At 47.0% G+C, this 1,153,433-nt stretch overlaps 2 protein-coding genes across 13 annotated transcripts in view; both read left to right on the top strand.

Annotated features, from left to right (window-relative positions):
- Positions 1-351,226, top strand: part of PLEC (plectin) — a 624,446-nt gene extending 273,220 nt beyond the window's left edge. For 3 of the 11 annotated variants that reach the window (XM_086966398.1, XM_086966400.1, XM_086966394.1), the window contains exons 2-34: positions 153,278-153,339; positions 183,568-183,657; positions 195,988-196,065; positions 198,497-198,589; positions 211,195-211,361; positions 226,975-227,090; positions 227,780-227,886; positions 229,575-229,694; positions 233,529-233,624; positions 245,939-246,066; positions 251,435-251,528; positions 252,942-253,096; positions 254,748-255,072; positions 255,888-255,965; positions 259,303-259,464; positions 263,926-264,030; positions 264,440-264,535; positions 264,734-264,859; positions 267,118-267,270; positions 268,859-269,013; positions 274,320-274,446; positions 275,016-275,199; positions 276,048-276,205; positions 278,004-278,182; positions 279,138-279,276; positions 279,770-280,126; positions 280,923-281,006; positions 286,424-286,528; positions 287,047-287,145; positions 293,557-296,937; positions 299,477-306,648; positions 330,205-330,348; positions 348,992-351,226. In XM_086966398.1, coding sequence (XP_086822524.1) covers positions 153,278-153,339; positions 183,568-183,657; positions 195,988-196,065; positions 198,497-198,589; positions 211,195-211,361; positions 226,975-227,090; positions 227,780-227,886; positions 229,575-229,694; positions 233,529-233,624; positions 245,939-246,066; positions 251,435-251,528; positions 252,942-253,096; positions 254,748-255,072; positions 255,888-255,965; positions 259,303-259,464; positions 263,926-264,030; positions 264,440-264,535; positions 264,734-264,859; positions 267,118-267,270; positions 268,859-269,013; positions 274,320-274,446; positions 275,016-275,199; positions 276,048-276,205; positions 278,004-278,182; positions 279,138-279,276; positions 279,770-280,126; positions 280,923-281,006; positions 286,424-286,528; positions 287,047-287,145; positions 293,557-296,937; positions 299,477-305,785 — 13,628 coding nt within the window. In that variant the 3' untranslated portion in view covers positions 305,786-306,648; positions 330,205-330,348; positions 348,992-351,226. Of the gene's footprint in view, positions 1-3,505; positions 3,789-50,695; positions 51,202-94,589; positions 94,881-153,277; positions 153,340-179,727; positions 179,743-183,567; positions 183,658-185,305; positions 185,342-195,987; positions 196,066-198,496; positions 198,590-211,194; positions 211,362-226,974; positions 227,091-227,779; positions 227,887-229,574; positions 229,695-233,528; positions 233,625-245,938; positions 246,067-251,434; positions 251,529-252,941; positions 253,097-254,747; positions 255,073-255,887; positions 255,966-259,302; positions 259,465-263,925; positions 264,031-264,439; positions 264,536-264,733; positions 264,860-267,117; positions 267,271-268,858; positions 269,014-274,319; positions 274,447-275,015; positions 275,200-276,047; positions 276,206-278,003; positions 278,183-279,137; positions 279,277-279,769; positions 280,127-280,922; positions 281,007-286,423; positions 286,529-287,046; positions 287,146-293,556; positions 296,938-299,476; positions 306,649-330,204; positions 330,349-348,991 lie in introns of those variants that run through there. The other 8 variants (XM_086966389.1, XM_086966396.1, XM_086966392.1 and 5 more) reach the window with 8 other exon arrangements.
- Positions 351,227-574,384: 223,158 nt separating this feature from the next.
- LOC147724873 (microtubule-actin cross-linking factor 1, isoforms 6/7-like) lies at positions 574,385-1,114,804 on the top strand. Of its 2 annotated transcripts, none has more exons than XM_086966403.1 (40): positions 574,385-574,460; positions 667,329-667,458; positions 797,731-797,799; positions 810,528-810,698; positions 821,701-821,867; positions 838,745-838,904; positions 840,098-840,182; positions 847,947-848,188; positions 849,645-849,764; positions 857,742-857,849; positions 865,437-865,655; positions 877,875-878,078; positions 884,290-884,521; positions 916,942-917,168; positions 917,791-917,913; positions 918,488-918,589; positions 932,231-932,332; positions 938,983-939,138; positions 941,566-941,721; positions 945,682-945,879; positions 946,589-946,717; positions 963,206-963,376; positions 965,258-965,413; positions 969,460-969,666; positions 970,043-970,162; positions 987,795-987,964; positions 1,011,711-1,011,870; positions 1,014,203-1,014,400; positions 1,024,215-1,024,340; positions 1,033,648-1,033,791; positions 1,037,309-1,037,497; positions 1,039,898-1,040,012; positions 1,041,059-1,041,228; positions 1,048,703-1,048,865; positions 1,064,226-1,064,380; positions 1,071,856-1,071,930; positions 1,072,347-1,072,464; positions 1,079,775-1,079,950; positions 1,082,541-1,082,715; positions 1,111,751-1,114,804. In XM_086966403.1, the coding sequence occupies exons 1-40, from the start codon at positions 574,438-574,440 to the stop codon at positions 1,111,777-1,111,779; spliced, it is 5,940 nt and encodes a 1,979-aa protein (XP_086822529.1). In that variant the 5' UTR covers positions 574,385-574,437; the 3' UTR covers positions 1,111,780-1,114,804. The 2 variants fall into 2 exon arrangements, with proteins under 2 accessions (XP_086822529.1, XP_086822528.1); XM_086966402.1 differs by lacking the exons at positions 574,385-574,460; positions 667,329-667,458 and adding exons at positions 752,115-752,856; positions 796,094-796,745.
- Positions 1,114,805-1,153,433: the final 38,629 nt, after the last annotated feature.

Here is a 1,153,433-nt window from a genome sequence, read left to right as displayed (position 1 = left end):
CCAGTTCCAGTTCAGACCCAGACATATGCAAGTCAGTCTTGACCCTGTTCCTCATGGGAACAGTCCATCCCAAACTGCCAGGCCAGGTCCTCCCTGGAATAGAAACAAGCATCCTGGGACCGGTTTTGAGGTATCACCCCTCATCAGCCAGGCTAGCTTGAATCCAGTGGCGCAGTGAGAACTGGACCCACGTCTGGGCATACCCTTGGCCACGTAGGGTGAACATAGCAACAAAATGATGGACGAGGCGCTGAGACTTTTCAACCACTCACCCCCAGTCGAGAGATCTTGGTTTAATCCATCGTTCCTTAGCTCACTTTGCCACCCCAGTTTAGACCCAGCCATATGGAAATCAGTCTTGACCTTGTTCCTCATGCGAACAGTCCAGCCCGAACTACCAAGCGAGGTACTGAGCAGTATTTATCTGCTGCAGCAAAACGGAGCCACTTTATAGCAGCTATCGAGAAGCCCCTGAGTAATCTTGGTGCCACCTCAATCCCACCACTTCCTGCCCGTGTGAGGCATAGGGGGCAGGGGAAGGCATAATGCCGAGAAGGGCACACTTATGAGGTGGAGTGATGAAAAGCATTTAGTAGCAGCACAGACCGGTGTGCACTAGAGGATGGGGTGAGGTAGACACAGTGTTGGGCAGAGGCAAACGTTAGTGATTTGTGGCTGAGGTAGCACTTGTGTGAATGTAGCTGGTAAGGTAGAGGTGTCTAGCCACTTTGGTAGAGGTAGGGGCTGGTGCATTGGCAAGAGAAGAGGATGGTGTGAATGTCGCTGGTACAGTAGAACTATCTAGCCACTGTGGTTGAGGTAGGAGAGTGGTGAGGAAGCAATTACTGCGCAGAGACCGGTAGCTGCTCAGGGAGGTGCTGATGCGTAGTACTTCCTGAAGTAGAGGTAGTTGTTTTAACCACTTTGCTGCTTCCGCGATTTCGCAGCAGTGCGGCACTTCCACAAAACGGCTGGGGCCGCGTCGGCCATTAGCCGACGGCAGCACTGGGGAGCTAGTGCTGCTGTCGGCCAATGGCCGACGGCAGCACGGAAGGGGTTAAATCAATAGGTGCTGAGGCAAAGGTAGGCCCTGGTGCACCCGTGACCCATTGTACTTCTGCTGAGGTAGTTGCAGCGGTACAGGGAGGAGTTGGGGTAGAGGTAACTGCTGTAGAAAAGGTAACTTCTAGGCCCGAAGTAAAAATCTGCATCTCTGCTGAGGTAGCAGCTGAAGAACAGGTAGGCACTGAGGCAAAGTTAGCTGTTGTACCTCTGCTGAGATAGCGGCTGGAGAACAGGTTATCACCGAGGCGAAGTTAGCTGTTGTACCACTGCTGAGGTAGTTGCAGGGGTACAGGTAGGAGCTGAGGTATGGGCTAGTGCTGTACTGAAGGTAACTGCTGGGTCTGACAGAAAATTAGAAGTGGGCATAATTCAAGTAATTCTGTGTAGTATAATCATGCGGATTTACATAAGAATTCCACGAGATTACACTTGAATTCTACAAGAAGAGTCATTCTGAATTTAGCTCTATTTCAGAGTGCAAAAATGTCCCCTTGCATCCAAAATGGACGCAAAGATGCATTTTGCGCAAAGAAATGGTGCTAAATGTAGCACAACTCGAATAGCGAGCAGTCGCTCAGGCTCGCTAAATGTATTGTTGGGGTAGGATATTCCCCCAATTTACTACCAATATTTTGCACTATTTTATAGCACAAGTGTGTCCGAAATGTTTGTGAGGATGCATTTTGTGCTAAGAAACAGCGCTAATGTCAGCAGGATACACATAGCGAGCTGCTGCTCGCTAAATATGCTGTCACTGTAGAATTATTTTGGCCCCAAAATTACTGTTGATTACCTGTGCAGGAGTCATTGCATAATTATCTGTAATTCCACATCAAAGAGTAATGCAGAATGCAAAACTAAAGCAATTACTCTGGCGTAATTGAAACTCTGCCCAGGCCTAGTAATAATCCCCGCGCTTCTGCACCTCTGCTGCGGTCGGGGCTGGTGTGAAGGTAAGCACTGCGGAGACCTTAGCTAGTGTGCTGCCGCTGCTGCGCCTCTGCGGAGGTAGAGACAGGGATGCAGGTAGGAGATGAGGTAAGGTTAGGAGCTGAGGTAGGGGCAGGGATACTGATAAGTACTTAGGTAGAAGTAAGTGCAGGGATACAGGTGGGTGCTGAGGTAGGGTAAATGCAGTGATACAGGCCGGAGTTGAGGTAGAAGTAAGTGCAGAGATACACATAAGTGCAGGGACACAGGTAGGTGCTGAGGTGCAGGTGTCTGCTCTAGTGAAAGTAATTCCTGAGGCTGAAGTAGGACTCCCCGCGGCTGTGTCTATGCTGAGGTAGTTGCAGGGATACAGGTAGGAGCTGAGGTAGGAGTAAGTGCAGGGATACAGGTAGGAATTCACACACAAGGATCTAGGAAATGATACCACACTTATTTGAAACTGGGAATTGTATTAACATATGGTGCATCAATCAACAGAGAGCCATAATCGTGGAAAACCCTTCAACAATAGACAATTAGATGAATATATGTGGCGCGCACACACAAAGACAGGAAAGTCCGTTCATTCAGTGATGAATCACACTAATCTGTGTTTCTTCAATCTTTATTTTCTCATTTGCATTCTGCAGTAGCCAACGCGTTTCGTCCTTTTGAAGGACTTCTTCAGGGCTCCTCACTCTATGTATATGTTCCACTGAGCGTCCCTTCTTTATAGCCACCGTGGAATGTGATCCCTCTTCTGTAGTATCGCGTATGTGGTCTTGTCACTTTCTTTTCCTGACAGAGTACTTTTCTATCCTCTATTTGGCTTTCTCCAAAGAATTGCCAGGTCTTAAAGATACACAGAGGGACCTCAATCTTAAAGGGCATACGCTGTCCTTGGCCCATAAAGTCTCAACCAGGCGTATATAAAATGGACACCTTCTCAAATGAGGTCTGGTCACTGTAGACCCCTTCCTGTATCCGTACCCAGGTGCACTTTCCAAACACACTAGGCGTGTTGTGTCAAGTATCTTGAAGACCGTGCAATACTTTGGAGAAAGCCAAATAGAGGATAGAAAAGAACACTGTCGGGGAAAAGAAAGTGACAAGACCACATACGCGATATTACAGAACAGGGATCCTGGTAGGAACTGAGGTAGGAGTAAGTGAAGGGATAAAGGTAGGAGTTGAGGTAGAAGTAAGTGCAGGGATACAGGTAGGAGTTGAGGTAGAAGTAAGTGCAGGGATACAGGCAGGAGCTGAGGTAGAAGTAAGTTCAGGGATACAGGCAGGAGCTGAGGTAGAAGTAAGTGCAGGGATACAGGTAGGAGTTGAGGTAGAAGTAAATGCATTGCTACAGGTAGGAGCTGAGGTGCTGGTGTCTGCTGCAGTGAAAGTTACTTCTGAGGCTGGAGTAGGACTCCCCGCTGAGGGCGGTGCAGGCTGCCCGGGTAGCCCGGCGTCTCCCAGCTTGTCCTGGGAGCCCTGCGTCGGGCGGGGCCAGGGGCTGGCCGCAGCTGGAGGAGGCGCCGGGGCTGTTTCAGGTGTGAGGCTGGCGGAGCCCCTCGCCTCGGACGGTGGGTGTGCCTCGGAGCTCCCTCTCTCCTCGGATTGGGTGGGCGCAGTCCTGCCCCTCAGTGGCCGGGACACGAGCTCCGTCGCCTCCACGCTCCCCCGAGTGCGCGTGGGCCGCATAGCTCCTCACCTCCCGGAGTGCTCAGAAGGCGCTATAGCCATGGAGCAGGACGACGGGCGCTACTTCATGGAAGACTTGATCCAGCAGGGACAAGGTGAGGGCAGCGGGAGGGTGCGCTGCCTGCCCGGGAGGAGGGCGGGGGAACAGCAGCCCAGGCTGGAGAGAGGTGCGAAAGCGAGGAGGAGGCCAAAACAGCAGCTCTGGCGGGGGCAGTGGGAGGGGACAGTGGCTACTGGAAAGGGAGGGAGCGGGGCCGGAGAGCAGCCCTAGCGGGGGGCTTCGGGAGGGGCCTGGCTGCTGGAGCCCAGAGGGGCACCAGATGTGAGGCATTGGCTACTTGGAAGGGAGGGAGGGGTGCACGACTCGACACCCTGTCTGGGGGCAGTGGGAGGGGAAGCATGACCCACACGTATGAAACAGAGCGCGCACGTCACAACTGCATAAAACACACACGTAGCGCACAGAAGCGTCGTATGTGCTTGCAGGTTACACTCCTCATGCCAAACTTGTATGACTACATTTATCTGACACGGCATATGTCACATCCCTTCCATGCACAGTTCCCTCGGCATCCCACAGCAAATAGTCTTTAAATGGTGTGCGCAGAAAGAAGTAATGTCCAGGAATTTGCTCTGTAAATTTCCAAAAGTTCTTTATTGAAGATATTAGGAAACGGTTCACAGAAAGACAGGGGTTTTCAGCCGAATGATGAGATTGTGCGTCTGCCACATAATCCAACTGCTGCATTATCTGCAGATTTTAACCCAAAAAAATGTTACCAGCTCAAACGGTTCAAAAGGTATTAAAAACACAGCAACACGTTTTGCTGCGCAGTGTGGCAGACCCTTTCTGAAGCTGGACTAATCACCATTCTGTTGCGTATTTCTTTATTTTTGTGTTAAACGGGTGCTAATGAGGTGCAACCAATGCCCAGGAAGTGTTAAAAAGTGTTAGAATGACGAAATAATGATGTAATACTATTGTTTTTACATGAATGGACTTGCAGTCTGTCCATTGTTTTTAGGTCTCGCCTGTCGATGCGCATGCGCATCGAGCAAGGCGAGAGTATTGCGAGTTATCCACTCTTTATCCACACTGCAAGGAATCGTGGCGATTCCTTGCAGTGCCCGTGACTTTTAAGGTCAATGCGCATGCGCATTAAGCTTATGCGCATGCGCATTGACCTTAAAAGTCACGGGCGCGTGCATGTCCGTCTTTGTTTACCCGCTCCGCCCCCTCCCGCCGTGTCGCCTTGCCTACTCTCTTCCACAGCCTCCCCCAGCTCCGCCCCCTCACTACTTGATTGCACGGCCGCTAGGCCGTGCCTCCCCTACTCTCCTCCCCCCTCCTCCTCTCCTCCCTTGTTGACTTTCCTGTATGAGAAACCGAGCCGCAGTCTCCACGCCTATGTCTTGTGCTTTTCAACTTCCTGTTCTCATTGTTATCGCACAATGAGGCACCCTGAGCCGTGAGCACCGCTTCTACATCAGAACCCTTACACGCTGCTCCAAACTTCGCTCTCTTGAACATAAGCCACAACCCCGAATGTTAATAAGGATGTATGACTGTGAGACACGCAGCCTCCCCCAGCTCCGCCCCCTCACTACTTGATTGCACGGCCGCTAGGCCGTGCCTCCCCTACTCTCCTCCCCCCTCCTCCTCTCCTCCCTTGTTGACTTTCCTGTATGAGAAACCGAGCCGCAGTCTCCACGCCTATGTCTTGTGCTTTTCAACTTCCTGTTCTCATTGTTATCGCACAATGAGGCACCCTGAGCCGTGAGCACCGCTTCTACATCAGAACCCTTACACGCTGCTCCAAACTTCGCTCTCTTGAACATAAGCCACAACCCCGAATGTTAATAAGGATGTATGACTGTGAGACACGTCAATAATAAAACACAGATAAACGCCACAGAACAAACGCATAAAAATAGGGTAGACCATCTGTGCCTCCTTAACTGTGTAGCATGCTTCCCTCTCCTGGTTACAAATATTGCTTTTATCCTCCCCCTACTCTGGCCATTTGTGTCTTCTATTCCATGTGTGCCAAGTGAAAGTGCTCCAAAGCTGCCATCTGGCTACATTTCTGGTACTATGTACATTTCCTAAAAATAAGCGGTGGGCATAGGATCCTTCTACACTCTCCACCCCTTTCGAATTCTGGAGCTTGGCATCAACACTTCTGTCTTTACAGTATGTTTAGCATACTGTAAAGACAGATTTGTAATGCCAAGGATTAAGGTATTGTATAGTGTAAAGATGTGACTGGTGGTCTGGTCTGCCTCCTGTTGTTGAGTGTCCTTTGTCTCTGTCAGTGGCGGCCATGACGCTGCTCTTGGAATGTGTGTTGCTCCCAGTGTTCTGTGCCACCATGTTGGACCAGTCCGTGTAACTCTTGCTGAGCTCTGAAGACACCTTTGTTCCTGGTGAAGTGTCACTGGGTCTTTTCCATGTGTCTGTACCTTGAAAATACATTAGTATATTAAGCTGACAGGACAAGATTCGCCAACTGTGTTTATCACCTTAATTATTTCCGAAGACAGTTTTGACTAGTTCTGGCTATATGGACTAAGCCGTGATTGAGTATGGCTCAACCCAAAAAAAGCAGTTAAATTGATTACTAGTGAATGGTTCTACAATCGTATATATTTGTTGAGGAAAAAGGTATTCTGTTATAGCTACTAGTAGGACAGCCATATTGTTTCACAGGTTATTTGGAATCAGTCAAGTAATGTCGCTGCAAAAAAGAGTAATGTCCAAAACTTGTCAATAAAATGTAGACTGTGCCTTAAAACTTCTTCCCATTAACTTATTATTTTACTGTAATGTATTAATAGATATAGGAATATATGTTATTATCATTGGAAGACCTACATAGTGAAATTAGGAACAATTTAGGAATTGTGTATTGGGATCTACATCTTATATGGTTTACAAAAATCGTTTTCCTGTATTTAGAAATAGATAATGTAACGCTGTGGTTACTCGTAGGTCAGGTATCACAGTGCAGCTCTCTAGAGGCCTATTGTTACCAATTTTTTTTACATAGGCACTTAAAGGCCTTTTGCTCACCTCAGAGTAGCATTACCCACTCACCCTCAACCCCTCACCCTCACCCTCACCCTCACTCACCCTCACTCACCCTCACTCACCCTCACTCACTCACCCTCACTCACCCTCACTCACCCTCACTCACCCCCTCACCCTCACCCCCTCACCCTCACCCCCTCACCCTCAACCCCTCACCCTCAACCCCTCACCCTCAACCCCTCACCCTCAACCCCTCACTCACCCTCACTCATCCTCACTCACCCTCAACCCCTCACCCTCACCCTCACTCACCCTCAACCCCTCACCCTAACTCACCCTCACCCTCACTCACCCTCAACCCCTCACTCACCCTCAACCCCTCAACATCAACCCCTCACCCTCACTCACCCTCACTCACCCTCACCCTCACGCACCCTCACTCACCCTCACTCACCCTCACCCACCCTCACTCACCCTCACCCTCACTCACCCTCACCCTCACTCACCCTCACTCACCCTCACCCTCACTCACCCTCACCCTCACTCACCCTCACTCACCCTCACCCACCCTCACCCTCACTCACCCTCAACGCCTCACCCTCACTTACCCTCAACCCCTCACTCACCCTCACTCACCCTCACACTCACTCACCCTCAACCCCTCACCCTCACTCACCCTCAACCCCTCACTCACCCTCAACCCCTCACTCACCCTCACACTCACTCACCCTCACTCACCCTCACTCACCCTCACTCACCCTCACTCACCCTCACTCACCCTCACTCACCCTCACTCACCCTCAACTCCTCACTCACCCTCAACCCCTCACCCTCACCCTCACTCACCCTCAACCCCTCACTCACCCTCACTCTCACTCCTCACTCCCCCTCACTCACCCTCAACCCCTCACCCTCACTCACCCTCAACCCCTCACCCTCAACCCCTCACCCTCACTCACCCTCACCCTCACTCACCCTCAACCCCTCACCCTCACTCACCCTCACTCACCCTCACCCACCCTCACTCACCCTCAACCCCTCACCCTCACTCTCACTCTCACTCTCACTCACCCTCACTCACCCTCACTCACCCTCACTCACCCTCACTCACCCTCACTCACCCTCACTCACCCTCACTCACCCTCACTCACCCTCACTCACCCTCAACCCCTCACTCACCCTCACTCTCACTCATCCTCACTCACCCTCAACCCCTCACTCACCCTCACTCTCACTCATCCTCACTCACCCTCAACCCCTCACCCTCACTCACCCTCACTCACCCTCACCCACCCTCACTCACCCTCAACCCCTCACCCTCACTCACCCTCACTCACCCTCACTCACCCTCACTCACCCTCACTCACCCTCACTCACCCTCACTCACCCTCAACCCCTCACTCACCCTCACTCTCACTCATCCTCACTCACCCTCAACCCCTCACCCTCACTCACCCTCAACCCCTCACCCTAACTCACCCTCACCCTCAACCCCTCACTCACCCTCTCACCCTCAACCCCTCAACATCAACCCCTCACCCTCACTCACCCTCACCCTCACTCACCCTCACTCACCCTCACCCACCCTCACTCACCCTCACTCACCCTCACCCTCACTCACCCTCACCCACCCTCACCCTCACTCACCCTCACTCACCCTCACCCTCACTCACCCTCACTCTCACCCTCACTCACCCTCACTCTCACCCTCACTCACCCTCACTCTCACTCACCCTCACTCACCCTCACTCACCCTCACTCACCCTCACTCTCACTCACCCTCAACCCCTCACCCTCACTCACCCTCAACCCCTCACTCACCCTCACTCACCCTCACCCACCCTCACCCTCACTCACCCTCACTCACCCTCACTCACCCTCAACCCCTCACCCTCACACAGTGCAATAGGTCTCGGAGCATTTGAGTTAGAGCTTTTAGAAATGTTTATGGCTTTTTTTTTAATTCTTTAGCATTGGCTACAGGAAACAAAAATGCTAAAGATTTACAAAAAAACCCATAAACAATTCTAAAAGCACTAACTCTAATGCTGCGAGACCTATTGCATTTCCAATGCTTGTTCATTGGTTGATTGTAGTGTCATTCACCTTGCATCGGCCTGCTGTTGTATGGGCCACAGGGCCAGCCCACTTCAGCCATTGGCTCACCTCCCTCTGAGCGCCCAGATGCAGCTCTTGCACAAGGAACACCGCCACACAATAAGCAGTTCCCGGCAGTGCAGGGGGCTACTGGTGCATGGTGTGATTGCACATTAAATAACATATTTTTGCTAACGGACCGTTTTTATTTTCATGCAATGCTCGTCTTCATACCAAAAATGCTCAGGCAAATGAGCACTGTCAAATGTCAAAAGGTAAGCAACTAATACCATATCTATTTGCTTTGCCAGTGCTTGTTATTCCCAGAAACTCTGTAATGCCCAAGCTTATGTGGTTAGCAAGAATAATGGCAGAGCGAATGAGCTGGCAGGCCCTGCCCTTTCGGTCATTAAAAGCTAATTTAATCAGCAAATTAAATCTTGAAGTAGGGAGATGAGCGATAAAAGGAAGGAGTAGGTAAGCAGTGGCGTCCAAGTGACGTACATCAATACAAAGCCGCATGACGAGACCAGGAGGATCATGGGATATCTGCATGCCCCCAGTGAAGATTGCCCCATCCTCAGATGCTCCTGAATCTAGTAATATGAGGACATCTAAGGGTAAAAACATGACCATTACTCTGTGTTAATAAGCTATACTTCGGTTTTCTGAATTGTATAGTGCTTTAACAAGTAGGCTTCAACCCACTTTAGAGCTCTTATAATCGGAAAAGATTACTACAGGCTTAATACTAAACTTTACCCATGTTCCTGACCCACTGCTGCATACCTGCATGCGAGTGCTTACCACATGCCTCCTAAGATGCACAGATAGCTGCCTACATGCACCACAATATCGCACTTACATGTGCCACGCAGCCTGCACGTGCAGGCTGTGAGTAAAAGAAATGCAGTCATGTAGTAAACCATATGAATGCATTTAAGGTGCATGCATACGATAGAGCTGTTCCTGTGTTCTTATGCACATCCAATACACTTATGCATCCTGGTAGCACAAAAGTGTACATCTGTTTAGACGTACCGCGCGCATGCACCATCCGACTCTATGCATGTAGCAACCATGCTCATGTTTACACGCATGGCATAGCTAAACACATGTTCATTCATCATTTGCATTTAACACAACGCTGAATGTATGTACATCTGCCTACCTTCTCAGTATGTATGTGTCACGTAGCCAGAAGAATGGACGCCCACAGACGATAGTCCATATTTTGTAAAACGCGAACCTATCACCGCTTAAGGTTTCGACACGCGCCATCCTTTTGTGGCTGAACTGTGTGCGAACTAACAACGAGCCCTCCTTTTTTGGCATCTGGAAGTTGCGACAATACATGTTTCTGTAAGGGTAGCAATTATTTGCAGCTGGTTGTGGGGCATGCAGTGGTTTGGCTGTGGTAATCTGTAGGTGTGCACGGCTGATTGTGAGAGGAGGTGTGCAGGAGTGTGCAGAGCAGGTTGTGATTGAGGGTGTGAACAGGTGATTGTTGGAAGAGGCGTGCAGGAGTGTGCAGAGCAGGTTGTGATTGAGGGTGTGAACAGGTGATTGTTGGAGGAGGCGTGCAGGAGTGTGCAGAGCAGGTTGTGATTGAGGGTGTGAACAGGTGATTGAGGGAGGAGGCGTGCAGGAGTGTGTGCAGAGCCGGTTGTGAGCAATGCTTAGTTTGAAAATTAATAAAAAGAGTGCTGTTGCCTAAAGCTCTGCGCAGCAGCAGGTGCAATTAAACGTTGTAGCATCAAATACTGCGGCTGGCAGCTCAAATACACAGCAGGCCTCTTTATTCCACTTCCAGACACCCCCTGCCACACTATCTCACTCTGTCTTACAGGTTTCAGCTTTCTCCCTTTCAGCTGGTTTTTCCGTCTTCTTTTCCTCCACCTCTTTCTCGCTCTCTCTATCTGTAGAAAACTCTCTGATGCGGAATAAAATATGTCCTGGTGGCCTCCACTGACTCAATTCCAGTGCTTGTGAGTGAGGGTGTGCTGGAATGATTGTGGGGAGAGGTACGGGGGGGGGGGGGGGTGGGTGCAGGAGTGTGTGCAGATCAGGATGTGCAGACGAGTGAGGGTGTTGTTACAAGGAGACCGTATAATGTGGTATGACTGGAGTGCTTTACCATGTAATACAACACACCACACAAAGATGAACCCAGGGTACTTCTTTGTACATCTTCTCTAAGTCCTGGAAGAGTGGCAAAGAGCAGAGAGGCTACTTAGAGGAACATGTGTTAAGCATGTCACACCCCCAACATGGACAAAAAGTAATTGACACAACTCTGAGAGAAATCCTACACCAATTTATAAAAATGATTCAGATTTTAATATATTTTTAGACCCCAAGGAAGTTGATAAATACAGGATAACCGGAGCTATTAATTGTCGAGCATTAAATAAATCAGTACTGTGCATTGAACAGCATGTAATGTTGCACTCATTGGGAAAACACATTTATGCAATGGAACCCACTTCAAATGAAGGTCTCTTGAGTTCCTAAACCAGTTCACAACAGCTAGCACAATGGTACCTGGCTCAAGGGAGTGGGCTGCAGAGGTTCACTTTAGCTGTCAAACAGAGCTGTCAATCAGGTTTGTGATTTTTAAGTGGCTACCCTAACAAAAAGGTACTTGCGGGTCGTGTTGAGCAGCAGCCTTTGGGACTTATGCAAGGAGCTGGCCCTCGACCAGGAGTCTCCAGGCAGATCGACTCTACGTGGCTCGGGGGGCTCTGGTGCAGAGGTCTTCTTGGCTATCCGTAGTGCTGTACGGATCGTGGCCAGCAGTGCTGAAAGACGTGCCAAGAGAGGGTGAAAACAAATGCAGGATCTTTACGATGGAGCCACTGGGGTAGTTTATCATTCGTACAGTTGGATCTCTCCTCTTGGAGTGTTGAGTAAAGCAGGTAGTAGTCGGATTGACCACCAGCAATCCTTGGTAGCTGCAAGCACTACAGTTGAGGACATTTTCCTCAACTGTAGTGCACGAGCGGAATGGTGTAGAAAGCTAAGCATCACTGAGGGTCAGGACTACAGTTCCCAGAAGCCACCTTCCCAATGACTTTGAGCGGCCACGCCGGACGGCTCTATAAACAGGACTTCAAGGTCGTGGATTTAGCGGTTTGTGCCTGCAGACTACAGGAGTCTAGTTCCTCTATCCCAAGGGAGTTCTTGTGAATTTTGGAGTTTGTATAGGGTCCACCTTCCTTGGCTGAGTTGAAATCCAGCATGTGCAGAGTGGCTGCCACAGGTGTGAGCTTAGTGCCGCCTCTTCATGTATTTCTGCCTCGTCTCTTCTTGGTATCACGCTGAATCTGAGGTTCTGGTGCCAGAGGTGCACCTTGAATCCTTGATTTGAGGAGTGTTAGTGGGTGTGAGGCCTAGTAGCCAATGGGCATCTGGTCCTGCGGCTAATCTGCCCCTGTAGTGATTGAATTCTTCGGGTGTATGTCACTAAACCTAGTCAGAACCTGATTTTCAAACTAAATTCAAGATGGCCACTACAATCCTCGACTGGACACCTCAGCTGCAACACCCTAGAGGTGTAGTCAGCCTTTGGAGGTGGACACCCCCTGAATAACACATTTTGCTTCCTGCCCATGGAAAATAGTGCCTGGGGCAGGGGTAGGCTTTGTCTTTGAGTGAGGGACAAGTTCCTTTGTCCTCTATCGCCGGTGAAGCCTTTGAGGCTCCCCGCCCTGATGGCCCATTCACTAACCATCCTGTGTAGGTAGAGGTGTCCCCTCCTGCTCACACAGGTCTTTGTCTTGGACCTCTGGGAGCGGCGCACACACCCCAGCATGAGGTCAGACTTCGGTCCTGGCGGCAAACCTTTGGACAAGCCCGCCAAGGCCCAAGAACACTGGTTTCACTTGGTGGAAACTGTCTCAAGTGCCGCCTATGTACTTGCTAGTTAAACCTCTACACCGCCATCATGTCAGAGGTCTAAAAGCACAGTGTGTGATACCAAACATGAAAGACATTGCCCGTTCCATAATGGAGCTGGACATATGGGGTCTGTCCAATGTCCAGCCCATGTTATCCTATGGCGGGTCGGTCACTTTTGGTAGAATAACGTTGCAAACGCTACCACAGGGCAGTTTATGCTTAGACACATATTCGCACACATATAACACACGGCACCCTGCCTCCTGTGCTGTAGAAGGCCTCTCTTAGGGGTGACTGACATACACTATATGCAGTGAGGTGACTGTGTCACACATGGGAAGTGCAGGGTCTAACTCCAGCCGGCAGGCTGCTCATGCAGGGCTGACATGCAGACCTGCAGATTTCAGTTTTACTAGGATCACTCAGGGTGGCACAATGCATGCCACAGCCCTGGGGCCCTTTTACATCCCTGCCCTGTGTGCCACTGGTGCCATATACTAGGGCCTCACAGTGGTGTAAAAGTCCTTTGCCAGTTGGGTGTACCAATTCACAGTTCGAGTTCCAGGGAATGGGCACTGGTGCAGGGCCGGGTTAGCGGGGCAGAGAGCACTTTCAGATCAATTACCCCAGCATCTTGGGGCAAAAAGTGGGGGGGGGGACTGACCATGCTAAAAGGGCACTTTACAAAAGGTGTGTGTTGAAGGAGAAGTGCAGGAGTGTGTGCAAAGCACTTTGTGAGTGAGGGTGTGCACGAATGATTGTGGGAGGGGATGTGCATGAGTATGTGCAGTGTAGGTTGTGAGCGAGGGACCCACAGGTGATTGTGAGAGGGGACATGTAAGAGATTGTGCAAAGCAGGTTGTGAGTGAGGGTGTGCCCAAGTGATTGAGGGAGGGGGCGTGCAGGAGTTTGTGCAAAGCAGGTTGTAAGTGAGGTGGTGCACAGGGGTGAGTTGCAGGAGATGTGCAGAGCAGGTTGTGAGTGAGGGTGCGCACAGGCATCACCCAAGCGCCTGTTGAGCGCCCTACACCGAAGAGTGCAGTATTGCGCTGCTGTAGTGATTGGGTGATTACATAATTGAATTTGAAAGAGTTTTGTAAAGCGCTCTAATACCAAGCGGTTTCTTGGCGCTATAGGAAGAAACTGAAGCTGAGGTAGAAGGGGGAAGAGCCTAAAAGGAATATGCTAGAGAAAAGGGGTGGGTTTTTAAGGCTGTGCGAAAGTCCGCACAGGAGGGGGTGGATCTAATGGCAAGAGGGAGTGCATTCCAAAAAAAGTGTTTACATTACATGACGGGCCATGGGGTAATCCTAACTCGCAGAGACCGGATTGACAGGACAGTGCAATGGGCGGGGGAGGGTGGAGGAAGGGGGTGCTACGCAATATCGCAATAGCAGCTGTGGATAAAGGAAATATGCAATGCATCGATCCTGCGCGCACATCCTCGGACGGCCGCTGCAGCGCGCGCTGGTACCCAGGAGTCCGTCAGCAGCAGTCTACGGCGCGCGCCAAAGTGGAAATAAAAAACCCTCCGTGCAGTGCTTAGAGCCGGAGGATCACGCTCGGTCTGCCAGGTGTGCTCAGTTACAGGTTTCCTTGAATACAAATGATTTGATTGCTTCCAGATGTGTACGTTCAGAATCAAAGGAAGACTACAAGGCCCAAAACTTATTTGAATGAAAGTGTGGAGGCCAGCTTATGGGGCCCTCATGACATCAGCATTCATGGAGGCCTCCCGGGGCTCCCAGCTGTGACATAGATAACTAGGGCTGTTCCCCCATGACTTTGGGGCTCATTACCCGACCACTGGTGCATGCCCCCCCCCCAACCCCCCTTTCAGAGGTTCAGATCCCTCCATTCGTCCCTCCAGGTAGGACCGATTTCAGATCCAGGTCGGGTGTCCTCGTTTCGTCTGCTGAACCCACCCGCCTCCTGCAGGGTGAAGGGTAGAGGGTTGGTGGTGCTTGCCACCTGGGCTGTGAGTGCCCCCGCCCCCTCTTCGAGCTATCACCACCAGCTCGGAGGGGGGAGGGAGCTTTGTTATGACAAGCATTGCAGTCCATATTCACACAGCTGCACAGCAGCTGCTGAGCGCACAACGCAGCGCCTTATCCGGGGCTTCAGGGGGGTGGAGACCACGCCCACACCTTACACAGGGCGCCCGTAGCGCCCTAACCAACCAGGAGATGGGCTAACAACGCCTATCACACTGTTCCAGATGTGTTAGACCTGGTCAGGGTCGGATTGGTAACACGGGGCACTCGGGCCATACCCGAGGGGCCAGTATCCAAGTTGCAGATGTGGGCTGCTATTTTGAGCAGGGGGGGGGGGGGGGGGGGGATTTCTGCAGTTTCTGCGTCGTTCGGATGCTGCCAGCTGCCCAGTAGGTGCCTGAGTGGCCTCCCGCCCCCTCCACCCCCACCCCTCCCCCCCAAGCCCCCTTCCTTCTTTTTTTTAAATAAAATTTCGCCAAAGCAGTGTTTTGCGGAAAGGCAATCAAATGTAGGCCACTTTTTTAGTGTGCCCGGGCCGATTTTTAATTCCAATCCAACCCTGGACCTGGTGGTGTTTGGGCCCTGTGCACACCCCAGAAGAAAGCAACAGAACTCCATACACTGACTGATCCCCGTGCCCCTAGTAAAGACTGTTGTAATTGTATTAATATAGAGCTTTCTACCCCTGAGGAGGCATCTCAGTGCTTTTCGGCGAGTAGCACGGTACCCCGGAACCCATAAAGGATTAGTGGTGAATTCGTATAGGGAAGCCTCAAACTAATTTCAGCGGGGGACGTGTAAGTATTGAAAATGATAACGGAGGGATAGAGGGGGGGAAGGGTCTAAAAAGTGTTTATTTGCTTTTTCACCATTTTTAAAAAACTTTTTTTTTACTCTGATGCATCCAAATAAAACAAATGTGCCGGCCACAGTGCAAGTGTCTGCATCCTGGAATACACGTGGTTGTCTGGACTATATGAAGCTAATGGTTCTTAACCCCTCCCCTGCTGATGACGGAACCGCTCCGTCATCAGCTACGGTTGGGCTGTGCTGATGACGGAGCGGTTCCGTCATGGCCCGGCCGCCGCGCCTGCGCGGCGCTGATTTCGCGCGGCCGTTCTATTGAGCGGGGCGGGTCATGACGGAACCGCTCCGTCACCAGCACAGCTCAACCGCAGCTGGTGACGGAGCGGTTCTGTCACCAGCATGCGGCCGCCGTGAGGCCGCCCCGCCCCGTTAGCGCTGCGGCGGAATAGCCGTCGCAGCGAAAGGGTTAATCCCTTTTTGATGTCCTTAGTGCTTTATTTTTTTGCCCTTGTTACTGTAGTAAGCCCCTGGTGTGGTGCCCCACGCTGAATGTATGTATGTATGTATGTATTGGCATTTATATAGCGCACTACTTACCCATAGGGTCCCAAGGCGCTTCGACCGCTGCGAAACCCTTCCTGGCTTCCCTGAGAGATGGTCCCTTAATGGGTATCTCCAGGGTGAGACCAGGCATCCCCGGCGGTCTGGTGGGGCCGTTAGTGAAGATGAGGCAAGCTAATGCCCAGAGTTGCCGAGTGTGATCACTGATCAGAGTGGGCACCGAGGCGAGAGAATTATCGAGTCCGCTGACCCTGGTCCAGAAACCTGCCGCGCCGGGAATCGAACCCTGGTCCCGGGCCGTCCTCTGCTCTCGGGTCTGCCGCCTCTAACCAGTGAGCCACACTACTTCACTCCAGGGATGTGCACGTTTCTCATGGACTGCTTTGCGAATGACAATGCGATTTGTGACCAATAGGTCACATAACATCACAAGTTGTCCATTCACAGAGGGTAGCAAAGCGACCTGCCTAAGGAATATTAATTGGGCGTGTCTGAATTTGTAATCCCCTTTGATTGGCTGTGGATGCCAGGATGGATTCCTGCAGGGGAAAGCAGAACTCAGTCCCTGCATTCTCTCCCAAATGATAAACATCATTTCAAAGCCGCCCGTGTCTATTAAAGAGCCCAGTGGTTTTTATTGCGTCAGGATGAATGTTTCCCATTGGGTGTTTACTATTTGTATGTAACTGTCTGTCTTGTCTTTAATTATTTATCTATATGCTATATGTTTGTATCTTGTATGGTTCTTCTCATTAACCGAATAAAGTGTATACTGACTGACTAAAGAGACCTGTGTTGCATTTAAAAAAGGGAAAAAGAGTCTCATTTTGGAAGCTATTAGGGGAGTGTGGGTGGGCACAGGAGTACTGACTAGTATCCGGGGCCCCAACACGGTCTCAGATGTAACTCACTTTGAGGTGTGGTATCTGATCCGTGGTTTGTGACTACAAAATCAAAGATGAATCATAGATACGTTTGTTCCTTTCTGAATCACAAACAGAGAAGGTGTCCCTTTCATGTCCCTTCTATTTGCAATTCAGAAACAGTGCAGAGAATTTTGTGACTCAAAAAAGGACTTTTGTAAATTGTAAAAGGCAAGTTCTTTACTAGAAACCGTGTGATTTTGTGAATCGCAGGTTTTGCAGCTATGACGTACCATTCTACATCAGATGGGGTCTATACCGGGTTGTAGGCTTTGTTAATGCATATGATTGCTGCTGTTTTTCCCTTTTTGGCTTCTGAAGTATATACAGTGAATAGGTATGTTCTCTGGGGTTTTCTTTGGGGCATTTTTTAGTTGTTTGTTCACTTTCATAACTTTGTTAACATGATGTATTGTCAACTCTCTGTTTCGTGGCTACCTTATTATATTCATAGTTTTTGTCCCCCCCTGTTCCTGAATCGGTACTGCATTTGGTAGTTGTTTCCCACTCTCTTGCTTTCATTGGTACATATTGTGGTTGATTGTCCCGTCTTGGCTTTGTTCGAACATAAAGCATTTCTGTGTCGCCTATCCATAGCTTTGTTAGTGTTGCTCATGCACTGGTTGTTTGTCATCTCATTGGTTTAAGCAATTTGTTTTCTTTGTGTACTTACTGGGCTTTGTACATGTTTCCCTCCTTTACTGTTAGTCTCCTCTAAGTATCTTCAGTATTTATTATGTGGCTGTCATTCTCCTGTTTTAACTGCTACATATTGTCTCTATTGGCCCCGTTTTGCTTCTTTATAAGCAGATCTCTTGCTTGGTTTCCCTGCTCTTGCCTTCATGAGTGCCTCTTCTTGTTTGTCTGTGGATGAGCCGGCCCTGTGTAGCCCAGGTGCCCGCATCCTTTCTGACAAAGCAGATTTCGCTCTGTGGGGGGCAAAATTGTCCACTGAGAGAATTCTGATCACAACTCCACCCTAAAATGAGGCACATAAACCATCCTGACTGATTTTGGGTATGAATTTACTAGACTAAGTGCCAGTCGATGGCGCTTGACCTGTTATATTCATCTGTGGTGGACTAAACGTGATGACAACTACACTGTGATAGCCACAGTTTGGCTTTGTCACATGCTGGTTGTTACTTCTCTCCCTTAGCCAGATGTACATGGGTAATCACTTGTGATTACTAAATAGTACATTTTTGCACTTTGCTATTTGGTAATCGGAAATACCAATGTACGAAAGTGTGCTTTGCTTTGCACTTTCTGCAATTCCCAGTGGGTCACAAATAGACATTAATGTCATTAATAGTCCTGGGGTAGTTCTCGGTTTGAGACCCATTGGGAATTTCGAAACTTGCACGAATGCTGGCCTGCTGGGGTCAGCAGACGACCAGGTCTGTGATTGTTTTTCAAAAAAGCAATTGTTTACAGCCCTTTCTCGTTAAAGGAAAACGGGATTGTGTTTCGAAAAAGATAAACAAAAAGTTTCCTTTTCATTTTTTAAGAGTAGGCAGTGGTCCGTGGGACCACTGTCTGCTCCTAAATGTTTTTACAAACATTCACAAAGGGAAAGGTTGCCTCTTGGGGGACCCCTTAAAATTTGCGAATTGGTAACCACCTACTTGAAGTAGATCTTAAAATGTGAATGTTTTGCCACCGCATTTTGGTCGCAAAACATTCACAATTACCACTGTAAGGACGCCCTAAATAGGCCCCTTCCATAATACCAAATCATAAACTCAATTTAGCTTTCAGTACTCTGCTACTGAATCGCAAATTGGACCTTTTGTACATTTAAAAATGCCTTTTTTGTTCGCAAAATCCCGATCCTGCGAATTGGACTGTTTGCGAATGAAAAAGAGCTTTGTATATCTGACGCTTGGTGGCTTTGCTGTTGCATATATTGGTTGTTTGCCCCCTGTGCTTTTTACTATGATTGAAGATACACTTTCTGTTGGTCTTCTCTCTCTTGTATAGTAATTAGCCTGACTGTTTCTTCCCTTTCAGTGACTTCCATAGTCCACATATTGATGGCCCTTGCTCCATTCACTTGGCACTTGAAGCACTGGTGGGTTGTGTGTATTCTTTCATTTTGGTTGAAGATTTTCTGGGTTATAAAGCACAGTGGGGGCCATTCATCAAAATCCACAACCTGTGAGCATATCCAATTTGACTAGATAAGCCCAACCTTGTTCTTCTATTGCAGTGGTTCCCAAACTTTTTTGACCTGTGGCTCCCCTGACCTATTTGGCAGTTGGCCGTGGCTCCCCGCCATTTTTTTTACCGGTGGGTGGTGTGTACCTCCTGTTATCTTCCTTAAAGTATTGTATTTGGGACGCAATGAAGGTATTATATTGGTTGGAATGCTTGAATTATTAATCTCATCCACTGGCAATCACTTTGGCTGCATCCCAATCCATTGTTTCTTTCCCCAACAGAGTGCCTGGTCCCAAACCCTTATTTATGCCAGCTGCTGCTTTCAGTACCTTTTGGTACTGAGACCCGCTCTGAGAAAATGGAACATTGAGTTTGGTCTGTCGTAATCAGTATCCCCAGCCTTATTTTTACACTAAAAAGGTCTGTCCTTCCATCTGTGTGCCCATCTATATCCAAACAAATTCAACCATTTGCACACCTATCCACCATATATCCTTCCGTCCATCATTTCACTCATCCATCCCTCCATCCACCCTTTCACTCATCCATCCATTATTCATCTACCCACCCTTTCACCCCATCCATCTGTACAATCATCCATGCATCCACTCTTCCACCCAGCCATCCATTCACTTACTTATCCATCCACCCATTCACTTACTCATCCATTCACCCAGTAATTTATCCTTCCACCCATTCAACCTTTCAGTCATTCATCCTCCCTTTCTCACTCCATCCCCCTTTCACTTATCCATCCATCTACCCACCCATTTACTCATCCATTCATGAATCCATCCATTGATCCTATTACTCATCCATTCTTTCACTCATCCAACCATCCGTTCACTCATCCAGCCATCCGTTCTCTCATCCATCCACCCTTTCACTTCTCTCATCTATCCATCCTTTTGTCCATCTACTCCCTTTCACTAACTCATCAATCCTTACATCCACCCTTTCACTCGTCCATCCATTCACTTACCCATCATCTACCCTTTCATTCATCCACCCATCCATCCTTTCACACACCCATCCACCAATTCACTCGCCCATCAGCTGCCCTTTCACTCATCCATCCATCCTTTCACACACCCATCCACACTTTTACCCATCCATCTACCCTTCCACCCATACATCTACCCTTCCACCCATACATCCACCCTTCCACCCATACATCCATCTATTTACCTTTTCTCTCATCCATACTTCCATTCATTCACTCATCCATCCATCCTTATTTTCATTATCTATCCATTCCCCCTTTCATTCATGCATTCATCCTTTCAGTAATCCATCCAGCCATTCAGACACTCCTTCACTTATTTACTCACCCACCTTTTCAGATTATGAGCGGAGCCTTTGTTTGCAAAGTTGCAGGCAGAAGAGTCCCATCAAGAATGAACTACAGCAAGGGGTGGGCTGGTGGAGAGTTCCCTATGCCCCTGCACATAGGCAGACTAAAAACGTAGAAGTCATGCATGATGCACAGTGCCAAGATGTGAGGTTATTGTAACATGGTGTTGTTTCCAGGGCTTTAAGCGGTGTAAAAAAACTGGGGGGTCTCTTCAAAGGGGGTGTTTGATGTAATTAAGAGCGCAGCTTAAAACACCTAGGCTAAAAATCTGCGCTTAGCATAGTGTTCCGCCTCATTGGTATTATGTTGTCTCTGTCATTGCATCCAGATATATAATACAGCAAGTATCATTACACCTCAACAAGCCAGGACTATTGGCTTTGTCAATGGTTGCTAGTTCCTTAAAAAAAAAGGAGCAACCATGGCTTTGTTGAATACAATATTGAAAATACTTCAGTTCTAAAATGACAGGACAGTGAGAGAACGATAACCTGTTCTTTTAAACTTATTTTACAGGCTTCTTTGAATGAAGTGTTTTCTAACGTTGCAGTGTGGGCGTTTTATATTTTATCGTACAGAAAGCCCTTCTGTACCCTGAGGCAGGAGGAGGCCGCCAAATGGTGTCACACCCCCAGACTGCCCCATTGTCATTCAGTAGGTGGCAATCAGCGGCATGCTGAATGACAATGGGCGGGAGGGGCTGCTATCGTGCTCCTGGAGGAGAGCGAGGCTCCTCCAGCAGCAGGGGTGAGGCCTCTCACAGGGGAGCAGCACTGCTCCCTGTGATGGCCAAAATTACAGATTAAAGGCCCGTGGGTCACCCTAAGTGTGCGCGGCGCCCCTGGCACCTCATTACGGCGCACCAGGGCGCCACGGCGCACAGTTTGGGAACCGCAGTTCTAATGAATTAATACAGAAATGAGGGTTCACAAGAATAGGTCCAAAGGTGGTGTGCAACTACCACAGCTACTGTGAGGCAATAAAGGTGGATGCGTGAAACAAGTTGTTGAGAACAACGACTGTTGATAACAGAAGACTAAAGCAATTTCCATCAGACCACCCTCATGGTGGAGTTTGCATCACGTGGGAATTGCTGATCATACCATACCGGATCCGACCATAAAGTGCCGGTGCGGAAAGGATGTCAAAAGTGTGCTCATGAAGTACATCCTAGAGTGGTATGAATACAAAAAGTGCAGTGCTCAAATAATGATAGTGAGTAAAATTGACTAATCAGACTCCAAACAGCGTTTAGACAGAAGTCTAAGTGTCAAGGATTAAAAACACGCCAGGTAATGAGGTTACTCTGTGGCGCTGTGCAGTACGGTCGACATGTTTCAGCCTAATGGACATTTGGCCCGGCTTTCTTCAGGACCTTTGATTAGAATAGCTACTGCAACTGCATATGATGTATTTATGTGACAAATAACAAGAATGTACTACTAAAGAGTTACATCTATATCAGGAACTTAGATACTTAAGTGTCCACTGAAGGGGGAGATATGCGTCTTCTTCCCAGCTTTGTGTGGGTGATGACCTCACCTCACCCAGCGACCGCTCGGGAGTATGAGGCCCCGCTCTGTCCGTCGGTGCCCTCAATCTGAAAACGAGCGGAAGTGGAGGTGAGCAAAATACCGGTCGCCGGGTGAGGTGAGGTCATCACCCACACAAAGCTGGGAAGAAGACGCATATCTCCCCCTTCAGTGGACACTTAAGTATCTAAGTTCCTGATATAGATGTAACTCTTTAGTAGTACATTCTTGTTATTTGTCACATAAATACATCATATGCAGTTGCAGTAGCTATTCTAATCAAAGGTCCTGAAGAAAGCCGGGCCAAATGTCCATTAGGCTGAAACATGTCGACCGTACTGCACAGCTCCACAGGGTAACCTCATTACCTGGCGTGTTTTTAATCCTTGACACTTAGACTTCTGCCTAAACGCTGTTTGGAGTCTGATTAGTCAATTTTACTCACTATCATTATTTGAGCACTGCACTTTTTGTATTCATACCACTCTAGGATGTACTTCATGAGCACACCTTTGACATCTTTTCCGCACCGGCACTTCATGGTCGGATCCGGTATGGTATGATCAGCAATTCCCACGTGATGCAAACTCCACCATGAGGGTGGTCTGATGGAAATTGCTTTAGCCTTCTGTTATCAACAGTCGTTGTTCTCAACAACTTGTTTCACGCATCCACCTTTTTTGCCTCACAGTAGCTGTGGTAGTTGCACACCACCTTTGGACCTGTTCTGCTCTTGTGTGTTTTGCATATTGATATAGGGGAGTGAGTAGACAGGTCATAAAATATTCCCCTAGACCCTCCACACACCTGTCTTGTTTTTTGGTTCACAAGAATATCCAAGTTTTGATAAACTGTTGTTCCTTTAATTGAAAATTGTATTTACCACATACAAGTCTAACACGCGCTTCATGACTACCATGCCGCAGGACCATCACAGGACCAAAATTCAGGCAAAAAAACTAAACACAGATTTATGGATCCATAACTTGGAACAAATATCCATTACAGAGAAATTCTTCTTGGATATATTTTTACTTTTTCTTAACCATGCTGTCACCATATATATACAGCGTCTAGTATCTCAATACAATTATTTTTACACCGCCTTTTAACTAAATTCTACTCTAACCTTACAATTCTCAAAGTCTATTATTACATTCTATTGACACAAGTAAAAAACTCTTTTTTTGTACATATAATACTTTTGTGTCCCTTCTCTGACTTTAGTCCTCTATATATACTGGTTGTGTATCCCCCAACTGCTTTGTTTGTACTTCTAGTGGTGTATGCTCCTCCATGGCTTCAGTTGTTCTTTTACTGGTTGTGTATTCTTTCTTGGTGTCTTCAGTAGTGCATTTACTAGTAACCTCCCCTCCGCCATGGCTAGTTGTTGTCTCCTCTCTATGGCTTCAGCTGTACACACACAAGTTGTTGTCCACTGTGTGTGACTTCAGTTTTTAACACACTAGTTGTTGTGCACTCTCTGTGGCTTCAGTTGTGCACGCACTAGTTGTTGTCCACTTTCTGAGGCTTCAGTTGTACACACAGAAGTTGTTGTCCACTCTCTGTGGCTTCAGTTGTACACACAGAAGTTGTTGTTCACTCTCTGTGGCTTCAGTTGTACATGCACTAGTTGTTGTCCACTCTCTGTGGCTTCAGTTGTACATGCACTAGTTGTTGTCCACTCTCTGTGGCTTCAGTTGTACACACACAAGTTGTTGTCCACTCAGTTTTACACACACAAGTTGTTATCTCCTCTCTGTGCCTTCGGTTGTACACACAATAGTTGTTGTCTCCTCTCTGTGGCTTCAGTTATACACACAAAAGTTGTTGTGCACCCTCTGTGGCTTCAGTTGTACACACACTAGTTGTTGTGCACCCTCTGTGGCTTCAGTTATATACACAAAAGTTGTTGTCCACTCTCTGTGGCTTCAGTTGTACACACAAAAGTTGTTGTGCACGCTCTGTGGCTTCAGTTGCACACACAAAAGTTGTTGTCCACTCTCTGTGGCTTCAGTTGTACACACAAAAGTTGTTGTCCACTCTCTGTGGCTTCAGTTGTAAACACACTAGTTGTTGTCCACTCTCTGTGGCTTCAGTTGTACATGCACTAGTTGTTGTCCACTCTCTGCGGCTTCAGTTGGCCACACACTAGTTGTTGTGCACTTTCTGTGGCTTAAGTTGTACACACAGAAGTTGTTGTCCACTCTCTGTGGCTTCAGTTGTACATACACAAGTTGTTGTCCACTCTCTGCGGCTTCAGTTGGCCACACACTTGTTGTTGTGCACTTTCCGAAGCTTCATTTGTACACACAAAAGTTGTTGTCCACTCTCTGCGGCTTCAGTTGTACACACACTAGTTGTTGTGCACCCTCTGTGGCTTCAGTTTTACACACAAAAGTTGTTGTCCACTCTCTGTGGCTTCAGTTGTACACACAAAAGTTGTTGTCCACTCTCTGTGGCTTCAGTTGTACACACAAAAGTTGTTGTCCACTCTCTGTGGCTTTAGTTGTACACACACTAGTTGTTGTCTCCTCTCTGTGGCTTTAGTTATACACACAAAAGTTGTTGTCCACTCTCTGTGGCTTCAGTTGTACACACACTAGTTGTTGTGCACCCTCTGTGGCTTCAGTTGTACACACACTAGTTGTTGTCCACTCTCTTTGGCTCCAGTTATACACACAAAAGTTGTTGTCTCCTCTCTGTGGCTTCAGTTGTACATACACAAGTTGTTGTGCACCCTCTGTGGCTTTAGTTGTACACACACAAGTAGTTGTCCACTCTCTGTGGCTTCAGCTGTACTTACACTAGTTGGTGTCTCCCCCCCCCCCCGTGGTTTCAGTTGTACATAGAGTGGTCGGGTATCCCTTCCCTTCCTTCGGCTGTACATATACTATGTCTTCACCCCCCGTGGCTGGTACACTCTGTGCCCGCCCGGTTGCCCCTTCCTCCTCGCGCTGGTCCCTTGCCCAGCGCGGTGTTCACTCTCTCCATTGTGGCCAGTAATGTTCTATCTCGGGCGGGATGACACCTTCTCCCGCCTGATATTTTTATCCTGCTAAAGCTCGCCCCCCCCCCCCCCCCCCCCCCCCCCCCCGCCCCCTCCTGGCCGTGGGCACGGGGGAGCAGGCTGACATTTAGCGCGGCCAGTGTATCCACCCTCCGAAAGCCGGGGGGACCTCAGTGCTCCGCTCCTCTTCCTCCCGACCACCGAGGCCGGCTCTCGCCCTCCTCCGCCGTCGCCGCTCCGCAGCCCTCCGTGCCCGGGGGGCAGGTGCCAGCTGCCGCCATGAAGGTCGTGCCCGGTAGGTCCCGTGTCCGGCGAGGCGCTGGTGTGACATTTGCTCCGCAGGTGGTATTTTGGGGCACCGCTCGTGCCTCGGGAGGGAGGGCAGGTTCCTTTCACGGGTGGGCCGTGTCTCCGGCCTGTCTATTTCCAACCCAAAGGCAGTTTATTAAAAGCCCGGCTGACGCCTTGGGGTGATGCGTGCGTCGTGCAATGCGGGGGGAGGGCCTGGTGTGTGGCGAGGCTGTGGGTACACCGTGCCCCTGTCAGTGGCGAGCTCCCTGCAACCCCTACATGTCTTGGGATTTATTGGGCTGAACATGGCCAATAGGAAGAAACCCATCGGCACCTTCCCCACGTTGGCACTTTAGTGATGGCCACTTGGTGCGTGCCCCCCTCCTCCGACCCCCCCACACACACAACCCCAACCAAGGCCTGCTCAATCTGGACAACGGCCGTTTTAAAGGTTGCGGAAACTATTTCGGTTGGTGTTGTGTGTTTTTTTTCACTGTGTGGACTGCCCAGGACAACTGTGCGCGCCGTGAATAGGACGCGCCGGGATATCAGGTTATCCGACGTAGGTGGTGCGCAGAGGAGAGCATGCCAGGAGAGCCGCCTCATTAGCGGTGGAGAATGGGCAGTCCAACCAGAGCCGTGGGACCGGGGCCTGGGGTCACCCTGGCATCTGTATGTACGTCACACCTTACTGCCGCTCCGACCCCTAGAGGCGCTGACGAGTGAGGGGCGCTTCCTCCGGGCGGTTCTGGGGCGCCCGCTCTGTCCACTGTTCTTTTATTCTGTTCGGCAGCTTTAGCTCAGTGTGGGATATACGTTGTGTGTTTGTAGTGGTAGATATGGGGTACCAGGTAAACATGCATATAGTTCGCAGGGTTTTCTCCCTGCTGTATTGTGGATGAGGGGTGAGACACACCCGGGGTCCTCTGTGCAGTTCAGAGACTCTCCCTGCTGTGCGGTGATCGAGGGGGCGTGTCACCCTCTTGGGACCGTTGTACAGTTTATAGACGCTCCCTTAGTGGGAGTGATGGCGTGTGTGTGCTCACTGCAAGGAATCCTGCAGTTTACAGACTCTCTGGTTTGTGCAGGTCAGGTGGCATGGGCTACGTTCCTGGGACTATGTGTGCTTATGTATGCGAGGTATTTATTTATGCGTTTTTATATAGCGTACTTTATACTTTACCCAGAGGTTGCAATAGAGCAAAATGCATTACATAAGAAACTCCAAGTAACGTGGTATAGGTGTTACTCACGGTGAGAATTACACATTTACAAGTTACATGATCGCACAACAAACAAATGACAAATTGCAAGGAGCGATTGGGGTAGCATAGGTACATTTGACATATATTTACATAGTTGAGGCCCAAGGTCGAGCTAGCTCTCCCGTGAGTGCAATGAAACAGCCAGTCACGCCACGGGATGTGAACGGCATGTGCCTGGTGGGAGCTAGGCGAGGGGAAGTATTGACACAAGGGTCTTTGGCAGAGAAGAGTTTTATGGTTGGTTTTGAAGATGCGGAAAGAGGAGGTGGTGCGAAGGATTGCAGGAAGCGAGTTCCAAATTCAGGTCGCATTCCCTGGAAAGATGGTGCCATCAGTCTTTCCCTTTTGAAAGTCGCATGTTCGAGTAGTAGGTTTTCAGCATTACCTGAGGGTCTGGACCCAGCTGAAATTCTGAGTTTGTTAGCTAGGTAGCGAGGGTTGGAAGTATAGATGGCTTTATGGGTGATCCAGGCAGTCTTAGATATTGACCTGGCTTCAATAGGAAGCCAGCCGAGAGTTAGCAGCATAGGTGTGATATGGTCCTTTCTTTTGGCGCAGTGGACGAAGCGCGCCGCTGAATGAAGGATGGATTTTAAAGGAGGAAGGTGGATTGGGGGGGGGGCCTGCAGGAGAGAACTACAGTAGTCCAATCTGGAGAGAACCAAAGATTGAACAACATTTTTCAGGTCTTGTTCAGGAATGAAACGTCTGATCCCCCTGAGGAGGCGCAGTTGGTAGCGTGCTTCTTGGCCATGGTGTTGATTTGAGATTGGGGGTTAAGTTTTTTGTCCAGGATGACAACTAGGTATTTGACACAGTCAACTATGGTAGGCTTGCAGTTAGGAATGTTCAAATTATTAATCAATGATTGTACAGGAGTTGGACGGTTTGAGATGAGAAGAAATTCGGTTTTAGAAGGATTACGTTTTGGGTGGTGAGATATCATCCATTCTTCGGTGGAGTTGAGATTGGTGGCGAGAAGTGAAATGTCATGTGTGGAGGACACCTGGAGGTATATTTGGGTGTTGTCAGCATTGGGGTGTTAGAGGGGATGTGCCATACTTTCTGGGACCTCAATGTAGTTTATAGACATTGCCGTATGCGGGAGCGATGGGTGGGACGTGTACTTGCTTCTGAGACCTTGGTGCAGTTTTAAAGCCTCCCTTATTTTGGAGAGATTGAGTGTTTGTGCCACAGCTCTTGGACCTCTAGGCACTGATAGTTTATAGACCCTCCCTTATGTTGGAGTGATGGTGGGGGGGGTGGAGGATGGGTACCTAAGCTCTATGCAGTTTGTAGACCCTCTCTTATATTGGACTAATGGGGGTAGGGTATGTTCTATACTCCTGGAACCTCTGTGCAGTTTATAGTCCCTCCCTGGGACCTCTGTGCAGTTTATAGTCCCTCCCTGGGACCTCTGTGCAGTTTATAGACACTCCCTAATGCTGGAATGTTGGAGGGGATGTATCGGGGCCGGCGTTAGCGCTGGTGACGCCTGGTGCGACAATCAGTTTTGGCTACCCCACACCTCATGACCACCTCCTTGGATTCCCTCAATACCACCAGGCAAAAGTACCCCTCATCTCTCATATCATAAGTTATTACTAAACACAGCATCCCCACTGAGGTCACGGCGCGCCCCTCCACAAGTCAGCGCCCAGTGTAGCCGCACCAGTCACACTTCCCTAAAGACGGCCCTGGGATGTATTATACCCCTGAGACCTCTGGCAAGTTTATAGACCATCCCTGGGACCTATAAGTAGTTTATAGATGGTCCCTAAAGTTGGAGGGATGGAGGGGACGCCCTGTACTTCCAGTACCTGTGTTGCAGTTTAGGGCCGTGGTGTGCGCAGCAAAGAGTGGATTGGCACATACCCCCGACTCTCTGCATTTTGTAGAATGTGTGTGCGTGTGTTTGTAAGAGGGAGGATATCTCACACCCTTGGACCAGTCTGCAGGTTAAATGATGCCCCTGAGGTGAGTGATATTATAAGACCTTTTCGGATTGGGCGGGTAGGGGCCTCTTTTCTTAATAGAAATGGGTGGTTTGAGACGGAGCGATGACTTCTTGAGTAATATGTCCTTCATATGTACCTAGCGATGCTTCATGTATGCACATATATGTTAATAATATCTATTGCTTGGATTCATCTGGGGATCAACAGAACACGGTACATAACAATTAGGGGTGGTCAACCTTGCAAGATCATATTCCGTTGAGGAGGCTGGTGGAGATTGGACGTTCTTGTTCCATGTGTTGACGATACATAGCGCAGAAGTTGATATTTCCCGGCAGGTACAATCTGTGACATACACTTTACAACCCGCATTCCAAGCACGTGTCTAGTAAAAGCTTCTTTGCCTGTCATGGCTGATCCGGTTTTGACAGCAGGTCGGCCCTGTCGGGGTGGAATCTGCTCTGAGTGCTGTGAATTCTTGAGCCGATGGCGATAGCCAGTTCAGACCCAAGCGGCTTGGATTCGAACAGCGTGATTGGCTGTGAACAGCCAGAGGCGCCCATCCAATGAAATGCGGCATTGACCCGTGGGCCAACCAATCAAATTGTAGCATAGGATAGTCCAGGTGGTAGGGAAGGATGGGTTTATCTGTGGACGTGCACGTCCCAGAGCTTGGAGAGTACAGGGTACGTGCAGAGCATATACTCCTGGCAGGCAGGTAGTAATAAATCCTAGCTTATATTTACGACTCTGTTTTTAGGCTACCGTGTACTCGGGAGTCTCAGTTACATGAAAAAATGCCTGGAGTGATCACATTCAAAGAATTTATTATGGATATCAATTTTGCTTTTGCTCCCCCAGTGCAAAGAGTAACACACACTTGTTTTGACGAGACCTTGGTTGGCAGCACTTTATGCCCCCCACCTCGAACCAGGGAACTTCAGGTCACGCTCGGGTTTCGTAAGCGGTCGCGGAACCCATCAGGCTATCTCATTAGCTCTGCAATCCATCTGACACGTACGAACCTTTTTTTTTTTATTAAATCCCCCTTTCCTCTCTCTTCTGTGTTCTTTTTCCTTTGTGGCAACACTCCACTCTCAGAGCACATTTGGTAACTGCCCCCTGGCATTAGTAGTGCCTGACTGGGGCACGGTGTGCATTTTGATTTCCCATTAAAATATTTTCAACAAGCCTGCTGTAATGAAAAAAATAAAATAAAGGAAGGCATTCTGTATAGATAATAGATTTAATGTCATGAGGTGTAAAATAGAACTACTTGCGTTGCAATATAAGCATTCCATAGGAGGCGGAGTGATACACGGAACAGCCAACAGCATGAGTTGAGCGAGAATTACTCCTTTGAGGGAGCCAAAGCCTTCTATATATTTTAAAGAATTTATAGCAATAGTCATTTAGGCTGTCAAGCCTGGCCTAAAACAGCTGTTGCTTAACAAACGAAAAACAAGAAAATCTAAGAACAGGACTGGATTCTAATGCATTGCATTGTTAACTAAGAATGGGGAGCTGTAGTGCTGTCCAGTGACCTACAAGACAATACTTGCCCTCTGTATCTGGAATACTCTGCATACAGAGTAGCCTCTCTTCCTCCTCGCAACCATCCCAGCCCCGCTCCTTGCGGAAGAGCTGCTGTCAATAGGTCTAATAGGAGCCCGTTACCCAATCTTGGCTCTTAACTAAGCGCACAATGCATGCTGGGACTTGTAGACCAGTCCTCGGAATTGAAAAAGTGAGCCTGCAAGCCCCAGCAAGAAAAGTGCTGTTGGCTAAAAAGCAAAGACCGGCTAAAGGTGCTTCGGGGGCCAGCTGGTTACTCTATATGTCTGATTTTCTATCGTAAGGCACCCTCCCCCCCCCCCCCCCACACACACACACACACACCTCTGTGCTGCTATGTTTTTTTTAACAAAATCTTAACACAAGCGTTTTGGTTTTTTTTTGCATTTGACTGTGGTACCCCCAAAGTCCATTTATTGTACTTCTTTTGCAGACATAGGCAAATGTAATCTTGCTCCTCGTGTACACAAATAATTTTCCAAAAGGTGTTCCCAATGTTTTATGCGGTGTTAAAAATAACCTGTAACGTACCATGTATTGGAACAGCAGGCTAGAAGCCAAGTGGCTCGGCTCCATGTGTTATGTTACATTATTGGCATTTCTTTCATGCACAGTCGGCCATTAGTGCAACGTCAATCAGCTGTGCCTTTATAGCCAACAGCACTTTGTATTCTGGGACTTGTAGTTTCATGTTTCCAATTATAGCTATGTTGGGCCTACAATTTACAACATGTTCTGTGATGTTGCATTAAGACAGGACATGCTGAACGTGACACACACAACATTGGTCATTTTGACAGCTTCACAACACATACATCTAGTGCATATCCAGTCCTCATTTTTAGTCAACAGCGCTAAGCATGCTGGGACTTGTAGGCTCCCCTTTGTTTTTTGAAAACTGAAACTACAAGGCCCAGCATGCATATTGCCTTAGTATGAGGAAACAGGAGTAGATGAAAGGCTTCTTTAAATCCTTTTTCAGAGGGCAGGGATACTGTGGTATTGATTTGGGACGGTAGGGTGGTCCTTTCAAGTATATAGAGCTAGGGTGGCAGAAAATGTATATGTTGTATCTTATGAGACAGCTTTTAAAGTTTGTATATCTAATTTAGGTTTCACTTCCGCGAGGCTTCGTGGCATGTGACCGCGCTAACGCTGATCGTAATCAAGTCTGGATTCATTTGAGGTCTCTTTGTTTTCTTATAAGTGTATTTCCCTTCCTTACGCTGGCTGGTTGTTTATTTAGGCTATGAATATGACAGATGTTAAACAGACATTACCAGTATCCTTGGGCGAGGGTGTGGTTGGCAACAAGATGCAGTTACAGCAGCTTCCTTTATTTGTGCTTCTCTTCCTCGTGACAGCTAGCAGGATTATTTCTCAAGCTGCGAATCTGTAAATAATTTTACCAGTATGGGTCGGTGCTAGAACCTTTCTTGTTTACCCTGGTAGCCCGCAATTATCTCCTCGTCCGTCTTCCTCGCCGCTGTCGCTATCCACGCGCGAAGGCTCCTGTGAACAGAAATATCACCAAGCCAAAAAACACCTCAAACCGCTTCCCGTTCCTCCAAAATTTGCGCTCCCATAAATCATGCCTTATTTGCATAAAAGGGAAGTCCGTCCACCTGATTAACAGTTTTGTTTCTGTGCAGGTAAGGTCCTGCTTTAGCGGACCGTTATTGTGTCATAAGCACGAGGGGAGAGCTTGGGTTTCATATTACAGCGAGACGTCGCCTGACCTTAAAATGGAGGTGACTAGCGCAAGTTGGTTGCCACCCAACCAGATGGAGAGGGGAGAGTCCACCTTTCTCAGTATTAGAATAGGTTCCCATGGAACAAATACTGTTATCTACAAGATTGCTTTTCAGGTGCCAGCATGAAGCACCCCAAGAAATGAGCTGAGAAGAGGCACTATACAGAGAACAGTATTCCTGTTACAGAACCAGAATAAAATGCAGAAGGTGTCCAGCTGTAGCTAATGATCAGTTGCGATGGGTGTGACGGTCCCATCGAAGGCCATAGATAATCATTTAGTGGTCAGCCGCACACCACAAAGTGGACATGCATGAAGTAGCGGCCAGCATAGGTAGGAGAGGTGGGGCAGGGGTGGGGGCCAGGGAAGTCGACAGACGACGGGATAAGTAACATTAAATAATTATTATTTTTAATTACTTACCTTGAGCTCGCTGCATCGCCGATTCCCTTCCTCGATGATTGGCTGATCAAGAGATGGACAGAACATAATCTCTTGTGCACACACAGGTGGCGGCGTCTTTGCATCATGCCTTGGGCTTTGCTCTAAACACAACCTGGGTCCCACCTGCAACCAATGCAGACACAGCCTTCCTCATCCTAAAAGCAATCGCAGGCAAAGCATATCCCAACCACCAGGGCCTTGGCTGTCCAGTCTCTGCTGCCTCTTTTTCAGCTCGCAGGTCGCACAGTCCTGCTTCCTTTAGGAATCATGGCAGCTTGTGTTGCAATCTTTCCCCAAGCAAGCCAGCATATGCTCCCCCTTCAAGAGCCTCTGGCAGTCCAGTGGTCACAAGAACAAGGGCAGTGGTTGGTCTGTACACCACTCCCTGCAGTTTCCACCCCTCCCACTGACAATATTTGTGGTTAGAAAGCTAAGGAAAACATCCCTAACTCCAGTGCTTAATTTGAGCAGGTGGTTGCCTCTGGGTGCCACGGGCACTCATTTAGTGCATTGGCACTTATCTTTCCATTAAGGCATTTCCCGGGAACAAAAGAGGCAAAACACTCAAATGGGAAAGAAGGAGGAAGGAAAAGATGTAAAAACCAACACAATTGGAGAAAGGAGGAATCTGCGAGAGTGAGTTAAAGAGGCAGCGAGTGTGGCAGTGGAGTAAAGCTGTTCCGCGCTACCGCTGGAGCGCTAGACGTGTGGGTAGGTCTCTAGACCCGGGCTGCTCCTGCTAGAGGCATCATACCTCACTAAGCAGCCCCACGGGGACAGACTGCGGGGCCCACTAGGGACACTCCTGGGGTCACCCTGATAGAGCAGGACCTTCTGGCCTGCCTCCCTACTGACCCAGATAGGTTGTATTTTTCATCTTTATTTATCTGTTCTATTCACCGTGTAGTACCGAGCACTTTTAGGTCCTGAAGAATTGCCAGTTAGGCAAGAAACATGTCGACCACTCTAGAGGGTTGAGGTAGCCCACTGTGCCCCTTACAGTCCCTATCTCCCCTCCCACCCTTTTAACCTAGGGAGCCAGCCACGCGAATAAAAGTATTTGTGGACTGACGCACCTAATTTTAAATCACCCCACCTTCACGACTACACTTTCACCAGACCCCTCACATGCACTCAACCATTGGCTGGAACAAAAGAACTCCAACAAAGAGCGCCTCTTCGGCGCCCGTCGGACATTGCAGCGCCAGTCTGACGAGGAGCAGGAGACCAATGATGAAGCATGACATCTAATTAACTGGATGTGTGAGGTCTTCTAGTTCCAATAAGGGAACACTTGTTCCCTGCCTTTGCTCTCCTCCCTTAGACACACTCATTGTTATTACTCCCCGGGGAACTTTGTACCTTTGTGATATAAAGTGGAGTAAAGAGCCCTGAAGTGGATTCAAGCCAGGCAGCCTTGGCATCGGGCGTGCTAACATTTAATAATGCTGGTGGCTCCAGCAGGGCCTGACAGCCTTGTTTTTCCACTCGCCTGGAACTATCAGTCCCCTCCAGGAGAATCTTTCCCACACATGACATGGTCAGGTATCTGGTGCCTGAGGTTCTAGTGTTCGGGTACCTCCACCAGGAATGCACGTCCATCTTGAAAGAGGCCCAGCGGCCCACTGCAGGCGCTTGATGTGCAGCCAAGTGGAAGAGGGTTGTCCATCACTGCATCTCCATGAATCTAGTCCCATAAACCCTACAGTGCTGGAGATTATGGCCTATTGGTTGCACATGCAGAAGGCGGGCCTGACCGACACATGTGCTCATCTCCACTTCACAGCAGTTGCCGCTCACATAAAGAACAGGCTCTACGCTGCTTTTTTCAAGAGAAGCTATGGCTTAAAGCATTTATGGAGGGATTCAAAGGGGTCACACCTCCCAGAGTACCCCCTGCTGTGGTCTAGGACCTCAACATAGCCCTTACTCATCTATTAGGGCCACCACTCAAAACTATGAACTCGAGCCCTCTGCAATTCCTTTCTTGGAAGGCGGCCTTCCTTGTGGCCATTGACACACTTGGGCTTATCAACACATCGCAAGCACTTCACATACAGGAGCCGTTCACACAGGTCCACAGTTCTTAAAAACAACCCTAAGTTCACCATAACCAAACCCTAGAACTTCTAGTCTTTTTCCTACAGTCCGATTCTGTGGCAGAAAGACACCACATATGTTCGATATTAGGACATCTTTCATGTAGTACGTAGATGGGGACAAAGCATTCCATAAGTCAATCCTGCTCCTTTGCTAAACCCCACAGGGGGCAGCCCACCTCCAATGGATTGTCAGAGAGTCCTCCATGACACTCCCGGGGCACACTCTGTTCGTGAAAGGGGCAACTATGGCCTTCCTAGGCAACATCCTTTTACCTGATATCTGACATTGTTTGTACATCTTGACCCATCAGCAAGCTTTAGTTCACTAAGCTATTTTAAGGACATTACTTATCACATCTGTATCATTCATGCACTAGCCACCGCGTGGCCTGCTCTGCAGTCCATGCTAAGCATGTGTATCTACAGCCACACACACTACAAACGAAAAACACTCTTATCCTGTGAGCATCTGTTCGTAGTGTATAGTGCTGTAGATTCACATGCACCCACCCTCCTACCAGATTTGTCTGCATCTTGCAGCCCTTCTTATAATTGCTATATATACTCTACATTAGGGTGCCGTACCATACATCCTCTCGCCTACTTTCCGGAAAACAATGTAACATGGGGTCAATGCACAATGTACACTCGGAGGAGAAGTCACACAGCATTTTGAGGCTCAAGAGTCTAATTAGAAGAAAAACAACTTGCAAACACCCAAGCTGAACACCAGATGGCAGGACTATGCTAACCTAGGCATCAATAGTCTAATGGAATCCCCTCTCGCGCTGACTTTCAATGATGGGGGTTATCTGATTGGTCCAACCACCTGCGTTTTTCATTCACTCCTTCACTGTATATTTAAGCGCGATGTCTTTGCTTATATATTTATACATCCTCATGTCCTGTGATGTAGTGCAACTTTTTCTTTTCTTTGTGTTTGTAAAGCGCTCTCATACCCACTGGTCTAGCGAGCGCTATATAAAACTTTATAAATAAATCTAAAACATAAATGAATAAAACATGTGACTACAGCATTACATGTTACAAACGTGCTTACTGGGTAACTATAGTTTTCGATATAATATATATATTTTTTTCAGATTGAGAAACGAAGGATTGGAGAAAAAAAATAAAATATATATATATATATATATATATATATATATATATATATATATATCACAACGCACTTCCAAACAATTGCGTTCAGAAAAACGGCAAGCACTCCGATGTCGTGATCACACAAGTAGATTTATTTCCAAACCCCCTACACCCCGACAAAAAAAAAATATATATATATATACCGTTAGCTTTGCTTAGAGCACCTTTGCATATGATAATGAAACCTCAAAAATTCAACAAAGAAAACACAGTTCAAGTTCAGTTATGGTTGAGAATTAAAATTAACAAACCTCCGCGATTGCTTTCAAACTAGAAGCCAAAAGATTCCTAATGAACAAGTTCTTACCTTAAAGTGGTTAGGATCAGCGGCTCCTAGTCACTGTTCCTTCAACAGTCAGACCTTCAGTGGATGCTACTCTTCTTTACCTCCTCATGTGTCTTTCTCTTAGCCCGCTATATACCTGTATTCTATTACTCTCCTCCAACCCCTTATCCTGAAATTTTGTGATTATGCCCGTTTGTTATGCTTACTCGATGTCGATATTGCATTTATTACCTACCGTCCATCCTATTGTAAAGCACTCCGATATCCTGTAGGATCTTGTTCGCGCTATATAAAACTTTATAAATAAATAAATAAACCACTTAAGTTCACAAGTTAGGATTAAGACCACTATCCATAACTAACCCATCAGCCATGGAAACCAGACCTTGCCCCATATGTTGAGCTGGGCATCTTCGTCACTTCGTAAAGCTCATTTAGTGTACGGTGGTAGCCATACACCGTCCGCTGTACTAGCTTTCGAGGCCTCGCCCTTGGAAGTCGGAACTTGAAGTCCTCAGGATTTGTCCCGTCATTGTGGCCGGCGGCGGCCATGTTGCACGGGGACCTTGGCAGCTGAGCAGGGCACAGTGACTCACTGCAGTTCAGGGCTGCCGGGGGCAGCTGCGGCTCAGTGACTGCGATGCACGGGCAAGTGTCCCAGTTCCATGTGTGAGAGGCTCATCCACCCAAGGGTCTGCTTTGTATTATTCCTGTGCAGTTTCAGGCCTGTTTATTCTGTTCTAAAACCAGGACTACAAACCACAGAAGGGAAAGTCAAATCCTGGACTGTGTGGAGGGCTGGAACAGTGACCGTGAAAAATCTGTGCAGTTATCAGGTGGCTCCTGGCAGCTTGTGCCACAACAGCCCAGCCCTGGCTACAAAGCACCATATTGTGACCCCCTCCCCCCCTTTTAATGCAGGGGGTGGCCAAACGTGCTCCTTCGCCAGAGTTTTAGGATAGCTCCTGACTCCCCACAATTTCCTGCACTTGAGTGAACCTTTTGTGGATACCCAATAATTCTGGTGTAACGTCAAGGACTGCATTTGGACACACTAGCCTTAGCTCTATTAACCAGTGGCAGCTGCCTCAAATCTAAAGTGCTGGGATGGGGGTGTTCTGGGAATAAAATATATTTTTGTAATCTTACCTGTCACTGACGCTGCCGGTCGCCTCGGTGCTCCTCTCCTCCTGGCAGTCACTGCGGCACAAAGCACAGGCTTCCCGCCCAATCCAGACGCTGCTCTCATACCAAGCATTAGAGAAGCTACAGGATTGACCTGAGTGGGTTGGTCTGATGCTCGCTTATTTCTCCATCTGTCTGTGCAACACAGCTTGGTTGTAGGAATGTAAGTGGAGATGTCGGTTTGGCAACCCTGAGATGGCCGGCCAAACGGACATGCGCACTTACAGTGCTTGTTACTCCTGCCTGCCATGGGCCGGCCCCACCCTTGATTCCATGGCTGAGTCAGTCTTTGGAAAATAAAATGACAATATTGTTGTATCATCATTTTATTTTTCACTGACTGACTCTGAGCAGTGGGGCGACACTCCTCCGCCATTACGGATGAGCCGCCCCTGCTATTGACGTGACGCAAGACTCCAGCTCCCAGAATGCATTGGATGTTAAATGTAAGGCCGGAGCTTGAGTCTTGTGTTGCACTGTAGATGGCGCTGCCCAGTATGTGTTATGTATGATTTGATGGGATTGGCGAGTCTGCTAATGACGTGGGTACTGGAGCTAGCCACTGGGCTGCCCTGAAACATCTCTAGGTGGGAACCTCTTCTGACGAGCGGTGCGGCAGGGCTAAGTGGTGGACTTTGCCTGGGCATTTGTTAGCAGTGAGTACAAATGAAAACACTTTTTTGTCTAAAACGTCTCAGAAAACCAGTTTGTCGTCTTGTATGGTGAACAACCTGTGAGATGTCTCCATTAAAACATAAAGTATTTAGTTGTGTAGATCTTGCGTTTCTGTTTTCGAAACACAGAATACTAGCTAGTAATGTGTGGGTGAGGTGCCCTTCTCTCCTGCCAGCGTGCATGAAAGGCGTGCCTTTCGTCGCTCGTTTCCTGTGCCAGTGCGCACACCCAGCTCGGAGGCTGCCAGTGAGTTTTGAAATCGATGGAATTATTAATTGCACCTTCAGCGAGTGCAGTGGCGCACACTCTGGGACAACTTCGTACACCGGAAATAGACACTCCGAGATCTGGGTGATTTTAGGCTACTCTGTGATTATAAATGCATCATTAGTTCTGTAACGGTTTTAGTGTTCATACTATTTTTGAGGCGTTTCTGTGGCTTTACAGCGCTTAGAAAAGGTACTAGGTTGCGGTTTTAAACGCTACAATCAAATTATGCACAGCTTTAAGACAAATGAGTTTTCGTTATGTTATGCATTTCAAATTAACTTACAGAAATATGATTGTTTATTCGTCCTCCTCTTTTGACGTGGTTCTCTTGCACGTCACTTTGTGTTCAGTGGGGACTTTCCGGTTATGTCTGTGATGTAAAATCCGGTGGAGTTACGGTTCGCTGTGGGGATATGTGACGTTGCAACGCATACCATTACATTGCATGTCTTTGCAACGCCAAACCTGACCCCGACTTTCTGTCGGGGGAGCGCTGGAAGTTGGAATAGATACATTTTACCCACGTAGGATATGTAGATTTCCCTCTCCAATCCTAGGTCGGTCAATTTTCTCTTTTGATCAATTAATCTAGGTCATACGTCCCATGTAATAAACTGGCCAATCTGGGTGGAGAAATGGAATTATGAAATACTGCTGTTTTCCACATAATTACATAGTCGCCATAATTACGCAGTCACCATAAATCTCGCTGCCTGCTCATTGGTAGCTTTCAAATGTCTACACGCAATTTGCTTTTTAGCCTAGCCAGATTCTTACTTGAATAATCGCACCACGTGTGGTTCGCGTAGTGGTAGACCCTTTGCAAAGTTTAACTCTTCGAATATTTTACTGGTGCTTATGTGGTGGATCTTATGCCCAGACAGTAGTACTGTTTGTTAAAATGACAAAAAAGTAAACTAGTACTGATATTATGCCGAATAATTTGCCTTTTCTTGCAGCCTTGTTTAGTCAATGCTGCCACATCATTTAGTCCTCCCTTGATGTATGATTCCAGTGGCCCTGCTCTGAGGTCACCCCCAGAGTGCATGGTACGCTGTGGACCGGATGGCCACTAATAAGTGGAACTTGGCTATCAGTTTACACTCACTTGTAAAAGGAAAGCCCAGGACTGGAGTGTTGGTCTCTGGTGACATGGGGTTCATCAGTATTCAGGGACATACATTTTCTTTGGTCACGAGAGGGGGGGTCCCAGGGTTGGCAGAGATACTATACGAGGTTTGAGTTGCTTCCCTTTAATCGGGTACTTGAGATGCTGAACTGGTTATAAAGTTACCTAGCGACTACATTTCCCCTGGACACCCTGTTCCAGTCCACTTGTATTCTCTTTGCAAAGCATTGTAACAAAGCATCACCGTGCTCTTGGTGCAGATGTGGTTTACCCAGACTGCAACTACCATAATGCATTGGGTTGGAAACTGACTGCACCAGTGGAAGGGTGAGATTTTGATCAATACCTTATCACTATCGATCTAAAACCCCGATCTGGTCGACTGAACCTTTATTGCCTGTCTTTGAGGAAAGAAAGTGCATCTCTTACCAAGTTAGTTCTCCCAATAAAGGACTCTGCTCAAAGGATCACAAACAACTTCTAGCTTTCAAAGGTTTATTATAAAGTCAAGATAAGTTGTAGATACAAGCATCTCAAAATGAGATTAACCAGATACACAGGCCCAACTACGTACATGTGTTCTCTGAAAGCCCTCAGACGAACAACGGAAATTACCAATACCAATTCTAAAAACAATAGTGCTATTAGCATAGACACATATTGAAATCTGTCGGTCATTACAGGCGGAGGGAAAATACAGGTTAGGCTTTCCCTACCCTGATCTAGATGGTATCCCTACTTAACCAGGTCCCAACCTATCAAAAGGTGTCAGCAGTGAATGACCCCCAAAGGAAGTCACCCACTCTCAGTCTCTTGGTGAAAACCTAAAGTCCTCCAATCATGGCCCCTCTCTGCCTACCCATCCGCTCTCTAAAGGGTCCTCAGGCTTCTGCTCTAACTCCACCCAGGGGTGCTGTCCCTAATACAAAATCACAACAACATTTAGGACGCCCCTCGCGAGACGCCCCTCACGTGGTGTAGCTTCTGGCTTTTTCCATGATGAGGCCTTGTGGTTAGAGTCGACCTTGCTTCTCAGACGCTTCTCCGGCCCGCTGATACCCCTTAAACATTCCGGAACCCTCCTCCATGTCTGGTCCATTTCAAGAACAGGCTTCTATTCATATTTAATAATTGAATACCCCCTTTTCTCTTCCAGACAGACATTTGGAGCCAAATCCCAAATCTTATGGTTTTCCAACTGCGTTGCAACATTCCCCGGCCCAGACTAATACGTGTAAATCAACGTTTAAGGCTTTCCAGCTCTACAACAGTTTTATAATATTCAACTTCTTCTTAATTGTTAGCATGTTAATACTCTTATTCTACTGATTAAGTAAACACATCTATAAATCAAACCCTACTCATTATTACTAAACATTAGTGCCATCCACATTATGCAATTTAATCGCCTTCCCCCTCCCTCCTAGCTCTGGCCCTGAGGCCTACCACGTTCTACGTTTCCGTATGCCATCTTACATTTAACAGCTGCACAACATAGATTCAAGAATATTCACGTTGAATAAAATCACATAGTATCACAATTTGTGAATTAATAAAAGAACTCATATCTATATAATATAGCTCTTCTGAATAATATAATGTAATCATAACATGAGTGCGGTCCAAGAAATGAAAGGTATACCAGTCTGATTCCTTCTGTCATGGCCATGCATGAGGCCTGTCTCTTTCTGTGCTCGCAGCACGCCATCTTCCTATTAGCAGCTACATTTAACATGAACCATGATTAATCACATCTAATAAAGTTATACATTGCACTCATGTCTCCATTAGTTCCACTTCTATATGCATTCTCTAAGTTAACTACATATTTCAGAATATAGGTGTAGTTACTATCAGCACTCATGGCATTTCTCTTCATGATTTATGCTTACTACGTGTAAGTGTGGTGCACTTCTACATTTTGATCAGTTTGCGCTCTCTCACCAGTGTGTACTGAACCATGGGGTCCCAGGCGATATGAAGTCAACTGATCATCTTAACTATGTTGATTGGGGCCTGGTTGTGTCTTGTCTGGGGAAACCCCTTCGCTATGGTTGGCAGAAAGGTTATTGGCACACAACTGTTCCAGCCCCGGGTTTTCCCTTTTACCAATCCGTGTTTTCAAGTTTCGTTCAGTTGGTTCAAATAATCTGAAACAAGACTACAAGTCCCAGAATGCCCTAAATTCGGTCTTTGAAGGATCTGATCCATCACAGGGTTTAGTCCATTGCATAGTCTTCTGGTGACCCAACACCTCTCTCTGTCTCCAGACTGGTCTTAGATGATGGCTGCCCCTCTGCTCGCGCCAGGCTCTTGTGGGGGCTGTTCTTGTGTTGACCCTGTCTTCCATGCAAATACTAACCTTTTCTATCATAAAATTACATTTGTGCTAACAATTGTAATCATTAGCCAGGCATTTTCTCTGCAATCTGGGATTTGTAGTATTGTTAATGTCCTAAAATAATGACTACAAGTCCCAGAAAGCAAAGCGAAAGAATGGACCCGACCGTGCATGGACCGGGGAAACTGGAGAGCTCCTGTATAAAGCGCTCTGTCAGCCCAGACCTGGTCTGCGCTGCATGCAACCCAATGTGGTAGAGTGACGTGTCCCAGAGCAGCAGCCTAGGAGTGGGAGTGACCGACAGGTGTGAGTGCAGTGAGGGAGGGTGCAGAGCGCCAGGGGTGGCCAGGTTCCAGAAGGAAGCAGCTGCTGAGAGATGAGTTGGAAACGGAGGAGAGCGATGACGTGTAGATAGGAAACAAATAAAGGGGGGAGGAGTGAGCATGAAGAGAAAGGGCGACAGACCAAGACCTCAGTCTGTTTTTGCTTTGATATTAGGTTTCGTATCCATGCGCTGTCTGTGAAGTCTTTTGTAGACGAAAAAAAAAGAAGCTCAAAATGGGCTTAGAGCCCGACTATTACTTACCAACAGATGTATTTGACATCACTCTCCTTTCCTTGCTTCTCATTGGTCGGCGCCTCCTGCTTCCTCCAGGCGCTTCCTGTGTTTATCCCTACCATGGAGCATGGACCAAGTACAGCTTCCTGTCTGTGGCCAGTGTCCTTCCACTAGCTGCATGCTCCTACAGGTACCTTAAAAAAATCCATACACTCTAAAAGAGTGCCTGTGTCCATCCTCCTCCCGCCCTCCTCTCACCATCTGGGCTCCGTTCCCAACCTCTCTCCTCTACCCTTTACTCATTTTGCTTTCTCCTTCCGTACTCCTGCGGTCCGTTGTGTTGCTGCTCCCTCTCTTCTCCCCTGCACCTCGCTCGTGTTGCTTGCCTCGCCCCCCATTTTTTTTTTTTATATATGACGCGGTCAATGCTGGCCGGGTCATAGCATTTTGTTATCTTTCCTTTGAGCCATGTTGCACTGCAGCCCACGCTTTTCATATTAGCATATTTATTTTCCTCCCAGGCTGTCCTAGAAGTACATCATTGGGCTTGGGTTTGTTTCAAGCACAGCTCCCTGCAAGGGCCTCGGCCAGTTCTGTTTATCAGACAACAGCTCTTCCTCCTCTGTGCTCAAACATCGCACCTTCCAATGCTACAGGCCTACTACAAGTCCCAGAATGCAACGACCTGCTGGCTGACAGACCAGGAGTGGCTGCCGGTGTTGTCTGATAGGAGACCACGTGACCGTTGTTCCCTAGCTCAATACATGGTCTCAAAATCTACATTTCAAAGCCAGTCTTTAAGGACCATAAACCTTTTTTTAATTAATAAAATCCACTAACTTTAATTATACTAAACACTTCTATTAAGTAGGTACATATATGCATAAATAAAAAGCTGAGAGGCAAAGAAAAGCCCACAAATAGTGTATGGTTTGTTTTAGATATAAATGAGTATAAAACAAATATAGAACTTGGTCCATATTAAAAGTACTCAGTTCACCCACTCTTTTTTCATTTCTCTTTTTCTTTGCATTCTGTTAGTCGTGGTTTTGCATCACAGTTATGAATACGTGACTACAGTTGCTAGGCCACAAATAAAAATAGGTATATATTATCAATAGGTGCCTGGCATAGAGCAGTTGTGAATATCTGTTACATTAGGTCAGTTTAAAGAACTCGGTCACAAGTTCCAGAATGCACTTCAAGAGGGGCACTTTACAGGAAGCGGATAGAGTCCCACTGCTGTAGGGTTCGGGTTTCCAAATAACATGGCTTCGCGTTTGACCTTTCATTCAACCAGTTCTTGCATTCTGACGGTTGTAATGTTTATTTAAGCACCTTTGGACCATTTGTTGTAGCACATGTGAAAACAAAGGTTGGCAGTGCTTGAAATGGGGAATCAGAAGTGCATGTGCACTGCATCAGAGCACCTGCTTGTTTCTGAGAAGTGCCGGTACTCTCCAATTAAAGATTCCACTTCTTATGAGAAGTGCTGGTACTCTCCAATTAAAAAGATTCCACTTCTTATGAGAAGTGCTGGTACTCTCCAATTAAAAAGATTCCACTTCTTATGAGAAGTGCTGATACTCTCCAATTAAAGATTCCACTTCTTATGAGAAGTGCTGGTACTCTCCAATTAAAGATTCCACTTCTTATGAGAAGTGCTGGTACTCTCCAATTAAAAAGATTCCACTTCTTATGAGAAGTGCTGGTACTCTCCAATTAAAAGTATTCCATGTCTTATGAGAAGTGCAGGTACTCTTCCTTGCAGAATAAATAAATGTTGGTACTCAGTACCTGAGAGTACTGGTCAGTGATTAATTTCTGGGGGAAAAAGTGCTGACGCTCTCGTCTGGGTGCAGCTTGCACCAGCCCATTGCTCGGATTAGTTCTGCCATAACAGAACTAGGTACTAACCGTGAAACCCTTCATGTGGGGAGAAAATGTGGCGTTATAGCCATAGTTGCTGAATTTGGAGCTGGGGAACCAGGTTTGAGTCTCGTCGTAGGTTCAACATCCGGTGATTCTAGACAATTCTCTTAATCTCTCTGTGCCTTCAAAAATTAAATGTGCCTTTAACTGGTGCTCATGAAAAGTGCTCACAAGTTCACGCTATAAGTACCGGTGTCAACAATTAATTGCCGGTACTGAGCACTGGAGAACACTGGCTCAAATTAAGCACTGGTGCTGGCCCATTAAAACACTGATGACTGCTAAAATGAAAGCCACAGACTGGCAGAGTTCTGTCCCGGTGACATGGAGTCCTCTGGTCCCTCTGCAGGGTAACCTTGACAAAAGAGTTCCTGGGCTTGGAGGGGGACATTTGATACCTGGCTTATCTGGTATTGACAGGTGGCACACAGGCCGGGCACAGGCCTTGCCAATGACAAGTTCATGAAACTTGATTTGTCAATGTCAGCCCATGGGAAAGTTGGCACCACTTCACTCACTGGGCAAACCAGTGGAGATAAGAGGGAGGATCGGGAGGGTGACGTGAGCCTGTCCTTCGTGGCCGGTGGGGGCAAAATGTGTAGCAGAGCTCAGCAGGCCTGGGCGGGCGGGGCAAAGGCAGCGCTGGAGGCGGGGCTTCTGCATCAGAGGCTGTCAGTAGATGTCTCCTTTGTAGGAGCAGGTGATAGGCCGGTTTATGCTCTCTTTTATGCCAGAGTTTTAAGAGTTTACAGTATTTATTTATTTATTTATACATTGAGGACTATATTACAAAAAGTACCCCTGGGGTACTCTCTGCGTCCCAGGGCGTTTTAGATGCTTGCACGGCCCCTGCTGTAATACAGATAGCCTTGTATTTGTCCAGGGAGGTTGGAGGGGGGGGGGGGGGGTCTTCCTTGTTTTCATGGGACGTGACTCCTTGCAAATGAGGGAAACACTGTGCCTCTGCGTCATATTATGGACATGGGTAGAGAGCCAAAGAAGCCATCAGGACGAGCGGAGGGGCCCAGTCAGTCTGCCTTCTACCTCCATGCCCCCCCGGAGGAGACCCCTGCAAGGAAATGAATGGATCCCATCGACCCCAACCATCCTTAGAAGGCGGGGTGCAGTCACTCACCAAACCCTTCTTCAGTGGGACCTCTGTCCTTCCTTTGAAGGGCAGGTCCGGTTCCACCCGCACTGTGACAGGCAGAGCCGCTACTCCAAACAGCCGCCCCGCCCTGAGAGCGGCACATTATCTGCAATGAGGTGCACCCTAGCAATGTGCTCCCGGCGCACCCTGTTAAAGGTGAAATGCTGCCCTAACACGGACAGTGCACCAATCTCCAATACAGCCCCAGTTGGGGGGATTGGGCAGAGCAGACAGAAAGAGCTGTCAGTCACTGATGCACTCAGTGGCTCTGCCTAGGGGTGGGGGCAGTAGCTGTTCCTTTGCCTCATCTTGATCGACTTTTGACATGGCTATATTTATACCTGGGAATAGCATTGTTAGGATGCACTGTACATACATATGTTTGAATGTTCCTCACCCATTACTGTATCCGCCCTACCCTTATGTGAAGAGTTCCAATACCTACAGGAGTCTTGCACGCGTCTTGCATAATTATGTAACACATGTTTTGCTTTCCAATACTGCATCCCTCTTACCCAAAATTGTGAAGCGTTCTGATACACGTTCGCACTATAAAAAACTTTATAAATAAAATACATATATATATATATAGATAAAAATGTATGTGTAAGTATTTGTCCAGGCGGGTACCTCGAGAAGTTGGGATTACAAGAAAATGACTGTATGTAGAGTTTGAAGAAATGAGGGAAGAAAGAAACAAGTTTGTGGGGTACCATTTCTGATGGGCAGCTGGTTTCTCATAACATAGCATGTGTAGAGTGCTGGGGCGCTGTATGTGCTATGTGCGATAGTACATAGAGTATAGGGGTGACTGCGCGTACAATGGGGGGGCTGGCCAGGCATACAGTGATTGGTCAATAGGACCTACAGTGTAGAGCCGACTGTGCACACGGGGGTGGCAGGCTATGTTCCCAGTAGTGGGATGAAAGAATTGACAGTGTAGTGCTGACTTTTCATGGGGCTGGCTGTACGTGCAGTAAATGTAAGGTATTTGTAGAGCGCACTGCTACCAAGCGGTTTTGTGGCGCTATTACTCATACCGCTGTGGAACCCATCCTGGCTTTCCCTGTGAAGTGTCCACCGCTAGGCACCCCCACGGTGAAGCCAGGCATCCTAGCGCTGTTGGGGCCGTTGTGGAGATTAAGCAAGCTATTGCCCAGAGTTGCAGAGTGGGACCCATGATTGGAATAGGCACTGAGGCGACAATATCCGGTCCGAGGAATTTTTGAGCCCGAGACCCGCCGAGGTGGGAATCGAACCCTGGTCCCGGGCCAGAGCGCTGCATCAAGGTCTGCCACTCTAACCATTGAGCCACACTTCTGTGTGGAGGGCGATGGGGCATACAGCGTTGGACCGGCGGTGCATGGAGGCTGGATTTGCATACAGTAGTTGAACAACAGTATGTGAAGTGTACATATGACTGCATAGTGAATGATTGTGCCTATAGTAGTGTGACAAAGGTATGTACAGTAGACTGCGTATGGGGGCTAGTGCGGTGTACAGTGCAGATCTCATTGTGCGTACAGTGGTTTCTGGTTTTACGTGCAGTGGTGACACTAGAGGTGGGTAAACCACTCAAGTCTGTGTCTCAGCTCCAGGTCCTCTAGCACACTTGAGCCTAAAGCGAGCTGGGCTTTCGTGTAGTTTCTGCCGGCTTCACACACTCTAACCTCGTGCACCAAGAATCACAGACAAAACATTAACCTTTGCTACAAAACTGATGGGAGAAAGATACTAATCTAATTGCTGAATTGTATAATCTGAAACTAGAAAACCTAGGATCAACCTCAGCTTCCCCTCTTGACCAAATGGTGTGATCTTAGGCAAATATTTTATTTCACGAGCCTCCTTATTGCTAATGAAGGCATCTTAGAATTCTTGTGTTCAGGATGTGCGCTGTACAAAACATCTTGTGTTTGATTGAATAGATTATAAAGTTGACACAGGTATTTGACTCTGGGCCGCATATAGGGTAAACATGACCACTGTCTTGTCTCCAAGTCCACTAATGACATAGTCATCAGGGTTGGGTGGTACGGGACAGGGCATGAATGTTTGTTTCCAAGTTAATGTTTAGAAAGTTCCTTTTTGATAAATGCCTCTCAATGGAGTAATGTAATGGTGTGTACCCAGGTGGAGCACTCCTGCGTGTTAAAGAAATACACCTTTTGGGTGTTTTAAGAAACATTATCCTATTTTTACAGGGGTGTTTGTTGCATGATTAACATGCCAAACATGTTCATGGCTCGGCTTGTTCATGGGGTCTTAGAACCAGAGCTGACCCTTGGTTTGCCTCTGGTGTGGCTCTCCCTGTCAATTGGTTGGTGCACCCACCTCTGGATGGTAGTACCTACGGTGTGGGGTTGACTGTGCATATAGGGGTGCTGGTTGTACGTACAATGTGAGCTTAATAGTACATACAGTGTAGGGGCTGACTGTGCATGGCTCGTACACTGGTGGGCCAGTAGTATATACAGTTAGGGTTTTAAGCAGGGCAGGTCCCTCTGGGTTTCAAACTTGGCAATGGCTAAAAACGGACATTGAAATGGGTCCCTGTGTGGCCCAATAGTCATGTGCTTAGCTTTGATAGGCTAAAACACTGACCAATTTATGAACAATGACTATAAAAACCATGAAGGTAATATATGTCAGCAATGTAGATTCTGTTTACCTTTCACCAGTGCATAATTTGAGCTGGTGGTTTCCGGTGCTCTGCACTTAATTGGCAACATCGGCACCTATTCTAGTCTGCCACATGGTGGCGATGTTTGTCTAGCTTCAAGACTAACACAACAACAGTTGTTTATTAATTCAACATACATTAAAAATGACTAATACATGACGCCAAGGTCATTCTTATAGATTTGAGGGCCTGAAATAGTCTTAATTGACACACTTGTAGGTGTGTGATGGTTAATGACTCTGTTGATACTTTAAAGGCCCTGGTACTTCTTTTTTTGTTTTTACAAATTAAGCACTGCAGTTCACGTTTTGCTTAGTCTTTCTTTCCCTGGGTCTTCATTTTTCTTGCCAGGATGCTGTGTTTCTGTATTTTTTTACTCTTGTAAACTGTGAAATGGCTTCTACTTGTCTGTGTGATTTCAAGAGGGTGAGGTGTTGCTATTATAAGCCTTGATTGATGTTAAGGCTGAAGGCAGTGCACGCTTCTTGCAGCGCCTGTAAGGGAGTCATAACAGTCTTCAGAATACCTACTCATCCAGTCCTTGGCCTCTCTGCAGAGAGCTCTGAGCAATGGTCAACTGTGCTAATTCTAGGTGTGATGCAAAAGTGTGTGAAGGAGCAACAGAGCTTTAAAAATATTGATTGGATGAAAGTAAAAGAAAATACAGTGCTTACAGGTGACTTCTTTTCACGGTGACTTGGTGATGCAGGAGAGAGTGAGAAGAGGGTTCCAAAGTGGAAAGAGATGAGGGGTGAGATATGCAGATGGAGAATTTCAGAAAGATTTGGTGGAAAAAAAAGTGGTAAATGTCTAATGGAGGGAAAGGCTGCACAGAGAAGTGGTGTCAAGACTCGCTCATAAGGCCACAAACCCTTCCACAAACCTTAACATTTAATTCAAAGGCTTATATTTTATGAATTGAAACACTTTCATTTCTGATTATTCCCAACAACATCTTTGATGTTACTCATTTAGTTGATATTTCAAACAAGCACTGGCAAAGCCAAGAGCTGTGGTTTGCTTTAGGTGCATGTCAGTTACTGGCCCTGCAGTCCGTGAGGGACGTGAGAAAATATGTGTCCGTGCAGCGTGGTATCAGTGCACAAGCAGAGAGCTAAACTCCGCGGCCTATGACAAAGGGGTGGACTTATATACCTCTGGAGTTTCCCTCTACTTCTACACCGATTTGTCTACTTACCATCCTACAAGCCCTGAAGAAGTTCCTACTGGGAACGAAACGCGTCGGCTGAGACCTTTTAAAGATTTTTTTCAACACAATAAAGGAACTATCGTTGAAAACTTAGAGCTCTTTGGACTGAATTCATAGTGCACCGTCTCCATTTTGAAAAATTCCTTGTATCTGTCCTCACAGTTGAGCTTTGGTGTGGCAAGCTCGAGACGTGGTTGTGCACTGAAACCAAGAAACTTTATCACTCTGAAATCGAGGTGCTGGACCATAGTCAGCCATACAGTTCTTTTTCTTGAAGTTACTGAATCCTATGTCTGGCTGCAATAACAGAAAGCTCACAGAGACGCGTTTTGAGCCACGCCCCTTGGGAAAGACCCCTACTTTCGCTCCTTTGGCCCTGCCACTTTTACTGTCCGCCCCACCCCCTTGTTTTCATTCCACTTAAAGCCATGCATACAGTGTAGGTCGACCTGTGCACACAGTGGGAGGGGCTGATTGTGTGAACAGGGACGGTTATAGCGCAAACAGAGGGGGCTGGTTGTATGTACGGTGGAGGGTGTTAGCAGGTACAACGGAGGCAGGGCTTTTAGTGGACCGGGTCTCACCGGTGCTGAACACCGGCAGCTTTTTAAAGGGGGCCTTGAAACTGGTCTCTATTGGGCTCTGTTTTCTGCCCTGGCACAGACTGCAGTGACAGCAGGCACATTGATGCGTGTGCTCACACTGCTCACTTCTCACTAGTGGAGGTTACAGCCTGACGTCATGCCAGGTGAGCGTCGTAGGGGAAGGGAAATCCTTTAAAGAGTCATTTTCTCTCTGGATTTCCCTTCTCTTTTTCAAACTCAGGAGCAGCAACATAGTCGTTGTGTCACCAGGGCTTCAAGTGGAAGCTTTTTCAATATTATATACAAGCCACAGTTACTGCTTATTTATTTTATGCAATTAACAACCATTGACAAAGCCAATAGTCCTGAATTGTAGGTATGATGTTACTTGTATCATATATAGGATGCAATGGCAGAAACAGCAAAATACAAGGCGGGTGGCACACTATGCTGAGCACAGATTTCTAGCTTTTGGGCTTTAAGCCACGCCCTTAATTACATTGGGCACGCCCCTTTGAAGACCCCGCACATTTTTTTATCCCACTTAAAACCCTGCATGGAGGGCTGACTGTACACACATTGAGGGGCTGACTGTGCCTACAGTGTGGGGGTTAACTGCATAATGGGGCTGATCTGTCTGAGTGCCGGGTTTTGGCGCGGTCTATGGAGGGGCATTGCATGAGGGGGTGCGTGTCTGCATAGTGTATGGGGCGCACATTGATGCCCCCGGTGCCCCCTCGATGCCCCCCTCCCAGTGTGTGGTGATGGAGACGTAGGGGCGGATCATTTTCGGTCTGCATGCGCACACAAGGTGTCTGCTTGCGCACATAATGCGCGTGCAAGGACTGACCACAATAAACGGGGGGGGGGGGGTGCTCCTTGTTCAGTATGTGGCGGAGTGAAGAGAGGGCTGTCTGCCCAGGGCGGGGGGCCGGTGCCGCGGAGGCTGCAGCAGTTGGCAGCGCAGGAGTCCTCCAGAGTCCTGAGGGTGGCACTTTGTGTGCTGCAGCCGGAGTGGGAAGGACTGGGAGGGAGGGAGGGGGAGGGAGCAGGCACCGGTGTCCGTCTGTCAGTGAGCAGGCAGGCGGGCGGGCAGGCACCTCACTCCTCCCTGCCTGTCCTCCGGCTCTCCTCCCCGTGCCTGCCCGCCAGCGCTCACTCCTCTCCCTGCCTGCCCCCAGACGCCCACTGCCCTCCAAACTCCCCTCCCCTGGCCCTGCCGGACGCCCTTCTCTCTTCCTACCACTAAACTCTCTCTCTCCTCCTAGTGCCGTCCCTCCCTGTCCTTGCTTGCCCCTCCGCCCTGCTTCTTCACTCCCTGCCTCCAGCACACTCTGGCACTAACCAGAGTGAGACCCCCGGGGAGAGCCCCCTGCCACCCTCACTCCTCGAGTCCTCCCCTCTCGGCACACTTCGGAGAGAGACCCTCCCTCGCTCTGACCCCGCCCCCCGGCGCCCCGCCCTCATGGACCCCTCCGGAGACCGCCTGCTGCCCACCCTGGTGGTCCTCGGGCACGTGGTGACGCTGGTGGTCGTCTGGCACTGGCGGAAGCGCAGACAGGTGCCCGAGGATGGAGACGGTAGGTGCCACCGGGTACCGGGGGAGGGAGGGCGCTGCGGGCGGGGGCGGGCCCGGGGTAACTCCACGTCACGCCTGCGTGTGTCCAGAAGTTAAACATACACATGCGGCGCACTTAACTCCTGCGTGGCCGGAATAGCATAGCGCCAAGGCCTCCGCATTCTAGTGTATCTAGTTTAAACATTTCCGTCTGTTCTCTTCCTTATTTACGTATTACTCATGGCTGTGTTTACCTTGGTACTCGTTTCCTTCTGTGGGAAATGAAACCGCTACCAGAAATGTTCCATGTTGGTTTGGGGATTTATTGAAGAAAGGAAGCGACGCTCCGCTTCCCGTCATTCATTGGTACAACAAACACTTAGCGCCACGAAAAGTCGCCTAGCGCCACAGTCGCATTGGCAGCACCTGGCACGGTTATTATAGTAATAATGGAAGCAATATGTGTAAATAACATAATGCCATCACCAAAGTTCTTTACAGAGAATGTGTTGCATGCAATTGCCAATGCCCAATTGAAATTGGTCCTCCTGTCTGCCTCGGAAGGATGAAAGGTGGAGCCGACCGTGCTGGATTAGGAGTTGCGACCAATAGATCGAGCACACATTTCATCAGGGAGTGTTCATCTTCCTGAGCTCTCTTATTAGCCTCGCAATGTTACCCCACTTACTTATTTTGGAAATAATTAGGATCTATCAAATATTCGCCCAAGAAACAACCCTCAATTTCATGACTACGATGACCGTAATTTCGCCTCCCCGGTACTTTCAGTGATTATAGCGCATTCGTTTGAATCCCCAGTGAGTGTGCTCCGCCTTTTATTCCACCTGTAACCCTGTTACATTGCCCGTTTTGTTGGTTCATATCCCTTCTTGGAGTTTTTGTCTGTACCCGGGCCCCAAAGGTTTAGTGGCGACACTATAGCATATTAAATATCCGACGCCCCTCGCGCGCTGTGGAATATCGCAGCAATAATTCTGCCCAAAGAGAGCTGTAAACGCTCAGACGTTTCTAATGGAGGCTTGGGGACGGCGCCAGCATGTTATTTTGGCGGCCGTTAGCCCGTTATTGTTTCTCTTTCAGCGAGTCCGTCCCACCGCCTGTGTTTATTGGAGAACATTTCTATAGCGCCTTCTTAAAGCGCCTTCTCCGACGCGCTTTGCAGTGAATCAGTGAGAAGGTCGACTAAGTAAAGTATGAAAAGATTGCAAGTGTTAGATGAAGAGAGGCAGAGTCTGTATCCACGGTGATAAAGTAACGGTGGGACGCGAGAACACAGAGACATAAAAAAAAATAAGCAAAAAGTAACGCATTCGTGGACCTTAGGTGCAGGCGGTAAGGATTCAGTTCGGTGGGGGGTCTGCAGCAGCTGGTATGTCATAGTCAATATCGACGCCACACCACTTTCGGTTCATTAATTAAGCTCCGCCAGTTATTATACCAACATCGCCCCCGCCGTTCTTCGGGGGTCTGTCTGCCCCTCTGTGCCGGACCCCAGCTGCCAGCAGAAAAGGATGGCTCACGGCTCCAGTCTCCATTTCTAAAGTGTTCAGAGGTGGCTGCACCAAGAGCTCGTGCACACAGGTCTCGTGGGCCTGTTTATAAGTGCCCACAGCGCTTTGAAGCACAGGTGACCGGTCCTATTGCGTCATGGCGTCTGCACATGCAGTACTTGTGGTGGGAGTGACTTGTGGGCCTGTTAATAGGGCCCACAGCGCTTCGAAGCACAGGTGACCGGTCTATTGCGTCATGGCGTCTGCACGTGCAGTACTTGTGGTGGAAGTGACTTGTGGGCCTGTTATTGGGCCCACAGCGCTTCGAAGCACAGGTGACCGGTCTATTGCGTCATGGCGTCTGCACGTGCAGTACTTGCAAGGGCGTGCTGCAGGCCTTGTTACAGTGCATACAGCGCTTAGAAGCACCGGTGACCATTGCGTCACACGCGTCTGCACGTGCAGTACTTGCAAGAGCGAGCTGCAGGCCTTATTACAGTGCATACAGCGCTTAGAAGCACCGGTGACCATTGCGTCACACGCGTCTGCTCGTGCATTACTTGTAAAGGGGAGCTGCAGGCCTTGTTGAAGAAGTGCATACAGCGCTCCGACGCACAGGTATCAACCATTCATACACAGAGAGGGCGGAGCTGAGGATGGAGTCACGCGCTAAGTCCAGCTGTGTGTGTGTGGTATGGTGGGTGGAGGGGGCTGCTTCGGGGTGCAGTGCAAGGAATTCGAGCAGGATTATCCTGCCAAGCCCTGTGTTGGGTGAAAGGTGGCAGAGGCCTGAGCAGGCTGCAGGGAGCCCCGGGCTGCTCTCATCCAGGTTACTGACGCTGTGCTCTCTGGGTCATGAGGTCTGTTATCGGTATGCATGTCTACCAGTCTGTGTACTTTGTAAAATGATCGAATCTGTATTTTTAATGCCACCTTTTCATTGGCTGCAGTGTGCACACTGAATAGTGCATACGGCTTCCATGATGGCCCCCCTGCGCTTGAGGTTGTGGGCGTGGGTGACGCAGAGGGCTGTTCTCTTAAGCTCTGCCCCATGCCAGTTTCCGATACCCGAAGAGCTGGTCTGTCGGGTGGCACCGGGCCCGACAGCGGCGTCGAAATCTTATGTGTAAGTTGGTCGTGCCCATTTTCAGCCATAAGATGTGTGCCCGTGTTTGTGCACGTGTTCTCTCGTTTGAGAGACGTTCCTGGCTCGTCTGGTCCCCAGAAAGAGAGCGTCACGGGAGAACAAGAAGGGCCCCTGTTGTTGTTGTTGATTCTCTGCAGTTAACTTGTGCCGGGGCTGTACATCTAAAGCTCATACTCAGGGGTGGCAGCGGGTTTAGGGCTCAGTCGGTTGGGTGCTGCCTGCAGCGATGCCACGGGCTGATGACTATCTTCCAGACACTTTGGCATGCTCTCACTTTCATCCCTCAAGCCGATAGACGTGCCACCAAGTTGAGAGAAATGCAATTTTGTCAGAGTTTATTAAGCCAGCGCTTAGAAGCATGACTTTCTCGGTACGAGGCACCGTGTAAATAGTGGTGCAACAGGAAGCCTACCCAGACCCCCAGCAGAGGGTATGACATGGTTTTGGAGGGTCAAACGCCCCAAAATGTCACCAGGAATGACCCCTAAAATACATCCCCTCGCCAGTGTTTGGAGGTCAGCGCGCAATGCCAGTGCTTAATTTGTAAGGGCCCTGAGCAGGAGGCCACTGCACCTTTAATCAGCCATCGCTGCCAAAACAACTACTAACCAACACTCTCACCTGCAACAGTTAATTATTCCAGCTTCCAAAGCTAAAGGAATGGCTGGGGAGGCAGGTATTAGTAATTCATTTAAGGTGTATTGTATTCATAAGCAACCATTGTTCTGCTCAGCTCTAAATTAGATGAGCAGCGCCACCATGTGGAAGACTGTCGTAAGTGTGGTGATGACAATTGCCAGTCCCAAGCACCTAAAACCACCGGCTCAAATTAAGCACAGGCAATGGCCCACCCCTCCTTCCAGTGTGCAAGGGCAGGAAAACACAGCGTCCAGCACAAGAGCCCCGGCTCTATACTGGACTTGATATATCCACAGTCATGGGCGTTCACTCGCAGTCATGGGCTGAGAGGCATGGGGTGAGGCATGTTACATGACCGCAGCGTTCACTCGCAGTCATGGGCTGAGAGGCATGGGGTGAGGCATGTTACATGACCGCAGCGTTCACTCGCAGTCATGGGCTGAGAGGCATGGGGTGAGGCATGTTACATGACAGTGTCCGGTTTCTGTAATGGGCCAACAGACTGCCGGTAAGGCCTGTTACATTACTGCAATGTCCAGCCACAGTAATATGGGCCTAGAGGCATCAGGTGAGGCATGTTACATGACAGCAGTGCCAGGTCGCTATCATGGGCCCAGACGTATCAGGTGAGACATGTTACATGACCGCAGTATCCGGTCAATGTCTTGGGCTAAGAGGCTGCTGTTGAGGTCAGATGTGTGACATACAATGTCCAGCCACAGTAATATGGGCCTAGAGGCATCAGGTGAGGCATGTTACATGACAGCAGTGCCAGGTCGCTATCATGGGCCCAGGCGTATCAGGTGAGACATGTTACATGACCGCAGTATCCGGTCAATGTCTTGGGCTAAGAGGCTGCTGTTGAGGTCAGATGTGTGACATACATGACAGCAGGGTCCGCTCCGTCCCCAGCAGTGGTTGGGAGGCCTGTGACATACATGACAGCAGTGGCGGTTCTCTGGCGTGGCCCAGGGGCGTCGGGTGAGGCCTGTAACCGGACCCACCTGCAGGTGAATTATTAACCGCCTCTGGAGCCGGGAGGCCTCTCGGGGATCGGGCGCGGTTCACGGGCCCACCCTGGGGCCATCAGTGCAGGGGTGAGGCGGCCGTGAACGAGGGAGGGGCGGGCATGAAGCGGCGGTAGGTGAGAGACTTGACAGGGAGGATGCTCAGACCCGGAGGGTGGGGCGGTCGGAGGCTGGAGGTTGGCTGGGGGTGGTACAGGGGGTGTGAGCAGGGAGTTTAGGGGGAGGGGCGCCTCCGAAGCTAGATGCATGCTTACATGTCTGACGGGTGACAAACGCGAAGCACTCGGAGCGGGTGATCTCTTAGGTTGGGGGCATGGTGGCCCGTGGAAGGGCATGGGTACCCCTGCCATCGCAGCCCAGGTCTGCCTCCCCCTGCACTCAGACGAGAATAGACCGGTCCAGACACCAGATGTCTGTCGTTTCGAGTGCATCCGATGCAAGCGCCAAGGCCTTCTCGTAAAAGCGCTCTGCACCTCTGGAGAGACGCCAGCCCGCGCGCCAAGGACGGCGCACACCCTGTGTGATCTGCGGCGAATCCTTGTACAAGACCCCAAAACGCGGCTCGGTATCGGCTCTCATCTCTGCAATGAGCACTGGTAAAACACAACAATATGATGGACGGAGCCATACATCTTTTCAAACGCTGGTTCTCCATGGCTGTCAGTGCCCGCCCCGGTGCCCAGAGTGTGCCGCAGTCCTGTCCTAGGTCTGCTGCGGACCCCCAGGGCAGACTGTGGACCCTCCGCCTGGAGGACTGCCATGGGAAATGTTTTAGCATGCTCCTTTTGGGATCTCTCGCTGGGTCCAATCCAATGCATTAGGAACATTTAGTAACAATTTCAGTTTTGGGAACTGAATGTCGGGGGAATCCGCGGCCCCAGCAGGCCTGGGCCGCAGCTGCGGCGGCTTTCATCTGCTTCATAATCTACAATGCGCACACCCCCAGTGTCTCCCTCTCTCTCCACGCTCTCCCTCTCTCTCCACCCTCTGCTTGCTCTCCACCCTCTGTCTGTCTGTCTCTCCCTCGTTCTCCTCCCTTTCTCTCGGTCAGAAATCGTCTCTTCAACAACGGACCCGTAGCCACGCGAGATTTTCAGGGTAACCACTCACCCCTGAGCCATTTCCACTTAGAGTCTTTTTCTGTGCAGATATCTGATTGGAGATCCTGAAAACCTGGCATGGATCCGCCCCTGCTGGATCGAGACAGTTTTAACTCTCTCTCCCCGAGTTCCCACAGCAACCGCATCCTGTGGTCTGTACAAAAGCAGGTTTCAAGGCCCCCTGGAGGTGTGTCTTGTCTCACCTGTAGTAGCTTTGGCACAGGGGGAGGGGGCAGGCATCACATGAACACAACCTCCATCAAGGTAAAAAGTGAACTACGGGTAAAATTAGTATTACAATAGACCTGCTGTTCAGAGCAACGCTGAGATTACCAATAAAAAGTGGAAAATGGACAAAAATAAATGTAACCATTTTAATAAAAGTAAAATGGGGACAACTGGTTGCATTCAAAGAGTCCCTTTGAAGTCAAAGAAGCTTGCAACAAAAACAAAACCGACCGAGCAGGCCCAGCCGGTAGATAACTTCGGATTGATTTAAAAGAGCTGTTCAGCCAGGCTAGAAAGGTTACCTTGGCACTCTGTTCTGTTTTGCAGCCAAGTAGGACCCAGTGGGGATTTCCAAATACAAAATTCAAGATGGCCTCCGCCGGTGATATGATCTGTAGAGAAATGTGACGTCACACTTGCTGGAAGGGTATCCCTGAAGTTTTGGGTTTTGTAAATGACCTAGTTTAGCGTCTGGCCAGAACTTGCGTCCAACCCCTACTCTCAGTAGATGCTCTCTGCACCCTGCAGCTTTGTCTGTGAGTGGCGGAGAGCGGTGTGTGTATAATATGTCACTAGTAAAGTGATATATAATGACGCTAGTGATGCCATTGATGATGTCATCTGTGAGGTTATGAGCAGTGCACTGAGGGTGTATTATGGTTGACTAGCAAGCTATAACAGGCCAATTCTGTGGTTTTTAGTTCGGTTTCACCAATAGATACAAAGTCAATGTTAAGTGTGTGGAGGGGCTGTGACTCACAATGGTAATAAATAGCATATTACACTCTGCGCATCTGCATGCCTGGTTTATACCATAGCATTTGTTCATGTGTGATCTATTTAACCAAAATCAGGATTTGATTTTTATGAGTCATGGCCTCTCCCCCCAAGCTCTCAACCACTCAACAATGGTAATAAATAGCATATTACACTCTGCGCATCTATACACATGCACACATTCCCTTCTCTTCGTATTCTGTTCCTTTTGTCTGCACACATACACCAGTTTTTCATTATATTACTGTATTTATATATTTATCTATATAGATAGGTTATCCCCCCTTCGTTATTCCCTATTTTCTCTCTGTTCATACCCTCATTCTTTGTATCCGTCTCTTCTTCCCTCCCTCTACCCATGGTTCCTTCGCGTCTCCCAGGGCGCTGCACGCTTCTGCTGTGCATAGCGCTGTTATCTCATCACCTTGTGGTGTAGTAACAGTCGTGCCCTGCCTGTCCTTCGCCGCTGCTCCCTGCGTTGCTGTTCACGCTTTGTTTTCTGTACACATGAGATGTGAGTCCCGCCCGTCCTACACCAACCAAGACTGGCGAACCCAGACGTGTATTGCCACAGAGAGCAAGGCACAGGGCTGCGTGCAACTCTGGTATGCAGCAAAAATAGATATAAACAGGCAGGATAACAAACAAGTAGAAATTTACATACAAAGATCCTAGAATATAAAAAAGTAAATAAAAAAATACAAATTGTTAGGTTGTGGTTGAGGTAAGAGATGGATTTAGGGAGATGTTTAGGGCTGGATAGGGTTATGTTTAGCAAAGGTTATGTTGAGGTGTGGTATGATGGATGAGGTAAGATGTGCAGATTGGTGTCCGGTAGGAGGTAAGGGTAGGATTGTGGTAGGAGGCTGGGATGAGGTAAGGCGTCAGGGCAGCGCTATGTTCACTTTATGTAGTGGGTTAGTTTAATGGGTGGTGTCAGGAAAGGTGTTATTGGTAGGATTGGACTAAGGGGTGCTGTTAGTATTGGGGTAGGGCACCCAATGAAGGTTAGGTTGGATTTGAGGGCTAGGATAGTGACAGGGAAGTTACAAGTGAAGGTGTATGGGATGATGTAAGAAGGTGCGGATGAAGGGTGGTATTGGAGCTATGACAGAAGGTATCCGCGCATAAAATGGGTAAGTCCATGCAGAGTATATACACAAATGGTCTTATAGTTAGGTAGTTGGTTAGAGGTAAATATAGGTCTATGTACAGTTCACAAATGTTGTGAAAATATGTTTTTACTTCCACATCCCCTTCAGTTATTCCTCTATGGTTGTCTCTATCCCCTTTAGTCCTGCCTCTGTTTGTCTCCATCCCCTTTAGTCCTGCACCTATGGTTGTCTCTATTCCCTTTAGTTCTATCCTCGGTGGTTGCCTCTATACCCTTCAGTCCTGCCTCTATGGTTGTCTCTATCCCCTTTAGTCCTGCCTCTATGGTTGTCTCTATCCCCTTTAGTCCTGCCTCTATGGTTGTCTCTATTCCCTTTAGTTCTATCCTCGGTGGTTGCCTCTATACCCTTCAGTCCTGCCTCTATGGTAGTCTATCCCCTTTAGTGCTGTCTCTATGGTTGTCTGTCCCCTTTAGTTTTTCCTCTATGGTTGTCTCTATCCCCTTTAGGCCTGCCTCCATGGTTGTCTCTATCCCCTTTAGTCCTGCATCTATGATTGTCTCTATCCCCTTTAGTCCTGTCTTTGTTTGTCTCAATCTCCTTTAGTCCTTTAGTCCTGCCTCTATGGTTGTCTCCATCCCCTTTAGTTTTTCCTCTATGGTTGTCTCTATCCCATTTAGTCCTGTCTCTATGGTTGTCTTTATCCCCTTTAGTTTTGCCTCTATGGTTGTCTCTATCCCCTTTAGTCCTGCCTCTATGGTTGTCAATATTCCCTTTAGTTCTATCCTCGGTGGTTGCCTCTATACCCTCTAGTCCTGCCTCTATTTATTTATTTATTTATTTATTTATAGTGTTTTGTATAGCGCGAACAAGACCCGTGGGTATCAGAGCGCTGAACATAAAAAGATTACAGACTTGACAATTATCACATCAATTATAACAACAAACAGTTATGAGGTAGAAGCAGTGTGGTAAAAGGGTGACTAGATAAAAGGCATTGAGAGGTGCATTGGTCTCAGCTTGTGTCATAGTCATATCTTCAAGCTCGTTGAGGTAGGGTTATATAACATTATCAATACAATTGCCTATATAGTTAGCCATTAGGATTTGCGTAGGTTTAGCTTGTCATAGTAGTCATAAACATAATAAAGTGAGGTAGAGGTTATATAGTTTGAGCTGTGAGATACAGTGTATAAGCTCCCAAATATATGAGGTAGCAGTACATTGTGTAGCCGAGGCTCGGACGGGAGTCTTTCATTTGTTTGATATTGAACTTCCAATTATTCATGATGAGTACCTCCTCTTTGGCGTAGATGTTCATATCAATAGTCTGTAGTTTCTCTACGTAGGGTATTTACTCATCAAGTGGCTCTTTAGTTCCTGTTTGAATGTTTCCGTATTTTGAATCTTCCTGATGTTTGGAGGGAGTGAATTCCAGATTCTGGGTGCAGCTCCGGAGAAGGCCCGATCGTAGGTCCTTTTCTTGCGGAAGAAGGCCCGTCGCAATAGCAGCTCTTTGGCACTTCTGCTTGGTCTGTTGCCTCCCGAAAGTTTAATTTTCTTGGCTAGGTATCTAGGCATGTTGTAGTGAACCGCTTTGTGGGTAATACAGGCCATTTTCATTTGAATTCTGGCCTCGTAAGGTAGCCAGTTTAGGGCTTTCAGGTGGGGCGATATATGATCGAATTTCTTCGTTCCCGTGATGAGTCTTGCCGCTGCGTTGAGGCAGGCTTTTAGTGGTGCTATGGATGTCTTGGGTAGGCCAGCTAACGTGGTACAACCATATTCAATCCTCGAGATAACTAGCGATTGAGTGGCCAGTTTTAGATCCGCCTCAGAGATAAAGGGTTTTAGTTTTCTTAAATAGTTCAAATGGAAGCGGGCGCTCTTAGCCATTGAGTTAATGTGGGCTTTCATGTCGAGGTTCTCATCTAACGTGATTCCCAGTGATTTAGCTGAGTTAACTAGGGTCGGAGTGCAGTTTAACGCAGTCACCAATTTCACCCATTCCTTTACTTCAGGTTGGCTCCTTGTTGGTGAGATTAGCAGGAATTCAGTTTTTTGGGCATTTAGTTTCAGATGATTAGTTGTTAACCATTGCAACGCTTTCTTTAGTGTGTCATTCATTCGGTCGATGTCATCACGGGAGGCGATCTTTATATATATTTGCGTGTCGTCTGCATACATGTGATAGGATATCCGTGATTTTTGAAGAATCTCCGTAAGGGGTTCTACATATAAGTTGAATAGATCTGGGGATAGAGTTGAGCCTTGTGGGACCCCGATTGTGTTAGGGCATGGGGAGGAGGTTGCTTGGTTAATCAGGAATAGTTGAGTCCTGTTCTGTAGGAAAGAGTTGAACCATTTCAGTACGTTTCCGGACAAACCCATCCTGTCTTGAAGCCTGGTTATTAGTAATTCGTGATTTACCGTGTCAAAAGCTGATGACAGGTCTAGTAGGATCAGTAGGCATGCCTGATTTTGGTCAAGGGCTTGTAAGGCGTCATCAACAATGTGCAGGATCGCAGTTTCAGTACTATGTCCTGTTCTAAATCCTGATTGGCAGTCGTCTAGTAATGCGAACTTAGCGATGTGTTGACTCAGTTGGCCTTGTACGCATTTCTCAATAAGTTTGGCCAGTAAAGGTATGTTGGTCACTGGTCGATAGTTATTCGGGTCTGTCGCATCCGCTGTTGGTTTTTTGATGATGGGCACTACCTGCCCCGTTTTTAGGCAGTCAGGGAGGGTCCCTTGTGTAAGTGAAGCATTTATTATCTGGGTCCAGATCGGAACTAGAGTGTGGCTAATTTCTCTTACACACTTTGACGGTAGAGGGTCTTGATAGTGGTTGTTCGGTCTAAGTTCGGCTAGCTTTTTGGCAATCTTACCCTGGTCATATAGTTCAAATGTGTCCCAATTTGCTTTATTTTTTGTTTGAGGACCCTCTGTTGTCTCGTTAGCCTTATTTTTAGGTGAAGGAAGGGTCACAAGGTTGGCTGCTGCACTTGTGAGCTCAACTTCTCTATCCCCTTTAGTCCTGCCTCTATGGTTGTCAATATTCCCTTTAGTTCTATCCTCGGTGGTTGCCTCTATACCCTTCAGTCCTGCCTCTATGGTTGTCTATCCCCTTTAGTGCTGTCTCTATGGTTGATCCCAGAGCTGACGTGTGTGATTTCTGAGTTGCAGACTACACTAGAATCTTCCGGGCAGCCCTCGGCTTGTGCTGGAGCAGACACGAAGGGCACCGCTCGCTGCCTTTTCTTCCACAACCTGCTCACTGTCCCTCAGGCTCCAGCTGTCCCAGTGTTCCTTCTCCTTTTTCAGTGCGTCCCACAGTTCATAAATAGCCAGGTTTAATTGTTTGATTCGTTCATTAGGTACACATATGTTTCGGCTTCTCCCTGCAGTCAAAGGCAACCGCTTTGTTTTAGAAGTGCCTTCATTTCCTCTCATCCTGCGCCCTGAAACCAGAGCACATGGGCAGGCAGAGGACTCCTAGCCGTCCCTCCCTGGGCCCAGCCCTTCTGAAGGCTGCTCTGCCCTTCTGAAGGCTGCTCTGCCCTTCTGAAGGGAGCTCTGCCCTTCTGAGGAAGGCCTGGCCTTCTGAAAAGAACCCTTCCTTCCCTGAAGTGGCCATTCCTTGCTAAAGAGGGCATCTCCCTGCTCTAAGGAGGTAATATGGCCAGGGAGAACGGATTCCCCACCCCCAAAGAACCCACCTCCTCGTGTGGTCTCCCCCTGAGGCCTACACTACACACAATTACTCTTTTTTGGGTTAGGGGTCAGAATAATCCAGGCCGGCTTTTATTTACATTTATAAAAAATTATCACAGAAATTATAAATTTTCATAAATACGCAGAAACCCCTTAAAACAGTCCATACAACATTATTTACATATGCGTGGATGGCTAACCTTAACCAAGACTCTACTACATAGCCATTCCTAATTATAACTAAAATATATTGTTTCTGCGTATCCTGGATTGAGCCTCCGCGTAAAATCATGACTGGTTCAAATACCTGTATGGGTCCCCCCATCCCGGAGTGACCGTGCGCAGGAGGCCGGCCTGCCCTGAACGTTAGCTACTTCGGGCACCCCCTACGCTGTCAAAAAACCACCCCCCCCCCCTTTTAAGGGGCTGCACTGTTATGCTAGCTTGGCGCCCATGTGCCTATGCAGGAATGGCCGTAAGGGCCTGTTGGAAGCGTGCACTTCCCCACCCCGGCACCCTGTAGCCGATTGGCCGTAAGTGCTCCTGGGGTCGGCCCAAGAGAAACCGCTGTCCCCCATCTAACGTTCATACGAGCACCGTGATGCATGACGGCTGGGGGCCGTCATCAGCATGGAAGGGGTTAAAGGAGCGGGGCCCACCGACAACCAGTACCTGTGCACCACTGAAGTGCTTAATGGACTTCAGGGTTCCTTGCTCGGCGGACCAATCCCGGGTGGGTCGATTTCAGGGGCTCGTTCCAGTCGCGTCACACATAGCTTACACCAGTCCTGCGCTTTCTGGTGGAGGCTGTCACACCGCCATAGGCACGGCGCGTCCCAAGTCTGGGAGCGCCATGGTAATAGTCATTTTCTCTTTGAGGGATCGATCGCCAGACAGAGCATCCTTTCTGTACCTGTGCCCTTCTGAAGAGTGCCCATGCCCAGCTGGTATGCGCCTATGCCGTTCTGGGAGCTTGTGCCCTTCTGAATGGTGCCCAGGTCCTTCTGCGCAGAGGGCATGCCTTTGTGCAGATTGTCCATGCCATTCTACAGGTGCCCCTGTCCTTCTGCTATCTGTCGGCCATACAGGGGCCCATGGCACTGCAGTGCCCAGTCTCACCCCCTTGTTGAGGAGGCGGGCGACTCCTTTGCTGGTGACTCAGTGCCATGTCTCGTCTTTGCTGGTGTTCAGAGTGAAGGTGGCACTGCCCGTTTGCACCACTATGGTCTTCCAGCATGTGTAGGGAGTGTGGCAGTGCCTGCTGTGCCTTTAGTGGCGCTAAGGCAGTTGGTGACCTTGCAGTGGCACAGATGTGGCAGTGCCCTTTGGAAGAGTAGTGATAACTTGAGTAAGTGACTTCATTTCTAAAGCTCTTCTACACTCTGTAAAAGTCTCTTGGCGCTCCCAGACACACTGGTGACACTCTCGCAAGGTTTGCGCTGTTGTCAACTTGAAGCTTAGCCAGAAGATTTGTTAAAAACAGGTTTATTCCAAAAAAATGGAAGCACCACCGGTTACACATCTTCCTTCTCCGGTCGGCTCCCAACAACTGTTTGCCTTGACGTACAGGCTCGAACAGATGTTCTATTCTAGAAGATCATGGTCGCGCCGTGAATCAAGACATTCAAAGATAAACATAACTTGCACATGTAACACATCTTCCCCCTTTAAAGAAAAAGTTTAAAAAAAATGTAAACATCTTACTTCACAAGTTTGTTTTTGAATAGGGAAACAGTCAGACATCCATCCTGGTTTCTTCCTCGTTACACTCATTACCATTTGATTCATGACTAACATTAGGAACTACAGCATGACCTTCTACTACGTCATCCTCACCCGACAGGTCATGTGACCCTGAATTATTAGCATTGCCATGCCCATTTCCTCCAGGGATCCATTTTCCATGGTTGTGATAGATATTCTTGTCTGCTTTAAGAATAACTATCCGTCTCAAATCCCACACTCGGCCATCAGTTAATCTCGGGGTTTTAGCACTTCCTCGACTTCAAACGGACCCATGAATGGTGTTTCTTCTTCTTTCACCCTCGATGGTTTCTTAACTTTCACCAATATTGTCAATGGGATCGTATTCAGAAACCTTTTTTAACCAAAATGTTCCTTGTTAATGGCCTGAGTTGTAGCAATCCTGTCCTTAACTTCGAAATCCAAGTTAGAAGAAGTAGACTGAACTAACCATGAGGGATTGCATTTAGTCCCAGGTAATCTACCTCTCATGCCTCGAAGGGAGAACAACCGGTCATCTCATTGAGGGTGGTTCTGTACATCCAAATTGTTTTAAAAACTGGTAACTCCCACTTGTCACTGTCCACACCTGCATTTGCGTGGCACTTTTAAGCACCATATGACGTCTCTCAATAACCCTGTTCCCACTGGGATTGTACAGGGATGTGGTACAATGAGTGACTTTAACAATTTTGAAATAACTCATAGGTTTACTAGATAAGAACTGAACACCGTTGTCAGTGATGAGACGCACAGGTGAACCTTCCTCAGTGAAAATCTCATCCAAAAACATAAAAGCAGCATCAGTGTCGACCCTTTCAACGATTTTGACTACTGGCCACCTTGAAAAAATATCAGTGGAGGCAAGGATACACTTGGAACGAGGCCCGACTGGGCCCATGACGTCCATAGCGATAGAATTCCAGGGGTTCTCTGGAATAACATGATCTCCCAGGTTGGGTTTGAGAGTTTTTAGAGACTTATCAGAATTTGCACATGTGATGCAATTTCTAACCACACGTTCAACACAAATGTCAACACCAGGCCACCAAAATCCTCTTTTAACAGTCTGTTTGGTTCTCACGATCCCACTGTGGCCCCCGTGACCAAGTAGAACTTTACTCTGCCTCAAACTACTGGGAGAAATGGCTGGGTGACCCCTTCTGATGACTCCAAAGATACGGGCATGCCTGCGAGGTGGTGCAGGCGGCACCTGTGCCCGCTCCTGTGATGATGAGGCGGGCGCCACACCCGATACCTGTGGCTGGCAGGCTCCCATGGGTGCCACTTGGTTGTCAGGGGGGGTTGTCCCGGCCCTGGGATGTCTGTGAACAGGTGGCTCGGCTTGGAACAAAACAAAACCGCATTTACTGCCGGCTCGGGAGGTCCGACCGGTTCCTGTAATGACTTCCTTTACTCGTGAGAGATGCGTGCGCTTTTCTGTGTCCAGGGCAGCTCCGTTCACCCCTCACCGGCTTACACCTGCGACCCTAACCTGCAATTACTGCGTCTGGCCCCTTCGAGGGGCAGGGTCTACGGTCCAACAGGAGCCCGGGCGGGCCTAAGCCAGCTTGTGCACGGCACCTGGCTGCCGTAGCTACCGTTTGCACACCGACACAGGTGCATACCAGGCATACCTCACGTGAGCCTTGCACGTACGGCCACACCCGTCACTTGGGCATAAACACTACCTGTCAGTCCCACAACCCTCCAGGCGCATCCTCCCTGGCCTGCTTGGGCTCGGAGGGGCTGTGCCGAGGTCCTGATAACCCCCAAAGGGGGCCTCTTGTCAGTGTCCTGCAAATGCTTGTTCCCTGTGCGAGTGCGCAGAGTCCCGGGAAGTGTAAGCGTTCTGTGGGCCTTGTGCCAGTGTGCAGACGCCCCAGGGCTTTGTATTAACTCTCGTCTGAGACTGTCCATGATTGGCTATCCTGTGCGCTCCAGTGCCAGCGCGCAGACACCCAAGGGTCTTGTATCTCTCTCACGGGAGACCTGTCTGTGGCTCGTCATTCTGTGCGCTCCGGTGCCAGTGGGCACTTACCCCGGGACTTGTATGTAATGTCTCATCTGAGACTGTCCATGATTGGCCATCCTGTGCGCTCCTGTGCCAGTGCGCAGACACCACACGGCCTTGTACCTCTCTCACGGGAGACCTGTCTGTGGCTCGTCATTCTGTGCGCTGCGGTGCCAGCGGGCACTTACCCCGGGCTTGTATGTCTCTTATCTGAGTGAGACCTGTCCAATCCATGACTGGTCATCCTGTGCCAATGCGCAGACAGCCTAGGGCCCTGTATGCACTATCACCCGAGACCCGTCCATGCCCGCTCGTTCTGTGCGTAATTGTGCCAGTTTGCCGACACCCAGCCACTGCACCCTCACCAACACGCCTGGCTTCAGTATTCGCCCTCTCTCCCACCAGCAGGTGGCGCTGCGCCTTCTTGCCTGCGCCTCATCTGCCCCCACATTGGTGAATCTTCGCATCTTGATGGCGGACAGCGCCTGAACTCAGCATCATTAGCTCACAGCTCACCTCTTTGCACTAAAACAGGAGAAAACGATGTTGTTGTTTTTTGTTTCCCAAATACTATGTTTAAAACAGACAAGAACTACGCGTAGCCCAGTTAAAATTATGATTGAAAACTCGAGTTTAAAATTAAAATGAACGTTTGGGTCACTACTGGAGTGATTGTCAAGGCGTTGGGGTCAGTGGTGGGCGCCTGGTGAGAAGGGGGTGGGAGAATACTAGTCTGTCCCAGCCAATGAGAGAACCACAAGGTATTATTAGCGATAACCCTGCGGTAGCGGCCTCCCGACTCCACGTGGTGCCTGGCTTCGACCATTCCAGTGTTTAGGAGGACGCTGAATTCTGGGATTTGTAGTTTGCACTGTCCCTTCATAGATGTGTGCATTCCAGAATTCAAAATTCTTCTGAACAGAAAGGCTGGTGTGACAACATCCCACGTCTTCCAGGCCCACCCTGCCAACAGACGTCACGTGTCAAAGAACCACCCGATAAAGGGCCTCTTTGATGTGGTGCGGTGAGTTTGGGTGACGTGGCTAATGTGGGTCTAGCTGGGTAGCTGATGTGGCCTGGTGCAGGTGGGTCTGAGCCGGGCAGGACCTGGTCCTGGAGGCAGGGTCTCTAAGGTAAACCCGCTGTGCGTCTGGCTGGTGGGCTGATGTGGCAGGTGTACGCAGTGCTGACGTGGCATATGTACGCTGTGGTGGCGTGGCTGCGTGTTGACATGCCCGGGTGGGTTTGGTCATCCTAAATGGTGTGAGTTTGCTTAAGGTAGTTGATGTGACTCTGCGTGCTGGTTTGACTTATGCACAGTGCATTGATGTGCATTTCGCTTCAAGTTGCAAATGGTTTGGGGATGTAACGTGCTAATTAATTGTTTATTTGTAACTTTAGGACCACTGCCCCTCCCCCAATATGCACCTCTTTCGTAAGGTTCTATTTAGAGCCAGGGGTGTGGCGATAGTGGTGCGTGGTTTCAGTTGCGATGAAATCAGAGCGGGCTCCGCTGGGTGGCATCCTTGCATGCCTGGCACCTGCCCACACTTCCTCTGCTGCAGCCCTGGCAGCCACGAGGCTGCAGCCCTGTCTAGGACCGCAGTCTCACGCTCTTCCTGCCGCGCGCCTCGCAGTCACACATCCATTACTCATCGAAAGCCATCGTGTCTGTTTGTCACTAGGGTCGGTTACTCTGGTCTCCTAGTGACTGATAAACAGAGCCCCGTTGGCAGGGGTGCGATTTCCAGGCCAGGGCTCAGTGACTTGTCCAACCCTACCAAGATGGCGGCCGGGCACTCGGAGGCTGATCTAGCTTGTAGGGAGAACGCTGCCTTCTACTGGCCAAACCGAGTCAATGACCAGAACACACAAAGATGCACCATGGAAGGTCCCCACCAGCTCTGAAAACTAGGTGGCCCATGCTTAATTTGTAAAAATGATAAGTTGACTGGGCCCAAAATTTTGCTCAGATGCACTCGCCTGGTCCTACCAATATTGGGGGTGCCGAATACCGATGATGCGCAGTCTTGATCACTCCGTACCGCGCTTTTGTATATTATTTTTAATTCCTGCTTCCCCCATTTGTCACCATTTTTCTGTCTACCTCTTTCATTCCTTTTTTGTGTTTTCTCTTGTTTTGTCTCGTGCTCTGGGTTAAAGTTTGGTGAGAAAAAATAAGTGCTAGTCCCCCAAATTGATGCTGGTGGGTCCCACCTGCAACCACCTGCGCAAATTAAGGACTGCAGGTGGCCTTTGTGAGCTGCTGAATGACAGGCTTCAAGTTGTTTCATCAGTGGAACAGGAGTGAAACTCAAGACTGCATGTGGGTAGCCAATCATGTGCTAGGATTGTCGCACTACTGTCTTAGGGTGTCTCAGTGCCCTGTGAGGGGACACCACGGCTGCATTTTTAAGGACACCGACAGTTAGGTTGCAAGGATTTCAGGATCCAAGGGCAAAAAGAGGGTTTGACATATTGTCGACCCCCCCCTCTCCTCCAACCTCAAAACAACTCTTCAACCCAGAATTATTTGAGGTCCTTAGTTGCAGTCTGGCGCCCTCTTGTGGTGGTGCCCTAAGGCAGCTGAATAGTATTAAACACCCAAAAAGAGATGGAAGGAATACTTGCAAATATTCTAAAGCTTTGGCAATGGCAGTTAGTAGCATTCCCACCCATCCTTCCTCGCCCACTGTGGCACTTTAAACAAAGGCCTGCATTATGCAAATGAGTGCTGAGCCCCCCCCCCCCACCACACACACACACACTTTATTGTGATTTTTTTTCCGTTTCAGCGTCTTCTACTTTTCAGAACTCTTGCTTTTCTGCTTCATGTCCTGAGCATTCAGGTTGCGCCACGTTCACCAATTACTCGGCTCTTGGCGCTTCAACAGGCAGACTATGGAGTGCATTTGTAGGGTTTCCTGAAGAGGGCGGTGTATCTCATCAAGTGTCTTTGAGTATGAACGCTATGCCGTGCATCTTATTTTGTGGCAATTGTCCCCGTCCCCTTATTTCTTCTACCTCTCAGGCGGGTTATGGTATTCCCATTCTGTATATTTGTATCCTAATTCGGATTGGCGTGTAGAGAGCTCCCCCTGCAGGAGCCACGTGGGATTCTTCCAACAACCCGAGGGGATAAGCCTCGTTCTAGCTCTCCATGTGTGTATTGCATTGCAGGATATATGTAGCGCTTCGCACCACGCCGACACGGCCTCAAAGCGCTCCGATTTGCACAAGAGCCCGGTGTTGCTGGAGGGGGGCGCACTGTGTTGTATTGACAGGGCAGCTCTTTGCCACTAACCAGAACCTCAAGAAGACCCCCTCAGGCCCCTCCTGGTGGGGAACCACCCTAGAACGCAAGTGAATCTGTCAAAGCAGTTGATTGACAGGCTTCACAACACCCCTCAAATTATGCACAGCAAACACCGCGTATTCGAATTCTACAACTCATTTACACACCGACGGAAGGATATTTTCAGAAGTGTAAGAAACACGGACAATGGTCCGGAGCACCAACTGGGGTTGGCATTAGCAGGAGAAAGTGATTTGTGGTGTCAGACTTTGGCCTGTTGGCGTGATATGGGGACTGGCACAGAGACAGTGTGCCATGGCCTGCACCGTGCCATCTGCTTGGCTACCCTCTAGTTTTTTCTGGGCACCGCAACCCTTCTCTCAACCCCTACAAGTACTGCACGCGCTGTTGAGATGTCATTGTGACCATCTTGAAGTTCTGGCTTTCTGGGAACTACAAGTTTATGGTTTCTTGAGCTTTTTTTTGTTTTTTTCATTAGCTGTGGCTTTACTGGCCAATCTGAGACACTTTGTTCGAATGGCGGGTCTTTGAAAACCCACAAACCTCCTTTACGGCTGCGGTTGAGCTGGGAGGGGAGTGCCGGCCAAGACTGGCATCGAATCAGAGTAAAACTGTAATATTGAGGGCGGGTTTGGTACCGACCCTCATGTAGTGGAGCAGAAGTGAGACAGAACCATCAGAGTATTGTGGGAACACAACTGGATCACCTGGGAATGGGATGTGGAAAAAGACAGTGAAGGACAGAGGCATGGACAGGGAGGTGTGAAGGACAGAGTCATGGGCAGGGAAACCGCGAAGGACAGAGGTTTGGACAGGGGGACGGTGGTAGACAGAGGTTTGCTCACAGAGACCTTGAAAGGTAGAGGTGTGGACAGGGAGGTGTGAAGGACAGAGTCATGGGCAGGGAGACCGTGAAGGACAGAGGTTTGGACAGGGAGACTTTGGTAGACAGAGGTGTGCTCACAGAGACCTTGAAGGACAGAGGTTTGGACAGGGAGACAGTGGTAGACAGAGGTGTGCTCACAGAGACCTTGAAGGACAGAGGTTTGGGCAGGGAGACAGTGGTAGACAGAGGTGTGCTCACAGAGACCTTGAAGGACAGAGGTTTGGACAGGGAGAGGGTGGTAGACAGAGGTGTGCTCACAGAGACCTTGAAGGGTAGAGGTGTGGACAGGGAGATGTGAAGGACAGAGTCATGGGCAGGGAGACCGCGAAGGACAGAGGTTTGGACAGGGAGACAGTGGTAGACAGAGGTGTGCTCACAGAGACCTTGAAGGACAGAGGTTTGGACAGGGAGACAGTGGTAGACAGAGGTGTGCTCACAGAGACCTTGAAGGACAGAGGTTTGGACAGGGAGAGGGTGGTAGACAGAGGTGTGCTCACAGAGACCTTGAAGGATAGAGGTGTGGACAGGAATGTGGGCAGTTTATTTCACGGCACTCTGGGTGAAGCATTTCTTTCTACGTCTGGCATTAACCAAGACCTTTACATTTTGCTCAATTTATCAATTCTATACACTTTCTTAGAGAGGCTTTCAAGCAGGTCTTCCTTACCGATTGGTCTGTGGTGATTGGTCAGATTGTTCTAGGCCCACCAATAGGGCAGATTCATCCTACCCCCTCCTCCCCCCTCCCCCCACACACAAAACATAAGCCAATTGTTTTATTTTTATTGCCTGACAGCTTCCTCAAATCCTCAAAAATAAAGTTTTACAAAAACCATGAAAAAGCAAGCAGACCATGACAAGGCAAAGGGGCTAGAAGCCAACACCAGACCTATTGGCGTTGCCAAGGTTTGTTTTATCCCATGTTGTTTAGTGTTTGGCCACAGACGTCACTCTCGTAGAGCTAAGGGTGAAACCTAACCCTGTCCTCCGCCCCTGCAATAGACCTGAACCTTTACCCCCCACAGACCACTTGGGGTCACACTCCCTGCCCTGCCTGGCTACTAAAACCTCAATGAGGCGAATCAAAGCGCGGGAATGGAGTGTACCATTGCAGTGCATCACGGAGGGGGCGGGGCCCGCCGTTTATGGGTCTCGAGGAATGTGAACTGGAAAAAGGCATCTGAAAGACATTACCTCCCGAGCATGACGGGGTCCTAAATCTTCGGTGCTCCAGTCGGGGCGGGGGCTGCGGCACGTGGGTGTGCTGCTCCTACCCCCCCCCCCTCTGTCTGTGTTTACTTCTGTGGTGGGTGTCAGCGAGGCTCGCTTTCCTGGATACTCCATCACAGGGCCCGGTTGCTATATATATTGAATGTGTTGCTGCTGAGGGGAGGTGGGGTGCCCCCGAGGTAACAATGCGCGGCCCTGTCCCGTCTCCCCTATTCTGGGAACCCCTCTCCCACCTCTGATGGATAGTCTGTGGTTTAGAGGCATGAATGGGCCGTTTGTAGGCAGGACTGGGGTCCTCTGCCTTGGTGGGCTCCTTACATTTGGAGGGGGCGGGGGCGCTGTGAGTGACGTGTGAGCTGCCTCATTTCTCAGGACCTCTGACAGCCATACGAATGGGGTTTTACACATGACGTCAGAGCTTTAAATGTAAATGTAGTATACTTGTAAAGCGCACAGCTGCCCATCACCGGGGCGTCCCGGCGCTGTATAACGCTGTGGAACCCTTCCTGGCTCTCCCTGTGAGAGGACCCTCCTGGGCACCACCAAGGTGAAGCCAGGCATCCCAGTGTTGTAGGGGCCGTTGTGGAGATTAAGCAAGCTATTGCCCAGAGTTGCAGCGTGGGACCCAATGATCAGGCCCGGACTGGCCGTTGCGGGCACCTGGCAAACCCCCGGTGCGCCGCTAGGGTGGGGGCCGGTTTTGGGCCCTGGGGGCCGTTTTTGTTACAGGGCCGTTTTTGCAGCATAGCTGCAAAATCGGCCCTGTAACAAAATCGGCCGAAAACCGACCTCGGCAAGGAGCTCGGTCGCACCCCCAGGGGGCCGGCCGAGCACTTCGCCAGGGCCGGTTTTGGTTCTCAGTCTGGCCCTGCCCATGATTAGAGTAGGCGCTGAGGCTAGAATTATTGAGTCCGCAGACAATGAGCCCAAGACCCTGCCGCGTCGGGAATTGAACCCTGGTCCCGGGCCAGACCTCTGCATCAGGGTCTGCCGCTCTAACCATTAAGCCACACTTCTCCACTCTACTTTACAAACCTGAAGGGCTCGTCTGATGTGGCTATATTTTGGGACATTTTCGAATTCTACCATAAAGTCAGCCCTCTGGGTCTCTAGTACCTCTAGTTAAAGTTCTCTTGATGTGTAGTGTCTCTAGTTAGAACACTATGGGTTCTAGTGTCTCTAGTTAGAGCACTATGGGTTCTAGTGTCTCTAGTTAAAGCACGCTGGGTCTCTAGTACCTCTAGTTAAAGTTCTCTTCATGTGTAGTGTCTCTAGTTAGAGCACTATGGGTTGTAGTGTCTCTAGTTAGAGCAATACGGGTTGTAGTGTCTCTAGTTAGAGCACTATGGGTCTCTAGTGTCTCTAGTTAGAGCACTATGGGTTCTAGTGTCTCTAGTTAGAGCACGCTGGGTCTCTAGTACCTCTAGTTAAAGTTCTCTTGCTGTGTAGTGTCTCTAGTTAGAGCACTATGGGTTCTAGTGTCTCTAGTTAGAGCACTATGGGTTCTAGTGTCTCTAGTTAGAGCACTCTGGGTCTCTAGTACATCTAGTTAAAGTTCTCTTGGTGTGTAACGTCTCTAGTTACAGCACTCTGGGTCTCTAGTACCTCTAGTTAAAGTTCTCTTCATGTGTAGTGTCTCTAGTTAGAGCACTATGGGTTGTAGTGTCTCTAGTTAGAGCACTATGGGTTGTAGTGTCTCTAGTTAGAGCACTATGGGTCTCTAGTGTCTCTAGTTAGAGCACTATGGGTTCTAGTGTCTCTAGTTAGAGCACGCTGGGTCTCTAGTACCTCTAGTTAAAGTTCTCTTGATGTGTAGTGTCTCTAGTTAGAGCACTATGGGTTCTAGTGTCTCTAGTTAGAGCACTCTGGGTCTCTAGTACATCTAGTTAAAGTTCTCTTGGTGTGTAACGTCTCTAGTTACAGCACTCTGGGTCTCTAGTACCTCTAGGTAGCACGTTGTTGGTCTGTGCCTCAGTATCAGGTGTCCTCCAGAGCAGTGTGAGACACCTTTGAGAGTCGTTAGGACATTGTGGGTGGGTGGCAGAGATTTAACAAGAGCCTTGTGCTCTCCGGTGCCTCTGCTGCTGGGGTGGGTGGGGGGTTGTGAGGCCGCCCTGTATCCTGGCCCAGTGACGCAGAGACCGAGAGACCGGCTTCCCATTAACACCGGATGCAGGGGGGCGGCTCGGAGTTTGGACTCTGGTTTTGTGCCTGTTGGTACTATAGATTTCTTTCAGTTATTAATCGAGGAAAAAAATCCCAGAGTGACTCACCGGAAGTAGCGGTCTGCAGAGATCCCCAGCCATGCCAGAGCAACGGTGGGTATCGGACGGCGGCCACCTTGGCAGCGAGTGTCTTTGCTCTGCCAAGGGAAACAGACCCTGGTTTTGTTGGCAGCGCCCATGGAAAGACCATCCACCCTATCCCTGTGCCCATGACTAGTTTCCCTCATTCTTTTCTTTGGCATGGAACGTAGTGAAATAGCACTTTCTGAGTTTTCTTTTAACTTAGAGGTACATGGTCACTGATCAAAGCAACTTGAAGCTCGGCCTGCATCCAGCGCCTGCACCCGGGCGGGGCGGGTACGAACGGGGCATGTCGAGGGTACAGATATGGGAAACCTGGACTAACCCTAACTCACTGTGCTCTGTTGTGTTACATCTGCAAAGATGCATAGGTGTTATGCATAAGCATTCTGCAAAAATGCATAGGTGTTCTACAAAGATGCATAGGTGTTCTTCAAAGATGCATAGGTGTTGTACAAAGATGCATAGGTGTTGTACAAAGATACATAGGTGTTGTACAAAGATACATAGGTGTTATACACAGATGCATATGTGTTATACACAGATGCATAGGTGTTATACCAAGATGCATAAGCATTTTACAAAGATGCATAGGTGTTCTGCAAAGATGCATAGGTGTTGTACAAAGATGCATAGGTGTTCTACAAATATGCATACGTGTTATACCAAGATGAATAAGCATTCTACAAAGATGCATAGGTGTTATACACATATGCATACCTGTTACACCAAGATGCATAAGCATTCTACAAAGATGCATAGGTGTTCTACAAAGATGTATAGGTGTTCTACAAAGCTGCCTAGGTATTCTGCAAAGATGCATAGGTGTTCTACAGAGATGCCTGGGTATCCTGCAAAGATGCATAGGTGTTCTACAAAGATGCACAGGTGTTCTACTAAGAGGCATAGGTACTGGTGTAGACATTTTACTATTGACATCAGTATGCAAATACTCGGATGAATAATTGTTGACATAGACCAATATTGACTTAGCAACACGAATCTTGATGTAGCTGGATAAATATTGAGGTAGGTGGGTTTAGTTGTGGTCACACCGTATTGAGTTGTGAATACAGGTTCTGGCGTGCACACACATACAGGCGTACACAAAATATGAGCATTCGGGTGCTGCCTTACAGATATGAACATTCAAACAGATACTGACAGAGGTACATATATTGAGATACAAATTATGATGTGGACACAGAAATTGACATGGGTATATTGGAATACATGTATTCATTTATGAAGATACTTAAAGATGTTGTTACAGGTATTGTTTTAAGCAGGTACCGATACTGACCTATATATATTTATTTAGATATTGAAATGGGTACAGATATTCCCACAGATATTGAAGTACATACATTTACTAATCGACAGGTGTATATCTAGATATTGATGCAGGTATTTATTTTGCAGATGCAAACAATCAAGAAATTGACATAAAGATACATACAGATATTAATGAAATTTGCATATATATATATATATATATTTACAGATGTATCGATAGATATAATGATCACGCTATTGAAATCACATATTGATAGAGAGATTGATCGATGTATATGCAAATTTTTACCTACAGATTGATATGGCTATTGAACGAGGAATAGATTTTGGCATACAGATACTAGCATGGATAATGAAATTGAGATAATGAAATACAAATTGTGACGTCCATTTATTGTAAGAGATTGTAGTGTAGGTACAGATATTTTCAAGCCAAGATTGACATATCAGCATTGATGAAGATACAGATATTGACCTGATAATGTAAACATTGATGGAGTTATTGTTCAGGATGCACATATTCGTATTTAGATAGACGTAGATCCATATATTCAAAAACATACAGATTTCGATATGCATGTATTACTGTATATCAACAGAACTGGCATATTTAGAGAGTGCACATTCTCCCCTCGGGAGTTCTGATGACAGATAATAGATATTTATTGTTATTTAATAATCAGCAAGCAGATGGTGACATACAGATATTAACATAGATGCAGGTATTTGTTTAAATGCACTGATATAGAAATTCCACAAATTAGACAGACTGATTTGGAAGCAGATCTACAGATATACCAATGATTCCTATAATGCAATGATATTAAGATAGATAAACAAATTGTCCTGGGGTTAGATATACTGGTTTTGCGGTAGCGCTACAGATATTCCAAGCATTGGGTACACTCATTCTGAAGCAGACCTACAGAAATTCCAAGATTAGACACGCTGATTTTGAGGTAGATATAGAGATATTCCAATAGTTAGATATCGCTGATTTCAAAGTACAAATACTGATAATCCAAGGATTACATATACTGATTACAAGTTACAAATAGACGTCTAATCCAAGAATCAGACATAATGAGTTGAAGATAGATAAATCCCTGTTCGGATTATTCAATTCACTGGTTTCAAAGTAGATGCCACCTTTTGGCTGAGATAAAGTGTGGCTTTGAAGTAGATATACAGATATTTTAATGATTACATTTATTGATTTTGAGGTAAATTTAAAGATATTCCAATGATTAGATCATTTTTTATTGGGTCGATCAACAGAAACTTCAAGAGTTAGATTATATAATTGTTCTCTTACATCGCTCCTAAAGCGTGGAATTGCATCCCTCTTCACACCCGAGTCCCTGCTCTCTCCTGGAGTTCTGCAAGAAGCTGAAGACCCGGCTTTTCAATTTTCCAACCTACCACAGGCAGGGCTAGGCACACACACCTGCTCAGCACCAGGATACCCTCTCGGGTGACAGTGCGCTTTACAAATAAACAAAACAGTGACTAAATACTGTGATTTATAGGTACATTTATGAACATTCCATGGATTAATAATGCTAATTTTGAGGTGGATCTAAAGACATTCCAAGGATTAAAAACGCTGATTTCAAGATCATGAAACAGATTTCAAGAATTGAATATGCAGATTTCGATGTAGATATACAAATATTTAAAGGCTTCGGCACACTGATTGGAGGTAGATATGCAGATATTCCAAGGATTAGGTACACTAATTTCGAGGTGGATTACAAATATTTCAATGATTAGATGCACTCATTTCCAGGGAGACGGACGGATATTTCAAGGATTAGAAGGTCTAATTTCCAGGTAACTCTACAGATATTTCAAGGATTAGATGGACTGATTTAAATGTAAATCTACAAACATATCTAAAACTGCCTCCCTACCTTGGAAAACCTCATTGACTCAAGTGAAACATTGCGGCTGTTCTTCTCAGCAACCTATGATAAATTGTCTATTTTCTGACTCATCATGGTATCGGAGTGAGTAATGTTTGTCTCTCTGCCATGGTATCCATTCTGTTGTATGTTCGAAACTTTATATTTTTAGATGCTCATATACAACTTCTGCATGCAGCGTAAATCTTTCCTGCTCTTAATGGATGTTGGTCACATTACCCACGGCCTTGGGTGTGTCGATGGGGAACTTCCTGTGCAGATTCCCCCCCACACTTCTCCTTCACGTCTTTATTAGTTTATTTATATGTTTATAACCAGTGTACGCTTCGTTGCTAACGTGGTGACACATCGCGCCCCGTATCAAGATTCTCGAGTCGCACTATTATACCTTGGATGTGGGGGGTCTGTACAAATCTCCCCACCGTAACATAGCATTCTACTTCTAACAGACCATATTGTGGTTTCCGAGGGGAGACTATTTCCCCCTCTCCTCCACATACACACACACGCACCCACCCACACCATGTATTTGTAAAGTGCACATTCACCCAATTGTATCTTGGCGCTGAATAACAGATGTTTATGTCTACCCAACTCAACGGTACTCCTTTTATCGACCTCAGAAGGATGAAAGGCTGTGTGGACCTGCCGGGATTTGAACCTGTGACCATGAGGTTAAACACAAGCCCATGAATGCATTAGTCCACTAAGCCCCCAGACCTGTCTCTGAAAGGAGTGAAGACAGAGTTGGGGGGACAAGCACCACACCTCTGCAGAAGCCCGCCTTACCTAACATGTCATGAATAAGGAGTGTGGGTCTTCCGAAAAATGTCATAGATCAGACAAAAACAGGCTGTTTTGCTCTCATTTTTCACAGCTCGAAAACACACAATTTTTTCTTGAATTTGCTGCAGAAATAGCTGTAAACTGAACTTGCATCATGTTTACTTAATACCAAGTTGTGTAAATGACAATGTAGAAAATATAGATAAAATATGCGGTAGGGCTGACAACACTGGCTGTCACGGCCTCCTGTGTCTGAGACTCCCTCATAAATCCTGCTTGGACTTTCCATTCGGGTTTTTATAGTTTAGATGTTCCCGTCATCAATATAAGGAGCCCGTGGGAGGCAGTACATCGATAACCTAATTAGCGTTGCTAAATAATTTCATTGGAAGCTTCCCTAACAAATCACTGTGTCCGGCCGGGAACTAGGCTGTGGATGAATAAATATGGCTTCCTGCTGCGAAATGGCTTACCTAGGATGCTGTGTTGCATCTGTGGCAGGTGAGGAGCCGTCACGAGACCGGTGTGCTGAAGAAGGAAGACCAAGATTGCCTTCCCCATACCAGAGCAACATTACAGATGCACCCATCATATGAAGCTACAACAGACACCTAGATTCGCGTTTTCAGAATGCACCCATTCTCTGGCCGTATTTATTACACTCCATAAAATGAACAATTCAACAGTTGTCTTCATATTGCATAACATTTCCATATATTTACAAAAAATTCATAGTTTAATACAGCAAACTTTTTACTAATACAACTGATCCCCTCCCCGCGTGTTCTCACACTCCATTAGGAGTCAGGCTTGACCACCTCTCGGTTCCTAATGGCATCGTTTACAAGGCGAACTCTACACTCCCTCAAGATGGAGGGAGCTAGGGCCAGCTGGCCCCCCAAAATGAATCATGCCAGAGCAACCCAGCAAAGGGACACCCTCTGGCACCCAAACGGAGGTTGAGCCTGGGCAACCAGGCCATACCTTGGTCCCCTGGTGCAACTACCATTCCCCTCTCCCACGGGGCATATCACGGGGTACCCCTGGACAATTGCGGTATCGGATGCCCCCAGAGCCTCATCAATAACCGTGTCACCCCTGCCCCGGGTTATTCAAAAGCAAACATCTTGAATCCGCCTGCACTTAGATCTGTGATGCCCCACGTTGGCAACCCGCTTTATGGTCAAAACATGACTCCTTAACCGCCTCCCCAACCATATGTAGAAGCTAAAGGGGTGGGAGGGTAAACTAAATCGCTCTCGTGGTGGGGGCAGCGTGCATCGGGAATGCACAGGGGCCGGCAGGCAGGCAGCAGGGTGCTCATCAGGCTGATCTCAGCCCGCTGCCCCCCTGACCACCCCTGCAGCCAATCGTTGCCACCCGCGGGAAACCTGCCCACGAAAATTTGCCATCAACAGGTCCATACCGCCCGCACCTGTCTCCGGGGGTCTGCGAGAGTGGGCTGCGCCCCCTTTGTCCATTCAAGCAGCAACAAAAATGTTATTTATATCAGGTTACCTGCAATGCACATGTAAACATGGGGCTTCAAGTACCACAATGCAGTGGGGCTGGATGAGTCCCTCACATCTGACATGGGACAGTTTCAGCTGGGCTGAAGCCAGCATAAAGGAGCAGATTTCTAGCTGAGCTCTCTTCCCATAAGCCCTTGCAGTTTTGTAGGCTTGCATTGTCCGGACAGTTATTTGTATGTATTTATTTATGTATTTTGTTTCAGTCACCTGAAATGAGTCTGAGCAGAGCCCTCGCCCTGTGCAGATGGAGCACCTGCATGAATAGATGAATGGATGAAGTTGTTTCTACAGGTGTACCTCTTCAAAATGAATCGAGACACATTACAGCCTGATTCTCCCAAAAAAGTAAGGAAACTGTTCTCTAGTGTATGTGCGGCAATACACTAACTACAGGTTGTAGACAGAAGTGTGCATACTCGTAAAATGTGAATGTAAATGTACATGTATTTATATAGCGCAAATCACTGACCGAGGTCGGTATCTAATCGCTTGCTTAGGGAACCCGTCCTGGTATTCCCCTGTGAGATAACCCCGGCAGGGTATCCACAAGGTGAAAGCCAGGCATCCCGCCACGAGGGGCCATTGTGGAGATTAAGCAAGCTATTGCCCAGAGTCGCAGAGTGTGAACCCGTGAGTCGAGAAGGCACCGGAGCGAGAATTATCGAGTCCGTGGAATTTTTTAGCCCAAGACCCGCCGAGGCGGGGAATTGAACCCTGGTCCAGGGCCGATCTCAGCTTCCGGGTCTGCCGCCTCTAACCCCTGACCCACACTTCTCCACACTTCTTGTGCTTTTCCCACCTTTGAATTGACAGCCAGCATGTGTGATCTTGAGCAGGTCACATATTTCATAACCGTGTATTTGCCTTATGTGAGCGGATTTTTCTATGGTGCCCGAAATAAACCGAATTTCACCAGTCTTCACCCTCACAGGTCTCGTGAAGCCAACCTCATTACTAAAGTATCCCGAAACCAAAGCTAGGTGTGAGTCCGAACTGTGGTGTGTTTGTCTCAAGTGTACAACTACCAGTGCTCCGCACTAGGGCTCAGTTCTAAAATGGGCCCTCTCAGTGGGCGCTTGAATACACTTACAATCAACAGGAGCTTCACCAGCCTAACTCGAGGGTCCTCGTGTCCTTGGAAGGATGAATGACTGGCTGGACCCGATAGAAGTTAAATATATGGGTTCCCGGGTGCACTCTGAACCCCTCAGCCGGTGCATTAACTGGGTCAGTTGTCTCGCCAGTGGGTTTGCCAATGTCCTTGCACAGACGTCTGCCCATGCAGTCTTTCCACAGGCCATAGGTTAGGATGACCAGAATTTTAAAGTCAAAAACCGAGGCATTTAACAAAAATAGAAGAATGACTACAATTTTACTTCAAGCGATGAGAGCGCTCCTCAGCAGAGAATTACAGAACAGGCAGTAGGAACATATATAAAATGCAATTTTTAAACCCAGTAGCTGGCCTGTTAATTAAATTGGTTTCTTGAAACAACTGCTAACTATCCCTGCTTTGTAAAACATAAAAAACACCTCCCGCAGTTTTCAGTCGACCCTCTTTAAAAACAGGGACATGAGCTACATTTCTTGAAATTTGCTGGAACAGCTGCTTAAAAACGGGGACCGTCCTGGCAAAACGGGGACGCCCGGTCACCCTACCATAGGTGCAGGATGTGTAGAGAGATCCTTTCCACAGACCATTTCCACAGACCCTCAGAGCCCCTTGTTCTTTCCTCGTCTGTCCATTTCATACATTGGTAACCACACACACACACACATACACACTATCCCTTGGTGGGTGGGACACTGACACCTAGTGGTGTGCTTTGAAAGCAACGCAAACACCTACCCCTAGATGCATCATTGTAACATTTTGCGATTTCTTAATTGCGAAAATTAAGGAATCGCAATTAAGAAATCACAAAATGCTATGCATCAAAAAATCACAAAATCTTTTGCGATTCGGTAATTTTCTTTAATTGTGATTCACAATTTGCGAATCGCATTTAAGGAAAACCCTTCCCGTTGACTCCTATGGGCCAAAAGGCCCATAGGAGTCAATGGGAAGGCATTAACATTTTGCGAATTTCAATTTGCGATTCGCAAAATGTGAATGCGATTTCAAGGGTGCAGGGGGGGTTCAAAGAACCCCTCCCTGCACCCCTGAAATTAAACTGTAAGTGCAATTTACACACACACATGACCCAAGGACATGTGTGTGTGTAAATTAAAACTTTCAAATATGCAACTAGTGCATGTTTGAAAGTTTTCTGTAAATTAGCATGAAGTTCAACTTCATGCTAATTTACCCCTTCCAAATTGCGAATTCGCAATTGTAAAGTAATCATGCAATGCATTTAAGAAATCGCAAAATTGTGATTTCTTAAATGCAATCCCAATTTATGAAATCGCAATAAAATTGTGATTTCTTAAATTGCGAAAATGGCAAAATGCTTCATGCATCCCAAAAACGGGATTTGCATTCGCAAACGGCTGAATTTTGCGATTCGCACCGTTTGCGAATGCAAAAACCCTTGATGCATCTAGGCAACAAGCTCAATACATGTTTCTTTGGGTTTAATATTACCGTGGATAAGGAGGCTCTGGGTGGTGGATTAGCGTGGGCTGGGGTTGGCACATAGAAGCGCTGGAATGGACTGAGGCACTGCCCCGAGGGGGGAAGTCTCCTTCCGTGCCTGGTCAGACTGTGACCCTCCCTTCGAGTGAGGCATTCAAATTAAAAAGGTCTTAATTGACCACCTGCGCTGTTTGCTGGAAGTTGCCCTGGAAATGCTGCTGTTATATTAGGGGCACGCCATGAAGTCGGGTGCCTGGAGAGTGAGGGCAGAGTGCCTCGAAGCCCAGGGAGGCAGTCCTATGACTACAGTGGTATAGGAGTCTAAATCTGCTTCCTGGTGAGACCAGAGTGGGCGGCTGGGGTGACTGTCCGCCGACGCCGCTGCTTCACCAGTGAAGCTAGTTATATGACACTGGTCAGATAGGTATGACATAACATGCATGTTATGTTTATATTTGTAAAGCGCATGCTCATCCAAGGGTATCTTGGCGCTGAATATCAGATGTTTATTGTTACCCAACTCAATGGTACTCATTCTTACATCCTTCTGAGGTCGATAAAATGAGTGGACCTGTCTGGATTTGAACCTGTGACCATGCAGTCGAACACAGGCCAGTACAGTGGACGCATTAATCCAGTAAGCCACTAGACTCAGCATGATGTGGGCGTCAATTCATGAAAATGCATGGGGTAGCGGAAGTGACATCACGCACCATTGGGCCTTTATTTTCACCCACACGCACATGGTTCCACATAAGACACATTCACACTGTCTCTCACATAAGCACACCCTCAAACGCTAAAGCAACATACAATTTTTTTTAAAAAGCATTTTTAACGTACCTCACCTGTCGGGGAGGGTCAAATTTCAGCTAAGTAAACTCCATTTTTCATTACACTAATACGGAATAATAAAACAGTATTCACTATTAGTGTTATAAAAAATAAAAAAAACACAAAACAAGGAAAGTGCAGGCCCGAACGATGCCCATAAGGACGAGCTACCCCTGTGTTCCTGGCGCTGATTTTGCCATTTTTTGAGGCCAGGGGTCTCAAAGGGGGTGCCAGGGGTCGCAAGGGGCAAGCCACGGGTCACAGGTGCGACCTCTGGCTACCCCTAAATGACGTCCATCGTTACAATATCTGCGTTCATAAACCTTTCAAATCGTCCTCACCACCAGAAAGTGCTCAATATAAGACACAATTGTCCCCATCAGAGTGCTGACTGTCAGTGAGCACTCTCAGGTGGGGAGAATTGTGTCTTATAGTGAACACTCTATGGTGAAGGGGTCTGCCTGTCTGACAGTAAACACTCTCTGGTGGGCAGAACTGTGTCTGATAGTGAGCACTCTATGGTGAGGAGGACTGTCTGTCTGATAGTGAACACTCTCTGGTGGGCAGAACTGTGTCTGATGGTGAACACTCTCTGGTGAGGAGGACTGCCTGTCTGACAGTGAACACTCTCTGGTGGGCAGAACTGTGTCTGATAGTGAGCACTCTCTGGTGGGAAGAACTGTGTCTGATCGTGAGCACTCTATGGTGGGCAGAACTGTGTCTGACAGTGAGCACTCTCTGGTGCGAAGAACTGTGTCTGATCGTGAGCACTCTATGATGAGGAGGACTGTCTGTCTGATAGTGAACACTCTCTGGTGGGCAGAACTGTGTCTGATAGTGAACACTCCCTGGTGAGGAGGACTGCCTGTCTGACAGTGAACACTCTCTGGTGGGCAGAACTGTGTCTGATAGTGAGCACTCTCTGGTGGGAAGAACTGTGTCTGACCGTGAGCACTCTATGGTGAGGAGGACTGTCTGTCTGATAGTGAACACTTTCTGGTGAGGAGGACTTCCTGTCTGACAGTGAGCACTCTCTGGTGGGCAGAACTGTGACAGTGAGCACTCTCTGGCGGGGTGACTGATAGTGAACACTTTATGGTGAAGGGGACTGCCTGTCTGACAGTGAACACTCTCTGGTGGGCAGAACTGTGTCTGACAGTGAACACTCTCTGGCGGGGTGACTGATAGTGAACACTTTATGGTGAAGGGGACTGCCTGTCTGACAGTGAACACTCTCTGGTGGGCAGAACTGTGTCTGATAGTGAGCACTCTCTGGTGAGGAGGACTGCCTGTCTGACAGTGAACACTCTCTGGTGGGCAGAACTGTGTCTGATAGTGAGCACTCTCTGGTGAAGGGGACTGCCTGTCTGACAGTGAACACTCTCTGGTGGGCAGAACTGTGTCTGATAGTGCGCACTCTCTGGTGATGAGGACTGCCTGTCTGACAGTGAACACTCTCTGGTGGGCAGAACTGTGTCTGACAGTGAGCACTCTCTGGTGAAGGGGACTGCCTGTCTGACAGTGAACACTCTCTGGTGGGCAGAACTGTGTCTGATAGTGAACACTCTCTGGTGAGGAGGGCTGCCTGTCTGACAGTGAACACTCTCTGGTGGGCAGAACTGTGTCTGATAGTGAACACTCTGGTGAGGAGGACTGCCTGTCTGACAGTGAACACTCTCTGGTGGGCAGAACTGTGTCTGATAGTGAGCACTCTCTGGTGAGGAGGACTGCCTGTCTGACAGTGAACACTCTCTGGTGGGCAGAACTGTGTCTGATAGTGAGCACTCTCTGGTGAAGGGGACTGCCTGTCTGACAGGGAACACTCTCTGGTGGGCATAACTGTGTCTGATAGTGAGCACTCTCTGGTGAGGAGGACTGCCTGTCTGACAGTGAACACTCTCTGGTGGGCAGAACTGTGTCTGATAGTGAGCACTCTCTGGTGAAGGAGACTGCCTGTCTGGCAGTGAACACTCTCTGGTGAGCAGAACTGTGTCTGATAGTGAACACTCTCTGGTGAGGAGGGCTGCCTGTCTGACAGTGAACACTCTCTGGTGGGCAGAACTGTGTCTGATAGTGAGCACTCTCTGGTGAGGAGGACTGCCTGTCTGACAGTGAACACTCTCTGGTGGGCAGAACTGTGTCTGATAGTGAGCACTCTCTGGTGAGGAGGACTGCCTGTCTGACAGTGAACACTCTCTGGTGGGCAGAACTGTGTCTGATAGTGAGCACTCTCTGGTGAAGGGGACTGCCTGTCTGACAGTGAACACTCTCTGGTGGGCAGAACTGTGTCGGATAGTGAGCACTCTCTGGTGAGGAGGACTGCCTGTCTGACAGTGAACACTCTCTGGTGGGCAGAACTGTGTCTGATAGTGAGCACTCTCTGGTGAAGGGGACTGCCTGTCTGACAGTGAACACTCTCTGGTGGACAGAACTGTGTGATAGTGAACACTCTGGTGAGGAGGAATGTGTCTGACAGTGAGCACTCTCTGGTGGGCAGAACAGTGTCTGATTATTTGGAGAAAAATTGGTTTGGTAAAGTGGGCTGGGTGTGGGTTGTTTGAATGTATGGGAAGTGTGATTGTGAGACTAGTTCGTAAAGTGTGGCGAAAAAGCAGGTGTGCGTGGGTGATGGAAGTGATGCGATTGTGAGAAACATTGTGATGCAAGATGCCTAGTTGTTTGTTGGTGATATGAGGATGATGAATATATGCAAAATATTGTAATGATATGGCATTGTGTTATTTGAATCTAATGTTGTGTATGCCTAAAAATAAATGTTGATTAACTCAGATAGAAATAGATTTGCTGTGGTGACATTGTTATTTCCAATATTACGGTTTTGAAAGGTAAATAAGGGACCAGTACTGGCATCTCTTTGTTTATTGGCATAGTGAAGATCAGCTTGCACACCTGTCGCACGGTCAAAGGAGCCTATGTAGCAACTGCAACTGAGATGTGCTTGCACCGTGGCTGCTGCACGTGCATTACCGTAAATATGGTTGAAGGCGGAATGCATTGTTGGCAAACTCTATGGTCGCACAATTGCCCCGCGCGTGCCAAGAGAGCGATCATTCTCAGTTTATGGTACGTTCCCAGGCACTGGCACAATGGGCATCTTTGCACAAGGGCCCGTTCTCTGCCAAGAGCAAACCGATGCCGCCGCCGTGTTGACATTGGTAGGAGTTGGTCTGACAAAGCGACGCTAAATGAGCATAAAACCGGCTATTGTGACACCGGGGCTTCCTGGTTCCTCTCATGAGCCGTACCCAGTGCACCGGGCGTGGTGACGGTACTGAGGGCCTGGAGTGCTGCGCTCCGGGGGGGGGGGGGGGGCACAGGGCGAATTTAAGGGTGTAGAGTACAATGCTGGAAGTTCAATTCCCAGCCCAGCCGGCCGCACTTAGTGACCTTGGGCAGAAATTATAATATGCCCTGTAGCTGTTCCTCGGCGCAGCGACGGTAGCGCCAAGGGGTGAATCGATTAAAAGGGGCACTCCCTGATATCTGGAGAGGGGTGCCTTTACTGGTGCCAGGGTCCAGCTGGTGGAAGTGGTGGGTGTGAGGGATGCCTAGTACTTGCGGGGAAAGTGAGGTTGGTAAGACCAGCGTGACAAGAGGCTAACGGGGTTCACATCCCAAACCGGTGGAGGAGGCACCGCCAGTCGTGCAGCTTTATTTGTAAGTGCTGTTCTAGGGCAGAGGTGGGGTGCCCGGAAGAGACTGGCGTCTGGTGTGGCACATGCAACTTGTGTGACTACTGTAGGTGGCTGATATCAGAGGTGTCCCCACATTGTCACAGTAGATATGGCAGGTGCAGTTGCGGCCGTCATGGCTCGCGGGGCGTTTAATTTTAAAATAAAAATAAATAAAAAGTTAACTTACCTTCGCTGGCCCGGTCCCGCATCGTCTTCTCTGGAACAGGAAGCAGGCAGCCTCCCTCCCCTAAGCCAATCGCAACATTGTGATTGGTCGGGACAGCCCCTGCCAGGTGTCTATGGGGAGGCCATTTTCTCGATGTCAGCTGCATGCAACCTACATGGAGAAAGGGCAGAGTGCGCATGTCTGGTTTGGTCGGCCCCAGAGGGCCGACCAAACAGTCAGCGCCCTCAGCAGTTGCAAGCCCCTCCTCCCCTGCCCTAGAGCAGGACCGCCCACCGCCCGCACCCAAACAAGCAATTCTGATTTCTCGCATGTGAGAAGCAGAGACATAAAATGGAATTTATAATACCATTTTATGTTTCTGTTCTCGCACTGTGAGAAAGCAGCGGGGCAACTCTCCTCTGCCCACATGGAGGAGCCGCCCCTGTACTTGCTCGGTAATCCGCAGTGCATGGTAGCATTTGCTTCCAATCAAGATACAAGTATGTGCATCCACTGATACATTAAATGACATGCACGTGCATCCAGTGACCCAAATAGAAGCACACGCATCCAGTGACCCAGATAGAAGCATGCGCATGCAGTGACCCATCAAGATACAAGCATGTGCATCCAGTGACCCATCAAGATACAAGCACGTGCATCCAGTGACCCAGCAAGATACAAGCATGTGCATCCAGTGACCCAGCAAGATACAAGCATGTACAACCAGTGACCATTGAGATACAAGCTTGTGCATCCAGTGACTCAGATAGAAGCACGTGCATCCAGTGACCCATCATGATACAAGCATGCGCATGCAGTGACCCATCAAGATACAAGCACGTGCATCCAGTGACCCATCAAGATACAAGCATGTGCATCCAGTGACCCATCAAGATACAAGTACGTGCATCCAGTGACCCAGCAAGATACAAGCATGTACAACCAGTGACCATTGAGATACAAGCTTGTGCATCCAGTGACTCAGATAGAAGCATGTGCATCCAGTGACCCATCATGATACAAGCACGTGCATGCAGTGCCCCAGATGGAATCACATGCATGCATAGAGTACATTTTTATTGTGTATAGTTAATTACAACCTTTACAATATTGTTGTATAAAAGAAGCAACTTGTACTTTAAAATTAAAGTATACAAACTAAAGATACATTAAAATAGAGAAACTTTCTAAAATGTCTGTGTACATATTGATTTTTCAGTTGTATTTGCACTTTACACAGTCAGATTCGGACCTTTGCCGTCCTTTACCTCAGTGTTCGTGATTAGCAGAAGTGCCTTTTGGCAAAATCTAGCGGCCCTACAAGCTGTCTGCAGTTTGTAGCTGTTCAGGGCCAGCATGACGGCCGGGTGGCATGATCTAATTTGAGAAAGTCGAAAAACATGAAGTAGGTAATAACGTCTCAAATTTGTTAAAGATGGACAAATACACAATATGTGCATCAAGGATTCTTCCATTTCCCCACATAGTCTACAAGAGGGTGTCGGCCATGTTTGCTTCCATGCAGGTGTGTGATTTTTTAATATGGTGGTTCCCAGCCGTAATTTTAAAAGTATTTTTTGGGCAGCTGGGGATATATGTTTGACTAAATATGGTTGTGGCTCCGGCTTCCCATATGTGGCCAACACAGTCCATCCATGTTTTTTGTTTGCTGTGGCAGCTTTATCTGCTGTCCATGATACTTGCTTTGCTGCTGCGTTAGTCTCTTTTTTGAATGCCACAAATTATTGATTTGTGTTCCATGCCTTTTCCATATTAAGGCTCGAGATCGCGTTCTCCCATACCATTTTCCATGAGTTTTTTGTCATTTTCTGGTTGTTTATCTCAGTCCAGCAATGGCCCATAAGGGTGTCCTCTTCAGCAGCTCTTAATTTCCAGCATGTTTTTAATATGGCTGCTTGTCTGATTTGGTGCTGGTTTAGTAGACCGAATTCCAAGCGGATCTGGGATTGAGATACGAACCTCGGAATATGAAAGATGTATTTGAACAACTCTGATTGTTGTGTGTTCATAAAGTTAGCATCTTTTCCCTTGTACAACTCCGATCCATACGTGAGAGATGGGAAAATTTTGCAAATATTATCTTCAACAAATGCGAATTGGATGAACAATTCATTTTTCTTTTTAACAAATTTAGGGCGAAGCGTAGTTTGATAGCCTGTGCCTTTCTATAAGACTGATGATCTTTCAGCAACCACCTAGCATCGACTACAACTCCCAAGTATTTGTACGTGAAGGTCTGCTCTAATGTGTTGCCTGCAATTTGCCATTTAAAGTATTTCCTCCCTGGCCAAGCGGAAAAACAGACAATCTTCGTTTTTTTATAATTAATTTGGAGCCCTTGTGCACAGATGTAATCGTTGAGCTTTGTGATGGAACGTTGAAGGCCCAACGGGGTCTGACTGCAGAGTACGATATCTGCGTACTGTATGCTCCTGATTTTGTGGTTGGCTAGCTTTGGTGGATCACTTTCTGTTTCCGCAATGCACTTGTCCAGGTCCGCTGTGAAAATATTAAAGAGCGTTGGTGCCAATACACAGCCCTGTTTGAGGCCAACATGGGTGAAGATTTTACCTGTCCGCTAGAAGCACGTGCATCCAGTGACCCATCATGATACAAGCATGTGCATGCAGTGCCCCAGATGGAATCACATGCATGCAATAACCTAGCAAAATACAAGCACGTGCATCCAGTGACCCAGATAGAATCACGTGCATGCAGTGACCTTTCAAAATACAACCACGTGCATGCAGTGACCACTCAAAGTACAAGCACGTGCATGCAGTGACCCTTCGAAGTTGAAGCTCGTGCATGCAGTGACCCATCAACAGATATATGCACGAGCACTTGCATCCTGTAGCCCTTCAACACATGGAAGCACGCACACCCAGTGGCCTGCAAGGAATGGTAAGCAGTGCATCCAGTGATCCATTGACAGGTAGACGTGCATCCAGGGCCGGCCGCCACGGGGTGTACAATCTGGCACAGAGTGGCCAATCAGGGATGAGGAGTAGTGCATCAGCGGTACATCAGGGATTAAAGGCACGTGCGACCAGTGGCGTATTAGAAGCTGGAGTAGGGCAGGCCAAGTGTGTTTGGAAAAGTCCTTTTAGAAGGTGAGTGGGGGCGTTCGAGCGTGGGTGACAGGTGGTGTCCGCCTCCCGCCGTCTGATGCCTCCACAGGTCGGGTTAGGTGGGGTACCCACCTGAATCCAGGTAGTCGGTGACACTGTCCTGGGTCTTTCACCTACAAATAGTTGGCTGGGTGTCTAGTCATTGGATAATTGGATTGAAGGTTCTTCAGATTAAACACCTCGGTGGTGGCAGCCATGATCCCCCACCTCCCAAGACAGGCCTGGCTGCCTCTTGGCGCTAGCGAGCAGCCCAGCCAGGACTGAGGGAGGGGCGCCGGCCGCACTCCCGCGCATTTCCTCTCCCCCACTCCTGCCAGTGCTGCTGACTTCCAGATGTGCTTCTGAGGGGAGCCGGGCAGAGTGCCTTTTTCCGCTTGCTGTCTCATTTTCTGTAACGCGAGGCTTCTTGTTGGAAGAGAGTTAGGAGGTGGAGTGGAAAAATGGAGCCTCGCCATTTTTATGAAGAAATCGGATGAAGCTTTTTTTCAACTTGGGTAAAAAAAAAATTCAAGAGTTTTCCCCGCGCTTTTCAGAGGCCATTTTTATGACGCGCTTTTATTCCTTCGTGGTCGAGGGAGGGAAGAAATCTTGGCGCCAGTACGTAATTTAAATAGTCCCCTTTGAATAAAGAGACTATTAAAAATTGTCTCTGGCCCCTGAAGCAGAAAGTGATGAGTGAAACCAGTACAATATATATTTGTAGATGCGGTCCACCGAGAACGCGCACTTTATCCTCCACACATGGCGCTCTCTGCAGGTCTCCAGTTTTACTCCTTCGTGCAGTTTTACGTGTTCCTCTGTGCCTGCCCTTTTTATTGACATTCGTGGGCTGTTCTCGAGTCTAGCACATGTATGTACACAGTGGCGGCTGGTGACATTTGAAAGTGGTAGGGCGTAAAATAATTTTCGTACTTCACTGTGGCGAGCGACCCCAAACAACCTACCGGGGGGAAATTTTGAAAAAAGAGTGGACAATTGGAGCATTTTCAAGCAAATTTGAGGTCACAGAAACCCCTCTCGACTAATTTGCAAATGTCCACTTTCACCTCGACAATGTTAACACCAATGAGTGGCTAAATAAAGTGCTGCGTCTGACCTGCACGCCGTTAGAACATGCATCATGCCTTCCGTGGTTTTACTGCCCCCATAAGAACCACATTTCAAGTGTTCAGTGAGAAAGGCCTGCCTGAAATGCTCCATCTTCTACAGATGGGTGTCTCTTAAAGTAATCAGAAAAACTCCACCTTGTGACTAACACAACTGAACATGTTGTTATAGTTACTAATTGCAATCAAACCGCACTGTCAGCTGCATCAACCAAAACTACCTGTTTATAGGCAAAAACACAAACTAGGACACCCCGAACACACCCCAAAACGGTTCCTTTGGATAAAAAGGGAAACCCACACCCTCCTCGACATTGCAATATCGACCCCATCCCCAACACCAATTACTGTCAAATTTCTCACACTCACACAATCGCCCCAGCTATCAATCACAATAGCTGAAACTACATGTTTTATAGGCAAAAATACGAGCTATGCAACCCTAAACACAACCCATCTCCTTCCATTGGATAACATGGGGGACCCCCACCTCCACTAACGTTTCCATTTTTAACACTTCAAGTTCCCCATCACCAATCACACCAAAATGTCTCACAAATATACTACACAACCCCACGTATTAGCTCCATCACCCAAAACTACATGTTTATGGGCAAAAATCCAAACTATTAACTTTCCGAAACACCCCAACACCTCCATATGATAACATTGCAAACCGGACCTTCTCAAAAAATGCTATTTTAGGTATTTCCAGTACTTCAATCATCTTCAAACTTAGTGTGACACTAGTTCCAGCGATTCCAAACACCCTCCCCAAGTCACAACTCAACCGATCTACTGTAAGGGGTACGACTTTTCATCCAAAGATACCCCACCCCCAACATAGAAATACATTCCTAAATCAACCAAATCTGGCCAAAATCGGCATGCATTGGCCAAGGGAAATCACAGCAGAAGAGAGACAGTTTAGTTTCGTTTTTTAAACTAATCCCCCTCTCTCCCACCTCCCACCTCCCCCCTCCCCTCTCCACCTACGGACACCTTAGTGTGTGCGAGGTGTGAAGCTGCAGACTTGTTTTTTTTAAAGTTTACCCGACCTCGCGCCCTCTTCCGTGGGTGCTGGCAGTGGGACACATAATCACACACACATACACATATCCATTCATGGCAACACTCTCCACCAAACATTCATGCATACACGCACGCACGCTCGCACAAAACACTTTAAAATAAAAGAAAAACACACACACACTCTTACCTTACCTTGCTGCCGGTTCCGGTCCGCGCCACCTCTGGGCTCTGCTCTGCTCCCCTCACGTCACGTCACAGGCTCGCAGACCCTCTTGGCCAATCCTGGCGCCAGGGGGGGCACAGGCCTTCTTGCCCGCAGCACGCCCATTAGGAGGCCGAAGGGCTCCTAATGAGCATGCGCAACCAAGCAAAAACACAAGTGCACATGAGTGGACACGGTGCGAAAATTCGCCCTCCGTCCCCACTCATGCGCACTTGGTGCTGCATGCCCCCTGGCCTGGTGACGTCTGACAAATGACGGCAGACCGCCCACCCCCTTCAGGGCGGTCTGGCGTCATGCAGATGAAGACGACAGTTGAGTTATTCTTCGAGCCCTCGGCGTCTTTGAAGTGACTGATTCACTTCAAAGACGGGCTGAGCGAGGGGGGGGGCAACGCCCCAACGCCCATAATGGACGGACCGCCACTGTATGTACATTTGCTGTGTTCGCTCCCGCCCCTGATTGTACCCTGTTACCCCCTCCTCCAGTTTCACATGGGGGTCGATACGTTTAGGGCTGGTTTCCCGCGGAGGTTAACGATTCTTTTGGGTGGAACAATAAATATTCCCTGACACAGTGGCGGAAAAGAAGCCCGCGAGCTCCAGGGGCTTCCTCCGGCAATGGCCGGTCTGTGGCATGAGCGCTCCGGACTGGGTCCGGAGAGGGGAGGGGGGGGGGGGGCTTCCTGCATGTACTTTGCAGCCCCCCAAGTTTCGTTAGGTCACTGCTTTGACATTTATTTATCGCCTCCACCCCACACTCCTCCCCTCCCCCCTGGCGCCCCATCACAAAAGGACACATTCATATCTGCGTTTTATGATTCCCGACCCGCCCAAGTCACAATTATCATATTTCTTTCTCCAAAAGGCTATCGGGACAAAGCTCCCTTTCTTTCACCATCGGATTCTAAAACCAAAGTTTTGAAGGTGTGCCCACAAACACAGCACGTGACGCGCAGAGTGCTCCATGCAATGCCCGCCCTTTACCCACAGATACGTCACGCGGACCCCAGCAATACCCTGGTCCCTGGCACGCCACCTTTACTGCCTCGTGCGTTACGCACGGACGTGATTGGCCTCCGTCTGGGCCCTGGCGCATGCGTTGGCCCGCGTGCTGTCTGCTCACGGTGGCGCGTGGTACCAGCTTCTACTCAAGCCTGCCCAGGCTACCATGTACCCTTCTTGTCCTCTGGGGTTTACTGTTCCCGGCCCCCTTGGACTTCCTGTCAGTTATCCCTGCACGGTCTCGCGCTTTGTTGCGCCCACCCAGCTTGCCTGTTTCCCAGCATGCTCGACCGGTGGGCAGTGCTTGGCACGTCTCCGGCCTGACTCTGGTGGCACCCGTCTCACTTTTGCCCACTACTTTTGATCTTGCACCGACTCCATCTTTTACCAAGTGCCGGTGTTTCTGATTACTTGCAGGGTCTCCAGCTATCTATCTCACTTCCTGCTCTTTACACGCACCCGGGCGGGAGGGGGCTCTGACTTTGCCCCGTCCATCTGGTGACCCTGTTTGACTGCATCTTACGTACTTATGGACCTGTTTCGGTCTTCAGATTTCCCACTCCCCCACTTCTTGCCTATTACCAAGGCAACTGGAACTATGCTGCACGAGAAGTCCAAATTATGCAGCTGATTCGAGTAAATTATGCAGCAAGGAAAGACAAAATATGTGGCATAACGGAGCACATTTCTAAATAGAATTACTGCATTATTTTGTATTGTTTCCCCTTGTTAACACTATTTGAGCATTGGCTGCACCTCATTGGTCCCAGTATAACACCCAAATATACCAATAAACTACAAAAAGGTGATCAATCAACCTTTGCAAACGGCCTTCCACTGCGCGGCAACGCGGGACTGCTGCGTGTTTAGTAACTTTTGAAGCGTTTGAGCTTGAAACACATTTTGTAATTGTTAAAATCTGTAGCTTATGCAGCAGATGATGGGTTATGTGGCAACTCTATAATTATGCGACAATCGCTGCGGGTGCATAAGCCCAGTCGCCCTGTCTATTACTCGTGGTCCTTGCTGTATTTTTTGCCCACAGTTTTCGCGGTCTCTGGCATTGCCACCCTGTCTGTTGGGTGATTTGTTTTGAGTGGGTGCTCGGATGTTGTGCCACAGGGCGGCGGGTTGGCGACGGTTTCTCCTCCGGCCGGTGCCACGCCTCCCTTCCCAGTCCCCGGACCGGACCGCCCGGTTACTCCGGCTGTGGCTTCCTCGTTTTGTTGTCGCTTCTGTTGTTGCCGTCAATGGGAGGGGGGAGGGGCCGCGGCACGGAGGCGGGAGGCGCACGGGCAGGAGGGGAGGGCCTGTGTAATTAGATACAGAAAGCTCTCGCACAGGCAGCCCTGGACACAACATTATCGGCTGCCTGCGTCCTTCTGGGAGCCGGGGGAACTTTTTAGGGGTCGCATACTCTGTTTTTGGGCGGCCCGGATCCCTCCTGATCCGGTGTTTCGGGCGCAGGAAGCCATGGCCGGGCAGCCGATCAATCGCCCCCCCAGCTCGTCCTGGTACTACACCTTTAAACGAGAGATGCTCCTGGAGAGATCTGATTGGCTGAACGGGCTGTCGGAGCAGGAGAGGAAGGGACACCTGTACAAGAAGCTCTGCTGTGTGGGTAGGTGATGGGAGGGGGTTCACGCGTAGACGGCCCCCATGTTTTGCAGGAGTGCGTTGGCTGTGCTTGTAGCTATAGTTGCATATCCTACTGACAACCAGGTGTCTAGAACACGCCCCCCAGGGAAGACTACTTGTTGCGCATGCGTGCCATTATTGCACAGGTGTGCAAATGTATTTGGATATTACGTGTGGGATTGCGCTGTCAGCTTATTGAATACATGTGGCTAACTTTACTACAGGTGTGCGTGTGATGGCTGTGTAATTGTGGACTACACTGTGTATCTGTGACAGATGCATGTTGTGCGACTGCGCCGTGCTGTTCTTTGACCTGGTAATGCAGGCACATACATGATGGTGTGTTTCACTGTTTCTTCAGTAGTGTGACATCCGGTGTGTGACTCAGGTGTGTTCATGCGATGCACATTCAAATGACTTTCTGTGCAACTACAACGTGTAGGTGTGAAACTATACCACGCACAAGAGGTGACCTCGTTGTGCAGGGTTCGACTGAAATACACAGGAATGTACCCGTCAGGCACACGTGTGCGACGACACTAAGTAGTGTGACGCCATTGTGCAGGCTTGTGTCTCCCTTATTCAGAGTGCATGCCCCTGCATGTTTCTGAAGGTACGGATTGCCTGGACGCTGAGGCAAGCGGTGGGATTCACAGTGTACTGGCCCAGGGGTGCTCTGCCGCTTTATGAAGGCGTGTGCTCTGTAGTGTGAGTGTCATTTCTATGAGAGTCTCTGGTTGCTTTGCAGGTGTTGGGAGTGGGTGGTCTGGAAGGGGTTGAGTAACTGGTTAGTAAGTGGCCTCTCCTTAGGCCTAAGAGTGGTCGTCGTGGGCATGTGTGAGAGTACTTCTTTGGGTTCGCGAGAGCGGCTTTCCTACGGGTATGTAAGGGTGGGTGCCCTGCGTGTCTGCAGGGATGCAGCTCACGTGGCCCCAGGATGCTCTGCGTGTGCGGGAGGATGGGGGTTGCAGATGTGTAAGGGTGAGGATAGTGCTACTCGGGGTGTGTGAGGGGGGATGATCTGCAGGCGTGTGTTAGGTGCTCTGTGGGTGTGTGAGTGCGTTTTCCCTATGTGTATTGGCACAGGTACTTTGCAGATGCAAGAACGGGTGCATGGCAGGTGTGTGAGGTGGCTGTTCGTTAAGTGGTTGGTGAGGCCAGGTGCTATGTCAGTGATTGTGGGTGGGCACTCTCTAGGTGGACATTTGACCCTGTGACTCCCAGGGTATTCTGCAGGTGTGTAAGAGTAGGTGTTGTTTTTGTGTGTGGGAATGGTTCATCGCAGGGTTTGAGAGTGTCTCTTTCAGTGTGTTAGGTTTGTGAGGACAGTTGCTATGGAGGTGATTGTGGGCGGGTACTCTCCAGGCAGTGAGCTGGTCTTGTGTCTCCCATGTCGTTCTGCAGGTGTGTGAGAGTGGTTGGTGTTTTTGTGTGTGGGAATGGTTCATCGCAGGGTTTGAGAGTGTCTCTTTCAGTGTGTTAGGTTTGTGAGGACAGTTGCTATGGAGGTGATTGTGGGCGGGTACTCTCCCTGCAGTGAGCTGGTCTTGTGTCTCCCATGTCGTTCTGCAGGTGTGTGAGAGTGGTTGGTGTTTTTGTGTGTGGGAATGGTTCATCGCAGGGTTTGAGAGTGGCTCTTTCAGTGTGTTAGGTTTGTGAGGACAGTTGCTATGGAGGTGATTGTGGGCGGGTACTCTCCCTGCAGTGAGCTGGTCTTGTGTCTCCCATGTCGTTCTGCAGGTGTGTGAGAGTGGTTGGTGTTTTTGTGTGTGGGAATGGTTCATCGCAGGGTTTGAGAGTGGCTCTTTCGGTGGGCTAGGTTGTTGAGGACAGTTGCTATGGAGGTGATTGTGGGCGATACTCTCAAGGCGCTGAGATGGTCTTGTGACTCCCAGGGGTTATGCAGGTGTGTGATAGTGGGCGTTGTTATTGTGTGTGGGAATGGTTCTTCATAGGAGTTTGAGAGTGGCTCTTTCGGTGGGCTAGGTTGTTGAGGACAGTTGCTATGCAGGTGATTGTGGGCGGGTACTCTCCAGGCAGTGAGCTGGTCTTGTGTCTCCCATGTCGTTCTGCAGGTGTGTGAGAGTGGTTGGTGTTTTTGTGTGTGGGAATGGTTCATCGCAGGGTTTGAGAGTGGCTCTTTCAGTGTGTTAGGTTTGTGAGGACAGTTGCTATGGAGGTGATTGTGGGCGGGTACTCTCCCTGCAGTGAGCTGGTCTTGTGTCTCCCATGTCGTTCTGCAGGTGTGTGAGAGTGGTTGGTGTTTTTGTGTGTGGGAATGGTTCATCGCAGGGTTTGAGAGTGGCTCTTTCGGTGGGCTAGGTTGTTGAGGACAGTTGCTATGGAGGTGATTGTGGGCGATACTCTCAAGGCGCTGAGATGGTCTTGTGACTCCCAGGGGTTATGCAGGTGTGTGATAGTGGGCGTTGTTATTGTGTGTGGGAATGGTTCTTCATAGGAGTTTGAGAGTGGCTCTTTCGGTGGGCTAGGTTGTTGAGGACAGTTGCTATGCAGGTGATTGTGGGCGGGTACTCTCCAGGCAGTGAGCTGGTCTTGTGTCTCCCATGTCGTTCTGCAGGTGTGTGAGAGTGGTTGGTGTTTTTGTGTGTGGGAATGGTTCATCGCAGGGTTTGAGAGTGGCTCTTTCAGTGTGTTAGGTTTGTGAGGACAGTTGCTATGGAGGTGATTGTGGGCGGGTACTCTCCCTGCAGTGAGCTGGTCTTGTGTCTCCCATGTCGTTCTGCAGGTGTGTGAGAGTGGTTGGTGTTTTTGTGTGTGGGAATGGTTCATCGCAGGGTTTGAGAGTGGCTCTTTCGGTGGGCTAGGTTGTTGAGGACAGTTGCTATGGAGGTGATTGTGGGCGATGCTGTCAAGGCACTGAGATGGTCTTGTGACTCCCAGGGGTTATGCAGGTGTGTGATAGTGGGCGTTGTTATTGTGTGTGGGAATGGTTCTTCATAGGAGTTTGAGAGTGGCTCTTTCGGTGGGCTAGGTTGTTGAGGACAGTTGCTATGCAGGTGATTGTGGGCGGGTACTCTCCAGGCAGTGAGCTGGTCTTGTGACCCCCAGGGGTTATGCAGGTGTGTGATAGTGGGCGTTGTTATTGTGTGTGGGAATGGTTCTTCATAGGAGTTTGAGAGTGGCTCTTTCGGTGGGCTAGGTTGTTGAGGACAGTTGCTATGCAGGTGATTGTGGGCGGGTACTCTCCAGGCAGTGAGCTGGTCTTGTGTCTCCCATGTCGTTCTGCAGGTGTGTGAGAGTGGTTGGTGTTTTTGTGTGTGGGAATGGTTCATCGCAGGGTTTGAGAGTGGCTCTTTCGGTGGGCTAGGTTTGTGAGGACAGTTGCTATACAGGTGGTTGTGGGCGGTACTCTCCCTGCAGTGAGCTGGTCTTGTGACTCCCAGGGGTTCTGTAGGTGTGTAAGAGGGGTGTTGTTTTTTGTTTGTAAGAACGGTTCGAAACAGGCGTTTGACAGTGTGTTAGGTTGGAGAGGACAGTTGCTATGTAGATGATTGAATGGGGTACTTTCCAGACAGTGAGCTGTTCTTGTGTCTCCCAGAGTGTTCTGCAGGTGTGCTAGAGTGTAGTGTTTTGTGTTTCCGGGCGGTTAACTGCAAGTGTGGGAGGGCTGGGTTTCCTCAGCTTCGGGAGAATGTAAACATAGGAGATTGGTTGTGCTGCGGAGGGGGAGGAAGGGTTGCAGCACTCACAACTTGATTCATGACTTTTTTTATTTGGCATTTTGAAAATGTTTTGACACCTCCCCTCAGCTGCTCTGAGTGTAAAGTACACGTCCACACGGGATTAAGCGTCCGGTTATGTATAAATGCACTTGTGTTATACCAGAGTTATTGAGCGTTCAGAGTTTTTCGTACATTTATTTCACGGTTGTCAATTGCCTCGTTGTAAATATTCTTTAGTGTGCGTATGTTTCTCCAGCTGTAGTGGGTGTGTGGGGAAGGCCATGTGGCTGATTGGATGGCGAACATCATGCAAGTGAACATGTGCTGTGTCAATGAGAAGAGATAGAGACACACCCCTTAACCCCTGCGGTGCCTGGCAGGTGTCTGGTTGCGAGTGAAGCCGTCTGTTTACGCAGGTGGGTGCACAGCAGGGGGTGGGGGCTCCTGTGGCTGCCCTGGTTAATTATAGCAAGGAGGGAGGGTAGGTTTCTGGAGACAGTGCTGTCGCTAGCATCTCTTGTTGACCATCCGGTCCCCTAGTGTCCGGGTGAAGGGTGGTTCGCATGGAAACCATCGCTTGCATTGTTTGTGAATGAACACAGACAACAGAAGGGTGCACTATCTTGTAGATCAGGGTGTGAATCACAGCCTGTCAGAATCTGGTGCTCTTATTCACAGAGCTGATCTATTGTGTGCCTTCCAACTGCTGACCAAAAAAACGATGGATTTAACCAGATCTCTCGACTGGAGGTGAATGTTTGATTTGCTCTGCATTCTGTCCATCATCTGTGTGTTTTTTGCTTTCTGGTCCTAAGTGTATGTCCAGACGTTGGCCCGGTGCTCTCCATGCCACTGGAGTCAAACTATCCTGGCTGATGAGGGGTGAACCCCCAAAACCAGTCCTAAGATGCTTGTTTCCGGTCCAGGGAGGACCTGGCTCTCACCTCTGGGATTGGCAACCTCCTGGGTCTGGCATAGGGATCCTGACCTCTCAGCTCTGGGATTGGCAACCTTATAATATTGTCTTAAAAGTTCCCAGACCATTACGTCTAGTGCTAGTTCTCGAGTTCTCAGGTGGAGATTCCATCTTGCTTCTGAGACTGGCTAGATAAGTAGAGGATGTCTCACATCCAGGGCACCTCTTGTTTCTGGCACAGGTTTACAACGCCTCTCCCAGCAATCACAGGCTAGCCCAATGTACTGGCACAAGGGCATGGCATCCTGACCAGGTCGTATTGGCACACGGTTTGGCCCTTTCTCCCATCTAGGTCAGTTGAATCAAGGTATTGTCCGCGTTATGCAGAATACTCGAGGATTGCTCGGGCTAGTGCTTCATCGAGGCCACAGCAGGCAGCTGCCTTACAGCACCACATAAATGGCCATTAGAGGGCGTCAGACTGCAACACATGGCCTTAAAATGCCTTGTAGGTATTGTAATGGGAGTGGCCGAACAGCAAAGGGACATTTTACCTGGGGCTCCAGATATCCTGGCACTGCTGATGCTGAGGCTCCTGCCTCTAGGCTGGCTGACTCAAGGGGTCTCTGAAGTATGCCGTGCCTCTCTCCTCCGGTGTCTGCTCATTGAGGGGTTCGAAGGAACCGGGGATGCCACCTCTAGGATGACTGTTTCAAAGGGTTGTCTTAAGTATGTCATGCCACTCTCCTCTGGTGTCAGCTGGCTAAGAGGTTGGCAAAGGGCACCAGGGGTTGCCCCCTCTGGGCTGACTGCCTTTTCAGAACCTAATTACTTTGAGGGAAAGTCTTTTCTCTTATATTTGTGACTTCTTAGCGTTGGGGTCACAGGAATTTGAGCATCTCTACTATACATATATGAACATTAAATACACTGGTGCAGCCCCTCTTGCCCACACGGCTGTTTGCATAACGTTAAGGCCTCAAGGGGTTGCCTACAATATGGTAAGGCTCTCACCTGTATTGTCGACTGGCTGAGGGGTTAGCTGAGGGCACCTAGGCTTGCTACCTCTAGACAAACTGACTTAAGGGCTTCTCTGAAGTATGCCATGGGTCTCTCGTCTGGTGTTAAGACCGAAACGTCGTCTTATATGTCCACTTCTGTGCGACTGACAACTTGCTACCAGTGACATACCTCTTATCCAACAGTAGTCATTGTTTAATTTTTTGTAACAGTTTGGACTTTGTCTTTTGTAATATAGGAATGATTGTAATATTCCTTGTACATCAGATTTCTCCATTTGTTTCATTCTCATGACTGATAAAGAACCCTTGTGATTTTATAACAAATAATAACATCTTTTGATATAAAAAAAAACCTTGTGTTGCAAATACTTATTTCTCTAGCTAGTGTGGTAGTCTTTTTTCCTCAAGTAACTGGATATCTGAATTAAACACAGCAACTAATGTTTACAGTTTGAATCTTAATAATTGTTTTCAGTATAGATTCTACATGCTGTCAAACATATTTTAGAATACATCCCTTGCAGGTAATTAATACTTTACACATCTTTTGACTGGTGTCAGCTGGCTGAGAAGCTAGCATAGGGCATCGGGGCTTGCCCCCTCTGGGCTGACTGCCTCAAGGGGTTGCCTACAATATGCCAAGGCTCTCACCTGTATAGTTGACTGGCTGAGGGGTTAGCCGAGGGCACCTAGGCTTGCCACCTCTAGACTGGCTGGCAAGGGGTTCTCTGAAGTATGTCATGCCCCTCTCCTCTGGTGTCACCTGGCTGAGAAGTTGGCATAGGGGCTTGCCCCATCTGGGGTGACTGCCTCAAGGGGTTGCCTACAGTATGCCAAGGCTCCCACCTCAAGTGTCAGGTGACTGAGGGGTTTGCAGAGGGCACCTAGGCTTGCCTCCTCTATGCTGGCTGACTCAAAGGGTTGCCCACTGTATGCCAAGCCTCTCACCTCAAGAGTCAGCTGGCTGAGGGGTTGGTATATGGATCTTTAGTCACTTTACGTGTACAGTGGTTTTGACTTTGTTGGCGTTTCTTGTGCCATCCATGTTGGCAGAGTTAAAAAGATGCTGCGAAGAAGAAAGCCTTAAGGGAGGCAACAGTTTCCAGCAAGGCTTCTGGCTGTCACCTTCACTGCAGTAAACACCTCATTAAAACAGTATTAAGATGCAGGGCTCTTTTCTCTCTACATAGCCTTCCTGTTCGCCCTCCTTTCCACACCACTTTCAGTGCCACTCTCAGATCACAGCGACTAGATGGGAAACCGTGCCCTCCCCTCCTTCCCCCCACTCCGAAAAGAAGCTGGTGTTTACACCCAAACAAAAGAACTCTGTGAAACTTGCCTTCAATGTTTCCCAGGCGCCGCCGAGTTATCTTACAAAACATAACATTTCCTGAATGACATCCTTTGGCAAGTTGTCCAGGATGGATGACAGTGAAACTGCAGCAACCATCTTTGAAAAACTGCAACTGTCATCATTGGAAAACTGGAGCTGTGCCTACGTAAAACTGCAGCTGCCATCTTTGGAAAACTGCAGATGTATTCTTAGGAATATTGGAGCTGTGCCTATGTAAAACATCAGCTGCCATCTTTGGAAAACTGTAGATGTGTTCTTTGGAAAACTGGAGGTGCGTCTACGTAAAACTGCCGCTGCCATCTTTGGAAAACTGCAGCTGCCATCTTGGAAAACTGCAGATGTATTCTTTGGAAAACTGGAGCTGCATCTGTGTAAAACATCAGCTACCATCTTTGGAAAACTGCAGATGTGTTCTTTGGAAAACTGGAGCTGCATCTGTTTAAAACAGCAGCTGCCATCTTTGACAACTAAGCCTCCGGCTTTGGGAACCCACCTTTGGAGGTTGAAGCCTCTGTGTTTGGAAAACAGCAGCCTCCATTTCCAGAAAGCTGCTTTTGACATCCATGGAAAACTGCAGCCGCCATCTTTGAACAATAGAAGCCGCCATCTTTGGAAAAGCAGAACACCACCAAAGGCACCATCAGGGCTTGCAACACTACACCTGCGTGCTTGAACCAAAAACCGCGTCGCCACACTCTCAACCCTCTGAGCCTCCAGGAGGGTGTGTTGAGGCGCTTCTGAAGTCCATGGCAGTGACATATTTATAGTCGGATCAGAACGGTTCCCGTTCTTATGATCCCTTTGAAGTCTTTGGGTAGGAGAGTGAGTATGGGGCCCCCCAAAGCCGGGTGAGCTGCGAGGCCTGGCTCCAGGGTCTTTAACACTGGCCCTGGATTGCTGGCTTTAGGACATGTGTTTCCTGTCAGGCCTGCGCGGACAGTGTCTCTTTGAAAGACACAAGTTGTGCTTCTGTGAAGTCTCCTCAAACAAGTAGGAACCGAATAGTCTTTCATGTAATACCATTTTCTCTTTCACAAACACTCTTCTGTTCCGTATAGTGGCACAATATCTGCATTGTAGTGGTACGTTTTTACTGTTATTTATTTTTGAGGAGGAGCTGTAACATTTACTACTGCAGAACGGACCTGAGATGTCTGTTTACAGTTTGAAGTGGCTGGTTTTGGACGCTGTGATGAACGGATCAAGCAGCAGCCCTGAATCTCGCACGCTGCACTGACTGTTGTCTGAATTATTTAATACACATTTCTACTTGTGCTTGAAGCACTTCATGCGTGGACTGAATTGCCCTCTCCACAGCTGACTTGCTTGAGGCTGCCTAGCATGCATACTCATTCCTTGGCTGGTGTGCCAGGGTAGGGACTCTGGGCTGCCCGCCACCACCGCCGGTCAAGCAAAGTTGTGATGTGTCCGCGTAAGCTGGCCGCCCGGGGTGCTTGGTGGCTTGGTCTTCCATGGCAGTGGCTACAACCGTATTATGTGCACCATTTTCGTTGTGTTATGAAACCGCACTATCACCATTACCTGTTTACAAGAGCATGATTACCATTCACCTAAGGCTGAAGCGCTGACGTCATTGGTGTAACCGGGAGAGCTTGTGCCATGCTCCTATAGTGTGCACTGATACCAGCGTGGTAAACACTGTTACCATTGTCCTATAGTGTTCACCATTACCTTTATACACGAGCACTATCGGTGAACATTGTCCAATAGTGCTCGTGTATAAAGGCAATGGTGAACACTATCGGACAATGTTCACCGATAGTGTTTGTGTATAAAGGTAATGGTGAACACTATAGGACAATGTTCACCGATAGTGCTCGTGTATAATGGTTCACTCCTTTTCTACACAACAGGTCGCAGAAATTCAAGAGCAACAACCTGATGTCCTCGCCCATACCTGTTTCGTTAGGCGTCCCCCAAGGTTCCTCCCTATCCCCAACTCTGTTCAACTTAGTTATGGAACCTCTCACCACCTTGTTACAAGCATCCAATGTACACTTTCACATTTACGCAGATGATACCCAACTATATCTCACATTACAATCCCCCAAAGACATTTTGCTCCTGAACTCAACGATCCGAAGCACCCAATCCTCGCTTGCCGATAATCATCTCAAACTCAATGCTCTGAAAACAGAGTTCCTTCTTATCTCACCTCCCGCGAAGATCTCTACCACTCAAATTTGGCCTAAACACCTAACTGCACTCAATGTCCAACCTACCATCGTGGACTCAGCAAAATCTTTAGGCATAACACTTGACACCAATCTCAACATGCTGCAACACATCAGCAAGGCAACTAAGGGAGCGAACTACCAAATCAATACCCTGAGGAAACTTAAACTCTTCCTCCCTGCCAAAGACTTCCAAACTGCGGTACAAGCACTAGTCATCCCTCGAATAGAATATGGCAGCATCGCCCTCTGCGGACTCCCCCTAACTACCACCGCACCCCTAAGAGCTTCTCTAAACGCTGCAGCGAGGCTCATCACTGGGTCAAAAAAACACTCACATATCGCCCCTGACTTGAAATACTTGAATTGGCTGCCTTTTGAAGCCAGAATACATCTAAAAATCGCCTGCATGACACACAAGGCTGTTATATAAATCCAATATACAATACAATACAATACAAGGCTGTCCACCTGAACTCACCCGGCTATCTCACTCAGAAGCTGGCAATTTCTGGCGGCTCTAGAAACACCAGAGGCACAAACAATCTTCTGCTGAAGCCTCGAAGATTCCGGAAGGAAAAAACTTATAAACGCTCCTTCTCAGGAATGGCACCCAGGATCTGGAACTCACTTCCTCCTGAAACGAGGCTCATTTCCTCCACTACATTGTTTAAGAAAGAAGTAAAAGCTATCCTCATGGCTAAATACACCTGAACTATTATTTGGACTCTTTTAAGACTATGCACCCATCTGTACTACTTGTTCGACCCCTTTGCTTATTTGTTTGACTTGTTTTATCGACTCATTTGATTTTCTATGCCCCCACCTATTTGTACTATTAGCACTATTGACGTACCTGTTTGACTATGCTCCCTCATGTTCCCCCTTTCTATGTAAAGCGCTCTGATATCTGCAAAGATCTTGTTCGCAATATATAAAAAAAATTCAAAATAAATAAATAAAATAAAGGTAATGGTAATAGTGAACACTATAGGACAATGTTCACCGATAGTGCTTTTGTATAAAGGTAATGGTAATAGTGAATACTATAGGACAATGTTCACAGATAGTGCTCGTGTATAAAGGTAATGGTGAACACTATAGGACAATGTTCACTGATAGTGCTTGTGTATAAAGGTAATGGGAATAGTGCACACTATAGGACAATGTTCACCGATAGTGTTCACCATTACCTTTATACACGAGCACTATCGGTGAACATTGTCCTATAGTGTTCACTATTACCATTACCTTTATACACGAGCACTATCCGTTTAATCTACAAATATAGCAATATGCAACAGAAAAGTGACCAGTCAACCTTTACACCAGGGGTCTCCAACCTTTTGTGTAGTCAGAGCTACTTCTGGCCAGTGAAAATCGTCGTGAGCTACTGAACCCGAATCAACTCGCGCATTTTTCCGAGAGACCCCCCACGCCCAGTTTAATTGACTTTAAGCCTAATTTAATCAGAGCCCATACTGTGGTTTGAACAAAATACCCAAGAAAGGCCTGACTTAAGAGTTCCCTAGAACACCAAAAGGAATGACTTTGGATTTGTGACGCTTCAAGTCATTTCAATTAATAGATCCAAAATTAAGGTCCAAAAATAAGACCTTCCAGTAATAGTGGTCATTGAAGTAATCATTGAAATGTGGCTCAATTAACAAACATACATGGAAAGCGATCTTTCCTTCAATGTGGAACTGATTCACACAAAACCCGAAGCCAGACATACTGGGCCCGGTGCCACCTCACAAGCACCCCCTGATCACACGTTCCCCTTTCTGGGAGCTTCCATGAGACTCACTGGGCTGGATGAGGAAATAGCGAGTGCTTGTCCCAGCAAGTTGTCTTTTTGTGTTAAAAAATGACCACCTTCCTTTTTCTGCATCCCACTCATTTTTGTGTTTCTGTGTCTTTGTGTCTCACACCCTTCACCATCTCCGCCACCCTCTCCTCAGCTGCCCTCTGCACTTCCCCCACACCTTTGGGTCTCCCCATCACTCTTTCTACCTCCTGTTTCCCCCCCATACAGCTCTGACTGAATTGCACCTTTTTTCATGCTCATCCTTTCACTCTCTCCTTGCTGTCACTCTTTCCACTCCCCTTTGCCCTCCCCGTCCTCTCTGTGAAGCTCTCTCTCTGTCACTCTCCTGTCATTGCCACGCTTTCCACGACATTTGGCCCTTATGAATCTCATCTCACACTCTTCATCTCCATCCGTGTCACTCTCTCCTTGCTGTCACTCTTTTCACTCCCTTTTGCCCTTCCCTCCTCTCTCTGACCTCCATCCCTGTCACTCTCCTCTCATTGTCACTCTTTGCACTCCCCTTTGCTCCCGCCCTTTCCATTTTTTACTTCTTCCTTGCCCTCTCTCTCTCCTCTTACGCTTTTATTTTAACTCTGTCCATATTACACCAACAGCGGTTCCTCCTTTCCCCACTCTGCCTATAACATCTCACTCCCTATTATGTTTCCATTTTGTTTCTTCATCTACTTTTCTCAGTCGCCAACTTTTCACTGACATTTTTTCTTCTGTGCCTCTGCTGCCCTATTTCTTTCCTACATCTCCTTCTTGCTTTTCATCTCTCAGCCCACTTCGTTTTAGCTCGTCCTCATCCCAGCTGCATCTCGGTCAACTCCGATTTGTCAAAGGGCACCTTTATCAAATCTTGGCTTTATAGCCCGCAGGACAGCTCATGCTGGGACTCCCAGGCCCACATTTCTGGCCATCACCCACGCGCGGCATCCAATAATGGATTGCCTGCCCCAGGATGCTGAACTCAATGTCTCACTCAGACAATTAATACATTTGGTTTATAGCTTGCACGTGTAAGTAACATACCTACATACACATGCTACTTTGAACACGGCAAACATACCACAAACTACCCAATGCTCAGAAGCTTTTACCACTCACTATTTCGATATAAACTGTGCAATCGAGTGCATGCATTACAAAGGAGGAGAACTTTATGGCACCAACTTGTAAAGTACTTAATAAATGCGCAGTACTATAAAGTAACAATAGACTCGCAAACAAAAATGCATTTCACTCAAGCCTTCCTCATTAGGGGTACGGTCAAGATTACAGGGGGAAAGGTGAACAAACTTCACAGCTGGAGGACGAGACGAGAAGAAAATAATATGTTGTGAAAAAAACAGAGTGAAGGAAGAAAATGGGAAGCTCTAAATTCAAGCCATAATAAAAAATACCACTAGTAGAGGAATGAAATTGATATGTACCTTGTTACAATCCTCAGTTCGTTTTGTAAGGAAGCCTCGCAAACAAAAATACATTTCACTCAAGCCTTCCTCATTAGGGGTACGTAACATGGAAAACATGCAATCTACTGAATATCTTTCTGATTCAACAGCGCCATACTTTACAGGCGGCTCTGTGAACAATGTGACTACAAGTAATAAACTGCAGAGTTTTAGACTATCTCCGTCGCTGGGAGGAGTGCGAGGGAACAGCAGCCCGGGAAGGGAAGAGGAGCAGAGGCAAGGAGGAGGCCAAAACAGCAGCCCGGGCTGGGGCAGAGGGAGGGGGCCCTGGCTACTGGGAAGGGAGGGAGCGGGGCAGGGGAGCAGCCCGAGCAGGGGTCAGCGGGAGGGGCCGAAGTATACGTTTGCCACACACTCCAACTGCTGCATAATCTGCAGATTTTACCAATAAAGGCACGAAAAACGGCACAATCAGGGGGGGGGGACACGAAAAAACGAGCTTACCTGTAGTGGCTGCTTCTGGCAGTGAAAGTCACATCTACTGTTCGCGCTGGCACCCGTTGCACAATGGCAGACAGTGCAATGCCAGCGCGTTTTCAGTAGGCAATGACGTCAGACTCACGAGAGAAGTCAGAAGCTCCAGGAGAGGAGCGTCATCGCGTCATCCTTTTTGCCCGCCCTATCCACACATTATGCCCAATCAGTGAAGGGCTAGACGAGCTACTCCCGGGGTCTCCGCGAGCTACCGGTAGCTCGCGATCGACCGGTTGGAGACCCCGGCTTTACACTGTGCGGTAACACATGCCGCTGTGGTATAAGTAACCGTTGAACCCTTTGAGCCAGAAACAACATATTTTTTGGTAAAATCTGCAGATTATGGAACAGATGATGGATTATGTGGCAAATCTATAATTAAGCGAGAATCGCAGGTGCCCGGGGCACTATTGCTGTTACACTATGCATGGGGGCTAATACAATTCTCTCATAAAGAAGCCCGGTCACCATGTCCATATCACTGACCCCCACAAGGGCAGTGTCACCGTTTTACTTAATACAGAACACTAGCGATGGTGCCCTTCTACAGGGGCGCAATTACCATGCACTCTCCAAGGGTACAGTTACCACTGCCATGCATTACGAGCCCGCTATTACCACAGACTGCACGGGAGTTATTACCACTGCTCTAATGCACGGCCTTCATTGGCACTGCCCTATGCAGAGACACTGTTGTAATCTATATATGCTACGGGACTCTACCACAGTTACCTTAATACAGGGGCACTGTTACCACTGCCCTACACAGGGTCAACATTACAATTGCCCGATGCAGGTGCATACAAAGCAATGCCACCATTCCCTCTACACGGGGGCGCTGTTGGCACTGCACAGGGGCAGTATTACACCTGCCTGTGACCTTTGGTGGTGATCATACAGCAATGCCGGGCACTGCCCTTACACGCGGGGCAGTCCTCTGGGTCACTCTGACCTTCCTGGCACAGGCTGCGCAGTTTGCAAACATACGTTTTGTTTTTTGTTTCTAAGGAAACCTGTTTCTACGTCTCCCTAGGAGGCACGCGACGGGGGCGGGGCAGATGCCGGGCCCGATAAGGATTCCTTTCACTGAAGCCTGTAAATCGATGGACGGGGCGAGGGGGCAAAAACACCAGCAGGGTGGGAAGCTAATCGGCTGTGGGTGGGGGGCAGGCTCCTGTACATAGGTGCAAGAGGTGTGTGAAAGACAACGGACACGGATGTGTAGAGGTACATCAGCCACCCTTGTAATAGAGGAGCCACCAGGGGGCAGTCTGTGAGGCGGGCAGAAGGTGGCAGGCTCCTGTGCAAAGATGCGTCACGCAAGATGCGTGTGAAGGGCAAGGGTGTTTAGAGGTGCGTCACCGGGTCATTCCAATAGAGAGGCCACCAGGGTGCAGTCTGTCAGGTGGTCAGGAGGTGGCAGGCTCCTGTACATAGGTGCGTCACGCAGGATGCGTGTGAAGAGCAAGGGTGTGTAGAGGTGCGTCACCGGGTCATTCCAATAGAGAGGCCACCAGGGGGCAGTCTGTCAGGTGGTCAGGAGGCGGCAGGCTCCTGTACATAGGTGCGTCACGCAGGATGCGTGTGAAGAGCAAGGGTGTGTAGAGGTGCGTCACCGGGTCATTCCAATAGAGAGGCCACCAGGGGGCAGTCTGTCAGGTGGTCAGGAGGTGGCAGGCTCCTGTACATAGGTGCGTCACGCAGGATGCGTGTGAAGAGCAAGGGTGTGTAGAGGTGCGTCACCGGGTCATTCCAATAGAGAGGCCACCAGGGGGCAGTCTGTCAGGTGGTCAGGAGGTGGCAGGCTCCTGTACATAGGTGCGTCACGCAGGATGCGTGTGAAGAGCAAGGGTGTGTAGAGGTACATCACCCGAGTCATTCCAATAGAGAGGCCGGGCAGGAGGGGGCAGGCGCCTCTACATAGGTGGTGCAAGAAGTGTGTGGGAGTCTACGGATACGGGTGTGTAGATGTCCCCTCTCACCCATGAGCTATAAACAGGGAGTGTGCTGGGTGCAGAAAAGAAGGAAGCTGCACCCCTGTGCCTTTCATAGCCTCTCCTTCACTTACTTCCAGTTTCTGCTTTAGTGGCATTTCACTAGTGCCAAGAAACATAGAGCAGCCCGTAAATCACGCCAAGCGAATGTGAAAATACTCGTTGAAACAAAAAACAAAGCGTTTAGCGCTTTTGTGCTAAGAGGTAGTGCAGGAAATGATGTCACTCCATTGAGTAGCATTTAATACAAATAAAAACGTTGAACCATTCCAGAAAACTCCGTGTCCGAGTTTGAAGAATAGATGCAGTGAGCACATTTCACTTCGAAGAGGCCCCCTCTTTGTCACAACATAAGACTTCTAGCTTCTTTCAATTAAATCTAGATAGATAGATAGATAGATAGATAGAAAGAAAGACAGACAGACAGACAGACAGACAGACAGACAGACAGACAGACAGACAGACAGACAGACAGACAGACAGACAGACAGACAGACAGACAGACAGACAGACAGACAGACAGACAGACAGACAGACAGACAGACAGACAGACAGACAGACAGACAGACACCCACCCACCCATGTAGGCATACGTTTCAGCCCCAACATAGTGGTAGAATGAATCTAGATCAACTTGCATTCATGACAGTAGAAACATTTTCTATTGGGTCACAGAATCTTCTAGTTCCGGGTCAGGGCATGGAAAGGCTGGCGCTGATTGGCTTAGAGCATGGGTACTCACAAACATTCCCTCAGGGGCCGAAACGCGTAGTCTGGGGTATGACCGGGGGCCGCACAGATAAATGGGGGTGTGATTTGGGGGCGGGGCTAAATTGGGCAGGGCATAGTATAGAATTTTGGGGAATCTGGTAGACAAATTCGACCACGTGGAGTAAAACCATGCATGGCATTCATAAAGTACTTCTTTAAATAAACGGTTCAAAAGATCGAGAGGATGCACATTTTGAAATAAACTTGTGGATGGATAGGTTTGAAATGTAACCATTAGGAATAAGGATGAAAAAAGGTGACAAGTCCAGCTTTGCAAAGGGCCTTTGATTGCACTGTAATCGATGTTGTTGCATCTTTAGTAATTTTTGAACAATTTGAGCTAGAAACACATTTTTTCTGCTGAAATCTTCAGCTTAGGTGGCAGATGATTATGTGGCAACTGTGGTAGATCAATAATTATCTCAAAATCACCAAAACCGCACAATCGCAGAGTACCAGTTGCCCTGCCCATAGTTAAGCACCTGGTTAAGGAAACAGCTTTGCTGAATTAGAAATCCTGCATTCCTTCCCAGTGCAGACAACACAGGCCGTATTAATTCTGCAGCTCCACTGTAAGCAAGATTAAGAAGGAAATGGTCTTAATATACAATGTTAAAACTCATACCACTAACGCATTCCACAACAAAATACACAGTAAATAAAAAAGGCATATTCACCCAAGAAACCTTTCCTATGTTAAAATTATCAAAACAGCCATTTCTAAAGTATCAAACAATTTCTGAGATTCTGTTGCTTTCTGGTCTGCCTAATACAGATACAATTGCCACTTTTTACAAGTAAACTACTTTCCATGATCCATGAGGTCAAACAGTAAAACCTCAGTATCTCAATGCTGCATGCTTCAGCAGAGCCACAGCACAGGATGAACCCTGTCCCTTCAACACATAGAACCTCTTTTGGAAAAAAGCCCAACCAAAAAACTAAATTAATTAATTGGGTGGCTACAAAAAGTACAGTTAAAAACGGGCCAAGTTAATACATTTATTCCCTTACTAATTTTACAAATATATGAATTTATACTAATAATATTAGAAGTCATGCGCCTGGCTCCTTAAAATAACTTTCTCTACCCTCTTGGAGCTCCCACCCTTGTATCAGCAAAAACATCCTGCCCCGCACCTCACTGTGCCTCCCATCTCCTGGCAAGTTGATTTACTTTCAAAAACGAAACTCCGGCTGCAGTTAGTTACATGATGAGGTGCTGAAGTTGTACTTTATCAATGCGGTGCTCTGCAGGCAGCTTAGTTTCAGAGGAGCACTGGGTTGATCCGGTGAGAGTCAGCACTGGTGTCGAGGCATGGCTGGCAAAAACACACAGCCATGATGCTAAATGAAGGTGGCGAGGAAAGGCTGAGAGAGGACACGTAAGACGCGATGTGTGTGCTGGGCTTGAAAAGCCAGCAATCTGAATGCCATTTGCATGTCTCTTCCACTGCCGGGTGCAAGCAAGTGACATCACTGAGTAGGAATAGGGGGTAGGGCAGGTGAGCAGACAGACAGACATTAATTTGATTTCTGAGCATACGCTGTTAACTTTTTTTCGAATGTAGCCCCTGGAACGAACAGAAGCAAAATAATGGCTGTTGAGCCTGCTTGTTTTTCTCCCAGGGGCCGCATGGAAAGGTCTGGCGGGCCGCAAATGGCCCGCGGGCCGTACTTTGAGTACCAGTGGCTTAGAGCATCCACAGCGAGGGCGTATTCCAGTTGTTGTGATCCTTTTAACACAGACCAAGCACAGATCTATTCTTTTCCTGTGACTCCTGGTGTTCACCTGGTATAGCGAAAAAGGTCTCTCTACTCCATACAAATTACATGCATAAAATGGCAACTTTTTTTGTTTTTTGTGCTACCATGCTCCTAAAAGTTATCTAGTGACCAGGTTGCTAACTTGGTAGCCTGGAAACACGAGTTCTAATCCCCACTTCGGCACTAGGTAAAGAAAATGTACAAATTGTGAGCAAAGCGCTTCATCATCTATCTAGTGCTTAGATTGTCTGCATGTTTAATGAAAATATGGATTAAATAATACAATTGTAATCTCACCATTCCAAATAACCATCTCGTCCTGGCTTCTCTGAACCGGGATCAGCTGGACCTTACGCCCATAATTTTCTGAATTCCCTGCCTTAAGTTGGAGATGTTTCTGATTCAGTTAAAGATAACAGCGGACTCTACTGCCCGGACAGAGCTGCTCAATTGAACAGATCTAAGACTACAACTCCCACAATACACTGGCTTGTTAAACAGAAGTCCCAGAAATGGAAGATGGTATCCTGAAACCATAGATTCTTCTGGGATCCTTGGCTGCATAAAACATGTTCCCTGTAAAGCCCTCTGCTCCTCTTTGGAACGGATGCTTCTATCCACATATATCAAATGCACAAAGAGTAGCCGCGCTTCAAAATATTTTAAACTAAGTGGGAAAGTATGCCTTTAAATGGATTTGGAAACTTTAATATGGATCCATGTTAAGATTCCCAGACATCCAAATATGATGAATGTACAATACCAGAACTGTTTGCATTAGCAGTGGCTATCCTGAAAATGTGGCATGGCTTCAGCCCAGGTAAATAATGCAAAACATCTTTGAAGTTTTATTTTATCATTAGTAAGCATTGGTCTTGTGCACAAATACATTTTGAACATATGTAATAAAGACAAAAACCATCCTTTGAGGAGGACATGAGGTTGATGTTGCAACAAAGTCATGGAAGGAATGCTCGAATCCTCTCACCCCCTGGCTGGTGCTTCAGGCCCCATTCCAGTCCATGGCTTTCTTCCACCCCACTCTCGACAGAGGCAGCCATAGGCACATCCGCTGTGGTCCTGCTCCAGTAAGACCAGCCTGGCCCAGACTGCCAGGGCAGCTCCTCTTCGGGCATGGACACAGGCCGTGCCAGTCCGGTTCAAACCTCCTCCGTCTGCATCAGCGAGCCGTAGCTAGAGTCCTGTGGCACAGAGAGCCGGGGCACACCCAGCACACTTAGGGCGTGAGCTGCAACAAACAACAAGGTGATGGATGGAAGGGTGATGCTCGTTATTTATTTATCGCATAAATAAGCTCTCCCCCCCCACCCCCCACACCCCAGTACACTTTGTCTCATTAAGAAAAGTAACCACAAACTAGAGGACAAAATATATACATTCCCACCAAAGATTGTCTGAAGTCTTGCATAAACAACATGCAAAAACAACAGTTGATGGGCAGAATGCAGAACAATGTCATACATTCACCCCAGAACAGAGATCTGGGCCTAAATCCATCGTTTTTTTTGCTCACCATGCTATTCCAGTTTGGACCCAGCCATATGCAAATCAGTCTTGACCCTGCACCCAATGGGAACAGCCCAGCCCGAACTGCCAGGCCAGGTCCTCCCTGGTCTGGAAACGAGCATGATAGGACCGGTTTCAGGCTTTCAGCACCCCAGTGGTTGGGCCTTCACTGTGTGGCAGGGCCTTTACTCTGAGCCAATCCTCACGTCTTCCCCGTAGGCCAGTGCTCGCACCTTCACCAAGTGTCCGTGATTTCTCTGTGTGCCAGTGCTCACGTCTTCACCATGGACCAGTGGCCGTGCCTTCGGTATGTGCCAGTGATGGTGCCTTCCCCGTGTGCCAGGGCGCGTTGTGGATTCTCCAGTGGTTCCATAAACCTGACAGCACCCCAAAACACAAAAAATTGTGTCTCTCCGGAGTGCACCCTTCCACAGGGGCAGAGGTTGGGTATCACCCTACCTGTCCATGCAGGTAACTAATGTCACCCATCTCAGCCCGAGGACTGGGAGTCTATCCTGGGTGCACTTCACCCTGCTCTTCGCATGAGCGGGGGTGTCTGCCTGCGCAGGGTTCCCCCCTCACCATCCCTACAGAGGTGAAGGTCCGTTATCTCTTTACCTGTGCATGCAGGTAACTGAACACCACTCTTACCCAGCCAGGGGTTGGTGGCTCCCCTGGGTGCACACCCTCACCACATTCTCAGGGAGTTCCTGCAGGGAGCCCCCCAATACCCCCTCTAAAGGTGAAGGTCCGGTATCGCCTTACCTGTCAGTGCAGGTAACTAAACTCCACTCTCAGCCCAGGGCTGGGGAAGGTGGGGGGGGTCCTCTCCTGGGTGTGTAATATGCACCTGCCTCCCCAGTCCCACCAACGCATGAGGGGGATCCCCACAGGGCGCCCCCTCACCGTACCTATTGAAAAAAGAGCAAGCATCTCTGTACCTGTCCATGCAGGTAACTGAACTTCACTCTCAGCCCATAGGTGTGGGGCGGGGGAGTGCTCTCAGGTGCCCCTCACCCGTCCTATAGAGGTGAAGGTCAGGAATATCTTTACCTGTGCGTGCAGGTAAGTGAACACCACTCTCTGCCCAGGGGCAGGGGTGCCCTCTTGGGTACACCCCTCGCCACATGAGCACGTGGTCTCTGCACGGTGTCCCACTTTATCTTCTTTGCCGAGGTTAAGGTCAAATATATCCTTACCTGTGCGTGCAGGTAACTGAACACCACTCTCTGCCCAGGGGCTGGGGGGGCCTTCTTGGGTACACCCCTCACCACATGAGCACGTGGTCTCTGCACGGTGTCCCACTTTATCTTCTTTGCCGAGGTTAAGGTCAAATATATCCTTACCTGTGCGTGCAGGTAGTTGATCTTCACTCTCAGCCCATGGTTCTCTCCCGGGTTCACCCCCTCCCATGGCATGGGTGGGGGATCTGAGCAGGGTGCCCCCTCACGCTCGCTCGAGAGGTGAAGGTCAAGTATCTCTTTACCTGCCTGTGCAGGTAACTGCACTGCGCTCTCATCCCGTAGCTCTCCTGGGCGGCGGCGTCCTCGCCCCAGGAGCTGAAGGTCAAGAGCCCGCCCCCAGGGTCACGGCTGCAAAGGCAGGTGATTGACTGCGCCTTGACACCAGCCCCTCCATAGCCCCAGGACCAGATATTTCACTTGACAGATGCATAAAGCCAGACGCCATCCATCAAAGAACAAAGCGGGCGGGAATGCCAGGCTGGCTGCGCTTCACCGTGCGCCAGGAATGTGGAGGAGGGGAGGGGGGCGTGGCACCCCATACCTCAGAGTCCAGCAGCAGACAGGAACGAGGCGAGAACGGGGATTCTCAGGTGTGAGACTTCTGGGAAGAGAAAGGGGCCGCAGTGACTGGTCCAGAGCGGGAACTCACTCTAAGCGGAGCGATTCTCACCGAATGAGTGAGTGTACTCTGAGGAATGACTGTTTGAGGTGTCACCCTTAGCAGTGGCTGCTGTAAGTTGTACCCAGGGTGTGACACCTCTACCAAGCCCGAGATTCGCATCAAGTGACGGAAGCAGTGCGCAGGGGCGTGAGACTCACGCCCAATGAGTGAAACTTGTTTTCTAGTTTTAGAAATCAACCTCAGTGGCCAAAACGGTGATAGTCATACCCAGTGAGTGGTACAGTCGCAGAAGCGTGCATCCCATGCCACTGACTGGGGCTGAGCTCCCGTGCACTTTGTTCGTACCACGCCCTGTATTCCTCAGTTCTGCAGTGTACTCTGCATAAGTCACTTATTTGAAGGGTTTATTCCTCGCGCTTATAGACGTCCCAATGTTTCTTCCCGGTATCGACTTCCCCACCGGTGTCATGGGAGAGACTTCCTTCCACAACCGTATGCTCCAATCTGGGCAGCATGTGCTTTACACACTGATCTACCTTACTAGTTTTACATGGAGTATGCATGCTAGTTTTACATGGAGTATGCATGCATACATCCAGGGGTGTGCAGAATGTTGTAGATAAGGCCTGGCCAGTTACGCGTCATGCAAATCACTCTTATGTATGCAGGCGGTGAGCCTCGCGCTTCCTGCTCCACGAAAAAACAAATGTCATGTTTATGTAAAACTTCCGGCATACAAGATCAGTCATTGGATATCTTGAGGCCTGGACCCCACGTATGCAGAGGGCGAGGGCGCGGACCTGGCCTGATTCTGGAAGAGCCCCCTCACTGGGTGTGTCCAGTCCGGACACAACACCCGGCGGGAGATGCGGCACTCTGGCCAGACTCAGCCGCTGCCAGAGGGGCGCTGTGTGGACAGCAGCTGGCACGCTTCTGCCAGCAAGAGCAAAGCCAAATATTCCCCTCCGACTAAACTGTTTACATCTGTGTGCCCTTTTGTCCGTCCTACTGGGCTCAGCGGGCTGGTGCGTGGCTCCTGGTTCCCGAGGGGCGGGGCTGCGGCGGTGAGAAGTGCGTGAAAGGGTCTGTTTCTGCAGAGCACTGTCCTAGGGTGTCCCACATCCGGTCGAGGAGCGTGCCGCCGGGGAAGTGCTTGTTTGTTCATTCTTTCCTTTCACTTGTAGTCCTTCGTGCAACAGGGACATGAAAAGCTACAAGTCCCAGCACACACAGTGTGTTAGCGACTCGGTCCGTTGGGTACCTATCGGGGACAGCCTGACAAGAGGAGCCCTGCAGGGGGCGCTCCTGGATGGCTGGTATGCACTCGGCAGGAAACGCTTCCGTTCCTGCTGGGACGGGTAGTGGCGGGGCGGGCGGTGCAGGTAAAGGTGTGGCGAGGGATGTGGGAAACGGTAGTGGCTGCTAGTTCATCTGAAGAACCCTGTGAGTCTAGAACCGATGTATGACATTATAACGCATGCTTTTACAACGCATGCTGTTACAACACAGGTTTTACTACGCATACCTTTACAACGCATTACACTTTGGGGTGCTGGATAGTGAATAGTTTAATTTACTATTCCAACTCCAGTCCCCGTGGACACTAGGGAAGGTGTTGGATAGTAAATTAAACGTATTCCCTATCCTAGAGCGCCCCCCAGTGTAATGCGTTGTAAAGGTATGCGTAGTAAAACCTGCGTTGTAATAGCTTTGCGTCGTAAAAGTTTCGTTGTAGAGGATGTTTCCCGTCTAGAATGTATCGACTGGAAAGGACCCGCTGCACCACAAGAACCTGGGGTGAGTCCATCCCAGAATTCTAGAGCAGACGAGATTGAAAAGGAAACCAGAGTATACAGATAAAACATCTCACAGGAACCGAAGATTGCCTGGATTGGAGTGTGTGTGTGTGTGTGAGGGGGGGGAGAGAATCTAGAGACCAGAACCACCAAAACCCAAAGCGGGCTGTACAGGGACTCCCTGGTGTAGAAGTCCATACTGTCCTGAACCACAGCAGACCGGACTGGGCAGACACCAGAGCGTGTAGGACAACTGGCAATAGTACTGTTCGAATGGTCCAGTCTTTGTCCAGAGTCCGGGACCTCGGGCAGTAGGAGGAGGTTTGAGATGAGTAAAGGGGAGGTGGAGCGGTGAAGAGTCAGAGCAAAGGGTTTAGAAAGGCTTGTTTGGGAGATCAGAATAGTTAAGAGTTATGAGATGCAAGGAAGGGTAGAGATGGGAATATCCTAGAAAGGGCTATTTTGGAGATCACAGCTGTAGAATGGAGTTTGGGACGAGTCAGAATGGAGGTATAGGGTATATTGAGAGAGGTATAAGGTAATGCATCGGAGATGCTGAATTAGAAGTAAAGTAATAAATATGTAGCTACATAAGTACATGGAGGGCATTTGAAGAAATCCAGACTGGGAAGGCCAGGGGATCCAGAGTTCAGCAGCACAGGCAGTCTAGAACTGAAAGAATCTAATCCCCAACAACCTTCAAAGGAACCGTGGCTTCAGGGTCACAGGGCAGCCCAGGGATCTGGCGCAAACTGAGAGTCAGAAATGTGATTTAAAGAGATGTCAGAACATTGGGGGGACACAGTACCAGTGAGGGGTGTAATCACACGCATGCATTGCTGCATGCTCACTTTCAAACATGCCTAGGCATAGTGTTGTCAAAACTGGTTTGCACGCAGTATTTCTTTCCCACATGCCTAGCCTAGCATGTCTGATCCTCACCCTGTTCCCGACTATCAGTACGTCTTTCTTGCTGACTCCAGGGCTCCCAGGGGAGGGCGCTCTTGCCACAGAAAAGCAGCAGCTGCTGCTGGTGGCAGTGAGCTGTGCAGTCCAAGGACGTGGGAACAGCTCAGTGGGAGCTTTGGAATGTAGGCTGTGTGTAGATGAGGTCTACTGGCAGGGCCATTGGAATTATGCAATTCTACAGCGGTTTTTTTTGTACATAATAATGAATTTGTAGCATTTACCACATAATCTATCATATGCTGCATAATCTGCTAATATTAACCAACTAAATGCTGTTTCTAGCTGAAATGGATCAAAAGTTACTAAAATTGTGGTGACCTGTGTTGCTACGCAGTGGAAGGCCCTATGCAAGGGTCGGCTAGTCACATTTCAGTTGCTTATTACTGTATTTGTATGTTAAACTGGTACTAATGAAGTGAACCCTTTGTCGGAAAGTTTTAGGTTGAAAAAATAATCCTGAAATTCTGAAGTAATACCATCACAAAACGTGCCACATTAGGTTACAACATTTTCCTTTTCTTGCTGCTAAATTAGTCAACCCTGCCACATAATTTGGTCCTCGATGCCGTATAATTCCAGTGACCCTGTCTTTTGTCCAGCACACTGCCTTGTTCGTCTAAAGGGGAGAGTCATGGGGTCATTAAAGGCACAAGGTCAGCAGGGAGGGTAGTGGGGTGTCACTGACCTTCAGGGTGCCTGGTGAGATGTGAGTGGAAGCTCCCGGAAGGGCAAGATAATGACAAACATAAGTGAGAACTCATTAAATGTACGCCTTCGGGAAGATTGAGATTCCAACCAGCTATATGAGAGCTAGAGGCGGAGTGAGGATCCCATTGAACTGTACAAGGCCAGCGGAAGAGGTTGGGTGAGACTTCATTGAAGGATGCCGGGGCAGCAGGTGAGGTGAGCGAAGCTTTATTGAGATACGTGAGGGTTGCAAGAAAAATGAAGACACATCAGTCAGATGTGTGAGGGCAGCAGGAGAGATGAAGAAACACCACTGAGCTAGCTGAGACTGAGGTGAGTGGGAAAAGTGTAGAGTTAAGTGAGAATCTATTGAAATTTATGGAGCAAGGAGGAGAGATTAATCAATCAATCAATCAGAAAAGTTGTTAAGGTCACTGCTACTCGTAGAGTGTCCCGGCACTAAGCCAGACTAAAAGCCGACCATCCGGACCATGGGCCAACCTACTGGTAGGCAGTTTGATACAGCCATGTTTAGAGACTACTTTTGAAAGACTGTTCACCTTTCAAAGATGGAAGGTTCAATGGGAGGGTGTTGCAAGCCATGGCTGCTAGCAGGGAGAAGGAGGTGATACCCCATCTTTACTTCCTAAATCGAGGGACCACTGCCAGCAGAGCGCCTGAGGAGCGCAGGGCTCTGGCAAGGTGATATGAAGTGAGCCTATTGGCTAAGTATACAAGGCCAACCCTATCTAAGTCCCTGTGAGCCAATGTATGAAATTTGAAACTGATTCTCTCTTTAATAGGCAACCAATGCAACTCCTTAAGATGTTGGCAGATATGCATCCATCTGGAGACTTTAGCAGTAGACGAGCAGCCACGTTTTGCACCAGTTGAAGCTTCCGTAACTAGTAGACCCAGAGTCTCAAGTAAAAAGAGTTGGCATAATCAAGCCGGGAAGTGATGAGGGCATGAATTACCATCTTCTGGGCCTGTTCCGGGTCTAAATGTAAACATTTCTTAGTGGACGTAAGAAGTCCAAAGCAGGAGCCAACGACTACTGCAACCTGAGGGCCGAAAGATATTAGGTTGTCCAATGTAAACCCCAGATAACGCACAGCCGCAGCTGGGCCCGGTGGAAGAGGATTATGATCTGGGCAACAGTCTCCATCCCAGGCAGGGGGTGGAGGGACAAATAACAAGATCTCTGTTTTATTGGTGTTGCACTGAAGATTACTGTGTCGCATCCATTGGAAAATTGAGGTTAAACCAATCTTGAACTTGCTGTATGCATTGGTCACTTTCTTATCCAATGTTAGAAGAATCTGCGTGCCATCAGCATAAGACATAATCTGGACGCCAAAGCACTCCACTAATGATGCTAAGGGCATCATATAAACATTAAAAAGCGTTGGGCTCAGGGCAGAGCCCCGTGAAACCCCTAATGTTAGAGGTTTATGGTCAGAAGTGAATGGGGGCACCCAGACCGATTGACTTCTTTCTGTCAAAAAGAACAGATCCCAGTTAGAGCCGGTCTGTCAATGCCTATAATTTCCAAACATTGGAGGAGAATGGCATGAGATTCAGTGATACAGGCCACCGATAAGTCCAACAGTATCAAAGCGTCCCGTTTCCATTGGTCCACTGCTAGCTTGATGGAATCAGTGACCCTCAACCAAGGTGGATCCCATGCTAAAACGAGGACCGAAGCCAGACTGGAACGAGTGTAGAAGCTGGCCCTGTTCTAAAAAATAAATTGGACAGCGGGCCATTAATAATCTCCAGTATTTTGGAAAAAGCAGGCAGTAGGGAGATAGGCCTGAAATCCTCAATTTTGATCTATCTACAGATGTTTTTTTTAATAAGGTTATCAGTCGAGACTGTTTCCTACAGCTAGGAACCGATGCAGATTGAATAGAATTATTCAGGAGAAGGTTTAAGAAAAGATTTATCATTGAGACTGACAGTCAAGATTTAGGGGAAAGGGAGGTGTGCACGGGTCATCTGTAGAGCCACATTTACTTGACTTCAGGCCTATTCACATTCCTCCAAGGAAATGGTGGAAAACTCAAAAAAGATCAGGAGGAGGATTTGGCTGGACTGGTGAACAAGTCCAGACCGGGCAGTCATTAGGACCCTTGGATTTGAGAGCTTCCACAATACCATTAATCTTGATATCAAATAAATAAGATACTTGCACGCACAAATTAGGAGATGCCTCTAAAGGCTGTGAAAGAGCATCTGGATGAGAGGATTTCTTGCCAAGCTTGAAGATGTCCGTAGATTTATTGCCTGACTTAGAAATTAGTTCTTCAGAGCCTTTTGATAGAGTTCTTTCTCCCTGAGACAGTATTTTTCCCCTAAGATCTTTCCAGTTTTTTGCAGTGCTTACGCGCAGCCTTAAGTTCCTCATTGAACTAGGGTGCGGCAGGGGGTCTGCTGCTGGAATTAGCAGACCTCTGCTCTTTCATGGGTGCTAAAGTGTTGGCCATATGCTATGGCCAGACGTTGATCACCTCTGTGTCCGACTCAATATCTCCACTCATCAGGGGGGTGGGTTTCTCAAAGAGCGACAAGATGAGTGACATTTGTTTAGTGAGACTCCAATGCAAATGTGAGGCAAGCTGGAGGGGGGATTTAGACCCCTGTGAGTGAAGGTTCATTGAAATGTGTGAGGTCTTCAAGAGAGGTGGGTGAAACCCCTGTAAAACTGTTGAAACATGTGAGATCCACAGGAGGTGTGATTTTAACCCCTGTGAGGCTTAATTGATATGTGTTGGACCCGCAGGAGATGTGATTTAGACCCCTGTGACACTTCATTGAAATGTGTGAGGACAGGTGAATTAGACAACTGTGAGTGAGACTTCATGAAAAAGTGTGTGATCCATGCGAGAGAGGTGAGTGAGACTGCATTGAAATATCTCAGACCAGCAGTGAGTGAGGCTTTCAGACCTGTGAGGCCAGCCGGAAAGGCGAGGGAGACTCGGGAGTAGTGTAGTGTAGTGTAGTGAAGTCCTTGGGGACTGTGATAGTTCCTTCTCCAGGTATGGGAGACAGGTTGACATGAGGGGAGTCAGTGATTCTGAATACACGTGGGTGGGAGGGGGGATATGCTACTGCTGTGTAGAAATGCCCTCAGTCAGAAGTCCTGGTTGAGCAATTAAGGAGATATTGTTTGTACTTCGCACCCTCTGAACTCTGCCAACCCCTTCCCTTCCCAGGGTGGTGCACCCCTGATTAGCCAGGCATGCAGGGGTGGGGGAGGCCTGGAATGTGAGGTGTGGCGGTCCAAGGGCCATCTGCTTACTCACCGGGCCCTCTCGGCCTTGGTGATATGGCCGGGTGTGTGGAGGCCCTCTCATGGCCGGTGAAAGGGCAGAGACAGCTCAGAGCTCAGGGAGGCTGGCTGGTGGGCAGTGGTTTCTGCAGCCAGTGTGGTAATTCTGTACCTCGGAAAGGTTGGTAGTATCAAACATGCCTGTGACTGACTCTCCCCAGCCCTACTAACTAGCCTTCCAGGTGTGGCTTGATTCAGTCTTATGCAGATCCCCAGCCTCACGCAGCCCTACCTCTCCCTGCAGGCCAGTCTGCCTCTGAGGCCCTCCTCAAAGCCACCCACCCCCTGTTGGGTTTGTGCTGCTGCACTGTGTCCTCCCAGCTCCTAGCAGCTCTGGTACCCACACCTGCAAAGCAAACACCCTGGCATCGCTCTTCCACTGCAGGACAATGAACTCTAAAAAAGGTGCCACTCACCACACCTCTTCTCACGCCTTCACCCTGCTCAGCAAAATGTCTACAAATGAACACCACCCTCCCCCACACCCCCACCCCCATTTCATGCTGCAGCAAACATTTTTTTTTTTTTTTATTTCTGTAAATTTTTATTGAAAAAAATTATATTTACATGGAAAATATACATGGGAAACAGTAAGGTAAAAGACATAGAGGAAGAAGAAAATGCCCGGGGCGGGGGGCACTTAATATTTTCAGTCTTGGCGCAGAGTCCTGTGATTCGTATACTCTTGAGGGTTGCTTCTTGGTTGGTTGCCCCTCCGTCCCCCCAACCATGCAGGTTGCAGCAATTAACAGAAATGCATTACCGACAATATTGGTGTAAATCTATGTTGTCCAGGGTGGGGCCGAAGGCACCCCCCTTTTAAGGGAAAGCACATGACGGTCTAGGTGTGAAATATGTTGGTGTTGGTGTATAGAAGTGATCTCTGGCTAGTGATCACCCACCCCTCTGATTAGTGGTCTGAGGAGAGGTGTGGAGGAGGGAGTGTTAGTGGAAAGAGGCCACAGAACATTGACACATTGACTTGCAGGGTTAACAGGAGTCCTCCGTACATACTTCCTAGGCCAGCACTGAGGGGAGAGATGGTAAGCTCTCTGCAGGGAGAATGGGGTCACCGGCTGGGGAGGCAAGGGTGCCAGGTCACAAGCTGGGACAGGGGACAGTGGCCCCTTGGTATTCCTATGAGCCTTCTCGGCAGCCTGGTGGTAGAGGTGTGGGCCCCGAAAATGACGGACAAGGACCAGAGGGCTGGGGCCCACCGCTCAAGGACGCAGGTGGGTTGCGCCTTGCGTGGTACTCGGATTAGGAGATGTGAGCCAGAGGGACCCTTGGTGCTGGAGCGAATTAATTTTCCATAACTGATGTTTGATATTTAATGATTAATGTCGATATTAAAAGTGAAATAATAATACCATATAATTATGATATGTAAATGTTTTTGTCATGTTTATGATTGTTGATATAAATTAACATGGCCAATTTATACCCACTTTCTTGAAGTAGTAGTATTTATTGTGGGATTGGTCACTTGGGGGCGGGGCGGGGGATCATCCTGGGGGGTTCGGGTCCTATAAGGGAAAGCAAGTGACTGTCTAGGTGTGAAATATGTTGGTGTTGGTGTATAGTAGTGATCTCTGGCAAGTGAGTAGAGGATAGATGCTTCCCCTCCCGCCTCCAGGAAACAGCCTTTACATCGCGGCTCGACCCACACTGTGCCTTAACAACACGGCCCAAACCACAAATGTGTCTTTGCAACGCATTCCTTTACCACGCTAGTTGTAACAACTACTTGCCTTAAGGAAAGCGTTGTTGGCCTGATGTGTGACTTTAAGTCCAACGCTTTCCTTACTGTTGCACAGACTGGAGTTGGAATAGTAAATTATACTGTTCCAACTGCAGCGCTTTCTCTATGGCTAGTCGTTGTAATGATGAGTTGCAAGGGCAAGGAATGTGTTGCAAAGACGCATTAGTGGTGCCGACCGCATTGCTAAGGCAAGCATGGTAAATGCCTGCGTGGTTCTGACATACAACCCCTGCACCCCACAGTCCTATCAGAGCCAGACTGCCCCGGGAAGGCAGAGATAGCCCATCCTTGTGCGTCCATTGTGGCCTACCTTTCTCCTGGGTACTAAGATAGAGCGCACAGATTTTGCACACTTCTAGACTCCCCTGTGGTGTGGACCCCTGAGTGGTGTCTCCCTTGCTGGTCTCAGGTGCACAGTGGGTGTGGCCCGGCACAAGGCACAGTGATTCATTCACAGGGGAGATGAGGATTCCTTTCCTCTCCGAGGACACTTCAGGGTGCCTCACCAGGGTGTGCCCGTGTTCCCACCCATATTTGTGACGGCCGGAAGTGCCTCTCCCTCAGCCTGCCCAACACATTCTAAGCACCCAGGGCGCGGTGCCCTGCGCGCCCGATGTGCAAACGTTTTCCTGCAGCAGGAGTTGCACCCTGATTAGTGTACGGAGGAGCACACATGGCAACAGAAAGTGGGCGATTTTAAAAACAAAAATCATATGTTTTCTCCACTTTCATGAGCAATACGGATGCCTTTACATTTTGTTTTATATTAACACATTCGCCGTGTGTTAATATAAGATAGGTCAGTTGTCTGGCCATGTCTTCCCTCCCTTGCGGTGAGTAGCGCGCTATACAAGTATCAATTTACATTTTAATCTCCCGCAAGGGTCTCAAGGGGCTTGTACGAATACCGCTGTGGAACCCATCCTGGCTTTCCCTGTGAGGCGTCCACTCCTGGGCACCCCCCCAGGAGAAGCCAGGCATCAAAGCGCTGCTGGGGCCGGTGTCGAGATTAAGCAAGCTATTGCCCAGAGTTGCAGAGTGGGACCTATGATTGGAATAGGCACTGAGGCGAGAATTATCAGGTCCGTGGAATTTTGAGCCCAAGACCCGCCGAGCCGGGGAATTGAACCCTGGTCCCGGGCCAGACCTCTGCAGCATCAGGGTCTGCCGCTCGAACCATTGAGCCACACTTCTCCATTGGTGTTTGCTTCTCTTTTGCTGCTTGCAGAGTCAAAGGATTTTGTAAAGTGAACTATCTGAAAATCTTGCTGGGTACAGGGAGTGTGAATGAAAAAGCTGTAGGGGTGTCAGTTTTTTCAAATACAGAAGAACATTTAAATTCTTGTCAACTAACCATACAAATATTTCAAAATATATCAGTAGTTACGAAAGTGTAAATGAAAGACATTCTCCATGTAAATCGAAAATGCGATGGGAACAAAGATTTGAATAGGGTCAAGACAAGTCAAGACAGTTGGAGATGTGTAAACGATGAGTATTTGCTGAAACACGTTTTCTACACATTATTACTTTTGTGATATGTAGTTTTATCAGTAAAAGTACGCCAGTGCCAGCTTTGTGACGATTGCCATGGAAAATGGGTTATCTGTGAATGACTGTGTGCTGCCACAGAATGCTGTAGTAATATATTTGTGGCAGTGTGCTCCAAAGTTCACCACCAGCGACATACCCACTCTCCTGCTGCCCGGGCGTGGCGTATTGCTACACTTGTGCTTTGTGTGGCACTAAGGCTTTTCACAATCACTGTGACGTCAGTGATGTACCATTGACGGCAGCACCCTCTGTAAAAATTGTTCCAGCTCCACTGGCCTGATTTTCCATGTTCACGCTCCATCCGTGCCACCCGAGTCTGCATCAATCCGACCCCACCTACCCCACACACATGAGCACTGACTCCTGGCTTGTACTACCCACTCCACCCGGCCTCAGCGTTCTAGGTGTGTGGTCACCTCAGGCGCCTGCCCAACTTCCCTTCGAAAATAGCAGCAGTGTTTTTACAGCCTGCTCGGACTTCCGGTCCCTCCGAGTCCCAGCACCCACGCCCTCCGCCTCCCAGCACCCATGCAAATAAATAACCGAGATGACAATGGCTTGACCTTCAGTGCCCGGGCCCCAGACATAAATACCTGAGCTTAAAGCTTTTATGGTGCTCTCGAGCAAGGGGTCACGGTCCCGGGGGTGAGGATAAACACAGTCAGCGTCTTTCCTGCCTTGGACTATGAGGAGACCTCGAAACTCGAAAACAATGGGCTGTAAATGCCTCTGTGGTGGTGCAAGGAGGGCAGGTGCACGGGCATCGACCGCCCGGGTTAAGGATTAACTTCAAAATGGAAGCCGCCTGGGAGAGTCCGAGGGGAACACCGCTCGTCTAGTCCGCCATCTTCCTAAACGGTGGCCACCCAGATATGTGGAGCAAAATGCAAGTGTACTATGTCAATATGGTACAGCGTGGACAGCTATCCATAATTAGCACTATATGGACGTGAGCAGTGGCTAGCAAATATCATGAAAATTGGGCAGCAAGGCTAGCAAAACACGATTGAGGTAGAGTAGATCGGCCAGCAGAGACTAGCAAAATACTTGGGAAGCTAGCCAGTAATTACCAGGTGATATAGAAGGTAGATTGCCCTCACAGACTTTTAAAAGTATAATTTCTTTAGCCAGTAATAAAATGGGAGGCACAGGCCAAGAATGACTAGCAACAGATGCAGCTTGTTGGTTCCCACTGATGAGCAAAATATGGGGTTCAGTGGTCCAGGATGAGGTGAATAAGAGGTTGCCATGCATCAACAGGGAAAGCACGAGGAAGGTTGGCCAGCAAAGGCTAAAATGTGAGCTGGACTAGCCAGCACTTATTGTTAGTTAAATAGGACAAATATGTATTGTCGTGTTGCATGTATACACTTGGTGGCTGATTGTGTAAATGCTACATGTTGACTCGACAGGGTAATCAAGATAGTTGATGGACTAGCCAACTATGGCCATCAAGACAGCTAACTGCCTGGGTGTAGTGTTAGCTTGTAAGTACAACCTGTGCTAGCTGTGGCATCACTGTATATGTGTCCATGATTACAGGTACAGTAATTCTATGTTATGTCACTTTATTCCATAATAGTATGGCAACAGTTACCTACGAGGCTTCGTGGTATGTGGATGTATTACATGTACCTGCTTGTCAATAAATGAATCCTACTACTTGCTTCTCTGGAGTAATCCTTATTACAATGGCGACGAGGATGGGATTAGTGTCATCAAAAACAATAGCTACCCTAAAGAGTAATCCTTATTACACTAGCCAATCAAGTGGCTGATAGTGGTCTCCAAACACCCTGCACTTCCACCCACACTCTGGTATTGTGCTACCAATTCCTGGGAAAGTTGAGGGAAATGGCAAATCATGCACTCATCTCATGGGGCATGTATTAACACCTGGAAACATCTGGTTGGCACAGAGAGTGCCTGCTTCCACATCATGGCTGCAGCGAGGTCAGCTCCTGGTATGTTCCACCTCCAACACCTGCCCACCTCCCTCCACCACCCCGATGGGATGGGCGCTCGTGGGCGCAGGTATGCTAAACAGAGTTCTTGGTACAGTCTGACTCTGAAATCTATTTTAAAATACTGTCTGCGCTTTCTCTGGCCTTGACTGCCTCTTCTAAGTGGCTAGGGAGGGCAGGAGAAATTCAAAGAGCCAGGCAGAGATGGGGCGAGAGACCTGAGCTGATACTGGCAGAAAGATAAGGAGGCCTGAATAGAGGGATTCAAAAGAGAAAATTATAAAGTTAGGTATGGACAGAGATGTGGGAAACCAGGGAAAGTGTATATATGTGTGTGTATAGATGGATAGATAGATATTCTATAATACTTTACTTGCACCCTTCTTATAAACATTTAAGCAGTCAAACATTTGTAATGCTGGCAGATGGAGGTACTGATACACGGGGAGTAAAAGCCCTGTAGCCAGGATCACACAGTGTAACTAAGTGAGGAAGCTAGGATTACATTTGGGGAGGGAGGGAGGGATGGATGGATTAGTGTGATGCGTCACTGATGGGTAGAAGAGCCGGTGTGATGAGGCAAAGATTAGTACACCTTTTTGTTGTATTGCGTATGTACATGGAAGCAGGTGGAAAAGGACTGGCGCTTTTATATTGGAGTTCAAGATAAATAATATATCATCCCAGGTTCAGGCACTAGAATAGCAGACTATCATCCGAATGTGTACACGAGACGAGCTGCAAACTCCTGTTACATAGAATTCCGTTTTTTTTAGGTACCTTGCATCTGCATTTTGAAGTTTGACAAAACCAATGTACTGAATGACGAATAATTAATGTGCAGCATGTCAAGACTAGCTTCAATAACTCCTGTTACCGATTAGTAACTTGATCCTCACTTGCCAAGGAGCACACAGCTCAGCGCTAAGGAGCCAGGTTTGGAACCCTGTCTGCAGCGTAGCATCTGAAGACATTGGTGCGAGAGAGGTGTGCAGGGTGGATACAAGGGTGCTTCAGGTGAGCTAGTGATGAATGGAGCCGAGCTGCTGGGACCCGACGGGTTAATGGTTACTCACGAGCACATACACCCCTGAGGAATGCATAGCCAGGAGATATTTAGTCAGGTCTGTCAAAGCAAGTCTGCGGTATGCAGGCGCGGGCGTCTGTCGAGGGGAGGGAGGCGGAGCCCGCTTTGTACCTTTAGTAGACTTTGTGTTTCTGCACCTGGGCCCTCCTGCTCATCACCTCAGGAAGCCGAGGTGTTCCGTCACGTCCTGCTGACGTTATTGGCCCCGCCCGCCCTAGTAACAAGCGGAAGAATCCGACAGGCGCCTGGCTGCTGGTGGTGGCACGGTGCCCGCACATTGTCTTAAGTGCCCTTGGCACCTTGGCTAAAGGTGTCCGTCGTGTCCTTGAACTTGGGCGTGGCGCGCATACCTAGCACTGGGGACAGGTGTGTCCGTGGGGTGTTTGGAGTGAATGGCTGTCCTCCCTTTGGCTGTGACATTCCAGGCGAGTGAGGCCTGTACACTGACCTCGGACATTGCTACCTGTGGCTAATGGTGCTTGCTTGCTATCACTGCTTACATGCCAGACCGCCATCTTGGTGGACACAGCATGGCTCTTACAGCTGTTCTGCAATACTTGGGGTACAAAGACTACCAAACAAAGGTTCCCTCAGCCTTCCAAGCTCCACGCGCAAGTCTCTCACATAAAGAAGGTGCTACAAAGCCCTAACAGTGGGTGTCGACGTTATACTAAAGGGAACAGCATAACAGGACATTTCTAAGACGACCCCCGGACCTGTAGGGGTGGTGGAGGGAACAGAGTGTGAAGGGAGACGTTCCCCCTCTCCCCCCCCTTCGAACATCAGCTGACATTCTTCTTTTAATGTTATGAAGGCAGAAATAATGCCGCGATTGTATTAAGTGGCAGGCCATTCTGAGCCCTGGCAGCCGGGCCCTGCCTGAACCTCTGGAAGAGAGACCAGATCTCTACCCTGCTCTTGAAATGCGCCACGCTGGCTGCCAGGAGAGGCAGGCTTCAGGCTCCAACTCCGCTGTGCGAGTCTCAAAGACTCTGGGGGCACAGCACCAGGAAACTGGCAGAAGCTGGCACCACTCTGTACCCCTGTTTTGACATTTTAAGTCTGGAAAAATAGTTGAGGAGCTATCGCCCCCCCCCCCCTGAGGCTTTGCTGTGGAGGCAGGCCCTGGGAGTACAAGGCCCTGGCCTCTAGCTTCAGGTCTGATCCAATCACAGGGTTCAAGGCGCTTATGAACCCCTATGACACTTTGGCATTATATAGCTCGTACTACCCTGAATAGGCGTTGAAGCACTTTTTGGAGAGTAGCATGCTATTCCGGAGCCCAACAAGGGTTAGTGGTGGGTTAGAAGAGGGAAAATGTGTTAATTTGAGCAGTGGACGTGTGAGTTGGTTTGCTGGATTGAACAAGATAATGGAGGCAAGAGTCTAGAAGCTGTCTTTTGGGAGATCACAGTAGTAAGACCTCTGACGCTGCGTCAAAGGGAGTGGTCTAGAAAGTGTTGAGCACTGAGAGGCAACAAATAGCGCTTTATTAAGCCGATATCTAATTTAGGAAAGTGGCCCTGATGCCACCACTGCAAAGGAAAGTCTGCACCCGGAAACTTGTTGTTCTGAAGACATGAAGTGAGATGGGCGCTGCGTTTAGGGCAGGCTAAGCCAGACTCTGCCCGCCGCAGCAGCCCCCATACTGCTTCCAAAGGCCAAATTGGATCTCTTTCAACAGACCTAATTTCGAAGATGGAATGTGAGGCCCCAGTGTCTCTGATTTCTGCGCCTCAAGCAGACATTTGACCCTGTAAAGATTCTGACCCAACTGCTTCGGAGTCTGCGGGGCTCTCTCTTATACCCAGTGTTCTCTTCGTGGGGTATTTAATTACCCCCAGGTACAGCCTGCATAGGATTGTGTAAGGTCCAGGTTTTCCACCACAAAGCCTGGTGTTCTTTTGGGGTTCTCTTTCTTAGAGCTTGGCAAAGATCGTTGGTTTTTATGTTGAACACAGGTATCTGCAGCAGGGACTGAACCCACTGAGCTATATTATCAGCTTTTCATTCCAGTCATGTGAGAAGGAGCGAGGCTGTTGCGTTCTTCGCAGGTAGCACCGCTCTCTGGAGGTTGGTGGGACTCTACTGGTGTAACAAAACTCGAGGGGGGCCTCCCTGCAAGGCACGTGGAGGTAGGGTGACCAGGCGTCCGGGATTTGCCCGGACGATCCCGAATTTTCACCAACTGTCATTCTGTGCGCTCGCTTGACGTAAAACTGTAGTGCTTCTTCTATTTTTGTTAAATGTCCCAGTTTTTGGCTTTAAAATTCTGGTCCCCCTAAGTGGAGGGGCCCCTTCCGGGCTCAATCGGGAGCTCTGCAGCCAGAGTGTTCTCCTGAGGGGGGGCCCCGGGAGCTTTTGGGCCCCCAGTGCCGCGGGGGCCTCTGTTACGCCTGAAGTCAAAGATGTGTGCCGGGATGTGTCTTTATGGAGTGTGTAATTAGTAGATGCTGCATACCTCCAAGTCGATGTCGTGAAAATTGTCCCTTAGCTCTGCCTAAGTTGTCCATTTGTTCCTCCGTCAGCTAACACAAAGGTCACGGTGCACTGGTGACCGGCTTTCCTTCCACTGCTCTCCAATGGTTGGCCCTTTAAATTACAAGTTCTTCCAAAGTTTCATATTTTGTTTCTATTTAGTTCTATAGAACCGGGCAGCCAGGTAGGCCTTCGAATCATGTCTCTGTAGTCACAAAAAGCCGACCGTCCTTCTAACTGCCATGGGTTTTGACCTTCGAAGTGTTCTAAAAATATGTTACTATAGTTGTTATTGTTTGATTTTGTAGCAGATTGGTACTCCTTTTATCAACTTGGACACGTTGAATGGCTTGGCTGGCCTTATTTTGATGAGTCTAAGGCTTTACATAGAACTTGGTGGCAGGAAAATAAGCGCTGGGAGTCTGATTTCTAGCCGCTAAGATCCTACCACTCCCAAATCCAAGAAAGACAAAATAGACACTGTTGAGCTGTAAAAGTCAAATAAAGGGTACGTATAGAGTAAAGCTGGGGACCATAAGGCTCTGAGGGGGAAGTGCAGGCAGGCGGCAGTTTAGAAAGGATTTTTACATTTAATGAATATATGATGCAGACCAGCTCTGCCCTATAGATGTCGCATAGCTCATCATGGTGTAGGACAAAGCAGGGGGGTTTATGAGTAAGAGCAGGTAGGCCAGAAACGCCCAGAGTGGATTAGCTGGTGTGGGCACAGCAGAGTCGTTTTATGCCTCCGGAAACTCCTCCAGGCGCTTTGGTTTGCAGAATGTGCTGCACAAGTCTTTTAGTTTACTTAGTCCCAAAGAGAGGTTAATTCTGTAGACCAAGTGGACCTGTGGAGACCGCATGATGTTTGTGGGCAGAGTAAACAGGAAATATGCAGCCCGAAGTTTTGTATAATTGAGGTAACAAATGCATTCACGTATTCATTCATTCATCCAGAGTGAGATTTGAGACTTCAAGGGTTTCCCTTTTTTCAGGACAAGCGGGCAGAGTAAGTATGGGTGTAGGTCAGGTATAAAGGGATCAGTTACTGCGTAACGTCTAGGCCTGTCAGACGTTTTTTGTGGGAACCGCGTCAAAATGTTCATGCGGGGCCCACTTGACGCTTCATGTTTAATGCCGGGTGGTAGGAGCACTTGACTGTAAAAACAGGCATCCTTGAAAGAAAGAGAATACGGCAGCTCCTGCATTTGTCGCCCCTAGTGGTATAATGATGCCTAGCGGTCTCATCAGACACTTGAGTGTGAGGACTGGGGAATAATGTCCTCTCTGTCCTCGCCTTCTGAGGGCGCGGCCCTGGGAAGCGCCTTGAGGCGATGCCGTTCACGGAGAGCGGCGCGCAAATCTATTTATTCGTGGTCCATAAACATATCACAAAGTTGGAGACCACGTGTGTCTGCAAAGAACGGGCGGGAATGGGGTCGGCTGGGCGGGCTTGTGTTTTCAGTGTGTATGGCGCAGAGCACGGAGGCACTTTAGAGTGCACCCTACCATTATCCATCCATCCATCCATCCATTCAGCCTTCTGAAAAGCGTAAAGGTCTAGAACTTTTAGCATCTGTAAAGTGCAAAGAGTACTGGGACGTCTGGGATGTAGTTTTGCTGTTAATGTGTATGGCGCAGAGGTATGCCGTGCGGCATGTCCCAATATTCATGTATTCATTTGAAAGCGCGCGTAACTCGGGAGACGTGCGGGGCTGTGCGTAAAGACCATGCAGGAAGTGGGCATCCGTGGGGCCTGCTTCTTCGCTGTAGCATACGTGCCGCCCGGCGAGTGAGGGGTTAACCTCTCCAGGGACTTCCTTTCAGGGCTGGACTGCGGTATTTTTGAGTTTTTACCAGTTCTCAGGACGTTAGGAAACCGGCGTTCTTTCTTTGTCGGCGGCGGGGAGCAGCGCGCTGCTGAGGCTTCCTGTCTGTGGGGCGGAGGAGGACAGACAGCGGCTCGGAGGAGAAGAGAGGGCGCCGCGTGTGCTGCTGCCGGAATCAGAGAGGGCTCGGCGGGGCAGGGGCCGCGCCCTCCACACCTGCCCAGAAGGAGGGGTCTAGGGAGAGGCCGACGGGGGCAGGCCTGGAGCCGCCTCACCTGCAGGGGCTGGGCGAGGCGCCACAGTGGGAGTGCAGAAGGGAAGTGAGGCGGCACACGGCGGCAGGCCCAGTGCTCGATACCCAGCCTCCGTGCCACTGGCAGACACCGCTGCCTGTCAGCCAACCACTGTGCCACGCGCAGACACCGCTGCCAGCCAGCAGGCCACTGGCAGACGGGGTAAGCCTGCGCCCATATCCCAGCCACTGTGCCACTGACAGCCCCTGGTGCCCGTCCACCTATTACCTTGGCAGCTTAAGGAAACCAGCGCCCTTCACCCAGCCACTGTGCCACAGACCGAGAGACCCAGCGCCCAACACCCAGCTTGTTTGCCACGGCCAGCTAAAATAATTTCGCCCAGCCACTGGCCAAACGAGGACGCCAGCGCTTATTACCAAGCCACTGACTGCCACAAGGAGAGCTTATACCACCCAGACAACGAACACCACCCAGCCACCGCCAGCAAAAGGAAGCCAGGCTCCGAGACTAGTGACAGGCAGCCTGTCCACCAGAGGAAACTGGGCCAAGTCCGGGACCCAACATCAAGCGAGGGGTGCCCTGTGACTGGCGACCCCTCTACTCAAGAGGAAGAGTTACCCACCCTCTGGCACTGGAGCAGCCCCTGTGCAGTGCAAGCCACAGGAACCCTGGGCGGCGTGCCCAAACTGGTCCATCCGCGCAGCGCAAGGTGCTAAGAACTCCTCCATCCTACGCCAACCCCAGTGGACCCGCCCTCTGTGTCCGGGAAGACTTCCCTTCTCTGTGCCTTACTCTTGGAACAGCCCCCACGTGCATAGAGTGAAGACGGCGCTAGGGCAGAAACTGAAGGGAAAGGCGCTATAATGTCGCAGCAGCGGTACCGAAGCACGTCGGCGGTGCCAACGGCGGTGGGCGCCCCCGCCTTCCGCGAGAGGACCACCTCGGAGGACAACCTGTACCTGGCAGTGCTGCGGGCCACCGAGGGCAAGAAAGGTAGGGGGTGATGAGAGGGCGCATCACTGACTCACTGTACTGATATTACCACTGTGCGCCTACATACAGCGCGCAAAATGTTTAGGCGCTCCGTAATACTGTTACCTACGTTGTTTTACAGTTCTCTTATAACCAGCGGCAGACCTCTGATGCGTAATGTGTTTTTAATCTAGCAACGCATTAAAGTGCTGATAACGGACCCTCCCATTACATAGCTCGAGTGTGCTCTGTGTATCGACCATGGGAAGATGAAGCTCACCCCTTCGCTCGGTTTGCAACAGTCGGCCACAGATCTGTGTCGCAGGCGTCCCTCCAGTAAGTGATGGCTGGAGGTATCTTAGAATAGGGTGTCCCCTGCGCGCGCTGTGAAGGGTTTATAGCGGATGGAGGACTAAAGAGCTGAGTTTCAAGGCACAGGCGTAGCCACCCATTGACAAGTGAACTGTGAATTGTCGCCAGCCCCACGTGCAGCTGGGCGGGGCGTATCTGACCTGCGCTGGCTCCTCATTGGCCATATCGGCATGACTTTCACGGTCACCGCCTACCGGGGGCACAGGTGGAGCCTGGTTGTCGCTGCCACTAGTCGGATTGCTCTGTGGCCTTCTCAGCACTAGGACAAGCTGTGCAAGGGCTGGTGTAGGGGAGGGGGACTCTAGCCCCAGTGTAGGTGCAGCTTCCGGGAATTGGAAGCTCAAGTAGTGTTATCATCTTTATTACTCCGTGTAGGTGTCATCTAATGATACCCAGTAGTCCTTCCTTTGTGTTTCCCACTCTATGCAATGGGTAATGTAAATGTCAGCCAAGGGGCTTTAGGTTTTACTGTTACTATCACCCGCTGCCTTGGGAATGTGGAGTAATGCTATTTAGGCCCAGATCTGTGACTGAGGGTGAATGTTTGACAATGTTCAGCATTCTGCCCTTCATCTTTTCGTGTTGCAGTTTCCCCCCTCAGTGGGACGGGTGTACCCAGACATGGTTCCGGTGCTTGTTTTGTCACCGGTTTCAAGCAGCTGATGAGGTGCCAGAATGCTTGTATTGTGGTTCAGGGAGCACCTGGCCTGACAGTTCGGGCTGGATTGTTCCCATGGGGAGCAGGGTCGAGACTGATTTGCATATGGCTGGGCCCAAACTGGAATGGCATGGTGACCAAAAAACCAAAAGATTTCGGCCCAGACTGTGACCAAGGGTGAATGCTTGACAATGTTCAGCATTCCACCATTTTTTTAGTGTTTCCTCTTTCAGTGCCATGCCTTTTGATGTAATTTGCCCCCTCCTAGAAGTCTCCTGCTGGGTCTGTACCCTGCCTCTTGATGTAACTTCCCTGCTCCCGTTTCTACCCTGCCCCCCCCCCCCCCTCGCTGTGACTCAGTGAAGTCATCTGAAGCGGTTCCCTAAAGCCCATTATCACAGGAGACTGGGCCTGGGGAATGTGTTGTTTGGCACGGCAGGGACATGTGATGCAGGGAGGGGAGCTCTGCCCACCCACAGCCCCCCCCCCCACTAAGCCCAGGGGAGAGAGGGAGGGTTCAAAGCACCAAGGGCAGTAGCACACCTGGAATGTACGCACACCTTCACGGGAGGAGATAAAGGCACAACCTTTGAACTATTTACTTAATAGTGCTCTGTGCACACGTTGCCACACATGCTGCTCGTGCATGGGTGTGCCAGTTCGGCGATGCGTGTGGACTGTCCCTGGCAAGCTGTTGAATTAGCAGAGAAGGCAATGTGTGCATCATTGCAGGTCTATATACTTAAAGGTGTCAAGGGTGGCGCATGTTTGAGTGGGCACAGATGCATAAAATAGCTATTAGCTGGCTTTCTTCAGCGACTGCCATTTTAACTCTGTCCTGGTCCTGGCATGTAGTTTGCGGCTGGACGAAAAGCAGGAGTGGCTGCAAGTCACTGCAATGGCCGAGGCGCATAATATTGTGTATACGGTCAGACAGAACCACAGGTGTGCATGAGGTGCAATGTGAACTTGATGACCATACGTGTGTGCCGGGGGTGTCGCGTAGGACCTTGCAGCCCTTACGGCGCAGTGTGCAGTGGTGTAATAACAGCGTCCACAGTGCCCGCAGTGCAGATGGCCCCTGGCCTTGGAGCTCCTGGCTGGGCCCGGAGCGTAGGGGGCCCCCTCCTTGTACTTTGCATGTTATACCACTGGGTGCAGGGTGCCCCCGCTCTCCTTGTGGGGGGAGCGGGTGTGTGTGAACGATGAATCCTTGATAGGTTTATCATGCGATCAGCCAAAGTGAAATCTTAAGGCGCAGTGACTGTGTGTGTGTGTGTGTGTGTGTGTGTGACCACATGAATGCACGGCTGCACGTGTACACACCAGTGTGTCTAAATAGACTCTAAGGCCCTTATTTATGGGATTTTGGTGTAGGGCCGCGCAGCAAAGCCCCAATGTGGCTGCCATGGTGCAAGGGCGCCTCTGTTGCATGCAGGATTGTTTTTTGTGCAGGAAGGAGCACTTTCCTGCACAGAAACAATCCTGAGAGGGGTTTTTCTCCTTCTGTGTGCGCTGTAGAATATAGCACGCATTGAACGAGGAAAAATGAGGAGAAATAAAAGTATTTCTCCTCATTGCGCCTCATCTCGTGAGGTGTACAGGTTTGGCACTTCCCCAGGATAACATTATTTTGTAAACCTGGGCCAGAGTCAAATTCCATGGGTGTTGCATGAGAAAACCCACCGCAGTGCCCATGGAAGGCCTCTTGGGCGCCGAGTAAAGCAACGCAGAGGTTTGCGCTGGGCGTCTTATGATTTATGAGCCCACTCAAAGCCACATGGGGTGGCTTCATAAATCTGATACAGAGCCCTCTGTCATGCATGTACCACTCTACGTGGTGCAAAAGTGATGCAGGACTCTCATAAATAAGCTCCTAAGTGCGCGGGCATATCCACATTCCCGCCTTTGTGTGCACACAGTTCACTGTGTTGGCACTCCTGTCTCGTGTCTGTTTTCTCAACCTGTGTAGGCGTGCCTCAGGTGTGCCTGTTAGCACCTGCCTATCCATGGAAGTGGAAACCTTGAGCACTTCTGCTGCACTCCGGGTTTCTGAACATACAGCACTGAACGTGCGTGTGGCTTCGTGTGAAGTTTCGTGAAATCACCAGGAGTGGTGTGAGAGCGAGACCCTGCCACAGGCTAATCCTCAAAGGGCTGATTGACTTTCTGTTGACATTTTAGGCGCGTGTGAACTTCTAACTATGTTGGTGCAACTGAAAGAAATTCACACCTTTATCATTTTGCACTTTTATGAAATGCCAAATTTTACCCCCGGCGAAGTTAGTTATATTTTTTTGTTAATAACCATGGCCTAGATTTACAGTATTTTTGGAATGTAAACCTCAAAATATTAGTCATTTTCATCATCAAAATACTCACACATATGAGTGGGTTTCACATTAATTCTGAGTCACTCAGAAGGAAGGACTGCCCTGCCCGCCGTCCTCCACTTCACACACACCGCCAGTCAGGCCTCCTTGCCACACAACAGAGGGGGGAGGGGTGATCTGAGGTTTTCACAGCTCATTAAACCGAATAATACTTTAATCTGCAACTTCTAAGCCCAGCAAACCTGATTCAATCGCTGTAGCTCAAGGGCATTTTTAATTGGTGAATGTGTACTGTTACCTACCTAACGTTGCATAAACACCTCACTTAAGCATTGGCAAAGCCAACAAGCTGCAGGAATATACCGCCAAGCTACTTTTTGTTGCCAGGGAGTGTAAATGCATGCACCTCGAGCACGGCTGGTTGGCAGTTTAGCAGTGGGTTTCCCATTAAAGAAAATGAATTCCGAAATTGCTGCAGATGTATGTGCGTGCAGTATTACGTATTGTGCACGCATTTATCATGAAGCTCGTGTCCATGTGTCTTGAAAGATGGCGGCCATTTTTAATTTACTGTTCTGAAATGGTGGGGGTAAAAGGAAAGAAAACACAACACGCATGAGCACACATAAAGGAAGTTAACCGCCTGGTAGCAATTTCTACTTGCAGGGCCTCCGAAAAAACAAAGTCCCAAAACGCAAAGGGGAGAGTTATGGGGAGTATGGCAGAGACATTGAAAAGTGAAGGGAGCAGAGGAAAAAGAAGGCATGTGGGGGCAAAGAAGGAAGCAAGTAGAAGGGGAAAGTAAGGAAACATATGTACTCCTTTGGAAATTAAGAAAAGAGTTCCATCCTGTCCGTAATCTGAAGTGCTCCTATACGGGACGAACTCAAAGACAGGGAAGGCGCAACATATGAAATTGTGAATGCATTTTAAATAATAAGTCTTGCCAACAGACACCTAAAGCTGTTTGTATCCGAGACCTAAAAAGGGAACCATAAAATGAGCTCCCGAGATAAGAATCGAGTCTGTGTAGCAAGACAGAGAAAAGCATCTGTAAAAATATAAAATGCATGCACATCAGGCTGTCTTTTAAATGATTCCAAATGCAGCTGGCACCCAACCTGGGGGATGCCCCCATCAGGTCAGCTGGTGCACCCCACAGGGTGCAGTGCCTGCAAGCCAGTCACATGTGGGCATGGGCGCCGGCGCTGCCCTTTGTGCACGCGGAGTTGGCAGGCTTCCTTCCTGGAAAGGGTATCCGCCACGCGCAGACGTGACGCCCGCTGACAGCCTGTTTAGTTTCTCTGCGCCAGCAGACTGTCAGACACTTTCGTTGAAGTCTATTCATTTTCCTCACCCTCGCGCTAACCAAGATGTTAACACGTGTTTCTCAAACTCATTATTGCCTGCTGGATTACTTCTCTCGTCGCCCGGTGATGACGTCATATGTTTCTGTTGTGGCTGCGCGAGCGGAAGCTTCGCTGTCAGCCACGTGCGCCGGCGGTGGCAGCAGGCCATAGAGACGGCGACGGGTGAACAGGGCACGTGCCCTCTCCTACCACCTGGCAGAGGGGGTGACAGCCCGAGGGTACCCGTCTGCTGGCTCTTAGGACGCAGCCTCCCTCCTCTCGCCGGCGTCAATATCAGGGCTGCCAAAGCTGCCCTTTCCATGTGTGAGGATCTTATCCAGGCCAGAACTTTCCTTGGCGCTCTCTCGTACCATGAGCCCTGCATCTGCATTTATAATAATAAAAAAACGCTACCTGCACCAAAATGAAAATTATAAACCTGGACTGGTCTTGTTACTCACATGAAAGTAGAACTCGCTCCAGGAATATCTGAGTGCAGTTCAGCCTTTCTCGGCACCAGCAATTCTGTAAATGCCGTTATTCCAGACCTGATGCCAACACTACTTTTCACAGCTGATGCAACAGCTCTCGCGCACCTCTGGATCCCTGCAGCACCTAGTCGTCTTCCCGGGTACTTGAAGCCCACCTTCTCGCCAGGGTTCTGCAGCACTGACTGCTCCAGCAGAAGGACTGTCTGTAATCAACACATGACCCCGAAGAGGTATTCCTTCCCAAACATGCCACTACAGGAGCGTTCTCTCCTTTCCTCCCTCCATCATCTTGTAGCATTCCCTCCTTTCAGGCTCCTAAAGCCTGAACTCACTGCCGCCATGTTCCTTCATGCTCCTACAGTACACCCACTCTTTTATCAGTCAACCCAACATCTCCCTTTTCTCAGGATGCTGCAATCACACTCTGCTGGGTTCCAGTAGTATTCCCTCCACCAGAAGTGGTACACCCCCTCCCCCCAGCTCCACCACTCCCTTCCTTCATTATAGCATCAATCGACCCAATGTCACGAGGGCGAATTTCGGCCAGTGCTGTTTTAGTCAATATCACTGTTGTATAGCGTTTTAGGAACCTAGTGTAATTCCCCGATTAATGCCCTTATGTAGGTACAAATCACCTTGCCCTTATATAGGCAAAGAAATCATACCCATATTTAGACATAGCCCATGCAGTCCAAATACAGGCATGGCTACTTCCACTAGTTCCAAAAAGTCACAACGATTTTGTGAAAAACTCTGCTACAGCAGTCAGAAACATCCCCTTTCTTGAATATTGATTTGTCCTAGAAATCATGGCGTTTTCAAAGAACTACCATTCCCTTGGGGTTCTTTGGTGACGTTATTATGTCTGACTTTACGTCAAACCAGGCACCTTCAAAGTATAAATATGCCCACACTTGCCCTAGCAAACACATGGTGGTTTGGAGCAGTTCGACTATCTACTTGCCCAACGCAACTCGCTACAGCAAGTGCCGAAGGAAGCCGACCCTCCAGCTGACGCACTGAGAGAGACGCTGTCTTTTCTCTCGCCGAGAAATCCAGCTCCAGTGTTTCCAAGCTCCCCTTGCGGGGTGTTAGGAAATAGAGTCCCGAGACAGAGATACCAGACCTCCTGATTAGACCCTAAGAGAAATCTTGGATAGATTCTTGGCAAAGAAACTAAACTTATGCTACACCTCACTTACTTACCTCGTCCTTCGTAGGTTAGGTACATCGGGGTAGGCGTATTTTAGAAGCACAAGTTGAGTACTTTTAGTCTTTGTTATTTATGTATGTATTTTATGGCTTAGAAACCATACCATGCTTTTACAGTATTATTTTATAATACTCTTCTTGCTGTACGCATTATACTTTACCGCCAGTATTACCATTGTAGCAGTTAATTTCTTCTGCATGAGAAAGAAGACTGTTCAATAAAATACTTTTATTGAAAATGCCAGTCTCTCAATTTCTCTGCACCTCTGATGAAACGAAGCATGCACGATTGACTGAGTAAAATATCTATCTATTGTTTCCACGACTCTGAAGATACGTTTTATTCTTGGGAGACAAAGTTGTCATGTTTATGCAGTTGTCAGAAACTAATCCCTTCTTGTTTATTCAAGAAAGTTTCTAGTGACCTCTGAGCAAGCTGGCACTCACAATTAAGTGTAATATATTCAATAGAGACCTAGTAGACCTAAGTCCTACGTCAATTCTATAGGATATATTATTCAAATGTGTAGAGCCTATTGGGAATATAGGAACTACACTACATCACTGTGACCTGTGTGGTGAAACTGCAAATCCCAGGATGCTTAGTCTTATCAACTAAAACAGTATTTGCTGAAAGTGTCTGTTATTAGTCAACAAACAGCTGTGTTTGGAGCTCTTTGAGCACACCCATCCTTCTGGCTTTTGTGTCCTGAGTGAGTGCACTTTTTCTCTTCAGGCTATTGCTGAACTTCACTTCACGCTGCCCTTGTTATGCAAGTGTGTTACCTGTGTAGCTCCTAGTACTTTAGTAACAAAAACAGTGCTGTAGCAGAACATGACAGGGTGAATTTAAGTTGCACTTATTTCCCTTACTGACAAGCTTTTGCGTTATCTCAGACACCCATCCTTTCCACACTCCCCCTATCCTTTCCACACACGCGCCTGCACATCGTAGCATTATATGTTTGTAAGCTGTTGTATCTAACTTATGGTGACCACATTAGCTCACTAGCTTGTGTTTCCGAGAGCTTATTTAGCTGTAGGTAGCAAGCCTTTAGATGTGTCTGTTAGAGTCCAGGGCAGCATGTCCAGACTCCTAAGAAACAATGCATCAGCCAGACTCAATTAGGGTAAAGTGGACTCCTCGCAGCCATGGGCCCTGGTGCCACGGTCCTGACTGCATCATTCATAGCTACACTCTTGGGCAAACCTCATGTTGTGACAAAACCAGTTCATCCATAAATAAATAAATACTCAGATTTGTAGACCGCAACTTATCACCCGTGAGGGTAACCAGGTGCTGTCCAAAGTCACTGGGAGATAAGTGATTTGCCCAGAATCACAGGATGTTGAGCCAAAGCAGAGTCTCGAACCTCTATCCCCAGCTCTGAAGTTGGCAGCTCTGGCCATTTCTCCATATCTTCTGCCTGTGTCTGGCTTGACTTGGACATGTATTGAAGCAGCTTCCACTCGTCCTTCTAAAAATTGTTCTAAGTAACCTGCGAAGTTCACTAATATCTGTCCAACCGGAGCTGGCACTGCAAATGACAGGTGCTGTGCTGGCACAAAGATGTGTTGCCTTCCTTGTGGGTGCAACACTTTAAGAACCTCAACTACTTGGTTGATACTTTCAACTAATCAAATTGTGTCCTAGGACAGAACAAATTAATTTCAGCTCCACGAGAGAGAAAGGCAAACTGTTAATGAATGCACTATCATCGCAGATCTACTAACAAACGTGACAAAATGGTGACCCTGCGGTAATGCGGGGGTGACACTAGAATGCATCATGTTAACCCGTGATGCGTGGCACTTGGCAGGGCTGAAATATTGTGGTCGCCTCTACCAGATGCAAACCTGCAGTTGAACAAGCCAGGCCCGCGCTACATCTGGACAACTGGAAATGAATGCAGCCTTATCTGTGGGAACCTAGGCTCTGCAACAGGAACCATTGGAACCGAACACTATTTTCTGTGGGGACCACAGACGGTCTAACACAAGGAATGACTGGAACTGCATATTACAGGTTGGGAGGGGACTTGATACACTGTGAGCAAGTGGACCTGCAGCCCCATCTTCAGGGACCTAGTACTGACACAAAAACTGTTGCACTGCAGCATTTTTCTGTAGAGATTCACGACCATGTGATGCAGTAATCCACCACAACATTATCTGTGACTGGAGGAACCCTTGAACTAACACTGTCTCTGGGGACTTTAGGCTGTGTGGTGCAAGGATACACTGGAACTATATTATTTTGGAAACAATACAACTTCAGCATTACCTGTAGGGGTCATAGACCAAGCAACACCTCTGGAAGGAGCCATAGCTTTGCTCTTTAGTAACCTTTGACAATGTGACTGAAAGAGCCTTTGGTATTACTTATGGCGCATAAGGACAATAGAACATGTGAAAAGAGGAGCTAATAAAAACTGCAACATTATCTGTAGGGACCATAAACCAGGTGACTCAAAGAACAACTAGATATGCAGCATTATCTATAGGGACCTTGGACCATCGGATCAAAGAACCAATTGAATTATAGCATTATCTGTAGGGACCTTAGATCGTGTGACACAAGGAACTACTGGAACTGCAGCATTATCTGTAGTGACCATAGACACATGGTCTATGGTCCCTAATGGAACTGCAGCATTATCCAGGGGAGGTTCCTCCCCTATGGCGGAAGAGTGTCGCCCCACTACTTTTAAGCAGTGGGAAACAGAAACCTAAAATGATGATAACTTTGCGTTCTTATAATTTTAGGCTGCTTCCTGCTGCTTTGCAGGTGGGTGAGTGGGCGGGGCTACTCTGCTCTTTGAGCAGGGCAGGGGCGGAGTGGTTTGCCCCCTCATTGCCCAATGATTGCATTGCAGCCTGCACGGAGAACAAGCCCAGGTCCACCAGGACGCTAAAAACAAATCACAACGCTGCACTGCAGCATTGCGATTGGTCAGGGGAGGGTGCTCACCAAACATAACGCTGCACTGCAGGGTTGTGATTGGTTAGTGGGCCTTCTTCCTGTTCCTCCATGTGCTTGAGGAGAGCAGGAGCAGAGATGCGGGACCATGCCGGGGCAAGGTAAGTTTATTTATTTTAATGTTTACTTTTAATGTAGCCACGGACGACTCCCCCATTTATTTCTCCCACGACCACACCTGCATTTTCCCCAGCAACCCCCTGTGCATTTCCCCTGTGCGAACGCCCCCCCCCCCGCGCGACCCCCGTGACCCTCGGACGATCCTCGCACCCACGATTCCATCCCCCACCCGTAATTCCTCCCCCCAGCCCCCCCGCACCTGCGATTCCCCCCCCCCCCCCCCTCCCCTTCTCCCCCAGCCGCCCCTGGCATTATCCGTAGGGAACAGACATCGTTTGACACAATTAACCACCGGAACTGCAGCATTATCTGTACTAGTGCATTGTGTTCCAAGGCTCCTTGGACCATGTGAGACAAGGAACCAAGGCGAGCGGTCCCTGCAATTGGGATGGGCCCGCAGCCCCTCTTAACTATCTTATCAGTCTCCTGTGCGTTGCAAACTCATATCTGCTGCAGGAATGATGTGCATGTCGGGTTTTTCTCCGTCATGTTTTTTTTTTCCACTGATAAAAGCAGCTGAAAAGAAGGCAGCTTCCGAGAAAACCCATTAAGAGATTCTTGAACAGGGCGTTGTCGGTGCAAGTCCACCTGGGCATGAATTTATCAGGTGCAACACACCCATGCATGAATGTGTACTTCTGGACTTGTTTTAGCCTGAGAGCAGGGTTGTATGCTTTTCACGACACCGTCTACTCTGAGTTAGAAAGGCCAGTGTTACTGAAAAGACATTCTTGTGCGTCTATGCAGAAGTAACATTATTTGTTGGCTTACACCATTCGCATTAGATTGTCCGAATGTGCAGAGTTGTCTTTCGAATTAACTCTTTGCTTTTCCCATACCACTAGGGATCCATTTTGTATCAATGTTTGCTAAATTGTCGAAATAACACAGAAATTGCGCCACAGAATATTTCCATAATGTGCCTTTCCTTGCTACATAATATGAGCCATGCCACATTATTTTCTTTTCTTTTACTGCACAATGGCAGTAGCCCTGATAAATAGGTCTCTATGTGAAACAGCTATACCATGCAGTCTTAATAATAACCGTGACCTTTCTACGACAAGCACTACAAACGACATTGTGTTGTGCTTCTGTGAGTATCCTATGTGTGATTGCCCAAACTCAGTAGTTCTTGTCGATCAACATTGAAAATCAGAAAGGATTAACCTACTAACTAGGGCTTAAGCCAAATCACTCAGGTTACTTTGAGATCTCAGCAGCATGTGGTTTAACCTACTATGCTATCTTAGTGTCCTGAGAAGGCTAGGAGAGACAACTTGTTTTATTTTGTTTGTAATTGTGGTTTTCATTCTGCATTGTATGTTGTTCCCAAGGTGGGGCACTTTACACGAGCCTTCGCTGCTGTCCAGCATCTTTGGAAGCTGCCCTAGTATCCAGGAGTGAGTCTATGTGCAAAAGTGTCCGCGGCCAGGGTGAACTTTGCCAGTTGAGGAGCATCAAAAGCATCCTTTTGGCCTGCGCTATAATGCATTCTACTGGCCAATGTCAGTAGTATCCTCTTAGCCAATGTTCATAGACTTTAATTGGTCAAGCGTGATGGCATCCTTTTAACCAGCATCATGTATACATATATATATATGCTATTAGTCAACATTGATAGCTTACACTTTGCCAACATTGGTATCATCCTGTTGGCCAACACTGATAGCATCGTTTTGCTCTACACTGATGGTATCCTATTGTTCACACTGATGGTATCCTATTGTTCTACATTGATACCATCCCACTGTTGTACATTGTTGTGCATCTCACTATTCTGCATTGGTGGTATCACAGTGTTCTCCATTGGTAGCATCCCATTGTTCTCCATTGGTGGCATCCCATTGTTCACCATTGGTGGCATCCCTTTGCTCTTCATTGGTCGCATCCCATTGTTCACCATTGGTGGCATCCCTTTGTTCTTTATTTGTGGAATCTAATTTCTTCTCTAGTGGTGGCATCCTATTGTTCTCTATTGGTGGCATCCCATTGTTTTCTATTGGTGGCATCCCATTGTTTTCTATTGGTGGCATCCCATTGTGCTCCATTGGTGGCATCCCATTGTGCTCCATTGATGGCATCCCATTGTGCTCCATTGGTGGCATCCCATTTGTGTCCATTGGTGGCATCCCACTGCTGCCCATTGGTGGCATCCCACTGTTGCCCATTGGTGGCATCCCACTGTTGCCCATTGGTGGCATCCCACTGTTGCCCATTGGTGGCATCCCACTGTTGCCCATTGGTGGCATCCCATTGTTGCCCATTTGTGGCATCCCATTGTTGCCCATTTGTGGCATCTCATTGTTGTCCATTGGTGGCATCCCATTGTTGTCAATTGGTGGCATCCCTTTGTTCTCCATTGGTGGCATCCCATTGTTCTCTTTTGGTGGCATCCCATTGTTCTCTGTTGGTGGCATCCCATTGTTCTCTTTTGGTGGCATCCCATTCTCTTTTGGTGGCATCCCATTGTTCTCCATTGGTGGCATCCCATTGTTCTCCATTGGTGGCATCCCATTGTTCTCCATTGGTGGCATCCCATTGTTCTCAATTGGTGGCATCCCATTGTGCTCCATTGGTCGCATTCCAATGTGCTCCATTGGTGGCGTCCCATTGTTCTCTTTTGGTGGCATCCCATTGTTCTCTTTTGGTGGCATCCAATTGTACTTCATTGTTAGCATCCTGTTGTTCTCCATTGGTGGCATCCCATTGTTCTCCATTGTAGCATCCCATTGTTCTCCATTGGTGGCATCCCATTGTTCTCCATTGGTAGCATCCCATTGTACTTCATTGTTAGCATCCCATTGTTCTCCATTGATGGCATCCCATTGTTCTCCATTGTTAGCCTCCCACTATCAAACTGTGTTAGTATCCATTAACCAACATAAATAGCTCCCTACTGTCCAAAGTCACATCAACCATTTGGCTGACACAAATGGTGTCCTGTCAGCCAATGCTGATAAGAACTTAATGGGTAATATTTAAAGTATTCTAAGGTAATGTGAGCAACCTATTTGGTCCACCATATTAGGATTGGAAAATGGGATGCTTCCAATATTGACCAGAAGGTTGCCATTGATAGTGTCATAAGGGGGGTAAGATTGTTGGCCAGTAGGATTTTGTTGGTCAACATCGACAGCATCCAATTGACCTGTTCTCTCACCATCAATTACCATTCTCACCATCAATTACATCCAGTTGGCCAGCTTTGATGGCCGCCTATTTGATAACATCGCAAGCACAGCGTTGGCCAACATTAATAGGCTGGTGGGTTCGTACACCCATGGTGTCAGCATTCCTGTGTTAGTGTGGCACATAAAGTTGGTTGTGGTACTCTGGCATGTTGGATTGTAGAGTCTTGTGTACAATAGCAGGCATGCAGCGAAGGGAGGGTCGTGCAGGCATGACTAAGCCCAGATGCATGCGGGTACCATGCAGGCACACCAGAGGTACCTGGCGTGGCGGACGCATGAGGTTCCCGCAATGGCTCTGAATGCTGCCCCCCTTAAGGCAGGCAGGTCAGGGACTTCTTATTATAATGTATTCATCCCAGAATGCAGGAGGCGTCTGAATATGTTCACTTTGAAGGAGGGCTGTGTGCTGGGCGGGTGAGAGGTGGGTAGACTTCCGGTGTCCAGCAGCTCTTGTTATGGGAAGTCTGTGGGGGTGTGTAGAGCCCCAGAGCAGCTCTGCATTTGTTTTTGAAGGGAAGTGTGTTTTCATGTTTGTTTGTTTGCTTGCTTCTATTTTAATCCCTGTGCGTTTCTGGCTGGTGTGCACGGCTGTCTGGAGTTCACTCTGGCAGCTCTCCACCCTGGGTGGGACTGTTTCAGGAGATGGGGTGGCAGACACAGACCCGTGCCAGGCTGTGGGCGATCCTGCCCCTCCATCCAGGCAATTACAGTCCACTTCTGGAACAAGCATTTACAATGCAATGGTTTTGCCTTTGTTAAAGTTAGAGCGATTGGCATTGCTCTTGACATTATTTTTATTTATGTTTTTTTTTTAACATAAATAAATGGCATTGTCATTTACAATGCCACTAGCTTTATCTCTTGCAAATGACACACACCAACACCCACAGAGAGCCCCCCAACACACACAACCCCCCCCCACACACACACCCACACAGAGCCCCCCCACACACAGCCACACAAAGCCCCCCACACACACCCACACAGAGCCCCCCCACACACACACCCACACAGAGCCCCCCACACACTGCGAGCCCCACCCCACACACTGTGGGCTCGCTGCGAGCCCCCCGCAGGCAACAGAGGCACGAAAACAGGGTCACAAGCAAGCAACAGGGTCACAAGCAAGCAACAGGGTCCCAAGCAAGCAACAGGGTCACAAGCAGGCAACAGGGGCAGACGGAGGCACAAGCAGGCAACAAGGGCACACAGAGGCACAAGCAGGCAACAGGGGCACACAGAGGCACAAGCAGGCAACAGGGGCACACAGAGGCACAAGCAGGCAACAGGGGCACACAGAGGCACAAGCAGGCAACAGGGGCACACAGAGGCACAAGCAGGCAACAGGGGCACACAGAGGCACAAGCAGGCAACAGGGGCACACAGAGGCACAAGCAGGCAACAGGGGCACACAGAGGCACAAGCAGGCAACAGGGGCACACAGAGGCACAAGCAGGGGCACACAGAGGCACAAGCAGGCAACAGGGGCACACAGAGGCACAAGCAGGCAACAGGGGCACACAGAGGCACAAGCAGACAACAGGGGCACACAGAGGCACAAGCAGACAACAGGGGCACACAGAGGCACAAGCAGGGGCACACAGAGGCACAAGCAGACAACAGGGGCACACAGAGGCACAAGCAGGCAACAGGGGCACACAGAGGCACAAGCAGACAACAGGGGCACACAGAGGCACAAGCAGACAACAGGGGCACACAGAGGCACAAGCAGACAACAGGGGCACACAGAGGCACAAGCAGACAACAGGGGCACACAGAGGCACAAGCAGGGGCACACAGATTCATTCGTTGAACATAACCAAACATATGTACTTTTAACAACGCACGTTCACCTTGGTGCTGAACAACACCTCTTTTTTGTTACCCAACTCGTACTCGTGTATCGACCCCAGATGAATGATAGGCTGGGTGGACCCGCCGGGACTTAAACCTGTGACCATGATGTCGGACACAGGCCCCGGCAATGGAAGCAGTAGTCCACTGAGCCACCAGGCGCTGCCTCACAATGGGACGCCTGGAAACAGGTGGCAAGGAACGTATTCCGGTAATGCACCCACTGCGTAGTGTCCAGCTGTTTTCACACCCGCTGGACTCAAAGGCTTTTTGAAATGCTATAAATACATTTTTTAACCTAGTGACTAAAAATCCCACGCTATTTCGAGCAATCAGAATCGTTCAAGAGAGTACTTCAACTGCTTATGTTCATTCGTTCAGTAGCACAATAAATCACTTCTCTAGCTTTGATAATTCCGCAGTAAGGCATTCAAATGACCCAACTAACTACACAGGTGTGATAACCCCTTGCTCCACCTTGAACCTGCGGTGCCGTGACTAAGCCTATTTGCGTGGCCTGTGGAAGTGGTCCTCTATGCCGGGACTTTTAATTTCGGATGATTCCTGACCTTTCATCACACCATGACCAAGGGACATTTTCGAACTCTATATTCTTGAGTTAGAGCACCATTGCTACTAAGGTAGCCCGAGGGGCGGGATAGCCTCTCTGCTCGCTTTAGAAAGAATCTTAACATACATTTTGTACTCTCTTACCGGACCTTGCTCGGTACGCCATGTTCCTTTTGTGCCCTTTCCTTAGGATGCGTTGAGCTGGGTTTCTGTAAACACTACCTCGAAATGTGCTTGCAGGTTCCATTCCCCTATATATGTCGCCACCTCGGTATCTCGGTCCCATCTGTGGGTGCCGGGGATAAGAATGCGGTCCGCGGTATCCGCAGAAAAAACTTGTGGGCAGAGGGGAAGGCCCGTCTAGAGCCCTCCTGCGCCTGCTAGCTGCTCGTGTTCCTCCTATGTAATTTGATTTCTTATTCTTTATTTATACCAATAAGCTCCGCACGCGCTGCATGCAACACTAAGTTATTTATTATGCACGCGAAAAAGTGGCCAGGTCCACGGGTCCAGTTGTTAATAAAAAGGGGGAAGACCCGGTGTGGATCTCGGGTGATTGAAGCCACTCGGCAACACTACTAGCTACGCTCCCTTCCTGCCAAACGGAAATGCAGGCATCTGCTACTTTTAAAAAAAAAAATTTTTTATATAACTTGAGCGCTCTTACGCACAAAAAAAGGTTTGCTAGCACACGTACCTTGAACTTTTTTGGGAGATGCTGACGACGGCCGACGACGGCCTTGGAGCAGGAAGGCGGCCATGAGGAAACAAGCGGGAGGGGGCGGGAAAGGAGAGGCCGGGAGCTGACGAAAGGCGGCCATGAGGAAACAAGCGGGAGGGGGCGGGAAAGGAGAGGCCGGAGCAGGAAGGCGGGCATTAGAGAGAAGCGGGAGGGGGCGGGAAAGGGGGAGGAGAGAGCTGACGAAAGGCGGCCAGGGAGGAGAGAGCTGACGAAAGGCGGCCATGAGGAAACAAGCGGGAGGGGGCGGGAAAGGAAAGGCCGGAGCAGGAAGGCGGGCATTAGAGAGAAGCGGGAGGGGGCGGGAAAGGGGGAGGAGAGAGCTGACGAAAGGCGGCCAGGGAGGAGAGAGCTGACGAAAGGCGGCCATGAGGAAACAAGCGGGAGGGGGCGGGAAAGGAAAGGCCGGAGCAGGAAGGCGGGCATTAGAGAGAAGCGGGAGGGGGCGGGAAAGGGGGAGGAGAGAGCTGACGAAAGGCGGCCACGAGGAAAAACAAGGGAGGTGCCGGCAATGCCGGACCAGACACGGGGGCGTTCCCGGCGTCCCGTGACGTCGGCAAAAGCCAAAGAATGTCGGGAACGCCCCCGTGTCTGGTCCGGCATTGACGGACAGGCCCCTCGTCCAATGGCAAGGCTCCGTTTACGGAGCCAGCCAATCAAGGACGAGGGCCGAACAAAAGCCACACTACTCTTCTCAACAGGATTTCGCCTGCGCGGAAAAGCTGCGCAGAGCGCAGCTTCCGCTAGGCAAAACCTAAAAAGCACATTACCAGCCCAGCCGCCCTGCCTAACCCTCGGCTCCCGGTTTTCACCCCCTCAGCACATTCTACCGCAGGAATGCGGGGCCGGGAGCAGGGGCTGCTGGCACGGCCAGAAGGCCTGTTTGGGGACTGTTTCCAACTATGAATGTCAGTTTCTCAGTCTTCCTTTCTTTCCGTGCCCCATCTCTACTTATTTTATTTATTCTTTCACTTCTGTATGTCTGCTAAACTTTTAACTGGATTTTGGTTCTTTCTTGCCAGCTGTCTCCTATTCTTTCTTGCGGCCCTTAATGTTCTATCTTTATTGTTCATTTAATTTCCTCTCTGTTCTTTTTCTTTTTAATTTTATTTCTCAAGTGGTTTGCTATGTTGACTTTTTTTTTTCTCGTTGTCCCTCTAAATTTCACTTCTCGTTCTTTGAACCAGTAGCCTTTTCTTGACGTCTTCTTTACTGAGGTCTCTCTTCACTTTCCTGTAGTCTTTCTTCACTCACTCTGAAGCCTCTCCACCTACTCGGGTCTCTCTTTATTGTCTCTAAATACTGGCAATTCCTTCTGTTTTGCAGTTGTAATACAGCTCTCCATAAACGTAACGTGAATCTCTCATCATTTTGTCTTCCCTTCAGTGCCTTTTATTGGCCTGTACTTTTTCTTTCCCGCTCTTTTCTCTGCACACGATGCTGCCATGTGAAAGACTTCTGTTCATGATTCACAGGTCCCAGTATTTCCTTCATCCATGGCAGTTAATGAGTCACGGTCTTCCCTCCAGATGTTACCCAGACCTACCCTCTCCCGCCTTCTCACAATGCTGCCGACTACTTACTTTTCACTCCTGAGTCCCGCAATCCTCTCTACTCCCAGGGAACTTCCGCCCTCCTCTGCTCTCTACTGTGTCCGAATGACTCACCTAGGCAAGCATGCGCACTAGCTTCATGATTTTCACTATTGTCCAGTATGCCCCCTTCGCCTGGTGCGAGTTCTCGACTCTGTTCCATGGTGGTCACTGGTGACTCGTCTGTAGCATGTCTCATCTGCGGCAAGTGGGTCTTGTATTGTATTGCAGCATTTATAAAACACTTACTTACCGCTATGTGGGTGCAGAGACGCCTACCTACATGGGTAGCTGGTAAATTTCTGCTTGTCATGTTGTCTCCTGATGGTCTATAAGGGTTTTCTTTGGGCCTCTTTTTGCCTATGGCTGTTATTGGCACTTTCTGGGTTTTCTTCCAGTTGGCCTAAAAGATGCTTGTTGGGTCTTCCAATCTGTATTGCAGGACCAGAAAATCAAAGGGCAGGGCTCCAGGCTGACTTTATTAATGCAAACGATTTGTTGGTGATATGGACATGTTTTTAAGTTGTTAAATTATTGATCCTTACCTAAATGTAAAACTGGTCTCAGTTGTGAGGCGGCCATTAACCCCTTCAACACTGATGACGAGCTGGGCTCGTCATGGCGTAGCCTCCTCGCACGCTGATGACGAGCCCAGCTCGTCACGTAAAGTGCGTTTTAAAAAATCTCAGCGTACGAGCGGAATTCCGCTCGCACGCATGAGGTTAATATCTGATTCTGAGGAAGACCACATCTTTGTCCAGCTTGCAAGTTTTTGAGTTGGAATTGAAATTTATATATATGGGCAACACATGTCCTGAAGAAAGTCGGGGTAGACCGGTGTTTCTACCGAAACACCACTTTAGCAGTCTTCTATTTTCCACCACATCTATATAAAAATAATGATTGTATGAGGTATAATCTTGTTTGTGGAATGGGAAGTATTAGGATTTAATGGCGAAGAGGGTTTAATGTGCCTCTGATATGTGATTCAAGGGAATTGGTTTAAAATGCACTTAAGTTGTGTTGAAAATAACAATTACTATATATGTTTATATAAAACTACGGAAATATTATTTTATTAGTAATATGCAGTATTTATAACATTGAGCAAAAGAAGTTACTTACTGGAGAGCCTAAAATGATCGTATAGCGGGTATTGGGGAGAAATATGTTTGATGTGGCGTTTGTCTGGCCTGTTTCCAATTGGCTGATATGGGGCTTGCAGCGTCTTCTTTCGAGGGGCTCTAATGGCGATTGCTGAGTCTCCATCCAATGGGGATGTAATGTTTCTCTCATCCCTATGCCTTATTTTGGAAATGTATGATGTGTTCTAAGCATAGGCTGACAGTCTTCTTATTTCATTATTTCAGATGAACGAGACAGAGTGCAGAAGAAAACATTCACAAAATGGGTCAACAAACACCTGATAAAGGTAAGACAGCATGCTTCTGTTGAGTCAGAGGGCTCTTGGGTGGGTGGGAGCTGTTTTCAATTCTTCCATGTGAAATTTAACGTTTTCCTGGCACAAAGAACCCACAGTTCTATGTCCTTAACCTAAGCTTACTGATGGGGGCTTTCAGCCATCACCCTTCATCCAGTGATCTGTTACTGTCTCATTCACATTTTTCTTCCACCTCAACAACATAGGACAGCCCACTTTGGCCATTAGCTAACTTCACTTTGAGTGACACCATTCTTCTTTTTCACAAAGAGTACATCCACAAAGTAGTACCATTCAGTGCCAGGGGCTACTATGGCAATGTGCGCTTTTTGAGACCAGAAAATGTCTGGTTTTAATCAATGTTTTCTATTATGTTGGTGAGAGCCTGGCAGCTCTCCCGTATGCCCTTACCTGCCCCCAACTATTCAATTTTACATACACCACAACAAAGCCAGCATTGACAAACAAGAATTTAGCAGCCAACGTCAGACTTTTTTGGCTTTTGCCATTGCTTGTTACTTTATTGGACGACAGGACAAGTATCGGGGAAGTAATATGCCTTGTTATGGGGCACTCTGTAGGCATTTATGGAAAGCTCAGCATATTACTGAATATTTTCTAACTTTTTTTATCTGCGTGTGGGAAATTGTGCAGCGTTTAATTGCAGTATGGGGGCCGCCCACCTGCTGGGCATTTCATAGGGTTCTATGATAGAAACCTTAGCAAAAATGCTCAAGAAATGCCAAGTACTGCGTGCCTTATGGTTTCACATCCTAAAGAAATGTTTGTCTGGAAACAAATGAATTAGTTTCTTTTTTATTTACATTTTTAGAATTCGGTTTCTTACTGGTAATTTCATAGATTTTATTATTTGGGGCGGCATGCTAAGCAATATATTTGGTTGTTCACTTCCCCGATGCTCTTAAGGGGAAGCATGCTCCTTTACTAGCCATTACAGTAGCGTTTCTGATGGGTGCCCTAGAGCTAGGCATTTAATTAACATGTTTTTGAGGCACGTGCCGGTACCCACCCCGTTTAGGAGATGCCACAGTAAAGGGCACGTGATTACCACTTTTGGAGACGACCAAGTACTAGCTAGTCCTTACATTTCATTTGTTAGGAGGGGCCCCTCGTACTTGCATTTCCCTGACATTTTGAGCCCTTCAGAGGTTTGGCTCGCGCTGGCTGTTAATACAATCAAGTTGTCTGCTGTGAGTCAGGCTGGAAGGACGCCCGGCCGCGCCCTTCCGCGTGGCGCGAGATGAGAGGCGAGGGCCCACGCCATGGCACGCGGGGCGCGTTCTCTGCGCGTCCTCGCACGTCTGAGGAAATGCATCTGTCACGCGCTGCCCTTTATTCTGAGGATCCCAGACTGACATCTTCTCTCTTGGTTGGGGGAGTGTCTGCCCAGGGTGCCAGGCCACATCCGAAGGATCCTTGTAGCTGCGAAAGCACCGAGGGGCATTGGAGACACAGGGCACCGAGGCTCCCCGTGGACACAGGGCACAGCAGGGCATACAGAGAGTCTGCTGTAGGGAGATTGCATGGTATAGTATTGTAAGCATAGGACAAGAAGGCTATTATAGAACCTCCACGTCCCCGTGCACACAGGGCACCGTTGGGCATTGCAGAGTGTATGCACTAAATGCAGGGCACAGCTGGGCACTGCAGCGGTTCTGCTGGATAACTATGGCATAGAGGAGTTAATCGGGGGTCTCCATCTTTTTCTGTTTTGAGAGCTACTCATGTTCAATGAAATGCATTGAGAGCTACTAATATTATTAGTGTTGTATAATCTCAATTTTGTTATATGTATATTAATTCAACCAAGCACAAGCTTTCTAATTTAATAAGCTGGGCTGCACGCAGGTGAGCTACTCAGAGGTAGCTGGAGAGCTAGAGCAGCTCACGAGCTACTGGTTGGAGACCGTAGATGCAGGGAAAAGCTGGGCCCAGCAGACTTTGTACACTGCATATGCAGGACACAGCTGGGCATTGCAGTTTATACTCTGCAGACACAGGACACAGCTCGGCACAGCAGAGTTTATACACTGCAGATGCAGGGCACAGTTGGGCATTGCAGAGTTTATGCACTGTAAATGCAGGGCACAGCTGGGCATTGCAGTGGTTCTGCTGGACACACATGGCATAGCAGAGTATATACACTGCAGATGCAGGGTACAGCTGGGCATTGCAAAGCTTATACACTGCAGATGCAGGGCACAGCTGGGCATTGCGGAGTTTATACAATGTAGATGCATGGCATAGCTGGGCATTGCAGAGTTTATACACTGCAGATTCAGGGCACAGCTGGGCATTGCAGAGTAGGCACAGCTGAGCATTGCCGAAATTCTCCTGTAGATGCAGGGCACAGCTGGGCATTGCAGAGTGTATGCACTGTAAATGCAGGGCACAGCTGGGCATTGCAAAGTTTATACCATGTAGATTCATGGCATAGCCGGGCATTGCAGAGTTTATACACTGCAGACTCAGGACACAGCTGGGCATTGCAGAGTAGGCACAGCTGAGCATTGCAGAAATTCTCCTGTAGATGCAGGGCACAGCTGGGCATTGCACAGTTTATGCACTGTAAATGCAGGGCATTGCACAGTTTATACCATGTAGATTCATGGCATAGCCGGGCATTGCAGAGTTTATACACTGCAGACTCAGGGCACAGCTGGGCATTGCAGAGTAGGCACAGCTGAGCATTGCAGAAGTTCTCCTGTGGATGCAGGGCACAGCTGGACATTGCACAGTTTATACCGTGTAGATTCATGGCATAGCCGGGCATTGCAGAGTTTATACACTGCAGACTCAGGACACAGCTGGGCATTGCAGAGTAGGCACAGCTGAGCATTGCAGAAGTTCTCCTGTGGATGCAGGGCACAGCTTGGCACTGCACAGAGTACGCTGTACAATCAAGGCACATCAGGACATTGCATTAATTTCACTGCAGATACCCTGCAGCTCGTGACGTTATAGGGACTCCTTTTGTGATGTGGGGCATACCAGGACAGTGCAGAGGTTCTTTAAGAGCACAATGCACTATAGGATGACAGTGAGAAAATATTTATAAAGTGGGCTAAAGACAGACTGGCTTCTTGGCCCTGTTTGGAGAGTCAGTGAAAGATCGTCAAAGACAAAAAATTAGCAAACTTCCTGGGTCTTTGGGGCACTATTAGAGGGTGACTGGTCACACTAGACAGCTGTCCACAGAGATGGGCCAAGGATCCCCACAGGATTAGTTCCCTGATCCTAGGTTCAGACCGGTTCTCTTGGAACAAGGAGCGCTGAGCTCAGGCCTGGGCCCCGCGCTGAGGAGCTGTAATGACAGCAGGTTAGTGCCAGCTCATGAATGGTGCATTGCACATGGATGCACTGGTGTTTTCACCTAGGGCTTCCCAGTCACTGTTCACAGATGGTAAGGACCTCACCTCACTCCAGAGAGACACTCATGAACATTGGCTCGAATTGTGCTCCGAGTCCAGAGCTCTGGGGTCTGATACCTCAAGCCACTGTATGTTCCCTCCATACTGGCTTCCAAACCGCGGAACGCACTGCGGCTCAGTCTGCGCTGCAGCCCTTCAGAATCACTTTTCAGACTCGATCTCAAAACCTTTCTGTTTGAGACCTCTCTTATGGCTATATAATCTTAGGTTTCCCCCTTTACTTTCATGTGCTTTCCGCTAGCGCCGGGACACCTACTTGAAGGTAGCTGTATGCTATATAAATTCCAAGAAATTGAAACATTGAAAACTGTGTCGGCAGCCGGAGCGCTGGGCTGTGCAGCGAGCATAGCCCAAGTCTCTTCTGGAGGGCCTGATAGGAGGGAAGGGTGCAAGCAGAGGGAAGACGGCTGCATTTAGAACTTGGAGCTTTTAAGGCTGATGATGTAGTTATCGCTGTGATCTTTCTTTACCACTTCTGTTTCAAAAGTGCTTTTTTTAACTATTCAATAGTGGGAAATATATCTCTATGTTAACTTAGGCTGCATGTTATTGTTACTTTTTAATGAATTGTTTTAGATCATGAACGTGCGATGATATCTGAATAAAAATGCTTTGGAAAGTAACAGTAGGATGTAGAAGTACTTAGTGTGGTATGAGCATGTTTAGGAGCTCCTATGTCCTTTGGGAGGTGCCAGTATCCTGGAGAAGTTCTTGTATACCATGGGAGGGTGCAAAGGCACAATGAGCTCTTGAAGCATATGGCCTCTCGCATTGGGCGAGATGAGCTCTTGAATCGTATTGGAGGTAGCGTTGGACTGCCGAGGGATTGACCCCCGTCCACACGGTAACACAAAATATACATTTCCAACACCTCTAGAGTCCCATCCAAACTGAAATATTCCAGCTCAGGCCATGGTGAACAAAGAAGGCAAACAAGGATGAACCATGGCACAGGGCTGTGTACATGCTATCTCGACCCCAAGGCCTTTCGGCCGGAGTCTACCATTCTAAGATGTGGGAATGAGTCTATCTAACAGTAAAAGTATGAAACAATAGATAGTACAAACTGGAGGTGCAGGGGCATCCTTTCTGCTGAGGAAAGCATTACGAGACAGAAGCTCGATCCTAGTTACAGAACAAGATTGCATCAATAAAGCTGGCGCCATGAATGCTAACTTAACACGGAATAGAGTTTGAGCATAGCAAAGGGAGCATTTCAATTGGGTGCATCACGGAAATAACATTTCAAATCTAAGAAGTTCTTGAATCGTATGAGAAGTAGCGTCGGGTGGGAGGAGCTCTTGAATCATATGGGAGGTTGTTACAGGCTAGATGAACTCTTGAATTGTTTTGGAGGTAGCAAACGGTTGAATGAGCTCTAGAATTGTAAGGGAGGTAGCGATGGGCTAGATGAACTCTTACACTGTATGGGAAGTAGTGAGGGGCTGAATTTGCTCTTAAATCGTATGGGACGTAGCGACCGGCTGAATAAATATTAAAGTCCGATAGGACACAAATGAGGTGTGTTCACTGGAGAAGTTCTTGAATGTACTTCTGGGCAGCAGGACGTTGTATCCTCTTTGGGGCTTTGAGGTGTGTGCTCCCTATTGCTGATAGTTGTCCACAGTCCCCTGTAAATGCCTTGCCCTTGTTTCCATGCCTAGTATCATTACTGGTACACTGCCGACAGGCACCTTTGTATCAATCCTAGCGCACTGCCGCCAGGCACCTTTGCATCAATCCTAGCTTGCTGCCACAAGACAGTTTATATCAATCCAAGCATGATGTCACCTCCCTCCTTTGTATCCTTCCTAGTACACTGTCGACAGGTACTATATAGTAATACTAGCATGCTAATGGTAGACGCCTATGTATCAATCTTTGCACACTACCACTCACACCCTTACATCAATACTAGCATCTTGTCACACTACAGCTTGTATCACTCTCACCTGGCATTCTTGAATCAATCCTTGCACTCTGCCACCAGGCACCTTTGTATCAATCCTTGCTTACTGCTACCAGGTACCTTTATATTATTCTTTGCACACTTCTGACAGGCATCTGTGTATCAATTCTTGCACACTGCCACCAGACACCTTTGTGTGAATCGTGTTGCACTAACACCGACACCTTTGCATCTATCCTAGCATGGTGCCACAATACAGTTTGTATCATTCCAAGCATGCTCTCACCTGGCACCTTTGTATCAATCCTACTGCACTGCCGACAGGCACCTCTATATAATTCCTAGTGCACTGCCGACAGGTCCATTTGTATCGATCCTACTGCACTGCCGACAGGCACCTTTGTATCAACCTACGCACTGCTGATGGGCACCTTTGATTCAATCCTAGCACACTCCTGCCAGGCACCTTTGCATCAACCCTAGTATGGTGCCACACAACAACTCGTATCAAGCCAAGCCTACTGTCACCTTGTAGCTTTGCATCAATCCTAGCCCACTGCCACATAGAAATTTTGTATCAAGCCTAGCATGCTGCCATACAACATGTCTGTATCAATCCTACCACACAACCACCTGGCACCATTGTCCCAATCCTGGAACACTATCACCTGGCACCTTTCTACCAATCCCAGCATTTTGTCTCTCAACATCTTTGTGTCAATCCAAGCCTGCAGCCACAATACATGTTCGTATCAAGCTTGATACCTTTGTATCCAGTGAACACAGATGTTACATCTCAGATTCCTGGTCCTGAAAGAGGGGGTGGGCAGCACGTTTACAAATTATATATTGGGGGTAGCTGCAGAGTATGGAACCACAGTTGGCCGAAAACCAGGGCAGAAAACATAAAAAAAGAGCATTCTGGGAAGCCAGCAGTGGCCTTGACTCCATGCATCTACACAATATTGTCTCGCTGAGGACTCTCCACAGACACCGGTCTATTTGCCTTCAATGCAAATGAGTGAAGTGCGGTCTGCAGAGTAGGCACATAGTGTGCACAATGATGGAGCTGGGCTGTGGGGTTGCCATGTTATACTTTGCACTGAGACCTGGTGCCAAGCCGCCCTGGGGGGCACATAGAGCACCAAGCACCCTTGCTTTGAGGTTTGCCCCAATGTGGCTTCTTTCTTCCACTCGCCCCTGGCACGGTGCCATCTTCCTGTTTGCAGAGGGAGTTATTTCTCAAACTGATGCCCAGGGAGACCATCAGATATGCTCAGTTTACTTTGTGCAATGAGGCAAATAGCACAAAAAGACAAAAACAGAATCCAGTATCTAGATTGATTTCAACGTTAGTGAATTGGGGATATGCAAGACCAGTGGCCAGCAGCAAGATGGCGCTCTGTTATTGTAGCTGTGGGGTCTTCAAGGGATATTTTAAGTAACGAAAATGCATTGTTTTATTTTGGGGAATTTTCAGCTACAAAGACAGCATGATTTGTCCTAAAAATGTATTTCGGTCAAAATGAAAATACATTTCTTAAAGATGTTTTTACTTTAAAAAATCCTATCATAAATACTAATTCAAGCACCTCTGCTTCCATCTGGTACCCGGTGGCCCTAGCACACTGGCACTCTAGTCACTGACAGGATGCAGTGTACCCCTCTCTGAGGCCTGCCTGGATTTTAAAAACAGCTTGACAACCGTGAGTGCTCCGACTATCTGACCTCACAGCTGCTGACGTCTTCTTCCTGGTCTGTGGTGACCTCTGTTCGGGCTTCGAGGGGGACTCCCACAAATTTACACCCTATTACATGTCCTAACTGGGGCTCCCAGAACAATCTCGCTCTAGTGCTGATGAGTAGAGTGGGTGCAGCTGAAAGTTCATGTGGACTGTTGCACTTTCCTCACTGAAAGAGGGCAAGTGTTTTAACACCCTGCTTTGGGTCAGTGGACCAGGAGATGTCGGTGCTTGGAGCACACCACCCGACACTTCAACCCACTATAGTGTCAACCTTTAGTGTTTCTCAGCCGCTTGTTTGCTTGCATTGGGCAAGGATAGTTTTAGAGGTGGAAAGCAAAAAACTCAATTTATGATTGTGAAATAATTGTAAAGTTAAATCTCCCACTAAACTGCTAGATAAGGCATGGTTGTGTGGGTAATTATTGTTTGGTTAGCTAGGACCAACCTACTTAGTTGGCTAATACAGTGTAGTTTGGGTGAGTTAGGCTCTATTGGTTGGTTGGTCTTAGTTTGCTGACAGCAGTTAAACCATTGTTTGATTGAGGTTGTTTGCCTGGTTTTAGTTGTTTGATTGGCGTTGTTTGCCTGGTTCAAGTTGTTTGATTCGGGTTGTTTGGCTGGTTCAAGTTGTTTGATTCGGGTTGTTTGGCTGGTTGAAGTAAATTGTTATGCTGTTTGAGTTGGTTGGGGATTAGTTGGCTATTCGTGAATGATTGGTTGGTTAGGACTTGTTTTCAGGCCAGGATTATTTGACTTCTTGGAATTAGTTTGGTCATCGGGATTGGCAGTCAAGGTTTTGTAGGTTGTTGGAGTGCTTGGTTCAACAGATTTGGTTACTTTGCTCTCCCGGCTACTACCACACCACATAGACTAATGCTTTTGCAGCATGAATTATTTTCTGGATTCACATGCTGTGCATTACGCCGCCTACTAGTGATTGGGTACGGAAGTATTTTTTGTGTGTTTTTTGTGTAGTTGTGGGCGTCATCAACCACCATTTGGTGGTATGTTATGTTACTGGCATTTGTAGAGCTCACATACACTGAGCGGTTCCTTGGCGCTAAGGTGTCAGCTCAAGAATTCTTGTAAGCTTTTTTTAAAGAGCCATGTTTTCAACAGTTGTCTGAATTTCATGTAGTTGGGTGTCATCCTAATTTCCAGCGGCATGGAGCTCCAGAGGTGGAGAGCTTCAACGGAGAGTCTGGAGCCACCTGGCCCTTTCTTTATGAATGGAGGGATCGATAGATTATACAAATGGGTGGCTCAGAGAGTTCGATAAGGAATGTACTTTTGAATTCGAGTTTTTATGAAGGCTGGACTTTTCATATTGAGGGATTTAAATAAAATGCATCTGGTTTTGAAGATGGACCTCTGTTCACCCGTAAGCCAACGGAGTTCTCTTATCACTGGGGAGATGTAACATTGTCTGGGAAGTTGGAAAATCGGCTCTGCTGCTGGGTTCTGGAGCATTTGAAGCCTGCACGTGAGGCATCTAGGGAGGCCCAGGTAGAAAAGGTTAGCATATTTTATTCCCAATAAAACCAGGGAGAATATAACTGGGACCCATACCTCCATTGTAAGGAATTTCCCTATTTTCTTAATTCTGCGGAGTTGTAGGAAACAAGAGGCGATTACTGTTCCAAGTTGAGATTTCAGGGAGAGTTCTTTGTCAATAAGGACAGCAAGGCTCCTAACTGACTTCTTGGGTGGGGGAGGGGCAGGAGTGCCCTTCGCTGAAGGCCAGAATGAGGGGCTTCAAGGGTCAAGCTTGTTTTTGATGATGCATCATGTCTTGGAAGTCCTTCTTAGATTCCGAGGACTTATCAATTGTTCCGCCATTGGGTCTGGAAGCAAGGTGAAGAAGTTCCAAAGGTTTAAAAAAAAAATGTTTTTAAATAAATTCAACCAAATCGTCAAAGAACATGAAAAGGACGAAAAGAGAGAAGGGGACTCTTCTCTTTTCTCCTGACAAGGGACCACGTGGTTGGTGGTTGGAGAATAAAGGCAGAGAGGAGTCATTGAAAACACCCCTTTTAAATTCTGCCACACCAGTTTACCCAGGGAGACCCCCCACAAGGTGTACAACCTTTGTCTTCCGAAAGATAACAGGGACGAAGACTGCGAGACATGCACTACGTTTGTACCCAAGACTGCAAAGGTATGTCAACAACTGGGGCTACAGCACTATACCATGGCAAGCACTCCGAGGATGCAGGTTTCGCTAAAGGACCTTGGTCTATCTAGTGACGATGAAGAAAATGTTGAGGAAGTAGAGACAGCTTGCGGAGAAGAATAGGATGCTGAGGACTACGTGGCCAATGTTGAAAAATGAAAAGCAGTGAAAAATATGGCAAAGGATGCTAAAAAGAAAATAAAATGAAGGTAATTAAACTGCAAAAAGGATCAGATACTAAGCCCTCAGACAATAAGTCCCACAAGGCAGCGTTGCCTTGGAAGCACTCGTCGACCGAAGGTCAGCTGAAAGATGAAGACCCACATGGAGCTCGACTGAGAGATAAAATTGGAGGCACAATACTGTCAAAACCTTTGGCACAATCATCCGCTCGAGAGGGAGCGAGCGACAAGAACAAAGTTTCGGAGATAGTGGACCCGTCAACGCTGAAAAAGAGGATTGCTGATGCTAGACGCTGAACAAAAAGCGCTTGAGGTCGAATGCAAAAAGGTGAGGCTTGAGGCCGAAATTGCCACGCTCCTGCAAAGGAAGAAAGAGTTCGACAAATCTGTGTAGGAATCCTGTATTCCTGCAAAGCCTTCAACGTCGACCGGGACAGAAGACAACAAGTCTGCTTTGGAGGCCCCAGGAACACCAAAACCTCATGAAAAGGAGCAGGAAGAGTTCCAAGAACTTGAGAAGGTCGAAGACGCACGCTCTTGATGTCGAGTCCCCGGACGAAGGAGTGCTTAATTACCTTTCGAGACCATCTCCACCACATGACTTATTACTCTACAACAGCCTCATCAAAAGGGCTGCAGTGACATATGAGGCTCAGTTAGAGGAGGAAAAGGGAGATTCATGTTTCCGCCTTGAAATGCTAATGCCCCCTCAGAAAGGGAATCTTTAGCTACCAATGCTCTCTAGCATATTAGACCACGGGAAGGTGGCATTTCAGGAACCAGCCACTAGAAGGGCTGGAACGCCCAGAGTAGAAAGGAAATGCCAACCTTCTACTAAAGACCTTGGATGCTTCAAGAGGAACACTCCTGCAGACTCAACAATTGTAGCAACCACCAGGAAAAGGAACAACACCCACAGGCCCACCAGCCGAAAAGGAAAGTAAAAGACTTGACTTGGTGGAAATGAAAATGGAGTGGGAAGCAGCAACTTAGTGGAGGATTGCTAACTCCAGCACCCTCTTAAACAGATACGGCAAGCGTTCATCATACATGCAAGACTACACATGCATCCCTTGCAGGAATGAATCTGCAACAAATGGTTACCAGCCTCCTGGAGTTGGGAGGATCTACTTGTTGTCACAGCAAAGGTAGAAAAGGAGATATAAAGGTGTAAATCAAGAAATGTGACCATAGGGAGACCATTCAAAACACCAACTCCAGTGGTGGCCATAACAATGGACGCATCCCACAAGGGTTGGGGAGCACACACAGGCAGCCTGAAAGTACAGGGACAGTGGAACTGATGTGCTGAACCACACCAATTGTCTGGAAATGTAGACCGTTTTCCTAGCCCTGAGGGCTTTCCAATCGCACATGACCGGTCAAACTGTACAAATCCAAACTGACAAAACAACTACTATGTTTTATTTAAACAAACAGGGAGGCACAAAATCGTTCACCTTGAGCAAGGTTGCCCAAGAAACATGGAGATGGGCGATACATTGACAAATCACACTGCAAGCAGTCCACTTACCAGGAAAACAGAACACGGAGGTGGACAAACTAAGCAGGCAGGAAAGCACTTTTAATGAATGGGAACTGAAACAAGAAACATTGGAGAAAATGTTCAAGTTCCGGGGGAAGCCAAAAATAGCCCTGTTCGCAACAGCAAACAACTCAAAATGCCAAAACTTCACCTCCAGGTTGCCACACCACCAGTCAGAAGGGTAATGCCATTGCAATAAACTGGTCAGGGGGGTTTGCATACACGTGTCCTCCTATTCCCTTTGATATCAAGGATACTGGACCAAGCTGTACAAATAAAGACAAAACTCATCCTCCTAGCCCCACAATGGGCCAGACAGACCTGGTACTGGGACCTACTAGAGATGTCCAGGGGACAGAAGATCACAATCAGAGCAGAACAAGATCTGCTGACACTGCAAGACGGGAGAGTGTATCACCCAGAGCCAGCAACACTCAGCCTAGCGGCCTGGCTAATTAATATCTAGAATCCGGACATCTGCTGCTTCGACCCAGGATGATGGAAATCCTAAGAGGAGCAGGAAAGCAAGCACATGGAAATGTTGTGCTGCAAATTGGAGCAGATACATTCAATGGTGCACAGAGTACAGGAAAATGGAGACAAGGACAGAAGAAACAGTATTACAATACCTGTCTCACCTGTTAGATAGCGACCTAACCTATGCACTGTTAACGGAACACCTGGCAGCAATTACAGCCTACACAAGGGGTACTTCAGGTAACCGCTTCGTCACATCCCCGGTGCTGAAGAGATTATCAGAAGTTTCCAAGAGTGTGGAACCACCAAGATCCCCTATTGTGGAACTTAAACATCGTTCTAACGCAGTTAATAACAGACCCTTTTGAACCTAAGCACAAAACTGATCAAAAGTCACTCACTCTTAAGACAGCCTTTCTGATTACAATCACATCACTACCCAGAGTGAGCAAGATTCAAGCGCCAACAATACAGGAACCATACCTACAAATACACAAGGACAAGGTGGTTCTCAGAATCAACTCTCGTTTTCTGCCCAAAGTGGTGACTCACTTTCTTGTCAACCAAAGCATATAGCTGCCAACTTTCTTCAAATAACCTAAAACACAGATGTAAGGAGGAATTTAAGTGTACCACCTTTGAAAAACAAATGAGTTTCGTAAAGGGAACCAGTGGTTTGTCTCCTTTGCCAAAGACAACAAAGGCTCCCCATTAACTAAAGAAAGAATCTTAAAATGGATAGTAGTAACAATACAGACGTGTTATTCCAGGGTGGGGATGACACTGACCACATGACCCAGAGCCCATTCGACTAGGAAAAAAAGTGCAACTCTGGCGTTCTTAGCAAACATTCCCATTGACTTGCACAGCCGCAACAAGGGCATCACCACACACCTTTACAAAACTTTATTGTGTGGACAGTCAAATGAGCAAGGAAGCACAGGTGGGACAGAAGGCAATCTAACACCTGTTTGCTAACACTTCCACGTTTCATCTCAACCCACCCAAGGGAAAACATACTGCTATATAATCTAATGCACAGCACATGAATCCAGAAAAGGATTCTTCTTGCAAAACAAAATGTTTACCAGTAGCAGTAGTTTTGCAGCTTGAAGAATTGTCTGGACTCGCATGCAACTCACCATCCTCCCCGTGCAGAGATGGGAGATGATGCAGCCAAATGGAGAAAAAAAGGAGGTACACCAGAAAAGGAAAGAAAAAAGAACCCAAAGATGGCGAATAAAAACAGGAACTTCCGTGGCACTGTCTAGTGTGTCACCGGGGATGGACATACCAGCAAATGGTGGTCAACGACGCCCACAACAACAACAAAAATAATAATTCCAGGCCCAACTACTAGATGGAGGAATAATGCAGAGCATGTGAAGGAAGAAAACTCTTCAAGCTGCAAAACGACTCCTACTGGCAAGTAACCGTTTCATTCTGGACCTGATGAAAAGCATGAGCTAAACCTTCGATCCCCAGAATGTTCATAGATGTCCAGAAATTACATTTCGATTTCTGGTAACTTCCGTCCCACCCCCATCTCTATTCCTGCAGTCCCTGTGGAGCTTTTTACGCTTCAGCAACAGGACCTGTGCCAACATGTTTCTCTCTGACAAAAGACACCGTAGGAATGTCTAAAGGAAACATCACAGTTTTTTGCGGGCGGGGCCAGAAGAAAAAGTCCTCGGCATGTGTCCAACTTATGTGATAAAGCATCTGCACCCTATACCGAGCTCTAGGAATGTGAGATGGAAGCGTAGGTGTGGATTAAGGCATGGTGAAATTTCAATTTTGACCCCCATTTTTGCAATTTGAACATTTTGCAAAGGTTGCAAAGTTCTTTAAACTACGCAAAGCTGTGCCTGCAGGTTATACGTCTTGTGCAAAGAATGGTATTGCAAAAGATTTGTTGCAGGAGAATTCTCTTACTTAAAATGAATATTGTCTAGGATGGTTTTCCGCCAAACTGTATCTTTGTTGAATTTTTTAATCGCATTTTATTTTGCAACAACTGCACAGTTTTGAAATAAACTTAATGATGTTTGCAGAGGAAAACTTTGCATATGTGGATCCCTAAAAAAACTGAAGAATATAAAGATGAACTGAGAAAACAGGGAAGAGAAAGAAACTCCAAACCGAAAAAGTTTGGCAAGTAAAGACATATATATCTTTTTCCCTCTTGTCAGGAATTTGTGTCTGGTGCAGATACATACAATCGTCACTTTCCACAGAGACCTATTTGTTTGTAAGTTGTAGGTAACAAACTTGACAAGTGCATAAACTATCACTTTGAACTCTCACCTGCTAAGTATAAGGTCATGTTAGTCAGAAACATTACATTGCATCACATTACATTTACTACACCCCTCTTCATCCACATCCCCCTCTCCCCGATCAACAAACCGGTTTCTGGGTTGCTGGGAAAAAAAAACTCCAGCCACCTCCCATGTGTAAGGATACAAGGGGACCCTTTTGGGTCGCCGGGAGTCATTGCCTGATCTGTCCAGTGCAGCGTAGCCCCGCAGAAGACTGTGGGTCATCTTCCGGCAGACCATGCTTGATGTCTCCTTCCCTTCTAGCAGGTGGTTTCTGGAAAACAGAAGAACATCTTGAAAGCAGCACAGGAGCCTCCAGCAGTCCTGGAGGTTTCTGAGTGTGTATGTCTCTGGGAACAGACCATACATTAGAGTTCGTGGTGATGCATGGTGTGTGTATGCAGGCCCTAAACTCTGTGCTTACGGCCTTCAACAGGCCCCGCACGTAAGCGCATTCCCAGAAGAGATGGTAGGACATCACGTCTGTGGTGCAGCCTCTCGGAGAGGACTTGTATTGGTTGAGCCCTCTTGCCTGCACGAAGGCTCTCGCTGGCAGTCCTCCTTGGATGGCAGTCCTGGAGATGTCTTTGGGGTGGATGGACAGGTGCTTGGAAGCGGTGTTTTCCCACACTTGGCCTGTGGTAGCAGACGGGAGGGTGCATATCGGTTCGCTAGCGCCTCTAGCACGGATATGCCTTGGACGTTCTTCTGAGTCCACTGGTTTGGGGTGGAAGAGACTGGTTTCCAGCTCGAAAGGGTGGTCCAGGGACCGGTGCAGGCGTTTGCGCCTGTAACCGTCTCACCTACTCAGTGGAAGGGTATGATCTGAATTAGAAATGGAAAGCGTCTCTTAATGGAAAATGAAGTTTAACCATGTAGGACTTTCGATGTGCATCTGTTGATGTGTCCTATTGTAGGTTATATTTGCATTTTGCTTTTTCCTAGCCGTTTTTATTGGCTTTTGATTATTTATAAATTACTTCTTTACTTAATGGCTGTGTATAGCGTAAATTTTTAATATTAAAAAAAAGTTCAAGGAGCGAGATTTCACAGGCGAGTGGAGTTCACTGGCAGGACCTGGCCCCCAGGCATCCCTGGGACTCAGTGAGAGGCTGGTGCCTCTGCTGTCGAGCAGCTTCATGGTCCCAGAGAGTCATCGTCAAGTCAGACACCAGGCCCTGCACAGTCCCGTCAGGCAGACCGAAATTCTTCTGTGCAGCAAGCAGGGAACAGGGCTTCTGTTGTTCGCATGTCAAGCAGGGCCCATGTGGCCGAGGCCTGTTCAACATTAAAACCACCAATGTCCAACATGAAAAAATAAGGGAAGGACAACAAATTGAGGGCTTCCTTATAGGGGAGAATTAGGTCTAAAAATTCAGAAACTGGAATCCGGAAATGAGGGAGTCGCTACCAGACAAGAGGCACGGGGGAGGGGGGTGGGGGGTGGGGATGGGGGGGTGCATGTGCATTTCCAGTCACAGCCGACTCCATCAGCCACTTCCGCAGACTCTGACCTCATCATGAGAAAGATGGAAGCGGGATGTGGGGATGCCCTGGGAGGATATAAATAGATCTTTCCAAAATAAAAATGTGTTCTCTTGGGGAAACCGTGCGAGTAAGATTACAGTTTAGAAATAGAAAGGCCCCACAGCAGAGCGTGTGGACTATCAAACACGAAGCCTGGAGGGCCAATATCGGCCCAGGACGGATGAAGGCTTTTATCAGAAGATATTTAGTAGGGAGGAGTGACATTTGCAAACGTATGCTTTGCCACTGTGATGGTGCTTTTAAAATGAAACGTATTATTTGCAGGTTAGTGGAAAGTCTTATAAAAATATAGATTTTTGTCTTCGAAGGTCTCTTGATAAAAATGTGTGGTAAAATAACCTTCTGAGAAAAAAAAATGTTGAGGGGGTGGAAAATATTTACTGGGACAAGTATTTTAAAAAAAAAGCCAAACTCTCTGACTTAGTAAAGTCTGTCATCTTCCTACACCTTTGAGGTCATGTCACACTCCTGCAATGAGAAAAGGATAAAAGGTCTGAAATCTCAATTTCTTATTCAGAGTGTGGTGGGACAATACTTAAAGGGGCCATGCGGTGTATGATGTCACATTAGATCTCAAAGCCCCAGATGACATCATCAAACAGTCATTCTAGAGCGCCTGCTGTTGGGATTGTGACAGGGTTGGATTGGGATTAAAAATAGGCCCGGCACACAAATAAAAAGTGGCCCACATTTGCATATTGCTTTTCCGCAAAACACTGCATTCGCGAAATGTTATAAAAAAAAAAAAGGGGGGGGGGATGAGAAAATGTACGGATTAGTTTATACTGGTGAAACACACCTGAAAACAAGTGAGACCACTTCTGCTGAGGCGCCCTACCCTGCTCAATATGCATACATTAATATGCAGGCCCAGCCAGAGAAAGGGAGTGACACCTCTGCCCATTGATAAAAGGGAGGTAATGGACTCCCATTTACCTCCAGAAAGGCTACTCAGGCACCCACTGGGCCGCTAGCGGCATCGAACAACGCAGAAACTTCCCAAATCGGCCCCCGGGCTGCTCAAAAAAGCAGCCCACAGCTGGAATTCGGGTACCGGCCCCTCGGGCTTTGTCGAGTGCCTGTGTTACCAATCCGACTGGTTTGTGACAGATGTGGGACTGGGAGAAAAAAAACGTTCCTCCACACTGGACGGCCCCTTTAAGAGTTTATATTCTAAATGGAGAAAGCCGGATTTGTGCAGATTGCAATAGTAAGGGGTGATTCAAATGTGGCATGTCATTAGCGAGCATGCCCTGGTGTCAGGTTAAAGCATTTAGAATTATAAAAGGCCATGCTTACGACTTCACTGCTAACTTAGCAGAGCACTTGCTGTTATCTGTGAAACTAAAAAGGAGGAAATATACTGTAACACGTCCTGACCTGGGAGTGAGGTTCATTCCTGTCTTGGCATGAGCGCAAAAATACGCCCAGTGCAAAGTCCCCAACCATAAAAAATGACTGAACACGTGGATGGAATGAGAGCAATCTAGGTACTGCATACCTGGAGCACGCACAGGCATGAGGCACCCCCACACCGAGCTGCAAATATGTGAGTTGTGAAAATATGTGAGGCATGCAGAAGTGGCAGTGGCATGTGTGCTGAGGTTCCATGGATTTAGGCCCAGATCTCTGACTGGGGTTGAATGTTTGACAATGATCAGCATTCTGTACATCAATTGCTCTTTTTGCATTTGTCACCCTGAGTGGGACGGGTATGCCCAGACGTGGGTCCCATGCTCTCCATGCCACTGGATTCAAGCTAGCCTGGCTGATGAGGGGTGATACCTCAAAATCAGTCCCAAGATGCTTGTTTCCAGTCCAGGGAACACCTGGCTTGACAGTTTGGGCTGGACTGTTCCCATGAGGCACAGGTTCAGACTGATTTGCATATAGCTATGTCTGAACTGGGGTGTCGAAGTGAGATCAAGAATGATGATGGATTCAACCCAGATCTGTGACTGGGGGTGAGTGTGTGAAATGTTTTATCTCTCCGTCCATCATCTCCTTGTGTTTGCTTTGTTCGCCCTAAGTTGGCAGGGTATTCCCAGACGTGGGTCCCTTGCCCGCTTTGCTACTGGATTCAAGCTAGCCTGCCTGATGAGGGGTGATACCCCGAAACCGGTCCCAGAATGCGTGTTTCCTGCTTTTAGAGCATATACTGTTCGCTGGAAGATGGACCATGACTATAAACCTCGGAATGGACAAGCCAACAGTGGACTGTGACCATAAAACATACCATATGGAACCTGCAAAGCTGCTCAGTGGTGCTAGCTTAACGAAAGCCTTAAACTGGGCCCTGGTGTCTTCCACTTCTTCATCCATCACACTGCTAAGCGCTGCATCCCATAACACAATAACCGCACCACAGTGATCATCATGCACAACATGCAAGCACTTCCCACATAGAATCAAAAACAAAGACAACAACCTTCCAACTACACACCCTACTCTGTCTAGTGTGCTTCCCGTGTGGCCAAGTGCTTCAGCTCCCCACATAAGGGTAGTAAGCGCTATAGAAATGTTAAAAAGCTGACCTGAAGCGAGAAGGCCGCCGCTGGAGGTGAGGCTCTTTATTGCCATAAAGTGACCACCAACCACCAACAGCACCCGTGAAACAAAACACGTCAACAAAACAAAAACAAAGGCCAATGGTAGTGACAGACTCTGCCTCTAGGTGAAAGATCCTGCTACATATAGCCGCTAATCCCAAATATTGACAGAGCCCACCTAACCCTGAACAGATAAAGGAAACACGGCTCGGGGAGAATGTGGTTTGCCTAGAATCACACAATGTAATGAAGTGCACACAACACCCCTACCATAGGTCACTGCCCCATCACTCATCACTTTGTACCTTGGCCAACTGAGCCCCATAAACACATCCGTAGAGGAAATGTCTTCACGCGGCACCCCACTCCTGGCACAGACCCAGGAGATGGTGTCTGGGGTTGTCTTGGAACCCTTTTTTGTGCTCTTATCTTCATTTCTTCTTCCTAGAAGTCTCTCTCGTGTTCCCGTGCCAAGCTGTCGTGCGCGGGCCTTTGTTCCTATCTGAAGGCGCAGACGGGCAAAGCCGCAGCAGCGCGTGCTGCTCTGAGGACTTCCGCTCTGTAAACAAGAGTTTTGTCATGGAGATGCTGCACAGAAGCACTCTTGTGCCTGACTCACGAGACGGCAAGATGGAGGCTAGTACAGGAGGCTCGTGCCATTGGTTTGTCGATCAAGGTGTCAGCGTTGCACCATTTGCACAATATGGCCACAAGTATTAAAAGTGCTTCAGAATACATTTTATACGTGGCATTAGCTGTATGTCATATGGAATGTGTTTCTTCTCTTTATGGAATTCTGGAACCTTTTGTATTTTCTGCATAGTTATGGATCGATTACACATCCATACAATCCACCATCTAATGCATAATTTGTTAAATTTGTACAAAAATATATATATTGCTCAAATAGATTTAAAGTTACTAAAAAGAAAGCAGGGCACGGGTAGCCACACAGTGGCAGGCAATTTGCATAGACTAACAGGTCAAATTTCAGTTACTGATGTCTATATTTGGTGTAAAACTGGTATTAGTGAGATAAAACTTTTGCACATACTTTTGTTACCCTTAGTATGGAAACAACAGTATTAAGTATTTTTCCCTTGGATTGCTCTATTGTTGGATATAAATAAAGACAACGGTGACCATGATTTCCCCTGGAATCTTGATTTGATTAATTTCCATGAGGTGATTATAGACTGTTTTATTTGAGTAATGAGATGTACATGGTTATTCCATATCCCTGCAGAAGGCTTGTTGTATCGGAAAAAAAGGGCTGAAACATTTTCTTTTTGCCATTCTTTAACAGTAGGCTCTGAAGTGCATGTGTTCCACGCCAGTGCCTCTCATCAGAGGGCGTATATCCCGTACAACTAATTACCTTACTTAAGCACTCTCCACCACTTTTTCATAATTTTGGTATCATATTCTCACGTAAACTGAGCTGCTCATCAGACATTTTTTCCCCTATTGAATTTCAAATGAGAGACGAGTTTTATCTGGATTGTCAATGCTCTCTTAGCTGTAGTCATTAAACCTTGATATTATGTTTAAGGTACTACAAGGTTTGCAGCCATGGAAGCCATGTGCTGATGCTGCGCATTACCTATGCGTTAATATGTACTTCCTGCATGCGTCACTGTGCAGTATACAAGCCAGACGCTTTGGTTGGCGCGATGCCACATGCTACAGTTGCAGTGTGCATGCTGGATACAAAGGTTCCTCTGTGCCCGCTCTCTGGGAGGCCTGGGTCGTCTTCCACAGATGAATGTTTGATTGTTGTTTTATGTTCCCCATTGGAAAATCTTGCTGCATATGTGGGTCTCTCGATGTATCACACACAAGCTGTCAAAGAGGCTCATACGGTGCCTTAAGGTAGTGAGGGCTCACGTGCTTACACACAGGCGCTGGCACATGTCGATACCACGGCAGAACAGGCAGTCCCTGAGCCTTACCTTAAAGTAGCAGCCATATGTGGGTTGTCGTACTAAGGCCACAGACAGTAGTCCTTATTTGTGGTGTGAAAGGTTTTCGTTATGCAGTGCTGCGGACATCTCAAGTGGTCATTGGGCCTTGAGTAACTCCTGTAGTTGTCTTCTGTGCATCCTCTGTGTGCGTTGCATCCTCAGCCTTCTGAGGTCACTCTGGACATCTCATTTGGTCATTGTTTTCTGGATGTCATCTGCTGGGTGTGTGTCAAGTGGTGGATGTGCTTTCGGTGTGAGTCAAATGGTCGATTTGGTGTGTGTGTGAGTGTCGAGTGGTGGGTGTGATGTGGGAGTGTCGAGTGGTGGATGAGCTGTGTTTGTGTCGAGTGGTGGATGAGCTGTGTTTGTGTCGAGTGGTGGATGTGCTGTGTATGTGTCGAGTGGTGGATGTGCTCTGGGTTTCGCGTGGTGGATGTGTTCTGTGTGTGTGTCAAATGGTAAAGGAGCTTTGTGTGTGTGTAGAGTGATGGATATTCTGTGTGTGTTTGTGTTGAGTGGTTTACTTGCTTTGTGCGTTTGTCAATTGGTGGGTGTGCTCTGTGTGTTGAGTGGTGGATGTGATCTGTGTGTCGAATGGTGGATGTGATCTGTGTGTCGAGTGGTGGATGTGCTGTGTGTGTGTTTCGAATGGTGGATGAGCTGTGTGTGTGTCAAATGGTGAATGGGCTTTGTGTGTGTGCCAAGTGGTGGATATTGTGTGTGTGTGTGTGTGTGTGTCGAGTGGTTGACGTGCTTTGTGTGTGTGTTGAGTGGTGGATGTGCTCTGTGTATGTTTCGAATGGTGGATGAGCTGTGTGTGTGTTTCGAGCGGTGGATGTGTTCTGTGAGTGTGTGTCAAATGGTGAATGAGCTTTGTGTGTGTGCAAAGTGGTGGATATTCGGTGGATGTGTCGAGTGGTTGACATGCTTTGTGTTTGTGTCGAGTGGTGGGTGTGCTCTGAATGTTGAATGTGCTCTGTGTGTCGAGTGGTGGATGTACTCTGTGTGTGTTTCAAGTGGTGAATGTGCTCTGTGTGTCGAGTGGTGGATGAGCTGTGTGTGTGTTTCGAATGGTGGATGTGTTCTGTGTGTGTCTGTCAAATTGTGAATGGACTTTGTGTGTGTGTCGAGTGGTGGATGTTCTGTGTGTGTGTGTCGAGTGTTTGATATGCTTTGTGTGTGTGTCGAGTGGTGGATGTGCTCTGTGTGTCGAGTGGTGGATGTGCTCTGTGTGTCGAGTGGTGGATGTGCTCTGTGTGTCGAGTGATGGATGTGATTTATGTGTCGAGTGGTGGAGGTGATCTGTTTGTCGAGTGGTGGATGTGATCTGTGTGTCGAGTGGTGGATGTGATCTGTTTGTCGAGTGGTGGATGTGATCTGTGTGTCGAGTGGTGGATGTGATCTGTGTGTCGAGTGGTGGATGTGCTCTGTGTGTGTTTCGAGTGGTGGATGGGCTGTGTGTGTTTCGAATGATGGATGTGGTCTGTGTGTGTGTCAAATGGTGAATGGGCTGTGTGTGTGTGTGTGGAGTGGTGAATGTTCTGTTTGTGTGTCGAGTGGTTGACGTGCTTTGTGTGTGTGTCGAGTGGTGGATGTGCTCTGTGTGTTGAGTGGTGGGTGTACTCTGTGTGTGTTTCGAATGGTGGATGTGTTCTGTGTGTGTCTGTCAAATTGTGAATGGACTTTGTGTGTGTGTCGAGTGGTGGATGTTCTATGTGTGTGTGTCGAGTGTTTGATATGCTTTGTGTGTGTGTCGAGTGTTTGATATGCTTTGTGTGTGTGTCGAGTGGTGGATGTGCTCTGTGTGTCGAGTGGTGGATGTGCTCTGTGTGTCGAGTGATGGATGTGATTTGTGTGTCGAGTGGTGGAGGTGATCTGTTTGTCGAGTGGTGGATGTGATCTGTGTGTCGAGTGGTGGATGTGATCTGTGTGTCGAGTGGTGGATGTGCTCTGTGTGTGTTTCGAGTGGTGGATGGGCTGTGTGTGTTTCGAATGATGGATGTGGTCTGTGTGTGTGTCAAATGGTGAATGGGCTGTGTGTGTGTGTGTCGAGTGGTGAATGTTCTGTTTGTGTGTCGAGTGGTTGACGTGCTTTGTGTGTGTGTCGAGTGGTGGATGTGCTCTGTGTGTTGAGTGGTGGGTGTGCTCTGTGAGTGTTTCGAGTGGTGGATGTGCTCTGTGTGTGTTTCGAATGGTGGATAAGCTGCGTGTGTGTTTCGAGTGGTGGATGTGTTCTGTGTGTGTGTCAAATGGTGAATGGGCTTTGGGTGTGTGTGTCTAGTGGTGGATGTTCTGTGTGTGTGTGTGTGTCGAGTGGTTGACGTGCTTCATGTACGTGTCGAGTGGTCGATGAGCTGTGTATGTCCTCTGTGGTCATTTGGCATGGGTGTCTCTAGGAGTCACTGTGTCCTTGAAGCCTACTGTGGATGTGGTGACCTTTGTGTCACCAGTAGCCATTTGCTCTTTTCCTCTTCTCCTTTGACCATGACCCCTCGATGTCTCCTGTGGCCACTCTGGCATAAGAATCTCTTAGAGTCCTAGTGGCACCTCTGATGCTAACTTGACCAATGTACAACCCTCCTGAGATGTGACGGCGCTGTCTTAGTAAATTACAATACTGCCTGGTAAGGGAAGGGTGGTTAACGTATACTTAGTGGAACCAGGAGACCACCCTTTAGGAAGGGCCTTTCTCACTTTAGCATGTTCTTTCTTTCTTTCTGCTGGGTCCGTTTTATTTACTGTGTTGTGTTATTCTGTTACAGGTTTACAATAAAAGCGCCGGGACACTCCATGGAGTAGCCGAGCGCTATAAAAGACTAAACTAACATAACATAACATAACAGTTCCACCTCTGGCCTCCACAAGTTACCACATTCTGTGATTTTTTTTAAAACAATAAATAAGACTCTTGCTCTCAATGTCTCTTAGTCACCAGATCTGTTCATTAAAAGTATTCCAGATTTGCTGAGAAGTTCCCAATATGCCCTATGAAAAGCATAGATACCAGGTGCACAGGCATATTGCATACAGACACCCTGAGAGCATCAGTCCCCCATGCACTAGGCGTAAAGTGGCCACAGCGGCGCATCCCAGAGCTCGAGGCTGCTGTTACTCCAGGCACATCCAGTCAGGTACACTAGACTCCCTGCTGATCATTTCTTTCATCATCATTTGACCAAAACACTAACACGTGAAACAAGCATTTGCAATGCAATAGGTCTCACGTTTACGTGAGGTTTAAGCTATTAGCATTTACAATGGCAATAGTTCAAACTCTTGTAAATGCGAGACCAATTTCACTTCAAAGAAGCGGCCTCCATGGTCTGCGGCTGCTTAAAAGTGAAAGCGCGCATGGCGAGGAAAGCACCTCGTGCCTGCAGTAGGAGAAACCCATTAAAGAAAATAGTGCTTACAAACTAAATAATTACAACAAGTGGTGGTGAGGGACAGAAAGCTCTCACCCAGTCAAGAGATCAGGGCTAGATCCAACACCGTTTTTTAGCTCACTGCACCATCCCAGTTTCAGAACCTGGTTGTATGCAAATTAGTCTGTTCCTGTCCCAGTGCATGATGGGAACAGGGCAAACCAAACTACAACAGCCAATTCTTACACTGGGAAGGAAACAAGCTCCCGGGGACCGGTTTCTGGCATTACAGCCGTCTTCGGCCCGGTTTGCTTGAATCCTGATGGTGCAATGAGCAAGGGTCTCACATCTGAGAATACCCTTCCACGCTTAGGGTGGACAAAAATATTTACAACAAGTGGTGGTGAGGGACAGAGTCTCTGAATTAAGCAGAAAGCTCTCACCCAGTCAAGAGATCAGGGCTAGATCCAACACCGTTTTTTAGCTCACTGCACCATCCCAGTTTCAGAACCTGGCTGTATGCAAATTAGTCTGTTCCTGTCCCAGTGCATGATGGGAACAGGGCAAACCAAACTACAAAAGCCAATTCTTACACTGGGAAGGAAACAAGCTCCCGGGGACCGGTTTCTGGCATTACAGCCGTCTTCGGCCCGGTTTGCTTGAATCCTGATGGTGCAATGAGCAAGGGTCAAACTAAATAAGGCCTACCATGTCACAACAGAAGGAGAAGGGCCAGTTGCCAGGGAAGGTTACAAATGCAGACAAGGCGGTACCAAGGAGGGACTAAAAGCCCTAATAACGACTTGCAAGCCAGCGTTTACAAAGGACAATGACGCTAGCCAAATAAAATTAGGGGCGGAGAGTGGGCGGGGCTACAAAGCCATACTGCATGCCTCGCAGCAGTACTCTGCCCAGGCTCGACCTAAAAGGCTTACAATTCTTAGCCTATGGGCTTATCTATGAGCGTCTGCTAGAGAAAGCAGTGTGATGTGTGCTAAGGTAAATTACAAGTTAGACGGTATCTTAGTGGGGGCCTCCTCTGATAGAGTGAGCTGCATGTGGGTCGGTTCTCTCCATATTTAGCACGAGTAGACAACGGATGGGTAAATGTAAATGTGATTGTATTTATATAGCGCCTTCTACCCAGAGGTCTCGTAGCGCTGTATCCATACCTCTGTGGAACCCTTCCTGGCTTTCCTGTGAGATGTCCACTCCTGGGTACCCCCAAGGTGAAGCCAGGCATCCAAGCGCTGCTGGGGCCGTTGTGGAGATTAAGCAAGCTATTGCCCAGAGTCGCAGAGTGGGACCCATGATTAGACAAAGAACTGAGGCGAGAATTGTCAGGTCCGAGGAAATTGAGCCCAAGACCCGCCGAGGCGGGGAATTGAACCCTGGTCTCGGGGCCAGACCTCTGCATCCGGGTCTGCCGCTCTAACCATTGAGCCACGCTTCTCCACAGAAGCAGTTACTAAGAAAGTCTTAGGGAGTATAATTTGTATTCCTCCTCCTATCAGCATCAGGCATACACCTTATTGCCTCTATTATGATACATATGTAATGTTATCAGCCTTTATTTTGCATAATTCTACCATTTGCATGACTATTTTAACTATCGTATGATGAATCGGTGCCTATAATGCTAGCTGGCATAGAACTAGTGCTTGTAGCACCGTAAAAAGAGGAAGCGCTCGCTGGTGTCACTTTCCTCGAAAAGTAAGTATATTAAAATTGATTGACAGGCAGGTAGGGTTGCAGGAAGTATCAGAGGGGCTTAAATATCACTCATGACCTGATGTGGCTGACACTTCCCAGCTACTCACAGGTATTAGGATATTGTCAGAGAAGAAAAAAAACCTAGGTCTCGCTGCGGGCCTGTTCGGCGTGGTGATCTTTGAAGGCGTCTAATGTATCACTCACAGTGCTTTGAAGTGTAGACCTAGAGGTGCAAGGACTATGTAAATGTCATAAGAGACCAGGAAATATAGAAATCTAGCAAACAAAAATCGTTCTCGTCGCACTGAAGGTCTTCTCATTCCGTGCTTTCCACAAAATAACATGGGAATAACAACATGCACTGGCAAAGCAATACATGACACAAAAGCGACAACACGTGAAAAAGACATTCTCAATTGCTGTGTATCACAGCAAAGCCAAATCTTTTGACTTTGCCAATGCTGGCTAAAAGTACCAAAACGTGTATTGATTTCTTTGTGGAATTAATGCATGTAGGAGGTAATTGGATGTGACATTGAGGTGGAACTTTAGAGAATTAAAATAGTCCCTTGTGCGTGGAAGCACTTCCTGGAAAGTGGAATGATACAACAAACAGCCAGTAGTATGAGGTGAAAGCAGTACTCCTCTGGGTGGAGCTAAAGCTCACTCTATTTAGATTTTAGAGAACTGGTAACAATATGTCTTGCAGATTGCTACACTACCAAGCTAGACCTAGGGATGTACATACAGTTCTAAATTCTATACAGCTTTTAGTCTTCAAGCCTAAAATGTATTCCGCCAATTTACGTAAAATGCCACGGTTTCATTTGATTTGAGAAATAGGCCCAAATGGATGGAGTGTGAATTCGTCTGAAGATCTTGGTTCAGATGATCTGGGGGGTGATGGAGGGTGTGGGGGCGATAGAGTGGATATTGGGTTAGAGGAGAATAGAAGGAAAAAAGAGTGAAATAAAATTAATGTCATAAATACCAGGCAAAATGAGAATATTAATTAAGTGCTGGCTGGTCTGAGCTAAAAACACATCCTAATATTTCTACATTTCCAGCTGTGGGAATTGAGACTTTGCCGAAGGGAACATGATGCGACAGTTTGTAAAATGTTTAGCATTTCTTGAATCCGTAATCTCCCCCGCAAAGGATACTCTTGCAGATGGCGTTCCACACGTCGTGATATGCTGGAGGGCTCTGCATTGCCCAGGTGCACAGCTGGTATGTGGTGGCTGTGCTGGTACGGTGCAGCGATGCATTGTCTGCAGCGGCTGGTTCTGGTTTCTGCTGGGTGTCAGTGTTTCTGTCGTCTTTATATCATTCTTTAAACTGCCTCCTGTACTTCACTGCTCCTCGTTTGACTTTCTCCTCCTCTCTTCTCTCTCCTGTCTCTCTCCTCCTCTTCTTCACCCCTTCTGCTGCACAGCACTGGAGAGCAGAGGTATGTTTGCATGCTCTTTGCCTGTGCCCTTTGCCTGTGCGCTGTTCCTGATTGCTCACTGTTGACCCAGGGCTGTGTTCAGCTTGCTATAGAGTCCTTGGTGCAACCAGAACATACCTCCTCCCTCCTCGCGCCGCGGAGTGGCCTAGCACCGCTCCCGGCTCACCTCACCCTCCGAAGGACTCTGCCTGCTCTGTGCACCCCTGTAGTATCCCTTTAATTTTTATGTGTTTATTAATGAATGTCATTAAGGTTCTAGTTCTGTTTCCCTGGTGTTGACTGTTGTCCAATTGGTCATTCTACAAGCCCTCGCCCCTGTAGCCTCACTCTAGTGGGGTAACTCACTGCTTCTCCCAAACCTTCAACAGTAACATGGGAGCACCATGTTTGCCTCCACATTCTAGCCATGCGACACTGGGTCATCCTTCCGCTCACATGATTGGACAGCTTTGTGTCATGTGACCTATCCCTGGTCGCTTAGCACCCCCTTTACTGTCACGTGACTGTTGGCTATTCCCCAACAGACTTACTGTTCCTTTAGCATGCCCCAATCTCACTTGACCTCTCATTGGGGCCCTAACACACGTCACTGATGTGACCTCTCGTTATCCCCACAACCCCTCCCTGTATTCTTCTAACGCCCTTCACTGTCACCTAACCTGTCAGTGTTCTTCTGCCACACCGTCACGTGATTTCCAGTTTTTTCAAACACCTCCACTGTCATGTGACCTCTCATTGTTCTTCTGACACTCTTCACGGTCACGTGACTTTCCCATTGTTCTTTTAATGTCTGACTGCAACGCAGCCACTCCTTTTTATTGTAACTCGACCTCTGATCACTCTTTATATAAACCATCTGATCATGTGACAGCCATCACTCCTTGCCTCATGTTCGATGCACCGCCCATAGGCCTAGAGCAGCGATACTCAAAGTACGGCCCAGGGGGCGCATGCGGTCCTTCTGAGCTTTCCATGTGGCCCCTGGTTGAACAGCAGCAGCACTAGACTGCTGTTTTCTTTACAAAGCACCGATAGAGCTATTAAATGTCAAACATTTACTTGCAGTCGAACTGAAGTTGAAAAAAAAGCACAGAATCTGTTCTGCACCACTTATCTTTAACAGTTTTCATGAACAAATATGATAAAGTCTCTAAAAAAATTCCAAAAAGTGTATTTCATTAACATGCAGAAGTGTTTTACCTTAGTAATCAGATTCTAAAAGTGCATCGCTTTCTTTTGTTTATGTGATCGTTTCAAGCATGATTTTAAAAACCTTCATGCCTCACCCCCACCCTCCAAGACAACATTGCCACTAGCTAAGTGAAATAGAACAATTGCCTGGGATCACACAGTTTGGTCAAGTGTGGAAGCTGGGATTGATCCCAGGTGCATTTTAACCACTAGATGTACATGCATCGCTTCCCTTACGCCCACCTCACACCACTCACTCACCGACCGCCACCATGCTGGCATCAATGGGGCCCCGGTCACACTACAGATTAGCTTTTCAGCACCTGAGAAAATGTTTGCGAGTACCCATGGCCTACCCTGGATTAACTTTACCTCTACGATTCTGGTGGTGTTGTGGTCACAATACTAATTTCCGTGCACACTGTTGAACATAGTGGGTAGTAAATTCTATAGGCTTCGGACGCGCTGTAATCGGTAGAAGCTTAATGGGGACATTACAGAAGGTGACCAACCATACACAAATGAATCTTTTTAAGAGAGGGACACTCAAGCCGCACCGGTGGTCTTTCGGCATGGGTGGGCCTCATTGGTGAGCGCAGTGAGAGTTCCTCTGGCACAGTGAGTAAGAGACTCACTTTTAGGCAAAGCCATGTCACTTAGGGAGACTCACTTAGACAGTAAGGAGGTAATGAATCTAATCTTAATATCTGGGAATTCTATGGCCATCATTCGATTCTACTGTTTTTTTGCTTGTCTATGACGTATTCAAATCAGTTTCAGCCAGCCCCAGGAGGCACCGCCCTTCTTGATTGCTTAGGTCTCATCCCTTCAGAGAGGGGGAGATAAACTTCTCCCACTAGGTTTGCACCCTGGGTAGGTGATGTATTATCGAGGCACAGGAGAGTGTGATAAAACGGGGTGTGTGCTCAGCCTTGTTTGCACTGTCTGCCCTTAGGACTGGCTCTTTCCCAGACTGCAATGCGCCTGGACCAGTGTTGGACTTTACCAGCATTCTTTCCTGCACGCCCATTGGCCGGTTTTCTCTATTCTCCAGGGCGCGTCTGGTGTGGCACCTATCAGGCGTCTCTCTCACGTGCAGAAGGCAGCGCCTTCCTGGGAGCAGGTCAGGAGGACTGAATGCAACATTTGTTCTCAGATCCATTATTCATCCTTTTATTGCAAGTCAAACATTGTTGAGTGTCCACCCTCCCTTGGTGCGTAGGCCAGGGTCCTGCAGGGGGGCAAAGGGTACAAAAAGGTGTAACAAGAGCTCTATGTTCACAAGCTTTCAGATTCGCCATCCCGGGTTATGACCATGAATCACCTGTTTGCAGAATTGTAATTTCAAGCAAGCATTGGAAAAACACATATTTATGGGTTTAAAGTGCTAACGGACACAATGTCAGCACATTGGAGTAATACTTCCGACAGGGAGATAGCAAGAGAGGATAGAGGGCTACACATGTAAAGTAGTCCCTCAGGCAGGTCAATGCAAGCTCTGGATTGGAGGCAGAAGGATACACCCAAACAGCCAATACTATTAGGTGGGACATGGAGTCTCCTCTGGGCTCAGCAAAGGCATGATTGACAAATTCACCAGCCAATGGTAGCTGTCCAAAGAAAGGCAGTGGTTGAAAGGGGTAATCTCAAAGCCCAGTCTGTGTATATTGTTAATAATAGGTCTATTTCATGCTGTGCTGCCAAAACCCAGATCTAAAATGTGTTAAATGTCCACGTAGAGTTATCAAAAAAATGGTGAGGAGTGCATAGGAACAAAACGCAATATATGTAGTGTATTTTTTTCTGGATTTGATACCCTAGTCTAGAGTACAAGAACAATGATTCTGGCTGTCGTACAAGGTGAGTGTCACTCCGATCGAGTGGCATGAGATGTCGATTTAACCAACTCTGTACTGAGTCGGAAGTAGAAGGTCTGTAGCGTAAGTCTTCCTCCCTAATCACGATGACTGCACCCTCTTCGTGTGCCGTACCTGTTGATACATTGGCCATATGGATCAATCCTTCAGTAGGTCTCGCAGACTTAACACAAAAGAGTCGTCTCCGGCACCATTAGCAATAAACCACAGCATTCTGCGATACCAAAATGAGGTTAGGCTTCTCATACTGGGGATTTAAGACATTTCCTTTATCGCCTCCAGTAGCCCAGATCTCCACGCCTTCTTCACTTCAGTCCCAAAATAGACGCCGCCCTCGCTTAAGAGGCGTCCTCTCATTCTGAAACTTTCTGCAGCCAGATATTTATTGGCATATTACTCACAGGAAAACCCTCCAGCGCATGTTGGCTGTAAATGGGGACTTTTGTGCTGATGGACTTTGAACCGACTAATGACGCAGTTGGGGATTCCAAGTTAGAAATACATTGCCCAAGAGTAGTTTGAGGTTCTATAAAGCATAGATTTGTTGACTGAATTTATTGTTTTATATGTATTTTTGTTTGCTAAACTCTATGTGCTGATAGATGTTTGCTCACTGGCTGCAGATGGTGCATGTTGGTTGTCGGCTGACTTATCATGTCATCACACCATCATCCTCCTCTGTCTACCCAGAAGATTCCGCAAGTCTCAAAAACAGACTGTTCCAGAATTTGGCTTAACCTATCTTTTTTCTCCCTAGGCCCAGCGTCACGTCAACGACCTCTACGAAGACCTGCGGGATGGACACAACCTCATCTCCCTCCTGGAGGTCCTCTCCGGGGACACCTTGGTGAGTAGCCCGGGCAGTGAAGCGTATGCCTGGTTTGTGGCTTTGCTTAGCACAGATTGTCTCTGTTGTGTCACCCTCTGACCGCCTCCTTTTCCTCTAATTTCCACTAATATCTTTTTGCTCTTCCTCTGTTTTTCAACCCTCTGCTCACTGGGTCCCTTAACTTGGGGCGGTATCTCCAGGCCCATCCACAGTTAATTCCTCCCTTATGTGCATCCACCTATAATAGAAACCACCCTCCTTCTACCTCCAGTTTCACACGTGAGCAGTTGAGAGTCACTGAGACCATCTACCCGCCACTGCTAAAACGTGAATCAGTGTATTTTGGAGCATGAACCTATTCTAGATGCACACCCTACGCATTATCCCGCCATTGGAACAGAACGATTCACAGTAATTCTATTTTGTTTCTATTTGCCTTTGACCGGATGAGTCATCCAGCCCTATGACATTTAGCATAACATTGATTGTGGTCCAGGGCACACCTTCATCTTTTCAAAGATGGCGCGGACAAACCTCCAGATTATAGTTAGGTTACATGAAGGGACTATAGAAAAGCTCTGCCTTTCCTATGCGTTTCTTCAGCATGCATTAACCAACCAGCTGGAGATTTACCTTGGAAATACAGCTTGCATTATGTGGATTTTTTTCAAGATTCCTCAAAAAGTGGCTGATTTTGGATTTCCTAGAAACTCAGGTTCTGAAATTGTGGGCTATTTATTAAGACTTTTCAATGTATTTTGTAAATGTAAGGTATAAGCATGCAAAATGCAGGTTGCGTATTTTTTTTGGGAGATGTGACATTTCCCAAAATGTCTGAAATTTGTGATTTCAGACAAAAAATTCCGAATTTCATCTGGAATTTCAGAACCACCCTGCCTTCTTCCAATTGAAGTAATGTGGTTAATTCATTCCACACTTTGAAAGCTTACCAACACTAAAAATTCGGAAAAATGTAGTTCAGAACTACACAAAGCTTAAGATGGACCCTGAAACTGAGGTCCCTCCAGTGCTAATATTTCCTGTGGTTGTTTGGGCGAGAGCCTGCGCCTTTTCGGTGATTGGTAGACCTTTTACTACCTGCCATGCCTACAGACCCCCACGTGCCTGGAACACTTCTACCCTGATGCCTGATCCTCGGATCTAATATTCCTTTAGGGACACACCTAATTTGACAAGCTTTTTATATGAGCTTTTAGGCGCTATTATCGATGTTTTATAAAACCTGGCAGAGTTTCATTAAATAGATAAACTTGTTCATGTCAGACAAGAAATAGACTGTAATCCCCAAGTTTCGTTGGCGAGGACTAAAAGTGCTTCAGGCTGATTCAGATGTGCTTCTGTACAACCCAGAAATACATCAGCTATGTCCCGGAAGTGCTGCTGGTCGACCCAGAAGTGTTTTGTCTCCCTACCACCCAGAACATTCCCACCCCTTGCCTCCCTCCTCCCGTGACACGCTTCTGGTAGCTTACTGTTCGGTTACCTAACGCATTAACATAACTTTTCTGCTTTATTAAAATCTGTCTTGCCTTTTTATCCTTTGTTATTTTATTGTTTTTCTTCCCTTTCTCTTGTTTGCTGACCTTCGCCTTGACCTCTTGCCCTTTGGCCTTTGCCTCCTTTGCACTGCTCTTGCTGGGGGTAGCCGAGAGAACGCGACATTATCAGGAACTTGCGGTTGGTGAGTGGGGACTGCCCGTATTTGCACCCAGCATGTACTGGGCATGGCATGATGCTCTGCCATTGGTTATCCCAGATTATGATGTCACTTCCTATTGAAAGAGAATACACAAATGCACCACATAGAAGAATATGGGACATGTAATATGTGTTTATTGTCAGTGGGAAGCCACACAACTTTTCAGTCAGCATGACTAGTTTGTGAACTTTTGCAGTAAAGTCCCAACAACAGATATATAAGTTATGGAGGAAAAGTGGTTTAAAGCTGACAAAGTCTTACCCTTTCGATTGTCAAGATGTCTATTTGACATGACTATTTTCTGGGCGTGGCGTCTGTTGAGGAAATGACATCATGAGAAAGGCAACCAATAGCAGCTTGTCTAAAAACCTCAGCTGCTGGAACCGTGATTGGCTGTCTTTGCCTGTTGATTCGAGAGGGAGTGGTGATTGGATGGAGGATGCATGGCTGACCTCTGCTCTGATGGTCATCTTAGGGGTCAGAAACAGATAGATGGCGGGGGCATTAAAATGTCGGACCATGTTTTTCTGATCCAAATATAGCTCAGGGCACAGGTGTTCTCTGATTAAAATTAAACACAATGCAGGCTCTGCAGAAAAGGATTTGTGAATAAGGACCAGTCGTTGCCACTTGATTCATCTAGTCACTTTGGTCTAGTCTATGACCCCGTGGCAGCCACTAACCTGGGCAAACCTGCATTTCTTGTGGCAGGAACGTTCTTGCCTTTTCCACTCTTTCTAGACAAAGAGAATTTCTAATGTTAATCTAACCCCCACACCTCCTCCCCATACACTAAGTGTCTGTCTGTCTGTCTCTATAGTGTGTGCAGCGTGTAATAGGTGTTCCTTAGATGTGTCAGTGACCGCTGCTGCCTGAGCCTTCGAGTTACTCCGCAGTCTTCACCTGGTACCTGCAGACACCAGTGTTTCTGTTGCGGGCAGCGCCCTCTGGTGGTTTCCAAACAAACGTTATGAGCCCGATTCACAAAGCTATTTGCGTGTGCAAGTTTTTTTTATACTTTCCGAATTGCTGATTCATAAATCTGGACCCGTGCAGGGTGCCGATTTATGTAAAATCTTTGGGAATCGGGCCTCCTGTGCTTGATACTGTGTATGTAGCGTGTGCTTAATTTGTGATCGTCCTCCTGTCCTCACATCAGGATGAAACAAGCATTGCACGATGGAGGCAAGCAGACGAGTGCCATTAATTGCTCAGGCGGGCCTCTGTGTATTCGCAGTGTCGCCGTTCGAGCACCAGTGTTTAATGTTTCCCCCTAACCTGTGTGACCTGTCGACAGAAGCGCGGGTGGGCGTGGCTCAAGAGGCTGGGTGCGAGTCGCCTCCAGGCTGATGTATTTACACCACTGTGGTGGCTTGTGGTGCCATAGTCGGCGCTTTCCCCTCACATAGCAGGGGCTTTGCCAAATACATATTTTGCCAGTATATAGACACTAGTACTTACTAAATATAGCGCCTCCTGATTACACTGTGATTTTTTTTTCAACCGGTAACGCGTCGAACGTGCTCCCTGGCCTTTGCTTCTTTCCTCTACTCAACACACCCCGTTGTGTGCAGCGTTTTTATTGTGTAGATTTCTAAGTTCCTTGTTCTCGATCACTATTAACTGCACACAGCTAACTGAAGTACCACAACACCTTCGGAGGGACTGTGATACCTACTTCTACGGTGTGTGCTGCGTGATAACCCATGTGAGACTTAAGAATGGTGAATTTCAGCAGTGGGGGTGTCTCCAGGTGCTCCCCACCCCCTCGTATGTGGTTTAGCAGCCTGGAAGGAATACGGGGGTGACGCCACAAACGTGCTGTTGTCTGGGCGTGAATGGTGGGGTGTTCTCTGAAGGTGAAGCCTGGGGTACTATGTCTTATTGTTGCTTGTGAATGCAGCCATTACTAGCGGCACGCGCTGATAGCTCCTCGAGCGTGGCTTGGGGGGTAGGCTCTATTTTAAAGGGTAGGACAGGACACTCGGCCAATCGATTAATCAAAGCATTTGAAACTGTTTTTTATAGTCCGATATTGAGGAATGTTTGTATCGTATTACGGAGAGCTTAGGTGCAATCATGATCGTTATCCGGGTATCCGTGATAAAACCCTTCTCTCCCAAAAGTGGAGACAGTAGAAGTCGAATCATGTGGGGACTTGGCATCGCGATATTAAAATGAGGGCATTGACTGTGAACACATAGCCCAACTCAAGATGGCGGCCCTGGCTTCTCTGAACTTAAATGGACCAGACCAAGAGGAGCATGTTAGGATGAAGAGCAGCGGGGAGGTGCTACAAAGTTTGGTTGAATCTGCGCTGAAGGTGAATTTGGAGTACACTGAGGTTAATGACACACCCCACCGCTCACCGGTTAAAGGTCCCACCCAACCAGCCATGTTGTAACAATCTCCCACAATAGGCGCTATAGAACCTTGCTCAGTTTGCTGACGTCAGTGGGGTTTTGAGGTATATTCTGACATCACTAACCAGTTGGTCTTTTCAAGGTTGTTCCAGTGGTGAAGGCTCGTGGTGAGCTCAACTCAGTAGTGCAATGAGGTGTGATCATGGTTTAAGAGCCATTTGATCGGTTCACAGAAATTTCTTCTCGAAAGAAGCCACATATTTGGGTAGTTTTTTAAATTAAAACACACCACATTATTTATGGGTGAAGATTTTTTCAGTTGAGCTCTGTTGTTTACCTCAACTGTTATGGCCAACATGCAGTTGCTAAACTAGTATTTATGTGCTAGCCTTCAGAAAGAAGTCATAATTCTGAATTCTTTCTACGATTGGGGAGGGGAGAGTGTTATGTGGTGTGGACTCCACCGCAGAGCTGGTCTTGGTGCCTCCACTGAAGCCGAGCATCAGCAAGAAGCGAATGTGCCAACACTGGAGCAGCGAACACGAGTGTGTATCAGGCACGAACGAATGCAGCGATTGATGTCAAATGCATCTCCGACTAAGGTAGTGTCAAATATGGTTGTTGCTCTTTTTTTATACATTACACATGCTATGCCGGTGTGTGGTGCCTTAGTGAATATGTGCAACCGCTGTAGGAATCTGATCGCCCCTATGTCTGTTTGGATTCTGGGCTGTTCGCTCAACTTGTCATCCTTCCCAGGGATCACTGTGATTGAACACCGCAAATGCCCTTTAGCGCCAAGAAACCCCTTAAAGTGCATGCACATTCTAGCAATATACCTGGCACATTACTGTTATGTGGTAGTTTGCACACCAGACAGGCAGAGTGACCATCGAGCTACGGTTAACTAAGATAAACTCCGTGGAGCGCTTAACACATTTTTCATCATAATCCTGATCAACCACTCTCCTGATGGCGAGTGAAGAACTTTTCTCTATATCAAACGCCAAGATTCCCTCTCTTTCTTTGATCTGTGAGCTGAGATATCCTTTCCTCAGTCCATCACTACCGCATCCCACTGTCTCCGAATTGTTCCCTCAATGTTGTTTTCATGGTATTGTCAGATACACTGGTCCATCATGAAAATACCCCTTTTCTTGGGGCCAGAGTTAGACCTCATTGGCGGAGAGACACTCCGTTGACTCGCCCGTACAGGTCTCCTCGAATGTTGGTCACCCCCGGATCCTGGGCCGTAGTCTTAGGATCCAGACCATAGCTCAGGGTGGGTTATGAGTCAAGAGGGACCAGGCTGGCTTCTTTCCAGCTGTTTTGATAGGAAGGAAGCTTTCTGCAGCTGGCCAATAGGACCCCAGGGTGCTGCAATCAGGAGGGCTGATAGTGGGTGTGAACAGGGGCTTCCTGCCTCTTGTTCCTTCTGCTCCCCACAGGAACAGCACTTGGTTGGAAAGGATTTCCTGGTCAGATCCTGGCTGCTCTCAATGGGCTAGGCCAGCAATGATGCGTTAGAACTTTTGGCGATGGGGACCTCTTTAGCTGTAATCTTTACAGACGGCAACTTTTCATATAAGCCACTAGCAGAAAGAGAACCGTGTCTTATTTTTTTACATCTCTTGTGGGCAGACAGGCCATATTTTTCCGTTTATATAAGAGAAGAGTGGGGTAAATTCTTAGGACAGATGTTGAATTCTTTGAAGTTTTGAAGTCTCGTAAAGCGAATAGATTTATATGTACATATAAATGTATAGAGAGCCTTGTGCTGTGCATGGAAGTCTGTGGCGGCGTGAGGTGTGTGGAGGGAGGGGACAGATTCACCCCTTTTCCCTACATGAGGCACTGGGCACATGAGTTCATTTACATTAACACCCATGTACCTTACCGTGGTGGTTTTGCCCTTTGGTATTTGAAGATGTACACCCTAGCCTCTGTGAAAACAGATTAATAATCATTGTGGGTTTGATTCTAAGAAATCGAAGGAAAGCACTGCACAGAAAGCATAATTCAATATTTTAATTAGCGAGGGAAGGCCCCAGCTCAAACAGGGCTCTTGCGCAGTACACCATTGAAAATCTTTCTTTGCAAACCATTTTTTTTTAAAGAAAATCCTAGTATCCGATTTCTTGGTCTAGAGCCTAATCTGCTGTAGAACCACCTGGGATGACTCACTTTACAACCTGACTCAATTTGTTTGCGTTTGTGGTACTTATTTTTAGAACCAGATGAGCTTTTTACCTGACTGAGTATGGTGCGTGGTTACTCTGGAACCTGACTGGGGTTGACCTTGGAGCGCGTGTATCGAATCTGTGAAAATTAGATCTCGGCGTAATTGCCGTGTTACAACCCAGGTGGATACAAACTCAGCTGTCATAGAGTTAGTTATGTAGAACATTCTGGATTTAGGAACCAGCTATTGCTCACTCTAGAACTTGATATAGTTTGGAAGCAGCTGTGGTATGTCGCTCACTAACCTAACTCCTCTGCGAACGCGCAGTGGCATGCCAAGGAAGAACCTCCGTTCTATTCATCAGCTGTTGGTTATTCTAGAACGCGAATCAAGACCTCCTCCAATCATAAAACCCACCACTAAGCAGAAGGCCACCTCTTACTCTCTACCCCAGTCTCTCTCCCTGACGCCCTCGAGCCCCTTCCCTGCATCATCCACCCCTCCATCACCGCAGGTACTGTACCCTCCTCGAGCAAGGGAGACCGATTATTCACCTCTTGAAACAAACAATTCACCCATGCACATTTTAAACCCGCCCAACCACTCTCAGAAGAACAGCAGCTGGACAGCAGCAACCACCACAAGCTGTCCAGGTGCACTGTCCAGGTATTCAAAGATACCCTCCATGCAAATTGCATCTCAAACCATCAGTCATTCAGAGGAAGCCCTCCATCTAGAACCCTGAGCTGGCTTAAAGTTGGGGACCTCATGAACCCCCATGCATGCTCTTTATAAAAAACAGCTTTTATTGGGTACCTATATTTGGCCAGAGGGTTAAAACTCCGCCCTGCCTGACAGAAATGAGTTACCATTGGCGACTTGCTCTCCTCCCCTAGGTCAGCACTCTCTTTATATCCTAAAAAAAATGAACGCTGAATGGGTGGCTCAATCTACATCTATCTACCTGAATGTGAAATGGGTTCCCGTTGCTCAGTCTAGAGACGGACTCCGTTTGGGCACCGCTGTGGTAGGTCAGTTTAGACCCCACAGTGGCAGGTTGAAAAGAATGTGATTTGGAGCTCGCTGTGGTCGCTTTCAGTGGAACCCCAAACCAGCTTGGAGCCAGATGTGTGGTAGCTTAACTGGAACTTTGCCAAAGTTGTAGTTTGGAATTAGCCACTACATCACTTCAGGGGTCTCTAGGCTCTACACAAAATTGTGTAAAATACCTAAACCAGTGCCTTGCAGAGGGAACACTGTATGAAATGCTTTCAGTTCTGCTTAGCTCACGCTCTAGTGGTTGGTGTTTCGGTAAGGTTGTACACCCAGCCTTCAGCTCTTTAGATCTAGCATGGACCTGCTGGATCCCAGAAGTCACCCGCTATGTTGTTCACCCTGTTGCATCTCCTTGGGCCCTTAGTCTATGGTTTTGCTGGCCTTGGTGCAGTGTAACTTCATCGACTCCCCCTCTGTTCACTTCTGTCTCAGAACTAGGTCTGAGCAGTGAACTTTGCTCCGTTTGCAGAGTTTTCTACACTCCACACTCTGCAAAGTTTTTTCCTCGCTCACCAACATCAGGTTGGCAAGCGCGAGCGAGTAAAATCCAATGCTGGACCACCTGCCACCGAGATTTCTCATTGCGAGCGATTGCGGATGGTCGCGACCGCTCGCGTTGAGAAACTATCCATACGCATTGAGGAAGCTGCCGCTCGAGTAGAAAATCTACTCGAGTGGCGGAAAGAAGCTGCACCCTCTTGCGCTGCTCATGGTGCCATTCATGCTGATTTGTCCAGAATGGGACAAACACCAGTACTAAAAAAAATCAGCGCATTTAGCTCGACCTAATGCACTCCGCCGCTTGTGGAACTCTGCATAGCGCGGCTGAGTTTTTCGATCACTTCGAACTCCGCCCAGGCCTAGTCAGAACATAGCGCTTAACCTGCCACGTTCAGCGGGCGTGAGGTTCTCAGGTCTAGATCAAGACTGACATCCCCCCTTGCTTACTGCATCATCCATTCTACACTACTGATCGACACTTTGACATATAGGACCAGGGCACTAATGACTCACCCTGGCGCCAACAAACCCACCTCCCCCTGGCACCGCTTCACTTTTCCGACATATAGTCTCCAATTTCCATCACTCTGGTAAATTTCAGAAAATGGAAATGTTCATTTTTTCCCCCTCCGTTGCCATCACAACGCTCTACCTGGCAAACACATCTGTGGTTGGACACCACAAGACCAGTAGCCAAGTGGCTATAAATAATTCTGTGCAAGGATGCCAAAAAGCAGGAACCGTCCTTGATGTGGCCACACAGCCCCTAAGTGTGGTTCCATGATGCAGGGAACATGATACAGGGCGGTGGCTTCTGTACCTTGACGCTGATTTCTCCTGGAATAATTTTAGGGGACACCGGGGTCTGGAAAAACAGAAAGTCTATTCATAAGCTCCCCTTCACCCCGAGCAGGCCAGTAGACATTCTGTTCGCACAGGCGCGTGGTGCGTGCGTTGTTCCACATATCACTATGGTGTGGAGTCCTTTTGTCTCACCACTGTCCTGAAGACGATGAAACGGACAGATTATTTTTGCAATACAGTTTGCTTCATTTATGTTTTTTTAAAGAATTGTAAACTTTTCGGAAATATCATTTTAAGATCACCCATGCGGTAGTATGCCTGCAGAATCTTTGCAGCTATACTTGGCTTTCATGACCACGTTGTTTTTTGGGTGTTACCGAAGCCCCAAATACTGCAGGACTGCCCCAGTTCCCTGCCTTCCCCTGACAGTTTATAGGCAAGTCTCCCACACCCGTGGAGCATGTTCAGCGCAGTCCAAAAGGACCCGAGGGAGGCTGAGGTGAGACATTTCTGGCCTTACCTTTCTGATGTGGGTTGGCCTCAACTTCAAGTGCACCGTGGCCCGGGGCACCCCTCTGAAAGCAGATGTGGTGCATTCCAAGCGTGCTTCCACCATGGGTCTGCAAACATTGGTTGCAAATCATCGCCGGTGCCATTTGTGTGAAATACACATTTTGTTCTCCTGGATGTTAAGAAATAGCCCTTCAAGGGCTGCGTTCAATGAGTAGTCTGCAGATTTGATCGTTAGGACTGCAATCAGAGAAGCCATATTGGGTGAGGATGGTTGCGTGCAGTATGTACTGCGTACACCTAGGTGTTTTTTCTATGAGGTTCTGGAACTGTTGATATACTGCTATAAGTGCGCAGGAAAGGATACCGCTAAGGACCAGGAGGGCCGGATCCATGCCAGATTTTCAGGCTATCTACAGGCAATGAATTAACGTACAATGGATCTGAATGGCCATCTTCGTGCAATATCTCCGGCCTTCCTGGACCGTTTTTGGATCCCCTCTGATATACACAAAACGCCATAGTTTGTCTTTTTTTCCTTTTTGAATTCTGAAATAGAAAATGGGTCAGGACACAACTGGGACATCTGCAGTCCTCAAATTCTGGTTTAGGCCGGATACTGGTTTCAACCTGAGGTTTCCGTCACATTGCAGCAGAACAAACAGTGCATTGCAGATCAAAGCAGAAAACCATTTTATAGTGGAACTAAAGGCAGGGGAAAGGACCGGCGCCCTGGGCTGTGCGTGTTGCATCCAGTATAGACCAACTCTCACTGGCCTCGGCAAGCACAAGGCACCAACTTTAGAGAGTGTTAAGTGTACACGCATTACTTGTCGCCTATGACGTGGCTCCCTGTCGCTGCTTCCTATAACGTCCTGTCCAATCTGTGGGGCACAGCACCGGTCTCTCATACACACCCACCTCATGGGCACAACACCATCTCCCGGGGCACACCCATAATCTCTTTGGTACAGCACACTCCTCTTAGGAACAAGACCAGTGTACTGGGCACCCCACCTGCCTTCTAAGCACGGAACCAACCTCTGTGTCATCCCAGCACTCGTCAATTCCTTTTGTATGGCACTGGCGCCTCAAGCCTGGCATGGATCCCCCAGGCCTGGCACTGGTCTCCCAAGCCTGGCATTACCTTCTCAAGCCTGGCATTATCTTCTCAAGCCTGGCATTAGCTTCTCAAGCCTGGCATTGGGCCTCTCAGGCCTGGCATTGGGCCTCTCAGGCCTGGCACTGTCCTCTCGAGCCTGGCACTGGCCTCTCAAGCCTGGCACTGGCCTCTCAAGCCTGGCTCTGGCCTCTCGAGCCTGGCACTGGCCTCTCGAGCCTGGCACTGGCCTCTCGAGCCTGGCACTGGCCTCTCGAGCCTGGCACTGGCCTCTCAAGCCTGGCACTGGCCTCTCAAGCCTGGCATTGGGCCTCTCAAGGCTGGCATTGGGCCTCTCAGGCCTGGCATTGGGCCTCTCAGGCCTGGCACTGGCCTCTCGAGCCTGTCACTGGCCTCTCGAGCCTGGCACTGGCCTCTCGAGCCTGGCACTGGCCTCTCGAGCCTGGCACTTGCCTCTCGAGCCTGGCACTGGCCTCTCGAGCCTGGCATTGGCCTCTCGAGCCTGGCATTAGCCTCTCGAGCCTGGCATTAGCCTCTCGAGCCTGGCATTAGCCTCTCAAGCCTGGCATTGGGCCTCTAAAGCCTGGCACTGGCCTCTCGAGCCTGGCACATGCCTCTCGAGCCTGGCACTGGCCTCTCGAGCCTGGCATTAGCCATACAAGCCTGACATTGGTCTCTCAAACCTGGCATTTTCCTCAGAAGCCTGAAACTTGTCTTTTGGGTCCGGCAAGGGCCCCTCTGTGTTTAGCAGCACCTTTCTTGCTTGCCGCTGGCCTACTCAGCATGGCACCTGCTTCATGAGCACACCAGCCTTCTTAGCCTAAAGGGGCCATTCAGTTGCCATACATCTCAAATCCGAAGTAGCCATCATCTATCAAATCAACATTTTAGGATTCTTATTGTTGGTGGTTGTTCGACAAGCAGGTTCGGGTAAAGCAGACAATTTTTAGGTCTCACCTAAGACAGCACATACACTGTCTTTTACAAGAAACACTGTTACCCTAGAGAGGGCTTAGATTTCGCCTGTTGCTTACCATTGGTTGGCTTCATTGTCAATCTCATTTGCTTGATTCTGATTCATCAACTTTCATAAGCGTCTTTTCTTTCTGTGTTCTTGTTCCTTTCATGGAGCACATACACATTCCTGTGTCTTTCCACTGCTCCCTTTTTCAGGTGCTACTTTTTTCTTGTTGTTTAAGCACACTACAAAAGTGTGTGTTTTTTTCATCGGTCTCCCTCATGTACTCTACCCTGTGTTCCTCCCAATTCCCTCCATTGCCCATCTGCCTACCTCAGCACCCTACCCCAACACTTTGTTGTCCATGTGCTTCTCCCAGCCCCTCCCACTCTTACTTAGTTGTCTGTGTGCTTGTCCGGCTGCGTCACCACGTTACACCTGCCCACCCTTCGTTGTACGTATGCTTCCTCCAGCCCTTCTTGCTCGCTCTTGGAACAGTCATTAAAACATTAAGACGATTTTTAATTCTGAGAGAGTTGAGACCCTGCAGAGCCTCTTTCCCGCCTTGTTGATGCAGACGGTCCAAAGTTGAAAGTATTACGTTTACCTTCACCTAAGAAAGAGAGTCCTTTACCCTCCAAATGTTTTTGAATCAAATTAATAATTATAACATTCTTCGAAGATAAAAAAAAATAATCATGGTGCTACATGAATGTAAAACTACAGTAGTAAGAGCGATACATAAAAAAATGTACTAGTGGCAAAATTCCAGAAACCGTTTTTGTGCAGCTTTTGGAGCGCATTTTCGGAGTGATTCCTCGTTGCATTTTGCGCCAGGCTGTTCCTGTAAAGTGGAGTATTAGCAGCAAGAAGCATGGCTCGTGCCGCTACACAGGAGCTTTGCGAATAGCGCTTGGACGCAGGGCAGCGCTTTCGAGTTCCTGGAGTCCTTTATGCCTCTGTCTCAGAGAACGTATCGGGTGGGAGGCAAGGAGTGTGCATGGCGAGTCCGCGCTTGGAGGTGATGTATGTGCGCGTGGTTGCGCGTGACGTGTCTTGGGCATCTGAGGTTCTGTACATCACTGAGTGGGGCCTTTGATCGCCAGACTAACTCTCCACCTCTACTCTTTCCAGCCCCGGGAGAAAGGACGCATGCGCTTCCACAAGCTGCAGAACGTACAGATCGCGCTGGATTACCTGAAACACCGACAGGTGAGTGCTCGGTCTCTTTAAATGGCTGAGTGTTGCCATAGTGGGGAGTTTGTGTGTCTCCTAGACTGTAGTAATAACTTCAGTTCAATTGCCTTAAAACGTTTATTCGGCCTATACGGTGTAATCAAAGTAATTTCGGTAATTCTGCGTAACTCTTTGACGCTGAATTACCGTTAAATACGCGAATACTCCGGCTTGTGCAGTTATGAGTACTTTGCAGGCAAAATTCTACAGTGAGAGTGCATTTAGCGAGCACGAGTAGCAACTTGCTCTCTCTACCCATGTTCTACTGCATTTAGCGCTGTATTTTAGCACAAAATGAATCTTTGCGTCCATTTTGGACCCCAGAGCCCATTTTGCACTAAGAAATATCCCTAAATGCCAGGAGAAAGTTGGGAGTAAAATTCCTACTCCAAGAGCACATTTAGAACCATTTGTTACCACAATATGCATTCTTGTGGCCATTTTGGACGCAAGGGAGCATTGTGCACTTAAAAAAATTGTGCTAAATGCCGGGAGTATGTTGGGGGAAATCCTACCTCAAGAACATATTTAAGAGCAGCTGCTCACACTCCCTAGTCCTGTTCTGGTGCATTAAGGGCTATTTCTTATTTAAAAAAATGCTTTCTCACAACCATTTTTGGATGCAAGGGGGCATTTTTTGCACTCAGAAATAGCGCTAAATGCAGAATTACTCTTCTCGCGTAATTATGAGGAATATCAGGTAATTCCATGTGATTACACCACACTAAATTATGCGAGTTATGGCCACTCCTACTTCTAATGCTGCATTATCTTGTTGACAAAAAAATCAATATAAATCTTTGGGCCTCCAGAATGTAAAACATAATTTCTCTCAATTTATTCTATAAAAATGACATCTCTAAACATATTTAGCAGTTTGCTGTTATATCGAGCAAACACTTTTAAACATGCAACCGAATAGATCATTGCCAATATTCTATTGGCAGTCAATTATCACTAAAAGTGTCCACTGTCTGATCATTTATCTGTAAAAAAGGGGGAGGTGGTACTTTGAGGGCTGTTTGCCCTCCCATCCTCACCCCCACACTTTGACACCTACTCCCATCCAGGGTGGAGAGACAGAGGTAAACATTGTTTACAACGCTGTGTTTACACCACAGTGCCTTTACAACGATGCCATTATAACGCAAGTCGTTACTACGACTTGCGCTGATGGCGCTGTTGGACAAGGAATGTTGTAATTTTATATTCCAACACCTTCCCTACTGTTACATGGACTGGTGTTGGAATATAAAATTATAATATTCCTAAATCCGCGCCCTCCAACGCGAGTCGTTGTAACAACTTGCGTTGTAATGCCCGCGTTGTCAAGTACTGCGATCTAAAAGATCGCGTTGTACTGAAATACATCCGAGACAGAATACATAACTGGTGCCCAATGCAGAGTAGTTGGTTCCCTGCCAGGCTTTTTCCTTTCACTAGGCACATGGCACTGTTTTCTAGTATTGTCTATTTATGTTCCTCGTGGGCATAATACATTTCCCTATTGGCCAGAACCTGGTGCCCCTCCTGAGATCAGTGAAGACCCCCCACAAGGGCCCCATCCTACAGTCTGAAGACCTCTTCCTTAGTGGGTGAAAAAGTTTTCTGCAGACCTGTGTTGAACTTTCAGCCAACCAGTTGGAATCCTGGCAGTGTCAACTCAGCTTCTCATCCTTCTGAAGTCAATACAATGCAGCCTTTGAGCTTTGGTAATAATACTTCTTTTAGGATTTCCCGGTAGGGCTGTGCATATATGCGTTGGTATTTATATGCTGCATACTTAGCTTGTCAGAAACGAGGTGCTGTAAGCCAGGTGGGTAATAATTTCCAGGTAAAACATGATCTGGAATTGCGTACACTAGACCAGTGTACGGGGAGTGAGAGCTCTTTAATTGGAATGAGGATGGAATAGAAAGTCAAATGAGCTGCAACTCATCAAGGTTGGGTCTTAGGGTGGTCGCCTCCCTCCAGATCATCACAGATTCTGCCCCCAGTTTAGGACTTATGTTTAACAGACTGAGCCATTCTGGATGTTGCAGTCTTGTTTTGTTTCCATTGATCTAATTAGACCAGCAAACCTTGAATCAGTGATTTGTGGGTGAAAAGCTCAGACCTGGTGTCTGTAGTGCACTGGAGTTGGGTGAGCACCGTTTCCTTTCAGAACTGCAAAAGTGATGCTGCTAGCCTGCCTGACGTGAGGGGGAATTGTATGGAAATGTTGAGCACAGTTGAAAGGATGCACAAAAGCCCCACTATGAGTACTCTGGTAATCCCAAAGGGGTGTGTAACGGAGATGACTGCCCATCGACATTGCAAAAATCTGGGGCTCCATGGTTCTTTTTACCTGGACACTGTGCCTACCCTCTTCCACATCCCCACCACTAACAGTCGTCTTTGGTTACAGGTGAAGCTGGTGAATATCCGCAACGATGACATCGCCGATGGGAACCCAAAACTCACTCTGGGTCTCATATGGACCATCATTCTGCACTTCCAGGTAGGAGCGGCGCGGGTGACACCATATGGTGCATGTTGGAAAGAAGCCGGGTGCCTTTTATACTGTGCAGGTGGAGCGGGTTATAACAACCGGGTTGTGAAATACCGCGTAGAAAAAACATGCATTGTAAAGTGTTATATTGGGCGGGTGGGTACCGTCCTGTAGAGGTGAGGAGTACGGTAGGTGACTTTTATACTGTACAGGTGAGGAGAGGGGTCAGTACCATCATTCTCTACAGGTGGGAGCGGGGTAGGCTCCGTCATACTGTTCAGGATAGGAGTTGGTCGGGCACATAGAGGTGAGTTAAGGGGTGGGTGCAGTCCCACTCTAGACCGTCAATTAGAAGCATCCTTTCAACCTGAAGGGCAAATCTGAAAACAAAAGGTGCAAGTCCAGAAGCTAAAACCACAACTTGGACACCTTCGACATGCGCACTAAAAACCAAGCCAAGGTTTCTAAAGTTGTCAACTTGGAGGAACCATTACAGAAGGATCGTGAGCAGTGCAGGAGGTGATCAGGGCGAACTGATGAGGGGAGCCCCCGTGAGTATGCAAAGATTTCTCCACTGGGTTTGAGGGTCTTTGCCCCCTGACAGATGGAAAGCTGATATCTGCTGCTTCTTGAGGCCAGAGTATGATAATGCCTGCTAGATGGAGGACTCATCCGTTTGTCTACTCCAGACAAGTGTCCTGCACACCCAACAGATGCGGGATCAATCGACACGACTGCTGGTGATGCAACAAAGTTGGCACTATTTTGTCTGATGCCCGATGGAGCTACTTGGTTTAGCTATAGGGGAGATGGGCCGTGGATTCCCTCCTTGGTCATCACCTACCCAGTCGGTCTTTACGCAGACTTCTTTTCGTCTCTCCTTATTGTCTCTTCCCTAGCTCCTATCCTCTCTCCCCTGAATCTCTCCCCTTGCCTGCTACTCTGCCTACCCCCTGTCCTTTCTGCCCTTTGACTAAGCACTCCTTCTCCCCTTGTTTGGGAAAGATCCAATACTTATACTCTGGAGTCTCAGCAAACCCGCTGAGTGAGTCCACTGCGCCAAGGGATCCACTCACACTTGAGGTATGGTATGGTACCCCTTGCCAAAGCACTCCCTCTCCCCTTTTCAGGAAAGGATCCAACATGTAGGCCTTCGAGTCTCGGAGACCCCTCTGAGAGAGTCCACTGCGTAAAGGGATCCTCCCGCAACAGAGATAGGGAAGGGATACCACTTCCCCTGGGATCACAGCTTACTGGACTTTGGAACTTGCCTTGACTCGTCTACCGGTTTGTGTCCCCGTCGCCCTTCCCCTCCTCTCCCCATGCTGTCTCTCACCCTCCCCTCCTCTTTCCCACCTTCATTATCTGTCTACTTCCCCTACTCCAACCCCCCCCTGAATCTCTCACCTTGCCTTCTTTTCCCCTTACGTATTTGTGCTTATTGTTTATCTCGACCTTACAAGTAACTATGTTGCCATGCTCTAAGAACTGTGTAACCTTTGTAACGATGTAACCTGTAACTATGATCTGATGCTCATGTAAAGCGCTCTGATACCTCCGGGTCTAGCCAGCGCTATATAAAACTTTTAAAATAAATAAATCTGTTGGTTGCTCTTGCAGTCTTCAGGTTTCTCTCCCACATATAGTCCATGGAGCTTCAGCCAGCCCTGCCTATGCGCTCGTACTGTGGCCGGCCTGGCTCTGCTTGATGCAAACTCCTGGCACTGTAGACAGCGTTAACCCTTGGTCCAATCCCTCGCACTGGAGCTGATGCCTGGTTCGGGGGTTTATGCCTGTGCATTGTATGGATCTACGTATATCTATTTCTATAGCGTAAACCTAGCCAAAGACAGCAAAGCACCGTACATGGTCAAAGGCAAGCTCAAAGTGTGTGAGTAACAAGAGAAGAAGGTGAGTAATGGACGACTAATGCGTTGTAATGTAGCGTTCTTTAAAGAGGCGAGTCTGCAACTCTTTCCTAAATTGGAGTAGCTTTGGGTGGGGGGGGTCCCGATGGATATCAGGGTGTTGTTCCATATCCTGGGTGCAAAGATGGAAAGTTGTTTTTAAAAATGTTTACACTTGCTGGTCTGCAGTCTGATGATGTCCTGGCTCCGGGTGAGCTGAGAACCACCATTGATGGTGAGCTTGTGCCCAGGATTAGCGGGGTGCTGCTCGTGCTGGCATTGCTTGGATTCATAGTACTCTGGCTAGAGCCAGGCCTGGGTGTGATCTCCAATGCACATGCTGATGCCAGGAGTAGATATCCCACGATGGTGCCGGTGCCTGGCAATGGCCGTCCCTATTTGAGCCAAGTGGAAGGTGCCTGGTGTCACTCTCTGGCACCAGGTCCAATGTATACCGCTGAGACTGATATCTGATGGCTGGAACGCTGGCACAGGGGTCAAAGCCTGATCTCCAAGCACTAGATCCGATGCCTACCTCTTGTGGTAATGCCAACCCTGTACCCTGTCCCTGAGGCTGGCACAGATGCCTGCTGGAAGTCCCTGGCATATGGGTCTATACCCTGTCCAGGGATTGAACCCTTGCACTGGGTCAGATTCCTTCTTTCACTGAGTACTGGTCTGACTTTACATGGAAATGCCATGCTGGTCCACATTGGCACCGCAAAGCCTGCATGAGGAAACACCGAGGGTAGAGATCGCTGTGAGAAGAGGGAGGCGCAGCACAAACTGCAGCTGGAGGGGAAGCTGTCTGGAGCTCAGCACATCTATAGGGACAGGGCGGGAGTCACTGCACGCGCCCCTCCTTCGGCCAGGCTATTTATAAAGAGAAAAACCCAGATTCCCAGAGCTGTCCACGCCCAGTGAGTCACAGACTAGAACTTGTCATGTGGTGAAAAGTCAGCAGCCTGCCCAGGAGCAGGAGATGCCAAGGGGGGTCCCTTCGCTTCCCCTACAATCGGCTGTGCCTCCCCAAAGATGCTTCAAGAACTATATTTGAAACTGTTGTGCACCTTTTGCGAACCTATGGAAAACCTATAGAGTGTCTTGTTATCAGCTGGCAGGATCTCTGATGACCTGAATCACTCCTGTAGCGACTGGTACGACCACAGGGCATGGGGTGTCTCCTGCCAAACGACCACCAGACTTCCTAGTGCCTCTTCCAGTGAGGAACGCTGCTGCAGACAACCAGTGCTGCAAGAGCTTGTGTTTAAGGGTGATGTGTGATGCATGTTAGGGCTGCTGGTAGCATTAGAGACCAAGCTGAGGGGCTGCACCATATGTTAACGGCCCTGATTCCTGAGTTCTAGGCCTGAGCCACAGACAAGGGCGTATAATGAGAGAAGGCCCCTTTCCATATCGTTACTATCACTGATGACCACCAGTTCACAGTTCCACTACCGGCAGGGCTTTAAGTGGGATAAAAAAACGGGGGGGTCTCTAAAAGGAGCGTAGACAATGTAATTAAGGGCGTGGCTTAAATACACATAAGCTAAAAATGTGTGGTTAGCATAGTGTGCCGCTCAACTTGTATTTTGCTGTTTCTGTCATTGCATCCAGATATATGACACAACAAGTAAAATTATCCCTACAACAAGTCAGGACTATTGGCTTTGTCAATGGTTGTTAGTTGCATATGATAAATAAGCAGCAACTATGGATTGTATATATTATTCAAAAAGCGTCCACTTAAAGCCCTGGTGACAACACGAGGATGTTGCTGCTCCGGAGTTTCAAAAAGAGAAGGGAAATCCAGAGAGAAAATGACTCTTTAAAGGACTTCCCTTCCCCTACAACGCTCACCTGGCATGACGTCATGTCGTAACTTCTCCACTAGTGAGAAGTGAGCAGTCTGGAAAAAAGACAGACTGCCTGTGCCCAGGCACAAAACGGAGCTCGATAGAGACCCGTTTTGAGACCTCCTTTAAAAAATCTGCCGATGCTCAGAACCGGAGAGATCCGGCCGACGTAAAGCCCTGACTACTGGCATTATACGGGTGCTGAGTCTGCTCTCACATGTAGTACTGGGGTCCTATCTGCTGCATCAAGTACCCCTCTTCCCGTTTTGGATACGTTTGTGCGCTTCAGGATCCCTGGGGTTTCACTGAACGTTGCCATGACTGGTAGTTTCGCCTTGAAAAACCAGCCCACTCACTACCATCCCCTTTGAGACCGTCTCTGTGTGTGGGAATAGTTCTGGCTCAGTTTTAAGAGTCTCTTTACCGGTCCTCTACTTCCACCTGCTGGCCATGCGATGAACAGTCGGCATTCTCTCTCAGACCAAGCAACAAGTCTAATAAACGTAGGTTAATTTTCACTAAGACACTCGCCCACCCCACCCCACCATTTAGCGGCGGTTGTCTTTGAGGTTTTCCTCGAGTGTAGAAGGGCACCGGCTGAATTGAAGACAGAGTTTGGGCCCCGGTGCAATTTAAATGCCTCCGTTTGTACACATGCCGACAGGCGGGTCTTCTCGGCCCTTCGGTGCGGTGTACACAGTGCAGCGGTGAGAGAGGGCCCGTTGGAGATGGAAACCAGGCTCATCCCATCTACCATACTTTTCAAGAAAGAAGTAAAAGCGATCCTCATGGCTAAATGCACATGAACCACTACTGGGGATCAACTTCAAAGACTCAGTGCTCATCTGTACTACTTGTTCGAACCCTTTGCTTTTTTGTTTGACTTTGAAATTGACTTACTTGATTGTTTATGATATCATTTCACTGTACTTTTAACACTATAGATGTATCTGTGTATATTTGCTCTTCTCCTATGTAAAGCGCTCTGATATCTGCGAATGATCTTGTTCGCGCTATATAAAACTTTCAAAATAAATAAATAAATAAATACTTCCTCATACTGAGGTCTGTGAGGCTTGGGTCATATCTCCCGGGCTCGAGGGTGGTCTGTAAAACACAGGTGGTGTAGGTGGTGTTAGACCTCCTCAGGGCCGGCTCTAGGGCGGTGCGACTGGTGCCACAGCACCTGGTGCTGACTTCGGGTGTGGCGCCGTTTTTGCAAGTGTTTTATGGTTTTAGACGCGCCTGCTGTTGCCACGTTCCTGCCTCCAGTATTTTTTAGACAACAATAAAAATGACAAAATAACGCCGGTGATTAATGTTCTTCCTGGAGGGAGGGCGGAGTTTTGTCTAAAGGACGTTTTGATTCATGGTAAGGTAGCGCAGAGGTTTAATATGCCTGCTTCAAAGAACGTGAACCATGCAGCCCACAAAGTGCATACAACCTTATAGGTCAGTGGGTTACTGTTTCTGTTGGAGAGATCCTTTTATTACTTGTAGCTTAGGAGTAAAAATCCTAATATACAAGTGAGCAATTAACTGTCATCCAAGAGATGCATGCAGACTGAAAATATGGATTAGAGTGTTATGGTTTCCCCCATTCTTTCATTATCCTCCTGTTGCAAAAAAGGGTTCATTTGGGTAGAAGTACATTCTTATTACTAAAGAGAACCCGCAACCACGGTGTTGTGTTTTAAATCTTGAGTTTGCGCTTCTCCAGACCAAATACTCTTAAACTATACTGCCTACCAGTATGTAAAACGTCACTTCTACAGCTTGTAGTCCTCTCTGATATGTAATGTTTCCTATGCACTGATTTACACATGCATGATTGATAGTCTGTGTAATGTGTGTTATGTAAAGTGCTTTGCCTCCCTACACTGGTAAGAATGGCGCTATAAAACAAATTCAATGCATCCGATAGAGAGGAGTTATGGAGACTTGAGGGGTACTGTGAAAGGGTGGTAGTGAGGAAATCCGTGTCGGAGGTGGTCATTGGGGGGGACCAACAAACATTGTCGCACTGGGCGCCACCAGCGCTTAAGCCGGCCCTGCCCCTCGGGTGGGGCTCTGTCCGACTCCCCCAGGCCTCGTGATTGCCTGAGAGTGAGGGCAGTAAAGATCATGTTTGTTAGAGTGCTGCTGAGAGTGCCCACTGGACCCTTGCCAGAGCCTTGTATCTACCATTTCAGCAGCCTGTCTGCAGAGATCAGGCACCGGTCCTGCTCTGACTTTGTCGAGGCCGCGCTCAGAGCCAGGCGGTGGAGCTCTGCAGAGGGTCCCACCCTAAAGGAAAGTTCCCGCCATGTGGATGTCGGTCTCTGCCAGCTCTCTCAGTCACCGCCCAGCATGAGCGGCTTGCACAGCCCGAGGGGAGGGGCGGACGTCCTTAATACCCGTTATGTTCTGCGCGTTGTGCTTGAAGAAAGAGAGTATTAACTGCAGGGCGTGGGCCCAGCCTGCGTGACTCACTCACTCTCACCGCCTTTGATGTTTTTAATTGAGACATTCTAGAAATCTCTGAAGCTACCTTGGTAGGTATGTTTGTGATCACGTGTTCTCTCAGACTAGAAGAGTCACTGCCCCTGCCTTTCACTATCACAAACCGAGAGAGTCTCCCCTGCCTGACGCAAGCACAGACCGAGGGAGCCTCTCTCCCTGCCTGGCACTAACACAGACCGAGGGAACTTCTCCCTGCCTGACACGAACACACCCCGAGGGAGCCTCTCTCCCTGCCTGGCCCTAGCACAGACCGAGGGAGTCTCTCTCCCTGCCTGGCACTAGCACAGACCGAGGGAGCCTCTCTCCCTGCCTGGCACTAGCACAGACCGAGGGAGCCTCTCTCCCTGCCTGGCACTAGCACAGACCGAGGGAGCCTCTCTCCCTGCCTGGCACTAACACAGACCGAGGGAGCCTCTCTCCCTGCCTGGCATTAGCACAGACCGAGGGAGCCTCTCTCCCTGCCTGACTCTGCCTGACTCTAGCACAGACCGAGGGAGCCTCTCTCCCTGCCTGGCACTAACACAGACCGAGGGAGCCTCTCTCCCTGCCTGGCACTAACACAGACCGAGGGAGCCTCTCTCCCTGCCTGGCATTAGCACAGACCGAGGGAGCCTCTCCCCCTGCCTGACACAAGCACAGACCGAGGGAGCCTCTCCCCCTGCCAGACGCAAGCACAGACTGAGGGAGCCTCTCCCCCTGCCTGACACGAACACAGACTGAGGGAGCCTCCCCCCACCTGACGTTAGCACAGACCGAGGGAGCCTCTCTCCCTGGCTGGCACTAGCACAGACCGAGGGAGCCTCTCTCCCTGCCTGACTCTAGCACAGACCGAGGGAGCCTCTCTCCCTGCCTGGCACTAGCACAGACAAAGGGAGCCTCTATCCCTGCCTGACACTAGCACAGACCGAGGGAGCCTCCCCTTGCCTGACTCTAGCACAGACCTAGGGGGCTTCCCCTTGCCTGACAGTTGTACAGACAGAGGGAGCCTCACCCTGCCTGACACAGGCACAGAATGTGGGTATCCCCCCGGTCCCTGACACTAGTAAAGATTGCCAGAGCCTCCTAGCACTGTCTCACAAAAGCCCACCGAGATAGACCCTCCAACACCAAGACTCACAGAGATTGAGAGAATACGCCGTTTACTGACACTCGCTCTGGTGTAAGTCCCCCTCTTGCCCCCTGACAGTAGCAAAGACTGACAGACCTTCTATTCCTGACACTGTCACCTACTGAGAGTGCTTCTCACATTGTCTGTCACTGAGAGAGACGGTATAACGCCCTCTTTTTACAACCTAAATGTATGTATCTGAACTGGGGGACGATGCGGCCTCAGGTCTGCACTTTGCTATCCCCTGGTCTGGGCTTTGCTATCCCCTGGTCTGGGCTTTGCTATCCCCTGGTCTGTGCTTTGCTACCACCTGGTCTATGCTTTGCTACCCCCTGGTCAACGCTTTGCTACCTCCTGGTCCGTGCTCTGCTACCCCCTGGTCCGCACTTTGCTACCCCATGGTCTGTGCTTTGCTACCCCCTGGTCAACGCTTTGCTACCCCCTGGTCAACGCTTTGCTACTCCCTGGTCCGTGCTTTGCTACCCCCTGGTCCGTGCTTTGCTACCCCCTGGTCCGTGCTTTGCTACCCCCTGGTCCGCACTTTGCTACCCCCTGGTCCACGCTTTGCTACCCCCTGGTCCGCGCTTTGCTACCCCCTGGTCCGTGCTTTGCTACCCCCTGGTCCGTGCTTTGCTACCCCCTGGTCCGTGCTTTACTACCCCCTGGTCCGCGCTTTACTACCCCCTGGTCCGCGCTTTACTACCCCCTGGTCCGCGCTTTACTACCCCCTGGTCCGCGCTTTGCTACCCCCTGGTCTGCGCTTTGCTACCCTCTGGTCTGCGCTTTGCTGCCCTCTGGTCTGCGCTTTGCTGCCCCGGGACTTAGGAGGCCACAAAGGCAGCCGCAGAAAGAAAGAGTAAAACTGGGCAAAGAGCCATTTGTACTTTATGAAGCTTCTACTCCCGGCCCTTCCTCCAGCCCCTCTATTGAGGTGTTCACGGTGGGACAAGAGGCCAACCTTGTAAAGTCGTCAAAAGTTGTGAGAAGTTACTTCTGCTAGCCTTTACAGTTTGGGGGACTGACAGCACGAAACAAAAGTCCACTGCTTGGCCAAAGACTGCTTCCCTTTGAGAATGGAGGCCAACCCACCCTCTCACAGAGAACAAGTGAGCGTTAGTAATATCTCTGTACAAAGCTTTGCTCCCTATTGATCCCCTCTGGAGAATTCAGTCCTTGTTTTCTTTTTTAAAAAGTGTGTTTTAAGCCCTGGCTCTCCTGAATAGTCACCCTGTCTTGTTAATTTCGAAGGCACTGTCACATTAGGCCAGCTTTTCAGTGTCCAAGAACCTTTGTTGCAACATTGCGATGGTAAGAAGTATCGTATTGCAGGTTTATATAGCGCTTACTGACCCTGTTGAGGCATCGAAGTGCTTTGTAGTGGGTATATTGTAAAACATTGGTAGGGAGAGGATACCAATTAAATACATGCCGGTTCTAGCCGGTATGACAAAAGTCACATGGCCTGCTGGGTGTGGCTGGCTCGGGTGACTGACTCACCCACACTTTCCTCTGGTATTTCAGTTTTCTGCTGCCTAAAAGCAATTCTAATCATTTCCTTCAATCTCTTGTGGCCGGTGGAGAGGAAATGAGCCAGCTTGGCAGTCATGGTGCCAGGCAGAGCTGGCAAGGAGGAAGCCAGGGAGTGAAAGGGCTGCAGAGGAAAGAAGAGGGACCCGGGGCTCCCTTCCTCAAGCTACTCAAGGCGCACCCTTCCTCTTCTGCACCTGTGTCTCTTGAGTGTTTGTTGTTCTGGGAGTTCCTTTCTGAGGCTTCTTGTCCCACCTTCCTCTGTGTGCTGTGCCAGTGCTACCCCTTACATGGGGTACCAGGCTACAGTTACCACCCGCCACGGCATGCCCACCCCCTACCCCTATGTGCCATACCACACTCCTAGTATTCATGGTACATCCCTCAAGACGTCGCTATACATGCAGTCTAGTAAATGGCTTAATAGCTGTCTTCTTCCCTTAAAATGTGCACATTTGTGCCATCCTAAGTTACATTTACCCACCTTTCCTGCTTCTAGAGGCAATCTGGGGTCCCCAGAGCCATTCCCTCATTATCTGCCATATACTGTTTTACTGCTGGCACCATGTATCACATAGCTATTTTCTCATTATGCTGCCTGCCACGTGCTGTGTGCCTGGGGGCAGTTCGCAGATTCCGCCATGTGGCATATCTGGGTCAGTGGATAGATATGTTCTTACACAGTGCTCGGCTTACCCTTTCGACAGTGTGCCAAATAGGTAAGACCCTTGAACTGTGTGCCACAGTGAGGTAGGCACCAGCACTGTGAAGCACGTTGGGGTTGGCCATTGGCACCACGGTGGGCCATGTCGCCGTGGTCTCTTCATGTTCTAGGCTATGTGCTTGCATGCGTCTTGTATTGGACCCTTGAGCTGTGTCAAGTCATGTTTCCTTCTCACTCTCTGTTCCATGTCTCATCTGGCACCTTGCTCTTTGTCCTATATTGTCTTTTGGCTGCGTGTTGTGGTTGACCATTAGCACCTCAGTGTGCCACATCTTGATTGCCTATGTGTGCTGTGTGTTTGCTTGCACCTTGTACTGTATTTTTGAGTGTGTTGGGTGTTGTTTCTTGCTTGCACTGTTCCGGTCTCCTCTGGCCCCTTGCTCTTCGTGTAATATTGTCTTTTGGCTGCACGTTGTCCGCCATGTCTTGGTTGGCTTCTCACTGAAGGTTGGCGATGTTTTGTCTTTACTCCATCATGGTTTGCTATGTCAGCTGCTCAGCATCATGGTTGAGGATTCCTGAGATGCCCCTGAAGGTCTCCCTTCCTCGTCAGTCTTGCGTGTGTTGTGGTGTGAATTTGCGGTTTGTCTTCTGCTTCCGATGTCTGTGGTCAGTGGAGTAATGTTCAATCTGTGAATGAGCCCTCTGTGTTTGTAGAAGGCTGGTTGTGGTTCAGAGGAAGGAGAAGTAAGTAGCGCTTCCTCATTCGATTCTAGGCAAATCTCGGTTTGTCCTGTGGTCCCGCTGAATGCCTTTCGCTCCGGTCCCCAGGGTGGTCCCTTCGCAGGTCCCTTGCCCTGGTGCCTAAAGTGGCCCCTCCATATGTCTCTCACTTCGTGTGTGCACTTGAGCCCTAGAGTGGTGCCTCCAGCCAGCACCCATCGCTAGAGAGCACCAGAGATCTTTGGGGGTATTCCACTGATGAGTGGTTGAGGGTGATCTTATTTTCAGCCAGCGGATACAGCGTCATTTCTTCCAGTGCATGCTCTTATGTCACTGCACTGCACTGAAATGCATGCTCCCCAGGCATTCTTCTTGTTTGCGTACTCCTATCGTACTGCACTCAGGTGCACCTAGTGTTCGCTCTTAAGTCCCCATACGACAGTGGATACTCCAAGTGCACGCTCTTCAGTCATTGTTCTCAAATGCATTCTCCTTTGTCACCACACTCGAGTGCATACACGTATGTCACGGTACCCGAGTGAACACTCTTATGTTATTGTTCTCGAGTGTATAGTCCTACATCACTAAACCCAGGTGCATGCTTTTAAGTCACCATACCACAGTGGACGCTACAAGTGCACGCTCTTAAGTCATTGTTCTCGAGTGCATAGTCCTTTGTCACCACACTCATATGCGTTCTCCTTTGTCACTGAATCCAGTGCTCTTAAGTTATTGTTCTCAAGTGCATAGTCCTAGGTCACTGAGCCCAGGTGCACGTTCTTAAATCACCATACTACAGTGGTTGTCAAGTCCTGGCTCAGTGGACTAATGCGTCCACTGTAGGGGGCTGTGTTCGAACTCATGGTCACAGGTTCAAATCCAGGTGGGTTCACTCAGCCTTTCATCCTTGTGAGGTCGATAAAAGGAGTACCATTGAGTTGGGTAACAATAAACATCTGTAACTCACGGCCAAGATAACCCTTGCGGTGATTGTGCTCTTTACAAATACACGTTATATTATGTAAAGTGCACACTCCTAAGTCATTCTTTTGAGTGCATACTACTTTCTGACTACACTCGAGTGCATACTTCTGAGTCATGGTACTCGAGTGCACCCTCGTAAGTCATTGTCCTGGAAGGCATGTTCCAGTGTCACCGTACTCGATGTACATGCTCTTAAGTCCCCCCACCACCCCATGAAATTCATGTTGTGATGTCTCCAAACTCGAGTGTATGCTCGGATGTCACATCACACAGGCACGTGCACCAATGTCACATCACCCTGGTGTGAGGTCTTCTGCCACCTTTTGGTAGACATGCTCTTCTGAAGTGGAGCAGATGGAATGAGACCAGCTGATCCTGTCCTGCACCAGTCCAGCCTGCATCACTTGGCCAAGGATCTGGTGTTGCTGGTGGTGGCACCTTGGCTTCTTGACTCTTCTTGCCCACCTGTAGCGGGGCTGTGCACGGCCAGAGAGGGCTACCCCCTGAAGAACTGAGAGATGCTGACTGTCTCTGCTGTCGCTCCAGGTGTACAAGTCTCTGAGCGAAAGTGGACCACAGCCTACAGGCGGGTAGTATGTCTGGCAGTGACACCTGGCTACCTTCTCTCAACTGTCCTTGCAAGGCTGACCACTAGTTTATCCACCAGCCTTGCTATTCGCCTGTCCAGGGTCTAGCCATGATTGCAAAGAAATAAACATCTGAGTGGACAGATATCTACTTAAGCATTTGTGCTAAACATGCTAGTGTTTAGTATGTGAAACAAAGTGTCTGCAATCAATGTGCACCTCATATGCCTGGCGCGCCTGAGCACCGCCCCCTTTTCTCAGATATGCAAATCTGATTTTGATGGAAGGAATGCTTCTGTGCTCCATGGGCAATAATTGCAAAATGTAAATAAAAAAAAGAGGTGCCATAAATATATCTAATATTAACCTGTTTCAAGTAGCCACACAGAAATCACCTTTGGTATCCCACATACACACATCTGCTACAACACGCACAAATGAAAAGAGGTGGTCAACAGAAAAATTGACTTTTTTAGTTTTCATAATGGAGTAGTAATGAGAATTGTTTACAGAATAACAATTAGATTTTATACATTTTTAATGTTTTCAAACATCCCATTGCTTTTTGTGGTTTTTATTATGTTTTTCTTTTTTTGGTCATGCGCCTTGAGACTCGAACGGGTATTTAGCTGCGGTCTATAGGAACCCTGAGATTGATTGATTGATTGATCATGCTCTAAAATATAGCCAAGTTGTAGCACACACGGGCTGTAGTATTTTCTGTTACTCTTTGAGCGCTGTGGTCTTCTCTTTCAGATCTCGGATATCCAGGTGACCGGGCAGTCCGATGACATGACGGCCAAGGAGAAGCTGCTGCTGTGGTCGCAGCGTATGGTGGAGGGCTACCAGGGCCTGCGGTGTGACAACTTCACGGGCAGCTGGCGGGACGGACGGCTCTTCAATGCCATTATCCATCGGCACAAGTAAGAGGCGTGGGGAGATTGGTCCTCCTTGTACCCTCATCAAAGCGGTCCTTTCCTCCTCTGTTTATCTTCCATTGCCTTTCGCCTATTTCTTCTCTTATCTCTTATTCCTTCTTTCACCTCAGATACTTTTACATTCTCCTTTTAGTCTTCTCACTAACCCCCCTCAAATTTTCTACTTTCTAAGACTTCCTCCGTCTTCCTTCCTTCTCTTCAACCCATGTCGTGCATCATTCCCATTCAGAATTTCGTCTGTGTAGGAAAATGGGTCATTAGCCGTGTGGTCTGCACAAGTAATGAGTTCGCAGTTGTCCACCACTGGGAACCAAACACCCATCTTGACGCTTGACTCTCATAGGGTAGCGTTGCAGAGCAGTCCAAGGCTTACTAAAGGGAGCTGGTGTGAGCTAGTAATCTCCATTTCACAGATACACAATAATAACACTCAATAAATGATTGTCCAGTTTGTGCTTTTGCTTTTGAAAAAGGAAAAAGTACATTTATTACACACACACGCTACTCAATGACTTTGCATAACCATTCTTTATCCTCCCAAAGGAAGGTCTAGAGCAACAAATCACATGTCAGAACATTTGTTCGTATTAGAAATGCAATAATGGAATATCACTTTGAATGATCGCACACTTAATGTTCGCAATAAAGCATGTTTACTTGGCATATGATGTTTGCCAGCATCATTACTTCATTAAATCATTCACAAGAGAATATGTCTATGCATGTCTAGGTGTTATGTGTCATCAAAATTACTTTAGAATGAAATACTCACTTTTAACATTGCCCTTGAAGGCAACACAATTATGATCACAACATTTATGTAATTATAGTTCTCTCATCCCTAGGTGTTTGCAGCATACTGCACTTTAGAAACAGTCCCAAGAGACTATCTCTATTGTAACTACACATGTGCATAATTTCCACCTTTCACCCCTAGAGGGTGTCGCTCAACACGAACAACTCCCTTTGTATATCTTCAGGCCACAACTTGTTGCAGCTGTACTGTCTGCTCCCAAAAATGGAGCAGTGCATGCTGAAAAACAAAAGCTCCTGCTAAGAACTACTTTGAAATAAAGAAAAACCCTCGAGGGGCTATCTTCTTAGTGTCCCAGCCAACTTAGCAGGGGGCCCTTTTAACTGGGCTTGGGAGGAGGTTGTGCTGCTCCTGCATCTCCCCCACATCTTTTGTACCCCTTTGGTGGTGACCCACTCTCCAGGGGCCACCACAATGTTTAAATAAAAGATTTTTGCTGACAAATGTCGGCAAGCCACGCAGGGCATTATAAGGCACTCCTTCGCGCTTTGTAGTGAATTTTTAAGCAGAGGCTCTCCCACTGTGCTGGGGACAGCCACGTCCGTTTCCTTTGCTTATCTTTTTTCTTTTTTTTTGCGCGTCCTCATGCCGCGATTCTTTTCTCAAGGTGCTCTTTATGTTGGCGAGCAGCTTGGGGAGCCTACTCCTGGCAGCTCCTGCCCCTCTCCACATGTGTCCAGCACACTGGTATGCTGCCACAGGAGCCAATGCTTCTCTTCTGGTCTGCCTGCTCCTGCGGGCAGATGCGTGCTGTGCGGTAGGGGCACATGGAGTAGCGCAACGGCGCTCCCATTCTTCTCTTCTCCTCTCCCCTCTTCTCCTCTCCGGGCCTAGGTCTTTGGCCTGCCTGGATCTTCATGGGGAGCGTGATGGCGCTCCATGGCTTTTCTTACGTGCCAGGCCTAGGGGTGGGGTCCTGGGCCCAATTTGGTCTTCGCGGGGAGAGCGATGGCACTCCCCGCCTCCATCTTCTTCTCGCCGGAGCCCAGGGATGGGGTCTTGGGCACCCATACAGCTTCATGGGGTCGCGAGGGTGCACCACGTCTTTATTTCTTCACTTGGGCTCAGGGATGGGGTCCTGGGCCTCTTCTTTGCATTGGGAGGGGGTGCAACCTCAATCATTTCCTTCTCTGCCCCAGGGATGGGGTCCTGGCCCCCTTCCTCCTTCTCGCAGGAAAAGTACAACAACGCTTCCCACAGCTCTTGTGCTGGGGGCAGCCTGCTGGCCCAGACCCACCCCGAAGGCACAGCTGAGGTCCGCGTCAGACCCCACACGCTTTGTGGCCGGCTTTGGACAAAAGATCTTAGGGCACCTGCTTCACGTGGCATATCTCTGGCCCCCTTGAGCTATTTGAATACTTTTGGTGCCGTTATGCACTAGGGGGCCAGCCCTAACCACTTGGAGCAATTTTTTCCGGCCTCTAAGCTGCCAAACTTTACTAGAAGCTGATTTCACTGGTTCTCTGCGCCAGCCTCTTGTTTTAGTTTCTCTGGGCCTCTGGCCTCATGCTTCTCTTTCATGCTGGGTTCTAACCAATAGAAGAACAGAGATGGATCCTTCCATGCTGGGTTCTAACCAATAGAAGAACAGAGATGGGCTCCTGTTCGTAAGCTTCTCTTGCATGCTGGGTTGTCCCCTCTTGAAGAACAGAGATGGGCTTCTGGCCTCAAGCTTCTCTTGCATGCTGGGTTGTCCCCTCTAGGAGAACAGAGATGGGCTCCTGTTCGTAAGCTTCTCTTGCATGCTGGGTTGTCCCCTCTTGAAGAACAGAGATGGGCTCCTGTTCGTAAGCTTCTCTTGCATGCTGGGTTGTCCCCTCTTGAAGAACAGAGATGGGCTTCTGGCCTCAAGCTTCTCTTGCATGCTGGGTTGTCCCCTCTAGAAGAACAGAGATGGGCTCCTGTTCGTAAGCTTCTATTCCATGCTGGGCTGTCTCCTCTAGAAGAACAGATATGGTTCTCTTCCATGCTGGGCTGTCCCCATTAGAAACCAGAGATAAACTCCAGCCCTCAAGCTTCTCTTTCATTTGAGAATTATTCCACGCAACATGTTTATGTACTGTACACTCCGGTTAAGTGTGAGGCCGATAGATCTGTTCCGCAACCCTTATCCCTGCAGGTGCCGCTGCTTTGGTGGTCGATATAGATGTCATCACCTGTTGGGAACATCCTTTTGGTGGAGTGTGGTCGAAACTGGTCATTTCACATGTTAGATTTCTGCGGCTCATTGCAATACATCATTAGTGGTGCATTCAAATTTTATAAATGTCACTGAAGATGGAATTTCCCTACAAAGAGTCATACCATGTGTTGCTCTTACCACTTTGTCCAGGCTCCTTTGGAGGTGAAGCTTTTGGTGTATCCTATAACTTCACCAGGACACTCCTAGCATTAAGTAGCACCCAACATGGTGAGATCATTACAAGCAGCTTTCCGGAGACGCTGCCAATTATGTACATGGGCATACTGCTTCAGATCCAGGCACTGGGCCGTCTTAGAAGGGTGACCGAGCTCTAATGGAGCACCATTGTTGGGCCAGGCCCTGCCTTTCTGTTTCTACCTGCCCGTCTGACAATTATCCTTTCTTCAGCAGCACTTACAGAACTCGCTTTGTGTGCCATTAATTTCCCGCTCGTGTCCCTCCTATTTTTGGCAAGGAATGCCATCGCCTCGAGCCATAGAGAGTCTTCTTTCAAAATTCCTTCCTTTTTTTTTCGCTTCAGCAACAAGTTGGGACACACGGACAGCGCTTGTTGATGTGGTTGTCGACATCAGTGTTTCAGGCTCTGTAAATCCTGTAAATCCTTGGAGGGTCCTGGGAATTTCAGTGTAACTGTTGGAGGATTGTTTGGTGGGTCTGAGCGGTCCATCAGAAATCGCTGACAAAGCCAACCTGAGGATTTTATGTACGCTGCATATCTTTCGTAACTTAACCATTTAGTGAACCTTTCCTTAGAGACGTTGCAAAATCTAGATTAGGGAAAACATTATTTATAAACCCACCACTGTTAGGCCAGTTAAAGCTGTTTTATGGCCACCGTGGTTCTTAGGAATAGAAGGGACTGTCCCTTTCTCAGCGCCTCCTCTTAAACAGGTATATCTCTATCGTGTGTCCTTTTCTTTGGGGAAGTCGTGGTTTCATGGCAGTGTCTACAGTGGGTGCCTGTCCTTTACATCCGGTGTTGCATGGCCTCTGGATACAGCACTGGATAGCCAGGTTTCCCCCTACAAGTGCTTGACTTACACTTGACTCTCCAGGGGTAGCGAAGCCAAGCAGTAAAGGCTTACTCCATGAGGTGAAGGGTATTAGACATTTGGATACCGGAGGTGACACAGTAAATGATAAACAATAGTATCTAAATCAGCATTCATAACTATCAGTTCCTATGAGAAATAGGGTCTGTTTTGCAGGCTCGTAAAATGTGATAGTTAATACATCATGCGCAAAAAGAAGCAGCTTACATCTTCTGGGGCAGAGGCGCAACCACAAGTACTTCTCTTGATTTGGTACTACTTCTTTAGAACAAGGGCCAATTTTATCATATTTTGAAATCCGAAGGGGCACTCTGCTGCCTTTGGAAGGTCCTAAATGTATTATCGTTTGTTTACTCCCAGATAGTCAATGGTGCAGAGATAGGAAGCATGGAGAAACAATGTATCATAATCATATCTGTGTGCTGTCTGTTCTTGTTTCTCGGTGGCCCTAGATAAGATTTGAGGAAATTTAGTGAGTTTGGACCTGTTACTGAACTTTCTAAATTATCCTAAACTAAGTAAATGACAGAACCCCACTATCAAAACTAGAGACAGGGTTTCATTCGCATCCAGAAACTTTCAGTGTCTCAAAGGTCTGTTTACAAGAATTCTCAGTATCCAAATTTAAAGGGACTGTCCGGGATCTGGTAGTTAAGAGTTGCAGCGCTCTGTGCACAGTCGCCGGAAGGAGGACCAGTTAGAGTTCCAGCTGGGTCATGGACTTGTTAAACGGGCAGCAATATTTTACCAGACCAACTGGGGGTCAAGATTTCCTTTATCGCCAAGACACTTGCTGGAACCATAGGGTACACCAGTCCAAAGAGCGCACTGGAATTTAGACCAGTACCAACTACAGATCGTTATCTTATTATTTCTATATGTTCTCACTTCTGTAATATGTAAATTAGCTGTGGTGACTCAGTTAAACCTCAATCTGTGCCATAGGGATTAGCTTTTTCTTTACTGTATTTCAAATATGAAGGTTACTTTCATTGTCGTAAAACCTATACGTGTAATCTGGAGGATATGTCTGTCCTCAGTGTTACAGCCCATGTCTTACATACTAAAATTAGCTCTGTTCTAACCAACAGAACCAGTCCCTGTTATATAAATATTATTGGCATAAAAATGTTATATCGAGTTTAGCTCAGTTTGTGATGTTCAAAAACTACAACGATAATATTGAGTTTCGCTCGGTTCACGGTAGAAGAACCCTTATTCTCTGTGGCGGGACCTTAATATATAGCATGGGGTCTAACGTGTTTCGTACTGTGAAGAGTTTAGCTTTGTTTCGTATAAGAGAGCCGTGCTAGATAATACAAAATATATCCCACTTCTTGTTGGTAGAACCCTTGTTTATTAAAGAGACATTATCTTGCTTCTTTGTGGTAGAGCCATATACATAATGCAGTGTTTATCGCAGCTCTTATTGGCAGAAACTTTCCTTAGATTATAGAGCTTATCTATATGGTGGTAGAACCCTTGTTTATAATAAAGAGTCTATCTCAGGTCTAAATGGTAGAATCCATAGTGATAACACCGATATATTACCGTGTCTATATCTTCTCTCATTGATAAGATTGGTAACCGTGATGTAGTGCTTCGCTTCGTTTCATAGTGCTTGGATTCGTTTTTACTATATAAAAGAAATTTCTCGGATTACAGTCCATACCCAGTTGGCTTAGATTATCTCCCTTCTGCGCTTGGGAACATGAACAAGTTGTAAATACAGGAAAAAATTAAAAACATGCTTTGTCTTCTCTTGAGAGCCCTCCAGAGGTTGCACATCTGCCAATGTTCCCATCTTTATCAAAACCCGATGTTTGCTGGCACATATTTTGGCACAGATCCTGCTCCGCCTTTCATGCGTCAGAGGATAAGAGACTGAGAAACAAGAGACAAGAGAACAATAAATGAAAAAAAAACAGGAATGTCAAGCTCTCTCTATGAAAACAGGCTCCTAGAGCTACCTTCACATTGCTGCCAGTGAGTTCTGCACAGGAGCACACAGTACCCTACAGATGTCCCCAATAAACATGGTTGGCATGTATATGTCTGTCCCCACTTTAAAAATTGTAACAGTTCTAAAAGTACTGAGCACCACTGCTTCTGACTGGAAACGCAAGATGGTTCTGATCCAACAAAGGTAACAAGCTCCTGAGATGGAGCTTGCTACCTTCGTAGAGTTAGAACCATTTTGTGCTTCCAGTCAAAATGCCTTTTTGGGGCTCTATCGGCCTTAAATTGGAAGGCACACTGGAAGACTGGACCATTGCAGTCTACCCAAAACCCCATTTATTACCAAGAGCCATCATTTGACCATGGGTTGAATACGGAGCTCCGGTCATCTCAGAGGAGAATGTATCAAGAGGCAACTTCCCATTCGGTGCTTTCACCTGCAGACAACTGAGGGGGAACCAGTTCACCCTACACCAACAGGATCTCATCAGTGATTATCTTTCATTAACCCTGCCACCACCTTCTCCCTGATCACACGGAACACTCAGCAGAGGATCTGGATCCCAGAAAATGCAGAAGAAATCCCTCACCGACAGCTACTGTAAAGGCAATGAATCGACTGCAATGGTCAAAGAATTGAACTTGAAGGCAGCCCTGTGAGATACAAGCCAATCCTACACAGCAACGACCAAACGTGCAATCAACATTGCGCCATATCACTTTAAAGTAACACAAGTTAAAGACAAGTGACTTACAAGTCTGTCAGAAGGTGCGGACTTTGTTCCACAAAGAAAGATCGATTGAAGAAGAAAGGGTGTGTGTACATATATGTACCCTCCCGACAGGGATGGAGCCATACCATTCTTCTGGGTCATGAGTGACAGAGGGTGGGTGGGTTTCTTGAGGTGGGCTCACCCATTCGATGCAGGACTGGCGAGAGGAGGAACGAGTCAGGTCTACCATTTGCTTTCAGTGCAGTTCCAATGGAGCTATGTGAATCCAAGATGGAGATCACAAAACCAGATCATCCCACAAATTTGGAAGGCGGGGATTTAAAATAATAATTTAACCTAGTCCGACAACAGGTGGAAAGTTAGATGGCTAGATTTCGGAATTTGCAAAAGGTTGATAGTCTTCTTTCCAAAAATAAACAACACGTTTGGTTTTTGATTCTTTTTTTTTCCATGTATTTTCGTGCGGTCTTGATTTTTGTAGTTTATTTTTAAGTCCTTGTCATCCTTAATTTTTGCAAAAGGTGAATACATACTCCTAGAATACACAGAACCCTCCGTAGAGCTTCTTCTATTTCTATCTTTAAAAAAGAACTAAAAACCTTTCTTTCTGATAAAGGCTTATGCCTTCTTTTTAGGGGTATCATCTGCCTAGTCTTTCTTGGCACCAGGACCCTCCTGTTGAAGTAGCCGTGCACTGTACAGATGCCTTCGATTGATTGATTGATGTATATGTAAATGTATAGGCATTTATATAGCGCACTACTTACCCGTAGGGTCCCAAGGCGCTTCGACCGCTGCGAAACCCTTCCTGGCTTCCCTGAGAGATGGTCCCTTAATGGGTATCTCCAGGGTGAGACCAGGCATCCCCGGCGGTCTGGTGGGGCCGTTAGTGAAGATGAGGCAAGCTAGTGCCCAGAGTTGCCGAGTGTGATCGCTGATCAGAGTGGGCACCGAGGCGAGAGAATTATCGAGTCCGCTGACCCTGGTCCAGAAACCTGCCGCGCCGGGAATCGAACCCTGGTCCCGGGCCGTCCTCTGCTCTCGGGTCTGTCCCCTCTAACCAGTGAGCCACACTACTTCACTTCACTGACATAATCTAGATGAAAGTAAAGGCCAGATGATCCTTCCCAAGCCCTCCTGCAGCCCTGTCACTCACTCTGTCCCCCCTTTTACTTGCAGTGGGGCAGGAACATTAGATTTGCATCTCTATTTTATGAAAACGAAGAGGACTATCAATCTTACTTTGAATATTGGATTACACACCTACAAGGTTCAAAAGAATTGCAATTTTTCATTATTAACTGTTTATAGTATAGGTTAAAATAACACCATTAGAGCATACTCATTAAGGTAAACTAATCCGGGCTCATTTACAGATTACAACAATTACAAATCAACAATTTTGCAGACAGTTTACCACCAAGAACAAAACTGTGTATACAAAAATATAAAATACTGTGATGCAACTTTATTAGAGCCTCAAGTCAGTACAGCGATTTATAGAACTAAAAGAGAACAAACTACAGTTTAATCTTTGGGCACAAATGTAATTATCTGGCAATTTACCTCCAGACTACACACCTGTGTGGAAGCCACAGTTCTGCACTCCTCCTGCCGCGTCCAGCATTGGGTTACCAGCGATGGGCCAGCTCAGGTGAGTCTGGACATCTGAGCCGTCCTGCAGCCACAGGTGCACCAGTGTTATAGACTGGCCCCCAGAAGGCGTGGAGGGAATCTAGTCACGGAGAGGGAGAGCGACCCACGTCGACTCTGTGAAGAGCTGCCAGAGGCTACGGAGTCCTTGCATATTATTTCTCTTAATTTTGACAAGTACTTGCATGGACTAGTCCCGCCCAGCGCCTGCTGCCTGGCGAAGCTTCACCTGGGCGAAGGATTCACACGGTATCCGTGCAGCGGAGAGAGAAGGCAGCTGGGACACATTAGGACTGACTTAAACCATTCAGTTTGGATCCTTTAAGATCTCAGAGATGGTGTCACCATAAACGTTTGTGAGGAGTCGAGGATCGTGCATGCTGCCACTTGCTTTCTTTTATCATTTTTGGAAGAAAGAACGTGGGACAGCAATGCTGAAGGAGGCTTCGCGGCTCACTGCAGAGTCAGAGCGGAGCGACTCTCACCTTACCTGAACATCGAAGACACAAGTCGCCCAGGAACACTGAAGTAACACTGCCTTTCCCTTGAGGCGAGGAGGACCCCACAAGATGAATGCCAGCGGCAAGAAAAAAAAAGGCAAGCCCCAGAAGGCATCCGGATCCCGCTCAGGCAGATCCTCGGAGTCCCTCTCTGAGCGAGAGCAGATAGTGATGGTGTGCAAAGACATGCCCTCCACAGTCCACTCCGTCCGTCGGCAGGAGCACTGGACAACTACACAGTCCCTGACCCGGGAAGGCCACGAACGGACAGTCGAAGAGATCCAAGGGAATGGACTGGAGGTGGCCAATGGCTTTACTGGTTCCCTGTATTCCATCCGCTCCATGCTGCAGATGAAGGAAATGTAGGGACTTCTTTTCTCGTTCTATATGTTCTCTTTGTGAGGCCATTATTGTGGTTGTTGGTGCATATGCTTTGCCTTGTGTTGCTTATGCACAATACTTGCCCATCGCCCTGCTTGCATTTCCACTTTGTATTCCGTTCTATTGTGATTGTTCAGTGAGGCAACACAGGATGAGCACAGTGTGCAGTTAGGTTGTGGCATAGGGGTTTTGGTTGCGCATGCACTAGCAAGCTGGGTGGGCTAGCAGCGCTGGGCGGGGTTACAAAAAGCTTTGTCTTCCTGGTTCTGAGTTTTGTCTAGATGGGCTTCTCGCCAAGTGGCTAGTAATTGCAATGGGTGGTGTCTACCCAAATGTAAGTGGGTTTCCATTGTTGGCTCTCTCGTGAACTGTGGCTCTGGTCGTGAACATAGGCGAGTATGCTCATGTGCACTGTGGCTATCAAAACAGGTTTGGTGGATAGAGGAAGGCGGTTCCTGTGATACATTGACTGATAAAACTCAAGTTTCCAGTGACTGTCACAATGTATGGCCTTGAGGTCACCTCACTGTACAAGATGAGGGCACCTCTGCTGCATCAGATGCTTGTGCTTTCTTCCCAAAGCTTCCTATCTGGTGATATCCAGTGCCCCTTAGCACTGACTAGCAGGTGATCTTACTGGCTATAAACGCCCACCAGGATGTTCTTGACAGAGGTGCTAGTTTATTCTGTATGTGGTTGGGTCGCAGATGCCCAGCAAGGTGGTGTCTGAACCATACATTGGTTATCCGTGAAGTGAAACACCCTGGTCTGATCACAGGCAATAATGCAGTTGATGCACATATACCTGATAAAACCACCTTCGGCCGCAGAATGACTCTCTGATGCTGAAGACTGAATTTATAAACTACTCCCACCCTGCAGCCTGCACCAGGTCTTTGAAAATTATCTGACAATTGAGGCTCTACTGTAGGCGTGGGGGGCGGGTGTTGATGCAGCTTTCTGCAAGGCTGCCATTCAACAATGTGCGGCGTATCATACCGTTGTGATAGATTAAATATACAGTCTTAGCAGTAACCCAATACCCATTGCCGCGAAGCCCTTTCTTCAGAGTGTGATTGTTCTGTCCTTTGCCCATGAATAAGTCATAGTGCAGCCAATGAGGCAGACTGGGGCTCCCAGGAGGGCACTACTATGGGTGCCCAGCCTATTTGCCGCCCAATGAGGCTTGAAGGAACCCTTACTCGCTTCCTAGCCGGGTACCATGGCTACCACGTTCCAGTGCACCCCTTGCAAATGAAGTGTAAGGGCTCTGGTGCTTGAATGGCTGTGGCTCAGTTTCCCTTTAAGCTTTACGAGCATTGCTAATAAATCTCTACTGTATCATTTCACCTTTGTTATTCCATCAGTGAGACTCCTTACGGCTGCTCCTATTGTTTTATTTATTTAAATCTGTTTATTCACAGTTAAAGCATGTAAAGTTATGCAATACAAATAGCCAAGAAGAATAAGAACAGAGCTTTTACAGTAATGCATTGAAACAAAACAAATATTCAGTGAAAACAATCCTATAGCAGTATAGTGTAGCACCTCGCTCCACAGGAGGGACCAGGAGGAATGATCCATAATCCCCCGGGGAATGGGGGGTGGGGAGCGCGCACATGCAATCACATTCTCACATGAACTGATGTACCCAAGTCAAACCATCTCTTGTGACACAAATCAAAAGGAGGGAGTGTGGGGCACCTCCCAGCACTCACCTGGCAATTACCACAATGCAAGACATTCCTCGAAGCCCTAGGCACAGCTGGCCCACACCACAGGACCCCTCTGGGTCTTCTAAAGTTTGGCCAAAGCCGGGCAGCGACGGTCATGTCTCCGGGAGAACACGTGGGAGAACTAAGACTACCACTACAGATGGTCCAATATAGCACCCCAGAGTTTCCGATCTCGTTTTGCGATCTCGACCAAACTAACCTTCCGGAGCCCGCACTCTTCTACCACTACCCATTCCAATAAATCAGCCCGGCATTTAATCTGCGTTGGAGGGGCCAGGCTAACCCAGTGAATGACGATACGCTTTCTGACCAATAGCAGTCCCAACTGGGCAAATCTGTACTGCATCTTGCTGCCTTTCAGAGGCAGCAGACCGAATAGGCAATGTCATATTGTTAACTACGCCTTCACTGCTGTCACTCTTCACACCTCCCGCAATATCTCTTCCTAAAAGCGCTACAGTTCATCCAAGTGTACCTCAATCCAGGCCATCACAAGCCCCTACTCTCTCATACACAGCTCAACCTAGTGTACCTCAATCCAAGACACCACACCACACCTCTACTTTCTTATACACTGGTCATCCTAATGTACCTCAAATCAAGCCATCACGCTACTCTACACTCTCATACACAGCTCTGCCCAATGTACCTCAATCCAAGCAGTCACATGCCTCTACACTCTCATACACATCTCAGCCCATTGTACCACAATTCAGGCCATAACACGTCTCTACTCTCTCATACACAGTTCATAATTATGTACCTCAATCCCAGCCTTCTACACTCACTCTATAATCTATACTTGGCACCACCAATGTACCTCGCCGCAAACAGTGAACCCCTCCCCCTACTGTCCTGGTGTTGGTGGCTGTACTTAGATCTGCAAATGAACCCCATTAAATGCATTGAGTCCCAACATGCGTATCCCAGTATTGCATGTACACAGACCTCTAATGTTACAGCAAACAAATGATGGACGGAATGCTGACAATGCAAACATCGTTCTTTTGCCCACTATGCCACCCCAGTTTGGACCCAGCCATATGTAAATCAGTCTTGACCCTGTGCCTCATGAGAACAGTCCAGACCGAACTGCCAGGGCAGCTCCTCCCTGGACCGGAAACCAGCATCCTGGGACCGGTTTCAGGGTATGTCACCCTTCTTCAGCCAGGCTAGCTTGAATCCAGTGGCACAGTGAGCAAGGGACCCAAGTCTGGACATACCCATCCCACTCAGGGCGAAAAGTGTTACAGCAAACAAATGATGGAAGGAATGCTGACAATGCAAACATTCTCCCCCAGACCTCTAATGTTCCTTAGAGCAGGCCTTCACCCACACTAACACCGTTAATAGTCGCTCCTCCAAGCTCTCACAATGTACCTCAGTCAGCCCTTCAGCTTCATGTCTGCTCCTGTACCAGTACTCATTGCACCCATCTCTAGCAGCAAACCTCACTCCATCCTTTTAGACCCACCCAACAGAAGTCGTATGCCCCCGCTGCTGCCCTTCATGCACCCATGCCAGTGCAATATTCAATACACACCTCTATCAATGTACCTCAGTCCGGACCCTCATCCTGCCATTCCAGACCGATCACTCGCATCTGTCAGTGTTCCTTCATCCGGATCGCACACCTCTATCAATGTACCTCAGTCCGGACCCTCATCCTGCCATTCCAGACCGATCACTCGCATCCGTCAGTGTACCTTCATGCAAACAAACTTCACCCACTGGTAACAGCAGTAAGTAAAGAGCTTGTAGAGCGCGTGAATGCCATCAGGCATCTTGGCGCTAGCGTCCAGACAAGCGCAATCAAAGTGGATGCCTATTTGGTAACAGAAGATGAAAAGACCAGGGTTTCGAGCAGTTTCCTAAATTGTGGCAGATTGGACTGAGATCTAAATTGGAAGGCAGTGAGTTCCATAATTTACAGGCAGAGTAGGAGCAGCTCCTACCGCTCCATCTAGCCTTGTTGATTCTGAGCCTGGCCACCATTTTACCTGAACTGGACCAAAGGCTGCAACTGGGTGATTGCCAGTAAAAAACCTTTTGAAAATAGTTTGGGCCAACCTTATGAGATGCTTTGAGAGCCAAGCAAAGAGCTTTGAACTAAATCAGCTCGCGGACCGGTAGCCAGCGGAGGCTGACTTTTGGAAGTTTCATGAGCCGACAAGCTGCCGTGTTTTGAATCATTTGGAGTTTTTTTCAGCAGGCGTTGCTTTATGCCAACATACAGAACGTTGCAGTAGTCTGTCCTTGGGATCACTAGAGCAACAATGGCCACTTTCTGAAGCTCTGGGGGGACGAAGGGAAAGATCTTTTTCAGAATTCTTAGCAAAAAGGAGGATGTGACCTGATTAATTTGGTCAGAGAAACATAGCTTTCCTTTGAAATGACTCCTAGGTCTTTCGCTTTTCTGTCTCGTGAGGGGAACGGAATGAGGTTTTGAGGCCACCAGGAGGTGTTCAAGAAAGAGATGTCATTACCATATGGTAGTACCTTGGCCTTATCTTAATTTAATTCTAAGACAGTTTTTCTTCAGCCAAATGACGATTAGCACCATACAGTTGACACCTCTTTGACGTTAGATGAGACAGACACCACTATTTGTGTGTCGTCAGCGTAGGAAATGACAGAAGCTGCAGGAGCGGATCAGGTTGGCCAAGAGTGTGACATAGACATTAACAAGTGTGGGACTTAACGGGGGTCCTTGGGGTACCCCACACGGGAGAGAGAAAGGTTCTGAGATGAAATCACTGAGTGCAGCTACTTTCTCTCTATCAAACAAGAAGGAACTTAGGAGGGAGAGCCTTGTGCTTTTTATGCCAGTGCTCTTGAGCCTGTTGATAAGAAGCAAGGGGTTTACAGTATCAAACATGGCTACACGTCTTTCAGTGTCCCCCAGTCCAGACCTTCATCCTGCCATTCCAGACCCCATCACTCGCATGTCAGTGTACCTTCGTCCATGGCAGTTCCACTGGTAACAGCACCAACCTCTGTTAATGTACACACGTACAGACTGTTTCAGTATTTTTAGCAAAAAGCTGTACAAATGTACAGTTATTCAGTGCTCACAGTTTTCTGCCATTTCAATGTTTACTGCGCTCAGCTGGGACAATGCCCTGCAGGCGTAGACTTCCAATCGGCAGTGCTGTTAAGCTGTGAATTGCTAGCACAGCTCTGCAGGAACCCTGCAGGGGCTGTACGAATAATTTCCCCAGCCCTTAACTGCATCCTGTTTTCAGTTCTTGGATTCACTCTTAGCTTTCCCAGTGCACCTCAGTCATGGTGTGCAGGATGTACTATTGTGGTAGGTGTAGTTTGGTAGTATTTATTAGTGTCAACGCCTGTCAATAGAGTCTGCATACACCGTAAGCAGCATCTCTCATGAGGCCTCTTGCTGTGCTGTCTGCATAAATCCAAGAGGACTGCTCTGGAAGTGTCCTCTCTGAATGACTGTGCATGCTCCTGAGCCCCGGTCCCATAGCTGGGCCCCGTACTCTGTTTGGATTCACTGCCCCTGCATACGGCCTGTTGCTCCTTCCAGCCCTTCACCGAATGTGGTCGGTAACACCTCCGTTTCCTCTCACGTGTGGTCAAGTCCTTCCTCTGTGTCTCCCAAAAGTGGTCCTGCGGCTCTTCTATCTTTCAATCTATCTCTATTGATCTGTTGCTCTATCTATCTGCCTGTTGCTCTATTTAGCTACCTATTGATCTAGCTATCGCTCTATCACTCTCTTTCGATCTATCTCTATTGATCTATCACTTTGTCTATCTACAAACCTATCTATCTGTCTATTGCTCGATTTAGCGATCTATTGATCACTCTATCCTTCTTCATTGCTTGTTATAATCTGACAATGAGACCTGAAAAACACTTGTCACACCCAAAGAGAAATATGCCATATTTAAAAATATTGTGGCCCTTTCACATGTCCCCTTCACTCCTGTCTCTCGCTTTGGCACAATCTTCTCCCGCCGTTTCTAATGGTTTCTCTTTTGTACCTTTTTAGGATCTTCCTTCTCAGTTGTGGCATTCCCTCTTCATCCTATGGCTGTCTCTTATTCCCGCTCTACTCCCTGCGCCTTGCTCTTGCCTTCTAATAGTCTCTTCTTACACCCTATGATAGTCCTCTCTGAATATTTAAACATCCTTATGATTCTTCCCCAGACATCATATTCCCTCTCTTCTTCCTACAGAAGTTGTCCTGGCTTCAACAGAGAGCAATCTAATACTCGCCGATGTCTCTCTCTTCCTCTAGATCCTGCAGGAGTCTCTCTCTGAAGCTTTACACTTCCTGCTCAGACCTGTCACTCCCTTAATGTCCTTGCCTTTTAACTCTTACTGCACGCTCCCCCTTCATATGTCCTCCCAACTCGTTCCCAGACACCTCTACTGGTTCCACCCCTTAGGCCTACTATTCTCTGTTTCCTCCTGCCAGTTCCTGTGGTCAGCATTTGCCCCCTCCTGCCTCATCAACTTTATGTGGCCCTTTAATACTCACTGTCTCCTCGGCCCCCTTATCAAGGTTCCTCGTAACAACTGTTTCTGTTTCCATCACTTAGGCCAATGCTGATTGATATGGGCAAAGTCTACAGACAGACCAACCTTGAGAACCTGGACCAGGCCTTCGGCGTTGCAGAGCGGGAGCTGGGGGTCACACGCCTCCTGGACCCCGAAGGTGAGGCTCACATTGCACATAGCCCCAAAGGGAGCAGTTCTTCGGATGCCACCGAGGACAGCTGCCTTCTGAGTGGGCTCTACGTACTTGTTGTCCATGGCGAGTGTCCATGGCGAGTCTCCATGGCTGATCCCACAGGCCAAAGTTTTCAGGACAATGTCTTGAGCAGACGTCCTTAGCAGCTCTTCAGAGTACATTTCCAGGATTGTCCTGGACAATCCGTTTTTAAAAGATTTCCCTGGAGCTCTTGGGAACTGCAAACAAATCAGTTCATGAGTTTATTACAATGTCTGTGGAGTACATGTGCATTCCAGACTAGACATACTTATGTTTAAAATACCTTTGGGAGGTCACAGCTTTGAGTTACAAATGCATATGGAATTCCCCATGCAACTTCCTCTGGTTATCATATGAATGTCTTTACAAAGGATTTGTCTACTTGGGCTGTCTATTGGGACATAAGTGAAGGGTTTTCCTTGACCTAATTTCTATTTTAAGCCCCAGAACACCTTGCCCAGGAGCTGGAGACTGGTGCCCATTTAGAGTGACACCTATGTTAGAGCTTTGTATTCCAGTATCAAGTTTTCCCGTGCCCGTCTCCCTGTGCACACGCTTCATGCCGTACATTGGGAGGTCTGAATGTAGTTGTTGACAGTGTTGTGACCCTGATCTTTCTCTCTCTTCCACAGATGTGGACGTCCCTCAACCTGATGAAAAGTCCATCATCACATACGTTTCCTCATTGTATGATGCCATGCCCCGTGTCCCCGATGTACAAGATGGAGTCAAAGCCAACGTAAGGGTTTCATGGGGTTTCAGGGTGATGCGAGTTGACCACAAGTGTCTGTCATCTGTTCCTCCACCCATCAGTAAAGCTGGTCTGAAGCTGTTGGCGAGGTGCCTGTGTACTGGTGCAGTGAGGTACTTCTATGAGTGCGGGATGGATGGTGGTGTCTGCTTGGAAGTCATGCACAGTAGGTTTGTGGTGTAAGTGCTACATGGCAGCATCTTTTTGGCTCCAAGTGCAGTGTAAGCAGTACAAGCACTGCATGGAAGTGTATTGCTGAGGTGCAGGCGCAGTGCGGTAGCAGAAAATATTCCACAAGGTTGTGAGTTTGTTCGATACATGCACTGTGGTAAAGGCACAAGTGCTGTTTGACGGTGTGTTGCCTGGACTCAGTTACAGAGTTACAGTGTGCTAGTGAGATAACTGCAACATGGAAGTTTGTTTCTGTATTACACGTGTGGTGTATTAGAGGATGCAGATGGTATAACTGTTGTAGCCCATCCTTACAGGTAGTGCCTCAGGATGGTGGCTAGTGATGCAGTAATGAAAGTATTTGATATGTTGAATGTGTCATGTGATGGTCTAGCTCTTACCGGGCCAGTGTGTATCAATATCCTCAGTGCTGATCCTGCTTGAGGTGACTTTAAGAAGCAAGGGGGTCTGTGTGGCAACCCTGAGTCGGAAGTTTGATTTGATGGTGAGATCAGAGGTGGTCATTGTGGTACTTGCTCCAAACATGCTCAGATTCCGATTGGATACTCTACAACCCAAGGTGCCAGGAGGAGTGCTGGTGCCTTATAGTCAGATTTCTGTTACAGGGCTTGAGGCTTTGGGCCATGATGCAGTGGTTGAGGCATCGCTCAGCTGGATGTTAGGTTTTTGTGACCATGATTTGACTTATGTTCGCTGTAGATAGTTGCGAAGATGTTACTAATTGCGTTTACCATAGTTAGCTCTTCTGATAGTACTGCTAGCTTACATTAGTTGCATGTGCAGTTATTGTAGGTTTTATTAATCTTAATGCTAAAAGTTGTGCTGATCACCAGCTGTTCCGCTTATTGTGGTACTTCTGTTGACTGTAGGGGTATTGTGGTACTTGTGTTGACTGTAGGTGATTGAGCCAATCCTGGCTGCTGTGTTGACAGTAGACAAGGGGGCTCATGGTTATGGTTGTGTGGCCAGCAACAATGGAGCAGGTTGTGCATATTGGTCTGACTTTCGAAGGAGTGCTGTAGGAAGATGGTTGGGCTGTTAATGGCAGGGTGCTGACAGGAGACCTTTTGCCTGGTGGTGGTAGTTCTGCTGACATTAACGGCGACCATGCAGTGGTAATTGTCCTGATTGCATATGATCGTTTTGCAAAATATAGATGGTTGGGCTGATGGTGCTGCTGGCAGAGCTTGTGCTGATGTAGTACTTGTAATGACTGGGGACACTGATGGGGAGAGTTCTGCTCACTGTAAAGTATTGTGCTGTAGTGGTAGTTTCTGATTGCATTTGTTTGGGCTGCCGGTGGTAGTTGCAATGTTTGTAGTTATACTGATATCAGACAATTATGCTGGTGGGGGGTTGTGCTGTATATGTGCTGTTGTGCAGGCGATCCTAGGTGCATATAATGTAAACTGTAGATTGCCAATGGGCCTTGGAACCACTCAGTGTCTGTATGAATGTTTAAGGTCTGCTTTCCTTGATCCTAGGAGCTGGAGCTGAGGTGGCAAGAGTACTACGAACTGGTGACGCTGCTTGTCCAGTGGATCCGTCATTACACCATCATCTTTGAAGAGAGAAAATTTCCCACCAGCTACGAAGAGATTGAGGTATACACACTTGGTGTGCTTATCTACTACACCAGTCTTCCTAAACCCCACCCTCACCCCCTCAGAGGTGTAATAATATGCTCCCCTGGCTCTGCACCTACTTCTCCATTAGCACTTTCCAAAACATCCTCTCCCTACCTTCCTCCTTCACCATTTCCAGAAGAGTGTGCACTCCTCCTCAAGCAGCGTTCTTATTTTGGAACATGAACCTATTTTAGATTTACTTGCTTTGCATCCTAGGGCTTTGGCTCAGAGAGGCATAAAAGTAAATGTTTTAAAGGCACTAATAATAGGGGGAGTCTTTATGACTTACGTCCTTGTCATCCATATGGCCATGATGCCATCTTCATTTCAAGAAAACATTGGGTGGCCGTGTGTGATACAAGCATTAAAATCAAATAAAGTCAGCTATTCAGATTCTGTTTTCCGCCATTGGGTTCAGAAGCATTGTCCCGACTGGGAGCCAGAGTTCTTACCAGAGCACTGAAAAGACCCAGAAGATTGCCTACCAGTAGTGTGTTCACTTATCTTGGTTCTCTTCAGGTACTTTTCACCTGTCGGCGTGCTCAAGTGGGCTCTGGTTTTCCACAGTGAGCTTGCCTACTAACTCCTCCTTTGAGTTATTATCTGCTCCGCTAGCCATCGTCCGTCCACCCAGCCAGGAGTGTTTTCGCCTGCTCTCTGCCCTCTGTCTTCTACGCACTAAGCGGAGTGCTTAACTACTCTAGGTGCCCTCAATAACCCATCAGCAATGCAGACGAAGTTACACTTCTATAATCCCATCAGCAATGTTGTTCCCCATGCTCCTACATATCAAGAAGCAGCACGCTCATCTGATTCCCCACACCCATTGTTTCCTCTCCTACTCATCCCACCCATTTATGCCCCAACCAGCACTTAGTTCACCTACTCTCCTGACACTTTCTCCCACACCCCCTAGTACTCAACCCACCCATATACTCCCATACCAGCAGAGTGTTGGCCTGCACTCCTTACTCCACCCCCCTACAGCAGCTGAGTCTTATGAAGAGCTATCTGCAGATGGAATTAGTTTTCCCAGTTTGTTGCCCGGAGCGTTCATTCATGAAATTCCTTCTGTCATCCTAAACATCTTCACCGCCTGCAGACTAGCTGTCCACTACGTGTTGAGGGTCACACAGAGGGAAGGGAGGAACCTGAGCCTACGCCTCCCTACCTGCAAAGCTTCTCACCTGGCCCTCCTCACTCTGGGTGCAGAGTGCGGTGCAGGGGGGAGAGAGGAGGGAGGGCTATCTGAACCCACCTTCTCCATCGTGTCAATTTCCCACCTGCACCTCCTCACTGTGGCTGCGCAGTGCGATCTAGAGAAAAGTTGAGCCTCCGTGTTTATAGCTTCTGCCCTTACACTACCACCTGTGGGCAGAGTGTGGCTCAGAGTGAAGCGCCTGGATGCCTTATCGGGTGATTAGTCGTGCTTTATAAATCCTGATTGATTGAAAAAGAAGGCTGAGCGCAGTCACTGTTGGATGGAACAGAGAGTTGTCATTCCCAATGTTCTGCTGTCAGGGACTGACGGCTGCTGATGGAGGGGGGGGCACAGTGATCTTGTTAACTACTGAATATTCCCCAGTTGTTGGCCCATGAAATGGACCACAGAGCTGTCTAGTTTCAAGCGCCTTCCCACTCTCCCAAATGGCTGTGTAACCTAAAAGGCTGTCTGATTCCACTCCTCCGCCCTTCCAAATCCCGCAGGGCATAGACAACCCACCTCTGTTGTTCTGACGTCTCTGTCATGGCTCTTGTTCATGCCACAACAGAGTCGGGAGGAGCTGGCAGAGGATGAAGCCATGAATCGTGCCCGTCAAGCATTTACCCATGGGGTGGAGGGCGGGAGTAACTTTCTACAAGGGTGTAGGCATCCGTGTGGTTCTTCTTAAACGTCTGTGGGAGTTTTATTTATTGGTCTGCGCGCTGTGCTGTCAGCAAACTTGCTGTCTCCGAGAGGAGCCTGAGGCCTTAACTTCACAAAACCATATACATATCTGTGCCAGTGTTATTCGGAATCAGATTTAACACTTGCTTCTTGAGAGCTTCCGCCAAGGCATCTTTCTATCTCCCAATGACTAAACTTTCCAAATAGGGAGGCAGGTCGTTCCCCGGGCTTTGGAACCACTTCTTCCTCACACTTGAGCTGATCATACCGAGTTTAAAAAACATGCAAAAAATGTGGCCGTTCACTTTCTAAACAGCTCCTCTCGGTTGCTGTTGCTTATAGGCCACAGTATTCTTTAGCGCCAAGAGACTCTGCACATGAGTGTTGCGCTTCATAAACACCCATAAAGAAATACATCTCTAGGTGATGTGCTAGTGGGGTCTCTTAACTATGGCATCGGGAAATATGGTGGAGGATCCTTGGTTGAAGTAGTGTGGTTGACTTGTTGATGTGACTTAGAATCATGGCGTTTATCTCCGAGTGAACGTGTGCTGGGCGTCATCACCTCTGGGTACATGAGCCAGTGGCTATTCCACCATACTCATTCAACAATACCTTCCTATTGAGGGGCTGACAAGTGCTTGGGTATTGTCCATTTCCTATTGTAAGGCCATTTTCTAACCAAAAGCCTCTGCCCCGCATTTTCTGCAAATCTCTTTAGAGTGGTTGAGTAGGCCAAGCAATCAATGTTAGCCAATGTTTTCCATTTGTTTACAACACACAAGTATCTTCTGCCACAAGATAGAATTAGTCTTGCAAGTGATACATCTAGGAGTCAGAAACTTGGCTGGTCTTGTAAATCCACTGAACTCTAATGTTGTTGAAGATCCCCCTTAGGTCTCTGGTATTTTAGGATTCTCTTTATCGTTAATGCTCGCTCATCACCCACAACCAACTGGTGACACAATACAACACCATGGCTTGCCTTCTTCAGTTGAAAAATGAGACTGGAACGTTCTGTCAAGAACACTTAATTGACTGTCAGTGAGAACCTCATTCGTAGCAGTACTGAGTGCACATGTAGCAGTCACATTGGAGGATATAGTCTGCGGCCATGGCTTGCAGTAGGATCCTGCCAAGGGATATGGACAGTAACAAATTTGCGATCAACCACAAGAAGAGGCTGTACCGACCTCCTGATTGAACTGAACATGCTACAGGACACGAGAACAGCCGTGTCGCCCTTAACATGCTTGTAAAAAGCAGATTCCCTCCCTACACCATACTTGCATGTCTACAATCATGAGAACCGCAAACTACCAGCATCGGGTTATTCATACGCTGTCCAAGTTGGCATCCGCAGCATCCTATCATCCTGTGATGCTCAGCGCGTGTAGTGCTGCTCCCGTCACAGAAGTCTGGCATTCTTAAGGAATCTAGTGAATACATCTGGTCTCATGGACAAGTTTAGATAAGTTGTCCATGGCCCAAGCTTCCTTTTACCACAGCCACGCACTGAACCCTTCTACAAGCTCTCCTCCATCTCTAAATGTTTCAATAGCCCATGGCAATGGCATCATTCCAGTGGAATACATATTTTGAATATTGAGAAATTGTATTTTTTAATTGAGTATAAAAAGCATATTGTGATTAACTTGCATTATGTGAATAATTTGCAACCCCTGCTTTTGCTCACGAGAACAGTGACAGGAATGTGCATTTACTGTGCATCACTCACTAGTCTTGTGCAGAGAGTGTACACTACCTTTACCTGGTTCCATACTCTGCTCTAATCACTTGCCAATAATGGCCCATTTTGGTTACACGTGGCTTTGTGCTTCTCGTGGTGGTTGTGTGCAGGTTTTAGTCTTTTAGTGTCAGTGTAAAATGTGGACCACTAACCTCTTCCTCCCTCTTCGCAGATTCTGTGGCGCCAGTTCTTGAAGTTCAAGGAAACTGAACTTCCAGCCAAGGAAGCAGACAAGAACCGATCCAAGCTAATCTACCAGTCTCTGGAGGTGAGTTGGGCGCAGTAGGTCGCCTGCTGTGGTGCGAGGTGTTGTGAAACCTGCAAATGGCCCTGTCCCAAATTCAGGCAAATCTTCTGGTGGTATATATGAGAACTGGGTGGATGTTTCGCATGCACAATATCCCAGGTGGTTAGCTGGTTTCATGAGTCATTGCCTTGCTCTTTACATTGGCAGACCTCCCCTCTGTTGACGCATTGTATTGTATTTGGTAGCTTTTAAAGCACAACATGCCATCAAGGCTGCATCAGCGGGTGTATTTGCAAAGGATTATGCAGTACAAAGTATTATACATTTACACTCTGTTTGCAGACAACTGCCTGAGGAAGGACACATCTTACTCTGCACCCCTCTTCCTGTCTTAGAGTTTGCCTGCAAGGAGAGCATTTATCTTTTCAAGTTCCCCCTTTGAGCCTTTTTCTCTAGTGGTCTCTAAACGCCGGTGACCACCAGTGGGACATGTCTTGAATATGCCCATACGTGGTTTGCACACTCACTGTGTCACTGGTACCAAGCTGTACCCGGCTGATGAACCTATAACTAGGTTGAAACTGGTCCCAGGAATGCTTGTTTTCGGTTCAAGGAGGAACTGTCCTGGAAGTTCGGGCTGGACTATTACCATGAGGAGCAGGGTCAGGACTAATCTGTATATGGATGGGGCCAAACTGAGGGGACATGGTGACCAAAAGAATGATAGGTTGGGTTGCTACCCGAGCGATTGCCAGTGGTTAAATAGATTGCAAGCATTCCTCCCATCACCTTTTGTGTGTTACATGTCCAGTGCTCACCAGCCGAGCACTGGACGGCTGCTGCCTGGGGGAGGAGAGGTCCCACGAGTGCTGTTTGCTCTATCCATAAGGAAGCAATTATTCTTTTCTGGTAATTGGAAGCTGTGTGGTTGGTGTCCGGCCATTGACAATTTGAGAAGAGCCTTTTATTCTATGAAATGGATGGACAGTATACGCTGCAGTAGAAGTTGTGCAGGTATGTGACGTAAACACACAGTTGCATCATATCCCAGATGATGGATCTCTAACACACAACAGCGAACAACACCTCACCGCATGTCTAGGCAACCATTTCGCTGCACCCACAAGAATGGAGTCATTAGCTTAAAGGTTTCCCAAGATATAGGGTATATACGAGCGGTCTTGCACATGTGCGTATATAGAACAGTAGCACTGTCCTATTCAGCACTATTATTCCCTCCGTTCACCTATGAAAGGGCACCATTTGAGTTAATAGACTGTGTACCTCTCCCTCACTCTCAGGCACACTCAAGAATGATTATAGATGACACTTACTAAAGAAAATTGATGGAGAATATATACGGGGAAGCAAAAGGCTGGATATCTTGTAATGCGCATACCAAGTGGCCAGCCTGTTCAGACTAAGCTGGGAGGTGGAACCTTTGGGCGAAATAAAAACTGTGCAGGTGGCAACTTTAAAAGCATGAATAAATAGACATCAATTGGTGGCGAGGCGATCCCCCAGACCTGTAACCTTGATCTCAAGGCTCACCAAGCCAGGGCACCTGAATGGAGCTGGAGACACTACTGAGAATGGCGGTTTTGAAGAAATAGACCACCTTAGGTCTCTGGTGTTCCATATCTTGCCAAAGTCATAAGAGACACCTTTGGCACTACCGCAACAAGTCAAGACCGAGACCGAGTCTGGTGACCCTATGCCTGACTGGGGAGTTTTAGAATCCTGGGGGGACCCTAACATTAGAAAACAACCACTATCACTGCAGATCCTGGTGAACTTTCATAGAAACATCAATTCACCCGTTGCTGTTTCTTCAAGGCAACGCTTAAAGCCAGCTCTACTTTTTAATGGACTTTTGTATCCTTTCAATTGAAAGTGACTTCGTATTCCAGCTTTGCAACATTAGAAGTAGCACTAATTCCTGTGAAGTTCGGGAGCTGTGGTCCTCCTGACGTCTACCCAGAGGAAGTCCTGGGTGATTCTTTTTTTTGCCTACAAAAGCTAAACAAGCATTAGAAATGCAATCGAGCTCGGATTTATTTGAGTTTGAGCTAATGGCATTGTAAATGCCAATGTCTTTTCGCCATGTGTTATGGAGTGTGTGCAAGTGGTGTGTAGTGGAATTATGTGGGTTGGATTGTAATTTTACCAATGGTGGCATGCTGTGTTTTATATGAACATGTTTAAAAGTAAAGTGTACCATACTGCGATTGCTTGGTGGAAAAGTGCACTGCCGGCTGGAGGTGTGTGTGCCTGGTGGAAGGGTGCACTGACGGCTGGTGGGTGTGTGCTTGGTAAAAGCGTGCACAGATGGCTGATGGTTGTTGGTGTTTGTGCATGGTGAAAGCATTCATTGACGGCTGGGGGTGTGTTGTTCTGTGTGTTGTATTCTGTGTACTGGTGAGTGTGTGGCGGTGAGTCTGTGGGGGTGAGCCTGGGGAGTGAGTGTGGTGGTGAGTGTGTTGTGTTGAGTGGTGACAAGTGTGTGGTGTTGAGAGACTGAGGTGTGTGGTTTCTGTGTGCGTTATGTGTGTGTGTGGTGTATGGGTCTATGGTGTGTGTGTGGTGTATGTGTGTGTGTGTGGTGTTTTCTGCACAATCACACACTGCCCCTACACATTCACACACTGCTCACCCGCACACTCCCAATGTCACCCTGCATAGTCACCCTGCATAGTCACACACTGTTTATTCTGCACCTGCACTCACCGCCACTCTGCAGTCACCGCCACTCTGCAGTCACCGCCACTCTGCAGTCACCGCCACTCTGCAGTCACCGCCACTCTGCTGTCACCGCCACTCTGCTGTCACCGCCACTCTGCTGTCACCGCCACTCTGCACTCACCGCCACTCTGCAGTCACCGCCACACAGATTTCATATTGCCGAATTGTTAATAAGGATGTGAATGTGAACTAATAATAATGATAAGGTATAAAACGCATAGTCAAGCAAACACATTGGCACCAAGGGCATGCTAATACCTCACGAACACAACTAGAAAAGTTTACTTTCAGGAAATTGTGCTACGAGGCCAACGGAGGAGTTGGTTGTGTTACACAAAAGTACCAAGGACATCTGGTTTGTTAACATTAGCAGAGCCCGAGAGCGCACCATGGCATAATATTAATCGCTAACAGTTATCTCTTTTTTAACTAAAACACGCCAACGCACCCGAGCTTCTCATTGCTTGAAATTCGTAATGTAGACGCGCGCCCGACAAACGCACTGCTCAATGGTGAACGCGCGCACACCATCTGGAATGCATTACACGTGCACCCTGACAGCTCCTAATTAAAAGTAATGGACTGCAGTGCGCGAAACCGCACACAATATGCCAAAAATGGCGGACGAAAAATAAATAGCCCTATCACATCCCGACTATTAAAAACACACCACCGCGACGACCAATCACCATTCAGATAATAAAAAAACGCACTGAAAATGCACGAGCAAAGAAAAATTTATCCAGCACGAACACGAAACCCGCTACAATACGGCTCGCAGCTCCTCCCCACTTCGTGGTGGCGTCGCCGAGCCCGTAAAAAGGTCAAATCAGCTTTTTTCATTTCAGTGTGAATCATTTTATCCCGTATCCAACAATCCATAAATGGCCAGGACCTCCGACCAGCTCCGCTTCCGATTGCACCCGTTCCTTTGGCAGGCCTTAGGTCTCGCTCCTTTTCTCAATCAGTTTTTTGGCATCCATGCCAACAAGTCCACATACGCAGCAAAGACTGATGCACAACTGAGGTGTCGACTTGGACAGAAAGTGCCCCATATTGCTGCAGGCTTGCACACTTGAAGCCCTGGAAAGCCCTCACCAGCCCACTAAGCTTTCCCATTCACGTGCTTGACTCTCCTGCCATCTGCTGGTAGACTGCGGAACACACCTTTTGACATATTCCACTCTGTGTTAATCCCTGCTGCTGTAAGTGTTAAAATACCCCAGTTCTGTGGTATTTATTGTGCGGTAGGCAAAGCTCCCCTGAGATCTCAATAGAAGAAAAAGACTTCAGGAGCTGGTGGTTCGATGGTCCGGCCACCCAGGGCTTCCAACATACCTCCAACTTTGTTCTGTTACCAGAGGTGAGTGATCCACTAAAAGCTCAAGTCTGGCTCTGCTGGCATTCATGTTGCCGCTACCTGCCAGGCTCACTCTATCTGGATGTGGCGTAACGACGTGAGCTGCTGTCTTTGAAACTGGGAAAGCAGGTTAGAGTGTAGGTGTTGCCTCAACAACCCGTGATTCGGGGCAAAATGTGACTGGAGCTCATGTAAAGCGCTTCAACGCCTTTTGGTGGAGATCTACAGAAAAAGGTAAAAAACAAACCAAGGAAAGGAAAATAAATTCCCATTTAGTGGTTGATTTGCACAAACTTAAATCAAGTTTTCTGAAACTAGAAAACCTGGATAAATCACAGGTTCTCCGCTTGAATTGTGTGATATTAGGCAAATATTTTGTTTCAGCAAAACTCATTTTTCTTCATAATAGTGTAGTTTTAAATACGTGAGCTCAAAATACCAGCTGTTCAAAAACCGATCGTGTTTGACTTACTAGAATATAATGTAGCTGATCTGGGCCACATACAGAGTTCAAATGACGACTATCTTGCCTCTTGGTTCACTAATGGCACGGTTGCCAGTGTGCGTACGGAGGCAGGAATGGTTCCAAGTTGATGTTTAAAAGTTGGTGTTTAAAAAGTATCACCTTTAATCTTTAACTCTCAGTAAAATGTGACGTATTAATGTCAAAGCTTCCACTAGTTAAAGAAATACATTTTTTTTTTAATTTTGAAGAAACTATGATATATTATGTGATATTTGTTGTATGATTTACATAGCAAACATTTTCAGATTTTAGCTCGTACACAATCTCTAAAAGGCAAGCCAGCTCTGGCTCGTCTCTCCATGTTTGTTTGTTGGCTCGCCCTCCTCTACCTGTTGGTACTGGGATCTTACCTGTCTTACTATAATCATATTCAAATGGAAACTGCTATAGACACCCCACCCGTTTCAAGTCTGCTCCTTAAAACCGGGTGAATTCTGTCTGAGGAAGCTGACAGAACCATAAAAGCTGCCTGTGGAACGTAGCTGCTTTGCACTATTTTGTCACTGCAAACCACCTCTGAGCTCTTCATCTGATGTGTCCAGGTTCACTCCACACCACCAGGAGCACAGAGCAAATCTACAAAAGTATTGGAGCCCACCTGGCCTTCACTGTTTTACACCGGGGAAGAGTGGCTTAGGTGTGCTGTGAGTTTGGAGGGAGTGGGTGGGCACCCCCTCTCCATGGAGTACGTTTGAGGGACTTTGCAAATGTCATCAATGAAATAGAAGCCAGACCCAGACTGGTAGCTTAGCCAGCTAAGACCTGAGTAATTACGACAACCCTCGCAGTTACAGCTCTGATGGCTTTACTGAACACACCTTCCCTCTCATTGGCACTCTTGAGACACCTTTCTTTTTCCCAATGGGACATTCTCACAATGACTAGCTCTTGGCTATTGAGACATTCTTGCCATATCTCCAGAAACAGCCTGAATTCTTCGACGGAGATGTTGTCCTCCTGACTCTCAAGAAACCTCCTCTTGTCTCTCCTGAGAGAACCTGCTCTTGGCTATTGAGACATTCCTGTCATGACTTCCATGACACCCCTGTCTTAGATAGACGTTCTCATCTTCGCCTTTGCGGCGGCTTTCTCCTGGCTCTCGGGACACCCTTTTCTTGGCTCTCTTAAGTCACCCTCAGTTTAGCTCCTGTGAGACACCTTCCTCTCGATGTCCATCTTTTAGCTCCTGAGATGGACATCGAGATCTAATTCCCGACTGACTTTTCAGTTAGCCTAACACTCTTGCTAGGCACGCACACTTCTGTTCTTAAACAAGGTTTATGATAAATCGCATTACTTTCCTTTTCATATCCTCCTGCACACATTAAATAAATAAAAGCTGCCTTTCTCACAGACATATATGCTCATTGAGAATCCATTTGTTTGAAAAGGCGCTTTAAGGAATGTGCACATAAATGTTCGACTTTGAACTTGAGAACTGGCAATCACCAAGGGTCCATGTTTGAATGTTGCTTTAGTAGCTGTTAACCGTGCATGGAACGTTCAAGGTGTTTGTTAGAGATGCCACCACCCCCCCAACGAAGGATCTGCTTTTTTCACCTTCATCAGTTGTCTGTCAGATCTTGACTGACCCAATATTCTCCATATTCCTGGACCCAGGTCTTGTCCAAGAACTTGGGGCTGAGTGTAAAAACATGTCGATTGTGTTGATCTGTGGTGGTTGAAGAACGTTCTCAGGAAATGGCGCAGAGTTTCTCCACTGCTTAACCTCCGTCTGGGATGGGAAGGGAGTTTGGATAGACAAGAGGAAGGCGGCTCAGGAGCCATGTTTGGGACTGCACTCCTGCAGCCTGGCTAGTTTCGGTCTCCTCTGATATACACCGCTCTGGCTCTTGATGAGTTTCCGTCGCTTTATCACGTAGTCAGGGACCCGCTAGTGCGTTCGTAAACTGTGGGCTGCAACCGTGTTCCATGCTCCTCTCTTGCTGGGACCTGGACAGGGTACCCGTAGAGGTGCTTCCCAAGGCTGCTGAACCTGATCAGCCTGTTCGATGGCTCTCAGTGAAGGCCAGGCTTCCTCTCCTACTGAAAGACTGGTTTTGACCTCTCTAGGAGAGGTCTCGGGTTCAAAGCCATCAGACTCTGCAAACCTTTGTCGCCCAGCCCTCCAGCTCATTCCTCTTGTATAAAGCCTTCCTCCTCTGAAGTACAGCCCACTGGAGAGCAGCTGCACCTTACAGCGTGTCCAAGGCGGGGTGATGCCTTACTTGTGATAGCACACGTACACCACCACAAGACATTGCGGTGTTCAGTTGTGCTTGAGTGTTCTTGGCGCCCAAGTCACCACATCACACCTCAATGTTGTTCGTCACACACAGACGTGCTGCATGGTCATGAATGGTTGTAAATTCCATCAAGAGCGGAATTGAAAACCTTTGTCCCAAGGCACGACTGTCCTCTCAGAAAACCGAGCGTGCCCTATGTCCCTCCCTCCCCTCTGGCCACACCCTAACCTGCTTGACGACTTGGTAAATATCAAAGTGAACAAGGAAGCAAAGGAGAGATAACCATTCAAACACCACAGCGACGTGGACGGAACTGCACCTGGCTGTTCCTCGTTGAGCTCGGCGACCAAGTACAGGACACCACCAACGACCATCTTGATTCTGCTTGGAGTTATAATTTGAGTTGCTTTTTCGCCATTTAAGAACCACTTCTGGATTTACACTTTGTGTGTGCAATGCCAACCTATGTGTGAAATGGACGTTCTTTCCCTCAAGAGGACACCCTGTCACCTGTCTGGTACAACACACCTACCTCCCCTGGAAGCCATTTACCTTCCTTCGCTGTTGACCTGGAACTGCGCTAAGAGAGGCCATTGCGAGACTTCAGCACAGATGAGGGAACAGCAAGGTGGATGACCCCGTTTCTATTTCAACCAGTTTAATGCCTGCCCACGGTAGGGGGTGGCTCTTTCTCTGCCCTTGTAACAGATTCTTGTTTTCAAAGAGATGGTTTTAACCAAGGGAAGGGCACCCCTTTTTCAGTAACACAACTGAAAAAGTTGGAATTATTCGGTTGCAGGGGCTTCAGTGTGGGGAGGAAGTTCCTAATTCTATCTACAGCAGTTTCCGAGGGAGAATGACCTAATTTATTTTAGGAGGTATAATGATTCAAGAGAACTCTCCTCCTTTAGAAAGTTTCCAGGTGTTGACCAAAGACACATTTTATTTTGCTTACATGTATTGACTTTCTTCCCTCTCCGTCTCTATGTTGGGAGTGGAATGATTCTTGTTAATCGGTGTTTTGTTTGCATACAGTTGTAAATTATGTCCTCTCCATGTCATTACTACGGAACAGAAGCTTATTATTTTAAAACTTGGGTCAGTTACTTGGACCATGAAGTGAAGAATGTGTCTGTGCACATCTCAAGGGTACAACTGGTATTTTCATGGCGTAAGCCGGTGTGTGGAAGGCTGTGCTTGGGTTGTGGATGTTTTGGCTTGATAAAAAGAGTTAATTGTGGTCTCTGTGTCTTGGATTAAATGCTTAATTTTGGCGTCTTGGATTGGATGTGCAAAGGGACTGCTCTTTGTCGGTTCCTTGAAAAGCATATCTATGTTTTTGGGGACATCACCAGGTGTATTTGGGGTCATTGCCTGGTGTTTTTAGGGTCAGTTGCTCTCCACGTGAAGCTTGTGCTTGAGAGCAATACTCTTGTATTTTGAAGCGATGTCTGTGTACATGGAACCGATTTATATTCACTGATGTTGTGATGACACTAACAGTATTCCAGCATTTGGGACTATTGTCTGGAAGAGATTCTGTTACACCCCTATACTGTGTGAGTGAGGGCAGTATTCCTTCATTTGGGAATATTGTCTGGGATATTTGCTAATGGTCACAGGCTGTAGCTTGTGGCTAAGGTCAGGATTCCTGTATTAGAGAGTAGCCTGCATCATGCACTTGTGATGCATGTTAGTATTCTTGTATGTGTCTTGGGTACAGCCACAGTAATTTATTTGTCTGATTGCTAGTATGGCAATGCGATTCTTGAATCGGAGTGTTTTCGCGTGTGCACTTTTCTGCTTCCGAAGAAGGTTTCTTTCATCATCTGGATCTTAAGCTGGTGTGCAGGCTGCTTTTTTTTGTTTTCTGCATGTATCCGGTGTGATGAGGCAGAAGCAGCAAAAACTGATCTGTGTCTTTCAAGAGTCAAGAAAGAGCATTCCTAAGGCTCCCAAACCCAGAAGCATGTGGAAAGCTAAAACAAAGCAGACTTTCATCTTTTTGGGCTTTAATTCTTTTTGTTACCAACAGGAATCTCACGCCGCTTCTGGTGCCTGCGCCTGCAGTAGTCTGCCTCCCGTTGTGCTTCATTTGAGCATCAGAATCTTGAGTAATTCTTAATCCACAGACCTTAAACGCCACAGCTTATACGTTTCCACCCTCATCTTTCAGTTTGGCACACCCTGACAGAGAGTGATTTTAAAGACCATCGTTTGGTCCCTAAATTTCACCTGAAAAGCAGCCAGAAGGCAGTGATGCCCATGGACAGCGGAGCAGACAAATCATACTCTTCCGTAGGGAGTAATACTTTTTGCAGTGCTTCAGTGTGTAGTCGATGGGAGAAGGATAAGGTTGGCTCGTTGTCTGCCTCGTTGTGTGTTAAGGCGGCTTTTTTCCTGTATTTGGGTGTTTTTGCTAGCATACATTGGACGCAGGTCATGTTGGATCTGTTTCTTCAGAAGGTGCCGGAGGCAACCGGCGAGAACAATTTCTTAAACAATATATTGATTTTGTTATTGACCAAATCTACATTATCTAATTATCAGATCAGCTTCATACTACATCTTTATGATCTTTCTATCTAATTTGTATAACTTAACTAAGGGCCTTATTTAGAGTTTGCCGTGATAATGTTACAGACATTTTGCGTATTACAGGTGCCATAGGGTATAATGCACTTGTAGTATGGCTTACAGGGCTTTCTCCACGTTGGTGGTGATGGAGTATCTCTCCCACTAAACTGAACAAAAATTAGGCCCTACATATGCAATTTTGTTTAGCTGTAAGCCATAATCTATTTGATCTTCTTTTCCATCTAGATATCAGTTATTGTATATATACTATATATTTTATCATCCGAGCCTTCGTTTTCCAACAATAATCTATCACATCTATCTGTTTAATCTATATAACAAAACGATTAATCTGTGTCTCGCATCTATTTTGTTTGTCATTTGGGGCCAAAGGCTTACCTTCGTGGGGAAAAACTAGACGAAATGTTAAAGCCCCGGCCTGGATCTGCTGCAAAGATTGCCGGGAAGGCTGTAGTTTTGGGGACATGTGCTAGTGGCTAAACCTCCCTTTGTTTAGTTGAGTATATGCCATCCTTGCACATTGGATCCAGGCAGGACCAGAGGAGCAAGAGTAGATACTTGCCATTAGAGAAGGGGCAGGCACTGTTGGGAGGTAGACTTGAGGCACACTAAGACTCTATTAGACAAGTCCATATTTATGGTACATAAAAACAACCAAATGCATACTCTTATGGGTTGGCTAATTCTGATCGGATGCCCAAACCAATAACTCTACCATGGACATGGGAAACCGATAAAATGCAGAATGAACTTTATCCATGAGCATACTTAATGCTGCCTCCACTATGGCGTTAGTGAACTATTGCTCATTCCTGGATTCCAGACCTTCTTTCCAGGCCATATATGACACATGCCCTCCTCTGCTTCTTCGAAATAAACTTTACCTTTAATTCAATGCCATTGTTATCACTAGGTCCCTTCTGTGGCTACATGATCAGCTAACGGCCTTCCCGATTACTCATTTCATGCCATGAGTACATCTGCTTGTGGTGCGCAGCAGTAATACCACCAGACACATTGAACTATTGATGAGACGAACATACAGCTGATGCCCACATGCAATGCCACTGATGTCTGGTACTTAAACCTTACACAAAGAAATCATAGCTCAAACCCTTACACAAAGAAATCATCGCACATAACCTTACACAAAGAAATCATAGTTCAAACTTCTCACTTGACAAAGATTTTTTAAACTCCATAATAGTGGCAAATTCAGGTCTGTGTTGACTAGAGCTCTGTAAAATTGTTAAAGCAGAAACCTTTGACTGTTCTTTTAAAGCTGCAGAGTTGCATTTTTGGTAATCTTTTGTTTAACATTTTCCTTTTTGGAAAAATGCACTTGGTTCAGTAAACTGATAAAGGGAGTGATTTGCAACATCACAGGGTTTGCAAATAGCCTTTTTGTATATTTGAAACTAATTTTGCGACTCAGAAAAGCATTTCCAACTTGGTTTATTGACCCACAACAGATCGCATTGGGAAAGGTCATTAAAGGGCATTTCTTCTTAAATGCAATTCAATTCAGTATTGTATGTATCAATCGTTGTACCACAGCAATTGCGGTTGCAAACCGTTGATCAGTTAGCCACACCTCAAAGGAGGTGGTAACTGATTCTCAAAAAGGGGAAGGTTGCCTTTAGGACACCTTCCCCTTTGTGAATGGTGTCGACAGCCTTCGGGCACTTGGAAGTGGCCCAGAGGACCACTGCCTGCTCTCCCTGAAGTATTCCCAAACTGCAACTGTTTTTGTGTTTTAAAGCAGCACCTGTTCCTTCAAAGACCATGGGCTTCTTAAAAAACAAAGTTTCCCATTTGAGAATGGAAAGACAGGGATGGTAGTTTGCTGTTCCTTGCAGAGACACCTAGTTAATGTTAATTAGCTAGAATTATCTACAACTGTCATTTTGCAATGCGATCTATTAGTATACTGGTTGCGTCGTAAAATTAACGTCTGGTCACAAAAAGTTGGTGCACAATTGGCGATCAGCCTTTTTGAAACATCTGGAATAAAGCCCTTTACATTCGTCAATGTGTAACCAGAAATTTGGCCAACGCTCAAACTCCTGAGCTCTTAGGAAGTATTTGCTGTTCACGCTTCCTTTAAAGCTTTCAATGGAGATTGTTTTTATAATTTCCCATTGCTTGCCCCAACCCTGTATAAAGTCCTTAGGATTTCTTAATATATAATTATAAAAGTGCAGTTCATGTAGACACATAGCCTACAGCACAAGCGCTCAAGGGACGTTAAGTGTAGGGCCATCGTTGAAACTTCTTGATCATGTATGATGCTGGCTTTTCACTTTTTACCACCGAGTGTGATCAACGCGAGGAGGGCTTCCATCACGCAAAGTGAAAGAAAGGGAAGTCGCATGAGTGACTGAAATGTTGATGTCTGCACTCATGGTGTCCGAGTGTAGGGTAACATTCTGACTATCTCCCAAACGATAACCTGGGCTGGCTCCCATGTCCATAGCGGTGCACTGCACATTAGCAGTTTCAGCTTCAGACCCACCTCAGTAGCAGCTGCTGCCCAGTGTAAATGCTATTAATACCTGTATATCAGCAGTAAGTTCCCTATTCTTTCCCAGAGGAGCTTGTGGAGATACAATTGCATACAGCCCAAAATCACTAGGGAGATATGTGTCTGTGTGTTCTGTTTATCTAGGCGCTCACATATGAATCAATAAGGTGGTAGGTGTTAGAATGTATCCCATAAGCCAATTAGATTGAAATGTAATGTAGTCAGCCCTGTGAGTTGGCACCGCTATTGACATGAGTGGAAGATGTTTCAGAGCTGAACTGTCATTTAAAATGCCACTTCTGGTGGTTCCTGAACCTCTTCCCTTCTGTTTCCATGCAGGGTGCAGTGCAGTCCGGACAGCTGAAAGTCCCCCCTGGTTACCACCCATTGGACGTAGAAAAGGAATGGGGAAAGCTGCATGTGGCCATCCTGGAGCGGGAGAAGTTGCTGAGGATCGAGTTTGAAAGGTCAGTTAAGATGCTGGGTGATTGGTGGAGAGAGGCCTGAGGTGACCTGGGTGGTGGAAGAGGTAGCACAAGAGGTCTGGCATTGGGGGCAGAAGCCCATCTCGGGTAGAGGAGGAGTAACATAGGTTGTTGAGAAGATAGCACAGGAGGTAACGAAGATGGTGAATAAGGTAGGTTGGGAGATATTCCGTAGGTGTTGGTGGAGGAGGTAACCTAGGTGGAGGCCAAGTTAACATAGACGATGGATAAGGTAGCAAAGGCGGTGTAACATGAGAGGTGGAGGAGGTACCATAAGCAGTGTAGGGAAGTATCATATGTGGTGGAGCAGATGGTTGGCTTGGTGGGTGAAGGATGTAGCATAGGTTGCGTTGTGGAGGGGGTTGTATGGAAGTGGAGGCATTAGCATCGTTCGTCAGGGGCACAAGGATGGTAGTAAAAGAAAAGGTATCCAGAGACAAGTTCTGGCAGCTCAGGGACTTACAGGAATCAATCTGCAACCTGGACTGAAGGGACACTTTCTGATTTAGAGAGATCTTTGTTCACTGCCATCCTCCCTGCATGTAATTGTATGTGGGGGCGTTATAGGTGACTTACTAGAAGGTTGAATACCAAGCACAAGGGTGGTCCTTTATGTCTTTAATGTCACAGTGAATGTTTCACATATCTCATATCTCACTACTGCGAATGACATAGACAGCACTGGACCTAGTGTCAAGAGGCAAAAAAACGTGTGATCTAACAGAGGGCAGGCGCTTAGAGTCCATGCACCTAGTCGACGTTATAAGTTTGCTGCCCTTACCCCATGTATAGCTCGAAATTCTTGTGTCTTTACAGCGAGCATAGATCATTAATCTAATATCCTTATTTCTAATTGGGGTCTGCACCCTGTGTCCTTACACTTAGCAAACCCAGAAATCTTGTGCCTCTAAACCTATGAGGATCAACCTGGTGTTGTTACCCCTTCACTTCTACCAGTACTCCTACATCTGGTACCCTTTTAACCAGCTAAGATCACAGTCCATGTGCCCTTAAACCCAGCAGAGCTTAGATATATGGTCCCTTACATATAGCAGAACTCAAAAATCAGGAGCCATTATACCAGCCAGAAGTCAGAACACTGGTGTACTGGTGCACTTATACCTAGAGGAGATCAGAAACCTGGTGCCTTTACGCGTAGATGAGCAGAAACCAGGATCCTTTGCACAACTCAGATACTAGAAACAAGGAACCTTTAAACCCAGCAGAGCTCAGACACTAAGAGCATTTGCACCCAGCAGAGACCATAAACGAGAGGCCACTGTACATAGCAAAGATTAGAAATCTGGTGCCCTAACACCTAGAAGAGATTAGAACCCAGGAGCCCGTGCACCCACCAAAGCTCGGAAATCAGGAGCCATTGCACCAAGCAGAACAAAGAAACTAGGAGCCCTGGCACCATGCAAATCTCTATAAAATAAAGGCTCTTGCACCAAGCAGATCAGAAACTAGGAGCCCTGGCACACAGGAGAGATCCGGAACTAGGAACCCTTGCTCCCAGCAAAGCTCGGAAACTAGGAGCCCTCAAACCCAGGAGAGATCAGAAACAAAGGGCCCTTGCACCAGCAGAGCTAAGAAACTAGGAGCCCTTACACGCAGCACAGCTCAGAAACAATGAGCCCTTGCACCAAGCAAAGCTTGAAACCAGGAGCCCTTGCACCAAGCAGAGCTCAGGAACTAGGAGCCTTGCACCAGCAGAACTCAGGAACTAGAAGCCCTTGCACCAAGCACAGCTCAGAAACTAGGAGCCTTGCACCAAGCAAAGCTCAGAAACTAGGAGCCCTCACACCTAGGAGAGATCAGAAACAAAGGGCCCTTGCACCAGCAGAGCTCAGAAACTTGGAGCCCTTGCACCCAGCAGAGCTCAGAAACTAGGAGCCTTGCACCAGCAGAACTCAGCAACTAGGAGCCCTTGCACCAAGCACAGCTCAGAAACTAGGAGCCTTGCACCCAGCAAAGCTCAGAAACTAGGAGTCCTTACACGCAGCACAGCTCAGAAACTAGGAGCCCTTACACGCAGCACAGCTCAGAAACTAGGAGCCCTTGCACCAAGCAAAGCTTGGAAAGCAGGAGCCCCTGCACCACGCAGAGCTCTAAAACTAGGAGCCCTTGCACCCAGCAGAGCGCTGAAAATAGGAGCCTTGCACCAAGCAAAGCATGTAAACCAGGAGCCCTTGCACCACGCAGAGCTCATAAACTAGGAGCCTTGCACCAAGTAAAGCTCAGAAACTATGAGCCCTTGCACCCAACAGAGCTCTGAAACCAGGAGCCCTTGCACCCAGCAGAGCTCTGAAAATAGGAGCCTTGCACCATGCACAGCTCAGAAACCAGGAGCCTTTGCACCAAGTAAATCTCAATAAAAAAGGGGCCCTTCAACCAAGCAGAACTCAAGACTAGGAGCCCTTGCATCAAGTACAGCTTAAGCTCAGAAACTAGGAGCCCTTGCACCCTGAAGAAATCAGACACTAGGAGCCCTTACACCGAGCAGAGCTTGGATACCAGGAGCCCATGCACCAAGCACAGCTCAGAAACTATGAGCCCATGCACCAAGCACAGCTCAGAAACTATGAGCCCTTGCACCCAGCAAAGCTCAAACTAGGAGACCTTGTACCCAGCAGAGCTCAGAAACCGGGAGTCCTTGCGCCAAGCAAAGCTTGGAAACCAGGAGCCCTTCTTGCACGAAGCAGAGCCCAGAAACTAGGAGCCTTGCACCAAGCACAGCTCAAACACGAGGAACCCTTGCACCAAGCAGAGTTCAGAAACCAGGACCCTTGCACCAATCAGAACTCAGGAACTAGGAGCCCTTGCAGCAAGCACAGCTCAGAACATAGAAGCCTTTGAACCAAGAACAGCTCAGAACCTAGAAGCCCTTGAACCAAGCACAGCCCAAAACCTAGGAACCCTAGCACCAAGCACAGCTCAGAACCTAGGAGCCCTAGCACCAAGCACAGCTCAGAACCTAGGAGCCCTAGCACCAAGCACAGCTCAGAACCTAGGAGCCCTAGCACCAAGCACATCTCAGAACCTAGGAGCCCTAGCACAAGCACATCTCAGAACCTAGGAGCCCTAGCAACAAGCACAGCTCAGCGCCAAGAAGCCCTTACACCAAGCACAGCTCAGAACCTAGGAGTCCTCGCACAGCTCAAAATCTAGGAGCCCTAGCACCAAGCACAGCTCAGAACCTAGGAGCCCTTACACCAAGCACAGCTCAAAAACTAGGAGCCCTTGCACCAAGCAGAGATCAGAAACTAAGCACCATTGCACCAAGTAGAGCTCAAAAACCAAGAGCCCTTGCACCAAGCAGACCTAAGAGCCCTTGCACGAATCAGTACTCAGAAGACAGGCACTTTTACACATAGAAGAGATAAGAAAGGGGGTGCACGAGGAAGAGAGCAGATCAGAAACATGGCGCCCTTGCAACCAGAAGATATCAGAAACCAGAAGACCCTATACCCAGCAGAGATCACAAACCTGGCACTCTTGCACCAAGAACAGATCACAAACCAGTGCCTTTACACCTAACAGAGTTTAGTGGTTCCTTTGGCTGGCTTGATGACGCACATCATATTTGGCAGTACTCCTGATGGCTGATCATCTGATACCATGTCGTCTGGTGTAGACTGAGACTGTCCTACTTTGTTTAGCGATCTCAGACATGAACGCCAAGGAGCAGAATCTGGGACAGCCATGCCTGAAGGGCACTAATTCGCTATGTCACTCGAGAAGCGCTAGTCCACAAAGGGCGTTAGAAACAGAGCCGTCCTGGGCAGTGTGCCAAGCAGTTTCCTTCCCGCACTTCCCGTGGGCTCCAGTCCACGCTCAATAATGTTACTCACGAGCCATAAATAGCACAGCTGGGGATGGGGCTCTGAAAGACCTGCTGGACATGGACCTCTCAGGAAGCAGGGGTGACCGGACAGTCTTCACAGCCTAAAAAGAACGTTTTAACAATCGAGCACTTGAGCTATCAAGGTTCCTTCAATAATACAGCCTTAGAGCATCCTACCCACTGCATTCTCTTATCTGTAAGAGCCACATGACTGAGTATTACCATGGTGTCCGTCTCTGCTTCGGCTGCTACCTTCAAGCCTTCTCATCTCTCTAGGACCGCTAGCAGTACCCGGGAGCATAGACTCCTAAGGTGACCCAGGAGTACAGGTGTCTTCATGCCGCAGGGCTCTTAGTACTACCATGGTCTCCTCTGCTGCGGCGGCTACCTTTAATCCTTCTCCTCCCACCACAACAGGTAGCCGTACTGGAGAACATAGTCTCCTAAGGTGACCCAGGAGTACAGGTGTCTTGATCACCTTGTCCGTGACTGAACCAGAGAATGTGGCTCAGTCTGGGTGGAACCAGAAGCGTAGAGGTTTTCAGCGTGAACCTCTTCTAGATTCACACACTCTGCATGCATACTGCTACTTAGACCCGCCATCTTAGAATAGTGGGAGGCTGCGGCATATTAGGCTTCTCTCGAGCCAAGGCGGTGCCTCAGAATCTCTGGCTTATTCTTTACTCTGGATGCAGCTGAGCAGTGAGCTCTTCTGCGGCTGCTGCATACTTCATCTTATGACTCACCATGCCCATCCTGCCATCGATGGTAGAATCTGGCAGGGACACAGCTTTTCCACTCTGCATCCGGCTAAACCGAGAAACTAAAGTAAAAAAACGGCCTGCGACTAAAAAAGAGCGAGAAGGAGGAAAGAAAACTTTTGTGGTGGGCTGAGAGGTTTAATAGGAACCAGATGATGGATGAGTCACTCACAGAGCTTGGCCACCAGCCTGCATCACAAGAGAAAGCGAGGAGAATTGTGCACAGAACATGAGAGCAGTCTGGGCCGAGCTCTGTTACTTGAGCTTTTCACCGTCCTGGAGGCCTGAGGCTTTGCTCCTCTCTTGGCATGGTAGGGTACTTGGTTGGGAAAGACGAGGAGAGTGCAGCAGAGAACACAAAGGCAGCCCTAATTCATGCCTTCTTTGAGTTTCTTTCCACCCACAAGATTGGATACTCTCTTGGCTTGGTAGGCCACTAGGAAGAAATGAGAAGCTGCCATGGACCACAGTAAGCACTCCAGGCCCAGCCTCCTGCCTAGAGTTGCTTCCAGTTCTTGATACCTACTGCGCCTGTCCTCTCCAGGCTAGGTAAGTCTCCAGCACAGAGATATTATGACTGGGTCAGTCAAGGGCTTCAGGAAAGTGGTGTATTATGGAGTTTATGCAACACTCCGGAACAATGGATGATTACCCTATCGCCACCCTTCTGCTTGTGTTTGGTGCCAGGCCTCTCGTTGTATCCTGAGCACTAATGTCTTCGCTTTTTCCCCCTCTCTGCCAGGTTGGAGCGCTTGCAGCGCATTGTCAGCAAATTGCAAATGGAGTCCGGGCTGTGCGAGGAGCAACTGAACCAGGCGGATACCCTGCTGCAAATGGTGAGGACATGATGGCATTGGTGCATAGGCACTGCCAGTGAAGCATGCAAGTATAAATGAAGGGTATATTCTGGTTCAAGAGGCACTGGTGGTGGCATACGCAGGTGTAGAAAAGGACTTTGCAAGCATCAACAGGCACTGCCAGTGAGGTGCTTTACTATTGGCAAGGTTGTTATGTCCTGGAGGTACAGATATACATCAATGGCTACCATGAATAACTTTAAAAGAGCCCCAATGGCTTGTGGTGTGGGAGTGAGGAATTTCCTGTACAGGGTAAGAGTCATAAAACATATCCTATTATTGCCAGGCCTATCTTCAGAAATACATTCTGTCGCAATTAGTGTTGTTTATGAATTTCAGACAGAGGCTGATGGGGGTGGTTGTCTACGGAAGGCAAAAGAGAGAGTGACAGCAGTGTTTGAACCTAAAGTGACGTTTTTTTTGCAGTGGCGTGTGCTGTGAAGACCTGAGATTAACTAATAGTTTTGTTACAAAATAAAGTGGGGTTGTAAGGTCAATGCTAATTCAGAAGGAAAATGTTGTAATAGCTTTGCAACGGTGAGCTCTTGTGCATAACACTAAGTTCTCCAGGGTGCTGAATGTGATCTGATTGAACGCTGGCTTGGCTTTGGGGTGCTTATGAAGGGAGAGAACAGAGAATCATGGTTTGACGACGGTGACCCTATTCCTCTTTGGCTGGTGTGGGCCAATAGTTTGAAGGAGTTTAGTCACCATCTGTGATTAGATGTTTGACATATACAAAGCATGAAGAGCAAATAGCTTAGGTTTTGCTGGCTCTAAATGCATGAACTAGATCAGACAGGATCCGAATAGGCAAGTTTTCAAATGTGTGTGAAAGATGAGAAGTTTGCTTATGGACCCAAGAGAGGATAAAGAAAGTTCCATAAGTCAGATAAGAGCAGGCACAGACTCCATGATGGGTAGGCGGCACTTGCAGCATGAATATAGATAATTCCAATACCTATGCATATGCACACCTTGTACTCTTTATGTTCTGTTCATTATACACAAGGTCAATGTTTCCTGCTTTTTGTATTGGATTTTATAGACGAGGCCTTTGGACAGTATCATAGTGTTGGGTGTAGAAATTTACCCTAGTATTATCTCAATTTGTCTTGAATGTAGCTGTTGAGCTCATAGTCCACTTGATCTCCTGTTAGGCAATGTTCTAATTTCCTTGAAATGGATGAGTAAGGCTTGGCGTCTTGACTTCCTCTTAGCCCATGCTCTCCTATGTGTTTCTTGGATGTTGACTTTTTTGGTCGTCTCCTTCTGCAGTGTTAGTGGAACAACTCACCACAGCTCCTTAGTCTCCTGTTTCGTCATGTCCTTTTGTGCTATTTATTGGATAAGACTGTGTAATTCTCTGATCCTTTGATCTCCTCCTTGCAGGACATCCGTCTGCTAAATTCTGGGAAGTCACCGCAGAAGGCTGCAGAGATCGAACGCGACTTGGATAAGGCAGATGGAATGATACGTCTGCTGTTCAATGACGTGCAGACTCTGAAGGATGGACGCCATCCACAAGGAGAACAGATGTATAGAAGGTACCGGTGTTGTACATTATGTAAAACTTCAAACTAGTCTGAACTCTTCAACTGTACATGCGAGTATCAAACTTAAATGAGTTAGATAGAGTAATTTTTGGTAAAACATTAAGAAGCTAGAAAACTATTCCTGAACTTCATCTTCTTTGTAACCAAAACACTACCCCAGGTTACTGCGTGGTCTCATGAGCTGCTTTCTGATGAACAGTCTCATGGTTTGTTCTGTGAGATCTCATCACTTGCTGTTTAGTGGTCCTGGTTGCTAAAGATACATGACCTTTCCACTTATTAACAGGTCTGTTTGTTCTAAGGTCTTAATTGTTTATAATGAGCTTTCCTTTAGTCTACAGGTTCAGTATATCTTCGTATTTGGCACCACAACTCTTGTGCCTTGACTCTGTGTGCTTAGGTTCACATGTTCTCCACATTCTTGACAGTGGCCTTATTCGGATCTCTCCAGAGCACTGGTGTGTTGACATTGTGTTCCTTGATGCACGCGGACCCCACAGCATTTGTTTTGGAACCTGAATACTTTTGGGGTTCACATGCTGTCCATTACCCTTCCAACTAATGCTTGGGGACGGAAAATCTTCTTTTTGATTTAGCTCTCAAAGGGTTGCACCTTTTCTGTAAAGTGTGCTGAAAAGCAAAGGGTTATCCTAGCATCTCACAAAAATGTTATATCTTAAAAAAAATATCTGCAAACCACTGGGTAGGACAAATGAACAGTATTTCTTTGTGCAGAGTTTCTCGTGAAGAAGATACCTCATGACTGCCTACTATACTGACGTGCAAGTAGAACACGCCTCCAGCTATGGGTGGGAGGCAGCATGCCTTTTTAATCTATTTTGCTATGCCAGATAGCTTCTGCAGAGTGGTGTTTTTTTATCTGGACTCACAAAAAAAACACAGGGCTCAGGTCTTAACATAAAAAAAATTCTATTATTCTTTATAAAATTTTCCTATGGACTCTGAAGAGTAGAAAAGGTGTTATTGGATAATATAAGCATTCTGTATAGAAAGAAACTAGAACATTATGTATCAAAATTACGCTGATTGAATTTTCAGAAGTTTAACACATTTTTTCCTATGTGACGCATGCAAAAATAACTTTATGACCTGCACATAGCCACAAGATAACTCTGTCTCCCGTGCAAAGCCAGCTCAGGCCAGCATAAAATAATTAGAGAGCACAAGAGGGATAGATTAATTAAGCCTTCAGATGCTTGTATTAAAATAAAGGTCAGTTTATGTGAGGATGTGGATGTGTTGATTTACTATGCAGTGTGAACTATGTATATCACTCACTCATATTTGCACTCACTAACCCCATCAGTCTATCCGCCCACCCATGCCACCCACATTCCTATACTGTCCAATAGCAACAACTAAGTCCTTCTAAAAGTGTCAAAGTTACTTTACAGTTAATTCTTCCTGGATTGTGGCCTAGCTCTATAGTAGGAGGATGTGGTGTGGATTAAGTCTCCAGATTAGTAGGATATAGAAATAATTTGAGATTCTCTTGGTTTGCCGTCATGTGCTTGCTTTCGTCTAAATTCTATGGGGTCCGAGAAATAGTAGTAAACTGATTGTAATCCTTAGATGTCTTGCCTTAAGATTTAGCTTGTTTTCCCACTGTTCATCCATGTAGGGTCTACCGTCTCCATGAGCGGCTGGTGGCCATTCGTACGGAGTATAACCTGCGGATCAAGTCAGGTGGTCCTGTTCAACAGGTGATTACCCAAAGTGTGTCCTCACCAGTGACATCAACAGCACATGGACTGGAGCTGGACAATGTCACCCTCAAGTACATGCGGGATCTGCTGACCTGGGTGGAAGAGAACCAGAAGCGCATCAACAATGCTGAGTGGGGGGTCGACCTTCCCAGCGTGGAGTCACACCTGGGCAGTCATCGTGGTCTCCATCAGTCAATCGACGAATTCCGTGCTAAGATTGAACGAGCACGAGCAGATGAGGTGAGGTTCAAGTTCCCAACTGGATTAGTGCTCATGCCCGTTGAGGCTGATGTACACACAGTAACAGTCCAAAATTCTATGCATTGGCAAGTCTGTTTAATCCCCTGCAGGTTAAATGTATGTGGTGACAGCACAACTCTTTACTCTATAGCACAACTTTTGTACACAATGCCAGGATGAGTACATTTTATTCAGTAGCTGCAGGCTCACTGTATTCCAAGGTCATTCTATGGCATTCAGTAGCAGGCCAAAGCTTGTTCTGATGATCTAGGGCCAAACAATTGCATGTGAAAATAACAAAATTCCATTGATTGCATAGACGGAGGATCTCCATGGTACGCAGCTGTTGGCAACTGCACCTTCATGACATGGAACTTTTGACCTCCGCAGTTTCCCATCTCCTACACCTACATGCCACCTCCTGAAGTATCCTGATGTTCAAACTGACATTGTAACTCCTACTTTTCCACAGGTCCAACATGTTCCACTGTTCCTCTGGTTTTACCCAGGTAGCACATTTGTTTTAACATGCACCTCAAGCCCCCTTCTGATTAATGACCCCAACATGCACCTAGGTTTATTGCAGGTTACTGATGCTAATGTGTACTAGATTGGTTCCAAAAGCTTCCTGGCCCTAATATGCATCTGGTGCTCTCGGCGGTTTACTGGTCCTACCTCATATTGGCCTTCCTAGACCCACAGGGCAACTTTGACAAACCTCTTCTATAACTTCTGGATATTCATCTTTCCAGCTGAGGAATTTCTCTGGGTGCTTTCGTTTTTCTCACAGCATGATTAATTTCTCCCTCTCCCAGGCTCAGCTTACACCCGCCAGTAGGAACGCCTTCAGAGAATACCTTGGGAAGTTGGACCTTCAGTACGCAAAACTGCTGGTATGGCACTTGATATATGCATGGTCTGAAAAACGGTTTTTCCAGCTTTTTTTCATTTGGGCTTATATCATCATCATTCAGGTTAATAAAGTGCATGGTTGCCCCAATGGGGCTTCCCCACTGTGGCACAACAGAAGGTGCTGAGGTAAGCGGTTCAAAAAAGTCACACCTTCAAGATTTAAAAAAGTTTTTTCAAAAGCGTTCCAAACCATAAGCGAAGCAGGTAGGGAAATCCAATCATTTAGGCCCATGTGAGAAAAGGAGCGACCTCCTTGCCCCACCTTATGAATCTTTAGAGGAAAGTGAAACTTCCCTGCTTCAGGCATTCTGTATTCTCTCTCCGAGACACAATCCGCCCATGTGATAGCAAATTCGGGTGACCACCTCACTCCAGGTCATTACAGACACACTATCCAGTCCTGATCTTTTCACTTGCAAATCAGTGATTGCAGGTATCTTGGTCTAAGTGGCTTAAATGAAGCAAAACAAGACTACAGCACCCAGAATGCATTTGGCTATCACACAGAAGTCCAGGGCTGAAAAGTGTCCATAATGAGTTGGAAGAGGTGGTCACACCAGAGTGGCCTAAGTTTCTTATTCCCTAGAAGAGAGGTGTGGGCATGTGCTACATATCCATGACACAATTAGATTGATTGTGCCTCTACTGCAAGCAAGTTAAGCGTTTGCTCCTGGCTAAGCCCTAACAGCGCAGCAGGGCAGCTTCAGAGTAGTTCAGAGGTGGGCAAATCTCTTGGACATGTCATTCTTGGGTAACGTACTAAGAGAGTAGGTTTCCTGCTTGATTGGGGAGAAAGTCATATTTTGTTCTCTCTTGACCAGTATTCCGCCAAAAAGATTGTACACAGGTTTCACTAACATAGATTTTTTCAGAACAATGGTTACCATTTGCAAGTTAATGGTGTCCGGTTAACTGTTGATATTCAGTCGAGTTGGCCAGCATCAGTAGTCTCTGCCTGGCCTTAAGAAGTAGGTTAACATTATTTGCCAAAAAAGCCTACCCTAGCAGTGTCATGGCTCAGTCTGGGTATTCTGGGATGTTTTGAGTTGGTATTTTTTTTAACACCCTTTCCTTTATATAGTGTATTTTCTTAATGCCAGTGTTGGGCCCGCTGTATTGTTTTTATTTTGGTTTTAGGGAACTGTGTCAGGTACTGCTCAGTTTTGTGTTGTGTATTATAATAAAATTTGTATGTCTAATTTAATTTCTAATTTAATTTCTAATTTAATTCTAATTTAAAACACTTATAGAGCGCGGCGTACACCTTGCGGTTTCTTGGCGCTGGAGGTTCAGTAGCTGAGGGGAAAGAAGACCAGGGAGGAGTGAAAAAGCATTAGGCGGGGAAAGCCTGGCTAAAGAGAAAGGTTTTCAAGTCTCCGCGGAAGGAGAGGTACTGAGTTGCGGAGCGGAGGTTGTCAGGGAGAGAGTTCCAGAAGGAGGGGGCCAAAGTAGAAAAGTTGGACCCGCCCCACTTTTTGCGCGAGAAGCGGGGGATCTGGAGAAGGGACTGGGAGGAGGACCGGAGATTTCTTGCGGGGACGTAGGGTTTGATTAGTGAAGTGATGAAAGCGGGGGCAGTGCCCTGCCTGGCCTGAAAGACCATGCACCCGATTTTAAAAAGGGAACGTTGTTTCACAGGGAGCCAATGGAGTTCTTTTAGGAGGGGGGTGGAATGGTGATAACGTGGGAGGCCGTATATCAGTCTGGCCGCCTGGTTCTGGATGGTTTGGAGTCTACGCAGGCTGTAGGCTGGGATGCCATGGAAAAGGGCGTTGGCGTAGTCCAAACGCGAGATTTCCAGAGCGGCTATGATGGTCTTAAGAGCCTGGGGGGAAAAGAAGCGGGAAACAGAGCGGATGGTACGAAGAGTGAGGAAACAGGAAGAGACCACGGAGCTGATGTGTGAGTGAAGAGTGAGCTGATTGTTCATTTTGACACCCAGTGTTTTGACGGTGGTGGAGGGGGATGGTGCGGGGCCAAGAGAGGGGGGCCAGAAAGAAGAGTTCCAGGGGCTGGATGAACCACCAGTGAGAACCAACTCAGTTTTATCAGGGTTCAGTTTAAGATGGTTGTGATTCATCCAGTCCCTGATGAATGTCATAGTAGACTGGAAATTGGAAACCGAGAGAGAAGAGGGGGACAGATCAAAGATGAGCTGGAGGTCATCCGCGTAGTTGAAGACGGTGACCTCCAGCTGCTGGAGAGCAAAGATAAGAGGAAAGATGTAGAGGTTGAAGAGTAGGGGGGAGAGAGAAGAGCCCTGGGGAACACCGCAGGTGACAGGGAGGGGGGTGGAGGTGTAGTCGCCTAGACGGACTGGTTCCCCCTCCTTAGAGGGTCGAGATTAAATATATGCTGTTTAAAATAAATGATGGCAAATAAGAAACAATATGTTGGCCCCTAATTACGAATGCCCGACTCAAGGGAAGGTTCAGTAATTTGTCAGTACTTCAACTACTTAATAAAATGAATAAAAAGGTGATGGTTATTTTTCTTCAACACCTGTTTACGGTTTAAGACTATTACCTATGAGCATTTTTCTAGAACCCAAACAAACCGAATTGCATCACTGATGCTTACATATTGGGCATAATGACCCACTTTAATGGACAACTGTTTTATGACATTCTTGAAAATGTGCATGGCAAGGAGGGATACAAACCTAAGATCTTCAGGTACTCGCAGATCTCTGCAGCGGGCATGTTTCGCTTTCCACTATCATATCGGCAGCTATGCACATCCCTTTTCAAGAGCCTTCAGCACATCCTGAAACAGACAGTAGTATCCCTGCTGAGTGGTTGAGTTTTGTGGCGATCCTTGTGCAGAGCTTTCTCACCATAATTCTTGAGAAGCCTGGAATGAATACACTGAGTGAGCACTCTGAAAATCACAGTAGCTTTCCTAGAACTGTCCACCCATACCCCGGCAGACTCACACAGGGTCCCACCAGGTCTGAAGGCCCCCAATCCTCATTTTAGGCACTAGGATGAGATCCAGGAAATGATGGCTGCTGGATGCCAAACTCCTCCAGAACCACGGCAGGAACATATGAATTTCATGGCCTCTTTATTGGCTGTGCTCCGGTGGCTTGAAGAATGCCATACTGTGCAGTTTTTGTGCAGTTGACCCCCCTCTGATGCAGGGGGCATTTCCCTGGGGGATGACCTATTGCGTGAGGGCTTGGTGCCCTTTTTCTTGTGCGTGCAGCGGTTTACAAGACATATTATTACAAGTCTCTAAAATATGGTTTGCCCAACAAGCATTTCAAACCCAAGTTTCTAATGTTTTGCGCCCTTTATTTTCCTTCTCTCCTTGTAGAACTCCTCAAAATCCCGGCTGCGACACCTGGAGAGCCTCAATGCCTTTGTGTCGGCTGCCACCAAAGAGCTGATGTGGCTGAATGACAAGGAGGAAGAGGAGGTAAACTACGATTGGAGCGACCGCAACACCAACATGGTTGCCAAGAAAGAGAACTACTCGGTAGGTAATCTCTCGCTATTATGATGTCTGCAGCAAGGCGTCCTTATTCCAGCCCAGTCACTTCTTTATGTGTTTCTTATGTATATTCTCAGGAGCAACCCATGCTACAGTCCGTGTTAGAGTAACTTTCAATAGTGTTAGTGCCAATACATTTTAATGCACCTATAAGAAATTTAGATGATTTGTGCGTGTGTGTGTGTGAAGCTAAAATACATGGGCTATGATATAATTTTAGCATGCATTGGCAAAACCAATTTAGCTTGTCTTTTGTTGCCAATGCATACCACCTATTGGTGTTTTGCAAATACCGTTTAGGATCAGTAAAAAGAGGACAAATATGCATATTTAGGGATACTACACAGCATTGGCAACAAAAAACGATGATGTTTATGTGAGCATGCACCATCACGCATGTATACGTCAAAATGCTAAGGTGGTTCAATGAGATGAATTGTAGGCACACCTTCAATCACCATGCATGCACACGGCACAATGTAGCTGCCACTTTGTTTTTTTCCATCTACTATTTCAAGATGGCAGACACCAATCACTGAGCGGTAAATTTAAATAAAAATGTTAAAAGCATGTCATGAAACCTGAGCTGCTTAGCAGCACATTCGAGCTCCTCGGCCTTCCATAAAGGGAGAAAAATAAAAAGTTTAAAAAAGATGTGGCCGGGAGAGACAAGAAGCAAGTGTTGGTTCCAGTCATGGTTGTTGGGGTGGTGGGTAAATGCTGCAGAGCTTCAAGATTAATAGGGAAGAAAATGGTGGAACCAGAAAAAGGGTTACATTTGAAAAAAATGTCAAAATCAAAGCGGAAGGGTGGAGAGCAATGGACAAGGGTGAGAGAAGATTAACATAGAGAAGGTCTGGGTACATACGTGAGAAAAGCAGACCATGAGGAAGAGAGTCCAGCAGTGAAGTCCAATGAAATGTTACAGGCAAAAACAAATTGTTCCCTGAATTTGAGCAGTGGAAGGATACAAGCCATTCAGTTAAAAGTATGGTAAAGGGGCTAAGCTCCAGGAGAGGGACAAACACTAGATGAGGAAAGCATGTCACTAAACAAGAAGAAAACACATGAGTGACAGGACAGCTAACCCATGGTAAGCAATGTGTTGGAATATAGATCAATGTAAATGTGTGAACTGTCTACAATAGGTCTTCAACAACAGACAGCTAAGAGCTGTCTGTAGGTGAGACCCTAAAAGGGTATTGTTAGATTAAAACAGCCTTGTGTTTTTTTTGAAAGACTAGACGATTGCCAAAGACTGCTCACAAATGTGTGTGTGTGTGTGTGTGGGGGGGGGGGGGGGGGGGGGGGGGTTAGGGGGAATGGGGGTTCCCGTTCTCACGAGAACACATCAATGGTTGCCCTAGTGCTAGAGGCAAGGGGTCAAATTGCTGCTGTGCATCGGGGGCTAACACTAGTGCAGGTGTCCTTCGTAGTGCAATATATGTTCCCTCCCTAAAAACGTACTTGGGTCTGCACACTTGTTTATTTAATAAACCTGAAACACTTAAGAAAATAGCTTTCATTTAGGTTCATTCTTGAGGGCGTCTCAACCAATAATGGTCTTGATTCTGATCTAATCAAACTGCACAGACGTTCGAGATCTTTTCAGTACTGTGTACGTAATAAACTAATATCCATTCTTAAAACATGGGAAATGCATGTTTGAAAGACAACAAAGGTAATAAAATATTGTATTATAAGAAAAGAAAAATTAAATACATTCATAATACAGCCAACAGATTTAAACTACGTGACCATATATACCAGGGTAGTCCATACATTGCACACAGCTGTCAACACATCCACAGGTGTAACCCACTTCTTAGATTTGCTGCTCTCACACATATTTTGGCAAAGAGCGGAGAACAGGTAACCTCGCACGTGCGCCCAAAATATTCAGAATAGTTAACTCCACACATGTTAATGTGGCCCAAAAATTCCAGAACTCGCAGCCCCACAAACAAGAACGGACATCCCTAATCAAATACGCATACCCTGCAAGTTCAGACACCGCAGATATAATTGTTTTAGTCAACATTTTAAGTAGCGAGTGTAAAAAGCATACACAAACACAGTATGTTAATACTTGCAAGGTCAGAGTATTATGTACGTATTACTAAAATTTCAAATCTGGTGGTCACACCCAGGTATATATTCCCAGCAAGTTCAAAGTGGTTGATCCCAAACATGAATTCCCAACAATGTGAAGAGTAAAGCCTAGTTGGACAGACATTGAGACAGACAAAGAGAGCACAGGCATTCGAGGCAAGGCTAAGAATCTTCTTGCCTCTTTTCTGGCAAATAGGGCCCAGGTCGTCACTGTCGGACCTTTTGATTCTTCCCCTCTGTCACTGCCATGTGGAGTTCCCCAAGGCTCATCCCTAAGTCCGACACTATTTAACATTTATGTGTCGGACCTTGCCAAAGTCATCAGGGCATACGGGATGAGCCTTACCTCCTATGCAGACGACACTCAACTGGTCCTTGCCGTCAAGAATGACGGGCTCAAAATAGCCAACAACTTTAACCAAGGCATGCTGGCTATTGGAAGTTGGATGGCTCAGAATTGCCTGAAGTTAAACTCTGATAAGTCGGAGGTTGTGATTTTTGGCAATTTATCCCCGGAGTGGTCCCCCCTTTGGTGGCCAGCATCCATGGGCCAGCCTCCGGACCCGACTAACAAGGTGAGGAATTTGGGAGTCATTTTTGACAACCGCCTAAACTTTCTACCACACGCCAACCAGATCTCCTCCTCAGCTTTCCATAAACTAAGGCTCATTAAGAAAATCTTGCCTTTCTTACCTGAGAGTGCCGGAAAACCGCTGGTGAGCGCCCTAGTCTTGTCGACCCTAGACTATTGCAATGCTTTGTTTGTAGGTGCCCAGGAGAGTGTTATGACAAATACAGGCTATTCAGAATGCTGCCGCCAGGCTCCTAGGGCGCATTCCCAAATATCAATCGGTCGCACCCACCAGAAGACAGCTCCATTGGCTACCAGTGAGAAAGAGAATTATGTTTAAGTCTCTTTGCCTGGTATACAAGGCTCTACACAATGTTGGACCTGCATTCTTTACCCAAAACCTCATCCCTTACTGTCCCTCAAGAACGTTACGCTCTTCTAGTCTGCATGAATTGGTGGTATCTCGAACCAAATCTGTCACATGGGGGGACAGAAGATTCCTGGTAGCCGCACCGAAACTGTGGAACACATTGCCACACTCAATCAAAATCAGCACCTCCCTCTGGACGTTCCGCAAGCAACTTAAAACCTGGCTTTTTAATCAATGAACCTCTGCCCCTCCTGAGGGTTAAACACTGCAGCAACTTTAGCGCCGAGATGCCCAAGGGCCTTCGTTTCGCGCTCTACAAATGCTTTTATAAATAAATAAATAAATAAATAAAATACAAAAGCTGAGTATCAAGTTTACAATCCATGTTTTCCTCCTACTACACACACATTTGTTTACAATCAGTTCACTTCACAATCAGAGACCACTCACACACAGGTTAGGTCAGAACAAACAGGTGGTTCACCACACACATGTTGTAGGCGACATTTGACACGTAACAATACTCTGGTTCCCATCAACCCACATGCTGTACTTGTCCTCACAACCTTATCATATCTGAAAGCATTATATCTTTTTCTTAGCCCCCCAATCTGCACATCACCCACACGTGCCCTCTACATCTCCATCACTCCACACACTGAACATCATCATCTTAAGTGCTAAACCTCACTGACACACCAAGTTGCACAGATCACCTGACCCGTATGTTCTTTTTCTGTAGGAAGCTTCTGACATAATATCAAAAGGCACCTTTGGCTACTTCACACGTTGCGGTATGTGGAATAGTCCACATAGTTGGTCGGCATGAACTTCTTTAGAGATCACTTTGTCATCACTGCACGAATGAATGATGAGTGCCATTTACTTTGCCCTTTTTTCCAAACCTCTGCCACCTCCTATTTATTCAGATGCAGTACTCCGCTCTGTGTTTTAGAAGGTCTTTAGCTGAGAACATTATATTCAGCTGTGTTCTGGGTAACCATCAAACATTGGCCAGGGCATCATTGAATTAAAGGCTCTACCTCCGCTGTGGCCTCTTCACCTGTAGATGAAGATGTAATTCATCGGGGAACATCAAGTAGAGCTAGTTGAATGGAAGGGAGGCTTCTAGCATAAAGGCTGTCTGTCATAAGAGTCAGATTGAAATGTAGAATTTCCTAAAAGCAGGTTTTGCATCTCAAGGCCTATAAGTTAGCACGTTCCGTTCACATATCTAGAGCTGCTGCTAGACACTGAGCTTTCAGTGTTGCGTCTTTGGAGATGATGGCGAAGATGCTGCTCCTTCTTGTCTGGTCATGTTCTGTCCTGTTCATGAGCTGCCTGTCGCCCAATCTGGTTTTGACTGTTCAGTGAATTTCTCACTCTGTCTCAGGGGCTGATGCGGGAGCTGGAGTTGAAAGAGAAGAAGATTAAGGAGATCCAGAACACTGGGGACAGACTACTGCGGGACGACCACCCTGGAAAGCCCACTGTAGAGGTGAGCACACAGTAACTTCAACAATACTGCAGCAATGCCTTCGAGACCATTGTAAATACATGCCTGGGCGGGATGTACCTCAAGGCAGTTTTTCAACAAAAACATATTACATAGAGTAGACCATAATCCTGGTCTTTCTTGGTAATGCAACTAGAGCACGATGGATACAACATAAAGTGACAAAAAGGAGCCAAGTACTAAAATATGATCTGAGTTAATATAATGGAAAAAATGGTACTTGTATGTGTGTGTGTTAAATGCTATTGCGGGGTGTCCTGCATAAATCCTGGAAGCTTTGTCGAAGGGGGAACACTTTTAAGGGAGCGTTCAAGGTGCTCTGGTTCTGGTGTAGGTGTCTGATTCTGTGTATTCTCAGATGGTTACACCCCTTTCTCTCCCTCTCTCTTAGGCATTTCAGGCTGCTCTGCAGACGCAGTGGAGTTGGATGCTGCAGCTGTGCTGTTGCATTGAAGCCCACCTCAAAGAGAACACTGCTTATTTCCAGGTCAGAATCAAAATCAATTGTTCGCTGTGATGATATGTAGGCTGAAGGATGGATTGAGGAATTTCAGTGGGAGGCCCGTAACAGCCAATATGATATAACTTAATATTTATGTACCAGGTTTATGAAAATGGTCACTTTACCCCTGGCTTTGAGGTGAAAAATGGAATGACAAAATTAACCTTCTCCATTCTCCCTCAGTTCTTCTCGGATGTGAAGGACACTGAGGAATACCTCAAGAAATTGCAGGACTCCCTCAAGAAGAAGTACTCGTGTGACCGTTCCATCACTGTGACTCGGCTCGAGGACCTGCTGCAGGACAGCATTGTAAGTATGGAGCGAGCAGGTGCATGTTACTACTTTGCGGAATCAAGTATAACGCTTAAAGGCGCTTCATGCCTAAGTATTTATATTGATAAATTACATTTATCTGAAAACTTACGACCGCTACATACCCTAAGTTGAACAAAAGCGTAATTGCCGATTGGTTCAGAGTGGATAGTGAGTGCGTGTCAGTGTGCGTCGCATGCCACACTTCATTACTCCACAAAGCTTTGCACATGAATCCAACGACTGATGAGATGTAGTTCTGAGTATCCCAGTCTAAAACTGTTGGTCTTTGGCTCTGGAACCACTCAGGATTCCTGTCCTTTGCAATGAGAGCAGGTGAAAACTGGGATTTCCTGAGCCAGATCTTAAAATGATGTGCTGTGGAGGTCTGCTGGCCCACATAGTATATCAAACCACACTTTGGCCAGAAAAAATCTACACAGGTTAGTTTATCTGACATATCTTTAGTACAATGAATCCACTTACAAAGCATAATAACAGTAAATAGAGTGGGTGCTATTTCGAGAGCAACTTTGTAACATTTTCAGTGAGTATGGGTAAAAAGAGTAAAACATCTTTTTTCACTCCGCATTGTGGGGAATATGACTGTATGGAAGCTTGCATTCCTTGAGGCACCAAGCTTGCAATCTGAGAATGCCTAGATAATACATTGCTGATGGACTAATTTTGTAAAAGGGATCCATTTCCTATGAACAGGATGGACACACCGTGGATAATTAGAACTCTGCTCTTGAATTGACCCAGGCAGAAATAACAAGATTAGCAACAATTGTGCCACTTTTCCCATTGTCAGAAAATATTTGGTTGACTCCTAAGAGGGATGCGAGGATAATCAAAAAGGTCTATTGAGTTCTTATTCACCACTGAAACCAAGGCAGCATGCACACAGCAGGCAAGCAAGATAAAAGGAACATTCACTTTTAGCACTTGCCTTCTCACCACTGAGTTTAGAGAGCAATTTGAGCCAACCTATCAAGGCAGCCACATCTGCTACAGTGTACAGGTGACAGGCAGACCATGTGATCCAAGAACCTCACACAACTTGGTATATTTCCTGGTATACAGCCATGCTAATATACTGCAGAAACTGCTCCAGAATACAAGAGCTAGTATTATATATTTCTTTTCAAAAACTGGGAGCAAAACGTGGTAACTTTGCAAGATGGTTCCTGGCCTTGGTTAAAGAACTTTTCTTAAGGCGAGTGGTAGAGCACTGCCTTGTAGTGGAGTCGGAAAAAAACAGCACATAGCAGATATTGTTCTTGAAAGTTGGTGAATACTTTGCACATGGATGTCATAGAATGACTCATGTCATTGGCCCGTTGGAATAATGGACTGCTGCACTAGGGCAGAGCGCCTACATCGCCTTCATTCCAAACATACCCAGCTACATACCAAGTAGACATTAGGATGGTGCTGTGCACGCTTTAGTAAAGGCCTACCTCTAAGATCCTCATACAGCTAGTTCACAGTATGAGCGAGGGCTGGCACTTAATGGTCTCTTAATGGTCTCCTTACCAAGTATCATACAACGTAAGGGCATAGTGCCCAAAAAATCTCAAGCCCATGTATTGCACAATGATGTGCTGAGACCTGCACACTTCTAGTGCTACAATTGTTCTACGCACTTATGGAGTATTACCAATCCAATCTTTATATTCTCTGCGCAACTCCGTTTCCCACAAGTGTTTCCCCACCTGATTATTATTGTGCCTCCTCCCTCCCTCATGATGTCTTTACTTTTGATTGGGTGCTGACAGTATGTTTTGTGATACATGCACCGTCCTTGTCTCAAAATTTCAATGCTTTCCTCTGCTTCCACGGACCTAGTTCCCTTCCATTTCTCTGTTCTATTTTTTACAACATATTTCTCCTGCCTATCTCGGCCAGCTCCATTTGTTTTTGCCTTTCTTCTGTCTTCTAAATCTTTCCCATTACTTTCTTCTGGTTTTTAATTTATACCCATTCTCTTCCTGCCCTCCTCTTCTTGCCTGCCTTTTTTCTGCTCTTTACTTCCTCATCCTTTCTTCTGCTCTCTTCTTCGTGTTGACCGGTTCTTCTGGCTTCCACATCTTGTCAATGTTGTTTCTCCTAGTAACATTTACTCCATCTCTTTCCTTGCCTATATTTTTTTGCCCTTCTGTTGCTGTACTCACTTTCTTGCCTTGCTTCTGTTTTAACTTTCCTCCAGTTTTGCCCATCTTTCTTTTTCATTCTTTCTCTCCCCTTCTTAGGATGAGAAGGAGCAGCTGACCGAGTACAAGGGGCACCTCTCCGGCCTTGCGAAACGTGCCAAAGCAATAGTCCAGCTCAAACCCCGCAGCCCCGCCAACCCACTGAAGGGCAAGCTTCCCCTACAAGCTGTGTGCGACTACAAGCAAATGGAGGTAACGAAGCCCAGCGTGTGTGTGCGCAAGGCAGTGCGTCATGCGGGCCGTGCCCATGTGAGTGCCCAAGTGTGCTTCTCTGCCTGTCCCCTGCCTGTGTGCATTGGTGCATGCCTGCAATCTGCACTTTTCTGCTCCCTGTGATGTGATTATTTGTGGCATGTCCGTTCTATGTGCCTTGGCCCTGCCTGTGCTGAACATTTCTGGACCCTATAGTGCAGTGTATCTTCTAGGCAGGCATCTGCTATTTTTTTGAACCTGCAGGTGATATGTTTGTTTCGGCCAACCTCTGCTGTGTCTGATTGGCCCTCCACAGCACATGTTCTCTATATTTGATCTTGCAGGTACTATATGTCTTAGGGGCTGCAGCTGCTGTGTCTCTTAGGCACCTCAGCTGCTGTCCTTGGGACTGCAGCTGTGTGGTTTTTTAGATCTTCCAGTGTGGTGGTTCTTTGGCCCCACAATAGCTCTATCTCTTTATCACTGCATGTGCTGTTTCTTTGGAGTCTATATGGTGTTTATTTTGCTTGCGCTATACCTTTTTGGCCCTTCTTCAATGAGCCTGCTAATGCTGGGTCTCTTTTGGCCTGCTTATGTTTTGCCTCTCTGGGGGACATCTTATGCTGTGCCACTTTGGGCATACTCCTGCTTGGTCTCTTTGGGTCTACTTATGCTAAGTCACTATGAGCCTGCTTGCATTGGGTTTCGATGAGCCTGCATGTGCTGGGCCTTTGTGTGCCTGCTCACGCAGGGGCTTCTATATGCCTGCTTGTGCAGGGGCCTGCCCACCCTGGGTTTCTATGCACCTGCTTACCCTGGGCCTCTATGTGCCTGCCCACAATGGACTTCTATGCACCTGGTCGCACTGGGCCTCTATGCGCTTTCTCACACTTAGACTGTGCCTGCTCATGCTGGGGCTCTGCGTTTGCTTGTCCTGGTTTCTGTGGGTCACCTTGCTCTGGGTGCCTTTTGGGCTTGCTTGTGGGTTTACTCCAACTAGGTCTCTATGGACCAAATTGTGCAGGGTCTCATTGTGCCTGCTCGTGCTAGGTCTCCTTGTGCCTACTCGCGCTGGGTCTCCATGGGTCTCCTTGTGCCTACTCGTGCTGGGTCTCCTTGTGCCTACTCGTGCCGGGTCTCCATGTGCCTGCTCGTTCTGGGTCTCCTTGTGCCTACTCGCGCTGGGTCTCCATGGGTCTCCTTGGGCCTACTCGCGCTGGGTCTCCTTGTGCCTGCTTGCACTGGGTCTCCATGTGCCTGCTTGCGCTGGTCTCCTTGTGCCTGCTCGTTCTGGGTCTCCTTGTGCCTGCTCGCGCTGGGTCTCCATGGGTCTCCTTGTGCCTGCTCGCGCTGGGTCTCCTTGTGCCTACTCGCGCTGGGTCTCCATGTGCCTGCTTGCACTGGGTTTCTTTGTGCCTGCTCACTCTGGGTCTCTTTGTGCCTTCTCGGGCTGGGTCTCATTGGACCGGCTCCTGCTGGATCTGTTTAGGCCTGCTCATGCTGTGTACCGTAAGCCTGCAGGTGCTAGTTAGGTTCTGTCCTACACATGCTGTTTTCCTCAATTATGCTGTTATTCTCCTACTTTTAGATTACTGTACACAAGGGAGATGAGTGTGTCCTACTGAACAACTCGCAGCCCTACAAGTGGAAGGTGCTGAATGTTTCCGGTAGCGAGTCCATCGTCCCATCTGTCTGCTTCCTTATCCCACCGCCAAACAAGGAGGCACTAGACGTGGTCAACAGGTATAAGAAAACAGTGATTCCAAAATCCCTGCGAAACTGCTTATCAGCTTACACAACTTTGAAAACGAAAATACTAAACATTGTAAATTTTCTTTTCTTTTGATTGCCTTTTCACCCAAATTGTAAAACATTGCAGCAACAGAACTGCTAAAATACGTTTCTGGTGCTGCACTGTGTTGATGTTGGCGTTCAAGCGTTTAGTGATAGAAGCACAAACTAATGAAAGTGAAGTGACCAGAATTAGGATTGATAAATCAGAAGGGAAGCACCTGGTGATAAACACAATTAACAATAACACGGTGGGGATGGAAAGGGCGATACAAAAGGCTAGACTCTACCTGCACCTTAAAATGCAAGAAGGCAGCAACTTTGCGCTGAAACTAGCAATACATTTTTTTGCCTTTATTAATTCTGTCTTGAGTGGTTGGAGAATGTCAATATTTAACATAGGAACGGCTTTGGCTGCTAGAAAAGCGAGGGAGTGCCCGATGAACCTATCCACATTATTGCGAACTTTGAGCTTAGAGCCACCAAGACCACAGCCACCAATATCCATTTCCGCATATAAACATTTCTGCCCATTATTTTGATCTGTATGTGAAAAACACTCAAAATGAGAAACAAAGGCGATGGAGCGTTGGTGGGTGTTAGGGCAGCAGGACTTTTTCCGAAATCTCAACAATCCCAGGAAGGTGCAAGCAAACCAAATAAGACATCTCCTGGATGTGTCTCACAGTTCTGCCTGCTCTTAAGAGACGCAGGCCTATAGCTGCACCGTTGAAGAACCGTGAAAGAGTGTGGGACCGAGGAAGAGGGAACACATCAGTGCTAGGAAAGCCTATTGACCGGGGATTATTGAACGAGATCGAACTAGATTTGTGAAGGACGATCACATTAGGCAGTTGGTTCATGGGCACAGTGAAAGCCACACAATCTAGACGAGCTTTTAAAGGGCTAGTTCAAGAAAGCATATTCAGTACAGAACTCTACCTCCTGGAGCTGGTGGGATCTTGGTGGATAGGTTGGCTGTGGTATCTGGCAGTCCAAGCTCTATCCCTTTGCTTTCCACTTGAACCATATTTTGGTAAATATAACAAGGACAACTTCTTGCATTTAGATATTAATCCATATTAACTATGTTCACATAGTGCCTGTTGAGGGTGGGGGCTGTTTACATCTACTGATCTCTAGATGTCAGATTGGTTGAGAGAGTGTAGCACAAGAGAACCAGTTAACCAAAGACTTAGTAAGGTAAGAGTAAGGAAATGACTCCTTTTGCACGGTCATCCTCAAAGTTTTGGACAGATGCTGCTGGCTTTTCAACTCAGCGAGCATTGAGACCTGCTAACCAGACCTCAGCGCCCGTGCCCTGACCCTTGAATGTGTATGTTTGATTGGTTGACGCCCGATTGGCATAGGTTAATTTACTTCTAAGTCCCTAGTCTATGGTACCAGGGATACCTAGGGCGTATAATTTAAGAGTGGCACCTCAGGGACTGCCGCACTTGTTGTGCCACCCTGAGGGAGACCAGGGAAAACATGGCTCCCATTCTGCCACTGCAGACTGGAAGTGCAGTTTAAAACTGCTAACTCGACTTTGCCATTTTAGCAATGGCAAAGCCCAAACTCCCCTTTTAATGAGTGTTAGTCACCCTTCCAGCAGGCCTATCGATTCCTAAGGCAGGGTACAACATATTACACAAGTAGAACTTATTATTAGCATGGTCTAGCAACAAAAATCTGAAATTGTAATCTTTACTCCGAAAAAGATTGGTAGCCCTATTGGCGAGTATAGAGTTGCACACTGACGTCTCAGCTGTTCTAACTTCCAAATAAGACTACCAAAGTTGGTAATTCAAGGAGGAGGTAGGGAGAACACTGCCCAAAAAGGTTTTCCTGTGGGTGTGTATCCCACAGGCCTCCACACCTCCAGGGCAGGCTACTGAGCTCTTGAGGACGAGAGAAGGGTTCTGCCATGTTGAGAGTAGACCGAATGGAGCGTTCTGGGATAGATATGTGTCACAGTTCACAGGAAGTTGTCAGCTGGTGGGGGGGGCAACCTAGTAACCCATTGCCTAGGTACCGTGACCTCCCTCAAGGATACTTTATGGGCATAAAAGGGTCACCCCTGGCACCCAGAACTCCGATATCTCTTGACTGGAGGCAGAGGACTGAAAAAGGACTTCACTACTGACCCTGCAACCAGCAAAAAGGAGGCTGCACCGAAGTTGGACTGCGCCTGCTACTCCTTGGCAAGCAAAGGAAAAGACTGTCTGCTGTGTCCTGCTCATGGAGAAGTTTTACCCTGAGCACACCTTGAAGTAGAGACTCCATGAGTCAGTCGGCTGACTCCTCTTCACGGCACAGAGCCACAAAAGCTTAAGAAGCCTGTTGGGGCACGTTGGTATCCCAGATTACTGCTCCTCACTGCCATGCAGCATGAGTCCAGGACCTGAGTATGCTGGAACTGGGAGAGTTGTTGGAGTGCAGGTTGGTCACCGAAAGAAGGAAACTGATGTAATAGCTGTGCCAGGTGACTGGCGGCTCAGTGGCGACTGGACTTCTGCTGAACCGGGAATGGGACGTCAACTCCTGCAGTCTGAATCACCTAACTAGGGCAATGGACCGAGGAGTTGCCCCAGGAAGACCCCCGTCTACTGCAAAGCATCTTCAGTATCCTGTGTACCTTGTATCAGGACCACTTCTTAGAAATCAATGGCAAGCAGCCACTGATGCTGGAACTGAACTGAGGATTGACTTTCTGTAGGAGGTATCTGTTCCGTTGGACCTTGTCGGTCCACTTAACTGGCTCCCTGCCAGTGTTGGTCACCAAAAGTAACTTTAAGAAACTGCATAACACTCTGACAAAAAAAGTGCCAAATTCGATGAATTTGCTAGTGCTTGTTTGCAGTAAAGTAAAAAGTATTGATTTATTGTTTGCTGTAAATTCCATATCTCTGCCCTCCAGTAGATCTTTTTCATTTTGGTGTCCATCAATTCATAAAATATACTCTATTTTATAAATTGGTGTAGAATTTGTGGAGTGTCGAACTTCTTTCTTCAAGTGTATTAGCTCCAGTTAAATGCTTTACATTTGTTCTTTTGTGTAAGCCTGACTGCTCCGAACCACAGCTATCCATAGTTGAGCTAAGGTTAAACAAACCTTAGGGGGTTGGTAGTGTTTTACATGGTGAGGTCACACAACCACACCATATAATCCACCCCATTTTCTCGCACTAAGGAAGCCAACTCTGGATGAAATAACAATTGTGTTTTAGAGGAAACGACCGACGTTTCTGAGTGCATTCTACCCTTCTTCAAAATTGCAATTTCCCTATTGGCAAGGAAGAGGAAAGTGCTTATGGGCAGGTAAGCATCAGACATACATAAACCGAGCACCAACGGACTAGTTGTTTTGACACAGGGAGAGTAATGCTTTTGGTGATTGAAAAAAGTGATATATGGCAAGGCCATGCATTTACCCTTCTCTTTAGAGGGTATCTTGAGAGGTCCACCCCATACAGGATGAGGAGGCCAAACACAAGAACTCAAAACACAAGAGAAGAGGAATCTAAGTGGAAGGAGCTCTATATAAAACAATCTTGGAGCTGTGGTACTAACACTGAACACTTTCGTAACAGTATAAGCAAGACACTCGTCATTCTAACTGAGAATACCACCACTGTCTTGTACATTTGTGAGCAAGGGGAAAACACATCAGTTGTTGAAAGCAGAGCAGACATTAAGTCAGTAGGAGCAGAGAAATCTTATGTTAGAGGAGCATGGCCTAGGTGTAGAGAAAAACTTTGCGGGCAACTTAAGTTGCAGCTTCCGATGGGACCATGATCTGAAGCTAGAATAACGAGGAATTGCGCGATTAGGTAAATTACTCACTGCACCCTGAATCGTCTTGAAGTGCCTTATTAATAGGCACCGCTATTAAGCAACTCAATGGTACCTGTATTCTGTACTGTGCAATAATGAAAATCTCGGTTGATACCAAGATCTGACCTGTGGCCTGAAGGTGTCGGGCAGGCACGCCTCCCACTGAGCTATCCTATCCATTGCTGACATTGGATCGGATGGTGGTAAGAGTACTGAGAGATGCATTGGCTTTCTCACCATGGAGGTTCCAATTTAAAGTAAATACCCGTCAAAGAGAAGGAAAGGACATAAAAAAAAGACACCTCCTCGCAGCCGCCTCAGTCTCTCCTCCATCGTTGCTTCCTAACGAGTCCCAGTCGCGGAAGCACACAGGCTCCCTAATCCAATTACAGCCCTGCAATTCGGCGTTGTGATTGATCTAAGTGAGGGCCATGGTTCGGCGATCAGACGGGGACAGGGAGCATGTGCATGTTCCCCACCGGGTGTGTATAAAAGCCTGGTGGGGAACATGCAAAGTGCGCAGGACTGTTTGGCCAGCCCAAGACGGCAGGTCAAACCATCATGTGCACTTGAAGTGTGCATGAACCATTCCTCCCAAGCTCTGACACCTGCCCTAGCCCAGTCCCGTAGCGAAGAAAAATAAAATAATAACTTTGTTATTATCAGTTTCTTTTTTCCTGCTCTGAGAGCAATGCGGCAATGCTCCTCCGCCTCAGCGGAGTAGCCGCCCTGGGTGTCAGTTGCTCTACCACACTACCAGTGTTCTTTCCAATGCATCGAATATTAGCAGAAAGATCTTTTGATGGGTATTGTCCAATCTGACCTTTCAGCTGGGATTATTGAATACATCAAACCTTGTTATGCATTAGCTAGACTCTACTCATGGCTTGCAGATGAAGAGGCTTCTATTGTGAAACCCCTAAGCTTCTGTACACAAAAAGGTACGGGCAGCCACAGTAGCTTTGCTTAACTTTACATATCTACTAGAGACCTGCAAAGCTGCCACATGATGCTTACAAAATACTTTTGCATTACGACATTGCATTGGTTCTGATGCATAAAAGATTCACACAATGTATTCAGGACAAGTTCAAGCTCCACCTTCCACAATAAAGAAATATCTGTAAAAATGATGGTCAAAACATTTAAGTGTAACACAGATATATGCTATGACACTAAAGATGAAGATGAAAGAAGGTCAAGGGGCATGGTGGTTTTTAAGAGCATTTAAGGAAATGGCCTGATTACACACACGCCCGACCGGCTGTTTTAGTTTTTTGTTGGATTGATATCATAGTATTGCGAATGGGGCACCAATACTGCTGCTGGAGGTAAATAATATTTCCATACTCCTTGAAGTCGCCTTCTTTCCTGAAAGTCACTTTATAGAAGCCAGTAGTGACTCTCTCCCTCATCCACAGGCTGGACAGTAATCACCAGACCCTGCTCACGCTCTGGCACCGGCTGCACATTGACATGAAGAGTCTGCTGTCTTGGCAGTACCTGACCCGGGACATCCAGCAGATCCAGTCTTGGTCTCATATCACAGTGAGTATGCAATGGTAGGCAGCGGTTGTCAGACACCCACCAACTGGCTACCTGAGGCATTCAATGTCAATGCTGGCACAGCAATCAGTGAGGGCACCTGGATTCAGAAAGGCACACTGAAGTATCTAGTTGTATGTGTGCATGTAAAAGTGCACACAAAAACACACTAACTTATATTAAACATGTTTTCTTACACACTCGCAGCAGTTTTGCATGCATGCACAAAATGCACGTGAAGGCCAGTTTGATGTCCTTTGTGAGACATGCTTAGTGACACAGTCACACAAATTCCTGTGACATAACATGTATATAACATCGGATTTTACACACTCATACGAGACAGACATGAAAAACAAAGTTCAAAAGTGCACCCATTACATATACCCTTACACCTTACAGGACACAAGTGTGCATCTCCTTTAAAGAGACATGATCACTAAAGGACACCTCAGACCAGTAGTGCTCCACACACCTGGGAGTTATTTTCATACACTCTCAGGACCCCTCTCTGATTTGTACACTATGGCAAAAACTGGCCCATTCTACATGAGTGTTTGTTCTTTTTCCAGTTCCGGACCATGACTACTGAAGAGTACACACTGATCCTGCGCAACTTGGAGCTGCACTACCAGGAGTTCATGCGGGACAGCCAGGACTCTGAAAACTTCCTCCCGGATGACCGCATGCAGATCGAGCGACAGTACAATTCCTGCACTCAGAAATACGAGCTGCTGCTTCGTGGCCTGGAGAAAGGTAGGGTTGGTCTGGGGAGGACACATATGGTCTAACAGATTGTTGTTGTGGAATAGAAGAGAGATGAAGATGAGCTAATCAAAACACGTGGGCAGTGACAGAGTCTGTGGAAAGTTCTGAAAGTTTTTACTTCACAAATGTGAATTTTTGCTTCAAAACGCTGCAAATTTTGCAGCATTTGCAGAGGTTCCAAATTTGAAATTTACAGAAAAAAAGAGCAAAAATAACATTTGCAGAAAAAAAATCAGCTAAAACTACTGTTGGGTGAAAGAACGCTCACAATAAATTTTTACCAGGAAATTCTTCCACAAAAGCCTCCTCTGCAAACAAAATCTTTTTCAAGTGAAGGTTTCCAAGATTTACAACATTAACAAACTCTGAAGTTTAATGTTATATAACTTTTCAAGCACAGTTTATGTTTCGCCAATCCAAGCAAGGACTTGCATCAGTCAACAGATTTATAGTGTGGCACACATGAGCCGCATGTAATGGAGCACGAGTTAAAAGTACATCTGAGTTAGAAGCGGTACAGTGTGGCATGATAATGGGCCTCTATGGAATGTAGGAATGTAGGAAGAGCTACCATGAGGCAGCACAGAAAGCAGCATTCTCACCTAATCACTGAGCCACACTTACACTCAGGCAAACTTAATTAACCGGACTAGTGATCCGCTGCAAAAATGAGCATGCACATGTATCAGAAGAGTCAACAGTGCGTCAATAGCTCAAAAGACATCCATAAGAGAGTCAAGGCTCAAAGTAATACCAATGAGGCCCAGAAAGACAGATAAGGCAAAGCGGTCTTTGACCGAGACTCACACATTCCCATTTCTCTGATCCTCCATCAGGCGAGCAGGATGAGTCCACCTGCAAGAACTACATCTCTCAGCTGAAGGACATCCAGCTGCAGCTGGAGGGCTGCGAGTCCCGCACTATCCACAAGATCCGCTCGCCCATCGACAAGGACCCCGTGAAAGAGTGCTCGCAGCGCATCACTGACCAGCAGGTAGGGTCCACGCCTCTGCACACTGGCAGCAAAGCTGCATGACTGGGACCAGCTCGTGACATAGTCCTAGTGCAGAGGATGAGGATAATGGGAGGTTAATTTTGTAAAGAATGTTCTCACCCTCCCTTTGAAACGCTGGCAGGAAGGCCTCTCTCACCAGTTCTTCTTTTTCATTTTTTTCCCTTGCTCCCATTGTCTTGTTCCTTGCTAATTAGCCCTTTCTTGAATTCTATTTGTATGCTATACCTCTACCTACCCCTCTTTATCTTCACCTCAATGAACAGTCCGTGGGCTCCCTTGTTTTCTGTTGTCGCCGATTACTCTTCTTTTATCTACCTCTTGTTATTTGGCCCTTTCTTTTCCCTTTTCAGCTGTCTCTTCCTCTTTGCCTATTCTCCTCTTTTCTTGGTCTCCTAACCTGTGATCCTCACTTAATTCTTATACCTTCCCCTCACCCTTTCTTCACCTAACTTCCATCTGTATTCATCTCCCTTGTCTCCCTTTTCCATATCCATTTGTCCCTCCCTTTTCTTGCGTTCTTTCTTTTTGACCTTCACATTTTTTCTAATCCTGTCCCTTCTCTCCAACTTTGTTGCCCTCTTTCTTCTAAACCCCTTCCTTTCCTTTCAGCCCTCCTTCTCATCATTTCATTTTCCCTTTGTCTCTGTGGGGCTTTCTCCTTTTTTCTTCAACTCTTCTCGCTTTTTCACTTCCCATCTGTTCTTCTCAGTCCCTCCCTCAATCCCATTTACTTTTTTCCCGCCCCAACCTAGTTAATAGTACTGACCTACAGACAGCTCAGGCTGGGCTGTCTTGCCAAGCACGTGTAATTAAAAAAAGTATAAAATAAAAAGGTATACATAAATGAGGTTTAGATTTGCCCTCTCCATGCATTCGTCTGTTCAACTATCATTCACATTTGGTTTCCACCCACCACAACATATATTATACAGAAAGGGGGGTACCCGCTTCAGCCAATGGTTCTCTTGCACTTTAAGTGTTGGCGTTTTGCTTGATCACATGTGCACATCTGCCAAAAAAAAACGTGATTTCATTCTCACGGCTGCTGGGCCAATAATTTACTTTGTTAATGGTTTTTATCTTTCCATCCTTTTATACTTGTGTGTTTAAACCCATTTTTTGTGTTATAATTATTCAAGTCCCCTTTTCTTTGTGCCACTAAGAATCCTATTTTCCTTGATGGTCAATTAAGACTAAAAGGATTCTTTACATTTTACTGGTAAGCACCTGTACCATGTGGTTGTTCATTTTTTTTAATGTGGATTTACAGGGGCGGCCTTTGGCATGTGCAAGGTGTGCACCTGCACATGGCCACCAAACCCTATGGTCCACCACGCCAATATATATCCTTAATATAATAATCCTCTGAAGATGGATACATATTTGCGCGGCGGCCCCTGGCAGGGATTTGGCGGCCTCCGGCTCTGTTCCACTTCCAAACATTCTGACCCCCCCACTCTTCACTGGCCTCCGCGCTCCTCCCAGCCTGGACCCCCTCTTCCGGGGCCCCCTACCTATGCTCCCTGCCCAGGGCCGCCATGAGCCTAGAGCCGCCCCTGATTGCAAGCATGTGGCCACCACATTAAAATGCCGGCATTTTAATTTCTTTTTTCTGCCTTGTTATATCTTTGTGGCATATGCTCACAATAATAAGAAATACCAATCGCACCAGCTTGCCACTTCCTGGCCTACTGGTTCTGCCAATACTTGATAAAGATTTACACCCTCTCTCCAGCTCTCTTTTTATTTTCATGACCTGTTATTATACATTCCGCAGCAAATCCATTTTGAGTTGGACGGGATCAAGAAGAACCTAGGCAAAGTGAGTGAGAAGACCGAGAAGGTCCTGGCCCAGTCGGAGCAGTCGAGCTCAGCGCCGCTGCTGAGGTCTGAGCTGGACATCACCCTGCAGAAGATGGACCAGGTGTACAGCCTCTCTGCCATCTACCTGGAAAAGTGAGTCTTTGCGATGGTGCCCATGCCTTAGATCAGAATCTGCAGGTGCAGCAGTTCTTTCTGCCCTTCCAATTGGAGTGGTTGGAAGTGGGACTGGATCACTCTGTATGACAAAAACAGCAAACTGAAATGAAAAGGTAAAGCTGGAGACCCAAGGGGCCTGTTTGTCAAAAACTGACAGTTAACGAAGAAACTAATGCGCTTTATCTATCACACTTTTTGATACTACTCTCGCCCACTTCAGACCTGCTGCACGTGCCCAATTTTATCCCCACTAATATATGGTATGTAGAATGACCCTATATCACTATGTTGTACACGCATGCGGGGCCTTGCTGTGGAAGCTGCTCAGCACACACACTTAAATACAATTAAAACTATCTTCCGGCACTGGTCTTCCTTTGTTTGCTGATCAGGTTTAGCATCTTACGTTTTTTAAGTAACAGTTACTCTCGGGGCATTTGGGAATGGAAAGTGATGTTACCTTTAAGATACAACATTTGACTTTGCACTGGTGGGTAGAACCTGACCTCTGGTATAGGAAACCCTAGATGGCACTCCGAGTGTTACACAGCTTGCATGGCATTAGTGTGTGCAATGGTTTACTGAGAGATCTTTATTGAAGAGCTTCTACTGAGACAAAGAGGATGTAACTGTTCTGGGAAGAAGAATGTAAAGGTTACCTACAGTACTTTCCTTCACTGGTCTGGTCATTGTTGGCTGCTATAATTGTGCCTGGCCACATGGTTCTTTCAGCTCCCTCATAGGCTGCAAAGTTGCTTAGAGCAAGGCACTGGCAATCTTTGAAAAGGTATTCTGGCATTTAAAAACAGCAACTGACTCTTGGCCAGGGTGGCCCATTGCTTCTGTAGCTTTGGCTCGCGCTCTGGCTGCTGTACTCTTCTTCCTGCCCACGGTCCTGGCCTCTAACGTTTTCCTCCTTCCTTCTGCACAGGCTGAAGACCATCAACTTAGTGATTCGCAGCACAGTGGGTGCCGAAGAGGTGGTTAAGACCTACGAGGACCAACTGAAAGATGTCCACAGTGTCCCTGCAGACCTGCGCGAGGTTGAGGAAAACAAAGCTGAGCTGAAGGTGTGCAATGGGACCAAGGGTTGTAATCAACCTCGCTTTCAGCATGCTGACAGTAGAAGGGAATATGTTTTCAGTTTGATGGAGAAAGTGGATTAGATAAACACAGTCCAGTTCTCAAATATGCCTACACACACTTCTTGAAATCCCACCATGAGCTTAAAATCCCACCATGAGCTTCTCCAGTCCTTACTCATCCCCCCTCCAGCTTTTGGAACTGCCACTCAGGGTCAGCTCAAATAATCTTGTATTCTGCTTGATTTGTCAGTGTAGGGTATTTCTCGTTTTGTGGGCATTTACGAACAGGGTCAACAAAGGATCTATTACCCTGACATCATATAGCATAGCCACAGCTTGGTCCGCTCAAAACCTCTGACGCCCTAAAAAATCCTGTTAATCTGTCACTATAGACTTTCCATGACTGGAGAAGTAGAGTGTTAAGTGTTTATTCAGTCATTTTCGTCTTCATCACGGAACCATTGTACTTCCCCTACAGAAACTGCGCAGCCAGGTGGAAGGACACCAACCACTCTTCAGCAGCTTGGAGACCGACCTCAACAAAGTGAAGGAGGTGAATGAGCGGATGATGCGCACTCACACCGAGCGCGACACAGATCTCGAACGCTACCGGGAGCGTGTCAACCAGTTACTGGAGCGCTGGCAGGCCATTCTGGTACAGATCGACCTGCGGCAGCGCGAGCTGGATCAACTGGGCCGTCAACTGCGCTATTACCGTGAGAGCTATGATTGGCTCATCAAGTGGCTCAAGGATGCGAAGCAGAGACAAGAACAGATTCAGGCTGTGCCAATCACAAACATCAAAACTGTGCGGGAGCAGCTCATGCAGGAGAAGGTAAGGACCATAGCACACACTAATGAAAGCCTTCTTAAGTAATGACTACAGCCTGCCCTACAGAACTCCTCTAACCCTCTGGAGACCCTCCTCCCATGTAGGAACCAATCTTAACATTTGAGACACTGGCTTGCCATCTGAAAATCAGTCAAAACCTCTTGGGAGCCTTATCCACCTTCTAAGGGACCAATGCTATCCTAAGAGCAGCTCTTTTATTTAATCTGACCGGATCATGTTACCTAGTGTTTTGCCTATCCTGAAGGCACGCATCTTACCATACAGGGGCCTGCCTGTCTGATTCTTTGGGATCTCACCCTATATTTTTGTAATATGCTTTCTTCTTGTGTGTCACTCTAGCATTCTAGTGATGACTGTATACTCTGGCTAGCCATCCTCATGTTTATTTTACCCATCTTTTCATCCAGTGAATTTGTCTGCCTAGTTCTGCTTCGTCAAGCCTTTGGTCCCCATCCTATATCAGGTGGTCTATTCTGCCCGCTGATATCCCATGCTATACGTGTCCCATCTGCCTCCCATCCTGTGCTCTACGGTCATATCCTACTAACTTGCGTTGCGTCCTTCCCTCTGTTGACCCCACCTGCCATCCAGTATCCTATCCTGCTTTTTGATGTCACCTCGTGCCCTGTGGTGATGTGTTTTGTTCTCCAGTGTATCATGGGGCCTTTTCATATCTGTTAGCCTATCCTCCCTTCTGGTGATCACTCCACCTAATGATAGCTATTACAACTTAAGGCAGGCTGCCACTCACATACTTTGCACTAATGTTTTCCCACAGAAACTTTTGGAAGAGAGTGAAAAGAACCGCGAGAAGGTAGATGAGTGCCAGAAGTATGCTAAGCAATTCATCGATGCCATCAAGGTGAGTGATCCATCCACTCACAGCTGTGGTGCTAGAAATGGAGTGTGCACATGTAGTAACTGCACTAATAGACTAAGGATCATGACAGGGAGAGCCTCGGGCAGACTAATTTGCACTAGCTCAGGCTAATCCCTGAAAACACAAAGAGTATCTTGATGTTTCGGCACTAGGATTTACGCTTTCACCTTCTGGTCAATGCCTGTGGTATCCCAAGAAGAGCTATTCCTGTCACTGGGTTCTATGGAAAATATCTGCTGGAGACCTATTGTGTCATTCCTATTTATGAACACTTGTGCGGGTCTATAACCCTCTTCTAATGTGCTCTAAGCCTTTTCAGCGCTATCAGTGTGGTGCTTCCGCTGCAATACAAATATTCCCATTCATCCTATTTATTAAAGCATTCAATACTCAGAAACGTCATAATGTGCTGTGCGACCTGGTGGAATACATCAGATCGGCACCTTATCTCTGAAATTCATGACCAGAAACATCTGCCTTGAAGGCCAGCTGCAAAGGTTGAAAATGCTAATGCATGCACCCCGGTGAGGCAGCGAGATGGGGTGGGAAGTACCCCTACTTATACTTAGGAGTCAGTGTTTGCAAGTGACTTTGGAGATGGTGATCAGGTCAATTCTGATGTGCTTTTCTGGTTGTAATGAAGATCAGCAGTGCAGGCAAAAAGGGCTTCCTACATAACAGCACAGAAAACAGCATGATCGTTTTTCTGCACTTTCACTTAACTCCCTTCACGTTTTCCCTGTAGGAGTTGTATTCAATGGAATAGGTTTTCCCTGCTGAGGCGAGGGACCTGAATCTACTGGGTCTGCCCAGGAGGTTTTCCTCTTTTGGCTTCAAATGTTGAGTTATGGTATGGGCCTTTGCTGGCCCCTTCTGAGAAGCATGTCGTACTACAGCTCACGACTCACATTTGCAACTGCATTTCTGAGCAGATTAAAAAAGTAAATCTAGATCAAGCTCTTTCCAGGAACACTGAGAAATAATTGATCACCAACAGCAAACTGACAGGGCTGGACACTGGGCAGCAGGTTGATTGTTGTGTCTGGTCATATTGTAAAGTTTAGAGAGGATATCTTGAGTGTGGGCACATTGTGTAGAATTGTTTAGCTCATGAGCTTTTGACTGGTGAAATTATATTTAGGAGAGGTGTTATGTGTGTCGGCCCAATTGTGTAAATTAGAGATCATCTGAATTAATTATTGACTAGCATGGTAGTGACGTCTATGCTGGAGGATGGCCACCGAGTGTCAAGTTGCATAAACTCTGCAGGCAGTGACATGTTTGGTCACACTACATACATTGGAGAGGATGGATACTGACAGCAGTCTATAGTACGTAGACTCTGAATAAGGATGTCTCTCATCTATCCAGATTATTTGGATTATGCAAGAGCATGTACATAATTACTCCAAATTGTGTGAAATTTTGAAAAGGATTACTCTTATCTGATTGGAATTTGTGCAGTATAAATTGCCTGCTCTGATTGTACCATCAGTGGGCGAGAATAATCTTGGCCGGCATGTGTAGAGTATCAAGGCTTATAAACTGCCTGGTATAAAGGTATTATCTGTTGTGGATAACTATTGCCAGGTCAACCTGTGTAAATAGGGGCAGTGGATATTTATAGTTAGGACTAAGTGTGTAGACTTGGAGGAGCCTAAACTTCATTTAGCAAGGCTACATAAATTTAGATGATGATGATGCTAATCTGCTCATGTAAAGTAAGCTGGGCCAGTAGGATGCTTGTCTTTATAGTGTCAGATAGATTTGGCGATAATGATTTTGTTCTGGATGAAGCTACATATACTTGTGGAGAATGACTGCCTGTGGCAATAAGGTGCAGATTAACAGAACGGACTGGAACAGCGTAGTTGAAGCAAAGTAAGATTACTTTATTACAGCAAAGGAGCCCACGTCCTGCAGATCATTCCTTCAGTAGTTCTCAACTCCAGATGGTAAAGCTGGAGTTAGAAAGCACGGAGAATGAACTCAGAACCATGGACCCAGAACACACATGAATGTTACAGGGTGTCATGAGCTCACTGGCATGACCCCATGATAAAGGTAGAGAAGGGACTACCAAATAGTACACTACATCGTCTCCCCCTTTAGAGAAAGAAAGATAAAATAATTGAAATTAAATAATTTAAACCATGTGTTACAGATTTGAGACCAGTCTATAAAGTAATTACATCAATCTTGTAAAAGTCTTTGAACCTTGCAGGCAAAGTTGCACTACGTGACTGCCTCTCAGAAGCCAAAGATTCAATAGAATTAGTGGTGCTGCAAAAGTCTGAATCGAGTGCATCCTCAGATAAAACAGGTTTAGGCAAATTAGGCTCAGGAGTCCCACACTGAATAGACCCGGACAGACCAGCTTTCACATCATCATGAGATACCAAACCAAGAAGCGTCCGTATCAAGGTTGCGATTAAGTTTGCTTATTTTCGTAGCCTGTTCAGGAGCGAGATTAAACAAAGCTCTTTTTTTCAACCAGCCTTTGCCTCCAACGAGAACCGAATCTTTAGCTACTCTGGTTAGCTTTACTGGAGCTGACAAATAGGTCTCTCCCTTCCTGATCCTATTGGGGCTTTTAATCATTACCCAAACGCCAACTTAAAAGTCAGCAACTTTTAACTCCATGTGCGTAATCATAATACTTTTTATGATGCTTTTGCGTCGCAGACACTCTTTCTTATCAACATTGGTGGGATCACATAAACAACCTTTTTCTCTGGCTACCAAGTCTCTGATCCAAAGAGGACAGGCTTCACATTTGGGTGTCTTTTTCCCAAACATGCAAAGTGGTACGTAGTGCTGTGGGGAGTGACAGAGTATGCTCAAACCTTTTTTTCTTAAGACAACCTCACCAGGTACTTTGTTTGCAACTGCAGTCTGAATACCCTCCTTGAGGAACCCATACATACTCTCCACAAGACCATTTGAGGTACGAGAATAGAGTGCTACTTTCAAATGCTTGATGTGGAAACGATCAATAAAATTCTTCATGAGTGATGAGATAAAGTAGGTACCATTGTCTGTGACTAATTTCCTTGGCCCTTTATATCAACATTTTTTGCAGGAATTTAATAGCATTGACAGTGGATACGTTGAAAACAAAATATATCCAATTTGAAAAATAGTCAATAAGGACTACAAGAAATTTTTGATCAGTAGGAAGCATTTCAAAAGAACCAACCAAGTCCAGAGCTACTTTGGACAAGACATCATCTGGCAGTCGGGCTGTGTGAGTTGGTGTTTAATGTTTGTCCAGTGTTTCTCGGATAACAAATGTGTCACATTTGGAAACCCAGTGTGAGACTCGGGAGTCCATGGATGGCCACCAAAACAACTGTTTTAAGTGCCATCCACATCTAAATGGGCTTGATGAGCTGCTTCAATTAGCTTTTCTCATAAGTAGGATGTTGGAATACAAACATAATTTTTCATTAGAACCCCATTGACCAGAGACAGTTCCCCTTCAGCCTGAGAAAACGGTTTAAGAGGCGAAGCAAGGGACCTTTCCCTGGACCAACCTTTAGAAACAAAATCTATCACTAACAATAATACCTCCTGTTTGCTAAATGCATCCATCCAATCACGCAAAGAAACCACATCCAAGGAGGATTATAAAACATAATTCAAAGTGGCCGCAATGCACTCCACATCATATTTGTCATAATTTGCATCAATAATATTTAATGGCAACCTGGAGAGACAGTCTGCTCTCATGTTTAAGCCTCCAGGAATATGAGTGATGGTATAGTTATACTCCTGTAAACGTGATAACAACCTTAATAGTCTGGCAGATGCCTTGCCATAGCGGTTACCATTAAGCATGTGAAGAAAAGCTTTATGGTCTGGGCAAAGTTCAAAATGCGTGCTCCAAAGGAAGGTTTAAAAATTTTCAATTGCCCACAGGCAAGCTAATGCCTCCCTCTCGATTGTGCTATAACGTGTCTGCGCCTGAAGCAATGATCCCGAAGCGAGGCAATCGTAAGCTCATCGCCTTGGACCATTTGGGATTAAAATGCCCCCAACCCAAACTACCTGGCATCTACCATGAATATACATTTGCAACCAAAATTGTAAGAAGATAGGGTTGGAGTCTTTACAATCAAATTCTTAATGGTTTCAAACGCTTGAGCAACTGTATAGTCCCAAACACACCCTTCTCCTTTTTGCAACTGCTTGCACAAGGGTTGGACCACAAGTGCATATCCCTGCATGCCCGTGAATAATACTCACTCATCCCAAGGAATGACTTTAAAGTATCTTTATCTTTGGGCGGAGGCACCTCACTGATCTCCAGTACCAAGGATAATTTGAGTCTAGGACTTTAGACAATATTACAATGTGTTCCATGAATGGTTTCTGCAAAAATCAAGACTTTACGCCCAACAGTATAGAGTCCAACAACTTCTGGAAACACACTCGCTGTGGACAATAAGGCATACGTAGGGGTGACCCATTGTTATTTAGAAAGGGTTTATTTTGACAGATCAATTGCATGTCTTACACTGCTACAGTCAAGCTACACTAGTAGGCCTGAAACCATGTTTGTACTGCCAATCCTCTGAACGGCACAATAGGTGCTGCAATTCACTGGTGGCATTTAACTTTCAGACCCTGACTACACTTTCTGCCATAAGCTAACGACCTATAGATAAGGTGTATATATACCAATCATATGTATACAAATGTCATCATGTTGAAAGGAGAAGCAGGTTAGCACTGGTTAGCAGGGCTTAAAGTGCACAGAGTTCTACAGCCAGCAGAACAGGTACGGGAAACATCTGGCTGTACATCATGCAAAAGATGGTCAGTCCTGCAATTACTCTGTCCTATATAGTGCTGTATAGACATGTATAATAAGTCTACTATCCTCATAATAAGATATTTTTGAAGAATCACTCTACATTGGATAATGCCATACTAAAGAGGGAATTTGAGGAATAGGTCTATCGCAGAGATGCCAGATGAACTATTGGAGAAGAACTCTAGTTGGATTTTACCATGTAGGCCGCTGAAGAATGACTCCTGCTTCATATAAGCTGTTAAGACTATTGAAAAATAATGCTAGCCTAGATACTGTAAGATTAACACAGGATGTATAACTGCTGGGGATGACTTTAGCCTGGCCCCAGCAAGTAGATCGGCAAGGGGCAACTAGGCTGGAAAGCAGGATAAATGTATCCTTGATAGGCCCGGTAAATCATCTATGTGCCACATTCCCTCCTATTTTACTTTCCACACTAGAACAGCTTAATGTCAGTGGCATCAAATGGACTGCTCACCTGTTTCTCCATTTTAAGGTACTCCTAACCCCCATGTACTGAGGGACTGGTGGTATCTGATTTGTTGCTCATATTTTCTTTGTCTTTTCTTTTGTGTTACAGGACTATGAGCTCCAGTTGGTAACATACAAAGCTCAAGTAGAACCTGTAGCCTCTCCAGCTAAAAAAGCCAAAGTACAGTCGGCATCAGACAACATCATCCAAGAGGTGAGAGCCAGGAGATCAATCGCGAAGACGCCTGTGTCCAGAAAACAATCGAGAACTAAACTGCCAGGCGTGCAACTACGGAATCTCTTCATCTTATCTGTTATACACACACTTGTTGCACATAACTAACACATACACAATCTCATTATTAAAACTGCCCTCTATCTGTTGGGAACTTCCGACTGCAAGTCATCAGAGCACTGCCACACAAGCCAAGTTTTGCATCTCTTCTCAGAGTGCCGTCTGACTTTTGAAGTCTTCAAGCCAATTCCATGAAACACACTTTGCCATTAAGATGAAAGTAAGTCTGGTAGTAGTCTTGAGCTGTATTATATTTCAGCCTCTTGAAGTTCTTAAGACTTGTATCAGAAAATCCTTGAGTGTTATCTCTGCACCATTCTTGCTACCAGCTATTACTGACTTCCCTGACATACACAGTATCTTCTGTTGTGGCAAAAATCCTATTGACACCTCTCTGCATTTATGACTAAAAACTGGTCTGCTCTGTTTTGTTTCAGTATGTGGATCTACGGACACGGTACAGTGAGCTCACCACCCTCACGAGCCAGTACATCAAATTCATCACAGTGACCCTGGGACGACTAGAGGAAGAGGAGGTATGTAAGCAAAGGCCAATCGATGTTGATGTATGGCCTGCACTGGAGGGTGCTGGTGGCCAAGCAAAACTTGTCAATACTTTTTTGTGCCTACATTCTGCATTACTTTTCATGATGACATATCATATACTCCATTTCTGCTTCAAGATGCTCCTCATCATCTTTAGGCATGATGCAGAAGTTACAAGTCATTGTCGCTAGCCACCCTCCAGTGAGTAGTACTGCCATCCCTACTTCCACACCGCCAATGCTTGTAATTTCAGTGCAGAATGTGACCTGGTGAAGTGATCTCACCTGCATTTGCTGTTATCCATGAATCAAATGCTCGTGGTGTTGTGGATCTGATGCTCCTAAGCATATCGAGCCCTAGGATTGCACAATTAAGGGCTGCTCGCAATTTGCTGCAGGCTGACGGTTGGGACACCAATGTGCATCAACTTGCAGTGTATATTTTTTGGACTGCAAGACACTTCCCAGATACACCATCCTCTCTGTGCTTCTCCAGCATGTTACTCTTGCTATGCAACACCTACTTAGTCCCACATCTCCTCAGTGCAAACCCCCCAAAAAAGCAAATATGCAGCCAAAACTGTCTGTCCGACTGTCGGTATTCTAGCAACATGTTAATGAGTGAATGTGTTTGGAAGACAATTAAAGGTTTTGCCAAATACAGAAAATGCGAATGTGTCTGGATTTCTAATATTTAACAGTTTGGTTTTCATTTTAGTTTATGCTAACTTTTCTCTAACTTTTGCATCTGTTCTTCCTTTTGTTTTCTTTCCTTTTCTTTGCCCTTGGATCTGAGATGCTTTCCAAAAGTGTTTTTGTTGAATGGTAACATTTGTATGGTTTTAAGGAGAAAGGAAGGGTTAAAAATACCTTCCATAAAATAAAACTGTTTAGTTAAAAAAGCTAATATTTCCCCACGACGACTGGCGTTCAGGCACCAGGTACTCCACTCCTTGCTTGCATGCCTGTTGGCACATTTCCCATCATGCAATTCGCCCACTATCATCCTTTTCTTTTGTTTTCCATCAGTCATTTCCTCATTGTTTTGCCATGGCAGAAGCAGCTTGCACGTCTCTTCCCTTGCATCCGGTGATTGTGTCATTGTCCCATTCTACCTTTCCATGTGCGTTTAGACGAGGGGGTGTATAATTCAATCACTTTGTATTGGCTGATCCATATTTCTATATGGAGTACTCCTATTCGACTTTGTTGCAATTATAACCTCTTGATCTTATATAAATACAGGGATTCTGAGTTGAAAATGTGTATAACTTTTAATGTAAACTAACCACATAGACAGTGGTCTCTGAAATTGAAATCCAAGCCCCCTTTTTTTTATCTTCAATCATGATATTCAGCTGTCGGATGTGGTTCAGTGACACAAAGAGCTGACACATACCATAATGATTTATCTTCAAATTTGGATGGCCTATAGTTCAGTTTTACCTCGACCATGCTCTAAAACCTCATTTTACAGTTCAGGGTATGCACATTTATTTTTTAGCTTTTCCGGTTTGTCTAGAAAAATATTGGTTTTGCAAATTTTCTTTCATGCCCCGCGGAACCTACTTTTTGCAAGGTTTTAACAAGCTCTATGCTTTGTAAAGTTTTTGAAGTGTATGAATGCTTAAAAAAACTTCAAAGTTAGCAAAAGTGAACTTCATAAATACACTGCCTATAGTTAGAGTAGGCCTAACACTCGAAAAAAGAAACAGCTACAGCCTCACATGCCTTTTCTTCCTCTGGACTTAATGTTCAGAGGTCTAAGTGGTGAAAAGCTTATATTTATAATTGGCTGCAGACCAGTCGCATCCGTCAATCAGAATTTTTTTTTTTAAGCCGGACCACTATTATCTAGCACAAGTAAGCCCATTGATGACATCTGTGGCAGGTTGGCATGGAAAAGCGCTACAGGACTGCACTCCTCTACACTCACTGCCTGCACCTGAGATACTTGTACCACTGTAATGTTGCTCTCCTGAAGTGAGGTTCCTGTGAGCAAAGTTCCTTCTACCTGTGATCTGACAATCAAAGATGTGGGGAACAAAGAGTGAGTGGGGAATTAATGTCCGTTTGAGGCAGTACTCCTTTATTACCTTGTAGTACAAGTTACTTGCCTTCAGTAATGCCATTTCTGTTAGAGAGTCTAACGAACTGAAGATTCCTCACCTTAGAATATTCCCAGCGCTTCAGACTGGAAAATCTTGAGCAGTACCTCTGCGTGCCAGAAGGTGGCATCGTCTGAGTTTGAAGTGACCCCATGGTGCCCATATAAGCTCCACCCCAATGCACAAACATAAGTTTCTTTTGTAACTATTTCCATGGCAAAAACGCAGAGCCACATAAAAACCAATGTTTGATCAGTGTCTAATAGGATTTTCAGGATCAAAACCCCAGTTCGTAGAGCAGGAAGGGAGGGGCAGTGTCAGTGAGGACTCTGCGGTTAAATAGTCTCTACTTGAAAAGACATTACTAAAGGTAAGACAGATTCCTCACCTTGGAATAGATACCCAAGCAATATCTCTCCACATGTGGTTCTGCGAACTGGCTTACTCCAGAAAATCCTGGAGGAGCAAACAAGGGAAGTTCCTGTCTTGACGAGCATGCAGTCCAAGCAATAGTGCTTCGGGAACATATGGAGTGATGCCCACACAGCTGCTTGGCAGATGTCTAGGGCAGATACACTGCATGCTAAATCAATAGTAGGGGCTTTGGCTGTGGTAGAATGTGCCTGCAGTCTCTCAGGAGGCTGCTTCTTAGCTAATCTGTAGCAGATCTTTCTGCAGTGCACAATCCATCCAGATAAGGTGTGCTTCTGCAGAGTCTTGACCTTTTTCTCTCCATTGAACCCAGTGAAGAGCTGATCGTCCACCTGATGGTCTTCGGTGCGATCAGAGTAGAAAGAAAGAGCGCTTTTTTAGTTCAGGCAATGCAGTCTTTCCTCCTCCTTGGAAGGATGCGGTGGAGTGAAAAAAGTAGGCAGCGTGAAACTCTGACATAAAATGGGTTGACAACCTTCATCAGGAAGGTGGCATGCATCCGAAGGACCAGTTTATCAGAGGAAAAAGCTGGTATACGGAGGTTGAAACGAAAGAGCTTGTAGCTTGCTGACCCTCCTGGCCAATGTAATGGCCACTAGAAATACCATTTTGAAAGTCAAAAGCTGCAGAGAACAGTTGTGTAGGGGCTCAAAGGGGGAACACATGAGAAATGTTAGGACCAGATTGAGGTCCCATTGGGGCACCAAGAAAGGGGTAGGAGGTAATAAGTTTTGCAAACCTCTCAGAAAACGAATCAAAACTGGTGGCTTGAACACAAGGGGTGATCAGGCAACTGCAGAAAAGCCAAAATATCCAACAAGTAACTTTTAACAATGCCCAGTGCAAAACATTGGCAGGTTAAATATAGAACAAACATCAGCACGTTTGACAGCAGTGCAGAAAGGTGGTCCACATGACTGGAGGAACACCATACCACACATGTATCCCAATGCAGGTGCATACTGTTTTAGTGGAGTTCCGCCAAGATGACATCATAGACCTCATAAGGAATATTGGAAACCCTCAACTGTTGCTGCTCAATCTCCATGAATGAACGTGAAGCATGCATCTTTTCAGGTGCTGGACCCTCCTCTGTTGCTGGAACAGGAAATCCTTCTGAAGGGGCAGCATGACCGGAGGAACAGTACCTATGCTCAGACATTTTGGAAAACATACTCTCTGTGCCCAATCCGGAGCCACTAGAATGACTTGTATGGCGTATAGGAGTCTCAAAGTCCACTCGAAGTAGAATGTGCCTAAAAGCGAGAGCCGCTTTGAAAACTCCAACCCACAGAAGTGCTGACATTGCGTGTTTATGGTGGTGGTGAAAAAATCAACCCAAGATAATCCACTTCCTAGGAAGAAACCCTGTGATACCTCCGGATGTAGTCGCTGTTTTTGATTTGCATGGCATTAACGGCTGAGTTTTAGCAGGATATCTGACATTGCGTGTTTTTGGTGGTGGTGAAAAAATCAACCCACTGGGCCGTGCTTATTTCAATAACACATGGTGATAGTGCCCGTGAACACTAGAACTAGCCTTACCTTGATACAAGGAAGGAAGGAAGGCTTTCAATGACAAGCGGATCGCTCTCAGTTCCAGAAGGTTGATGTGGAGCTACGATTCCGACGGAGGCCATAGTCTTCTGATCTCCACCTCTACCAGATGGCTTCCTCAGCCCAAAGCAATGCATCGGACACCACAGTCCGCTCTGGGTAGGAGACCGGGAGGGGTCTGCTGCTTACCCAATCGCTGGTTGTCAGCCAATACTGCAGATGTTTCATACTTTCAAAATCTGGACGCTTGGGAAATATTCTAAGGTGGGGAATCTGAAGGTAGAAGACTTTATTAAAAGTTACAACTTTCACTTTAGAAGAAGCATCTCATTTTGTTAAGTTACATTTTCCTTCCCATTTGCTATTGAGTTTCCTATGTAGAGGTCTTTGCTCAGAGTAAGGCAAGATATCTATTCTGCACTTTTCTCTCCCTGTTGAAAGCTTCCCCGGTTGTTACAATGATGTTGTTTCCCATCTCCAGTAAGTCATTCGCCTTTATTAGCAAAGAGCCTCTGCGGGTTCTATAATCAAGTGATTTCCTACGTTGAGTCTTGTTTGTTCTTTTTCCAGATTAAACTTCTCCACTTGCCATAAGGTCAATTTATAAGCCCAGTCAATCTTTTGCCATTCTAACTCATAATGGGTCTATATGCTGGGCCGGTTCTTCTTTGATCCTAGGAGAAACCTCCTTTACGTACTTTAATTGTGTCATGTCCTACGCCTTATCAGTCATTGGCCATTTTCTAGATAAACATAACTTTTGCCATCTTTCCAGATGACTGTCATCCTGTTTTTATGAAGTGATATTTTTAGTTAGTCTTTGATCTGGATCTAGCTTCTCTGGTTACTATAATAATGTATTTTCAGATACAGAGTCTGACTTTTGTCTTTCTCCAGAGGCTGTCTCTTTCAGTGCTATGTCATGTTCCGTGATTGGTCAGTTTTACGTCTTTTTCTTGATGATTCCCCACCATTTGCTACAATGTGGTAGTGTCTGATGTTCACTGTTGTCTTTCTTTGAACAAAGACCTATTTGATGCTATACTAGAGAGAGATTTACTGTGATCAACCTGTCTTTGATCCAATTAAATCAAGCTCCTCCAGTTGTTGTGTCGGATAGTGGGATCATTTCCCATGGTCAGTGTTCAGTTGCTAAAATGAGGCAACTTCCCAGGTTCAGCTCTTCTTAGGCCTCTCTCCAGAGAAAGTGCCTCCAGCTGTTAACATGGTATAGAGCCCGACTGAAGGCTTTGGGGTGTACACTCCGTAAGTACAACACACGCATCACTGAGTGAAGCACTATTCAAAAGACTTCGTCCAGAGCAAACAGTCAGTAGAGCAGCCCTGTGATGAACATAGAGCTCACACAGTAAGGAAAACATCAGAAGGTCCTACCCTCAGTCCATGAAAGCTAATTGAACAGAGTTGAGAAATGTTCCTAGTCAAAAGGAGTCCCACCTGTACTCCCGATGCAGCTCTGTAGGTAAAGCACCAACTACAATGGTACTAATATCTTGTTCTTATAATCTGCACACAAACTAGGAATGGTCTAATGAGTTTGGGAAAGTTGAGCGTGCTTCAATGCTGCATTTTCATCCTATTTCCTTTGCCTCTTATTCAACACTTTACTTGCTTTTACCTTTGTTTCTGCTTTTCCATTCCTCCTCTTTGCAATTTTCAAATTTACCACTAGCCTCAAAATCAGCAATTACAATGCCATGCAAATTGCATAATCCTCAACACACTCTAATTGCATGGGAAATGTTTCAAACTCCTCACCTCGTACACAAGGCACTTCAGTAATGAGGGAACATTTTTCTTTGTTTCTTTCTCCCCTACCATGTGTTTTGCCCTCTCAGACGTGACAGGCGTGCAAGCTGGTCCTGTTAAGGGTTGTGTTGACCTTGTTATCTTATCCAATAATGTGCACCAGCTGCTACCCAACACTCATTTCACTTGGATGTGTTTGCATATATTGGTGTTCCTTGTGCCGTGCCCTGCAGATCTGCTCTGAGTATTGCGCTTCTCACCACACTCATCACAGCAACTCTACCCAAAGCCATGTAGTTTGTTATATTTTGGTTATCTGTTTATTGTATGTCTTACACAATTTTCACCCAGGCACCTCTTAGGGTCATGTACGGAGTCTGTCTAATGTTCCATGCACCTTTCAAACCATTTTGTTTTGACCTTGTAAAATTTCTGTTGGTTAGATTTGAGTTTATCATCAAATATTGATTTTATTCCATATTTGTTTTTGTCTCCTTTACCCTCCTCACATCTCATCGGTTTTCCAAACATTCAGAAAAATGCAGAGAAGCAGAAGGTGGAGGACAGAATAAGGCTGGCTGAGGTAGAGGCTGAGCTGGAGAAGCAAAGGCAGCAGGCAGAGGCCTACGCCAAGGCAAAAGCAGAAGCTGAGAAGGAAGCCCGAGAGCTGCAGCTGCTCATGCAGGAAGAAGTGAGCAAGAGGCAGCTAGTGGCAGTGGAGGCAGAGCAACAGAAGGCCACCATTCAGCAGGAGTTGCAGCAGTTGCGCATGAATTCAGATGTATCCATCACCACCAAGGACAAAATGATTGAGGAGGCAGAGTACAACCGCAAGAAAATCGAGGAGGAGATACATATCATACGTATTCAACTGCAAACAACTGAGAAGCAAAAGGCTGGTGCAGAGGATGAGCTGCGTGAACTGAGGGCCCGGGCAGAAGAAGCTGAAAGGCAAAAGAGGCTTGCACAAGAGGAAGCAGAACGTCTGAGAAAGCAGGTCAAGGAGGAGTCACAAAAAAAGCGTGAAGCAGAGGAGGAGCTGAAGCGCAAGATCCAGGCAGAGCAGGAAGCTTCAAGAGAGAAGCAAAGGGCAATGGCTGACCTGGAGCAGCTCCGCATGCAGGCTGAGGAAGCAGAGCGAAGAATGAAACAGGCAGAGCTTGAGAAGGAAAGGCAGATCAAAGTGGCACAAGAAGTGGCACAGCAGAGTGCTGCAGCAGAGCTCCAAAGCAAGCGCATGTCTTTTGCAGAAAAGACAGCCCAGTTGGAGATGTCTCTCAAGCAGGAGCACATCACAATTACCCACTTGCAGGAAGAGGCGGAGCGCCTGAAGAAACAGCAGGAGGAGGCAGACCGGGCCAGGGAAGAATCTGAGACGGAACTGGAAAAATGGCGGCAGAAGGCAAATGAAGCCCTGCGTCTTAGACTTCAAGCAGAGGAAATTGCGCATAAGAAGACCCTTGCACAAGAGGAAGCTGAGAAGCAGAAAGAGGATGCAGAGCGTGAGGCCCGTAAGAGGGCCAAGGCTGAAGAGTCTGCCCTGCGTCAAAAGGAACTTGCTGAAGAGGAGCTAGAGAAGCAAAGGAGACTAGCTGAAGGTACTTCACAACAAAAGTTTTCTGCAGAGCAGGAGTTGATTCGCCTTAAGGCTGAAACTGAAAATGGTGAGCAGCAGCGTCTTCTCCTCGAAGAGGAGCTCTATCGTCTCAAGTCTGAGGTGAATGAGGCGATCCACAAGAGAAAGGAGCTAGAAGAGGAGTTGGCTAGAGTGCGGGCAGAAATGGAGATCCTCTTGCAGAGCAAATCAAAGGCAGAGGAAGACTCCAAGTCTAACACTGAGAAGTCAAAGCAGATATTGGAGGTTGAAGCTAGCAAGTTCAGAGAGCTTGCAGAGGAAGCAGCCAAGCTTCGAGCATTATCAGAAGAGGCCAAGAGGCAACGCCAAATAGCTGAAGAAGAAGCAACCCGACAGCGTGCCGAGGCTGACCGTATTCTGAAGGAGAAGCTTGCTGCCATAAACGATGCCACCCGATTGAAAACAGAGGCAGAAATTGCCCTAAAGGAAAAAGAGGCAGAAAACGAACGCCTTCGACGCTTGGCTGAAGATGAAGCGTACCAGCGTAAGCTCCTAGAGGAACAGGCAACCCAGCACAAGCAGGATATTGAAGAAAAAATCAATTTACTGAAAAAATCCTCTGAAAATGAACTAGATAGGCAGAAGACCATTGTAGAAGACAGCCTTAAGCACAGACGTGTCATAGAAGAGGAGATTCGCATTCTCAAGATCAACTTTGAGAAGGCCTCTATGGGAAAATCAGACTTGGAACTGGAGCTCAACAAGCTCAAGAACATCGCTGATGACACACAGCGCAGCAAAGAGATGGCAGAACAAGAAGCAGAGAAGCAGAGGCAGCTGGCTCTGGAAGAGGAGAAACGCAGAAAGGAAGCAGAGGAAAAGGTAAAGAAGATTCTTGCTGCTGAACAAGAGGCTGCCTGGCAACGCAAGTTGGCTCTGGAAGAGGTGGAGCGCCTGAAAGTGAAGGCAGAGGAGGCCAAGAGGCAAAAAGAGTTGGCAGAAAAGGAAGCCGAGAGGCAGATCCAGCTGGCTCAAGAAGCAGCCTACAAGAAAATTGAAGCGGAAGAGAAGGCACACTTTGCCGTGGTGCAACAGAAGGAGCAAGAGCTCATGCAAACAAGGAGAGAGGAGCAAAGCATACTGGACAAGCTGAAAGAGGAGGCAGAGAAAGCCAAGCGGACAGCTGAGGAGGCAGAGCACCAGCGCATGAAAGCTGAACAGGATGCCGCTATGTGCCGCTTGCAGGTCGAGGAGGCAGAGCGCCTGAAGCAGCGGGCAGAAGAGGATGCCCAGGCCAAAGCTCAAGCACAGGAGGATGCGGAAAAGCTCAGAAAAGAAGCAGAACTGGAAGCTGCCAAGAGAGCCCAAGCGGAGCAGGCTGCCCTCAAGCAGAAGCAGCTAGCTGATGTGGAAATGGAAAAGCACAAGAAGTTTGCTGAGCAGACACTGAGACAGAAAGACCAAGTAGAGCAGGAACTGACCAAAGTTAAGCTGCAGCTGGACGAGACGGACCATCAGAAGGCTATTTTGGATGATGAGCTTCAGAGATTGAAGGAAGAGGTGACCGATTCAATCCGGCAGAAGAGACTAGTAGAAGAAGAACTGTTCAAGGTGAAGGTGCAGATGGAGGAGCTCATCAAACTGAAAATCCGAATTGAGGAGGAAAATAAAATGCTCATCACCAAAGATAAAGATAGCACCCAAAAATTTCTAGAGGAGGAGGCTGCAAAGATGAAGCAGGTTGCTGAAGAGGCAGCACGTCTGAGCATAGAGGCCCAGGAGGCAGCCCGCATGAGAAAACTGGCAGAAGATGACCTCACTGATCAACGGGCACTAGCTGAGAAGATGTTGAAGGAGAAAATGCAAGCCGTTCAGGAGGCTACCAGACTAAAAGCTGAGGCTGAGATGCTACAAAAGCAGAAGGACCTGGCGCAGGAACAGGCAAGGAAGTACCAAGAGGACAAGGAGCAAATGCAGCAACTCCTAACCGAGGAGACTGAGGGATTCCAGAAGACACTGGAGGCAGAAAGGAAACGCCAGCTTGAGATCACTGCTGAGGCAGAGCGCCTCAAGCTACATGTCCTGGAGATGGATAAAGCCAAGGCAAAGGCTGAGGAGGATGCCAAGAAATTCAGAAAGCAAGCCGAGGAAATCAGTGCGAAGCTTCACCAAACTGAGCTGTCGACCAAGGAGAAGATGACAGTTGTGCACACGCTGGAGATCCAGAGGCAGCAAAGTGACAAGGAGGCAGAGGACCTTAGAAAAGCCATTGCTGAGCTGGAAAATGAGAAAGAGAAACTTAAGAGAGAAGCTGAGCTGCTGCAGAAAAAGTCTGAGGAGGTAACTAATCTACATGTCTCTTGTGATGTCATTTATGCTGTTAAGATCCTGCAACATTTTTTGTATTGCTGACCTGTCAATGAGGGCCTGTCTCTGTAAGCTAAGAGGCGCCACAAAATCGATTGAGAAACCACATAAGGGCATAGCACCTAAAGATATTGCACAGTAACACCTGTCTCTCTAGACTGTTCTTCTCAGTGATTGTCTAGAGATAATAGGTAGACCTCCTGAATAAAGATGAGGGATTCTGATGACCCTCAGGGCAAGTGTCATGAATGAAAAGGAGTGGGCTTAGAGTAAGGCGTGGCATTATACAAATAGCCCAAATGATAAAATCCATATCATAGCCCAAACGATGCATTCTTCCTATTACACATTTAAGCAGACATGGTAACTGATGTGGAAGAGGGGAGTGGTTGCTTGACAGTCCAATTTAAATGTGGATGATACATTCTCTCTGGTTGCATTTTTTCTCTTGAAGACAATGTCATATTTCGGATTAGTTTTATTGGAGTAAAGTTAAAAATGTGTTTGAAATTCAAATTTCTATAGTGTACTCTATTAAAAGTGCTTAAATGTGCATAGTGCCTCATATCGTTCCTCGGCTTCGGCTCTGATGTTTGTCCATAACAGCAACTCTTCATCCACTAAATAACAATAATGGTGCTAGGCAGAAGACGGGAAAAGACTAGCTGGGATTACATCTGCCAGAAAAGATGGTATATGCATATAAGCATCCTCCTAAAGGAGTGGTGGAGTTGAAGGAGAAATGTAAGACACGAACACCATCTTTAGGAGTGGTCCGTTAATTCAGAAGGGCCTTGTAGCAGCTGTTACCCGGCCCATACGACTGATAAATTGAAGTTTTTTAACAAAATCTCCTTGTAAAACTCCTGGGGGAAATAATGTGTAAATCAGCATGGGAACACATTCTTGTATTTTTTTCCTGAAAATCTTGTAAACCCACTGATTTCTCCACTTCCAGAATTGTTGTGACCATTGGTGATGGTAATCCTGGAAATTTTAACGGGCCACTCAATAATGACCTTGAGGATTGCAGAGTGGGGTAGGTCACCGGTATTATCCCGTGCTGGATGCCTGTACGCTGCACATAGCGTGGTTCCTCTGCAATATCTAAGGGGCAAGATTTAATTTCCGATAGGGTCAGATCTATTTCTATAGAACTAGTTTACAGAAGGTATTGATTTCAACACACAAGTTGGGTAACTCCTGGATAGGGCAACTATCAATATTCATCAACCCAATCCGATGTAGATTAGGTTCACTACAGTCCTGGCGAATTGCCTGGATCAATAATGACTACTAAATTGACTAAAAACATGTTGAACTTTTTTTATTTAAAACAAGTATCGGTGTATATTCAAAGAATCATATATTCCTTCATTGCTTCACATAGTTTTTAAACATGACAGGAGAAACCACTTTAATAATTATTAGGTAACTTAGTCATTTTTAATACTATCCATTCACATTTCCAATCTACACTCTTAGAACCCTCAGTTTAGGTTCATAACAGGCAATTAACATCTAAGACATTTCCAGCAAGAGCGCCCTGAGGGATTGCAGCACCGGCCCAACGAGGAGGCGCCAGATAATGAAGAACGCTACCAAATCGGGTGGGAGATGTTTCTTGCTTTTGAGTATTCAGATTTGTCTGACCTTTCCTTCAATAGGGCGACACCGCTGGGATCTCCCTTTGTGAAGTTTCATAGGAACTTCATAGTCTTAGTTTATTGATTCACTCATAGCAAGGGCCTTTGTTTTCTATAAGAAAAGACCAAGAAGAAGCATAGCAGAGTAATTGTAAGAACATTGACAGGATCTACGATAGTGTAGAAACAGTAGCTATGGCAAGTGGGGTAATTTTTAAACTAGATGGACTCTGCTTTCATGGTTTGCCGTCCATATCTTTGTGTCATTATGAGTTGATGGTGTACTATTTGTGCATTGGGACAATATACAAATATCTTTTGGTTCCAAAGCTCCAAACGTGTAGGCCAGTGCTTTGATTGATAATGGTAGAGAAACAATGTTTATACTCTATCTGATATCATGCCATTCTGGTTTGAGAACATTTTTATTGTGTCACAAGGTTAAAGAACGTGGCTGTATTATTAAAGATTAAATGGTTCTGGGTTTATGCAGTGATAAACCCAGGAAGAAGTAATTCACTACGGTGGCGAGGCTTCAGTTTCCTTAGTGCGCACCCTAGATCACATGAGCAGTATAATCTGAGAGACTATGAATTTGTAGCTTGCCTTCTGACATAAATATTTACGAAAAGCATGATGTGCTTCTCTGTAAAATAGCATGTGAGACCTTGTTGCTTGCCATTATTAGTTCTGCAACTTCCCTTCGATTTTTTTGACAGGAGAGGTAGTCCTCTATCTTTCCACATCGAAAAGGGTCTTCGTCTCTGGATATAAATTTGGCTTGTTTTAATATACTGATTACATTATTGCATGGAGATGCCAATGATGTGAACATGGGATTAATTTTTCACTTCTGTCTTTCACAGACGCAGAAAGCTCAGCAACAACTGCTGCAACAAGAGACTCACATTCTCCAGACCACGTTCCTGACAGAGAAGCAACTGCTTCTCCAGAAAGAGAAGTACATTGAAGATGAAAAATCAAAGCTGGAGAGGCTGTATGAAGATGAGGTAAACAAAGCACAGGACCTTCAGAACCAGCAGGAGAATCAGCTGAGACAACTGGAGGAGGAGAAGAAGCAACTAAAAGGTAGCATGGATGAGGCGCTCAGAAAACAGAGGGAATCGGAAGAGCAAGTCCGCCGCAAGCAAGAGGAGCTTCAGCAGCTCGATCAAAAGAGACTGGAACAGGAGAGGCTTCTGGCAGAAGAGAACAGAAAGCTGAGGGAAAAGCTGGAACAACTTGAAGAGGAGCACCAAAGGGCCCTATTACAAACCAAAGAGATCATGATCCAGACTGAAAGCGTGACCAACCTCGCTGCCATGTCACCAATGCCCAATGGCAGAGATGCTTTAGATGGGCTTGCCCAAAATGGAGACTCAGAGCTAGGGTTTGAAGGCTTGAGGCAGAAAGTGTCTGCAAGCAAGTTGGCAGAAGCTGGCATAATAAGCAAGGATACACTTGAGAAACTGGTCAAAGGACTAATGACAGTGAAAGAGGCCTTCAAGAAAGAGGACATTGAGAGGTATCTCCAAGGCAGTAGCAGTATTGCTGGCCTGCTGATCAAGCCACATAATGAAAAGATTAGCATTTACCAAGCGCAGAAGAAACGGCTGCTCACTCCAGGTACTGCTCTCATTTTGCTTGAGGCCCAAGCTGCTTCTGGTTTCCTGCTTGACCCAGTCAACAATAAGAGGCTTTCAGTTAATGAAGCAGTGAAAGAAAATCTAATTGGGCCTGAGCTACACAATAAATTGCTTTCTGCTGAGAGGGCAGTCACTGGCTACAAAGATCCCTACACTGGAGAGAAGATCTCCCTCTTCCAAGCCATGAAAAAAGACCTTATTGTAAAAGACCATGGTATCCGACTTCTAGAAGCTCAAATTGCAACCGGTGGTATCATCGACCCAGTGAACAGCCATCGCTTACCTCTGGAAGTGGCTTACAAGCGCAAGTACTTCGATGAAGAAATGAATAATATCCTTTCTGACCCAAACGATGACAGCAAAGGATTTTTCGACCCAAACACTCAAGAGAACCTCACATATTTACAGCTAATGGAGAGATGTGTTATTGATCCCGAGACAGATCTCTGCTTGCTTCCACTTACTGACAAAGCAGCTAAGGGAGATCTTGCCTATACAGACACAGAAGCCAAGGATGTGTTTAAGAAAGCCACAGTGTCGGTTCCATTTGGAAAATTTCAAGGTAAGACTGTTACAATCTGGGAGATTATAAACTCTGAATATTTCACCGAAGAGCAGAAGAGAGACCTCCTCCGTCAGTACAAGACTGGGAAGATCACAGTGGAGAAGATCATTCGAATCATAATCACGGTGGTGGAGGAGACTGAGAAAAAGAAGCAGCTCTGCTTCGATGGCCTCAGAGCTCCTGTTCCTGCTGCTGAATTGGTAGAGAGTAAAATCCTCGACAAAGATCTCTACAATCAACTCCATCAAGGAAAGAAGTCAGTCAACGATGTCTCGGAGGTGGATGCCATCAAAAAATACCTGAAGGGAAGCACAGCAATTGCTGGGGTCATAGTAGAACCAACGGGTGAAAGGCTGTCTATTTATGATGCACAGATGAAAAATATGCTGAAACCTACAATTGCATACAATCTTCTTGAAGCCCAGGCAGGTACTGGCTACCTCATAGACCCAATTAAAAATCATTTGCTTCCTGTGGAAGACGCAGTCAAGGCTGGCACCGTTGGGCCGGAGTTCCATGAGAAACTTCTGTCTGCTGAGAAAGCTGTAACTGGCTACAAAGATCCCTACACAGGGCAGACCGTCTCACTGTTCCAGGCTTTGAAAAAGGGTCTAATACCAAAAGACAGTGGAATCCGCCTTCTAGATGCTCAACTTGCAACCGGTGGCATCATTGACCCAGTCAACAGCCACCGCGTTCCACTCGATATTGCGTACAAGCGTGGCTACTTGGACGAAGACATGACTAGAGCACTCTCAGAGCCCACTGAAGAGACCAAGGGCTTCTATGACCCTAACACCCAGGAAAATGTAACCTATTCACAACTACAGAAAACATGCAGAGCCGACAAGCAGACTGGCCTATGCATGCTGCCATTGTCCGAAAAGGCTATACAGTCCCAGCAAGAGGAGATTTATAATGAGAGCCAAGCCAAGGAGGCATTTGGTAAATCAACAATTGAAATCCCGAGTGGTAGCCTGAAAGGTCGGACAGTAACAATATGGGAGCTCATTCACTCTGAATATTTTACTGAAGAACAGAGAAGGGAGCTGATCAGGCAATATAAAGCTGGCAAAGTCACAATTGAAAAGATAATAAAAATTATGATCACCATCGTGGAAGAAACCGAGGCCAAGAGACAGCAGAGATTGACCTTCACAGGTCTTCGGGGTCCAGTGACTGCATCAGAGCTTCTAGAATCTAAGATCATCGACCAGGTCCAGTACCAGCAGCTCAGTGAAGGCAAGAAGTCTGTGAAGGAAATGTCAGAGACTGACTCTGTGAGGAGGTATCTACACGGAAGTGACTGCATTGCTGGGATCTTTGTGGAGGACACCAAGGAAAAGATTAACATTTATCAAGCTATGAAGAGAAACCTGGTAAGGCCCGGCACAGCCGTCGTCCTCCTAGAAGCACAAGCTGCTACTGGATTTATAATTGATCCTTTGAAGAACCAAAAGTTTTATGTCAACGAGGCTGTGAAAGCTGGCATTGTTGGGCCTGAGCTCCACGAGAAGCTTCTGTCTGCAGAAAAGGCAGTAACTGGGTACAAAGATCCCTACTCTGGGAACACCATCTCTGTTTTCGAAGCCATGAACAAGGGACTTATCCTACGAGATCATGCAATTCGCCTACTGGAAGCCCAGATTGCCACAGGTGGCATTATAGACCCAGTGCACAGCCATCGTGTCCCAGTGGAGGTGGCCTACAAGCGTGGCTACTTTGACGATGCAATGAACAAGATCTTGTCAGACACCAGTGATGACACCAAAGGCTTCTTTGACCCCAACACCCACGAGAACCTCACCTACCTGCAGCTGAAAGAGAGATGTATTGTAGACCCAGACACCGGTCTGCAACTCCTGCCACTGAAGAAACATACCCCTACAACCGCTGAGACAAAACAGAAGTATAGTGAATCTGAAACTCAGAAAGTGTTTGAGGAGACAATGGTTGATATCCCTTCCGGAAGCAAGGCAGGCAGTTCCATGTCGATTTGGGAGCTACTACAGTCCGACCTCCTGCCAAAAGAGGAAAGGGACAGGTTAATGCAAGAATTCCGCTCAGGCACTCTAACCAAGGAGCGCATGATCATCATCATCATAGAAATCATTGAGAAAACCGAAATAGTAAGGCAGCAAGAGCTTTACTCCTATGACTTTATCCGACGCAGAATAACTGCTGAAGAACTGTACGAATCCAGAATTATTACTCAAGAAATATACAGCATGCTGAAGCAAGGGACAAGCAGCATTCAAGAAATAATCAAAATTGAAACAGTCTGGAGGTATCTATATGGCACAGGATGTGTGGCAGGCATCATGCTTCCTTCTGGCAAAGAGAAGGTTAGCATCTACCAGGCTTTGAAGAGAGGTCTCATCTCTACCGAGGTGGCGCACACTCTCCTGGATGCTCAAGCGGCAACTGGTTTCATCATTGATCCAGTCAAAAATGAAATGCTGACTGTAGATGAGGCTGTTAGGAAAGGGGTTGTCGGGCCAGAAATACATGACCGACTTCTTTCGGCGGAAAGAGCAGTAACAGGTTACAGAGATCCCTACACTGAGCAGATGATTTCTCTCTTCCAGGCAATGAAGAAAGATCTGATTCCCTCAGAGCATGCCCTGCGGCTGTTAGATGCCCAGTTAGCCACGGGTGGCATTATAGATCCCCGTTTTGGATTCCACCTCCCACTAGAGATTGCCTGCCAACGTGGGTACTTCAATAAAGAAACCTTTGACCGACTTTCTGAGCCAAGTGAGGTCCGAGGTTACGTGGATCCTTCCACAGATGAAAAGCTTAGCTATCCACAACTCCTTAAACGGTGCAGACAAGATGAAAACAGCAACCTTTTCCTTCTGCCCCTCTCAGACCGAAGAAAGCTGACATTCAAAGGTTTGCGCAAGGAGATTAGCCTTGAAGAGATGATACGTTCTCAGGTCCTGGATGAAGTTACAGCCCAGCGTCTTCAAGACGGATTGATGTCTATTGAAGAAGTCTCACTGAATCTCAGAAAGTTCCTGGAAGGCACAAGCTGTATTGCTGGGGTCTATGTAGAATCTTCTAAGGATAGGTTTTCAATTTATCAGGCAATGAAAAAAGGTATCATCAGGCCTGGGACTGCTTTTGAACTCCTGGAAGCGCAGGCCGCAACTGGCTATGTGATTGATCCTATCAAAGGCCTTAAGCTGGCAGTGGAAGATGCAGTGCGCATGGGAATAGTAGGTGCTGAGTTCAAAGACAAGCTGCTTGCAGCTGAGAGGGCAGTGACAGGCTACAAAGACCCCTACTCTGGCAAACTCATTTCTCTTTTTCAAGCCATGAAGAAGGGGTTAATACTTAAAGATCATGGAATCCGTTTACTAGAAGCACAGATTGCCACTGGAGGCATCATTGACCCAGAGGAAAGCCATCGTCTTCCAGTGGAGATGGCCTACAAGAGAGGCTTGTTTGACGAGGAAATGAATGAGATCCTCACCGATCCCAGTGATGATACAAAGGGCTTCTTTGATCCGAACACTGAAGAGAACCTCACCTACCTTCAGCTCATGGAGAGATGTTTCACTGACCCAGAGACTGGGCTGTGCCTGTTACCTCTTAAGGAGAAGAAACGTGAAAGAAAGACCTCTTCAAAGTCATCAGTCCGCAAGCGTAGGGTAGTCATTGTAGACCCTGAGACAGGAAAAGAGATGTCAGTGTATGAGGCATATCGTAAGGGGCTTATTGACCACCAAACTTACATTGAGTTATCAGAACAAGAGTGTGAATGGGAGGAGGTTACCATCTCTTCATCAGATGGAGTTGTTAAGTCAATAATCACAGACAGAAGATCAGGGAGGCAGTACGATATTGATGACGCCATTGCCAAAGGCCTAATCGACCAGTCTTCCCTTGACCAGTATCGATCAGGCACCTTATCTATTACAGAGTTTGCTGACATGTTGTCAGGCAACATGTCTGGATTTCGCTCAAGAACGTCATCTGTTGGCTCTTCTTCATCTTTCCCCCTAAGTCCTGCTTCCTCAAGAACTCAGTCGGTAACAACATGGAGTGAACCGAGCGAAGAGACTGGGCCAGTTGCAGGCATCCTGGATACTGACACCTTAGAGAAAGTTTCTATCACAGAGGCTATGAAACGCAATCTTGTAGACAACATCACAGGGCAACGGTTGCTAGAAGCTCAAGCCTGCACTGGTGGCATAATTGACCCAAGCACTGGACAGAAGTACTCGGTCACAGATGCTGTCAATAAAGGGCTAGTGGACAAAATCATGGTGGACAGAATCAATTTGGCACAGAAAGCATACAATGGCTTCGAAGATCCAAGAACTAAGACAAAGATGTCAGCAGCACAAGCCCTTAAGAAGGGATGGCTATATTATGAAGCTGGTCAGCGCTTTCTGGAGGTACAATACCTCACAGGTGGACTAATTGAGCCTGATGCAAATGGCCGTGTTTCCTTGGATGAGGCTGTACGTAAGGGTTCCATTGATGCACGCACAGCTCAGAAGCTGCGGGATGTAAATGCCTACTCCAAATATCTCACCTGCCCCAAGACCAAACTCAAGATTTCTTACAAAGACGCCATGGAGAGAAGCATGATCGAGGATGTCACGGGCCTGCGGCTCCTTGAAGCCTCCTCCCGGTCAAGCAAGGGCTACTACAGCCCTTATAATGCAAGCGGCTCTGGCTCCACATCTGGTTCCCGGTCGGGCTCTAGAACGGGCTCAAGGCGTGGCAGCTTTGATGCTACTGGAAGCCCTGCCTTCCAGATGTCCTTCTCCTCTTCTTCCTTCACTTCATCCAGCTATGGCCGCAGAGTGACAGCAAATTTCCAGGATGGTGCCCCCATTGATGCAGCCCAGCTCATCCTCGCCTTGAACAGCCTGTCCAGGAATTGCAGCTGGGAAAGTAGACAAGAATATTCAGCACAGCAAGTGGCACTACCACCTGCTGTGATGTAAAAGTTCTGGATTTAATATAAACATGTACAAATATATTAAAACATTGCAAATACAAACTTTTCAACTTATCCTGCCCTGCATGTTGTGAAACAGCCTTGAGTAATCAACTTAGTTTTTTATGTACTTACTCCAAAGCAGTGCCTAAATTTTAACCAAAACAAGCAAAATGGGACAAAATCCTGTTACCCAGACTAATATATTAATATATTCTCGTTCTTATGACAGTATTTGTATATTAAGAGATGACTAAGAGAACACTACCACCAAGCACCGTAACTTAAGAACGTTTACTCTTTTTGTTTGTATTTTTATTTTGTGTGCGTGAATATACTGCAGAGCAGCAAACATTTGAAAAAGACATGACCAGCTGAGACTATAGAAGCCAAAGTTTCCCAAATGCTAAAAGGTATTTGCTTCTAAAGGTTTTGGCATATAAACCCCCCCAGTGAGTAGATGCTGCTAGATGCAATCCCCTGTGACCCGCCGCCAGCCAACGAAGGAAAATGCTACACTCCCAAATGGTGACCCTGCTGTCTATGCAAATGCTGCTGCCCATCCATGTGTCTTAGCTGCTGAAACGACCATACCTTGAATGTACAGACTGTTATCTATGAACTCTTCCAGCTCGCCGTCCTTGCCATAACAACACGCTGCTGCCAGTAGCACTTGGGCTCTATTGAACCACACATCAACCCTTTTTTTAACTCCAGAATTCCATACGCAAAGCCAGAAGGTGAACCCCACCTCGCCAAGGCAGAAGATGCACCTCTGTACCCCAAAGCCTTGACGTCCGTTGCTGCCAAGACCAGCCTCCTCCATGGTACTCATTGAGAGCTCTTCCTTTCAAAAGAGGCCCCTCAGATGTAAGTACATGTCCCTGCTGCCCTTGAATTTGGCTGAATATCTGCTGCATCATACTATCCTATGATGGATCTGTTATGTTCTATACTATTTCTTTGTAAATTATATATGCGTTCTCCGCACTGTACATCTCTTGCCTCGCTGTGCTCTTTACTGCCTTCCAACTTTGTTTTCCATCTTCTCTGGGGCTATCCTTGTGGGAAGGCAGAAGGCAGGTAAAATTAAAGCTGTATTTGCCTTCTCTGGTTCCCTCTGATGAAACCTTGATGCATGTGACTGAATCTCCTTGCATGTGACTTTGTGTATCAGTTTCCTTTCTGGTGTATCTGGGAAGTGTCTTTTTGTAGTGGTTCCTTGCACTACTGCACACATTTATTGTTGGCTGAGAGGTGATGCATCCAGGATGGGTATTATCCTTAGCCCTCTTTTAACACAAGGTGGAGGTACCCAACATAACTAGAACCTGCCTCCTAGCTAAGCCCTGAGACAGGTACTTGTCTGTTCTTCTGCAACACTTTTTTCTCTGAGGGTGTGGCCAAAAAAAACATGGTATCATTTTGCTCATTGAGTGTGATTTCTGCTATCGGTGAACATCATATTAACCACACCATGGATGCACTGCCTGTAAGCAATAGGCGGAATGAGCATCTTGCCTTTGTATGATAGGCTTACATTTCTCATACACTGTGAGCTACATACAGATACTGTGGACCGCAGGTCAACTTGACCCCTATCAGCCTGTCATGTGTGCAACAAACAAACAAGAGGCCAGCCCCCATTATCACATGCTGACCACATGGCACCCATGTGCCACATACTGAGCAAACATAATATGTTATATAGCACTGCATACTGGCATTCTTCCATTTCTAAGAAGTGTAAATAACATTTTACAATTACTTAATTGATGATACTTTTATTTAGAAAGTTTTATATAGCGCGGACAAGATCCTTGTGGATATCAGAGCGCTTTACACAGAAGGGGTACATGAGGGAGCATAGTCAGACAGGTAAATCAGATGAGCAAACAGTACATCGTCAGACAGGTAAATCAGAAGGAGCAAACAGTACAATCAAGTAAATCATGCATAGGGTGCAATATGAGCTAACGATCGGTGCATTAAAATAAGTAGAAGTATAATACTGCTATAAAAGGCATACATTTGCTAGTTGATAATAGTCTAAAGAGGCCATTTCTTAGGGTGCTATATGAGCAATGAGCGTTGCATTATAAACAAGTAGAAGTATAATACTGCAATAAAAGGCAGACACTCGTTAATTAGTAATAGTCTAAAAAGTCCATTTCTTAGGGTGCTATATGTGCTAACTATCGGTGCATTAAAAGCAAGTGGAGGTATGAAACTGCAATAATGGCAGACTCAGGGGCGACTCGAAGGGCAACTACTCGCAATCCCATCATAATAAAAACACTCATGCAGGTTTTTTACGCTTTGCCCGGACTTTTAAACTGATATCTTTATGTGACTGGTATTTTCGCGGGCTTTTCACTCTCCATTGGCTAATCTGGCTGGGGCTATAAAGCTGGAACCATAAATCGCCCCCCTGCCCACCAGATGACCATGAAGCTACATACCAACGCGGTCAGGGAGCAGCAAAACAGAGATAAGCCACCATCTAGTAGCATAGAAGCTGAACTCTGCTCTCCCCCTCAATCAACATGGAAGATGGACTAACTCGACATTCCCAGAGTAGAAAGGGAGACCAAACTCCATTTAAAGACTGAAGGAATTTTGGAATTCTAAGTCTGGTTTGCTGGGATTCAAACTCATGACCTCCAGCAGAACTCACTTTGTCAGAGGTGAGCATTCATCTCACTGGCTCATCAACCTAAGCACAAGTCAACCAGGTGTTCTGTACTGCATTCTTTACATATTTCAGCCACCTCCTTCAGCCACATACTGAGCAGCCATTAGCCTGCTGCAGTGTGCCACATACTGAACACACATCAGACCGGCACATTCATCCAGTTATGTGTTACAAAATCAGCTTGATCTTTTGTGCCACATAACAAAGCACATCAGCCCCGTCACTTTCACCACATTGAACGCACACATCAGCTTGTTTTTGTACCACAGATGTGCCTAACAAGTGTTTAACTGAGCCCGTGGACTACAGATATGCTACGCTCATATCAGATCTGGACATCATACTGAAACCATATGGATCTCTGCCAAATACACTTCATACTGAGAACAATTCTCCGCTGTGCTATGTACCCCGGAATTACTCAGCACAAGACAGCCAGTGCTGCATTTCACATACTGAGTACCAATGAGGATGGACCAGTATACCATAGACTTAATGTAACGCAGGTGTACTAAGTGCGAACCACTCTGTGTACCGCATTATGGAAAACTATCACTGTAGCCCCACAAAATTAATACGGCGCAAGGTACTCTGTGCCATATAGTTTGCGTGGCACTGGACACACAAGTTCAGATTTGTATAGTAAATGCTAAGAAAAATGTCAGCATAGCGTTTTTGTGACACCCTTACCACATACAGCCCTACTTTGTGCATCATGTACAAACCATTCAGGCACCACTTTTACAACTTCAAGAAACAGTGCTCTTTGCTCTTTTGCTGCACTATCTTTCCTACTGTATTTTCCTCTGTATTCTGAACTCATCCTGTGCACTATTTGTTTTTCTTGCCTTATTCTTTGTAGGGAGCTGGCTCTTAATATAGTATACCAAAAAGAGGTTATAAGTGGACTGGGGCTTGCTCTAGCAATCCTAAAGTGCTCTTCTAAAGAGAAGTGTGGTCGAGCAGCCGTAGGTGTATCAGAGAGAATTAAGGAGGTTATTAATGAGAAATTAGATAAAGGAGGCAAAGCAGTGCTGACTTTGCTGGACCTCTCCATGGCTTTTGACACCGTGCCCCATAACCGGCTCCTGCAGAAACTTCAGGAGTGAGGCCTTGGTGGCCCAGTACTCAAGTGGTTCTCCTCCTTTCTGGAGGACAGGCATCAAGTGATTTGGTCTCCCCCTATTGCTGCCAGCATCCCCCCATGAAGGTGGGTGTGCCTCAGGGCTCGTTTTTGAGCCTGACACTTTTTAATTTATATATGCCCCCCCCCCGCGCTCCCTTGGCTGAGTCATATGGCGCGATAATTTCGTACACAGATGATACTCCACTCTTGTTTACATGTGACAAGGGTGAGGAGACTAACAAGTGCTTGACAGGGGTGTTTACCTGACTAAGGCTGAACCAATTAAAGTGAAACCCTGAAAAATCCGAGATAACCTTCTTTGGTTCTTCATCCTGTGACTCACTGCGTCAATGGTGGCCTTTAGACATGTCACCCTCTGTAACATCAGTAAATACAGTTAAGAACCTTGGGGTCAAGCTTGATGACACTCTATCTATGAAAGCTCAGATTCAGACAGTAGCCGGATCCTGCTTTGGCCTCCTAACAGTGCTAAAGAATTTTCTTCCCTTACTATCGATCACTCACAGGAAGACAGTAATCCAGGCTCTCATTGTCTCTAGGCTGGATTACGTGAACGTCTTGTGCCAAGGCCTCTTGGAATACCTACTGAATAGGCTTAAGTTGATCCAGAATCCGGCGGCTAGGGCCATTCTCATGTTGCGACCCAGAGCGCTGGTCTCTACTCGCATAAAAGCTTTGCACTGGCTTCCTGTTCAAAAGAGAATTTGTTTAAAAGCTTTGGTCTTGGCTTTTAAAGTTCTACAGGATACTGGCACCCTTTATATCAGAAAGAGAGTTCAGTACTACATCCCTGGTAGAATCTTGAGGTCTTCCTTTCAGCAGCAGGCAATTGCCCCCAAGTTGTCCCGCACGTATGGGCGGCCGCTCTTTCCAAGTTCAGGCTGCCGGTCTGTTGAACTGTCTGCCTATGACACTCAGACGGCTTACCTTTAGGAAGCAGCTGAAAATGTGGTTATGTCAGCAATAGCCCCCTCTCGCCTTTAGTAACAGTGATAGTTCTGCCATGAAGTTGTTTAGCGCTGGGACACTCTTCTTGAGTAGCTGTGCGCTCTATAAGTTCCAATTTAACATAACATAACAATGTGTTGGACGTCTGCAAAATACACACACAGTCAACAAATGATGCACAACTCAATAAGGAGATCCACACTAACTTACAAAATAACACAAACCTTTTGTTTATAGTTAGGCACCAGAATCAATGCAATCAGGTAAGTACATTTCGAGATAGAAATTCTTCAAATTTCCAAAAGTCAACTGTGCAATGTTATCCTTTGGGAGGGAAAACAAATACGGCATACAGGTAGAGTACAGTGGCTTATAAGACCAATCTACTGGACTTAAGGGAATGATCGGGCAAGGTCCAAGGCAGAGCCAGGAGGTCACCTCCAGAGGCACTAGGGCAGCTGGGTGCAGTGGGCCAATACAGCGTTGGGTGCCCAATGTTGGTCCATGGGGATGGGTCTTCATGAAAAGAGGCTGCAGGTTTGGACTGGGAGGCCAGTCGGGCTGAACTAACAAGGGGGATCAGGCCTCATAATGCTCAGGGATGTGGGGGCACCTGTGGTCCTCTTTTCCACGGGCGATCAGTGCAGAGATGTCCTTAGACTTTGGGTTTTGGTCACCCGGAGCGGTTGTGGTAAAGGGTGCCTGCAAATAGTTGCTGCAGGTGGTGTTGAGAAGCCCACAGCAGGGAAACCCAAGATGGGCTTCGATTCTGGAGGGTCTGAAGACAGCGTTGGACTAGGCAGCTCAGGTGTAGCGGGGCTGTTCATCGACTGGTCTTTGTGGTCCTGAGTCCTTAAAGCCCAGTCCTTGGTCACTGCAGGATGCATGGGAACAGCTCCACTGCTTCACTGTAGTTCTGAGTCTTTGGAGAAGTGCTGGCAGTCCTCCCAGGCTTTGGAGGATCAGCTGCCTGCACGATGAGATGACTTTGGCACAATTGTCAAGAACAGGAAAACAGGCTGGCAGGGTCGGCAACAAGTCAGTTGCTTCTTCAATTCTTGCTTTTGCAGCTCTTCGGTCCTTCTTCTTTTGGTCAGTAGAATCTGATTTCCTGGTGCCAGCGTCTCCCCTAAATAGTACATTTAGGGGCGTTAGGGGAGTGTAGAATAGCCAATAGGCTACTTACCCCTGGGGTCCCAACGCCCCATATAAGATCACTTCCTGTGGAAAGTGCGCATAACTCTGTCCCAGAATTCCTAATTTTGCCATCACAAAGATAGCAGACTCTGAAATGTTGTCTTCACTTCAGGTAGCCCATCTTAGGGGTGGACCTAGCCTGAAAGTTAACACGCCTCTCTTGACTACTAATTTTCCTGCCTTGCCTAGGTGCCAAACGGCCCTGTTCAAGGGAGGTCAGCATCCTCTCCTGTGATAGAAGCCATATCTGCATACCAAAGGCGGTGGGCTCTTTGAAGCTCCCTGCCTTGGAATGCTAATTTGCAGGTCATCCTGTGGGAGGGGGTGTAAACACCCTCTGCCCAACCAGGCTTTGTTCCTGCACTCCTGAGAGCAAAGGCCCTCACTTTTGGGGTAAGAAACTAGTCTGATGTGGCAGACTGGCTAAGACCAGTCAGCTAGCGCCCTGGTAGTCAGTAGGTTTTAAGGGGGCAACTCTACGGTGCCCTCTAGGTGCATGTATTAATAAATTAATCACTGGAATCGGTGCAGGCTTATTAATATGAGATGTTTCATACCAAACGTCTCTGTTTTAAGTTAAGCCATCATGCAGCTGGGGAACTCGTTTTCACCAGTATCTACCACGTTTTAACACGGCTTCCCTGATCACTTTTGCTGGCAGTAATGGAACTGACCAGCACAGGGGCATTTCTGCTCATGCATTTATGCCCACTCAAGTAGTATAGTGCACCCGGCCTTAGTGCTGTAAGGCACGATATAGGAGTGACTTACCTATACTACATACCGTGTTTGCAGGCATAGCACACAGGGATGTATGCCATGTCATGTTTTTACTTTTGTCTGCAGAAAGACATGCAGCCTGCAAAGGCAGCCTGTATGACTTAGGTGAGGAGTCACTTAGGGTGGCACAATATGTGCTGCAGCCTTCAGGGGACCCCCTTTAGTACCTCAGGCCCTAGGTAGCAGGGGTACCATTTACCAGGGACTAACACATGGTGCTAAAGGTATTGCCAATTGGGGTACAATTGCACAATTTGGGGAACAAGATCTGACACTAGGGACCTGGTTAGCAGAAACCTAGTGCACTTCCATTGAAAAATCACATCAAATACCTGGCAAAAAGTGGGGGTGACCATGTCAAAAAGGGAGACGTTCCAACACTCTGCCCTTTAGTTTCCTTCTCCGATTTGCTTAAACTTCATCTCTTTTCACGTCCCTCACTTCACAACAACATTCTCCTGGCCTTTGTACTTGTTTCCCTCACTTCCATCCTACCTCTCTGGTTTCTCCCATCTTTTCTGGCTTATTACGTCCCTTCATGTCTTCTTGAAAACTACTTAATCACTCCATGACGCTGTTGCCTTTCTCTCTTTCTCACTTCTCTTGACTGCCCTCTATTTTCTGTCTCCCACGTTTTCACTCTGATCTTCCCAACTTCCTTTTCACCTCTCGCTACCCTCAAAGAAGCCTACCTTGTCTCTCTCTATTCCCTTTTTAGGTCTCGCCTGCTTTGCAGCACATGCGTTGCTTCGCCTTTGGCGAGATCTATTATCGTTGCTTTCGTGTCGGGCTTCTCTGGAAGCGGGGTTGGTGTCCACCCTGTCTCCCTTAGGCCCCGCTCACCAGGGCTGGAGATTTAGCTGGCGCACCGCTTCTCTTCCTCGCGCACAGCTTCTCTTCCAGACATGCTTTCATTTTGCTTTCACTTAAAGTGAAAGCGCGATGCCTCCGGGTTCACTGCAGTGCCTAGTGCGATCTCCTAATATCTCTGGATATCAGGACACCATACTAGAATCTAGAGGTACATTAATAGTCACTGCTTTTATTACATGTCCCAGGCTCATCAGGTCTGCTCATTTTCTACTCTTTTTCTAACCACAGACAGTATAATGCACTATGCCATCCCCAAGTTTTTTTGTAGAACTATTGGACCTTGTACCTAAAAGAGCTCATCCACTTTGACCATTGACATCAGATTTCTTCCATCATTCCGCTTCCATCAATGTAGTCTCCAACTTTACTTTTAAACCAAGGTCTGTTACATGCCAGTCTAACCTGCCTATATCCGGTCTGCCTTTTCCCACGCACCTTTAGGGGTTTAGAAATTGACATGTTCTACTCTGCACTGCTAAAAACAGTATTTTCTCGAATTGGTGGAATAGGCTGTGGAAAGTACCAGTGAGCAAACAGGGGAGAGCGGGCTTTAAAGAACATCTGGGATATCAACCGTAAAGAATCGTGCAGCAGGTGCAGTGGCACAGAGGGGTCACTGGCATGTGAGGAGTCAGTGTCCCCAGTTAGACATGTTGTTCACTACAAAACCACAGGACAAGGTGGGGCTTCATTTTCATGTTATTGCACCCGGGCTCCGGAACAACTAAAACCACTGGCCCCACCACCAGGCGGCTGATAATCCTGGGCCTCAGTGAAGCAGGCAGCGAAGTTAAAGTGAGGGCTCTGAAGGGCCTAGTGCGACGATGACCAGGTTGTGAAAATGGTGTGAAGTGTCTCCGCCATCAAGAAGTGCTTTAACGTAGCAGTAATGGAGGGTCGTGTGTTGCCTGTGTTTCTCATTAAGGGACTGACTTTTGGCTGGAAAAAATATCAAGCGACAGCATCCTCCCTGCCCCACCCCCGTTCCCTCCTGGTACTCCCACCGTGTCTGCCTTCTCCTCTCCTAAAACTAAGCCCAAAACCAACAGCTCAGAAACTTCAGCGTCAGCCCGACTGACCCCCGATCCCCCCGCGTGCCACGGCTGACCCTTTCTCACAACCTCTGTCAGCCGCACAATCAAGCCTTGGGCGCCCGGAGCGTCACGAGAAAACGGCTGGACAATCGGAGCAGTATCCTTCCTAACACAAAATGATGGGGTCCCCTGCAGAATGTGGAGAGGGTCCCGTGAACCAATTGTATCTCACAGTTATCAAAAGACTTTATACTGGGATTGGTCCATGGATGGTGCGACCCCCAACCCCACACACCTGATTCCCGGGACCAGGGGCTGCTGCACGTGCTGCGAACTGGCAGCAATGTGGGGTCTTGGGGCAATGAAAAGAATGCGGAAGTAAGCAATGACGGATAGCGGAGCTAGGAAAATGTAGGCAATAGGGAACGGAGAGAAATGCAGGGGTGGGAGCAATGGAGGGACTGGGGAGGTGAGAGCAATGTAATGAAATTGGGAACTGGGAATAATGCAGGGACCTGGAGAAATGCAGGGAAAGAGAGCACCTGGGAGCAATTCAGGGTATGGGGAACTGGAAGCATTAACAACTGTATCATACGGTAAAGGAAAGCGTGTTATGTTTTCTGCTTGGGGGATCCCTGTTTTGGAGCGTCTCTAAACGTAGGCTTCTGACAGACAATGCAGACCGTGAGTTAATCTAATGCGCACGCCAGGTCATACTTTGATGCCGGAGCTGGACTGGCCATCCCGCACTCAGGCATTTTCCAGGTGGGTTGCTGGCTAGCAAGGGTGCTCTCTGAGCTGCTCGTGTGCCATCACCCCACTGGACACATTCTGTTTAAGGCTTTCTCCAGTGTGGTGCTGGTGTGATTTTAGTTTCCAGCTGGGCCCTGCTCATAGCACAGACGTTTCATCACGTACCAGCAAATTAAGAATCACGTGGTGCAAAACTTTGAGCCCAATTTCACATTCTGGGTCAGGTGCAAATTGTACTTTTACCCCAGATGTTTCCCTCTTTAAATCATTCGAGGTAATAATACATGAGGATTTATTGTGGGCAAAAACAGGTTGGAAAATGTCATTAGGCCTGGTTTTAACATTCAGAAAAACAAAAACTGAACCTCATTTCTCTTTTCAACTTGTGAAAATTGAATTCAGGAGGCAAAATACCTGTTGCTATACCATGATCTTGCGTTAAAAGCTTCATTGTTCCAGAAGTCTCTAATTGACCCTGATAGCAATGGAAAGTGGGTCATTCTTAGATGCTGAGAATGTGAAGGCCAGAGTACTGGACAACTAATAGGGAATCCCCTCTCCCGTCAAATATAAATTAACATAAGGTTCTGAAAGTAGAATAGTCATAGAATCTTTCTTAGTGAGTTGCCTAGTTTGTAATATTTGAGAAAGTATCTAGAGTTATTTGGCAGCTGACATGCCCAAAGTACGATGTCTGAGCCCTACTGATTTCCAGAAATCAGTGCTCCCAGGAGAGTTGTGTGCAAATATATCAGCCATCGTATTTACTATGTCTAGTTCTGTGGCCAAAATGGTGACTTTAGTATGAAATAATTCTGCAGATTATAGTATTTTGATCTGTCTCTTAGGAAAGGCATAATGTAATGCGACATTGGTAATTCACTTGTAGGGTAATAATATTGTGAAGAAGTACTACGAAATACAATTTCCAAGAATGCGGTTTGTTATTTAGAGCAGACTGAGTTACAGCAAAGATGGCGTCAGTTGTTCTTTGTGAGTTCATGAAGGCTGCTACTCGGGTTGTCTTTCTGTTCCCTCAGGATTGGACTATTTCAATTTTCTGAATAGTTAAAAACACACTCCGTACACAAAAAACTAACAAATTCAGCAAAATATAAACAATGCCAAAATCTCTAACTCTAACTGATTCGAGACCTGTTGCATTGCAAATGCTTGTTTTTTCAGCCCTGGCTTCTTTCACTCCTTAATACCTGCCAACTGCCTTGCCACCCATTGCAGTAATAGCTTCATAGTATTTGTGCCCTTTGAGCCACTAAAACCAACGCCAACCTGTAGCCCTATTCACCCGAGTGCACAGCAGCTCCCATCCTTCTTTAGTTTATCCTGTCCCTCCCCTTTCTGGCATTCCTGATCCATTCCTGCCTCACCTTTGTCTACTCATCTCCTTACTTTACTACTCCCTGCTCTCCTGCCTTTTCGTTCCTTCCTGATGTTCCCTTTGTCTTCTCACCCCTTCATGTTCCTCTATTGATTTTTCAATTCTTGCTAATTCATTACCTTAGCCTTCTCACTGTCTTCTTCTCATGCTTCCTGATTTCTCCCATTGTCCCTTCCTACTCACCTATTCATTGTATTTTACCAGCCCTGGTTTCTCCCACAAACGTTTCTTTCATTGGCCTCTGTAGTTTCCATGTCTCTTGTGTTTTTAGCACCCTCTGTCTACTTTCCTGCCTCACACCATCAATGTACTCACCAACAAAAGTATAAAGGAGTTAAAAATACTCAAGCACTGCATCAACCCCATGCCAGACCCACCTATCCCTCACTTCACACAAAAGTGCAAAGCCATTAATTGTTTATTCAATTACATATAGAAGATCCAACAGCACATTAATGCCACCAAGCCTGCTTCAATTCTTACATCCATCCCGTCCTGCAAAATCCCCTATTTGTCAGCCTCCAAAGCCCTCTATCTCCCGGATCTTGCTGACATACTCGACTCTCGCAAAGCAACTTCGTATAAAGATGATACTAATTATTGTTAATGCCTCTCTCACTCAAGACATCCTCACAGAAGCTCTCAAGACAGGCCAAATACTCCTACTCTAGACCCTGATAACCTCACCAACTATCGGCCCATCACTCACCTACCATTCATTGACAAGTTCACTGAAAAAGCAGTGTTCAACTCCCAAGATCACATCAATACTATCCGTCTGGCTTCCTATCAAGAAGCACAAAGCCCCCAACCTTACACGTTGTACAATATGTTCTCTTGGCCGCGGATGACGATGACCCCTTCCTCATGCTGCTAGAGAGCTCAGCTTCCTTCGACTCAGTTGGGAACCTAGGTATCATGGAGTCTTGATATGCATTCACCGGCAATGCCCTTCACTGGTTCTCCTACTACCTTGCGAGCTGACACCAGTTTTTTCATATGGGTCGTTCCAGAACACAAAAGATCCCTATCCCTAGTCCCCCCGGTGCGCCATGTCAATCATCTTCAAGCTTTACAGGGGGTCATTTGGTGCCCTACTTAGAGAAAACAGCATCAAGAGTTACCAAATGTACAACTCTACTTGAAAGTGTTCTCTGCTTCTGACATCCAACATCTCAAACATTGCTTGCACATCATCCAGACCTGGATATCCAGCGCCTACCTGAAGTTCCTCCAAGCCACGGCAGAAATCTTATTTGCCAAGACTAACTATCAAGATACAGTACATACCTGGCTTAAGGACTTGAACCTTCGGGCATCAAATCCAAACTTTCATTGAATAACATGTCACTTAGATTCATCATGGGCATCAACCTCATCCTCATGGAACACAGCCTAGAGCTAGCTCTCTCTTCTAAAGAAAGTCAAACCATTTCTTCCAGTAGGCGATTCTGTTCAGGCCCCTGTACTCTTATATTAGGATGATGGCAATGCCCTACTCCAAGGCCTCCCAGGCTCCACAATAGCACCTCTTAGGGTTATCCTCAATGCCGCAGCATGTTTCATCTAAGGTCTAAAGAAATATGATCACATCACCACATCCTAATGGAACTCAATTGGCTCCCGTTGCCAGACTGCACCATCTTTAAAACCAGATGCATCATTTGCAGAGCTACCGCGACCAGCACTCCCACCATCTCTGGTGAATATCGCCACACCCGCAACCAAGACACCATTAGACTGCAGACTAGGAAGTGTAAAAAAGATATAAATAAGACAGCAGGCCTTTTACATCTTTGCGTCCATGGTCTGGAACAACATACCCATATCCACCAAAACTGCTCCAACGCTGCTCCAATATAGGAAAGAGATGAAGGCTTACCTCTTTAAAGAAGCTATCACAGTGGGGCGTGGCTTGGACGGCAATGTGGACGGTCGTCTAGGTCCGTCAGCTCCGCATCCCTGAGGGGAAACCAACACGCCAAACCAGCCAATTCCAACAACAAAGCAGAGAAACAAGCAGGGGAAAACTCCTAGCAGCAGGAAAGCCGACCTGAAGCAAGGAAAACAGCCTCAGCGCCGAGAGAGCAGCTCTAGAACTTTGCCGAGAGCTACAACAACAAGAACTCAAGATGGCGCCCTGAGCTGGCTGAGACAACAGCAAAGCAGCTACTGTGCAGCAGACCGACTTTTGAAGCAAGCAGAGAGGAGCGAATAAAAGAAAGAACACCGTACCCACGGAAAGGCTAAAACGGAGAGGTACAGCAAGCATTTTGTGGTCGAGAGCACTCACTGCAGAAGCGCCACGGCAAACATCCCCGCCTCCGTACTAATAAGGCATACACGCAGCGAGGTAAGCCCGCCAAACCAGCAACCCCTCCAGTGGAACGAAGTGGTGTGCTTATCGGGAGGATCGGCATCGACACCGTCACCGGCACCGGAAGCGACAGGAGTGAAGGCGCCATTACCGGAAGTCTTCTCCAACCCCAACCCCAGGCGGAAGACCCGGACCGGAAGCGGAAGAGTGTCACCGACCAGCGCCGGAAGATCCTGCACGAGCAGGGAAACTGAAGGGGAAGCGGATCGGCAGGTTGCGCGCCAGCCCTCCCGAGATGCGGAGCAGCTGAGGAGAGCACGGTAGACGCCAGATCAAGTGGCGCGGAGGCGGCGCAGAGCACGGTAGACGCCAGATCAAGTGGCGCGGAGGTGACGCGGAGGTGGGAGTATAATTGGCGGCAGTGCGAGCGAGTAGAATTGCCGGCAGTGCGAGCGAGCGAGGTGGCGCAGAGCAAAGAAAAGCAACAACGGAGAGGAAAAAAAATCAAAACAAAATAAAGATAAAAAAGAAACAGCGCGAGCACTGTGCAAACTGCACCATGAGGAGGGGTGTTCACAGTGAGGCCTGAACACCCAACGAAGGGCACGCAGCCACACAGCAAACACTGCAAAGCAGCAGTCAGCAGGTCAGGACGCAGGCAGCTGCAGCAAGCGGAGCCGGGCGGGGGACAGAGGGGGAGCCCAGTTGCACGCCAAAGAGTACGCCAAGGAGCACACGAAGCAAAGCAAAGGGCGAGAACCCTAAAAGAGTACACGCAACGCAAGCCTAAGCCGAGAAGAGGTCAGAGGGGTCAGTGGGAGCCGAAGACAACGTCACAACAAGGGCAGGGCCAAGACCCCTAAAGGCACACAGAGCAAGTGCGCAACACACATTAGAGACAACGGGCAGGACCAGATAATAACAAACACAACCACCAGCCTACCCTCCTGAGCGCCAGACGCAAGTAAGCAGCCCCAGCGCCCGGAAGGCAAAGCAGCAGGACAGAACGCGAACGAGACAAGGCACACGCTGGCAGGTCTTAAGGCAAAGACCAGAACGAGGCACATCCGGGAGCCTAGCAGATATAGACTGCAAGGCATTTCGGTGACAACGTCAAAGGCGACAGACCTACCCAAGACGACCCTAGCGGAAGGGAGGCTAGGCAGCATCCTATCAAGGAGGGGCATTGTAACAATGGCAGGCAATGAGGGGAAAGCAGTTGGAGATCAAAAAAAGCCGAAGATAGACAACCAAGGATCGCCTCTGAAAAACAACAAGAGCGAGACGGTCACCCTAGAAACGATCCTGCGGAGAGTAAACGAAGGGATCGAAGTGGGGAAAGATACAAAACTCAAGGTGGAGAACATGCAGCTCGAGATGGCGGCTATAAGAGCGGACCTCCACAAAACAAATACAAGAATTGAAGTGACAGAAGGCAGAATAAGCACAGTGGAAGACGAAACAAGGGATAACACCAAAGCCATAGCCGATCTGCAGAAAGTCACGAAAGCCATGCAAAAACAGCTAGCAGAGAAGGATGACAGAGCAAGAAGAGGCAACGTAAGGATCCTGGGAGTGCCGGAGGGGACAGAAGACAAAGCGGGATCATGCGCAGCAATGCTAGAGGAGATGATCCCCAAACTCACCGGCATCACATTTGACAGAAGGTTCGAGGTGCAAAAGGCATACAGAATACCAGCAGGAAAGCCAACAACAGGCAAGGGGCCGAGGGCAATAATATGCAACCCGCTTAGACTAAGCCAAACAGACGCCATCTTCGCCTTTGCTAGAAAAAACCAGAACCTGAGATGGCAAGGGAGCAAGATTGTATTAACCCAAGACTACTCCAAACCAACGGTAGAGTCAAGAAAAGGATTCCTGGCCCTCAGAGAGACACTACGCAGAAGAGGCGCCACCTTCAGCTTCGTCGGCCCTGCCAGATTCAAAGTAACAGACAAGTGGAAAACAATGATTTTTGAATGCCCGGAGGAACTAAGGAGATACCTGCAAGGCCCACCCGTGGAAGAGATGGAGGACAACAGAAGCCCAGGAGCGGCGAAAAGAAGCGCCTCACCGGATGAGAACGCACACTCTGAATAAGGGAACACTATATACGCCAAAGGAAAAAGAAAAGGAACAAAACCACCAAATGGCACAAGGAAACATATCTACCTCATTAAACCCAAGACGGGAAATAAAAAGTACTATAATTAGAACGAAGAACCCGACTGCAGATCCAGGACTATGGATCAAGGTCTTCCAGCAGCTAGCAGCCGGCAGCGAGTACAACAAACCCAAGGTCAACCATGGCACTATCTGAACGAGACAATCAAGCGGAAGCAGAGTATGGTGCCTTGCTCTGTCCTTGGTCCCATTTTCACCTCAAATCAAGCTACACCAAGGAAGAAAACCAACTCTACCTCAGGGAAAAGACGCGGAGCGAAGGAACTTTGTCGTCGCACACCCACTCAGCAAGTAAGGGAGGGGGGGAGGCGGGAGGGACGGGCGGGGGAGAGGGAGCGAAGGAACCGGGGGGGAGCGGGGAGCACATACATGGGCCTACTTACTATCATCTGTCTTCTCTATACTTTATCTTTCTCTTTACACTCACATGGGGGAGCAGTACACGCAGGAGAAGGGGGATGGTCCCACACACAACCCAGAGACCGAAAAGACGCAGAGAAAGGCCACTGCAAATGCGGAAAACAGAGCAGTTTAAATGACAAACAGCAACCAGAGTAGCATAGCGTCTGACATTAAAATAGTGTCCCTAAACGTCAAGGGTCTGAATAGCCCGGTGAAAAGGAGGAAAGTGCTCGAACACCTTAGGAAACTTAAGAGCGACATATATGTGCTCCAAGAAACGAGATTACAAGCAGAAGACATCAGCCGCATAGGGGCCAATTGGGTAGGTGAGGTGCAGGGCTCACCAGCACAGAATAAGAAGAATGGGGTAGTAACAATTGTAAGCAAACACTCCAAAATAGAAGTTGTAGACACTCAAGCAGACACGCAAGGGAGAATGCTTATAACGACACTCAGAAGAGCGGGGGAGACATTCCATGTAGCTAACATATATGGACCCAACAGTGACGACAGATCATTTTGGGAGGGGGTGGGTGCACAACTGTACTCACTACCGCTAGGAGATCTGCTGATCGTTGCAGGGGATATGAACCAAGTCCTAGACCCAGCAATTGATAAGCACCCATACAGACCAAGCCAATCAACAAGCAATCCCCACATCCTTAAGAATCTCTGCTCCAAACTAAGACTAAGAGACCCTTGGCGCATAAGCAACCCAGATGCCAGGGAGTACACATTCTACTCCAACCCACACAACTCATATAGCCGAATAGATTACATCCTAATGTCAGAAACACATACCCACCTCATAGACCACACAGAAATAGGACCCAGAACTGTATCGGACCACTCACACATAAGCCTAACACTATCGGGCAAGCACAACGACGAGCCGACCCGCAGATGGCGATTCGATGACAGTCTGCTCCAACACGCCCCAGCGAAAGCCAAGATAGAGGAGGCAATAAAAGAATACCTACTATTGAACGACAAACCAAACACAAACAGGGAAGTCCTATGGGACGCCCTGAAGGCCACCATCCGGGGAACAGTCATGACAGTCAAGGGCAGGATGAACAAAGACAGGAATAAGAGAATTGCAGACCTAGAGAAAGAAATTAAAAAACTTGAGAACAGCCACATAGCCAGAATAGAGGACAAGAACACACTCACAAACCTGACTAAATTAAAGTATGAACTGAACAGAATACTGAGCGAGAGGGCGGGCACTTGGATCAATAAATATAAATCTATTAATCTTTGTACCGCAAACAAAGCGGGCAAAAACCTAGCATCCTACCTGAGAGGGAAGCAGAAACACCACACGATAGGAGCCATCAAAGACAAACACAGCATATCCCAGACCTCGAACAAAGACATCCTAGAAGTCTTCAGGGACTTCTACGAGGGACTGTACACCAAAGATGATACACTGCATGATGATGGGGGAAAAGAGTTACTATCGAACATAACCACACCCACACTGTCGGACCAAGAACGAGACATCCTGGAAATGACCATAACGGGGGATGAGATAGAGAGAGCCACGCAAAGCCTCAAAGATAACAAGGCACCGGGGCCAGACGGTTTCACAGCTGGCTTCTATAAGCAGTACCTGAACATACTCAAACCCACAATGAAGGAGGTATTCACAGCATGCGCCCAGAGCGGACACATGACACCCTCAATGGCTGAGGCAAATATAATAGTGATACCCAAGGAAGGGAAAGACACAACTGAGGCGAAGAACTTTAGACCGATCTCCCTCATTAATGTAGACTGCAAGATCTACGCAAAAATACTAGCCAACAGACTCAACGCATACCTTCCGAAACTCATACACAACTCGCAAGTAGGCTATCTTAAAAACCGTATGTCACACGACAACACGAGACTTCTATGCCACGTCATTAACCACTCCTCCCGCAGACGACAACGCAGCAGTCATGATAGCCCTAGACGCTGAGAAAGCCTTTGATAGAGTCTCATGGCCCTTCTTAGATCAGTGTATGGGGAAATTCGGGCTAGGTCCAAACTATAGGAAGATGGTGATGGCCCTATACGAGGACCCCAAAGCAAGGGTGGTGGTCAACGGAGGCACATCAAACATACTCAACTTGGGAAGGGGAACTAGACAAGGTTGCCCCCTGTCACCAGCCCTATTCCTACTAGCCATAGAACCGCTCCTCACGATGATCAGAACTAATGTGGACATTGTAGGGATACCAATAGGGGGAGAGACTTTCAAGCTAGCGGCGTACGCGGATGACGTACTAATAGTCACAGAAGACCCAGAGAGATCCATAAAAGCACTGACTGACACCATTGACAACTACGCCCAGGTCTCGGGGTACAAACTCAACAGAGACAAATCTGAATGCAAACCTTTAAACATCCACGCAACAAGAACAGTATTAGGAACATCAGGACTAACATGGCAACCAAAACCTATAAAATATCTGGGTATCCTCTTCGAGAGAGACCTAAGAATGACACTGGAACACAACGAACACGCAACAATACAGAAAATCAAGGACAAAGTAGAAGGGTGGTCCCCCAAGTTCACAACATGGTGGGGGAGGATAGAAGCAATAAAAATGATGCTAACACCGATGGTCAACTACATGCTAACCATGCTCCCACTGACTAACACAGAGAGCTTCCACAAGACACTTGACAAGATACTGAACAGCTTCCTTTGGAGGGGAAAAAACCCAGAATAAGCCTACACAAGCTAAGGCTATCAAAAGAACAGGGCGGCCTGAACATAACGAATTTCAAGCGATTCCAGACGGCATGCATAGCTAGACAGGGACTACACTGGCTAGACCCAAGACAGGAATACACCCCAGCATGGCTGTCATTTGAGCGCGGACTACTAAAAGGCATGAACCCTATCACCCTCCTGACAGCCACACGACACCCAGCAGTGAAGGATAACCCCGTCCTCAAGAACACAAAGACAGCTCTTCTGAGCGTCGACAAAATACTGTCAACAAGCATCAGGGGAGGCCAATTTGAATCCCTCTGGCATAACCCCATTTTAAAATACAGAGATAAGGTTCTAGACATGCCTGAGTGGTACAGACATGGCATATCCACAGCCCATGACCTTCAAAGACACGGCGAGAACACAACTTTCGATACACTCAAGGAAGCGCACAACCTACAAAACATAGAACTATACAACTTCCTGAAAATAAAAGTAGCAATTAGGAAGGCAAACCTTACAAGCCAGACACCTTCGCTCTTACAGCTTGCAGCCAATCTCAACATAATAGGACACCAAATAGCACACCTATACAGAGCCCTACGCCCCAAAAACACCAAACTAAACGATAAGGTCACAAACTTTTGGGGGACTTTAGCAGGGAAGGAACTAAGCGAGACCGAAAAGGCAGAACTATGGAGATCGACCACTAGGAAAAAGATAACTGCTTCACTAAATCAGACCAAATACTGGTTAGTGCACAAGGCATACTGGACACCGGCCCGCCTATCCACCCTGGGGATCCGAGAGAGCGATACATGCTGGAATTGTGACAGTGGAAGGGGGGACTTAGAGCATCTCCTACTCAGCTGTCCTCAGATCAAGGATTTCTGGGAAAGAACGGGGAAGCTTATCAATGACATCACTGGAGTAACCATACACATAGATTTCCCAAGTCTAGTCCTGGGCTTTGCATCCCCGTCCATCACAACAACAGAAGACCGTGACCTCATTGACCTACTGTTGACGGCTGCAGTCAAAATAATCCTAAGCAACTGGAAAGACACCATAAAAGCTACACCACAGGCGTGGCTCAACTGGGTCACTTTCCTAAGAGGGGCAGATAACATTACAGCGAAACACTCACCGAAAACACACAGGCAATCAAACATATGGAGGCCCCTAGACCTCTACCTTTCATCACATAAACCCCCCTAGGCGCAGACACTAGACACTAGACAGCCATCAAGGGACACACTATAGGGACCCACACTCTAACAAAAGAAACCTGCGAGGAAGATCACTCTCCTATCTCCATTCCTACCTCTATCCCTCTCTATCCTCTCTATCGTCCGGGGTGCTATACCCACCAGGCAGCGCAAAGGGGGGAAAGAAGACAACGCCAAGCAAGACTCGGAAAACGGACTTCTTCTTTTTTTTGGACTAGTAGAACTATCCGACCCCACGCACCATGGCAAGGAACGAACTATTGCAGGACAATATTACTATACCCCCCCACCCCCGGCGCCTTCTTTTTCTTTTTCTTTTTTCTTTTTCTCCTTTTCTTTCTGCCACTCATGTATGCTCCATGTAAATATATATTTTTTTATACACAATAAAAAATTACAGAAATAAAAAAAAAAAAGAAACATAAAGAAGCTATCACAGTGTATTAACGGTCCACAACCCAGTTTTCTCTCAACTTTCTCATTAGGCTCATGCTAATCTTTGACCATGTACTAAGCTACGCTGACTTTTGGCTAGGTTTGCGCTGTAGAAATTACATATGCATACACGCATGCACCTTCTCCAATACATTTCTCCCAACCCTTTCCTTTCTGCCTTCTCACCTCTCCTTACTATTTTCTTGGCATCTCATCTCTTACGTTGTCTTCTCCACATCCCCTCAGGCTTCTTCCTTCCTTTGCATCACTATAACCTCAAATTCCCCTCTTTCTGCCACTTCTCCTCCTTCCCTCCTTTCTTGAATACTGTTTCACCTGACTGGCCCTTGTTACTAGTGTCCCTTTAAATTTTCGTGTGTGTGGTAACTTCTGTTACCACAAATACCAATTGTTTATTGGCTAACATTGCACTCCAACAATTTTCCAGAAATACATTTATGAAGTTCAAACCTGCAGAAATGTACTGAGGAATGCCTTTTAGATACTGGTACATAACAATGTTGATGCAGGAAAGCACTAAAACCAGCATTTTATCACCCACAAAAAAACTTGTCATAGGTGCTACTGCTCATACACAATAATTTCATAACTCTTTGGAGTCGAATTTTGTTGGGTACGATAGATATTTCAACAAACACAGGGCCACACAGATGAAGGCTCTTTGTCCTGTCATCACACTCTTCCCTTTTCACCTCCCTTGTCCTTTCCAGCCTCCCTCCATTCTCACTACTCTTAGTTAATTCCCACTATCCTGCTTGCCTGTTAACCTCTCCACCCCGTCATCCCTGGACTTATTTTGTCAATGTTGGAAAATGAGACAGCATCTGTGAGGCCTGCACAAATAACATGACACATTTGTCCTTCAAAGGGAACCAAAAACCCTAGGGCAGCGCCTGACTCTCAGAGGGTAGCGTTGCAGAGCAGTCTGAGGCTTACTCAAGGGAGGTGGTGTGGGCTAGTAATCGCCATTTGCAGGTACGCAAAAATAACACTCAATAATTGATTGTGCAGTCTGTACACACACACACCACTCAAGTATATACACCAATTTACAAATATACATAAACTGATGGGATTACTTTGTGACATTGCATAACATCTCCACCCCTCCCGCAGGGGGTGGGGGGGTGGGGTCTAGTACCAACACTCCCATGTATGCACATCATCTTGCCCCCAAACAGTGAATTGGTCTTAACCTGGAGCGAGGGCCCTGCGCACTGGCATCATCCCAGTGGCGACCACGCCCAATACCTCAACAAGCATTAAACAGGTTACACCTGCCTTGGTGACACATGACCCTGACTGAGCATCTCCTACTGACCATACAGTATGCACCTCTACATCTTCAGGGCTAATAGTCTGGGGTATTCACCTACGCGCAGCAGAAAAAATACATGTTTACGCACACTTTAGAATGACAGTACTCAGCACATTTGGATATGATTAAAAATGCATTGCAATTACAGCCCCTAAAGGCATCACAGATGCTCACAGGATTAAGTTGTAAATACTGTCAGACACCCTAGTAAGAGTGTCTAGCCACTTAAATCCACTTTGCTTATGACACCCCCTTACAAACTGTGAAATTCAGTCCCTCCAAAAGAAATAACCATTAGTAAATGCATATCAATGTCATTACACCATTTCACCTCCAGGGGATGCCCTTCTCGTGAAATCTCCAAATCAGCCCTCCAATCTTTGATGCACTTCTCAATGAACCCCCAGCTGTAGAACTAAAGTTAAAGCCTAGGAGGTGATGCAATCTTTCCCGAGCGTTGAGGGGTTATTCTTTTTAAAGCCACAAAAAACTTAGGGTGGGACTTAGCTTTGTGCTGGGGGCGAGACTGCGCGTCTCCAGCAGCTCCCCCAGCACCTATTCATACTTAAGAGTTACCCCTCTACTCTGGGGGCCACCAAAACGCACAAAAACGATCCATTCCCCATGCCTTGCAAGGCATTATGGGGCGCTTCAAGATCCGGCTGCTGAATACTGGATGAGCGTCTCTCCTGCTGTGCCGGGGAGAGCCACGCTGGCACTTCTCTGTTGTCTGGGGCTTCAGTGAGGGGCCCAGTCCCACCCGGACCCCCAGGTGAGTTTAGACGGCTCGGGGAGCCCACACCCGGCTGCTTATGACCTTTTGTTGGGGGCCCGGTCCCATCCGGCGCCCTGGCTCGTCCTCCTTTTGGCTTCTGGTCCCACCCGGGACCCCCGCAGGCCTTCCTCGAGGGAGGGCAGCGCGGGGAGCCCACCGCTGGCTCCCCGTGCGGCCAGCAGTGTTCTGTGCTGCCGCGGGAGCTGGCCGAGCTCTTCAGGTCTGCCCGCTCCGGCGGGCAGACGCAGACTCGGCGGTCCCAACGGGACCTCGGGGGAGTGCGGCGGCATTCCCCCAGCCTCCTCCTCTTTGTCGGGCCCGGGGATGGAGTCCCGGCCCCTGGATATCTTCGGGGGAGGGGCGCGACGGCGCTCCCCCTCCTCTGCCACATCGGGGCCCGGGGATGGGGTTCCAGGCCCCTCCTCCTCGACATGGGGTTGCGCGACCCATCGCCATTCTCGTCGGGGGCCAGGATGGGCTCCTGGCACCCCGGGGGCATTATCACGGGAAGCACGATGGCGCGCCCCGGCTATCCTCCTCGAGGGGGTGGGGGGCGCGATGGCGCTCCCCGCCTCTATCTTCGGTGGGGGCATCTTCACGGGGAGCGCGACGGAGCTCCCCGGCTTTACTTCTTCCCCGGGTAGCCCCCGGGACCTGACCCACCCCGGGGGCATCTCTGAGACCGTTGCCGGAGCCCCACACGCTTCGTCGTCGGTCTTCTTAGGGGTCAAAGTTGCCTACCTTCCGGGACCATATCTCAGCCCCTGGTGGTCCGATCTGCCCAATTGTCTTCTTACTCCTGGTGGCGTCCCCCAGCCACTGGGAAGACTCTACTTCGCCCTCCGTGTCTCCTGGAGGGTGCATTCTGCAGGGAGCGGTCTTCACAGGCTCCCTGCAACTCTCTTCTCCCTGCGCAGAGGCCTTTGCTTCTGCGCACCGGTTCTGGGATCTTCTTCTGGCGCTTTTAGGGGCTTGGGGGGGTGGGGCAGTCAGGGGTGTCCTCCTTCCAACTGCCCATTGCCAGGCTCCAGCACCTTCCGCCTCTGCAGTCCATGCCCCAGAGAGAGAGTCTCTTCCTGTGCAAGTACTTTTTAAAAGTTGAGTAGGGGGCTGGCAGGAAGTCTCTGTGTGTCCTAGCAAACAGCGACACATCACTTCCCTGCTCCTTCTCCCTCCTTCTTGTTCAGCCCCTGGGTTTGTTCAAAATGCCGTTGTCCAGTGTCTCTGGCCACATGGCCTCTGAAACTCAACTCCTTCCCCCCTTACTGCCTTCCCTCCTTGGTGCAACCTGGTGCCTGGCACCCGGCGACAGCAGTTGATGGATTGGCTTGTAGCTCCACCTATCTTTTCTCCTTGGAGGGAAGATCTTCGCTCTGGGAAGAAAGGTCATTAATCTAACCTGCCAAGGCCAGACCCCAGCCAGGGACTCAGAGAAATATGAAATTTCTGGACGACCCAAAAGCAGTACAAATATGACTTTGGACTCTGCAGAATACTCATTTTCACATCCGCTACACTGGACATTAGTGCTTGTCTGGAATCTGTAGGCTTTGTGGAAGTCATTTTAGCCATGGGCCCCACATCCCCTATGGGGAATAATGAAGTGAAAACACAGTAAAACATACAGACTTTCCCTGGCATGTTCCTTGCCAGGGTATAAAACCTATTCCATGTCACCACCCAGTTCTGCATAAGTCATGCGACACCATTCACTCTGTAGCTGCTCCTGGACTGCGCACGCTAGGAATCTCCCCTGCGCAGCCCCTACACGTGTGCACACACATGTACACCCGTATCTGCATGTAACCAGCACGGTGTCCCATACTCCAGCTGCTGCGCAGCAGCCTAGTCAAGCCAGGGGTACACCAGTAAAATCTCCATGCAGTCTCCTTCATTATGAGCTCACTGTGGGTGAGTCCCAGACTATGAGGCTCCCCCACAGTAAAAGCTCAACAATTAGGTGCTCAAAAAGCGAAAAATCCGGGCGGCCCATAGTGTCAGAACCACCTTCTAACAGTCAATATCATTCCAGCACTTTCACCTCCTCAGTTTTTACACCTCTCCATTTATTTTCACCTCCTGCTTCACTCTCGACTATATCCAACCCCTACCACCATATCACCTTCATCTTTTGTTCTATGCTTCTGCAATACACATTTCTAGTAGCATGTTCACATATTGTTCTTCTCTCCACTCATGTCTATCTCAGACCTTACACCCCAGTCCCACACAGAAGGCCACGTCGCCCCTGGAGGAGCTTCTGAGCTTGGTTACAGATGCAAGCAGGTCATGGACCGCAGCCTCAACTGGAACTTGCGGCCATTTCCACCAGTCAAGATGCTCTAATGCACAGGTAATGCATACCCCTTCTACTAAGTGCTTATATGTAGTGAAATTCAGTATACAGACTTAGAGCTGCCATCATACACCAAAAACTTAAAAGCAGAACTTATAGTGAAAGCCCCCATACCTGCACCAGCTAACTATCTGCTCAAAATACTCAAAACAAATGTCATAAACGGAGCAGCACCAAAGCAAAAAGAAAGTCTGACTGGGGTTACAACTTGTCAACAACGTACTACATTCGTCCAAAGATCCAAGTATACTGGGGGGAGATACTGAAGGAACTGGGAGCGGTACTGGAAGCCCCTTTGCCCGTGGACCCCAAGCTAGTCCTGCTGGGTATGACTAATGATATAGATATTGCACGCCCACTGCTAATCTTTTTAGTCCTGGCCCTGGTGGTGGCAAAGAGAGATGTTGCGAAACACTGGAGAGTGGCCACGACACCACAGATTGAGGAATGGAGGAGAGGTATGGACCTATACATGGCAGCAGAGAGGGTCACATATAAGGCTAGAGGCTGCCCCAAGAAATTTGGTAGAGTGTGGAATAAATGGAGAAAATATCATGGCCTTGATGGGGGACTGTAAAGGAGTGAGTAGACGAAGGGCACGTACAGGGAAAAGAAGGCTCAGAAGGAATCAAGACATTGCGATACGGACAATAATATGGACAGCGCCTATGAGCTGGGCTAAAAAGCAGATTGAAGTATTATTTTTAAGCATATGGAGGGGGGGGGGGAGGACTAGAGGGCGGGAGATGTTGACCGAAGATGACGTGATTGTATTGTTACTACTGGATAAAATGCAAATAGAAATATCAACAAAAAAAAACAACAATGTACTACATTCATAGAAGGAGCTCTAAAAAAAACTCAGAGCATATTTATAAAACCCTGCAAAGAGGGATCACATACACAGCACAGCATACCCTGGAAGCCGATAATGACTTTTCAATTATGCACGTCATGGAACCACAGCAATGGGGAATAGAACAAAATGTCGGGCACAGTATTTTCCAAAAGCGAGAAGTAACAAGAATAGGTTTGTTTGCCACTCAGATGGATCTGAACGGCAAAGACGGTACCCAGACACCAACAGAAGTGGTCCTGGCTGAATAGCGGTTATAAGTCATTTGCAAATATGTGAGGCAGACTTGTACGTCACGTTTCATTTGTAAGGCTTTATTATTAATCGCTATGATGTCAGTATGGAAAGTAAATAAACTACACAAGTGGGATAAGGCGAACGTTTTATAAGCCCCCATTGGAGAAGAGGTACCCATAACCTTCATACCAAAGGATGTCTCACTGTAAAATGGAATACAGAACTAGAAGACTGCTGTAAAAACGTCCAGACCAATGTAGAATGGAATTTATATGTAACCAATGTCCATGTATTTGCAGTGTGTAAAAAATGCCTCGGTCTATTTCTAAGGTGGAGTTTGGCTAGCACTAATGTGATATATATATATATATATATATATATATATATATATATATATACACCCACAGACATAGATGGATATATAGACCATTTCACACAACCCCACTTGATAGCCTTCATTAGAGCTTGATTCAGAAAACACTGTTGTGTGATATTAGGTGCAAATAACCGCTGAAGATGCTTCTGACCCATGAGGCATTGGTTTTACATAGACGGATTTCGGGATATACGTTGTAGGTTTGTAACTATTTAGGTTTAAGATGTACTGTAACTGTATTATTACTTACAGGCAAGGACACGTTCCTTACACTGAAGAATGTAGATGCGGGGCAATGTTGCAGTCAGATAGAAAATGTCTCTTTACATTGGGAAGCAATACAAACATTAGACAGTTGATTGCATGGTTGGGGGATACTATCGGTGAGATATTGGGTGTAGTAAATAAAAGAAAAGTTATCTGTAATCTTACGATTCGGTCATGGGTATTATCTCTGAATACAAAAACGGTATACCATCTCAGCGCAACACCATTCCAAGATAGTTTTTTAATAAAAACATGCCTATATGTTTTTTTAATAAAAACATACCTATAAGAGGCAACAATTTTTATTTGTATTTTTCTGTTTTGAAAAGTAACTTCAATTAGCAAACAAAAATTTTGGCTGAAAACTGCCTTTCAAAACTCTAAAAACGAGGGGAAATGTAGCCTCTAATAGGCTGGGTACATACTGTGCGGAATAAACACGGCACCTTTAGAAACTCTAGAGCAGAGGTCTTCAAACTTTTGTAGGTTGAGCCCCCCCAGCTGAATTTTTTTAGATGTTGGGCCCCCCCACCACCTGACAGAAATTTCGCCACGCGCACATTCCGGGCATATTCAGCGAATATCATTCAATACAATAAGAGTGTTTAGTAAACTGCAGGTTTGGGAGTGGGGCCGGTGAAATGACAGAGGCTTATTACACAGCTCAAAACACCACTTTCCAAGATAAAATGTGTGCAAATTGTTTTTACTAGGATGCTTTGTTTTACACATGACATGGATTAATAATAACACCAACAACATAAATGCAACAAGAGAGCCTGTTTTTCAGAGACGGTCAATCTGTGGATGGATTTTTGTTACTGCCATCCTCAGGTTGTGCTCCACATCCAGTCTTGAACGGTACTTTATTCTTTAATACCGCAAGTGCTGAGAACCCAATCTCACATAAATAGGACGAGCTGAAAGGCAGGAGAGTTTTGATAGCAGTTTCTCCCAAAGTGAGGGTTGAGTAGTGTGCTCGTGTGACTTCAGGGTGAGGTACAGGGTGAACAGCGCAAGTGCATTGGGAGTGCAGAGTGATCACTTTGAGTGGAGGGTAAGTGGGTGAATGGTGTGAGAACAAGGTGATCAGTGGGAGTGCAGGGTGAGCAGGTGAATGGTGTGAGTGCATGGTGATCAGTGTGAGCGCATTGTGATCGCTGTGAGTGCAGTGATCACTGTGAGTGGAGGGTAAGTGGGTGAATGATGTGAGTGCATCGGGATCAGTGTGAGTGCTGGGTGAGAGTGAAGGGTGAGAATGAGGAGTGAGTGGTCTGAATGCAGGGTGCATTCCCAGACACTTGAAGTTACTCAGCATGTTATTGACGGCAGCACAGGGTTTCAAATGTGTTAAACTATTGCTATTATGGCAGTAACCAGGGATCAGGGTGGAGGAAATAAATAATGTGCTGATCCCTCAACAAACTTCCAGTCTTATAACTAGGGTTGCCAGCTCATTATTTTGATGTCACAGATAGTATAAAAATGAACAGTTACCTAAAGCTGTATTTTCAGCACTTGTCTGTGCATACTTTGAACAGCAAATATAAATAGAAAGAACTTTTAATTGTTTTCTAGAGCTGCATGAATGATCCATGACTGATAATAAAAGGGAACAAAGATAGAAAAATCACATTACAAATGAATCAACAAAAAGAAAGGGGGACCGAGAGCTTGTTAACATTACAAATGAATACATACTTAGCAATTTGCAAGCTGTTTAAACAACACATCGCTGGCTGGCATTTTGCGTGCCTGTCTGTGTACTTTTAAAAGAAACTTTCAGGGACGTTTTAAGGATTATGGGGCCTGTGGGCTAAATGTATTTTTGAGGCCCCTGTTCAGACCAGCTTTGATTTTATGATCCAGTCTCAGCTCTTTCATGCCTTCTTTGCTCAAATACTGAGGGGCAGATTTACAAGCCCCTTGCGCCTCCTTTGTGCCGCCGTTGAGTAACTTTTGTGACACAGCGGCGGTGCAAAAGATGCGCCATGGTGCGGGGTATTAACAACGTGACGCATCTGGGAGATGCGTCATGTTGTAAAGCCCTGCGCCATAAGGAGGCGTTCCGGCGCAGGGGGGGCGTACCTGTGGTGAAAGTGGTGAGGCATAAAAGTGAAGGATTACTTTTAAGTAGCAAGCAAGCGCCGTATTTTATTACTTTCACCTTGTCAATATTTTTAACGACTGTGTATCCCCATGTTTGGGACCCATCGTACACATTTGCACAGAATCACAAGTACAACTTGAATACACGACCATTGCCCTGTGCTCACTCTGCAAAGAGGCCAAGGTTTGGATGACCATGTATTCTGAACACATTTTTGATCAACTGACAGGTAGTGTGAGAAACTTGCACTGCCTATAGCCTCAGTCCCAGACATCTCAACCATGGCATAAACCCAGGAGTTGGTGATTAGATTAATTGAAGGGAGAAGTGAAAGGGAAAAGGATGTGAAAATACATCTGACACATTTATTTTACTTCCATGGTGGTTCACTGACAGGGTGGAGGCTGAGAAAACTACATGGATTGTCTGGAAAAGTAAGCTGTTGCTCCTGCAGTGTGGTACATCTGCGCCATGAGTCTTCTGGCTGAATTGGTGTCCTGCATTAATTGCAGCACAGTAAGTCTGCACAGTATGTCTTCAAAAGTCTTGATGACAAACTGCGCAGTTTCGATTGTTCTGCTTCCCGCCTGCCTACAGCCTCAACCCCACCCTTTCCCAACTCCTCACAGGATAGGATTCACCCCTCCGTGACGAGTTGGGAAAGGGTGGGGATACCATGCTCTCTACCTCTTCTCTCAAAAACGCCAGGGGGTAAATGGGGAATGTAACACTCATGTTGTCAAAGGGAGGAGACTGATCCTCAGCTATTTATTTGCCGGGCTGATGACATCACAGGCCTCCTTGCTGTGAGCTCGTCACCCGGCAAATACTCTTAGCTTTGGGCCCGCCCAGAGGTGAAAGTTTCTGGAAACTGAAAGCATCACTGCACAGAGTGGACCAACAGCCCCCCAGCCAAATTGTTAGTGTGTGAACGTTTTTAAAACAGTAGTTTAGTTAGCTTTTATTTATTTGACCCTGAAAGTAAGGGCGGCGGAGCCCCAATGCCCTCGAGCAGGAACCGCCCTGCTATCTCAAATGCCTTTTGGGGATGTATTTCCTGAAAACATTTTGTTAGCAGCAGACACTGATTTTCTTTTTTTCTTGCACACTTTCAGTAATTTATTAGCCCATTTAACTTTCCCTGCCTGCATCCATTTGTTTTCGTTCTTGCACTAATATTTGTTGTTTGTCAAATTATTTCCTTATATTTATCTTTGATTCTCAGACACCTTCTGTTTTTCAGTGGGCTTTCATTTAACTGGTCCTGGCTGCATGCCTTAATTTCCGTACTTTCTATAAAATACGTTATTTGTTAAACAATTTCTTAGATGTAAGCTTGGCCAGTTAGCACGAATTTGTACTGTGTTTCCAGCAATCAAAGTGAAAACTTTTAACATGATTCAAACACACGAAAAAAAGACTGTAGCAACGTTATCTTTTGAAAACTGCCCATTTTTGCAGTTGGTTCGTCCTTTTCATTCTGTCCATGGCCGCCCCCAAAATTGTGAGGCTTTTGTGCCCCCACCGCACCCCCCTAGCTACGCCAGCCTGCCTCATCGAGCTCCCCTCCCTCCCCCTTCCACACACCGGAGTCCTCCAAGAAGACTTGCAGGGAACAAAGGTCAGATTGGCGTGGAGTGGCGCCCCCCCTGGAATGGTGTCGCGCCCCCCCTGGGGGGCGCGCCCCACAGATTGAAGAACACTGCTCTAGAGTCAGGAAGCAGCTTGTTTTGAAGGAAATGGAGTGAATTATTCCTGGGCATATAGGGCTAGATGTAGATAAATAGTATTTACCGATTCGCAAATACTGAATTTTACCGATTCGGTATTTACGAATCGGTAAATGCTATGTAGCTAATAATTCGGTACAAATTTCGGAATCGTTAAGATTCGGTATTTAACGAATCTGTATTTACCAATTCGGTAATTGCCATTCATTCCTATGGGCCTCCAGGCCCATAGGAATGAATGGCAATTACCGAATTGGTAAATACCCATTCGGTAAAAGGGGGAAAACATTGAAGGGTGGCAGGGTGTCACTTTGACACCCTGTTGCACCCCTCAATTGTTTATGGGTGCACATGCTGCAGACATACTTGCCCTGAGGGCATGTATGTCTGCAACATGGCACTGAAGCAATTTGCATTAAATAGCTTTTTGTTTTTTTTCCGTTTTTTACCACCAACTTGTAGTAGGTGGTAAATAACAAATCCTAACATGGGATAAGCACTCATTTAAGTGCTCCCTACATTAGGAATTTAGTAATTTACCGAATCGGTATTTAAGAAATCGATTCCTTAAATTACCGATTCGGTAAATTACCGAATTCTTAATTTCAGCCCCCTACAAGCCTCAAATTCGTTAATTTCGGCCGTTACCGACCTACCATCTAGCCCGACCTACCATCTGGCCCATAGTCTTTTAACCAGAGTCCTTTGAATCAGGGAGGCAGGAAGGTTGTTTAGGGATTCAGAGAGAATATCCATGACCGGTAACTAGGATCAAATGTAAGTAACGTTTCTCTTTTTGGTCATAGCACTGGCTGATATCCCAAAAAATAGAATAAAGTAAGCTAAATACACCCAGGCCTGTAGGGAACGTTTGAAGGACGATGGTAAAGAAGGGACCATTCTTGAGAAAAATTAAGTAATGAGATCTAACCAGCCAAAGTAACTGTTTAAGAGTCACAGCATATATAGTAATAATAATTAGCAAAAGTATGCACCAACCTACAGGTTGCTGCTTTACAATTACCCAGAAAAGGGACAATCTGGATGAGATCAGTAGTATCTGCCTTCCTATGGGTAAAAAGAACTTACCCAGAAGAGACTTTCTGAAACTATTTTATTAAGCAAGATACAATCTACCTACGATTTGATTTGATAAAGACAAAACCATGACAACTGTATCATAATTTTTGAGTAATTGTTTAGTCTGTCGAATGGATTTAGTCTTGTCTAGGTAATGTTTCAAAGCTCTTTTAACATCCAAAGAATGAAGAGCTTTCAGTCGGAGATGAATGATCTGGAAAGAACCTAGGGAGTGTGCAACTGTCTAATAGATAAAAAAGTCTAAACTTACTTCATGCAGTAAAGAAGGGCGATTTCTTAAGGAAATTATGTTTTGGTGGAAAACTACATATTAATCATCTGAAAATAGAGCTTGAAGCTCACTCATCCTTCTGACAGATGATATGGTAAAAAGAAAGTCCACTTTCCATGAGATATTTTGTAGTTCTGCTTTGTGCATGGGTTCAAGCAATGATGGGCCCAATAACTTGGAAAGGACAACGTTAAGCTCCCAAGGAGTAGGAGACAGTCTCGTCACTGAGGGGAAAACTTTACTTAGGCCATCTAGAAAAAAGTTTACCACTTACCTGTTGATAAAGGAACTCTGAGAAGGGCTTTTACTATAAGCAGTGATGGGAGCCAAATGTAGTTTAATTGAAGAAAACTGAAGGACAGAGTCTGCCAAATAAAGAGGATGAGGTAATTCAATGTCTTCTTGACACGTTCGCAGGTCCGCCTGCTTCTGAAGGCACCATGCACCTTTTAAAGGTGCATGAACAGGTAGAGATGATCATTTTGTTTCTTTCAATATCATCATGCAGTCCTCTGCAAGATTCAAGTGTCCATTGTGTAGGTACCCAAGTGCCAGGCAGTCAAGTTCAGCAAGTGTAGGGCTGGGGTGGGAAATCTAGCCTAACATCTTAAAAAGTAGGTTTGGTTCGAGTGGAAGTCTCCTGTGAGGTTGAAGTGACAGGTGAAGCAGGTCTTGATGCCACCTCAGTCTGTCTATGAGGAAGATCTTTATTTTGCACTGCCTCATTTTGACGATGACTTTGGGTAGCAGGGGTGGAGACGAAAAGTGCAGGCAAATGTCTTCTACCAGTTTATCGAAAGTGCATTTTACCCTTGGATATGAGATGAGGAAACCTGGTCTCACAGTTGTGGAATTTGTTTCCTGTGACGAACAAATTGATTTTGGAGTATTCAGTTGCAGAAGATAATTTTGAAGTACAACACGGTCTGTACCCATTTGTGATGTTCTCGGAGTTGCCAGCTGAGCTAGTCTGTTTTCTAATGCGGGGTATTTACAACGTGACGCATCTAGGGAGATGTCATGTTGTAAAGCCCTGCGCCACATGAAACCTGCATCAGGTTTCATGTGGGCATTCTGGCGCTGGGGGGGGGGTTGTTCTGGCGCAGGAATGCCTCTGAAAAGTGGCTGAGTGAAATCTACAAGATTTCACTCAGTCACTGTTCCGACCCCGCTGCGTCAAAACCTTGCTCCTGCTTGAAGCAGGCGTAAGGCTTGACGCACCATGTTAGACATGGTAAGGTTTGGCACAGTGCTGGAGTTGCGCCGCGCCCGCGACACAACTCCAGCCCTGCGCCAAGGTTACAGCACCAGATGCGACACGCATCTGCATTTCCTTGCGCTATGATGCGCCGCATTTTTAATTCGGCGCATCCGTGGTGGCGCAAGGATTAAAATGCGCGTCGCAAGTTTCCTGTCGCATCCCTGCTGATCTGCAGGGATGCGCCAGGAAACGTAAATCTGCCCCTTTATCTTTTGTGTCAGAAACTTCAATTGTAAAGACTTGGACAGCCAGTTGTCTTTTCTTATCACTTGCCATGAGGGAATATGGTTTCAAATGTCCCCACCCACGAGGGCCCTGAATGGTTGTGACGGAGTGAGAGTCATTATTTTGTTGTAAGTGTTTACCAAAAGCTCTTTAGGCGCCCCTACTTTTTGATTTTTATCTCGGTGGTGGGGGGGGGTGTATGGGAGAAGAGAATGGTTTTGTAAATGTTCTTGCAGTTCTAACTGTTGCTGCCTTTTCCAAAGGATACAGGTGTATATTTTTGGCCTGCTTCATCACTCTTAAATTGAGCCTTTACAGAATCCTTTCTTTTTCATCTAAAACAGAGTTTAACGTTTCTAATTCTGATCTCATGCACTGAAGCTGACCATTGGCATTAGATCCAAAGAGAGACTATATAGAAAAGGCATGTCCATTCTTTCCATGTTGTGCCTGAGGAGTCAAAGATGTTCCAAAGAGATGCCATGATAGATGTTGAATGCTGGCACATCAGATGAATTGCACGCTGCACTAATAGTCTATTTCAACAAGATCATATCCTCCTGAAGGATACTTTTGAAATACTCCTGTTTTGTTCAAGAACACGTGCAAGAAAATGGTCGACTGAGTTCCATAGCTCTATGTTCTTACAGCCAGCAGGACAGTGGAACTAGGAACTCTATGGGCTGTAGTTGAAGTTGTACAAACTTTGTTCCCAACCAAATTCATTTTTTTATTTTCCTATTCGGGTTGAGCTGTGAATGTTGATCAAGAGCCACTGAAGCATTTCCTGGCAGCAAATACTTCCAATGAAACAGGAAGTGGTGTTTCTCTCATGAGGTGACCGATTCAGGACTTTTCCCTCTCTCGAGGACAGTTAATAGATTTTATCAAGGCAGGCGTAAGAAAAGTATTCAGCGAGCCTGTCGCTGACCTGGAATCCAAGCAACCATCAGGAAGAATTTAGAAAATCACTGATCTCTGATGAACAGGAGTAGATTCTTCAATATTCCGTTTTTGAGCTGCTCTGTTCATCGCCAAATTAGAAGACATCATATTGTCCACTAGGGACACTCTCCGAGGCGGTAAGTCTGCATCCCTGACAGAGGGCCCACTAGATCCTGATGATGATGAGATTATTCACAGAGGGTTGGGAGATCTAGATCTGTGAGACCTGTTGGAGCTTCTTTTGCTGGAGTGACAGTCCCTTTTCCTTTGACTCATCCTGTCATGCCATGCCTTTTCTACTTCTATTGTTGCAATGCTGGAGAATGTGGCATTGGAGGTTTAGACCCACTGGAACTCTAGGTGTTAGAAACTCGTCCTCCACCAACAGAACTGGGACGGAGTTCTTTTGAGGAAGAATGTCGCTCCAGAGATGCTGGAGCTTCTTAAATACACCACCAAGATTGCACCTTCTCGCTTGATGTTACTGCCTGGCTTCTGGGCACCGTACGGATGATGGGGGGGGTGCCTGATAGCCTTCATAGTCCTCAGCTTGGAGATCAACCACAGAGAAAAGGAACCACCAGACACCTACAGGGAAAATCCAAAAATCCTGAACGTCGACAATCTCGCAGCCAACTGTAAAGGCAAGTGAGGTGGCTGGTTCCCACTCACCTGATCTGGAACCCTGAGCTCAGTGTTCTGTCCTTCCCGCCCTGGTCCGACGCGGTAGCTAGTACTGTTGCGCGGAAGGTGGGGTAGGTAGAGCCAGGCACTTCCGCTTACGGCGGTTAGCACTCTAGCTGCTGGGTGAGACCGGGGATAAAGGACGTTTGGTGCTGCGGCCGCATTACGGTGAAGGAGGGCGGTGGCAGTGTCCCCGTGATCCGTTTGCGTTACGGCTGAAACCTTCACTCCTGCTGGTATTTTATTAACTGTTAAGAGCTTCATAGCTTATTATTTTAAGACACGGCTGGCGCTGGGCTTATTTGAGCATAGGAACGCCACTTTTTAACTGGTAAAGGCAAGGGAGGTTGCTGGTTCCCACTCACCTGATCTGGAGGCCTGACCTCAGTGTTCTGTCCTTCCCGCCCTGGTCCGACGCGGTAGCTAGTACCATTGCGCGGAGGTTGGGGTAGGTAGAGCCAGGCACTTCCGCTTAGTGGGGTTAGAGCTCTAGCTGCTGGGTGAGACAGGGGATGAAGGTCACATGCCTCAGCGCCCGCACCGCGAACGGACGCAGCGGGCTCGCCGCCGGCAAGCCCGTCTGTGCCCATCCATGGACGGCCGGGGCCAGGGGCCAGAACCGCAGCCCGTTTCGACTCAAGGAGGCAATACACTTCTCAGCAGCTGTATGGATTGTGCTCTACATTGGGGGGAAAATGCAAACATAGTATTGCGCTGGATAGTCACAGTAGGAGGTGCAACTATTTCTCCTTCTCTGTAAGTCACCAGTTGAAGTTCAGGAACAGTGGCCAGTCGCTGAGCTGTTCTCTGATCAACTGTAGATCTTTAAGGAAGCATAGTGCAGAAGTACACAACCACCTGCTAGATGTGCAAGTGGACGTACTCTTCCTTGCAGAAACGTGGCTTGATGAGGCCTCGGCGCCAGATATTTTAGAAGCACTTCCCCACAGCTATGGAATCAGTAGGATAGATAGACCAACGGGGAGGGGAGGGGGGGCTGCCATAATATACAAGCATGAGATTCAGTGCACCCTCGAAACTGTTGATATTGCGGGTTCTTCTCAATCTCAGCATCCGACAATCACATTTTAAAGGGTTTTTTAGTGTATAGACCACTGGGATCAAGGGTGCGGTTTGCTTCGAGTCTGCTCGATTGCTTGATGCAGCCAGCCCTCGGGTATGAGAGGCTCTTACTCCTGGGAGATTTGAATCTCCATTTTGACGTGGCCTCTGATGTTGAGGCGCAAGAGATCCGTCAGAAATTAGCAGCACTACAAATGACCTTAAAATCAGAACTGCCTACACACTGCCTTGGCCATCTACTTGACCCGATTTTTGCAAAGTGGGAGATGCTGACAATCGAATCCCCGACACCCGTGGTCTTGTCAGATCATTATTTGATCTCTTTTAAGGCGGCTTTCCCTGCAGTTAACACACAGGGGAAGGTGGAAATCAAGGAGGGACGCAGGAAGGGGCAGGCTTCTCCTCAGGGATGTTCAACAAGGCCCTTGGCCAGGGTGGGCCTCCGGGTGGTCTTGAGATAGAGTCAGCTTGTGAGGCTCTGGATAGACGCATTATGGAGGCACTTAATTGCACTGCACCCTGGTCGAGTTAAGGACCAGGAATACAAACTAAATCTACCCTATGGTTCGAGGCTGAACTTCGGAAGGAGAAGGTGGCATGCAAGTGCCTTGAGAGACGCTGGAGGAGAGGCTTCTTAGCGATAGACAGGAGCGAGTACAAAAACAGTCTTAAAGGATACCATGCCCTGATTTGAAAGACTCGGGCATCCTACTACAGAGGGAGGGTAGAGGGAGCAGATAATTCAGTGAAGGAGCTGTTCTCCGTCTTTAAAGAAATAGCTGACCTATCCAGCACTGTAGCACCGGTAACTGGGTCAGAGGAATCCTGTAACCGGCTGGCAGAGTTTTTTGCGGATAAGGTGGAGAGGATCTACTACTCCTTCCCTGAGCCCTGAGGCGGCCAGAGAAGGCTGCACGGTAGAGGAGGCTTCTATCAACATAAAGGGGGAGCATTGTTTAACGACCTTCGGAGTCCCTCCTCGGGACGCTTTAGGCATAATAGCTGCTAACATCAAATCTGGTTCCCCTAAAGATCCTGCTTCACCTAAAGTTTTGAGAGGCAGTGGGGAGATCTTAGAGCCCTACATCAGACACCTATTAGAGCTATCCTTTAGCTCAGGAAATGTGCCAAAATCTTGGAAGATGGCAGTGGTGCTCCCTTTGAAAAAAAAGCCTAACGTTAGTATGGAGCAATTAGACAACCTGCGCCCTATCTCGCTGCTACCTTACTTCGCTAAGATCGCGGAGAAGGTTGTTAGCATTCAGCTGACTGCCCATATTGATGCTCATAAGCTGGTCCATCCCACTCAGTCAGGTTTCCGTGCACTTCACTCGACAGAATCAGCACTGCTCCTATCTACAGAGACCTTACGGAAATTTGTAGATGAGGGTCAGACGGCGGCGCTGATTCTGCTGGATCTAAGTGCCGCATTTGACACACTAGCTCACCACACGCTGCTACAGTGTCTAAAAAGGGGAGGGGTGGCGGGTAAAGCGTGGGAATGGCTGTAGTCCTTTCTGCAAGATCGCAGTTTTCAAGTGGCACAGGGACCATTTCGGTCCAAAGATATGAGCCTGAAACGGGGGGTGCCACAAGGGTCCAGTCTTAGCCCAACTCTTTTTAACCTTTATGTAGCACCTGTGGCAGAGATCACGTAAAACTTTGGGGTGGAAATCGTGTCCTACGCAGATGACACTCAGCTGGTAGTGGCTCTGTCATAACCAGAGGAGAAGGTAACCAGCAATTTTAGCACTTGCTTACAGGAATTGGCGGTTTGAATGGCGAACAATTGCCTCAAACTAAATGGAAATAAAACTGAGGTGCTGATTGTTGGAAAGGCTCCTTCGGTGTGGACTTCGGCTTGGTGGCCTCAAGCGTTGGGCCCGCACCCTCACCTAGCGAACAAGTTAGGAACTTAGGGGTATGGCACGATACTAAGATCTCGTTTGAGCACCATACAAGACGGTGGCAGGCATGTGCTTCGGTATTCTGAGGGGTCTCAGGAAGACACTGGACCTGATGCCAACGACAGCCAGGAAAACCATGGTCCATGCCTTAATAACAACGAGGCTGGACTCTGGGAATGCCCTTTACCTGGGAACGAATGCTAAGTGTATTCAAAGGCTGCAGCGGACACAAAATGCAGCGGCACGCTTGGTTCTGATGCTGCCCAAGAGAGCCTCCTCGAAGAGGGCATTGGAATTGCTACACTGGCTCCCGGTCAGGGACCGGGTGTTGTTCAAAGCCTTATGTGTCAGTCACCGAATTACGCAGGGGAAAGGGTCCATCTATCTCCATAACCTACTAACCCTTTACAACCCAACCCGGCAACTGAGATCTAGCGGGACAGGGCAGGTCAAGGTTCCGAAGTTCAGAAGAGCGAGGATGGGAGGGTGCTCCTTTCGCGTTCTGGCAGCTCAACACTGGAACAAACTTCCTCCTAGACTCCGACTGGAGACGTCAGAACTGGTGTTCCGTAAAGAGTTAAAAACGTACCTCTTTCCCAAAGAGTAGGCGTGGGCTTGGTAGCGGGGGTGGGTTGTATTATTAGTGTTGTGGTGCTCTGGTTATAGCCGTAATGCAGCGCAGGGAGACTCTAGCCCAGTGTAACCAGGCGCTTTAAAAAATCAGTTATTATTATTATTTGTCTCTATGAGAGTGCCTCTATGTCAACCAGGAGCAGAAGTGCCATCAACCTGACGAGTGGCCTGAGGGTCCTGAAGGGGAATAAGACTTGGTCACACCATGAGCTGAAGAGCAGACAGAAATGTCCTTGCTCCTCTAGAGCCAGTGGACTGTCAGGCAGAGCAGCTGACATCCAGCTGAGGCAAACAAACACTCTCTCCCTGAGGTGACTCCCGCATTGCATGATGGGAAGACGGGCTGACGCTGGAGTTTCTTTACAGTGCAGTGTCTATTTGGAGCACTCTGCCCAGCCGTTTTAGAGGCTACATTTTCCATTTTTTCGGTGTTTTTTAGTATTTCTTTCAGCCAAATGAACTGTTTGCTAATTGGATTTTTTTTAAAACCAAAAACATAGAAAAGAAAAGATTGCTTCTTACAGGCATGTTTCATAAAAGAAAATCCTTGGGAATGGTGCTCCAGGGATTCCACTTGTGCGACTATATATTCAAATGTTTATAGGAAGAATCACCTAGCAGAGAAGTATTATTTATATTGGGAGGAGCAACAGGCATGTCACTGACAATTTGACAAATGGCTCTTTACAGCAAGACGGGTGGATCCTATATGAGAAGATACATAAAGAGGGAAAGGGCCTTTACATAGGAGAGTTTCAAGTGTTGACATACTGGGTGGGCTGGGAAGCATTGTTTACAATCATGGAAGGGCTACAGATTGTGAGATATGTTGCCCGTCGTCAAAGAATGTGCATTCACAATACATTAGCTCCTGGCTTTTATAACCGTCCAAAACATACATTCTGGAGTGTTTTACAATGGTGAGTCGTGAACTGTAAAATGTATTCCCTACAGCAAAAACAGATGTAATCCACAGTAGTGTATGGATCCTTAGTGCTGGGTAGCGGTAGAAACTGTGAACAAGGTTCCTTCTAACATCATCGATTACAGGCTGTGAAGTATGATGATTGCAGGGATGATAGGGGAATTTGCACAGCTGTCTTCAAAGATTAGAGGGTTTGTTACACCCCTCCACTGATTATTACCTGCCGAGTTTGGTATGGTGCAGACAGAGTACAACTCCCCTAGTATTGGCTACACAGTGAAATATGCTGTTTACAAACGCAACCTCGCCTATTTATCAATAGATGAATTTCCTACAACAGATTAAACCAACCTGGAGACATTTAATCTTTTTTCTCCATCTGTGATAGGTGCTCTATCTAGCATATGAAGTAGCCTCTGCCACCTCCTGGCAAAATGCTGCATGGCATTCTGTATTCTCAGGAGGGTGACAGCTCAGTAGCACCCGTCAGGCACTCTCATATTCCCAGCAAAGAGAACAGGTCCCAGCATCCAACAGAAACAAGCATTTGCAATTCAATAGGTCTCGCATTTACATAAGTTTAAGCTATTGGCATTGTAAATGACAATGCCTTTTATTTATGTTTTAAAAACAAAAAATAAAAGGCACTCTTATTTGCAATGTCAATAGCTCAAACTCTGGTAAATGAAAACCTATTGCATTGCAAATGCTTGTTAGATTAGTGAGTAGAAACGCTCCCTTTCGGCCCGCAAGGCAAATAAAAAGATTAGTGCTTACCGACTTATGAAGGAGACCGTGTAAAGCCACAATAAAAGATCCAGTCCTCATGGGAGGTAACAAATGGCGACAGGGCGGTAACAAGGAGGGACTAACAAGCCTCATTATCAATCGGAAGCCAGCATTTACCAAGGACAATGACACCAGCCAATCAAAAATATGGGTGGAGAGAAGGCGAGGCTTCCAAAGCATACCCGACTACTGCATGCCTCGCAGAGCGAGGAGCGAATGCGCGCTGCCGCTAGGCTCAGCCTAAAAAGAAAAACAACATTGAGCACCTGTCCTTCTGTGTGGTAATAGGTTTGTCTGCACTTAAATCAAGATCAGTCTAATGTCATGAGATAGATATATTAACCCCATGCACAGCATGGCAGATCATAATGTCTATCAGTGGAAGAATGCACCAATGGGCTTCAGAAGATGGCCTGTGTCTAATAGAAACACCTGCAGTGGCCTACTGGTAGTACTGCAAGGATTTGTACAACACTTACACAACTGAGCCAGACACACATTTAAATTGGAGATTAATTGTAGCATAAAAAGTGCTTTTCCCAAAATGTGTTTTATTTTACCTGATAAAAGTATATATTCAGACCTTCAGAGAAACCTGACTATATGTGTTTTCTGACTTGGTGCCATGGTCCTCACTTTCTGAATGGTGGGTAGGGTATGATGATGAAGCCTTTGCAATGTGAAATAATGTGGTGTGGGGTTTCAAAAGAATAGTGCAATGGTGAAGATGCATTTGCTGCGTGAGTGTTAGAGTAACCTTTGCTAATAAAACAGTGGATTTAGTGGACTTACCCTTGATGCTTGCATAATGTAGGGTGGAGGCTGCCAGCAAGGCTGGCAGTTACTTTGCAAAAAATGGAGGCAAAGTTTCCTATGTATACGTGTGTTGATTATGTAGCTGTTGTTTTAATCATTGCTTAACTTAAATTTAAAAAGATGGTGTGTGATTTTTCTGTGATTTGTAAATGGATGTTTCTGGGACTTGTAAATGGACTGAATATTGTTGGTGTGGAACGTGCTTTACAGAATGGTTAGCTGCTGATATGACCCCTGTTTTTGTGAATGGTGGGTCTCCACTCCGAGTCTCCACAAAAGGTATCCTACATGTTTAATTGATCCTCCTGCAGCTCAGTATCTCCAATGTATATAGAGTGAAACGATTCCCATAATCAGGACATCATAGTGTGTTATTTGGTAGGCCCTCACACACCCTATTGATGTCATGCTTCATCATCGGGTGTCATTCTGGTCCCCAAATATAAGATGGGATCGACCATATTCCATGGAGCACTTTGGATACTTTTTCGTGCCATGGTCTTAGATTAAAAATACCTCTGAACACCAAGGTATCCCTTATATTTGCAGTGTTACAGGTATGATTAACATTTGAAAAAGGGGGGTGTATATGGTGGTTAATGGTCCTACTCACTATCTATAAGCGTCAACATGTTTCAGCCCTACCTCATGGAGGCCAACCGGTCCAGGGCTTTCATCAGTACTTAGAAGCCATGCCCGGAATTCAGTCTTTGTCATTCAAACTTAACAGATTTTGTCAAGACAATGCACAACACCTCCCCACTTTGAATACGCAGACCAAGTAGGTGAATAGGAGACAGGTTACCCTTGACAAATGGGTGACCATAGGGGCATGTTCTACACTCCTCCCTTGTAGCCTAGCGTTACATATATAGGAACTCCAAAATACAACATTCTGATCAAAACACAAGGGCACAATGGTCCTTTATGCATGCCAAATATTTGTTGCATGTTGTGGATTGTCCTGACAAAATTAGTTAGGTTTGACTGACGGACAAAAACCGCATTCAAAGGCATAGTTTAAAAATCCTGATGAAAGCCCTGGACCCGCTGGCCTCCTTGATGTAGGGCTGAAACATGTTGATGCTTACAGATAGGGTGTAGGACCATTACCTCCATAGACACCCCTTTATTTTTAATTTAATTCATACAAGGAACAAAAGGAATACCTTGGAGTTCCTAGGTATTTTTAAACTACCACACAGTGCACCCTTTAATATTCTCAAGCACGTCCTGGTTTTTAGGGACCAGGAGGGGACCCGATGATGAAGCATGACACCAATAGGGTTGTGTGAGGGTCTACCTAACAACACAGTGGGATGTCCTGATTAAGAGTATAGCTTCCCTTTCTATACATTTAGGATCCTCCATGATCTTAATGAGGATCAGTTAAATATGTAGGCGAGGGCACATCTTATGCTTTCTACCTCTCATCCCCTCTGAGACCCCAGATTTGATTCCAGACTAGGGTCTCCACTCTAGTCTTTGTTTTAGCGAATAGTAGGTTGCTGGTGTGGATCTTACTTAGTGAATGGATGGTTACTGTTGTAATTATTCTTACTAAACAGCAGACTATTTCTGAGGTCTTTCAGTACTGAAAGGACTTATTACTGATGCTGGCTTCTTGAACGATGAGTTGTTTATGAAGACTTTGCATATGTGACAATTATAGTCATTTGTTAATTCATAAGTATTAATTGGTGGAGAGTTTGTGTGGCTTATGCTTTGTCAATAGTATGGCCTTGCGTTAGCAAACCGTGGAATGCTGCATTCGTGAATAATCAATTGTTTTTTAAAAGCCTTGTTTTAGTGAATGACAAGTGCAGATGGAGCTCTACCTAAGTGAATGATGGACTAATAGTATAGACCATGCTTTAGTGAAATAAGTTCTGATGATGTATATATTACGTTATGTCGGCCTCGCTTTTGATTGGGCACTGCTTAAGTGATTGATTTGTTGCTGGTTTGGGCATTGTTTCAATAAATAGTTTGTTGGCGGCATTGGTCTAACATTAGCGGCTGGCTTTTTGCTATTCTGTGTCTCACTTAAGTCAATTTTCTTTAGTTGGAGTGGGTCTATTCAGTTATTAGTATGTTTGCCGTGGTTTAGTGAATATTGAATTATTGCTGAGGGCCCGTTTCATTTAAAGGTTGCCTGCTGGTGTGGGTCTTGCTTCAGTGAATGGCAGTTGCTTGACTAGACCTGCCTTTTGGTAATGGTAAGATGTTGGTATCAACTTTTGTTTAATGAACCTCAGGTTTTTATGATCTTGCTTAGCATATGGTTATGTGTTGTTGGGGATCTTGCTCTGCTTTGCGAAGGTGTATTCATTCCAATATTATTTTTTTCATCTCATGTGCCGTCTTTTATTTGATTAAACTAAATGGCATCATTTTATTTTCATTTTCCCATCTTTGTTTTAGTGTTGATGGATATCCAGTGTGAACCCGAGCTGCTCCTGCCTGCTGGCGAGGAGTCTGTACCACAGTACTGAAAAGGGATGGGGCTGTGATTCAGCACTGAGGAGTCTGCTAAGGCATCCTGCACATGTATCCAGACACCTGTTAACCAACTGTGCCCCTGCACATCTGCCCTGTCCTGGGATACTGGAGAGCTGTGCTTCAGCAAGACTGGTGCATCACACTAGTGGGTTCAACACATAGCACAGTGCTGAGGTGGGCACCAGGGCTCACTTCCTCCTTGAGATTCTTTGTTCATCTGATCTACAGCACTGATAGCTGTACTCTAAGACACAATGCTTGAATTAAACAAAAAGACAAAGATAGACCCAAAGAAAGCTCTGGACTGATGGGGTAGTGGGCAGGGGCTGATGGATGCATTTATAGATGTTATGATGGTGACAATGATAGAAGGTCCGAACTGGACAAGACCATTAGAAGATTCTCTAAACAGTACGGAGGTGGGGAGGGTAAAAGGTGTTATTGTTGGTGCTTTCAATACAATTAAATTGCAACTCAATATATCTCAGGGATTTCATCTGGAATCTGGTGGACTCGTGGATGCCTTTGGCATGCTCCATTATTAACAGTCAACAAATAGGGCACATGAACTACCTGTCCAATAATGTTATGTAGCCTTAGGAGATAATGTTAAAGCGAGATTGCAGCAATAATGAACGACGGGTATATCTTGCAAGTAGCAAAGTCTCCAGCATTATCTTTAACCCATCGGCATTTAACAGACCGGAAAAGAGTTTACCCCCTGGCACATTGTTTGCATGTTAATCGTATTTTTAACGATTTTAGGAGTAAAATAAAATTCCTTTTGTAAAATAACTTATAAATGCTCATGGGAAGGAAAATGTGTATTTCCCTGTTTGTTGATGCCCAGGGTATTGAGGTGTCAGTGGCAAAGTTTGAGGTCGACTGAAAGACGAGATTTTCATCCCTTTCACGAGGTCTGCCATTGTGATGAGTGACAACTGGAAGAGGAAGAGGGCTGGTCTGGTATTGCAAGTGTGCTGAGCAAAGACCAAGCCTGTCTCCATTGGCCAGTCCAGAGACACCCATGATGTGTGCTGAATGCAGACCACTCAGCTGCGGTTCCTTGATCCTTTGCTGTTACTGGTATGGCTTTCCAGTGAATGTTAGTGGTTTAGGACATAAAGGTCAGTTTAGCCATTGTACTAGTCAGCCTCCTTAATGCACTGGCTGACCTATCTACCAACTTCTCCCCTTCCTTGCCTCGTTGTCTGCGTACCATCTCCCGTAAACCTCTTCCTGGCAATGATACACAGTGCAGTCTGGCCACTTATAACCTGCTTTTTCATGGAGTACAGGAGCTTCTTACCCTCTTTCATGCTTTGACCATGCTGCACCTGGCTACTTTACCTGTCATTCCAACTCCACCACCCCCACCTTGGATGTGATGTAGCAAAACCTTCCAGCTCTCACCCGTGTCTGGTCACAACGCTGCAGAACTCCTCCCCTTCTCTATTTCCTGACATGGATGCATAGGCATCAGAGCCAGCGAGCTACAGAGGATGCTATACCGTGGATGTAAATATTAGAGACGTAGGAAACAAAATGGCGGTATTATTGATACATTCAGTTCCTAAATGGCTGTTTCAGCATTCTGCTATTTGGCATCACCCGCACAAACAAACATCCCTCTCACAGTCTGTCCTACATTGGGAGTCGTTTCTTTCCTGAACAGCAGCATATCCCTGCAAACCTTATGTGTCCTATGCGCTCGGTGCAACTTTGTCACATCATGTGTCAGCTCATGTTGGTATTGTTATGATTATTATTATTTGTATTATTTTCAAACATAACTGCACTGTTTTATTTTGCATGCCAAACTGTCAGTAACTGCTTCTCTCTCCAGTTCCTCAAGTTGTACGATAAGCCAGCCATTGTAACCGCTCTTTTTGGTGGCAGTCTTTTGAGCATTTTCAGGACAGCCGTGGCATATTGGCCAGAATTTAGGACTGAGAGGTCCTGGTACGGCCTTAATTACAAAAGTGTATAATACCTTCTTTTTTGTGGCGGGGAGGGATTGGGTGGGTGTCAATGGGGAAAAACACTAAGTAAATAAATGAAAATAATTGTAAATAACTTGAAGTGTTTGTAAACAAGCAGTATGAAGCTGTGGCCTCTCAAATAGGAAAGTAAAGGATATTATATTAAATACAGAAATGATGCTCTCTGCTTCTTCCTTTTTTATTAGGTCCTGTTTGGGTACTTAGTGAAATGTGCATATCCAGCGATCTTCTTTGAATCCAGAAACCACTGGCTGAAAGAGATATTTGCTGTAGTGTGTGGATGACTTTACTTGGTACTAAGCACCTTCAGTACTTTATTACTGCCAATACATAATCCATGTGGGCTATAGCTCTGCTTTTCTGAGCAGACTGGGTCAGTTTAGTTGCATGAGTCTCTTCTGGATTTACCTGTTGGTCATTATTCAGCCATTTGATAGGGTTTAGAAACGGCCCTTTATTTCACTTGGGTATCGATCAGACCATGACACTTCAAGTGGCGTGTAACATAAGCCCACAATAGCAAAGTAAGTAGTTGCCACCTTCAGAGTCTTTTTTAACACTGTTATGTTCCGAAGCAGTGTTGCACGCTCTGGGTAGACAGTGATTTGAAAGAATTGGTTAGAACGGTTCGCACACACGGAAAGACCGACATGAATGGAATGCCCCTGACTAATCAAGAAAGTGTTCAGAAGTGAAGAAATATGCACCGAAAAAGGGACTGGGCTTTCTGCTGGGTTTCTACCAAAAGGTTTAGGGTGGGGACAGGGGATGCAACTATTCCTTGGTCACTTATGAATCCAGTAAGCCTAAGTGATGGAAAAAACTCCCTTTAGATCAGGAGTCTCCAACGAGTAGCTATGGGGCTACTGGTAGCTCGCCAGTATCTTCAAAGTAGCTCTCTGAGGTGAAGTCAAGCCCAGTATCAAATTCAGAGAGTATGTGCCTATTAAAGAGGGCAGCGGTGCTCATCTCAAGACCCTTAGAGTGACAACCAGACACATTTATGACAGAAACTCATACTAAACTCAAACACACTGTGTCTGCCTTCAGGGCCTGCTACATGACAGTATGTATTCAATCTCAATATAATATAATCTCAATAGCCACAAGGAGATTGACCAGTGTTGTAGTCCTTCTTTTATCTTTTAACAGTGCACCATCAAATAAATATGACTGCAGTAGTCTGAGCAGTAATCAATGCTGACCAACCAAAGTGTGAGACTGGAGGAGTCAGAGTGAAAACGTATCAGTTGGATGCATGATCCCAAGACCTGATGGGAACAGGGTATGATCCAGACCAGAGAAAATTAAGAGATTCATCAACATTTATGTGTGTGTCCATAATAAACACTATTGCTTCCTGAAACTATACCTGGTGCCAAGAACCGCTAAATGTATATGCTAGCCCCCATCATCAAAGTGTTATCTCTGGCACAATTGTGTACATTCCTGGCATAATAGTGCCAATGGCATTCTAATTGTCATCCTTGACTGTTTTAGTATTTTGGGTCTAGTTTTGGTATACTGGCAGCCGTCATTGACCTACCAAAGCATTACTGGCCTATATGCACCTATTCCTGTCATATTAATGGTTATAACTGATATATAGTCTCAGCCCTGGCCCTTATGGTTAACAGCCTTGGCACAACTGTGGCCCTAGTATTATGTTGGGCATTGCTGGCATAATACGGGCATCCGTGGTGCTATGGTGAGCATCCATGGCATTTGAATGTAATATCTGGGAATTCAAAGTAGTCTGTCCATATGTGGCATTTGTACATGGGAGTACATGATGAAAATGACAAGCTGATGTTTTGGGGTTGCACATTTCCTAAAAACTGAAAACTGATATTTTAAAGGCAGTTTTAGTTTTAAAAAATGAGTTTTCTTCTGGAAAATTGAGTTTGTTTGCCCGCAGTGGGAAAATGTATTAAATAGAAAATGTGCATTTTCAGAAAGTGGTGAATGATAATTCAAGATGAGCTGGGGAGATGTACTGCTGTGGATATGTCCTTTTTGCCACAGGGCATGTTAAGTGTTGAATGTTACTTCATAAGTCAAGAGGAGGCATTTAATATTGATTAACTTTTTCCCAGCATTTCTGCTGGTAACCTCACTTGATATACTTGGGTGGTAACTACTGAAAATCCTGATTTGGGTAGTCATAGTGTAGTCACTATTTTACAGTTATAAAATGTGCTAGTAGCTCAGGAAAACTTTCCTTGAGCAGGAGTAACTCTCACTACAGAAAAGGTTGGAGACCCCTGCTTTAGGTTTTGTCCAAATTGTCATCCTAAATTTTCACAGACAGAAGCCTATAAGGTTTGTAATATGCGCCTTCACAAGGGCCATTAGCAGGGGGTATAAGGCATGCAAGTTCTTGCTCGAAGAGAAGAAGCAATACTAGTGTAATGGCACTACCAGCCTCCTTCCAGGCCAGTCGAGGTCTGGGTGGCAGGAAGTGGAGCCTGACTCTCTGGAGAGACTAAAATCCGATTGGTTAGATCCTCCTCACCAGATGATCTGCCATTGTATAACGCAGTAGTCAAAAGAGCAACATATACGTATGGGGTCCAGCTCGAAGAAGAAAATGCAGAGCCCTGCTTTTCACTAAAAACACTTTTACCATCCCAAAAAGGAACCAGTTTTTGCCCATGCTTCCTAGTATCAAAGAATAAGAAAATAAGCATTTAAAGAACTGGCTTCTTTTTAGGCAGTCTCCCCAAGGGTTGCGAAAAATACAAACTTTCTGGTAAAGACACAAAACATATAAACACCAATAATACAGTGGAATCCTTGATCATCACGAGGGCTAGGTAGAGTGCTAACACACTGACATCTACAGGCCTGACACTAGAGAGGGCAAACCAGTGGAGGCAGCAGGCCAACAAATTAGTAAAGCAGTAGCTATCCAATAGTGCACTCTAATTCGAACATCCTGCCCTGAAGATAGTCACCAGCAATGGGACAAGATCAAGGATTTCATGTAACATCTGCCAAAGTAGTTCAGAAACAGCATAAAAGACAGTCAACCAAGAGGGAAAGACAATAACCATCAAATGTCTAATGTCCTCACTGGATGACCGCAGACACAGCTAATAAGCTTGTAGGCAGCTACGCACCAGCACCACATTAAGGCCCAGCTTAGGATATCAGGCTTGAAACCAGAAGTCCAGACAACTATGATCAACACGCTCTTCGTAGAGGACAGCTTATTTGGACAAACAGAGGACTAATCCGTACAAGAAATATGACATTGCTAAAGCAATAGGGGCTCCTTCAGGTGAGGCTTGACTACCACCCAGGTTGAAGGGAAGCCCACCTTCTAATAACAAAATCAGGTCAGTCAGGGAGGAGGAAATTAGGGAGTCATCCTACGGTGGCATCACACTGCACAAGAAAGACACTCCATTAGGGTGTCAAAGAAGAACACAATCAGCCTTCATTTTAGGTTCGGACGAGGTGGTCCTACAATGGTACTCCTTCTTGCGCAACCGCTTCCAAAGGATAAAAATCAAATCCTTTACATCCAACCTACACCCAGTCAGCAGAGGTGTCCCACAAGGCTCAGTGCTCTCCCCTCAACTGTTCAACATATACGTTGAACCCCTCACAACTCTACGCAAAAAAGCCAACATCCCCTTCCACCTTTATGCAGATGACACGCAGATCTACTTGGAAACCTCCTCCATTAACGACATTCTAAGACTCAACAACACTCTTAGAGAAGTTCAACACTGGCTATCAACAAACCACCTTAAACTCAATCAAGACAAAACCGAAATCCTCCTTATCTCCAACAAAGAAGAAAACCCTCAAATCGTTGAGTAGCTAAAAGCAAATTGATGCCCATAAGGATAATCTCTCCCTGGCTAACTCGGTAAAATCTCTAGGAATCACCCTAAAACCAAAACTAAACATGACCAAACACATTAAGATCTCTGTGAAGAGTGCCTTCCTCAATCTGAAGCCTCTAACAAAATTAAGCCCGTCATCCCGCCCAAGGACCTCAAACAAGCCACCCAATCACTGGTGCTATCTAGACTCGACTATGGGAACGCAGTCCTCACCAGTACAGCTCGATCCCACCTAACTTCCCTCAAAAACAACTCTCAATGCAGCTGTCAGAAAGGTCACCGGAGTTAAGAAATATGACCACTTATCACCTGCACTCAGAGAACTGAAATGGCTCCCAGTCGAAATGTGTGCCAGCTTTAGAACTGCCTGCCTCACGCACAAAGCCTTGCACACAGGGAAACTGGAATACCTGGCCTCCAAACTCAAGAAAGCCGGCCAGACAAGAAACCTCAGGAGCACCAATACCTTGCTACTCATCCTTATGAAAACACGCAAACAAAAAACGCTCCACGATCCTTCGCTGGAAACGCACCCAAAATCTGGAACTCCATCCCAGCCGATAACAGGACTATCCCTTCCTTTATAAAATGAAAAAGACTCCTAAAAGGCCTCTACCTCAACTATGCCTTCCTGAACCGAGAGCCACCGCCGAAACGCACATGCCTGCACTCTACAGCCCCTTGACAACAACCTACCTTTCCCTGCACTCTTCAGCCACTTGACAATGTTCCACCACAACCTACCTCTTCCTGCACTTTACTGCCCCTTGATAATGTTCCACCACTACCTACCTCTTCCCCCCCCCTCCCCGACCCCCTCCTCGTTCCCTCCTCCAGGAATGAGGTTTAGCCCAAGACATTGTGCAATCAACAAGGATATCTCAGGACTTCTACACCTCAATGACGCACAGCACACTGGGTCGTCTGAACATTTATGTTTACCTATGCCTTTGTTCGTGATTTTTGCTTTAAATCTGTTGTAAAGCGCTCAGATACCTTCTGGTCTGGCCAGCGCTATATAAGAACAAAAGTTACTTACCTGTAAACTGTGGTTCTCCAGTATTGGTGTCTTTCATAGATTCACATGCTTGAATATTCCCCGTCGTCGATGTGGGAGTCCCACGATACATAAAATAGCAGTAACATATGCATGTATACATGAAAAATATCATAAATAAAAATATACATACATATAATGTAATAAAAATGTAAATTTTAAAAGTACCATAGAACATAATAGGCCCATTGAAAAGCCTAAGGGAGAACTCACTTTAGTAGCATATTAGTGTCATTATGTGTTGGTTCACATTCCAGCCAATCAGGCTGTAGCCTCCTCTAGAACCTTCTCCTCAGAAGCCCAAGTCCTCAGATTTTCGTAGCACAAAGTAAGTAAAAGTGCCTGAGGAGAAGAGCGCCTCTGAGGGGAGGATCGCATGTGAATCTATGAAAGACACCAATACTGGAGAACCACAGTTTACAGGTAAGTAACTTTTGTTCTTCTCCAGTATTAGGGGTGTCTTTCATAGATTCACATGCTTGAATAAGAGTAGAAAGCAGTAAATCATCACATAAGTCATAAAGGTGATATACCAAAGCAAGTAAGGTAAACATATCAGTCAATATGCAATAAATACCAAAATATTATTAGAAAAAAACCTTTATGACTGGAGGCGGGTAGCAACAGAGGCTCACCTTTATTGGAAAAGATTCCGCAGCACCGCTTGACCTACTGCCGCATCCGCGGCGTCTGTTGATTGCAGGCAGTAGTGTTTTGTAAAGGTATGGTTGCTCGACCAAGTAGCAGCTCTGCAGATCTGCCTCAGGGGTACCCCCGCAAAAAGGGCAGCAGAAGTAGACGCCGCTCTAGTTGAGTGAGCACGAACTGGAGCAGGAAGGGGCTTCCCAGGCCGTTGGTGGCAAAAGGATATGGTAGAGGATATCCACCTGGTTATGGTCTGTTTGGTAACAGGTTGTCCTTTGCAAATTGAGCCATACGCCACAAACAATTGATCTGACTTTCTGACAGTTGCAGTTCGCTGAATGTAAAATTTGAGACAACGTTTCACATCCAATGAGTGCAATGACCGCTCAGCTGGAGTTTGCGGAGCAGGAAAGAAAGTCTTCAGGATTACAGGTTTGTTGAGATGAAAGACACTGGGAACCTTCGGGATGAACTTAGGATTAGTTCGCAATGTCACAGCCTCATTGGAGAATTGTAGAAAAGGAGGCTGTATGGTAAATGCCTGGATGTCACTGACACGCCTCGAGGATGTCAAGGTGAGCAAGATAGCAACTTTCCATGTGAGAAATTTTAGACTTGCAGAGTGGATAGGCTCAAATGGAGGTAGAAGCAGTTGAGACAAGACCAAATTTAAGCGCCAAGCAGGTGGAGGGCGATGGATAGGTGGAAACATCCTAAAAAGGCCCTTGTAAAATTGCTTAATGATTCTCGAGGAACATAGAGATGTAGAACGATCATGACGGAAGCAGGAAATCGCCACCAGAAACACTTTAAGAGTTGCGTGTGAACGTCCTGATCTCACCAGGGATAAAAAGAAAGGCAACATCTGTTCCGGTTTTGCAGTCATGGGGTCCAAATCTTTAGTGCGGCACCAGACACAGAAACGCTTCCACTTTAATTGATAGGTTTTAATGGTGGATGTAGCGCGAGCGCGCGCTAACACCTCTCTGCAGGGCTCGTCGATATTCAGACGTGCAAATTCATTGTATTCAGGTTCCAGGCATGGAGTTGGAGGTATGCCGGATCCGGGTGACAGATTTGTCCCTGCTTCATTGTGAGGAGGTGCGGTAGAGGATGAAGCGGTATCGGGTCGGACTGTGGAAATAGGAGCAGGTCCGTGAACCATGGACGCCTCTGCCTTTTGGGTGCAATCAGGATGATGTGGCAAGGTTGAAACCTCATCTTGTGTAACAAGCGAGGAATTAGAGGAAGTGGAGGGAAAGCGTAGATGAAGTCGTTCGACCAATTGATCGAAAATGCATTTCCGCTCGACTCTCTGTGGGGATGCCGATTAGCAAAGCGTTTGCATTTCCTGTTGGTAGCAGTCGCGAAAAGATCCATCTGCGGCTGGCCCCACCTCCGGAAGATGAAATAGACGGTTGGTTGGTTGAGTTCCCACTCGTGATTGTCTGACGACGCCCGGCTGAGTGAGTCCGCCAGAACATTGGCCACACCCGGCACATGGATGGCTGTGAGATGAATTTGATGTTGAATCGCCCAATCCCATATTTCTTGTGCCAGTTGTGAAAGTAGGAGAGACCTCGTGCCGCCCTGCTTGTTGAGGTAGTGCATGCTGGTGGTGTTGTCTGTCCTCACCAGCAGAGTGTGTCTCTGCACTAACCTCTGGAAGGACTTTAGGGCCAAGAAAATCGCCAAGAGTTCCAGGCGATTGATATGCCAAGTACGTTGGGTCGCCGTCCACTTTCCTTTTACAGACATGCCGTCGAGATGCGCTCCCCATGCCTCGAGAGACGCGTCTGTTGTAAGCGTCAGAGTCGGAGGTTCGTCTTAGAATGAACGGCCATAGAAATGTTTGGAGGGTGAGCCCACCACTCCAGCGCTTTCTGGATGCGAGGTGTTAGAAGGACTTTGTCCTAAAATGACCCTGACACCTGTTTCCACTGTTTGTCTAATTCCTCCTGTAGAGCCCTCATGTGCTATCTGCAATTGGGGATAAGTTGGATGCACGAGGAAGCCATGCCAAGGAATGATTTGAACATTCGAACAGAAACGTACAGTTTTGACTGTAGGAATTGCACCATCTTTACCATGCGGTCCTGTCTTTCTTGGGAAACGAACACTTTCCCCTGCCGAGAATCTAGCGAGGCTCCAAGAAAATCTCGCCTTTGCGACAGATGAAAGTGTGACTTCTGGCAATTGATTGAAAGCCCCAAGGTTTGGAAAAGGGAGACGCAGACCTGAGTGTGCTGCTCCGTCAGTTGAAAAGTCTTGGCCTTGATGAGGCAGTCATCCAGGTATGGATAAAATTGGATGCCTTGCAGACGCAGAAAGACAGCTACCGGGGCCAAGGTCTTGGTAAAGACCCTCGGCCCTGATCGAAGGCCGAATGGTAGGACTTTGAATTGGAAGTGCAGCTGTCCGACTGTCAAGCGTAGATACTTCCTATGTCTGGGGTGAATTGGCACATGGAAATATGCGTCTTGGAGGTCTATTGTTGAAAAGAATTCCCCTGGATTGAGATAATTCCGAATTTGAAGCAGAGTTAACATCTGAAAAGTTTTCGAAATGATAAATTTGTTCAGGGCCCGTAAATCCAAAATTGGATGCCATTCCCCCGACTTTTTCTTGACTAAGAAGAATCTGGAATAAAACCCCTTGCCGCGTTGACCTTGCGGCACTACCTCAATGACTCCTTTTTTGATCATCAATTTTACCTGGGCCAAAAGTTCTTTGAGATGGGGAGAGGGTGGCCCCGAAGGTGGACGAGTGGGAGGGAATTTTGTAAACTCCAGGGTATGTCCTTTGGAGATAACGTCCAGGGCCCATTGGTCGGAGGTGATTTCGGACCATTTGCAAAAGTACTTTGAGATGTGACCTCCAAGATTTACAGTCGGCAGAAGAAAGGAACTGAGACTGTCACTGCTTTTTATTGTTTGAGCCACCTCTATATGTTGTTTTTCGTTGGTATGGTCTGGTGGTGGACTGACGATTCTGGGATTGGTAGGAACCCCTCTGCCGGTTATCGTTGTAGGTGTTGTACGAACGATATTGACCTGATCCTCGAAAAGTAGAGGAGCCTCTACCTCGTGCCCCCCGAAAGGGCCGTTTCTTGTACTGGAGGGTAGCGAAGGACTTTGCAGTGTCGGTGTCCTTTTTTATCGCCTCAAGGGCATCATCTACATGCTTGCCAAACAACGAATCCCCGTCGTACGGCAAGTCCAGGACTTTTGCTTGTACCTCTGGACGGAAGGTGGTAGACTTCAACCAGCCTTGACGCCTCAAGACTGCAGCCCCAGCCAATTGACGAAAGCCCGTGGAGGAAATGTCGAGCGGGAAATCAATAATTTCGGATGAAATTATCTCTCCCTCCTGAATAATGGCCTGCGCTTCTGCACGGATGACATCGGGTATTTGAGGAATCAGTGCGGCAATCTCGGACCACATCTGGTGGTCGTAACTGCCCAAAATAGCCAAGGTATTAGCCGCCCTCACAGTAGTAGCCGCCTGTGTACGTGGGGGTGTGGCGGACCGGAATACCAAGCGCGGAGGCCGTATATAGTGGGCAATGTTTGTTTTATTTCTACACTTCTGGTCAAATAGGGTAAGTATCAGTCTCGAATGTTCAACAAAATAAATCCACAGCTCCTCGGTTGGAAGGAGGGTCCGGGTTCGGTAACGTGCCCAGCTGGTTCTTCTGGAGTTCCGGTCTTGGGGATGTCCTCGGAGGTACCGGGAGGGGAAACAAAGAAAGGAGCCGTTAGTCCTGCCGGACTTCTCTCATCGGATCCCTGTTACCAACACCTGGGTCTGTGAGGGGTATGAAGACGAAAGTGAGGAGGGGACGGTAGGGTCGGGGTAGGTACAGGACACAAGCTGGGTATCGAGAAGCAGTAGGGGTGCTGAGTGGAGGGACGTGAAGGGTCGAGGGTTTATTTACAACGTGAATAAGTGCTTCACAATATCTACACAGTGCTACGGGTGACGACGTGATCCTAAGGGGGTTATCTACACAAAAGGAGTTATTTACACTGCACCTAATGTGCTACAAGGGTGGTTCCGATTCACTCACCCGCTCCGCCGCAACTCTCCAAGTTGAGTTGCGGCCGCTCCCCAGCAACCTCCGGTGGACTCCACCAATCTTCGGACCAATCTTCTTCCTCTTCGGTCGCCTTCTCCTTCGCCGCTCCGGTCGGGGTCTCCAGCCACAAGCTCAATCCGACGTCGGACTGTTTCCTGGTTCCGGCTTTTCCAGTGTCCGCGTCACGTGAGGGGGAGGTACTTCCGGGGTCGGGAGGTAGTGCTTCCGGGTGTCCGCCGTTCCGGATTGGGTCCTGGAACAGAGGACAGAGGGTTGGACATTTGGTGGGTCGGGCTGTTGCTATGGACGCTCTGGCTGGGACTTCCGCATTGCACGAAGGGCTGAAGTGACGCGGACCAAGACTGGCATGAGAGGACGCTGCATCACATCCCCTTCCCCTAGCTGTCCTTCTAGTACGGGTTTGGGTCATGGGGTATCGGGAGAGGTAATCGGCATTGCCTTGTTCTGTTCCTTTTCGGTGTACTGTCCGAAATCTATATGGCTGTAGGGCTAGGAACCAGCGGAGGACCCGGTCATTATGTCCTTTATTACGGGCCATCCACTCCAGAGGGGCATGGTCAGTATAGATGATAAACTCCCTCCCTTCCAGGTAATACCTTAGGCTCTCCACAGCCCACTTAATGGCCAATGCTTCCTTCTCCACGACAGCATAACTGGTTTCACGGGGATACAGTTTACGGCTCAAGTACAATATAGGGTTCTCGTTCCCATTTTCGTCTTTCTGTGAAAGAACCGCCCCTAGGCCCTGTTCTGAGGCGTCTGTCTGTAGGAGGAAGGTCCGTGAATAATCCGGACTTACCAACACAGGTTTGGAGGTTAAGGCAGTCTTGAGTCGAGAGAAGGCTAGAAGTAGAACGGGAGTGGGATTCTTTAGGATGGCTTCTGTTTTGGCCGATTTCTTTAAGAGGTCAGTGAGGGGGACTGCAGTCTGGGAAAAGTTGGGTGTAAACCTACGGTAATAACCTAGCAGGCCTAGGAAAGCCCGGAGGTCCTTTCGTGACTGGGGGAATGGAATGGACTGAATGGCCTCTACTTTCTTTGCCTGTGGACGTATCATACCCTCGCCTAAGAGGTAACCAAGGTACTTCACCGATTGGGATGCTAGAGTGGTCTTTGCGGGATTGATGGTGAACCCAAAAGCGCCTAATGATGCTACGACTTTACCTAGATGATCGAGGTGTTCCACCCAGCTATTGCTATAGATAACAATATCGTCGAGGTAGGCCCCGGCATACCCTGAATGTGGTCTTAACACATGGTTCATAGCCCTTTGGAAGGTGGCTGGTGCACCGTGTAGCCCAAATGGTAACACCGTAAACTGGAATAAGCCGTCCGGGGTGGAAAAGGCAGTTTTCTTTCGGTCCTGGACTCTTAGTGGGATCTGCCAGTAGCCTTTGCAGAGGTCTAATGTGGATATGTATCGGGCTTTCCCTATACTCTCGACCATCTCATCGACACGTGGAAGGGGATATGTGTCGAAGGTTGATATTTTGTTTACCTCACGGAAATCTATGCAAAACCTGACGGACCCGTCAGGTTTAGGCACTAAAACTATGGGGGAATTCCATTCACTGACGGAAGGTTCAATGATCCCCATACCCAGCATCTGTTCGGTTTCCTGCCTTATCACATTCCTACGGGCTTCAGGGACCCTGTAGGGTCGTAGCCGTACAATCTTTCCGGGTTCTGTTTGTATGCTGTGTTCTGTGATGGTCGTGTGACCTGGTGAGGAGGAAAACATTCTCTGTAAGGGCTGTAGCGCCTCCCGTAGGCTCTGTCTCTGCTCTCTGGTCATCTCGGGATCAAAGCAGGGTTCAAATGAGAGAGAGGGTTGTAGGCTAGTGGCGGATAAGACAGGTCGGGGTCCCTCCCATTTTTTTAGAAGATTGATATGGTACACCTGTGTGGTTCCCCGAGTGGGGTCGAGTTCCAACTCGTATGTGACAGGGGTCACTTGGCGAAGGATCACATAGGGTCCTTGCCACTGTCCCAGTAGTTTATGGTCAGATGACGGTCTCATCAGTAGAACTAGGTCTCCGTCGCTAAAAGCGCGGGGTTTGGTACCCTTATCATATTGCCGTTTCTGGCTGGCTTGGGTGTTCTCCATATTCTGGCGGACAATATCGCGTAGTTGTGAGAGATGGGTTTTTAGGTTTTCGACGTATTCTGGCAGGGGTCGGGTTCTGTCAGGTTCGGCCTCCCACGCTTCTTGGGCCATGTCAAGGAGGGTGCGGGGTGGTCGACCATAAAGCAATTCGTAGGGAGAATATCCTGTGCTACTTTGGGTTTTGCAGCGTATGGCAAACAAGGCCAACGGCAACATCTCCTCCCACCTCTTTGCTTCCAAGGCCAACATTTTCTTCAGAGTCATCTTAAGGGTAGTGTTGTATCGCTCTACCAGCCCATCCGTCTGGGGGTGGTAGGCGGAGGTGCGAATCTGCTTTATCCCCAGGTTTGAGCACACTTGTTTCATCAGGGCAGAAACGAATGGGGTGCCTTGATCCGTAAGGATCTCCCTGGGGAACCCTACTCTAGAGAATATGGAGATGAGGGCTTTAGCTATGGTCTGTGTCGTGGGTTGACGTAAGGGCACCGCTTCAGGGAAGCGGGTGGCGTAGTCCACAAGAACCAGGGCGTATCGGCAGCGACTGCGAGAGGGGAGTAGGGGGCCTATAATGTCCATTCCCACCCGGGTGAAGGGGATGTCAATGAGGGGTAGAGGGAGTAAGGGAGCCCTGGGAGGTCGGTATCTGCTGTTCCTCTGACATACAGGGCACTCTCTACAGTATTGTTTGACCTGTTGATGTACTCCCGGCCAGTAAAACTTCTCCAGGATGGACAGGCTGGTTTTTTCATCGCTGAAGTGACCCCCTAGGAGATGGCTGTGTGCAAGGAAGAGTACCTTATCTCTAAAGGGTCCGGGGATCAGTAATTGGGGTGGTTGGCTAGGACCCCCTTTTCTATATAGTAGTCCGTTCTTTTTAAAAAAATAGGGACCTACGTGAAGGGGGTCTTCCTGATCTAAGGCCCTTCCCCAGGCCTCCTGCAGGACAGGATCTTCTTGTTGTGACGCCCGGAATTCCCTGTCCGTTTGCCAGGGATGGTCATCAGGAACCACAGGGTAGGCGGTGGTATGGTTTCGCTTCTCTTTTCTTTTCTGGTTGCGGGATTTCCGTGTTCTGATCAGTTCTTCAGCAACCGGTTGTTCCCTAGAAAAGGGTGCTTCTTCCCACCATTGGTTCAGAGAGTCTGTAGTGTCTTGCACTAGTTTAGGAAGGCCTGCATAGTCACTCCCTAAGATCACTTGCTCAGGAAGACTCGGTATCAGTCCCACTGTGAGATCAGTTCCGGGATCAGCCGGGTGCCGTACTCTTATCTGGGTGCTTGGGTACTTCTTAGTGTCCCCGTGTACACATTGTATGGCGACCATGCCTGTGGGTGGTCTAGGTGGAGTTGGCAGGTCCTGGGGACGTAGAACACTCTGGCGACAGCCCGTGTCAGCCAAAGCCAGGAGTGGATGTCCGTCCACATATACTGGACAACGGAATGGTGGGGGCGTCTTTCCAGGTGTTGCACAAACATAGTTCTGTACCAGGCCTACCTCCATGGGCTCGTCTTTCTGTGGACAGACACGCGCTATGTGTCCATAGCCACCGCAGTTGTAACACTGTGGACCCGGATTGGGAGGTCTGTACAAGAGCGGAGCTGGCAGCAGGGGAGGCGGATCCGCTTTCCGTGGAGGGGGGGGTCGGACTGCGTTTATATGGGATCTGTGGGGATGTTCTTCCCTGCCCCAGGGTGTTTCTTGGGCTCGACTGTAGGCACTCGCGATCTCCACCGCGCTGTCCAGGGTGAGATGTGCATGTTGCCGTACCCATCGTTGAGTGGCCGGATGTAGGGAGGCCAGGAATTGTTCCAAATATACTTTAGCAAGGATATCTTCTTTTGTGGAGGTATCCGGGCGTAACCAGCGATTAGCGAGGTCCTTAATGCGGAAGGACAGGGCCCTAGGGGTTTCCTGTGGTCCTTCCTTGGCTTGGCGCAGTTTCACCCTGTAGGTCTCATCATCTATACCCAGTCTCTCCAGTATACACTTCTTGATATCAGCATAGGGCGTGTTGCCCTGTATATTGGCTTGCTGATACGCGGCTTGGAGGTCTCCGGTCAGGAGGGGTCCCAAATATTGTCCCCATCGGTCTGCTGGCCATGAGGCGGCCTGGGCTAGCCTTTCGAAGTTTGTAAAAAAGTAGTCCGGATCGTCCCCTGGAACGTACTTTTGTAGAACCACTGATGGTAGGGAGGTTATGGGTCGTTGTTGCTGTTGACCGATGACGTCCGTCAATTTACCCATGGCCTGGTCATGAGCATCCCCCTGACCCTTGAGGACGTCATGTAGTTGTCCCCTGTCTTCCTCAGCCGTTTTCAAGAAACGCTCCATCAACTTTCCCAACATCTCTTGGGACTCGGCCATTTTCTGTACGACGGCCTCCATGCTTCCGGATCCCACTTCTGACACCAAATGTGTACGTGGGAGTGTGGCGGACCGGAATACCAAGCGCGGAGGCCGTATATAGTGGGCAATGTTTGTTTTATTTCTACACTTCTGGTCAAATAGGGTAAGTATCAGTCTCGAATGTTCAACAAAATAAATCCACAGCTCCTCGGTTGGAAGGAGGGTCCGGTAACGTGCCCAGCTGGTTCTTCTGGAGTTCCGGTCTTGGGGATGTCCTCGGAGGTACCGGGAGGGGAAACAAAGAAACAAAGAAAGGAGCCGTTAGTCCTGCCGGACTTCTCTCGTCGGATCCCTGTTACCAACACCTGGGTCTGTGAGGGGTATGAAGACGAAAGTGAGGAGGGGACGGTAGGGTCGGGGTAGGTACAGGACACAAGCTGGGTATCGAGAAGCAGTAGGGGTGCTGAGTGGAGGGACGTGAAAGGGTCGAGGGTTTATTTACAACGTGAATAAGTGCTTCACAATATCTACACAGTGCTACGGGTGACGACGTGATCCTAAGGGGGTTATCTACACAAAAGGAGTTATTTACACTGCACCTAATGTGCTACAAGGGTGGTTCCGATTCACTCACCCGCTCCGCCGCAACTCTCCAAGTTGAGTTGCGGCCGCTCCCCAGCAACCTCCGGTGGACTCCACCAATCTTCGGACCAATCTTCTTCGTCTTCGGTCGCCTTCTCCTTCGCCGCTCCGGTCGGGGTCTCCTGCCACAAGCTCAATCCGACGTCGGACTGTTTTCTGGTTCCGGCTTTTCCAGTGTCCGGGTCACGTGAGGGGGAGGTACTTCCGGGGTCGGGAGGTAGTGCTTCCGGGTGTCCGCCGTTCCGGATTGGGTCCTGGAACAGAGGACAGAGGGTTGGACATTTGGTGGGTCGGGCTGTTGCTATGGACGCTCTGGCTGGGACTTCCGCATTGCACGAAGGGCTGAAGTGACGCGGACCAAGACTGGCATGAGAGGACGCCGCATCACACCGCCATTGTTGTAAATTTCTTGCCTATAGAGTCCAACTTGCGGCCTTCCTGATCAGAAGGAGACGTGAGTGGTGTAGCAGGAATGCGGGATCTTTTCTGTGCTGCCTGAGTTATAACCGAATCTGCTTTCGGTTGTGACACCAAACAGGCCGGGGAAGACGCCGGAGCCTTATATTTCTTGTCCAATCTGGGCAAAACTGCAGGTACCGAATTTGGATGTTCCATTAATTTAAGGCCCTCCTGCCAAATATAGTCAATGATTGGTATTGCCTTCGTGATAGGTCCTTAAAATCATACAAGAAGCATTCACTTTCATTTTGTTGTTTTTCGATAGTGAGATAAAAACGCTTTGCAGCACGGACTATCAAATTATGGAAATTTGCAATGTCCACTGGAGGCGATGCTAGAGGTGAGGTGGGCGGAGTGGAAGATGTTTGAGCCCTGTAATTGTCCCACTCATTCATATCGACGTCATTGTCGTCGTCATCAGTGTTGCGAGGATCAGGATCCTCGTTGTCGCTGTCAGGACGAGTACCCCCCCGATGACGCGGGTGGAACAGGTGCAGGTGCTTGAGGAAGTTGAGGTTGAGGCTGTGGAGGAAGTTGTGGTGCTGGAGAGGCAGGTGTAGATGGAGGGAACCTGTGGTTATAGTCATCTAGCATGTGCTGCAGGTTCATGACCAAAGATAATGGTATTTGCGTAACCGGCTCCGAAGTAACTGGTTCTGATTCCTCAACAGGAAATAATTTGTTCCCATCTTCGACGTTTTCCACTTCGTTACCCTCATCACTATACTCCTGGCACTTAATGTGCAAATCAGATGGACTAGATGCCTGTCCGAATAGTTGTTCTACCTCTGAATCGTTTCCGGATTTTTCCTCACCAGACTGAAACAATTGGTCTGGAAGATGAGTTCCACTTCTCACTGGACTCAGTTGAATGAGAGGTACTGTCCTCAAAGAAGAAGCAGTAACCACATTAAAAGTGGCAGCTGTGGCCAAAGGTTGATGAGACGTCAACAAGCCCGTTGACGTAAATGCGGCAGTCTTAGAATCAACCGGAGGCGTCTGCGTCGTCGCCATAGATGTAATCGACGCTGAAATTGAAGGCTTTTTCTTCGTCGACGAAGATTTCTTTTCCGTCGACGGAGCCGTCGACGAGATTGGAGCCTTACTCGTCGACGATGATGTAGACGTCGACGGAATGACAGCCGTCGACGAAGATGGGCCCGTCGACGAGCTGCTTTTAGATGATGACTTGATCTTCGTCGACTGGGTTCGCGTCGACGAGGGAAGCGTCGACGATGACTTCTTCGTCGACGGTTTTGATTTGACACTCGTCAACGAGACCTTCACAATAGAAGTAATGGGTCTCACCTCCTGGGCTGTCGTCGATGAGGCGATCGTCGTCGACGCAGCACTGGTTGACATAGTACATGTCGTCGTCGACGTAGAGGCTACAGTCACTGACTTCGTCGTCACTGAAGACGTCGACGAGCCCGTCGACGAGCCAATGCCAGATTTAAAAGTGGAAGGCAAGGCTTTGGTCGCAGACGTCAGAGAACCAGGTCCCGTAGACGTGCCCTGAAGCGAATCCTGTGGGGAAACAATCCTGGAGGACTCCAACAGTCTACTTTTCTTCAGAAAAGGAGATGGAACCTCAGTCTCAGACCCACGCTTCTGAGAGGATTTTGAAACACCAGATGACAAACTTTCTACCTCAGAAACCACAGACTCTGAAGTCTTCAACTTCTGTAGCCACAGAAGGAGACGGGCCTCTCTATCCCTCAGAGTCTTGGGAGGAAAAGTGCGACAGTTTTTCACCTCGTGGTCTGGATAGAGACAGTAAATGCATTTACTGTGTGGATCCTCATGGAAAAGGCGCAGTTTACCACAAGAAGGGCAGGCTTTAAATAAAGATTTCCTATTTGAAGACATTTTCTGAAGAAAAAAAAAACAGCTAGAGTTGAAGAAAGCTGAGCAGAGCTCAGGGAGACTCCCTTCACACGACGTGCGGTAGAAAATCTGAGGACTTGGGCTTCTGAGGAGAAGGTTCTAGAGGAGGCTACAGCCTGATTGGCTGGAATGTGAACCAACACATAATGACACTAATATGCTACTAAAGTGAGTTCTCCCTTAGGCTTTTCCATGGGCCTATTATGTTCTATGGTACTTTTCACAATTTAAATTTTTATTACATTATATGTATGTATATTGTTATTTATGATATTTTTAATGTATACATGCATATGTTACTGCTATTTTATGTACTGTAGGACTCCCACTTCGACGACAGGGAATATTCAAGCATGCGAATCTATGAAAGACACCCCTAATACTGGAGAACACTTAATAATAAATAAATAAATAAGCGGGTTTACTCAGTTTACTTCCTAAGCCCAGACATTAAGGGCAATAACTGACAGTCAAGACACGAAAAAGCAGAATGACTACACTGCATGAGGTGTGCAAACTATTACAAAGGGGAGACTGCAAGGCGGCTATAAATCTCAAGGGTGCTTACTTCCATATTCATATGAGCATGAACCAAGGACCAAGGAAAATTAGCAATTCAAAGTCTTACACTTTGGGTTAAAGTCAGCATCCAGGTATTCACAAAGTGTATTACTATGGTAGCAGCAAACTTGTGAATGACAATATTACATGTGTACCCGTACCTAGATACTAGCTGGTAACGATTACTTGTGAAAGAGAATAATACATGTGTACCCATTAAGAGATACCGGTTCGTAAAGGTAAGCCAAAACAGCAGACATGGGGTCTTAAAGATTATGTATACTCTAGGTTTCCCAGTGAACACTGCGAAGTCCTCATCTTCCCCTACGAAGAACAAGATCATTGTAAGGGTCGAGTCAGACTCAAAGCCTTGGCTGTCCAGAAGAGAGGTGTGGCAATTTTACTTTTCCAGAAGTCACAATTTCTCATGTTGAATATTGTAATGAAAACAGTGGGCATGACTGTATCATCCAATCCCCTTATACACTTTACCAGGCTACATAGGAAACCTGTAAGTAATGGCCAATGATTACAGAGGATTCGAGGATCTAGTGGATGTCACATGAAAACTACACTAAGGGTTACAGCGGTGGAGTTTAAAAAATACAACACAGAGCAGACATTTCAAGCCACCAGTCCCCATAGTGACCATCATCATGGATAGATCCTATATAGTGGGTCTAAAGATCAGGGGACAGTGGACATTGCATGAGGCAATCAAACACATTTATGGCACTTAACAAGGAATTTAAGATGAAGGTAGTGCAGATTCACACAGACCGCACTACCATAATGTTTAACTAAACAAGCAATGGGGAACAAAATGCTATGCCTTGTCTAAGGTAGCCTTAGACATCTGGATATGGGCAATTCAAAACGAAACTCTAATTACAACAATACACCTGACAGGTAAGCAAAGCATTGACAGATTAAGCAGACAACAAGGAATCACTCCCATGAATGAGCACTAAACTAAGAGAGAGTAACCACAATGTTCCAGATGTAAGGAACACCACAAATTGATGCACTGCAGCTTATGCAAATAGAAAATGCTAAGAAATCACATCCTCATAATAGCAGTACGAATCCTGGAGGAACACACTGCTGACAAACTGGTCATAAACAATTGCCTAAACCTTTACACGGACCGCAATCATACCAGAAGTAATCATCACATGAAAGCAGATAAAACAGGACAATGATTCTGACAGCTCTTCAGTAGCTTGCCAGACATGAAAATCTACTGGATATGACAGCTAACAGAAAGATAAAAATACTAGTTTCCAACATCTTTTGAACCTTGCAGAGAGGAAAGGATAAGCAACCAAAAACCAGCCAGTCTCCGCTTCGCTCCTGAGGGCCTAATGTTGAGCACCTCGGCCTACCGGACAGGTGTTTTGAGGTGTTAATGGAGACATGACTGCCTACCACAAGCAAATGCTGTGCAGCTAAATGGACCAAATGTATTATTCATAGCTCTGCAAAAGAAAACTTGCTAAATAAATTAACAGATGCTATGGTTATAAAGCACTTGATTCCAAACTCTATTATGCTTCTATAGAAGTTCATTGTATTAGATCCACTGGTGCACTCCTTGCTTAAACTGTATATATCCTTATTTTGTTTTAGTGTAGTGCACTCCTTCCAAAGTGTTGTGTCTAAGAACACTGTTGTATAACTGATTACTAGGAAATTGGAGGTTCCCCACCTTTAAAGGTTGTGTGCACTCTTCAACATTGGCCTGAAGAGGTCATTCCAAAATGTATCATTTATTCATTTCAAACACGTTTCTCAAATAAATTCATCCAAGTCATCATATGATTATTCTTTTCTTTTGATCATTTATTTGTTTATACTTGGTGTTATCATCTTGATTAAATCATATTCACTTCTCATTTACCCAATGCATTTCGGGTCAGGGACCCTTCTTCTGGGGTCTCTATAAGGAGAAACAAGGACTTTTATGAGCCACCCTTATATGTCTCTTATTGCAATGCTTAAACATTATAAAAAACTTTAAAGAAGAAGGGTCCCTGACCTGAAATGCATTGGGTAAATGAGAAGTGAATATGATTTAATCAAGATGATAACCAAGTATAAACAAATAAATGATCAAAAGAAAAGAATAATCATATGATGACTTGGATGAATTTATTTGAGAAACGTGTTTGAAATGAATAAATGATAAATTTTGGAATGACCTCTTCAGACCTCTATAGAAGTTCATGTCATATATCTGAGGTTCTTCGGGTAAGATGTTTTTCACAACACCCGTGATTAAAATGCTCAGAATAGGGTTTGTTGGAAAGTGGGTTATTGGTAGGGACAAATGTAGGTCTGCCACTGGCAATAAGGCCACTAACACATGGTAGGACCCAGCATAAGTCTTAGAAAATTATAAATTATTCCTATGCTCAACCCTTGGTAACGTGGCTGCAAGCAGACTGGTTTAACTTCAAAGACAGGTATGTAAAGTATTTAAAAACACAATTTCAGTAAATAATTACGACACAACACAAAATAAAAATCCAACACCAATTTATAAAAATAGGTTAAAAAAAGTGTAAGGTGGAAACTGACACTGTGGCTGTCCCTCTGCCTTTGAAGAAGACCATGGTTTACGACTCTTCCCCCTGGCCTGGCATTCCTATTGAACAGCACACTACCCTGCCAGCAGAGACAGTTAACCCCAGGGGCTCTTTATTACCTCTTCACAGCAGCCTGGCTAATCCACTTAACTCTGACCAATCTGGGGAGACCACTGGAAGGCTGAATTTGAATTTACAAACAAGAAAGTATTATAACGTCTTGTGTGTACACTTTAGGAGAAATTTAACAATATAATATTGTTGGATTTTTCCCTACCATTCTAGTAAGAGTTTGAAAGGTAACTCTATTTCCTTCCTATCCGGAGTTATTCTTTAACTCCGGATAGGAGTCATGAGCGCTGCGGCGCAGTGCTCACCCCCCTTAATTTCACCGTGGGGGAATTACCCCCATAGCGAAGGGGTTAATAACTCCCTGCCATGTTAACCTATGGACCATGGAATTTGCAATTGGGAAAATGACATGGGTCAGTTTTCTAGCCCAAGGGCTCATAAAAACATATTTTATTAGTATTTCCCTAATTTCTACAGGACCCCCACTCCTTGTGCAACTATGGGAGATTTAAGGGTTCTGAATCTGCACAAATATTGCAGATCCTCCTTCCCCAGTGCTGCTAGCATCAAAGTCGAATTTGAGCAGCACTTTAACACAATGTGGAATGTGAAATTTCACTTTACCCAGGCATATAAAAACTCATTTTATCAGGGTGTACCTTATAGATAACTGATTCCCCCCCCACCCCTGGGATACCTATGGGAGACTCTGGGGGTCCCTAATATGCCAAAACATTGTAGGTTTTCCATTTTTAACCGCTTGAGTGCGACAGGAATTCCAGCCCTGTGCTGGACATTCTAATCGCGGGCGTGGTCATGATGGAACCATTCCGTCGTCATCACAGCCCAACCGTGACTCAAATCAAAATCAAAAAAGACTTTATTCGGTTATATTGTCATAGATAACCATAAAAGTTCATAAAATTACAACAAACATAACAATTATTACACAGTTAATAATACATATTACATACATTAAAATGCCATTGCTGAAACACTAATAAAATCAAATAATAATAGTTTTCCGTGAATAAAAAACATTTTTAAGAAAGGCAGATACAGACACCACAGAGAATATGTCATCTAACTTCTGAATTGCTAAAAACGCAGGCCGACATTGCCTTAGATTTAGATACCTTAAAATGGGCATAATCCACCTTTTCCTTGGTACAGAATAAAATTTACAGAAAAATAAAATGTGAATATCAGATTGGGTGGACAGGTCGTCATAAGGACATTTACAGATGCCACTGGTCGAGTTGTTAGTAGTAGGAAAACTCAGGGGCCTAAAAAGGATACCAAATCTAAAACGGATAATTAGGAGCCTGTCATGATCCCTCATCTGCAAGGTTAAATAAGGTTGAATAACTTACGGGGTGAGTATCAATTGGTGAGAGATCAGATTTTTTTGTAAGCTCTGTTACTTCCCTACATTGCACTAAATAAGTTATACATAACTTTTTCAGCTCTTTTCTCGGGATCTGATACATTGGTCGCCAAAATACTCAGGATGATCAATGTTAACAAAAAATAACTTAATGTATCTAAGCCATTTCACCCGATGAACACAATCCAATTTCAAGACGTCTCCCAAAATTAGACGATTGAGATGGCATTCTTCTGTGGTCCACACCCTATGCCGCAGAAGGACCGGTTGTACCTTGATGATATCTTCTAGATAGGGTAAACCCAGTTCAGTGGGACAGTTGTATGTGGACGTACTTTCTGGTATGGATAAAAGATAGCCATTTTCGGTTAACTGTAGAGTTGAGACGTTAGCATCCCCCCAGATACCCGTACCGTAGGTTGCAACTGCAACACAGCTAGCTTTGTATATACAGAAGAGCTCCTTTACTGGTTTATTCCCCAGTTTTTTACTAAACTGTTTAAGGGCCATTATTGACTTGGGAAATAATAAATTTCTGCTTTTAACTGCACTGCCCCACTGTCCAGTACAGTCAAAGAGAATTCCTAAATACGGGAAAGTTTGAGTATGGTCTAGTGGTTTGGAGTTGATGTACATAGTTCTTTTTTTCAAGTTGGCTCCTCTACCACAGTTCATACTAAAAGTTTTAGTACAATTAACCTTCAGGTCCAGATTGGTCATGAAGATGGTAAATGATGATATCATTGTTTGCATAGCTAATGGGGTCCAAACGCAAAAATCTCACCCAAAAAGAACACGCCATCCTCAAAAACATAGCGGACAACCCTAACATTATCTGTCAGAAAGCGGACAAGGGTGGAGCTCTGGTCATTATGAATAAGGATTATTACAACTCACAAGCCCAAGTGCACCTTCAAGATGAGAACACATACATGGAACTCAATACAAATCCCACTAAGGAAATACAAGCGGTACTTCAAACCATAATTTCAGAAGGCATTATGAAAGGATGCGTAGATGACAAAATGAAGAAATATCTCACCATGGATCACCCTAAAACACCCAGGTTTTGCCTAACACCTAAAATTCATAAAGATCCCCAACAACCACCTTGTCGCCCTATAGTGTCGACCTGTGGCAGCATTCAGGAACCAGTGGGTAAACTGATTGACAAATACCTCCAACCCTATGTCATCACCATGAACTCCTTCATTAAAGACACCACAGATTTTTTGAATAAGCTAGACAACGTAAAACTGGACCCTAATGAGAAAATACTCATGTGCACTATAGATGTACAAGCATTGTACACCTCTATACCACATTCATTGGGGATAGAGGCTGTAGAAGCAGCACTGCTCCAGATGGAATATGAAGAAAACATGAAAATATTCTTGTTAGAGTTACTCAACTTTACGTTGATGCACAGCTATTTCAAATGGGAGGACAAATGGTTTTTACAAAAGTCTGGTACCGCCATGGGAAATCCGGCAGCCCCATCATATGCGAATATCTTTATGCATCAGTATGAGAACAAACACATTCTACAAAATGCACAATGGCACCAAGGGTTACGTCTATATCTACGATATATTGACGATATTTTCATTTTGTGGAAAGACACTGAAGAACGCTTGATTACCAACATCCAACAACTCAACCTGATTGACCAAAGGATACAATTCACCTATGTAGTGCACGACAGTCAAATTAATTACTTGGATGTAACTATCCAAAAAACTGTCAATAACTTTGCGACCACTCTTCACACCAAGACCACAGATCGCAACAATCTTCTTGCCTACCAGAGCTTCCATCCCACCCCCCTCAAACAACACCTACCTTACTCCCAACTACTTCGAGTGCAAAGAATTGTCTCAGACCCGGAGGAATCAAAGACGCAAGCACAAATCATGATAAATAAATTCAAAAAAAGAGGATATCCTAATGATGTATTACAAGACGCTCTAAAAAGAGCCACAGCCAAGAATAGAAAGACCTTACTTTCTTCACAAAAAGGTAAAAAGACTAACAGAATCACTTGTGTGAGCAAATACTCCACAATTAGCTCCCAATTCAAGAAATAATCAAAAGACATTGGTGCATGCTCAAAACTGAACTTGATTTTAATAACATATTCCAGGATGAACCACTGTTCGCATTCACCAGAGCCAAAAACCTAGGAGAAATCATTAAGAAACCCACATCCATGAAACCTCAAACAACATTTAAAGGTACCATCCCATGCAAAAACTGCAGCAATTGCAATAACATTATGGAAGGTAACACCATTACCCACCCCATGAGAGGTAACAAGATCAAGTTACAAGTTAATGGCACGTGTGACACGAAAAACATCATATACATGTTAAAATGCCCATGTGGCAAAGCCTACGTCGGACAAACAGAACGTAAACTCAAAACAAGGTTGACCGAACACAAAAGCAATATAAGAACAAAAGTGTCAAAATCAGCTGTCGCCACCCATTTTATTGAACATAACCACCAAATCAATCAAATAAGGGCATGTATATTGGAAATTGTGGAAAAGAACGAAGAAAGAGATAACAGAAAAGTTTTGCTCAAACGTGAAAATCACTGGATATTTTACTTGCAAACTCTGCGCCCACAGGGGATCAATGAACGGACTGAATTCAGCTGTTATTTATAATTCATGTTTTATATTATGTGCATTTGTTCATGGTGCTGCATAACCCTCAATTTAACCACATAGGCAACTTTATATATCCGCCACTAAGCTCTCACATTAAGCACAGGGTTACATACACTAACTGATAGTTAGATCCTGGCCCTTTAACAAAATGCGCGCGCACTTCAAATAGCAGAGTACAGCCCACACGCGTCACACGCCGACTTTCATTGCGGTGAGAGCAGTCGCCCCCAGCGCGGACAGAACCCAGATCATTGCATTCCCGGTAAGGATTAACTGCGTTAATAGTTCCCCAGAGGCAGCCCTTGAACGCTACAACTTAGATAGCGAATGCTAACATTTTGAAGGCACAGACGAGTCTTTTTTTGTTAACGCGTTATGCTCAGGATATTAATAGATCAGCTTTGTTGACTCGAATGTAACACGAAGGGGTTGTGTAACAATGTTGCTCCTATCATCGGATAATGCATGTTTCCCTACCCACTATAAACATGACAGCATTTTCCAGCGCGTAAGTTTAGAGGGTAATCAGCAACTTTCAAACTGGCACCAGGTAGCGCAAACTAGCTTTATTTAACAGCGTTAGACATAATGTGACAGGATTGAGTTACATAGCTATTGATTGTCTTGAATGTACATTAAGTATAATATCACAGTTAGTGACAGATACAATCTTTGCTTCACAGATTTCCCAGATGAAGGCCAGTAGGCCGAAATGCATTGGAATATATGGAATGTATTTTTGAAAAAGAAGTTGGATATAAAAGTATGATCACTGATTATCTTTAAGTTGAAATCATTTACAAGAGTATGAATAAAATACTTCAGAGAACAGAAAACTGAATTTGTTGAAAACTTTATTGTTCAAAAACTGGCTGGCAAATCCAGCATCCAACAATCTGTGCCCTTTGTGACACTAGCACTGTATAGTGCCAGCGCAATCCTCATTCATTGTACATACTCCTAAGCAGGGAGTATACGAAGGAGCACGATCCACGCCTTTAACCTATAGATTACTCCAATGCTGTGCACGGCGACCATCTATCATTTGTTTGATCCAAGTCCTTGCCAGCAGGACAGCATCATCTGCATAAATAAGTGCAGGTATTGATCGATTTTGTGCCGTAGGCATATCTTGACAGTCTTGCAGCAAGATTTTCTCCAGATCATTAATATGGAGTAGTTTCTGTCCTGTAACTCCAGTTCTGTAGTAGGGGTATCTCTGTTATAGTCATAATCTAGTGAATAGTCCCGCCCATGTGCGTGGACCCCGGCAATCAAAAATAATCTCTTAAATTGTCAAGAAATGCAGAACTGCAAGACACTTAAGAGAAAATTAAAGACAAATAATGCAGCCTATATACACAGGCTACACTGTCCAGTACTTCAACTAGAAATTCCACCAAAAAAACCACACACAACACTGCCTGCCCAGTTTCTTCCATAGAGAAACTTGCCTCTACCAGTAAAAAGCCTCTGGAATGATAGAGAGGAAGGCATGGGCAGACAAGCCCCATAGGCTGCCATTATGTGGCTTACAATAGGATACTGCGCCTTTAAGAAACTTTCCAGAACTTTCTCCCAGTATCCCAGAATGCACAGCAGGTCCCTTTTACTTTCAGTTCTTTTTGAAGGCGTAGCACGCCAGACCTGTAGCATTCCTTACATGAACATCCATCTCCACCGGGGAGGAGGGCGGGCGCTTGACTATAACAGAGATACCCCTACTACAGAACTGGAGTTACAGGACAGAAACTACTCCTTCTGTAGTAGGGGATCTCTGTGTATAGTCATAATCTAGTGAATAGAATGGCAAGCCCATCCCCACACCAAAGCGGCGGTGGAGAAAAGAAAACACCACTATTGTGCGAACAAATTTCGCAGCGAAGCCTGCCCAACCTGAGCATCCGCCATGGCATCAGTGTCCAGGCAGTAATGCTTAGCAAAGGTATGAACCGACTGTAAGTGGCCGCCTTGCAGATCTCTGCAATCGGAACATTACGGAGTAAAGCCGTCGTGGCAGCTTTTCCCCTGGTGGAATGAGCCTAAGGTTTACCCCCTAAGGCCTTATTAGCTTTTTGGTAACACAACTGTATGCAGGACACAATCCATCTAGAGATGGACTGCTTGGAGGTCGCTAGACCAGTCCTGACCGATCCATAATTGACGAATAATTGGTCAGACCTACGAATATCCTTGGTTTTATCCAGATAAAATTTCAACACCCTCCTAACATCCAGGGAATGTAGAGACCTTTCCGCTGGAGACAAAGGATTCTGAAAAAACGTAGGCAAAGTTATAGTCTGGTTGACATGAAAATCAGAAATAACCTTGGGAAGAAATTTAGGGTGAGTACGCATAACAACCTAAGCGGCATGAAATACAGTATAAGGTTCTCGGCAACACAACGCCCGAATTTCACTCACCCAGCGGGCCGATGTAATGGCCACGAGGAACGCCGCCTTCCAGGACAGGTGCTGCAACGAAGCCTTATGAATAGGTTCAAAAGGCTCCTTCATCAATCTGGACAGCACCACATTCAATTCCCATGAAGGCGAAGGAAGCCTGACAGGAGGGAACACTTTCTTCAAGCCTTCCAAAAAATCTTTGATCACAGGGATCTGGAAGAAGGAAGTCTGTGAAGGGCATTTCCTGTAGGCAGTCAATGCAGCAAGATGAACCTTAATGGAATGAACATTAAGGCCAGACTGCGCCAAATGTAGAAGGTACAGAAGGATGACGTCTTCCTTGCACCTCGTCGGGTCGTAGTTCTTGGACTGACACCAGATTCAAAACCTCTTCCACTTGTAAGCATAGGAAGTCCGAGTGGAAGGCCTTTTAGACTCCTTCAGTATGTCCATGCAATCTTCTGGCAGATTGAGATGGCCATATTGCACTATCTCAGGAGCCATGCCGCCAAACTCAAAGACGAGAGGTTGGGGTGCAACATCTGCCACCCGAACTTCGTGAGAAGGTCCGGCCTGCACGCCAGCCGAATATGAGGAAGGAGAGACCGGTGAAGCAGGTCCGTGAACCACCACTGTCTGGGCCATTCCGGGGCGATGAGTATCATCTGAGCCCTGGACCGGGCCAGCTTGATGAGTACCGCCAGAATCCGGGGAATTGGTGGAAAAGCGTACAGAAAGCTGTTCGACCAGTTGATCCATAACGCATTCCCCAGAGTCCCCTGCTGGTAGTACCTGGAGGCGAAGTCTCGGCATTTGCTGTTTTCGGCGGTGGCGAACAGATCTACGTCTGGAGTTCCCCACCTTGCGAAGACTTCTTCTAGTACTTCGTCGTTTATGACCCATTCGTGGTTTTCTTGAACCAGTATGCTCAGCGCGTCTGCTTGAACATTCTGCACACCTGGTAGATGGGTAGCCGTCATCGTCAGTCCTCTGGCCAGAAGCCAGTGCCAGATCGCCTGTGCCTCCTGCGACAGAGTGCGCAATCTCGAGCCCCCCTGCTTGTTGAGGTAATACATTGCGGTGGTATTGTCCGTCTGTACAATCAGAGAGTTGGTCTGGAAGGACGGAAGAAAGGCCTTCAGCGCCAAGTGAACAGCTCTGAGTTCCAGGAAATTGATGTGATACGTGGCCTCCATCGGGGACCACGTATCTTGAATCTATAGACTCCAGGAGTGCGCTCCCTACGCCTGGAGAGAAGCATCCGTCACGACAGTCTGCGTGGGAATATCCTTATGGAAGGGAACACCTCTGAGGAGATTCTCCGCTGAACACCACCACGTCCGAGACTGAAGAGCATGCAGAGACAGCCGTATCTTGTCGTCCCACGATCCTTTCCTCTGATCCCACTGGTCCTCCAAGCACTCCTGCAGCGGTCTCATGTGCAGCCGCGCGTGTGGCATCAGGAAGATACAAGAGGCCATCGATCCCAGTAGAGAAGACACCGTCCTCACTGTTGTAGATGGATTGGTCATAAGAGCCTGAGCCTTCCGAAGGAGTGATAACCGTCGCTCCTCCGAAGGAGACACGCTTGCTGACAGCGTATTGATGGAGGCTCCTAAGTACTGTATGCATTGGACTGAAGTCGGGACAGTCTTGGACATGTTGATGTGCAACCCCAGCTTGTTCAAGAGAACGCACGTCTTCTGGAAGTGTGATCGCGCTTCCGAGAAAGAGGATGCCTTGATCAACCAATCGTCCAGGTACGGGTAGACAAACACCTTGTTCTTCCTCAGGTGTGCCGCTACCACCGCCATGCACTTCGAGAATGTTCTCGGCGCAGACTTTAGTCCGAATGGGAGTACTGTGTATTGATAATGATTTTTGCCGACTTGGAACCGCAGGAACTTCCTGTGTTTGTGTGCAATGGGCACATGGAAGTACGCATCCTGTAGGTCTATAGCACATAGCCAGTCTCCTTGTTGCAACTGAGGATAAATCTGATGCAACGACAGCATGCAAAACTTTTCCCTGCGAATCCATCTGTTTGCCTGTCGCAAGTCAAGAATGGGCCTGAACTCGTTCTTGTCCTTCTTGCGAACCAGGAAGAACCGGGAGTACAGACCTCTTCCTCTCTGAGACAGAGGTACGTCTTCTATCGCCCTTTTCCTCAACAGGATATCTGCCTCCGCCTGGAGCTCCTGCAGTTGATACTGCGAACTGACCGGAGGGATTGATGGAGGCGGGCTGGTGAACCGAAGACTGTATCCATTGCAAACAATATTCAGCACCCACTTGTCCTGAGTAATTTTTCTCCACTCTGCCAGAAAAAATTGAATGCTTCCCCCTACCGGAATGGGTAACAGATCCGGGGAAAGTAGGTTCCTAGGGCCTAGACCCGGCCCTTTGTCGCTGGAGCCGACTGCCGGCCTCCTCTGCCCGTCTGGCATTTCTGGAAAGGCTTACGGAACTGTTGTTGTTGTTGCGACTGTCACGAAGCTTGGCCACGTCCTCTGCCCACCAAACCGCCGTTGGAATGGGCGGTACGATTTCTTCGTTTCTTTAGGCTTCTCCAGACCCACAGCCGTGAGTGTTTCGGCCTCCGCCTTCATGCGGGCCATTTCGTCATCCGCATGTTTCCCCAAGAGGGTTTCGCCAGAGAATGGAAGGTTGGCCACCCTCTGCTGCGCGTCTGGTTTTAGTGACGTAAGGCGGAGCCAGGCGTGTCATCTCTGATTAATTACATGGCAAAAGCCATGTGCCGCTAATAGGGATGAATCTGCCGCAGCGCTGACAATCTGATTAGCTACCAGCATCCCCTCATTTAGCACTTTCTGGAAATCCTCCCGCTTCTCGCGAGGTGAGTGTTATGCAAACTGCTGAAGAGATTCCCAGAGGGAGCGGTCGTAGCGACCCAAGAGAGCCGTGGCACTCGCAGCCTTCATAGAGGTCGCCGATGTTCCACACATCTTCCTTCCCGCTGAATCTATCAGCTTAGATTCTTTGTCCGGGGGGACTGTGGATGACGGAGTGGTGGCATGCTGTTTGCGGGCCGCCGTCACAATCACCGAATCCGGAGGAGGGTCCACCTGTAGAAAAGCCGGGTCCGAATCGGGAGCCCGGTACTTTTTCTGCAATCTCGATGGTGCCGCCTTAGTCACCGCAGGGGTGAGGAAAAGGTCCTTGGCCGGTTCCTCCAGGCCCGGTACCAAAGGTAGTAGTGGACGAGACAGGTGTTTCTGGTGCAGTGTCTCAAAAATGACTGATGTCTTTGGCGTGGGCACCGTCAAGGATTTGCCCAATTTGGCAGCGCCACAAAGAAGGACATCATGGAACGCCACCAAGTCATCAACCGGAGACACCCTTTTATCCGGTGATCCCGACAACGTCGGGGAGAAGTCCCTCGTTCCTGAGGACCTCGTGCGTGAGCGAGATCTGTGCCTCCTATGGCGATGTCTCGACCGCGTAGACGACCTGTTACGCAATCGCTCCCTCCTCCGGGAACGAGAGCGTGACCTTCCGGTCCGTGGGCGCTCCGCAGGTTTCCTTGGGGGCTTCTTCCATGGCTTATCCTGGGGACGAGGTTTTGGAGTCCCCTTAGGCGGAGTAGGGAGAAGCGGTAGCGACACCGATCTCGGCGGAGGGACAGGGGGTATCACCGGCCGAGGTGCAGGCCCATGCGGCGGAAGCGGTGGTGGTGGCTGTCCTGACGGTAGAGGGGGGTTGACGGGAGGATTCTCCTTCGGTATAGGAGGAGGAGGAGACTTCGGCCGGGGTGGCGTATATACCACTGAGTACACCGAGCCCGGTGACTTCTTCGGAGGAGGGGACTGCGAATCAGCCCCTCCAGTACGTGATCGCAGCCTCCAGCGTCCTCCATCAGACCCAGCGTGACTTCTGGCACCAGAATCCCTTCTGCGCCGCTTCGGGGAGTGCGAACGACTCCACGACGCTGACCTCTTTCTCCTCGACTCCGAACGACGTTGTTCCGGTGTCGGATGTCGCCTCCGCGACTCAGGTGTAGAACGTCGCCTCCGCGACGTCAAACTATCCTTCCTCGACGTCGAACGCCGCATCCGCGACGACGACCGATCCCTTCTCGACGACGAGCGTCGACTCCTCCTCGACGCCATCCTCTTCCTCGAGGTCTTCGACGCCGAAGATCCCCTCGACGCCGATCGTCTCCTCGGCGGCGACCGTCTTCTCGACGGCGCTCGTCTTCTCAACGGCGATCGTCTTCTGGCCGGCGATCGTCTTCTTGACGGCGAACGGCGGTGTCGTCTCGACGACGAGCGCCAACGCCTGTCTGTCCTCCTTCGACGTCGATGGCTCGACGCTGACGTCGACGACGACGATGAAGACACCGTCGACGGCGGCCGAACCAGGCCCCTCGACGCCGACCTCTCACGCCTTCTCGACCCGGAGCCCCAGGGAGATGGGGAACACACCGTCGTCATCCCTCTCGACGCCGTCATCGAGGCAATCGACGCCGGCGGAGAATGGGACCTCTTGCTGGGCTTCCTGCCTCTGGGGAGCCCCCCATAGGCCTCAGCAGAGGGAGAGGGAACCTTCCCTGTAAGCCCAGACCCACCTGCAGCCTGCAGTCGTCTCTCCTCAAGGCCTTGAAGCCTAATCTTCAGCCTTTCCCTCAGGGTCCTTGCTGAAAGGTGCTGGCAGATGTCGCAGTCTTCAGGGACATGTGCCTCAGGGAGACAGATAATGCAGACTTCATGTGGATCACTCTTGGCCTTCTTCCTTCCACAGACTGGGCATTTGTCGAAAAGAGCATGCATTTTAGAGCCCTAAAAGCCTGAACAAACACACAGGAGAGAAGAAAAGCACCAAGGAATATATATCTCAAACACTTTTTAGCAAAAAAGTGAACAAAATCCAATAAACCCTTGAAAAAGGGGAGAGCTCAATGCCAGGGTCCAGTTAGCAGGAGCCGGAAAAAAGAACTGAAAGTAAAAGGGACCTGCTGTGCATTCTGGGATACTGGGAGAAAGTTCTGGAAAGTTTCTTAAAGGCACAGTATCCTATTGTAAGCCACATAATGGCAGCCTATGGGGCTTGTCTGTCCATGCCTTCCTCTCTATCATTCCATAGGCTTTTTACTGGTAGAGGCAAGTTTCTCTATGGAAGAAACTGGGCAGGCAGTGTTGTGTGTGGTTTCTTTGGTGGAATTTCTAGTTGAAGTACTGGACAGTGTAGCCTGTGTATATAGGCTGCATTATTTGTCTTTAATTTTCTCTTAAGTGTCTTGCAGTTCTGCATTTCTTGACAACTTAAGAGATTATTTTTGATTGCCGGGGTCCACGCACATGGGCGGGACTATTCACTAGATTATGACTATACACAGAGATCCACTACTACAGAAAGATGGTAAATAAGAAAGGGGCAAGGACGCATCCTTGCCTCACTCCCCTCACTATATTAAATATTCTTGTACATTCCCCTCTTTTACCGTATCTAATCGTGGCCCTAGCACCATTATACAACTCTCTGAGGAATACAATTATATTGTTCTCAACACCCAACCTAGCTAAGATTGACCATAATTTCCTTTGGGTAACACAGTCAAAAGCGGATGTCAGATCCACAAAGGTTAAGAACAACCTACCTCCCTTGGCCTTGGCGTATTTCTCCAGGACAATAAATAAATTGAGACACTGGTCTATTGTCCAGATACCCTCTCTAAAGCCATATTGTAGGTCGCGGATAATCTTGTGCTCCTCAGCCCATAACTGCAGCCTATTTAAAATAACCCACCCGATGATTTTAATTGTTGAGTCAAGCAAAGATATCGGGCGGTAGCACACACAACTAGCCCTATCGCCTTTTTTAACAAGCATTTACAATGCAATTGTTTCACCTTTGGAAAAGTTTGAGCTATTGGCATTGTAAATGACAAAATTTGTATTTGTGTTGGTTTTGAAAACAGATAAATAAATGGCATTGTCATTTACATTGCCATTAGCTTAATCTCTCGCAAATGTGAGACCTATTGTACCCTACGGACGAGCTCAGCAGACAGCAATTACTAGCACACACACACACACACCCACACCCAGAGCCACACAAACACACCCAGAGCCAGCCACACACACACACCCAGAGCCAGCCACACACACACATTTTTGCAGTGAGGGTGAATATGCAGTGCTGCAGAGGAGGTCACAGTGTGCAGTGCTGCAGAGGAGAAGACAGTGTGCAGTGCTGCAGAGGAGGCCACAGTGTGCAGTGCTGCAGAGGAGGAGACAGTGTGCAGTGCTGCAGAGGAGGCCACAGTGTGCAGTGCTGCAGAGGAGGAGACAGTGTACAGTGCTGCAGAGGAGGCCACTGTGTGCAGTGCTGCAGAGGAGGCGACAGTGTGCAGTGCTGCAGAGGAGGCCACAGTGTGCAGTGCTGCAGAGGAGACAGTGTGCAGTGCTGCAGAGGATGCCACAGTGTGCAGTGCTGTAATTAGAGTCGGTCTGGGCAGTGATGTAATGATTATCACCTTGCAGTGTTGCCCTCTAGTGCAGTGCTGCTGAGGGGGGTACTGTTTGTAGTGTTTGTGTCTGCCTCTACCCTAGAGTATGGTTTCTTTACGATCCTTGTGACTGGATAACATAACCTTCTACTGCTCACAATTAGGGAAATACGTTCTTCTTTTAGCACTCCACCAGTGTGCATGTGTGTTTTGGCCCTCTTCCTCGTGTGCCTCTTCCCCACAAATAGCCTCACCACAAATAGCCACCCCGTGTGCTCTTTGTTGCTACCTCACCCCAGCTCGTCCATTGCTTTCCCATCCTTCCCTCATCGTTTTAGTTTTTCACTTTTTCCTTCTCCCTCCTCAAGCTTTTCCATTGCTCCCCCACCCACTCCATATTGCTTTAGCACTCCATCAGCATTGACTGCTCTTCCAATGATCCCCCTTCACTCTCACCATGTTTTTTTAAATGTACTTTTTAATGTGCTTTAATGTGCTATAGAGCACGTTTAGATGATTATTCTTTGTTTGCTGCTCCGAGACTGGAATCCACCATCTTCAAACGGTGACAAAAAAAATGGCAGGTACATTATGCCATATGTGTGCACGAATGGTGGCTCATGTGCCTACAGTCATACATACAATATCACACTAGGCTGCCGTAACGTTATGGCACACGTGTATGATTAAGCATACACCTCGTGTACAAGTCATCTCACTTTTCTTCTGTAGATGCAGCACAGCATCAGCTAAAAGCATTTTATTTTGCCTAACATGAATAGCATTGGCAAAAAGCACTGTCAAAGTCAATAGGTAGAAAAGATGAGGCCAACGCTTACTTGAAATGAGGGCTTGCATGTAACTGCTGTTCACAATAGCACGCATAAAACCAAAAGAGCTTTCATAGGAATACGTTGCGTGTGGATAATTCTTGGTTGTCTTGGAAATAAAGTCGCCTTTACGGTGTGTGCATCTGCTGCTCCCCAAGGCTAGCAATTGCTCAGCTATTTTGCGCCACCGGTAATGATAAAATGGTTACCACACGAATACAGAATACATGTCAATAATGTAATATCCATCTTTAAATAAAAAGTAGTGATTTATGAACAGGCAATATGGAAAACCACAGATCTGGGGCTGGGTCGTGAAGGGAACCGCACAACTCAGTATTTCTGAGTTCTGCTGCCTTTTCAGAACCTTCTCAAACCCCACACAGCAGTGGGATCGTGGTTCCAGGGGCAATACCGTGAATATAAAGACGTGGTCCTGAATGCATTGTTCTTTTAGAGTCTAGCAGCAAAGGCAAACTTGTCAAAAGGGCCATTAGTGGCAGTATTTCGGCATGGCCCTAAGAAAGCACTTAAGCATAAATCACCTCAAGTAAACCCACGACCAACCTCTCAAAAAACTGCTGGAGCTCGTTAAGCAGAGTGAACACTGGTTCTTGGCGGGGAACTGACAAATGCCTGCCAAGGCGGTACAAGAGCATTAAAAAGCCCTACCTGGAGCAAAGCCACACAGGATACAGTGGAAACAGCAAAAGAAGCCTGGTTCGCAGCAAGAATTTTACGGAGGCTCGAACACAGAAAACCAGTTTACGCATAACATGAGCAAGGTTGGAACTGGAAAAGCAGAAAAACGGAGGCAAGTCACTAACAAGCACCTACGGGCACACAAACAGCAGGAGGGGGACGGGCAGGCACACGGACAGCGGGAGGGTGTTGCGGGGAGGCACACGGACAGCGGGAGGGGGGAGGGTACGGCAAGAAAGGCACTCACCACCTGGAGCAAAGCCACACAGGATACAGTGGAAACAGCAAAAGAAGCCTGGTTCCCAGCAAGAAACACAGAACACAGAAAACCAGTTTACGCATAACATGAGCAAGGTTGGAACTGGAGAAGCAGAAAAACGGAGGCAAGTCACTAACAAGCACCTACGGGCACACGAACAGCGGGAGGGGGGCAGGCAGGCACACAGACAGCGGGAGGTTGTTGCGGGGAGGCACACGGACAGCGGGAGGGGGCGGGCAGGCACACGGACAGCGGGAGGGGGGAGGAAACGGCAAGAAAGGCACTCACCTGGACTTCCTCCGGTGGCGGTCGGCGTGGAATGACCAAATGAAACCTCGACGAGCGAAAAAATAAACCCGCCCACCGCCGCACTGACGTAGGCAAAAGGGAAAAATTCTGCGGAACGCCCACGAGTCGCCTCAAAGAATGACGGACGCCTCTCTCTTCCAATGGCTAGCCTCCATTTATGGAGGTAGCCAATGGAAGTGAGAGGCGTGACAAAGGCACCGTACTCTAAACAAAAGATTTTGCCTGCGCGAACGCTGCTGTGCAGCGAACGCCAGGCGAAACCAAAAAATGGGTACAATAATCGATTCATACCATGAGCTAACTAGTCCCACCGAGTCAGCAGAACTGGAAAAGCAGAAAAACTGAGGCAAGTCACTAACAAGCACCTACGGGCACACGAACAGCAGGAGGGGGACGGGCAGGCACACGGACAGCGGGAGGGTGTTGCGGGGAGGCACACGGACAGCGGGAGGGGGGAGGGTACGGCAAGAAAGGCACTCACCACCTGGAGCAAAGCCACACAGGATACAGTGGAAACAGCAAAAGAAGCCTGGTTCCCAGCAAGAAACACAGAACACAGAAAACCAGTTTACGCATAACATGAGCAAGGTTGGAACTGGAAAAGCAGAAAAACGGAGGCAAATCACTAACAAGCACCTACGGGCACACGAACAGCGGGAGGGGGGCAGGCAGGCACACAGACAGCGGGAGGTTGTTGCGGGGAGGCACACGGACAGCGGGAGGGGGCGGGCAGGCACACGGACAGCGGGAGGGGGGAAGAAACGGCAAGAAAGGCACTCACCTGGACTTCCTCCGGTGGCGGTCGGCGTGGAATGACCAAATGAAACCTCGACGAGCCAAAAAATAAACCCCGCCCACCGCCGCACTGACGTAGGCAAAAGGGAAAAATTCTGCGGAACGCCCACGAGTCGCCTCAAAGAATGACGGACGCCTCTCTCTTCCAATGGCTAGCCTCCATTTATGGAGGTAGCCAATGGAAGTGAGAGGCGTGACAAAGGCACCATACTCTAAACAAAAGATTTTGCCTGCGCGAACGCTGCTGCGCAGCGAACGCCAGGCGAAACCAAAAAATGGGTACAATAATCGATTCATACCATGAGCTAACTAGTCCCACCGAGTCAGCAGTATTAAATAATCTTGTAAGCAGTGGCGCCCATACGGCTATGTTATTTTTAAAGACATCCACTGGGACTCCATTAGGCCCCGGTGCCTTACCACTCTTACTAGAATTAATACCCCTAGTTACCTCTTTAAAGTGAATTCCAGCTCCTCTTTGCTCATAATCATAATATTCGTATCCGTCTCTGTCATCTCACTCAGTGATTCATCAGTAATAACCGGAGAGCTATAAAGAGTTTCAAAATGGCTCACCCAGTCATCTTCACTGATGGCAATCTCCATCCTTGCTTTAGTATTATCCTTAAAATACGGTGCATTGACAGCCTTCCAAAAGGCTGTCATATCTTTCAGTTGGGAAGCTTCAATTAAAGCCTCCCAAGCTTCCCTCCTCATCACGTCCCTCCTGTTTTTTGTGCTGTCTTATATGCTTTGCGCAGCTCCCTGATCTGCGTCTGATCCCTGACTTGACTGCTCAGGGCCCGCTTGAGATTAGAGTATGCCTTGGTGCACGCTGAATCAAACCAGCCCTTATTTTTGCTTATAGGGTTCTTTACTTCTACCCAAAGGCTATTTTTAATGCACGTTGTTATTTGCCTAAAATTAGTCATTATTTCTGTGTTGTCGGCGCCCATGTCCAGACAAATACTGAAACTTGTTTTACAGGCCTTGATGATCTTACATAAAAAACTCTTCAGGCACCACCTTAGTCCACTTCAAAGCATATCCATTTTGTCTTGAGATATCAATATCTCTCGAATGTACCCTGATTAAATTATCATCAATAGAATCGTCTCATAGATCTACTATTTCCACCCTGATAGGGTAGTGATCGCTAAGGGAGGTTCCCAACGTGGAGTAATTGAAAATACTGTCTTTATAACATGAAGAGATCAAGATGTAATCAATTACCGAGGATAACCCTCTACCCATAAAAGTAGCAGAAAATGGAACCTCGGGCTGACATAACTTATTGGCAAAGCCTAGATCATTTATGAAAATAATTTCATTCAGAATACCCCCCATTACTGAGTGTTCAAAATGAGCCAATATAGACACCCTATCCAACGTTAAACCACAGTTCCCCTTTTCTGCTCCCTTACAAAGGGCACAGTTAAAGTCACCTCCCCATATGACAAAAAACTCCTTCCTTTCGTTACAGGTTAAACTGTTGAATTCAGATTTCAGGGCTTTAAAGACTGCTAGTATGTCTGCTGGAGGGACATTGTTATATAGGTTCACAATCAAGATACAAACAGTATTGTTCAAATGCAACCCCACTATGTGATAAAAATGATTAATATAAAAGGTCTCCATACTTTTACATTTAAGAGAATTTGAAACATAAGTGCAGAGCCCTCCTTTAGCTCTGCCGTGTGTTGAGCCAATGGCTGGGGTCAATATAGTTTTAAAACCATTCAGGTGGTACGCTTCCTTGGACCATGTCTCTTGTAAACATATGACATCATTTTCATTAATTAGTTTAAGCCAAAGTGGGTTATCAAATTTAGCTCTAAGGCCAGCTATGTTCCAAGAGATAATAGACCATTTCTTCTTTTTTTGTACCAATATCCACATATGGAAAGAATCCGGTGGGAGATCTATTCTCTTCCTGATCCCTATTTGACTGGTTATCGCTCCTTTGTCTATTTCAGGGATAGTTTCTACTTTCTCAAGTCTCTTAACATGTCCTCCATTTACCTCAGAACTGGCCGTGTGGGATGCCTTGCCGATCGTTTTGCCACTAGCTGGCTTGGGTATTTCTCTCCCTCTTTGCCCTAAATTCCCTTTAAGTAATGTTGCCTGTTTATCAGGAAGTGTTGTGATAGTACAATTTAGCTGAGATTTAGTCTCTGCCACCTTTTGTAACATTAAAGAGTTTGCCTGAGTGATTTTCTCAAGTATCCCTAGCTGTTCGCTTATCCTTCTAGTACGTTCAACTAAGGGTAGAATTAAAGATCTAACTAAGTGTTCGATATTTTCTAACGTGCACTCTTTGGACCTTGGTTCGTTGTATATTGATTCCGATGAAGCATCGGAAGAGCAATTATGCTTAGAACTAATATTCCCAGCCTGTTTAAGTCTGTCAGACCTGTCCATAGCTGCCTTATCATTACTTTTAGGAGAGGCGACTTTGGTCTTCTTAGATCGTCCGCCCTTCTGTTGATTGTCACCTCGCTTACGCTTTAAATTAATGCCTGAATCCAGCATATGTTCAGGAGGATTTACTTCGATGGGTGCTTTATTAATCACTTGCGTGCTTTTACTAGGGGCTGGATCTAATCTAGGAAAAACCATAAAAGAATCTAAGCTTGGGTCAGGTCCACTTGTATGGAAAATTATTGATAGATTTTGTTGACGCTGAGTTGCGATATCATGCTGTGAAGTTATAATTACTGGCTGTTCAGGTGAGAGTACTAAGGCAATCCCCCCTAGTGATGATCTTCTCTGAAACATAGGATCGAGGGATAAGCGCCGTTCGGTTAAGGCTATCTCCTTTTCCAATGCTGACGCAGCCCTGGTGATAAAGGTATCTATGGTGCCAGTTACCCCCATCCCCCTGCCCTGTTTCCTGGTTTATTCCTTTTGGGGTTTTTGGGTGCCATTGACCTTCGCTAATGCCTGTGTTATGCCAAGATTTTTTGATATAGCTAAATAGCTAAAAAAAAAAAAAGAGTTAAAATTACAATTAAACACATATATAAAGTCTTACTGATATTGGGAAAAACAAAGGGGGTGGCCCAGTCCAGTCTCTTCCTGTCTCTGACGGGCCAGCCCCTGGCCAGGGCTTTGCCCGGCTCGTCCCGTGATACACGGTGCTGGTGCAGGATTTAAAGCACCTGTGGAGGGCGTGGCGGGAAGGTGCCTCCTGGCCCGATGTCTTGTGGGCGATGTAGTTTTAGCCTCCCTTTTGGCCAAGTCCTCCAAACAGCGAGCGTTTCCCACGGAGCGGAAAACGCGAGAGGTGGGCAGATATCAAAAGTCAGATGGCGCTGCAATGACGGGGAGCGTGGTTTTCCTCTTTATCGTGGCCCCCGCTTTACAAAGAACAGTCCAATTCGCAACAGCAGCAGCATGAGTTTCCCGTGACTCATGATGGAATGGTTCCGTCACGAGCATGGAAGGTGTTAAGTGGCCCCTACCATCAAAGTTGAGTTTGGGCACAATTTACTGTTTAAAAGCAGTCCTGGCAACCAGTGCAGCTTTTAAACTGACCTCAGGCTTCAGCACTGCACACATGCTAGTGCAGAAAAAGCTGCAGGCCTCTAAACTGCCATACCCCAGGGTACTGGGGAATTCTAGGTAGTTTCAATCCCCTGCCCTATTATATACTAGGGGCCTATGGGGTATGTCATTCCAATTACAGGGGCTACTCCACCATACCATAGTGTACCCAAGTGTATGTTGGGTGTTTTAACTGTATTCTAATGTGTTCTTTTCAGCTCAGCACTGGCCCTGGGCCTGGTTAGGCAGAGCCCAGGGTCAGTCAAAATCAGTTACCACCAGCATCAGTCAGCAAAAAGTTTAGGGGTGCCCAGGGCACAGGATGGCTTTGCAACATAGCCCCCCCCAAAGAAAGGTGATGGGTTACTAACCTACACCCTGGTAGTCCTCATCAACTAAATGGAACAAGCATTTGCAATGCAATAGGTCTCGCATTAGGAAAGTTTGAGCTATTGGTCTTGTAATTGTTTATGTATTGTTTTTGAAAATAGCTAAATTAATAGCTTTGTCATTTACAATGACAATAGTTATAACTTTTGCAAATGTGACACCTATAACATTTGTAATGCAACATGTTTTGTATTTACGTGACTTAGATGTATTGATATTACAAATAATAATGGCTTTTAATTTTTTTAAATAATTAATACTTAACTAAAAGTGATTGTAATTTATAATGGCAATAGCTTAAACGTTTGTGAATAACTTTTGTGAAAATTATGTTCAGTGTATTTTATTGTGACGAAAATCCAAGAACAGAAGTGAAATATTAACATCTTTTTGTGACATTTGAAATAAAGCTTGAAACATTGAGAGAACATATTTGAACCGGTGATGCTGTGGTTGCGCTGAGTGATGCTGTGGTTGCACTGAGTGATGCTGTGGTTGCGCTGAGTGATGCTGTGGAAGCTGAGTGATGCTGTGGTTGCGCTGAGTGGTGCCGAGTGGTGCTGTGGTGGTGCTGAGTGATAATGTGGTGGTGCTGAGTGATAATGTGGTGGAGCTGAGTGGTGCTGTGGGTGTGCTGAGTGATGCAGTGGTTGGGCTGAGTGATGCTGTGGTTGTGCTGAGTGATGCTGTGGTTGTGCTGAGTGATGCTGTGGTTGTGCTGAGTGATGCTGTGGTTGTGCTGAGTGATGCTGTGGATGTGCTGAGTGATGCTGTGGTGGTGCTGAGTGATGCTGTGGTGGTGCTGAATGATGCTGTGGTGGTGCTGAGTGATAATGTGGTGGTGCTGAGTGGTGCTGTGGTGGTGCTGAGTGGTGCTGTGGTGGTGCTGAGTGATAATGTGGTGGTGCTGAGTGGTGCTGTGGTGGTGCAGAGTGGTGCTGTGGTGGTGCAGAGTGGTGCTGTGGTGGTGCAGAGTGGTGCTGTGGTGGTGCTGAGTGATAATGTGGTGGTGCTGAGTGATAATGTGATGGTGCTGAGTGATGCTGGGGTAGCGCTGAGTGATGATGTGGTGATGCAGAGGGCAGAAAGGCACAAAAAACGAGTCTTAACAGGGGCATAAGGGCAGAAAAAAGGGAAAAAAGAGTCTAACAGAGGGCAGAAAGGCACAAAATAACGAGTCTAACAGAGGGCAGAAAGGCACAAAAATCACTTAATCTCCACATGCCTACCAAAAATGAATGTGTCCTTGTGTACCATAACATCATGTAAAGCACCCCAGTACCTTCGGGTCGAGTTCACACTACATAAAACTGCGAAAAAAGAAATTAATATGCACACACTACCCGGAGCTACATTTGGACATGCAGTTGCAGAGATGCCAATGTTTCTTGGAAGTCCTCGTGAACATGAACACTGCAAAAGGTAAAAGATCGCATTCCTCAGAACACATACAAAGCAGCTCAGACATACCATATCGTAGATTATCACGGAGCTCACAAAAGTACCAACCACAATGGAAAACATTTAAATTCATGCTGAAAAGGAATGCTCGTATTCAATTACTTGGTGACTTACTTGTAACTTGTAGCTGCCACCCTTCACATATATAGCTCGACATGGCTGCTGCCATCTCACGACACTCTGGCTGGAATTGATTTGGGGGACAAGACGGGGAGATTAAATGAAGTTGAAGCCCCCCCCCCCCATCTCCTTGAAAGGAGCATGCTTTAAAATGCTGCGCTGATCGTTTGGCAAAGGAAAAAAAATGCAGAGTTCGAGATGATGGTAAAAAATGCTTTTGCTGGGTGTTTCTAACCAGGCCTCATGCAGTCTCTTAAAATAAAACACCTGTGTAACAACCAGGTGCTAACCGCAGGTACCTCCCACACTCCAGTACTCTCACACTTGTCCCTGGGGCCCTGCAGCAAATGGCTGCTTTCGGCTCATTAGCCTGTGCATGCTAAAATTCTGCCCAGGGTTTCAGGACGATTTTTTGGGTCGTTCTATGGGGCACAAATTTGGCGCAAAGGCTGTTCTGTATTTTAAAAGAAAAAAAAAGGAGATAAAGTGATTTGCCCAGATTCATAGGATGTTGAGTCCATGCCTGGACTTGAACATGGTTCCTTTGCTGAAAAGTCAGCAGCGCTGGCTGTCAGGCCTAATCTGCATGGCTCTGCATATGCAATTGCTGAGCTTTTCAGTTTATTTTTGACCACTGACACTGACCACACGATGGCAGTGCCAGCCTCTGTACCCTGCATAAAGCACTGTTTCCTTCGATCTAAACAGGACTCGCAGTATTTTTATAACAGATCGATTTTGTATGCATCGGAAAAAGAATCTACCTTTAAGTCTTCCTGCTAGGAACTTTTATTTTCGTTCTCTGGAACAGGAGAAAGGGCTGCATCCAGTGCGTGAGGAAATGAATCGCTCAGGTTATCTATCGCACGCGCAAATAAATCTGCTCGGCTGTCACGCGTGTGTGTTCAGCAACTGAATCCGAAAGCATCCCGCCAGAGTAGCCGTGTTGGAAGCAGGTTAGGTTACCGTCGCAGAAAAGGAATCTGTAACGTTACTGCGTCTGAACCCGAACCTAGTCCTGTTTGATCTCCGTATGCAACAAGGGGCCAGGTTAGGTTATTGTATCAGAAATGAGCTCAGTTTGTAATATCGTTCTTGAAACGTGTCCCATTACAATGAATGGATTCGGAAAAGAATCTGTTGAGTTCCCATTGCAGAAGCGGAATCTGTTTGTCACTATACCAGAGAATCGCTGGCATTCCATGTTCCATCTATTTATGCACCATTTGTTTTGGGAAAACAAATTGACCTGCGTGTTTCCAAGACGAAATCTTGTTGAGTGCGGCGTGCATGGGACGAATTACTGAACCATGTTCTTGCTGCGCTGAAAGAGCATGGTCTCTCTGTGAAAAAATCAAAGCGTCAGATGAAGGCAAATTCTATGCCATGGAAAGTATGTAAGGAACGGTATCAGACCAAGAGACAATTTCCTGTCTGCATGTTGAGTACTGCAGCACCCCAGGAAGACTAGCGGCCTTTTGTAGGTCTGACCGAATATTACGCGAAACGTTTTCTGCATTTCTTAGAGAAAAAATAAGTGAAAGGCTTGTGTTCATTAATGGTAAAAATGAAAGGAAGTTGATTGAAGCATATAGCAGTGAAGCAGGGGGCGGGGCAGCGGAACCCTTTGAAGTCACGGCCTGTGGCCGTGAATAAGTAATGGCGGGGGGCGGGGCAGCGGGAGAAGCTGGGCTGGGCTGCCTTGAAGGGACAGGGGTATGAAGTGTGAAGTCACTGAAAGGGAGGGGAGTGGGCTGCCTGCTGGGAGAAGCTGGGCTGGGCTGCCTTTGATGCGAGTTACGGCCTGCAGCGCTGGTTGGGAAGCAAATGGCTGAGGCTTTGAAGGCTCGTGCATGAGAGCAGGTCACATGACTGGGCTGCACATGAACTGTTGGGAATCCTCCTTGAGAGCCAATCAGCTGCCTGAAGAGAGCCTTTGGGGAAAGAACTGGATCAGCGACATAAGGACTCACCCCTGTTTTCTATTTCTGCGAAATAGAAAAGGTGCGAGACCTAAAAACCTGGAAAGTCCATCTGCATTTGCATGGGAAACCCCAGGTCTGTGTCCCACTATAGAGTCCATTCCCTGTAGGGAAATGGACTACCTTAACAGCTTGGGATTCTCCCCTCATCTGCATGAGCCATCTGAGAGGCCTGTGGTCAGTTTGAACACGAAATTGAGTCCCAAACAAATATGTCCTCAACTTTTTCAGGGACCACACCATATCAAAAGCCTCTCTCTCAGTGGCACTCCACCCCTGCTATCTGGGAAGAAGCCTCCTGCTAATAAAGGTAACTAGCTGGTTAAGGCCCCCTTCATTTAGCTGTGACAACACTACCCCAATCCCTTGCTCTGAAGCATCTGTCAGAACTGCATATTCTTTTGTGTAGTCAGGGGCCAGTAACGCTTGTCCTGAACACATAGCAGCTTTCAGAGTGTCAAAAGCCTTCTGACACTCTGGGGTCCAAATCACCTTTTCGGGCCTCTTTTTAGAAGTCCGTTCTGTTAGGGCCCCACAATATTTCCATAATTTTGAACAAACCTTCTATAGTACCCTGTCAGTCTAAGGAATCCCCTGACCTGAGTCTGGGTAACAGGAGCTGTCCAATCCAAAATAGTTTGAATTTTAGCTTGGAGAGGCTGTACATGGCCCCCACCTACCAGGTGGCCCAGGTACACCACGGAACTCTGCCCTATTTGGCACTTGCTTGCCTTAATAGTCAGGCCTGCCTGCTGCATGGCCTGAAACACTTCCCTTAGGTGGTTTTCTTGCCCCCAGGTAGAACTGTATACAGCTATATCATCCAGGTAAGCTGCACTGAACTGTTCCAACCCAGACAAGACCCTGTTCACCAACTTTTGGAAGGTGGCATGTGCATTCTTTAATCCAAAGGGCATTACCTTAAACTGATAATGTCCCTCTGGTGTGGAGAATCCTGACCTCTCCGTTGCTCCATCAGTGAGGGCAATCTGCCAGTAACCTGAAGTCAAATCAAAAGTACTCAGGTACTTAGCAACCCCTAACCTATCAATAAGCTCATCAGCTTTAGGTATAGGGTGAGCGTCAGTCTTTGTGACTGCATTCAATCCTCTGTAGTCCACACAGAACCTTAACTCCTTGGGTCACCCCTGAGGATTAGGTTTAGGTACCAACACCACTGGACTGGCCCACGGACTCCTAGATGGTTCAATTATCCCCAGTTCCAGCATCTTAGCAACCTCAGCTTTAATGCTGGCTCTGACCTGGTCAGACAACCTGCACAGTTTATTTTTGACAGGTAGGCTGTCACCAGTGTCAATGTGGTGCACACACTACTCAGTGATGCCTGGGGTCAGAGAGAACAGGCCTGCAAACTGCTTCAGCACCTGCTTACAGTCTCTGTGTTGCTGGTCTGTCAATTTGGGAGAGAGTACCACTCCCTCCACTGACCCATCTTGCACATTAGTGGAGAGGAGGTCGGGCATAGGCTCAATTTCCTTCTCCACACCCTCATCAGTGACCAGTAAGATGGTCATGCCTGCCCTGTCATGGTGGGGTTTCAATCTATTCACATGCAGGTCCCTATGAGGGTTCCTGGGGATGCCAAGGTCAACCAAATAGGTAACCTCACCCTTCTTTTCTAAGATTGGATAGGGCCCACTCCACTTGTCATGGGGGGCACTGGGAGCCACAGACTCCAACACCCACACCAACTGTCCTGGAGTAGACGCAGGCATAGTAGCCTTTTGATCATACCAGTGCTTCATGAGCTCCTGGCTGGCCCCCAGTTTCCTGTTTGCCTTGTACATGTACTCTGCCATTCTAGATCTCAGGTCTAGCACATAAACAAGCACATTGTCCTTAGCTTCTTTAAGAGGCTACTCTTAAGACTCTCTTAGCAGGCTCAATGGCACCCTCACAGGGTGTTCAAACACCAGCTCAAAGGGACTGAAACCAACCCCTTTCTTTGGCACCTCCCTGTAGGCAAACAGTAAGCATGGGAGGAAAACATCCCATTTCCTCCTGAGTTTCTCTGACAACCCATGTATCATGCCCTTCAGGGTTTTGTTGAATCTCTCAACAAGACCAGTTGCCTGTGGGTGATAGGGGGTGGTGAACTTGTAGTTAACACCACATAGCACTCAGATAGCTGAACAGGAGGTTTGTGCCCCTATCTGACACCACCTCATTTGGAAAACCCACTCAGGTGAACACACCAATCAGTGCTCTAGCCACTGCAGTAGCATAATTGGTTCTAAGAGTTATGGCTTCAGGGTATCTAGTAGCATGGTCCAACCACCTCTAAGATATACCTATTCCCTGATGTAGTAGGTGGGTCCAGGGGACCAACAATGTCCATCCCCACCCTTTCAAAAGGAACCCCCAACCACTGGCAGTGGTATTATGGGAGCCTTTGTCTTGCCCCCTGCCTTGGCACTGGCCTGACAGGTGACACAGGAGCTGCACAACTCATTTACCTTTTCAGACATATGGGGCCAGTAGAAATGGTTCACCAACCGGTTCCGTGTCTTTGTCTGTCCCAAATGTCCTGCCAATGGGATATCATGACCCAAAGTCAGAATTAACTCTCTGTACTTCTGGGGCACCACCAACCTCCTGGTGGCCCCCTCCTTGAGGTTTCTGGACTCTGTATAAAGCAGTCCATCTTTCCAGTAGAGTTTGTGAAACGCACTGTCATCCCCCTCCTTTTGCTTAAAATCAATCCACCTCTAGCTCTCAAGGGTGGGACAGTCACGCTATCCCTGACTGAACTCCTCTCTGGAGGGTCCACCTGCTCCTGTCAGTTCTGCCAAATCTGACAGCTCTGGCAGGGGTGGAGTCCCTCCCTCTGAGGCCAGATCCTCCCCATCAGGGTTAGATTCTTCCTGCACCTCTGGAGTTCCCTGGGCTGGCTCACCAGGCCCCTGGCCCTTGGGTGCTTGGACGTTTGTTCCATGGTCCAAGTGTCTAGCCACTCCCTTCTGGCTAGTCTGTGACCTAGTCACAGCACATACCCACTCAGGGAGCTCCAATATTTTCATATGGAGTCCTCTCTCCACCTCTGACCACACAGAGGCTTCAAGATCATTGGCCAGTAAACACTGGACTCGTAGCACCCTTGACACAGCTACCTTCATAGGGCCTGTCACACCTCCCCATTCCAAATCCACCACAGCCATAGGATGGAGTTTGGTAGTGATGTCTGCATATGTCACCTGGTGAAACTCACCAGGTGACAACCTCTCTGGAGGCACTAGTTCATCCAGGACCATAGTTACACTAGCCCCAGTGTCTCTGATAGCCTTAACCCCAGTCCCATTCACTTTAGGCCTCTGCCTGTACTTGTCCATGTTTGGAGGTAGGGCAGCAAGGCTGGCAATATTCACCCCTCCCAGGGACACTAAGGTTAGTTCCACCACCTGACTACCCCTCTCTGGGGCCCAACTCTCCACCCCTACATTGACACTGGCAATCCCTGTGGATCGCCCCTTAGGGGGGAGCTTCTTGGTGAAGACAGCATCTCCCTGCGTGTGCCCTGGCTGTTGACAGTCATAGCACTTACCCACCTTTGAGGGATCAAATAACCTACCAGGCTTTCCCTGAAACCCCTTCCCTTCGAATTTGGGTTGGCTCAGGCTCCCCTCCTTGTGCAGGTTTTTGTGGGTCTTTGGAGGACTCCTTAGTTTTTTGACATTCATTTCCTTGGGCTTTCCCCTGGGGAGAGACCTGTCCTTCTTTCTTCTGGTCACCATCCCTGGTGCTGAATGGAAACTCTGGTTCTCACCCACTCATCAGCTGATTCCCCCAGCTCTCTGGGGTCTGTCAGCTTAAGAGTCCACTATATACAGGCGTAACTTCTCTTCTGCACAATGAGTCAAAATGTGTTCTTTCAAAAACAAACTATACAATCCCTCATATGTGTCAACTTTGTTACCAACAATCCAGCCTTCCAGTGCCTTTACTGAAGCACATCGAGTGGAAGTATACAGGCATGATTATTACAAGTGTTGTAAAATGGTGGTGACACCTTGAGAAAGCTGTGGAATGAATTTCGAACTACAATCTGACTCGGTGGCAGCAGGCAGGACACAAAGGTAGATTATTTCCTTCATAACATTTTTGGCAATATTTTGTGACAGCTTAATTTAACCTAATGAAATGCCCTACTTTAGTGAAGAGAGCCACAACTATTTACAAGACAGTACACGAGTCAGGTGGACGTACAACTACAATAAAATCCATGGATGCCGTGCCCATAACTGGATGGGTGCAGGAAAAGGCTGAAGAAATCCCTCAGGTTTCCTATGTGTTAGATTATGTTGCATTTTTGAAAAGGATGGCATATATTCAGCCATTGTTTTATGCATTTGCGGCCACAAAAACATGAGTTTATAAATCCTCTGTGCATCAGACTATACCTAAATGACATACTGGAGTGTCACAGTACAAATGTAAACTGAATTTACAATTGCAGAGTACTTATAAAGATGTAATTGACAGGTGTTAGTTGTGCTCAAATGCATTCCGCAAAATTAACAGGATGAAGTGCTTGTAAATTCTACTCAGTTATCTGGAGATTACTTTGCATAGCCTTAGCACAACGTATTAAAGGTGACAGAAGTGACTTTTTAAAAATAATGCGTGAAAGGGCATCTGTCTTCTATTGTTGATTTCCTGTTCTCTCTGGCTGCTTTTTGTCTGGTAATAAAAAGACGCCACCCTCCTTTCAGGGCTCTTTGGAACGCCTGGCAGTGGAGCGCGCGAGCCTGTCCCCCTCCGCGCGCCTGTCCCCCTCCGGGCGCCTGTCGCCGGCCCTGCCCCCTCCGCGCGCCCCTGCCAAGCAACACAAGACAGAAGTTTCAGAGGAAAAAAGAAACCCCTTTTGTTCGTCTCCCTCCGTGTGTCACCACAAGCATAATAAAGAAGCCCCAGGGGAATGCGAGTGGGGGAGGCAGGCCCAGCGTCGGCGTCGGCGGCACAGCCTCCCGCCTGCCTCTGCCCCCACTCTCCGAAGCCTGCCTCACACTGGCCGGTGTTCTGCAACACACAGGATGTCAGGCGGGACTGCCCGGGACTTCCTGCTTGAGGGTGGGGCCACCAGCACAGACAGGAAGCGTACGGGAGCCTACCCTGCGCTCCTGTGACGAGGAGGGAGCCAGCGTGTGTCCCAGTGGTGCTTCCGTGCTAAGGGAGAGCCCCGTCTGCTGCTGGGTCTGGACCGCTTTCACAATGAGTCTGGGGAGAGAAGAGGGGGGGCTCGAGGCACATTGCCAGTGCCCGCCCCCCCAGTGAGGGATGCCCCACGTGTGCCCGGTGAGAGGGGGGAGTGGTGTGTGTGCTTGTGTGTGTGCGCTTGTGTGTCTGTGTGTATGTGTTATCCACCAGCTGGGAATCTGGGACAGGAGATGTGCATGGCGCGTCGGTGAACGTGCACGCACACGTGGTAAAATAGCCTGCGCATGCCCATCCCCTGTCCCACTCCCAGCAAGTGGATAACAAGATCTTTCGCTGGATGCAGCGCTTTGCGCTTCTAACACCAGTTCGACCTAAAAACAGTTTAGTCCAAATTCCAAAAATCAAACTCAAAAGTTTTGTTCTAAGGCAATTTAGAGGATTTTTATAATCATATATCATTCACTGAAAGGTGTACTTTTTAAACACAAGTCCTCATCCACACACCGCACCAAATGTCGTAAAATGGGTTATTGGTAAGGGCAAATGTAGGTCTGCCACTGGGAATAAGGCCACTAATGCATGGTAGGACCCAGCAAAGGTCTTAGAAAATTCTTCCTATGCTCAACCCTTGGTAACGTGGATGCGAGCAGACAGGCTTAACTTCAAAGACAGGTATGTAAAGCATTTAAAAACACAATTTCAGTAACTAATTAAGACACAACACAAAATAAAAATCCAACACCAATTTAGAAAAATAGGTTATATTTTTATCTTTTAAATGACACCAACACGAAAAAAATCCACTGTAGGGAACCAGAGATATACATTTTTAAAGATGAGTCACTTTCTAGTGCTTAGAAACCAACAGTGCCCCTTTCAGTCATTTCGTTTTCTCTGACAGGGGCACACCTTTAGAACTTGTTCTGAAGAATTTTCTCACCACTGTGTTGTGCCTTCTTCAGCAAGCGGGGTCCAGTTAGAACTACTTCCTTAAGTTCTGCTTGCGGGTCCCAAAGTATCCAACACACAATCCAAGGTTCTGGAATCTTCAAGAGGGTCCTTGAAAGTGTGAAACTTCAATTCCACTATCCGCTTGAACAAAACCCTTACAAATCCACTGGTACTCCAGGCTGGGAATTCTTTGTGGGGATGTCCAGGTGAGCTCTGTTAACCTGTAGCTTGCAGGGAGTCTAGTTCTTAGTCCTTTTGTAGCAAGGTAATCCACAGGGCTGCAGTTTTCAGATGGTGCAGTACTCAGAGGTCAGGTTTTAGAAATCTTTTCACAGCAAAACATCTCAGCAGGGCACTTCTTGCTTCAGTAAGTTTCAAGCAGCAGATCTGGAGGGCTCTGCCCCTCTCAGATACTTATTCAAAATTCTCTGGGTCAAGCTCCAGGTACACTTCTGACCAAGGAGAGCAGGGTAACTCCTCATAGTTATGAAAGACCACATCCTGTAGAGCGGCTGTACTCAAAGTACGGCCCGCGGGCCATTTGCGGCCCGCCAGACCATTCCATGCGGCCCCCGTGGAAATCAGCAGGTACGGAAATGGCATAATTTCTGCCTATTGTAATTACTCGGGCCGCATTTGCCCGGAAAAGCATAAAAGAGGCATGCGATGACAAATAGTGTCTCGCAGGCTCACGCCCTCACCTCCGTCTCTGGCTTCATTCGCTCGCCCGGCCACTGAGTACCTTGGCTGTGCTACTTGTATGTACTGCTCACAGACAGTGGGACCTCTTTAATATCTCAACTGGTGCCACTAAAACAGAGCTGTCTCTGTAGTTAAATTTATGTTTTTAAGAAACCTGGTTAGGGTTTCCGCCGTGCCCGGACTTTCCTTCCTTATGGTCTCAGAGCAGAATAAATCAAATAAGGATACAGCAAAGTCTTCACATGGATCCGTGGGCTGCGCCTAGCCGTTTGTTTCATGCATGGCTTCACTTTAGGTAAATGGGATGCAACAGGCTCTCGATTCACAACTGTGGTGCTACGGAAAGTTTACAGGTGAAATTCGGGGAGATGCAGTTTATACACAGTTATATATGCCTCGGAAGCAGCCCAGCAGAATAGTTGTGTACAAATCCCAGCTTCCCCACTTTATTAAACTGTATGATTCTGAGTGAAACATTTATGTGCCTGTGTTGTTGAAAATATTTCTAACGTTTTTGACAGGCATCCAGCACTACCTACCAGTCTGAGTCGTTGCACAGATGTAGCATCAGGTCTTTTATGCTGCAGAATTGAACAGGTAGAGTCAGAGCTGAGGGGATAGGGGCATAGTGTGTACATAGAGATGAATGGGCAGAATAAGACGGTAGAGGTAAAGGGAAGGGACAGAGAAAGGAAAAACAGAGGTACTGGCAGACGTTGTATGAGTAAAGCATACAAGCAGAATGAGAAGGCAGTGAGGAGGTATAGAAAGGTGAGGGGTCAACATAGGAGAGCAAGGGAGTAGGAGCAATGTCAAATGTGAGCGCAGAGTAATGATATTGCAGGTTATGAGGAGTGTGAGGGGGCAGGAGCAGAGTAAGGACAGGAAGAGTGGGCTGCTTTACACGCAAGGCTTATATTGTCAAGGAAATAGTGAGGGGTACAACACGGTAATGGAAGCCTCATTAACAAGTAAAGGGTCTCTTAAAGACCTGTGAAGTACTCTGGTGCGGCTGTGTGTGTGCCCGGGAAGCTGGGGTGAGGTGACAGAGGGTGACCGACAGAGGGAGGGAGACCGAGATAGGCGGAGGGAGACAGAGGGAGAGGGAGGGAGACAGAGGGAGTGAGGGAGTGGGAGGGAAACAGAGGAAACAGAGGAAGGCAGAGGGAGACAGTGGGAGGGAGTCGGGGAGACAGAGGGATGGAGTCGGGGAGACCGAGGCAGACAGACAGGAAGGGAGACAGAGGGGAAGAGAGAGGGAGACAGAGAGAGAGGGAGAGAGAGGGAGGGAGCGAGAGGGAGACAGAGAGAGGGAGGGCGAGATAGAGAGAGGGAGGGACACAGAGAAAGAAGTGTGTATGCCGAGTCTGGTGGCTCAGTGGACGAAGGCGTCCGTTGCAGGGACCTGTGTTCAACCTCTTGGTCACAGTTTTTTTGCTCTAGCTCCGCCCCCTCCCCCACCGACCCCGCCCCACCGGTGCGGCCCTCGGCCACAAACCACACTGTAAATTTGGCCCCCGAGAGAAAGTTTGTGAGTACCCATGCTGTAGAGCGTGGCATTATTTTGTCCCAGAGTGCACCAATCTTCCAAATCCATAAAGGCTGATTTTCCAACAAGGATGTAAGAGCTGGCTAAACACACCCCCTGGGATGGCTTATTTCCATTGACTCTCCCCCTACCATCTGCACATACCTTCCTTAAGCCTAGCCCTGACTCGGGGTCAAAAGTGTAAGAGTGAAACAGAAACTCAGGCCTCCCCTCTGCCTTTGAAGATCATGGTTTACGACTCCACCCCCTGGCCTGACATTCTTATGGACCAGCACACTGCTCTCCCAGCAGAGTTGTTAACCCAAGGGTTCTTTATCTCCTCTTCAAAGCAGCCTGGCTAATCCACTTAACTCTGACCAATCAGGGCAGATCACTGAAAGGCTGAATTTGGACTTACAAACAAGAAAGCCGTATAACTTCTTGCATGTACACTTTAGGAGAAATTCAACAATATAATACTGTTGTATTTTTCTCTACCATTCCAGTAAGAGTTTGAAAGGTAGCTCTATAACCTTCCTATCAGGGGTTATTCTTTAACTCCCTGCCATGTTAACCTATGTGTAGGCTTTCCTGTTTTCAGTTTCTATTTTTGGGAAATTCTGGTGGTGTTTTCTCAGTGTTTTCCAGTGATTTCAATACCTCATAAAAACAGTGCTTTTCAGTGGTTACTCGTTTTCGCGCCATAAAAAAACAATTGAAACAGTGTTTTACCGGTGTTTATGGAACGCTTTGCTTTATTATTGCTTTTCCCATTTTTCGTCAGAAATTGGATACTGTTCTACATTTCAGAAGCTTAATACAGTCATGAAATACTTTCCATTGTCCTTTGATTCTGCAGCTCAGATTTAACAAGCATTTGCAATGCAATAGGTTTCGCATTTATGCGAGTTTAAGCTATTGGCATTGTAAATGACAAAGCCTTTTATTAATGTTTTAAAAACGAAAACAAAAATAAAAGGCGTTGTTATTTGCAATGTCAATAGCTCAAACTTGCGTAAATGCCAGACCTAATGCATTGCAAATGCTTGTTTTAAATGAGAGCGTGAATTAATCACTCAGCAAGTTGGAAGTTACAGTCTGTGTTCCAGAGTCACTACCCCTCTTCTGCTCAGAGAGTGTTGCACTCCACGAAGGACATGGTCACCTGACTAGTGCAGTGTCTGCTTTTTAAGCATGTTTCTGGTAGCCTGCCAACTCTGATAAGGACTTGGTCAACATCAGTTGCATAGTTTGAGTTTGCAGTTCAATGAAGACGGGGAATCGCGCACATTTAAAAAACAAGCATTGGCACAGGCAATAGGTCTCACCTTGAGGAGCACAAGGTTATGAGCGGGGTCGGCAATTGGGTTGCTACAGGTGAAAGTTTGTTGGGAAAGGGGCTCTCTTCCATGTATTGAATAAGAAACATGGCAGACTCAAATTAAATCCTTCTCAGTAGGGAGCTAATGTAATCTATGAGTGAAAACAGACACATGCTCCTGTCTCCTCAAACCAAGTATTAACTGGATGACTGAATTCTGTACTACCTGAATTTTGGACAGCCCAGCATTTGAAATGCCAAGATAGAGACTATAACGATAATCCATGCTTGACGGAATGAGGGCTTGTACAGCTAATTTCTGACTCTAGAATGAGCAAGCATTAACAGAAGTTTTGTTTGTTAAAACAGATAATGCCTTTAAGCTAACTTGTGTTCCCTGTCTCTTCCCTAACCTGGTCTGTCCTGTTTGTTCAGGAATCCAATTTAGGCGGGAATCTCGGTAGACACGCCCTGCCCGTCGCAGGGGCTTGAACACACAGCACTGCCAAGTACCACACATCAGGCATTACACTAACGCATTTTAATGTGGTGATCCGCATCACTGCATTAAAATGCATTAGTCACGCATTTTTAGCGCCTTGACCACCTTCGGGATTAAGCCCGGGTGAAGCAGGTAGTGACTGCAGTCACACTGCAAACAGCAGCTCTGCGTTCAAGTTCTAAATTAATCAGGGTTCCTATGCGATTTGCAGGGCAGCTCTGGGACAGGAGCATGTGTGTCTGAATTGAGCAGGGCACCGAAGTCGGCTCCGAAAGCTGCTCTTCCTGCTGCCTTTAAATTGCTCTGTTTCGGTCAGCACCACGGTCTCGCAAGGGTGCTTCTAGCCTCCCCCTGCCTGACACTATACGTTCAGACGACCCACGCTGCACTGCACAGCCACCCTGTGGTACTGTCAGTCACTGCTGTGCTAATCTGTGTGTTATGCGCAGATTGTGCTGCAAGGTCCGTCAAGGTGACTCATACAGGGGCGACGCAGTGTTTCATGGGGTTAGATGTGGGCCTTCCTTGGTGAGGTCACAGGACTGCTAGTGCTGCTACTGGAGGTGGCGTTAAATAAAGCTGGGTTGATAACAGCCCATCTGATTGTTTATTCTGCCTGTTGTACAGTTCTTGTGTCTATGCGCTAAAATGCCCCCGGCGGCAGAGTGAGGCGAGAGAGCTTGGCACCGACCCGGGACTCCGAGGCCGCCTTCGCTTCCACTCACTCTAGGGGAATAGTTGATGGGGATCAGTACAGTCAGGCTGGAGGCAGAAGAAATACTCTGAGATCCCATACACTGGGGGTTGAGGAGCGTCAGCACATAGGAGGTGCAGTAACGTGAGTCAGAGTCTGACAGTGAAAGCTATGCCCCCAAAACATTGGCAACAATACGAAATGCTGCAGACAGACCCTCTGCATAAAGCGGATGCCTGAATTTACATGTTGAGGTAAGCTGCTGCTGCTTACGGTCACCTGAAAATATGCGTTTTGTTTTTGGAAGAGATGAATGCACATTTTAAAAAGGGTAGTGTTTTTTTATCACCTTAAAAACGTTTTCAATAAAATATAAATATCAAGTTCTGCATGCGCATTGTTGGCACATAGAAGGGGTACTGATCTTCTTCCACCTCAAGCTCACAGCTGCACTCAACTGCTGCCACGTAAAAATTGTGTACAATTCAGCAATGAAATAACCCCGTTTGGAGCAGTTGGGTCCTACAGTGCCTTTCCATTTCTGGTGCTTTAATGCAGTTTTAAGATCTTAGAATAACTTGTTGAGCAAATGGGTGTAATTTCTGATATTTACACGTTCTCCTTCTCTACATTGCTTGATTTTGCTAACTGGAAAGTGTCATTCATAGTCATTGAATATCACTCCTAAAAACACCAAGATTATAAAAATGCCACACATAAGGAATCTGCAACCTCGGCAGCTATGACCACCCCAGCATTCTATGTCAACTCTGAGAGCAGCAGGGGAGCTCTCGTTTTGCGTTATCTTTATTGAAGTGAAAGCCGGTTTGTAGAAGCTGGAAACAATAGAGACAAGGGGTGAGTATTTTCCTTCGCACCCAGCAGTGGGCCGTTTATACGCCTGCAAAATAAATGATCTTTTGCAGGCGTATAAACGGCCCACTGCTGGGTGCGAAGGAAAATACTCACCCCTTATCTCTATTGTTTCCAGCTTCTACAAACCGGCTTTCACTTCAATAAAGATAACGCAAAACGAGGGCTCCCCTGCTGCTCTAACAGGCTAGTTGTAACTTCCGTTTAGAGACACACAGTGCCATCAGCCACTCTTTCCAGTTTGCTGCTGCAGGTTCAGGTTGCCACTTCCTCGCATTAAAGAAGAGAGACACATTATTCAATTACGTGCTGGCATCGGGTTTCTAGATGCATAAATCGGGAGGCGGGAGACTAGCCATCAAATCGGTAGTCTCCAGCCTGAATCGGGAAGGGTGGCTTGTATTTCAACAGCATTCTTTAGAGCCGGTTTAAAAGCGTATCAGACCACACTTGAGCACTCTTGTAAGCATAGACTAAACTGTGCAGAGAGGGCCACACACGTCAGGGTTCAACGCCATCAAGGAAGGCAGTGGAGGGCTGTGCTAGGCGAGAACTAACAATCCAGAAACGAGCGCACAACCTCTTTCTCCTGCGCCCGTCCCCCACCATTACTTTATTGACAAAGCCTTGTTAAGTAAATGGTCTTTTGAAGGACCTGTTAAGTACTCCATTGCATCCGGCCTCAGTAAGACAGCAAACCACAACTGAACAGCTGAACAGCTCATCTCCCCCCCACGTGAGCCAGGCAGGGGGCCTGGTGTTACTCTCACCCTTGGGCCATTCACACCTCGTCTGCCCATTTGAAGAAGCAGAGCTTTCCCCTGACACCTCCGTGCCAGACATCACAGGCAGGCAATGATTTGCATTGCTTTGGCACCATCAAGTGGTCAAGAGGCGCAACAACAATGAAAATCGGTGAGACTCGGTTTAAACCAGCTCAGCTGATTTTCATTCAGTAGGGTATTTTCGTGTACATTCGGTTTTAACCGAATTCCGAACAGCCTACCTATGTGCCATGGGATTTGCAATTGGGAAAATGACATGGGCCAGTTTCCTTGCACCAGGGCTTATAAAACATATTTTATAAGTATTTGCCTAAACTAGGGGAGACTTTAGGTGTTCTGAATCTGCATAAATATTGCAGATCCTCCTTCTTCCTAGCATCAAAGTCGAATTTGAGCAGCACTTTAACACAATGTGGGGAGTGAAATGTGAAATTTCACTTTACCCAGGCATATGAAAACTAATTTTATAAGGGTGTACCTTACAGATAACTGACCTCCCCACCCCTGGGACACCTAGGGGTGACCCTGGGTGTCCCTAATATGCCAATACATTGTAGGTTTTCCATTTTTAAGTGCCCCTACCACCAAAGCCGAGTGTGGGCACAATTTACTGTTTAAAAGCAGTCCTGGCAACCAGTACTGCTTTTAAACTGGCCTCAGGCTTCAGCACTGCACACATGCTAGTGCAGAAAAAGCTGCTGGCCTCTAAACTGCCATACCTCAGGGTACTGGGGACTTCTAGGTAGCTTCAATCCCCTTGTCAGGAATCACCCCCCACCCCCTGCCTGCCGCTCACTGACTTCTGTACTTGATGTGTCGGATGAAAAGGAAGTCAGCATACGAGCGAACTACATGAACCAGCATGCCTAGCACGGGTAATGCGCAGGAAGAAAACGCCCATAAAAGACGTCCGCCGTGGAGAACGGGCGTCGGATATTGAGATCCTTGCCGGCGTATTCTGGATTTGGAGACTATGGACCCTCGTCTCCTAGGAAGCTCCTGCGGTCTCGGACCGAGCTTCAAACCAGCTAGAGAAGGTAAGATCGAGCGGCTGCTCTCTTAAGCCCCCGCTTTTGGTGCTCCTCGCGGTCGAGTGCCTGGCCAGGCATTCCCGTGAGTGGAGTGATGAGAGACACACACCTTGGAGGTGTTTGCCAGCGTTCTCTGTTGGGGTACTGTGTTCCTTGGACTGCGAGGTGAAGCGCCAGCTCCGTCGTAGGACAGCCCGTGGTTCAACGGGAGAGCCATTGTTACTGCGCTTTAAGGTCGAGCGGCTGCTCCCTTAAAAGCCATCCATTGCTTCGCGGTTGTGAGCCAGGGAAGGCGCTCCGCTCTTGAGTACACAATCGCTTGGTGCTTCGTTAGCGCGCTCATCAGGCTTACCGTTGTCAGCCCCTACAGAGTACAGCAGACTTCGAACGGCATTTTCGGCCGTTACTCAGCACAGTGCCCTCCGTTGGGGAATACCTGGACCGGTATTCATGCGGAGGACGGTTGGTTCACTTGTCCTACGTGTACTCCATGCTGATAAGTCTATGATCTTGAAAACTGTTTGTTAGAAAACGAGGCAGCATCTGTGAGGCCTGCACAAATAACATGACACATTTGTCCTTCACTGGGAACCAAACACCCTAGGGCAGCGCCTGACTCTCAGAGGGTAGCGTTGCAGAGCAGTCTGAGGCTTACTCAAGGGAAGTGGTGTGGGCTAGTAATCGCCATTTGCAGGTGCGCAAAAATAACACTCAATAATGGATTGTCCAGTCTGTACTTTGCTTTATAAAAGTAAAAGTACATTTATTAAACAAACACATCACTCAATACTATACAACAATTTACAAATATACATAAGCTGTTGGAATTACTTTGTGACATTGCATAACATCTCCACCCCTCCCGCAGGGGGGGTGGGGTTTAGTACCACCACTCCCATGTATGCACATCATCTTGCCCCCAATGCAATAGTTGAACCTATCCTGGAGCGAGGGGCCTGCGCACTGGCACCATCCCAGTGGCGTCCCCCTCCCATTACCTCAACAAGCATTAAACAGGGATACACCTGCCTTGGTGACACATGACCCTGACCAAGCATCGCCTACTGACCCTAAATTATACACCTCTACATCTTAAGGGCTAACAGTCTTAGGTCTTCACCTAAGCGCAGCAGCAAGACTACATGTTTACGCACACTTTAGAATGACAGTACTCAGCACATTTGGATATCATTAAAAATGCATTGCAATTACAGCCCCTAAAGGCATCATAGATGATCACAGGATTAAGTTGTAAATACAGTCAGACACCCTAGCAGGAGTGTCTAGCCACTTAAATCCACTTTGCTTGTGACATCACCTTACACCAGTACTTCACATTGAACATCAGTCCCTCTAAAAGAAATAACCAATAATAAATACATTTCAGTGCAATTACGCCATTTCACCTCCAGGGGATGCCCTTCTCGAGACATCTCCAACTCAGCCCTTCAATCTTTGATGCACTTCTCAATGAACCCCCAGCTGTAGAACAAAAGTTCCAGCCTAGGAGGTAATGCAGTCTTCGCTGAGAGTTGAGGGGTTATTCTTTTTAAATCCTCAAGAAACTTAGGGAGGGACTTAGCTTTGTGCTGGGTGCGAGACTGTGCTGCTCCAGCAGCCCCCCCAGCACCTTTTCACACTCCAGGGTGACCCCTCTCCTCTTGGGGCCGCCAAAAACAATCCATTCCTCATGCCTTGCAAGGCATCATGGGGCGCTTCAAGCTCCTGCCGCTTTCTGGGGCCTCGGTGGGGGGCCCGGTCCCACCCGGACACCCGGGTAAGGGTATGCGACGCGGGGAGCCCACACCCAGCCGCTCCGCGCTTTGGTCGGGGCCCCGGTCCCACCTGGGCCCCTGGCTCCTCCTTCCTTGTCCGGGGCCCCGGTCCCACCCTGGACCCACGCAGGCTCTCCACGTTGGAGGGTAGTCCCCGGGACCTGACCCACCCCGGGGGCATTTCCTGGACCAGCGGCGGAGCCTCACGCGCTTTGCCATCAGGGGGCCACAGGTCCAAGGTCTCTCACCTTCTGGGGGCAATATCTCAGCCCCTGGAGGTCCGATCTGCCCCATTTTCATATATTCTTGCTCCTGGCAGCGCCCCCAGCCACTGGGAGCACTCTCCTTCAATCTCCGGGTCTCCAAGAGGGTGCACTCTGCAGGGAGCGGTCGGCACTGGCTCCCTGCACCAGCCTTTTGCCTGGGTCTCCTCCTGCGCCTCTCTTCTCCCTGTCCAGAGGCCCCTTCTTCTGCACACCGGTCCTGGGCGCTTCTTCTGGTGCTGTTAGGGGCCTGGGTGGCAGTCAGGGGGTCTCTCCTTCCAACTGCCCATTGCCAGGCTCCAGCAATTTCCACCTCAGCAGACCACACCCCAGAGAGAGCTTCTCTTCCTCTGCAAGTACTGAAGGATTACTGGCTCTGTATCCTGTTGAGCTAATAATACCTAGAAAGTCTGTAGTACGTGGCTACTCCTGAAGAAGGCGCTCGTCGTCGAAACGCGCGGAGTGAATTGTGCCACTTTTTAATTCATTTCCTAATTTATTTGACATTGTATAATTTTGTGACTGTTATCTCTTTGTTAAAGTATATTGATATGATTGTTGCAGAAGAATATACTTCTGTCTAAAATGTTTTTTATGTCTTTTTATTGAGAATATTAATAAACTATAGAACGTGAAATACACCTATTTCTTTCCTCTCTGTGGATTTTCTATATGACAAGCCAACTGTAATTGCCCAGGTTGCTGCCTTTCATATGCTGATCAGCCAGTTGTGTCAATGTGAATGGCCAGCCAGGGGTGGCATAATACATGCTGCAGCCCCTGGTAGGCCTTGGATGCACCTATGCCCTGGGTACCTAAGGTACACCGTACAGGGGCTCATAAGGTGACCCAATTCCCAATTGGTGATGTACCTAAAGTACACGTATGAATTTAGAGAGAACAGCTGGGCTATGGGTCTGATTAGCAAGCCCACAGCCTCATTAAGTCGAAAACCAGTAAAGCAAAAAGTGGGGTGACCATAGGAAAGCAAACCCTACTCTCCTACAAGGTCTCTATGACAACTCCTCTTTTCATAGATTTGCATGGTTACTGAATTCATTGATATATTGTTTTACTCTGCCATCAGGTTCAGATGTGGACCAGGGTGCTCCCAGTCTCACTCAGTTCGTTGGTTCCCATTACGGCCTGTAGTACGCTCGTCTTCCATCCTACTGTGAGAAGGTTCTTCAAGTTTCCGACTAGTGGGGCTTGTTCCATCACTCGATCCCATTGACAACAATCAATTGGGACTCTTAATCCTCGGGGCCCTCTGGGCCTCTGTGTTACCCTTCAGAGAATGAAGGCGCCCCAGAGGTAACAGAACGGACACCCTCCAAATGAGGCTCGCAGTGCTACTCTAAATATCCCAAGGCCAGCCTCCACATCTGCAACTTATGCCTCCCACAGGAACATGACAAGAGCCGCAGTGACTTTTACTCAGCATTTCACAGCAAGAAAACCCTACGCCAGCACAGAGACGGACGGTGTGCTCACAGTATGATGGCCCAGTCACCTTCGGAGACACCAGACATCTTCGGCGTCGCAGGCCCTACAACCCCACCCCCCCCCGCCTCCGGGGTGCTGAAGAAGAAACAAAAACATTGGGTGAGTTGCCAGAGTTCATGGCACACCATCCTAGACCTGAGTACATCAGCTCCGACATCTTGGAGTCGGCCAAGGAAGAATCCCTGGAACAGGAAGAAGAGACTTCAGAGGACGCTCCACCCACCTCAGTTGTGTCCAGTCCACATATTAAGACCAGCTCACATGTGAGTACGCCCCCGCCACCACCTTCATGTGTCTGTTGACACCAAGCTTAAGCCTCTGAGCCGAGGAACTCAGCCAAAGCCTCGATCCTTGATAGGCTTTGAGCACACCCGTCGTCGGCGAGCAGTTGAAGCCGAAGACTCCATCATACCGTCCGAGCCAAAACTCTCAGCCCTTGAGAAATGCTCCATACTTGAAAGGTTTCAGCAGGAGCTGGATGAGAGACAGAGGAGGATTGTCATCCATCCTTGCAGGGGCAAGATTTGGCCTTGGCTAAGTCTTTACCCAAGAAGCGCACACTTGCCATCGAAAAAGTGCAACAAGCGGACACTCTTGCCATCTAGCAGGCCAAAGGACAAACCTTCTGTTCCTCCTCCTCCTGTGCCCCTCTAGCCCCCCAATAGGCCAAAAGACAAACCTTCTCTTCCTCCTCCTCTTTTTCCAGTTCCTGCTCCTTCTCCACCATAACCTCCTCCTTCACCACCACCCCAGTCTCCATTGCCGTGTAGTTCCTATAAAAACTATACAGGATCTGCGTGTTCGGACAGCATACACAGCAGGATTAGTGTCAGAATGACTCTGTACACCCCCACAGGGTATGTTAACCTTCTGTATCAGCTAGCTCACTGTGCCACTAGAATCTCCTCTTACCGGGGAGAGAATAGTTTTTGGCAACCATTGAACATGACAACCCTGATCCCTCAGAATTGTGGAAACAATATCCTACTTTTCGCTCTGACGCTCGTGCGTACTTAGTTTTTCTCAGAGAGATAAACAGAATAAACAGGCTGGGCGTTTTCAATAAGAATTTATTGAACAGTTGTTATTCTAGTATAGAATAAATGAGCTGCAACAACCGTTGAGAGATAAATGATTAGAGGCACTAAGAAAGTAAATGGATGGTATAGCTCTACCATCTTGCACTAATCATGAATATATACAAGTATGTACAACACATGATAATAAAAAGGGGCATACTCCTACGATGCCTCCCTAACTAGATGTACCTAAGTGTACCTAGTATGTGTGTAGGTGTTAAGCCAAGAATCCCCCTAGGATTTAGTCAACCCCATTACTTGAAGTGAGAGACAGTGGAACCCCGTCCTCGTCTCGAGTTGAACACCCCATAAGGTATGTTAGGCCACTGCCAGCTGGAGTGTCTGCATGCAGGAACCTCAGTGTCTCTGGTCAGTGTGTCGGCTGGGATGTCTCGGTCTTCTTGGTTTGTCTTAGCAAGATGTGATGTATATATACCCATAGGTCTCCCCATGGGTCCTATCCTGCTATTTTACTGTGTCGGTCTAAGGATGACGTCGGACATGATCTTTGTACATAGATATTATACCGGAGATCGGAGTCCTGCTGTGCTTTTAAGAATCCTCATGCATAAAATATGAGATTCGAACTGGGGACAGCCCGCATTGTGAATGCAGTGTTGTATCTAGGTAAAAGGTCAGTCCCTGTAAACCGTTGTGTGTAATGTAGGAAAGAATATAGGTGAAAGGGTGCAATGTTACCTGTGCCTATATTAGGGTACCTTATGGAATATAACACCATCACCTCCTATGCATTCTCCTCAGAGGTCCCTAAAGTCTTACTTAGACACCACTAGTCCAAGCTCTCATTCTCCAGCTCAGTATTTTGCCCCAGTCTACCCTGGTGCTTCAGGAGATCCCTGGGAGGACCACGGTGCGATCCCTCAAACAGACCCTAACTTAGAACATGTCCATGTCAGGGCATCCCTGCCAGATGATGCTACGGCGTACCACAGCATTATCCGACACACTGCTGCCTACCATAAGGTAGAGATGTACCTGACCACTGAAGAGGAAAACTTCCTAGTTGAGAAGCTCCTCAAGATACAGTGCTCTAGCCAGTGCCAATGCTCAAGGGGACTGTTAGACCCGGCTTCCTGGGAACCAGGGCACTCAGGGGTAACTGAGCTCCAATTGCATCAACTGGAGTGTTCACTCACTGGTGTACTGTTATGTTATGTTATATTAACTTGACTCTCTCAGGGTAGCGAGACAGAGCAGTCCAAGGCTTACTCAAGGAGGTGAGGTGGGGTTAGACATTCAGAATACAGTGTAAACCGTACCACCAGCTGATAAACTCAAAGTCCAGTCAGTGCTTTACTTTTTATAAAGGAAAAGTACTTTAATACACACAAGATAATTATACTACACATAAAACTAGGATAAACAGTGAAAACCAGATGTCTCTACAACCCTCTGGGACAGAGTTCTGACCCCAAACAGTATTATAGCGCCTAGACACCAAGAACTATAAAAACACAGTTAACATGAAAACACACAGTAAGCATTGCATATTACAGATCATGTTACACAGGGCTGCTCTCATTCACTAGAGCCTTGATACCATTCTTGGGATTGAAAGGATATAGTTTCAGCATATGATGTGAAGTCAAATGTTCTTGATCAGCCCCACAACCCCCCACCCAAAGCAACAGAAGTACCCTTCCCGTCGTGAGTGAGGACACCCCTTTAGTGGTGTCAGGGATCTGATTACAGGTGCCTGGTGCCTTGGCACAGTTTACTGGAGTCCCACTAGTCCAATAGCCACTGGCTAGCTGAAGGAGTGTAGTGGCTGTACAGAGTGCCAGTTCACCCTCAGAGATCACAAAAAGAAAGGTGGGGGCCTGCTTCACTGGCCTCTATTACCAGTTACTGCTTGTACAGGCTCCCACAGCGCAAGGGAGGAGCCTGGAGGGGATTTGATCTCACCTTCAAAGACTAGAATCAAGCTTCCTCCTCTCTGGCTCTCTTCATGTCCTGCAAGCTTCTTTCCACCAGCTTTTCTTGATGTGCCGCAAGCTTCTTTCCACACATTGGGTGATGTGCTGCAAGCTTCCTTTCCACACCTTGAGCAGCTGTCTGTAATGTCCTTGGTCCAAACCGCAGGCTCCCCCGAGCCTCACAGAACAGCTGGTCCTTAATTTTGCTTATGCCTTCCTTCCAGACTCAGTAAACAGAGTCTTATCTTCTGCCTTCACACTGCGGGTCGTGCCTGGCTATCTTCAGAGGGCTCTGGTGTGGCCGCCTCGTCAGTCATAGATCAGTCTTGAACAACAGCTGACAACTCAGGTCAGACTTTTATCACCTCTGATTGATAGGCTCATACAATCAGAGAGTCTGCTACTTTTGCATCCTAAATACACCTCCAATCACAAACCATTCACGGCGTGTTCAATGCATGGGTAAAGCATGCACCAGGTCCCTTCCTGGTATCAGGCTGTGCAACTCCCTAGAGAGGAATTTTAATTAACTCCAGCCCAGGACGCCCTGACCAGTGGGGGAGGGTCCTCTCCACAAAGTTAGTGCAGCTAAACCCATATAAGAGCTGAGTGTCTACCCCAGATCACCAGGCCTTTCCAAGGAAATAGGTAGGGGAACGGGGGAGCTTGGATGTCCAGCAGAACAGCTTGCATTCCTCACACTGGCTCAAATCCCCATTCTTCCCCTGTAAACCAACGGGCTCTCAAACATACATCAGGCAGACAAAAGCAACAGGCTCACAGGCATGGAAAACTGCACAGACTTGGTCAGGAGGGTCCCTAGGGACTCACCCCTCCTGACTATGGATTTATTGCTGCCACCACTATCAGTCTACCACAGCCTTAATAGAGAGGACAGTAGCCACTCTCTGAAAAATAGGGGTGCACTAGGCATGCCCCTCGACCTCAGAGCCAAGCTCTAGGGTCTTAATCCATTTAAACAGGGAGACCCTCAGTGGACATGTATGATTGTCATGCTCACTGAGGTAGGGATCTAGAAACTATACAGTAGCTTTTGAGTGACTTGCCTGGAGATTAGCATAAGGCAGGGGAAGCACTCTCTCCAGAGACATGCAGGAGACTTCCCGTCCCAACAGGGACAAATAAATGTGCCCCTGAGATCTTTAAAGAGTCGGTCAAATCTTGTTTGGTTATGCCATGCTTTGAGAAGTACAAACCTGCCCCTTCTAACCCACTATCAGGCGTCTTGTCCCACCTGACTCCTTACTGGTTACCACTGCTAGAAAGAGGACAGCAGCCCAGGCCATCAGTGATGCTCCACCTCCTGACAAGGAGAGCAAGCTGACTGATGAAAGAATAGCGGTGGGTGTGGCCATGCACTAGTGCATCACCAACTCAGTAGGTCTCCTTTCTAGGTATGACAGAGCACACTGGGAGGGGAGGAGGGACTCTTGCAGCACCTCCTAGCCCAGTATCTCAAAAGGGAGGAGGAACTGGAGAAGGCAAGGGCATTTGCAACACAGCTTCAAGTGTGGCTGATACTGCAACCGGGGGAGACACCACCTCAACTATCTTGTGGCACCACTCTTGGCTCTGCATGTCTAGGTTCAAGCTGGCACTGCAACAGCACCTAGTCAACTTCCCATTCCTCTTCGAAGCACACATTCTTGAAAAAAATCAAGAACACTGAGATCCCTAAGGTGATGGGCACCTTGCAGGTCCCTTCCAGGAGGAGCTCTTTTCAAAGGCAACAGTCGAGAGGGGTTCAAAAGGCTCTTCCCTAGAACCTTCCGAATAAATAAATAAACCTAACCAGTCCTACCAGAGGCATCAACAGGTGGCATGAGTTTAACACAAAGCTCCTTTAGAGTGAATATTTAAAAGGGCAGAAGCGTCCCCAGTAAGTGACCCTACAAACAACAATTTACTTGCCTCGCATCTTCCCGGATTACACACCTGTCGTGAGGAGGCTTCAGGGAATTCTTCCCTGTTGGGAGAAGATCCCCTCAGAGAAATTGGTCTTCTCCATCATCCAGCATGGCTGCTGCCTGGAGCCACCCCAATAAACATTTCCCCTCACACCCACTTCCTCCGCCCAGAACACCTTACGCAGCCTACACAAGGAGGTTCAAGTGTCCAAAGAGTCCATAAAGACAATGTCCCAGCAGCATCAGGGCAAAAGCGTGTACTCCCTATACTTTCTCATTGCCAAGAAAGCCAGAGCTCTCAGACCAATCCGCAACCTCTGTTCTCTCAATAGATGCATCCTGTCAAAACACTTCCACATGGTCACTCTACAGGATATCATCTCTTTGCTTCAGCAAGGTCACTTCATGGGCACCGTCGACCTGAAAGACACCTACTTTCATATCTCAATTCAACCAACTCATCAGCGCTACTTCGGCTTCATGGTAAGTGGTCATCACCATAGCCTGAGGGTCTTCATCACGTGCTTAGCAGTAGTAGCTGCTCACCTCCTGAACGGAGAAATGCACGTCTTTCCCTACATAGATGACTAGCTCATCAAGGATGCAAGCAGACACGAATGCCTAGCTCACACCCAGAGTACGGACTGCCTTTTACACAGCCTAGGTTTCATAGTCAATGTCACCAAATTCCACTTAGAACCACTTTAAGTCCACCCTTGCTAGTGGCAGTCTTCAACCCAGTTTTGGGTAAAGCTTTCCCCAGCCCTCAAGACTGCAGGCGTCCAACAGCTTCTGCCACTTTTCAGCCACCCCGTCTGCTCTCAGTCTGCACCATAATGCACTTACTAGGGATGATAACTTCATACATGACTATAGTGACCCACGCCAGCCATCATAAGCACCAGCTTCAGGAGTGCCTCTCCAGCCATTTTAAGAAGTGGAGGGTCAGATGGAGGATCTTGTATTGCAGTGCTGGAACAGAAAGAAACACCCAGTTCCGTAAGTGACCATCACCACTGACCCATCTCTAGCTGGCTGGGGGACACACCTCAACGACATGACAGTCCAGGGTCTGTGGCCACCTCATCAGCAGGATCCCCATATGAGGGATGATAACTTCATACATGACTATAGTGACCCACGCCAGCCATCATAAGCACCTGCTTCAGGAGTGCCTCTCCAGCCATTTTAAGAAGTGGAGGGTCAGATGAAGGATCTTGTATTGCAGTGCTGGAACAGAAAGAAACACCCAGTTCCGTAAGTGACCATCACCACTGACCCATCTCTAGCTGGCTGGGGGACACACCTCAACGACATGACAGTCCAGGGTCTGTGGCCACCTCATCAGCAGGATCCCCATATGAAACACTTGGAGCTATTAGCCATTCATAAGCCCTCAAACCTTTTCTCCTACAGATTCCAAGCAAGATGGTCAGGTGCACACAGACATGACCACCATTTATCTGCAGAAGCGAGGAGGCACACACTCACTTCACCTGTCGGCTCTCACACAAAAAATTGTTGCTTGGCCGTCCATCATCGTATTCAACGTGTACCTTCTGGGTGTGGACAAAGACTTTGCAGACCTGCCCAGCAGGACGCAGCAACTGGTCCACAAGAGGGAATTACACCAACAAGTTCTGCTCCTTTACTTTTGCAGGTGTGGCATCCCCTACATGGACTTTTTCGCCACAGCGGAAAAGGCAAAAATCCAAAACTTTACCACCAGAATTCCACATCCTCAGTCCATGGGCAATGCTCTGTGGATGAACTGGTCAGGGATCTCTGCCTGTGCTTTTCCTCCTCTCCTACGTGGTCATGAATCTGAGGTAAACATTCCACAACCCCATCCTGGTGGCTTAATGGATGTCCATTACCCCTCACCAGAAGCTCCCCAACAGGTTTATCTTCTCACTGAAGACCAAAGCAAGGCCTGATATCCTGACCTCAGGCACTCCCAATTTGGCTCTTGAGGTCCTAGAGTTTGGTCAACTTGGTCTGCAGCAAGAGTACATGGACATACTCAGAGAAGCCCGTAGGCCTACCACTTTGTGACGACCGGGTTACTGGGGCACCAGGCAGTGAAGGGAAACAGGGCTCCATTTGCATCAATTGGAGTGGCTCACCACTGGTGTCCTGGGGGCCACCGTACTACCAGACCCCAAACTGAATAACAAAGTACTCGTCTACAGTACTTGACTCTCACTGAGATAGAGAAGTCCAAGGCTTACTCAAGGAGGTGAGGTGGGTTAGACATTCAGGCTACAATTCACTCCATAATACCAGCTAATAAGATAAGTGTCTTGTCAGTGCTTTACTTTATAAAAGAAAAGTACTTTAATACACACACAAAAAAAGTATACTTCACGTAAAACTAAGATACTAAGTGAAAACCAGAATTCTCTACAACACTCTAGGCCACAGTAGTTCTGACCCCAAACAGCAATATAGCACCTAGCCACTGAGCACTGTAAAAACACATTTAATGTTGCATTAAACGGATCACATTGCAACGGGTTACTCTTCAAAGGTAGAGCAATGATACCAATACTTGCATTACAGTGTTTAGGTTCAGCAGTTGATACTCCAATTGTCCCACTACCCAAAGCAACAAAATGCCCACTCTTCTATGGGAGGACATCGCTCTGGAGGTGCCTGGGGTCTGAATAGGGTCGCCTGCTATCTAGGCACAATTACTGGAGTACTACTAGTCCAGAAGCCACTGTGCTAGCTGTGAGAGGGTAGTAGCTGGCTAGGTTGCCAGTCTACCCTAATACCATCAGATGACACAAAAAAGGTCATAATCTATTAATTATCTAACTTTTTTGTGGTAGAGAGAGCGCACAAAGCATTGGATCCACCACCGCAACCTGGTTCCCCTACTAGGACAGTAAACGCCAAATTCCTTAATTACTGGGATCAAGACAAAATACTTTAGGTGGTTCGGAAGCAAGGAGACCCACGATTTGACAACTCCATCAAATGCAACTTTCCAGACTACACTACAGCTGTGCACCTACAGCGTTAGTCATTTCGAGGGCTTAAGCAAAAACAAGCAGTCGGGGTTGCAATATATGTGACTGTATCCAGCTAAATTGAAAGTGATCCACGATGGTCGCACCTACTTCTTAAATGACACCGGAGGAAGCATGGGACTGGCTGAAGATCCGAAGCGGAGACCTCATACAGGATACATCAATCGAACAGAGGCACGATGTAACCAGAGGATAGACTGAAATGAGTGTGAGACCACATAGAACAGGTAGGTGCAGTTGAAGGGCACGGTTGAGTGAGAGTGGTGGTGAGGACGGATGGCACCATCTCTCTCGCAACAGCAGGGCGCTGTTGGAGATTGTCATGTCTGCTACGTCCTCTGGTGTCGACTCAGAGCTACAGGACGAGCTGAGTACCCTACAGGCAAACACTCCTAAAATATGAAGTGCACTGGGACAGTTCTCTTTGAGGCATGTGAGCGGCAGTTCACATATAAAGGGTATGGTACGCAATGACAGCCCTTATGGTCCGGGGAGAACACTGAATGTGATCGGAGATGGCTGCTGAAGACGTCGTCAGGAGGGGAGGGGGCGCCTACAGGACCGCTCTACAGCAGTGAAGACAATGAGATGCTGTCCGGATTCTATACTGTCATGGGGTAGTTGGACGGGGTGGCCACTTTTACGAGTGTGGTAAATTTAAATTACCTATACTTAATTTATGCGGTAAAGTTCAATAAGAATAACTCAGAAAAAATAAGAGGCAGAGTCCGTGGCATCTGAGGTTTTAAAAGGGGTTTTATTCCTTAAAAAGGAATTGGTTCGAACCAGGCAAATCGTATTCCATCACCACGAAGGTTCAGGAAGGGATAGACAATACTTTATTGACAGAATATCATATATATAGTCAATGCATTACAGTGGTGATGGATGCAGAAGGCGTAACAGCTGAGAGGAGAGATAAGAAAACATATACGTAATGAAAAAGGCGGAACAGAAGGTGTGCACAAGGGTGTGTACTAGAAACGTCACATAAAGGTGTCACAAGTGGGTGGATCCATAAGAGAATCCTGCAGTGTCAGCAGAAATACATGGCAGAGATGCGCGCGCAGCAGCATGACGTGCAATTGACGTGGAACTGGAGGGTGAAGGGGACTTGACATTTAGCCTTACATGAGTAGACAGAAGTCTGGGGTGTCAGAACAACCTAATCCCAAATCATATCTAATATCGGGTGTTTGGAGAACTGTATTATCTAGAGGGAAAGGTCTCTTGGGCAGAGGCTATTCCATACTGACTGTTAGTGCGTGTATATGCGTCTACGTGTCTACATGTAGTGTGGGGGCCATGGGCCTACCATGGTAACAGGAGCAATGAATTACTTGCATGGAGACAGAAAGGCCGGGCCCTTTACTCTGCAGCTGGGAAGGATGTTTACCTAAACTACTAGACAGGAAAGTATTTTCGAGGAGCGGAGCAGATAACTTGAAGGCAAAATACAGTCTTGGCAGGCAAGCATGCCGAGCCTGGCACCGCTAGCCGCGCAGGGAGTAAGACAAAGGTCAGGGATACCGATGCAGGTCCAGGCTGCAGCATCCGGAGACAGAAGGCAGGAAAAGACTCGATGACAGAAATCAGGGCCTAACTCGCCAGAGCCAGGGGAAACGTGAAAAGTGCACCATGTAAAGACGTTGGCAAGGCACACTTAGGAACGGAATATCCAACCCATTCATGGTGGATCTGAAAGAGGACATGTTAAAGTTGGACGCAAATGTATTTGCGCCTTCATAGCTAAAAGTGGAGGGAACATACATGTACTTGAAGCACGTACATGGAGCCGTTGGGGTCTACGATAGGGGACATAATTGACCATAAAAATTCATAGGTCTGACGCAATACACTTCTCTACCCCCCCCTTTTGTCGTCCTTATGGGAATGTCATTGTTTTTTCTTAGCAACTGCGCTGCTTTTGCTTGTATGTTGGTTCCCCTTTTTGCGAAGTAGTTTAACAGTATACTACACTGAGTGCACACATAGTTGTTGGTAAATAGAGCGGGCCCTTGGGACACATAGGGGCGTCCTGGTGGACGATTCACCAATACAGGGAGAGTCACCTGTCCGACTTGCCCCCTTAGTGATATAATTGGGACCGACGTCCATTAAGGGTACCCAACGCACTCCAACATTTCTTTTGCATAGCTGTGCTTTCAGGGAGGGTCAGTTGTGATGAATGGGCAGACACTAGTTAATAATTGGGTGTTTACCCAGGGTGGGTGGGATTGCGATGAGGGGAACTTACATTTCAGACTTTTTGTGCAGCAGCCATTGACGTGGGAGGTTGGGGGAGCCTGTACGTGAACACTGAGTCTAATAAACATGGGAGTGACATGACTGGCATAATTTGAATGTTAACATGGAATGTGTGGGGGCTCACCTCTTTTGTGAAAAAATATAGGGGACACACCTACCTTAGATGACTGGGAGTGCAAGTGACATTCTTACAGGAGACGCATCTCCTGGAGGCTAAAGCTTGGTAAAAAAAATGGCAAGGACAGTTATACTCCTCTTATGGTCGACAGTATCTGCAAGGGTGGCTCAGGGGTTTCCCTTCCAGTTACAAGAGCAGCTAGCGTATATGGAAGGGCTATATCTTTTGTTGGATGGTATCATGGATGGATGGGAGTTGTGCATGCTCAACACCTAGGCTCCTAATACAGACGGTGGAAAATTGTTTGGACAATTAGAGGCTAAACTGATCCCTTATGCTGGCTTGCTGATTGTGCCAGCAGGAGACTTTAACTGTAATTTGGATAGGCAGCGGCAGACACCCACACAGACTAGGCACGAAACTACACATGATGGTGGGGTTGCAGGAGGTTATGGGTTGGATTCAGATTGTGGATGTATGGCGGGAACTTCATCCGATGGCACAGGAATACTCGTGTTATTCCCCCACGCATGGCACACATAGCAGACTGGCTAGTTTTCTCCTCCCCAATGATGAATCCTTGATGTGGTGAAAGCGTCCTATCGGGTTTGTTTCCTCTTGGACCATGCCCCCCTGGTTCTGGACTGTGGGGTTAGAAGTCACCGATCCAGTGTCCCTCTGTGGAGGTTCAGGCCAGAGGTGCTAGGGGACCCAAAATATGTTGCAGACATGTAAGACACACTCCAGGGTTTCTTCAGCATTAATTGAAATTCTACGGATTCCTGGGGATTGGAATCGGAGACACTAAAGGTGGTCATCTGGGGGGCTAGCCTTGGCAAGATGTATGATATTAGGAGAAAGTTAGAATAGGAGTTGGGAGAAAAGGAGAAGCGACTGGCAGGTCTACAGCACCAGATGCAAGGGCAGGAGAGAGGAGATATCACTGGCAGATGTTACTAAAGTCTGGGACAGACTAGACTGTTGCATCTGAAAAGACTATCAACTATGTCTCCATAGAGATGGTGATAAGTACGGGCGAATGTTGGCCTGGCTAAGGTTGACACGCATCCCCCCTCAGCCCTCCTCAATCCTCCCCTTCTCTGAAATTACCTTATGATTGAATGCTGCTATTGTGTGGTCTCTCTCATTATGTTGTCTCTAGTACCCCATTATATGGATAATTCGCTCATCGTGTTTTATTGCCCCTCTGATCAATTTTATTGGTCTACTATAGCCATTTCATTTGTACCCCTGCACTGATACTCTGTCTGTACTCTTGTCTGCCTGCTTTTTTATTTTTGAAAATGTATAAATACATTTAATACATCTATTTTTTTAATGTTGGCCTGGCTACTCAAGCAGGAACGTCTCCCACCAACGGTTCTCACCTTGCGAGGACCCAATGGGGTACTGGTTGTGGGTCAACCTGCTATTACAGAGCTCCTACATGACCATCTCACCGGGGTATACACTGCCCAGACTTTGGGGGAGCTGCCCGGGACGGTAGACTTCTCGGACAGAGCGACTGCCCCCAGGCTGACGCAGGCCCAGATGGAGGGGCTCGATGAGGCCATAACGGTTGAGGAACTGGGGTAAGCACTCCATGACCTGGCAAGGGGAAAGTGTCCAGGCCCGACGGACTTCCGATTGAATATTTGCCCATTCCGCCACTTTGCTCCTAGCTCTGATGAAAACACTTTTGGAGGCTCATAGATTGGGAGTACTCCTGATGCACATGAAGGAGGCAGTCATACTAATGCTTCCGAAGTCAGGCAAAGATACCAGAGATCCAAGATCTTACAGGACGCTATCTATGTTGAACGTAGATGTTAAGCTGTTTGCAAAGGTCTTGGCCCTTCGGATGGGTCAAGTTGTGTTGCACTTAGTATGTGAGGATCAGTGTGGTTTCGTGCCAGGGACAGGCTTTCACATGAACCTTAGGAGACTATCACACATAGAGCACGAAATGCTGAACTCAAAACGTTGGCCAAATTGCTGGCTAATCGACTGGTTAGTGATTGGAGGCCTTGTCCACCCGGACCAATCCGGCTTCATGCAGCACAGGCATACGTCGCTGAGTTTATGTAGGGTCCATGGTGTCTTGGAAAGAGCTTCCACCATACAAGAACAGGCAATAATTGTCTCACTAGACGCCACTATGGCATTTAATTCTCTTTGCCGCACTCACTAAGCTGGGATTTGGGCCGAGTTTTATACAATGGGTACGCCTCCTTTATAAAGCAACCTTAACACAAGTAGTAGTTAACAACAAAAAATCAGAGACCTTTCAACTCAGTCAGGGGACACAACAGGGATGCCCACTCTCTCCCCTATTGTTCGCTCTGGCCCTCAAGCCTCTCGCGTCTTGGATCCGGACGGACCCAGTTATCCGCGGATTGCGCTGGTCCCTGGACTGGGAAGACAGAATTTCCCTCTATGCGGACCACATTCTGTTATACCTTGCCAAAGCAGTCTCTGATTGCGCAAAAACAACAAAAACCCCTGCACTAGGAAATTAACAATAAGGTCTGAGTGATTTCTAGTTGTGGTAACAATAGTAAAATGTGCACATCGACAGTGTTTCAAAGTCAATAGATTGCAAAGTGCCGAGAAAGGAATTTCAATGAAGTAGAATCCTTGGTATAAAAAACCAGTTTATTGTTCCTCTTGTTCTGGCCAACACGTGTTTCATCGCAGGGAAACAGACTGCGAATCTTCAGGGCCTCTTGAAAGAAAAAGCCGGAAGTGGTGATGTGGCCAACGCCCGAGAGGGCGAAATATGGGTGATGAGCTTTATTCGCGTAGTTTGATGGTTCCTTAGTGTGGTCATAAGGAGGCCATGACCGGGAGGAGAAGAGATTGAAGCTGTAGCGCTCAAATTACGGTTGACAGGCGGATACACCTGACTAGATTCGTTCCCCCTCCTGTGGTTCCCGGTTCGGCGCCGGGAACCACAGGAGGGGGAACGAATCTAGTCAGGTGTATCCGCCTGTCAACCGTAATTTGAGCGCTACAGCTTCAATCTCTTCTCCTCCCGGTCATGGCCTCCTTATGACCACACTAAGGAACCATCAAACTACGGGAATAAAGCTCATCACCCATATTTCGCCCTCTCGGGCGTTGGCCACATCACCACTTCCGGCTTTTTCTTTCAAGAGGCCCTGAAGATTCGCAGTCTGTTTCCCTGCGATGAAACACGTGTTGGCCAGAACAAGAGGAACAATAAACTGGTTTTTTATACCAAGGATTCTACTTCATTGAAATTCCTTTCTCGGCACTTTGCAATCTATTGACTTTGAAACACTGTCGATGTGCACATTTTACTATTGTTACCACAACTAGAAATCACTCAGACCTTATTGTTAATTTCCTAGTGCAGGGGTTTTTGTTGTTTTTGTGCAATTTGTGTGGATTTGTGATCCACCTTTGAGCGGTTACGAGGGATTACCGCCCGCCCCTTTGCCTGGAATCTGATACCTTATAACACCACAATACTCTGCGGTTACTCGGTTGCGCGCCTTTCCAATTCTGGAATACCTCAAACCCTCCCAGTAGATCAACAGTCTCTGATTGCGGTTTTTGACATCCTGAATGTATTTGGTAGATACTCCAGTTTTAGCGTTAACTGGCGGAAGTCCCTTCTTTATGTCCTCCGGGGCGACCCACCGCAAAAACACCAGGAGGCTGCCCCCTTCAAATCGCATTGGATGGGTGTCGATACCTGGGGATCTTCGTCTTCCTGAATCGGACGCTATGCTTCACCCGCAATCTCGTCCCGCCGCTGCAAAGACTAAAAAGAGACATAACGAGCTGGAAGGCGTTTTCTCTTTCGCTGTTGGGTAAAGCGGCTCTTTTTAAAATGATGTTCCTACCTCAATTCTTCAGGTCATCAAATGCCTTTTGACAGCTTACTGTCCACTGAACTTTCTTTGGCATCTTCTTTGAAGTCAAGTCATTAAGTGGTGTCACAATGGACCCATAATTCTTAACAAACTTCCTGCAGTAACCAGACAGGCCCAAGAAAGCTCTGATCTGTGTCTGGGTGGTTGGAGGAGCTCAGTCCTTGATGGTCTGGATCTTACTCTCCAGTGGTTGAACCTGACCCCCACCTACAAGGTGGCCCAGGTACACAACCTTACTCTGCCCTATCTGGCACTTATTGGCCGATAGTGAGGCCTGCCTTCTGCATGGCCTCCAAAATTTTCTTCAGGTGGATCAGGTGATCCTCCCAGGTGGAGCTGAAGACAGCAATATCATCAAGATAAGCTGCACAAAAGTCATCCAACCCAGAGAGAACTTGGTTCACCAACCTTTGGAAAGTGGCAGGTGCATTCTTCAAGCCAAAGGGCATCACCACAAATTGGTAATGACCTCCTGGGGTTGAGAAAGCAGTTTTGGCTTTTGCATCATCAGCTAGCCTGATCAGCCAGTAGCATGCTGTCAGGTCAAATGTGCTCAAAAACTTGGCAGAAACCAATCTGTCTATGAGCTCATCTGCCCTAGGAATTGGGTGGACATCTGTCCTAGTGACAGCATTGAGACCTCTATAGTCCACACAAAACCTCATCTCTCTCTTACCATCTTGGGTGTGAGGTTTTGGCACAAGGACTACAGGACTGGCCCAAGGGCTCTCTGAGGGCTCAATAACTCCCAGCTCCAACATCTTCTGTACCTCAGTCTTTATGCAGTCTCTGACATGGTCAGGTTGCCTGTAGATTTTACTCTTCACAGACTGTCACCAGTGTCCACCTCATGGGTGCACCAGTTTGTCTGACTGGGTGTCAAGGAAAACATATGTCTGAAGGACTGGAGAACTTGTCTGCAGTCCTGTTGCTGCTGGCCAGTGAGGCTGCCAGCTAAGGCCACACCATCAACTGAACCATCATCAGGGTTCTGAGGCAGCAGGTCTGGGAGAGGGTCACTCTCTTCCTCCTGCCCCTCATCTGTAGCCATGAGCAAGCCCATGCCTGCCCTGTCAACATATGCTTTGAGTCTGTTGACATGGAGCACCGTGTAGGGGCTCCTGGGAGTTCCAAGGTCCACCAGGTAGGTAACCTCTCCCTTTTGCTCAACAATTGTAGGTGGTCCAGACCATTTGTCTTGGAGTGCTGCTGTGGCCACTGGCTCCAGCACCCACACCTTCTATCCTGGCTGGTACACAGTCAGTACAGCCTTTTGGTCATACCAAGCTTTTTGGAGTTCTTGGCTAACCTCAAGGTTTTTAGAAGCCTTCTTCATATACTTATATACTGGCCGACCGACGTGGATGAACGAAAAACGAGACAAGAGAGGGGACACGGCTAAAAGTGATGTATTACAGAACGGTGTCCCTTGTGGATGATACAGTGTGCCCCAGCGTTTAAAACACACGAAAAAAACTGAAGAGCTCGAAGAGAAAAAGAGTCAAGTCAAGTCAAGTCATGAAATTTGTATAGCGCACTACATACCCAGAGGGTTTCAAGGCGCTTAGGAAGGGGAGGAGGATTATTTGTCAAATATCCACGTTTTAAGCTGCTTTCTGAACGCTAGGTGGTTCTGGGTGAGGCGAAGGTAAGCGGGGAGTGAGTTCCATGTTTTAGCAGCCAGGTATGAAAAGGATCTGCCTCCCATGGTGGTCTTGTTGATGCGGGGTACAGTGGCGAGGGCTTGGCTGGAAGAACGTAGTTGGCGGGAGGGGGTGTAGAAGGACAGTCGAGAGTTGAGGCAATCTGGTCCGATGTCGTAGAGTGATTTGTGTGCGTGGGTAAGCAGTCGGAAGGTGATTCTCTTATTGACGGGTAGCCAGTGGAGGTCTTTAAGGTGACCAGAGATGTGTTCGTTGCGTGGGATGTCTAATATGAGCCTGGCTGAGGCGTTTTGGATTCCTTGGAGTTTCTTCTGGAGTTTAGCGGTGGTACCTGCGTAGAGGGTGTTTCCGTAGTCCAGTCGGCTCGTGACCAGAGCGTGGGTGACTGTTTTCCTTGTATCGGAGGGGATCCAGCGAAATGTTTTTCTGAGCATGCGAAGAATGTTGAAGCAGGAAGAGGATACGGCGCTGACTTGTCTGTTCATTGAGAGTGAAGAATCTAGGATGACTCCAAGGTTCCGTGCGTGGTCTGTCGGGATGGGTGCTTTTCCGAGGGCTTCCGGCCACCAGGAGTCGTCCCAAGCGGAGGGGGATGTACCTAAGATGAGGACTTCTGTTTTGTCTGAGTTCAGTTTCAGACGGCTTTGTTTCATCCATTCGGCAACTTCTTTCATTCCTTCGTGTAGGTTAGTTTTGGCGGTGCTGGGATCATTGGTGAGGGAAAGGATCAGTTGAGTGTCGTCCGCGTAAGAGATGATGTTGAGGTTGTGTTGGCGTGCGATGGCCGCGAGGGGGCTCATGTATACGTTGAAGAGGGTGGGACTGAGTGAGGATCCTTGAGGTACGCCGCAGATGATTTCAGAGGCCTCGGACTTGAATGGAGGAAGGCGGACTCTCTGGGTTCTTCCGGTGAGGAACGAGGTGATCCATTCAAGTGCTTTTCCTTGAATTCCGATGTTATTGAGGCGTTGTAGAAGGGTGCTGTGGCAGACTGTATCGAATGCTGCAGAGAGGTCGAGGAGGATGAGGGCGACTGTGTCTCCATTGTCCAGTAGAGTTCGAATGTCGTCTGTTGCTGCGATGAGGGCGGTCTCAGTGCTGTGTTTTGCTCGGAAGCCAGATTGTGAGGGGTCGAGGGATTTGTTGGCTTCGAGGAAGGCGGAGAGCTGGTTGTTGACGGCTTTCTCGATGACTTTGGCCGGGAATGGAAGAAGTGAGATGGGGCGGTAATTTTTGAGTTCGGTGGGGTCCGCTGTTGGTTTTTTCAGAAGGGCGGTGAGTTCAGCGTGTTTCCAGTCTTCTGGGAAGGTAGCGGAGTTGAAGGAGAAGTTGATGACGTCTCGGAGGTGCGGTGCTATGACGGAGTCTGCTTTGTTGAAGATGTGGTGAGGGCATGGGTCTGTGGGGGATCCTGAGTGGATGGAATTCATCAGGCGGATGGTGTCTTCAGTGGAGATTGTGTTCCAGGCGTTAAGGGTGTTCACGGGGGGAAGATGTTCGGCAGATTGTAGGGTGTGTTGGTTTCCGGGTTGGTTGTCAAAGCTGTTGTGGATGTCTGCAATCTTGTTGTGGAAAAAAGAGGCTAGGGAGTCGCAGAGGGTTTGAGAGGGGGTGATGTCGTTGGAGTTGGCAGAGGGATTGGAAAATTCCTTGACGATGTTGAAAAGTTCCTTGCTGTTGTGGGCGTTGTTGTCAAGTCGATCCTTGAATGCTGTTTTCTTGGCTTTTCGGATCAGTTGGTGGTGAGTGCGGGTGGCGCTTTTGAAGGCGTCCTTGGTGCTGGTGGTTGGGTCTTTTTTCCAGGCCTTTTCAAGGGAGCGGCAGATTTTCTTGGACTTCTTGAGATCATCGTTGAACCATGAGGCTTTCTTGCTACCAGGTTTGCTTTGACGTTTTTTCAGTGGAGCTAAGGTGTCGGCGGTGTTGGATAACCATAGGGTGAGGTTGGCGGCGGCTTCGTTCGCGTTAGCAGAGAGGGCTGGGGTGTTTCGAAGGAGCGATGCGGAGATTTGGTCCGTGGTAATTTTGTTCCAGTTTCTTTGCAGGGTAGGTTGGGAGTGGTGGATGGGTTTCGGCTTGTTGTAGGTGAAGTGAACGCAGCTGTGGTCGGTCCATAGGAGCTCCGTAGTGTGGCTGAAGGAGACATGATTGCTGGATGTGAAGATGGGGTCGAGTGTGTGACCTGCGATGTGGGTGGGGGAAGTGACTAGTTGTTTAAGTCCGAGGTTGGCGAGGTTGTCCAGCAGGGTGGCGGTGTTGTGGTCGTTTATCTTTTCAAGGTGAAAGTTGAGGTCTCCTAGAAGAATATAGTCTTTGGAGGGGAGCGCGTGTGGAGAGATGAAGTCTGTGATGTCTTCACTGAATTTTGCGCGGGGTCCTGGTGGTCTGTAGAGGAGAGTGCCTCTGAGTGTTGTTTTGGGGTCGATGTGGATCTGGAAGTGAAGGTGTTCGGAGTTGGCGAGGTTGGCGTCAGAGCTGGTTGAGATGCGGATGGATTTCTTATGGACGATAGCGATTCCTCCTCCTGTGTGGCTGGTACGGTCTTTGCGAGTGATCTTGTAGTCTTCAGGGATGGCAATGGTGATGTCTGGTGCGGAGGAAGCATTCATCCATGTTTCCGTAAGGAAGGCGACGTCTGGAGAGAAGGTGTCTAGTAGGTTCCATAGGTCAATGGCATGCCTGTGTACCGATCGGGTGTTGAGAAGGATGCATTGTAGGTGGTTGGGGTCGGGAATCTGTGGTGTGGTTGTAGCGGAGATGTTGTCGGTGCCGCTGAATTAACAGGAGTAGCAGGAGAAAGGTCCATGGGTGTGTCCAGGAGCGGCTTGGACGCAGGTGGGGGCGCGACCGGGGTTAAGGGCTAGGAGGGAGGCGGCGTCGTAGGTAATGCGGGAGGGCTGGGCAGCGCGAGGGGCAGGGGGTCTGGCACTAGGCGCGGTCCAGGCGCGGACGGGCGTAGACGGGCTTACCTTTGGCGCACCTTCGGCGCGGATTGGGCGCGATCGCTGCGCGTGACCGCTGCGCGCGGTAACAACTGTCATATATGGATAGTGGAGGGGGAGGGGCGAGGGCGTCTCAGCTGGGAGGCGGGTCGGGCGCACGAGGAGGACAACAAATCAACAAAATGGAGGCGGGGGGAGGAGCAGATCGTAGCGCTGTTGGCAGGCGCGCTGACAGACTAAATACACAGCCAAAATCAATATCAAAGGACGACTAAGCCTAAGACTAGTTTGGAGATAACATTAGCGCATCTTTTTAGGTGCTTACCCAGCCATTCTTCGTGCCCCTCCGTGAATATAAGATTGAGGATGGACCCTTGAAAGCCCATGTCCTGATGAGGCCCATAGTCAGAGGGCTGAAACGCGTCGACAGTTCTACAATGACACCCTAGATGAAATTATAAAAAGTGTTGGTATAATAAACAAAAGAGTACACAAAAATATTGAGGTGGAAGTATTGCACCTTGTGTACTCCATTATTCCAAGGGTGATCTGTATCTAAAGGAATGCCATTTATAATCTTACAAAGCATCCTTTTCTTGTGAAAGTATAGGGCAAAAAAGGTCCAACAAGTGATTTGGCCTACAATGTATAATATGTGTTTGTATGTATAGTATGCATTTTGCGTATATATTTATGTAATTTTCTGTATATTTGTTTGATAAAAAAAAGAAAAGACAGTACTTAAAGCATAGAAAAAATGAAAAAATAAATTTGAGATATGCTTTGAAAAACAATTGTTTGATTAAGCGTGCTGGACTACACTTAGTTATAGGCAGTTTTTGAAAAATAGATATATTGATTACTGTTTTCTTAATGAGTTATTGAAGTTAGGACTAATTCATGTTTTCCTGCTACAAATAGAGCGAGTATTGATCCCCTGGCATCATAGTTTTCTTCTACAGTTCTTCATATACTCAGGCATCCTGGAGCGGAGACCAAGTACATAGTCCACTATGTCTTGATTAGACTTTTTGAGCGGTAACTCCCATCCTTCCTTCACCAGACATATGGGTCCCCTTACAGGATGCCCAAACAAAAGTTTAAAAGGGCTGTAGCCAACCCCCTTTTGTGGGACCTCTCTGTAAGCAAACAGAAGGCAGGGTAGAAGGATGTCCCATCTTCGCCTAAGCCTTTCAGGTAAACCCATGATCATACCCTTCAAGGTCTTGTTAAATCTTTCAACAAGCCCATTGCACTGTGGATGGTAGGGTGTAGTGAATTTGTAATTTACACCACACTCCTTCCACATTGCAGTCAAGTACCCAGACATAAAGTTTGCACCTCTATCTGAGACAACCTCTTTCGGAAAGCCCATTCTTGAGAAAACTCCCAGGAGGGCTCTTGCCACAACAGGAGCTGTTGTGGTCCTTAGATAATAGCTTCTGGATACCTGGTGGCATGATCCACTACCACCAGTATAAATCTGTGCCCAGAGGCTGTTTGGGGATCCATTGGTCCAACAATGTCAATCCCTACTCTTTCAAAGGGTATCCCCACCACAGGTAGTGGTATAAGGGGGGCCTTTGTTGTGCCACCTGATTTGCCACTGGCTTGGCAGGTCACACAGGAGCGACAAAACTATATGGTATCTTCTGACATATGGGGCCAGTGGAAGTGAGGGACAAGCCTGTCCCAAGTCTTATTCTGACCCAAGTGTCCTGCTAAGGGAATATCATGGGCTAAGGTAAGAAGGACACCTCTGAATGCCAGAGGTATGACCAACCTCCTGGAAGCACCAGGCTTGGGGCCTCTAGCCTCAGAATAAAGGAGTCCTTCATCCCAGTAAACTCTGTGGGTACCTGTAGCATTCCCAGCAGCCTCAGAAGCAACTGGCTGTCCGAGGGGTTCAAGAGAGGAACAGTCTAACTGTGCCTGCCTCAAGCCTGCCCTTGAAGTTCCCCCTGTCCCAAGAAACTCAACCTGTTCAGGTTCAAGTTCTTCTAGGACAGTTCCTTCAGGGCTCTCACAATCAGCTTCCTGTAAAGGCTGATCTGTCCTTGGAGGCAGGGGGGAAGGCACTGCCTTAACCCTACTGCTCTTTCTCTTGGGTGGCACTTGGTCCATAGTTTCAGGATCCAAGGCCTGTTCAGTTTGGCACTTTTTTGGCCTGTGACCTGGTCACAGCAAGGACATGAGCTGATATGCCTAACATCTCTGCAAGAGTCCTATACTCCACTTCTGACCATACTGAGGATTCAAGATCATTGCCCAACAGACATTCAACAGGGAGGTCTGCACTTACCAAAACTCTTTTGAGGCCAGTTACCCCTCCCCAGGAGAAGTTAACAACTGCCACACTATGGGTAGTAGTGACATTGCTAGCATTGGTCACCAGGTAATTATCACCCAGTACAATCTGTCCAGGGTCCACAAAGTCAGATATCACCATAGTGACACTGGCACATGTGTCCCTGTAGGCTTGAGCCACTTTATCATTGATGCACAAGTTACTACTTGTGTAACGATAAGAGACATTAGTTAGTGATAGATTCCTTACCTTAGAATATCCCCAGGCGTCAGACTGGATCCGGAAACTTTTGCGTAGCAGTACCCTTGCGCGTCGGTAGGCGTCGTCTGCGGCTCCGCGTCCGTTGTCGGCGTCGTGGGCGCCGTGATGACGTTGGAGTACTTAGACGCCGCCTCCGCGTGCTGACGTCAGTTCTTAGCCATAGCTTTTCCGCGCCAGAAGCGCAGAGCCATGACAAAAACCAACACTGGTGCCAAGAAACTAGGGCCCTGAAAGGGGATGACCTTAACCCTAGATATTGGTTCGCAGAACGGGGAGGATGGGTGGGTCGGTAAGGAATCTATCACTAACTAATGTCTCTTACAGATATATCGTTACACAAGTAGTAACTTGTGCATCTGAAAGAGACACGTTAGTGAAAGATTCCTTACCTTAGAATAGATACCCCAGCAATACCATCCCCGTGGTGGTGGGTCTGCGAACAATAATCACACCAGAAAGTCATGGAGGATGGAATGGCCAAAGTAGCCGTCCCTCCAGACTTGACTGTCCAGGCAATAGTGTCTTGCAAACGTGTGCAGGGAGGCCCACGTAGCCGCCTGGCAAATGTCCTGCAAGGGCACACCTCGGCCCAAGGCAGTTGTAGTGGCCGTGCACCGCTTTCCCTTTCTTAGCGCCCGCGTACCCAACAAAGAGTTGATCATCCACCCAGAACTGTTGTGTGCGGTTCAGATAAAATGAGAGCGCACGTTTTGGGTCCAGACGGTGGAGCCTCTCCTCCTCCCTTGAGGGGTGCGGAGGCGGAAAGAAGGTGGGCAACGTGATGGATTGCCCAATGTGGAAGGCCGTGACTACCTTGGGAAGGAAGGAGGGCCTCCTCCGTAACACAACCTTGTCCGGATGGACTGAGAGGAAAGGAGGCTTACAAGACAGAGCCTGGAGCTCACTCACTCTCCTGGCAGAGGTGATGGCTACCAGGAAGGCAGTCTTCAAAGAAAGAAGGCGAAGAGGACAGTTGTGAAGTGGCTCAAAGGAAGCGCACATCAGAAACGTTAGAACCAGGTTCAAGTCCCACTGAGGCATCACGAAGGGAACAGGAGGAAAGGTATGAGTGATGCCCTTCAGGAATCGATTAACGATAGGGGACTTGAACAAAGAAGGTTGGTCAGGCAGCCTCAGAAAGGCTGAAAGAGCCGAAAGATAGCCCTTGACAGTGCCCAGAGCAGAGCCCTGCTGGGCAAGAGAGAGAAGAAAGAGGAGAACCTCAGAGAGAGGGGCATTGAGGGGATCCACAGCCTTTGCAGTGCACCATGCCACAAATCTGTTCCACCTGCAGGCGTATACCGACTTTGTGGAGGGACGCCTGGCTGCCAGAATGATGTTGCAAACTTCAGGAGGCAAGTCAAATGGCCTCAACTGTCGCCGCTCAATCTCCAAGCATGGAGGTGGAGACTGGATAGGTTCGGGTGGAGGACCGTCCCCTGCTGCTGCGACAGAAGGTCCTCCTGAAGAGGCAGACGAACCGGGGGATTGACTGACATACTGAGTAGCTCGGGATACCAGTACCTTCGTGCCCAGTCCGGAGCTACAAGGATGACTTGTGCCCGGTCGCGCTTGATCTTCTTCAGCACTCTAGGCAGAAGTGGTATAGGCGGAAAGGCGTACAACAGACCGCAGCTCCACTCGCAACGAAAAGCGTCTCCGAGCGAGTGCCGCCTTGGAAATTCCAACGCGCAGAACTGATGACATTGCGCGTTCTCTTCGGTGGCGAATAGATCTAACCAAGGCTCTCCCCATCGCAGAAAGAGGCCTTGCGCCACGTCCGAGTTCAGACGCCATTCGTGATCCATCGAGCACCGACGGCTGAGTTCGCCCGCCCTGGCGTTCAGAGAACCAGCCAGGTGTTGAACCACCAGAGTCACGCCCTGATGTTCCAGCCATTGCCAGAGACGCAGAGCCTCCTGGCAAAAGGTCCACGACCCCACTCCGCCCTGTTTGTTGCAGTACCACATGGCGGTGGTGTTGTCCGTGAACACTTGCACTGCACTCCCTCGGACAGACAGGAGGAATGCCTTCAGTGCCAGACGAATCGCCCGCAGCTCCAACAGATTGATATGGAGCCGGGACTCCGCCGGAGACCAGAGTTCTCTGATCTCCGCATCTCCCAAGTGGCCTCCCCAGCCCTGGAGGGACGCGTCCGTCACAACTACGTGCTCCGGTTGGGGAAGGGAGAGGGATCTGCCGTTGACCCAATCGCGGTCCGTGAGCCACCACTGCAGCTGTCTCGCAGTGCGCTCCGAGATCAGGATATGGTCGGACAGGTTGCCCTGATGCTGGGCCCACTGAAACTTCAGGTCCCACTGCAGAGCCCGCATCCGCCACCGTGCGTGATGCACCAGAAGGATGCAGGAGGCCATCAGCCCCAGAAGCCACAGCGTCAACCTGACCGAAACTCGGGATAACGGCCCGAAGATCGGAATCAGAGCCTGTATATCCCGAACCCGCTGTTCGGGCGGGTAAACCCGAAACTGCGCCGAGTCGAGAACCGCTCCGATGAAAAGGAGCTTCTGAGAGGGGCACAGGTGTGACTTCGGCACATTGATGGAAATTCTTAGCTGGTGCAGGAGATCCGCCGTAGTCTGGAGGTGGCTGACGACTGTTTGGGGCGAGCCCGCCTTCAACAACCAGTCGTCTAGGTAGGGGAAGACTGACACCCCTAACCTGCGCAGATGAGCTGCGACCACGGCCATCACCTTCGTGAACACCCGTGGGGCGCTGGTAAGGACGAAGGTAAACTGAAAGTGCTTGTGGCCTACCGTGAACCGCAGGTAACGCCGGTGGGCCGGCAGGACGGGGATGTGGAAATACACGTCCTGCAAGTCCAACGCTACCATCCAGTTTCCTGGGTCTAGGGCAGCCAAGACCTGAGCCAGTGTCAGCATTTTGAACTTTTCCTTCCGGAGGAAGCCGTTGACGTTCCTCAGATCCAAGATAGGGCGTAGGCCCCCTTTGCCCTTCTTGGGTACCAGGAAGTAGTGGGAGTAGCAACCACGTCCTACTTCTGGCCCAGGAACGCGCTCGATGGCCCCCTTGGCCAAGAGGGCCGAAACTTCCTCCTGCAGGAGCCGCAAGTGATCCCCCGATACGCGGTGGTGTTGCGGTGGCATGGCTTGAGGGGTCGTCTCGAAGGGGAGGGAGTAGCCCCTTCGGACGATCTGCAGCACCCACCTGTCCGAAGTGACAGTGCACCAGTGAGAGTGGTGATGGCGAACCCTGCCTCCCACTGGCGTCACATGGGCCGAAAAGCACGGACTAGGAGGGTTTAGAGGTGGATGCCGCGGGGGCAGGTGTGGACTGACTCCGCCTGTTTCCCCGGCCGCCTCCACGGCGGTTCCCACGGCCGCCGCCGCGCTGGACGACAGTTTGCGGCGAGTGGCTGGCGGCGCGTTTGGGGACGCCCCTTCCTTGGCCACGAAAGGAGCGAAAGGCACCCGGTTGCTGGCGCGGGGCCGAGAGGCCCAAGAACTTGGCCGTAGCCCTGGAGTACTTAAAGAGCTCAAACACGTGGTCTGCCTTGTCGCCAAAGAGGCGACGGCCATCGAACGGCATGTCCATAAGCGTGTTTTGGACGTCTGCCGAAAAATTGGCGGATCTCAACCAGGCGTGGCGTCGTACCGCGAAGATCTTCTTGCCATAGTTCTCGTACCTCTCAGATTCCCTGTCCGGCGGGGCCGTCGGGAATGCGGTCTGGGAATTAGAGGCCTGGATGACCAGACTCTCCGTGGTGGGGTGGGAGGACAGGAAACAAGGGTCGCCCGGAGCCGGGCGGTGGCGTCTGGCCAAGTTCCTATCTACAGGCGAACCCGTAGCGGGCCTGGACCAAGTGCCCAAGAGAACGTCCGTCAAGGCCTCATTAAACGGCAGCAGAGGCTCCATGGAGCATGACTGCGGCTTAAGGACCTCAGTGAGGAGGTTAGTCCTCACGGCCGCGACGGGGAGCTCAAGGCCCAAGGCCTTGGCAGCCCTCGTCAATACCACATCATAGGTAGCTCCCTCCTCTGAAGCCACGGTAGGAGGAGAGACAAATCCAGTGTCTGGAGAGGTGTCCAGGCCACTGGCCTCCCCAAGGTCTCCTGCCCAGTCCATGTTAGACTGGCACTCCCTGGCCAGAGGGTCCTCAGACCCCTCCCAATCCTCCTCATCTCCTGAGATTCAGGGTCATAAGTGTATTTGGCCGGTTCGTAGAAGCTAAAATCTCCAAACGGCGTCGAGATCGGCGCCGATAGGCGTCGTCCCGACGTCGGAACCGAATGAAAGGAGGCATCGGGGACGGCGCCGCCCGAGGACGGCGCCGGAGGGGACACCACACGGACTGACGCCGGGTGGGTCGTAAGGTCCACCAGTGACGATCCATCGCCCGAGGAGGGTCCAGCGGCGCCCTGCGGCGCCGGGCCCAAAGGCGCCGATGGCGCCTGGGCCGCTGTACCCTGAGGCGCCGGGCCCGAGGGCACCGGCGGTGTCGGGATCGTGGGGCCCTGCGGCGCCGTGCCCGAAGGCGTCGGCGGCGTCGGGGCCGAAGCACCCGACCCACTAGGGCCCCCAGACGGGTTCACTGGGCCCGAAGGCGCCGCGGAACCCGTCGGAGGAGAAAGGGACCTCATGGCCATGAGGAAACGCTCAATCTCCTCCGGCGTCGCGTTCAGCCCAGGGACCGGAGGGTATGGGGCCGGACGTGGCGCCCGCGACTCCCGAAGAGCCGCGCGGGCGGTGTCACCCGAACCCCCGGCCGCATCGCGCGAGCGTCGGGGGGGAGTCAGAAGAGCGATGATGTCTCTTCGACTTCTTATGCTTCTTACCTGACGACTTGGACCCGGAGGAGTGGTGCCGACTCCCGGAGCTGTGACGGCTCCGTCCCCGCGACCTGTCCCTCGACCTCCCGTGGGATCGGGACCTCACAAGGCGCAGGGCCGACTGCCGGAGTTCGAGTCGCCTGCGGGACCGCTCCCGCCTGGCCTTCCTCGAAAGGGCCCGACAGTCGGGGCAGGCCTCGTCGTCATGGTCGACGCCCAAACACGTCAGGCACAGGCGGTGGGGATCCGTCACCGACATGGTACGGTCGCACTCGTCGCAATGCTTGAATCCGGGCATCCCTACAGGCACCGTCGGAGTCGTACAGACTTCGAAATGGATCAAAAGATCACCAAAACTTAGTCAAAAAGTGACTAGGGAACTGCTCTTTCCAGATCTGCGCTGGCTGGGGCGAAAAAAAGAAGAACTGACGTCAGCATGCGGAGGCGGCGTCTAAGTACTCCGACGACGTCATCACGGCGCCCACGACGCCGATGACCGTGCGGAGCCGCAGACGACGCCTACCGACGCGCAAGGGTACTGCTACGCAAAAGTTTCCGTATCCAGTCTGACGCCTGGGGATATTCTAAGGTAAGGAATCTATCACTAACGTGTCTCTTTCAGATCAAAGGCGTTTGTCTGTATTTGCCCAGAGTACTGGGACTCACAGTAGAGGACATATCCATGTCCCCATTACAGACAAGAACAGCCTGAGTTGGAATCCTGACTAGGCCAGAATCCATCTCAGTACTCCGGGTTAACCCTACTACAGCCTTGGGTTGAGCACTACCACTGCCAGCTGAACTAGGGGGTGCAGATGCCTTGGGGGCAACAGTGGTAGGGGCTGTACCTGTCTTGGTGCACTCACTGAACCAGTGAGAGGCAGATTTACAATAATGACACCAAGGTTTCTTTGGACCTTTTTTCTTCTTCTTAGAGTTTTGGGACCCCCTTCATTAGCTTTTTGGGTGCCTGTTGAAGACTTCTGGTCTTTTGGTTTCTGATCCCCACCTTTTTGGTCTGCCTTTTTCTGATCACCACCTTGGTTCTGGGTTCTCTCTTAACCCTGGTTCTGACCCATCTGTCTGCCTTCTTTCCTAATTCTTGGGGAGAGGTCAGATCTGAGTCAACCAGGTGTTGGTGCAATAACTGGTACTGACAATTGTTAAGTATTTGCTCTCTCATGATCAAACTATACAATCCTGTATAGTACTTAACTTTACTTCCCAATAACCAGCCTTCCAGAGCCTTAGTGGCAAAATCATCAAAATCAGTCCAGTCCTGAGTCTGTGCCTTCTGGGTATCTCTGAACATCAACCTGTACTGTTCAGTGGTTAGGCCAAACCCATCAATCAGAGCACTCTTCAGGACAGTGTAATTGTTGGACCCGGCCCGTTGGGCATGTTCACCCCTAGACTTTTTGCTTTTTCCTAGCCTGTTTATGGAACCTGGTGTTGGTGATTTTAGGCCTCTGCGCACCTTTTCACTGTGGTACAGTGTAAAGTGCTTGAGCTCTCTGTATGTGTGGTGAGTGACCTGCCCTCCCATAGGAATGAATGGGGAATATGTATGCCCATGGTAGTTCCTGATGTGTGGGGAGTGCAGGGGCGATTTTGGTATGTATGAACTCGTGAGAGTGAATGCTGCAAAATGATGTATGCGGCATGACTGTGTCTAGTCTAGAAGTACTACTTTTGGAAGTTGGAATATTTGTGTAAGTTGGTGCTAGCGTGTGATTGGCTGGTGAGCCTGGCCCAGAGTGCCTGGGCCTGCTTGTGGACTGACTGTCTGGTTTGAGGATGACAGGGGCTAGAGAGCCCAGGAGGTTGTCTGAAGTCAGCCCATGGATGAAAGGCAGCATCTGCTGCCAGGGAAGTGGGAGGAGATGGCACCTGATAGTGAAGAACTGTGCCTGCCTAACTACAAAGCTGGCTCCACCTCCCGCTGGGCGACTGACACCTCTGTCCCTGATACTGAAGGGGACTGCCCTCTAAATCAGTCTAGCTGGTTCTCACACTGCCTGCTTCAAAGGACTTCAAAGGACTTCAAAGGCTTTTCTGTGTATAAGAAGGGGCTGTGTCCCCTTCCAAAATGTTCTTGTTTTCAACTTGAATCTGCCAGGGGCATGCTGCTGCTGGGGCTCAGGGGAATCCCTGGGCCCTGCCCAGCTCCTGGACACCTGATGGACTTTCCCTGGGGGACCCTTTGCCTGGGGTCCCCTGCTGCAGACTGCTAGGGACTTTTTGCTTGCTTTTGCCAAGGCTTATTATAGCCTGGAAGTGCCTGGAGGACTTTGCTGCTGAGAGCGCCTGGGAGCGCTTTATTTTTAAAAACCTTCTTGGTCCTTGTAGCGCTGGGGGAATGCTGGATGTTGCCTCTAGCGCTTAAGAGCGCTTCATATGGCTGTAGCGCTTGAAACGCGCTGTATTTGGATTATAGCGCTTAAGAGCGCTTCCCCCTGGCGCCTGGAGGTGCTTCTGTATGTGGCCCGCATGTTTATTTAAATTGCGAGTGCCCACCTCGTGTAGTTTGACTTCATTTACTTCGGCGGCCCACGCCGTGATTGCCGCTGCCCGGGCCCTGAAATCACCCTCGAGGGTCTGCTCGCAGCCACGAAGGGGCCGCGCTGTGGTTGGCTGCCACCGGAGGCCGAGGGAGAAGAGCCGCGACGGGATTGGCCATGGAAGCGTAGCGTCATCAACGAGGCCGCGCTGCCATTGGTTGGCGGCCTCGCGTCACGAGGGGCTCGTCGTAGGAGTCGCGACGTGATTGACTGGTCCGGCGAGGAGCTGGGACCTTATCAGGGGGGCTCGCCCCAAACGCCGCAACGGGATTGGTCCCCGTCCTTGGGACCGCAGAATGGCCGAGTGATAACCGCCGGGCCCGAGAGGAGGAAGAAGGCGCCCAGGAGATGGTGGCTGGTGGCGCCGGTGCAGGGCTCCCATGCTGAGGGGGCCCTGGAGGAGCAGAGCGGTAGCGGAGGGGGCGCGAGGCACATTGTCGGTGCCTGCCCCCACCGCGAGCAAGGAAGAGCCGTCGCCCGGAGGAGCCCCGTCCCGGAGACAGCCCGGTGAGTTGGAAGGGCTGGGGGGGGGGGGGCTCGATGCAGCTGTTGTTGGTTCCGGAGAGTGGCACCGGGGGCGAGAGCACTAGGGCGGCCCCAGCTGGCAGTGGGCCGCCCCAACGTTTCGGCGAAGCCTGATGCTCCAAAGGCCCCATCTGTGGACACGAGTCCTGAGAGGGCTCCGGGGGCATTTCCGTGTTCATGAGTCCGAGGGACTCCAACGAAGGTGGCATATCGGGGCAGATTGTCGTTGCCCGTCCCCAGCGGGCCCAGTTGTATTTAGAGCCACGGAGGCTCTAAGGGGCCCCTAGTTATTTAGAGCCTGAGAGCTCCAACGTTTGGCCACAGTGTTTGTTTTAGAGCCTGTGTGGCTCAGGTGGCGCAGAATTGTTCTAGGGGCTACTGAGAGCCCTGCCACAGCTTTCTGATCCCAGTTGCCCAGCACTTTGTGGGAAGCTGCCACGTTTTGGCTTTTTGTACTGGTGACTGGCGCTGCATGGCAGCGCGCCTTGACATTGGACTCAGGGCATCTTTGCCCCACAAGGCCAGTTGGCCTAGGGACTGTCACAGGTAGTGGCTTATGTAGTGTTGGCGCAATGTGATTTCTATGCTTTTTAATAGTTATTGCTAATGTGAGTTTTTGCGCTATTGATTTATTATGCACCTCTGAATGTGTTATTGCATCATGTGTGTTTTCTTTCCCTTATTACTCCTCTGAATGTAGGTTTATTACATCATGAGTAATGTATTCTTTCTTAGACCCCTAAATGCTGAGTGATACTTAGGTGGTTGTCTTTTCTACTCCTCTGAATGTAGGTTTATTGCATCATGAGTAATGTATTCTTTCTTAGACCCCTAATGCTGTGTGATACTTAGGTGGTTCTTCTTTCTTAGTACAGGTGGTCCTAGAAAGGTCCTGGTTCCTGTTACCAGTGGTTACTGGTTGTTATCTTTGATTATTATTTTATGTTACATTTATTCTAGAAGTGATTTTACATTCTACATTTTATCTAGAAGTACTATATCTGATTCAGACAGGCGCCCATGTGGCCCTGTCTGGTGTACATAATCCCTGTGAATATTGCCCGTGCCAGTTGGCACAATGTATATGCGTGATTTTATCTGATATGTTTTTACAATACAAAAGTTATTTTTATAATAACCTTGTGTGGAGTCTCTTTTGTGGTGTGCCTAGGATGTTGTTGCTGTTGTGCGCTGACGCAAATGCTTTACACATTGCCTCCGAGTTTAGCCTTACTGCTTGAGCCAAGCTACCAAGGGGGTGAGCAGAGGTTATCTTGGCGTGTGACTTCCTTGCCCTGACTAGAATGGTGGTTTCTGCCTGGCTTTGGCGTCAGCCTTAGCCTACCAGAAATAGCCAGTTCTAACATTGTTGGTCAGCGGTGCGGATTTTGGACATGTGTTTGCGCAGTGCCATAGCGACAACTGGCTACATTACAAAACTCTGCAATTGTTTTTTTCAGATAGTCACATGTTTGGGATTATTGTTTTTGATTTTTTTCCTCAAGAATGTCATTTTCAAATGTGTTTCTGCGCTTTATGTTTAGTGGCAGATGAGAGAAAGTGACAGGGCGGGACGCCATTAGAGGGGGGAGGTTCCCATAGATTAGGAATCCCTTGCTGGGTCCAGCGTCCAATCCCAAAATCCTGTCCCTGTGTGGGAAGATGGAAGAGAGGGAGTGTGAGGAGAAATGACTAGCTCAGGAGGGTGGTTGTTCCCCGAGTGTGGTGTGTGTGTCTGGATTCCCCAGTGTGGTAGGATCCAGTGGTGGCAGCTTTAATGTGTCCAGTGTGTTAATTCCCATTCCCCGCTCCCAGAGTTTGGTACCTGTGTCACGTGTGGTCAGGTTGAGTGATCAGGGGTGGTGGAAACTGCCTTACCAGTCCGAGGGGGGGGAGTGTGCGAATGAGTGATGTGCTGAACTGGAGGAGTTGGTGTGAGTTTTCTTTTTGTTAAAGAGCTTGCATGAGAGGTGTACCTCTGGTGGTGTGCAGGAGGTCCTGCAGAGGAACTGGACAGGAAGGTGGATGTCTGGTGGTGTGCTAGATGTCTTGCAGAGGCATTAGGGAGTGGTTCCAAAAGGAGTGGCTTGTGTATCTGATGATCCTGTAAAGGGGAAGAGGTTCATGTGTAACCCAGCTTGGTCCCAGTACTATGGTAGGGGTGTAGGGGCTCACGCCCTGTCTCAGTGGAGGCGGAGTGAGTGGGGGATGGTGTGTCCCACGTTGGCCTGAAACCCTATCTCAGGGCCTGGAGGGTTCCCTAAGGGAGCGCCAGGTCAGGGGCCTAAGCTGTACATAGGTCATTTGAGGAGGATCTTCCTGTGTCTAGAGGACGGGGAGTGTCTGTAACCAGAACTCCGGCGGTCCTAGTGTTGGGCAGTACTGCTCCTAGTGGAGGGTGCAGAAGTCCTGGCTCGCTGAGCATTTGACCATCTAGAGTGCTTGACCATTTGTGGGGCCTCTGGAGGTCGTTCCCCGAGGAGGGGGGAAAGCCGGGTTGGGGTTGTGGCCTGACCTGGAAGGAGTACTGGAGGAAAGTGTGTCACTGATACGCCGCTGGCGTGTGCTCTGTCTAGCCTGGGACATACTGAGAATCACCCTGTGATAGGGAGTACTGGAGGAGAGTGTGTCGCTGATACGCCGCTGGCGTGTGCTCTGTCTAGCCTGAGACATACTGGAACTGGAAGGGGGTGCAGAGGGACGGTGTCCTTACTTCTGACCCCGGTGTAACCTGAGGGTTTAGATCTTAGGTTGGGAGATTAGGAAACTTCTAGGTCAAGAGGAATCTCTACCAAAGTGGATCAGCTGAAGAGACTGAGGGGGCTGCCCTTGCTGTGTGTTCTGGGGCTCACCTGCAGTTGTTGTTTCCACCAAGGTAGAGGAAAGGGGGCTTTGCTGTGTGCTGTGTCCCCCCACCTGCTTGAAGAGGAACTGTGCTATGTGCTTTGTACCTCAGAAGTGGAATAGTTTCCAGGTGGTAGACCAGTGATGGAGTGAGGTCCTGATCTGGTAGGAGAATTGTGTTCTGGTGAAGTTTTTTTCTGTGAGGGTGCAGAAACCCAGAAGTAGAGGTAGGGTGGGGCATTCTTGCCCGTGACCTCTGGTCAGCCTGAGGGTATGGTCCCTAGGTTGTTGGATCAGTGGTAGTTGTAGCTACACTGAGAGAGAGAGTGGAGACTGGCTATTGTGTGCCAGGGTTTACTACTCCCCGCTCTGTGGATTAGTTAGGACCTGTGATTTGGATGGCCTATGGCCTGGTCTTGGCTGTGGATGACTAGGGAATACCAGTGTGGTATCCTAGTTGTGTCAGAGAGTTATTGTTTGGAGGTAACCAGGTGGGTTCAGAGTGGCGTAAAACCGGAAGGTGTCCCTGCCGTGCGGGTCCGTGTCCGTGGTTTTGTCGCCCAAAGCAAGGAAGCCCATCAGTGGAGTGATTGGTCTACCCTGCGTTTTGGCTGGAAGGGGGTTGTGTTGGACCCGGCCCGTTGGGCAGGTTCACCCCTAGACTTTTTGCTTTTTCCTAGCCTGTTTATGGAACCTGGTGTTGGTGATTTTAGGCCTCTGCGCACTTTTTCACTGTGGTACAGTGTAAAGTGCTTGAGCTCTCTGTATGTGTGGTGAGTGACCTGCTCTCCCATAGGAATGAATGGGGAATATGTATGCCCATGGTAGTTCCTGATGTGTGGGGAGTGCAGGGGCGATTTTGGTATGTATGAACTCGTGAGAGTGAATGCTGCAAAATGATGTATGCGGCACGACTGTGTCTAGTCTAGAAGTACTACTTTTGGAAGTTGGAATATTTGTGTAAGTTGGTGCTAGCGTGTGATTGGCTGGTGAGCCTGGCCCAGAGTGCCTGGGCCTGTTTGTGGATTGACTGTCTGGTTTGAGGATGACAGGGGCTAGAGAGCCCAGGAGGTTGTCTGAAGTCAGCCCATGGATGAAAGGCAGCATCTGCTGCCAGGGAAGTGGGAGGAGATGGCACCTGATAGTGAAGAACTGTGCCTGCCTAACTACAAAGCTGGCTCCACCTCCCGCTGGGCGACTGACACCTCTGTCCCTGATACTGAAGGGGACTTCCCTCTAAACCAGTCTAGCTGGTTCTCACACTGCCTGCTTCAAAGGACTTCAAAGGCTTTTCTGTGTATAAGAAGGGGCTGTGTCTCCTTCTAAAATGTTCTTGTTTTCAACTTGAATCTGCCAGGGGCATGCTGCTGCTGGGGCTCAGGGGAATCCCTGGGCCCTGCCCAGCTCCTGGACACCTGATGGACTTTCCCTGGGGGACCCTTTGCCTGGGGTCCCCTGCTGCAGACTGCTAGGGACTTTTTGCTTGCTTTTGCCAAGGCTTATTATAGCCTGGAAGTGCCTGGAGGACTTTGCTGCTGAGAGCGCCTGGGAGCGCTTTATTTTTAAAAACCTTCTTGGTCCTTGTAGCGCTGGGGGAATGCTGGATGTTGCCTCTAGCGCTTAAGAGCGCTTCATATGGCTGTAGCGCTTGGAACGCGCTGTATTTGGATTATAGCGCTTAAGAGCGCTTCCCCCTGGCGCCTGGAGGCGCTTCTGTATGTGGCCCGCATGTTTATTTAAATTGCGAGTGCCCACCTCGTGTAGTTTGACTTCATTTACTTCGGCGGCCCACGCCGTGATTGCCGCTGCCCGGGCCCTGAAATCACCCTCGAGGGTCTGCTCGCAGCCACGAAGGGGCCGCGCTGTGGTTGGCTGCCACCGGAGGCCGAGGGAGAAGAGCCGCGACGGGATTGGCCATGGAAGCGTAGCGTCATCAAGAGGCCGCTCTGCCATTGGTTGGCGGCCTCGCGTTACGAGGGGCTCGTCGTAGGAGTCGCGACGTGATTGGCTGGTCCGGCGAGGTGCTGAGACCTCATCAGGGGGGCTCGCCCCAAACGCCGCAACGGGATTGGTCCCCGTCCTTGGGACCGCAGAATGGCCGAGTGATCACCGCCGGGCCCGAGAGGAGGAAGAAGGCGCCCAGGAGATGGTGGCTGGTGGCGCCGGTGCAGGGCTCCCATGCTGAGGGGGCCCTGGAGGAGCGGAGCGGTAGCGGAGGGGGCGCGAGGCACATTGTCGGTGCCTGCCCCCACCGCGAGCAAGGAAGAGCCGCCGCCCGGAGGAGCCCCGCCCCGGAGACAGCCCGGTGAGTTGGAAGGGCTGGGGGGGGGCTCGATGCAGCTGTTGTTGGTTCCGGAGAGTGGCACCGGGGGGCGAGAGCACTAGGGCGGCCCCAGCTGGCAGTGGGCCACCCCAACGTTTCGGCGGAGCCTGATGCTCCAAAGGCCCCATCTGTGGACACGAGTCCTGAGAGGGCTCCGGGGGCATTTCCGTGTTCATGAGTCCGAGGGACTCCAACGAAGGGGGCATATCGGGGCAGATTGTCGTTGCCCGTCCCCAGCGGGCCCAGTTGTATTTAGAGCCACGGAGGCTCTAAGGGGCCCCTAGTTATTTAGAGCCTGAGAGCTCCAACGTTTGGCCACAGTGTTTGCTTTAGAGCCTGTGTGGCTCAGGTGGCGCAGAATTGTTCTAGGGGCTACTGAGAGCCCTGCCACAGCTTTCTGATCCCAGTTGCCCAGCACTTTGTGGGAAGCTGCCACGTTTTGGCTTTTTGTACTGGTGACTGGCGCTGCATGGCAGCGCGCCTTGACATTGGACTCAGGGCATCTTTGCCCCACAAGGCCAGTTGGCCTAGGGACTGCCACAGGTAGTGGCTTATGTAGTGTTGGCGCAATGTGATTTCTATGCTTTTTAATAGTTATTGCTAATGTGAGTTTTTGCGCTATTGACTTATGTTATGGCACCTCTGAATGTGTTATTGCATCATGTGTGTTTTCTTTCCCTTATTACTCCTCTGAATGTAGGTTTATTGCATCATGAGTAATGTATTCTTTCTTAGACCCCTAAATGCTGAGTGATACTTAGGTGGTTGTCTTTTCTACTCCTCTGAATGTAGGTTTATTGCATCATGAGTAATGTATTCTTTCTTAGACCCCTAATGCTGTGTGATACTTAGGTGGTTCTTCTTTCTTAGTACAGGTGGTCCTAGTAAGGTCCTGGTTCCTGTTACCAGTGGTTACTGGTTGTTATCTTTGATTATTATTTTATGTTGCATTTATTCTAGAAGTGATTTTACATTCTACATTTTATCTAGAAGTACTATATATGATTCAGACAGGCGCCCATGTGGCCCTGTCTGGTGTACATAATCCCTGTGAATATTGCCTGTGCCAGTTGGCACAATGTATATGCGTGATTTTATCTGATATGTTTTTACAATACAAAAGTTATTTTTATAATAACCTTGCGTGGAGTCTCTTTTGTGGTGTGCCTAGGATGTTGTTGCTGTTGTGCGCTGACGCAAATGCTTTACACATTGCCTCCGAGTTTAGCCTTACTGCTTGAGCCAAGCTACCAAGGGGGTGAGCAGAGGTTATCTTGGCGTGTGACTTCCTTGCCCTGACTAGAATGGTGGTTTCTGCCTGGCTTTGGCGTCAGCCTTAGCCTAGCAGAAATAGCCAGTTCTAACATTAATTGTTAGCATCATCATCACTAACTGTGAGGAGCTTGTCTCTTCCTTTTTCTGAAACAGAGCCACAAGATTGCTGCCCACTGACTTTGGGGTACCTGCTGTACTTTGCAGGCCCTCTCCAAAGCAGTTATCCATTTGTGGATGTCATCCCCAACTTTGTAGGGGGGCACAATCTTACTCAGGTGTCTATTGTCATAGGACCTGTCTTTATCCTTAGGGATATTGCCGCCACCAGTGGATTCTAATCCACGTAACCTTTTCTCTCTTGCAAGAGACAGTTTCTCTTTGGCTAGGGCAAGTTCTTCTCTTTTAATTCTGAGCTGTCTGCGGTGTCGGCTTCCAGATTGGAGTCAACAAGCCTTGGCAAAGGCTACCCACGCAGGAATAGAAGATGGCTTCTTAATCAGACCAGCAAGGTCTGATGGGCTTCTCCTTTTCAGGGAAGCTAGGGCCAGCCTGGAGCAACCAGGCCAGCGGTGTAAATTCGGAGGTTCGTCGTCACAGCAGACCCCACTCGGCACTCGCGGAGTGTGGAGGGCTGTGCGTCGGTGTAGAGGGTGCTCGGGGCTGGGGCTTCAAAATTCCCAATGCACAGCTTCGAGAGTGCCTCAGAAGCTGCACAGGTAGCAAACTGCAGGTTTTCCAAGATGACCAACCTCCTGGAAGTACCAGGCTTGGGGCCTCTAGCCTCAGAATAAAGGAGTCCTTCATCCCAGTAAACTCTGTGGGTACCTGTAGCATTCCCAGCAGCCTCAGAAGCAACTGGCCGTCTGAGGGGTTCAAGAGAGGAACAGTCTAACTATACCTGCCTCAAGCCTGCCCTTGAAGTTCCCCCTGTCCCAAGAAACTCAACCTGTTCAGGTTCAAGTTCTTTAGGACAGTTCCTTCAGGGGTCTCACAATCAGCTTCCTGTGAAGGCTGATCTGTCCTTGGAGGCAGGGGGGAAGGCACTGCCTTAACCCTACTGCTCTTTCTCTTGGGTGGCACTTGGTCCATAGTTTCAGGATCCAAGGCCTGTTCAGTTCCTCACTTTCTTGGCCTGTGACCTGGTCACAGCAAGGACATGAGCTGATATGCCTAACATCTCTGCAAGAGTCCTATACTCCACTTCTGACCATACTGAGGATTCAAGATCATTGCCCAACAGACATTCAACAGGGAGGTCTGCACTTACCAAAACTCTTTTGAGGCCAGTTACCCCACCCCAGGAGAAGTTAACAACTGCCACACTATGGGTAGTAGTGACATTGCTAGCATTGGTCACCAGGTAATTATCACCCAGTACAATCTGTCTAGGGTCCACAAAGTCAGGTATCACCATAGTGACACTGGCACATGTGTCCCTGTAGGCTTGAGCCACTTTATCATTGATCAAAGGCATTTGTCTGTATTTGCCCAGAGTACTGAGACTCACAGTAGAGGACATATCCATGTCCCCATTACAGACAAGAACAGCCTGAGTTGGAATCCTGACTAGGCCAGAATCCATCTCAGTACTCCGGGTTAACCCTACTATAGCCTTGGGTTGAGCACTACCACTGCCAGCTGAGCTAGGGGGTGCAGATGCCTTGGGGGCAACAGTGGTAGGGGCTGTACCTGTCTTGGTGCACTCACTGAACCAGTGAGAGGCAGATTTACAATAATGACACCAAGGTTTCTTTGAACCTTCTTTCTTCTTATTAGAGTTTTGGGACCCCCTTCATTAGCTTTTTGGGTGCCTGTTGAAGACTTCTGGTCTTTTGGTTTCTGATCCCCACCTTTTTGGTCTGCCTATTTCTGATCACCACCTTGGTTCTGGGTTCTCTCCTTAACCCTGGTTCTGACCCATCTGTCTGCCTTCTTTCCCAATTCTTGGGGAGAGGTCAGATCTGAGTCAACCAGGTGTTGGTGCAATAACTGGTTCTGACAATTGTTAAGTATTTGCTCGCTCATGATCAAATTATACAATCCTGTATAGTACTTAACTTTACTTCCCAATAACCAGCCTTCCAGAGCCTTAGTGGCACAATCATCAAAATCAGTCCAGTCCTGAGTCTGTGCCTTCTGAGTATCTCTGAACCTCAACCTGTACTGTTCAGTGGTTAGGCCAAATCCATCAATCAGGACACTCTTCAGGACAGTGTAATTGTTAGCATCATCATCACTAACTGTGAGGAGCTTGTCTCTTCCTTTTTCTGAAACAGAGAGCCACAAGATTGCTACCCACTGACTTTGGGGTACCTGCTGTACTTTGCAGGCCCTCTCCAAAGCAGTTATCCATTTGTAGATGTCATCCCCAACTTTGTAGGGGGGCACAATCTTACTCAGGTGTCTATTGTCATAGGACCTGTCTTTATCCTTAGGGATATTGTTGCTACCAGTGGATTCTAATCCACTTACCTTTTTCTCTCTTGCAAGAGACAGTTTCTCTTTGGCTAGGGCAAGTTCTTCTCTTTCAATTCTGAGCTGTCTGCGGTGTCGGCTTCCGGATTGGGGTCAACAAGCCTTGGCAAAGGCTACCCACGCAGGAATCGAAGATGGCTTCTTAATCAGACCAGCAAGGTCTGATGGGCTTCTCCTTTTCAGGGAAGCTAGGGCCAGCCTGGAGCAACCAGGCCAGCGGTGTAAATTTGGAGGTTCGTCGTCACAGCAGGCCCCACGTGGCACTCGCGGAGTGTGGAGGGCTGTGCGTCGGTGTAGAAGGTGCTCGGGGCTGGAGCTTCTCAATCCCCAATGCACAGCTTCGAGAGTGCCTCAGGAGCTGCGCAGGTAGCAAACTGCAGGTTTTCCAAGATGGCCGGTCCCACGTCTCTCGTCGCCTCCACGGGTCTCAGATTTGCTGTGGCTGTGGATAGGGCTCAGGGAAGTCTGGTTCTTGTCAGGATCTGTGCTCGGGCTCCGGCGGGAGCATCAACAAAGCAAACCGCAGATCGCTGGATGGTGCCTGTTTGCACAGGGTGGTCACTCCTTGACCACAAGGGAGATTCTTCAGTCTTCTAGGTTCAGCAGAATGTCGAAGGTCCAGAGTTTTGTTTCAAGTTTCAGTTCAGGATAAATCTAAAGTCTCTTGACTCAGCTCCTACCTATATACCAATCTGAGGAGCTGGATTACCTCATAGGTCCTCCTATGGGTGGGGACCAGGGAAGGGGGTGGTTACACCCCTTTCCCTTTGTCCAGGTTTGCGCCAGAGCTGGGGCTGGAATGCCCCAGCAACTGGTTTGAACCGGGCTATGCATGCGACACCTTGTGTGCCCCAGGCAGTGTCTCATTTCATTCAGCCCTCCCTGCCCAATACACTATGGCCTGTCTGGTGTGGTGCTATCACCTCTCAAGACAGGAAACCTATTGTCCAAGCCTCCCTCGCTGGAAGAGCTCCCAGCAGCGGGAGGTCAGACTTGAGTCTGTGGCAGCAGCATCCATTTTGTGATGCTGAGGCTCTGGTTAACTTTAACCGGGATTACTAGGAACAACATGTCTTCTCCCTCTAGAAGGGTGGAATGCTACCCCCGTCGCCAGAACTGGCGAGGGGGTAGTATTCCAAAGCGTGTGACACCTTACACGGCATGTTTTGATAAAGCCAAACCAAAGTTAGCATTCAACCGCGAGGATGATAATGCACTTAAGAGTATATGGTATGGCTATATCATAGAACAGCTATAAGGACATGGTTCCGTAATCTGCAGACAGGCTCAGCTCATGCTAGAGCCTCATCTCACATAAAACCAAGCACTCTGCCTCCAGGATTGTTAAGGACTGCCATAGAAGTGACTTATAGGTATATATGTGTCTATATGTAATGGTAGGTATAGGGATACTACACCTAAGCAAGGGGTGATTACACGACCTTGCCCCAGCTGAGTGATCAGCCAGTTGTGTCAATGTGAATGGCCAGCCAGGGGTGGCATAATACATGCTGCAGCCCCTGGTAGGCCTTGGATGCACATATGCCCTGGGTACCTAAGGTACACTGTACAGGGGCTCATAAGGTGACCCAATTCCCAATTGGTGATGTACCTAAAGTACATGTATGAATTTAGAGAGAGAATAGCTGATTAGCAGGCCCACAGCCACATTAAGTCGAAAACCAGTAAAGCAAAAAGTGGAGTGACCATAGGAAAGCAAACCCTACTCTCCTACAAGGTCTCTATGACTACTCCTCTTTTCATAGATTTGCATGGTTACTGAATTCATTGATATATTGTTTTACTCTGCCATCAGGTTCAGATGTGATCCAGGGTGCTCCCAGTCTCACTGAGTTCGTTGGTTCCCATTACGGCCTAGAGTACGCTCGTCTTCCATCCTACTGTGAGAAGGTTCTTCAAGTTTCCGACTAGTGGGGCTTGTTCCATCACTCGATCCCATTGACAACAATCAATTGGGCCTTTTAATCCTCGGGGCCCTCTGGGCCTCGGTGTTACCCTTCAGAGAATGAAGGCGCCCCTGAGGTAACAGAACGGACACCCTCCAAATGAGGCTCCCAGTGCTACTCTAAATATCCCAAGGCCAGCCTCCACATCTGCAACTTATGCCTCTCACAAGAACATATGTATGAGGTGGTACGCACACCATCTTTTTCACCTTTGTTTTAACTATTCCATTGTTCTACAACATTTTCTTTGTTTGCGTGCAAAACTGGACTGTGCTATGCCCTGAAAGCACCTCAATTAATGCAAACTTGTGGGGAGCGCCAATCTGACGCTCCACACCCAGATGCACTGCAAAGTGGATACCAGATCCAATCATTGTTTAAACGTTCAACCATTTTCAAATTAATCCAGTTTTGTCCAAAGTGTTTCCCAGACTTCATCACATATTCTTTATCCACATGAAAAACATAATGCATTTTGGAAAGCTTCTCGTATCTGCGTGTGCCCATCCAGACTTTTGCGCAAATATGATCCAAATACAGATAGTAGTTCAGAGCAGCATTTCTTTATTAAGAACCCAATGCATTTCGGGCTTTTGATTCCAGCCCTTTGTCAGGGGTTACTGCAAGGAAACAGTTTACAGGAAAAATGTATAAATATTTACGTAATTACTGCATAACATCAATCACAATTGTAATCAAAAAGATGAGTAAATGAATTGTATCAACCCATGTTACAGATTTCAAAATGAGTTTAGCTTTGTCACAATTACACTCAATCGCATTGCAAGACAAGGTGCTTAATCTCCATAAACCCTCTTAACCATTAAACCTCTCCTACCCAAGTTTAAAAACGGACACACGTAAAACCTTTTTACTCCCCTCCTTCCCTCTGGTGTTAAACTTTATAACATCTCTGTTTACTATTAACCTCCATCTTAAATCCCGCTCGTTACGTATCTTTAAGCAAGTTACTTATGTTAAACTAAAGTTACGCATGCACTCATGGGCCTTCTTTAATGCTGTTACAATTTGAAACCCTCTCCTCACAAATAAAGAACATTTCACATTCTATTAACCGCTTGTGCCAAACTTTAAATATAGTTTAACAAATACCCTTTTCATGAACAAACCCGATTTTTAGCATACCTGCTCTCTGCCTTCTCTCCTAGCCTTTCGGCTTGTGTCTCCCGTGTGTCGAACCCTCCATTAATGCGTGCGTTAAAAACGCTCCTTTTCCACTTCCCTTACGTGAAAACTAATCAGTCACCTGGCACATGCGTAATTACTCTTAAGACTACAATACCCATAATGCTCTGAAAAGCACTTGCAGTGATCAATGCTACAAACAATTTAAATCGGGAGCAAGTGTGTGCGCCCTCAATGTCACAATATTGTCTGTATTTGAATCCAAATCAGTTTGCATATTTTCAACTGTTCCATTGCCGTTGTCATGAAATGTTTGCTGAGAACCCAATTTGCCGGATGCGGAGTCTTGAATGTGTATCATCTTTCGTTACTAATTTTATTCCTTTTCCCGGGTGCAAAACCAACAGGGGGCATGAAAAGTCAAAATATGTATGAGGTGGTATGCACACCATCTTTTTCACCTTTGTTTTAACTATTCCATTGTTCTACAACGTTTTCTTTGTTTGCGTCCAAAACTGGGCTGTGCTATGCCCTGAAAGCACCTCAATTAATGCAAACTTGTGGGGAGCGCCAATCTGACGCTCCACACCCAGATGCACTGCAAAGTGGATACCAGATCCAATCATTGTTTAAACGTTCAACCATTTTCAAATTAATCCAGTTTTGTCTAAAGTGTTTCCCAGACTTCATCACATATTCTTTATCCACATGAAAAACATAATGCATTTTGGAAAGCTTCTCGTCTCTGCGTGTGCCGATCCAGACTTTTGCGCAAATATGATCCAAATACAGATAGTAGTTCAGAGCAGCATTTCTTTATTAAGAACCCAATGCATTTCGGGCTTTTGATTCCAGCCCTTCGTCAGGGGTTACTGCAAGGAAACAGTTTACAGGAAAAATGTATAAATATTTACGTAATTACTGCATAACATCAATCACAATTGTAATCAAAAAGATGAGTAAATGAATTGTATCAACCCATGTTACAGATTTCAAAATGAGTTTAGCTTTGTCACAATTACACTCAATCGCATTGCAAGACAAGGTGCTTAATCTCCATAAACCCTCTTAACCATTAAACCTCTCCTACCCAAGTTTAAAAACGGACACACGTAAAACCTTTTTACTCCCCTCCTTCCCTCTGGTGTTAAACTTTATAACATCTCTGTTTACTATTAACCTCCACCTTTGTAGCATTGATCACTGCAAGTGCTTTTCAGAGCATTATGGGTATTGTAGTCTTAAGAGTAATTACGCATGTGCCAGGTGACTGATTAGTTTTCACGTAAGGGGAGTGGAAAAGGAGCGTTTTTAACGCACGCATTAATGGAGGGTTCGACACACGGGAGACACAAGCCGAAAGGCTAGGAGAGAAGGCAGAGAGCAGGTATGCTAAAAATCGGGTTTGTTCATGAAAAGGGTATTTGTTAAACTATATTTAAAGTTTGGCACAAGCGGTTAATAGAATGTGAAATGTTCTTTATTTGTGAGGAGAGGGTTTCGAATTGTAACAGCATTAAAGAAGGCCCGAGAGTGCACGCGTAACTTTAGTTTAACATAAGTAACTTGCTTGAAGATACGAGCGGGATTTAAGATGGAGGTTAATAGTAAACAGAGATGTTATAAAGTTTAACACCAGAGGGAGGGGAGTAAAAAGGTTTTACGTGTGTCCGTTTTTAAACTTGGGTAGGAGAGGATTAATGGTTAAGAGGGTTTATGGAGATTAAGCACCTTGTCTTGCAATGCGATTGAGTGTAATTGTGACAAAGCTAAACTTATTTTGAAATCTGTAACATGGGTTGATACAATTCATTTACTCATCTTTTTGATTACAATTGTGATTGATGTTATGTAGTAATTACGTAAATATTTATACATTTTTCCTGTAAACTGTTTCCATGCAGTAACCCCTGACGAAGGGCTGGAACCAAAAGCCCGAAATGCATTGGGTTCTTAATAAAGAAATGCTGCTCTGAACTACTATCTGTATTTGGATCATATTTGCGCAAAAGTCTGGATGGACACACGCAGATACGAGAAGCTTTCCAAAATGCATTATGTTTTTCATGTGGATAAAGAATATGTGATGAAGTCTGGGAAACACTTTGGACAAAACTGGATTAATTTGAAAATGGTTGAACGTTAAAACAATGATTGGATCTGGTATCCACTTTGCAGTGCATCTGGGTGTGGAGCGACAGATTGGCGCGCCCCACAAGTTCTCACAAGAACATGACAAGAGCCGCAGTGACTTTTACTCAGCATTTCACAGCAAGACGCCAGCACCGAGGCGGACGGTGTGCTCACAGTATGATGGCACAGTCCTCTTCGGAGACACCCGACATCTTCGGCGTCGCAGTCCCTACCCATCCCCCCCCCCCTGGGTGCTGAAGAAGAAACAAAAACATTGGGCGAGTTGCCAGCGTTCATGGCACACCATCCTACACCTGAGTACATCAGCTCCGACATCTTGGAGTCAGCCAAGGAAGAATGCCTGGAACAGGAAATAGAGACTCCAGAGGATTCTCCACCCACCTTAGTTGTGCCCAGTACACACATGAAGACCACCCAACATGTGAGTACGCCCCCACCACCACCTCCATGTGTCTGTTGACACCAAGCTTAAGCCTCTGAGCAGAGGAACTCAGCCAAAGCCTCGATCCTTGATAGGCCTTGAGCACACCCGTCATCGGCGAGCAGTTGAAGCCGAAGACGCCATCATACCCGTAGCAGCATCAACCCTCTGCTCCAAAACTCTCAGCCCTTGAGGAATGCCCCATACTTGAAAGGTTTCAGCAGGAGCTGGATGAGATACAGAGAAGGATTGTCATCCATCCTTGCATGGGCAAGATTTGGCCTTGGCTAAGTCCTTACCCAAGAAGCGCTCACTTGCCATCGAGAAAGTGCAACAAGAGGACACTCTTGCCCTCTAGCAGGCCAGAGGACAAACCTTCTGTTCCTCCTCCTCCTGTGTCCCTCTAGCCCCCCAATAGGCCAAAAGATAAACCTTCTTTTCCTCCTCCAGCTCTTTTTCCAGTTCCTGCTCCTCCTCCACCATAACCTCCTCCTCCAACACCACCCCAGTCTCCATTGTCGTGTAGTTCCTATAAAAACTATACCGGATCTGCGCGTTCGGACAGCATACACAGCAGGATTAGTGTCAGAATTACTCTGTACACCCCCACAGGGTATGTTGGCCTTCTGTATCAGCTAGCTCACTGTGCCACTAGAATCTCCTCTTACCGGGGAGAGAATAGTTTTTGGCAACCATTGAACATGACAACCCTGATCCCTCAGAATCGTGGAAACAATATCCTACTTTTCGCTCAGTCACTCGTGCGTACTTAGTTTGTCTCAGAGAGATACACAGAATAAACAGGCTGGGCGTTTTCAATAAGAATTTATTGAACAGTTGTTATTCTAGTATAGAAAAAATGAGCTGCAGCAACCGTTAGGCAGTAGCAGAGATAAATGATTAGAGGCACTAAGAAAGTAAATGGATGGTATAGCTCTACCATCTTGCAGTAATCATGAATACATACAAGTATGTAAAACTCATGATAATAAAAAGGGGCATACTCCTACGATGCCTCCCTAACTAGATGTACCTAAGTGTACCTAGTATGTGTGTAGGTGTTAAGCCAAGAATCCCTCTAGGATTTAGTCAACCCCATTACCTGAAGTGAGAGACAGTGGGACCCCGTCCTCGTCTCGAGTTGAACACCCCGTAAGGAATGTTAGGCCACTGCCAGCTGGAGTGTCTGCATGCAGGAACCTCAGCGTCTCTGGTCAGTGTGTCGGCTGGGACGTCTCGGTCTTCTCGGTTTGTCTTAGCAAGACTTGATGTATTTATACCCATAGGTCTCCCCATGGGTCCCATCCTGATATTTTACTGTGTCGGCCTAAGGATGACGTCGGACATGATCTTTATACATAGATATTATACAGGAGATCGGAGTCCTGCTGTGCTTTTAAGAATCCTCATGCATAATATATGAGATTCGAACTGGGGACAGCCCGCATTCTGAATGCAGTGTCGTATCTAGGTAAAAGGTCAGTCCCTGTAAACAGTTATGTGTGTAATGTAGGAAAGAATATAGGTGAAAGGGTGCAATGTTACCTGTGCCTATATTAGGGTACCTTATGGAATATAACACCATCTCCTCCTATGCATTCTCCGCAGAGGTCCCTAAAGTCTTACTTAGACACCACTAGACCAAGCTCTCATTCTCCGGCTCAGTATTTTGTCCCAGTCTACCCTGGTGCTTCAGCAGATCCCTGGGAGGACCACGGTGTGATCCCTCAGACAGACCCTAACTTAGAACATGTCCATGTCAGGGCATCCCTGCCAGATGATGCTACGGCATACCACAGCATTATCCGACACGCTGCTGCCTACCATAAGGTAGAGATGTACCTGACCCCTGAAGAGGAAAACTTCCTAGTTGAGAAGCTCCTCAAGACACAGTGCTCTGTCCAGTGCCAATGCTCAAGGGGACTGTTAGACCTAGCTTCCTGGGCACCTGGGCACTCAGGGGTAACTGAGTGTCCTGGGGCCTCAGTACTAGTGGACCCAAAACTGGATAACCAAGTACTCCTCTCCAGCACTTGACTCTCTCAGGGTAGCGAGACAGAGCAGTCCAAGGCTAACTCAAGGAGGTGAGGTGGTGTTAGACATTCAGAATACAGTGTAAACCGTACCACCAGCTGATAAACTCAAAGTCCATTCAGTGCTTTAATTTTTATAAAGGAAAAGTACTTTAATACACATAAGATAATTATACTACACATAAAACTAGGATAAACAGTGAAAACCAGATGTCTCTACAACCCTCTGGGACAGAGTTCTGACCCCAAACAGTATTATAGCGCCTAGACACCAAGCACTATAAAAACACAGTTAACATGAAAACACACAGTAAGCATTGCATATTACAGATCATGTTACACAGGGCTACTCTCATTCACTAGAGCCTTGATACCAATCTTGGGATTGAAAGGATATAGTTTCAGCATACGATGTGAAGTCAAATGTTCTTGATCAGCCCCGCAACCCCCCACCCAAAGCAACAGAAGTGCCCTGCCCGTCGTGAGTGAGGACACCCCTTTAGTGGTGTCAGGGATCTGATCACAGGTGCCTGATGCCTTGGCACCGTTTACTGGAGTCCCACTAGTCCAGTAGCCACTGGCTAGCTGTAGGAGTGTAGTGGCTGTACAGAGTGCCAGTTCACCCTCAGAGATCACAAAAAGAAAGGTGGGGGCCTGCTTCACTGGCCTCTATTCCCAGTTACTGCTTGTACAGGCTCCCACAGAGCAAGGGAGGAGCCTGGAGGGTATTTGATCTCACCTTCAAAGACTAGAATCAATCTTCCTCCTCTCTGGCTCTCGTCATGTGCTGCAAGCTTCTTTCCACCAGCTTTTCTTGATGTGTTCGCAAGCTTCTTTCCATACCTTGGGCAGCTGTCTTTGGAGTTGGTCCAAACCGCAGGCTCCCCCAAGCCTCACAGAACAGCTGGCCCTCAATGTTGCTGATGCCTTCCTTCCAGACTCAGTGAACAGTCTTATCTCCTGCCTTCACACTGCGGGTCGTGCCTGGCTATCTTCAGAGGGCTCTGGTGTGGCCGCCTCGTCAGTCATAGACCAGTCTTGAACAACAGCTGACCACTCAAGCCAGACTTTTATCACCTCTGATTGATAGGCTCATCCAATCAGACAGTCTGCTACTTTTGCATCCTGAATACACCTCCAATCACAAACTATTCACGGCGTGTTCAATGCATGGGTAAAGAATTCGCCAGGTCCCTTCCTGGAATCAGGCTGTGCAACTCCCTAGAGAGGAATTTTAATTAACTCCAGCCCAGGAGGCCCTGACCAGTGGGGGAGGGTCCTCTCCACAAAGGTAGTGCAGCAAAATCCAGATAAGAGCTGAGTGTCTACCCCAGCCCACAAGGCCTTTCCAAGGAAATAGGAAGGGGCACGGGAGAGCTAAGATGTCCAGCAAAACAGCTTGCATTCCTCACACTGGCTCAAATCACCATTCTTCCCCTGTACATCCACCGGCTCTCAAAACATACATCAGGCATACAAAGGCAACAGGCTCACAGGCATGGCAAACTTGACAGACTTGGTTAGGAGGGTCCCTAGGGACTCACCCCTCCTAACTATAGATTTATTGCTGCTACCACTATCAGTCTACCACAGCCTTAATAGAGAGGACAGTAGCCACTCTCAGAAAAATAGGGGTGCACTAGGCATGCCCCCTCGACCTCAGAGCCAAGCTCTAGGGTCTTAATCCATGTAAACAGGGAGACCCTCAGTGGTCATGTATGATTGTCATGCTCACTGAGGTAGGGATCTAGAAACTATACAGTAGCTTTTGAGTGACTTGCCTGGAGATTAGCATAAGGCAGGGGAAGCACTCCCTCCAGAGACATGCAGGAGACTTCCCGTCCCAACAGGGACAAATAAATGTGCCCCTGAGATCTTTAAAGAGTCGGTCTTGTTTGGTTATGCCATGCTTCGAGAAGAAGTACAAATCTGCCCCTTCTAAACCACTATCAGGCGTCTTGTCCCACCTGACTCCTTACTGGTTACCACTGCTAGACAGAGGACAGCAGCCCAGGCCATCGGTGATGTTCCCCCCTCCTTACAAGGAGAGCAAGCTGACTGATGAAAGAGTAGTGGTGGGTGTGGCCATGCACTAATGCATCACCAACTCAGTAGGTCTCCTTTCTAGGTATGACAGAGCACACTGGGGGGGAAGAAGGGACGCTTGCATCACCTCCTAGCCCAGTATCTCAAAAGGGAGGAGGAACTGGAGAAGGCAAGGCCATTTGTAACACAGCTTCAAGTGTGGCTGATACTGCAGACGGGGGAGACACCACCTCGGCTATCTTGTGGCACCACTCTTGGCTCTGCATGTCTAGGTTCAAGCTGGCGCTGCAACAGCACCTAGTCAACTTCCCATTCCTCTTCGAAGCACACATTCTTGAAAAAAATCAAGAACAACACTGAGATCCCTAAGGTGATGGGCACCTTGCAGGTCCCTTCCAGGAGGAGCTCTTTTCAAAGGCAACAGTCGAGAGGGGTGAAAAAGGCTCTTCCCTAGAACCTTCCTAATAAATAAATAAACCTAACCAGTCCTACCAGAGGCATTAACAGGTGGCATGTGTTTAACAATAAGCCCCTTTAGAATGAATATTTACAAGGGCAGAAGCGTCCCCAGTAAGTGACCCTACAAAGAACAACTTACTTGCCTCGCATCTTCCCCGATTACACACCTGTCGTGGGGAGGCTTCAGGGAATTCTTCCCTGTTGGGAGAAGATCACCTCAGAGAAATTGGTCTTCTCCATCATCAAGCACGGCTGCTGCCTGGAGCCACCCCAATAAACATTTCCCCTCGCACCCACTTCCTCCGCCCAGAACACCATACGCAGCCTACACAAGGAAGTTCAAGTGTCCAAAGAATCCATAAAGACAATCTCCCAGCAGCATCAGGGCAAAAGTGTGTACTCCCTATACATTCTCATTGCCAAGAAAGACGGAGCTCTCAGACCAATCCGCAACCTCTGTTCTCTCAACAGATGCATCCTGTCAAAACACTTCGACATGGTCCCTCTACAGGATATCATCCCTTTGCTTCAGCAAGGTCACTTCATGGGCACCGTCGACCTGAAAGACACCTACTTTCATATCTCAATTCAACCAACTCATCAGCGCTACTTCCGCTTCATGGTAAGTGGTCATCACCACAGCCTGAGGGTCTTCATCACGCGCTAAGCAGTAGTAGCTGCTCACCTCCTGAACGGAGAAATGCACGTCTTTCCCTACATAGATGACTGGCTGATCAAGGATGCAAGCAGACACGAATGCCTAGCTCACACCCAGAGTACGGTCTGCCTTTTACACAGCCTAGGTTTCACAGTCAATGTCACCAAATTCCAATTAGAACCACTTTAAGTCCACCCTTGCTAGTGGCAGTCTTCAACCCAGTTTTGGGTAAAGCTTTCCCCAGCCCTCAAGACTGCAGGCGTCCAACAGCTTCTGCCACTTTTCAGCCACCCCGTCTGCTCTCAGTCTGCACCATAATGCGCTTACTAGGGATGATAACTTCATACATTACTATAGTGACCCACGCCAGCCATCATAAGCACCTGCTTCAGGAGTGCCTCTCCAGCCACTTTAAGAAGTGGAGGGTCAGAAGGAGGATCTTGTATTGCAGTGCTAGAACATAAAGAAACACCCAGTTCCGTAAGTGACCATCACCACTGACCCATCTCTAGCTGGCTGGGAGACACACCTCAACGACATGACAGTCCAGGGTCTGTGGCCACCTCATCAGTAGGATCCCCATATCAAACACTTGGAGTTATTAGCCATTCATAAGCCATCAAACCTTTTTTCCTACAGATTCCAAGCAAGATAGTCAGGTGCACACAGACATAACCACCATTTATCTGCAGAAGCAAGGAGGCACACACTCCCTCCACCTGTCGGCTCTCGCACAAAAAATTGTTGCTTGGCCGTCCATCATCATATTCAACGTGTACCTTCTGGGTGTGGACAAAGACTTTGCAGACCTGCTCAGCAGCACGCAGCAACTGGTCCACAAGAGGGAATTACACCAACAAGTGCTGCTTCTTTACTTTTTTCTGGCACCCCCTACATAGATGTTTTCGCCGCAGCGGAAAAGGCAAAAATCCAAAACTTTATCACCAGAATTCCACATCCTCAGTCCATGGGCAATGCTCTGTGGATGAACTGGTCAGGGATCTCTGCCTGTGCTTTTCCTCCTCTCCTACGTGGTCATGAATCTAAGGCAAACATTCCACAACCCCATCCTGGTGGCTTAATGGATGTCCATTACCCCTCACCAGAAGCTCCCCAACAGGTTTATCTTCTCACTCAAGACCAAAGCAAGGTCTGATATCCTGACCTCAGGCACTCTCAATTTGGCTCTTGAGGTCCTAGAGTTTGGTCAACTTGGTCTACAGCAAGAGTACATGGATATACTAAGAGAAGCCCGTAGGCCTACCACTTTGTGAAAACCGGGTTCCTGGGGCACCAGGCAGTGAGGGGAAACGGGGCTCCAGTTGCATCAATTGGAGTGGTTCACCACTGGTGTCCTGGGCGCCACCGTACTACCAGACCCCAAACTGAATAACAAAGTACTCGTCTACAGTACTTGACTCTCACTGAGATAGAGAAGTCCAAGGCTTACTCAAGGAGGTGAGGTGGGTTAGACATTCAGGCTACAATTCACTCCATAATACCAGCTAATAAGATATGTGTCTTGTAAGTGCTTTACTCTATAAAAGAAAAGTACTTTAATACACACACAAGAAAAGTATACTACACGTAAAACTAAGATACTAAGTGAAAACCAGAAGTCTCTACAACACTCTAGGCCACAGTAGTTCTGACCCCAAACAGCAATATAGCACCTAGACACTGAGCACTGTAAAAACACATTTAATGTTGCATTAAACGGATGACATTGCAAAGGGTTACTCTTCAAAGGTAGAGCAATGATACCAATACTTGCTTTACAGTGTTCAGGTTCAGCAGTTGATACTCCAATTGTCCCATTACCCAAAGCAACAAAATGCCTGCTCTTCCATGGGAGGACATCGCTCTGGAGGGGCTTGGGGTCTGAATAGGGTTGCCTGCTATCTAAGCACAATTACTGGAGTCCTACTAGTCCAGGAGCCACTGGGCTAGCTGTGAGAGGGGAGTAGCTGGCTAGGTTTCCAGTCCACCCTAATACCATCAGATGACACAAAAAAGGTCAAAATCCATTAGGTATCTAACTTTTTTGTGGTAGAGAGAGCGCACAAAGCATTGGATCCACCGCCGCAACCTGGTTCCCCTCCTAGGACAGTAAACGCCAAATTCCTTAATTACTGGGATCAAGACAAAATACTTTAGGTGGTTCTGAAGCAAGGAGACCCACGATTTGACAACTCCATCAAACGCAACTTTAAAGACTACACTACAGCTGTGCACCCACAGCGTTAGTCATTTCGAGGGCGTAAGCAAAAACAAGCAGTCGGGGGTTGCAATATATGTGACTGTGTCCAGCTAAATTGAAAGTGATCCACGATGGTCGCCCCTACTTCTTTATGACACCGGAAGAAGCATGGGACTGGCTGAAGATCCGAAGCGGAGACCTCATACAGGATACATCAATCGAACAGAGACACGATGTAACCAGAGGATAGACTGAAATGAGTGCGAGACCACATAGAACAGGTAGGTGCAGTCGAAGGGCACGGTTGAGTGAGAGTGGTGGTGAGGACGGATGGCACCATCTCTCTCGCAACAGCAGGAGAGAGCTGAGGACAGAGCGCTGTTGGAGACTGTCATGTCTGTGACGTCCTGTGGTGTCGACTCGGAGCAACAGGACGAGCTGAGTACCCTACAGGCAAACACTCCTAAAATATGAAGTGCACTGGGACAGTTCTCTTTGAGAACCCCCCCTTTTGTCGTCCTTATGGGACTGTCATTGTTTTTTCTTAGCAACTGCTCTGCTTTTGCTTGTATGTTGGTTCCCCTTTTTTCGGAGTAGTTTAAAAGTATACTACACTGAGAATGCACGCATAGTTGTTGGTAAATAGAGCATGTCCTTGGGACACATAGGGGCTTCCTGGTAGACGATTCACCAATACAGGGAGAGTCACCTGTCCGACATGCCCCCTTAGTGATATAATTGGGACCGACGTCCATTAAGGGTACCCAACGCACTCCAACATTTCTTTTGCATAGCTGTGCTCTCAGGGAGGGTCAGTTGTGATGAATGGGCAGACACTAGTTAATAATTGGGTGTTTACCCAGGGTGGGTGGGATTGCGATGATGGGAACTTACATTTCAGACTGTTTTGTGCAGCAGCCATTGACATGGGAGGTTGGGGGAGCCTGTACGTGAACACTGAGTCTAATAGACATGGGAGTGACATGACTGGCATAATTTGAATGTTAACATGGAATGTGTGGGGGCTCACCTCTTTTGTGAAAAAATAATGGGGACACACCTACCTTAGATGACTGGGAGTGCGAGTGACATTCTTACAGGAGACGTATCTCCTGGAGGCTGAAGCTTGGTAAAAAAATGGCAAGGACAGTTATACTCCTCTTATGGTCGAGAGTATCTGCAAGGGTGGCTCAGGGGTTTCCCTTCCAGTTACAAGAGCAGCTAGCATATGTGGAAGGGCTATATCTTTTGTTGGATGGTATCGTGGATGGATGGGAGTTGTGCATGCTCAACGCCTATGCTCCTAATACAGACGGTGGAGAATTGTTTGGACAATTAGAGGCTAAACTGATTCCTTATGCTGGCTTGCTGATTGTGCCAGCAGGAGACTTTAACTGTATTTTGGATAGGCAGCGGCAGACACCCACCCAGACTAGGCACTATGGTGGGGTTGCAGGAGGTTATAGATTGGCTTCAGATTGTGGATGTATGGCGGGAACTTCATCCGATGGCACAGGAATACTCGTGTTATTCCCCCACGCATGGTACACACAGCAGACTGGCTAGCTTTCTCCTCCCCAACGATGGATCCTTGATGTGGTGATAGCGGCCTATCGAGTTTGTTTCCTCTTTACCATGCCCCCCTGGTTCTGGACTGTGGGGTTAGAAGTCACAGACCCAGTGTCCTTCTGTGGAGGTTCAGGCCAGAGGTGCTACGGGACCCAAAATATGTTGCAGACATGTAAGACAAACTCCAGGGTTTCTTCAGCATTAATTGAAATTCCACGGATTCCTGGGGATTGGAATCGGAGACACTAAGGGTGGTCATCAGGGGGGCTAGCCTTGGCAAGATGTATGATATTAGGAGAAAGTTAGAATGGGAGTTGGGAGAAAAGGAGAAGCGACTGGAAGGTCTACAGCACCAGATGCAAGGACAGGAGAGAGGAGATATCACTGGCAGATGTTACTAAAGTCTGGGACAGACTAGACTGTTGCGTCTGAAAAGACTCAACTATGTCTCCATAGAGATGGTGAAAATTACGGGCAAATGTTGACCTGGCTAAGGTTGACACGCATCCCACCTCATCCCCCCTCAATCCTCCCCTTCTCTGTAATCACCCTATGATTGAATGCTGCTATTGTGTGGTCTCTCTCATTATGTTGTCTCTAGTACCCCATTATATGGATAATTCGCTCACCGTGTTTTATTTCCCCTCAGATCAATTTTATTTGTCTACTGTAGCCATTTCATTTGTACCCCTGCACTGATACTCAGTCTGTACTCTTTTCTGCCTGCTTTGTATTTTTGAAAAAGTATAAATACATTTAATACATTTTTTTTTTAAATGTTGGCCTGGCTACTCAAGAGGGAACGTCTCCCACCAACGGTTCTCACCTTGCGAGGACCCAATGGGGTACTGGTTGTGGGTCAACCTGCTATTACAGAGCACCTACATGACCATCTCACCGGGGTATACACTGCCCAGACTTTGGGAGAGCTGCCCGGGACAGTAGACTTCTCGGACAGAGCGACTGCCCCCAGGCTGACGCAGGCCCAAATGGAGGGGCTCGACGAGGCCATAACGGTTGAGGAACTGGGGGAAGCACTCCATGACCTGGCAAGGGGAAAGTGTCCAGGCCCGACGGACTTTCGATTGAATATTTGCCCATTCCGACACTTTGATCCTAGCTCTGATGAAAACACTTTTGGAGGCTCATAGATTGGGAGTACTCCTGATGCACATGAAGGAGGCAGTCATACTAATGCTTCCGAAGTCAGGCAAAGATCCCAGAGATCCAAGATCGTACAGGACGCTATCTATGTTGAACGTAGATGTTAAGCTGTTTGCAAAGGTCTTGGCCCTTCGGATGGGTCAAGTTGTGCTGCACTTGGTATGTGAGGATCAGTGTGGTTTCGTGCCAGGGAGAGGCTCCCACATGAACCTTAGGAGACTATCACACATAGAGCACAAAATGCTGAACTCTAAATTCAGGCCAAATTGCTGGCTAATCGACTGGTTAGTGATTGGAGGCCTGGTCCACCCGGACCAATCCGGCTTTATGCCGCACAGGAATACGTCGCTGAGTTTAGTAGGGTCCATGGTGTCTTGGGTAGAGCTTCCACCATACAAGAACATGCAATAATTGTCTCACTAGACGCCACTATGGCATTTGATACCCTAGAATGGTCGTATCTCTGCCACACTCACTAAGCTGGGATTTGGGCCGAGTTTTATACAATGGGTATGCCTCCTTTATAAAGCAACCTTAACACAAGTAGTAGTTAACAACAAAAAATCGGAGACCTTTCAACTCAGTCAGGGGACAGAACAGGGATGCCCACTCTCTCCCCTATTGTTCGCTCTGGCCCTAAAGCCTCTCGCTGCTTGGATCTGGACGGACCCAGTTATCCGCGGATTGCGCTGGTCCCTGGACTGAGAAGACAGAATTTCCCAAAGCAGTCTCTGATTGCGGTTTTTGACATACTGAATGTATTTGGTAGATACTCCAGTTTCAGCGTCAACTGGCAGAAGTCCCTTCTTTATGTCCTCCGAGCCGACCCACCGCTAAAAACACCGCGAGGCTGCCCCCTTCAAATCGCATTGGATGGGTGTCGATACCCGGGGATCTTCGTCTCCCTGAATCGGATGCTCTGCTACACCCGCAATCTCGTCCCGCCGCTGTAAAGACTTAAAAGAGACATAACGAGCTGGAAGGCGCTTCCTCTTTCGCTGTTAGGCAAAGCGGCTCTTTTTAAAATGATGTCCCTACCTCGATTCTTTTACACTTTGCAAAATTCATTTGACCCTGTTCCCAGCGCATACTATTGGGAAATTGAGGGGCTTCAAAGAAATCTCCTGTGGGATGGTAAACCGAAACTCACTTTACAGAAATTATCCTTTAACTGATATGACTGTGGTATCAGCCTACCAGTCATCAAAAAATACTATTGGGCGGCACACCTGGCTGCTATAAATCATGGCACCTGTGGTCGTGTAGACAACACGGATTACTCTAACGACAGATTGGTCCTCCTTGGTGGAACCTTCAATCAGGTGCTGTATTCAAAGCCAAGCAGATATCCCCTCACGGGCCCTACTAAACATTCTACTGCTGTGTGGCACACTGCGAATAGGTCACTGGGTTGGGGAATGAAGCTCACACTGGCCACCCTGTTGTGGGATTCCCAGCGGATGAGAGACTTGTGGAAATCGAAAGGGTTCGACAAGAGGGACCTCATAAGGATTTCGCGTGCCAAGACCTCTGGGATAAGAACGAGATTAAATAATTTTCCACACTGCAAACAAGTATGAACTTGCAGACTTGGAGCGCTTTCGTTATATACAGGTGCATCATGCACTTTGCTCACTCCTTCCTGCGGGCTCCTCCCCCCTGACGCGTCTCCCCTAGAGGACAAAATACTTGTCGGCCATTTGCCAGAGAAGACCATTTCGCTAATATATAAAAAGTTAATAAATAGAATGGAGGACCCCCTCCACGCGCTGCAACAAAAATGGGTGATTGACGGTATGATAATTGATGACGAGGAGTGGCACGAGGCAGTGTCCGCCCCAAGAATAGTGGCAATCTCTGCGCGCCTGCGACTGATACAGCTTAAAATCCTACATAGAGTCTATTTGACAGGGCCCCAACTACTACATATGGGAGTGGCTGGGGAAGCGGTGTAGGAAGGGTTGCACTCAATTGGGCACGTTCATGCATATCATCTGGGACTGCACTTACATACAAGCCTACTGGGGAAAACTACATGAGGTAATCAGCGAGGTTCTCGCAGTTCCTCTCCGCCCAGAAGCACGTAGATGTCTTCTCAACATTTGGGAACCCACAGATTTAAACAGTCACAAAACACTCTGGGTTGCTTTGGGGCTTGCAATAGCAAAAAGGAACATTGCGCAGCTTTGGGGAGCAGCTCATGCACCCACGCTCTCAGACTGGAAAAAAGACCTCGATTGGTGTATGTTCAGGGAGAGGACAGTCTATATTGTTTGAGGCTGCCCCCGAAAATGGTCCAAAATCTGGGACCCGTGGAATACTTATAAGGGGAACCTATGTAGCCCACCCCATGGAGCTGACCCTGATGCGGTCCCTTCCCCATAGCTTCCAATAGGAAATACTGTTATTTCAATGAATGCTGCATGTCAACACTATTGCACACTAGCCTAATCGTTCGTACTGTACGTAAACGTCAATGATTGTTAATAAAAAGAATTATGGAAAAAAAAGTAAGGAAGCATGAATGGCTGCTGGTTCTGTTTGTCTCCTCCTTGCCTCTCCTTCTCATCTCCGACACACATTGCGCAAAGAAAAATGTAGAAGGATGTCCCTAATATGCAATGCTGCAATGTTATTTGTATTCATGCAATGAGAAAACTAAATAAACAAATTTACAAAACAAAAAAATTGTTTAAACGTGGAGTCCGAACACCAATTTGCCCCCTAAAGATGCCCTCCAAGCAGCTCCCAAAGGAGAACACCTACGCTGCCAAGGCAACTCTATTTGAGTGAGGCCCAAACTGAGACTTATCAATACCTGCCTTTGCCATGATCCATCTGACGATAGTGTAAGTAGATACTTGACAAAGCGGCTTTTGGATTTGTTGCACTGATTCTGCTGGTAACGCTGAACTGTGTGTTAAGACGACAGGATGTAAGGACTGAGTTTTTCTACTAGGGCAATGCCACAGTGCCTCACCTGAGCTCCTAACCTTCCAAGAGTAACAGGTGATTTTGGCAACCTCAAACATGACCCTGTACTCCCCAAGGGAACAGTGGAAACAGATTCTTCCCTTACATAAGGCACTCATGCACACAAGTAGTAAACAGAAGAAAGAGACAAAGAAAGTTTACAATACATATAATGAAACTATCGTAGTCTATAATGAAGCAAATGTTCTGCAATCATTAAGCAGATGCAACTAAACAAAGTAAATACCATTACTAACCAACTGTTTAGGACAAATATCCCAACCATGGCAAATTATATATCTGTTTAGGACTCTTGGTCTATCCTTACTATGCAAGCACAGGGATATATTTTCAATCTCTGGGATTGCCAACAGATCCCGTACCCAGTGAATGTAGTCAGGTGGTCCGCATCATGAGTGTAAACTCAGTTTAAGCAAGATTGCATGTGCGTTTGTTTCGGAACAGTTGTCTCTGCCGGAATTCTCCTCTCTACCCCCAAGGGGATAGGACACAGTTTATAAGCGAATACTGTGAGAAAGTGCCATCTTTCTTGCATGGTATGCCCCCACTTTTTGCTGAATTGCTGATGTACTGTGACTGAGTGTGCCCTGGGTTCCTGCCAATCAGGTACCCAGGACCTGTGTTCCTTCCCTAAAACTGTATTGAAGCCTAAACCAAATTGGCTTCTCTGGCCACAGGTCAGCCCCTGGTAAATGGTACCCTAGGTACCCAGGGCACTGTGACCAGAGAAAACCCGAAGGGCTGCAGCACTTATTGTGCCACCCTTGGGGGCCCTGTAGCCTGACACCCACACACTGCCTTTGCAGGCTGAGTGTCTTGGTGCAGAACTAAACAGAAAGTTAACATGGCATGTGTGCCATGCCTACAAACAACACTGCACTTGCATACCTCAGTCACACCTCTAGCTGGGTGCACTATGCCAGTGGTGTGGGCAAAGGTGCACAAGCCCTGTGCCCCTGCAGTACCCCGGACCATTCCTGGGCACTGTAAGTGCAGTGATGTCATTAAGAGTATATGGTGCTGCGAGGTTGTCATCACAAACTCCACAGCACCATAATGGCTACACTGAAGTTTGATATCAAACTTCTCAGCACATTAAACCCACACTGATGCCAATGTGGGATTTAATGTAAAGTGCACGACAGAGGGAAACTTAGAGTTGCCCCCTGAACCTAACCTACAATCCACTTCTTGTCTGAGAGGCTGCCTAGGCTGCCACACAGCAGACATGTTGCTGGACCCCTGGGTAGAGAGCCATCCGCTCTCCTGGGCCTGCAACAATGCACATCCTGGGTGAGGTGCTTGGTCTCCTTCCACAGGATGGGCAGGGGAAGCTTCAAAGGCATGCTGCCTTTATAAGCTTTTCCAGGCCACTTGCTGTACTCAGCAACTGGCCCCCACCGGCTCTGACCCCCACTCCAAGGAAGAAAAGTGGGTGTGCCAGCCTCTGCCAACCCCATCCCTCAGGTGGAGGAGGCGAGGTGAAACACATCTCCGGGCTCTCGCCATCTTGAATATGGGGAGCCCTGCCCAATCAGAACTAGGCTACTGCCCCCTCACACAGGAGAGTGGCAGGATAGGGGATGTACCCACCCCAGGGAAGGAACCCATTGGTCCCTGCCCTTTACCTACCTGTAACGCCCCTAAACTTAGTATTTAGGGGCACCCTGAACCTTCCTTCCTCAGATCCCGATTTGAAACAAGCAAGAAGATCAAGAAACAAGAAGACTTGTCGTGCAGCTACTAACAAGAGGACAACACCAACTGACTTGGCCCCAGCCCTTCCGGCATGTTGATCCTTGAACCTGCTCCTGCGAAACTCCCGCGCCTTCAGCGGTCAGCAACGTCAAAAACCCCGGAGGACCTGACTGCCTTGAGACTCTACCAAGACTGGGACTCCCACGAGCAGTAACTCAACCAAGTTCAAACAAGTAACACCCCTGGTGCCAGCCAGGAACCGCAAATCCAGCCCAGCCTAGCCCGGCCTGTGCCTAAGTGGACAAAGACCACAAGAATGTCCCCTCGGCGATTGTGACTTGAAATCCAGTGCCCAAGGATCCTACTCGACAACCCAGACAACGCCTACAGCCTCACAACAAGGGACCACGACCAGCAGAGGGTAAGATTTCCCGACGTCAAAAGACACCCCTGCACCCGGCGCCCCACTGCCCCCTGTGCCCAACTCCTGGGTGCCTATCTATCCTCCAAGATCCCAACTTACCCCCCGAAGTGTTGGTCGTTCCTGAAGAATCTCTGTCCCCGAGCCTGCAGCCTTTGTTCAACTTCCAGCTTTCCCACTGACTAACATTGGGCGCCAAAGGCACAAAAGCACCCTGCAACCAGCCGCCCGAGTGAACCTGGGAGGGCAACCTTTGTCCTAATCTACTTCCCCATTTGCCCTGAGCAAGTGACCAGGAGCCCAGCTCCCACAGCCGCGTGGCCTGCTTGCCAACAGCCACCAACCAAAGGCCCCCTGCCTCCCATAGGATAACATTGGACCTACTACTTCTGCACCCGGCTGCCCCTGTGCCGCTTAGGGTGTAACAAATGTACCTACCTGACCCTGGGAGACCCCTGAGTCTATGCCCAGAACCTTAACTCTGCCAGTCCAGTACTTACCCAAAAGCTGATAACTTACCTCCCTCCATAGCGTAACATAGAAGAATTTCCACGTGAAACCAGTCAAAGTGTGAAGTTTTGAAACTTTAAAATATTCATCTAAAATCAGCCGAACAACAAATTCCTATTTACTCACCTGTTATCAGGAGCGATCCCAGTGCTGTATCTTTCAGCCCAGCACTGAACCTGAAAACGTGATTTACTGTCAACTCAATTTTCCTCTATGGGAATCCATTGTCTGGTTTTCACTAGAAAAACACTGGATAAGAAAGAGTAACAATAACACTACTTACCTGCTAAGTGAATTTCCTCCCATAGGATAACATTGGTGATTCATTTTTTTAATTTCAAATCGTTTTTATTAGAAAGAAAAAATAAATAAAATGTAATAAAATGAGCACAAAATAACATGAAGGTTACATACAATGGATCATGTTGAGAGCATAATACAAAATAAGAACAATACACAGAAGTACTAAATAATAATAATAATAATAGAAACTCAGGGGGGGCGTGGCCAACCGGGCAGCGAGATGGCCGCTCTGTGAGTGTGCTCCGCCGGCTGCACTAACTAATCCTGTATTTATCCTGCTCCACGGGCCCGTGGGACCTTGATCTACATGCGGACCGACGACGGACGCCTGGCTGATCCTTCGGCCTGAATGCGAGGTGCGACGGATGCCGTGACACGGAGCTGGGGCCGCTGGAGATTTGGCCGAGCTGCGCGGCTTTGGAGACCCACTGCTGCGGAGCCCCACCACGGACGCCACTGCTAACTACAGCTCGGGGACCGGACGGCCTCCTGGAGCCTTGTGGGTGGAGACCTGCGTGCCAATGTGCGGATGCGCCGCTGATCCAGGACACACCCGTGAGTCACCGATACGTCACCGATACGTCGGAAAAGGGCACTGCGGCTCGGCTGACCCCGCAGGCGAAGGCGACCTGGCACTTCTCTCCTGGGAAAGGATATTTGCGAAGCGACCGAGGCGGGTCCGCCATTTTGACAGTGGGACTGGCGCTCCGGGGAAGACTGTGCATATAATCGGCTCAGGGGCTGGGGCCCGGGATTCACCCCCACACTCGCCGAGCAGACGATACGGAGCGGCTCTGTGGGGGGGGGGCGTCTGCCTGCCAGGGCCCCCCACGATCTCACTTTGGAAATATTGTTAGTATTCTGACACCGCATAGTGGTACAATATACAGGCTTCCACCTGCGGCACTGCACTAGCACCTACGGCGTCCCATTGCCTAGTTGGGTGCCCCACACACATGCCGCTATTGCACTGCTTTGGCGCGCAAAAACATTGCTGACTCCGCCATTTTGAAATAGAACTGCGCACTGTGCTGATCACCTCCTGCTGTTTGGTCCACCTTCGCCAGCCCAAGCAGCCCTGCGAGACCACACGTAAAAGGACAGTGAGGCTTGCCTGTACTATATGCATATAACCCCCGCACTCTGCTTGCGTTGGTGCATCGCCCTGCTTGCCATTGCGGATAGACCCACGCGGATTTATAGTCTGTGAGGCCCGCTGGGCACCACGCTTCCGGTACCAAGATGGGTGGAAAGAATGATGCGCGGCAACCCAGGCTCAACTTTGAACGAAAGCGCCAGACTAAAACAAATGTAACAGAGCAGGATAAAGATGAGTCGTCATCGCAAGGGACTACCACAGACATTGACTTTGGTGCGCTGATTATGGAAGTCAGATCGAGCCTGAAAAGCATAGACACCAAATTGGATGCCATGTCCTCACAGTTGGAATCGGTAAAGACCAAAGTGGACGCACACGAAACTAGGTTGGACTGCCTGGAAAACAGACAGACTGAGTGCTGCGAGTTCCAACAACAAGCCAAGCAACACATCATGAACCTAGAACGGGAACTGGAGACCCTGCGAGCTAAGTCGGACGACTTGGAAGCACGTTCCCGGAGATCGAACATTCGCATTACGGGAATTCCGGAAACGGGGAACACTGGCAAAATGGAGGTGTTTGTGGCGGACCTCCTGCACAAACTCTTCGACCCGGACCTCTCACAAGTCTTCACGGTCGAAAGAGAGCACAGATCATTGGCAAGAAGCCACAGGTGGGCGCACCGCCACGTCCTATTCTTGCTAAACTACTGAATTTCCAGGACAGAGACCTCATCCTGCGCCTCGCTAGGGAGAAGGGTAAGATCACACACAAAGGGAACAATATCTCCTTCTACCCTGACTTTACCCCCTTGGTGCAGGCTGCCCGAAAGGAATTCATGCCGGCCAAGAGACTACTGATGCAAGCTGGTGTCCAATACTCTCTTTTATATCCGGCGAAACTGAAGGTAGTCCATGAGAGCACCACGCACTTCTTCACGGATGCACAATCTGCGCTAAAGTTTGCAAAGCACATTTGCGGTCCAGGGGCGAGACGGAAATCGCCAAGACTGGAGGTCGAATCTGACCGGCTTAGTGATAACTATTGAGTATGATATTTATATGCAGACTATGGTATCATCTGATTGTCTATTCTGCACTTTGCGTATATGATCTGTTCCCCCCCGCACTTGCAGTGGCTGTGCTTGCTCTGATTCGGGATGGAGGAGTGCACTGAGTAAGGTACCTGTTGTATGTCTGTGGCTACTGGTTCGCAACACATTACTAATGTTTTGCTGGAGTGTCGGTGGTCGACCCTGTGGCGGGGTCGCCTTTTGAGTCCTGGAGTTTCCCATTTGCGTGCTGCCACCCTGCGTAAATAGGGGTGTATGCCGGGAGCACCACGCCCCCACGGGGTGTCTCCCACTGTTCATGTTTCTGCTTTTCCACCTAGTTTGCCTACGCACTATGCGTGTCTCTGGGAGGGATTCATCACAACCTGATTGGGGGGTTGGTGAGGGCGGGGGGTGGTGGGGGGAGTTGGGATATTTGCTGGCTGCTGCGAATTGGTGCGATAGAGGATGCCATATGACAAACGCTATGTACAGGGCATTTCTGTGCTTAATCCGGGTTGGAATGCTGGGGGACGCTGTGACAGGCACCGGACTGGTCCTTGTGGATTTGAAGGAATCTCGCAATGGGGGGTGTTAAATTGTGGACATGGAACATTCGGGGTCTTGGGGACTACAAAAAAGCTAGGCTGATGCATGGGATGCTTGCTAGACATAATGTGGATATCTGTTTCATACAGGAGACGCACATCAACTCCATTCCCTCGCCTAGGTTGAAGCACTCTAGGTGGTCGCAAGTGTACTCTGCTATCTATTCTAACTATGCTAGGGGTGTGGCGATACTTATCCGTAGGGGTTTAGACTGGAGGGAGCATGCCAGTGTACTGGGTAAGGAGGGGAGATATGTCATTGTGCACGGCTCATTGCAAGGTAGGCCGCTGGTACTAGCAGCCATTTACGGCCCGAATGTAGATGACCCGGAATTTTTTCGAAATGTTTGGGCTCAGATCATGTTGCTGGATTGCTCACAAATTGTTTTGGGGGCGATTTCAATGTGGTACTTAATGATGAGTTGGACCGAAGAGGCGTGGGGAGACCCACGAATGCTAGAGCGCGCCAGGCGATTCTTGATGTGATGGATGAGGGCTTGCTGTCTGATGTGTGGAGATCTAGACATCCTGAGGAAACGGTGGGAACATGCATAACAAGCCATCATGCAGCCTGGTCCTGCCTGGACTATTGGCTTGTGTCTCCTGATGTGGCGTCCTGGGCGGTGGATGTGGATATACAGGCCAGATCACTCTCAGACCACGCCCCCTGCCTGCTAGAGTTGAGGGTACCCGATGCCCCTAAGAGAGCGTTTTCCTGGCGCCTGCCTCCCCATGCACTCACAGACTCTGCCTTCACTGAAGAAATTAGAACAGATATTGTAAAATACTTTGAGGAGAACGAGGGCTCGGCATCCTCAGAAGCTATAGTTTGGGACGCGTTCAAGGCAGTGATTCGAGGCCAATGTATCGCTAGACAGGCCGGGGTGTTGCGGGCTATCCGTAATACGCTAGCCCAGCTTGAACGAGAGTTAAAAGAGCTAGACCTAGCCTTCTGCCAGAACCCCTCACCGGAATTAGCAGGCCAGATGAAATCCAAACTGATTGCTTTTAATGAGGAAGCTCAACGGGAAGTTAAATTCCTGGGGAAGCAGGCGGAGGCCCGCAGGTATGGGGAGGGGGATAGGCCAAGTAGGACCCTGGCACGACTGATTTCCCCTCGCTCACAAGCACATTACATACACGCCATCAAGAATAGTGAGGGGACACTTGTCGTTGGTCAGGAAGCTGTGCTTGACACATTTGCCGAGTTTTACAAATCCCTATACACCACTAGACAGCCCACGGTCCTGGCTTCCCTGGAAAGCTTCCTAGATTCCATTGCCATCGTTTGGTTTAATGACCTCCACCGCCGTTATATGGATGTCCCTGTCACTGTCCAGGACATAACCCAGGTAATTAAGAGCATGCTTGCGAATAAAGCTCCGGGCCCGGATGGACTGACGACAGCCTTTTATAAGGCGTACGCTGAAGAGCTAGCCCCCAAACTTCATTCTGTATTTGCTGAAGCCCTGGAGTTGGAGTCCCTACCGGACTCGATGCGCGAGGCCTTAATCATAACATTGCTGAAGCCAGACAAGGACTGCCAGGTCCTCGACTCATATCGCCCCCTTTCCCTAATAAATGTTGACGTTAAGATCTATGCCAAGATCATTGCGGACAGACTTCAGCCCCTGTTGCCGATGGTGGCACTACCGGATCAATCCGGGTTTATACCTGGCCGTGCTACCTCACATAATCTCAGGACGATCTTTTCCATTTTGCATTACCTACATCCCTCTATACAGGCCACAGTGATTTGCTTAGACGCCACTAAAGCGTTTGATTCGCTTGAATGGCCCTATCTATTCAGGATTCTAGGCAGGATGGGATTTAGCCACAACTTCATAACGCTGATTAAGTTGTTATACGACGCACCCAGGGCACGAGTCAGCGTGAATGGGCTCATATCTCAGCCTTTTGCCATATCTCGAGGGACCAGGCAGGGTTGTCCCTTATCCTCACTGCTCTTTGCCATAGCAATGGAGCCCCTTGCGGCCAGAGTTCGACAGCATCATACTGCAAGAGGGATAGGCTTCAGTTCCCGAAGTCTGCTGATCTCCCTGTATGCCGATGACGTCACGTTATACGTTATCAACCCTGCTGTGAACTTGAACCCCCTGCTGCGAGAATTTGTCCGCTTTGAGGGCTTGGCTGGTGTGTCCATTAACTGGTCCAAATCTGTCGCGTTTCCATTAACTGACACCACCAGGGAATCACCATCTGACTATCCCCTGCGCTGGGAAACGGATGCAGTTAAGTACCTAGGGATTTGGATCAGCCGTGATATACAGGAGCTGTGGACCCTGAATTTTGGCAGAGCAGTGGACTGGCTGGAAGGGAAGGTGGAAATCAGGAATAAACTCCCTCTGTCTCTGGTTGCGAGAATAGCACTGGCAAAGATGGTGGTCCTCCCCAAATTTTTGTATATGTTTGTAAATATTCCGATGCCCTTGACAGCGCACTTCCATGCGCGTGTGCGGTCGCTGTTGCTGACGCTTGTGTGGGCTGGTGGCCAAGCGAGAACATCTTGGGCGTTACTCACGCTCCCGCTGCGCCAAGGCGGCCTGGGAGCTCCTGACATGAAATTGTACTCGTTGTGTGCGCAAGAGCAATTCTTGCACTTTTGGGCTTTTCCTACCCCCTACCAGCCGCATGTTGCGGTGGAGCTGGCTGTAGCGGCCCCATCGCCACTGAGCGTAGCACTATATGGCAAGGTCTCCCGCCCGTCGAAAGACGTGGACACTGTAGACATGCTCCGCTGGTCATGGCGCGAACTGCGCAACAGGGCGAAACTCCCCCTGCTATACGCACCAGCCATTCCACTACGTGGTAACCCAATGATGCCATGTTTGCGTGATGGAGGCGGAGTCCTTACACTTCGAGGGCAAAGCCTGCACACTTTTGCGGACCTGTACCCAAACGGGACCTTCAGGGACCTGGGCTTGCGTGCAGAAGGTCAACCCGAGTCCTTCTCGGACTTATTCCTGTATCATTCACTCAAGGAATCCTGTAAGGCATTGTGGTCTCACTTCCCAGAGGAACCGCCACAGCTCCTTGCCCTTAAAAACTTACTTTCGAGACCCTCTCCTAAGAAGCTTGTGTCTCAGTTGTACAACAGTATGCAAGATCAATTCCCAATTACTGTGCCCTCCTCTATGCAAGCCTGGAGCGCTGACCTGGAGACACCTCTAACGGAGGAGCAATGGGAGTACTGCTGCAGACAACTTACGGCACTTTCGCCCAATTACAGGTTGAGGTTGGTGCACTTCAAATTTCTACATAAGTACTATCGCACGCCGCTGTCACTGCATCGCATGGGCATCAGAGATGACGCTACATGCTGGAAGTGTGGCTGCGCAGATGCATCCTTCTTGCATGTGGCATGGAGCTGCCCTAAACTTGAGGAGTATTGGTCCAGCACTTTCACTGCCATTAATCAAATCCTGCACAGAAATGATGAGCCATCCCCGCTTCTGGGACTGCTGGGATATGTTCAGGACACCTTACCCAAACATAGGAAGTTGCATGCGTTACTGCTCCTTTATGCTAAGAGACAGGTGGCGGTGCACTGGGGTCGTAGGGCATTGCCTACATTTGCTGCGTGGATACGGGAGACGATGCCCACCGCTTCTCGGCCTAAGGACATATGGGAGCTGTTCATGCAGTGGTCGCGAGAGCATGCAGATTCCCCCGCTTCTGGGCACTCGCCTGCAGGAGAGATCTCTGATGATATGGGTTGACACCTCTGGTACTGTAATTAAGACCTCATGTAAGAGTGCGACCTGCGTATGACTGTACTCCATGGGTGTAAGTTGAGATTGACGTTGCCCTGTTTGAGCCTTTATGCCGATGAATCTCCATGTTTTGCTGTATCCCCCCCCCCTGGCCAGGTGATCCCATGTGTGAGTCTGCTCCCCCCCTCCTCCCCCGAACAGTTGTGTACTGCCTGTCCGATGTGTTCCCTGCTGCTGTCTGCACATCCAAAATGTGGCGTCTTGCCCGGATGCACAGATCCTTCCACACTAGTACTGCTATGCCCGTTGGATACTCCTCCTCTGCACCTGAGTTGGTTTTGTTGTTGTCTTTGGGGGGGTAGGGGGGAAAGGGTCTATAGATTTTGATTGATCTGCACTGGTGGATTTCTACACCGTAATGCCTGTATACATGCACTGTTGCCTTGCCGTTACCTCTCCTTCGATGGCACACTATATGTCTATTGACCCCAAAAATGTAAGACAAGTTGCTTTACTACTGTTACATATGCTTACTGCACGAGGATCTCCGCCATATATAATAATGCTGCATTGTACATTGAACAGTGTGTGACACTTTGCTCATGATGCAACTCATTCTAATAGCGGCCAGCCTCCGGGTAGTTGGAGTGACGCTGTGTAACTTTATCAATCTCTAATAAACGTCTTACACCAAAAAAAAAATAATAATAATAGAAACTCATAATAAAGGAATATGCTACTTACCAGTAAGCATCTGTTCTTGGCATGTAGGGCTGCTGACATTCATATCTTGTGCATAGATCGTTGCCTAGTGTTGGGTCCGGATGATTGCACTTGTTGTCTTGGAAGAGTCTTCAAAGTATCACGAGATAGGTGACTCCTCCCCTGGAGTACAGTGCGCATGGGTATCTTCTCCAACCTCAGATTGTTTTTCGCCATTGAGGCAGATATGGAGATAGTAAAGTAAGAGATTGGCCATGCCAGAGAGAATGCTGCAGCTGCTACAGGCACCGGGGAAGAGGGTGGGCGATATGAATGTCAGCAGCCCTACATGCCAAGAACAGATGCATACTGGTAAGTAGCATATTCCGTTCGAGGCATGTGGGCTGCTGAATTCATATTTTGTGCATAGACTGTATAGCAGTATCTCCTCTAGCGTTGGCTACCGGTGCCAGCTGCAGAAGTTTGAAAAAGAGTTTTGAGGACAGCCTGGCCTACAGCAGTTTGCTGTTTTGTTTGCACATCTACACAGTAGTGTTTTGTGAAAGTGTGTATGGTCCATGTGGCTGCCTTACAGATATCTTCAAGAGGAATATTTCCTAGGAAAGCTATGGATGCCCCCATTTTCCTTGTGGAGTGTGCTCTTGGGGGGGACGGTTAAAGTGCGTTTTGCCTTTTGATAGCATATCTGAATGCATTTAACTATCCATCTGGCTATTCCTGATTTTGAAATTGGATTCCCCGTGTGTTGTGGAGCAAAGGCAACAAACAGGTGTTTTGTTTTCCTAAAGGATTTAGTTCTGTCCACATAATAAAGTAGAGCTCTCTTTACGTCTAGTGTGTGAAGGGCTCTCTCAGCTACTGACTGTGGACTTTGAAAGAACACTGGCATTTCTATTGATTGGTTGATATGGAAATTGGATACAACCTTAGGCATGAATTTAGGGTTTGTTCTAAGAACCACCCTGTTGGCATTTACCTGCATGAAAGGTTCTTGAATTGTTAGCGCTTGTAATTCACTCACTCTTCTGAGTGAGGTGATGGCCACCAAGAATGCAACTTTCCACATTAGGAATTGTAGTTTGCATGAATGTAAAGGTTCGAATGGTGGGCCCGTGGGTCTGGTAAGCACTATATTGAGATTCCACACTAGGGAAGGGGGGTGCCTAGGAGGAATCACCCTTTTTAAACCCTCCATGAAGGCTTTGCTTGCTGGTATTCTAAACAGTGAAAAGTGTTGCCTGTTTTGAAGGTATGCTGCTATGGCAGCGAGGTGTAGTCGTATTGAAGAGTATGCTAAGTTACATCTTTGTATGTGCGGCAGGTAACATATAATGTTTTGTATTGAAGCGTCTAAGGGGTTGATTTGGTTATTGTTGCAGTAAATAACAAATCTCTTCCATTTAGCTGCATAGCACGCTCGTGTGGTTGGTCTTCTTGCCTCCCTAATGATATTCATGCAATCTGGGGGCAAGTTAAGGTATCCAAACTCTAAGACCTCAGGAGCCAGATCGCTAGGTTCATTTGATTGGGATCTGGGTGTCAGATTTCTCCATGGTTCTGAGTTAGAAGATGAGGTGCAAGGCGCAGTCTTTGATGGGGAACTACTGAGAGTTCCAGGAACGTTGTGTACCATGGTTGTCTCGCCCATGTGAGAGAAACTAGGATTAGTGTGAGGGAGTGTTGCCGCAGTTTGCGTGCCACCAGCGGGATCAGTGGTGCTGGGGGAAAAGCGTACGCAAATCTGCCTGACCAGTTCATCCATATCGCATTGCCCTGTGACAATGGATGCGGGAACCTGGCGTCAAAGTATTGGCATTTCGAGTTTTTTTTTGTGGCGAACAGGTCTATTTCTGGGTGACCCCACTCCTCGAAGAATGGCTGAAGGACCTGAGGGTGAATCTCCCATTCGTGTAGTTGCTGGCTGTGCCTGTTGGCCAGGTCGGCAACTTGATTGTCCTTCCCTGGAAAGTGTTCTGCCAGGAGAAAAATGCTTTATGGAATCGCCCACTTCCAGATGCTTTGTGCCAGATGGGACAGCTGTGGAGAGTGCATTCCTCCCTGTTTCTGGCTATAGTACATCACGGTCATGTTGTCCGTCCAGATCAACACCGTCTTGCTGTACAAGTATTTCTGAAATGCTTTTAGGGCTAGGAATATTGCTAGCAATTCCAGTTGGTTGATATGCAGCCTTTTCGGTTTGTTTGTCCAGAGCCCTTGTACTGTGTATTGAAGGAGATGGGCTCCCCAGCCTGTCAGTGATGCGTCCGCTGGTAGTACTAGTTGTGGAACCGGCTCTTGGAACAGCCGCCCCTTGGAAAGGTTTTGTGGGTTCCACCACTGCAGAGAGTTGTGAGTGCGACTGTCTACCAACACTAGGTCTTTTAGTTGTCCTTGAGCCTGGTTCCATTGCCGTGCTAGGCATTCCTGCAATGGACGCATCTGAAGTTTGGGATGGGGGACAATGAATATGCAGGAGGCCATCATGCCTATGAGCTGCATGAAGACTTGAGCTGGCAAAGAGTGTTTTGGCAGGAATTTGCGAATGAGTGTCTGCGTACTGGCTGTATTCGCTGAGTTTGGATATGCCTTTGCCACTGAGGTGTTTATGGTGGCTCCCAGGTACTGCTGTATGTGGGACGGTTGCAGATGTGATTTTGTGTAGTTGATTGAGAAGCCTAAGCTGTGTAGCAGCTGGATTGTCTGAGACGTGTGTGCTGCACATTGTTGTTACGATTTTGCTTGTATTAGCCAATCGTCCAGGTAAGGGTACGCATGGACGTGCTGCCTCCTGAGATGTGCTGCCACTGTCACTAAGCGTTTTGTAAACACTCTTGGAGCCATGGTAACCCCGAAGGGCAAAACCTTGAATTGGTAGTGTTGACCTTCTATTGTGAACCTGAGGTATTTTCTGTGGGCTGGATGGATGGGTATGTGGAAATACGCATCTTTGAGGTCCAGTGTTGCTAGGAAATCCCCTTGTTGTAGCAACGGGAGCACTTGTTGTAGTGTTATCATATGAGAGTGCTCCGACAGTATATATTTATTTAGGGGTCTTAGGTCCAATATTGGTCTGAGAGAGCCGTCCTTCTTGGGAATAAGGAAATATAGGGAGTATACTCCTGTCCCTTGCTGTAGGAAAGGGACTTGCTCTATGGCCCCCTTTTCTAGCATGCAGTTCACCTCTTGTTGTAACAGGGTGATGTGTTCTCTGGACATTGGACGATGTCTGGGTGGTATGTTTGGTGGTGTAGAAGTCAGTTCTAGGCAGTAGCCAGACTGGATAATTTCTCTCACCCACCTGTCTGTGGTAATTGCGTTCCAGACAGGTAGGAACTGTTGGAGTCTGCCTCCGACCGGTGTTAAGTGGTCTGGAGGTAGTGTAATAGAGTCACTGCTTTGAGGCAGTGGAGGCTCTGGTGTTATTGCCTCCACGTCCTCTTCCCTTGGTATTGTTACCTCTGTAGCCTCCTCTGGTTGTGTTTTTGGTAAAGGAACCCTTTGTGTTACCTTTGTATGAGGCCGTTGTTTGTGAGGTATTTCCTCATGTATTCGATCTGTACGAGGAGTGACGAAAGGAGCTCTATTTTGCTGAAATTGATATGCCCCCTTTGATTTCGCTGTCTCTGTGTCCTTTATCATTTTATCTAAAATGGTGTCGACAGCAGGGCCAAATAGAAAATCCTGAATAACAGGCTGGTTAAGAATGGTGGACTGCACCTCATTTTAAAACCAGAAATACGCAGCCATGCATGTCTGCGGAGTAGAACGCTAGTGTTGATTGACCTAGCTGCAGTGTCTGCTGTGTCAAGCGCGCATTTGATGGAGGCGTTTGTTATGAATTTTCCCTCCTGTATGAGATCTTGGGCTTGTGCTTTGAAAGGCTCAGGTAGGTGTTGCATTAGGGTTTCTAGCTGGTCGTAATGCGCCGTCGTAACGAGCCAGTAGGGCTTGTGTATTAGCGATCCTCCACGAGTTGGATGCTTGTGCTGCTACTCTTTTCCCTGATGCCTCTAGTATTTTTGACTCCTTTCCTGGGGGAGGTGCTTCCCCATGGTTTGGGAGTTGGCTCTTTTACGTGCGTTGGCCACTACCAGGGAATCAAGTGATAACTGCCCTTTGATGTAAGTAGGGTCTGTAGGAGCTGCCCTATACTTTTTTTCTATTCTGGGGTTGATTACCCGTGCCCTGGCTGTATCCTTAAATATGTCAGGTGCATGTTTCAGAACTCCCTTTAACATGGGAAGTGTTTTGACACTTTTTTCTGATGTAGGGAAGATGTCAAACAAGAAGTCTTCCTCAACAGGGTCGTTATGCATATCTACTTTGTGGAACTGTGCAGCCCTGTCTATTAGTTGATTAAAAACTACGGTGTCATCAGTAGGTGACGGCTTAGTAGGATAAGAGGACATATCAGGCATGGGATGGGTGTTGTAAGGGTCAGTTGGCTCTTCCCATGGTTCCCCTTGTGGTCCAGGATCCTGTGGGAAGTCATATTGAGACTGTGGCTCATCCCCTGTGTTACCTTCATCGTCCCCGTGTTGAGAAGGAGAGTAAGGAGTGTATGGATTAAACGGAGTAGTAGGCATGATAGGTTGAAAAGGAATGAAGGGTCTAGAGGGAGAAGTCCCAAAGTCCTTTTTCTTCAGTGGAATAGGGGACTGAGGTTCAAAGTCCAAAGGCCTCTTTTTCCTATGCAGGATGGCAACTTTACAAGTCTCTGGGTTGATATACATCTTTGCTTGGTCGTCAGAGGGATCTGGGTGGAAGAGTTCTTCCTCAACAGTCCTGGGTTGAGTGTTCGACTTTGGTTTCTCGACGACTTTTGGCTTAGCAGCCGATTTTTTTCGGCTCGGGCCTTTTTTCGGGTCAACCGTGACTTTCGGTTCGGCGCGCTTTTTGTGCTCCGTAGGCTTCTTTGGAGGAGTGTCCTTTCCCGAGTCGATTGTATTTTTTGGATCGACTGGTGTTTTCAGGATCGGTGCCTTCGGGCTGATAGGTCGTTCTGGCCTCGACGCGGGCTTAGGTACAGTGCCTTTTGCCGGGTCGACGGATTTTGGTGCCGAAAGGCTTGTTTGTGTCGGCGACCTTCTTTGGTTCGGCGCCCTATGGTTGTGTGGCCTTGTTCGGTTCGACAACCACTGTTGGCTCGACAAGTTTGGGCTGCGTGGCCTTCTTGGGGTCGACAGTCTTTTTCAGCTCGACGCTCTTTGGCTGTGCGGCCGTTTTCGGATCAACGCTCTTCGGTTCGAGTACCTTCTTTGGCTCTGGAATCTTCTTTGGGACGATGTTACTGGGCCCTGGGGTTTCGAAAAGTTTCGGTTTCGGAGCCGAGCCGGATGACGGGGCAAGCAAAACTTTTTTCTGATCTTGGCTAAGGCCCTTTGGTGATGCCTTGACCAGAGCCATTGGTAACTGGGTAGATGGTGTCGGGGGCAGGGTACTCACAGTTTGCCCCAGTGGGATGTCGTCATCAGAGTCCGAGTAGTCCTCGACGGTGACGATCTCTAGGTCCGAGTCTGGCGCTTCTTGTAGATCTTGGTCATCATCGAAGATGTTGTCTGGGTCTGGTGCCTGTCGCTGCATTTCTTGCCTGGCAGCACGTCGGTTCCGAATAGTTTTCTTCGATCGAAACTGTGCGCAGGCTAGACAGCTTTCCTCCTTATGGTCTGGGGGAAGGCACTTGTCACATACTGAGTGCTTATCAGTATGTGGGAACTTGGAGTAGCATTGTGGGCACCTTTTAAACGGGCTTCTTTCCATCGACGGTCGGCTCACGTTGTGTCGAAAAGGCCCAACGGCCCGCGTCGACGACCGCTTGGAGATGGAAAACTGGATGGAGTAGAGAGGTACTGAGCGAGAACAATACCGTCGAATCGAAGGCCTTTTGGCCTTTAGAAAAGTTTTGTTTTTGATTCCAAAGTTGGAGTATAGGAGTTTGCATCCGAGCTCAATGGCGGAAACAAACAATCTGAGGATGGAGAAGATGCCCATGAGCACTGTAGTCCAGGGGAGGAGTCACCTATCTCGTGATACTTCGAAGACTCTTCCAAGACAACAAGTGCAATCATCCGGACCCAACACTAGGCGGCGATCTATGCACAAGATGTGAATTCATCAGCCCACATGCCTCGAACATACAGAATAAGGATGCATATCAAAAATCCAAGGGTGATGTCCAATTCACAATTGTCACATGGATGCAGACTGTTATACATACAACAATATATTCTAGCACCAGGGGTTACATTCCCACACTGTTCCAGCTAATTAATAGTCGAATCGGAAGAATGCCATTAGCAAAGTAGAAAGTACCGTCATAGCCCCCCAACTGCGATGTGTAACGAGTACCATGACATAGACAGTGACAGCTAGAATGTACCCCATATACGGGTGGTACAGTTTCCGCAGAGTGGCTTTTTTACGGGGATCAAATGAAAAGGAAGAAGCATCAAGGGACTTCCAAAGCTTCTTATGTGAGGCACACCAAGGTGAGGAATGCAGAGCTGGATTGGCCGCCCCTCTGATGCAAGATACCCATTCCTGCCACATCTTGGAAGATACTTCGGAAGCGGTCTTCCACTTACACAGGATTACATTACACGCCAAGGTGAGCAGTAAGTCTAACAATTGGCGATCATTATCATTTGCCAGCTTTGGGTCCAGGACACCCAATAGGACATAAGCAAACTCCCTTGCAGGTTTAATTTTAAAGATATGTTCTATGCAGTCAAAGATTCTTCCCCAATAGTTTCCCAGCGATGGGCAATGAAAAAGCATGTGGGCTAGCTCTCCTACCTCTGAGTTACAATTCCAACATTTGGGGCTGTCTCTTAGTTAAAGCTTAAAAAGTCTGTTGGGCGTCCAATACACCCTATTAAGCAGCATATATTTAGTTTGTGACAATATGGGGGAGATTTTGTTTACCAGGGATGTAGCATGAATTTTATCCCAAACAAAAGTAAGCCCCGTAGAGTTGGGTTCAGCCTCCCATCGTATCTCACTACGTCTGTCAGCTTTCCCCTGGCGAAGGAAGGAGAAGTTTATACATCCCTGACACAAAATGACCGGCTGTTCTAAAACGTATCAGCTGGGTCTTAAGCCATGGCTCTGATGGTTTGAGAGAACGAGTGGACAGGAGTGCTTTTAGTTTGAGGAAATCATAAAAGTCCATCGGTGTGAGACAATGTGTTACCTGGATCGAGGAAAACGGTGCAGTCCATCATAAAGGTCACTCACCAGATTAATACCCTTTGCAGACCAAACTTCCCAGTAGATAGGTTCCCCATTGATTTTAAGTGCAGGATTATGCCATAAGGTCACCAAAGTAGTATTTTTAATTTTGAGGCCATTTTTATGCGATTGGTCCAGCCTTAGGAGGGCACGTCTGTTTAGTAAGATGTACTTCGAGTGGGGAAGGTGTGTCAAGTCCATGGTCCATGGCAGTGAGGGCTATGTTGCCAATGAGGGATCTTTCTATGTCTATCCACAACGGGACGTATGCTGGGTCTTCAGCCAGCTATTGTGCACCTTGCTTACACAAGAACGAAGTCTGGTAATTTCTAAAGTTGGGTAGGCCCAGGACGCCTTTATTCTTAGCTAGCTAAAGCTTTTTCATTGATATCCAGGGTTTCTTCCCTTGCCACAAAAATTTACCAAATAGCTTATTAACCTTGTGTAAGAAATCCTCAGAGAAGGTCATCGGAAGCATACTTGCTAGATAGTTGATCAGCGGAGTTACCATCATTTTCAAGGTCTCAGTTCTCCCCCACCGTGATAGATATTTAGGCGACCATCCCTCAAGTAGTTTGGATATTTTCTTTAGGAGCATGTCTTCATTAGTACGTAAGGTAGTGATAAGATCCTTATCAAAGTCTAGCCCCAAGTACTTGAAGCAGCCCGGCTGCCATGTTTATTTATTTATTTATTTATTTTTTACATTTGTATGGCGCTCAGCTACCCAACAAGGGTTTCCCGGCGCCTTTGACATTAAGTTGGACAAAGGAAAATGCTGAGTTGGATTTTTAGCACAGTTGTTTCTGGAACAGCCAGGTTTTTACGTATTTCCGGAAACTAGCGTAGCTTTCCTCTTTCCGGATATGTGGAGGGAGTGAGTTCCATAGAATTGGTCCTCTGACAGCGAAAGATCTCCCGCCAGTTCTTTTTAATTTAAATCTGGGGACGGCGAAGTTCGAAGCCGTTTGGGAGCGGAGGTTTCTTGTTGGCAGGTAGGGGAAGGCTAAGCTTGCAGATAGGTGGGAGCCGTTTTGTTTTTGATTTTGAACATGTAGCTCAGGGTTTTGAAGCTGATCCGATGTTGAATCCTGAGCCAATGTAATTCGTTCAGGTGTTTTGATACTCTTTCAGACTTTAGAATCCTACACAAGAGTCTTGCGGCAGAGTTTTGAATCATTTGGAGTCGCTTGATTACTGCTAAGTTAGAGCTAAGGTAGAGGATGTTTCCGTAGTCAATACGCGATGTTACTAGTGCGTTGACTACGGGTTTTTGCGTGACCTGGGGGAGCATCCAATTGATTTTCTTTAACCATTTTATTATGGTGAAGCAGAGTCCTGCGACTTTGTTTGCCTGCTGTTTCATAGACAGAGTATTGTCTACGATGACCCCTAGATTTCTTACCTGTGTAGCTGGAGAGGAAAAATTACCCAGCTCAGGCGGCCAGTGGGAGAGATTCCAGAGTTCCTTGTTTCTTCCCAGTAGGAGGACCTCAGTTTTATCCCCATTTAGTTTCAACTGGTTGGTAGTCATCCAGTTGAACATTTTCTGGAGTCCGGTTTTGAGTAGAGAGGGGGCTAACGGTTTTGCCTCAGAAAGGGAAAAAATGATTTGGGAGTCGTCAGCGTAGGTCATTAAAGTCAGGCCTGCGCAGTCCGCCAGGTCGGCCAGTGGTCTAAGGTACAAGTTAAAAAACAGCGGGCTCAGGATGGAACCTTTTGGGACTAAATGTGGAGCGGGGAATGTGTCTGAACATGCGATACTGGATTTAATCTGGAAGGTTCTTTCGGAAAGAAAGGACTTAATCTACTGTAAGGCATCACTGCGAATGCAGTTTTTCTCTAGGGTAGCCAGAAGAGTTTTGTGTGATATGGTATCAAACGCCGCACTCAAGTCTAAAAGAATGAGTGCGACCGTTTGACCCTCGTCCAGAAGTTTCTGATTTTTTTCTGTCACACCCAGTAGGGCAGTCTCCGTGGAGTATCCTGCTCTGAAGCCTGACTGTGAGGTGTGAAGGAGATTGTTGTCCTCTGTAAAGGTGGTGAGGGCGGAGTGTATGTGCCTTTCCATGAGTTTGGAAAAGGCAGGGAGCAGAGATATAGGTCGATAATTAGACAGGACAGTGGGATCGGATGAAGGTTTCTTCAGTAGTGGGGTTACCACTGCATGCTTCCAGCTCGATGGGACAGTGGAGGATTGGAGGAAAGCATTTAGCATGTCTGTTATGGTAATCAGGGGGATAGAGTCAAGTTGTTTTAAAATACTGACAGGGAGAGGGTCGCAGGGGGAGCCTGATGAAATGGACTTGAGGGAGGTTTTTAGGGAGTCCATGGTTACCAGGGGCCATTTCTCAAGGGTGTTCACTTTATCCGATAACATGGGGATATCCTGCTGTGAACAGTTGTCAAGGGGCCTGGTAGTGATGTTGATGATAATGTTCTCAATTTTATCATTAAAAAATGTCGCAAGGTCTTGACATTGTTTTTTGGTTAGGGGATGAGCAGTAGCAGTTGTTTGGGCACCTGCTAGGTCCTTCACTGTGTTGAATAGAGTCTTTGCTTTGTTAGTGGCATTATTGATGGAGTTAGCCACGTAAAGGGCCCGGGCTTTGATGCAAGAGGAGTGATACGCGTTTCTCGCCTTATTGTATGTTATCTTTTTTTCAGGGTTATAATCTTTGCGCCAATTTCTTTCTAGTGCTTTACATTTAGATTTTTCAACTTTGAGAAGTTCGTTGAACCAGGGGGCTGGGGGACGGTGGAAGTTTCTTTTTGCCTTCGTTAGGGGGAGGCATTGATTGGCTGCAGTTTCTAACCACTGGTTTGTGGTTACAGCGAGACTTTCCATATTATGGTCGTGAGAGGGTGTGCTAATTGTTAGCACTTGACTCAGTTTGTTAATGTCGAGTAATTTCCAGTTTCTCATGGAGTTAGCAGGCCATGTAGTATTTCTGGGGGAGAAAGTTCTGGCTAGACTGAAACTGATAAGATGATGATCTGACCAGCATATGGGGCTGGTTAGAGTCCATTTTAATTCTGGGATATTTGTGATTATGGGGTCTAATAGATGTCCTGCCTTCTGCGTGGGACCGGAGTTGAGGAGTGATAGGTTTAAAGCCATTAGATAATCTATTAGATTGCAGCAAGCCAGGTTAGTTGGGTCCTCAAGATGCAGATTTAGATCCCCTAGGAGTGTAAAATTTTTGTAGTCTAACAGAAATGGCGAAATATAGTTTGCTAGACTGGCTGTCCAGGTAGTGGCATTCCCAGGAGGTCTATATATTATGAGGCCAGAGAACGTAAAATTAGGGTTCAGAGTGATTTGAAAGGAGGCAGCTTCACAGTCTGTGATATTCACTGGGAGCATATTGCAGATGAAATCTTTGCAGTATATGATAGCGATAACCCCACCCACTTGGCCTTGTCTGTCTTTTCTTGCAATGGCATAGTTGGCTGGGAGAGCGGTTGCTACATCCGGGCCGGAGCTGTCGTGTAGCCAAGTTTCTGTGAGGAAGAGAGCACTGGGTGCTTCTTCTACTAGAAGGGTGAAGATGTCTAGTTTGTGCTGCGGCAAGGATCTACAATTTACGCTAAAAAAGGAATAGTTGCAGATAGAGCGTTTGGGGCGTTTGGATGGGGTTTGGGTATGGATTTCTGGGTCCGGGTATGGTTGGATATTTGTGAGTTGAACATTGCAATTTAAGCAGTGTGTCGCCCAGTGGCGAGAGCACGATACAATCATGTTGTGGTACGGGACGTAAAGCTTTTAGTTGCGTGGAGCTCATACCTGGGAAGTTGTCTGTGGAGGGTTCCCTGCCCCATGCCCCGTCCTGTCCCGGACGGGCCCAGACGGGCATGTCTTAGGCTTGTCTTTGGCGCGGCTTTGGCGCGCCTGCTGCGCGTATTCGCTGCGCGTCATATGATGTGACTGGTTTTTGTAGAGGACGGGCTATTGTTCAGCTCCGCCTCTACAACTCAGTTTGTCATGTTAAACCAGAATCCCCCAAGATCTCTTTACTCCCTTGGTTATTCAATAATTTAACTTCCGTTTTGTCTTCATTCAACTTGTATCCGGATACCTTCGAGAACTCTTCAATAGTGGTCATGAGTGCTGGTATAGCCTCCTCCGCCTTTTCAGATACAACCAGCACGTCATCTGCAAAGGCTGTAATTTTTATCGTGCATTCGTTAAAGGGGATTCCGGAGATACCTTTATTATTGTGTAAGAACGGCTCAATAGCAAAAAATGAATAGCAAAGGGGAAAGGGGGCATCCTGTCTGGTTCCCTGTTGCAGTCTGAATGATGAGGAATATGACCCTCCCGCTCTGACCCTGGCTGAGGGGCAGGAGTAGAGGGACATAACCAATTTCGCAATGGACGACCCTAGTCTAAATTTATGTAAGACGGCCTCTAAATACGTCCAGTCCACTTAATCAAATGTCTTTTCGGCATTGAGTGTGATTGCTGCAGTAGGGGTGGTAAGAAGCTTTGCTTTTTCAAGGACGTGTGCTAAGGTCCTGGTATTGACGCTGGATAGCCTGTGTTTCAAAAAGCCTGCCTGGGAGGGGTGTATAAGTTTAGGCAAAACCCTCTGGAGACGATTGGCCAGAATCGAAGCCAGAAGCTTACAATCCAAATTGATAAGCGAGATGGGTCTATAGTTTTTGGGGAGTGTTGGGTCTTTCCCATCTTTGGGAAGAACGGCTATGATAGCCTCCACTAGTGTGCCCTTCACTTCACCCGTTACATTAATTTCCCGAAAGAGGTGGAGGAGTGGGGAGGATAGTATGGAGGAGAAGTATTTATAGAATTTAGCAGTGAACCCATCGGGTCCAGGGGCCTTACCGCATTTGAGAGACTTTATGGCTTTCTCAACCTCAGTGAGCGAAATTGGGCAATTGAGATCTTCTTGATCTTCATCAGAGAGAGACGGTAGTACACAGCCCTCCAAATAACCTTTGATCCGGTCCTTTTCTACACTTACGTTCTTGGCATACAGTTGTTCGTAAAAATCTTTAAATATCTCTGCAATCTTTAGGGGGTCTGAGTAGGCCACTCCAGATTGGCCAGAGATGGAATTGATCGTGTTTTTCTGATTTTTAAATTTGAGGTATGATGCCAAGCTTTTCCCAGCCTTATTAGATTCACATATTTTAAATCGTTGTCTTCTGTTCAACCACACCCCTGCCCTTTTGCTTACTATTTTATTGTATTCATACTTTTTATTAGCTAGTTTTTTTAGTGCCTCCTCTTTCCTGTCCTTCAGATGTCTTACCTCTAGAGTGGAAATTTCGTGTTCTAGAGCCTCTAAGGCTGCGTTGTAGTTTTTGTTTATGGCTGATTTAAGTTTAATGATAACCCCCCAGTATAGTGCTTTTTAGTGCCTCCCAGCGGGTCAAGTCAGTTGTATCTCCCCTCTTATTGTTTTCCAAGTATTCTTTGATGGCCACTTCAATGGTAGCTCGATATTGCTCCTTCTCAAGGACTTCCTCATTTAGGCGCCACAGAGATTGGCGGTGTAACGGTTTCATATTGGAGATGGTGAGCGTTATGCAAGAGTGGTCTGATAAGACCCTCGGTTCTATAGTCTCCTCTATTCGGGGGATGGCATTCTTTGTAATAAATAAATAATCAATTCGGGAGAACGAGTCGTGTGGAGAAGAGTAGAATGTGTATTCCCTCCCATCAGGACTCTGCAGTCGCCACGAGTCTACGAGGTGAAACCTACTGCAAAGGGTAGTGAATGCTTTATGTGACTTGTTACTACGGAAGGCGCACTTGGAGTCCCTGTCAAGAGTCGGGTCGAAAGGGAGGTTAAAGTCTCCGGCAAGGACATGAACGGCTGAGTCAGGGATGGTGTCTAATTGTCTCATTAGGTCTGACCAAAATGTTAAGTCACAAGTGTTTGGGGCATAGACATTTGTAACATAGAATTCGGTGTTATCTTTGAGTAATTTGGTTGTAACCCACCTCCCCTTAGCGTCAGTCGTGGAGGAAAGTAAATCAACATTCGAGTTCCTGGCTATTAAAGTTAGAACGCCATTCTTTTTCGCAATCGCTTCCGAGCCTGCCACTTCAGAGGGCCCGACTGGGCGGTCGGTCCTTCAGATTCCTGGCCCCCCAGCTATGGAACTCCTTACCGCTGTCCCTGCGGGCCACATCTAATCTGCTTGCCTTTAGGAAGGGTCTAAAGATTTGGTTGTTCTCTGGTTAGTGCGCTTTCCCCTTTTTAGCCTCTGTCTTTTTTACTGTTATGTTTTTCCAGTCTTTTCTGGGTCTGGAGCACAAAGCACCGGGACACTCCTTTGGAGTAGCCGTTGCGCTATACAAGACTCATATAACATAACATAACAACATAACAACTTCAGTGTAGAATTTGTTCCTAAGTGTGTGGAATTGCTTAGCATCCAATTTGGACTCCTGCAGCAGAACAATATCTCCTTTCTGCCTACGTAAATAATCTAAGATTTTATGGCGTTTGATAGGCTGGTTAAGCCCTTTAACATTAAGGGAGAGAATTTTCAAGTTTCCTACTTTCGTTACCTCCAAGGGTGTGTCAATTATGGACGACGCCATATGAAGTTAGTGGAAGATCAATACTCAGGAAAGAAGTCAAACGCCTGTCTACCTCGCATAGGTTCCAAAGTGGGGCACATCTGTTTGAGTATAGTGAGGATGTGTGAAACATTAGTTGCAGCATCCCGAACTGAACAGTAGTCTGAATAAGAATAGCTCTGACTGTAAAATCTGTAATGTAATGTAAAATCACACTTATATAGCGCTGCTATCGCTCCAAGGAGCATCTTGGCGCTCACATCCAACCCCGCTGGAAAAGGTTGGTGGACAGAAGGCAACCTCAACGTGTTGCAAGCTCTACACTAATGCCCTACAAGCCACATCTGAGAGTGAGGAAATCTAGGTCTTCAACGATTTCCTGAATTCGCTCTCCTTGGCTGTATGCCGAAGATGAGCTGGCAATTTATTCCAAGCTCTTGCTCCTAATACAAAGAGAGATACTGCTGAATAATTGGTGTCAATATTCAAGTAGGAAAAGTGTGAGGGCCCTGGTGATGAAATGCAACAACGGAAAGATTCATAAGCATAGATGTGATCAAAGCAAAATACAAAAAATAAGAAAAGAACATACTCTTACCCCATCCCAAACCCCTTCCTCCCCTACCCCCTCCTTCCCTTTCCCCCAACCCACCCACCCCTCCCCAAACGTTGATGGTAGGCATGGTGACTAGGAAAAAACAACTGCGCCATTCCTCCCATGGCATCCATACAGTTCACCACTGGACTTGGGAACTAGATCAACATGTAAGCTTCTGACATTAGTGTCAACTTGGTGAAGTTAACCATCTGAAAACAAGTACGCAATTTTCGTAATGTATAGATAACATAGTGGATCAATCATTTGCACGTGTGTACAAGTTGTGTATAGAATATCAACATCTCTGTGAAGGTCTTATCCTACATAAGAAGATAGACAAAAAACAAGTGCAACGCAATAACATCAGTTTCGGAACGCAGTAACATCAAACCTAGAGCCAGTTGACTATCCCAACCGGTTATTTCTATATATCTTCAGTAATGGTAACAAGCCGGTGAACAAGGGACACGTTTCTCAGGTCTGCAGAGCACAGGAAAACCATATGGCAACAGTGTGTGATAGAGCATCAATATCACATAGTGTCTAGTAAAGCGTCTTGCTTCCTTATGCAAAAAGGAGTGCAACAATAGCATATGACAGTGTACAATAGCGCATTAATATCACAAGTTATCCAATATAGCGACCTGCTAGTTATGCATGAAGGAGTGCAACGGTATCATGTATCAGCACGTAATGCAAAGTGAGTTTAGTGGAGACACCCAACTACAAAGGAGCACTGAGCCCCACAGGCAAAGGATACTCATTTATATCGAGGGGCAGATGCCCCGCTGCTTCAGCCGTAGATGTGTCCATAGTTAGTTCTTCTGGGCCACTTCGGAGCCGTTTGAGCATTTGAGGGTCCGTGAAGAGTTGTGAGACCCAGTGATCGGAGCTGTGGTCGCAAGGCCAGGAAGGCCTTCCTCACGTCAACAGTTTCCTTACTATAGTCCTGTGAGATATATACTTTATTTGTCTTCCATAAGACATGGTTATTCTTCCTTATGAAGGATAGTATCTGCTCCACATGCTGGTATCTTAAGGGCTTGCAGACGATGGGTCTTGGACCTTTTTGGTTCTTCGTTATCCTGCCTGGGACTCTATGCGCTCTGTCAAATTCAAGTGGTTGAGTGAAGGTGAGGTTAGTCGCTTGTGTAAACCATGTCTCTAGAAACAAGATACATGAGTCATGAGCCTCTTCTGCGCCTTCCAGAATTCCAAAAATGTAAAGATTCCCCCGTCTATTCCTATCTTCCAACTCGCACAATCTTCTTGTCATCTGGTCTGATGTTATAGTAAGGCAGTTAAGTTATCTACATCAGTCGCCTCTGCATCCTCAAGGCGACTGATCCTGGACTCCGTCTCAGTGAGTCGGGATTTAGTGTCACGTATGTCCTGTCTAATGGCCACGACTTCTTCCTTTGTGGATTTTGCTAGATTGCGCACTTCCTCAAGTCTGCTCAGTATAATGTCCATAGCTTCGCTAACTTCTTTTTTACCTTTGATGGGTGATACTGGGTTTGGAGGCTCAGCCTTGAGTCTTTTGAGATTTTTCGCCATTTCCTTATCCCCCAAGGTATCTCTTGACCTGAATGTGTGACAGGCAAAGGTCCGGTCGTAGGTAGTGGAGCTTGAGAAAGACAGGTGTAAAGTGGGTTCAAGAACTTTCGCCCAGTATTACCATGCACTTTAGGTATTAGCAGCGAATGCCCTCATATATCCGTATTAGGGAGACAACAGTGACCTTAATCCGATTATTTCGCCGATTTGGATTGGAGTGCGTCCCAGAGATTGCGTTGTGCCACTATTGTCTTGTGTGCCAGCAGCCCCAACTCTGTCTTTTGATCTGCGCCGCACTGCCTTATGCTGGTAATGGCTTCAGTGTTGTTTATTTCGCCATGCTAGTAGTGCAGGTGCCCAATGTATTCCCCGCAGCCACAAAAGGGGTTTCACAGCGACTGGCGATTATTCCATGTTAATACGTGGTAGTTGGCACCATCCACACAGACCTTAGCCACTATGAGGCTTATCAGAGAATGCTATGTAGTCCTTATGTGTCTCCCTTCACAGACATGTATTCCCATTCATGACATGCATTGCATTGCTTCCTTATAGCGTGTGCCGATCTCTTATTACTCCGCTGTAGCGCTTCTCTTCCTGTAACTACATGCCTTTTTATTGGTGACTGGTATTTGGTGTATTAGCTTGTGGTGGTGCTCAAGCTGTAGGGAGTGGAACATCGGTATGTTTAAGCGCGAGTGGGAATTGCGCCGTCACTGCCATTTTGATGAGACAGGAACATGTGTGCAGTAGCTATGAGAGTTCAGTGGTATCCATCTTGTGTAGGGTTGGCAGTGCTAGTTGGCTTAGGCAGTCCCTACAAGGTTGAAGTCGAGTGAGGCTGAGAGGGGCCACTAGCGCATGAGATAGGCTCAGTTTCAAATTATACCGGCCGCCCGCCATTTTATACGCGCCACCCGGGAGCCTGACAAACATCCTCATGAGGCGTTATCAATGTGTACTCACTCAGGAGTCAGTGGAGTCTCAGGAGTCCGTCCGTCTTGTATAGGCATGCAAATGCATTTGAACCGGAGCACCCGTCGAAGCCTCCGTATTAAACCCTGTAGGAGCCGTCGGGTCTGTGCGTGTCCTTCGTTGTCAGCGAGGGCGGAAACGGTTCTTCACAATATCGCCGCACGCAGACCTTCCAGCTGTCCAGGAATCACCCTCAGGTTAGCCCTCCACTTCCGACTTGTAATCCTGCCATCAGAGCCGCTTTTTAGTTGTAGAAAGTGTCCCAAAATCATTTAAGGCTGGCTGCCACAGGAGTAGAGAAGCTTCACGCCGCCATTCTTCCCGGCGTCCAAACCACGCCCCCTCAACATTGGTGATTCTATGTGAAAAACTTTCTGTGTCAACTTTTAAAAACCAATAATATTCCTTAAAAATCACTACTGTAACCATAACACTTATACTTAATTGTTTACAGGAGATGTCCCTGGACAGAATCTAGGATCCAGTCCTGTGGTTGGAAAAGTAATCCATAAAGTAATTAATTGTATTTGACTAGAAATTCATATTGAGCTCAATGTTGCATTGTGTTTGAAAATGTATTGCCTATTGCAACAACTGTAACTACTGTACCTATTTGAAAAGTCAATCAATCAATCAGTGACACTTATAAAGCGCGCTACATACCCGTAGGGTCTCAAGGCGCTGGGGGGGGGGGGGGGGGGGGGGGCGCTACTGCTCGAACAGCCAGGTCTTCAGCTTCTTCCTGAAGGAGAGGTGGTCTTGGGTCAGGCGCAGGTCGGGAGGGAGGGAGTTCCAGGTCTTGGCGGCCAGGTAGGAGAAGGACCTTCCTCCTGTAGTCGCTCTTCGGATGCGGGGGACGGCGGCGAGGGCGTGGTTGGCTGATCGGAGGTGGCGTTTGGGAGCGTAGAAGTTGACTCGGCTGTTGAGGTAGCTCGGGCCTTGGTCGTGTAGGGCTTTGTGTGCGTGGGTGAGGAGGCGGAAGGTGATTCTTTTGTTGACGGGGAGCCAGTGAAGGTCTCTCAGATGTCCGGAGATGTGGCTGGTTCGTGGGATGTCGAGGATGAGTCTGGCTGAGGCGTTCTGGATCCGCTGGAGTCTCTTCTGGAGCTTGGCGGTGGTACCGGCGTAGAGGGCGTTGCCGTAGTCCAGTCGGCTGGTGACGAGGGCCTGGGTGACGGTCTTCCTGGTCTCGGTGGGGATCCACCAGAAGATCTTCCGTAGCATGCGTAGGATGTTGAAGCACGCCGAGGAGACGTTGTTGACTTGCCTGGTCATGGAGAGGGAGGAGTCCAGGATGAAGTCCCCAGAGGTATGGCAGAGGCTAAAGTTAGATATAACCTTACTCTGTAATTGTATTTAACTAAAGTAACTCATTCTGAGAAAGTACATTTTGACACCTTGTTGGTTCTAAAATAAAACAGCTGTATACTTTTATACAAAACATTGGCCTAGAGTTCAGTTCTCAAGTGTGTGAGACCATTTGCTGACTGAGTGTGTACAACAAATGCTTTACACTGTCCTCTGATACTGCCTTACTGCTCGACCGAGCTCCCACTTTAGAGAGTAAGGCTATATCTAACTTTAGCCTCTGCCATACCTCTGGGGACTGTGGACTCTGTGCACACTGTACCTTCCTTTGGTCCAGTATATACAGAGCCACTTTCTTACAAATACTATTATGTTGTGCTGGAGATGCAGCTGTGTGTCCGTTTTATGTCTAGTTGTTAGGATCTGCTGCTGAACGAGCAGGAAAAGCAGTACACCAAATTGTTATGTATTCCCAGCAACCTTGTACAAACATGTGAGATTAGATCCCAAGAAGATTCCCTGAATAACAAACAACATGTACAGTGTATACACAAAAACAAATGTATTATAGGTGGCTAAGCAAAACAAGTAGAGGCTGTCTAATATGTAAACCTAAGGGAGAACCAAAGTGGGTCCAGGAGGAAAATCACTGCAGATTAAGATAAGGCGATGTTTTCTACCAGGCAATGTAAAATCCTCCATATGCCCTTAAACATTTAACCACACTAAGTCTGCGCTTGTCAGAAAATGCTTGGTAGGATAAAACACTAATGTTATTTTTAGTTCATCTTGATACTGTAAAGGAGAGCCTGACCGGGGTAAAAGACCTGGCAGCGAGATTTAATGCCCTATGGTCAGATATCAAACGTAACAGCACGGCCAATTTCACTGACAATAACCTCCTGGAAAAGGAAAGCAAACTGGACACCCATGAGTAACTTACACACTAAATCCAGTATTTGTAAAGCGCAAACTACTCACCACTAGGGGTCTCAAGGCGCTGGGGCCATTGGGAAGATTAAGTGAGCTATTGCCCAGTCACATGTTGCTGAGCTGCTGCCGGGGATCGAAATGTGAGCCCTGCACTCCGGAGTCAACTGCCCTAACCCCTGTGCCAGACCTCTCCCACTAGAGGATGTTCTCTTGCCAGGACTCTATTAAGAGGAGCGTGGAATGCAGGGATCTCTGATCTGCAGGTGTTGATGGTCCAGTTAGCTAGCCAGTTGTTAGCCAACTCTGCTAAAAACCTCAGAATATGGATAACGTCTGACCCTCCAGGATCCAGACTGCGCCCCAGACACCATCGTGACCAGGGTCTTCAAACTAAGCTGAGCTGGACTGTTTGATGTTGTATTGTGGCCAGGCCTTCTAGATGAAGCTAGATGTAAAGTTCTGGCATTTTCCAGTGTAACCGGTAATCTTCAATGCCATGAGCACGAGATAGTCACTGAGTACCAGTTGGTGAGATCTGCCATAAAGATCAGTAGCTGCTGGCAGGGAATGAGGGTGGGGGGACAGTTGGGTAACGGGGGGGATACATAATAGGTAAAAACACTTATACGTACCTTTTCCAACTTAATGTGCACAAACCACTCCTTCCCCTGTGCCTTCAGCCCCTATCCTGTGAAAAATAAAATGATAATAACGACTTATTATCATTTTATTTTTCCTGCTAGAAGAGCAGTGGGGCGATGGTCGTAAGCCTTAGCGGAGGAGCCGCCCCTGATAAAAATCAGAATGTTCAGATTGAGGGTGTGAAGGATCAGAGAATTCCAGGAAATGCCAGAAGAAATGGAAACCATACTTGAGATCTCCAAAAAAGGTGTCACTAAGATCACGTCAGACTTATGTTTCCTTACCTAGGCCAACAGCCTTATGATCATCGAGAACGGTGTTAAGGCATAGGTTAGATTTAGGGAAGTCTAGAAAGAAGGCATATGTAGCTTTCACCTAGGGATCTGGACGCCAGCTATAGAACTCAGGAGTTGGTGGTCCAGACATGAGAAAATCACATTGCTATTGCATGGGCCCCATTTTGCCACCATCCAGTCTTTGGGAAACCTGCAATTCCAATTCGGAACAGTATTTTGTTTAACTGGCAGGTATCATGCTGTCACCAAAATCCTCTTGTTCAGACAAATACAAAAACCCCTGGTCAATTCGCCAGAACCTTTATTTTCTTATCAGCCATGCTGTTAATGTGCCAGACTGTGGACACACTGTCTATCTTCAGAAGTACTGAACAGGAGACCGAAAGTCTCTTAATTGAAAAGAGGATCATACCACCACCCCTTTTTAGATGGAAGTGGATATGGTGCCGAAACCTCCCCTGAAACACCCAGTTACTCGGAGCGGAAAAACTAAGGCTCCCGCTCAGTCAGATGTTGTGGAGTCCAAGGATGCTGCTCAAGAGGCGGGTGGGGGGAGGGGAGGAAGGGGGGGGGGTTATGGCGACTGTAACGGCTAATTCTTCAACCCAACGACAGACTGTATCGAAAAAGGGGGGGAGCGAGTCAACAAGCCCCGTAATATGAACCCGGCATTACAAACTGTACCTGCTATGTTCGAAAAACAACTTATTAAAAATACGCAGATTCTGCGCTCTGAGAGCCTGGTAACAGATTTAAATGGGAATCGGTTGATTGCTGCTAGGGGAGATTCCTCGAGTATTGTAGTACAGGATGAGTCCCCTTTAGAAGCTCTGACCCATACGTTGGAAGAATTGCCATTATCGGATTCTGACTGTAGACCTAAAGAGAAAGAACTGCCCAAAGGAATTCTGGGACCTTGAGTCTGTTCGGTCTCTCAAGCAGCTACTGAGAGTCCTGGTGGTTTGATTGGCTTATCTGAGGCAGTAATATTATCAGCACTGAGTGAAGCTTCATGTTTGGATCCTGCTGGCTCTCAAGAAATCTCGGATACATTTTTTTCCATGTCAGACCACACGTCCTATGAAAGCATTAACAAAGAAGGGGCATATTATCCTGGTGATAGCAGCTTGGATGACGATGAATCAAGAATTAATGAAATTTCTCCAGGATCTGCTATAACTGTCAAAAAACATAAGGTTAGGAAGACGCAGAGTGCTAGAAACAAATCTCTGGTGGTGTATCATCCAAACAGCATCTTAGTCTGGCTTTCTGGAAGAAGGGCAGATACAATATGAGGAACATTCATTGGACCAGGAAGTAACACTATCAATAATTTATCAAACTATGATGGCACATAGATCGGAAACAAAGAATGAGATTGCTTGCACTCAAGCTACGTGCCGTAAAGTCCAGAATGCGGTGAGACGAGTCACGAAAATGTGCACGGATATTTCTTCAAGGGTTTCTGAAGCCGAGACTAGAATTTCTGTGCTGGAGAACGAAGTGGCAAAAACAACAACAAAAACAACAGGTGATGGACCGAATGTGGATCAATGTCACACACTCAACCCAGTCCAAAGATCTGGGCCCAAATCCATCGTTTTTTTGCACTCCACACCACCCCGGGTTAGACAATGGCGATATGCAAATCAGCTCTGACCCTGTGCCCAATGGGAACAGTCCAGTCCGAACTACAAAAGCCATGTCCTTCCCAGAACGGAATCAAGCATCCGAGGACCGGACAGGTTTCGAGGTAACACCTCTCATCAGCCCGGCTAGCTTGACTCCACGAACGAAGTGGCAGCGCAAAAAATTGAGCTTAGTTCCGTTAAAGCCCAACGGGATGATATTGGCTTTAAACTTATTGTGTTAGAAAACCAGTCACGTAGAAACAATTTACGTATTTTGAGGGTTCCTGAAAGCTTAGGGGGCCAGATGTGCGTAAATTTGTTTGTGAGTTATTTTCCGCAGCATTTCCGGAATTAGTGCTGTTGGACTGGCCACTTGTTATTGAACGGGCACACCGTTTCCCTTTTACAGTGAATAAGGCCAGACAAACCGATTCTGATCGCCCAAGAGCCATAATGGTCAGATTTAATAATTTCCTAGCAAGAGAAGCCGTTTTTGGTCTTGCTAGGCCTGATAAGAAGGGAGTTGCTAAAGGATGTCATTTTTTTGTCCGGCCGGACTATTGTCAAGCCACTGTCTCCAAACGTTGGCATTTCCGTCAATTATTTGTTGGATTTCAGGAAAAGGGGCATGTGGTATATTTGCAAAATCCAGCTAAGTTAAAAGTCACTGTAAAGGGTCAAACAAATGTTTTTTTCTGAAATTGTGGCAAAAGAATATTTGATGACATTATGACACTATGACATTATTGTATTATGATTCAAATGGAGACTGATGTTCCCTCATTATGATTCAATTTTTCCGGATGTCTTTAGTTGGTTTTGTTTCTGGGACTGATTTCTTTTTTTGTGCTCCAAGGAAGTGGGGTGAACACCAAAGCTTGGACAAATTAGATTGTATTTGAATGATGTTATTCTCTTTCCCGACCAAGGAAAGGGAGGGAGGGGGCCACTCTGTGTTCTCAGGGACTGATAGTTCTTGTGCCTCAGATGGTGGGCTGGGTGGGGTTTGGGGTAAGGAGGAGGAGTGGGGGGTGGTGGTGGGGGGGTGGGGTTGGTGGCGGGTAAGGTGTAATTCAGCAGCAGTTATCTTTGAATGGAAACAAGGGCAGGTTCTATATAAGTTGTTCTTAAGGGCGAAGTTTTGTAGTTCTATATTACAAGAGAAAAGATATGCTCGTTTTACGTTTGATATATAGGAATGGATAGGAAATTGAAGGTTTGCACATTGATTAATTGTCTTAATGACTTTATGAAAAGGGGATTTTTATGCAAAAAGATTCAGCTATTACAAATAGATATCTTGTGTCTACAGGAAACACATATAGCCTGGGCTAAGAGAGATTGGTTAAAAAATCTATGTTTAGATCTGGTAGTATGTTCGAATCAGACAGGGATTAAAAAAGGAGTTGCTATTCTTATGAAACAGGGCTTAGGGGTATGTGTTAAAACTTTGGCAGATAAATGGGGGAGATGGGGGTGGCAGAACATAAGATTAATAAAAACAGGTTCACTATCTGTTCACTATATGGCCCTAAAATAGATGACGCTGAACTAATGAATTCTATTAATTTAGAGCTTGCCTCGTGGGTTCAACCGATAATCCTTTGTGGGGATTTTAATATTCATATTGATGCTGGGTTTGATATTAGGCAAACCGGGAAGTATTCAGGCAGAAAGTATCGGACTTTTGGAGCTCTCCGTGAATTAGTTTTAGGAAACGGGCTCATTGATGTATGGAATACCATTTGTTCAAGTGAACCTGGGTATAGTTTCTTCTATGCCCCACATCAAAAATGTGTTCGTCTGGATTATTTTTTTATTTCTCAATATTTTTTAGAAAAAGTTAATATTGAAATTCTCCCCAAATTAATATCAGATCATAACCCACTAATACTTGAAATACAGCTGCCTTATGAAGTAGGGGGCAGAAAAATGAACTGGTCAGTCCAAAGAAATCTATTATTTGAAGAGGATTATTTGCAACATATGACTATTATCATTAAGGAGTTTTTTAAACATAATAACGATACTGCTTCTGTCCAAATAGTCTGGGATACTTTCAAATCAATAGTTAGGGGGGAAACTCTTAATTTCTTGAACTTTCAACGTAAAGCCAGACGGAGCAAGTTTAGCAAGGAATCGGATATGGTAATGAAGCAAGGAATCGGATATGGTAATGAAGGCAGAGTTGAAGCTAGCCGAAAGTATTCGACTAGGTCGGGGCATCGAGGGAGCCCAACTAGACTTGACTATTAAGCGGAACACAGTGTATTCTCATATAGCAGAGCAGATTGCACAGAAGCACAGGCAATTTAAGACGGAATGTTACGAACTTAGTGAACAAACAGGAAGAGTACTAGCTCAAAGACTCAGACAGAAGACAGCATCTAATGACATTTTTAAAATGTGCGATTTAAAGGGGGCTATGCAGCGATCAAAAACAGATGTGTTAAAAGCATTTTGTGATTTCTATCAACTACTGTATGATGAGTCTCATGACGGTAGGAATGTAGGAAGGAATGACCTTCTGTATCTTGAAAATATTGATTGTGTTGGACTCTTTGAAGCACAGAAAACGTTATTAGCCACCCCCATTTCATGGGAAGAAATCGAATCAGCTATTTTAGGTTTGGCTCTTGGGAAGGCAATGGGACCTGACAATATACCCCTCGAATTTTATCGCACCTTTCGTGGATTGCTAAAATCTGAGTTACTTAAAGTGTTTCACAATGCTTTTCTAGGCTATCCTCCTGAATCATGGTCCTTCGCCACTATAGTTATTTTTTTTTTAAATGGAAAGGAGGCTACCGAATTAGGGTCATATAGACCCATCTCACTTATTACTGCTGACAGTAAGATTTTTTCTAAAATCTTAGCTAATAGGCTGAACGAATTAATGCCCGCCCTGGTTTCAATAAGACAGCACAGGTTTATTTCAAATAGGGATACGATGGATCATGTGAAGAGAGTCATTTCACTTTTGGACTGGACGCAAGCTACAGGATCCCCGTTCGCGGTGGCCCTGTTGGATGCTGGAAAAGCATTCAACAGGGTCTCATGGAGGTTTCTGTGGTCAGTTTTGATGTGGAAGGGATTTCCCAGAGAATATATTAATGCAATACATAGTAACCCCAGGGCCACAATCCGAATAGCTGGTGATGTTTCAGATGATTTTGCAATAACAAGGGGGACGAGGCAAGGTTGTCCTTGCTCCCCCTTGTTATTTGCATTATATATCGAACCATATTTGAATAAACTGGAAAATGAAGCCGCAATACGGTTAGGATTTATCAGATCGATTACAAGGTGTTTGCACATGCAGACGAAATCGCTATTACTACTGTCGATATTAAACGATCTCTACCCAAAATTGTTGAATTAGCTCATGAGTTTGGGGGGTATTCGGGATACAAATTAAATATCTCTAAAACGCAGCTAATTCATTCTGAGGAGGGTCACCCAAACAATATGGTTTTTGCTTCAGATGCCCGGTACCTTGGTATTACAATCAGTGCCAAAATAGATGATATAGTACGCCTCAATATAGATCCTGTATCAAATTCTGCTAATAGAACTTTGGATAGGCTGAACAATTTACACTTTTCATTATATGGCTGCACTAACATATTAAAGATGCTAATTTTTCCGAAATTTCTTTATCTATTTCGTACGATACCTTTGTTATTCCCATCGGCTTTTTTCTGCAAGATAGAGAGAATGTCTTCTAGGTTCCTATGGAGTTACCGACGATCTAGAAGAGCTCTGAAGTGGTGTTCCCTCCCCAGAATGAAGGGTGGCTGGGGGATCCCGAATTTTCGGTAGTATTATGGGGCTACCTTACTGAGACATTTGGGTATTTTAATTTTTCATGATGCTAGGCTGAGAGAATCGGTTAGTCCCTCAATTTATGAAATGCTATTAGGGATGGAGGCCAGGCAATGTTTAGTAAGAATAACTGAGCCTAGTTACTACAAAAAAAACACATTTAAAATCATGATAGCTGTCTTTGAAATATGGAAACAATTGAAAAAAAGATTTGATCTTTGTTTTGATTTAAATTATTATACGCCTCTGACAAATAATCCGATTTTACCCGAGATTTTTAGGGATCAAGTGATGAAAAAATGGCATTATGCAGGTGTTCATTTGCTAGCAGATCTCTATCAAGGGGATCAGGTTGTTACTTTCTCTTTTCTACAGCATAAATGTAATCTTTCAAGAACTGATTTTTTTAAATATCTCCAATTACGAAGCTTTTTGGATTCAAGGGATTGCTAGATCATCCTCTGATGAATAAGAGTGATGTACTTGAAGTCAGCAGAAAGGAAAAGAAAATTGGCCCGGTGTATCAGACAATGATAAATAGATTGCAAGATGATGTATCTTTATTTGAAAACAAATGGCCCAGCAACAGCTGTGACTTGTGACGGAAACAATGTGTGCCCTAACCGAAGAAGCTCATCCATTCTTATGGAGACTGACTCAATAGGAACGAAGATGGCCACCGAAGTCCTAATGTTGACGAGGTGCGTGCCCACACGAGTATTGAGATTTGCGATCTACCGCAGGCGTGTATATCGCGTGAATAGAGGGTAACACTGAGGAGTACATTTAGATGTGAAGAGGATCCACAAGATGAAACAATACACAGTAGGCGTGTATATCGCCACTGTTCAATGATGAAGGTTTCGGGCGATAAATGCGCTTTTGGACAGGAAGCACGATGGTTGCTATGGAAACCACTCAGCTGTGCCACAGAAAATGGTCGCTGACGTCCTCATGCTGACGTGTAGCGTAGTTGACATTCTCACGCTGATGTGTTGCGTCCAGATGATGCGTCGTGGAGGCGTCGTCAAGGAAGGACGTTGCCAGGATACTGTCGTTAAGTGTCTGTTCTTCTTGGAGACACTGACGTAGTGACACTGCATCAAGCAGCATCAGCCGGGCTACCTGACATCTGGTAGGCTGAAATGAAGCGTTGTGGAGAAAACGTTGCTGGGGAAGGAATCACCCGAAACAAGCTCACCAAGATGAGAAACCAGACTCTTGCCTTCAACAACATGCACTGCTTTCAGCTCTCACCGCGACCTCTGCTTTCTGCAGGGCACTCTGGATGAGTGAGCAATGGAGAAGGAAGGCTCTACACCCTGGGGTTCGCTTAAAGTTGTCGCCAAAATGTAGTAAACTCATACACTGGACACGGTGAGTGAGATTGAAGATCCTTTATTCAAGAGCTGGAGCAGACAAGAGCTTACTCTTCCAAGCAGGAGACAGGAGTCTAACTGACTTGGAACAGAACGTCAAGTAAAGGGGAAACATAGAATAGGAATGTGGGAGCATTCTCAAGTAATTACATTCTGATAAAGACTAGACCGTGTATTACACTATGCAACAGTTATCGATGGAGGGAGGTTTAGGCCTGCCAGATGTAGCGTGCTACTATCCGACAACACAGTTGCGTTACACTAGAGTGGGGGTGAGGAGTCCGAAAACCAGCGGTGCATTGTGGGCAACTTATATCAGGTGTTCCCACAAATTAAGTTTCTTGGCTGTCACAAAGGCAATGAGCATTACGTTTCTACTCTTCTTCGGACACCAGAGCTACCAGGAGGTCTGGATAGAGTAGCACAGATGGGGCTTGACAATTTTTCCCTATTGAGAAACCCAGCCCTTGCACCTGTAGAGGGCATAGGGACATTTGAGAAATTGAGAAAAAGGGGTGGGCCCACACTTTGTGAGCTGATCAATGAGGAAGAAATACATTTATGACAGCTTGTAAAAAGACTTAGGGTTCCCCGAAACGGAATGATTTCAATACACACAGGCCTTGCACTAAGCACTCCATCCCACAATAAAACCACTGGCCTCGAGGCCACTAATAGCCGCGAGCGCTGGCTTATTGCAAAAGACTCAGACACAACAAATGGTTTCCAAGCTGTACAGACTTCACACAGCACAAGGAATCTCACTGATAAAGAATGGGGAGAAGATCACACTAGGGTTCACACCACTGCTAAGGTAGCTATTACGAGGGAGATAGTTATCACAACAACCACATGTTGGTACCACACTCTGGTAAAGCTAAACGAATGGGACAAGAGTGTGTCAGACACATGCTAGACAAATTATAGCGAAAGGGGTATGCTCTCATACACCATTTGCAGGTGTGGCCAAAACTTAAGAAACATAAGAAAGAAGTACTTGAAACAATAGACCTCATGTTTCAAAAGTCGATCCCAAGACTGCAGAAAGGGGTACTATTAGCATTGGCTAATAAACAGACTCATCTCATGCATACTCTCAGGAGTAAATAAATGGGACTTGGCACTAGGTGCTGCAAAAAAGGGCAAAGCAAACAACACCTGACACTAAAGATCGGATATAAAGAATAAGGGAGCTACTTGGGATGGAAAAAACTGCGTACGCCATTATTGGCAGGGTTTAGGATTATGAAGGGGATTGGGCCCCCTTCTTGGTGACCTCTGCTAAAGATTTTGTAATACTCATCTGCCTCAGGTACCTTAGAACTCACAGGATAAAGCCCACAAAAGGTGTGGCAGATACAAAGCTGTAGATGAAGGAAAGAGGAAGTGAGCAAGAGTGGGATATAAACACACGAGATTAAGGTGTCTCATCGGTGGGACTAAAGATGACACTTGATTGATGAACGGGGTAAACAATTTATAAGGTTGTGAGGGGTTGAATTCTCTTGCCACCTAGCAGGTGTCAGCAAGTGTATGCATACAATTAAAAATGAAATAAAACTGTTGAACTATAGACTGGCCAAAGCATGTTGAAAGATCTCCATTTTCTTAAGGGCCAGGCATCCTTCCCGTGGACTACACAATAATATAATGAATAACAACATCCTCATTCAGGTTCTGATTGACACAGCTTCCTTGACAAAGACTGAGAAATCCTACTTGTGATGCTTACAAAATAAATGTGCAACAGTGGCAAACATAGTCGTGACATTTCAGATGTTATAGATTCGAACAATCTAGATCTAGTATTCTTATAAGAGATGTGCCTTCGAAGCTCCTCACTACCTCTCCTAGGCCTCTTCATTCCCACAGGCTATATGTTTCACCTAGGCAGGGAAGATAAACTAGACAATGGTGTTACAGCTATTCACAGATCATTCACTCAACTTAAAAGACAGAAATTAAATTATACTACTGTTTTCCTGTGTCTATTCACGTTGAAAATCTCAAAACTGAGGCACACTGTTTCCCATATCATCTATCCCTCACTGGTCAGATTTTCCTATTTGTGGAACAGCTGACAAAATTCATAGCCTACAAAATTGTTCCACCTCACACATCTTCTTGGGCAACTTCAAATCTTCAATAGGGATGTAAACCCATCATCACCCTTATCTGCATTCTAGTTAACAAAGACCTCCAGAAAACTTGCCCAATTCCCATGCATGTGAAAGGCTCAATAGTTGGTGTAGGAAACTTGCTCTATATATACTACACCAAAATGAGGTATAGTGTGTATAGAGTCCAGGTGACCCTCGAGCTAGGCAGAGGTTCAAGTTAGATAGAACCTTACTCTCTATTTGTGGTAGAGTGGTCGAGCAGTAAGGCAGTATCAGAGGACAGTGTAAAGCATTTGATGTACACACTCTGTCAGCAAATGAATTCACACACTCAAAAACTAAACTCTAGGTCAATTGTTTTTGTATAAAATGTATACTGTTGTTTTATTTTAGAACCAAGCAAGCCTGGCACAGGGAAGTATTAAATACTTTACAGAAATAAGTTGCTGAATGTAGAACGGTTTGAAAATGCAAAATGAATTGTCCCTTGTTTGATTTACAGGGGATGCAGTAGGTTGCAATACTTAGCAAATACAGTACATTGAAATGAATAGGCTTTATCAGTACATTACAGGTAAGTTACTTTTTACATTACTTTTCTAACTCAGTGCTGGATACCTAGATTCAGCACTGGGACATTTCCTGCAAACAGGTAAGTAAATACGTTTGGTTATTCGTGCGATTTCTAAACAATATTTTTGGATTTCAAAACCCCACACTTAGAAACTTTTTGGAAGAAAATTGTCAATGTTATCAGGGGTGTGGAATTTTTGAAAAACTGTACTTGTCCAAGGGACAAAGGGGTACAATAATCTTCTAGCCCTGTAAAGAAATCCTCTTGTCCCACGTACTCTGTAAAACCAAAAGCTATAAGGGCTAGCAAGAACTGATTACTAGTCCACTATAAAAGCCAAAGTAAACTTGATCATCTCTGCCTCTTTGCCCTTGCAAACTCTCCTATTATAAAGTATTATCTTCCACACAGTTTTCTTGATATCAGCAGTAAAACATTTGCCTTTCCACTAACTTGCCATACGGCCCATACTAATTCCACATCTTCATCATAGGGTTCATCACCCATCTGTTCTCTTTGCTCACAACAAGGCAATCACACACTTACTGTTAAAGTACACCACTCCCTTACCTCCTCACAGGTCTTCAAAATGGACCTCAAAGTTCTCCTCCTCCAAAGACACCTCCTAAAGTAAGTCACGCCCTTTCTATTATCTGAAGGAAGACCTCCCATCACTGAAAACTCTATTCTCCATGACTATGGAAGTGCCTTCCCAGTGTGTTCGTGCGGTTGGAGTGTATGCCATTTATTGCAGTTTTATCCTTGTACCTGTGTTGGTTCTCTTTTGTAACATGCACACGCTACTTTTCTCTTGTAACACACTGTTTGCTACCTATCACATTTTGTTTGTTTTTGATACTTGCACAAGTGCCACCATTGCCTACGTAACGTTTGTTCTTGTGCCTCTGTGTCTAGCATATATTGAACTATATTACCTCTAATTGTACTTTGTTTTCTCTTGTAACCTGCACACTTGTCACTCTTTCCTCCTGTAATGCACTGTTTGCTACCTCATATATTTTGTTTTTGCTCACAATTGTCACTTTTACCACATGTAACTTATCATCTGCTTTTGTAATTTGTTCACTTGTAATTTTCTGTTCCTATTATGAAGCGCTCTGACGCCTTCGGGTAAAGTCCGCGCTATATAAAAACGCATAAATAAATAAATATACCTTCACGCTAAATTCATTGGAATGAATATTCCCGTCACTACCATCCCATGGCCACCTCTCCACTATCTCATCACAGGCTGTGTATCCCTTGTACATTTTACTGCAGGTTCTCCTCCACTCTCAGAAGAGGTGTTATTCCCCCTCCAGTTTCATAGGCTTCATCCGTTCCAAACCCCTCTCTCATCTACTGCTGCTACCTTGCCTGTGCTCATCACAGACTGGCGCCCTATGAGGGTGTGTACTCATCTAAGGGCTCTGAGCAACCCCTTTACCTTAACCAGACCACTTTGCTTCTTGCCTTCCAGCAGCCGTGCCAACTGCCCCCACAGTAACCCTAGTAGTAAAGACATGTAAAGAGCAGCACAGGTCAAGGTATTTACACCTAGACACTTTTTGTGCACAGTGTATTGATGGCAACGCAGTAATGGAAAAGCAAATGTATCTGTTTTGGAAGGGCAATAGAAGGGAGTGGCGAAGAGCACAATGACTAGCCATGAAGGAAGGAGTCAAAATTGAGAAGCCTGGAAAGTTCAGCTCCGAGAGTGGATATTTCAATAGCATAATACCCAAATCAATGAGGTGAATGTCATGAGACCCCAGATGGCACTGAGGCAGACCTCAAGGGGCCAGGCTGGATTGAGGTGGAGAGAACAGACACCCGAGCTGGGAATTATTGAAAGAATGACCACGCAATACTCAAGAGAGGGGGGCTGGCCAAGTATTAGAATAAGAATACCTGGAGAGGCCTGCAGCAACATCCAAGGGCTAAATTGAGGAAGAATTGAGACAGAAGAGATCTAGTACCAGGAAAAGGCGCACAGGTTCTGGAAGAACCCTTGGTGAATTCAAGGGCCAAAACAACAGAGGATGTTTTAGGGAAACGAGGCTGGCAAGAGAAATATAAAGGCAGCCAAAGCATGGTGTCTAATAAATAGAAGGTCAGATAATCTTAGGACAGAGGGAGAGCAGGTGACGGGATGACAGCACAAATAAAGCAACCAGAGTTGTTTAGGCAGAATCAGCAAATTGGCCATATGGCTCAGTGGGTTAAGACTTACTCCAGACAACTGCTGTGGTCTGCTCACTACTAGTTCAGATTCTGGCAATACACTTTTTGCTTTCCCTCCATTTAAGGATATCAAATTGAGTACTATTACGTAAACAATAATCTCTATAATTTATAATGCTAAAAACAGGAGAAGATTATTAAGCACTATCAATAAAACCAAATTATAGGGAGGGGTGGACTGTGGAAGCAGAGGAATAGGTATAGGAAAAGTCAACAGTGATACAAAATAAAGTGGAAACTTTGATGAAAGAGGAAAAGCTGTGTCAAGATCAGAGGGAGAAGTACCAGAGGACATAGTTCAGAAAAGCACAGGGAAATCACCTCTGATGATTAGAAATGCTGTACAAACAAACCCTAAATAAAATAATGTTAGCCAGATGAAGAGCAGATAAGTGGCCTGGAGGACAAAGGGAGCGATGGGAGCTTTTGCTTGTGATCCAGTGAGGAATGGTAGCCTATAGAAGAGGCAAAGTCAGAAAGCAAATGTCTTTGTTAGCCAAAACTCCCTGCTCTTAACTTGTAAGGTCATGAGCGGATCTGGAATTGGAAAACTTTACTTGGGAACCCCTAAATTAGGGAATCAAAGTGGGCAACAAAAAGAGGATGAAATCACATGGGGCTGAATCCTGAAAAGCAGTCAACTTGTACATTTTTTTTAACAGTCACAAAAGAAATGCCGTTAAGGGGAAACATGAAAGAAAATCCGTTCTGGCTTAATTGTTTGCAATGTCTCTATTTTGAATATTGTATGGGGTCAAAGCATGTGCTGTAGCATCTCTGTGTGCCTGGTAAATCTCAGGGAATAATAATCTTAATGGTAAGGAAACTCTGGTGGTTAAGGTACTTGCTGGAGAGATCTGTGTTTTGTTTAGTCACAGTTTTGATGCATAAAGTAGTATAAAGGGTTAATGTGTCTCCTGCAAAGCACATCAGGTCACATGCAGATGACAGATTATGTTGTTGTGTAGACAGGGAAGTGGGCCACTGTTTTATTACTTGCAGTTCATAATTTGCATTCTTTCTAATATAGCACAGTGAGCTATGAACCGGCATCAAACACCTGCATGTAAACTGCAAGATATAGATTGAGAACAAATATGGTTCTAACCCCGTTATTATAGGGTTGCTAAAAAATTTATTTGAGCATTAATAATGGACCATCCCAGTCACTGTTATATTTTAACCCCAACTTTGTATTTTTACCAGCTATACAATCTTGGCATAAAATCCCTACCAGTAAAGACTATTTGTGACTCCTACACCTTGAAACCTTCTTTGTCTTATGCCTCATCATGTACATTGATTTACACTACACACTAGTATGATTAATAGTCAGTGTATAATGTGTGAATGATGTAAAGTGCTCTGACACCCTACAGTGGGATGAGTAGCTCTATGAAAGTATTAAATAAAAAAACAAGGAATTGCTATTTAAATTGTTATTCATGTAAATATTCATTGTTACTTATACATCTGACATTTTTACAGTGGAATGTAATGTAATGATGTCTTGTAAAGCGCATGAATCACCCCACATGGGGTATCTCCGCGCTGTAGACCGCTGGGGAACCCGTCCTGGCTTTCCCTGTGAGATGGACCCTACTGGGTATCTCCAGGATGAAACCAGGCATCCCCGGCGTATGTGGGGGGCCGTTGTGGAGATGAGGCAAGTTAATGCCCAGAGTTGCCGAGTGTGATCCCTGGTTAGAGTAGGCACCGAGGCGAGAATTATCGAGTCCGCTGACCCTGGTCCACGACCCTGCCGCGTCGGGAATTGAACCCTGGTCCCGGCCCGTCCTCTGCTTCCGGGTCAGCCGCCTCTAACCAGTGAGCCACACTACTCCACTCCAGTGCATGCGTATGTTACATATAGGAGTTGCAGAAAATCAAAAACTAGCCTCCAAATTGTTTCTATTTCCTTAAATCGTTTTATCCTTAGTTTGTCACCTTTAAGCTGTGTTATGTTGTTACCTTGTCAGGCGCCAGGACGCTCCTTTGCTGGAGCAGCTGTGCGCGTAATAAATGCCCATAACATAACATAACATAACATAACATAACATAACATAACATAACAGATTCTTTTAAATAAGTGATAACAAGCTGTGTGCCTTTGTTTACCTGTTACTTTGGCATTTAGGTGTTAGGGTCCAGATAGCATCCAGCCAGGATTATACTCGAATAGAAAGAGGGCTGATGGCACTTTAAATGTTCTCTCAGTTTTGGGCTCAAGAAGGAAGAGAATATTAGAAACCCTGGCAGGGCAGCCTCCGCCATCCATCCTTCTAAGGTCGCTGAATAGCATCTTATTAAGTAGTGGTAAAGTCTGTTTTTATAAGCTTGAAAAGAGCACAAGTGAAGGGTGAAGCACTATAATATCAACAACAAGTACTGGCTAATAGGGGAGAACTAGTAAACGGCTGGGATACAGCACTATAGAATGTGGTGCTAAAAGTTCAGTGAGTGGTGGGATGAAGAGACAGGCTGGGCACAAGCAACTGAAGGATTCAAAGCCGATATAGGGGCAGGAGGTGGTAATTTATGATTATGGTGCGGCATTAAGTAGAAGAGGTATTTAGAGAAAAGGATCCAAATACCTGAGCAAAGTGGAGGGAGAGAAAGCGCAGGTCAGACTACTAGCGTTTGGCCATGGGAGCCTGATAATCCCCATGAGAGTCTGGACTACGACTCAGGATAAGAGAGCCACGCATGGTGAAACACAAATTGTAGTAGCTGATCAGTTGTTACTTGAACGGGAACAGAATACAGTGAAGCTAGGAAATTGGGTAAGACAGTGAAAAGGAAGAATGGGCAGCTTGGGGGCACAGTTGGTGCACTTAACACCACCATCGAGCTCCCAGTGAAGAAAGGAAGGAATGGTACTCTTTCTGTACCACTTCCACTCGGAAACAAATGCCTTTGAGACGAGGTGATAAAAGTAGCCTGGAGCATTGCTGTCTGCCTCGTGGTTGGGACTTGGGGGCATATTACCAAGCATTAGCGATAATTATCGCTATTGCTTGGTTAGAGACAAAAATGTATCGCCGACCTGTGGCGATTTTTATCGCAAATAAACCTTGGTACTACCAAGGTTTATCGCAAATGCGATAAAATCGGCCGCAATGCATGAATATCGCTGAAAAGTCAGCGATATTCATGCATTACTGAGCTAATGCTCTTAGCCATGTTATCCACCTCCCATTGGATAACATGGCTAAGAACTGCTCAGGGCAGGTGTTAGCTTTTGGAGATATTCGCGCTTAGCGCGAATATCTCCAAAAGTTGGTAATAGGAGATAGCGATGTTAGCGACTGTTTCCAGTCGCTAACATCTTGGCACGCCCACTTTGCATGTCATTAGTGATAAATTTCTCTGACATGCAAAGTGGGGGCCCAAGATGGCCGCTATCTCCTACTAGCTGTCGCTAACTGGTGTTAGCGACAGCTAGGTAATAGGGAGATAATTTTATCTCCGCTTTCATGGCTTTTAAAGCCAAAAAAGCGGAGATAAAGCCCCTTGATAATATGCCCCCCGGTTCCCACCAGGTGAGTTTTTTGCGCTTTCAGTAAGTGCCTCCTGGGAGCTCCTGCCGCGCACTGGGCATGTCATTTTTATCAACCTTGACACTGTTAATCTCTAGCTGCCTGAGGTGCAGGCCCCCATCCTCCCACACATCACTTTGTCTCTGCTGCTCCGTATGAGCCAATCTGGAAGCCCCTGAAAACTGTTGGAGCCATAGATGTCAACAGACCCAATTCAGACAGAAGACTCCTGGTTTAAACAGTTTTATTACAGCAGTCTGCTGCTGACTGAAAATGCCTCTGCTTCAATGAAGGTCTATGGACAAAATATAATCTCAGGATCTTTTTTTTATTTATTTTAAATCACCCTCTTTATAATTTCCGAAAGTTAGCATGTGTGGTCAAAGCCAAGTTGAGGAGTGTGGCTCACCGGTTAGAGGAGGCAGACCCGGACGCAGAGGTCAGACCCAGGACCAGGGTTACAATCCCCGACGCGGCAGGGTCTTGAGCTCAAAATGTCCACGGACTCGACAATTCTCTCCTTGGTGCCTACTCGAATCATGGGTTCACACTCTGCAACTCTGGGAAAAAGCTTGCTTAATCTCCACTACGGCCCCACCGCGATGGGATGCCTGGCTTTCACCTTGGGGATGCCCAGTAGGGGTTATCTCACAGGGAAAAGCCAGGACGGGTTCCCAAAGCAAGCGCCTTGAGACCTTACGGTGAAAGGCGCTATATAAGAACATATGATTTGCGATTTGATTTACGATTTACATATTAACAGTTACTTGTGCGATGCTTACTATCGATTCATCGTCCTGCCCGCAGGGGCAGGTTTCGTGATGAGGGGCCTGTTGTGCTCCTTATTCTATTCTCCTGTTTTGTAGGCCTAGACTGCGTGTGCCACAGTTCTCCTAGAGTTCTCCAACTATCCAACGCAAATAAGTGTCATTCTTACCTGCAGGGCTGTGACCTGACAGGTGCCCCGTATCTCTTATCTATGCCATAAATGTTTCTACAAGCCTGTTATTTTCGGTCTTCCGAGCCTACTACAGAAATTAACAAATCTATTCCTCTGGACAGAAAGGGCTTTCCTGTGGAAAATGACGTCACAAATGGCAGCATGCCATCTTTCTGCACAGTAAATAGAGGAATGTCCCAGTGGTTCCTTGAATCAGGAACTTTGGAACTCTGTACATTACTGGTTTTCAGGCTCTCTGGTGTTATTTCACGCGGAGATGACTTCAGGGGCTTTTAAGCAGTGAAGAATCTGTGTGTGTTTTACCAAACAAGTACATCATATATCCTTAACCTTTTACGTAATTGATGGCATCCAGGGTCTCCACACCCTCCTTGTTCAACTTCCCTCAACTTGAACTCGCAGGGCTCCTCTGACTACTCCTGCCGATAATTCGTATACACAGCATTCCTGTCCACTCTTAACGTTCGTAACACGCGACATGCACCTTCTCTGACCCCGCACACACAGGCCTTTACCACTGCAGGGAATCCGCACGGCACCACTAGTGGCATGTTTTTATTGTTTCATCAAGAGCACACGTGCATCAACTTTGTGCACCCTGAAGCATAACTAATATGGAACCCGGCATCGCTCACTGGCATCCTAGCAGTGAGAGGTCTCCGCCTCTCGGATTGACGGTGAGCACCAATTTGCTCACAGCTGCAGCCAGGCTTTGCCTGGTTACCGTAACTACCTACAAAAAGGCGCATTTACTAAGACTTAAGATTCCAATCAGAAATAACTAGTATGCAATTATATTAGACACACAAGGGTTATAGAGAATGCCTACTTGTCCGGAGGACTAAGTAGACAATAAAACTTCTTGTCCGGAACAAGAAACCTCATGTCCAGGGCGTTGGGCGATATAAATTCCCCACCCCTGGTTATCCTATGGAAGAAAAACAGGTTATTGGTTTACAGGTAGGTTATCAACTGTGGGAGTTAAGGTTCTGGGGTTAGACTCAGGGGCTCCCAGGGTCAGTGATGCACTCTTGTTACACCCTCAGCGGCACCAGGGCGGCCGGGTGCAGAGTGTTGAGGCCCAATATTATCCAATGGGGGATAAGGGGCCTCTGGTTGGTGGCTGCTGGCAAGCAGGCCATTGAGTTATGGAAGCAAAGCTCTTAGGGTTTAGGTCAGGACAAATGGGGAAACAAAGTAGCACAAATGGTGTATCCGCAGCGGCACTGAGGCGGCCCGGTGCAGAGTGCTGTTTCGACGTCGGACGCCCTGTTGTTTTCTATGGAGAACCTCTGGTTTGCAAAACCACTGCAGGCAGGTAGACGAAGGACCTCTGGGTCGACCACCACTTCGAGAGGTACGTTGGGAAGTTAAGAGTTGGTTAGGCACCGTTAGTTTGGGCACATAAGTCTGTGGGGCGTTGAGTGCAGGGGTGCCTTTTGGGGTCAAATCTTCTTACCAGCTCCTGGTCGCGGTTAGGGGTGCCTTCTAGATTTAGACTGCAGGCGTCGGCTGGAGGCAGGTCAGGGGTCGCCGGATCTCAGGGTGTTTTTCCACTCGAGATCCAGGCCGTGTTCGGCGGGTGCAGAGTGGGCTGGATTGGAGGTTTCTGGTTGCTGCCAGAGGTTGCTGTTTGAACAAATCCGGTGTTCACAGGAGAAGCAGCCTTTGATAGTGAAGGCAGGCAGGTCCTCCGGGGTTTTCGAGGTTGCTGGCTGCAGGACACACAGGGATTTCGCAGGAGCAGGTTCGAGGGGAGATAGGCCTGTAGGGCTAGGGCCAAGTCAGTGGGCATCTTCCTCTTTTCTGCTTGTTGTCGGGCTGAATCTGAGGAAGCAAGGTTCAGGGTGCCCCCTAAATACTACATTTAGGGTTGTTACAGGTAGGCAGAGGGATGGGACCAATGGATCCATTCCCGGAGGTGGGCACACCCCCTATTGTGCCACACTCCAGTGGGAGGGTGGCACTAGCCTGTACCCTGTTTGGTTGGATCCCCCATCCTCAAGATGGCGGGGACTTGGAGTTTTGTTTCATCTCACCTCCCCCACCTAAGGGGTGGAGCTGGTAGAGGTGGGCACACCTCCCTTCCTCACTTGTTTATCCTGCTGGTTCTCCCGCCCAAAGTGGGGAGGGCAGAACCAGTGGGGACCAGTTGATGAAAGCAGCAAGTGGTCTGGGGAAGCTCACAAAGGAGCCATGCCTTTGAAGCTTCCCCTTTGTGAACCCTGCCCATCTTGGGGGGTGGGGGGGGGAGACTTGGCACCTCGTCCCAGGATGTGCATTGCTTCAGGCCCCCGAGAGCAGCAGGCTCTCGACCCAGGGGCCCAGAAATATGTCTGTTGATAGCAGCCTAATCAGCCACTCAGTCAAGACACTAGAGGTGGGTTAGTTTTAAGGGGGCGTCTCTGAGATGCCGGTTGTGTGCATTTTTCATTAAATCCCACACTGGCATCAGTGTGGGTTTAATGTGCTGAGGAGTTTTCTGTGTAGACATTATGGTACTGTGGAGTTAGTAATGACAAACTCCCAGCACCATATACTCTTAATGGCAGCACTGCACTTACAATGTCTAATAATGGACTAAGACACTGTCGGGGTACAGGGCTCATGCCCCTGTACCCTCACCACTGGCATAGGGTACCCAGCTAGAGGGGTGACTGATCTATGCCAGGGCAGTGGGTTGTAGGCATGGCACACAGGGATGTGTTCTATGTCGACTCTTCACTTCGTTCTGCACCAAAACACGCAGCCTGCAAAGTGTGTTTGTAAAGGTACAGGGCCTCTAAGGGTGGCACAATAAGTGCTGCAGCTCTTAGAGGTCTTCCCTGGTCACAGTGCCCTGGGTGCCTGTGGTACCATTTACCAGGGGCTGACCTGTGGCCAGAGATGCCAATTGGGTTAGTTTTGGGGAAAGAACACAGGCCCTGGCAACCTGATTGGCAGGGACCCAGGGAACACCAAGAAAAAGTGCATCAGTAGTCTGGAAAAAAGTGGGGGGTTACTGCAACAGAAACCCACTTTCCTACAGTTGCCATTATAAAGTCCAAAAGAAAACAGGCAAGTCAAAAAAGAATTTTCCAATCCATATGTACGGTCAGACGACCTGCTAAACCCAATTCTCTTGCAAATACTACAAAACAACTTTCCTGGACAAGCAAAAACATAACATAATGAAACCTCGATCAGAGCCTTTAAAGAAATAAACAGATCGGTCTAAGAAAACAAGATCTTCTAGAAACTAATTAATACTGTTACAGAATTGGATTCAAACTCAAACATGACAACTTTTTACTCAGTCATGACAGAGGTGGCAGAACTAAATTTCCCAATTAAAATAAAAATGACACAATAACTATGTCTACAAAAAAGTACTTCCAAAGATCTATTTGAAGAACACAAAACCCTTAGAATGATCAAAACTCTTATTGCATAGAAACCCCTAAAAGTAGAATCTGTAAATGCTCCCCAACAATAGCAAAGTGTATGAAACCGAGGCTAAAGCAACCTTCTTCAGACGTGAATTCAATCTATTGAAAAATCGCCCTAAAATGCCTTCAATACTGTCAAAAAACATAAGAACCTAACGTCCTCTCCAGATATTTCCAACATTAAGAACTGTGAGATATTTTACCAATTCTCCAACCTCGGCAAGAGAGTAGCGAGTTATCTCTTGTGGAGATTTGCTGTGAAGGTTCAGATCTTGAAGCCCTCTGCCTAACATGTGAAAGTACTGGCTATGTGTTTTGGGGAGAGTAGGTCTTGCGCTCTTCCAGATGACTTCTAGGTTTTATGTGTGGATCTCCTTTTTTTCTGGTTTCCGATGGAAACTTGCTCCGTTTCTTTGTAATCTATCCTTGTTTTTCACTGTTTATACTGTTCTTTGATGCAACTCCCTGTGTAGTTGTTGTGCCGAATGATTCCTAGCCCAATGTCGCTCAGGTATGAGAGAGCATCTGTTTCCCTTTCTCTCTTGCCCCTTGTTCTTCGTGTACCACCAGAATCAGCTCAAATATTTTCCTTCATAAAAGACAAGGGATACGAGCAAAAAAAGTAAATAACTGATCTAGTAAAGCACAGTGAGGGGTAGCAGTGCTCAGCGTGGCACGTGAGGGTTAGTTTTGCTACCTGTGACAGGTTAGATTGTTGTGATTCTGCATTTAGGATGAAAGAAGATAGCTGCATATGGGATGGCACTGCTGTTAGTAGCAGGTAAATATGTGAGATAGTGCAGTTTGAACAACTGCGAGTCTGTTCCATGCTTCAGAACTGGAACCATGTCTGGACATACCATTGCCACTCAGAGTCATAAAAGCAAAAAGAACGATTGATGGACTGAATGCTGAAACAATGTCAAACATTCACGCCAGTATAGAGGTCTGAGCCTAAATTCATCATTGTTTGCTCTCCATGCCATTTCAGTTTGGACCCCACCATATGCAATTAAGTCTTGACCCTGCTCCCCATGGGAACAGTCCAGCCCGATTAGGGTGATACCCCAAAGCTAGTCCCAGGATGCTTGTTTCCGATCCTTGGAGGACCTGGCCTGGCAGTTCGGGCTGGACTGTTCCCATGTGGAACAGGGCCAAGGCTGATTTGCATACAGCTGGGTCCAAACTGGGGTGGTATTGTGAGCAAAACAAAATGATGGCTCAAAACTCAATCTGTGACTGGGGGGAATGTTTGATTTGTTCAGCATTCCGTTGATAATTTTTTCATTTAGGTTTTGTTACCCTAAGAGGAAAAAGCATGCCCAGACATGGGCCCCGAGCTCATTCTCACTGGATTCAAGCTAGCCTGGCTGATATGGGTTGTTTCCGGTCCAGAGAGGACCTGGCCTTGCAGTTCGGGCTGGACTGTGCCCATGGGGAGCAGGGTCAAGACTGATTTTTTATTTTTTTTTATTTTTGGAAGACCTTTATTTAGAAAGGGGTGCACGCAGCTATTCAGCCAGACATCCTGGAGGCATGGCAGCAAAATTAGAGCATCAAACTGTTTCGGCACACCCAGGAGAGCTGCTCAGGATAAGAGAGGTCAATTTTTAAAATTAAAACAGGATATACACGGTAAATACGTAATACAGTTCCATATGTTAACGAAAAGAAGAGAGAGAAAAGAAAACAGGAGGGGGCCGGCTACCGGATCTAAAGTAGATGCAATCACCGGGTGGGCAGGGAAGCGTGTCCAACTGCAGAGACACCCACATTTTGAAGCGAACAGTATAAGCAAGCATACATTTCTGAAGACTCCCGACTAATGCCCCACCCGATGAATCCAATGACAGGAGAGGCTGAGCGGCCACAGTCCCAGCACCGCCCAAAAAGTCCAAACAGTAACCCGATACGCTGACCCCCAACCCAGGGAGAGAGGAAAAAGGAAAGTCCAGTCAAACTAAAAAAGAGAAAAAGGCCATAGAAACAGAGAACGGAAAAACAAAAATACCCCACCCCCTACCCCCCACCCTGCACCCCTGCAGATGGCTACGGCCTACCCCCCTTGCAGCGTGCCTATCGCCCAGCAACCAAAAACCCGAAATATAGTAGAAAAGAGATTTATAAAGGAAGGAAACACAGAAAAAGAAAGAAAAGAAAAGTTAAGGGAGGAAGAGAATCACACATTCCCGGTCACACTGCCCCCCTCCTGCGACGTACAGTCCTGGTCATTAAACAATAAGCAACAAAGCAAAGTAGATTCGGTAGAACCCAGGAAAGACGTCCTACAACGCCCCGCCCCCCAATACAAGAAAATGGCGGATCCCGGGTCCCTCACAAACCCCTAGCATCCGAGTCGAACACCAGTCTCACCCTTGACCTCTACGAGTGTTCACCATGAGTTCCGCACACCGCATCCGCCTATTCACAGGATAAATCAAAAGTCCAGCCAGTCCACGAATCTGTGCGGCGAGTCCAACAGATATCCACAGTCCACCACAATCCTCAGCCGCCATGACACTCGCCACGGTACGACCAGATCCCGACCGTCCCATACTCCACCACACTGCACAGCTCACACGATCGATAGATGTTCGCTTTTTCCGTCGGGTCACAGTTTCAATAAAGTCATTGGGGGACGAGCTTGTGAACACGACCACAGGCGGACACTTCAACGTGGGCGGGCGATAAACCATGGCGGCGGATTCAGCCGCACACTGCGGTACAGACATTGCTATCCATGCTTCGACACTAGATGGGCCTCGAGTCGTAGATTCCGGGATCAAAGTCGGGGAAACGGCTCGCTTAGGGGGACCAGACAGATCAGAGTCATTATGCGATCGGGCAGTTTCGGTGGCATCCGCAATCGACTTATGTGAAAGAGCAACCATGTAGGAGCACAGACCCTGAATGGCGGCCATCACGGTTTGCAATTATGGCTTTTCTTCACCCTGCACCGCCGCGAACTGATCGACTCCAGACATCAGTGTGCCCTTCTGGTCACCCGATTCTCCCAGGGACCGAAGTGCGATGAGGGCAGGCGGGGGCAGGAGGCACACAGTCCAGCAGCGATAGGGCCTCTCGGACGGGGGTCCCACCCCGGCGGGAAGGGAACGCCGAGAAGGGGACCCCCGGCCACTCAGCCACTCACAGGATCATTACACCTCCCCAATGCGGGTAGAACCGCAGGCTCGCCACCAGTCCAGGGGCAGGTTGCTCTCCACTTCTATCGACCGGACCGTGTCTGGGTCCCCCGGCCGCCGTTGTTGCACTGCAACCCGGCAGGGTCAGTACTCGAGGTCCCGGCTCTCGGTCAGCGTTAGGCCAAGAACTTCCACTCGATGTAACTTCGGCAATCCGGGTCGTAAGTTTCCCAGGACCACACCGCCAGTATCAGCAACGAAGATCTGCTCGCCTTCAGGCAGGCGATTAAAACGTTCCTGTTTCCGGTGTCTAGTTAATCTCTTTTCTTTTATTGTGTGTTATGTTACAGCGTCTGTCAAAGCGCCAGGACGACCCTTTGCTGGGGCAGCTGAGCGCTATAAAAATACAAATAACATAACATAACATAACAGGTCACCCACACGGGGGCGAGGCGAAAGAGCAGGATTTGTAGCAGGATATTCAAGCAGCAGGAGGAGGTCGACGGAGCCGAGAGCTTATGCGGCCATCTTCGTTCGTCGCTAGGCTCCTCCTCGGTCAAGACTGATTTGCATATAGGTGGGTCCAAACTGGGGTGGGGCTATGAGGAAACACACCACTTACATCCAATCCACACAACAGAATTCCACATCATGCCACACAATTCAACAACACACCACATAATTAAACTCCACAACATACCACTCCACAACACAAAATACCATTCCACATAATTACACTGACATACAATCCCAATCCACACAATTCCAGTACACTCAATACCACATAATTACTATCGACATATTTCCACTGCACACCATGCCAAATAATTACACAACATAAATCCACTCCACATCACACAATTCCACCACACACAATTCCTATTCCACTCCAAACCACAAACATCCACTCCACTCCAAACCAAAACACATGGGTAAAAGAAAGTGTTATTTACAACGCCAATAGCTTTAACTCTCACAAAAGCAAATCCAATTAATTACAAATGCTTGTTTTCCGATGGAAACTTACTCCGTTTCTTTGTAATCTGTTCTTGTTTTTCACTGTTTTTTATTGTTCTTTGATGCAACTCCCTGTGTAGTTGTGTCTGATGATTCCTAGCCCAAAGTTGCTCAGGTATGAGAGTCCACCTGTTAACATTTCTGTCTCGCCCCTTGTACTCCATGTACCACCAAAATCTGCTCAAAGATTTTCCTTCATCAAGCCCTCCCATGGCCTGGTTTCGCCCAGACAGCAGACCGCTAAAGGGACTGGTATACATCTATTCAGGGATACCTCTGAGAAGCAAAGCATAGCTCTGCTCTCAATAGCCAATGCAGGATGGCTTACCTGTCCAACACATGATGGACAGCTTTGCTTTTTAAGAAAGAGAAGGAACATCAGCAAGAAAAGCAAATAACTGATCTAGTAAAGCACAGTGAGGGACAGCAGTGCTCAGCGTGGCAAGTGAGGGTTAGTTTTGCTACCTCTGAGGGGTTAAATGGTTAAGATTCTGCACTTAGGCTGAAGGATGATAGCTGTGTGTGGGATGGCACCGCTGTTAGTAGCAGGTAGATATGTGAGATAGTGCAGTTTGAACAACTGACAGTCGGTTCCATGCTCCAAAACTGGTGTGTCCTAAGAACTATGTTCAGAATGACTGCATAAATAGAATGACCTAACTGCTACCTTTCAATGGTCAATACATTTACATGCATGCACAGGCAGGCTTCCCTGATCGCTCTCACTAATCGACACGCTTATCTAGACAACCCAGAGTCGCAAAGGGAATTGTACGACTGGGGAGCTGAGAGACTGCCAGACACCGGTTTACCTAACAGGTTGCTAAGAGACAGGCCATGACACTCTCCTGTGCCTTAGTATGACAGATCTCTAGGCCCCACAGTTGACTGCAGGTGTGACTGCTCCAAACAGAGTGCAATTTTGTAAACATGACCAAGTTTTGTACATAAGTTTGGGAGATGTCATAGAAGGCCAAAAACTCTAACCATTTCTTTCCACAATCTCTGAGAAAGGGTGCGTTTAGCCACTAGCTACCCATCTCCAGTATTTGGACAACAAACACAACCATGCATGAATGCAGGCAGGCAGGCCGGCAAACATGTTCACATGCCTTACCTAATGCCCAGGCTCCGCTCTAGTGGACAACAGTGTGTAAATCTACAATACGTCACTACTGCCTCCTGATCCATGATATAGCTGAAGAGATACATAGAGCAGAGCCTCCCCTGTATGAACTAGCACAATGAGGGGATATTTTCCAAGGTACAGAGAAGTTCAATGGCATACTGCTCCATGCAAAGCTGACTGAATATGAATAAATGTTTATGGTATTGTCGTAGAGTGGAGTCAATAACAGGCTAGCAGGGGTTTAGAGGAGTGCCTTATATTGATTTAAGGAGGCAAAATATGGGATGGAGAGACAGTTTGCGCATGGGGAGGGAGGCAATAGCAAAGATGGGCCATGTCTGAGCTTGGGAGAGTGACAATGGCAAACATGAAATCACTGCAGTGGATTAATGAACACCTATCTACATCCCTACCCTCTGGTCCAAAAACAACAGTTCTGCCGTTGTACCTCAGGTTGAAAACTATACTCCTCAACCATATCCCACTGAAGTCCCTTCCTGTCAATAAATCCTATAGAAAAAACAGTTGGCGGACGCCGGAAGTAAAATCACTCAAATCAAATAAAAGAATTCTAAAAATATCCTGGAAGAAATAATACAATGACAATACATAATCTATAAGGCTAACATCCAAATTAAAAAGAATCTGTTACTTGACCCTAGTCACAGGTGACTTGCCTATCAAGGGAATCAATTGTTCAGAAACACAAAAGCATGAACTGTGATTCTCTGCCTTATCACTTCATTGCAAAATCCAAAGACATGGAAAAATATATTGAGAGGAAAAATTAGAATAAACTAACTCGCCCAACCCCTCCTCAAACTTACAAATCAAGACATGGAGACACTCTTCTCCAAACCATTGCACTCCTGAATAATGCAAACAACGACCTGTGGATCTGCCAGATCACCACAGACCCCTGCTTAGCTCATAGATTCAACCATATTCTCCTTCACAGTTGTTGCAAACTCAAGCCAGAGACATCTCCAACTTCTTTCCCAATGAATGTACATCTGACTACATAAAACTGATCTGAACAACAATACTTACTGATCCTTCAAACAATGAACTGATATCTAGTGGCTACTCTTATGCAAATTAATGAAACCATCTGCTTTCAGTCAAATTTTAAAAAGAACAATTGAAGGACGTAATGCTGAACAATGTCAAACATTCACGCCCTAGTACAGAGATCTGGGCCTAAATCCCTCGATTTTATTTTTTGCTCACCATGCCATTCCACTTTGGGTCAAGTACTATGCAAATCAGTTTTGGCCCTGGTGCGAACGGGAACAGTCTAACTCGAACTACCAGGCCAAGTCCTCCGTGGACCGGAAACTAGCATCCTGGGACCATTTTCGGGGTATCACCCCACATCAGCCAGGCCAGTTTGACTCCAGTGGCATGGTGAGCACGTATTGGAAATCAAAGAGAGAGCAAGGGATGTTATTCACTAAGAGTGAAAAAGAGATTACTCCTATTCCCCTGGAAGGAACTCAATGAAACAAAAAGAGGAGTATCCCCAACGGAGAGTTGGTGATACTCCTCTTTTTGTTTCATGGTGAGCGCGTACTCACGTGCCCAGACAAGGGTCCAGTGCTCACTGTGCCACTGGATTCAAGTGCTTTAGAGCTTTCCTAAGACTATATACTTCGGCACACCACTCCTAATTCTTCGACAAATGACAGAGAATTTAGAATGGAGCTCCCAGATAGCTTTTTTTAACTTATCTATCTAGACTCATGTCACACAAGTTTCATCTATTGAAAGTGGTTGCATGTGGCATCGCCTTCAAAGCAATGTGCATTGCACATTGAGAAATCTATATAATTAGGCCATTCTTTTTCAACACAAACTCAACATCTAGTAGCAAACAAGATAATTATGTTCCATGTTTGGCACAAGCTCATTCTCATACCATACGACCAGGCTCTGAAATTCAATTGCTGCAAAAGTAACACATAACAATCATAAGGAACTCCAGACAGCATTAAAGAAACATATTTTTCATCCACGTTATTGCCTGCTTAGGATGACTAATTGTATTATAATCAAAAAAGGAAAATAACTTCGAAATAATGATGTGTTCACAAGTGGATATTCTCTACAATGCACTCCATGCTTACAGGCTTGAAGAAACGCTGCCATGTTTTGAGCATGTCATCGACAATCTTTTAGTCGTTTTAAACGGCCCCTGAAATAGCACCCTCTCAAGAAATGCTGTGATACTTAATATTATCCTTTCTCTTGGCGCACGTGTAGTCCCTCTCAATCAACTGTCTCCCAAAATAACCTTCAAAACCTGGAACCAACTTTCTCCCAAAATAACCTTCAACACCTGGAACTGTTTTCTTTTTTGAGGATGAAAATCTACCTGATCAAATTTCTGACTTATATGGTTATGATCATTCGTATTTTATTCACTATGGCACCGACGCCGTTATCTGACTCTGCTGTCATAGTTCTATAACAGCGCTACTAAATAAAATAAAAATCGATTGGAAATGTATTTTTTCTATATATACACTCCCATTCTAAATGTATAATATGTGGTGGTCTGATGCCCCTCGGGGGTCTTGTTCCATTGTATAAAATTCAAAAAATAAAAATAAACGTCACAACACCTCCGATATAGCAAACTCCATCCAACATCCTTTCAAGCACACCTTTTGACATGGGGCGCGCCTAGGAACCCGACACAAATTAGTTAGTTCATGACAAGATGAGGACTCACCGACACTCCTAGTCCCCCCTGCACCAGCTCGCAAACATCTCCATAGACGGCCCCGTGAGGCCTGGCCCTCCGCTCCGGCATATTACAGGCTCGAGCCGAACCGCAGGTGCCACATCGAACTAGGGACGCTCCGCGTGCCAGCCGCAGCTCGCCCCGCCCCTTGTCTCAGAACATCCGCCAATCACAGCACGCTTTCTGAACGTCAGTCAGCGCATGCCTCTGATCAGTGCATTCTCCTGTGCGCGCGAGTCGGCGGCCGAACTGTTCGCGCCCAAAGAGGGTTACGTGTTCCAGGAACAATACTCTGGTGGCGGTTGAAGGGGGGAGCTCTCACGCGCTTGTAGACTAGTTCATACTAGGGTGACCAACTGGCATTGGTGCAAATTCAGGACGGTCAGTGTAAAAATTCAGGACAAAGGGTCAAAATTCAGGACACAAATTCAGGACAGGAGGTCAAAATTCAGGACAAAACTTCAGGACAATAGGTACGTTTTACAAACACATCAGAGGTCGCGCAATAGTACATAAGTAAGCCCAGCCATTTCCAAACATATTCAACCATTTGCAAACCTATCCATCATGTATCCTTCCATATATCATTTCACTCATCCATCCCCTCATCCATCTTTTCACTCATCCTCCATTATCCATCCATCCACCCTTTCACCCTATCCATCTGTACACTTACCCATCCACTCTTCATCCCATCCATCCATCCATTCACTCATCCATTCAGCCATTTTACCCTTTCACCAATCCAGCCATCCTTTCACTTACCAATCCTTCCACCCATCCACTCTTTTAGTCATCCATCCATCCTCCCTTTCTCTCTCCATCGACCCTTTCACTTAGCCTTCCACCCACCCATCCATCCATCTACTCATCCACTCATGAATCCATCCATTGCCCCTATCACTCATCCATCTATCATTTCACTCCTTCACACATCTATTCATCCTTTTGTCCATCTACCCTCCCTTTCACTCACTCATCCATCCTTACACCCACTCTTTCACTCATATCTCCATTCATTCACCATTGCACTTATCAATCCATCAATTCATCCATCATTTCACTCATCCACCTACCCCCCATCATCCACCCACCCACCCACTCATCCATCTTTTTACCCACCCACCATCCAATCCACTGATCCATCCTTTCACTCCCCCACCATCCACCCACCCACCCATCCATCCATCCTTTCACCCACCCACTCATCATCCATCCATCCTTTCACCCACCCACTCATCCATCCATCCATCCTTTCACCCACCCACTTATCCATCCATCCTTTCACCCACTCTCCATCCATCCATCCTTTCACCCACCCATCATCCATCCATCCATCCATCTGTCCTTCCCCTCATCATCCATTCCCTCATCATCCATCCTTCCCCTCATCATCCATCCATCCTTTTCCCTCATCATCCATCCATCCTTTTCCCTCATCATCCATCCATCCTTCCCCTCATCATCCATCCATCCTTTTCCCTCATCATCCATCCATCCATCCATCTGTCCTTCCCCTCATCATCTCATCCATCCATCCTTCCCCTCATCATCCATCCATCCTTTTCCCTCATCATCCATCCATCCTTTTCCCTCATCATCCACCCATCCATCCTTCCCCTCATAATCCATCCATCCATCCTTCCCCTCATCATCCATCCATCCTTTCACCCCCCCTCATCATCCATCCATTCCCTCATCATCCATCCATCCATCCTTTCACCCACCCCCTCATCATCCATCCATCCACCCTTCCCCTCATCATCCATCCTTTCACCCACCCCCTCATCATCCATCCATCCATCCCCTCATCATCCATCCACCCATCCTTCCCCTCATCATCCATCCTTACCCGTCATCCATCCATCCTTCCCCGTCATCCATCCATCCTTCCCCTCATCCATCCATCCTTCCCCTCATCCATCCATCCTTCCCCTCCATCCATCATCCTCCCCCTCATCCATCCTTCCTTTCATCCATCCTTCCCCTCACCCATCCATCCATCCATCCCATCCATTTATCCTGCCCCTCATCCATCCATCCTTCCCCTCCATCCATCCATCCATCCATCCCCTCATCCATTTATCCTTCCCCTCATCCACCCATCCTTCCCCTCCATCCATCATCCTTCCCCTCATCCATCTTTCCCCTCATCAATCATTCAGCTACCCTTCCACCCATACATCCAGCTATTTACATTTTCTCTCCATCCTTCCCCTCACTCATCAATCCATCTATCCTCTCTCATTATCCATTTATTCAATCTTTCATTCATCCATTCACCCTTTCACTAATTCATCCAGCCATTCACACATCCCTTCACTTACTTACTCGGCCACCTTTCCATATTAATTTTGAGCTGAGCCCTTTTGAGAAGAGGCCCATCAAGAACTTCACCCTCGCTGCAGGGGCCGTTCCAGGACTGGGACAGAAGCCACCCAGGGCGGAGACAGGATCCACCACAGGAGGGGGACAGGAGCCATCACAGGCGTGGGGGACAGGAGACCACATGGGGGGACAGGAGCAGGAGTCATCACAGGAGAGGGAACGTGATCCACCAGGGTGGGCACAGGGGTGGGCATGCAGTATTCTAGTATCATCTTGGGCTTCTCGCCCCCTCCTGCACAAGACAACGAGAAGACAGGCTCTCTGTCCAAAATGCCATCCCCCACTGTGATATACAGTACTTACAGGAGATACTCTAAGAGAACTGATTGTCCTCCATACTTTGTTAATCAATGTGGGTGCGATTGTGCCATTTCTTTATTGTATTACATTATGCATGTTTGAAGAACCGAGGTTTGCTTACAAATTAGTGACAGTAATTAAGCTCGGTGAAGAGAAGCAGGTGCTGCCTCGGTGTAATCAGGGGTGTAATCTGGCCGAGTCTAGGATGTTTGGGGCCCTGGGTAGAAATGGAATGTGTGAGCCCCCCTCTAAATAGCAGATACAAGACGCATTCAGGGCTGTTTGCATGTGAATGGATGCCCCCTGCTCCTGAACCTTCAGCCCCTCCCTCTGTCACCTTCAAGCACCTCTTAACAGCTCATCAAGGGCTGGAGGTGTGAGGGTTGCCACCCCGCTGTGCCTCTACAGTGCTGCTGGGGGTCTGAGCTTTCATACAGCATCGGAGTCAAGAAGGGAGGTGGGGGCAAGCTGTGCCCGGTTAAAATTACGGACAAATGGCGTCCGTTAAAGAATCCTTCACGGACAACGGACAGACAGCCAAAATTACGGACTGTCCGTGAAATTTCCAGACGGTTGGTCACCCTAGTTCATACCGAGAACTGCACGTGCCTTTAATAGGTACATTGTAGCCATAACCCCTACCCCCACGGCCCACCACTGTTTATTAAAAGGCTGAACAGAGTCAGCAAAAAGCATTAGGAAAGCCAAAATGCGGGAACTATTGACTTTGCCAATACTTGTTCCCGCAGTCTTGGTTAACATGACACCTGTCTTGGCTTATATGCAGCTTGTCTGTGCTGTTACAGAAGAGCACAACTTTATAAAAAAAGTAATTCATCCTTGTGCAAAAGGATCCTTCTGTCCTGAACCACTAGTCCTTGCCCCCTCTACACGAGACTATTGAGCCCTGAAACATGTGTGCCTCCTTATACCTGATTTCTGAGGAGCAGACCTTCTATATGTAGGTGAAAGGATGGTTACTAAAGGCACCAGAAAAAGATCATTGCCATGCTTGAGGTTCAAGTCCTGTTTTAAAGTGTATGCACGGTTTCAAATAGATCCTATCAATTGTCTTAAGTGCATCGACATTGGGACATCTTGCACATTAAGTCGCTGAATCAACTGCATATTGAAACAAGCATTGGCATAGTCAATAGTTCTCACCTTTGGGACCTTATAAGTGTTTAGCCATGCAACAGTTGATGTTGTTGCCCCAATGATATTGTGCTGCATAACTAAATACTTATAAGGCCCCAAAGGAGAGACCTATTGGCTATGACAATGCTTTTTATAGACTGTACCCTGACAGTTCTGGGCAGCTGGGCCCTCACGGTCTCCCCGTGGTGTCAGAGGAAGATAGACCCTACTTTAGTATCCTGGGAGGTAGGGTACGTGACTCGTGTGGTGGGTGGCAAACAGGTCTCCCCATGAGCAGCTTCGGTTGGTTCCCGGATGCTTCAAATAAGTTCAAGTTCAGACGAGTTAAACCAGAAGCAGGGAAGGAAGGGTAGGAGGGGATTCAAGCATGGCACACCGACGGAAAGGGTCAAAGTTTACCTAAGGCTCCGTGGACCATAGGAGGGAAGAGGGCGGAACCCGGGAGGGGAGAAATACTGAGCGAGGCGTGATTAGCATTGGCCACCTGTGGTTGTATGTGGCGTAACAGCCAACGCGGCTGACCTCGAAGCTAGGGAAGCAGGTCCGAGCCTTGGCAGGAGGCTCAAGCATCCTGTGATTCTAGACAAATCACTTAATCTCCCTGTGCCTGAAAAATGAATGTGTCTGTAATGCAACGGGTGCTCATAGAAATCGCTCTCATCCCTGCGCCTCAAACTTGCACATTATAAAACTGCAAAAAATAAAAAGCAGTGTTGTGGGAGGGTGTGGCACGGGGAGATTCCTGCGGCTCGAGTTTACGCTGTATAAAACAGCAAAAAATCTGCAGTGTTCTGGTAAGTGTGAGGGGAGGGAGTGGCACGGAGAGATTAAGTGGCAGCAAAGCTTAAACACCTAAAAGTAAACAGAACTCAAATCAAGCAAGCTGCAAATGTTTCATCGAGTCCCTACAGGAAGTAAAGAGAACACATAACACAATCAGAGGCAGGCCTACAAAAAAAGTGACACTAAGATGCTTAAGTAAACTGACGAGTAAGAGCACATGTAACAGCGGCAGTCCTATTGGAAGGATACAAAAGTCCAAAAGGACGGACGACTAGCCGTATTAACCAATCAAAAAACAGCATTTAAAAAGGACTGTAAGAGGAACCAATGAAATATATAGACGGTTCTTGAAGCCCATATTCTAAACAAAGCACGTCTCGACGAGACAGCGCATGCACTGCATAGGCAAGACCTAAAAAACAGATGATATTTAGTTGGAACGTAGTCTCAATTTACATGGAAGCAGAGGAAAATGTACCTAAGAAAAACACAAAATAGAGTACCGAGAGTCACCTGCCTAAATGAAGAGTGTTGGCATGTATGGTTCTTGTCTGTGTCTCATTGTGACAATTAGAAAACAGAATTCTCCCTAGACCTACATGCCTACCAATATCTGTTCAAATACCAAAAGTGTAGGTGTACAAGATCAATCTTCAGCAAGATGTCAAAACTGGTGTATGTTTAACAAATCAATACTTACTACTTCACAATCAATAGATGATACGTTCGGGCCAGCTTTTGCCATGGACTGAACTGGTTTCAGGCCTGGGGCGCCTACAGCTGAAGGGGTGTACAGGTAGCTGACCTCCTGAGTGGCCTCAAATAAATCATTATTCTTGACTGCCAGTTCATTTCATTGCCTTCAAGCAGTGTATAAATCATGGTTTCTTTAATTTTCTGAGCCTCCTTGAATTACTTCTCTTCCACACCCCCTGTCTTTTCCCACAGCCCCTCCCAGTGTCTCTCAGCTACAGTTTAGCAACTGAATAGATGATTGAGGTGAGGGAACAAGCGGAAAAGGTCTGTTTACAGGCCTGTCAGAGTGCTCTAAGGTCTTCAGCGAGGACATGTACTGTGAGCACACAAACACACACCACCCTTCCAGGATCACCAACTGTACTCATACATGCCAACAGCCTGTTTCCATACAGGAGACTCCACATTTGTTAGGCCAAAATGGCTTAATTTTAGCTGCATCCCACCTGAAATTGCTTCTACTTCAATAGAACCCAGGGGTGAAACGTACATTTCCACTTTGAAGCTCGGCTGAATGGCTTCTTTCTGACATTTTCTTTCTTCCTCTAAAACGGGTGTCTCTAATCGGTTGATCTGGAACTACCAGCCTCTCACAGACACCTTCAGAGTAGCTAGCAGCCTTGAGTTAATTTTTAAATAAGCACAGGTTCACCTTTTTTAAAGTTAAGGAATGGGTGAGTTTATTTTACATTGTAATAGTCCGGCTGCAGATAGCAGTGCCTGACAATGAGCAGTGCATAAGTCAGATTTATGACACATGGTGGAACACAGAGGTGAATAACTGAACCACTGAGGTATTTAACTCTTAAATAAAAGTCCTTCTCAACTCAATATTAGAGCGTGAGACCAAAAAGATGTTTCTGAATGCTTTTAAATGGGAGAAAATGAAAATGTGTAATTAACATAATGATTAAAATATGTCTTCATTTTAATTTTCTCCCATTTCAAAGTGTCACATCACAAAGTTGAAGGTGACTCAGAATCACTTAAATCAGGTACCACAGAGTCATGCTCCAATGGAATGGAATCAGAAAACAGATCAGACTTCTGAAATAAAGCTACATTCCGAAGGTTCCATTTCTCACCATTTTCAAGTACCACATAATCAGGAAAAGAAAGCTTAAATTTGTAAGGACCTCTAAACTTGTTTAATCCTTTACTTACCCTACCAGGCTAAACCTTGACTAGATCACCACAAGACATTTTCCGCACAGTATCACTTGGTTGAGTCATACCATAAAATCCAAGAGTCTTATTCTTCAACCAAGAAGGATTCAATTTAGTACCTGGACGCCTACCCCTCATCAACTCAAAAGGAGACTTACCATTGGACTCATGTGGAGCAGAACGATAAGCCCAGACCATGTCACGCACCGCATCATTAGAAAACCCACCTGAAGCCAAAGACATCTGAATAATCCCCTTGATGTGTCTCACAAACTCCATTAGCCCGGGGATTATATAAAGAAGTTCTGTGATGTGTAATACCACAATTAGTCAAAAATTACGCATGTCATGTGAAGTGAGTTGAGTACCGTTGTCAGTAATCAATGTATGAGGACACCCCTCCTCCAATTCAATTCAATTTTATTTTATTATGTTTTGGCTCTCAACGAGGGCCACATAAAATACATACAACGAATTCAAAAACAAATACAGATAAAAGCATAATGTTCAATAAACATATTTAAATCAAATCCATTGATCGTCCATTGACAGAAATACAACAAAAAGCCGGGTCAAATCAATCCAATAACATATTAATAAATAGCTAAAAAACCCTTAAAAAAATTAAAAATGTAGAAGCAGAACATTTCATTCGGACACCCCTCCTCAGAAAACAAGACAGACAAAAAATGTATTGTGGAATCAAAAGTTATGTCACGACAAACTTTACAGTAAGCCACTTTGAAAAAAGATCAATAACAACAATAGCGAAACGCTGATCAAGAGGCAACTCAGACATAGGACCAATAAAATCAAGACATACATTATGCCAAGGTTGCTGTGGAACAAAAATCTCACCACAGGTGTGACTACCTGCTAATTTAAGTCTCTTCTCACTATTCTTACACCAGGAGCAATTTTGAACCCAAGAAGAGACCTGAGCATCCATAGCTGGCCACCAAAAATCAGTTTTAACTCTACGCTTAGTCAAAGTTTGTCCCAGATGGCCCTCGTGAGCTAAAGCAATAACTTTAGATCTTAACAAAACCGGAGGAATAAACTTATCCCCTCGCATCAAAATAACATCATCAGAAAGAGACAACTCATCCAGGATTTTTATGTAAGGACGAACAGAGATAGGAACACAACTTTCACGTCGTACGCCTAACTTCACCATATCTACAACAGTCTTCAAAACAGTATCTTGAGACATTGCGGAAGACCAATCAACTTGAGTAAAAGCACCAACACCCAAAGCCAAACATCTTGCACAAAAGCTATCGCAATATCATCTTGTAGTATGTATGTATGTATGTATGTATGTTCTTATATAGCGCTCGATTTTACCCTTGGGCATCTCGGCGCTTGCCTTGGGAACCCGTCCTGGTTTTTCCCTGTGAGATCACCCGTGCTGGGCATCCCCAAGGTGAAAGCCAGGCATCCCTCCGCGGGGGGGCCGTTGTGGAGATTAAGCAAGCTTGTTGCCCAGAGCTGCATAGTGTGAACTCGTGCTTAGAGAGGGCACCGAAGCGAGAATTATCGAGTCCGTGGACAATTGGGTTCAGGACCCTGCCGCGTCGGGAATCGAACCCTGGTCCCGGGTCTGACCTCAGCTTCAGGGTATGCCTCCTCTAACCAGTGAGCCACACTTCTCCTTAGTATTAACTCATTGTCAACATGACAGTGGACAGAAAGTCTAGATAGACAATCTGCTTGAATGTTACGCCAACCCTGGATAAAAGAAATATCAAACTGGTACTCCTGAAGTCTAGAGGCCAACCTCGCAAGTCTAGGAGAACCTTTACCAGAACTGCCAGGAGAAAGAACACTGATAAGGGGTTTGTGGTCTGTGACAAGCTTGAATCGAGTACCCCACAAATACGTCCTGAAATACTGTACTGCCCAAGCAGCCGCTAATGCCACTTTCTCGATAACTGAGTAGTTTTTCTCAGAAAGAGACAAAGTACGTGAGGCAAATGCAACAGCTCTCTCACCCTCATCATACTTCTGCAAAAGGACAGCTCCTAATCCTGTGGAACTGGCATCAACCATAAGAGTGGACAGACGATTAACATCAAAAGGCGCCAACATTTTTGCATCACACAACTCTTGTTTGATATCATTAAAACATTTGGTATGAGAGTCATTCCATACAAACTTCACCCCTTTCTTCAATAGCGATCTCAACACAACAGTCTTATCAGAAAGATTTCTTACAATTTAGAATAAAACTCAATGAGACCCATGAAGGACCTAAGTTGATCTTTATCAACAGGGCAAGGTGCCAAACGTATCGCCTCTATCAGATTCTTCTTAGGTTTAACACCCTGTGCAGAAATTTCATACCCTAAATATTCAATTTCCGGCACCAAGAAAGAACATTTCTCCTTGCGTAAGGTCAAACCTGCCTCCTCAATTCTAAACAGAACTTCCTTAAGAGTGGAGTTATGATCCTCCACAGTCTTACTGAAAATCAAGATATCATCCTGAAAATACACTGCCCTGTCTATGCCTTTAAATAGTTCCGTTATCATGTGTTGAAAAACGCTGGCAGCTGATGTGAGACCAAATGGGAGGCGGGTAAACTGGAAGGTACCCTCAGTGGTAATAAAAGCTGTGAGACTGTGATTCATCATGAAGACGAATCTGGTGGTATGCACTTTTAAGATCAAGTTTAGTAAAAAATTTAGCCCCATTCAAAGTAGAAACCAATTCTCCTATATTGGGAAGTGGAAAAGTATCCGCAATAACATTTTTGTTAAGGGACCTAAGGTCCACACAAAACCAAATTTTTCCATCCGATTTGCGTGAAATCACGACCGGAGATATCCAATTGGAAGCCTCAACGGGTTCTATGATCCCCCCTTGTAACATTTCGTTTATCAGTTCTTTAACTTCCTCTCTAATAGTTAGAGGAACTCTGCGAAGCTTATGCTGAATGGGAATAGCATTTTTTTAAACATAATTTTATGGACATAACCATCAAGTCGTCCCAATTCATTTTTGAACACACTCTCAAACTTATGCATGATGTCGTTCAATGACTCTTCATTTAGAACCATAGCTTGACACTCGGCTCGGGGATCCACTCTAATATGAAGGTCGTACTGATGAATCCATCCAAGAATTGGAGGCCCATCTAACGCTACATATACCTTCCCATTAATAGTTCTGCCTGAAAAAGAAATGTTAGCATCAAAATACCCTAACATTTCTATGTGTTCCCCTTGGAACCCAGTGGGGCAATATCACATTGTAACAAGGAAACATCAGGCCATTCCCTTTTAAATAAAGGTTCTGGAATTATCGTTATCGTATACCTAGAGCCAGTGTCCACCATCAAAGTGACCACATGACCATTGATATTAAAGTCAGCCTTAGGGCGTATTTCCATCTTTTCATTTGTAAGGTTTACATCTGAAAGAGATGCTTCCACCACCAAAATGTTGTCTTTATCCCTGTGAATGTCAATACAGTCATCTTGTACGACAGCTATTTTTTGTTTACCCTTGAAGCGACACATTTTAGAAAAGTGCCCCACTTTTCCACACTTCAAACACTCCTTATTATTAGCGAAACAAACCCTTGCGTTAGAAGAGTGAGTATTGCTCCCACACCTTGAGCAACATTTTGCGTTAGGTTTTACATACTGCTTTTGTTTTTAAACAAACTTCCCTTTGGATTTTAGAACAGCAACAGACTCATCATCATAACCCTCACATTCTTGTGAAGTACAATCAGAAACAATAGAAACAGGAGTTGTCTTATGCAACTCTTTCATGCATATTTCCGATTGTTCAACTACTTTGGCAAGGTCAATGGCTGTTTTCAGAGAAGGATTTTTAGCTGCCCATAATCGCTCTTGGATCTTCTTGTTGTTGCACTGTACTATAAGATAGTCTCTCACCCTCTCATCAGCCATCGCCCCAAAGTTGCATTTAACAGATAATTCTCTAAGCCGAGCCACAAAATCATCAATAGACTCCTCTGCATGTTGTTTATGTGTATAAAACCTAAATCGATTTAAAACCAAATTTTCTTCTTTGGCAAATCTAATTTCCAAACAAGACATAGCATCAGTATATTCATCAGGAGCTGATTGTGCAGAAGAATGTAACTGTTGAGGTAAATATTAAAAAATGCGCTGTGCCTCCTTTCCCAAAGCGCTTAATAACAATGCCTTTTTACGCTTAGCAGGAAATTGCTGGCCATCTAAAGCATCCAGATAGTTATCGAACATAACTATCCAATCTTCACATGGAATCGGCGGAGTGCCAGGCTCCGATAAGAACGGTGGAGAAGAAGGGCTACGTTAATTTGTTGTGCCATATTGCTCAGAAGAGAAGTTACACATGTATAAATAATTATAAAGTAAATAATATGGTAAAAAGGTAAATAGTACCAAAAGGCTCTACGTAGTGCACCAAACAAATATCACAGTAGCAGAGTGTCAAAACAGCAGCCAGAAAGAAAAAACAAAATAAGTCACAGTTGAAAGCAGGCACATCAATAGGGAACTCGGTGCTTAGATATTCGGCACGTAATGCACAGAGGAAGACTCCACGAAGAAAGTAAACAAATTAATCCGAAATGGCCGCACGTTATGCCTGGTGACGTGACACCTTAGCGCAGGTGACGCAGGCAAGGAAACAATGTTGCTAAGATACCTAGATGCGTGGTCAAGCTTTCACAAGAGCACTTGAGATGACGCTCTCGCGGCTGCGCTCGAGACAGAGTCGTTGGGAATGACGTCGACTGCAATTAGCCAAACAACGTGAAAACTGCCCAAAATAGCCAAAATCCACCGGAACCTGCACAGCGTCACAAGGATAGCACAAAACAGGACCCACTGCACGCCGGATCCGTCTTTTGGGAGAGAGAAACTCCACTGCATCAAATTCCGCTGAAACGCCGGATCCTCGAATCAGGTCTGCTACTCAAAACGTCGCCAAATGTTGTAAAGTAATTAGGCAGGATACCAGAAAATATGTAGAAGTAAGCGTAGTGGTTTATTAGAGCAGATAACAGAAGTAATCCTCTTCCCAGCTGACCCAACTCGTAACTGTCACAAGATAGAATCATTGGGAATAGGCAAGAGCATAGAACAACCTAACACTCTGGAACACTAAATGGGAAAGGACACAAAGGAAGGGCTGATAGCAATAAAGGTGAAATACAGGTAAGATAAATGACAACAATTATGCAGCTGCTTCACAAGTCACAATCAGAATTGTAGACCCGGACCTGGGCCGCTGACAGCTGGGACATAAAGATTACTGTCTTTAGTTTCTGTAGACCCACAACTCCTGGTTTGCTCTGCATTTCACTCCTCATGGGCAGTGTTGGCAGGCTCCTTTGCTTTCTCAGCAGCCAGGCTGGCTTCTAGGTACTTAGGACAGGTAAACACCTCTTTGGAAAGGGGTAGACTCAAGTAATGTTCGTTTGGGAAACGTACTGTCAGGCAGACACCATCTCTGGTTGCAAAGCAGTTTTCTGAGCACTCTGTGGGAACTCATTTTATTGGTCTTAAAAAAATTTGAACTAGACCAATACGTCTGTCAGTGGGTCTCAATTTTTACAGTCAGAGAAGACAGGAGTTGTGGATCACTGTCTGCACTAACTGAACCGGTGTAGGGTGTTTCTTCTTTTAAGTGTCCTCTTTAGGCTGCTCTCCAGACACAGCCTTTGTGTAGAGGTATGCTTCTTTGAGCAGGGTTGTCAGGGCTCGAAAAATCCAGTAGCTATGGCGAGCCAGATTTAATCAGGACAAGCTATTTTAGGGCCTACTCGCCCATTCTGGTGAGCTGACAATAGGTGTTCTACTGGCTCACAAAGTGAAAGAGTAATAAAGATGCCTTTAAATCTTATATTCGCTCAGACTTCACAGATAGAGGTCAAAAGTCAGTTTGTCTTTCTACATTTACTTTTCTTTCTGTTACTGAAGTTAGAGGATTTTGTAAAATGAACTGTGTAACAATTGCGCTGTGAAAAGCATGTGAAATGAAAGGCTGTAAGATTTCAGGCTTCTTTCCTAACACAACTGAAATAGAGAATAAGTGAACTGTTCAAATATTTCAAATTTATTTCACTAGTTATAAAGACACATTTTTGTAATTCTGTGGTTAAAAAAAAAAGATTTTTGCAGGATCAAAACAAATCAGAACACTTTACTCGGTGATGTCCAAATTTTAAATATTTTTGCTGAAACCCAATTTCCTAATATTGTTTATGCACAATATAGTTTTATCGGTAAAACTACATATGTTAGTGGGAATGTTTTGTGGCCATTCCAATGCAAAATGTGCTATCTGTAAATGACAATGCACTACCACATCATGCTTTAGTAATATATTTATGAAAAGTGAGTTTTTAAACATGAACTGAGAAAAATATTTTTGCTCCTGGCCAGATGACAATGCTATTAGTGAAGTAAGAGGCAAGCCAGGGATCATGTGTACTCTATATGTGGGCTCGATTCTTATTATACATGGAGCAAACATTTAGTCTAGTAAATATAAAGTTCTTTTGCACAGAAGAAATAGTGAACTTGAATATTTGAAGGTGCTCTCTTATGTGATACTGAAGAAAAAGTAGATCCACAAGATATATACTAAAATGGCAAATTTTTCTGCTCTTCTAAAACTGTCAACCACCTAACAAATGCTACTTTGAAATATGGCTCTTTGGATTACCCCTTCAAAATGACCTGGGCCCTCAATAGGGCTCTAAATGTTGGAAATCCCAATGCTGTAAACATGGCACCGTAAAGGCTCGAACTTGAGGATTTCGCCCGTAAGGGAATGGTCAGACAGGAAGTTTAACTTGAACTATTCAAGAATCGATAAAATGCTATATTCCTGCTGCCCAAGACAACATTTGTAACTGCAACTCAGTTCGCATATAATAGTTCTATTGATATGTCTACTGGCTTCTCTCCCTTCTTAGTGTCACAGTTAGCGTAATTCGGCCAGGCTCCTCAGGAACTATACGAGGCTCAGATATGGTCCGCCCCTCAATATCACCAATTCTGATTACCATTAATGGCACAGAAGGTTGGAGTGATTGGGTGGGGGAAAAGGAAATAACGAAAGGAACTGCAGGGAAGGAGATCTTAAAAAAAATACGAAAATTATTGTCTTTTGTAGTTCTTCAACTAAATCAATTTGCAAATGCTCTTAGTACTATACCTACTTGGATACCCCATCCCCAATAATCCAAGCAGAAGAATAACTGTAGCCCAGGAAATACATTCTGTTTTATGACAGTCGACACACTGCAACCACAAACCAAACATTCATTAAATTAACTATGGTCTGTTATTTTGGTGGAAACACACTCTTGCATTCAGGACCTTTGGATAAAACAAACTTTACATACCAGTAACACTCTGTGCTCCCAATACTCTTTTTGGGAACACATGGTTATGTTTTGCCTTTGAGCCAAATAGAAAAATTCTTCTAAAGATGACTAATAAATTCCAAAGTCTCTATTTCTTTTAGTCACCAAAATAATGAACAAGTGAAAGTTTCACAGTAGAAAAAAATAGGAACATCACAATGCACAACCAAAAGGTGCTTCAAAGTCCTTAATTCTTCCTTTTCTTTTTTTTTCTTCTTAGAAAATGAAGTTTGAAGATTTCGTTGAATCAAATAAACAGGTCATACATCATCGATATAGAAATAAAAATAGTCAGGGAAAGGTTCATTCAAAATCAGAAGACCTCCAAGGTGAAACTAAGATTAAAAGGCCAATCTGCATAGGCGAAAGGAGACCGGGTTTGGTTGTCATCTACCAATTTAACTCGGTCTGGCTGTAGGTCAAGTTTTTCTTCTAGAAATTTTGGCCCTTCTAAATTCCCAAAATCATAAATCCTGTCACTGTACGAGTCAAGCTTCCCTTTTCGTGGAGGGTTCATCTGTCCTTTCATGTTTCCAATTTAAAACCCTCCATTGGTCGTAAAGGGTCTCAGGAAAAAAGAGACAAGCTTCCATACTTGTTGACGGAAAACCTAAAAGTGAAGTTCAGAAGATTTGTGACTCCCTGTACTTCAAAGGTAAACTCTACTATCTTAGTGATTGGAAGGGATATAATACTTGTGATTCCTCACAGAAGCTAGAAGAACAGGTTCATACTCCCTTTTTGGTTAAACAATTCTATTTGAAATTCCCTCATGAACCCAGAACTCCTAAGAGGAGGCAGAGTGTCAGGGTCTTTCCCTTACCTGCCTCTTTGTCACAGCCAGTTGCAAGGGCCGTGAAGCCATCTAACTCTGTCGGCTCATGCCCAAGCCTTGACCTCCTCTTCTCTGGAAATGCAGAAGCGTCCCATTTTCTTCCCATTCTGCACATCTTGGTTCTATCGAGATACACACTGAATTATGGAATGATTTCCTTGGGAGAAATCCATGACATCGCTGTCTTCACATCGCAATACATTTACAACGCAAGTTGTTACAACTGGCGCTATACACTAAGGAATAGTATGATTTACTATTCCAACACCTTCCCTACTGTTACGTAGGCTGGAGTCGGAATATTAAATCATACTATTTCTAAGTCCAGCGCCCTCCAGCGCAAGTCGTTGTAACGACTTGCGTTGGACTGCCTGCGTTGTAAATGTATTGAGGTCTGAAGACCGCTATGTGATGCCGTATATTCAATTTCCTTTTGCATGTGGGCGTGCTAGTGACAACGCAAGCCTTAGAGTTACTTGAACGAACCACTGGCTTTTTCCTAAAGAAACTATGCAGCAGTCTCCACTATCATATTCGTATGTGATATAGTTCTGTTTAAAAAATATATATATCTTTATAGTGGCCTCCGGCTGAGAATAGAGTAGTCTTGTCCACGCTAGAAAAGGCTGGGAAGGCCCATTCTATCCAGTATTGTGAACATGTAGTCCCATTCCAAGGAATCAAAGGCTTTTGTGGCATTTAAAAAAATCCCAGCCTCAGAGATCTCCGGATCAAAATCGTGCAGTAGCACGAATGTGGTCTGCAAATTGTGGCAGGTGGCCCTCCTGGGTATGAAGCCTGCATGGTCCGGCAGCACCAGCCCTTCCATCAGCAATGTCAGTCTATTTGTGATAACTTTAGCTAGTATCTTGGTGTCCCAGTTAATCAGTGATAAGGGTCTAGCGGCCTCACATTTGTTCGCATCCTTGCCCGGCTTGAGCAAGGATATGATCATAACTTGCCGCATGGTCATGGGGAGAATCCCATTTTGCGTAGCTTCTTGAAATATTTGTTTAAGGAAGGGGGCTAGTTGATCGATATAGCATTTGTTGAAGTCCGCAGGCAGCCCGACAGGCCCCGGGGCTTTGCCTGAGCGCAGGCCCCTTATTTTGGCTCAAATTTCATCCTCTTAGATATCAGCAGCAAGAAATTCTCTGCGGGAATCATTGATCCACCCGAGGGCAGTGTCTTCCAAGTAGGAAGCAATGTCAGGTGGATTCGGTCTGTGCGTGTGATAGAGTTGCGCATAGTAATGAGTAAAATCAGTAAGAATCTCATGCAAGTCACTATGCCTAGTACCCTCATTGTCGATTATTTCCAAAATCTGATTATCAAATCTGGGGGTACTAGTTACGTCAGTTAGGGCCTTTTCGGGGCGCTCACCCTCACCATAAGACCTGGCTGTGTGGTATTTAAAGCGGAACTTGGATTCGCACTCCGTCTCAGCTGAGTATTCAATTAGCAGTTCTTTAAGGTGTGCCCTCTGCTGCTAGGTGGGGGCAGCAGCCAGGAGATCCTCCTCTTGTTTAGTGTCTCCTTCTAATCTGTGTAGGGTTCCTCTAATGGTGCACAGGATCCCCCCACCCTAGGCTATACGGAGTCCCCGCATAGTGACCTTAAAACTTAGGTCTGGGTCCAAACTGAGGTGGCATGGTGTGCAAAATAGCAATGGACTAAGTTTCGTCTCAGTGACTGAGATTATTTCAAACAGTCCAATCATCACTTTTTTGTATACTTCTGTATGGAACAAGTGTTGGTCATGTACTGATATTATTGGAGATTTTTTGATAAAATATAGTTATTTTTCTATATTTTTTTAATAAATAGATGTTAATGATTTTTGCAGAAAGATAAACAATATGACATACTTATGAATCATCAGAGAAAAGGCATTCAGCATCCGGGCAAAATATTGGAATTTTGATATTACAGAACAGTAGCAGAAAACAATTACAGTAGCACTGTCTTTAAACAGATTACAGTTTTTCTATCATTAAAAGAATCTATGCATTCAGCCTCTGTTTTATTTATTTTAACATAGTGAATAGAGTACACATACCGTTGCCTACAATACTCCGGTCAGGAAGGTTTTCCATGCTGCAGAAATGTTACACCCTCAAAGTACCCCCATCTTCCCCTCCCTCCCATGCCAAATGGCATGGCACCTAGGATAAAGCATGCATAATCTTATAGAGACTAGTAGCTACAGATTCCTTACCATAGAAGAGTCCCCAGGTATCAGACTACATCCCATAACCTTTGAACAGTCCCCTTGCATGCCGGTAGGTAGTGTTGTTCGGCTCCTCGTGGCATTGTCTGCTTGAAGTGATGTGCCTATATACGCACCACCCCAGCTTGCTGACCTCGGGTCCTTCTTTTCCACACCATCAGCGCAGATCCGATGCACTCCTCTCAGGCAATGTTTCACTGAAATTTTCAACCGTTTTGTCGCATTCGACCATTGTGCCTTTTTCCACCTGTTTTTTTGTTACTATGTCCCCAAAGAAACTGGCCAGTTTTAAGCCTTGTGGTACTTGTCACAGCCCCTGCCGATTGTAGGACTATGAATCCGAAGGCCATCCGCGAGTGGGCAATAAAGCTTCTGGCCACTCACCACGCAACTCCAGGTCCTGTTTGTAAGGGAGATCCCAAGGCCACTCTCTGAGTTCTTCGCACTGATCATCGATGCAATCTTGGACTTCTTCAGGTGACTCCCACAAGGAAAAAGTCCAAGAAGTCAAAGTGTTCTTTGCCGGTCCCATCGGAAGAGGCACAGGAGCGAAGCCACAAGTCCAGGCTCCACTCCTAGGTTGTTTGTCTGGAGCCTGTGTCTGACAATGGGCCCACTCTGCACTTCCCAGAGCCCAGGCGACCCACCTGTCCCAACTTTGAGCGTTATATGAAGCCATGAGCCTTATTTTCAGTTGGTCGAGCCCCTGTGGAGCTTCATGGGTTCGGGAGGGACTCCTACTGGGGCTCCGCCGGCAAGTCTGCCCTCGGCACAGGTCAGACCTTCGGGATCAGTTGGTGGATCCAGATTGGCTGCGACCTCCCCAGGGGACTATTCCAGTGGAGCTGTTCCCAGTGCCGCCTACGCCCATCGTGATTCCCAACGCTGATAAGGAGCTGGACTGGTGTAATCTGACATCGGTTCCGGCGCGGACCTGGCTCACACAGCCTGAATTGGAGGTGGAGCCCTCTTCCTCTGAAGGGCCCTCCGAACAAAATGAATAGTGGGGATCTGAGGATCCCTATGGCTATTTTGACCCATTATTTATTTTTTTATTCATAAAGTTTTATATAGCGCGAACATGACCCAAGCAGATATCAGAGCAGTTCACAGAAGAACAAGGATAACAGAGAGGGAGACAAGTAGGTAATACAACAATCTGAACAGTGCAGGATAAACAAGTAAAAATAAAAGAAAAAAAGAAGAGTACTGAAGCATTGGAACACCATATAAATACAGTAAATGAGCATACGTGTGAGAAGGGAACCTCAGAGAATTGCCTCAGAAGGGAGTAGGTGCATTACAAGTTCAGAAAGTATGCATAAAAAGTGCTTTGACTTCTTTTTTGAAAGAGGACGTTGAGGGATTCAGTCTGGTTTCCGGAGGCAAGGCATTCCAGATTCTAGGGGCAATACCAGAGAAGGCTTGGTTATAATTTTTGTAGTTTCAGCATCAAAGTGCTAGAACTCCTCAAAGATCTGCAACCACCCAAGAGATCCAGTTTCCAGGCGAGATACAGAGAAGTGTTAAGGTGAAGGGCTTTGTGGGCCATGCAAGGTATTTTAAGATGAATCCTGGCCTCAAAAGGAAGCCAGTTTAGAGAGTTAAAATCCAGCGCGATGTGGTTATTTATTTTGAATCCTGTGATGAGTCTAACCGCCGAGTTCAAAGAGGCCCTATGCAGAGCCAACTTGTAGCTCAGAAGACCACAGAGAGTTGTGCTCCCATCCTCCAATCTGGAGATGACTAGTGCTTGAAAGGCAGACTTGAAGTCTTCTGAAGGAGGGAAGGGTTTTATCTTTCTTAGTAAGCTCATTTGGAAGTTCACTCCTTTGGTGGAAGCGCTAATGTGCCCCTGCATGTTCAGGGCCTTATCAAGTATTATTCTGAGAGATTTGGTAGAGTCAATGATGTCTGGAATACAGTTGAGAGCCGTAAGTTGTTTCATGTATTCAACGATAATGGGCGCCTGTTTGGGAGGAGAGATAAGGAGGAATTCCATGTTAATGGAGTGTAACTTGAGATAGTTGGACGTCAGCCAGTGTTGGGATTTTGAGTAGTGTAGAATTGAGTGAATTGATATCTTCTGGGGAGGAGATTTTCAAGTACAATTGGGTATCATCAGTGTACATGTGATAGAGTATATTGGATGATTAGATCATTTGCGTTAAGGGCTCCATTAACAGGTTGAAGAGTGTGGGTGAGAGCGAGGACCCTTGTGGGACTCCCAGAGGTATTGGAGTAGAGTTGGAGAGGGAGTGATTGACTTTAATTCTTTGCGATCTGTTGTGAAGAAACGAGGCAGACCAGTTTAACACTGATCCTGCAAGACCCATCCTCAATTCCAGGATGATGCATTGTTTGACACTATCAAAAGCCGACTAGAGGTCAAGGAGGATTAGAAGTCAAGCTTTGTTCCGATCCAGCATTTTGAGAGTTTCATCCAATATGTGGGTAATGGCCGTTTCAGTGCTAAGAACCTGGAGAAAGCCCAATTGGAATTGAACAAGAAGCTGGAATTGATCAAAGTGGCTACAAATTTGGACATGGACACATTTCTCTAGTAGCTTCGATAGAGTAGGAATGTTAGTGATTATACGGAAGTTATCAAGGTCATCTTGCTCTGAAGTAGGTTTTTTAAGAATGGTACAGCTTTAGACAATCAGGAATCCCACCTTGCTGTAGGGAGGCATTTTCAATCTTGGTCTTAATTGGAACTAGGGACCTCTTCATTTCATTGAAGAAACTTGAGTGTAATGGGTCTTTGAAGTGGTTTGAGGGGTTAAGTGTAGTAAGTATAGAGATTTCATCAAAGGATGTGAATAGACTCCAGGAGGCGCTATTTTTGGGTGTGTAGCCTGAAGCAGGGGGTGAGTGAGGGGAGGGTGGAAATGAGGGGTAGATAGGGGATGGGTCTGTCAACTGGTTCAGCTCAGTTTTAAACTTGTCCATTTTTTCAAGGAAGAAGTAAGCAAAATCATCACAATTTGGCTGTATAACGGAGGCCGTTGGCGAAAGAATGGGAAGATTGTTGGATTGGAGTTTAATTAATTTAAAAAGCTTTTTAGCCCTGTTTCTGGTTTTAACTTGTTGGATTCTGAAGTAGCTCGCTTTACCACTTCTGATATGTTTATTGTAAGTGCTCCTCCTGGATCTCAGGAGCATAAGGTGTTCAAGAGACAGCAAGCCTCTCCAGGATCATTCAGGTAGTCTCAGATTGCGTCTATCTGTATTTAACCCCTCGTTGGACCAAGGTTTGGAGTCTTTGGTGGACCTTCTTTTTAGTTGCAAGGGGGCAATAGCATCCAGAATGCTCAACATGGAGTTGTTGTAATGCTAAGTGAGGTCATGAACCCCCGAAATGTGAGAAGCTGGAGGCAAGGTCAAGTTGCTAAGGGATATCATTTCATTCAGGTTTGCATTTATGATGGATCATTTCCAATGCCTAGGTTTCTTAGGTAAATACTTTAACTTAGTCCAGGGTTCAATGATGTGGAAGGAGATGTAGTGATGATCAATCCAGTCAGACAGGACAATCGATTCAAGTTGACTGAAGTTAGGTTTAGCGATAATAAGGTCCAGGATCGTGCTCAAGTTGGCAGTGGGGCTGTCGAATATTTGAATCATGTTAAGGTCAACTTGGAAAGTTTTGAGGCTATTCATGGCAGGATCATTAACATCATTCAAGTGAAGATTGAAATCTCCAAGGAAGATTTGGGGGCAGTGATGATCCACATTGGAGGATGGTAAAATGTGTGCAAGGTGCATAGAGGCCTGAGGTTGCTTGAGACTTCTATGCACATGTATTCGCAAGATGGGAGACTAACAGGGAGACTAACAGTGAGTGACTCTTTCACAGTAAGACTATTCAGATATATACAGGCTATATACAGGCTATCCAGGCTATATACAGGCTATCCCTCCACCAGGTTTGACCAATCTATCAAGTCTGATGATGTTGTGGCTAGGAGGGACTAGGATGTCAAGGACCGAACCAGAAGACTCCTTTAGCTAGGTTTCCGTAAGTATGGAAGGCCAAGGTCCTGCGCGAAGATGAGATCAGCGATACCCGCGGCGTGTTTCACAGCAGATGTACAATTGATGCGCATGCATTTCAAGTGGGGAGTTTAGTTGAATGAAGTAGATTGAGTGATGAGAACTTGTTTGAGGTTGGAGGTGTTTATAGTATTAGGGCTGTGTCTGGGTCTTCTGAGAGGGTAAGGGGGAATAGACCGAATATGGAGTTGTTTACCCAGATTGACTGTATGAGTGTATTTGTATGTAAGAAGGAGGGAGTGAATGTCATTATCCGTTAAGGAGATCTTAAATCTGCAAGGTCTGGAGGCAGCATTCGGGCAGGGAATGGCTCTCCACCTTTGGGGGGGAGAATCCTTGTAGGGAAATAATCTCTTCAATGAAAGGGGAGATGACAGTGTAGGAGTGTAGTAGTTAGTATCTTGTGCTTGATTATGTCTGATCTGCCCTAAAGACCTGTGGGCCAAGGGGTCATTAGCCAATTCTGTGGTGATGACAGTAAGCTTTTGTAGTTCATCCCTAAGTAGTTGAAGATCCAGAGAGGTATCAGCTAGGCAAGAAGTGGATACGAGGTGATGCTCAGAAGGCAAGGCGTGTATCCGGGAGCCCATTTGTGGGGAGGGAGAGCTGATAGCGGAGTTCGGTGATGGTGGACTGTGCGATCCAGTGAAGGGGAGGTGGAGTTGGAAAGATAATTAGGCTTGCCGGGGACTAGAGGGGTGGGCAGTGAGCTGGGTAAGTTCATTGATAATTTTGTGAGAGTCGGATTCCTCTGGCAGAGAAGGGGAGATAGGAAAGTGAGAGCTGCTCGGAGCAAAGGTGCAGGGGAGAGCAGGGAGGGGTGAAAAGGTGGGATGGACTATGTAACAGGATCACTACGGGGAGCTGTGAGAGGGATGAGGAGCTAAGCCACCGATTTGCAGTATAGAGATCGCTGTTAGTAAGAGACTTCCTGATGTTGTCAAACTAACCAACCCATGGGGTCCAGACTACAAACATTAAATGTTGAATTAGCAATTATTGACTGCAATTCATCAAGGGACATATCTGTGTGATTATTCCATGTATGATAAGCATACAGATTAGGACTTTTTGGGGCATTCAATTGTTTCAAAGTAGCCAATCCAAAACAGGTCGTTTGATAAATAGAGTTGCTCAGAAACAACATGTGGTTTGGGATAAGGCACGCACGATGTAAAGCCTCTGTGCCTTGTACCTGCCAGGATCTGGAACCGCAGACAGATTTAAGATCAACAGTATCTTTCCATAGCTCATAGCCACCTATAGCTAACTGTTCAATAAATGATTTAGAATACAGTAACTTAGTGTTGGTGACCCTGACTTTAGAATTGGAAGTAGAATTATGTTAAAATAAAACGAATCAGGATTGGATTTATTGAAATCAGTGAAGTATGTAAATTTTTTCAAAAAGGTTTTTGAACTGCCTTCAATGGGAGCTGGGCAATGTTCCCATTGTGTATATTTAACCACATTTCTACAGGTATTAGCTTTATGCAGAAAATGGTGGCCATAGTGCTGGTAACAGAACAAATCAGCATAATTCCCAAAATTCAAATACAGATCTTCAGCATCAAATGCAGCAAAATATTTCAAATCAGAAAATAAAGATTGCACGGCTTGGACATCCCAATCGTCAGAGCGTATGTTTTGTTTCACTACATCCCCCATTGAGACACGAAGTACATTCGGAACATTAACCACCTCGGTAGGACCATGAATCTGAAACTTTACAGCATCCCATACAATTCCATCCAACACTGGCCAGGCAGTGATGTTGACAAAAGTCTGGTTGCACTTTATGATGTGTGATGAAGAGTGTGGTGTCAAAGTTCCATCAATTACCTTCACCGCAGAGCGTTCAGTAAAGTAATGTCCATTGATTAGACGGAAAAAAACGGTGACAAATCCAATCGGCATGAATAAAAAAATGGCGATGAGGACAAACCAGATGTAAGTCCAAGGTGGAATCAATAAATGTTTTTTAAACCAGGTAACAAAAATAGAAAATTTCGATGGGGTACTCGATGTTGTGGAGTTAGTGTCAAATGAAAAACGAGACTGGTTGTTCACATTTGTTCGGACCCCAGGCAATGACACATCAGAGGGGTACGCATACTCAGTATCTTCTTTAGGACTGCAAGCCGGAGGATTTAATAATGGATTAGTAACAGTGGTCATCTCTATGGCAATATCAGGCCTGATGGTGTTTGACGAAGCCAAGACAGAATTCCTTATCATTGCTAGGCAGGAAACTGCTGGAGTCATACTAGGAAGAATCGGCCATTCGTTGTAGTTCGACATTGCCAATGGAGATGTACCTGTTATCGTTTCCACCAAGAAGTGGTGGTAAAATGGCTGTACTAGTACCCTGCACGCCAAGCACTGGAACCGGTGCATGATAAGAGGGGCCAAACTCCTTCTTCTTCTCCACCTTCTCATGGACCAGGTCACCGACTCGAAGTAGCCAGCCAAGTACCGGAATTTTTAAGCTGCATCAGTTGTGGAGGGCAAATGTTCCTTTGCAAGACCATCACAAGTCTCTTGTAGGTTCTGTAATACAGCTGAATGATTATCTACGTCAAAGGGTGCGGCTGTCGCCTCCATGTCTAGACCATCAAGGTCATGGATAAACATTTTGATGCCAAAGGGCATTTTGTATGGGGTCCGCCCACCCATAGATCTTTTCGGGAGAATATTAAGTGCACGTTGTATGTTACATAAATGGGAGAACCAGTACCTGCCAGTACTTAAAACTCTAGCTGTCTACGATTGCCTTAAGTCACGGTTTATTCGTTCCACAACAGAATTGCCCTTGGCTAATATGGAGACGAAAATTTGACTTGTACCCCCAAAGATCTCATGGCTTCCTTGTACGCCTTAGAGGCGAACGCAGGACCATTGTCAGAATGGAAGGTGCCACATGCATAAATTCCCACAAAGACACGCAAATCCCTGATGACAGTTCGTGCGTCAGCACTGCGTTGTGGCCAAACCTGTAAAAAGCGTGTGCAAAAATCCACTGCAACTAAGATAAAATTATACGCAGTATCCGATGAAAAAGGACTGCAGTGATCTAAATAAACACAACCAATTGGTTTATTAGATATGTACAGCTGTGTTTGGGGCGGTCGTGCAGCAGTGGAAGGTTTAATCTGCTGACAAATGTCACAAGAAAAGACATAATCACGAGTTTGTTTATACAACCCAGGCCACCAATAACGTTGCTATAAGATAGAAACATGTAAGGGGGTCCCAGTTGAAACAACTTTTTGAACACAAAGACAGGATTTAAATGAAAAAGAAAGAACTTTAAAAAAAATATATGTTTAGAGTGATGTTTTAATTCACATCCTCAGTTGCAGATCAGTTACATGTACATTTATCAAAATAGCAAACTCATTCTTGTTGCCCAAAAGAGGAAAGGGCGTGGGAAAGAGGGACAGGTAAGGGAGGTAGAGTGCGGTGAGGGTGATGTGGATATAGAAAAGTTTCAAAAGAATTCACACGTGGTCACATGTACATTTAGAAAATGATACCACAGGGGCATATTCACATTGCCATTCGAGTATTTTTCTACAATTGCGTATTCCTATCCCATTACATTTTAAAACAGCCAAAAATGATCTGTTGCTGGTGGGTAGGAAAGGAAGATGGTATGTCGACGTTTCGACCCCAGTGATGTAGGCTGATTCATGTCCTACTGCGGGGTCTTCATCAGGACAAGTGGGGGCGGTATTCCGGGGCAATGAGGGAGGGCACCTATGAGTAAAAACATAGTATTCAAAATGGGGAATACCACGTACAATTACTTGAAGAGGCTACTACATTCGCAAAGCATTACCTATAAAGCCACACTGGATTGCGTGGCACCGTCTAGGACGAGTAGTGGGCCCGAAGGCTCCGGATAACAGGGAGAGCTTCAACCTAAAAGAATTAGGCTATTGTCAGAAAGGTGGGCAATCATCAAATAAGTCCCCCACATCATAGAACCTACTTTTGTCAAAACGTGCTTTAGTAAACAAGCATCGAAGATTACCCAGCCGGGTTAAAGGGAATACTTATCACATACTAGAGGACATCACAGCCAGGGCACATCAAGATAAACCAAACTAATTAAGCCCTAATTACAGTCGAATACATACATTATTACAAGGTCTCTGTCGTCTGTGACAAAGATAGAAATTGTAGGCACGATATCGGCCCTGTTTAAATCATCATGTTAAACTAAGCAGAATTCACCTCTTAGGGCACTCTAGCGCTTAAAAAACAACCACACTGAGTCCTTGTACCCAAAATGGATAGTTACCCGAGGGTTCACAGTCGGACGACAATTCTTCATACGTCGATTTGTAGGACAGTCATTCCCATATTCGAGTATGGATTAATAATCTATGTAGGAGGGAAAAGGGGTTCAGTCTAAGGGCCCTTTAACCTAACCTTATGCCCTACACATCTATTATCTTTATTTAAACGCTCTGATCATATAAACGTAACTCACCGCGAGCGTTGCGGCGGTACCTCCTCCCAGATCCGGGCTCCAATCTAAAATAAATGGAAAGCCGGATAATTAGGGAGATGTTCGTAAATGCACTTGCTCTTAAGAAAAGTGTGTCAGTGCCCAAAATTCGGTCTGTATGCCGCATGTCACTTACCACGGATAAATCGACTGTTCCATCTCACGCGCGCCTCATCCAGAGTGAGTGCGAGCAGAAAAAAACGATAGTATTTAAAGGGGAAGGCGTCGGCGCGTGTGCTTGCAGCAGCTAAATGACTGCTGCTCTTATAGCCAATGTCAGTCAAGGCAAAACTTTTAGAAGAAAGACTACTCTGTGGCGGTACGGGCCGGCTAAAAATAAGCCCTCAGGGATATTCAAATGGTTTAGAGAAATCCTATTCGTAACATTGAGAATACTTATCAATGGGAGAGTTGTATTGGCTGGCAATATAAGATATATATTAAACTTCGCTTAAAATTCTAACATTTTGATCACATTGTGACCCACTTGTGGGACACCCCCGCGCCGCACGGCCACCAGCTGCTGCGTGTGCCCCTTTGCCTTGCCTAACTGCCTCGCCGCCGGCCTCGCTGCCGTCTTGGTTTCTCCCCATTTGTTTTCGCCATTTGTTTTGCCCCCCATTTGTGCTTGTTTTTCTGTAATCATTGTGCCGTGTTAACGTTTTTCTGCCTGTTTTCGCCATTTGTTTTTGCCCTCCATTTGTGCTTGTTTTTCTGTAGTTATTGTGCCGTGGTAACAGTTTCCTTCCTGTTTGCCCGCCTACCTCGCCGCCCTCCGCTCTCCCTCCCCGCTTCCCGCCACCGCCATTTACCCCGCCCCTTTCTCTTCTGTACCCTCCCCGCTCCCGCCTCCCAGCTGCTCCGCCCACCCGCGCACTTCGCCTTATATTGCGACCGTGCGAACGCGCAGCGGCCACGCGCAGCGGGTGCACCGATTGTGCGCCGAAGGCGCGCCAAAGGTAAGCCCGTCTACGCCCGTCCGCGACCGGATCGCGACCAGCGCCAGGACCCCTGGCCCACGAAGACCCCGACCAACCCGCCTGACGTACTCCGCCACCACCCTCATCGCACTCAACACCGGCCGACTCCCAGGATGCCACCAAGCCACACCACGACGCACCCACGGACCCTTCAGCTGCCACGCCTGCAAATTCTCCTGCATCCGGACCTGCCTCGCACCAGCACCCGCCAAGTCGAACACCAGCAGCACCCACCTCAAGTGCATCCTGCTCAACACCCGCTCCGTCCACAGACACGCCATCGAACTCTGGAACCTCCTAGACGCCACAGCCCCTGACATTGCCTTCCTCACAGAGACCTGGATGAACGCCTCTTCAGCTCCCGACATCGCCATCGCTATCCCAGAGGGCTACAAGATTGTCCGGAGGGACCGCACCGCCAACCAGATGGGAGGAGGCATCGCCATCATCCACAGGAACACCATCCGTCTCACGACCAGCACCGACAACACCCTGACCACCGCCGAACACCTGCATTTCCAGATCCACACCGACCCGAACACCACCCTCAGAGGCACCCTGATCTACCGACCTCCGGGACCACGCACCCAATTCAGCGAGGACATCGCCGACTTCGTCAGCCCGCATGCCCTCCCCTCCGCTGACTACATCCTCCTGGGGGACCTCAACTTCCACCTGGAGAACAACAACGACCGCAACACCAGCACCCTGCTCGACAACCTCGCCAATCTTGGACTCAAGCAGCTGGTGTCCACCCCCACCCACCTCGCCGGACACACACTCGACGCAGTCTTCTCTTCCTGCACAGACATCGACTTCAGCCACGCCACAGAGCTTCAATGGACGGACCACAGCTGCGTCCACTTCACCTTCAAGAGAACGACGACCCACCACCACCAGCAACAGGCCGCCCGCAGAAGCTGGAACAAGATCACAGTAGACCAGCTCGCCACCTCCCTGAGCCAGCACCCTCCTGCCAGCTCAGCAAACCCCAGCCAGGCCGCCGACAACCTCACGAAGTGGATCAGCATCTGCGCGGACGAACTCGCCCCGCTGAGGACCCCGCCCAGCAGACCCGGCAGCAAGAAAGCCTTGTGGTTCACCGACGAACTCAAGAGCTCCAAGAAGAACTGCCGAGCCCTCGAGAAAGTCTGGAGAAGGGAACCTACACCGGACAACAGGACCACCTTCAAGCTGGCCACCCGGAAGCACCACCAGCTGATCCGCGCCGCCAAGAAAACTGCATTCAAGGACCGGCTGGACAACAACGCACACAACTGCAAGGAACTCTTCAACATCGTGAAAGAGCTATCCAACCCCAGCGCAGGAAACAACAACATCACCCCATATCAAGACCTCTGCAACTCCCTCGCGTCATACTTCCACAACAAGATCGCGGACATACACAACAGCTTCAACAACCAACCAACGCACACCAAGACCGAACAACCACCCCCCACCACCACCCTCCACGCCTGGACCCCGATCAGCACCGAAGACACCATCCGCACGATGAACTCCATCCACTCCGGATCACCGACCGACCCCTGCCCTCACCACGTCTTCAACAAGGCCGACGCTGTCATCGCACCCCACCTGCGAGACATCATCAACACATCCTTCGACACCGCCACCTTCCCTGAGAGCTGGAAGCACGCCGAACTCAGCGCTCTACTCAAGAAACCCACTACGGATCCTACCGAACTCAAGAATTACCGCCCCATCTCGCTCCTCCCATTTCCTGCCAAAGTCATCGAGAAGACCGTCAACAAGCAGATGGCCGCCTTCCTCGAGACGAATGGATCCCTCGACCCCTCACAGTCCGGCTTCCGAGCCAATCACAGCACCGAGACCGCCCTCATCGCCGCCACCGATGACATCCGAGCCCTGATGGACAACGGAGAAACAGCGGCCCTCATCCTCCTAGACCTCTCCGCGGCATTCGACACTGTCTGCCACCGCACCCTAGTACAGCGCCTCAGCAACGTCGGAATCCTGGACAAGGCGCTAGAATGGATCAACTCCTTCCTCGACGGAAGAACACAGAGAGTCCGCCTACCCCCGTACAAGTCAGAGGCCACCGAAGTCATCTGCGGCGTCCCTCAAGGATCCTCACTGAGCCCCACCCTCTCCAACGTCTACATGAGCCCCCTCGCGGCCATCGCACGCCAACACAACCTCAACATAATCTCCTACGCCGACGACACCCAGCTGATCCTCTCCCTGACCAACGACCCCGCCGCCGCCAGAGCTAACCTGCACGAAGGGATGACAGAGGTAGCCGAGTGGATGACGACCAGCCGCCTGAAACTGAACTCGGACAAGACGGAGGTCCTCATCCTGGGCTCTTCACCCTCCGCCTGGGATGACTCCTGGTGGCCTCCCGCCCTGGGCACCGCACCCAAACCGACAGACCATGCACGCAACCTGGGCTTCATCTTGGACTCCTCCCTCTCCATGACCAGGCAAGTCAACAACGTCTCCTCGGCGTGCTTCAACATCCTACGCATGCTACGGAAGATCTTCTGGTGGATCCCCACTGAGACCAGGAAGACCGTCACCCAGGCCCTCGTCACTAGCCGACTGGACTACGGCAACGCCCTCTACGCCGGTACCACCGCCAAGCTCCAGAAGAGACTCCAGCGGATCCAGAACGCCTCAGCCAGACTCATCCTCGACATCCCACGAACCAGCCACATCTCCGGACATCTGAGAGACCTTCACTGGCTCCCCGTCAACAAAAGAATCACCTTCCGCCTCCTCACCCACGCACACAAAGCCCTACACGACCAAGGCCCGAGCTACCTCAACAGCCGAATCAACTTCTACGCTCCCAAACGCCACCTCCGATCAGCCAACCACGCCCGCCGCCGTCCCCCGCATCCGAAGAGCGACTACAGGAGGAAGATCCTTCTCCTACCTGGCCGCCAAGACCTGGAACTCCCTCCCGACCGACCTGCGCCTGACCCAAGACCACCTCTCCTTCAGGAAGAAGCTGAAGACCTGGCTGTTCGAGCAGTAGCGGCACCCCCAGCGCCTTGAGACCCTACGGGTATGTAGTGCGCTCTATAAATGTCATTGATTGATTGTGGGTAATGAACAGGTGCTAGCGATTCACAATACATCACGTTTGCAACGTTTGAATTATTTCTACAAAGGTTGTTACAATTGGGTTAATTCTACAGGGGAGTTTTTATACAACCCACATCACTAGAAAAAACCAGGAAATATTCCAACAGTAAGATTCATTAATCATGATACACAAATGCTAGCAATTAAAATCACATTGTCGCTCTGTTCATCTGTAAATGTCCTGCAGAGAGTAAAAAGGCTTTTCCCTGTATAAGAAGGGGCTGTGTCCCCTTCCAAAATGTTCTTGTTTCTAACTGAATCTGCCAGGGGCATGCTGCTGCTGGGGCTCAGGGTAATCCCTGGGCCTTGCCCAGCCCCTGGACCTCTGATGGACTTTCCTGGACTCCTGGGGGACCCCTCTGCCTTGTTGGGCTGATGGGGGGACTTTGCTTTGCCCCTTGAACGCTCTGGGACCATTGGCAGCATGGAGAAGCTGCATTTTCTTTCAAGGGGCCTTTTTCCTGCTTCTAGCGCCCGAGAGTGCTGCATTTCGTTTATAGCGCTGAGTGCGCTTTATTTTTGCCCCCAAGCGCTTAGTAGCGCTTTTAATTTAGTCTATTTAATTATTTGGAGCCGGAGCCCACCCAGCGTTGGACTCCCATTCACCGCCGCTGCCCGGGGCTTGAGATCGCCGAGACACGAAGAGGCCGCGACCTGATTGGCCGAAGCCACGAGGAATGCCGCGCTGTGATTGGCGGGCCTGGGAGGCTCGCCCTGTGAAGCCGCAACGGGATTGGCCGCGTCCAGAGGGGCTCGTCACAGGAGCCGCGACGGGATTGGCTGGATCTGGAGAAGATGCGGCCGGCCCGAGGAGCGAGGGAGGAAGGCGGCTGGTGCTCACGGGGCTCCTGTGAGGAGGAGGGAGCCCCGGGAAGAGGAGAAGACGCATGGCTTGCTGCTGGGGCTCCCGTGTTATGAGGGAGCCCCGGCGAGAGAGAGAGAAGGCCGGCGCGAGGCTCCCCGAATGGAGGGAGAGCCTCGAGTGAACAGAGACCTGCCGTCGCCCCGCCCGCGATAGGCTGCCGGTGAGTCTGGGCTGGGCCGGGCAGAAGAGAAGGGAGGGGCGCCGGGACACATTGTCGGTGTCCGCCCCCCCCCCCCCCCAGTAGCGCGAGCACGCGCTAATTGGCAATATGAAGTCATGAGGGCTTCAAGGGCGGCCCTGGTTGGTAGTGGGTCGCCCCAACGTGTGTTGCGAGCCCAGAGAGGCTCAAGGGGCCTCATCTTGTTTCGCGAGCCCCGAGAGGCTCGTAGGGGCATATTTAACTTTGGTGCGTTTAAGGGCGGCCCCGGTTGGCAGCGGGTCGCCCCATCGTTGTCCAGAGCCATGAGAAGGCTCGAGGGGCCATTGTTTGCAGAGCCTGAGGGCTCCAACGGCTATAGATAGTTTACGAGCCGGTGTGGCTCCAACGTTTGGCCACAGTAGTTGGTGGTAGAGCCTGTGTGGCTCCCGCAGTGGCGCAGTTTGCGCCTAAGGGTCAGTGAGGGCCCTGGCGCTGTTTTGAAGTTCCCCAGCTGCCCAGCAATAAGTGGGCAGCTGCACCGTTTAGGTTTTGGGATGTTCTCAGGTGCCCAGCAAGTAGTGGGCACCTGCTACGTTTAGGCTTGTGCTGAGACTGGCGCTGCATGGCAGCGCACCCTGACATTGAGACTCAGGGCGTCTTAGCCCCAACAAGGCCAGTTGGCCTAGGGACTGCCACAGGTGGTGGCTTATGTGAGTTTTTGCGCAACTGTATGGTTATTGCACCTCTGAATGTGATTTCTTGCATCATGTGTTATTCCTGCACCTCTGAATGTTTTTAGACATCATGTGATTTTTGCGCTATTGTGTTGCTCTGGCACCGCTGAATGTTTTATGCATCATGTGTCTTCCTTTTCCCTGCGCTGCACCTCTGAATGTTTTAGGCATCATGTGTCTTCTTGCGCTGCACCCCTGAATGTATTTTATTGCATCATGTGCTTTATTCTTAACACCTCTGAATGTTTTAGGCATCATGTGTTTCTCTTTATTACTCCTCTGAATGTGTTTCATGCATCATGGGTAATGTGTTCTTGTTTACACCCCTAAATGTATTTTACTCTTAGGTGGTTGTTCTTTTAGTACAGGTGGTCCTAGTGAGTTCCTGGTACCTGTTCCCAGTAGTTACTGGATGTGATTTATAACTGTTACTTTGTGCTACAGTGATTTTATATTCTTTTATTCTAATTTCTGACAGTATTTCATTTTCTACGAAGTGCTATTTCTGACTCTGACAGTGGCCCATGTGGCCCTGTCTTGTAAATAATCCCTTGTGAATATTGCCCGTGCCAGTTGGCACAATGTACATGTGAGATACTATCTGATGTGTTTTTACAATACAAAAGTTATTTTTATAATAACCTTGTGTGGAGTTCCTTTTGTGGTGTGCCTAGTATGTTGTTGCTGTTGTGTGCTGGCGCAAATGCTTTACACATTGCCTCCGAGTTTAGCCTTACTGCTTGTGCCAAGCTACCAAGGGGGTGAGCAGGGGTTATCTTGGCGTGTGACTTCCTTGCCCTGACTAGAATGGTGGTTTCTGCCTGGCTTTGGCGTCAGCCTTAGCCTACCAGAAATAGCCAGTTCTAACAGGTGCCATAAAAAAATGAAATTCCTAAGCCCCAACATTTAGATTACTTCCTGATTATAACCCTCAGGCAGATTCCCAGAGTTTTGATTCCAGCTTCTTCTCAAAAAGTTCTTCCACACACTCTCTTTTATCATTGTATATGATAAATCTGAATCTGTTACAATGTGGATACATACACCGCTCATCTTCATAAAACATAGTAGCTTTGTTCTTGAGTATGCTGCTATTGAGAACATTCAACACAAAACTTTGTTTGACATTCAGTACAACAGGGCACCCTTTAGCCTTCTCATCACCTGACATCACATCTTCTACACACTTCACTTTAGAAGGGTCACTTGTTTTCCTACACACATGCAAAATTTCCAATTATTCCACACCCACCACATTTTTGTTTCAAAGCAGGGCATTCCTTACTATACACCTGGGGCCTTATTTATGAAAAGTGTTCCATCGCTGTGTAAAAACAGCGATGCAACACTTTTCAGCGCACCCTCCTTGCAACACCATGGATATGCCATATTTACTGTACGGGACTCCATTATTTATTATTATTTACATGGCGCAACAGCTACCCGGAGGTTTCCCGCCGCCCTGGACCTGCACTAAGTTAAGGAAGAGTCAAATAAGTTATTGGTTGAACAACCAAGTCTTAATGCCTTTTCGAAATTTTACATAGTTCTGTTCAAGCCGTAGCTGAAGAGGTAGCGAATTCCACAGTACAGGAGCCAGCTGAGCGAAGGAGCGGCCACCTATCCGCACTAATTTGAATCTAGGGACCACGAATTTAGCCTGGTTCGACGAGCGAAGATGACGAATAAGGATGTATTGTTTGATCAGCTCGCAGAGATAGCTGGGAGCCTTTCCAGTATTAATTCTGAACATGAAGCAGAGTGCTTTGAATTTAGAGCGATTACCAATCTTAAGCCAGTGTAGGTTGCGTAGGTAGTCAGAGATGTGGGTCATACTTGGAAGGCAATATAGCAGTCTAGCTGCAGCATTTTGGATCACTTGCAGCCGACGAGTGACCTCTTTATTGGCTCCTAAGTATAAGATGTTCCCGTAGTCCAGCCTTGAGACAATAAGGGCCTGGACTACTGTCTTTTGAGCCCCTTCTGGTAGCTGCCAGAGGATTTTCCTCAACCACTTTAAAATGGCAAAACATATTGAGGCGGTCTTAGCTGATTGTTCTCGCATGGACAATTTGTCATCAATCATGATGCCCAGGTTGCGAACAGACTGCGCTGGTTGAGGGGTAGGTCCCATTTCAATTGGCCAATGTAAAGGACCCCAGAGCTCCTTCTGTTCGCCACAGAGAAGAAGCTCTGTTTTGCCGCCATTAAGCTTCAATTTATTGGAGTGCATCCAATCCGCAATCTCTTGGAGTCCAGTAAGAAGGGGAGACACCTCTGCATTGTCAACTGCCGATAAAGAGAAGACAAGCTGGGTGTCATCTGCATAGGAGAATATAGTAAGGCCGGCTTCTTCTGCTATAGTCGCCAAAGGACTTATATATATATATATATTAAAAAGCAGAGGACTGAAGATAGAGCCATGAGGCACTCCATAAGGGGAGACCAGAGTGCTAGAGTTATTATTCTTGGAGAATACCTGAAAAGTTCGATTAAAAAAAAAGCTCACTAGCCATTTCAGTGCAGAGCCACCAACACCCTTAGCTTCCAGAGTTTGGACAAGGGTTGCATGGGAGATGGTGTCAAAGGCGGCACTCAGATCCAGTAGTATGAGTGCCACCGTGCCACCCCTGTCCAGCCGCTGGTGAATTGTTTCTGTCACTCCCAGGAGTGTAGATTCTGTTAAATAGCCTGCACTGAACCTGGATTGGGACGGGTGCAGAAAATTGTTGGAGTTCACAAATTCCGACAATTGGTTATTCACATACTTTTCCAAAATTTTTGAAAAAGCAGGTAATAGTGAAACAGGGCGAAAGTTAGAGAAAACTTCCGGATCCCCGTTTGCTTTCTTCAGTAATGGTAGGACCATGGCGTGTTTCCATATGTCCGGCATCACTGCTTCCTCCAATGAGGCATTAAGGAGTTCCCTAATTCCGTTTAAGATGCGTGGATCCAGTTGTTTTAGAATGTGTACAGGGATAGGATCATTCGGGGTTCTCGACTTAGTGCTCTTTAAAATCTCCATAAAGGGTGTCAGATCTAGCAATTACCAGCTGGTAAGTAGATTCCCTGGGGATTCTGCTGGCTCATTGATGGAACTAGAAGTCGTTTGAATGGATGCAGGGCTCTGCTCTTCTTTTGTCCTAAAGTCGGTATAAATTTCCTCAATTTTATCATTGAAATAGTTCGCCAGCTGGTTGCATTGAGTTACCGATAGTTTAGGGGGTTCTGGTTGATGTGCTGCACCCAACAAGTCTTGTACCACCTTAAAAAGAAGTTTAGGATTATTTTGTGCAGCGAGGATATTATTTTTCGTGAATTCTGCCCTTGCCATCTTGCATGATCGTTGGTAGGCTTTAATAGCTTGTTTGTAGGGCAGTTTTTCTGCCGGTTCATAATGTTTCCTCCACTGCCTCTCAAGTACCTTGCATCTACTTTTTTAAATTTTAAGAGTCTCTGAGAACCATGGAGCTGGAGTTCGAAGGTACCTTAGTTTGTTCTTAGTTAATGGGATGATAGTATCTGCTGCATCAGTTAGCCACCTATTGATTATGTTTGTGTCCGCAATTCTAACCTCTTTTTAAATCTGGCTTCGAGTTAAGTAAGTGAGCATTTACACGGTCTAGGTTAAGCCTTTTCCAATTTCTGGACCAGGTGGCATTGGCGTCGGCCGGTGCTGCTTTCTGGGACATTGCTAGCTTGATCTTAAAGCTAACCAAATAGTGGTCTGACCAGAATAGAGGTGTATTAGGCTCACATGTTAAGTTGTAAATATTGGAAAAGACAGGATCTAACAAGTGTCCTGCTTTATGTGAGGGGCCGGAATTACATAGAGGCAAGTTAAGAGCTTCTAGATCTGAAATAAGAGTCGCACTGGTGGAGCAGTTGTAATCCTCAAGATGTAGGTTAATATCTCCTAAAATCGAGAAATTAGTGGCTTCCAATAAATATGGCGCACTAAAGTCTGGAAATACGGCCGCCCAGGCTCCTGCCGCTCCTGGGGGCCGATAAATCAACATCCCTGAGAAAGTGAACTGGGCTGTGAGAGTTAATTTAAATAATCCAGCTTCACAATTATTTAGCGGTAATTCCTCCCATTTGCAGATAAATTCCTTTCTAAAGATTATACCTATACCTCCACCTATTTTATTCTTACGATCCATCCAAATGATCGTGTAGTTAAGCGGGATTGCAGTGGCTATATCAGGTCCAGATCTATCATTAAGCCAAGTTTCCGTCAGGAAAATGGCATCAGGTTGGAGGTCACTTATTAAATCATAGATATCTCCTTTATGTTTAGGCAGCGATCTATAATTTACACAAAAAAATCGGTATTCTTTGGTCGTAGTGTCCTCTTTATGCTTCCCATAAAAAATATGATTGTTATGCACCAGAGTAGCCACTCTCTCAACCTTTCCGAACTCAGGGAGAAGGAGAAATTGCAGCCAGGGCAAGGGACCGAAGGATTCTCTAGGTTCAACAGTTTACAATTCTGATGGAAGTTAGGTCGTAATTTGTTAAGATCACCGTGCGAGTATCTAAGGGAGAGCATATTTTGAACAGGGGGGTGGCCCTTGGTCCCGGTCGGGCGTGGACGGGTGCAGACGGGCTTGCCTTTGCGCGCCACTTGCGCGCCCGCTGCCCGCGCCCGCTGCCCGTGCCCACTGCGCGCGTCCTCTGCGCGTCGTGCTCATGAACTCTCTAAGTACTGAGGCAGTAAGTAGTCCCGTCCCCTGTCCTCTAACCCGGAAGGAAGTCTGTACCGCCTTCACTCCCTGTACAACAACTGGAAAAGACCCGTGGTGGATGGGGGAGTTGGCAGACTGAAGTGAGGGTGTCCGAGAATCAGCAAGCAGCGGTGAGTCAGCAGGAAAAATTAAAATATAAGGTGCTCAGAGTCAGTGAAATATTAAAAGCTATTATTCATATTTTAAAAGCATTTCGAACAAGTTAGAACAATCAGGGCCCATACCGAAGGCTAGCGGGAGTCCATGTCACAAGGATTTACAGATACGTCATAATTCCTGACATATCTGTAGGCGCATAATTCCTGACATATCTGCATTGCTGGAGTGTTGTCACAAAAGTGACGCTACTCCAGCAATGGGTCATTACACATGGGCAAGTCCCATGTCGAAAAGGCGCCTACATCAGTCTTATGCCTTCGGTGAGGCAGGCGTAAGATTCTGATGCAGTGGCGTCCTAGAAGTGGCGTAGTGAAATCTCGTAGATTTCACTACGGCACTTCTACTTCACTTGTTTGCGGTGGAAACCCACCCTGAATACATTATACCGGACGCAGGTATAATGTAGCACAGGGCTTTGCAAAGTGACACATCTGCTTAGATACACCTCCGCAGTGTCACAAAAAACGATGTAACAGCGGTGCAAGGGACTCATAAATAAGCTCCCCCCAGTGGTTTGTGCTGTCACACCTATAGCAACATACTTTTTTTTCTGTGCTTTGAATGTCTCAAAGACATTAGATTTGTGTGAGCACACTTTAGCTACTACTTCAGACTCCAATACAGGTTATCTTTCGTCACAGCCTTTGCACAGCATCCCGGAAGTTCAGCCTTTCTAACAATTGCAGTTTCATCCTTTGGGTCAGAGTCACCATTAATCCATAACCTCTCATGTATTGCAGGATTATAGGTAGGCATTCCCATTTGATTTTAGATCAGTGCATCTTGTAACACACCAAACTTATAATCCAATGCTAATTTCTTTAGTGCTGTGATGTCCTCATCCACAGTCTCATCCTTCAATTGTTTCCTGTTAAAACATTTATATCTGGCAATATCTATACAGACTTTTGAAAAGAAGTATGTGTGAGAAATACACAGAAACAAAGCGGGTTGATTCCGGTATATTTGTTGATGTAGTAGAAAGACAGCTTCGCATCCACCAAGCTGGCAATGACTCTCCTCTCCACAAACCGTCCCCACCACAATTCCCACACCCCCACATTTTAGAATCATTCTCCGTCACATTACTACCTCCCAACCTGCTGACATTCCACTAATAATAAATTCTACACCCTTCACCTTTAATAACAAAAAGCAAAGAAAACAAATCAAAATCATCCTAATACAAAGCTAATTACAAAAACGGTTCCCTGACACAACATTGATGTACTAAATATCAATGTAAAAATATTGAGTAAAAATTATGCACAACAAAAATATCGACTCCTATATTTAAACAGATAGTACAAAAATATCAACTAAAAAATGTCTATGTAGAATATATAGATGTATAAAATATCGACTTTTATATCAATATAAAATAAAATAATATATATTAAATATATTAAATATTAAATTAAATGTTAACAAAATAAAATACATTTAGGGTCCGATTCCGATTCGGGAAAAACAACTCTGAATAGCCTTACAGAGCGTTTTTCCCGTACGAACCGTACCCTGCAACATCCCCGTCCGTACGATGAAGTACGATTCGTACCAGGAGCAGGACTCCGTACGAATCATACAAAGACCGTACAACTCTAATCTCCGCACGATTCTCCCTCGGAACCCGCTGTACGCGACATCCGTATGGTTCGAAGCAGGTTTTCCCGACCCAGCAAGTACGATTCGTGTCGGGTACGCACTGTACAACGCTTTTTTTACGGGAGCCCAAAACGTCCAGAGAAGCAGAGTTCGCCTCGAAACAGGTACGGAACGGTCCCCCCCGGGTACGGTGCGTACACCCCATGTCTGCAGGGCTACGGTGTGTACCTCTGCGATCATGGGGTGTACGCACCGTACCCCATGTTTGCAGGGTGTACGCACCGTACCCCATGATCGCTGGGTGTGCGGTGCATACACCCTGCGATAATGGGGTACAGTGCGTACACCCCATGATCGCAGGGGTACGCACTGTACCCCTGCGATCATGGGGTGTACGCACCGTACGGTGTGTATGTGATTGTGTGGTTGTCCGTACGAATCGCCCTTACCTGACGTGGACTGTACAAATCGCGTCATCATACCCCGGTCCGGATCGTACTCATCGGGTCGTACAGCATGTTTACGAATCGTACGGTTCACTGTGAGGGTCCGTGTCGTACGGTTTCACTCTTGCAATTCGTACGGTTCACGACGATTCGGACGGAGTGATGAGATACGGATCGTACTACGCGATTCGGACGGACGTGCGCAATTCGTACGGAGAGGGCTCGGGATACGATTCGGACGGACGCTTTTTTCCCCGAATCGGAATCAGCCCCTTAATATACATTGTAATAAAATATAAAAAATACACAATAAAAAAGATAAACACACCAACATAATTATTTATACATATTTATTTACTTTAAAACAATTTAAAAACGTTTATTTTTAATTATGTTAAAAGTTTAAAATTAATTAAAAAATTAAAATATGTATAACAATGATTTAAAATATCAAAAATCTATAATAAATTGAAAACATTAATCCATTACAAATATTTCCACTTAAATTTCACAAAACAGTCAGTGCAACAGTAGGGAAAGTGCTGGATAGCGGAGGGGTAAAAATTACTATTCCCACTCCAGTGAGTGCAACAGTAGAGAAAGTGTTGGATAGCGGAGGGATAAAAATTACTATGCCCACTCCATTGAGCAGACCCTCCAGGATTTCGCGATTTCGCGGTTTGCCGCAAAATCAGCACTTTTGTAAAAATGCTGCGATTTTTACAAATGTGCCAGAAAAATCGGCACTTTTGTAAAAATGCCGCGATTTTTACAAAAGTGCCCGCGAAATCGGCACTGCATGGACCGCGGCTGCCTTTAGGTGGTAGTGAAGGAGCTGCATCTTGAAAACTGGGATTATGATGGAGTCTCGGACTGACAGACTGTATTTTTTTATCCCACTTAAAGCCCTGCATGTGGGCTCTCAGCAGCAGGGGCCCAACCGCGCGAGCCTCTGTACCTGCTTAGATGGCATGGGCTGCAATGTGCCCCGGCGGGGGCGGCGAGGGGTAGGATCTGTCCCAGGGTAGCGCCCCTTCCACTCTTATTGGTGGAGCTGAGAGCTGCTCACCAGACGTGGGCAGCGGTGGATGCGGAGGGGTGGGAAGGGGGGGGAGGGGAGGGGTCGATGAGGGAGAGGAGGTAGAGGCAGCAGGGAGATTACCTGGGATATGGATACTGTGCTGTGATGACTGAAGCAGTAACTGGACAGGGTCAAGGTGAGGTGAAGGACACTGAGGGACTCCACAGCTGGAACAAAGAGGGGGGGGGTGGGAGGAAACAAGGGGAGAGGATGAGAGAGACAAGAGTGAAGGCAGATGGAGAGGAGGGATGATGGAGAATCAGACAGGAGGATTGCAAAAACCACTGTTCCCACAAGGCACAGGGTCAAGGCTGATTTGCATATAGCCAGTGTCTGACCTAGGGTGGTGTGGAGAGCAAAAAAACAATGGATTCAGGCCTAGATCTTTGTACTGGGGTGAATGTAAGATATTGTTCTGCATTCTGTCCATCAACTGTGTTTTTGCAAATTTTCACCCCGAGTGGGCTAGGTATGCTCAGGCGTGAGTCCCAGGCTCTCCACATCACTGGAGTCAAGCTATCCAGGCTGAAGAAGGCTGATAGCCAGAAACCGGTCCTTGGATGCTTGATTCCGGTCTAGGAAAGACATGGCTTGGTAGTTCGAGCTGGACTGTTCCCATGAGGTAAAGGGTAAAGGCTGATTTGCATATAGCCAATGTCTGACCTAGGGTGGTGTGGAGAGCAAAAAACGATGGATTTAGGCCCAGATCTTTGTACTGGGGTGACTGTACGACATTGTTCTGCATTCTGTCCATCGACTGTGTTTTTTGCAATTTTCACCCCGAGTGGGCTGGGTATGCTCAGACGTGAGTCCCAGGCTCTCCACATCACTGGAGTCAAGCTATCCAGGCTGAAGAAGGCTGATAGCCAGAAATCGGTCCTTGGATGCTTGATTCCGGACTAGGAAAGACATGGCTTGGTAGTTCGGGCTGGACTGTTCCCATGAGGCACAGGGTCAAGGCTGATTTGCATTTAGCCAGTGTCTGACCTAGGGTGGTGTGGAGAGCAAAAAAAGATGGATTTAGGCCCAGATCTTTGTACTGGGGTGAATGTAAGACATTGTTCTGCATTCTGTCCATCAACTGTGTTTTTTGCGAATCAGACAGGAGTGACAGAGGGGTTGTTTGCAGGTGGTGAGAGTGATGGAGAGGGTGAAAGTGATGAGAGATAGAAAGGGAGAGGAGAAATCCACTGTGGATTGAGAAGAGACGGGCTGTGAGAGAGGGCAGGGAAAAGGTGAGCGAAAGAACGCGAGGGTGAACGAAAAGAGGGTGGGAGGAGTGACATGGCGAGTGTGTCAGGAGCCCTCGTGCAAGGAAGTAAATGGGCACCTGACACTGTCTGAAATGTGAAATAGAGCGATAATCAGGGTTAAGTGGGCCCGAAGGCCTCTTGGGCTCGGTGCCACTGCACCCGCTGCACCAAGGGAAACTACGCCCATGGGGATGAGGAATTCAAAAGGCAAGGGCTATTGAGTAACAGGGAGAGAGAGAGAGGAAGAAAAGTAGCATGTTAAGCAAGTAAAAAGAAGCAAGGGCACTAGAGTGAGTCGAGTCAGGGAGGGAGAAGCTAAGAGGAAGTAAGGTTATGAAAGAGAGGGAGTAACGGTATCATCATTACTTCCTCGTCCATCTTCCCCGCTGCAGTCCTTACCTGCGAGATTCTATCTCCGTCCCGCAGAACGTGTTCCCTTGCTGAAATACAAAAAAATCCTCCCAACATGGCTGTCATTCCAATGTGGCAGTACATCCTGTGTATATACAAGCAAGTTACAACAAATCACTATACCATGCAATAACCCCCTCTTAAAAACAGGACTGTATCGGGGAAGACCTGGTTTCGGAGTAGTGAAGAGTACCGGTAAGAAAGCGGGCCATTCCTAATCACTATAAGCTGATTAAATTGGACAGCGAAGGTAGGGTTGGAGGGGGGAGGGGTGGTTGCCTTCTAAAACACACTTAACATCTATAACATTGGCTCACATATCCCCAAATAGTTGAAGATATTTGTGTGTAAAGTAGATTCACCCAAGCCTACTATCTGGAAGGAGACTTGGATTCAGGGAAGATTTGAATTTACTCCTGTTAGATCTGCTTTCTCCTTATATTACAGAGGCCAATAATGTCCTACTGCTGATGGATTTCAATTATCATTGGGAGAATGTCCAAGACACAGAAGTCCTCCAGTTGCTGTCAGATTTGGGTACAGTTTAAGGGACACAGATGGCGTGTGGTCCGACACATGTGCCAGGCAACGCGCTAGATCTAATATTTAATTATTTCAATCAAATCAGGAGGGATCCACCTGTACCTCTTATTTGGACAGACCATTATCTTGTTCATTTTGAAATTTCTTTTCTGAATTATTCTAGTTTCTTGTCGACTTAGAAGCAACTATTGTCTCTTCATAGAAGTGAATTGATTCAATTAGCTGGGGCTTGTTTTCAATCTCAAGACCTGAAGAAGGTCGCTGATACTCACCAAGCGGTCGCAAGGTATCAGGAATCCGTGAACGACTCTCTAGATATTGTTGCCCCTCCTAAAATGGGTAAACTTGGGAGAGGAGTTGGCCTAACGGGTAAGGCGGTCGGCCTCGAATCTGGGGAACTGGGTTAGAGTCTCGTCAACTAAGCTGAACATCCTATGATTTTGGGCAAATCACTAAATCTCCCCGTGCCTAACAAAAATGAATGTGTCCTCATGTAATACAACTGGTGCTATGTAAAGCGCTCCGATACCCGATTCGGGTCAAGTTCGCGCTATATAAAACTCTGTAAAAGAAAAAGAAAAAAAAAGGTCAAAAGGGCCCAATCCGAAAATCATGGCAATGCATGAGACAAGGCACACTACTTTTGGAACATCAACAAGAAATCAGCACTTTCTTTAACTTGGATCCACCTTTAAAAATGTGAATAACCAAAAGGTAGTGAAATTGCAAACCCATGACGCACTTCATTCCAGGCGGCTCCAGGTGATTCCACTCAGAGTGTCACTTCATTTACCTTCTTAAATTTAAAATCCTACTGAGACCATAAGGGAGAACCGGCGTCCCAACTAGTAACTTTGACTTTTTAATGCAGCACTCAGCAGAGGGAGGGGTGGTAAGAGCCAATGTGCGACACGTCTTAACGTATCCCTTCAAGAGACAGGCTAGCAATATTAAAAGACAGGCCCAATGAGGAAGCTGGCGGGAAGAATACAGTACACATACATACTTACTCACTTCGAAGACCTCCTCTGTGCCTGAAGAACACCTCATCAGAGCAGAGACATCGGTAGCTGAAGGGTGCATGAGTTTGTGTGAGTGGCTATATGCCCTTTCAAAGGGAAAGGATAAGTGGGCGTCGCGCTTATGGTGGAAAATTAAAGCCCTAAAACTCAAATGTTTTCGATCAGCCAATAACTGGTCACGTGATGAGTATCAAACCCTCACTTCCGGGATCAGGCCACCAAGTGCAATTTACAGTTCAGCTAGTAGAGCGATGGGATACTTAATTGCCCAGTGCTGGGGTCAGTGTTTCAAGTGACTCATGAGCAGAGCATGGAGCAAAATTCATTCCAACCGCGAGCTCCAGGGGAGGTCTGAGGCAGGCCGGATTGGGGAATTGGGGTCAGGGAGATAAAACCGGGGACTGCAATGTGCTTGACTGGTGCCAAATGCGTTTTTTACAAATGTTTCTTGGTGGGCCCGCTACGTGCCCAGTGTGTGGCGGGCCCTGCGGGGCATTGGTTTTGGGGCATTTATTCATTAACATGTTTATGTCCTATATGTAGTGTTGAAGCCAAACAAGGTGTCTACATTGTAAATAAACCAAATATACATAGCTTCATATTTGTGTTTGTTGTAGGAAAAATTGCCAAATAAAATGCTGCAAAATTGCAGCTAAATTTCTATATTTGTGCCGCTAAATTTCCATTTTTGTGCCACTAGATCTGCTAATCCATGCCGCTATATCCTGGGGGATCTGATTGAGTGCAACAGTAGAGAAAGTGTTGGATAGCGGAGGGGTAAAAATTACTATTCCAACTCGAGTGAGAGCAACAGTAGGGAAAGTGTTGGATAGCTGAGGGGTAAAAATTACTATTTCAACTCGAGTGAGAGCAACAGTAGGGAAAGTGTTGGATAGCAGAGGGGTAAAAATTACTATTCCCATTTCAGTGAGTGCAACAGTAGGAAAGTGTTGGACAGCGGAGGGGTAAAATGTACTATTCCCACTCCAGTAAGTGCAACAGTAGGAAAAGTGTTGGATAGCTGAGGGGTAAAAACTTTTATTCCCTCTCCAGTGACTTCAACAGTAGGGTAAGTGTTGGATAGCGGAGGAGTAAAATTTACTATTCCCACTCCAGTGAGTGCAACAGTGGGAAAAGTGTTGGATAGCGGAGGGGTAAACATTACTATTCCAACTCCAGTGAGTGCAACAGTAGGGAAAGTGTTGGATAGCAGAGTGGTAAAATGTACTACTCCCACTCCAGTGAGTGCAACAATAGGGAAAGTGCTGGATAGCGGTGGGGTAAAAATTACTATTCCCACGCCAATGAGAGCAATAGAAGGGAAAGTGTTGGATAGCGGAGAGGCAAAAATTACTGTTCACACTCAGTTAAAAAATAAATAAAAATTATAAAAAAATTACAAAAATAAATAATTGAAAAATTGAAAAAATATAATATATAAAAAGAAAACATTATAATATTAATTACATATAACAAATACCTGCAAATATTATATAAATAAATTATAAATAAAAATTATTTTAAACTAGAAATTATTTACAAACAAAAACATTAATTAAAACATAAATGTATTAATTTTATTTCCTACCCTATAACACCACACCAATAGCGACATACTTCAACATTTTAAATTAAATGTACTTCCATAATTAACATAATTAATAATCAATTAAAAAGTATTAATAAAAAGTATTATTTAAAAAAAAAACTAATAACCATTCATTAACTACACACACTTACTCTATAAAAGGGGGTGGTGTTAGACGGAGTATCTGAACCAATCAAACACTCACACCCAGTCAACAGATCTGGGTTTAATCCATCACCGTTCTTTAGCCCACTCTGCCACCCCAGTTCTGACATGGCCATATGCAAATCAGTCTGACCCTGTGCCTCATGGGAACAGTGCAGCCTGAAGTGCCAAGCCATGACTTCCCTGGCCCGGGCTGGACTGTTCCCATGAGTTGCATATGGCCATGTCTGAACTGGGGTGGTAGAGTGGGCTAAAGAACGGTGATGGATTAAACCCAGATTAAGCATGGGCGGAAAATCCGTTACGCTCGCGGATTTTGCGGATTTTCGGGAAATCCGCAATCCGCGAGATTTGCGAATTTCCCGCAAAATCCGCAAATCCGCGAGCAGCGGATTTTGCTCGCGCTGCTCGCACTGTTCGCGTGAGTTCGCGCCCCGCGAATAAGTGCAAAATTGCAGAAATACGATCTTAGCAAAACTGAAAGTAACTACTTACCAGGTTCAAAAGTTCAGGCACATCATTAGTAGCCATTTCCTGTAGTGCTTCCTGAGGGGCCCCTCCAGAGTTCAGTTGCCAGTTGAAACTATTATGTGACCCTGCTCTGAACCTCAGAATAGTTACACATATGCCACAAAGGTCCTGAATTACAGCTAAGGGAGACAAGCAGGAGCCAGGCTGGAAGTTAAAATCCATTAATCAGCCCCTAATTCATTATTGTCAGTTGGGGCAGGGCAGGTGTTGTAACTAATTTTGCAACAATGAAAGCACTTAGCAAGTGCAAAAGATCACTAATCAGGGCGCACTAAGGAAGCAGGTGCCAGCTAAAAAAATATTCTGTGACACATTAATCAGCCCCAAATTAATTCAGGTCACTTGAGGCAGGGAAGGTGTGCTTTGCTTTGCCGAAAATAATGTACACTGGACAACCAGAGGGTGTGGTGAAGAAACAGAGGGTGGCATGGGTGGGCCAGAGGGTGGCATGAGTAGTCAGAGAGTGGCAGTGGTGACAGAGAGTGGCAGTGATGAAGAAGAGTGTCCCAAACAGGCTGGACACGTAGAAACAACAAGTTCGCAAAACTTGCGACCCGACAGGTAAGTTCGCAAATTGCGAAATTGTAAAAACCCTCGCGAACTGGCAGAAACACGGGCGAACACACAAAAAAAAAAATCCGCAAATTCGCGGGAATTCGCGGATTTTGCGGATTGCGAATCCGCAAATCCGCAAAATTCGCGGATTGCCAATCCGCAAAATCCGCTCATGCTTAACCCAGATCTGTTGACTGGGTGTGAGTGTTTCATTGGTTCAGACGCTCCGTCCATCACCACCCCCTTTTGGACCGCTCTCTTAAGACAGGAACAAGCTCTCCTCAGTTTTAGAAGGAAATTAAAAACATGGTTGTTTCAATGAGAAGCGGAGTTCCTGCAGCTCAATCTGTTCTGTTAAAAGGGTTAGGCCTGCGCCGGGACACTCGTCTGTGTAGCCGCGCGCTTTACAAATTCCCCCTATAACATAACATAACTTACCTTAATTCGATATTCTTAACCACTATATTCTTGCTGTCAATATTTCTGAACCACGATATTTCTGACTCGATATTTGTGCAACTCGAAATTTTAATCTCGATATTCAGTCTGCACACCTACAAAAACAGCTGAAAGGTAGTCAAAATACAAAGAAAATATTAGACAAAGGAAAATGCAAAGAACATGTTAGACAAAGGAACATGCAGAAAACAGTAATAAATATATCCACTTGATAGCTTTAGTACTGAACAAAATCTTTCAATTTCATGGGAATGTTCTTTTCTTGTGTACTCCTCCGGACTCCAACATTTGTCCTTCTTATGCTGAAAAACATACCCATCATTTGTTGTGCTTGCAGAAGGAACCATTCCATTTGTACTTGCCGATTCACCACCTATGTCATCTAATTCACCATCACTTGTTACTCTTGGACTACCACTGGGACTCGCAACTTCCTCACCTACATCACCAGTCTCCCCTGACCTCTTTTGCCTTCCTAGTATTTCCCTATCACCATCCATATTGTCAGAATTTTCATTTGCACCAAAATATGAGTCTCCATCCACCTCATCTTTTCATCAAAATCCCTTCACACAGAAATTCTTCTAACATTCTATATTTTACCACCCTCTCCTCTTACTGCTTTACTGAAAATGTCCATAACTTCCACCGGAACTTCCAACCTTCCTATTAAATACACCTTCATTTTCCCCTTAACAAATCACCAACATTCAACTTATACCCCACGGGTGATGCCTTGGGGCCCCGTTTACGCACTTTCATCTGATATCTCTCCACAAGATCCCAGATCTTAGAAAAGTTAATCGTAGCATCATAAGCATTTTTCCCTTTCAACCACCATGGCATCCACTTAGACCCTGACTTTCTACCCCATAAAATCTCAAACTGGGTCAACCCTCTAAAGGAGCTGGATGATGTCCTGTATGTCTTTCCTCCACAGTAAACCACGTCTTATGGCCAATTGATTCTCTTCTTTAACTACCCTGTTAAAGTGTTGTACTTGACTGTTGGCCTGAGGGTGATAATTTAATTATCTTTTGAGTAGATCTCCACACCTCTTAAAAAAATATCCATTTCTATGTTTACAAATTGAGGCCCCTTATCAGATATAAGTCCCCCACTTATTGCCTCAACTCAGAAAATTTCATCCAAAAACTGGCTTTAAGAATGAGTTTTTCTCCTTGCCATCAGTGATACCTTGAAAAGGTTTAAAGTCTGCTAAGGTAATAATTGTCACAGGTCAGAGGCCACCAAACACACAGTAATACTATGGTATGTAAAGTGTTATATACATACCAATACAATTCAGTACATCAGTAACCACAGTCTGAATCAATGTGCTGGAGCACTGGGGTCACACAATACCGCCCCAGAAGCGCATACTTCCGCCCAGCAGTGTTGTATGAAGTGGTTTTGTTCTGTTATGGATCTTTCTTGCAGGGTGGTGGGCAATTGGGTGATCTGTTTCAGAATATGGAGGTATTTTCAACTGTTTTCTTTGTTCTCCACAGAGTCTTCCTCATGGTGAGACCTCCATCTCAGGGAGAAACCAGGAGGTCCCGGCTATGGACCAGCAGGATACAGAAAGGTATGGATGTGTGCTTACAAGTTATAAAACAAACAAAGTAGAAGGCATGCTACTGGTGGCTTTTGCACAAGTAGGCTGAAACGGGGGACCTTTTCTATTTATTCGAAAAGCTCTAATGCATTTTTAGGCCTGACTTGACACAAATGCAAATACAGTGCCGCGTGTGTTCAAACTTCACAAGTGTGATACTGATGCAGTTCACATGATGCTCTGCTGACGCTACCCAGGTTCAAACTTCCTGGGCCAGTGAGGCGCTAGCAGGTCTATTTCACAATTGTGGCCAATGTTACAGAATTCACATATTTATAAATGTCCAATTGGGCACTCCGTTTCATCCCAATAGTCGGATGTATGACGTTACTACGCATACCGTCACAACGCGAGCTGTTACAACGTGTCTTTTACAACGCAAGTCGTGACAACGACTTGCGTTGGGGGCGTTGATCGAGAATAGTATAATTTACTATTCTAACACCAGTCCCCATGGACACTAGGGAAGGTGTTGGAATAGTAAATATACTATTCTTAATCCTGTAGCGCCCTCCAGCTCAAGTCGTGGTTACGACTTGCGTTGTAAAGGACGCGTCGTAACAGCACTGCGTTGAAACATCCGCGGTGTAAAGGATGTTTCCCCCCTAGACCCCCACACCTGCACTGGCAACAGTCTTACTTATTCTCCCCGCAGTTAGTAAAGCTTCTCCTCCCCACCACCAGCCTATCCTTGCACTGCACTGCAGTAACTCGAGGTCACATGGTTGTTTCTTCCCCATGTTAACTGTTGTGGGTTATTTTTTGCAATGTTTTAAACACATTACCTGTCCTTAATACTAAAAATACATGTATATACGAAAATGATGATGCAGTATGCACTTCATTTATAATGTATACTGTAACAGCTCTACAGTGTACCAATAGGATGTATTGTGCTGATGTAAGAAACTAATGTATGTACATTATAGGGCATATTAACAAGAACCTCATTAAAATGATCGCCGTTTCAGCGGCAGGAAACTGCCGCTAAAACAGCGATCATTTTAACGATGTTCTTGCCTATATGCCCCAATGTTTTTTTTTAAATAACTTTTAAATAACTTTATTTACATTTATAAGTTATTTCACACTTTTGACATCTTCCAGAAAACAAGTGCTAATGTGGTATACCCACCCCCTTTCTACTTTTTCCTTCCTTTTTTGTTTTTTATTGTTTTACATGTGCACAACAACATCCCACTTAATACATTAATACATTTCCACTTTGTTCCTCATATAACTGTCTTCAACATCATATGCCATTGTAACCTTCAAAACTGCCCCCCAGCCTTCCCACCCTTCTCTCCCTTCGTGTCCTTGTGTCAGTGTTAGCCCAGTCCAATTATATCTAGGGGGAGTCTATTATTCTTTTAATGATTTTGCATCTCATTTGTCAATCTCCTTTTTTCTATATATACTCTAGAGCACCACACATATCCCCATATTACACTTTTTGAGTTGTCTCAGGCGTCCGAGGGCCCCCTCAGATCTATTATCATAGCCGTCCATGCCCTAAGATCATCAAGTTTGTTATCTCTCTCGATCTGTTTCATGCAAACCTTCTCCGTGGTTGCCCATCCGCACACATCCTTCAGCTCTCGGGGTGTGGGGCTTGAACATGCTATGGCAATTCGTTGTTTTCTAATACTAGCCTCAAAAGTATAAACTTTCTGCTTAGTTTCTTGTTTTTCGGTCTCGCCTACGCAGCATGCAAGTGCTGCTTAGGAGGGACCTATTGCCATCGCACTGTACTTTTTGGAAACAAGTGCATGTTTTGCACTGTTTCCAATGAGTACTCGTGCATGCAGAGCGTTTGCCTTGCGGGAGCGTGCAGTGGCGCCATCTGTTTGTAATTATAGTGCCTGCAGCTGCTCGCTCCCTCAAAGCAAACGCTCTACATGCACGAGTACTGTTTCACTTTCGCGGACGCGGGCCGCGCTTGTCTTTTTCTGTTTACTATGAGGGTGAAACCGACCACATGATGGCACTGTTGGTCTACAGAAATGTACAAGATCTGCAAATAACTTGTAATGATGTGCCTTTATTCTTTCACTTTTGAGTGCCTACTGATCAATGTTGTGTTTTCGAAATTTTAGTGGATTTACCTCAGAGGCGCGAATTACTGAAGCCCAGATCAACTGAAATGTACTGCATTCCATGTAATATAGAACATTATGTATACATTGATATGCTAAGCCTATTTAAAGTGTTGAAATCTAGTTAAAATGTGTTAGTTTGGTTTCATTATTTACTTGGAACAGTGATCTGTGATGCGGTATCACGCTATGGTTTAGATTGGCGACGTGTCTGGTGAGTAGACTAGATGTAATCCTAATTTTTGATTTTAGATCTAGCGTTAGCCCAGAACACTTCATTTTAGTGAAATTATTACACAGCAGTGCTTGTTACTATTTCCGTAAGAAGAGTGCTTTTTTCTTCACTAATAACTGTGACACCATTTGATAAATCTGCACGAAACTCACCCAAAAAAAAGTTCATCCAACTCTGTTCCATCATGGAAAGATTTTTGTGCCGACCCCTCAACTGTGGCCAGGAAATAAAGGGAGGGGTGGGAAGCTGCCAAAACTATATCCCATGTTAATTCCCTTAGGAAACATTGTTTTTCGATACAGGAAAAAACTGAATGAAATTACACCAAGTTTGGCAGAAAGTAAGAACTTTACTCATAAAGCACGCTTTTCGTTATTTGGTGTAAATCTGTGCAATCATTTTTTAGAAATTTGGATTTAAAGATGTTCTTGAGTTGGGTAGATGGGGTTAAAAAGGTAGGCATATCTGGGCAGTTAGTCCCACTAGACCCATTCTTTTTAAATTAAATAGCCTTTGATTGTCCGGGGTAGATGTTCTCCCCTCTGCCATTTTAGTACCACAGGAAAAAGTAGTCTGATTAGCTGGCCACAACTCTGAAGAAAATGTTGTAGCATCCATTACAGGACTCAGAGACTTTGTCTGTGTGCCCTGAAAAAGTTTCTCTCTGGCACTTGTGGTGGGAACCCAGAGGGATTCTCCCGTGCCCATTTCCTTATAGCCTGAGGGCAAAATTTAAAAAAAAGAAAAATGTGTGCTGAACATACCACGGTTCTCCAGTGCAGCCCTCCATTGTGAGGTAAGACAGTACTGCAGCATGAGCCATTGGTCAAGTTGCAGCCCTTCAGCCCCACAGAACTACAGTACCGTGCAAGGGGGTGCTGGCTGCCTGCAGTGGTGCTAGGCATAGGACCTGGTGTTTGGGTGTGCGCAGAAGGTGGCAAACTCCCCGCTGCACACAACCAAAGCGGGTCTAGTGAAGTCCTTAATAGGGTAATTCCATTAATGTGAAATAGAAAAGTGTACTGTGTTAAATTACTTCAAGTCCTCAAACCCTACAGGATGCTGTCACAATGACTGGATGGTGAGATAGGTGATGTCATCAAGAATTTTATTTGTGATGTCACCAGAGATGTCATCAATGATGCCATTTAATATTTCATGAGTGCTGTAAAATGTGATGTCATAAGCAGTGCTTGGCAGAGGTTCAAGTTGTATTTAGCTCACTAAACTATAACTTGTGAATTTCAGTGGTTTATAAACATACATTTTTAACTTATTCCATCACCTAAATATGTCACCTTGGGTTTTTTCAGTGGCTTTCAAGTTTTTCTTTTTCTTTTTTTAACATAAACTCAAATCCTTATAATATTATTCTTATAATAGCACTTTCAGCTTTTGGTTTAGTCATTAAATTTCTGTATTTTGTTTAACGAAAGCAAAGATTTTATTACTGTACCTAATTATAATGTTATGTATAATGCTTATTTACCTAGCCCTCTTCATCTATTGGTCAGTCATTCATATTTAGGTCGAGCCTAATGCAGCGCGTTGCTCTGCTCTATGGGAGGCTTCTTGTAAGCACTTCCAACTCCCAGAGCTTTTCCCCGTGTTTTTTTGTTTACGCCCACGCATTTGATTGGCCATTTGCGTAAGGCTTTCACAAAAGAAAGTACGCAAATGGCCAAAGGCATGGATATGTCCCGCTTCATCTTTAAATGTTCTCTCCCATAGCCTATGTGTTTCTGGAGCGAGCGCAGTGTTTAGCCGCACGCAGTGGGCCCGCTGCACGGCAGGCTGCATTCCAGTATCAGGTTACTTTCGCCGCCACTGTGACAGAAGCCAAACATAGCACACCTCCGCCATTCCTCTTTCCCCTCAGCCGATCCCTATGTTTACGAACAGTTGTTATCACTTCCTTATATCCCCTCTGCCTCTCTTCTCTTCCGCCAGCCCTTGTAGTACACTCCTTTGCAAGGGGGCTTAATTTCAGCCACAATATGGCTGAATGCACATCGCAAAATTCTACTAAAACATGACAGTTTACACAACACACAAATTTAAATTGTGGTCTGTAACTTCCTGTTCATGTTATCCACCGTATAATGCATACTGTATACACTGAACTGTACAACGCTCCAAAGCCCACTGGGTCAGTATCGCGCTTTTATAAAACAAAGTTAAAATAAGTAACTAAAACATACATCACCTTTCATTGCAAAATTCGACAATGAAGCATAGAATAGGTTCGCTGTTAAGGACTCCTAGTCCCCTCCAGGATAACCATTTGCCCCTCGACACTGATGCACACTTTAAATTGCATGCAATCAGGGGCGGATTGGCAATGCGGGCATTCGGGCATCGGCCGAAGGGCCGGTGTCTCAGTGCCCTCTGTGGGCCGGTTTTTTCTCCCCGTCCCAGTCCACAGAGAGTGGACTGGGACAGGGGAGAAAAAAACTGCCCACAGAGGGCACGGAGACAGACAATGAAAGCAGCCTCGCTGTGGGGCCCTACAGCAATCATCAGCTGTGGCCTCTCCTTCACCCCTGCCCTGCCAAGAAATCACGCTGAGGGTGGGGTCGGGAGGGCTGATTGTTTGCAAGAATCGGCCTCCCTGGGGGGCAGGTTTTGCTCAGACCTTTGAGCTATTTTCACCTCGGCCCCCTGGGGCCCACGCAGCCCAGCCACAGTGTTAGTCTCTTAACACCTCACCCAAGGCCCTTCACATTCATGGCATAGCAGGCGAGGAAGGATGGTTCTGGCTGTGGGGGCCAGGTGATAATTGGAACTCGCACCATCTTCACCTCAGCCTCCCCCTGGCTACAGTGGATGGCCCTTCAGCTGTGTTTTGTGCTCCCCTGCCAGGACATTGCCCTGAGGCCTGGTGGGATGGGGAGGGCTGATTAATTTACTAATTGCAGGGGCCTTACCTCTGTTCATGTGCTCCTCAGCTGAAGGTCTGGGGAGGGCTAAGTAGGTTAGTAATAGCGGGGGCTTCGCTGCTATTCAGGTGCTCCTGCGCTGGAGGGCTCGAATAATTTTGACAGAAAGAGGCCTTGTTGTTTTTTTTATTTGCTCAGCATGTAGGTCATTGTCAGCTTGGCCCTGTGTCCTGCACAAGAACAGTATCCTCCTACTTTCATTCCTTGTCTGTGCAAATGGTGTTTGATTTTTCTTATGCAACTAACAACCATTGACAAAGCCAATAGTCCTGGCTGCTTGTAGGTGTAATGTTACTTGTTTTACATATCTGGATGCAATGACAGAAGCACCGTAATACCAGTCGGGAGCAGGGGCCCCGACTGGTATTACAAAAGGGCACGCCCCTTGAATGTGGGGCACGCCCCTTAAATGTGAGCCACGCCCCTTAAATGTGGGCCACTTTTTCGTCATTGCCCGTGCCAAATTGTGATCCCAATCCGACCCTGCATGCAATTACATCACTGCCTTCTAAATGCGTTTGTGTTTCTACTGCGGCCAATAGAAGATCCCAAAGGCGAGACCTATTGGCTAAGCCAACGCTTGTTGAGAGTAGGTAGCACCCCTAGTAACACAATGTGGACCTCCCTGGTTACCTCCCATCCCATGACGTCTTTTAATTTCCTTATTATTTCCTCCCAATATGCGTTTAACTCTGGGCATGTCCCCGCCATGCGTATAAATTCTGCCTCCAGTTCTTTACAGCCTGGCCATTCACTGGAGCGGTCCGTGTACATTTTGCTTAGTGTTTTGGGGCTGAGGAAGGTCTGACGTATATAGTTATATTGAATAAATTTTAAACTTGTATTCAAATTCACTCTCCTAACCCCCTCGTGAATTCTTACCTATTCCTGCTCCGTCAGGTGATCTCCCACCATTTCATCCCATCTTGCCTGCACAGGAAGGACCCCACTCGGAGGGTCGTCCCGGATTGCCCGGTATAAGTGAGAAATGAATAGCCTTACTTGGGCCCTATAAAGTATTACTTGCAGTACTTTGGTGGTAGGGGGTTCCTCTGGAAAGAATGTCACACCTCCCTGCCCACCCGGTCAATCTTTCCATACTGCACAAATTGCCCTCTACCCAATTCAAAGGTGGTCTTTGTGGCTTCCCGAGTTATGAATTGACCACTGTCATATAGGTCCCTCATTGTTAGGCAGGCTCCTTCCTTTCATCTCTGTACTGTCATAGAGTCTGCTAATTTAAAAGAAGGGCTGTACTGCCCATAGCGGCATGTCCATGACGTGGGGTGTGCACCACGCTACCGTCCTTATTGAAGTCTCCCATACCTTCGCCACATGTTATATTGTGTAGGGGTAAGTAGAAGTGACCCTCACGCTGAGCATCAGAAGTTTCAATAGAAACCTTTCCCAGTTCCTACTAGCAAAAAACAGATTTTCCCAATTATCGTATTCGTCCAACCAATGGATCGCTTGCTGAAGCTGAGAGGCCATGTAGTAACATTCAATACAGGGTACTTCCAATACCCCACGATTCCATGCTCTCAGCATTGTTGCAAGATGAACACGTTTAGCTTGGTACCCCAAAGAAGGTCAGTTAGTAACCCATTCAGTATTTTAAAAAAATGACAGGGAATTTTATCCAATCGATCACATTCCAATGGCTAGTCCCCAGTACTGTGGTCTATTCCTTGCCACTTCCAACCTAGAGAACACTGGGGATACCTCCCTTCCTCTGTGATCTCTGCCGCTCTGTCACCCAGTGGTTCTCAACCCTCGCTCAGGGATAGTTATTTCTTCCACTGGGCTTCTTCTCCGCCTCTAGGGATAATATCTGTTCAAGCCCGTGGGCTTGCTGCTGTTCAGGTGCAGGGACTAATCACCTTGTTCCATCATGGCTGGCTCTCTTAACTCCTCGACTACCATTGTTAGTGCCGTTGGCCTACACCACCGGGATCAATTATTTTGCAACCTCTACTTTCCGCAGCCAGAGTCTAATGTTTTTTCTGGAGCTTCCGTCCCGCGGCCACCGAATGTACTATCTTCCTTTACTCATCCCTTTGTGAGGTGCAACAGTATAATCTGTTAACACTGAAAAGCAGGCCCTTTCAAAAAGATCTACCAACCAATCATGAGGAAATGTGCATTTAAGAAGACAGTGACTTCAAAGAAGCGACAATCACAATGAATCCTAGGATACTTGTAGGAGAAACAATGGGCGAATAAAAACATCCAACCACTAGTTATTGGATCTTTTATACTTGGGCCACACATTAGAGTTAAAGTACTGCAATGACCTCCACCAACATGTTCTTCTGTTACGAGCTGAGATTCTCATATTGTTGCGAAAAGGTGTAATAAAGGAAGTCCCCAATTATTACCATAGAAATGTAGATTCTATGCTTGCTTTTTCCTAAAAAAGACAATCTGAAGAATGGAGACCAAGTTTGAAAATTAGGCAATCTGAACAAGTTTCTAAAAAATTAATAATTTAGCATGGTCACTTTTCAAGAAGTCCTCCAATTGCTTCAACAAAATTACATGACATCCCTAGATTTGCAGGATGCGAATTTTAACATTCCAATGAATCGAATAACTGCAAGTATTTTTGATAACGTGTCTGATCTGCAGATTAGTTCAAGGTGTTAGACTCAAGTCAGCTCGAGAATATTCACAAAGTGTAAAGCTCCCATAGCAGATCAGCTAAGAAAACAAGGCCATCAAATGTGTTCATACATAGACGACTTTGTAATACCTTCCTAATTAGACATTCTACTCTCTCTCTTTCAACACAGAGATCTTGTGTTGCACTAGATCTAATATTTCTCCTAGAAACTATATCTCTTTTGAAGGAGTTGAGCAAGATTTATTTTCATTTAAAGTGAACTCTAATTCGTTGAAGAGTCGCAAGCAGTCTCTTGTTGAGTTCTTTGTGACTTTGTGTGATGTTAAAAGGTGCCTTAACTTCTATAATGACAGAACTAATGGGCTTATTTACAAGCCTCTTGAGCCACTGGGGCGTCACTTTTAATATGGGATAAAGTGACGTACTAGCGGCACAAGGTACTTGTAAATAAGATCCTAAATCTTTCTGACAATTTGATCAGTTATTGGTGTCCTATGGATATCTGTGGAGAGGACAATCTCCGTCAAAACAAGGGATAGCTTTTTAGGTATCTGCGCTAAATATATTGCCATAATAAAACGAAATATCCGCTCCAAGAAAATGTTAAAAGAAAGTCCACAAGGAAGGTATCTGCCTCTACAGCCTTATTCGTTCGAGTTCCATTAGTGTAGATTCGCAGAACAGCCACATCAAAGAACAGACACCTTTACTCATTATTATTGTCTAGAGCTGACAGATATCAGGGATACAGCAGTGGGCAAGCAGTGCTGTGTTGACTCTTTAATCAAGGTGAGCCCTTCTTTCTCCTTTGTTTTTCCCACCCACTTCTATTATCTGTATAAGTTATGAATAACTGCTTGCTACCAAGATTCAAGGATGCGAATCTATGAAAGATCCAGTACTGTAGAGAGAAATGTACTTACCTGTAAGTGTATTTCTCCAGTATTGGTATCTTTCAGTCACGTAGAACCCACCCTCTTCCTAATATCACGCTCACCTACGTTCCATTAAATTTGCAAACACTTGTGCTACAAAATCTTAGCGTGGTGACCCAGGGGGTGGAAGGGTGAAGAGTCTGTTGTATGCTAATTTGGCCGAGCGTCAGATACATTTAAAATAAGATGAGTAGGCTACTTCTGTAACTGTATCAAGTTTTAAGCATATGTTTCACATTGTACTGCTCTCTATGTGTATTGTGGGTCTCCTGTCTTGTTGACGGGGATTGTATTGTATTGTATTGTATTGTAATTGCATTTATATAGCGCTTACTACCACTGATGAGGCGTCGAAGCGCTTTGTCGGCGGGTAGCACGCTACTCCGGGACCCACAGAGGATTAGTGTTAAATTAGTATAGTGAAACATGCAAGTACATTTTAAGTGGTGGATAGGTTAGTCAGTTATTTGGATTTGGAATGACAGCAGAAGGATAGAGAAGGATAGAGTAGGACAAAAGTTTGTATTTATTTATCGCTCGCTTGTTGACGCATGCTATTCAGAAAGCCTATGAAGGATTAGTGGTGAATTAATATGGTGAAATATGAGGTAATTTCAGTGGTGGATAATAGTCAGTTACTTGGAGTGAGAAGGATAGCAGAGGGATAAAAGGGGAAGAAAGATTAGCATTCATATAGCACTTGTTACCCCTGATGGGTGTTGAAACACTTTTTTGGCGAGTAGCACGCCACTCCGGAACCCATAAAGGATTAGTGTTGAAAATTAGTATTGTATAAATATGAAGTAATTTGAGTAGTAGATATGTTATTCAGTTATTTGGGCAGTATATTAGTATAGTTGAATATGGAATTTAAGAAGTGAACATGTTTGTCTGGTAATTTTAATAGAAAAGGGATAGTGGAGGGATAAAAGAGTGAAGGATATATATATATTTTTTTTAAGTCAACTGATGGACGGATCATTATATATTTGTTAGTGATAAAGGGTGGACTGTTAGGTGTAATTACAGCAGGGAGAGTGTGTCTGAGTGGGATGTAGTTATATATGGTGTTGATTGGCGTGTTAGTAATGAGTGTATTGGTTAGTGGTATAGAATAGAATTGTGTACTGTTTGTGGGTGATGGTGGATATGTGTGGTAGTTGGGATAGTAGGGTGTGTAGATGTGGTTTGGTTGGGTTGGTGGTGCATGCTGGTACATTAATCTGTGCATAGTGTTGTGCGTGGTGTATGCTTGGTGTGAGTGTGTTGCTCTGTTTGTGGTTGTGGATGGTGTGAGCTGGGTATTGTTAAATGAGAAAAAGGGCAGCATTTCTGGCCCTAGTCCCGACCAGTCTCGAACAGGCTCAAACAGGCAACTACCCTTGTCCTCTCCACCCTTAACAGGCTCAAACAGGCAACTACCCTTGTCCTCTCTACCCTTAACAGGCTCAAACAGGCAACTACCCTTGTCCTCTCCACCCTTAGCCTCGACGCCCGGTTTGAGACGCCCTAAGCCTGGCCTTTTTTGTAGCCCTAGTAATCAGGTGACCCCTTCAGCCAATGGGAACCCTAGCCCTAACACTATCCAATCACAACACTAGCCCTAACATCTCGAACCAATAGGAGACCAGGACCGTGCAGCCAATCTTAACCCTAGTCCAAGCACCCAATCAGTTAAAAAACCCTGATCTCTACGTCCAATAAAGGCCTTAGCCCTACCACTAGTCCCAACCCAAGTCCAAGCAGCCAATGGTACAGGTAGCCCTAGTCCCTACTTCCAATAGAAAGCCTAACCCTACTCTTAGTCCCATAACTGGTCCAACAACCAATCACACCAGAAGCCCTAAATAGCTACTTCCAATTAAAGGTCTAACCCTAGCCCTAGTCCCACCCTACTCCCAACAACCAATAACATAGGAAGCCCTAGTCCCTACTTCCAATAGAAATCCTAACCCTAGCCCTAGTCCCAACCCTGCAATGATTGAATCACAGACCGAGAAACCAATCAGAACCCTCAAATACCCAACCAATGAGGACATTAACCCTAACCCAATAGAAACACCAGATACAACCACCAATCAGTGTACACATGTGCCAACCACTAGCACACCATATAAGGTCCCAGCAACCTCAGACCTCAACCTAATTTGCTGCAGTTCAGGAAATCTCTAAGAACACTCCTGTTCATAGATGCCCTAAGCTCTACTTAGTGCCATGTTTTCATGCATCTGTTCCTCCGTTTGCTTAGCTTTCTTCTGTCAAAAGCGCCTTGAGACCTGACGGTGATTTGGCGCTATACAAGCTGTAGTAAACATAGACAAGGTTTGCTGGCCAGAGAGTTGGAAGCTGCTTGCTCCTGTTCAGAATCTCCTAGGAGACAGACAGGCTCAATCCACAACTTTGGACTTCAGCAGATAAAGGCTTCACTAACTCGAAATCTAACAATACTGTTTGAATAAAGCTTTACTCCCCCAGCTGGCCAAAAAACGAAGTGCACAGGCCCCAGTAAATACAGTTTAAACAGCTCACAGAAGCACCCTCTGATGTAGAAAATCCCTGTTGCTGGGGGGGAGGCAGGTGGGCTGGCCTCACTGGCTTGTGAACACAAAATGGTGGCTGGGGATGCACTGTTTGAGCACACAGGCCTAAGCACAGAGCAAAGGAGCAATTTGGAGGGAAAACAGATTTGTCACCAAGGAATGAGAGGGACAAACTACAGAGGTTGGACTGCAAATCCCTCAATTCAACACACTAAATGAAGGCAATCATGGGCAGGGAAAACTACACATTTAAAACACAACACAGGTGATAAAATATGCAATTACAGGCAGGCTAAAACTACAATTTTTAACTGTAACAACCACAGGCATAGACAGTAAACACAGAAAGTGAAAATCGTTTTTTAAACAACTTTTTGTCTTGGGAAGAGACCGCACTAGTCTGTCTCCTTACCACTTCCTGGATTCTGCTCACTGCAATCTGGAGGAGAATGATTTGGGGTGCACCCAGCAAGGCCTTAAGGGGCCTGGGCAGGTGTGAGAGGAGGGCTCAGACTTGCCTGGTAGCTGAATAGCCAATGGCCTGCTGGCCTGGGGGTGGGGTCTGGACAGCTGCTTGCTCCTGTTCAGAATCTCCTAGGATACAGACAGGCTCAATCCACAACTTTGGACTTCAGCAGGTAAAGGCTTCACTAACTCGAAATCTAACAATACTGTTTGAATAAAGCTTAACTCCCCCTGCTGGCCAAAAAACGAAGTGCACAGGCCCCAGTAGATACAGTTAAAAAAGTCATTGAGGGGTAAAGGTAGTTGGAGGAGACTCAAAAAGTGTTTTACTGCTTATAACACTAATATGTTAGAGGAACTTGCATGATATTGGGTTAACAGTTACCATAGTAACCCTGGTGCTGGCCTCTATCTCGATTCCTCCTTATCCTTCAGAGGCAAAGTTCAATGAGAGTTCAAAAAAGTATTTCTTTGCCAATAACTTTGTTGACGTATGATGAATTCGGATGACATTTGGCAGTCAGCTAGCACGTGCATCTCGTTTCATGCAGACCTGCCAGTATAAGGGAGAAAAGTTAAACAAGAGAGGATTTTAAGAGCTTTGATTTGTCAATACTTGGAGAAGTGTGGCTCAAGTGGTTGGAGCGGCAGACCCTGATGCAGAGGTCTGGCCCGGACCAGGGTTCAATTCCCCGCCTCGGCGGGTCTTGGGCTCAAATCTCCCCGGACCTGACAATTCTCGCCTCGGTGCCTATTCCAATCATGGATTCCTACTCTGTAACTCTGGGCAATAGCTTGCTTAATCTCCACGACGGCCCCTCGCAGCGGGATGCCTGGCTTTCACCCTGGGGATGCCCAGTAATGGGTTATCTCACAGGGGAATACCAGGACGGGTTCCCAAAGCAAGTGCTTAGAAACCGGTCAGTGATACAGCGCTGTATAAATTAACTACATTTACATTTACATTTACATTTGGTGCCACTTGGCAAACCTGCAGGACATTTGGCAGATGGCTTCCACGTTAAGCCCATTGCAAGCATGTGATGGTTTAGCAGATCTGTCCAAGGGGAAGATTAAATGCTGATTATAAAAGCTTGATTTGCTACTAACTTTGTCACTGTTTGACAAATCTGCATTACAATTGGCAGACAGTTAAGCCTATTGTTAGAATCTCACATTTAGTGCAAATCGGTCACCACTTTAAGCCCAGTGCTAGAACCTAATGTTTAGTGCACATCCAAGACATGGAAAAGGGATCCATACCTGTAATGCTGTTTGATAGATTTGTGTGAAAATTGAGATGCCAGGACTATTTAAACCTGCAAATTATCTTTCAAGTTTCATGCAGATTTTCTAACCTGTGCCAAAGTTATTAGCAGATTACTTTTTTCATCCCAACTCTTTAACTTTGCAGCGGGCCAGGCCCTGCGCCTGCAGGCAGCCCTACATGGCCAAAGGTGATGCACAGCTGGTTTGTGTGGAATGAAGCTTGGTAAAGTAGATGGATGTAGGCTAGGATTTGCAGCCAGAGGCCACTGCTTATGACTGAAGGCTGGTTTGGGCAAGATGGGGGAATCCGCAGTACATGGCCATGGGCCACCTGGTAAATGTTTTGGGTGGTAATTGACCAACCAGAGGGCCTGAATAGAAGCTAGGCCCTGCGTCCAGATGTATCTGAACTTAGTCAATGGCAGTGTGCAACTAGATTTGGTGGGACAGGGTTGGGCATAGGTCGTAGCCACTGGTCAGGCCCTTTGCTAAAAGGGCACATGCACCTGATCCTGATTTGAGTTGCGGGGCGGAAAGGCTTATGGCCTAGCTCAAGACTAGGCCATCCGCCAGACCATGTTGCATATGGCAAACGGCCATGCATATCTAGTTCGGGGGGGATGGGATTGGGTTAAGTATAACACTTTAAGAAAGTTACTGAAAAGCATCATTAAAGGAAAGTTATGGTTCTGTACTCGCAAGACAAAACCAGTGTTTAAAAACACATAGAAATGGAGTTTGCCAGTTATTATCAGCACAAACACCATTCAACCCTAATGCACTGCTCATGACCTGATACTTGATGTCACAGATGATGCCATAAATGGCTTAATCAATGACATTTGAAAATCACACAACACTTTACCACCCACCGACATCATCGAAGACATCCGTATGGATGGCCAAGACAGTGAAATAGCACACCAAGAGAAACTGAGCAACAAGAGACAGCTTCTCTAGGCCCTGCACTTTTCATGTCACCAGGCACTACACCAGGGGTCTCCAAACCGGTCCTGGAGGGCCGGATCCATGCCAGATTTTTGGGATATCCCTATTGAGATACATGTAGTAATTTTAAAAATCTGGCATGGATCCGGCCCTCCAGGACCTGTTTGGAGACCCCTGCACTACACTAAAGGGAAAATATTTATTGAACTGGAAGTCATTATAGCTGACCTGGACTAAAAATGTGAAGTGTTTTTCAACTTTCTGCTGGGCCAGAGGGCAAGTGATGCAGGTATGAGTCTATTTTGCTGATGTTGGATGGGCCTGGCTCCACCTGGGGTGTGGGCGCAGGGCTTGGCTGACGGTTGTGCCCTGCTCTCAACCCCCTCTGTGTACAGCTAAAAGCCATGTGCAGAAGTGATGTCCATATGACTCCTCATTGCAGGCTCTGCATTCATTCCCCACTGTGCCTGGCCATGCAGGGGTTATGTCCACACAGAGGCTGGATGGAGGGTTGACTCTAGGTCCGGTGATTGTAAATAGAATGATCTTGTTTACCTTTCATAAATAGAACGTTGAATAAACAATGGACAAAGCTGTGCGGAGTGGCCCGGAGCAGTCAATATCGTGACAAAACCCATGTTTCCTTGGGATCTGTGAAATATTTTACAGAGGTTGTTTGATAGAATATCGAGAAAAACAATATTGTGACACCAGAACTTAGTGTCAACAATATTGTCTACGAAAATATTGAGTCAAAAATAGTGTGTAACAAAATATTTTCAAAAAGGTAAGTATATCAAAATATTTATACTATATTAATTTCTTAAAAATACAAAGACACAAAATAATTATATCATTGGAAACTTAATCCTTTTAATTAGGGAGGCAAATTAAACACACAGACATATATATATATAATATAAAAAAACAATAATTGAACAATTAAAAAAAAATAACTTAAAAGTAAAAATTAGCAACCATTTATATGGGAAAAACAAATGCAAAACTCAATTAAAAAAACTGAAATGAATGTAAAAAATTGTTTCATTCCTGAGAACTAAATATTTAAATAAAATATATACATTTTAAAAAATATACACACATAATTAAACATTTTACAAATCACATAAACATTTAACATTTTTTAAATTAAAATTAACAAACATTAACAAAACCGTATATCACACTTAAAAAAAATAACAACAAAAAGAAATTAAAATGTAAAAAAAACAAGAACTTTTTTTAAATAAACATGAATATTATGAAAAAAATATATAATAAAAAACAATCTAAAATGAATAACAATAAAGGAGTCAGATTTACTACTCTAACTCCAATTTAGCTAAAGTTAGGGAAATTGTAGGACTTTGGCGGGTTAGATTTACTAGCGCCACTCCAACTTAAGCAAACCCAAGGAAATTCTTGGACATTGGAGGGGTTAGATTTACTATTCCCACACCAAAGTAAGCATAAACAAGGAAAGTGTTGGACTTTGGAAAGGTTAGATTTAGAATCTGCACTCCAATGTAAGCATAATCAGGGAAAGTATAGGATTTTAGAAGGGTTCGGTTTACTATTCTCATTCCAACATATGTAACAGTAGGGAAGTGTTGGACTTTAAGGGGTAGAATGTACTATTCTTTCCCCAACGTGAGCAAAACCAGGGAAAATATTGGATTTTGATAGGGTTAGTTTTACTATTCACATTCCAACTGAAACATAATCAGGGAAAGTGTTGGACTTTGGAAGGGTTACATTTACTATTCCCACTTCAACTTAAGCACCAGTAGGGAAAGTGCTGGACTTTGGAGGGGTTACATTTATTATTCTCACTCTAATTTGGGAAACAGTAGAGAAAGTGTTGGACTTTGGAGGGGTTAGATTTGCTATTTACACTCCATTCTAAGCAACAGCAGGGAAAGTGTTGGACTTTGGAGGATTCAAATTTACTATTCTCACTCAAACTTAAACCAAAAGTTAGTAAAGTATATGACTTTGAGGGATTAGGTTTTTCACTCACTCTCCAGCTTAAGCAAAATACGGGAAAATGTTGGACTTTGGAGGGGTACTCCAGCCTAAACAACAGGAGAGAAATTGTTGGACTTTGGAGGGATTATATTCACTATTCCCAATACAATCTTAGCAACAGTAGGGCCAATATTGGAATTTGAAGGGGTTACTTGTACCATCTCAAATTCAATCTGAGCAACGGTAGGGAAAGTGGTGGACTTTAGAGGGGTTAGGTTTACTATTCTCAATTCCATGTAAGCAAAAACATGGAAAGTTTTGGAGTTTGGAGAGGAATTACTGTTCCTATTGCAATCTAAGCAACAGTTATGAAAGTGGTGGACTTTAGAGGAGTTAGGTTCACTGTTCCCACTCAGGGTAAGTGCTGAAATTTAGAGGGGTTAGATATACCGTTCCAATTCCTGATCATTAGTTTTTAATTCTTAAATGCCTAATAGCAAAAAACATTAAAACATGTTTAAAACATCAAATATGTGCATTATAAATAAATAAAATGAAATGCAATGTAAAATAATAGAATAATATTTAATAATACACAAATAAGAACAATCATAATAATAATAACAATTATATATATATATATATATATATATATATATATATATATATATATATATATATATATATATATATATATATATATATATATATATATATACCTACTATTTCCCTTGGGGGGAAAAAAAACGAGGCCTGCTTTATTTGAAACTAGGGGCCAAATCCCAGGGGCAATGTATTTAATTGTAATGGGGGCCCCCAAGCCCCGGGGATCGCCACCCCCGGGGCTTTAATTTTACATATTCGCGGGCTCATGGCCCCCCACATCCCCGGGGACCGCCAACCCCGGGGCTTTAACATTATGTATGCGGGGGCCTCACGGCCCCCTGCAGCCCCAGGGACCGCAGCCCCCGGGGCTTCTTTTTAAAAAAATGTAATTAAAAAACCTGTGTGGGGGGGCTCAAGCCCCCCCACATGCCCCGGGCGTTAAATTGGGGGGTCTGTGATGGACCCCCTAGCCCCGGGGACCACCACCCCTTGGGGCGTTTAATGTTGGGAGGGGGGCCACGCGGCCTCCCTCCCGGAGACTTGTGGTGGCCCTGGGGCCCTGGGGCCCTGCTCCTGCAGTGTCCCGGGGTGCCCACCCCCAGGACACTGTAATTTGCTATGGTAGGGCCCAGGACACTGTAATTTGCTATGGTAGGGCGGTAGCCTCGCGGCTCCCACCATGCCATAGCAAACTGCTTTGGTTTATATAACTGTTGGTTAATGAGTGGATGTGTATGTAGATGTTGGAATTACTGAATAGGTTGTTGTAAATGGTATTGGTATCTCCAGTTTTTTGGAAAATGTTGGTTTCTATTTTTGAATGTGTGTATCAAAGGTTATATTACGGTGAGAGGAGGTCTGCCACTCTTTCACAAGGATGATATCATCAGTGATGTCATTTCAGATGTCATCAGTGATGTCATGAGTGACGTCACTGACCATGTCATGAGTAATGTAATATGTGACGTCATCAGCAGTCCATTGCGGGCGCGCAAGTTATAGTTAGCTGAACTAACTATAACGGGGGAATTTCAATGGTTTTGTATGAGTGAAATGTCCAGCTAACTATAACATGTGTGAAACCTGTTTTTTTCAGTGAATTTCTAAGGTTTAAATGCTCATTCCTAACTATAACATGGCTGAAACATATGTTTTTTCAGTGAATATATATATATATATATATATATATATATATATATATATATATATATATATATATATATATATATATATATATTCACTGAAAAAACCATAGGTTATAGACCATATATAGTTAGGAATTTGCATTTATAAAACCTTGAAAATTCACTGAAAAAACCATAGGTTATAGACCATATATAGTTAGGGATTAGCATTTACAAAACCTTATTTTATTCGCACAAAACCATTGAAATTCCATATATAGTTAGTTGCACTAACTATATATCGCGGACCCGCAATCCACTGCTAATGATGTCACATATTACATCATTCATGACATGGTCAGTGACATCACTGATGACATCACTGATGACATCTCAAATGACATCACTGATGACATCACTGATGACAACACCCAGTGACTGTATGTTTCTGTAAAGTTAAAATATGTCTTACATATTGAAGAATGAGTGGATGTATAAGTGTCTGGATGAAGGATTTAGTAGGTGCATGACTGACTGTATGAGAGAATGATTAAATGTGTCTCACTGAGTGCATGGGTTAGTGACTAAAGTGTCTTAATTTGGCAATCATTATATATGTTGTTCTGTAAACTGCTGCATGGTTGCCCAAGTATTTGTATGGGAGACTGAGTATGTGTGTGGGTGGCTGGGAGGTGTATGACTCTGTGCATAGATGTGTGAGCAGTTGATTCCCTAGTTGTATGGGTTCAAAAGTGCATGTAGAAACAGCTGTATGGACAGTTGACTGTGTGCATGAGTGTATTGGTGAGTGAATGGATATCTCAGCGCTACATGTCATAGTAAGTACATATGTAAAACACAGTCCATGTGAGAGTTGACATATATAAATAACTGTGCATGAGAGCCAGTGAATGTGAGAGTGGCTGTATGGATCATTGTGAACTTGTATCAGGGATTGTATAAGAGAGTAAATATGTGTTAGTATATGTTTGAATAAGTAAGGTGTGTATAACTGTATAGTTGAGGAAATGGAGGTGTGATTGATTCTTTGCATGACTGACTAGGTGTGTGAGTAACTCCATGGATGTGTGACAGTCTGTGAGTGTCTGTTTACACTGAGTGTATCTAAGGTTATATTACAGTCTGAAGATGTTCATTGTATTATCACATAAATGATATCATCAGTGATGTGATCAATAATGTCAAATGAGATGTCAGTGATGTCATTTGAGATGTCATCAGTGATGTCATCAGTGATGTCATTTGAGATGTCATCAGTGATGTCATCAGTGATGTCACTGACCATGTCATGAATGATGTAATATGTGACATCATTAGCAGTGGATTGCGGGTCCGCGATATATAGTTAGTGCAACTAACTATATATGGAATTTCAATGGTTTTGTGCGAATAAAATAAGGTTTTGTAAATGCTAATCCCTAACTATATATGGTCTATAACCTATGGTTTTTTCAGTGAATTTTCAAGGTTTTATAAATGCAAATTCCTAACTATATATGGTCTATAACCTATGGTTTTTTCAGTGAATTTCATTGGTTTTTTAAAAGCTAATATCTATAGCTGTAAAATATATTCTTTATTACGTGACGTATCACGTAGCCCGTGAGACGCCTCATGATGCATCGCATAACCGTGACGTATCGTCTCTGCAGCGCAAACAAAACCGCAATCGCAATTTTTTTTTCTTTTGCCCCGCGGGGAACTTTAATAGCCCCCTCATCAATCCTAGGGGTTCAGGAGGAGTCTACCTTACCCCTGTCCTTCATTTACACCTTTTTTTTTTCCACCTCTTGTCTCTCGATCCCACAGAGAGACAAGATGGCGGCCGCTCCAGACTGTTTACAATGTTAACAGCTAATCAGCTTCACCTCAGACTCCCGTTACACTGCCGGTTAGCTTCCCGGTTAGCTGCCCGGTTCGCGTACCAAGACGCGTCTCTACGGCGAAAAAAATCGGAATTTTTTTTTTTTTTGGGCCCCGCGTCGCTCTATAATATCCCCCTCATCAATCCTAGGGGGTCAGAAGGGGTCTACCTTGCCCCCTTTCCTTCATTTCCCCCTTTGTTTTGGCCTCCTCTTGTCTCTCGATCCTACCGAGAGACAAGATGGCGGCCGCTCCGGACTGTTTAGAATGTTGACAGACACCGGAGAGCCAATCAGCTTCGCATCGCAAAGTTCCGTTACGCGAAAAGTACGCGAACCGGAGCGCTGCCCGGAGCGCTGTTACAGATATATATCTTTTTTTGAACGTTAATTTCTCAAAATCCACTGAAGCACATATATTGAGACCTAGCAAAGGCACATCAGGCTAACAGTCCCTACAATTTTGCCAAGTTTCATGCAAATCCATTCAGCCGTTCGAGCTAAAAGTGAGGCCAACCGCCCTATGGAAAAATGAATGGGAAAAACGCGTTTTGGGACCCCCCTATTTTCTCGGCCCCCCCTTGACGACCCCCCCCCAAATTTTCAAGGGCTGCTCAGAAACAAAATGTGCCATTTTCCTGAAAATGTCAGCCAATTCCGTCCACAAACGCCAAAGTTATTAGACATAGAATTTTCAAAAGTTCCATAGAGAAAAAAATCCTAATTATATATACCTACTGGCTATCGCCAGTAGGTAATATATATATCTATCTATATATCTATATATATATATATATATATATAGATATATAGATAGATATATATATATAGATATATAGATATATAGATAGATATATATATATATAGATATAAATATATATCAAAACAAAACCCTTTCAGGCATAGGGTGACACATAGATTATGCAAGAAAGAAGCAGAGAACTATGGGTAGTTCTCAAGTTTAGGTGGAAAGCAGCTCCTGTATATAGTACCCTCAACACCAGTGATACTCTAAATTTGCTCACCTCAAATGTCTGCTTTTCTATTAAAGTCTTTAAGCACAGGATTAGCACAGTGCCAGCCACGCCGAGATAGAAAGGGGCAAATTATTTCGCCATTTCTACAGCAAAGTCTTTAAGCGTTAGTATTAGTACAGTGCTATCCATGCCGAGCTATAAAATGGCCAAAGCCTTTTACCATCCCAGGGACAATATTACAGCTTTGGAGTGGTAAAATACCATCCAAGCCAACCTGAAATGAAGAAAAGCAACCCCTGACACATGTTTCACTCTCATTAGAGCTCTTCAGAGAGGTAAAGCTTTGTCCAGACACAAGTGAGCACCCAGTATAAGTCAAAACAAAACCCTTTCAGGCATAGAATGATGCATACATTATGCAAAAAAGAAGCAGAGAACTCTGGATAGTTCTCAAATTTGGGTAGAAAGCTGCTCCTGTATGGAGCACCCTCAACACCAGTGGTACTCTAAATTTGCGAGCGAAACCGACCGGTTTCGATTGTTGGTCGGAATTGTTTCCGACCGAGTCGGGCGGATGGGTTCCGACACGGTCTAGGGCAATCTGACTGTCGATCGGAGGCTTTCCAACCGACATTGTAATCAGGTCCTAAGTTAAAGCAAACAATATTATATGCAACAATATTTTTTTCAAATATTATACACTTACCTTAGATATTCTGTCCCTCTACAGTTTTGACTCAACAATATTTTTGAAATGGTATTGCAGCACCACAATATTTTTGAAGTGACACTTTGGTCTTTCACCTTCATCGGAATCCATAAAATAGTTTCTATGCTTCATAGGTTTAACCCACACTTTAAAGGAGGCTGGTGCGTTGGCCTTCCATCACACAAGGCAACAAATCAAGTACAGAACCTTCTTAGGGGCCGATTCCGATCTCGGTTGGAAAGCACTCCGACCGAGCCGGATCCGGGGTGTTTTCCGACCGATCCAACCTCCTGCAGTCCGAGTGAGTACGATGCGGCTGTATGCTGTCAGACTCTGTTCGGTCGGACTCCCATAGAAGTCAATGGGAGCCGATCATATGACGCATACATGGGCTCCCATTGACTGAAGGGGTATGTTGTGGACAAGTGCGCCCCCTACAGTGGGTATGTGTTGGTGCCATCCGCACCATACATGCCTGTATTGGGGAGACCCATGGGTCTCCCCCTGTGTCCGAGTCGTAAGGCTGCATAGCATGGGGTCCGATGCGGACCCTAAAACCCCAACTCCAGGAGCTATTGCGAGCCTGAAGCTCCGACTCAATCCGGCTGTCAGAATCGAGCATCGTACGGGCTCGGTCGTAATTCGCCTCCATTGCGCGCCATGGTTAGCTTACGGCCTAGACGTACTGAGCGGTTCAGACCCGGAAACGATTCGGACAGAGATTTCACGCTTGTTCGCATCGTACTTCGACGTTCGCACCCGTTTACGAACCGGATGGAAATTCAGCCTCCGAATCCGATCCGCTAATGCTGAACCCAATTCGGTGCCCTTCCGACCGAGATCGGAATCGGCCCCTTAGTGTAGTGAGCGTGTAACATGAGTACCATGCTCAATTACACTTTGTTTCCATGGTTTCACGTCTTACGAGGTTGTCCAGTTGTGATGTTGGTTTCAGTAAAGTTAACACCTATCCATTGGGCTGAATCTGCCAACCTACTTCATGCAAATCAAGTCAGCAAATAACAATAATGTATTACTTTCTGTTACATTGCATAGGATCAACCAACGCAATTTTGACCGTTCTGCTAGTCTGCACTGAAGTTATGAACCATACAACTGTACATTCTATGATCTTTATATGGCAAAGCCCCTGTTTCTCCAGAATTAGATATTTCATACATTCACATGCTTAAATCTTCCCCGTCATTGAGCAGGGAGTCCCATGGTAACATCTCAATGGAATGTATATGTTAATATGTTCTGCAACAAAGACTGTTTAGTAGCCTAGACACGTCATTCGAAAAGAACCCGACTTCAACCAATCAGAGACAATCAGACTGAAAATCACACCCTGAAAGGCCATCATCCTTCAAATGTCTATTTCACATCATGTGTTAAAGGAGTCCCCTAAGCTCTATCCATTTCCTCACAGATAAGTGACTTTCCTTTCAACTTCAGCTTTTGATATGCAGTGAAGATTGCTGCACATTTCACTGTGATTACCATCTAAAATCAGACAATGTCTGATATCTAAAAAAGCTCTCTTCAGGCCTTGGGGCACTTGTTACAAGAAAATACACTCCGAAGTCCCACATAAAGAATGTATTTATTGTCTCTACCTTAATCATAAAGCTAAGAATTGCAAAATATTATGTATTTTCTCAAGTAAATCCTTAAAAAGAGAGAGAGAGAAGGAAGACCTCAAATAAAAAAATATGAGCATTATAAATAAATACAGGTAAACGTCATAGGAAAATCATTTCTTTCATAATACAAAAACAATTTAACAAATATAAAACACAATAAATACATTTAAAATAAGAAGACTCGAATGACTACTCAAGAATGCCTATAGACCAACATAAAACTTTACATTCTAAGGAGAGATCCTGAATCTTTATGTGTCATCTGCTTAAGAGACAACCGAAATGCCACACTCCTGCACAATAGTGGCAAGCTGTTGCATGTATATGTTAAATAGCGTAAGGCTGAGTGACGATTCTTGTGGCACACAACATTTAATTGACAGGCTGTCAGAGAAGCAGTCTTTTTCCAACACTTGGTAGGATCAGTCTTCAAAAAAAGAGATAAGCCAGTCCATCGCTTTATCCCGAGTTCCGACTTTCCTTGGTCTATCTTTTAAGATGGCATGATTAATGTTATCAAATGCTGCACTAAGATCGAGCAAAATGATGGCCGTGGACCCTCCATTGTCTAATAGGGCTTTGAGTTCCTCTGTCACCACCAGAAGTGCTGCTCCTGTGCTATGGTGCGGCACAAAAGGGGGTGGTGATGGACGGAGCATCTGAACCAATCAAACACTCACACCCAGTCAACAGATCTGTGTTTAATCCATCACCGTTCTTTAGCCCACTCTGCCACCCCAGTTCAGACATGGCCATATGCATATCAGTCTGACCCTGTGCCTCATGGGAACAGTCCAGCCCAAACTGCCAAGCCATGCCTTCCTAGGACCAGTTTCTAGCATTCCAGCCGTCTTCAGCCAGGCTTGCTTGAATCCAGTGGCAAAGTGAGCAAGGGACTCACGTCGGAGCATACCCTGCCAACTTATGGTGAACAAAGCGGTACAAAAGGGGGTGGTGATGGACGGAGCATCTGAACCAATCAAACACTCACACCCAGTGAACCATTAATCCATCACCGTTCTTTAGCTCACTCTGCCACCCCAGTTCAGACATGGCCATATGCAAATCAGTCTGACCCTGTGCTTCATGGGAACAGTCCAGCCTGAACTGCCAAGCCATGCTTTCCCTGGACCGGAAACAAGCTTCCTAGGACGGTGATGGATTAAACCCAGATCTGTTGACTGGGTGTGAGTGTTTGATTGGTTCAGATGCTCCGTCCATCACCACCCCCCTTTGTATCGCTCTGTGCTATGGTGAGCACGAAAGCCCATCTGTGTGGGGTGGATAATTTTATTCTTCTCCAGATAGTTGGCTAAAGTCCGATTGACATGTTTCTCCAGGAGTTTGCCAAGAAAAGGAAGCAGTGAGATGGGCTTCAGATTACCAAGAATAGCTGGATCAAAATGTTTTTTTTTCAAAATAGGTCTGATTACAGCAGGCTTCCAATGTTTTGGTACCAGGCCAGTATCTAGTGATTCATTAAGTAGTACCATTAGTGAGTGACGAATAACCTCTTTCACCTTGAGTAGGCATGAGGGGGTACGGGGTCTAACGAGGATCCAGATTTGGTGGACCTTGTCACGTTGAGGATAGCATGGGGAATTGTGATGGAGTTAGGGTTGGAGCTGATTCTCTGACCATAGTTAACCCCTCATGCACCGATTCGGTGATGTTCTGAAATAGGCAATAGATATCTGTTACTTTCTTGTGAAAAAAACATGCTATTTCATTGCATCTTTCTTTAGTGGCATGAGGAAACACATTACTTTTGGGATGGCCATATTTCATTGCGGTCTTGACACTCAAGAGGTTTTGGCAATCCTTCCTCAAATGGGTGGCTCTGCTGTACACTAGGCTGATTGCCTAGATATGCAATGCCTGTTTCCAGTGGCTAGAGGTACTCGAGAGGGCTGCCCTCTGTCACAGTTGCTGTTCTTTCTGGCAATGGAACCATTGGCGTGCATGCTGTGAGACCATGCACTGCAGTGGTGTCTTGAATTAATGAAATGAAAAAAGTCTTGTAAAGCGCAACAGTTGTCCAAAGGCACCAAGGTGCTGGAGCTCTTAGTATAAGACGGGGGAATAAGGAGCAACAAGTTGAACCCGCTGCCCATCAGTCAAAGAGTAAAATGCCAGTTTTTTAGGGCATTGCGAAATGGAACATGAGACTGAAGACTGGAAACAAAGTGAAGGAGCAAATTCTGCAGTTTGGATCCCACCACCGAGAAGGATCTGCCTCCCCATCTCGATGTTCGATGCTTAGGAACAATTTGGAGATTTTTGCCTGCGGATCGTAGTGGTCTAGGAGGAGTATAACGCTAGTAACAAGTTCCTGAGTTCTCTTGAGCCTTGAAGATAATCTGTTTATTCAAGGATAACCAGTGAAACCGATTGAAATTTGGAGACATCAAGAATAAATCTGGCTGCAGCATACTGCAGAGAAATCAAGACCTCCTGTCTTGTGATGCTGGGATATCCCCAACCACATCCTGGTATGCAGATTACACATTGGTTTATCTGAGGGCAGACGGCACTGTGCTGCCGGGTTTATGATGGTGCTGGGCTACTTCGGGACAATGTCCTGCTTGTTCCCCTTTACGCCACTGTCTGATGACCAGGGGGAAGCGCTGCTGCATATAGGGTTAGACTGGCAGTTTGACTCCATCAAGTATCTGGGGGTGTATGTCTACTATGAGGCACATGCCCTCATGGAGGGGAACCTAGGGAAAGTGGTGGCCCCTATCCATCGCGTGTTCCCCTTCTGGACAGGGCTTCCACTGTCACCAATAGACAAGATCGCTATAGCTAAAATGTTGGTATTCCCCAGATTGATGTACTGCTTCTCGGCCGTCCCGCTAGTCATACGGAAGACATTCTTGAAAGACCTGTGGGGCGTTTTGATGAACCTAATATGTTGCACTGGTTGGTGATGAGTGGCCCTTAGTAAGTTATATGCCCCCATGGAAGAAAGGGGACTACGTACCCCGGATAACGAGCTCTGTTTCGCGGCGGCTTAGTTACAGTGGCTGATGAGATGGTTAGCTAGTGCACTGCCACTCGAATATGCAGGGATCCTGACTGAGCTGGTGGCATGACCCCTCTTTCAGAGACTCCTAGATACTGTTCCCCCTAGGAACTCGGACAGTGTGTTACTGCTGATGGCTTCACATGTCCACGCCTATGTGCCCAGTTTATTGATCTGGAAAATGCTGGGATGCACTGGATTGAGGACGGCATACTGAATTAGGGACTGGGAGGAAGCAGGGCTTCAGTCCTGGACAGATGTGGTGTCTGAGGAGGTGTTACGTACCTTTGATGCCTTAGTACTGGACTACGGCTAGTCCCGCAACAGTTCCTATTGTACTCGGCCCTGAGAAACGTGGTGCGGAGGATGTGAGGATCTGACCATGAGCTGCCAGACCTAGGGGTGCCGCTGGAGGCAGTTTTGACAGGAGGGAATTATACCTAAGCCATTACACGCTTTTACTCCACAAATGGCGGCAGTGCACTGGAGAGTCAGAAAGGCTGTTATATCAGTGGAAACTGGCACTTGGTAATGACATCGCGAGTAAACTATGGACCCGGTGCCGCCAGTCAGTTAGGCAGGTGATGCACAATGCCCAGTTTTGCCCCATTCATTTTCAGTATCTCCATCATGCATACCTCACCCCGCAGAGAATTGGAAGCATGTCCAAGGTGCTAATAGAAAGTGCCCCAGGTGCGGAGTAGAGGAGGCAGACTTTACCCACATGGTGGGATGGGTAAGGGCGGAGCGATTGCCACTGTATACAAGGAGTACATGACTTGTCGCCTACTAGGCAGCCCTTTGTCAGACTGTGAAAACATCCATTTTACGTTGGGATTTACACCTACCCTCACATTCTCTGGCATTCTTATTTATCGACCGCCTGTGGAGATAGGCCAATTTAGCAAAACTCTGCTAGAAATGGCTGGCAATCTTGCGAGTTGTGCCTCTAATTTCACACTCCTCTGAGATTTTAACTTACACTTTGATGACCCGTCAGCCTCATTAGCTCCTGAACTGACCCAGGATCTTTTGACCTGTCACCTGGTCCAGAAGGTCCCGTCAGCAACACATGAAAAGGGACACCTTCTTGATCCAATCTTCTCTAATTTTGAGAATTTAGAAGGGAAAAAACCTATCCCTCTCCCATGGTCAGATCATTCTCTGATGCCCTTCCAGTGGGTACATTTTAATACAATACCGAGCGTTGTTCCGCCACGTACTCAAATTCCACACACGGTATAAACTCCTCTTGGAGAGCCGGACATCAGAGCTGGAACAAACTATACCTACCCCTGATAACGATCCCAGAATAGCCAATAAAAGTGTTGATAATTCTATCAAGGGGTCTCTTGACTTGGTGCTCCCTATAGACTTAACCCAGAAGAAAACCGACCCAAACAAGGCCCAGTGGTATACTCCCGAACTACATATCCTGCGCCAACAAAGTAAAAAAGCAGAACGAGCTTGGAGGAAAGATTTCTCTCCTGATAAAAAAGGGAATATAGGTCAGTCATTCGTAGGTATAAAGCAGAAATAAAAATGGCCCAAGCCTCTTACTATGCGGGAAAGATTCTATCAGCACGCAACTCCCCAAGAGAAATCTTTAATATCGCCTCTAAGCTAATGAAATCACCTAGCCCGGTGGCTTCACCAGATTCATCTAGCCAGCGATGAACTGAATTGGCTAATTTCTTTTCCACAAGTTCAGAATATCCTCAAGATTCTTCCTCAAGAGATTAGGAATGTTTCTAGCAAAGACGCGAGCGATAGTGGCCAGATAAGATTTCAGGAATTAATGACCCCCCATATGACTAGCCTGGACATGAAGGGTTGCGGGCAGTTAGAAAGTCAGGAATTAACGCTCTTTCCCACGCTAACCGAAGAACGTTTCCTAGCAATTGTAGCATCGGTAAAAAGTGGATCCCCTTTAGACACGGCCCCTCCCAATATTCTGTCACTGGTTGGACCCACCATTGCCTCCACTGTTACCTGCCTGATTAATTCCTCATTGGATAAGGGTGTGGTTCCATCAGACTGGAAAAGGGCAATTGTGCGTGTTTTGCTAAAAAAGAAACCTGGACCCTGCTGAGCTGGACAACTATCGCCCTATCTCGCTCTTACCAGGAATCAGTAAGATAGCAGAGAAACATGCAAATCTTTCTGTCTCTGCCTTTCTGGAGTTCAATGGTGTTCTCCACCCCTCTCAGACAAGCTTCTGCCCCAGCCAAGGAACGGAGACCGCAATACTCTCAGTGGTGGAAGAAACCCATAAAATATTGGACGCAGGAGCAGTGGCAGCAATAATCCTCCTCGACCTGAGTGGGGCCTTCGACACGGTTAATCACTGTGTCTTGATTCACCGCCTCAGGAAAGCTGGAGTGACGGTAACAGCGTTACTATGGCTTCAGTCCTTTCTTGAAGGGAGATCCTTTCAGGGTTTTGAGGGCAGTACCAACTCACAGCCTTTGCCCCCACCAGTGCGGAGTCCCCAAAGGCTCCTCACTGACTCCAACTCTCTTTAATGCCTATATGGCCCCGCTGGCTGAGGTGGTGGCTCCTTTTGGGATCCATATGGTGACCTATGCCGATGGCACCCAGTTGTTCATAGCTTTGAACCAGTCTAGCCACCAGACCAATCTCCCTTCCTGTTTGCAAGAAGTGGTAAAATGGATGAGTCTGAAACTTAACGGAGAGAAAACAGAGCTTATGATTCTCGGTAGCTCTGCAAACGCACTCCCCAAAAATCTTTAGCCATCCACCATGGGTCCAGCACCGATCCCCAAAACTGAGATCAACAACCTTGAAATCTGGCTTGACCAGAATCTTACCTTTAAAGCACAGGCAAGGAAAACTGCCGCCCTTTGCTATGGTCTACTGATAATCATCCGCAAAATCCTTCACTTCTACCTTCAGTTGCAAAAAGATTAGTGATCCAGGCTGTAATTTTGTCCAGACTTGATTATGGAAATGCTCTGTATTTAGCTGCCCCAAAGGAGGTGATCTCAAAACTGCAGGTAGTGCAGAATTGTGCGGCAAGGATGCTTACTGACACCCCTAATCGATGTTCAGCTAGACCATCTTTACATGCTCTCCACTGGCTCCCAGTTCAGGAGAGAACACATTTTAAAGCTCTCTGTATAGCCCATAAGGCACTGAATGAAGGAAAGCCCATTATTACAAACACCATGATCCGCCCTCATAGGGCTAACAGGAAACTTCGCTCTAATGAGCTCCATCTTGCAGTGGTTCCTAGGATCAAGAAGGCGAGAAGTGGCTGAAGGCTTTTCTTGCTAAATGCCGCCAAACGCTGGAATGACCTCCCATTACACCTACGGAGGGAACTGTGCCATCTAAAATTCCGGAAACTACATAAGACCTGGCTTTTCCCTTAAAAGATTGGTGCCTCACAGCAACTTATCACAGCGCGGGGATGCCTTCCGGTAGCCATGCGCTATACACATGCCCCCCCCCCCCAAAAAAAATAATGGTGTGCTCGTGTGTGGTGAAACGCCTCTTCTGGCCAGGTTACGCAGGTGCTGTCGGGGTGACAGTCTGCCTATTCTCGCTAGACCCTTTTCGGTGCATACTTGATGTAGGGCCCAACACTAAGAAAACAAAGGATGTGTTGCTGTTCCAAACCCTAGTGTTGATTTTGGCTAAGCGTTGTAGCACTATGGCCTGGAAGTCAACCACAGCACCCACCCCTTCCCCCCCCCCGCAACAATGGCAGGTCGAAATGCGTGAATGGGAGTTCGCTGAGTTAGCGGTGCACAAGAGGGGACGGGGAGGACCCAATGGAACGCTAGGAGCCTTATCTGGAGATATTATAGGTGAACACAGATGACCACCTCCCTGAGATCACTGTTACGTACTATGTGCAGAATGGTGGGGCAGACACCACACTTAGCTTACCTCACTGCTGACCATTTGGAAGGGAAGATGGGTAAGGTAGACGTGTGTTCTGAACAGGCCAGAGGAACACCTATGGTGTCGCTGATCACAAGACATCCTGGCAAGTGATTCGGTAAGGAATAGGGCCTAATGGAGAAGAAGGATGCAGGGGTGGAAGAAGATTGATTGCACACACATGTGCGGTTCGGGGGTGCTATATTGGCATTTTTTCTGTTTTGTATTGTTAGTTTTGATACATGACTGTAATTGCTGCTGTTGCCTTTAATTTGGTGAAGAGATTTTATCCCTGTTTAACATAGGCGACTGCTCCATGCTTTTCTGTCAGGGTACCCTGGCCCTTCCAGGGCAGTGGAGTCTCAGAGGGGGAGTGGCTGAATCCTGCACATTGTATTAGAAGGTGTTATCAACAAAGGTGATTAAAATGTAATTGACTTCCTTCCTGCACTGCGGAGTGCTGTTATTGTACTCCTTATGTGGTTCTGTTGACTATGCAAAACAGCAAAAGCATACTTTAAAAAAAACTATGGGTTGCTAGGTGTCTGCCACCATTACCTACTGGCACAATAAGGCTGGTCACCCTCTACAAGCAAGAGATTCAGCGTTGTCAACTAGAAGTGCATCGACATCAACAGCTTTGTTCGCTGCAGCTATCGTTAGCAGACATTTTCTGTGCAGCAACCTGTAAGAACACTCACACATTTGTTAGCATTTATTGCTTGGAGTCGACAGTGCAAAGAGATGCTGAGGTTGGACAAGCGGTTCTGCGCCATCTTTTTCAGTGATGTGAGCCATCTTTAAATCACTTCCCCACCTTCCGCACTTGTATTCATGTATCCGCTAGTCTGATTCAATCATGTGAATCTAAGAAAGATCCAATTCTATAGAAGAAAAAAGTTACCGACCCGTAATTAGTTCTCCAGGCTTGGTATCTGTCACAGATTCACAAGCAACCCACCCACCTCCCCTTCAAAGGCTCAGCTTATGTTATTATTGCTTCACACTAGGGCTAAACAAAATCTGAAGGATGGTGGCCTCTCAGGCTGTGGTCTTCACTCTTTGACACAGATTGGTTGAAATTTGTTTCTTTTCAAATGATGGAACTAGGCGCTAAATCATCTTTATTTCAGCTTTAAGTTTACAATAACATGGAACTGCTATTGAGATGATACAGTGAGACTCCCAGTATGACGATGGGGATTATACAAACATGTGAATCTATGAAAGATTAATAACGGTGCCCCGTGCACACTAATCTTGTCGAGTTCGTTCAAATTAAGCAATCTTTCAATTCAGTGCTGCTCCATTCGTTGCACTTGGTCAGAGTGCCTTGAACATGTAATTACAACTGATCTGGTTAGGAAAATCCCGCCCTGTAGAATGTGCGCACTACTTACAGGGAACTTTTTTTGGTACCTTATAAATGTTTAAGAACCTTCATATTACCCATAAATCCTCTCAATGGTGAGTTTTAAACTTCTTGATTTCATTCATTTCATGAAATCTTCAATTTTCGTATCATTATATATACTTCACGTGAATTATCACCCAATGCATTTTGGGTCGCTTCATGGACCCTTCATCAGGGGTCTATAAAAATGATAAACAGGAAGCTAATTGATCCTCAAACTCAAGAATAAGTGTAACATAGCAAAATATCATGTTTTTTTAACAAAACACTAAAACTGTTCAAGTCATTGTGCATAAGTATGTCCTATATGATTTTTACAATACAGGCCATCATGATTAGAGGGTTAACGCTAATAAAATGATCAGATCTTCTAGGTAACAATGCTAAAACAATATCTTAAATGTACTAATGGCACGAGCCTGATAATTTCATTAGTGCATTATAACACCTCAGGTTAAACAATTCCTTTCTTGATATACAGTGTATTCAAAAAATTATAGCATATTTATTAAATAGCGTGACAAAACAGTAGCGTGTAGCCAATATCTACCTGTAATGTAGCCTAAAAACCTTCCACGCATGTTAGAATAATCTTAACCTACTAACTTTTAGGTGCTCGATGCTGAACCAATCTAGGAATTGCTTGGCCATAGCCTCTTATTATTCGAATCAAGTTGTGCGGTAACGGGGTGCTCGCGACTCGGAACTTACTTGAAATGCACGAGTGTAGTCGCTCTGAATCCTCAGGCTGCAAGCCGTTCGGTGCAAGAAGTTGCAAACGCACGGTTTCATTACGCTATGTAAGATATGCGTCGTGACGTAGTCACTTGTTTCCCTGTCTCTCAAATTTAAAGCAAAAGCGACCCGTTCAAGGAGTGAACGAGTGCAATAAAGTTTTACGTGAAAAAAGCGTAGTTACCGATTTTTAACTGGAAAAGCGAGGATTTAGGAAGATTTGAAATCGTCAACCCTATTCAACCATGCATCATGATTATGCTTATCAGTTTACACCACTTGCGATCAATATACATTAAAAGGTGGATGTTAGTGACCAAATAATATATGCCAAACATGATTATGAAAAACATATTATTAAAAAACATATTATAAAAAACATGATAATTCGATGCGGTCATTCAACCCCAATGGCTGGTGAGTGTTCAATTTTTTGATCCAAAATAATTCAGCTTTCAATAGTTGTTTATGTGGATCGATTCCCGGGTCAATTCTTACTGCTTCTAGTACAGTATATCTCAATTGTGACACATTGTGCCCTGCTTCTAGCCAATGCATGGCCACTGTTGACTTTACGTTCTTCAGTCTGATGTTGCTTTTGTGCTCCGTGATGCAGACTTTTATTTTCCTTTCAGTGATGCCAACATACATTTTGCCACACGGGCACTTAATGGCATATACCACGTTTTTGGAATCGCAGGTACTTGAGTGTTTCAAATCAATTGTAAAACCTTTTAAAGGATGAGCCAGTTCTTTTCCTTTGATGACGTTATTACAGTGCGTACAGTTCCCACAAATTTGCATCCCTTTAAATTTCATAGAGAGATCTTTAGTGGCTTTTTTTGATAGCAATTCTTTTATGTTTCTTGACCGTTGGAAGTCAAAAATCACTTTCTGTTTATTGATGCATTCTAAATCGATCACATTCTCGATCAGATGCCAATGTTTTTTAATGATGTTTTCTATTTTATTGGCTTCAGTAGAATGTTTTAAAATGTATATGTTGAAGTTCTTCTCAATTTTTATACTCTGCCTCAGAAGAGTTGATCTTTCAATCATCTGTACTTTCTGTATGGATTATTTTATTAAGGTTTCCGGATACCCTCTCTGCATAAACCTTTTGGCAAAAATGGCGATGGCTTGTTGGGCTTCCTCTTCTATATTGGTGATTCGTTTGAGCCTTAGGAATTGTGAGAATGGCAATTGTCTTTTCAATGATAACTGATGAAAACTTTTGAAATGTAAACCCCTAATCTGATCTGTGGGTTTTGTATACATATTGGTTTTGATAGTGTAATCTTCAATTTGTACCAGAACATTCAAAAAAGCTATACTGTTTTTGTTGATGGTATATGTAAATTTGATGTGTTGATGGCATTCATTCAACCTGTGAATGTTGTCAATAAGGTGGCTTTCTTCCCCATTCCAAATTATGAAAATGTCATCTATGGATCGTTTAAATGACACCAAATGATCAGTCCATGTCGACTCTTGATGAATGTTGTCATGCTCAAATTTAGACATAAACATGTTCGCGTAGGTGGGGGCTCCAGCAAAGCCCATAGATGTGCCATTACATTGAGCATAAAAATTGTTCTCCCATTGAAAGTAGCTATGGTACAGAGCAAAGTGCATTAGTTCTAACATAAAAACCTTGTTAGCTCCGATGCATTCATTATTGAGTAAAAACCATTCCGTTGCTTCCAGACCCTCATTGTGAGGGATTGAAGTGTACAACGAAGTTACATCTATTGTACATAAAAGACAATTTGTCATTTCTTCTTTTGGTAGGGATTCCAAGTGATTTGTGATTTAAAAAGGCTGTGGTGTCTTTTAAATATGTCTTCCAATTCTGTACCATTGGCTGCAAAAAATGATCCAAGTATCGACCCAGTGATTCAGAGATAGATCCACATGCTGACACTATTGGTCTGAATGGAGGTGAAGTTAAACTTTTATGTACTTTTGGTAGCATATAAAACTGGGAACGCCTGGGGTGATGACTATCTAAGAATTGATGCGTTTTTTGGCTAGTCCAACCCATTTCAAGAGCTTTATTTAGGATTTGTCTGAGAATCGTTTAGAAGTCAGTTGTTGGATCTTTGTCGAGTTTCATGTAGATACCTTGATCTTGTACATGCTTGAGCACACTGTTGTAATAGAAATCAGTATCCATGGTGACTAGTGCTCCACCTTTATCCGCCTTTTGAAAGATAAGATCAGGATTCTGTGCCATGTTTTGAAGAATTTTTCACGTAAAACTTTATTGCACTCGTTGACTCCGTGAATGGGTCGCTTTTGCTTTAAATTTGAGAGGCAGGGGAACACGTGACTACGTCACAACACATATTTCACGTAGCGTAATCAAACCGGGCAGTTGCAACTTCTTGCACCGAACGGCTTGCAGCCTGAGGATTCAGAGCGACTACACTCGTGCATTTCAAGTAAGTTCCGAGTCGCGAGCACCCCGTTACCGCACAACTTGATTTGAATAATAAGAGGCTATGGCCAAGCAATTCCTAGATTGGTTCAGCATTGGACACGTAAAAGTTAGTAGGTTAAGATTATTCTAACATGCGTAGCAGGTTTTTAGGCTACATTACGGGTAGATATTGGCTACACGCTACTGTTTTGTCACGCTATTTAATAAATATGCTATAATTTTTTTAATTCACCGTATTTCAAGAAAGGGATTGTTTAACCTGAGGTGTTATAATGCACTAATGAAATTATCAAGCCTGTGCCATTAATACATTTAAGATATTGTTTTAGCATTGTTACCTAGAAGATCTGATCATTTTATTAGTATTAACCCTGTAATCATGATGGACTGTATTGTAAAAATCATATAGGACATACTTATGCACAATGACTTGAACAGTCTTAGTGTTTTGTTAAAAAAAAATGATGTTTTTTTATGTTACACTTATTCTTGAGTTTGAGGATTAATTAGCTTCCTGTTTATCATTTTTATAGACCCCTGATGAAGGGTCCATGAAGCGACCCGAAATCTATTGGGTGATAATTCACGTGAAGTATATATAATGATTCGAAAATTTAAGATTTCATGAAATGAATGAAATAAAGAAGATTAAAACTCACCATTGAGAGGATTTATGGTTAATATGAAGGTTCTTAAACATTGATAATGAACAAAAAAAAATCCTTGTAAGTAGTGCGCACATTCTACAGGGCGGGATTTTCCTAACCAGATCAGTTGTAATCTATGAAAGATACCAACTCTGGAGAACTACAATTACAAGTGAGAAATCTTTTATTTAATTTAATGTATAATTTTTAACATTGTTGATCACTGAAACAAAACGTTTTTCAACAATAGGCATTCCTACTCCTCCTTGGTGTGACTTACATGGGTAAGTCACACCTAAACCAAGATTAAAACAACAAGGACACTTAGAAAATGCTTTGTGACTCAGGATAGATACTGAGGCATAATTTAAATCTGAGACAGGAGTAAGACACATTTACTCCCAGAAAATTCTTTGTGAAATGGGCCTTAAGTGTTATACCTACAGATGGAGGAGAAGGAGACACAGAATGCCCTTTAATTTAAAAATCCGTCTCCCAGGAGGTCAGCACATTCTGCCCATTTACAAGGGGTTCCCTCGATGGCCAGAGACAAATGGAAGATTTCCCGACAGCTTCCCCAACAAATAATATTAGCAAAAACCATGACAAAAAACAAGCATTGACAAAGCCAGCAGGCTGGCGACAGATGCCCGGCCTATTGGTTTTGCCAATGATTGGTATACACTTCGCTGTTTCATAAACTGTGAGATTAGTGGCAGAGTCACTCTTTTAATTGTCCACTCTGATGGGATTAACTGGAGCCCTTGCCTGTATGTTGACCTGCTATTCCATTAAGTAGTTAGTTCGGGAGGATTGTTTCTGATCTCTCATTAGGTTATAATTAGGTAATCGCCTCCTGCTGATTACTGATCGTCCAGCCTGGGGCGCAGTAGGGCTGCAGTTGCTTATTGTGTAGGTAAATACGTATTTGTGGCAGTCAGAAACCAATGGGCCTTCTACGTAAAAGCTTTAATTAAATCAATTCCTATAATGTTCGATGCAAACAGCTTTACTATGCTATAACGTGTAACTCAGGGTTTTAAAAACATTACAGGCAAAACAATAGTTTATTAGCAAGAGGACTCTGAATACCTGCCTGTTCCATAACAGTGTCACAGATGGTCCAGAAACTAAGGACTTTGGGCTAGCTGTACTGTTCGCAAAATACGGGTGGAAATTTGCAAACCATTTTTGCGACCAGTCTGGTAATTAGCGAAGTGACCAATGTACTATTATGGTCTATTTGCAAATCACAGATTTGTCATAGGTAGCAGTTTGAACTACCTCATGAGCATTAATGACACAGGTCGCAATGTATGACCCACTAGGATTCGCTGCCATCACAGGGATTGTGGCCTGCTGGGGTCAGCAGACCACCAATTATGCGATTGCTTTTAAATAAAGCAATTTTTTTTTTTGTAAAATTTTTATTTTGCATAGAACAAAAGGAAACACAGGAAAGGAGCACTGAGGTGCCGCACATTTCCCCACGCAGGGGGAGCAATTCAAATCAAAATGATGGCATTGTCACATCCGCAGAGATAAGTCTAGTCCGGCCACACTGGAAAGCAGCAGGGGGTAGGAAATCACAAGTTCAAGCAATCAACCATCGGTGCTATACAGTTGTAGATAGATTAAGGTCCAAAGCAAGCAGGCCCACGATCCTGTGCAGCCAAGTCAGATGTACTTACTGACATTGTCGTGCACCTCAGTAGCCCAAACGAAAAAATAGGAAGATAAATAAGGAAAATACAACTCCCATTCCCCCCTCCCCCACCCCCCCATGACGGTGACACACGCATACCACACTCATTCATAAAGCCACACTAAACTTGGAAGAGGTGTAGAGATCTCAAAGATGCTGGGCACACAGCCGATGGCAAGCCCTTAGATAGAAAGGTAACCAGGGGTCCCCATATGAGCGTGAAATTCTTACAATTACCGAGGAAAATGTCTGCCATTCTTTCCAGGCTCAAGAGCTTCCACAGTCGAGCGTGCCACAAAGAGATTGCTGGTGCCTCCTTCCGCTTCCATGCCGCCGCCAATGTGAGTTTGGCCGCCCCCAGGCAAAGCCACAGAATCTTTTTGTCAGCTCGCGTTTGATGTTCAAGGCCAGGATCTCGCAGGCCCAACAATACAGAAGCTATAGAATCCTCTATAGTATATTGGAGGATATCCTTGATATGTGAGAGGATTTCCTCCCAATAAGGCCGGATCACTGGGCAGTCCCACCAGATATGGCGGAAGTCCCCGAGGAGTCCACATCCTCTCCAGCATTTATCAGAAGTCGCTGGGTAAATGCGGTGGAGCCTGGTCGGGCATAGGTACCATTGCGTGAGAGTCTTTAGATGTGCCTCCCTCAGATGGAGCGAGTGATTAAATTGGGTCATATCCCGTCAAAGCGCCGACCATTCATTATCGGTGACATCTCTTCCCACCATCTCTTCCCACTGTTCCATATAGCGTGGCCTAGGCGACATTTCAGATTTAAGCAACAATTGATAGAGGAAGGAGATAACACCCTTCATGGCAGATGTCCGCAGCAAAAAAGCTTCGAACGGCGTAGGGGATCTTGTGGCTGCCTCCAGCATCCCCGGCGATGTGGCACAGTGCAACAACTGTGCGTGCCGATACCGATCGGATTGCTTAACCTGATAGTCCCGCACACAGTTAGCGAAAGTTAGGGGGTCTGGTTCATGAAACAGGTGGGTCAATGCCCTAAAGCCACCCTCCCTCCAAGCGTCAAAGGCCCCCTCTCTAAGCGCTGGTGGAAAGGCCGGATTGAAATGCAAGGGTGTAAACGGAGAGGGGAATGTCGTCCACCGCTCGTCAGCGGCCAAGGTATCCCAGACCTTCAATGTGGTACTCGTGGGGGTACTGATATAAGCGATCAGGGGACGGTCCCTCTTCGGCTTCCAGGCCAGGTCCCATATCGACCGGCCAGCCACACTCCGGTCCATGTGCAGCCAGTGTTTTTCTGATAGTTGCTGCGACCATTCCACCAGAACCCTCAGCTGGGCTGCCTTGTAGTATAGTTGCAGGTCCGGAAGCCCCACTCCGCCCTCCATTCTAGGCCGGCGTAATACTGCAAAGGATATGCGAGCTCGGCCCCCCTGCCAAATAAATCGCAGTATCTGCGTCTTAAGCTGCCGGAAGTAATTGCTGTCTAGCGGAATGGGTAAGGCCTGAAATAAATACAGATATTTAGGGAGAAGAACCATCTTAATTGCGTGTATCCTGCCCAACCATGACAGGAATTTGGGTTTCCATCTCTCCAATTCAGCTCGGGTCTTCGCCAGGAGAGGTGGGAAGTTGGCCGAGAACAATTTGCCCACTGTCGGGGTCAAGTGGACTCCCAGGTAAACAATTGACCCGGTGGCCCAGGCTAGAGGTGTCAGTGTCCGCAGGAGGTCCACTTCCGCCTGCGAGAGAGTCAGATTCAGAATGTATGATTTGCTATAATTCACTTTGAAACCCGCCACTTCTTCATATTCGAGCAGGAGCTCCCTAACGCAGGGCAAAGAATGTTCCGGGTCCGCTACAGAGAACAAGATGTCGTCCGCGAATAGCGTGATCTTATGTTGCTCTCCTGTAAACGGTAGGCCTCGCACCCCCTCATGTTCTCTCACCGCCATCGCTAAAGGTTCAATGCTGAGCGCAAACAGCAAGGGAGAGAGGGGGCAGCCCTGTCTGGTGCCCCTCGAGTGCGGGAAGAAGGCCGACATCTGGCCATTCACCACCACTCTCGACCTGGGACTGCAAAAATTTGCCCTCACCATAGTGATAAATTTTTCTGAAAATCCAAAAGCCGACAGCGTGTTAAACAGGAAGCCTCAGTCTACCCGGTCAAAGGCTTTTTCCGCGTCCAGACCCACAAGCATCGCCGGGATGCGGAACCTGTCCGCTTTTTCAATTAAGTGAACCACCCTGCAAGTGTTATCGTGGGTCTGGCGTCCTTTGATAAAACCGGATTGATCAGGGTGTATGATCGCCGGCATCAAATCCTGTAATCGGCACGCCAGGATCGCTGAATACAATTTAGCGTCAATGTTGAGTAGTGCTATGGGACGGAAAGACGCACAGTGCGCGAGATCCTTCCCCGGCTTCGGCAGGACCGTGATCACCGCCTCCGCCAGAGACCCTGCAGAAGACCCGGACTGTGCTATATCGTTAAAAAGAGACACTAGGAAGTCACATATCTCGGCAGCATACGATTTATAAAAAACAGCGGTATAACCATCCGGTCCCGGTGCCTTGTGTAACTTCAAATTCTTAATGGCTGCAAGGACCTCCTCCCTAGTGATTGGCGCCTCCAACAACTCATTCCAATCTTTAGATATCTGGGGTAGGGGTAGGCGTCGCAAATACTCCTTCTGGGCTTCTGCTCCCAGACTATCTCCCGTATAAAGGTCAGCATAGTAGCGTCCAAAAATGTCCGCCTTCATTTCATCCCGATGTTGCAGTGCACCCGTTGCATCTCTGATGCCTCCTATATACTCTCGTTCCCTCCTATCACGCAATTGACGCGCCAGATGCCTGCCCACCTTGTTCCCACAGGAATAGGATTGTCGCCCCAGTCTCAAGAGCGTGAGTTCGGCCCTATTAGTGTAGTGGGCCCTCAATTTCCCCCTCACTGCCGTCAATGGTCGGAGAGTCACTCTCGAGGGGTTGAGCTTGTGGGCCCGTTCGAGCTCGACCACCTCAGCCTCCAGGGCCTCGCGGTCCTTCCTTCGCAGCCTGTTGAGGTGCAAGTTGAGGCCTAGACACGTGCCCCTGATGGAGGCCTTAAAGGTGTCCCACGTGTTCGAGAACGAGGTATCCGACGGGGGATTAAGCTCAAAGAATTCCTTAATGGCAAGCCGCAACGCTTTATTGGAGGTATCGTCCCTGATTACCGATGCCGGGAAGTACCACTTCCGCTGTCCTGTATCGGAAGACGACCAACGGAGACTAAGCACCAGCAAGCTGTGATCCAAAACGGATATTGGAAGAATGGCGGCATCCACGATATCCCCGTGCAGTGATTGTCCGAGAAAAATGTGATCTAAGCGGGAGTAGGAGTGGTGTACATGGGAGAAAAAAGTGTAGTCTTTTGTGGTGGGATGAAAAAATCGCCACCCATCAATCAGCCCCAGCTCCCCTACCCCCTGCTGCGTTGAAGTAGAGAACACCCCCGTGTCTGCCCTGTGACCCCCCGAGCTGTCCATCTCCTTATCCCACACCAAATTAAAGTCCCCCAGTAGAAACAGGTTCCCCTCCGCAAAGTCCCCAATTTTTTGCAACAGGTTTTGGAGATATTTATTCTGACAAGAGTTGGGGAGATATACTACCACAAAGGTGCACAGCCGTCCCTGAACGAGCCCCTTCACCATCAACCAACTGCCATCCTTATCATTGCGCACCTCTATAGGCTGGAAATGAAGTGCAGCGCGGAAAATGAGGGCCACCCCTCTATGTTTCGTGACAGCAGAGGACCTATATATAATGGGATATGCCCTATGCCGCAGGCGCAACTCATCTTTCCGCGCCAAATGAGTTTCTTGCAACCCCACAATGTCCAGCTGGTGATCAACCACATATTTCCATATCTTCTGCCTCTTTTGCGGTGAGTTCATACCTCTAACGTTCCAAGTCCCTATGCTAACTGGCATAATACAAAAGAACCCGGGGACTCTCAGCTACCACTCCATGGGTTCCCTCCCCCACACTCAGGGGCCCTCCTTTCAGAGGCAACGTCAGTGGGCCAACCACGTCTCTCCCAAAGTATCCCCCAGCCCCCCACCAGCCTGCATTAGTCTTGACTGCAACTCCACCCAGACCACACTCACCCAGAGCATTCACACACAACAACATCCAACCATTCAATAGACCCCCCTTGTCACCATCATGTAGCCCCCCTCACCCTTCACCCCAAACCCCCCAACTCCCGACCCACCCTGTAAAGGAAGAAACAACAGGAAGAAAAAACACAAAGTATTAAAGTTGTAGAGAATACTCATCAGTTCCAGAAGTCCAAAGTTCGCGAAGGGCCTTCCAAACTGGTAGGGGGGTAGGGGAACCAACTTGGTGACCCCCATGGCCATGGTCCGGGGTGTCTCCTCCAAAAGTACATCCATACCCCCAGACCGAAGGGCCGACGCCCCTCCAGCGCCGATCCGCCTTTATACCAGCTGTCATGCCGCTCCGGAGCTTTGTTGTGAATCTGCCAAAGTTGCAGAGGCCACCGAAGCCACCGCGTTGCCCCTTTCCTGCAAACTAGTATTGCGATCCGGCCGCCGCCGGTCCGGGGATGCGCCCACTCTGTGCCAGGAAGAAGACCGGCGTCGCCTCCGTGATGGGGATGCGCTCGCTCCCTGAGAAGGTGGTACGTCGTTCAAGCCCAAGAGGTCCTTCGCTACTTGAAGAGAGCGAATCTGTGCCAGCCTATTCTGCCTTCGGAAGATGATCCTGAAGGGATGCCCCCATGAGTAGGCGATGTTGCGTTCCTGCAGGAAGGAAGTTACTGGACGGAACTCTCTTCTTTTCTGTAGCGTGGAAGCTGCTAAGTCCTGAATTGCAGTGATGAGATGGCCCTGGCTTTGCGGAGGATGCGTTCTTTCACTTGGAAATCATGTACACAGACGAGGATGTCAGGGGGGGGGCCCTCCTCGCCTGGGCAATCCCACTCTATGTACTCTGTCCTTCTTAATTTCCCGCACATCCTCCTCGTCCAAAATCTGCAAAAACAACTCCTGAACGTAGCCACGTAGGTCGCCCGCCTCACCATCCCACGGCACTGCTCGAATGCGGATGTTGTTCCTTCGGGAACGGTTTTCCAAGTCCTCCGCGTGTGTCTGCAGATCCAAGTTCTGTTCTGTGAGACGGATGATGTCTTGCTGCAGCAGGTGCACATCATTGGCCACACTCAAATCATGGTCTTCTAGGGTCGCCACCCTCTCGCCAATTCCATCCACATCTCTCCGTACTTCCCGTAGATCGGACGCTAATTGTGCGCGGAGTTCAGAAATATCTTCCTTGATGGAGGCAAAAAGCTCAGACATAAAAGCCTTGGTTACAGGTGCCTCGTCGTCCGACTGCTTCGACGAGCCACTGGCCCCTGGGGATGCCGGTTGCTGTGAGGACTTCGATGCCCCATCCTTCCCTGGACGCCCCTTGCGTAGTGTATTGGACATCGTGGCGAGCAGCACTCAGTCCGGGTGATCTGCCCTCCTCAGATACTCAAGGTCAAGATGCTATGGGACCGCCGGGTCCGCAACGTTGCCCACTGATCAGTCCAAACGATCCTTCCTCTCTATCCAGGGAGCCCACAGGGCATCCCCCGATTGCGGAATCTCCAGGCGGCAGATCTGTAGCAGGTATTCCGCATGCAGGGGTCAGGGAGCGCCCATCCCCAAATATCCGTGCCCAGGAAGGTAAAGCGTGGAAGGACAGGGCCGCCGGCGTCAACCCAGGCGCTGGCGATAGTCAACCAGCTATCCCAGGAGGCCAGACAAAAAGGCCCCGCGACGTTCCTTGCCGGGGTGCGCTCCTAGAACAGACGATGCAGGGCTCAAGCGACAGCAGCTTACTCCACCTCCGACCCAAAGTCGGGGTCCGCGTTCTCAATGTCCCAGCAACGCACCCTCCAGGCCGCGATCAGTACTTTGAGGTGCTTCCGGTCCGCTCACGCGGCCCACATGGCGATCCAGGCGCCCAGCCTCCACGTGCCCGTATGCTTTATGCTTCCCAGTGGCCAGTGTCATTAGGCCGGACGGGCAAGGTTGCCGCAGCTAACACGCAAGACGCTTCCTCGGTGCGGGCAAAACCGTGCTCGGCTTAGCCCACCCGCCGGGCCCTCTCCGCCGGCACCGGCTCCACACGCCTCCTCCAGTCCAGTCCGGGGCCCCCACTAGTCGTCGACTCACCCCAGCGGCCCTCGGCGTGCGCTGCTCTGCCAACACCCAGGCGTCTCCGGGCGCCCCCTCGGGCGGACACCGCGGCGTTTCTTTGCTCCGTCGCCTCTGGGTCCCTCTCTACGCCTCAGGCCAGCACCACCGATCTCCACCGAGGCGCACCGGCGACCAGATCTGCTACGTCGCCGGCCAGGTGCGCTTCTCCTCTCTTGGTCGGAGCAGGGGGGATCACAGGCGGCCCCCTCCTCCTCAACAGCGGGCGCTGCAGTCCCCTGCTCCGGTCACTGATCTACGCGAGGCCAGGGCTTCTTAGGCCTCAAAGCTCAGCTGCTCCTGCGGCCGCTACAAACGCCACTCCGCTCCACTGATGGCACCGGACCACTCCGCTATGCAAGGGGAACCTCCGCCACACTTTGGAAGCTTGTCCGCTCCCCCAGGACCGTGCTATAAGAAGCTACGTCGGATCGGCGCTGGAGAGGCTCGGAGAAGCGTCCTACTCCGACGCCATCTTGGCCACGCCCCCAAATAAAGCAATTTTTGTTTTTTTAATGCAGGATGTTTTCCTTAAAAGACAATAGGATGCATTTAAAAATAAAAAATTAAATGTTTCATTTTTTAAACATTCTCAAAGGAGAAGGGGTCCTTCCCATTTATGAATGGGTTAATAACAACTTTCAGTTTGTGGCAAAGTACAAATGTTTTATGACCACATTTCGGTCGCAAAATGTCAGTACATACCTCTACAATTTGGTACTCGGAAGGGATGCCCTAAACACGTCACTTCCAAATACCAAATAGTTATTAGCTCAAAAACTCAATTGCGATTTGGTTACGTATTTATTCCAAGATATGTGCAAAAATTGTGTGCAAACAGTATTTCCAACCAGTTTTCGCTTTATGCCAATTACGAAAGTATCACAAACCCTGCTCATTCAGGTTCAAAGCAAGGAAACTAAGGGGCATATTACCAAGCAATAGCGATAATTATCGCTATTGCTTGGTTAGAGACAAAAATTTACCGCTGAGCTGCGGCGATTTTTACCGCAAATAAACCTTGGTATTACCAAGGTTTATCGCAAATGCAATAAAAATCCCCGCAATGCATGAATATCGCTGAAAAATCAGCGATATTCATGCCTTACCGAGCTAATTCTCTTAGCCATGTTATCCACTTCTCATTGGATAACATGGCTAAGAACTGCTCAGGGCAGGTGTTAGCTTTTGGAGATATTCGCGCTTAGCGCGAATATCTCCAAATGTTGGTAATAGGAGATAGCGATGTTAGCGACTGTTTTCAGTCGCTAACATCTTGGCACGCCCACTTTGCATGTCATTAGTGATAAATATCACTGACATGCAAAGTGGGGCCCGAGATGGTCGCTATCTCCTACTAGCTGTCGCTAACTGGTGTTAGCGACAGCTAGGTAATAGGGAGATAATTTTATCTCCGCTTATTTGGCTTTTAAAGCCAAAAAAGCGGAGATAAACCCCCTTGATAATATGCCCCTAAGATCGCACCACAGAAGCAGGAACAATTCACAGTAGATCCCTTCACCTGGGAACTGAGACAGCAAAACTTAGCAACAAGTCCAACAGATACATTGTGGCACAGACGTACACCAGATACCAAAATGTCTAAAGAAGGATTTCCCCAGAAAAAAATATGATATTGGAGAAAGACAGAGAAAGAAACCAAAAAAAAACAAAACAGAAGAAAGAAAACCTACTTCCAAGTTATGCCCTACCATAGACTCAGCAATGTATACGGGTCACCAAAAAAACTTTCAAAGTATTAAAAACATTCTCAAATATGTTTTATTTATATTTTACATTTATTTTCTGTTTATCTATTTTAGCGCCAGAGCCGTTGGGACACCATTGGAAAAGTATGATCTGTATAATGTACCCTAAATGTGTTTAACATAAGGAGAAAACCATATGTGTTAGGACACTAGAATAGATGGGCTTATGACAGATTTTTGTGAATTGCTTCTTTTGGATAATTAAGTCTTCTTGACTATTTGTGAACAAATTGAAAAGGATGTTGCTTTCCATGGCTCTATACACTATATGATTTTACTATATATGTGAGAGACTGCAAAGTTTTGGTATGGATGGTGTGTGTGATATGTAAGTGATGTGTTGAAATACATATTTTGAAAGGTGGGAGGTCGAAGACTGATTTATTATATGTAGGTTTACTGAATATGTATGTGACATATATGGTATAAAAAAGAAGAAAACATATAAAAGTAGTGTGGCTCACTGGTTAGAGGCGGCAGACCCGAGAGCAGAGGACGGCCCGGGACCAGGGTTCGATTCCCGGCGCGGCAGGTTTCTGGACCAGGGTCAGCAGACTCGATAATTCTCTCGCCTCGGTGCCCACTCTGATCAGCGATCACACTCGGCAACTCTGGGCATTAGCTTGCCTCATCTTCACTAACGGCCCCACCAGACCGCCGGGGATGCCTGGTCTCACCCTGGAGATACCCATTAAGGGACCATCTCTCAGGGAAGCCAGGAAGGGTTTCGCAGCGGTCGAAGCGCCTTGGGACCCTACGGGTAAGTAGTGCGCTATATAAATGCCTATACATTACATTACATTAAAAAGAAAATTAATTTAAAATATAAATAAAACATAGTTGAGAATGTTTCTAATACTTTGAAAGTTTCTTCTCTGGCCCATATATATTGCTGACTCTATTGTAGAGCATAACTTGGAGGTAGGTTTTCTTTCCTGTGTTTTGGTCAGCACCAGAGACTTGCCACCTCAAAGGGGCATGAAAAACGATGTGCCACAAGAAATGAAATGGCAAGAAAACAGCAAGGTCTGATACTGAAGGCAGGGACCATGCTACCAGGGGAACAGGCTGCTGCAGACTCCAGCAGGAGGCACAAGAGGAATTCAAGCAGACAGAACCAGGACACCCATAGTCCAAAGCTGAGGGATGCTAAATTAAACTCAGCAAAAGCGATCCAGAGCCAAGACAAACCAAGCAGGACACCAGAAGGGCAAAAAACCTTCAACCCCCAGAAACAAGACAGCAGTGCCGAAGACCAGAACGCCCAGACCTCCAGTACATATGATCCACTGAAAGTGAACCGAGAAGGACCATTGAGGTGCCATAACCACCATGGGCCAGGAGGTGATGATCCCTTGAGAAAGCGAGAGGACAACCAAGGTACTCGTCAAAGGACAAGCCACATCACATGAAGAACCTAAAACCAACTCACAAGGCAACTGCAGAACAGGCCCAGAACTCAACCAAACCAGCCCCGCCTGTTAACCCTCAGTCACAACTCAACCTTAAAGGAACCCGCCTACAACCGGAAAGCCTGTGGAAGGACCTAAAAGCCCATTAGGACCCAGCAAACTCCAAAGGTGACTCCACCAACTGTAAGGCCAGGCCGTTTGCCAAAAGGCAGAGGGATAAAGAATGACTGCCTGAACAGAACAGGTAGAGGAGGCCTCAAACCAACATTCAAAGAAAAAACTTCAATATGATAAAAAATCACGTTATATCACTATAAAGGTTATTGATGCACTTTACAAAAGAATCAACTCTTCAAACTGATGAAGAGACTAGGAGGCTCATTTACAAACCCCTATCCCCACAGGAACGTCACTTTTCATGACGTTCCTGTTGGAAAAGGGGCTTTGCCTTATTCACAAGCCAGGGTTGCCACTTAACGTGGCTTAATGGTGCCTTGTAAATAAGGCCCCCTTTTCATGCTATACTTAGCGTGAAAGGGGAGGGCATTGGTTGTTGCTGTGGGCATTTCACCGCAACACCCATTGATTCTGACGCTGTCTCCTATTTACAAGGGAGACATAAATAGGAAGCAGCGCCAGAATTAAGACAAGGGGAAACCTGGTCTTACCCTGGTGCAACAAGGAGAAATGTTTCATTTCTCCTTGCTTTGCTGTTGTCATGTGTGCTGCGTTGTGCAGCACACATGAAAACAGCAAAAGGCCAACAAATGTTGATGTACAGGAAGGTCCCCCTTCCTGCACATAGACAATTTTTTTTTAAATGCTGTTTTGCAACTTCTAGGTGTGCTACATTAAGCAGCAGACATTAAAGTTGCAAAACAGCATTTAAAGATTGTTTAGGTGCAATAAACAATCTTCCCCTGCATGCAAACACCCTAGGGTGTCTGCTTTGGCACTAGGCTGCTAAGTGTAGCGCCAGCGAAGGGATAAACGCAGGGCTTAACCATATTCTTGTAAATATGGTGCAGCTCTGCGTTTCTGAAGTGGTGGAGTGAGGCATTACGCCAGGAAGGCTAACTCCTCACTCCGCCACTTTCCTTGTAAATATGCCCCTAGGACTCTCAATCTTCGTTTCCGATGCTAAAAACCATAATGTTTAGGCTACGATGGCTCTCTCCACACAAGCATAGGAGGAGCACACAGTGAAGCAGGGTTAGAAACTGAACGAAAAGCTACATTCAACAAACTGAGGTCCTTATTTATGAAGGCCTTATGCCGCTGTTGCATCACTCCTCAGTGACGCTGTGGAGGCGTAATCAATGCGCCATACTGCGCCCTATTTACAAAGTGACGCATCTAGGCATATGTGTCACTTTGTAAATGCCTGCGCTACATTATACCTGTGTCAGGTATAATGTATGCAGGGTGGGTGTTCTGACGTAAAAATGGCTCGTAGAAGTGGCGCAATGAAATGATGAGATTTCACTCCGCCACTTCTACGACTTGACTGCGTCAAATTCTTACGCCTTCTTCAAGGAGGTGTAAGGAGTAACGTAGGGCCGTCACATGGAACTCGCCCATGCGTAATGACACCATTGCTGGAGTTGCGTCACTTGACCGACACACTCCAGTAATGCGTCATTATTGCGCCACCAGATACATCAGGATTACTGATGTATCTGTTCAATCCTTGTGAAATGGAGCGCCGTAGTGTAAATACGGCGCATCTATGGTGTCGCAAGGATGGCGCAATGTTTTTCCTCAGCGATGCTACACTTTTCATAAATGAGGCCCTGAGAGTCAAAACCAGGGTGATGGAACAATTTTCACATTTGCGGGTCGGCCATAAACGTTACATCACTCAAGCACTAAAGTTGCATGTACAGTTTTACTCCAAAAACTATATAGCACATGAGCGAAAATGCGTGGAAATTGGGTTTCAGCTAATATTTCTCATTTGTGCATCACCAACTAAAGTGAAATAGGACTAGTGAGAGGGCCAATGGAACTGCTCGCTGATGAGGGACCGCGGTGGGTCCTAGACAAGTTCCACTTGGAACTTAGGAATACAGGTCGCAAGCATGGCCAAAAACCAATATGATTACAATATGGGCTGAGTGCTGACGTAGTTGCAGGGCTCCGTTGCCTTCTGGAATAAGCTGCCGTTGTTGATCGCAGACACAGGCTCCCAAACACCACTGTGGCCAATCCTGACGCTGCTCTCATGTCATGAGAGCAGCGTCAGGATATGGACTGAGCGCTGTGAATTTGTGCTCCCAGTGAGATTGGGAGCCTGTGCCTGTTGTCTCCAACTCAGCAACACAGCTCGGGTTGGAGACAGCTTCGGGCGCATGACAGTTTGCCCCGCCCCCAAAGACTCGGCAGGAAATTAAAAATAAAACGATGATAAAACATGTTTATTATCTTTTTATTTTTTTCTTTCTTGTCGTTTTTAGGCAGCTGGCAGGGGGGCGCCACTCCTCCACTATAGCGGAGGAACCGCCACTGGTCAGAACTTCATCAGGGCAAACACTGCCCGTATCTGGTGCAAAAGGTGGCACAGGTAAGGGAGATTCAGGTTAAGAATATCATGCCCCTTTTCCATACAACTACCACTGTGGTGGTTGCAACCTGTCTTAAGTATTGGTAAGTGCATGTCTGTGGCTGGGTGAGGGAGAAAGGATGAAACACACTTGGAGACTTGAACCTTGGAGAAAGAGGCATCCTGTTTCCAGAGGCCCAAAAGATCTTTCGTGTAGATTCAGGCCAGTTTTTGCAATTTGCCAAGTTGGCTAAAAGGGCCAGTGAAGTCTGGAAAAGCTTCCTAGATACACTGGAAAGGTATCACACACTAGAGGGCAGTGGTGTAACAAAGGCCCCTGCAGCCCCCGCGGGGTGGGGGGCCCGAGCTGCAGGGGGCCCCCTCAGCAGAGTACTCTCATCCGAGAGCTCCTGATAAAATCCGGAGCGGGGCCCTTCCTGCACCTTGCAGGGGGGGCTTCCTCGAATTTCGTTACGCCACAGCTAGAGGGATTACCAAATATGGCTCTCCCAACGGCGAGTGCCCCGTCTGTATGTGGCCCTAAAGCAAACAGACTCAAGGCATGGCTACCGGCGAGACTGAAGAGGGATGGGGACCTCTTGGAGTCACTGGCGGATAGGGAATGGAATGGAGCATGGCGCACGAGTCCAAGACGTGTCTGGCAAGGCTCGCTTTAAACTTGATCATTTTTATGTGCTGCATCACACTTACCTATGGCTTGCACCTTTAAGTAAAATTTACCCTGGCAGGCCCGGTGACTGCCCTCGATGCACTGTAGGGAGCATCAATATTTTGCACACAGTCTGGAGCTGCACACGCATAGGGTCAGATTTACTACTTAATCACGCAGTGCAGCAGCCAAAAATGCTGAGCGCCATTGACACCTTTGTGCCATAGTACAAGGTTGTCTCCGTGAATCAGGCATAGGTTTTGTACTGGAAGGAACCCTTCCAGTACAAAATAGCATGCAAAGACTGACTTTAAACCATGTTCCTCTTTGTATGTGTGTTGTAAAGTGCAGCACACCTACAAAGTCAGAAAAGGAAAAAGAAATTAAAGCATTTCGCCTTTGTTGCACCTACTTCAAAAGGGCACAGTATTCGGGGCGCTAAACCTTGTGTACTAGTTAGTAAGTCGGGTTTAGTATCAGAAACCTTGGTTGGTTGCATGGGAACGCCCATGCTCCACCTATTGTACGTCCCCTTGGAGCTACGTAAGGCAAAGAAGCGCTATGCACTGCTTTGCATTACTTTCATGTTATTTTCAGCGCTAATCAAGTTTAGTGCTGGAAAATAAATTGGAAAAAAGATTTTGCGCCGATTGACGCAAACACGGCGTAAAATCTTACTTAATCTCCTGCAAAGTATCATATTGGAGAAATATTGTCCAACAACTAAGCGTAGTGACTAGTATTAAATTAGAGGCCACTATTCAGCACTGCCTACTAAATATAATCTCAATCCCCAAAAACTGCAAGGCACAATGTCGATTTGCACTTCTGGGATTAGTTTTAGCAAAGAGGAAGGCTGCTGTTCAGTGGTTATCCCCAGGGGTCCCACCGTTCAGGCATGGAATGGAGGACATGCTGGAATGAACCCTTGCAGAAGAAAGGCGCAAGCGAGAGGTCAGAACTGATGACAAGGTTGATGAGGATTGCTCAGACTGTACACCCACAAGACTCTCGGTGGACCCCATGGACAGGGAACCAGTCCATCACAGATGCCCCCGCCAGATGCTGATCGAAGTCATGCACACATCAACCTAGATAAACAACTGGTAGTTCGTTCACTCAATGGGGCGTGCGAGGTTCCGCGTCCTTATAGATACGTTGTTCCCTTGTTCCATTGAACGGGGTTGGGTGGAGTGGACTGGATGACGTACTGGGATATCCGGACACAACAATAGACTCACAAGACTCTTCATCACAGCTTTCCAATCGATTGAATTGCTATGTTTTGTGACTGTGTGTACTCCATTGAAGAATTTGATATGTCATGCATGTTCTATGCCTGAGTTATACTGTGTACTGTTTAAAAAATTAAAATTAAACAAAAAAATTAAAATGAATTAAGGTATAAATAAAATTGTAAATGTATTCTGTGCTGCAGTAATAAAGGAAGCTTCCCATGGTTTCTTTATCACAGCATTCTTCAGGAGTAATAATGAAACAAAGCTTTCTTTGTTTAGTAGGTTTATAATATCTTGGACTGATATAATGCCATTAATGTTGTCATTCCAAATTGGCTGTTGGTTTGACATGCAGTGAGAAATGACTGTTTAAATACTGTGACACAGTTTGAACAGTATAAGACTCGAAAAGACATAGCTCAGACCCCTCCTCTCTTTCACTAAGTCCTAGGGATAGACTTACCATCCACTCAATAACAAATAAAGGGGGCTGCTGCCATAGCGGCTCCAGCATATGGGTGCGAATACACATGGGACGAGGGAGGGAACTTCCAACAGCCTCTGTGTAGTTGATTTTTACATGGATTAGTTGGTCCGTGGCGAGGAATGAGACACCTCGGCGGCCTGTGGCGGTTTGCCCAGGAGATGAAAACCAGGAGATTGCACTCAACATTCGTCACCTCAGCGAACATGCTTTGCCTGTACTAGGGAGGAGGGGTCTTTTTGAGTCCCTTATGATTGAGCAGTGGCGGCCCATGCAGGTAAGCGAGGTGAGGCGGGGTTGGGTGGGTGTGGCAGGGTGGAAGTCTACATACGATGGGATAGTGAACATTAAATAAATAAAACCACTTACCTTGTGCAAGGAGTATTGCCAACTCAGCGATGCAGTGAGCTCAAGGTAAGTGGTTATATTTATTTAATGTTCACAAACCTGTCGTATTTTGAATACCACCCCCATGCCCCCATCCTCGCCCCACGCCACCCCACTGTGCTTACCAGCACGGACCGCGAGTATGATTGAGATCCATTGGTTGGCCAAAAGGTTACTTAGGGCTGTGATAGCATGGCCTCATGTAATCCCCTGGGGCGTATGGAAGGTGGTTTCTCCATAACATATTGATCAGGCACTGAAATAGTCATCTGAAGAGGCAGCTGAATACGATCATGCTGAAGTCAGTTCCCCATGGTTACCTCAGACGATAGACGAGCCTGATATTTCCACATGCATTTATCCCCATCGGGTAATGAGTTATTGTTCGAGTACCTGCTGGCTTTTGCGGTGAAGCAGTTTCTCACAATGGATGAAATATACCTTGTGGTGAATGGTGGGGAGTGCGGAGGAGGGCATGAAGGGTCAGTTAACCATGCGGGCCAGTGGCACTTGTGGGACACCCCCGCGCCGCATGGCCACCAGCTGCTGCGTGTGCCCCAGTGCCTGCCTTCTGCCTCAGCGCCGGCCTCGCTGCCGCCTTGAGCGCTCCCCTTTGGTTTTCGCCGGTTTTTGACCTGAATTTGTGCTTGTTTTCTTTGTGTGCCGTATGATCGTTTGTTTAACTGTTTTTCCTCCGTTTTGACCTGCATTTGTGCCTGTATTTTTTGTGCCGTTTTTCTTCGTATTTTGCCCTCCATTTGTGCATTTGTGCTTGTCTCCTTCCTGTTTGCCCGCCTACCTCGCCGCCCTCCGCTCTCCCTCCCCGCTCCCGCTTCCCGCCACCGCCATTAGCCCCGCCCCTTTTCTCTTCTGTTCCCTCCCCGCTCCCGCCTCCCAGCTGCTCCGCCCACCCGCGCACTTGGCCTTAAATGGCGACCGTGCGACGCAGGTGAGTGTGACCCACTTGTGGGACACCACCGCGCCGCACGGCCACCAGCTGCTGCGTGTGCCCCAGTGCCTGCCTTCTGCCTCAGCGCCGGCCTCGCTGCCGCCTTGAGCGCTCCCCTTTGGTTTTCGCCGGTTTTTGACCTGAATTTGTGCTTGTTTTCTTTGTGTGCCGTATGATCGTTTGTTTAACTGTTTTTCCTCCGTTTTGACCTGCATTTGTGCCTGTATTTTTTGTGCCGTTTTTCTTCGTATTTTGCCCTCCATTTGTGCATTTGTGCTTGTCTCCTTCCTGTTTGCCCGCCTACCTCGCCGCCCTCCGCTCTCCCTCCCCGCTCCCGCTTCCCGCCACCGCCATTAGCCCTGCCCCTTTTCTCTTCTGTTCCCTCCCCGCTCCCGCCTCCCAGCTGCTCCGCCCACCCGCGCACTTCGCCTTAAATGGCGACCGTGCAAACGCGCAGCGGTCACGCGCAGCGGGCGCGCCGATTGTGCGCCGAAGGCGCGCCAAAGGTAAGCCCGTCTGCGCCCGTCCGCGACCGGACCGCGCCCAGCGCCAGGACCCCTGGCCCCCGAAGACCCCGACCGACCCGCCTGACGTACTCCGCCGCCACCCTCACCGCACTCAACACCGGCCGACTCCCAGAATGCCATCAAGCCACTCCACGACGTACCCACGGACCTTTCAGCTGCCACGCCTGCAAATTCACCTGCATCCGGACCTGCCTCGCACCAGCACCCGCCAAATCGAACACCAGCAGCACCCACCTCAAGTGCATCCTGCTCAACACCCGCTCCGTCCACAGACACGCCATCGAACTCTGGAACCTCCTTGACGCCACAGCCCCTGACGTTGCCTTCCTCACGGAGACCTGGATGAACGCCTCTTCAGCTCCCGACATCGCCATCGCTATCCCAGAGGGCTACAAGATCGTCCGGAGGGACCGCAACGCCAACCAGATGGGAGGAGGCATCGCCATCATCCACAGAAACACCATCCGTCTCACGACCAGAACCGACAACACCCTGACCACCACCGAACACCTGCATTTCCAGATCCACACCAACCCGAACACCACCCTCAGAGGCACCCTGATCTACCGACCCCCTGGACCACGCACACAATTCAGCGAGGACATCGCCGACTTCGTCAGCCCGCTTGCCCTCCCCTCCTCTGACTACATCCTCCTGGGGGACCTCAACTTCCACCTGGAGAACAACAACGACCGCAACACCACCACCCTGCTGGACAACCTCGCCAACCTGGGACTCAAGCAACTGGTGTCCACCCCCACCCACCTCGCCGGACACACACTCGACGCAGTCTTCTCTTCCAGCACAGACATCGACTTCAGCCACGCCACAGAGCTTCAATGGACGGACCACAGCTGCGTCCACTTCACCTTCAAGAGAACGACGACCCACCACCACCAGCAACAGACCGCCCGCAGAAGCTGGGACAAGATCACAGCAGTCCAGCTCGCCACCTCCCTGAGCCAGCACCCTCCTGCCAGCTCAGAGGACCCCAGCCAGGCTGCCGACAACCTCACGAAGTGGATCAGCATCTGCGCGGATGAGCTCGCCCCGCTGAGGACCCCGCCCAGCAGACCCGGCAGCAAGAAAGCCCCATGATTCACCGACGAACTCAAGAGCTCCAAGAAGAACTGCCGAGCCCTCGAGAAAGTCTGGAGAAGGGAACCTACACCGGACAACAGGACCTCCTTCAAGCTTGCCACCCGGAAGCACCACCAGCTGATCCGCGCCGCCAAGAAAACAGCATTCAAGGAACGGTTGGACAACAACGCACACAACTGCAAGGAACTCTTCAACATCGTCAAAGAGCTTTCCAACCCCAGCGCAGGAAACAACGACATCACCCCATCGCAAGACCTCTGCAACTCACTCGCTTCATACTTCCACAACAAGATCGCGGACATACACAACAGCTTCAACAACCAACCAACGCACACCATGACCGAACAATCACCCCCCACCACCACCCTCCATGCCTGGACCCCGATCAGCACCGAAGACACCATCCGCACGATGAACTCCATCCACTCCGGATCACCGACCGACCCCTGCCCTCACCACGTCTTCAACAAGGCCGACGCTGTCATCGCACCCCACCTGAGAGACATCATCAACACATCCTTCGACACCGCCACCTTCCCTGAGAGCTGGAAACACGCCGAACTCAGCGCTCTACTCAAGAAACCAACAGCGGACCCCACCGAACTCAAGAACTACCGCCCCATCTCGCTCCTCCCGTTTCCAGCCAAAGTCATCGAGAAGACCGTCAACAAGCAGATGGCCGCCTTCCTCGAGACAAACGGATCCCTCGACCCCTCACAGTCCGGCTTCCGAGCCAATCACAGCACCGAGACCGCCCTCATCGCCGCCACCGATGACATCCGAGCCCTGATGGACAATGGAGAAACAGCGGCCCTCATCCTCCTAGACCTCTCCGCGGCATTCGACACGGTCTGCCACCGCACCCTAGTACAGCGCCTCAGCAACATCGGAATCCAGGACAAGGCGCTGGAATGGATCATCTCCTTCCTCGACGGAAGAACACAGAGAGTTGGCCTACCACCGTACAAGTCAGAGGCCTCCGAAGTCATCTGCGGCGTCCCTCAAGGATCATCTCTGAGCCCCACCCTCTTCAACGTCTACATGAGCCCCCTCGCGGCCATCGTACGCAAACACAACCTCAGCATAATCTCCTACGCCGACGACACCCAGCTGATCCTCGCCCTGACCAACGACCCCGCCTCCGCCAGAGCCAACCTGCACGAAGGGATGAAAGAGGTAGCCGAGTGGATGACGACCAGCCGCCTGAAACTGAACTCGGACAAGACGGAGGTCCTCATCCTGGGCTCTTCCCCCTCCGCCTGGGACGACTCCTGGTGGCCTCCCGCCCTGGGCACCGCACCCAAACCGACAGACCATGCACGCAACCTGGGCTTCATCCTGGACTCCTCCCTCTCCATGACCAGGCAGGTCAACAACGTCTCCTCGGCGTGCTTCAACATCCTATGCATGCTACGGAAGATCTTCCGGTGGATCCCCACCGAGACCAGGAAGACCGTCACCCAGGCCCTCGTCACCAGCCGACTGGACTACGGCAACGCCCTCTACGCCGGTACCACCGCCAAGCTCCAGAAGAGACTCCAGCGGATCCAGAACGCCTCAGCCAGACTCATCCTCGACATCCCACGAACCAGCCACATCACCCGACATCTGAGAGACCTTCACTGGCTCCCCGTCAACAAAAGAATCACCTTCCGCCTCCTCACCCACGCACACAAAGCCCTACACGACCAAGGCCCGAGCTACCTCAACAGCCGGATCAACTTCTACGCTCCCAAACGCCACCTCCGATCAGCCAACCACGCCCTCGCCGCCGTCCCCCGCATCCGAAGAGCGACTACAGGAGGAAGGTCCTTCTCCCACCTGGCCGCCAAGACCTGGAACTCCCTCCCGACCGACCTGCGCCTGACCCAAGACCACCTCTCCTTCAGGAAGAAGCTGAAGACCTGGCTGTTCGAGCAGTAGCGGCACCCCCCCCCCCCAGCACCCTGAGACCCTACGGGTATGTAGCGCGCTCTATAAGTGTCATTGATTGATTGATTGATTGGCGGGGTGGAGTTGTAGATAGCCATAAAACAGGTAGACATCTTGGCTTCTGCATGAAAAGTCAGGCAAATACTGAATTGATTTGGCTTCAAATCATACCCCAGCAACAGTAGTGGTACTGCAGTGTTCAGGGTGGGGGTGTGTGCTACAGAGAGTGTCCCTAGCCCTTTGTGCATTCTCTTTAGCACTGCCCTGGTGATGTTCAGGTCGTTGGTGCTTGCACCGCAGGATTAAGCCATGGGTCGGTGGCCCAGGTCCTCTCCTGAAGGGGGCCAGTGGGGAGCCCTCTTTTTGGTTGGGTCTAACATGGTTGGTTAGAACTTCAACTTCCAGGTTGGTGCAAGCTTCAATGGTATGAGGGAGCGGGTGAGTTCATCCTGTGAGATGGTACATCAGGGTGATCCTGGAGTTCACTGGGGACGCAAGTTAATTAATTAATGCAATGAGTGCCAGCTAGGCGGCAAACCACGAGTCTAAAGAAATGCAAAGTTGTATCATGGTTCTTTACTTGTTTTTCCTTTTTAATAAATACTACCTGATAAAGGGTTCTTTTCCAGTATTGGAGCATCTTTCATAGATTCACATTCTTCAATCATCCCCGTTATCATGGGAGTCCCACGGTATATTCTGAAGCAGTGGACATACCTTACAATGGCAAAACGACACTGACTCTCATAGCTTATGAGCATGATTTATAAAGAATCAACCTCCAGCCATGCAGGTGATAGCACTAGCCAAGGAGGCGAAGGTACCCTCCAGAACACTCACAGCTGAGGCATCTTCCTTCAGATTTTCAACCTCATGTTATGTGAAAGGGAGTTTCCTTGATCTCCGATCAGTCCTTCAGATTACGTCAGCTGTGCTTCAGTATGTTTTATAGGAAAACAGTTGAAGCAACCCAAATAATGGACTATATCCGGGAGGAAGAGATAAAAATAATGAAAACACCAGCTACGGTTACAGCGGTTCTACCAAGAATAGACAAAATATATAAAGTCCCTGGAGACTCACCAGCTTGTCTGATCGAACACCCAAAACCGTACTCTGTTATTACGCAGGCTGCTCAAAGCTGGTCTAAGAACCCATCAACACCAATATCAACACCACCTGACAAGGGGGGCAGGCGCCTTGACAATATTGGTAATCGGTTCTCTGTCTTAGTCAGATACGACTCTCAGTGCAGCAAATTCTCTTGCAATTCTGGCCAGATACGATTGCCATATGTGGTCGGACATTACCACATATCTGAATTTTTTGCCAGAAAATGTGACCAAAGTGAAGAAGATTCTGCAGGAGAGGGAAAGATCAGTGCCGGAAATCATAGATTGTGCTATGGACATAGCTTCAATAGGTTTCCGACAACTGGAAGGATCAGTGGTGTTTGGATACCAGGGTTGGCACAAAGCTACTATGTTTCGGCTTGTTTCAATAATTTTGGTTATGAACTACGACGGCGATGCCTTGTTTGGCAAACATGTCGAAGGCGCTTTACAAGCGATTAAGACTGTAATTGACACCTCTAGGTGGAAGCAAGACTTTTAAAAACTTTTCCCATCTATGGCAGAGGATCACTGCAGACAAATGGGTCCTGGATCTCATCACATATTGACTTCCATTGGAGTTCACCCAAATTCCACCTACCACTCTTCCGAAACAATTGCTACTGTCTCATCTCCATCTTCTCTAAAAGGATGCTCTGGCTGAGTTATCCAAGGGGGCCACTGAAGAGGTTCCTCACTCTCAGAGAGAAAGGGGCTTCTACTCTTATTTTCTTCCTATCATGAAGAAATCAGGAGAGTGGCGCCCCGTTCTGGATTTCAGGAAACTAAACAAGTACCTGAAAAAGCAATCTTTTTGTATGATCACAATCCAGAAGATTCTGCAGCTCCTCACTCACAGGGATTTCTTGACGAGCTTAGATCTGCAGGATGCCTCCTTCCATATCCCTATCCATCCCAGGCATCGCTCATTTCTCAGATTCGGTAGCAAGCACTCAGTACCAATTCAAGGAACTCCCATTTAGTCTCAGATCCGCTCTCTGCATTTTTACGAAATGTTACATGTGACAAAAAGGCCTTCAGATTTTCCTGTATTTGGACGACTGGCTGATAAAAGCGCTGTCTTCTCATCAATCGTCGAAAGCTACAACCACATATCTTCAGACATTTCCAGGGCTCGAGTCGGGGTACCACGCAGGTGGACGGCGTCTCCCCACTTATTTTACTGGGGGGACGCCGTCCCCCCTGCCAAACAGCTGGACTTCACTCTTTGTCCTCTCTGGGACGAAGAGCTCGTCACCTCTCGTGACGTCACTTCCTCTTGTGACGTCACTTCCGGTGACAGCGTCCCCCCCACTTCTTTATTTTACGACTTGTGCCCTGGACGTTTCAATCCTTGAGGCTCACAGCAAATTATAAGTAGTCTCTCCTCTCTCCTTCAGCGAGGATATATTTTCTGGGAGTAACCATAGATACATTACAAGACAAGGTATAATTGTCCGTAGTGGTCAGACAAAGGAAGCTCATGACGCTGGCTCGAAGTCTTTAAAAAAGAAAGCCTGTTTCAGTTTGCCTTTTCAAATCTCTTCCCAGCATGATGCCCTCGGCCCTGCTCCTAGTACCTTGTGCTTGTCCAAGAATGAGACCGATCAAACAAACAATGATGCCTTGGTTATCTACTCTTTATAATCCATGCCCTCTCTGGTACATGGTAATAACTTCCGGGGCAGCTTATTTCAACCCATACTGTCCATGCGTTATCCTGCGCTGTTCTGCCCGGCACCTCCCCACACGTGCCGTCCAGTCCCTTGGTCAGGGAGCGGTGTCCAGCATCCTGAGTGTGGACTTGAGGCACAGGGGCTTTATCCTGCAGGGTCCTAGTGTCCTTGCGACCTGACAGGTGTTCCTGCACATGACGCTGTTATAAATTACTTGTCTCTTCCCTACTGCTCAGCCAGAGTGAGTGCTTGTGTACTTGATGACGTTTGGAATGTTGGATGTGTGTGATGTCACGGGATGCTTGGGTCTGGAGATGTCTGGAGTGGCAGTTGGTGGATGCAGGCTGAGCAGCAGGGGGGCTGCTCCTGGTGGGGCTTTTGTCATCTTAACTTATTTACTTGAAACTGAAATTGAAACTAAGCCTAATTAAAACCAGCGTGTTATGTATACCTGACTCAAGGACTTCCTTTAATTACTACAGATGCGACATGGGGGTGTCTAACCCAGTCCCTCCTTTACATGCGTCTCAATGCACGTTCACACGCAGAACACCCCTCTGCGGTAAATTGCCAGCCTACGATCGGAAGTATAGATAGCCCAAAGAGAGACATAAAAAAGCATCAAGACTGAAAATAATAATAATCACACATGCAGGAAGTCCCAGTCCACCAAAGTATATGCTTACGTGATGCAGAGAGTGCGTTCTAACTGATGAAACTCCCATCACTGCCTTGTTTAATCCATAGGTCTTTGTGAAAAGTCAGATGACCTGTCCAATGCCCCAGCAGGAGGGGGCGCTGCCTCTGCGTCTTTATTGCTGTATCGGTAAGTGCGCGCAGGTGGGCATTTGTACTCTTTAAAGCACTTCACTGCCATCTGTTGCAGACTCTACTTCTTCCAAGACGCGCTAGGAAATTTAAAATGATCCACTAGGGGGAGCTCTGAGACTAGCCAGTATGGATAGCATATCACTGAAGGCTTGGCTATTGAATATTTCTATGGACCAGGAGAGGGCTCTTATTAATTTTTTTTAAACCTGGGAACTGTCCACAGAACCTAATGCCACAATGCTGCACTGAGCTCTGCGACGGCACTGTTCTTTATTCAACCATTTGGCCAGCAAGCATCTCTGTGGCCGCGGCAGTCAAGCAGTTATGACTGCCTGCTTCAAGAGTTGCCCTCCGGCTGGGTTTGGCAGTCCGCGAGGGGTGGTGGGACAGCTTTCTACTGTTACGTTTAACATGGACTGCAGCATATTGTGTGTTAAGGATACCTCTAGGCTTAAACTGCCTCTAAACCACAGTTGGTGTAAGTCCCTGTGAATCATTGTCCAGCCCTGCCTTGTGCTTAATTTGTAAAATATTAAGTGCCGGGGCTCTGACCAGGAGGTCACTGCAGCTTGCACTACCCCCCCCCCCCTTCACCTTTGTCTTGGCTGCCAAAACAACTTCTAACCCTCCCTCTCGCATATAAATGTAACAGTTCAGATTATTCCAGGTCCCCAAAGCTAAAGGAATGGCTGGGAGACAGATATTAGCAATTTTAACGTATATTGTATTCCTAAACAACCATTGTTCTGCTCATCTCTAAATTAGATGAGCAGCGCCACCATGTGGTAGATTTTTATATGTATGTTGTTGACAATTGAGTGCGGGTGCTGAGCACCGGAAAGCACCAGCTCAAATTAAGCACTGCTTGCTAACAGTCCAAGCCTCTGGTTTTGTCAACTTTCAGCTTTTGTGTTAGGTTAAGTTACGCTGGATGCGTGTCTGGTAAAAATCTATTATAATCAGTGACCTAATGAAACTAGAGGGGGTACTTGCCAGTGCTGGAGGGGGCTCCGCATATCTTTCCCCACCCACCTCCTCCCGCACCGCTGGGGGCTTTTGTTACGCCACTGATCATAACATACAGCACAGTTTAAAACAAAGCACACGATCATCGGAAACACATACAATTACAACTACATGGCATCTAATGCCAATGCAACCTGACACAGGTGTTATCTGAAGCGCCCGCTTTCAATGTCCCGCCTTCTTCCAAAGCTGGTAAAACACCCCCAATTTTCTATCACCGCAGGTGACTCACAGGGTTACATCGTGACACTTGGGGTCACATTTATGAGAAGTGTTGCATTGCTGCGAGAAAACGGCGATGCAACAGTTTTCACTGCGCCTTCCTTGCAACATTATGGATGCGCCATATTTACTGTATGACGCATCATGTCGAACAGAAGGACAGATACGTCAGTATAACTGACGTATCTGTCCGCACAAAAGTGGCGCATTGCTGGGGTGTGTCTGAAAACACACGCAACCCCAGCAATGTGTCCTTTCACCTGGGGCAAGCAAGCCCCATGTGAAAGGGCTTACGCCTGCCTGAGGAAGGAGTAAGGTTTTCACGCAATGGCATCCTAGAAGTGGCGCTCTGAAATCTTATAGATTTTAATGCGTCACTTCTACGAGGCTTTGATGCAGGGGAACGCTCACCCCACATACAATATGCCTAACGCAGGTATAATTTAGCGCAGATGTTTACAAAGTGACGCATCTGCCAAGATACATCATTTTGTAAATAGGGCGCAACATGATGCATTTTTTACGCCACCGGTGCATCACAAAAAGTGACACACCGGCGACACAAAAGTGTTGCAAGGGCTCATAAATAAGTCCTACAATGTTGAGGCATTCAGCTGCGACAAGCCCTCTGGCTTCATAGGGAGATGAGACTGATCCTGTGGATGAAAACCAGTTATCCCGAAGAGACCAAAACGTATCCTCCCAGCAAAAGCCCCCCTACTGGTTCCTCTTCCACCTTTAAATCTTCCACCATTCTCCGAACCACAAGCTCCTTACAGATTGTTTACATCTCTGGCACCCATATCTCCACAAGGAACATCTTTCTCACAGTTTTTTTTCCTCCAAATTTGTAAACTGGACCAAAGGTATTGGAGCGCTTTTCATAAACACCAGAGTTATATTACACAAGGACACATATATATTTTTTTGGTAAGCACGGGGAGATTAAGTGGTTTGTCCAGAATCACAGGATGCTGAGCTGACGCTGTGGTTCAAACCTGATTCTCCAGCTTCAAAGTCGGCAGCTCTGACTGTTAGACCACATCCTCTCCCACGACCAACAGAACAGACATTGCTTAATTTGTAAAAACATGAGTGCCAGGGCTCTCGTCAGGAGCCACTGCAGCTTGCACCACACAGTGCCATTGCCAGCGCTGCCAATGATAGTAACAACACAAGTACTAACCATCACACTCCTACAAGTGTGACATTTCGGACTATTCCAGGCCCCCAAAACTATAAGAATGACTTTGGCAGCAGGTAATAGTGATTTTAATGTATATTGAATTAATAATTGGCAGTTGTTGTGGTCATCTCTAAATTAGGCAGACAGCGCCTCCTTGTAGCAGACTGGCACAAGCGCCGGTGTAGACAATTAATTGCAGTGCCGAGCACCGGAAACAACGGGCTCAAATTAAGCACTGTGACTACTCCTCCCACATGGACTCCGAACAGATGTAAACGAAGAAATCCATCAACATCCCAAACAGATACACCATGTATACCCACGTCTTCTCTAGCTTTGCCACGTGCTTTCCACTAGATGATGTCTTAACCTTCCAAAATGTTCTCATCAAAGGAGCAGATAAATTGAACATCGAGATAGTAGTTCTAAGTACTACAGTCTTTACAACCAAAGGATTCTCTGAAAGGTGTTCTCCATTTGGTTCCAAGATTTATGGAGGTTGCGAAGGAAAGATTCCTAGCTCCAGCCTCCTAGAAGTCTGCAACACCAAACAATATAAAGGTGCAAAACAGGATCCGGTGTTCCTCAGAGAAGCACCAAAGCCTCATTCCATTATTGTTTCTGAGGTCAGGAAGGAACAACTTTCAGCTCCAGAAACTTCAATCCCTCCAGAGAGGGAAAGCAGGAAGATGGACGCAGTAGGAACAACATGCTTTCAAAATAGCTGATGATTCTGCCCTCCTAGGTAAATACAAGAGAGTCCTATGATAATCTTTGCAAGATTTCATAAATGGCTTTCCAAAAGGAAGGACTTCTTAGAAATACTAAACAAACAACAACTTGTTTCAAATCAAGTAGTAAGTGCTGCTGTCGATACTGCAGATCTGGCAGCTACTCATTTCTGACATGGTATTTCTCTCAGACACTTCCTGGCTTCATTTCACTACCTTGATGCTGAACACTCAACAAAAAATAATGAAACTTCCTTTTTCAGGCTGGGTCTTCTTTGGTCCTCATGCAGATGAGGAAATGGAGAGACTGAAGAAGGAGTCAGAGACTCCTAAAGCAGTAGGTCTGGAGGAAAAGATTGTCAGACAGCACAGCCTCAGCCTAGTATCCTACGCCGAAGACACCCAGCTCATCCTCTCCCTCTCCAAGGGCCCCACCACCACCAGACTCAACTTCCAAGAAGGAATGCAGGACGTCGCATCCTGGATGAGCAACAGGTACCTGATGCTCAACTCGGAGAAGACAGACGTCCTCATACTCGGAACCACCCTGTCAGCATGGAACAACATCTGGTGGCCCACCACACTCTGCAGCCCTACCACCCCCACGGCCAGAAACCTCAGCATCGTACTCAACTCCTCCCTCTCCATGAACAAACAGGTAAACGCCATCGTATTCAACTGCTTCAACACCCTCCACATCCTCCGAAAGACCTTCAAATGGAACCCCCAAGTCAAAGGAGACTTGTCACCCACGCACTCATTACCAGTAGATTGAACTACGGAAATGCCCTCTACGCCAACATCAATAAGTCTCCACTCTGCAAGCTCCAGATGATACAGAACACCGCAGCCAGACTCGTCCTCGGCATCCCCCGACACAAACACATCAGCCAACACCTTCGGAACCTCCACTGGCTCCCCGTAGAGAAGAGAGTCACTTTCAAGAAACTCACCCATGCCTACAAATGCCTCCACAAACACAACAGGTGATGGACCGAATGTGGATCAATGTCACACACTCACCCCAGTCCAAAGATCTGGGCCCAAATCCATCGTTTTTTTGCACTCCACACCACCCTGGGTTAGACAATGGCGATATGCAAATCAGCTCTGACCCTGTGCCCCATGGGAACAGTCCAGTCCGAACTACAAAAGCCATGTCCTTCCCAGAACGGAATCAAGCATCCGAGGACCGGACCGGTTTCGAGGTAACACCTCTCATCAGCCCGGCTAGCTTGACTCCAGTGGTGTGGAGTGCCTGGGACCCACGTCTGGGCATCCCCAGCGCACTTAGGGCGGAATATGCAAACACAACAGGTGATGGACCGAATGTGGATCAATGTCACACACTCACCCCAGTCCAAAGATCTGGGCCCAAATCCATCGTTTTTTTGCACTCCACACCACCCTGGGTTAGACAATGGCGATATGCAAATCAGCTCTGACCCTGTGCCCCATGGGAACAGTCCAGTCCGAACTACAAAAGCCATGTCCTTCCCAGAACGGAATCAAGCCCCAGCGCACTTAGGGCGGAATATGCAAACACAACAGGTGATGGACCGAATGTGGATCAATGTCACACACTCACCCCAGTCCAAAGATCTGGGCCCAAATCCATCGTTTTTTTGCACTCCAGTGTGTGACATTGATCCACATTCGGTCCATCACTTGTTGTTTTTGCAGTTGCCGCCCTAAGTGCGCTGGGAATGCCCAGACGTGGGTCCCAGGCACTCCACACCACTTGGAGTCAAGCTAGCCGGGCTGATGAGAGGTATTACCTCGAAACCGGTCCGGTCCTCGGATGCTTGATTCCGTTCTGGGAAGGACATGGCTTTTGTAGTTCGGACTGGACTGTTCCCATGGGGCAACAGGGTCAGAGCTGATTTGCATATCGCCATTGTCTAACCCAGGGTGGTGTGGAGTGCAAAAAAACGATGGATTTGGGCCCAGATCTTTTGACTGGGGGAGTGTGCGACATTGATCCACATTCGGTCCATCACTTGTTGTTTTTGAAGTTGCCGCCCTAAGTGCGCTGGGAATGCCCAGACGTGGGTCCCAGGCACTCCACACCACTTGGAGTCAAGCTAGCCGGGCTGATGAGAGGTGTTACCTCGAAACCGGTCCGGTCCTCGGATGCTTGATTCCGTTCTGGGAAGGACATGGCTTTTGTAGTTCGGACTGGACTGTTCCCATGGGGCAACAGGGTCAGAGCTGATTTGCATATCGCCATTGTCTAACCCAGGGTGGTGTGGAGTGCAAAAAAACGATGGATTTGGGCCCAGATCTTTTGACTGGGGGAGTGTGTGACATTGATCCACATTCGGTCCATCACTTGTTGTTTTTACAAATGCCTCCACAACACAGACCCAAAACCTCAATGAGAGAATCGTCTTCCACGTACCCAAAAGAAACCTTCGCTCCACCTACCTCACCCTCACCAAAACCCTGCATATCCAGAGCCAGAACAGGGGGAAGAGCCTTCTCCTACATAGTGGCAAAAACCAGGAACCATATCCCTATCAACATCAGATGCACCCCCTCCCTGGACACCTTCAGGAAGGCCCTCAAGACAAGGCTCTTCGACTGAACGGAACGGCTGCCCAGCCAATTCCCCCCGCCCCCGTCTTGAGACCCTCACGGGATAGTAGTGCACTTAAAACCCCCTGATAGATTTATTGATTGAAAAGATACATTTTTATTGCTCTCAGTTTCGCCATAGGGACATCGGACAGTACAGGCCCCACAATGGCCTTATCACCCACAACAAGGCCACAAATCTCAACAGCTGCAAACCCAGTATTGAAGAAGATCATATTGAGGCAGATGCCACAGCTTCAGTGGGAGTGTAACAAAACACCTTGAAGAGTGGAGAAAAACCACCACAAACATGTGGATCTTACAGATTGTGCCGAGCGGTTATACCATTCATTTCAAATCTCCATCTCTATTCATTCCCCTAAAAGGGGCTCCACAACATCAACTACCCCCACTCAAAGTGAAGATCTAAAAAATAAGCAATACAACTGGTTCCTTCATCACAATGAGGGAAAGGTATCTATTCAAGATATATTTTTGGTACCCAAGACTGGCCTCAAAAAAGAATTCTGACCCATTTGGATCCCTGGTAGGCCCACAAGTAGATCAAATGTCAAAAATTGAGAATGTTGGCACTGCATCCAATCTACCTGCAACTCATGAAAGGCAAATGGATGTGCTCCGTGGATTAAAGAGATGTTTACGTCACTTTTCAGTTGCAGTAAAACACAGAAGATCTATCAGATTTCTTATCAGCAAAGCCCACTACAGTACAGAGTTCTATCCTTTGGCCTCAAATCTACCTAAAGATCTGTTTTTTAAATGCTTGGCAATAGATGTAGCTTTTCTCTACTGAAAAAGATGTTCATCTACCCATACTCAGATGACTGGTTGATAAATGCTAGTATGGCATTCCAAGAAAAAAAGATTTAAACTTCACTGTTGAGCTATTAGACCATTTAGGACTGCAGGTAAACCTGAAAAAGTCGACCACATCTCTGGTTCAAATACTAACTTATCTGGGGGCATTTCTCAGTACCATCATAGAAGTGTCTCCTTCGGAGGGCGTGGCTTGGGCGCCGATGGCGATGGTCGCCTGAGAGCTCGGCTCCGGGACTGAGCCCGGGATTATCCTGTTAATCGGAGGCCGCGGGGCACCCTAGCCCCCGCAAATCGTAGCTCGGCCCAACTGGACCCCACTGAGACGACCGGCGCGGCCTGGACGGGTGGTGATCTGCCCGAAACACGAAGTTCGAGGTCCCGGGGAGAGCGACCCAATATGGCGCCCGGACCCCTTTGTCCCCTTGGACGGGGCCATTAGCCTGGATGAACGCCGCTGAGCATAACGTGCCCTCCTCTCATGTGTGTTCCAGGAGAGTGAGGAGTTGGACTCTGCCCTGCTGAGACCCTGGTATTGATGAAGGCGCCTGGGCGATCGGAAGCTCCTACCACGGTAAACCCGGACGCCTGGAGGTCCCGGCGGTGGTGACGACCCCCGACGCGGCGCCTGGTTGCATCCCCCGATCGGCCCGATCCCATGGGAAGCATAACCCCCTGGTGCCACAAAGTCTCTGGAGGAGTGGGTGGCCCTCGTTCCGGATCCTCGTCAACCAGACGGCCCTACCCGGCCTGGCGCCGAGTGTCTCCGCCTCCTCCTCAGCGCTCTCAGACGACACGGTGGTGGCGTGAGCCGAACCTGTGGATATCCACCTGGCCCTGGAGAAGAGGATCACCGGCCTTCATCCCGAGGGCCTCCATTCGGGAGAGTTATAGTCGGAGCCCGCACTCGGGGGCACCTTTATCTGAGCCCACATTGTGCGCTTCCCACGATATGGGGAAGCCGAGAGGGGCCAAGGGGCCCACCCCGGCCGCCTCTGACTCGGAGACCCCAGACAAGGAAGGCAGCGGCAACCCGGGGGACGCTGGTGGCACACCGCTGCAGCAACAATTTGATCGCGTCCTGGAAGCGATTGCGACCACACGCTCGGCCCTTCAGCAGGACATTGCCCAGGTGGTGACGAGTCTGGGCCTTCTCAGGGCGGATCATGGCAAGCTATCGGACAGGGTCAAAGAAGTAGAAGGCTCGGTGAAAACCTTGGAGCCGGCACAGCGCACCTTGGCCGCGGCAATGAAAGATGCTCTAACCCGGATTTCTGCCCTGGAACAGCGAGCGGAGGATGCGGAAGGCCGTAACAGGCGCAACAACATCCGAGTGGTAGGCCTGCCGGAGAAGATCGAGGATGACGACATGGTGGCCTACTTGGAGGCCTGGCTCCGAGACACGGTAGCCCCGGAAGGCCTATCCTCTTTCTACACACTTGAACGGGCTCATAGAGTCCCAGCACGGCCACCGCAACTGGGCCGGGCGCCGCGCCCGGTGGTGGCGCGCCTCCTGCATTTTCGCGACAGAGACCTCATCCTCAATGCCGCTAGACATAATGGCCCTTTCAAGGTGGAGAACAGCCAGGTGAACATTTTCCCGGACTACACCTATGAAACCCAACGTAGGCGGTACTCATTCTTGGCGATCAAGCGCGAGCTCCGGAGCGAGGGCATTCAATACTCGCTCCTATTTCCTGCAAGGCTCCGCGTCATTGTGGATGACAAGACTCAATTTTTTGATACCCCGGAGGATGCCTGTAACTGGCTTGAACTGTATAGAGCTGGGAAAGATGGCTTCGCCCCCACATCTCAGACAACGGCGGAGCCGGGACAGCGACGGCGGTCCACGAGGGTGCGGAGTCGCCGGGGTCGTTCAAGCGGCCCTACTACTGCAGAGACATCGACGGAGCGGAAAGGTGTATTGGAGGTGTTGTCTGCCCTTTCTGGGTCAAGAGAGGATGCCATCGCAGAAGAAGAGAACCCTGGTGACGAGGGAGCATCGACGGACTCAGAGAACTCGGTGACGGATAGTACCGGCACACCTGTGATCACACCAAAATCGGTTGAGGACCTTCTTGATGGACAGGGTTGACGGGGTGAGCTGTATCCTTTTGGGTGGGGGCCCGTACCGGGGGTGGAGGGAGCCGATGGTTCAACATGACCACAGGTGGAGCGGGGGGTAGGGGGCCCTGCCTTTGCCCCGAGGGTTTCCATTACTGTTTAGGGCTTGCTTTAGTCCTGGCAGCCTGAGCATCGAGGGCCCACTGCCACCGCCCAGCCCGCACCTGGCCCCTAAGGCCTTCCTACGGTGGCGACTGTAGGATTAGTTGGGGATGAGGGGAATTTTGGAGGGCATGGTTTGGATGGGAACTAGATGGAGTTATTTGGGTCCTGTTCTGGGGAGGGTGGGCAGGGGTTTGGGTAACGTAAATTTTGTTGAGTTTTGGTTGAGGGAAATGGCCGCCATCAGTGTTGGGGGGATTGTTGTTTGCCTATTGCTGGGACCCGGATGGGGTGACTTTGCATGCACAGTATGGGACAATGGCTGACGTTGCTAATGTGAAGTGTATTACTTGGAACGTGCGGGGGCTTCATACCATGTCTAGGCGGCACAAAGTCCACGCTTATTTAGTGCGTAGGGGAATACAAATGGCGCTACTGCAGGAAACCCATCTGAACAAGGCGGAAGGGGCGGCGCTACAGCGTAGATGGAGGGGACAGGTCTTCTACACGTCGTACTCAGCGTATGCCAGGGGGGCGCTAATCTGGATCCGGGCTGGGGTTCCCTTCCAGGTCACAAACTCAGTGGTAGACCCCGAGGGGCGTTACGTGGCCATCTCTGGCACTCTGGGGGGGAGGGACCTGAACGTTTGCTGTGTTTACGCACCTAACATGGACCAGATTGCCTTCCTTTCTAGGTTGTCGGGCTCGTTAGCCCACTTTTTCACGGGGCCCCTCCTGCTCGGTGGGGACTTCAATTCAGTGGTGGATGTGGAGACTGATCGCTCGCACCCGCCCCTCCCTGATTCTCCGGTCCGCCGCGTGGCCAAGGGCCGTGGCGACTGGCAGACACGGTGGGGGTTGACGGATATTTGGAGAGCGCAACACCCCGACACTAGAGATTACTCCTATTTTTCGGGCCTCCACGAGTTGCACGTTCGGCTGGACGGGTTTCTTGGCTCGACTGAACTGGTTTCAGCGGCCGTCCGTTCCGAATACTTGACTAGGACCATCTCGGACCATAACCCCCTCCTGCTGGCCCTTCGCTGGTTTCCGGGGGCGCCGGCGGTGCCCACCTGGAAGTTACGCCCTGAGATGCTCGAGGATATTGTCTTCAGAGCGGACTTAGGTGATAAGATCGAGGAGTATTTCGCGTCCAACGGGGGCTCTGCGAGCTCGAGAGCGCTGGAATGGGACGCTTTTAAGGTGGTGATGAGGGGTTATTGCATCACCAAGAAGGTAGGTATGAGGCGGGTTATCCTCGATGACTTGGAGGTGGCCGATCGGAAGCTTCGGGAGTTGGAACTCCGCCGCCCCGGGCACCCTGACCTCCAGGGACGCACGGCGGAGGCGAAGGAAGCGGTGGCAGCTGAGGTCGAGCGGCTGCGCTGCTTCGACTACAAGGCCTATACGGTTCGGTCCCTTGCAGAAGGGGATAAAACGAGCGCATTGCTGGCTTGGCTGGCTAACCCTACGCGCCAGACCTCACTGACGACGTCCATGCGTATGATAGACGGGACCCTAGTGCACACTCAACCGGAGATTCTAGGTTGCTACCGGCACTACTACGATCAGTTGTACCGCAGTTGTGCTGTCAAAGACCCTGACCTTCTTGAGGACTATTTGGGATCCCTGGAGCTCCCGATGGTGGAGCCTGACGTGGCGAAAGCCCTGGGTTCCGATATCGAACTGGGGGAGATCCGCAGCGCCATCAAAAGGATGGCGCGGAACAAGACCCCGGGACTAGATGGTCTTCCGGTGGAATTTTATGCGACCTATGCCGACCTCCTGGCTCCGAGACTGGTGATTGTTTATAGAGAGGCGAGGAGGCTTGGCCGACTGCCTGGCTCGATGCGGGAGGCCCTGGTGGTTCCCCTCCTCAAGCCGGGGCGAGACTCGACCGATCCGGCATCCTACCGGCCCTTATCGATGCTGACGGTCGATTATAAGATTCTGAGCAGCATCCTGGCCTCGAGACTGATTGGCCACATGGCCTCCCTAGTGCATGAGGACCAGGCCGGGTTCATCCCCAAGCGCAATACGACAATGAACATCCGCAGGTTGTTCCGCTTGCTGGGTGAACCGCTGACGGATGCTCCATGCCCAGTGGTCCTGTCGGTGGACCTAGAGAAGGCGTTTGATAGCCTGGAATGGGACTACCTACACACGGTGTTGCGACGGTTTGGCCTCGGGGAAGGCTTCATCAAATGGACCGCGGTCTTATACGCCTCTGTGTCGGCCAGGGTTCGGGCGGGCCCATTAATTTCCTCACAGTACCCGGTAGAAAGGGGCACGAGACAGGGCTGTTCGTTATCCCCACTTCTCTTTGCGCTGGCGGTGGAGCCCCTCGCAGTGCTACTCCGGTCGGGGGCGCATTACAGTGGCTTCTGGACCCCTTCGGGCACGCACCAGGTTTCGTTATATGCTGACGACTTGTTACTCTTTCTGGAGGACCCAGTCGAGGCCCTACAGGGAGCTAAGACGGCGCTCTCGGCGTTCGGGGCGGTCTCGGGCCTACGGGTAAATTGGACCAAGACGTGCCTCTTCCCGGTCCGTAGAGGCACCCCTAGTCCAGTCCTTAATGGGGGACTTAGATGGGAACCTGACTGTTTCAGATACCTGGGGGTGTACATTTATCATAATCCATCTGACCTCCTGGACGGAAACATCGCCAGGTGCAGTCGAGCTCTACGGGGGAATATGGACTTCTGGGCTACACTGCCGCTTTCGTTGGCGGGGCGGGTCGCCCTCCTCAAAATGGTGGCTCTCCCCCGACTGCTATACTATTTCCGGGCGCTGCCAGTTTGGATCCCACCGGCCACGTTTAGGCTTCTACGGTCGACGGTGACCGGATTCCTTTGGGGCTCGGGCCGCCGTAGAGTGGCCCTTAAGACCCTGATGAGGCCGAAAGCCGAGGGTGGACTTGCGGTGCCGGATTTCGAGAAATATTATCTGGCGGCGCAGCTCCAGACCCTCACCCAGGAGGTTGCCAGGGAATTCCGAGGCCCGGAGGACAGGAGAGGTACAGGGATGGCTAGGCATGTCCTGTCTTTCATAGCTCTACGCCAACGTTTGACCTTACAGGACCTAACGTTGGAGGAAAAGACCATCCGACTGTGCTGGAACCGGGCTCACGCCAGGGGCCAACTCCGGATACCGTATGCGCCGGAAATACCATTGGGGATGCTGACGGCGTTGCCCCATGGCGGGGATTGGTCACGATTGGCGGTATGGGAGGACGCGGGGTTGCAGTTGGTGGGTGATCTTTATGAGGCCGGGGTACTTTTGCCTTTCCAGGAGCTCATTGATCGTTTCGAGATTCCCCCAGGGGACTTCCTGTTGCACTCGGCCCTGGTCCGTGCGATCCAGGCGCATTGGAAAGGCGGACAGGAGGAACCTCCTACGTCTCCGGTGTGCCAATACGTTATGATGTCTGCGGGCACGGTGAAGGCGGTCACCTGCCTCTACGGCAGATTGGTCAATGAAGGGTTGACCCCCCTTACGACCCTCAAGGGCCGTTGGGAGGCAGACATAGGCAAGGAAATCCCGGAAGCGACCTGGTCTCAGCTCGTGCGGCGAGCGTGGAAGGGGACGCGTCATGCCCGTTTTCAGTTGGTCCACTATTATGTACTCCATCGAGCATACCTGACCCCGGCAAAAATCCAACAGTATTTCGCTACGGACTCGGCAGCTTGCCCCAGATGCCCGGCGCCAGAGGCAGACCTCCTCCACATGCTGTGGACCTGCCCGGGTCTGTCCTCCTACTGGGCGGAGGTGGAGAAGACCCTGACGGAGGTGACAGGGAGACCCCTATCGCTTGATGCGGCGGTGGGGTTGTTGCATTGGTTTCCACATACCCCCAAAAACAAAATTTCCAGTAAATTTATTGATTTAGGACTTCTCTTGGCCAAACGAGAGGTGACCAGGAACTGGAAGGCACGCGCTGGTCCGACTGGGGGCAGATGGCATAGCGAACTATTGAAGTGGGCGGCGGGGGAAAGTACGCTGAGGTATCAACTGGCTGGGAGACAACGTAGCGAGCGAGCACAGGAGACAGCGCTGGAATGGGAGACACTAGTGCAGGCCCTCAGAGACTATTGCGCCCCCAGCGACTCTGATAGTGAGATGGAAGCGCGCCCTGAGTCCCGATAGGCGATGGTGTTTTCTGTTACTGATACGCTCATCTTGGGTCCTCTCACGAATCCTATTGCGGTTGCTACCATACACTGATGGCGGAGTTGGGTGGGGGAGGGATTTCTTTGCAAGTTAGTGTTTTGTGGGTGGGACTTTCTTTTGGGTTTGGGGGCTTGTTTAGAAAAGCAGATGACGGACGGTGGATTATCCGGACCAGCCTTTCGCTCCTGCTGAACCCCCACTGGATTTTATCGCCCTACTGTTGAACTGTGGGCTGGATGATAATGTGTAAAAACGTGCTGCGGGGGGTGGACGGGAGGCAGTCGATTGATTTCAGTGTATTTTGGATACTGGTCATATTTGTAACAGTTTACTGATTCCTGCAATAAAAATATATTTCAAAAAAAAAAAAAAAAAATAGAAGTGTCTCCTTCGGAGGAAAGAGTGTCTATCATTTTCCAGAAATGTCTCCAGCTGCTACATTCCACAAATCCAACAGTGAGGATAGTATCCTTTCTTCTAGGTTTTACTGCCTTGTGTATTTTATCTGGTTTTCCAACACTCGTTTCTACATGAGATGTCTACAATCCTCTAAAGTGCTTGGAAAACCAATGGACATAAGATCAAGAAGATTGGTAAGACCCAATATCATTAAAACAACAATCTCCACAATCCATTCAGTGGTGGGTGACCAGGTCAAGCCTGCTGAAAGGTATTCCATTCCATCAGGTCATGCAACTCTGACCATAGTCACCAATGCTTCTCTCTCCTGTTGGAGGGACTCACTTAGGAGCACTGACAATTCATTTTCAATGGTCTTAATAGCAGCTTTACCACATGACGTGTTCCCAAAGTGAAAGCAGTGCATCTCACCCTCCGAGCATTCCACCTCTATCGACAGAGTTTTAGTGCGAAAACACCCAAAAGTACGATTTGAACAAACAGGGAGGAACGAGGTCGAGAACTCTGTCCTCAGAGGCTCAAGCAAGATGGCATTGATTGTTGGTGAGAAATCTATCCCTTTAATCAGTACAGCTTCCAGGTCTCCAAAATTGCCAGGCAGACCTTCTCAGCACACCGTTTCATGAACACCATGTATGGGAACTCAATAACGACGTTTTGTGGTCTATTTTCCAATATTGTGGTTTCCCAGAAATAGATCTGTTCGCATATGTTTGAAACACAAAATGCCAAAACTACAGCTCCAGAGTGTGGGATCCACATTCAGTGGGCAATGCCCTTTTGGTTAATTTGTTTTATTCCAATACCACTCATATTGACACTGCTCATGAAGTACACGCTGTCAATCTCCATCATGACTCTGATAGCTCCAGAGAGGCCTAGACAATAGTGGTTTCCAGAGCTTCTTCACCTATTGCTCAAAGCTCATAGAAGACTACTACAGAGCCACAAACTCTTGTCCAGGATAGGAGACAAAGTCGTCCTTCCCAATGTACAATATTTAAAATTGGCAGCATGGCTCTTGGGGTCATACGGTGTGGACACTTAGATTTACCACCAGACTATATGAAAATACTGAAAGAAGCTAAAAGATCATCTACCTAAGGTTATGATGCCTTCAAATGGAAGAGATGTGTACTTTGGTGTCTTTGCAAAAATCATGATCCCCTATCCTGCCCGGAAATTATCATCCTTCCTTATTTACGGCGCAAAGGCGAAAACCAAAAATCTTTCTTCACAATCCCAGTCATCAAATACTTTTTTTCAAAGGCCTAAAAAAAGATCTACCCAGCAATCAGAAGACCTGCTCCTCTATAGGAGTTGAGCGATGGTTCTCTCCAAACTCATGGCTCCTCCTTTAGAGCCTGTTCATAAGGCCACATTGCAGCATCTTTCGTGGAAGGATGCTCTCTTAACTGCAATTACATCTCCTGGGAGAGTCAGTGACTTGCAGGCCGTATCATCCATGAGCCCTACTTAATTTCCCATCAGAATAGGGTAGTTTTAAGGACAAACCCTTTTTTTCTACCCAATATTGTGTCAAATTTCCATGTAAATCAAACTATTTCTCCACCTGTATTCTTTCCAGCCCTTCCTCTCCAGCGGACGGATCACTTTCTTCTCTAGGGTTGAAGAGAGTTTCAAAATTATAATTATACAAAAGTAAATATATTAGAAACAAGAGGCATCTATTTGTTAATTACGATGTTCTCTGAACAGGGTTAGCATTCTCTAAACAGGCCATAGCGGTTGAATTGTATCCCGTATTGGCAAATAATCCTTAACCTGGTAAACCAAAAGCACACTCAACTACATGAAAAGCGACATCTGCTGTTTGGGTCAAAATTATTTCATTTTCAGAGATATGTATAGCAGCAACTTGGAAATCATTTCATAGGTTCACTAGACAATATTGTCTGGACAGGGGCGGCTCTAGGCTTATGGTGGCCCTGTGCGGGGAGCGTAGGTAGGGGGCCCCGGAAGAGGGGGTCCGGGCGGGGCAGAGTATGTAGCAATCTTAAAATTAGTACCTTTATAACATTCTGGGCATAGTTTAACTTTGACGACTTTGTTAGAAGAGACACTGCACCTATACGATAATTGATTTCTCTCCCGCATTTTAAGCTGCTGCTGTATAATATTTGAAAGACACTCCACCCTATACTATTGCGCAGTCCGCTATGAACACTGTAAGGCATTGGACATGATCTATTATGCACTAGCTACTTGTAGCAAGATAATTTGTGCCTTGAAAGCATTGGTATCTCCCACAAAGCCATCTAAGTGAAACATCTGTTGTATGTGCTGGCTAAATTCCACAGATAAACAGAGTAGAACACTCCTCTCAAGACTATCATCTTGTGTAATCATTCCATCCAACAAGAAAACATCTTTTGAGATAAAAACATTCTTAGTGTAGGTGGAAAAGCTCTGGAACACCTTGCCAAGTGAGATACAAATCATGAATGACCATCTGAAATTATTTCCAAAATAAGGATACAGAACTAGCCTTGCATCTTATCTCTGCAAACCCAAACAAATGTGAAGTCAGAACAAAACACACTGCTTAAAAACGATCCACGTAAAAAACAAGAATGAGGCCAGTTCCAGGAAAAGCTTCAGAAATGACCACCATTATGCACCACATTGGCCAACTCTAAGAGGTCTTGGAATAATACTTCTCTGAGAGGTCCTAGTGGGGGCTCCAGGGCACCTGGCTGTGAGATGGAGTGGAAGTGCACGGAAGACGGCGAGCACCGAGGCACTGGGGTGACACGCCGGTAATGTGTTTTCATCTCTTTGTAGGGAAAAGTCGCCACAGTCTGCCCGACATTTAACTTCAAGTTCATTGGTCAGCAGCCCTCTGTCCAGCAGTGCCTTTGAGAACTCACTTGGAAGATGTCCTTTATAGATTTTCTGCATATTAGGCACCTGGTGAAATGCTTTATTCGTCCTATCGAAACATAAATATACACTAAACAGGAAGATGCCGATTGGCACTTCCTACATTGATGTTAGCCATTTGTCCGTGGACATTTTAATGTCAGACAAACGTTCTTCCAGACCTGCACATGGGGCAATGGGGCTGCATTTTCACCTAGACACGCTCTCTCTGTCGCACACGCCCTCCTACACAAACGCAAACACATCAAGAAAACATGGACATATCACAGACACCTATAGATATATAGCCACAAACACGCACAGGACAAACGGGGGCACGCGCTCAAAGCAAACACGCAACACGCACAGATATAATCAAAAAACGCACTGAACATACACAAACGCACACACCAAGCAAGCACCCAGTTCACGCATACACACATACAACAATAAGCATGCAAAGGAAAGGAACACAAATGAGCTCTTGCACACACATACCCACATACAACATGCGGCCAGCCCCTGAAGCCCCTAATATTAATGATACGAGAGAAGGTGCCGGATACTTATACTGAGACAGCCTGTAACCTGAGCAAACCAACAACATCCCCCACCCAGATTGGACCAGCAGAAACAAGAATGCCAGGGCTTTCTGAGATCAGAAAAGCCACTGCAACAACATCACCCTTCCAACCAAGCACTCTCTCACGGTTTAGCGTTGTGCTCGAGAAGCAATTCGCCCTGGCTCCTCGCGAGAGATTTGAAGCGCTGTACAAATACATTTTGTAACTGTACTACGTTACTGGTGTTAGACTATTGCAGAGTGATTGATTCCTATAATGTTACTGGCATGTGAAGTTATTTTATTATTTTATTCCAGCTAACTGAGAGTAAGTGTATTTTTAGGAGATTTAATAGCCTTTATAAATGTATACTTTCTAATACCGTTGTTTTAAGGGTGTGCCGTATTGAAATGAACCTGTAATCAAACAACTATCATTATAAAAAAAAATAGCACCCCCTGGGTATGCATGTCTTATGGAGATAGAGCAGGGCTAAAACACAATCCGTAAAATAAAAATAGCGCACCATCTTTTCATCCAGATGAACCAGCAGTGCATCCTGCTCTCGCTCGACGTCACAGCCCTCCGGCCTTCGGTCTCCTGCTCTCAAACAGCGACGCCTGTTTGAGGCCTTCGACGGTAATCTGCTGCAGTATAATATTTGAAACTAAAGACACACCACCCTATACTATTGCGCCGCTATGAACACTGGAAGGCATAGGCATTGGACATGATCTATTATGCGGGTGGCCTTCCCTCGGCCTTCCATCAGACCCAGGGCAGGCACGCGCCGGAAAGGACAGTACTACTCCCACCCAGGTTCAGAGTGACACATTGTGTGACTACAGCAGAATCTACATTCAGATCTGCCTCTGCAACTGACGCCAGGGGAGTTCAGACTTTACCTTGTTTCTGAAGCAGGACAGCTCAGCTTAGTCCGACCACCAACAGAATTGCGACTGACATACTCGACCACGACGCACGCGGGAAGCATTATGAGGAGGTTGAGTCTGCAGTGTGCAGATTACTCTATCCTTGGCTTCCGGTGTCTGCCAGCCGCAACCGCCACCCTTGGTGATATTGGTTGGTGACCTACTTGTAGGACACCCCCGCGCCGCACGGCCACCAGCTGCTGCGTGTGCCCCCGCCTGCCGCTACTCTCAGCCTCGCTGAGCCTTCCCGCCCTCGGGCCACGCCCACCGCTCGTTGTTCTGCCGCATTCTGTGCCACTGTGTAGCCTTGCTCGTTTTTAACTGTATTTCTGTGACTTTTTGTGACTGTATCCGTTCTGTTCACTTTGTCCCCTGTGCTTGTATCCCCCCTGTGCTGCTGTCCCCTGCACCCGCACCCCGCTGCCGCTTCCCGCCGCCGGGGAGTGTAGACACGCCCCCTTCCTCCCCGCTCATGCCTCCCAGCTGCCCCTCCCTCCCTGCACTTCGCCATAAATGGCGACCATGCACACGTGCAGCGTTGACGCGCAGCGGGAGCGCCGACTGAGCGCCGAAGGTGCGCCAAAGGTAAGCCCGTCTGCGCCCGTCCGCGCCTGGACCACGCCCAGTGCCAGGACCCCTGATCCCCGCAGACCCCAGCCCACCCGCCGGACGTACGACGCCACTGAACTCAATGCTCTCAACGCCGGCCGAATCCCAGGCTGCTACCAAGCCACCCCGAGACGCACCCACGGACCCTTCTGCTGCCACTCCTGCAAGTTCACCTGCATCCGGACCTGCACTACCCCAGCACCGACCAAGACCGAGACGAGCAACAGCAGCAGCCACCTGAAATGCATCCTGCTCAACACCCGCTCCGTCCACAGACACGCCGTCGAGCTCTGGAACCTGCTCGACACCACAGCCCCAGACGTCGCCTTCCTCACGGAAACCTGGATGAACGCCTCTTCAGCGCCCGACATCGCCATCGCCATCCCAGACGGCTACAAGATCAACCAGAGGGACCGCATCAACCAGACTGGAGGAGGCATCGCCATCATCCACAAGAACACCATCCGCATCACGACCAACACCGACGACACCCTCGCACCCGCCGAGCACCTGCACTTCCAAGTCCACATCAACCCCAAGACCACCCTCAGGGCTTTGGAAGTTAGTAATAGTGGAAGCCGGGGAGGCCGCCAAATTCCTGCCAGGGGCCCCCACGAACATGTATGTATCCGATTCCTCGTGGCGGCCCCTGGGGTTTGGCGGCCCTGTGGAGGTGCACACCTTGCACATGCCTAAGGCCGGCCCAGGTCTGGATGGAGATTCCAGAGCTGATGCTTTTCAGCCTACCCATATTTTCTTCTCTGGATGCATTACTTGTGTGTAGTTGTATTTCTTAAATTGATAGCCATGATGTGGGCATAGGCTTGCTACTCTATTTTGCGTTCATGACTACCAGTGAGAATCATACGATGAAGATGGAAATGTTACTTACGTGTGATCCTAGTTCGACATTGTAGGTATTCTCACTGAAGTGACGAGCAACCCTCCCTCCTCACCACCTGTCAATGTCATATAACTATATACAAATCTTTTCCCTTAGAATGTTGTATTCTCCAGTTCTAAAAGATCTGAGCCTGTGAGACAAACTGCCAGTACAGTGCATGCTGGGTAATGGAAGCTGCAGGCTCTCTTAAAGTTGCAATGTATACTGAGGGCTGTTGATGCACTTTCCAGGCTCCTTTCCCTTCATTTTTTCTTCGCAGCTACAGCAGGGATTTAGGTTCGTTTTTTTTTATAAGGCCTCTTGAAGTAAAGCTGCAGTATATATCAGGAGGAGACACTCGTAAATAGTACTAGCAAGTGGGTATGTAGTGACTTGATATAGGTTGAAAGTGTACGTCGTTGTAGTTCGTTGACAACTAGTGTGTGGATAATGGGGAATTGTGGTAGCGGATACTTGGTCAGTAAACATGTGGTAGAGGATTCCTAGTTCGAAGACATAATAGAAAATGAGGGCGGTAGTTGGGGAAATAGTAATAGATAGTCAGTTAATAATAGAGAGAGAACAGATATAAAGAGGTGTATTATGGGATGTAAAAGATGGATTAAGGGGACTGATGTTAGATGATGGGGAGATTGTCGGTAGACTATAGAAAAAGAACATGTCATGGGTAGACACCAGTCGATAGTAGCAGATATAGGGTGGATAGTGCTAAATGGTGGCAAAAAAGTGGTTAGATAGTAGAGGAAGTATGTAGTGATAGTTGGCAGATGGTGGCAGATAGTGGTAAAATACTAATAGAGAGTGAGTATAATCTAGACAGATAGTGAAACCAGTGAATAAATAATGGGGGACTTGAACACTGGGGCACAGAGACAGAGACAATGATACTAAGGGTCCCAGTATGAGACCACTTTTAATCGCAGTGGGGAGATACAGAGGCCAGAATTTATGATACCTGGCAGTGTCTCCCCAAACGATAGCAGGAATTACAAGTTGTTTCCCCCCAAAATAGGAAATAATATGTGAAGCCAGTAACATTGGTTCCAATTCCTCATGTATTCCCCCTTCAGGGGAAACAATGGGCCCAGGTCCATTAACATTTACAACCTGCTTGAAGCAGGTAGTATATGCTGTATTGGCTTTTTCTCTTGCCCATGGATGTGTGGAAGGGGATGGGGGACAGAAGAAGGGAAGATATAACTGTTACTTCAGCTGAGGGGAACTTCTTCTGCTCTCATCATCTTGAAATATGTAGGCGTGCTAAGCCCATGCACAGGACCCGTCTGCAACCGCCTCAGCTCCTCAGATGGCTTTAGGTTAAGTGTTTCCAGACCCATAAGTATTTGGTCTGGAGTTTGAGAACCCGATAATTATGGGTCAGAGGAAACACTGGACTTGTACTTGTAGTTGAGAAATAGGACCTTAAAATCAATAGACACACACACTTGAATTGAAAGAAGTTGACATTGGAATTGAAAAATAGAAAAAGAGTTGGTAAACCAAGGGGCCTGATTTAGAGTTTGGCTGATGGGTCACTACATCACGCTTTGAAGTCTGCTAGTGGCATCTTCTTTGCTGTCACTACCTCCTTTCCTCCCTCCTCCTCTACCAGTGGCACCTGCAGAGCCTTCTCCACCCAGATATCCAGCACCATTGTGAAAAGAAGTGGAGTCCACACAACAGGTAGGAGTAGGGGTTTGTTTCACATCCAGCAACAGCGTCTCCCCGGTAGCAACTGCCGAGTACAGAATCAACACAAGTGTTCCACACAGGGAACATTCTGATGTAGAATGTAATGACAGGCTAGAGCAATCCCAACACTTCCCTTCCTACATAAAGAAAACCAAAGAGAAAGAAAAGGAAAAGAAAAAGAAGACCCAAAGGAGAGACAAAGACAGAAGCAAAAAAAAAAAAAAAAAAGAAAGACAAAAGAATAGAAAACAAAACACATCATTCTCCACCCGGTAAATCCATAATAGTTTTACCCAATCATGTAATCCTGGAATTTCGTAGGAACAGATCTGACTCTGGAGGACGTTTCCCTCAGCGGGTAAGAGACAGACACAGGAGAACGCACAACTCCGTCCATCTCACGAGAAGCAGGGGAAACACCAACCCCTAACCGCTTGCTAACACTCTCAACCATGGAACGGGGCACAACAGAAATGATACACTTGTTACAAACCCTTCCATCCTCCAACACTACAACACAATCCTTCACTGCAGACACCTTCTTGGGAGAAGAAAACCGCGACTCCCCCTTACGAAGACATCCAGGCTTCTTTGTCCTAACCCAGTCACCAACCTTCACCTTAGGAGACAAAACATCTGATCTAGTATCATACTTTTTCTGAACCGAAGCCCTAACATCAGCAACACCAGCTAAACACCCAGCATCCACAACTGTCCTTGACATCCACTCTTTGTTCAACTTGGTACCAGCAACCCTACCACGCAACAAAGTGAAAGGAGCAACACCAGTCGAAACATGCGGAGTGGTCCTCACAGCCCATAACATGTCACTAACCGCTTGGCGCCAATGCAAACCATTCACTAAGGCCAGTTGAAGGTGCTCCTTGACAACACGGTCGAACCGCTCAACCAAGCCGTTGCTACGGGGATGATAAAGTGACGTACAAACATGTTTAATACCGACCTCCTTAAAAAATGAAGTCATCTCAGCAGAAACCAACTGCGTACCGTTATCAGAAACTATCTCTTCAGGAAAACCCTCCCTAGAGAAAATGTCCCGTAAAAATGTAATCACCACAGAAGAACTAATGGAATCCACAATCCTAACCTAAGGCCACTTAGTCATGTAGTCAACCAACACCAAAATAAACTTAGGAGTTGAACCAACGGGACCATAGGGTCCAGCAATGTACAAAGCAAGCTTTGACCAAGGAACATTCTTCACGACGATAGGTTCAACAGGCAAAGGATGGGTAACCTGTGACTTATCGCTAACAATATATTCACAGCATTCGCAAACAAAATGTTCAACATCCTTGTCCACACACGGCCACCAAAAATCCTGCCTCACTCTAGGTTTCATGGAACGAATACCAGGATGACCTTCATGAGCGAGACAAAGAATTTTACCACAGATCGAAAAAGGAACAACCAACAAACCACCTCTTCTCAATATATCGTCCACAAGGGATAATTCATCCTTAATCCTCATGTAAGGAACAACTGCAGGAGGACAATCTTTTTCACACGGCCAAGGCTTGGAAAGAAGACTAATAACAACCTGCATATCGGCATCTGAAGCTATCCCCTCTAACCACTCACACTCAGAAAGGGCACAACCAACCAACCAACAGAGTCACACAAAGAACAAACCGCACAAACCACCTCCAAATCGTCACACGGAAAACTCACAATTGGAAAGGGGTAGCCTGGATAAGCAATCAGCAACCAAATTCTTTGCCCTAGCCACATACTCAAGCTGATACTGAAATTCTTGCAATCTAAACTGCCATTTGGAGATCCGTGGGGTAGCCCTGCCACCCCCCTTAGTGGCGAATAAATCGACCAAGGGCTTGTGGTCAGTCCTCAAAATTAAATCTGTTGCCCCAGAGAAAATTCTTGAAATGCAATACTCCCACCACATTGCCAAAGCCTCCTTCTCGATGGTAGAATAAGTACCCTCAGCACCCCTCAAAGTTCTGGAGGCAAAAGCGATAGTTTCCTCACGACCATCACACCTTCTCTGCATGAGAACAGCCCCCAACCCCACATTACTAGCATCGGTGGAAAGAATACATAAGTCATTGATGTTAAACAATTTCAGAGGGCGAGCAGCAATAATTTCATGCTTAATGGTATTAAAGTTGCTATTACAATCATCATCCCAAACAAACTTAGCATTCTTTTTAAGTAGGCAACACATAGCAGCGGTTTTGGATGAGAAGTTTTTAACAAATTTGGAGTAATACTCCACCAGACCAAGATATGAAAGTAACTGATCCTTGTTCGCAGGAACAGGAGCATTTTTAATGGCATCAATAATTTTGAGTTTAGGTTCTACACCATTGTGGGAAATATGGTGACCAAGATAGTCCATCCCGTCCTGAAGGAATTAGCATTTGTCCTTCCTCAAAGTTAGCCCACTGGAACTTAAAATACTCAAAACTAGTTTGACACCCTCATCATGCTCACATTCAGTCTTCCCGTGAACCAGTATGTCGTCCTGGAAAAAGACCACACCAGGAATGTTCTTGAAAAGGTTGTTCATCAGCCTCTGAAAAACAGCCGAGGCTGAAGCTAAACCAAACGGCATGCGGATGTAACGATAAGCTCCCTCCGGAGTTACAAAAGAGGTGAGATGCTTAGAATTTGGACACAACTCAATTTGGTGATATGCTGATGAAATATCAAGGGAAGTGAAAAATTTAGCACCTTCGAGAGTAGCTAACATCTCGTTGATATTTGGGAGAGGTTGCCAGTCAATCCAAATATTTGCATTCAGATCGCGCAGGTCAACACACATCCTCAAACATTTGTCAGATTTCCTCGCCAAAACTATGGGAGCGAGCCACTCAGAACCCGCAATTGGCTCGATCACTCCAGAAGCACACAAACGCTCCAATTCCTTCCTCAACTCTGCCCGTAAACTTAGAGGCACTTTGCGCACCTTGTGGGCAACAGGTATGGCATTTTCTTTTAAAATTATCCGGTGTTGAAAACCCTTGAGCTTGCCCAACTCTCCACTAAATACCTCAGGAAACATAAGTGCCCACTTGGTGTTAGACACTTGAGACACAGTCAGTGCCCTTGTTGATGCAGAAGCTGAAGAGTAAAACTCACACAATTCACTACGGGATATCACCATGTCCGGATGGTTGGGATCTAAAATGATGTTCAAATCACCTTGTTCGTCCCACCCCAACAAATTTGTACCATCCTTAACTGTGAATACCACACCAGTGGTATGATCGGCATGAAATTCTAGTTTGGCAGAACACGTTCCCAAAACTTCTACTCTTTTGCCATTATAAGCAAAAATCTTAATGCTAGAAGGTTCCAAAAGTACATTAGACAGTTTACTAAAGTCAGCAGAATTCAACAAAGTGAATGGAGAACCGGAATCTGCTAGAAACTTGCAGACAACTCCATTCACAGCTATCAAACATGAAGGGGACTTCCTTTTCCGAAGACCACACAAAGCAGACAGTTCAACTACTCCAGCCTCATGCGAAGCAGAAGACAGCATCAACAATTCATAGCATTCCTCATCAGATTCCCCCGAAATATTCTTTACAGAGTGAAGTGGCTTATTCGTAGAAGCAGCTTTGCACATACGAGAATAGTGACCTTTGTTCCCACACTTATAGCAAGTTTGATTGAGAGAAAAACAGAATTTAGCAGAACCCAGATGTGACCTACTACCACAATGAAAACAAATTAATTCATTTTGCACAAACTTGGTTTTGGAAGAAACATTGGATGGAACAGAACGGGTAACATTAGGCAAAGCACTAGCTTTAGGTTTAGAAAGAGGTTTGGAATTCAAAAGTTTAACCTCACTGAAGAAGAGGACGTGGAATGAGAGGAAGAACTCATTTCTTTAACACAAAACTGAGAATGCTCAATACTTTTTGCCAAAGTGAGAGCAGTCTCCAAGTCAGGATCACCAGAAGCAAGTAGTTTTTCTTGAATTTTCTTATTGGAAGTCCTTTCAATAAGTTGATCTCGTATGATCTCATCCCTGAATTCCCTATTGTTACAGTTAATGGCCAGTAAGCGAAGCGCAGCTACGAAGTCGTCGATAGATTCACCAGGTGTTTGAGCACGTTGAAGAAACTTATGACGTTCGAGCACAACATTTCTCTTTGGAGAGAACCTTTTGTCAAGAGTTTTGATTAACGAGGCATATTCATCAATTAGAAGTGAATCACCAGTATCACCACCACTAACCGCAGTGCTGACCACCTCTAGAGTCAAAGTTTTCAAAATGTTTCTGCCTTCAGTGCCAAGATTATAAATGAGTAAAGCTTTTTTCTTTTTCTGGTGAAAGTGTCACCGTCAATAGCCTCTAAATACGCTTCAAAAGTGTCCTTCCACTGTTCCCATGGTACAGGCGGTGTTCCAGCATTTTGCAAGAAAGGAGGAGGAGCCAAAATACGATCCATTGCGTGGGTGAGTTGCTGCCCACAACACACAAAAGGAAATAAATATATATTTCTAATAAAACTATTAATTCATGAAGATGTACATCAGAAAGTATTTGCACACAAGAAAAGTGGTGTAAAGGAACACAGCTCAAGAAATGCGAAACAGTGTGCAAGGAATTGAAGACAAAAGTATTCACATTTAAAGAACTGCATGTATCAGCAAAAATTGCGCACATCAAATGAGGAAGACATTGCTGTGCGCATCAGCGATAAAGGTGACAGGGGAAAGGCATAAATTAGCCAAAACGCGCTGTGCGCATTGAATCCGACGTTGCCAGGTCACCACAAAACCATTAAAATGGCCGCACGCAACGTGGAATGTCGCATTGACGTCGTCAGGCAGGTCAGGCAGAATGCACGTAACAACGCGAGAGCAGAGCAACAGCTCGATCGCGTAAGGGAAATAAATGAACAGTACCTTTAGAGCGATGAGGGGAAAATCCGGCAGTCAACAAGCATAGAGGACACGACAGGAGACATCAGAGCCTCGAGCAACTGGGAACCATTCACGATGAAACCTTGAATAATGAAGGGCAGGAAAATGCCAGAAAGACCGGACTGCCACAGAAGAGATCGTCTTCAAAACTGGGGAGGCTGGAAGCTGGAATCAATCGTCGCCACTGAAAAGAAGTGGAGTCCACACGACAGGTAGGAGTAGGGGTTTGTTTCAGATCCATCCACAGCGTCTCCCCGGCAGCAACTGCCGAATACAGAATCAACACAAGTGTTCCACGCAGGGAACATTCTCATGTAGAATGTAATGACAGGCTAGAGCAATCCCAACACATTGTCTATGGAGACACAGCCCTTACCGCCAACAGCACCTGTCACTGTTCGTTCGAAGCGGTCCTAGTCTTCATCACTTCATCCTAGATTCTGCCACAGGTCAAGAACAGGGTAAGCCTCTCACAATTGTTCTCGACACCGAAGACATTCCAGGCATTCAAAACATACTTCCTCATCCAGCCATTCTTCATCACACAGATGCCCATCTTGGTCAACCTTACCTTCCTCATGATTTCTTCCACATCTGGTCTGGAAGTTAGCACCAACCTTTGCAGATTTGTCTCCTGTTGATTACATCAATACTTTGCAGGAGGATCTCATCAGAGGTGCAAATCAAACTCAGTAGCCTCCTTCTGGCAACAGCTACTTTGACTTCAGTGATCTCAAAGACTCCTCACCAGAAATCATCTGTGAGACCTCTACACAGATTAGGGCCAGGTTTCTTGATACCAGCAAAGGAGCTTTTCCTTATTCTAGCTGATGCAAAAGCAGCTCCATCAGAGCTTCAAAAAAATACAGACTGCCTGATCAGGACCCACTACTCTTCCTGTTGAATACTCCCCATGACTCTGTCATCGTTTCAGCAGTGAAAAAATACCATTGCCTTCATCCTCTGTTACTCTGGACACAGAGAGTAAGAAGCTTGAATTTGTGGGAAGGAAAGTGTGCGGCATGTCTGCTTCTTTTAAGAAAATTGCTAGTACCGCAGGGCCTACTAAACTGATATGAAAGGTGTCTCGGATTTCTCCGCAACAGTTCAGCAAAGCTTGCCTAGAGATAGATTTGAGGATTTCCTAGCGTTACTTAACAAAGGGTGATGGTATCATACCAGGTTATTAGTGCCACTGCAGAATACACCATAGTTCTTGCTCGGCCTGGCTATTGTCATGTTCTCGCCTACAGGCTTCAAACCTGAGTAGCAGTAAAAAATACTCAACTTTCCATTCTCTGGGGACACATTATTCGGCAGTCATGCTGATGAAGAGATGGTCCAAATAAAAGCAGAGATGGAGACTCTATGAGATGTGGGCCTGGAAAAAAAAAGAACAGGAAACAAAACATTCCTACTAGTCTTATGATTGTTGTTATTAAACGAGGGTTTCAACCCCTGGCTTTGGTATTATTTCATCCTGTGTGCTCTCTGGAAATCCAGGGATGTGGGGCAAAGGTGATTTGCAGAAATGTTGCAATGAACTTGCTTAAAAAGCACATTGTCGTTTTTTCAGCTTGTTCTAGGACCCCTGACATGAGCATGTTGTCTCTGTGGCTTTTGTCCTCTAAGTCGATAGTTTTCTTTTGTAGTTCCCACATTCCCAGTCCACATTCTGGTAGATTGTCAACTCTGTATTCAAGGTTGGAGAGGTTGGTTTATGCTACGCTCTTCTGATTATGAAATGAAGTAACTTCTGTCCTGAGTAATTGTGCCTCCGCTGTTATGGTTCCTACTGCTGGCTTCACTGAGCCTATGGACATTTTAATTTCTGTTAGCTCCTTCATCAGTACACCCAGTGCTGCATCTGATAATGTGGGAAAAGGTATCTGACATTTTGGTATCTGAAGCCTTCAGTTAATTAGCAACTGCATAAGAAATTAATAATTGACTGGAGTGTTTTGGCTTCAACATGTATGGAAGAGGGAGCTATAGGGCAGTCCGCCTTGATCTTTCCGTCCATCCGGCGAGGATGCAGGTGTTATTTCCTGACAACATGAGGCTGCGCAGTCCTTTACTCTTAGATATTGGAGGTATAAACAGACTATCAAGTAGAACATAAGCGGCTGCAACTTTTTCTAGTACATTGACATGGCTCTCTATCCTCTCGTTGAGTCGTGAAAATTAATTACTCCAGAGGTTTACATATGTGCTTCAAGAAGAGTTGCCTCATTATCTCCAGACCCATTGAGGCTGTCTGATGTTGCTGCAAAGAAGTATTCTGTGTCCTGCACTGTGAGGAGTAGAATGTGGGGTTTGAACCTACTGCTCCTCAGTCTAAGGGTAATGGTATAATCCTGTTTCTGTGGCTTTTATGATAGTGCAGCCACGTAGTTACAATTCATGCATATTCTATTCATGTCCAAGAACCTGATCCACGATGGCCACCAAGCTAGCGGTTGCTTCCTTTTAGTGGTGAGGCATTCGCATTGCCCTCGGAAATGGAGGGTGCATAGTATATGATACTGCTGCCGCCCAGCACCACCCACGGACACTGCTGCAGCCCTGGCCATGTTACAAAACTCATGGGGATGGATGGGGAGTCCCGCTTGTATCTGCAGCGGTTGCTGAGGAATGCATTCTTTTGCTTTGTGGCCTCTGATCTGGGGTACAGGTCAGCAAAGCTTGTGGTTATCCAGCGGTAGTTCCTCTATGAGGGCGAGGGATTGTCGCCAGCCCACCCGCTGTGAGCCGCGGGTGAAACAATAAAATAGCAATGAAATTATTTCATTGCCATTTAATTTTTTTCCCAATGTGCTCACCACAGTGCCCCCGAGCCAAAAGACATGCAGGCATTTCCTCTGCTACCAACTGGCAGCATGCAGGACAGGAGCAGTAGCTGGCTGGATGCTCCAAAGTGCGCATCCGTTTGGCTGGCTGTCTTGCGAGGGTCATCCTCACACGCGCACATTTAAGCTCTCCATCCTCAGCTGTATTAGACTTCTAGGTAGAGAGCAAGCACAGGTCTCCAGGCTCTGAAGGAGTGTCCGGCCAACCCGCTCCATCCAATCCTGGCACTTCTCTCACGCTGGTTAACAGCATGAGAGCAGCATCTGGATTGGTATGGGGAGCTCCTCAGCAGACTGCAGTTTCAGAACACTTTAGAGGATGTGCTGCAGTGGGTACGTAACTTTTATTTTAATTGTATTTATTGTAATGTCAGTGTAGTTTTATTTTGGGGTTTTGCAGATGTAAGGTTCTCGAACGCAAGTGGAGACTTAATTACGACCTTGAAGCCAAACATACTTACAGAACGGCCCTAAAACAATTCCTTAAACTCAAAAAAAGCGCGATGAAAGACCACTTTGCCGCTCAAATTAATAAAGCTAAAAATTCATCAAAAACGCTCTTTAGCATCGTTAAAGACTTTATTAACCCTCCGGCTAGGGCCCCCCAGAATACCGCTAGCCAGGCTCTTTGCGAGGGACTTTCAGATTTCTTTCTGGAAAAGATCAACAAACTCTGTGTCTCTTTCCCCACAGAGTCTGTCACCCAGTCTTCTTTCACTAGTCCCCCAGAGTCTCCGTCCTTCCATTCATTCAACAAACTCAACCAGGACGAGGCTATCAGACTACTCATTTGCTGTAAATCCGGTGCCCCCTCTGATCCGGTCCCCGCTAAAATCATGGGAGAACTGGCGCCTTCACTTGCTTGCCCGTTCCTTTCCATCTGGAATGCCTCCCTTCACCATGGCTTCTTCCCTACCACCTGGAAGGAGGCATTGGTGATCCCCATTTTGAAAAAGGCAGACGCAGACCCCGCTGTCTTTACTAACTACCGTCCCATTTCCCTTCTTCCTAAACCCGCCAAGGTCCTGGAAAAAGCCGTACAGCTCCAACTTACGGAATATTTAGAAGATCATTCTCTGCTACATGGATCCCAATCCGGTTTCAGAGCCGGATTCAGCACGGAGACGGCCCTGCTGGAAGTATCTGAAACCATCCGAGAATGCGTGGACAGGGGCGAGGAGGCCATGTTGGTTCTCCTCGACCTGTCCGCAGCATTCGACACGGTCTCTCACCCCATCCTCCTTGATCGACTTAAGCAGATAGGCATCGGTGGCACTGCCCTCAGCTGGATCGAGTCCTTCCTCTCATCCAGAAGTCAAAGGGTACTGTTACGTCCTTTTAAGTCAGAGAAAAAACCTCTGTCATGTGGGGTGCCGCAGGGCTCCGCCCTCAGCCCCCTGTTCTTCAACGTCTATCTGGCCCCCTTGGCTGACGTTGTGGAGTCCTACGGAGTCAGGGTGGTCTCTTACGCTGACGACACACAGTTGGTGTTCTCCTTTAGGGACCACTCGGACTCCGCATTCCTCAATTTCCGCCAATGCCTCAATAACATCAGTGGCTGGATGACTGCGAACCACCTTAGATTGAATGCAGATAAAACTGAGGTTCTGTTTTTCAATCAGAAAACCTCTATCCCCTCCTCTTGGTGGTGGCCCACGGCGCTTGATCCTGCCCCGTCCCCTGTCCACTCGGCGCGGAATCTTGGCTTCCAATTTGATGACTCCCTGTCATGCAAAACCCAGATTAATAAAGTTACTTCCGCCTGCTTTATGAAACTACGCATGATAAGAAAGATTCTACCCTATCTTCCCCTGATTCCCGCCGCACAGTCACCCAGGCCCTCATCACGTCCCACTTGGATTATGCCAATAGTCTCTATGCAGGGGCTCCCCAGTACCTGATAGGCCGGCTGCAGATTGTCCAGAATGCTGCAGCCAGACTGATCGGCAATATCCCGTACCGTCAATCTGTTTCTGCTTACCGGAGGGAACTCCACTGGCTCCCAGTGGCTAGCCGTATTCAATTTAAGGTCCTCACCCTTACCTATCGAGCCGTCAACAACTACGGACCTACTTATTTGAAAAAACGGGTCTCGATATCCTGCTCCACCAGATCCCTGAGATCCAATGACCTCCGCCTCCTTATCTCGCCCCGGTTCAGATTGTCTAGAACCGGTGGCAGAGGTTTCAGTGTCATTGCTGCCAGACTGTGGAACTCCCTTCCACTTGAGCTGAGGTTCTGTCCTTCCGAAACAATCTTCCGAGCCAAACTTAAAACCTGGCTCTTCTCCGGACTCTAGTCTCTCCACTATTCCTTTCTTCACTCCCCCTCTCCCTTGGCAAACCCTGGATTTTAGCGCCGGGACACCCCTTCGGGGGTAGCTGCGCGCTCTACAAACTACATAAAATAAAATAAATAAATAATACCACTATCTAAGGTTACCAGCCGCCCCTGTGGTTATTGCTTTGAAGTTGCACCTCTGAAATTTTTTAGTTGTCTGTAAGTGACCCCGGCTCCATCCGTCGCATCTGATTTGAGATTGCAGCCTTTGGACACTAGTATACTTAGCCAGGGCCTACATTCAACCTGGGAGCTCCAAGAGAATACCACAATGCTCACTGGTGTCAAGCCCTGTCTCCCACATAGAAGTATTTCAATACAGCAGTTAACAGTGAAAACAAAAGGAACACATTGTTTACCACAGCTTGCTAGTAGAAAGCTGAGCAGACACTGCCTATCTTCTGTTTCATATCTTTAGAAAATAAGTTGGAAAGGTCAATCTAAGAAAAAGATGAGCAGAACTCAGATAATCCCTTGTTGCCTGATACCATGTAGTAGAAACAGTGACAGATGAAGCTTTTGAGGAGGGTTGTAACTTTGGGCCCCTCCACCTGATTGACTGGAGTGTGAGTCATAAAATGAGGTGGATAGACTACTTGTGACTAACAGATGTTTCCGATTTTTTTTTATGTTAATTGCCATCTTGAAATACTGCTATGTTAACATTGACAACCGAGGGTTCCTGACCTGATGACGGGTAATAATTCAAGCATGTGAATCTATGGTCGATATAAATGCTGAAGAACTGTTGTTACAGGCAAGTAATGGTTTCTTAGCATACGTAGGAATGAAATGCAGTTTTGGAGAACACATGTAGTTTGAGGGTAAATGACAGGATACTATCGAAATGAACACCCAACTTGGGTACTATTTCCACCGTGCCAAGGTAGATGAAATATGGATGGATGACAGGACCCAAGAGTAAGTTTTAATTGTAATCACCATGAAATCAGAGCCAGTGAAAGGTCGTGGGATAAGGTGTGGGGTTTCCAGATTTACCACGTGGAGGTGCAGCTGCGTATCATCTAAGTACATGTGATCACTTATCTTGTGGGAGTCTATAATGCCAGCAAGAGAGACATGTAGTGTTGAATAGCACTGGTGACAAGCCAGAACCCTGGGGAGTGCCTCATTTGAAGTTGTCGAATGCAGCTGAGCGGTCCAGTAGGGTCACTACGCATGGGAAGACCTGTTAGCAGAAGGTAGGTAGATTTTCCCCATTGTTTAGCAGAGTGATGTTCACTACTCACATTGGTCAGCCCCCTCATTTGATGTTACTCAGGAGATTGTTAGCTTTCAGGCGAGAGAACAATTGGTGACAACATGGCAGGCTAAAGATTGCCCTGTAGTTGTAAAGGTCGTCTTGGCCTACAATGAGATTATTTAGGACTGTGATGATAACTGCATGTTTGAGATCCAAGAGGTTTCACAAAAGAGGGAGAAAGTAATAGGACTAGTCATGATCAGTGTTAGTATTTCAGATCTTCCAAGGAGGAGATGGTTTCTTAAAAAGGTCATTTTATGGCTAATGTTGGTTTCAAGGACCGGTGAGACCTCACAGAGTGGAGATTTGTAGGCGGGAGTGGGCAGGCAGTGGCTGGACCCCTCAGCACTTTTGATGGTGGTGATGATGTGAGCCATCATGATATCAATTTTGTTGATGAAGAATGGCAGGAAATTATTGCAAAGCTTAACCGAGGGGATAGCATGCAGTATGGCAATCTAGGAGACACCATTGCATGGACGTGGATACGTTTTTTGGTCAAGGTTGATCAATCAATCAGGGTTCTTGTATAGCGCGGCTAATTACCCATGCCTACCTGTTTTTTTTTACTGACTTCCACTATTGCTTATGTATGTTTCTATGCTTTCAGTGTCCAAAGGGAACTCTGAATATCTAATCAATGTAAACGTGTTCTAGGTTATCTTGCCTGCATTTACAATGCGAAATACCTCCATGTCCTAGAAACATAGGATCTTCAGAGTCCTGTGCTATTACTTTCCCTGTAAAGGATGCATATTAAATGAATATTCCTGCTCCCTTTGCCTTTCAGGGAATGGAAGAGAGCATCCTGGAACGAGTGGCGGGCGGAGGTGCGAGGCCAGCTCCGCTCATTGCGACATTGGATCCATATGTTGGAGAAGACCCTTCCCGCCCTTGATCAAGAGTGTTGCCCTCTGGAGGTGGGTACAGGAGCTGGTAGTAGAGGGATGCTGTGTTCAGAGTGCTCTGAGATTTCAGAAGACTTGTACAAATGATTATAAGGCTGATGGTTATCGGTGTGTATGTGGATTGCTGCTTCCTTGCATTCACTCAGGTGTAAATGGAGCCCTGTACATGAGTAATTTTTGTCCAGATATTGTTGGTCCTGATGAAGCAGGTGAATTGTTTGCCATGTTTGACGGAATGTTCACACAGAGATCATGGCTCCACAGAGGGACTACCTGTCCCAGGGTGCAGCGGGTGGCAAGGAGGAGGTGCCCCAACGCTGTTGAGCTACATAAGTACTTTCAACTTCCTGCAATGCGAGATATGCTTGGGCCAGGGGTGGGCCCGTGTGTGCCTGTCAAAGCCCAGAAGAGGCTGGGCCACCCCCTTGGTTTGGTCTTTTGGACCCAAGGCAACACCTCTTCACTTCTGCCCAAAATAGTCTTTGTATACGATTATTATTAGGTTAGTGACTTCTGAGTTCTTTGACACAAAGATTCCTATTTTTTTGGCTGCTAATCTGCACAGCTGACTAACACTCTGTGCTGGCAGAAACTGGCCCACCTGAGTGTGGATACTGTTACAAAGATGAATGGTAGGACCTCCAGACATAGTCATGAGGTAAGTTTCATGTAGAGGTTTATTCAAGCTGAGATGGAAGATGGTATATTCCAGTCTAATTCAAGGCCCCAGCAGGAGCAGGTTCTTTGCTGCTCAGCCCTCAGTCTCCAACTGTGTTTTCTCTCACAACCAGGCACACCAACATTCTGCTCTCACATCAACATTCTAACATTCCAATACACTTTCATACAGGCTGAGAAGCAAAAAAGGAGATCAAAGTACAACAGATACTCTCAAGGGCTCTGACCTGGCTCTGGAGCGATAGTCCCTGAGCCATAATTCAGAAGTTTGGAGGACTTCGACTCTGTTGACAAGCCCTCCCGTCACACATCACCCTATGTGAACCCACTTGACTGCTGCTGCTCAGGACAACGTCATCATAGTATTTGTACCTGTAGGTTTTTAATGTGTTTAATGTTTTAAAGTGATAATCCTCGAGTGATAATCAGAAGCTGTGCAAGAAACGAACTCTGCGGACAACCCCTCCAGTTATATATTACTACATCCGAACTCACTTGCCCTCTTCTGCTTATGATAAGGCAATCATAGTATCTGAACATGAAAGCTTAATGCTTTTTAACTTTGGGAAAACAGAAGAATTGGTTGTTTTACTTTAGAAATTGCTGCTGATCACTGTATTGAGCAGTAGCCCCCAATTGTCATTATCGACAGAGGGTCAAGAGTAATGGCTATCCAGCTGTGTTAACAAACCATGGGTAAAGGTAAAGCCACAGAGGGGAAAAAATAGGTCAACAAAATTCACCAGAGTCTGTAAACCTGCGCACTCTAACTGCACATTGGCTGGTATAGACTCACGAATTAGAGAAGGTCGAACCTCTCCTGACAGAGGGACAACTGCGGTTGGGCATACAGCGAAGAAGGGTTAGCACAAAATACATCTCTGCTTCAGTCCAAAAGATAAACCTCTAGGAACAGATATAGCTAGCTTCATGGACCCAACAGTTAAACCAGGACCTGCTACAGTAGATAAAGATGGGCATAACAAGGTTCCTGTTCTGTTGACATCCCTCTTAGCCCAGGGATTTTGATTGTACCAGATTTCCCCTGCCATAATAGATATGTATCCCTCTCAGATATTAGTAATAGAGGCAATAGGGCAATCCAGACTCTTGCATGATGGGTATCCCCACCCGCAGCTAATATTTTTTCATTGGGGCTTCTCGCGATTCAGCGTTAATGAATCAATTCGCATATTGAGGGGTGACTTACGTGATGATAGGAAACTACTGTCAGCCTGGACAATTCTCCTGACTAGGCCCTCTCGGCAAATAGAAGGGGGGTGCCGTTAGTCGCTCCACGGGCAGGAGCCAAATCAAAGAGTCCTTCATGTGTTTTGCCTTGAAGAGGGTCGTTTCTCATGACGTCATCTGGAAGCGCCTCGTGCTGCACTGTATAAGGCACCGCAAGGCTATGAAATAGCCTCTTTTCTCTCCACTATGCACCCTGCCAACATGCCGAACCAACCACCCACCCGCCCGCTCCTGGAGGAAGGAGGAATTGGTGGAATTTCTTGCAGCAGAAAAAGGGGGCTGCCAAAAAATGTGGACTGACTCACCGACCTTACCTTGGAGACGTGTTTTGTGTGGGCACTGGGCAGACGGGAGGGGGGACTGAACTGCTGCTGGTCCTGGACCTTCTTGCCCCACCCCGGGGAAGCTGGGAGTTGAACTTTTTGAGGGTTTTACCTAGTGACAGGTACCCCGGCAGCGACTGAGTGCTATGCGGTGCCCTGGTGTAGGTGGCACTGTGGGTATTGCCCATCCCTCTAAGTGATGGAGGGGAAGTTGCCACTAAGTTATGCCCCGGATGCCCTTGGTTGTGGTGTAATGGGTGGAGACAACTGTTGTATTGCTAGCACAATCTTTGAGCTGGTTGCTGATCTTACGACCTGTATTTTCATAACAGTAATGTCTTTTGGCTGATCTTCGGCGTGTGGACTCATAACAATAATGTATGTTTAACTTTGGTATAATTCCTCACTGATGGATGCGACTATATGAATAAAAGGCTACGACCTTGGTTAAACCACAATAATTGCATTTGTCTATCTTTTGAGAATCTTTTCATTGGGGGGCAGAGAGTTGCACGTGTGAGTGCACAATTGAGACCTGTCTAGAAGCATGTAGTCATGTTTTCTACTAACATCCCAAGAATTAACTAATTCCCTTGAGAGAAATACAGAATAAGCTAAAACATAGCCTCAAGGTAAACTATAGAGTCAAAACTAGTGCAATCTCAAAGATAGGATACAACTACATTTATTAAAGAAGTAAATAATAAAAACAATTCATATTTTACCTATACATAACAAAAAAAATTCTAGACAAAATAGTTAAAAACTAAAACATACAATTAATAACACAATCTATTGTGGCCTGCACAATGCAAAAGACAGACAGAAGGTGTAAAACATAAAATTTGTTGAATACAAATGTTACATTCAAAGCTGTTTTATAGTCACACCCATGTTTCATCACAAACAATTTCTATATAAACATGGGAGGAAGAGGCTTGAATTGTACGGAAGTTTAGCGTTGATGCGTTTCGGTGGTTCTAGGCGAAGTTGGAGTCCACCTTTGTGTCATACTAGATTGAATTAATGACAACATGAATACTGTAAATCTTTTAATAAGAATGTGTGTAAAATTGTATGCATATTTATTGTAGGGTATCTGTTCAGACCCCTATACACGACAGACAACCAACAATAGTCTTGACAAAGGTGGACTCCAACTTCGCCTAGAATGAGTTCATTATTGGGTCGATAACCCCATTTCCCTTGATTGTTCCAAGGGGTTCCTCTCTTTCTTTTGAAACATTCTACTAACATCCGCCATACTGAATTGACAGGAAAGTCCGCTTAAGAACTAAAAAATTTAGATCCGCCAAAAACGATATCAGCTATTCAGAACAGCAATTGCCCGCCCAATCAAGGCCCTAAAGTTAATGCAATCAGGAGAACAGTAGCAGTGATGGACGCATATGATGAACTTATGAACAAGAAAAACATGGACCGCCCTAGGAGACCTAGTATGAATCATAAACCTAATTCCCAATTTTCAGCCGTTTCAAAGACCCCTACGGACAGGAGTGGGAGTATTAAAGGGCAGAAAGAGTATTTAGCAATAGTACCCAAGTTACTACCAGGAAAGTCAGAGGACTGGAAATCCCCAAAAAAATCAAGTCATTCGCTGCATATGTTCCTTGTGCATTTTTTCCGGTGAATTGTTACCTGGCTGTCCATTTTGGGGATGCTCCTCTGTGAAACTGTCATTTCCAGTGTTTTAGTTTACCAGTGACATAAAAGATTGACCTATCTAGAAGTTGGGTACCTGTGTCTGTTTGTACAGCACTGAAGCCCTTATTCCATCAACACCAAGTTTGACTTATAAAGCAATTGCTTCCTTTCGATTGTTATGGTGCAAGTTCATGGAACTGGGAGTCCTTGCTTTTCATAACTAGTCAGAGGAGGGGGTCTCAAGCGAACATTTCCATCGTAGCCATTTTCTGTGTTCTCACTCTCTTCCCTTCACCTAATCATGCAGGAGTGGTTGGTGCTTTCAGTGAGCCCAAGCAGTGGTTCTGCTACCATTCCTTTGCCTTTGGGTTGTCACAAGGTACAGACTTCATTCACTGAACATACTCCATTCATCATTAACTCATGGAGCCTGGGCTGGGCAAGTAGACTGTGGAGTTTGGTTGCGCCTATGGTAATCATGTTTGGTGGTAGTTGAGCACACCTTGGTGGCTAGGGACCCAGATTTAGATGGGAGCTTGGCAGCGTTTGAGTCAAAGGGCACATGCCAATGGTTAAGGTTTGAGATAGTGCTGGTGGTGCTGTGAACACTGGAGGATACATACATACATCCAGCCATCGAGCAGGGGTCAGTGGTTCTATATGATGAATAGATACCAGGGGGCAGATTTACAATAAGTGGCGCATTCCTGCATATTAGCAGGGATGCGCCACTAAATGTGCGCCATGCCTCCGCCACCATTAATGCGGCGCACCAATGGGCAAAAACGGCACAGATGCGTGACGCATCTGTGCTGTGAAGACGGCGCATTGCTGGAGTTGCGTTGCAAGCGCGACGCAGCTCCAACAAGGCTCAGGGGGGCCCTATCTTGTTAATGCTGCGTCAATCCTTACGCCTGCTTCAAGCAGGCGCAGGGTTTTGACACAGCATGGGCCCCAAGGTGACTGAGTGAAATCTTGTAGATTTCTCTCAGCCCCTTTTAGGAGGTGTTCCTGCTCCGGAACGCCCCCACCCCGCGCAGGAACGCCTACTTCTGGCGCAGGGCTTTATAACGTGAAGCATCACCCAGATGCGTCACGTTGTAAGTACCCCGCACCATGGCGCATCTTTTGCGCCGCTGCTGTGTCATAAAAGTGACGCAACGGCGGCGTAAATGGGGCGCAAGGGGCTTGTAAATCTGCCCCCCCGATACATATGGATGTAGACCTCGTATCCTCTGGGACAGTCACCACTCGCCCTCATCTGCTGATGCACCTGTGCCCTTGTGGTCGCTTGAGGGCTGCTGGTGTTAAAAGCACACCCTGGTAGTTAGTATTCGGTCTTTTTTGTGTTCAGCAAACCTCAGAGGGGTCTAGACGTCAGAGCTGGTAGAACCGTGAGGAGTATACACGTCATTTTTTGCTTCAGTTCGCACTGATACTTGCGGGTGTTTGAATTCATCAAGGTGAAAGCCACATTTTGAAAATCCAAATTTCAATTAATAAGCTTTGTCCTTCCTTGCCCCTCCAACAAGAACAGATGCTTGTTGTCACACATACACCTTTCTGTGCCACCAGTCAGCTGGAGAGGGGTGGGCGTGGCCTATACACTGGGAATGACAGCACATGCCATGAACAACCACTCACAGGAAACGAGAAGAGGGTTGAAGACACCTTCTGAGTGTCATTCTCACCTCTTTACATTGAATGATTGCTCAATACTCCAAGATCCCATAGTGCAGTTTGCCGTGCTCGCGTGCCAGTTTTGGGCCTACACATACACGGGGAAATTTGCGGACAGGGAAGCAGGCAGGGGCAGCGGGGGTGATATATGGGGGGCTTATTACACGCCCCGGCCACAATCATTGTGGAGTAGGTGTTGAATTGTATTGTACTTTATTGTTCAATTAATTAAAATCATTACAATATACTCTCATTACAGAATGCTATAAAAGAGAATGTATCAATATCATTTTTACACCATTTTATTTCCAGCATTGACCGAATCTCAATATTAGGGAGAAATATGCACCATTTTGCATGAGATTCTGAGAGGCATAACATATTTGCATGAATTTGTGAGCGAAAGGGGTTATTTTACATAGCACAGTTTACATCCAACCCTCTCGCCAACTCCCCTCTGCCCACCTCAACCCCCCCCCCCCCCAGGTACCCCCGCCCCACCGGTGAGGGGGCAACACAAATAGAGCTCTCAGACTCTGGGGGCGCGCAGAGGCTGACAGGGGCTCTGTCTGCCACCCAGGCAGCCCTGAGTGCGCCCCGTCTTTACATATGGAAAGTGTGTGTCTGTTTAGGGCACTTGATGCTTTCGTTAAGTACTGCAGTCTTTGTGACGGCTGGGGTGCAGAAGGGTGCGCTCAGCTGTGCAGTGACCCCCCCACCCCCGTATACTGAATGCCCTGCCCCTCCCCTTCAACCCTTTTGTTGTGAGAGGGGTGGCTGGGAACCAGAATGCTTGGAGTTTCACTCTGTATACATGAGAGCGCGGCCTGAATGGTGTTTGCAGACGGCGGGGAGGGCCATAGAGAATGGTGCGGAGAAAGGGGGGGGGGGGGGGGGGGGGGGCAGAGGAGGGGGAAGAAAGGGAAAGGATTTTCAGAAACAAGAGAAAGGACCACATATAGATCACAAGAAAATGAAAGGAGTGTCAGGCGAGTGTGGACAGACTGAAAAATATTGACAGCGACAGGATTCAAAGTACCAGGAAATAAGCTGACATAAAAAAGGGTGAAGCGCAACCTAAGTACAAAGAAAAACTCGAGAAAGAAAAAGAAAATAAAAAGAAAAACGCAAAATGCATATTTTATCAAGACAGACAGAAAGACCCAGAGAGAGGAAAAACGCTCTTTAGAAGACATAGGTTCCTAAGAGGGCCTCCTCTTGGTTAGGTGTGTATGTCTTACTCATTGGTGTAGGATTACGGCTCCCTGTTTTCTGTTTTTGTTGATTTTTATAGATAAATACAGACAGAAAACCACTTATTTTCCTCTCTGTATTAATGTTTAAATGTGAAAAAACCCTGAAATGAGGTTATTTTTTGAGTGATTCTAAATGCTGTCAGCCATGACAGCCAGGTCAATAGCAGTGCGGATTGACAGGTAAAGGGGGTAAAAAGAAATATTAGTAATGAAGCTTGAACAGTAGTAGATATGCACAAAGCTGTAACTAAAATCTGCATGGTTTCGTATAAGTATATGGATTTGTCATCTGTGAGTGCTCATTCCATTGGAACCTGCCGGGCACTCAAGTAAGAGGGTACAGGTATTGGGTAACTAAATGTACAAATATACCAATTTCTGCTTTGTTTTTCCACAAATCCCAAGATAAATGTGGATAAATATAGATAAAATTAGCAAAAAATAAATATGGATAAATACAGACTGAAATTTTGAAAACATAAATACCATAAAACTGGGAGCCCTATGTATGATTAAGGCTGAAGTGCTTTGCCAATTGCATATGCATCTTCTAGATCATGGGTACTCACAAACTTTCTCTCAGAAGCCAAATTTACAGTGTGGTTTGTGGCCGAGGGCCGCACCGGTGGGGGCGGGGTCAGTGGGGGAGGGGGCGGGGCTAGAGCAACAAAAACATTGTTTCCATGAGGTTGAACACAGGTCCCTGCAGCGGACGCCTTCGTCCACTGAGCCACCAGACCCGGCATACACACATCTCTCTCTCTCTATCTCTCTCTCTCTCTCTCTGTCTCTCTCACTCTGTCTGTCTCCCTCTCTCTGTCTCCCTTCCTCTCTGTCTCCCTCCCTCTCTCTATCTCCCTCTCTCTGTCTCTCTCCCTCTCTCTGTCTCCCTTCCTCTCTCCCCCTCTGTCTCCCTCCGTCTCCCTCCCTCTGTCTGTCTCCGTCTGTCTCCCTCTGTCTGTCTCCCTCCCTCTGTCGCCCTCCTCCCTCTGTCTGTCTCCCTCTGTTGCCCTCCTCCCTCTGTCTGTCTCCCTCTGTTGCCCTCCTCCCTCTGTCTGTCTCCCTCTATCTCCCTCCCTTTGTCGCCCTCCTCCCTCTGTCTGTCTTCTGCCCTCTGTCTGTCTCCCTTCCTCTGTCTGGCTCCCTCTCTTTGGCTCCCTCTGTCTCCCTCCCTCCCTCTGTCTGTCTCCCTCTATCTCTCCCTCCCTCTGTCTGTCTCCCTCCGTCGCCCTCCTCCCTTTGTCTATCTTCCTCGGTCTCCCTCCCTCTCTCTGGCTCCCTCCCTCTCTCTGGCTCCCTCCCTCTGTCTGTCTCCCCCTCTGTCTGTCTCCCCCTCTGTCTGTCTCCCTCTCTGTCTGTCTCCCTCTCTGTCTTTCTCCCTCTCTGTCTTTCTCCCTCTCTGTCTTTCTCCCTCTCTGTCTGTCTCCCTCCCTCTGTCTCCCTCCCTCTGTCTGTCTCCCTCTCTCTCTGTCTCCCTCTCTCTCTGTCTGTCTCTGTCCCCATCTCCCTCCTTCTGTCTCCCTCCTTCTGTCTCCCTCCTTCTGTCTCCCTCCCTCTGTCTTTCTCCCTCTGTCTGTCTCTCTCTGTCTCCCTCTCTCTCTGTCTCCCTCTCTCTCTGTCTCCCTCTCTCTCTGTCTCCCTCTCTCTGTCTCCCTCTGCCATCTCACCCAGCTCTCACTCCCTGCTGCCCGCCGTCACCTCACCCATCTCTCACTCCCTGCTGCCCTCCGTCACCTCACCTGGCTCTCCCTCTCTGCTGCCTTTCGTCACCTCACCCGCTCTAACACCCGGCTGTCCTCTGTCACCTCACCCCACGCGTGTGGCAGCCCGGGCTGAGACAGCTTCCCAGGCACACACACAGCCGCAACAGAGTACTTCACAGGTCTTTAAAAGACCATTTGCATGTTACTGAGGCTTTGTTTTATTTCACCTCTTCTTAGCGCCCCTGCATCTCCACTCTGACTATCGTTGGAATCGCCTGGCCCCCATAGGACACAGTATCTCGGGAACCGGCGGTGTTTGCTGACACTAAAAAAAAAAAAACACAGGTAAAATGTCTGCAAGGTCCGCGGGCCGCCAAGGAAGGCTTGTCGGGCCACTGGTGGCCCGTTGGCCGTACTATAAGTACCCGTGTTCTAGGTTGATAGATCTGTGCATTATAGTTTTCTGTGCGGTATTTACTAGTGACATGTACACTTGGGTACCATGACAATGGACTTCATTGCTTATATGAGCCTTTATAAGATTACTGTTGCTTGTCTGCGTAAGTTATATCATGGTGGGAAGTATTGTTGTGAGCACAGTGATAGAGTGATAGCCTACTACTTGGCATATTTTTGCTTTGTGGAATTTATGCAAGGTCTTTTGGCTACTGTTTTTTGCTGGGCGTTTGTGCTTGTTGCACAGTGGTAAGTGCTATTGTGAAGCAGGGGTAAATGGCTGCAGGGTTGGATCGGGATTAGAAATCGGGCTGGGCATGCTAAAAAAAAGTGGCTCACATTTGCATATTGCCTTTCCTCAAAACTCTGCTTCCGCAAATTGTATAAACACTTGAAAGCAAGTGAGACCACTTCTGCTCAGGCCCCCTGCCCCCTCTCAGTATGTACTCATTAATGGGCCGGCCCAGCGATAGAAAGGGAGTGACACCTCTGCCCGTTAATAAAAAAGGGAGGTAATGGACGCCCATCTGCCTCCAGGAAGGCCACTCATGGCCTCAGTGGGCCGCTGGCAACACATGAACACAGCAAACACAGCCAAATTGGCCCCCCATGTAGCCAAAAAAAGCAGCACACATCTGGAACTTCGATCCGGGACCCTCAGCCATTGCCCGAATACCCGCCTTACCATTCCAACCCTGAATGGCTGTGTGGCATAGCTGGAAAGTGCTGCTTTCAGCACAAGCTTCTGTTTAATGTATTCTGGTGGATTGCAGCTGGTGGTATATGGTTGTCATTAGTGCAGTTGTGAGCACAGTGACAGCCAGCTAAGCACCATGACTGTACTCCGAAGGGTGTATGAAAGCTGTTCTGTCTTACGGGTTCATTTGGTAGTGAGTATTTGTTAGCATCAGTGCAGTAACATTCAGTGCTGTTTTATGACATGAGCTTGGGTTTTTTGCTCGCTCATAGGCATCCCACACCACAAACCTAACCAGACACACAGCAGAGCACTTTAGGTTTACAGCAAAAACATAACTTTAGGGCCAGTGATCCAGGTGTGATGGCAGAATGAGCAGAATCCTGGAAACATTTTAAAGACAGGCACGCTGCCTACTGCTTTGTATTACACAAAATAAATAAGTTCATAATAGTAACAGCAATCAGCTTTGTTGAGATTAGCAGAAGGCATACCACTCTTCAAATCCCCAGATTTCTGCTACTGCTTCAAGGCTAGAAGAGGCCATTTTGAGGAGGGTTCATATCTTAGCCTCGCTGATGTTCCTGAAGGCTTCTGGAGGTGGTCTATCTCCGGGCAGGTGAGTCGGTAGCTTCTGTATCCCATAATTTCCCCCCTTTTGTGGGAGCAGATGGGTTTCCCTATTTTCCAATGGAAACCTCATTTCAGCTCTTTGCCTGTAAAGCGTGGCCTAACCAGGGATACCAGTGAAGCTAAAAAGTACATAGGATCTACCCTGTGAATTTGCGTTCATGGTCAATATTAGCACAGGCACTGAAAGTGATCAAGGGGATACTAAGGATCTTTGTGGTACAAGGGAGTCAAACCTCGAACCGCTGTGCCGCTGCTGCTCAACCTAGACTGTCTGCTTCATAGGCATCATAATTGAATGAAGGGTCACACACCAGCTCTGGGACACCTGCAAACATTATAAGACCATCTCTGATTGGAAATCTGGCAAATATCCTGCTAAGTCTACTCCCCCTAAGGGCCATGGATAATGGCAAATTTGTCATTTTCACACTACTGGAAGTTTCTGGAAAGTGTTGCATGGTGAACCACTCCATCCTTCCTCACGGGCTGCCACATCACATGGTAGACATGTCAGAGACCGCCTGAAGTTATTAGGACCCGTCCTTCATCTATGGGATCCTTCAGAATCTCATCTGAGAATTTAGATTGAAGAATATCTCCAAGCTCCGCAGAGTCCCTCAGACATCTTGATCGTCCATATTACGTCATTGACGGACATAAAATAACAACTAGCCACCTGGACCTTCCGGATGCAGACGACCCCAGATCCACTGACAGTCAAGAAAAGATCTGCTCACCAAGCCAACCGGTCCAGATCTTGGCGATGTGAACTGGTGGTTATGCTGCTGACCTTGAAACAGGAGAGAATAATTCTAATCCCAGGTTTCCCTCTGGACCAAACTATGTGATTTTGAGCAAAGAACCTCATCTGACTTGACACCTCTTCCGTAATCCTCCTAAAATAAACATCACTTTGACACAAATGAATGCTGTTCAAAAGGCTGGGTAAAAAAACAACTGGGCGGCCAGTCCAAACCCACAATGGGAAATGTGAATATCTGGCCCAGTTGCACGCATTGAGCATGTGTAGATCAACTCTTTTAGGACAGCTTGGTAGACTGTGCCAAGTGGCTTTTTAGGGTGCCAGGACAGTTGCTCAGAGCAATTTAGGTTGCTTTTTATCCCCTAACATTAAACACTTTACATGATTAAACTGAGCCCTGTGTCTCCAGTGGTGGCTGATGCTGTGTTTGTTACACTAGTGCTGGTAGCAATAGCGCTAAATCCCCCCACCCTGGCCAGCATAGGTCAGCTCATCTGCACGGACACTGAGACCAGGCGGCTCAGTCGGTGGAGGGGGAGCCGGGCTGTGGACAGGGCAGGAGTCTTATTCCTCAGTAGTCAGTCGTCATTTGATTCTATTGTGTTCACATGTAGTTTCACTAGAGTACTGGTGAGCAACTAGCGAACAGAGGGGCATATTACCGAGGCGTACGTTGGAAAACGCACAACGCACATTCCGGTATCGCCGGCTATTGCCGGATTTCATTGCCTTTTTAGTGCGCAATCATCAATGCGCATCAGGCAGGCGAATAGAAATCCGGCGATAGTCAGCGATATGGCACATTAACGCATGAAAACAAACGTTGTTTTCATGCGCTAATGTGGGCCTTGATATTATGGGGGGGTGGATTCAGCTTTATGATCCACACCCCCATGTTAACAATGCCTAACGCTTGGTCAGAGCAGGCGTTGGGAGACCTGTGATAAATTAGTTTATCGCAGTTCTTTTCCTCTCATCGCCTTCCTTGGTAATAGGGTGTTCCCACCTCCAAACACATTTTTCATGTGGTTAGACGTGAGAACGCCCACTTTGCATGTCATTAGCGATGTTTATCGCCGACATGCAAAGTGGGCTTGGGCCAGGCCTTAAACTACCCTTGTTAATAGGGCTCTAGCAGAATCGCCGCTTTCTCAGCACAATTCGCCGAGAAAGCGGCAATACTAGCCCTTGGTAATATGCCCCTAATGCAGACAAAGTTAAAGCTCTACCGACTCCATGAATCTGGCATTGTATCTGATGTGAAGCAAGCTGTAAGAACTAAATAAGAAGGGGTTTAATGTTTATGTTTTCAATGCATATTATAACGAAGAGCATTCTGGGAGCCAAAGAAGGCTTTACCAGATCCATTATACCTCCTTGAATATATTTTTAGATGGTTGGGAATCTGTAGTTAGATCCTGTGTTGAGAAGGACCAGTTCTGTGCTCAGAAGGATAGCAGGCCATCAAAGAGAGGCTGGAGATAGTCGATTTCATTCCATCCCATGTTGTGCTCTTTAAGATGCACCCATGCATGAAACTGCACTGTTTTTTAATTGTGAATGAAACGTACGATATGAACATCAGCAATCCGAAACGGAGTGATCTTTATAAATGGGTCTGCAGGAGGTCTTTTTGCCCTTCTTTAAACAAAGGTATGAATCACAAGAGTGTATTGATATAAGAAGCATCCTTACTCACCTAGGGGTGTTTTGGTCAAGCATCATGGTTGTGTCAGTTACAAAACAGAAAAGCACAGGCGATGTAAAGTCTTGCTACAGCGTTTCTCAAGCGTAAACCTCCTAGTTTCTACTTCAGCACTCTCCACCCTTGTCTTCTCCATTCCATAGAAGGCTGCTCTAATTACAACGCAGTGTGTAAAACATCTGCTTGTATTACATCTCATGGTGCTGTACCGGTGTGTCCTTTACACTCTTGATTGCATGAATGACTGCATATATATTTAAACAACAAACATTTAAATCCATGCTCGCTCACGGTTATATACTCATTAAGTTTCTGGCCTGATGATATTGCAAGTATAGTATATGATGTTTTTTTTTAGTATTTGTTAGACAGGTACTGCCCCGCAGACTTGATTGGGTACCCTGTCCTCCACGAGGGCGGTCCACCTGCTCTATTACATTCATTGGTCTAAGTACCTAAGACCAGGCCTGACAACCTTTTTAGGTCTCGCTTATGCAGCGCGCATGCGAGGCATAGGAAAAAGACCTATAGCCATTGCAACACTTCTGCAGGCAAAAACATGCAGGCGTTGCATTGCTTCCAATGGCAACGCGTGCGATTCCCTAGCAGGGGCGAGCAGCAGCGCCATATGTTAGCAATTATGGCCCCTTGCTGCTTGGTACCACAAGGGAAACCTGCGCAGGCCCCTTCTCTCTCCACCCGCCCCCTGCTGCAGCGCGCTGTCTTTTCTTCTTTTGTTTACATTTTTACACGCTTCCGGCTTGTATTGTATGTGTATTAATTATAGTTTCAATAATAATTTTAATCAAGTTGTTAATTGCAAACACGCAATAGCCTTGATGTGTCGAAGGGTAATTATTTGAAGGGGGAATCTGTTAATTAAGAGGTGGGCTCCAGTTTAGAAACTAGCACAGCATTTGCAGAGTTGAGGGTTCACCTGACTTCTCAGGGTCACACAGCAGAAGCGGGTTCTTTCTGGAAAGATTAGGTTCGGTGTTCGTGAATGACTGAGGCAATGTCAACCTTCTGCATTACTTCATGTGGATGAGGTATCGCGCGTGAGGGCTGCGGGCATGTTTTTAGGGGTGGGCGTGAGTTTAAAAGGGTGCTTCGTGTTTTTTTAAGCAAGGGGGTGTGTTCCAGCTGGGCCTCGCCGTGACTCTGAAGCCTCCTGGGAGGCATGGACATTAATGACTGCGCTGGTATTTGGAGGTGCTGCGAACACATCCACGTCTGTCCCTCAAGGAGCTTTCCCATCAGCCACCTGTACTCTGGATTCTGCCAAACACGGAGCTTCGGGCTGTTCCCCTTTGCTCTCTGGTATGAACTTCAGAAAGCGCTGGTCTGTCTTCTAGGTGGAGACTGCAGAAAGCAGGGACCTGGGCGTCTGGCAAACGGCAGCGGATGTCCTGTCTGCTCTATGTATAGCGCCCAGAGGCCCAGTCACTGCTGCTTGGCACATGACCCGCCTCTAGCAAACTCGGAATCAGGCTGCCAGCCTCTAACGCTGCGAGGACCGAGTTGGTGCACTCTTTCTAACTCTTGCTGTGTGTGGGAATGTATCCACGCTGTCTTTGGAGTTAAAGAACAGCGTGTGACCTGTGAAAAGAGGGTCAGTGGAGGTCATGCGTGTTCATGTGCACAAAGGCTGCAGCAGAGCACGCTGTGCTGGCATCGGTTACAGTCGTGCAGTGCATGGAAGGCAGCCTTCATGGCCCCCGGCCCTCTCACAGACCCCACTGAGTTATGGAAAGCGCCTTGCAGTAATGACAGCTGCTCTCTCGGCGCTGCACAAAGCCTCACTACCACTGTGTGAAATGGAAGCCGCAACACTCCTAGAGGCAGCACACGTACAGCACACTGTATCAGCTGACGACTCGTGAGAGTGCAGCCATCACCAAGCACTGCGCTGCTGCTGGCTTCGAGGCGCTAGGTGTGTGCCCAGATGTCAAGTCTCAGCCACACACTCCCTCTCATCCTGTCTCCCACTTCCCTTCTACTCCATTGCAATCCCTTCCTTCTCTCTCCACCCTCATCTCTTGTTCCTCCTCCGGTTCACACTTGCTCCCTCTCCCTTCACGTCTGGGGCCTGTTCACAGCTTGAAAATACTCTGAATTAATAGCACCACTTAGCAATGCTTCCGATAAACACAGCTTGGAAGTGTTTTCTTGAAAGAAATCTACTTTCTGTAAGTAGGAACCGGAAAGACGTTGGTTAGCCATAGTGTGTTTAAGATATCACTACCAGCAATGCAGCCTCTCGATTATCTTTAATGTGGTGATGGATTTTGGCATTTTTTTTCTTTATTTTTTGTCAGGGGGAACAATTGCCAGCAACATTTTAGACTTCCACAACTCATTACACACGTGGAATTTTGTGACTTCCTCTTCTAAAAGCGTACTTGTTGAAGTGTGCTGTGCTTTATGAGGGGAGTTTGGTCTTGAATCTGATTGCGTCATTGAGAATTGGGGAGGCTGCACGGTGCCGTTTCAAAGTGCGGCTCTCGAGCCATTCCACCAACTTCTGTGGCATGGTTGCAGCCCCACCCCCACATAGCCTACTCAGGATCCTTCATTACCCTCCCCAGCCTATCCTACGGCTTCCGGGCTGAATACGCGCGCCTGTGCCAAGACACCCTTTTAATTCGTGTACTTTGCTGAGGTGAGATGCTGCTTAAATCATGCACACTTCTTTCTGCTTTTTTATTTTTATTTATTCTGTTCTTTGTGTTCTGCAGTGGGACAAGCTTTGTAGTCGCTTAGAGGCCCCGGACGATTGACTTTGCACATCCCTGGCTCACATATACTGTAACTTCGTTACACAATGTTCAAAAACAGATGTGTATGTTTCCAATGGCTGACTTCGGGGTTGTTCCTTTTCCCCCCAAAAAAGGAACATTTTGACTATGTAGGCACGACCGAAGCCCGAAGGCAGGCTGCTCTCCGAAGTACAGCTGTTGTAAGCACAAGTGAACAGATAATGTCAGGTGCAATGTTTCCGCACCACAAAGCTGTGCATGGACCCCAGTACACTCACATTCCAGCCTCTGGCAAACACAGCACTGACATATCATGTTCGCTGCCGCATTTTCCGTTTATCCAGGATGTACATTTATTTAAAATGGATGTTCGTAATACTTATTAATCCATGGGTTTAAGTAATCAATTAATTGCATCCAATCGCATAGCCAATAGGTCTCGCCTTTGGGACCTTATAAGTATTTAGTTATGCAGCACAATATCCTTGGTGCAACAACATCAACTGTTGCATGGCTAAACACGTATTAGGTCCCAAAGGTGAGACCTCTTGGCTATGCCAATGCTTGTTTTTTTTCCTTTTCGGGACTGACAGGGAAAGACTGGCGTGCTTTGAACGGTGAAAACTCCCAGGGTGTCCAGGCCGTTCGGTTTTTTAGGTTTTGCCTCGCGGAAAAGATGCGCTCTGCGCATCTTTTTTGCGCAGGCAAAAACCTAATGAGTACTGTGTGTGGGTTTGGGTCGGCCCTCGTCATTCATTGGCTGGCTCCATAAATGGAGCCTAGCCATTGGATGAGGGGCCTGTCCGTCAATGCCGGACCAGACACGGGGGCGTTCCCGAGATTCTTTGGCTTTTGCCGACGTCACGCGACGTCAGCCGAAAGCCGGGAACGCCCCCGAATCCGGTCCGGCATTGCCGGCACCCGCCTTCCTGCTCCGGCCGTCTTCTGCGTCTCTCCACCCCCTTTCCCGCCCCCTCCCGCCCTCCCGCTCATTAATACCTGCTGCAGTTCAAGAATGCTTCCGAACCTGGAGGCCACATTAATGACAGGCCATTCTACGAGAATCCTATCAATGGAGTGCTTAACTTTCTGTAGATTTAACATCTGAAAGCATTTGATCATATCACTGGGCAGTGGAGACAACGGGGTCCGGTTTGCAGAATACACCATTTAAATCAGAATTTCGCCTTTGACAATAAATTATGACGTAATGCAGCTAACACAAATGTAACGTGTGAAACTGCAGACTGTTATGTTCAGCCAGGATTTTAGGACTGTTACTCTGCACTGTGAAATACTTTTTTTCGCATCAGAGTGGAGCTTCAGAGTGGAGCTTCAGAGTGGAGCTTCAGAGTGGAGCTTCAGAGTGGAGAGTGGAGCTTCAGAGTGGAGCTTCAGAGTGGAGAGTGGAGCTTCAGAGTGGAGCTTCAGAGTGCAGAGTGGAGCTTCAGAGTGGAGCTTCAGAGTGGAGAGTGGAGCTTCAGAGTGGAGCTTCAGAGTGGAGCTTCAGAGTGGAGCTTCATAGTGCAGAGTGGAGCTTCAGAGTGGAGCTTCAGAGTGGAGCTTCAGAGTGGAGCTTCAGAGTGGAGCTTCAGAGTGGAGAGTGGAGCTTCAGAGTGGAGCTTCAGAGTGCAGAGTGGAGCTTCAGAGTGGAGCTTCAGAGTGGAGAGTGGAGCTTCAGAGTGGAGCTTCAGAGTGGAGCTTCAGAGTGGAGCTTCATAGTGCAGAGTGGAGCTTCAGAGTGGAGCTTCAGAGTGGAGCTTCAGAGTGGAGCTTCAGAGTGGAGCTTCAGAGTGGAGCTTCAGAGTGGAGCTTCAGAGTGGAGCTTCATAGTGCAGAGTGGAGCTTCAAAGTGGAGCTTCAGAGTGGAGCTTCAGAGTGGAGCTTCAGAGTGGAGAGTGGAGCTTCAGAGTGGAGCTTCAGAGTGGAGCTTCAGAGTGGAGAGTGGAGCTTCAGAGTGGAGCTTCAGAGTGCAGAGTGGAGCTTCAGAGTGGAGCTTCAGAGTGGAGAGTGGAGCTTCAGAGTGGAGCTTCAGAGTGGAGCTTCAGAGTGGAGCTTCATAGTGCAGAGTGGAGCTTCAGAGTGGAGCTTCAGAGTGGAGCTTCAGAGTGGAGCTTCAGAGTGGAGCTTCAGAGTGGAGCTTCAGAGTGCAGAGTGGAGCTTCAGAGTGGAGCTTCAAAGTGCAGAGTGGAGCTTCAAAGTGCAGAGGGGAGCTTCAGAGTGGAGCTTCAGAGTGGAGCTTCAGAGTGGAGCTTCAGAGTGGAGCTTCAGAGTGGAGAGTGGAGCTTCAGAGTGGAGCTTCAGAGTGGAGATTCAGAGTGGAGCTTCAGAGTGGAGCTTCAGAGTGCAGAGTGGAGCTTCAGAGTGGAGCTTCAGAGTGCAGAGTGGAGCTTCAGAGTGGAGCTTCAGAGTGGAGCTTCAGAGTGGAGAGTGGAGCTTCAGAGTGGAGCTTCAGAGTGGAGCTTCAGAGTGGAGCTTCAGAGTGGAGCTTCAGAGTGGAGCTTCAGAGTGCAGAGTGGAGCTTGAGAGTGGAGCTTGAGAGTGGAGCTTGAGAGTGGAGCTTGAGAGTGGAGCTTGAGAGTGGAGATTGAGAGTGCAGAGTGGAGCTTCAGAGTGGAGCTTCAGAGTGGAGCTTCAGAGTGGAGCTTCAGAGTGGAGCTTCAGAGTGCAGAGTGGAGCTTCAGAGTGGAGCTTCAGAGTGGAGCTTCAGAGTGCAGCTTCAGAGTGCAGCTTCAGAGTGCAGCTTCAGAGTGCAGCTTCAGAGTGGAGCTTCAGAGTGGAGCTTCAGAGTGGAGCTTCAGAGTGCAGAGTGGAGCTTCAGAGTGGAGCTTCAGAGTGGAGCTTCAGAGTGGAGCTTCAGAGTGGAGCTTCAGAGTGCAGCTTCAGAGTGCAGAGTGGAGCTTCAGAGTGGAGCTTCAGAGTGGAGCTTCAGAGTGGAGCTTCAGAGTGCAGAGTGGAGCTTCAGAGTGGAGCTTCAGAGTGCAGAGTGGAGCTTCAGAGTGGAGCTTCAGAGTGCAGAGTGGAGCTTCAGAGTGGAGCTTCAGAGTGGAGCTTCAGAGTGGAGCTTCAGAGTGCAGATTCAGAGTGCAGAGTGGAGCTTCAGAGTGGAGCTTCAGAGTGCAGAGTGGAGCTTCAGAGTGCAGAGTGGAGCTTCAGAGTGCAGATTCAGAGTGGAGCTTCAGAGTGGAGCTTCAGAGTGGAGCTTCAGAGTGGAGCTTCAGAGTGGAGCTTCAGAGTGGAGCTTCAGAGTGGAGCTTCAGAGTGCAGAGTGGAGCTTCAGAGTGGAGCTTCAGAGTGGAGCTTCAGAGTGGAGCTTCAGAGTGGAGCTTCAGAGTGGAGCTTCAGAGTGCAGCTTCAGAGTGGAGCCTCAGAGTGGAGCCCCAGAGTGGAGCCTCAGAGTGGAGCTTCAGAGTGGAGCTTCAGAGTGGAGCTTCAGAGTGCAGCTTCAGAGTGGAGCTTCAGAGTGGAGCTTCAGAGTGCAGAGTGGAGCTTCAGAGTGGAGCTTCAGAGTGCAGAGTGGAGCTTCAGAGTGGAGCTTCAGAGTGGAGCTTCAGAGTGGAGCTTCAGAGTGCAGCTTCAGAGTGGAGCTTCAGAGTGCAGCTTCAGAGTGGAGCTTCAGAGTGCAGAGTGGAGCTTCAGAGTGCAGATTCAGAGTGGAGCTTCAGAGTGTCAAGAGCAATGCCAATAGCTCTAACTTTAACAAAGGCAAAACCATTGCATTGTAAATGCTTGTTTTTTGATTTTCAAAAACAAACTCCTGCTTTGGGAGTTCGCTTTTGAAAAGAAAAAAACACGTTTACTGGACAGCTGCAGGAAACATGGCAGCCACTCAAGAAACCATGGCAAACGGCTCTAGAAATGTTAGCCAGGCAAGAACATTCTAAAATGTACGGGGGGGGGGAGAGCACACCACCAGTGCATGCCTCTGCTGCCCCCGGTGCCCCGGCGGAACGCCGTCCATCCTACAAAACCCTAAATAGCCCACGCAGTGTTCGGATCACTCTTTACCGCTATGCAACTCAATTAAACATTCATACTACAAATAGAAACTTTGTTTAATAATAAAAAAATAACGCATAATCAAATTGTGTAACCCACAGCCTCTCCATGTGTATATTCACAGGTACAGAAGCTAACGTGTGCCATTGTGACTATCGAGGAGGTCGCTGCTTTTAAACAAAAAACCTCCGATTGCACAGTTTAAAACATTTCTCTAGATGAAAACAACGAGCATATATCTGATTAACTCATTAAAGGATACATAACGTGTTTTCCCTACTTCTGGGGTTTTCAAAAAAAGACAATTATCTGCATGTTCCCTGCATATACCTCCGGATACAGATGAGATATTGTGTCAGCAGCCTGTCTCAAGTTCTTCATTAGAATGACGTGATTGCTCGCAGACACCTGTTTGCAGGCAGAGCAGTGTGACCTGTCCGCCACAAGGCATCTGTCCTTTCCTGGCTGTAAACATTCCTGGTCAGCCCTCGCCCGATGGGAGCCAATCAGAGTGCAGCGAGCTGGTACTATTGAAGCTGTTTGGCTTTCAAACTCCATTAGTGCCCTGGGTTTGTAGGGTCTGTTTACAACAGGAAGGCTATTTTAGTTCCCATGGCCCCCAATTCTTCTGTTTCCTAGGCTAGAGGTAAGGGCCTTCCGGGGTCACCGAGGTCAACGAAAAGAAAAAGGCTCAGCTCATGCAGACAGAATGTGGGAAAAATGACAAAGTCGAAGTTAGAGTGAGGGTCATGTGACTGCAGAGTTCAGTCTTTATCAACTCGAATAGCTTCCCAGCCCTGTCCAGGACTAAACCAGCGCCTGAATAAACGGCCAGAACCAGGATTTATGTAAAAGACTCGGGGCATATTACCAACCTACAGCGGTATTTATCGCTAAGTAAGCTCAGTGGTGAAAATATTATCGCCGCGGTTCACCTGTTTGTATCGCAGAGATAACTTGCTATTAGCAAGGTATATCTCTAAAACGATAAAAAGCAGGCTGTAAATACAGCGATATTCACACATTATCGCGACAATGCTCTTAGCCATGTTATCCACCTACCATTGGATAACATGGCTAACAACTGCTCTGGGCAGGCATTAGCTTTTGGAGATATTCGCGCTTAGCGCAAATATTTCCAAAACTAAGCCATTGTTGGTAATAGGAGATAGCGATATTAGCGACAGTTTCCAGTCGCTAACATCTTGGCACGCCCACTTTGCATGTCATTAGCGATAATTATCGCTGACATGCAAAGTGGGCCCCAAGATGATCGCTATCGCTTACTAGCTGTCGCTAACTGGTGTTAGCGACAGCTTGGTAATTGGGCGATCAAATTATCGCCGCTTTAGTGAGAAAAAATCCGGAAAAAGCGGCGATAATGGCTCTTGGTAATATGCTCCTCGGTTACTTACCCATAACCTTCTTTACCAACCTCGTCCAGCTTCCTCGCCACAGTCTTTACAAATTGAGCGGATACCAAAGCAAAACAGAACTGAAGAAAATGGAGGACTGAGCCCAAAATCTGCAACACTGGGTGATTTATTGAATCAAAATACAAGCAACCTGTCACATATCAGTCTCCTGCAGACAGAATAGCTGACCCGAAAGAAGTCTAAAACAAATCCGCCATTCTTATATTGAAATCAGAAATAAAGGCGTGGGGACTAGAAACGTGCTGCAGGCGTTCATATGTCCTTCAAACAGTCGCCTATGAAAGACACCCAAGAAAAAGAAACTTCCTTAGCAGAGCGCCCTTGAATGACAGCAGGAAGGCGGACACCAGCATCCTGGTAGGCCAGTGACATGATAGTCTTTAGCCACCTACTCAAGGTGGAAACTGTTGGAGGCTGACTCTATTACCCAAGACAAAGGAGATGAACAGAAAATCCACCTTTCGAACAGAAGCAGTCCTCTTTAAATAGACAGTCAGAGCCCTGACCAGATCTAAGAAGCACGCAAGAACTTCTTGTTCTGAAGAAGGGATAGAAAGAAGGGAAAAGAGGATCCTGAGATAGATGAAAGAAGACAAAACCTTGGGAATGGAAGGAGGATTTGGCTGGAGGACCACTTTATCCTGGACAATCTTTAGAAAAGGCTTATGACATAGAAGAGCCCAAATCTCCCCCAACCTATGCCCTGAGATTATCACAAGAAAAAAGACCTTTAAGGTAAGAATTCAGAATGAAAGAGGCTTAAAAGGAGCCCCCGGTGGAAGGACAAGACCAGAGTAGGGCCCATGGGGGGCGGGAAGGGACTGCAGCATGCACCACCGCTCTTCTCAAATTAAAAGTACGCAGCAAATTACAGGCGAGGGAATCAAACTGAAACACCGAAGGACATATAATGGCTTTAATAAAGGCCCACAGGCTTCGCTGGGTCGAAACTGAATCCCTCCTCTAAGAAGTTCCAAAACTGTACCTTCCTCAAATGTTGCTAGGAGGACACTTCTGGACGAGCATCATTTTGAAAAATTCCTCAATGACACTTGGAAACCTTCAATGTGCTAGACTGTCTGGGAGTTTGAATAAAGGTAGCAATATATAATAAACAACCTAATGACTCCAATCTCCTAGTCTCAATTTCCAAACTTCCGGAGACAGTGGAAGCGAGGTATCTGGCAGAATTAGACATCGGATAGGAGAAGGAACCAACAGGAAGATTCAAGGGCGACTTCGTCAGCCCGCACGCTCTAACCTCACCAGAATACATCCTCCTAGGGGACCTGAACTTCCACCTGGAGAACAACAACGACAACAACACCACCACCCTGCTCGACAACCTCACCAACCTCGGGCTCAAGCAACTGGTGAACATCCCCACCCACTACGCTGGCCACACGCTTGACCCCACTTCTCCGCCAGCAACCACGTCTCCTTCAGCCACTCCACCGGACTACACTGGACCGGCCACAGCTGCATCCACTTCACCTACAAGAAGACAACACCACACCACCGTACGCTACAGATACCCCGCAGATGCTGGAGCAAAGTCACCACAGTTCAGCTTACCACATCACTGAGCCAGAACCCACCAGCCTACAACTCCGACACAAACGACGCAGCTCACAATCTCACACAGTGGATCACCAACTGCGCCGACAACCTCGCTCCACTGAAGAACCACCCAGGCAAGACCAGCAACAGGAAAACTACATGGTTCACCGACGCCCTCAAAGACTCAAAGAAATCATGCCGCACTCTCGAAAAAACCTGGCGCCATGAACGGACGACAGAAAACATGTCAGCCCTCAAAAACGCCATTCGCGAACACCATCAGCTGATCCGCACCACCAAAAGGACATCGTTCAAAGAGCAGCTGGACAACAACACCCACAACAGCAAGGAAGTCTTCAGCATTGTAAAGGAGCTCTCCAACCCCAATGCCAGCAACAACGACATCACACCATCACAAGACCTCTGCAACTCTACCGCAAGATCGCAGATATACACAACAGCTTTGACGCACAGACTCCTCCTCCAGTCACCAAACCAACGACCCCCACCCACCACCACCCTAAGCAACTGGACCCCCATCAGCACAGAAGACACCACCCACGTCATGAACACCACCCACTCCGGCTCTCCATCTGACCCATGTCCCCACCACATCTACAACAAAGCAGACGCCATCATCGCACCTCACCTCCGGAACGTCATTAACAACTCCTTCGCATCAGCCACCTTCCCAGAGAGCTGGAAGCACGTAGAGCTCAACGCCCTTCTGAAAAAACCCACAGCTGACCCTAAAGACCTCAAGAACTTCCGCCCCATCTCTCTTCTTCCCTTCCCGGCCAAAGTCATCGAGAAGACCGTCAATAAACAACTGACTGCATTCCTCGAGGCAAACAACTCGCTCGACCCATCCCAATCTGGATTTAGAGCCAACCACAGCACAGAGACAGCCCTCATTGCAGCCACCGACGACATCAGGACCCTGATGGACAACGGGGAGACAACCGCCCTCATCTTCCTAGACCTCTCAGCCGCCTTTGAAACCGTCTGCCACCGCACCCTAATAACCCGCCTCTACAACACTGGGATCCAAGGAAAAGCGCTGGACTGGATCACCTCGTTCCTCTCCAACAGAACCCAGAGAGTCCGTCTCCCGCCGTTCCACTCCACGGACACCAAGATCATCTGCGGCGTACCCCAAGACTCCTCACTCAGCCCAACCCTCTTCAATATCTACATGAGCCCCCTCGCCGCCATCGCACGCAAACACAACCTCAACACCATCTCCTACGCCGACGACACCCAGCTGATACTCTCCACCACCAAAGACCCAACCACCGCCAAAACCAACCTCCAGGAAAGAATGAAAGACGTAGCGGAATGGATGAAGCTCAGTCGGCTGAAACTGAACTCAGACAAAACGGAGGTCCTCATCCTCGGACAATCCCCATCCGCCTGGGATGACTTCTGGTGGCCCACAGCGCTGGGCACCGCACCGTCACCCACGGACTACGCATGCAACCTGGGATTCATTCTGGACTCCTCGCTCACGATGACTAAACAAGTCAACACTATCTCATCCTCCTGCTTCAACACCCTGCGCATGCTCCGAAAGATCTTCCGGTGGGTCCCTACAGAAACCAGAAAGACGGGCATGCAGGCCCTCGTCACCAGCCGACTGGACTACGGGAACGCCCTCTACGCAGGAACCACAGCCAAACTTCAGAAACGACTTCAGTGCATACAGAACGCCTCCACACGACTCATCCTCGACATCCCTCGCCACAGCCACATATCGGCCCACCTGAGAAACCTGCACTGGCTCCCCGTCAGCCAGAGGATCACGTTCAGGCTCCTCACCCCCGCACACAAAGCGCTCCACGACATGGGCCCGAATACCTCAACAACCGCCTCTCGTTCTACTCTCCTACCCGCTAGCTCGGCTCCGCCAGCCTCTCCCTCGCAACCGTCCCGCCGAGCCACCACCGGAGGAAGATCGTCCTCCTACCTGGCTGCCAAAACATGGAACACCCTCTCCGCACACCTACGACTAACCCAAGAACATCTCACCTTCAGGAAACACCTCAAGACCTGGCTATTCGAGCAGTAGCGGCCCCCTCCCTTCAGCGCCTTGAGACCCTCGCAGGTGAGTAGCACTCTCTTTAAATGGACTGATTAATTGATTGATTGATTGAGGGCACTGGAGGGCCAGATGGAGAAAGAAGGGAACCCGTGGTTGCCTCCTCCAGGATGGAACTATCAGCAGGACCTTAATATTTTCCCTCTGAATTTTTAACAGAATGATGTGGACCAGGAAAAAGGGGGGAAAAGGTGTATAGAAGATACCAGGACCAGGGAAAACTAATTAAATGACAAGGGCAGTAAGGGCAAAAGGGCATTCACAGGAGATGTGAACAGGTACAACCACAGGGTCCCGAACTGATCTACAATCTACTGAAAAGTTGAAAGAGACCAAGACCGAGGAGGGGAAAGACAGATGCAAGATGTTGGCAAACCCATTCTCCCTCCCCGAAAGATATATTGTTGTCAGAGACATAAAGTTTGTTTCGGCCAAAGGGATTATCTCCTCTGCTAGAGATTCCATCTGAGGTGACCTGGAACCTTGCAAATGGTTCACATATGCTCTTGCCACCTGATTGTCCATTCTGATTTGCCCTGGATAGTTCTGAATCAGAGAAGAGAAGAATAGCATAGTTCTTTAGGTCACTGACAGCTCCCTCCTGTTGGATGACTTGCTTGATTCTGTCCTGGTTCATGGAGTCTGGGCTGATGAGTTCCCCAACGTGGCTCTCCATCCGAGGTTTTAATAGTCGGAGGGAGGGGAGGAGAGAGGAGAACGCACTTGTTCAATTTTGGAGCCTTCAACCACCACTGCAGTTTGAGACAAATCTCTAGCAAAATATGAGACTAGAGTGTCATACTCTTGTGAACCGGGATTCCTCAGTGAGAGGAGATGAGACCAAAGATGATACAAGTGCATGTGAGGTCAGCGAACTAGGAACAGGGAAGCCGCCATGTCCACCTGAACTTTCAACCACTTTCTTGCTGGGGCCTGCTGACGAGACATGAGATTCTAGAGACCAGAAACCAGTGTCTGTTGGTGAGCCTGAGGCAGGAAGACCTTTCCGACTCTTGTGTCGAAGAAAGCACCAATGAAATTAAGCTGATGCGTTGAAACCAGATGCAACTTCTTAGTGTGGAGGCCGTTGCATACCAGATGGATAGCTTGTAACACCTTCAAAAAAGAAGTATCACAGATTAGTTAATTATCTAAGTTGGGAAAGACTAAAAAACCCAAGGAATAAAGATTTACAACCAAGAGAGCCAAAGCCTTAATCAACACCGGAGACGCTGAAGAGAGGCCAAAAGGAAGGATGCAGTAATGAAAATGACGTCCTAATGCAAAGAATCTGAGATATCGCTAAGAAGAGTGGTGTATAGGAATATGCAAATAAGCGTTCTGAAGATCAAGATAGGCCAAAATCATGCCTGGAGATACGAGAGGCAAGATACTCTGTAAACTCACCACCTTGAACCTCTAACGAGGAATGTACAGATTCACTTGTTTCAAATTGAGAATTGGACGGAAAGCTCTGGAAGTCTTCTGTACTAAAAACATCATTGAGTAACATCCCTGGCCTCAATCTGCCTTTGGGCAGTCCCACAGGGGTCCATAATGGAGTTATGGACCCCTTTGCTAGAAGACCCTCTATTCCCTGTGGCAGAGCTTGTAATTTGTCCTGACTGCAAGGAAATGGGATTCAAGTAAAGAAGTAGATCGGAGGAGCTGAAAATTCTATTTTGTATCTGCCTTTCACCGCCTGGGGCACCCAGGAGTCCAAAACCTCTTTTTTCAATGGTTGTGAAAAAAAAAGATTCTTCCACCCACAGTCCTCAGATAGTCATACTTTTGGGATGGTTGATGGAGGAGTAGCTGGAGGTTCCTGCCAAGAGTTGTCCTGGGAGGAAGTGCCACGGCTACAGCCTCTGCCCTAAAAGGGCTGGCAGGCTCTCTTAGCAGTTGACGAGTTCCCAAAACCTCTTCTCCTGGAAGGAGATTTTACTGACACCATGAGTTTACGATCCTCTGTTGACTTCTTCATCATGTCCTCAAGCTGAGAACCGAAGAGGTTGGTGCCGTGAAATGAAAGATGCAACAAAAGAGATTTTTGAGTATTATCGACTTTTCAAGTCTGTATCCAAATATGACGTCTTGCGGACATTGCTGAACGTGTAGCTGCTACTGACAAAAAATCCAAGGTCAGGTCCGAGAGGATCCGCACTTCTTACTTCACTACAGATGATATAGAGATTCCATCACCCCATCCTGCAGCTGTTCTGCCAGGTCTTGGAAGTCATGCAACAGGGGTTGAATGACATAAGTTATGTTATGTTATGTTATGTTACTTAGTTTTCTTGAGCGCACAGCTGCCCCAGCGAAGGGGCGTCCCGGCGCTATAAAGCTCTGGCGTAAGCTCCTGCACAAAGAGCAAAGTTCATCGAAGAATATGCCCTCTTAATTGCCACTTCAACCTTCTTATCCACCTGATCAAGTGGAGAGGTGTCCTCTGAAATAATGGATTCAGTAGATGCCAGACCCTTCAACAGTGAGTCAACCTTCACAGAAGCAGGAAACTCCTCTGCAAAAAGTTTAGCATCTGTCTCTTCGATAGAAATTGAGGAACCAGTCTTATTCTCTTAAGACCATTGTCTAGTTAGAAGACCCCGAATGGCTTCATGAATAGGAAGGGACTCAGGATATTTTTTACAATCCTGATAGAATAGTCATTGTTCTCAACCTGCATCCCGGAGTCTGGGAAAGAGAGATCCTACCTTATGTCAACAAGAAAGTTTAAAATCTGCCTCTTGAATGTATCTGCTTCTGACTTCTTCATCCCTGGACTGGTCGGAATCGAGGTGACTGTGAGGACTTTCTAATTTGACCTTCAATCTTAGACATTGCTACTCTGTAGTTTTCAGCTATGACTGTAGCTTTAATCGTGAGTAATCCAAATTCCCAGGTATATAACAGATGACTGACATCGGGGGAGAGGAACGTCAAGAGTGCAGACGGGTGTACCTGGAGTCAGTGGGAATGTTGTTGACCTATTACAGTTGATTGATATCTCTGATATCACCTTAAAGAAGTTACATTTTGTGATGACTGGGCTGAGATTTTGAGCTACCCCAAACAATATCATACAGCTACTCTCCAAGAGCTGTGAGCTTTATAAACTCTTCACAAGTGGAAAAGGCTCTACATTACCTCAGGGGTAGAGAACATGAACACGCAAAAAAAGCCAGAAGTCTTCTGGTACTACAACTTGAACAAAGAGAAGCTGTCTCAGTTATTCCTGCGTTTAAAGATCATCGCTTTCCTCCAAAGTAATTTGCCTGGTACTGTGCTTCATTATACATTTCAGAATCTCCAACTGAAGACACCTGAGAGAACCGCTTCATGGCTGCCATATGCCTGATAGATCCCATACACGAAGAACTCAATATGACGGTCACCGATGAAGAAATCACAGAAGCCATCAAATCCATGCCACCCAGTTAAGCCCCAGGGAAGGATGGATTCCCTTACTAGTTGGAGTATTCAGGGATGCAATGGAGCTAGGGGGGACTGACGGCTGATCTTAACAGAGCTTTGATTTCTTAAATTCCCAAACCGGCACACAAAAAACAGATGGGCTGACTACCCGACCGCTCCTCTTGAAATCACATGAGTAGCCTTCTGCACCTTTTATGGCAAAGCAGGAATGATATGGAAGAAAGGGTGGAACTCTTATTTGATATGTACAAATCCTTTAATCATGTGAAGTTGGGATACTTGTTTTGGACTATGGCCAGTATTGGCACTGGCCCAAAATGCATAGGGATGGCACAACGGCTTCATAAATTCCCTACAGAACAATCTCGTGCAATGGCTTACTGTCTGACACATAAAACATCTGTAGAGGCACTCACCAAGGATGCCCGCTCTCCCCACTCCTATTTTTTATTTATTTTTAAAAATCTTTTTACTAACAGTCATCGACAAGTTTAGGACATACAAAGGAATCAGTATCATTATAGGCATGACGAGATAAAACAATCATCATTTACAGTTGCACACAGTAAGGAAAAATCATGGGGTGAGCAGGTCATCTTGATCAGTACTACGTGGGGAAAGGCATATGTCTCCTCGATACGAGTTCCATGGGTTCCATAATCTGGACCACTTTTTAGGGCAACCTCAGGTCACATACACTGTCTTTTTCCTGTACATGCACCCATCGAGATTTGTCTCCCAAGCCTCTACAGTGCGTTGTAACACCCCCTCCTCCCCAGGCCTGTACAATGTTTCTTTTTGCTATCATGAACCCCAGAGTGGCCCTTTGTGTTTGGTGTGCATTCAATCAGTAGGATTCCATATGTTTAGGAGACATCTACGTGCTTCAGGCTAATAACAACTGTGAGTACGGTACCTATTACCTCATGTATGCTCCTCCAGTATGATTGGATATGTTCGCATTCCCATTTGATGTGCATATAGGTGTCTAGTTGTCTGCATCGTCTCCGACATTCCCCTTCGTTCGTCCCTCCCATCTGTACCAATGGGGTCCCGTGATATACACTCTATGTAGAATGTTGAGCTCTACCAGCCTAAGTTGTGCCACTACTCTGGGGGAGGATACCGCCTCTTGCCATCCCTCAATAGTAAATCATAACTCTTCACAGTCCAACGCTTTCCCTAGTGTTGCACAGACTGGAGTGGAAATAGTAAATCATACCTCTCCAAAGTCCAACGCTTTCCCTAGTGTTGCACAGACTGGAGTGGAAATTGTAAATCATACCTCTCCGAAGTCCAACGCTTTCCCTAGTGTTGCACAGAGTGGAGTGGGAATAGTAAATCATACCTCTCCGAAGTCCAACGCTTTCCCTAGTGTTGCACAGAATGGAGTGGGAATAGTAAATTATACCTCTTCACAGGCCAACGCTTTCCTTAGTGTTGCACAGACTGGAGGGGAAATAGTAAATCATACCTCTCCGAAGTCCAACGCTTTCCCTAGTGTTGCACAGACTGGAGTGGAAATAGTAAATCATACCTCTCCGAAGTCCAACGCTTTCCCTAGTGTTGCACAGAATGGAGTGGGAATAGTAAATCATACCTCTTCACAGGCCAGCGCTTTCCCTAGTGTTACACAGACTTGACTGGGAATAGTAAATCATACCTCTCCGAAGTTCAACACTTTCCCAAGTGATACACAGACTTGACTGAGAATAGTAAATCATACCTCTCCGAAGTTCAACACTTTCCCTAGTGTTACACAGACTTGACTGGGAATAGTAAATCATACCTCTCCGAAGTCCAACGCTTTCCCTAGTGTTACACAGAGTGGAGTGGGAATAGTAAATGTATTATTCTCCAGTATTGTATCTTTTATATATATCAGTATTGGAGATCCAGAGTGTACAGGTAAGTAACTTGCTTTTCGTATGTTGTAAAAGGCATGGTAAAGGAATGCAGTGGTAAAGATGGGCCTTTGCAAAGACCGCGCTGTAAAGCCAGACGTTGTAATAGCTTGTGTGGTTCTGTCATACATCCCCCAGAAGCTCATCCACATCCCAAGCACCATCATATGTACACCAGAAAAAAAATCACCCTTCTTTCTCATGCTCAAAGACACCACACTCCGAACATTTCAGACATCAACATCAATTGGAGGCACTCTTCATCAAAGAAACATAGCAGAACACCAGAACAGATCTCGCCTTGGTGTATTGCCAACGTTTGCTGCACCTATCGTGTCATGCCCTTGTAGTGTTCCTTGGTACTGCTTGCAATGTGCACAGCTGCATTAACTGCGTCATTAGAGCGTGCCCAGATACCCAGTTTGGCACGCTGTGATGTCCTGGCTACCAGCCCTGTGGCATCCATTCAGCACCCCGAGTGATCTCACCAGCCAATGCGATTAATTCCTCATCCGCACCTGATCTGACCCTTGTGGCCAGCCATGGCAGCAGCTCGCAGATGGACTGGTTGTTGTGAGCGTTGGCGGAGCGGGTTCCGCTTTGTAATCTCAAACTGAAAAAAAAGTCATTTGAAAGTACTGAAATAAAATATCAAAAATGCTATCTTGTAATCAGGGGTGTGCGAAATTCCGTAATTTTTTTTCACGTATTTACCTATTTACAGCAAAATTATGCAAAATGCATATCCATCATTTTGCACTAAATTTTAGCGCAAAATGCATTCTGCTGTCAATTTTTGGAGTGAAGATGTATTGAAACAAAACCCCACGAACAACAGCCATGCACGTTTTGTTGTTTCCTTTCGTTTTTGATTCATTTTTACCACAAATGGGACCATTCATGGTGAATTTTTACTTTGAATAGCAATTAATTATGCAAAGTGGCATAATGCCGTAATTTTGTGTAACAAGGCTAATGCGGGATTTCCGAAATTAGGCAAATTACGGCGGTATAATAGAAATTTCACCCAGGCCTACTTGTCATCTGTAAAAATAAGAAAAACCTTTCAAGGAATTTAAATATACAGAAATTCTGTTTTCAAAGTCATTGTTCTCTGACTGGCTAAACATTCCCCTTCGCAGTACTTATGTTTTGGTGCTATTTTTTGTGTGCAAAATGCATCCTCGCATTTAAAAGGGATGCAAGTTTTCATGCTAAAATGTAGCACTAAATATCATATTTACATTTTGCACTATTAACTAAAAATATTGCGTAATTACGTGACAACAAATTGCGTGAATTTTGCACACCCATACTTCTGAAATCCATAAAATGAGTATCAATAAACTATTATGGGGGGAGGGGTTGTGTGACAGTCACTAGTTAATAACAATGTCTTGTGCGGGTACTTATTTTGGCCACTAGTGCCTCAATAATATTGCAAGGTAGCAAAGTCAGGCAATGAAGGCTTACTGTATGGTGTGGCAAGGGTTAAAAACTCAGCTACAACATGATATGCTAGTAAACTTAATGTGCAGCCAGTGTCCAACAGGGCTTTAATTTACAGTTAAGTAAAAAAAAACAGATAACAATTTGATAAACCCAAAATACAAAGAGTCTTACCACCTTCCGGAGACAAGTACTAAACCCAAATGTACTTAAAGCGCTGACGAGCTATGTACTGCTTCTTAAAATAGCTTCACCATATGCTCGAAACTACCATATTGGAGATAATTCCGGTATTTTAGGGACTCTTTAGGAATTTCCTTGTTTTTGTAACTTCTGTTTTATTGATTTTAATAATGTTCTTACATTTCACATGTTTTCAGATAATATTAAGTGAATGTATTAGCAATGTACATATAACCATGAGGTTCATAGTTTTTGTAACCAACATAGTATAATTAACCTATAAGAACAATCTTGGTTGCACACATTTTATATCATATTAGTGTCGGGGCTGGCAAGTTAACCGTGTGATCCCTGTATAACAGCCACCATAACAGTGAAAAAATTAAGATATTAAGCCATTTAATAAAAAAGGCAACCTTCTGTACAAAGGGGGAAAGGAGGACAGAAGAAATCACAAGAGTTTGGTTCACTAGAAGGTTTACCTCATATTCCAACATTTGTTTCTGAAATTAAATGGCCCATTAGTAGAGTCCTCTTCTTCAGTGACTAGCAATTTAAGGGAAGTAAAACTAAGTGTGCATGAAGAATCAGTGATGATAAACAAAGATATGGATAGCAAGCACAAAGTAGGATTAACACCTTTGTAAATAGTCCATTATCTGAGAGTAAAACATCTGAAGAAAAGTCTCCGGTAATAACGCTTCCAGAATATACTCTACAAGATATCGACATGGGATCCGTAACTCTCCCAACAAGCAAAGCAGAAGCAACAGCGACATTGGACCTCTTTCCAAGTGAAGGTCACCTGCATACGGCTGGTCTCTCAAATGTGCCTGATTTTCCCCAGATCATTTGCTTTCATCCACAGGGAGATTATGTCCAATTATCCAAGGCCTTAAAAGTTCTACAGAGAATTTTAGAGGCCATTTTGACACTGTTGGAAAAGACAACATCTAACTCTGATCACAATCTTGACATTTTAGCAGTAATATTAAAATCGCTATCTAATCAAAATGTTCGACCAATCCTACTAGATAAAAAAAGGAATGAAAACACTGAGCTAATCTATTATCAAAATGAGCGCAAAAAAATACAAAGGAAAGCAAAATCCACAAAATAGCCAACGTGACCAAACTGGAAAACAGATAAAGGGTAAATTAAGAAGCAGAAATGTATTGACACCAAGAAAGTATTTTGCCCCAGAAATTATTTTCTGAGGAATGTACACTGCAACGGTTATTGTCAAAAACAGATCCCCATTTGTCCTTGCCCTCTTTCCTTTATTTAATAAATAAAGCGGATGGGAAGTGAAAGATACTCAATGAGACCTCCAAGGAGAACCATCAATTGATGCCATTAAATTACAAAAACAACAGAAAAAGAGGAAAGGGTAAGGAAATAAAGAAATACCAAGATACAGCGAAAGCGCATGTTTAATTAAAAAAAAATAATTATTGGCTTCCACAAAAATGAACGAGAATAATGATATTGATGCAGACTCAGTCACTACATCACGATTAAATCAAACCAATAATACACAAATGATGAACAATCAATTAATGCCCCATTCAGATGAACCAAGTGAAGGACAAAGGGCCAGATGTAGGTAAATCCCATTTACCGATTTTGAAATACCGAATTTTACCGTTTTGGTATTTCAAAATCGGTAAATGGGATGTAGGTACCAACATCTGGATTTTTTACCGATACCTTGAAATTCGGTATTTACCGATTCGGTAAATACCGAATCGGTATTTGCTATTGAATCCTATGGGCCTTCAAGCCCATAGGATTCAATTCACCGAATTTGTCAAGGGTGCAGGGGGTGTCACTTTGACACCCTCTAGCACCCCCAAAATGGGCATGTGTGCAATGTGGCACACAGACATGCCCTAAGGGCACGTCTGTCTGTCACATGGCACATGTGTACATGCACAGATGTGCATGTACACAGTAATCGGTATTTTACCATGGATTTGTATTCCATGGTAAAATACCGATTCTGAAAGCCATGTGCCAATGGAAAATTGGCTACCCACATTGCATTTTTGGTAATTTTACCGAATCGGTAAATATTACCGAATCGGTAAATTTACCGATTCGGTAATAATAACGATTCGGTAAAATTACCGAATATGTGCCCCAACATCTCCATAGACCTTTACCGATCGGAAACGGCCGAAAATCGGTATTTTCGGCCAAATCCGATCGGTAAAGGGCTACCTACATCTGGCCCTAAATCTTCTAACACCACAAATTAAGACACACTTCCCTTCTGCCACAGGGCAAACGGCAAGTTCGTCCAAAACAAATAATGCTAATAACCAAAAAACGTTTACGTTTTCTGCATTTATTTAATCATTCTAATTACATCTCACCAATCACTGAAATCACTGATCCATTTCCTAGGGAAACATAGCTCATTAAACAGGCAAAAGATATTTTGTATGTTACATATGTAGCTTCATTCCTTATTCTCAGACTAAATAAAGTTGGTTTAATTTCCAAATAAACAGAATCTATCCATCGTGACATTCTGGTCTAAATTGGCACCAACAGTAATTTTCCACAAAGGTGATTTTCTCCAGGAAAAGTGGTTTCAGCATATATTCCATACAATAATATAGGACTTCAGTAAAAAAGTTAAGATCATCCCCCTTAACTGAAGCAAATCTAATAGCTCCTAGTCCCAGTTGAGGATGCTTCGCACCCAAACCAACAGACCACGCACGCAACCTGGGCTTCATCCTGGACTCCTCCCTCTCCATGACCAGACAAGTCAACGCCGTCTCCTCGTCGTGCTTCAACATCCTACGCATGCTACGCAAGATCTTCCGATGGATCCCCACCGAGACCAGGAAGACGGTCACCCAGGCCCTCGTCACCAGCCGACTGGACTACGGCAACTCCCTCTACGCCGGAACCACCGCCAAACTCCAGAAGAGACTCCAGCGGATCCGGAACGCCTCAGCACAACTCATCCTGGACATCCCCCGCCACCACCACATCTTTGGACTTCAGAGAAACCTGCACTGGCTCCCGGTCAACAAGAGAATCACCTTCCGTCTCCTCACCCACGCACACAAAGCCCTGCACAACCAAGGCCCAGGATACCTCAACAGCCGCCTCAACTTCTACGCTCCCAAACGCCAGCTTCGATCGACCGGCCACGCCCTCGCCGCCGTCCCTCGCATCCGAAGAGCCACCCCAGGCGGAAGATCCTTCTCCTACCTCGTCACCAAGACTTGGAACTCCCTCCCGACCCACTTTCGCCTGACCCAGGACCACCTCGCCTTCAGGAAGCAGCTCAAGACCTGGCTGTTCGAGCAGTAGCGGACCCCCCCTTCCCCTAGCGCCTTCAGACCCTCCGGGTGAGTAGTGTGCTATACAAATGCTTTGATTGATTGATTGATTGATTGATTAACTACTGATGGGCTCACAATTTCACTGATCATCCAAGTCAACTCTGAAGGCAGAAAAAGAAGTACTTTCGAACAATCGACCCTCGATACTCTAGATAATGAGATGTCTTTGCTTTCAGGAAAGTTAAATTAAAATGAGCTTAATAAGATCTACATGTTAGCTTTTTAACAAAAAATGTCACCTACTTTTTTGGAATCTTGCAGGCCTACATGAAGAAAAAAATCAAATATCTAGCAAGTTTAAATGTATCAAGTCAGTGGATGGAAATTTCACCAAGACCCATAAACTTGGCCAGACCAAGCTAGTAAGAGCATTTAGGGTCAAAGTTCAATTGAGACAAAACTTTGTTATCCCTGGTACTGTACAAACCAGAGAGATGTTTTGAATGGTTCCAGAGTCATGCTGATTGCCCGCTGCCAACAGATTACAACCCCAGTGACAAGAGTGATAAATAAAGACCTTGCTATCCCTCTGGTGCTGGACCGGGGCAGATGAAGGTGGGCAACTAAACAGTACAGGCTGGCTAGAGATGGCAAAGTCAAAGTCAAAGTCAAAGAATTTGTATAGCGCACTACATACCCAGAGGGTCTCAAGGCGCTTAGGGAGGGGAGGAGGATTATTTGTCAAATATCCACGTTTTAAGTTGCTTTCTGAATGCAAGGTGGTTCTGGGTAAGGCGAAGGTGAGTGGGGAGTGAGTTCCATGTTTTAGCAGCCAGGTATGAGAAGGATCTGCCTCCCATGGTTGTCTTGTTGATGCGAGGTATAGTGGCGAGGGCTTGGCTGGAAGAGCGCAGTTGGCGGGAGGGGGTGTAGAAGGACAGTCGTGAGTTGAGGCATTCTGGTCCGATGTCGTAGAGTGATTTGTGTGCGTGGGTGAGCAGTCGGAAAGTGATCCTCTTGTTGACGGGTAGCCAGTGGAGGTCTCTCAGGTGACCAGAGATGTGTTCGTTACGCGGAATGTCTAATATGATCCTGGCTGAGGCGTTTTGGATTCGTTGGAGTTTCTTCTGGAGTTTAGCGGTAGTACCTGCGTAGAGGGTGTTTCCGTAGTCCAGTCGGCTCGTGACCAGAGCATGGGTGACTGTTTTTCTGGTCTCGGTGGGGATCCAACGAAATGGTTTTTTGAGCATGCGAAGAATGTTGAAGCAGGATGAGGATACGGCGCTGACTTGTCTATTCATTGAAAGTGAAGAATCCAGGATAACGCCTAGGTTCCGTGCGTGGTCTGTCGGGATGGGTGCTTTTCCAAGGGCTTCCGGCCACCAAGAGTCGTCCCATGCAGAGGGGGATGTACCTAAGATGAGGACTTCAGTTTTATCTGAATTCAGTTTCAGACGGCTGTGTTTCATCCATTCGGCAACTTCTTTCATTCCTTCGTGTAGGTTAGTTTTGGCGGTGTTGGGGTCATTGGTGAGAGAAAGGATCAGTTGAGTGTCATCCGCGTAAGAGATGATGTTGAGGTTGTGTTGGCGTGCGATGGCCGCGAGGGGGCTCATGTATACGTTGAAGAGGGTGGGGCTGAGTGAGGATCCTTGTGGTACTCCACAGATGACTTCAGAGGCCTCGGACTTGAATGGTGGAAGGCGGACTTTCTGGGTTCTTCCGGTGAGGAACGAGGTGATCCATTTAAGTGCTTTTCCTTGTATTCCGATGTTTCTGAGGCGTTGTAAAAGGGTGCTATGGCATACTGTGTCGAAGGCTGCGGAGAGGTCGAGGAGGATGAGGGCGACTGTGTCTCCATTGTCCAGTAGAGTTCGAATGTCGTCTGTTGCTGCGATGAGGGCGGTCTCAGTGCTGTGTTTTGCTCGGAAGCCAGATTGTGAGGAGTCGAGGGATTTGTTGGCTTCGAGGAAAGCGGCGAGCTGGTTGTTGACGGCTTTCTCGATGACTTTGGCCGGGAAAGGAAGGAGTGATATGGGGCGGTAATTTTTGAGTTCGGTGGGGTCCGCTGTGGGTTTTTTCAGAAGGGCGGTGAGTTCAACGTGTTTCCAGCTTTCCGGGAAGGTGGCGGAGTTGAAGGAGCAGTTGATGACGTCTCGGAGGTGCGGTGCTATGACGGAGTCTGCTTTGTTGAAGATGTGGTGAGGACATGGGTCTGTGGGGGATCCTGAGTGGATGGAGTTCATCAGGCGGATGGTGTCCTCGGTGGAGATTGGGTTCCAGTCGTTAAGGGTGTTCAAGGGGGGAGAAAGTTCATCGTATGGTTGGGTGGGTTGGTCTCCCGGTTGGTTGTCGAAGCTGTTGTGGATGTCTGCAATTTTGTTGTGGAAGAATGAGGCTAGGGAGTCGCAGAGGGCTTGAGAGGGGGTGATGTCGTTGGAGTTGGCCGAGGGATTGGTAAACTCCTTGACGATGTTGAAAAGTTCCTTGCTGTTGTGGGCGTTGTTGTCTAGTCGATCCTTGAATGCTGTTTTCTTGGCCTTTCGGATTAGTTGGTGGTGTATGCGGGTGGCGTTTTTGAAGGCGTCTTTGGTGCTGGTGGTTGGGTCTTTTTTCCAGGCCTTTTCAAGGGAGCGGCAGAGTTTCTTGGACTTCTTAAGATCATCGTTGAACCATGAGGCCTTCTTGCTGCCAGGTTTGCTTTGACGTTTTTTCAGTGGTGCTAAGGTGTCGGCGGTGTTGGATAACCATAGGGTGAAGTTGGTGGCGGCTTGGTCTGGGTTAGAAGAGTGGGCAGGGGTGTTTAGAAGGAGCGATGAGGAGATCTGGTCGATGGTGATTTTGTTCCAGTTTCTTTGCAGAGTTGGTTGGAGGTGGTTGATGGGTTTCGGCTTGTTGTAGGTGAAGTGAACGCAGCTGTGGTCAGTCCAGAGGAGATCCGTAGTATGGCTGAAGGAGACATGATTGCTGGAGGTGAAGATGGGGTCGAGTGTGTGACCTGCGATGTGGGTGGGGGAGGTGACCAGTTGTTTAAGTCCGAGGTTGGCGAGGTTGTCCAAGAGGGTGGTGGTGTTGTGGTCGTTGTTCTTTTCAAGGTGAAAGTTGAGGTCTCCCAGGAGGATGTACTCTTTGGAGGGGAGCGCGTGTGGAGTGATGAAGTCTGTGATGTCTTCACTGAATTTTGCGCGGGGTCCTGGTGGTCTGTAAAGGAGGGTGCCTCTGAGTGTGGTCTTGGGGTCGATGTGGATCTGGAAGTGAAGGTGTTCAGAGTTGGCGAGGTTGACGTCAGAGCTGGTTGAGATGCGGATTGATTTTTTATGGACGATAGCGATTCCTCCTCCTGTGTGGCCGGTACGGTCCTTGCGTGTGATCTTATAATCTTCAGGGATGGCAATGGTGATGTCTGGGGCGGAGGAAGCGTTCATCCATGTTTCTGTTAGGAAGGCGACGTCTGGAGAGATGGTGTCTAGTAGGTTCCATAGGTCAATGGCGTGTCTGTGGACCGATCGGGTGTTGAGAAGGATGCATTGTAGGTGATTGGGGTCGGGAATCTTTGGTGTGATCGTAGCGGGGATGTTGTCGGTGCCGATGAATTTGCAGGAGTGGCAAGAGAAAGGTCCATGAGTGTGTCCAGGAGCGGCTTGGACGCAGTTGGGGGCGCGGCCGGGGTTGAGGGCTAGGAGGGTGGTGGCATCGTAGGAAATGCGGGAGGGCTGGGCAGCGCGAGGGGCAGGGGGTCTGGCGCTGGGCGCGGTCCAGGCGCGGACGGGCGTAGACGGGCTTACCTTTGGCGCACCTTCGGCGCGGATTGGGCGCGGTCGCTGCGCGTGAACGCTGCGCGCGGGAGCTCCTGTCATATATGGATGGTGGAGGGGGAGGGGCGAGGGCGTCTCAGCTGGGAGGCGGGGCGGGCTCCAGAGGGCGACCACAACAATCAAAATGGAGGCGGAGGGGTCAGCAGAGCGGAGCGCTTGTGGGGAAACGCGCAATACCAGTCAAATAAGCAATAGCGCTTTAAAAATGCTAAACGAGTAAAGCGGCAAGCAGGGCAGACTGCAGGCAACAATCAGGAGGCAGTAAATACAGTGAATGAGGAGCAACGATACTTAATAAGTCAAATAAGCAATAGCGCTTTGAAAATGCTAAACGAGTAAAGCGGCAAGCAGGGCAGACTGCAGGCAACAATCAGGAGGCAGTAAATACAGTGAATGAGGAGCAACGATACCACAAGTCACCAGCGAAGCAGGGGAGCGACCACTCAGCTCGAGAGCAAAGCGAGTCACTGCGCGTTCAGGTAACGGAGCGCTGTTTGTGCTTAGTGGGAGGGCGTCTCAGCTGGGAGGCGGGGCGGGCTCCAGAGGGCGACCACAACAATCAAAATGGAGGCGGAGGGGTCAGCAGAGCGGAGCGCTTGTGGGGAAACGCGCAATACCAGTCAAATAAGCAATAGCGCTTTAAAAATGCTAAACGAGTAAAGCGGCAAGCAGGGCAGACTGCAGGCAACAATCAGGAGGCAGTAAATACAGTGAATGAGGAGCAACGATACTTAATAAGTCAAATAAGCAATAGCGCTTTGAAAATGCTAAACGAGTAAAGCGGCAAGCAGGGCAGACTGCAGGCAACAATCAGGAGGCAGTAAATACAGTGAATGAGGAGCAACGATACCACAAGTCACCAGCGAAGCAGGGGAGCGACCACTCAGCTCGAGAGCAAAGCGAGACTCACAACAGCACTATACATGAAAGCATCTCTGATCTCCTCAATGGCATGTTTATGATCATCAGTGTTTTTGATGTTGCTGACCGGCATGAGAGCAAGAAGGGTGTCTCCTTGATGGTCCTGTCTCATGAGGGGGCCTCTGTGGAGGTCTTCAGTCAGATGGGTCGTGCATATATCTTCATGATATCCAGGAGTTGAGTCCTCTCTCTGGTGATGTACTTGCAAAAGGGTTTTTCTATTCAGGGTAATGGCGGGCTCGCTGCTTAATAGTGGACACAAGTTTAAGGTAGTATAGAAAGGTGTGGTGCAACTGGGCGAGGGGGTAAGCCCTACAACCCCCCAATTGTGTGATGGAAACAACCAACGCACTATGAAGCTTCAACAAGATGCCCTATGCACACAACAAATAAATATAACAGGTGTGTCAATGTGAACACGTGAATTACAGTACAAAGCTAACAGAAACAACACAAGTATTTCGTTTTTGGTGTGTCAACAGTTCAGTCTCTTTTAATCACTCAAGCAAGCCAACCGACACATGTTTCGTCGCACAGGAATAGTATTCCTGCGACTCCTCAGGGCTGGGAAAGATACAAAGGATAGCGATGGTACACATGACTTGATTCAATTTGTTATAAATTACAACCAGTTTCCTGTTATCAGTTATCAGTATATACGTGGGTCATCGGGTGTGAAAATACATTCTGCATATTGTTAACGATGCACAAAAATATAAACACACAGAAATCGCTCCATTCGCCTCCGGAGACCCAGCTTCTGCGCAAACCCCAATTCACAGATGTGAGCCAGCCTACGAGAATGGACAGCGCAAAGGGTCAAGGAACTTTTGATCGCTGCCCTACAAACCCCATTGTAGAGAGCCACTCGGGCTCTCCACTACATTGTAACTTTCCCCCACGCACGCACGCACAACCCCGGGGCGGGCTCGCGCCGGGGTATAAATAAAGATGCGGAAGACCGCTCGGGGTCTTTCCGGCTAACCTGCACTGAGAGTCTGTGTCCATACTTGTGATAACATAGTGCCACGTGTGAGGCCTTACCCGCCATCTTTACACTGGCGACGAGGCCGGTTGTCCCCCACGCGTGCCTGCTGCCGCCTGCACGCTGTGCTGCCGGTCTCCTGCTGCGGTGCCCACCCGCTTCACTGGGACGACTCGTCCTCCTCCCGAGACCCGCCCACGCGCCTCCCGTGAGGGAGCGCCTTCAGCTGGCGGGACTCGAGCAGCACTGCGCCATCGTCCTGGGGGTGAGTGTTCTTCCTCTGCCCCGCCTGCGCGATCTCCGCGCTTCTTCAATTCGCCGGCCGGCGTGGAGGAGGCGCGCCTGCATTCAACGAGGCCCCGCAGCTGCACCACGTGGCCACGGCCTACAGCGGACCCGCCCCTTCTGGTGAAGGCACACGAGCGGCGCCTCTGCCCCGTGTGCTCGCGAGGCCACGCGCTCGACCCTGCTGGTGCTGCGCCTGCCCGCGCTGCTCTCCCCATCACCAAGCCCAGGCACAGGCAACTTCGAGGCTTCAGCTGAACGTCCAGTACACACCCGAGCAGCGCTCCCACGCGACGCCTGCCGCCTACACAAAGTCAGCTGGATACGAATAAAAAAAAAAAAAACGCATTTAAAGGAAGGGGGCTGCTTACAGGCATCCAACAAACATTGGCAAGGTCATAAGAGACTGGAACTGCTCACAGGCATTTAACAAACGGTGGCAAAGTCATAAGAGACTGGAACTGCTCACAGGCATTTACAAACATTGGCAAAGTCAAGCACTAGCCTGCCCACGTCTGGAGCCCCAGGCGCCCCGCCTGCATCTCGACCCACCCCACGGGTCAGCTCTCACGGCGCTTCATCACGTGGCACCCCAACACAACCGCAACCCCGGAAAGCACCAATACTCCGCGCTTAGTGCCTCACCATGAGCCAGAACGCGACAGGAGCCCCTCAAGACGGGGCTGTTCAGCCCCCACCGCCGGCAGTCCAGCCGCCACCAGTAGTGCCTGCAGTCATCCCACAGGCCCAAGCACAAGGGGGAGCCCAAGCCCCAGCAGGACCCCCTGCACCTGCACTTCCTACCCACCTGCATGCCGGCGCGGCGCCATCCCGCCTTTCAGCGAGACTTCAGACCCAGCGACCGCTGCACTCCGATGGAGAGCGTGGGTCGGGCGCCTCAATTTGTACTTCAAGGGAACCAGGGAAACAGATGGGACAGTGAAGAGGTCACTTCTCATCCTCTACGGTGGGCAAGAAATCTACGACCTGTTCGAATCGCTCCCCAATACCGGACCCGAGCATGACTACGATGCCGCTGTCGCGGCCCTCAACGCCCATTTCGACCCACAGCTGAACAATGACTTTGAAAAGTTCAAGTTCAAGCGTGCTTGACAAACTGAATCTGAATCTGTCGACATGTACTATGCTCGACTTCGTCGACTTGCGAGCACGTGCCCGTTCACCGACCCCAGGGAAGAAATCAGGGATCAAATTATCGTTGGATGCAATTCGAAGCTGCTCAGAAAACTAATCCTCAGGCAACCGGGGATATCGCTCGATGAGATACTCATCCTGGCCCGATCACATGAGCTGTCCGATGCCAGGGCTGAAGAGATGGAAGTGGCGTTGCGCACCCCGGTCATTACCCCGACAACGGCCCGAACCCCGACCATTAAGGAAGAGCGGGTAGACGCAATTCACAGGCGATTCCCGCCGGTAAGGCAGAGACAAGGCCCACCACGGAGCAGTCGCTGCGGATACTGTGGCGAAGACCATCCTGCCACCGCCACGTGCGGCGCCAAAGGCAAGACATGCCTCAAGTGCGGGCGCTTAAACCATTTTGCCGCCGTCTGCCGGGGAGGAAAATTCAGATCAGCAGGCCCACGCGCCCGAGCGGTGACACAGCGGATCCAACAGTTATCACTTGATCAGGAGCGACCCCCACCTGACACCGAGGCACAAGACAGACGGCCCAGGTACGAGGACGACGAAGATGACGAAGTCTACGTCATCTCCTATGTCAGCCGAGCGTCTACGAAACGAAGGCCACCACCCATGCGCTCCATCACCGTTGACGGGACGAGCGTCAACGCGCTGATAGATACCGGAGCGTCCGTCAACGTCATGGACTCGGATCAATACGAAAAAATGTCCCCGAAACCGATACTGGCACCATCCATGGCAAGAATATACACTTATGGAGGGACGGAACCGCTACCTCTTCGAGGAGTTATCCAAACCACCGTAGTCAATGGGGAGTACTCTACGGAGACCAAGTTCCACATCACGGAGGGCAAGAAGGGCACCCTCCTGAGCTGCCACACCGCGGAAGATCTCGGCCTGGTATTCTTTGCCAACCAAGTGCACCAGGCACATGCGGACTTCATGCTAAAGGACTTCCCCGAGCTGTTCAAGGGCCTAGGTAAACTCAAGGGACGGAGGTTCAAACTCCACATAGATACGACAGTCAGACCCGTCGCACTCAGGCATAGGCGGGTACCTTTTAATCTCCGGCCACAAGTAGAAGAGGAGCTACGCAAGCTCGAAGATCTGGGGGTAATCGAGAAAGTGTCGGGACCGACACCCTGGGTCTCCCCGTTGGTCGTCGCCCCCAAACCGAAGCAGCCAGGAGCCATTCGCTTATGCGTAGACATGAGACTTCCGAACACAGCTGTCAAGCGCGAGAGGCACATCACCCCTACCATGGATGATATCATAGCTGACCTTAACGGGGCGAAGTGGTTTTCGAAGCTGGACCTCAACTCAGGATACCACCAGCTAGAGTTGGAGCCGGCCAGCAGATACATCACCACCTTTTTGACGCACGTAGGGCTGCGTCGCTACACCCGGCTCAGCTTCGGCGTATCATCGGCGGCCGAGGTCTTTCAAAACGCCATTCGCGAGGTGCTGTCAGGACTGACGGGTGTCATTAACCTGAGCGATGACATCCTCGTGTACTCTTCGACCCTCGAAGAACACCACACCAACCTGAGAGCGACCCTACAGAGACTCGCTGACAGCGGGCTGACCTTGCACCGAGCCAAATGTGCCTTCTACCAAGAATCGGTGGACTTCTTCGGATATACCTTCACCAGGGAAGGCCTCCAAGTAGACCCAAAGAAAGCAGAGGCGATCAAGGCGGCCAGCACGCCTCGAAACCCAACGGAAGTGCGCAGTTTCTTGGGCATGGCCACGTACTGCGGCTGGTTTATTCCGAACCTGGCTGCCATCGCGGAACCCCTCCGGGCCCTCACCCGAGCTGATCAGAAATGGCACTGGACCGCGGCCGCAAACAAAGCATTCCAGAACATCAAGGCTGGCCTTCTGGACAACACCACTATGGCCTACTTCCAGCCAAGGAGAAGGACCGAACTGATCGTGGACGCCAGTCCCGTGGGACTAGGAGCCGTTCTCTTGCAAGAATATGGCCCGGAAGAGTGGAGACCAGTCGCCTATGCCAGCAAGGCACTGACGGACACGGAGACAAGGTACGCGCAGATAGAGAGGGAGGCCCTAGCCATCAAGTGGGCGTGCCAGCATTTCCATCTTTACCTCTGTGGACAGGAATTCACGGTGGTCACCGACCACAAGCCTCTCCTACCACTCTTTGCCGGGACCTCAAGGTTGGCTCCCCCACGGATCGAACGGTGGGCCGTCCAGCTGCAGGGCTACCGATTCAAGGTTGTGTTCCGTCCCGGGGCTCACAACCCCGCTGACTACCTGTCACGGCACCCAGACGTCACCTCACAACAGCCGCCCACCGAGGATGGAGAGGAAGTGGAAGAGATCGTGCACATGGTCACGCAGGCCGCGTGTCCAGACAACATGTCGCTCAAGGAGATTGGAGACGCCACTGCAGAAGATGAGACCCTCACGAGAGTCCGCCGAGCCCTCGAGGAAAACCGCTGGGCCCGCTTCCTCGATGGCGCCGCTAGCCTCCGCCCCGAAGTCAGCCATGCTAGACAGCAGCTATGGCACATACGCAGCGAACTCAGCTTGGGGGAGGAAGGAGTGATCCTGCGAGGGCACATCCTCGTCATGCCAGAAAGCCTCCAGCAACGAGCGTTAAGCCTAGCCCATGTGGGACACCAAGGCATGGCAAAGACGAAGGCGCGCCTGCGGAGCAAGGTGTGGTTTCCAGCGATGGACAGCCAAGTAGAAGCAATGATACGGTCCTGCCACGCCTGCACGATCACCGGGGGCGAACCCATTCCAGCACCTGTAATCACAGAAGATGCGCCTCGGGCTCCCTGGACTCAACTCAGTATTGACTTCGGCAGCTTCCCGGACGGAAGGCACATGCTGGTGCTGGTGGATTCCTTCTCGAAATTCCCAATCGTGGAAGTAATCGCATCCACAGCATTCCCACACGTTAAGAAGATACTAAACCGTGTGTTCGCCACGATGGGACTCCCTGAGGAAATCAAGTCCGATAACGGACCCCCCTTTCTAGGGAGAGAGTTCCAGTCATACCTGGAAGCCCTCCGAATCAAACATAGAAAGATCACCCCACTGTGGCCTCAAGCCAACGGAGAAGTGGAAAGGCTGATGCGAACAATAAACAGAGCCCTTCGGATAGCGGTGGACAATGGTGAAGATCTGGAGATGGCCCTGGACCAGTTTCTAGGGGCATACCGACAGACCCCGCACTCGACGACAAAGTGCGCCCCGGCTCACGTGCTGTTCAAGCGGGCCCCCAGAGACGGCATACCCACGGTGAGTGCGTGGGTGCCGGCAGAGAGAGACGCTGATGCCACCCAGGCAAGGAGGCGGGCCACCAACGCCAAAGCAAGCCTGCATCGCCGCGCCAAAGAGTCAGACATCAAAGAAGGGGATGCAGTGGTCGTCAAGGACCGCCATCCCGGATGGAAGTTTTGAACGCCATTTGAACCCGAAGTGTGGAGAGTAGCCGAGATTCAAGGGACAATGGTCACGGCAAAGAGAAACGGACAGACCATGACACGGAACATCTCGTGCTTCAGGAAGGCAACTGAAGCAGCCGCCGGACACCAGCGGGCGGAAGAAACGGAGGCGGAAGAGCTGGTGTTAGAAGATGCAGACTATCCCAGGTCCCCGAGTTCTCCGCCAGGACCGTCACGAGGAGAGAGTCAACCGAGGCCAATGTCACCTGGCCTCGGCATCGAGCCGAGTCAACCAAGGGCATCAGAAGCGAGCGCCGATCCGAGGGCAACCCCGGCTGGGGTTGTTGAGCCATCAGGGACCCGAAACCATCGCTACAGCCTGAGGCCCAATCCGATGCCCAGCCAACGGCTCAGAGACTTTGCATGGACCTCTCCCTGAACTGTGGTCTGAGTGCCGGGGAGCTGAAAGAACTAAAACAAAGGAGGGATGTAGAGAGCCACTCGGGCTCTCCACTACATTGTAACTTTCCCCCACGCACGCACGCACAACCCCGGGGCGGGCTCGCACCGGGGTATAAATAAAGATGCGGAAGACCGCTCGGGGTCTTTCCGGCTAACCTGCACTGAGAGTCTGTGTCCATACTTGTGATAACATAGTGCCACGTGTGAGGCCTTACCCGCCATCTTTACACCCTAACGTATGCCTCACCCATTCATGTATAAGTTAGGCGTGCTGATAACTTTGTAAAATGCATGCAAGGCATGTGTGCCAGTCAAACCCATGGAATGCTTATTTTTTTTTTCTGTGGTGGCTTCTACTGGGTGATTGTTTATTATTTTGTTCGTGAAACCAGCGGAGCTCCCTCTGGGCTCAGCAGCGGGCTTTGTCCACCTGTTGCAGTCTCTGCCTGATGGAAGCCCCCGCCCCTCGTTTCTGCTAAATAAAAGGTAGTGGTCTGTGATGAAGCACTGAATAGAGACACAGAGAAGCACCATTTTATAGCTTTGACCTGAAACAAAACTCCAAAAGTGTTCCTGGAAGCACCCCTCGAGCTCAAAGGGAGCCCCCTCGTTCCCCAGACCAGCTGAGAAATCAGAAAAGAAAAGAGCCCCTCGCCTCCCCCCACTGTCACCCCATTCACTCTGGCAGAGAGAAGCACCTCAAAGAACCCGCCATTTCATTTTATTCTGAAAGGATGGCATAATGGTGGAAAAGGCGTGGGGCCTTTTGTCCGCCCTCCGCGTCTCTGCTTTGTGGGTGGAATTAGCATACTGCTGGGCATTTGTTTGTGTGTGAGAGGGGGCGCACCAGAGCCTGTGGACGACCCCCTCGAGTTACACATTTATTCTACAATCTCCAGGCTGGCGAGGCATTTCATTCCTGGCTTTGGAGGTCTGTGTTCAAGGCAGGGCTTGAAAAGGGACCCCCCTTAACGCTAGAATACCTTAAAAACAACGGTATTAACGTGTGCTTTCTGTAGGGGCCGTTGCCTTCGTGGCACTGTAAGAAAAAAATCGTATCCTCTCTACCTGGCACACTGGTCATTGAAATTGCATGTATATAGCGCTTAGAGCGCTTAAATATATGAATGTATACCAGTGAGCATATTTTATATTTTTATCAGATTTTTTTTGCAGCTCGGACGTAACCTGTTACAATGTTTTACGTAAAAACACAAACTACAAGATAAAATAGCAAATTTACAGTTTCAGCGGTGCACGCACGAGGTTACTGTTCACATGTATGTGGCATTTGGGAAAGTAAAAACAGATAAAGGCGGCAAAAGGTCCCTGGTTCAGGCTGGATCTCGCCAGTGGGTGGGCTTCGACCGTGCAGCAAGCAGTGTAAATGCACGGTCGGTGTAGTGCTTGCCAAGCGAGTTTACAAGATACACACACCGGGGTGTGATGAGCTGTTTCAGGAGGCGGACGGATCACCTTCTGGTGGGCTTCATTCCAATATTAAGACATCTCCGCTCCCCCGCTGTCTTTGTACTGCATCCACGTCACGTGCTCAAAGACCCAAACTTCACATTCAAAGCGATAGAGCAGGGGAGAGGGCTCGTGACCTCTGCTGACCCGCACGTGACCTCTCCTGTCAGGCCAGGGCTGCGCTCCGGGATGATGCCGCGTTTCGTCTGGCTGAGCTGCACGTGACCTTGGGTCAGGCCAGGACTGAGCTGCGGTGGGAGCCCTCACTCCCCCTGCTTGACCCTACCACCTGTCCGAGGTGAGGGGCGTGGCCCAGGCGGAGGCAAGCAACCTTCACCACCATGTCCCCGCAGCCAGGCAGCTTCGAGATGCGAAGTCCTTGCGTTAAAGACGGGCCTCCAATGCGGGCCCCTCACCTCGCCTGCTCTGCTTCGGCCTCTGAGGTACTCGGGCAGCATACTTCACTCCTCCGCAAATTACAAAAGGTTGTATTTAGCCATCCCTCCTTCCTTACGTTCATTTCTGCTGCAAGCCTTGTGTCTTTTGTTTTGGCCCCTCCTTGCTGGATTCGCTTTTTATCGTTTTCTGTTAAATGATGCATGTTTTTATTGAGTGCACGTTTGCAGTGTAATGGATTTATCGGAGCTAGTAGGTGACAAACTCGAGGTGTGGAATGTTGCCTGCAGGTTAGCTGTTTATTATCATAAGGAGTAGGATTTCCCCCCCCCCCCCACACACACACACACACACACTTAAGGTGGCGAGATCATGTTACCAGATGTCTTCGATCAGGGACACCAATTTTTAGACCTGGCCAAGAGAGCATTCTGGTAGTTGTAGTCACATCATCAAACTAAATGATGCAAAGAACAGAAGTGGACTAGTTTGCAGGAAAAGAAAACCCTCAACAGAAATATATTTTCCATGATGTCATCGAGTCCTCTAGTAAACTTTGAGTGGGTCTTGCAACTTTCCCGACCACCTGTGTAAATGTGTGTCAAGCACTCAGCCGTGAATGACTTAGTGGACAGACAGAGCTCTGGAGTTTCCTGAAAGCTATGCCTCAGAATATCATCCAGGAAAGTGTTTCCCATTCCATTTGGGTACTTGTAGTCCCATCCATGCCACCCCTACCCTCTCCTCTCCCCCCCCCACCAAAAATAAATAAATCATGGACTAGATACATTGATCATGTAGGTAATTGTGGAGACTTGAGAGCCCCAAGACAAGTGTTTGGTGGTGTGTTTATTTTGGTGATTTGTGCCGCACAAACTTGTATAGTACACAGCAATTCCGGTCACATATAACGGAATGTATTCCCCCCCCCCCCAAGTAAGAGGAACAATTGCACATATTTTAAACCGGTTTGGTTGACGTTGTTCTGAATTGTATCATTTCTAAATGTGGACATTTTCTGAATCTTGTGTCTCTTGCGTAAGGGTCACCATATGACTGGATTACTTGATGGCATCCTGTTTCCAGACCTGGACTTTCATTTACCACATCAGTGCATTCTGGGAGTTGTAGTTTTGCTGCAGTTCAGTTGATGCCCCACTTGACAAGCACACTATTAAGTTATATATATACAAAGAAAATCCTGGGCTCCAAAAGTTTTCTCTGAAGTCAAATTGTAACTCTCTTTATTAGAAATACTTTCTGCTTCGTTTCACACAGAGTGGGTTTGCGCTATAGAAATACCACATACATACATGAACCTTACATGCAACTGAGAAATATCGTAGTTACTTGTTGTCCTGTTCGTAAGCAGGGCCACTGGAATTATGCAATTGTCTAGTGAATTTCGTATAGTTATGGATTTGACGCATTTGCCACACCATCCATCATCTGACGCATAATCTGCAGATTTTAAGCCAAAAAATGAGTTTCTTGCACAGACGGTTCAAAAGTTACTAAAAATGCAGCAATACGTTTTGCCACACAGTGGATGGAGATTAGCAAAGCAGGACTGGTCACCTTTCTGTTGCTCTTTGTTATATTTGGGTGTTAAACTGGTACTAATGAGGTGCAACCGATGTTCAGAAAGTTTATCATGTTTAAAAATGACCAAGTAATAAAGTAATACTATTACAAAATGTGCTGCATTATGCTGCATAATTTGCCTTTTCTTGCCGCATAATTCACTAAGTGCTGCCACTTAATTTGACACTCTCCTGCCACATAACTCCAGTGGCCCTGCACCAAAGCCATTAATTTTACCACCTCGTGCATTCTGGTAATTTTAACACAAAAAGAGGGTGCAGTTCCTCATATGAAGGGTGTTGGGACCAGTTGGCTTAAGGGATGCCCCACCCAAGCAGAACTACAGCTCCTGTCAAGGACAGGTGATTACATTCCGTGCATGACCTGTGCCCTTGGGTAGCTTGGCACTGAGCAGTCGGGCTTATTACAGAGGCAATGGGTAAAGCACAGGCACATTGGCTACTCGTGATAAGTACACTGAGTGTCACAAAAGAGTTTTCACACAGGATGCATGTAAAAATATTTATATTCAACACACTTATTCAATCATTATAACACAACCATTATATTCTTTTGGGCATAAAACACATTCTGAAATATTACTAGCAGTACTCGAATTGTTATAATATCAATATTATGCACACTGAGGACAATTCCTAATCTAACACATCCCCACCCCAATTGATGCAGTGCACAACATCAAAATTATGCACGTACACAAAAAAAAACATCTTTTAGTAACACCATGAGATGAAGCCATGCAGATAATCCTAGTTTCAAAAGGTTTTGTGCTTTTGGCAACAATTAACATGCAATGGGGCACAACGATCACTCCCACACACTCACTATGCAACACTATGCAGTGCAACATGTATCAGCCATTCCGTATGGCATGTTCGTGCATACAGATATGTACTCAGCACCCCAATGTTGTGCCACTGGTACACAGCATATCAACAGTTCACCCTCTGCAGACTCTCTGGCCCAATCATCTCTCCATCCTCTGGTTCACGTCCATTGTCCTATACCCCTGAATGGAAGATAACCAACCCTGCCTCCCGCACTTAGGGCCGCCGCACGTGGCCAAAGTCACACTTTGTCTGGGTCCTCGGGAAGCAGGTGGGAATATGTAGCCGTTTGAAGTAGGAGGTAGACATAAACACAGGAGAGGTTAGCAGCCATTCAGGAAGTTCACTCACAGGTGTCAAAACACAAAGGTGTCATGCAGTCTTTTGACCCGCTTCCGAAACTGCCTTGAAGCATTTCTTCAATTGTGGAAAGGGCATTTGGTCTGCCGCAAGGAGGGTCAACAAGGGAACAACTGATGAATGGGGAGTAACACAGGAGTGCCCCGATCGGTACACAATGATCCGGGTCGTGTCCAGGGAATCCCGGCACAGCCCTTGGGGCGCATCGGTATGAGTTGCACCAACCACTTCAGATTTCAAATACGAAGCGTTTGATAATCCTGCGCCTCCCGGTAAAGGAGGCATAGTGACTGTAGCATGCTGAGATGGAATGCACCAGGCAATTCCAGGCAGATACAGCAAAGAGATGCAATTCTGTACCTCCCTGGAAAGAAGGCACCAAGTCTGGTGCACGATGATGTAGCTGCACCAGACCAGTCCGGTCACACACACTGGCACAAGTTCAGCAGAGCCACGTGAGGTAGAATGAGGCACTACTCTGGGTACACCCCAACCACTGAGGGTCGCACACTGTGAATCGGACATTGTGTGTAAGAGCATGCAGTTGGCGTGTCGCACAAGAGAGATACTGCACAATCTACAAAAGAGGCCTCACGGGGTCCCACAACTGTTGAATCTGCTCAGCACCCACTAGACGCTTGTGAGTGTCTGGGTTCCCGCCGTACAGGAACCACACATCTGAGATGCAGACAAGCAGATTTGTGGGCTCCGTGTGGTAAATAAAGGTTTACCTATGCGGAATTTCTATGCGGTAAAGTTCAATAAAATAGCTCAATCAGAAATGAGAGGCAAAGTCCGTGGAATCTGAGGTTTATAAGGGTTTTATTCCATGTAATGGAATGGTTCGAACCAGGTATCATGTTCCATCACCACGAAGGTTCAGGAAGGGATAGACAATGCTTTATTGACAGAGTACAATATATATAGTCAATGCATACAATGGTGATGGATACAAAAGGTTTAACAGCTGAGAGAAACGAGATAAGAACACATGTACGTAACAGAAGGCATGCCCAAGGGCGTACACGGAGGTGTGTGCTAGAGACGTCACATGAAAGTGTCACAAGTGGGTGGATTCATAGAGGAATCCTGCAGTGTCAGCAGAAATATAGGCTGGATGCGCGCGCAGGCAACATGACGTGTGATTGACGTGGAACTGGAGGGTGAAGGGGACTTGACATTTAGCTCCGAAAGAGGAGACAGAAGTCTGGCGTGTCAGGGCAATCTAAACCCAATCATATCTGATATCTTGTGTTTGCGGAACTGTATTATCTATAAGGAAAGGTCTCTCGGACAGAGGCTATTCTATACTGACTGTTAGTGCGTGCTTAAGCGTCTATGTGTCTGCGTGTAATGCGAGGGGCCATGAGCCTACCATGGTAACAGGAGCAGTGAATTACTTGCACGGAGTCAGTAAGGCCGGGGCCTTTGCTCTGCAGCTGGAAGGATGTTTACCTAAATCACTAGACAGGAATGTATTTTCGAGGAGCGGAGCAGATAACTTGAAGGCTGAATACAGTCTTGGCAGGCAAGCAGGCCGAGCCGGGCACCGCTCGCCGCGCAGGGAGTAAGGCAGAGGTCACAGATACAGAATCCAGGCTGCAGCTTTCAGAGGCAGAAGGCAGGAAGGCAAAAAGGCCTTGATGGCAGAAATCAGGGCCTAACTCAACAGAGCCAGGAAAACGAGAAAGTGCACCATGTAAAGACGGTGGCAAGGCATACTTAGGAACTGAATTATCGATCCATTCATGGTGCATTTGAAAGAGGACATGTTAACGTTGGACGCAAATGTATTTGCGTCTACATAGCTGGTCATGGAGGGAAATTACATGTACTTGAAGCACATACATGGATCCGTTGGGGTCTACGTTAGGGGACACAATTGACCATAAAATTCAAATTACCTCATTCCCTCCTTGTCCCCTACGGACCCTTCATGATATATCGATCTTCATTAGTCTATCTATTTGTTCATGTAACACCATTTGCTCTTCCTTTTTCAGGCGGGATGTAGAACGTGGACTTGGATGAGGAATACATGATGTGGCGCACAAGCCGCAAATCGCTGGCCCACACTGTATACATAGGCAACAACTGAATACTATGAGAAGGGCTATTCCGAGGAAGGATAGGACTTTCCATCCCCAGGCTGATGACACGCTCCAGAACCAACCGGACCATGTCCAGGTGCCTGGATTCTGGTGTATCTGACTTGCAATCTTATGGAGACGTGTTATAGCTCTATATACTGACGGTGCGTTTTCTGGAATGAAAACACAGCAACTCGATCCGATGACTCTACAAGCTCCGCCCCTATCGGCCAGGAGGACGTCAAGAACAAGACGATTTTGAAGGACAACAAGTCTCATAGCAGACTGTTCCTCTGTTAAGTTGCCTAGGGCGGAAGTAGTTTCATTCACTACTGCTTCAAGGGTTCTGGTCAAGTGACGTATTGATTTGCTATTGAAGACAGCTCCTAAATAGGGAAAGAAACCTTTATTGAAATCTGTGTATCGTTCCCATGCCGTTTCAGTATAGTCGACAATCGGGAGTTCTCTCTTGGGTCTATTAGGCGCTAGACGGGAGTTCTTATGATAATCAGGTGGAGCTAGAAAAACAGGTGGCAGAAGGAATGCAATGTAACATGTCCCATCCCAGTCTAGTGGCAAACGTATATAGGCTGTCAGACCACAAATAAAATAGGAATGGCGGGTAGCTTTGAATGTAGACTTGCCTTCATCACTGAATTCGATCACAGTATTACATTCACTATGACCTAAGTGTACTGAACCATGTTTTCTGACACATAATTCACCTTTTACTGGTAACACTGACATGGAGGGTAAGTCTGGTCTGGTATCGGCTTGGACATTCAGAATCATGAGGTTAAGTGTATAATTACCTAATCCATATACTTCGTTTTCTAGATCGGTCCCTGTCCTTTGTGGAAGACCTTCCTTGTTAGGGTAACATACTTTATGCTTAACTACGTTCAGATTTCCCCAGACCCAATCTCCCTGATAAATTATGGCATCAGAATCTAAAGAATTTATTAAACTAAACCATGCACCACAGGAACCATTGTGTGAAAACGGGTACGGAAAGAGGGGCAGAACTCCCTTGTATTTCTGATAGGGGGGGAGTCGGCCACATGTCCAACAATTTGTAGCGTTGCTGGTCTGATGAGAATGATGTAACATACTAATGAAAGTATTGTTGCGCAGCGCAAGTCGGTATGACAACTCGTGAGGGGGCAATTCACTGAAAGTATGCTCGACAGTGTCATTTGAGGAAGAATGTGCACGTGTGAAAATAGGAAGGTACATGTGTAGCAATAAACCTGCAGCAATAATTATAAGACTCAGAAAAGACATAATCAATAATGCAACAATGCAATAACTGCGGAGAGATTTACAATATTTCTTTTTCTTGATCTGTTTCTGTCTATCTCTCTCTCTATTGGGATCTAACTTATACATGTCAGGAACCTGTCTAACCGCTTCACCTAGGGGAGGACTTAAACAATTAAACTGTCTGACTTGCTAGATCTCAACTTTAGCTTATACTCCTCTTGAGGAGTTTTCTCTGCCAGGGGGAGTTTAGTATCAGTCACTGGAATGGGGCCGGGCTGGGAGTCTATGTTTGGCGGCAGTCCATGAAATTTTTTTATGTGGCTGGAGTGGAGCCACCCTTTACGGCCCTCCACCTTCACTGCGGTCCTTGTGGTCAACAGAACAAGCTTCGGCTCCTGCCAGCGGGGCTCCAGCGGACTCTTCCGATCAAAATTCCTGATGAAGACAAGGTCCCCCGGAATAATCTCATGTGGCTTCACCTCGGTGTTGTCGGGAAAGGCTGCAGCTACCTGTGAACGACAAGATTGTAGTGCAGACATCAAGGAGGCAAGGTAATCTGTCAGCATATTACAGTCAACATCTGTGATCTTACGAGGCAGAGGCGTCCCCCACATATTTGGTGGTCTGCCAAAGACCACCTCGTACGGGGATAGCCCTGTTCTTGAGTGAGCTACCATTCTCATGTAAAAGAGTGCAACTGGCAATGCAACTATCCAGTCTACGCCTTTCTCGGCACAAATCTTGTCAAGGCGCGTTTTCAGTGTCTGGTTGTGTCTCTCTACGAGACCTGCTGCTTCGGGATGTCGGACACAATGGAACTTCCACTGATATCCTAGCAGGAGTGATACCTGCTTCATAAGCTCGGACGAGAAGGGCTGACCGATATCTGAGTACACGACACGGGGCAAACCATATCGTGGGAAGAATTCACGTACCAGCTGCTTGGCAGTGGTCGGAGCAGTGTAATCTGGAACTGGATATGCTTCTGTCCATCGGGAAAGTGCACATACAACTACGAGGACGTACTTGAATCCTCAACAACGTTCCATCTGGATATAATCCATCTGGAGGACTTCAAAAGGGTAATCGGGAGGGTGAAATCCACCTTGCTCTACGGGAATGCCTCTACCTGGGTTGAACTGACAACAGATCATGCAAGTACGCACTTTCTGTTTTGCTGCTGCTCGTAAATGCTTATTGAACCAAAGGTTTTGAATACTGTCTAGCATGGCTTTTTCTCCTAAATGTGCAGGACTATGTGCTGTATTAATGATAACTTGAACCATAGAGTCGGGGAGAAACCATGTGGCTTTTCCCTTCGTCATCCATCCCTGTTCTGTCTGGATCCCTCCTAGTTCAGTCCATTTCTTGATTTCGTCTGGTGTAGCATGTGTCAGTATGTCAATTACATCTAGGGCGGGATCCCTAACTGTCACGCAATGTGTCGGTGTCGGGACTATTGTCTTTGTCATGTCAGTTGTGTGAGTGTGGGTCTGAGCTGTATTCTTGGTTGTTCGATCTGCCAGGTCATTACCTTGGGAAATGGTATCTATGACTTTCGTATGTGCTTTGCACTTCATGATGGCTATGGCTGTAGGCAAATGTATTGCTTCTAACAGAGCTTGAATGAGGGGTCCGTGCTGGATTTTGGCACCGTGAGAAGTTGGGAAACCTCTCTCTTGCCAGAGAACTCCGAAGTCGTGTACAACTCCGAAGGCATAACGGGAATCTGTGTATATGTTAACTTTCTTATTCTTGGCTTGACTGCAGGCTTGGGTCAGAGCGATGAGCTCTGCTGCTTGAGCTGACAGGGTGTCAATGCGGTGTGTTTCTATGACTTCAGTTTCTGTCGTGACTGCATATGCGGCCACTAACTCTCCTGTACTTGTTCTCATACATGAACCATTCACATAAAGTGTCAGGTCTGGATCCGGTAATGCGATATCTGTCAAGTCTTGTCTGGGTTTCGTCGTAATGGTAATGACTTCAACACAATCATGTGCCAAAGGGTCTGTCTCACTTAATGGCAAAAGTGTAGCAGGATTCAGTATATTGCAGCGTCTGATTTCTATGTGTGGCTGAAACAATGTCAATTCATAACCTGTCAGTCGTGCTATAGTCAAGTGCTGGGTCTGTGTTCGGTTCAAAAGAACTTCCACGGAATGTGGAACTTGTACTGTCAATTGGTGTCCTAATACTATGGAATCACTTTGTCTAATCGCTAGAGCTGTTGCTGCTACAGATTTCAAGCACGCAGGCAGAGCCTGGGCTACTGGGTCTAGTGTACTAGAAAAATAAGCACACGGTTTGTGTGAACCTGCTTGATCCTGGGTGAGTACTGACAATGCAGTACCTTCGCGTTCTGTGACAAAAAGTGTAAAAGGCTTGCTGTAACATGGTGTCGCTAAAACAGGTGCTTGGCATAAGGCTTTCTTTAAGTCTTCAAAAGCTTGTGTATGTTCCTGAGTCCAAGGGAGGACAGTCGATGTCGCTGCCTCCTGGGTTGTCAACTGTATGAGTGGCTTGGCTAGAAATGCGTACTGAGGGATCCATTGTCTGCAGTAAGAAGTGAGGCCTATGAAGGCCCGTACCTCCTTTTGTGTCGTAGGTTGTGACATGTTTACAATTAACTGGATACGGTCAGGTGTTAGCTGTCTCCCCCCTTTGGACAGCAAGTGCCCAAGGTACACCACTTGCTGAACACAGAATTGCAGCTTCGAAGGAGACACTTTGTGTCCCTTGTCAGCCAGGAAATGCAAAACCGTCAGTGATGCTTGTTCACATTCAGGTTCGCTACGGGCGGTGATCAGTAGATCATCGACGTACTGAAGTAGAGCAGTGTCGTCAGGCATGTGAATACTGTCAAGTTGTCTTTTCAATGCTTGGCTATAGATGCTGGGGCTTTCTGTGAATCCTTGAGGTGCGCGTGCAAATTTGAAGCTTCGGCCATTTAAACAGAATCCGAAGAGATATTGGCTTTCCGGATCAATGGGGACACTAAAGAAGGCGTTCTTGAGGTCAATTACAGTAAAGAACGTTGCTTCAGAATCAATAGCAGTTAATAAAGACGAAATGTCTGGGACCACGGGATATTGTGGTACAATGCATTTATTCAGGTCTCGTAAATCGATAACTAATCGATAAACTGGGGGTGCATTTGGGTCAGTACGTTTTAAGAATTGGAATGATGGGGGAATTACAGAGATTTGAGTCGGTTTCTACAACTACTCCTTGTGCAATGAGCTCGTCAATGATTTTCAGTAAAGCCACTACAGCATCTGGTGGTAACTTGTATTGTCGAATGCGTGGTAGTACTACCCCTGGCTTGAGTGTAACACGGTATGGAGTAATGTGCATACAACCTACATCAGTGGGGCCTTGTGCCCATAAATGTGCAGGAACATTTTGTAATCTGGAGTCAATATCTCTCAACACATAGTGACCCTTGAAGTCACGCAGAAACAATCTTACTCCTTCCGGAGAACAACAAATTACAGCTCCTAGAGCTTTCAGAGTCTTGATACCTAACAAGTTTTCTGGACATGATTTCGTGAGTAATACATCCGTAGTACGTGTCAATGGACCAACTGCAAGGGGAAGTGGTTTCGATACTTCATTAACAATAGGCTTTCCTGAAAATCCAAGGGAAACATTCTGTGAGCCTGAGAGGGGTGCCCCTGGAACCTCGTCGTGACTGATTGTCGTCCTGCTTGCCCCTGTATCAATCAAAAACGTTCTATCTTTCCCTAATTCCTGACTATGTACATAAGGACCCTCTTGATCTACAGGAACCTCAATAAGAGGCAAGCCAACCTCCCTCTCTAGGCTGTTTCATGTGTATCGCTGGTAATCAGGATAATCAGTTTGTGCATATTGGTACATCTGCTGTGATGCATGTTGTGTTGCGGCAATCGGTTGTGGCGGTGGTACCGCTACGGTCTGTACTGTCTGTTGTGGAGCATGCATAGGCTGTATATTCTGTGGTACTTGTTGTTGGACCTGGCCTTGTCTAGGTTGACGTGGTCTCTCTTTAGTTTTGCCTGTGGAGATATTGTGTTTCAAAACTGCACAATCGTTTATATAGTGACCTGGCTGTTTACAATAGCTGCATGTCCCTTTAACAGGAACTGCCGAATTACTAGACTGTGTCATACCCTTTTTATTACCGTCAGTTGGAACTGACTGAGCAACTAGCATTTTCATTTTCGTGTCTTTCATACGCCTTTGTTCGTGATCATGTTCTTCCCTAATTCTGTTCTGGTGGTACTGTAACATTTGTAACATTTGCGAAGGTGAATTAGCTTGCCATGTGCTCTCGACTTTTAGTACACGGTTCTTAACCTGGGGCAGTGAATTCTCGACTAATTTGGATACGAAAAGATGTGGGTATGACTCACTACTTGCTTTTAGGCCACTATTAATAATAAAACATTTCTCAAATCGGGAATAAAAATCACTAGTGTCTTCATCGGGTTTCTGTTTGCAGGCTGAGATTGCATCCCAGTCCTCCTTTTTAGTTGCTAACAAACGTGGCAAAACCTGTACTAACAATCCTGGTAATGCTTTCGTTTTATCCCCAAGACCTACACCTGGGGTTCAAGTCGCTTCTTCATTTTCCAATGCAGCCCAATCTATCTTTTTGTCTCCCACCTCCCATTCTTTTTCTTTGAGTTTCTCGTAAATACCGGCAGGCAGTAATACTTTCAATATTTTCATAATGTCAGGATAGGTGTAATCTCCCATGAGTAACATGTCTTTAATTTCACGGTGAAAACCTGCTGGGTCTTTATCATGACTAGGCACTATTTTCTTCATTTCCAATAGTTCCATTTTAGTTATGGGCGTGTACACAAGCACACGTCTAAGGGTATTATCATCATTCCTGACTGGGTGCACTTCTCGTAAGGGATTCTGTCTGTCTATGTAAAACATTTTTCTTTCTGGGGGTGGAGCTGGAACAAACTGTGGATTCAGGAAAGCACTATATCTGTGTCGATATTCTAAAATTACTTTAATTAAATCGGTACCTAGGCCTCTCCATTTATTCATGAGTAATTCTACTAGTATATCAGGTAGGGGACCTGGATCAGAATGTTGGCTTTTATACAATATAAGGAGGTGTTGGATCATGTACATACCAGCTAGTCGCTGTTCGTCTGGGGAAAGATTCAAAAAGGTTTGCGCTACTGTGTCATCATTATATTTATCAGAATTGTCAGTCCTTTGTACTGCTGACCTGGCTAATTCTTGTTCATCCATGGAATTGAGTACATGGTACCCCATTCGTTCTTGAAGTATTTTATCGGTAGCTTGAAATAGATGTTCAGGAGTCCTCGGGTTTGACATGGCAGATTGAAAAAGTCTCTTGCTTTCTGGGCGTACCGTTTTATTAAAGAGTTTACCCTTTCCTACATATGCTATAATTCCCTTATCTTCTGGCTCATCCTCCCCCGAGGATTTATTCGCATCTGATTCTGCTTCCCTTTCAGCTTTCTCTTTTGCATGCAATACTGTTATTTCTTTACGGATTTTTCTGTACATGGCCTCTATACATTTTTGTTTATCATGTTTTCCGTCTGCAATATTCTGACCCCATGTAGTTAGTACCTCCATCTCTTCTTTATTTACACCAGGCCGGTCTCGTTCTCTTATGAAACAGTTTATGAGGAATCTTAATAGTACACTTTGAGTGTCTACTTTCTGATGCGCCATGGCCTCGTGAATACATTCCTGACCCTCCCCCGTCTGAACAAAATGATATATCCTGTCTAGATAATCTGTCATTCCTGGAAATAGAACTAAAAAATTTGCAGCACGTCTTATACGTATTGAGGCTAGTATCATGCAACCATCTTTGCCTGGTACGGGGTCATATCTTCAGTCTGTGACAAACTCTTTAAGCTTTTCAATTGTGATCGGTTTCGGAGTACGTTGCATTGCTAGTTCTCTAGTAGTTAATCGATGTACTGGTGGCGGGGTATGGTAGCCTCCTGAAGCGGAGGCTTGGGCATGATCTGTCTGTGGCTGCGGTAACGGAATTCCAAAAGGATTAAGCGGATTAATAGGGGGTGCAGGAAGTGGTGGAGGAGGGGGTCTGCTGTTGGGGAAGACGATCAGGGGGGAGACGATCAGCGGGTGGCATAGGTGCAGGTGGAACATTGGTATATTCGGGAGCTACGTCGTCTAAATAGGAAGAAAGGAAAATGTCTGCTGCGGTCTTGTGACGTAATTTAGTCGGAACCAATGGAGGGGGCAGATTTTTCGGTGTTTCCGGGGTCGCCCTGGGCAGGCCCTCGGCCAGGACTGGATACAGTCCTGTCCTAATGGCATTACTCTTTCTGTCGTGTTGTTCTATTCTGACTCGTTCCCCTTCTTCTAGTAGTTCTTTTTCTTTGGCTTTTTCGGAATCCTCTTTACTTTTCTCTGCTTTTCTGAGCGCTTTCTCTGTTCGTCTATGTGATTCTTTACGCCATAATTCAATGGCATCTTTCTGTGACTGTCTGGCTTTCTTTTTCCATAATGCTTCCTCTACTCTCATGATGCACTCGGCATCCCATGTCCCTGTAGCGGGCCATCTCTGATTCTCCGCTAAGTCCTTGGTGTAATCCACCCATAAATCGAGGTATAATACGGCATCTAAGCCGTGCTTGTGGTACATAAAATGTCCGGGAGTGTCCCTGGGTGGGATGGGAACAGCTTCCTCGAGTATCCCTTTTCTAGTTCCTATCTGTCTCAGTTTAGAGAATAAAGGCATTCTGAACCTTGATACTTGATACTTACTCGAACCTGAACACAATTAATACAATAAACACAGTAATGAATATCAAACAATCACTCATACCACGACATTAAAACACATTTAAACATTTGAAAATGAACAACCATAACTAGAATAACTAGATAACTGGATACTGGATATACTGCTAAACAGTACAGATACACTGCTAAAACAGTGCAGACCGGGTCTGTGCACCCAAACCCGTCTTGACCGGACACAAATTAATGCACCCGTCTTGATGCATCCCCAGCAACGGTACTCACCGGGAAGCACGGAACGGAAGGCCTCGGAAACTCGACACTGGACTGGACCGGACTGGACTTGACTAGACTCGTGACGTAGGTACTTCGGAACTGGTGGACCTCTAGACACCTCGGACCTTGCTCTCTCGGCTGGGCTCTGGTCGGGATCCTCCGCACTCCTCACCGCCTCGTCTGGGTGTCGATCGCAGTCTCAGTCACCTCCGTTGGCCTGAAGGAGATACAGGAAATCCTGCGGGTACGCGTAATAGTCCGTCACGGCTGTGGCAGGGGGCTAGGCCTGCAACGCACCGCCGGCGTGTAAGGTGGGGGAGGGGTCCCTGTTCGGGCGCCAAATTATGTGGTAAATAAAGGTTTACCTATGCAGAATTTCTATGCGGTAAAGTTCAATAAAATAGCTCTATCAGAAATGAGAGGCAAAGTCCGTGGAATCTGAGGTTTATAAGGGTTTTATTCCATGTAATGGAATGGTTCGAACCAGGTATCATGTTCCATCACCACGAAGGTTCAGGAAGGGATAGACAATGCTTTATTGACAGAGTACAATATATATAGTCAATGCATACAATGGTGATGGATACAAAAGGCGTAACAGCTGAGAGAAACGAGATAAGAACACATGTACGTAACAGAAGGCATGCCCAAGGGCGTACACGGAGGTGTGTGCTAGAGACGTCACATGAAAGTGTCACAAGTGGGTGGATTCATAGAGGAATCCTGCAGTGTCAGCAGAAATATAGGCTGGATGCGCGCGCAGGCAACATGACGTGTGATTGACGTGGAACTGGAGGGTGAAGGGGACTTGACATTTAGCTCCGAAAGAGGAGACAGAAGTCTGGCGTGTCAGGGCAATCTAAACCCAATCATATCTGATATCTTGTGTTTGCGGAACTGTATTATCTATAAGGAAAGGTCTCTCAGACAGAGGCTATTCTATACTGACTGTTAGTGCGTGCTTAAGCGTCTATGTGTCTGCGTGTAATGCGAGGGGCCATGAGCCTACCATGGTAACAGGAGCAGTGAATTACTTGCACGGAGTCAGTAAGGCTGGGCCCTTTGCTCTGCAGCTGGAAGGATGTTTACCTAAATCACTAGACAGGAATGTATTTTCGAGGAGCGGAGCAGATAACTTGAAGGCTGAATACAGTCTTGGCAGGCAAGCAGGCCGAGCCGGGCACCGCTCGCCGCGCAGGGAGTAAGGCTGAGGTCACGGATACAGAATCCAGGCTGCAGCTTTCAGAGGCAGAAGGCAGGAAGGCAAAAAGGCCTTGATGGCAGAAATCAGGGCCTAACTCAACAGAGCCAGGAAAACGAGAAAGTGCACCATGTAAAGACGGTGGCAAGGCATACTTAGGAACTGAATTATCGATCCATTCATGGTGCATTTGAAAGAGGACATGTTAACGTTGGACGCAAATGTATTTGCGTCTACATAGCTGGTCATGGAGGGAAATTACATGTACTCGAAGCACATACATGGAGCCGTTGGGGTCTACGTTAGGGGACACAATTGACCATAAAATTCAAATTACCTCATCCACACGACACAACATGGTCTCCAGACACAAGTCTTAGTTACTCAACTCTCACCATGCTACCAGTTGCGATTCAGTAGCCGAGGTGGGTACTTGAGAGGGTACTTCTCTCCAGATGTTGCAGGTAGATGGTGTAGGTCCCTCATGGGAGAGTTTTTATGTCCCTGACATCTTCAAGGAAACAGGAGGTCCGTGGTCAGGCCCTTGGAGAGCACATTTCAGGGTGCCACACTTTAGCAGGTCCTCGGCCCAGGACAGCCTCTGTTTGGACAGTTATCCTTCATGTGCGCAACTGAGTCCCCTGACAATGTGCACCACACAGTACAGGTTCTCTGGTACCGTGCCCCCACAAGCGTATCTCACCCTTTGCTAAAGGATGGCACCTGTAGTTATACTGTCTTGTGTCTTTGAAGTTCAGGGTGGTTTACTGGTTTTTCCCCTTTGAACTACAGCAGTCTCTCCTAAATTGGAGGCCTGCCTGCCATAGGGCCGTGGAATGGAAATCTTAATCTTTAGTGGGGCCATGAGCCGGTCCCTAGAGGCTAAGTGTCACAACCTCTATCTTCAGTCTGTCCCATTCCGCCCTCAAAAGGCAGAGGTCTGCCATTCCCATGGGATGCCCATAGTTGATGGCTGTCGATTTGGGGAATGCACTGATGTTCTCGTTACCCCCCGCCCTCCCCCGCCCTCGGCCGGGTGTCCACCGGAGCCAGACACCATGGTCCTGAGACTTCTGGAGCATCGAAATGTCCCAAGTGGCCGTGGCCGGATGGCCTTGCTCCCAGAGCCCCAGCGCTCCTGTCCCCCTCCCTTCCCCAAATACCACGCCTGATGGGGAGACTGGCCTTGGCTGTGGCCGCTGAGGACACCGCTCTAGGGGCCAGGACAGCCAGCACACAAGAGGTCATGCTTTCCCCCACAATGGCTCTTCATTCCATGGCAACACTGGGGTGAGCACCAGTGCATCCCTGCTGATCTCTTTCCAGCAACAGACTCAGTTAAGCGCCGTAGTAACCTGTGAGCCTCATCCCTACTACTTTGAGGCCTGCACTTCCTCTCCAACCCAAGGCTCTTCACAGAGCCCCCCCCCCAAACGCTGGGGTGCCCCTTCCCCCTGTTCATAACCAAGGTTCTGGGCCCAGCCCATCACCTCCACCCTTCCCACACAGACTGGTATTGAAACATGATGCCTATGTAGGGCATGTTCCTGCTGACCTAACTTCCTCCAGCTGCCCCACACTGGATCTCTAGGACACTGACCATAGAACTGGTCCGCCCCTCCCCTGTACTGTGTAGACTGATCTTTTGGGGGGCTTACTCCAGACCTCTAGCTGCCATGCCTTGCAGGGAGCGCCCGAGGAGACTGCGCCTGGCGTCTTGCACCTCTGATCATCGGTCGACCTGCTTTGCACCTCTTCGACTTCCCTTGGGCATTGACCTGCCCTTGGGCGCAACTGAAATGGATCGTTCCTAGGGATGGGCGGAACTTGTGGAATTTGACTCCGCAGAATTTTGCAGAGGTACATAAAAATCCTGCAAGATTATGTGGCGTTTTGCTACTGGATGGAAATAGACATGTCACGCTACTTGCGCTGTGATCTAGCGCCGGTAGCGTGTACTTTGCAGAAAAATTAGCATGTATGGCACCGCGCAGTGAGCAAGAGGGAGCAGCTACTCAAGTTGATTTTGCTTCCTCTCGAGTAGATTTTCTACTCGACCATCAGCCTTCTGACTGCAAATGGTTGGAACTGTCTGCTTTAGAAAATCTTGTCTGATGTCCTTCCAGCAATCAAGCTAGAGGTGCCAAATCTCAATTGCCAACTTACCTTTCTGGAGCCTCGCGCAAGAAAAAATTCCGCCACACAGCGAGTATTGGAATTTGACTGAAACTCTGCAATACAAGAGTAACACAGAGTCACCAAATTCTGCCAGTTCCGCAGGTGGAACGGAATATTTAACCCCTTCCTAAGCGTTCTCCCCCCCATTCTTCCCTTGGTGCTGCTGTGTCAGTTGTTCATTGATGCCTACTGCAGAGGGCTTCATCTGCTGCTGTCCTCACCTTCTCATGTGAGATCACTCCCCTGTCTCTGAATACTTACACAAGATCTTTCACTGTCCACAGATATCCATGGCCAAAACAACCCACCTGTTAATGTTCTCGGAAGCAGGTGGGAAACAGACCCTATGCTGCATTGACATGGCTGGAATCATACTAGAGACCATAATGAGGGAACTGGCTGTGATAATAAACTTCAATGGACTTGGTCAAAGAAGACACCAGGTCGATGCCCACTGAACTCAAAACAATATTGGCAAATCTGACTGCGTTTAAAACTCAGCTAGAGACGTCGTACCGGAAATGCGCTGCACTGCTGACAATGGAAAAGGAGCCGGATATCGAGCAAGAATTGTCGCATCTATGGTGGAAGCTGGTGAACGTTGAGGATTTCAGCCGCCGCAACAATGTACGCTTCCTGGGGATACCGGAGGGTCTAGAGTCAGGGAATTTAGAAAGTTTTCTGGTGGGTCTCTTCTGCAACTAACTGGCCTGACGTATTTTCTCCTTTGGAGTTTCAGAGGGTCCATAGGATCCTCTCATGAACCACTAGACTTGGTAATACGCCATGGCCCATCATTGCATGTCTGCTTGACACCAGCAGGTTGTACAGCTTATAATGTCGGCAAAATGCAACAATGGCCCATTCATGTATAAGGGCTGAAAGATATACATCCCTGCTGACTTCTTGCAGGACCCACAATGTATATCCTGGAGCTGCATCTTCAGAAGTTAGAAATAAGTTATGGCCTCTTGGAGCCTGCTACAATGCTGATTACTATTAATGCTATTCACAGGGAATTAACAGAGCTGGATAAACTTGAATAACTTCTGGACCAGCTGGATACTACCTAGATGGACATGTCAGGCTCTACATTGCCTGCACCCACTGTGTCGACCAGGGGCTTAGCTGCCAAGACCAACATGGGGAGCAGTCATCGACTGGAGTCAGTTCTCTGACGGTGGGAGGAGAAGGGCAGCAACGTTTCTTCCATCGCTCCTGGCAGAGATAAATCCCCCTCTCTCCCTAAAGACCTGAGTGTGCCTATGGATGGTTAATTCCAGGGAGGAGCAGCAGGTGGACAGGTTACTGTGGTTCACCATTGTTGTGGGTAAGACCTAACTGGTTACACGTGAGAGAGACACAGGGAAGGGTGGCTGGGACTTTTGAACTCTTCATGGAGGATATCCCGGCCTCCGCTTTGACTGTCTCTTCCCCACCCACTCTTTTCTTACTTTCAAGTTCCTGCAGAGGGAGTTCTCATGTTTTTAGGTCGAGGACGGTAGGCTGCTCTTGCGCAGTTCGGTCCGAAGATTTAATGTTTTTAAGTTAGGGGGCTTGAACCCGCCCCTCTTATCCATTGGCTGGCCTCGTAAATGCTGGCCAGCCATTGGAGGAGAGGGGCGCCACTCCCTTCAAGCCCCGTCTTTTTCGGATGTGGGGGCCTGTTTTTTAGGTTCTTTCTATCTGTGACGTCATCTGTCACTCACCCAAAAACACGCCCCCGATTACGAAAACTTTGGAGCCTTGCGGCAGCCATTTCTGCCCGACCGCGTCCGGCCCTTGACCCCGCCGTGAGTGAAGGAGGAGCTGAGACCGGCAGCGTTCAGAGCCGGTGAGTAGGGCTCCACTTTGAACTCGGTTGCCTCTTGGCCCTAGCACTGGCGTGTGAAGGTGTCTTCTGGTGTCAGCCATCTCCTTTAAGTAACGCCGGTAATTTACAGCTCTTCAAAAATGTGCAATTAACCATTTTTTAATTAAATAGTTATTGTGACCAAGAAAACAGCCAGGCAATATTATAAAACCAAATGTTTCCTTCCAACACCTCCAAAGTGAGGGGCGTGTGGCCTCATATTACTCTTTTTGAAGATGTGTGGTAATATGCGGTGCAGGACAATCCCTGATTTTGAGCTGCCGCGCAGCATAACATGTGCAAATTATGTTTTCTCGCCAATTTTTACACTTCCCTCCTAATGAGGGAAGAGCGGAAGGCGAGGTGGCTGGCTCAGTTTTCCTACTTCTCTTTACCAACTGCCATAGTCTGCTAGTAAACCCGGCGCTCAGCTGGCGCTATATAGGGTGCAAACACCGGTTGCTCCTCTGATTGCCTGTATCTGGGCACGGCGCTAAATTAGACAGCAAAGGACGTTGAAACTGGAAACTGCACTGCACGTTTAACTCCCCATTTAGCATATGAAGGGAAATTATGTCGCCTCCCCAGGAAGAGATGCAGCCACGACATTTCTTCTAAATTAAAGCCCCCCGTCTCCAAGTTCAAGAAAGGGCTACAGAGAGACCCTGATAATTCAATAATGGACCCGCTTATTCCTCGCAATAGAGAAACAACAGACTCTCACTCTTGAGTGAAAGCCCCTGCAGTAGTGGGACACTTCGCATCCTTGTAGCGTGACACTCGGCATCCTTGTAGCGTGACACTCGGCATCCTTGTAGCGTGACAGGGCATCCGCATCCGTGGAGTGTGACATCCCCTCCCGGCTGCGTGACAGAACCACTGCTGTAATGTGACAGCCTGGACCCCTGCACGGTGATTGTCCTTCCTCGTAGTGAGACAGTCCCACCATTGCTGTGAGAGACGGGCCTCTGGAATATGACAGCCACTGGCTGAAGCCCCTCGCCCAGGCTCGAACCAGGAAGCGGCTGTGAGGTCCGTATTTAGGTTCGCGGCTGACGCTGGGGTAAAAGATGGGCGGGAGATGTGTGCGTGGGAAAGAGCGCACGGGGCGGGGCCTCCGGCGAAGCCAGGGATTCTGGCCTTGAATCTGTGGCATGCGGGAGGGCACTGGCTGCGGCATTTCTACAGTGCGTTCCTACCTCTTGTCGATGGCCTGAAGGCGCGTTGCAGTGTGGCGGAGCAGGGATTACTGTTGCACCAAGGAGCTGTATGCAGATTGGGAATCCTGAAGGTGTGGGTCATACCAGCAGGCTCTGAGTGGTGGTAGCGATTGTCATGGGATTTGTAGTGTGGGGGCTCTGTGTGTGTGTGGGGGGGCTCTGTGTGTCTGTGTGTGTGTGGGGGGGGCTCTGTGTGTGTGGGACTCTGTGTGTGTGGGACTCTGTGTGTGTGGGACTCTGTGTGTGTGGGGCTCTGTGTGTGTGGGGCTCTGTGTGTGTGGGGCTCTGTGTGGGGCTCTGTGTGTGTGTGTGTGTGTGTGAGGCTGTGTGTGTGTGTGGGGCTCTGTGTGTGTGTGGGGCTCTGTGTGTGCGTGGCGCTCTGTGTGTGTGTGGGGGCCTCTGTGTGTGTTTGTGTGTGTGTGGGGGGGGCTATGTGTGTAGGGGGCTCTGTGTGTGGGGGGGGCTCTGTGTGTGGGGGGGCTCTGTGTGTGTGGGGGGCTCTGTGTGTGTGTGGGGGGGCTCTGTGTGTGTGGGGGGGGGGCTCTGTGTGTGTGTGTGGGGGGCTCTGTGTGTGGGGGGCTGTGTGTGTAGGTGGGCTGTGTGTGTGGGGGGGGGGCTCTGTGTGTGTGGGGGGGCTCTGTGTGTGTGTGGGGGGCTCTGTGTGTGTGTGGGGGGGCTCTGTGTGTGTGGGGGGGGGCTCTGTGTGTGTGTGTGGGGCTCTGTGTGTGGGGCTCTGTGGGTGTGGCTCTGCGTGTGTGGATAGCTTTTTTTGTAGGTGGCTCTATGTGTTGGTGGCTCTGTCTGTGTGAGGGTGGCTCTGTGTAGGTGGCTCTATGTGAATGGCTCTGTGTGGGTGGCTCTGTGTGGGTGGCTCTGTTTGTGTGTCTGGGTGGCTTTGTGTGTGTGGCTCTGTGTGGGTGTAAATGCAATAGGTCATGTATTTTGCGAGCGATTAAGCTATTGGCATTGTAAATGACTGCCATTTATTTATGATTTAAAAAAATAATAAATAAATAAAAATGTCATGAGCAATGCCAATAGCTCTACCTTTAATAATGCCGAGACCATTGCATTGTAAATGCATGTTTTGGAATACTTGTGGTAATATGTTACCATGCCAAGGGGCGTGGGGGAAACTCAGCTGGAAAGGAACCTGCACCCATTCAAAGTTGGGTAAAGAGAGAGGGTCAGACACAGGTAGCTCTGGAATCAAGGACTGCTGCTGAAGTACTCTTTTCTAGCACTGTCCTCAGTTTCATTTATTAGTTGGTGTTTTTCTATTTCTTTCTCTTTTTTTTGCAATTTCTGCAGTTAATGGTGCACCTTTTCTGTGACAGTCCACGAACATACTCACTGAGGGCATCCAGACGGTGGTTAGCCCAGACCTAAATCCTGTCCTGCCACCCCCATCCCAATTTGAGTCGGTCTCCTGTAGTTTGGTACCACTAGTTCTCTTGCATTCTCAGCCATCTCCTTTTCCCGGCCCCTCTGCTGCCCTGCCATTGACTCCCTGTTGGTTGTGGTGGTCCTCTTGTTGGGGGTCAGCTGGTTCATAACGGGCTCAAGACACTGTGAATGCTGTTGGTTCTGGAATATATGGCCACATAACTTCCTGACATTGCACGTGTACAGACGACCCACCTCTCCCATTTGGAATTGGACAAACTGACTCTGGATTGGGTGGGGGCGGGGGGGTCATCAGTGCAAGTTATGGGTAGGGGACACGTCACCTGACCTCCCTGGTATGCACGGTCCACCCAAGCATCCTAGAAAGCGTTCGGCCACTATGCTGCTGAGAAGATCATTACAATGCTAGGTCCAAAAAAACTGGGTGGGCACAGAGGGGCGATATGTGTTTGCACAACTCAGAACCATGGGTACGATGATGGTGGTGGGATCGATATATCCACCAAATGCCAACAGAGCCAACTTTCTGTCTCAACTTTTTGTGGAATTCAGACACTCCCAACTGGTGGTGGGTAGAGATCGAAACCTGGCCTTAGATGTGTACATAGACGGGCCAGGAGGCTATGATAAAGCAAAAGCGAGAGACCGTGCACTCCTGACGGACGCCATGTCTGACTATGGCCTCACAGACCCCTGGCGACTTACACAACCCCAAGACAGGAATGCACCTTTGTGTCCGGGATACATGGGGGACCTGTTCTGGGACTGACTATTTTCCTGTGGGCCATCCTACTCTGACTGTCCTGCAGGATTGCACAATCCTGGAAGGGGTGATTGCGGATCTCGCTCTGACAATATTGAATTTAGATCTCGGACATGTCGCCACAGTGGTGCAGTGATGGCGCCTCAATGTGTCTTCTTACAAACAACCTCTGGAAAAACAGAGGGTTGCAGACCACCTACGCAGGTAGATAGCTGAGGATGAGGGGACAGTATCCTACACACAAACACTTTGGGCAGCGGGAACAGCTGTCCTGCAGAGAAATGTTATTGATGCACTACTCCACGATCCATAAATGGGAACGGTCTGATTGACAACGTCATTTAGAGCAGACCGTGAAAACTTTACAGGCCAAATTTACGCAGCATCCCTCCATTCCCAACACTCCTCCTCCAGCTGAAAAGGACTTGAACAAGCTGTTTACATCTAAGGTAAAGAATGCCCTCTTGCAACTGAGATTTCGAGCAGGACGCAGAGCCAGACCAGTGTGAGACCCAATGCCATATCAGCGAAAGGGATACAGATGGCAGGCTGCTCACACACCCAATGCAGATAACGGGAGCTTTCGTCCACTATCTGAGCACCTTGAATAGAGCAGAGACACAGCCTGACCTATGGGACGAGAATGCATTTCTAGCTAATGCCCATCTTCTGACCTTGTCACAGGTAGGCAGACAACAGCTTGATGGAAACATAGCGGAGGAAGAGATTGCAACCGCTATCTCAGAAATTCCAAAAAAACAAAACTGCATGGGGTGATGTTCTTCCCACATACTTCTACAAGCAAAACACACAATTAGTGGCCCCACTCCTATGTTGAGTCTTCAAGGAGGCCGAGGAACATGGCGGCTTCCCCTTGGAATACAACAAAGCCATTGACTGCCTCATACTAAAAGCAAACAATGACCCCACTGATGGTGCTAGCTCATTGCCCGGTTTTGGATTTGAAAATTCTGACCAAGGTACTCTTGACCCTCCTTAAGAAGGTCTTGCCTAGTGCATACATCATTTGCAGGTGGGATTTGTCCCGAGCTGATCGTCCAGGAACCATATGCACACGTTAGTATATGTATTGTGGCAAGTGCATGCTGTTAATAATGAGAAGATACTGCTCTCGCTCCATGGCGAAAGGGTGTTTGATCATGTGGGATGGGGATACCTGTTCCGTACACATGAGAGAGCTGGACTAGGACCCGTTTTCATGGTTACAAGTCACTGGATATGGGGGCGTGGCTAAGGAAGCCATCATGGCGGACGCAGCTTAGCAGAGCTCCGTCCCGCCGCTGAAATATCCGCCTAAATATCCTTCCTCCCCCCTTACCTGACGAAATCCCGGGGTGGTGAGGTGTAGCTGAAGGTGCCTGCCAGCTGTGGCGCAAGTTTGAGTCGTGTTGCAACATAGGAAGGCGCTCCACAACACTTGGGACCAGCGCGGCCTGCTGCGGCGTGCGGCGCCGGGGACCTCGAGTTTGGAGACGCCTGGCCGTGAAGACGGCCGGCGGTGGCTGTGAGGGCGCTGGCCCGGCGGCGCCGACGGATGCTTTGGCGCCGTAACAATACACACGACGAGTGCAGGGTTACTACGGATATAAGGCGCTAGCGGACCCTTCCCTGGGTGGAACAGACAACCGGAGGGGCCTGTGATCCGCCGACGCCGGACCCAGGAGATTTAGCGGCGATCGAGTGCAGGGCCCGGAGCGAACGGGCTGCCGCCGCTTTTCTGGCGACCTTAACGACCCACGGACAGTGCCCAACACTCCGGCGCATCCGTGCCACCTGGAGGGGGTGACGGCGATGAGCGCCCTGGTTTCGACCCCTGGGGCGGCCCTCTTGTGACTGTGACGACCGCGGGAGTCATCCACTCTGGGGTACAATCAGACTGTCTGCTCTCACAGTTTCGAATCCACATATCCGGTTGCCCTACCCAACATTGATCATGACCAGAGGCGGGAACAACCGTGGATCCTCGAAACAGGGGCCCATAGATAAATTTACTGGGCCCAGCGGACTCACTGGAGCCTCCGGGTGCACCCAGGCCCAGGGGCTGGACAATGCAGCGCTTCTGGCGGCAATCACCCAATCTAGGGACACATTGGACGCCAAGATAGGCGCCGTTGGGGCGGATGTTACCCTGCTACGCCAAGACTTGCGGAATGCGGTGGCCGGCATAACTGAAGTAGAGGCCCGGATCACCGGGGTGGAGGACGATGTGGTGATCCTGAAGAGGAAGGTGGCTCACATGGAAGGCATACAGAAAGGCCTGGCGCTCAGGGCAGAGGATGCTGAAGGACGGGCTAGGCGCAATAACCTACGCTTTGTCGGCTTTCCAGAGGACTGCGAAAAGGGCAACATGGAGGCCTTCCTCACAGAATGGCTAGAGAGCTGGCTCCCACCGGAGTCCCTCTCCCGCTGCTTTGTTATTGACGGGCCCACAGAGCGCTAACTCAAAAACCGCCGGTTGGCGAGCGCCCACGGCCAGTTATTGCCAAGCTGCTCAATTATCATGATCGGGACACCATCCTAAAACAAGCACGATTTGAAAGAACCTCTCCAATGGAATAATCCGAGGATCTTGATATTCCCGGACTATACACGGTTGGTGCAGCAACAGCGCAAGTCCTTTACGGCAGCTAAAGCTTGTCTGCGGGGCCTCAAAATTCAATATGCCCTGCTTTATCCAGCACGTCTACGAGTGGTCTATCAGTCCCGCGCGATGTTTTTCAACTCTCCTGAGGAGGTGTTCACCTGGACGGATGAGACAGTGCGTATCAGACCACATACTCCACCTGCTCGAGACTCGGACTCATCCTCTTCGGCATTGCCACCTCGGACGCCCCGGCGTTCCCGAAGCAGAAGTAACTGGAGGTCTCGCTCATCGAAACGCCCCCCTACTAAAAGAAAGAACACAGAAGGAATGGATCCTCCGGACTCGCCGAAAGTTGATCCTTGAGAAACGTGGGACGCAGGTGATTTGTCGCACGATGGTGGTATGCTCTAGTTGGAGCGGTGGTCGCTGAAGGACAACCTGGAGAAGATATTGACGCATAACGACACATACATGAACAGACAAGTATAAACTTATTGCACGGGATGTAGGTTGGGTGGGGTGGGACGGACTTAAAAGGCGGACGTGTGCCTCACTTTGGGGAAGTTTGCGCCTCTAACGAGGCAGTTGTAACGTTCTGGGGCTGTTGGTAGGGATCCATTGGTGTAGACAGTCTCGAGTCTCTCGTTGGAGACTGGGGATGCCTTATACCGCGACAGGTACTTCAACGTTGCTGAGGTATGGGGAGGGGGAGTTGGGGACAGTTTGCGGGGATGTCAGTTGAGTGGGGACATGGAGGGAGGGTGGGGAAGGGACCAGGGGAGGGATCCGGGGAGGTGGGATTCGGGCAGGGAGTTGTTTTGCACACGATTGTCTTACATGATACTGTAGGGGTGTTTTTGCCAGATGTACCCATTGCTACGGACTCAATTGCAACTACGCTTAGATGGGGCTGATAATGTTGAGCCGAATCGGGCCGGAGCTCAAATGAAAGTGCTGAGTTGGAATGTGCGGGGCATGCTTGACAAGATTAAGAGTGGTGCGGTGTTGAGGCTGGGAAAAAGGGAAACCGTGGATGTCCTACTACTACAAGAAACCCACTTACTGGGTAACAAAATGTTAAGCTTGCAGAGATACAGATTTGATCAGGTTTACCATGCCGGCTTTGCCAGGGGGTCTCGGGGAGTAGCGGTCCGGGTGCATCGCAGACTAGCCTACACTCGCACAAAGCAGTGGATTGACCCTCAAGGCCGCTATGTCTTTATACAAGGGATGTTAGGTACCGAACCGGTAATAATAGGGAGCGTGTACGCCCCGCCCCCACTACAGTGGGCACTGATCGAAAAACTATTCACCGTGTGGGCTGAAATCCCTGAGAGTCTGACTGTGATCGGGGGGATTGGAACGATGTCATGCAGTGTCGGCTTGACCGTCTTTGACCTAGAGATGGCCCTATTGCAGATACCCCCACTAAACTGCATGACATGGTCCGAGGCATGGGCTGGGTGGACACTTGGCGTTACCTCCACACACACGAGCGCGAATACACTTATGTCTCTGCGGTCCACCACTCGTTTTCGAGGTTAGACTACATATTTGTCCCATCCGCGGTTGCGACCAGGGTTGTCTCGGCGTCCATTCTGCCGCGTGGATTGTCAGATCACTCCCCGGTAGAGATAGTGCTCACCCTTGATAGGGGGAGACAACCATTTTGATGGCGCCTCTCCACCTGGGACCTGCAGCAAGAGGCCTACCAACACCATATGGAGGTTGCGATCGCCCGATACTGGGAGGAAAACTTAGGTACAGTGTCGGACGCACAGACAGCCTGGAAGGCCCTGAAGCCCACGCTTCGTGGCATAGATATAGCCTGGTGTACGGCGGCGCGCCGTAAACGGACGGAGGACTTGGTGCAAGTGGCGGCGACCGTAGAACGCCTAGAGACTCAATGTGCTGTCGCGGGCCGTCATGAGGAGGTTGGGCAGCTGCTCTTAGCACAGCAAGCATATGCGTCCCTGCTTATGGACGAAGCCAGGCAAGTTTGGCTGGCGACGAGAAGCAGAATATATCAATGGGGGGACAAATCTAGCACAATGCTCCATAGGCTCTGTCAGAGGGTATTTCAGGCACAGGAGCTGCCGGGCCTCAAGGATGATGCTGGCACCTCCATTTCAGCCCCCAAAGAGCTAGCGAATAGCTTTGCTGGTTACCTGGCGGCCCAATACGCTCCGCAAGATATACTCCCGGCGCTAGACGTCGATAAAATTATAGCGAACCTTCCACCCTGTGCGCTCCCAGATGATGTGCGAGAATGCCTCGAGGCTCCGCTTTCAGCTGAGGAATTGGGCACGGCACTGGGGGAACTTAATACAGGCAAGGCTCCAGGGCCCAATGGCTTTCCAAGTGAGTTCTTCAAGCGATACCACCTTCAATTGGGGCCCCACTACAAGGCTGCCCTGGAAGCGGCGAGAAAAGAGGGCCTCCAGCCAGCTGACTGGCGGCATGCAGAAATAGTGGTGTTCTGCAAACCGGGTCGCCCCCCGGACCGGCATGAGTCCTACCGACCGATTTCCCTCCTAAATATTGAAGCCAAAATACTAGCTAAGGCGCTTGCGAACCTACTACTTCCACACATCACGGACCTCATTCACCCAGACCAGGTAGGGTTTATGCCCCACAGGGCGACCAGACACAACATCAGACGTGCGCACGTAGCAGTAGAGGCGATGAGTAGGACCGGAGACCAGGCAGCTCTATTACTGGCGGATATTGACCGTGCCTTTGACTCCCTGAGCTGGACATACTTGTCCGCACTCCTTCCACGTCTCAACATAGGACCGCATTTCATGTCCTACATTCGGCTGCTGTACAATGACCTGACGGCCTCAGTGAGGGTGGCCGGGGAGTCTTCGGCGATCTTCCCAATAGGGCGCGGTACCAGGCAGGGGTGCCCCCTCTCGCCATATCTATTCGCCCTTGCAATGGAACCATTGGCGGCTTGGGTCCGGATGGACGCGCAGCTGAGAGGGTTCGAATGGGAGGCAGGACCATCGGACAGAATCGCACTATATGCGGATGATGTCCTTTTCTTTCTGACAAACGTGAATTGGTCCGGCCCGCGGGTCATGGAAATAATGAAAATCTTTGGGGAAGTTTCAGGATTGCACCTTAACCTGCGGAAATCCACACTTTGGACACTGGGCGACTGCTTTGAAGTTGGGCCATGGGCTGCGATGTTGCAGAGGGCGGCAGGAGGCCTTAAGTACCTGGGGGTCTTTTTGACGACCTCGCCGGCTATTGCTTGGGAACTAACATAATTCCGGTGTGGGATAGGGTGCAACAAGAAATGAAATGCTGGTTTGGTATGCCCCTTAATATATACGGTAGATCTGCAATATTTAAGATGGTTGCTCTTCCCCGTATGCTGTACCAGCTGCAAAACCATATGTACCCAGTCCCAACACAGTGGTTTCGGCAAATTAATTCTGCCCTGAGTCAGTTTCTTTGGGCCGGAGGAGCGTCCCGAGTAGCTCTACGCACCTGCTTTTTGCCCACATACTGCGGGGGATTGGCGACGTCTGATATGCTATCCTACTATCAAGCCTCACATCTGTTGGTCATTAATGACTGGTGGTATGGTGACAGGGGAGACCCGGCGTATGCCCTTGAAAGATATTTCATGGACCCAGATACCCTTCATACTGTCCTTTACTCGACACACCTGCGAAAAAGACTGCCTAATGCAACACAAGTGGTCTATCTGGTCAGGCGACAATCGCTGCGTCGTATGGGATGGTGGGGGAAACTCACATGGGAGACCCCACTTTGGCACAATGGGCAGCTGCCGTCCCTGATGTCATTGCTAGGTTTTGAGGGCTGGGATTCAATAGGTATTTCAGCATTGGGACATGTTCTAAAGGGCACGACCCTCAAGTCCTTTCAAGACCTTAGTACCGAATTTGCCATGCCCTGCACACAATTCTTCCGATACCTGCATTTGTGGCACGCCCTTACACCCACACTCACAGCCTTGGACACCCTGCCTTAGTTTAGCCCCATAGAGGCAAAGGTCTTCATGGAGGACCTAGAAGACAAGAAAATATCCCGCATATACCAGACACTAGTTACACATTGCTCCTCAGACCTGCAGCCCCTCAGAGATCGTTGGGTGAGAGACGTAGGAGAACTTGGGGAGGAAGATTGGCGGGAGGCTCTTGAATCCCCTAGGGGAGCGGCTATAGCCGTACGCCTGTGCCTCATACAATTCAAATACTTACACCGTGCTTATTATACAAGGGAGAGGCTGTGGAAGGCTGGTCTAATTGAATCACCCGAATGCTTGCGATGTGGTTATGAAATAAGTGGCCTCCTGCACACAGTATGGGACTGTGGTGGTCTGGTGAGATTTTGGACGGGTGTGTGGGACTGTCTGTCGGAGGTGCTGGGCTGGGACCTCCCACGTACCTCGAAGTTGGAACTATTGCATGTGTTAGAAGGAGTGGGGGGCAACATCTACAAAAGGCACCTGCTCCTACTAGGCCTTACCCTGGCGAAAAGAGATATTGCACAGGCCTGGAAGGATCCCAGGGCTCCCAAAGTGGTTGTGTGGAAAAAAGGTCTTGACTTTTGCATGGGACTGGAGAAACCGGTGTTCTTGGCCAGGGGCTGTCCCAAAAAACATTATAAAATTTGGAAACGATGGGCGGATTACAGGGGCCTGTGGCTGGAGCCTCCGACATCAGCGAGAGGAATAGAAGAACGAGTGTGATGGGTATTTTAATGGTATAATATACACTTTGATGTATTCACGCTTAACCTGTACAGTACTGATGAGACGTTGTGCAAGGGGTGGGAGCGGGAGGGAGGGGTTTGGGAAGTTGGAGAGAGGGGCCGGGGGTTGCAGGAGGGGATTTTTATATAAATGAATGCATCGCTATTTATATTGTGCTATACTGGCTACAGCTTCTCCGGAGTGCGGAGTGCTGTGTGTTTTTCTATGCGATCTCTCAATAAAACGTTTTGGAAAAAAAAAGTCACTGGATATACTCTAACTCCTCCGCTCAAATAACCTGTGGGGGATTTATGTCCTAAACATTCGCGATATAGAGGGGACGCGACAGGGATGCTGGCTGTCTCCACTCTGCTTCCTCCTAGCCCTGGAAGCTCTGGCAGCTACCATTGGAAAGTGTGCTAGAGTACAGGGTATAGTGACAACGGCGGGGGAAACAAAGATCCTATTATATGCGGTTCGATCCCCGGCTCTGGAAGCAGGTTAGCCCAGCACCATGTGACTCTGGGCAATAGCTCGCTTAATCTTCCCGACGGCCCCCAGCGCCGGGACACCTCTGTCGAAAGTAGCTGTGCGCTTTACAAATGCTGGCATTTGCATTTACATTTATTGATTCTTTCTCCCTTTTCTCGGGGTACAGGATCAAGTGGGGTAAGACTGAGGCTTTTCCTATCACAACCCATCAGCCCAAATGGCCTGAGGGAGCCTTTGGGTTCATGTGGAAGACAGCGATGCTGAAATACCTGGGGATGCTGGTGAATAAAGGTCTAGGAAATCTGGTCATGGACAATTCAATCAATTGATGTTTAAGACTGACATTGATTTTACCCAATGGGTGTCCTCTACCTCTTACTTTGGGGAAAGGTTCCAGTTGTAAAAATGGTCATGACCCCGCTACAATTATGTAAGAGGTATGCTGTCAGTTCCCAAAAAGCACAATGCGAGAACCCGAGAAGCGCATCATTTTTTTTTTGTCTGGGCGGAGTGGAAGCCTTTGCTTGAAACCCGCAAAGTTCTATGCAGTCTCAAGGTTGGGAGGCCTCCCAGCATGTATATGTATTACTTGACACGTTGCAGCTGTCATACTTTTTGAAGGAGGTAGAGGACTAACCAGAGTGGGTGGCCATAGGACGGTCCCTTGCCACAGCCCAAAGGGGCGTGGGAATTCTCTATGGATTTGGGTCCGCAGAGATTGAGACCTGCCCGACCCCCAATGAAGGTGATGTGGACAATATGGTAAGATGTGCATAAATTACTTGGGTTACCAGCGACTCTTCACTCTGGAGTGCCACCATGGTCAAACAACATGCGGAAGGAGGCTACCTTTTCCGGCAGCAATACATGCGCAATGGCGATGGAACTTATCAAGGCTCCGATCATCGCGATTACACTTTGATACATCACATGTGGATGGATCCTAGAACAAGGAACTACACTAACAGTAGTTATACATGTGAAAGCAAAAGGTTTGGAGGAACAATGCCAATTGGTTTTTACTAAATACCACTTTTTAGAACACATGCTGCTCAAACAAAAAGGTTTTCGCCTTGAAAAAGCCTGCGGAGGGCGAAACACGCGTCGGCTGTGACAAGAAAAGAACTAATAAAAGAATATTGTATATTATCGATCACTGTGCGTTTCCATTGTGGATCAAAAGAACATTGGTTGTATCAACAATAAGAGAGACTGGATTAACGAGGCTGAATGCCCATTGGATAATAGTGACTAAAAAGGATGTGCACTGATGTTTTTTGCAAAGTGTATGATATTCTGCCACACCTTGAGTGGGTAGATGATCGTAGATTGGTGCTAAAGGTGGATGAGCACCACATCAGACTTGCACTCTAATAGAGTGAAATCATTTGACATTAATCAGAATCATAACAAGGGAGAAATTCTATGATGTGCTGATCGTGTTGAGCAAATCCGCCACTTGTTTGTTGTTATACATATATTGTGACTTCCAATTAGATGCAAAAAGAATAATTGATGGACCGAATGCTGAAGAATGTCAATCATTTTCCCCAATACGGAGATCTGTGCCTAAATCCATCATTTTGCTTTGCTCCCCATACCATTCCTGTTTAAATCCAGCCATATGCAAATCAGTCTTGACCCTGCTCCCCATGGGAACAGTCAAGCTCAAACTGCCTGGCTATGTCCTCCCTGTACCAGAAACAAGCATATTGGGAGTGGTTTTGGAATATTACCTCTCATCATTTATGCTAGCTTGGCTCCAGTGGCATGGAGAGCACGGGTCCCAAATATGGGCATACCATTTCCACTCTGGGTAACAAATGTAAAAAGAACAATTGGTGGACAGAATGCTGAACAATGTCAAACATTCACCCCAGCACAGAGATCTGGGCCTAAATTAGATGGCAGACTTGGATAAAGAGGGCATGACCTTAATTGATGACCTATATAAAGAGGGTGTGTTCAAGTTCTTCCAGGTCCTTTGTGCAGGATTTGCTCACCCTGAATCACAGATCTGAAAATAGTGGCACCAACAGTATTTAAAGGACTCAATCAGACCACAGTGCAGAACTCCCAGATTTGCAAATACATATAGGTTTGGGGTATGGCAAAAGGGTCCATTACTAGTATATTCCAAATACTGATTCACCACTCGTATTCTACCACTACTGGGATGATCCTAAAGCCTTCTGGCAACACAGGCTAGGTTTACAATTCGAGACAGAGGACTGGAAATAACTCTTGGACACACATGACCTATCTCTGTGGGAAGCCAGGCTGAAATGTACTGACTTTAAAATATTGCATAGCTGGTACCGGACCCCATGCAATCTAAAGAGAGCTAGACTCTCCCCAGATGACCGGTGTTGGAGATGTATGGAACAGTGTGGAGATCTGTATCATATTCTATGGCTCCGCCTGCATCTTGCCACTTACTGGGTGGACATTTGGCTCATTCTCAACAATACCAGGCTATTCTCCTTCATCGATTTAAGGAAGCTAGCCCTCTTGCACCATATGTCGGATGTGGAAGTTGCAACAACCTTTATGGAAAAGGTGATGTCCACAGCTCTGACTCTAGCAGTATCTGTATTCTATGTTATTGGCACTCCTCTAGGGCGCCCACACACTTGGAAGGGAAGTCAAAACTGTTTAAATTGGCCACGTATGAAAAGGGCATATATAAATTACAGCCTCAACCCATAATGTTTGAAGATGTGTGGGGAGCGTTTATTTACCAAATGGACACCTGGAACTGAATGGGGTATCGGCAGTAATCGGATTGGTAATGCAGTTGGGAAGGCACTTGGGAAATGGCCGAAGGGTCGGTAGCCGAGTTTTGCTGTGGGCTGCTTTTTTGGGCAGCCTGGGGGCTGTCTGTGCTGTTAGGATGCTGCCAACAGTCCAGTGGGTTCCTGAGTGGCCTTTCTAGAGGCAGATGGGCGGAGGTACCACTACCTTTCTCTTGCAGGGCCGGCCCATTTATGTATGCTGATTGAGCAGAGGCAGGGAGCCCAAGCAGAAGTGGTCACACTTGCATTCATGTGTGGCTCAGCAGTGTGAACAAATCTGTGCATTTTTTTAAACTAAGTGAAGTTAATAAAACATGCCCCTAACACCCTTTCTTTTCATAAAACTTTGCTGAAGCAGTGTTTTCAGAAAGGCAATACTCGAATGTGGGCCACTTTTTTTGGGTGTGCCTGGGCCACTTTTTTTGGGTGTGCCTGGGCCGATTTTTGATCTCAACCCAACCCTGGGTATCGGATACGAGTGGCGAGCGGAGCTCAGGGGGTGGTGGGGGCGGGGGTGTGTGATTCGTATTAGTTGGATCGAAGTTGGGTGTCCCAGAGGGATTTGGGAGTTTTGCTGTGTATGCTTAAGGTTCAGTGGCAGCTCGCAAAGGTAACGCTGTGGGGTGGGAAGGCGGGCGGAGGCAGGGCTGGGTGGGGGGGGGGTAGTGGAGTAAGGCATACAACTGCAGATGTTTATTTATTTATGTTAACCTTTGCTGTCGTATGTCGGACACCACTACCCCAGCCCTGCCCCCCTCCCCACCGTATTACCTTTGCGAGCCGCCACTGTTAAGGTTCCGTTTTAGGTTTCAGCAGTGTCAACACTCTGGACTGCATTCATATCTTGCTGTGTTTTTGCTTTACTCTTCTAAATGCCTGTAAAGATTTAACAAAATGCACTGATTGTGTCAGTTTCTATGTGAAAACCGTTTCTTTCTGAAAACCTTAATAAAAACTTTGAGAGGAAAAATAAAGCCCAGAAGGGAACGCGCTCTCCCACTGGAGGATGCAACATTCTATGAGCAGGCAGAGCTGAACAGCCAGTGTCAGGTATCAACATGACATGCTCTGTTACTGATTGCACTGACCTCTGGTCCACTCAGCAGATCCTCCATCATTAATCCACTTTAGCTTGCTAGTGAGGGTCCACCATCAAACGAATAAAATATGTCCACGGTAGCAGGACCTCCATAACTGGACCATGAATCTACTAGGAAGGATCTCCACCCATATACCTTCAGCACATTACTCAAAAATATCAACCTTACCTCATTAGCTTGTTTGAATATCCATCACCACAGGCAACTAAAACACAGAGCTGCAGGAGGCTGGCTTCCTTTTATGTGATTGGGTAGGGAGAGGCAGCCTGCCATTTTGAGGGGATGAGAAACTAGACTGCAGGAGTTGTTAGCTTTGAAGGTTCTGTCCACAGGGGTTGGTGCTCACATAGTAGAGACTGTGGGTGGTGAGACAGATAAAGAGGTAATGCACCAGCTGCTGGTGTTTGAACTGGACCTCCAGGTCGCATGATCTTTGCAGCATTTCACTTGTCCGTGACATATAAAATTAGGGGCGTGTCTGGCATTTGTTCAAGCTTGCTCGATTCATAGGTGCCTTGTGTCCTCATGCTGTGTGTTGCACCTTCACCCTGGCCATAGGTGTTTGGCTTCAGTGGTTTGCATTCTGGGATTTGTAGTTCTGTTTTTATCATTGCACCCATACGCTGAACAAGCATTGGCAAATTCAATAGGTTTGGCTTGAATTTTGACTCCAGAATGTTTTTTTAAAAAAACCTATAGCAGTGGAAAATGCAAAACAATAAATATTGTTTTCTATAAAGAGTGCATCAATGGGCTACATAATTTGTAGTGCGGTGATTCAGTATACTTTCAGAGATGTAAAATAGTCCCTCATGCATGGTGGTGCACTTACCAGGAGAGGAAACGATACACAAAACAGCCAATTAATAGCATTTGGTGAGAAGCTCTTACTCCTGGGTGGAGCCAGGCTCACAAGTGATGTTGTAATGTTAGATCACGCAGACGGCTGATCCGTCAAGCCAGACATAAAATCTCTGGGGCAGATTTACAAGCCCCTTGCGCCTCTTTAACGACGCCGTTGTGTCACTATTGTGACGCGGCGGCGCAAAAGATGCACCATGGTGCGGGGTATTTACGTGACGCATCTCCCAGATGCGTCACGTTGTGAAGCCCTGCGCCAGAAGGAGGCGTTCCATCACATGGGGGCGGGCGTTCCGGCGCAGGAATGCCTCCCAAAAGTGGCCGAGTAAAATCTACAAGATTTCACTCAGTCACCTTGGGGCCCATGCTGCGTCAAAACCCTGCACCTGCTTGAAGCAGGCGTAAGGATTGACTCAGCATTGTGGAGATAGAGCCCCCCAGAGCATTGCTGGAGCTGCATCGCGCTTGCGACGCAACTCTAGCAAGGTGCCGCTTTTACGGCACAGATGCGTGATGCACCTGTGCCATTTTTGCCCCATGGTGCGCCACATTGTAAATGCGGCGCATCCAGGGTGGCGGAGCTGCAGCGCACAATAACTGGCGCATCCCTGCTGAGTTGCAGGGATGCGCCATTTATTGTAAATCTGCCCCCAGTATGTAGCTGCTGAAGACTAAAAAGCCAAGAGGGTGCCTCTCGTTTATGCCTAAACGATTCGGCGGATGAAAGAGAGGGCGTTTTGTAGAGGGGGCAGCCTACCTGTCAGCGGGGCTTTAAGTGGGTTGAAAAAACGGTAGGGGGGAGGGGTCTCTTAAAGGGGCGTGACCGATGTAATTAAGGGGATTGCTTAAAAAACTGAACTTAAAAGTCTGTGTTCAGCATAGTGTGGCTCCCGACTGTATTTTTCTGCTTCTGTCATTGCCTCCAGATATATAACACAAGTAATGTTACCCCTACAACAAGCCAGGACTATTGGCTTTGTCAATGGTTGTTAGACGCATAAGATAAATAAGCAACAACTACGGCTTTGTGGTATATAATATTGAAAATGCTTCAGTTCAGAAATGATAAAACTGTGAAAGAACTAAAACGAGTCTTTTTGAAGTTGCATCAAAGGCTTTGAGCAGTGGTCCTGCTGCAGAATTGAGATGTTTTTTCACCCCGAGGATGAGGGAAAAACTGGCAAGCCCTTTAGGGACCCGTCCCTGCACCTGCTTTTAAGGACCCGGCCAACTCAAAGCCCCTCCTCCCCCCACCTCCTCCCTACGTGTGAGTAGGCATCATACATGCCAACATTTCAGAAGAGCAAAGTGGGAGATTAAAAAAAAAAAATCGGGAGAACGGGGCCGTGAATCGGGTTAGTCATGTATGGGCTTTGGAAGTGGCTGCTGCAGGATCGGACATTTGAAACGCACGTTCTTTTCTTACCTTTTAGAAGCATGGAGCGCAATGGCAGGCAGAGAGAGGGTGATGCAAGTGTAGTGCACTGGCCTGGCAGTCCCCTCCCCCCCCCAGTACTTCACAGGTCTATGACACTTTGTTCAGCAATAGTCAGAGTTGCAAGGCAGGGGCTCTAGAAGGGGTGAAAAACTAACACTTTACACAATACCAAGCCCTGTCAGCTGAAACCCCAGACGAATCGGGTTTTTGCTTGCAGGAATCGGGAGGCGGGAGACTAACCTTGAAATCAGTAGTCTCACGCCTAAATAGGGAGGGTTGGCATGTCTGAGGCATGCCTGTATTTTTGTAAACATGAAAGCGTGGCATATTTTGCCCCATGAAAAGAGGCTCAAGTGAATGAAGAATAACAAGATATTTAGTCTGATATCAAGATGTTCCCAGTGCAGTAAGTTTGCAGTAACACCCTCCCCCTCCTGCTGCCTTGCGTTGGTGAGGTCGAGCACAGAGTGACCGTGTGCGATGAGCAGAACTGTAAAGTTGACCCTGTACCGTGTAACCTCTGACGCACGGTGCGCCCTTGGGCATCTTTTGTCAGGGACAAGTTGACTCATAGCTATCTTCACCAAACTCCCATCCCCGCTCTTCTGTGGAAGAGGCTCCTGTTTGCGCTGTTCCTCTGCTGGGAAATGATCCCCCTCTTTCCACCAACTGCCGAGCAGTCACCCCCAGCCCCCGCTGCCCCCTCCCCCGTCCCGTCACCACCACAGGATACTTCAGAAAGCCCACCGAGTTTCCCGGGCAACCACGCCTGGTCTCCGGCGAGCCGGGGGTTAAGCCGGAGAGGCTTATTGTATTACTGGGGTGTGCGGCGTGGGTCCGCTGTCCTCCCGCCGTGCGGGAGTTGGGACAGAGGGGCGAGCGAGGAAGAGGCATGCGAGGCCCGAGGCATCGCAGGGCAGAGGGGTACCACGGACCCGCATCCCGCACCTGTCTCCAGGGCAACCGGGAGCGCTAAACTTGGTACCTTTGGAGCCCACTGCTCGGGGATGAGAGGACACCCCCAAAACTGGTGCGGGGCGAAGCTCACCACAGGCCCTCCTTCCGTTCACACCTCCATTTCTACCCAGCGTGGGTCCGACGCCCCGATGGATATGAGCCAAGAAGAACAAACAGGACCTTGCCTTTTCCAGGGACTCCCCACCTGCCTCTGTAAGTAGAAAATCCGATTTGTGACAGGCCAGCGCCTTCCAAGTGCAGCGGAAGGGATTTGTCTCCGAAGAGGCCTTTGTGATGACCCCAGAAGTTGGCGGAGCCTCATGTTGCTACGGTTTCATTTTTGGAGCAGCGCGGGTGGCTTGAATCAGTGTGTCACTTTTTGCTCCAGACTTGTGGTTCGGAGTGTTTGCAGAGTCGCGGAGTCTTACAGCGCGCCTTGCTGTTCTGAGTGCTGTTGAACTACTGGTCACTGACCGGGTGCAGGCCTGCCCTGGACTCTCCGGGGGTCTTGGGTGTTAGAGGGGCGTCCGGATTCACTCTGGGACACTTTCTGCGGAGACCATGCCTCGGAGCCTCAATGCTGCAATTGGAATTGTCTGCCTCCACGCTGGGGTGGTTTATTGGAAACATAGTTGAATTTATGTGCGTTTTCATACTGTTCAACTAACACCGGATACGAGTTTGGGTGCCGGACACAGGATCGACACAGCCTGGATAAATTCATGGGCGCAGCTGTCCACCCAACACTGACCTGGCGGAGAGGCTGTTGGGATCTGCGCGGTTTGTGTACTAAGTTTCTTGTCTTGGTTTTCATTGAGTGCAGTGTGATGGTAGCACGTCTCTTGGGTGGTTTGGTTTGATGGCTCATTCATTATGGGCTCTTCCAGGTTTTGATGAGGGGTGGGGGTGCTTCTTACTTATATGGGAGGAAACGGCGGTGGAATTCGATGTGTCTTTATTTTGTCAGCATCTCTTACAGGGGTGGTGGACAGAAGTGGCAAGAAACACTCTGCTGTCAGTCAGTGGAGAGTGAAGGAGAATGCTAGCTGACAGGATTGAGTAAGATGCACCAGGGTGATTGTCTGTTTCCATGGTGTATGAGATGCTGTTAATTGAGGTGGGGTGGTGTCTAAGGTTGCACGACGTGGAATAAGAAAATACTACAATGTTATTAGCTGTGTTCTGGTGGAGCATGTTAGACTGTTGTCTGTGCTGGGATTCTGCTTGTGATGGCTTTGCCAGGATTGTGGACCGGACGTTCACTGAGATGGAAAAGTGTTCAGTAAGATTGCCTTAAGTGCCGTGATACTGCATGTGAAGATGTTGAATGTGCTTGAATGATGGCTGTGAGGTTGGGAGTTTTGCTTCAATTGTTGTGCAGTTGTTGAGTAGGTAAATTTGAGCTATGCTGACGTACGTGTCTATAAGGTTGTTCCATGCATCGTTTATATGGTGTTCCTGGGGCTGTTTACTCTTCTGACATGGGATGGTGTCTGTAAGGCCTGTACTTGTACTAGCATATTTGGATGTTGGCTGCGCACTTGTGGTATGTGTGAAATTGTAAATGAATGCGTTCAGATGGTTTCCCTCCGCCAGGTTGCTGGTTTTCCTTTAATCGCCTCTGTGAGTTTGGTATTTAAACTGAGCAGATGCCTTAAGGTTGTTGGCTGTGTAAATGAATGGCGCCCATGTCTTTGTGACCATGCTGATTTATTGCTTATGATGATGTTGTTTGTGCTGGATTGGTGTCTGTGAACTTGTTGTTGCACCAGCTTGGTTTCTGTGACTTTGGAAGATTTGCCAAGATTATGCCTGTGACACTGTTGGCTTTGCTAGGCTTGTGTTTAGTTAGCTGTGCTGGGAAGTCGATAGTGAGGTTGTTGGCTGCACTAGGGCTGTGATGTCAGGGTTTTTTGTTGGTGAGAGGATGTTGCAGGTTAGGTTGTTGATGATTCTCAGATGTAACCATTGAGGCGTTTGCTTTGTAAGTGCTTGTGAGGTTGTTAGCCTTGTGTGAGCAGTGCCTAATGCCCAGATGCATCAACCGTTTTAGGAAGTGCAAACGGTGCGATTCGCATAAATCGGCCTTTTGCACTTCCTAAATTGGTTACTGGGATGCATCAAGCATTTTTTGGAAATCGCTTTTTTTGCGAGTTCCAAAAAAATGCGATTGCTGTTAAGGAATCGCACATTTGCGATTCCTTAACAGCAATGCATCATCCCCAAAACATTTGCGATTTCCAAAATTGCAAATGCAAATTACCACGAAGTTGAACTTCGTGGTAATTTGCAAAAATGTTTAAAAACGCATGAAAATGCATTTTTTAAACGTGTACGTTACAGGCACACATGTCCTTAGGACATGTGTGTATGTAACTCACATGAAAAAGTGCATTTCATGAGTGCAGGGGGGGGGTCCTTTGGACCCCCCTCTCCACCCTTGAAAGGCTTTGATGCATTCCGATTCGAAATTGCGAATTCGCAATTCCCATTCATTCCTATGGGCATTTCAGCCCATAGGAATGAATGGGAATATCGGATTCGCTTTTTGGAAATCGCAATTTTATTGGAATTCGGTAAAAAATGCGATTTTTACCGAATCCCCAAAAAATTGCGAAATTAATGATGCATTGCCATTTGCGAATCCTTAATTGCGATTCCTTATTTTTCGCAATTAAGGAATCGCAAATGACAACGTTGATGCATCTAGGGGTAAGAGTCTGTGAGCTACAATGAACGTACGGCTGAGGTTGGTAAGTGCGCTGCAGTGCTGTCTATGAAGTTGTTGGCTGTCCTGGTTAGTGCATGCCAGGTTCTTGTTCTGATGGTGCCTGTGACATCACTGACCAATTGAACATACCCTGCCTGATCTTTTCAGTGATGTGCACTCTAGCACTTGCAGCTTTATATTTCTCATTCGTGATTGGGGTTATAAGTCTCAGCAGGTAAAAGGCTGTTCGTTAAACATCAGGACTGAATGAGGGTGTCACACATGACATTGGGTCACTTAGAAGCTACGCTTGTGTGAAGTTTTCAGATGTGATGATATGCTGCTTTGGGAGCAGATGCTGCTTTTGTTAGGATGGGATTGCTGTTGTTGATTTTGCTTTGATTCCATGCGCAAGGTTGCTATGTTTTCCTTGGTTGTGCTAATTGGTTTATTTTTCTGGGACTGTTCTTGGCTTTTTTTGGGACTATGACTGTTGTGTTGGTAGTTGCACTGACATTGTGCCTGCAATATTGCTGGTTTTGCTTTGATCATGGCTTTCTGTTTATTGCATGTGCATGTGAAGTGCCAGTAAGGAGATCGGATGTGCTTGGATGGTGCATGGGAGGTGGTTGACTGTGCTGGGTTGACACCTGAGGTATGTGGTTATCTTAAGATGACATATGTGAGGTTGTTTCGCATGCTAACATGGTGTCTGCAAAGCTCTTTGAGTGATCTGGTGCCTTTGGAGGTTTGACGAAGCTGAAATCCTGACTTTGATTCAAGACTCGTGCTGGTGGTGGAATAGGGCAAAAACACAGTTGGGGGTGACGATAGGCTGCATGTGAACCGGTCATGCAAGGTATGCCGAACAAGTTGTTGTTCAAGTATTGGGTGATTTTTTGCTTTTTGTTTGGGATACCTGGCTGTGATTAGGTGGCAACAATGATTGCCTGGCTATGCTGTGATGAGATTGTGAGATTCTTTGCTGTGCAGGGATGTTGGTTTCACTTTGATGGTGTTGCTGAGGTATAATTGTGTTGTATAGTTATAGGCTGTAACTGTTTGTTCTGGTAGTTTAGCTGTGCTTTGGTATTGCATTACAAGTTGTCAACTGGTTTAATCATGCCTGCGAGGAGTTGTTCTGCTGCGCTGGTGCCTTTGAAATGTAGGTTTTCTTTGATTGTGCTTGTTAGGTGATTGGTTTTATTGGATGACGTCTATGATGTTGTAAGGAGATAATGCTTTGCGCTTGTTCTAGAATGGTACATTTAGAGGTGTTGGTTGCACTGGCATTAATTGTCTCGCATCCCAGTGCAGCCAGTAAATACCTGTTAGGTTGTTGCTTCCAGTGTGTGCGAGTCGCTGTAAGGTTTTTCACAGTGCTAGGGTGATGCTTGTGAGGTTATTGATTCTGCCTGGATATCTCAAGCGTATTTGTTTTCAACAAATCATTCCACTGAGGGTGTTACTTGTGCTGGGACAACACGTGGGGTGATTTGTTATTTTTTTTTTTACTTAGTACTTTGTATCACTAAATTTGCTTGCTGGGGCGGTTCTTGTGCTAGGATGTCATATATGAGATTGTGGTTACTGTATTGGTATGTGTCTGTTAAAGTTATCGTGGTGGTAAAGTGTTGGATTTTGTTTGGCTGATGGATGGTTTTGTTGACTGTTGGAGTGGTGTCTGTAAGATTGGTGGCTTTGTAAGGATGCGGTCTGTAAGGGTGATAAGAGTCTGAGATTGAGTTTGCAATGTTGCTGGTTGTGCCAAGGCACGTGCCTGAACTGTTGTTAATTCTGCATACGGTACACTTCTACTTGTTTAATAGCTTTGTATGCTACCCGTGAGATAGTTAAAATTCACCATTTTTTAACCATGTACTGCTTTTAAAGAAAGATTGTTTTATGCATAAAACAATACAATTGATGCTTGTTGGCTTGTGATGAGCACTTCTCTGTAAATATCCAGTCACGTTTCTGTTACTCATACTTACACTTCAACTACTTACAAGGGCTGGTATCTTTTTGTAAAATGGAGGATCTGTTGCACAAATAGATGTTGTGTTTCGGCCCGGTGAGGGTCCCACGGGTATATTCCCAGTCTTCTTGATCCAAAAACGACAGTCTTGTTGTGCTGTGTTGTATTTGCCACCAGTAGCTTTTCCATCATTGTGCCGCTGACGTTGAATTGTGCTGAAACAGTGCATACCCTAGTTCCCCGAAGGGATGCGGCCTGTGAGGCTGTAAGCAACGCACAACACTTTTGACGTTGAGGTTGTATGCAGCCTTGAGGTTCTGTCTGAACTATCAGGATGGTGGCCTTGAGGCTGTATGCAGCTTATCAGGATAGTGGGTTCGAAATTGATCTGCTTGGATGGTGTACTTGGGTGTGTTAGCTGTAGTGAAATGGAGCATGGGGGATATTAGCTCCCTGTACGCTAATTTGGCAGCTGTGCTCAGTGGTCTGGAATTCCTATCACGACGCCCAAGACATTGTTTGAGGCCAAGGACAATACGATTTCATGTTTACTTCGTCCAGTTTACAACTAGGTAAAATCCCCAGCAACAGAAACCCTTTGGCGGACAGTGTACAGTACAAAAGCATGGCTTTCTAAAAGAGGATTGTCCCCATCTAAGACTAAAATATCCATATGAATAACTTGTTCAAACTTGTTTATATGCTTGATTGATGCAAAACCTTTACTATTTGGGCAAGAGCTCTCATGAAATGCAGTAAGATGTACACTCAGTTTGTGTTACTGCCAGTGTTTCTGTGTTCATAATTTTCCCAAATCCAACAATTTGGGCCTACATATAATCTTAACAACTAAATTCAAAGAACAAGAACAATCTGCCCCCTATGATTTTATAATAAGGCTCAAAAAGAGTCCTCAATTCACATAAAACAGGATAAGCTCACAATAACCAGAAACGGAAACAACTGATGTCCAGACAAGAAAGGCTGACAGTTACCGTACACCGGAATGATTGACTGCTTCTGGCCCTTTTCAACTGATTTTAAGGAGCCGATCTGAAAACGAACGCATGGTTTATCCGGTACATTCTGAATGAACGTTCTACCTTTGAACCATATCAGATTCCGTTTGGTATTGGACCTGAGCTCTCCGCTATCACTAGTGAATTAGTATTGCCTCCTGCCGCAGAATAAGGGTGTGTCACTGCCGGAAACATCGACCCCGAGCCGGGTCCTTTGATCATCTGGAACCTCCACCTTGGAAATCTTTCAAGGATATTAACTCTTCGTTACTAATTCTTGAGGTGCACGAGAACCTCGCGTTTCTTCGGAATTGATTTCATACACATATCGTTTCTTCGTCCCCCTCCCCTCTCCAGTGTGCCCTGAAGAAGGTGTGGCCTTAGACCTGGCCTTTCACCGAAACGCGCGTCGGCATTGTTTTGTCCTGATATCGGGTCAACTAGTCTCCGATCTTGAGCTTGGAAACTATTCAGGACACTACATATGTATAACATCTGGCTACTGAAGCATAATGGATGTGATGATTTATGAATGAATGAGTATGTCAGAACTTTTGGAGTTGGTGTATGTATGAAGTATGTGGTTGTTTGTTGAGTAGTATGTTTGAACCTGTTCTGGGGTGTGTGGGATGCTGTCTGAACTAAGCTGTGATTTATCATTAATTCTTGTGTTATGTAAATCTGGTCCTTCTGTTTGTAAAAAAATGATATTTTATAAAGGAAAAAGGAAATAAAATGTGACTATCCTCATATAAGTTCTTGTCCTGACATCAGTTGTTTCTGTTTCTGGTTATTGTGGGCTTATCGCTGTTTTATGTGAATTGAGGACTCTTTTTGAGCCTTATTATAAATCATAGGGGGCAGATTGTTCTTGTTCTTTGAATTTAGCTGTTATTTCCCCTGCTTGTCTGCCCTTCATCCTCTCTCCCAGGGGGCTACTTTCTTATTTATTGGCCTACATATAATCTTCTCAGAATGGTCCCTGATTATAAGCAAATACATGGAGAAACGTGAAAACAAGATTGGAGATTGCTTGCTTTCAAGATAAAGTGTGCACAGAAATTTTGCAGCTTGAAAAAATGTTTTGCTAAACTTTTGGAACAACTTTGGATACAATTTCTTTGAGGCATAATTTAGTCAAACATGTTTGACGCATGCAAATAAGAAAAAAGGTGCTACTGGAGAATATTGAAGCCTTGTTTCAAGGTGCGGGTGCACAGTTACTGTGATGAGTCCTTATTTGTGGAAGGTGATGGGGTTAGCAATGTCTGGGTGCTAGAAATGTAGACATTTTCAAATTATGGTAGAAGTGTGTGTATTTGTTATCCGTACACATGTGGTTGTTTTTAACCATCTGGTATTTGTGCTAAGGTGTTAGTAATGAGTCTCATTGCTATTTGTACTCTGGTGATTGGTATGGGTGGATTTGCTCTTTTTCGTTCTAGGGGGTCGGATTGTGGGCATTTCCTGTTTGTCCATGCACAGCTGCTCCTACTGTGGACACTTGTTATTTGATGTTATGATTGTGTGTGTTTTCTGTTTGCTGTTGGTTCTAGCAATGTGACCTGACCTGCCTTTCCCCTTGGCTGCTGGCTCTGCCAGCAGGCGTTGTGACATCACAACTCAACTATAATAAGAGTGTCTACATTATTTCTTTGTAACAGCCATATGGGTGAGTCACAAGTAGCCTTTTATAAAGAAATTGGAGACCAGTTTTCTTAAAAGGATTGCAAAATCCTACGTAATATATACAATTTAATATTACAAAAGTACAGATAGCCCCGTTCTACTGGTAATAATAAACTTCTTTACCAGGCAGACACTGCCTCTGCACCCATCAATCAACTATTGTACCATTATCCGTGTCCAACCAAATGTCAAATGTCAAATGTCAAAAGCTTTTATATAGCGCAACAATTCACCAAAAAGGTCTCGGGCGCTTGGCAGAGAAACAGCAATTAACCATTGTAGGGGGAAAAAAGTGGGTGAGAGGGAGATTACTTGGGAAAGAGCCACGTTTTCAGGCTCCTACGGAAATCTAGATGGTTAGAGAGAGACAGAAAATGGGAAGACAGTTTGTTCCATAGCTGCGACCATACAACCATTGTGCCACCAGCTCACACCCAGTGTTTCAGGTGCATTCGCATTGTCAGGTACAGGCTCCTATTCTCCCTCTTACAAATATACACTGATGCCAAGTTGTGCATATGTTCAATTAGCAGACAAGTAGCAAGCTTAATTGCATTCTAGTTGTAATTGCTTGTTCCTTATTTATTTGTTTTGAAGTATCAGAAATTGCGAACAAACTCACAGACATCAGAGAGCTTGGCAAATCAATAAATACGAACAAAAATGATTGCAGAATACTACTAATTTACTATTCATTATTTCTTTTTTTAAATGGTTCTCAATTTTGGCCCCTTTGTACACAAGACATTACCAAAATTACAGAAAGTAATGGCCTGAGACTTTGAGAGTTGTGTAAGATCTTTTCATAGTTTCTGAGACTACTCAAAGAATTTCTAAACTAAATTGGAGTGGTTCTAGATATGAGTCAGCGTAGAGTTAGATGGCAAAGTTCAGAAGCAATTCACAGAAGATAGAGAGTTGAGAAACCGTGACGCGGCAAAAGAATCGAAGCAATCAAATGCCATTGTTGCTGGGATGGAAAGAGGATTAATGGAAACAGTTGGAATTAGTCAGTATTAATTTACAATCAAATTATCTTTGAGAGCGAGTGTACCCTAGGTGGTGAGAGGTTTGTGTTGGCCTGGTGGTGCCTCAGCTTTCCCACGCAGAAGTGTGTGGGGAGGTTAATTTTTGGGCCAGATGTGAGGTTTGCAGGGGATTCTGGGTGGGAAAACATTGGGAGTTGCTTGGTCTAGGGTTGAGACTACTGGTAGGGCTAGGGCCGCTATTGGACGTAGAGATTAAGGTTTTGATACTGACTGGGTGCTTGGAGTAGGGCTAAGATTGGCTGTAAGGTCCTAATCTCCTATTGGTTCTAGATTTTAGAGCTTGTGCTGTAATTGGATAGTGTTAGGGCTAGGGTTCCCATTGGCTGAAGTGGTCACCTGACTACTTGGGCTATAAACGACTAAGACTTAGGGCATCTCAGCCCGGGCGTCAAAGCTATGGGTGGAGAGGACAAGGGTGAGTGCCTGTTAGAACCTGTTCGAGACTGGTCGGCACCAGGGCCAGGAATGCGGCCCATTTTCCCATTCATTAATACCCACCCTATGTATTTGTTCCTCTGTATATAAGCATTTATTTTCACTATAGATATGTGCTTATCTTTGTATATTGCTTTGTATAAATATGTACAATAATTATGTTGTTATAAAAACAAACAAAAAAAATATTGTCTTTGGCCTATATGTACCTGCTTCCATTGTGCATCTATGTACCTCCATGTACTTGGATCTGTGTGTTTTTTACTTTTCTCCCGAAAAAGCATATCCAATGCACTACCCTATTTCTCATCCGCTACCTCTATCAATATCTTTAATCTGCATATAATAACCTTCTTTATGCATCTATATACTTTCAATGGATCTAGATATTTATCACTTTCTTATAATTTAGCATTTCCAAAACACTGCCCTATTTCTCAGCCTATACTTCTCTCAATATATCTTCTAGCCCAACTTTTTGACTCATCTCAAACTACTTTCTACCACTCTTTCCAATTCACTACCCTATCTCTCACCCTATAAACCTATCATTATATCCTCTACACCCACTCTCTCATTAATCCAATCCCCAAAACAAACCTTTCTAAACTCTTCCCTCTACTCTTCCCCCCCCCCCAGAAACCCTTTTACTCACCCAGAAGCCTCCTCCTACTGCTATGACCTAAAAGGAGAAATCCTTCACTCTTCTATCCCTCCACTATCATTTTCCATCAAAATAACAGACTAGCATGATGTCTTCTCTAGTTCAATATTCCACTATATTAATTCACCACTAATCCTTTATGGGTTCCAAAGTAGCATGCTACTCGCCAACAAAGCATTTCAATTCATCAGGGTTACAAGTACTATATAAATGCAAACCCTTTTTCCTTTTTTACCCGTCCCCAACCTTTCTCAATCCAAATAACTGACTAACATATCCACCACTAAAATGACTTCATATATCACTATACTAATTTTCAACACTAATCCTTTATGGGTTCCGGAGTAGCCTGCTACTCCCAAGAAAAGCGCTTAAACACCCCATTAGGGGTAACAGGCGCTATATGAATGCAAACCTTTCTTTCCCTTCTATCCCTCTGATATCCTTCTCACTCCAAATATCTGACTAATATCCACCACTTAAATTACGTTTACATTTCACCATATTAATTTACCACCAATCCTTTATGGGTTTCAGGAGTAGCGTGCTACTCGCCAAAAAATAGCGCTTTAACACCCCATCAGGGGTTAGAAGCGCTGTATAAATACAAACCTTCTTTCCTCTTCTGTCCTTCCGAATCCAAATAACTGACTAACATATCCACTACTTAAAATTTACTTACATGTTTCACTATACTAATTCAGCCCTAGTCCTCTCAGGGTCCCGTAGTAGCGTGCTACTCTTCGAAAAAGAGCTTTGATGCCTCGTCAGGGGTAGTAAGCGCTATACAAATGCAATTACAATACAATACAATACTTGGGACATGAAATTGGCCTAGGCTCTGTTACGTTTTACAAATCTATCTGATTTCTCCTAGTTTTCTTTCTGTCTTGTGCTATTTTATTCCACGACATTTCATCCTCCCCTCTCTCACCCATTGTGTCTTTACACCCCCACCTTAAATTCGGTGCCTTTATCTTCACTCGTTGTTTACTATTTACACCCATATTTATCTTTACTAAAACCCTCAATTTGCCAAGAAATGGTGATACTGTAAATCTAGCTTGCTCAATACCTCCGGACATTCTCTGTCCTATATAAAGTCTTTTAAACATACCGTTTCATATGATGGTGCTGTCTTTTCAATTCTACTAGCTTCTGGTGTGGATCTATCTAATAGAGACGTCTATCGTCAGGTTCCTTATCTTAGAATGTCTGCAGGCGTCAGTGTGTCTAGCACCCCTGTGCCCTTGCTATGTTTCGTTTCGCCACCCCAGAGGACTGCATAAGCCACGTCTTTGTGTGTGTGAGCTACCTAGTCTCTCCCGTGACTCCCATCAAGTGCCATTGTTGTTCAGGTGAACCGGCAGGCCTACCACCCTGGCCATTACCCCAACAACTCCTTCCCAGTATCTCTGGATCTTAGGACAAGCCCAGATTATGTGGAAGAAAGTGCCCCTCTCCCCACACCCCTAGCGCAGAGGTCTGTATCTGATCTGCCTATCTTATGTTGGAGTGTACGGGAAGTATATGACCTATGTGGGATCCTGAGTTGAATTAACCTGAATCTTGCCCTTATGGCCACTTCCCTGGGGCTCTGAATCGCTTCCTGTCAGTCATCGTCCTCCAGCTGTCCCACATCGGACTCCCAGGCTTCCCGTAGTGGGCCCAGAGGGTCTGGGAGGTTTTCCATTAATTTCCGGTATGTGAGGCAAACCGCTGTATCAATCATGGGGTCTAATATTAACCGGTTTTCCAGTGGAGAGTATTCAGGCAGCGACTCCCCCTCTGGCACATGGCATCGTAAGGCATGTCTCAGTTGCAAGTACAGAAACTGCTCTCTGTCATCCATTTGATATTCTATCTTGAGGTCTACAAATGTGACCATGGTTCCATTCCTCCACAGGTCCCCAAGGGTGTCTATACCAATAAAGCTCCATCTACGGAATCCCTGTAGGCGTCCCATGTCGCCCAGCTCATCGCTTTCCCATAGTGACGTTTGTTGCATCAATTTGGATTCCCATCCCACTAGCTTGTTGGCCGTGTGCCATGCTTCAACTAGCGTGCGAGTATGGGCAGACAGGTACCTCACCTGTCTCACGGGGTATAGCGCCCAAGATACCCTCCGCCCCCCATGACGTATCGGTCAACACAGTATTCCGGTTCCGGCTGGGTCGCAAAGGCCCAGCCACTAATGTTGACTAATTGGCCCACCAGATAATAGCATCGAACATCTGGGGTCGCTAGTTCACCTGCGAAGAACCCCCCCCCCCCTTGCTGGAGTTTGCGCAGAGCCACACGTGGCTTTCCTTCCTCCCACAGGAGGCTGCGCTGTTCCCCCTCAATTGCCAAAAAGAAAGAATCCGGGATCCTGTTTGGGGTGTTCTGTACTGTTTATAGTAGGCGTGATAGGGCCATCATTTTAAACAAGACTGCTAAGCCCATAAGAGGTTTTGGCAGCTGCTGCCAATGTGGCACTTCTTCCCGTAATCTCGTCAGTTGTGGGTGGATATTTAGGTTTAGGAAGTCCTCAGCCGACTTCGTGATCCACATCTCTAGGTATTTGAATTTGTCATATTATGTGAGGGCAGTGCACTCTGTCACAAGAGGCAGGAGTTTTCTGACAAGATTAAAAATAAGACATTTGTCGATGTTTATCTGGTACCTGGAGTATGTACAGAAGAGTCAGAGTATGTTGATGAGTCTGTGGAACGTCTGCCTCGATCTGTGTGCGTATAGCAGTACATCGTCTGCATACAGTGACACATGCTCCTCCTACCCGCCCCCAACATGGATACCCCGGACAACGGGGTCCCCTCAGATCCATGCTGCCAGTGGTTCCACCGGATCATCGACGAGAGTGGGCACCCCTGGCGCGTACTCCTAAGGAGCGCAAACGATCTAGAGACCGACCCATTCACCCAAACTCTGGCTTTTGGGTCAAAATAAAGGAGGCGGACCCATGCGCAAAATTTCGATCCAAAACACAGTTTGGACAACACTGCCTGCAGATAAGGCAATTCAATGCTATTAAGTGCCATGCGGGCATCTAGTAACATTATTGCTGCAGGTACCGTCTGATTCGGTGCTGTAACATGGATTACACCAAATCGTCGTCTACGGTTCAATCTCTTGCTTCTCTGGAGCATGAATCCCGATTGATTCGGATGGACCATATCGGAAATAATGGGGCCAAGCCGGTTCGCTAGCACCTTTTGGAATTACCACAATTGTAGCCATTCTCGGGTCCTCTGCCAGTTTCCCATCTTGCAGTGCAGTGTGGAACATATCAAGCATCTGTTGCGCAACTTCCGTTGCCACACATTTTAAAGAATTCTTCGCAAAGCCCTTTTGGAGCCATGGCCTTCCCGGATTGTAGGTCCCTGATGGCCCCCTCTATGTCCTCCTTTGTCATCTCCTGATCTACAGTTTCTCTGTCCTCTGGAGAGTTCTGGCAGCAATATATTGCAAAGCGATTTCACACTCTCTTCTTTTGTCCTGCTCGTCACTGATTGGTATTGTGACTCATAATATGTTGTGAAGGTCTCAGCAATGTCTGTCCTAGAGCGTCTGGGATGCCATTACAAATTTCATAATGTAATCTCCCACTAGGGAGTCAGAATAATAATATATATTAAGGAAGAGGTACTTTTAGAAAGTTACCTTTTCCCGGCCTAGAGCCTATGGAGGCTAATGTGCATTAGCCTCCCACTGTAGCCCTCTGAGTGTTTAATCAGCAATGAGGTGTAAAACTGCTCCCAGAGATGGAGCAAAGGCTTGGGTGTGAGGAGTTTTCTGTTCCTCCAACAGGATGAGCATTTGGGTAGTGCCCTGACACTAAATTAGCTCCAAAGGGGCTTCTCCTAACACAGGCAGATGTCAGATTAAACCTGCACAGACCCCTTTTTAGCTCCTTCTGTAAGCCAGGCTACACTCACAGTGGGGAAGGAGGTGCTCCCAGGATGGATTTTAAGAATGAGCAACCCCACTGACGAGGAGTTGCTCATTTCCTTGGTGCCTTCTCTGGGGTGGGCACACTGAGTCTAAACAAGGGGAGATGAGTTTCACCATCTTGGATTAGGGCGAGAGGGGACCTGTGTTTATTTTTGTAAGGCACACACGAAATGCTGCAAAAGTGGGGAGGATTATCCCTGGAAACGTTTACTCTATTGCTTAGGGAGGGGCTAGTAGTTACCCACACACACAACCCCAACTCAGAACACTTCTGGACCTGTGGAACATCAAAAGAGGAATAAACCTTAAGAGCACTGAAGCACTGTACCTGCTCTCCTCCTTGTACCAAGGACAAAAATGTGGACTCCGCAAGTCATAATCCTGAGATCCTGTTCAAACTAAAAGGACACAACAAGTTACAAGAGGCCTTTCATCCAACTGTCCAACTGACCAGTTCCAACTGGACCTGTCCTGGACCCTGCTGATGGCTTCAGCTAGAGTGAGTCTTGACCCACAAGTACTGTTCCTGAAGTCCTTGACCCATGGGCTGTGTCAAATCTTACTGCTGGTAACATCCTAAGAAACCTGGGACTGAAAAATGTGTGGCTCCAAAGAACTTTGAAGAACTAGGATAGATCTGCCAAGCTGATCAGATGATTGTGCATTGCCGCTGGGCGAAAACTCAATTTCCCCAGGGTGGAAGAATTTCTGTAGCAGCAAATCCTACTCGGGGGACATCTCGGAGAAGGGATTCGATCTCTTGGAGCCCTTTTTAACCACAGATGGCAGTCTTGCCCCCTGAAGATTTTAGATTTCCATTTCAAACATGGTTTCTGCAGCTGGCCCATGCTCCATCATGGTCAGCCTCAAATTGCACCTTAGTCACTGCCTACCATGGCTGTTGACCGCGGTTGGTTCTTAACACTTTTTGGCGGTATTCTTATTTAAAACTTCAAAAATTAATATCTCTGGCTCCCCTTTCTTGATTATTGTTGTCACAAAATGCCCGCCCAAGCCTTACTGACAATGTGGATCCATTCCCCTCTCATCTATCTCCTCTCCTCTGTGTCCAGTCTACCCCAACTTCGGCTTCAGGATCTGCACTGTGCCTTTAAGAATCCGTATAACCAAGACTCTGCCCGACCCACGTGCTCTGGTCACATGCCCCAATGGGTATGTGACCGCATCGATACCACCTGGGGTAGAGGGACCCGAGGTGGGAAGCCAGCCAGGAACGTACCGGGAGGGCAGTGTCAGACAGGAATTGCTTTGTGCTGTAGTTAGGCATGTAACGGGAGCAGAGCGGTGCTGACTGAAAGCGAACCACAGGTGGCAGACCCAGGTGTGACTCCCTGCACTCCTCCTCCCTAAATTACGATAGGACCCGATTGAGGCCATAGAAGCCTCCACAAGCCTTCTATGGCCCCAGGGACCCCATCCATCGGGCCTGCTTACTAGCTATGAGGGAGCCCTCCTCCGGGACATAGCTGTTTTCCTGCTTTCACCGCCACAGACAGGGAAACCTGTGTTTGCTCCCTGGCTTTAAGAATGCTCCTGCCAGCTTGAAGCAGACTTTTGGTCTGTTTCCCTGCCTGCACTGATGTAGGCAGGGAAACAATTCAAAATATTGCTCCTATCCAGAGAAAGCAATATAAGTAGCTTCTCCCTGCATGTGGGAGAAATACCTGATCCTGCTGCATAAGTGGCACCCAACAAGTTTATGTTGGGTGCCCTGGTTTGGCACCAGGGCACCCACCTTTAATTATGGTTGATAAAAGTTCGAGGAGGGGTGCCATGTGGGCCCCTCTCCCCTTTATTTTAAGTAGTGGCCCTGGGTGATGGGATCCCCAAATGCCTAATACGGCTCCGGTAGGGGGAGACACACAAGCCCCCTCTTCCCTTTAATTAATCAAATAAAGGTGCAGTGGGAATGGGTCTCCAGGGACCAAAGAGACTCGGTGGGGGGGCAGCAAGGCCCCTCTACTTTTTGTACATTTTGGCTCCCGGGGGAGGGTTCCCTGGGCCTGGGAGTCCTCAGGGCTCAATGGGCTTATCCCCTTTGCTGCTAGGCCTATCCCCCCCTTTGCTAAGTCTTTTTTTTAACTGTTAGGCCCCTGTAAATTTTTGACCACATAAGGTATTCGAGTCTTTTCTTCCAACATCACAGGAATTCTAAAGGTACCCAGGGTTTGTGGATTTCCCTGGAGGGGACCCTGTACTTCGCCGAAATACAGCATAGTGTTTTTTTGGGTGTGGGAAGGGCTACAGATGAAAGCGTCTGTTTTTTTTCCCTGCAAATGGTATCAACAAAGGTGCTTTCAGGGACAAGCAGACTTTTGTCAGAAAACCAACATTTTTTGCACAGTTTTGGCATTTTTTCTGGGTCATAGCCTATTTTTGCTATTTTTTGTGCTTTCAACCTCCTTCCAGTTAATGGTAAAAATGGGTATGAAAGCAATGATGGATCCTGGAAAGCTATACATTTCTAAAAAGTAGACAACATTTTGATTTCAGCAAGGGGTCATTTGTGTAGATCCTTCAAGGTTTTCGTATAGAAACTAACAGTTGGAAATAGAAAAATGGCAACAAAATATAGAGTTTAGAAACAGTAGCTATTTGCACATCTCCGAAATTGTGGGTACTCATACCAGCATGTGAATTATACGTCATAACAGTTGCTCCACAATTGTGTGTTACCCAAGTCATCCGATAAAAATGACACATCACTTGTGTAGGTAGGCCTAGTGCCCATGACAGGAAATGGCCCACAATGCAACGTGGACACACCACATTTTCACAGTGAAAACAGACCCTTTTTTGCAAAGTACCTAGCTGTTGATTATAAACCCTAGCTCTGCCGGCACCTAGGGAAACCTAGTAAACCTATACATTTTTGAAAAACAGACAGCCAGGGGAATCCAGGATGGGGTGACCTGTCTCGCTTTCATCAGGTTCTGTTACCCAGAATCCCTTGCAAACCTCAAACTTTGTCAAAAAAACACATTTTCCTCACATTTCTGTAGTGGAAAGTTCTGGAATCTGTGTGGATTCACAAAATTCCACCCAGCCTGCATTTCCCAAAGTCTTCTGAGAATAATTATACCTCACTTGTGTGGGTAGGCCTAGTGCCCACAACAGGAAACTGCCCAAAACGCAACCTAGACATACCACATTTTAACAGTGAAAACGGACCCATTTTTTGCAAAGTACCTAGCTGTAGATTTTTAACCCTAGCTCTGCCAGCACCTAGGGAAACCTAGCAAACCTATACATTTTTTAAAACTAAATAGCCAAGGAAATCCAGAATGGGGCACATTGTCTGTCTCTCACCAGGTTCAGTAACTCAGAGTCCCTTCAAACCTCAAAATGTGTCCAAAAACAAATTTTCCTCATATTTCTGTGGAGGAAAGTTCTGGAATCTGTGTGGATCGGCAAAAATGCACCCACCCCGCATTCCCCAAAGTCTTCCGAGAAAAATTGTACCACACTTGTGTGGGTAGCCTATTGCCCGTGGCAGGAAACGGCCCAAAACGCAACGTGGACACACCACATTTTCACAGTAAAAACTGACCCTTTTTTTGCAAAGTGCCTAGATGTAGATTTTGAACCCTTGGTTTGCCAGCACCTAGGGAAACCTAGCTAACCCATACATTTGTTAAAACTAGACACTATGGGAAATCCAGGATGGGGTGAATTGTCTGGCTCTCATCAGGTTCTGTTACCCAAAATCCCTTGCAAACCTCAAACTTGTAAAAAAAAAAGACATTTCCTCACATTTCCATGGTGGAAAGTTCTAGAATCTGCATAGTTCCACAAATTTTCCACCACCCAGTATTTCCCCAGGTCTCCCGATAAAAATGGTATCTCTCATATGTGGGCGACCCAAGTACCCGCGATAGGCAAGGGCCCAAAACATATTGAGGAGACATCAAAATGACCTATCAGAAAACAACCTGGTTTTGCAAGGGGAGTCACATGGGTTTTTGGCCCCAGGCTCGGCGGCCATCTTGGGAAATCTACCAAACCCACACATTTCTGAAAACTAGACACCAGGGGAAGTCCAGCAAGATATGGCTTGCGTGGGTCCACCAATGTTTTCCTACCCAGAATTCCCTGCAAACCTCATTTAGCTGAACAAATCACTTTTTTTCTCAAATTTCTGTGTGGGAAAGTTGTGGAATCTGCATGGATCCTCAAATTTCATACCACCCAGCGTTCCATCAGGTCTCCCGATAAAAATGGTACCTCACTTGTGTAGGTGGGTCAAGTACCCATGACAGGCAAGGGCCTAAAACCTATTGAGGAGACTTCAAAATGACCTATCACAAAACAACCGGGTTTTCCAAGGAAGGTCACCTGGGTTTTTGGTCCCGGGCTCTGCGGCCATCTTGGGAAACCTACCAAACTCACACATTTCTGAAAACTAGAAACCCAGGGAAGTACAGTGAGGTATGGCTTGGGCTGGTCACCCAACTTTTTCCTACCCAGAATCCCCTGCAAACCTCAAATGTAGCTGAAAAAAACATATTTATGTGTGGAATCACCGTGCTGGCACAAATGTCCTACCCCACAGCGTTCTCCTTAGTCGCACGAGTAAAATGATACCTCACTTGTGAGATTCTCCCCTTTCCAACGTTACCTCTCCCTTCAGTTTTGGTGCTCAGGGGCGGGGGCTGAGATAGCGCCACAAGCACCAAAACTGTGAAACTGAAACTAAGTTTGTTTCATTTTCATTGCAATGATGATCGCGCACCATGCGCACAAACGTCATTACAAGAAAATCCCAAAATAGGCCTGGGGAGGTTGGGGAAGCTCTTCTCCACCTTCCCAGGCAAAAAAAGGGAAATCCATCTGCTGCCTGCAGCAGAGGGATTTTCTGAGCATGTACTCATGACGGAATGGTTCCGTCATGAGAACAGGAGCACTGGTGCTCATTATGGAACCATTCCATCAAGAGCACCCAAAGGGTTAAAGGCTACTTGGCAACCCGGAACCATTCCATCAAGAGCGCCCAAAGGGTTCAAGGCTACTTGGCAACCCGGAACAATTCCATCAAGAGCACCCAAAGGGTTAAAGGCTACTTGGCAACCCTCCCCTTTAAAAAAAAAAACATAAGGCCCTGGGGGGTATTCTGCAGGGCCTGGCCAAAGGGCGTGAGAGGCGGGTGGGGTTGGCTTTATGTATGGTAATAAAATATTACTTCACGTTTAAAATAAACCCTAGAAATTCACTGAAAGAAGACAAAGGGTGAAGTAATATTATAGTTAGGCGTGATAAAAAGATGTTCTTGTTTAAAAAAATAAAATAAAGTTTAAAAACCTTAGAAATTCACTGTAAAAAAGGTTAAAGTAACGTTATAGGTAGGTGACTGTTGGTGACAACATTAACATTTTCAACTGAAAAAACCCGAAATTCACCAGTTATAGTTAGCACAGCTAACTATAACTATAACTTACGCCCAAACAGGCACTGATTATGACTTCACATATTACATTCCTCATATTCTTACTTTAACCTTTATTTTTTTCAGTTAATTTCTATTGTTTTTTTTGTTAAAAACTGATCCTTTTTATCACAACCAACTATAACATTACTTTAACCTTTGGTTTTTTCAGTGAATGTATATTTTATAGAGCTGAATCTGTTTTTATCTTGCTAGATGATGTGAGACTTGCTCAAGTGAACAGTTTATTGATGCTTAACGATGCTTGAGTTGCTGGTGATCAATAAATGAGGTCTGAACTGGCACAACTGGCTTGTTTGTATACTTTTCCTAGATAATGGTTTGAAGCATTTTGATTGTGTGTATGCTTATTTTCTGGTTTTTACACAGAGATGGGTCCATGATCTGCTCCTAGTTTTTATTGATGAGCTTTAGGAATGAGGTTACCTTACCTTACCTGTTTTGATGGGTTTTGAGACTCGTTTTACCTTCCCTTCCAGTGTTGATGACTTTTAAGGATTAGTTTACTTTTAAGAATGAGTTTACCTTACCTTACCTGTGTTGAGGACTTTAAAGAATGAGTTTACCTTACCTTACCTGTGTTGAGGACTTTTAAGAACTGGCTTACCTTACCTGTGTTGAGGACTTTAAAGAATGAGTCTACCTTACCTGTGTTGAGGACTTTTAAGAATGAGTTAACCTTACCTGTGTTGAGGACTTTTAAGAATTAGCTTACCTTACCTGTGTTGAGGACTTTTAAGAATTAGCTTACCTTACCTGTGTTGAGGACTTTTAAGAATGAGTTAACCTTACCTGTGTTGATGACTTTTAAGAATGAGTTTACCTTACATGTGTTGATGAGTTTTGAAAATGAGTTTACCTTCCCTTACCTGTGTTGAGGAGTTTTAAGAAATAATTTACCTTCCCTTCCCTGTGTTGTGGAGATTTAAGAATTAGTTTATCTTCCCTGTGTTGCTGAGTTTTAATAATAAGTTTACCTTTCCTTACCTGTGTTGATGAGTTTTAAGAATGAGTTTACCTTTCCTTACCTGTGTTGATGAGTTTTAAGAATGAGTTTACCTTTCCTTACCTGTGTTGATGAGTTTTAAGAATGAGTTTACCTTTCCTTACCTGTGTTGAGTTTTAAGAATGAGTTTACCTTTCCTTACCTGTGTTGATGAGTTTTAATAATAAGCTTACCTTTCCTTACCTGTGTTGATGAGTTTTAACAATGAGTTTACCTTTTTTTTACCTGTGTGGATGAGTTTTAAGAATGAGTTTACCTTCACTTCCCCGTGTTGATGAGTTTTGGGAATCTGTTTACTTTCCCTTACCTGTGTTGATGAGTTTTGGGAAACTGTTAACCTTGCCTTACCTGTGTTGATGAGTTTTGGGAAACTGTTAACTGTGTTGATGAGTTTTACGAATGAGTTTACCTTCCCTTACCTGCATTGATGAGTTTTAACAATGAGTTTACCTTTTTTTTACCTGTGTGGATGAGTTTTAAGAATGAGTTTACCTTCACTTCCCCGTGTTGATGAGTTTTGGGAATCTGTTTACTTTCCCTTACCTGTGTTGATGAGTTTTGGGAATCTGTTTACTTTCCCTTACCTGTGTTGATGAGTTTTGGGAATCTTTTTACTTTCCCTTACCTGTGTTGATGAGTTTTGGGAATCTTTTTACTTTCCCTTACCTGTGTTGATGAGTTTTGGGAAACTGTTAACCTTGCCTTACCTGTGTTGATGAGTTTTGGGAAACTGTTAACTGTGTTGATGAGTTTTAAGAATGAGTTTACCTTCCATTGCCTGTGTTGATGAGTTTTAAGAATGAGTCTATCTTCCCTGTATTGATGAGTTTTGAGAATCTCTTAACTTTGCCTGTGTTGATGAGTTTTGAGAATGAGTCCACCTTCCCTTCCCTGTGTTGATGCTTTTTGAGAATCTGCTCACCTTACTTGAGTGATGGTTTTAAAAGCTGCAGTTCTGGATCTGATTTGAAACCGTTGTATGTAAGTAGTTCCTTAGTTTAGTTTAATGTGCCAACTGTTACTGTGATGGTCTTTGCGGGGTAGAAGGGTCTGAATTGTTGGCAGGCGTATTAATATGAGCTGAGTGCGCACTGTTATCCATCTTACCTTGAGGCTCATTTCATCAGTTGTAGCCTTTGTGCGTACATTTTTGATTGGCACTTGCTGCGTCTTTTGTGGTTTGGGCTTCTGAGATCTACTAATATTAATTTTGGTTTGATAGTGTAATTTTACCTTCAGGTGGGTGTTGATCTGAGATACAGTGGATGTTTCGCGAGCGTCTCCATTGAGTGATGGGCGGACCTGCTCATCCTTTGTCTGTTCTTTAATTTTTAGGTGATTCTATTTTTGCCAGCAGACCCTGCTGGTGCTCCTCTTAGCGTGACATCTTTGCTGACAGATGGCGTCTCCATCGCAAGTTTTGCGTGGACACGTGTTAAGCTAATGGTGCAAGACGTGCACAAAGAAGACACCAGTTGGAAGCAGCTGTCAGTCTGCGCTCACCCATTCACAGCATTAATATCGGCCAATTGTCATGCAGCGTTAATGAGAGAATTAATCTTAATAATGCGGTTGCACGCGCCGTCTCACCCAACCCGACCAGACGGGATTTCATCTGATAAAAGGCCTGATTCTCAGCCCCCACCCTTCTTATCGTCCTATTGCAAATGGAATGAGCAGCTCATGATACGGCTTATGTTGTGACTGGCGTGTGTTGTAGATAGATATGTTGAAATAACTAGTTATCAGATTCATGCAATGCAGGTTGTCTATTTATACACATATTCCGCAGATACAAGGGAGATGTCTGTGGCTTCCAGCATTGGGCTTTTTCATCAAACTCGCTGCTCAACCACCTAAAGGTCTTACTGGCCGGTGAAATGCTGGGCTCCTGACTGAGCCTGTTAACTCTACCTCTCCACCAGCCGGTGCATTTGGCATGTGTTGTTTTTAAGTTCTAGCCGGGACAGTTAGTTTTTTTTTTTTTTAAACCAGGTGTTTTAGGCAATATCCTTTTAGAAATGTGAAGGCTAGCCTGCTCTTGCATCTCAAAACGGCATAATGCCCAAAGCATTCAAAAAGACCTGTAAAACCAAAGCCCCCTGAAGCTTCTCTTCAAGCCGGTAGCTCTGGGAGTTGTGTGTGTGTGCGTGCCTTCGTGACTCCGTTGTACCCCAGCCAGCCTATAATGACGCAAGTCGGGAAAAGAAAGATGGCTGTGTGCGTCATCTCGCTCCTTGTGGCTCCGGCTCACGTGTCGGATCTCCCACCGTTTGCCCAAGAGATCTGGGCCCGGATTGTCTGCCTTCTCTGCTCTGCGAGAGCTGTGCAGCGCTGCAGGACTCCCCTCAATGTGAAGTGCTGTGCCTTCCAGCCGCTGTACACCGACCAGGAAGAGATGAGGCGGGTTCCAAAGCTGCGCCCTACCAGGGGGTGCTGGGCTGAATGGAAGGGCCCCACACACCGAGTAAACATCCACCAGATAGAGCCCCCCTCCAGTGCCAGTACTGTAAGCCTTTCATTATATCTCGAGGAAGCCTATCTCCCTGTTGTTGGTGCAGGCTCTGCTATGGAGCCGGCTGTGCACGCGCCCGGCGTGAAGTCACGCCTATTGTCCTCTGGGACTTTCCCACACGGCTCCCTGAAGACTTCTCTTTGGCTTTTCTCCTCAGAGTCCATCACAAGATCTGAGGCAGTGTGGGGCCCAGCGGAAATGATTCCCTATCCACTGCTGCTCCCATTGGCTGCCCTCCTTGAAATATTGTAGCGGCAGTGGATTGGGTTGGCGATTGTCCCCTTGAGGCTTTACATGGCTGATGTTACAGGGACTGACTGGTGTGTGCACGTTTCATTACTGGGATACTTTTATACATTGCAGCTTTGTGGAGTCTCTTTACATGTTGGAGGGAGGCGAGATCATGTTCGAGCTTCAGTGCTACTTGACTGAGACCACGGAGCACGTCCCTTGCTGCCGCTGGAGGAGAGTTCCTTGCTGGTGGGGCTTGCTGGGAAGCTGGCTTGATCTCCCGGAGTAACACCAGGACCGGTGCCTTTCGAAGGAACGTTGACGAAGCCCCCTGGACGGATACCGTAACTTTTTGTACTTATCTCGGTGCCCGAGCAACCTTGGCTGATGCCCGATGGAGCTGTCGTATGCAGCTATAGAGGAGTTTTGGCACTGGCTCATAATGTAAATGTACAGGAATTTATATAGCGCAAATCACCGAGCGGTTTCTAAGCGCTTGCTTAGGGAACCTGTCCTGGTATTCCCCTGTGAGATACCCCCAGCAGGGTATCTGCAAGGTGAAAGGCAGGCATCCCGCCGCGAGGGGCCGTTGTGGAGATTAAGCAAGCTATTGCCCGGAGTCGCAGAGTGTGAACCCATGAATCGAGTAGGCACCGGAGCGAGAATTGTCGAGTCCATGGACATTTTTAGGACTCAAGACCCCGCCGAGCCGGGAATTGAACCCTGGTCCCGGGCTGACCTCTGCTTCCAGGTCTGCCTCCTCTAACCAGTGAGCCACACTTCTCCACAGGCTCACCCCCTCTGCCGACACCTACCCAGCCAGACATCTGACATTGTTTTCCTCGTTGCCCCTTTGTGTTTCCTTCCCTCCCCCGCATCTCAGGTTTTTGTTTTCTCCTAAGTCTTTACTTGAAGCCTGAAATTGATGTAACTATGTATCCTGTAATGCACTGACCCTCATGTAAAGTGCTCTGATACGTCCGGGTCTAGCCAGCGCTATATAAAACTTTGAAAATACATAAAATAAGAGCACAACAAGTCAAATCTCATCTCGTACGACCGAGCTAGGGCACCGAACCGACCCTACTCAACATCAGGGTGGATCTGTTCTTGACACTCGGCCAAAACAACCCGGAATCCTTGTCCAGCTCAGTCTATTTATGCCATGTCATACCAAAGGCCACCAGCTCCTGCTTCAGTGTCTGTTGGGTTGGGTAGTATCTCTGGTGAGGCCTAGTCATGCTATTAAGACTTTTCAAACTGAAGCTATTTGGACAAATTCCACCTCCTTTAAGCAGCTTGTGTGTGGGACATGTGCATTCCTCCCAAGCCGCCTTCGGTGGAATGCCACGTTTAAAACCTGTCTTTTCCAGAGTATTCCAAACACATCCTTTGTACCGAGCTTCGTGGATGGTGGAGCGGTGATGAGATATTTGAGCTCCTCACGGCGTTAGAATGGTGTGGTAAGAAGCTAAAAGCATGCCCATTCCAGCTCTTCATTACAGGTTTAAGTTGGTTGTGGAAATAATTACAGTTTTTTATGAATTCATTTTTTCTCAGTCCTCCGTACTCGGAAATCCCTACAAGTGTGGGCTCTGATGTGCCTGTATTATCTTGGATGGGCCCCCCTGTTTGGCCGAATCACTCCATTCATAGGTAGATCTTTCAGATTCTCTTTTGTTTGGATCGGCTGAGGCCATGGAGACCTGTGCACTGTTGAGCTGGTCCACGCATCTGGTGTTTCAGTGAATGTATCTATTAAATTACTCATCAGACGCGACCATTTCACTGTAGCAGCCCCACGAGGCATGTATACTCACTCCCCCACGCCCCCTGTCTGACCAGAGTCTCCGCCGAGCTGCCATAGCAATAAAAGCAGATCTCCAGAGGATCTTTAAACTTGATAGGAACAGACCTTTCTCACTAATCAGAAAGGAACTGATCATGAGGTCATTTCATGTATATTGTCCCTTTAATAATGCACCAGCACTGATTACACTCTGCATGGGGTGGGTTGCTGCAGTGCACATGTACAGCTGTGCATGATTATCTGGTGCAGAGAGCTGGTGCATCCTTTAAGTCCAGCACAAATTGCACTCTACAGAGAGTGGGGTGCTGCAGTGCACGTCGGTGGCAGCTGCTACCTGGAAGCAGCAGTGGGGCGAGGTGGTGGAGGGGGGAGGAGGGCGGGGGTGGGGGAGGGAAGAAAGGGGCAGGGGCATTGGTTAAAAAAAAGATCACTTACCTCCCTGCTGGCCGGCCGCCGACTCGCCTACATCCTCTTCCTGGCTTCCTACATCCTTTGTTGGGACCTGCACAAATTACACTCTATAGGGAGGGGGTGCTACAGTGCATGTGTTCAGTTGTGCATGATTATCCAGTGCAGAAAGGGTGCAGGGTGCATCCTTTGATCGGCCCCGGCACAAATTACACTCTATAGCCCCACCATGCCTCTCTGCACCCTGTATGTATAACCTTCACATCCTATGTCCTGAATTAGCCTGTTCATTTTTTAGGTCGAGCATTCGTCACCTCTTGTAGATACTTTAGTATATATTTATATGTGTATATACTTTATGGGCACGGGAGATCAGCCCTAGGACTGGTCTGCTTCCGCTTAGGGACATATTTCTGTTCAACTTCCCCTATTTAACTGTCTTGATAGAAAACGACCAGTAGAGGTCAGTAAAATACTAGAATTGTTTTCTGCTGAGGGACTTTCTTTTTTTAATTTTTCGGGCAACTGCCTGTATTTAACTTTCTTGATAGAAAGACCCGCAGAGGTCAGTAATATACCAGAATCACTTTAGCATTCTCTAGGTTCCAGTCCATAGAAACTGTCTTCCACGAGCACCAGCAGACAATATTTTTATTTTAAAGTCTTGTATTTTCAGTGCTATGACCACCAAATGCCCTGATTTATATTAAAAACAGAGCTTTGGACCATTCTATTTCCAGCTGAAAGGCAATATTTCTCTCCATCTGTTCCTATACCTGGCGTGTTGCGCAGTTTGATGCTTTCTTTCCACCATATTAAAAAACAGAAGATGTTTCAGCACCCAGGCTAATGTGCTGCATAGCTAAATACAGATAAGGTCTCAAAGGCAGACTGATTGCATTGCAAATGCTTGTTGTGTTTACTTTGTCCTGTCAATAAGCAGTAAAGGCGGTATTATTTATCGTTTATTATCTTCCCTTTTAAATACTCTCTAAACCCAGTTCCGGGCAGTGTTTAATTTGAGCAGGTGCTTTCAGGTGCTCAGCACCGGCACTTCTTTCACAGGGCCGGGGCTACGATTTCTGGTCCTGCAGGTGATGGTCTCAATATTAATTGCCCAATTTAAAATAAAAAAGAACCACATACCTTGCATGGTGACAGGCTAGTATGTTTTCATAGGGAGGCATACATCTTTACAGGCAGGCATAATTGTGTATCATCACTTTAGTGTCATCACGCCTGTCATGAATCCAAGAAGTCATCAGAAACAAATGGCTTGCATTCTATTTCCCGAGTCTGCTTCACCCTGCCACTGCCTGGGCCTAAGTCTCCCATTTGATAATTGTAGTGGGGGCCTGCAGCCCTGCATTGCTACTATCCTCAACGTGCTTGATGTGGCGGTGGCCCACTGCAACTTTTGTGCGCTATGGAGTCACCTGCAGTTCCGTGCACAGCCTCCGAGCATGCTAATTGCAGAGTGTGCTTGAGCCCAGTAGGTGCAACAGCCATACTCACATCTCACAGGCATAGCAGCATTACGCTTGGGAACAATGCTTTTGCTGTAGCAGGCAGGGTCACAGCAAGCTGAGCAGTGGATGCCTATGCCGTTGTCATAACTGAACCAAACTAATTACGGGCAGCACTAGCAGTGACATGAGCTGCTATGCTCAAGCAGCCTCCTGACTTGCAAAAAGCCCTGTCAGACCGCACTGATTAATAGGTATAAAAAAGCATTTTCATTTGGTGTACATTTTGTTTTCGCACTCGTCTGCTTGCTGTGACCCTGCCTGCACTCGTCTGTCGGTGTAGGTAAAGAAGTAAAACGCATGTCTTATGGGAAAGACAAGCGATACCAAAGGGGATGATGGACGGAGCGTTTGAGCAAATCAAACACTCACCCCCAGTCGACTGATCTGGGTTTAATCCATCTCCATTCTTTAGCTCACTCTGCCACCCCAGTTCAGACATGGCCATAAATCAGTCTGACCCTGAGCCTCATGGGAACAGTCCAGCCCGAAATGCAAAGCCATGTCTTCCCTGGACCGGAAACAAGCATCCTAGGACTGGTTTCAGATTCATAATCCTCATCAGCCAGGCTATCTTGAATCCAGTGGCCAAGTGAGCAAGGGACTCACGTCTGAGCATACCCTGCCAACTGAGGGCAAACAAGCGATACCAAAGGGGAATATGGGACACACAGCACAGCATGGTTACAGGATAGAGCTTGAGGCAGTGCATGTGTGGTAGAAGTGAGCCTCCTTGGCAGCATTTTCAGCCCCGGCACTTCATTTTTTACAAATTAAGCACTGGTTCCGGGTGTCATGAAGGTGGATCTGCTGGCCGGAATGCCTCTCCGTTAGGAGGGATGGACAGCCACGGCCCGTGGAGGGAGTTTCTGGGGCAGACAGGCGGGGTGGGGGAGGGACAGGGTGGGGGGTGGTAAACACCGGAATATGGATGATTACAGGTAAGTAAACAATTACATTTAAAAAACGAATTTCGTTGTGAGCCCTGTAATGCAAAATGCGATGCAGGGCGCGCTATGAAATTCGTTTTATTAATTTCATTGTTTACTTACCTGTAATCATCCATATTCTGGTGTTTATCACCGTCCACCCTGTCCCTTCCCCGCCCCGCCTGTCTGCCCCAGGAACTCCCTCCAGGAGCCGCGGCTGGGGATGGACGCAGAGTTACACTGGGGACCAGGGGCGGCTGGTGACATTTGAAAGTGGTGGGGCGTAAACTAATTTGCATATTGCACCGCAGCGAGCGAGCACAGCGAGCGAGCGAGCCCGAACCACCTTGCATCCATCCATACATCATTCATGCATCCACCCATCCATCCATCCGTCCACCCACCCACCCATCCATCCATCCACCAATTCTGCATCCATCCTGCATCCATCATTCATTCATGCATCCACCCATCCATCCAGCATCCATCATTCATTCATGCATTCACCCATCCATCCATCCTGCATCCATCATTCATTCATGCATCCACCCATCCATCCATCCACCCATCCATCCACCCATCCATCCTGCATCCATCATTCATTCATGCATCCACCCATCCATCCATCCACCCATCCATCCTGCATCCATCCATCCATCATTCATTCATGCATCCATCCATCCACCCATCCATCCACCCTTCCACCCATCCATCATCCATCCTGCATCCATTCCTGCATCCATTCATGTGTCCACCCATCCATCCATCCTGCATCCATCATTCATTCATGCACCCATCCATCCATCCATCCATCCTGCATCCATCATTCATTCATCCACCCATCCATCCATCCAGCATCCATCCATCATTCATGCATCCATCCATCCATCCACCCATCCATCCACCCATCCATCATCCATTCCTGCATCCATTCCTGCATCCATTCATGCATCCATCCATCCATCCTGCATCCATCATTCATTCATGCACCCATCCATCCACCCTGCATCCATCCTGCATCCATCATTCATTCACCCACCCATCCTGCATCCATCATTCATTCATGCACCCATCCATCCATCCACCCATCCATCCTGCATCCATCATTCATTCATCCACCCATCCATCCACCCATCCAGCATCCATCATTCATTCATCCACCCATCCATCCATCCATCCACCCATCCACCCATCCAGCATCCATCCATCATTCATGCATCCATCCACCCACCCACCCATCCATCCACCCATCCATCATCCATTCCTGCATCCATTCCTGCATCCATCCATCCATCCATCCTGCATCCATCATTCATTCATGCACCCATCCATCCACCCTGCATCCATCCTGCATCCATCATTCATTCATCCACCCATCCTGCATCCATCATTCATTCATGCACCCATCCATCCATCCACCCTGCATCCATCATTCATTCATCCACCCATCCATCCATCCACCCTGCATCCATCATTCATTCATTTACCCATCCACCCATCCTGCATCCATCCTGCATTTTATTCATTCATGCATCCACCCATCCATTCATCCACCCATCATTCATCCATCATCCATCCACCCATCCTGCATCCATCATTCATCCATGCACCCATCCATCCACCCTGCATCCATCCTGCATCCATCATGCATTCATCTACCCATCCACCCATCCTGCATCCATCCTGCATCCATCATTCATTCATGCATCCACCCATCCATTCATCCACCCATCATTCATCCTGCATCCATTCATGCATCCATCCATCATTCATGTATTTTTATGACCCTATAACTTGCACACAGCTTGTCAGTGTTTAATACCAGTCTTGAACCTTGTACTCCAGCACCAATGATACATGATTAATATTAATTGTTTTTAAAAACATGTATTTATTTGACACCAATTTCACACCTTAGTCGGAACATCATTTTTATTTGTTTTTTAAAATATCTATTTATTTAACACCAGTGTAAGTCATGTATACATTTTTATGGTTCGATAAGAGGCTCGAACCTGGTTTCCCATCACCAAAGTCGGCCGTGCTATCCGTCAGGGGTTATGTAACAGGGCTATGTAGTGACCAGCCAATCCTGCGCCAGGATTGGCTGGGGGGGCACCATGACTCCTCGCCCAGTCGCCCTGTGTAACCCCGGGGGCTGCGGCCCGCCCCCTGGTCCTCTCTCTAAGGGGGAATTCACAAGAAAACGATCTGCGCATGCGCGGGCTTGTTTGTGCCCAAAAATACACTTGCGCAGCTGCAGCAGCCCGATCCTCCCCCCCCCCCCCCCCCGCCCCCTCTTGCGCACTCCGGGAAGGTCGGGTGTCTTCCGGTTTCCCGGCCGGCAGATAGCGGGATTTTTTTTAATAATTGTGTTTGGCTTCTAGTGACAACGTGGTGGGTCCATGGGGCTTAGTGGGGCTTCGCCCCTACGCCCCAATGGACGCACCGCGCCTGCTGGGGACCCGAGGCAGGCTGGCCTACCGGGAAATCTACTCTTTTTCCTGCAGCCCCCCTTGGGTAATCTGCCCGGGTGTCAGTCTTCGGCCTGGGCACGGGGGCTGGCTCTCGGGCACGCTTCGTGACGGCCTGCCACTCCAGCTAATCCGGGCTGGAGCGATGCCCGCCGCCGCCGGTGCCCACTGCATGCATCACTTCCAAGAGCCGTCCCGCCAAAGTGCGAGCAGATGCAGGGACAAAGCAACCGGCTCTGGGGGGCACTGGAGTGGAAAATGCCCCCAGACATGCAGTGCGGCTCCCCCAATTAACCTCCCAGCCTTGCTATGGTAGCACGGAGGCGCGGGTTAACCCTTAGTGTCCGCGCACGTCAATCCCCCAACCCCGGGCCAGGCCCGGCTCCAGGAATTTTTGTTTGGGTGGGCCAAGGGCGCATTTGGGTGGGCCACTGCGGGCTCAATGTGTCGCTTCTGGAGGTAGCCTACAAATAAAAAAAACTGTACTCCTGCGTGTGATAGAAGGGGATAACAGGAGATTCAGGGCCCTCCATTATTTTCCAAATCTCTTTCTAATTGTTAACACTCTCAAAAAGTGTTTTGATCCCATGTAAGGTCCTTTTGATGGGCAGAGGAGGTTTCTGAGGTGGGAGTATCAGGCAAGTAACACTACTCAGCCTGCCTCGTTGCCAGCCTTCAGAGAGAATCTCTCTTCATTATTACCTCCATCTGACCCCAGACTCTGCAGTACACTCCCTTCCAGGCCTGATCATCAATTTTCTACAATCTCTCTACCGTGCACCTTAACTCACAGCTAACCTTGGTCCCTAGCCCCATATCAGGCACCACCTGGTTTCATTCTCCATAATCCCACTAAAAAGATTTGTAAAATCACCTTCAAACTGAAAACCCTGAATATAAGAGTAAATATAATTAGCACACACTTTAAACTATGTCACACAGTGGCCCTAATGACCCAACTCCTAATTAAATATGCAAAAACATTACAGGGTCTATTATAGCGCCGGTGCAAAAGTAATTATTGGCGTCCCACCACTGACCTTTTACTCGATAGACAACTTTACTACCACCCTCCAACAGTGCACTTCATCTCTCCTTAGCCCCTTTCAGTCATGACCTCCTCATCAGACTCCCTCCCTACCTGCCCCCCACCAGTGTCCCTCATCACTCCAAAGCCCCTCCCCATGACCACCTCCTCAGACTCCCACACAAATACCCTCCACCAGTGCCCCTCATCGCTCCATAACCCCTCCCCCCATTGACCTCCTCCTGAGTCCCTCACTGCCACCCTCCACCAGTGTCCCTCATCGCTCCAAAGCACCTCCCCCATGACCTCATCGGATTCCCTCATTGCCACCCTCCTCCCAGACTCCCCCACTACCACCCTCCACCAGTGCCCCTCATCACTCCGTAGCTCCTCCCCATGACCTCCCCCTCCTCGGATTCCCTCATTGCCATCCTCCAACACTGGCCTTCATCTCTCCGTAGCCTCTTCCCCTCATGACCTCCTCCTCAGACTCCCTCCCTACCACCCTCCACCAGTGCCCCTCAGCGCTCCATAGCCCCTCCCCATTACCTCCTCCTCAGACTCCCTCCCTACCACCCTTCACCAGTGCCCCTCATCACTCCAAAGCTCCTCTGCCTCATGACCTCCTCCTAAGACTCCCTCCCTACCACCCTCCACCAGTGCCCATCACTCCAAAGCAACCCCCCTCATGACCGCCTCCTCAGACTCCCCCACTACCAACCTCCACCAGTGCCCCTCATGACCTCCTCCCAGACTCCCCCACTACCACCCTCCACCAGTGCCCCTCATCTCTCCGTAGCTCCTCCCCATGACCTCCCCCTCCTCGGATTCCCTCATTGCCATCCTCCAACACTGGCCTTCATCTCTCCGTAGCCTCTTCCCCTCATGACCTCCTCCTCAGACTCCCTCCCTATTACCCTCCAACAGTGCCCCTCATCACTCCAAAGCCCCTCCCCCATGACCTCCTCTTCAGACTCCCTCACAAACAACCTCCACCAGTGCCTTCCATCTCTCTGTATCTCCACCCCTCATGATGCCCCCTCGGATTCCCTCATTGCCACCCTCCAACAGAGCCCATCATCACTCCATAGCCCCTCTCTCATATGCATTTTATTTCTTGTATAGCGCTACTCGTAGTGTAGGGTATCACAGTACTGTACATCACACACACACATTATGCAGACACAATGATTCATAAAAGTATCCAAATCAGCCTATAGGGAATGTCACATAAGCTAATGAAGATTACCAGGTGTAGGAATCACATCTCATCCATGCTGCTGGTGGCAATATGTATTAAGAGGGTTGGGTCTGGAGAACCACAAACACAGGATTTAAAGCATACCCCAGTGGTTGGCTGTACTGATTAGAAATTATATCTGCCCAAACTCTGTATTGCAACATTAGAATAATGAAATACTGGGAAAATTCGAACTAACTAGCAATCAAAAAAAATATCTAATTATACCATTCTGGTTTGTATACACGTCTTTGATCACACTGTCCTATGTATCAAAGGATCTCTGTGACAAAGGCAGTAACCCACTGAGCTATCCACGTTAACTACAGTTCTATTGCATTTAAATACTACAAACCAAAAAAAAGAACGCTCTCCAGCAAGATCAACAATCCCCAAGGTTATTTGGACATTTAGTTGTCGTGCATCCTTGCAGAAACACTCATGAATGATACCAACGATTTAAACACACGATGTAAATGAAAATGAAATAAACACGGCGTTCTAAGTATGTCTTTCTCACAGATTTAAAAAACACAATAGCCACACATTCTCTTACCTGCTCCTTACGAACTCTGTCACAGACGGATCGGTTAAACAAACAGCTCAAGAGGTCAGGAAAACGAAACGGCAAAACAAACTCCTCTTTACCAGCAGAAAAGAATTAATTATCCACAAATCCAGTTCCAACGAAAGGCTTTGTCCCCTTCGCAGTGCCCCTAATGTACCTGCACGAGTCGGCGGGGACACAGCCCACCTGCCTAATAGGAGATGCGTGATTGGGGGTGCGAGCCCAGGCCCAATCACGCAACTCCTAAAGAAAGATAACGTTCGAAGAACGTTTTAACTTGCAGTGGCCATATTCTGCTGGCCTTGCTGACGTCACTGCCAGGGCCAAGGGTTATGTTTGGGTGGGCCAGGCCAAAGTTTGGGTGGGCCCGGCCCACCCGGCCCACCCTCTAGAACCGGGCCTGCCCCGGGCTCTCCTGGTCAGCTGGGAATTCATTTTTCGTGATACCGTGTACAGGCGCGAGCGCAAGGAGTGACTGGGGCTTGGTTTGGCGTCTTATGCTTGTAGGGATGCTGCCAGAATCGCTCGAGGCACACCCTATATACTGAAGCGTTTAGCACACAGTGATTGATAAAATGCCATTTGTCGGGTCTCGGGTCTTCTGCGGGAATATCTTCACTCCGCGGGGAGGCAGCCGGAGACTGTTGCACCCTTGCCTCGTTGCATCTCTCTCCCCCTCTTTGCCAAATAGACTGGTGGTAGAGTACTATACTAAGCGAGTTTCTCATTGGTTGCGGAGTAAGTCCTGCCAGTGTTGGAATGTTCAATCACAAAACTAAATGCGGAGCGACACAACTGAACATCAAATGTACACAAATGCGCCCCAACACAGACGCACTGTCCGCTCTACTCCAGGCAGAGGCGGCTTTTGGCACGGGCGAGGTGGGCGCTGGCCCAGGGCGCCAATCGCCAGACAGGCGCACTGAGCTGCCTGTATTAAAGCCCTACAGACAACAGCGCCCCTCTTACTCGACTCGAATGGTTCAGACTAATCTACTTTTAATCTTGTTACACCTGATTAACCCCCTTCCTTCCCCTCCATCATCTTTTCACACTCCTGCCCACACACACCAACTCCGGCCATTCACACCCACAACAACGTGGCACTAGTGTAATCGAGCTACGCTGTGAGTGATTCGGAATATGTTGAAGGGGGACGGGGGGGGGGGGGGGGGGTGGATGAGGGAGGTTGCCCAGTAGTTTGTGCTCGGAGGCCTGCCCCTGATTTGGTGTGTGGCTGACCTGTGTGAACACAAAATGAACCTCCGTCTGCCTCATTTTATACTCCAGCTCCTGCGAGGGCGCCACATTTCTTTCCGCCCAGGGCGCTATCCGAGGCGGCTCTGACTCCAGGACCAAGTGAGTCAATCCCTACCGAGCGGTATCTCTGACGGGTGCTGTGATGTCATTTAGTACTGGTCGCAGGGTTGGATTGGGATTAAAAATCGGCCCGGGCACGCATAAAAAAATCTGCCCACATTTGCATAATGCCTTCCCTCAAATGACTGCTTTCAGCGTAATTTTACATAAAAAGAGGGGGTGTAAAAAAATGCACGCATCAGTTTACAGTAGTGAAACACACCTGACAACAAGTGAGGCCACTTCTGCTCAGGCCCCCTGCCCCCGCTCAGTATGCCTACATTAATGGGAGGCCCAGCGAAAGAAAAGGGGCGACACCTCTACCTGTTGCTGCTATACGGGAGGTAATGAGTGACCATCTCCCTCCAGAAAGGCCACTCAGACACCCACTGGGCCACAGGCGGTATAGTCGAACAACAGAGACACCGCCCAAATCGGCCCCAGGCTGCTCAAAAGCAGCCCTCAGCTGGAACTCGGACCCCGGCCCCTCGGGCATTGCCCGAATGCCCCCGTTACCAATCCGACGCTGACTGGTCGTAAATTCAAAGTTTCGTTCATTTGCTCAATGTGCGTTGCAGAGGGTGAGTAAAGACTACTTGTATATCTGACTCTCTCCAACGCTGGTGTAGGCCAGCAGCCAATGAAGTAGCATCGTTTGGGGCCTTGATACGTTTCAAACGTTCATCATGCATTACAGGCAGGACCACTGGAATATGCGGCAAGGGAGGGATAAATTATACTGCAGGGTTGAGGAAATTATACGGCAAGAGAAAACAAATCATGTGGCCGAACAATGAGGTGGATAGCAGCATAACACCAAGGGCACTTTTGGTGTGTGAGGGGTATGTAAACAAACTGTGTGTTTTTCCCACCATTGTAGGAAACATACTGAGTCTTTAGTTGGTCTTCAGGCCTTGGGCCTGAATCAATTGGTCCAGACTGCCACACATAACAAAGGTCACACATTAGATAATATTTTTACCAACTGTTCAGGGACAGCTGCCACATTGCCAATCCCTGTAGCCTGGTCACACCATTATTTTCTACCTTTTAGCTTATTGATACCAGGTCAGGCCTTCCTTTGGTAGCTGCTCTAAACCGATATTGGTCCGGAAATGGGCGGCATTAACTCAGGATGACTTTGAGGAGCATTGGCGGGCAGCCTTCTGAATGCTGACAATTGAATATCTAGTTGGATGCTGGAAGCAGTTAACTTCCTGATTCCGCAAAAACAATGTAAAAGTGGGCATACCTCTGCCTCTGCGAAGTGGTTTTGGGCAGATTTGGCACAAATGAAATCTAGTTGTAAGCATCTTGAGAGCCAATGGCGGAAGAGCTACAGGGATGAGAATAGATAGAAGCTTTACCATCGTCCGATTAGGAGAATGCCTAGGGAATACTACTCTGGGCAAATTTATCTAGCCAAAAATTCATTGAAGGCCATCTTCCAGGTAGTGAAACAAATGTCCTCTTTGGAACAAGTGACAGCTGCCCTTCCTGCCTTTACGGACTATACTACTGTAATAAGGTTGCTGACCTTTTCACTAATAAGATTGCTAAGATCTATGCCACCTTTCCCGAAAGCAGTAGGAGGTTTGTTCCCGCACCTGGCTTGGGTACTCCGGGGTCTGAGGATATGTTTGTCCTCCGTCCTTTGGTGGAGGATGAGGTTACCACGCTGATGGAGGTGGTAAAATCTGGGTCACCTCTAGACCCGGTCCCCCCAACATTTTTGCTACTGGGAAAGAAAATTATTGTGCCTGTTTTCATCTTGCTATTGAACTTGCCATTTAGAACTGGTCAGGTCCCTAGCAACTGGAAACATTCAATGGTGGTTGAAAAAACCTTCATTGGACCCTGCTCCCTCTGATAATTTAAGGCCAATATCTCTTCTTCCCTATGTGGCTAAAATTGCAGAGAAATACCTGAGTGGCCATCTCTCACAGTTCTTGGAAGAGAGTCGGGTTCTGCATGATACCCAGTCCGGGTTTAGGCCTATGCACGGTACAGAGTCCGCTCTCCTGCTGGCAGCCGAAGTACTGAGGGCTGCGGCTTATGAGGGTAGGACTGCGGCCTTGACTCTGCTGGACCTAAGCGCCGCGTTCAACATGGTTTCCCAAGGCCTCCTATTAGAAAGGCCAGGGGAAGCCGGGGTCGGAGGTATCCCGTGGATCTGGTTGAAGAATTTTCTGGAAAACAGATCCTTCCAGGTCTTGCAACATCCTTTTAGTTCCAGAACCTGCCCTTTAAACCAGGGGGTGCCAAAGGGTTCGGCTCTTAGCCCAACCCTTTTTATTATATATCTGTGCTCACTTGCAGATATTGTTCTGAAACATGGAATTCAGCTGGTGTCATATGCTGATGACTCAGCTAGTTGTGACCCTGGAACAGATGTAACCTGAAAGGGCTGCTGATTTTAGAACCTGCCTGGGGGAACTCATGGATTGGATGAGACTGAGTTGTTTCCAGTTAAATGCAGGGAAGACAGAGGTGATGGTGGTTAGAAAACAGCCTTCTCTCTGGTCACAGCATTGGTAGCCCGAAGCACTGGGAATTAGTCCAGTGCCAAAAGCCAAGGTGAAAAATTTGGATGTGTGGTTTGACAGTAGTCTTTCCTTCTCCTGTGGCTGTCCCAGCTGTGGCTGGGACATGTTTTGGCATTCTGAGGATGATACGTAAGATCTTGGACCTTCTCCACCCAAAAATGCTAAAAGGATGACTGTACAGGTGTTGTTTATATCTCGCCTTGATTAATGCAATGTCCTGTATATGGGGGTGTCTGACAAAAATCTGAACATCTTGCAGAAGGTCCAGAATGCCGCAACCCAGCTCATCTTGAATGTACCAAGGAGGGCGTTGGTGGGAACAGCTTTGAAGGAACTGCATTGACTTCCTATTCAGGACAGAGTTCCATTTAAGACTCTATGCCTGAGTAACAGGATCCTTGGAGAAAGGGGACCGAATTTCTTATGGCCTCTCCTGACCGCTCACAAGCCTTCTCGTAATTTGAGATCATTGGGTAGTGCAAGAGTGGTTGTGCCCAGGGTGCGGTAGGCGCGGTTGGGCGGAAGATCTTTTGGCTTCCTGGCAGCTAAGTCCTGGAATGAGCTTCCAGTGGGTCTTAGGACACCTGAGTCCGAGTCTCTATTTCGTAAGAAACTGAAAACTTGGGTCTTCCGTCTTCCTCGGCGTATGATATAGAGGTATGGTGCCATCTTGTATGGATGCCCGTATTTTCGGTGGGTGGCTTGGGAGGGTTGTTGGGGTCCAGCTATGTCCTAGTGCTGGGACTCTCCGGTTGGAGTAACCATTGCGCTTTATAAGCTTATTAATAATAATAATAATACTTAGTCTGGGAGGACATGGCTTTTAACTCTATATGAGGGTGGATCTTTTTTTTTAGTATCTAACATCTCTGCCTCGCCATTCACCACTTCCGGACACGCTATCCCTCCCATTTGGGGTGCTGCTATCTGTCCCACTCACTGCCATCTCACCCTTACCAGAGACCCCTTCCAGACCTCCTGCTGAATATCATACCTCCCTCGCCAGTTACCCACTGTCCGTCCCATTGGATACCACCCCATTAGATACCATCATTACCACTTCCAGCAATGCTTGTGTACCATTTCCCCCTTGCCCGTGAGCCCTTCCCCTATCCCTCTGTCTGGATACCAATCTTTCCTCACCAGTAACCCTCTGCCAGACTTGCTGCATTCAGTTGCCTTTGCAAACATCATTCTCTGTATGAGCTCCTCCAAGCCCAAAACTATACATTATCTCCAATATTATATGGCAGCCTTTACCCAGACTTTCTTCCTGCCCTTCTGTTTCTTGCCCAGCCACAGACCATTTTCACCTTTGCAGATGCTACTTCTTTCTGCGTGTCCCCGCAGAGGGTCCCTTCTAGAGTGCTTCCATGTCTTTACCTCTTGAATAACACTCTAGGACTTGATGTAAACTGCTTCTGCGAGTGTGGTATTCTATCCCTGTTGAAGCCAATTGCACGTGGGATTAAACCTGTAGTTGCCAATTGCATATAGGTAAATGTGTAACTGTGCTTTTCATTTTAAGGTACAGTTCGAGTTTCTTCCATGAGGATGTACCTGTGAGGTAGGTGACCTGGTCATCACTTGCAATACAGAGCTTTATGCATGGCTTCCTCAAGGGTGGCATGTGTTTCCTACATATGCTATCCTGTTCTCCTTTGGAGGCATAGGGCCCGATTCACAGAACTAACTTAAGACAAAATCCTAAACTTACTACTATTTTGGTATTCACAGAAGAACCCTTGCTGGACCCTACGTGAGTGTCAGCGTGATATTGCACCCTCCTGTCTCCTTAGGTACTTGCAGTATTTCATTAGAGAGGCAACCCACTGAGCTAGGACCTGTGATCCCATGCAGTGAACATGTTCCAGATTTCCTGATCCAATTCTTAAGCTTTGGGTGCCCCCAGGCCCTCATTCTAGTGCACTGGAAGGCTAGAGCCTCATGTTACCTTGGTGTGAAGACGAGGGAGCAGGTGGCAAGCAAGTTTGTGTTTGGCTCAATAGATATTTTATAATTATATTAACAAAAATTTTCCCCAGATCACCAACTCTCCCCGCAGAGAATCTACGGGGCCTTTAATTTTTTACCGACTTTAAAAATGACTGCAATCTTATCTTTGTTCCCTACTCCCCTGCCCCTCCCCATCCCTTTGTACAGTTCTGTATATTTCTGCACCTTGGACTTTGTTTGTATACCTCTGTATATCCAGTAAAGCACTCTGATATCCTCACGGGTCAACTTTGCGCTCTATAAAACACTAAAATAAATAAAACTGAATGTGTGCGCTGTTTGAGAGAGCATAGGTGCCCTTCTGAGAGGCTCCTGTTCATTTCATTAGATACTCACAACAGGAATATTCCAAGGTATAACTGGAGTTTAACTGTGTGTAAGCATTCACTGCTTTGGAAGACAGGAGAACTGCTACACTGGAGCATTGGGTGATGTTCCAGAGTTCACACTTTTTAGTCCAGTTCGGAAGCCAAAATGACAAGAATTGTGTGCTATTTTTATTTATTTATTTATTTATTTCATTTCTAAAGCGCTACAGCTACCCAACAAAGGGTTTCCCGGCGCTGATGATTCCGTGCATTGAGAAAATCAGGATTTTTAGATGTTAAACAGCCAGGTTTTTAGGGCTTTCCTGAATTTCAGGTGATTCGTTTCCTGCCTAAGAATCAATGGAAGAGTGTTCCAGAGGGAAGGTCCCAGGTATGAAAAAGATTTGCCGCCCATTCTCGCCAGCCTGATTTTAGGGATCACAAATTGGTTGGCTGTAGCTGAACGAAGGGTGCGGGATGGACGGTAGGGCTGAATAAGGTTTTGAAGATATTTGGGTGCCTTGTTGGTTGAGATCTTATGCATAAGACATAAGGATTTAAATTGGGTGAACAACATGTCGTGGAGGCCTACAGGCTTTGAGAAAAGCCCACAGACTCCACCCCAGTAGTCGCATCATCCCATGAGTTTAGACAAATCACCTGAAGATGCCTAAACATACTGGATTTGAGATAAGCGGACTCTGGTTGGTGTACGGCATTACTCCGCTCTGTGTAAGCCAGCAAACACAGCGCACATCCCTAGGTCTTGATGTGGCAAACACCTGGATCCTAAGAGCAGTGGAGGGTTTTAAAGGAAACATTTGTGTTGTAGCAGGAGCATCTGGAGCTTGAGGCTTATCTGTGGAACAGTATGCAATGGATGGCATCAGAGAGTAAAGCTTTTTAATAGGAGCAGTACTAAGCTCCATCTAGACTTGCTGCCTCCATATGTGCATTAGGGGAGGGAGATGTACTCCGCTCTTCCGAAGGAACTCGCAGAGTTTTGTCCACTCCACGCTCCACTTGAAGCACAGAGTTCTGGAAAAACTCTGCCTACCGCCGCATGGTGAGTTTTTTTCTCACGTACAGCTCACCGACGTCAAGTTGCTGAGCATGAGTGAGAACATTGAGTGCTAGATCACCTCCTGGTGAGATTGCTCAACGCAGCCTTACATGGCAGGCCTCTACCGCTCATGCTGAGAAAGCTGCCGCTCGACTAGAAAATGTACTCCAGCAACAGCGAGAAGCAGCACCCTCTGGTGCGCCGCGTGGTGCCGCTCGTGCTAATACACTGCGGAACAAGCCGCTGGCTCTAAAAATCAGCACAGGCACTGCACTTTACCTCTCGCTGAATTCCACGGAATCTCATGCTGTTTTTTGGTATCTCTGCAGAGTTCCACCCACATGAAGGGAAATGATTAATGTAGAAGCAAATAATTGTTGGTCTAATGTCAAGGTTTAGGAACCAGGTTTCAAGGTCAAAGGACAACAACTTGGCTGACAGACCACTCTGAAATGATATCTAAGGAATAGCAGACAGAAATTTACTCAGTTTATGGAGTGAAATACGTGCAAGGACACGTTTTTCATGTGTTTCCTATTTGTTTGCGTCCACGCTTCGGTGTTTGGGCAATTGTGAAGCGGATCAGGAGTCAAGATCAGTTTCACTCTGCTTAAGTTGAGCCGGTGGTTGCAGGTGAGTCCCACGGGCACTCCTTTTTGGAGAAAGTGACTTATTTTTCATCTACATACTTTTATCTAGAACAAGAGAGAGAATGGCAGAAGAGGGAGAAAGAAAGGGAAGAAAAAGGTGGCGAATCTATGACAAATGGAGAAAAAAAGTATGAAAAAAGACCTGTAAGATATAGGGGCAGGCAGAATAATGTAGTGGATGCGAGAGGCCTCAATGGAATCAAGACAGAAAAGCGCGCCATTAGGCAGCGTCGTGGCCTTCTGCGTATAACTTTTTTTAATTTATCACAAATGTTTATTGGTTTTAATCAGGAGCATCATTTACCATGTACTATATATCATGTACAAAAACAGCTTATAAATGTACAAATAAATTGAGTACAGTTTTAACATCAATCAATCAATCAGGAGTTTGTTAAAGCGCAACTACTCACCCGTAAGGGTCTCAACGCTGGGGGTGGGGGAGTGCAGGTTCCATTCCATCAAGGAGGGGGTCTGTCGAAGAGCCAGGTTTTGAGGTTTCTTGCGAAGATGGGGAGCGATGTTGTGTGTCTGAGGTGGAGCGGAAGGGCGTTCCATGCTTTGGCCGCGAGGAAGGAGAAGGAGCGGCCTCCCGCTCTGGTCTTTCTGGTGCGGGGGACCTCGGCGTAGGAGAGCTGGGCTGATCATAGGGTCCTTTGGGGTGTGTGGAATTTGAGCCGGCTGTTCAGGTATGCTGGTCCGGTGCCGTGGAGGGCCTTGTGTGCGTGGGTGAGCATCTTAAAGGTGATTCTCGCCTCGACGGGGAGCCAGTGGAGTGTGCGCAGGTGCTGGGAGATGTGGCAGTGTTTTGGCAGGTTGAGGACCAGTCTTGCGGCAGTGTTCTGGATGTTCTGTAGCTTGCGGATGAGGTTTTTGTTTATTCCGGCGTAGAGTGCGTTGCCGTGGTCGAGTCTGCTGGTGACCAGGGGTGAGTGACTGTCTTTCGGTGTTCGAGGGGAATCCATTTGAAGGTCTTACGAAGGAGGCGGAGGGTGTGGAAGCAGGAAGATGAGACAGAGTTGATCTGGCGGTCCATTTTGAGCTCGGAGTCCAGGATGATTCCCAGGCAGCGACGGCTCGTGGAGGGAGTTACGGTGGGGCAGGAGGGCGGGGAGGGGGAGGGGCAGGGCGGAGGTTGCTAAAAACCGGCATGTGGATAATTGCAGGTAAGTAAACAATTTAATTAATAAAACGAATTTCGTAGTGCGCCTTGCATCGCAAAATGCAATGCAGTGCGAGCTACGAAATTCGTTTTATTAATTAAATTGTTTACTTACCTGCATTTATCCATATGCCGGTGTTTAGCAACCTCCGCCCTGCCCCTCCCCCTCCCCGCCCTCCTGCCCCACCGTAACTCCCTCCACGAGCCGTCGCTGTTCCCAGGTTGCGTGCGTGGTCTGTGGGAGTTGGTGGGTTTCCGAGGGCGGTGGGCCACCAGGTGTCGCTCCAGGCGTCGGGTTTTGGGCCCATGATGAGTACTTCTGTTTTGTTGGTGTTTAGTTGTAGGCAGCTGTTTTTCATCCATTTGGCGACGGCTTCCATGCCTTCTCGAAAGTTGCGTCTGGCGGTGTTGGGCTCGTTGGATAGGGAGAGGATGAGCTGGGTGTCGTCTGCGTATGACACGATGTTGAGTCCGTAGGTTCTGACTATGGGGGCAAGTGGAGCCATGTAGACGTTGAAGAGCGTCGGGCTGAGGGAGGAGCCCTGGGGGACTCCGCAGGTGGTAGATGTGGGATCTGAGAGGAAAGGGGGAAGTCTGACCCGTTGTGTCCTGCCGGAGAGGAAGGAGCAGATCCAGTTGAGGGCCTTGTCCTGGATTCCTGCGTCGTAGAGTCTGCGTATTAGGGTGCGGTGGGAGACTGTGTATAAGTAGAGCTACATTATTCCTGAGTATATAGAGAATGATTGTTACAAACAGTATCTTATAATCATATATATAGTTACAACATTCTCAAATGGTCCCTGAGTGTGGTGATATGGCCATGTGATTATTATAACATTCTGAACAAACTCCCCCCACCCCTATGAGTTACCCAACTGGGCCTCAAGAGTTGCTTCTTTGTACACGTGAATCCAGAGCACAATTTTCTGTTCTTGGGAATTATTGTCCGCACTGAGCACACTACAATGTAATGCATAGGAGTATTCTAGGATGCACCAGGCTCCATCCAAGCCCCTTCTATATAAGTGGCACAGTTCCCCATGCCAGTTGTCCATGTACATACACATACAATTGGCATGGCATGATTAACTGTCTGATAGTGCTGCAGGATAAATTGGTTATATTTCTATTTTGTTCGACCCATTCTCGGCCTTTGAAGGTCTCCATTAGTTTATCCCAGGACATAGCGATGGGTATCTTTCTTCGCCTTCGCCTTTCTTCTCTCCGAATCTCCCCACTTTCAGCCAAGCCCCAGTGATCTACTTCTTCCCTCCAGTTAGCGAGTGTTGGTGGCCTTGCTGCTTTGCACCATCTGGTTATCAGTCTTTTTGCAATGATAAGTTTTAATTCTGCGGTGTGCCTGTACTTTATATCCTCCCTTGGGGTGAGGGTAACGCCCCAGCAGGCAGCTCTTTGCTGTGTTCCATGTTTGTCCACCTCCCACCTCTTTCAGTATCTGCGCTACTTGTGTCCGCTTCTGCGTATAACTTTAGTGTGGAGTCTTCGAAAGTTCAGGGGAAATCCTGTGCTGAGCAGTAAAGGACCCCCTGGTGGACTTTACAAATCACTGTTGCAGGGATAGCGGGAGAGATGGAAGGTCGTCAGTGACTGGCTGTCTCTATATTTCTAACTTTACCAAATGTCATCGTTGAGCATATCACCTGCCATCTTGGTCTCAGTCTAGGATGCTGGGACTCAAGGCCACATTTCTTGGGATGTCAGCACCAGGTGCCCCATAAAAACCTTCAATGACTTCAATATCGAGGGTTTGGCTTGCAGATCTCTCCAGGACTTGGCTTTTCACTTGCTGAATGTATTCATTATTTCGATTAGTCAACTATTTGGCATTGCTGCTAGACTTAATCATCCAGGTTGAGGTTGACAAATATGCTCATATCTGATGTTTAGGAGTGACTCTGTTCAAGTGGCTTCCCACGTTCTGTAATCCACATTCTTCTTGGTCTTTTCTTCTTTCTGTCCCTTTCTTTCAGTAACCGGCTCTTTAGTTTTGTTAGTGGTATTTAGGATAGGTGCACTCTGCACTGTGCAACATACGGCTCTGTTGGTTGTCTTTTGATGCCAAAGAGGAGCTGGAGGGTGCTTTACTGAAAGCCGCTTATACTCCTCTATACCGCCTTGCCATTTTTATGTTTGTTCATGTTTTCTTTTGGGTTTTTCCACTCTGTGTTAACACAAATCACTCCTGGTTTATTTTAGGTTGGGAATTTGAGAAGCTGATGTTTGCACGTGGTCCCCGCCATTCATTTGTGTAGAGCTTTCCCTGGCCTTAGTTTGCTCTGCACACTACCATTCCTGGTTGGCCATGGGTAACTCCATCAGCAGACCCAGCTGCCTGGGGGACAAGAGCCGGAAGTCTGAGGAGTTCCTGAAGGATTGCTACCGCAAGAAGGACCTGATCATTGACTCTGGGATCCAAATTGGGAAAAACAATTCAGAACCAAAGAGTGCTCCACCCGATAAGTCGCCAAATCCAGTGGTGATCGAAAATGGGTGGAACACGACCCCCGGATCTGTAAAAAGCCAACAACCCTGCCCCCTTCCCAAACAGAACAACACTGAGCTGGAGCTCCAGAACGGGGCTGTGAACTGCGGCACCATCAAGCTGAAGCCGGACCCCGCAATTGCCATATTGACCCCAAAAAGAAGCTCCCTCCAGAGGCTTTCTGGGAGCAGTTGGTCTTGGAAGCCCTTTGCCACTAGGGAGGTGACCGAGGTGACGGAGGTTACGGAAACTGTTGTTACAGAAATTGTTGAAGTGACCGAATACCCATCCGGGGACAAGGGAGGCGAGCCCATCGTCACTCGGACTGTGAAGGTGCTGACTGAGTGCGCCGGGGAGCTCTCTGAGGTTAATATATTCTCTATGTACATGTCCTAGTGTGTTGAGTGGTGGTGGCTGTAGACCTTCTGGCGGCAGTGTGAGATGGTGCTCGATTGGGATGGTGGTAATGCAGGAAGATGCCAGTGGTTTTAGAAAGGAGGGAAGTGATGGTGGTATGGCGCAATTTCTAGTGATGTCATCTTCTCTGAACATTACGGCAAGTTGAAGCTGAAGAGCCAACACCCATTGTAAGTGATTATGATAATACCATCTTTCACAGTTTTTAAATAGTAGCATCCTCCTAGGTTCCTGAGGATGCTAATCTGAAAAACAAAGAGGACTTGAAAGTTGTATGTGTCTATTTTTTGTCAACCAATTTGTTACTCTGCTATCCGAGAGGCAGACGTACGCATTATATTGTTCAATGTTCTATCAGCTTGTACCTTGTGGTTGAATTGTAGGGGCTTGTTTTAAACTCCCAGAGACTTGGTGCCAGAGTCCTCTTCAGCAATGCATAGAGCTTTAGTATATCATCTACTGTTAACTTGAAAGAATTCCCCAGACAGAAAGGAAACAGATTGCTGAAAATGTTAGGCTCATCAGAGGCAGGTGGAATTAGTTTGCCCTTTGTTCCTATTCATGGTTCAAGACACAAAGGTAAGATGCTCGAGGTGCTGTTTTCAGTAGACTATAAGACTTGTCCTTTGTGACTTGCATTGCCCATACATCCACCACCGTATGGTGGGTTTTGTTAACTTCTGTTCTGTCCAAATCCAGTAGGCATCTACAGCACCGTAAATATTCCCATCTGTAACGTAGCAGAGATCCACTCAGAGTCAAAGGCTAGGATTGGCTGAAACTTCATTCGCTACAGAAGAGCGATTCTGTAACTCGCCTAGACCAGGGTGCTTCCCAGGTCTCCCTTTTAAATCTTAAATATCCTGGGATCCCTAATATGTGATCTTTTGTAATGATATCTAATGAAAGGCTTTGCATCTCTTGTCTTCTACAGATCCAGAAAAGCAGGGAGCAGCAGACAGAAGAGTATTGTCTGGACCAATGGAACCACTTCAACAAGAAGGTGAATACTCAAACCGCTTTAGATGATAACATCTGGAACGCTCTTGGCAGGGGCATAGAGTAGCCTGCTCTTGGCAGGTGCGCAGAGTGGTCCAATGTTGGCAGGTTGGAGGTGCGCACAGTGGCCCACTGTTGGCAGGCGGGAGGCATGCAGACTGGCACACTGTTGGTAGGCGCACAGATTGACAGGCACGTGGGCAGGTTCTAAATGGATTCACTCGTGAGGAGCGTAGAATGGCACACTCCGGGGTGGGACACAGAACGACATGTACGGTTGAGATGCATGGAATGGCTCTGTTGGGAGTGAGGCATAGAGTAACATGTATGACAGAAGGACATAGAATGCCACTCATGGATACACCATATAAGCACGGATTTCTACAATTCCATTGCACAGAAATCTTTACAGTTCTAAAATTTGACTGTGTTAGGGGACATTCACCTACGTGTGGATGACCCCAGCTGTGCCCAGGCTCCACAGTTGGTTTCGTCCCTGGTAGAGGCCTATCTGACGCAGCATGTGACGCCCTCCCGCCCCCTCACAAGGCAGGGCACACCTTAGATCTTTTGTTTTCTAACATCTCGTCCCTGATAACAGAGCCCCCAGTCCAATTGGTGTGGAGTGACCATTGTCTAATCCCTTTTTCATTTTGTTTAGATAAACCCAATCTGAACAGGGGTACCCACTGCTTTGTAAAAAGAAATTGGAAGAAACTAACCGTGGAATCCTTAGGGCCAGTTTTGCAGGCTAGCCAACCGCGTTATCTAATGATCCAAATGTGGATACACTTGCTCTAAATAAGTGGCTTTCCGCTGTGGTGGAATCCACTGCCAAAGCCAGAGTCACTAGATCGATGAGGCAATCCCCCTCTGCCCCTTGGTTTTCGGAGACTCTTGGGCTAAATAGAAGCAGGTGTAAACGCCTGGAACACCAGTGGAGAGTGGATTATAATGCTCTGTTGAAAGCAACACACAAGAAAGTGCTGAAAGATCTCCATGAAGAGATAAAAGAGGCTAGGAGGGACTATGTAGCAAGGTGTATAAATAATGCTGATAATTCTAGCAAAGAATTATTTAAAGTCGTGAACTTCTTTCTCAAACCAAGAGAATTAGAGATTGAAGTGCAACCTTCCCACTTGTTGTGCGAAAAAATCTTGGATTTCTTCAAGAGCAAAATTCGGAAGGTTTACAATTTGGTCTCGGTGGCAGTAGAGACGGGGAAAACTGAGGAGTGTGAGAGCAGTAGGGCAGAGCTCACCCTTATGGAATTCAGCTTCATCTCTCAGAAAGAAGCTTTGGCAGAAATCCAGAGATGCAAGTCAGGGTTGCCGGAGGACCCTTGCCCCCCGAAATTGTGGAAAGTTTTGGGTCACTCTATTACCCATGTGTTGACTCACATATGGAATAATTCCCTTACGTCTGGCATTTTCCCTGACATATGGAAACACACTACACTCCTCCCCCTCAGAAAAAACCCAAATGTGGATCCTGGGGAATTGAACAATTACCGACTGATTTCTTTGCTACCAGCCTCTGCAAAAACGCTGGAAAAATTGGTGCGGCGACAACTGGCCAACGTCATTGAGAGTCAGGGCATCCTACATGATGCCCAATCTGGATTTCGAGCCGGTTTTAGCACAGAGACAGTTTTATTAGAGGTGGCAGAGTCAGTGAGAATGTTGATGGATTCAGGGGCATCGGCGATCCTGCTGCCAACAACCCTGCCAACAAAGCGTTCTGCAGCGTTCGACACAGTAGACCACCCTATACTGGTTCAGAGACTCCAAGAGATTGGTATTGGGTGTATGGTTCTTGCATGGTTAAAGTCATTCCTAAACAATCGTACGCAGAAAGTTGATCTGCAGCCCTATCAGTCTGAACTGAAACATCTATGGTGTGGAGTACCTGAGGGATCGGTGTTGAGCCCGCTTCTTCTCAATATCTATCTGGCGCCGCTGTTCTCTCTTATAGCTAAGTGGGGCGTGAAGGCGACATCATATGCCGATGTTACCCAGTTGGTATTTTAATTTAAAGAACAGTTGGAGGACACTTTTAAGAGGTTCAAGGGCTGTCTGATGCACATTGCCCGTTGGATGAACAGCAATAAACTCAAACTTAATGCTGAGAAAACAGAAATGCTGTTCTTCGGCAATGGCTTGCCACCTGCAGCAAATCTTTGGTGGCCGTTGGATATGGGAGCACCCCCCGCCCCAGCAGCCACAGCAAAAAATCTGGGGTGAAATGTGAGTCAGACCTCTCCTTCTCTGCTAAAGTTATGCAGGTGACAGCTACCTACTTCAGTAAGCTGAGTAATCTGCGGAAATGTGTACATCTACTGCCTGAGGACTGCTGCTGAATCATAGTCCATGCCACTTTGAGACCCAGGTTGGACTATGCCAATGGCCTCTACCTCGGCTTGCCACAGTACCTAGTCCGGAGATTGCATTTGGTACAAAATGCGGCTGCGAGATTGATTAGACGTGCATCATTCCACCATCATATCTCTCCGCATATTAAAGAGCTCCATTGGCTTTGGGTGGCAAGAAGAATTGAGTTTAAGGCTTTAACCTTGGCATTTCGATCACACCATGGCAATTGCCCTAGCTACCTAAAACAACGGTTGTGTAGCTATAAGCAGAATCGTACATTGAGGTCCTACTCTCATACTCTGCTCTGTAACCCACTCTATTATAAAGCCAGGCTAGGTGGCAGATCTTTCCGGTCGGGCTGCCAAACTGTGTAACTCTGCCAAATGAGCTCCGCCACATGGAATCAGAGCCAATTTTCAGAAAAGCTGTGAAGACGTGGCTCTTTACTTTAGTATTAAATCATTTTTATTGAAGGATTGTCACACAAATGATTATACATTAACTGTCATAGATATTACATTCATTGGTATAACGAAAGCTGAAAATTTGAGGTATTAATGAGTCCAACCAAGCTAATGTGGATGTAAACTGGAGAAATACATAATGCATGCAATCCCATCAGAAGGAAGAGCAGAGAAGAAAAAGGAAAACAGAAAAAAGAAACCCATAACTAAACCCTCCCCACTACCTCCTAGCCTACCCTTCCCTCCCCGCCCCCCACCCACGGTTAGTGTCCACCACTTATTGTATCTTCGTCCATTCGTGCTAAACGAGTCCTCCACCCTCCATCTCCGAGAGACGCAACAATCTAAGATATCTGGGGCAGGTGACCTCACGGAATTCCGAAGATAGCAGGGACAAGAAGGGCTGCCACAGCACTGCATATTTGGCTCTCCCTCCCCAGCCGCCGTCAGGGAGAGCTTTTCCATGCCAAGCACCAGCCAGAGGCGATGTAGCCACCCATGCAATGTAGGGACAAGCGCCGTCCTCCAATGAGTGAGAACGTTTTGTATTGCTGAGCCCAACACGATCGCGATCAGACGACCTCTACTGGAGCGCAGCAGGTAGGTCAGGGAGTTCGGGAGCCCCAGGAGGACATATGATGGTAGACAGGGAATCTCTGTATCAAAGTGTGCATCCACCTCATCCAGAATCTGTTTCCAATATCCCTGGAGGTGTGTACAATCCCAAAGCAAATGCACCAATGTTCCCACCTGCCTGCAGCCCCGCCAACACAATGCATCCTTGGTGTGATCCATTTCGTGGAGACTTTCGGGGGTGTAATACCAATAAGCCACAATTTTTGTTAAGGTGTCTGTAAGCCCCATATGGTAAGTGGAGTGAAGTGCTCTATAATAAATACCCTCCTACTCCTTACGGCTACATGTCCTGCCCAATTCCCTCTCCCAGCAAGCCCTGCCAGCACTTTAACATACATGTATTTAGCTAGTACCATCTTGTATAGATCGGATATTAATTTCTTATCCGTCTTGCGCGTAATCAGCCGTATATCAGCCCCCGATCCCCCCTGCTCATTAAGAGCCCAAGGCAGGGTCGCGAGCAGGTAATCTAGATGAGCATATGTTTTATGCACATTTGAAAAATGAGAATATTCTCGCTCTTGGGGGTGGAAGCTGCGCCAAAGGTCCCTAAAACATAACTCGCTCAAACGAGCCAATCCCTCTTCGGATAGAGCTCCCGCTTCCGTGGTGCACTGACCGGACCTATCCAAGACATTGTCAAAAACCAAATTGAGGTCACCTCCTAGAACTATGTGGCGGTCTGGCGTAGATGTAGCTTCTGTAAGCACAGTGTAAAAAAACCTCTCCTGACCATCATTGGGTGCATAGACTGAGCCAATGGTGAACACAGTGGGGCCTAAAGAGAACCTATAGATTAACAACCTTCCCTTAATCTCCACCAATTTATGCAGGACTTTACCCTTGAATCTCTGGGACACAAGTATAGCCACCCCCGCTGTCTTAGTGGAGTTGGAAGAAAAAAACTGTAGGGGGAATTTCCGGGACCGGAGACGATGGCAGTCTTGTTGCAAGAGATGCGTCTCCTGTAGGAGGCAAATGTCAGCATGAGCTTGTTCTAGGCACACAACTCTGACCCCCACAGAGAGCAGAACCCTTATCTACTAACTAGGTAGACTCTCATTATGTTTGGCCATATCACGATGACCAAGGGACTGTGAAACCTTAGATCGTCCCATTAGGTTATCTTTGTGAAGCCTAAAAGAGAATTACAACCGCAACCTTCTGCAACATAACCCGTCAGAAGTGGAGAATTCGTGATATTTATATTTATACATGGCAATTGTGGCCTGATTGCATACAATACTTATGGTCTACAACACAACCATTTTTCCTTGGTCTCTTATGGTCAGGGGGACAACAAAAGATCGCATTTATTCAGAACAGAAACAGAAATATACTACTACCAGCAGCATTGTATAAGGCGACTACAGAAGCCCACGCTCCAATTAGGAAACGTGAAGTGATCCCTATAAAGGATCGTCAATAATTGATAAAGGTGATCATAATAAGGAGTTATCACCGAAACGCGTCGACGCAACCTAAAGCGTATAATTCAAGTCTCCAACACCATAATAGATACGCTGATTTGGTAGTGATACTACTCTGGTGATATTAGAGCGGAGAAAGAATATACAAACCTGTAAGCAACAAATGTATGTTGTAACTGTTCTGTCTGCTTGTTATTGTGCAGGTCGCAATTATATGTATTGTCTCAATTTTATCTTGTTTTAGTTCAGGGATTTAGTTTAGTTATCCCTATTGATTCATTTATTTGAATATATTAAAAAAAACAATTTTTAACTTTTCCATATTTTGTTGTATGTATTTGTTAAGTCATAAGGTACATTATTTTATACCTGTCTTTATCTGTGCCTTAAGGGAATCCTTTCTCTTACCTAGGTTGTTCTAGGCAGAGCAATACAGCCTTGCGCTTGACTGGGTTATTTAGACCCCTCACAGTAAGTGTGAGTATTTTCAGTTCTGAGACCGGCATCTAACCCACAGTGTATTGAGGCATCCATTTAAGCCTATTAACCAGGAAAGATCGGTGCGCCCCATGAATGTCAAGTCCCACAGGGTGCCGACCTCGGATGCTCCATACATACTTAAGCTCTTGGTGGACAAAGAACATTAAACTCTCTCCCACTCCCCCCTTCCCTCCCAAAACCCCCAAAAAGAGAAGAGAAATTGTCCAATATCCGTAGATGTTTGGTAATACAGCAATACAGGTAACTCGCTAACTTCTGATATACTCCCAACGGCCAGCGCCGAAAAAAAATGCAAACTATAGGCCATAGTATTGAAAAAATCAGCCAGGTTGGGTTGAAGCTAATTCTGATGCCGCTGTCTCCACAGCAGCCTGCTGGCCCTCTTCAATCACTGCCATAGGAGGCTTTCTCGCTCGACGCTGTCGTCTCTGCTGGCGCCACTGCGGTCTGGAATAGTCGCCGCTCATGGCGTGGTCGGTCGAATCCTCCTCGTCCGTCGGTGGGTCAATGCCCAGTAGCCGGCACGCTTCTGACAGGATTATAGCTGATAGACTTTATTGTCCCATTTGAACACCAGGCGGAACGGGTGGCCCCAGCTGTAAGAGATATTGCATTGTTGCAAGTGTCATAACTGGTTTGAAGGTCCTTCGTTTCTGGAAAGTGAAGGTGGACAAGTCCTGAAAGAGGTCTGGCGAGTGATCTCTGAAATTGAGAAGATGCATCAGGTGGGCCTTTTGAAGGATCTCCTCTTTAGTGTGATAGTCCTGTACGCATACTAAAATGTCCGGGGGTGAGGCAGAGCGCGGGGGACCCACCTGATGCGCCCTGTCCAGGCAGAGCTCCGCGTCCAGAGGGCGCCCCAGTATGTGATTGAAGAGCTCTCGAGCAAAACAGAACAGATCCTGTGTCTCCTAGTCAACTTCACTCCTTGGATCCTGACGTTATGGCGCCAGGAGCAATTTTCTAAATCCTCCAGGTGGGTCTGAAGATCCACTTGCTGGTCATGGATCCGTATTATTTCCTGCTGTAGTGCCTCCACTTCGGCATCCCTCCCCTCACTCTTCCCCTCGAGGTCTGCCACCCGTTCCCCAATGTCATCCACGTCTCGGCGGACTTCTTTGATTTTCTCCTTGAGTTCCCGTTTCAAGGTGTGAATATCATCTCGCAAAGTATTAAACAAGGATTCCAAGAAGGACTTAGTGATAGGCTCTGATCCGTCCTCTCGGCCGGAGGTGGAGGGGTTAACATTCGCCACCATGGGGTCGGCTTGCTGGCCCGCTGGTGTTTTAGCAAACAGTTCCTTAAGGGTCTTGTCCTTCCGTCCCCTGGAGGAGGACATTGCGCACACCAGACACCACCGGATTCTCGGATGGGACAGTATTCTCCCACTGAGGCCAGTTAAGTGATGAGACCCAGGAGTGTCAAATCGGCCTTCACCAACCCGTGGAGTCCAAGGGGTCCACTCTGTGCTTCTGGGACGTCAGGGGCCCCCCCACTCCTAGTGCTCACCCCACTGTCCAGCGCCTACTATCCAACTCATTGGCTCCTCAGAGCTACGCCAGTCACTTTGTCAACAGGCCATTCCTACTCAAACCCTTCTTGGGTCAGTCCTCGACAGAAGCGCTACTGGGCCCAATAGTCCAACACCAGGAAGGACACTTTCAGACACCTGCACAGTACAGCCTTTCACTCCCACAGTGGGCCTGCATGGGCCTCAGCTACTCTTGCCGCATCGCCATGCTCCCGGGCGTCCTGCCACACCCCGACACTCCCACCTCATTCCAGGCCGCGACACCACCAGCGTTCATCTGTTGGGGAGGGGAGGGACCACCCCCGCTGCAGGCCTAAAATCATCAAAGCTGCCGGACCCCAGACTCAAGATGGTGGTTGGGCTCCTACACCCCCCCCCAGAGACCTGACCCTGCGGGACCGACCGCTCCCCACCGCGTGGCTCGATCAAAGTCTCCCCCGCGGCTCCAGGCAAGGCCACCAAGGCTCCCCAAACTGGTCACAATGCCAGCCTACCTGACCAGCGGGCGCCCAGCTTCAGAAGTCTGCACTTCACGGAATCGCTGGCAATGTCCTGGTGGGTTCCCCTGGAGAGCCCCTCCTCCGCAGGCTTCCCGGCGCAATGTAGGCCCAAATCCTTCCGGGCCCCAGAGGCCCAGGCCACAGAATCGAGTCCAGTCAAGGGCTGGCACGCCTCGCTCAGTGCCCACTGCTATTCCTGATCCTGTCTCTCGGCCGAAGGTCAGGGGGGGGGAGGAAAACCAGAATCCACTGGCGGCCCACGATCTCCTCCGCGTAAGTCCAGGACCACGGCCAGTCCCGCTCACTAGGCCTCGCTCCGACGGAGCTCCGCAGCTACTTCACGGCACCTCAGGATCTCGTGGGCAGGCCTCCCCGACCCTGCCCGCTGTCGCTGGGGTCCACTGGGCCTCCGCTCTCTTTCCTCATCCCCCCAGCAGGGGGGTAGCTTCACCCGCCGGCGGGTCCACAGCAGCCCTCGGTTAGCCCCAACAACCAAGGCCTCGGGTAGATCTCAAGCGTCCTGGACCTCACCGGTTCTGTTCTGTCACGGACACTTCCCTCCACCACTCCTGTGTCCGGAGCTGCTCGCCTGATCCGCCTCGCAAGACCCGGCTCCCTCCAGGAACGTCGAGCTGTCAGCCAAGGGGCCTCCCCACGTCTTCCACGGTTCTCAGGCGGCACAGCCTGGTCTCCGAGGCCACGCCGCCGATCTCTTTCCGGGCCCCGTAAGCCCGATCTCCACTAGGTTTGCGGCAAATCCAGCCTCAGGTGCTGTCGGAGACTCCTCCGGACCCTCAACGCCGGCCGGCAAGGAGCTAAAAGAGGATCTAGGCCTGTGCTGTAGTAGGCCGTCGGCGGGAGCTCAGGAGCAGCACAACCGCTCACGCTGCCATCTTGGCCACGCCCCCTCGGCTCTTTACTTAAGTGTAGGATGATGCTCTGGGGCCTGTTTGGTTCTTCTCTGCATGCCTCCTACTGCTAGAGCGCCGGGACACCACTGTTAAGGTAGTTGTTCGTGCTTTATAAATGTCAGTATCATTATATTTATTGAAGGATGCAGAGTGCTTGAAAAAATCTGTTGTGCATTGATTTCCTCAAATATTCATTTGTGAAAGAAATCCTCAACTTCGGGTTCGAGGACAGAAAATGTGCCCATAATAGCAAGGGGCGACAAAAGCTTATACATCATAGCAGTGGGGGCACCATGCACATGGCTTTTTTTAAAAGTGTAAAGTGCACCTTGAAAGAGAAGTAACCATATGTGCAAGTGGTACTTCGGAGTAATGATGGAACGTACTAAGAAAAATCTATGGCAACGCTGATGGGCTTTTAAAGCAGGTGGTATGGTGTGCCTTTTAAGAAAGGCAGAAACAATGTGTTTTTCTCAGGTTCTCCACATTGGATCTTTCATAGATTCACATGCTTGAATCGTTCCTTGTCGTCAGGAATCTCCAATGCATTTAAAATTGCAATAATTAGTATTAAAATGGCTACGGGCCCAGCAAATATTTGTTTAGTGGTACATCCATCTCACTTGAAAGAATTTAAACTTCATCCAGTTAGTGTAAGTGCTAAGCTCTCTTCTCCCCCTACAGGCTACCACAGCTCAGATATCTACCACACTTCGTGTATCAGGGAGTCTCTGAGACAAGCTCTATGCTTTTCTATCGCAAACCTTATTTTACTGTTTTTTTAATTGCTAGTTCTTCGTCCTTGGTCTTCAGGTAGTCGTAGCTTCAGCTCACACCAACCAAGAGTTGTTTCTAGGCTCTTTGTATTTCAGCTGGCCTGTGAATATCGCCAAGTGTTACCGTGGCAGTGAACGAAAAGTGATCTCTCTTTACATCCTGCTCTGACTGTGGACAAAAGGTGTAGGCAGATGTAATGTAATGTATTACTTGTAAAGCGCACTGTTGCCAGCCGGCGTCCTGGCGCTGTATACCGCTGGGGAACTCGTCCTGGCTTTCCCTGTGGGATGGTCCCTCCTGGGAGTCCCCAAGGTGCAGCCAGGCATCCCCGGCGTTGATGGGGCCGTTGTGGAGATTAGGCAAGCTAATGCCCAGAGTTGGCGAGTGGGACCCCTGGTTAGAGTAGGCACCGAGGCGAGAATTATCGAGTCCGCTGACCTTGGTCCACGACCCTGCCGCGTCGGGAATTGAACCCTGGTCCCGGGCCAAATTCTGCTTCTGGGTCTGCTGCCTCTAACCAGTGAGCCACACCACTCCACAGATAATTGCACACTCAGTGATTCTATTTTCATTATGCGTCCCACAGACCACTTCACTGTGACTTCTGCAAGACATTCCTTTCCAAATTCTTTGTAGGACAAGGAGAGGAGGCTGTGCTTATCTTCATGAAAAGAAAATGCCTCCCTCCAAAGGGGATCCCCTCTGAGGATGATTCTGTGTAATGTGCTCCTCCAAATCCTTCTATCAAGGAACCCAAAAAACCTCAATTATGTGGGGTTCCTTCAGCTAGAGATCAGAACTGAGGTGCCTGCATCCACCTCTAGGAATGCAATAACCAAGTCTTTGTAGAGAAGATGTTGAAAAGGCGTGTAATCCTCTTGCATACAAAAGGACCTGAAAATCAAACTCCACCGACAACATCTCAATATTCCCACGTAACTGTTGCTAGCGGGGGCCATACTGCTGGCAAGGACCATGTGGGCATGGATGAAGTTGCCAGTTGCATACAAGGTTACAAAGCTGGGGAGTTCAACCTTCCAATGTTATCAGTGGAATGCCTTTCTCAAAGAGAAAGATGATGGAATCTGCCCCAAACCTTGATCCAATTTAGAAGGCAGAGGTAAAAACTCATGATTTCACCTGTCAAAGAACCGGCAACAGGAAAAGACGTACCTGGCCCGTTTCACCAGTGTTTTTAACCAGCGACAGTAAACTGGACTCCATCATAACCAGGGCTACTGTATTTATGCGATTTTTGTGGCTGTAAACTTTTCTGCATAAATCAGGATTTCCCACGTTCGCCAAATAATCCATTATCTACTGCAGAGTTTACCCCAAAAATAGTTTTTAGCTTAAACGGGTCAAAAGTTATAAAAAATACAGCGTAACCTGTTGCCAACTAGTGAAAGGCCCTTGGCAAAGGTTGACTGGACATCTTTCCATTGTTTTTTTCTGTATTTGGGTGTTAAACTGGTACTAATGAGGTGAACTCTTTGCTCAGAGTTAAAGCAAAAAAATGACAAAATAATGGACTAATTCTGTAATACAATAATAAAGTATGCCGCATAACGTTGCACAGTTGCCTTTTCTTGCAGAATAATTTAGTTAACCCTGCCACATAATTTGATCTTCCTCTGCCGCATAATTCCTATAACAGAAGCTGTGCAGGGGCTTTCAAAGTACCCTTTCAGTCCTAGCTCCTCGCCCCTGGACTGGGGTGGCAGGCATATTGATTACTTGGGCTGGAGAAACTCCATGGTGGCAACATCCCTAAAAGCCGCAAATGCATTGGCCATCTTCAGCCGATACGTACGCGGGATGAGGCACGACATCTCCTCATTGATAAACTTGATTCCTGAAGATAGAAAGTAGGAAGCTAAATCCATCATCAAGGAAGTGATCCCCAGTGCTGGATTTCAGCAGCTAAAGGCACACAAAGGTGCTGCCACTCTCATGAGGCGATGTTAACTCAGGTCTACTTCTTTCTACTCGGAGGTACGCCAAGCTCTTTGGGAACCTTACACTACACACAGAGATGCTTCTTTCATGTCCTCTCTTGTTACAGACATTCACAGGCCATAACCATTCCGCCACACACCTGACCCAGTCCCCCCAGCCCCTTACAACCTCGATGGAGGCCATAGAGGAATAATCTATTTTTTCGCTCCCAAATGGACAAAGATTACCAATGAAGCTGGGCATTCCATATATTGTATTCTGGGTGGCCCGTCCCAGAATTCCAGCATGTACCCAGCTGCCTGCCCAGTGAGGGACACATTCTGTAGTCTGCCTCCTTGTACAACAATGTGAAACAAGAGGGAAGCGCCAATTCTGACATTACTCCTTCAACAAGAATCTTTTGATTTTGTGGTCACGGAAGGTAATTGGCGTTGTTATGATTTATTTTGACTAATATTTTAAATTTATTTCTTTTAATCTATTTGAGATACTGCCATAAACATTAAAGCATCAAAGAAATATGACATGCACATTCAATTAAATTTTGTAGCTCAAAAGAAATTCTAAGAAATATCATGCACCATTTCAGCACAAATTTTAAAATACCTTTTCCACACAAAATAAAAATGTAACAACAACATAAGCAATAAAGATACATAGATATGCCCCATTTCAAACGTTTAACAGAATCAACAAGCATCAAGTAACTGAACCAAATTTGTGGGCTCACTTTTAAAGCATATACACTAGGAGTTTGACATTAACACTTTGCTTTTTAGCTTAACAGGAGGGACCCAGCCAAAAAGTCTTTCAAAGTCAACAAAAGGGTTCCCTGAATGCCAAAATAATTTTTTTAAAAAGGACTCCCTGGTGATTGAATGATTTTCGACGCATTTCAAACCTTGATAAATTTGAGGGTTCTCGTCAGGTCATCGAACTGTAGCGCACTGTAACAACAAAGAATGGAGAGAGCCAATATAGTCATTTTATCCAATTCTTAGCACCCTTCTGAATAGGGCTTCATGGCTCTACTCAGCCTGTCTACTTACTTGTTTCGTATTTCTCGTAAGCCGTCACAGTTGGCTCTTAGAAGGGAATTGGGAGGACCTTGTAGGTAATAGTACATGTAAACATAATAATTAAGGAGGATCAATATGGGTGGGACTTGTAATGAGTGAAAAACAGATGGTTTTTTATGTTATTTCAAAATACTCTACATTTCACCCACTTATTAAAAGCAGCAACAGCTTGTTAAAAGCAGCAGCAGCTTGTATTGTAACCTTGGCAATCCAAATTGAAACTGAGCTGACTGTGGTTGTATCCCTTATTCTGAGACAGGGGCTGTGCCTGTAGAAGAACTGTGAGTGGCATGAGTCCATTCTACACCAAGTAGTCCTTACATGAAAATTTAATGATGACACAATACAAAGCTTGCGTGGTGAACTAGAGCGTTAACAACAACCTGCTGACTTTTGATATCATGATTGCAGGTAGTGCAGCTTCTCAGTAGTAGTCAGGCGACGCGGACGTCATTGTGTAAAGAAACATTGTAGCTCAATTGTTGTAAGGAAAGCATTGTAACTTAATTATTTTGGGTTGTGTGTTAGTATGTGGTGAAGGCCAGTCTCAATAAATATTCACCTTGTTTCAGGTGGCCCAGCGGGCGATCGGCATGCCAGAGGCCACGTGGCCTGCGGAAGACATACAGGAAACACTCGAGGGTCTGCTAAGCTGGCTGTCCGATATGGAGGAGCTAGTAGCCAATCAGAAACCACCGTCTTCAGAAATGAAAGTGGTGAAGGCCCAGCTCCAGGAGCAGAAGGTGAGTAGTAACTTCTGCATAATGAGTGTAACCCCGGACTTGTGTGTCGACAAAGTGTTGACCACGAGTGGAAAGCGATGTAAGGTGGCGCGAGCGCTATATAAAATAAATGCATATGATATTTATTGCTTGCGTTACAATTGGAAAGCACTGTTGAATAAAGAGTAAAATGACTTGCTTTGCTGGGTAAGTAGCACATTGGTGCCACAAGGATGGCCCAGAATTAGCATTTACATATTTAATGCATTCATTGTATTTTTGGAGGATCTCACAGCCTTTGGGCCCGTGCAGAGTGCAGGATATGGAGGTTTGACAACATAAGGTTTAGAATATAGCAAACCCATGGCAAGGTGATTGTGTGATCCAGGCTGTCTCCTTTCTGGACAAACTGAGGTCTTAGGTCTGTGAGCCATTTCACAAACTTTGAAATTAAGGGTCAGAGGCAGAGGCCTCCATTGACATGAATGGATCTCCTTTGTCATGAATTGATTTAATAGCAAAACTTGTTTTGCATGCCATGTCTGGAAAAAGTTTGTTCTGGCCCGCCATTCAAAGGTATCTGATTTCGTTTGTGCTGGTTCATCAGCTTAGATAGTTGGCGGCACAACGCGCAAGGCTGTTTTCTTGACAGAGCTTTCAACTCAACTGTCTGCTTGGCTGGTACCCTACTAAGGCACCACAGTGCTCAATTCAAGCCCACCAACATAGTTCTGCACTCTCTAAAAATTGGCCATATTATTTAGGAAAAACGCCCTTGAAAGTTCCATTAAAGTACACAACATGAAGAGGAGAACCTCCAAGACCAGCAGAGAACAGGATTCCACGGAGGGAGCCAGCCAAGACATTGCAATACAGAGATTCAGAGATTAGCGGAAGTAGATAGGCTAATGGCCGACAGATTCTTTTGACTTTGTAACTACAAAGATCATCCCCCCCGACCCTAATGGGGCCTGAGAATAGCCACATTATAAGACCAGCCTGGAAATTCTAGTGCAGCTGTCCTCTTGCATGAATGTATGCATGAAAAAAGAATCAGTGGATACAAAATAGCCAGATATAGTTCTTTTCACAACCATAAAGTACCAAAGGGATCTGACTGGTCCTGATGAAGGCCATATGACCCGCATGGGCAGAAATAATCAGAAGCAACATGTAAAACTATAGACACAGGAGCACTAAGGCACTGAAAGTGTTCCAAAATGTTCTTAACACTGCAATAAAAACACACACACACACAGATAGGGTATCCCTAGAGGCAATTTTAACTTTGTGTGTGTGTATAGCCCCTGAGTAAAATAAACATCTAAACAGTTCCCTGAGAAGTTTGTCTTGCCGGATGAATTTTCATTCCAGACAAGGACTCCATGATGAAGCATCCCACAATGATGATGTGTGTGACAGCTGTTTTACATAACATGACCCTCTCTGCCATGGAATAAAGGCACACGTGATAGCAAATAAATCAAGAACTGGGATAACCACTGGCAGTGATAAATATCAGGGATTTCTTTCTCTTGGTTGGTTGCTTCTGTTGGTGGTACAACAGGTACAGAGTTAAGGACCATGCCAGAAAAAATAGAATGAGTTCACAGTTGAAGGTATTAACAACAATAGAGTGTGCGAGTGTCCCACCAAAATCTGCTACTCTAATACTAGAGAATTGAGACAGCTACTTACTCTGTGGCCATTTCTGGACATTAGGAGACAGCCCATGGCCTGCGATCTATACTCTTGAGTCATCAGAAGTTCAAATATGTTGCTGCTTGTCCTCACTGTTTATGTGATAGCGGAAGTATGTGTGCGGGTAGTTTGTTGTAAGCATTGAAAAGGATCTAGGTCAGCTCAGACATTTGGGACATAAAGACGACACGGGAGAACTTACTTAGGAGAAGCTCAGTTGAACTCCTGTAGGTAGTGAGAAAGGGACTGGACAAAGTCAAGGCAGCTCCACCTATTACATGAACCATATCAAGGTGTCCATTAGGAGTACTGTGGTCTACTAAATCAATTGCTACAGAGAAATCAAGGTGGCTTCCTCACAGGCTTGGCACTGGTCCCTCGGCCTAAAGCAGATCTTACTTGATATACCTGGAGACATTTGTATCCATGAATATAGGGGGAAAGTCAGACTAAAATCAATTGAAGTGAAGCTTTTGTCCTCCGATACAAAGTTCAAGTTCAGGAATTTGTATAGCGCACTACTCACCCAGAGGGTCTCAAGGCGCTTGGGGGAGGGTGTGCATTATTTATCGAATAGCCAGGTTTTAAGTTGCTTTCTGAAGGAAATGTGGTTCTGTGTAAGGCGGAGGTGAGTGGGGAGAGAATGCCAGGTTTTGGCCGCTAAGTAGGAGAAGGATCTTCCTCCCATGGTGGTTCTGTGGATGCGCGGAATTGCGGCGAGGGCTTGATTGGAGGATCGTAGTTGGCGGGTGGGTGTGTAGAAGGACAGTCGTGTGTAGACATTCGGGTCCTAGGTTGTAGAGGGCCTTGTGTGCGTGGGTGAGGAGACGGAACGTTATTCTCTTGTTGACAAAGCTGAAACAGTGTGGATACTAACATTTAAACAAAGAATAAAAGGTCTTCGATCAGATGACAGTTTGCTATATTTTATGAATCTGCATTTAATATAGTTTAGTGGCGGGTTAATGGGGTGTGCTTGAGATACTAAGGAACCTCAACAGAAGGAAAGCGGTTGCTGCTGAGCATCAGTATGAGCATAATGACTGTGGTACGGCCTTGATTGACGATGGTGGACTAAAAAAGTTTGGCAGCTGTTGTTGAGTGTTTTAGCTACTTGACTAACCTAACAGTGGAGTCTACAAACAGGAACCTGTTTTGGAGATGCTGACTTGGAGACTAGCTATTTTATCTGTGAAGTGTCATGTTTCTTAAAAAAAGGTTTGAGACAGTGGCACAGAGGAGTGAGTGGAAATAGTAGCTGCCGTTATCTAATGGAGGTGGAAAATATTGAAGAAACTACACATTCCACAGCCTGTGACTAGAAATGGAAAGTATTTGCACAAAGCATAACTTGTTTGTATACACAGTCGTGTTTTGCATACCAGCCACTTGTTGGGAGGATCAAACTGTTTACAACATCATTTGAAAGCTATAACCCTGCACTGATTAGAAGGTACAAGTAAGAGCTTATTCCTAGCCAGTTGAAATTTATATTTACTGAGGGATCAACTTATTGGGAGAATCTTTGGTGCTTCTTTTACTTAGGCAGACATAGCAGCCTCTGAGAAATCATGGAACAAAACTTTCACCTGAAGTTTGTTGATGTTTCTAGGCAATAACATTCCACTCACTGATGCTGGTAATGTTATGTTGTATTGTGTGAATTTGTAAAGCATGCTATCACCTGTGAGAGTATCTTGGTGCTGAGCTGGAGTGTGCATCAATTATCTCAAATTAAACTCGGACAAAACTGAGATAATTATACCTAACAACAGAATAGAACAGTGGACACCGGCACACTGGCCAGCTGCACTAGGAACCCAACCCATCCCAAAAAATTCAGTCAAAAGTCTTGGCATTAAGATAAATGCTAATCTATCCAAACAGGAACAGATTGACCTGGTCATGTCCTCGTGTGTTTTTCCCTTGAGGACCTTTAAGAAAATTAGGACGTTTTTCTCCAGGGAGGCAAGCATAGCTATCATTCTTGCCTTGAAAATGTCCAGGCTGGACTATGCCAACGCCATCTATCTAGGGCTCCCCGCCAATCAAACTCACGGGTTACAGCTGATCCAAAATCAAGTGGCTAGGCAAGTTTTTCAGCAACCTAGACACTTCCATACCAAGCCTCTAATGAAGCAACAATATTGGCTTCCTGTGATTTCGCGGTCGATGTTTAAAACCTGATGCATGGATTTTAACGCACTTCACGAGACGGGCCCCAAATTCATATCCACTAAGATTTCAAGATACTTCCCCAAACTGAATCCAATATCTGCCACTATGAATATGCTGACCGTTCCTAGATTCAAGCGAAATCGAATGGGTGGCTCTCGCTTTTCCGTACATTGCCCCGCACTTTGGAATTCCTTGCCAATAGAAATCAGATTAACACCAGAATTTGCCAGTTTTAGGAAAAAACTGAAAACATGGTTTCTCACTCTAGCCTACTGTTGGAGCCTGTAAGACAGCTCTCCCTCTCCTCTCAGCGGCAAGAGACCGTTGGTATACGTGCGCCTATTAAATTCCCTAAACATCAAGCTTTGCAGAGGGCAGGGTGGTTAATTTAATTGCCAGGTCTTCAGCTTCTTGCAGATCTCAAGAAGAGAGGACAAGGCTCTGACGTGAAGTGGGAGTCGTTCTAGAAGCGATGTAAGTGAAGGCTCACCCTCCGCATCTAGTTGTGTGTATGTGTGTGTGCATAGAAAGTGTATGAGTAGGAGTCCTGTTGAGGTGTCTGGTTGGTTGGTGAAAGAAGACACCGCTGTTTAGGTAGGTGGGGCCTACGTTTTGTATTACTGTGAACGTGAGTGAGGAGTTCAAACAGAGTGCTTCTGTGTATAGGAAGTGGAGCTCCCTGAGGTGTGGTGTGATGTAAGTTCTGCGTGAATAGGTTGAAGCTGAATCCGGCTTCCAAGTTCTAGAGGGTTTCTAGTCTCCTTGGGAGGTGCTAGGTGATACTGGCGTAGAGGGTGTTCCGGTAGTCCAACTTGCTGGCAACAAGTGCTTAGGTGACGGTTTTTCTAGAGTTGCTTGGGAGTCATTTGGAGTTCTTACTCCATATCTTCAGGGTGTGGAAGCAGGATGCAGTAATGGCATTGATTTTTAGGGTCATGTCCAGTTTGCTGTCAATGATGATACCGAGGTTCCTGGCATGGGTGCCAGACTTTGGGGTAGGTCCACGTTCAGCGAGCCACCAGTTGAAGTCCCATGATGAGTTGTTCTTGCTGAAGATCACTACTTAAAAAAAAAAAATAATAATAATAATTATTGAGTTTTATCATAGTACAAAACAGGTCCAGGAGGATAAGGCTGCCATATTTCCTCTGTCTAGGATCATACTGATGTCATCTGTGGAGGGGATAAGAACTGTTTCTGTACTGTGATTGGGCCTGATGCCGAACAGTGGCTTTGAGGAGCTGGTAGCTGCTGAGGTGTTTGGTGACGTGCCGGTTCATGTGCTCCTCTAAGATCTTGCCTGGATTTTATAGGTGGGAGATGGGTCTGTAGTTGGAGAGTATGGCCAGGTCAGCAGATAGCTTCTTAAGTAGGGGATACATGGTTGCCTGTCTCCAGGTGTTTTGAGAAAGTGGTCAATGAAAGCGTTGAGGATGGGTGTTAGTTCTTCGCTGATCAGTCGGAGTCCTTGGTGAAGGCGGGGTGGGGGTAGAAGTCAGATGGAGCGCCCGAGTGGATGGACTTCATGGTGGTTTCATAGTGGTGACAGTGGGCCAAATGGTCCGGGTTCATTTTTTAGCCTCAATGGGAAGTAGGAATTGCAAAGGTGATGGGGTCCAGTTCAGGGTTGAAGTTACCTTGTACAGAGATGAATTTGTTACAGAAGAATTCTGCATTTTTGTTGGTGTCTTGAAGTTGCTGGAGGTGACTAAGGCATAGTGAAATCTTTGATGATGGAAACATTTCCTGGCTGCTATTCATGTTAGCGTCAATTCTGTCTGGGAGAGTTATGTGCTTTGTGTTCCAGTTCTGCTGGTGGTAGCGTCTCAGGGTGGATTTGAAGATGTTTTTATTTGCAGTATTTTGGTCTGGTATCCACTTGCGCTCCAGTTACTTTTTGTCAGCTTGAGTTCCTTTGTTTACCAACTGGCATGGGGTTGGACTCTTGCTACTAAGTTGGCTTTGAGGGAAGCCAGGGTGTCAGAGCATGCTGTTAGCCAGCTATTGACATTCTTGATGGTCTTCTGCAAGCTGCTGGTGTGTTCAGGCTGGTGTGCAGTGAGGGTGGAAGCCCAGTCCTCTTCTGTGATGTTTTTCCGGCTGTGGCGGGCAGGTCCAGGGGTGGTAGATTTGTAGTGGACATTCTGAAACTGACAATGGCATGGTTTGTACAGGTCATTTGTGATGGCTTGTCGACTGTGCTGTTGCCGAGGGAGGTGAAGATGGGTGGGGTCTAGTAATATGCTGTGTAAAGCTGAGGTTTTCTAGGAGGGCTGTAGAGGTTGGATTGGTGTGGTCTTCTAATCTAGACGAAAGGTGAGGCCATACTGGCTGTAGTGGGCATTGGTGTGTTGCTGGGAGGCTAGAGGGGTGGGGGCCGGTTCTGCAGCGGTGGGGCCGATTTTGTTATTGGGTGCCTGATTTGCAGGTGTGTTGTAATATCTTCCCCCAGTAACAAAAGCAGCAGTGTTTCACATGTGCCGCCCCTCCTGGAGCCGGGCTGACAAAATTGTCAGGGATGTTTTGTGTTCCCAGTCCAGCTCTGATGAAAGTTCAGGTCCCCGAGCAGAGTGAAGGTGCTGGAGTCAATGATAAGGGGTGCGATGAATTCCATGAGATCATTGGCAAAGTTGGTGTGGGCACCTGTTGGTCTATAGATGAAGGTTTTGCACAGGAAGAAGTTGTCTGTGATGCGTTACATACATGTTAGATGTTCATGTAACTGGTGGGGGTGTCCGTGGAGGTGGTGCAGCTGATAGTCTCTTTGAATATGATGGAGATTCTGCATTTGGGCTTGTGTTGACAGTCTTGCCTGGCAGTCTTGTAGCCGGTGGAGATGGCAATAGTGATGTCTGGTACTGAGGTAGGGTTCTGCCACATCTCCATAAGGAAAAGCAGGTCCAGAGCATGGTCTGTGCAACAGGTCCCATACCTCTGTGACGTGTTTTGTGTTCGAGCCGGTGTGGAGTCGAATACATGTTTGTTTGTTTGTTTGTTTATTTATTTATTAAAGGTTTTATATAGCGCTGGCTGGACCCAAGAGTATCAGAGCACTTTACAGAATTAGGTAAACATCGAGAGCATATCACACTGGGAAACAATTGCTAAAATAAAGTAAGGGCAGTCAAGCTTTCAGAGCGAAAAGAAGTTCAATAGCATGTAGCAGGTTGAAGAGTAGATCAGGACAACTAAGAATTATATAGTAAGTCTCAGGTTGGAAAAAGGTGAAAGATTTTAGGAAAAATTGAGGAAGGGAGGGAAGAGGTGAATATAGATAGAGGGGAGCCTATAGGAGTAGTGAATAGAGGGGGTGTAAATTAACAGAGAGGTCCGTATAATTAAGAACCCCAATATTTGTTGAGAAGAAGCAGCTTGAGATTTTTTTAAAGAAGGGGTAGGATGGATTACAGCGTAGATCTTTGGGAAGAGTATTCCAGATAGAAGGGGCGTTGCCAGAGAATGAGCACAATTGAGTTGTTTTCTTTTTTAGCTGAGGAGGGATAAGGAGCGTTGGTGCTTCTCAATGTTCTAGTACACCCAGCTTTTTGGAGTTTGTCTGAGAGGTAGGAGGGGGTGTTTTGGTGAAGGGCTTTGTGTGTGATGCAGGCAATCTTGTAGGTGGATCTGCCTTCAATTGGAAGCAGTTTGAGGTTTTTGAGGACAGGAGAGATGTGATAGTATCGCTTACAGTCAGAGATATGCCTGACAGCCAGGTTGAGAATGGATTTAATAGGGGCTAGGTGAATTTTAGGGGTGCCAGAAAGGGTGGCATTGCCATAATTATTCTGGAAAGGGCCAGTGATTGTACAACAGATTTAAAGTAATCAGCTGAAATGAAGGGTTTAATTTTTTTAAGGTGATGAAGAATGAAGTGTGGCGTGCTCTATAGGTGGTGGTTCGACTGTGTGAGTGGGTGGGATGCTGGGTGATGTTGGTGCAAGAATGGTTGGGATGGGTGTGGGAGAGCGCTAGAGCACTTGCAAGAGGTGCAGGTGAAAGCTCCCTCCGTGTGTGTCGTGCAGCAGCTTAGCGATAGTCAGGGTATAGAACGCGGAGGAGAGTACTCTTTAGAGGATGACCCCAGGTGCAAATTTATTTTTGATGGTGGAATGGACCAGAGAAAAAGTTAACACTCGTATATGCTCTGTTGTAGTAGCTCTGATGCAATCATTGGTAGACAAATCTTCCAGTAGTATAAATCCAAGGTAATCTGTGTTTTACAATGCACATTGTGTATATAAGTTTCAAAGGATTACCCACCCATATATTGCAATAAAAAGCATCAGTAGGAAAGGATGCTATGCGTTTTTTCTAAGAGTTTAAACAGTAGCACATGTGATGCATGTGAAGATAGGGTCCATGATACATTTCTTGAGTTGAGGCACTTTACAAAACTTCTGATCCAGGGCAATTGCAGCAATCCACATATGATTGCCGCCCTAGGGTTGTGGTTTGATATCTAGAAGTGGTAATGCTGCATGTGAAAATTGGTAATAGCACAACTGAACATTTTAGGGGGCACTCAAGAGGGTCTTGCCTGTTCATATTCCATCTCAGAAACCTCAGAAAGGGTGGCAGGGATTTGGCTTCTGTTAAAGTCTAGAAGTGAAGGTTGAATAGTTTTTTTGTTTAACATATAGACCTATCCTGCTTGGTCAACTTCTTACTTATGACCATGGCTGTCTCAGTCCTGTCTCAGTCACCCCTTCCCATCCCCCAAACCTCTCCTGCACCTAGCGCTTTCTACTATTTCTCATTTTAAGATTGTTTTTCTTGTAATGCACAATGCGGCAGCCTGTTCAGAACTTTCCATGGCATATTGGTTCAGGGCTAGTGTGATACACAGGAACAGAAAAGCTTACCAGCACTACATCTTTAGCCATCAAAAGATCTGGAGATAACTCTGCCTCAGTGGGAACCCCGAAGCTTGTCCGACCTAGTTAGGATTGATCATGACCAGACTGACCTCTTTGAGGGAAACCTGGGGTGAGCTTTTAGCGCATTGAAGGCATCCATTGACTCTTGACCGATGCTTCCGCTTTCAGTGGCAGGTAGAATAGCCCTCCTGAAAATGGTGTCTCACACACGCCTCCTACACTTTTTTAGTACACTTCTTGTATGGATCCCAGACACATTTTTTAAGGAATTAGATTAATAGATCACTGTCTTTCTTTGGGGAACAGGGCACAGGTGGTTGGCGGTTGCGAAGAAGCAATGCCCCATAATAGCGCGTGAGTTGGCGGTCCCCGATTTCGAGACGTATTACATTGAAGCCAAATTGCAATGGCTGGTCCAGGGACCGGCACAGAGACTGAACCCAGATCGGTTCCCGGGCCCCTTTGTGCCACCCCTGCTTAACATCTCGCAGTAAGAAGATCGTCTATAAATGACTCACGAGAATTCAGAGTGCTGGCTAAATGTTGGAGCAGAGGGTTACAGACTATATGTGCTAGGACTCCTTACTCATCTACATTGCCTTTAGAAATGTTGAGGTCACTTCCGCATGTCGGCAATTGGGGGGGGGGGCGTGACCTCTGGATTGAGGCTGGTTAGACGAAAGTGGGGGGTCTTTATAGAACTGCTCCTGTTCAAGGAATTCCGCGCAGAGTTTGACTTACCCCGGGGTCACTTCCTACTGCACAGAGCACTCACGTCAGCACTATGCAAACACTGGCATAAGGGAACTACTGAACCTCCGCTATGACAGAGGTGTCAATATACGGCTCCTTCTGCAGGCACCGTTAAGACAGTCTCTTGCTTATATTGAACGCTGCGCGCAGATCAACAACAGCCATTAGAAAAGCTGCGATCTCAGGGGGAAGATGCGCTGGGTATCCCTATTGCAGCAAAAGACTGGGACAACATTTAGACAGAACGCCCATGGTGTCTAGGATTGCACATTTTAAGCTCCTCAACTACGGTCCTCCATTGGTCCTATCTGAGCCCCCAACGCATAAGTAGATATTTCCAGATAACTGACGCGGCATGTCCTAGATGCGGGGCAGGTGGGGCACACAACCATGACATGTATTGGAAATGCACCTTGCTGCACACATGCTAGCAAGAGGTGTCACACACGATCGAGAAGATTGAGAGGGAGGGCCAACATACCCTGGGGTATTGCTTGCTGGGATGGTTTCCCCACCATCTAAGACTAAGGTTACAAGTAAGTTCCAAGACTTAGCGTTTATCCTTGCCAAACGTGAGATCGCGAGGAATTGGAAGACACGAGTGCACATGTGGAGAAGAGCAATAATAACGGGCAGGATGTAAGGGGAGGATACTCCTGAGAGAAGCCAGAAGAGGGATAGGAAATATTGATATAGCCTGAGCCTGGGGAACCATGGTAGATAGCTAATCCAACCCGGAATCTGACACAGCTAGGAAGTCGCCTGGGGGGTCACCATGATTATCTCCTTATAGGGGAGGTCTCTTCTACCCGGGCCTATATTGTAAACCCTTAAGCTATTGCTGGGTATGAATGACTAATTCCGAATGTCCTGTGTCTCCTTGCTGGCGCACTTTCTGAAACACAAAGTTTACTTTCATTTTTGTAAAATGGTACTGACTCATTGAGAGGGGTCAGATTAGGTGTCGATTGCGTACCTTTACCATGGCCTGTTCTTTTTATGCACTGGAATGACACCGATCCAATTAGATCAGAGGGAATGTAACAACTATAATGTTGAATGTATGAAAAACAATAAAATCTTTGTACATAAAAAAAGAATACCTCTGCTCCTCTGATCCTCAAAGATTGTTGCATCTTACCCACTGTCCCTGTTTCTTGAAATAATTTCATTTTAATGTTAAGTATATTGACAAAACTGTGCAAACACCAAATTGGGAGTGAGCTTGCCAACAGAAGTCAGCAGTATTCTCTGCTATACCTCAGTACAGCAAGGCAGAAGATTTTCTATAGTCCTTTTTGTCAGCCTGACCGAATTTATCCACAGTGGTGACAATATTTATAAACTCCTGAGTCCTCTTTTAGCAGTAAATGTTTGCATTTGTGTCTGGAGCAGAACACTTTTGGGGTCTTCAGAAGTCCAGGTATTAAGGGCCAGACTTAACGCTGTGCGGTAAGTGTCCACTTTGCCTCTGCTAGAAGTAACTCCTCTGCCTCTCCTTCTATCCCTGAAAGCTGCTGCAGAGACTTTTCGAGGAACGAAAGCCCAAAGTTCAACGTGTCCTGCTGGGCATACGGCCATCTACAGATATGAGCATCATGGCAGATGAAACGGGTGTGTGCACAGAGAAGACCAAGCTCCAGGGAAGATGGGATGCTTTGATCCGAACGGCCGAAGCAAGGTAAGAATGGCTAGAGGTGGATTCTGGCTTTTGCAATCAGCATGGAGAACTGAGTTCTTGCTTCTGTTTTTTAATTTAGTATTTCGGTACCCATCACACATGATTAATCAACCAAATAGCATTTGTAAAGAGCAGCACTGTCGCCACTAAGGGTATCTGGGCGCTGTGTCTCCATTGAAGAGCAGGTCTTGCGTCTCTTTCTGAAGTCTGCCAGCGAGGGCGCTGTGCTGAGGGGAAGGTCGTTCCAGGTCTCGGCAGCAATGTAGGAGAAGGAGTGGCCACTGCTGCTGCGTCGGTTGCGGGGGCAATGTGCGAGGGCGAGTGAAGAGGACCGCAGGTCTGTAGGGGGTTGGTGGATGTTCAGTCCGTGATTGAGGTAGACGGGTCCTAGGTTGTGGAGGGCTTTGTAGGCGTGCGTGAGGAGCTTGAACTGGCACAATCTAACTCCAATCATGCTGTGAAACACATGGACTTAAGTGATGTACTTGTGCCAACGTTAAGTTTGAAGTCTTTTTTTGAATTCACAGATCCACAAGGGGTTAGAGCAATTTTCCCACCCAACATTTTTATATGTCTCATTCCTACTTTTTCGGATTTAGGGACAGATGTACAAAGTCTTCTTTATTTTCTAGTTTCCTCGGCCCGACCCCAGCCACAGACCCAGCAAAGCCCTGACATCGAGGCACAACGATCCAACCAGGGGGTAAAGAGACCACTTGACGAACCAGTGGGGGAAGGAGTTTCGATGGTCCCCCATCCGCCTGGTTTTGATCGCCCCCAGCCTCCCTGGGCGCTGGCTCCACCCCCCTGCTGGGTGTCTGGACTCGCACATCCCGGACCCTCCGACCTCCAAGTGCGAGGGTCCGGACATCAAAGGGCACCAGACCTATAACTGGGGCAGCTCCAGAGCAGGTCGGGAGTTGTATCCTGGAGTCGAGAGACACCGAGACAAACTCATCTTCGTGCAACCATCCTCGGGGTCCTGCTGGCGCTGCCGCGGCCCATCTTCGTGAAACCATCCTTGTAGTCCTTCTGGCGCTGCCGCGGCCCATCTTCGTGAAACCATCCTTGGAGTCCTGCTGGCGCTGCCGCGGCCCATCTTCGTGAAACCATCCTGGGAGTCCTGCTGGCGCTGCCGCGGCCCATCTTCATGAAACCATCCTTGGAGTCCTGCTGGCGCTGCCGCGGCCCATCTTCGTGAAACCATCCTTGGAGCCCTGCTGGCGCTGCCGCGGCCCATCTTCGTGAGACCATCCCTGGGGTCCTGCTGGCGCTGCCGCGGCCCATACTGAAGAACCCCCCAGCTCGAGGATTGAGAGCTGTGCGCAAGATATCCCTGTACCAGACTGGTACCAAGACTGTCCCGCTACCCCCTTCCCACAGAGACTAAGTTTAAGAGGATCTCTGAATCCTGTTCCTTCTGTATCGTTACGATAACCTGCCTAAAAGTACTGATAAGTGTTAAGAACCTATCTTTGTGTGGCGTCCATCTGTAGGGGGGTGGTTGCTCGGCTGTACGATCCTAGGAGAGGGCCCTCGCCTGGAGGCCTCTCCCCCTTGCTCGGCCGACCCTAAGATTTCCCTTCTAACACTATGGTTATGTTAACTCTAGGTCAGTTCTTTAATCATGCTTGACGTGACGTCTTACTCTTGTTGATGGTTTATTTGATGGGCTCCTATATGCATATTTCCAAACATATTAGTCTGCACTCACATCACTTAAACTCTTTGGCTTCAGTATTGAAATATCTAATTTATCTCATTTGCCCTTCTTCATAATTCTTTTCTCTTGGTCTGCAGAAAGGTAGGATCTCCAGAATTGGTTTGGTAATTGATTCACTTATTTGAATCATTCCCCATTGTCGAGGTGAAAGTCTTGTGGTAAATCCATAAAGCAGTGCTATACTTAACCTAGCCTGAATAGACTGCAAAACATTGATTTTATTATCCTATTCACCTAATGTGAAAAGAACTATACTTCAACCAGATTACAGGACCCTGATTTCCCTCGGAGGCCACCGTACCCCAGATTTTCTACTGCACGTCATGTCAAGGGAGTTTCCCTGAGCTTTACTCAGTTCACTTCAGGAAAACCTGAAAATCTTCAACTTGTTTCAGTTCTCAACCAAATCGGACTGCTTCAGAACAAGTTCTACCATAATTGATGCTGAACTGTGACAGAACCTCATGTCATCTAACAAAGGTCCCTTCAGATCTCCTGCTATTTATGAAACGCCGCGGGTACTTTTTGAGTATCTCTTAACACACAAGGGAGGGGAGTAGGTCAAGGTACCGCACGTCCTCCTAATACATACAACGATCACAAATCAGTGTGTCAGGTATAGGTAGAATGTGAGTTAGTTTTCCTGCCTCAAGGCAGGCAGACGTTAGGCCAATTTGGACGTTACAGAATACCTGTCCAAGTGCATGGGGATGTGAAGAACATTCTTATGGAAGAGGAAGCCTCACACGTGTAATTGTCATGCTTCATCATCGGCAACCTCTCCCTGGTCGGCCAATGCCACCGGGGCAGACTCAACCTCCTGTATGACTTCAAGAAGGAAGGAGTTCTTGGATAAAAAGCTACTGGATAAAGACTGGTTCCAGATCAGTGGTTAAAAATACCTTCCAGTTCCCTGGTGGGGCACCTTTATTAGCTAGGCAGTGGCGTCACTAGGGTTGGTGTCACCCGGTGCGGGTAACTCATGGTGTCACCCCCTCACAACTTACCACATGGACCTCCTCCGCTCCGAATCTGCCAGTGGACACAGATGGCAAATAACGGGACCCTACAGAATCCTTAGTAGCGTTTGTAAATTTAATTTGTCACACCCCTATTTGAGGGGATAGCAAAGTGTATAATCATTGCTCCTGAGGAGGGAGCAGCCCTGCTAGCCCAAAGGAGACGGCTTCCCCCTCATTTCATGGCGAACCTGGCGGTTTAACCAGATTTAACTGGTGGATGCGTTTCTGCCAGGCAGCTCTCCACCATGGTGGAGTCGTGTGACAATGACACGGTAGTTGAGCCTCCCACCCAGGCTTGGACATCGGGGGGAGCTGCTCCTACAAGCTATTCCAAATAAAGGTCTCAGATCAAAAGCACATACATGCCCAATAAAGGACAGCCAAATATAGCCCCTGCCCCCCTTACTGTACTGTGATGGGAATGACAGAAGTAAATGGTCTGAAAAATAATAGCGCCCCAGATTCACCCCTTGTTGTCTTCACATTTCAAATTACAGATGGCTGCCAGTGGCAGGTCCCATGATAGTGAATCTTACAGCACATTTTTCTTTACATATTAAAATTGTATCAACTTTCAAAGCACAGCAAATAGTAGATGATGACTTTGAAGAACATCAGGTTACCCACCCAGTCATATGTCCCCATAGACATTCTTTCAGAGAGCATCAAAAATAGACACAAGTAGTGAATCAGAGAGAGAACAAAGTAAAAGTGAGACCAGCCCCCACATGGTGTGTAGCGAGCAAGCGCAGTGAGCAACCACTACTAGGGAGAGTTTGGGGGTTGAACTTCTTCCCTACCAAGAAAATTTGGGAGACAGAAAGGTCAAAAACAAAGCATTTTTCAACACATATTAGATTGATTTAAGGTTATAATGAGTTATTGACAGTAAAATGTATTCAGAAAGTGGCAGTGGGATATGCTTCTAATAGCAGAATGTCCCCAAATACGATAAAATGTGGAAGCACAAGCCATTTTCTCCGAGCCATGGGGTTTCTGTCATCATTCAGCACTGCTCCATTTTCCACAACAGCAGTTCAAACATGAATGGCTAAATATCCTAGTTTGCAAACGTTTTCTAAATAATAATGGCTCAGCCATATTTGCCTCATAATGCAAGATCTGCAGCATGATGTGACCATTTCAACTAATACATTGTTTGTAGTTCAAACGTATCAAAGGTTAACAAAAAATTTGACTTGTGTTGCTGTGGAGTAGATTACATGGCTCAATGTTCCATGTTAGGATTTTAACTTATAAACTGCAAGTAACAAAAGGATCGCTCTGACAAAAGCAGTAGCCCACCACCCACTGGCCTACTTACATGATTATGTGCACTTTGTGATCTGCATGGTACATGTTCTTTGCAGCAGGTATATTAACCCTCTGAGCTACCTTTCCATGAGTCAAATCTTCCATTAGATAAAATTCATCATGACATTTTTGTTGTTACCGAAAATTGCTGGAGGGCAGGGAGGATGCACTGCTTATTAAGGCTGACTGAACTTGGTTCCCCAGTTCCAAATTCAGCAGCTCCTCTGCCCATAGTGCCACATCCTCCCCCCCACTGAACACCATACTGCAGGGCCCCACTGAGAAAAACTCAGACTGCCTTCAACTACAACCCAACTGTTGCCAATGTGCTACAAACACCTGGATGCGGCTCAATTACGCACTAGGCAAGAAGAGCAATATGTGGCCTACAAAACAAAAGTGACAGCATCCTGGAAAAAGCAAACAATCAAAGGGAATGCAACATTTTGCAAACCATGTGAAATATAAGCAGGAACAACATGGTTACCTTAACGCTTTTACACTCAGTGTTCAGAAATGAGTGCTTTTGCCTGAAAAGTTAAGGACATGACTCGGGGCCCTGAAAGGACCCATTTCAATGGCCATTGCTTTTATCCTTACAAAACGTAAGCAGTATCTATGGTAAAAAAGACAACATCTCTAGATACAGAGCAGCAGTACAAATTTTGTTTTTGAATCCTCACATTGCAGTACCTCCAAGATTGGTGCAGTAGTTCCAAGCCCAGTGAAAACAAATCCAAGACAACAAAAATAGCGCTTCACTGGCAAACTCTGTAAAAATGGCGCTAAATGTATTTGGGTGAGAATAAAATCAATCTTGCCAGTTTGCTACCACTAGTCTGTCTTACTTTATTTAGTTATTTATTTTTCATATTTTTTTAACTTTTATTCCCGATGCTGCACTTTAGAATTAAATGTCAGAAAAATACGACATTGATTTCCAGCAAGAACTACAACCCATTACAGGCAGTGGGCAAAAACAAAAAGAAAGTAAAATAGCAGCTCCAGGGACAGTCCAGAATCACCAAAGGAACTATGTAGAAAGCTGGCATCGATCTCGCTGCTCACCTCACAAGTCACTACCCAACTCAGACCAAAGAAATCATCTTTGAATTACATCCATGGCATGACCCACATTTGAAGTAAAACTGTGTGAAGACTGTGAACCACTCTTAGAAACTGCAACTCGCTCCAGTTAGAAAGCGAACAGCGTGGAGAACTCAAAGGCAAATCAGCAGGGCATCCCTTTGGCACTCATGATGAACCCCGCAAAAACTATCATCTGCGTCACTCACAAAGTAAAAAAAAGAGCAGCCTGGGTTATTATTGGTGCGTACCCCCCTGCCGGTCCGGAGAAACTCACTGACTCACCTGCCCTGCTGTTAGACGTGGGGGTCTATGTCGGTCACAGTGTCCAGCGCCCAGCTCTGCGCGCTGTAGGCAGGGGAATAAAATTAAATTATGGCGGACCCCAACCCAACCGGTGGTCAAGACGTGCCGCCTCTGATCCTCCTGCTGCAGGCCAGTCACGCGCACTTAGGGCCCAATGCGCGAATCAGAGAAGAAGAATGACATCATTCGCAATCGGCCTGTACGCGGGCGGCGGGCCTAAGAGGCGCACTGACGCGGCAGAGGAGGAGGCAGCGCGCACTGCGCACAGGCACCTCCTCCAGTCCTTCTGAGCAGAAAAGTTAGGTTGTGTTGCTGTAAGACAGTGCAACTGAACTTGCACGTACGTTGCGGTTGCAACGTCATTAACTTTCACTGCAAGTCTGCACACTGTTGAAAGCACACACTGCTGCTGACCGCCTTGGTGTCCCCCTAGTGAGATGGTGACACCCGATGCGGGCCGCACCCCCCATAGTGACGCCGCTGTAGCTAGGGACTGCAAGTAAGATAAAAAAAATCAATGTGAGATGGTTGTTGAGAGCAATGATCACACTGTTCCACACCAGGTGACAAACTCTCAAAAATCTTTGACAAAAAGGTTGAAAAAAAGTCAGTCAAAAAGTGACTGGGGGTAGCTCTTCTCCGATCTGTGCTGACAGGCGCGGAAAGAAAAGACCTGACAGTGCGCTGGAGCGGCACCTATATAGGCACTGCACACGTTACTTCTGGCACTGAACAGCACTGAGCGACCCCACCTACTGGCACGCAAGTGTACAGCTCACAATAAATTTCCGGATCCAGTCTGATGCCAGGGGATTATTCTAAGGTACGGAATCTGTGGCTAGAAGTCTCAGATTGCGAGGTTTTGTGAAGTATTTGTTCTCTAACCTTTCGTCTCCTCACTCAACCATAACATGCATGCGCGGAAAAAGTTAAGTTTTGCACCTGGGATTTTTCTATCAGCTGTATCAATAACTTTTCAACCAGGTAGTTTATCACACTAAGAGAAGCGAAAAGTACGTGCATCCCAGCGAGGCTGTGGATACGTTTAGTAGGTATTCTCCCTTGGATTCTCTGGGTGATATTAATTGACTCCCGCTTAGTACAAGCAAAGATCATTGCCCCACCCCAAAGTGGTTGTTAATGGTATTCTCAGGGATGAAAACCCACTAGTTTCACCTTGTGTTTGCCCAGTTTTAAGTTTTATTATCTTCCATGGTAATGTCCAACGTTACATTAGTTTCATGGATTGTAGCAGGAAGTCTAGATAAACTAAAATGATATTATAGGAAGACAATAATAAGAATCAAAAGGAGAGGGAGGACAGGTACTGAAGGCAGTTCACTTCCCCTGGTATATATGTTTTATCAAAGAGAACTAGCTCTGGAGTGGGTGCTCTTAGCGTATGTTTGTTTTGGAAAGGAAACACCTAGTTGGTGACATGCTTCATCATTGGGCCCCACCCAAGGCACCGAGTGCACCTCGGGTGTGCTACGACGCCTGGATACAGCGGAGCTGATATTGTGCCGTGAGAGTGCAGTGAAAGGAAGTGAGTGAATGTTAAAAAGGCTGTCCTAAGGGTCCCTGGGATAAAAAATGACTATTTTAATAAGTGGGCCCTTGGCAGTCAATAAAAACGAGAGTCGGATATTTAAGGAGATCTTAAGGTAACTCCAATATCCATGGGCCAGATGTAGTAGCCCTAATACCGGTCGGAAACGGCCGATTTCGTCCGTTTCCGACCGGTATTAGGGTTTTCAGATGTAGGGGGCTGAAAATTACAGAATCGGTATATTTACCGATTCTGTAATTACAAATGTAGGTGGCACAGTTTACAGTGCCACAGGCCTTTAAGAGTCGGTATTTTACCACACAATCCTAATGTGTGGTAAAATACCTAATTAAGGTGTGCATGCACATCTGTGCATGCACACCTGTGCAATGTGACACACAGACATGCCCTTAGGGCATGTCTGTGTGCCACATTGCACACACGCCTGTATTTGGGGTGCTAGAGGGTGTCAAAATGACACCCCCTGCACCATTGCTGGAATCGGTAAATACTGATTCGGTAATGCCCTTTGATTCCTATGGCCTTCAGTGCCCATAGAAATCAATGGGCCTTACCGAATCGGTATTTACCGAATCAGTAAATACCGAATCTTAACGATTCGTTATTTACCGATTCTGTAATACCTACACCACCCCCCCCCCCCCCTCTATTTTACCACTTCTTAAATACCGAATCGGTAAAATTCGGTATTTAAGAAGTGGTAATATGAAATTACGTACATCTAGGCGGTAGTCAGTCAACATGTTTCCTTTTTCATTCCATGTTTGAAGCCGAGACCTGTGCCATCATTCATTCTTACACCAAGCATTACTGTTTCAGTGATCAAGCAGATATTGGTCCTGGTTCAGGCAAGCAAGTAATTCAGAATCACAAGCCCTCTTCTCTTGCTTCAGTGATCTTCACAGTGGAGGGCGGAAAGGTTTAAATCGGCTACCTAGGGCTGTACTTCATGACGTGTAGGCCAGTCTGCAGTCTAAAAGGCACAGAATAATGTCTCCGACTGAAGGCTCTCTTTGCCCATCCGACCTTTTTATCTTTTTAGTTTCTTTATTTTTCCAAAACAAAATGATTTTCATTTTAGAACCAGTTTTGTTAGGTGTTTTAAATCCATATAGCTAATACATAAGTATTATTTTTAGTAATGCACTGTGTGCTTTAGTCTAACAAAAGAATATGCTTGTGGAGTTATACAGGCATAGTTAACTAGTTAGGTTTAAAAATGGGTTTTAAAAAAACAGTATCACTGGGAAAAGTGTTCAGTGTGCATGAATTCAGCAAACCTAGGATGATGAACCTAGATAAATAATGTTTTTTTTCTTTGCTCAAAAATGAATGAAAGTTAGAATTAGTAAATGAAGAGGGATACAAATCCTTAATAAATATGAAAGTGGGAGTTTCCGCTAAAATAGTGTCTAGACGGACATTAGCCTGGCTTTGAAGAATTTCTTCTATTTGTAGACCAACAAATATTTTCAAATTATTAAAGCAGCATTCAACTAGAACCCTTTAGTCTCTGGCATTGTAATGCTTTTTGGCAGCTAGCCAGCCTCCAGCAATCCAATATGCATGATTCCATATAATCTCTCTGCAAGTGTCCCTGCTTTCCTGAAAGTTTGGGTCTCTTGTTCTGTCCAAAAACCCATCTAGTACCAAACTTTAGTCTTCTCCTACTGGTGAAGCAAAACTTTGCTCATTTGTGTGGAGAAAGGCCCTGTGGCTGCAGATGGCAGGTATAAACAATGTAAGATCTGAGTATTCATCTTTATAAGATTCCCTTTTCTTTTATGCCATAATTCAGTTGCTTATACTGTCGCTGGTTTCCTTCAGAAGAATATAAGAAACGTAACTTCTGAAGACTTCCGTTTGTCCTCCACATATTTGTTATCCCTTTAGTATGAATACATTCCCATTTATAGAAATAATATACAGCTCTCTCATGAAGGTCACATTAACAAATGATCTGGTATGTAGCATTGGATATGTAAAGTTGGTACCTCACGCGTACAGTTTGTGTAGTTCTCTCTTCCTGCATGGCTGTGTATCTTGCACCATAGGTGTTGCATTTGCATGTGTGTTGGTTACAACTCACAATCATCATCAAAGTTCCAAGCTTTCTCTCCCTGCCTGATACTCTTCAATGCCCCTCCTCATCCACTGAGCCTCCTCCCTTGTATCTCAATGCCCATTACCTGTATGCACCGCCGCTCCATCTTTTTTGCCCCAGCAATTCCACTTCCTATTCCTACATCCCTTACTTCCTTTAGCTCGCATATTTTTGTTTACCCTTTCTTACCCAACTTGTGCCCCCGTTAGCCCACCGCTATTGTCAGAGTATGTTTAAGTTACGTTCCTATTCAGTACCTAGATGAGGAGGCATTTCTTACTCTGTCCAATATGGAATACTCCGGAGTGAAGCCTATAGCTGTTCCAGTCTGATATGGAACCAATGAATGGCCTGATGCTATGTTATGTGTATAGCGAACAACTCACCCAGGAGGGTATTCTGTTGCTGACCTCACCGCATTCCAATTTCAAGCCGATTACCTGCATTTAGTCAATCCCCTTTAGTCTCATCTCTCCAATCAGGATATGCACTACTACTTGCACTTGATCACAAAGGAATCTTTTGATGAATCAGTTCAGAAAATGATCTTACCTTTAAGAATCCTCAACATTGTTGACTCCAGTAGCCACATCAAATATCTGACTTCTGTTGTAAATATCATTTCATCTTGTTGCATGCTTTAGTCCATCCTTTACCTTTATTGTATTATGTCACATTTGGAATATGCTGTGTGTTCTTTGTACATCTTGGCTTCCCTGGAATGCCAGGGAAGCCAAGATGTACAAAGAACACACAGCATATTCCAAATGTGACATAATTCAATAAAGGTAAAGGAGTTTGGTCAATTGACCGATGAGTTAATTCGAGACCAATTGATTGTTCAGTGTAACAATCGTAAGATACAAGAGAGACTCTGGGCTGCAAAAAATCCAGCGTTAAATGTGGCAATTGACCTAGCCAAGGTTGTAGAAGAATCCGAAAAATGTATGAAAGAACTACAAAAAAGTGGTTTTGAACAGAAAGTCTCTGAGGTATCTGAGAAAAGTTCTGGGGTCAGTGATATTAGTGATAATGAGTCTGCTGCTGTAGCTATTGTGAAGAAGAAAGGGTATATTTTACAAAAGAAAAATTTCAAAAGCAGTGGGCAGAACAAAATGTGTTCAAAGTGTGGCAGTTTCTCACACAGTTCAGATGCAAAATTCTGCTTCACCAATAATAAGGAGTTCTTGAAGTATGGCAAAATGGGGCATTTTGCGAAAATGTGTAAAACTAATACAAAGAACAAAGTAGCTTTGGTTGGTTATCAAGTTAGCTTAAGAAGAGATACGAACAAGATATTAGTTTTAGAAGACTCCAATGTTAATGTGTGTCAAGAAAGAAGAGAAATTAGACCAAAAGCCAACGTTCTCATTGATAATAAAAATGTATGTCTCATGGTTGATTGTGGATCTAAGTGGACTATCATTCCAAAGTCAATGATAATTCAGGTTTGGGGTGATAGATCACTTGTATCCAGTGATATTTCACCAGCAGGTTATCAGGGAGAGAGGATTGATATACTTGGTTATTTTGAGTGTAACATTGTTTTTAAGAACAGGACAACATTTGGAAAAATGTATGGATCTGTTGATGGTCCACCCATTTTGGGGTGGATGCACCAAGATGATCTTCATATCATCAGATTCGCTTACATGAAGAGTCAAAACATCTTACGGCTTTTATCACCAGTGAGGGAACATTTAAATTCACAAGACTACCTTTTGGGCTCATATCAGCTGCCAGTGTTTTTCAGAGGATGGTTGCTGAAATTTTTAAAGGTATCTCAAAGGTATTGTTCTTTCAGGATGACATCTTTATTTTTGGTGATAATCAGGCAGAACATAATGAAGTGCTTAATCAAGTTTTGAAAAGAATCGATGAAGCGGGTCTCACACCAAGAAAAGAGAAATGCTCATTTTTAGTTAAGGAAATAGAGTACTTAGGATATGTACTTGCTGCAGACGGTGTTAGGCCAAAGAAAAATTTGTTGTCTGCAATTGAATTGGCACCTTGCCCTGTTGACCAAGATGAGCTAAGATCATTTATGGGGCTGATTGAGTTCTATGCTAAATTTGTGATGGATTTTTCGAGTAAAACAGCTGCCTTAAGGGACTTACTTAAAAAAGGTGTAAGGTTCGTGTGGAACCAGAACCATACTAATTGTTTCAATTTGATCAAACGTGAATTGTGCAGTGCAAAGGTACTGACACCTTTTGATATTAAGCGCACTTCAATTCTTATGGTAGATGCAAGTAGCATTGGTTTGGGTGCTATTTTACTTCAGAGACATGCCAATGAGGAGAAGACAATAGCTTTTGCCTCTAGACCTTTGACTTCTTCTGAATCAAATTACTCTGTAATAGAAAGAGAGGCGCTTGCTGCTGTCTGGGGAACGACTTATTTCAGGACGTACTTGTGGGGCGCCAAGTTCATCTTGCGTTCTGATCATAAGCCGTTGGTGAATGTGTTAGCTCCTGGTGGTGCTGGAAAGGGTTCACCTAGATTAGCGAGGCTGGCCTCTAGATTAGAAGATTTCCAGTTTGACTTACATTTCATTCAGGGATGGAAGAACATCCAGGCTGATTGCCTGTCCAGACTTCCTGCTGTTGATGTTAATAGTAACAATGTCTTATTGGAACCTCAGGAGGAAAGTGTTGTTGCGTTCTTCAATGATGTGATTTCTCTAGGTGAGGGTTCTTTTACTAAGGAAGAGTGGCGTCACTGTATGGAGAATGACTTGGTATTACAAAAGGTCATGGATCTTATCAGAATGGGTTCCAGACTGGAGAGTACTGTTGAACTTTCTGTTAGGCTTTTCATAAAGATTATAGACGAACTATCCATTTGTAAGGATGTGGTGATTATGAGAGGTGACCATTTTGTTCCACCTCATTCTTTAAGAGTCAAACTTCTTAGCTTAGCTCACGAAGGTCATTTAGGGCAGACCCTCACCCAGCGTAGAATCAAAGAAAATTTTTGGTGGCCATCTGTTGATTCTGATACTGTCTCTTTTGTTGAAAATTGTAGTTTTTGCAAGGAAGGTGAAAAAAGATTAAAAATTGTAGGAAGTCAAGGTAGTGGAGAAATATTCTCATCCAAGGAGCCTTGGCACAGCATTAGTTTAGACTTTATCGGTCCAATGTCTGAGTTGCCTTTTGGCCAGCGTTTTGCTATCGTTGTCATTGACAATTTCTCTAAGTGGCTTACAGTGTCTTTTGTGGGTGAAATAACCACAGATTCAACTATTAATTTTCTTTAAAAAGTTTTTATGGAATAGGGTTTCCCTTCTGTGCTGATAACGGACAATGGTACTCAATTGCTTTCTAGCAAAATGAAATTATTTTTGGATAATTGTGGTATATCACATCATAAGACCAGTTTATATAACTCACAAAGTAATGGCATTTGTGAGAGGGTGAACAGACTGGTTAAGGGCATAATACAAATGACTTGTTCTTCTGGGTCGTTTTCAAATGAGAAAGTACAAGAAATGGTTTGGGCTTATCGTTCCACTCCGCACAAACAAGGTCAAAAAACACCATTTGAGTTGATGCGTGGTAGATCTCCCAGCACTAAATTGACGCCTTTTTGGTTAAAAGAAAAAAATGATGTTTTGACAACACCCACTGTTCTGGATACTGTCTCTTTGCCTATTGCAAAGGGTGATCTTGTAAAGGTAAAACCTGGGCGAATTTCAAATGGTTTGTCAAAGTTTAGAGGTCCTTTTGTTGTCAAGTGTGCCTATCCTCGTTTTGTTCTTCTTGAGAATGGGGAAAAGTGGAATTACCGAAGGGTGGCTTTGTACCAAAAATGTGGCAAAGCAAATTCAGATCTTACAGCTTCTGTAAAGGTCTGTGACTCTAATGGTTATATGCTTGCCACACATTATGGTGCGTCTCAAAGTCGCAATGTGAATATAAGGGAAGAAGGTGATGGTGATGCCTCTCACAGTTCTCAAAGTGAATTCTTTGGTGCTCAGGATAATGATTCTTCTTCCATACCTATGGATTCTATCAGGAGCTCATGCATTCGTCGTCCTCCTGTTTATTTGGATGATTACATTTGTTGAACTTCTGTTTATTTTACTCTATTTTACTTTATTTTAATGTTTGTTTTATTGTTAATTTTGTGATTAAGGGAGGGAGATGTGTTGTAAATATCATTTTATCTTGTTGCATGCTTTAGTCCATCCTTTACCTTTATTGTATTATGTCACATTTGGAATATGCTGTGTGTTCTTTGTGCATCTTGGCTTCCCTGGCATTCCAGATGTGTCAGTTGGTCTTGGCCAGATGAAGAGGTGCACGTTTCTTTCTGTACTGCAATAAACCTCTACAAAGCAGCTTTGTAGTGTCTGGTGGATTCATCTTCCGTTTACAACAACTTCATCAGTTGTGTTTTCCTCAAGACGTTTGCTGAAATACATGATTTGAAAGCCGTGTCTATTTTGTTTGTTTGTGAATTCCTTTTTTAACCAAAAAAGCCTCAGAAACTGATTGAGAAATCTGCATGTTAAATTTCACATTATCAGGAAAACATATAATTCTTCACTCCTTTAGTCTGGGCACTGGTTCTTCTTGGGTTGTGGTGTTTTTTCACCTTGCCCCTACATGTCCACACATTATTTCCAGAACAGATTTCATATTTATATTGTATGTATTTATCAGCATTCCTGGGGCAAACCGGGAAGAAGTATTCAACATTTGCCTGACCCAGCGGTTTAACCTGTCAGATCAGCTTGTCTCTTTTGGATGGCTTAATCCATAAAACCTGCTTCACAAATGAACCTCCGGCTAAAAACAGATCAGTAAAACTGTTTTCAAGCATTTGCAATGCAATAGGTCTCGCATTAATTAAGTTTGAGCTATTGGCACTGCTAAATATTGCAACACCAATTGAAACAAAAGTCTATAATTTGTAGCCCACAAAAAGTGTATTTTTTTGTAGCAATGGAGGCACTTTAGATGATGTTTAAAAGTAAAATGCGTCCTACTGCGATTGCTTCAATAGTTAATTGTGGATGCGTTAACAATTGATGTGTGCACTGATGGCTGGTGGTGTGTGTGCCTGTAGAAATTGTGCGCTGATGGCTGGTGGTGTGTGTGCCTGGTGGAAGTGTGCACTGCCGGATGGTGGTGTGGGTGCCTGGTGGAAGCGTACACTGACAGCTGGTGGTGTGTGGGCCTGGTGGAAGTGTTCACTGACGGCTGGTGGTGTGTGCCTGGTGAAAGCGTGCACTGACGGCTGGTGGGGTGTGCCTGGTGAAAGCGTGCACTGACGGCTGGTGGTGTGTGTGTGCCTGGTGAAAGCGTGAATTGACGTCTGGTTTGTGCGCCTGGTGGAAGCGTGCAATGACGACTGATGGTGTCTGTGTCTGGTGAAATTGTGCACTGACGGTGTGGTTGTGTGGTTATGTGTCTGGTTGTATGTGTGGTTGTGGGTGTGGGTGTGGTGGTGGGTGTGGTGGTGTGTGTGTGTGGTTGTGTGTGTGTGTGGTTGTGGGTGTGTGATTGTGTGGTTGTATGTGTGTGGTTGTATGTGTGTGGTTGTGGTTTGTTGGTGTGGGTGTGTTTGGGTGTGTGGTTGTGTGTATGGTTGGGTGTGTGGTTGTGGTTGTGTCTGTGGGTGTATGTGTGTGGTTATGTGTGTGGTTGTGGTTGTGTGTGTGTGGTTGTGTGTGTGTGTTTGTATGTTGGACATATTGTAAGTTTCTGTGGAGTGTTGCCAACTGTGGGGGCAGGGAGTATCACAGACGGAAGCCCTCGAGCATCGCCCAGCCACAGTAGCACCCCCGAGATTGAACACAATAGCAAGGCTTTGTTATCAGTGGGGAAAGTGCACACAGGACAGGGCACGTAGGACAGTGCACAGAGGTGGTGCATCCAGGGCAGTGCAAACGGGACGTGCACACAAGGCAGTACACATGCAACAGTGTTCAGAGGTGGTGCATTCAGGGTAGTGCACGCAGGACCATGCACACAGGAAGGTACACAGGACGATTCACTCATGACGTTGCACACATACTGTTGCACACAAGCCGGTGCACACAGGACAATGAACACAGGAGCGTGCACACTGGGCGGCTGGTGTGCAGCTCTTTCGACTGACCGGCTGCATGCGAGCTAAATGTACCACGTCTGAAGTGTGACTGGGGAAGAGGAGGTGGGCGGTGAGCACGGGGTCAAGGTTGTATGTCTTACACTGAATAACCTTGCCTCCCAGATGAAGCATTCTGCCTTTTAATGTGCTAATTACTGACTCACTTATAAGAGAGATTGAAAGAAACTGCTTAGTCCGCTTTAGCCAGAAATGTAGAGACTAAAAACTGTGCCCCCACCTACACAGACACACAATGGAAAGGTGCTGCACGCAAAGCCAATACGTCTCGCATTTGGGGCCTAAAAAGTGTTTAGGTAGAGTTATTGGTTTAGCCAATGTGTTTAAGCTGTAAGGGCTGAGACACTGTTAAGTAGCCCAGCAAGTCCTCCTAATTCAATAAACAAAAACAATCCTAGTAAAAAACTGTGTGTTTCTCCTGTAAGTATTCCATTGCTTGAGTATGTTTTATTCTTAATTATAAATAAATTCCTATCACACTATCATGCCAGCTAAGCACAGTCCGAAGTATTTATTGAAAATAAACTGTAAATGCAATCAGCAGTGTGTGTTTATTTCCAAAAATCGTTTCTTATATAAAAATTCCAATGGTTGGGCATTTGTAGTTCTACAATATACATACATTTAGAAACCGCAATCCTGTCAGCTAAGCACTTTCACAAACATATATTTAAAATAAATCACAGTATCCAAATGGCCCTTTAGCAAATGGAGGAGATACTGTGATATTACGTGTGAAAAGCTGAAAGGGCTGGCACAACGTCAGTGGCACAACAAGTTCTGCTTTATGTGGAGTAAAATGCATAATTATACTAGCCTTTTGCAATTTTTGCATAAAGTATACTGTATACTAAAATGCAAACAATGTACCATCCACTGACAGCATGCCAGCCCTATGAGCGTTTCAGACATACATAATATGTACTCCTTTTGATAAAACAAGCGTAGATGAGGTGTAAACATGTAAAATGTGGTGCTGTTCATTAAAAAGAAACCATGTCGCACTACACCCCATTCAACATCTGGTGAAATATGAAATTGCAGAAGTCATAAGAAATCGAAGGGCTTTAACAGTCAATGTCTCACAAAACAAGTTGCTGTGAATTGCTTTTGAAGGACAGGCAACGCTGGGAGGAGGGCTGATTCTGCGGAGCGCGTGAAGTGGCAGAGGGGAGCAGAGGATTCCTTTGAAGTCTGAAGCTCTTGGCGGGTCTGATGCGATGATGCGAGGCGGCTGGGGGGGAAGTGGGGGGAGCAAATGGCAAGAGCGCGTGCACGGGAACATGCACTGTCAGTAATCCACCTGCCAAAGCCCTTGGTTTCAAGAGTTTTTTCACCTGCTACAAACTCGCCTATTAATCCCTGCGGGATATAATAGGCGAGACCTAAACAGTGAACTCTGATTATTTAACAGCAATAAAACAAGGTTAACTAGTCTGAGAGAACATCCCATCAGTTGTAAATTCTTGTGCCTGATTCAGTCTCTACAGAAGAACTGCTGTGATAAGCATAATGTAAACATTGAATAAAAAGGGGCTAAAACATACAATGAAATCTATGAATAGGCACAGCTATTAGAAGTATACACAAAAAGAAAAGCAACTACTCATACATGCATTCCCGTATGATCCTTAGGCGCAGTCAACTGGAAGAAATTTTACCTGTGGCGCAGGCCTTTCAGGAACATATGGATGCCTTCCAGGACTGGCTGGCTGCCACCGAGAGACGGCTCCCCGAGTTGTGGAGAGCTCATGGCTCTGTGACTCAGATCAAGGAAGCCCATCAGCATATCCAGGTAGGTTTACATTTCTGATTTATGCAATACGCGACTGTCCATATATCCAGTTAAACTGTTTGCTAAAGACCTAAAATTGGTCAGACTTTGTTTTTCCCAAAATTTAAATTTCTTTTTTCTTTCTGCCCACTACACTCTCTCTTTCTCTCTCTCTCTCTCTCTCCCTCTCTCTCTCTCTCTCTCTCTCTCTCTCTCTCTCTCTCTCTCTCTCTGTCTGTCTCTCTATCTCTGTCAATGTATTTGTTTATATTGTATACTCATCTATCAATATTGTGTTTATATGTGACCCATCCATAGCTTATGTATCAATGCACATATCCATTATAAATTCTCTGCCTTCATGTTATCCATTTACATGTTTGCATTTCACGATGTTCTACTTTAGTTTCAATGTACGACTTATATGTGATTTATCTATTTTCTCTATATAGATATAGAACTGTGTATACTATACATATATAATCTCTCTGTCTACCTCTTAAATCTGATCCCATAGGTGTGTTGCTAATTTTGCTAGCCTCTAATCTTTAGGCAGCCCTCAGTTTGTTATCAAATGTTCATGCCAAGCTCGCCAGGCTGTTAAACCGGAAATCTTTTCCACCACATACAAAGAGACTATCTTTCCTGACAAGATTATTCCACGTCTTCTCATGTTCTTGTACAATCATAGTAGGAATGTTGTTAACATTTAAGCAGCATTTTTCTTTGTACAGAAAGTACCAATTATGACCGATGAAATTGCTGCCTGGGACCTAGAAATTACAAGAATTCTGAAACCTCCTATAACCTGAAGCCCATCTGCTGGTCCAGGACCCCAGTTTTCTGGAAGGCCTAGCTTCAGAACCAATTTGTCTCCATACTGAAAATATTTTGTCTGATCCACTGTTGTCAAGAGCTGTTCAAGAGTAAAACCGAGGAGGAGTTCTTCGCTCTACTTTCTCACTCTGTGCTTTTTGTTGGACCCTGTCGGTGTATCACTGTTTAGTGACAACAAAACTGTGTGCTTTGCCTCTGAACAAAACATGCAAAGAAATTAATGGGCAATGGTGCATCTTATCTATGTGTGTACATGCTGCCACCTTTTCTTACATTCTAGCATAATTTTCTTAAGTGTCTATTTCAGTCTAGTAAGGTCTTCCAATTTTACATGAGAAGGTCTCTTACCTTACGACACGTTCTTTCTCCTCCCTTAGGTATTGGGTGAGGACATTCGGTCGAAGCAGATAGAGATGGAGGGAGTTTTGGAGTACGGAAATAAACTGTTGGAGTTGATAGAAGGTAAGCAGAGGCTGTTCCTTATAAGATTTAGTAGCACAACATGTCTAGTGGAATTTGCCATTCCTAGATGCAAGTGATCCCAAGCAAAGCTGAGGGTCAGATCTGTAGGCAGTAGAGTGAATCTTGCATACAGTGCATCAGCTAATTCCACTTTTTAGGGTTTTTATTAATCTGTGTATAAGTTTCAAAGTGATGATCAAATGAATCAACAATACCCGACTTCGACCAGGGCCAGTGTCAAACATTGGGGATAAGGACTTACAACTATATCTTTTCCTTGTCAACAAACTTGCCCTATGGCTGCCTTCAAGTTTCACTGTGTGGAAATACATTGGAAAACCTACTGTTGTGCTTCCTCTTGTTGACTTTTGTTTTCAAAAGTTTGAAGGAGGCTAACGAGTCAAGTGCTTTCCTCAGCTTGCACTTGCATTGTCTGGTCTTGAATGTCGTATAGAGCTTACACAAAGATATATGGGAGGAGTGTAGTCCATGTCTTTGACTATTTTCATTTGACTGTTCAGGGTTTTGGTTGAGTTGGGAAGCACTTTTACGTCAGTTGGTCATTATTATTGTTATTGAAATTTGTTAAGCTCGCGGCTACCCCCACCGGGTATGATCCATGACATCCGACCGTAATTCGGGTGTTGTGTCCTAGGTACACATCCTTATTCAGTTAGGTCAGAAGACGAGATGGTCATCCATGATCCGAAATCCCCTGTTCAGAGGAAAGAGGAGGACTGCCGGACATTTGCCATCAGGACATTTGTCATTACGACATTCAACATCAAGACATTCTACAGCTTTATCCATCACATCAAGAGAGAAGCCTGAATCTCTAACGAAGGCCCTGCCACCTAAAATACCAAGAATTGTCATTCCTGCAGAGGATCATTTACAGTTTCTTCAGACCTTAGAATTGCCGCCTCTGGATCTTCCAAATCATGGCTGGCTGACACCTACAGCGCCTTCCTCTCAGCAAGGTCTAACATTATCTTTGAATCCTGTACAACCCTTAACACTTCATCCAACAACTCCTGATAGACTTAAAAGGAAAAAATATTCAACTTCTTCGAGCCTTTTTATGATACAGGCATGTCACATACACCGACATCTCCAGCTACTCCTCTTACGTGGCTCACTGGTTAGAGGAGGCATACCCTGAAGCAGAGGTCAGACCCGGGACCACGGTTCAATTCCCGACGTGGCAGGGTCTTGAGCCCACGGTTCAATTCCCGACGCGGCAGGGTCTTGAGCCCAATTGTCCACGGACTCGATAATTCTCGCTTCGGTGCCCACTCTAATCATGGGTTCACACTCTGCAACTCTGGGCATTAAGCTTGCTTAATCTCCACAACGGCCCCCCCTGCGGCGGGATGCCTGGCCTTCACCTTGGGGATGCCCAGTACGGGTTATCTCACAGGGAAAGGCCAGGACGGGTTCCCAATGCAAGCGCCGAGATGCCCAAGGGTAAGTCGAGCGCTTCACAAAAAAAAAAAAAGTTCAAAATGTACTGATCAGAGGAGCTTCTAAATTTAATATCCAAACAAAAGTTCCTCGCTGAACAGATTTTATAATTATGTAACCTTTAACTTTTAACAGTACTTCTGCTAGTTCAAAGTTTTACTTAACTGGAAGAATAATAATTTCTAACTCAGTCTACTTTAAAATCAGCACCACAAAGACTTCTTAAGAAGTGTAAACCCTCAGAACAAGACTCAAGTTTCTTGAAATAAGACCCCGATTCGGATTCTGTAATTATGTCTGCTATAAAAAAATAAAACAAAAGCATTCTTGGGCTCCGGAATCATCAACTACTCTTGAAAAACATAGTAAATGGATCAGTGGTGGCTGGTGAAATTTGAAAGTGATAGGGCGTAAACATGGTTTGTCACTTATTAGGAGCAAGTAGAATAATTGAAGGTAATCTTTTGATGCCTATCCACTGGCATAGCAAGGGTGCCAAACGCACTCGGTCAATAAAGGAAAATGGGCTCCCTCTACCACCTGTTTGGTTGTATAAAAATGAAAACACCCACAGTTGGGGTGCAGAATGCCCCTCGCACACTTGGGATTAATGCCACTGCACCTGCTGCACCATTTACAACTATGCCCTTGCGGCTGCTGACTGCAGCATGGTCAGACCGATTCATTGGCATGCACTACCACTGCAGGTGCGAAGAAGTGTAGATCTAAGAGTTAATTTATTGCTGGTGGTTACATTACAAGTAGGGACACTAAAAGTATGCAGCAAGGAAGGACCAAATTAAGCAGCAAGAAAAGGCAACTTATGTGACAGAATGCGGCACATTTTGTGAAAGTATTACCTTATTATTTTGTCATTTTTACAAGTTGATACTATTTGGGCAGAAATGTTACCTCATTAGAAGCAGTCTGCCATCCAAATACAGCAATTAGGGAACTCTTATGTCCTTTTCAGTTTAAAAAAAAATGCCTGGAATAACTTCTTTGGGGCTGAAGCAAATTAAATAATTATCTAAAATAAAATGTCAGCAATTAATAACAACCAAGTGTGAAGATATAGTTCCTTCACCAGTTACATAGAGCAGCAATTCTTTCTTTTAAATGTACTCTTAAATGCTGTCATCAATCAATCCGTCAATTACACCTCATAGAGCACGCGGCTGCTTCAAACAGAAGCGTCCTTGCGCGCAAGCTGAACAATATAGGCAAAGGTGGTGTATACATTACTTCTTCAATCATATGCCTATATGAAATTTGAATTAGTGTCAAATCTTATCAAAGAAAATACCATGGGTAGGAAGATCGGTTCCACAGGGGCGTCTCTAGGCTCATGGCGGCCCTGAGCAGGAAGTGTAGGTAGGGGGCGCCGGAAGATGGGCTGCGGGCGGGGCGGAGCACTGAGGCCAGTGAACAGGCCCGGACTGGCCATAGCAGGCACAGGGCAATCCTCCGGTGCGCCGCACGGATGGGGGCTATTTTTGGGCCCCTGGGGGCCGTTTTTGTTACAAGGCCGTTTTTGCAAAATCGGCCCTGTAACAAAATCGGCCGAAACCCGGCCCCGGCAAAGTGCTCGGTCACCCGCCCCCCTCCACCTCCCCTCCGAGTGGGGAAGGGGGGCTGGCCGAGCACTTTGCCAGGGCCGGTTGTGGTTCCCAGTCCTGTCCTGCCAGTGAAGAGAGGGGTAGGGGGGGTCAGGGTGTTTGGAAGTGGAACAGAGCTGGAGGCCACCAAATCCCTGCCAGGGGCCGCCACCAAATATGTATCCATCCTCAGAGGATTATTATGTTAAGGATATATATTGGTGTGATGGCCTCTGGGTTTTTGGTGGCCCTGTGCAGGTGCACAGCTTGCACATGCCTTAGGCCGCCCGGGGCTCCAACACAAAAAAACACACTTGTTACTAACTGCAAAGCAACATGAACTCACTGCGACTTTGAAGAACTATATGCTGATGAAAGACCGTGGCGGACTCAACACTGGAGGGGAGTAGAGGGGTTCAGGAGCCAAAACCAAATGGAGCCCGCGCTCTGTAGTCAGCCTCGCTGGCCGCTGCGCCACATCTCTCCCCAATGGTGTAAAGTACGCATGTCAGACTGGCCGTTTAAAAGACATTGGTCAGCTTGGCGCATTCACGTCAATTACAAGGCAGAAACAACCTTCCCTCATTGCTGTAGCACTGATGTCACTGCTGCACTCATCCTCCAATGCTACAACAGTCTGGCACACACACTATATTAATGTACCCGTCCCTAACAAAAATTAGGGCAATTTGAAGTAGAGGGGCGCCGCTTTACGCCCCTTATGGTTGAGCTGCCCCTGAAAAGGATAGGTGCAATGAGACAAAACATTTGCAGATTTTTGCCACAGCTTTAAAGCCGGTCAATCATTCTGTATTACTAGGAAGATGTGACAGTGCTTTATGGGAGTCTCTACTGAGTTTTGCTAGTGTCCTAGCTAAGGAAAGAAAACAAGACTTCCTAGAAAGTTTAATTGAAGGTCAGCTGGTCTCGAACCAGGTAATAAGTGCCGCTGTTGATGCTGCAGACCTAGCAGCAACAAACTACTTTCAAGGTAACTCTCTCAGACGGTCTTCCTGGCTTTGCCTGACAACCTGAATAGCAGATACCAGCAAATAACTTTAACTCTTCCCTTTACAGGATCTGCGCTTTTTGGTTTTAATGTGGATTACGAGATGGAAAAGATGAAAAATGAGTCGGAGACTCTTAAAGTGGTTGACCTAGAAGAGCAAAGCAATTTTATAGGTTTCGGTACGCCATAGGGATACCAGACAGTATCAAAGACAGATTATTTTTTCCCAAAATGGTCGCATTACTCATAGCAACATCAATCGCAACAACCACATCAATATTCAAAACAACTGTATATGGGCAGACGTCAACAGCCCCAACAACCATAGAGAGTCCCAATTCACTCCAAACTCAAAAGCTTATTCACAGCAGCATAAGCAATGCAATCAGCCCTCCATTTCTGCTGTTCACCAGTCCAGCGGGAGGGAGTGTAACAAAACGTCTCTTCCAGGGTATCCTCATCAATGGTCATAAGCATTGACTAGTCCAGCCCAAGTGCAGTTAACCCGGAGCACATATTAAAATATAATATATATAGTTATAAAACACCATTAATGTGCGTGGTACTTTTAATCGTATGTGTGTGTGTATATGAGCAACGCGGTTTTGCCACCGAAACGCGTCAAACCATCCTAAACGGAATAAAGAAAACTTTTCCTTGATTTACGATCCCACGGTGTCAGCGCCTGTTTGTATTTTCGGATCCAGGATTATATATATATATATATATATATATATATATATATATATATATATGTTCGAAAGGGCTGACAGCTTGCATCCACGCCGCAACCACACAAAGAGACTCGCACTCCAGGGTCTGTGTTTCAAGATGTTTTAATGGCGACGCATTTCGACCAAACGGTCTTCTTCCAAACCACGATTAAAAGTACCACGTACTTTAATATATCCTATCGAAAGGGTTTAAATGCCCAAATTACATTGATAATTGTGAGATGTTTTTAAATGAAAATTCGAACATTTCTGTAAAACAGAAAAGGAGACCATAAAGTGTAACCCCAGCTTTTATGAGAAAGGTAACTTCAAGGGAATGAGAGGCATTTTTAGTTCATTTGCTGCATTTAAAGCGTAACCGAGAAAAACTGGCACTGTGCCTTTTAAGATCTCACAGGACCCGCAGTGTCTCATCGTGCCCCACAGGTGACAGTTAGGTCAGTTCTTTTTTCTGGCTCCTTCTGTTAGGATCCTGAAGCACTGAGAGCTCTGCATTTTTTTAGACATTTTGTCAAGATATTTTCTTTAAAAACGCAAGTTTTTGCTATCATTAGACTGTTTTAAGCACCTAGAGTACATAAGACTATTTTTCTGACTGAAAAATGAAAAATATTCTGTCACATCATGCTTTCACTGCTCATGAAGTGCCTTTCTTGTGCTAAAAGTCGCAGACTGATCCATATTCAGTCTATATTATTTGTCTTTCTGCTTCTCATCGTACAGAGACATGCTACTATTGTCAGAAATTTACCAAAAGAACCCTGAAGGATAGAGAGAAGATCAGGCTGCATGGCCTACAAGACAGAGGAAAGACAGGATCTTCAAGAGGCCTTGGGAAGTCTCAATTCTCCTTCAAAGAGCTCTCCTCTCAAGAGAAGTCAGCACACAAAGGAAGATCTCATAAGGCAATTAAGAAACTCCATCCACCATCGACATGTAGGGGGGTCAAAATCAGGGCAAAATACCTGTGGGTTCGCTGTCGGCATCAAGATCGTCAATGTCATTGAGAGCAGCCTCAGAGACTCATCAACACTCGATGTCGAAGACTTCATTGGCCATCATCAACAAGGTTGCCGTCTAGACATTCACCAGCAGCTCTGTCGATGCTAAAGCGACTTCGGCCGTCGACGAAGAAGCACTTGGCGACATCATCAAGGTCGATGTCAAGGGCTCCATCAATGCCGAACCAACACTGACAGTCAACGTCGAAGCACCCACCGGCAGTTGAAGATACTCCATCAAAAGATTTATAGAGGTCGTCTAAGTCGAGACGCTCTTCAACGCTAAAGAATGCTCCCAAGGAGTTACGGCCCACGTCAAAGCAACCAGAGAGGTCCCAATCGACATCGAAGACCAGATCTAAGAGAATAATGACAGATACAATTTTTATTAAGGCTTGCCTGTTACAGACATATGAAGGTGTCACCTGACTGTTCATCACTGACGTGGCTACCTCCAACATCATAGAAAATTAAATGTGTGTGTGTGTGGGTGTGTTCCAGGGTCCCTGCAGCACGTGGACCGGGTTATTCTACATTCATGAGTTCAGTAAGAATATGATGTAGAACCAAGATTACACGTAATTACCATTTTCTTGTATGCTTGACTGGTGGTGTCACACACTCCTGTGTGACATTGTCACAGAGGACCCATGTTTGGGTAGTTGTGAGACTTGTTGGTAAAAGTGACAAAGCTCTGATATTGCATGGGGACGCTCTGTGATTAGAATGAAATTTGTAGCAAGATTAGAGGAAACCAACAATATGATGTTTGCTTAAGAAGGAGTTAATTGGCTCATGAAACTAAGCTATTGTGGATATTGGAAAAAGAGGGAGAAGTGGGTACACTCTCCTAGTCCCCATAAGAAGGTCCTTAAAATGTAAGGGTGGTACTGAGAATTGTCATTGCCAAGATAAGGTCAGTTGCACTGGGTTGAGAATACCAAGTTAGGGATATATAATGAGATCCTACCAATTAGTTGAGAGCTTGGCTGGTTTTCAGTTTATGGAAAGCATCTTTTAGAATGCAGCCTCTCTGATCATGTGTTCCAGTGTTGCCATGATTGTTTTTGTAAATCATTTTCATCTTGCAAAGATGTTGGTGGTTTATATTGAGTGTGAGGCAGGTTTGGGAGTGATACACAGATTTCAGTCTCCTGTGATTTGATCAGAGGGTGTTCTGGGAGGTCCTTGTGAAAGATGTCCCTCATAAGGAGGTGTGCAAGATACAGCACAGGAGGGTGGTGTTGATGGCACCAGATTTAGTAGAGTCATCCGTGTCCACAGCAACGACCAGTATTCTGGATAACGGTGTTAGGTACGATCATTTTTAGTCTACTATTAGATAACCCTGAGGATAGTATTGCATTAGGCTGGATCAGGTCTAGTAAGGAAGTTGTCTGGTCCTATATGAAAACTGATGAGAGAGTGCTTTTGATTGGGTTGATGATTACATGACCGCTGGGTGGTTGCATGTGGCATCAAAATGTGTCTGTGTTGAGTGCGTTGGCAAAATGGGAACTTGTTGGCAGTGGAGATACTTGGGTTAACACAGACTCTGGTGTCCTCCAGTGTAGATTTGAGGTAAACACCACCTAAAAAAAGTAGCTATAATATTTGAAACGTCTTTGTCATCCACACTTGAATTAATTAATGTCACAATGAGTTCAAGTAGACTAATTTAAAATGTTTAAGGAGAGTTTACATCACAATTGTGTGTGTCTGTCTTCTTTAGCATTTTTAAGACATCAAGCAATGTTTATGGGATTAGTTTGCTTTTTCCACCCTCCAGAGCATAGTGTGAAGGGAAGCATTTATTCCAGTAAATTAATATTTGATTACTTCCAAGTCTAAAGCAATATATACACACAATGTTTACTTTGACCTACACATATAGTTACATTTGTTTAGTTGAACCACATTTTGCGTAGAGCTTTAATACTTTGCAATCTGTGATTTAGGAGAGGAAGTTCAGCTCACTCAGGAGAAGATGGACTCCATGCGAGTGAGGTACCTAATTGTCATCCAGAGCAGCTGGGACATCCTTCACAGGCTGGAGCAGACACTGGAGGCCTCATCCCAGGTGGACCCCAGCCAGGAAGACCTCAGCATCTGGTTGGGACGCATGGAGAAGGAGGTGGCCTCCATGAGCAGCTATGAGAGTGCCAAAGCAAACACACTGAGTACCGCTGACCAAGACAAGGTGGGTATAAGCCACGCTCAAACAATCAGGACAGTGACATGGAAGAATACCAGAGAGTGATAACCAAAGGATTCATAGCAACAGGCGGTCACTGCATCTCCTTCCCCAAGTTGCTTTCCAGGTTTTGACTATGGTTGTGCATCTGCTTTGCTTTGTCTAGTTTTACTCCATTCACTCCTTCACCTCCAACATGCAACCATCATCCTAGTGGAGAAGTGTGGCTCACTGGTTAGAGCAGGCAGACCCTGAGCAGAGGTCAGACCCGGGACCAGGGTTCAATTCCCGACGCGACAGGGTCTTGAGCTCAAATGTCCATGGACTCGATAATTCTCGCTTTGGTGCCTGACCTAATCATGGGTTCACACTCTGCAACTCTGGGCATTAAGCTTGCTTAATCTCCACAACGGCCCCCCGCGGCGGGATGCCTGGCTTTCACCTTGGGGATGCCCTGTAGGGGCTATCTCACAGGGAAAAGCCAGGACGGGTTCCCAAGCCAAGCGCGGAGATACCCCTTCGGGAGTCGATTCAGGCGCTATATAAGAAACATAATAATAATAATAATAACAATCCCCACATTTATTGTGTGGTAAAAGATTGCCTGGTGGATCATAAACAAAGCGAAAACTAATCAAGAACATGCTAATGGCATGGTCTTGGTCAACCTACATGCCTGATTTATATGTGGGAGATAAGCTAAAATGCATCATAAAAGGAGTAGTAAAGGAGTTTACACTGGGAATACAGACTACACTGATTTTAGGGGTATTGAATTAGGTAGAAAAATTGTCTTGGAAACTGAAATTTTTGCTTCCATTTCTGCCAATGATTTCTGTCACAAATATGACGAATAATAAGCTTAATTGAGAGAGGAACATCCTGCAACTAGTGAGTGCATTTTGCACCAAACATTTGCTTTATGGAAGCATGGCATAAACCTAACACAATAGACTAAACATTGAAAAAAAATTCTTCTCATGCTATGCTTGTAAATAAACGCACATTTTAGGTTCATTACAGAGGCGTGCTTGCCATTTTTTCGTATTGTCATTCTCATCATGCCACAGATTATATACACATACTTCCATCAAAGCAAGTTCATCCCAGTTCTTTACAGAGGAGGGATCCACAGTCATTTGGTCACTAGAGACTGCATACCACTTCTTGAGGCATATTACAGTGTTTTGTAATGCATGAGAGAAATCTGGGTACATAATTTTCCTATTGGTGGAAATTGAGCAAACTGGATTATCACAACCTCTCCATAGAGGCTGACCTGATTAAATTGGTGGATTTTCTGCTGCTGGTCAGGCAGAGCTGAAGTTCCACTAGCTACAGAAACATAATTTCTCCATGTTCACCTGTAAATCATGTCCTACAAGTTATAGAGTTGGTGTCCTAATGTACTAATCACTTTGAAGCCCAAAGTTGGATGATAACGCTAGTTTCTTTCCTTCAGTTTGAGCAGGTTGTGAAAGCCGAACTCGCTCATCTGTCCGGCGTTGGAAAACAACTGGATGAACTTGGAAACATTAAACTAGATGTCGAAAATATCAAGTCACAGCTTGCAGGTCACAAGGTATGTAAACAAGCAGAGACGATATTGGCCAAGGTTGAAAGTACTGATCGTTGAGGGAAGATCCTACTCATACACCGAACCAGATCAGGTGGACGAATGTTCTCTTACATCACTCCTAAACTTGTAAGGACTTCCCTGTCGATATCGGAGTCTCCTCTTCTTGGGTACCATGAGGAGCTGAAGGTCCCACAGGTAGGGTTAGGAACATATACCTACTCAGAGCCAGTATACCCACGCTGGTCATAGCGCACTCCACAAATACACATGACATAATATCAGCCTTGTTCTTTGTAGACAATGGCATGTATATAGATCAAACCCATGAAATCTAAGACACTCCTACAGAGCGGCATCCACTCAGACAGCAATTCTAGATGACATTTGTAGGTTTGGGGTGTAATTTTGGAGTCTTTCTATTGACTGTCCAAATATTCACCATCCTGTCCAGAAGCGGTAATACTCGTACCCTGTACTAGTTCTTCTTTTCCTTACTTCATCTTCCTTCCAGTGGTGTAGCAAGGGGAGTGCGGAGGGGGCGGTGCGCCCAGGGCGGCACGAGTTTTGGGGGTGGCGGCAAAAATCTTCACCAGCACCCTGCCCCCTCCTACGCTCTTCAGCCCGGCGTGCGGTAGCAAAAGGCAGGGACCGCCACGGGAAGCAGAGTGCTTGGCTACGTGCCTGCTTCTTTCATGAAAGAACTTCGGAAATGAGGATATATATATATATATATATATATATATATATATATATATATGTGTCTGTGTGTGTGTGTGTGTGTGCGTGTGTGTGTCTGTGTGTGTGTATTGATATATACACACGCGAAAAAACAAAGGTTACACAGAAGTTCTAGGTAGGAAAACTTTTTTTAGGTTTGGTATACAAACTCAAATTACACTCCAACATAAGAAATTCTACAGTTATTGTTATCTCTTAATGTTATGATTTATGCACCACTTATACACTTATTTCTATCTTATTCGTGCCAAACACACCTTAAACTACTCAAGCATAACACATTCATTACTTGTAGTTAGCTTTTGAAATTATCATTTACGCACCGCTTTCATATTACTATAAGTATTACTTAGAACTCACATTTATACTTACACACCACTTGTCAATTAATATCACTCTCGCATTTCCATACACAGTCTTATCAATTCACTTGCCACACTACATTAGCTCCCCCCGCTTCTCCATGCACTACTTATACTCTCGGATATTGCCTAAGTTATAACATGTGAAATTATTGCAGTATATAAAACACTTGTGACATCAGAAATTATATTATTAGCCAGAACACAGTGCTGGGTAAAGTGGCGACCGACCCTGAGGCAGCCAACCCCAGGCTGCACATTGCCTTTCGTCCTGCGCGGCATGGGCAGCTGGGCCGGACTTGCAACAAGGCCTTGCGTCCAACTCCCCACAGGCAGCCAACCCCACACTGTGCACATCCTTTAGCATGAGCAGCTGGGAGTTGTTCATAGGGCTTGGCCTGCCGCTAGGCCCTCTGACCAAACCCCCAGGAGGCTGCCACCCCCATGGTCACACACAGCATTTGTCATGCGCGGCCTAGGGTTGACCTTTGGGGCCCAGGGATCCCATCTCTTCGGTTCTGATTCCCCAGTGCAGCCCCGCTCCCCGAACCTTAATAGAGCTCAGGAACCACAAACCTTCGAGGCCAAATGCAATAAAAGAAGGGGAGTAGGGCTGCATGGCCCCCTCCCTGAACCTTTTTAGGCACTGAGGACCCGAACCCCTGGGGTTGTGCGTTTGGAAAAAAAAAAAAAAAGAGACGGGAAGGGGTGGGGGTCTTGGCTCCTGAAACATACCCGCTCTGAATTTTGAACACCCTGTTCAACTTATTTTGTAGGGCCATGGCACACTCTGGAGTGCCTTCAGGCCCTGTGAGTCCCACAGTTTATCCCTCTGGTGCTGAATGCCTATACGCTGGTCTCTTTCGCTAGGTTCATCTTGTTGCCTTCCATCTGTCTGGCTCAAACTGAGATGCCGGTCTGCACCTGAAGCCCAGTCCCACACTAGCCTCATCCCAGGCCACTCCTCAATACTTCTAAAGGCTCTTCTCCCTAGGCGCCAGGTCGGCCCACACCACCACTGCCAATGCCAGGGGCCCCGCCTTTGTAGCTGATACCACCAGAACAGGTTTCTGCCCCAGACCCATTCCCTGTGATGGAATTGCTGCTCCCTAATCATATGTTCAGCAAAGAGGCACAACGTCTCATGAAGAGGGATGCTTCTCATCAAGGAATTTTGACCCACTTGAGCATCTCATTCCAGATATAAATGACATTGTGTGTCACCATGGAGATTAACTTCATAGTGTTAGGGACTCAAGTGGACTTGACACATTGCACATCACTCGAGCATGAACTATATTTCCCGACTGGCCTTCCACCCCTGGAGGTCACCTTATACCACACTGTTATAATGATTATTGTTTTTTTTAAAGAGAGGCCTTTGGTCTCTGACTTCTCTCCCCAGAGGTCAAGGACAACCTCTTGATTGAAGTATTGTACCCAGCTGTTCACACTGTAGAATCCTAAACTTTAATGAACCTATATCGAAGTCCATTCTTGCTGTGTGTGTGCGAATCCCACCCCTTCTCCCGCTGTGAATAGGGTGGTGACCAGAAGGTATGGGTCGTCACCTGCCGACCCCCACCTTCTTATCAACACACCTGTCGCTAGAAAGCCAGTAGCAAAAATATTGAGGATTTTCAAGAAGGTTCTCCTTTCAAGGCAGACGGCAAGCTCAGAGCTTCCAGCAGCAACAATAAACCAACTCGCTGTACAAACAATAGAGAGGACATGGCAAAGGTATATGCCGCCCCTTGCCTCTTCGTCCTCTCCGTTCTTCCTCACCAGCCACCACAGACCGGGTAGTATCCTCTTTTTCAGGACACTGGAAAATGAGATGCAGCGCATGCAACAAAATTAGTTGTGTTTATTTAATTATTTACTTACCTCCGTTCATCCATATTCCGGTGTTTAATACCCCCCACCCTGCCCTTCCACACCTCACTGCCCCAAGGAACTCCTTCCACAGGCCGCTACTGTGGCCAGCACCACCACCACTTCCACTGCTGCCACCACCACCATGGGCGGCACCGCAGACCGATGTTGATTCCCTGCTTCTTTCCCGTAGAGAGGCACAGAGGCTACTGGAAGAGGAGGTTTACCCAGCACGCCCCCATTAAATCTTGGCTCGTGCTTGGACCTGGTGGAAGGTTTACTCTATGGGAAGCAAGGACACTGCCCCCTGCAAGATTTTCAGGGTGTATCATCAGTTAATGGTCTGGCTTCTTTACCTGAATTAGCCATGAATTCCGCTGTTGGACCACCCACACCTAAGGTGAAGTCCCTTCATAAAATTATGTTGACGCCAGCATTGGCCTTGGATTTACAATTGCCATCAGCAGAAACTAAAACCATTGTCCTCACAGAGGTCGTATGCAGTCCTTGGCAACATTGTATCCCTTATTGTCTTTTAATGAGGCATTGCTGGCCCCTATTCTGGCGGCCTGGGAGAAGCCCTCATCTACGCTGGCAGTCTACAGGCTTGTGGCCTAATTCTACCACTGAGCACCAGGCAAGCCCCTATTCCTTTCTACTCCTCCCTTCCCAGAGGGCCTGGTTATTTAGGTGTCCAGCTTCCCCCACTGTGCCATCGGATATAGAGCTTAAAGAGTTAGAGGCTTTGGTAAGAAGGCCTTTTCAGCCGTAAACATGGCTTTGAAGCCAGTAAACGACAAGTGACTTCTTGCCCGGTATACACATGGCCCAAATTATGCTGTTGCACTTCCCTCCATACATGAAAGACTATTTTCTGGTGGTCATTATTGATTGATAAGATGCTTACCCAACATTACTAAGTTTGGTCACTTGACACGACTGGCTGTCGCCCGGCCATGGGAACCTCCATTTCAATCCTTTGCCTCGCTTGACTCTAAACATCTAATTTTGCTTCTGACGTCCAGTACAACTCAATGGATCTTGCCTTTGATAGAGTGCAACTCTGCGGTGATAAGTTGGATTCTTGGCTAGAGAGATTGCAGACATCAAGAATTCAGCTTCCGTTGCCAGCCAAGGACTTTCAGGCCTTTTGCGATTTTGGTAGAGGTTCATCTTTTCGTTCCAGAAAATACCAACTACTCCAGCAGCAACCAAGCCCCCTCGTTCACCAATACTGGGGTTGTTCCAGTGGACGGGGCCACAAGACATCTTTACTGTGATCTTGGTACCACAACTCTAATGCAAGCTTCACAAACTTTTGCTTGCATGGTCTTGTGATACAGGGGGCTAATGCTTGGCGCTACTGCAGGAGCACTGCGGTATCAAAAAATCTTTTTGAAAAAGGATGAAAGATGTAGGGTAGATATGTCTAGGGGTTGACTGTCTGCAAGGGGTTGGTTACAGGGCCTGACCGTAGGCTAGGACCTGTGTCCGGCCCCACGATCAGCAAGAATCTGTGTGTGGTGATGGGGCTGGCCAGATGTGGGCTGTTGGTGGCAGGGTCTGGCTGCAGGCAGGGTGACTGCCAAGGTGTTGGGGGATCAGTGCAGGACCTTTTTTTTCTAGATAATAAACTAATGATATTAGTCAACGGAATGCTGTTTCTCTGTCTTTCATGGGTGGCGAAGTACCAGTTTTCAATGGCATCTAGTGGGTTTTTGGGTTTCCTGCCCCCCCCCCCCGGTAAGGGCAGATTGGAGGTAATTACCTCCGTCTGCCCCCTGGAGAGGCAGAAAGACTGATGCCCCACTAAGTGGGGGTGGGGACAAGGCCATGCCCATGATTGGCAGTCCCTATTTATATAGATACATATGTTTTTTAATGGTTTCTCTGGCGTACAGTGGGTTTTATTCCCCCTCACCCCCCAAGGATGGGAAATATCAGATGTAATTACTCCAATCAGCCCGGGGGGCACAAAGACTGATACCCCATTTAGTTGGGTTGGGGGCATGGCTATGCCCATGGTGGATGAAGCTGACCCCTATATTGACTTTTTTAATAAAAGTGTTCCCTGTTATCTAGTGGGCTTCCCCCTGGTAGAGGCAGACCTGGGGTAATATCCCATCCACCCCCAGGGGGTCAGAAAGACTGAAATATACAAAGGTGCTTGGGGGAGCATATGTCCTTGCCTAAGGAACCACTTCACTATCCCTGGTGCCTGATGGGAGAATTCCTGCTAGGGGACTGCTCTCCTGTGCCTATCTCCAAGCAGGGATCCACTGGGCAGAGGTAGCATTGGAAAGGGGAGATTTTCCCCTTTCTAACAATACCTCTCCCAAAGCAATCAGTTGTTGGGGCTGAGCTATGTGCTCCAAGCACTGATCCAGTGAAAGTAAAACACGACCATTGACTCGTTTTACTTTCACTTTAATGATGTCCGCGCGTGCTGATCTTCATTACAGTAAACAAAAAAACCAAAAAACAATCAGGCTGCTCATGAAGCTCTTCCAGAGCAGGACGTAAAAATAAACGAAAAGACTCCCTGAGGAGGGGACTTTACATACCTCCTCAGTGTCAGCCAATGGCCAACTCACGAACTGGGGAGGTAGTGTCAGATCATGATACTGCACTTGAAAAGTTCAGGGGAGAGGGGCCGCCCCGCTGCACGTGCCGTTTCCAGGCCCTAGGGAACCCATCTCCCATCTAAAACAAGAAATGCAATAGGCCTCGCAGTTTTTTGAGTTGGAGCTATTGGCATAGCTCAACAGCTACTGGACAAAAATTGCCACTTTGCAGGTGCCGAACAGAGCAATGCTCCATGAAACAGCCTGACAGCCGAAAACGATGTTGATAGCCTACAAAATAAAAAGGCAGAGCAGGATGACCAGGAGGAAGCACAGACGAATTGGGATGGCCAGCGCAAGCAAACAGAGTGAAATCACCTGGGTGTGACCCAAGCATGCAAAGGTGGGAGAATCAGGCCCAATGCACCAATAAAAACCCCGTATTTATAAATGGCACAACAATAAACAAATGGCAATTCATGGGCATGCCAAAAGCTGTTAGAGGAATCCGCAACAAGTCTTGCAGACAGCGCATGTGCGCTGCCTAGGCTCGACCTAAAAATAACGGGAGGTGGCTCTCTGCCCTTCTCACCCCTACGAGCCTCATTGAGGCCCCAGGCACCCCATCCTCCAGGGCCGTTGATTTAAACTTAGGGCAGGAGGGAGCATGTGGACCCCATCCACTGGAGTGATTTAATTGAATGAGTAGGGGGCAGGTACGCCCACCTCCCCAAGTAATTTCCCTCCCAGAGCCTTAATAATGCGCTGTGACCCCACCCCCATGGCAATTTAATGAAAAGGGTAGGGGGAGAGCAATATTGGCTTCCGCTGCACCAGGGAGAGGGAGCCAGTGGGGCTGTGGGGGCCCTGTGGCTCCAAATGTAAGAAATGTGGGGTTTCTCGGGTGGGTACCAGGGCACCCCAATTAAAAAAAAAAATATTAAAACAAGTGTGTTCTTGGCTTTTGCACAGCCCATGGGGCTGCTTGCAGGGAGCTGGTGGGGCAATGGTAGCTTAGAGCTCTCACCGCAAGCCCCCAACAAAAATTAAAGATGTTGGTGTCCTGGGTGAGCACTGGGACATCCAATAAATAAATATAAGATTGATAAATAAGTGGCAGGAGCCCCATAATGTTCTGCAAGGGCTTTTAAATGATATTGTTATTTTTCGCTAGCAAAACCACTGACATTCACCATTTATAGTTATCTCAGGTAACTATAACTTGAGTCCTAAAGTAACAATAACTCACCCCGCGCCATGCACTGCTAATTAGAGAACATGTTACATCACTCATGACCGGTTTTATGACATTATTGATAACATCTCTGCAACATCTGAAATTACATCATTGATGATTGTCTCGCTCTACAAATACAATAAATAAACACAATTGATGACAACACTGTGCATGGTAGGGGCGCGAGTTATAGTTTCTAGAAAGAACTGTAACCAGTGAATTTTCTAGGTTTTTTTCATGTGAAATAGTATGTTTTAAGAGACATTTCCACCTTATCTAAGCTGTGATGTAAAGGTACCGTGAGGCAAAACATCACAATGTATAGGCAATCAAGATAGGATTTTCACAATGTAATCTACAGCAATGTAATTACAGGTGATTTAATGACTGACCTGTCAGTTGAATGGATAATGGTGGGTACTATGCCATGATCAGAGGCGCTCAGAGAGCAGGGGTTCGTGGGGAATGAGTGGTTTATGCATTTGAATCATAAGAAGTCAGCAGCCAATGAAGTGTGTGGGTGACAAATGAGTGGTTAGCAAGGAACCGAACAAATGTCTGTTGGCTTCGTTGAGACTAAAGCCTCATGTTGATGACTGGTGTAGGGTCTGGTGTATTTTCCAGCACAAACTTAAGATCATTGATTAAGAAACTGATGTTTCCTGGTGGACAGTAAAGGGTCACTGCCTGATTTTCAACCGAGACAATGACTAGTAAATGATGTTCAAAAATAAGGGAGGGCAATTTTACATTGGGGACCCTTCTTCGTGTTGGTTTATCCTCAAACTCTTGCTTAATTTATATGGGATTTGGCATTGGATCTTATGGAACACACCCCAGTAATGGAGCAACAGTAAGATGGCCATAAAATTAGGGTATAGGAAATGATTAAACATCAATTGCATAATCAATCAAACGCATTGTATGCTATTGTAAAGTTATTTTGGAGTGACTTATGGATCACAATGAATTAGATGTATCTATAGCAATCTTCAAAACAGCTACTTTGATATCCTCTCTGCTGCTCTAGTCCTGTGTGTCACTTTATGGTCATGTTGTGCGACCTCTTAAATCAGCAGTGTACAATTAACCAATTCAATGCTAAAAACTTAATCAGCATATTGCTATTCTTAGACATTTGCACTTTCAAAACATGGAGTATGGTGAAGGTTTGGCCTGAGTTGTTGGCTTGTATTTTTTCCAGCTTCTGGCTGTGGAGATCCTTCAGCACCAAAGTATCATTGACCGACTTCTGGGACTCTCCAAGACTCTGCTCGTTTATTGTCCACCAGCCATTCAGCAAAGCCTAGAGGTAAGCGACTCCTCAAGCTACTGCACACGTTGACCCACCGGTAGAGACAGGTGATGTTCAAATGATGATCTGTGGTTGTTTGCCAATCTAAGTGTTACTTACCTGCGATGGGACCTCTCCATCCTGTCATTCTGTTTATCTATTCTTCACCAACCAAGCGCTCTGGAGTAACCAAAAGATAATACACAGCACTCTACAAAATTTCAGGATAAAGAAATCTATGCTTGTGAACTATTTTACAAGTAGTGGTAATTTTGTAGTTTAATGTATTTGCTTATGCCCAGTCTTTATAAAATTAGTTGCTCCCCATATGGAAGTTAATTGCCAACAGAGAAAGAAGCCCTTCCACGGGAAAGAGGATGAATGCATTTATTATCTTAAATGAACTAAGCTACTTTCAGACATTGGTACAACCACACCTAACCTTTGGGGCTGAAGTTTCACATGGGGGACATCACTCAGGATTGATCCATTAAAGAACACAAATATCTTTCAGAGAAATAATGCAAATGGTTTGCCCAGTCATTCTTAAGACCATCTTCAGCAAGGAAACATTGGCCTGATTTCTAGTGTGCTTTAAATCTGTTTTGCTTTGTTAATCAGCCAAAACAAGGCATGGTGTATAGGCAGTTGAATGCAATGTGTGTTTGTTTTGGCTAGATTAAAAGCACTTTTGAAATGTTTAATTAAACTTGACCAGCTGCATGCCTATCAAATGTGACTTCAAAGGTCGTGGATCTTTGCGCATTTGTACACCCTTCAGTTTCAAGAGGCTGTGTTAAGATTGCAATATCCTCATCTTTCAAGCTTACTTCCTCCTTTCCACCACTGACCCTTCCAAGAATTTTATAGAAGAGGTACAATCTTTGCAAGGAAATATGTGATGTGTGGGAATGGTGGGCTTTCCCCTCTGCAAAAGCACATATCTACCAATTGCACAGCTCATCACAGTTTTCCAGATGCATATTTATAAGCCAATGAGCTCCATGGGATATGGGTTTATTTGAGAGCTGCTGGGAAGCGCCTAAATTGCTATGCACCAGTAAGTATTTTGTAGCAAGGTGTGAATGAATACCACTTAAGCCATTGTGTTGCTGTTTAATTAATACTTAAACCAAACTGCGATTCTCCTCTTTCTGTGGGAGGAACCAGAAGCCTACAGAAGAAGAACCATTTTAGATTTCACTTCAACAAAAGAAAAGAAAAGGCTAGGTAGGAGAAATTGGAACTGGAACTAAAATTACTGATGCAAGCTGAGGATGGGGAGGCAAATGACAAATTTCGAGAGACAGAGGCTGGTTGATTATTAGTGTCTAATATGTTATGCATTATTTATGCAGTGTCCCCCTAAAATGCTAAATTCCTGCCACCAGTGTAGCAGCAAAGAATTTGATGTCTCCCAATATTCTGGTAACCGCGGATTGGTTAAAGGTGATTCATGTGATGCTGCTAGAGAAAGCCACCTTCGTGATAGATTTGTAGTGTGAAGATCTAAAAACATGCTATGTGTATATGTAATGTATCTTTTTGTGCGGATTCGTCAAACAGTGCCAAAGTTATTAGCAAAACAAAAACACTTTTACTATTGAATCTTTGTCCTAACTATAACTATTTACTGGTGATCACCAGTAAGGGTTTTTTGTTTTGCTAATAACTTAGGCGCTGTTTACGAATCCTCACAAATTTTTCAAAGCCAATTTGCCAGCCACTTCAGCTGCTGTCTGACAGGTGGGAGTGGGTGGGGGCAGAGGAAAAGAGGGGTCTCCTAAATGCGTTATCCCAAGTCAATTCCCATTGGGATTTTAGACATGATTATCGCCCAAACCTCTGGACTGAATTACACCAAATTTGGCAGATATTGGTCCAGAAATGCTTTTTTGTGATTTGGTGTAAATCAGTTCAGAGATATTAGCCAAAATCCAAATTTGTATATCTAGGGGAACGGATCCTCTGCGGATCCGACAATCCCAGTCCTGTAATCTGATTGGCTGCCAACACTTCAACCAGGAAGTGTTTGCAGCCATCTTGGAACTCGACTTGCCGAGTCCCGCAGTAATGTTAAAAACATAGAAAAGGAAGCAGGGTAGCAATACCCTGACCCCTAGATGTAATGGTGAGGTCTAAGAGGGACCACACTTGGGTTAAAAAAAAAAAAAGAATTTAGTGTTGCTGCGAGTTGATCCACGAATTTTAAGCAAAATTGTCTCCCATGCATGTTTTTAATTATGCCCTCGGGTGGGCCAGATCCCTGGGGTATGCCTGCTTTATTAAATTTAAGGAGGGAGGCGGATGTGTTTACCCTCCATGGGCATGTTTATGCCACGGGGACCACCACCTCCCCCCAGGGCTTATGTTTGTATTACTTCAGGGCTGTGTGGACCCCCACCCATCTCCCTGGGAACCGCTCCCTCCCCAGGTCTTTAATTTTTACAAATAGTGCGGGGGCCATGTGGATCCCAACATCCCCAGGGCTTTAAAATATAAAATTGTTCATGCCAAAATACCATTTGTAAAGTGGGAGGGTGGGCGCCTGGCCCCCCTCCTGGACCATATAGGACCTCGAAGGCCACAAGCTTCCCAGGGTTGGCCTGTGCCTTGGGGACTTCTAGCCCCAGATCAGGCTCTTGCTGTGTCCCAGAGGTGCCCACCCCTGGGACATAGCTGTTTGCTCTGACAGCTCCCATCAAGTCACAGCAAACACAAACCCCACTCTCAGCAAGCGAGAGTTATGGAACAACCCATGCTTGCTGGGAGAGGAGTTTTAGTCTGTTTCCTTGCCCGCTGTAAAACAGAGGAAGTGATTGTTCCCACAGACACGGAGCTGCAAGTTTACCAGGCCTCCCACAGGGAGCCAGCAGGGACAACGGAGGCCTTAAGGCTTGCTCTGCGGTCCCCAACGAGGGTGTCTAGATGCCCTGAGTGGGTTCCAGGGCACCCACAATGAAGAGGCCAGGCACCGGGAGATGGTGTCCCTTGGGCCAAATTCAGTCCAGGCGGATGCTTGGCCCCTCTCCCTCATTTTTTTGTGACTGGACCCCAGGGTATGGGGTCCCTTGGGCTGAAATCAGCCCCATCCCACTTTAAAGATAGAATTTGGTCCCGGTGAGGTCCCTGGGGCCCGGGCGATCTGCGAATGTCCCCCACATAATTTTTAAGGTATCCCTTAGGAGGTGGTGGTCCCCGGCACTTGGGCACTCACACACCTACTCTTAGACCCTATGAGACACTCATACACCCACTCACAAACTCAATCTTACTCAAGCACCCATTCACATACTCATGCACTCACAGACCTACTGAGACACTCATGTATTCACTCACAAACCCGTTCCTAGACTCACACTCACTCACAGACTCAATGAGAGAATCATGCACCCACTGACAGACCCACTGAGACACTCATGCACTCACTTACTCACTCACAGACTGGCTTGTGGAGGCAGTCGCAAGCCCACTTGGACACTGACACCCACTCATGGACCCACTCATGCACTCCCTCACAGACCTACTCAAGCTCTCATGCACTCACTCACAGACCTACTCAGGCTCTTATGCACTCACTCACAGACTGACACATTCATGGAGTAACTCACAAACCCACTCAGACATTCTTATACCCACTCACACACCCAGTGAGACACTAATGCAGCTACTCCCTGACCCACTTAGACACCCACACACCCACTCTCACACCCACCACCCACTGAGACACTCATGCACTCACTCTCAAAGGTTGCACTTTACAGTTCGGAAATTCACTTAAAAAAACAAGTTACATGGACGTTACAGTTGGGAAATAAAATTTAAAAAACATTGGAACTTCATTGAAAAAAACAAAGGTTACAGGGACATTATAGTTAGGAAATAGAATTTTAAAAAACTTAGAAATTCACTGAAAAAGTAAAGGTCAGAGGGACGGTATAGTTGGACTCCGATTTTACTCGTACAAAACCAGTGATATTCAGCAGTTATAGTTACCTGAGCTAACTATAACTTATGCCCATGCAATGTGCTGCTTTTGACCTCACATTTTACTCACTGATGACATCTCAAATGACATCACTGTTGACATTATCCACAGAACCTCTCAAACACCTACTCCCACAAAACCCTCACATACCCATGCCAGTACTCACACAACCAATCACTCATCCGTAGAGCCACTCATTCATACTTCCACTCCCACCCACCAACTCACCCATATTACCACTTGTGCACCCACTCACTCACCAATACAGCCACTCATAAAAAACAGTCATACAGACACTTACATACCCACTCATACACCTTTACAGCTACTCACACACCCACATACTCACCCATAGAGCCACTCACACTGCTACTCGCTCACCAATACTGCTACTCATGTTGCAGGGATTCTGCACAAACACATAACTATGTGTATGATTATTGGACCTTGGTGCATAGGGACTGAGTCTTCATACCCCCTTAGTACCCATTAGCCCAGGACAGACTAGCTATAGTGTCTCACTTGCTCTCCTTCTCACTCACAGAGAAACAAATGATTAGACACCCCGGACCTCAACACTTCCAGATCTCTCGGGAATCACTGGAACAAGACACACCCTTTCGCTCTCCCTCTTGTACTTGTCCACAATAAGATCTGACACGGAATAGTTTAAAATATTTATTTTAACTAACATGCCCTAACATGCAGTATACGTGCCACAGCAAACAGGAAAATGCATAGTACAAATACAGTTAGCACAGCAGCTAGTACAATTATCATGAAAAGGGATGTCATAATGAAAAGACAGTAGAACCTAACCTCCCTCCCCTTGCTAAGAAGCAGTATTATTATATATAAGAAGATCTCTGGGATTTTTCAGCAGACCCCATACCTTAACCTATAGACGGTAGTTCTACATCATGGGTGCTGTCTTGCTCTTCTCCCTGGAAAGGTTCCTCTCCAAGTGAGTGCTCCCTGTTTGTGTATTCTAATAAGACCAAAGTGTGTTTGTCCAAACAGCTGCATCAATATGTTTTGTCTAAGGGCTCAGACCTGGCCAGAACAAAATAACAAGGGGCATTGTTGTTCGACCTTGCTCACAATATTCAGTCAAATTCACAGGGGCTTGCAGAGAGTCAGTCATTGCGAAAATGAAGACGTGTAGTAATGTGTGCAAAGCATCAGGCCAGCTGCAGTGTGCTCATGCTAACTTAGTGAAAACTACTATGTCCCTATGGGCATGTGAAACTCACACACCCCCTATCTTCCCCATACAGCCTCTCACATACCCACAGAACCACTTCATACAACCATACAAACCCTCACACACCCACAAAATCACATGTATAGAAAATCACACAGCCACTCACTCACCTTTGCAGTCACTCACACACCCACTCCCTCACCCATATGCCACTCCCTCACCCATATAGCCACTCCCTCACCCATACAGCCACTCCCTCACCCATACAGCCACCAACACACCCACTCACATAGCCACTCACACTCCAATACAGCCACTCACACAGCCACTACCTTGCCCATACAGCCACTCACACACCCACTCGCTCTCCAATACAGCCACTCACTCACCCCTACAGCTAGTCATATACCCACTAACACATCCATACAACCACTTCCACACCCATACAGCCATCCACTTGCACACTGATACAGACAGTCACACAGTCACTCTGATGAGATATGTTAGAAATATTATGGCTAATTACTAGTACAGAAAGAACAGTAATTTAACTTATGCTGTAGCTTAGTATGTATCTTTAAGTCTCAGAACCATTTACCTAACACATTCGTGGGATGACGTGTTGATGTCATCAGTGATGTCACGAACAAGGTCATGAGTGTTGTAATATGTGAGGTCATAACTATAAAGTCTCTTTAGCCTTTGTTTTTTTTTCCAGTGAATTTCTAAGGTTTTTTATTTCTATTTCCTAACTATAACGTCCCTGTAAAATGTGTTTTCTTCAGTGAATGTATATATTCAACCAAGCTGGACCTCCTTTATTAATATGGGTTATACACAGGATAGCTACTTATGTGTAGCTGGAAAGCTACCAGTAACTTATGAGGTACTCATTGGAGATGCCTGCCCTAGTGGGACAATCAGCTCTGCAAACGTTATTAAATTAATTAACCTAAGATGATTTCTTGACTTTTCTTCAGGTTCATTAGTACATAGTTAATTTTGTTTATTGCATTGACTGCTGTGAAGCCGAGATATGCTTGTTACTCTATTGTACAGTTATGACAATCAGTGAGAACCCTACGATGCAGAATGAAATGTTACTTGTAATTTTATTTGTAGGTGTGCATCGCAAGTATTCTCACTGAAGTCCTGAACAATCCTCCCTCCTCCCTGGCTAACAATGCAATTTATTTATATACTGATAATTCCTTTCAAATATTATTTAATCCTGTTAACTGAAAATAACTAAGCCTGTGAGGCAAACGTCCAGTTCAGTCCATGCGGAGTAATGGAAGCTGCTGGCTGTCTTAGTTACATTATGTGCTGAGTGCAGCTGATGCATTTTAACCCGACTGGCACATTTACGTTCATTGTATTCTCTGCAGCTGCAGCAGGGTTTTAGGTCAGTGTCTTTTCTGTATGGCATTTGTCAAATCAAATGCTGCAATGTGGTTCACAATTATATAATCTGCCAGACTCATATGTGTTTGCTGTCATCTAGCGCTCCTTCGGATATTCCATGGAAGCTACCTTTCCAGCGCCAGGATGCTCCTTCCGGAGCGACAGTTTGCGCTCTATAAATACTTGTTTACATTACATTACATAATTATATCACTGTAGCATTCCACAAAAACATGGTTTAGTTAAGCCTGGCCTGGACGTTTGAAGGTGTTGCCAGACTGTTCAACATTGAGCTGGCTACCTCAGACATCAGAAATATATATATATATATATATATATATATATATATATATATATATATATATATATATATATATATATATATATATATATATATATATATATATAATACACAAAGAAGCTAGTACTATTCTACGTTTATGAAATCAGTGAGAATACCTATTATGCATAAATAGAATGACAAGTAAGTAACATTTCCTTTTCCATTTCCCTCTTTTGTTTACGTCTTCCTTCATTGCTTCTGGTAGGAATTGTTAGCAGTGGCCTTCTGTAGCGACACAAACTTGTCTCATCCTAACCACACACCCCATACTTGAATGCAATGGAGTGTCATTGGTAAAAATCATAAGTGCAGTTGAACACCAGTCCACCAACTAGCAGTTCCCAAATTGCTTTGCATTTTTAGAAAAAGAAAATTTGGGACATCCATTGAAGGTTCAAATCAAAATATTCGAATAACTTTGCCATAAGAAATATGGTGCAACTGTGCAGGCCCAAATTAAGCTCCATGAACTGTCAAGATTTGGCAGAACGTCTGGTAAATTCTCTACATCTTGTTTTAAGTAAAATGTGCTGAAATAGATAACATTAGTTGTGACAGGGCTGGTGTCTATAGTACCTGGCATCAAATAGCAATATTGGCCTTTCCCAAAAGGCCCAATGGATGCCTCTTCTTTCTATAAACAGATACCTTCCATTTGTTTTCCAGCCAGCCCTGGCGTCCCTGGCAGAGCAGGCACCGCACATCTACAGGAAGAGCTCGTCCGCTGCCATGCAACTGGAGCACGTGCAGTCTTTGCTGGCGCAGTTCTCGGAGACCCACAGCGAATTGGCTCCCTGGATGGAGGAAACGAGGGCGGAGATTGGTCACTTGTCTCCAAACTCCTTCACGTACGAGTCCTTCAAAGAGCAGCAAGAGCTCCTGCAGGTAACGTTGACCTCACCAATGTAGACCCATGAAGCAATGATGTTTGCTCACCAGAGGGTATTCACGGGTAGCGTTTCACAGCCCACCTTTCATCTTTAGGACTCTTATGAGGAATTATGAGATATTATAAGCTGTATTATGATCAGTGTGTTCATAAATGATCTGCTGTGATATGATAGCTCCAGGCCCCTATAGGTTCAGTTATATTGATAACGGACACACTGTTTAAGATAAATAATGCACAGTATAAAGATCTAATGCTGGTACAATGCTATAAGTGACACTGCATAAGTAACTGATATTCTGCATCGTAGGATCTGCACTCGTAGTGACAAATGTTAGAATATTTATACAATGCTTGCATAGACCCCATAACGCTTTACATAATTACTTTGTTCATCTAATTATATCCAGATGGCGCCAGTGCCCATGTAAAGAGCAGCACCCTATAAGAGCCTATCAAGGCAACATTTTTCCTGGCAGTAGTCTGTAGTATTCCAAATAACCAATTGCACGCCTGCATTACAACATCGTAAGCGCATAAATTGGTGGAAGTATATAATAATAAGAAAAAATGTGCCTCTACAGATCTAGACTGAAAGCTGAGAAAGTGCCCTGTTCCTTTAAGATTTCAAGACCTTCCCCTACCCATGATGCACTGTCCTGGCAGTTGCCTCACAGTTTTCTTCACGGTTCCTGTATGATCTTGGAGCTCATGTGGTAACAAATCTTTATTTTGCCTGCTATTTAGACAACTCTTCAGATTTTTCACATTAACTGGATGTCTTCTACATCCTAGTATTGAGCAGAATTATTTTGTTTCTTGTGTTTGACAGATTTGTTTTCATTCAAATGCCTTCTGTGTTGGAAAAGGGCGCCTCCTATGGGAGAAAGAAGCCCTCTCAGACCTCCCCCCTCCCATGTTTACATGGTATATCTCCTGGTTTCACCTTCCTTGAAAGAATGTGGCATTTGTCAAAATCTGTTCCCCAAAAGGTCGCTGATAGTCCAGGAAGGTTTATAACTCTGAAGAATGCTACAAGAAGAAAGAGCTGAGAAGGAGAACAAGAAGATACTTGAAAAAACATCCTCCCATGGATTGTCCGAGAAAAAAACAGCACCTGAAAAGGACTTCCTGAAGAGTAGATCCCAAAAAACGTAAAAGCAACGTTTTCAAGATAGTCCCATTCTCAGTGTCAAAACTAACAGTGTTGAGAGCATCAGCACCAACCTGCTTTCTTCAAAGGCTTGCTCGACAATGACCACATTTCTTTGTCAGAGAGAGCATGCTTAATCGATGAAACACCTGTCATCTGAGAAGTGTTTGCAACGTCAAAGGCATACAATCGTTCAATATCCACCAGGTCTCTTATCACATAGATGTCGAAAAGGAAACCCTGTCTTATGTCAAAGATAACTCCTTTACCATTCATGAAGAAGAAAAAACGCCTAATGGCGTAATTTCAAACTCCTTAGATGTCGAGAAAATCAACATTGGAGATACCACCCACTTCATTGATGTCGATGAGTTCGACAGCAACATAATCAGTAGTTTTGAGTGCCTGGACGGGATCCTAATGTTTTCGAAGGATACCACTTAATCAACAAATCCTCCACGTCATCACTTTTTCCGACACCAAATTGAGGTGAATTGCTCCGGAATGTGCTTCAAGTCCTCATCACTCCGCATATGCATCCATTATCATTGATTCCATTAATACCTATATTTCCATTCGAGGATCCTTTATCACACCTTTCCATGAGGTCTTGGCCAGAGTGGCCCCCCTAGAGGCTCCGCAACCTACTATATCGGTCATTTGAGAAACATTTAATTCAAGGACAGCTTCCAAACCATGCTTCCCCCTAGTGCCAGATCTACTGGTCATTGCAGAGAAGTTCCTTATGCCAGTTACAAGTAAGGGTGTGACACCTCGCCTACTGTAAAAATAGATCTCCTCCACAGGATCCTGACTTTAAAACTGATCTTAAACCAAACTCCGTACTTGTGATATCCGGCCTCAGTGCCAGAGACCGCTGCCCCTCTGGAGAGAGAAAGCAAGTGTTAGAAGGCACAAAGGTAGATGGGACGTTTTTCTAGGTGGAACAGTTGCTATCTGCCTCAGAATACCAGAGATACTGCTTTCCTGGGGAAATAAAAATGTGAAATCTTGGATGGCATTGGATCTTTCATTGACCTGCCAAACATTGTCACATTTGATAGAATCGTTGAATTAAAATTTTGCTTGAATCCAACCAGGTTCCAAGTGCTTCAGTTAATTCAGTGGAGTTAGCTGCCAGGGATCTCCATAAAAAAGCGCTACGAGGCCTCCGGGTTGTCTGCGCTTAATAAAACCCATTTAATAATAATAATAATAATAAAGGTCTTCTTGGCATAGTCTAAAAACCTTAAAGCCAGAATCCCAATTAAAGATTATGAATTTGCCATTTTTAGGGTCTGCACCAACTCAGAAATTATTCAAATGAAAAATTAAGCAGAGATCCTACATGCAGCCGCATTGACAGAGAAGAACACGTTTTTAAACATCAGTATAAGTCCAGAGATAGGAGGTGCTTTCAATGAAGGCTTCAAAACCCTCTGGCCCGTCAGCCACCACAGCAGCGAGCCAGAGAAATCTGCATCAAAGCAGGTCCCCGAAGTCCACAACAGAAATGGCTCACTCCGAAGCAATACAACTCTAAAAGCAGACACAATCTAACAATTTCCATGCCCCAGTTTTTCACAACAATGTTGGGAGCAGTGTATTTGCATGCAGAAGAGTGGACTTGAGTCACAAGATTAAAACGGGTGCTAAATATTGTATCTCATAAATACTCGGTCTAAAGGCTATTCCACCACTAGTTCCTCCACAATGAACATCGAAGCAGATTTGTATCTGGACGATCCAAACATCTATTCTACAAAATGTGCAATAGAGCTAGTACTATCTCTAAAGAAAGGCAACAAAGTATACTCCTGGTATATCTTAAGTGAGATTACAGACTGATTTTTAGCTATGTAGATCCAAAACAAGTTCATCAAGAGATCAACAATTCAGGATGCTTGCCCTACACCATATTATCCCATATGTGAGGTAAAACGATTGGATGTGCGGAGTAAATCTTCAAAAGGCATATTTTCACGTATTCTTAGCAACACATCCCAAAAAATTCCTCGTGTGTTGTAGGAAACAAACCCTATCAGTTCAAGGCATTGCCATTCGTTCTGAAATTATCTCCCTGCATGTTCTCCAAATGTTCTCCAGTGGTAGCATCCTATCTCTGAAGGAAGGGAATCTGTCTTACTTGGATGACTTGGTGCACAAAGGGCAGAGAAAGTTGTTATGAAATGCTTCTTCACTTTCAACTTCCCATCTTCTCCCCAAGTTGTGCCTCCAGATCAACCTACAAAAATAAAGCTCAGCTCTGGTTCAAAGTCTGACTTACGAAGGTGCAGCAATAGACACTGTGAAAGGAAAATTGTATGTTTTGAAGGAGAGAGTAAAACACACAAGATGATGGACGGAATGATGCACAACGGCAAAACATTCACTCCCAATCACAGATCTGGGTTTAATCCATCGTTATTTTGCTCACCAAGCCACCCCAGTCCAGACATGGCCATATGCAAATCAGTCTTGAACCTGTGCCTCATGGGAACAGTCCAGCCGGAACTGCAAAGCCATGTCTTTCCTTGACCGGAATCAAGCATCCTAGGACCGGTTTCTGGCGATCACCCTTCATCAGCCAGGATAGTTTGACTCCAGTCGCGTAGTGAACACCGGAACCACGTCTGGGCAAAACGATGGATTTAGGCCCAGATCTTTGTACTGGGGTGAATGTATGATATTGTTCTGCATTCTATCAACTGTTGTTTTTGCATTTGTCACCCCGAGTGGGACGGGTATGCTCAGACGTGAGTCCCGTGCTCTCCACACCACTGGAGTCAAGCTTTCCTGGCTGATGACGGCTGATAGCCAGAAACCGGTCCTAGGATGCTTGAAACCATCCCAGGCATCAGAATGCATCCAGAAAACTTCAAAAGCTCTCAAGTTGCCAATAAAGGGCACTGGTCTTGGTTGACACCTAAAGTGAGATTATTCAGTGTCCCCAATTCTAAATAGCACCTTCCTGGTACAATGATGTCCGGTCCCTTTTTTTCTGCACCTTCGGTGCAGATCTGAAGCTTTGCTCTCTCTGAGGGGTTTCGTCACACAAAGTCTAAAATACAAATTGCAGTACCATGTCCCCTCCCAAAACATCTGGGTTCAAGTCTAGGAGGGATTGTGAGAGAGACATTTGTCCATTACATACACCCAATCAGTTTGTCTTTTGTGTCTGAGTTGAGACCTTGGCTCCTGGCCTGTTCTTCTTTCCTTGGCATGTACCCTAAGGTCTTAAAAGAACACAAACCTAAGCTCTTCATGGCCAGAGAGGACCATCGCCACCACAAATGGTCTAGACTTCTAGGTCTTCATCTTGTTCCTCAGTGGGTAAGAAGAAGAAAGAGCACAGAAGGTCAAAGAAGCATTATAAAGGTAAATCTTCCCATCACACTCTGACTCCCATAGGACCTTTGTGCTGGGGGACAGTGTTAGTTGACTGGACCTTGGCAGTTCCTCCGTGCAGTGCTGCTCCACCACTAAACTGGGCTCTGGAGTGACCATCAAACCTTCCATAACCTTTGATGCCAGTGGAGCCACTGCCTGATATTCCGGCATGGGCTCCAGCCTTCCCCGAGTTCCCGACTCCAGGGTCAGACCCTGCGGTGTTCCTCAATGCCATGTATTGGATCTGCTCACAGGCATCAATACCGACTGGCGTCCCATTGGGACCAGCAGCCCCATACCGTCTTTCAGTGTTTATGCCATTGCATCACATGCCGTTTGGTGCCACTCCGACGGAACCAGTGCTAATGCCACATTGTTTTGACCCTGCGCTCAGCAGTCAATTCCACCTCTGCCTCCACCAGTGAGTCTGGATGCGGCAACACAGACACAGAAGCGTCTCCAAACAGATCCTGTAGGGATGCCCAGCAATTCTTGGAGGCATAAGAGTACAGAAACGGTCTTCATGATATTTTTGGGACAGACTCTAACCCTACTGATCTGATTCCATAGAAGACTCTAGGAGTGATGTCTTAGTTTCAGGACTGTCCTCCACCAACAGCCTCGGTACGTCTCCAGAGCTAGCTATGGACTTCCCCACTGGTCCACCAACACCTGAAGTGGTCTCTGTTCATAGTGTGATGGTGAAGGATGCGGAAGTGTTTGACTTGCAACTTCCTACCACGGAAAATAAGACCAACATTCTCGCCGAGGTCCTTTTGCCCTCTACTTTGGCGCCCCTTCTCCCTTTTTAATGAGGCCATTTTAGAGCCCATTTTGATAGTCTGGGAGAAACTCCCTTGTACTCCTTGAGGCAACTGGTTTATAGGTTACCACTATTGCCCATCTCCAGGTGACCAAGAGTTCCTTTCAGCCAGGGGTGGCTCCTCTATGATGTCAGAGCAGCACCGCCCGCTAATAATGAAAAATAAAATAATGATAAAAGTATTTTATTATCATTTTATTTTTGCCTGATCGCTGACGACGCGAGTATTCAGCGGGGCAGGCAATCCCCTGTGACAGGCATGGCAGGGGGAGTGGTGGTGGGTACTTTTAAGTTCGTATGACGGTTTGGCTGGCTGTCTTAGAATGGCCAAACCATAGTGTGCACTTAGTTTTCTACAACCTGGCTGTGCTGCACAGCCGGGTTGGAGAAATGCTAGACTCCCAGTTACTGTCAGAGCGGATGTACTGTCTGAATAGAGTTCTCAGCATGAGAGAAGCACTCAGATTGGCATCTGGGAGCCTGTGCAGTGTGCAGCTGAGTCGACAGTCATCAGAGAGGAGCGAGGCGGAGTCTGTCGGAGTGGCAGGTAAGTGCCATTTTATTTATTTTAATTCTGTTCAGTTTTGTTTGTATTCCCCCCCCCCCTCCCCCCCCCCCCACCCACCACTAACGAATGCCAGAAGCCACCACTACTTTCAGCCCTTCTCTCACTGGAGTACCTTGTTGTTCAAGCTTCCTGTTCTAGGAACCTATCTGTAGACTGCAAAACATTTTTAAGTAGGGAATTCCTTCAACACTTAAGTAATCAATGATACATAATCTTTTTTTCTTTCCTGATGCCCAACATCATTCCATAACCTTAAATAACATGATATTCTATCCTAGAATGTAACTGTCAATGAAAATCCAATGATGCAGAAGAAAAGGTTATTTACTTGTAATCCTAGTTCAGCATTGTAGGAATTGTCATTGAAGTCCTTAATGAATCTGCCTCCCCGGCTGCCTAGAGTTGGGTACTGGGGAAAATAGAGCCAGCCCTGTGAGGCAACTGCCAGCACAGCGCATCATTGGTGGGGAAACTCCTGAAATTGTGAAGTGACATGGTGCTTCTTCTCCGCTTTCAATGAAAGCCTATCGGGCTGCATTTTTCCTTTCTTATTCCACACTTCCAACATTTTATGCACCTAGTGCTGTAATACAGGCTAAAATTGGTTATTTGGAGTCCTACAGACTTTATTTAGGAATTTGGATTTTGATTGGCTCCTAAAGTGTGCTGCTCATCATAGGAACATATGGACACTGGCAACCTTTGGTTATAATTCAATGGACAATGAACACATCAGCGAAAAGGGCTCCAGAGTCTAGGCTGTAGCTGGGAAATATTCTAGTTTATGACTTTAATGAAGATACTACGAGGCAGATCTGGGTTTCTTCACTTTATCAGTATCTGATATTTTGCACCATATTACTAACTGGTCTAATGCATTAAATTAACAACTGGTTCATTGTGAATGTTAATTGGTACAATGCACTGTTTAATATTTGATGCTTTAATAGTCACTGGAACTGTGCAATATGTTGATATCTGACACCATATTAACTGCTTCTCTACACTAAATTTGAACACTGGAATGTTGGGAGCTCCATTGAAGACGATGGAGTGCTCCGGGCTTCTACTGGCCGGTAGAAGTCTGGAGCATCAACATTCCAATGTTTGTTCACAGCAGTTATGGTGAACAAAGGCCTCACAGAACCCGATGGGATTTCAACCCCCTCAGGCTCCATGTGGGCTTTGTTTTACAAATAAGAATATTCTACGTCTAGGGGTGGAATGTTCTAATAGCCTTACAGCCCTCCATAGCGGGCTATTCCTGTCATTAAAGGCCCGCTCCCTTGTTAATGGGCGGTAGAGCCCGCTACGTCAGGCTCTAAGGCTTTATTAGTAAATAGTACAATGCACAATACAAACCAATATGATGCACTTTAGTAACAGGTCTCATTTGCAAATGCATGCAAAATATTTTTTTAAGGGCAGGCAGTGTTTCAAGGGACCACCACCTGCCCTTAAAAAATGAAACAAAAACGTTTTATTTTTTTTAAAAATGCATCCCGTTTTCCTTTAAGGAAAATGGGCTGCATTTAAAAAAAAAAAAAAAAAGCTGCTTTATTAAAAACCATTTCCAGACATGGTGGTCTGCTGAGCCCAGCAGGCCACCATCCCTGGGAGGGCTGGCATTCACAATGTGCTCGCAAATTGCGAGAGGCTCATTAATATTAATGAACCTCGCAATTTGCAACCCCTTTGGGAATCACAAAGCACACTGTTGTACATCCCATTTAGTGCCTCGCAATTTGCGACTTGCAATGTGTAGTAAATTGCGAGGCGCTAAATGAATGGGTCGTACATGTGGCCCCATATCAACTAGTAGATAACACTATATTAATAAATTATACTCAAAAAATGATAAACAAAACACAAAGATGCAAAAGGTCGTGTCACATCCCTGGGGGTGACCCATCTTGCCAGGGACCTTATTGCTTAGTTTCTGGCCAACCGTACGCAGGCGGTGAAACTGGGCACTTTCTATTCGCCCACCTTTACCCTTCCGTGTGGGGTGCCCCAGGGCTCCTCGCTAAGTCCCACATTATTTAATATTTATGTGGCTGACCTAGCGAGGGTCATTAAGGCACCTCGCTAAGTCCCACATTATTTAATATTTATGTGGCTGACCTAGCGAGGGTCATTAAGGCACACGGACTCCGCCTAACCACCTATGCGGATGACACCCAATTGGTGTTGGCGGTTCATAAGGATGGACCAGCCGTGGCTGCAAAATTCCAGGAGGGGATGCGGGCCATTAGCTCATGGATGTCGGGCAACAGGTTGAAATTAAATTCGGACAAGACCGAGGTGATGACCTTTGGCAACCTTTCACCGCAATGGTCCTCCATCTGGTGGCTCAGTGAAATGGGTCCATCCCCCATTCCGGTTGCCAAGGTCAGAAACCTCTGTGTCGTGTTTGATGAAAGGCTGTCGTTTAAGGACCATGTAAATGCAGTGGTCTCATCCTCCTTCTATACTCTGAGGAAGATCAAGAAACTGCTGCCATATTTGCCTCCTGATGCTGGGAAAACATGAATTACCACCCTCGTTTTCTCCAAAATGGATTATGGCAACGCCCTCTTCCTCAGTACACAAGAAAAGATCCTAACCAAATTACAATTGGTGCAAAATGCTGCAGCCAGAATCCTGCTCAACATCCCCAGTCGTCACCCCACCTCTTCGGCCATACGTCATTTGCACTGGCTAAGAGTTAAGAGTTGGATAAAATTCAAGGCACTCTGTATCGCCTACAAGGGAATCCATGATCTAGGACCTAGGTTCCTTAAGGATGCTTTTCAGATCTACACTCCCCAAAGATCTCTCCGCTCAGCTGGCACTTATTGCCTCTCAGTCCCTTGCACCAGAAACACTAGCTGGGGAGACAGACGCTTTCTGGTAGCCACCCCCAGGCTGGGGAACTCTCTTCCTCTCTTCATCAAAACCAGTCCCACTCTTATGGTCTTTCGTAAACTCCTGAAGACCTGGTTATTCAATCAGTGATTTATCAGGCAGTTTTCCGTCCCAGGTAGTCCGATATGCGCCGAGACACCCTCGGGTATTTGTGCGCAATAAAAATTCCATAAACCTAAACATAAAGGGTGTCAACTTCGTTGGCTTCACAAATGTTTTTTTTATGCCAGTACACAACAATTCTTGTTTAGGACGAAGACCACCACTCACCCTTACATGGCATGCTTAATCATAGGGTCCCTCCTCACACCGTCAATCACATTTCTAATGTGGGCTACAACTCCCTCCCAAACAAATGGGGAAAAGAGGGGGGACGAGCCACCTGATTATTTTTATGTGTAATAGGAACCCTAAGTGAGTAATTGATGTGGTTTAGGTATGCAGAGTGCAGAACGGTCTGTGTGATGCAATAAAACTACCTCATGATGGACTAATTACTAACTTTATTAGGTGTGCCTGATGGGTAGATTAAAAGTAAGAGGGGAGTAAGTACTTTCATCCCTATTGTCAAAAAGGGTCCAACCTGTTTCAGCCCATCAAGTGATGCCGTCACGAGGTTCTGGGCATTCTTCAGGACCAATCAATCTGTTAGTCACTCTGCTATACATAAAAAAAGTGTGATAAATACCAAAACTGTATTTCAGTACTGCTGACAGGCCCAAGCATGTATGATAAGGGTCCACTGTCGTAGTCACCTGTCAAAACGTTGGAGACCAGTGACCGAGAAACACATCATACATTGTATCGCAAGCCAACTAGCATGTCTCAGTCATTAAATATCCTAGATGAACCAACAGTGATTTCCTGGTCTGTATCTAACCAATTATGTGTCAGGGTCACACACAGTGTAATCATTACAAAAACTCATGTAGGGAAAGTAATTTAATTAATGAGGTAAAAGCCTATGCTCACCCTCAAAAGACGAGTGTAAGGCCTCAACTCTAGTCTTTGCTGACAACTAAGAACAGGGCGAAAAGTATAGAAAAGAAGAAAGACACAGGGTGATTAGTAAAACATGGTCGCAAATCATAGTCCAAAAGACCTGTTTACAAATATTAGCACTCAAAAGTATTAGGTAGCATTGATAAATAAGAATATAGCTGAATGGTAAACAACGTTAACCACAAAACTTTTTTAACCCAGGGAATCACAACGCGGTCATTACAACGACTGCGTTGTGATTCTGCATACCATTACTCCGCAAGTCGGAATAACGACTTGCGGAGGGGGGGTAGGTGTTGGATTTAAAATCCAACACCTTTCCTACTATCCACACAGATTGGAGTTGGAATAGTAAATTATACTATTCCAACATCCAGTGCCCCCCTCCGCAAGTCGTTGTTCCGACTTGCGGAGTAATGGTATGCGGAATCACAACGCGGTCGTTGTAACGACTGCGTTGTGATTCCCTGCGTTGAAAAAGACTGCGGGATAAGGACACACATTCTGGTTGAATGTAGAAAATCTCCTCATATATGGTTTTTGAAAGGTGATAGGGAAGTTAGGCATCTCTCTATCCCTACTAGTCACTGTGTGTATATAAGGTAACCCTCAAAAGGAAAACAGCTTAGAAAGAAACAGCTAAGAAAAAAAGCCTCTTATATGTAGAAACAACTGCTGGGATTGTAAAAGCAGAAGCTGCCTACCCCCTATAGTCTGTTATTCTCCTAAGGGTGGTCATCAGGGTGAGTTGAGTGTGTGTCAAACACTGAGTATGATTTTAGAATCTCAACGTACAATATTAAGCTAACAGTTGACAAAGCTAGTGAGTCCCTGGAAAATGTAGTCCTCACAACAAACTCTGTACATTAATCCATACTATTAGTTCCTCTAGTAATGTGTAAGTTAAACAGAAAAATTAACATATATCCATGTATTCATAATTTGAAGTGATCGAGACGACCTGACAGACATATATGCTGCGCTGCAGGGAAATAGCACTCCTGTAAATTCAGCAGATGAAAAGGAAATCAAATGCTATTTTGTAAGAAGAATCTATTAGGCGTATAGTTGGAACAAACAATTGCGGTTCACATTTATGCCTATATGCTTCGAACTATTAAATATGTCCTGGAATATATCCTAAACCCAAATGCACTATCTGGTTTTAGGGCATTGTAGTCCCCAAGGTGTCCTGTGATATAGTCATGTTGAACGTAAATGTAAATTGTTAATTCATAAGAGCAGTCTATCAGGCGTGCCGATTGAACAAATGAATTGGAAATGTATGTACTAATATGTTCTTATTTGTATACTAAGAAGTTTGAGAGTATCCCAAGTAAAATTATTTTCAGGTGGAAAAATTATTCATTGTATCAGAAACTCTTTGATAATCCATGTAGAAAATAAGATTTTGAAGGTGTCAACAGAGGGAATAGCAGAGGTCCAGTACACCATCAGTGATCCAATTGCCTAGCGAGGGGATGGCTCAGTACAGATATGTCCTCCCATAGGGTATTAAATCCAATAGAATATGGGACAATGGTGATAACAAGTCACAGTTCAGACAAAGTTACTCCATTTACAACAAACTCGGTCAAGGGATATTGTCATATAATCCTAATACACCTCTTCTCCTTTTCTCATTTTTGAAAATTAAGTTCTCCAGATTCCACATCTGGTAGTTTTATGGCATCACTCTGACTATTATGCCCTCTGAACACCTCAACTACTCCCATTACTCATGTAGGAATCCTATTATACTTATAAACACTTCAGGAACTCAACCTTCCTCTTTTTCCCTTTGTTTGGGAGGGAGTTGTAGCCCACTCCAGAAAATTGTATTGATTGTGTGAAGAGGCACCCCATGATTAAGCATGCCACTTACGGGTGGGTGAGGGTCTTTCACCCTTAATAAGAGTTGTTGTTTAAAGGCACAGAGAACGCAATTCTTAAGTCAATTAAGTGGCTAGGCTTCACAGACCTCTTTGTGTTTTGGTTTTATTCCCCCAGAGGAATATAGGCTGTGGTAACATTTTTTAACATGAAACCATATAATATTTGCTCACTCCCCCAAACTAATGACATGGGTTGAATTTATGACAGGAGCCAGTTACCTGCATGATGATACCTCCCTAGGTGTGCAGATAAAACAATCTAATAGCCCATATACAGATGAAAAATATATACATTTGTTGGTGCTTATGGTGTGTCATCTCAATGTTGATCTTCTTGCTTAACTTTCTTTGTAGGTCAGATGTTTGTGTGTGTGTGTACCTTTGGGATACTGCTAGTCAAACATATTTATAGTTTACATACCTGGTGTGACCTGCTTACCTATCACTTGTGCATTCCTACTACTTGTACCTAAACAGCAACTCAGAGAGTCCATCGCCGAGCACAAGCCGCTGGTAACCAAGCTACAGCGTGTCTCATCTAAGCTGGTCGACCTCAGCCCCATAGATGGAACCAGCTTCCAGGACTTGAGCAGAGCTGCTGAAGAGGAGTATGGCAGGATCCGTGAAGAGGTGCGCCTCGCAGCCTGTATTCTGGAAGAAGCTGTTCCACGATACAGCCAGGTATGTGTTGACCGTGTCCAGGTGGAGGTCAAAGATATAGAGCTCACCTTCCCTGATTTTACAGCGCTTAATTCATTCAGGTGTACTCTTCTGCATGTAACACAAACACCTTGAGTTCGAGGAGATTAGCAAGTGAACTGGGGCAATATTCTGAAATGTCACTATGACAAGCTATTACACTCACTCTTGGGGAAAAATAGACTTGCATGGTAAGTCACAGGCATGTTAGTAGCAAACCCAGTGGACCAGATGCCCAGCTCTAGTGACCTATCCAAAGTGTTAGTGCCTCTTTGGCATATGGTGTACACATTTATTAAGAGGAACAATGGTCCTTAGCAGACTGAAGAATGAAAAACGAAAATACAATATAGGCCACAATAGGTTACTATAGGAATCCACAGTCCAGCCGGACGAGGAGTTTTAATCAACAATAGTTAAGAATATAGTCAATAATTCTGAAACAACGGTTTCTATGATGGGCACAAGCCTGTACCCTATATAGGAAAAGGAGTGTGTAGAACATTACAGATTAATCAAACAAAACATATAAACATAAATACAGGTAAAAACTTTGAGCTGTAGTCACTCGCATGTATTATATTATGCAGCGAGTTTAACCAGAAATACAAACCACACAAGTTAGGCACAATGGAAAACTGTGGTGCTATTTACAAGTGTTGACGTTTCGATCCCATCGCTCATTAATTCTCGGGATCATCATCAGGACCAAATAAATTACATTTGCCTGGTAAAAGTAATAATAGCCCGAAACATTTTTGGGTGCTTGCTGCAGCCAAGGAAAAGGGCGCCGTAGCCGCCAGATGGTTGCCGCTTTTAACGGTGTGCCATTGACAGCACACCGTTGCTGTTTCCAGCCCTCCACATCAAAAATTGAGCAGGATCGCCGTAGAGACCAGCAATCCTGATCCCCGTGTGCTCATAACTATCTGGATATTACGGGAGATTAAATCCCCTCTACCGCAAGGTTTTCTAACTGCCTGCCGCACTTGGGCAGGTTCTTAATAGATGCATGACACATGATATACAATACACCCCGTCCCAGGATACAACACCCCAGCGAGCCTGAGGCGTGCATATATAAATAAAGCTGAGGCTTTAGTTAATGCTTATTTCAGTGCGAGTCTGCAACACTCCAAACACATGATATAGAATACACCCCGTCCCAGGATACAACACCCCAGCGAGCCTGAGGCGTGCATATATAAATAAAGCTGAGGCTTTAGTTAATGCTTATTTCAGTGCGAGTCTGCAACACTCCAAACACGTGATATACAATGCACCCGTCCCTGGATACAACACCCCAGCGAGCCTAAAGCAGGCATATATAAATAAAGCTGAGGCTTTAGTTAATGCTTATTTCAGTGCGAGTCTGCAACACTCCAAACACGTGATATACAATACACCCCGTCCCAGGATACAACACCCCAGCGACCCTGAGGTGTGCATATATAAATAAGCTAAGGCTTTAGTTAATGCTTATTTCAGTGCGAGTCTGCAACACTCCAAACACATGATATACAATACACCCCGTCCCAGGATACAACACCCCAGCGACCCTGAGGTGTGCATATATAAATAAGCTAAGGCTTTAGTTAATGCTTATTTCAGTGCGAGTCTGCAACACTCCAAACACATGATATACAATACACCGCGGCCCAGGATACACCACTGGGAGCCTGAGGTGCGTATATTTAACTAAAGCTGATGCTACAACCCTGTGGTGTACTTTGCACTCTCTCCAAGGCTACAACCTCATAAACCATAGCATGAGCATTACACTGCATCTGAATCTGCAACAGAATCAGCTCTTGAAGAGTTAAGTGGCATAATTTTAAACGAGGAAGGATTTGATGGTAGAGATTAGCCAAACCCCGCACTTTCCCTGTTCTATTGAGCCTCCCCTCATATCCCCGAGATCAACACTGGGTACCCTAACGGACCTTCCAGCTCTCACAATGGAGTCGTTATTCACTACAATGAACCGGGTGAAATCAGGATCCCCAGCCGACCATTGCCCGCCCAAAATCTTCAAATTGGGTTGGCCTGGTATGGAGGATAAAATTCTCAACCTGCTGAATCGCTCCTTGGAAGAGGGACTGGTCCCCCACAACTTTAAGGAAGCACGGGTGGTCCCCCTCTTAAAGAAACCTGGTGCCGACCCAAAAGTTTTTAAGAACTTTAGGCCAATCTCCCAGCTACCCTTTCTCTCTAAAATTTTAGAGCAACATGTCCTGCACTCTCTCACTCACTTCGTAGAAAGCAACCTTCTTTTGGAGTCCAATCAAGCAGGGTTCAGAGCTCATCACAGCACCGAATTGGTGATGCTCTCTGTGCTGATTGACTTGAGATTGAAGGCTGACAAAAGAAATCCATGTGCCTTGGTCCTTCTGGACTTATCCGCGGCATTTGATACCGTAAACTATTGTCGCGGGTTGAGGACTTAGGGATCCAGGGTACGGCCCTGGCCTGGCTGACTTCTTTTTTAGAAGATCGCTCACAGCGAGGCCAACTGTCTGACCTTGTGTCAAGTCCAGCCAAATTGACATGTGGGGTGCCCCAGGGTTCAGCTCTTTCACCCCTGCTTTTTAATATATACCTACAGCCGCTGATTGCAGCCCTAAATAAGTTGAACTGTAGGGTTTACAATTATGCTGATGACACACAAATTCTGATCCAGATTGTACACTCTCCGATCGCTTATTTGAGAATGCAAGACATTCTCAAGTTTACGATTAACTGGATGTCGGATAATTGGTTAAAAATTAACCCAGACAAAACTGAAGTCTTGGCAGTTAACACAGCTACCGATCCATGGAACGATCGGTTCTGGCCAGCTGAATTGGGGCCATGTCCAGAACCTGCGGTAGCAGTAAAAAGCCTGGGAATCAAAATTGATGCTCTGCTGTCCTTGACACAGCAGGTGTCGGCAGTGGTGGGCACTTGTGTCGGTCTACTGCGCCAGCTTCGGAAATTCTCCTTATTGCTGTCCGTCTCCACCCTTAGGCTGGCTGTTTCTGCCTTAATTTTGGCACGGCTGGACTACGGTAACTCCTTATATCTGGGCCTACCTAACAATCTTCTAGCCAGACTCCAGGTAGTAATGAATGATGCGGCCAGGCTGATTTTTAATAAGCCTCGGCGCACAAGGGCAACGCCCTTATTTCAGGACCTACACTGGCTGCCAATAGCTCAGAGAGTTAAATTCAAGAGCCTATGCATTGCTCATAAAGCGGTCCATGGCTCAGCCCCTATCTATATTAAGGATCGACTGACTAAATATGTACCAAATAGGACCCTTCGGTCTGCTGACGTGTGTAACTTGACGTGCCCTAAGTTCAGCCTAGTATCCAAGGGTGGCGGAGCCTTTTCAAGCACGGCCCCCTGAGTATGGAATTTGCTCCCAGTTAGATTGAGGAAAGAAACTAATCTTCTCACCTTCAGAAAGCACCTGAAGACGGTGCTCTTCTTGGAAGCATGGGGTTCATCGTAGTGGGAGGCTGGGTGTTCTTACCGATGTTGTGTGTCCATCGTTAGCGCTTAGATACCTCGGGGTGATAAAGCGCTTTATAAAAGAATAATATCATAACATAACATAACAATCAAATTTTTAAAATATAATGCATCTCGCGTTTTTCTCTCTCACTTCCTTATGTCTCACTCAGTGGCTTTATTATGTTTGTTATGTTGATTTGTATAGTGCACTAGTCACCTGAGAAGGTATCCAGGCTCTTGGGCAGGTGGGAAGGTGTGTGGCCCACAAGTTGCTTAAACGAAGAGCCAGACCTACAGCTTCTTGCAGAGGAGTCTCTGATGTGTTTGGTGGGAGGCTGTTCCATGTCTTGGGTGCGATCTAGGAGAATGAATGACCTCCAGTTTAGCTTTTGGTGATGCTGGGAATGTTTGCAATGGAGAATGAGGCAGAGCGTAGGTGTCTGGTGGATTGGTGAAAGTGTACGCGACTGGTCAGATATTCTGGTGAGAAGTTTGAATTGGTTGTGCTTGTGAACAGGGAGCCAGTGAAGCTTCCTGAGGTGCAGTGTGATGTGGTTACGGTGTGGGAGGTCCAGTATGAGCCTTGTGGCAGTGTTGAGGATGGTCTGGAATCTGTGTAGGCGTTGTTTGGAGATTCTGGCGTTGAGAGTGTTGCCCTAGTCCAGCCTGCTGGTGATGAGTGCTTGTGTGTCGGTCTGTCTGGCAACCATTTGAAGATCTTTTGCAGCATGCATAGGATGTGGAAACAGGAGGTGGTTATTTCATTTTCTTGCGCTGTCATGTTGAGCTTGTCATCTAGGACAATCCTGACGTTTTTGCATGGTCTGTGGGCCCTAGCTCCAATGGCCACCAGGTGAAGTCCCATAGGGAGGTCTTGTTGCTGAAGTCCAGTACTTCCATCTTGTTGGAGATGAGCTTCAGGCAGGTGGTTCTCATTCAGTCTGCTACCATGGTTATGCAGTATGTGAAGTTTGTGAGGTTGGTTCGTCAGGCAGAGGATGAGTTCGGTGTCATTGGTGTAGGAGATGATTGTGAAGCCTTGATGTTATACATTTGACTTGAGAGAGGAGCTGGTGGTCCAAACCTCAAGAGTAGACTACATCCTGATATTAGTGTATTACCTAACAGGACAGGAGTGTAGGGCCACATATTTCTGTCTAAATTTGTGACCAGATGATGTTGGCAAGCTGTGGCATGTATATGTTGAAAGGGATGGGGGTAAGGGACGATTCCTGTGGGACTACGCATATCAGTTTCTTGGGCTCTGTCTGATGTGAAGGGTGGTAGCCTAACCCTTTGGGTTCTTCCTGTGAGGAAGGAACAGATCCATTTGAAAGGAGATCCTGGTATGCCAATCTCGTGGAGTCTTCTGATGAGGGTGTTATGGTAGACAGTGTTGAAGTCTGTGAATAGTTTGAGCAGGCAGAGGCCTGCTGTTTCTCCTTGATCCGGAATGATTTGAATGCCGTTGGTGGCCCTAATAAGTGCTGTTTCGACACTTTGGTTCTTTCTGAATCCTGCTTGAGCGTTGTCTAGAAGATGGTGAAGTTCGAGGTGGGTTGTGAGTTGCTTGTTGATGGCCTTCTCAATCACTTTATATGGATAGGGGAGCAGGGAGATGGGTCGGAATTGCTCAGTTGATCCGGGTCAGCTGCGGGCTTCTTGAGGAGGGCATTCATTTCTGCATGTTCTGTTCCAGGGGAATCCTCATCAAAGTCATAAGCACTGAATAGTCCTGCACACCTGCGGGGACCACAGAGCACTTCTCAATGTGAGATAGATATATATATATATATAACAGAAGAACGTTTTCGTAGGGGTACCATTCCATCAGGATTTACCAGCTCAGACACTGATCACAGATGCTTTTCTCCAGGGATGAGGGGCTCATATAGGTTCCCAGCAGACCCAAAGATTTTGGTTGGACGAGGAAGGAACTTATCACATCAATATGATGGGATTGAGAGCACTTCATTTGGCTCTCAAATCTTTCTTCTCATCAATAACATCGAACTTTCTCCTTCTGCAAACCGACAACACAACAACAATGCACCATCTGAATAAACAAGGGAAGACTCACTCTCGCCCACTATCTCTCGAGGCCCAGGCCATTTGGGATTGGTTAATCATCAGAAATTTAACCATGACAGCCATTCATCTTCCGGGAGTTCAAAATACCCAAGCAGACTGTCATTTTTTTCCCTTAAAAATCATGACTGGATCTTATACGACGAGGCCATTTTTCAGGACTGGGCACAATACATTTCTTCACAGATGCAAACAGCAAAAAATGTCAAGCTTATGCATCCAGATTCGTCCAACCAGAGTCGAAGGAGAACCCCATTTTGATAAATAGTCTTTGATTTTCGTTTGAATAGCAGATATATATATATCAATCATGTTGAGAAGTGCTCCTGGGTCCCCGTACATGGGCAGGACTATTAATTGCTTATGACCTTGATGAAGAGCCCCTGAAAGAGTACTAGGATTACAGGTAAACATCTTTTCATTTTCATTCATCCGGTAAAGTGGCTGACGTGCTTGAGGCATTATTGATGTGTTACAGGGTGGTGATGATTTGTGATGTTTGCTCTCACCCATTAATTAACTATCTGCCACTTTGGAAATGTGACCTTGATAACTCAATAACTCTGTCTCACTGAGTTACACTTATTTTTCTCTAATCCCACTCACCCAGCTCACTGAGAGGATGGACCTGATGGCAGAGTGCCTTGAGCGGCTGCAGGACAGGCTCCAGAATGCTCCCTCCATCAGGGGCGAATCGCTGCGCATCCGTGAACAGATCAAGGATAATGCCCTGCTTTTGGGGGAGCTGGAGAAGTTGCATCCATCCCTGGAGGTCATCCACAAGCAGGGAGCAGAACTCCTTACCAGCACCTGGGCATCAGGTGCTGACTCCACTGCTAGAGGTAATGAACAGGTAGATAGACCATGCAGAACATGACAGTCTGCTTGGTAATATAGCGCCTGTTTCCTGACTGCTGAGATAATTTCATCATCAAGGCAGCTTCCTTGTTAGAAATTGATATACACAATGACCATTGTCTCCTCTTGCTGTGGTAGCTTGCAAGATTTATAACCAGTAGTGTGAAAAGAAAAAAGAGGTGATTTGAGAGAAATATAATGCTAATCTGTTGACTATGTGCCAAGCCAGGTGTCTTTGCTGCAGCAGCTCCACCCAGCCCTTACACCTAATAGTGTTGCGAAATGTCACTTCAGCAGGGCACTGGGGGAACAAAAAGTGGAAATGTTCAGACATGCCCTAAACTAACATGATGCAATTTAGAATTTTCTTCTCAGCAAAATATTTCCTGGAAAGGAACATTGTATTGCCCTCACCATCCACGGGTTGCTTTCTGGCGAGGTACTCTCCTTCCATGAGAACAAGTTTATGTGGACCAAGTTGATGCCTTCAAGTCCGATACTAGCTCCCTGCCCACCGCCTCCAAGGCAGCGTCTGACGATCATCCCTGGTGAGAACACTCAGCCCTTTACCATTGCTGCTTTCGAAAAAGCAGAGGCTGGCTCTGAACCTTGCACCTCTTGTCGCTGCAGACGTGACTCGGACCCTTTCAATGACCCTGTCCTCTCACCTCATCCTACGGATGGCTGAGGATTTAGGGGCGACGTTGATCGGCAGCATAGAGGGTGCAGAGGACTGTTGATTAGATTACTGCTTGTTTGGCACCAGCAGCTGCCGTTCCCCTGTGTTGGCCTGATCGGCAGCAGCAAGGGTGCTGAGGGCTGATGAGCTTTCTCATCCAGTATCCCTTTGCTGGTGATTGTGCCCATTGTACTTTAGTCTGGCCCGGATGGAACTTTGGGCTGTTTGGATTTTAGCCCAATTTATGCAGCAGCTCTGAGCCAACAACGGTCGGCTGTTGGTCTAAGCTACCGGCATCTCAGAACGCAGGTTTGAGGGCGTCTCCTCCCACGTTTGAGGCACCCTCGCAGGCCTCTCTCTCCCTGTTCTGAGCGGCAGATCGGTTATGTGGCGACCTCCAGTGCATTCGCCCCCCACCTCAGACTACTACTGTGAGGACGCCAGAGTTTAGCCAACAACAGTTGGGGTGCGAAAGTCTCCCGTTCATTCACCTCACACCTCAGATAGTAAGTCTAAGGGCGCCCTGTCCCTGCACTAGACACCCTCACGGGCTGGATAACTGATATATATTTAAGGAGAACTAATGTATTCAAAGAGGTTCTCTCCCTGATCCTTGAATTTGGTGAACGTCCCTCCTCCCCTAAGGAGTTTTGGTGCATCGAGACTCTTAGTTGTAGAACTTGCTCAGGGCTGACTTTTGGTCTAAAATAGTACCACCTGGATCCCCTTGCAAGGGCTATAGGAGTTCCTTAGCTGTTGGGGCCCCACATTTTTGTGATTCTCATCTTTGAACTGTGCCTTCTGGCTATCTTGGCACCCCCACTCCCCCCTCAGGCAAGAGAGCCTCTTTCTAAGATGGCGGCCCAGTCACTGGTTCTAAGTGAAACAGAGGACTGCTGACTTGCTCCTCCACAAAATTAAAGTACTGTCTGTCTTGCTCTCCCACAGAAAGCAAAGTAGGACTTGTATGGAAACAGTCACAGGACTGTTTGAGTGGATTTTCCACAGAAAGGAAAGTAGGACTTCTCGAACTCAAGCTTCTTACAGTTTCCCCTGGGACTTCAGGAGCAGCCATCTTGTAATGGTTCAAATCTGATCCCACTCCAGCCTAATATCTTCTTCGCGCCAACATTTTCTTTGTTTCTCAACCCAATTTCTCAGGGTATGATCTTCAGCCCCATCTCTATCCAATGTCAGAAAGTGGCATGGAATATATCTGGAACCCCCCTCCTCCCTTGATTATCCAATTTCTCCCATCGGGGTTAGCTGCTCAATCAACATGGGCCCCACCTCCCCAAGAGCACTTGATTTCAACCTAGGGCCAACCGGACATAATACTTATACAATTAAGTACCCTCCTTACAAAACTAATAATGCATCTAAAAGCTTAGAACACAGACACCTCAAATCTCACCCAGAAACTCTAATCTCTGACCAATACATCTGCTCAAATAAAGAAGCTATATTTGGTGACCTCATCTTTTAAACAAAACAATAAGTGCAATGGAGGACACCCCATGCTCCAGATCACTACCTCCAGGAAAACTCCACATGGTCTGAGACTCTCTGTAGCTCCCTTACTCTTCTGCAGAGCAGATACTACCATATCCCTATATAATAATGGGATTATCCTCATACAATCTTCAAATAGAAACCTAGAAATATTGGATGATATTTTCGATATCATCAAGAATTATGTGGCCAATAAGGATACCTCCCCCTTTGAAGGTGTACTAGATCCTCTTGTATCTCACAGGAACCCCTTGTAGTGCCCACCCTTACCGTTGCCATACCCAGCCCCCTTACCTGTCTTACACTCCTGCTTCCCTCCAATGGGTTGAGTGCTCATGTGTGTTTCCATGGATCAATGTAGCCCTCCATTAGGCATCCGAAAAAGACTCTGGTTGTCTCACATTTAAGAAACCTACTCCACTGATCACAAAGGGAAATACTTTCCCCTCGTGCAGTCCATGCTGTTTTCAATGGTGGTGCGTCGCCTCCATTGCCGGAACCGCCGTGCATGAATACCTTCGTCAGTTTGCCCAGAGATGAGGCCGCACTCCGTCACATGTGAGTTACAAACCATTTTATTAAAGACACAGCCAGCTTCCCTTTCCTTCATAGTGTCCCCCGGCCTGATGCGTTTCAGGGAATCCTTTCCCTTTCTTCAGAGGCCCACATGAGCAAACTTAGTTATGTGCGGCTGCACTGTCCCCTGCACGTTTTTCAGATTATAATTGGCATCCGGTGTGCCCATTAAAATATCTATATAAATATATATATATAATAACGAAGAAGACCGCCTGGTCGAAACGTGTCGCCAATAAATGTTTTTGAACACGGACTTCTGTGTTTCCTGGGACTTTACAGTGTGGGGAACATATATATATATATATCTATATATATATAGATATATATATATATATATATATATATTCCAACAAGATTCCCCACCTCGAGGGAAGCAATGGAGTCGCAATTCAAAAACAAAGTCCAGCACCACGCTACAAGGTTTCTTCTTCAAGTGATTTATTAATCCATGGGGCCAAAACAAAAAAACCAACGCGTTTCGACAGCGTCCGCTGTCTTGATCACGGTCAGTTTGTGCACGCATACTCACAAGTTATAAACCATTTCCTGAAACCATAAGTCACGCCCCTTTAGGGTGTGTGTTCCTATTGTGTAGGTGGCATTATGGGACTTGTAGTTAAATCAAATTTCTCAATTGGTAAGATCAACCATTTCAAACGTTTTTACACATTTCAAAAAAGGGGGGTGAATTCTCAATCATTAATGTACAATTCACATAATCCTATTTTTATATGGCTAAACAGTAATCGTGGGTGTTTTTCTTGCCACATTTTCAAACTGAAATACTGCCCTCCAGTGGGCTAATTTCTGTTTTAAGGCATGTCTGTTGTGTGAGTATGAATTATCCAAAGGTGAGGACAAGTGAAGTGAAGGGGATTACAAAAATAATGTTTAAAACAATGAATTATGAGATAAGCGAGATGTCTGTCTGAAAATGAACAATATTTACATTTCGATGTATATTAGAGTCCCCTAAAGATGTATGTAAAGTTCTTCCGATTGGTTGAGGCCCAACGGAGTCATTGTTCTGAAAGCCAGTATATGGGCATATACTGGCTTTCAGAACAATGAGTGATGTCACTGACCATGTCATGAGTGATGTAATATGTGACGTCATCAGCAGTGCATTGCTGGTGCGCAAGTTATAGTGAGTCCAACTAACTATAACGTGGGAATTTCAATTGTTTTTATGTCAGTACAATTTCCAGCTAACTATAACTGGTGTGAAACCTATGTTTTTTTCAGTGAATATATATATATATATATATATATATATATATATATATATCCATCCATATCCATATCCATACAGTTACTCTCGGCAGCCGCCGAGAATGCCATGTCCATGCCACAATCTACGGCGGCTCGTGGTAAAGGGGGCGAGCCTCACAATTATTTCCAAAACACTGCGTCACTTTCCCGGGGATACACATCCGAAAAGAATAGCAACCACAAACTCTTGTGCAGTGAAGCAGTATTTTAATTTAGCAAATCGGCAACTCCACTCGACGCGTTTCCTGACCTCGTCTCTTGGTCACGAGTGCCTTTAGTGGTGTTACATTGGTCTAAAAAAACACATAATGTGCAGTAAACAATAAACACTGAAAACAGACTCCCATTTTTCAACTCCATCGTGACTAAAAACCGTGAATTCGTCCAAATGATAAGAAACATTGTTGATACATTAATCCTCATAATAATTCATATTGCACAATATAAATAAAATAAAGAAAATTGCTAAAGATTAAACATGTTCGTTATTCACTCGTATTTTGAATCCCGAGTGGTGGGGGAAGATCTCTCAACTTCCCGGCATAATGCAAAATAAAGACAAACCCCGCTCTTTAGAGGGCATGCGGGCACAAACAACAATACAGCCCAAGTGGGCTTTTTTTGTTTTGGCTAAACTTTATTAGCCAAACTTAGCCGAACATGGCCACAACGCCTCGTCCCTCTTTCCATAGCAGGATATACTATAAATAAATATATATATATACATATAATTGGAACGTAACCCGATTGCACAGTATACCTGAAACGGTGAGCCCATTTTTCGTTGAGTGAAAGGCAGCGTGTATTGCGGTAAGGCGTAGGGGTTGAGTGTTACACATCAGGCTTCTACTTGCATGGAATTAATAGGACATCTTAAAGTGACAGGATGTTCGGTAAGAGTACTCGCCGCGAGGCGGCTAAAGACATGTTTAAGCGACATGGCGCCCTGTCAACAGTCACAACAACGACCACCCAACCCGAGGGTAATAAATTGAAGGACATACTCACAAAAATTGAGAGGCTGTACGAACGTGAAGTTCGAAAATGGTGGGAGGCAACAAGCCTGACTATCTACATTGAAGAACATCGGGTGCCTTGGGGGCTAAGAGTCTACACCGTACCTTCCTACGAACATCCAGACCCCCAACTCCTCACTGACTGGGCAGAACACACAGCCCAGTATTGCAAGGGGACCCTGAAGATCCTAGTGAAATACGCCTGGAGCGACAGGGAAAAAGCGCTAGCGGAAATTAAGATCTTAGAGGAGGAACTAGCAAAAGAGGAGGATGTTAATAAAGTAGAGGAACTCAAGGGATTAATGAAAGTCCGCCTAACCAAATATGAACAGATAATCAAAGTGCGGAAACAAGAGAAGTATATTCGGGACGAAAATGATTATCTACAGGGGCGAGTCCTGACTTTCGCCAAGAAATTTGATGCCCCAAGAAAGGAGTTACATCAAACTGTGCAATCGGCAGCGGACTCAAATCAGGTGACCTCTGAATCTGAAGTTACCGACACCAGTGATGATCAGTCTCCTACGAATGTTGATAGAAGAGGCAATTTGGTCCCCCTCCCTTTTCACGACGAGTTCAAGATAATACGGCAATCATGGCTGCGAGGAGGGAAGAACAAACCCCCAGAGGCCACCATAGGAAAACCTGAAGGGCAGGGGCGGTAGGTCGCGGAAGAGTTCAAAACTGGACAAGCCGCAACAAAAAAACAAACAGGTGTTAGGAGAAGTGGCCAACCTGACTGTGGTCATTTTGACGGACAGAGTATTGACGGACACAGAGAAGGAATTGTTAAGTCTTGGTTTAACATTCTGTCCAAGCAATGATTTAGAATACACCCAAACACGGATAGATCTTTTTTGTTTTACTCGAAAGTTGAAACTGCATAAATATTTTAAATTGAGGCCTCATATTAAAGATCTAAAAACACAATCAGAGACTAACGGCCACTGATGCTTTGATCGGTAAGGATTTATCGGGCCTGGAAGCCTTGGAAGACCTGAGGATGCAACAGGAATCTAGTCCAACTATGGGTATGAGTATGGCACAGAGAGCTGTAAGGCAGAACATTGATCAGGATAGGGTAGAAAGTCCCTTTAAACCATCATCTGTTTTTGTCCCTCAAATGCCTTGGGAAGCGATTGATGTTTTTACAGAGGCCATGATGAATGACCTATTGAAATTTAGGAAGAACAGCTACCATCGTAAAAAGACTAGAGGAAACCTCACACTGGTCAAAGGTCAGCTCTACAAGATCTTATGAATGATACGATTGTTGTGAAGCCTTCTGATCAAGGCGATAATGTAGTGCTACTTACTAGGGAGTACTACAAGAATGAAACAATCCAACAACTTTCAGATAAGAAGTACTGTGAACCAACCACTAATGAGGCATGCAGGCAAAGTGTGAAACTGTACGACAATTTAGTGAAAAAATTGTACCATCTATCCATGCTTGGCAGTGAAGAACATCTATTCTTAAGAAGTGGCAATCCGGCAATTCCAACTTTCTACCATTTCCCAAAACTTCATAAAAATTACCAACATCCACCTGGTAGACCGATAGTCTCCTTGTTGACAACTTTTTGTTCCCTTTTGTTGTGCAACTTGAATCATATACAAGAGACACTAAGGACTTCCTAAAGAAAATCACCAATATTAATTGGAAGAGCGATTATTTACTAATGGTGTTGGACATTACTAGCCTTTATACCAATATAGAACATATACATGGCTTGACAGCAGTATGACACTATCTGGAAAAACGCCAATTGAGATTTGCACAACACAACATGATGCTGCTGGAATTTGTGGAATTTTGTCTCGTACAATTTATTTTTTTTCGAGAGTCTATTTTTCAGACAAATATCTGGGACGGCGATGGGCACCTGCTTTGCTCCCAGCTACGCGAACTTGTTCATTGGCTGGTGAGGAGGAGCAGGTGCCCAGGAGCTGTAGAGTAGGTCAAGACAGCGGTGAGGTCATCCAGTGGCATCGTTATATTGACGATATTGTTCATTGTCTGGCAGGGGTCAACTGAGACAGCTCTTAAATATATTGATGATCTGAATAATAACAACTACAACTTGCACTTCTCGGGTACCATTAGTCCGGTGGCAGCAGACTATTTGGACCTGAGAGTGTTTGTTGAAGATGGGCGACTCCACACTGCACTTTTCCGTAAATCAACGGCTGGTAATTCTATTCTGTCCGCCAGCAGCAATCACCCACCGAAGCTTATCAACAGCATACCTTATGGTGAGCTGTTGAGGCTTCGTAGAAATAGCTCAAGGGAGCGAGACTTTGAGGCGGCTGCCTCAGAGTGTGTAGAGAGATTTAGTTTACGAGGCTATGAGCGCGTCGCTTTGAATAAGACATTAAATAAGGTCAGACAGATCCTGAGGGAGACCCTTCTGGTAGACAAACCGAGTAAGAAGGAGGATACCAATAGGGAAGGAAAATTTTGGATGATTACACCTTATTCCTTCGAGGCTAACTATTTGAAAAAAATGCTTAGAAAGAACTGGCATATTCTGCTGACTGATAATGCAATTAAGGATGATATACCCCAGTATCCACAGGTAACTTTTGGAAAGGCCAGGTCCTTAAAGGACATGTTGGTCAGAAGCCATCTTGAGAGCCCCTTATCTAGAACTAACACCTTGAGAGAGATGAAGGGATTTTATCCCTGCGGTAGGTGTAAAGCTTGTGCAGCAAGTAAACGGGTTCTGAGGTATACTCTCTTGGACACAGGAAGAACTATGGAAATCAAAAAGTTCTTGACTTGTAGTACTCTTTTTGCAGTTTATTGTCTTGTCTGCCCGTGTGGCCTACGCTACATTGGCAGTACAATTCATGAGCTGAAGATTAGAATATTGGAACATCTGCGGGCCATCGATAAGGCGGATCCCGCCTATCCGGTTGCCCGCCATTTTTCTGAATTTCACAATAAGGATAGGACAAAACTACAGTATTTTGGATTAGACTATGTCCCTTGTAATATCAGAGGAGGAGACCGTTTGCGGAAGTTACGACGACTAGAGTCGAGATATATCATCGACCTATCATCTAAATTCCCTAAAGGTCTAAATAGTGGGAAAGAACTTGCAATACACCTGGGGAAATAACATGACCTTCCTTATAGCCCTGAATTAAGCTTTGGTTTGCTGCTATGGTTTATGTATGTTTTGTTTGATTCTGTCTGTTTAAATCATACCAAATATATACTGAGAAGATATTGACTCTGTTCTGAACAGTCACATTAGGCCATGAGGATCTATGGGTAACCAAAGTTTTTGTTTATGTTTATTCGCTTATTCATGAACTTTGGATGAAATATGAGATCATGATTGAATGATTATTAATCTGAGTTGTTCATCCAATGAATTTAAGGATATTGTACTTTTTACGGAAGGAATGTGACGTTTCATATGTAATACAACAATGGTTTATATGGAAGGGACCCAGGCGATCCACAGCACTATTTCATGGAATAACATGTTTAAATGGTTTCACACTGTAAGAACAAGAGAATTGGAGGGGCCAGGGATATGCCGATTTATGGCTCAATAATATTGTGGTCTTAATACCGCTATATGTGGAGGTAAAAGTTTTGCGTATTGCATACACTCCAAGATGGCACCCAATGTTTGTAACAGGGAAATGGTCCTTTCTCTATTGCTATGAGACTAAGGAACTTTATCAGTCTGTCACGATAGCGGTGTCATGAACACCGACGAAGGCTTGACGCCGAAACGCGTTTTTTCGCTTCAAAATAAAGAAGCCTGATGTGAAAAGCTCCCCTGTGAGTGCGTTTTTTTCTTTCTAAAGTAAAGGAATTGAGCGCGCGATTATTATTTTTTTATATATATATATATATATATATTTTTTTTTCCACCAAGAAAAGATATATATATATACATATACACACACATACACACAACACCTTCTGCAAGAATTGAGTCCCTCCCCATGACTCGCTGAACCAGACCACATTCACATCAAACCTCTAGAACAGTGAGCACAGAGTTACACTGTCCTGTTTCTAACACCTCACACAACTATACCCTTCTCTCCCAAATTCACTCTTGTGGGTCCCGCATGCGTTCCCAGGACTCCCCCTACACCCCCCACCCAGGCACAATTGCTTTAGAACCCAACTAGATTTAGATAGAAACTGACCTAAAAACCTGTTTTACTTGTCAAACAATAATTAACCTAACCCGTCTTTCAATGGTTCCAATGTCCAATATGCTACCAAACTGTGAGGATTTTCCCTCCTTCTTCCTGGGAACAATGTAAAGAATCAAAGATGATCTGCGGGCCCCATCGCTATCCGCTTACGGGCCACACTAAACACGCATTGCACGTCTGGCATGCTGCCACCAAATTCCTTGGATGGGGACGCAAGCTAATGCTCGCAACACCACTATGGGATTCCGAACAACTGGGTAATCTGTGGAGAAGTCAGGGATCGACAAATGGGATCTCATAGGTATCACACTTATAGGCGATCTGTGGGACAAATCAGACATTAAGTATTTCGCCACACTGCAGCAACAGTACAAATTGGGCGAGTCAGAGCGCTTCCATTACCAGGACCAGGACCTGGTAATGGTATCGGGACCAGGGTTCAATTCCCAACGCGGCAGGGTCTTGGGTCAATGTCCGCGGACTCAATTATTCTCGCCTCGGCGCCTACTCTAACCTTGGGCTCCACTCTGCAACTCTGGGCAATAGCTTGCTTAATCTTCACAACGGCCCGTCAACGCCGGGGATGCCTGGTCTCACCTTGGGCGTGCCCAGGAGGGACCATCTCACAGGGAAAGCCAGGAAGGGTTCCTCAGCGATGTACAGCGCCGGGACACCCCGGTGTGGGTAGCTGTGCGCTTTACAAGTATACCATTAATTTTAATTACACCCAGGTTCGACACGCTCTTCGCAAACACTTACAGCCCGGGGCCACGCTACGGGAATCATCCCCACTGGAGGCTAGAATACTAGATGGTCATCTCCCTGACAGCACCATTTCACTGATATATAAAAAACTGGTCAACAACATCTCAGAACCTCTCCGGGCCGTCGGAGGAAAGTGGACCGGAGATGGCATAGAGATGGATAATGAGGAGAGGCAGGAGGCTATCTCCTCTCCCACAGTGTTAGCGATACCAGCTCGTCTCCGACTTGTGCAACTAAAATTTCTCCACAGGATATACGTAACTGGGCCTCAACTGGTACGAATGGGGAGGACAGACGGGGGCGCTTGTAGACGGGGATGCGGCCAGCTGGGAACTTTTTCCACATAGTCTGGGAATGTGAACTGATCCAACCTTATTGGCGCGACATCCATGACATTATTAATACTGTTTTGTCCGTGCAGCTCCGTGTGGAAGCCCGTAGGTGTCTCTTAAACATCTGGGAGCCAACCAATTTAAATGTTTGCTTGACACAATGGGTTACGTTGAGACTAATGCTAATGGAATATTGCCCAGCGATGGGGGGTGCCACTCCCACCTACAGTTCAAGATTGGGAAAAAGACTAGGATTGGGCAATGTTCAGAGAAAAAACTGTGTACTTGTCCCGAGGAAGTCCCAAAAAATTGTCTTGTGTATGGGGCTTGTGGAACTCCTATCGTGGAGAAATATGTCAGCCTCCTTTGACTCCTGCTGTCAATAAACCCCCCTCACCCTAGACCTTCCTCCCTATATAAACGTATCCTGTGACTTACCTACTGTACCGACGATGCCTACGGTATTACTCCCTCTGAAATGTCGTTGTATTGCTGATGTCTGTTTCTTATTAATAAAAAATGTTTTACAAAAAAAAGATGATCTGCAGACAGCAAGGATGCTCCTTCCGCTTATACCACATGTCAGTCTCCCTACTTCACTGATAGCTGAGCCTCCTTGTCTCCCAAGGCACCACCCCAAAAACAATGCTTCTTGGAATATGTTCACTACCTTTAGTGAAAGCAACATGCACAACGTTCTTACAGCGCTGAAATCTCAAACCACTTCAACGACCCGTTAACATTGAATATCTTCAGGGAGGTCAAATTTTCAATGCTCCCACTTTGAGATAGTAAATGCCTCGCTTCGTCAAGGCCTGTCCAGACTGGCTAAAAGTAGGGCAGGTAACCTCTATTCTGAAAAGTCTCACTGCTGTTTGCTCGGAACTAAACAACTTCTGCCCAATCTCCAACCTTCCCACTTTGGTGAAGCTCCTTGAAAGATGTGTCCAGGTTCAACTTTGCAACCACAATTCCAACTTCTAGAACAATTCCAATCCGGCTTCCATCAGGGCCAGGGCACTGAATTCGCTCTCACCCACATAGTGGAGGACTTACAAAAAATGTTGGATCAGAACGAATCGTGCCTTCTAATTCTGTTAGACTTCTTGTCTGTGTTGGATACAGCTGTCTACTAGATTTACTTGGATGCAGTATGGAGTTTTCAAGGTCCGTCTTAAATTCGTTTACCTCATTTCTCCAGAACAGAACCCAAAGAGTCAAGATTAACCAGCCCCTGTCCAGTGCCACACCAGTCATGTTAGGGGTCCCACAGGGGTCCTATCTTTCACCTCCTCCCTTCAACCTATTCATGGAGCCTCCAGCTGAAAATTTTAAATTCTCCAGCATTCATTTTGCATGTATGCTGATGACACTCAGTTGTACCTGCAAATCTCTTCCCCAGAAGATAATAGGTGCTTCAACACAACTCTGCAAAATACCCAAAACCAGCTAACTCTCAACCACCTCAAACTAAATGCTATCAAAATGGAATTCCTTCTAATCATCCCACCCAAACACACGCTTAAGATAGATTTACGGATGAAGCATTTAACTGTCCTCAACTGCTAACCGAGCATTATAGATTCTATGAGATTTCTGGGAATAACACTTAACACGAACCTGAACGTGCAGGACCACATCAGTACCAGTGGCGGCTGCCTTTAAACGGGGGTGGTAGGGCAAGAGGGAGTGCTGGCGGGTGGAAAAAAAATCTTGCTGCTGCCGCACGCTTCTTCCACCGTTGCGCAACTCTCTACTACTGGACTCTCCCCAGCCAATCCCAACGCTTTCTAGGCAGGGTTGTGATTGGTCTGAGCGGCCTGTTTGGACGCTCAGGCAGGGCCTGGGGAGGCTGGGCATGTTCTCCATGGGGCTGTGCAACACAGCCCATTGGCGAGCATGCCAAGTGTGCGTGACTGTTTGGCTGGTCCTGGAGAGCTGGTCAAGACGTCATGCGCATGTATGGAGGAAGAGCAAACCACTCCTGCTTCCTCTGTGGTGAGCCAGCCCCGCCGCTCCCGACCTAGCTGCAGCAAAGAAAAGTAAAATGATAATAACTTCTTGTTAATATCATTTTAATGTTATTTTTATTTTGCACTGCCGAAGGATGTTCGCCTTTCTTCAGTAAGGACTCGAGAAACATTTAATAGATTAATGTTTTGCAGCCTATAAAGAAGGCTACTTTGGGCATTTGCTTCAGATTGCATTTAAAAAAGAGTAAGAAGTATAGTTAAAAATTTAGGCAAATTAACTGGATTTGTGGTATTTGACTGTTTAAATATTTCATAAACCCTATTTAAAAGGTAAAAATGAAGGAGGAGAGGACAGTGTAGCCCCATAGGATGCCATTATGTAGATGTGAAAAGAGCGGCTGTCCCTTTAAGGGCTCATTGCCCACCAGTATACATCATGCCCAGCAGGTGGTAGTTGCCTCAGTTCTTTCTTCTGGCTCCTGGTGGTCAATATCTTTTTGGTTGTTTTTCCTCAGAAATATCACTAGGAAATGTACAACTACTTCACTCAACAGATTTTGTCGGTTCCTGTGTTTTTCTGACATTTTCGGATAGCAAAAAATGTTTAAATTGTTAAATAAAATGCCATCTTTTTTTGACAAGTGGCCTGCTTGTGGAAGAAACAAGGCCACGTCAGACCCTCATGACCTCTGTAACATCTGCCATCCTAAAAAGTCAGATTCCTGATGGGTATTCACACTGCAGGAACTTTTCCAAGCGCACCCTGTGGTAAAGGGAAGATTTGCCTCCATGGGACAGAGGAGCGACGCAGACCGCAGCAGCCTGGGCAAGACAATAGTGGTAGCCGGTACTGTTACAAATGTTCTTAAAACCACACAAGAGGAAGCCACTCAAACCCAATCTACTAAAAAGACTTATGGGACAAGTCCAACATCAAAGGTTGACTTTGCGGAAAATTGGCAGCATGGCCCTGAGATCTGAAGGTATGGGCATTTAAAGCTTCCATCTGCCTGCAGGAGGATTTTACGGGAGGCTAAACACCCTTTCACAAAATCTTGGTATTCCATTAAGTGGAAACATTTCTGTTCATGATGCTAAAGAAATGGTCACACTCCTATTGCTTGTCAGAAGGAAGTTAAACTACCTTGTCTCCTACACTTGGCACATTATGAGCTCCAGTTGGCATCCATGCAAGTATACCTGGCACATGTCAGCTGTCCTTGTATACAGGTCAGATTTTCTTTTTCCAGCAATTAAAGACTTCTTAGAGGGCCACGAGAAAGTATATCCACCAGTTTGTAGACCATCTCTTCCATGGTAACTGAAGCTAGTTCTTTTAATATTATTAGTGGGTCCTCCATTTGAACCTATTCACAAGGCTACTTTCCAGCACCTTTCATGGAGAGCAGCCTTCATAGTAACCATCAACTCTGCTTGAAGAGTGAGCGAGACGCAGGCGCTGTCTTCAAGTGTATTGATGAGGACACATTCTTTTCTCCCAAAGATAATGTCTTGGCCAATCGGATCATTACGTTACCAATTTCTCTCCCATCCCCCAGAACTTGCTGATCAGTCCCTTTACTCATTAGACGCAAGAGAGTAATTTGTACCGCGACAAAACTAAAACCTTTACAACATGCAATTGGCTGTACGTGAATTAGACCTATTTTAAACAGGGTTTAGCAACTGCGAAACGGCCAATTGATAGATGGATTATTAGTTGCATCACTATCTGCTATCATTTAGCAAACAAACCACTCCCGGGGAGACCCAAGGCTCAGCCCATGAGGGCTAAGTCAGCTATGACAAGAGGGCTAAGAAATGTTCCAATTTCTGACATTTGTAAAGCTGCAACTTGGAACTTTGTGCACATGTTTACTAGACATTATTGTCTAGACTCAGACAATCAGACAGGTGATAGTGTTTGTCAAGACACACTTCAAAACTTATTCAAGTGATCTATAACTCTGCAAGCAAAATTACGTTTTTTAAATTGTTCTCATTTTCATGGTCTTCCTACTGACCAACAGCCGCTTTCTGTGATTTAATTTCGAGCTCTACTCTATTCAAGTGTTTATGATTAAGGCTCCCTGTTTTTACGGATTTTTACACATAAATACAGACACAAAACATTCATTTTCGGGTCTGTATTTATTTTTAAATGTGTATAAAAACGGAAATTGAGTTGCTTTTTGAGTAATTCTAAATACTGTCCGCCATAATTGCAAGGCCAAAAGATGTGTAGCTTGATCGATAAGGGGGTTAAAAAAGAAGGAATTTTAGTGAAGAGGCTTTGACAGCAGTAGATATGCACAAAGTTGATACTGAAATGTGCATATCTTCATATAAATTCACTGATTTATATTCTGTGGGTTTTCACAGCACTGAAACCTGGCAGACATTCAAGCATGAGCGCATATTTATAGGTTAAATAAATGTGGAAAACTACTAATTTCAGCTTAATTTTTCCACAAAACCAGGAGCCGCTCGGCAAGAGGTCTGACAGCGTTTGGTGTACTTTGGCAGAAATCCGCTACAGGAGTAGCCCTTTAACTTTCCACGTCACTGTGCCCAGGGAAGGAGGAGACCAACACCGGCGAGGCCGCAGAGGAGGCGAGAGGCGCGGCCCCGGGACTGCGAGGTACAGCGTTAATTCCACCAGCTGTTTCCTCTTCCCGTGTGGGCCGCGCCCCCTCCCAGTGCCCGCCTCCACCAAGCTCCTTATAATCTCTCGCGGCCCCCGCTTCGCGGGAGCCGCTCGGCAAGAGGTCTGACAGCGTTTGGTGTACTTTGGCAGAAATCCGCTACAGGAGTAGCCCTTTAACTTTCCACGTCACTGTGCCCAGGGAAGGAGGAGACCAACACCGGCGAGGCCGCAGAGGAGGCGAGAGGCGAGGCCCCGGGACTGCGAGGTACAGCGTTAATTCCACCAGCTGTTTCCTCTTCCCGTGTGGGCCGCGCCCCCTCCCAGTGTCCCGCCTCCTCTTACCTCCCATAGTTTTAAGCAGGGTCGCAGACGCGCATCGTGGGACGCGCGCGGGTCGTAGCCCGGGGCGAAGCCCGGGCAAAGGGCGGGCCCTCTACGGCCCTCCAAGGCCACACAAGGCACGGCACGGCCACTCCCCTAACGTGAGTACCCAGCGATAGGTATCAACAAAGCATTATTTAAGGTTGTCTATAACCCACTGTCTAACTGCCATCTGCCCGTCGCCTCTGACCTCCACCCTGTGATATTGTTCACTCACCCCAACTCCTTGCTATAGGAAGTAGGCGTCATGAGGAAGAAGAAATCAGCACCCGCTGCTTCTGAGCCAGCCAACACTATGTACTCATATGTCATACAAAAGGTCAGTAAGATCAATAACGAGAGGAGGCAATCGTTAGGCTTGAGCCAATCTCCAGTCTTGCCCACAGTAAGCCCGTCTTCAAGTGCATCATCCACAGAGTTGTTGGCTACACCGCTAGAGATTCCCCTAACAAATGGATCAGACCATACCTCACAAGATCATGGCAGCGACGAAGAAGATCCCGACGTCTTGGTAAATTTGTCGGCTAATATTGACTCTGACCCCAACCATCAGATAATCACAGTGGAAGAAGCATTACCACTGGAGCAGCCCGCACCACGGGCCGTGAGAGCCTGTAGAAAATCTCACCCAAAGCGAGGGGGGAAACAACAAGGTAGGAAAAAGGCGGTCACAACACCCCCAAGAAGTGAAGTGCAATACGTGGAGCTTGATGTTGAAGCAGAGTCAAGACGTATTATTGACGACGATTTATTTAACCGGATACAAGAAATGATTGACATTAAAATCAGGACAATCATCAAGCCTCTGATTGGAAAACTGGACAAATTAACATCGGAGGTCAAAAAGGCGGGCGAAGTGCATAACAAGTTGGTTGAAGAGGTGGAGATCTTGTCCTCCCTTGTAACAAAATTGGTGACTAGAGATGCGGAGGTCATACCTATTGAGAATGTACCACAGCCCACCCCATTAGTGCAGCCACCCCCATCATCTTCAGTATTGACACCTAGTCAGGAAGCAGCATTAGGAGCCTTTTCTTCCTCCACATCTGGCGATATAAGTGGATCAAAACATGAGGACGTTTCAGCTCAATTCATTTTGGAAGCCTCCCCTGTGGTGCTTGTACTAGCAAATGTTCCTGTTCTATCACAAGATAAAATAGAATCTAAACAGGACTTGAAAGATAAAGCGCTACATTGGCTCACAACTAATATGCATATGGCACATCAAGGGTTGTATAGTTTAGCAAGGGACATCGTCATGACTAGGAGGGTACCCTGGATCGGGACTAAGCATAAAAAATTTAAGGGGGATTGTGTGATTATAAACTTTGCTAATGCGGACGTCCTCCCAAACATTCTGACTAACATTTTCCCAATCCAACGGCGTAATGGCTCTATAATCCCCCTTACCCTAAAATTTTTCTTTAGCGAGGTCCAGCTTGCCACTTTTTCTAACACTCCTAGAGCCAAGAGAGCGAACAATACCATTAGCTGGGAAGGGGGTATTAGACCCCGACATCCACACGATCGTTTTTGGCCCATGCCTAACCTTGTGCCTGGAAGATTTAATTACCCGCAAGAGCTAAATCTCAGGCCCGCCATGCCTTTTGACCCAGCCATTAATGGATGGGGACCTGGCTTCACGGGTTTAGACTTTATTGGACAGAGCAGCAGGTTTATACCCAGTGCTTAATTTGTAAAATATGAAGTGCAGGTGCTCAAATGTTTGGCAGAGGCCACACCTACTTTTCTCTGGCTCCGCCCACTTCATCCACTGGCTCCACCCACTTACTATATTAGCCCCACCCACATTTTCAACTGGCTCTGCTAAAAGTCAGGGGTAATATATATCTGGCTGATCCGAATTTCAGCAAGGAAGCCTTCCTCATAGTAAGGTTTTGATAGGAGGGTCTCTTGCCCTGTGAACATTTTGAAAAAGATTAACTCAAAAGTGCATTTAAAGCACAATTTTGGAATAAATTAGCTAAAATCACTAATGCAATGCAAATCGCTTAAACTGAAAGGACACTTTCTCTCAATTCTAGTGTGTCCCTCTCCCTCCCTAGTTGATGTATGATTGACTACACCTTGCAATATAACAGCGTTAGAGACGCGCCTGTGGATGGCCTCCAGCTTCATCTCCCGCCACCTGGGCTCCCACCTTCTCTCCTGGACCTCTTGACTTTTTGCTCTGTCCTGGCCGACACTTTCCTGCTGTTTTCGGACAGTTTTCTCTGGACTCTAGCCCTTCTCCCATTCCCTCGTCCTTTAACCCTTTTCCCCGTGGATGATCCTCAAATGTTTCCTCCCTTTTCTGCTTCCCCTTCTCTCCATAGCCATATACCCTTGCATACCTCCAACCCTCCCTTTGTGCTGTGACTACTGCATCCACACTTATGGAACTCTGCTCTTTGACTTATTGTAATAACTCTAATCAATGGTATTTGCTTTAGACCTTGCACCATATACCATTCCTGAGTATATCCATATGTATCCCCTCCCTAAGTAGATAGAGATATCACTAGTATATGCCTAGAGTTTATCTCCTCTTTGTGTGACTTTATCTCTTGTACATTTGCATTTTTTTCTGTTTGTAAAACTTTGTACCTTTTTTATAACGCATGTATTCCTAAGTCCGTATGTTTTCAACTGGTTCTTATGTAAGTCAAAAATTTGCCGCTTGTAACCTTCAGTCCTTATGTTTGAAACTACTGGGTCCTATGTAAAGCGCTTTGACACCTTCGGGTAAAGTTCGCGCTATATAAAATTGCACAAATAAATAAATAAATTGTTCCTGCCTTCAGTGTGTACTTGCTTTGTGTGTCTCTCTCACCCAGGACTGCTCTCACACTGCTCACGCCCTATCCATTGCTTCAGAAAACCCCAGCCCTGCTTTGCAAATGTTAATGTGTAAGTAAGTCAGAAGAACATTTGCGCACGCTGCCTGCAGTGCTTGCAAGTTGCCTGGCACAGCCCCAACCCCCACAGATTTTATGAGCGTGCCCGCCCGACCTGCCCTGAAAACAAAACCGAATCCTGCCCTGGGCCTGCATCCTGCACTGATTCCAGGCAGCCCGCAACTGCGCAACAAATGGCCAGTGCACACTGCTGGCAGCAACAACAAAGTACCAGTAGCCAGGGCATCAGAAACAACATTTAGGCAGTGTGACCGGACGTCCATGAACAAAAAAAGTAAATCTGTAGGCCTCGCCTGCGCAGATTTATTAGTTAATTCATTATATATGTGTGACTGATGTCTCATGTCTGACTCTGCCGGCCTACGCCGCCTGCCTATCATTCCCAGGCCAATCTTCATGATAACCAACGACCGACCAACCAATCAACAATTAATTGATTTTTAAAACGTAATCCTGTCCCCCGCCGGGCCCAGCCAGGCCCTGCCCAGTGCCAGCCCTGCCTGAGTGCTGCCTCGCCTCACCTGCCTGCAAAAGCGCTGCTCGCCTCATCATGAGGATTATTTATTTATTTCGGCCGGCGCCGGCCTACCCCCTGGCCCCATCTTGTCCAGGCGCTGCTCGTAGACGGTAGCAGTGGTAGGTAGAGTCGGTAGACCAATGCCAATGATCAGGATGATTTTAAAAACCTGACTGGCCACCGGCACCACCACCAGTAAATTAATTAATCACCCAGGACTGTAATCACCTCTACTAGTGTAAGGGCGCCAGGCCCTGCCTCGCGAGTCGCTCCTCGCCCTCCTCACCAACGACCGACCAACCAATCATCAACAATTAATTGATTTTTAAAACGTAATCCTGTGCCCCACCGGGCCGCAGTGGTAGGTAGAGTCGGGGTAGACCAATGCCAATCAGGATGATTTTAAAAACCTGACTGGCCACCACCACCAGTAAATTAATTAATCACCCAGGAGGACTGTAATCACCACTATACTAGTGTAAGGGCGCCAGGCCCTGCCTCGCTAGTCGCGCGGCTCGCGCCTCGCCCTCCTCACCTGCTGAGCGCTCGGAATCGGATGGATGCGCTCCCAACTCCGAGTCCAGCAACTTTGGGCGGCGAAGGAATACCAGAGCAGCAGATACTCGCCGAGGGCCAGGGAGAGGGGTGCGGGTATGCTGGGGCGCGGTGGGCAGAGAAAATGCGCGTGCAACATGCAATCTGCGCATGCGTCGCTTCCTCTGGCGCGCACAGCCCCAACCCCCGCAGCAAAGCCCTGCCCAGTGCCCTGCCCTGGCCCCTGCAACTGCAACACTCAACAGTGTCCCGCCCACTGGGGCCCTGATCCGCGCCGCGGCCTGGAAGAGACAGGACTGGGAAGAGAGAGAGTATTGTAAACTGGGAGCAGCTCAGCAGCAGGCAGGCACGTGACGTCAGCAGTAAGTACACAAGTGAATGATGCATGATGATCATCGAAGACTAAGTAAATGAATCACAACAGCAGCGCACGCTCTCTGTGTGTGCCAGAGTCACTCACCGAGTCACCAGTCAGTGCGCAGTGACACGCACGAGTCACGACTTTAAAAAAATGTAATTCTGAGGCAGGAGGACAGGTGCACTTAATGCCCCGTGATAGACCCGGCCCCCATAATTAAGTGCCGGTGCTGAGCACCGGCAGGCTCCGGCTCAAATTAAGCCCTGTTTATACCACGGATGAGAAATGACCAGTCCCGGTTACGCCCAAATACGCCACAATCTATGTGGAATAACTTAGTTATTGGTCAAGGTCAGGTGGCTACTCCCATTGATTGGGGATGTGGAATGGGGAACAGGTATGGCCCTTTATCCGATTTAAATATTTGTATCTGAAAGAAACACGTTAGTGTTAGATTCCTTACCTTAGAATATCCCCAGGCGTCAGTCTGGATCCGGAAACTTTTGCGTAGCAGTACCCCTGCGCGTCGGTAGGCGTCGTCTGCAGGCGTCCCCTGCGGCTCCGCGTCCATCGTCGGCGTCGTGCGCCGTGATGACGTCGCTGGAGTACATAGACGCCGCCTCCGCGCGCTGACGTCAGTTCTTCTTTTTTCCGCGCCAGTGGACGCAGATCTGAAGAGCAGTACTCCGGTCTTTGACCAAGTTTTTCGATTGTTTTTTCCTCTACTGTGCCTGATAGGATGCCTGGGTTTAAGAATTGCGATGACTGTGAGCGCACGATGTCGGTCACAGACCATCACCGCCTCTGCCTCCGGTGTCTGGGCCCTGACCACGACGTGGACTCCTGCGTCGACTGCCGGGCCCTTACCAACAAGGCTAGGCGGGAGCGGTCCCGCAAGCTACTGGAGCTCCGGGTGTCGGCCCCACGTCGGGACCGGGAGCGGTCCCGGTCCGGCCGGAGGTCGAGAGAGCGTTCGAGGGAGCGGTCGCGGAGCCGCGCCGGGCGCTCCGGAAGTCGACACCACTCGTCAGGTAAGAAGCACAAGAAGTCGGGGCGTCGTCATCGTACCCCCGACTCCCCCCCGACGCTCGCGCGATGCGGCCGGGGGCTCGGGTGACCCCAACCCCGCGGCTCCGCGAGAGTCGCCGGCGCGGCCTGCCTCATACCCTCCGGTCCCTGGGCATGGCGCGACGCCTGAGGAGATCGAGGCGTTCCTCATGGCCATGAGGGCGCTCGCTTCTCCGACGGGGCCTACGGCGCCTTCGGGCCCAGTGCTACCGTCTGGGGGCCCTAGCGGTTCGGGTGTCCCTGCCTCGGCGCCGTCGGGTGCTCCGGCCCCGGCGCCGCCGACGGCTCCGACCCCGGCGCCGCAGGGGCCTTCGGGATCGGCGCCGGCTGGTCTTCCGGCCTCCCCGGCGCCGTTGCCATCGGGGTTACCCCCGACGCCGCCCCCGCGCGGCGCCGGTTCTCCGCTGCCGGTTCCGGCCGGCGGTGGGGTTCCGACGCCGGCTCCGGGCGGCGCCGTCCCCTTACCTTCTCCGACGCCGGACGCGGCGCCGGACGGGCGTCGCACGACGCCGGTCCCGGCGCCGGTGGGGCCCATGAACCCCGAGGAGCCGGTCTTCATCATTGACTCCGAATACGGAGAGGATGAGGAGTACGGTGAAGGTTGGGAGGGGTCCGAGGACCCTCTGGCTCGCGAGTGCCAGTATGACCCGGACTGGACAGGTGACTTGGGGGATGCCAGTGGTTTGGACGACTCTCCTAACCCTGGTTTGATCTCTCCTCCAACCGTGGCATCGGTGGAGGGAGCTGCCTATTCTGTGGTGCTGATGAGGGCTGCCAAGGCCTTACACCTTGAGCTCCCCGTCGCGGCCGTGAGGCCTAACATCCTCACCGAGGTCTTCAAACCGCAGTCATGCCCACTGGAGCCACTGCTGCCGTTTAATGAAGCCTTGTCTGACGTTCTGTTGGGCACGTGGTCCAGGCCCGCTTCAGGTGCGCCTGTTGATCGGAACGTGGCCAGGCGCCACCGTCCTTGTCCGGACGACCCCAAGTACCTGTCTACCCACCCCACTCCTGAGAGTCTGGTGATCCAGGCCTCGACCTCCCAGTCCGCATTCCCGTCGGCCCCGCCCGACCGGGAATCCAAGAGGTATGACCAGTTTGGCAAAAAGGTCTTCTCGTCCATTAGTTTGGGCCTGCGGTCTTGCAACACCGCCTGCCTCTTGGGCCGCTACACCCACTCTGTGTGGGATACGGTCGCGGAGCTGCTGCCAGAATGCCCCATGGAGGTGCGGGCAAAGCTCGGTCAGGCTGTGGCTGAGGGCCGAGATGCAGCGAAATATTCAATTCGGTGTGGTCTTGATACGACCGACTCGCTGGGCAGGGCTATGTCTACGACGGTGGCGATTCGTCGCCACGCCTGGCTGAGATCCGCCAATTTTTCGGCTGATGTCCAGAATACCCTGATGGACATGCCGTTTGATGGCTGTCACCTGTTCGGTGACAAAGCGGACCACGCGCTGGAACGCTTCAAGGACTCCAGGGTCACGGCCAAGTCCTTGGGTCTCTCGACCCAGCGTCAGCAACCGGGTTCGTTTCGTCCCTTTCGTGGCCAAGGAAGGGGCTCCCCCACACGTGCTGCCAGCCACGCGCCGCAACAATCCTTCCAACGCGGTGGCGGCCGTGGGAGCCGCCGTGGTGGCGGTCGGGGACAACGGCGGGGTCAGACCACACCTTCCCCCGCAGCATCTACCCCAAAATCCTCCTAGTCCGTGCTTTCGGCCCCATGTGACGCCAGTGGGTGGCAGGGTTCGCCATCACCACGCTCACTGGCGCACGATCACTTCGGACAGGTGGGTGCTGCAAATCGTCCGAAGGGGCTACTCCCTCCCCTTCGAGACCTCTCCTCCAGCCATGCCACCGCAGAACCACCGTGTGTCGGGGGACCACTTGACACTTCTGCAGGAGGAAGTTACGGCCCTCTTGGCCAAGGGGGCCATCGAGCGCGTTCCTGGGCCAGAAGTAGGGCGTGGTTGTTATTCCCACTACTTTCTGGTGCCCAAGAAGGACAAGGGGGGCCTACGTCCTATCTTGGATCTAAGGAACGTCAACGGCTTCCTCCGGAAGGAGAAGTTCAAGATGTTGACGTTAGCTCAGGTCTTGGCTGCTCTAGACCCGCAAGACTGGATGGTAGCGTTGGACTTGCAGGATGCGTATTTTCACATCCCCGTCCTGCCAGCCCACCGGCGTTACCTGCGGTTCACGGAAGGCCAGGAGCATTTTCAGTTTATCGTGCTTCCCTTCGGCCTTACCAGCGCCCCACGGGTGTTCACAAAGGTGATGGCGGTGGTCGCAGCCCATCTGCGCAGGTTGGGGGTTTCAGTCTTCCCCTACCTAGACGACTGGTTGTTGAAGGCGGGCTCGCCCCAGACAGTCGTCCACCACCTTCAGATGACGGCAGACCTCTTGCACGACCTGGGGTTCTCCATCAATGTGCCAAAATCACACCTGTGTCCCTCTCAACAGCTCCTTTTCATCGGAGCGGTTCTGGACTCGGCGCAGTTTCGGGTTTATCCTCCGGAACGGCGGGTTCGGGATATTCAGGCTTTGATTCCCATCTTTCAGCCGCTATCCCGGGTTTCGGTCAGGTTGACGCTGCGGCTGCTGGGACTGATGGCTTCCTGCATCCTTCTGGTGCATCACGCTCGGTGGCGGATGCGGGCTCTGCAGTGGGACCTGAAGTTTCAGTGGGCCCAGCATCAGGGCAACTTGTCCGACCACGTCTTGATCTCGGAGGGCACTGCGAGACAACTGCAGTGGTGGCTTACGGACCGCGATTGGGTCAGGGGCAAGTCCCTCTCCCTTCCCCAACCGGAGCACGTTGTCGTGACGGACGCGTCCCTCCAGGGCTGGGGTGGCCACTTGGGAGAGGCAGAGATCAGAGGCATCTGGTCTCCGGCGGAGTCCCGGCTCCATATCAACCTGTTGGAGCTGCGGGCGATTCGTCTGGCACTGAAGGCATTCCTCCCCTTTGTCAACGGGAGTGTGGTGCAGGTGTTCACCGACAACACCACCGCCATGTGGTACTGCAACAAACAGGGCGGTGTGGGGTCGTGGACCCTTTGCCAGGAGGCTCTGCGCCTCTGGCAATGGCTGGAACGTCAGGGCGTGACTCTGACGGTTCAACACCTGGCAGGTTCTCTGAACGCCAGGGCGGAAGAACTCAGCCGTCGGTGCTCGATGGATCACGAATGGCGTCTGAACTCGGACGTGGCGCAAGGCATCTTTCTGCAATGGGGAGAGCCTTGGTTAGATCTATTCGCCACCGAAGAGAACGCGCAATGTCATCAGTTCTGCGCGTTGGAGTTTCCAAGACGGCACTCGCACGGCGACGCCTTTCGGCGCGAGTGGAGTTGCGGTCTGTTATACGCCTTTCCGCCTATACCACTTCTGCCCAGAGTGCTGAAGAAGATCAGGCGCGACCGGGCCCAAGTTATCCTTGTGGCTCCGGACTGGGCTCGAAGGTACTGGTATCCCGAGCTACTCAGCATGTCAGTCGGTCCCCCGATCCGCCTGCCCCTTCAGGAGGACCTTCTGTCGCAGCAGCAGGGGACGGTCCTCCACCCGAACCTGTCCAGTCTCCACCTCCATGCTTGGAGATTGAGCGGCGGCAGTTGAGGCCATTTGACTTGCCTCCTGAAGTCTGTGATGTTATTCTGGCAGCCAGGCGTCCCTCCACTAAGTCGGTATACGCCTGTCGGTGGAACAGATTTGTGGCATGGTGCACAGCAAAGGCTGTGGATCCTCTTTCTGCCCCTCTTTCGGAGGTTCTTCTGTTTCTTCTTTCTCTTGCCCAGCAGGGCTCTGCTCTGGGCACTATCAAGGGCTACCTTTCTGCCCTTTCAGCCTTTTTAAGGCTTCCTGATCAGCCTTCTTTGTTCAAATCCCCGATTGTAACTCGATTCTTGAAAGGCATCACTCACATGTTTCCACCTGTTCCGTTTGTGATGCCTCAGTGGGATTTGAACCTGGTTCTGACCTTTCTAATGTGTGCTCCCTTTGAGCCCCTTCATTCTTGTCCTCTCCGTCTCCTGACTTTAAAGACGGCTTTCCTGGTTGCCATCACCTCTGCCAGGAGAGTGAGTGAGCTCCAGGCTCTTTCTGTCCAACCTCCTTTCCTGTCCATTCATCCTGATAAGGTGGTTCTGAGGACTAGACCTTCTTTCCTGCCCAAGGTTGTTTCGGCCTTTCACATCGGGCAGTCCATCACCCTCCCTTCCTTCTTCCCGCCTCCGCATCCTTCAAAGGATGAAGAGCGGCTCCATCGTCTGGACCCAAAACGTGCGCTTTCATTTTACATGGATCGCACACGCCAGTTCCGGGTGGATGACCAACTGTTTGTTGGCTACGTGGGTGCGAAGAAGGGACGGGCGGTCTGTAAACGAACCATCTCTCGATGGGTCGTCCTCTGCATCAAAGCGTGCTACTCTTTGGCTCGGAAGGAGCCTCCTGTTGGGCTGAGGGCCCATTCCACTCGGGCCACGGCGGCTACCACTGCCCTGGGCCGGGGAGTCCCCTTGCAGGACATTTGCCAAGCGGCTACGTGGGCCTCGCTGCACACCTTTGCGAGGCACTACTGCCTGGACAGCCAAGTCCGGAGGGATGGCTTCTTTGGCCGTTCTGTCCTCCAGGACTTTCTGGTGTAGTTGTATTGGTTCGCAGACCCACCACCGGGGTTGGTATTGCTGGGGTATGTATTCTAAGGTAAGGAATCTAACACTAACGTGTTTCTTTCAGATGAACAAGTTACTTACCTTCGGTAACGATATATCTGTAAGAAACATTAGTTAGTGTTAGATTCCTTACCGAACCCACCCATCCTCCCCGTTCTGCGAACTGATACCTAGGGTTAAGGTCATCCCTTTCAGGGCCCTAGTTTTTACATGGCACCAGTGTTGGTTCTCTCATGGCTCTGCGTCTCCTGGCGCGGAAATGCTGTGTGCAAAGAACTGACGTCAGCGCGCGGAGGCGGCGTCTACGTACTCCAGCGACGTCATCACGGCGCACGACGCCGACGACGGACGCGGAGCCGCAGGGGACGCCTGCAGACGACGCCTACCGACGCGCAGGGGTACTGCTACGCAAAAGTTTCCGGATCCAGACTGACGCCTGGGGATATTCTAAGGTAAGGAATCTAACACTAACTAATGTTTCTTACAGATATATCGTTACCGAAGGTAAGTAACTTGTTCGATTGACTTAAACCTGGAATAGTCCTAGAAAGCGAGTCTTGTAATATGCCCCTGTTAAACAGTGGTCAACGGAATACCGGTGAAGATCCCAGCAATCCCACTTTTAACGAAGCATCAGAGAGTAATGAGTTGCGAGTTCAGGACCACCCACGTTTATCCTATCAGGGAGAGGCCCGTGTAAAGCCGATCTTGAATACCGACCTAGCACAGAGCCTTTCCGAAGTGGAACCAAACGAGGGGGTTAGATCCTCATGCCTAGCAGAGGGGTGCTTGGTGGGGGTAAAAGAGCCTAGGACACCAACCGATTCCTGTAAAATCATAAGCTGGAACATTGCAGGCTTAAATGCAAAATGACTGGATAACGCTTGTCTGAGTTTTATCTCAAATTACCATATAATTGCTTTGCAAGAAACGTGGGACACATCCGTCAATCTCTGGTGGGATGGATTTACTACTTTCACCAAACTCGCTGTCCCCAGTCGTAAGGGTAGAGCCAAAGGTGGCCTGGCAATTATGTTTTCCTTAGACTTAAAGGGAAGCTATAGGCAGATCAACACTGACTCTGTCAACATCCTAATGGTTGAAAGGGTGATTAATAATAATAGCAGGACCATCTATGTTAACTTTTATAATTCTGGGAATATCGAACACAGAGGTAGTAATGTCGCTAACCTAGACGGTATTTTATACACAGTGTCGCAGAATATCAAGTTTGCTTATGAGTTTATTTTATTAGGCGATTTTAATATTCATTTATGCAAATTAGCCTGTAAGGGAAGTAGTGACAAAGCTAATGAGGAGGATGAGGAGGCCCCCCTGTCACCCCACTTTGAACATTCCACAGAGGGGTTCGAGCTAGAAGAACTTCTCGCTAACCATGATTTGTACGAACCCGACGGGCCGGAGGGCGCCAACTTTTACTGGCATCCATCATGGTTCAGTGATAGACTACATTTTTGTCTCACAAGGCATCCTAACCCGGACTATGGACTATCGAACAGTTATAACACCTTATAGCGATCACAACCCTGTATTACTCGAAGTGGCCTGGGGAGGCCAGATGGGAGCACCGCCAATAGAGCCAAAACCTGAACACCCTACGACCAAGATAGACGATTGAAATGGGCTAAAGTGATCCCGGAAAATTTTTATGAAAAAAACTTTCCTAAAATAAAAGATAAGGTGGACATTTGTCAAAAAAACAGCGCCCAAGGTATTGAAGTAATAGCGGCTTATGAGGCAATTTGTGGCCAGGTGGCTAAGGACCTTCTAGCCAAACCAATAAAAGGAATCCCTGGAAATAAGCGCTGGTTTGACTCTGCATGCTCAAAAGCCCACAGAGCACTGTTGGCAGCCTTAAAAATCTCCCCCAGGGTTGGAGATGACATCATCAGACTAAGGAAAAATTTTAAGGCAGCCATTAAGAAACGCAAGGATATCATCAAACACGAATCATGGGAAAATCTCCTCTCAGCGGCAGTGTTGAAGGACAGTAGGAGATTCTGGGAGATCATTAAACAGCCTCTATTTTCCGATGATAACAATGTTCCCATGGACTGCGTGATCACCGATGAAAAATGGCTGAACCATTTTAAAAATGTTTACGAGGGTGAGGACGAAGGATCTAAAAACGCCTTATTGCCGGTGGTAGCTGTACACCCTATCATTTTTAACCCTGAAGAAGTGGAAAAAGCATTATTGGCTAGAACAAGACACAAGGCACCTGGTCCTGACTGTGTCCCTGCTGACTTTTTTATGTACTCACCTAAATTGTGGGCGGAGGTATTGTCAAAAGTGTTTAACGCAGCCAACGATAATCAAGCCCCTAGTTCCTGGGCCACATCTACCATTGTCCCCATTTATAAAAATAAAGGCCGGAGGGATGATCCCGCTTCCTATAGGCCTATTTCTCTCTTGGACTCAACCATAAAAATCTTAGGTAGAGTACTTTTAGCCAGACTTAGGGAGAATGTTTAGAGCTGTGGTGGGCTGTCGGAATTACAATATGGATTCAGGGAAAGAAAAGGGACTATCGAACAATGCACAAATCTGCACCTATTGATCTCTAAATATACAGTGGCAAAGGAGGGTTCCGTGTTTCTTGCATTTATGGACCTCTCCTCAGCCTTCGATCTGGTGAATAGGACGAAACTGTGGCTGATATTGTTGGAGATGGGCATCGATGAGTCGTTGGTTGTGTTCATGGCCACCCTGCATCAGGAGCTTTTTGCAGCAGTCCGAGTTACAAACGATGGTAGACGCACTCCTTTGTTTAAATCTTTAAAGGGGGTGCGGCAAGGCTGCATCTTAGCCCCCTTACTATTCACCATTTATATCAATGGGCTGGGCGGCCACCTGCGGGGCCAGGAGGCCGACGTTCCGCATGCAGGAGGTGTTAAAATACTGGCACTCCTGTATGCGGATGACGCAGTGTTGATAGCCCGGACTGGTGTAGGTCTACAGCACCTCCTGGATGCCTTTGGTTCTTTTATGGAGAGTTTGGACCTTAAGGTCAACGCCTCCAAATCACACACGATGGTAATGGGACGCGAGTGTAACAAAAAAAGACACAAAACATTTTTCTGTAGGGGAGTTCCCGTTACCAATGTAACCACATTTCCCTATTTGGGGGTAATGTTTGACCAAAAAGGAACTTGGGGCCCGCAGATAAGAGCAAAAAGGTTGGCAGTAATAAGATCGTCTTCAGCAGTACTGGGTTTTGCTGGTAAGTTAGGGGCTAGGCCCATGGAAGCCCTTTTGAAAATCTATACGAGCAAACCGGTGGCCATAGCATCATACGGTTCCCCTTTGTGGGGGTATGTAAACCTTGATCCAATTCAGAGAGCAGAGAACAGATTCATCGGATCTCTGCTCTCAGTCCCACAATCAACCCCAACGTATTCTATCCACAAAGAGGTGGGCTTGCCCTACCTGTCTGATACCCTGAGTCTTGCACCGCTGATTTTGTGGTTGAAAATGTGGATGAACGAAGATCTCCCTTTGAACCATAAAATTCTGCTTGATGTCTTATCCCTTGACAAACATAATAGCATCCCATGGTTGGCCTATATAGCGAAAACATTCACAGATCTAGGTCGCCCAGAACTCTTTTCATCCCCGGGAAAAATTAGGGGACAGGATATAGTTATTATCAAAAAGCTATTTAGGGATAGGCAGGAAGCACGGCGGGAGGAATATGAATTGCTGAAACCAGCGGTAAGGGCCCATAGCCTTCTGGTTTGCTCAGCCTCACTCGCCCCTTACTTGAGCTTTGTCACATTCCCCTATCACAGGTTTTTATTAACAAAGTTTAGATTTGGTTTGCTACATTTTTACTTGGGTTCTTTTAAAAGCTGGCAGAAGCCTGAGTTGGCTCCACCGTGCAGCTGCGATAACTTCTCGGTGCAGGACACCTTGCACTTTGTCATGTTTTGCAGTATGTATCATGAGCAGAGAAAGAAATATTTGCTTCCCATCCTGAAAGAAGCAGGCTTTGTACAGGTGCGACCAGCTTTGCTCTTTTTACAACTTCTACCTACTCCACGCATTGCTTTTTGCATGGCTAATTTTTTGGTAGCTGCCGCAAGGGCGAAATCTGTTGGCCTAATTCTACCTTAAAATCATTGGTTTTTATTATGCATTTTTGGCATGAAATGTAAAACTTTTTAAGCATGTATATAACCTTTCTTAATGTTTAGCCGGTTCTTCTCTCGGAATATGTAGATCGAAGTATTGTATGTATCGTATGTAATGTAATTGTTTTTTATTTTATTGTGTTCTTTGTATGACTTGCAATAAGTCGAATAAAGATATTCTGACATACAGATAAAATTAGTAAAAAATAAATATGGATAAATGCAAACAGAAATGGCAAAAAACGAAATACCATAAAACCGGGAGTCCTATTTATGATTATAAATTCAATGACAATCCTACGATAAGAAAGAAAAGGTTGGTTACTTGTAGTCCTGGTTCTGCATCATAGGAATGTTTATTGATAACATAAATTACCTGCCCATCTCCTTGGCTGGATAGAGTTGAGCATGGGTAAATTACAATTACGCATTTTTTTCTCATAAAAAAGAACTGGCTGTGGGAGGGAGGCGGTGCATAATGGGTGGCTCTTGGTATCTTAAAGAGACAGGATGGCACGGTTTTCAATTTAGGCCATTCTGACTACATTTTTCCCTTCTCAGTATAAACTTTCAGTCCTTTTGTAACAATGCTGTTGTAATGCAGACAGGGAATGGCGATTTCCTCAGTTCCAAAGATTACATTCAGGAAACCAGTCTAATCTGGCCCACAAAAGGGGCTGTTCATCATATGGACGCATGGTTACTGGCACCCGATATTCATATATGAAGTTAATATCCCCGCACACAGTGTGACATTTTTTAAGCGTGTATGACTTCAATGAAGATTCCTGTGATGCAGAACCAAGATAATGGGTAAATAACCTTTTCTTCTAGGCTTTTGTAGTCCGTTACTGTGATTTTGTATTTTTAAGTCTTGGTTTTTGCAATCTATATCTCTGTAGTCCACATTTTTGAGTTTCAGATGTTTTGATTGGCTCTTGTAGTCTAGTTCTTAGTGTATATTTTTGAGTCTCTGTTTTTTAATTTGTATTTTCTAGAACATATTTTCGATTTTGAGTCGATGCTTTTCATCATCTTTTTTTTTTTTCGAGGCTTTGTTTCTGTAGCCCATATTTTCGCAAAAGTCCCATGTCCTCTTTACTATAAGTCGCTGCTAAAACTTTGCTAGGGAAAATGGGATCTCGGGCAACCTATATATGACAAATGCAGCAATACTTGCCTATGTCAAGAGACATTGAGCCCCTGCCAGAGAAGAAACTCCGACGCACAAACTGGTACAAGCAATCTATCCAAAGGGTGAGGTGCGGCATCTTACAAAATGGCTATACAAAGGTATTAGGGTGCATAGTGGGATTTCACTTAATGACTTAAGTAACAGATGGTCCGCGGCTCTTGAAAAGTAACTGACTGACACTAAATGGACTACCCGGTTAGAATATCCTAAAGAGGTGTCGTGTAACGGCAAGTTTAAATTCATCCAGCATATGTTCCTCCACAGGGCTTACCTCACTCCACACCGTTTACAGCGTATGTTCCCGAACACACAACACCACTGGCCCAGATGCAGGGTGGAGAATGCTGACACCCTGCACATGCAGTGGTCCTGCCCTGTGCTAACTGTGTTCTGGATGGGTGTCGAACGGAGCATTAGAGCGGCGACAGGCACCCCCACAGGGCAGACAGTTGGAAGCTGCATACTTGGGATGCATCGGCACCCAAAGTCGCAAAAAGTGCACTTACGCTTCACTGACCTAGCACTTCTTATGCAAAGCGTGCAATAACTATGCGGTGGAAATCGGCAAAGGCCCCGACAGTTTATGCATGGCATGGAGAAGTGGTGCGATGGGGCAGTGCAGAGAGTGCTGCTATTAGGCGGGAAGAGGCCCGAGGTCTGCACAAAACCTTGATATCAGTGGACTGGGATCTGATGCTGGAGGCATTTAAAGCCCTTGAACCTGCGCCTGTCCCTGTAGTAAGTGACACATAGAGAAACGTTTGCAAAATGGTCCCCCGACTGGATGACTCCGACCCAAGAAGAGCCCAATGCGCAGCGCTATTGCATGCAATACACATGTCAATCATGCCAATATGAGCAGAAGAGGGAATCAGACCTAAACTGGTCAATATTGATTCTAGCTGGAGTAGAGCCAGTAGAGGGGAGAGAGGGGAGAGGGGAGGGGGGATGGGATGGGGAATTTTCAATTTATTTCAAATGCACTTGCAAGAGTATCTTGTTACTACCTTGTTCTCATCCAAGGAAGGCTACTGTAATGTCTGCTGTCTGAAAAAATGCGAATTGCTTGCACATGCTCCAATGCGGAGGTTTATACATGACATTATACATGGTATACGAATACAATCATGTGTTTATGTATACAAAGTACCTAATACTATGTATGACTTGAGAAACCAAGAAAAACAATAAAGTGTGTTTAAAAAAAAAACTATAGGTCACTGCTGGACGAGAAGGCTCAACATGTCGGTTTGTTTGGATTGCATGTAAACCAGAGTTAGCTTTGGACTTGGGTGAATGATTAAAATCTAATTTCAACCTTAGCGTTTCTGTGTTAGCTCTGTACACTCTAAATCCATCTTTAGAACATGCATCTGTTGACAATTGTATTGATAGCCATTAAAGAAGGATGTGAAGTGAAACCATTAACGGCAATTGGTGTCACAGTGTGTGTTTGTGTGTTCTGAGTACGGTCTTTCCTTGCGCTGTGTAATAATCCTTTTATGCCTTCAGTGACTGAGCTACACAGTGCCTCGTGCAATTGTTATGTGGAACTTAGAGTGTTTAATAATAACATACCCCAGAAATGACCAGTATTTGAAAACTTTATCCTCATTTTTCAGGGGTGCAGGACCGGACACAACAGCTGCAGGATCAGTGGACCAAGCTTCACAATCAGGCCAATGAGAAAGCGTGCTGGCTGAAGAGTCTACTGGCCTTAGCTGACCGGTTCTGGCATGGACTAGCTGACCTCTCGGTCACGCTGAGCGACACCCAACAGATTGTGCTGGAGATGGAGGAGCCAGGACCAGATACTGATTCTATCCGTGCAAGGCTGAACACCATGCAGGTATGGAGAGCATTGGCAATGCACTGAACGCTGTGGGTGTCGCACTGCAACTCAGGATAAGACTTAGAGAATGCATACTTGAAATCTAAGTGGTAGGGCTGAAACATATAAAGGTAAGTCACACAAACATTTTTCACCAACAGTGTTATTTGAGGAGTAGCCGTCTCCTCTAACCTCATGCGCCATATCATGGATAGAAACACGTTTTCAAAGATATAACACAATGGCCCTTTGATTATTTCAGACTTATCCTTGATTACAGAATGATTCCCTTTTGTTTGATCTCAGGTTGGTTTTTGGATTCCAGAATTCCCATTTTTTGACAATCTCTGTTTTGCCGATGGTGTCCAATATGCTTATTATTTGAAGGTCTCCAGTAGAGTTGAGTGGATTGATATTGTTCACTAGATGGCCCATTTGAGAACATTCTAAATGGTGAATCTTCTGCTACATTTACAGTTGCTTTGCCTCTTTTCATGCTCATTCTCTCAACAAACATGATGTAGCCACCAGAGCTACTGCTGAGCATCTTACAGTTCCCTGACACTCCATGGGAGCTGGCCTTGCCATTTACCGTTCAGTGAAATACTTACATCAACCGTGTTTCTGTATCTCCTATAAGGTCCTCCGGGAAGAAATCGACGCTCTTCAGCAGGACCTGGACACACTGGGACTTCTTGGCGTAGAGCTGATATCCTTGTGTGGGGACATGGATAAGCCGGACGTCACCAAGAGCATGGATGATGTGAGTCTGAAGTGGCCACCATAGCCTAGGGTGGGCTAGAGGCTTGGAGTATGGCTCTGTCTGCTTTGACACTTTGCCTAAAGGGCTGGGCTTCAAGTAAAAGGAAAAGTCCAGGCCTGGAAACCTGAAGCCAGAGTGTTATCTTATACAAGTGCGATGGAAAAACGACAGGATGGTTGAGATGGGTTGGATTGGGGTGGAGAAAAATTTCAGAGGGGTGTGTTCAGGGATTCAGACAGGCGGTTAGAGGTGAGCTATAAGACATGAAGAAAGAGAAATTGGTGAGTCTTTTAGAGTATAAGAGGCTGGGGGAAATTAGGATGAGGGGTCAGACATCAGATGGGCGAGTCTGATAAAGGCTGATGAGAGGGACAGGGGGTGAACTTTTGGGCAGAAGGCCAGATTAGAGGGTAGGTAAGCTGGATGAAAGACTGAAGAAGTGGGTTCAATATAGGGTATTGGACAGAAAAATAGAGTAAGAAAGAAAGAGGAAAAACCTTTAGAGGGCAAACACAGGATGTGTGTATAGTGAATGTCTCAGCTGTCTGTATTTACCCGCTCTCTTTGTTCTCAGCTCTACTCGACCTGGAGCAGTTTGAACAAGTTATGGATAGAAAGATCAGGAAGACTAGAGGAACAGCTTAACGACACCATGGGCTACCAGGAGGCCATGCAGGTGAGTAAGGCATGACATGTTCACATGATAGTGTTTACTCCATGGTGTGCTCTCCATAAGTGTGTCCTTCCATTGAGTCATTCCCTGTTTTATGTATGGATGTAACAGAATCATGAGGTGTTCGGCCAGCGGACCCTAGGTCCGTTTGGCCACCAACAATGCACAGTATGAGGTGTGTATTTCTAAAGAAGTGTGGGGAAAGCATAACCACTCCTGCTCTCTGTCCATGCCCCTTCCACATGCCTGCAGTTCAACAGCATATCAGTCTGCGTCTCCACATCTTGGGAGATGCCACTTTTGCACAGTGCTCCCTCTCTACATGAAAATGTTCATGGAGGGGAAGAGAGGTTGGTCCTATTAGCTGGTCCTCTCAAATGCCAAACTTCAGTTGAATACAAAATTTTGATGCAGAAAATCAGAAATACTATCCATAATTCCATGCCCACTACATTATCTGGGACTCTTGTTTACCAAGTCATTGAAAGCTGCTTGCTGAAGTTCTTGCATTTCCAGGTGAGTTAGAATAAGGTAAGCAGCAACCATTTTCATTCGAACCCACCTAATGAGTGGATTGGCTTGTCCATGCATTCTGTCACTAGGGGTGTCCTGAAGGTATAAACAATAAGTGTGGAGCTCACATTCCAAGGTACCATGCACATGATCTTATACTGAAGTATATACCAGTGGGAACCTCTCTGAATGCCCTTCACGTTCTTCTAGGCGTCTAGGCTTACAGTCAGACCTGTGATAGAAACAGTGACCAGTGGATAATGCCACTAGAGAAGGATTGATAGCAGGTCTCCTCACCATGACACTGCCATCAGAGAAGAGTAGTTGACTTAAAGGGAGCCATGCAACTATGCAAAGATGTCCTCAACCCCTCGGAAGATAAGCCAGGGGTTTAGCTGAGGCTTTAGAAACCCACCCTTTGCCCTCCTGGGTGCTACTCCACCAGATTGGGGTTTGTCTGACCTCTGGACATTGTGTTTCAGCTTCTACTCCCTGGCAAAACAAGCCCTGAATATTCCCTCTTTCAGTCTTCTGGAAAGCAGCCTGCATATATAGACTGGCTGTTCTGATGTCCATATAGAATAAAGTTAACCTCCCGGCCAAGAGGTTCCGGTACAAAAGGGGGTGGTGATAGACAGAGCATCTGAACCAATCAAACACTCATACCCAGTCAACAGATCTGGGTTTAATCCATCTCCGTTCTTTAGCCCACTCTGCCACCCCAGTTCAGACATGGCCATATGCAAATCAGTCTGACCCTGTGCCTCATGGAAACAGTCCCGCCCGAACAGCCAAGCCATGCCTTCCCTGGACCGGAAACCAGCATCCTGGGACTGGTTTCTGGCATTCCAGCCGTCTTCAGCCAGGCTTGCTTGAATCCAGTGGTAAAGTGAGCAAGGGACTCACGTCTGAGCATACCCTGCCACACTTATGGCGAACAAAGCGGTACAAAAGGGGGTGGTGATGGACGGAGCATCTGAACCAATCAAACACTCACACCCAGTCAACAGATCTGGGTTTAATCCATCACCGTTTATTAGCCCAATCTGCCACCCCATTCCACCTTTCAGAAACCTTTCTGCTTGTATATTTAGAGGCTAGAGATATGAGGCACTCCGTTATCATTAGCCCCTTCTTTGAGTCCAGATGGTACGGAATCACAATGTAAGCCAGGAACACCTGCTTGTCTCTGAACTGCTGATCTCCTGGGAATGGGGTTTACTAAAGGAGTGGGGTGGGCAGATAGTGAATACCCGGCAAGCGGAGAGGTGAGCAGGACTCGTTTGCATGACACCAACCTTCGTAATGCGTACCGTCGTGCTGCATTTTTTTTAGGAGCTCTTGATGAAGTTTCTAAGTTGTTCACCCATTATGCCCATGATGGATTTCATGGAGCAGGGGCTCCCCACAGTCTGGTGGATTGTCCTCTGTTTTCCCAACATCTGTATTCATAGCACCACCCTAGTAGATCACACCAACACGGTACAGAACCCTACACACCTGCTTCGCACAGCCACCACGAGTCCTCCACACTAATGCTATGCAGCACTCTAGTTCTACACACCTGCCTTATGCACCCGCTAGTCCACCATACCCACTCTGTGCAGGAACCTAGTCCCTATCGACTATCCCATGTAACGCCCAATGTCAACATGATCTGAACAGTATACCTGGGTCTGATAAGGAATACTCACTCGTTTGCTTAATTGCTGTCTTCGGGCTCCAGTTTAGTACTTGGGCCTCTTCTTCTACCAGGTCATGCACTGCACCTGCCTGCAGGGGGAGCTCTGTTCCAGATTCTAAGGCAGTCCAGGCTGCTGCCTGCCCAGTGAAAGGCAGATCAGCCTCTTCGAACAGCCGGAGCATCTGTCCATAATGACCTGCACTCGTGGCAGGCGCGAGTTTGCAGTTGTGATGGGGACAGAGCATTCATTGTGATAAGGTGCCCTAAGGTGCCTGCCCCCAGCTCACTCATGTAAAGGTGTGCCATGATGCAGACCAGGGCAGTGTGCCCTGTCTGTAAGGTGGTCCTTGAAATATTAACCTTCTAGTACCAGCACTTCTATACCTGAAGATATTTAGGGCCAGATTTAGATTTTGACAGACGGGATACTCCATCACAACGGTGACGGATATCCTGTCCGCATGAATATAAATCCCACAGTATGTACTGGGATTTATATCTGAAACAGCCCCTTAATCTTCATCAGAAACTCTTACTCCTTTTGTAAACTCCTTATGATGTCAAAACCCACACCTGTGGGCATGTCGGTTACAATTAACAGCAGAACAACACTTAAAAGAAAAGGACATTTCAATTTTTTCAGTTTTTACATGTTTTTCTAATCAAAGTCCAACGTCCTACTGTTGTTGCATTTGGGCATGCATTGGAACCCTCCAGTCACCCGCTGTTTAACATTGCAGCTCTGTCAGTAAGCAAATATCACAAGACGCTAAAATGTTCCTTCAATTATACCCCTAGGGTGTGCACAGCCAAGGTGGTTTATTTACCATACGCCCCTCAGTTTCTTTAGTTCACCTCTTCATCGTCTATCCACAGCTGCTGAACTCAAGCCACGCCGAGCCACTTGGCTCTCGGAAGCCATTCACAAAGAGTCGCTTTTAACTGCCTGCTTTATTAGAAGGCTTCTATTCTGAAATGCTTGCATTTATCCAATGGTTAATCTGTAGCAGTGTTTGCTAGTGCTTGGCAATGGCATTTTTGTATGAAATTCACCACAAGGTAGTGCTGTTTGCCTAACTTTTAAAATAAGCAGAGCATTTAACAATTCAACATACTTGTAAGAAAATTATAAAACCGCCAATCCCATTCCAACAGTTTCGGGTAAGGGTACCTTGAATACTCCAAAGGGATCCACTTGTATGAGTGGAATTGTTAGTAGGTGGCACTCACAGTGGCATTCAGGCAGTGCCAACATGAGCAGCAAGTGGTGCCAGCCAAGGAGGATACACCAAAAATTACCTTTGGCACCTGCCATTTTATTTGTTAAAAAAAGTATTGTATTTATTTATCTATTGATCGCGCCCACAACAATTTGTATTTGCAAGGGAAAATTCCCCACCCTGGCATTCAAAATCAACAGTGGTGGGATTTAGACGCAGAAATGGGGTTCATAAATACAGAAATTGTGCTCATATGTTTTCATTTCATGTATTTGCCAATTTAGGGTTAAGATCGGGTTGTGAGCAATCGGGAAAGGCTGTACCTGGAAAAAGTAGATCACCCAGAGACGGTATGCAACCTTTACAACGCAACTTTTACCACGCAGTGCTATTACAACACATGTATTACAACGAAAACCATTAGAACGCATTACACTGGGGGGCGCTCTAGGATAAGGAATAGTTTTAATTTACTATCCAACACCTTCCCTAGTGTTCACGGGGACTGGAGTTGGAATAGTAAATTAAACTATTCACTATCCAGCACCCCCAAGTGTTATGCGTTGTAAAGGTTTTCGTTGTAATACTTGCGTTGTAACAGCATGCGTGGTAAAAGCATGCGTTGTAACGTCATACAACCCCCAGAGACTCTTTGAAATTTGAAGATATTCACAAGATTTTTTTCTGTCCTGGGAACGTTGGCAAAAACACTGCCAATAGCATTTCGATCATCAGCAAGGGGATGCAGTGGGGTTTCTGCACAGGAATAAATCCTCCTTACGGAGGAACACAAAAACTGAGGGGCAGGTGTACAAGCCCCTTGCGTCATTTTTGTATCACTGTTGTGTCACTTTTTGTGATGCATCGGCAGCGTAAAAATGTGGCCCATTTAGAAAGTGACGCATCTAGGGAGATGCGTCTCGTTGTAAAGCTCTGCGTCACATTATTCCTGTATCAGGTATAATGTTTGCAGCGTGATCGTTCCAACGCAAGAAAGCCTTGCAAAAGTGACACTGTGAAATCTACAAGATTTCACTGTGTCACTTCAAGGACGCCACTGCGTCAAAACCTTATGCCTGCTTGAAGCAGGCGTAAGGAGTGATGCAGCACAATGAGGATATGCCTCAACATTCACTGCTGGAGTTGCGTTGTGCTTGCAACACGACTCTAGCCATGCGTGACTTTTGCACAAACAGATGCGTCCGAATTTCTGACGCATCTGTCAATCCTTGCGCATGGTGCATCGTATTGTAAATACGGTGCATCCATGGCAGTGCAAGGGTTTCTCATAGTGGTGCAAGGAAAGTGAACCATCTCTACAGATGCGCCACTTTCTTGTAAATCTGCCCCTAAGTTTAGTGTCTGCTGGGCGTTTGGATCACATATCGATATGTGCAATTTACCACTTTGTGGAAATTCTGAATTCAGGAACATTAGGCAAGAGTACAACTGTCACAGCTTTCGAAGAGTACTGCTGAAATACTTTTAGTATTCAATACAAATTGAACATTGTCTGACAATAAAGGGGTAGTGTTATGGAAGCAAATTTCTGTGCACCTCTTTAGAATATCTCATCAGGCCAGTGAGCCATGGACCAGTATTAAGCCTTTTTGCAAAAATGGTCGCAAATTGCACCCTGACTGTTTCGCCAACAGTCTTACATTTTGATTTGTGAACTGTGTTAAAAGTTAATGTCACAACATCTCCAGTTGCAGGGTGTCGCAGAATAACTTGCCTAATGCATATTAGGCAGGTTGCTTTATGTGGCCTCCTGCAATTGACTGCCCACCCAGAAATGGTGGCTTGCAATGAACAGCAGAGCATTCTGAAATATGAAACCTTTTAAAGCAGCCCATGTTCCTAAATGAAGCAGATTCTGCCGTGCATTTAAAAAAAAATCTGATTTGGTAAAACATCAGGGGGAGTAGGGAGTGGTCCCCTGAATCACTGTCTATCACTCTTAGGCTTCTGTGATGATTTACAAAAAAGGTAAGTTACCACACCAGCTTTGGCGGGTCGGTAACTCATTATTCTCCAGTATTGAATCTGTCATAGATTAGACTGCTTGAATCAGTTCCCATCTGGGGCTTCCACTTCGACTAGGAATGATTGAAGTATGTGAATGTATGAAAGATAGCAATACTGGAGAACTACAGTTACAGGTAATTTACATATGTTCATAGTTTGCAGCGGCATTTGCGTTCACAAGTCATTGATACATCCATCTACAATTCGGGAATAGGAGGGGAACGCCGCTTTTATGATGACTCCTCTTTGAGATTTAGAAAGGATCAACAACGTTCATTTACAAGTTGGTAAAAATTTATAAGGGCTTTCGTACATTACGAGAAAGGGTTTTTGGGTTGCAAACCGTGTGATTTTGCAAATCAAAGAGTTTGTCACTGATCTTTAGCCCAATGTCGGTGTTTGGCCCAATGTCTGATAAATGAACCCTTCCCTTACTCCAGGCCATTGCCTTGGAGTACTATGCAAAACTTTGCAACACATCCCCACATTTGCTTCATTAAAAAAAACATTAATTACCTTTATTTTTCCCAAGTTGTTAATTTTCCATTTTACAAAATATAATCGCACAAGTTCCTGCTTCAGTCTCACACCAGATATAAGCCACTGGTCTTACCACAAGCTGGTCACATCTTGAACTCTTCTTTTCAGAGAATTGTTTAGACCAGAGCTTCCAATCAATCAATCAAAGACATTTATAGAGTGCACTACTTACCCGGAGGGTCTCAAGGCGCTTGGGGGGGGGGGGGGGAGGGAGAGGGTGCTGCTACTGCTCGAACAGCCAGGTCTTTAGCTTCTTCCTGAAGGAGAGGTGGTCTTGGGTCAGGCGCAGGTCGGTCGGGAGGGAGTTCCAGGTCTTGGCGGCCAGGTAGGAGAAGGACCTTCCTCCTGTTGTCGTTCTTCGGATGCGGGGGACGGCGGCGAGGGCGTGACTGGCTGATCGGAGATGGCGTTTGGGAGCGTAGAAGTTGATGCGGTTGTTGAGGTAGCTCGGGCCTTGATCGTCTAGGGCTTTGTGTGCGTGGTGAGGAGACGGAAGGTGATTCTTTTGTTGACGGGGAGCCAGTGAAGGTCTCTCAGATGTCCGGAGATGTGGCTGTGTCGTGGGATGTCGAGGATGAGTCTGGCTGAGGCGTTCTGGATCCGCTGGAGTCTCTTCTGGAGCTTGGCGGTGGTTCCGGCGTAGAGGGCGTTGCCGTAGTCCAGTCGGCTGGTGACGAGGGCCTGGGTGACCGTCTTCCTGGTCTCGGTGGGGATCCACGGGAAGATCTTCCGTAACATGCGCAGGATGTTGAAGCACGACGAGAAGACGGCGTTGACCTGTCTGGTCATGGAGAGGGAGGAGTCCAGGATGACGCCCAGGTTCCGTGCGTGGTCTGTCGGTTTGGGTGCGGTGCCCAGGGCGGGGGGCCACCAGGAGTCGTCCCAGGCAGAGGGCGAGGAGCCCAGGATGAGGACCTCCGTCTTGTCTGAGTTCAGTTTCAGGCGGCTGGTCGTCATCCACTCGGCTACGTGTTTCATCCCTTCGTGAAGGTCGGCTCTGGCGGCGGCCGGGTCGTTGGTCAGGGAGAGGATCAGCTGGGTGTCGTCAGCGTAGGAGATGATGTTGAGGTTGTTCTGGCGTGCGATGGCCGCGAGGGGGCTCATGTAGACGTTGAAGAGGGTGGGGCTCAGCGAGGATCCTTGAGGGACGCCGCAGATGACTTCGGTGGCCTCTGACTTCGGTGGCCTCTGACTTGTACGGTGGTAGTCGGACACTCTGTGTTCTTCCGTCGAGGAAGGAGATGATCCACTCCAGTGCCTTCTCCTGAATTCCGACGTTGCTGAGGCGCTGCACTAGGGTGCGGTGGCAGACAGTGTCGAAGGCTGCGGAGAGGTCTAGGAGGATGAAGGCCGCTGTTTCTCCGTTGTCCATCAGGGCTCGGATGTCATCGGTGGCCGCGATGAGGGCGGTCTCGGTGCTGTGGTTGGCTCGGAAGCCAGACTGTGAGGGGTCGAGGGATCCGTTCGTCTCGAGGAAGGCGGCCAGCTGCTTGTTGACGGTCTTCTCGATGACTTTGGCTGGAAACGGGAGGAGCAAGATGGGGCGGTAATTCTTGAGTTCGGTGGGGTCCGCTGTAGGTTTCTTGAGTAGGGCGCTGAGTTCGGCATGCTTCCAGCTCTCCGGGAAGGTGGCGGTGTCGAAGGAGGTGTTGATGATGTCCCGCAGGTGTGGTGCAATGCCAGCGTCGGCCTTGTTGAAGGCGTGGTGAGGGCAGGGGTCGGTTGGAGATCCGGAGTGGATGGAGTTCATCATGAGGATGGTGTCTTCGGTGCTGATCGGAGTCCAGGCGCGGAGGGTGGTGGTGGGGGGCGGTGGTTCGGTCGTGGCGTGCGTCGGTTGAGTGCTGAAGCTGTTGTGTATGTCCGCGATCTTGTTGTGGAAGTAGGAGGCGAGGGAGTTGCAGAGGTCTTGCGATGGGGTGATGTCGTTGTTGCCGGCGTTGGGGTTGGAGAGCTCTTTCACGATGTTGAAGAGTTCCTTGCAGTTATGTGCGTTGTTGTCCAGCCGGTCCTTGAATGCAGTTTTCTTGGTGGCGCGGATCAGTTGGTGGTGCTTCCGGGTGGCAAGCTTGAGGGTGGTCATGTTGTCCGGTGTTGGTTCCCTTCTCCAGGCTTTCTCGAGGGCTCGGCAGTTCTTCTTGGAGCTCTTGAGTTCGTCGGTGAACCATGGGGCCTTCTTGCTGCCGGGTCTGCTGGGCGGGGTCCTCAGTGGGGCGAGTTCGTCCGCGCAGTTGCTGATCCACTTTGTGAGGTTGTCGGCGGCCTGGCTGGGGTTCGCTGAGCTGGCGGGAGGATGCTGGCTCTGGGAAGCGGCGAGCTGGTCGGCTGTGATCTTGTTCCAGCTTCTTCGAGCAACCTGTTGCTGGTGGTGGTGGATCGTCGTTCTTTTGAAGGTGAAGTGGACGCAGCTGTGGTCCGTCCAGTGGAGTCCGGTGGCGTGGCTGAAGACGATGTCTTTGCAGGATGAGAAGACTGCGTCGAGTGTGTGTCCGGCGAGGTGGGTGGGGGTGGACACCAGCTGCTTCAGACCGAGGGTGGCGAGGTTGTCGATCAGGGTGATGGTGTTGCTTCCTTAACCTTTTAGATCCACAAACCAAATTTCTCAACCCACCTAACTTTAATGGTGTTGTAGCACGATGTCATTTACAGACGGCGCATTTTCCAGTGACATGTCCACTTAATTTTCACAGACGTCGTTTTACTGAAAAAACTATATTGTACAAAAAAGATAGTGTGGAAATTGAGTTTCATTGCAGATGTTCCAAACTAGCCACGGTAGTATGTAAATTGTTCCTATCCGTATCCGTGGACATTAATGTGGTGCACTTAATTTATTTAGAGAATGTATTAAGTGTGCAATCGCCTATAAAGGTTTACAGATTCCTGGAAATGAAAGAAACTCAACAACTTTACTAGGAGAGTGAAGAACAAAACCTTGGGCAGAGGAGACCTAAGCTTAGTTTTTTAATGCTTTTTAGAAATGCGGATTGGGCGGCATTTTCAACAAGCATTTGCAATGCAATCAGTTTCGCCTTTGGGACCTTATAAGTATTTACCGATGCAGCACATTATCGCGCATTACTGCAACCTGCTGAAGCAATATTGAAATTCCAGGGGAGATAAGAGGTGCCACGCTTCCAAGCCATGCACATACCTGATCAGGTGTCGTGCATCCATATTCATATCGGCAAATGTCAAAAACACGATGCCATGAGCAGTGTAGAGCCAAGTCAAGTGGAGGCAATGTATTTATACCATGAGATAAGGAGACACTCATAAACCATGCTTGGGCATGATAAGGTGTTGGCCAGCCAAAAACAATAAAAAAAATTCACACTTCATGCTCACATGGACAATGTTAACCGAGGTGATATCAAACTGTGCTTGTGCATGAACGGGTGTTGTACAGCTGAATACGTACACAATAATGTCTAATAGCATGCTACCATGGACATTGCTGCCTCACATATCAGGATGAGTTTTTTCAGACTAATTGTAGGTTGGCGCTGACCCCAAATAAAAGTGCTTTAAGTGAATTCAATTTCTGAAAGAATGTACTAGTTAGTGCACCTGGAAAAAAAATTTCAACCAGGCAAAATCTGTACTTTCACTATTGCAATTCAACCAATGATGAAATACAGGTAGCTTACGCCAACTCTTTAGCGTGCTTTTAATCTTAGAAATTAGAGGAGAATAATCCGATTTATATATATCTTCATGATTCTATGAAACTCTAATCCCATGATATTTTATGTGGTTTCTTTGGTATGATCCCTGTAAATATTGAGTTAGCGATTTAAGGTTCGTGTTGAAAATCATCATTTCTATTTTAGAAACATTAACCCGGTACCCTGACAAAGTTCAAAAGCGAGACAAATTATTAAACAGGTTATCAAAGACAGCCATTTCGGGTGGGTAAAATAATTTCAATTAATCAGCATATAATTTAAGATTCAAGCACCCAGAATTAGCACCTTCACTCCCTCACTTTCCCTCAGTAAACAAGCCATAAGATCTATAAATATAGCAAAGAGAGAAGGCACCCCTGTCAGGTGCCTCTCGTGCTCTTAAGTGGCTCGGAGACAATGCCATTTCCAATAGCAATAGCTGCATGCCCTCGAGGGATCGGTCATCCGACGGAGGAAGGTGAACCATTCGAACAGCTGTGCCCCGCCGAAATTTTTGCACCGAATCGTGGGGCTGACGGTGCCTGGGCGCAAACAGAGAAGAGGAGCTGCCGCGGAGGGCCAGACAGGTGGACCGCAGAGATGGGGCCCAGAGAACGTGTCGCTGAAGAAGCGGAAACCTGCAATGAGAAGCAGCGCGAACAGAGACGTCCGAACCCTGAAGCGACTAAAGGTTGCAGGGGGAAGCCAGCGAGAGGCAGTAGACGCTGTTGTGGAGGCTGGAGGCAGCGCATCGCGGCACAAAGGAAGACGCCGGGTGAGCGGAAACCTTCGAAAGCAAGTAAGGAGCTGGAGCCGGAGGTTGCGTAAGAAGTATCACGGCAGGCAAATTCCCGGTAGGCGGCGGACAGTGCCTGGCCGAGCGGGGAACCTGAAATTTCAAATGGGATGCATTGCACTGCAGCTTTTTCAACAAGGGCCATCCCCAAAACTCACTGTGACGGTCAACACTTTGTTCCGAGACAAACAGCGAGATGGGCTGGCATGCGCGTCCCGAAAGTGAAAGAGGACTGCGCTTTCCATTCATCGCAAACGATCTCTTGTCTTTAAGGGGCCATGTGTTTAAATGCATGGCCCCATAAAGATAAGAAACTTTTTGCAGCAAACGGAAACCAGACAAGCCCGTCCAAGTGGGCCGTCTGAAAGAGAGAAAAGTCTACGTCAGGAAAAGCTCTTTCCCAATGGCTGGCCACCGTTTAGCATAAAGGGTGATGCTGGCCAATGGGAAAGAGGGGTGGGGCTTAAAGCCCGATACTGAAAGCCCTTTAAATCATTAAATCTCGCCAGTGAGACTGCGCATGTGCACAGCCCACGCCAGCCGAGACCTAAAAAACACAAAAATCAGGTGGGATAGGACAGCATGATACCTCCTGCATCGACGCAGTGATACTGCGGAGGGTATCTGGTGCGAGCTGGGGTGTAGTGTGATATTTAACCAGGTGGGCCAAGCACATGGACCTAAAGATGATTCTTTTAGAGGCAGGGAGCCAGTAGAAAGTTTGAAGATAAGAGGTCCTTGCCAGAGAAAGATTGAACTTTTTTGTGCAGTTTTATATAGTGCAAAATCGACCCAAAGGATTTAGAGCCCTTAACATGAGCAACAGTTGTGTTACACAAAGACAGTCATTTTTTGGTAGGCACGGGGAGATTAAGTGATTTGCCCAGAATCACAGGATGCTGAGTCAGTGCTGAGACTCAAACCTGGTTCCCTAGCTCCACAGTCGGCAGCTCTGTACTTGTAAACACAGATGCATTAAATAATCCGAGCATCCGTACCCGAGGACCAACCACAGACCCCTAACCGACTACTTTTAGAAGTGTTTTAAACTACCTCTCCTTAAGGAAACCTCCTATTCTGCGTTTTATTGATGATAGACCAACTCAGAGGTACAGAGGAGCACATCTTACCGACCCTCTACTCACAGACGCCGACTTTCAATGAATACTTCCAGGGCACCCAGAAAAGATACCAGTTATTTACTTTATTTCTTTTTTTTGCATATAGCGGTTTACTCCTCAGTGACGGCGCTTTATAGACTAAAGCGATCAGTTCACATCACTGAATTGGTAGGGTAGAAAATGTGTAGAATGGAAATAGCGTGCACAGGGGCACTTACCAAGACTAGCATACAAGATGACACAGAGTGACCGCTACAAGAGGAGGCATGCCCCTGCAGTGTAAGGTTCACAAGGAGTATGGTGGTCATGTTAAAGTTTTCATGTGTGTGTGGTGGGATTATGAGTGGCGGCTTAACTTCTGACTCTCATGTCAGATGGGAAGGTAATTCAGGCTGACCTATACTTCCCAGCAAACACAAAGAGATGGACGGAGCGCTAAAACCATTCAGACACTCGCCCCCAGTCACAGATCTGGGTTGAATCCGTCATAGTTCTTTAGCTCACTTCGCCTCCCCCAGTTTAGACCCAGGCATATGCAAATCAGTCTTTACCCTTTTCCTCCTGGGAACAGTCTAACCCCAACTGCCAGGCAAGGTCCTCCCTGGACTGGAAACAAGCATCCTGGGACCGGTTTCGGGGTATCACCCCTCATGCGCCTTGATGCCCCTCCGGGCTAAGTTTGCGCAATATAAGTCTTATTCCATTCCATTCCATCAGCCAGGCTTGCTTGAATCCAGTGGCAAAGTGAGCAAGGGACCAACGTCTGAGCATATAAATGTAAATAAATGTAAATGTTTTGTACTTGTATAGCACACAGCTACCCAGAAAGGGTCTCCCGGCGCTTGTACTTATACCGCTAAGGAACCCTCCCTGGCTTTTCCCTGTGAAATGTCCACTCCTGGGCATCCCCAAGGTGAAGCCAGGCATCCCAGAGCTGTTGGGGCCGTTGTGGAGATTAAGCCAGCTATTGCCCAGAGTTGCAGCGTGGGACCCATGATTAGAATAGGCACCGAGGCGAGAAATCAGGTCCGAGGAATTTAGAGCTCAAGACCCCACCTAGACCGGCCGAGGCGGGAATTGAACCCTGGTCCCGGGCCAGACCTCTGCATCAGGGTCTGCCGCTCTAACCACTGAGCCACACTTCTCCAACATACCCTGACAACTTAGGGCGGCAAAGTGAGCTAAAGAACGATGATGGTTTCAACTTTGTTGGTGTGTCATTACCAGATATCTGCAGAGCAGCAACCTGGAAGAGTGCACATACATTCATGCAACATTAATTTTTGGATTAAGATGTCCTTCGTGATGCTGCAGTAGGACAAGTGTTGGTATGACATCTTTTTGAATAAAGCGAAGCTATTATTTCCACTCACCATCTGCTTAATTCACACTCACATTTTGTTGTTACTAATTTTATATATATAGGTGCTTAGAAAATCTGAGTAACTGCTGCTTCACTCAGGAAGTTTCTACAGGGTGGTGTCACCTGATTGTTTTTTCTTAAGTTTAGTCCTTTTTTAAATAATTACTCGAATATGTTACTAAACAAAAGGGTTTAAGGCCTCTGTTCAATGTCTATTGTAACATTAATATTATAAGGTACGAGGGACTCCCATCTCGACAACAGGGAATGATTCAAGCATGTGAATCTATAAAAGATTCCAATACCGGAGAACTACTGTTTTAGGTAAGTAACTTATTTTCTTTTCCAACAAATGACGGTCTTGTAATTTATGAATTTCTTCAAAGCGTACCTTTCATTGGCTGTTTGTTGCAGATCAGTAGCAATCTCCATTCTTTTGGCAGCTTTTGATAGTCTTGAGCTATGTGTACTTCGTCTTAGAGAACTTCAAATGATGACTATAGCCAGTCATCAAGTAACTTACCTATGTTTCCAGCCAATGGAAGTCGTGGCATCGATCATCTCTAAAGAGGCTCTTTTATTGGTTGGTTGATTGGTTGGTTACTTCAGCCACTGGCAGTCTTGGGCAATGTGTCTTTTTACTTAGACCACATGGTAACTACCTCACAGTATTACCAGCCAATGACAGTCTTGGTCTCTCTCTCCTATTAGAGACTCTTTGAGTGGCTGGACATGGCTGAGTCGCGTCTTTCTGAAGAGTTTCTGATTGGTGGAGACCTGAATATGGTGAGGCAACAGCTAGAAGAGTTAAAGGTAAGAAGCACTATTATATGAGAATTAGTCTCTTTTTTTGTACTACTAGTTATATTTTTATTCGCTTATGAGAATTGTTGTTGCAATTATTATGATATTGTGACAATTATATTTATTGCAATGAGAATCTTTTAATTATCATTGGATCTGATTGTATAGCCAATTTTGTTACTGTTATTTTTATGGTTGTGTATGTATTTTATTTATCCATTATTTTGATCTTTCAAAAACACACGTGGTAAAAAATTAGGTTATTATTAATGGAAGAGGGGATGAATACTCGCCTCATGGAATTGTAACAGACCATGTTAAGGTTGAACCCTCAAAGTCGTTAAATGAACCAGAGCTCAAATCCGTGGTAGCTGTGGCACAGAATGGACAGGCCTAACATAGGGCATTGTATAAAGTATGTATGCAGTACCTAATTAAAAGTAAACTTGAAATGCAAAACAATAAAAATCCCATTTAGACAAAAAGTGTATCATTCAATAAACAAAATGACATCTAAAGTTCAGTAAATCCAATAAGGGAAATGGGAGATATGAATTTCCAAGTTTTAAGTAGGATTATCTCCAAGAAGCATGAAGTGGCAATGATTGGTGGTCGCAGTAAACTGCAACCAAGACTCAGTTTGTTGAAGCGCAGGTCAGACAGATCATCCAGGTACATCTTGGTCAAAGATTTTACCTACTGACTTTAGTACTTTAAGCCTCAGTCCACAACAAAAATACACTCCTAAAGCCCCCCAGAGTAGGCACTTAGAGATTCACAGGGTGTCAGGCAGAGGACAACAGCAACGCCCAGTCAACGTCTAGTTGCCTCTGATCAGCTGGGCAGTTGCAGGAAAGGCCTCTTGTAGCTTGTTGTATTCCCGCAATTTAAACAGGAAGTCAACCAGATGACCTTTGGAATCCCCTTCTGTGTCCTGGGTACAAGAGAGAGCTGGCGTAGTCCTTCCAGCTTCTCTCAGGTTGTAGCTGGGATGTTCCTCCCCTTTCTGATCTTTCTAGGGTCCAGGATTCTTCAGAAGTAGGTATTCGGAAGTGCCACATTTCTATCTCTGGGGATCTTCATTGATAATCATAAGTACTGATTAGTCCCACCCATGTGCAGGCATCCCAGGGCAAGTCAAGTCAGAAACTTAACAAAAACCATGGAAGGTGCCCTGGTGCTAACACAACATCGTGGAACTGCCAACAGGTGTTAAGGATCCCAGTTCCTGAAAAGCCAGGCCTTCAAGGCTTTCCTAAAATGTAGAAATCAGGGTGTGTGGGGGTGAGGTCTTATGAAGTGTGCAAGGGAGTTCATTTGAAAGTTTTACGGTCCTTACAGAGAATGCTTTACTGCCCTAGAGAGTCCACTGAATTCCTGGTAAGATAATCAGCTGAGCTCAGAGGAACACACACAGCTCGATGGCATGTAGTTGGTAAATATTTAATTGATTGGTAGTCCAGGTCAGTATGATGCACTGCTTTGAAAACCTGGCACCACGACTTAAACACAAACCAACCTTTTTCCACCTCAAGGGCCCTTAAGGCTGCAGAGGCAGAAGAAAACCACAGCTGCATTTTGGACCCTCTCAACTTCTTCATTATGCATATGTTTATACCTAACAAGTGGGAAGGGATTTTGCTATAATCCAGGCAATTCTATATGGTAGCCTGGAAATGGGGAAGAATTTTAATGAGAAACTTCCAGAAGAATAAACAGGCTGACACAACATATTAGACCTGCCCATATAGCAAACTTTCCGACACAAGATATTCTCACAGGTATTAAAGCATCTTAACCATGGCAGGCAAGGTGGACCAAGAAGGTGGCCAGAAATCCCACAGGAAAGGCTGGAAAGGTGAGTGTTTTATCTAAAGCACCTCCATCTTGTCAGAATAAATGTTGGCGAGTTCTGTTGCAGCCAAACTTATACCACAGCTATGTACTGATAGAAAATTTCAAAAGGCTCAGTGCCAAACTGAGTGATGATTCGTTTGGTGTCATCTGCATAGTTCATACAGCAAAGGCCGAAAGATTTTAACAGCTTAACCAACAGACATATATAAATGTTTAAAAGTGTTGGGCTTAATCCTGACTCCTTGGCGCACCTTGCTGCAGTGTTTTGAATCCAGACACAAATGGTGGTAGATGGACTGCCTGCAACCTACCTTTCAGGTAATATCTGCACCAAAGGAGCGTCTTTTCCCCAATACCAGTCTGCTGTAGCTGGGTGAGTAGAATGGTATGTGATACCATATCGAAAGCTGGAGATAAGTCTAATAGCACAAGAACTCATGGCTGTGCTTTGTCATTCAGTGATCTACCACACCTAACGGGGCAGTCTCATTGCTGTGCAATGGACGAACCCACATGGGCAAAGTCTAAGATTTGGCCTTTTGCCAGTAACTCAGACTGGAATTGGTTGACCTATTTGTCCAGAATCTTAATATCAAATGGTCATCTCGGTGCTATGGTTGGCTCGGAACCCGGACTGTGAGGGGTCGAGGGATCCGTTCGTCTCGAGGAGGGCGGCAAGCTGTCTGTTGACGGTCTTCTCGATGACTTTGGCTGGAAACGGGAGGAGTGAGATGGGGCGGTAATTCTTGAGTTCGGTGGGGTCCACTGTGGGCTTCTTGAGTAGAGCGCTAAGTTCGGCGTGCTTCCAGCTCTCAGGGAAGGTGGCGGTGTCGAAGGAGGTGTTGATGATGTCCCGCAGGTGGGGTGCGATGACAGCGTCCGCCTTGTTGAAGACGTGGTGGGGGCAGGGGTCGGTCGGAGATCCGGAGTGGACGGAGTTCATCATGCGGACGGTGTCTTCGGTGTTGACCGGAGTCCAGGCGCGGAGGGTGGTGGTGGGCGGCGTTGTTGTGGTCGTGGCGTGCGTCGGTTGAATGCTTAAGCTGTTGTGTATGTCCTCGATCTTGTTGTGGAAGTAGGAGGCGAGGGAGTTGCAGAGGTCTTGCGAAGGGGTTATGTCGTTGCTTCCTGCGTTGGGGTTGGAGAGCTCTTTCACGATGTGAAAGAGTTCCTTGCAGTTGTGTGCGTTGTTGTCCAGCCGGTCTTTGAATGCAGTTTTCTTGGCGGTGCGGATCAGTTGGTGGTGCTTCCGGGTGGCGAGCTTGAGGGAGGTCATGTTGTCCGGTGTTGGTTCCCTTCTCCAGGCTTTCTCGAGGGCTCGGCAGTTCTTCTTGGAGCTCTTGAGTTTGTCGGTGAACCATGGGGCTTTCTTGCTGCCGGGTCTGCTGGGCGGGGTCCTCAGGGGGGGCGAGTTCGTCCGCGCAGTTGCTGATCCACTTCGCGAGGTTGTCGGCGGCCTAGCTGGGGTTCGCTGAGCTGGCAGGAGGGTGCTGGCTTCCTCCCGTCTACCAATGGGGCGGGAGGCGGGCTGCTTCAGGTCCTCTGGAACAACCCCACTACCTTGTAGTACTGCAACAAACCGAGTGGAGAGAGGTCCTGTGTTCTGTTCCAGGATGCTCTGCTCCTCTAGAACTGGCATCTCCCTGATAACTACCACCTGGCAGGATCTTTGAGGGCCACGTTGGATGAAGTTATCCACTGGTGCCTAGCAGAACACAAATGGCAATTATACTCAGAGGTGGTTCAGGGTGTCTTCTGTCAGAGGGGAAAATCCTGGATCGATCATTTCAACACTGCAGAGAACACACAGTGTTCATTATTTGCGCTTTGGTGTTCCCAAGGCTATTGTCCCTTGGAGACGCTTTGTGCCTAAAGTGGACACCAGGGCATCCGTATGCCTTCCTGCCTCTTCCTCTCTTGCCCAAAGTTCTCAAGATTAGGAACAACTGGACCAACCCGGATTGGGCCAGGAGACTGTGGAACTCAGAACTTCTGAGAAAGACTCCATCGCTTGGATACCAATAGCTCTTTGAGCTCTTCCATTGAATGTACCAAGGACCATAAGAAGATGAATAACCCTTTGTAGGGTTTGCAAGAACATCACATGGTAAAGCAGGGCAGAAGAGACATAACAAGGTGGTAGGTCCTGTGCATCAAAACCTTCTATGCACTGGCTAAGAAGAGGCTCCTTAACAGACTAGAAGGCTCATTCCACTTCAGCCAAGGCTGCCTCTACTGCACTGGTATGTGCAGTGCCTGTCTTGGATATCTGTTAGACTGCAACATGGGCATCAATTCACACGTTCGCAAAGCGCTGCTACCTTAATAGTTGGGTCTATCAGGAGGGACACATTACCAGTCCTCTTCTGCCGTACGTTTTGGTCAGAGCCATTCTACAGACACACCATCTTGGGACGTACTGCTTTGGTGTCTACTCCCAAGGTGAGGAATCTGTTATCCACGACAAATCACCCGTGAGAGGTTTGAGGCTACCTTTAGTGACACTCTTTTTGGTGGATTCTCTATCTAACTGCACATTCCTCACTGACCCTCCTCCCCGCCTCCTCCCTGTTCTGTGGAATAGATTCCTTCCTCTACATAGAGAAGGTCCCTATTTAGAGATCTGTACACTGCCGATCAGATGCAGAGATTTAATAGCTCTACATCGGACGGGGTGGACAGAATTCAGAAAGAAACTGCGGTAAGCAGGCAGGGGTGTCGGTTATATGTGGCTCCGGCATCATTTCTGGTACGGGACAGAGTCATTGCAGAGCTGCATGATGCCACCTACCAGCTTGGAAGGGCACTGCTGGCAAAAAACCTCTGGATCTAGCCTGGGGGGTATTCACAAGGTTACAAATCTGCAGTTGAAGTATCCACCAGAGAGAGTGTTGCCAATGGTAGGTAACTAGTTTGCTACAGTCCCCAAGAAATTTGACACATCACTCCTGTCTTTCTAACTCTTCAGCGGTTCCCTATTGAAGGTAGAGGCCAATTTATGACTTTATTACATTACTCTCAAACCCATGAATTCTCTCCCTTCTACATGACTGAAAAACTGAAAACCTCTGGCGCTCAATAGGATGCAAGGAACAGAATATCAATTTTCCTGGAACTTCCTACATTCAAGCAAGATTGTTTTGAAACAGGCCTTGTAAGGAAGTGCTGCAGGGCTTTCAAACTCGCTTCCACCAACTGTATGCATGACCTTCAGCCTTCCTACCTATAAAAAGAAACTTAATCCCATTTCAAGGACACTTTGGCAAAGGCTGTGTGTCTGAAAACTCAGAGTCCTTCGTCTTATTTTCTTCCATAAGAGCTATTGCTCAGTTTTTCATTGATCTTGACTGGTCTGTCCCATTTTGATCAATGATTGTTTGTTTGTAGATTGTTATCGTGTTAGCCAACTCCTGTTCTCTTGCAAAGCGCTCTAATGCCCTTTGGCCATGTTCGCACTATGCAAGCGCAAAAATAAATAAAAAAAGTTAAATGAATATCCTACCCTCTGATTCCTGCCTTGGTGTTGCCCCCTCCGACCCCGTTACCTGTTGTTGATTGTTGAGTTACATGGTGAACTAGGAGAGTAATTCCAGAAAAACCGTGCCCTCCTCTTTTCTTTTTAATGGAATGTGGCCAGCTCTGTTGTCAGCCATCCTCCTTTTTCAATCAGCACCAATCCAGTGCCGCCACAGGTCTTTGGGCCCAAATTTGAGCTTTGAGCTTGAAGTGTATGCTTGATGTATTGTGGTAGTTCCACTGCCTCTGAGAGCTGTTTGAGCTCTTCTAGCCCAATGCAGCCTGGTAGCAAACCAAACTCTGGTGGTAACCAGGGCCTACCTTATCTGACCTTTTGATAGGCCACCAAGGTACCTTGTGCAGGTAGATGTAAAGCCAGAATGAGTTGTTCCTTCCGGTATTGCAGGTAGTTTGTTCAGTGTCATGGGTTGCACATCTCATGGGAATCCACTGATTCTGCAGCACATCTAACCTTGCGAGTGGTTCATCGACTGCACAGCGTTTCATTCGCCTTGCAGCTTATACGGCTTTATCCAGTTTAAGACTGGGCTGCTGTCCCAGGGTACCACATCTACAATATTCCGTTTTCCTTTCATCATTAATCAATAGGACCATCATTTTTGCACTTCTGCACCATTGCATTTCGGGGGCTATCCTTCTTCGGAAGGGCAAATGTAATCAGGGCTTTACACTTTATCCCTACAACACAAACAAAAATAAAACTACATCTTAAGAATACATGTTTTATTTCTCAGGGTTGGTACGTACATACTTTTAGAACTCTTGTATCTTAGATATAAAGCTGAGGATCCACATAACAACTCTATCAATCAATCAGGAGTTTGTATAGCGCAGCTACTCACCCGTGAAGTCTCAAGGCGCTGGGCTCTCTATAGTATGTAACCGAGCTCAGCTGCAACATGATAAGAGGAACTACTTTAAAATTACAACCTTTAAATATATACTCCAGAGAAAAGCTGTTATCTCGGCTAGAGTGACCAGCGAGGGTCTGGTTGCCTCATAATTCTTGGGTACAAAACACTTTTCAAATTAGACTGAATACTGCTAAACATTTAGGTGGGCTAACCCATCCAGGAAATAGCCCAAGCGTTAGTCTAAATTGTGGTTTTACCCCTTATTCTTCCATGGCCATCTCACAGACACTTTTCGTCCCCAATGGTACTTGTGAGTTCACTTCTAATGAGAATTTCACATGAAAGTCCCAGCTGTTTGTGCTGTTCATGCTGGGGATTGATGTGCTCCCTTTGCCTTTCTCTTCTCTCCAGGCTTTTAAGCGAGACCTCTACCAGCACAAAGTAGAGGTAGAAAGCCTCCGCCACCAGGCGTCTCCCAGAAGCATGGACGAGCCAGTCAGCCATTCGCAGATTGAGGACTTCAGGCGACGTTGGGAACAGCTGGAGGAGGAAGTTGTTGATAGACAGGTATGGTTTTTAGATAAAACATAGAAGCGCCTAGGTTACGAGCTGGAGCTGAAATTGTTAGTATCAGTGGGTGAAATCAAGTGATTATTTTGATCAGATATATATTTTTTTAATTGTGGGCTGTTGATTGGGGTTTTCATTTTGGTGGAGCATCACATCTTGACCTGAAGTCATTTTTTAATTTGTATTTATTTTGAGGGCTCGCCAGCTGCGCATTATCTGGCTCCTCGCTTTTTTCCAAGCCTCACCTTAAATGCTTTAGTTAATAATTTTTTTCTCTTTTCTGTTTTTTACATGATGGCCTGGCAGCTGCACACCGCTGCCGGGCCTTTATTAGTAAGTAAAAAAATATGACAAAGCCAATACGTTCCTTGAGGTAGACCTACTGGCTTTACCAATGCTTGTTAGTGTTTTTGGGCCAACTTGCATCCATCTCCTGGTTGGTGTTCTAGTAGAGAATCAAATATATCTGTTTATTTATCTATTTAGGAGTTGTGTAGAGTGCAGAATGGTGCATTGCAGCTACTTCAGCCTGAAGTCCTGGTTGGTATCAGGTCATACTTGGACCTTGTTCTGGTGGGGGAAGTTGGGTGGTCATACATGTGTTACTAGTTGGTATATGATGAAAATTTTAATATGTGCTTCTGATTGGTGCCTGGAGGTTGGAACTACCACAGTTCTTAGCTGTTATCTGGTAGATCATCCTCACTGGCCCTGTCTTCTGTAGTCGGATGGAGGGTCATGCCTACACGGCTGGTTTAGAGGGTCTTTTCTGTTTTTTCTGCTATATGGTAGAGGTTTTCTTCTGTTTGGTTTTGTGGAAGAACAGGAGTGTACAATGCTGGTCCATGAAGTTGGATCCATGACAGATTTTCAGGATTGTTATATATTCAGGATATCCACATTATATATTTTTATTGAATATATATTGGAGTAATTTACATAGGTAGCGCATATGCTGGAAATCTGGCATGGCTCTGATCCTCATGGTCTAAACTTAAACACCCCTGTTAAAGAGTCTACCATCTAGACCTTGGCTGATACATGGTTGAGGGTCACACCTGGTTAATGTCGCACCTTGCAGATATTGGTGAAGGGTTATAGTTATGTCTCAACAAGCGTTACCCTGGTCTCAAAGATAGATTGCAACTAACTGCTTCTTCTCTTCCAGGGAATCCTCATCATTAGTCAAAGGCATTGAATAAACCCATCCATACACGGGGAACTCAGAGCACTGTTTTATATATATATAATATAAATATATACACTCAAAAAAGGAAGCACGGAGCTCTAGGTTGCTCCCAAGTTTAGGTAGAGAGCGCTCCTATGTAGAGCACCCTGCATCCCCAGCAACATTCCAAATCTGTTCACATTAAATGTCTTGTTTTATTAGCAAAGTTTTTAGGCATATGATTAGTAAGGGCCATCCATGCCAAGCTGGAAAATGACAAAAGCTTTTTACCACTTCAGGAACAGTACTTCAGCTTTCGCATTGATAAAATACCGTCCAAGCCAACCTCGAATTAATAAAAATAACCTCTAACACATGTTTTGCTTTTGTTATGAGCTCATCAGAGAGGAATAGCTTTGTCTAGACACAAGGGAGAACCCAGTGGAAGTCAAGAGTGCCACATAAATTATGCAAAAAAGGAAGCAAGAAACTTTGGGTAGTTCAAAGTTTGAGTGGCGAACAGCTCTCATGTAGAGCACCCTGCAACACCAGCATCACACTGAATCTGCTCACCTCAAATGTCTGCTTTTCTAGCAAGGTTTTTAGGCATAGGATTAGCACAATGCCATCCATGCCATGCTAGAAAGGGACAGTTTTGTGTCGTTTTTACAGCAATATCTTCATGCATCGGATAGCTAGTGCCATCCATGCCGAGCTGAAAATTGACAAACGCCATTTGCCACTCCAGGTATATCTTTGTACATACGTACAACTACACATATATTTGAAGCCTATCAAAAACCTAATAATGACAGAATTTTCACTTTGAAAAAGCACGACTAGCCGAGGTTCCAAGTGAAAAGTAAAGAGATTTTGAACCCCTTGGCAAATGAGTGTGTGACAGGAGTGCTTCTGGAGTGACCTCTTGTGAAGGTGAATAGGAGCAAAAGTTCTTAGTCGGATATATCGAATAATTTCCTTTTACACAGCTCCTTAAGTAACTGCATGATAAACACTTATAAGCTTTTACAATTGACTGATTTATTAAATTGGATTAATTTTTTTAAAGTGCAAATTAAAAGATATTTTGTCATGTTTAGCCTTGGAGATATATTAAAAAGTGCTCCGGAACTCTGGAATTCCCTCATGTTGGCCACACTATTCACTCCTTCTGACTTTGAGGATTCCCCAGGAAGAGAACTAGTATTACAGGTAAATAATGTTTCCCTACCGATCATTTTCTGTTTGCTTCACAGCACCAGTTAGAATCCGCCCTTTTGGGCCTTGGCCAGTTCCAGCACCAGTTAGAAGAGCTTCTCCAGTGGCTGTCACACACGGCGGAGCAGCTTCAGGGACAGGGCCCAATCAGCTTGGATCTGCAGAGCTGTGAGATAGAGCTAGCTAAACACAAGGTAAGAAATAACACTCAGAGAATAGGAAGATTAAACAAAACATGTGTAGTGTATTTTGTAATGGTGCTGCATGACGATGCTCGGATGGAAGTAAACAATTAGCCTGAATAGATATTACCCTGCACCCATCACACTAAACCATTTTTTATATATTCTGTATTGCCTCTGGTATATATCAACCTTCCCTGATTCTCTGTGTTTTGTTGGAACTGGCAGATTGGTGTTAAGACCTACATCAAGCCTTGATAATGATGTCTGGGTTCAAGGAGTGAGAATTGATGGGGCTTACATGCTAATATCATGACAAAAATGTTGACTCCCCGCTGTGAAGCTCTAGTCTGTCACAATAAATCGGTAATTTAGACCAGTCACATGCAACTGAGCTCCAAGATATCAACTTCACACCTAGTAGGTGAAACCAAAGGTATCGGGCAACAGGCAACTGAAGCTTTTAGCACCTTCGCTGTGGCGGCTATTAAGCTGCAGCGCTAAGAGGGCGGGGGAGCCGCGTGGTGCGCCCATGCTGGTGATGGAAACAATCCGTCACCAGCCTCGGTTGAGCTGTGCTCATGACGGAGTGGTTCCGTCATGGCCCCGCCCGCTCAATAAAACGCGCTGCGCAGGCGCGAAATCAGCGCCGTGCAGGCGCGTCGGGCGGGCCATGACGGAACCGCTCCGTCATCAGCACAGCGCTACCGCGGCTGATGACGGAGCGGTTCCGTCATCAGCACGGAAGTGGCTAAGGCCCAAAGTTAGAACTACTCCAGTTTTAAGTAGGGTTTTTGTATTTACACATAGGAGTTCTGCTCAAACCTGTCCCATACCCTCACCAGAGTAAACCATCTGCAACAGGGTTCCTCAAGAGTAGGGACCGCGGTGGTGGTGAGGAGGTCATCAGTGCCGGAGTCACGGGACTCTCACTGATTCAGCGTGGGAGCTCATGCAGCACCGCTAACCTACCCCCCCCCCCATCATTCTGGAATGACGGAGGGTAGGTTAGCCGTACTGCAGATGGTGTATTCTGGTGAGGGTATGGTCATTAGTTTCTACACATTTATACTCACCATCCCACTTTGAGTAGAAAATAGGGTATTTAGGTCCTGACGAAATGCCACAATCGACACGACAAACTTATCTTGACACATGTTGACCACTGTCTAGACTCACAATAATTGACGAGACCATTGACAATCTCTTTTTACAAGCATCACATGTTTTTAATCATAAGATGGAACCCGTGAAATAAAGTAAACACAGCGAGATCCTATAGTTATTTTTAAACTTCATTCACCCCACCCTGTACTCACGTTTTGTACACACACCACAGATCTCGCGGCCACCCACTTCATCTACGGCAGAACCAAAAGTTAAAAGATCACTGGCAAAGAGCCCCTGTGTGGGGCCTGTTGGGCATTGCAGCATCGGCCCAACAAAGAGCTGCCCTATGATGAAGCATGACACCTCCTTATAAGAGCTATCCCCCCTTCTGTACTGATCCAGCTCCCTCTGCTAGGAACAGCGCACCTCGTAATTGATAGTTCAAGTGCTGGACCTTTATTTGACCTTGATCTCCCCCTTTTTAGGTATCACGGTAGCCCACCCCAGGAGTGTCACTAGCTTTGGGCTACAAACCCATTTTCTGACCAGCGTTTCCCCTCACTGTCCCTGCCCCCGCTCCACCCCTGTCTACCTAAACAAAGGAGCTGCCACCCTTTGTGTGCTCTTGCAAAGGCAGCTTCCCCTTTGAAGCTCGCCTTTTGGGCGCACACCCAGTGTGACTTTTCTTACAAGAAGGAGATGGCATCTCCTCTGCAAGTCCTTTGTAGCCTTCCTGGGAGTCATTCCCACTGCTCAGAGGTCAGAAAGCTTGAAATGGCAAGGTCGAGTTAGCATGTTTGAAACTGCTTTGCCAGCCGGTCATGCTTTTGCCTTGTCACACTTGCGGTACATCTAGTGCTGCAGTCCACAAGAGGCACTTTAACTTATAGACCCAAGTTACCCCCTGGTACCATATCCCATGGACTTACAAGTAAGCAAAGTTATGCCGATTGTGGATAAGCCAATTAAACATGTACATTTTTAAGGTCCAGAGCATATGAACTGACCCCTGATTAACTGGGCACATGGCATTTCAAAGTCATTACACTAGTCCTAGTAGTAAAGATTGGACAAAAAGTGAGAGTGTACCTGCAAAAAGCCCCCCACCCCACGAATACACATAGGGGAAGTTAAAAAGACTCTTGGTGGTCCTTGACTATTCAACCAGGAAGGGTCTTTTCAGCCTCGCATCTTTCTGCTAAAGTCATTCCCAATGGGGAGCTGATCTACCCCAACTATGGCAGGCCCCCACCTAAATTGAGTGTGCGTTAGACTGTGTCTCTGCCAACCTTTCCTCTACCCACTACTTGGTACTGTGGGGCACTAATTTCACCTACCCGTACCTTAGCTAGGGCTACACCAAGCTTTCCCCACAGAGGTTACCCAACACTGGAGCAACCCACCATGACCAACATGGTCAGGGGACCTACATTGCTTCCTAGCACAGGGTATGTATGGTTCCCATGCCAAGGTTAGAGCTGCCACGAAGACAGGTACCCAATAGAGGCTGCTGACATCTGTCAGTATCCAAAGCCACACCCTGAGCTACAGAGGCTGCTGACAGATGTCAGTATCCAGAACCACACCCTGAGCTTTCCACTGACAGCTGTGTGGAGCTCACTTCCATCCGTGGGGCTGGCAAGGACTCTCCCACTAGCGCTGGGTGTTCTTTTAGCCACTCTAGATTCTCCAAGTTGGGAGGCTACCACTTTAGGTGTCAGACTGCCTTCTTCCACTCCTCCTTCTGTCAGCTCAGGGGGGGCAGTTGCCTGACACTCCAGGACTTCATCCTGTTACCATATACTATGGAGTTGAAAGTGAGCCAAGTTATGCCAATTGGGGATAAGCATGTTAATCATGTACCTTTTTAGGGTCAGAGCACATGCACTGAGTCCTGTTTTAGCAGGGCTCCAGCATTTCAGAGTCATTACATCAGTCCCTAGTAAATAAAATGGGGCAAAAAGTGGGGGTAGAACTGCAGAAAGCCTGTTTCCTCACAATAGAGCGGCTGTGGATGTGTATTTTTTACATGGGATACCAATGCAGACTGATTCCTAATAAGAACTAGTTACATTGAGCACTGCAAACAGTTGTTAATGGATTCAAAGTCATCCAATCCCCTACCCAATATTCAAATTGCCCTGAAGAAGCCTTTGATCCATAACGGCCAGGGTAAGAAGTGTGGATTGAAACTTGTGTGAAATGTCAGCTAATTCATATATATTTAATAACATTTTAAACATAATCTGCCCTGATTGAAGAAACACTGCTGGTAGAATTCTGTAACCTCTTCACCTATGGATGTCTTCTATGGAAATAGGAATTTGCTGTTGAGTAGCTGATATCTGTTCTCTCTGTGACCGACTACCTGTGAAGAGGGATAGACACTTGTGTAGTTTGAGCTTCAACATGTCATCTGCATGAGATGAGAAGCAGAGCAGGGTGCATGAGTGGAAGAGGAATAATGCAACATGGATCCAGCGTTCCCTCTGTGTGAGATGCAATGTGCATCTGCAGGGAGACATCTGGTTGAACTCTGACATTGCATGTTTGTCTGGAATGAATGACAAGTAGAATGGCTTTGGATTCTGACCATGGATTTACTCTTCTTGAGTGGATAATGTGCCTGGGACTAAAACCTGATGATCTCCTGGTTTTCTCTTGTCAGAAGGATACTGTGGGTGGAGAAGGATTTGGCCTGGTAAAGCCCTGTTTGTCCATGTTTATGTTGGATATCAATCCTTGGAATAAGCAATTGGCCCATTCTGTCGCAGGTATTGGCTGCAGCTTCATTTAGTGAGGCAGATAGATTGCACTGACCTCCTGTCTCCCCTGTGCCACTGTTTTATCTGCTCTCAACAGGTGCTGAGGAATGACGTGAAGTCCCATGCCCGCACTGTGGAGTCGGTGAATGAGGTTGGCCAGGGACTGCTGCAGTCGGGCCTTGATGATAACATGGACACACTGCGATCCAGCCTGCAGCAGCTGAACCAGCAATGGGACTTCCTGCGGAGTGAGACCGAGCGGCGCCAGCTGGAATTGGAAAATAACCTCAGCCAGGTAAACCAAGGGAGGCTCTGTTGGAAGTTTCACCTTATAAGGTCCAGAACAAGTTGGAGATTGGTGGAAAGGCCTTTGAGCAGTGGTTCTTAACCTTCAGACTTCCGTGGACCCCACTTAATCATTATAGGAGTCCGGGAGCTTTATTCAATAATTTTGGGAATCTGGGGACCCCCACTGAGCCATTACTGGAAGATGGGGACACTGGCTTAATTAATTCCAATGATTTGAACCTCAGAAAAAGACATAAAAACTGAAACAAGTATTCATCAAACAAATACACAAATGATTAAATATGATATTTATTTCACAAATACATTTTAAAAAATCTATTTTTTATTTTATTTTATTAGAAAGGTTGGGGCTTTTATAAATTCAACTGAATCCAATCATCGTCCATACTATATTTTGTTTAGTGCATTTCCACTGTTCCCACAAATCAATCTGAGGTCACCAACTTCATTTTTTAGACTCCAATTGCAAATTCCTTCACATTTACTTAACATTTTTAATTTTCAATTTTTCTTCTTTATTTACTTACACTTTATTAATCTGTTGTATCATTTAATTTTCTAAGCAGTTGTGGACCCCCTTATTAGGCATTGCAGGCCCCTGGGGGTCCCTGTACCACACCTTAAGAACCACTGTTTTAGAGTGTTCAGACCTGGTAACCGCTGTCTAACGTGTAAGATCTCTATGACGTCCGTAGGTGCAAGATGTGACACTGGAAATCACAGATCTTGTGCAGTGGTTGGAGAACATCGAAGCAAGGCTGTCTTTTTCCAAACCTGCCTGGGCCCACCCTGAAACCACAAAGGAGAAGCTCGCTGTTCACCTGGTAAGATACAACACAGTCACTTTGATCTTTTACTAGACTAGGAATTATGAAGCTCTCAGTGGCTGTAAGCAAATTTACTTTTGGTGTGTTTAAAAAAGCGTTGCACTCTCATCTTTATAATTGGTGGGTGGAGGGGCTTCTTTATTAAATATAGGTTTGCCCTGTTACCCATTTCTCGGTCATTCCTACCTGGTTGTGAATAACATGCACCGGGAAGAGAGATCAAACAAGCACTGGCGTTGCCAATAGGTTTCGCATTTGGAAAGTTGGAGCTATTGGTTTTGTAAATGACATTTTATATTTATATATTGTTATTGACAAAGCCAATAACGATATATAAATATAAAATGTCATTTACAAAACCAATAGCTCCAACTTTCCAAATGCGAAACCTATTGGCAACGCCAGTGCTTGTTTAAAACGAGTCACGCGCCATTGAGTCACAGTTTGTATTCATGCGGTAACATCAAATATTGCATTTATGCGGTAACATCAAACATTGTATTTATGCGGTGACATCAAACAGCTCCCCTCGCACAGGGGCGGTCACTACCTTCGTGGCTGGGGACAAGCAGGTGGTCTGCCTGTTACCTGAATGCCTGTCTTTGACGCCTCGTGTTTAGCCTGTATCTGATACACATTGCTGGCGATGACAGCTATATTCCTTTAATTACGTCTACACCCCCCTTTTACCCTAATGATTCTCCATATCGACCAGTGCCGCCCTGGCTGGTCAGTCAATATCTCTTTGCAACAAATATCTGCGCATGCTTTTTCTCGCAAGAAGACTGGTGCACGCATGCAACAAACGCGTTTGTAATAAGACATCGGTCAGCTCTGTTAGTCCCGTCATGTGTGTTTTGAACAGAGGGACATAACTTGACTTCGCGCTGTCTTCCAGCCTGGACATTACAATACATGGGAAGGCAGGGATGGACTTTCCCTAGAAGTGGGTGCCTCCCCCGGAGTCACGTGCCCCCGTTTTGTTTTGAAAGGCTCCCTGACTCAGTACTTCTACCCAGATGTCAAGCAAATGTTTTGTTTTGTGCGCGTTCGCTTTTTTTGTGATTGGTGATGGGGATGGTGGGCGGGGGGAGGGGTTGTTGAAGGGATCTAGGAGAAAGGGAGAGACAATTGCGGTGCTGTGCACGGAGGAAACATCTTTTGTGAATAACACCAGCGCCAAAAACCGTTCCTAATTCTCCGTGTTCACTGCTAAGCCCTTGCTTTTTTTTCTCTCCCTGTCTAGAGGTCTAGAATCCGAGCATGCCGTGTTTAAGAAAAAGTGCAGCGTAGGTTAAAAATGTGCCATTAAAATTTAATGGTGGAGCAGAGGAAGCGTGCTACTTAAATTAGTGCATCAGTGGGACGTTTCTTAGTGAATGTAATTTAATGATTTTTACATACTGACTCAGATTTTATAAACGGAGGTTTCTTTTTTCCCAAGTGATACATGTGAAGCGTCTGCTGGAGGATTTTCACATTCACAAATCTAACTTAATTAGGATCGTTTTCGCTAATTCCTTTAATGCTTCAGGGTGACTGCCCAATGACGTCAGCGTCAGACATGCATGTGACAATAGGGTGATGTAAAATAAGCGTTCCACATGGGACACAGTCCCAGAAATATTTGAAATACGATGATATGGGGGTTCCCCGTACTGGAGCACCAGAGCTGTTTTCATTCAGACATGCATCTTCTCGCCCGCCCTGCATAACGATAAAAAAATTCCAAGAATACAAACCTGTCACGTCCACTAACGAATGATAATCAGGCTCCAAGCAAGTAATCTGCGTAAACCTCTATTAAAATGAATTGCAATCAATGCGAGTTTGGGTGTGTAATACCTCTCAAAGCTCTTGAACAATGGCATTTAGATGCCAGATTTACGTTGGTGGTGACCTCGACTGCAGAAGCTGTACGTTCGAGAAGTGTGAAGACGCAGCGAGCAATGGCGCTATCTTTATTATCGTCGGTTTGGGGGTCTCACCGTAGCGTGCTAGTAACCAGGGTTGTGTGAGTTGTTACGCCGCGCTACTACCCCTAGAGGGAGGCCAGTGGTGGTGGTGGGGGTGGGGTTGGGTGGGGGAGTTTTATCGGCTTCGAAACCCGCAATGTGACCACTGGCCCTTGGAGAACTGAAAGAGACATCAGACCCCGCTCGTACCAAATGCAGTCTGCAGATAATGATATAGCTGATGAAAGGTGGCTGCAGGGGCCACGGGCAGTCTAGGACACGAGATGGAACAATGAAGAGGCAGATTTTTGGGGGTAGAAAGACACTAAACCACTGGATAAGAAGAATGCGAGCGAGGGGAGAACACGAAAGACAATTAGAGACAGAGAGAGGAAGAACAGTGGTGGGAAAATAGAGAGAGAGAGAAGTAGAGAGAAAGACACATTGCGACAAGGGAAGAATAAGATCGAGAAACAGATCGAGCTAGACAGTCGCGCTGAGAGTAGAGAGAGAAAGAAAGTGAAAAAAATCGGGAGAGCAAATGGAAGAGACACAGGACAGAAAAAGCGAGGCATAGAGAGAAAGAGACGACTAGGGAGGGAGAAGCGGAGTACGAGCGAGGGGGAGGAGAAGTGTGGCAGGCAGATGCGCGGAGGGAAGCCGGATGGGGGCGGGAGAGCCTGGTGGGGGCGCGGGAATGCGAGTGAGGGGAGGAGAAGTGTGGCAGGCGGATTAGGGAGATGCGTGTGCTTGTGTGGTCACATGACCCGCTTTTGTGGTCACGTGACTCACATGCACTGTGGAAAAACCGCAGTGGTTTGACGAGTCGAATCGAGCACTTGAATTTTCGCCTATTACATTCGCAAGCGAATGATAATAGACGAAACCTAAAAAGAACATTTCGGATCCCTCTGTGCAAGAGCATCGCTCCGCACGTGTTAGTTCCAACCTTGACCTGTGCATTACCAACCATCACATTCCTGTGTTGTTATTTTCCGCTATATCAAGGAGGACACATTGATTTGCCTCTTTACAGCTATTCCCTTTTTTTGGTAGCTTTATAGATTGTTTTGCTGTCTCCCATTCCTAAATGCACAACTCTCACTATCAATGCCGTTCAAGCACTGTGTATGAAACCACAAACCTGTGTTTTATGTTTAAGAAACCTGTACGTGGCGAGCTCCTGTCTCTTCTTCAAAGCAATTAATACAAGGTTTCTGTGAACTATCTCCTTTCTAAGTCTGGTAGCAAGAGAAATCCTAATCTTTGTAGAAGGAGGAAAACCATCGATGTGAGAAGGATTTCCGACTGGATGCAGTCACTGAGTAGACAAAGTCAAAACGGAATGTGCCTTTGGGTACACATGCAAAACCATCCACACCCTCCACACTTCTAATTACGTCTCTATTCACACTTAATATGTGATCACTTGGAAATTTGAATGTCCCCAATCTAGTATATTAGAAGAATATATTTGTGATTTTATTAGACAAGGAATTAGCAACTCCAATCAAAACGCCTAAAATTAATCACATTATTTGAAGGTATCACAAAGTTAAAAACATTATGATGACATTTCTTAAAGGTTTTTTCAGAACATTAGCTTACTTAAAGACATTAGCATAATACTCAATAAAATATTATTTTCTCATGACTAAGTATATATTCGGAAATATTCAACTTAGTGTGCAGAAATCCTCAATTTAAAAATAGAAACATACAACAAAATCAACACAAATTAGGAGAACACAATAGACAAACACATATGTATTTTTATCACTAATCTGTTTAGCTCCTTTTTCACTATACAGGGTATGATTAAGGGATCAGTGGCCCCTGTATCCTTCACCGCTCATCAGATTTAGTATATTTTAGTGCACTTGCTGGATATCGAGGACTCTGAGGACGATAGCATCTATGGCGTAGCTCATAGCCTCTCCGAGTTACAAGTCAAATGTCAGGAAGAGGAAAATAACTACCAGGACGAAGAGCAGTAATATCGGCAAAGCTATATAGCTCCTTCCCGCCATTAGCAACTTTATGGTTTCCTTTCTGATTCTCATCCTAGAGACACGTTCTATCTGCCACTCTCTCTTGTCCAAGATCTACAAGCAATGTTGGCTGATTACAGGCAGAGGTTTCTATCTCAGGGTGAGCAACCTGAACCATCGCTTCATCAGCCAGAACCACCATGCTTGCTTACTTTGCCACCACTTGCCAAACCCAGGATTACACCTCGCCCACTGATCACAGTGCCTCCTACAGATCGTCCATCTTCTTCAGACGACAACAGGGTGAGATCCAGGATCCGCTACCACCGCCAGATCTTTGGGATGACAACATCATCCCCACACCGTCCCCTCCACATCAACCAGTGGACTCTCCTCCTGAAGATATCGGAGGGTCCATAATTTAATGTAGAGGACAACCACCAGGTTTGACCTACGGAAGACAGTGAAGCAGGCAGACTGCTTCCTTTACGATTTCCAGGAACAAACCAGGAAGTCTGTATGTTCCATTCCAATAATCGATTACATCTGGAAGGAGGGAGTAAAAATCATGAAGACCCCTGCTACTTTATCTGCTGTGCTCCCACAGATTGAAAACAAATACTGGGTTCCAGAGGATTCTCCCTCTTGCCTCACAAGTCACCCAAGACCAGATTCAGTCATCTCGCTGGCAGCACAGAGAGGATCTAAGAATCCAGCCACTCCATCACAACTCCACCGGGCGTAGATTGGAGATTATAGGAAATCGTTTTTCAAGTATGGCTGCTACCACAGTTCGAGCAGCTAATGCCTTGGCAATAATGGTCGATATTGTCAGATGTGGTCTGACATGGGCTCATTCCAGAAGATAGACGGCAAGAAGCCTAGCAAATTTCACTGAAAAGAGACCACGCAGCATCAGAGACCATTTACTGTGCTATGGACATAGCCAACACTGGCTCTTGACAACTAGCAGGTCCTCCCGTGTTAAGATGCCAAGGGTGGTAAATGTCCACCCACTTCAGGCCTGAGATCCAAACAAGGATATTGGATATGACATATGATGGGGACTCTCTGCTTGGGAAACACATTGGCGAGGCGCTGTTGGCAATAAAAACTGATACGGACATAGTGAAATCATTAGGCACCTTACAATATAGGAAAGCGGTTTCACCACATACAGAGGCGGTTACCAAAGAGCCCAACAATATCAGGCCTACCAGCCACAATACAGCAAGCGCTTCCAACCTCCTTCATGCCGTCAGCCATTGACGGATGGTTTCTCTCACCAGGGGGGCCGCAAGATAACACTTATGGCCGAGACACTGGCATGGCACGATCAGGTACTAGCTTGTAGTAGTCAAGCCAAATCTCTCAAAAGGTTTAACCTTTTTCCAATTGACCCCAGATTTCATTCTAACAATGGACGCCTCCATGGATGGCTGGGGAGGCCTCCTCCAAGACCTCCAGAATCAGGGCAGGTGGCCCAGTACTCAGAAACCAAAACACATCAACAGTCTAGAGCTCAAGGTCAAATTTTTCTCCTGCAAATTTCTCTCCCTCTCAAGAGGTCATCCCATCCTCGTTGCCAAATTAAGGTAATCACGCTGGGGCAGGTAGGTGAAGAGACTCCGTATTTATTGACCGTTTTCTCCACAGCTCCCATGAACTGAGAGGTTCCTGACATTCAAACAGGTACATTCCATTGTCATGGCAATGACAATTCAAATGCCACTAGGAATATGAAGGAGACTACTACAACCCTTCCCACCCCTCACATAGGTTTGAGAAACTCCAATCATACACAACAGTGGCAGAACATAACGACGGTCCAATTGGTATTGGATCTGGTCACCTATGGCCATACCCTAGAGTTCACAGAACCGCCATCAACTACTCTACCCAAGGGAGTCCTCCTCATCTTCACTTAGTACGCAAAGATACCATGGTCATGCTTTCCAAAGGAGCAATCAAAGAAGTCCTGGAACTGCCACGGGGACAGGGTTTCTACTCCAGTTTTTTCTTGATTCAAAAAAGAAATCAGGGGAGAGAAGACCAATACTGGACCTCAGGAAACTCAACAACTTCCCAAGGAAATAAACATTCAGGATGGTAACACTTGCCGATAGCCTACATAGCCTCAACAGAGGAGACTTCATGAACTCGCTCAATCTGGAGGAAGCATACTTCAACATCCCCATCCTTCAAAAACACCAACCATTTCTCAGGTTCATGGTATCTGGTACCCACTACCAATTGAAGGTCCTTGCTTTCTGCCTCAAATCTTCACCAAGGATATTTACCAAGTGCCTCGCCCCGGTAGCTGCAGCGCTACGAACTCAAGGACACTAGGTATTCCACTACCTGGACGACTGGCTGCTGAAAGCGCCAACTGCACTGCAAGTCACCAAAACTACAGTGGCTTGTCTCGAGCTGTTCTATGGTCTAGGTTTGACAGTGAATCAAGACAAGTCATCGCTTATTCCCAACCAGACCATAGCATTTCTGGGTTCCTGGCTGGACATGGTCCAGTGCAAAGCTTTCCACTCGGAGGAACGACAAGTTCATTTGCAGAAGTTAGCACTTGCCATTTCAGGAAAAGGGTCCATTTCTGTAAAGAAATACAAATCGCTCCTAGGCATGTGCTCATCAGCGATAGACCTAATCGCATTAGCCAGGTTAAGGATTAGACCCGTACAGGAAGAGCTTCAGCGTCAATGGTTACAGATATCTGAATCCTTTGAAGACATACTATGTATCACTCTGGGCATGAAAGAAGCCCTACAATGGTGGTGTCACAGGCGAAATCGCTCAAAACGTTTTACCTTTCTCCAATTGATCTCAGATTTCATTCTAACAATTCACGCCTCCATGGATGGCTGGGATGCCACCTCCAAGATCTCCAGGTTCAGGGCAGGTGGCCCAGTTCTCAGAAACTGAAACACATCAACAGTCTAGAGCTCAAGGTCAAATTTATCTCCTGCAAGCGGGATATCGGGTTCCTCCTTGCTGGTTCGTACTGACAAAACGACCAGTGTGTATTACATCAACAAGCAGCGAGGATCCACGTCCGTCACTCCATTGCAAGAACTGTGAAATTGGACAACAGAACATGGCGTATCTCTCAAGGCCGAACACGTCACTGGATTGCACAACATCCTACCGGATGCCCTCAGCCAAGCAAAGGACAGTTGCCATGAATTGTAACTGGATCAGTAGCAACTGGACAGTTTTTGCGCTGTGGGGGAAAATCAGCTCTAGACCTCTTCACCACCAAAGGCAATGCCAAATGCCAGTCCTCTGCAGGCAGGTTCCCTCTCCCAGGATTATGGGAGAATGCCTTTTCAATGCGATGGTCAGGGATATATGCCTACGCTTTTCCCCCATCCCATTGATTCCCAGGGTACTCACCAAAATGAAAGTGGAGTGCTGCAGTCTGATACTGATAGCACTCAGATAGCACAGATAGCACAGACAACATTAGTTCCCAGAACAACATCATCTCTCAGAGTTCAGGCCCATACTCCTGCATCCATCACCATCTCGCCTGACCACAGACAAAGTTCAGGTAATCCATCCAGAACCGTCTTCTCTTCAGTTACATACCTGGTTCCTGACTTCTTGGAGTTCAGGGAGATTCATATTTTACGGGAGTTCAGGGATATCCTCGCAACTTCTAGAGCTGAAAGTACTAAGAAAACTTACAGACTTGAATGGAAACAGTTCTGCTTCTGGTGCCAGTGAAACAATTTACATCCGTTTTAAGCATTCCCAGAACAGATTTTGCCATATCTCCTCCCCTGGAGCAAAATCAGGTCTCGCATTCGCCTCAGTAAGAGTGCACCATGCCTTGATCTCTTGGTACAAAAGATCTTCTCAGCCTCATTCCCTCTGTACCACTAGTGTGTTGAAACAATTTATTAAAGGTCTTTTCAGGGCCTTTCCTCTGGTGCGAGCACACCCTCGAATGGAAACTTAATATAGCTCTGGCACCATTGATGAAATAGCCATTTGAGCCAATTCACAGAGCTGAATTGAAATTGTTGACATGGAAAGTGGCTCTCCTTCTTGCTCTCACTTCCACTAGAAGGATTAATGAGATACAGGTTTTCACTTTCAGGAAACCTTTTCTTAAGTTCACAGAAGATTTTGTGCCTCCTACCTTTAGTCCAAAAGTTCCATCTCACTTTCATTTTAACAAACCAGTTATACTCTGAACTTTCTTCTCAAATCCATCTACACTACCTGAGCAGGCGTTGCATATGCTTGACGTCAAGCGATGTCTGAAATTCTACCTGCAAAGAACACAAGACATATGAAAAACTGATCAGTTACTAGTGGCTTACAGTCAAGGACGTGAAGGCACCGGAGTCACGAAAGCCACTGTAGCTAGATGGATTTCTGCAACAATACAGTTAGTCACAATAAGGCTGACAAGCCTTTGACAAGAAAGACTAAGGCACTCTCCACCAGATCAGTGTCTACATTAGCTGCTCTCTTTACTGGAGTGACATTGGAAAGAATTTGCTGAGCTGCGACCTGGAAAAGTACCCACATTTTCACACTACTGCCTTGAGTCTGCGCAGCATGGAAATTCAGCTGTAGGCCAGGCGGTAATACATCATCTGTTCCACTGAGCTGAGCCTCTTTCTAGTATAGAGGATTTTGATATGTATATAAAAATATTGCTTAGCATTTACTGTGTTCTAGGACTATGGGCTGGTTGTAAAACTCTTTGGAAGTTTTCCTTAGTATAGGTTTATGTATAGGATTCTAAAAAAGGTTTACATATATAAGTATATGGGTGTGTCTTCTCTGAAGCTACAAAAATGTTGCCTTACATTCTTTATTCTGAAATATGTTAGATCAATTTTCCTTACTCAGACTAGATATTGTACAGCACTTACAGTATTATAATGGTATACACACATCTACAAATGTTTCTGTTTTCTACACAGGTTATGTAAGAATGTTTTAGATGTCTCTCACCATCTGCTACAGACAAGATTATTTCTTCCATTACTGCCTGCTACTCTGATTCAAGCATGTGTATCTAAGAAAGATACCTCAATACTGGATAAGAAATTAAGTTACTTACGTGTAACTACGGTTATCAAGTATTGGTATCTTTCATAAATTCACGTGCAACCCACCCTCCTCCCTTTAGAGGCTCCCCTCTTTAGCATTATGGGACAATTACTTCCCACCTGTGCATAGAAAATATGAGGGGGACTGCCTCTGCTGGGGGGGTTTTAAAGGGTGCTGACAGCTGATTGGTTGTCTTTAAGATTTGGTGCCTTTTTTTAAATGGTCGTAGGCCGGCTATTAAATTCATAGCCTTGGACCATTATAGCCTATAGTATTTGTTAATTACTGCTTGATTATGTAACCGTGGGACTCCCATCTCGGCAACGGGGAATGATTCAAGCATGTGAATCTATGGAAGATACCGATACTGGATAACTGTAGTTACAGGTAAGTAACTTATTTTAGGGGTGGGCAGTGGTAAAGGTAATTTTAGGGTTTTGGGGTGGGTAGTGGTAAAGGGAGGTAAGGGTAATTTTAGGGTTTAAAAGTAGGTAGTGGTAAATTGAAAAGATAGGGTTTAAAAAATATATATTATTATACATATATCCTATTTTCTACATATATATTAAAAGAAACTGAATATTAGAGGGGTTACATTTATTATTCCCACTCAAGTTTAAGCAACAGTAGGGAAAGTACTTCACTTCAAGTACATTACATATTCAGGCTTCAAAAAATACACTTGCACGCATTGAGAAACATTTCCTGCCTCTGCCTCCATGACAATGCTGTTAATGAACTAAGAGGCAAGTCAGCGGTCATTTGTATCCTATATGTGGCTAGATTTGTATTACATATGCAACAAACATGTAGTCTATTAAATCACCCAAAAGAGTCTTTTGTGCAGCAGACATGCTGAACTCAAATATTTGAAGGTGCTCGCATATGTGATACGGAAGAAAATGTCTGCTCAGTGAATTAAATTATTTGCCCAGGATCACATAATTTGAGAGCAGTTTGTGGGTGAAGAGTATTACACTTAGTTTGAGTAGATTATTTAGGTCTCTAGACCTGCAGGTCTGGTAAAATGTTTTCTTTTTTGAGGCCTGATATTTGAATAACACTATTATTTAGAACAAATATAAAACCCTTAATGTGAACATTATTGATTAACCAATATAGATGTGTGTGTGTGTATATATATATTTATACAGTATTCAAGGCGGAATTTACAAACAGGAAAATGCTGTTGCCTCCAAACACGTTAGGATCAGTAATTAACATATGAATTTAAATAATGAATTCCTCCTTCTAACAATCTGATCATTCCACTATTACTATTGACCTAATGTTGTCTTTGTACACACACCTTGCACGTTTTCCCTCTCACTGTGTGAGCACTGAGCACATTTCTGATGCTGACGGCTTGGAAATATCCTCCTGGAATCCTCCATACTATTAACTTGCCTTATCATTCGTGGGTGATGCTGAGACTGGTACTGTGGAAGCATCTGTGCTCTAAATGGTTTAATCCTTAATCTGTTGACTTCTTCTTGCTAAATCTGAAATCACACCTCCTTGAACTTTTATTTTTGTTGTTCAGCAGCTGCTGAACACACTCCAGGGTTTCGCCTTTGCTTGTTTTTGATGGCAGAAAGTGCATTGTGGAGCTTTCTGACGTGCTTTATAGAAGCCAGAAGTGTGGTTTCCAGATTATTTCTCCCAAGTGCCTGTTCATTTCAGGCTATTTATTTCATGAATGGAGGCAATCCTTGTGCTAGGAGTCAGGACCTCCTGGCTGTGGATCGGCACTGTAGTCCTACCTGCTAGTCAACGCAAAATTCCAGCTTCGTCATTTTAGCCTGGGGATAGAATTTTTCTCGAGAGACACAAAGAGTATGATTGGAGCCTGGGTGTCAACATCATCATCTATAAAACTTCTCCTGATGACCCACCCGAGGACACAGTGTCTCACCCGGAAGGGCAGATGAACATGCAGAATCCCTGTTGGGTGCAAACTAAGGAATATGACAAAATCATGATCAGGGAAGTAAAGAGAGATCAGAAAAGCTCTTCTCCCCTCAGATCCCACCACTCACCTTGTGGATTGTAAATAAACTGTGCCTGTGGGACTCTCCATATGTGTAGTCACAGCTGATGTCTAGAGTCTCTCCCTAGAGACTGACGAAAGAAGGTGAATGCTGAAAGATTATGCTGCCAGATTTTGCTAAAAACCTGATGCGTGACTGATTGCAAGTGACGCCGCTTGTACTGCATTTTTAAATCACTCTGATCATCGATCTCTGTCCGAGCAGCGCTGAATACCGAACACATGTTCGAGCGCCACACTCTTTTATCTCACTGCGCCGATTTGATTTTAAGAAACTGCACCGTGTGATTGAAATTGTGTAACCCACCTTCGAAATAGCTTTATAAAATATCTGTGTCCCATGTAGCCCCGGTCCTCCGCAAGCGCTAGGCTTGTTTGTGGGGAGGGCGCCGGGCGGTACCTTCATCCGGCCTCCGGGCTGGAGCAGGCACTGATTGGGCCAACTGACTTGTAGAGGCGGAGCTGACCAATAGCCCGTCCTCTACAAAAGCCCTTGAACTGTCACTAGCCTTTCTGTTGACACTGACGAAAGAAGGTGAATGCTGAAAGATTATGCTGCCAGATTTTGCTAAAAACCTGATGCGTGACTGATTGCAAGTGACGCCGCTTGTACTGCATTTTTAAATCACTCTGATCATCGATCTCTGTCCGAGCAGCGCTGAATACCGAACACATGTTCGAGCGCCACACTCTTTTATCTCACTGCGCCAATTTGATTTTAAGAAACTGCACCGTGTGATTGAAATGGTGTAACCCACCTTCGAAGTAGCTTCATAAAATATCTGTATCCCCTGTAGCCCCGGTCCTCCGCAAGCGCTAGGCTTGTTTGTGGGGAGGGCGCAGGGCAGTACCTTCATCCGGCCTCCGGGCTGGAGCAGGCACTGATTGGGCCAACTGACTTGTAGAGGCGGAGCTGACCAATAGCCCGTCCTCTACAAAAAATCAGTATCACCGGATGACGCGCAGCGAATACGCGCAGCAACCGCGCCAAAAACCGCGCCAAAGACTAGCCTAAGACATGCCCGTCTGGGCCCGTCCGGGACAGGACGGGGCATGAGGCACAAAACCCTCCACAGACAAGTTCCCAGGTCTGAACGCCACGCAACTAAAAGCTTTACGTCCCGCCCCACACCATGATTGCATTGTACTCTCACCACTGGGCGAAACACTCTGCCCAAATTGTCAAATGCAACTTACAAATATCCAACCTTAACCGGACCCAGTAATACATACCCAAACCCCATCCAAACGCCCCAAACGCTCGAGCTACAACTACTCCTTTTTCTCTGTTAATTGCAGATCCCTGCCACAGCGCAAGCTAGATATTTTCACCCTTCTAGTGGAAGAAGCACCAAGTGCTCTCTTCCTCACGGAAACTTGGCTACATGACACCCCCGGCCCTGATGTAGCCACTGCTCTCCCAGCCAACTATGCCATAGCAAGAAAAGACCGACAAGGCCAAGTGGGTGGGGGTATCGCGATCATATACTGCAAAGATTTCATCTGCAACATGCTCCCAGTGAACATCCCAGACTGCGAAGCTGCCTCTTTTCAAATTACTTTGAACCCAAACTTTACGCTCTCCGGCCTCCTAATATATAGACCTCCTGGGAATGCTTCTAACTGGACGGCCAGCTTAGCAAATTATATTTCGCCATTTCTGCTAGACTATAAGAATTTTACACTACTAGGGGATCTAAATCTGCATCTTGAGGACCCAACCAACACGGCCTGCCGCAATCTATTAAACGATCTAATAGCTCTAAACTTATCACTCCTCAACTCCGGCCCCACGCACAAAGCAGGACATCTCCTTGATCCCATAATTACAAATCTCCCAGAATTAAAATGGACCCTAACCAGTCCCATATGCTGGTCAGACCATCACCTTGTCAGTTTCAGCCTAGCCAGGACTCCCTCCCCCAGTAATACTATACAGTCTTCAAACCCCATGAGAAACTGGAAACTACTTGAATTTGAATTTAAAAACATTTATTGAGCGCACTTTTACCGAGCGGTTTCATGGCGCTTTTCAGGTTACGACCAGCAACAGCAGCAAGAGGAGGCTAGGCAGCGAAAGCTCGGGAAAAAAGAAAAGTTTTGAGGTTTTTACGGAACTCTATGTAGGAAGGTGAAGTGCGGAGTCGCACAGGGAGAGAGTTCCAGAAAGCTGGGGCAAGGACCGCAAATTTTGCTCCACCAGCTTTCTTCTTTTTGAAACGGGGGGTGACCAGGAGTGCCATATGAGTGGAACGGAGTTCTCTACCCGGCAGGTAGGGCTTGACGACTGAGCATATAAACTCAGGAGCGGTACCCATCCTGGCCTGAAAGGTGAGGCAGCCAAGTTTGAATAAGGCTCGCTCTCTCACATGCAACCAGTGTAATGCCTGCAGCAAAGGGGTGGCGCGGTGAAATTTGGGCAGGCCATAGATCAGGCGAGCAGCCTGATTCTGCACTAGTTGCAGGCGGTGGATGGCGTAGGCCGGCGCGCCATTGTAGATTATGTTACCATAATCGAGGCGCGAGAGCACCATTGCCATCACGATGACTTTTAATGCCGGGAGGGAGAAGAAGCGGGAGATCTTCCTGATTGTCCTAAGGGAAAAGAAACAGGAGGACACCACTGAATTAACTTGGGAGTGAACAGAAAGTTGTGAGTTGAGAAGAATCCCAAGGGTTTTAACTTTGAGGACCGGGAGTGGGGGAACACCAAGTGATTGGGGCCAATAGGAGGGAGACCAGGGACTGCAACCACCTCCGGTCAAGACCAACTCTGTCTTGTCCGGGTTGAGTTTGAGGTGGTTGCAGTTCATCCAGTCCTGAATGAACAACATAACTGTTTGAACATTCTGGGCGGATGAGGGGGAATGGGAGAGGTTGAAAATTAGCTGGAGGTCATCGGCGTAATTGAACACCGTGACCTCAAGCTGCTGCAACATAAAAATGAGGGGGTAGATGTATAAATTAAACAAAAGAGGTAAAAAACTGAATCAAGTGCTGACAGCTAGCACACCCGCCCAGGACCAGAACGTGGAAAGTCTCGCTGTAACCACTAACCAGTGGCTAGAATCCGCAGTCAACCAATGCCTCCCCCCTACCGAAGGCAAATAAAAACTTCCACCGCCCCCCAGCCCCCTGGTTTAACGAACTTCTCAAAGTTGAAAAATCGAAATGTAAAGCACTAGAAAGAAATTGGCGCAAAGATTACTGCCCTGAAAAAAAGATTACATACAATAAAGCGAGAAACGCATATCACTCCTCTTGCATCAAAGCACGGGCCCAACACGTGGCACACTCCATCAATAATGCCACGAACAAAGCAAAGACTCTATTCAATACAGTAAAGGACTTAGCTGGGGCCCAAACAACGGCTACTGCCCATCCTTTAACTAAAAAACAATGTCAGGACCTTGCGACATTTTTTTAATGATAAGATTGAGAACATTATCATCAACATCACGACCAGGCCCCTCAGCAACTGCTCACACCAGGATATCCCCATGTCACCTGACAAAATTAACACCCTGGAAAACTGGCCCCTGGTAACGATGGACTCCCTAAAAACCTCCCTAAAATCCATCTCATCAGGCTCCCCCTGCGACCCTGTCCCTGTGAGTATTTTAAAACAACTTGATCCTACCCCCTTGACTGCCATAATAAACGTGCTTAATGCCTCCCTCCAAGCCTCCACCGTGTGATCAAGCTGGAAGCATGCAGTGGTAACCCCATTACTGAAAAAAACGTCATCCGATCCTACAGTTCTCTCGAACTATCGACCTATATCTCTGCTTCCCGCCTTTTCCAAACTCATGGAAAGGCACATACACTCTGCCCTCACCAATTTCTCAGAGGACAACAATTTCCTCCACCCCTCACAGTCGGGTTTCAGAGCAGGATACTCCACAGAGACTGCCCTACTGGGTGTGACGGAAAAAATTCGACAACTGCTGGACTAGGGTCAAACGGTCGCACTCATTCTTTTAGATTTGAGTGCGGCGTTTGACACCATATCACACAAAATTCTTCTGGCCACCCTAGAGAAAAACGGCATTCGCAAGGACGCCTTACAGTGGATCAAGTCCTTTCTTTCCGAAAGAACCTTTCAGATTAAATCCAGTATCGCATGTTCAGACACTTTCCCCGCTCCTCATGGAGTACCACAAGGTTCTATCCTGAGCCCACTGTTTTTTAATCTGTACCTCAGACCACTGGCAGATCTGGCAGATGGCGCAGGCCTGACGCTAATGACCTACGCTGACGATTCCCAAATTATTTTCTCCCTCTCCGAAGCTAACCCGTTAGCTCCTTCCCTACTCAAAACCGGACTTCAGAAAATTTTCAACTGGATGACTACCAACCAGTTGAAATTAAATGGGGACAAAACTGAGGTACTCCTACTAGGACGAAACAAAGAACTCTGGAACCCCTCCCATTGGCCGCCTGAGCTGGGTAACATTCCCCCGCCAGCTACTCAGGTTAGAAACCTAGGGGTCATTATAGACGATACTCTGTCTATGAAACAGCAGGCAAAAAAAGTCGCAGGACTATGCTTCACCATAATAAAATGGTTAAAGAAAATAATTTGGATGCTGCCCCCTGACACGCAAAAAACCGTAGTCAACGCACTAGTAACATCGCGTATTGACTACGGTAATATCCTCTATCTTAGTTCTAACTTAGCAGTAATCAAGAGACTCCAATTGATTTAAAACTCTGCTGCAAGACTCTTGAGAAGGATTCCAAAGGCTGAAAGAGTCTCAAAACACCTGAACGAATTACACTGGCTCAGGGTTGAACATCGGATCAGCTTTAAAACCCTGAGCTACATGTTCAAAATTAAAAATAAAACGGCTCCCTCCTATCTACAAGCCTTAGCCTCCCCATACTTGCCAACAAGGAACCTCCGCTCCCAAACGGCCTCGAACTTCGCCGTTCCTAGATTTAAACTTCAAAGAACTGGCGGGAGATCCTTCACTGTTAGAGGTCCAATTCTGTGGAACTCACTCCCCCTGCATATCCGGAAAGAAGATATCTACACTAAATTCCGGAGATACGTAAAAACCTGGCTGTTTCAGAAACAACTGTGCTAATCAACCAACTCAGCATTTTCCTTTGAGCAACTCACTGTCATAGGCGCCGGGAAACCCTTGTTGGGTAGCTGAGCGCCATACAAATGCAATAAATAAATAAATAAATAAATAGAGTGGTGATGCGCCAGGTCAAGGCAGCAGCTGTCAGTCTGCGTTCTAAAACTCAGGTGGCTTTCTTTGTTCAGTGCTAAAAATCGATTACACAGTAATGCCCTTATAGGTTAAGGGCTTCTATGACGTCAGGGCATGACCTATTGATAAATAATGGTACCGTCTGGAAGCTCAAGTGCTCACTTCCCTTTGTCTGTCACCAGGAGCTGTGCAAAGAGATGGACTTCAAGCAGCAGACGTACAACGGGGTGAGGGACCGGCTCCAGCGCCTGGTGGCCACCAGCCCGCTCCAGCGGAGCTCCAACACCCAGCACAGCCTGCGCATCCTCGAGCAGAAGTGGGAGACGGTCTACAGCAAGGTCCAGGAGAAGAAGGTGGGGATCTGCTCTCAGGATTTGGGGGGTGCCGGGCAAGACCTATTTTGGGGGCCAATGTTGGTAACAAATTTGGAATTGTATTACCATTTTCCTGCAAATATATATAAGCCCGCAGGATGCCAAACAGTACTAAATTATTTGCTAAACTTTAGCAGTGTCACACAAAAATATTAGAAATACGTCCTACTCAAGACTCCAGAAATTCATTAAAAAATCCCTAACATGGTACTAGAGTTACAGAGCCAGAGATGGAAAAAAGGAGAGAAGTTTAGTAAGAGAAATGGAATAGACAGAGGTCAAAGACTACAAGTTCACTTTCCTAGGGGGCTTGTTGGAAGGTGTGGGCCCTTGGAAATGTAATAGAAAAAAATTACAGTGCACTCCTATATAGTCCAAAATGAATCCGCTGTGTCTCACAGTTCCGTGTGTGTGTAAGGGGGTATCAGCTGCTGATCCTGGGTGCACAAAAACTTAAATGAGGAGCGCTGTCCTACCCTGGGAACAGGGTCCCCTCTCCACCCTCCACAGGTTTCCCTGAGAGGGGAATTTATCAATAGTTCACAATTGGCATTTCGGGCCGTCTAGCCCTGGACGCGAGGACGTTACCCACGCTGCTTCCTTTCATGAGACACAAAGCATCATTTTCCCCTGATGAAGGGCTAGACGACCCGAAACGGACTGGGACTTCTGGATATACATTGAATGGCAGCATGTTATGCTTTGAATTTCAGTTCACAACAGAGCAAATACATGAATTAACCTTACCTGTTGGAAATATATAAGCATTCTTTTTCGTTAAAATTATTAAGTTCGATTTAAAGATCTATGCATAAGCAGGGTTGGAATAATTGTGAAATATGGATCATGTCCTCTCTCATGGGAACCTCTGCAGTGGGCCGAGGGGACTCTGTTCCCGGAGCGGGACAGCGCTGCTTATTTACACCCTTGGACTTGTCCAACTTTGGCCTGACAACGTCCCTGCCTGCTGCATCAGAGCTGTGAGAAAGGAGTTGACTGAAAGCCAGGAGGGAGCAGGCCCCAAAAAGAGTCCACATTTAATGCAGAACAATAATGCTTCTCTGCGATAAGACATGGAATAGTTTGCTCCCATAATCCATTCATTCCACTTTAATAATATGTGCTCAGGTTTTCAGTGATCGAACAAGTGTGCATCCGAGTTTGTTATTTCAGTATATTCTGCATGGTTTGGCATGTTTGATTGGTGTGCATGTGTTCAGGTCATAGTAGCAGTATTGAGCTTAAGTAGTATAATCAGATACCATTAATCACCATTCGTCTCCTTATAAGTGACAGGTCCTCTCGCAGGCCCCCCCGCCCCTACAGTGTGTCCTTAAAAGTGACATGTGTGTCTGCAAAAGTGACATGTTTGTGTGTCCTTAAAAGTGACAGGCCTCAAGCCCCTGGAAATACAAGGGTGTGGCACAGGGTTATACTACTAGTTTAAGTAATCGGAGGTCAGCATACATGTCAGAAGGTTCTACAGGGCCTGAGTCAAATGTCATGGGCCACACACGTCAGAAGAATCTGCTTTTGAGTTTTAAAAAAGAGCTGGAGTCATGGAAACGCAGCAGCTCCAGTGTCCTGCCCCAGCTGGTGGTTTCAGCTACCATAAAAAAACAGGGGAGGTTGGCTTCTAAATCTATAACTAGAGTTTGCAGATGGAGCAAGGGGCTCTGAGAGAATTGGAAAGGGGCGGCCAGAACCTGCAGCAGAAACCTGGGGACAAGGGACACAATCGCTTGTGTTTTCAGACCCATGGTGCGCTTAAGGTCCTCGCCTTGTTACTCATGGGTGTGGGCTATAGGCGGATTTAGACGTGGTGCAACTTGTGACTCTGGCTTGTATCGTCCTTTGAAGGTGCGCCTCACAGAAGGACTGACAGTGACCACTGAGTTCCACAGCACTGCTCAGGAGCTGCTGAAGTGGATTGGCCTGACCGAGGAAAGCTTCGGAGCACTGCCGCCTCCCAGCCACGTGCTCGAGACGGCCACCAATCAGATCCAGGAGCACAAGGTCAGTGTATGAGCAGCAACGCATTGTAACTGTGGTGTGTGATTATCAATGCAATGCAAAATGAGGGTGTACGCAGCAAGGCGCGAGTGGTGAAGGAACATCAATGTATCCCAGGGTCGGTGTATGGGCAGCAACACATTGTAACTATGGTGTATGATAGTCAATGCAACACAAGATCAGGGTGAGCACAGCAAGGCGAGACTGGTGAAGGAACATCAGTGTAACTCAGGGTCAGTGTATGGGCAGCAACGTGTTGTAACTGTGGTGTATGACTATCAACGTAACGCAAGATCAGGGCGTACGCAGCAAGACATCACTGGTGAAGGATCATAAGTATAACTCTGGGTCAGTGTATGGGCAGCAATGTGTTGTAACTGTGGTGTATGATTGTCAATGCAACAGAAGATTACGGTGTAAGCAGCATGGCCCAGTTAGTGAAGGAACATCAGTGTAACTCAGTGCCAGTGTATGAGCAGCAACACATTGTAACTGTGGTGTATGATTATCAATGCAATGCAAAATGAGGGTGTTCGCAGCAAGGCACGGGTGGTGAAGGAACATCTGTGTAACTCAGGGTCAGTGTATGGGCAGTAACGCATTGTGATGGTGGAGTATGATTGTCAATGCAATGCAAGATCAGAGTGTATGCAGCAAGGCATGACTGGTAAAGGAACATCCGTGTAACTCAGGGTCAGTGTATGGGCAGCAACGCATTGTAACTGTGGTGTATGATTGTCAATGCAACGGCAGATCAGGGTGTACGCAGCACAGTGCAACTGGTGAAGGAACATCCGTGTAAATCAGTGCCAGTGTATGGGCAGCAATGCACTGCAACTGTTGTGTATGATTTTCAATGTAACACAAGATCGGGGTGTACGCAGCATGGCACGACTGTTGAAGGAACATCCATGTAAGTCAGGGTCAGTGTATGCGCAGCAGCACATTGTAGCTATGGTGTGTAACTCAGGGTCAGTGTATGGGCAGCAACTCATTGTAACTGGATTATGATTGCAAATGCAATGGAAGATCAGGATGTATGCAGCACAACGCAACTGGTGAAGGAACATTCGTGTAACTCGGGGTCAGTGTATGGGCAGCAACGCATTGTTACTGTGGTGTATGATTGTCAATGCAATGCAAAATGAGGGTGTACGCAGCAAGGCGCGGGTGGTGAAGGTCCATCCGTGTAACTCAGGGTCAGTGTATGTGGAGCTACAATGTGCGAGATTGGTGTAGGGACAGCAATGTAATCCAAGCACGGTGCATGTCCCATGATAGTGCTTACGTTTATTTAGTGGATTAACATGAAATGAAAGGTCGGTGTAGGAACAGCGATGTAACGCAAGGTCGATGCATGCATTGTTAAAGTATGCAAGGAGTACTCGCAGCAGTGCAATGCCAATCGGTGTCTGGACAACAGTGTAATGCACGGGTGGTATAGGTACCATATCATTGCAGTAGTTTATTGTAAGTAAGTCATCACAATGCAAGATCAGCAATGCCACACAAGGTCATTTGTGCACAGTAACGTTGCGTGATGTCAGTGTACTTGAAGACGTCATTGTAACATTGGTGTAAGTACATGAATGTAACACAGTACCCGTTCAAACATCCTAAAAGTTAGCAAGTTCAGTGCATGTACAGCACTGCAGTGCCTTTTCTTGTTGTGTTTACCCCAATATAGTGCAGATTTAACATATGCTTCCTGGTGCTGTTTATGCATAGCACTGCATTGCAGTATAAGCAAAAGCAGATCTGCACAAGCTCAGTGTATGTATAGCAATGCATACTACTCAACTCTTCCTACCCGGACGTTACCTTCCTGACGGAGACCTGGATAAAACCCTCCTTGGTAACCGACATCGCCATAGCCATGACGGACGGCTACAAGATCACCCCCAGAGACCGCACCAAGGGAGCAGGAGGAGGAATTGCTATTGTCCACAGAAAAACCCTCAGAATCTCGACCAGCACCAACGACACCCTCAGCGCCGCCGAACACCTGCACTTCCAGATCCACATCAACCCCATCACTAGCCTCAGAGGAACCCTCATCTACAGACCCCCCCGGACCCCGGCCACAGTTCAGCGACTCCATCGCTGACTTCATCAGCACGCACGCCCTTGCATCCATGGACTACATCCTCCTCGCACCTAGTATATAGGCTGTAACACAGTAAGCTTAGTATAGAGGTAATAACACAGTAACCTTAGAATATAGGCAGTAACACAGCAAACTTAGTATAGAGGTAGTAACATAAATCCATGTCAGTGTAGGTGCAGCAGTTCAGCGCGAGGTGATGTAATGTGCAACAACACCAAAGGCCTCTCAGTCGATAGTGCTCTCCTTTCCAATAAAAGCAACTTATTAGCATGGTTTAGCAACTAACACCCTCAATGCACAACCATAACCAATACCTCCAAGCACAGAAGTATCACACCCTTAGAACCTTGGAGTGTATCAGCACACCACCACTTACAACAACCTGCTAGAAACAGAGCCCTACTATAACCAAAAACTAGATAACAAATTAATAAAAATAGCTAGCAGCTATATACTGTATTAACAAACTGACATGACAAATAGCCTCAAAGCATATCCACACTTAACCTTAACCAACACCCTGGAAGTACATCAAGCTACAAATATACTCAATAATATAAGACAATCAATTCTCTCCAGAGATAGGAATGTGCCATCAGCTACAAACTTCACAGAAAAGCTGTGCAATATCATAACGTACCACACACCCTATAAACGTGACAGCACTCAATATAGATAGCACCATCATAGTGCAATAGCCAATAAGGTAACACAACATAACCAAATACTTCAGAGCACCACAGCACAACTTTGTGGTATTAATCTTAAAGAATAACTTTGAACGCTAGAGCTAATAAGGTCCTTAACATAGCAACACTACATCATAGGCAACACCACAACTTATACACTCGTTCAGGAAGTCCAACTCCACTATAAGCAATGGCTACCTTGAAGCTTAACTGGTGCATCATTGTGTAACCGCAATGTACCATCATCACCACGAACATCACCACACAGCAAATACACAATTTAAGCAGTACATTCAGAGGATCTCATCACCACTACATACCCAAGAATGTGCACTTGTAGCTCACGGACACCTCAGTAAAGCACTTCCTCAAACACAGCATTGCATTGCAGAACATTAACAAAGTCCCATGGATGCAGGTTAACGACTGGCTGGAAATACAGTACAGCTACACAACATCTACACACAGTACAGCTACACAACATGAAACACGAAGACCACTAATTGGCAAAATACAGTCAAAAACGTGTACTATAACAAACTTAAGTTCTAGCACATAAGCAAACTACTATAACAATTCGCAATATTCTATCCTGTAAAATTTACAGTGTATCATTTGTGACAGCACTTGTTATATTCATTCTATTCAGTTTATTGTGTAGTTGTCCTATGGCCTCTTCCTTTCTCCTTCCATCTTTCTGCTCCTCCCCCTCCTTAGTGTGCACTTTAAGAGCTCTGTGGGCAGGATAATCCATGGCTCACTTTGTGCCAGTTGCGGGTGTGTGAAGTGGTACTTTAAGTGTACTTGTAGCAAAAGGATGCATGAGTAATTATACAGCATGGGAACACAACTCCTCTCAGAGCACAGCAGCTAGCTTCATGGTCTTTTTTATAATATTGATCCTAAACCACACATATTCTGTGAGTAATTTATACCTGCAGAGGATCATAGTGGGGCACCCACGTCACTGCCTCAAAGTAGTACTCAGGTCAGTATAAATCACAGCATGGCAGTTTATCATCCAGATAACTACATCCAACCATATCACTGAATAGTATTTTAAAACCTGAGTAAGCAAACACACAACACTCCAACCCAAGCCCACACTGAGTGCCAATGCCCTGTTTGAAGTATGCTGTTGCTGGGTGTAACATTGCATACCTGCAGCACCTCAATCACTTAAATCTTTGTTGGATGTCATAAAGCTGTTTGCCCTATAATTTCCTATAATTTGAACTTTCCCCCCAATTCAGGTTTTGGTGAAAGAGGTAGCAGTTTACAGCGAGAAGCTTTCCGGCCTTGAATCCGTGGCCTGCCGACTAAAGGACTTCAGCCGCAAACAGGACTGTGCAGTCATCCAAAATCTGGTGCTGACTGCACAGGAGCGCCTGGTGAAGGTCCAGCATCGCACCAGGGACCGCACAAGGGCGCTTGAAGAATCACGCAAACGTGCCAAGCAGGTATACGCTGAATGGAGGCAATCTGAGCTAGGAAATGTATGGTTAACTGTTGCAGGTGATCTCGAGTTTGCATCATAATGACACAAATAACCAATCTGTAGTTAAGATGACAACCCTCTAAATCTTGAAATAGGTTCTTATTCTGTGAAAAACCTCATTGCATTTGTTACTAGTTCTAGCATTTGCGATTAAAATTCAAATGTCCCGGGGTTACTAGTGTTGCATATTAGCGGTAGAGCAACTGTACAGAGCTGTTCAAGCAGTGGGTGACTTCAAATGGGTTCTTGTAGTTTAGATTCTGTCCGCCAAAAGGCGCAGCCCAGATATTGAATTTCCCATGGAGTCGGATCTAATGTTGTATCCTGTGTCTCCTCAGTTCAGTGAATCTCGGCGCATCCTCCTGGACTGGATGGAAGAGGTAGATCAGACTCTGGAGGCTCACACCGATATAGGAACTAGCCAGGAGGACATCAAACGGCAGCTGGCAGACCATAAGGTGAGTCATCCATAATCAAAGGAGAGTGAGCTCTGTCGTTTCTGGGGGGTCTGGATTGTTCCAGTGTTGGCCCGAAACCCTGAACCAATTTTAGCAACCGGTGGTGTAGGTAATCACCACTATGGTATGTTGTTGGGCGGCGTGATCATAAAGTGAGTCAGCCATGCACCCACCTTAGCAAGGGTAGTAGGAAGGTCATTCTCCTACTTTACCTTAGCAAGTGAAGTGAAACAGTGAGTCAGTTTATCTCTAGACAGGACTTAACTAGCATTAAGTATACTCATTCAGTCAACTCAAAACCATTATTATCATCTAACCTTCGTTTTGCATCAAATATCCATATCCATATAATTTTATCACAATTTGGATGGCCTTCAGATATGAGTCTGTGTTATGATCACCATTAATTTAATGCAGAAGACAACAAACTGAATTGTGGTTTGGTGTCTGCATCGTAGAAGCTTCATTGATATGCCTGAACACTAGAGCAATTTCACCCTGCTGGTTGGATCAAAGAGCACTTTTTATATTTATTGTTCATTTAAAATTCACACAGGTGTTAACATCCATCTATCTTCATGATGAGCCACACCCTATGAAAGTCAGTAAGAGCCTATCAGAGGCTCAATTTCATTTTCTGGGAGACAGTGATGAATCTGAATATCAGTTTCAAGACCATATTGAAGCTTTTAATGTGCAGAAGGGTGAAAATGTATGACAAGAAGAAAACGAAAGTGCAGCCTGATAGGTTTGCTTTTCTCATTATCCAATAAAAAAGCCTGTCATCTCTATTTTGACTTAAAAATCAACAAAAATCTTACATTGTATGTCTTTAAATCTTTTCTGTCGAGTGGCACAATATTTTGCTGTTTCTTAACAGATTTTCGCAATAAAAAATGACATTTCTTTTTTTAAGAAGTGCCCATCATATTGCAGAAAAAAGGCTGTCTCAGACCCCAAAAAGGTCTTCTTAGTGTTACATTCACTAGGCAAATGAACTGTGACATGTAAAAATGTCCAAAAGGACCTTGATAGACCGAGAGGGCATAAGGCGTGAGAGGGTATCTTGGAAGACATGAGAACAGAGGAAGAACAGAAGAAAAAGGTAAGAGTGGAGAGGTCATATTCTCATAACCCCTCAGAGAAGCAGTCTCCAACAATGGATGACTAGTGGTGTTTGAGTAAACTATTGGGAAGACCAGTTAATTCTGATTATAGCGGCTGAATAATTACTTGCATGGTAGTGCAGAAGAAACCAATTGCTTGGACGGACACCCTTTCAAAAAGAACTTCCATTTCAATTAGTGACAGATGCTTCCCTTGAGGGATGGGGAGCTCATCTCCAAAATCCAACAGTTTAGAGGCGATGGACAAAGAGTGTTGTCGTTCTACATTGATTGATTGCACCAAATAATTCCGGGTGGACATTCAACTCTTTGTTGCATTTGTGGGGCAAAGAAGTAAAAGGCAGTTCAGAAAAGAATTATCTTTGGATGAATCATCCTCTGTAATAAGCTCTTCCATGCAATGGCCAAGAAACAGCCCGCTAAGGGCTTAAGAGCTAATTTCACCAGAGCTAAAGCTGCAACAACTGCGTTGGCTGGAGGAGTCTCAGTTCTGGACATCTGTCAGGCAGCTACTTTGGCATCACTGCACATGTTTTCAAAACACTACTGCCTAGACAGTCTGGTCTGGCGAGATGGGCATCTTGTCCATTCGTTGTGCAGGACTTTTTGTTGAAACAGTTTGCAGACCCAACTCCGGGGACAGGTTGCTTTGGCACCTATTCTAAAATAGGGAATCCATGGTTAGAAGTCTCTATGAGATGAACAAGTCACTTACCGTCAGTACTGCCTTATCCGTTAGAGACTCCGTCTAACTGCAGATTCCTTCCCAACCCTCTCATCTGCCCTGTTCAGTGACCTGCCTTACCATATAAAAGAGATCCTTCAGTGCCTACGTTTGGCACACTAGTCATTCCTCCTCAGCTTGGCAATGCTTGTGATGCGGAATAGCAGGCAAGAATGACGTCAGCATGCTGGGTGGCGATTATAGGAACCAAATACATCAGTTCTGGTGTGGATGACCCACAATACAATGCAGACCTGAATGACGTCACTTACCAATGCGCAAGTGGATTGCTCAAAACTATCCAGATCCAGTCTGATGCCTTGGGAATATTCTAAGGTGAGGAGTCTTTGGCTAGATAGTCTTTACCAGATATGGCGTTACCGAAGGTAAGTAACTTGTAAAATTATTTGGATCAGTAGAATGAAAACACATTGGGATGTGAGAAGATGACAGAAAGGACAATGTCAACATTATAAACTTGGGCCTGAATATCCGCATGAAAATCCCTTTCTTATCCCAAGCACAAATGCTGTTCTTCAGTGCAGGGATTCACACAAACAATGGTCTTTCCATACCACGATAGAGGGAACAATGGAACATTTTTCAAACATCCTTTCAAACATCAAAGCCGTGTTCTTGTAAGAGTGATGAAGACAGTGCTGGGTATGATGTAGAGTCTGGTGAGCAGGGTGCTTTGCTGTAAACCTGAATCAGTCTGTCGAACTAATAGTCCATGCACCTCATTTAGAGATGAGTGGACTCCACTTTCACTTAGCGGAACCCCTATTGACTGTGTCAATGGAAAGCTACTGGCCTGATGGTGTATGGGTAGTCGGAGTAGAGCATAATACCACCTACTCTATTTAAAGTCAAATGTCTAATGTTTTTTTTCCATCCGGTACTGCCAGAAAATTCATGGTGGTCAGGGGCAGAAAAAAGATGCCTTTACCCTACAAGAAAACTCCAAATGTATGAGAGGTAATTCGTTTTATTTTCAATAAAAATCTCCCATTTTTGAAAAACAAAAATGTAAGGTTTGATGGATGTCTTTCAAAAGTGATGGCGGCCATCAACAAAACTGTAATGTGAAGGGACCCACTGTGATGGTGGTTTCTTTCAACATACAGAGATAACCACTAGACTGGCAGTCATCTGTAAATGCAACAGACTACCATCCATCAAGGTGGTGGTCATTAAGTCCTTTAACATCCTGACAAGCTGTGTCCATCTTCCAGAGTCTGAATCAGGCTCTGTTGTCATGTATTCTGCTTGTTCCTTTGTGACATCTAAGAATGAGAATAGCTCAGAAGCTGTTGAACATTCAATGGCAGAAAATCAAAATAAGAGGTTGTGATGATATAATGGTCGGGTTTTCTGATTAGATGGGATCAGCCCCTAGGGGCCCCTCCAACCCAGCCAGAACGTAACCACCTCCCTCCTCAGGACCATCTATCCAGGCACCTGGGTACCTACCTGAGGATGGGGAACTCGCAATATACAAGCTCATATTATTAGAAACACCACTAAATCTATAGGGATACTAAGAATACTCACTGATTACTAAGGATATCTTATTCACATCAGTTAGTCTCGCGGCCACTCCGACCCAGACTGATCTACCCCAGGGCAGATATGACACACAATCCGGTGCGTCTACACATGGGCCTGCAGAACCCAATGCTCTCTTTTCCAAACGGTTTACAATCCGGCAAACCTACACGCCAGTATCCCCCCTGGCGCTCTCACTTACACAAGCCACAATCCTGTGGGTATCCACGCTGGTCATCCACCCCAGCGCTCTCACTAACGCCGTATATCAACGACGACCACATTCCTATGAACACCTTCAGTTATATGTTGGGAAGTCTCTCTCTCCCTATTCACTAAGGGCTTGCTACTACAATATTAGGAGTTAGCAAATTAATATAATGTACCTCTTATTCTTGGCATCATAGGTCCACTCGCTCCCTATTTATGTGATCACCACTTACCTGATTGGGATTACTCATCCATTCATATAACTAATAATCACCTAGGAGATACATTTACCTGGATTGAACAAGAATACAAGGCACCTTCAGTTTGCTACAAACTGGGGGTTGTTTATTGTTACAATAATAAAGTACACATATACAAAACTATGGGGTCTCTATAACTAGCAGTAACTTTAACACACCGCTGAAAGAAAAAGGATTAAACATACAATAGCCTAGGGAATAAAGACAAGATTAAGATGCAAGTGTAAAGTAAACTAATGTGCTGGAATCAATATCACCTGATTAGTGTGAAGTCTTGTTCTAGCTGTCATCTGGGTTCCTCTCTCGTCTGTGCCTTGGCTCATCCCGGACTCTCTCTCTCTCCTGCACTCTTGGATACACCTCTGCGCTGATCACTTTGCACTGGACTCCTCTCCCCCACGAACTGTCTCCACCTTCCAGCTTCAATCTAATGGTTCCTGCCGCTCTAATGCTTTTCATTCCACTAGCTTGTTCACTCTGTCTCTGCGCCAATGTCCAAATAACTCCAGCTGCTCCCACAGGTTAGTCCACGATCTCTCCTCCGTCTCTTCTAAAAGGCATTACTTCAGACTCCAGCTATTCACACCTCCTCCTGATAAGTAACTGCTTCTGACTGCTTCCTTCAGTTCCAGCTCACTATTCAACTCAGCTCTCTCCAGCTTGAACCCTCTCTCTCTGCCAACTCCACTCGACTGCTTACCACTCCTCCACCTCAACACGACTGCTTGACTCCGCCTCTGCACTTCACTGATATAGAATGCTGTTTCCTCATGGAAAGTTCCAGCCATCAGCCTGCCGCCCACCAGATCTCTGCACCACTTCGCATCAAGGACACACACGCAGCTGGCCAGCCTTTTGTGGTGTCTTCGACACAGAGAATAATACAGCCTACCGATAAGGGCTGGCCCAGACCGGTTCTCTCCAAGTGAACAACAGCTTTAACTATAAACTTTACCTTTACCCTGAAAAGCCTCTCAGCTCCATCAAGATGGAGTCCCTCTAGTTCTAGGCCTGTAGGCCTGAAAGGGATGAAATCCCCCTTAGCTCTGCCAGAATACCTACATAAACCATACCAATGTGTCTAATATAAGCAAGTATGTCAAAGCCAATAGGCAATAGACAGGTTAGAGTCAAGAATAAGGGATCTATCATCATATTAAGCAGCTATCCTCTTCTAGGTCTGGAAGAAAGGGCTTAAAAGGGCCAACACAAGCTAAGAATACCTATCCTAGATGTGAGCAAGACTAAGATCTATAACTCTGCTAAATAGAGCCAAAAACTCTGCCATTACATTCCACCCTTAGATCCTTATCTTGCGAACAACAACATCCATATAAACAAACATCAACACAATCTATCAACAAATCAAAAACTAAAAACCTCTCTAAAAAGAATGACAACTTAAGGAAATTCCACCTGAAACTCAATGTAGGAAATACAAATCTAACAACCAACTGAAAACAAATCAAAGCACCCTTGACTTGAATGCTGAAACATATCTAAGATTGGATCTGATAACAACAGAACCTAACCAAAGCATCCTCAAACTAAATGTGCCTCAACTTCTAGTGATAACTGGTGAAATCTAGTGACGTAGGGACTTATGTGTTGAATGAAAACAGCAAGGGGCCTAAATGGGGCCTACCTACTTCGGACAACTTAAGAACTAAATGTGTTTCAACTTCTAATGAAAAAAAAAAACAACAAAGGGCCTAAATGAGGCGTACCTACTATGGTCAACTTAAGCTAATGATGACTCATGAAATCTAATGGTGTAGGGGCTTGTTTGTGGAATGAAAATACCAATGGGCCTAAATGAGGCCTACCTACTATGGTCAATTTAAGGAAACATTTTGGTGAAATCTGAGAAGTAAACATGACCAACGGTTCTCAAGGTCTGGGCAAACATTAATACATAATCATACTAAAAGACACACCTCCCAGGACAACCTAAAGTCTAGGGTAACCACCCTTTGATCAATTAAGGTGAAATTGTAATAACAGTAAAATAAAAACAACCCCATTTCTAAAAGATAGCTGGTGTAGCAATAAGCATTGAAGTATATATATAAATGCAGTGTATATGTAAAAGCACAATATCATAAAACAGTTAGCACCTAATTTCTTCACACTGTGGAGCACATGTGTGCACCACCATTCTTTTTTTTTCTTTTTCTCTTCATAATGTTTTACCATGATGACATATTATTATTTTTTTTTTTTAAAGTGAGGCCTGTTCATAGTGATCGCAAAGAAAAACATGGGAATAATGCAGGCCAAGGAATTATATAAGAAAACCCTTTTGCAGGAAATCACAAATTAAAAAAAAAAGTGTCTTAGTATTTTTTTATCAAAAAAAAAAAAAGTCTAATGTCAATTTTGGGACATCAGTGTAGGTCACCACCCGGCATCTTTGGTATCCGGACACTTCCTCCGATGCGGCCATCCACCACTAATCCGGTCTGGTCTGGTCTGGATCCATCTTCCAAAAATAACAAACTAACATAAAAACATGAAAGTAAAAAACTAAAATAAGAAAGGAAGTGGGGGGGGGGGGGGCGACCCACACACCAACACCACAACCCAGCAATCCTAGGACAAGAAAACAAGTATCATTAATCTTGCATGATAAAATTTTCTATTTAAAAAGCACCCCGGGTGCCTTTCATTATTGAAAAGAAAATATCCTAATTAATTAAAAACATTAGCAAAATCTAATTTTTAAGTACATCCAAAAGGATCCAATCATACCCTAATCCTCTGTGAGACAGCCCCTCCCTTCAGAATACGCAGGAGCCAGGCTACAGTGTGAAGTAATTTGAATCACTGCCAAGTGATGATCTCACAGCAGGAGCAGGGCGCTGCAAGCCTCCCATTCCCTGATCAGGGAAGCCCGCCCAGGCCTACTGTATCTAACTAACTCCAAGGGCCAAGAGTCTGCAAGAATCCCTTATCAGTAGGCAATGAAGCTGTCTGTGCCGACAGCCAGGAAGAGCGAGTTCACCCCTCCTTACATAAACATTCCGTCCGCGGAACAAAATTGGATTATGGCCAATCAAAACAGGACAGGCGTGTTCGGAGCCCGCAGAGGAAAAAACCTGTCTTCACAAACCAGCTGGTCTGCCAAGGTCGACAAACAAATTCCTTGTAAGCTTGTTCCCAGGCCTGATTTCTCTAACTAACGAAAGCTAGCATTTTAAAAAAAACAATTCTGTTACAATGTACTGCTACTTAAAAGCTCCACTTTCTAAAAAGACTTTTGTCTAACTAATGCAGCTAAAAGGCAAGATAATTGAAACATGGGCACTTATTTAGAAAGGGGCAACTTACTTCTGCACACAAGATTATACAGTCTGCATTTAAAAAAATGAATTATCATGCACTATTGGGTTTAATAATTCTCTGCACATATATCTATCAGGCAGCATGTTTATCGTGCAAGGTATTAAAAATATATATTGTCAGCTGTTGAAAGAGAAATAATTTTAAAACATAAAATGCAGACACATTTCACCATTGTATTTTGTTCAACCAGGGGCAACTTGTAATTATGCATTACAGCATAATTTATAGCGCAAACATTTCAATTCAACCTAATAAAAGGGCCACATTCATATATTATCAAACAGCCATTTAATTTCTAACTGAGTGAGTCAACTTATAGATGCCGGTTTAACTGCATACATTCATATTTGAAAAAAAAAAAAAAGGTTCAGTTTGCATTTGGGAAAATAATAATGAGAACACATTTATTTCAAAAGCACACGGTTGCCTTTCACTAATTAAAAGCACATGTTACCATGCACTGTCGGGCAAGATTGATTATTCTCAACCTGTGATCATTGCAAAACATCGGCCAGCACATTCCTTTCTAGATGGAAAACCCTCAAAGAAATAATTAATGAAAACAGCCCTGTAGCGTGCACTCTAACTGGGCCATCTTTTTAACATTTCACAGATTTTAAATCATGCATTCAAAAATAATTCTCCACACGTCTGTGGATGCATATTAAGAAGCACATTTAAAAGAACACAGCTCTCTCCGTGCAAACCCTTATCTCAATCCGACTGGTTGATTTATAACCGACCGACCCCTAAGAGTCAGACACATGAAGTCATCAGTTCCAAGGCAAACCCACACAAATTCGTAGACGCATTTCAAAAAGAATGTGAAATGAACAGAGCCCTTCGCAAAGCACAAGATGTTACCTCTCCGTCAAGAAGCTGACAAATCACGTAGGCAGACCCAGGAATCAACAAAAGTCAAAATCAAACCATATGTTAAAAATAAAGACTGCCATCACAATTCAAGATATTAACCCTTTGGCAGCTCAAGCACAATCAATTCCCAATAACTGCAGATACATGGGAAAATCATGAACTCATCTCTCCACGTTTACAGATAACACAAAACAATTTCTCCAAGCATTTGAAAGAGAACCAGCCCTCTCCTACCTAACGCAACAATAACATGCTCTATCCAAGTCATGACCACATGGCGCTATTCACAAGCCATATTTACAAGACAAGCTCTTCACAAACAACATATCCAAGGCGCAATGCACAAGGAACACAGCAAATCAACATAAGAACATGCACCTCACAAGCCACATTAACATGGCGCTATTCACAAGCCATATTTACAAGGAGCTATATGCAAAAAACTCCACAAATCATATAACAATGAACACATTTCACATTGCACAGCATAAGCAGATGCAGCAAGCAATTTAATGGGCAATTTAAAAACATTTTTTACACACATTTATACAAGTGGACCACCACAAAGATGTAACTGGCTTCCTCATGTAATGCCATCCTTCAACCCTGACAGTTTAAACACCAAGATGAAAACCATTCCTTCCACCCTGAATAAACCAAATGCCATGATGTAATGCAATCTCCTCACGCTGCAACTGTTCAAGCCCATAGGTCACACAGGCTACATAAACTGCCAAACTACGACAGATGGAACTGGCGTTCAGGGCACTCCCTCACAACACATGGGATACTCTCTAAGCACATGGCCAGGCACACAGGCTTCGTAAACTGTTCGTAGACGCCAGATGTAATGTCTGGCGCTCAGGGCACTTCCTCCACAACACATGGGAAACAATCTAGGCACATGGCCAGGCACACAGGCTTCGTAAACTGTTCGTAGACGCCAGATGTAATGGTCGGGTTTTCTGATTAGATGGGATCAGCCCCTAGGGGCCCCTCCAACCCAGCCAGAACGTAACCACCTCCCTCCTCAGGACCATCTATCCAGGCACCTGGGTACCTACCTGAGGATGGGGAACTCGCAATATACAAGCTCATATTATTAGAAACACCACTAAATCTATAGGGATACTAAGAATACTCACTGATTACTAAGGATATCTTATTCACATCAGTTAGTCTCGCGGCCACTCCGACCCAGACTGATCTACCCCAGGGCAGATATGACACACAATCCGGTGCGTCTACACATGGGCCTGCAGAACCCAATGCTCTCTTTTCCAAACGGTTTACAATCCGGCAAACCTACACGCCAGTATCCCCCCTGGCGCTCTCACTTACACAAGCCACAATCCTGTGGGTATCCACGCTGGTCATCCACCCCAGCGCTCTCACTAACGCCGTATATCAACGACGACCACATTCCTATGAACACCTTCAGTTATATGTTGGGAAGTCTCTCTCTCCCTATTCACTAAGGGCTTGCTACTACAATATTAGGAGTTAGCCAATTAATATAATGTACCTCTTATTCTTGGCATCATAGGTCCACTCGCTCCTTATTTATGTGATCACCACTTACCTGATTGGGATTACTCATCCATTCATATAACTAATAATCACCTAGGAGATACATTTACCTGGATTGAACAAGAATACAAGGCACCTTCAGTTTGCTACAAACTGGGGGTTGTTTATTGTTACAGTAATAAAGTACACATATACAAAACTATGGGGTCTCTATAACTAGCAGTAACTTTAACACACCGCTGAAAGAAAAAGGATTAAACATACAATAGCCTAGGGAATAAAGACAAGATTAAGATGCAAGTGTAAAGTAAACTAATGTGCTGGAATCAATATCACCTGATTAGTGTGAAGTCTTGTTCTAGCTGTCATCTGGGTTCCTCTCTCGTCTGTGCCTTGGCTCATCCCGGACTCTCTCTCTCTCTCCTGCACTCTTGGATACACCTCTGCGCTGATCACTTTGCACTGGACTCCTCTCCCCCACGAACTGTCTCCACCTTCCAGCTTCAATCTAATGGTTCCTGCCGCTCTAATGCTTTTCATTCCACTAGCTTGTTCACTCTGTCTCTGCGCCAATGTCCAAATAACTCCAGCTGCTCCCACAGGTTAGTCCACGATCTCTCCTCCGTCTCTTCTAAAAGGCATTACTTCAGACTCCAGCTATTCACACCTCCTCCTGATAAGTAACTGCTTCTGACTGCTTCCTTCAGTTCCAGCTCACTATTCAACTCAGCTCTCTCCAGCTTGAACCCTCTCTCTCTGCCAACTCCACTCGACTGCTTACCACTCCTCCACCTCAACACACAACAACAACAACAAAGGAGTTTATAAAGCGCCTGGTGACGCCATCACGGCGTGTCCCCGCGCTGTGGAAAGAAGTCAGGTGCATAGTAGGGAGTTACAGGGAAAACAGGTGAGTTTTTAAGCTTTTCCTGAAGGCAGTCTCTGAGTCCGCTAGTCTGATCTCCATAGGGAGAGCATTCCATTCCCTGGCGGCCATAACCCGAAAAGAGCGGCCACCCATTCTGGCCTTCCTAATACGAGGTACTGTGAGCAAGCCAGTTCCCCTGGAGCGAAGAGTTCTATTGGGCTCATAGGGAGTGGCTAAGTCATTCATATAGGAAGGAGCTTTTTGGGAGATGATCCTATGGCACATTAGTAATGCTTTGAAGAGAATTCTCTTTTTTATGGGTAGCCAGTGGAGGGTATCTAGAGCAGGTTTGGATGGAGCTCTCTTGGGAAGTCTAAGGACTAGACGTGCTGCTGTGTTCTGCAGGACTTGAAGTCTCCTGATGTTATTTTGCGATGTTCCGAGCAGAAGCACATTCCCATAGTCTATTCTAGAAGTCACGAGCGCCTGTGTCATAGTGCGCCTTGCTTCAAGAGGGAGGAGATCCAGGGTACGGTTAAGGGTCTTTAAGACCCCATAGCATTTACCGACCACCCTGTTCACGTGGCAGTCGTAGGAGAGTTTAGGGTCAACCCAAATCCCCAGATTTTTGGCTGCTTCACAGGGGGTGGGTAGCGGCCCCAGACATGAAGGCCACCACTCCTTGGTCCAGCTCGAATCCCTACCTCCCATAACAAGAACCTCTGTTTTTGAGCCATTAAGCTTCAGGCAGTGTTGGGTCATCCAACCTGCCAGAGCTTGCATGCAGGATTTAAAGTTGTCTGGAGAGACAGAGGGGGCTTGGGATAGAGAGATGAGAAGTTGGGTATCGTCGGCATATGAGACTAATTCAATGCCGAACGATTGAACCACTTCAGCCAGAGGGGCCATATACAGGTTGAACAGGGTGGGGCTCAGGGCAGATCCCTGAGGCACCCCCTGTTCCAAGGCAATGCTGTCAGAGAGAAAAGCACCTCTCTGAACCTGAAAGCAGCGGTTGGTGAGAAAAGCCTTTAGCCAGCCCAATGCTTCCTGGGTGACCCCGGCTTTGTTCAGACACTGTAGCAAGATGGAGTGTGCTACAGTGTCGAACGCCGCACTCAGGTCCAGCATTATAAGTGCCATGGTCTGTCCTGCATCTACACCTGCCCGTAGGGTTTCTGTCGCTCTCAGTAGGGCGGTTTCGGTAGAATAACCTGCCCTGAATCCTGATTGGGAGCTGTGAAAAGCACCATTTGATTCTAGATGGGCCATAAGTTGGTTATTAGCTATTTTCTCAGCCACCTTCGCTAAGTAAGGTAGCAGCGAGATGGGCCGAAGGTTTTCCAGAGTGTCCTGACTGATGTTGGGTTTTTTCTTTATCGGCAGCACAATAGCTTTTTTCCATTCCATAGGGAGGGTGGCCGTAGAGAAAGAAAGTTGGAGGATGTGCCTGAAGTGATACTCAAGGACCTCTAGACTGGCTGTAAGTATCCTGGGGGGGGGCAGGGTCCCGAGGAGAGCCAGACTTTATGCTCCTACAGATGCTGGTAAGAGCAGTAGTGTGAGGAACAGAGAAACTGGTCAGGCATTTTTTAGTATGGATGAGCTCCAGATCTTCAGTAAAGTCAGATCCTGATGGCATGTCGGTGGAGAAATTAGAATAGATGGTAGTGATTTTATTAGCAAAGTATTTGGCAATATCATTGCATTTCGCCACCGAGTCATTAAGGGCATTGCTCTCGTTGGTGACTACGGAGATTTCCTTAAAAATTTTAAAAAGCTCCTTAGAGGAGTTTTCTGCTTCACCTATACGGGTCTTATAGTGTAGAGCTTTAGCGGAACGGATCAATTTATAATATCTTGCTTGCTCTTTTTTATAGTGGTCTTTAGCAGTGGGACAGAAATTGACACGCCAATCTCGTTCCAGTTTTTTACAGGCGGTTTTGGCATCTTGAAGTTCAGATGTAAACCATGGGGAAGGTTTCCTCAATTTCTTGTTGGTCACTGATCTTCGGATGGGAGCAGTTTCATCAAGGGCAGTGAGGATAGTATTTTTTAGACAAGTATAGGCGGTCTCACAGTCGGAGCCTTTGGGGGGTCCAGCCAGTTCAAGCTTGTCAGCAAACGTATTAGGATTAAAATTTTTCCATTTGCGACAGCGATAGGTCTGCAGGTTTTCATTCTTGACTACAGTTTCAGTTGCTAATATGTGTAAGGGAATCACAAAATGGTCAGACCAAGGCACAGGAACAGGAGGAAGCACTTTTACTCCGTTCCAGTTGCTAAATACTGGATCAAGCAGGTGACCCTGTCTATGAGTGGGGCTTTGATGTTTAAGATCTAGCTGCAGAGACAGTAATTCTGCTTGTATGCTGATGGCGTCTTTGTCCCCAGCATCATCAAAGTGTATATTCATATCACCTAACACCAAAAGTCTAGATTTCCTTAAAGCAAGATGGGCTGTGGCCTCTATAAGGCTGCACGTAAAATCAAACAGTCTTCCCGGGGGTCTGTATAGAAGAATGCCAGATAGGGAATATTTAGGACTCACTATAATAGTGAAAGATCCAGCTTCGCAGTGATCAATATTCACCGGCGATAAAGAGCATTCCAAGGGGGCTCTGACGGCAATGGCTATTCCGCCTCCCCTACCATCCTGGCTATCGAGCCTGGCGAGGGAGTATCCTGGAGGCATCGCCTCGATGATATCGGGATCAGAGTGCTCACCAAGCCAGGTTTCGGTCAGAAATAGGATCTCAAGAGCTTCGTCCTCAAGGAGGTGATAAATTTGGATGTTATGTTTGCTTAGAGATCGACAATTAAGTAGTGCAGCTTTTAAAACACTTTTATGGGGGGTGTCAGAAAAGCCGGTGCTAGGTGTAAAATGACACACTGAACAATCGTGTACTGATAGCGCCTCCATAGAGTGTAAACAAGATGACATAAGGGCAGGGCGTAGACTGAGCAGAGTATGTTTGTCATACCGTAATGGCGGGGGCTGTGATTGACCAGGGTTTCTGGCCCCGCGCCCCGTCCGGCCGCGGACGGGCGCAGACGGGCTTGACTTTGGCTCGACTTCGGCGCGCTTCCGGCGCGCCCGCTGCGCGGTCGCTGACCAACACGACTGCTTGACTCCGCCTCTGCACTTCACTGATATAGAATGCTGTTTCCTCATGGAAAGTTCCAGCCATCAGCCTGCCGCCCACCAGATCTCTGCACCACTTCGCATCAAGGACACACACCCAGCTGGCCAGCCTTTTGTGGTGTCTTCGACACAGAGAATAATACAGCCTACCGATAAGGGCTGGCCCAGACCGGTTCTCTCCAAGTGAACAACAGCTTTAACTATAAACTTTACCTTTACCCTGAAAAGCCTCTCAGCTCCATCAAGATGGAGTCCCTCTAGTTCTAGGCCTGTAGGCCTGAAAGGGATGAAATGCCCCTTAGCTCTGCCAGAATACCTACATAAACCATACCAATGTGTCTAATATAAGCAAGTATGTCAAAGCCAATAGGCAATAGACAGGTTAGAGTCAAGAATAAGGGATCTATCATCATATTAAGCAGCTATCCTCTTCTAGGTCTGGAAGAAAGGGCTTAAAAGGGCCAACACAAGCTAAGAATACCTATCCTAGATGTGAGCAAGACTAAGATCTATATCACTGCTAAATAGAGCCAAAAACTCTGCCATTACAGATGATGAACTGCAAATCACCCCTCAAATGAAGCACCCAGTGCAATGGTAGATAAGAAAGAAAATGTCTTCAAAGGATAGTCATAAAAGTTTCTCACTACAGACTTATTCCTGTCAGGATAAGGTGCACCCATGCTGGATAGGGGTATCAATGGCTTATGGTTCAGAAAGGGGTCATACTGCCACATCCACATTCTGGAAGCCAGGGTTGCTAGGTTGGCCTCCAAAGAATTCCTTCCTGTGGTGCAGAATGCTCTTGCTATGGTTCGAACAGAGACTACTATCACCAAGTATTATATCTGCAAATAAGGGGAATCAAAATCGCTGCTGTTGTCAAAGGAAGCATAGTAGCTATGCACAAATGGCAAGAATGTTGGATTGTCACCAGAGCGTGTCCAAAGAGTGCCCAACGAAGTGGCAGATCGCCCAAGCATATAATACTCTAACTCTCACGAGTGGGAGTTAGACTATAGGCAACAAGTGTTTCAAAATTGTGACACTCCCCTATGGGACTTGTGTGCAACAGATCAAAACAAGAAGTGTCTCGGGTTTGCAAGCATATGGGTTTGGCAGTGATTAAAAAGGCATGCAACCAACACAAGGACAGACCCACATATCCATACCCTGTCAACTTATAGAACACATAAACAATGGTCCTGTGGGTCAAACTTTTTCCAAAGATCTTCCACCCCACTGGTACATGATCTGTTATGGGTGTGATAATTTATCAATAAATGCAACAATAGGCCCAAACTACAGTGCCAACGTGCCATATTATATACACAGCGCTGTGACATCAAAGTTGAAGAATCGGTCCAGGCAGCATAGGGTGCAGAAAGTGCTTCGTGAAAAAGAGCATATTTACATATATATATATGTATATCTGAATAACACAAGTTATCCACAGTTAGTCCCAACTTCAACATGAATGTATCAGTATTTTAAGTACTGTAGACTGGATAGCCCTGTGGGTATGTCGACGTTTCGACCCAATAGGGAGCTAATCCACGAGTCTCATCAGGACAGCGCCAACTGACTGATATCCTTAAACTGAAGCCACTATTAAATAGCACAAATGCAGGACCAAGGATTCAATCAAGGTACTGTTGTCATGAAGAGAAGGCTCTGGGCAGATGCAGTGGACCTTACGGCACAGGCACAATCTGTGTCGGGTAGGCACAAGACGTGCAAACACATCTATGTTTGCAGACATTTCTCCAAAGTCTGACCCAGTAACCATTGTGTATTTGTTCTATCTGTGATATGAAGGGGGCACCTTCTCAATAGGTTGGACAGAAACATTCCTGTACGCTTTCCCTCCAATTTCTCTGCTAACCAGAGTAGTGTGCAACAAGAAGAAACAGCACAAGATGATCCTGGTGACCCAAGTGAGAGACATCAAGTTTGGTTCTTGGAGTTATAGGACTTGTCTGTGCAAACTCTGATTCAATACAGGCCAGATGCCCGACTGTTTTCAAGCTGCAAGGATGAGTACTTGACTGCAACTCTCAATCACTTCAGCTAAAAGATTTGCTCCTCAGAGTACAGGCATTTGTCATTACCTGAAGTTTGGAAAATAATTTTAAGTGTGACTACAGCCCCTTCCATCATAAAAGCTGATAACCGGAAGTGAAACATTTAATTTTCTGGGTAGAAAAAAGAGACTGAATCCTCTGGAAATTTTCCTTCACCAATTTCTTCCACACCTTTTGCATGACCTGCTGGTAGATGAGGTCATCGGTCTATGGCTCAATTCCGGTGCGCTCTGGCTTCTTGACAAAAAGAAAAGGAACCTACAACTCATTTATTATTTAGGTAGTGTTTTGGACATGTGTTGTCCATCAAAACCTGTACTTGTTGTTGAGAGCTAAATGAATTGGTCTCAGTTGCATATTGGTATGGAGTCTGGTTTCCTTTTGAGATCAGGGTGCATTGAAGGGCAAGGTGTCCAGATTTCAACCTCATCTGGTCAAGGAGGAATATTTCACTAGCGTAGTCCAAGGTCACTGACAAACAAATTGCCTTTTAATTGTCTGTAGAACTGTGTCCACTCCCTGCCCATTGTAATTGCTGTGTGTGAAGCAGAGCATGAGGAACTAGAAGACTAAAAATGCCACAAGATCCAACAACCTCAGTACCGGTTTGGCTGTTTGACTTGGAGAGGTTGAAAACGGAGACGGCATGTCTGTGGCGTACAGAAGAGGAAACTGTTATCATCTGGCAAGTGTCTAGGGCTGTTATTGTTATTGGAGAGAATCAGAGATATTTAATTTCTCCTAATTGATGGAGAGTCTCAGTTGCAAAAGTCTGGTTAGGCCTTCCAAGTTCCTCACAGGTTCCCAAAAAGACCTTGCTTTTTGCAGTTATCCATTGAGATAGGTATAAACTTGGGTGGCTAAGCAGTGTAGACATTTCTTCACCACATCTATCACTACTGTAAATGCCCTAAGGGTTAGCCTAAATGGAAGAACTTGGAACTGTATATGTATGTCTCTGGTCACAGATCAGAGGCACATCGTCTTTTGAGGTCAAACAGGAATATGGAAGTAAGGGTCCAGTGAGTCCTGAGAAGCAACCAGTGAAGCAACTGAATGGCCGGCAGTATATGGAGAGGGGCCACTATCTTCAGCTTCTCTTTTTCTGACATTTGTTTAAGAATCTGAGTTTCAGAATCTGCATAACTCCTCTCCATTTGGAAATTAGGAAGTATCTTGAATCAAAGCCTTGTACCTTTACTAAGAGAGGAACAAACTCCACAACTCAGCAGCCTAGAAGAGTGAAGATTTTTCATCAAGACGGTCGCGGAGTAGGTGTGTGAACTGAAGCATGTTCTTTCAAAAATCCCATTGGGTAACTAAATGAAATCAGCCGAAAAACCCTATGGTCTGATACTCCACTCATGGAGAGAAACTAAGGAAGTCTCCCACCAAATGGTGACTCATTGTGCAGGACCTACTACCCAATCATGCTTATTGATTGTAGTTGAAGTGGATGAAGTGGAATGAGAAAGCTGCTTTGGGTGCTCAGAGGGTCATGCTTTGGGACCTACCAAAGCTCACCGTACAGCAGCCAATAATAGAAGCTGGTAAGCTTGATCCTCTCAGTGGAAGAGACATGCTCCTTGCATCAGCTTACATTTAAAAACACATGTAGGTCTCACCAGTGTGGGGATCGTTGTTGCCCGAATGGAATGCAGACATAAAAACAGGCTGAGCAATGGGTGCCTATTCCCTTTAAGGGTCCCTCCATAATGTGAAAGGATCTACAGTAGGAGGATAGTGATAGGCAGAATGGTTTTTTAATCTGATTTGCAATGTGTTCTTTTGTTTAGAAATGCAATTCTTTACTGTGTATGTAACCACAAACAATGCGTATCAGATCTTTGTCTTAATACAAGTCGGTGCAGTGTTCATCCATGTTCTAATTCTTTAACATCATCTCTACCCTTAGTCTTTTCAGAAAATCCTGCGGTCCAAGCGCCCCGTGTATGAAGCCACGGTGCGGAATGGGAGGTCACTCCGGGAGAAGGCTCAGCTGCCGGAGGATGGGCCAAGACTGGAGGAGCTTCTGGGAGCATTGAAGGAGAAGTGGGACTCAATAAGTGGGAGATCAGTGGAAAGGTGATCCAATTCCACACGTTAATATATCTTGTTGTGTCATTCTGCATACATACAGATAAGTCTCAAAAGCACTCTTGTTATGTGGTGTCTTGGTGATAGATTGAAGTCCCCGTGTGTCATCTTGTAGAATCTGGTTCTTGTGATATTGTATATCAAATGGAGTCCATGATGTTTAAATATGTTGCCAATGACCTGCTGCCCTGTATTGTCTATGTAGGTAAAGTTTAGCCTCAGGGAGTTGATGACTTGTTAAGGAATCTGGTATTGCCCTAGTAGTCTTGATATAACATCATTAGAACATTGGTTACCATGTTGTGTGTTCATGAGATTCCCTTCATAGAAGACTGGTGCCAATATTATAGAAACATTTCTTCTGTAGGACACTGATGCCAATTGTTATGTAGGTGTAATATCCTCCTAGTGTGCCGCACATGCCCTTGTTAGGTAACCTGGATGACAAGCTCACCATTGCTGGTAGCTCTCATTATACCTGCAGCCAGGACACCATCAGACTGGAGATGAGGAAGTGCAAAAGTGAAAAAATAAGGCAAAAGAGCTTCTCCATGTATGCACCCAGGATCTAGACTACATTCCTGTATCGACCAGGACTGCCTCGACCCAGCTCTAATTTTGCAAAGCGCTGGAGACACACCTAAAGAACTTTTCAACACAATAGCAACACTATGAGAAACAGATACTCCTACAATCATACATTGACCACCATCTTAGCCTTTGACCCTGTGCAGAGTTCGGCAGCCTTTCACATAGCTTTGTGCTATCTAAGTAACACATCCATGCAAACATAGGGCAATAGTACTGTGCTATGTAGACATTGGTGCCCATGCTCTGCAACCTATATTGGGTAATAATGTGTGTAGGATTCACGTGCTATTATAGACCCTCAGTAGGTCATTGGTGCTCATAAGGGGTCGCCCTCATTAGGACACTAGTATCATGGTGTGTAGTTACTCTATATATTCAGGCAGACTCTTAATTGCCTTGATATTTTTGATTGTAGTATTCAAGACAGTGCCTCAAAAAGCCACCAAATTCTAAGTTAAGTTGAATTCTGCTAGCACGGGTCATGACGTTCCCCTGGGGGGGAACTGGCCACTTTTGTCCCTCTCATATGCCTTGATGTTGTTCTGATATCAGTTTGGTATATCATGTGCACCATATCTATTTGCCTACAGATTGTCCTAATATGAGACCGGCAGGCCTTTCCTATGATACTTACACCTACCTTATGTTCTTTAATGTTGTGTGAGTATGCATTCTGTATGGAATTGAACTTGTCTACCCTTTGGCTAGAGGTAGGTCCTCTGGTTTGCTGCTAAAAACCCATTTGCGCTCTGCCAGCTTCTCCCATATTTTTTACCTTGATCCTGTTCAGGCAACTGGAGGTTAAATGTCAGTAACTGTACAGTAACAAAGTGTTTCCTTGCCCAAATCAAAATGAGCTATCAATTGAAATCCTTAATGACAATCCTGCTATCATTGTCAACTCCCTGCAAATTTATGAGGTTTTTCAGTCATTCAAAAGACCCTCGTCCCAAGGCTATAAAATAAAGCTGCCTTTTACTGCTTCGCCTTGAAAACAACACTATGTACAGGCCGTGTGACAAACATCGCACCTGTTGGCAATTTAACAGTAATGGCTAGTTTTCCAGAGAACCGTGCTGGCTCTCAGCCAACTCCAAAACCAACCAGAGATCAATAAAAGCTCAGCGGCCTCTTAGTCTGTTTTCTGACACAAATATCTGAGATGAAACTGACTGTGCCAGTTTTTCCAATATTCTTGTCCTTGACATGATTCAAGCTTTGTAGTCTCTTGACCGGTCAGTTCGGCAGAGTAACCCTTGTAACCTCTGATAGCTAGCTTTCTTCGGTGATAGTGAACATTTAATTCACTGCATGTTCCTCAACTTGTGAGTACCATCAGGTGCCATAATGGATCCAGAAACTCTTGAAACTAGTTATTTTTCTCCACAGTAGGTAACATTGTGTGGTGCTGTGTTAGACACGTACCAGCTCTAATGAGAGGTTGGGGTGACTATCTTCACACACTGACATCAGTTCCCTTTATTTCCGTGTATTCTGACATGAATAAGGTGCTCCATCAAACCCTATCAACCTGACAAAATTTCTTCCCTTGAAAATTATCCATAGTGCAAGGACATGTCCCCTCCAAAAAATACAGAGTTTAAACCATCAGTTGTCTGTAACAGACTCCTACGATGCCCAACACTGTTGTCTCGGTTCCCGGCATGACTCTGTGTCATATGACGCAGATGATAATCAAGAAGGCCATCTATGGCCTTGAAGCCAAGCTTGCCAATGCAGAACTTTAGCAGAAGTCGAAGAAGGTCTAATCTTGGTCGAAGGTTTGAACATGCACTCAATCCCGGCTCCATTCTTGCAAACGTTAATCATTGAAGTCTTGGAGTTCAGGTAAGTCTACAAAATCAAAGAAACAGGTTTCCATCAGCCCACCACTCATCAGTATCTCAGTTGCCTCCAGGCCACAGAATCATTCTTCTCGTTCAGATAGATTCCGCAAATTATTCCGATGTGCGCCAACTTTTCCGGGCCATTGACGACACCTCAACAGTTAGGGTACTAAAACTGAACATTGAATAAATTATATTTGATACCTCACTGGATCCCCCTGGAGCTTATTTGGTCCTTAAGTATCAGAGCTGGCCATTATTTGGATTACTGCAAGCAGATCAGTCACCGATGTCGACTGAGCCACTGGACTTTGCTTCGAAGCTGGCCCATCTCCGAGCCTGGCTTCGCTGACTTTAGCTCTGTTGTGATTTCCGAGGCCATGGTTGCAACCCTGAGTCTCAACTCCAAAACAGAGCCTATCGTTGTATCGACTTAGAAGCCCTTGCAAATGATCCATCTGTACTGCTAGTCTGACCCAAAAAACCCCAACCTCATGCAGATAATGAGAATGGCGATAATACTCCTTACAATGATAAACTTATTTTTAGATCCGCAAGATGCCAGAGGGTTGGACACTTCACCAGGTATTGATCTGTCTTCCACTCATCAGTCTATATCAACAGAGGAGTCTGCCTCTTTCACAACAATGATCAGCATCAATAAAGACCAATGTTTTAATTTAGGGGCTTGAGACACAGTACCCACAGCTGTAGCATTGAGCTAAAGTGCCTGGAGGTCATTTGGTTCTTATCCAGGGGTTACAATATTTCAGGAACACTGTTTTACTGACGATGATCTTCTGTTCTCTATACTTAGAAAACAAGTAAACTGAGTTAGCTGATATCTAGTACATGACCTTAGCCCCCTGCATTCCTCTTTTGGCATCACAAATGTAATGTACCTGCACAGATGACAGATGCTTTCTCCTGTCTGCAGATGTCCATTTCACATTAACAAGCTCTGAAAGCCTCATTTAGTTGGTTAACATTTAGACATCCCAGGCTGTGTTGTCACCTATGTGACGTAGCCCCTTCCCTACTCGACTTACTCGGCCCCATTAGTATAATTTGACATCAGTGTTTTTTTTAATATGATAATAAAGTGATATGGTGCACCCGGAAATATAGCAATCCACAAATTCTCAGCTGTATTTCAAAAATAATGTTCTTCTTCCTTTGATTCATAGTCATAGCAATTATTTGCCTATACACATGGACATCCAGCCAACGCCTTTTGTTAAATGATTTTCAACTTCGTCAGGGCTTAAAAATATTCATATGCTTCATACTCTCAGTGCAGAGATATTTTAGAATCAATCCAAGAAATTCATAGGTTAAATTGGATGAATGTTACACTTAGATAAACCCCATATCATGGGAAGGATCCATCAGACAGACTAATTTGTCTTGTCCAATAATATAATGGGAAATAGTATCTCCCTTGTGATACTTTTGGTACCTTAGTCGTTATCTTACTCAGAATGCCAGGCTTGCTACCAGAACCTTCTGGTGGAAGAATACAATTATTTTTTAAATATAACAGAGAATTTGTGGACTACTATATTTTCAGGTACACCATTCCACATTTTAACTAATTCAATTTCTGCTGGGCAGTGGCACCGAATGACGGCAGGTACCGGAAAAGAAGTGCACTGGGCCATAATAGAATGGAACTTTATGTGAGGTACAGTTCCTCGCGTCCGCCATTTGTGTTTTTAGTTGCTTATACTTCAGTTTTTCTTATCTGAGTCTGGTAATACTGGGCACACTCGCCAACTGTTAACAATGTAAATCCATCTCCCCACATGTTACACATGGCTATCAGACTTCACCACAAGGGTCATTACAAATATGTTGACCTTTACAAAGCATTTGAGTACCAAACATGGATATACAATGCATGCCTTCACCAAGCTTTGCACGTTATAAAGTCTGATATTCATATATATTTATATGTGTATATATATATATATATATATCACCTTCCAGTTATTTTTTTGTATCTTTTCTAGCGGCAAAACAATACATTATTTGAATTGGAAAAACACTATACGCGCCGAAATATTGATCATTATAACAATGGAAACCCATTCTCAGGAGCTCTTTAACAGTCATCAGGATTTTCCATTTGATGAAGTTTTGACACACAATGGAATCTTTGTATATTGCCCATATGTTGAGGACAGAATGTGGTATGAAACATTGAAACGCAAGGACTTGAATTTAGTATTGTGTATATATATGAGATGTTATTATTTGCCAGTTAATGTATCTGCATAATCAAATTGTTGCATATTTGTATAGTTGAACAACTTTGCGTATTTGAACGTATAATGTTTGCACAAGATTTGGCTGCTGAGCATTTGCACTTTATAATGTGTATATATATTCAATGTTTTATTGTGTAAATTAATGTATTTGTACAGTTAATATGCTGCGTATTTGCACAGTTAACAATTTTGCGTATTTGCACTTGTAGTATGTTTACATCAATGGCTGCTAAGCATTTGCACTTTATATAAATAATTCCTTGCATTAGCTGTTAAAAGCCATACCACAGTCCCTGGAATCGTGGGAAGATTTTCAATTGATTGTTTTTTAATGTCATGCAAAAACTTCCAACTTGGCTCCGTTTCAAAATGGCCGAACCATTAATCACGTACAATGTAAATGGGTTTCTGCCTTAGTCCTCTTTTTAGTTCAATGCAACTGTAGGGGATTTTTGGCGCGTTTAATCAATCAACCAATGTATTTAAATCATTCATGTACCGCTTACCCGCTGACAGTGAGCAAGGGCGTTCACGCCCGAAACGCGTCTGTTTGGCAGTGTGTTGCACCTCTGCACGTTATATGCAATAAAGGACGAAGAAATATCCTAAGAAAGTCTGGCTGTGGATTTATCCATCTGTGTCTGCGCACTGGGTTTGTTGTGGAAGCGCCGCATCAATTTTCCGGTTGGAATTCATATATATATATATATATATATATATATTTCCGATAGAGACTTCTAACAGCAGATCACTCCCTCAGTAAATATTCCCAGGCATCAGACAGGATTCAGAACCTGATGCAAGTGGCCTGTGCACATGTGATAAATAAAAGCAGAGCAAATACTGCAAGTCTAGAGTACAAGTATACAAATACACAACTATCACAGTAGTCCAATGTTGCATTTGTTGTCTGTTTAATGCCGATCAGATGACCAGCCAACACGTGTTTCATCAGGGTATTGTGCAGCATGTTACCCCCTAATAAAAACAGTTCAAACCGTGTCATGCCTGTAACTGACAGATGTTGGTTACTGCCACCTATGACTTTCTCTGGTACCTTGGCCCTAAACACGACTCAAAGTTGTACAACTGCTGTGCCAACATGAATAGGAAGGCCATTCGGTATCGAGAGGCCAAGCTTGTCGTAGCTGAACTCAGTAAGTTGAAGACCTAGTCTTGGTCAAAGATTCTAGTGCAGACTTGCTCTTGCTCTCAAGGTTGCTCCCATGACTGGTTGTTGTTGAGGCCATGGGGCTCAGGTAAGTCTTAAAAAAATTCCACAAAAACATACAATCCAAGCATGGATCTCATTCATCCCCCATACTCCTGTTCATTTGGATTTGATCGATGCTCCAGGCACCTCCAGGCCACAAAGGTCAACCTCTGCACACGGACCCAACTCTAGCCCCAAACCAGCCCAATCCCCAATGGATCGCAATGCCACAAAAACTCTGAGCTTCATCTGGCCTTGGATACATTATTTGGTGCCTCAGCCGCTCCCTTTGGAGCGCTTTCGCACCTCATGGATCTGAGATGGATGCATGTCGGTTTACTGCCCCCCGCCTGCCCCCGGTGCTCATTGCTTCTCTGGACCTCCACCCAACGCAAGCCCCTCTTTTGAATCTGGCCCCGTCACTGATGCCAGACATGGATCCAAAATGAATCCCCCACTTAGACCACTGCGTTATGTCCACTCAGAATCAGACAACACCACATGACGATATTGTGGATGATCAGGGTGAAGCTTATTACGATGATGGGGACATTTATGAAGACCTACAGGATGCCAGTAGTCTAGACTCCTCCCCAGTCATTTTCCTGTCCTCCCCTAACCAGGCTATAGCAACAGGGGACTCAGTCTTATTTTCAACAGTGATCAGAAGAGCAGTGGAAGTCTTACACATCATCTTGCCAACTGCAGAGATCAAAACTAATGTGCTTACTGAAGTCCTCCACCCCGCACAAACAAACCAGGAACTTATTCTGTCCTTCAATGAGGCATTGACGGATGTGCTGGTAGGCACCTGGGCAAAGCCAGTATTCTGCCCCCAGTCAATAGGCCAGTGGCAAGGTGGTTTAGACCTTCTCCAGGGGAACCAGATTTTCTAATTCAACATCCCACCTGGAGAGTTTACAAGTGCAATCTTCCTCCAGCCGACTAAACCCAAATGTCTTGCCAATGACTCCCCAGATAGAGATTCAAAGCAAATGGAAACATTTGTCAAACACATGTTTACAGCCTTGCCCTACTTCCGTGAATATATCTTTTCCCCTGGGCAGGTTTTCGCATGCACTGTGGGAGAAAGTGGCAGAGGTTTTGCCAGCTGTCTCAGATGAATTTCGAGTCACATTACAGCATCTAATATTGGACGGTCTGAATGCCACAAAATGCACCATCAGTTTGGGCCTTGACACAGCCAACTGTCTGGGTTGGGCAGTTGTCACCAGTGTGGTGCGAAGGCGCCATGCCTGGATGCACTCCCAGGCTTTTCTTCAGACGTCTAGCAATCCCTAATGGTCATGCCATTCAACTGTTCTCACCAGCCCCAAAAGTGGTTTAAAGAAAGCAAGGCTGTAGCTTGTTCTCTATGCCTAGCTCAACCTGTGTGCCAGTTTCCCCAGAACACTTGCTCCTTTTGAGGCATTGGATGGGGTTACCAGCAGAGGCACCAATACAGGCCTCCGCAGCACCAAGTCCCCCAAACCCTTTTGAGGTAGAGGCAGGGGAACAGGGCACCAATATCCAGGCTCCCAGGGACAACGCTCTACCTGATCCTCACTCATCCCCCAACCTCCTCCTGAATTCAACTCAAAACCCCTTTAATTTGCTCTTGGTGCCACATGATTGCTCAGTAGGAGCTCGAGTCACCTTTTACCTCCCAAGCTTGAGATGCATCTTGCCTTTGATGAATGGCTGCTCCAGATCGTAGAACATAGTTACTCTTACTGTCCATCCCCTGACATGTCACCCATACCACGACGCATCCCGGAGGGCCACTTTTACGTACTCCATGGAGATGTTCTGGCTCTCTTGGCCAAGAGAGCAGTAGAGAGGGTGCCAACAGCAGAGTTCAAGACTGGTTGCTACTCCTGTTTTTTTCCGGTGCTGAAAAAGGATGGAGGCCTGCGTCCCATCCTAGAGCTTTCCCCTCAAAATGTCTTCCTTCAGAAGGACAAGTTCAAATTACGCACCGTGGCGTAAGTTCTGTCTGCCCTCGATCCAGGAGACTGGATGGTGGAGCTCACCTGGCAGGACGTTTAGATTCACATCACTGTTTGTCAGTTCAACAGGCTCTATATGCATTTCCAGGTAGGCCTTGAGCGCTTTTAGTTCTCACTCTTGGACTGATCAGCGCACCTCAGATGGTAGCAAAGGTAGCCCTGGCTGTTCTCTTGAGAGGGACAAAGAGCATCAGCATCTATGATAGATGGATCTGTGTATGAGGCAAACACTAGTTTTCAGCAAAAGACAGGTTCTGCAGGGTGGCTATGCTCTACCTCTTTTAGTAAACCGATATTACTCCAGCCTTCCTGATTCATCACTCGCGTGCTGACACTGTTAATGCAGGCAAAGCAGCATAGTCCCATCTCACCCTGTACTGTCTCTCCTGACAGGGAAAGTAAGAAAATGGTCAGTTTTGTAATGTATATCTACACTGCCAGTGACTTCCTTCAAGGCTGCCAACACGCTGCCCACAGTGGGCTGTTGTGATTGGTAAGTGAGGGCAGACATGGCACTGTTTTTAAATATTCTCCCAGATGACAAAAATCAGGAAGTGAAAGACATCCTAGAAAAGGGAGAAAGCATTGGTGAGAGTAATTAATGGGGCAATGGATACAGCTACTACAGATTTCAGGTAAATGGTAGAAGCTGCTGTTCTAAGGTGCCACGGTTGGCTCCTTTCACCTGCTGATGAACAGCACTTTGATGCAATATGGATGACTTCTCCATGCCATAAAAAGGACACAGACACCACTGTATCTCTGGGCGTCTTCAGAGCAGAAGGCAGACTCCCTTCAGGGGTGCAAGATGCAGGGGTATGCAATCCTTTAGAGGACGTTTTCAGCTACATAAGTACCTTTCGCATCACCTTAACAGCAGGCTTATTTCCACCAACCTTATTACCCAACCCCAACAATGATCAGCATCATCCTTTTCATGTGGCAATAAGCAACCCCTTAAGCAAGACAAAAGTAAATCTAACCAAGACTCATTGCAAAGGCACTGACAAACTGCAGTCCCCAGCTCCTTCCAGTGTGCCACCCCCTCACCCTTCACCCAGTTCAGTGAGAGGAAGAATCTCTGCTTTCTTAGGTTGTTGGGAACAGATTTCATTGGATTAGTGAGTCTTACTTGTGGTCCATTATGATTACACACTCAAATTCCTACAAAGACCCTCCAACCTACTCTAACTCACAAACCTCCCATCAATATCTGTGAGTAATGCAAGAGGGGTTTCTTTCCATGACTGCCAGCAGGGCAATAGCACCCGTCCCCTAATCTCGGAATAATTCAGGTTTCTTTTACAAATATTTCAGGACTGCCAACTCTCTGGTTATGACGACTAGTGACCCAATACATCTGGTTTTTACCGGATGACCATGTAGGTGGACATGGACCCATAATTCAAGCTTCTACCAGATGGCAAGAGAAAAGCCCTGGCTATTTTCAGTGAGGAACAAAGAGCCTCAGCAGCCATGATAGATGGATCTATGCATGTGGCGAACACTAGTATTTACGAAAAGACAGGTTCTACAGGGTAGCTATGCTCTACCTCATTTAGTAACAAGTATTTGCAATTCTATAAGTCTCGCATTTACAAGAGTTTGAGCCTAGTGGCATTGTAAATAACAATGCCTTTTATTTATGTTTTAGTTTTTAAAACCTAAATGGAAGGCATTGTCATTTATAATGCCGACAGCTTAAACTTGCGTAAATGCGAGACCTATTGCATTGCAAATGCTTGTTTTTCTTTGCATTGGCAAAGTTAGGAGGGTATGCTTTTATATATGAAGTGCTGTATTTGTGCGTACGATACACAAGTAAACATAATTTGTTCGTGTCTATGATTACATGTGCTGGCTTTGCTAATGCTTGTTTTAGGTGTAACGGGGAACAGGAATTACAATACTTTGCGGAATTCCCGGTTAGTATTCATTTAACCATTGTTTTTCCTCTCCATATGGTCGATGTTTTCTTAATCTGTGAAAGATAACATAACATTGTGGCATTCTAATGTCATTTTAACTTATGATAAGCACAACTCTGTCTGTCAGCAGTTTCCAAAACTATAGAATACATGAGCAATTTTCAGAGCAAATATTAATGGAAGGCAAGAGAAACTATTCGACATTTCTGCAGCCACCCACCAGGTGGCAATATTTCCTCATGATTGGAAATACAGTGTCAAGTAGACGAGTTCAGTGAGTTTTTAGTACGGCTAATTCCGCGTTGGTGGTATTTTGGTGTATTATTGTTGCCTTACGTTTATTCTTGGGGAGGAAGAGGAGTTTAGGTTTTGTGTAATAAATTTGAGGGTTTTTCTTGTCACTGCTACATAAGTTTGAATAATGTAATGCCCTCAAGGAAGCCATGATGGAAAGAAAATGTGCTGTAATTGCTTTCTGCTTTTCAAAGGATGACTGCTAAAATGTGCATCGGTCTCCTTTCACGTAAACCTGATTTGTGGCGTGGTTTCATTGTTAAATGTTCTCCAAGCAGCAAAATGTAATCCGGAGAATATTATCTGATGCTATAACATAACAAGCTGTCGCCATTGCGCAAAGGCAGCCGCTTGTTTAGATTTGCATTGCACTTTCACTTTACAATAGCTGCCACCCTACACAGCACTTGTGGGGTTGGCCGGCAGCTATTATTAAAGTGAAAGCGCAATTCAAATCTAAACAAGTGGCTGCCTTTGCCAAAATAGTGTTTACCGACTAATGAAGGAGACTGTGTAACGCCGCAAGTAAAAGTTCCAGTGCTGATGAGTAGTCCCAAAAGGAGGCAGGGCGGTAACAAGGAGGGACGAAGAAGCCTCATTATCAATCGAAAGCCAGCATTTACCATGGACGATGACGCCAGCCAATGACAAATATGGGCCGGGCTTCCACTCTACTACTAAAACATACCCGACTTCAGCATGCCTCGCAGAGCGAGCCGTGCATGCGCTGCAACGCTAGGCTCGACCTAAAAAGGTGCAAGAGTGTATTTTAGAAGACGTGGCTGAAGCTCTGCAATCAATTGAATTAGATGTGGATATGATTGATACCCTGCAGAATTAGCACTATTGGCAACAGGCGCCCTTTTGGGGCGAAAGTGGCAGAGAGGTTTCCTCCTGCAGAGGTGGTTTACAACCATGCCACTTTCCACAACAACCCACACAATAGACCCATTATAGGCAGCTATACGCCCCCCACCACTATCTGTCTGACCTCCTATTCAAGGCTGCAGACTAGAAGGAAGACCTCTACTGGGCAGTATGACCAATCTAGTTTTAATGCTCCTAGCCCCAATTCTTAATTTCCACCTTCTCTCCCTCCAGGCCTGGTGGATGGCAGAAGTTCAGCTTGTTATGTGAAGTGAGGAACTATCCCTCCAACTGGTTGGTCTTTGACTATATACTACATGGTTGCACACTTTTATTTGTTCAAAGACCCCTGCAAGTTTTGTAGGCAGAGATACTGTCTATGCTCAAGGCAGAGGTCCTAGTGTCTGTTTACACACCCGATCAAGGCACAAGATTTACTCTAGCTTCTTCCTCATAAAGAGAACACATTTGGAGAATGGCATCCAATGCTAGATCTTCGGCTGCTCAAGTATCTGAAAAACAATCAGTGTGAATGGTAACATTGCAGGAAGGTCGGTAGCTGCTGCACAAAGGAAAATATATGACTTTGCTCGACCTTCAGGGCATGTATATCTATGTTCAGATACATCCGAACCATCGCATCTACTTTACATTCGAAGTAACCTGTGGTGCTAGCAATTCAAGGTCCTGTGCTGTGTGTGCCTATGTTGGCTCTAAGGATTTTTACGACATGCATGGCCCCAGTAGCTGCCTCCATGCATCAGCAGTGGCACCAAGTTCTGCCTCATTTGGATGATGGGTTAGTCGAGGGAAAGACCTTTCCCATGGCCGAGGAATCCATGAAGAAGTGATGAAAGCTGTTTAGCAAGTTTGGGTTCTCACTCGATGTGGCCCAGAGCATCTATCCAATTCATGGGCACCATCTTGCACATCAAAGCAGGGAAATATCTTCCATCAGAAGAAATGATTTCAAGGCTTACAATCCTTTTGTAGCAAATACAAGCCCCCATGTCCTCCTGCACACAGCTGATCTCCTATTGCAGGTTGTGAATGGATCATCTACAATAGGAGTTTGGTGCTAAATAGCAACAGGTGTCTAGATCCTTTAGTGGGACTCAGGTTTCAAACAAGATCAAGATAGCTGTGGCATGGTGAATAAAATGAATCCATCTTACACAGAAGTGCATTTACAACCTCTAACTGTATGGTTTGTTAGGACCACATATGCATCTTTGGTGAATAAGGTGCTCATAATCAGGAGCTGAAAGAAGGATGTCCCTGGTCACCCAGGAGAAGGATCTTCACATCAATATCTTGAACTCATGGCGATCTGAAGTGATGAGCTGCATTCATTCCTTGTAATGCTGGAGGGGTCACCAGTGTTAGTGAGGCAGACAACAGCACCTCCTTGTTTTACATAAACCAACACAGTGGCACATTTTCTACAGTGCTCTGGGAGGACGCCCAACACCTTTGGGATTGAGCGATACAGCACAGAGACTCACTAGCAGAAAGAATCTCCCAGGAGTTGTGATCACGTAGGTGGAAATGATTAGCGGAACCTCAACCACCTGCTACTAATGGGAGTTACATCAAGATTTGATAAACATGAACGTTTGACAGTGGGGGCATCAGGAACCGTACCCTTTTGCCACCCCCATCATACGAGGAGTGTTGGTATGTTGCCAGCAGGCCATGGTATCCAGAACAGAGGTGAGATGCACTTATGATATCATGATCCAGGATTATTGCATACATCCATAGAGTACTCAGCTGGTCTAAGAGAGAACCCTGATGGCCGGGCAGCCCCTGCCTGGCCCAACCTTTACCAGCTTATTGATCTCCTGCATCTACTGGAAGCTCTTTCCATACCCCTGAGATGACACCAGGATGGATTTTTTTGTCCAGAGAGAACAGTTTGATTTGTCACCCTAAACTTTTACTCCTCCAGATTGCAGGGTGTTTCTAACCCAAGCTCCATAGACAACTAAAACGACCAAGCCACATGGAAACGCTGCAATATCTACTTAAATCGGAAAGGTCTGCATCTCATCACAGGCTCAGTCAAGGCTGAAATATGCTACTCTCTGTGTCCACTTTGCCGCTTTATAATTATAGACGTAGCACTCCTGTCAACTCAGATAATTAGGAAATTCCTAAAGGGGATGTTGACAGTTTTCCCACCAGTAGGCGCTTCATCTCTCTAATGCAAATTAAATACTGTTCTTGGCCAACTTACAAAGGAACCATTTGAGCCAATACACACAGCAGCACAGCAGACATATAATTTGGGCCATGGAAGACTGTGTTACTCTTAGTACTCATCTTTGCTTTAAGAGTGACATTCAAGTTTCACTTTTTTGCCCCAATGCCCAATTCATTCCAGAAAAGTTCAAATGGCTTTTTAATTTGGTCGCTGCACTCCTTAGAAGTATGCACATGTTCAAAGTTCTACATTTACAGCACCACGTTCTTTCCACGACTTTTTGTTGCTTAAAGCGAACTTCAGTAAGGCTGACCATTGTCAAAAGTGGGTGAAAGCTAGGTGGACTTTGGCGGCGTGTGCATTTTGTCGCACAAACTATGGTCATCCCTTAAAATCTGCAGTGTAAGACCATTTCACAGGGGTAGTAATCATCCCAGCAGTACTATACGCTACCGTCCCTTTTTTGTAAACAAATGCAGAGCAGCACTGTGGAAGAGCTGGCACATATTTACGAGACCTTACTGCTTAGATACAGACTCAAGAAACAAATCAGCAGTAGGCCAAGCTGTGCTACACCGTCTCTTTTATTAAGCTGAGCTTCTTTACGAATTTGATTTTACCATTTCATGTATAATTTATTGCATTAATTCCTGCAAAAATGAATTATGTGGATACTGCATGCTGTTCTGATTCAGGCATGTGAATCTATGAAATATTCAATGCTGGAGAAGAAATAAGTTACTTCTCTGTAACTGCAGAGCTCTAGCATTGGTATTTTCTCACAGATTCACATAAGGACCTCTTTGTTCATTGACTGTAATAGTAGTATGCTGTCAAACAATGCTACAGAAATCTGAACCGTGGAAATCTCTGGGGAAATTAGTGGTTAGGGTGCTCTCATCTCATTGCATGAAGTTCGGGTCTTCTTTCAGGTGAGTAGACTACAAAAGTGATTGTTGTATTTTCTTTAGGATTTTCTTGATACTGCTAATAAAATACCACTGTACACAACGGGGAATGATTCAAGCCTAAGAAACTACGAAAGATGCCAACGTTGGAAAACTGTAGTTACAGGTAAGTAACTTGTTTGCTTTTCTTCATTAAATGATGAAAATGTGTGTGATAGGCAGTGAGAAATATTCTGAAGGTTCTCCATTATGACCTTCTGCTAATTTAAGATGAAACTAAGTATCATTCACGTAGATGTTGTAGCCCATCTCGCGAGTCTCCATAATGTTGGTGAGGGTGGGTATTAACCATTGAATAGCATTGCTGACGGAGCCAAGCCTTTGGGAACCCACCACATGTTGTCTAATGTGGAGCGGAATTAACCCAATATAACATTGTGAGAAAGCTTTTGTAAGAATGACGCACACCATGATAACACTGATACAGTAATGCCAATCTTCTCAAAAGTTGCTGGCAATTGGTAGTCTAGAATGCAGCCAAAAGGTCTAATAGAAACAAGGTGCAATGGATTCCTGAGTGGTATCTATTGGATAGTCATTCACTGATATTTAGGGATATAGTTTATGTGCCTGTTAGGTTGAAGCTTGACTGTAAGTCACTTAATACACCATTTGACTCCAAATGTAAGTGCAGTTGACAGATGAGCTTTACCTTTTCTAATGCCCTAGAAACAGATTATAGGCCAGAGATTTGTCTGTAGTGAAAATAATGATCGGGTCTGTAGAGGACTTCCGTAGGATGGGGGGACGATAGCACATTTGAGGGCCTAAGGCATGGTGCCATAGGAACAGGAATAGTTAATTAGCTTGGTAATGAGTGGTGCAAGTGCAATGAGACTCAAGTAACATTATCTTCAAGCATCCCAGGATAGGGAGGCAATTCTTTAAACAATACAATTTTACTTGTGACAGGAACTATGATTACTTTGAACACAAACAGAGACTCTGTGAACACGCAAACGAGGGGTTGCGTTTGTACATGCTGGTGAGCACTGCTCTTTGGATCTGAAAGAAACACGTTAGTGTTAGATTCCTTACCTTAGAATATCCCCAGGCGTCAGTCTGGATCCGGAAACTTTTGCGTAGCAGTACCCCTGCGCGTCGGTAGGCGTCGTCTGCAGGCGTCCCCTGCGGCTCCGCGTCCGTCGTCGGCGTCGTGCGCCGTGATGACGTCGCTGGAGTATATAGACGCCGCCTCCGCGCGCTGACGTCAGTTCTTCTTTTTTCCGCGCCAGTGGACGCAGATCTGAAGAGCAGTACTCCGGTCTTTTGACCAAGTTTTTCGTTGTTATTTCTCTAATTGTGCCTGATAGGATGCCTGGGTTCAAGCACTGTGATGACTGTGAGCGCACGATGTCGGTCACAGACCATCACCGCCTCTGTCTCCGGTGTCTGGGCCCCGACCATGACGTGGACTCCTGTGTCGACTGCCGGGCCCTCACCAACAAGGCTAGGCGGGAGCGGTCCCGCAAGCTGCTGGAGCTCCGGGTGTCGGCCCCACGTCGGGACCGGGAGCGGTCCCGGTCCGGCCGGAGGTCGAGAGAGCGTTCGAGGGAGCGGTCGCGGAGCCGCGCCGAGCGTTCCGGAAGTCGACACCACTCGTCAGGCTCATCAGGTAAGAAGCACAAGAAGTCGGGGCGTCGTCATCGTACCTCCGACTCCCCCCGACGCTCGCGCGATGCGGCCGGGGGCTCGGGTGACCCCAACCCCGCGGCTCCGCGAGAGTCGCCGGCGCGGCCTGCCTCATACCCTCCGGTCCCTGGGCATGGCGCGACGCCTGAGGAGATCGAGGCGTTCCTCATGGCCATGAGGGCGCTCGCTTCTCCGACGGGGCCTACGGCGCCTTCGGGAACAGTGCTACCGTCTGGGGGCCCTGGCGGTTTGGGTGTCCCTGCCTCGGCGCCGTCGGGTGCTCCGGCCCCGGCGCCGCCGACGGCTCCGACCCCGGCGCCGCAAGGGCCTTCGGGATCGGCGCCGGCTGGTCTTCCGGCCTCCCCGGCGCCGTTACCATCGGGGTTACCCCCGACGCCGCCCCCGCGCGGTGCCGGTTCTCCGTTGCCGGCTCCGGCCGGCGGCGGGGTTCCGGCGCCGGCTCTGGGCGGCGCCGTCCCCTTACCTTCACCGACGCTGGACGCGGCGCCGGACGGGCGTCGCTCGACGCCGGTCCCGGCGCCGATGGGGCCCATGAACCCCGAGGAGCCGGTCTACATCGTTGACTCCGAATACGGAGAAGATGAAGAGTTCGGTGAGGGTTGGGAGGGGTCCGAGGACCCTCTGTCACGCGAGTGCCAGTATGACCCGGACTGGACAGGTGACTTGGGGGATGCCAGTGGTCTGGACGACTCTCCTAACCCTGGTTTGATCTCTCCTCCTTCCGTGGCATCGGTGGAGGGAGCTGCCTATTCTGTGGTGCTGATGAGGGCTGCCAAGGCCTTACACCTTGAGCTCCCCGTTGCGGCCGTGAGGCCTAACATCCTCACCGAGGTCTTCAAACCGCAGTCATGCCCACAGGAGCCACTGCTGCCGTTTAATGAAGCCTTGTCAGACGTTCTGTTGGGCACGTGGTCCAGGCCCGCTTCAGGTGCGCCTGTTGATCGGAACGTGGCCAGGCGCCACCGTCCTTGTCCGGACGACCCCAAGTTCCTGTCTACCCACCCCACTCCTGAGAGTCTGGTGATCCAGGCCTCGACCTCCCAGTCCGCATTCCCGTCGGCCCCGCCCGACCGGGAATACAAGAGGTATGACCAATTTGGCAAGAAGGTCTTCTCGTCCATTAGTTTGGGCCTGCGGTCTTGCAACACCGCTTGCCTCTTGGGCCGCTACACCCACTCTGTGTGGGATACGGTCGCGGAACTGCTGCCAGAATGCCCCATGGAGGTGCGGGCAAAACTCGGTCAAGCTGTGGCTGAGGGCCGGGATGCAGCGAAATATTCGATACGGTGTGGTCTTGATACGACCGACTCGCTGGGCAGGGCTATGTCAACGACGGTGGCGATTCGTCGCCACGCCTGGCTGAGATCCGCCAATTTTTCGGCTGATGTCCAGAATACCTTGATGGACATGCCGTTTGATGGCTGTCACCTGTTCGGTGACAAGGCGGACCACGCGCTGGAACGCTTCAAGGACTCCAGGGTCACGGCCAAGTCCTTGGGTCTCTCGACCCAGCGTCAGCAAACGGGTTCGTTTCGTCCCTTTCGTGGCCAAGGAAGGGGCGCCCCCTCACGTGTTGCCAGCCACGCGCCGCAACAATCCTTTCAACGCGGTGGCGGCCGTGGAAACCGCCGTGGTGGCGGTCGGGGACAACGGCGGGGTCAGACCACACCTTCCCCCGCAGCATCTACCCCTAAATCCTCCTAGTCCTTGCTTTCGGCCCCATGTGACGCCAGTGGGTGGCAGGGTTCGCCATCACCACGCTCACTGGCGCACGATCACTTCGGACAGGTGGGTGCTGCAAATCGTCCGAAGGGGCTACTCCCTCCCCTTCGAGACCTCTCCTCCAGCCATGCCACCGCAGAACCACCGTGTGTCGGGGGACCACTTGACACTTCTGCAGGAGGAAGTTACGGCCCTCTTGGCCAAGGGGGCCATCGAGCGCGTTCCTGGGCCAGAAGTAGGGCGTGGTTGCTATTCCCACTACTTTCTGGTGCCCAAGAAGGACAAGGGGGGCCTACGTCCTATCTTGGATCTAAGGAACGTCAACGGCTTCCTCCGGAAGGAGAAGTTCAAGATGTTGACGTTAGCTCAGGTCTTGGCTGCTCTAGACCCACAAGACTGGATGGTAGCGTTGGACTTGCAGGACGCCTATTTTCACATTCCCGTCCTGCCGGCCCACCGGCGTTACCTGCGGTTCACGGTAGGCCTGGAGCACTTTCAGTTTATCGTGCTCCCCTTCGGCCTTACCAGCGCCCCACGGGTGTTCACAAAGGTGATGGCGGTGGTCGCAGCCCATCTGCGCAGGTTGGGGGTTTCAGTCTTCCCCTACCTAGACGACTGGTTGTTGAAGGCGGGCTCGCCCCAGACAGTCGTCCACCACCTTCAGATGGCGGCAGACCTCTTGCACGACCTGGGGTTCTCCATCAATGTGCCGAAATCACACCTGTGTCCCTCTCAAAAGCTCCTTTTCATCGGAGCGGTTCTGGACTCGGCGCAGTTTCGGGTTTATCCTCCGGAACGGCGGGTTCGGGATATTCAGGCTTTGATTCCCATCTTTCAGCCGCTATCCCGAGTTCCGGTCAGGTTGACGCTGCGGCTGTTGGGACTGATGGCTTCCTGCATCCTTCTGGTGCATCACGCCCGGTGGCGGATGCGGGCTCTGCAGTGGGACCTGAAGTTTCAGTGGGCACAGCATCAGGGCAACTTGTCCGACCACGTCTTGATCTCGGAGGGCACTGCGAGACAACTGCAGTGGTGGCTTACGGACCGCGATTGGGTCAGGGGCAAGTCCCTCTCCCTTCCCCAACCGGAGCACGTTGTCGTGACGGACGCGTCCCTCCAGGGCTGGGGTGGCCACTTGGGAGAGGCAGAGATCAGAGGCATCTGGTCTCCGGCGGAGTCCCGGCTCCATATCAATCTGTTGGAGCTGCGGGCGATTCGTCTGGCACTGAAGGCATTCCTCCCCTTTGTCAACGGGAGTGTAGTGCAGGTGTTCACCGACAACACCACCGCCATGTGGTACTGCAACAAACAGGGCGGAGTGGGGTCGTGGACCCTTTGCCAGGAGGCTCTGCGCCTCTGGCAATGGCTGGAACGTCAGGGCGTGACTCTGACGGTTCAACACCTGGCAGGTTCTCTGAACGCCAGGGCGGACGAACTCAGCCGTCGGTGCTCGATGGATCACGAATGGCGTCTGAACTCGGACGTGGCGCAAGGCATCTTTCTGCAATGGGGAGAGCCTTGGTTAGATCTATTCGCCACAGAAGAGAACGCGCAATGTCATCAGTTCTGCGCGTTGGAGTTTCCAAGACGGCACTCGCACGGCGACGCCTTTCGGCGCGAGTGGAGTTGCGGTCTGTTATACGCCTTTCCGCCTATACCACTTCTGCCCAGAGTGCTGAAGAAGATCAGGCGCGACCGGGCCCAAGTTATCCTTGTGGCTCCGGACTGGGCTCGAAGGTACTGGTATCCCGAGCTACTCAGCATGTCAGTCGGTCCCCCGATCCGCCTGCCCCTTCAGGAGGACCTTCTGTCGCAGCAGCAGGGGACGGTCCTCCACCCGAACCTGTCCAGTCTCCACCTCCATGCTTGGAGATTGAGCGGCGGCAGTTGAGGCCATTTGACTTGCCTCCTGAAGTCTGTGATGTTATTCTGGCAGCCAGGCGTCCCTCCACTAAGTCGGTATACGCCTGTCGGTGGAACAGATTTGTGGCATGGTGCACAGCAAAGGCTGTGGATCCTCTTTCTGCCCCTCTTTCGGAGGTTCTTCTGTTTCTTCTTTCTCTTGCCCAGCAGGGCTCTGCTCTGGGCACTATCAATGGCTACCTTTCTGCCCTTTCAGCCTTTTTGAGGCTTCCTGATCAGCCTTCTTTGTTCAAATCCCCGATTGTAACTCGATTCTTGAAAGGCATCACTCACATGTTTCCACCTGTTCCGTTTGTGATGCCTCAGTGGGATTTGAACCTGGTTCTAACTTTCCTGATGTGTGCTCCCTTTGAGCCCCTTCATTCTTGCCCTCTCCGTCTCCTGACTTTAAAGACGGCTTTCCTGGTTGCCATCACCTCTGCCAGGAGGGTGAGTGAGCTCCAGGCTCTTTCTGTCCAACCTCCTTTCCTGTCCATTCATCCTGACAAGGTGGTTCTGAGGACTAGACCTTCTTTCCTGCCCAAGGTTGTTTCGGCCTTTCACATCGGGCAGTCCATCACCCTCCCTTCCTTCTTCCTGCCTCCGCATCCTTCAAAGGATGAAGAGCGGCTCCATCGTCTGGACCCAAAACGTGCGCTTTCATTTTACATGGATCGCACACGCCAGTTCCGGGTGGATGACCAACTGTTTGTTGGCTACGTGGGTGCGAAGAAGGGACGGGCGGTTTGTAAACGAACCATCTCTCGATGGGTCGTCCTCTGCATCAAAGCGTGCTACTCTTTGGCTCGGAAGGAGCCTCCTGTTGGGCTGAGGGCCCATTCCACTCGGGCCACGGCGGCTACTACTGCCCTGGGCCAGGGAGTCCCCTTGCAGGACATTTGCCTGGCGGCTACGTGGGCCTCGCTGCACACCTTTGCGAGGCACTACTGCCTGGACAGTCAAGTCCGGAGGGATGGCTTCTTTGGCCGTTCTGTCCTCCAGGACTTTCTGGTGTAGTTTTGTATTGGTTCGCAGACCCACCACCGGGGTTGGTATTGCTGGGGTATGTATTCTAAGGTAAGGAATCTAACACTAACGTGTTTCTTTCAGATGAACAAGTTACTTACCTTCGGTAACGATATATCTGTAAGAAACATTAGTTAGTGTTAGATTCCTTACCGAACCCACCCATCCTCCCCGTTCTGCGAACTGATACCTAGGGTTAAGGTCATCCCTTTCAGGGCCCTAGTTTTACATGGCACCAGTGTTGGTTCTCTCATGGCTCTGCGTCTCCTGGCGCGGAAAAGCTGTGTGCAAAGAACTGAAGTCAGCTCGCGGAGGCGGCGTCTATATACTCCAGCGACGTCATCACGGCGCACGACGCCGAAGACGGACGCGGAGCCGCAGGGGACGCCTGCAGACGACGCCTACTGACGCGCGGGGTACTGCTACGCAAAAGTTTCCGGATCCAGACTGACGCCTGGGGATATTCTAAGGTAAGGAATCTAACACTAACTAATGTTTCTTACAGATATATCGTTACCGAAGGTAAGTAACTTGTTCATCTAAGAGCTCTTATTTCTTGGTTTTATGGGATCAATTTGCTGAGACAGAACAGGGGGTTATCTCAAAGACTTGTTAAGTCATCAGGTGATTTGACGCTGGGCAGCATTTCCCTAAATATTCAAACAGTTTATTGGTTGGATTTGCCGCATCAGCAATTCGGTCCTGGAATAATTTTACTTTTGCTCTGGTATATACTGATTTGTAGAATCTGTAATCCATATAGCAAGTGGTACAAACAGTGATAGTTTAGATTTATTCCAGCATCATACTAGCATTGTGCCCTGGCATTTCAATCAGTGGATTAGATCAGTGAACCATAGGTTGTTTGTGGGATTCAAGTGGCCGGGTGGAAGCGGAAGCCAGAGTCTCAAGAGCAGTGTTTGCCTCCAGTTTCTGGTGCACACAGATGTCTTCTGGTGTTTTCAGGTGGAAATTGGTAACATCACGACACAATTGTGTAAAACCCCTTGGATATATTTTATTCCATCATCACCATGTGGTGCTTTATTCCAAGTCAAAGGACTATTTAGTCCTTTGGTAGAACTCACTTTCAATAGCTAAGCTGTGGTCAGACCAGGAAAGCTTATCTTTAAGGTGAAACTACAGAATCAACAAGGCAGTAATCTTTCAAGTGTGTTGGTTCATTGGCCTGTTTGATGAAGACAAGAGTTGCCATGCCTTCAGTGATGCTCTTGTTGGAATAATTGTTTTCCCAGCTGTTCAGGCACCATGGTTGAAGGCTCCATTTGGAGATGGATAATTTATAAATTGTATATATTGTACAAAGTCAGGGAGATCAGATGGGAAGTTAATAATGCATTTTTAGGCAAACAATAAGGTGGGCTGATTAGTGGACATTTGGATAACCTCTTCGATAGCCGGATTCAAAGGAGCAATAGGATGGGTGTGATATCTTTTTGAGAAAGATATATCTGGGTAAGTCACAGCACCCTCTCCGCCCCAGCCTAGGTCCCTAATTTTACTATGGATTTTTTAGTTAAGTTCGATGAGTTTTGGTATATCCAGCTCAGAGGAGGCATTGGGAAATGTCTTGGTGGTAGGCAGTAAGTTATAAACATGTTTTAAGCTTGATCATCGATGTCCTAGGTATTTTTGATAGTAGGTTTTGTGTTGAGAAGGGTGCCAACTACTATGTTGGCAGAATATGAGAATGAGTAAATTTCTTTAAAGGTATCTCCAGCAATATGTAGGCAGTACTCTGGAGACTGTCAAGAAGGATATTTTGTCAGACGCTATGTGCAGAAGTGGGATGCTGGAGTCAAAATATGATGAGGCCTTGAATACTTGGCTTGATCTGCAAGAGTTGGATTTCAGGGGTCTGGTCGGAAAATGCCTGGAGGATAGATTATGACCAGGATCACTGGTGCAAGGTTATCAAAGAGAGGAATAGTGTTGGCTAAGGTGAGATTTGACAGTGCTATTTTTGCGATATCAGCAATAGAGACTGCTTTCAGATAGTTAATGTTCATGCATGAGAATGAGTTGCAGAAGTTTTCTGTTAGCTTGCAGAAGGTATGTCCGCCATTCATAAGAATGGCCTAGTTTGTCTTGGTCGTTATAAATAATTGTTATAGATTTTTATAGTAAACAAGTTACTACATGTTTTTGATGGTGAAATGTGTTTCCGGCTGCTATAAATCATTTATATTGACTAGACTGGTTAAACAAGTTGGAGGGTCTTTTCGCTGTGACAAGATGTTGTGTGGAAAACATGAGGTCTACAGTGATTATGCAATAATTGAGGCTGAAGTAGCAGTCTGCGATAAATGTCTCCAGAAGAGCCACACTCACGTTAGCTTAGAATTTCTCTGAGCATTATTTCAATGTTGTAGTTGTGGGATTGGTCATTTCATAGTTGACTGTGCTGTACTCGATTGACAGTTTCCGCAGACTCGCGAGAAATAATGTGGATAATTCTGGTCTGTGGTTCACAATAAGGTGTTACTCAATGAGTATTCACTTTGGGTACGATCAGCCCAACTATCTATTTTCTGAAAGGTGTCACTCGTAGAATGATCTCAAGGCTGGAGAGTAGACCAGGATTCCCAAAACTATGTATCTTAGAGTGTTGGTTTCAAAATTGCAAACATACATACCCAACAGGACTTTGCTTTAGCTCCTGTCTTTAAGGTGTTGGATACAGATTCTGAAAAGATCCTGCTGGGCCAGAGGTCTTTAATGGGAAAGGAAGAAGCCAGGATTATGGCTTGGCCAGGATATGCACATAAGAGAAGGTTAAATCACTAATATGCGAAAGGCAGCAAAGTGTGCTGCCTCAGGTTGAAAGCTGAGAGTACAGTGATCACAGTGCTATCAGAAGTGGTTCTTGTGATGAGTATGGCGAAGAGAAGAAGACCCATGTGAGATTTAGATATACATTAAATCAAAATAATGTGAGACTTCTTCATTTAAAGTGTTCTACAGTGACATAGAAGCCATTATAAACAGGATATGTTTTCCAGTTTAAGGTGGCTTTGCTGAATGGTACTTATGAATTTGTCATGGCAGACTTAAATTTGCTGCAAATAAGGGATATTTAAAAAAACATTTGAAAATGGGCTAAAAAACTTCTGATTCCACAGAACTGCAATCGATAATTTGGAGTGCCACTCAGACTGATTATTTGTTTTCTCGCAGTGTGAGTTAAAAGAATTTAAAATCTAATTCTTCGTTCCAGGCAGCACAAATTGGAAGAAGCCTTGCTGTTTTCTGGCAAATTCACGGATGCTCTTCAAGCCCTCATGGACTGGCTGTATGGAGCTGAGCCACAGTTGTCTGAAGAGATGCCTGTTGGAGGTGACCGTGACATGGTGAACGACCTCTTGGATAAACACAAGGTAAGACCCTCAACTGGGTCTACAGTATGAATCTGCAATAGGTCCTCGTTTGATGGGAGATGTTGCTCCATAGTTGGAATATCACCCCCCTCCCCCCGTGCAAATGTGAGAAGGAACCATTCCTTCTATTGAGCGGAACCATTCTTTCTGTTGAGCTAATGTGACAGGAAAGTATACCTCTTCATTTGGAATATCATACCCGCTGTATTAATGTGAGTGAGATCATTCTCTCAGTTCGAAGTTGGTGGTCTTATGAGTGGAAACTATTCCTCAAGTATGCACCCTTTCTAATATGATAACCTGGCGTCTTTCTGTTTTGGGATAGAAAGAAAAAAATCCATTAGAGATGTTACCACACGATTTTTTATCTTTTCACTTAATTCTAGCAAAAGCGGGACTTTGATTTGAGTCCATGAGAGTTCATCTAACTAGGATACCACGTTTTTAAGAGCACACAATTAAATGTTATACTCACAAAGAGTAATAAAGGAATTTATGAAAGGACTTTTCAGAATTTCCTCCACTCCAAACCTGACTCCAGAATGAAAACTGAATACAGTACTTGTGGCTCTGGTGCGGCCCCCTTCGAGCCGATTCATAGAGTGTCTAATCAGCATATTTCATGAAAGACCGCTTCTCTTCTGGCTATCGTTTCAGCAAAAAAAGGGAGTGAATTACAAGCACTGTCATGTAAGAAACCTTTCTTACATTTCGCAAGGGATGAAGTAACTCTAATATTCACCCAAAGTTCCTTTGTCATTTAAAGTGACAGAGAATAGCATTATTATCATTCTTTCCAATTGAACCACAGGATTTGAAAGATCATTGCATGCATTGGAGATAGTTCTATTTCAGCAGTACAAGAGAATTCAGTAAATCAAATCATCGGTTATTTTTAGCCTGAACAGAGCAGTCACAAGAAAAGTCCACGAGGGCTGTGGCAGCAATATTGGAATAAGCCCCTCTTGGCTGGACTTTTTTGGGGAGAAATCTTTAAAACAGTGATGTAGAAGACAACCCAAGCGTTCGCTAAGCACTATGACATTGATGTGGATGCCATCAGAGATACTGCAGTAGGACGAGCAGTGCTCAGGGACTTTCTTTTTCAATGAAGTAAGCCTCGTGCCTCCTACCTCTTCCCTTTACACGATTTGTGGTAACTTTTATTCAAGCATCTGATTATATGAAATATCAAATGCTGGAAAAGGAAAAAAGGTTACTCGGGATCGCCAACATTGGCTTCTTTCATAGATTCACATGCAGCCCACCCATCTCCCTTTCTCATGTGGCTTCGTATATATTAACATATAAACCCTTTACAGGCTACAAAATGTGGCCGTTGGAATCCTAGGGCAAGGGAGCAACTGAGCGTCCTGGTGTCTGATAAGTTGTAGTTTGGATTACATCTATACTACTATTATAAAGAGAGAACTGTGAACCTTTGAGGCGGGTAAACTTGGGAACCACAGCGCCAATCCAAACACCCAATACATCATTGGAATTGTCAGGGTCTGCAGAGTGACATAGGCTATATACCACCCAAAAATATACGTTCTTTAAAAAATATACATAAAAAAAAGTAGTCCCTTGGAAGTAGCGCCGGCCGTGTGCGCTAACGACGTGCGTGATGACATCATCAGGAGCCCGGGTAGGATCGGCGGACAGGAGCGCGAGGAGGAGTGGCGGACAGGAGCGCGGGGAGGAGCGGCAGACAGGAGCGCAGAGTTTAGAACACAGGACCTTGGGGAGGAGCGGTGAACTTTTGCCGACTGCGCTGTGGGCTGAGGTAGGTGAGAGGCGCCCGCGGTGGGCTGAGGAGGTGCCTGGGTTTGGCGGACTGCAGCGGACAGGAGCGCGGGGAGGAAGGGTGTAGTTTAGCGGACAGGAGCGCAGGGAGGCTGTAAGCAAGCCTGATTGTCCCCGGACGACGTCTGGACGGGCTGCTAGTACATTTATATGAATAGAGCGTAGATGCTCTGTAAAAATCCTCTACAGTGTACACCCAGGTTCTACAACGTACAGACCCAGTGTCTGATTAAGAGAGGAATAGTACTGGAAAATCCTCCATTTTTTGGTGGACATGTTGTATCTGGAGGACAGTCCACCAGAGGAATTTCCTGCACATTCAGCTGGTGGCTTTTCTCTGGAATTATTTTTCCTCTATAAACCGAAGAATGTTTTATTACAGCCCAAGCCTAAATCATGCCCCTATACCTTAGCAGATTAAATAGTTCAAACATAAGGGCTATATGTAGACTCAACACAAAGGATGTCTATAAGGACATCAGTACATCCACTCATTAGTATGACTTTGCTTTCCTCTCTTCCACAGGTGTTCCAGAAAGAACTGGGGAAACGGGCCAGCTGCATCAAAACCCTCAAGCGGTCAGTGAGAGACCTGACACGTGGAAGTATCAGTGCTGACTCCCAATGGCTACAGAATCAGATGGAGGAACTGAATCACCGGTGGGAGCTGGTGTGCAAGCTGTCTGTGAGCAAGCAGGCACGGCTGGAGGCCTCATTGTCACAGGTGAGTGTATCTGAGCTGGAATCCTTCCCCTCCAAACTGGTGGCCTCACTATCACAGATGAAAGCTGTAGGACATTAGTTTGTTTCTGTCTTTTCAGTTTTGATATTTGTCACTTTTTACTTTTGTTGTGGTTTATGCCTGTTGTCCAGTTTTGATATGTGCTCTGCTTCACTATCTCAGTGCAGCCATTTTAAGTGGTAAGTCTTTCTTAATGCTGTGCTCTGAAATTAGGTTAATGCAATTGATAGGATTATCAACATGGCACCCATCCAGTACCTGCTAGTGCATCGTCGAGCTCCTCTCCGAAAGGAAGAGTGCAGGCCTGGTTCACTGCAGTAGTTGCATAAAACCCGACAGCAAGCCTACAGTGAAGATAATAGGACCACTATTCCTCTCAGAACTGGTGGGGAAGATTAGAACTTTCCAGAATCAAGGTGGCAGCAGCCAGAAGGAATTCCCTCATTGCGGGAGGTGCTTTAGTGTGAATGCAACTAGACCTGGGGCTCTCTTATCTTCTAAACATGAGAGGTAAACTTGAAAAAGAATTAATGTCTGCCGCCCCTTTCCACATGCATTGACAGTACCCAAAGTTACATTAAACAAGTGGGAGACATCCTGCTGACAAAGAAACCTCCTTCTAAAACCATCTTCTAGTACCACCCTCACCCAGCTACAGCTCTGAAGTAAATGTTCTCTTGGTTGGTTTTGGCAGCCTGGAATTCCCCACCTATAAAATCTCACCACACTCTCAACTTTACTCTCAAGTCTCACCTTTTAAGGCAACTCATAGAGTAACCCCATTCTGATGCTATTGGCTCACAACTACATATATTTTTGGACCTGTTATTGCTTAGTTTTTTATTAATTCCTGGACTATCCTCAGATTTCCAGTCTACTTACTGCACTGTTTACTAGCAAAATGCTAAGCTTTGGTTTACAAATCTGTGATTTAATTCCTTCCCCCTTCTCAATGTAATGCAATCTTTATCTTGTATTGTAAAGCACCCTCCTAGCAACCAGCCCAGGTGGTCTATGTAAATGGACAAATAAACCTGTATTGACAGCTGGTCAAGCCAAACAATTAACCAAAACCTCTTAAAAGGCAGTCCACCAGAGCCCACTCTCGCCCAAGCGTTGCCATGACTGGATTACAAAAATGTTCAGCACAATAGGCATGCCACTGTCTGTAACATAGGTGGAATCTGCTCACAAATGGCATGTAGAATTCCATACTGTAACGTCTTTATTGTGCATTTTAGTGTTTTTGTCAATAGTTATGAATGTTCGAATAATTCTCTGGTGCAGACTCCAGAATGCTTCATATCAACTGATTTATCCTTAAATTCACAGATAGGATGCTAATGTTCATATGACGTGTAGCACCCTTTAGGAGCTTATCGTAGGAAAAAAATTCTGAACTTTAGACTGGCACCTTTTTTAATACTTCTCCAGGCTGGGCTGTATCTGAAAATCTTCAGCATCACCCGTGTGTGCCGGTAGGTGGCACAAATAGTTCCACACAGATGTCGTTCTATGCTGGATGTTGCATGTGCAAACCTACAGAGGCACCACCTATGCATGCTGACATCAATTTCTTTCTATTGATGGCAACAGATGCGGATCCGGATTACCCCTCATCTTATTATGACTTCTCGCTTTTCAAAATAGTTTTAAAAAGTGTTCTAGAATAATTAACCCCCCCCAATATCTACAGAGTTTGAACTCTGTGAGGAATGTCACAAACAGATGTCTGTGACTGATCCACATGTGGTTTGTCTGTGGTTAGATCATGACTCCAAGACCTGCAGTGATTGTGCCTTGATGCATCCCAGCACTGCAAGACCCCACATCAGGGTAAGTCTAGGCCTTCTTCGAACTCCAGGTCCTCATGGAAATCAAAAGAGCAGCACAAGAAGTCCAAATGTGAGTCGCCACTCTCAGTCCCCCGAGAGCGTCACAGGTGAGACTCAGGTCTTCCATTATCTTTTTGGTACTGATTCAAACAACGCCAGCTGTGATGTTGGGGATGAGATTGCCCAACCATACTTGGAGGAAAACTGGAACCAAGATATCCAGAATTCAATTGACCTGGATACCTCCCCAGACACTAGTCTAGTTTCTCCACCAGGATCAGCCACCGAAGTCAGTGCATCCTTCGATGTGGCTATACAAAGAGCGGCAGAGGTCCTTGATGTTAACCGCCCCACTCAGGAGGTCAAAACTAATGTCTTAAAGAAGTGTTGCAACTGGGCCAGACAAACTCAGAGCCTCTGTTTCCATTTAATGAGACCCTTACAAATATGGTCTTGGACATCGGGCCAAGCCTTGCTCTGACCCACCTGTACGCCGCCAAATCGCCAGATATCACGACTTTGCTCCAGGTGAACCCTCTTTTCTCACCCAACACCTCTCCTCTGAAAGCTGTGTAATGCAGGTTTCAGCCAGTAGAGTGAACCCGTAGTCTTTTCCCTCTAATCCCCATGACAGGGTATCTAAAAGGATACAAACCTTTGGCAAGCAGGTTTCCTCCTCTACAAGTCTGGCCCATCACTCATGGCAGCTGCCTTTTAGGCCAGAACTCCCCTGCATATTGTTCCCCTGGTCCCAGAGGAAGCCGGGCCATCCTCTCCCAGGCCATGCAGGCGGTTGCATTACAGCCTAATGCACAATTTGCTGCAGACGGGATGTGACTGGCTCGCTTGTTATGGCTGTTGACACTAGTGTGGCTACCCACAAACATGCTTGGATAAAGTTCATTAGCTTTTCCGGAGACTTTCAAGCCAGCCTCATAAACTTGTTATTCAATGGCTCCAGATTATTTGGTGATAAAACAGATTTGGCTCTGGAGTCCTTCAAAGACAGCAGGGATACAGCGCACTTCTTGGGCTTTTATGCTCTCCCTCACTAGCCACACCAGCAGTTTTTCCACGTTGTGGCATTGATAGGCACTTTCAGTACTGCCAGCAGCCCCACAGCATCCGTCGCTGCAACCCTTTCATGTCCAAGATCATGGTACCCCTCGAACAGGGCAACCGGGAAAGCAGGCATTTTGGTCTACTGCAGCCCTGCTCAAACCTCTTTAGCGTGCCCTTGGTGGCACGCAGTCACTCGTACAGCGGCAGGATACAACACTTTCTATCAGGGTGGCAGGAGATAACTTGGGACAAGTGAGTCCTGCAAATTGTTTGTCACGGTTAAGCTTTACCATTCCTTAGTCATGCAGGATTTCATGGTCTGAGCCATTCCACAAACCCACACCCTGAGGAGGCACTGGTTTAGTATCTATTTACAAGGTGAGGAATCTGGGGTTAGAACTCTCTAATAGATGAACAAGTTACTCATTAACGGTAACACCTTTTCTGGTAGAGAGACTAACTGCAGATTCCTCACTGGCCCACCCGCCTCCCGGTACTGTGGAATGGACTCATGCAGTCAATAATGAGAACCAATCAGGAAATCTGCACACTGACACATTCTGATTTCAATGGATCTGTGTCTGTCATGGATAGAGATCCGAAAGAAACGGAGGTCAACACCTGGAAGTAGTGTATATGTAAGGGCCCTCACATCAGGAGAGGGACGGATCAGCCTAGGAGCTGCACAAAGCCAGCTATAGAGGTGTGAGGGAATTGCTAGAAAAAGTTTCCTGATCCAATCTGGAGCCTAGGGAAATGCACAAGAAGAGGAATCTGCGGTTAGGGTCTGTACCAGAAAGGCATTACCAGAGATCAGTAACTTGCTCTTTTAGTTTTTGTCTATACATATTACATGAGTTGATCTCTAGTCTTTCCCCAAGGAGCTTATGTGAACTTTTGTTTCTACTTTTGTATGGTCCTTACATGGACTTCTTTTGCTTCCTTCATCTGAAAGAAACACGTTAGTGTTAGATTCCTTACCTTAGAATATCCCCAGGCGTCAGTCTGGATCCGGAAACTTTTGCGTAGCAGTACCCCTGCGCGTCGGTAGGCGTCGTCTGCAGGCGTCCCCTGCGGCTCCGCGTCCGTCGTCGGCGTCGTGCGCCGTGATGACGTCGCTGGAGTATATAGACGCCGCCTCCGCGCGCTGACGTCAGTTCTTCTTTTTTCCGCGCCAGTGGACGCAGATCTGAAGAGCAGTACTCCGGTCTTTTGACCAAGTTTTTCGATTGTTATTTCTCTAATTGTGCCTGATAGGATGCCTGGGTTCAAGCACTGTGATGACTGTGAGCGCACGATGTCGGTCACAGACCATCACCGCCTCTGTCTCCGGTGTCTGGGCCCCGACCACGACGTGGACTCCTGTGTCGACTGCCGGGCCCTCACCAACAAGGCTAGGCGGGAGCGGTCCCGCAAGCTACTGGAGCTCCGGGTGTCGGCCCCACGTCGGGACCGGAAGCGGTCCCGGTCCGGCCGGAGGTCGAGAGAGCGTTCGAGGGAGCGGTCGCGGAGCCGCGCCGAGCGTTCCGGAAGTCGACACCACTCGTCAGGCTCATCAGGTAAGAAGCACAAGAAGTCGGGGCGTCATCATCGTACCCCCGACTCCCCCCGACGCGGCCGGGGGCTCGGGTGACCCCAAACCCGCGGCTCCGCGAGAGTCGCCGGCGCGGCCTGCCTCATACCCTCCGGTCCCTGGGCATGGCGCGACGCCTGAGGAGATCGAGGCGTTCCTCATGGCCATGAGGGCGCTCGCTTCTCCGACGGGGCCTACGGCGCCTTCGGGCCCAGTGCTACCGTCTGGGGGCCCTGGCGGTTCGGGTGTCCCTGCCTCGGCGCCGTCGGGTGCTCCGGCCCTGGCGCCGCCGACGGCTCCGACCCCGGCGCCGCAAGGGCCTTCGGGATCGGCGCCGGCTGGTCTTCCGGCCTCCCCGGCGCCGTTACCATCGGGGTTACCCCCGACGCCGCCCCCGTGCGGCGCCGGTTCCCCGGTGCCGGCTCCGGCCGGCGGCGGGGTTCCGGCGCCGGCTCCGGGCGGCGCCGTCCCCTTACCTTCACCGACGCCGGACGCGGCGCCGGACGGGCGTCGCTCGACGCCGGTCCCGGCGCCGATGGGGCCCATGAACCCCGAGGAGCCGGTCTACATCGTTGACTCCGAATACGGAGAAGATGAAGAGTTCGGTGAAGGTTGAGAGGGGTCCGAGGACCCTCTGTCACGCGAGTGCCAGTATGACCCGGACTGGACAGGTGACTTGGGGGATGCCAGTGGTCTGGACGACTCTCCTAACCCTGGTTTGATCTCTCCTCCTTCCGTGGCATCGGTGGAGGGAGCTGCCTATTCTGTGGTGCTGATGAGGGCTGCCAAGGCCTTACACCTTGAGCTCCCCGTCGCGGCCGTGAGGCCTAACATCCTCACCGAGGTCTTCAAACCGCAGTCATGCCCACAGGAGCCACTGCTGCCGTTTAATGAAGCCTTGTCAGACGTTCTGTTGGGTACGTGGTCCAGGCCCGCTTCAGGTGCGCCTGTTGATCGGAACGTGGCCAGGCGCCACCGTCCTTGTCCGGACGACCCCAAGTTCCTGTCTACCCACCCCACCCCTGAGAGTCTGGTGATCCAGGCCTCGACCTCCCAGTCCGCATTCCCGTCGGCCCCGCCCGACCGGGAATCCAAGAGGTATGACCAATTTGGCAAGAAGGTCTTCTCGTCCATTAGTTTGGGCCTGCGGTCTTGCAACACCGCTTGCCTCTTGGGCCGCTACACCCACTCTGTGTGGGATACGGTCGCGGAACTGCTGCCAGAATGCCCCATGGAGGTGCGGGCAAAACTCGGTCAAGCTGTGGCTGAGGGCCGGGATGCAGCGAAATATTCGATACGGTGTGGTCTTGATACGACCGACTCGCTGGGCAGAGCTATGTCAACGACGGTGGCGATTCGTCGCCACGCCTGGCTGAGATCCGCCAGTTTTTCGGCTGATGTCCAGAATACCTTGATGGACATGCCGTTTGATGGCTGTCACCTGTTCAGTGACAAGGCGGACCACGCGCTGGAACGCTTCAAGGACTCCAGGGTCACGGCCAAGTCCTTGGGTCTCTCGACCCAGCGTCAGCAAACGGGTTCGTTTCGCCCCTTTCGTGGCCAAGGAAGGGGCGCCCCCACACGTGCTGCCAGCCACGCGCCGCAACAATCCTTTCAACGCGGTGGCGGCCGTGGAAACCGCCGTGGTGGCGGTCGGGGACAACGGCGGGGTCAGTCCACACCTTCCCCCGCAGCATCTACCCCAAAATCCTCCTAGTTCGTGCTTTCGGCCCCATGTGACGCCAGTGGGTGGCAGGGTTCGCCATCACCACGCTCACTGGCGCACGATCACTTCGGACAGGTGGGTGCTGCAAATCGTCCGAAGGGGCTACTCCCTCCCCTTCGAGACCTCTCCTCCAGCCATGCCACCGCAGAACCACCGTGTGTCGGGGGACCACTTGACACTTCTGCAGGAGGAAGTTACGGCCATCTTGGCCAAGGGGGCCATCGAGCGCGTTCCTGGGCCAGAAGTAGGGCGTGGTTGCTATTCCCACTACTTTCTGGTGCCCAAGAAGGACAAGGGGGGCCTACGTCCTATCTTGGATCTAAGGAACGTCAACGGCTTCCTCCGGAAGGAGAAGTTCAAGATGTTGACGTTAGCTCAGGTCTTGGCTGCTCTAGACCCACAAGACTGGATGGTAGCGTTGGACTTGCAGGACGCCTATTTTCACATTCCCGTCCTGCCGGCCCACCGGCGTTACCTGCGGTTCACGGTAGGCCTGGAGCACTTTCAGTTTATCGTGCTCCCCTTCGGCCTTACCAGCGCCCCACGGGTGTTCACAAAGGTGATGGCGGTGGTCGCAGCCCATCTGCGCAGGTTGGGGGTTTCAGTCTTCCCCTACCTAGACGACTGGTTGTTGAAGGCGGGCTCGCCCCAGACAGTCGTCCACCACCTTCAGATGACGGCAGACCTCTTGCACGACCTGGGGTTCTCCATCAATGTGCCGAAATCACACCTGTGTCCCTCTCAAAAGCTCCTTTTCATCGGAGCGGTTCTGGACTCAGCGCAGTTTCGGGTTTATCCTCCGGAACGGCGGGTTCGGGATATTCAGGCTTTGATTCCCATCTTTCAGCCGCTATCCCGAGTTTCGGTCAGGTTGGCGCTGCGGCTGCTGGGACTGATGGCTTCCTGCATCCTTCTGGTGCATCACGCCCGGTGGCGGATGCGGGCTCTGCAGTGGGACCTGAAGTTTCAGTGGGCACAGCATCAGGGCAACTTGTCCGACCACGTCTTGATCTCGGAGGGCACTGCGAGACAACTGCAGTGGTGGCTTACGGACCGCGATTGGGTCAGGGGCAAGTCCCTCTCCCTTCCCCAACCGGAGCACGTTGTCGTGACGGACGCGTCCCTCCAGGGCTGGGGTGGCCACTTGGGAGAGGCAGAGATCAGAGGCATCTGGTCTCCGGCGGAGTCCCGGCTCCACATCAATCTGTTGGAGCTGCGGGCGATTCGTCTGGCACTGAAGGCATTCCTCCCCTTTGTCAACGGGAGTGTAGTGCAGGTGTTCACCGACAACACCACCGCCATGTGGTACTGCAACAAACAGGGCGGAGTGGGGTCGTGGACCCTTTGCCAGGAGGCTCTGCGCCTCTGGCAATGGCTGGAACGTCAGGGTGTGACTCTGACGGTTCAACACCTGGCAGGTTCTCTGAACGCCAGGGCGGACGAACTCAGCCGTCGGTGCTCGATGGATCACGAATGGCGTCTGAACTCAGACGTGGCGCAAGGCATCTTTCTGCAATGGGGAGAGCCTTGGTTAGATCTATTCGCCACAGAAGAGAACGCGCAATGTCATCAGTTCTGCGCGTTGGAGTTTCCAAGACGGCACTCGCACGGCGACGCCTTTCGGCGCGAGTGGAGTTGCGGTCTGTTATACCCCTTTCCGCCTATACCACTTCTGCCCAGAGTGCTGAAGAAGATCAGGCGCGACCGGGCCCAAGTTATCCTTGTGGCTCCGGACTGGGCTCGAAGGTACTGGTATCCCGAGCTACTCAGCATGTCAGTCGGTCCCCCGATCCGCCTGCCCCTTCAGGAGGACCTTCTGTCGCAGCAGCAGGGGACGGTCCTCCACCCGAACCTGTCCAGTCTCCACCTCCATGCTTGGAGATTGAGCGGCGGCAGTTGAGGCCATTTGACTTGCCTCCTGAAGTCTGTGATGTTATTCTGGCAGCCAGGCGTCCCTCCACTAAGTCGGTATACGCCTGTCGGTGGAACAGATTTGTGGCATGGTGCGCAGCAAAGGCTGTGGATCCTCTTTCTGCCCCTCTTTCGGAGGTTCTTCTGTTTCTTCTTTCTCTTGCCCAGCAGGGCTCTGCTCTGGGCACTATCAAGGGCTACCTTTCTGCCCTTTCAGCCTTTTTGAGGCTTCCTGATCAGCCTTCTTTGTTCAAATCCCCGATTGTAACTCGATTCTTGAAAGGCATCACTCACATGTTTCCACCTGTTCCGTTTGTGATGCCTCAGTGGGATTTGAACCTGGTTCTAACTTTCCTGATGTGTGCTCCCTTTGAGCCCCTTCATTCTTGTCCTCTCCGTCTCCTGACTTTAAAGACGGCTTTCCTGGTTGCCATCACCTCTGCCAGGAGGGTGAGTGAGCTCCAGGCTCTTTCTGTACAACCTCCTTTCCTGTCCATTCATCCTGACAAGGTGGTTCTGAGGACTAGACCTTCTTTCCTGCCCAAGGTTGTTTCGGCCTTTCACATCGGGCAGTCCATCACCCTCCCTTCCTTCTTCCCGCCTCCGCATCCTTCAAAGGATGAAGAGCGGCTCCATCGTCTGGACCCAAAACGTGCGCTTTCCTTTTACATGGATCGCACTCGCCAGTTCCGGGTGGATGACCAACTGTTTGTTGGCTACGTGGGTGCGAAGAAGGGACGGGCGGTTTGTAAACGGACCATCTCTCGATGGGTCGTCCTCTGCATCAAAGCGTGCTACTCTTTGGCTCGGAAGGAGCCTCCTGTTGGGCTGAGGGCCCATTCCACTCGGGCCACGGCGGCTACTACTGCCCTGGGCCGGGGAGTCCCCTTGCAGGACATTTGCCAAGCGGCTACGTGGGCCTCGGTGCACACCTTTGCGAGGCACTACTGCCTGGACAGTCAAGTCCGGAGGGATGGCTTCTTTGGCCGTTCTGTCCTCCAGGACTTTCTGGTGTAGTTTTGTATTGGTTCGCAGACCCACCACCGGGGTTGGTATTGCTGGGGTATGTATTCTAAGGTAAGGAATCTAACACTAACGTGTTTCTTTCAGATGAACAAGTTACTTACCTTCGGTAACGATATATCTGTAAGAAACATTAGTTAGTGTTAGATTCCTTACCGAACCCACCCATCCTCCCCGTTCTGCGAACTGATACCTAGGGTTAAGGTCATCCCTTTCAGGGCCCTAGTTTTACATGGCACCAGTGTTGGTTCTCTCATGGATCTGCGTCTCCTGGCGCGGAAAAGCTGTGTGCAAAGAACTGACGTCAGCGCGCGGAGGCGGCGTCTATATACTCCAGCGACGTCATCACGGCGCACGACGCCGACGACGGACGCGGAGCCGCAGGGGACGCCTGCAGACAACGCCTACCGACGCGCAGGGGTACTGCTACGCAAAAGTTTCCGGATCCAGACTGACGCCTGGGGATGTTCTAAGGTAAGGAATCTAACACTAACTAATGTTTCTTACAGATATATCGTTACCGAAGGTAAGTAACTTGTTCACCTGGCTCCAATTTTAAAAAGTGTTAGTTTGTCTTCTGTTTTTTGGTTTGTTTTTTGAGAACTTTGTGTTTTCCACCATTATGATTATTTCCCTTTTCCCAATCTCTCTCTTCCACGTTGCCAGGCAGAGGAATTTCATAAGTTGGTGCATTCATTCCTTGAACGATTGTCAGAATCTGAGAGGACGCTGAAGTGTGGGGTTATCCCTGAAGAGGAGACGGCTCTACAGGAATGTCAAAAACAGCAGCAGGTGAGTGACCTCAGGAACATACCTATATTTCTTCTTCAAGGGGATCTCCATTGATAATCATAAGCACTGAATAGTCCTGCCTATATGCAATATTCATTGCCTAGGTGGGACTATTCATTTCTTCTGGAGTCTATCCTGAAGGAGAAGTAAGAAGGATTCTGCATCATGGAATCTTCATCGATAGTTATATGTGCTTGAATAATTTTGTGCTGCGTGCTTGGATCCTGGAGCACTTTTCTATATGTATAAATTGTCCATAAATTAAAAAACACGGGGTGCCAATGTCCATGAACAGCACCATTCATGGAACTAACATAAGTGAAATAGTGTCCTGCATGTGTTCCTTAATGTTGGAGAACATCCATTTCAATCCCGCATTGCTGCTTCTTATTTGTGAAATAAGAGTTGAAATTGTCTAACCTGAAGCAAAACATGTAGCCTGATAGACCTGTGTTGAAAGCTGTAAAAACAAAAAAACACTGTCTCTTTAAGACTCCAGGATGCACCATAATGCTCTATACTGGCAGTTGCCTCACAGAGCCTGTTCTTTTTTTAGGTCAAGCCTAGCATCAGCAGCGAACATTCACTGCTCGTTCTGCGAGGCATGTTGTATTAGAGTATGCACTGAAAGCCCCCCCCCCCCCACTCACCGCCCATATTTGTCATTGGCTTGTGTCATTGTCCTTCGAATCTGCTGGCTTCTGATTCGTAATTAGGCTTGTTAGTCCCTCCTTGATACCGCCTTGTCTCATTTCGTAGCTTCCCCCCTGTTACATGCGTTGTAGCTCCGAAGGCTTTAATAACCGCCTCCGAGCGCTATTTTCTCACATAGCTTTGTGGACACGCTCTCTTCTAACGCTATTTTTGTTGTTATTAGAATGGTTGCTTATTCCTGAGTGTTTGGGGCTGTGTTAAATGCTTAAAACTGTGGCACCTGCGAGAATAGGGTTGGTTCCTTTCCTCTGTTTTGACCCAGGGAGTTTTTAAATGATACAGTGTTAAATTTCACTTACAAACACTTCAGTTCCCACACTCGCTAACGGAAAAGCATGCTGCCACTGCACGGCAGTACATATCTTTTTTAAAAGGTACAGTGTGTTCCGAGTCTGTGTTTATAATTGTTGGACCTGGTGTTGTTTTGTGTCGTTTAGTTGTATTGCTTTATTGTTCCTTGTTTTTTTTATAGTTTTGGCATTTAATTTCAGTTACAAGCACCGCGCTTCATCACACAGTATGCGCACCTTTATTTCTGTACGGCGCCCTTAGCCTCTTCCACCTCTTCCCAGCAGGCAGGCATTGCTCAAACAGAGCAGGATGCCAACAACGACTTCCTTCCGTATGGTGCCCGCAGCCTCTTCCCACTGCAACAAATCCCACAGCAGGCAGGGCGTAAACCGCGCAGGCTAGAGGGGGCGCGGGTAGAGCTGGGAAGCTCTGTGGGCTTATTTTTCACCTACCATGCTCAGCTTTTACAAAGCAGTAAAACATAAACAAATGGCTGTATTTAGTTCTGCCTTTTATTTGCATGCCTTTAAGCTGTGTGTGAATAAGTTGCTACCTGTTGTCAGGTCGGGACCCTCCTCCCTTCCCCCAGGGGGCCCCTGAGGAATCTTCCCCTCAGTCACTTACACGCAACCACTGTTTCCCTCTGCCATGGAACCAAACAGAGAGCGGTCTTCTTAGCCGTGGGGAAAACTTTATTGTAGTTAAGTGAACTGATTACCCCCACAACATTTCTTGGTTTGGAAACAAATGAATAGGAGCACACAGAAGATTGTTGTTATTGCAACAAATAACTTGCAAGTGTCAAATGATGGAAAATATACTCAGAATTTTACCAATCTGAATCAGATTCCTCAGTGGGCCCCTAGGGGAAGGGATGAGGGCCCCAAACTGACACCGAGTAGCAACTCATCATCATCAAAATTCTTTATTTCGGTTACAAGAACTATAAAAGAAGAACAACCACAAGGTAGAAAATGATGGACAGCGTACAACAAAGGCTAAAACTGAATAACACGGATGCTATTTGAAACTTAGGATACACTCATGAACATACAAATAGTTAGCTTTAGTGGCTAATGGCACCCTTACAAACATTAGACAATTGTAAAAACTTTCATTTAAAATACATAAGATACAATAAAATCAAATTGTTTAGAATTAGAAAGCGTAGGGGGGAATTAGGCCCCATTAACTTATTGTGGTCTACTACACTTCTTAGTCATACAGTGCATGGCTATACTAACTGAGCCCTCCTCCTGATTGCCCAAAACTGCCCCAAAACTTTGGCTGTTGCACAGGCAAAAGCGGGCCTGGCATCAGATTTTTAAATTCTTAAAGCTTCTTTGGAGCTTGATGTCCCTAGGAGCCTGCACACCGGTTTCAACCATTTGCTCCTAGGTCTGGCATAAGCCATGCAGGCGAAGAAAACATGGCCTATAGACTTCGGGGGATTTCGGCAGGAAGGGCACCCCGAGGGTTGAGTTATATTAACCTGCCACGTGTTGGTAAAAGGTGCCATATCTAAACTGAATATATAGCTTCCTGTCTGCAGGCACCTTAATAATGTCAAAGAAGCTCTCCAGACAGTGGATGTTTTTTTTTATATTAATAAAGGCTTCAGTCAAGCTACCATGATGTCTATTCAGAATAGTATTCTCTTCCACCCACACCCAATACCTGCATTTTAGTTCCACCCTGGAGAATGATGGTGATTGGCCAAAATCCTGCCCTGGCAGCCCAATCCTAGTCAATAAGGAAGCCACCTGTTTTATCCAGCGAATATTCCTCGAGGTATCAAGATTAAGGACCTCACTAAAGGCTGCAGCATAAAATGCCAGCTCGGGAGTACTCGTCAGTCTGTGCCAAAACAAAAGAGGATGAAGCTTCGCAAGATCCTCGATATACATAATGCCCGGATCCAGTTTAAGGGGGCTTAAAAGGGTGCTCTGGGGGAGGGATAATAAGTTTCTACCGACGTTATTTTCTACAGCCACAAGGTCGCAAACTGAAGCAGTGCCCCACAACTCTGCCCCGTATAGTGCACTGCTCACAGCCTTACAACTGTAGAGTTTGAGAACAGGAGCCACTGGTTTTGTATAGGATTGAGAGAGCTCACGTCTCAATGGCCCCGTAACCCGTGCAAGTTTCGACAGAGCCCTTCCCAAGTGGTTCTTCCAAGCCATTCGCTCTGACAACTTTATGCCCAAGTAGTCAAAAGAGCTGACCTTCTCAAGCTGAATATTGTCCAGTTTCATGGTGCCCTTGTAAGATTTGTGAGGGTTCAGCATCATAACCTTGGTTTTGGTGGTATTAATAACCATACCCCTCTCATCACCAAAGGCTTTAAATTGATGTATCAATCTCTGGAGACCAATAGGTGTTTTAGGTATCATCGGCGAACAGCAATGTGGGGATTTTACGGTTTGCCAAGGATGGAGCGTCTGTTGATATTGAGCACAGAGAATCAGATGCCTGATTGATATAAATGGAGAAGAGGGTGGGGGCTAAAACGCACCCCATGTCCTTCCATCGCTGGATCTTAAAAGGCTCAATAGTCTGACCTTGGTTCCCCCATCTTACAGGGGCAAAATTGTCGTTGTGCAGCAACTCGTTCACATCTAGGTTGAAGTCATGCAAATAAAAGGCAGAACTAAATGCAGCCAAGAGGATAACTTGCAGAAAGGTGAAGCTGCATATAGGCGAACGACGTGTATCGTTTTGTGTCATACAAGCCAGTTTGGTTTGAATTCTGGCTTCGTATGGTAGCCAATTCAGAGCATTCAGGTGTGGAGAGATGTGGTCGAATTTTCTAGAGTCTCGCGGCTGCATTGAGACAGGCTTTTAGTGGAGCTGTTGAGATCTCTAAGCGACCTGATAGTGTTGTATATCCATATTCGATCCTCAAGATAACTAATGCCTAGACAGCCATTTTGAGGTCTGGTGTTTTGCTGAATGATTTCATTTTTCGAAAATAGCTTAGGTGAAACCGGGCACTGGTAGCCAACGAGTTGATGTGGGTGCGCATATTCAGGTTCTTATGTAGCATAATTCCTAGTGATTTGGTTGAGTCCACTATGTTCGGGATGCAGTTTAGTGTGGTGTTCATTTTGGTCCATTCCTTTATTTCAGAAGAGCTTTTGGTGGGGGATATTAGTAGGAATTCAGGTTTTTTTGCGTGATTAGTTTAAGGTGATTGCATGTTAACCATTAAGGCGTTGACCTAAGTCCAATGAAGCAATGCTGATAACGATTGGTTTGGGCAGAAAGATTGTAGAAGGACTGGTTCATTCAAGTGAAAGGCAATAGGGATCTTCGGCATGAATTTGGAGCCGGTTCTCAAAACAACCTTGTTTTTTAGGTTTCGCCTGGCGTTACTGCGCAAGCAGTTCGCGCAGGCGAAATCTAATGTTTACTATATGGGCTATAGGAACGTCCCCCGGCTCCCATTGGCTGGCTCCATAAATGGAGGCTAGCCATTGGAAGCCGGATCTGTCTGTCAAGGCCGGACCAGATTCGTGGGCGTTCCCGCGATTTTTTCCCTCTCCACCCCTTTCCGATCGTCATTGCGGCGGTGGGTGTGTGCATTTTTTTTTTTTTGGTCTTGTCATGTTTTCTCCATTTCCACTGTGTCTTTTGCAGGGGTGGGCTGTGCACTGAGGCCGCTGATCAGGTAAGCAGCATTTTTTTATATTTATCCCATTCCCGCCCCCCCCCTCCCGCTGTCTGTGTGTCCGTTCCGCCCCCCTCCCCGTGTGCCCGTTCCCGCCCCCCCTCCCCTTTCACTCTCCGTTGCTTGTTTTTGGGAGGTGACTCCAAATCATCCAGGAAGAACATATATTTCCATGTATCCTACACATTACCTGATATATTTGAAGTCGCCACTAGGCTAGATCCCTGCAGCTGAATGATTGTCTTGTATCAGGGGTTTTATCGAAGAATTTGCTTTGTTTTCACTGCTATCGAGCAATGCTGCGACGGGATAGTGTCCCTACTGATGTGATGTCCAAGTTTGCTACAAATGGCCCATCCCCTGTTATCCTTTGCTTGCAAGGTGACTAAAGCATATCACATGTGGGAAAGACTGTCTCCATAGTAGGTGCCGGCATTTATTTCTCTAGCCGTGCACAGGGAGTAACCACACCTCGCCTGCCAGCGATAATGAAGTGGTTTGGGTGTTTCTTCAGAGGCCAGGCGCTCGTCAATCTGCACACACACAGTGCAGCTCGGAGTTGCGGCATCCTGGTCCCAAACATAGTCCGTAGAGTGACCTCTGGGCCTTCTATTGGCTCAAGGCGGATGGGAAACAGCGGGCTTTGGTGACAGAAGCAGACTGAGGCACTATGTTTCTAGAGCGCCCGTTCAGAGCAGCTGCTCAAGGAGGGGGTGGAAAAGTTTCCCGACAGTGCCGGCCTGTACTCGAGGCCGGTTAGCTCCGTTGATTGGAGCTTGGTGCCGATTACACACACGTCTCGGGTTCGATCCCCGTACGGGCCAATGTTACATTTTGTTGAATTTTGACAGGCCATGGTAATTCAATCTTAAATTAACCCAACATGTCCCCTCCAATCGCACAGGTGACACGCACCAGATCGGCAAGGCCCTATGAGCGGTGCCTGTCCACGCCGCTGCTCATACACAGCATGTAGCGGGAGGGGGAGTGCAGCATTACAATGGCTTGGCCCCTCCAGGACGCCGCCACCACCTCGGAGTTGTGCTGGATTGGAGGGCGAGTGGGGCATGTGAGTGGGAGGGTGGCGAGCACGTGGCTCTCCTTCTCCCCCCTGCAGCGACACTGACTGGTGATACGCAATGTGTCCTCAAGCTGCGGGGGTCCTCTTGCGGCACCGGTATTCACCATTAAAACTCCGTGCGACCTTTGGTGCCAGCGCGCGGGTCAAGGTTGCAACTCTTGAACCTCACCCCCTATTGTTCACGCTCAGGCTAGGTGTCCTGGGCTCCGATCTTCACATTTCAATGCGTGTTACTTCCGCCAGCAACACACGGACAGAGCAATTGGGCCGGCACTCATTTGCGTTGTACCACTACCTGGCTTGCACATGTGGGATTAAATAATTAGCATGAAGCCTTTTATAATCACCATTTTCCACTTGAATGACTGGTGTTGTATTGCAAAAACCCCCCAAAAAACAATCTATACAATTCAGTGATGGCTATGCTTTCCGGCCCTTGCTTGACCCCTTGGCCCGGGTGCCCTGGGCGCCGATTTCAGGCGGGCACCTGGGACGCCACATGCCCCAAACACGCTCGTCTTTGGGGTTTCCTGTTTTAGCGGGGGCCTGGCGGAGCTCCTGTAGGTGGCTAAACTACTAGCTAAATCCAAAGAGCCCCCAGCTCTGTACTGCGGGGGCTGCAAGGCTCTGTGTGTGTGTGTGTGTGGGTGTGTGTGTGTGTGTGTCTCTTTGTGGCTGTGTGTTTGTGTGTGTGTGTGCCTCTGTGTGTGTGTGTGTGTGTGTGTGTGTGTGTGTGTGTGTGTGTGTGTGGCTGTGTGTGTGTGTGTGGCTGTGTGTGTGTGTGGCTGTGTGTATGGCTGTGTGTGGCTCTCTGTGTATGTATGTGTGGCTCTCTGTGTATGTATGTGTGGCTCTCGGTGTATGTATGTGTGGCTCTCTGTCTGGCTCTGTGTGTGTGTGGGTGTGTGTGTGTGGCTCTGTGTAGCTGTGTGTGTATGTGTGGCTCTGTGTGTGTGTGGCTCTGGGGGGGTGTGTATGTGTGTGTGGCTCTGGGTATGTGTGTGTGTGGCTCTGGGGGGGTGTGTATGTGTGTGTGGCTCTGGGTATGTGTGTGTGTGTGTGTGGCTCTGGGGGTATGTGTGTGTGGCTCTGGGGGTGTGTGTGTGTGTGGCTCTGGGGGTGTGTGTGTGTGTGGCTCTGGGGGTGTGTGTGTGTGTGGCTCTGGGTGTGTGTGTGTGTGTGGCTCTAGGTGTGTGTGTGTGTGTGGCTCTGGGTGTGTGTGTGTGTGTGGCTCTGGGGGTGTGTGTGTGTGTGTGGCTCTCGGGGTGTGTGTGTGTGTGGCTCTCGGGGTGTGTGTGTGTGTGTGGCTCTGGGGGTGTGTGTGTGTGGCTCTGGGTGTGTGTGTGTGGCTCTGGGGGTGTGTGTGTGTGTGGCTCTGGGGGTGTGTGTGTGTGTGTGGCTCTGGGTGTGTGTGGCTCTGGGGGTTTGTGTGTGTGGCTCTGGGGGTGTGTGTGTGTGGCTCTGGGGGTGTGTGTGTGTGGCTCTGGGGGTGTGTGTGTGTGGCTCTGGGGGTGTGTGTGTGGCTCTGGGTGTGGCTCTGGGGGTGTGTGTGTGGATCTGGGGTGTGTGTGTGTGTGTGGCTCTGGGTGTGTGTGGGTGTGTGTGTGTGTGTGTGTGTGTGTGGCGCTCTGGGTGTGTGTGTGTGGCTGGCTCTGGGTGTGTGTGTGTGTGGTAGTAATTGCTGTCTGCTGAGCTCGTCCGTAGGGTACAATAGGTCTCACATTTGTGAGAGATTAAGCGAATGGCAGTGTAAATGACAATGCCATTTATTTATCTGTTTTAAAAACCAACACAACAATACAAATTTTGTCATTTACAATGCCAATAGCTCTAACTTTTCCAAAGGCGAAACCATTGCATTGTAAATGCTTGTTGAGAAGTGGAGTATAGGTTCCTTGATGTTCAAAGCTTGCATTTCCCCTACTCTCTGTGCTGCTGTTAGTGCTGATAGAACCGCTGTCTTCCCTGAGATTAACTTTGAGTGACTTGTGTATTGGTTCAGAGGGAGGTTGCATTAACTGGCTGAGGACAGTATTAAGTTCCCAATTGATGGACAGGTGAAAAGTCCTTTCATAAATTGATTTAATACAAGAATGGATGGACCTACCTACATTTCCGGATTTGACTGACTCGGTACGCTTCCGGTAATTCGACCCTAAAGACTGCATATATGTACTTTGATAAGAGTTCCCACTCCAGTGGGCGTATTAGTGTCCCCCAAGAGCAACCCTGGCAACTAAATTCTGAATTGCCACAATAAAACAGGACGAAACATAGGAAGCCTCCACAACAATTCCCAGGTGACCTTTCACTGGGTTGTGCAGAAGGTGCAGCACTCCTGTCTATAGGGGGCGCCTCAACCTACTCTGGTAAGTAAAGTAGCTCCCAGCTCCTTTCAGCCTCTTGCAGGAAGGAGCCTATTTGTGTGCAGCAGGGGGGCCCTTTCAAGTGGCCCTCTGAGGACCAGTGCTGCACTCATTCTCTTTAATGAACTGACCCCTGTGGATTGAAATGTTTTCGTTCCTGATAGGGGTCACACACACGAGATTGACCCTGGTATTTTGTACTGACCCGTCCCACTTGACTGTTGTTGTAAACTGTGTATGTAACCAGATGGCTAGGCGCTCCTTACCCACCTGCTTTCCCCGTCTTCCCAGCAGTTCGCACTTGCTTTTATTTGCACCTTCTGCCTTAACTCAGTAATGCTCCCTCAAGTCTTCTGGGTATGTCGAGCCATGCATTGATGTGGTTTCTTTCAATATAAACATGTACCTGTTGACTCTGCGCGCAGTTTAATGTTTAGAGAGTCTTCCCGTCCACTTTTATAGAAGTGAAGCATTTCAGAAATGAGGATGCAGTTTTAAAAAGTGGGGGATACTATATTGAAAATCTCACAGTAATGTTCGGTTCGGAAAATGGAAAGTCCATCCATTGCACACTACTTTTTGTAGATTTCCATTTCATACTTAATTGTAATTGTTTACAGTCCATATGTTCGAAGGTATTAAATGATTAAAAAACATAAGTATTAAAAATGTATTTGTTTATACTTTTATTGTTTCAACAATTTATGTTGATGTGCAGTTACCTCGAGTGTCTGCTTTTTAATGTGTCCCTTTGATTCCCTTCCCTGTTACTGTGCTGCCTTGTTTTGGAGTTATATTCTTAAATATGTTTGGGATTTTTATACAAAGATGCATTGAAATTGGTTGGTTGTGACAGCCAACCGGTCCACGTATGCCCAGCCTATTGCCTCTCTGCAGGCTCCTCTAAGCCTCGAGTTATGTTCTTACCCTGCTTTTACTCGTCTGTGGGCTGTCAGACCGGTCTCTATTGTGGTACCCTGTAGGTCCCACCATGCCTGCTTGTGCCAGTGGATGTATGACCTTCTCTCTGAGGGTCTTCCTTTGTCATCAGTACCTTCTCAGGCCCAAGGCTGCAATGGACCCAGATCCAGGGTCTGAGCTCACCTTTTTCTTCATGATTCTTTCCACCCACTATATGTTGATTTTTATTATTATTATTATTAATAATATAAACATATGTTGTAGGAACTGATGAAGACCCTACAGTGTCAGCAGCTGGCCCTGGAGTGTATCGTGTCTTTGGGTGAAGAGATCCTGTCCTCATGCCACCCGGACTCCATCATCACCGTGAAGTCTTGGATCAACGTCAGTAACAGCCGCTATCAAGAGGTGAGCGCGAGTGGGGATCCAGCTGTCCTTCTAAGCACTTCCCTCAGCTGTGTCTCGTCACTCAAGGATGACTGTCCCTCAAAGTCTATTCTGGGCTCCTTTCAATGCCCCCATTCCATTAACTGTTCTGCAATATGACCATCACCCACCTCCAGGCACTGATCTTCCTCTATTATTAGAGCTTCCAAATATTCACTCGCGTGCATCATTCCCTGTTGTCGAGCTGAAAGTCCGATAAAATACCAAATTCTGTAGAGCTGTAGTTAGATATATTCACTTTTTTCTATGCGGATGGACATTTTAGGTCATGATCAGTAAAGAAAATTGAAGATTCACCCAAAGCTTTTATTTTTCCCCTTTGAAATAGCAAATAAAAGATATAAATCACTTCAGATGTTGTTTGGAACTCTCTTGACTATTCCTGTTTGGACATGACAGCAGGCAGACACAGAGTTGTCCTGTTAGGCAAGAATTGATGGGATTTTACAAACATTGCTATTCAGCTCACAGTTCTTGACCCTTCCATGGTCTCAAAAGACTGGTGTTTTTCTCTTGAGAATGATGCTGTTGGCACCCTCCTCTTCCAGAGACCCCCAGCCTCTTTCTTAAGACTAATGCCTCGAATCAACTAAACACATCGAGTAACCATGCCGCAGCCAGAAATAGTGCCATATTTTTCATCTCACCCACTTAGCTGCCAAGCTTTCCGCTGGCTCATGTGTGACATTGAAATGTTTACAGTGTGCATAGGAGTGACATTCCAATGCCTTATAAGTGACACTGTGATTGACAGTTTACTGCAAGAACAACAAAGCAGTTACGACACCAGAATTGAGCTAAACCTACAGGAATCACCACTTTTCGTGCAATATAATGCTCTATAAATGCCCATAAAAATGCCACTACCCTTCTCTGCACTACCTTGCCTTCTTCTTCCAATAAGATCAGCCTGGACTTGTAAAAGAGGGGTTCTGACTGAAACATAGAATAGTGTTATTGATAGGTAAAAACTGTGTTTGTGTCTCTTGCTCTTTGAAAATGATGTATTGAATGTGGTGACACAATGAGAGAGATTCAATGTACAGCAGGCGCAAGAGAAAGGCAGTGTTGTCCTCTTTCAGGCCAGTGCATTCGCAAAGAGCGTGTTGTCTTGGCCCTTAATTCTGCAGCAGCAGTGCAGTGGTGATGCTTCCAACGTTGGTACAGGGCTAAGGAGCAGTGCTTACCAGAGTGCAACTTCAGATAATGGAAACAAACTCCACCCTTTCTCTCACCTGGATTCTCTTTCCTTGATCTTCCTTCCATTCTCCTTTCAGGCGCTCTTTGCTTTTCTTCCTTCTCTTCCTCTCAGTCCCCTGCTATCTTGTGTCTTGTGCTTCCATCTACTGCCCTTCTCCTTTCTCACACTGTCCTATCTGTACACATTTACTCTTACCATTTTATTTTCTGCCATTTCTTCTCTTTTCACTTGTCTCCTCCCTGTCCACTCTTCCTCTCATATGGTCCTTTGTCACTCGAGTTTTTTGCTTTCTGAATTCACCTCCTTACTTTCACCTTTCTCGGTGTAGGCCCTTTTCTCTCTCACCTTTCTCACTATCCTTTCTCTGACTCCTTTTCTTTCTCTCCCTCTTTCTTTGTTCTGTCCTCTCCCTTGATTCCTCCTCCCTCTTCCCTTCTTCCCTCCTTTACTCTTCTGCAGACGTGAAGGCGTTTGAGCACTATAATATATGGTGATCCCAGCACATTGGGCCATGCACCCTAGCAACAAACTGCAGAGGCACAAGTAAAAAAGCAAACATTGGCATAACCAGTAGGTCTCACCTATGCAAGAGCTATTGATTTGGCCAATATGTTTCAGCCATGTTGTACACCAGCGTGGCTGCTGTTCTGCATGGCAAAAAATTAGTGGGGTAAAAGAGAATGGAGTGGCGTGGAGTGAAGTGGAATGTCGTGGAGGGAGTAGAGTGTTGTAGAAAGGAAAGGAAGGGTGTAGAGTGGACTATAGTTGAGTGGCATACAGTTTTGTGGAGTGGTGTAGAGCAGAGTGGAGTGGCGTAGAGTGTGTTGCGTAGAGTGTGTTGTGTAGAGTGGAGTAGAGTAGATCAGAGTAGATTGTCATAGAGTGGAGTAGTGTAGAATAAATACCTGTGTATTTATTCTCAACTTATTTCGGGATCTTCTTTCCAATTTTTTGCACTTAAACATTTCTGTTAAACCACATTCAGATAATCAAAAGATGCATTTTTACACTATACAACACTGTACAGAACTCTGACATTACTTATACCTTAGTGACAAATATTGCCACATACTCACATGACCAGTCTGATAATGAACGAAATGCAAAGGTTATAGTTGCTATGATTATTTATGCAAACCCTCTTGCTACTAGTGTCCCTTGGGGGCTCTAAGCCAGTGCTGTTACCATAGTCTTTATCAGTTCTTAAGTCTTTTTTGAATGTCTCCTCTACAAACTAAAATCCAATGAAGGCACTCCCAAGACTGTCCGCCGATGTGTTTCAAACCTCTTATTCCTTTTGGGTTGTCCTAAGGACCCTGACTGTTTATAATTCTTGTTTTTTTTTTAATTAGAGCACATTCATTGTGCTTTTGCAAGAATTACTCTTCTAATTTCAAACTGATTCCTTCTGTCCTCTTTTTTGGGTAGTAATTTTCTTTTGGAATTACCCCAGGACTTGGCATCTCTCCATTGTCTGCTCACATCACAATGAATGTGCTCTAAAAAAAATCCAAGTCTAGCATTGCAACAGTCTTTCCACTTTTTAGAAATCTAAAAAGTCTCAAACCAAAAACATTAGGAGTAAATAATTTACATACAGGGCAAACAATAACAACATTGAATAATTTGAGTGAAGAATGGAAGGTGGTGTAGTCGATGGGATTCTAATCAGAGAATATAGAGTGGAGGTAAAGACTTTAAGATACATTGAGTACAAACACAATTGGACCTGTGATGCTTTAAATTGGGAAGTCATAATTTTAACACAATTCATTCCATGTCAACTTTTAACTTCCTGACTCATGGCTGTGGTGTTTTGTAGGGTCCTAAATGCTTTCAAAATTGTTTGACTGCATTACTGTCGGGTAGCGATGCATCTTTCCATTTGTGGAAACCTGACTGCAAAGAGAGCATGGATAGTAAAAAAATATCTAGTCGTAAACCTAGTTTTATGTGCCTCCTATTCCCAACTTAAAACACATTTTACTGCCCGTTTCAAAATACAGGGATCAAATTACTCTCGAATGTCATCTGAAGCTCGCCTCCGGTCTAGCCGTTGTCCAGTTCAATGTCTTCCAAAAAGCCATCCTGCTGCAGCACCCTCACACTAATCTTCTCTTCCTGTAAACTCACACCTAACAACTTATCTCCACTACCTGTAGTCAGAGGACTGCCTACAACCCATCTTTTCAAACTCCTCTCCTTAGACCTCCCCTTCTCCCAAAAGTCTCTGTCAGAGCAGGAAAGCGCCACACATGAATTGTGTCTCTATTTCAGGTGCTGGCCTGGGCTCAGAAGCAAGAGGAGCGCATCCAGGCTCACAGCCTCTCACTAGCCACGGAGCGGGAGGAGATTGCCCGGCTCATCGATTGGATCGCCGCTGCTGAGGAATCCTTGAGCCTTCGTGACCAGGAGCCCCTGCCCGAGGAGATGGCAGCCCTGGAGGAACTCATCACTCAGCACAATGTAAGCAAGAATGTATCTGGTCAAATGCTCGCTATCTATGGAGAGTGGGTGATCCCAAGATACCTGGTGCTGTAGAATGGTGGCTCGTCCAGTTCAGGTTGTTCTGGGATTTGTTTTGTTTCTCAACCCATCATGAAATATCAGGACTACAAGTAATAAAATGCAAAGAAAAAGCCTGGGCTTCATGACCTATGGATGAATGGATGGATAAATAGATGAGTTTATGGATGGATGGTTGGGTTACTTTATTCATAGATATATGGGTTCTTGAATGGAAAGTTTTATCCTGAATAATTGTATAGATATATTCACACATAAGTGGAGAGATTCATGGATCCTTAATTTCATGATAGATTCCCGAATTTGTGCATGAATTAATGTATCTATAGATCCTCAAACTTTCATGGTTAATTCAAGTATACATAAATACATGAATGGTTGGATGGATGTACAGATACATTGATGGCTGTTTTCATTGATGGATCGATAGATGGATGCATGAATAGATAGATTCATGTATAGATTTGTGGATGGATGATCGCATCGATGGACCAATGCATGGATCCAGTGATGGTGAGCTGCATTCATGGATTTATAGATTCACAGCTTGATTGATTTATAAATGTATTCGTAGATGGATAGATTCATGGTTGATTTGTAGATGATAGATGCATGGATGCGTGAATGGTTGGAAGCATGCACAGATAGATGCATGAATGTACTTATGGATTGATCCATTGATGTAGAGATTTATGCGTGGATGCATGGATAGATAAATTCATGCATGAGTTGTGAATGGATGCATCAATGGATGGGTATCGGATGGAAAGATTCATGGATGTATGCGTTAATGGATTTACGTATACACAGATTAATAGATACATGTATTTATTGAGTGATGCATACATCATATCTATTGCTGTTTACTGAAATAATGTTTCAGGGCTTTTATCTCTGGGTTGCAACCAGAGCCAGCATCACTGTTTCTAAATGAATGGCTTTAATCTGTCAATCCAAAACAAATTGTTGTATCTTCAGAAAGATCATGAAACTAACGAGTCCTATCAAAAAGAGGCAGTGGGTTTGTTTGCTCCATCCACACATGGGCTGTTCTAGTTTAGTCAAGTAGTCAAGAAACAGCTGCCAGAGGGCTGTGTGCAGATTCAACTAGGGCAAAGGCGGCTACTATAGCTTTGGCTCGAGGTGTACCAGGGCGAGGTAGATAATTATATATGTGTGGGCATCTTTGCACATGTTCACCAAGCATTTTGTTTAGATGGTCAAATCAGGTGAAAATAGCATTTTGCCCGGTCTGTCCTGCAAGATTTCCTAGTGTGAGCCAGTCCACAGACCCACCACCTGAGAAGTACTGCAATGGTATCTATTCAAAAGGTGAGGATTCTGTAAGAAATCGGTATCAGAAGAACTAGTTACTTACCTTCAGTAATTACTTTTTTGGTAGAGACTCTATCTAACCACAAATTCCTCACCTGCCCACCCACCTCCCATTCTGTGGAAGGGCTAAAGTAGAGGTTTTTGTTGATACATTGCAATTGGGTTTCTTAATTCTCCACGTCTGTTGGTATGGGCAAAAGGCAGAAAGAAACTGCTGCCAGCTCAAGCAGGTGACATATATGTAGGGTAGCCAACATCACAGCCGCATGAGATAGAATTGCACACAGAACCATGACGTCGTATGACGCCACCTGCCAATGATATAGGACATTGCTATACAAAGATTTCCAGATCCAGTCTGACGCCTGGAGGTATTCAAAAGTTGAGGAATCTGCAGAAACATAGGGGCATATTATCAAGCCTGGGCGATAAAATTATCGCCGCTTTATCGGCAGGAAACTGCCGATAAAGTGGCGATAATGGGCTTGATAATATGCTCTATGGAATTCCACTTAAAGCTCATGTTAAATGTGAAGGACATCTAACATGAGCTTCGATTGGAAAAGGCTTTATCGAAGGTTAGTAACTTGTTCTTCATTAAATTCTTTGTAAAGAAATTGGCATAAACCTTATTTGTCTGAGAGGTTAACTTGCCAAAAGGGCTAGGTGAAATCTGCCCGTGGAGTAGCTTGAAATGTACAGTTTCATCTAGTGATGGAGTGCAGTTGACTTTCATAAAAAAGGAGGTTTGTTACGTTACATAGTACAGTGTGGAGACAACACTTAGACTTCCAGATCCATTCTTGGGCTTGAGCCCACCATGGAAATAAGGCCATCTTAATGGAAAAGATATTTTGAGTAATATTGGAATCACGTTACAGCTTAGGTGATCAGGAATCCAGTATTGGTAGTTCCCAATCAGTGTATCACTACGCATTACTATCATGTGCATGTGCTTTGCTTATTGTGTTTCTTTCTAATTACTTGGATTAACTTCCTTTCCAGGTGTTTATAGAGGAGCTAGAAAGAAAACAGCCCGAAGTAGAGAAAGTAACAAAGTGCTGTAAGAAGAAACTGGGGACCGAGCCTCGAACTCCTGTGGGACGAAAAATTTCTAGTAGTAAGCCTGTGCTTAAGCTTGCTCTACACATCTCTTGTTGTGCTTCTTCTCCACAAATCATGCATCTTCTGTATGAAGTCTTAGATACAGTTCACCTTTGACTAGCACAGACCATCTATAAAATTCTAAAGATAACAATTCACAAAATATATGTAAACTGAATGTTACTTAGATATACACAGAACACCTTATCCCAGCCTCTTTAGTGGCTGATATACTGACTTTGGAAGGTAGAAAGCATGGTTCTTTAGTTTCTTAAATACTTGGGTAATATAAACTGTGATTATGCGCCTGAGTACATTATTTTATCGCCCTATGCCTCAAACAGTAAATGTGTAATCGAAACAAACGTGTAGCTATATATACTCTCACTATTACATATAAGTGTGCTCCCTTTCCATCACATTATAGTCTGTCTAATCTGCTCTGAACACGGCCCCATGCTCCACATTCTTCTTTATCCAGCACAAGATGCTGTAATTCCAATAATAAGAGTCTCTGCAAAGCACTTCACTGCCCATGAATAACTTAGGGATCACTTCTTCAGTCACATGCTCATACTGCCTGATGCAAGTACACCTTTCTTGCTTCTAGTTCACTTTGAGGGCACACATATGTATAATCAACCTCCTCTTCACCCATCTCATGTTGCCCATGTGTACACCTATTCTCTCTTGTCAAGCACTCCATTGTACCTCTTTCCTCCTCCTATCTCATGCTTTCACTGTATGCATTTGTCTTCTCATACTTCCTATTGTACCCATAGCCTATCCTCCTTTCATCTCACACTGTCCATGTGTACTACTCTTTCCTCCTCACATCTCATCTTGTCTGTGTGTGAATACTGAACCTGTCCTCCTTTCCCCCAAGATGCCCATTTCTACACATCGTTTCTTATCCTTCATCAAAAGCTATCTGTGTATACAGCTGATCTCTCCTTCCCTCATGCGTACTTAATTTTCCAGCTATCTTCACCTTCCAACTCACATTGAAGATCCCTGTAGGTGGAACCCCAAGGGTTTCTCACACTGGCTTATGCATTTCAGAGAGACGCAGTTCTTTGAAGTCTCCTCAAACTCCTCCAGCAGTGCCACTGGTCGATCTTGAACCCCAAGGTCCGCACACCGCCCAGCTCCTCAACCGCTGGCAGCAGCTTTGGTTTCTCTCAATGGACAGACAGTGCCGTCTCCAGGTGGCCCAGCAGCGACTGAAAGAGGTGAGTACAGCTTAGAGACTGCAACACAGGACCGGATAATACATTTGTGCAGGAGCAGGTAAGGATGCAGTTGGCGCCCATTTTCTGTTTCTAGAGCGAATTATATGTGCACCCAAATAGATTTGTTATTGATAGTACATGGTCTATTATGTTTGTCTCTATGATCCTTAGTTTCTATACCTATTGTATCTACTAAAATCAACTCCAGAGAGTCGAGCCCCTGGTACGATAGTGCCCTTCGGGCCCTAAAGGGTGCCTGTAGACGGGCTGAGAGGGCCTGGAGGAAAACCTATGGAGCTGATCTAAAAGCTGCATACGCCAGGTCCGTCAAGCTCTACCATCGGGCTATCTGTCGAGCTCGAGCGGCTTTTTATGCCGCGGAATTCCGGAACAGTACTAATCCGTCGAAAGCCATCTTTAAGGCCGTAAAAGATCTTATGTCAAAGCGGACTACCTCTACGACCGTAAGCTCTCTTTCCCACTGTGAATCCCTTGCTTCCTATTTTCTGGGGAAAGTCCAAGCTATTTATCGGACATTCCCTAGCATAGGGTCCGGTCGGGAAAGTATCAATGGGACCCACCATCAGTCTACTCTGCTTGTCTTCCCCCCCCTTACCTTGGACGGGTTTGATAAACTTGCGTTGCAAGTCAAATCTGGATCTCCATCCGATCCAGTAAGGCCTGCTCTCTTTCGAGATCAGGCTTTTATGGGACGTGCAGCTGTATGTTCCCTCGTCAACCTTTCCTTGGAAACGGGAGTAGTTCCAGCTAAGTGGAAGCAAGCTGTGGTGTCCCCAATTATCAAAAAGCCCTCCCTGGACCCGGCCAAGCCTGAAAGCTATCGCCCCATTTCGTTGCTACCTTGGCCAGCCAAGATCACTGAGGCCCATGTCAACTTGGCCCTGTCTGAACATCTTGTATGGACCAATGCCCTCGACCCCACACAAAACGGATTCCGTGCCGGCCACAGCACGGAAACCGCGTTACTTGTGATGGTGGAACATCTCCGTGCAAGGTTGGATGCTGGTCAAACGGCGGCGCTTATATTGTTAGACCTTAGCGCCGCCTTTGACACGGTAGACCACAGCATCCTCCTGCATCGGCTTGAGGAGACCGGCATTGGCGGTCAGGTGTTGCAATGGTTCCACTCCTTTCTAGATAACCGCTCCTTCTGTGTTGCCATCCCTCCCTTCAAGTCCAATTTCCAACCGCTGGCCATGGGGGTTCCGCAAGGGTCCTCGCTGAGTCCCACGTTGTTCAATCTTTACGTGAGACCGCTGGCTGATGTGGCTAGGCAGTGGGGCCTAACTTTGGTCTCATATGCCGATGACACACAGCTGGCGGTTACTCTCAGCGGGGATGCGGAGACTGAGGCCCCCAGGTTTCAGTCTGGACTGAAGGCGGTGGCTAGCTGGTTGACAGGCAACTGCCTTCAGCTAAATGCCACAAAAACGGAGGTGATGGTTGTCGGTAAGGGAGTGGAGCTGTGGGGTGACCAATTGTGGCCCTCTGAGCTGGGACCCACTCCGACCCCGGTATCTGAGATGAAAAACCTGGGGGTCTGGCTGGATGCGGGCCTCTCCTTTGTAGGGCATACTAAAAAAACTGCGGCCTGTTGTTTCGGTCTCCTAAGGGGCTTGAGACCTGTTCTCAAGTTCTTTGACGCCCCGACCAGGCAGCTGGTGATCCAGGCAACTATCATCTCCCGCCTGGATTATGCCAGCTCTCTTCTGGCTGGGGCTAACCAGGCCGAGCTAACCCGTCTGCAGCGGGTTCAGAATGCTGCGGCGAGGGCGATTGTCGGCCTGCCCAGATTCAGCTCGGTGGCAACTGTCCTTCGTACCCTACATTGGCTCCCTGTCAGGAAGCGCATCCTTTTTAAGGTCTTGTGTCTCGCTTTTAAGATTCTGAGAGGTATTGGCCCGAAAATCCTATCCAGCTGTCTTTCCTTTTATGTTCCCACCCGCACCCTCCGTTCCCAGGGTTTGGCCCTTGCGGTGGTCCCCAGATTTAGGCTTAGTCGCATGGGTGGCCGCTCGTTTAGTGTAAAGGCCGCGTCAGCATGGAACTCCCTTCCTGTTGAAATTCGTCTGATGGAGGACCTCTTGACTTTCCGGAGGGCTTTAAAAACTTTCCTGTTTTAGCTACTTTCATGTTTTTAGTTTCCTGTTGTGTTATGTTCTACCTTGTCTCTGCGCCGGGACGCCCCTTGGCTGGGGTATCTGTGCGCATAATAAATCAATATAACATAACATAACATAACATATTATTTCTTGATGTCGATGTTGTGATTTTATAATTGTTTGATTTTTCAGTAACTGGTATCATGTGTAATATATGAAAATCGACAAATGCTGATGTATACTTCTAACCGCAGATTCCTCCCCTTACTGAATACCCCAGGTGCCAGATTGGATCATTAGGTGTTTCTCAGCAATTCTCTTGTGCACCGGTAGGTGGAGTTGAGCGACACTGCCCCATCTCAGATGTGACGTCAGTGCGGCTATATAGTTGCCACCTCTACTCAATGATGTCTCTTCCTTTCTTCCTGTGTCTTCCGATACAATTTGTAGCTCGCTTCTTCGAATTCTGTCAATCCTGACAGCCCATATTTTCCAAAGTTTTCCACTGTGCAGGGAGATGTCTCCCCTTAAGACAACAGGCTTCAAACCTTTTAAGGATTTCTACAAACAAACGTTAGTGGCTGACACTGGTGAGGTCTGTCACTAGTGTTTGGGCTCCTCCTGTGACTCGGCTTCTTGTGACAAATGTTCACAGATAAATCTAAAGGCCCCCCTGGACAACATGGCCATGCACTGTGCCACAATACATCTTCAGAAGGTGCAAAAGACCCGTCTCATTTGAAGTTGAGGATGTGGACACACTCTAGTTTCAGAGACTGATCCCATGATTGCTCTTCTTCTGGGCCATAGTCATCAGGTAAGTACACTAAGAAGACACATAAGAAGTCAAAGCTCCCCCTTGTCCTGGTACTCCCACCACAAGGGGTTGCACAGCCCCAAAGGTACTGTAAACTCTGTCGTCGACCTTGGAGCCCATATTTGCCCTGATCCCAATTTAGCCAGAGTTCCTGGACTCATCAGCCTCGCTTCAGCAGGTCCAGGCTTTTAAAGAGACCCATGTTGCACATTTTTGGTTTCCCACCTAGAGACTCTCTGGGCTCTATGGATCTGAAGAGGCCTCCATTTAGTCTATCACCAACCGATCCCTCCACAGGCAGATTGTGCCTCTCGACCTCGCTCTGGGGTCACCCCGATTCTGGGCCAACTTCTACTCTGATGCCTCCTACGTTGTACGACCTATGCTAGAGCCCTGAGTGCAGATGCCAACAGTGACGTAACCAATAGCGGAGGAGGAGGTGATAGTCCTTTTGACTCTGATGCAAATCTGCGGAAACCTCTACCCTTTCATCCCCTAGCTTATTCGGGTTGCAATAAACATCCTTTGCATTCCAGACTTTTAGACTCCAATAATTACCATGACAACAATGCCGAACTTTATGATCATGAGAACCTCTTTGTGGATCTACAGACCCAGTAGTCTTGATGCCTCTCCGGTCACTGGCCTCCATTCTCCTACACCCGACCTATCAACTGAAGAGTCTGCCTCCTTCGCCACAGTCCTTTACTGAGCAGAAGTCCTTACCCTAAAAGTGCCTACGATGGAGGTCAAGACACATTCTAATAGAGGTCCTGGTATAAAGGCAGACCTCATAGGAACCCCTCCTGCCTTTTAATGAGGCTCTGACGGACTCACTGCTGGATACCAGGGCATCATGCCCATCAGTCAATAGGCTAATGGCCAGAGGGTGCGGTCCTGCTGTAAGAGTCTTGGTTTTTCCCATAAGGCACCCGACACCGCAGAGTAGTTGTCCACACCCCTGCTAGGGTGGGACAGTCAGGACCAGTGTGGTACTTCAGTGCCACACTGCACAGCATTCTTAAGCAATGTAAAACAACCCTTAATGGACATGCCACTTAATGTTACACATCTCTTAGGAGACAAGGCAGACTCAGCCTTTGAGTGCTTTAACAAGAGCTATGCAACAACATTCTCCCTTAGCCAGGCACTGCCTACATGGCAGTCCCCAAACAATTTTGCCTCTTTCGAGGATTGGAAGTATGTTTTTGCACAGGCCACACCAAACCTTGCCTCCTCAACAGCAAGCCTACTAAGCCTTTTGAGGCAGAGGTCAGGAATCCAGCTGCTAGCCTCCTTGTCACCATGGGCAACATACTGCCCAGTGCCCGTTCCCTCCCTTATCTGCCACTGCTAAACCACTTTCATTTTCTCTCAGTGGTGCACAGCTGACCGCTAGGAGGTCAGATCACCTATTACCTTCATGGGTGGGTTAGCATCACATCAGGTAGATGGGTGCTTCGATTTTTTGTTCAGGATGGACACACCCTTCCCTTGATCTCCACCCCTCAAAACATACCTTCTACACAACAAAGAATTCCGGAGGACCGCTGTCCAATATATAATGAGAGATTTAGGCTCTCTTGGACAGGGGAGCTGTAAGAAAATGTCCTTTTTTGCGTGGTCATTCCCATTTTTAAACTATGTTTTATTGCTAATTTTAGGACTCTGCAGATTGAGACACTGATGTCCAGTGCCCATTGTATGTGCTCTGACCCATAAAATCATGTTGCCTTAGAATACACTTAATTGGCATATTTAACTTACCTATATGTCCCTAGTATATAGCACAAAGTGTACCAAGGGCTTGTGCGTTTAAATATCTAATAGAGACTTCTAACCGCAGATTCCTTACACTAGAATAATCTCCAGACATCAGGCTTGATCCTGAAATTTTTCATGAGGTCTAACCTGAGAAATTCGGATCCAGTAGACTGGATGGTAGCGTTGGATGTGCAGGACACCTATTTCCCCATTCATGTACTTCCCACAGAGGTTACCTGCTGTTCACGATGGGCAGCGAGAACTATCAGTTTCCTATGCTTGTTTTTGGCCTTATTAGTGCCCCTCGGGTGTTTACCAAGGTGATGGCGGTGGTTGCATCTCATCTGTGGATTGAATAGAGGAATGCCTCCTACATATTTCTAGCTCCACATGCAACACTTCACATGGGGCCCTTGCAACAATGCCTAGAAGATCAGTGGAATCAGTTCTCAGACCACTGGGAAAAGAAACCAACCCTCTTTCAAGTGTGCAATCCAATCTCTTCTGTGGTGGAAGTAACCGAGGAACCTGTTAGTAGGAGTACCATTTCATGAGGATCTGCTGGTTCAAACATTAATCCTAGGTACCTCTCTCCAGGGATGCGGAGCTCATATGGGACACTTACAAAACCAAGGAGTATGGTCTGATAAAGAAAAGACTTATCACATCAATCTTCTGGAATTGAGAGCTGTTCATCTGGCCCTGAAGCCTTTCTTTCCAGTGGATAAAAGCAAACTCCCTTCTTGTTCAGACCAACAATGCGACAACAATGCATTACTTGAACAAGAAATGAGGAACTCATTCTCGACTCCTATCTCTCCATGGTCAAGTCATTTGGAAAAGGTTAATAGCCAGGAACTTAACCATAACAGCTATTCATTTTCCTGGGGTTCAGGACGTAAAGACAAATTCACTCAGCCAAATGTTTCAGGAAAATCACAACTGAGTTCTAAATAATGAGGCCTTATAAGACATTTTCATGATTGGGATTATCCGTAAATAGATTTGTTTGCGGACATAAGCAACTAAAAAATGCCAAGACTACACATCCAGAATCCGGGTTGAAAGCGAATGCCCTTTTGATAGACTGGTCAGGCAAATGTCTCTACCCATTTCCATTGGTTCCTCTCATAGCGACCGTTCTCATCAAGTTCTAAAACTCCAAAACTAGGATGATAATGATAGCACCGTAATGGCCTCCTCATTAGTGGTTCACTGATCTTTTTTACCTTTCAGAACGACCACACAATGATGAGGTACCCGAACAAACAAAGGGGAGTAGCATCTCAACTCCTTTGTCTAGATGCATTGAGGTTGTGGTTTTGGACACATCGTCAAGGGATTTGGTTAACAGCGAATCACCTGGAGATGTCTCTGAATGTCAGAGCCAATAGCTGCAGACAGCATTATTTTGCAAGTAGCGCTTTTGCCACCGGCATTTCAAGATATCTTCACCAAGTGGAGCACTCCTCAGGTGGACTTGTGGGCCACCTCGGAAAATGCTCAGTGCCAGCAGTTCTGCACCCTTAGAGGAGTCGTATACGTTGATGTGGAACTTTCCGCTTCAGTAAGTATTTCCCTTATACCCTTGATTGCTCGAGTTCTAAGGAAGATACACCAAGACCAGGCCCAATTTGTTCTCATTGCCCCAGATTGTTAGAGGAGGGTGTGGTATACGGACATTCTACTCTTCTCCCATTGCTAACCTCTCCGATTGCCATCCAGGGCAGACCCCCTTCCCACTCGGAGGGAATGGTGCTGCTTCATAATTTCCAAGACCTCCACATTCATGCCTGGAGATTGAACAGGGACCTCTTAGCTGGTTTAGCTGCCACCGAAGGTGGTTAACGGCATCCTGCAGCTCATCAGCCTTCCATAAAACTTCCGACTGTAAATACCCCTCCTTAGTCTGAAACATTCTTGAAGTTAGAGAAACATTTGCATCTGTCTTTCCATTAATAGGGTAGGAAAATGGTTGTCTGCAGGAGAATGGCCATAGGGAAAATTGAAAAACATTGTGGGAACTGAAATGCATTCCCAAATACTTTCACATCTTTTTGTATATGATGTAACTTTAGCCCTGAAGTAATTTAGAGCAGGGTTAGGAAATTGCACCATCCACCCCCATAGTTGCAAATGGGTATAACGTAGGAGGAAGGCATTTCCCTTCAGGAAAGATGGATTTTCCAAATTGTATGACAAATGGGTAAACAAATGCGTACATGCTGCATTTACACTCTACTCCTGTGGATTGTCTGCACTGCAAGCTGGTAGGAGAGTAGTACGCCACAAATTCTGATTGATTTAGAATTCGAAGGTGTACTTTTTGCATTTCTGGGGATCCTGCAATTGGAAAAACTAGTCGCAAAACCCTAATGAAAATCCAAAATTCCCAAGTTTTGTCTTTTTATTTCTTGTTTTGCAAATCAAACTCCTTAGACCACCACCGACAATATGCACCCTGGACCTTTGAGTCTTTTACACTGTTCAGGAGGGCCTATGTAGGGGTACAAAAGGAGGTCTACTGCTGACAAGGAGTGGGCATTGGAGAGGTGACCCCAAGAAAATGCTTAGCTTTTCATGTTCATAGGTTCACAGGTAATAGATGTGTGCTATGCTGTACAAATAAAGTCATAATTGTTTTAAATCTTAGTGTTAAGCTAGCTCTTGTGCAGTCTCAGAAAAGTATGTGAAAGTGTGGGATTAGTTTGAGGTAGACACGTGTGTTCAGATCCAAACCATGTTAACAAAATCATTTGCATTTCTGCAGGTGGAGGAATTCTCCCGATTTGACTTTGCCATCTGGAGGAAACGCTACATGCAGTGGATCAGCCACATGAAATCCCGTATCCTGGATGTGTTTCGTGGCATTGACCGTGACCAGGATGGGAGAATCAGCCAGCAGGAATTTGTGGATAGTGTCCTCACCTCCAGTAAGTAGCAGCAAGATCCCATTTGTGAGCATCCTTTCATTAACATACTGAGCCAACTGCTCTTTTAAACTAAACACACCTTGTTAATTAACCAAAATTAAAGTACTTTTAAAATGGTTTAAAAGTTATGTTTCAAGGACAGTACAATTTTCCTCTTAGTAAATACTTACACAGTTTTGAGCATCTGATGAATATATGTGTACTTCTTTCTCCATTCTCCAAGATCAAATACTCTCAGCTTTGTAATATTTTGGTTCACTGGCAGACCTCTCTACTTTCCCCAAACAGATCTCACAGTGGTGATCTGAGATGGGGCTGCATCGGGGAGAGGTGGAGATTGAAGGACTCTGGTCTCCAGCGGAATCTGGACTCCACATCCAGTTGCTGGAGCTCCAAGCGATTTGTCTGGCATTGAAAGCCTTCCCTCCTTCCATCAAGGGGAAGCTAGTGCAAGTGTTCACGGACAACACCACTGCCAACTGCAACAAACAGGGAGGGGTGGGGTTGTTAACCCTTTGTCAAGAGGCATGGAACAGCAGGGCATATCCCTGGTGGTTTAACACCTGACAGTTTCTCTGAACGCCAGGGCAGCTGAACTCAGCCGTTGATGCATGGTGGTTCACAAATGGCTTCTCCATCCAGAGGTGGCGCAAGGTCTCTTTCAGCAGTGGGGCGAGCCTTCATTAGATCTGTTTGCCTCTGCCAAGAACACACAATGTCAGCAGTTTTGCGGGTTGGAGTTTCCAATGCAGTTCTTGCTCTGAGACGCTTTTCATCTCAAGTGAAGCTCAGGCTTCTGGTACACCTGGGCATGGAGAGTCTGGTATCCTGACCTTCTCCAACTGAGCATCAATGCTCCGATAAGGCTGGCCTTTCGGGAGGATCTTCTGTTGCAGCAGCAGAGAAGGGTTCTCCATCCAAACCTGTCAATTCTACTCCTTGCATGGAGGTTGAGTGGGGGCAATTGATAGCATTCAGCCTTCCTTCCAAAGTCTGTAATGTTATTTTGGCAGCCAGGCATCCCTTCACCAAGATGGTCTACACCTGCTGATGGAACACATTTGTAATATATTGTACATAAACGTCTATCAACCCTCGTTCTGCTTCCCTTTCTTATGTTTTTTTTATTTTAATCCTTGCTCAGGGTACTCTAAAACGGCACCTTGCAGCCATGTCTTCAGTTCTGCAGCTCACACACCAAACCTCATCATTTAAATCTCCCATTGTAGCTTATGTTCCCACCTTCCCCTTTCATTATGCCTCAGTGGGCCCTTAATTTGGGTCCCACCTTCCAAATGTGTGCTCCTTTTGAAGCACTTCACAATTGCCTCCTCCAGGTGCTTACCATCAAAGTGGCAATCAAATCCACAAGGAGATAGAGTGAATTGCAGCCTTTGTCATCCAAGCCTCCTTACCAGACATTATACCCTGACAATTTGGTGCTTCGCACTAGGGCCTCTTTCCTTCCAAAAGTGGTAACACAATTCCATGTGAGGCAATCTGTCACCTTGCCCACTTATGCTCCATTGTTCTACTTGACTAAGGGCTCCTTCCACCAGAGCGAAGGCTGCTACCACGACGTTGCTACGTGGAGTTCCAGTCCTTGACATCTGTCAGCCAGCAACATGGGCATCCATGCACACGTTTACCAAGTACTACTGCCTCGACAATCAAGCCCGTAGGGAAGGCCTCTTTTGCCAATCTGTCTTGAAGGACTTGTCCGCAGTCTCTCCTTCGGGGATGGTATTGCTTGTGTATCTATTCAAAGGTAAGGAATCTGCGTCTAGATGTTCCTATCAGATGGACAAGTTACTTCACTTTGGTAACGCCTTACCAGGTAGAGATATGATCTAGCCGCAGATTCTGTACTGACCCATCCATCCTCGTTCACTGCAGACATGTTTCTAAAGTCAGGGCTGATCTCTTTCAGGGCCCCTAGGTGCTCTAACCACAACACTGTCAGTGCACTTCATTTCTCCATGCTTCTGGCATGGAAAGTCATGAAAAGTAACTGACGTCTGCTCCCCAAGGTGGTGCCTACATTGGTGATGCTGACGTTACTATGGCGCAGACGGCGTCACGCAGAGCTGACCAATGGTACCTACCGGTGCGCAGGGATATTGCATGAATAAAAATCTTACGGAGCCAGTCTAACACCTGGGAAGTTCAAAAGTAAGAAAGCTGCATCAAGATCATGTCATGTCGAAGGTAAGTAGCTTGTCCATCAATTGTAAGTCCTGGGTACCTCTTTGTGTTTGATACTCTAGTACATATTCAGTCTCTAAACCATCATCCCTGGCCATCATTCTGGGTTCTTCAGTTCCTACCTCTCAGCCTTCTCTGCAACCTTCGTAGTCTCAACCAGTTTCTCCAGCAATTCCTCTGCGGCTTCCATCTACTACTCCATTGCCTTCACCGCCTTCCTCTCCTACACCTCCTTCAATGCCTTTATGGTCTCGACCTCCATCATGACACCCTGTAGCACCAAGTAGATCCTAGTCTCCTCCACCTATATCCAGAACTTGTCATAGTTGAAGACTGATATATAGACACCACTCTTGTCCCTCCAGATACACCTCCTTTTCTATATATTCTTCTAGGTCCTGACATTGGTCTAGTAAAACCTTTTTTATCAACATCAACAGTGTTGTCTGTTTGACTGTCCTTCAGCCAGATTCTCCCCAGTTGATTATACCAACTGTTAGAAATGGAATTTCTGATTGGCTAAGGCTTGCGCCACAGCCAGGCAGAGACCACCACTCTAGTCAGGACAAGGGAGTTACACGCCAAAGATAACCCCTGCTCACCCCCTTGGTAGCTTGGCACGAGCAGTCAGGCTTATCCCGGTGGCAATGTGTAAAGCATTAGCGCACGCACGCAGCAGCAACATCCCAGGCACACTACAAAAGGAACTCCACACAAGGTTATATCAAAAATAGCCTTTGTATTCTTATAACACATTAGAATAGTGAACACATAATATACATGGTGCCACCTGGCACTGGGTCATAGCTACAAGGGATTATATACACCTGACAGGACTGGACTGGACCACTGTCAGAACCATCACAAAGTGACTTAGTAAAAGTAAAACATGTCATAAACGTACAACCAGTAACCACTGGTAATCACTGTACTTGGCATCAGCCTATAACATAAACTGCATTAAGCACAGTATCTCATCAGGCGCTAATTACATTCTGCGCCAGCCTCACCAGCATAAACCATAATAGGCAAACCAACCTCATACATAAAAAACACATTTAGAGGTGTAAAACAGGGTACCTAAATCATACTACATGAATCACATTTCCTAGCACCACATAAATCACATTTAGTACATCGTCTCCTAAGAAACACCATAGTAGAGGTATAAATGACATTAGGGCCTGGCGCCCTATTTACCTCCCAGTCCCCCTGGCCAACTGGCCATCTCAAAGGGAGCTCAAACGCCCTGTGTCCAGAATGTCAGTGCTGATGCCTAGCAGCTGAGTCTAATTGCGCCATTGCGCAAACCTAAACGGAGCAGCTGGCACTAAATGTTGCGCAGCTGTGAAGATATGGGGCAAATGAGTGCATCTCACTCCTAACTTCAAAGAGACATGCCCCCAAAGCCCTGGGGCCTAAACAATGCAGTTGTCCAATACTTGCTGGGCAGCTGTGCAGATCAAATAAGGGTCTGGGCTCTCACTGGCCCCTTGGGACATCTCGCCAAATGTTGCAGTTGCCCGCTAAGGTGGCGCAACTGGGGAATAACCAAAGAGGCCCTACTCTCTACACCACAATGTACCAACAGTTGCAGCTGCCCTCTGTCAGGCGGGGCAGCTGTGGCTAAGCAAGCACCGACAATGCGCCCAGAATGGCACCAGTAATGCCAGGGTGAGCCCCACAGGGCTCTTTAAATAATACTGTCCCCCAACGTTGGAGCGGCCCGCTGCCAGATGGGGCCACTCAGAAACTTCTGCACCAACAGGGTGCCCATCATGAATTTCCTCTCTGGGGCTCTTTAAATGCATATGCCACCCAGGACTGCCCCGGTGCCTCGTAAGCACCAACAACAAAGAAAAGAGGGCAGCCTAGGCTCCACTCACCGTGCTGCGTAGGCTCCTCTCGGGGGTCTTCTAGTGCTGCCTCTTCTTCCCTCACTTTGCCCGGTCCCTCTCCTGGGGCCTGGACTTTTCCGGACACTGCGGGGCTCCCTCAGCTCATGGGAGCCCCGCCTACCAGCCGCAACGCCCCTCACTTCTCCTGTCTTAACCCGGGCCCCCTCCTGGGACACGGGACTTTGGCGCGATGCTGGGGGAGGCGGGGTAGGCTCCCACCCTCCCTTCCGCCTGCACTTCTTCCACTCCTGTCCCGGCCCCGCCCAGAAGCAGGTGAACTTTGCCTGGCTTCCGGGTCGGCGGCCATTATTCGCTTGGGCCGCGGCGTTGAAGCGCAGGATGGGCACCCGCAGTTAAAATAAAAAGATGAAGCGGGCAATGAGGGGTAGGCTCCCTCTCAAAATTAAAAATATAGAGCGGGGTGGGCTCCCGCCATAATAATGAAACCATAAGCGGGGTGGGCACTCGCGAAATACAGAAAAATGCGGGGTGGGCACCCGCTGTTGAGCCATCACGGGGGAATCCCTCCTAGGGGGATTCCCTCTCCAAAGGGGGCTGCCGTACAGCGCTGCGCAGCCCATGCTTCTCCCTTTCAGGGGAATTTAGAGTAAAGCGCTCCTCAGCTACAGAGCCAGGTGCTTCTCAAAGTAAAGCCAAGCGCTCTTTCCTCCTGGGGGAAATGCAATTGAAGCGCTCTTCAGATTCAGGAGCCACAGCTCCACAGCAAAAGTCCAGGAGAGCTTCAGGGGCATAGCGGGGCCCAGGGGCCAACACACAGGGCCTTCAAGCAGGGAGGCAGCCCCCGTGGCGGTCCCTCCTGGGCCCCAGCAGCAGCAGGCCCCCCTTCAGTCAAGTGAACAACAACACACATGGGGTCACAGCCCCTATATTTATATGCCCTTTTCCTTTGTGTCACAGCACAGGGCTTGGGGATACCAGTCAGAACTGGTTTTGTAGAGCTTTGGAGTACTTTGTTTTGCACAGCTCCTCCTTCCTTTGTCAGGTGGGGCCTCAGTGATTAGACGCACCGCAGGGGGCGGAGCTGGGATTGTGGAGGGAACGCACAGTCCTATTCGGGTCCCAGGTGCAACTCCTCCCTCCCATCAACATGCAGATCTCCCTAGTCACTACTGGGCAGACATCCCCCCCTGTCTCCTGGAGCCACCCACACCTCTCAGCTCCTGTCAATCACAAGCCAGACATGCAATTCACATCAGGCAGGCAGACACACAGCCAACTTCTAAATGTGCCATTTCTCCACCAGTCACCATAAATCTGCGCACACCATTGCGCAGCATTTTTTCCTCACAAGTTCATACATACTAATCTCGCCCCTGCACTTCTCTCATACCAGCAATTACCATGTACACATATATCCCCGATACATTCCTATGGGAGGGCAGGCCAATCTCACCACACGCACTCAGAGCGCACACTCACTTTACACTGGGCCACAGTGCTAAAGAGCGCCCAGAGGCCTAAACTCACTACCACTATGTCAGAGCTTAAGGCAAAAAGTTCAGGGGTGAACCAGCCAAAAGGGCCAAGTCCAACACCAACATATTTCAGGAGGTGCTCATCTAGGGAGCTAACAGACTGAACTTTCCTCTACCAGCTGTTAATGCTACTGTGTCAGTAATTTTTGAGACATTTCACCAACAAAACGAGGAGTCTCTACTTCCCCCTCTTCCGTTACTGACTGGTTGGGGGAAGCATTTCCAATTTCCTGGAAAGTGGAGTTCCATCACAAAAGACGCATGGGTACTGATTATTTTACAGAATGGCTACTGTCTAAAATTCAACCATCCTCCAACAGCAATACCATCAAAGAGGTTGTCCGCTCTCCAAAAAAAACCCACTTCTCTCCCTTCAGCTTTGGTCCCTTCTGACACCACCATCTCTGCTCGGCTTCGGTTTTGGAAACAGGAAGCTCCCTCCCCTAAGCCAATCACAATGCTGCAACGCAGTTTTGTGATTAGACTAAGCAACGTGGTTCAGCATTCAGATGGGGACAGGGAATTGTGCACGTTCTTCATCAGGCTGTGCATTACAGCCTAGTAGGGAACATGCAAAGTGCACATGACTGTTTGGCCGGACAAACAGTCATGCGCACTTGGAGTCTGCAAACCACTCCTCCCCCTTTGCCACCAGCCCCGCCACACCCCTTGCCCCGCCCCATAGTGAAAAATAAAATAATAATAACAAGGTTCTTATCATTTTATTTTTCCTTTCTCCTGTCTGAGAGCAGTGGGGCGCGCTCCTCTGCCTAAGCAGAGGAGCCGCCCCTGGAGCTTGGTAAGATGCCACACCAGTCTTCTGGAGCAGAGCGCTATAACCTGTCTCTGAAGTCTTTCTTACCCTCTTTCAGGACAGAGCCTTTCCTAGTTCTGGCGGGCAACAGCACAACTATGTACTCTCTGAACAAGCAGGGAGAAACAAGGTCCAGACATGTGCCACTAGAAACTCAAACCATCTGAAATTGAAAACTATCTTCATGGTGAGCAGCTGTAGAAAATAGCTGTGGGTTTGATCATCTGGAGCAAAATGTCCAAGTTAATGTCCTACTGAAGCATTATGAAGGGAGTCTATGGAAACATGCATCAGTCCTTTTGGAATCTCATCACAAGTGATTTGAACAAATAAGGTTGGTTGGGTAACCATAAGAAGTCGGAGAAAGCCAACATATAACCTTTAACTGTGCCCACTGCAAAGCTGTGGTGGGCTGTACATAACAAAAAAAACAATAAAATATCAGGAGCTCGGCTGCAGGGGGTCAAACTACCAGTCCTCTCACCAGCCCAAACATTTTAAGCAATAACCCAGATCAATAGATGCGGTCATTGTGCATCCAGCTGTCAAAAACCACATCCACTATTTCCTTCGGTATGCCAAAATTGCTTGGATGTTACTGCACAGTCCTGTCCTGTTGCTGAGAATGGAGGTCCTCCCAAAGATATGGAAAAATCAAGGAGGTAAATGTTCACGGCAAATGATAAGGGCACCATACTCTCCTCGGTCTATCTTAAGCAATCAATAAGACTTGAGTGCAGTCTTTCTTGATCTTCCTCAGAACTCGAGGCATGGATGAAAAGACTTACAGGATCCCTGCAACCCACTGCAGAAAATACATCCCCTAGCAATCCTCTTAGCAAGAATTTTCAGTTCACAGTACTTATGAAAATGCATGTTCTCGGCCGCCAAGAAAATATCGAGCCAAGGTACACCCCGCTCGGCAAAGATACTATGAGCCAATCCGACATATCGGCACCCCTTGTGGTCTTCCAGTTAACATGTGCTAAGCTCATCCACCTGGTACTGAGCAACCCCTCTAAATGACTGGCGATAAGAGAGATGAGAGATTCTACTGATGGTCTAGTCATCTCCAAAACGCAGTGCCTCCTGGCACGAGATATAAAACCTCATGTCACCTTCCTTGTTGCAGTACCACATTCCAATCAGGTTGTCTGTCAGGAACTGTACAAGCCTGTCCATGAAGGATAGGAGAAAATTCTGAGTGCTTATATTGTGCCCCCCCCCCCACCATTTTATGTAGTGTGAACTTGGCCAGATGGCGTCATAGTCTTTATAAGAGAACCTGATTACGTAACACATTTTTGATGAAGTGATGATCACAGGATATTGAGCCGAGGCTGGGATTCCAATTAGTCTCCCCAGTTCCAAAGTCGGCAGCTCTATCTGTGAGGCAACATCTTCTCCCATACTACACTATATATGTACCAGTACTAGGCTCGAAGGAAGAGGGATATTTTATCATTTGAAACCAGAAATGCAAGGAGAACTTGCCTGCTGCTCAAAGCCTGCGTTGTTCCCTCAGAGGACTGCCCGGCTCCTTGATGCCCGCCTTGATGCTTGATCCCACGACTACCAAAGGGACTCAAAGGGCTAGTTGGGTGGCGTTCTATTCTCCGCTTCAGAGACATTAAAACCTCCAACAAGCTCGAACATTTACCTGGACCCTGCCTGAAGATAATCTTGTCCTTCATATGGTGCCGTCCTGGTGCAGAACACTTGTAAGTGGTGCTAAAGGTGGGCAAAAACAGAAACTTGGTACTTTAAAAATTTCAACCAAAAAGTGGCCTAAGAACCAACAGGAGAACAGGACTTACCAGGTGTCTGATCCACCCGAGATCCATCGCCGGTCAACCTGACTTAGCAGTAGCTCCCACTACATTCTTCCCGCATGCAAATCCTGTTCAGCAACTTCCCTCAGGAAAGGTATCCTGCCTCGTGGAGCCCTCATGTGCTACCACCGACAGCTATGTCCCACTGGAGATGTCCGACTACCAAAAAAGTGAGTAAGTCAGAACATTGAAATCTTTACAGTGACTTTGTCCATCAGCTCCCTTATGACAATGCTGCCTCTTCGGACACTGCCGGCTTCCTTGCCCTGCTGAACTTTCGCTTCTGAGAATATTTTCTTTTAAATGTTTTCTAAGACCATAGGTAAGCGGACACCTGGCCCAACCCACCTGATTTAGCCGAACCCCCCATAACTTTTGACTTTGCCCCAGACTCATGTGACTAGATGCCCGCGGTTGGTGCTTAAATCTTGTAGGTGCTATTTTTCACAAAAACTTTAAAAATTAAAATCTCCAGATCTACTGATTGAATTTAATATTTTTTGTATCAAATTATGTACTCAATTTTACTAAATTGATGTCAGTTTTCTTGTGTTTTGGTTTCACTTTATTACTGTAGAGTGCTGCATAAATATTTAACAGATTGCCTTTAAGTTAAGCGTTGCTTTTTGTGCCAAGTTACAAAAGGGTTAAGAACAAGTGAAATTAGTGAATATTTGTGGTTCACACATACAGGGATTGTGGTTGTTGCTTCAGAAGGGTCTTCATCCCCCTCAACCCAAAACCTAAGCTCAGCTTTACACTCGCTGATCCAAACAGCATTTAATCGCCTAGACACCTTTCTAGGTAGCTGTTCTGATCTGCAAATTGAAAAATACATAAATTATATGTGCTTCATTCTGTCAGATTTGATTTTCAGTTCTCTTCAATTAAAGTTAATTTAACAGCTATTACTGCTTACAGAAAATGTCCTTTACAAACCTTTTTTTCAAGACCCCGGTGGTTAGGGATTTACTGGAAGGCATTAAAATGTTTTTCTCCCAGTATGTATACCATCTCCTTCCTGGAAGTTGAACATTGTACTGTCATCTCTTATGGGCTCACCATTCAAACTGGTCCATAAAGCTTTCTTACTAAACTATTCCTGGAAAGCTACTTTCCTTGTAGCTGTTGCCACGTGCACACGATTAGCAAGATAAAGACTTTATGTTCCCATGAACTTTCTACAGTTTGTCACAATAACGAGGTAGTCGTGAGAACGAATTCGAAAGTTCTATGTAAGGTAGTTTCGTATTTTCATGCAAAGTAGGTCGTTACCTTACCAATGTTCCTTCAGAACCCTACTACTCCAGCAAAGATCTCACCACACATTGGATCTGAGAAAATGTCTAATATTATTCCATGACAAAACTAAAGAAATTTGTAAGTCCAAACAATTGCTTGCAAATTATGGCCCTTTAGACACGGTGTAATCCACACCCAAACAGTCTCTGTCCAGATGGATAGTTTCTTGTTTCTTCTGTTATGCTAACTGAAAGCAAATACATCCTTAACTGGTAAACCAACAGTCCACTCTACTAGAGGTAAAACTGCTGTGGCGATGTTAATGACAAACATTTCTATTACTGAAATCTGCAAGGCAGTCACGCGGAGGTCTGCTCACACTTTTACAAGGCACTGTTGTCTCAATTCAGATTCTAGCACAGATGCCAAGGTGAACAGGCTTCCTTGAATAATCTCTTAGTTTTATTGTTTCTCTCAGTTATCTTTCTAGTATATTCAGTGCTTTGATTATCAATGGAAATCCCCTGAAGGAGAAGGAAAGTTTTCTTACCTGTAATCCTGGTCTCCATCAGGGAAATCTCTAATGAAATCATAATCTGCCCTCTCTCCTCCCTGGTGGAAGAGACAAAGAAAGGAAATAGATCCAGAATCTCCAACATGTCAATTGTGAGCTACCAGTAGATTGCTGTCTGCCTCTGAGCAGCTCCCACATAATTGCCTGTCAGGTGGCTTGAAACTATACAGTTGTTATTTTGCTAGGGCAGCACTTTGAAATATTGTGCTCCCTTCCTTGGCTCTTTCTCTTTCTTTCCTTTCTAGCTTTTTTCATCTTTCTTGCATTCTCTGCTTTCTCATTCTTTCTTTCTTCCTATTTGGTTCTTTCTTTAATTCTTTCCTTGTACCTTGCCTTTCAAATTGTCTCTTATCTTTCGTTTGTTCTTTCTTCTTTTTTTCTTATTTCCTCCACTCCACTCTTCATTTCTTTCTTTGTTCTTTATTTCTGTTTCTTTCTACTTTATTTTTGATTTTACTTTTCTTTTTTCTTGATCATTCCTTCTTTCTGTATTCATTTTCTTTTCACCCTCACCGTTCATTCTATTTTGTGTTTCTCTTTTTTCACTCCTTTGTCCTTTTTTGTACTGCTTTCTTTCTTTTCATTCTTTATTCCTTTACCTCTCATTCTTTTTCTTTCTTTTTTACTTCGCTTTTTCGGCTTTCTTTTTCTTTCTTCCTTTGTTTCTATTTTCTGCTTTTCTTTTTCAGTCTTCATTTCTTTCTTCATTCTTTTCTATTTCTTTCCTCATTCTTTATTTATTTTCTTTCTTTTTTGCTCCTGTGTCCCCTTCATCCTTTCTGACCTTGTTCTTCCTTTTCTTTCACTATCCTCTTTTTCTTTCCTTTTTTCTTCCTTCCTTTCTCACCCTTCTCCATCCCTTTCTTGTTGATTTTATTTCTTTTAAATTCATCCTTTCTTTAGGCATGCTTATCTTTTATAGAGACCACAGGAGCACAACTGGGGTACTTATGCTGCAGTGCTTAAATTGTGTCCCCATCTCCACCCCTCAGGATCCTGCTCTTCGGCAGTAGCCCAGGACATTTATCACTAATCATAATTCGCTCTCAGTTAAAGAAAGGTTGGAGACCCCCTGGAATAGACTCTCTAGGGTGGTATCCCTTGCCTTAGTCTGAAAAAAGACAACTAAGGTGACTGCTGCTTACTTGGCATGTAGGAGTTCTTAGCGGGCTGTGGGCCCACAAAGGTGCAGTCTCAGTTGACAGAGCTGCTGCATGTGTGTCTACATTGCACTCATTCCTTCAACTTCATTTTGTTTGTAAATGAGGTTTTTAAGAAAAGTTACTCATTTATGATGATGTTTCTCTTCTTAAATCTTATTTCGGCATTTTAAGAGTAAATTAAAGACACTGGCCAAGATAGCCTATTGTATAGACTGCAAAAACAATTAATGTTATATGAAAATATTTAGTGTTCCTGAACTAAGGAAAAAATGGAACACAAAGGAAGACCTATTTGAAATAACTGCTCTGGGATCTATCACTTGGGCTGGTCTGTTCAGCGCCTATAATTTCAATAGAGATTCCTACGAAGGAGAACTAGGATTACAGGTAAGAAACCTTTCCTTCTCCAATATTGAGTTTTTGGGATCTTTTATCGATTCACATACTTTGCTGACTTTTGACTCAGTTTGTGGTATACATACCATAGGCATAATTTAAACATTGTCAGGCTGGGAATCCTTATTTGCCAGAGTTAATAAAGCAGTATCCCCATGCGCTAAAATTATATTGAAGACCCCGGTAGATTATATGTAGTCCATTTGCTTCATTATGGGAAACAAATTTGGCCTAATGGGGTGCAGGGACTCCAAGATACAACTCCTAAGAATGCTTGGATGATTTTCAAGCCCAGTCCAGCTGAAAGCAAGGGAATCCTCAGGCAGGGTGTTTTGCTTCATCTTGGGTGTTCATCCTTCCTTGATCCCCCTTTAAACACCATCTAGATGAGGTAAACAGTTTTTCTCTGTCCCTTTTTGTACTTGATTGGCTGATCCACTGGAAATCTTTGCGGGGGGATTGACATCGCTTCCAATGCCACAGAGACTCATTTAAACCTTGGCAATCTTCTGAGCCAAGGAGAATCTACCATGATGGCTTTCATAAAAAAAATCTGCAGTGCCTTTACTGTTCTGACCATGAGACAAGGAATGAAAAATGTGCCAAAATATTTAGCAGCACAACCTGACAGAAAGGCAAGGACCTTGTATGTTCTTAAGGAGATGTTAATGGCTGATGAATCATCTAAAGGTGCACCTCCTGCGAAAGGCAAAAAATGCAAGCAGGGGCTTGTCGGAGCCTAATCCTTAAATGTTCTTTCAGCCCCTACCCTCAAATCGTCTGAGCCTGTCTCTCATGTGCAGACTATTGGCACAGGTAACCAGTCTTTAGAAGAAAAAAAAATCACTGGAATCTACTTATTCTTTCACTTCTAAAATGCTCCTTCAACCATAGGTGAACCTATCAACAAAATTCAGGTCAACTACTGCAGGCATGTCCTCATCTTTGAAGGAAAAATCCAAGACTTTTTGATGACTACACCTTTTTCCCCTGATACCAAACATGCCTCCATCAGCAATGAAAATTAAGTTTAAGCTGAAACCTTCTTGACAATAACACAGACCAAGACCTCTTTGATGCCTACTGCATTGTCGACGTTGACAACTACTTAAACGTTGTTGGGTACTTTCACAACTGTATCTTCAGTGGCTCCTCTTTTGACAACACCCGCTTTAACAGTGGCACTTAGTCCTCGTCGTGTCTCTCATGCAGGCCATCTCACTTTACCTTTGCAAATCCTATAGATGCCTCCACCTTGCCCAGAGGGCAAAGATATTGGTGAACTTGACAGCGATCATGAAGCTTCCGTCTTGGATTCAGATACCTGTCATGGGGTCTGAGGATTTGGGATCAGATCCTCTTGACCTGGACATTCAGATATTAGCTTGTGACTATGAAAATGAACAACTTCATGAGCCTCTATCAGGCTGTGGTAGTCAACATGCCTTTTCACAGCCGTCTATGCTTCAGGTCAGTTTTTTTAGGGTATCGGAAGGACATCATGGAAACCACATCTCTGCATGTTACCACACCTTTGTCACTCCCCAAGCATCCAGCTAGGCACTTGCTTCTATCCCCTGAAGAAGAGAAAGCACATAAAGAAACTGACTCGGATCATTTAAAGCACTATCAGGATGACAACAGTGGTAATAATGATAATCATCAGAGCATTGTCCTTCAAGATTAGGCACCACATTAATAGGATGAGTGCATCATGGTTGAGCCGAGTCCAGAGCTCAACGCAGGGATGGTTCACTCATGGTCTCATTCAACCACTTCCACAATCTTATAGTTATAAAAAATAGATTTGCCATTCTAGAGAGTGTAGAAAACTTATTTCCTCTTCAACTTTAATAAATTTCCTTTTCAACTTTAAAGAAGGTTGGGGGGGATCAGTATATCTATTCTCAGCCATTTGTGAGAGGAATGACTGAGTTAGGAAATCCAGCACTGGGCATAGCTAATATTACCAAACTTAAGAAAAATTAGTCAAGCATTCGAGCTGTCGCTCACTGCCAGTCTCGCAATCCCTTGTTGCTCTGCGTTGTACCACCAGACAAGGAAGGCAGTTGCCTAGATACTATGATGAAAATGAGAAGAAGTCTTTGCTTCAGTGGCCATAAGATTTCAAATGACAGTGCTGTTCTAGCTTGTTATGACAGGCAATTATGGCTGAATCATCTTTGCTTGAAAGCGAACCTACACACTGCAAAAAATAAGTCGATGCTTTGTTCTGAGAGGGAGGACTTGTTTTTGCAATAATCAATGTTTTATTAGACCTCTGACAATTACTACAGACAAATTGCAAAAGGAGCAGTTTTTCACTGCTGTAGTAAAATATGCTGACTGCGCTTTCGGGATCTCCTTTCAGGCCCCCTCCAATGTAGGTACTGACTTATACATCTGTACCATAGTCCACACTGGTACCTTCTCTGCCAGTGCTGCCACTGACTCTGCTGGCACGAGCCAAGATACAATTCGTAAGCAGATGTTAGTCCACTCCAGAACCACGTTGCGGTATGAAATCACAAAGGTGCAACTAGTTTTCATCCCACCATACTCCAATCCCAGATCTCTAACTCTGCACCTAATGTCCCTCAGAACACTGATGATGATGGGAAAGTAGACAACATTCTTCCTCTCCATTATACTTGCAATATGTTTTGCAAAAGCCTACAAAATTCCAATGGCTGAAACACATACTGAGTAATCGAACTATACTCTTCACCTGGTCCACTAACATAAGAAAGTACCTCAAATGCAGGGGTGGTTCAGAGGGCATCTGAAGCATTAGACTTAAAATTGCCTCCCACTGAGACAAAGACAGATGTATTGACTGAGATTCTTCTAACTGGGAACGCTTCATCTGACCCATTACTGCCATTCAGTGAAGCCATTACTGATGCTTATTGTCTCTTGTCTGGTGACTAGTGTCTAAGTAGCACAAATCTTTTCCTAGTCATCTGTGTGACTTAGTAAGCAAACGTCCCACACCGTAAAGTTTCATTATTCATGCATCAACAAGTAAAGTTAACCTGAATCCTTTCCAAGCAATCTTCCAAATAGAATAAAAAAGAATTGCCTTTATAAAGAGAAAGTTTTCTTAATCTTGTTTAGCCCTCAAATGCATTAGCGCAGTTTTTTTTTTGGGCAGATACGTCTATGGATTACGGGTATGCCCAGCAAGATATTGCAACCCAGCCCTGAAGACCTCAGGGCCTCACTAGTCCAAACTGTACTTGATGGGTAGGCAAAATAGATGAATGTAATGAACGATTGAACACTAAGTTGATGCTTAAGGGCAGCTTCGCTCTGTTACTTCTGAAGCGAATGGAGTTGACATGGAGCAGTATAATGCCATCTACCTGTGCACAGGAGCACTGCTAAGAAAAACCTCCAGATCCAGTCGGGCTCTGAAGGTGAGAAATGTGTGGTTAGATAATTATCCACCATAAAGAGCATTACCAAAGGTAAGTAACTTGCTTTACATTGCAGATTTGTAATGTCTTTTCCTCAGCTCTATATTAATAGTGTTCTGGATATCAATTATTCATCACCCTTGAGCAATTTTAGCTCACAGATTCAACCATACACCAAGAGGTGACCACTGTTGATCTCTGGAGCTAAAACGGCATGTCATGGAGATTCTAATGTTTGTAGGTTACAGAATTGAACATTGGTATCAATATAGCAACTTTATGAATCTTATTTAGAAAGACATTTTGATTTCCTTTTTGCAGAATTCCCCACCAACTCTCTGGAGATGAATGCAGTGGCCAACATCTTTGACATCAACGGTGATGGCTTCATTGATTATTATGAATTTGTCAGTGCTCTTCACCCTAGCCGGGACCCCTTCAGGAAGGCTGGTGATGCTGAGCAGATTCAAGAGGAGGTAAGTTGGTGCTGGTTTCCTCTGGCATACAGAATACTAGAGATGCACTTTTTCAGGTCTCTGGAGACCTGGGATATGAAGGGTCAACCTAGGCAAGATTTGTAGTGCTAAATCCCGCTGATTATGCCATTCTATGCTTTGCAGTGCTCTCCATCATTCGGGTACAAATGATGGGGTGCAATGTGGTATGTTAGCATGTGCAAATCTGCTAATTAAAACTGGTTTGAGAGACATTGCTGAAGTCAACGCGAGATGTGTAAATATTGAAGGTCATTGTGAAAAATGTAAGCAGATGAGCCACTTCATGTTTCTGTCAATGAACACGTGTAGAAGTTTGAGGGAAGTGGTCAAAAGCATTACTGTGGGTGTTCTGATGAATAGCACTGGTTACAACGCATGTATTTTCTATGCATGCCATTACACCGCAAGTAGTTACAACAACGCTTTATCTTGCATGTACGGTGGGCGCTGGAGTTTGCTATAGTATAATTTACTGTTCCAACTCCAGTGTGTGCAACAGTAGGGATGGTGTTGGATTTAAAATCCAACAAATCCGACACTTTCTACCCTTACAGCAAGTCATCGTAACGACTTGCGTTGTTATGGCATTCGACGTAACCTTGTGTTGTAAGGGCATGTGTCCCGTTCTGACCAGTGCTGTAGAATGGGATCTGGAGGGGCAGTGAATGCCTACTAGATGAGGCCTTTTTGTGAACCACTGAAGACCAGTTTACAGAAATTATCTGTATTAGAACCTCTTGCCATCAGCACATGTAAGCCCACAGAGATATTGTGACAGCAGGTATTGAATACCCCAACCTAGGTTGTCATTCTATAATTTGCAAATTCAGTCTCTTATGCAGGACCCGTTATTGCTTAGTGTTCCCTACAACCTAATACAAAGCCCTTTTTGTCTTGCCACTCAAGATGGTTGTCATTCTGATTAAGGAAGCCGTATCACATATGGTCTGCCCTTATAGTATGTCTTGGCCCTGCTGCAAGACTATACTCTGGGCTCCAAAACCTATTCTCTCTTATTCCGGAAATTATGTTTATCAATTAAATAGAGAACCTAAACCTTTAAGCAATGATTCACTTACCCTTTCTTTAATCTTTCACTTGCCCTCATCTTTATGGTGGCAATGCAATCCTTGCAGTACTTCCCCAATTCAATAGTATGCCTTAAAAAGCCATTGTTTATGCTGTTGCTTCCGATTATAGTAGCAGAAAAATCATATCACATCACTCATCTTAAGACCTCACCGTTGGCATTTAGCTCTACAATATTAAGGACATACATTTACTATTGTGTTCTATTTGGGCCTTTTATTTGGCCGTAGGTTTGCATAGTATTAAACCCCCATTCCCAGGATACCATATATTGAACTTGTATTGCACATCATATGCTTGGAGGCATAATTTGTAAAGGAGTGAATGCTGCTGCCCAAATCTTTGCTGATATGCCCGCGGCTGGTGCTATTGAATGCCGGTGTGATGATTGCATAGTCTTGAATACACCTCATGCATCTCTAATCCACTACCAGATACACCCCTGGCATTTAATCTCACTCTTGCAGGTTCCTGATTTCTCTCTTTCTGATGCTTTTCCGCCTTCCTCCTCCTTTCCCTTAGTGTGTTTTTCCTTCTCCTGCTTTCGATCTATGGCTGATGAGGAAAACTAAGTGCTGGTCCCCAAAAATGAGTGTCAGTGGACCCCACCGGCAACCACCGGCTCAGTTTAATCACCAATGCCATCTAAGATGATTTTACACTTAAAAAGAAGAATTTTACAAAAAAATATGCAAACGTAATCACCTTTCCTCAAATAAAACATATTCTTCCTGGAGAGTTTTCTTTTTCATCAGCTTATATTCCCCAGAGGTTACAACCCTCATAGAAGAATTCTCCTTTGCTCCATTGTTCAATGGAGAAGCCAGGGTAAAATTTGCTGACTACATAGATTTGGGATAGTCAGTGTTCTCTTTTGTGTGCCATCGACATGGGATTGTATAAGACAAGAATGGTCTTTTTATAGACACTGGTATCAAGATGGCTCATACTGGTGCAAGTTGTGTCTGCCCTGGATCCACGGCCCGGATGGTTGTGTTGGATTTGCAGTACCCCTATTTTCAACACCCCTGACCTGCAATCACACAGGTGTTACTTGAGGTTTCAGGAAGGCCAAGAGCTCTTTCGGTTCCCCATGCATTTCTCTCGCCTTACCAGTGCACCTCAGGTGTTCACTAAGGTGATGGTGGTACTTGCAGTCCATCTGCGGATTTTGAAATACCGGTCTTCCCTTACCTCGACTGGTTGCTGACAGAGGGCTTGACTCCAACAGATGTGAACAACCTCCAGACGTCGTACAATTTGTTGACATCATTGGGCTTTTCCATCAGGGTGCCAAAGTCACACTTGACTCCTTTCACAATGGCTCCTGTTCATCGGGGCCATCCTGGATACAATGCTATTCCACACCTCAATGTGTCTATGGGTGTTTGGGCTAAGATGATGTTTCAACCCTGGGTCTCTTGAGCGAAGCTCTGAGGTTGCTTGGCCTTTCGATCTGCATCCTGCTTGTGGACCGTGCTAGGTGGCACATGCTGGCTCTGCAGTGCAGATCTGAAGTATCAATGGGCACAGCATCAGTCATGTGTACCCGTGTCATTTTCCATTTAGGTATCAGAGAAGACTGTGAAAGACCTGCAGTGGTGTCTACTCAACTGCAATTGGACTGGCAGCAGAACCTTCTCTTTACTCCACCCAGTACTAATGGTCATGACAGATGCTTTGTTACTGGGTTGGGGAGGTTATCTGAGAGGGATGGAGGCCAGAGTTTCTGGTCTCCTTCAAAGACTCGTTCATTGGGGGAGAAGGGATGCAAGTCCTCACTGACATCATGACTGCAATGTGGTATTACAATAAACAGGGTGGCATGGGGTCATGGGTACTTTGATCTACAGATCTAGATCTCTAGCTGCGGGTGAGCGTTCAGGGCATCTACCTGGTTACCCAGGCACCTAGCAAGATCTTTAAAATGCCAGGGCGGACAAGCTCAGCCCACGTTGCCTAGTGCCTCACGGATGGCAGTTACTCTGTGTTGGTACAGATTATTCTCTAGCAATGGGGAGTACTCTGGCACAATCTATTCACCACTACAGAGAACACAGTGTCCATACTTTTGGGCATTGAAGTTCCCAAGGAAGTCCTCAATCAGTGATTCCTTCCACCTGGATTGGGATTCGGGACCCCTGTACTCATTCCTGTCCCTTCCTCTCCTTCCCTGAGTGCTGAGGAAGAGCAGGAAAGACTGGACCCAAATCATCCTGGTGACCCCAGTCTGGGTGAGGAGAGTGTGGTATCTTTTGGCCATGAGCTCCAATCGCAAGGACCTTCTGTTGTAACAGCAGGTTCTGCATCCGAATGTGCACATCCTGTACCTCCATGTGTGGAGATCTGTGTGGAGAATGGTAACAGTTACTGGCTTTGGATCTTCTTCCCGAACTGGTTGTCAGCCCATCAGTCCACAAAAACTGTATGTACAGGACTCTGGGAGCAATCTGCTATCTGGTGTTTTTCTCGTGGAATTCACACTTTATATGCACAATCGTCTGATATCCTCCTGTTTTGTCTTTCCTGGCCCAACAAGCCTTTCTGTGGGAACACTTAAGTGTTATCTTTCAGTCCTTTCTACTTTTTTGCATTTGCCAGATCAACCGTTGTCCCTTTTCAAATCACCTGTTGTGATGTGTTTCTTGAAGAGACTGACCCATATGTTCCTGCCAACACCTTTGGTGATGGTGTAGTAAGGCCTTAATTTGATTCTCACCTACCTGATGTGCACGTCCTTTGAACCAATGCAATGTAGAATCGAAAGATATTTAAAAAACACTCAAAGTTTGAAATGTACCCCTGATGGGTGCTCCTGCTTTGGAACTTTGATCGGAGCACCTGGGATAGATCAAGCTTCTAAATCGTAATCCCTCTTTTTGGATGAGAAGCACACCTTCATCGAGGTTCCGGGTCCTAGTACATGGCTGCACAAGCTACCGGGGACAGCCCAGACTGCTTGCCGTTAAGTACAGCGCAAAAGAATGTTGTGTAAGGCTTCTGAAGTAAAATTAGTTATGGTTCCAAACAACTGGTTTGGGAGGCATCTACTCTAATGCAGAAAACCTAGGATAGGAAAATGAAGAAAGAAAAGTTTAATCGCTTCCTTGGCTGTACCAATGATTTCAGATGTTGTTCCTAACAACGTAGTTTCTGATGAGTACTTCTAACCTCAGAATCCTCACCTTTACAATATTCCCCAGGTGTCAAACTGTATCTGAAAGATTTCAAAGCAGTGCTCCTGTGCAGCTAGGTGGTGCTGTGCAGCGCTGTATGGCCTTAATTCCACCCAAGAAGTGATGGAGAGTAGAGACATATAAGTACCACGCTGGTGCACCAACATCAGTTCCTTTCTTTCCACACCTTCAAAAGTGAGGCTGGTTCTCTGCTCCCTTTTTCGTCTGGTTGATGAGTTTTTAAAATGTAATTCCACTGTTCAAGGGAACAATGTCTTCACCTAAAACAAAAGGGTTCAAACCGTGCAGCTACTGTTGTGAACAAATGTTGGTGACTGATTGCTCAAGTGAATGCGCCCTCATGCACCTGAAGGTGATCCAGAACCGTGAAGTAAAGCTGTATGTCAATGAACATCAAAAGAAATCACAAACCTTATGTAAATGGCACTTCACGTCAAAGGTGTGGACCCTATCCTACTCTCCAGGCCAATCCCGCGAATATGTTAGCTTCACTGCTGTCTTCATCTGGTGAGTCGAAGTTCAATGAGGAAACAGAAAAAGGTGAAGCAGGACTTGACCCCATCCCGCCATTTCCTTTCTAATGAGAAGTCGCAAGGATGTCAAGGTACCACTCTGTCTTGCTCCCGAGCTCCTATTGAGGAACAATATCCTACACTTGATTTCCCCGGGGACACCACAGCAGGCTGAGGCCTTTAAGAAGGCAATACTGCATATTTCTGACACACTTCTGGTGCCCTCTTGCATGCCCTTTGAGTCTCAAGGATCTGCAGTGGCCTCCAGTTGGGTTAGTGCTGGCCCATCTGTTCTCTGTTCCATCTAAGCCTACGGAACCCATCTCTGATTCTGCACCGGTCCAGTGCCGACTTCCACTTTGGCTCCAAGACCTCTGCTGTTCCCTATTTCATCAGCTCTAGTCCTGATGTTGCCGGTGCCAGAAGGTAATCTGCTGCCAACCTCTGTGTCAGCCTCATGCCAAATCCATCTCAACCAAGGTCATGCTCAGACTCTCCAGCGCACCCTCTCACCATACAACCTGATCCAGGGACTAGTCTCCCTCTACCATGGATGAGGCTTCATCAGATTTTGGTTCTGATTCTGACAAGGGTTTGCAACCAATTGGCGATGACGGTGGTGATGATGAACTTATACATGGATTTACAGGAAGCCATTGGGCTTTATACTTTACCTTATACAGAACTGATTTTGCCACGTTACGCTGACAACAGAAGAGAATATTTCCATTTCTGTAGTAATCATATACGCTGCTAAGATCCTGAACCTACAACTGCCTTCTGTTGACTGACTGATGTTTTACAATCTGTACCTGCTTATTCCCTTTCAACGAAGCCCTAACTGATACTGCTATGGGCACTTGTTCTAAGCATTGCTTTTGCCCGCCACAGAAGCAGCAGGTGGACAGACTCCACAGAGCAGCACCTGGCGACCCTATTTTTCTTGTGCAGAATCCCCCTATTGAGATGTAGTGGTTCAAGATTCACCAGCATGGTGAATACTAGTTCATTCCCTATGCATACCTCTACCACCTCCCAACTGGGAGTGGAACACGATTGATACGTTTGTAAAAACTAACATTCTCTTTGGGCAGCCTAGCCTTGAGCCCGAGCAACACAGTTTACCTATCGGGATGTTGTATGTTGTTATATGGACTGTTATGTGCTGTTTGGGTTCATCTCTAGTTATATGTCCACCCTGTGGGAACAGGCCATGAGTAAGTTTGCCGACAACCACCAGAGTGTAGGGCCTCCATGGCTCAGTCCATTCAAGATGGTCAGGATGCAGCAAATATGGGATTCGTGCAGGTGTAGATGCTTCCGATTGCTTGTGGCATGCGGTCCGCGCCAGTGTGGTGCTTCGTTCCTATACATGGATATGATCCACAGGTTTTTCTGGAGATGTACAGGCACCTCTTCTGGAGATGCCTTTTGATGGATCCCACCTATATTTCTATGCTGCTTTAGATTTGTCCTTATCACTGGCCACAAATTAGCCTCTAGAGGGGTCTCTGGGCCGATTCTACAAGGGACTAGGAAGCCACCACTGGTTGCATTTAGAGTGCCTGTTCTTGACATCGGTCAGGCCACAACATGGGTGTCAGTGCACACATTCATGAAGCACAGCTGCGTTGGTAGTACGGCTTGTTGGGAAGAACATTTTACCCGCTCGATCCTGCAGGACTGTTTGGTCTTAGTCCACTCTACAGTCCCTGCACCTCAGGCAGTAGAGCTTTAGAATGCATTCGAATGGTGAGGTATCTGCGATTAGAAGTATCCATCAGAAGAACAAGTTATCTACCTTCAGTAATGCTCTTTCAGCTGGCTAATCTAACTGCAGATTCCTCACTACCCTCCCACCTCCTTGTGAAGTAGTCTCTTTTTATCAGCTAAAAAAAATCCCAGTTAAAGATCTGTACACTGGTACCACCAATTGTTTTGTGTTCTGCATCCGAGGGCGTGGAAGAAGTCAAGCAAGAATCTGACGTGGCATACTGTATTGGTGCTTATATGCCGATCTACTACATCACTTCTGGGACTGGACAAAACCAATGCAGAGTGCCACCTAGTGGCAGGAGAGAGCTCTGCTGTGAAATCTTCCATATCGACTCTGGCACCTGGGAAAAAAGTTAAGGTATGGATCCTGCAGTAGGGTAGAGTACTCACCAGAAAGCGCTACTGAAGATAATTTGTTCTACAATGGGATTTGAAATACCAGAGGTCATTTCTCAACCTTTGATGGATGCTGTATCTGAGTTGATAAATAATCCTGATTCGTAAGAGGATTTCATTGAATCTCACTTCTGTTCTGTGCTACCACAGCAATTATTTGGCACCTCACTGGGGTAGGATATATTGCACCTTCTACAGTTGTCAGCCTTTAGGGTTCATCTTTAGTTTCCCAGGGTCCACATTTCTTTGTGCCCCCCCACCCCCTCAGAGTCTTTAGAAGTGTCCATCTGTACTTTTAGCAAATGTTAAAGTACTCATGCATGCATATCACAGTACTGCATTTTCAGTACCCTTGTTTCTGTCTGCACTACATCCTATTGTTGTAGTGATTGCTGCCACCACAATTTTGTCGGGGGAAGACGTGCAGTCTGATTGTACAGGTTTTCTGTCAGAAAAGTTTCAGAATTGTGGTTGTTTTTTTTAGGTAAACAGGCAGGTGGCTCAGTGCAACTGTGCAAAGCAATTCCAGGTAGAGCAGATCAGTGCCAACCGGTACCGGGTAAGTTCTATACTGCTCCATTTCTCGTCACTCTCCACACTGTACTTCTATGTAGCATCCCTTATCACCACAGTACCATCCTTTCAGCATTTCTACTTGTGCTATCCAGTGCATTGGTTTCCATAGTGCTGCCATCTGTCAGTTGATGCACCTTACCATAGTGCCACCTTGCAATTTTCATCTATTTTCACTGTGTACCCCTATCCCTGTATGCTCCCTTTCTTTTCACTGTTCATTGCATTACTCTCATAGGCTGGCATTAGGCATCCCATTTCTCTATTTCTCACCGTGACCTGCATTGTACCTTCATTTGTTTCCGATTTCCAAAATGCTAAGCTAATGTCTAACCTCTCATTCTGCCCGCGACTGGGTTTCCTTTCCTCACCTCCTGATAGACATGTTGTTTTCTTGCACAGTTCGGTGAGTCTCAGCAGCTGCGGATGGTGCGGATACTGCGGAGCACACTGATGGTGCGTGTTGGGGGCGGCTGGATTGCCCTTGACGAGTTCCTGGTAAAGAATGATCCCTGCAGAGGTAAGAGACCATTCTACATCCTTGTAGTGTATTAACTGTAAACGATGAACACATCTTACAGCAGGCATATACCCTAGCTCACACCCATTGGCATTACTATTGCCAGAGATGTAAACAAACTTTAGTCTACATTCTCATGTGGTGTTGGCATACAGAGCATTTTGTGTTGGGCATGCTGACCACTGTTTGCATGTGCCTAAGCACTATATCATTTTGAGTTGATATAGGTGTGTAAAGATGCATCGTTTTCCTTTCACAAACTTAGCTACATTTCACAGTTTCACATGTATTGCAAAGGTTTCAGTCTTATAGTAAGTTGATTTGGAAACATATGTAGCAAAAACTACTTTCAGATTGAAAATTCTATTTCACAAAGTGTGTTAGGCAGTTTCTCACAAAGTGTGTTAGGCAGTTTCTCACAATGTGTGTTAGGCAGTTTCTTTCTCATAAAATTTTATTGAAAATATTTTTTTTTCCCTAGTTTGTAAATGCTGCAGAACTGTGTGAGTGAAGTTTTATTTGTGATGGACATTATTTTTTACTGCAGATTCCTTACATTTTGAATATTTCCCAAGGGTCAGATCACATGTGTAAATGTTAAAGCAGTAGCCCTGTGTGCCTGTATATAGCGTCAATGTTGTTCAACTCTGGAAATGACACACAGAGCCACCTATAAGTGCCCGCCATGAATGCCCACATCAGTTCCTTCCCTTCTGCTCCACCAGATGTGGATTCAGAGCTACTCCTCTTCTCTTTATAAGACCGTTCTGTTCAGAATTACCAATAGGAAACCAGTGTACAAGGGTAATGTCACCCAAGAAAAACCACCAACCTATGTCCTCAAAGAGGTCCTTCAACGTAGACAGATAACTACAGTGCCTCTTTTGACTTTCAATGAGGCCTTGACATGTGTCCTACTTAGTGCATGGGCAAAGCCGTGCTCAGTACTTTTGATGAACCGACAGATTGCTCAGTAGCACCACCAAGCTTCAGGTGACCCAGTCTTCCTGATGCAACAACCTACACCAAAAAACGTTGGGGTTCAGACATCCACCAACAAAGTCAACCCTAATGCTTTTCCTTCTACTCCACTGGCCTGTGAAACTAATCTCATTGAAATGTTCGCCAATGACGTGTTTTCGTTCATCAGCCTTGCACTTGGTCAATGCCAGGTGTTTGCCTGGCGATTACTCCCATGCACTGTGGGATTCCATTGCCCAGGCTTTAACTGCTGTACCCAAGGAGTAATGGCCTGTCCTCACACAGTCCAGTCAGGATGGCCATGACTCTGTGAAATTCACTGATTGATGCGGACTGGATACTACAGACTGCATAGGCCAGGCGATTGGAACAAGGTGCTCAGGTGTCATGTTCGATGAGGTCCTTGGGCATCTCAGTCAACTTCCAATCTTCACTGATGAAAACTCTCTCCTATTCAGCGATAAATACTTGATCCTCAAGTGTTCTAAAGATAGCAGAACTGCTTCTCGCTCTTTGGGCCTATCTGCCCCAGTACAACAGTTTCAACATCAGTTTCATCCTCATTTGGGGCTTTTAATTCCTCCAGCACCAACCTCTGCAGCCACTCCAGAAAGCCCCACAGCCGATTTGTGGCAGAGGCTGTGTATCCAAAAGACAGCATGGATTGCAGGGACAGCGTGCAGTCTAACCTTCTGCCCTTCCAGCTGCAGCAACTACAAACGTCATTTAATGTGTCCTTCAAGAATCACCACCCCCCTGTTGAAGGCAGGATTCCGAATTTTCTCCCATTGTGGCAAGAAATCATTTTGAACAAGCTACCCCATTCCCATGAATTCCATTCCACCCTAACACACCATCCTCAGAGGGACTGGTGGAGAACCACCTATATCCCTTTTACAGCAGGAAATGCAGGCCCTGTTGGCCAAAGGGTCCATAGAGAGGGTCCCAGCATCAGAAGTAGGAACTGGTTGTTACTCCTGCTGAAGAATGATGGATGCCTTCGTCTTGTTTTAGACCTTTGCCCTCTCAATGTTTTTCTGTGTGTCAGGGCAAATTCAATGTGCTCACCCTGGCCCAGGTCTTTTCTGCCCTTGACGTTGGAGACTGGATGGACCTGTAGGATGCTTATTTCCACATCACCTGCCGGCTGGACCACAAGCACGATCTGTGGCTCATGGTGGGGAAAGAGTACTTTCAGTTCACAGTGATCCCTTTTGGACTCACTGGCGACCCTCGGATGTTCATGAAAGTGATGGCGATGAACAGAGCACATCTTCAAAGTTTGGGGCCAATGCTACCTTGACTGCTGGCTGTTAAAGATGGCTTGGCCCAGGCAGTTGTCAACCACTGCAAGACTAGAGCAAACCTCTTAACCTCGTTGGGGTTCACTATCAACTTGTCGAAGTCTCATCTGAATCCTATGTAGATGCTCCCTTTTATTAGAGCTATTCTGAACAAGGTGCAGTTTTCTGACTTCCTTCCGAATGATTCTAAGGCCTTTTGGTTCACGATCCCGATGTTTGTGCATCTGTTCTGGATCTCATTGAGGATAGTTTTGAGACACTGAGATTATTGGCCCCCTATATTGTGTTGGCCGAGCATGCCAGATTTCATATGCATGCTCTGCAGTGGGGTCTGAAATCCCATTGACCACAGCATCAGGTGGATAGTCCGACTGTGTCCAGAATTCAGAGGAAAGTGCAAAAGACCTGCTGTTGGACTGCAATTGGGTCAACGGCAGGCCTCTCCTCTTACCCCACCCAGAGCTAGCAGTAGTGACAGATGCATCTCTTCTGGGTTGGGAAGGCCATCTAGGAGAAGGGGAAATCCAAGGCATCTGGTCTCCGACTGAGAGCCAGCTCCACATCAACCTGTTGGACCTTCAGGCTGTCCATTAGGCATTGAAAGCCTTCCTGACATCCATCAAAGGGAAGTTGATATAGGTGCTCACAGACAATACCACCACCATGTGGTACTGCAACACACAGTTCAGGGTTGGATTGTAGAGCCTCTTTCAGGCGGGACAATCCTTCTGGCTGTGGCTGGATTACAAGAGGTTTTTCCCTGTGGCACTCGGCCTGGCAGGTTCTCTAAATACCATGGCATACAAGCTTGGCCGTTGACCCCTAGTTGATCACCAATGGCCACTATATCAGACTCAGCACAGGGTGAATAGGGAAAGCTTTGGCGCAATCTATTCGCCACTGCCAAGAACAGTAAATATCAGCATTTTTGTGTGTTGGAGCTCCAAATACAGCTCTTTCTAGGAGATGCATTCCACCTAAAGTAGAGCTCAGGACCTTCGCACTACTACCTCTCCTACCAAGTCATCCTAGTGGCACTGGATTGAGCCATGAGACTGTGGTACCCATAACTCCTAGGCAGGAGCATCTGTTCTCTGGTCAAGCTGCCATCTCGGTCACAGCAGCAGGCCAGGGTAATGCACCTGTGCCTGCGCAATCTTCATGGCAACAGTTAACAGCATTGAACCTCCAACCCAAAGTCGTTGGTGTCATTCCAGAAGCCAGGTGTTCCCTCACATAATTGGCATGCGTCTGCTGTTGGGACTAGTTTGGAGTTTGGTGTGGTACTCTGCATGATTGTCCCACTTTATGTCAAATTAGCTGAAGTAAGCTTTGGACAAAGTTATAGGCTATTTGTAACCTTTTCTGCTTTCCACCCTGGGCATAGTTTGCGTAGTCGCGCTACGGGAACTGCGTAGTGCAGGAGAAAATGCTGTTTGCACTGATTGCACAGTGCCGGATGCTTGTCCGCACTGTGCAATCATTGCAAACGGCATCTTGCACAGTGCAAGCTGTAGTTTTCTGCAGCTTGAGTAGATTTGTACTGGAGCAGCAGTTTTCTCAACTCGGACTGGTAGTTTCTCATCGCGAGCGGTCGCGAGCATACGCGGCCACTCGCAATGAGAAACCTGACCTCTTTGCGTTGAGAATTTCACCGGGAGGTTTATTTTTCACGCTCGTGATCGGCAACTTGATGTTGCTGATCTCGAACGAGGAAAAAGTCTCGCCGGGTTGTCATTTTGCTCAAGCAATAAATGCCCGCTGCACGTTTTTGCTATGTGCAATTCGCGTAGCGCGTAGTTGCGCAAACTACGCGAGTATAGCGTAGTCCTATGCCCAGGGTTACTTTCCATGTGGCTGCGAGACCAACTTTATTTAAAACTTGATGTGATATATATCTCCACAGCATTTTATCCAGAGCATCCCCTATGGGGAGATGCTCCGGGTAAAACGCATTTGCAGCAGCGATAGAGAATGCAAACTAGTTCAGGAAGGCTGCAAAAAGAGATTCCTTTTGAGAGGGTATAAGGCATCAGTCATTGATAAGGCAATTAACAAGACTAGATCTCTCACTAGAGAACAGACATTAATCCCGAAGGAAGCAAATCCAGGTAATACAGACATAGAGTCATCTAAAGTTAGAGTCATCCTGACCTTTAATAAACAGCATGGGGCTATCAGGAAGATTCTTAAACGACATTGGAATTTGCTCCTAAGGGACCCAATAATTGGTGAGGTCCAAACTAAGTACAATCGTATGCCCCAGTTGACTTTTAGAAAAGCAAGGTCTATGGGCAATTATCTTGTTAGAAGTAGCCCCGATATCAAGTTGCCATCTAACTGGTTATCAAAACAAAAGGGATTCTACAAATGCCTTACTTGTAAAGCGTGTAAACATGCAAAAAATGTAAAGATGTATAATACTCTGTTTTTACCACGGTTAGTGAAAATGAAGAGAAGAATCACCTGTAAAACAGAATACGTAGTATATGTTTTAGAATGCCCATGTGCACTACGTTATGTGGGCAGTACCAAACTGCCTGTGCACAGAAGAGTTCTTCAACATATACGGGCGATTGTCAATAAAGATCAAACGCATCCTGTGGCGAGGCACTTTGAGGCAGTTCATGGCAGTGACCCGACCCATTTAAGCTACTTTGCCATAGACTGCATACCGTTGTCCCGCAGGGGGGGTAATCGGGAAACTGCACTCCGTCTGCTTGAGACCAAGTATATATTAGAGCTAAATACCAAATCCCCTTTTGGATTAAATGAAACTGAGGATTTATATACATGTTTATGAGCATGTTTACATTATTTATCATTTTTAATTTTAGCTCTAATGAAATTTGACCGCTTGGCAGATCGAAATCTCCTTATCTATGAAATCTTGTAATAACTGTGTGCTATGAACTTATGACATTTTAATGAAAGATGTTTTTTCCTTTTTATCACTTGGGTTTCACTTCAATATTTAGCAAATTCTCCTTTTGCCACTGGCCAAGGGTTTTTTTTTTTGCGGGTTCGGCCAGTGCTTTCGAAAAGCTAGTGGCATGCTGTGCTTGCCCACTTGGGCACTATTGAGAGTTCTTGAAAGATATGGTTATTTCCATTCTTTGATAGACTTTAATGCAAATTAATGATTGGCATTTTTAAAACGTGGCTAATGTGAGTACTTGGCGAAATGTTGGTTGGGTGTTTCCATACTGAGGCATCCATCCTTTGATATTTCTCATGATAGTATGGATATAGATTTGAGAAATTGCAAATTGGACATCGCCTAGTTTTACCGCTTGTATATTTGAAAAGTGGATATACATGTTTGTTTAACTATATTTTTGTAAATATATTTATAATTATATATATACATATCTTTTTTTATTTTCTATGTACCACGTTTATGCCAGATACTATGCCTTTTAAGCAGTAATTTTCTGTTTCTTTATAACTATCTATGAGCATGAATTTAAATGTTCATTAAATGTCAGGTGCCCGCGTCTTGTGGGAACTCTTTTCGAACTCAAAAAATGAAGCGCTTTTTTTTCTGTCAATTATCAAAAAACATTTAAACTCTTATTAACAGCAGCATTTTGCTCAGATTATGGAGACCCCTCCCCCATTGCCTCGGAGTAGTATCATTGTGAAAAGTCTTTAATTTGTGATAATTAAAACTGACACAGATTCTGTTTTATGAAAATAAGTGCGAGATATTTTCTTTAACTCCCCTACAACTGTGCTTAGTTGGATGTCTTCTCTGTTATGAACGGTGTTAGTCATGAATACCAATATTCTTAGCCTAGCATTTTATGTCACGTACTGCCAGCATTTTGTAATAAAAATGAAGAGCCTTTTTTTAAATAAATGGTTACATCTCTTTACAACGCATGCCTTTTCAGTAGCGGCTCCTGTACTTAGGCGGTGGAGCGTCGCCCCACTGCCATAAAGCCGCAAAAAAAAGGACACAATAAAATGATAACATTATGTTAATATCATTTTATTTTTCTCTCCTGCTGCTGCAGTGCGTTAGCGGGCAGCAGAGGAGGAGTGGTAGAACACACCTGAGCGCAATAACTGTTTGGTCGGCCCTCTTGGGCCACCCAAAACAGTCATGCGCACTTCCCCGTTCTCCAGGCAGGCTGCACTACAGCCTTCACGGAGAGAACATGCCCACCGCTCCAGGCCCTAGCTGAGTGTCGTGTCACAGCGATCAGACCCATCACAACGCAGTGTTGTGATTTGCCGCAGGAAGCGTGGGAGCCCTGGTGCTTCTTGTTTCTCCCAGGAAGAAGATGCAGGAGAGGTAGTGGCAGCCGGCAGGAAGGTAAGTGTTTTTTTTAAACCATACCCCGCATCTCCCCCCCCCCCCCCCCCACCCGCCCCATTGCTGCTTCCAGGCAGCAGCTGCGACTATTTAACACGCATTTCCTACCAGTGGCTGCTTGAGGTAACAGGTATGGGGGAGAGGAGGGTGTTGTTGGTAAGAAAGAAAAAAATCTTACCTCCTCATCGCTGGTACCCAGCTGCGCCCTTTCTTCATCCTCGCTGTTCTGTTGGCTCCTGGCAGCACCCAGGCTTGCCTAAGCCAATCATGATGCTGCTGTCACTGTGATGGCAGCCTCATGATTGGTCTGAGCGCCATGGTTCGGCGCTCAGAAGGGGACTGGCAGCCTGTGCATGTTCTCCACCAAAGCTGCGCATTACAGGCCGCTGGAGAACAGGCACAGTGTGCTCGACTGTTTGGCCAGCCCAAAGTAACCGCTCCTCCATCATCTACGGCACGGGAGCACAGCCGTGCCCCACCATAACATGGCTGCAAGATACTAAACATGAAATGATAATGACTTCTGTTACTATCAGTTTATTTTTCCTTTTACACTGTTCTGAGAGCAGTGGGGTGACGCTCCTCCATTTTAGCTGAGGAGCCACCACTGCCTTTACAACATGGTGGCCTTTACCTGTCTCTGCAGTTGAGTGTGGATAGCTTTAAGATGCTGTGTTGTTTACTTCTGGTTTTCTTCTGAACAGTGAAAGGCAGAACAAACCTGAAGATTAATGAGAAGTACCTGTCTCCTGATTCCGTTGCCGCCTCCCCCTTCAAGTGTGGCAGTAATGGGTCCAAGATGCTGTCCCCCAGCAGGTCCAATTCCAGCCTCAGTCTGTACAGCAGCATGTCCGCCCCCAGCAGCCCGCTGACGAGAAAGGTAAGCCCTGGAGACCAATGTGGCCATTAGTGCCATGGGGATCCCAACATGAGAAGAAGGGTATTGGATGGTTTGGCAGGCGTAAATACTGGGATGAGGAGAGAAGAGGAACTATTGTATATGTCTCGGTAACCCCTTCAATGCATCTTTCTTACAATGGATCTGTGATGGGTCGCTGTGAATGGAATACTCAGTGCTTAGCTGTCAGTAATCGGGTTATTAGTTGAGGGGGGTAAGTACCCACCTCAAGTAATAATCATAATCCTTGTTAGCGTGAATCACTAAATTCACTACATTAACCTAAGCTCAACCCCCTTCCGCAGAGCAGACAGGCTTAACTTAGAGGCATTGTGTAAAGTATTTTTGAAATACTAAAACGGTGAAAAGTTTAAAATGAAAAACAATAAAAATATACAAAAACAAATGTAATAAGCAAAATTACACCAAAATGACAAAATACAATAAAGGGAACCGAAGATATGAATTTTTAATGTTTTAAGTGGAAATGGCTCCAAGAAGCACAAAGTGTCAATAATAGTCAGTGGACATAGATCAGGACCAAGATGTAAATAGATGCCCTTCACGATGGAGCACCGGTCGGCTCACTAACCAGGTTTGTCATGGTCAAAGATGTTTACCTTCTGAGTTTAGTCCTTTTACCCCTTCCGTGTGGGGCTGTTTCCCCCGCTGTGCTGGGGGGCGGGGGGGCGGCGCGTACAGCGCCCCCATGCTCATGACGAGCTGAGCTCATCATGACCGCGCACGTTCCAATGGAACGTTCAGCACAGCAGGGGAATCAGCCCAGCATGCGAGCGTTCCACGGAACGGGCGTGGTCATGACGAGCTCAGCTCGTCATGAGCACCGTAGCTCATGAAGAGCTGACCTCGTCATGAGCACCCAAGGAGTTAAGCAATCTGCCACATAAGTGCACTTCTATAGTATTGGCCCCACCCCCCAATGATCCCGGGGGAGCACCTTTAGAGATTCCCAGGGTGGCAGACAAAGGCCAACAGGAGAGTCCAGTCTAGGTCTAGTTGCCATTGGACAGCTGGGCAGTTGCAGGTAAAGGCCTTTGTAGCTTCTACTGCCTTGTGTCCTTGTAGCTTGAACAGGGTGCTTAGTCGCCCCACTTCAACACAAAAAAATCAAAGCTGCTGAGGCGGTCATTGATGTCCTGTGGGGCTTTCACACCTGCAAGGTTTTCTAGCTAATTGTGTGCACACATTCTTATAACGACTCTTCGCTGGTTCACTGTGTGATGGGAGCCGATAATGTGGCAGAGGGTGACACTGTGTGAGTTTGAAGGTCCTACCATTACCTGCACCAACCTCGAAGTCTTCCACACTCACTTTCACTTGCTTTCATTGTTGTACCTTTTTAAAATCACCTTCCCTCAAATAATATCGGCTTTTTGAATCTGAACGTGAACAGTAAACTATGTCAACTTTTTCAAGCAGTTTGACTAAGATTCCATCGTTTGTCATGTTAGGTAAAAAGAAAAATCACATAGAAGTTCATAATTGTGGAGTGTGGCAAATCACTAAATCCAATAACACTGATAATTCAATAGCCTCCCTCTATGGAGAAGGGCTAATCAATTATGTGCAGTGTTTTTTATTTATTTTTTAATATCCAATAAAAGTTATGATCCATTTTGCATTGCTTAGTACGTATTCCATAATCAAGATTAGCTCAGAGCATTTTAATGTACTACCTATCTTCTATGGACTCTGATACAGGTAAGGAGTTCTGGGAAATAGAATCCTCTGGGTTTGGCTGCTGAAGACTTGTAACAAACAGAGGTATTTGGTTCGAAGAGACTAATAGATTGAGTTTAGTTGTGGTCTATACTTCTGCATGGACGTTGCCAGCAGAAAATAATTCAGATAATATTCCCATACGTTCTTTCATATTCTTTCGTCTCCAACTAACTTGCAATACTATGTAATTCAGATCCGTAGCTAACATTACTCTTCTTTGTTTCACTGCCTGTCCAAACAAAGAAAACGCACCTTACTAGCATTTCTCTTGCTTAAACAGGAAAGGCTGCAATGTTACTATGTTAAGGCTCCCTTCTTTCTGCTCCCAACAGAGTGTTTTCATTTCGTTTCACTTCTGAAATATCTTTCCACGTTTGAGGGAAGCATCCACATAATAATTTCCTCATCAGACCGTCCCTGTATTCCACACCCGGAGTATACTCGCTCTTTGACTTACCTTGATATTGTTGATGCTTGGACTCTCCAACCTGCAGTAGAATGTCAGACCTCCTACTGCTTTTACTCACCTTGGCAGTGTTCCAGCAATCCCAGCAGTGTTATCCATTATACAATAATTATTTTCTGTGGCCTACTGTTTCCTACAATGTTTTTTCCACTTTCATTTAATCTTACACTGTCCAAAGCCTTTACATTGTTGGCACTTATTTGCAGTGTCCCCTAAATCCCACTTGAAGTCTCCCATGCAAATTCATCCTTGTGAACACCTTACTTTGATAACTGTTATTGATATTTTGTTTATTAAGTACAGATTCTGGAAGTCTGGGCCCATCTTAACTTTTAACAAGGTCCATCTGCCCTTCTCTTTCAGTCTGTGTTGCGTAGGGCACGCTCCGGAGACAGGTGTCACCGGTCAAGAAACTCCCTGGTTACAGATGGAGCCGACCTGAAGTTCACAGCTACAGAAGACAACAAAACCAAGACTGTGTCCAGGAATAACTCCTTGTCAGAGACTAGAGTGGGCACTATGACTGATGTGGAAATTGGTGGGTATCCTGCTTTCTCTCGAATCATTTTGAAATGTATATGTTGCCAGTTAATCATTTGCTGTTTTGTGGCCCCACTTCAACCAGCTACCTAATACCTCTGTGTTTCTGAGGTGTGTACCCTGCTCTTCTTTAATGGGGTTACCCTTCTTTCTGACAGTGGCTTCTAGCTGCAGATTCCTCACCTTGTGATTTTCCTCAGGCGTCAGACTGAGTCCAGGAACTTTTGCTAGCAATTCTCTTGGACATAAACAGGTGGTACAAGGTCCCCCCCTGTCTGATCCTTACCGCCCTGCATGTGTTATTTGGGCCCCCATATATGCACTGGGAAGAAAAGGTACCCCCTTATAAATAATATTAGAGGTCTGGGACAAAGGGGGGAAACAAACCAATTATAATGAATGCAGGGTCCCATAGACCTATATTGCTTCACAAAGGGCTATTACATTCAATATATACTCATTGTAACAATTGCCTTCACTTATTTCTTTATTTTAGTAATCCTTTCTTTTGTATTTTTTTTATAAAACATTTCAGATAATCGATATACTGTGCATAATGGAAATACAATCAATTGTAATTAATACACAAAGCAGTGCATTTTTTGGGGACAATTTTCAGTACTGATACAATTAGTTATTTACATCGATTCTTGTTGAAATGCACATGATTTGTCAAGCAAAGGCCTTTAAACTGATAAATATAAAATGCACCTAAGAAAAGAAAGTTTTACAAAAAACATTCCTTGCAGATGTACTGATTTCATACCCCCAAACACACATTCCCACTCACTTCTTTCACACAAGATTACTAAGCAAACTCCAGACCGTCCAGAATGCGGCAGCCAGGCTTGTCCTAGACCTCCCCCACCGCAACCACACCACCCAACACCTCAGAGATCCCCATGTCTCTAGGCCGTTTGGAGCACAGGCTGACTCAACCTTAGAAAAGTTTGAAGGGAGCCTGGCAATAGCTCACTCCCTCTTCCCTAGGCCAGACATCTCAGCAGTTCCCCCAGCAACTCTGCCCCTTTCCAGGCTTCAGCAGAGGATACCAACAGAGGTGACGTCAGTGCCATGCCTCCGCAACAGGCCTCTGTCCTTTCGGGGAAGAGGCGAGGGAATAAACCAACAGCATTCAGGCCCTAGGAGCAACATGCTACCCTGACCACAGCCAATCTAATCGCCATCGCAGGGAATGTGTTGTGTCAAGGCTACGTTGTGTTGAGTACCCAACACAGCTCTGAATGGGAGCTCAGGACACCTTTTCCGCCCTGCCTCTGCCTCTTCTGACCAATCTGTTAAAAAATATCAGGAAAGACCTTGTCTGAGCCATCCTAGTAGGACTGGGCAAGGAGAAACTTTCTGCCATGATCACTGGTCTCCTGATCCAGCTGCCCTTTCGTGAGGACCTCCTGTCACATCATCCTTGGAGGGTCCTGCACCTGAGCCTGCAGAACCTACAGTTCCATGCTTGGAGATTGAACTGTGCCGGTTACTGATCTTTGATTTTCATCCTGAAGTGGTTGGAGTCCTCCCGCCAGCCAGGCGTCCATCTATCAAAACTGTTTATGCAGGACACTGGGAGACATTTGTTGCCTGGTGTTCCTTTTGCAACATTCAACCCTGGAATTCAAAGTTGTCAGACTAGCCAGCCCTCTCCTAGTCACCGCCTGTGATGTGTTTTTTGAAGGCGCTGATCGATCTGTTCCTGCCGACACCATTTGTCATGTCGCAGTGGGACCTTAATTTGGTCCTCACTTTCCTGATGTGCACTCTCTTCAAACCAATACAGAGCTGCCACCTCCATCTTCTATCCATCAAGACGACGTTCCTTGTTGCCATTATATTGAGAAGGCAGCTAGCTCAAGGCGTTGTCTGCGGCACAGCCATATACTTCATTCTTCCCATACAAGCGAGTCCTCCAGGCGTCTGGACCCTTAGTTTTCTACATTGACCACACCAGAGAATACTGACAAGCTGACCAGCTATTCATCAGTTGTTCTGAATTAAACAAGGGTTTCTCAAGTCTAAAATCTTAACGTGTGCACACTGCCATATTCTGATATCAGTGGCTCTGCTTCCAACTGCGCTTGCACATACCAGAAAGAAACTGACACCAGCATGCGGAAGTGGCACACATATGGGGGCCCGATGTCCCATTCATTGGCGGGATAAATCTGATCTACAGTTGCAGTATGTCTCCTTCCGACAAGTGATGGAATTGCTACCAAAAGATTCAGAATCCACTCTGGCGCCTGGTGAAACTCACAACATGAGGAATTTGCGGTTAGATAGTCTCTACCAGAAATGGTGTTACCAAAGGTAAGTAACCTGTTCTCAGTCTTTTGGTCCCTTGCTGCTTTGTGGATATTGTGTTTGTATATTAAGTATTAGTCCAGAAAGGTCCTGAAGTGTTATGCTCTATAACTATTTAAGTCTGGTTGTTCCAGGACAAGTACGGGATGGGTCAGACGTCGATTGACTTTGGGAGCAAGATCAGTGACACCCTTGCTCCTTTCCAGGAATATTTGAGTGGCAAGAAGTGGCTGAATGTTTTTTGGTATTTTTTTCTCAACTTTCCTAAAGACTTTGAGTATGAAGACGGCCCACCTTGTGAGTGACTCCTGTGATTTCTGGAATAGGACTGGGTCCAACCATTACCAGTACTTTGCAACAGAGTTTTTTGCCTCACGGTCTCATATGCCATCGGATTCATCAATGCACAGTCACTGCAGGCCTTAGTGTGGTGCCTCGACATTTGTTTGCGACAGTCCTTCCAATGTTTAAAACCTATTGTTTTGGTAGGTGACATTTCCTTTGGAATGGCGTTAGTGCAGAGGAACTGCTCAAAACTATCTAGATCCAGTCTGCCACTTGGGAAATATTCAAAAGGGGCGAAATCTGCAGTTAGATAGGGCCTTTAGCAGTAAGAGCGTTACTGAAGGACCTTCTATACTGTCATCATTGGATCGCTGAAATATTTACAAGTTTAAAGCTCCCCGCCTGTTGTCGGGCGTGGAGCCCCCAGTATTCTTAAATAGCAGTAAATTGTGTTAAAATGGCAATAGGCATTTGCAACAGTGTTTGTTCAGTAGCACATCCGCCTAATTTGATAAAACCTGAGCATTAGCCAATGAGGTGGAAGTGCCAGCTCTCCCACTCCCCCTGGAGGCCACCATAAATCTGATTTCTACTGCATGTCGTGTAGGAGGGAATCTCCAGGCAGAGTTCTGCTCTAACCTCTCAGTGACCTTATTCTGGGTCTGGTCTACCCTGAGACTGAACCAGTCCTAGCTTCAGCTTTCAGGGTGTTCTGAGTTTAAAATTCCTTTTTTTGCCTGTCCAGGGAGACCCTTTTTCTTTAACTGTTACCAACTATCATCATGGCTGACACAGTAAACTCTTTATTTAAGTCCTGTTCTACCTGTGGCAAAATCATCTGGGGATGATTCTGTGAAAAGTGCCCCACCAATCACTTCACAAAGGCAGTGCAAAAAAGCAATCATGTAGAGTTGCCTGAATTGTACTAATTTCACAAAACAACTGCAGCCACCTCCTTACTCAAAAGAACCTGGAGTTTCTGCAGAAAGACATTCCTGGAAAGAAGAATGCTTGAATGTGCAAAAATCTCCTGCCTATGATAAACAACCAGCATTAAAGAAGAAAAGACCTTTGCCATCGATGGAAGCCCCTTCCTCAACGGCGACCATGAAGAAATTCTCATTGACACAAGAGCACCGCTACACAGTATATGAACCATCATTCATTGTCACTCCTTCCCACGTCAATGACGTCAACAGGGTAGACAATGACACCATTGATGATAGAGTTTAACTGCAGCTACTTATTCACCAATAAAGGTGACTGTAAGTTTACACACCCACATATTTGACTCTGAGTCAGAGGAAAATCTCAGCGGCTAACAGCCCTACAGAATTGGATGTACGCTATGTGCTAGGTTTTGAGTCTGTAATGGATGAGGAGGAACCTTACAAAAAGAATGAATATCAGGATTTTACTCCAGATAATCCAAGCTCCTAAATACCTCCACGCTACATTATAGGACCCTATAATTACCTGTAGCATTCCTATCTTCACTTCAGCAAATGGACACCTTTCAAAAGATTATTGCCTCAGAACTCTACTAGACAAACTATGCGTATTCCACCCAAAAGTGCATGTTTTACCTACTCCACCATTTCCCCGGCTTCCTAGTCCTCCATCACCTCCCCAGAAAGCACCTCCAGAATAATTAACAAACTAATCGTCCCACCAACTCTAAGGTTGATATTCATCTAACTTTATGTATTCAGGTGGCATGAGCAAGAAGGTGAACTATTGCCAGAGAGGACAGAGCTAATAATGATTGGGATCACCACATCATACCAAAGGAGTATAACCCACTCAACCAACCACATGTGTCCGCAGATGATATAGCTCGCTTTCACGCCCTAATGGAGAGAGCAGCTAAAAAGCTCAATTTGCAGATCACTTTGCTAAATAAAAACAATGCTTTCTTTATGACTCTAAGGAACAGCAACGTAAGGCCATAAAATCCATTCCTGTTTAGGATTATGTCTGGTTGGGAGGATTAAAACTGATGAATTAACCAGCAACAGTCCCAGCAGTCATACTACGACTGAACAAGAAGTTTAGTGCCACGGATTCGGCCCCATCACGCCTTACTGGCCTTTCGAAGTCAGACTCTGTCATAACATCAGCAGCCCAACATAGAGCAAAGAACCCTATCGCACCATTGTCCACTACCCCTGACCGAGACAGCAGGCTAATAGATCATTTGGGCCATTGAATTAGTTTCATGGCAGCTACAGTCATTAAAGCTGCTAATTCCTTAGCTATTTTTGGACAATATGATTGCTAAATGGGGCATGATATTTCGCCACCGTTCAACCACATCCCAGAGAACAGAAAGGCTGCTATGGCAATTGTCAAAGAGGGGGAAATCACATCGACAGCTATTATTCATGCAGCACTAGAGGTTTCGACCACAGGCTTCCATCAGCTAGCCGGAGCAGCTATTCTTAGAAGGCATGGTTGGCTCAGATCCAGAGCCTTCTGTACAGAGGTACATAGATCCTTGACATGCCATTCAATGGCCTCGCCCTCGGGAAACGTGGATGAGGCCCTCCAAAGTATCATGCGGGACACAGATACAGTAAAATCACTAGAACTACTACAACAACGACGAATCGGTGCAGGCTCTTTTCGTGGCTCACACAGGTCCCAAGTCCACAGGGGAGAATTCAATCAAATATGGAGGTCAAGAACAACCATACTACCCCCTGCGGCAAACTAGTTATGATCAATGAAATACCCCATCATTGGAACAGAAGAGCTCCTGCGCCAACCAATCTCCAAGAAAACCAAAAGAGAGCTTGACTCTACGCAGCAACCCCTTTTCCCACTCATTCACAGAAAGCGTGGGGAGAATTTCCCTTTTTGCCTCTGCATGGGAGTTCATAACATTGGACCAATGGATGCGGTAGTTGACACACACAGGACACACACTGGAATGTGTACAAAGACCACATGTCTTCCCACCCAAAAAGAACCATCATCTGCACTTGAAGGAGCTGCACAGGAAATGATCTACCATGAACCTCAAAGGAGCTATAGAAAATGTTCCTAAATTCCAAAGAAACCAGGGATTTTATTCCAATTTCTTCTTGATAAGAAAGACAATAGTACAATAGGGACTGATTCTGGACCACAGACAATAAGTTTCTGAAGCAACAGTCTTTCTGAATATTTACACTTCAGGAAGTCCTCCTGATGATCCAGCGAGTAGATTACTTGGCATCCCTGTACCTACAATACACCTAATTCTATATTCCTATCCTCTCTAAGCACAGGAAATACCTCAGGTTTTCATTGGCAGGGCAGTACTACCAATTGAAGAAGCTCCCATTGGCTCTCAAATCAGCACCTCAGATTTTCTCCAAGTGCCTATCACCAGTTGCTGCAACAACAACAAAGTGATTGATGAAATGCTTGGCCTAATCCCAGCCACAGGCAATCGCCCTGGAATGCATTCCAGTTCATCTTTTTTCACCCACCATTCCTTTGTAGACAAAGGCCTTCCTTATGCATATCCATAGCGACCATACTCCTCATGGGAACTGTCCGTCTTGAACTGCCAGACGGGGCCCTCTCCAGAAGAGACCACAAGCAACCCCAGACAAGTTCGACCTACTTAGTTCTCATTAGTTAGTTAGATCTTGAATCCTATGGCACAGTGAGCAGGAGACCCATCACACTTAGGGGGTAAACTGAAATCACAAGATGGTGATTGACAAAATGTATGGCTTAATTGCAGACACTGGCAATCCCTCTGGGCCACATTCTAGTGCATAATTTTTCACCCACCAAGCACTCTTTTCAAAGTGCCGCCTTTATGCAAATACGTACATACCCTGCTCCTCATGGGATTAGCCCCCTCTAGAAGGAACCACAAGCAACCCCAAATTGGATCCAACCTACTTAAGTCTTATGAGGTATAGCTTGAGTACTATGGCACAGTGAACATGAGGCCCACGTCTGTGAATACCCGTTGCACTTAGGGCATAAACCGACAAGGTGATGAATGGAATACTTTACATAATCTCAGCAATGCAAGCATTCCTTCTATCACCTTTTGTGTGTTCGATATACCGCCCTAAGTGGCAAGGATGTGCCCAGACATGGATCCCATGGTCACTGTGCCACTGGATCCAAGCTACACCCGACTGATGACCCTAGTGATGGTGGAACCAGTCATGGGCTGCTTGAGTTCTGGTTCAGAGAGGGGCCTAGCCTGGCAGTTACTTCTGGACTGTTCCTATTGAAGCAGGGTCAAGATTGATTTGCCTATGGCTGAGTCCAACTGAGGGGGCATTGTGGGCAAAAGAATCATCAGTTACAATGGTGCACCAAGTGATTGCCAGTGATTGGACATATTATAGGCATTCCTCCCTTTACTTTTTGTGTTTATAGCACCAGTTGCTGCCTTTCTCAGGCGTCCGGCTCAATCACCAAATATGGAATATTGGCTCATTGAGGGAAAAACAAAGATTTTACACCTGCCTGCATCAGCCATTATCAGAGTTTGGGTCTCAGTACTAAAAAAGAGAAATCTTCTTTGGAGCCACACAAAGATTCAGTTCTTGGGAACGATACTCGGTACGCAGTTGGGGAAGACTCTCCCATAGTCGAGAAGCGTGATAAAACTTCTGACCATGGGAAAAAACTAATCTACCAGACAATCAATCATGGTCAGAAAGTGCAAGTGTCAACTGTGCCGAATGTTATCCTGCATAGGCCTCATTCCCTTAGGAGGGCTTCGAATGAGACTCGTCCAACAAGAACTGGGCGTCCAGTGGAAACAAACTGATGATTCCTGGGTCGTCAACGTCTGAGTCACGGGATGACTGAAACAAGCACTATTATGGTGGAGGTTGCCTGCCATTCTAAAAGTAGGTCTCCCTTTCCAGCCTTTACACAGTAGTGGTAACAACAGATGCGTCCAGTTAAGCCGTTTAAAAAAAATGATTGCTACAAATTTGCTGCAAAACTTTTTTTAAAATATTTTGTGCCCCAGGGGAGGTCGCTCTGTGACCCACCACCAGGCATAAGGGGGCAGGGTATCCCTGCCGACCCCCTTAGAGATATATTCATTTATATATATATATATATATTTTAACTTTTTTGCTAGGACTCAGGACTGAGTCTGGAGTTCTAAAAAGCTTCCCCCTCATAGTTGATAAGGTAGCAGCCTATCAGATTGTAGGAAAGTAGAATCTGCTTTCATGGTCACCCCACTTTTTGCTTGGGGTGATTAGGTTTTACTGACTGGGACCCTGCTAATCAGGACCCCAGTCTCTGTGCTTCTTCTCTAATTTGGACATGGTGAGTACTTAGGTACACTCCAGATTGGCTACTGGTTTACCCTGCTAAGTCCCTAGTACATGGTACTTTGGTACCCAGGGCATAGGCATACCATGGGTCTCCCATGGGCTGAAGCATGCATTATGCCACCCATGAGAGAACACTCAAATTGTAATTACAGGCCTGCCATTGCTGCCTGTGTAAGCTGGTGCTAGCACCACTTACTAAAGATATAGGTTTCCTATATCTAGGGTCACTGCACTTAAAACCTATAAGTCACCCCTAAAGCAGGCCTTTCAATCCTGAAGGCAGGGTGCTCAGTTCAAAGTGTGAGAGTGCCTCTGCATGAGCAGGACACCCCTACAACCGTCAGAGTCCATTCTCCCTGGTTGTAGGTGCATCAACCATTAAGATACAAAGAGTGGCTATTCGTCATTACAGGATGGCTATCTCTAAATTGGCTGTAACCAACCCTGACGTGTTTGGAGGTATGATTCTGTGCACTGTAAAGCTCCTGCAGGAGGCCCTCAGTGCTCCCGGTACCAGTCTTCTAGATCCGGACAGCAAACTATCGCTGCTGCTGACCAGAGACACGTTTCTGCCCTCCTGCTGCTGAGCCAAGCTTGAGCAGGGGAAGGCAGGACAATAGGTTGCACTAAAAAGGCCCTTTGATATTCACTGAAAAAAACAAAGGTTAAAATGACTTTCTAGTTGGGTAAAACTGTTAGTTAAAACATACCGTTTTAAATGTAAAAAAACCCAGAAATTTACCAGTTATAGTTATCTCAAGTAACTAACTGTTACCCTAATGTAAGTATAATTCTCCCCCTTGGCGTGCCCTGCTAACTGCCTCCCATATTACACCACTCATGACATTCTATGACATCCCTAAGAACATTTGCTGCAACATCTAAAATTACATCATTGATGTCAACACTGTGCAATGCGAGGGTGCGACTTTTAGTTACTTTACGGCATGAGTTACAGTTACTGGAAATAACTATTCTTATCCTCTGCACACGCACAAATCATATGCAAAATTTCGCAAGTCAAGGTATACAAACAATGAAGAGTGATTCATATGTTTCTTCTTTATTCTTTTATCCGATATGCCCAGCCAACACGTGTTTCATCGATAGGGGTAGACCCCACCACTTCTTCAGGGCTGTCAGGCTCTGTAGTTCCTAATCTCTATGTCCTATCCGCCGGTTTTCCTTCCGACCCGGCTGGTCTTACATGAAAATACTGTGTCCAAAATACACCAACCTCTATTTGAGTCAAACCCTTGTAATTAGGACACGTGTCTCCCCCGACTACAGGCTGTTATGAGTACAAAATTGCTGTTTGTTTAATCTTCATGTAATCAATCTCTTTTTGGTGAGTTCGCTTTGTATTTGTAAAGTCCATGCCAAGTTCACGTTCTGAACCGGAACTCAGCACGGACTTTACAAATAGGATGCGAACTACAGAGCCTGACAGCCCTAAAGAAGTCATGGGGTCTACCCCTATCGACCAAACATGTGTTGGCTTGGCATAGTGGGTAAAAGAACAAGCATTGGAAATGCAACAGGGCTCGCATTAGGAAAGTTTGAGCTATTGGTCTTATAAATGAATTTTTTTTATTTATGTGTTATTTTTTTAAATGGCTAAATTAATAGCTTTGTCATTTACAATGCCAATAGTTATGTTTCGCAAATGTGACACCTATAGCATTTGTAATGCAACATGTTTTGTATTTATGTGACTTAGATGTATTGATATTACAAATAACACTGGCTTTTAATTTTTTTAAATAATTAATACTTAAATAATTTATTTAATTTGTAATGGCAATAGCTTAAACTTTAGTAAATATGTTCAGTGTTTTTTATTGTGACGAAAATCCAAGAACAGAAGTGAAATATTAACATCTTTTTGTGATTTGTAATAAAGCGTGAAAGCTTGAAAACAGCTTAAAACATTGAAAGAACATATTTGAACCAGTGATGCTGTGGTTGCGCTGAGTGATGCTTTGGTTGCGCTGAGTGATGCTTTGGTTGCGCTGAGTGATGCTTTGGTTGCACTGAGTGATGCTGTGGTTGCGCTGAGTGATGCTGTGGTTGCGCTGAGTGATGCTGTGGTTGCGCTGAGTGATGCTGTGGTTGCGCTGAGTGATGCTGTGGTTGCGCTGAGTGATGCTGTGGTTGCGCTGAGTGATGCTGTGGTAGTGGTGTGTGAATCGGTGGAGCTTAGGGTGCATTGGTGGAGCTGTGCGTGGTGGGTGCATTGGTGGAGCTTAGTTGGAGCATCGGTGGAGCTTTGTGGTGGGTGCATTGGTGGAGCTGTGTGGTGGTGCCTCGACGGAGCTGTGTGGTGAGTGCATCGGCGGAGCTGTGTGGTGGGTGCATCGGCGGAGCTGTGTGGTGGGTACATCTGTGGAGCTGTGTGGTGGGTACATTCGTGGAGCTGTGTGGTGGGTGCATCTGTGGAGCTGTGTGGTGGGTGCATCTGTGGAGCTGTGTGGTGGGTGCATCTGTGGAGCTGTGTGGTGGGTGCATCTGTGGAGCTGTGTGGTGGGTGCCTCGGTCGAGCTGTGTGGTGGGTGCCTCGGTGGAGCTGTGTGGTGGGTGCCTCGGTGGAGCTGTATGGTGGGTGCCTCGGTGGAGCTGTGTGGTGGGTGCCTCGGTGGAGCTGTGTGGTGGATGCATCGGTGGAGCTGTGTGGTGGGTGCATCGGTGGAGTTGTGTCGGTGGAGCTGTGTGGTTGGTGCATCGGTGGAGCTGGGTTGTGGGTGCATCGGTGGAGCTGTGTCGGTGGAGCTGTGTGGTGGCTGCATCGGTGGAGCTGTGTCATGGGTGCATTGGTGGAGCTGTGTGGTGGGTGCCTCGGTGGAGCTGTGTGGTGGGTGCCTCGGTGGAGCTGTGTGGTGGGTGCCTCGGTGGAGCTGTGTGGTGGGTGCCTCGGTGGAGCTGTGTGGTGGGTGCCTTGGTGGAGCTGTGTGGTGGGTGCCTCGGTGGAGCTGTGTTGTGGGTGCATCGGTGGAGCTGTGTAGGTGGAGCTGTGTGATGGGTGCATCGGTGGAGCTGTGTGGTGGGTGCATTGGTGGAGCTGTGTGGTGCGTGCATCGTTTAGCAGCAATAGGGCTCTTTTTCCTATTCTTGCGGAATAGGAAAGGCGAGCCCTAAAATAGGCTCAGGACCTCTACCCTGTGCCCTCTCTGACATACACATTCGCACCCCACCTACTCCACACCAGGCAAAAACGGGGATAGGTCCGACTTGGAAGTAAACTAAAAGCTATAGTCCTACTTTTATGCCTGACCTGTCCCAGTGTTTTGCTTTTCAAAATCTGGCCACCCTATTAGTCTTGGTGTAAACTCAACATTGTGTGATTCTGGGCAAGTAATCCGGCTGTGCCTACAAAAGGGAAGCGTCCTTGTGTAATGTAACTGGTGCTCATGTAAAACGCTTGGAGGTCGAGTAAGGGCTATATAAAAACTGCAAAAAACAAGTGTTCTTGGTCATACGCTGGAGCATGACTGTTGACCCGCAGCCCACTGCATGTCCCAGGATGCACACCCCGAGTCAGACTCCCCCAGAGTCTGTCAAGGAAGAGGCAGGTAGACACCAGGCGTCTTTGATGTATGCGACGGACCCGGCGGAATTACCAGCCATTATTCAATGTACACGTACATCTGAACAACACTGCGCCATTTAAATCCGCCCATTCTTAAACTCCAAAGTGATTGTCAGCCGGGCTCTGAAAGCTCAGAGGTCACAGGGAAATATATTCATCTGCGGCCGGGGCTCCCGTATGCGGCTTTGTGCGCCAAACAGCAATTTGCTCTGACAAGCCCTCTGTAAATGAAATCATAGGAGCGTCCTTAAGCCGTGGGCGTCAGACCAGCCGCCGCAAAGCGACTCTGGCAGGGCCACAAAGGAGCCGGGCAGATAAGGGAGGCAGCGCAGTAACAAAGGCAAATAAAACACCTCCCAGAAAGCGCGGGAAACAATGGCGGGTGTCAGGAGGATGCTGTTCTCACACACAGGCAGGCGGGAGACGGCCCCGGGCTAGAGAGCATCTCGGCATCATGCGCTATCCACTGGGGAGTGGGAGGGGGGAGGAGAGATGCAGAGAGGGAGGAGGGGATGAAATAGAGACTAAAGAGGGTGGACAGAGACGTATGGAGGTAGGGAAGGAAGAACCGGAGCGAAGAAGGGATGAAAAAGGGAGAGAATTCGTGGAAAAACTGTAATGGAGAAAGAAGTGAAGGCAAGAGGGAAGAAAGCAGCCAGGAGAAAGGAATTAAAGATGGACGGAATATAGCTGAGAGGAAAGGAGGGAGTGGGAAGGTCGTAATAAGGAGGAACAGTAGGAAAACAAGCATTGGCGCAGCACGGCAAAAACGAGAGACACGGCCTGGCGGCCGTGAAACTGAAAACAAGGCCGGCCGGCCATGAAAAAGCCTTTGATGCAGCAGGGGGCAATTAGGGGAGGAGAATGGCTGGGCTGAGGCAGAGCGCAAAGCCTTTGATGCAGCAGGGGGCGGAGCGGAAAGAGCTGCTGGAGGCACCAAGCTGACGATTCCATGCTGTGTACGCGCATTTTAATTCATTGCGCTTGCGCAGTGAGTTAAAAAGCACATGCACTGCATGGAATCGCCAGTGGAATCGCCAGTGGTTAAACTCTGGATAAGCCACTATAGAGCTTCGCCAGCTATGCGCAAGCGCATCAGCAGGCGAGCCCTAATAAAGGAGAAACTACTACTACTTAAAATAACTAACTGGTGCATTTCAGTGGCTGTGTAAGTTTAAAACGGTCTACTTTAACTGACATGTTCACCTAACCCCTAAACCTTTGTTTTTTCCAGTGAATATATACATATGCGTTTATACAGCAAGACCCAATACTACCAGGGTTGCTAGAGTTAGCTAAAAGGGACCTAAAATATTCATTTGTGTGTGTCCATATGGTGGTAATATCAAGAGTTAGTAGAAGCAAGTCACCTCAACCACTTTGTTCTCTCAAAGAAAGATACAACAGTTTATGACGGGACTCTTTCGAGTGCTTCCATATGTCGTGGGAGCTCAATACTGTCCGGAGTCGGCTGATACTGCTCCCTTCGAACGGATCCACAAAGTACCACTAAAGTACATATACTGGAAAGTAGCCACTTTCCTATCGCTTACATCAGCATGGTGGATTTGAGAGAGTCAAAAGCGAGAAGGTTATACTGAAGACCAACCCTACATTTATACCCAAGGATCCGACTGATTTCCTTTAAATGGTGACAAAGTCCCACCTTTTCTTCCAGGATGCCAGTCTTTCCTTAACCCTCAAAAGGAGGATAGTCATAAACGTCCTGTAATTGTTTGTCAGGCATCTGAAAGGCTGAGGTGTCTTGGATGGGACCTCTCTGATGTATTTCCCAACATGATGATAGATGTCAACCAGTAGAGTACCCACCATATTTATTAATGTAGGTCGTTGAGGTTTCCTGTACTTTTCAACCTGAGGCCTCTGGATGTAGCTGCAGGTTTAGCATCTGAAATGCTGGGTGTTTGGCACATCATTTTTCAAATGTTTTGTTGAAGAGATTTCTTCCTGATCCTTATATTACTGCTGAGTGGAACCTTAACTTGGGATTGCCTCATGGGATTGCCTCATTTGATGGCTCTGTATTTTGTTACCTAGAATAGTTGTGATGCTAAACCTTCCCTTCAAAACTAGGTCACAATAACAAACTAGCAGGATGAGATTCCGTTTCTTATCGTTGTAGTTGATGCTAAACCAATCAATCTTTCTTATGATGGTCACAACATTCCATCAAAACTAGACCTCTGTCTAGAATTGCAAATCATCACTGACCCTGCCGCTAATATGAACAGCCTACTCCAAACTACCAGATGGGCCCCCCCTTTAAAAAGGAACACACAAGTCCAGATCGGGTTCAGCCTTGCTTGGCCTTCTTAGTGAGGAATAGCTTGAATTATGTGCACAGCGAGCAAGATCCCCATGTTTAGGCATAGATTTTTTTTATTTTATGTTTATTTTATAGAGGTTTATATAGCGCAAACTTGACCCGAATCGGGTATCAGAGCACCTTACATAGCACCAGTTGCATCACACGAGGACACGTTCATTTTTATGTTAGGCACGGGGAGATTAAGTGATTTGCCCAGAATCGCAGGATGTACAGCGTCATTGCTGAGACTCGAACCCAGTTCCACAGATTTGAGGTTGACCACTTTGCCGTTAGGCCGACTCCTCTCCCCCAGGAGTAGAATCGTCCATGTAGTTGTGAAATTCCATATTAAGTAGTCTGTTCCATTGTCAGCTATGTTTACACCTTCACATCCACAGCTCTGTTTACAGGTATAATATTTCCAGCAACAGGACTCTACTTTTCATCTATAGAAGTGTTATCAAGGGTATGGCTATAACGAAGCAGATTAGATGTTGGCCAGCGGCCTTCTTCAGGTAGCCAGTCAAGAGGGCAACATGAAGGATTTGTTGTACATTAAACGCGGGGCAGAGTGACCACTGCTTGTTTTTTGTGGCATATGCCTTTGCAAGACACCTGCACAGCAGTAGTTTAATGTTCTCTCCCTACCTTACCACAACCTCTGTGCTTGATTCAGATGCCAGAACTGTAGAGTTGTTTGGAAGGCCAGGGATACATTTGTTATTAGGTTGTCTTATTTTTACTTATTCACTGCCCATTTGTTAAAATTAGCTTGACATAGCTACGTAATCATTAAAGATAAAGAATATGCAGAGATAATAGTACCTATTGAAAGAAAAGGTTACATACTTTCTGTAACAACTGTTATTTTGGAAGCTGTGATCCTTCTCTAGATTGCTAATCACAGACCCACTTATCTATGTGCTTCTCATATCTTTCTAACACCTACTGGGCTGAGGAATTCAGGGAACTGCCAGGCCTCGGAAAGTGATGTTATGTATGTGCTTGGTCTCTGCATGTCTGGTCAGCATTGCATAAAATCACTTGATACATATCTGGCACCACCCGGCGTCATACACCGCATTTAAAATTGTTTCTCCAGCATTGTATCTTTCACATGCTTGAATCTTCTCCATTATTGAGCCTGGACTCCCACAGTAACATTACCATAGAGTATCATGTTAAACATAGCAATAGAAGTTGCACACATGCCACTTAAGTAGCCTACCCATCTCATTGAAACAGACCAAGCTCCAAATGATGAGGGAAAAGGCACAGTAAAGATCACATGCCCTAGAGTCCACCATCACTCAGGTTTCTACTCCACATGGTATGTGAAGAGAGTTAATTTGAGCTGTACTTGTATCTCTAAATTTAGATCTATTTTGGGTCTTATAATAATAATCTCCAACTCTTAGTCAAGCAGACGCTGTTTTAGAGACTTGCTTCTTGCCCAGTTTGAGTTAGGTCTGGATCTCCTGAAAAAAAAGATATTTATAGACCTGTGGGTAAAATACAGTTGATCCTCTCAAGGAATGCATTTATTGCTTATAGCAAGCCCATAAAACGAAAGACTAAAAGATCTTCGGGAGATTTTCAACAAATACACTTAAAGACAGAGAAGAACAGTTGCTCTTGTGGCTTTAGAAATCCAAGGTGAAAGGGCACAGTTTTTAAGGTGAAGTCTCTGATACTGCATCAAATCCACCTAAGATTAACCCAAAAAAGGGTTAATTCTCAATGTAAAGTAGTCTCCAAAACGATGTCTAATGTGGAAGAAATATAAAAAGAACACTTTGCAGACAGCACAGAAAAGTGCATAAGAAAACTGTCAGGCAGCGCAGTCCATCTCAAAAGTAAGAAACTGCCTTTCTGCATCGTAGTATCTTTATTGAGAGTCATAAAAGTTTGAATGATCTCCTACTGTCTGCGTGAACCCAACACACCGTAATATAGATATGTTGTTCATAGAATATAACACAGGTTGTCAAGAATCATTTTTTTCATAGGATGAAACAACACCTTGTAGCAGTCTATCAAACGTGGGATTTTTTTCTGCAAACCAAACTGGCTCATCCCAGCAATATTATAAAACTACATTTCAACATCTCAGGTACAAAGGCAGATTCGAAATGTGAACAAAGTAAGAAAAAAAAAGTTTGATAGACTTCCAGGTGATCCCTCTACTCTTGATGGCTTGTACTGGCAGTCTGCCGCATCCCCCCCAGTTCTTTTTTTCTGACTCCTGTGAGAAGGATCCAAGTGCATTTAAGAGATTTTGGTTCTTGGTTTTTGCTTCAAAAAATCAAGTCTTTGAGAGTAACTTTCAATTTCTCAATTTTTTTCAACTGTCTAATTAGATTTCTTTCGACATTTAGAGAATATTTTCCTCTCCAGATGCCTTCTCTATTTGACAAGTGCCCCTCCTTCTGTAAAAAGAAAGGAGTTATAGACCCTCACAAGGTCTGTGTAGTGTATCTTCTTCCATCTCACACTGTGAAAGACTGCAATATCTGCCAAAAGATGTACAAAAGATCTCTTAAAGACAGGGAGGTCATTAGACTTTGAGGAATGCCTCAAAGTATGAAGACTAGCGAGGAGAGGAAGAAGAGGAAGCAGCTGCAAGGCACAACCTCTCAAGGCATCAATGCTTAAAAGAATCACTCTCTGATGTGGACTTCCCATGAGGGACATCTTTAGAGAAGAGTGAAGCTAACTAGTTTATCATCGACGTTGTCACTCCAGACGTCATTCAAATCGATGTCAAGGCTATCAACATCGATGTCGAGAGCCTCCGCCCCAATGTGCTTGCTGTCTAAGGTGGGCCCTTACCAACGCAGGCACACAGACAAAGATCTGTCTCCATGACATTCTGCTTCATTGATATCTGAGACAACTGTGTTAGAGACAAAATGATCGACGTCATTGTCAAAGCATCATTCTCAATTCCTGTCGCCTTAAAGTAATCAGAGAAGAACTATTGCACCAATGCCGTCGAGACATCACCGTTTGACGTCTACAATATAGTGACCCTCTCAGAACTTTAACTCTTACTGTCAAAGTGACCATCCTCGGACGATCTAAATGACATTGAGAGGATTCACCAGACATCACAGTGAGTTCTTCTCATTGAAGTGCATAAAAATCATACACTCCCAACACAATTGACATCTATTGTCTGTTTTTTCTCTTTCACCAACGTGTTCTTCAGTAGGCCCTCCGATGGCAGGCTTGTCACCATCTCCATCCTCATATCTGATGAGAAATCAAAGTTCTGGTGTCCAATCTACAACCAAACCTACCAGAAAATGAGGCCTTCTTTCTCACCAGAACCTCATCCTCTACCTTGTAAATCTATCAGCCTGTTATACCATTCAATAATCCAGTTTAAGAACATCTTCATCCTCTGCAGTCACCTCCTCCAGTGATAGTCTCGAAGATCACTACAATGTCTTCTGCCAACCAGGCTCGCTCCTGAAAGAAGCGATGATAGAGCTCTATCACAGTTGAGATTTTCCTTTTCAGGCACAGATGATACCCATTCATCATTAATACCCACATCACCGGCAGCGTCCCTTCTCATGTATTCCCTGTGGATGACCTTAATACTTTCAACTGCGATAAGTAGAGTAACACACCATAACATGCATCTGCTTCAAGACAAATTTCTATTCCAGGATGAAAAGGGAAACTATAGAATGCGTTCCAAATCCAAAATATAGGATTCTATTTTCTTTTTTTCTTATCAAAAAGAGTTCAACAGAACAGAGACCAATATAGATCTGTGACAGTTAAAGGAAAACTCCAATAAATAAACACATTATTTGGAACTGTGTCTTTGGAGGACATTCTTCTAGTGGAAAGAGAATTTGTGACAAAACTTTGACCCTTGATGTTGTTAGCACTCACGGCGGGCTGCCATCGTCAATTGAAAGTGTTGCCATTTGGATTGAAATTGGCTCCAAGAATTTTTACAAAGTGCATGACACCAGTGGCAGCCTATCTAGCGCGACATGATCATCAAGTCTTCCCCTACTTAAACAACTAGTTAATAAAATGATGTTCATACAACTCTACAGCAGCATCTACCCAGCCTGGCCTATAGTTCTTCCGAGAGCTGGGGCTTTCCATCAACTAAGAAAAATCACTGTTGATTTCTCCATAGGCAAATACACTTCCTGGGAGCAGTCTTGGACACTGACCAAGGAAAAACGTTGTAGAAAATGAGCCCGCATTGCTATCGATGCCCAGGCTGCTGGATGCAGGAATCAAGAACAGAGTTTAATTCTCATGAGGAGAGCCAGTCATTTCAGACACGAAGCAAGGTGTCATCGGGAGGTGCTCTAACAAGTGAGCTGAGACTCAACCTTTTATACCTTACAAAACACTTGGCATTACAGTCACAGCATTGTGAAACGAAGGAAAGATAACCCTATAATCCTCGTGTCAATCCCACCCCACATGTGTTCACAATAGGGACCCTTGACCTGCTGATAAGAGGGGAGGGCAATCACGCAGCTGAGTGTCTCATCAACAGTTTAGGATGTGCGCGCCTAATCATAGCCAGGGGGTGGGGTGGCCAGGATCAATAGTGGGTCCTTTGAAGAGGAGTGACTTCATACAATAAGGGCAGTAAATGGTATCTCCTGGCTTAGGCGATGGCCTCGGACATGTGTGGTCAGCCGGACTCGGGGGAAGGGGTCATCAAAGGAGTGGTATTCATGCCGCGTGGACAATCGAGCGCGGAGGGAAGGCTGGTCAACAGAGGGGCATTCATGGAAGGAAAGGAGGTGTTGGTCAGGCGCGGTCGTGGTTCTCAAGGACAGGGTCTTGCAGAAGAAGAAGGTTTACGGCCTGCTCATGTGAGGAGAAGGGAGGGGGAGCCAGGGTGGACACGGGGACAGAGTCACATAGAGAGAGAGAGAGAGAGAGATCTTATGACCCGTACATGAGAGAGCGGGGGCAGTCAGGTGCAGCTGGGGAGGGCTATGTCAGCTAAGGCGAAGGATGCCTCCTCAAGAGGGAATGGGGGGTTTTGTGTGGGTCAAGCAGGAGGGTTGCCTTTCGCAGCAGGGTCGCGCAGAGGGAGAGGGTTTCATGGTCTATGCATGAGAGAGGGGGTGTAAGATACGCGCAGGAGGGAAGCCGGGGATTTCAATGGGTAAAAAGGCCATGGTGCCTAGAATGGCTGTGCATATGCATATAGGTATGGGCTCTTACTGGCAGAGTGATACGGTCAATAGTTTATGGTATTCATGGTGCTCACAGGGAGAGGAGTGGGAGAAGAAGGGAAATGAGTGCTGTTTATGTACATCAATTTCTTCAATTCCCACAGTCGCCCCTTTTTACATTACAGCAGTCATTTTTTTTGTGATTGATAGGGTTACAGGGGGACAGGCATCGTTGATGAATTAGCATTTTGTCGATACTAACATTTGGCGTACAATCATAGACAGTTGAGGTGATGGGCAGAATGCAGCACATAGGAAATTGCATTTCGTTGTGTTCCTGACAATTAAACGCACTACATAGCATAAATCTTTCTAACTTAAAAATGTGACCAATGAACAGTTTCGACCAAGTAGTTGAGAGCGGAATTCAGGTCAATACACAAGATTTCTTCGTCACAGTGTCTTTTTATCAGTGAGCCATCACTGGTAGGCTCTAGTCCGTGTACTTTCGTTGGCGCTGTTGAGCACCGGCGGTGGAGCTATAGGTCCAGCTCTGTTCTATCCTTACGCGTTGCAGGGTGCGGTCAGTCCTCTGCTGTTAGACCACAGTCCTGTTCCCTAAACAATCCGTTTGGCGGCGCCTTATGCTCGGCACCTATATTTTCCGTGGCAACACCCTATTCCCATATGAATGCAGTTCTTTCCTTTGGCAAAAAGTCACGTGGAAAAGAGGGTGAGGGTGGTTCAAATAGTCGATAGGAGAGAGAGCGGAGTTGGGTCAGAGTTCCTGGGACACACAAAAGGGACCAAGGGAGCAAAGGATAACAAGCAGGCAGGCCCATCAATCGGGCCCAAAGAAGGGGGACGGAGACTCCAGGCACACGTGGGTTAGCAGACGGAGGGCTTCAAGGCGGCCCGTCATTTTTCATTTTCCACGTTGAAATTGCGGTCTCGTCCCGTATCTTGTTGCTCTGCAGCTCCACCTTTGGTCGAGGTCATACGTGTCCCAAGATCTGCAGTCAGGCTGTACGTCACATCTGACCCATCTCCTTCGGTGATCGTGAATCTTTGAATAGGTACAAGACAAGGTTTTAGAGAAATGGCAGAAGAAGATATCTACGCATGTGAATTCCTCCCTCAATTCTACACATTTGGGAGATACGCTCACTGGTCACAGTCAGAGGTCCATTACCAAGCAGTGCATGTGTCAGCATTCCTACTGAGTTTATGGCAGGTTTATTCATCGTCCTATTTATAACTCAAGTGAGGATAAATGAGATTCCCATCAACTGTGCATTACATCATATTCAACATTACGGAGCATTTCCCTTCAGGACTGGCTAACCTTTTCAAACAGGGCGGGGGTGCCATCTTCGAGAGTCAGGCAAAACAAGGTTTTCTCGAGGTTCAACAGCTACTCATGGTCATCATGTTTATATCCGGGACAGCAGCTGGGGTCTATCAAATGGGGCGGGGATGCTTCGGGCGCTCGCGCTTGGGTGCAAAAAGGGGGGGGGGGGGCAATCTGGGCATTGGGGGTCAATCTAGACGTTGGCGTTCGTCTCTGATGAACAGAAAAATAGGGTGCCATTGACATACAGTTCCCCTATGAATGGCCAGATTTGGGGGACCTTAGTCGTCTTACCTGTCCTTTCCTTCTCAGCCAATTTAAGTTCATAATTTTGCAGAAAGGAGAGGTAGTAATATGGCGAGTTACAATCATTTTTATTTCGGTCAATTTCGCTGAACACCTCCGCGTTCAATAAGTATCAAATCAGACTGGTGCCGGTGGGGCACAATTTTACCAAAAAGAGGGAGAGAAAATAGGGAGACTCTCATAGAGAGTGAGAGTCGTCCGCAATCTAAACGAGCCATTCGGTACACGTATGACATGTAGAGAGAGAGAGAGAGAGAGAGAGAGAGAGAGAGATAAGGGGGTGGTGAGAGAGAGAGAGAGAGAGAGAGACGTGTACGAAAATAGGTCATTTAGTGCGCTCACAACACAGAACAGCAAAGGTCAGGTAACACGCAAATACAGACAGAGGGAAGACATAAATCCGTACATTACACACACACAAACTCAGACAGGGAAGACGGCACATGCATTACACATATATAAGACATTCACGACAGGACAGGAAACAGGTGGCCAACAAAATCCATATTATATCCTACGTATCTTTACTATCCTATTTATCTATGTGCTTAGCTCTTTCTACCCTTCCCTCCTTTTCCTTCTCGCTAGTTATGTCGGCCAGCGTTCTCAATTGCCAATACTTACACCTCAGTTGGTCGGTCAGAAATTAGCCTGGTCGTGCTATTTACCCATGGTTGGATCTTAAACCATTTTTCAGTTCCTTCCTTTGGTGGGAAGTTCTCCAGGCTGAGGCAACGGCAAGTATTGATCGGGAGAACAGTCGGACAGCTTGGCTACATCTATAAGAGTGTGAAAAAGGGGGCAGTGCATTTTGAACACCAGCAACATTTCTAACTTCCCAGACGGGTGGTGCCGTGGTAACCCTTACCCGTATATTTTTCTTTGTCCTTTCCCTACCTAGTCAAACGTCCAGTTACATTATTTAACGCGTCATTTCTAGTCAATTTTTCGTCATTCAGTACCTGTCCAGTTTCTATGTCAGTCCATCCTCCCAGTTGCTATGTTCTAAGGAGGAACAGTCATGTTTAAGTCTACGTCTTTTAAAAACTTATCGTTATGAGGACTATGCACATATTCCCTCCTTCCCTTTTCGTCGGTGGTTCGATCATCGCTCTCCCACACTTCAGCCGACGTTCTGACGTGACCTGCAGAAGGGAGGAAAAAGAAGGGGTGGGGGGCAGCATTCAAAGTACATCAGCATGCAGTAGTCCGAAAATGTTTTTACCTACCACATACTCGACCCATCTCCACGTACTGCATTTCTTTACCATCTCGGCGTTTAAGCCCAGAGGGACCAGTAATGTCAGATAGATAATCATTGACGATCTGCGTATCTACATGAGTTACTCGGTCGTAACCCTCTTTGTCGGGTGCGAGGGTGACGGTCAGGTGGCATTTCTGTGGTGTCGTTTTAAGGGTGTCTAAAACACTTTTCTGGCTGCCTGTGATACATAATGTAGCTGCTAAATATCTGATCCTTTTGATCTACATCTTTCATCATACTTATTCTTCGCTCACAGTAGTAAGACATCCAAAACTCATTAATGCAACTGCTACAACCATGCTTTCTTTTTCAAAATACTTTTAATAAAAAGTGTCGAGGTACAAATACAGGCCTACAATCCCGTGGACCAGCCACGGAGCAGATTGGAACTGTACATAGGAAGAAAGAAGTTGATGGCAGTTCATTGCATAAAGTGCGGCAGTGCAATAAAATCGTATCGAACTTTACCACAGAGCAAGCATGATGCATGTCGAGTATTCAGTCAAAAATAAATTAATTCATTATCCAGATGCTCGTTCACTGTCTAAATTACACCAATTCATTGTTCCCATTCTCAATCAGTACCCACCCTAAATCAGTTCATTTTCAAAACACATGATCAATATCTGTATTGCTTTCTTCTCTAAGCACATAATCACTATCCATCTTATCGACTTTCATTGTCCAAAAATGCATATATATCTCAGAGCACCAATATTCGAGCAATCCGGGCGAACAGGGAGTTCGAAAGTTCCGTTTTCATGTATCGGCGCCATTTTGGGCGAGGTCAGGCAGGTACCGGTATAGTCAGAATGTCTCCGATGACTCATGGTTCGACCAGAACCTTCTGTTGGCAGTTCAAAATGTTTTTCGCAATGTGGTAGCAGTCTAACAAATGGACCATCAGTCAAAGAGTGGGGAGGGCAACAACAAGTTTCCTACCGGGTCATTCTGGTGTTCCACCGGAACTGAACAAGTCTGTACTTTGGCTGTGTTTTAGCCATTTCCAAACTGAGGCTGGCGCCGGCAGGAGCGTGTCGATGTCGCGGGTCCCAATGAGGGGGGACGGGGGCACCCATGCAGAAGGGTCGGGAGCCCCCCGGTTCTTATAGAATCTTCAAGGTCGAGGAGAGACGGTATGGGGCATGTGCCCGCCCCGGGCAAAAGACCGCTTTTCGATGTGGACCCTCTTTAAGTAAGAGCGTTGGGGTGTCGCTGGAAGCCTCCACCTGGAGGGAGGTGGGGGAGGCTCGTTCGCGTCACCTCCCCCTTCCAGCGACCCCTCGCCGATCCTTGGCTCCGCCGTTTCGATATTGGCCGTGCCGGCTATTGAAGATGGGGGGGGGTGGTCGGTGGCTGAGGCAAGACAGCCCCCCCCCCTTTTTGACATGTGGCGGGACTACCTGTAACTGTCCAGGCGTTGTCGTGTGGCTGGGCTACCTGTAACTTCCAGGCGTGGACATGTGGCGGGACTACCTCCAACTCTCCAGGAATTTGAAATGTGGCGGGACTACCTGTAACTATCCAGGCGTCGGCATGTGGCGGGACTACATGTAAGCGCCGCCGCTCTTGTTTGTGGCTTCGGCCTTCTTCGCGGGCCGGTCCAGGCGAGAGACAGAGGAGGGGGGGGGGGGGGGGTCGGTGGCTGAAGCAAGGCAGCTCCCCCCCCCCCCCGTGGCCCGCAGGGCAGCAGAAGAGGAGAGAAGGAGAGGCCATCACCGTTTTCTGGGCCGTCCGCCCCACAGCCTCCCCTTCCGACTGCGTCCAGGCGAGCCCCGCATGCCTCGAGGCCTCGCCTACCGGATGGGCGTATCCGCGGACCTGCGGCATTTCGGGAGTTTCCGGAATGGGGGTAGGTACCTATTGATTTGTATCTATTTCATGTGACCGTTATTTGGGCGTGGTGGGCAATGAGGCAGACATGTTTAGGGCAGGAATAGGCAACGGAACCTAGTTACCTCGTGGCTTGCCTTGGTGTCAAGCTTGTCTTCCCTCGCCATTTTTATGTTTCTTATTACGGGTTATTTCTAACGTTTCTTATTTTATTTTTAGCGAAGTTGATAACTCCTCAGTGGCCTACTGATTTCGCTCAACTCCTTTTCTTTTTATTTTTATGCCATAACCTATTATAAGCTATAGCGACTAGTCCACACTTTAATGAACAGGTCCTTATTAGATGTGCCCTCCAGTGGAGCTGGATGGTTCGACTCTAATAAGCGGTCCGGGCTAAACAGGCTACCAACCAATGGGGAGAAGATAGGCATGACGGATTACAACGGGGACAAAAGTCTGCATTACCTATCTTATCACGGCGGGCAAAGACTAGGCAGAATATTTCTATTCTCCGTTGTTTGGCGGCGGTGAATACCTCAAACGAACCAATACCGAACACTTAATGTACGGTCAATCAAACCAATCAGTGGGGAGAATAAGTGGGCACGAAAAGTTATCGTTACCCACTCTTTCTCTACCTGCAAAGAGAGACCTTGTTCCTCCCCGTTTGCAGACAAAGAATCTCCAGACAATAATCCACGAACGGTAGTTCGGGAAACAGTGGGGGAGGAAGATAAGCACGACGGATTACAATGGGGACAAAAGTCTGCGTTACCTATCCTTCACTGCTTGCAGAGAGAGAGCCTGTTGTTTTCTCCGTTTGCAGACAGTGAATCTCCAGAGGGTTTCAACAAAGCGTAATACTAGTATTATCCAAAACAATCATTTCACAATTTGTCGCATTTACGCGACCTTACCCGGACCGGACCGTGTGGGCAGTTCTTCGCCTTCCTCCTTCCAGCGCCCGATCGTTCTCTTACTCCGTGTAGCATTCCTGTGGGATTCCAGTCAGGACAATAGGTCACTCAAGAGAGGTCCGTTCAGAATTGGCGAAGTTCTTTTGATCGGCAGCCGGGCTAGGGCCCTCTCAAGGCAGGTATACTCCGATTATTTTAGATGTTCGCTTCTTCGTCTGGATCTCTCTTACCGAACCTTATGTCACTGATGGGCCCCGCGTTGGGACGCCAATTGTAGAAAATGAGCCCGCATTGCTATCGATGCCCAGGCTGCTGGCGCAAGACGCCTCTTAGTTCCCATTCTGAATAGTTATCAAATAAAGAGACGGGCGCTGGATGCAGGAATCAAGAACAGAGTTTAATTCTCATGAGGAGAGCCAGTCATTTCAGACACGAAGCAAGGTGTCATCGGGAGGTGCTCTAACAAGTGAGCTGAGACTCAACCTTTTATACCTTACAAAACACTTGGCATTACAGTCACAGCATTGTGAAACGAAGGAAAGATAACCCTATAATCCTCGTGTCAATCCCACCCCACATGTGTTCACAATAGGGACCCTTGACCTGCTGATAAGAGGGGAGGGCAATCACGCAGCTGAGTGTCTCATCAACAGTTTAGGATGTGCGCGCCTAATCATAGCCAGGGGGTGGGGTGGCCAGGATCAATAGTGGGTCCTTTGAAGAGGAGTGACTTCATACAATAAGGGCAGTAAATGGTATCTCCTGGCTTAGGCGATGGCCTCGGACATGTGTGGTCAGCCGGACTCGGGGGAAGGGGTCATCAAAGGAGTGGTATTCATGCCGCGTGGACAATCGAGCGCGGAGGGAAGGCTGGTCAACAGAGGGGCATTCATGGAAGGAAAGGAGGTGTTGGTCAGGCGCGGTCGTGGTTCTCAAGGACAGGGTCTTGCAGAAGAAGAAGGTTTACGGCCTGCTCATGTGAGGAGAAGGGAGGGGGAGCCAGGGTGGACACGGGGACAGAGTCACATAGAGAGAGAGAGAGAGAGAGAGAGATCTTATGACCCGTACATGAGAGAGCGGGGGCAGTCAGGTGCAGCTGGGGAGGGCTATGTCAGCTAAGGCGAAGGATGCCTCCTCAAGAGGGAATGGGGGGTTTTGTGTGGGTCAAGCAGGAGGGTTGCCTTTCGCAGCAGGGTCGCGCAGAGGAAGAGGGTTTCATGGTCTATGCATGAGAGAGGGGGTGTAAGATACGCGCAGGAGGGAAGCCGGGGATTTCAATGGGTAAAAAGGCCATGGTGCCTAGAATGGCTGTGCATATGCATATAGGTATGGGCTCTTACTGGCAGAGTGATACGGTCAATAGTTTATGGTATTCATGGTGCTCACAGGGAGAGGAGTGGGAGAAGAAGGGAAATGAGTGCTGTTTATGTACATCAATTTCTTCAATTCCCACAACGTTCCCTTCAAAATACAGGCTGCATTGACGACACACTGGCCAATAAAATGCAAGGGAAACACAGTGCGACAGTTCACCATTGCAAATGCCTTCTAGGATGGTGCCGTCTTGTATCCCTTTGCTACTATTTTGTCACATGCTTATGTGACCATTGCATCGGCAACTAAACAACCAATGGGCACAGGTGACAGGCTCGTTTGATGAGATCACCATAAGTTAAATAATGATAGCAGAATTACCTTGATAGAACCCTGAGACAAAATATAAGTATAAGAATACTGTTCCGTCAGGTGTCTCTAAACTTTGCGATGACCTCTGATGCATCCATGGAGGGTTGAGAAGCATATCTCCAGGAGTTGACTACCAGCAGCAACTGGTCTCATACAGAACAACTCCTCCATATGAATGCTAGAATTCTGAGCCATCAGGCTGGGGTTATAGTCATTCCTGCCACGAATCAAGGCTTCCTCAGTCGTGGTTCAAACAGACGACAGGAACTCAGTGTTTTATATTAACAAAGAGGGAGGAATGAGGTCAGATGTTCTCTTAATTAAAGTGCAGAGTATGATGGAAGAGGACAATTCACAACAAAGTTTCTTTGACTGCAGAACGCCAAGTGCAGGCTATGACTCGACAGACATGCTCTGCTCGTATGCAAGAGGATTCCATGAATGGGAATTGAACCTAGATCATTTGAACAAGGTCTTCCACCACTGAAGTAAGCCCAACCACGATCTGTTCACCACCATCAGCTGTAAATGCCAGTCAGTACTGGGTCAGCATGCTCGCGCTGTCAGAGATTTTCGGCCAAACATTCTCAACACCTTTACCTGAGCTTTTTTCTGCTTCTCTTCCCCTCATAAACTGATCAAAGAGTGTCCCGAAGAACACGTCAAAGTTTTCCCCCGTTTGAAGCATCCCCCAGTTTCATTGCAACTGAAGACTGCCCTCTCACAACCGATGAGAAGCCCGTGTGAGCCGATCCACGAAGCTTAAATAAAGTACATATCTTAGAAGGTTGCTCTTCTGCTACCATTAACAGCAAGAACAGTTGGTCAAATAGAGGCTTTCACAATAAAAGAGCCATTTCTCCAGTTTCAAAAAGATGGACTCGCATTAGGAAACAACCCTTGCTTTATTCTTTACTGTGCTTGCATTTGAATGGTTGGAGTTTGGTTCTTTTTCACTAAGGTGGGTAGCTACTTACATAACAATGTTTACAAGCTCTTTGGCTAGTTGTACCATTGTACTACTATGATAATATTTCTGTGGGGCGCCCAGGTCAACAATGGTGATCATTCAAGTATACAGTCTTTAAAGAATACCAAAGCTTGAGCAATATTTTACAGAGAGATCACTGTTTTCATCTTTGGTACAAATCGCAGACTATGATATTTCAGATATCCAAAATCTGCAGTAGGAAAACCATCAGTTATAGCCAATGTTTCCAAAAGTTCACAGTTCCCGCCCGTTGTTCGAGCAACGGGCGGGAACCGTGAAACGCAGAGGAGTTTCGGGTGGATTGACCGCCTTAGCAAGGTACGCGAGGCGCTGGGCTTGATACACATAAGCCCTGGAGAAACTTGGGTGATTATTATATCACTTCATCACACCCTACAATCAACTTTGACTTACAAATGAACATAATAAGGCTAATAACCAAGGTGTAAAAAACACAAAGGGGTGCTATTGGTCTATAGTGGCTAGAGAATTTCTGTTTAATACTAGATGGGTGTATGTATAGACTATAAGTGTGAGGGAGCAAACGATAGGAAAAGTAAACCCATCAGCCCACCCATTGGCGGAACATCATCATCTGGGGTTTAGGAACCCAGACTGGTATCCACTAGGTACCTCACCATGAAAGAAATGTGAGGTCAACTTCTAGTGTTTGATCCACCAGTGATAGAGAGCCAGACAGCAGTATATCAAGAGCTGTGGGAGATGAAAAGAGTTGCAGTGCTCAAAAAATATGTGCTAAATAGAAAGTTTACGGAAAGGATTGACAGATTGATAGCTCTTTCTCGATTCTGTGGGTGGTGGTGCATGGCCGTTCTTAGTTGGTGGAGCGATTTGTCTGGTTAATTCCGATAACGAACGAGACTCCTCCATGCTAACTAGTTACGCGGCCCCCAGCTAATCTTGTCATCATGGTGACCGCCTGAATAAAGTTTACCACTAGGGACCATGCTAGTCCATTTTAAATCACCACTTTCTATTTGGCACACATTTTTTGAGCACTGCAACTCTTTTCATCTCCCACAGCTCTTGATATACTGCTGTCTGGTGGGCTGATGGGTTTACTTTTCCTATCCTTTGCTCTCCCACACTTATAGTCTATACATACACCCATCTATTATTAAACAGACATTCTCTAGCCACTAAAGACCAATAGCACCCCTTTGTGTTTTTTACTAGTTAAAGTAGGGGTAGGGTGTATATAGGTCTTTAATCTCTTATTCCCCTCAGACCCTCTTCACTGTTGTCTTTTGTAATAACCAAGGTGCACATTGCCAAAAGACTAACCTAGGAGTGATATTAAAATCATCAATCTAATGACATCTTGGAATTTACAAATGCCCTGAAGAAATTCTGCTTACAGAACGAAACGCGTTGGCTGTTGATAAGAAAGAGAAAATAAAAACAATAAAGAAGACATCTGAACCATCTCATGAAAATTTACTGGTTATGACTTAAGTTGACTGTATACGAATTAGAATGTGGTGCAATTTCGATACAAAGGTATATATGTTTCTGTGCTGTGTTGGCCAGAGTTGACTTGCATGAAAATACTGTTTCTCTTCCCTAAGCACTGAACAGTCCTGCCCAATAAGAGTAAGACCGGTTTAAGTGAAAAATGGGCTGTGTATAAGCCTAACTGTGTGTCATTTTGATTTTTATTTGCAGAGAAAACCGAGAAACCTCCAGCAACATGATCATAGCCACCTTAGCCTCTGAGGAGCCATCAGCTAACAGGAGACACATGAAAGGAACAAATGCTAACCAAGCACTTCAGGGATTTTGGTAATCGGCAACATCTGGAAGGGTCCAACCCTCTGGATATCGGACATCAGCGGGTGCCGACGATAGTGCTCAGGACACTGTGTGCCGCCCGGCGCAGGTCGCTTGAGGGCAGCATCCTTCCGGAGAGGATATGCTCCTGGGCTAACACAGCCTTACCACTGGTCACGTGACCTCCAGGAGTTTCATTATGACAGCTGACAGCACAGAGACTGGCAGAGTGAGGGAGTGTGGCAGACCCTGTGAGGGTGTGTGGCACAAAAGTGTGAGCATGTGTAAGTGTGGCAGGATGAGAGGGATGTGTGAGAGGAAGAGAGCATGCAGAAGAAGAATAGGCATATTAGGTCATGTGTGAGAGGACATGCAATAGTGCATGTACAAAAGTGTGAGACGCCATTGGACACAAACACTGTTCGATGGCATACAGCGGATGAGTGTGAACATTGAGAAGAAGGCATGGACAGAAAGGACCTTTTTCAAGAAATGTGCCTTGGTTCTGAAGCGAAAACCCCCTGGAGAAAGCTCTGTGGGAAAGATGTGTGAATGATTGACCAGTGGTTCTTTTCTTTGCATGTCACTTGATAGCTCATTACATGTTCATTCCCACGCCTTCACATTGACGCGATGTGCAGTGAAAGCAGCGTGCATGAGAAAGAATGAATAGACACAAGACTTTCTAGCGAGAGACCAATATACATGGACATGTAAAATGTGAAAATAAAAAGAGGGGTGGTGGAGACAAAGGAAGTGGTATGGAGTAAGTGATGCAGGATAGTAATAGAAATTGAGCATGTATACCAGAAAATTAATGGAAAGGTGAAAATGAGAAGGAAGAGGAAAATACTGGGCAAGTTGTAATTGTAAATTGAAAGGAGAGCACAAGGCAAGGAGGACTGGGCTCAAGAGATTGTTTAGCGGTTGTTTAAAGTAGCTATATTTTGTGCGTGTGGAAATAATTTCGCACTGTAGTGTATGAAGTACATATTTGAGTGTGTGCTAATGTTCAGGTTTGTCCGTGTGTCTTGTTGGCTGGCATTTCCCAGCCCATTGGATGGCAGGACCGTGCTCTTCTCCATGAGGACATTCTTCAGATATGTGGAAGCATCTCTCAGTGCCTGTCAAGCTGTTTCTCGAGGAGGCACTACAGCACCACCGAGAAGATGTCTTTGCCCACGTCATCACAACTCACTGTGAATAACAGACAACTGATGAAGAGCGCATAGCTGTGGCCATGGTCAGTGAGTGGCTGAAAAAGCCCCTTTTTCCTCTCCCTCCTCCAGCTTCCAAGTCCTCTGGAGTGGCTGCATCACCTGAGTTTGGATACTAGGCGCTTGTCTCAAGACCCATCCCAGTTAGAGGTCAGATCCTCAGGCATGCACAAGCACATCAGTTTGCATATGAACAGTTGAGGGACCAAGAACAGGTTGGGGATTAGATTTATACTCCTCGGGTACTGAATGTTCAGCAATTGAATAGTAAGAAAGAGTTTCCTTCTGACAAAGAGATAGGCAAGGATCCTCTTCCGACCGAGACAATGGCACTTCTTACACATGAAATGAGGACCCTTACAAGGCAGCTAAGGTTTAACACCACATGATGGCCACCATTTGCAGATTAGCATACAAGAACACTATTCAGCCAATGGAAGAACTCTCCTTCACCCAACAGGTAAGGGTCTTTGTCAGGCAGGCGCAAACTGTTGTCCTTCACAGTTGAAGCAAGCGCCTTCATCCGACCTGACAATGGACTATTCTAGGCACGCCAAGCATGGGTCTTTATCGAGCAGGGGGAACAGTTATCATCGACTTATGAGGCAAGGGTGCTTGTGAGGAAAAGGGAGAGACTGTCTGTGACCCATGAAGTGAGATCCCCTGTCTGACAGTGGAAGGTACTGTTCTCAACACAAAGGCAAGGTTTGTCAAGTGGGACGTTTGACAGTGCTTTGCACATGCGAGCAAAACCCTCGCCTAGCACGATATTTTAAGACCATATGAGGTAGGCAGAGCTTGCAATTCACTTTATCCGTTGCCATCATTGCAAAACGTCTGGGGACATGGACATTATTATAGAACGGCTCAGTATCCATTACTTCGATGCTCTGAAGGCAGCTAATCCTGTGCCAGATTTAAGGGTGACTTACCTCCTGGGGAGCAGCATTCCTGCAGAATAATTCCTCTTTTACTGAGTATTAATTGTTCTCTTTTTGGCTGGATGGGTTATCCACTCTTTGTCAGTGAGATCCCTTTGGGGAGATGTTGGACACGCATGCATTGGGGTGGAAAACGTGAAATGACAATGCTGGTAATTATGCAATAGTCGAGGCGAGACTAGGAGACAGATAATTACTTTTTTTCATGTATTCATTGGTCTTTACGAACCACAAAGATGTGTCTGCTGGCACCGCAGCTCGTATCCTCCAACATACACACAAATGGTTTTGTCTCTTGACCTACCTCCTACTTGATGACAGTGTCCAATGAAACCTTGGATCTGCAATTGTGTCTACAAAGTAGAGTATGACGTTATGGCATGAATTGTTTTAGCATTTAGGTTACTTTGATCTCCACCACAGCTTTCATCACCCCACCAAAGCACCTACTAGCCCAAGTCCAAAAACAATGCATTAAATTAAGCCAGCAATAGTTCTCAGCTGGGTGGGTCAACGGGCTCTGCAGCGCTTCCGCAAAGATCCTAGCTCTCTCCATCTCTTCCCACCCCTGCACTTCGAGGGCCCTAATATCAAGTCCTTGCCTACAAAGCAATGCAAACATTCATTCAGCTCGTCCCCATCCACTTCTGTCTGCACCTAACCGTACTGTATGACACGCTATCGCCATGCTAGATCCTGTACTTTACCAGAATGTAGCAGAATGTACTGTAATTAAACAATCTTTATACAATGTGCTATGTACAATAAAGTTTAGGTTTTTTTACACTCTACACCTGTCTCTATATTTATTGACTGTTATTGTGAAATCTTCCCAATACCCTGGACATCTTCTTGCAATACCTTACTCCACCTGTCTTTTATTCTCTACCTTTTCTCCCCAATGCTTCCCAATCAATCACCAGCTTATCCTATAGGCAGAGGAACCAGAATACCTTTCCTCACTTAATCAAATTGTTTCCGCCATAATTAGCGAATTCTTTTCCTTCCGATAGAAACTTCTGGCTGCAAATTCCTAACCTTTTAAAAAGCCTCAGGAATGAGACTGGATCCAGAAACTTGTGCTTAGCAATATCTTCGAGTCTAGCGTCTGCAGGGGTCATGCGATGTCATATTACCTCATACCGCTCATTTTTGTGTGGATGTGATGTCCGACCCCATATATGTATTCATGTGTGTATATATTCATGTCACTTGTTCTTGCTGGCGTCAGTCCCTTTCTTTCAGTGCCACCCGACTCAGTTCTGGAACTTCAACTGACATTCGACGGTTTAACCAATTCTCAAATTTAATTGAGTTTTTTGTATGCAGAATTTCTGATAGAGACTTCTAATTGCAGGTTCCTCACCGTAGAATATTCCCCAAGCTACAGACTGGCTCTGGAAAATATTGATCAGTACCTCTGCAACGCCGTAGGAGGTATCAGTCAGCTCAATGTTATCCACATCGGAAGTGACGTTGCAGTGCCACATAAGCGCCACCCCAGTGGGCTGACATTAGTTCCCTTATTTCTGCACTAACTGTGGATCCGGCGAGCTGCCTTGGTATATTTTGACCATTTTTTTATGTTTTGTTCACCCCATTTTTTGAGAATTTGCCCACAGTGTGCTTATCACCTTAAAAAATCTATGGGGTTTAAACCTTGAGGGAACTTCCACAGACAAATGCCGGTGTCGGACCCTCACTAGGTCTCCGTCTTGTGCCTGGGGTCGGGTCACAAACCCTGGGGCCAAGCCGAATGCAAGTCCATGCACCCCAAGGTGATCCATGAGTGGACAATGAAGCTCTTTGCGGCTGGGCTGAAGAAGGTCCCTGCCTTTTCCTGTCCCACTCCTGAGGGAGATCTCTGGCCATTCCGTTGGAAGGTCATTTTTCCGGTGTCCGGCTCTGCTCCACTATTTCCATAGTTCCCTTGAGTCGGAGCGGCTCCTGCTCAGTTGAAGGAGTTCTAAGACTCCATGCATGCCATCTTTGGTCCATCGCCGCCTTCTGGTGCTATTGCTGGGTAACCACCACTAAGGCTGCCCCCGACATCTGCTGGGTCTCTGAATCCGCTCCCAGATCAGGACTGATGCTGCCACTGGAGCCTTCTTACACCTGACTCCATTCCACCTAGTGCTGCCACTGGCACCGATCGACATTAGCCAAAGCCACCCCAGTGCCGTGTGATCGATGCTGGCACCTTTCAGGCCCTACCAAGCCCTGGACTTACCACCCCTAGATAAACCCTTCCTTGCTGAAGGTGGAAATGATAAAGAAATGTTTGGTCTCCTAGAGTAGTCCCTGAGCCAGTAGAAAACTGATATGAGGATCTGGGTGATGCCAGTGGCTTGGACACTTCTCTGGACTCTGGTACACTTTCCCCTCTGGGCCCTGTTTCAGAGGAGGGTGCATACTTTGCCACCGTGATGCTCAGGGCAGCTGAGGTCCTTGACCTACATCTGCCAGCAGTCTAAGATCAAGACCCACATTTTGAAAGAGGTTCTTCACGGAGGAGCCTGCTCAGCTCATCCGTTGTTCCCCTCCAATGAAGCATTCATCAGCAGAGTCAGAGAGCAGCAAGCAGCAGGGCAACAAACGGAAAAACAGGCCTTCCAGATCAGCAGTCCAGTTGAGTCCTTTAAGCAACAAAGCAGTCCTTCCGGTAGAGCTTGAGTTACAAGTCCAGTGGTGTCGATTTTGATGGGGTCAGAGACCCAGTACTTATACCCAAAAGTTCCTTTGAGATGGGGATGACTTCAAAGCAGCTCTCTGAAGTGCACAAGTATCCCTTTTAACCCAGTCCTGTCTGCTAGGCTATCTGGGGGACGGGACCAAGTTATCCTTTTGTGTGGGAACAAGACACTATCCATTAATGTGAGGTTTTAGCCCCTCACTTCCATCCTGCCCAGCCAAGGCAATCAGAATGCAGATGTATGTAGATGTGTACTCAGACACACCTATCCTTCCTGTATTTGTGGCTGTCTAGAGGGAATGCACAAATGGTAAATGTCTCCAGCCTCAGACGGGTATTGGAGACAGTCTACAATGCACACACAGCAGAAAGAGCAGAGAAATGCCCACTTTCTAAAAGTCAGAAGAAACTGGGGTGGCTGGGCCCAATGGGAAGGAGGGTAGGCACGGCCACACTAATATGAAATAGAAATGTTTGCCTATGCCTCCGAACTAGTTAAAGTACACACTGGTTCATGTACAGGTAAACCACAATTTATTAGTTTACCCAAAACAATTTATGTTTTCAATTTATACTCAATTTACAAGCAAAAAGGAGAAATTCAGAAAAACACAGAACTAAGACCACTATCAACCTCATGTCTTAGCCATATACAGTTTCGAAAAACACTTTATACATATATATAAAGAACCAAACATATATTTGACATTTTCAACAAAAAAGGGCCTTTTTACCAAAAACACATATCACCATAAATGTATTATAGAAAATGGACATAAATAAGCTTGTGCATTTATGAATGAATGAAAATTTCTTGCGAACATTTACAAAACACGGGGAGAAGAAGAACACAGAGTTTTCAAACACAATTCAACTCCCACGACCTGAACAGGAGACAATCAATTGAATTTCAGGAATATTGCCCGTTTCTGCGTCAATAACAATGGCCAACTGGCCAGTGAACAAGAAAGAAGGGGGTGCCGACGCGTTTCGAATCCTGGTAAGTGACTCGCAAGATTCTCATCAGGGCAGTGTAAATCTAGTCCATGGGAACTGTTTAAAATAAAGAACAAAACAGAGTGTTTTACTAAAAAGTGGATCCTCTAGCCACTACTCACAGAGCAACGTGAGTGCCAGAATAAAGCGTACCTTGTGTAAATCCTGCCCACGGTCAGTCCTGTTTACATGGGAATGTCGTCTAGGCTTTGTGGTTTGCGCTGCAACAGAGTAATGAGTATAATGAGTCCTATATGGGTACAAAAGGGGCCCTACTCGGACAAGGATATCAAACTACTGATTGTTTACCTGCGGTAATCTTGAAATCTTTGCAACTCTGTACGATGTCTTAACCCACCTTGGGTTATATTCGTGTACTTTCTGAAACAAGTAGACAGAGCGCGTTTTACTAGACTGCTTACTTTCTGACACATTGATGAGCCAATATTGGTCATCACCGTAACTAGTTCACTTACTTGGACACTGGTCCGCAGGGACCGCAATCGGGGTTCTGATTCTGTAATCGTATTAATCCAGACGTTGACCCGCTTAGTGGATCTGTGGGGTAAGGGGAGGAACGTGTTACCGCAATGATGCGCTATTCTGTGTGTTTAAAATTAGCAGTTCTAGTTGTTAGCGGCTTCCATGCTTACCGCAATTGTTCCAAAACCTCCGCTCAGTGTGCTTGCTCCAGACCGACAGGCAAAAGGCTGTGAGTGTCCCTGGCAAACGCCGGTTGGAAAACCGGGACCATGTGATTCCTAACGGGCCAATCAGAGCCGCGACCAAGAAATGATGCTTTCTGGGGCCTGTGGTTTAGACAATAACCAGTCCATTAGATATGCCTCCTTGCGCAGCAGCATTGCGTCCACATCTTGAAAATGTTTGGGATCAATCCATGCTAACGTGGTCCATTTAAGAATGGACCACGTTAGCATGGATTGATCCCAAACATTTTCAAGATGTGGACGCAATGCTGCTGCGCAAGGAGGCATATCTAATCCTCAAGTTCGACAGCGTCAATAAGGGCCTGAATAGTCTGAGTGAAATAAATAGGGCATAATTAACCTTCCCCGTTTGTTTGAGACTACATGTCCCAAAATGCATCTGTATTCTCTTAAAAATAATGGACTGGTTATTGTCTAAACCACAGGCCCCAGAAAGCATCATTTCTTGGTCGCGGCTCTGATTGGCCCGTTAGGAATCACATGGTCCCGGTTTTCCAAACCGGCGTTTGCCAGGGACACTCACAGCCTTTTGCCTGTCGGTCTGGAGCAAGCACACTGAGCGGAGGTTTTGGAACAATTGCGGTAAGCATGGAAGCCGCTAACAACTAGAACTGCTAATTTTAAACACACAGAATAGCGCATCATTGCGGTAACACGTTCCTCCCCTTACCCCACAGATCCACTAAGCGGGTCAACGTTTGGATTAATACGATTACAGAATCAGAACCCCGATTGCGGTCCCTGCGGACCAGTGTCCAAGTAAGTGAACTAGTTACGGTGATGACCAATATTGGCTCATCAATGTGTCAGAAAGTAAGCAGTCTAGTAAAACGCGCTCTGTCTACTTGTTTCAGAAAGTTAACCCCAGGTGGGTTAAGACATCGTACAGAGTTGCAAAGATTTCAAGATTACCGCAGGTAAACAATCAGTAGTTTGATATCCTTGTCCGAGTAGGGCCCCTTTTGTACCCATATAGGACTCATTATACTCATTACTCTGTTGCAGCGCGAACCACAAAGCCTAGACGACATTCCCATGTAAACAGGACTGACCGTGGGCAGGATTTACACAAGGTACGCTTTATTCTGTCACTCACGTTGCTCTGTGAGTAGTGGCTAGAGGATCCACTTTTTAGTAAAACACTCTGTTTTGTTCTTTATTTTAAACAGTTCCCATGGACTAGATTTACACTGCCCTGATGAGAATCTTGCGAGTCACTTACCAGGATTCGAAACGCGTCGGCACCCCCTTCTTTCTTGTTCACTGGCCAGTTGGCCATTGTTATTGACGCAGAAACGGGCAATATTCCTGAAATTCAATTGATTGTCTCCTGTTCAGGTCGTGGGAGTTGAATTGTGTTTGAAAACTCTGTGTTCTTCTTCTCCCCGTGTTTTGTAAATGTTCGCAAGAAGTTTTCATTCATTCATAAATGCACAAGCTTATTTATGTCCATTTTCTATAATACATTTATGGTGATATGTGTTTTTGGTAAAAAGGCACTTTTTTTTGAAAATGTCAAATATATGTTTGGTTCTTTATATATATGTATAAAGTGTTTTTCGAAACTGTATATGGCTAAGACATGAGGTTGATAGTGGTCTTAGTTCTGTGTTTTTCTGAATTTCTCCTTTTTGCTTGTAAATTGAGTATAAATTGAAAACATAAATTGTTTTGGGTAAACTAATAAATTGTGGTTTACCTGTACATGAACCAGTGTGTACTTTAACTAGTTCGGAGGCATAGGCAAACATTTCTATTTCACTTTCTAAAAGTGGCATTTGTAAAACAGTAATATTAATTCCAACTTCATCAGTAAGGAGGATTTATGATTACCATTTCAAAGATATAAAACATGAAGTAGCTACTGCTTTCTGATCAGGAATTACCACTTAAGTGTATAAGAGAATTTCCCGCCTAACCTGTGAGAGGAGCAGGCCTCAGAGTAGTAAAAATCACATTTAGATATTTGTCACTACCAGGAAATGCAAAACATAAAAATGCATGTCCTACCTTTTATTTACATAGCACCCTGCCCCAGGGCTACCTATGGCCTACCTTAGGGGTGACATATGCAATGAAAAGGGAGTTTAAGACTAGGCAAGTCGTTTTAATTGCCATGTCGCAGTGGAAGTAAACTGCACACACATGCCCTGTAATGTCAGGCTTGAGACAGGCTTGAAAGGCTATTTAAAAAAAAAATTATCAACCCCCTTCTCCCCTCACCCAGCCTCACTCCAACCTGTGCGAGGCCAAACCCTTGCAAAAAGTAGAACAGGAAGTACCAATTGACTTTGTACTTCATTGACAATCCCCAATAACAGTTCCCCAGTGTGAATGAGAACAAACCCAACGGATACACCATGGGGGGTGGCAACACAAGGGCAATCAACCAGCCAAGTGAAACATCAGCACACAAGGGATATCATTTTCCCAATCTGTTTTACATCAAGGAGACAGAAGCCATGTAGGTATGCTAACCAGTGCCTGAGAACAGTTCTGCACTAGTGTCTGAACCACTATGCGGTGGGGAGGGGGGTCTCCGCTCGCTGAGGCCTGACTTTCTGATAGATACATCTGCCGTGTGGATTCCTCACCTTGTGAATATCCCCCTTGCGTCAGCAACGTTCGGAAATTTTCTTCGTAGCACGCCGTCGTGGGCGACGTCACAGGAGCACGGCATCGCGCGCGACTCCGTCTGACGTCACCGACCCCATAATAGGCCCACGCCGGCGTGATGACGTCAGTTCCCTTTTTTCCGCGTCTCCGACGCTAACGGTTTTCGGGATCTTCAGCGATACCTAGTATCTTTCTAACTAATATTTGTCACTGTTTCTCTCTTGCGACTTTGTTCCTCTCTGGAGATGTCGTCGAGGAAAACAGGCTTTAAGCCATGTAGGTCTTGTGCCCGCATGATGTCTATCACGGACCCGCATAAGGATTGTTTGTGGTGTCTTGGATCGGGCCACGACGTCAAGAACTGCGAGTCCTGTTTCAAGATGAATCCGAAGGCGCTTCGGGAGCGTGAAGCAAAGTTGCTCTTGGCGAAGGTGAAAAAGGACTCTGGGCGGCTTTCGAGATCTACGTCACGGAGATCGAAGTCGAAGCAGAGGTCTCGGTCGAGGTCGAGATCGGCGTCGAGGTCCAGAGCAGGTTCGAGGTCTGGAGACGACTCGAGGTCCAAGGCGAAGTCGAAGTCCAGAGAAAGATCTAGGTCTAGGTCTAAGTCGGCTTCCGGGCATGCTTCGAGCTCTTCGAGGAGAAAACATAAGAGGAGGAAGCACAGTTCGAGACATCATTCGGGGAAGGATTCCTCTGACTCGAAGAGAAAGTCTCACAAGCACCGTAAGGACTTTGTCTCTCCTTCACCTGCTTTGTCAAGAGTGGGTTCTCCGGCGCCGGAGCCGGAGCCGGACCCGGAGCCGGTTTCCTCGGAGCATGAAGAAGAGGAGGTGACTCAAGAACCGGCTTCGGCGGAGACTCCTGTGAATCCAGAAGGTCAGGTTGAGGATGTGTCGGGTCGGCCTCCATTGCAACATCCGGTAGGTCCGTACCCTTCCTTCCCTGGTCCTGGGCAGGATCCCTCGCATTTTCTCAATGCGATGTTTGGAGTGTATTCTAGGGCGATGTACCCCGCTGGAGCGCCTGGTGGCCCCATGGGTCCGTTATCGTACAACCTGGGTATTCCTCAGTCGTATGCCCCTGCTCCATTTATGCCTTTCATGCCGGCGCCTGTTTCACCTTGGCTCGGTACGGCTCCACCGAGGTCCACGACTCCGCATGCGGCTTCGCCGACTCCGGATCGACCTCGCAGTCGAGATCGAGGTGCCACACCTGTTCTTGACTCTCGTCCTCCTGCTTCGGTTCCTCGAGCGACGTCGGAACCGGCTCCGTCGGAGTCGTTACCGGATCCGTCGACTTCGATTCGAATGGAGTGGTCGAGGCGAAGAGCTCAGCGTCTCCTCGAGCAAAAGGATGATGAGAGTTCAGATGTGGAGGAAGGCGAGCTTCCTGATCAGGGTGATGACTTCGAAGAGCTTCGGGATGCTAGTGGTCTGGAACTCTCTCCCGAGTGGGGTCTGCCTTCGACTTCTGATGCACCATCAAGGGACGTGGCTCCTTATCACGTGGTTATTAGGAAGGCTGCTGAGCTTCTTAACTTAAAGCTGCCCACGGTGGAGTACAAGCCCAACATTCTCACGGAAGTCCTGCATTCTCCATCCTCAATTGTGGAGCCAACTTTGCCGTTTACTGATGCCTTGTCAGATCCAATTAAGGAAATTTGGAAGAGGCCGTTGTCTGCTCCTGCAGTTTCAAGGGTTATTGCAAGGCGCTATAGGGTGGCTCCTGATGACCCTGCATTTCTTTCTACGCATCCGTCTCCGGAAAGTCTTGTGGTTCAGGCGGCTTGTTCTAATAGGGCGGCAGGCTCCTTCCCTCAAGTGCCTGCTGACAAAGAGTCTAAAAAAGTGGATCAGGCTGCGAAGAAGACTTTCTCTTCTGGGAGCATGGCTCTAAAGTCGTCAAATGCCACTTGCCTTCTGGGTAGATATGTGCACGCGCTGATGGACTCAGTGAAGCAGCTGTCACCAAAACTTCCTGAGGAGGATAGAAAGAACTTTAATGAAGTCATCTCTGACACTCAGGCTGCGGCCCGCATGGTCATCCAAAACGGCATGGACACTGTGGATTCAGTTGCCAGAATTATGGGCTCATCCATTGCAACTAGGAGAGCCGCATGGTTAAAGTCATCTGACTTCTCAGCGGATGTACAATCTACTTTGTTGGACTTACCCTTTGAAGGATCTGGCCTTTTTGGTAAGAAGGCAGATGTGGCCTTGGAAAGGTTTAAAGACAGCCGTGCCACTGCAAGATCGTTGGGTCTGCAGATGAGAGGGTCTGCAGCTAGAAAATTCAAGGGTTTTGGAAAATCTTCTTTTCGTCCCTTCAAGCAGGGCCAACAACAGCAGCAGCAGCAGAACCCTCTATACAAGTCCTATAGAGGTAGACAGAGGGGTCGTGGTCGTGGACGTCAAGTCTCCTCTTCCTCCACTTCCTCCAATAATGCCCAACCCCCACCCGCATCAGCAAAGCAGCCCTAGATCCACCATTCTGGATCATGTAGGGCCGGTAGGGGGTCGGCTTACTCACTTTCTACGAGATTGGGAATCGGTTACATCAGATCTTTGGGTTCTCAATCTCGTAGAGAATGGGTATGCACTTCCTTTTCAGGAGTTCCCTCCCAATTACCCTCCTTGCCAAGGTTATTGCTCGGAGGACCACCTGCTTCTCCTGCAGGAGGAAGTCCTGGCTCTGTTTCGAAAGGGAGCGATAGAGGTGGTTCCAGAGCAGGAGAGGGGTCAAGGGTGCTACTCCCGGTATTTCTTGATTCCCAAGAAGGATGGCAGGCTTCGGCCTATCCTGGATCTCAGGGTTTTGAACCTCTATCTCAAACAGGAGAAGTTCAAAATGCTCACCCTTGCTCAGGTTCTTCTGGCGCTGATGGAAGAAGACTGGATGGTGTCGATCGACTTGCAGGATGCGTATTTTCACATCCCAATCCTGAAGTCGCACAGGAAGTATCTCCGTTTTACGGTGGGATCGCAGCACTATCAGTTTGCGGTCCTCCCGTTTGGACTTACTACTGCGCCTCGAGTTTTCACCAAGGTGATGGCGGTGGTGGCGGCGCATCTCAGGAGGTCAGGGATTCCTGTATTCCCTTATCTAGACGACTGGCTGATCAAAGCAGAGTCGCCGGAGATGGTGCTCCATCATCTGCAGGAGACAACTCAGTTGTTACACAGGTTGGGTTTTTCGATAAACGTACCCAAATCTCACCTGGTGCCCTCCCAGCGCAACCTGTTCATAGGTGCAGTACTGGACTCGTCTGTGTGTCGCGCATTCCCTCCACCTCAAAGGATTCGCGACATACAGGAAATGATTCCTTTGTTTTACCCTGGAGCGGTCGTTCCAGTCCTGAAGGTCCTTCGTCTGCTCGGTCTGATGGCTTCTTGCATTCTGTTGGTCAGTCATGCACGCTGGCACATGAGGGCGCTCCAGTGGTGCCTCCGCAGGCAGTGGTATCAGCACAACGGAGATCTCAGGGAGTCTGTGAGGATCTCCAGAGAAACTGCAGCGGATCTGTCCTGGTGGGGCGTGGAAGGCAATCTGTCACAGGGAAAGCCTTTTCAGCTACCTCCATCAGTGGCCACAGTGATATCGGATGCATCCACTCTCGGGTGGGGTGCTCATCTGGGAGACCTGGAGGTCAAGGGTCTTTGGTCTCCGGAAGAAAGGTTGTTTCACATCAACCTTCTGGAATTGAGGGCGATACGTTTAGCGCTCAAGGCCTTCCTCCCTTCCCTTCGCGGTCGTTCGGTCCAGGTCCTAACGGACAACACGACTGCGATGTGGTACATCAACAAGCAGGGAGGAGTAGGGTCGCAGTGTCTCTGCAGAGAGGCTCTGCGTCTCTGGTCCTGGGTTCAGGACCATCAGATTTGTCTGGTGGCAAATCATCTGGCCGGGGTTCTGAACGTGCGTGCGGACAGTCTCAGTCGGCAGTTTTCTGCCGACCACGAGTGGAGGCTTCACCCGGAGGTTGTTCGCAACATCTTTCGGATGTGGGGGACTCCTCGGGTGGATCTTTTCGCCACTCGCGAGAATGCTCACTGCCCTTCATTCTGCAGTCTCCAGTATCCGATGCAAGGAGCATTGGGGGACGCGTTTCAGTTGAGTTGGGGAGATCGACTCCTTTACGCGTTTCCCCCATACCTTTGATTCCTCGGGTTCTGAGGAAGATTCGTCAAGACCGGGCCCAAGTCATTTTGGTCGCCCCGGATTGGCCGAGAAGGGTGTGGTATTCGGACCTACTCCACCTATCCTCTCACCAGCCGCTCCGTCTCCCTCACAGGGCAGACCTCCTCTCTCAGTTGGAGGGGCAGGTTCTACACCCCCACCTCCAGACATTACACCTTCATGCCTGGAGATTGAACGGGGCAACTTGAGTTCTTTTTCTCTCCCACACGAGGTGGTGGATGTCATTCTCTCTGCCAGGCGTGACACCACTAAGTCCATTTACTCCTATAGGTGGACAAAATTTGTTTCTTGGTGCAGGGAGAGGGATATTGACCCTTTGAGGGCTCATTTGTCTAATATTTTACAGTTTGCCCTTTATCTGGCGCGGCAAGGTTTGGCTGTGTCCACGGTCAAGGGCTATCTTTCGGCCTTATCGGCGTTTCTATGTTTGCCGGATCAGCCTTCTCTCTTTAAGTCTCCGGTGGTTGTGAGATTTTTGAGGGGTCTTGTGAATATGTTTCCCCCTACCCCTTTTGTGGTTCCTCAATGGGATTTGAATCTTGTGCTGACCTTTTTAATGGGTTCTCCCTTCGAACCCTTGCACAAGTGTCCTTTGAGGCTTCTCTCTTTTAAAACTATCTTCCTCGTTGCAATCACCTCGGCAAGGAGGGTAAGTGAGCTTCAAGCTCTAAGTTCCAAACCCCCATTCCTGACCATTCATGCAGAAAGGATGGTTCTTAGGACCAGGGCTGCTTTTCTGCCTAAGGTGGTGACTCCTTTTCATCTTGGGCAGTCCATTACCCTTCCTACCTTCTATCCTCCCCCTCACCCGTCTAAGGAGGAAGAGAGACTGCATCGCCTGGACCCTAAGAGGGCGGTGTCCTTCTATCTGGACAGGACTAAGGACTTCCGGATGGACGACCAGCTGTTTGTTGGCTTTGCTGGCTGCAAGAAGGGCAGAGCGGTGCACAAGCGCACTCTTTCCAGATGGATAATCCTGTGCATCAAGATCTGCTACTCCCTTGCGGGTAAGGACCCTCCTGAGGGTATTAGAGCTCATTCAACTAGGGCAAAGTCTGCAACATCTGCTTTGTCTAGGGGTGTGCCTGTTGAGGATATTTGCAGGGCCGCGACTTGGGCCTCCCTCCACACTTTCGCGAAGCATTACTGCTTAGATACCGAGGTGAGGAGGGATGGCCACTTCGCGCGTTCTGTCCTCCAAGACTTCCTGGTGTAGCAGAGTGGACACCCTCCTCCGGGAGTGGGGACTGCTGTGGGAATCTATTCACAAGGTGAGGAATCCACACGGCAGATGTATCTATCAGAAGAACAAGTTACTTACCTTCGGTAACGCTTTTTCTGGTAGATACTATATCTGCCTGTGGATTCCTCACTGACCCACCCGCCTCCCCGTTTGTCTACTCTGCTATACCTGGTCTTTCTGTATATATGATTTTAATACTGTTGTATTGATTTGGTTCTATTTGTACTGTGTACACTGTATATTTGCATATTTGCTATCGTTGGTCCGTCCGTGTGCCTCGAAGGCACGGAAAAAAGGGCGGAACTGACGTCATCACGCCGGCGTGGGCCTATTATGGGGTCGGTGACGTCAGACGGAGTCGCGCGCGATGCCGTGCTCCTGTGACGTCGCCCACGACGGCGTGCTACGAAGAAAATTTCCGAACGTTGCTGACGCAAGGGGGATATTCACAAGGTGAGGAATCCACAGGCAGATATAGTATCTACCAGAAAAAGCGTTACCGAAGGTAAGTAACTTGTTCGTTATGTTGCTTATGTCTGGCAGAATTCCTGAGCCTCAGTGGGAGTTTCAAATATGCGAACGCTGCCGCCCACATCCACTCGCAATTGGGTGGGGTATAGCATGCCATATCTGAGACCCATGTTCCTGAGGGTGTCCTTCACCCCATTGTATTTGCGTCGGGCATCCTGCACCATCCCTGTGAAGTCCAGATAAAAGGACAATTTCGAGCCCTGCCAAACAATGTCCCCACATTCTCTGGCCAGTCTCAGAGCCGATTCGCTGTCACGGAAGTTCATTAGGCATGCAATAGTGGGTCTGGGCGGGAGATCAAGGTTAGGCTGACGGTCCAACGAACTGTGCGCTTGCTCCACCACAAAGCCAGCGGTGAAACACTCCTTGCCAAACAATTCAGATAATAGGTTTTCTACAAAAAGGTCCATGCGGCCGGAAGCAGTTGTCTCCGGAACCCCTAGGATACGGATGTTGTTGCGCCTTTAAGTCCTCATTTTTGATGGCCACCTCTTTAAGGATCCGCTCGGCATGGTCCAATATTTTGAGCGATTGAGCCGCCCCATCCTCAATGTCTGAAAAACGGACCTCCACTACATCCAGCCTCCAGTCGTGCACCTGGATTTTAGCCCCTAGGCCGGTTATGTTCTTGTCGAGCAAATCAAAACGGCTGTCGAGCGACTTGAAGCCCGCCCTCATCTCCTGTAGCATGGAGGCAGCGACTGCTGAGAAGTCTGCTGTGTGGTCAATGGCGTGCATGTTATCCACCATACTGGAGCTTTCCACGGGAGCCCTGTCTGCAATTTTCTCAATGGAGAGGGTCTTTTGTTTGGGATCTTTGCGGCCCATGCTGCAAACAAGTAGCACCAGTGGCCAAGTGTAGTAGAAGGGAGCCAGGCAGTGTTGTTCGAACGTGGCAGACAGAGGGGTGAAGAGAAAAAGGCCAGTGTACAAGACCCTGTCCAGAAAGGCTGCTTCAGCACTGGAGTATCTGGTACAGTGAGGAGCCTCCATGGGTTGAGAGCTGCAAGGAATCTGTGTTGTGCTGTAGCAAGACGATCTGTGTAGTCCTAAACCAGCCCGACCCCCGCAGCTGTTCAGTCAGATATCCACCCTGATGCGGGATCCCAGGTAGTCAGGTGCTGAAGTCACGGAATGCATGGACCGCACCGTGCAGCTCAGCTGGGTGCTGCTTCATATTGGCTAGCCTCATAAGCAGCAGGGCGCCCTACTATGCCTTGTGCAGTTCAGTAGTCGCGGCTGAGCAGTCCGCGCGATCCGGACGTGCCGAGGGCCTACTGTAGTGTGATAGGCACGGGCCACATCCCAGCGGCCTTTGTGTGGAATTGTACCCACCCATATGGCAGTCAGGGCTACAGCTGGTGTTGGGTCTCTGTACGAATGCTGGGGCCAGGCGTCTGCGGGTCAGCTGCACTGGGATGCTGAATCGCGCGGGCGGCTGGCCCCCCACCAGTTCTTCACACTCTCGATCTGGTGCCCCCACTTGCCCGGGTGGGCACCGCTGATGTTTAGAGGGGGGCCCTACCCCACCTGTTTTCTGAAAGGCGAGGGGCGCGAGTAGCCGTCCCCAGAGCTGCAAAGCGAGCCCGCTCGCTTCACAAGTAAGGTGAGGCTAGGGAGGGGGGGAATCGAGGCGCCGCCGGTCCGCTATTGCCAGCAACTCACCGCCATCACAGGCCTGGCATTTCATGTGCTTATCTGCCATAGCATCGCGTCCCCAGGTAAGGAAGCTGGAAAATGGCGCCGGGTCGCTCCGCCACAGGCTCCTTCCTGTGTTCGCTCCCGGAGCCGTAACTCAATTGTTAGGTCATCTGGTGCAGAGTGTGCTCCGCATGTCGGCGCTGTAGTTTACTGGGCATTGTCACGGCTGGTAACGGGGAAAACACTAGTCAGCTGGGTCGCCCTGAGGAGCTTCACTGCCATGCGACCATCTTAGCCGCTGGTTTGGCCAAGCCCCTCTTGAAAGGCTACTTATGCGGGCGGCACAATCCATGCTGCAGATCCACTAGTAGCATTTGACCTACAGGCCATGGGAATATGTTACACCACTTTTCAATGGATTTACTAGTAAATAAAATAAGCCAATATGGGTATTCACCAATGTCACCATGTTTAGGAGAGAAACGCATGCACTTCAGCACTGGTCAGCTGTAGTAAAGTGCTCAGAGTTCTAAAGCCAACAAAAGGAGATCAGAAAAAGAGGAGGCAAAAGAAGGCAAAATATTTGGGATAACCTTGCAAAAAGGGCCATTTCCAACAACCTCATATTTGGGTGTGTCGACCCCTTCGGAATGCCTTCAGGCTCCACATGCTCGGCAGGTGTTGCACTGAATTTCTGCCAGCGGGTTCGCCCTCTGTGCCAGTCAAGCCCTTTTGATTCATTCCTGAATCCGGATCAGCTTGGGTCATAAAGCTGGGACATTCCCCGGTGCCTGTTCCAGTGGTGCCGTAGATCCCACTGTCATATCCAACTCCGATACAAAGCTGGCTCGGTGTAGCCGAAAGTCGACTCAGATGCCATCCGGAACATGACCTTCTGAGCCGGGCCTACTTTTTTTCGATAGGTCCTGTGTGGAGTACAACTGGGGAGGATTGGAGAGGATTTGAGAAGCCTTATTGCTATCTCAACCCCATGGAAGAGTCCAAGGATAACTGTTAAAGATTAGACTGCAAACGTCAACATTATCGGCGCCATCTTGCCCCTTTCGAGCCCATTCGTGCGCGAAAGCGGCAGCCATTTTAAACACCAAGGCCTCCCTGCCCCTCGCTGATAGCCGGCGCGTCTCTCTCTCTCTCCTAACCTCGCAAGCATCCCCCGCACGCTGACAACCCCCGCTCTCTCATGCCTTGGGTCATAAACCCCTCTTCAGCGCAGCTCCGCCACAGAATCTCATCCTGTTCCCAGCGCGACACCTCCCTTCATTCCTTTCATGGTCTCAGATCCTTTTGATGCAAACCCCCTTTCCCTGTGTCCCCGTTTGTCTTCCTTGTTCCCAGGCCGCCACCTGGCCCTGCGGATACTGTTTATCACCCTGTACAGTAGGAAGCTTCCCCTCCCCATCAAAAGACCCTCGAGCTGATCAAAGCCCCCACCCTATGAGATCCGATCAACTCCACGCATTCCGTGAACCGGCGGAATGCCCTGCTGCGCGACAATCATCACCTGTTGTGACCGGGGTGGGGAATTCAACTGTAAATGTATGTGGGAACGGGCCTGAAGGGGAGATTCCGAGGAGGTTCTTTCAAATATCAAAGTGTTGCGAGAATGTGTTACGTGCAATAAAGGTCATAAACCCTAGTATAAGAGGCCAGGCCTCAGAGATGTGGGTAGAGCACCTCGTGACGATACTTGCTGTCTGAATTGATGTGTTCTCCTCCGGAGAGAATAAAATCCTCGTTTCCTGCCTTCCAGTCTCCAGCGCCTGCTTCTTCATTGATTAATATTGGTGGGTCATAGAGGCGACACCGCCGGGCAACATAAAGGGGTCTTTGGTCACCGGTTGTCTTTGAACCCCTTTTTACAATTGGCGTCCCAAGCGTGGGGCCCATCAGCGACTCGTGGATCCAGTGGGAGAGGTCCTGACGACAGAGTGAACGACTGCAACGATCGGAAGGTACCCTGTCCGATAGACCCTCGTCTGACAGCCGATCATCCGAACTTCACTGGTTCCGAACAGACCTCTCTCGAGTGATCTGCGGTCCTGACTGGGAACCATCAGGAGTGCCACAAGGAGTACGAAGAGAAGAGGACGATCGGGCGCTGGATTCGGAAGACAAGAAACTGTCCATGCGGTCCGGGTAAGGTCGTGTAAACACGACGAATTGCGAAAGTGATTGATAATTGATGAGAAAATACTAGTATTACTTTTTGTTAATTTATTTGGAGATTCACTGTCTGCAAACGGAGAAACAACAGGCTCTCCCTTTATAAACAGTGAAGGATAGGTACGCATCCGTCGGACCTATCTTTCTCCCCCACTGAACAATTGCCCCTCCCCCATTGATTATCTGTTATAGATTGTTTTCTGGAGATTCTCTGTCTGCAAACAGGGAAGAATAGGTCCCCTCTTTGCAGATAGTGAAAGGGTATGTGACGCGGACCTTTGCGAGCCTACTTATTCTCCCCATTGACCATATTGATTTTTTATTTTTGACCTAACATTGATTGCTCAAGATTGGTTCATGAGGTATTCACTGCCTGCAAACAACGTAGAATAGAAATATTCTGTCTAGTCTTTGCACGCAGTGATAAGATAGGTAGTGCTGACTATTATCCCCATTGTGATCCGTCATGCCTGTCTTCTCCCCACTGGTTAGTAGCCTGTTTAGCCCGGACCGCTTATTAGAGATGAACCATCCGGCTCCGCTGGAAGGCACCCCTAATAAGGACATGTTCATGAAGCATGGATTAATCGCTATAGCCTATAGCCAGCTGTGGCATAAATATACGAAAAAGGATCGAGAAAGTCAGTGGCCACTGATAGGATCCTTTGAAGACGATAAAATAAACACACTAGAAACAGCCCTTGGTAAAAACAAGACGACGCCCACTATGCTTGACAGCTTCGGCATGTGGCGAAAAGAAGCCGAACAACGTAAAAAGAGAACTGAGAGTAGGTTGGGAAAAGAGCTGCGGAAAGCAGCCCACCTAGCGGCCCAGAAACTAGAGAAAGAGATAAAAGAAAGAGAGGATACCAAACAGAAACTAGAAATAGAAACGTCGAGCCAGTGTCTGGTTAGAACACCCTCCACGCTCTACCCTGAATTACACTCGAAACAGCGAACCAACGATGATTTGCTGCTAGGTCCTCCGATCATCCACATGCCCCCTCCATATGCCCCTTCCCAACCCTTAGCACAGCACCCACTACCCCCAGGTACAAGCGAGAGTAGCACCACGGCTTCAGCCCCCATGGCCTCTGTGCCGGCTGAACTCCTTGTATTAGATGCTACGCAAACGACAACGTTGGGCGACCCAGAGGCCCGAAGGGTTGGTCCTGCAAAAACATACAGACTAAGCAAAAATGAGCGAGCAGGGGTCGACAAGATAACAAAGATACTGGTAGAGAAGAGGGAAGATGAAGAGTCCGTCACGGATGTGTTTAATTCTTATACAGGGAGTCACAGACGACACTTTACTGTGCAACTGTGTTACCACGTCTTAAATGCATACGAGGACCGATATCAAGAAAAAGGTCCCCAGAGCCTAACGACTCTGTACCGGAAGGTCGATATCGGGGATGAGAGTGAGAGTGATGTGACGGACCTCCTTACGCGTACGCTTGAGGTTTTCCGCCACCTCACTGAACAAAAGCCGAAAATCGAATCCACAACATCCGTAGCAACCGAACCACAAACTGAACGATCTAACACCATGATGCCGATACGAGAGGCTGCCCCTTACTGGGTTCCTCCACGAGGTGAAGGGACTCACGATGACGCAAACAACAAAGATGCAAAGGGAAGGGTAGTGTACAATTGGGTCTACCAACCAGGGGACCGGCAAGAGATTCTGACCTTCCGGAAATCTCTGCCTGACCTACGTAAAAACCCCACTGCCTTCTATACTGAGTTGGGTACAGCCCTAGGATCGACGATTATGACCCTGGCTGACATCGACTTGTTTTTCGGGTTATGTCTACCAGCTGATGTGTGGAAGCAAATCCGGAAAGTCGACCACTCTGAGCTGTTTGGACATAACTGGTCACAACTCGATGGCATAGACAGACAACGAGAACCCGGACAAAAGCCTTTGAAAGCCATTTTAGACCTCCCGGATAAAATCGTACAGAAATTAAAAACCCTGATCCCAGAAAAGAAAGTGGATTGGTCGATAGTAACGGCCTGTCGCCAGAAACCTCAGGAGGATGTATCGGAATACTTCTCCCGGTTTGAAACGGTGTTCTCCGATTACAGCGGCCAGGACTTGACCACTGCAACCGGACACCATCTGTTTGTCCAGAATTACGTTAAGGGTTTATCACCGGAGGTCTCGCAGAAACTACAGGCCAGCGAAAGTAGTTGGGCAGCCTCCAAACCTACGGCTATCCTCCAGATGGCCCAATATTATGAACATCAGAAAAACGAAAACGATAGAACAACAGAGAGAAAGAAGAAAGACTTAAAGGAGAGGGTGATGATGGCTCAACTGCAAGGGGTGACTATGGGACGAGACCAATACCGGGGAAACCATCAGATGAACGTCCCTAAAACTGCACCTCCCAAGGACCGTACTTCGACTCCCCACATTGGACGTACAGACATTAGAGAGGACTAGTGTGCTTTCTGTAAAGGAACGGGCCACTGGAAATCTCAGTGCCCAGTTCTTTTGGAACTCATCAGAAATAGAGATCCTAGGGATACAGCAAGTGAACCAAGAAATAGGGGACCACAGCGAGGGCCCCCAAACAACGCAACTAATGATAGATCAGGTAGGCCAAACACATTTGACCGACCCCGACAGAACCAATGCCAGCAATCTGACTACGATGATGTTCATGACTTTGCATAGGACTGCCTAGGGCAAGGGAGGGATCCAGTCGAGCTCCATGTTGACCAGCAAGGCCCTTATGTCACTGCTAAGGTCTTGGGTACAAAGTCACCATTCCTGGTAGACACTGGCGCAACACGTAGTGCATTATCTAAACGACTGATTCCAAGGGCGCCCTTGTCTGGCTCACTAATAACATCGACAGGTTTCGATGGAACGCCCTCCACTAACCCTTTGTCCGCCCCGATCCTCTTTGACTTAGAAAACAACACCACCGACACCACGTTTTTGCTTTCCTCCAATAGCCCTGACGCAATTATGGGACTCGACTTATTGAAACACTTCCGGGCAACGATTAGATGTTCCCAAGATGGAGTCCGAGTTTTCCTTTACGACAATCCCGTTCTGCTTAGGCATTGCCCCCCCAGACACATGTTTTCCATCACCGACGCTGACACTTCCCTGCTTGACACTCTGCCTCCGTATCTGTGGGCCAAAACGGATTCGGATGTAGGGCGCATGATGATCGACCCAGTGCACATTACTGTTCGACCAGATGCAACACTCCCAAAACTTCCACAATATCGGATATCGCCCGAGGGCGAGAAGGCATTAGTAGAAATCATCCAATCACTGATAGACGCAGGAGTGGTAGAGGAAGTGGTTAGCAACGTTTGCAACAGCCCAATCTTGCCCATCATTAAGAAGCCGGGAGAAGGAGATGAGAAAGCATACCGCTTCATCATTGACCTTCGAGAGATCAACAAAGTGGTGGTACCCCAGTACCCTGTGGTCTCGGACATTACCACCATCCTGACTTTTATTCCCTCCACTGCCACCACCTTCACTGTCATTGACCTCAAAAACGCATTCTTTTCCATCCCCATCCACCCAGACAGCCGATATCTCTTCGGTTTCACCCTAAAAGCCCGCTCATATAGGTTCTGCCGAGCACCCCAGGGCTACACAGAAAGCCCTAGCATCTACAGCCAGGCCCTCAAGAGACAACTGGATCAAGTCCAGTTACCCGATGGAGTGGTATTAGTGCAATATGTCGATGACATCCTCTTGGCAGCCGACACCACTCCACTAGCTGTCACAGCCACCATTCAACTCCTGCACTTCCTTGCAGAAAATGGCCACAAGGTCTCTAAGAAGAAGTTGCAATTCTGCCAACCCCAGGTCACTTACCTAGGCCACCTTTTGTCCAAAGACGGAAGGAAACTGACTCCTGACCGGATCCAAACCATTCTCGACACCCCCATCCCTAGGACCCAGAAACAGGTCCGATCCCTACTAGGCCTCACCTCCTTCTGCCGACAGTGGTTACCCAACTTTAGCCTCGTAGTAAAACCACTGCTTTCACTGCTAGCTAAGGATATCCCTTTCCCACTCCCTTGGACCCCTGAGTGTCAGGCTTCCTTCATGCAACTACGAGATGCCCTTTGCTCGGCCCCTGTGTTGGGTACCCCCGATTACACAAAGCCCTTCTCCCTTTACACTCACGAAAGGGAGGGGTGCGCTTTATCTGTCCTGACCCAGTCCATCGGCTCAAAGCAACGACCATGCGCTTACTTCTCAGCCACCCTTGATCCTGTAGCCAGAGCCCTGCCTGCTTGCCTTCGAGCTGTAGCTGCTGCTGCGATCTCTATCCGACAGAGTGAGGGGATCGTACTCTCGAATTCCCTCACAGTACTGGTACCCCATGCAGTTGACACCCTCCTAAACCAAACCAAAACGCAACACCTGACGAGTGCACGACTGACTGGATACGAACTGACCCTGCTCGCACCCCACATCACTCTGAAGAGATGCACCACACTGAACCCAGCAACCCTGCTGCCCTTACCAGAAAACGATCCCAAAGCGCACCCTGTACACGACTGTGTGACCCTCACAGACGATAAGACCAGAAGTAGGGTTGACCTCAGAGACACGGCCTTTCCCGACCCCGATGGAGAGCTGTGGGTGGACGGTTCTTGCATCAAACTCCCCGATGGCACCACTTCAGCTGCCTATGCAGTCACCACGGCTCGAACTGTAGTCGAAACAGCCCGCATAACGCAACGATCTGCCCAGGCAGCGGAACTGATTGCCCTGACACGAGCCTGTATTCTAGCAGCAGGAACCGCAGCAAACATTTACACCGACAGCCAGTATGCCTTCGGGGTGGTTCACCATTTTGGGCTCCTTTGGAGGGAGAGGGGATTCTTGACCTCACACGGCACCCCCATTTTGCACGGGGATCTAGTCTCCGCCTTGATCGAAGCCGTCCTTCTCCCCAAAAAGCTTGCAGTCATCAAATGCCAGGCACACAAAAAGGTGACCGACATTATTGGACAGGGAAATGCACTAGCCGACATCACTGCCCGAACGACAGCTGAAAATAGGACGACAACACGCATGTACGTGACCAGGTCACAAGCAGAAAAATGGTCTGACGCTAGGGACACTATTAGAGACATTCAAATGGCTAGCACACAACACAAACTGACTGAATGGACACGGGTGGGATTGAAAGATGACGAAGGCTGCTGGCGGACAAAAGACACAAACAAATGGTTGCTACCTGACTCGTATCTGATTCCCATACTGACTATGGCACACTCCCCTGCCCACATAGGATCAGCCCCCATGATTGAACTTGTCTCCAGAGTTTGGCACAATGATAAGATCACAGAGTCCGCCAAGCGTCTGGTCCAACAATGCTTGATATGCCTGCAACACAACCCCGGGAAAGGAACTGTAGTACCCCGGGGAGGGTTTGGGGTCCCAAATCACCCGTTTGAAGTCCTGCAGATGGACTACATCCAACTAGACAGATGTCAAGGCCTGAAATATGTACTTGTTGTGGTATGCGCATTTAGCAAATGGGTGGAAGCATACCCAACCCGTGACATCACTGCTATGGCCACAGCAAAAGTACTGTTAAAGGAGTTTTTCCCCCGTTACGGCCTTTGTCGAATTTTGTGGAGCGACAATGGCCCCCACTTCGTAGCCGAAGTTATCCAACTCATTTTGAAGGGGTTAGGTGTAAAACAAAAGTTCCACGCAGTCTTCCACCCCCAATCTGCTGGACTAGTTGAACGACATAACGCCACACTGAAACTAAAATTGGCCAAAATAGTGGCTACCACAGGACTGAAATGGCCAGACGCACTCCCCCTGGCATTGCTCTCAATGCGTTCCACCCCTACCAAACACCACTTGACACCATACGAGGTTGTATTCGGCCGGCCTATGAATGTCTGGTCTGCACCGAAACCAACTTCCATTCATGACGTCCCGGACGTCCTAATGTCTGATTACTTATGCCAGTTGACTAAAACACTGTCTGTTATCCATCAACAGGTGCTGCATGCCATCCCTGACACTTCCAGGGGTCCCGGACACACCATCCAGCCTGGGGATTTCGTCCTGATCCGGAACTTCCAGCGTGCCAAGAGTCTGGAACCCCGGTGGACGGGCCCCTGGCAAGTCCTCATCACCACCCGAACAGCACTTCGAGTGGAGGGAAAACGCAACTGGCTGCATGCACACCACTGTAAGAAGGTCTCCTCGACCCTGACCTCGACCGAAAACATCGACAACCAAGAAGAGCTCCTGAACAAGGACCGACCGTCACTAACCTGCTATCCTGATACCGAAGCACTTGAACTTTCAAAATTCTCTGATCCCACTGTGCCGTCGAGAGAAGGGTATTTCCTGCGTCGAAAGGAGGGAGCTTCGGCTAAGTAGACCACGGACTGAGTTAAATCTCAGAACGGTGACCTAAACACTACCAAGGGTTACCCGGAGAGAAGCAAAACAAAGTCTGTGGCTCTGCCCGCTACCGAGCACCTTGAAGATGATGGAAGCGCCAGATAAGAAGATGATGGAAGCGCCAAATAAGAAGATGATGGAGGCAACAGGAAATACCCACCACAGAAACCCAAAAGCAGACAGACTCCACAGCTCAAAGACAATTGCACTCTTCATCACAATCCTTTTCTGCTTTCTCCTCATGACCACACTCTGGATTGTGGAAGAAAATGCACCTGCTCACGAAACATTCCTGACCACTGCTCAGCCTACCACCATGAAGGAACATTATCTGATTTCGATCTCTCCCCAACTCAGAGAGAGGCGAAAGGAATTTTGGAATAACTCTTTCGTACAACTACTTCACCAGCACAACCTTGCCACCAATGCCACCAACTGTTGGATCTGTGGGTTGCTACCCCACGCCACTGGACACTCGATACCATTCATCCCTTCACCTTTCTCAGTTCACGGCTCCTGTCTTGCTTGGCTGATGCTTCTGCAAGAAAGCTTTAAGGACAATGCCACCTCCAGCAAAACCGTAACGCATTTCTACCACGGGGTCTGGCGGAACAGAACAAAGACACACTTCTGCCCGCAGACCACCAACAACACAATCCACTTGGACATCCCTGCTAAAGAACAAATTGAAATGCAAGTGTTCAATAATCCAACCAGAACCACCTTCTCCTACCTGCGAAAACGAACGGCTGCCACCCTGACTGTGGCCCTGTCAGTCATCAACGTCACCGGCCACATGTGCATGGAAGGGCTTGGGACTCAGCTGGTAGGCCACAGTGCTTGCCGGTTTTCCAGAACTCTGGACTCCACCGACCCACCTTCCTTTGTGGCATCTCCAAACACGTATTTCGTCTGCGGCACGAAGGCTTACACCTGGCTCCCCAAAGGCTGGGGGGGCACTTGTTTCATTTCCTTCATCCTTCCTCCGACTTATGTGGCACCAGCAAGTCATCACAGACAAAAACGAGCCAAGGACATTGAACAAGCCGACTCAACAGGAGCGCAGTTCCTCGATGCTATGAAGGGACTTGTCCCCCTCTGGGGCCCGATGGCAAACAGCCGTGCCATCCGACATCTGACTCAAGCAGTTGAGACAACAATGAACATCACGACTGGTATCCTTGCTAACAACACCGCTGAACTTCAAGCGGTCCGCTTGGTGGCCCTCCAGAACCGCCTTGTCCTAGATGTGGTTCTTGCGGATCGTGGTGGAGCATGCCGCATTATTGGGTCCAGCTGCTGTACGTACATACCGGACAACTCACCCTCAGTGTACAAAGCCATCGAACATCTTCATAGACTCTCTTCAGAAGTCCACCAAGAACAAGAAGAATGGTCGCTTGGTGGTTGGTTCTGGAGCACCGTTAAGAACTGGGGCTGGAGACTATTCACCATTATCCTGATTCCTGTAGTTGTAATATGCGGTTTATGCTTAGGAATTCAATGTCTGCCACCTCTGTGTACATTATGCGTAAATTGTATTCGCCCTAAGACTGTGGACTTTGGAAACGAACATATGAGAGCAATATATGATGCCGAGGTTAGGAATTTGATGAAGATTGACATTGAGTAAGCAAGTTGGCTAAGATATGTTGAAAAGGGAGGACTGTTAAAGATTAGACTGCAAACGTCAACATTATCGTCGCCATCTTGCCCCTTTCGAGCCCATTCGTGCGCGAAAGCGGCAGCCATTTTAAACACCAAGGCCTCCCTGCCCCTCGCTGATAGCCGGCGCGTCTCTCTCTCTCTCTCTCCTAACCTCGCAAGCATCCCCCGCACGCTGACAACCCCCGCTCTCTCATGCCTTGGGTCATAAACCCCTCTTCAGCGCAGCTCCGCCACAGAATCCCATCCTGTTCCCAGCGCGACACCTCCCTTCATTCCTTTCATGGTCTCAGATCCTTTTGATGCAAACCCCCTTTCCCTGTGTCCCCGTTTGTCTTCCTTGTTCCCAGGCCGCCACCTGGCCCTGCGGATACTGTTTATCACCCTGTACAGTAGGAAGCTTCCCCTCCCCATCAAAAGACCCTCGAGCTGATCAAAGCCCCCACCCTATGAGATCCGATCAACTCCACGCATTCCGTGAACCGGCGGAATGCCCTGCTGCGCGACAATCATCACCTGTTGTGACCGGGGTGGGGAATTCAACTGTAAATGTATGTGGGAACGGGCCTGAAGGGGAGATTCCGAGGAGGTTCTTTCAAATATCAAAGTGTTGCGAGAATGTGTTACGTGCAATAAAGGTCATAAACCCTAGTATAAGAGGCCAGGCCTCAGAGATGTGGGTAGAGCACCTCGTGACGATACTTGCTGTCTGAATTGATGTGTTCTCCTCCGGAGAGAATAAAATCCTCGTTTCCTGCCTTCCAGTCTCCAGCGCCTGCTTCTTCATTGATTAATATTGGTGGGTCATAGAGGCGACACCGCCGGGCAACATAAAGGGGTCTTTGGTCACCGGTTGTCTTTGAACCCCTTTTTACATAACTGGTATGGGAAACAAGCATATATCTGTGGTTTAAACCCTTCCCCTGACACTGGCTTCGTCTCTCCGCCTAGTGTCGCTACAGAGGAAGGGGCTTCATATGCCATGGTGATGAGATATTTTGACCCAAGGAGACATCAAGAAGGTGCCAGCATCCGAGATAGGTTGAGCTTGCTAAACCTGTTACATTCTGTTGCCGAAAAAGGAGGGAGGCTTGCTCCCTATACTAGATCTGCGCCCTCTCAAGATGGAGAAATTCTAAATGCACACCTTAGCTCAGGTCCTGTCTGCCCTGGACCCCGGAGATTGGATGGCAGCATTGCACTTGCAGGTCATCTATTGCACATATCCACCCTACCAGCCCACAGAGATTACCTGCGGTTCACGATGGGCCACAATCACTTTGAGTTTGCGATGCACCCCGCGGTGATGGCGGTGTTTGCAGCCTATCTGCAGAGGTCAGGGGTCCCAGTCTTGCCCTTCCTAGATTATCTTGATGACTGGCTGTTGATAACAGGCTCACCCTATGCAGTCGTCACACATCTCCAGACTACGGTGGACCTCCTGTATTCGCTGGTGCTCACTATTAACTTGCCAAAGACACACTAACTCCCTCTCAGAAGCTCCCTATCATCGAAGCCATTATGGACACAGTGCAGTTTTGTGCCTATCTTCCAGGATATTCAGGCTATGATTCCAGTGTCCAGGCTCCATCCTGTGTTTCTGTGAGAATGGGTCTGAGGCTGCTGCGCCTCATGGCCTCCTGCAACCTGCTGGTGACACATGCCCGCCGGCTTATGCAGGCTGTGCAATGGGACCTGAAGCCTCAGTGGGCCCTTCATCAGGTGAATCTCTTTGACTGGGTCCAGATATTAAAGGGAACTGCAAAAGACCTGCAGTGGTGGCTGACTCCTCTCCGTTCCCCACCCAAAGCTCGCAGTGATGACAAATGCGACCCTTCTGGGTTGGGGGAGGCCATTTGGGAGAGGTGGGGATCAGAGGACTGAAGTCTCTAGTGGAGTCTCAGCTCCACATAGACCTCTTGGAGTAGGGAGTGATACGCCTGGCATTGAAAGCCTTCGTTCAGGCTGATTCAGGTGTTCATGAACAACATTCACTGACAACATCACTACCTTGCAGCAAGCAGGTCAGGGTGGGGTTGTGGACCCTGTGTCACAAGGCTTTGCTCCTCAGGACATGACTGGCATGCAGGGACATATTCCTGCTCGTACAACATCTGGCAGGCTCTCTGAATTCCAGAATGAATTAGGTCAGCCATCGATGCCCTGCAGATCATGAATCCATTGGGAGGTGATGCAAGGTCTCTTCTGTGACTGTGGAGAACCTAGGTTAGATCTATTCACCACCACTGAGTACACACAATATCAGCACTTTGGCACACTGGAGTTTCCAAAGTGTTGTCGGTCAGCATTGGTTGCAACACAGAAATCCAGGTGGACAATCAACTATTTGTTGGGTTTGCCAGAGCAAAGAAAGGAAAAACTGCAGAAACAGACCATTTCAAGAAGGATTGTGTTCTGCATTTAGATCTGCTATGCAATGGCCAAAAAGCAACTCCTTGAGGTTTTAGGAGCACATCCGATCAGAGCCAAGGCTTCAACAACTGCCTTTGCCTGGGCCGTCCCTGACCTGGACGTCTGTCAGGCTGCTACGTGGGTATCTCTGCACACATTTACAAAACACTATTTGATGGAGAAGTGTGGCTCACTGGTTAGAGGAGGCAGACCTGGAAGAAGAGGTCAGCCCGGGACCAGGGTTCAATTCCTGGCTCGGCGGGGTCTTGAGTCCTAAAATGTCCATGGACTCGACAATTCTCGCTCCGGTGCCTACTCTATTCGCGGGTTCACACTCTGCGACTCAAGGCAATAGCTTGCTTAATCTCCACAACGGCCCCTCGCGGCGGGATGCCTGGCTTTCACCTTGCGGATACTCTGCCGGGGTTATCTCACAGGGGAATACCAGGACGGGTTCCCTAAGCAAGCGCTTAGAAACCGCTCGTGATTTGCGCTATATAAATTCCTGTACATTTACTATTGCTCGGACAGTCCATTCTGTCAGGATGGGCACTATGCCTGTTCAGTCCGCCAGCACCTCTTGTTTCAATCTATTCACAGACCTGCCTCTGGGGAAGTATTGCTTGGGTATTTAGTCTATGGCAGGGAATCTGTGGCTAGAAGTCTCTATCAGAGGAACAAGTTCCTTACCTACAGTAACGCCTTATCTGGTAGAGACTTTAGCTGCAGATTTCTTACCACCCCCCCTCCCCCCACCCTTCCTGCTTCTGCAAACGGATTCTAAGAAGAAGGGTCATGTGGGTCCTCAGTGTCTGTGCATTGGTTCATCAGTTTTGTGTGGAAATGTCACAAAAGAAACTGATGTCAGCGGGCTAGGGTGGCATCTATTTTGGCACTGCACAAGTTACATATGGCATGAATGCAGACGTGAAGCCAATTGATGCCTCCTACTGGTGAACAGAGGTACTGCTCAAGATTTTCCAGATCCAGTCTGACACCTGGGAAATATTCCTTGGTAAGGAATGTACAGCTAGATAGTGTCTCTACCAGATAAGGTGATACCAAAGGTAAGTAACTTGTTCATCAGAATTAATTTGCAAAGATATCTCAATAATAGACCAGTCCAGTATATACAGGTCAACCATGGAAATGGTAAGTCAGGTGTGAAAGTTCTTGTACCATATAGCAATGCATGATTTTGAGAAGTCTCAAGCCTCCTGCTGAGGTGTCTGCATACACCTTCAACATGACTAGTCTGGGTCTCATGCTTCCCCAGATGCTTCGATTTGTCCTTCAATTGACTGTAGAGATTTGTGTGGGATGCAGAGCGGGAGAATACCAAACACATAGTTGAAGTGTGGCTCAACCGTCATCTTAACTGTCTGTACTCTGCCTCATAGGAAAAGTTTAAGACCCCCCCAATTATGTAAGTCTCTGCATCTGATCCATCAATAAAGACATATTATCATTCACCAACCCTATGGCCCTGCCTCATCCCCTTCCTATGTAGAGGGGATCACCTGTTATTGGTGACTACGGGAGCTGCCACTCACCTCTCCCGATTGTTATCCTCCTGCCATCCCACCTGGTACACATTTTTTAAGCACCTGTAAATGAATTATAGATATATTTCAAAATATATCAGCGATTCAGAATGCACAAAGGAAGCACTTTTTTTGTTATTCTGAAGTGTGATGGAAACAAAGATTTGAATAGGATCAAAGCAAATCAAGACACTTTACTTAGTGATGGGCAAATTATAAATATTTTCTGAAAACCAAATTACCACAAATTATTGCTTGTGTGCTGTACAGTGTTACAAGTAAAACTGCAAGTCTGTGCAAATTTAGTGCTGTCTGCAAATGACAGTGCACTACCTCACCAGCGTTCCAAAATGCACTACTGACTACATACTAAACCCTTACAACTCTTCTGCTGAATGGGTGTGGTGCAGCTTTGCTACACTTGTTTGTTGTGTGACACTTTGGTTTTTTAATGTCTATACGGCTTCAGTGATATAACATTAATGACACTCTCTGAAGGCAACATTGGTATCAGTGGATCATTTGAGGGTCTCCTTTTCTCTACATGCAGTTCCAGATTTTCTTTTAAGATTAAATGAATATTATTTTTGTTCCATTGTTGTGGGCCTCCTAAAGGAGTGGGGCCCATAGGCTGGGTCTACTTTTCTTACCTGGTAACCCGAAACTGTCTAAACGCAATAGGCAGCACAGGTCTGAAAGACGATGTACAATTGTGACTACATGCCTAAAGTTAAGAAAGTTAGGTGACTGGCAGGGAAGTTTTTCAAAAGACAACCCTTCTGGTCATGTCTTAGATGTGCCTTCGTTTTTGTTATGTTTTTTATACAGTGCAGTTCTGTTGCCGGGTAGTATGTGTGGTGCACATAAGAGTACACACGTTGCTCCTTTAGATTTCACATTTTTCCTGGTATGTATAGGAATTTTAATAATCCTGGGCGGAGAACTCCGCTCGCGGAGTTTGCGAAGTTTTCTGCACTCCGCATTACGCGGTGTTCCGAAAAACTCTGCTTCACATTGCGGAATGGAGTTTTTTTCCTCGCTCGCGTTCGTCAACATCAAGTTGGCGACTGCGAGTGAGGAAAATCAACCTCCTGGCGAGGTTTCTCCTTGTTCGCGATCCTCAACATCAAGTTGGCAAGCACGAGCAGAGAATATCAACATACCAGCAAGATTTCTCAATGTGGGGGGTCAGGTTTCTCATTTCGAGTGGTCGCGTATGCTCGAGACAACTCGCGTTGAGAAACTGCCCGTTTGGGTTGTGAAAACTTCCCCTCGAGTAAAAGTCTACTCAAGCGGCAGAAAAGCAGGTACCCTTTGCATGGTGCCGTTCGCAATGATTGCACAGTACGGACAAGCATCCCACCCTATTCAATCACCGCAAACAGCATTTTTCTATCGTACTCTGCCGCTCATCTAGCTCCGCGTAGTGCTGCAGAGTTTTTTTGCACTTCGCGGAGTGCCGCGTAGTGCAATTCCGCAAACTCTGCCCAGGGTTACATTTTAGACTATGTAAAAGCATGTACAAAACTGTTTTGTGGTCTTTCCTTGTGCAATTCCGCTATGCATGCTGGGAATGTTCAAACTGTTTTGCAGCTGATACAACTCCAGGTAAAGTTGATTCTCCTTTGAGCCAAGGTTCCTCCATGACAGTCATTGATGCACCATTACATATATTGGTCCCCGGTCCTTTCTTAAGTGATGTTTCCAAAGTTGCACATGGAGGCAGGTTTGTAAACAGCAGTAACATACCCGTCTACTGTCCCCTGTTTTTGGTGCACACAGCTGCCCAAAAATATATTTCTCTAAAATAGATATTTTTTAAGATAATGGTTGTTCCATTTTTTAAGACACACTTCATAATCATTATGATTTGTGGGAACATTTTCTTCCTCGTCATCACAAAGTCTAGCAAGTTCTCAAATAGGTCTTATCCCTCTGAACCTAGTGTATTTATGTTTTATTTTATATAGCGTGGGCATGGCGCAAAGGTATCACAGCAAGACTTTACAGCATTCTTCCCCCTTCCCAGTTTGATCTTTCTCATATTTCGTCTGCTTTACCTCTGGCTTCCCCTCCCCACCCTGCATCTTTCCAATATTCCAATGCCATCTCCCGCCCCCTAGTCCTACCCATCTCCCAACTACTTAATCCACCTTTCTTACAACCTGATCTACTGATCAACTTTCCTTACCTTCCCACTTTCCTCCCCCTTCGCCTCATCCCTTTCCGCTCGTCCCCTTCCTTTGTACCATTAATTCTTCTCTTACACCTCCCATCTCTCTTCAACCTCCCCTTCCTCCTCCTATGCTTCACAACTCTGTCTTCCCTCTCAGTAATTCCGGCCTCTTCCCTCCCTCTGACCTTACAGTCCCACACTCCTCCCCCAAATAACATTTAGCCCAATCCCCCCACTCTGCCTGGTGCTTGTCCCCCTAGATTCACCTTTCATAGCCTACGGTACCTGTCCAGCACCTTCTCCTCTACTCTCTCCCATACCCTTGGCCTTCCTTCGACCCCCTCTTCCCTCCCCTTCTTGTACAGCCCTTCTCCTCTCATCTCCCCTTAACTCTTGCCTTCCATTGAGACCCCCTCTTTTCCCTCCCTGTACAACCCTGTCTCCTCTCATCTTCCCGTATCACCGGCCTTCCTTTGACCCCCTCCTCCTTCCCCTCTCCACCTCCAGCCCCCTCGCCCTCCCTCTCTACTCCTCAACTGTCTCCTCCTACTTATGATCTCTACTCTTCCCCTCTGCTTAACACCAGTAAAATTATCACTGTAACACTATCCACTCTTTTCTACCACCATCTTCTACCCTTGCACCCCAATACCCCCCGTTCCCCCACCTCTCCCTGTCCTCCTTCGCCTACTGCACTCCCTCCCTTAACCATCGAGCCACCCAACACTCCGTGCTCAGCCCTCCTCTCCCAGGAAAATAAACTCAATAATGTCATCTCTTCCATTTCCCAGCTTGAAGTGTCCATCTCACTTTTAAGTGCTAAGATATCCCCCTTCCCTAACAAGCTCCTGAGGAGTTCCTTGCTCCCGCGCCCCAATAAAGCCAACCACAGTCTGTCCTCTGCAGACATCGCCAACTTACTGGCTAGCTTCAAGACTACCAACGTCAATCCCCCTCCACTTTCCTCTCCTAAAAATTCTACTCAATTCACTATTCAGACCATCTCTTCTGTTAGAACTAAGCAGCCTTCTTTTTCCCAGGCAACCTCATACAAGAATATAATCCCTATCTCACTTACCAGCTCAAACGCCCCATCACCAAAACAGTTGTGTCAGAGCTGCATTGTTTGCTACACAACTGCAGATCTGCAATCAAACACAAACTGTAAATCTCTGACACTATCACCCACTACAATCTTGACATGCTCTTCCTCACTGAGACCTGGTTTAATGACTCCTCTCCTACTTTGTTTGATCTTCTTCTGATACCTACTGACTACTCTATCCTCGAAAAGACAGATCAGACAAAATTGGGGGAGGTGTTGCTATCATCTTCAGAAACTCCCTACAATTTAAAGCCTTCCCTACCATCTTCTTCTGTACATTCAAATGCCTATCCCTAGAACTTCAAGTACATCACAGCTCACCCTTCAGGTTCCATGCCATCTACCACCCGGTAACTGCTCTTCCTTTTTGGAGGAACTCACTGACTTCATCAGTGACCAATATTCGCAAAGTGACAGGCAGATCCTCCTGGGTGACTTCAATCTCCTTTGGGGCTCCTTGGAAGACTTGGCTGCCAACAAGCTTGCCACCTTTCTCTCGTCCAGTGATCTTTTCCAACACTGCTCGCAAATTACACACTCCAAGGGCTCAATTCTGGACCTTGTTATTTCTAAAGCTGACCTGCTTACTATTGCAGACCATTTCATTCCCTTCCATTTTCACCTTTCACTCTTGGCCAGCCTAAAAGGGCTTCTACCTGTTTCCGCAACACTAAAAACATTGATCTTGACACTGTGTGATTCTGCTTTACATTCACTTCCTAGACTAGACCCTAACGTGGATGTCAACGGTCTCACCTCCCATTGACCCTCAGTCCTAGTAGTCTAAATCAATAATGTCGCTCCTCTCCAAAGCAAAAGGAAAAGACCCACTCCCTCAGCATCTTGGTTCAATAAAGCTCTCTATGATTTAAGGAAGAACCTTGGAGAAACATTGGAGACAATCTCCATCCACCTCCTATCTCTCTCACTTATGTTCGGCAAGATCCAAATACCACAAGCACATCTTCCATGAAAAAGCATCACATTTCAGATCCCTCCTCCACTCAGCCAAAAACAGACCCCAAAAACTTTTTGACCTCATCAAAAATCCAAACTTCTCTCCCCAAACCATCAAGCCTGACGATTCTTCAAAGAAAGCAGCATAGAAAGTAGAACTTTGCCGCCATCTCGGAAGATGACCTCCTCAAATACATCCTCGAAACCAAACCCTCCAACCATTCTTCTGACCCCATCCCTAGTGTCATCGCCATTGATTTCTACACCCATACTCTCTCTTAATGGACCAGGCTAGTTAATCTCTTCCTCAGTCAAGGCTCCCTCCCAGCTACCCTCAAAACAGGACAGGTTACCCCTCTTCTGAAAAAGAACCTCAGCAGATGCGAACGACCGCAACTACCTCCGCCCCCTCACCAACCTCCCTTTTCTTTCTAAAATCACAGACAAATGTGTTGCGAAACAACTTTCCATACATATTATGGACAGTAATCTTGACGTATTCCAGTCCGGCTTCATTCAAAATTGCAGCACTGAAACAGCCTTGCTGCAAGTGATTGATGATGCGCTGCCTACACTCGATTCTGGGGAATAGTGCCTTCTGATTCTTCTTGACCTCTCTGCAGCCTTTGACACTGTTAATCACAACACCCTCCTTAACACTCTTCAACAGAGAATGGGGGTGGAAGGCACAGTGCTTAAATGGTTTGCCTCATTCCTCTCGGACAGATCCCAAATGATCAAAATAGCGAACAGTCTCCTCTCCATTGGTGGTTGGTCAAGGCGTCCCCCAAGGTTCTATCCTTGCCCCCACTTTGTTTGCTCTCTATCTGGAACCATTAGGGAACCTCCTAAGTAAATCTGGGATCCACTACCATCTCTGTGCGGATGACACTCAAATCTACCTCAAGGTGTCTTCCCCACAAAATCTCTCACTACTCAATTCTACCTTCAACTCTACTCACAACTGGATGTTAGTTCACCAACTCATTCTCAATCCCTCCAAAGCTGAATTCCTCCTCCTATCTACCTCTCTCTCCCTGCCTCCTGTTCAATCCTGGATGGATCAGCTGAATTTACTCAACAATAAACCCATCATTGTCGACAGTGCTAAATCCCTAGGTGTCATACTTGACAAAAGACTCAACCTAATCGCCCACATCAACTCCATTGCCAAGGACGCACATTACCAACTGCGCTTTCTGTGGGGGATTAATTGGTTCTTCCCGGAGAAAGACCTAAAAACCTTGGTCCAATCACTAGTTCTCTCTAGACTGGATTACTGCAATTCTCTTCTTACTGGCCTACCCAAATCTCCTCTCCCCCCCTCAAATTCGTCCTCGATTCAGCAGCTCGCATTATTTCAGGGTCTTAACGAAGTGACCACATCACTCCTATCCTGTCTTCTCTATTCAATGGCTTCCCATCGAGGCAAGATCTATTTACAAAACGTCCTGCATCACTCACAAAGCCTTGCACACTTCCTCCCCTCGTTACCTGGCAAATAAACTGAAAATGTCTGGAGGCTCGAGACCTTCTCGGAATGCGGAAAAGTTTCTGCTTGAGCCCCCCTCCTTCAAAAGGGAAAGATCGATGGCTCAATCATTCTCAGGTAATGCAGTGAGAATCTGGAACTCGCTTCCTCCATTGCTCCGTGCCACCACCTCTATCTTGATCTTCAAAGCTGACCTCCAATCTCTTCTCTTCCAAAGACACTTTCAGAACTAATACCTTCATTCTCAGACCCTCTAGGAAGTTCGTTCATCATTGTAAATTTGTAATATTTTCTTGTACATTCCTCACCCTTGCTTGCTGTGTTTGATATTGTGTTCTTGCCTTCTATGGTTTTATCCTACCTATTCTAGTCTCCTGTTTATTTTTGTAACGTTCTTTTTTGTAACATTTCTCTCATGTAACGTAACTGTTTCTATTGTGCAGCGCTCTGACACCTTCGGGTAAAGTCTGCGCTTTATAAAAGTGCATTAAATAAAATAAATAAATAAAACAAGCAGGATACATGGGTTACAGCGGATTACACTTATAGTAATTAAAGTAGGACCTTTACTTCGGTAGATGTGTGCAGGACTTACCCCTATGTATCAAAAGACACGCTTCTTATCCACACAATGATAATTCTTTTTAAACAAAAGTTTATTTCAATAGCTTACCGGTGGTTTCTACTGGGAAGGGAAACAAAGAAAGGAGTAGTAATGTTTCTCTTAGTGTGGAAAAAAAGATAAAAACCTAAGTGGACAAGCACCGGTATCCGAAGTGATTCCAGGTAACGGAGTAGTGTGTTCCAAGTTAATTCTAACAGTTATAAAATGGTACTGCGCAGTAGCACTAACGTCCAGAAGATGGCAGTGTAACACCAATAAGTTTCCTGGACATTTGAAGAGAAATGCTGAGTCTATGAAGCTCCTGCTGAAAGTGAAAGAGGACCAGTTAAGAAATGTGGGCGCAGATTCACAAAATGTTAGCGTCGGGTTAGGGTTATGGTTATGGTTATAACGCTAATCCGATGCTAAACATATTTTGTAATTCACATGTCAACGCTAACTTGGTATTAACTTCGTTTTTTTATGGATAACTAACTCCAAGGTAGAGCGAAACGGGAGTTATATGGGCGGTTCATGGGCATTCCCAGGCACCCACCCATGCCTTTTGTCGATAAACCCAGGGCACGAGTCGGGGGGTGGGGGGGGAGGGGTCTGGAGGTACACGCGGGTGGATGGTGTCCCCCCACTTTTTTCACAGGGTGGACACCGTCCCCCCTGCCAACAAGTTGGCCCCCACAGAAAAGAATGCTGAATTCGTCCCGGTGGCATTTGCAAACACCTGGACACACTCAGCAGCGCCTGCACGTTCTCTGCTTTTCATCTGCAACACCATGCAGGCGGGGAGGAGGCTTTCTCTGTTCAGACTACTGCTGGGCCCATAACAAAGTCGGTATCTGAGGGGTCATCAGGCCTCCTTTTGTTCGAGTCTCCTGGCTGGCAGTAGTCAGGAGTCTCATACCTGATGCAAATGCAGCAGAGGGGAAACACAGGCTCACACCTTGTTAGCCCTTCACACATACTTGAGAGGTAGCTTTTCACTTAGCTCAGGTTCTGTTTAGGAGATCAGCATTACAGTGAGTAAGAACCTCGGATGTGTTCATCTTTCCTAGTATTTGCACAAAATAAATAGAATTGATATAGTGCTTACTCCCCCTGAGGTGTTGTAATAATTTAAATATCACCATTTCTTTTAAAGCACTATGGGTAGAGGAAGCTTTATGCTGACAAAAGGTAACATTGTTTTATGTATAGCGTACAAAAGAGTGAATCTTCTGCCTAAATCAGGAGGGTTTCCCTGTGTACTCGAAATGTGCTCAAATGTACTCATGATACACCTGCTAAACATAAATGTGAGGGCTTCAGATCTGATGTCACTTCTTGTGATGTCAGTTCCTGTGATGTCACGCGCTGTGATGTCACACGCCGCGATGTCACTTGCATACTGATTAACTAGGTTAGTCCCCCCGCTTCTTTTATTAGGACTTGTGCCCTGGGTAAACCCTATCTACTAACAAGACAAGAAAGGGTTTAGCACCAAAAATTAGTGCTGCTTTCTTTTCTTACTTTGCATGTGTGATGCACAGTATGTGAAAAATGAATACAATCTTGGTGAACATTATCTGCGCCATCTTGCCCCCTTTTCGAGCCCAGTCGTGCGCGTAAGCGGCAGCCATTTTGAATGCCATGGCCTCCCTGCCCCTCGCTGATAGCCAGCGCGTCTCTCTCTCTCTCTTAACCTCACAAGCATTCCCCCGCACACTGACAACCCCCGCTCTCTCATGTCTTGGGTCATAAACCCCTCTCCAGCGCAGTTTCACCACTGAATCTCATCCTGTTCCCAGCGCGACACCTCCCCTCATTCCTTTCATGGCCTCAAACCCTTTTGATGCAAACCCCCTTTTCCTGTATCCCCGTTTGTCTTCCCTGTTCCCAGGCCGCCACCTGGCTCTACGGATACTGTTTATTACCCCGTACAGTAGGAAGCCTCCCCTCCCCATCAAAAGACCCCCGAACCGATCAAAGCCCCCACCCCATGAGATCCGATCAACCCCATGCATTCCGTGAATCGGCGGAATGCCCTGCTGTGTGACAACTATCACCTGTTGTGACCGGGGTGGGGAATCCGACTGTAAATGTATGTGGGAACGGGTCTGAAGGGGAGATTCCGAGGATGTTCTTTCTAGTACTAAAGTATTGCGAGAATGTGTTATGTGTAATAAAGGTCGTAAACTCCAGTATAAGAGGCCAGGCCTCAGAGATGTGGTTAGAGCACCTCGTGACGATACTTGCTGTCTGAATTGATGTGTTCTCCTCCGGAGAGAATAAAATCCTCGTTTCCCGCCTTCCAGTCTCCAGCGCCTGCTTCTTCATTAATTAATATCGGTGGGTCATAGAGGCGATACCGCCGGGCAACATAAAAGGGTTTTTGGTTACCGGTTGTCTTTGGAACCCTTTTTAACAATTGGCGTCCCAAACGTGGGGCCCATCAGCGACTCGTGGATCCAGTGGGAGAGGTCCCGACGACAGAGTGAACGACTGCAACGATCGGAAGGTACCCTGTCCGATAGACCCTCGTCTGACAGCCGATCATCCGAACTTCACTGGTTCCGAACAGACCTCTCTCGAGTGATCTGCGGTCCTGACTGGGAACCATCAGGAGTGCCACGAGAAGTACGAAGAGAAGAGGACGATCGGGCGCTGGATTCGGAAGACGAGAAACTGTCCATGCGGTCCGGGTAAGGTCGTGTAAACACGACGAATTGCGAAAGTGATAGATAATTGAAAGTAATTGATAATTGTTGAGAAAATACTAGTATTACTCTTTGTTAATTTATTGGAGATTCACTGTCTACAAACGGAGAAACAACAGGCTCTCCCTTTATAAACAGCGAAGGATAGGTACGCACCCGTCGGACCTATCTTTCTCCCCCACTGAACAATTGCCCCTTCCCCCCCACTGATTAACTGTTATAGATTGTTTTCTGGAGATTCTCTGTCTGAAAACAGGGAAGATTAGGTCCCCTCTTTACAGATAGTGAAAGGGTAGGTGACGCGAACCTTTGCGAGCCTACTTATTCTCCCCATTGACCATATTGATTTTTTATTTTTGACCTAACGTTGATTGATTGCTCAGAATTGGTTCATGAGGTATTCACTACGTGCAAACAACGTAGAATAGAAATATTCTGTCTAGTCTTTGCGCGCAGTGATAAGATAGGTAGTGCTGACTATTATCCCATTGTGATCCGTCATGCCTGTCTTCTCCCCACTGGTTAGTAGCCTGTTTAACCCGGACCGCTTATTAGGGATGAACCATCCGGCTCCGCTGGAAGGCACCCCTAATAAGGACATGTTCATGAAGCATGGATTAATTGCTATAGTCTATAGTGAGCTCTGGCATAAATATACGAAAAGGGATCGAGAAAGACAGTGGCCACTGAAAGGATCCTTCGATCTCGACAAAATAGAAACAGTAGAAATAGCCCTTCGTAGGAATGAAACAACACCTATTATGCTCGATAGTCTCGGTATGTGGCGCAAAGAAGCCACACGACGAAGGGAAGGTGACGAATTAAGACAGGATGAAGGGACACGACGGACAACCCTCCAAACGTCTAGTAGGCAAAGGGAAGGGCCAGCGATGGCACAGTCCCGAGGAGTAAACATGAAAAGCGAATGGTGTAAAGGGATGTGCCGACAAGCCAACCCCGGAACACAACGATCTGAAGGTAATCCCCCGACATTACGCACAGGACGGACAGATTTAAAACAAAACCAATGTGCTTTCTGCAAATGTCTTGGACACTGGAAAGCCCAATGCCCGACTCTGCAAAGCATAGATAAGAATGGAGGGTTGACAGAAAGGACGGACCGACAGAAAGGAAAAAGACGTGAGATAAAAACCAATCAGACTAGTGCAGACAGAATAGACAGGACCACCCCGTTTGACTATGCCCGGTGGCACAGATTTCGTCAGGCCAATTTTAACGACATGTTAGAATTCTGGGACTGATTGCTCTCTGTTGCTCCCCCACTCTGAAAAACAAACACAACTGCAGGTCAGTGTAAACAACCCCCCGTTAAAGAAAAGACTCAAGGAAGCCAAGCGTCTATTATATAAACTTAGGATTTAATTACGGTAAAGAAAACACACAACCAACGGTAAATAGAATAACTAGTAGAACTCTCACTAAAACAAACTTTACTGATAGGAAAAATACAAAACGTGTTATGCTCACTCCGGAAG

The sequence above is a fragment of the Lissotriton vulgaris genome, chromosome 4_1 (genome assembly GCF_964263255.1).
Source record: "Lissotriton vulgaris chromosome 4_1, aLisVul1.2, whole genome shotgun sequence".
In the NCBI taxonomy this organism is placed as follows: Eukaryota; Metazoa; Chordata; class Amphibia; order Caudata; family Salamandridae; genus Lissotriton; species Lissotriton vulgaris.
Note: the sequence above shows the minus strand (reverse complement) of the source record. Positions and strands in the feature narration are given on the sequence as shown.

Coding starts and splice junctions, on each gene's coding strand:
- LOC147724873 (XM_086966402.1), top strand. CDS start 796,200: ATGGGTAACTCCATCAGCAGACCCAGCTGCCTGGGGGACAAGAGCCGG. Junction 865,656..877,874: donor AGCAGCAAGAGCTCCTGCAG/GTAACGTTGACC, acceptor GTACCTAAACAG/CAACTCAGAGAGTCCATCGC. Junction 1,014,401..1,024,214: donor TGGAGGCCTCATTGTCACAG/GTGAGTGTATCT, acceptor CCACGTTGCCAG/GCAGAGGAATTTCATAAGTT.